The sequence below is a fragment of the Melopsittacus undulatus genome, chromosome 4 (assembly GCF_012275295.1).
Source record: "Melopsittacus undulatus isolate bMelUnd1 chromosome 4, bMelUnd1.mat.Z, whole genome shotgun sequence".
Classification (NCBI taxonomy): Eukaryota; Metazoa; Chordata; class Aves; order Psittaciformes; family Psittaculidae; genus Melopsittacus; species Melopsittacus undulatus.
Window position 1 is genome coordinate 79,441,137 of NC_047530.1, and position 1,153,433 is coordinate 80,594,569.

Consider the following 1,153,433-nt stretch of genomic DNA (forward strand, 5'->3'; position numbering starts at 1 on the left):
GGTGAGGTATGCCAAGGAAATACCCACAAAAAGGGGCAACTGGTGAAGGATATTCGTGTACTTCACTGAAACAGCAATACAAGGCTTTTGTAGAAGCAATGTAGCAGAAAGCCACTGTGCTTTGCTACAATGCTCTAAACTCCTGAATTCTGGCCAGTGACCAGCCCAGGCAGCTGACTAGCCAAGTCAAAAACATCCTCCCAACCTGCAGACACTTTACCTTCCCGCTTCAGTCTGACCCTGTTATTTACACCATTACTCTACCAGTGTTGGTGTGTCATCAGCTAGGACAGGGAAAATAAAAAGGATCCCAAGTTGACAGTTACCGGCTTCTGTTCCATTCAGGTTTTACACGACTTGGTTATGTGGGGCCACATTTCAAAAAACCAAACCTCCACACAACAAACGTGGGAAGAGGCATTGTAGGACACAAGCAGTTGCTTCTCTCCAGTGTTGTTTTAGAAGTACACAGCAACTGTGCTACAAATTGACATTTTTCAAACAGACAAAAAAGAGACAGTCTTCATTTGGTTTTTGGCTGGTTTGGTTACTTTACTATTTGTGTCACTACTGCATACTGCTCCCATGTTAATTGTCCTGTTACCCCTCAAACCTCTGACCATTGCTAACAGAAGTTGACAACAGCAAACCCTTCCCTCAGGCTCAGCTGGGCTAGCAAAAACTGAGGGAGATAGAGCCATTTGGCAGAATTGGCCCAGTGAAGTAACCTGGCAGCGCCCTGCAAGGAGCTTCACTGGACATTTCTATTGTACATCTTTTCTGATAGATGTGCTTGCAACCTCCAAGGTGATTTAAGGCAGCACTTTTCAAGTGCACTGAACGCCTGCTCCACTCCCCCCAGGCACAAGTTACCATCTCTCAGATGATTTTGGTGGATGGACCTTCCAGGGCCCCTCTCAGGTGGTGGCTCCAGCTGCCGAAACCTCAACCTGCTTCAGGAGTGATGCTGACTGAAGGAAACCAGGCATGGAGTCCCACATTTCATGCTTGAACTCGTGTCCCATATGCAAGTATTTTGTAAGCCATCCAAGCCTTTTGCATTTAAACTTGAATCTTCAAAAACAACATCCTCTAAAGATGTTATTTTACCACAACATAGCTTTTATTTTTGAGCTCCATGGAGTACTGCACCAGTGAGTCTTGTTTATCTGTGCACCAATGGGCAATTCCACAGTATTTTTTGGGTGCTGGAAATCTTTAGAAAACCAAGAATTGCTCCCTACTGCTGTGACAAATCTGCCCTTACAAGGAACTTGAATGTATCCATTATCCTAGGTGGGTTTAAAGCAAAAAGACAATTACTTACCTGTTGTCCTTATGGCCAAGATCACAAGCGTCAGCCACCAACATGAACACCTGGCTGCAGAATTGCAAGGACAAAGCCACACAAATGCAATTTTGGATCAGTGGCAGCTCACGGACTTCCCATTTAAGCACAAAGCAATCATCAATCCAAATCACACAAGAAAAAGGTTTATTGAAAAATAAAGTTCTCCCTAGTTTTTTTTCTACAACAGTGAAAACAAAGCATTTTTCTATGCCATTAAAGTACAGACATTTACTCTTCTAGAAAAAAAAGTAAATTAAAACCTTCCCATCCTATTGAACCCCAGGAACACCATGGTATCTGAACCACTGTGTTCTGTTCTTTCTGAATTAAACTGCTTGAACGTAATATACTGGAACACCACCATTTAAATAAAACACAGAATCGACCTTTCAGGAGAGAACTCAAACCAAACACATATAGCACCGGCCTGATCCTGAAGTTCTCATGTACGTATAAAAACTCCGTCTCTAGATCATCATGTGCAAAAAGCAGCAATCTTTTATATTTTACAGATTTCAGTAGTTGGTTTGTTTTTTTCCCCCTAATTTACAGTGCTGCAGACATTATTCAGATTCTGACCCCTTCACCAGTTTCCTCCAGGGAATGATCCAGAGCAGAAAGAGCTGCCCCAAACTCTCCTCTGCCCTTCTCCTTCCCTCTGCAGCCCTCAGCTGAGCAACCTCAGGGGGATCAACTTCTCCAGGCTCAAGTTAGCTTTGCAAATATTCCCATATATTTTTCTTGTAGCTCTCTTAGAATCTTCAGGGTAACTTTTCTGATGAAAATTACACATTTTTTCCTTTGGTAAAACCTGCCATTTCCTCCTCCTCTGCTGTAATCCTCTGCAAAAAACAAACCCACAGCCTCTTAAAAAAGGTCTTTGCTGTCACTCTACTGCAACAGACTCATTAATGAATGTAACAAATTAGTTCTGGGTATAACCCTATTAAAATTAACTGCCTTCACATAGCAATTTAACTTGATTTATTGTGTTCCTATTTGATACCTTGAACTACTTTGCAGCTGCTGGAATCCAAGCCAGGATGTGTTGCATGCCTTTTGCCAAGTGCATGGATGGCTCCGTAAATGCCATAGCCTTATTTACATGCTCTCCTTAAAGCCAAAGAGTTTGCTGGCTCCTGCAGGACCAAGCTGACCCTGATTGGAGCAGCACTGGCCAAGGGCTGGTATTTGCAGGCATGACAGCACAGTGCAATACAGATGGATTTTCCCATACAGAAGAGGAGCCACATGTTATGCTGTAAAATGTGAGAACAGCAAGTCTGTGGTGCTTCAGCTGTGTGAGTCCCTGCACAAGGTGACAAATTCTGCTCCCATAAACTGTCCATGAAAGGTAAATGGCACCTGCGCTGGACCCCCCAGAGAGAAGGGTGTTCCTTGAATTTCCCTAAAGGAGTTTCTGTGTGTGGAAGGTGGAGTTACTACTCATTTTATTGAAACTTTGAGGACCTGATTTTATCGACCCATTTAATACACAAATGGCTCGGTGATGTTGAGAGAGGTCTGCTGAACTAGAACATGCTACTGTATGGTCAGAACTATATGAATATGCAAAGGATTACGCTTACAAGATACATTGGCAACAGTTGCACTTTGTTGTTTTTCCTGGAAGAAAGAACATAAATGATGCCTCCCACCTGAGGCATTCTGGGGTTCAGCTGCTAGTATTTTCAACACACACCCACAGTAAATATTTCACACTGGAGTCTGGTCTTTACACATTCCATTTGAATATAATCGGAAATTACAAACTCGTTTTAAAAAACCCTCTAGATCTGCTTAAAAATATGAAGATGGGATTTAAGTCACTGCCCATAAACTGGCATGTTTCGATGTTACATTTACAGCAATATTATTAAAGCGTATCTCAATGCAGTCGTGTCTGTCCCTGGCCTTTTCAGCCTGAACAAAAGCATATGCCTGTCAGGGTGTTACTCCCCTCGACTTTACAGCAATCTCAGAAACTGGGACCACAGGAAAACTACATATGAAAAGAGATCACAAGTCAAAAAGTTGAAGGCATAGCAGCTGTAGCATGAACATCCCAAAGAAATAGCCATGCCAAAACGTTAGCACCCTCAGAAAACAGCCTGTGAAATTGGAAAGGCTCTTCAAACAAATAAAACAACTACCACGAACAACAAACACCCACCCCCCAACTCCAAACTGTGCACTGAACAGCTATTGAAGCAGGCTTTCACCTGATACTTTAACAGTAAGTAACATCAACTTAGTCAGAAATGACACATGCTGCAACAGCAAACAAAGCTGGCTGCTGATATGCAAACAACAGAAACTGCAAGTATTTGGTCTTGTAAGATACACTGCTTTGTATTAAAAAGGGAGAGATGCTTTTTTAATTTGAAGAAAAATTAACGGAGGAGTTCTGCTATCACTGAAGCCACCAGTGGGAGTCATGAAGTTAATTACACCTGGATGAGATTCTATCCAGCCTGATCCATGCCATTTAATTTATCTTACTAGCAAAATCTGGTCCTGAAATGCACCATGAGCAGAACAAACACCTGAGAAAGCAATTTAGATTTTGTTTACATGAGAAGCACTGCACACTCATAAATCATCTTTGTAATTTAGATGGGCCACTCACTTTTGTGAGGGAAGGAAAGCTGTCAAGGATAAACCAAGGACTTTGACTAGCATTATAAAGGACAGTAGTACAGTGTGATTAAGTGAGGAGAGAAGCCATCAGCTAACAACATGATCTGTGGCTGATGCCAACAGGAACTCTCAGCAATTCTGAATGCTCGTCACCAAGCAAGTTACAAAAGCTGGCACAGGTAGTTGGGAGCAAAGCTGAGTGAGAAAGACACTGAGTCCTGGGTCTCTACAGCCTCCAGCTGAAACCTGAGCAGCAATTACTGTACAAAACAGTCTTCTTGCAGAAAAGTAGTAGCATTAAAAAGAAAACCATCTGCAACAAGCGGAATATCCAGAGTTCCCTCTGCACTAAGAGCTGTATCACAAAACGACTGTATTCTGGTAGCACCAGGAATTGCCCCATGCACTTCCATGTCTTTATCCAAAAACCCAATACCTCGAGCACTTTAATGTAGATCATCAATTTTCCTTCTGATCAAATCAGATATGTCTGTTTCTAGATGTTTTCTGTTAGCAGTGTCTCCTCGGGGAATGTAATAGCTTTAGCTTGCTCTGGTCATTAAACAGACAACCCATCCCAGCAGGAGCTCATGTCAAATTACATAGTAAAGGGACTTCTCCTTGCTGAAGCAATGTTTAGCGAGGATTAATAAAGTTGTACTATCTTTTATCTTATTAACCCTTACCTTATGCTTCTAGAACAGATTTCTCCGCTACTTATAAACATTCTGAATTCATACCATTAAGTTGTAAAGTCATCAAGCACTATTTTTACCTGTCATTAGTGTTCCATTATACTTGTTCAGACAGCATCTGTATTCCAAACACTCATCCAAACTCCGAAGAAAGTAAAAGGCACATAAACATTAAATATTTGTAGAAGAAACATAATCTGATACAAACAAGCAAACACACTGCTGCAACTATACATTATAAAAAGAAACATAGAAACTAAGCAAAAAAATGCAAAAAGCAACTCTATTTATACATGTGCAAATCAACTTGCATATATGAAATAAATGAGGTTTTTATTGGCATTTTCAAACAGTGTGTATTTACCAACTTTACCTTTCAAAGGCAAGCCTTTTCTGTTAATTTTAATAAATATGTAAATGCTTCTCTCAAGTTTTCTAATCTCATAGGAACAAGATTTTTGAGAACAACTCAGGTCACATACAAAAATACAAAATTTTAAAACAAAGAATGTCTTGATATGAGAGATATGTTTAAAAGCTTGGAAAATGGTTTTATATTCAACTTTTGACTTTTTCTTCCCCTCAATCACCGACCAATATATTCAAATAAAAGTCATGCAAGAACCTGATTTCTGAGGAAAGGAAGCTGCAAGCTTTACTGTCTGACTGAAAAACAGCAGCACAGTCCCATCTCTAATATTCTTAAGTGCAAGAATTGGACTATACCTAATTCTTTAATTAGGAAGGAAAATAGTTACCGAACTCAGACAGGAGGCTGCCCTCTATCCCGAAATGCAGATATATATTATGCAGTTTAGTAAATTATTCAAACTTTTATATAGTCTGACATGGATATGCCCGAGTGCTTATCAATGTGTGAACAAACACTGCGGTGTGTGATGGGGGACTGCTGTATCAGGCTTAGCCAGTACTGCTTACAAAGTTTATGTGCTTACAGTTCTCATAGGATAGTATCCTATCCTATTACAGAAATTTCGACTGAAGCTGTCTTCAGAAAAGTAACACTTTTTCTGAAAAGAGAGTTTAAAATTATTATTAGAGCCATATCAAATTACAGGTCTTGATTCTTTTTTAAGATTAATGAGTCTTCTCTATAGATTCCAGTGGAAACAGGATGAGACCAAACTGATTCTGAAACCAGTTTAGATACTCTGTCCCTAGCTGAAACCCAAGAGGCATTGATGCTTGCCATTTCCTTTTTGCCAGTACACAGTAATTCACTTTAGTAGACTAGAAACAGTGCTACAGCATGAAAAAAAACAGCTTACAACAGACTCTCCCTGCTGTGGTAAAGGCAAATGTAGCACTGAGCAAAGCACTAGACCAGAAAATCTTAAAAATACACAAACCCTTCCATCTTTAAAGGTTTAGAGGCAAAACAAAATGCAGTAGGCCACGTGGACCATACAGTGTGTGTGTGGGAAACAAGCATATAGGTATTTACAGCAAAGAATCACACTACAGCAAAAACTAAGGGTCTTGCATTCTTTAAGCGTGCACCTACAACTCTTTGTTCCCGACGTACTTCGGTGCTCTCTCATTCCAAACTAAATTCCTGCCTGAAGAACCTCAGGCTGAACTGGTAAAGGCAAGTTCTTCTGTTGCCTTTACTTTCAGCACCAAGTATATATATATACTGTGATACTCCGGATGTTCCAGTTGAGCAAATATGCACAGGTATGTGGGGAGTACTTTATATAAATACAAAGTGAATTGTTCCACCTGTTCAGACTGATTTCCAATTCTCCTCCCCCAGCTTTACCAGGGTATTAAAACTAGTGCATATGACATTTGTGCTGACAGAAGCAAATTCTGAGCTATGGTAAAAGTAAGGATTTCTGTACTTGTTTGTTTTCTTTTCATACAAAACATTTGCCACCCATTATAGAACCAGCTGTTCTGTTTCTGGAAAATGACTCTAAAATACAGCAGATTTTATCATCATCACAACCCAGTTACGGGTGACCCTGCTCTTCACCAGCTCCCACATATCCTTTTTGGATACTCGACAGTGTCTCAGGATTAAGCTACTGTGTAGTCCACAGCAATGTTATGGGGTGTAACAGGAAAACTGAGTGCTGACACAGGAAAGAAAAAGCTTGGAAAGCTAATACAATGCTTTTAAATTGAAAATTTAAATATATATACTGTTCTGTTCTCTTGTCTGGAGAATTTATCCACAATGAAAGAGCAATTCCCTTGCTTGGTCTTTGGTAGGTCAAGAGATACATTGATATTCACACACAGGTTATGAATGCTGGTTACAAGAAAAATCTGAACCAACCAGATACATCCAAGAAAGGAAAATTCAAAGTATCCACGCTTGTCATTATTATCTGGTTATGCTTGTTGACCTTTATGGAAAACCCCTTCACATTGATACAAAGTTTTTTTCCTGCATGGTTAAAGCATGTCCAAATTGTAAACCTGCAGAATGTGACTGCTATCAAAATACACTGCAGGTTTGTTTCTCTCTAATCTTAGCATATAATTTGCTGACTACAAATGGTGCTTCAAGCATGCCACCTTCTGCTGAAAGTAACAAAAATTACCTCTATGAACCATGACGGTTCAGAGGAGTTAACTTGCTGCTCTAAAACAAATGATTGTGCTTTATTCTAAATTTGTAACTGGTGTGCCTGCTCAAAAAAAAAAGAAAGGAAAAACCCCCAACAAACCAGAAACACCCCCTAAACCAGAAAAACGAAGAACCCATGAGACTGATCAATGCTTTTCTTAGCAGTTGTTTGTCTCCTCTTATTTGATCTTCAGAAAAGATTTCTCTTTAAAACCTAGCTAGTTATGAAGACACTTTAAATTTCTACCATACAATAATTATAGTTAGCTTAGTTTAACCTCTCTATGTCATTCAGCAACACTAACTACTGGAAGCCATAGCAGACTGAGCCTCTAACGATAATATTGCTCCAATGGTGCTGAATACTTTTTGCTTCACACAGTATTTCTAGTAGACAGACTATAACAGAAGCATGGGCAAATTCCAAGGATTACTCTCTAAATGGGACCAGTAAACTGTGACAAGTCCATTCCCAAGATGGCAGTATGTTTGTGTAGCTTTTCCACACTGAGGAATGCCACAACTGTAGTCAGTTGTCAAGTCACCGAGATGTGTCAGACGCTGGCAACTGCTTGTTTGCTCATTCATGATACTCTCGGGCTAGACTGCTCTGATGCAGCAGCTCTGATGCAGACAATGCCTTGTTGTGTACAAAGATTAAAACAAAAGAAAACAACAACAAAAAAAGAACCGGGCCCAGCTAACCCAAGAACAGGGTACAGAGTTATGAGTCCAAGTTCTTGTGAAGTAAACAACTTCATAGCTGTTCACACTAAAGCAGTACCCAAACCAGTGCACTTAGAATAAAACATCTGTCCTCCCGCCCCTGCACCTCTGCTGTCAAGCACACTTTTCTCAATTTTCTACTGGAATGAAGTTGAGATCCTTTAGCTAACCATGATGGGGGATGGCCTAACTCATTACAAAAATAGAAAACACTTCACCCAAACAACAACAACAAAAAAGAAGTTTGATGGGTCTGGGAAGTTTCTACAAACTGTTCTGTGCAGACATCTTCAAATCACTGTAGGACATGAAACTCTTTTCTCTTCGCAGCCACATGAAGGAATCTGAAGAGTTGCACTGCAAATGTTCTTATAGGAAAAAAAAGATCAGTTAGCTGTTTGTTATGAATCCCTCCTCTCTTAGTAGATGATTCTGCCCAGCAATGATAGCTCTGCCTGCAGCGAAAAACCTGGACAAAAGTGCAGGAAGTAATAAGTAGCTCCTTGCAAAACTACTTACATTTTGTCCTCAACTCAAAAGAAGATCTGCTGCTGCTATAGGCAGTCTTTACAAAGCGCAACCTGCCCCTTAATATAGTCTCTGCATGGGCAGATTCTTCTGTGGGTGGGGTGGGATCCGGCACAGCTGAACAATAAGAGATCACCCTGGAAAACACAGTGCTTCCTTCTTCCATCAAAAGAGGGGACCAGAATATCATTTGCAGACTCCATGGTGAGACATTCAATATTATGCCTAAAAAGCAAAGCATATGATCTAAATCACTGTGGAGTTTACAGGAGTTCAGTACAGTTTTCATCCTTCATTGCTAAAACAAAAATAAAATGCTATATTAAATCCTAAATCAAGTACACTTAAGAGTTGCAGATTTCCAGAACACAACTCATTTTTTTCTGCTTGCACAGATTCTCTCTGCAGAGGGCAGTACAGCCTTTGCTGCTTTTCTAAAGACTAATGAAACACGTTAAAAAGGAAAAAAATGCTTTTGACTATTCCCCACAGCACAGTACTTAACATACACCATGGATTTCTAGTAAGACAAAACCAAAGAGTATGAAATTGGGAGATATCCTCATTGATTTCAGCAGGGAAGTCCCGCAGGCGAGCCCCACCATGCTAGGCAGCCCTGGACAGCTTGAGGTGAGATAGCTCTGCCAAACTATGAAGATGAGGCAACACTGCTGTGCAGCAGAAGCTGGTTGGTGTGGGACATGCTGCTCCAGGGAGACAGCTAGTGCAGGACAGCTGAAAACATTAAAATTCCAGTTGCTGTTTTCTGACCACAAAGCTTAAGCACGAGGGTAGCACTTCCAGCGGGGGCTTGGTTTTCACTTATTCTCGAAACACCGGTAGCTTTCAGCATTTAACAGGGTTTTTTTTTCCCACAGAATTATAACATTGTCTAGACAGCTAGAAAGGAAGCCTGACAAAACTTTTTATGAGCTGCTTCTGAATTCCACTGGGAATTACGATTTTTCAAATAAAATACAAAAATAAAAACATTCTAGAGTTTAATTTAGCAAAAAAGTGGAGATAGAAAACCTAGAAAGCAGATTCCCCAACAGCTGTTGGTTGGAGCTCAGCGTTGAGTGCTTTGTTTTCATTCTGAAAGGAACACAGACATATTCCTAAAGAGGCAGCACCTGAAAGCAACATTAATTTCCTTAATGCATAGCTGGTAAGCTTCAGAAATTGACACTACCTTTCATGTACAAGTGTTTACAATTCATTATGTAGGACAATACCGACAAAAGGTTTACAGAAACAGTAACTGCTAACTGCCAGTGAACATAGATGCTTCAATATGGATGTTAATCATGACCAAAGAGGAAGCTCAATAAATAAAAGCAATGCTTTATAAGTGCTATATTTAAAATCATGTAAACAACTGACAGAAATCACACAATGTGTACTGAGTTCTATTTACTGCAACAAAATGTATTTCATTTCTGACCCAGCTGACTGAGCACAACTAGGATTAGCATTCAGAGTCATGTAAGTTCACTAACTCTCAGAAGAATATGGCAAAAGTTGTAGCATAGTGCACCTGCTCAGCCAGGGCTGCACCAGGTCCACCCAAACCTAATTATAGCCCTGGCATCTGGGATCATTGCAGCACAAGCATCTTTACGCAGTGCAGAAAACCCAACATCAAAGGGCACCACACAGTGCACACACACACAGATAAGGGGGAAGGAAGAGATGAAAATTTTTGGCCCTGGTACTGTCTCATTGGAAAAACGCTTACATGGAATGGCACTCTCAGCACAGCAGTAGCTTTTCCCATCCACTGCTATAAAGGATTGAGAGCTAACCTCACAGCTTGCTGTTGCCAGCCAGCCAGCACTGCTCTCCCCAACTTCCCTTCTCACAGAATTAGTACACTAAACTTCATGTGTGTCAAAACCCAGTGCAATAAAACAAGACCAAGTAGTATGTTTATACTTTTCAGTACTTACCTAAGTAGAGCTTTGTCCTTGTTGAGATGCTGAAAGAAGGAAGGCTCACAGATGAGCTGGCTTTCCTGACAAACTTGTTTACAGGATTTTCCAGGTTCAGCAATTTTTACTTGAAGGGCACTTAATGGGGGCCACATCACTTGTCCATGACAAAAATCCTGCAGTGACAGATCATGTTTTATTATGATACATCCAGTCCCTTGACAGTAATTTTTCCCATTAGTAAAATAAGCAGTTATTATCACCCAAACACTCATTTTGCAGCTCTTGGAATTGTATCAAAATCATGAATTTAAGCACATTTAAAAAGAACATTTTTGGTTTTTAGCATGAGGGAATTGTCACCTTTCATAGCTACTTGAAATGTGGTGCTATCATTCCTACCATAGAAGCTTCTTCCCTAGTTTCACCATTTTTAGTTTACCATAAACAGCTCTAGCTAGTCTCTATTTCCACACACGGAACCCATTTTGGCTTTCTCAGTGATAACTCAGTGCTAGCAGAACTATTTTCTTAGTTATATATTTTCTAAGTGATACTTAGCACAGGGATCAGGAGGAAGTTCTGGTAGGAGAATTCTGGAGGTCTGTTACCTGCTAGGTGAGAAATGTCTCAAGTGGCCCATGTGGAGAGCCATGCGGAAAGGATCAGTGTCCAACTCTGGAGTCCACACAGAGCAATCTAAAAGTTATACCATATATCTAAGAGCACTGTTCAAACGCTTCTTAAACACTGACAGGCCTGGGGCCATGACCACTTTCCTGGGGAGTTTGTTTCAGTGCTTGACCACTCTGTCAATAACGAACTTCTGAAGTTCCCCTAATGCAGCTCTAAGCCATTTCCTCATGCCATATTTGGGAAAAAAAAATAAAATCATTTTAGGGTATATTTATGGCAGAATAATTTTAACAGCATCTGAAAAAACAGGTTAGTAATCAACAGCTGAAGGTACCTTTTAATGAGGTTGTTTCAAAAGGTCATTTTGCTGTTTGAACTAAAGTGCCCTGCTTATTTTGTCCTTTCATAAATCAGTATTAAAAATACTAGATGCAGGAAAATATATACTTTCAGAATCCAATCCAGCACTGTAATATATATATTATATAATACTGTAATATATGGTAATGTAATACATACAGTATAACACTAATATTGGATAACATAATATTGGATTGGATTCAGAGCTAATGCAGGCAGAAGACAAAGCTTTTCAAAGTTAATCACTTGTGAGGCTTCACCATTTGCTGAGAGCTTCAGCTTTAAACATCTCTTAGCTGAAAATTCTTCCCCCAAACTTGGCACAGGCTCCCCTTGCCAGTCCTTAGCTTGGTGGGAAGCCTTCCCCTCAGCTTACACCACCCTGAAGCATGTCTCACAGTACATGACCTTCACAGGTACTAGCACACAGGGCTGTGCTTCAGTTTGCCGTCTCTGGTTAGTTTTGATATTGGCCACCAAAACCAACCTGAATTTGGTATCTTCAGTCTATCCTACCCCACAACCCCACATGCGTAAGGATGAAATAAAGAAAAGATGGTATTTAAACCAGAAGGCTAAGCTTCACAAGAGACTGCATTTATGCTTATTTTACCTTTGACCACAACTTCAAGGTAAGACAGGCTTAGCCCTGCCATCAAAGGAGGTATTCTCCCTTTGGCTTTTTTTGCTCTTGGAGGAATGTTCCTGCTCCCCTCCTTCCGCCATGCTCCGGTGCTCAGCTGACCCTCTGCTGAGCCAAATCAATTTGCTAACCTAGTAGAGCCCTGCCAAAACCATTTTCTGCTGGGTTAATTAACACTCCACTTGACCACATCTTTCAAAGTCACCGTATCTGTTGCATCAGCCCAGCCTGCCTCATCAAGCAGCTCCCAGGTTTGCAACAAGTAATTCCACAGCTGCTTCAGCTGCAGTTGCTTGGCTGCTCCTTTGATGGCAGGGCCAACTTCAGCAGTCCCACCCTTTGGCTCCCACTCTATGCTGCCGCTTCGAAGAGCTGACACAACTGTTTGTACAGCCACAGAGCAAACAGGATCAAGGAATGGATTCAGCAGTTAGCACTGATGCATTTAACAGCCACACAGGGCCGCTGGCAAGGGGAGTGCACTGTCAGGAAGGAGTGGTGGCACTGCTAAACATGAAGCCACAGCTCACAGTAGTTCTCTTGCTTCAGACCCTAAAAACCTTCCGCTCAGCTGTCTGAAGACTTGGGGAATCACTAAACCTTTCTTGTGAACACTGTCCTCCCTCCTGATCCCGAGCCAAGGCCCCAAAAGGGGAACTCCAGACAACTCCTTTAAATCCTATAGTTTTATTGTCCCATAGGGTGAGTTGCGGGTGACTTCATCTGGCTGGCCCCATCCTCTTCACAAACATCGCAGAAGACCACATTCTTGTAGTTAATGTACTCCAGAACCTCTGAACTAGACCAATTCCATGCACCTTTGCTCTTGTTCCAAGTTTGTGCTGCTTCCTCTGTCCTTCCTCCCTCCCACCAAAAGCTTTTCAAAATAAGTTCTCAACTTTTGTTTTTGCTTCATGTGACATTGTTAATCAGGCACAGTGCTAAGCACATGCAGCTAATGATGATGCTCGAGTATGCTGGGGGCTGTGAAACAGTAATGGCTTTTGACAATCAGTCAAAGCAATGAACAAAATTACAATGCTCTATTTATTTCTGAGAAGCAGGCAGTACAGGCCAGGGCTCAGCCCTTGGAGGAGGTCCAGAGAGAAGAAATGGGTTTGCCCCACAAGCACTATCTCTAGATTGTCTCCTTTTCTCCTTTACAATGAGCTCCGCTTCTTCCTGTGTGGACAAAACCTCTCAATTAAAGCTAACTCGAGTAGAAGAATCAAAAGAAGCAGAGATACTTTTAAAGTTATGTCAACAATACAGCAGCGAAAAGCTTAAAGTGCTTATTGTCAGGAAACTGGAAATAGCTATGTTATGTTAACTACATTTCTGACCTGAATTCTTTATTACTGTATTTAATATCATCCATTTTCAGAAATACAGATACAGAAGTATGTCCAGTGATTTTGTTTTAAAGAAATCCTGGCAATTAATTGGCATATCAGAGATAAAGCTTGTTCCTATCTCTCTTCTGCAGCAGCTAGAACAAAAGGCAGAGCCAGTGCTGCAGCAGATATGGCCTTGGGCAGAAGTCCAAGCAAACACACAGTTTCTAGAAATCAGGATCCCACAGAAATCTATGCAGTTTATTACTATAACTCAGTGTCTTCTGCTGCTCTCAGCTGGTGGTAATGCATGGGGACCAAAAGTCCTTTAAGTAACTGGCTTCCAAACCATTTAAAACTTTATCAGTTGAAACTAGATACCTGAAAAATCTGCCCAGAGGCTTTAGCCTAAGTGCAATCCTGCGACAAATGTATCTCTATATTTATGTGGTATCTCATGATCGAATTTTTTTTTCTGTGTGTACACAATTAAAGAAGTCACATATACACTGCAAAATTAGTCTGCTTTTCTGCTTTGATTTAACGCCAAGGACTGCACAGCTACTGTTTTTACTTGAATGGCAAGAATGCTTTAATTTGAGAGGGTTCTCCCTTTCCAACGTAAAACGAGAGTCATCTACAATAAAAGTTCATACCTGTCTTTCAATAAATGCATTCATCCTCTGAAGCATTCCCTCACATGTAAATTCATAGGGCAAATAAGGGTCAATCTGTGGAAATACAGTGTGTTAAGGTTAGAGGTTTTTTTCTTTAAATGAGCTTTGTGGTGCGCTGTGTGGTAGCAGCTTCTATTCCAAAACCATTATAGTCTAAGCAGCAACAATAAAACCAAATAAACTCATTAAAAAGTCAAAATTTCGCAAAACCATCATCAGTTTAAGCTGATCTTTTCTTGTTGTAAAGGCAATAAAAGTTGCTCAGTGATTATTTTAAGGTAACTCATGGTATACTGCAAAGTAATACACACAAAGCCAGCCTGAGACCCTAAGGGATTTCAGAGCTCCTGTTTTAACTAAGTTTCAGTTCTGGAGTTGAAGTGAAAAATGAAACATTAAGATAAAAAAGGAATGTGATACCTTTGAAAATTACTTCAAACTTCCCCCCCCCACACACACAAGGTGTGCCCTTGAAGCACCCTCATTACAATTCCACACTGTAAGTGCACAAGTGCCTCAGTGGCAGCTATGTCAATGCCACAAAATCAGCCGAAAGAGTTGAGCATGTATTTGGACATCCTACAATGCCCTAAGAATCAGCAAGGAAACCTCCTCACTGAATGCACAGAAAACACAGATTCCTGTATCATTTATGTATGAAATTCGCATTGCTATAAAATTCACTCATGCTCATTTTTTCATGTAAAAACCTGACATACCCACGACTAAATCAAACCATGATAATCACACTTCACAGATACATAATAACATTTTTCCCCACGCAATATCCTACCAAATTGCAGCACTCTGCTTTAATTAGACTAAGGAGCACTCTACATGTTGCACACAATGCACCCTTAATTGCTGATGACAAACCGAGGATACATTTCTCACCTTTTGATTCAAAATTGATTTCACAGCTTTCTCAACTTCAGAAAGATCGTTGATGTCTACAGTCCACACATGGGGCTTCCCAATGTAAACTTCAGCATAGGGATGCTGAGATGTCAACTGAAAGGAAGAAACTATACTGGTAAAAATAGTGTGTCAAGATGTCCTTCCCTCTCACTCTCTTCATCAGACCTTTTGGATGAAATCTGCTAGGATAACGCAAGTATACGGCCAGAATCTAACAGTGTCATTCCTTCTGGGTTATCTTTCAGATTTTCTGCATTTAAATTTAGAGAGTGAATTTAGCTGGAAAACTGAAGATCAGATAATGAAGATCACAAGTAACATTTGTGCCTGTCTAATTTGTGGCTTTGATCCTCATAATGACCCACATCACAGAAGAATTGATGCTTACTGAAATCACGCTTACAATGTGACCCTTTCTCTCCGAAGCTCATTCACAAAGCAACTGTTTTCGTAACCCATAATTGCTAGCAGTCCTGGTTAGACCTGCCTGACTGGCTTCAAGAGATGTCATCCTCACCCTGCTTCACCTTCAGACAATGTCCTCACCCTTCCTCTTCTTCAAATTTCAACCATTTCCAAGATTCTGTGATTCTATCATTTAGGATGAATTCTGACTTGTGCTGATGTGCAAGAGAACCTTGTCCTCAATAAGAGTGTTAACTTGTAAATATTTTACTCACCACTCTGTGAGAAAACAAATTCAAGAAATACCCAAGTGGATAACTAAGAAAAGTATCAGAGACTGCTTTCAGAACTCACACAATGGCACCAAAATTTTTGTGACAGGAGTGAGAACATGTGAATGAACACACTGAGAGGAAGCAAAAGCTGGAGAAGAGAGGGGGGTGTTTCACACAAGCCTCAAAAAGCAATTGCTTCTTAAAAAAATTAGAAACCCCACACCCTATGGGACAGATTATTTGTAGATAATTTTTATATAGTTGAATTTTTATGCATGACACAAAGTAAAATCTAAACAGTGCAAAGGTCTTAGGTAGGAGACAGTCTGTTGGAAAGAACCCTCTCCTGCACCAGGCATAGACAGTACTTGACCTCTTCCTCAAGTGAAGGTAAGGAAGAACTTAAAAAACCCCGTTGCCTATTGCAGTTTGCTTGTGGACAAGAGAAGCCAGTCTTAGAGTTCAATATGGGATCAGCTAGCAGAATTCTGTGTTCTGAGACCAATGCTCCGGGGGCTCCTGTGCAGGTTACACCTTTGCCTGTAGGGCAGTGTGGTGGTGAGAGTCCATAGACTAGTTGGAAGACTGCACATACTGGGCAGTAACTCAGGATGCTCCTGCACACAGACAGCTACACACGTTCACTTGCAGCCCACTGCACCGTGCTCCCATCGGCATATTTTAAATTCCTCCAGACAGTCCAAAGATCCAAAGTATTTGGGTTACCAAGACTGAGTTCCCAGGGTATTTATGTCTGGACTTCAGATGGCTGAAGCTACAGTCATATTGCTCTCAATAACAATAAAAACTTTCTACTTTTTCACCTTTAAAGATAGGAACATAAACCACGGTCTTAAATTCCACAAAGCTTTAGGAATTATGCCTTAGACCACTCTTTCTCTACCATTTCATACAAAGAGAGCAAAATTCAAGCCAGATCTGATCTGGAAGACAAACAACTGAACTTCTCAGACTGGTAGCTGTTTTAAGTATTAAGAATAACTAACTAGTAACATACTTTTATTGCAGCAGTTATTCTGCATCTATACTTACCAAAAATATTAAGACTATTTCCTAATGCTGAAATGCTTTAATTAGCCAAGGCTTAATTTCAGAATTTCAGAGGTTTTTTTTTTCCCCCTTCCTTCCTTCCTTCCTCAAAGCAGGAAATGAAAGAAATGACACCCACCAAGAACACATTTCAACTAGATTTATCATACAATGTTGTCTTTCTTTTGAGGAGAATGGGTTCGAATGGACAAGAGATATTGGTACAAATACTGGTACAAAAGAAGCTGCTTGAAGGTGACTTTTTCTTCTTTTTTCCCTGCCTTTTTCCTTCAGCAAAATCATGTCCTAAGACAAAACAACTTCTGATCTAAAAGGCAAATTGTGATTTCCAGTTTTTGTACAGCCTTCACTACAGGATCTCATCTTGGGGGGAGAGGGGAAACAATTAGCTCTACAATGCCCAATAAATTCTACTTAGAACAGGACAGAGGTTGTGACTTGCAGTGGTTACTTTATGAAAGTGTTAAACTCAGACTTTATCTTCAGATTCATCTGGATAACCAACTTGCAGAACTACACACGCTTTTTTTGTTCTCTTTTAACACTTGAAAAAAAAAAAACTTGAGAGAAGGATTTAAGAACTTTCTTAATCCCAAAGAACCAGCAGATGGATTACTGGCAGTCAGATCTAAATGCAGTTGTGAAAACCAGTTAAGAGAAAAGGTTACTCATAGCACAGGTCAGCAGAGCATGTGAACACAGCAGTATTTGTGATGAGTGCTCATTATACTATTTTCTACTTAAGCAGTCAATAGGGATTATTTTTCTGTGCAAGTCAGGTGCACAGCATTTCTGTTAGTGCTGACACATGCCAAAGGCATTTAGCATAGCATTCCAAGCACTAAAGTTCCTACTAAAAGTTAGGTGGGTCCAGATTATTTACTGGGCCTCAGGCCTCACCAGTTATAGTGTCTGGGCACAGAACAACTGGAACTGAGACAAACAGTCAAACAACCATAGAAGAAAAGCTCTGAAAGGTGCCATGCCCAAGGAGAAATTTTAAACAGATTTTTCCTCCCTTATTATTATTGCCTTTGTCAGTGATGCAAGCTGTGAGAATGAGTTTGAACTCATGTCCTGAACAAATAACAAGCTAAAAGACAATTACAGGTCTGGATCATAAAATCATAAGAATGAAAAATTTTGATTATCTTATAAAAATAAGGACTGACAATCCCACTGATGGCTAAAGAAAACAATAGTTACACAGCTTTTGCCATAAACTGTGAACATTGATTTTTTCCTGCATTGTGTTACTAGAAAGAAATCCACAATCACTGTCAATATAGAAATTATCAAGATTGACAAAGCTTACCTCACGGAGTGTAGGTTTGCCTTTGAAAAACTCTGTGTTTTTGCTACTTTTTGGTGGGTTAAATCTTAAATTTAGAAAAGCACATCCATTAGCAATAGCCTCCAAAGGAGCTGGTCCTTCATATGGAAATCCGAGACCAACGAACAGCTGAAAAATAGAAAACAGGAACTGCTTTAATTTTTGTTCTTTACAAAACCTGACAGTTAAGAGCCAACTTAAAACAACAATGCACTCTAAATGGACCAGCCTAAAAAAAAAAAGGAACATTAAGAAGAAAATGGGAGGAATTCAGCAGCTCACCACCCTCCTACCCAAGCAGTTACGGAATGTCCTGCAAAACACATTTGACAATAATCTTCTGTAGTGAGCTGAGGTGGCTTTTCGTGGAGCTGAAGCAACAACAGAGCCTTTCAGTTACTTTTTGGGAAAAAGAGTCATTTGGTGGTTTGATTGGTGCTGAAATGGAACTGCTGGGGCTCTCTTGCACATCCAAGTTTTACTGCAGCAACCTCACGGAACAGCTACACTACTGTTTCCCCCTCTCCCATATCAGCCAACCTGCTGGTTTTGCCAACATGAACATACTCCTGGCAAACTCATTAAGCCTTATAATTAAAACGGTAGATGGCAGCAAACATCAGCTGAAGACAAGAGCTCGCACAGGGTTCAACACCACCTCCAAGGTATCAAAGGAGGAAAAAGGCATCACAAAGCTATTCTTGTATCAGCCGAGATTACAGGTGCTCTAGAAAAGGCAGCACTTTTCTCCAATCTAAAGAAATATAGTATTTTTTCGGAATTGTCTGGCTTTTAGCTGGATCTTGACCCCTTTCCTGGCCCAACATAATTTAAACCCCCTGAATCAAATATAGGATTCTTCATCTTTATTTCTATGTCTGTCTCTAATGGGAGAATCACAAGCTCTGATTTATAACAGTAATTTCTCAGCACTGTTACATGATTGTATATATACATATATATACACACTGCCTTTTTCTTTTCAAGAAAATAAAGAGCAATCTTCATAACTATTAGGATCATGTATTTGGGACGTACATATTCCAAGAGATGAAATTATACTATTCTGCATTCAATTTTCTGCAATACAGAAGTGAATCCTAGCAACAAAAGATTCAAAACTGAAGGCCCTTTCTAGAAGCTGATCTTAACTTTGATGTATAAAACTGTAGTCAGTATTGTCGTGGACAGGCATTGCAGTATCAATCCTCTCTGACCCATGACAGCAACAGTACAAATTGCGAGTTGGCTCATTTTAAAAAGAAAGTTAATACTTGTTGGCATAGTTGAGGTCATGCAATTTTTACTGCATAGAGCTGCATATTGTTCGTTTTCAACTGTCAGGTTAAAAAGTCACCTATTTCAAAAAGATTCTCAGCTATCTCACAGATTTAAATCTTACAGTGGCTGATTAAAAAAAAAAAAAGATCTGGAAGACTATCTCCACTAAAGTTAGATTATCTGAATTTGGGTTTCATCTACAGCATAAGATATATTTCCTTCCAATCAGCAAAAACACATCTTAAATCTCATCTCAAAAGAGGCTTAATTTAAAGAAAGGTAATCTCTTGAAAATAATGAATTACAGACATCAAACCATTTCATGCAATCTGCACACATACTGGTTTTAATTTAAACTACGCCTTAGTTCAGGCAGAAAACCAGCTGAGAACCAGCAATTAAAACCATCTGAAGTATTAATTCTCCTATGATCTTGTGTTTGTCTGTTATGTGGAGAATGCTGGTTTGTTTGCTTAATTTTTCACTTTTTAAAGAAACTGCTGCTGTGCACTGCTGAACAGTTCTGTGTCTGACTGGTCTATTTATCTAGGAGGAAGCTCCATGGGGAAAGAAACATGGGTTTATGTTTTGACAGCACAGAGCACACTGTCAGCACTTAATCTATAATAAATAGCTTACCACCTGTTTCACATTCATTTTCCAGCCTTACCTCTAAGCAGCACCATACCTTTGAAGAAAGAAATATGTGTCTGGTTGCTAGAATTGTGTATGTGGGTGTGCTGCCTGTTGGCCTGAGGTTGCAGCCTGGCCCGCAGCGCCCCCTTCTTTCAACCCTCCAAAATCTTCTATCACTCTCCATCATCCCATTGCCATGAGGTCAGCTGAAATTCCCCAACTGAATCAAGACCCTGCTCCTGAAAATTCCCCTTGATTAACATTCCTTGGTTAGGGAGTTAGTATTTTTGTATGGTACAAAGATCAAAACTGAGGAATATCTTAATTGCCTGAAGAAAGTCACATTCATTATGTTCAAAAAAACAAGCATTAGAGAACACAGGTCACTTCTGTAACTCATTCTTATGATGCTCTAATTTGCTAATCCTTTGAATTACACGCAGCTTGTTATTTCCAGAAAGGCTAAAGCAATCTGTCAATTCCTGAAAGCATGCAACATAATGCTGTAGGTCACTAATTGAAAAAGAACTGGGAGAAAAAAAAGGAAAAAAAAAAAAAAGAAATAACAGGCAACAATTTTCAGGTACCAGGGAAGCAAGCATCCATGCAGAGCTGAGGCTGTGTGGAAGGCAAATCTCTCTCCCACAAACTGGTAAAGATTTAGAACAGACTGTGTTTCCATGATTTTGTGATCTAAATTGTTGCCCCCACCACATAAGATGGTGACTGTGGTTTTTAGGGTACTCTCTTACTGGACACTATGTCTGGTAACACAGTCCACCATGGAGAGGCACCTTCGCCTCTGAAGGCTGAAGCTCTATTATGCAAAATCTATAACACAAAACTCCAAACTTGACACTGTGGTCCAAAATTTTAGCCCTGATCTTGCTTTGTTAGCTGCAGCAGAACTGCTATGTAGAGTAGAATTCCTTTATGCTTTAATGGCTGGTTAGTGCTTTAAACCATTTCATTTTCTCTATATGAGCATTTTTCTCACTTTTCAAGTGTTTCTGAAAACTAAAACCATGATTTTTCATACAGTGCTTTAAATGGGCACATGACACAATGGACTCTATTGCTAACGTCCCATATAACAAGATGATTACCAGGAGGAGTTTACTGTATAAAAGTCTGTCTAAAGGAGATAACAGCAAATAAGTAGAGATGTAAAATCATCATGGTAATGGCAGCATGTTTTGTTTTGATTGTTTTAAACCATTTCCTTGTTTGTAAGGTCACTACCAAGGTGTGTCGGTGCCTGTAGGTCTGCATCAATCAGAAAAGGGGTTTCGTATCTGCAGTCTCACTTGCCCAACTTGAGCAAAGCAGGTGGTGAAACCCTTAAGCAGCAATTCTTTGGTTTTCATACAAAAGGCTCCTCAGGAACCTTTTCTGCCTTTGCACAGAACCGAACCCCTGGTTTGGAGTCTCAGGCTTTTGAGTTGGCCACCGAGCCTCAGACCTCCCAAGACACCATTCTTCCCCGATCATAATGTAAACATTCCTTTCATGGTGTAGGAGTTAAGTGGAGACTTCTCTGACATATAAAAGTGCTTCACAATAACTCCCATTAAAAAATAGTATAGTTTTTATTTTTTGGAAACCACTTAGTTGACACTAAGCAATTAACTTGTGGAGTTTACAGCAGCAGATCAGACTATTATTAAAATGAGAATTTGAACAAACAGCTTTTCTAAATTATAGCCAAAAGTATAAAATAAGGAGTTAATGTTTTACTTCACTGACTGTAATTCTGAGTAGCTGAATATTTAAAAGAACAATTTAATATCCCAGAGACTAAATGCTACAGATCCAGAAACAGGAGTGTTTATCCTCTCCTCTCCAGTCTCTAACATTACTGCACTTTAGCTAATTTACTCTGTTGGGTTGGTAGGTTTATCACCACTTTTGCATTCCTCCTGACTAAACTACATATTTTATTCTGAACTGCAGAACGGGATGTGTAGCAAAGGTTAACTATCTTGATATATTCTTCTCATTAATATCAAATTCTTTCTGGAAAAGTCCTTTTGTGATTGACACAATTCAGAAAAGAATCACTAATTAAATGTCTTTTCCAATGATCTTGTGAAGTGTGTGGAAGTGAAAAAACGCATTATCTCATAAAAGACAATATGAATCCAATCCGGCAATGGGATTTTTCCCAAACTGTCTAAACAGGGGTTTGCTTCCACTTAGTAAAAGAATTTGGATGCCCTCAAAAATTCACAGTGACTAGAAGTACAAAGTTGTATCTGAAACTGTCTCAAAAGGCGGAATATTCTCAAGAATTCAGTAGTGGTTCTTCCAAGAGAGTCTGGTCCAACTCTTCCAGCTGCCCACTCGGCAAGAAGCCACGTAAGTTGGCAGGAAGGTTGCCAGCTCGCCTACCCTATTTTCCTCTGACGTGATGAATAGCTTTACATCTTCTCATTAGGAACTGTTGACATGTTGCAGTTTTGCCATGCACTACACAGCTGAACTAGTCATGATGAATCTCAAACAGCCCCCTCCTGCTTGGAAAACACACTTACTTGGAAACGTGCTGCTTCATAACACACACCAAAATGAAATGGCAGCTGCATGCTTTTGAGAGTAACTGGAGTAACTGCATCCTATACTGCAGAAAGACCAAATACGTTCTGGGAATGCAAAGTTCTGATCAAGAATCATGACAGAGCTGTCACCTATCAGCATATCGCTGTCTAAGGGCAAAATGAAGCAGTGCAACTGACACTTCTGAGAACAACAAACTGTGGAATTTTAAAAATTATTATTTAGATCTGGCTTATTTAGATCATGTCAGCTGACCTAACAAACGCTTGCTAACACAATGGTGAAATCACAAGCAATGAAAGACAATCCTTGCCCTTGCATCTCAAAACATATGTTTAGATTAAGAAAAACCTGAAAGTTTCTGGAAGCTTAAAGACAAAGGTTGCTGCTTGGAGACAGCACACAGCAGGCCTAGATAGTTCAAATGAGCACTGTACCCACAGATGTTACCGCCCTGGAGTTACGACTGATTATTCACGTACTTTCAGCACACTGATTGCCTAGTGACAAAACCCCATAACTAAATTCATTATGGGGTTCTGGTCATGTTGCCTAGCGATTAAAGTGATTATGATTAAAAAGTGTCCTTAACCATCACTGGACACATGGGCACACATATATGAGGCTCCTCAGGGCACAAAGCTCCCATTCAAGTCAGCTTGATTTTTGTGAAAAACCTGCACTTCTTTTAGCAATTCAATCCATGATCCATTTGATATAAACACAACTGACCCACACAGGCAGCAGATGGCCAGTAGAGACAGGTGAGTGGTGTTTTATGCTAATCTACACTAAAGTGTTGTCTCAGGATATCAAAACCTGAAACTTAAATGTACAGGCAACAAGAAGACTTAGAACAAGTGTGTCTGTTGATCAACACTGAGAGGCAACCATATGTTAAGGCAGGACAGCCGGTGTACCTAAGAGATACTAAGCATCAGCTAGCAAATAAAAACACCAACCCCAAAATCCTCCTTCAATTGAGAAAGTCCAAAAAATCAGATGGTAAATTTAGAATCACAGAATAGTTAGGGTTGGAAAGGACCTTAAGATCATCTAGTTCCAACCCCCCCACCATGGGCAGGAACACCTCACAGTAAACCATATCACCCAAGGCTTCAGTTTCCACTTTCAATCTTAGGATGCTGCTGTTTTACTTCTTCTGTTAAACTAGATATAACAGAACAGTACTAGACAGAATAACTAAGATTAATGCTGCAGCAGACCATATTTAATTTCATTTTGTTGCAACATCAGAAATACACTGCACTCCCATTTGCCTGACAATAGTATTAGGAAAAGCAGATGGACACTTAACTGCTTATCATCAGGTCAAGGATGTGCTAGCCTGGCTGTATCACAAATAAATAATTTCCTTAAAAGGAAAACTGCTTTTGTCATTTGCAAATCTGCTACCAAAGCTCAGAAAAGCCACCTGAAAACACCATTTGAGGACTTAATTAAAGAAAAAAGTTTATTAAGAATAATTCTACCAAAAAGATAATGTGATAAAAACACTGGCTTCCTGATACAAGGGTCTGAAACACATTGATGTGTTTCTCAGTGCCATCTACTAAGAAATGCAATAAATTCTCAAAGGATTTCCCTCAGTGTTAGGAATCGAAGAAAACAACCCCAAAACAATGCACAAGGGTAAAGAAAATCATTAAAAGCTAAACTGCTTGTAGGACTAAAAACAGCACAGTGTAAATCCAGGCTTTTCACAAAAATGTAATTTGTGAAAAATAAGCAACTCACTGAGCTCAGGAGAACTTCAAAATCACAAGACAGTATCTTCTACCTGATACTGCAATTAGAAGCTGAAAACTGAGTGAAATTAGTCTGGCTACTTCCAGTGTCACAAACCCCATATGACTGCACTGTGCTGATCTGCATTGTATGCATGAATTGGCTGGAATCTGTCCTAAAATGACAGTGTTTTTACACTGCATCTTAGACCACAGCAAATATGACCAATAACAACTAGATATGCTATCTATTTGATACTGAAAATCAAGCTCTTTAGTGTAATTCATGTAAGATGACTGATAAAGAATTAGAGGAAGGCTCAGTCAAGTGTAACTGTTATAATGAACATTAAACTGTAAGGACTTCAGTAACTCTATAGGAAGTTCGGGAGCTTATTTTACTATTCAGTGAATCAAACACTTTCTTTTTCTTTCCCCCAGAAGGAAGTCACTGTTTGTGCTTGGGGTTATTAAAATGTCAATATTCTTCCCACGTTAGTACTATGATTAATACCGTGATTTCATGCTCTGCACAGGCAAGAGCTGTGTAATCTCAGTAGTATCTGTGACAAAGGTAAATGTTGACTTTTTAATCTGCAACAATGTGTATCTGTATGCATCAAGTACATACACACAGTGGTTGCCTTTAAAAAGTCATAATTCACCAACAGCTGTCACTGTTGGCAAATTTGCCAACAGAGATGTCAAATTACCATCATTTTCCCAAATATTTCAAAACGGAGATCTCTGTAGTCATGTGGGAAGGCTGGGAGGTGCTTTTTCCTTTTCCTTTTTTAATAGATTCTTCTGTAGAAGTGCACAGCAAGGAACTATCAACAATGGGGAGTAAGTGTTGCAGTTCCACACAGTTTGCTAATTGTAAACACACAAATCAGTTCTTTCACCAACTGAAAGTTAAACATCCTATTTAAATGTAATAACTCTGCTAAAGTGTTTTGATGTTGTAAAGTGCCACAAAGATTATGGGAATGGCACAGAAAAACACCACAAAGCATTCTAACTATGGGTACAAAAGTTGATTTATTTCAGTCTATATAGTGTCCCTTATCTTGAGTTCCCTTGACTATGAGGTCACAGGCAAAGTACACCACAAAAAGCACACTCTTTTGCTCACTCTCTCTGCACCACTGCAGTAGAGGAAGGAAGGATCTGAATGACGAATTAAGTGCTTACTTTTCTTCTTTTCTCCCCCAGAGAGTAGGGTTGCTCCAGGTTAAAGTCATTGGTAGGGCAGAGCAAGCATGCCCACTGCACAGCTGTCAGATATTACCTGATTTTCACATCAGGGATTGCAAAACAAAGCACATTCTCGGCTGATAATCTCCTTGATCTGAATATCACATTTAAGAAAATGAAATACAAATTTTTCAAGCTGGTTTTTAAATGTGTCTGTGACTGTAGGCTGTCATCAAAATTTTCTAATAACAGCTGTCAATCCACAAGACATGGACACAAGGGAAAACATATTCTTAGCAGAAGACAACTTAAGCTCCTTTCCATTTGTTAATTTATTTTTCTAATACTCTTAAATTAGGAGCTCAGTTGTAGGAGGTGAAAAGCATGCATTTCAGATACTGTCTGTCTGTAGCTATTTTTGCCACTACTCCCTCTTGACAAACTTACTTTGGTTTCTCTCAGTAGAAACTGCAAATCCCGCCCACTGAGTATGCCGTGGTTTTTTACATAGCCAGGAATATAAATGGTGCTTGTCCCATGAACAGTTCCATGGACTTCCATATAGGTGTGGATGATGTCCAGGTAAGCCTTCTTATCCTGTAATAGCAACGATAAGATATGTTCAGTCTAATTTATGCTTTTCAAGCAGTAATGTTCAAACACAGCTGTCTTTTCATCTCCTTTACCACAAAAGCCAGAAAGAGAAGTCAGCCATTCTTATATGATTTCTAGCTTTCATTACATTATTAATTTTGTTTTATAACAGACAGGAAGAAAACTGCATCTTTTTTATTCATAGTATAGGTATAAATAAGTACCAAGGTCCTGTTAATTTCTAAGTGGACAAAACCCAGGTCACCATTGGACAGTTGTAATCTCAGCATGCCTAAATAATACTTGGCCTAAAAATACAAAAAACCTCATTCTGAGATATTAAATTTTCACTCTGTTTGTCAGAGATGCAAAATAATTATTGTTTATCTTCTTTGCGAAGAAAGGGTGACTCTCACCTTAGTAAGATACAGTCTTGCCAAGTGAATAACTGAATACACATCTTTATCTAAATACCTAGCAACTGAGTCCCATATCTACAAATATTCCATTTACCTCAAGTTTTAAAGGCATTTTGGAAAAGAACCAGAAAAGAGTTGCATTAAAAACAAAAATCCAAACCAACAAAATCCATCCTAGTTTGCAAACAAGAATTACTTTAATTTTCAATGCCATATGTTTTTTTAGTTTTAAGACTACTGGTATTCCAAAAGCAATTAGCCGTAGTTTGTATTTACAGGCAGTATGCAACACAGATCAGAAAGTCTTTCCTTCAATATTTGCACATACCCATAGTAATAGCTTTAAAATCAGGCAACAAGCTCCCGTACTTCTTGGCAGCAAGTGAGTTTTTTATAATTCTACTTTCAGTATTTTTTGTCATGTAAATTCTGTACACATTTCCTCCACAGCCCTGAATGAAAGCCGGCCAACAATTCTACTGAAGTTCATTCACAGGGTGAGCAGACCAGTGGAAATCCTGTCTTTTCAAACCTTGGAGGTGCATTAAGGTATCAGCCCTAGCTGAATGAACACTACCCCTTCTTAAAACTTCCTTGCTAAGTTAATTACCAGTCTGCATTCACATACACAAGGTATTTGATGTCACATAACAACTAGCTTCTAGCTTTATCTTCCTCTACTGGTGATACTGTTTGTGATGAGTTAGACTGCTATGCCAAGACTGCACCAGTTAGACAATGTCCGGGGCTAAGTATTACATAAAACTGCCAACATAAAAGTACCAACAAATGGAGACAAATGTGCCTTCTTATTTTGATGAAAGGCTGCTCTTACTGTTAATTAGCACAATATATTAAAAAAAACCAGCCTAAAAGCTTGCTCCATTTTTTATTTTTCCTTTTACTTCAAATTTTAATAACCTCGAAAGGTATGTTCCTCCCACTACTTGTAAAGTGGCATAAAGAGAAACTGTTGGGAACCTCATATATTTTATTAAGAGAAATTCCACTGTAGAACCTCGTCTTTGCAAATGTGCAGGAGAAATTGTAGACTGTAGGTAGATTTAGATTAGATACAAGGAAGAAGTGCTACCCTGTGAGGGTGGTAAGGCAATGGAACAGGTTGCCCAGGGAAGCTGTGGATGCCTCATTCAAGGTATTTAAGGCCAGGCTGGATGGGTCTTCGAGCAACATGTACTGCTGACAGAATCTGACTATAGGAAGCACACTAATGCACTTGTCTCACATTTTATTGGCTCATGACACACAAACTGATGACATGAAGGCACTCCAACTCAAGAAAAAACGTAAGAAGCAAGCAGCTAGAAAGAACAAAACCAGGATCACCTAAAACTGCACTTACTATAATGATTTCAGTGATAATTTCACATTTTTTTATTTACCTACTCTGAAATATTTGACATGAAAATTATTTAGTCTTTGCATTTTTTCTAACAGCTCCTGAGAAAGGGCATTTTTTGTTATAGGACTGTTGAAGATTTTATATTTGTTCAAAAAGCAGTCATGGAAGAAAAATCCATGAATCACTACTGAACAGAGATGCACAGATTTTGGCTTAAGAAATCCATGAGCCACTTGTCTCTGGTGGCTGTGAAACACGACTGTTTTCACATTATTCCTTACACATCAAGTTTTACTTGTCTTTGGAATCAGAATACTGGACTACATAAATCTTTGATCTGAACTGACCTTGCTGCCATCTTATTTTTATTAGGTTATTTTCAAGAAGAATATAAAATGGACCAAAAGAAATGTAACATTTCCATGGGGCTTCTATTTACATGTGATGCCAATAAAAATCTAGTGGGATTCTGAGAAGCATCTGTGTTATTGTGAAGTTCAATGCCTAAATTCTGCTGAAAACACTCTTTTATGAATACAACAGTCCTTGAATTTAGCCCAAAGTATTCCCCAAATCATCTTGTAAATAACTGAATCTTCCTACTATATCCACCTGTCATCTATACAAGTACCAGCAGTTGGTTGCTACAAAATGGGGAACACAGGATTAAAAAAAAAAAACAAAAAAAGGAGTACATATAAAGACAGGATGAAAAGAACAGGCTTTCATGCTGTATTTACAGTAGTATTTTTCAGGTGCAGGAGGGCTTTTGCTTAAACTCTTATGGTTACAAAAGTATGTTAGAAATATTACTATTAAATTAAAATTAATTAATATAAATTAAATTTTATATTTAACATCAATATACAACTTATCAATACGATATAGGAAAACAAAGCAAAAGCACTGATGAATTCAGCATGTTTTAAGGAACTCTGAAAGTGCGAACAAAACGTTGAAATAACAATCCATAATCTTAATAAAACCAGAGATAAAACATTCAGTATGCCAAAGAGCATCAATCTGTCCATCTATTAAGAAAATAATGGGCTTCTAAAGGGTATTGCTAGGTTTCCACCTCAACAAGACTGGGTAACTATGATAGACTCTGTTATAGAGCATGTAGAAACAGTTTTTTCTCACAAAGGAAACCTTATATATAGATAGGCACAAGTAAAGGGATCAATATGCTAAAAAAAAAAAAAAAAAATCAGTTTTCAAACCACAAGAGTAAAAAGATGAAAAAAGCGCCCACTGCACAAAAGCTGAGAGAAATCTTTCATCCCACAAAGGGTGACCCTCTTTCTTTTAATCAAATGAGATTTTTAAAGCATTGGAACCGAGAGCAGTATCTTCCCTTTGTTCCCTGTACAAAAATTTTTCTAAAAGTCTTTCTTCCTGAGGGAAACCAGAAAAAGACCAACCAAAAAAATTCAGAAAGCACAATCTGCAACACTCCTTTGTTCCCTTATACACCTTGAGTCAAAAGTAACTGCTTTTATAAAATATAAAGTACCATAAAAATACCATTAGCAAAATACCTTATACCCTACACAAATCTCAGTAACTTTTGTCTACTTTTTCATTTAAGTCCCGAATTTCCACATTCCTTGTAAAAAAACGTTATTTCTGATCATGAAAGTATGTCTTGTAATAACCTACTTCACAAAAGTAACCAGAACACATAATTCAATTCTAAACATTAAACCTGTTGAATTAGAAAATGAGAAAGAATAAATATGGCATTTATAAATAGAAAGGCAAATCAAGAAATGTGATTTGCAAAATACCAATGTTCCTTCAACTGTTAATCCACTTCCTTGCTTGCTTGGGTGCAGATACAACTTTTATCTTAAATCATTTGACAGTAAACATCAGATTTTTACTTTCTCCAAAATGAATTCAAAGAAAAAAGACTGTGGGCTGCTGGGTATTTAATACAAAATCAGCATTCTCTGCAGAGTTTGTATCAGACTGTACTGTTCACCTCTATCTGTCTGCTATTCATGCTACAAATCTAGACTTTGAGTATGAAAGGCCACATCAAAAAAAAAAACAACTAATTTCTCCTGAGAATCAAAAGGAAATGTAACAGTAACAGTTACACAAACATTTTCTGAAACAATTTTTCAGTGGCTACAATAAACGTGCCACTCAGGAAAGTACTTTTTGTTGATCACTGACTGCAGAACTGTTATTACTCTTTGTCTGTTATTTCCATCTACTTTTAAAAGCATCATGATAAGGTCTTTCTCATCAAAGAAATCAAATTACAACTGTCTGATAAGTCCCCTCTAGGACAATATTGACAAGATGACAATCTGAAGTGATGATATTTTTAAGTTTGGTGGGTGAAAAATTTAATTATAAAAGCTACAAAAATACACTGTAGAAACATGATGCATTGAGATCCAAACTTTGTGTATATTCTAAATGCACACTGTTAAGTCTAGAAATCCTAACATCTTGGTGATTATTTGCTAAAGCATCGAGTCCATGGTAAGCCAAAATCCAGTGTATATGCAATGTATGACAGCTGACATTGTGACACAAAACATAAGACTGGAAAACCGCTTTCTCTTTCCAAGAACTGTCACACTCTCAAAGACTTCTCAAGACATCCCTGAATAATGAAAATCCCATTCCACTGGGGAACTGGAAAAAAGCACAAACGCTTCAGAATTCAAACTACAATATTAAGACACTTAAATGGATACAGTGTTTAACTGTACTAGTTTTAGAATAGTAAATCACAAGGAGTAGATGATTTTGGAGCTCAACTATAAAACTTTCAAACTGCTAACTGCAGAGTACTTAATGCAGAGTACTTAATTTATAAATGGATCTGGACAAGATGCAGTGACTCGTGACTAGCAAGTATGAATTCCACACTGAAATTCTCTGAAATTTAAATAAAGTGTTAACTATATAACCATATAAACCATTTTCTACCTCTATGCAAGAGGGCATATGATGGGAAAATTACATATGTCACATGGAGCCATAAAGGGGAGATATTAAGAACAGCCTTGGTTACGTACTTTGCCATTGAGAACAAATGAAATTTCTTCATAGCCTGTTTTACGGACAGTGTATGTGTAAAAAGAATGCCCATCTTGTCAAGGCTATTAGCAACAAACTCACACATTATTTTGCCTTTAAATATATAAATATTTTAAAAACAGCTCAAAGAAGTGATCATACAACTGCATGCTATGCACTGATGGCTATTTTCTGAAACAAGCAAATTCTGACTTCTGCCACAGCATCCCATAAAAAAAAGAAATAGCAAATACTATAAAATGAATCTTGACTCTTTTTTATTTCAAGGTTTAAGGGTAGAAGTACTGGAATGGTATGACAGGAAGTTGCAGGGAGAAGAACAAAGAAAAAACTTAGACTGCAACAGGAGCTAAGATGACATGAAAGGCTTCAAACATTCCCTTTTAATTGAACTGTTCTGTAATTAAAGCCAATTTTGATAATGGAGAGCATTGTGGGTTTCACTCACATTTTATTCATTCCTTCTTTTTCACTTAGGCAGAGATAAGACTCTCTTTATACCTTAGTACTGCCAGAAATCCCAGACAACCCCCCAAACTTTTGATTACAACAAACACATCCAAAACTTGGCAAATAGTTACTCTTGGTAGGTTACCTTTAAGCGTTACCTTTAGAAATATTGCTAAATTCTTTAGAGACTCCTAACTGTAATCCTTAACCCACTTAAGACAGATCTAGTTATCAGAAGGAAGTTAACAAGATGTATCTTACAGTCTCAGCAGCTTACATGCTTCCTGACCTCCTGCAAGATGTACCCAGACTTTCCCACTGTAACATGGGGTGAATGGGGTCTCAGGTCACAGGCTGACATTTTTCCTGTGTCCAGAAATGCCAACAGAAGTCATCACCATATTCCTTCTCCTGTTACTCATCATGTTCATACCAGAGTTTAGCCCCACTGAATGATGTAGGAAGACCAAGCACTGTCTCTAAGTAATCCATAATTCTCTAGCTACAATAACCTGGTTAGTGTATGCAGATTAGGTTGGTGGGCTGGGCTAACATCACCAACTCTGCCTAGCCAGGCACCAGAGCTGCAAACATGGGGGTTTCTAGCCAAGATGAAATGGCAAGTAATTTAGATGGCAGTTAGCTATTCTAGTCCCACCGCCAGGGGAAAAAGAGGCTCTATGCAATTCCTTAGTTTCATTTCAACCTCCTCAGTTTAAAATTAAACAATTTATTTGCAACTGCTATTCCCCAAAAGCATCTTAGCCTGAGGACTGGAACACACTCCCCCCCACACACTGTGCTTCACTAATAACTGATCAGCTCCAGCAGTGACACATGTATTCTGTGGAGATTACACTTTTCATTAATTAGCCATGTTCAATATAAGGAAAAGGAGCAAGATAAATAGATTAGTCTAGTTCCATACAAGCCATGTTGGCAGATGAAAAGAGCTTTGTACAGGAAAAATGAAGGAGACACGAAATAAGCAAATTACACAGACACAAGATTAGTTCAGGTTTTCTGTTGATCACAAGAATTGGATTTTATCACTCCGAGACATCCCGCTCTGTCACTGATTCAAAGCCTATCTATGGTGACTGCACGTTATGTACCAGTGCATATGGGTATGACTACAGTTACAATCTGCAAGTTACAGTTTTCACACTTGATGTTACAAGCATACAGTGAGCATTTTAATACAGGCAGGTCATACATCTTGGAAGAAAGAAGACAGACAATACTGACAGAAACAAGAGCAGTGACTTGACAAGCACTAGTTTAAAAAAGTTGGGAAGTTGTCTAAACACAAGCTCCTAATGGTGAAAAGGGGGTATGCCTAACAATACATACATAATATTTCCTGTTTGATTTTGATGCTGATACTGCCCACATTCCCTTTGTTAAGATTCACATTTCCAGGGGAATGTGAATAATCTTTTAAAGGTTCAGACACATGAGAACACTTAAAGATGAGAAAGCACAAAATTCTCAGTGGTTCAGTATATACAAGCTTTTCAGGAGACCACTATGGGTTACTTTGAACTTAACCTATTTCCTATAGGGAAACAGAACAGATACATCATAAGTCCAGCAGACAAAATCTACTGGATTTTCTCCAGTGACTGGAAATTACCATTTGGAAATCTGTACTAGACATAAAACGAAGTCTTAAGGGAGAAGGCAATTATTTGAGGATGTTACCAGAGGAAATAGTGGGGTTTCCATTGTGTGCTATTTAAAAATTAAGATTGGATGTTCTTTTCAAAAAAGACATGTTTTCGTCTTAATAAGCCCATGAATATCCTGTGTGTCATAAAGAATCTCAGGCTAGGCAATCAAAAATCTCCTCTTTGGGCATACAGTTCCGAATTCATGCAGAAAAGAATAAAGTGAGAAAGACATATATGTCAGTAAAAAAAACCCTGGTGACTAAGCAACTATCTTGTTCCTTAAATCCAACTAGTATTCAACAGGTTGTTCTGCTGATATGCACTGCAAATCAGGTCAGGAAGTACAGATAATTATTACATGCAACTGTTCTTAAGAGACTGATAATGAGATCAGCAACTCCACGTATAACAGCCTCTGCTAGGAAAGACTTGAAAGAAAGGACCCCAGCTCTGCTCCACCGCTTTGCAGACAGAATAATGCAGATGGGGACATACTATACCATAAGCTAAATAGAGTAACTGTCACGTATTTACCATGATGCAAAGCAAAATATCCTTTCAAGACACAGATCACATGGCTTAGCAGAGTAAGCCCAAATACAAACCTGAGAGCTAACATACCTATTTTTCTCAGCACAGTGGCCAAAAAAGCATTCATCTCTTTTTGCTACTAATGGCAACATTCTCCCATTTCTTTTCAGTTTTTATTTTGTTTTGTCTCACAGATGGACCATTTACTTGTAGCTAACAGTTTTCAAGAATTTATTCTGTATAATCACAGTCATCAGACTAAATGTTGCTTCTGCGGTTCAGAAAACTGCAAGATTGATAGTCTCAAGCCAATGAAGAGAAAAAGAAAGAAAATGTGAGACATGGATGCTCTCACACTGTCATATTGCTTGGTCCTATGTATGGCACAGCATGTACTGATCAGCTCATTTTTCAGTTGACAAGTGGCTTAGAATAGGGTCTTAGGCAGAAGGGATGGCATACATACAATGCATGTGGGCACACAAAGCTAGCAGTTACTTGGAAGAAATCCCATTATTAGTAAATCCCTTTTCTTTGGAAACTGCATGAGACACACACTCCCAGGTGTGGCAGCCAGGAAGAAGGATATCCAGAAAAGGACAGTGGACAAGAAACAGAGGCTACTGTGAGCTTAACAACACAATGTACTTGGTGAAAATATGACCAAACCTCATAGCTGTTATTCTGCAGCTCTCTTCTGCAGATGTGAGACAATACAGAAATTGCAATATTTAAGAAATAAAGCTCTGATATTATTATGGGGAGATAAAACAAGATTGGACACTTCTAGGGTCTTTAGTGAAACACAATTTTCCGTTCAAAATGCAGCACATATTTAGTTGTAGAGTTATTAAGTCGCTTTATGATTTTGATCAAAATAAATTTGCTCAAGTGTATGAAAATAGAAAACTCACCTTCCAGAAATTATCTACTTTGCCATAAACGAGAGATTGGTTCTGCCTTTTGATGTCATTAATGTGTTTAATGTCACTGGAATTCAGATGCTGCTCTACCACAAATCCAAGGAAGCTGTTATCTGGAGTGTGAGCTGTAAGACACAGAGCATATTCAAAACCTTTTAAAGTATCAGTTAATGTTACAGAACTGTGAATATTGTTAGAAACATAGGTATAAGGAATATATTATTTAACAGATCACTTCGCATTCATAGACAGAGATATGTTTGCTTGCTTTATTATCAATAAAGTCCTTATTAAATCCTGTTACGTATGTCTCCTGAAGTAAGCGGTTACTTTCTGGCTCATTTCTGACAATAAAAATTCTGTATCTGGACTGAGGCCAATGATAAAGATTTTCTGTGTGCTGAGCTTTATTTTATTATTAGAGATAAGAGAACCAGATGAAACTCAGTTTAATAATCTCAGAGATGCAATACCAACAATTTAATAAGACCCTGGGTTTATGCTTGTTAACAAAGCTATATGTTGCTCACTGTCATAAATAATTCTAGTAAATTTATTGGGTTTACCTCCCATATTGGAAGAGCTAACACGAACCACCCCACTCACTGCATTATTACCTATCCATGCTCATTACTAGCCTACAAATCACACCATGCTGATAATAACACAAATTTCACTGCCTAATTCACTCAGATCTATCTTGGCAAAACAGCTGTTAATCCAGCACCCAGACAAAAAGTTCATGCAAAGGACAGACAACTTACTCTTAAGTTTTCTATACTATTTGTAGCCTCTCTTAGTCTTTTTGCAGTGGTGACATCCAGCAATACTAGCTGTTGTCCTCCTCTTATAAAGACACAGATCTATAGGCCCATTAAAACTAAGGGGTTTTTTGTTTTGTTTAAGCCTCCCTTTTAAATTCTGGCCCACAAGCTGACAAATTCTTACGAAGCACATTTTGCAAAGTTATTAAAGAAGAACAAACAAACAAACAAAAAAAACCAGAAAAAAAAGTAAAAAAGACCCAAACCCCATAAAATAAATAAACCCCAACCCAAAGACATGGCCCCAGGCACTTACGATACATGCAGTGCTAAACCTATAGCCAAGGTTATATATAAATTCTATTGCAATTATAGGGCTTCGCTTGATTCCTGAAATCAGCCAGCTTGATAATGCAGTAGAACAGAGAAACCATACACAGTGTACGCTTCCTTCTGCCATTACATTTAGTCTTACAAATGACAATTACTCTTTTTCATAAGAAAATGCCTCAGCAACTGCTAAGCACTCAGACCCAAGGACATTTTAGGATTTAGCATAGCAAATAGCATACTGCAAATATGCTTGACAAGGGGCATTTTTCTATCCTTTCATATTTTGGATAAGAGACTGCATTCAAAGGACAGGCAAGGCAGTTCACTCAGAAGAAAAATAAACTTTTGTTAAAGTTAGCACTTAGAACTGGTGGAGTTAAGTGCCTCAAACATCACTGACAGGAAGCACTCAAATTTTTAAGCAACATCATGCAGTTTTAAGAGTACCAGTACTCTTATTTTGCATAACAGAATTTAAATTGTAACATAAAAAGGGGCAAAAAAACCCCAAACCCTCATGCTTCTGGAAAGCTCAGAGAACAGTCAAGGATTTGGTTATATGCCACAGGCTTGAGTATGGCTTTCTTGCTGCTCAGTAATAATTTTCTGCCCTTATAATCAGAGTTCTCAAAACATAATAAGAGTCTGGGGATTTTGGGAAACTGTCCAGGGTTCAAATCTGTCATAAAATCTTTACTGATGCATAACACGCACTTTTAATTACAGCCTCGTAAAATTGGTGCTACCTCTGCAGCAGAGAAAAAAACAAAATGAAACAAAACTTTAAATATCACAAAACATGCTGAATCTTCTACAGCAGTACAAAAAGCAGCAAAACCCTTCAATAATCTACAGCAATGGAATCACTCATGGCTTCAGAATGAGTTTGCCTGCAATCCATTTACCACTTCTGTAAAGGAAAAGCTGCAGTCATTTCTAGTTGTAAAAATTGGAAATGGTTATTTATTGAAATTCCAATACAGTCATACACTTCTGAAAATCCATTATATGAAGTGATTTACTCTGAACAAGAGACTGTAACAGTAGTCTGTGCTGTCATGACAGAGATCTCTATAGAGAAGATTTAGTTTCTTCTGCATTTCAAGAAGTGGGATTGGGAACTGCACACACACAGCTGTACCACAAGTATTCATTTAACTGTTTTCCTCAAATGCCTCATCACCCTTGCTGCTATCTTGACCAGGACCTCACACACAAATTTCCCAGCAGCTGGATTACTTAAATATTGAGTTTTCAGATCCTTTTCCATTTAGAGCATAAACCAATAAATATACCAAATCACATCTATCCATGCATATCCAGGCACAAGTTCTGCTTACTATGGTCAGACACAGACTCTGCAACCACTTCTAAGTTTCCCCAACACACATTTTGTTACTTGTTTCCAAACAACTGTGAATGCAGTCTTTTATCTTTTGAACAACCTTCACTTATATTTCTCTGGAAAAACTTGCACAGCAAATGTTGACAGACAAAATATGCCTCTCTCAAGAATTTTACAGGGCAACTGAAATCAAAAGCATGTCAACTAGACAGCAGCATGTATATTTCTGCTATGAAAAGCAGAAAAGTTTGAAAGACTTGACTATGAAGTCTGATGAGAGAGAACAGTGCATGCTCTGGCCTTAGTCTCAGATAGGGACCACCATCACACTTTGGCAGTCAAGCTGGTCACTGCCAAGTGTTTCCTTACAGACTTGGGCTGACAAGTTCTTGCACACAAAAGCATAACCCAAGCTTCACTTAACATCAAGCTATCTGGCAGTAGTGAATCTTTCCGCATATTTCATAGATTACAAACTTGAACCTCTACTACAACATGCAAGAGAAAGATTCTTTGATTCTAGAACCTAGTGCCATAAAGTCAAATAAGTCAAGGATTGGGACTAGAGCAGTATGGTTTAACAGTAATGATTTAATGCGATCCAATATACACTGGATGTATGCAATTTTATTTAACAATGCTTCAAAGAGCTAAACAGTGCAGAAATCTACTACTTGTTTTCTAATAGCTTTGTACACTGCTAGCAAATAAAGGTTAATCAGTCCACCTCAGGATGAATGCTTAGGATGAAAACAAGCTATGTGAAAATTTTTGATAAATGTAGAGACAAAAATATTTTTGCTGAGTTTTAGTTTATTAATCTTGAGCAAAAAGAAAGAGCAAAGGAATTGCACTGCTCAGTTGGTCAGAGGAAAAAAGCAAAAAGAAACATAGATAACATAGTTACAAACTTCAGCTACAAACTTCAGTTTAACATGATGAAATGTGAGATTTTTAGTTTATAAATGTATAATTTTTTAGTTTATATAAATGCAATCTAGCAAATATGTCAAGACCCTACTGCTCCATAGACAGCATTTGAGAAGGCAAAATTAATAAAAGCTAACTCACTGACACTTGAATATAAAGACAATCACAACTTCCCACAGGTAGCCTGAGAATAAAGTTCCCTACTATTATGTATATTAAGTTGATATTGGTTTTTTCCAACTGCTGCACGAAGCACAACGGAGCTTCTGCATAGTCTACAGACACTTACTGACACAATTCTGTCCATTTAATAAGCTGCATTTTATTAAACCATGAACTTATCTTTCATAATACAAAAGTTCTTCTCAATGACAGTATTCCCTTTAAAAGCTTCAAATTATTTATAAACACAGGGATACTTACGGAACATTGTATAAAACTGCTGTGGATTAAGGTTCCACTTTCCCCATGGTGTCTTGTGGCCTTTTGACTGGGCATAATGGGCATGGTTAAACTCTGGTTCAGTTCCAAAGGAATCCAAAACTCTTAGCATACACCTAAAAGAGAGCAATAATTTACTGTAGGTATACATTTATATGTATATATAAAGCATATGTGTGTGTACACAGTTATGAAAATTAAAATGTGTTTTGTTTGCATTTTCAACTGTGGATGTTTTATAAACTAAAGGTACATTTTAATTTCAAACATTTTTGTTCATATTACATTCACAAAGACATTATGATCAGCAAATTCAAGGATATATCAGACATTCAAATAACAGCCCTGAAGCTTGTTTTGGGTTTCTTTGTTCTTACAGAACAAAGTTACACTTTAACATCCAAGTAGAGCTTATGGGAGCTTACGGGAATGCTACTGTGGTCACCTACATTCCTGGGGCTCTGAAGCAGAATTTAGGCAGAAGAAGAGAGGATTCTTCATCTGTTTTCTAATATTCTCCCTCATTACCATGAAATCAAATGCAACAGCTAAGGGTCGCATACCAAGAAGATCAGAGTAGAACATTACTTTGTGTTTAGACAACTGTATTCAGTCTCCAGGTTCTGACTGACTTTTCGGTCAATTATACCCACTAGAGAAGCACTGAAGACAGTTTAATTTGCTGAATATTTACAGCCAGACAGACCATTTGTTTATGAAACACTTTGTCACAGACTTCTGAAGAAACAGTATTGAAAAATGTGTGCAAGAAACAGTACACAACTGAGAGAAACCTTGGTGCTGGACTACAAAGGGTCTGCAGCGAAAAGAATCACACTCAGTCCTTCATTTCGCTCCTTCAAATTCCTTGAAAAAACCCCAAAAATTCACTTATGAACACCTTTCAAAAAACGGCCCATATTACATGAAAGGCAGAAAAAGTCTCAGTATGAAAAGGGCAGCACACATTCTAGCATACAGATTCTAGAAATTGTGTTTCTAAAATGCAGCCTGCCAAACCTTTATGCCAAACCTTATGGCCATCGTACTGATCACTGGCTACACTGCAAATTAATTGGATTATATGGCTCCAAAGCTGCTGACCCTACCATTCTTCAGCCCTCCTTAACAATTTTCAGGAAAAAAACCTGTATAGGATTTGTTCCTACACTATGTGCCACTATATTATGAAGATTTGAACTCTCATCACAGAACATTTTATCACTGGGCTTGCATGTGCCAAGGAAGAGACACAACCTTATGGTGGCAGAGAATGGAGGAAGCTACAAAAGTTACTATTAAAAATGGCTATACTTCCCAGACTTCACCACTTCCCATGCTCCAAACCAATATATATTAGGTTCAGTAAAACTCCAGGAGTTTGGCTTTAAAATGAGAAAGAATTTAGCCCCCAAAAGGTGAAAGGATTAGCTCCAGCCATCTTTCAGATTTAAAAGATGAAAGAATTTAGTCCCTAAAATACATGTATATGTATTTCTTACATGGTCTCTTTTCTCCAAAGTATCTATTAAAAAAGGAAAAAAAGCAAACCACCAACCAGCAACCTTTAAACTCTCATATGAAAATGACACCTTTGTCTTTGAAAGTACAAATAGAGAAAATTTACTTCTTTTTTTTTTTTTAATCTTCACAGAGATCTTTCAAGTGGAAAGAAAGTCAAAATACACAATACATTATGATTCTCCAAACAACAAAGCTGACAGATCAGTTTCTGTGCAGTGTTTCATGTCAACTGATCTCAATGAAAATATTTTACAACAGTGGCAATTATCTTTGCATTGTACAAAATGCTTCAGCAGGACCAAAACAACGTCTGCACTGATGAATCGCTCAGTAATAAAAACCCTCTTATTTCTTGGCAGGCCTTAAAAGAAAATTTTTATATCAAACATACAGCTTTTGGCCAGGTACTTGAATAAGTACTTGAGAATGAAAAATGGGTGAAAGCTACTGAAAAATCACAACATTATTGGAGTTTGTTAAATTATGTATGTAAGGAGCACTACATCACTTGTGATCATCTCAGAGTCCTTTGTTTCTTCTCTTTTTCTTGTATTCAGATGTAAGCTGCGTTAACACTAATTATTCACAAGGATATGTGTAACTATGTCTCACACAGAGGATTTCTGAAACAGGGCAGGAAATGTGATGCAACAGAAACTAAGCTAAACCAGAAAACAGGGAAAACAAAAAAAAATATTTATATGATTGAGGCATAAAATAAGTTGGAAAAGGAAGAAGGTCGCAGCAGAAAGTACAAGTATGTGCAAAAACGGTATGAAATATTAAAGGTTCAAGTGGTGAATCTAACCTCTGAAATGCAGCAGAAAAGAACTGGTAAAGATTTTAAATTTAGAAATAAAGGCAATTAATGCCAGTTATGCTGAACTGGTATTTTAACATATGTAGGCACACCTTAATTGTCTATCCAAGTACTGTATTTTCCATTTGTGTCACTTAGTGGTTTAAACCTCTTTCAACTGAATTATTTTAAAACAAAAAGATTGATTTTGCATACAATGTTTTAGCACTTTTAAAGTGAAATATTTCATTTTGTAAATGGCAAAACAGCTTTTTTTTAAATCATGCATATATTTTTGAATAAAAATGTTAATTTAGCATGATTTTAACTTCAGTTTTCACCCACTTCCCTCTTTCCTTTCTAAGATGTCAACTAGCTTTAGCAGTGAGGTTGCAGAGAATTATAGCATGGAGTTGGTGTCAGATGGATTAGTCTATTCACTGACTAATTAAACAGGATTGGTGGGTATCAAACTCCTTACAGAAACATCCATACTAAAGTCATCTTTCCTGTTCTAGCATATTAGAAGTGATCATTTCAGGGCCTAATATAAAAAAAAATGTAACTAGTACTGAGTTACTACAAAAGTAACTCAGAATTATCACCATTTTTGAACCGAGTGTTTTTCAGAAATATTAGGGGTAAGCACAATCTTAATGGGGCTGTCCTCGTGGAAGGACATATCCTTCTCCCACCTGAGGTTGCAATTTTTCTCTACCTAGGTATACTTCATCTTTTTTTACACAAACAATGGTGTCCAGCAGCACCCATTGCAGTCACCAACTAGTGCTTATGCCTGCATAAAGAGTTAAAACAAGGGGTACATACATGGCAGTGGATGCAGACATCTTCCTGGGAGCTAGCTGGTCAAAATCCACCCAGTTAATGTTTGGAAGCTCAACAGGTACACTGAGCTCAGGCACAACAATGTGCCAGCACAGATACATGGACTCCAGACTGTTTGTCCAGGCAGCTCATATCTGCCCATACAAATGCTTGCAGACACACATATTCACTTTCAGGCTACCCAGTACTTGCATTTAAAATGTAAAAACTGAGTCAGAAAATAAGCCTCCTAAAACAAATGCATTCTAGAGAACATGCAAAAAGCAGGAATGTTGCTCTTTTTTTAGGATAGCTGTCATGTTAATTTATTTCAAGAATAAAGCCAGTTGGATTTTTGGCTTTTGGGAATGAGTCATTGCTAGAGAGACTGTAGAAAAACGAGAAAAATAGAAAAAAAAATCTGACTTTTATATGCTGTATGTGGGATGAGGATGCTAAGAAAGGCAATGTGCTGCACTCCTCAAACTATATTAAGCTACTATTTTTTTTGTTGCTTCATTGCCCAGAAATTGCTCTCAAATATCCAGACTTCAGAAGTGAAAAACACAGCATGTACAGGCCTTTGTCTGCTTGAAAATAGTGACCTCAAAAATGAGATCTGTTTTGCTAGATTCATACTATTTACAGCACTAATTATAACTCAGATAAAGCATGTACTAGAGAGAATCACTGGTGCTACCGATCTCAAACATACAAAAGAGTGTTTCAGTTGTTCAGAAATTATCACCCCTCAGAACTGCAAGGTATTTTTTTTTTGAGCTAGTGATCCTAGACACCTGATTTGCAATTACCAAGAAAATCCCCAGGGCTCTAGTTCACTCAAAAAGATTGCATATAGCACTCTTATCAAGACACTGTTCTGCAGGCAGGGGTTTATTCTACCAGTCTATTCCAATCTGAGAGTGAATAAATAAGTTTTAATTTATCTGTATTTGAGTCTGGTCTGCATAAATCAAACTGAGCTGACACACACATTTCTCCTGAAAAACCATATGGCACAAAGCAAAACACTTCTTTCAAGACAAAGAATTATTCCTATTGACATTAAACACAACTGAGTGAGAAATCAAAGTTTGTAAAGAACAAAGGCTATAAGCCAGCTTTATTTGTGATCATGTTTATTTTACTGGAATGATCTTAAAAAAAACCATATAATTAAGCTTTTATACTGTACTTACTAGTTTTAACTTATTATTTTGATGACAAAATTTATGAGGTAACTTATGATGCTGAGAAAGAGAAAAATAATTGCAAGTGGATGCTCAAACAGGAGATAGCATGCATGAAGCTATGAATTAATTCTTCTGCTCTAATGAATCCTGTAGTCCCTGCTAAACTCTGGACCCTGTTTTGTACACTGAACTTGAGAAAAAGTATCAAGTAATTAGAGAGATTTCTCTAATAAGAATTAGAGATGCAACAAGTTTGATGAAAGGTCTGAAAACCTGAATTGTAACTAATGATCAACCCCCCTAAATTTATATTGAAGAAAAGCAAACTGAAGGAACAACAGCATAAAAGATAGTCTAGAGGTTGCGAGAGAGGGGACGGAAGCAATTTATTCCCCAGAACCATACCAGAATAAGCAGTATGGGCACTTTACAAGAAACCAGACCAAGAAAAAACACTTCAAACAAAAGCTTAACAATATACAAGTGTCTGGGACATCTCTTGTAGTCAAGTCTCTCAAGAAGGAGAAACACATCCAATCTACTTTTCAGCAAGACTATGGACTCATTCCAAGAAATCCAAGATTGCAGAAGAGAGGCATTAAGAATTTATTTTCTTCTTCAAAAGCCAAACAAAACCTCCTATACTACCAAAGGCATTTATTTAGTGTTAAATTTAATTCTACTCCCCTAAATGAGAAAGTGTCAGTCATTACCACAAATTAGGAACCGATGAAAACCAGACTGACAACTTGAGATTTAACGATTCATGAAATAAGCAAGAAAAAATGATAAGTTAAACTAATATTCTCAGTATCATGGTGTATTTCCATATCTTTGTTACAGAACATACCAAATAGGAAATTCAAAACAAAAGGAGAGAAACATTTCAAATTTGTAAGTATGGGTTTATATTCTGACCATAATACTGTATACGATCACATAGTGACAATTACTTCTCACAGACAACCTACTGTAGCTCAGTGGAAAATAAGATTAACTTTATTACTATAAAACAGAATAACCATTTACTCTTTTGCTTAAAAAAAAAAAGAGATTAAGAGTACTCTAATCAGTAACACTGATCACAGGACTCTCACTTAAAAATATGCTGAAAAGAATCAAAGCTCTAGAAAATCCTGAAGTTGAAAAAAACCAATTTTTCTGCCTGCAATGAACAGCTTTCAATACCTTCCTTCAAGTAGGATTTACTGGACTTTATGGATCATGAAACACAGCTAATTCAATAGTGTATAGAAAAATCAAAGTCAGTAATTTAGATTTGTTTTATCTCATGCTGATATATATTGGTACAGCACACGGGAGCTCGCTGATTTAAAGGTATTGACAAAAAGAAATGTGGTTCTAAAACTTCAGATGCTAAGAAGGCTGTACAAAGTAATTGTGACCACCATCTTCCATTTCTAATGGAAAAATGTTCACAGATTACAGACACACAACTGCAGTTTACTGTTTTGACCTATCCCTGAAGACAACTCTCTGCCCAGCATCTCAAGGGGTGGAACAGAAAAAATTGCATTGCATTTGTTGTCCAATACAATTAGCATAGATAGATCTCCACAATCATCAATCCAGTACAGCTACAAACACGGACAAGCAAAACAAGCCTTTGGTACTACAACTGAATAACAAGATCCAATAATCTCTCGGCTAATCAACTAATTTACAGAACAAAGGGGGTGGCGTGTAAAGAAGGGAGAGAAAGAGAGGCAAAGGTAATGCTTCAAAAAGATAATACAATTCATTCAGATTAAAAATGCTTGAATCCAAGAACCCCAAACTTGCTGGGGGGCATGAAGATGGTATGCAACAAACAGGTCCCTTTATTCCTAAGAATGAAAGTCAACAGAGAACCACATTTTCACTTTTAAATAAATTCAAATTTATGTGAACGTACTCACCTCAATATTTTGACATGTGTTACTAAAAAAAACTCTAAAAAAGCACTTAAGGGTCAAGTAAGTGTTATACTTACTGGTAATGTACCCATGATGGACCAAGCGTTTTCTTAAACTGTGTAAGTCCCACTATATCAATGTAAATGAGTTCTACAACTTTATCCCCCTGGGTAGGGCAGCCAGATCTGTTACCTACAACCTTCTTCATAATCCTAAACAAAGAAAGAAGGAATATGGAAAAGTATTACTTTCCAAATACATTGAATAGATGCTGTAATACTGTTTATACCAACAATTTCCCTTTTCAAAAGAGCTTTACTCTTATTTCTTCCAAATCAGAAAACATGTAAGAACATTCAAATTCTGAAGATGTTCATAATTTGTTAAGAAACATTTATACATCAGCAAAGCGCTAATTTGCACTAAAAGCCCCATCTAGTTTAAACAAGAGTAATGTGGCTGTAATGTTTAAATAGTGTGCTTTGAAATTATTTTAAATAATTTCAGATTTCTATTGACAGCTTCATAGTGCAAGTGCTCTCTATAAAATGATGCTGTCATGTTTGTCATAAAAAAACAGAAGAGCTACAGAAAAAGTGTACGTGCTCAAGCTTAAAACAGATGTTTAATGCTTAATGCTGCACACTATAGTATGCAGAAGACAAAGATGAGCAAGGTAGCAATTTGACCTAATATTAGCAATTACATACACCAAAGTAATGTGTTTAAAGGATCTCTACTTTTATTTTAAAATGAGATACTGCATGAAGAATAGCAGAAACTGAAGGACACAGAATTAGGCTAGTCTGTAACTTTTCCTATTGCAGCTGGTTAAAGCACCTGCAATGTTAAAGATAAGCTGCTTAGTTTGAACTTTACAACATTCATTTATGAAGTCTCAGGAGCCTGAAACCACAAAGAAACACATTATCCTCTTCATAGTACATATATTCAGCTCATGAGAATAATCTATCATATGTTTAGTGAATTACCACTTTCATTTTATGCTTCAAGAAATTATATACTGTTAATAGGAGCTTTAAGAGTTTACAATTCCTTTTTTTGCGTTCCAGTTTCAAAAGTGAAAGTAATCTCCTTACTCCTTGAGCTCTGCCAGTGAAGCTGAAATCCTGATATCATGGCCCAGTAAGTAGAGAGATGTAATTAAATCGCTCCACTGGACTAATTCACCAAGTGGGCCACCACTAAACGCATTTTCTGCAATCTTGAATCCAGATTCTTTTGTCAAGAGCCCCAGATGAACAAGAATCTGGAAAGGAAAGTCATATGTTAAGGTTATCAACATTGAATATGCAACCATTACACCTCACGGCATGTTTTCTTCCTATTAAATACCAGCTGTGGCCAAAATATCAACTCAAAAAAATTCTAATATTCCCACCCTAATGATTTACTTAATTCTGTAATGGATCTCCAAAACAATAATTACAAGAATGTTACCGCATTGCTTTGCACTATTATCTGCCACCAGATCTGTAATTAAAAACATCCACCAGAATGGTGTTATTCACAAAATAATCAGTAATTCTGCACAGAAAGTTGTGGATCACATTATAGAATCATAGACTGTTTTGGGTTGGGAAGGACCTTAAGATCATCTGGTATCTACTCCCCCTGCCATGGGTAAGGACATCTCATACTGTGACCAGATTGGTCAGGGCCCTGTCCAACCTGGCCTTGAACACGGGCCAGGGATGGAGCATTCACAGCTTCCTTGGGCAACCCATTCCAGCGTCTCACCACCCTCAAAGTAAAGAACTTCTTTACATCCAACCTAAATCTCTGCTGTTTAAGACTGAACCCATTACCCCTTGTCCCTACAAGTCCATCACAGTCCCTGATGAAGAGTGCCTCTCAGGCAACACTGTAGGCCCCTTCAGATACTGGAAGGCTGCTCTTCTCCAGGCTGAACAATTCTGATTTTTTTAGCCTGTCTTTGCATGGGAGGTGCTCTAGCCCCCTTATCATCCTCATGGCCCTCTTCTGGACTTGTTCCAACAGCTCCATGTCCTTCTTGTTCGGGATACCAGAACTGCAAATAGTACTCCAAATGGAGAGCCACGGAAGCAGAGGGGCAGAATCACCTCTTTCGACCTGCTGGTCATGCTTCTTTTGATGTATTCCAGGATACGGTTGGCAAACTACTTTGATTTAATAACCACTTAGATTCTCAAGTAGGCTACACTTGTTTAGGCAAGACAGTATAGTTAAGGATGGGACAAGCCAACAAGAACTTGAAAAGACTGCATAACAGTAGCAGGATGTTTTCCAAACCTCTCCTCTCCATTGCCACCAGAGGAGTTTTCTCTTCATTTCTCTGAAATTCCTGCTTGCGTTTCCAGCAAAGCACAGAAACTGAGTTCCAAACACTTTGCTAAATAGCTGGTTGTTGAGTGTGGGTACATACAGTGGCAAGCCTAAAACCTCATGAACACCATAAACCTTTGTAAATATTTTATAAAGATCTGTCACTCTTTATAAATAAGCACCATTCAAAAAAACATTTTATTCTAATCTCTTGCAGCTCCCAGAACTGAGCTGGACATATTAAAATGAAATCACCATTATCTTTTTAAAGCCCAACCTCAAAGGACTTTTAAAAGCAAAGAATAAGCATTAACTACAGCATCCCATCAAAACTGCCTGTGCATGACAATACTGTTTCTGTTTATTCTTGAGTTTAGTATTCTCAGATGTTAGATTTCTTTAATAAAACAGGCTGGAGGACTGCTTGAAATAGATGAGCTGCTCCTTTACAAAGGGTGAACCTATTCCAGCACTGTAGTAGGTGACAAATATTAAAGCTGCAACATGCCACACAAATGTCATGCGAAGACTGAGACTCTAAAGCAAGGACCTGTGCTAAAGCCAGCCAGGCTTAAAACAAGAGTAGAAACATGACTGTACACGGCTTGCTGTCACTTAGGACTGGCTCCATTAAGAACAGAGCAGGAAGGGAAACCCATTGTGGTGTTTATGACTTTGAGCTCTATTTAACTAACTGAGGTAATCAAACTTACCCAATCTAAAGTTGTCAACTTTAAATCTACTCAAATCCAAACCAAATTACGCTATTTAAAGAAGATGCACAACAGTTTTGCACCATTACATAAAACACTCAATTTTCAATAGCCTGCTTGCAAATTCACAGTTTTTCCTTTTAGAATCTTCTACATAGTATCTATTTTATCCAAAATCAAAGAGGTTAAAAACTTACTCAAAGAGTGACTCATGGAAAGTCTGTGAAACTATTTGTTAAAGCAAATACCCATTGTAACAGTAACTTCAAACAGCAAAATACTTCTTCAAAAGAGGCACACATATAAACATGAGCCTTTTGGACATATTTGGTATTTCCACTCTGAAGTTACTTCTGGAATAAGAAGCTTAACAGAGCCTATACAACTGCAAGTGGCAGGAATGAAAAATCTTTTTATTTACCTTTTTTCGTTTTCTCTTTTCCAAACTCTGTTTTTCTGCAAGTGATTTAATCGCTTCAATCCAGGTATCAGCCATTCGTCTGATGCGTAACATCATCCATCTGAATTCTTCATGTCTTGACATCATTTTGTAGAGATTATCAAAGTTGATACGAATTTCAGCCTTCAATTAAAACAGTAAGAAAACCCCAAAACATTTGTTAGTCTTCAAACAGTGTACTTTCCAGAAGTGAAAAAACTTACCAATGTGAACTGTGTGCTATTCATCTCTCATTCAAAAAGAAGATGGAAAAGAAAGAAAATAAGATACACTCCTAACACGAAAGTCAAGTTGAGATTTTAGTTCAAACACTTAAGATAGCTTTAAACAGACATTTCTAAACCACATAAATTACTGTTATTTTTATTAGTGGTATTTTGTAGTCCCAGAGTATCACAGAATAGTTTGGGTTGGAAAGGACCTTAAAGATCATCTGGTTCCAACCATCCTTCTGCTAGATCACATTGCCTAAAGTTTCATTTAATCTGGCCTTAAATGCACTATGTGATGTTTCACAATGTATTTTATTTCTGCAATATAAAATTTGGGTTTGTTCATGTCCTTCAAAATGAGGTTAAAGGATCTCTAAAACATAAAATCAGAACAGTATGCTGAAGATTCAGTAAGATGAAGATTTGTGTATATCTTGAATCATTTAAAAGCTACGAGGAAGTGTCCTACTATACCATAAAGGAAGAAACATTACTAGATTACAGATTTTAAAGGAAATACTCATTTTATAGCTAGACTGATCTAAGAACAATTGTTTTTACAAAATGACAGCGTATATCTAAATTATGTAAGCAACATTCATATGCAGCCCAGCAATTATCTTAAAATATCTGTGTGTGCGCTACATAATTAGGCTATAGCATTTAGAAAAAACCTGCGTGCTGTAGAGTTTTTAAAGGAAAAAAAAAAAGGAGTAACGAAAATGTTACTACAGAACAGAAATGTATATATACCTCTTCCGTTTAGGCATTTTTATATGTATTATATATTAGTATTATATATATTCATAGGACCATAAAACTGGGCAGTTTCACACATGGTCACTTAACACTGGTGAATGGATATGTTAATTTTGGGGATTTTTGTCAGTATCTCAGATACATTATTTCACAAATTTAAACACTAAATTGTTTTTAATGGAAATCTACCACCAAGACTGCAATGTGACACAATGACTGGAGAAGACACATAATGAGCTACATATATATAATCAAGGATGTTCCCTTCAGTGTTGAGGAGCTGAGGATTAAAATGGTAAATTTTAGTATTATCGGCATTTATGCGGCACAGGACTCCAGGATCTTTTGCGTGAATCACAATTACTGAATTATTTTTCATATTTTAACATTATCCTTACCATTGTTTTTTGATCAGTTTCTTCATTAGGATTTTTTGCTCTCCAAGGTAAACGAGGACACCAATTTTCAACCTGTAAAACAGTCACACGCAAATAAATAATTCTGTTCTGTTCCGTTCCATTTCAGCTGGTCTACCAAAGCCTCTTCCTGCCTTTATATTACATCTTTCTATGGCTTAAATAAGGTATCAGCTGATTAGTAAGTCCCTGCAAGTTAAAATTGCTTTTTGCAAGTAAAGCTTAAGACTTTTTGCAATTCAATACTATTTTAACCTTGCAAATTTGCAACCAAAAGTCACATTTAGATATTCATTCATGATAATGAATACAGGAGATAAAATGATTTCAAAATAGAGGTCAGGCATTAAACGCTCTAAATACACTTTCTCTGAGCAGTTCCTAAATGTTTTTAAAAAGCACTAAGTTTTTTATGCTTCTAGACCTTACAAGAAAACCCTATGTATTTTGGAACATATCCCACCTCTCCAGAACAGCTTCATGGAAAGCAAAGCCTGATGAAAACCAACGATCAAAGTTCTACCTTGTAGAAATCTAGACAAAATGTTGAAAGAATAATAAAACCTAAACTACCTTATTTGAAGGGTATAAATAACATAACTTATGTAACCATATCCACAAGTACTAATAGCTGTAATTATTAGAGAAACACAATCAGCGCAAAAGCAATACTTCTACTATCGTCTATTAGGGAAAAAAAAAGTACAACAGCTAGTAGTTAGGGAAGAAACAGCAATGGATGCGAGTCACTGAAAGCTCCCTAGGGATCTTGCTTGTCCTGTATAATCTTTATTATTCATGTAACTTAAGAATTAGACTATTTGCTTTGGGGAAGAAAGAATCACACTCTTAAAGGCAAACCCATGAAAACAGAAACATAACTGTAGTGCAAAAAGGGAGAAATGCAAAAAATGTATAGGCCACCTAAGATTCATCACTACCAATTAAGTTTACAACTCCCAGAGAATTACAAGTCGAGTTGCTCTTTTGGCCCCTCCAGTCACAGACCTGTCAAAATATAATTTTAGTTTAATCATGCTGCAGTAAGCCTGAAGCATTAGAGGTTAAATGCTTAAGATCATACCACACAATTTCTTAGAAGACCAATCACATTAAAATAAATTAATAAGCATCATAATCTCATTAAGAGAATAAATGTATCAAGCTCAGGTTCCTCAGAAAAATTATATAAAAGTGTTAATTTGAATGCTATGACTTATTCTACCCAATGTATTTAACATACCAGTTGAAAGCAGCAGCTTATCAAACTTATTTGAAATTATCTGATTCTTCGGTGGTCTCCACCCCTTGGAACATACTAGAAATTACAGCAGTTAGCAATCACAGAATCATAGAGTAGTTAGGGTTGGAAAGGACCTTAAGATCATCTAGTTCCAACCCCCCTAACTTTCTAAGACAAGCTCTGGAATCACTGGCAGAAGGTTGCAAGACCCATATTACAAATCACTCACAGTCCCAATCTCTCTCCCCTTTGTTTATTTTTTTAACAGTACAAATAGTTTAGAATTATTCCTAGCATTAAACCAGATTTAAAGATATGGCATTTCAAGGACTACTGTATGTGCCCCTTTTCTGGCTTCATGTATTTCACACTGCACCATCACGCATCCTAAAGGAACTGAAGATTTTACAGAGTTGACAAGACAGCTAGTTACATGCCTTACTGACTGAAAAACAAACACACTTCTTTTGTGCTTTTAGAAATATTCCCTCTAGTCTAAATAAAATTACAGTAATTCCTATCACATAAACACTTAAGGAGTACACTTAAAATAGTATCAGGGTACACAGTTGGTCTAGCACTCATTTTTCCTGACTTACTTTTCCTCTTTTAATTGGAAAGAGCAGCTTAACCCACCAGAGGATTTTTTAAATGCATATTCTTCAAAATTTGTCACTTCAGGACTGAAAAATACACTGGGAAGAATGCATAGGCATTCTCTTACGGAGAGAATTAGAAAGGGCATCAAGGAAGCAAAGATGAAGCAAACAAGCCTGACACAGCAGGTGAAGGGCAAAGAAATTTAAAAACCTCATTAATTTCCTGTATTGACACAAGGGAACCTAAGGATAGAGAGGCAAAATACTTACTGACAAACCAGCCAAACTAGGATTACTTTAATAGGAAATTTCAGGTATTCTTGGGCAAAAAAGATCAGGTGTATATGCTCCCAAGATGGAAACATGATGATAGGATAACCAGCTAAAATGCTAATACAATTTCTGCTGTTCAGAACATGAGTTAATTTTTCAGGTAATTAAAGAATCAACTGGAATTAATGAGTCATGGCTCCAAAAGAAACTGAAAGCAGAATCAGAATATTACTTGATTGTTAGCAGAGGGCAGAACATGCAAGCACTTAACACTGAAGCTCATGCATCAGAAGATACTTTTAGATCATAGTAGGTATTACCAGGTAGATAAAATCATAGAATAGTTAGGGTTGGAAAGGACCTTAAGATCATTTGGTTCCAACCCCCCTGCCAATGGCAGGGACACCGCACATTAGACCATGTCACCCAAGGTTCTGTTCAACCTGGCCTTGAACACTGCCAGGCATGGATTGTTTACCACCTCTTTGGCCAACTTGTTCCAGTGCCTCACCACCTTCACAATAAAGATACAGAGCGAAGAAAGCAGAAGTGAAAACCTACAGCAGGGAAGTCTACACAAGTCATAGCATCTGTGTTTAGAGGTGCCTAGTACCCAAGAAATATCACACTTCCAGTGAACACAAGATTTTCAAAGGGAATAGAGATTCACACTCCATCTCCAGTTCTTCCTTCCCTGATCAGTAAAAGCACAGATAATCAACAGTCTACATACACTTGGTGAAAGGGAGAGCGGTGTCAACCTATGTAACTACACAAGCTACTGAAGACTTCAGAGACAGCCTTTGTAGAACTACTGGAAATGACAGCATTGATAGGCTTCTACTACAGGATTAAAAACCTGCTGATTTGATGTTACTTACACAAGATATCTAGCAAGTTCCTAAGTTTTATTGCAGCTTTCCCTCAAAACCACAGCAGTTACATTTTCACATGTATTACAAGTAAAAAGATTCCAGTTAACTGTGCTTTTCCACTGCATTATGTAAAATTAAAGTTTACAGCAGTACAAAGCCACACTAAAGATGGGTTAAAAATCCTGTAGAGAAATAGTGATTAATATTTTGTGTCAGAATTAAAAGGAACAGTTTGCACTAACATAGATGAGTAGCAAAATGAACTTTGTGTTCCTCAATTTAGCCCCATGTAATGATACTCAGTAGAGCAGAATACATACTTCTTCTGTTGCAAGTAATTCAAATAACCATGCTATTGGCTTTTTTCAAGACAACCACTTTCTGCTCCTTCCTTGCTTTTTCATTCCTTGCCTTTCCTCTCTTCCCCTGCCCAGCGTACCAGTATTCAATTCAGTTCAAACATTTCCTGTCCAGAACACGGAATTGTTCATTTTCAAGCCTAGGAACTACTTCTAACTACAGCTCTTGGCAGGACTTACACTTTCATGAGACTTCCATATGGTCTAGAAAGTGGGTGGGTGGGGTTTTTGGTTGGTTGGTTTTTAAAGAACCAAGTATTGCCACTTCAGCTAAAAGCTTCGAGATTTCTCATACAGAACAACCACAGTGATGCCTGTAACTCAATATGAAACTTCAGTGGGTAAGTAATTTTCCTGGTTGCCTTGCATGACCAACAACATGGCCCACAACAGCAATTCTAGTTGTGCTCATCCATTTCTGAACAAATCTTGAAGCTGTTCTCTGACCCAGTCTATTAACCACTGCCATGGGAACTTCTTTAAAAACAAAGGTGGGTGCTATAAGTATTTGTCATGCTTTAAACAACAGCTTTAAACAACATGCTTTAAACAACAGCTGGCAGCAACTTACTTCCCCCTCCATGCCCCAGGTGGGATGGGGAGTAGAAGTGATAAAAAGTAAAACCCATCGGTTGAGATAAGAACAGTATAATAATGGAAATAAGGTGAAATATAATAATGTTAATAACAAAACCAACAATAGTAAAAATAAAAGGAAGAGAGAGGAATAAAACCCAAGAAACCCAAGTGATGCACAAATACAACTGTTCACCACCAGCTGACGAATGCCCATCCCATCCCCAAGCAGCAACCAGCCCCTCCCCGCCAACTCCCCCCATTTCCACACTGAACATGACATTCTCTGGTATGGAATATCCCTTTGGCTAGTTCAGGTCAGTTGTCCTGGCTGTGTTCCCTTTTTGTGCCCCTCCTCATTTGCAGAGCATGGGAAACTGAAAAGTCCTTGATTTAGACTAAGTGCTACTTAGCAACAACTAAACCATCAGTTTATTATTGACATTATTCTCAGACTAAAGCCAAAACACAGAACTGTACCAGCTACTAGGAAGAAAATCAACTCTATTCCAACCAAAACCTGGAAGTTTTTTAAAAAGGCAGGAGGATGGTAATGAAATTTTTACCAGCAAATACCAATGAAAGCTTGGATATATTTTCAGAGACTCACTGATGTTAATACAAGTCAAGTTTTACCTCAATGAATACTAACTTACAACTACAGATGTGGGAGAAAAAATGGTAAGAAATGTCTAAACCTGATCAGATTACTTGAGTGGAGGCATTCAATATCCTTTGTCTTGTGTGACAAATAAGCACCAACAATGATGCAAGCTCTCTGAAAACATCTGGTGCCTGGAACTTGATTTTCCCACCTTTATCCCAGATTGCCTAAAGAAAGCCTAACAGCTTTAATTGACACTACCAGGGATGAGACAGAGATAGGGCAAGGAGTGTGAGGGGAAGAATTAGAGACTTCATTTTGTAACACATTTTCTGGAAGCTCCTAATACAAAAACCTGAATGATGGGAGGGAAGCCTGCTTTGGTTGATAACTCATAATGAAAAAGTTTGCAGAAAATGCAACAGCATTAAAGCATAACTTGTCCCAGGTCAGGAATATCTGTCATAATAAATAACACGTAGAACGGGGAAAAATGCATGTGTCTGAGTGTATATATGTGTGTGTATAGATGTGATACATCTGATTATAACAGGATGATACAGCATGTGCTAAGGCTGCAGTATGCAGCTACAAATCTGGTATTGTTCCATTAACACACCTTTTCTCTGTCATTGGCAATGATGACAGAAAGGATTATGATATCACTAAAGTGAGTCTAGATTAAATCTCCATCAGAAATACACGAATACCTCAGCTTTTGTGTTTTGGTACAGAATACCCATGTGCAATCAGCTCTAAGTCTGAGCAAGGTGAAAGAGGGCAGCAGTGTTTGTTTGGATCCTGCTCTTCAACTTGTTCATACATTTCTTTTGATCACTGAAGACAAAACACAGAAGTTGTCTCTGGAGAAGGAACCAGGACTCCTTTTCTCCCTTTCCAGGGACAACCTTCCTCTCACTGAGTTAGCATCAGTTCTTTCTCTAGCTTAATCTCTCCATAGCAACCAACTCTTACACAGTCACATGCATGATTTAATAGGAAGAATGTGAGATCAGACTACAGATTAGTAGTTAAGAAAGGCTGCTGGGAAGCAGTAACTGCAATTTTAAAGACTGACCATTTTTGGATGAGTGATGTAAATGTTAAACTATTATTCAGAACACACTATATTTATTTCTGCTGTCGTATTTTGAACAAGACCAGCTGTGCCTCCTGTACCTAATGTTGCATTCATTGCCAACCAAATGCATTAGGTAGTCTTTGATCATGCTCCAGAAATGAGGTCCACCTGAGAAATTAAAAGTTATCTGCTTGTTTTTATATTGCAGTAGACAGAGTCCTGTCTAGAGTACATGTAGCTAGCTCCGTAAGTTTAGTTTGCATGGCACTTCAGCAGTTCAAAATTGAAGTGCTACATAATTTCAGATATTAGTGAAAAGCTAGCGTTCTGGACTGCTTTGGGGCATGAATGCCTAGGTTCGGCTTAAACTGAACTTGAGAGTTTGTCTAATCCGTTATCATAGACAAGCCACTCTCACAGTGATTTCATGTAGTTTTACTGGTGAGTTAACACAGAAAACCCAAATCAAACAAACCTAAGAAATCTGAAGAGTGCATTTTATAGAAGATTTGCAGGTATCTGTTCCAGTAACTTCCCCAGAAACATGGAAACTGAAGGGAAGTCAAGACTGCAACACTTGGCTACATTACAAAGCAAGTACATCAAACACACTTCTAAAAACCTGGCATGTCAAAGGTGTACCAGTAGGGTAGTTGAGCATCTTCCAGACTGAATGGAAGTAGTTTGTCAGGAACTCCCTGCACCCAAAATTTCAGAAAGTCCTTTATGCTTTTAGAAGTCACAGTGGGAATTTAATAAAGCAGAAAGTGAAAAGGCACTTTCTCAAAATACCTGGGATAATCTTCATTTTGGACACTTCCAAAGGGCAGGTGCAACACATGTATAGAGAAACTAAAGCAACTTTCTTACTGCATCAGGTGAACAGTGTTATTGCTCAATGTACTTCTATCCATGGTGAAGTACTGCTGTTAAATATCTTATGTTAGTCCCAGAGTGGGTAAGAAAAGAAAACAGTGCTGCAATATCTGGTGAAAGAAGGTGCAAGTTTGAATTTATTAGGCAGTATGAAGGCAGACAGAGAACTCAGAATGTTCACCTAGGAAATCCATTTGAGAATTTGATGTGAAAGAACTGCTCCCAGGTGACTTTCTCAAATCCTCTGGAAACTGTACTACCTACATTTTGTTTAGCATGTCCTCAATGATAGGTAGTCATTTGAAGGTGCTACAAAATCTGTAAGATGACTGTCTGCCTGTTTAGTGAAATGGAGGAGCGTACAGGTAATTTTGGATTTGGTTGTTTCCAAAGGCAATCTCAAACATTGGGTGTTAGGTACCTGCAGTCCAGGTGACACCAGAATATGAAATTTTATAATCATCAATCAACAAATGGTCTCTCATATAACTTCAGTAATGTGCACAAAATTTGATTCCTCTCTTACACTAGCATCTATGCCTTTTCCAAAAAGACAGACTAATCCCAGTTTAAAGTGACAGAAGCAGAAAAGATAACTAAGCCCAAATCACCTAGATCTAGACCAATCTGGGGACAAAGTGCTGGCTATCATTAGCATTTAAATTTCTTAGAGACTTACACAAGATGACTGAAGAAGTTCAAGCTGTTGCTGCTTTACAGAAAATACTATTTTTGTAAATTTTCTAAGCAGAATTCAAAGAAGCTGGTTTAATGCTACACTACACTGAAGAAATGCAAATCATTAACTCACCTCAATATCAGAAAATAGCTTACACAAGCAGCAAAAGTTGTGGAAAGGGGACTTCCACACAGATGTGAGCAAATGGTACTAAACTAGCAAATCCACAAGGATTTGGGGAATCTGTATAATTATGATTCCTAGGTGTTTTCACTAAAGTATGCTTCAGACTACAGCTTGGCTTCTAGAAACAAACCCACAATCAAAATCACCTTCAGTTTGTATTTTTCTGCCTTTTCCCTCAAAGCAAAAGAAACAGCATAAAGAAAAACATTCTTGCAATGAAACCATAGATTCTTGTTTCCATCAAGTCTGAAGGACTCAAAATAAGAATTCTCTCTAATGACATAATAGCACACACTCAGAAGCTATAGGAGCTTTGCAGATTGGTCTCTGAAATTTAGTCTTTTGAAATGTTGGATACTCTTCCAAGATGGGTACCAAAAATTACCCTTGTATCTGGAAAGGCAACTGGAGATACAAAGACTGGGATTTTAGTAAGACCTGCCCAGCTCCAGCAGGTAAGCATCCATGCAGTGACCTCTGGGCAGTGGTAGCTTGCATCACAGCTGCTGGCTGACCAGCAAGCACAGCAGTAGTTCCACTCCTGTGTGGCAGAAAGTGAAAGCCCTCAGAGAAAGCACATGTCTAGATAAAGAAGAGGAGCAATAAGACCCCTACACTTTCTTTCTTTTTTTTTTTTTCTTTTTCCTTAAGCTGGGAAACTGTGAAAAATTCATTTGCTAGAAGATATTTTTAAAAGCTTAATTCTTCAGATGCAAACTGACATTTTGCAGTGAAATATATTTTTGTACTGTCTAGAAATTAATTTCTTCACATTTCTCCCCAGAGGCAATGCCATCTGTGAAAATTATAACTGTGCCAGTGACATTACAGTGTTAAACAACTGTCTTTTTCATAACTAAATGCTGAGTTTATAGGAAGCAACTCTTTTCAATGGGCAAGTCTGTATCACAGTTAAACGGAAACAAGTCCCAACTATCCAGAAACCTTATCTTAACTTGTTTTTCAATTTTTGCTACTTCTAATTCCTGTCTTGCTCTGTTATTTAAAAGAATGTAAGTCTGGTTTTACTATTCAGGCCATTTCTGTCTCCTCCAGTCTTCAAAGGTTCCAGCACAATTAGCGTTATGAGGACTGCACAGTTGCATATCATGCATCAGAAGTGAGCCAGTGCCTTCAGCAAAACTTCAAGATGGAAGTGTGAAAATTCTTGCAGCTTTATGTGCAAGTTTGTAGAGGGGATGGCTTTAAATAAAAAAAACATAAGCCTGAAATGCTGGATTGCTTCTCACTTTCCTTCTACTGCCACACTCACCTCCCATTCCGCTCAAGCAGCCAAGACATGAGGAGAAGAGCTGTTCAGCTAGTTGTTCTTGCGCTCTTGTAGGAGTGCCATCCAAAGCAAACTAGAGGAGGCAGAACTGTTAACACTTGCACTTGTGCAGGCTCTTCAGTAGAGATTACTTGGGGCAGCACGGATTTTGACTGTGCTGTTCTATTTTGCAGACACACAGGGTGGAAACAAAACAGGCACACCACAGATACCCAAAGACTGGTTTTTATTTCTAAACCTTTGACTAAACTGTGGACAAGTTACTTTGTATCTCTGTGGTCCTGACCTATATTCCATACCAAGAGGTATTATTTCAGGCTGCTTTGTTTACAAGTTTAAAATCGTATTACAAAGAGTGCTAGGTGAGTCTAACACAATATCCTAACTGAACTCCTTCTGAAGAAAAAAGTAGATCCCAAATGAGTATGAAAGAGCACAGGCACTTGTCACACTAGATCTCAGAGGCAGTTTCAAGAGAAAAGGTGACATACACAATTTGATGCATATTCTATCTTTTCAAACAGAAGTTGTGCATAATTTGATGTATATATTGCCTTTTCGAACAAAGCATGTGTACACAACCATCTTACTCCTACACTGTAACCTTAAAGTAGAAAAATCTTAACCATAATATCCTCCCAGCACCCTAATGCATTCTAATATTTTAAATCAGCAGTTTTGACTTGAGAGCTCTGTAGGCACATTTATCATTCAGCTGAGCAACCATAGTATAAACTGTCAACTCTTCATCATTGTCCACTTTGACAAATTACTCTCACAACAGCATTTCCAAGTTATCCTTAGCAGCCAACACACCTCATAAATCCACATCAGTGTAGTGTTATTAGAATTTCATTTCATGCTTGTATTCGCAAACATTTAAGCTGTCAACCTCTGCTGCTGGGCATTAATCATAGGATTAAGAATGCCAAATTTAAACTCAAGGTTAACAACATTCTCACCCAATATTACTTTTAGATTCTGTCATGGGAAAACACTTTAAAAAAAAAAAGTATGGGACTCTTGTTTGAAGTTCATAAATATACACATAGACTGTTGTGTTGTTCCATCATGAAATGAGAATTTGCCCAAATTCAGTATCGCTGCTTACAGAAAAATTTTAAATCCCTTGACTCTTGGAAAAAAACAGCCATTTGGCTGGCAAAATCTTGGAGCAGATTCTCCTGGAAGGCATGCTATGGCACATGAAGAACAACAAGGTGCTTGGTGACAGCCAGCATGGCTTCACTAAGGGGAAATCCTGCCTGACCAATTTGGTGGCCTTCTATGACGGGGCTACGGAAATGATGGACAGGGGTAGAGCAGTTGATGTCATCTATCTGGACTTGTGCAAAGCATTCAACACTGTCCCACACAACAACCTTGTCTCTAAATTGGAGAGACATCGATTTGATAGGCGGACCACTTGGTGGATAAAGAACTGGCTGGGTGGTCACATGCAAAGAGTTGTGGTCAACGGCTCAATGTCCAGCTGGAGAACAGCAATGAGTGGTGTGCCTCAGGGATCGGTGTTGGAACCGGTCTTGTTTAACATCTTTGTCAGTGACATGGACAGCGGGATTGAGTGTGTCCTCAGCAAGATGACATCAAGCTGTGTGGTTCTGTTGATACACTGGAGGGAAGGAATGCCATTCAGAGGGACCTTGACACACTTGTGAGGTGGGCTGATGCCAACCTCATGAAGTTTAACCATGCCAAGTGCAAGGTCCTACACCTGGGTCGGAGCAATCCCAGGCACAGCTACAGGTTGGGCAAAAAGGAAATTCAGGGCAGTCCTGCAGAGAAGGACTTGGGGGTGTTGGTCAATGAGAAAATGAACATGAGCCGGCTTCAGTGTGTGTTCACAGCCCAGAAAGCCAACTGTATTCTGGGCTGCATCAAAAGGAGCGTGACCAGCAGGTCAAAGGAGGTGATCCTGCCCCTCTACTCTGCTCTCGTGAGACCTCACTTGGAGTACTGTGTGCAATTCTGGTGTCCTCAACATAAAGAGGACATGGAACTGTTAGAACAAGTCCAGAGGAGGGCCACGAGGATGATCAGGGGGCTGGAGCACCTCCCCTCTGAAGAGAGGCTGAGAAAGTTACAGCTCTTCAGCCTGGAGAAGGCTGCATGGAGACCTCATAGCAGCCTTCCAGTATCTGAAGGCGGCCTACAGGGATGCTGGAGAGGGACTCTTCATTAGGGACTGTAGTGATAGGACAAGGGGTAATGGGTTGAAACTTGAACAGCAGAGGTTTAGATTGGATCTAAGGAAGAAATTCTTTACTGTTAGGGTGGTGAGGCACTGGAATGGGTTGCCCAGGGAGGTTGTGAATGCTCCATCCCTGGCAGTGTTCAAGACCATGTTGGATGAAGCCTTGGGTGATATGGTTTAGTGTGAGGTGTCTCTGTCCATGGCAGGGGGGTTGGAACTAGATGATCTGAAGGTCCTTTCCAACCCTAACTATTCTATGATTCTATGATCCTATAAATCTGCTTCAGTTTTGCCATGAAGATGAGCTAAACTGAGCATCTACTGAGTTTTCAAAACTGATGATCAGAGAAGATTGTTACAGAAGATGCTGTGATTTTAATACAGAAATACAAAATAACAAATGTCATTTAAGAATATTAGATTCTCACATTCAGCTGACATGCATCTTCATCTCTAAAATACATCTGCATTAAAAACACAAAGCACTTGCTGGCTGACAGAATACTAATGCACAAATGTAACTCCACTTTGCTAAAACATAACCTTTTAGCTGAAACCCAGGTTCACTTCAGATTATTTCAAAACCGTATCTCCAGCTTTTATGATAAATAACAGGATAAGTAATATAGTCATACTGTATCTTTTCCTTCCCCAGCTTCATAGCCCATAAACAGCTCAACACTTGGTACTAGCATTGGAGTGAGTAAAATCTGTGATTCAACCCAGCCTTTTTTATTTCTTCAGACACGTTTTGGATATGCATTTAACTATTACTGCTGCTTCAAGCAGTGTCCCCAAAAAAGTTCACGACAGTCAACTGAGTAAACTGCTTTCATTACAACAGTTACTTATCTAGTAGACCTACAGTTATAATCTCAGATATGTAATTTAAAATCCCAGCCCCACTCCCCAATCCTGCAGAAACTGCAAAATTAGTATCAGTTTGCAATTCAGCAGCCATACTGGCTCCTGCAGTTCTTTACAAAGAGTAAGCTACTAGGTATCAATACTATTTCCAAGATCAGCTGCCATTAAGTTACCAAAATTTTAGTAATAATAGGTCAAGTGATCAAATACACCTGACTTTCTGGCACAAGAACCACAAGCCAGCAATGGAGCTCATAGTAACTGATAGACAAAATTCATTCTTGGAAAAAAAGTGTTATGCAAGAAACAGCCTGTACAAAAACCCACCAGGGCATGAAATTTACTCAGCTGTGTACGAAACTGTTTTTTTTTTTGGTTCTGACAGGTACTGAAAGCTTTAGCCAATATATGTGCTACTTCATTAAAAAATGTGACTTTCATGGGGTTTTTGTTTTCTGTTAACAGACTCTGCAATTCATGAACAGTCTCCAAGCAGGAAGTGGCCATGCTGCTTCGGAGAATGTTCTACTGTTCATTTAGTTCTAATTTCCAAATTTTACATTCCAAATGCCCCCCCTAAAATGCCTCCCCCTACTACTACCCTAGGAATTGCACTGAAAGCAACAGAAAAAAATGTGCAGAGGCAAGAATCTATGACTGAGCTTCATACTTAGGTTTAACAGGATACCCAGTGTGGACTCCCTGGAGAGTTGTTACTTAGATCACTTCAGTTATAAACATTAGAATTCTCCAGGCTAGAAAACTCTGGAGGACTTATGATTAATAACAAATCACTTCATAATAATTCTGTTTTAATAGCTTTTTCCACCTTATAATTTTTTTTTTCTGAAGAGTTATGATTTGTTTTGAGTAAAGTTTGCAGTTACCAAAAAAATGATATTTCCCTTTTGCAGATTAATAGATTACTAACCTCACTGAGGTAAATAAAAAAGGAGCATGTGGACCCATCTACACCATAACTTGCATAACAGGGATCCGATCGCCACATATCTTTCATCCACTGAAACAGAAACAAAACCACAGTCTGTTAGATTGAAGTACCACATAATAACTCTCTACTATTTCACACTTGAACTCAGAAATAACGGGGAAAGCTGCAAGCGACCATATCCATCTTGATGAAAAATACAAATGGCAAAAAAGGAATTTTATATTAACATTTTGCAGCATACTGCATCTCTGCATTCAGCTATGTTGGGAAAGTAACTACATACCAGATGCGAGCACAGTTTATACAAACTGGTAACCAGGCAAGCAGAGACAAATATCAAAAGGAGGATATAATCAGGGTGCAGACATATGGGGGTGGTTGGAGTTGACAGCATTGTTTCCCCCCCTCCGTGTTACACTTCCTCTGGAATTTAACAGACCATTTCAGTTGCTAAGATTGAAATCTGCCTGATTCTGTCAAGAATTTGTCATTTCTGCAGAAGGAAGTTATTAATTTAAATTCATATTTTAATATTCAAATAATATATTACATAGTCACTATGCAGCCAGTTTGTCAAAATGGATCAAAACACAGACCAGAGATCTGAGACACGGTTTTGGGATTTTTAAATACTATTGCCTATAAATTTTATTTAGAGGAAAAAGGCAACATGATTTCACATATATTTTGGTAGTTATTTCTTTTCACTATCAGAAACAGGTATAATTGTTAAGTAATACAATTTAAGTGTTCGGCCATTTTACATTTGTGCCTACTACTAAAACAGTGTCCTTACATTTGAAATGTATCTTGGTGAAAAAAAAAACCTCCAAACCCTCCATTTAGCAAGTCTGTTGTTATGAATGTTTTTGTCTTGTTTGTTTTGTGGGGTGTTTATTGGTTTGGGGGGTGGGAGGAGAAAAAGGGAAGAAGTGTTTTGTTTTGCTTTTTTCCTTTCCAACTGAAGTCTGATGGCTTTCCATATTTTGCTTTTCAAACTTCATTATTAGTAATATATATGATTTATGTAGAATTAACTGTGAACCCCAAAGTTCTGGTTGCTTTAGCTTGTGGTCAAGAAGAGGCAGAATGCTTTTCCTAATAAAGGGGAAGGGAGGACCCAACAGCACTGTTGGCAAAGAGCGGAAAGAAGCATAAACAAATGTTTTGCTGAAACAGAAAAAGGGCTGGACAGAGGTACACACAGAATCCAAGTCCTGGGGTAGGAGAATGCCAAATGACTCATAATGAGGAAGAAAACAGGGTTTCCTGAATAGCAAGACATCATACAAATAATAAGGCCTTTTATTAAGTATCATAAATATACAAACCATAACACATAATAATAAATAATATAATACATAATAATAATAATAATACACATTTAATATAACATGGCATTTTATTCCTGTTTTAATAGGATGCCACTTCTCTGCAGCAGTAGTATCAGAGGCCTGAGGTAAGTAATACTGTAGCGATACCTAAACATTCCCTTTTTGACACAGTTGCTCCTGTTTTACACCTTCTGAGCACCGACCTCTTGCAACATAGGTTCAGATTTTAGAAGAACACACAGAATAAGATTAAAACCAGTTCACTTACCTTTATTTTCCCTTCACAGTGAGGAAAACCATCCATAGGAGGCAATTCACACTGTTCTTGGGCTCCATTTATGAGATCTAAAGAGACATATAAGCCATAACTGAATTTCATTTTATAGTTCTGAGAGGTGGCCTAATGAATCCTTCCTTTTATTTTCATGAATCCACAATCCAGACTGATTGAAGAGTCCTACTGTGTAGTATCTGCTATAACATTAAAACTCAGTGTGCCCTTTTTGACTACAGAAGAAAATGGTTGCATATATTTCAATTCTGACTTGCAGTAAAAGTGCTGATTTACAGAAACTTGTCTACAAAGACTTAAAAATCAAACTAATCTACACTAACAATAATAAAAAGTAAAATATCTTCCTCATCAAAGTGTGCTTTAAACCTACTAACTTGCAACAATTTGGTTCTGATTGTCAAATGTTTTGAGATGTGTATTGCTTTTAAACATAAAAACTGTTTTTTCAAGTTCTGTTATCATTTTATCAAATACTACCCATGATCTGAAACTTGGCATGAGATATATGACCCAATTAATAAATGTTGCAATATGATCTAATTTTACAACTGAATAACACTGTATCATATTTAATGAGAAATATTTCATATGGTCTTTCAAGATTTTTTTCCTTTTTGCCTATTTTAATATTTTATCATTTTAGATTTTTGCAACAAATTAAAGGATGTAATACAGAGTAATATTTCTAGCCCATGAGCCAAGGAAAAAGGAGCAGTGTTAAAGGACACTGACACATCCAACTCCAGTATGAGACCTTCTTCTAAGACAGAAGAGCCCTCTGACACAGGCCTTGAATTCAAGAAAAATTAAGATGGTGGAGAGATTCTTGCCGAAGTCCATAGAGGATAAGGTTTTCAATTTAGGTAGTTCATCCCAAAGTTTTATCTAAAGTACATCTACACCACTGCTGGCTTTTCCCACAGTCAAGAATCAAGATCATTAAAGCCAGGCATCCATCAACCTAGGAACACCTCATGCTTTGGAAGTTACACTGCATGACTTCACCCAAAATGTGCTAATTGGAGATCTTGGGGATGGGGGGAGGAAGGTTGCAGTATTAGAAAAGAATAGCGACAAGATCAGTAGATAAACATTAGAACACTGTATTACATACAAAACCTATCTGATCTACCTGAGTATTTTCAAATGTTTTGCAAATAGTTTCTTTTAAAGATAAAGCTTGAAATGTGAGTGAAGCATTTCAAAATGAAGCGCATGGGGAAAAGAAGAATCATGCCAGAAGGAAGACACCAATTTGGCACTCTGCAGCAGCAGAGTAATTTGATAAACTGAGTTGTACTGCCAGTGACAATAACACTGAAGCAAAGTAGTTTGTAGCATGGCTTTATAATTTCAAATCAATAAGCACTTTCAAAATTATCTCCCTATCTTCTTATCCTCTTACAGACTAGACCACTGACATCTACAGCTCTGATTGCTGCTCCAAGTAAGAAAACACATAGCAAGTAACAGTTTAGAAGCATCTTCCAAATTCAGTCAGCACAGCTAAATATCAGTGAGACTTTTTGCTTTCTGGGACTGGAGCTCAGAAATTAGACCTTTCACTTTAATCCCACTGAAGTCACTGCTTGAGATCAAACAGTAATAAACCTACATTAAACTGAAGAGGTTAAAATGATGGCAATTTTCAGGAACAAATATAATGCCATTAGAAGAGCTTTACAATCTAAACTGTGTCCTTTTTTTTTGTTTGTTTGGGTTTTTTATTTGTTTTGGGTTTTTTTGTTTTTTTTTCTATTCTTGTTTGTTTTGTTTGTTTGGCTTTTTCGTTGTTGTTGGGTTGGGTTTCTTTCTTTGTTTGTTATTTTGGCTGTTTTTTTTTTATTTGGTATTTTTTATACAAACTCATAAGCCTGACAACAAAATAAGTAGGGAGCTTTTCATAAGGCATGTCAAATTTCAGACCTTCCTAAAACATAAAAGACATCTGAAATCTATGATATAGCATCAGAGGTGAAGTTTAACCCCAGGGAAAGTCCAACTTTCAGCATCATACTGAACTTAGGGTTGAAAATTCTGAATGTCTGTCCAGTTCTATTCAAACAAGTCTCAAGACTCAAACATGGCTGCCCTATATATATTCAAAGAACTGTACTTAGCAAAACTCAGAAAGGTAAGAGACAATTATTAAACACTTAAAGTGAAGATATTATTACTGGTATTCAGCATCCATTTCCATATACCTTTTCCTCCACAACAGTACTTTATTCAGGAGTATTCTTCCTCAATCACTACCCACCAATCATCATGCCAACACTACCACTCACTTGACTCTTGGTTGGAGCACTGATACGGAATCAGTTAAAAATCGTTCTTGCCCAAAAGTATTACTTGAAACCAAACCCAATGTTTTGATTGCCACTACAGAGGAAGCAAAGTGGAGGTGGGTCTGTGATTCTGGTAATGACAGTCCTTTGGGGGGTGCAGCTGCCGGATACCTGTTTGCTTTTGTCATGCATAAAAACAATTTCTACATGCAAGTGTGTTTTTGTAGATGGGCAGACCTTTGCTACTGTTCACTGTTCGCAAGGTTTTACAGGATCCCTGTATTTACAAGATCTGCTTCCAACAGTAATATATTACACCAGCCATACACTTCAACAGCTTGTATAAGCTGTTGCAGGCCTGCATACAGATACCTTCGAAGTGGAAGGTCGACCCTCCCCGCTCTCACTGTTCCTGTCCATACCAAGAAGTTAAAAGCAAGAGCCAGACATTTATGTCAGCACAAGCTATAGATTTTCTCAGGCTTCTGATCTCCCCTGTTGCCAGCTGCACTAGGGCTTTCCCAGCTCAGTCTCACTCTTGTTCATACATACAAACAGCATACTGATCTTTCTAGGATAATCTATATGGATAGGGAACACAGAACACTAATGCCCACTTTTATCACCTCTAACCATGTTGAAATGCTTGGTGAGTATTAATGTCTCTAACAGTATTTTCAAGAGTACCTGACATATTTCTCCCTCCTTGCCAGCAATAGGACTTTGATCATCCATGCCAGCTAGAAGCTGGTCTTCTTAAGCAGGAATCCAGAGGTGAACAAACCTTGCATATCCCATGGACAGCTGGGATCTACCTCAACCAGATACCAGCAATTTACAATTTTGAATGTATCACACAGTCAAGGGAGATGAAGCAGGTGGAACCCTGGGAATGCAGACCTACACATCTGGATTTTTCAAAACATGAAAAGCAAGTATTAAAAAACAAGTCCAGACTTCAGTGTTTTCATCATTTGGAGGTGATGAAAAAACCCACACCCTAATATCTTCTGAAGATTCTGGTTAAAAAGGTCTGGATAGAAGTTCTATGCTGTTAACAAATTCACATTGGATAGCTTTCTCCTGAATGGGAAAACTACACTATTAAGCCAGACATTAAAATTACTTTTGTTGGAAAATAGTATTTGAAAAACCACAAGGATTTTAATCCTTAATTAGGATTTATGTAATTTAAAATGCAAGTTCTAAGATAATTTTTCCCATCCAAACCTTAGAACTTACAGCCAAAAACATTTAGAAAAACAGCAACTGTCAAGTCAGTACAAAGCAACAGTAGTAAATACACACATTTTTTTAATCTTAAGCTTTTTGTGAGCCATTATACTAATTTCTACTCTACAGGCACCTAAGTGTTTTTGAAGTCATGGACAGCTTATCTCCTCTTGACTGCTGTTATGCAAAGGCATAATTATTAAACATTTATCTCATATGTTGTTACATTAAAGGTCAATGCATTGACAAAACGAAAATATGAATCTGAGAATATTATAACCTAAGAGCCTACACTTATTATAGATTATCCTGGAAATATATGGAAAATTTTGATAAAGCACACAAAAAATATAGATTTGAAAAACTTTTTAAATACAGTGCTCTGTTTGTGACACCCTGGGACACTCAACATATAAGGACATTCAAAATATAACTAACAAACTCCATCCACGTGTTTAGAAAGGAGCCATATGTTCACTTTGCAAATGCCTGTGGCTGTTTAAAGATATATAGCTCTACATCAGAGATAGTTAGTGCACAGCAGGTGAAACCAAACTCGTGAACAGTCATCAGTTATTTCAGTGCAAAGTCTGGCACGTTAGCACAAATGAGCAGATTTAGGCTAAGCCACCTAACCTTGTACTGGAAAAGATACTTCTCCCTAGTTGCTCTGTATGAACAACTATACTGGCTAAAGACTCAGGCCTTTGACATCGCTTTCTTTAAACAAAAGTTCACAGGTGCAGGTCTTCATTGTCTCTTTCAATTAAACTCTGTGTCCACAGGTTTTGTTTGCTTTAGTGAAGGTCTTAAAATACCCAAGAGAGAATTATGTGGTTAAAAGCACACAGTCTGGGATACAGAATTGATTTTTTATTGCTTCCTAGTTACTCTTTGGCAAAACAGTAAAAATAAGCAACAGTGAGTGCTACATACACATAATGTCCTTTTCCCGTATTGCACGTCTTTCAGATAATATGCTTTGTAATGGGCTAAAAAGAATTTTCTCCACCAGACAGTTAGGAAGTCTAGAAATAATCCACTAAGACAGTAAGCTGCATAACAATTATAATCACTCAACAGATCGTTGTTTGACAGCTATTCTATTTATCGTACAAGTTTTAAAACAGCAATATTGGTTAAAGCAAATTAAAAAGCTACAATACTGTTGAGATTGCAAACCGTTGATATCAGCAGCCTATCCAGTCTGCTAAGGATCAACTCTTCATTTTTCAGAGAATTGAAATATCTTGAGAATTTAATATGACACAAATTTTATATACTTGAAAACCCTGAGGCTAACCCCCAGATTTTTAGACTAGTGCAAAAAAAGCATATTAGAATATCTTTTGATGACATTCAGCACAGATAATAGTTCAACTCAAACTGTTTCCCATCAGCAGATCTTTCAAAATCAGGAATTTCCTTAGTCTTAAAAGGACAGAGTAATCATATCCGATCAAGTCTATTCATCAATTTTATCCCTATTTGTTTTCTTTCTGGTTTTGATCATTAAATAAAAGTACTATTCTTACTTAAATTCGTGGAACCTTTGTTTCTATTTCAGTTCAGAAATTTGGTATCTACAGTTAGACGCAACATTGTAGTTAGGACTGGTTTTGTTTGTGTAAGGTCTCCTTTCCCTTCTCTCACTAGTTAATGCATTAATTTAATTCACATTTTTAATCTCCAGCTGATAAGATTTATTTAAAGAGAGAACTTGCAATGTGAACTGAAAGCACTATCAACATACTCAATGAAAAAGCTAAAGGTTTCAAGATTTTAAATGCAGAGCACAGAACACTTTCTATTAACAATTTAGAAACTTCAGTAGCAAAGCATTGGTATGATATAAAGAAAATTAACTTTTCTACTGCTAGTCCATCCTCACACCAGCTGTGCCACTGTGTCCCATTAACACAACTGAAATCAATGCAGGGTTACAAGAATTCAAGTAGTAGTCAAGTGGTTAATCAAAATGCAGCCCAGGGGACCACTAACAGCCCCCTTCAGCATTACTAATACAGCTTAGTACTGCAGCGGAAAATGTTCACGTGTGGTCTTCTGCAGAGTTATTATACTGTGTTGCAACAGTGAGGCTTGAAAAAACAGTTCTCCCAAGCTCCATGCTACTGCCTTTGTGGGAGGAAAATGGACAGCAAAATGGGAAAAACTGCGTAATATTATATGCAGTGTAGAAAAGTAATACAATGAATAAGGCACAATAAATATGATTCAAAGCAAAGCATCGCCCTGGGAAAACTGTAATCTTAGCTATTACAACCAGTGCAGCCCACATCCTATTACATCCAGTACACACTGATGTTCTGTTGGGACAACTAGTTTGTTTTTTAAGCATGATGTTGCGGTTTAACCCCAGCCAGCAACTAAGTATCACAAATGCAATGGCTTGCTCCTTCCCCCAGCCCCGTGGGGAGAAGAATCAGGAAAAAAAGGTAAACCCCATCAGTTGAAATAAGAGGAGTTTAAAAATTGAAAGTAAGTAAAATAACAACAACACCAACAATAAGAGTAATAAAAGGGAGAGTGGCATAAACCAATCAAACAAAAAAAACCCAAGTAATGCACAATACAACCACCCACTGACCAATACCCAGCCTGACCCGAGCAGCGATCTGCCCTTCTGGGTAACTCCCCCGAGTTTATATACTGGGCATGATGTGCTGTGGTACAGAATACCCCTTTGGTTAGTTTGGGTCATCTGTTCTGGCTATGATCCTTGTCAGCTTCTTGTGACCCTCCTCACTGGCAGAGCACGAAAAACTGGGAAGTCCCTGATTTAGAGTAAGTATTACTTAGCAACAACTACAACATTGGTGTGTTTTCAATGTTATTCCCACATTAATGCCAAAAGACAGCCCTGTACCAGCTACTAGGAAGAAACGAGGATACATTACCATATGGAACATTTTACATACTAAGTTAACTAAAGAAAAGCCTAATGCAGTCCACTTAAGACAGGAAGACAGCTTTGGAAAGTCAAAATAATATGCACCATTTTAGCTTTTTTTAAACCAATTTGTCTCTGCAAGTACAGAACTATGGGGCAAGCCATGGTTACAAACTGTTATAAGAGGCTGTGTAACAAAGTTCATCAGAAAGACAGCCATGGAAGAAAATCAACTGATCATGAAGTTACCTGAGTCTTCTTCCTCACCTAAAAGGCTTCAGTGTATCAGCCCCAAGTCTTTAAGAAGGAGGACATGGAAATACCATGACAAAGGTCCTTCCCACCACAGTAACGTTAAGAAGCCTGCTCGCAGCATAGCTAAAGATGACTTGTCAGCCTGCCTCACTACATATTCACAGAGCATGCCAGATACCTGACAGGCATCCAAGCCATCATGTCTTAAATGGCAAGTAAATACTGAAGTCTGCATCCTAATGAGTGACTTCAAAGATGTTAACACTAAAGGTGTTAAAAGAGAACTCAACAGCCAGTACAGCAGAACAAGTTAATGCATAAGGCAGAAAAGCTATAGGAACTTTGAACAGATACACCAAAAATATTCTCCCTTACTGAGCAGTGCTGCATACAGCTGAAACTTAGCTGTTCTTAGTCTTAGAAAGAGTTCTCCAAGTACTAGCCACATATAAGGAGAGTGTGGAGGAAGATTTAAGGTGAGCCTTCACTTGATCATTTTTATGGGATCAAAGAAACACAATTAAAATCTTCTGAAGTGCACTTTTCAAGGCAAAAGAACATTGGTTAAACAACCAGTCTTGCATAGTTCTGGTACAATTAGACTATCTGAGGTGTTACATAGTTACACATAGCAAAAACTTAGCTTTCCACTGAACAAGCACAGTAAAAGGGATGATAATGGCCTTAGAGCACCTTGGCCCTTTATTTAAAAAAAAATGTTTTGCAATTAGAATTAACACCACTATTATTCAAGTCTGAGAAATTGAAACAGTTTATTTTAGTTTGCTTATATCAAGTTTTTTCCATACTTGCCAGAAGAACACAGGGAGAATTCACAATTTGGAAAAAAACCCCACCCCCAACAAAGCCCAAAGCAAACCAAACCCACAATACATAAACCCCACACCCCTTGCTTATATAAAAAAAACCCAACCCAACCCCAAACCAAAAGCACATGAAGAAAGAAAACAAAGGACTGATTCTTTGATCATGTTTGTGCAAGCAGATTTCCCTATCTGATGGAATATGCTCAGTGCAACACTGTTCCACAAAATCAAGGATTTCTTCCGTAGGTATCTTAGAAAAGCACAACTGTTAAAAACCAAGTTGTTTAAACCAATCTGATCTTGGGCATGTCACATGGAACCATGGGTTCAGCTATATCAGAAGTGTCATGTAGACAAGCTCTGCCTGAAAGTGGCATGGCTTCACATTTCCCCATTTCCATTTAATGACATCCAAACCAGCAATGTTACATTTACCCAACGTGTTATTTGTGGTGGTGGCTCAAAGGTTCCTGTCCTGAAGGCTGATGAAAAGTCTTAAGGCACCCAAGGTTTAGATTAATACTTTCTTGTGTGTACAGGAATACATTACTCCCCACAAATGCAGAAAGCATGACTACCAAATATCTTTAAAGCGTTTCCAATACAAGTTGGATAAATAAAGACACAAGACTGGGGGGGGGGGGGGGGGGGGGGGGGGAGGGGGAAGAAAGAGTGGGGGGAAAGTGTGAAGGATGGAAGGAAGCAAGCAAGCAAACAAAGTAAGACTTCATTGCTTCTGAAACCAATCAGATGAAGCCTTGAAGCCTTATAAGCATCATTACTAACAATTTACTCTTTCATAAATGACATAGAGGTTCTGAAGAAGCAGTTGAAAATTGTCAGCATTGACACCACCAGGTTGTTCAAGATCTTTGAGGAGGGAAGAAGAAAAAGTACAGAATCATAGAAGGGTTGGAAAGGATCTTAAGATCATCTAGTTCCAACATCCCTACTTTCCAGGAGAATCTGCTCCAAGATTTTGCCAGGCACAGAGGTGAGACTGACTGCTCTGTAATTCCCTGGGTCATCCATTTTCCGATTTTTCCTGGGTTCAGCAGTAGCAGTTATTTTTCTCCTTGTTAGTAGCTGGTGCAGTGCTGTAGTTTTGACAGCCTGGGAACAGCACTGATAACACTGATGTTTTTAGTTACTGCTCAGTAATGTTTACTCTGACCAAGGACTTCCTGAGTCTCATGCTCTGCCAGGGAGAAGGGGAAGCTGGGAAGAAGCAGAGACAGGACACCTGACCCAAACTAGCCAAGGATGTATTCCATACCACAGCACCTCATGCCCACTATATAAACTGGGGGCAGTTACCCAGAAGGGCTAGATCACTGCTTGGTTGGGCTGGGTATCGATCGGTGGGTGATGAGAAGTTGTATTCTCTTCCCTTGTTATTTCCCTTATCATTATTATTATTGGTGGTAGCAGTAGTGGTTTGTGTTATCCCTTAGTTACTGGACTGTTCTTATCTCAACCCATGAGTGTTACATTCTTTCGATTCTCCTCCCCATCCCTCCAGGAGCAGGGCTGGGGGGGGGGGGGGGAGGAGGGAATTGGAGGGGAGTGAGCGAGTGGCTGTGTGGTTCTGGGTTGCTAGCTGGGCTTAAATCACGACACTGTTCTTGAAAATGGGGGTTACGTTTTTCTTTTTCCAGTCATTGGGAACTTCACCTGACTGCCATGACTTTTCAAATACGATAGACAGTGGTTTAGCAACTTCATTTGCCAGCTTCTTCAGGACGCATGGATGGATTTCATGAGGTCCCATGGATTTGTGCTCAGTCAGGTCCTTAACATGATCTTGAACTTGATCCTCTCCTACAGTAGGCCTAAGGTCTTCTCTCTCACAATACTTGTGATTTTACACATAGATGGATCTAAAGAGGTAAAAAAAAACCCTAACACTTAACCTCCCACTCAAGCTACATAAGGTGCTCCACAGCTTTGCTTTTTAACATAATCTCTGCAGCTTTGCTCACTAGCAGAAGTTCTTTTGGGATTAGTATCGAAGATATTTGTGATGCTAAGAGCTCATGCTCTATTATACTTTCACTCAATCCAAAAGAGAATAGAAGCTGTTTTGGTCCTGGGCTTCCTTCAATAAAGTATTCTGCAAAACTAGCTTTAGAGGAAGAAACCAGGTGTAGTATCACACTGCCAACATTGCGCCTAAACACACTAACAATATGAAAACAGCACAGTCTATGTGTACATTAATCATGCTAGTTGTCTGAGAGTCTGAAAAGGGAGATTTCTGGTCTCTAAATGGTAATTCAAAAATCAATCAAATAAAAATTCACCTACTTCACAGACAGCTGAATTACAGTCCTTGTTAAATCCTCAATATTTCCTCCTATCAACTGTTATCACCTTCTTATTATGAGCAAGCATAATCCACATGTATTTTGTTCAGATCCTTTTATCTGCCAAAAACTCTACACATCACCACAAAGCAGTATTTTCCATTTCAGATTCCATCGCTGCCACCTCAGTTCTATACCATGCTTGTCAGCCAGAGGTGGAAAAATCTAAAAATAACAAACCAAAAAACCCAAAATAAAAAAAAACATCAAAACCTGTACTACCACTTTTATCCATCTCTTGCCAAATGAGGCACATAACCAATGAAAACACCTTTGTAAAGTGATGAGTAACTTTATTTCCAAACAGCCCCTAAATTTTATGCACTGAGTTATGTTCTTAATATGTTAGAATGTCTGCCTGAAGTACAAATATAAATCATGTTTTACTTACACTATGTAATATACCAGCATTATCTCAGGTTTCGGTATGGTAGTGAAGAGGATACTCAACTGAAAAAGTCGTGCACTCTGTACCTATCACAAAAATTGCTTGTTGAGGCTACTGTGGTCAAAAGCACAGGCTAAAATTTGATCAAAACTGGTTTTAGGAAGCCACAAACACTTCTATTAGGCTATTATAAGAAATAAATAGCCATGATAGCTACTGTTTGGCCAGAGATTATTCAGCTTCTGGCTGTATTAATACCCCTAAAGCAAAGATAGGTATTTTTTCCAAACTGCTAAATAGTTCGATCATTTCCTATGCCAGTGCCTCCTCTTCCCTTTGCAGTCAGGCTCTTTCAGAGGAGGTATTGCTTATTCCTTCATGAAGTGATTTATAATGGATTATATCTCAGCATAATACTCCAAGTTATGACACTTCCCGGTCCAATGATTATCTGGACTTTGTGGCTCACACTGCCTAACACTTCACACAGTCAAGACTACATTCGGTTTTGTTGAACATATTTTTGGTTTTGTTGAACACATGTTTGGTTGGTTTTTTTTTTCTTGTTTGTTTTGTTGATACTGTTTGGTTGTGGATTTTTTGTTTGTTGGGTTTTTTTGTTTGGTTGTTTTGGGTTGGTTTTTTTTAGTATCTTTGATAGCCAGGTACTTCCTTAATGATTCTGCTTTCCCTGAAGAAACTGTCTTACTTCATCTTCCTGTTACTAATGCTGCCTACAGAAGTTCACAGAATCTTGGAAGGGACCTTCAAGATCACGTAGTTCCAACCTCAGTGCCAATGGGCTGGGGCACCTTTCTCTAGACCTGGTTATATATGCCTTTCACTAAAAAGGGAAAAAAACATTAATATTAACATGCCAAAACAGCAACAAAACCCTGGAAGGCACTGGAAGGCTGCTCTAAGGTCTCCCCAGAACCTTCTCTTCTCCAAGCTAAACAAGCCCAACTCTCCCAGCCTGTCACTTTTGCTGATCAAAGTTTTAGAAGGCATCTGGTAGCTCTTGTGATATCCTGACTAGAAACAATAGTTACAATTGTTTGAAAAGGAGTTACTAATATCATCGTTATTAGGTCTTCTCTCATCCATACAGTTCAGAGGAAATTTTTCATCTGCTTTTACAGCTGTAAGGCTGCAAAGGCTGTGTATTCCTTTATTAACACTATCATCGAGTTACAGGCATCTGCCCACAAGCAGATCTGTTCCTTCGGGGAACACGAACTACGTGAATTTATTTGCCCAGGCAGCTGCAGTGACCACTCTCAAAATCTGAATAGCTACATCCCAAAAAATAATACAAAGAATATCAAAAAGTACATAGAAGTTTTTTTTTATTCTTCTTTTGAAAGATGGATGATAGATTCCATGTTGCAATACCAAGAGACTGTGGAAACTGAAGGTGGGTTTAGCTTGAGTGTAGTGCATTAGAAGTAACTTTGCAACTTTATTAACTGTAAGAAAGAACTTTGCTGGACCAACAGACATTTTGCCATCAAGATGTCAAAGAGTGGGCAAAAATTAAATACTAAGAAGTATCAGTATTTTAAACAAATTGATTTTTCAACTACTTTGCTATTGACAAATGTGTCTCAACATACAGGCTTTCACTGTCACCTGGATTACTTCCACAGTCACATTCAAACTGGTATCTGAGCTAAGCTAAAACCAATGCATATCTTTACTGAAGAAAATATCCATACATTCTAATACTAAAAATACTTCTTTATAATATTTACTGTAGTTGTCTATACAGAAAAGGTGGACATGAATGGATTTTTTTCTGAAAATCCATATCTGCTTCAATTGCCAGTATCCTTAATGTCACAGAAGAGAATTTTGCAATCCATAAATCTGACTCATGGTCACATACCAGTTTTGTTTATTGAAGTCAGATAAAACCAGAACCTGGACTTATTTCAGTAACTTTGCCCTGAACTAAATCAGGATTCTATGATTATTCTGATCCTCTACATGTAGCATATGAAGTGTTCTTAGGACTACATTCTGAACACAGCAATGTACCTACTAAAAGAAAATTCAAATTGAGGAGAGGCTTTGTGTGGAACTCTGTTGAATAATTATTATCATCCTGTTCTTCCTAGTTTGCAGATAAAAGAGTACTATTTTTTTTTCCCATGAAAGCATTATTAATACTTAAAATACACAATAAAGAAAAGCTAATAGCACATTTGGATTGACAAGTCTAGCCTGCCATGGTAGTCAGTTTTAAATTACAAGAAAAATATAATGCTTTGCTCTTGAGTTTGTCCAGTCATAAACAGCAGTGAGGACAAATGTTTACAGTATAATCACCTTCCTGTCATTCTAATATGTCTTATTTTATGACTTGTATCTAGTCAGGTAGTAAATAACACACAGTAAACTACACAAGGTCAGTGAGGACAAAATGCAGATTTCAGGATGAGTAGTGGCTCCGCTATTTACTACCAAGGTTTATGAGCAGTATCAATAGATACCAAAGTGCAGCTTAAGCCTGCATGAAGCTTCATTTATTTCAGAAAGGCTTTCCATAGATAAAGGGACATGGTCATATAGACCATAGAATCAGGTTTCTGTGTATTGTGACTGCTCAATCAAAAAATAATAAATGCATGTAGTAGCTCCACTGGAAGCAGCTCTCTTCTAAGAATGTGTGCTAATAACACCGCTCTGTTGCACTGATCAATAAGGCTATAAAATGCTTAATTTAATTTGGAGTTTTAAGCAGCAACTCCAAGTTAAAAAAGATTTGAAAAAAAAACCCCAAAAAAACTCAAGAAGTCTTTACAAAAAAATACTAAAAATATTAAGCTTACTGTTGTTAGGATGCTCCATAAATATTATAGTACAGACAGAAAGACTGAAATTACTAACAACACCTAACATGAATCTGTCTAAAGTAAGCATTAAAATGTTTGTTCTCTGTGATCATTTCATAGTGTAACAGCTGAATATAAAGAAAACCATGAAAAAATCATGTGTATTTTTATACATACATGTTTCAGCTCTGGGAAAATTACAAACTGTTATGTAACAAAATGCCTTCTTCTACGACGATTTTCAGATTATCTCAATTGCTCTAGCACAATAAAAAAAAGATGTTGAAATATTACAGGCAAAACCAACACTGCAGCTGGTACTGTAATCACAATTTTTACTCACCTAGCTTATTTTCTGAACAATTCCTTCCTAACAGAGGAGATACTCATATTATGATATTACTGGAATCATGCGGCTTCCAGAGTTTACTGTCAGGAAACTGCTATGAAGACAGAAATAGACATAAGCTTATCTTTTCCGTTTGTCTGCCTCTGATCAGATGAATTTCCATCAAATGCCTCAAATAGATGAATAGTTGGCACTTTAATACAAAGATTAGCTTCAAGCTCCATTTTACCATCCAGCCTGGAGATAACCAAAAAGGTAACACTGTCCAGTCTACAGAATAGCAGTAGAAAAACCTTAAGAAATTGTTTCCTAAAGTTTTCTCTTGTTGCTGCTTAATACAGTTACTTCAGGTATTTTAAATTAGTATACCAAGAGTCAAAAATAAAAGAGCTGAAGTTCTAATACACCAACAGTGTTCTTTGCCACTATGCAAGCCCCAGGCAGCAAAAAGCTATGTAAACACTCGCAAACTGAAAACTCCTACCAAGCTCCTTAAACGCTGCTCACGAATACTAAGATTGTGAGTCTAGAAAACTCCAAGAATAACAAAATTTCATTCACCCTAAGAACCGATGAAAAATGTTTCCAAATCCGATAAGAACAATGACCTTTTGCCTACAAATGTATAAGCAAGAGCACGCATTTCCTTCTTCCAATTATCTTCAAATCTATTGAAATCACAGCATCAAGTCTCTCTTTTGTCCAGCTACAGAAAGAAAATATTACAACGATGTTTCTTCATTTTATACGGAAAAAAAACCAAACAAAACCAAAATCCAGACTGGGCAGAGACAGGACTGAGAGAAGCCCTGAGGAGAAGGACTTAGTGGTGCTGACTGACAAGAAGCTCAATGTGACCCAGCAATATGCACTTGCAGCCCAGAAATGCAGCCCAGAAAGCTAACCATATGCTGGGCTGCATCCAAAGGAGCATGACCAGCAGGTTAAAGGGGGTGTTTCTCCCCCTCTACTCCACTCTCGTAAGACCCTGACTGCAGTACTGCATTCAGCTCTGGGGTCCCCAGAGAGACGTGGACTTGCACAAGTGAGTCCAGAGGACTTCCTATGTGTCAGGACAGCCTGTATCTATTTAGACTGGTGGCAGAGCAACATGCAGGGCAATAGACTAGGCAGCATAAACAACAAGATTCACCCAGTGTACCAACCACTGGGAACCACATTCACAGCTGGGAACACTAAAGGAACTGAGATACGTAGGTGAAGAGGCAAGCAAAAGCATTCTACCACTACAGGACGACTCAAAGGTTTCAAGAAAGTGTAAGGGTAACAAAACAGTCCATTCACTGAAGAAAAAAATTAATGACTTCAATTTAAAACATATATTTACTTAAGCTGAAGGTACCAGGTAGGTCATTCTCTCTGTGTCAAATTGGAAGAGCTGTTAAGCAGAGTAGAGAAAGACATTTAAAATCATAACTATTAACAAACGTACTAAATGTTTTCTTTCAGCTAATAACCAATAAATTGCATACAGTGGAAATGCAGTTCATACCAACCTGAACAATCAGGTTTAGAGAGAAAATGCTTGCCCAGTTTCTTCATTCTATAGTGCAACCTTTTAACGTATGAAAGTGACTATGAACAAGGTAGACTACACCCCTTTGGCAGAGAATTTTGTTTTCTTCAATGTGTTCAAGTTACCATAGCGCAAAGTTTTACTCCGTGCTTGTAAACAACTACTGGACTTTAGATTGCCATTGATGCAGGCTAGATTTTGAGTTAAAATTTTGTTTACTATGGCATTCCAAAAATCTAACACTGAAAAATCATGCTGTGGTGAAGAGAGAAATATATACAGATTAAAAAGTCCACAAATATTTTAAACAATTGCCGTACCCACCTGCTACATTAAGCTTTTCAGCTGCTCCCAAACTAGGAGCAGGAGTGGTAGTATTGTTGGTAGAATTTGCTCCTGTTCCATTAAGCACAAGGTTTTCTACCTTGGACTCTAGCTTCCCAATGCGCTGCAAGATATTATCCAACAAGACAGCAAGTGTCTTCTTTAAATCTACAAATGAAAATGAAAAGTTAAATTGCTTAATAATGCGATGCACACTGTCAGACAGAATCAAAAATAGATACAAGAATGAGACTGGAACATACACAGACACTTCATCAGTGCAAACTTTTGTCATTAGCAGTTCTATGCATTAACATTCCCTACTTTGTTCAGTCTCGGGTACTAATTTCCCTAGACGTATTTTATAAAGCACACTGCAATTCATATATATATCCTATATTCAAAGTGAAGTGTGAGCTTTCATGGGTCCGCACATGGGAACAAAAAAAGTGCATGCTTTGTAATAGTTCAAGTAATAAGATGCTGCTTAAATAATAATGACTCTGAATCTAAATCCATGTTCAAGCACTATTAGAGGAACAGTCTGTGCACAGTCACTTGGAAACAAAAATCTCCTTCCCAAGAGGGACAGCTTTGCGTCAGTACAAAAACCTTCACCTGCATCTCCTCCACCACAGCCAGGCTCTGCACTGACAAAAAAAAGCCACCAAAAACCAGAAGAAAAAAAAGACAAGAATAAATGTGAAGTTCAACCTTTCTGATAGATACACAAAACATCATGAATCACGTGTTTTTTTTTCTTCAGCCTGTTGGCAACTGCCTTTACCTATCTGGTCTGACACAGCCTTTCCTTCACATGGAAAGCAACAAACAATAACAGAAGCTTGCCTACCAAATGGCATCCCAGAAAAAAGTCTTGAATAATTTTTCTTTCCCTTTTCTTTTGTTCGGATTTCTTGAAGTGACCCAGACAGTTGGGCAAGCTTACAGAACTGTGGGCAACAGGGGAAAAATGGACCACTATGCAACTAAGCTGTGTAATTATAGTGGCAACAAGCCAAAGAAGATGAAATATTTTTCTTTGCTTATTTACCATTGTCTCGAGAATAAAGAATTCAGTGTGATTAATTTACACTATTTTCCCATTTAATTACATATAATAATTACATGTGCATATGCTTAATATATTTTCTGGTTTCCACAACTTCAGAATCAAATAACTTTCTGATCTGTAATAGAAAATCTCTCCATACATCTGAAGATTCCTCTGCCCCTAACACCAGCTGCATTTTTGCCACACCTGCTTTGTGCTATCTTTTTTTTCTTTATAGCTCCTCTGACCTTTAAAGATCAGAAGATGGACTCTTAAGCACTAATAATAATCTGGACTACTTTAAAAGGGTCCAGAAGTCTCTTAATGATATAGTGTACAGAAGAAAAGGTATGAGAGACTGCTCACCAGAACAAAAAAAAACCCAACAAACCCCCAAAAAACAAACGCCACAAAACCAAACAATTAAAGCCTCATTTGAGAAGGGGAAGGCAAAGCACAGATTCATAATAATTTTTGTAAAACAACTGTTTACTGCAACAAAAATATAATACTCTGTGTACACTTGGACTACAACTTCCAAAAGTAAAGTGTTAGATCCAGCTGCCTGACAGGTGAATAAATGAAAAGTGACAAAGTGAACAAGGTCTGCAATCACAATTAAGGAATAACTGAAAATCTTTTGGGAGGGTAAAAGCAGCCAAATCAAGCAAACTTAAAACTTATTGCTGAGCACAGAAATCATGACTGTGCTCACTAATATCAATCAGAGGATAAGAGTAAAAGCAATAAGGAGGCTAAGTAGCAATGGTATTAATTTTCATAGACTAGTAAACCAACTTTACCAATTATCATTAATATTAGTCATTAACGTGTTTAGTCATGAATAGTTAAACTGATCGTTTGCTATCTGTCATGGTTTGAGCATGTTTTGACGGTGTTTTTGTTCAAGGTTTTTTCCAGCCAGGTGGAGGAGGGGAGTCCAGGAGGAAGGAGAGACAGGACACCTGACCCAGGCTAGCCAAAGAGGTATTCCATACCATAGCACGTGATGCCCAGGATGGATACTGGAAAAGAGAATGCTGGAGGGGTAGAGCGCTGGAGGAAAAAGGAGGAGGGAGCACATGGTGCTCGGCCAGGCAGGGTGGAGTGAGTTATGGGTCGGTGGCTGGTGGGGTGTTGTATTCTTTTCACTTGCTGTTTGCTGTATCATTATTATTTGTAGTAGTAAATGGCAGTAGGGGTTTTGTGTTATGCCTTAGCAATTAAACCGTTCTTATGTCAATCCGTGGGGGCTACATTCTTTGGATTCTCCTTCCTAACTCTCCAGGAGTTGGGCGACTTGGTTTAAACCTCGACACTATCAACAACTCATTTGATGCCAAACAGGACAAATTTACTTGCTTATATCTTGCTCAGTTTCATAAAGCATTATTTAATATGATGTTACTCACTCACCATAGGATCTTTGCCTCTAACATTATAACTAACTACATTACCAATATTTTGCATCTTTCTAAACCTTCTCATCTGAAAACACCTGTCCAAATTTATCCTTACAATTCTTCTTAGCCATGGAAGTTGATATTTCTACAGAAAACTTAGCTTTACTTTCACAGAAGAGTTACAAAATTATTTCACCCATTTTCAAATGTTCTCTAACTTCTCATAGGGAACTTGACCACTGCTTGTTGGCAATTCAATTTATTCCTCACTGGGATTTGAAACAGGAAATGAGTAACACAGGCAACAAGCTGCAGGGGGAACTTCGTTTAAGTATATCCTCTACCCTTAGACCTAGCTAGGACACATATTAATGTAGTTACCCTTCAATTTCTGGAGACCTGGGTTTTTTTGTTCGTTGTTTTGTTTATTTTCTTTAATTCCCCTACCATCAAGTACCCTTACAAGATATATGGCAGATAGGGTTTTGTTTTAAGCCTACACACACAATTCTCTAGGGATCTCTACTTGTTTGCAGGTCTTCAGTCTGAAGGCTGATCTAGTAATGACTGATTCTAGTATTGACTGATCTAATATTGACTGATATAGTAAATGCTATTTAGCTTGTATTGCTCTGTAAGATTACAATACCAGTATAGTTCAACAAATCAGAAGTAACAGAATAACAACAGCTTTGCTTAAGCAATAAAGCAACATAATTGTTAGCTATGATTAAGATGATAACCTCAGGCTTTAAGGCAAGCAGCTTCACATACTCAAAAAACCTTCTTTTAGGGGAAAAGAGTAAGCATTAAGACTTCCTGTCAAACAAGGCACTGAAACTCACAGAGAGTTTTCTACCCTGAGGTAAAAATAATATATTTGATCTTAATTTAAGATTATGCCAGATAAGTAAACTTAAAAGTTACGTAAACTGACAAAGTAACTGAACAAAGAAGTGAAAGAGGAAAGAAGAAGAAATAAACATAGATCTTTACCAATAAGGCAAGTTCTTCTTCCACAAGGAATCTCTCAGATCACTGATACACAAACTGAAAAGCCTCCCATGTTTTGCAAAACCAGCAAAAATGGTTTATCTTAGAGCAAGTTCTAACAAATAACCTGAGGCATACTAAATACAGTTACTAGACAGATGTAATAAAAATTAGCAGACAACTTCATTTCCAAGTGACTGGAAATGTGAATTTTTTTCCCATTTCATATTTACAAGCCCTTTTCTCCAGCTGTGCAGAAAACCCACAGTGTAAAGTACTGTCAATTGAGCAGCATTCTGAAGTAAAATGTTTGGACAATTTAAAAGAAACTTTAATCAGATCACCATGTAATCCAGAGCACACACTTACCATATGCTGTCACTGTCCCAACATAAGGCCCATCAACCACATTTTTATTTTCTTCAGCTAATGCTTTGATATATCTTTTGCTGAGATCCAAAATTTGCTCACGCAGGACTGAACTGCTTTCATGTTGTGTTTGCTGCTGAATAGTAAAATGCAGAAGCATCATTCCCCAAATGAAACCAAAAGTCACCAGAAAAAAGCCAAGTTTCTGAGAGGACAGCTTCCATGGAGAGAATGCCATGATTCCCAACAGCTTCACACAGTTCCTAAAAGTTCCTAAAGCATGAAGCCAAACAGCAAGTTCATGGTCACGGTATCACAGAGCGGAACTCAGTCTTATTCCAACTCCTTAGTCAAAGTATATCCGTATTTCAGTTCCATCCTGTTGTAAAAGGAAAGAAAAGAAGCATTGTTACCATAACATATTAGAAGGTTTTACTAGCTGTAGTAGAACTTCACCCTCACTAATACAGAACAAGAGTAGACAATATGCTTTTTATTTTTAAATGTTTGATTTGCCTGTATCAATATTGTACTGTACTAGCCAGAGCATAAAGAAGCTGAGAAAAGCACTGGAAAGAAAATTAAGAGGGAGCGATGAGCCTGAGCAGGTACAGAACACCTCTAAGTATACAGATAAAATTCAATGCTTGAAGCAGTTCCTAAGCTGAATTTCAAGGTAAAGCCACTTTTACATTTTTTTTTAATGTGCATACACAAAACTTTGTGATGTTGCCAGTGCGTCAGTTTAAGACAATTCTCAGCCTAATTCAGCTCTCAGAAACAAAGTCATTTTAGCTGGCAGTGACACTGCTCGGAGTTCCTGGCAAGAGCTACAGCATATGGCTAGATAGGTGATCAGGAAATCAGACGCCCCCAGGGGTAAAGAAGAAAAAAAGAAATCTACATTATTTAAGCCAATACACTCTCCTGGCTACACTGCAAGCAGTCAGAAGGCTGAAATAATCTCCTCTTGCTCCTGTGTGGCCTCTGCCATGCACAGTACTCCTTATTCATAAAACATAGTCCAATGAGTTTGTCCTTTACAATCAAATCCAAAACACATACATCTAAATGCTACAAGCCTTTTGTAAACAAAAATAATGTTCTCAGAGCTTTTGACACACTAGGGAAAAAAATGGTTATAAGGGCTTTCGAGACACTGTAGAACCACCTTTTCATGGTAAACTCAAAAATAAAACCTGGCATAAAGATTCTAAAGGCAAGAAAAGCTCTGTGATGAGGGCTGCAGGCAGGGTCCTTAGCATAAGGCCCAACAAGAAGAAAGATAATTAAAAGGTAATTAAGTGTAACCTATCATGTTCAACACATGATTTGGTAAAATGTTATCCTTTTAGCTTCATAATGCTTCCAGACAGGATTAGAGAACATAATGTTCCCTTCCATTCTGCTCTGGTACAGATAATGCAGATGTTACTTTTTTTTTTAAATAGGATAATTACACAGACGCCTGCTAGCAGTGCTCTCTGTTAAAACTACCTTTAGATTTTCTGCTTTCAGTTGAACCAGCAGTTCTGCAGAGGGACAGAAATACCTTTGGACCACTTATCTTCCAAAATGTCTTGCGTGTGAGTTTAGCATTATTGACTATTATCGACTGTAGAAGTGAATGTGCATTACACAGTACACTAACATCAGACAAGGCAGCAAGTGTACCATGCATGTACATTGCTACCAGGACAATTTGTAGCCATTGTTTGCTTAAGGAATAATGGTGCAGAAAAATGAATTGCAAGTACAATGAACAAGGTTACAAAGCCCTCAAGCTGACCTTTTCCACACTTAAAATGTCTAAATAAAGAAAATTACTAGTATCAATGGAGAAAATTAAGTACTCTGTTTAGTGCTGCTCTCCATAAAAGTTAATTTTCTAAAAAATGACAGAGGGAAGTTTTACTTCCCTGAGTTTATGTAACTACAACCTTGGGACACTCCTGGACTGACTAGAAAGTAGAGTATTGTCATTTCATTAAAACCTGAATGTTTTACTATTCTTTGCAATATCTGGTCTGATAAAATACAGAAAAAAATCTTAGTTTAAAACAATGGCACAAAAAGAAATAGGAAATTTTCTGTATAAAATCCTTCAGTGACTTAATTTAAAGTAAGAATTGACAGCAATAAGATCTGCAGTAATAAGTCAATATTTCTTCCCCAATTATCAGTTGTTTGGGAAGTGGAAAACACTCAATAAAAAAGTAAATCTATCACCACCATTTTTGAACAGACAAGTGTAAATTTTTTTTTTACTAGTTGTTTAGGAAGAAAACTGACAGAACAGAATAAACATTACAAACAGCAACAGAAAAATGCAAGTATTTCACCTTTTTTTAAAATTTCTAGAACAGAAACAAAGATTACAAAACCAGTGTATGTTTAACATATGAAAACAATCTACTTAAATACAACTGTTGACTTTGACATTCTGTCTATCAACAGAAAAAAAGAAAAGCTTTCAATCCCATCAAAAACTGTAGCAAGGTAGACAGAAAACATTAAAGTTTGGCCATTAGAAAGAATTAAAATTCATTGACAGGTGGAAGAATGGCCCCCATTATTTCATGTACTAAAAGCAATAAAAATAAAACCCCAAACCCCACAAACCAGCCCCATTTTTACTGCCACTTAAGCAATTCCAGTGGCTAGCAACTCGATGAATGCCCAACAATATACACTTAACTGATTATCTTTAAAGCACTGCTGGTGTCCATGGAGGTTTGTAAAGTGTGCAAGAGAAGAATCTTCGTGCTTTCCACCACCTCTGTGGCTGGACACACACCCATACTGACTTCGGTATATGTTTAACCCTAAATTTGCAGATGTCACGGACTGCAATACAACTATTGCCAGTTAATGATTACCACCTATCTATAATGACTCATTATGTGGTATCTAAGTGGACAATGGTCAGAAGATATCAAGGAGTTATGTGGAATGCATTATGACAGCAGCACAGAAATATCCCTGTATTTCTGTTTTAACAGGGAATTAATAACTGCAACGAGCAACCATTGAAGCAACAAACATATATTTTTTATACTGCAATCAATCATGGGCTTTCATCATGCTTACTAACTAGTTATCAACAGTTATACTGACAGTATATGTCAGTTATGACTACCAAGTAAGCCATTCCTAAATGCAAAGTGGTAGAATATTCTCCTTATTCGCCTCTTTCCCTTAAAAATGTTTGCAAAGGAGCTGATCCTGTTAACTATTAAGGCCTTTTCCTGGCCTAGTCTTCAAAATACACAATAGGAGTCATATCTAAAGAGGATATGGAAACACGTATTTGCACATGCCTCTAAGGAATGACAGGGTTTTTTGTTCTGTTGGAGTTTGGGGTTTTTTTTCAGCTATGGAAAGAGGCTGTCTCACTCTAAGACAACTCCTGAAATAATTCCACTGCTCCTCTGTAAACTGGGTATGCCATACTTGTGAGGTTGTTCATAAAACCGTTAAGAAGATAATTCCTCCTGTTTTACTGAGAGTAGCTAATGTAACAAAACTAAATGCCAAGTGTGAAAAACAGGGTGAAAGTGAAAAGATATACAGGGCAAGAAAATCTTTATAAAGAACAGCTTTGTTATAGTCTTCCTTAAATTTAACTCTAACCGCCAAAAATCTCCCCACAGTTAAACCAATACACTGGTGTTTTGTTGTAATTTGTTAGGTTTCAAACAGACAAGTTACACCCTTTGTGAAAAACAGCATGATTTAAAACAAAACTACCTCTATCCTTAACAAAAGTGATTAGCACTTTTTTTTTTGAAAAGGCTAACTCTGTAACCATTTAAACAAGTGTAAGAATTCTGAAATACTAAAAGAACTAAAACTATTAAACAGCTTCATTAAAAGCACATTTTTCCCCCTTCCGTGTTTAATAAAATCCTGTTCAACAGCTGGTCAATTCACTGGTTACGGAGGATAACATTACCAGGTCTGTGTCATCAAACAAAATACCCCTCATGCTATTTAGAATCGTATCAGGAAAGGACTCCAAAGCTAGAGTGATCTGTACTTCAGGGATGCAAACCACAGTTCTTGGTATTTTAAGCCTTTATCATCTTTCCCTTTTTATTTTATTTTTTAAACTGCTTAAAATAGTACAATCTTTATGTGAACAGATTTTGGTGACACATAATCCATGTATTCGTCTTCACAATTAAAAAGGAGAATTAATCATCTTCAAGTTACTAAATGATGTTTCTTTGTACATAGGACATATAAAAAGCCTGATGCTCTCTGTCTCATGTGTACCTATATAAGAAGTAGCACTTATTCAGGGTAACCTTGGAACAGCACTATCCTCAGGATAGTCAGGATTCAACTGTTCATCAGTTTAATGCAGTGCTGTTCATCACTACTGCCACAGTTATTACAACCTTAACTTTCTGTAGCCAAAGCACAAACTGTTCCACCCATTAAAGTAACTGGAGATTAAGTAGCATTTAATTATTTGCCTGTTATGAACTCAAACATTAATAAACTTATAAAGCATGACTAGTAAATGACGTATATGCAGTTTTGTACCAAGCAGCTCAGCAAAAATAGCATTGCCACTGCTATGAACAGGCTTCAGGCCCTATGCTGTGTTCCTATTGTAAATGTGCAAGGTCCAAATTCTGGCTTCTTATGCTTGTGAAATTATGAGGACAACTTGTGTGAATTAGAACTATAGCTGGGTACCAGGTGCCTCTTGTTATGGCATACAGCTTAGATATGAGATAACAACACAGGCCTTGAAAATATGGGCATAGGTTGAAACCATAAGCAAGTCAATGAGGGTCAATTATTAGTCACTGCTGAAGTGCAACCTTGATATTTGGAAAAAAAACCTGCTTTTCTTTCAATAGCAGCAAATGCTGAAAAGGAGGAATAAAACTGCTAAGCAAGAAGAAAAGGCACCTGTGACAGCCTGGAACATCAAGGACCATAGCTATCTGCACTAAATACATGGCACCAGCTCTATGGGACTGTGTGCTTGCAATTAATTGATAGTGAGATTGTTACAGACTAATTACTTTGAATATGCAGTGGTAATGATTAGGAACGAGTAAGAACTAGCCATTAGCAATGTATACTGCTAAAGAGTATCAATCTAGTGAGGTTTTGTTATAAAATTTAGAGCTGGATTAAAGAACTGCTGTAGCAGCCTTTTCGACCTTCACTCACAGGAATCTCTCATTCTTTTCTCACACATATATTCATACTCAAATGTCACAAATTCAGTTGCAGCACTGTACCACCATGCTTGATGCTGCATAATTACTGTACCACAATCAGCCCAAAGAGGTGCTCTTAAACCCCCCCCACCAGGATCCTAATGCAAATACTGATCTATTTCCTAGGTTCTTCTCTGAAGAGAGCAGGCTATACTTCTGTTTGCAACTGTTTGAATCTGCAGAACAACTTGCTACAGACCAACCGAGGACATCTAGACATAAATTTCCTCTGTTCTTATGAAACGTGTGTTAACCTAAAAGCTAACAATAATTCAAGTCCCAGTCTGCCAATACACACCGTCTACAGCCAGAAAACACAGTGGTGAGTAAAACCACCTGCCATACCCTAGCACTTCTCTGCTAAGGGATGCCAGGAGTCGTGCTTCATACAGAAGTTGATGTAATGCATCTTAAAAGGGAGAGGCAATCCTCTAAAACCTCCTTACTAGGAGCAATGAGTCCAAACTGAGACTGCTAGGTTTTAACAGTTCAAACAAGACATGCTTCAACATATACAAAAGCTGTAATTCCAGGCTGATATTTACTGTCTCCTCCTGCAGCTGCACTGCCTAAACAGATGTGCACTATACCCCAGCTGAATGCAAGTTAATGCATTTCCTGGTACTGGTGTTCTTCATTCCTCCAGGAGTGTCTCAGCAGATGTCCCACCCCAGCTGGCCAACCTCTGTCCTGAAATGCTGCAATCCACGCCGAAGCCACTCTGCCTCTTTTTTACTTATTGTAAGATCTTGTCTTTCTTTAGCCTTTATAGAGGCTCAATATACGTTTCCTTCTTCCAAAATACAGCATTAACAATGGGATAAGATGCAGCTTACTACTTAATACAGTCAAGAGAAATCAAAGAACAGTGCTATGCTGCGTTGGTACAAGAAAAGAAAGGATAAACTAGATCAAAGAAGAAAAAAGATGCCCAATTTCTGCAAGTATACTTGCATTTCAAAATGATGTGTGTTCACACAGGCAGTCTCCATTCCCAGCACCTCAGGAAGAAGAAGGTAGCTGAAAAATCACAGAACTATCCCAGATTCGTGTTTCTGCATGCTTTTGCTAACTGCATGTTTTATAATTTAAGTTCCTTAGCATAAAAAAATAAATGCATAAAACCACTTCCTTAGCTTCATGGAAAGTCTTAAGTCTTGCTTTTTCCTCTGCCGCTAAATTTTATTTTCAGCAACGCTTCTGCCAACCCATTCTTTTCTCCCAGCTGACAGATGTCACTACGTCTTCTCTCTCATCACTCATCTACAGTTAAAATGGCACCACATACTGTGCCTGAAGTGGCAGTTCGGGATGCAGTCCCATGAAGTGAGAAAAGCAGAACAACACTGGGTCACAATAGTAGAAGCAGGACAGATGGACTGAGGGAGAACAAGAGTATAAATACTCTGGGTTTGGGGGTTTTTTTAGGCTGAAGGGAAGATGACATGTTTGTTTCTCTGTGTGTACATGTAGTAGAAACTGGCAGGAGGGGGTGGGATGAAAGTTGAAGGAAAAAAAAGCAGCCTTGATAAGATGCCATGAAACAAAGTAAATTTTCAGCTTGAGCAAGCACCTTGCCTTCACATTCAAAAATAAACTCTCCACTTAGACACAGTTTGGGTGGCAACCCTATCTTAATTTCCCCATGTGGGTTTGTGGTTTCAAAGAGTACACCAACACGTTTCCAGTTTTCTACCCAGCACATAATTTTCTATAGTTTAGTCCTACAGAAATTAAATCATCACATGTTCTTCCTATCATGTTGTTTGCTTACTCTGGTATTTCAGGGAAGAAAGAGTGAAAAAGGGAGGAAGGTTTACACAGAAAACAAAGGAAAAAAGATTACAGGAAAAATCCTTATGGATTGAAATCCTTATGGTTCAGATAGTGTTAATCAATTAAAAACACTCCAAGCACTACTTGTAATATCATAATCACAAACTAACCTGATCTTCTTTTAGTGAAGTGCTTGGAGATTAAAACAACCCCCCAAAAAACCCAAAACACAAGACAAAACCCAACAGATTTTATGAATAGGACATCCCAGAACCTCAGAAAACCAGAAATACTCCTGACCTTGAACAAATAAAATAAATTTACATTTTTACAGTCATTTATTGGTGTCCCGGGTTCAGCAGTAGGACTAGTTTTTCTGCTTCTTAGTAGCTGGTGCAGTGCTGTGTTTTTAACTTTCAGCCTGGGAACAGAGCTGATAACACTAATGTTTTTAGTTGTTGCTCAGTAATGTTTACTCCAACCAAAGACTTTCCAGTTTCATGCTCCGCCAGTGAGGAGGGGCACGGGAAGCCAGGAGGAAGCAGAGACAGGACACCTGACCCAAACTAGCCAAAGGGGTATTCCCCACCACAGCACATCATGCTCAGTATACAAACTGCAGGGAGTTAAGCGGAAGGCCCAGGTCACTGCTTGGGTTCAAGCTGGGTATCAGTCAGCGAGTGGTGGGCAATTGTATTGTGCATCACTTGTGTTTACTGCTTTTTTCCCGTTTTTCCCTTTTATTTTTGTATACTCTCCCCTTTTTATTCTCCTTATCATTATTATTATTGGTGATAGCAGTAGTGGTTTTGTGTTATACCTTAGTTACTGGACTGCTCTTATCTGAGCCCATGGGATTTATACTCTTTTCAATTCTCCTCCCCACCTCTCCAGGCACAGGGGGAGAAGGAAGAGGGACACAGCAAGCAGCTGTGTGGTTCTGAGTTACCAGCTGGGTTTAAACACGCCAATAGCCAAGGTATAGGGTACATTAATGACATTTGTCTTGTTACTGCATTTAAGCAAGATGTCCAAAGTAGAATTTTCACACTAAAAGAAGAACATTTTGGGATGTCAGTATGCTGATCAAGAGATTAGGAAATAGGTTTAGGGTCTTTTTGTGTTTTGTTTTGTTGTTGGTTTTTTGTTTGTTTTTGTTTGGGTTTTTATTAAATTTCATTTTATTTTGCAAGAAAGTCTCTTACAGAGGCTGAGAGGAATAGTCATCATCTACAACATCCCTAAAACCAGTGAAAAAAAGTATGCATGAGTCATGTTCTCATGCCTTTAAGAGTCTCATATAACTGAACAAACCAATCTTAAGTTACTTCATTAATTTTAATGTGTTTTAAAAATAGGTCTCATGGCCAATAAGTTTTATCATATTTCCACTGTAGATACAAGTACATACCTTCTTTGCTTCCCTTCTTCCCAATTACCCTCAGTCAAAGGCTATATGACATCCTCTTATATCATTTTTGTGTTTACATTTGGCATTTGTCCTCTGAAAGGCATAAATATGGCACCTACTGAGAAGCATGGTCTCATACGTTTCAGATCACCTGGAAGTTCTCCAAAGTTATTAACAAAATGTCCTTGGTTCTTACAGAGTAGTCCCATGTGTGCAATTTGGTTTCTGGTAATTCTCTCCCATCTCTTTAGGACACAGCATAACTGGTATTGGAAGCTACAAGCATTGTTATGAGCTTCTTCAGAAAACTTTATTTTTTATGAATAATAAAATTGACTTCAGCTTATAATCAAAGCAACCAAATTAGTTAGCACTCAAACAAAATGTAAGTTCATTATTTAGAAATTGGATCCATTAGCTCATTTGCATCAAGCAGATACTCCAGGATCCAGTCTCACACATTGCTATTAGCCACAAATCAGCCTGTTACATCACATCTTGCAGTCTCTCCAAAATTAAAAAACAAGTAACTCTCAAGAGCAGCTCTGTCCAACTCACAAAGTAAAGTCAAAAAAAGTTCTTTGTATTCAGCAAGAAAGTCCTCATCAATGTGGATGCCCAACCATCATCCCTTGTCAATTTGGTGGTCAACACACTAAACAGTTCTTGGCAATTATGTTGGACCCCAGACAGATAACTGAAAATAAAGTAGAAGACTTAAGGAAAGATCCAAACATATTCATGCATAAAATACCCACAACATCTTACTGAAAAAAAGTTTTCAAAATTAGAAGACAAAAATATAAATACATCTGTGTAAGAAAATTAACTTTCTTGAATTTCTTATAATTTGCTGGGGACAGGGGATAATCAAAAATAAATTCTCATTACATTGGGTTTAAATAAATTGTTGCTACAGTATTCCAAGTCCAAACTTTCTATAAAGGACCAACGCCAATAGAAAAATATAGAGGAGTCAACATAAAATACAGAAAAAGTAGAAATAAATACATATAAAACTAGGGTAATAGTGCATGCTATTACAAAAGCATATATCAGATCATAGGGAAGGAAAAAGCCAAACCCAAACAACAAAACAAACTGAACATTGAATAAGTCTTCAGAAACATTTATTTCTGTTGCTTTAGAATGTCTTGAACCTGGGTCAAAGTATAACACTTCTTCCAATGGATTTACTCTTGGCAAGCTTTTTGAACACAGTCCAGCTTATGTAGCTAGACAAATGGCTGAAAATACAAGCTGCATCTCCAAAGCACAAAATTTAATGGAATTGAAATTCCAACATAGTCACCTGTTTAGAACCAATAGTGCTGCTATTTATCCTATTGCTCTGGTTTCTGCATTTCATCTAACTGAAAATGATGAAATTGCAATTTACTTCGTATCTAATGTTAAAGTTAGTAGAGCAGCAAAATATTCTAACCTATTTCCTGCATCACCTGTATATATCCTGTTGATTGACATTGGTATTTATCAACAGCTGATACCACAAAAGATTAGAAGAGCACTTACATTGAAATGAAAGCTGTTAATGTTTATTATTTCTCTTTGTAAGCAGCAACAATTTTTCACAAAGTACCCAGCTTCACATAGCACAAAAAAAGTCTATCCCATCCTGACTGATGAGTGATTATAAGGTTACTGTGATAACAACAGCACTAAAGCTACACAGCTCACTTTGTTGTTAAACTGTAATAATAACTTATCACAAACATAGCGTTCCCACTGTCAAAATGTTTAAAGGGACATGCATGCAGTTCTGCACATAGAATCATAGAATGGATAAAGGTGGAACAGACTTTAAGATCATCCAAGTTCATAGAATCATAGAATAGTTAGGGTTGGAAAGGACCTTAAGATCATCTAGTTCCAATCCTCCTGCCATGGGCAGGGACACCTCACACTAAACCATATCCCTCTGCCATATGCAGGGACGCCTCATCCTACACCAAGCTGCCCAAGGCTCTGTCCAACCTGGCCTGGAACACTGCCAGGGATGGAGCATTTACCACTTCTTTAGGCAACCTGTTCCAGTGTTCAGTGGAGCCCAGTCAGAAACCTACAATCACACAAGTCAGAACTTTAAAGCACTAATAGGGCTTGAAAGTAATTTTTTTTCCTCCGAAAGCACAGGAACAGCTATCTTAATGGAAGAGTGCCACTGAGCAACTCTTGGAGGGAGCATTAAACAAAAGTTTTGACACCTACAGTTCTGATCCAGCTACCCATAAGCAAATAGCAGTAATAAGAGTCTTCATATAAAATATCTCTGCACATGATTCACAAAATGTTGCTATGAATTTTAAAGCTTTTTCATAAACTATGACACATATTGAACAGCTTGGCCACTACCACTACAGTATTTACAAAGGAGAGCCAGTACCAGGACAAACACGACCACATTTGTTATAAGCTGTCACCTATGACATTACAAACACTATGCTGCTGAAACACCATCAGCTTTCTAGATATCTGCAACATCTAGTAAAATATAGAAGCTCCCTTTGCAAACATATGAACTGTACTTTATCATAGGGCACAACTTACGAACTATTTTGAGCAGGTGAAAAACAGACTTTACTCTTTTGCCATCCCTAAACAGCTGTAGAACAACTTGTACTCACATACTCTGAGGACCAGTTCTGTTCCAGCTGTAGCCATTACAAAGCTAAAGGGAGGAGAGGGAGGAAGGAAAGTGAATCAGTAATAGCACTTTGTAGTTTCTCTCTAGAGTACTGCTAGGCAGGACGGACGCACAGAAAACCCACACACAATTCAAGAAATAATAAGACAAAGTCCTAGCAAGCAACAAAGGCTTCTGACTTGATGTGCTGCCTAACATCATACTAAAGGATGAATGCAGAAACCTGGAAGTTCCCTTCACTGCTTATATCTCATCATTAACATCAGCGTTTCTTTTCTTAGCATCTCTAAAGTTCTCAAGTCCTCTAGACACCTATCATCTATTACATGAGAAAGCTATTTCATCTGCTGGTCCTGGTCCACAGTGCAAAATGGTTTGGATAATGAACTTTTTATAAATTAGCTGAACTACTGGGAAGGCCTCCTTTCCAAAGCACTTTCTATTGAGGCTATTGTCAATACTCTCAATTCAAGGTTTGTTAGCCAAAGTAGCTTCATTTTCAGTGCTGAAAGCAAACCTTCATTCCTGCTGTAGTGCAGTTATAAAGTCAATGCAAATGTTAACATTTTAGCAAATTTAATTATTTACAATATTGAATGCTTGAATGGTCATGGATTTCCTCTTCCTTCTCAAAGGTTCTAGTTAGAACTTACACAGTTATCCTTAAATAAACCAGGAAATGAAGCCTGAAGTCTGTCTTTAACAGACATAAAATCACACCTTAGTACTTGAAATCTCCATTTATGTTAGCAAGTACCACAGCAAAACAGGAGCATTATCTACAAAACAAAATTACAGGTTTTCAGGACCTGACATTCATATTATCAGCATTCCAGCTCAGCAGTTCTGTGGACTGTATCTAGCCTGATCCTAAGGACTAAATACCAACAGTCTGAAGACATTACTTGCATTCCTGGAATATTTTCATTAGAGGAAATCACTTTGTGATCTCCAAGAGTACTCCAGCATATTCAGTATATTCAATTCACTTAAAAAGCATGTCTCATTCAAACCTATGTTTGAGAACATGCTCAACTACTCTGAACTACCAAACTTACTCATAGCATAGATACTCATCACTGAAATTGCCAAGGAAATAAACTCTCATCAATAACCTGCAGTTATTCTGTCAAGTAACTTAACACAATTTGTAATGTTAATGGCCACAAAGGTATATAGAAAAAATGTATCCCCCTCTCTTTACATATATTTTGGTTATAAACTGGCACATGATTGCAGATTTACAAAGACAGAACACATTTGGAAATCGGAGTTCAGCTTATGCTTGGATGAGCTGTAACTACATCAAAAAGGGGGCTTTGAGCCAGTTACTAATTTACAGAAAGCTAGCAGAAAATTCACTATTGGTTTGACTGAAATGCCTGTGGGAACTGGAAGTTATGAGAGTCAAAACTGAATGACTGAAAGAGCCTCATTTCATTGGGAGATTAGACTGGAAAAAAACCAACCAAAAAACCCAAACCAAAAAACCCAGACATTTTGTATTCAAACATTCTGGGTGTAACAGATTACAAGTAAATAATATTAATAGGAAAACAAACCTCAGGTCTTACTTGAGAATTCTTCTTCATAATTAAAAATGTTATCAACGTTTCATTGACACAGTAATTGACACAGTTGCAGAATAGTAGGTATGAGAAGAAAGTTGTAGAGAAAAATCTGAGGGCTTACGTGGAAATCTCTATAGGAATGACTAAAGTATTAAGCTGGTTAAGAAACTGAAAGGTGAGGCAGGGAGAAGAATAACAAATGTCTTGAGTCCAGAGATGAGGTAAGAAAATATTTCAATGACAGTTTAAGAGAGAGCAAACAAAACAAATGTTAAGCAGATTAAAAGGTACCAGGAAGAGCAGCCTGATAGACAAGGGCTGAACAAACTGAACGGTTGAATATAGTAGGTCATGAAACACCAAGGGAAAAGAACATTAAAAAAAATACTAAATCAACATTAGGAGTGCTATGCCAACAGACACAGAGGAGATTACAAATGCAACTGGTAATGCTTAACTACTAAGTTTCCACATACCAATAGAACTGTAACTATTGATAAAAGAAACTGTTATTGTTTTTTTCTGATACACTTAAGCTGTTAGAGCTTTCACCTTGAGCATGGAATAGGTAGTTTTCCACTTAAGAAAAAGCCACAATCACTGATTGACCTTCCTTAAGAAAAGCATCCAAGATAACAAGAAATTCCTTCAGAATTACTATTTCTTAATATTACTGTTAATTTTTATCAATGTATCAACTTCAGGAAAAAAAAAAATTAATTCCCATAAGGTCAGATCTTTATGCAATTTATCTTCCAAACACCTGCAGTAATTTACACTGTAAGGATCGGTTCTTAGCGTGCATATGTGTGGTGGAATGGATCTGACTTACATTCACAAGGGTAATCCTATCTACAGCTCTCAGTAGTCAGCAGGGACAAAACATAGCGTTACCTTTGCATAAGACATTATGGGTCTATGTTAAGGTTGCTGCACAGCCGGTAAAAGGATGCTGCAGACAATAATAGGAAATAAAACTACACACACTGAAAGAATATATTCAAGATTTACATGCAAGACTATGAAAATATTTGGTATAAAATACATATTAAGCATTTACAGCTCAGGAACTCCAAGGTCTAGGGTCATATTAATTACTTACATCAAATGGTGAACATAACCTCCTTCAATGTGGTCAGTGACAATTCAGAGTTCATTAAAACTTAATGTTTGTCAAAACTGCAAGTAATACTTTGGTATGTTTTAGTGTGAAGTGTCCCTGCCCATGGCAGGGGGGTTGGAACTAGATGATCTTAAGGTCCTTTCCAACCCTAACTATTCTATAATTCTATGATTCTATGTTCCAAACCAGCCACCTTATTCAACCTGTTTTACACATAAAATCACATACACATACTTGGAAGCACTGTACGCCCACATATCTAACTACAGGTGACAGTAGAGACAGAATTAACCATCCTTTATAGACTTTGTGAAATTCCATTAGTGTCTTCATTTTTATTTTGAGAATAAATTTCCCTCAATGGTCTGACAATGCATAATTAATGATGTTTACCGATACTGAGTTTAGGCCACTAGTCAGGTGTTTTTCTATTAAGTACTGCACAAGAGTGTCAAGAAGCGTGCTTAGTTTGTTTTTTGGTTGTTTTTTTTTAAATGTTTTAAATTGTTAAATCTGAAGATAGTAAAAAAAAAAAAAAAAAGCTTTTAAGCCTACCCTTGTCCCCAGTTGTAGTTTAGAAAGTACAAAGTACGAAGTTTTTTATAGAACCAGTCAGCTGACTGCTCAGCTCCTGTTACTAGCACAACATTATCTTCCAGCCTATGTACTACTTTCAAAGTTTTTGTGCATTCAGTTCAAATTCTACTTTCCTAGCAACAAAATCTGTTTTCTGAAGGTTAGTAAACATACTTCCTCACAAGCACCAAAGCTTGTGATACCTCCCATATCTCATACTGGGAGCCATCTATACTGTTATGTTTTAACAGGTGGCTGCGTAGTGAGTGTCAAGCAAAGAAACACTTACTTGCATAACACCCTTTCTGCATTTTTATATAAGTACAAACCAAGAAGCACATACTGCTAGAGAACAGAATGATTTTGGTGCATATCACATTTTTCAGATTGCTTGATCGAGTATGATTTTAATATCTCATCTATTCCCTCTTCCCCTTGTATGCTTATACGTTATCTAAACTTCAAACTCCAAGTCCAACAAAAGAACAGCCTACCAAATACTTGTTTTACAGATGCAACACGTTTTGCGAGTTTGGCTGACAGCACTAGGTTCCAATTTGTCACATCTGCTACTTGTGAAGCCTCAACCAGAGCTCTGCTTTGGCTTGTAAAGCCAAGACCAGAGAAAGCTTTTACCAGCTTGACCAAGAGAAAAGATACCAGCCAAACATACCTGTGTCATTAAACAAAGGCTTTTTCCAGATACAGTCAGTGCTGTCTCCTGGCTTTCAACCTGCACAGTAATCAATGGACTGGCTTCAGTAGCTCGTTGTGACTGATGACTGCAAACCAGAGGTCACCGAAGTTAAGAAGGTATGACTTGTTAGGCTCTACTACAGGTAGTTTCATTTGCAATAGTTGTCCCAGTTGATGACAGAGCAACGGACTGCATGTGTACCCAAATAAATGGGTTTGTACCTAATTCTCAATCTAGGTAATGTAAAAAATCCGAAATGTCCATTACTAGCCTCACTCAGTTTGCAGTACAGCAGAAAAATCTGGACTGGCAAGTCTGATTGGCTTCTATTTCCCAGTACTAGAATGAAGACATATGTGGTAGGTTTTAAATGGCAAAAGAACACAATAGTCCTCAACTCCATTCAAGTTTCATTGCTAGGGAAAAAATGCAGGAAAGTCTCCCTCAGCTTTTGTGGTGGAAGTGGGGCAAAGTGCTCTTCCTCCCTCCATACCACAAATCCTCATGTTACATGGTGCCATCACTGACAAGCATGTATCTTCTGCATTTTCCTATCGTGCCCCCATGCCCTCTCATGATCTCTTCTCTGCTGGTCCACAAGCAGAAGTCCTCTGGTATTGGACCACCTTTCCACAATATACCACCTTCCCACAGGAGGAAAGTGCCACAAAAGGGATGGGGAAGCATGTAAAGCACTAAAAGTAAACATTACAAACAAACACTCATCCCCTATGCTTTGATGTCTCCTCCTACAAAGCTCCTCTAAGTATCAGTTGGTATACAGTACCCCTTCAATTATTTTACACTACTAAATGCACTACACCTCCATCATTTTATGGCCTTTGTTATTTTCCAATTCAAACAAGATAAAAACTCACTTTTCAAAAAAAAATTTCCTTCTCTGCATGGTAATGAAAAGATAGGTATTTTCCCCACTTCAGGTGACATTTTAGTCTTTTGAGGGGATAGAAAGAATTATTACTAGAGATTTTTTTACATTTTCTCTCAAACCAAAGGGCAAAAGAAATCTAATATAGCACCAGTCTCTAAAAAAAATAATGATAATTCTTTAGCTTTTGAGTATTATAATGCATTAGATGTAAAACTTCATTAAAAAAAACCCCTGCTTCACTCTCCATTGAAGGCTAGCCATCTCTGAGACAACTCTCAACAACCAAACAGGAACGCTTTCACCATGTTAAATAGTTTAGGAGGGAGAAGAGCAAACATGCATGACCCGAGACAAGCAATTTGCACAGGTGTATATAGAGATTTAAAAAAACACTGACAACAACCACCATGAAAAAAAAACCAACAAACCCCAAACCAAAGAACAAACAGTATGTTTTGTAAAATACGCTTCGCAAAAATACAGGAGAAAACCAACTTTAAGACAGCATGATGGTGAAAAGATAACCTGGGAGACTGGCATTTTTCCCCACTTTAGTCAACATTTCAATCTTTTTAGGGGACAGGTAGAAAGAAAAAGTTTGAAGGACAAAGTAGGAACCAAGAATAACAAAGACCTAACATTAGCAGTGGGTAAAAGATAAATGCTAGAATGTTTCATGAGCAAAACTGAAGTGACATTGCAAATACTGCAAGCATATAAACATGAAGGAAATTAAAAATGCAAACCAGCAAGCCTTAGAGAAATGTCAGCAAAACCGCTAACAAAAACCTTTCCCACATTATAGCCAGCTCCAAGAAACCCATTTTCAAAGAAGAGTAGATCTTTTTTCCTTTTCAAATAGGGAAAGGTGCCAAGACATCCCACAATTTTAATTTGAGAACCTTGAGAAGATTTCATTTGGAAACTTTTCATTGCATAACTACAAAAACTAAGTCATCCACTGAATTTTATTTATTTAAAATAAAAATATATTTACTAACATTTCATATTCCTAACCCTAACCCTAGTTTTTGGGTTTGGCTATTTTTTTTTCTTTTTGGTGTGCATTTGAGGGTTTTTTTGTTTGTTTTTTATTTCAACATGGCAAGAAATTTTCAGAAGATCAGGTTTGGAAAGACAAATTAAATAACTGCTGTTAAATTTTTTAAGAAAAGCATTTAAATGGGACTGGCTAAACCAAACCAAACCCAAAGCAAAAGAGTGAATTGAAGCAAGGAAGAAAAGCAGCCACTGCTAGGTTTCAATATACCACATAATCTTATGTACTGCCTACAACAGAAACAGAATTAAAAGAAATGGAAGGAATAATAAAATTTGTAAGAAGATCAGGCTGATTACGTATTCCAGTGAAATAGATAATCCCCCATTCATCTCCACCTAACCTAAGCTTCCAGTTAAAAGCAGAAGGAGTGAAAAAGCAGCTCATTTAACAGTACTGTTAAAGGCTAAATAGTCAAGAAGCTCTGAGTTCATATACATGATGAAAGGACACAGCACAAAACTCAGCTAACATGTCTGTATTAAAAAAAAAAAAAAGTGATTCCTGTGAATGACAACCCCCCCAACCCTAATCACATTTTTCACAATTCAAGTTGCAATTCTTATACATATTTTTCTGTCTTGAAAGTTAAATTTGGGTACCTAAAAGTATCAAATTGTACAACACAGTATAGCCTGTAGAACAAGGCTGGGGGGGAGGGAAGAAAGAAAGAAAAAAGATACTACCACAATTGCCATCTGCTAGCGCAGTAGTGGTTAGATTTTACTGGAGTACACAAGTAAACATGTCATACTGCACACACCGGATTTTGAGCATTAGACCTACCCCTCCAGATTTGCATTTGCATTACAGTAAATCCTACACATAGATTAGGAGACTTTGGCTAGTTATCGGACAGTACCAAGGACAAAGATACATCTTGTGCCCAGCAACAAAGCCATGCAAAAACAGGTGGTAAGAAGGGGTGGATGGACTGGAAACACAAAGAAACATACCTTAGGAAGTAGTGCTAATGAGACTGGCAGTCTCATTTACTTTTTCATCTGTAGACATCACAGCAGAATAGAGTTTTCAGAAGAGATATGAGGAGAACAGTGAAGCAGTTTTGCCAACATTAAAGGGAAAATTCCTACCTGGTAGGGAGCAGCACAAGAGAAAGCAAAAAAGACACTTTTCCCAGAGTCTCCACAGGACTGTAAAGTCTAACATGAGCTGCACATGGCCCACGTGGAGGTAGGAAGCATCCCTCACTGCTGAACAGGATGGGCAGAGTGTGGAAGTGAAGACAAAGATTATGTTTTAAAGAGATTATGTTTTAGTGGGGAGGAGTGGAAGAAAGGATGGGCAAGGGAAATACAGTCAAACTAGTATGCACAGGAAAAGGTAGAATGTAAGAGAGCTGTCAGCAGAGCAAGGCCACACTTGTGAAAGCCAGAGAAAAAGCATGTTACAATGAGGTTAGAAAGGGGGGTGGGATGTTTGCCTGTTAAGATATTCATGCTCTATGACAAGATGACAATGGCCATATACCACAGAAAGTAGGACAAAACTCTGAAAAATCAGGTTTCTTGGTTGGTTGTTGTTGGCTTTTTTTTTTTTTTTTGTCTTAACATCCACATTTTGGAAGGAAATGCTGATATTGAGACTAGGAAGTGTGGAGAGAGGTGAAAACAGTTTCAAGAGCATGAAGTTTGATTTATCACCTTAATGGAGGCTTATTGTGCAATATAGGGCTTACATGCAAGAATATGTCATTGAAAAAAGAAAAAAAAAAAACCAAAAAGCCTCATTTACAGTTTATTATTAAATAAAATGTTATGTTACTATCCACATTTAATCACTATGACTATTAAGGAACAAGAACAAATTCTGAATCTCTGCCAATACTAACATTTTCCTTTACTACAGAAGTGTGCCTTAAATGGAAGTAGCACACAAAGAAAAATAAGGAGGTTTTTGTCAGTCTTGTCAGATGACTGCCAATAAAAGGTCATAACTTGTTAACAGATTCTAAATTATTTTTCTTCTAAGTTTTAAAGAATAGATGTCTTGGAGGTGTAAATACGGAAGTGTTCATTTTAAAAAAAAAAATGTTTTCTTTTTAAATTTATTATTAAAAATTTTCAAAACACAGGAGGTCCCTTTTCTTAATTTTAATGTACAAAATAGGCTAAAAAACCCCACAGAAATCCTTCATGTTATGTTAAGCACTGTCCTTGAAAATTTTTGTTGTTTCTACCCTTTGGCCCCCAACATTAGAATTTCTCATAATTAATTGAGAACTGTAAGGCAAACCCTAAAAAAAACCCAACCCAAAGCCTTTAATTACAGCAACTGTGAACAGCACAGCAAAAATAAAGAATTAAAAAAAAATCCCAATGCAAAGAGGTGTCCAAGAGATTTGTGAGCATGCCCAAATATACAACTCCCACTGCACTTAATGAGACAATCCTGACTATAGGTGTCTGAACACCTTCTACAAATCAGACACAAAGGATTTTGTCTGAGCATACTTTGCACCTGCAGTCCTCATCAACGTCAACTTGGTATTGTGGGCTTTCGGCACCTCTAAAAAAGCCTACACATTTAAGTAACTTCTGATTATCTCCATCTGTGCACATTTATTCTTGTATAGAAGTATCTCATCTCTGTTTACAGTTTAAACCACAAGCCTGGACCTTGGGCTCACACATGGAGACAGGAATACTGACAGCAATTTATAAGAGTAGGAGTGAGGTCTGAATTTTTCAACACCAACTTCTTTATTCCCCCTCTTCCCCCCCCCCTTAATGTGCTAAATGGGGAAAAAAAATCTGTAGGACTTGGAGTATTATACTTGCTACGTTTGGAAAGTCAATTTAAATCACAGCTGTAAATCAAGAATTCATAAGGATAGGCAAACTTTTCTTGAGAGTTGAGAACTGTTACTGAAAGTTATCTTTTCAACTACTTCTCATGCTTTGCTTTAACTCTGAAGGACTGAGGTGACCCCAATTTTAAGGTTTATATATTCCCAATTATCCTCAAAACAAGAAATTGTATTTTACTGCTCTGCTTTTCATATTGTACCAGATTTCTACCCGAATTTAGGGTATTTCTACAGTCATATTTTATATGACTGTATGTTGAAAATATATAATGAATACATTCATTATATATAGTATATATATATAAATACAAAGGAATGCAAAAATAATTCTAATACAGACTAAAATCCCAAACAAATTAAGAAGAATCTGAGAAGAAATATACATGTGATATGACACAGGAAATCATTTTCCATCACTTGTCTTTTGAGAGGGCAGTCAAAAGCTGTTGAATTTTAGTATTTGAGAAAACTTGACCAGTTCAAGGACTATCTATTCCCAAAAATGTGTATATATTTAGTAAACTCTTCTTGGCATCATCTTGAGAACATTCATACTAACAGATGGAATAAAAATGTGGCTCATAGGTAGGACGGACTGACCTTTGAGGACAGGACTCATTTAACCTGTGGCAGATGGGACAGCATACTTAAGGAACACTGCAAATTTCCATCACCAGTTAGCTCAAAAAAGGATTGTCTGGTCAGTCACTTGGACCTGAAGACCTAACAGTGTTACAACTTCCTCAAGTTCTGCAGACTCTTAATATATTCAATAAAATAGAGATATTGCAGCCAGGACTTCTTCACCAAAATGCCAGGAATCTGCCCCTGCAGGAAAACTTGTTATTTCTACGGTTAACGTTATTGAGAGACATGGCCTTGAAAGTAAGACAAGACTGATAAAGATCCTGCACAGGCTGCATCAGGCAGAGACTGGTGGTGTGTTTTCTTGAAACTCATTAGCATTGCACAGCTTATGCCACAGGCACAATGACAGCCCCAGTGGGTCTGACACAGGTTGCAGTTAAAGTAAGAAGAAAAAGATTAGAAGATAAACTTTAAAAAACGTTTTACCCTTTGCAAACTAAAGCAGATTTAATTACGAGTAGAAGCAGGTGAATGGGTTCTCAAGCACTGGAACAAGCTGCTCAGGAAAGTAGCTGAGTCACCACCCCAGCGGGATTTAAGAAGACCTGTGATGCTTAGAGATGTGATTTCATGTTGGACTTGGCAGTGCTAGGTTAATGGCTGGACTCGATAATCTTAAAGGTCTTTACCAACCTAAGTGATTCTGTAATTTTCCTGATAAGTTCTCTCACAAGTTGTCCTGATGATACAGGTCTAGTTCTGACGTTTGAGTGCATGCTACAGTGAGCCTCAAGATTAGCTTTCTTTAGGGATGCCAGGGAATTAGAAGTGAAGAAATGGCTTGACAACTTGCATGTCAGGTGAAGGAGGCTATTTTAATTTTGAAAAAGTTGCAAGAATTCCTAATTACTTCAAGAGAATACAGTGCTACCCACCCTGTTCAGATACGAATTCTAGTCTGTGTGCTCAGAGCACTAGCTAGCAATATGCTCTCCTAAGTAATCACAAAATACTATTGCCCCTTACCGCCATCAGTCCTGATAAATATGGCAGTCACAGACTTGAAGGTTAGCATGAGGAGTTGGAGGCCACGGGTGCTTTCTGTTGCGCTCCAACAAATAGATGCTGTGACCACAGCAGGCCGGTCTTATTCTTCTGTTTCATGAAATTAGCAGACTGGCTTCCCGTAACTTACAAATACAATAGCTATCCTTAATGGCTTTGGTATATTCTATCAAATTATATAAAAATCAAACTAGAAAGTTACCCAAAAATGTAAAACATTATTTTGAAGGTAAACAGATTTATTGCTGGATTACTTACAAATAATCCTGTATATGCACAATTGATTTCTGTAGCATGAAAAATTAATCTGTTCTTTTTCTAATAATTCCCTTGATCTTGAATAGGGAATTGTCAATGCTGGGAGCTCAGGGACAGGAAGAAAGAAAAAGAAGTACAGCCAGTACCAAGTAACAGATTCAGTTCAAATAGTTAGAAGCTGGTCTAAAGAAAAGGTGTACACCATTAAAAAAGAAAGAAAAAATCATCATGACTTGCAGCCATTTAAGAAGGAATAATCTTCATCATTCAGAAACCCACCTTAATGATCTACTTCATTGCAAAAAGTGCATTTGTTTACAGTACTGAGAAAATAAACACTACTATACAAATCACCTCCACCCATGTTTTTGTTTCCTTTTTTTGTTAAGTAATGAAGAGAGCAGAGAGTTTCATTTAGGAAATAAAACACAATACACTGAGTGATTACACTGATAACACTTGAGAAGAAGAATCCATCACTGAAAGCACTTCAGCCTCTTTTTTATGAGAGATCATTAGCAATGTACTACTTTGCAGCAGTAGAAGAAAAAGTATAATCCAAAAGCTGTGCCTGTCTCTCTTTACATTTAGGTTTTCAGCATTATGCCTGATGATTGCTCCGTTACCCTTTAACTCTTCCTGCAATGCCTGATACTGACTCTTTGCTACAGCAAGTCTTCAAATGTCCTTTAAAAAAAAAACAAAAATTTGGGAAAAAAAAATTAATTCTTTTCAACTTGTTCAAAATTAATTTGCATGGCTGAACAGGAACAAAGTTTCTCACCATAAAAGCTGCTTGATTTCAAACACCTGTTAAGTGGTAATTTACATAAAAGCAAGATAAAACTTGACACTGCATGATTTCATATCCTGTTTTTAAAATGGCATTTGGCCTTGCCCATTTTAAGCATAACTTCCTTAGTCTACTAATACACTGAACCACTTAAGAATCATTACGTAAGTTCCACGCAACACATTCATTACATCTAAGATTTCATATTAATATTTCATATTAAAATTAACAAGTTTTATTTGTGTTCTGATTTTAGATTTAGATCACATGTTTTTCACCACTCCTGTAAAGTTTTAATTTGGCTTTGTGAAGGATAATTCAATTATTTTTGAAGTCTGTCAAACAATGTACATGAAGACTACAAAGTTCATGACTACTCACAGACTCAGACATCATAGAATCATAGAATAGTTAGGATTGGAAAGGACCTCAAGATCATCTAGTTCCAACCCCCCTGCCATGGGCAGGGACACCTCACACTAAACATGCTGGTATGTATTTGGAATACACAAAAACCACTTAAGAGGAGTAATGTTCTTTATGATAGCTTTTATCTTCAAATTAGTTCAAGGTATTTTAATGCTGATCACACTAATTTGAAGAATTATAGTTATTGCCATAAGCCTACATTTGCCCATCTCAGAAGCATCGCCTTTTTAAACACAATTGTAAAAACCGAAGAACAGCATCAATATTAGTCTACATGTAACCGGACTTCACAGTAATACCAGTAGCAGTCAGTGTTAAGTAAGCAAGAACATGCACATTAAAGACACAGTTCAAGGTACCAAGTTGGCATATTCTAAGGACTTTTAAATGCTTACCAAAACTTAAGAGAATAAATGAATAAGTTTCATGTTTCATATATCTGTTCCAAGCATCTTATTTAGTTTACATGTCACTGGCTTTTATTAACAACCCATACAGATAAAGAATTTTGGAGCCAATACCACAATTCTTGCAATCATTTACCAAAAAAGGGAAATTAAAATCTTGCAAACCTTTTTTATTACCATTCTTTGCAAGCAACTAGCATCCCTTCATCAACAGAATTTCTACTAAGCATCAAACACAAGTAAATGTGTATTTTGACCACAGACCTTGGTTGCATTTAGCCAAATAAATGACACAATTCTTAGGAAATTGCTTTGAAAGAACTGTATCTCCAGCACGAAAGATAGGATAGTTATAGACATTCCACTCAACAGTTTTCCATAATTACACTATTTTGTCACTGAAATTTTATGCAGGTTACTACAAAGCACATACAGTCCCAGAATACACTGCACAGTATCATTAAGCAAGTGTGTGAAAAGCATCTACTTTCATCCTAAGCAATTACAGACAAGTTTGGTCAATTCTCATATTTAAGTTTAGGTGCACTTTATGCTGTCATTGCCTTATTTCAGATCCCTTTCTAAACAGCAACCTTCCCACTGACTCTTTCCAATAGTACCTTCACCCCCAGAGAAGGATTCTGATTTTCCTGTGTTGCGCCTTGTGAATAAGACTTCAAAATTCTGCTTTAAAATGTCTGCTCCCCATGTGCTTTTCAGGAATATGCTGGAACTTGACTAGCAGCTCTTAAAACACATAGAAGTCTACCCTAGTGCAACAAATGTGCTTAATTCCATGTATACACATACAATACAATGTTATATAATATAAACCATTCTCCCAAACAGCCTCCTTTTCATGCCTCACAATCTGAGTTTTGTGATTACAAACAATATAAAACACCCAAACAGCTTGGGCATCGAGGCAGTATAGCCTGTTTCCATGTGAATATTGTCAGCATATCTAAACCAGATAAGTACACAGTGGAAAACTGAAGCTCTATTTGATGTATGCAATATTCAGATCAGCTGCATACAGAAGTCTGATAAATCTCTATAGATTGAACTTTTTCAGATTTGGAAAAGCTTTTAAAAATTAATCAAGTTTTGCAAATATTTGACATTTTTTATTTCTATATTTTCTGAGCAATGAGGGGTCAGGTTAGAAAAGCTAATGACCTGATAGAATGAAATCTGGCCATGGACATCAAGAACAAGAAGCTTTTATAGGTATGTCAGTGATAAAAAAAAAAGATGAGGGAAAACGTAGGCACTCTCTGGAAGAAAACAGGAGACCTGGTTACCTGGGACATGGAGAAGGTCAAGGTACTCAATGTCTTCACCAACAAGTTCTCAAGCCACACTGCCCAAACTGCAGATGGCAAAGTCAGGGACTGGGAGAACAAAGAACAGCCTACTGTAGGAGATGATGAGGTTTGAGACCATCTAAGGAATGTGAAGGTGCACAATTCTATGGGACCTGATGAGATGCATCCATGAGTCCTGAGGGAACTGTCAGATGCAGCAGCTGAGCCACTAGCCATCATATCTGGTAAGTTACGGCAGTCAAGTGAAGTTCCACTGACTGGAAAAGGGGAAACATAACCCCCGTTTTTAAAAAGGAAAAAAAAAATAAAAAAATTACTTCGGGAACTACAGTCTGGTCAGTTTTGTATTGCTGTCTGGCAACATCATAGAGCAGATTCTCCTGGAAACTGTGCTAAGGCACACGGAAAATAAGAATGTGGTTGGTGATAGTCAACATGGCTTCCTAAGGGCAAACTGTGCCTGATATTTGGTGGCTCTATACACTTTTATACACTGGGTCTACAACATTGGTGGATAAGGGAAAAACAGCTCAGGTCATTTACCTGCGCATGTGCAAAGCACCTGACACTGTCCCACACATCACCCTTGTCTCTAAGCTGGAGAGCCATGGAATTGACAGATGGACCACTTGGGGGATAAAGAATTGGCTGGATGGTCACACTCAAAGAGTTGTAATCAACAGCTCAATGTCCAAGTGGAGACCAATGTCCTCACAGGTCAGCACTGGGACTGACACTGTTCAACATCTTTGTCAGCAACAAGGACAGAGGGATGGAATGCCGACATCAAACTGTGTAGGGTGGTTGACATGCAGAAGAGAAGGGATGCCATTCAGAGGGAACTGGTTCAACAACACAAAATGCAAAATTTCTGCAATTAGGTCAGGGCAATCCCAAGCACAAATACAGGCTGAGCAGAGAATTGATTAAGCAGCCTTCAGGAGAAAGACTTGGGGGTGCTGGATAATGAGAAGCTCAATGTGACCCAGCAACGTGTGCTCTCAGCCCAGAAAGCCAAACATATGCTGGGCTGCATCAAAAAAAGTGTGACCAGCAGGTTGAGGGAGGTGATTTTGCCTCTGCTCTCCTGATACCCCACCTGGAACACTGCATCCAGCTCTGGGACGCCAAACATAAGAAGGACAAGGGAACATCCTTTTGTAAGAAGTGAGTCCAGAGAAAGGCCATGAAGATGATCAAAGGGCTGGAGTACCTCTCCTGTGAAGACAGGCTGAGAGAGCTGGGCTTGTTCAGCCTGGAGAACAGAAAGCTCCAGGGACTCCTCAGAGAAGCTTCCAATACCGAAAGCAGCCAACAAGAAAGCTAGAGAGGGACTTTTGACAAGTGCATATAAGGATAGGACAAGGAGAGATGGCTTTAAATTGAAAGAGGGTAGATTTAGATGAGGTATAACAAATAAATTCTTTACTGTGAGGGTGGTAAGATACTGGAACAGGTTGCCCAGAAAAACTCTGGCTCCCTTTCCCTGGCAGTGTTTAAGGCCAAGCTGGACAGGGCTTTGAGCAACATGGTCTAGTGGAAGGTGTCCCTGCCCATGGCAAGGAGGTTAAGACTAGATGATCTTTAAGATCTCTTTCAACCCAAACCAGTCTGTGATTCTATGATAAGGAGGTAGACATGGATAGTTAAAGCAGTTCTGAAGGAGTCACAGAAAGCCTCAGTGAGAGATAATGCTTCATCTACCCCAGCAGCTGTACGATGAGTGGTAGCTGAATTAGCATCTTCCTTGAAAGCACCATAAATAACTCTCACGAGCTGGTGTGGAAGGCAACGTGGAGGAAGAAAAAAAATAAAAAGGGGCTAAAACCCACACTGATCTGCAGAACTACAAAATTTGTCTTGACTTGTGTGGGAGATCTCTTGGGAGTTAGCTGCTCTGCTTCACTGTTAACACTGCCCACAGAACTGCAGCCTCTTATGCTTTCAGGTGACAAGAGCATGATTTAAGTCTGTGTGCTAGGATGCAGGGATGTCACATAAGGCATGACACCACCCATGTTAATATGACATCCTCCTACTCCCCTCACTTTCACTTCAGCCCCAATTACCAATAAGATAAGACATCACCAAGCTGTCATGGGAATTTTCTGTGTACTGTCAATCGAAGAGGTTTCAGTATACAAATGTATCGCAAGGGCTCTTTTGAAGCAATAAATTTTGGGGTGGGGAGACACAGTAATTTACATCAAGCCCAGTCCAATATTATAAAATCATATAATGGTTTGGGATGGAGGGGACCTTTAAGTTCATCTAGTTCCAACCCCCTTGCCATGGGCAGGGGAGAACTTTTCACTAGATCTGAGTATACATGCCTTTCACTAAAAAGGGAAAAACCTATTAATATTAGCATGCCAAACCAGCAACAAAACCCACACAGTCTGAGCAATATTTTCAAGACAACATAGTATTACTCATACACACTACACTTTGAGTGCAAATTCTCATTTCTCCACTGCGTTTCAGTAACCCATCCCATCAAGATGTGTATAACAAAAAAGAAACGAAACAGCTGCAGGAGGTACAATCCTACATACAGCACTCTAACATTCAAGTTGCAAATAGCCTTTATTTTTCTGCTTCTCTACACTTTTTATAAAGTTCAATAAAAATTCACAAAGGTGACCTCATACATGGAAATGGTAAGCATTTTGTACTTAATCTGTGGAAACTGGTGACAAAGTGACAAAATGCTTACCTTCCAAATTAGCACACAAAGCAGACGGCAACCCCACACTGTGGAGTTGAAGAACAAGGTTCTCTCTGCCATACATTACAAGCACATGAGAGCAACTGCTGACAAGAAGAAAACATCTGGAAGATAGTATTTCTATATGAACACAGTTGTTGAGTAAGGAAATGGAACAGTGAATTTGCATTTGTTAGTTTATCTATAGTCTGGCTGCTTTTCAAACAGCTACAAGGCAACATGTGAAAAATCCAGAAGGAAAGGCTCAAAGCATTTTTTGGGCAATGTGTACACAGTGTTTTTCCATATTGCTTTTAGAGCATGTACAAAATTAACAACTTCAATGGAAGATTTTCCTTTTGTTTAAGCATTAAAGGAAAATAGCATGTTTTAGACCCATGCAGAAAATCATTAGGTAGAAGAAAGCCACACAGCACAGTTTGAAATAAGCAAACAATTCTTTGGTTTTTCTGCACACTTTACAGTTGTAGTTCTGAAACAAAACAAGAAGAATTTAAAGGCCTGCCAGTTTTCAGATGAAAATCCTACTCCTAAACAGGATTAGCTGGTAACCCAAAAAAATAAGCCAGTAATCTCCAGAAGTCATAAACTCATGTACCCCACAAAGTCCTATACTAATCACTAACTAAAAGAAATTAGGTCAGAATCCAAATCAGATCACAAACCTACAGTAGCATCAATCTTCATACTCCAGGGCTGCCACATATAAAATCTTTCATACAGTTTCCACATAAATTATTAAAAACAGAGGAAATCTGTCTTTAAACAGAGACAAACCAAAACTGATATTCCAGTTTGAAGTTTAAGTTTTAAAAAAAGACGTTTCTCTTCAGTCACTTATGACTTCTCTAAATGTACCCCACCTGTGAAGCAAACAAAAGCAATCCGTAAGACTACTTTAGAGGTTCCTTAAAATTAGCTGGGATCAGGTGGCAATACTTCAATCCTTTTCTTGACCAGACTCCGTGCCTAATTTCCAGTGGACTGATATACCCTGAGTACATCAATCTCAATAAAACCAGAGAAACTGTTCCCATTCAAATTCTGCACATCTATAGTCTTGTCTCACAGATGAGCTGCATGCTAGACCTTTAGAGATATATAACTCTGCAGCTGGCCTATTTATCCCTGTACATTCCCATACTTGATTTACTATACACAAAACATATAGCATATATTAAAAAACATTAAAAGCATATAATACCCCCAAAATCTTTGAAATTGATTTATGTAAACCATACAAACTTCACTGATACCTCTACGGCTGTGGCAACTGCAGCTGACGCTACTGTAGTTATCAAAAGATTTGGATCCTGGATCTGTTACAATAAATCAGTCTGAAGTTTTAGCCTCAGAGTTCTCCTGTTCAACTGGAATTTACCAAAACATATACCCTGTACAAAATCTTCCAGAGTCACTCACCATCAGACATTATCTGCTTTTCATTACAACTTGTTATTGTAAAGTACTGAGACTTATTATACTACAAAGTGATAAAATCTTATTATAATATCAAGTGATAGTGATTGATCAAGTGGTCAAATGACTGATGCAAATCACTTTCTGTACTATACTCTAGTTTCCTTTTTATAATGCCATCAGTCTTCTAAGAGGCAGACTCCAGAATCCTACCTCCATATACCTACTTTACTACATGTAAGGTATTTGAGATTATTACAACAACTGTCATCTGGAAATCATCAGCTGCACTATTAAAGAGGTGGCTACTTCAAACCACATTGAGCTTACGCTACAGATCTTGACTGCCATTTGGGCAAAGAACACAGAGATTTAATGAAAGCATCTTATTGGTACTGTGTTCCCAGAAGTGGGATCACTGACTTGTTGACAATTACCACCATTAATTATATCTATTGCTTTTAAACTTGGTACAGAGTGTGACTGACACTGTAGGAGAGGCAAGTAGTATCTATGGCCAGGAAAAAAGTTTCAGCTACAGCTTTATATACAGGCTGTCTTTTTTCACATTGAGAAGCAGAATGCTTTCCAAGTGCGGCGACATCTTCAGTTATAAAATTCACACTTTATCTACAAACTTGTCACCAAAACCAACCAACTGGGTACCTAATGACAGCAAGACACTTTAACACTCATTTTGACTAATTTCATGGTGACATTTACAAGTTGTAATGAGCTATATGAATCAGTGGCATAAAACTACTTAACATATAATGAACTAGAGGGCAAAATAAGTGATTTGACTGCTAATTAAACAACTTTTTGCCATGCAGAAAAAAATTCTTGCTAAATAGCATCATTTTTGACTTGTTATATAATAAGTTTCTGTCTACCCCTGTCTGACTAACATTAACAATCTCAAACACACAGACTGACAATTCCTTTGGGAAAGAGCATTTACTGAGTGCAGCTTAAGAAAACACAGAAAATGACATGAGAAAAGCCAAACAAAATCTTCATTCCTCATATAGAACAAAAAAAGAACACCACCCCCACAAAAAGAACCACAACACCAAAATAAAACCCAAACAAAAAAAACACCCAACCCTACTCAATGATTTTAACCAGTGACTACCACCTCATCTTTGCTAGCAGACACAAGCTCTCTTCACTCATGTGCTCTGAGCACATCAGAAACTAAAGCATTGTAAGCATAACCTGCAACATGAACAAATGCTCCTATATGAGTCAACATCAGCTGTGCAAATCACACTGAACTACTCAGGCTTTTGTTTGACTTTGTTACGTTTTTTTTTTTTCTCCTCCCTTGGATCAATTTGCTTGTAACGGACCATCTCTGCTAAGGTCAGCTGCAGTCCTCAGTCATTCTGTATCAAGAGAAATCCAAATATCTTCTCATGAACCCATACTCACAGGCATATAACATCACACTGCTTAACTGTGAGCATGCTGAGAGATGAATTTTCTATATCCTTGTTACAGGCAATGCACAGAAATCAGAGCTCTCTTCATAACACAACCTAGTAGTGCTGCATAAAACCTCTCAAACACTGCAGTGAAGACACCATTATTAGCTTCATGCTCCCTGACAGGATATTATAGATATAAGAGGATAAAGCAAATGGCAAAAACAGCCAACACAAACCCAGTTTGAATGCAAGACACCACAAAGAGTTGTGTGACCCAACTTACACAGGCTGTCATAGAAAACAGATGTGTGAAGCTGTTTTCCTAGAAAACAGGACAGGTAAATGTTCCTGCTGTCAGAGCACCTTTGCTTGGCTTTTCACTTGTCTTAAAACCTAGAGAAGCTCCAGAGAAAGAGTTAAACTTATCTCTTTTCCTCTTCAATCCCTACCTCCCTTGGGGCTACAAATTAATCATAAAAGCTTAGGAGACTATATAAGCCATCAACGAGAGACAGACAGTAGTACAATAAAATAAACCCAGTAATGTAAAGCTCAAATTGCAGGCAGGCAACTGAACATGGTAACCCAGGGCTGATTTCAATATAAGCAAAGTTGCAAGAACATCATGGTACAATCTAAGCCTTAAAAGCGAGTTTCCTTAGACACTCATGTTAAACTATCCATTTTCTAACACAGGAAACGAAAGGAGTCCACAGCTCCAGATGAAATATTAGTGCTCTAGTAATCATTTAACCTTTGCTCACTGTTAAAAGCTTGACCCACATTGTTAATGTTTATAATGTTACAAACCTTCGTACTTGCTCTCTCCCTCATTTTGAAATGGATGAAGTCTGATGTTTCTCTCCAAAGAAGAGAAAAAAAATGCCTAAAATATCTTGTCAGCTCTACCCAAATAAATATTCTTCCAAAGGACTACAGAGCTCTTCCTTTAAGTTCCAGAACAGTACAGATCTCATGATCCTTGAGCTACTACTTATGGATTTATCCTTGAGGGAAATACTGTCAGTGACACAGCAACTGAGCAGAATAACTCTAAAACAGCCCTAACATTTCTTGGTAGTTACATCATAGTTGTTACAAATCAAAACCATTTTCCTAATGCTAGCATCAGAATTATGTTTTGACACAAAATCCTCTCAAGTTTGTTACAGCAGCTGTGACGCATTAATTAGACCTTCACTGCTCTAACAGCTTTCTGATCAGCAATATTTAAACAAAAAAGTACTGCTTTTGCAAAGCACAGAAGCTTCTTAATAAGAGGTTGAATGAGTCAACTCCTGAAGAGCAGCTAATCAAGTATGTGTCAATATACTGTGGAGACCTTATCCTGAAAATACATTAATGGCCACATGACAGCTCCACCTCAAAGAAAGCTACTGTGCAAGTCATAACTAAGTCTGCATCCTAATCAAAAATACACAACTTCCTTAACTCTTGGAAATGTGTATTCAGAGTTTGGGGTGGGGTGGAGGAGACTCACACACACAAAAAAAATAAAAAAATAAAAGCATGCATGACTGTTTTCTGTCAAGGGCAAAAACATCAGGACTTTTCACAAGGACTGAGATGACTCAGAACATTTTAGAGGAGGATGCTCCAAGGCCTATTCAGCAAAAATCCACTAAGAACTCACAAGTCCAAGGGAGCTTCCACACAGTGATAAATGCTCCATTTAAAAATAAAAATAAAATAAAATCAGGGCAACTGTAGAGGAAAAAGTGCATACACATAAGGAAATGGGATGGGACGGAAAAAATAGTTGGCAGAATATCAAGATCTTTAGATTTAAACTGTGAAATAGATTTCCTTCATTTTCCTCATTTCTCTTGAGCTATTAATAACCAGTAATGTATTTTGAAACTCTGTAGTACTGCTCTTTCAGAACCAATGTTGAAATTAACTAGGATTTACCAAATGCTTTAAGTACATAATCTAATATTCAATACTTACTGCAAAACTGAGTTAGTGTTTCATAGGTAGTTAACATCAGTGGGTAGTTTTACTAGCCTCATAATTCAGACCTGAAGAGAAAAAAAAAGGCTTTTTTGTAACTATAACAATAGTGAGGTTTTGCCTACATATTTCTTTGAAGGTCATCTTAATGGGTCATAACAAGAGAATTTTGCTCACATAGGTTAAAATCTGATGAATTTTAAATAAATATCACAACTGCTTATATTTGAGTTGAAGTACTTGGCTTGAAAAAAGCATACACCCACCATCTGGTGTGCAGTAGTTACAGAAATTAAAAGTGCATTCCTGTGGCTTGCCTTGAAAAATTTTTACTGATACAGTAATACTGGATCTTCTTAGGGAACATAATCTAAACTCATACTGTTAAATGATCATGGGACCATTCAGTGTATGGCGTAAGCAGTTCATTAGGCTGGAATCTTTAAAAATGCTTGTTCCCTAGTAATAACGGAAACACTTTCCGTAGTTTTACGTCATGCTGTTAAATTTAATCCACAGTCAAGGCAAGCTAATTTCACACCTGCTGAGCGATATCCCGATGGATGGCACCACAGCAGGTCATTAATTTTCTTTCCTTTTGATTAATTTCACACCATACACTGGACACAGTCTTTAGAGTTATGACATCTGAGGGCAATGCTTAATACCTGTAAAGGGCTAAATCTGTTTTTGACTGCTGCCAAAATGCAAAGAACCCAGATGTGATACAAGTCAGGAAGCTTCTCTAGGCTTGGCACTGAACTCTGACACTTCTACAGGTGTGGCAGGACACTCTCATTCTGCAGTATACTTCAAGTGCACTCTTGAACATAGCCTTAAAGCAAAACCTCTAGGTACTCCCTACTTCTGAGGAACTGTTTATAAAAAAAAAAACGAATCTGTGGTATTAGCAGTGCAGATAGCAGTGACACCACTGAAACAACTGAGAAGTTAGACTTGGCCTTTTTTTGACACAGAAATCCTTCCATCATTTAGTTACTGACTTTATACTCAGTAAGGTACAAAGATTTACATCACCTGTTTTCAAACAACAACAAAAGCCAAAAAACATCCCCAAACCCCCCAAAAACCCCAAGATGACATGGGGGTGAAAGAAAAGGAAGTGAAAGGTAATGCTCAAATATGACAACAGCAGCTACTGCTGTCACCACAGCTCAAGGGGAAGTTGCGGGTCACTTTGTCCCTCGGTAGGCAGTGAAGACAGCTGGGACTCTTGGAGGCCTTGAGACCCACATGCAAGGGTCCAGCTGGAAACCGGGCTAATCCCACTCCACACTTTACATCCAACTGCTTTAAGCCACTCAGTCTCACACCCTCCTTTGCACTACATGTGCCAAATCAACAGATCTCTCTATGAGCTGATTCAGATCATGAAAACAAAAGCCTTTTTCTTACATTAGCTTTCTTCTTGTTTTGCAAACCAAACTGTCTAGCAGATGGGTCAGGTGCGTATCAGAGCTAGTGAAATTGAAAAGGAGAAATTGTATGTTTTGACAGCAAGGACCCTTGTAGCTTAGCTCTTTTTCCCCTTTTGTGGAGTGATTCAAAGCAGCAGTCCTAAGAGCTTTATCCTCTGTATTGACTACGGAAGGACCTGACTTTCCTAAGCTCAAATTAGTGTGTGCTTTTATTGCTACTTTTCCCTTTCTCCACAGTGTACAGTATTCTACAGCAAAGTTCAAAGCTACATCTTCTTCAACCCAGCAGTGCTTCCTAATACAGTATGAGCAAATATTCAGTCTCTTCCTGATCATGAAGAACAATAATTAAAAAAAAAAAAGTGCTAGTGTTTACCAGCAACCATTTTTGGTAAGAGAAGCCATTACAGTAGAGTCAAAATAGTAGAGAGTGTGAAGGGGGAAATGGGTTTGTGATGTGAAAAATGTAAGTCATGCAGAACATGTGATTCAGTATGCATGGCTTGAATTTCTGAGTGTGACAGGCTGAGGTCAGGAAGACACGAGCTATTCTGGATCAACCTGTGCCAGCAGACTTCTCCAACCAGAGCTCACTGCCTCCATCTGCCCATGGAATTAATCTGAGTATTCGTAGACACTTCAGTCAAAGTAAGTTGGTCAAGAAGTAATTTGCTATTTCAGCTACAAAGCTGATCTGGCTGTTTTGATTACCCAGGTTCAGACAGTGTGAATTAGCTCTTCCATCAAGATTGCAGGAATCTTTTCCACCAATGTTCTATTGTCCTCTTCTGGTTCAGCATACTGACATCATGACTTACGATCAAGTACTTGATCAAAGGCTCCGCATAAAGCTTGAATAGATGCTCATTTGATGTGTATTAAGATAGTTACCTGTTTATTTGCCAATATGCAGTTTTCAACATGAACTGAAAAATTTTACTGTCAACTCCTATAAAGAATTTAAATACAGAATGAACTAGAAGCTGGCTTAATAGGACTTAGATGCTGAATAAAAGTCAAAATAAATTATCTCAATCATCAGAAGTTGCAAGCTGGATTTTTTTGGACACAACTCACATTGCTGGCAACCAATTATGCCAATTCCAACAGTGTTGAGAATATCGAAGGAAGAACTACAGTTTGAACATTATTTACAGCTGTATGTACCTTTTACTCATCATTGTGTGGTTCCCATTATGAATGGGCAAGTAAATACTTCAGTCCTTTCCCCAGTCATCTAAAACACAGTATAAGAAAAGTCTGCAAGATAACTGAGTTTTTTATGTCAACATTTTCAGATGTCTAGAGGACATCTATGTGCACTTCCCTTTGTATCTCAGTTCTAAAGGGCTGCTAAAGAAGCCATTCCCTTCCTACTTAAAATCCCTCTGTAGCTGTTCTCTCTCAGGCCTCCTTCTCCTACAGAAGCATTCAATTGTTCTTCTCTTTCCTCAGATTCTTCTGGCTGGTGCTTCAGAAAAAAAACAAATGAACATCAATCAAAAAATCCATAACTAAGATATACAGGTCATGGCTCTCAAACTCTAGCAAACTTCACCTCCTTCCCTGAAAAGTGTGGTACATTCAAAGAAGAGAAACTTAACTTTCCTATGTATCATCTGAAACTAGAAAACAAAACAACCCCAACTCTCAAGCAGGATCTTAACCTGCTGCTTCCCCATCTCACACACATAATAAAGAATTAAGGTGAAATTTTCCCTAAGTGTGTAGATTAATGCTTACAAAATCTCTTCTCTTGTTAACAGTAATTTGTAAACTAAAGCCAAAGTACAGTAAAGAATGAATTTTGAATTACTATATGTTTGCGTACACTTGTTATGCACGTCATCATCATATGTCAGGCAGAATCTCTGAAGGTAAATCTCAAACAAGTGATTACCACTGAAGTAACATAATGGAGAATAAAAATAAGTGATATATTTAGCTTCATCTTATCTTTATCCCTAGAGGAAAGTGATCTTTCTAGTGTGGGAAGGGGAGGAGAGAAAAATCCTTATTTGGTATGTTAAAAACAAAAAGAATAAAAAAAGACCTGGAAAGGAAGGCATGTTTTTCCCCAACACTGCTGACCCACTTTAAACAGTCTTACATAACTATAAAACTAGATTATATTTGCCTTGCCATGGATTTAATCTTATGCTTTTTTTTCAGTTTGAACCACATCAGAGGGCTATTTACCTCAGCTGCCCATCATAGTTTTCTCAACTTTCTCACTTGAAGTAATTCTGTCCATCTTCTCAAACAATCTCAAAACAATTTAAAGAAAAGGGGGTGTGGGGAGGAGACAAATCTGGTGGGGTAAATTTGCACTTGGCTGAACTGTACAAGATTATATGAGCTGAAGCTGTGCAGCTATGTAATGCCTGTCACCCTCTTAAATTTTCACCTCTCCCAGAATTCCACCATGCATGCTCTTCAGTTTGTTCTCAAGCATGCACATTGAGCTTTCCTCCCTCCAGTGCTGGAAATACAACTCAGTTCTTAGAAAACATGTATAAACTAAAGCAGTGTCATTAAGTGAAATGGTTTTCCAAACCAAGCACAAGCTGATCCACTTCAGTAAGTATTCTCTAAAAGAGCAGTTATTAGGCTATTTCTCTAGTGTCTCAATAATAAAAATACTTTCTAAGTAATACAAATGTAAGCATATCCTAAACTACAACCAAAATCTACAAAAGGACACATCCTACTGCAAATCTCTTTAGCATCCTAAATCCAAATGGTTTCCAGTAACAGACAGAAAATTCAATAGGCAATATTGTCCATCTCTAGAATGGTCACAGTGAAAAACTGTATTTTGAGCTAACAGAGAAAGTTAGGAGACTTTTCAGGTCAAAGACAGCTAAGTCTTGTATCAGAAGGAACTTCCATTAGCAGCAAGGCTGACATTCAGTTGCAGTATACTGCATGCTCTAGGTAGATGTTTATGTTTAATCAAATGAAACACTTTGCATCAAAGGTACAAGCCCAGTGTCATTATTTCTACCTGCTGATTTTCTTCTGAACCTCCAGGCTAGGTTCAGCATCCATTCTCCGAGCTCACACCAGGAAGTATCTTCCTAGAACCAAGTTAATGTTAGCTAGGCAAAAGCACGAGAACTGAAAAAAAGCCACAACTCTTAAGACACAAATAGTTATCTAAAACATGTACCAAAAAAAAAAGAAATTTACTTTAAGATAATCCATTTGAAAATTATTATAACCCAGCAGTTAATGTAAATGCACATAAGGCTGCTTGAAAGATCACTTAGAGCTATGAGCAGAATTTAAATGTTCTTGAAACACTACTGTAATACTAGCAGAAAGAAAAAGAAAGACCACTATACTGATACTACCACAGCTGAATAGATTTCTTTACTGTTTAGTCATAGCTAATGAAGAGAAAAAGACAGGCAAAGAGACAAAGGAACAGATTTTCTAATATTATGAAAATATACATTCCTTTCTACTCAATGGGGAAGTTTTCTGGCAAACTCATCTTTAAAAGATAAGTCAGTATAAAAAGCCTTTCCCTTTTAAACTCAGTATCACTGGGCTAAGTTTAATTATCTTTGTAAGACCCAGGATTTGACAGATTACCTGCATATAACTATGTAAGACATTAACTTTGAATATTTCAACACTCAGAGAAGTCCATTTGCTTTATAAGCTATGACAACGAAGATCCAACATCTACCACTGTATCATATTTCAGCCCACTGGCTTACACCTGTGTTCCACTGCAAAAAGTAGGTAAGTCTACTGAAGCCATGTGCATGCAGAGTATAACAGTACCTCAAAATAGAAGGGGGGAGGAGACAAAACCCAACCATAGTCAGTCACTCAAATTCATTAGATCTGGTCTTAAAGAGAACTGTTTATGCTAATAACCTGACAAAAGAAAGAATATATTTTTTTCAGCAGTTCCTTCTGTATTTCAGGGGGATATGACATTTCTGTCTAAAGCTTTGTATCACTCAATAGCTTCCAGGCTTTACTCCAACTTAGCTGCTGTTTTAATACTGAGAAAAGATGCACCTTACAGTTAGGAAGACAGGCTGAGAAAGCTGGGGCTGTTCAGCCTGGAAAAGAGAAGGTAGCGTGGAGACCTCATAGCAGCCTTCCAGTATCTGAAGGGGGCCTGTAAGGATGATGGGGAGGGACTATTCATTAGGGACTGTAGTGATAGGACAAGGGGTAATGGGTTAAAACTTAAATAGCAGAGGTTTAGACTGGATATAAGGAAGAAGTTCTTTACTGTTAGGGTGATGAGGCACTGGAATGGGCTGCTCAGGGAGGCTGTGAATGCTCCATCCCTGGCAGTGTTCAAGGCAAGGTTTGATGAAGCCTTGGGTGATACGGTTTAGTGTGAGGTGTTCCTGCCCATGGCAGGGTGGGGGGTTGGAACTAGATGATCTTAAGGTCCTTTCCAACCCTAACTAGTCTATGATTCTATGACCCTACAGTTAAGACACAACACATGACTTGAGGTTTAAACCTTAAGAGTGCTTTGAAAATCACATCTATGCTCTTATATTTTCCCACACAACATCCTTGTCTCTAAATTGGAGAGACATCAATTAGATGGATGGACCACTTGGTGGATAAAGAACTGCCTGGGTGGCCACATACAAACAGTTGTGGTCAATGGCTCAATGTCCAGCTGGAGACCAGTAACGAGTGGTGTCCCTCAGGGATCGGTGTTGGGACCGGTCTTGTTCAACATCTTTGTCAGTGACATGGACAACGGGATTGAGTGTGCCCTCAGCAAGTTTGCCAATGACAGCAATCTGTGTCAGGCGGTTGATGCACTGCAAGAAAGGAATGCCACCCAGAGGGACCTTGACACACTTGTGAGGTGGGCTGATGCCAACCTCATGAAGTTTAACCATGACACGTGCAAGGTCCTACACCTGAGTCGCAGCAATCTCAGACACAGCTACAGGTTGGGCAGAGAAGAGATCCAGAGCAGCCCTGTGGAGAAGGACTTGGGGGTGTTGGTGGTTGAGAAAATGAACATGAGCCAGCTTCAGTGTGTGCTCACAGACCAGAAAGCCAACCGTATCCTGGGCTGCATCAAAAGGAGCATGACCAGCAGGTCAAAGGAGGTGATCCTGCCCCTCTACTCTGCTCTTATGACACCTCACTTGGAGTATTGTGTGCAGTTCTGGTGTCCTCAACATAAAAAGGACATGGAACTTTTGGAACAAGTCCAGATGAGGGCCACAAGAATGATCAGGGGACTGGAGGACCTCCCATATGAAGACAGGCTGAGAAAGTTGGGGCTGTTCAGCTTGGAGAAGAGAAGGCTGCGTGGAGACCTCACAGCAGCCTTCCAGGATCCGAAGGGGGCTTGTAAGGATTTCTGGGGAGGGACTCTTCATTAGGGACTGCAGTGATAAGACAAGGGGTAACTGGTTAAAACTTAAACAGGGGAGGTTTAGATTGGATACAAGGAAGAAATTCTTTACTGTAAGGGTGGCAAGGCACTGGAATGGTTTGCCCAACGAGGTTGTGAATGCTCCATCGCTGGTGGTGTTCAAGGCTGAGTTGGACAGGGCCTTGGGTGACATGGTTTAGTGTGAGATGTCCCTGCCCATGGTAGGGGGGTTGGAACTAGATGATCTTAAGGTCCTTTCCAACCCTAACAATTCTATAATTCCATAATATCTGTTCAAATTCAAAATTATTATTGCATACAGTTATTTTGGCATATGACTTTTGAGTCACTCATCTATGTTTTCAAACCTGAGAAAATACCTGATCTTCAAGACAGTTGAGCAACTTTTTTTTATAAAGGTAAGGTATCATTCAATCTCTAACTTCCCTCCCATTAACTGCATTGCTCTAGTTCTTCATACTCAAAGTCTGCTTTACCTTTAAGAAAGCATTACCTGACCAGTTAAATTTAACGACTCCTTAAGAATTTCACCACCACTACCACCAGATCTTCTTTCACCTGTCATTCTGTATGATTCTTCAGAATTGGAAGGATTTCTCTTTAATTTACTTAAAAAAATAAACAAAACAAACCCAACAAAAAAAACAACTAACCCCAAAAACAAATCAACAAAGCCCAACTACTACTTCATGACTGTAAGTGTCTAGGTTCTATGACATTCACAGTTTCATGTTAGACACTTAAAATCTATATACAATGAAAATTCAAAGAGGGACTCAAAAAAGCCAGCTCACAGAAGCAGCAGCTTAATTACAAAAAGACAGTAGCTAGCATGGATTTACCAGAAATTTCAGAAGATAGTATTTAAATAGTTGGCTAAAGTCAGATTTATTTGATGCCCTGGTCTTCTCAGCTTTCCTACATTCTAACAGACTCCTGAGACAATTTCAAGTAGCAAAGTAATATTTTCTCCATAATATTTTCATTTGTTCATCCTGACTGGCTTTTTTTTTTGGGGGGGGGGAGGTATAATGACAGCTTTTGGAGAGATTCCTATACAAAAATAGAGAATAACCAAGCCATATCTGTTACTGCAGCAACATATTGAATATATTAGCAAAAATATGGAAGTAAATTCTGATGCAAATAACCCCCAGGGGAAAAAATCTGCAGTTCCTGACAAACTACAGAACACTCAGCAATTACTCACCTCTTCAACATACTACTTTCATTTTCTGTAGATTCAAAGTTTTGGCAACATGGGAAAAGAGTCAGACCTGCAGTAAGAATGGCCTCAATCATAACAGTTGTTTGAGATCAGTTGAAAAAGCCAAATAAAAGAAGAAAAGAAGGATCTGTGTGAAAGAGTTACTGATGTGAAAAAGAAAAAGATGCAAGATTAACTGAAGGCATGCAATCTTTGCCGGAAATCATCTGTTTTGATAATTAGGTGGTGAGCAATCCAAGAGTAAGGTTCTAGTTCATCTTGAGTCTATTACTAGCTAACTGCAACAAAGACTTAGCACAACTGCACATATGCCATTAAGAAGCTTCATCACCTTCATCTTAATTGTACAGAAAAATCCATCCAGGTTTGCTGGGCAGGACAGGGTAAGGAGTTCCGGTTTAGTCTGGTTCTAGAAGTCAATGAGTTCAGTAAATAAGGATATTTCTTAAATTATTTAATAAAGAAGCAGGTTACACAAACACGAGAGAACTTCAGAAGTACACTTTCAGGGATGGGAAGAATGCACGAGGTAAAGCTTAAGTGTAACGTGAGTGAAAAAATTTCAAGCCATATGGCGAAATCTCATAATTGAAGACGAGATGTTTGGAGGAAAAAAGGCAGAAGCCATTCAGAAGACTGGATTATAAAGGAGATTTTGCTTTTTTCCAAGCACAGCAGAGAACATCCAGAACACTTCTCACAAATAACCGAAATTCAGCTTGACCAACAAAAACAAAACCAAAAAAAATCGCCCAAAATAAGCCTACTTAGAATTGAGACATAGCTGAATTTTAATACATCTGCTGAATAAGATATTATATTCACTGAAATCTGCAGTCTAGTGGAATGCTGTTTCCAGTGCTGAGCAGAACAGAAAATGCATATGCTGCCTGCATAGCTCCTGAAGGCCAAATGAAAAGAGAGCACAACACGATTAATCCCTCAGTCTTTTAGGATGTAGAACTGCAGAAGCAGTGGTAATAGAAATAATTAAGTAGCTGTAACAAAGAAAACATGCTTCAAATTACACAGAATAGAGAAGGAAGGAGACAGGCACAAGCCAAGACAGAAAGAAAAGTATGACCAAGCCCCTGAAACCTGTGACACAGTATTCTGGAGAATTTTTAACACTTCTCTTTTTTTTATGTATATACTTTTTTAAATCAGTTTTACAATTCAAACACTGGCTTACTTTAGGTGATATCACAAGTAATTTTTATATGGAAATAAAGACCTTAACACTAATGAAATGGACAACAAGTCAGCAGTGCACTTGGCACAGAAGTCAAGAAACGATAAATAACAACAAAAACAAAAAAAGTAATAACATTTGACAGATTTCTTCCTCCATTTGTCAAACACAAGGATGACAGAGCTGGTCAGTTCAAAATAAGCAAGAAGAATGTTTTAATCCTGCATTTCTGTGGCCTGAACAAACGTTTTTATCCTGAGCAATAGGCTTGATGCCCATAGTACAGAGGTAGACATATTGAGCACTGTAAGGTTCCTAGAGTAATTTCTGCCAAACTACAATGCTGCAACAACAACCTTTTTAATGGAATGTCAAATTTTAGTTATTTAAAGAATAAGGTGGCTGACATATTCAAAAATACTCTGTAGCTTGTGAAAGGGCAAGAATAAACCTTCATCAAAAAAGTCTTTGTAATACAAAGCAAAAATCAATAGTGTGAATTCAGAGCTGTAAATCAGAAAATTATACAGTGAGAAAGGACGTTTACCCCCTAATTTGGATAAACAAACAAAAATATATATTGATAGTACTTACATAGAATCTTTTAGGAAACAAACCAAACCAAACATTAATTTGCTAGATAAAAGTGGGGCCATTTGGCCTACTGGATAGAGGATTAGAGTATTAACCCTCTGTTAACCTAACATTTTAAGAAGTAATAAGAACACAGTTTTCTAGATTAGGCTGATGTTCAAACACCCCAAGCCAGAACTGTTACTAAAAGCAGCATCTTTATCCTTCTCCAACCTCCCTGTCCAGCCTATACGGCTAAAAGCTGAAGACATGCAGGGAGGGTTGTCATACTGAAACATGAACAGCCCAAAATGCCACAAAGCCATTTACAGCCACAACAGTACCAGAAAGCCAACCATATCCTGGGCTGCATCAAAAGGAGCATGACCAGCAGGTCAAAGGAGGTGATCCTGCCCCTCTACTCTGCTCTTATGACACCTCACTTGGAGTATTGTGTGCAGTTCTGGTGTCCTCAACACAAAAAGGACGTGGAACTGTTGGAACAAGTCCAGATGAGGGCCACAAGGATGATCAGGGGACTGGAGGACCTCCCATATGAAGACAGGCTGAGAAAGCTGGGGCTGTTCAGCCTGGAGAAGGCTGTGTGGAGACCTCATAGCAGCCTTCCAGCATCTGAAGGGGGCCTATAACGATGATGGGGAAGGACTCTTCATTAGGGACTGCAGTGATAGGACAAGGGGTATTGAGTTAAAACAGAAACAGGGGAAGTTTAGATTGGATATAAGGAGCAAGTTCTTTACTGTAAGAGTGGGGAGTCACTGGAATGGTTTGCCCAAGGAAGTTGTGAATGCTTCATCCCTGGCCATGTTCAAGTTTGGACAGAACCTTTGGTGATATCCAATCCTAACTATTCTATGATTTTATGATTCTATGATTCTATGATCTTGTTCAGCATGAGCTGTCCCTGTCCATGGCAGGGGTGTTGGAACTACATTATCTTAAGGTCCTTTCCAACCCTATCTATTCTAAGATTCTACTACAAATTATAAAACCACATTAGAAGACTTAGTTATGCAGAGTATTATGAACACCATATCCTGAAGTACCAGATTATCAGTTGAGCAACAGAATTCAAGATTGCTATACCCAATGGGAACAACACTCAAGGGTATAGAACAAGACTTGAGGCAAAAACAACAGTCAAAACAGAGATCAAGGCAATTTGAACAGAACAGTACTATAGGTGGATGGGAAAAAAGAAATAAAATCCATTGTTCAAGTACATGGGATGTAGAAAACTTGTGCTTCAAATGCAGAGAAAAAAGCCCCTGCTAATTTACTTTTTTTTAACCCCAAATAATGAGAAGTTGGATTCTTCAGATCTCCATCTAACCCCTCCTTTTTAGGTCTAAGAAATGCAAAATTTGTGTAAAACAGTTTTCTCCATGTATTTAAAATATAATACTATTTTTCAAGTACAGCTTTATGAAAAAGCAGAATTTTTTTTAAGACTCACTGTTTTCTTTGCTCTTCATGTGGCCACATGCGTGCCAGTATCCCAGTAGGTAAGAAACTGTTCTTAAACATGTTTTAACTAGCTTAATCAATACTGATATTCTTCTGTAACATTAGACAGCTTGCAAGCTACACAACTGGTACATACAGAAACTACACCAGGAAATGAAACGAAGTGCAAGGACATTATTAGAAACTGAACAGAAGCTAAACCTGTTAGAAGCTTTTGCTCTGTATCAGCCAGCACAGCTCTAAAAGGAAAGTTTAAGTGCACACTTGGGCCTCATTGGACTAGTTTCAATATGCAGAGCCAGAGACTTGAATAGCATCAACGTAAAAACAGCTTAAGTAAACTACAATATACCTTTTACACCAGTACAGAGCTTTACCCACTGCAGTTAAACTCTCATAACATCATGACAACAATCCACTCCTTTCAGTACAGGCCTCTGGCACACTGAATCACTGCTGGTAACATATCAACAGCATTGTGACTCCCTGGACAATTCAGCAGCCAGCATGAATCAACTAGTGAACTGAAATTCCAAACTTCCAGTGGGCAAGCACAGTTTTCACAGAACTTCCTCTCAGCTGCTACTAAGCAGCAATTTGCAATGGACTTCATCAAAGAGGCCAAAGCCTTAATCATCTTCCAGCCTGAAGTTTTTCCTTGCCCAAAATATTCTTGTGAAAATTCTGATAACCACAGGTTAGCTGAAAGTTACTGTAGCCTTTTCTTCAAAGGAATCATGCGTAGTCCTATAAGGTTATCAGTCCAAAACCCAAGGAGAGTAAATAGAGACATCACAAAGATTGACAACGGGGGCCATAAAGCAAAACTGATAAGCTTCCCCAGAATCCTCAAACCACTGAGATCCAGATTCAGACATATGTGAAATTGCTTTGTCAAATTGCCTCGCCTAACACTCATGTAACTCAGTTTCATTTCTCACATCATTAAAAAAGTCACAAGTTTTGATTTAACTGACTATCCAATTTCTTGAACTTGACTGCCAAGCTACTGAAAAAAATCTGGGAGAGTATTTCAACAAGTTCTACAGATTATTATCTATAACAAGTATAGTTTATATTTCTCTTTCAAGGGAAGATATGATATCAAAACAAAGAAAAATGCTGTTTTCTAGAACTGATTTATAAACAAACTCAACTGGTATCTAAGAAAATATCTATTATGAATAACAATCTACTATTTCATTTAAAGATATAACCATAACATATCCATTTAACTTGACTATAGGCTGTTAAAATCAGACTAAATATTCAGAACTGGTTCACATTATCAGTAATAAAATAGCTGTTAGCTTGAGTAGAAAAACCACTGGAAGCATTTGCAACATTCTCATCCTGCATGATTTTTTCCAATCTAGTAAAAGAAAAGTAGCTGCATAACATGAAAGGATGTTAAGCGTAAACAGAATGATACTGCATTTCACCACGTTCTTGGAGGATCAATAGTACTGACTGAGAAACTGCATTTCATGGAGAGAAATACAGGGAAGAAAACTGTTCAGTTTTACAAGAACTTACAAAAACAAATCAATGTGCTAAGGAACTGATTGTAATAATATAGCTTTAATAATTTCGTTACATATCCTGTGCAACCTAGGTTGAAGCCCGAGTGGTAAAGATTGAGAAATATTTGTGTCTTTTCTCTTCCGCCCCAGTGTTCCACATCCCTTTCCTGTTCTGTCAAATGAGGAAACACAAATACTGAGATGACTGACAAATTCCTTCTGAAATACAGGAGTGACAATTCTTAAATATAAGGAGAAAGGAAACCATTAGATATTCTAATTTGAATACATGTCTATTTAAATTTAAAGCTCAATTTCTAAATGTAGTTTGACTTCCAGACAAACAGTTTGAATTCTTCAAAAGCCTCTCTCAAACAATTCATTTTCCTCAGGCTTACAATTTTTTTCAGATTTTTTCCTGATCTCTCTGGAATCTTCACCATTTCTGCAACAGAGGTATGTATTTTAACATTTCCTATCTTAAATTCCATCAACACACTCCTCCTCACTGCTTGCAAGTATGCCTGTAAGATCTCCGTAACCCGAACACCAAATTGGTGCATTAAACTGCTTTCCCACTTGTGTTTTTAAGCATCTTATTACTACCCAAGAAATAGCCATTCACTTTGCAGTCTCCCATCCTGCCCAAATAGTCTCTGAATCTACCATATATCTATCATTAGCCAAATGCATTTCTGTCAGGACTGTTAAAGAGTGTTTCAAATGCCAAGATTCTAAAGGGTTTTGGAGCCGTGTCTTATGTTCTGTTAGGGTTTTTTTTTGTGTTTGTGTGTGTGCATGCACTCTATGTGTGTGTGTATGAAGTAGGTAGGAAAGTCTGTATCCATATACAATCTATGAGTACCTACAGAGAACACCATGGGCAAGCTTCTTTACAGCAGGAGTTCGCCAAACAGGTGTGAAAGGTTCCATGCTAAGAATATTTCAGGTTCTTCCTCGACAGGAAATACATGTGTCTGCTTAGTTTCTCTTATTTTCAGTGTGAAAGCTTCTTTGCCAGGTGGCTCAGACTCTCCAGGTAAACAAAGACAGACATAGCAAGGTAATACTCCATACTCCCTTCCGAAAAGGGGAGCCCATTTTAATGTACAATTTATACCATAAGCAAGAGAAAAAGAAAATTCATCCTGAGAATCTAAAGGTGATGGTGATCTGGTTGCCATTGTTTGCTGAATGCTTCTAGACAGATCCTACGTTTTCTGCATTTATTGCTATTTTAATTATTAAAACCAGCAAGCTTTAATTACATCCAGAGAGAAATGGGCAATTCAAGCCAACATTGGAAAGGCAAACTATTTTACGGTTCATGTTACTTGGAGTAGTAGTTTAGAGGCATTAGTACTGGAAGCATTTCTTTTTAGGCATAAATAGCCTTCACACTACAGTGCACTGAAACAGTGCAGGACTTTCATTCTACAGTTAGGTCATGCAATCAGTTTCATTCAGCATTCAAAACAATCATGCTACAATGTCTTGGTATAGAATGGATAAACAATGTCAGACCTGGATAACTACCATGTTAGAAACATTCCTCACACTCATTCTAGGTTTTTAGGGGCTTTGGGGGGGGAGGGGGTTGTTGCTGGGGTTTGGGTTGGGCTTTTTTTTTTAAAAAACAACAAGCTTTTCAGAAAAAGTACTGATTTCTCATACAGAGGTCTAACAGTACAGCATGAAACTTTCTCAAGAGCAACTTAAAGCTAGTGTTTTCACTTCTCTTAATCTACAAAATTAAAAAACTAAATTGCTGCACAAACTGTACTTGAACAGGATCTACCAAGAAAGTTTCAGTGAAGTTACTCAAAAGCTTGTTAGCAGGTAGATGATTTGGTCAAAGATTTTTGCTATGAATACCATATCAGTGTTTAAATTCACTGAACACAGGAGCCATGTATATTTTTCTTAACTCAATATCCTATGTAGGCAAGTTTTATGTGACTAATGAAACAAACAAAACACATTTTACACTTCCTTTTACAAAAAAAAAAAGTCATAAAAGCAGAGAAAGTTTAGTTACATGGGTCCTTAATACTTGAAATTATCTTCCAGGTATATCACACGCATACTATGGTCATGTTCTGCAGAACACAAGGGAAACTTCCAAAAATTGCATTTACACAATAAATTGATCAGTATTAGTTCTCTACAGAAAAGAAATAAACACAGATAGAGCACAAATGAGGGGATCAAAAGAAGAATAAAGAAGGAGAGGGATATGACACAGCATTTTAAATCCAAGAGAACTACTGTCTCAGTGATTATATGAAGATACCTTTGCATTAACAATGACCTTCTGTAAGAATGCATTAATCCACTTTAGTCACACATATTGCAGACAATAAGACAATCATATAATGTGGGAAAGTCCAAAGGTTTAGTATCTTGAGATGTCACATGTCCAAAAAACATCAGGATCCTAAAATGTAACCTTCATCAAGAACAGTAATTCACTGCAGCTTGTACCTTTTATGACAACTTCAGATCATAGAATCATTTATGTTGAAAAAGACCTTTAAGAACTTTGATTCTTCCAAATACCTCCAGGGATGGTGACTCCACCACTTTCCTGGGCAGCCTGTTCCAGTGCTCGACAACCCTTCTGGGGAAGAAATTTTCCTAATACGTAATCTATTACTTGATTAGTAGGTATCTCAAAATGCTTTGCCAGGACCTCAATACAGGTTATATAAAATACTGTACCAGTCATGTATACTCACTGTTTCCTAGGGAAGGGAGGAACACAACCTTAACATGCAATGGAAAGGAAACAGCAATAAACTTAATTACCTAACTCTAACAAAAGCGAAGAAAAGGTTTTAGTTATAAAACTATTCTAGGAAAAAGTAATCAAAAGTAATACATTATATGGCAACAATGTATATACAAACTACATGACCCAGTAGTAGCAACAGCCCTAAAAGTAAAATCATGTTATGCCTGCTACTTGTAACTGACAAATACCCTTAAATCCTTTTGTCTAGAAGACAACAAGGTCAAAGGAGGTGGTTGATAGCTTTCAAAGGCTACAGGCTTTTATCAGGATATAAAAATCAGTAAGACAAACACCAGTATATTAAGACTAATAATCAAGGTTAAATAGTTTGAAATGCCTGTGGGATGTATGAAGAAATATAGTTATCTAACAGGAATAAGAAGACCTTGTGAGACTCAAAGCACCAGGATCACAGGATTCTTAACTCTTACAAACCATAAATAATAAATCAAATGAACCACAGCACTGACTTAAGCTCTCCTCATGCAAAGGACTTTGCTGCTTAGAGCACTCTAAGAAGGAATCCCTGTACCCCAAACTAATTTTCTCCTCTCCGTTCTCCCACTGCAGTGCTTCCCTTCTACACAAGCTGCCACAGACATACAAAAATGTCATTAATTTTAACAGAAGTTCCTCAAAGGAGCTATGCCCTGGCCTGAGTGCATGCATAGACCTTGGGCTTGCAGGATTCACCTGATTAAAGCAGACAAGACTTTTCCTTGTTGGACAGCATGAACAAAAGCCCGCAAATTCATCTCTAGACAGATGAACTATTCCAGCCTGAATAGAAGAATAAGCCCATTCTCCCCAGTAAAAGCTAGCACTGTCACAAAAAGCTGCTGCCTCACTTCTGGGAAGCTGTGTCAGCATTTGTGTTACCAATTCTCTACCACTGAGATGGCTCCTCCTCAAATACCACCCAATTAAATAGAACTTATGTCAAAATCCAAAACCCTTTAATGAACTAATGTAAATTTGTATAAAACTCTAGTTACCTTCTCTTTGTAGCCATGAGTTATTGACTCACATAAACAAGAAGTATTGATAGAAGATGAGTCAGAAGTTTTGGAAATTAAACCACTATCAAAACACAATCTGAAAGAGACATATTCCTCACTATATTACAGGTCTGAAATTTCTAAAAAATTAAAGTGAAACAGATAATGAAACTTTTACAGCTTCTATGTTTGCTAGCAACAGGGGGCTAAGGGGGAAAACAAGAGGGTTTGAGTGTGCACACATACACAAATATAAAATTCCACTTTTTATTCTCAAGTATGGAAGACAAAAGGAGTTTTAGCATTATTTTACTTTTTTTGTTTGTTTGTTTACGTTCATGGGCATATGTGGTATATGAAACACAGAGATGCATAAATTCTATCTTAGCAAAAGTAAAGTGGAATAAAGGATGACCTTATTCTAGTCCAGTCAGTTAGGAATATTTTTAAATGAAGATGCAGTAATAGCTAAACTGCTTGATTCCTCAAAGAGTTTCCACTTATCAGATTCACAGCTGATTAGCTCTGTGCAGCATGTTCATTTCCTTCAGCAGATGCTTCCGATGTTCATTACCAAGACTTGCTGCTGGAGTAGTGCTCTGGTTTCAAACCAGGCTAAGCAGAAGAGTTTTGCAGACACTTTGGGAATAACGTGATATAAATGAAAACACTGTCAGAACCTAGCTTTTCTGACATTTACCATACTGTATTTCTTTCCACCATCTATTTAAGAGACTAAACATACACAGAGTCAGACACTCTGTTGGCAAATATTTGCCACCAAGGCCCCCTTATCACTTATCAATAAAACTTAACTAATTCTCCCATTCTCTGATTTTCATTCTTCTCTGAATCTCAATCTCCTCAAAATATGAACACTGCATTCAAATAAACCTTCAAAACACCTACCACACAATTAATAATCAAGTTACTATATCAGTGAAGGGCTGTGAATGCCAAATGTTCTTGAATTTCTATTAAAATTTTAGAGCCAAGTTGAGGAAGAAAGCTGCATACTAAGCTATTTCATTAAACAGAAGCAAAAGCAAAGTGAACTTGTTAGATAAGTGGCATACAATACCAAAACTACTGTCATCAAAACTGAAGAAAAATTAAAACTTGAAGGGAAATGAACAGTGTTAGTAAATTTCTACATATTATCTCAAGCATAGAAGTTCATGGCATAAAGTTGGTTGGCTTTTTTAAGCAAGGGAGAGGAAAGGAATCTTCTAGTTGGAAAAAGATGACTTCAAATTGGAGAGCAACTGTCTTTATACAAAGTCATTTTAGGAATTCAGAATACTTCATTATTTTACCAGATTCTACTTCATGAAACAGATTAAAGGATTTTAGATGCTTTGCACCCAGTGCTGCTGGCTGCTTAGGCAGTTTAGTTTTGGGAGCTTAAAGAACCTGATCTTCTTATATTCAGTCACTTTGCCTTTTAGCATCTTTTCAGTCCAGGCTGTATAAGCTGCCTTCTTCCTGGACAACAAGATAAATTTGTCACCCAGAAAAGAGGAAGCATGTGTTCTTATTTAATCCTTATACAGCTTGTACAAAATAAATCCATATTCTACATAAGAGCAACAGAAAAAAGCCTGCACACATTAAATTACGAAAAACAGACATTTGTTTTGCTAAAATACTGCTCCATGAGCCAATTTAGGAGTAAACTGTTCCCTACATCATCTCATAGAGGTAAAGAGCTGAAAGCAGTGATGAAAGTCACCTTATATGTAAGAAAACCACCAGGAAAGAAAAGGAAAAAAAAAAAAAGGAAGGAAAAGAAAAAGTGAGGGTTTTTTTTTGCCCTACCATTAGGCTTGGTACAGCCACCAATAATTATGTCAGCTGTGGGTGTTGCAGTAAGTAGAGTTTCTCATGAAGAACAGTCAAGTCATTACACAGAAATGAAGGAAAAGGGTAAATCATCCATTCAGACTGATTTGGACTCAGTGTCCCCAGGCAAAATGGTTTCAATAATAAATAACAAGAACTAACTGGTTCCTCCTTTTCTGAAAGCTTTTCGGTCCTCTATAAAACAGCAAAAGTATTTCCAAAGAACCGGGATCACCTCATTGATTTGGGAGTAAAGATATATATAACCCTAGCCTGCAACCAACTGAATCCTGTCCTCCTGAGGACAAAGATTAACAGATACAGTACCAGACACTCCCACCTCCCTACTTGCATTTTCTACACACACGGCTGTTAGCTTAGATAAAGTACTTGTTCTGTACTAAATCAAAAATCCATTCCCGTATTTAGGATTATGAGTCATGCTGTTGAAAAACCTATCATACTATTTCATGGGGACAAGGTGACAAAGACTTTTTTAGACAAATACACTAGAACAACATGAACCTCAAGAGTGTGTCTTCATTTAAAGAATATTCTATTATTGCTGGAGTTATCAAGAGACATTGATGTATCAAGACCTAATATAACAATTAAGAATTAATTCAAGTTTACTCACCACAATGGCAGTAAGAAAAATATGCATTCAAAAGATGAGATTGGTATCATACTGTATCTGGAAAAAGATGGAACCTACACTCCCTATATTACCAGTAATGAAAGCCTCCACCTAGATTCAGTCTCTCAAAACTGAGTGACATTCATTTTTCTCCTAAATATATTTAAAAGTAAGTTTACCTTAAATAGTTCCTAAAACTCAAGGGAGACAATGAAACAGGGCCCCAAAATTCCTCTTTGATGTAGGTCCACACACCTATGCAATCACATCAGATCAGTCACTGCTCTTCACAGAACAATAAATCTCTAAGATAAACCACAAGATGATGTTGATATGCAAGAAATATTGAACCTGACAAATGAAGAGCATTGTTTTTGCCAGTCTAAAGCTCAACACACCTTTGGCAAAAAGAAAGTAGCAGACATGGCAGACCAAAGCACAAGTGGCACAGAGATGCCAGTTTTCAGGAACCTTTTTCTGTTTCACTTCCTAGACGCTTACAAAGTCTGAAGTGGAAACAAAACCAGCATCGAGTAGAACCGAAAGCTTTTAAATCGTATCGTAAGAGGAAGATCTCAACATACTTTCGCTGGAGATTCATCATCCATCCACGGCAGCGCTTGCCACCCGCGCTTCTCTCAGAGGCTCGCCCGCCCTCTCAAGCTGCGAGCGGCCACCGCGGGGCTCCCGGGGCCGCGCCCCCTCCGCCGACACCTCCCGGGCCCCTGCTCCATTCGGGGGGCAGCCGCCAGCGGAGTCGCTCCCCACCAGGCCGAGCGCGGAAGGTCGTTACGCAAGGTGACGGGGGTGGCCGGGCCGCGGCAAGCACGGGCCCGGCCGCACCGAAGCGGCTGCCTCGGCGACCCCCCCCCCCCCCCCTTCCTGCCTCCCTCCCGTTCCGCACCCGCGCCCACAGCCGGCCCCGCCTCGCAGCTCCCCGCGGCGCCCGGGCAGGCGACTTCCCTGCCGGTTCCCAAAGACAGCGATGTGGCCGGGCGATGAGGGGCGACCCCCGCCCCGCAGAGATGCGGCAGACTCCACAAGGGGCTCAGGAGACCGCTCTCCCTCACGGCCTGCGGAGCCGCAGCGGCCTGAGGGGGGGCAGCGGCAGCTGCGACCCCCCACGGCTGGGCTGGGCATGACACCGGTCCCCCACCACTCACAACTCCGCTCTACCTCACCTTCTCCGGCGCCGCCCGTGCGCAGCACCCCTCGCCGGGAGGAGCACACCGCCCATGGTCCTCGGCGGAGGCCGGCACGGGCCGAGGGACGGCCGCCGCGCCCGCTGTGGGGGCCGGGCCACCTGGAGGCGGGCGGGCGCAAGGGAGCGTCTGCAAACTGCCAGCCGCGAGCAAGGCCGCAGCACGGCGCAGCAGCACCCGCCCGAGTGCAGGCGGCGGCGGTTGGCAGCCGCACAGAAGGGAGAGCACGCGCGAACAGCCAGCCCCGCCGGCCGCCCGGCCGGAAGCACCGGTCACAGGTCGCGCAGAGCGAGGGAGCGTGTGCAAAGTGCCTGCATAGCATCGGAGCGCGCGCGGGAGACGGTGGCGGGTGCCGCCAAGGGTGTGAAGAGAATGCGCCCGCAAGCGGGCATGGGTGCAGCCGCTCATGCGCAGCCGCTGCGCGCTGTGGTGAAGTGTGAGGAGAGAGCTGCTCAGGGCGTTCTGCTGAGGTGATGTCTTGATTCTTCTCAGGCTGGCCTACGTCCTTCGAAGAGCAGGGCATTTTTCTCTCACGCTGGCCCGTGTCCGGCGAAGGGTTGATGTTCCAGCGGAGCGATGGGCCCTGCTCAGGTCTTGAGGAGCGGCTGGGGAAGCCGCTGCCTTACGGTGCTGAGAGGCTTGTCAGGCAAGCAGAGCTAGGTAGATATGACTTGAAGAGTGGTGGCTGACCTGAAACAGGTTCTTAAGAGCTCTTTTCTGTTTTCCCCGGGCTTACCCCCAGCCTCGACATTGGTGCAGATCTCGTCTTTGGTAGCAGTTGTGGTTTTGGCTGCACTGGGTGGCGCATTACATCAGCTAACATTTTCCTGAGTGTTAGAGAGAGGTATTTGTGCCAGGAGTTGCTGGGTGTCCATCTGCTTCTTAGGTTGTCTCTAAAACAACCTCTAAAACCTGTCTATAAGGTACTAGAGCCTCAGTGTTTTGGAGCCATTAGAGCAGAGGAAGATAATACGGCTTTGTAACGAGATGACTATATTTTTACAGTGGCGAGACAGTCTCTATTTAGCACAGCTTCTGGAGAATAGTGTTTTCCCAAGCCTGCATACGCAGATTTAGAGGATGCTAATAGGAGATGGTGACATCTGGTGGCCAATCCTATTCTGGTGTTGATAGAGATTTTTTTCGTCAAGAGTAGATCAGGATAAAAGTAAGAAAATAGGTTTCTGGTTACCTCTGCGACCTAATATAGGGTAAAGGAGGGACAGGTATAGCTTGTAATATGCTGCAGGACTCAGATCAATATCTGGTACAATAGTTTTCACACACCATGAATCACTAGGAAGTGATAACACACACAAAAACACTGACCCAAAATAATGGATATAGTTTTGGCCACTATGCTAAAAAATATCTTCTAGTGTTCAGTGCTATTCATTTTGGGTTTCTCCAGATGGGTCAGAAAATGGTGATGCACACAATGCATGCTGAAGGACACTTGTACCCACAAGCATCCGCAGTAATGCTGTGTAACTTGGAGTTTTACTTTTTACCCAGCATTGTGCTGTATTTCCAATTGGAAATGTTCACTGGCATTTAGTGAGAGGTTAGGGATTTGAAAATTTTACAAGGCACTGGAAGATCAAACACTTGACACCTTTCTGTGTAAGATGGGTAACAGTTAAAAGATCTAATATGGTTTTTGGAACAGTCTCTTGTCACAGAGAAAGGAAGGAGGTGAAATAGCAGCATCTACAACTGCTTTCATTTATTTATATCATCACTTTCAATTTATTATAGTTTTAATTTAGGAAGCTCACATGTGAGAGCTGACCTAACACTGCAGTCACTTTTGAGTTTGATGTGTTCTGTTGTATAAATTCTATATATCAGAAAACAACAGGGGGTCTCCTAGCAGAGCTCTTACTTCAGGGAGCAGTAGACCTTATTAGCTAACGGTTTTCAAACTGAAGCATAACAACTAGATTCTTCATTCAGGAAGTTACACTACATGTTTTAAAACATGTATATCTGACATAGTGAAAGGAGAAATGATGAGAGAGATGAGCAAACTGTGCATTAATTAAGGAAGCAAGAACTGCATAGTAGAGTGGGCTCCTTGAGGAAGGGTTGGGTTCTTGGAGCATAAGGAGCAAGAGACTGAAAGAAGGGAGAACATAAACCCTTGCAGCCTGAAAGTATTAGAATCTGAGAGCATCCTGGCACTTAGAGGTTTATTCCTCATTTTAGTGTGTAACAAGTAGACCACCAGTTAATCTAATTTAGCTATCTCAGGCCTGTCTGACATTCAGTGTGAAGCTCACACTTACAGCTTCACCTATCTGTTTACTCATTCTGTGCTGTGGGAAGAGATTGTGGGTGAAGGCCCAGGTGAGGCTGATTAGGACCATTAAGGGTCCTGATGCTGGCATCTCATCTTGCCTGTTTGCATCCGAGAGCCACAGGTTCTCTCCAGCTCTATGACTCTGTGTACTGATCACCCTCAGGTATAGGGAGGAATGGCTGCAATTTAGCACCATGTGTGTTTCCTGAGTGTCACCACATGTGTAGCCATGATACATACACATGTGAGGCAACATTCAACAGTTGTAGGTCTGTTGGATGTGTGAAAACACCTAAACCTTGTGTAAGACTGTCCTGGGTTCAGCAGTAGCAGTCATTTTTCTCCTGCTTAGTAGCTGGTGCAGTGCTGTGGTTTTGACTTTCAGCCTGGAAACAGCACTGATAACACCAATGTTTTTAGTTGCTTGTCAGAATGTTTACTCTAACCAAGGACTTTCTGAGTCTCATGCTCTGCCAGGGAGGAGGGGAAGCTGGGAGGAAGCAGAGACAGGACACCTGACCCAAACTAGCCAAAGAGGTATTCCATACCACAGCACATCATGCCCAGGATGTAGAACTGGGGGCAGTTACCTGGAAGGGCTAGATCACTGCTTGGTCGGGGTGGGTATCGGTCAGCGGGTGTGGAGTGGTTGTATTCTCTTCTCTTGTTATTTCCCTTACCATTATTATTATTGGTGGTAGCAGTAGTGCTTTGTTATACCTTAGTTACTGGACTGTTCTTATCTCAACCCGTGGGAGTTACATTCTTTGATTTTCCTACCCATCCCTCCTGGAATGGGGGGAGTGAGTGAAGAGCTGTGTGGATTTTCTGAATTACTGACTGGACTTAAACCACAACAAAGGCTAAGACTGAGGATCTTGGCTATACTTGTGGTTAATGGAAAATTTACTAACTGATTGGATAATAAAAGCTCCCATGTGTGATTGTGTGCCAGTCACAGCTTCAGATTAGTAGAGAACTCAGCTAGGCTAGGTTAAGAAGTCTCATCTATACTAACTTGTGCTTGCTTACTGTAAATTCAACATAAAAGGGCAGAAATAATCCTTAGAAGACACTGCATACAGTGGGATTGTTTGAGCACTGTTTATGTTGTGAGACCAGCTCTTTTGCACTTCTCTGTACTGAGTTTTGGAGAATTCTGATTATGGACCAGCAGTGAATGATAACCTAGAATGTAAATGCACAGAAGTCACCAGTACTAACTTCAGAAATGCTTAATGTCAGTACTTTAAATGTACTTGTTGAACTTTCCATCTCTGTTCAAAGAATAAACTATTGTAGCATGGAGAAATGTGCTTAAAGCATAGAAGAATTTGATGATTATTAACGGACAATACCTACATAAACCTTATGTGTAAGCTATGTTCCCCTTTGACTTGTAATATTGTCTGGTAATTACAGCACACTTATAAAATACCAAAATCTGATTTTTATGAAATATATATTATTAGAGAATATAGATAATAGCAAATAATTTTAATACAGAGATATTTTTCTTCTGGACTTTATCCTGCATTCCTGCCTTTGTTCCAATTGGTAGTCCCCTCTTGTCTCATGGTAGATAGACATAGTATTACATCGAATTATACTTCTGGAATCACCACAGCAGTAAAGCACTTGAGATAGGAACTAGAGAGCATCTGCATTATAATCTGCATCTCCTTCAAAGCCGTGTTGTTTGGTCTCTGGAAGATCTCCATCCCTCTGTGCAGGTTTTTTTACCTTCTTTTATAAATGCCCTGCATATTCCTCTGAATAAAGGTTAGTTGTTAGCTTTGAGATACTAAGTGGACTCTTTAGTGGTAGGTTGAGTATTGTATTATGAATGTTGAACATGGCTTCAATTAAATGAAAAAGGAGAAGAGGAAAAAGAAGAAAGAAAAAATGAGATTTGAACCAGAGATATGATAAAAAAGACCTTCCTGAAAAGTATCTTCATTGTCTCTTCATTGACAAACACAATAACTGCATCCTGAGGCTTCCAGCGTATGCTTTTAAAGCTTTCTGTTTGATATCTTCCTCAGCTTCATTGATAGAAATTAATTTATTGCAAAATGATAACTGAATACAACCTCTGTACTGGAGATCAGAAGAGTTATGCATTCTTGTTCAATAATGTATCTTGCTTTTTTGTTTAGTTCCTCTGATTTGTCATGATCTCATCTATGTTTTTTGAACTACAGTATAATATAATTCTGGAGAGCTGTCGTATTCAACCCTAATAATATTCTGGTCACAAAGTGAAATCTCAAAGAATCATCCTCTCCCTCTCTTTTGCTCCTTATTCACAATTTACAGTTGCTGTAGGATAACCTTGGTTTAACTCTGATTAAATATCAGAAAAGTAGAAAAGAGAAAATGTTCTGTCCTTTCCCCCATATTCAGGTAACTCCCTTGTTTTCTAACATAAGTAAGACTTTGCAGTTAGACTTTAACTGTATCCTTCCCACCGAATATTTATGGATATGAAAAAGTTACCTTTTAAAAAGGTATTTTAGACTGCCCAGTACAAAAGAGCAAATCTATAAATTGTTATTTGACTCTTGCCTTTGAAGGTTTTATTCTGTTCCCTGTTCATAGGTGAAACAACTGGGTTATCAAATTTCTCATCACCAGAAAACATTGCTCTATATCCCAACAGATCACCCCATTACCACTGACACTGTAAACATGAATTGTACAAAAATTTCCATTAACTGCTACTAAGGAGCTCCCCATTTGCAGGAAATTATTTGAGAACTTTTTTTGCACATCACAGTAGTGTTTCAGTGTAAAATGGCATATAATTGTAAAATTTCATAGCCACAGTATGAATGTCATGGGGCTCATTCTCCACTGTCTTCCTCCCTTTGTAGTAAGTAGTAAGCATTGTCATATTTTACATTCACCTTGCAAAGGTGTGAATTACTGTTCAAGGTGTAAGAGATACTCTGTGTTCTCATTTGAATGCAAACTGAAATTGCATCATGATTTATTTTAGAGATCTCATTGGACGTAGAAGAATTAAAGACTTTCCTGAGAAAACAAGTCATTAGCCACTCATGGAGATTTGCCAAAGAGACTGTGCAGCAGATAAATGATAAAGGTATAAAAGGAGAAAGACTAAGAAATGATAGTAAGAACAGTAGTAAGGGCATAGTAGAAAATCTGAATGGCTTATTGTATTAGTGAGCAAGTAGTGAACTTCCTCAGTGTTCACTACTGAGGAAGTAATTTTTGCAAGTTTCCCCTCCAGTATAATCTTTATGGAGCTATTGTCTCAAACTGAAGGTGCAATAGGCCAGGTTAGACAGGGCTTTGAGCAGCCTCATCTAGTGGAGGGTGTCCTTGCCCCCATGGCAGGGGGTTTGGAATTGATGATGTCTAAGGTCCCTTTCAACCCAAACCATTCTGTGATTCTGTGAGTAGAAGAATTTTCAGATTGAATCAATAATATTTACAGTACCCAGGCTTGATGATATTCATTCAAGAGTTTTAAAGGAACTTAGGTAGGAGTGGTTGTCTCAGCTACATTTGTCTAATCAGCCTCTTTTCATAACTATCAGAAGCAGCAATTTCAGAATGGTCTGTAGTGGTGACTCTGAAAATTGGAAAGGGGTGGCTAGTCTGACTTCTATCCCAATGACTCAGCAGAAAATAATGCTTAGTATCTGTGTAATAGGTTAATATCTATACATGATTCTCTTCTGTAGAGGTAAACAATGAACTGGTTTGTTATTTGAAAGAGTCAGTAGCCATCTCTGATCTGGACAGTGGTCTCTATTCAGATATCCATGCACTTTTTCACAAATGCCTGAGCCAAACACTTAATGTCATTAAAGAAATTAGATCATCATGGGATATCCGATAAGACACTTAAAAGGTAGGCATAGAAATAGGGATATGGGATCATTTGTCACTGTGGAGGGAGTTTATCTTTGGAATCTCTCAGGACCTTGTTTTGTGGTGTGCTTTTCAGCATACTTGAGGTGACAACTGCAGATGATATAAAGTTGCTGAGGATAATACAATCTAAAACTGATTGCAGACTGTTACAAAAGGTTACGGTGATACTACATGACAGGAAAATAAACCAGCAGAGTTAATTTCGTGTTCATATTACTTTGCATGATAAATGCAAAATTACATTAAAAATAAGAAGTGACTACCTATATAACCAAATGTACTTTTGATATTATTAATCAGGAATGAGATAGTGAAATTACTTTGTAGGATCTCTGAAAATACCAGCTCAATGTTTAACAATGATCAAAGCCCCAGAATGTTGGGGAATATTAAGAAAGGATTTGTGAACAAAAAAAAAACCCAAACATCCCTATGTCTGTAGAGATCCATGGTACACTCAGATTTGAATCTGGCAGTTCTCTTTCCCTACATCAGAAAAGGTGTAGAAGAGCAGTAAAGGGTGATAAGAGTGATCAGGGACTTTGAAGTACATCATATGAGAAGAGACAAAGCTGACTTGAAACTAGAGAAGAATTTGGGAAAGAGGTGATTGACTAAAAGGTTGACTAAAACAAGTCACAGACTGCACAGATCAGATTAATAGGGCAGAACTGTTCAGTGTTTGTCACAGCAAAACAACTTGTGGCACACAATGAATTTTTTGAGTAGAGGATTTCAAACAAATAAATAGTTGTAAAAATCTAAGTTAAATTGTAGAATCTGCAGGGTTTTCTTGGAGGCCAAAAATAGAAATGGATTAAAAAAAGAGGTTACATAGTTCGAGGTTAAGAGGTGCGTCAGTGGCTGTTAAATAGGGAACAACTTTAAAGAAGCTTCCAAGTCTACCTATAAACCTCTGAGAATGTTAGGAAGCTGGGAAAGTATTCCCTGGAAAGCATAATTGCTGTTTCTTGCACTGCTCACCAAAGCATCTCTTCATATTCTTTCTTTGACATACTGAGCAGCTGGTCCTTCAGCTGATTCAGTGAAGATGTTGTTATATCCTTATTCCTTCCTTTTACGTGCTAACTCATCTGGGGATGTGCTTCTTTCTAAGGTCCGACTCCCTCATCTTAACAGAAATTACCTGAACAGGACATAATACCTTTCCTTTACAGTGCAATTTTCAACCTCTTCAAGGCACAAAATAGCTCAAATTCAACAAGGCTTGTAGAGTCAGTTCCTCTTTTGGGCTTTCATGGATTTTGATGCAGCTTCTGGCATATTTTGAACAGTGGACAGGAATGATTTCAAAACAACAGTTTTAAAAAATATTTGGAAATCTTACTCTGCAGTGTCCCAGATGAACTTTTTTATATGTCTGTATCTCCATGCCTCTTTTCCCCAGTATAGGCCCTGTCATTTCCTGCTGTTGTACTACATCTCATAGAACTGTGTCCTGTGGACAAAATCTGGAAAATCTTGGTAATGAAGAATTGATTCCTAATTTTTAACTAATATGTGCCCTTAGTGTTATAATGTGCTTCTGCCCAGTACAATACAGTGACGATTTTGGAATAGAGAGTGGATCTCTGCTACATTATCACTAATGTAACAAAGGACTCTGTGTCAATGCCAATGACATTAATTCTTTTTCAGCCTTAACTTAGTTAAATGTGTCTGTATTTCTGTTATTTGATACCCTAAATAAACACTAGGAGCCAAATAATCTTTATTTTTAAATCTGGCTTTACAGTTTGATCTAGGATATTAATTGTGATTTCAGCATCAGGCCTACTGCTTTAAGCAACAGCACATCTAGGAAATACCTTATTTCCTGTAAGTCTTAAGGACTTTTGACAGTCTTCACAATCTGGGTAGTACTGTTGTGCATACTTGTAGTTCTTAAGTAACCCTGATTTGTATTTTTTTCTTTAAATTTTATATTAACTTGTTCCTTTGAAACTCAAAAGGATATAAAGATTCAGAAATGTATTTATCAAGTTTACTCTTCAGTAATACTAAATATATTATCAAACAAGGGTGAAGAAAATACATGATGCAGACAGTTGCTGAAATTGGTATCTTTTCCCTCTCAAGTAGCCAGGTGACATTTCACTTATGGGAACCGCTAAACTAGGGTGCTAAAACCAGATTTAGTTTACTTTCCATCTACGTAAAAGAGAGCTGCTCTCACTATTTTGGCAATTAAAGTTTGAAAGAGGGAGGCACTTGATTTATAGAAGACACTAAACTGAAGACTGCTTTATAAAGCTAAAAAGAGCTGATTATAAAACTTGACAAAATAACAGACTGTTTTCAGCAATTGGTGAGCTGTGACAAAAGAATCTCTTGCTTCAAGAGCAGGTAGGTGAAACTTCAGTTATTATTAGAGACAAATTCAAACTGTGAGATCTAGATCATCAGCTTTAAACACCCTTTCTCCTCAACCCCTCAAATGAAGAAAATTTTGTGTAGGATACTGGTTCATCGTACTATACCCCATATCTGAAATCCCAGAATATTTATGTCTATTATTTATGACACAGGCAATAGAGACAAGTGTTTTGACTGTAGAATTGCCACACATATGACAGCTTAAGCAGATCTAGTAGGTCCCCTTTGATCTAATTTGAAAATCTAAAAGGTTGAGAGTCCTGTGGTCAATGTATTGCAGTCTGGCCTGTATTTATAGAATCATGGAATCATAGAATAGTCATGGTTGGAAAGGACCTTAAGATCATCTAGTTCCAACCCCCCTGCCATGGACAGGGACAACTCACACTAAACCATATCACCCAAGGCTTTGTCCTATCTGGACTTGAACACTGCCAGGGATGGAGCATTCACTACCTCCTTGGGCAAACCATTCCAGTGCCTTGCCACCCTAACAGTAAAGAATTTCTTCCCTAGATCCAATCTAAACCTCTGCTGTTTAAGTTTTAACCCATTACCCCTTGTCCTATCACTACAGTCCCTAACGAAGAGTCCCTCCCCAGAAATCCTTATAGGCCCCCTTCAGGTACTGGAAAGCTGCTGTGAGATCTCCACGCAGCCTTCTCTTCTCCAGGCTGAACAGCCTCAACTTTCTCAGCCTGTCTTCATATGGGAGGTGCTCCAGCCCCCTGATCATCCTTGTGGCCCTCCTCTGGACTTGTTCCAACAGTTCCATGTCCTTTTTATGTTGAGGACACCAGAACTGCACACAATACTCCAAGTGAGGTGTCATAAGAGCAGAGTAGAGGGGCAGGATCACCTCCTTCGACCTGCTGGTCACGCTCCGTTTGATGCAGCCCAGGATACAGTTGGCTTTCTGGGCTGCAAGCACACACTGAAGCTGGCTCATATTCATTTTCTCATTGACCAAAATCCCCAAGTCCTTCTCTGCAGGGCTGCTCTGAATCTCTTCTCTGCCCAACCTGTAGCTGTGCCTGGGATTGCTGCGACCTAGGTGTAGGACCTTGCACTTGGCATAGTTAAACTGCATGAGGTTAGCATCAGCCCACCTCTGAAGAGTGTCAAGGTCCCTCTGAATGGCATTCCTTCTCTCCAGCATATCAACAGAACCACACAGCTTGATGTCATCTTGCTGAGGGCGCACTCAATCCCACTGTCCATGTCACTGACAAAGATGTTGAACAAGACCGGTCCCAACACCAATCCCTGAGGGACACCACTCGTTACTGATCTCCAACTGGACATTGAACCGTTGATCACAACTCTTTGAGTGTGACCATTCAGCCAGTTCTTTATCCACCAAGTGGTCCACCTATCAAATTGATGTCTCTCCAATTTAGAGACAAGGATGTTGTGTGGGACAGTGTCGAACGCTTTGCACAAGTCCAGGTAGATGACATTAACTGCTCCACCCCTGTCCATCATTTCCGTAGCCCCGTCATAGAAGGCCACCAAATTGGTCAGGTAGGATTTCCCCTTAGTGAAGCCATGCTGGCTGTCACCAAGCACCTTGTTGTTTTTCCTGTGTCTTAGCATGCCTTCCAGGAGAATCTGCTCCAAGATTTTGCCAGGCACAGAGGTGAGACTGACTGGTCTGTAGATCCCTGGGTCATCAATTTTCCCCTTCTTGAAAATGGGGGTTATATTTCCCTTTTTGCAGTTATCAGGAACTTCACCTGACTGCCATGATTTTTCCAATATGATGGCCAGTGGCTTAGCAATTTCATTTGCCAGCTCCTTCAGGACCCACGGATGGATTTCACCACGTCCCATGGACTTGTGTACTTTCAAGTTCTTAAGATGGTCTTGAACCAGATCCTCTCATACAGTGTGGCCCAAGGTCTTCATTCTCACAGACCCTGCGTCTGCCTTCCAAGACTTGGGTGGTGCGGTGTCCTGGTTTGAGCCGTAGCAGTCATTTTTTCTCCTTCTTGTAGCTGGTGCAGTGCTGTGTTTTGACTTCTGGGCTGGGAACAGTTGCTTGATAGCAAGCATGTTTTGAGTTACTGCTTGGGTGTTTTTTGTTCAAGGCCTTTTCTGAGCTGATGCTCTGCCAGGGAGGAGGGGAGGCCGGGAGGAAGGAGAAACAGGACACCTGACCCAGGCTAGCCAATGAGATATTCCATACCATAGCACGTGATGCCCAGGATGTAACTGGGAGAGAGCCGGAAGGGCTGGAGCTCTGGGGGGGGGGGAATGGAGGAGGTATCACTTGGTGCTCGGCCGGGCAGGATGGGGTGAGTTATTGGTCGGTGGCTGGTGAGATATTGTATTCTCTTCGCTTATTGTTTGCTTTATCATTATTATTTGTAGTAGTAGTAGCAGTAGTGATTTGTGTTATACCTTAGCTATTAAACCGTTCTTATCTCAATCTGTGGGGGCCACGTTCTTTGGATTCTCCTTCCTAACTCTTCGGTAGTTGGGGGAGCAAGGGGGGGAGTGAGTGAACGAATGGTTTTAAACCACGACATGCGGTCAGAGCCTTTGCTAGTGAACGCTGAAGCAAAGAAGTCATTGAACCTCAATGAAGCAAAGAACCTCAGCCTTCTCCAAATCCTGTGTAGCCAGTTCTCCCAATAGCTTCTGGAGGGAGACTACATTGTCCCTAGCCTGTTTTTTAGCTGCTACATATCTATAAAATCCCTTCCTGTTATCTTTAACATCCCTAGCCAAGTTTAATTTTAACTGGGCCTTAGCTTTCCTAACCCGGTCCCTAGCTTCCCAGACAACATCCCTGTATTCATCCCAGTCCACCTGTCCTTGTTTCCACCTTTTATAAGCCTCTTTTTTGCTGTGAGTTTTTCTCAGCAGCTCCTTATCCATCCAAGGAGGTCTCCCGGCCCTCCTGCTGCACTTCCTTCTAATTGGGATGCAACACTCCTGAGCTTGTAGCAGGTGATCTTTGAATATTAACCAAGAGTCTTGGGCCCCCCTGCCCTCTAGGGCTAAATCCCATGGAACCTTGCTAAGCAGGTTCCTGAAGAGGCCAGAGTCTGCTCTGTTAAGGTCCAGGGCAGTGAGCTTGCTGCACGCTCTTCTATTCATTAATAAGTAAAAAAAAAGGATTGTCTAAGGTGTGAACGATACTGAACGTATGTTTGCATTGTTTGGTGGTAAATGAAAGTTTTAGTGGAATTTTAGTTGCTAAATAATAACTGAATTTTGTAGATTACCTTAAATGATGTCTCCTTTAGAGTGATTTAAAGTGTCACCTGGAAAATTTTAGTCTGACTTTGGTGATAATCTTTTAGGTGCTTGCAGTTGTCTAGAAGTGCTGACATTTTGTAATCTGTATGCCTACCACATTTATACAACAAAGACTGTATGTGCAGTCTTTCAAGCACTGCAGAAGTCTCGGAGGAATGCTCATCCATCTGGAATTTCAGTGACCTCTTAAGTTTTGTCATTGTGTTACTGGGCACTTCTGGAAACAGAGTATTTGTGAATAGGATTGCTATTGCAAAAGGAGGAAAAGTACATTTACTTTTATGGAGGTTTTTTTGGGAGGGTTGTTTTCATTTTTTGGGTGGTTTTTTTTTGAGTTTGGTGCTTGACCTTGCAAAATATAGCCCAAAGTCAATATTCACTTATTTAGAATTAACAAAAAACTTTGAATTCCTAAATTGAGTCTTGAATTTATTAAGGGTCTTAATTACCTACTAGAAAAATTATCACATCTTCTCTGTCCTACCATTACCTTCCATCTTTTGCCTTCCCCTCCAAATCTGTTGTTATTTTAATGTATTTTTACTCCATGGGGCTGAAGATCTTTTAACAAAGGACTGCTGCTTTTTCTTTTTTTTTTTCCTTTTTTTTTTTGTTTCGTGGATATGTAATACAATCGGCTTTATGGAAATGAACTACACTGACTGTAAAGTATCTTATACTCACCAGACAGTCTGCTTTCTCCAAGATGCTTTTCTTGAACAGGAACATGTTATGCATGACAAAAAATATTTGAAAATCAATTCTTACAAGAAAGGAAGAATTCTGTGCAAAACTTTTAACATAATAAGCTACATAATGGTAGATGCAGCCACTGGATATGTGCTGAGTCATTTGACCTTATGTGTATGCCAGCCTACAATACTGGAGCAAAAGACATAGTAGAGGCATTTACATGTGCTATGAGAGAAGTCTTGATCTGGAAAGTCAGAAAGTGTAGATTTCCTGAGGGAAAAATAATTTCCTTTGCCAGACAACCCATTTAAATGGAAAGTAGGCTAACTGGAACATCGACAAGCTTTCCTTATTCAGAAATGTAGTCCTTTTATAAATCAAAAACCCCAACCTAAACCTGCAAATGTGAAAAATAACAATACATCTTTATTGTATATTTTTTACTTTAGTGTAAATTTTTGCTATGTATTTGTGTGTGTTGAATACATCTTCACCCAAGTCTTCTCTCTGGCAATGTATAGACATTGTGAGATACAGGTGAAAAGTCAAAGCTGGCTCAGTTATATTTGCTTTCTGCAACTGTAAAATTCAAATTCTTCAGCACTAAAGACTGTGAGTTACATATCTCTTTTATCAAATAAGTATAATAGAAAATGTCTCTGGGGAGTAGCAATCAACACATATGAATTCATGGAAGTCTTGATTTAAGTAATGAATACTGACTTCTTCATCCAAGAACTAGACTTAATGTGGAAAAAAACCCATTATTTTTTCTAAAAGTGTTTTTTTCTTTGCCTTTATTAAGTAATTTCAAAATCTAAGTTTCTTTCTGTCTTCTGACATCTCTTCAGCTGTTACTAGGACCTGCTTCCTTTGGAATAATTCTGTATTATAGGTGGCAAATAAAACTAGTCATCAATGGAAGATTCTACAGTGAAGCTTAAGGAAATCACTGAGATCCCAGGCTTTGCAAATGTGACAAAACCCAACTTGAACTGCAGCCAGAAAGGAGTTGAGACCAAATGTGGAACATGATGCAATGAACTTACAGCAGCTTGTACAGTTAATCAATGTTAGTTCTACTAGAAAATGGCCAGGTACTTTTTCTTCTAGAATTCAGGTGTTCTGTGGATTGTCCAAACACTGAAATAAGGGTGCACCTTTTTTTTTGCCATTGTTACAAAAACCAAAACAAAACAGAAAAACAAAACACAAGCAAACAAACAAACAAAAAAGAATGATCTGAAGCAATATTCAAGAGGACAGTCTCTGAATCCAGTTCTCATGTCACTCCAGTCCCTGTGGATAGAAATTATTTAGGCATACTTGGTTATCCCTGGAGATACATCCCATTGTTAAGCAGATGCAGTCAAACTTTTGAGTTTTCTAATACAACTGAGAGCCTGGAATTTTAATGTATTCCTAATTAGGTCCTTGGCTTCCAGTTACTTTTCTCCCTTGTTCCCTTAGATGTTCTGGAATATATTTCTCATAGACAACTGTATATTCTTAGACATATATATGCCTAACAAGCATGAGATACAAGGAAAGATTGGGTGGCTTCATTCAAATGTGTGGGATTAAATGACTGGATTTATAGCTAAGATATTATTTCAGCATCAAACTTCTAAATAATTTTTGTTATTCATTGCAAGAGAAGGATTATTGGAGAAAAGCTTTTAATATGGATTCCATCAGCATTAGAGGTATGACTGAGAGTTTCAAATTATGACCCATTGACCCTTAGCAACCTCACATTTCACGTGATAGAGACCCTAGCGGGAATCATTTAGATCTTAGCAAGCTGGGAAATGTGTCTATATAGGGATGGCAATGGATTACCATCAATTTACTGTGTGTAATCATATGTTAACATTTTTAGGTTATCTCTGTAGTTTAGGAGAGTAGCAGGTGATTTTGAATGTAGCTGCAGTTTAAGTAAATCTGGCTAAATAGTATACAAGTTAGTAGTTTTAAGACTTTCTTTTTTAAAAAGTCATTAATGGCTAGGGTTATTGGCAAGTGACAAAGGCAAATGTTCAATCACGAGAGCCAATATTTAAAAAAAATCTGTCATCTTTTTATATGTACTGCAGGGAGGTAGATCAATGAGATATAGGGTGCTAGTAGGAAAGACGGTGTTTTTCATGTGCTGGCTAATTTACTCTTAGTCATTGCCTAAAAATACGGCAGGTCGAGTTAACATCAGTCTGTCAGATCAGGTACATGGAATATTTACTTTAGTAAATCTAATCTTGCCTTTGTCTGCTGAAACTGGGGTTAAAAAATAAGGATAGTACCAATAGTGTAGTGGTTACCAGACCCAGCTATTCATCTCAGATGGGTGTAATGGCAGATGACTACAGCAGAAATAAAGCGAGGTTCAAGCTGTTCTTCCTTCAGAAAGAACTTGTTAAGTGACTGCAGGTCTAGCCCATAGGCTTAGATGTGCTGTGATGCATCAGCAGATCTTCAACAATTTTCTGGAGAGTTCTAGATTGATCATTTACTGTAAAGGTGTTTAAAACCAGAAAGGTCCCTTCTGAAAACATCCATGCAAATTTAGTTGTCTATTTTATATCAACATTCCTAGAAGTTCATCACTGAAACCCTCCACCCACAACCCTTTCTGGTGACAATGTCCTGTATAAAAGTAGCTGCTAAAATTGAGACTAATCAAACAGCAATCTGAACAAAGAAAACTGGCTCCTGTAGACTTAGAAGGCGGTGGGCATTTGCCTTTTAGACAGCATATTTGGATTAGAAATATGTATCTATTGAACAGAACCCAATGTACACTATATTTAAAATGTTTATTTTACATTTGCTTTCATGGAAATCAATCATAAATTTATTCATTTATGTGAACTTATTTATAAAAGTGCAAGACCTTTTCCATTTTCCAGCTACTGCTGTACAGATTTACAACTGTTATAAATAGGAAAGACCAGTCAAGGCATGTCTATCCTGCTACAGATGTAGAATCCCCTTCTCTCGAACAGTGTAGTTGCTAATGCCTTGTTTTATCTGTTTTTAAGAATTTTCCAAATTCTTACACTTTATTTAGCTTGACATACCATGTTTAAATGATATACTGTAAACTAACAGCTCACTCTTTGCTGATCTCTCATATCTCTCAATTACTTCATTTTCAGTTCAAGGTAACTACTTGCTGTTGTTTCCATTTAGAGAACTCAGAAAAATTCCTCTCCTCTATTTTTTGATCTTTCAAATGTTTTGGGAAATAACATGTTTTAGTATAAAATACATAGCTAGTAGCCTTCAATAGGTTACTAATTTGTCCCTGAAAACATACTTGTTTCTTCTTGCTATTACAAATTTCTGTGCAAATTACTTGTTCCTAACTGTTGTCTGGATATTCCATTTTTCTACTTCTGCTGCTCTTTCTTCCCCCTATAAAGTTCCAAATGCCAGCAGGGAGTAATAGTTGACTCCCTTCAAGGGAAAAGATGACAGATTTTGGATAAAAGTAAGGGTTCAGAGAATGGAAATATGACTACCCATAAATAAAAATTAAATCTGAATTCATTCATCTGACAGTTCCATGGCATTACATGACTAGAGAGAGTCAGATGGTTTGCTGATCTTTGTGGGACATCCTGCATAGTCTGCTATAAATTATGGAAAATAATTACTAAATAGACTGGAAATCACGTCAACTGAGTTATTTCAAGCTCAGCAGATTGTTGAGCAGTAGATCCAGGAATGCTAGAATCACAGGATAATGGGATTTAAACTTTGATTAATTTCAGTGAAACAACATTGCTCTTTTGGACAGTCCTTTTGAGGAGATTCCACATGCAAAATACTACCAGGAAATACAAATAAAAACGGTACCTTTATATGAGCAATTGTTGCCATTAAAGGCTACTATTCCTAGAATTTCCCGTAAGACAGTTGATAAGTCCCGCTCGTGGACTCCATGACTGTTCAAAATAGCTCATAACATATGATCTTAAAATCTGTTTTGTCTTCTTCATTAGTCATGTGTGTATCTGAAGTCATTGGACAGCTTGCACATAAAACAAAAAAGTTAATGCCACAGAATCTAGCTTTTTCTCTATGTTTCGGTCTTCACTTTGAAAATAGTTTTACTGCTAACCTTGCTTTTTAGTCTTCTTCTTTGGCCAATTTAGATTTTGAGTCTACTAGGTGCAACAGCATCCTGTTCAATATCAATCATAAGAGAAAGGAGTCTGTCATGCACAGCATAGGAAACTATTTAAAGGATAATAGCCTTTTTTGCTTCTGGTTGTCAAAGTGGAAAAGAAATGTTGCCTTTATGGTTACTATTGCATAATTGCTTATAGCATTTTGAGGATTTGCACCTTCCTCTGAGATACAGTAAAGACAGACTACCAGGTTTGATGGACCAGTAGTATGATCTGCCATGACAACTCTTTATGTTCTCATACACGTGACCTGTCAGTATGTATACTGAAAAGACAAAAAATTAAGCTATTAGTGAGTGAAGACTAGGGCGTGTGGAACCAGTTGTCAGTATGCAGTGAACCACCATTGTGGCAGTACATGGCAGCAATCTACACAGAACAATTTAACATATCCACTAGAGTTCAATTACTGATTTTTAGGAACTTAGTTATATGAAAAAGCACTGCTATATGAAGTAAAGCTAAGGCAGCTCTTTTAGGGAAGCAGAACTTACACTGGGAAACTGGGGTTGAAGTAATTCGCATATTAGCTGCAGTTGTGCAATTGATAGAAATTTCTCAGTACTTTATAGGAAAATATTGAGAACCCAGAAGTGATTGTCAGGTTGTTAATAGTGCATTTCCTGAGGCAAATACATATAGATATGTCTGGAAGTTGGTCATGTAGGTGGTGTCCAGTGGACATGGCTGCTTTTCTCTAATTAAGAACTGTCAAGGGTCTTTGTAATTAGAATGTAATTCCATAAATGTATGCGTAGATGACTCGCCTGTTTGAAAAGCTCAGCTCTGTGAGATGTTGAGTGCTATAAATTTCTGTCAGCTCTTAGTTTTACAAGGGCTCTAAATGTTAAACAAAACAAAAGACATCACATTTGTAGTGGATTTTGCTTTTGAAGTGATCCATTTTTTTATAAACAGAACATAATAAATCTAGCATCAGTTACTGTATCAAATACCACATTCCTTAAAGACTGGCAGCTCCTGCTAAATACATGATTAGAGAAGGAATGAAGAAGCAACAAAAATAAATGCCTGAAAAACACTGGAAATATAAGGACTGATGAACAGTGAATCTTATTTAGGGCATTGCTTTGCTATCCCCTTTTCAGAGGCTCTGATTTGTCACAGGAGGTTTCCATCAGATGCCTCCTGTTTGATGTTACCAGCTGTTATTTCCTTTTGCATTGTAATTGCTTCAGTCAAACAGTTGATGTTATATCCTGTCCTGTTGTCCAACCATGACTTCAGAGACCTCAAAAATGCAACATGCAGTTGCCTGTTTTGGAAAGACTATGTACTGAAAATACTGCTTAAGAAGAAAATTTGATTTTAACTTGTCCTGGCAGATATTTGGCTTGATTAAGCAAAAAAATATATATATATATAGCTCTGTCACAGAGAATATTACCATATTCCTTACAGGCAAGTACATTAAAAATGATAGTAAATGAGGTAGTTTTACAATATTTCTTTTTAAATGAATGGTTTTACACATTTTAGATGCTCTAGATTCATAAATAATATATAGCAGCTGCTGTTGAGGAATCTTACCTGATTGCTTTTATTCTCTCTAAATTTTTTACATCACTGAAGTTAAGAAACATCTTTTCATGTATTGTTAGAACTTTTTTTATCACTTTACAAAGATACAGTAAAACTGTTGTTGCAGAAGTAAATGTTCAGATCATGTTATTGCCTGGATTTGGCATAACAGGATTTATTTTGGGGTGAATACTGACTTACATTGGACTTTAGAATAATGGAATTCAGTGCTTAACTCTTTCACAGAAATAATATATGTCACCTTTGTCAGCTCAGTTTGTCCCTTGTCCAGCAAAATAGTTAAACATTTATGCAATGCAACACTAGTATATATATTCTTGAAGGTACATCAAGGTGTTAATTGCATTGTGCCTCTGTTTTTCTCTTCCTCTTAGTTTTTTGTAGTTTAGACAGTAAAAGCCCAAAAGACCTTTCAGCGTGTATGAACTATATCTAGCACAACAGAGTTCCTGGTCCCTACTGATTTCAAGCAAATATTATTACATATCCTGCTCACTGGACTCCTGTTGACCCTAATGGAAATGTTTGCATGAATAATTCAAGCTCTGTGTATATACTCACATAGAAAAATAGTATTGCCTTGGGAAAAAAGACAGGGTCCTCCTTTCCTTGCCAGATACACCTTCTTCATTGTGATAGGTTTGATCTCTCAGTGCAGCTTTTTATTCTCTGACCTCAGTATCAAAAAGCTTCTTTTGTTGTTGGGTTTTCTTTAACTTGTTCCCAGATGCCTCATGCAACCAATGGCAATAAAAGAAGTGAAATAAAGACACAGAAACAATTCCCTGAGCTGTCCATTGGCATAAATAAGTATGTAAGTAATTTGTCAAAAGACATACAATGAACTGTTTTAAAAGTAAAATCAGCTGCAGCACTGGGGTATTTTTTGTTTGTTTTTCCTGCCTTGTTATCTCAAGAAATACATTGGTTTAGTGCTTTCTTTTATTATGGATGTGTGTGTAGTTCAGATCTCTGTCAACCTTAGAGTGTCCGTTAGTAAAGAATGAGTGAATATGCTGTTTGAGAATGTACCATGAAGTGGTGTAGATGTGCTATGAAATATTTTTATAAATATAAAACCAGAGGAAAATCAAGCAGTACAAACCAGCTTAAATCTCAGTTAAAATGAGAGGTGGTCCCAATTGTCAATGAAATTTTCACAACTCATGTTTACAAATCTGAATTCTGTGAATGGTTTCTATATTTTTCAACTACTTATCTAAAAGTATTTAGGAACATGCCTGAATTTGATGCAGTCAGATTCTGTAGTGATAGCTTACTTCAGTTAGAAGTGCTCTGTAGTAAAAATTGTTTGTACACTTTCACACATGCAACATCCTGAGCTTATAGGGATGCTATAAAATCATATTATTGTCATTAGGGTCTTTTAACTTGTTGGCCATTCAAATAAACGTGTTCTTTGTCTTGTGAAAGATTCCCCCAAGTCACAATCAATCTAGGAAGTACTGCTGAATCTGCAGGGTACTATTCCATGGGTGTTACTGGTTTAGTCAGGCCCTGCATTTGTGCAGTACTGTGTCCCTACTAGTCACTGTCTGTCTGGTTTTTAACCAAGCAGTGTCTCTCTCAAATACAGAATATTAATTTTTGCTAACAGTCCCAATTTCTTTTGCCTTCTAGGTTTCTGAGGATAATCCTGACCATTTTCTGAAGGTCAAATTTTCCGATGGTCAAATTTTCCAAAGTGCATTTTTGATTTATAAAAATCCTTCAATTAATTAAACCCTGACAACTTTCATGTTTTTCCTTGACATGCTGGCAGCATTGGCGTGCTGTCCTTGAAAACATACACAACGTGTAAATTTTTATGACAACTCCTCTGAAAAGCAAGATTCTTTTAATCAACCTATAGTGCATGTTGCTCCTGTACTGTCTGTGGTTTGAAAGCTTTGGCTGTGGCTTTGGAGGTGTTCTGGGTCTGCCTGAGGCAGAGTTATTTTTTTCCATAGCAGCCCATATGGTGGTGTGTTTTGGATCTCGGTCTAAAGCAGGATTAGTAACTCATCAGTGTCTAGCTATTGCTAAGCAGTGCTTGTGCAGTGGCAAGGCTTTTTCTTTTTTCCACTGTGCTTCCTCAGTAAACAGGCTGGGGGTGGGCAAGAAGTTGGGAGGGGACACAACCTGGGCAGCTGACTCAAAACGACCAGATGGATATTCCGTGCCAGGGCTTTGAGGAGGTGGCTATTGCTCAGAGACTGAATGGGCATTGGTGTATTTGAGGGAAGTGGTGAATGATGGCCTCTGTAACACTTGTTTGGGTTTTTGTCTTTCAAATTCTTTCACTTATTAAACTGAGTTTATCTGGACCTGGGAGTTTTCTCACCTCTGCTCTTCTTAATCTGTTCACCAATGCTGCTGCTGGGGTGAGTTAGCAAGCAGCTGTGTGGTGCAGCTGCTGGTTGGGACAAACCCGCTACAAAAAGCGATAGTGGAAATGGGGAAGAAAAGAACGGACTGGGGAAGACAAGGAGGGCCTTCAATGTTAAAATACTTTAGTAGCCATCTACTGTGTGGGAATATCAGGATAGTCTGCCATGACAAAGCATTAGAAGCTCTTGTCTCTAACCATTTTTATTTTGTTGTTTTGCAAAGAACTAAAGAATAAAATGATGCCCCAAAATGGGAAAGATTGGATTCCCCAAAGGGACGTGCAAATGCATGAGAAGAGCTAAAATGCCTCTCTTGTAGAAATGGCTTTCAATTTGGTGATATGAAATGCAAAGTCCTGATTTAAGTAGATATAAAGAATATTTGCTATCAACTGGGATGTTATCTGTCCAAAAAGGCAGTAGCAGAGATGACTCAAGTATTAGTAACAATGAGACAGACCTGACTGTATGATGCAACCATTAAAAAACATAATCTTTGGTGGGTTGAATGGGTACAGATGAGAAGGCATGGATCCATCCTGTAAGACCTAGATACAATACTACCTACTGTTCTCGCTGTGTACAGGTGCTCCTGTTTGAGAAGGATTAATTAATACTGGAATATAAACCAGAAAAAGCCTACAAAGGCAAATAGGCAAAAAGGATGAAGTCTTTTTATCCTAAGAAAGACGGAATAAGATAAGTTGATTTGTTTAGCTTAACAAAGCAAAGGCTTAGAGGAAATGCAGTTGTGGCATACAGATGTATTGGTTGAAAAACACCAGAGAGGGAAAACAACCATTTACGCAAAAGGAAAATTTGGCAGAAGAACAAATTGGGTCATAATTACATTTAGGCAGGAAATCAGAAGTTTCTAAATGTCAGATGTTTGAGGTTCTGCAGTGTCCTTCCAGGAAAAGTAGCAGGAGTAAAAAATCTCTCTCTCCCCAGCTAGCTTTGTGGATGTCCTTTAATCAGCTTGTGAAGGGGATTGTGACATAGCTGTTTGATAGTGGGGGCTGAATTTGTTAATTTAGGAAGTCCATTCTAGTATCTTGTCATATGTATTGATATTTTCTTCTGACTGCCAGAGGCAAGTAAGCACACTGTATTCACTTTATGGCAGGTATTTATACTGTCTCACAGAGACCTGTCATGCTGTCAGCATGATCTGTAATGAAACCAGTCATCACTTAGAAGACTCAGAGATGGCAACTGTAATTGTTATAACTCAATATTCAATTTTCCGCTGTGGTGAAGTGTGACTTGTCTTTAGTACTTAGCATTTGGAAGCTTTTAGTCTAATCAACAGGCTTAAGTAAAGTGTCACTTATTTTGCAGCTTTTCCATTTTTCTGCCCTATTGGCCATTTTGACTCTAAGAGTCTGAGAGACACAACGGGAGATATGAAGCCCATATAACCAAGAAGGCAACTGAAGCTTTTCCATGTAGTGTTCTAGTGAAACTTTTCTATTTCTTGTCCTATGCAGTCCATCTTAGAAAGTCCTAGGTAATTGCACAATGGCTGAGGAAATGTTTTTTTCCTTTTTATGTAGTAAACTCTTCACTGCAGCATCACCGCTTTGGGAACATTATTAAGCAATATCCTCTTAAATACACAGAGAGGGATTCACCTAGAAATACCTGAAAATCCAAGGTGACTAAACACAAGTGCTTTTGACTTAGTCTGTTACATCTATTTACTAAATTCAGTTATTTTTATTGAATGCCTTTTAGAGGGCAGCTGGGAGAGAATTTTCTAGAGCTGACAGTATGTCTGTAGTCAGGTAGCACTTTGAATATCCTTAGAAATTATCTTCAATTATGTAGAGGAATCAGAGAAAACTTATGAGTGGCAAATTGTGTTGTCTCAGTTCATTCTCCTCTCTGGAAAAAAATAGCAAGACATTTATAATAGAGCAGTTTTCTATTAAGATGATCTGAGTGAAAGCACAGTACACTGTCCTCAAGAGGTTTATAAAAAGTGGAGCGTGTATGTGAGGAGTACAGAAGGTATAGTCTTTGTAGGTGCTTGCCATCAGAATAAATCATCTTTTTATCTGCCATTTTTGCCAATCCCCTGTTATCAGAGCAAATTCTTTTGCTCTTTATTTAAATTGAACGTTTGGATCTCTCATTCATTGGGATAACTTGCTCATTAGGTTAAGTTGCTAATGGCAGCTTTTCTTGAGTCGAGAGAGAGACTTTATTTTTTAAATAAGTAGTTTAAATAAGTGATGTACTTTAGATAAGGGGATAAAGAATAATTAACAAACACATAGACCAGGGATATTATTTAAAATACAAACTTTATTGTAAAGTAAGAAAATATGAGTGGCTGTAGTCAGGAAGCACCATGCTGAACAGACAGAATAATTGACTTGTAAATAGGTCTTTGGGAGGTTATAACTCAAGTTACATGTATTATTCATGTAGTAATAAAGCCTGGAATCTCCATTTGGAGATAAATATTTCATTGTGCAAGGCACAGGTAAAATACAGTGGGGGTTGTCCTCTTTCCCAACCACCTTTCAATCTAATGAGAAAATGTATGCAACGAAGAAACAGTGGGACTGTACCATAACTGTGAGAGCATTGAAATCATAGTTTAAGGTTTCTGAAGACATGATGCTAGTTTTGGAATTTTAGTTTCTACACTTTAGCATTTCATATGTTCTGTTAGTCATTTATGTTATAGGAACTAAACAAAATGTACCTCAAACAGGTGCAAGAATGATGGGAATTTTCAGGTAGGTCTTCTGCAGAATTCCCATTCCTTTTAGGTCAGATTTGTTAGGCAATCAAAGTCCACATCTATTGGCTTTGATTTAATTCAATATTTAGCATTCATTTAGGTGGGTTATCTTCTTTGGCTTTTTTTTAATATGTCTTTGTAATGCCTGAGAGCAACTAATAGAGTGAGTGTCAGATGTGCAGTGACCTTGCAGAGTCTGATTCACTCACTCATATCCTGCTTTCTCAATGATTTGCATAGATGTTCTGTTAAGAACAGCTACTAAAATAATCTGGCAGCCAAATGATTTAATCCTTGTCATTCACTTTGTGTCCTGCTGGATATTTAAAGTGTGGGGGAAAATAAGAATGAAAGGAGGTAAAAGCTCTGGTTTTGGTTGCTTGATTTTATTCCTTTCAGCTGCTGTTACAAGTACCTTATTATTCAGCCTCAGCGGTATGGACTTGTAATTTAGGGCACATGACAATAGCGGGTAGATAATCTACGTAAGAATCACAGGGCATCAATGGAGTACATTATATCTATACTAACTAGTAGAGGAAAAAAATACAGACAAGTGGACCACTATCCTGGCTTTACCTCAGGTATTTAACTGGAAAAGCATGTCAATAACCTAATCTTTAACCCACCATCTCTTTCTGTTAGTGGATGTTAACAATAGCTTTGCATCATAATTTGAAAGTATAAACACAACTAAATGACAGAAACTATATCCTCCCTTTCACCGACCTGTGGCCATGGTTCAGGTGAATTACTTAATTATTTACATTTGAGTAAGCAAGACTGCAATCCCTCTGCTCTCAGTAGCACTCCTTCTATTGAATGGTTTAGTATGCCAGGATTATTGGGCAGGAAAATGAACTCTTCTCTTGAGTGCTGCACTTCCGTGGGGCACTTATTACACAAGGAAATGCAAACCATAATCCAAGAGATAGAGAGGTATAAATAAATCCCTTGAGAAAAATTTTGCTGCTGTTTTCTGCAAATAGCACTATTATCCATAAATGGAGGAGGTGAATGGATAATGTGTAGATGAAATACTTTGTGGTTATTCAGTTTTAGTACCATGTATGCCTATCTATTGCCAATGTTTGACATGATAATTGCAAGGAGTTACTGTGAATGAATCATCAATTGCTAGATATGACTGAATGTGACTGGGGTAGGAACCAATGTTAAATGCTGACCATTTGTCTACCAAATGTTTGATAGCAGTGTAAGATCAGGGCAAGAAAAAGGTGTGGCTTTTTTTTCTTAAAGTAAGATACAAAGGTAGTTGATAAAAGGTCATGATATTAATGACTCAAGTGATAGCTGAGTTCCTATAGTTCCTCTGTAAGTGCCCATTTAAAGAGCTCTTGCTTCAGCTTGTATGATACATAGCTGGCAGTTGTTAATCAGCTTTTGCAGATAAGAAGTTATTTTGTACTTTTCACATTTTTTTTTCGTAGGAAGAGGCATAGCCGCATGGCTCCAAGAAGTTTATTTTGCTATGCTGATGGCTCACACAATGCTGCAAATTGTTCTGTTTACCAAAGCATCTCTGACCTTAGCATTTATGGGCTTCTGTCACTGACTGGCTGCCTGAAATATACTGGGGTGGTAAAATCAGACTTTCTGCTGTTTTTTCTAATTTGGCTCATGTGGACTCACAAATGTCCTGTGACATTTATACTTACAAAAAAAAAAAAGTTGTTTTCAGCTATATCAGAAATGCTGGTTTAAGTATGTTTGGCATAAAGTTGCCTGCATATATTCTTTTGAAACTACTTCCAGGGTTTTTCCTGTAACAAAGAAAGAACAGAGCAAGCAACCTCAAAGTGCTTTAAATGTAGCAAGACCATCTGTTGACTTCAGAAATGAGCTTAGTAACAGTACTGTCTTTTCTGTCATATGTCCTGGAACCAGAGAATGCTTAAGTTGCTTTTGCTTTTTCTTTCTTTCTATTTTTTTTTATTTGATTTCAAGTGAATAGTAGTATGTATATTTTGGATTTGAGCGCACTTCAAAGGGTACTTCTAACAGTCATTTTAGTTGTGTGTAGGAGGGACATGAGTGACTGAAAAAGGGGGTGTAGGGAGGGAAAGAGCAAGATTACAGTGTCACTATTCTGGTCTGTAAAAATCTCCAGTCACTGAGTATTTCTTGTCTGCCTCTCTCATGGTAAATATCACTGTGCAGACATTGAGCAGACAGTTAAAATGCCTCCTAGTTTATTTTGAGTTAATGGGCTGGTAGAATTCTAAACTGTGCAACATGATAAAACTATTTTTCTTTGGAGAAGCATCAATTGTGCATAACATAGTCATACCTTAGAAGAAGAGGAAGAGAAATGAGCTCAATTTATGGGAAGCTGCTATACAGAGTTGCTAGGAACAAGAAGGGCAAGGAAAACAAGTACAACCCCTGTTTGCAAAGTGAGTTTTGGCAAACCTTCTGTGTCTCAGTGACTGTAGCTCCATACAACACCATACATTTGAACAGGAAATCAGAAAGAGCAGGCATACATTTTTTGGCCAAGTGTCCCAGAACACTGTTAATAAGAGACTTGGAAAAAAACTCCTATATGCATCCCATCATCCTGAAGGCAATGAAATGTCAATGAGGATAGTGCAGTGGAAACCGTGGCTTGAGAAGAGAAAGAATCTTTCATTCAAAGCCTGTAAGATCTCTTCGCTATTAAAATTCAGTATGCTTTCATAATACAGACCGAAGGAGGAATCAAATAGTTTTGACTTCAGAACTTCTACAAATCTCTTTAAAGCTCTCCATTATTATTCACTCTTCAAAGACAGTCTATGGCATTACAGAATATCAAAGAAGCAGTCTGAAAATGCAAGCTTTGAGAACCAATTACTAGAAACTGATAGTACAAAACACATTTTTCAGCTGGCTTATCAAGACTTTGTTATGAGGATTGATTCAAAGAGATGCGGCATGCCTTCATGACATTCAGTGGTGATAAATCACCTGTCGGAAATTCTCGGTGAAGATACATGGCACTAAAATTAGTACACACATCCTAGTACAGTCCAGGCCTATGGGTGAAGTTGCCAGCAAGCAGTGTGCTTACATGGCTACATCTTCAGAATAAATCAGGGTAAGTAATACTTAGCTGCATACCCTGGAGTTCCAAGTTGCTCCTGGATACTAATTTCTGAATAATATCTTGTACGTTACCCAGCACAAGAGCTCTCTAAGAGGGCTGTATGATATCTTCCAGTTTGTTCCCTTTCTGGGGCCAAAGCTCTGCTTGAGACATTAATGTGGCATATAATTTTACCTTCAGCTTTTAATAATTTCGTTTAGTGTATGTGCTTTACTGCAATGTTCTAAGGTTTCCATTGAAAATGTATTTATTCCCTTTTCCACCACTCCCTGCTTCATTGCCCATTGCTATAGATATGTGTCTGGGAAGCAGGGATTGGTGACTATTGTGGGAGTCGCTCATATCATGGGTGGACTTATTTAAAGGAAAGCTTGTCTTGCCATCTTCTTCAAAGATGCCTGGACTCTGAAATCCTCTAATCTCCTCTGCAGTATTCATAGCTAGATCCTTCTGACTAACTCTGGTGTATCCTTAGCTCTCATGTATGTCACCCTGGCTTCTGAAATCTGTATTATAGTCAGCCAAGTGTAATATCTTTAAAGGAAAGTTTTTAATAGAAGAAGGAGTAAGGTAAGAGTATGTGCGCATGTGCATGTACGTGTCGTGGGAGATATGGATCAAGGGAATTAATTGAGTGATATCCAGACCCCTATCATGAAAAGCAAGCTCTACATGACTCAGGAGCTACCTTCTAGCCTTCTCCATATTCCTAGTTTGAATGGCAGCTTCATATTACAGTTCCTTTATAAAAACAAACATTGGCATAAGATTTTTTTTATTTTTTTTTTTAGTGTTGACACATTAACAACAATCCTTGTAGCAGCTTCATCCGGGCTATGTATGAGACTGTTGCAGGAGTTGGTATATAACTGACAAACAGATTAACTGAAGCAGGAAAAAAACAGATTGAGAAGAAAACATATGTGGCTTATACTTCTGTGTCTACAAGCCATTAACATCTGCTGTTCTGGTGTATGCAGTGGGGCAGGGAAAGAAGGAGCAAGATGATATTGTCTCCAGCGTGTATTGATAGCAAAGCAAGGTTCTGGGCTGTGGGATATAAGTTCTCTGAGAAGTTTCATCCCTAGGATCAGAGCTAAGACCCTTGGAATGCTTCTAGGTGAGTGTGGCTCAGCTTGCGGCCTGTGCAATGCTTTCATCTGGTTTACTGCTGCTTCCTTGGAGGAGAGAGAGAGCAGCTGTTCAATGCATGAAGGTAGCTCACATGGCTGTATCTGCTCTCAAGTGCCTGCCGCAGGGAGACTTGTTTTTGCTAAAGGTGGGCAAAGCTGTGGCAGAAACAGGAAGGGTGCATTTGGCAATGGCTGCTAGGGGTCTGGAGAGGTAGTGTGTTGGAGGTAGGAGTGGGTTTGGTGGAGCTCAGAGACTGAGACCGTAGGGAGGAAGAAGAGTCTTCCTCCCCAAAACCATAACCTGGGCACAGCAGAGCTGAAGGCTGGTATGCACTCTGCAGTATTCTGCCAAGTGTGCCTGAGAAGACAGTGTCATTTTCCTCCTCTTCTTACTTCACATGGGCCTGCTGGACCAACAATCCTCACAAGTAAAAAGAAGTTCCAGGAGGTAAGTCTTGACTTCTTATGACCACTGGTTAAGTAAAGGCAATAGTTGCTGCTTCTCTGTACACAATCAAAATGAAATCAGTGGGAATCGAGGGTTTGATTTTCTGTGTTTATTACTTCACTATAACGTGCCAGGCTAGAAGACTTGGCCGCCATAATGGTTTCTAGAAGGAAGAGCCTCCACCACTTAAAGACTTCTCTCCCTTGGTTTTTGAGTCGGTTTTGCTCTGCTTTGCTCCTGTTGTACTTGCTGAATGCTAGACTGTAACTGAAATAGAAAGCTATTACACTGAGATAGGCATTTGAGTGATTCGCTGTGGACTTACTAAGAAGTTCTTGTAGAAGCTGTGCACATCCTGAAGCTGTACACTGAGATAGATAATAACAGCTGTTGTTAATTAAAAATATGAATCCAAGACACAAATGAAAACTTCCATTTACAGTCTTGATTGGGAAACTAAAACTGCTGAATATGAGATATTCACTGTGTTACACTTAATAACAGGGTGAAATTATGCTTCTTTTTTTTTAAGTCAAGACTTGGCTATTTGACACATTTTTGTTTGTTTGTTTTCTTATATTCCCCAGATATTTCTAAAGCTTTGAACAAAGGGTTTGATTGCAGGTAAGGTGCAATAATAGCCCTGCACATTATGAACAGCAACACTGGGCAATAGTTAAACAAAACCTGCAAATTTCTCCATCTATTTTAGGCTTACACGGTCTTATTTACATGGTCAGTGCTAATCCTTCACTGTGTATGCAGATGTACATGGATTGTATGATGTTTTATCTATCAGCTAGCTCAAACCACTTGTAGGAACTTCAGTCTTTTTGAAAGTGTGTTATAAGGGATTGGAAAGGCCTGAACTTTAAACTGAGAAAGGAAGGAATTAAAATTATCTGTTGTTTCTCCCCTCTTTTTCCCCTCTCTTATATCTGCCTCTTTCCAAGGATTTATATTCAGATTGAAACTGCAAGTGGTTTCTTTCTGTCCTGAGATCAGTGTGCTTTAGAAATACTGTGGTAACTCACAAAAGAATGAGATAAAGTGCTTGCATTCAATAGTGATATAAATTGGTGATACATTATGATAATAAAGGGATGTAAAAATGCATGTGTTAAAATACAGTAAAAAGTTCTTAGATTTAGTAAAAGCCATTGCCTTTGCACAACACCCACTTCCCTGTTTGAAAAACAGTACAGCTAAGTCCTTTGCTTTGTAATTATTTTTTATATAAACTGAAATTGTTATAGTTGTTTATTTCATTAACAGCATGTTTTATTCTGGTGCATGATTCATACCACTATCAAAGCAGACAACTATTATCTTTGTGATTATTCCCTACTTTATTAAATAATTCAGAATCATTTTATTAACTCTATAAATTAAACAGTAATAGTGCCTTCTGCAAATAGCAAAATCTCTTTAAACTGCCTTTGGGAATACTTCCTAAAAGTTTATCAGTGCTTGTAATTCCATAACAAAAAAAGGTGTTTTACTTTTAACCAGCTGCCACATACTGAAAGCTTCTTCCAGTGTTTCCCAAGATTGTTTATATACCAATGACTAAAAAGAAATCAATCCTTTTGTGTCTATGTCAAAACCCTATTTTAGGTCATGTAGGCTATAGATATATGTTACATAATAAAGATACACATGACTGTGTCACATTGTTCTAGAATCCAAAGATAGTAATCTCTCTCTACTATTTCCAAAGGGAAAATTTTATCTGATGATTTAAATAGAAGTAATGTGTCTTCTTTTAAGATCTTGGTCACTAAGGCATTAAGAGTAAGCAGTTGCTCCCTGTAACTTTTATATGGCCAAAAGACTTAATTCTTACAGAGTAAGGTCTGAGTCTTACTTAATACTTTCCCAGTGTCCATTTTCCTATGCATTAACAATGCATGTAACACATATTTAAAGATTGAAATTTGTCTCTTCTGCTGTTGCGATAATACATGGCAAGATTTTTCATTCCACAAAACCAAAACAAAGTTTACTGGAACACTGGCAGTGAAACACAAATTTTCCAAGATCAGTAGCTCTAAAACAGACCGGCCAGCTAAACTGCTTTAGGCTTGGCAACCCTGAGAATCCAAGCAGGCAGTTTTTCCAGAGATCTCACGATTTGCATTAGAAAGTTCAAGAGCCCAGTTCTAAGTAGCCAGTAGCATAATGCTGCTGGGGGCAGGTAGCTTATTTCATATCTGAAATGTTATTTCTGAAAAAAAATTACTGTCAAATTACCATCCTTGGAGATTCATGGATTGGGTTCCAGTGGACTGAAATCTTGTTGCAGGAACCAAACTCATCCTAAAACTTTGTGCAGAACAGAAACTTCCCTTTTCAGCCTCCTCTGTTTCTGCTTTGGAAGAAAATACAGCTGTGTTGCTTAAGTCTAAAATCTGTCACTAAACCAGATGCATCATCTAAACCAGACACACATTTCTTTTTTTTCAGAGATTTTATTAAATGCTTGCTCATTTTTTTTTCAGTATCTTACAATGCTTACATTTAAACAATCCATTTAATTCAGAACCAGAGGGTTAAGTGACATCATAAAAGTGGTCACTTTATGAACTGTTTGTTTTAAAATCCGTAGCTTTCTCTTGCGAACAACCATAGAAACATAGAATAGTTAGAGTTGGAAAGGACCTTAAGATCATCTGCTTCCAACCCTCCTGCCATGGTCTGGGATATCTCACGCTAAACCATGTCACCCAAGGCTTCGTCCTATCTCGTCTTGAACACCACCAGGGATGGAGCATTCACAACCTCCCTGGGCAACACGTTCCAGTGCCTCACCACTCTTACAGTAAAGAACTTCCTCCTTATATCCAATCTAAACTTCTGCTGTTTGAGTTTTAACCCATTACCCCTTGTCCTATCACTACAGTCCCTAATGAATAATACTTCCCCAGAAATCCTTATAGGCCCCTTGAGATACTGGAAGGCTGCTATGAGGTCTCCATGCAGCCTTTTCTTCTCCAGGCTGAACAGCCCCAACTTTCTCAGCCTGTCTTCATACAGGAGGTGCTCCAGTCCCCTGATCATCCTCGTGGTCCTCCTCTGGACTTGTTCCAACAGTTCCATCTCCTTTTTGTGTTGAGGACACCAGAACTGCACACAATACTCCAAGTGAGGTGTCATAAGAGCAGAGGGGCAGCATCACGTCCTTTGACCTGCTGGTCACGCTCCATTTGATGCAGCCCAGGATACGGTTGGCTTTCTGGGCTGCAAGCACACACTGAGGCTGGCTCATGTTCATTTTCTCATTGACCAAAATCCCCAAGTCCTTCTCTGCAGGGCTGCTCTGAATCTCTTCTCTGCCCAACCTGTAGCTGTGCCTTGGATTGCTTTGACCCAGGTGTAGGACCTTGCACTTGTCATGGTTAAACTTCATGATGTTTGCATCAGCCCACCTCTGAAGAGTGTCAAGGTCCCTCTGGATGGCATTCCTTCCCTACAGCGTATCAACCAAACCACACAGCTTGGTGTTCTCGGCAAACTTGCTGAGGGCACACTCAATCCCACTGTCCATGTCACTGACAAAGATGTTAAACAAGACCGGTCCCAACACCGATCCCTGAGGGACACCACTAGTTACTGATCTCCAACTGGACATTGAACCGTTGACCACAACTCTTTGAGTGTGACCATTCAGCCAGTTCTTTATCCACCAAGTGGTCCATCTATCAACCTGATGTCTCTCCAATTTAGAGACAAGGATGTTGTGTGGGACAGTGTTGAACGCTTTGCACAAGTCCAGGTAGATGACATCAGCTGCTCTACGCTTGTCCATCAGTTCCGCAGCCCCATCACAGAAGGCCACCAAATTGGTCAGGCAGGATTTCCCCTTAGTGAAGCCATGCTGGCTGTCACCAAGCACCTTGTTGTTTTTCATGTGCCTTAGCATGCCTTCCAGGAGAATCTGCTCCAAGATTTTGCCAGGCACAGAGGTGAGACTGACTGCTCTGTAGATCCCTGGGTCATCCATTTTCCCCTTCTTGAAAATGGGGGTTGTATTTCCCTTTTTGCAGTCATCAAGAACTTCACCTGACTGCCATGATTTTTCCAATATGATGGCCAGTGGCTTAGCAACTTCATTCGCCAGCTCCTTCAGGACCCGTGGATTAATTTCATTCAGGTCCCATGGACTTGTGTATGTTCAGGTTCTTAAGGTGATCTTGAACCAGATCCTCTCGTACAGTGGGCCCAAGGTCTTCGTTCTCACAGTCCCTGTGTCTGCCTTCAAAGACTTGGGTGGTGTGGTCAGAGCCTTTGCCAGTGAACACTGAAGCAAAGAAGTCATTAAGAACCTCAGCCTTCTCCAAATCCTGTTCAGCCAGTTCTCCTGCTAGCTTCTGGAGTGGGCCTATGTTGTCCCAAGTCTGTCTTATTTGCAGTGTACCTATAGAATCCCTTCCTGTTATATTTCACATCTGTAGCTAATTTTAATTCTAACTGGGCCTTAGCTTTCCTAACCTTGTCTCTAGCTTCTTGGACAACATCCCTGTATTCATCCCAGGCAGCCTGTCCTTGCTTCCACCTTTTATAAGCCTCTTTTTTCCTTCGATTTGTCCTCAGCAGCTCCTTATCCATCCAAGGGAGTCTCCTGGCCCTCCTGCTGCACTTCCTTCTAGTTGGGATGCAACACTCCTGAGCTCATAGCAGGTTATCCTTCAATATCAACCAAGAGGCTTGGACCCCCCTGCCCTCTAGGGCTAAATACCGTGGAACCTTGCTAAGCAGGTTCCTGAAGAGGCCGAAGTCTGCTCTGTTGAAGTCCAGGGCAGTGAGCTTGCTGCACGCTCTTCTCACTGTCCTGAGGATCTCGAATTCGACTATTTTGTGATCACTGCATCCAAGGCTGCCCTGGAGCATCACATTTCCAACGAGACCTTCCCTGTTGGTGAGCACGAGGTCAAGCATGGCACCTCTCCTTGTTGGCTCCTCTGTTACTTGCAGAAGGAAGTTGCCTTCCACACAATCTAGGAACTTCCTGGATTGCTTGTGCCGGGCTGTACCATCCCTCCAACAGATATCAGGGTGGTTGAAATCCCCCATGAGGACAAGTGCCTGTGACTGTGAGGCTTTTTCTATCTGTCTATAGAGTGCTTCATCCACAGGTTCCTCTTGATCAGGTGGTCTGTAACAGATCCCCACAGTAATGTCTCCCATCTCTGTTCTCCTTAACCCTGATCCACAAACTCTTTGTTGACTGCTCACCTGTCCCCAGACAGAGTTCCATGCTCTCCAGCCTATCCCTAACATAAATAGCAGCTCCGCCTCCCCGTCTGCCGGGCCTGTCTTTTCTAAAGAGCCTGTAACCTTCCATTCCAACACTCCAGTCATAGGAGCCATCCCACCATGTTTCTGTGATGCCTATTAAATCATAGCCCTGTAGATGTGCACGTATCTCTAATTCCTCTTGTTTGTTCCCCATGCTACGGGCATTTGTATAGAGACATCTGAGCCGAGCTCCAAATGAAGCCAGCTAATTGGCTGGAGCGGCTGGAATATCTCTACATTGCTCTGAGCATTTATTATAGGTGCTGGCAACTGACTGGGAGTGTTGGGATGGAACAATGCCCCCTTCCCCCAACACATCTAATTTAAAGCATCCTTGACCAGCCTGGCAAGCCTTCTACCAAAACCGCTCTTCCCCTTTGTTGTCAGACCAGCTCCGCTAGCCTCCACTAGGCTTAGCCTCCTAAATTGAGTCCCATGTTCTAAATACCCAAACTCCTAACTATGGCACCACCGTTCTAACCATTTATTAACCTGGCCAATCCTCCTAGCCTTTTTAGGGTCCTCCCCTTTATCCTGGAGAATTGATGAAACTATGTCTTTCTTTTCTACCCTCTCCTTGACAATATGCAGTGTATACTCACCCTGGATCCAAACTGTCAGCCTGTTTGTTTGTTCCTAACTCATACATCATCAGTGATTCTACTGAAAATGTGTAACCCAAAACTGAATACAGGTTCTCCACTAGCCCCAAAGGTCTGGCAAAGATTGCTGGTAACAAGGCAGTGTCTTTGCCTTAAAGCTGTCTGATCACAGGCTTCTGTGGAGGTACAACAATGCAAGGTGGAATTCTGTCTGCTTAATATACATAGCTTCAATGGGTGCTATGGCACATAGTTCAAAAGTGCAGCAAGTGTTTTAGTTTTCCTCAGCTCTCAGTCAGACTTTCCATACAATCTGTGGTGAGAAACAGTCCTTACACCCAAACTAAGCCAGCCAGCCATGGCGCTTAAATTAGGTACTCCATCAATCTTTTAGCTGAGCTCCCAACTTATGGTGACAAATATACTTCCCAGAGATTTTATCTGTGTTTTGAAGACTCTGTCTCTTGATGCATATGAATTGCAAAGGCACAACCTGCTGAACTCAGTAGAAAGGTCTGCAATTCAGCTTATTTGTGAAGTCTTCTAAAATCTAGTTTCAAAGCATTTTTTGCATGTATAATATAGAGGTAAGAACTAAGAAATACTCTGCTGTTGTTTAATGTTCTGGGATCAGTCCTGAAACCTTTATGCAGGCATACTTCTAGTAGTTTTTGTTCATAGGTGAAAATGTAAGTTCACCAAAGGTCAAATGATCCTATAGTATCAATTTAATTCATTTTTTTCTGATGACATCTTTCCCACTGTTCTGCTTGGTGCAGCTGCTGCAAGCTCATGTAACTTGTAATGGTACTTTGAAGGGACTTAGGAAAGAGCAGGAAAAAGAAATTTGAAATGTATATTAAAATTTAAAAGCCCATGAATGTACTTCAAGTACAAAAGGTGTATTTTAATTTATGTAGAGAATTATGATCTCAAATCATGGAAATAAATAGTGTGGGTTTTGTAACATCATGAGACCTCTTAAAAATACAGCCACAGAGCAGGAATCACGAAATGATTCATTCACCAAATCCATTATGAACAAGCTACTAAATCACAGTTAACCCAAAATTAGAGTGGATGATTTTCTTTAATAATTTTGACAGATGAATCCAGAAATGGAAGCCTTACATCCATTCTTTTCTAATTGGTATAAGCCTGTAAAAAAAAAAATCCTAATCATCTTCAGACCGGTGGGAATTTTACTGTTGAATTCAGCAAGGTTATGGATTTACCCCTGATTCTTGCTTTTACAAAAGGAATGTCAGTACTGGTGAGTCCAGGTGCTGGAACTGCCTAGACAGTGGTGACTGTGGAGAAATGCTGGAAACTGAGTAGTTGGATAAGCACTCAACAAGGAGGAAAGACAGGCATAGGAACTAGCAGCTGCTATATTGAGTAGGTAACATGCCTGAGATGGGATGGAGAAACAAATATATTTTCACAAGAAATGAGTCTCTTCCATTATAGGTAGGAAAATAGGAAGAAGAAGTTTGTGAAAAAGAAGAAACAGTAATTCACAGGGGAGAAGTAAAAGCATGGAGAAATACAGGATGGGGCAGTAAATTCATGGTGGGAGGTGGGTGCAGTGAATGGAGAGAAGAAAAGTATCCCCAGTGTCCCATAGAGAGTGGTTAAATGTTCTGCAGGGAACAGAGCTATCGAAGGCTGCATTTCTGTCTATTAGGTATTTACATCAGTAAGCCATCGAAGAATGGTTCATATAAAATGAAGAATGACGATTTGATCTTTTGTTTATTTGGGAAAAAGAAAAGCCCCCAAACCTGCAAGAGGCTCCTTGTTGGGTTTATTGAAGTGAAAAAAACACAATTATTAATTTAGTTGTATCAGGCCCACAGAAATCAGTTGCTAGAAAGGGAGTACCATGAGAATCACATTCTAAATCAATAAACTAAAATTTCCAGCTAGTAATGCAGAGTACAAAGCATTAACTAGAACTGTAAACATGATGGCATTAAAAATTCACTTTTGCAAGATGGCTGTCCAGAACGCTCTCTCAGACAGGAAAAGAGTTTAATTGCCTTAACTTCTTATGAAGTGAATGGGACCCAAATGGTTATGTTGTAGTTGCTACTGAGCATTCCTTAGAAGAGTTTAATAGTTTCAAAAGATCCAGTTTCAACAGTGGCTTTTGTGGTGCTTAGAATGAGATAACCTTAGCAGAAGGTCAGTGTAGACATTTTATAGATGTAGAATGAAACTCAAACATCTTAGTACATTGCGTATAAGCCACCTCTCAGTGACTGCTTTGTTTCCCATTAATGCTTGGCACTGAGAATGCTGAAATTCCAGTAAGTCTGAGATCTTCGTTCAGTGCCTGGGACATTCAATGTCCAAACTTTTTAATGGTTACCTGATGCTGCAAATTTTTTAGCATTTCAAGTAAGGCTTTGAGGTTTCCTGGGCCTTTAGGAAGAATGGACTGTCGCCCCTGGGAGGTCCGGAGTGATACTGACCATGCTGACAGGTGTGTTTTTCCCTCCGTTTTGTTGGACACATTTTACAGTGACATCTAGTGACTAGTTCAGGTAGATGCAGGTATGTTCTTCAGAATCGTTTCCGTCATTCTTAGCGCTACTTTACCATGAACTGTGGTAAAAATTCTGTAATCTGAAGCCAAGGCGTTGGCAAAGGCACTGTCGTTTCTTGACCTCTGGACTCTTGGTGCCTTTTTCCTCCTTTCACTGTCCCAGCTGAATGTCTTGCAGAACAGATGTAGCAAATTGGGCTGGAGCTGCTTTAGCTTTTTCACAGTTTTTACTGAAGTCTGTGCGTTCACTGTGCATTACTTGTAGTACGTATCTAGTGTAAATACGTGTAAGGAGCAGAGGGAAATCTCTGAGCACTTGTAATAATCCTCCTGCTCACTTTTTGCTTATACTAGGATGCGTGGAAGTACGAACCTGCTCATCTCTTGTTCTAGTAAGCATGTCAGAGGCAACTATTCCTAATTTTTAAACTGAAATTCAAATCTCATGAAAAGGATTAAGAAAATTAGAGTGAGTACAGGGAACAGTATTCCAACATTACTATTTGATAGATGTTTCTTATAGAAAGACTTTTAACAGGACAAGAAGAATGGGGATCAACACACATCTACGTTATAAGCAACTGTCGCATTCAGTGAGGAGTAGACATCCCAGACTGTTCAGAGCCTGTATGGGTTAGCTCCCTAGACCCCTCTCCTCCTTACTGCATCCTCTTGCCTGTTCCTCAGGTAAGGGTGGGAGAGGAATCTTGCCTTTCTAGAAGCCTAATCAATAAACTGTTCACATTCTGAAGAAGTGGAGCAGCGTGTCCTTTGTAGCCTATTTTATGTTGTTTCTCATGAGGTGAAACAGTGCCAGAGATACAAGTCTGGACTGCAGCATCAGATCTGAATGTTCTTGAGTTTGAAATCCAGGCTTAAACTCAGGCATCCCTAAAATTTTAATTCATCCCAATATGAAGATGAGTTAATTTTTCAAATCAAGATTTTAGTCCATGTCTGTCCTTGTCAACTCATACTCTAGTTTGCAAACTTTAAATTTGATATTACTTCTCTCTTTTGCACTTTAACAGAGATAGGCTGTGGGCCTAAACCCAGGAACTTTGTGTACATTTTGACTTTTCTAGAAGTAAATAAACAGTGGAGTGTTGCCCATGATCAGCCTTGGTGTTCCCTGCAGCTAACTAGTTTGGCACTGTGTTATCAACTTACCATTAACCATATGGATTTTGCTTTTTTCCTTTACTGGCACCTTCATGTTTTAAGGCCCAGACTCCAGCAACAAAATGCTTGCTTATGAATGCAGGCCTTTGTGTTGTTGAATTGTTTTCTGCCTCTGTGATTCTATGCCATAGGGCTATAATTTTTTTTTTTGCAAGTAAACTTGTTCTTAGTAATTGGCATTACCTTCCTACTTTGTGTTACCTGAAGCTTCAGTACCATACACCTTCTTGGACTATCTTCTTGGACCAATGTTTTTATCAAAATCCTAAGCAGAACTGGGAAAGGTAACGATTTCAGAAAGACCCCCCTTTTCTTCCCAATACTATAAACAGGTGTAATCTCTTACCTGCCTAATAGTTATTTTATAATCTCCATTTTTTTCTGCTTTAAAAATTAATCTCCCTTGGGGCAGTGAAAGCAATTTGTGGCTTAAGTTATAGAGATTAATTCCAGTGGATTGAATTTGCCTAAAAATACCAGTTATCTTACTGAAGAGAGACACTATAGGCTGCTGCAGTTTAACTTGATAAAACCATGTGGCATTTTATCACAGTTTTAATTTCTCTCTCTGTCCTTGATTTACGCATTCTACAGTAATGATACCACAGTTTTGCAAAATGTCAGTTCTATCTATCTCCTTGCTTGCTCCTTTTAAAAATACACATAGCATGGTCTGCTTTTTGATTTTCCTCTGGGGTATAGGGTATTGCTGTTAAATTATAGGAACAAATATCATGTCTCCTGTGATATTTTTTACACCTTTGGATGGAGACTGTTTATCCCTTTATTTTCAGTTTTGTTATGATTGTCCAAATTTTGGTAATTGATAGGATGTGGTAAATGCTTCACTCCCATGAGATGCCCTACTCTTATTCTCATGAAGGAAATTAACCACCCCTACTGAAAACAAAAGAAAAGCAGTATTTAATTGCCAGGCCAAATCTGAATTATCCTCTGACTCCACTGCACTGTGAGTGGATAACAGCATCACTTCTTTCCTGTTTCACCCTCCCCTACTCATGAAATTAAGAGCGAGGGTTCTGTTTCATTATTTACACATTTGATTCACTCTAGACAATCTTGCTAACTAGTTTTCTCAGTTTGCCAAAGTTTGCATGTGTCGTGGTTTAAACCCAGCCACACAGCTCGTTCACTCATTTCCCCCCTTTCTCCCCTAACTCCCAGAGAGTTGGGGAGGAGAATCAAAAGAATGTAGCTCCCACGGGTTGAGATAAGAACAGTTTAATAACTAAGGTATAACACAAATCACTACTGCTACTACCAATAATAATAATAATGATAAAGGAAATAACAAGTGAAGAGAATACAACACCTCACCAGCCACCGACCCATAACTCACCCCACCCTGCCCGACCGAGCACCGACCGATACCTCCTCCAACCCCCCAGAGCACTAGCCCTTCCAGGTAACTCTCCGTTACATCCTGGGTGTGATGTGTTTTGGTATGGAATACCTCTTTGGCAAGCCTGGGTCAGGTGTCCTGTCTCTCCTTCCTCCTGGCCTCCCCTCCTCCCTGGCAGAGCACGAGGCTCAGAAAGTCCTTGGACAAACCAAACATTTGAGAAGTAACTCAAAACATGCTTGCTATCAGCAACCGTTCCCAGCCCAGAAGTCAAAACACAGCACTGCACCAGCTACCAAGAAGGAAAAAAAATGACTGCTACTGCTGAGCCCAGGACAGTATGTCAGAGAAAAAATATGATAATAGATCTAACTTTTGGCTATATTGAAATGTTAAAATGAACGGAAGCAGCTTATGGTTGCTCCATTTTAAAGGAATATGGATTCTGTTCTGAAAACAGAGCCATTGTCCTGGAAGTGCTTTACAATTTTGCTTCGGCAATTCATTCCTTATCAGAACTAGAGTTTAAAATCTGGATTTTCAGGTCAGGGGCAACATACAGATCTGCTCAGGCCTACTTCTCTTGGATGTCATGCATCGTGGGTAACACAGCTCACGTGGGCTGGTTTACAAACTTTCAAAGCTATGGGAGCAGCATAGTAATCACAGGGCATACTGTTCAGGAGTGAGAAGTGTTAAGAAAGGAAATGGTAGTAGGGACAACAGCCAAAACCAAAATAAAAATGTAATTCAGAATGGTATCTCAGATGTGTGTTGAATGCAGAGACTTGAACTAGCCCATAGGAAATGCTAAGTGCTGTCCATATCTGAGATCTTTCCCCTTGTTTAGGGAGATTATGGCATCTGAAGAGAGTTGCTGCTTCACAAATTCACAACCTGCTACCAGATGTAGCTGTTGGTGACTTGAATGGCTGTAATTTCCCATTTCTTTTTTGACAGAGTTTCTCAGCATTAGGCTACAAATGGAGGGAAAAATCTAACGCCCAGCCTGATTTTCCACATTTAAAAAGTGGGTCACAGTGCAGTATTTCTGGGGCCAAAAGGAGATCAAACAGAAATGAAAATCATTGTGGTGTCCACTGTTGAAGTGCTTGGCTGGAATGTGAAGCTTCTGTGAGCAGACTCTGTTCCAAGGCTTATTTGTGTTTTTGTCTAAAGATTGTTTAATGTAAATTGTGTGGGCAGTATTGAGGGCTGAGACAAGAATCAAATGGAGGTTGCTTCCTTCTCTCTTGCTCTTTGCTCAGTCTGCAGGGTCAATGCTGAGATGCATAGGGCAGGTCTGTCCTGAACATTTGCTGTTTACAGAGCCCTGGACAGTCAACAAATTATTGCTTGAGAAAAAGGTATTTTGTGTTTCCGATGGCTGAGTAAGCTGTTCTCTATTGGAGCTTTTCATTTGAGCAGGTAAAATCCTCTTTTCTAGACTAAAATCTCACCTCTTGCTTTATTTTAGGTATATTTAAGGTATATTCAGATTGTCATGCAAGAGAATGGAATGTGCTCATTGTTGAAGTGAACACTTTAAAATATATATAAGCTTATGATGTGTGTTTCACTCATAATTTCAATATATGGATTTTGAAACAAACAGAATGTGCTCCAGAATTGGCTATTTACAGGATTGAGATTCTTCTGTCAGCCACTGCTTTTTGAAGTAACTAGTCAAAATACAGCCAGGGATAAGCTGGACTTTCTAGATGAATTCTTTAGCTCTGGGTTTGGGAAAACAGAAGTTCTGTCTTTATCTGTAGTCTTTTAGGGAGATGTGTCTATAATGTTGAGGATATTTTGTTTCTATACAAGTTCTTTATTATTATTGGATTTGGAAGCTTTCTGTTTTATAATAGCGAAAACTGTTGTTTTGTGTCCAGGAGTAGAAAATCCTGTATGTTGTGGGGAAGTATCCACTGATTTTGGTGATCAAAGAGACAAATGTTTGATCTCTTTGTTTCTGTTTTCCGTTTTCTGAAGTGGGATGGTGGTATTTGGAGCATGTAGCAAATTGTCCCGAGTTTACAGTCTCCCTGTAACGCATGAATGAAAGGGCAACCTTCTGTTAAAGCAATTTTCATTAAAAAAATGTTTATTTTTTTATGGGAAGGAAAATCTATTTTTGGAACCACTTGTGAGTGGGAGAAAGGAGGAAATGAGCTTGCTTGGGTACCCTTCCCTCTAACAGTGTTGCTGTAAAGTTTTCTTTCTGAGGAGAGAAAGACTTCTGTTTGCTTTCTGTTCATATACCTTAAAATGATTGGAAGAGTAAATTACCCCTTCTAAGAAAATCTGATACCTGTTATGCCTGTATTTCAGTGCACCAGAATCAGACTCAATCTTGGGTGAGTACGTTAGATAACAAGAGGAGAAGATGTGATTTTCTACACACTGTATGGCACTTTTGGACATCTTTTTTTCAGCTGAAACATTGAAACCAGTATACGCAGATAAATGGTGGCAGATCAAGCCTTGCAGCTTCAGTATGGTTGTGGCTGTGGCATTGGAACAATGGAAAAAACAATGAAGAAGGATACCTTGGTTTCCCCTAACTAGTCTGGAGTGTGGAGTGTGGCAGATCTGGAGTGTTTGGAGAGTTGGGTAGCACACATGATTCATAAATTGAAGCTAGTTCGACTGAAGCTATTGGTAACACATTGCAGCAGATATGGCTGGCTTTAAAAATGCCTGTTTATTTCCCACTTAAAATAGTATTAGACCAAAACAGTGCATGGGTGTGAAAGCTAATGGAGAACCATTTCTTTGCTAAATCAGATTAGTCTGCAGCTAGGGGGAGGTATGTTTGCAGACAGGGCTGAAAGCTATTGCAGAGTGGATGAAGGGTGGGCTGCCATGTCAGGGGTGCTTCTTTCACTGCCATGTGACTTACTTTACATGCAATACTGGGAAGTGCTGGATGGGGTAGAAGGTTTTATCGCTGATAAAATCTGAGAGGAAAAAAAGCAATTGTATTATGTAGAAATGCATGTCAGAAGGTTGTCACTCATTGCATTGCATGTCCATCTCATCCATTTCTCTTCCAACATGCTTATGTTCTGGGTGCCTAAACACCTCTTCTACCACAAGAGGAACATTTTCCAGAATAGGAACCAAAGTGCTGGGAAACTGAGGGAACTGTACAAGGTCAGACAAGAACCTGTGATTAAACACCTAGTTGAGCATAAATTTCTGGTGTGTTAACTGGTGCCCAGTGCTACCTCTGTAGAAGGAAAGTGTCCTGTAGGTATCTCCCTCAATAGCTTCTGAGGAAGGCACACCCAGAAGATTAGCACCTCTGTAACTGGTGCTGATTCAAATCAGAGAATTAATTTCCTCAAATCAAGCATTCCTTGCAGAGTGTGAGATACTGGCAGTATACAGATTTGCACTGAAGGAGCACTGTTTTCTGGACTCCTGCAGCTCTTACCTGCAACAATCTATAGAGACAACAGAATACCTACAGGTTTTTCCATTTGTCTTTTTTTTTTTTAATGATAATAATGGGCTGAGAAGTGCTGTGAATAAAAAGATTAACTACGATCATACAGCTGTCACAGTGAACTGTTCTTCATCCTGCTGCACTGGCATTGCTTTGCATTGGAAGAATGTGTTGTGATGTGCAGGGACGTGTTGTTTCTTCAGAGTAAATGAATGCTAGGAAGGTTGCATATGCATAATATGGACATGTTTCATGGATTGCCAAAGGTGGCAACAAAGAAGTGATGAAGGAAAGCTTTTCTAAAACATTCATGACAGATTGGAGAATTCCTGTGCTGTAATGTTTTTATAATTGCAGTGATCTAGACCTGGTGGAACATTCATCTGGTTGTAATATTTTGTCACTAAAAATGTTGATTACAATAGTCAAGATATATCTCTGCTTATAAACTTGTTTGTGAAATTCTTTTAAGGTTATTCATTTTGGTAAGATTGGAAACATCTAAAAATTAAGTTATTCAGCCATTTGAATACAGATAATTGCTGGGGAACATTTGGAATTCTGAAAGTACTTGTCTCAACAAAACTAAAAGAGAACATTTAGCTCAGAATTCTGAATTTTTTGCTTAACTTATGTGTGATGAAATGATATCCTGCCATGTCAGTTGCATTTTCTCCACAGATGTTAAATTCTGCATTGAGAGCCTCCCCTGAGATGATAATCACTCTGTCAACTCTCTAATAAGAAAATGATCATGGAGAATATCACGTTTTTCCTATCCTACTCCAGGCCTTGGTTGTGCATAATATTGATGTGTTGACAGGCTCCTCAGAGTTAGATGAAAGTTTCTGGATGTCAGGTTTGTTTTGCAGCAAGAAAGTCCATTTTACCTCCTCTCACAGGACTCACTGCCTATCTGGCTTCAGAGTAGGAGGATGTACATGACTCAAAATTCTGCACTGTTCAGGTTGTCCTGACATTTTCTCCCTCCAGTCATGAAAAGCCTTCTGCTCTGACACCCAGCTTTGATCTAGCTTCTCTGTATTCCAAACATACATCATCAGTCTACCTTTCCTGTATTTAAAATCTGTAGCATAGCACTAGAGCATGCTGGCATGATTGCACAAAAGGTGCAGTGATTGGAAGCTGTGTCACAAATACTTAGCAGCATGATGATAATGCGTATTACTCTGTCTGCAGTATTAGTCAGGAAGTGGTCTCAGATCAAAATCTGTAATTTCTTTAAATACTTTTCAGTTGCTTCTGCATCTATGAGCCACTCTGTTCTCTTCCAGTTCAAAGAAAAGCTGGTTGCTTTTAACCATTTGTACTAAAGCAGAAGAGAATACATACTATACAAAGTCACTTGCTTGTGGCTATTAAAAACGGACAATTTTTGGATGGAGGCAGGTGGTTTAGAGTCATCTCACCAGTACAAGCATTCTCATTCAGTGCTCAGTACCTCTGTGCTTTCTAAAGAGTTTCTAACTATATTATCTGGAAAGCTGGAGCCCTTCTGAGTGCTAGCACTGCTGCAAGTGCTGTCTGTTGTATTAGTCATGTCCTTCTTGCTGTCACTTTGTGCCTCTCACCAACTGATTGTCTTCCTCTGTATAGTTCAGCTGTGAGAGCAAACAAGAGGCGTTTGGGGGTGCCTTTCCCGATGAAATGTCAATCTAACTCCACTTAATTGCTGTAGTGATTCAATATAAATGTTACAAAGCCACATCAATGCCTAAACAGCTTTCTCCTCAGAGGCTTTGCTGCTTTTTAAAAGTGCTTCCTAACCTCTCATCCAAGGTTAAGGAGTTTTCGGAGAAGCTTGAGTCATTTGCTGTCTAGCTTGAAAGAAGCATGTATAAGAGCAGTGCCTCCTGTTCACTCGTGGACTGGGCTAGGCTTAATTCAAACTATGCTCCTTAGATTTGAATGTTGAATTCGTAGCAGGATCAGCACTGGTCACTCCTCATTTAAAATAGTGTGAGTCACCATTTAGCCTCTGAATGAGGATTTTAGGGTTTCTTTAGTTATTCTGAAAGCTTTTCTCATCATATCTTGTTTGCTTCTAGCTAAATGAAGTGTAAGGAGTGTCGATACTCCAGAGATAATAGCTGGCCTAGGTTTCTTACTTAAAGAATATGTTCTAAGATAAGTCTCTGTGCAATAACTCCACAGCAGAAAAACCTTGCTAGATGACACCATGCACATAGTTTTGCATGAAAAAGAAAAAAAAAAAGTGCATTTTGTTGCAAATCAGGCTGAGGTTCCCTACCATAACTGCAAACCCTTTTATTACACATAGCTACAAGGCTCCCTTCCTTCCTTAGGCTCACCAGCCTGTCACAAGAAACCCTGTTGGCTCAGCAGAAGGGACTAGTCCCAGTACAGAAATGCTGCAAAAACAAGGGAACTTTTTTTTTGGCTGACTGAAGTCCATAGAAAAACTTAAAGATAACTCTAATGGACTTAACTTTCGTCTAAGATCTTTTCTCCAAGAAGCTGTAAACAAGTGCATCTTTTTGCAAGCCGTATGAAAGAACCAAAGCTGTCTAAGGCATCATGACAAAGATTGTTTCTGTGTGCTCCAGTGAGGGTGTGTGCATCTCTTAAAGGCTGTACTCTTCCAGTATGTAGAGATCTGAGGTGCAGCAAGGGGCAGTATGGGCAAAGTAAGTAAAAAACAGATCAAGTAAGTCCTAAGGTCTTTTTACTTAACTTTCTGCTAACACATGGAATTGCATGATTGCAATTGATGATGAATGCTATTCCTTACAGTGAATTACTGGGATCCTCTCAGCACAATCTACCTCAGCTCTAGTTACTTCTTTCAGATGAAGTTTCAGAAATTACCTAATATTTGACAAATCTGACATTTGGAGCAATCACCACTTCCTCTGGCAGGGAAATCAGCTTGTAACTTCAGACTTTGCAGCTGGCTTTTCTGAATCTCTGGAGATTCACAGAACACTAACATGTGGAAGCTCACGTACTCTTGAATGTCTCTGCGCTTAGCATCTGTCTTGTACTTCTCTTTCAGCACTTCTAGATTTGTTTGGTTTTGGGTTTTTTTTATGTAAAGAGTTTTCACAACAATTAGAAGGGCACAAAATTTATGTGGCAGCGATGGTAGCTACAGTCCTAAAATGAGCAATACACTTCATAGTGAAACATGAGCAGCTGCCTCAGCCATATGAGACTGGTGATTCTTCATAAACTTGTTTTGGTGAATTTTGAAGGTGTCTCTGATAAAGTGCCAAAAATGAACAGAGACTTTGCTACAAGAGGATTCTCTTCATCTTTTTGTTTCTTGGTTATAAAGCCACCTGAACTCAGACCGAGGTGGCTGTTTTCACCTCTGACTGGAACCTCAGCTGAGGCATTTAATTGAGGTTGATTGTTGCCTTCTTGGGTAGTGATATGATGCCACCTTTCAGATTGATTGACCACTTGCTCCACAGCAGAAGCACCTGTAAATAGTAGGTCTAGACAAAAGACTTACCTAACACTGCAGGTGTTACTAATGTCATCTTCAGAGAGCCCTTCTTTTGTTCTGGCATTGCTGTTTTGACACAAACCTTTTCTTTTGACAGAAAATGTCTTTTAAAAATCTTTCTAGAGAGTACTCACTTTGTTCCAGATCCCTTTTACCCCAGTGAGATGCATGGGAGAGAACCTCTTATTTTAAATCATTCTTTTTTTCTGTAAAATGGATTTAAAAAACTTGAAACTCCTTGTTTGTCCCTTTTCTTTTGCTCACCTGCACAGCATTGGACTTTTTCTTGAATGTAGTATGTTATAACATGTCCGTGATAATGTGTAAATATGTAATATGTATTAGTAATATGCCTGGGGCCCCCAGCATAGGAAGGACATGGACTTGCTGGAGTGAGCCCAGAGGAGGCCATGAACATGATCAAAGGGCTGAAGCACCTCTCCTGTCAAGACAGGCTGAGAGAGCTGGGGTTGTTCAGCCTGGAGGAGAAAAGGCTCTGGGGAGAACTTAGAGCAGCCTTTCGGTAACTAAATGGACCTACAAGAAAGCTGGAGAGGGACTTCTGACGAAGGCCAGGCAGTGACAGGCCACTGCAAGGGGCAATGGCTTTAAACCAGAAGGCAGATTTAGATTAGCTATTAGGAAGAAATTCTTCCCTGTGAGGGTGGTGAGGCACTGGAACAGGTTGCCCAAAGAAGTTGTGGCTGTGACATCCCTGGAAGTGTTCGAGGCCAGGTTGGAGGGGTTTTGAGCAACCTGGTCTAGTGGAAGGTGGCTGGGAGTTTAGAACTTGATAAAATTTAAGGTCCTTTCCAACCCAAACCATTCTATGATTCCATGATTCTATGGTGGGCTGGTTGTTTTTTTTTTTTGTTGTTGTTGGTTTTTTTTGTTGTTTTTTTTCCCTTTTTTGAATGTTGCAGGATGCTTTGTTTCAACCCTGCTCTGTGCCTTGCCTTGGCAAAAGTGCCATTAAGAGCCTACTGCTGCCTTTTGGCCTAGTGGGTCGGTTTACAAAAAAGTTACTCAACAGATTCCTATAATATCAAAGATGCCTTAGATGAAGGTGTCAGCCATGGCACTGTCAGGTTTGTTGGACACTAGAGAACATCTGCCAAGTGGCAGGACTGCAAAGCCAGACTGATTGGAGCTGTGTCACTGATTGGTCTGGTGTCACTTTCTGTATACCCACCTAATCTGGGGTTCCAGAAAGAGGGAGTAGATTTCTCTTCCACCAAACTCCCAGATATTGTATGCAGGAGATTATTTTTCCCCCTCAGACAAACTATGGGAATTGCAGTTTTGTGGGAATCTGGCCTAGAGAGGAGGGAGAGAGGCTGAAGGGTACCAATCCTGGAGAGCAGGATACCAGTTGTGGCACTTCTGGGGCAGCTCCCTGTGATGACCACCTAATCTGACACAACATAGTTAGGGATGATCTAGAAAAGAAGAAGAAAAAAGGAAGATTTGGAGCAGTTCTATTTTAATAAAATAAAAATCTCTTAGAAAACAGAAAATTAGTCCAGTAGAAAATTCTCAGTGTTTTGCTGTTATTATGAAGTAATTTGCCACCTCTCATTGCTTTCAATTATTTTAACCCTTTCACTACCAAACCCACAGCAGTAGATTATTACATTTCTTTCTTATTCTGTCATCATTTAGAATAACCCTTTACATCTTTGATTCGATTTATACACCTGAAGATAACAGAAGAGGAAATCTAAACTCCTTTCCCTTGCACTGGCAGTGTTGCAGCTGCTGTTTGCTTATGTGGGGTTCATAAAGAAGTGCATTAGTCAGCTGGGGAGTGGTACTTGCTGCATTACTCCTCCAAGTTGCTTCCTGAGTCGCTTCTTGGAAAAGTGCTGCTATTTCTCATGCAATAGCAAAAGACAGCAGGATGGAAAGCTAGAAAAACAAAGTGTAATTAGTTTTAAAGAATAGCACAAACAATAAATGAAAATGATGACCGATTGGGAACAGGAGAAGCATGAAGGACTGAGACAAATATATACTCTTCTAGCTCCCTTTTAAATGAAAAATGGGCACAAAATCCCTGTGTGAAGATTTGCATGCATGAGAAAGGCTGACTGGGTGAGAAAGAGCCTATAGTGCCAATCCTTCACTTGTTAAATAATCGAGACAAAGGCTAAAGAGAGAGATTCATTGTCGGCATAGTCGTACCCGAGCTATTTTGGTGCCAGTCTCCCAGCTGGATTAGGCCCACGGCTTCTCGACTGTAAAGTGCACGGTGCCCCCTCCCCACTCTGCTCACGGTCACACCGTTGGACAGGCACGACAGCCCCGGGTTGAGGCCGTTGTGTCTCAGCCATGACAGGAGACCCTCGCCTCAAGCACGGGGGCCGGGCCGTGGCGGCCGCTGCCCGCCAGATGGCAGCAAAGGGCTAGGAACGCCTCCGGCCCTGCGCCCGCTGTGGGAGTAGAGTAGTGGCCCGAGGCGGCCCGAGGCGGCCCGTGGAGGCCCGTGGGGGCCCAAAGCCGACGGGCAGCGGCGGGCCGCCGTTGTGATGGAAACACCCTTCTGACATCTTGGGAGGTCCGGAGGGCTCACATGGGCGTGCAGGAGGCTGATGTTCCTCAGGTGGGCTCTGTCTGGTTCTGCAGGAATTAAAAAGGAATGCCCTGTGTGACTGAATAATCGCAGTGGCATCAATAACTGTAGTCTTTATATTTTGTAGAAAAAAACATTCCTTCAAACACATTTTGATATTCTACCGATCAGGAGTTGCATTTCTGGGGTGACCTTACTTCATACTTCTATACCCCCTGTGGATGAGCTCTCTGCAATTCCCCAGCATTCTTCCTCACAGTGTGAGAAATTCTGTAAAGTCTTTAAAGTGCCTACTTCATGTTTCTCTGCCTAGTAATTCCTAATGAAGTGTATGAATTCATAATGCATATTGAGATAACATTAAGGTTTGTAGCCTCAAGCAGGAAAAAGTAGAATGGCGAATACTTTGCCTTTGCTGATAACTTGATTGGTTGTAAAGGGAAGGTCAAAATTCATATGCCTGACAATGAATTTCTAGCAACTGCCAGCTGCTTCTGCAGATCTTATGTCACTCTACTTACATGTGATTTTTATACTTCTACATTAAAGAATTTATGAGAGTTCTGAATCTCCCTCAGTTAACCATGGGTGAAGATGTGCTGTTTCACAGCCCTTTAATCCTTATATATCAGTCCATGCTTTTCAAAAGTCGCATAGATAGCTATGTATTAGCCTAAATATGATGAGAGCATTTCTGGAGGCTGGTCTGAAAATAAGAAATTATTTGTTTTAAGAGGTTTTCTAACATACACCTCAATCACACTTTATACATGGTTTTAAAATAGCTTTTTTTTTTCTTTTCCCCTTTACAAGGAAGAAATAATGCCCCTGTGTAGATATTAATCAAAACTGATGAAACTATTTTCAGAAATTGCTTAGGTGTCTGGAAAGCTCTTATTAGAAGACAAGGATGATGAATAACCACTGTCCTGCATATCTGTTTTTGTGCCATAGCACTTTTCATTCACAGGTCTCAAAATCCTTTCTTTTCAGCAACTCAGGCACTTTCATGATCCATCTCTTTTATAGACAGTGGTGTCAAATGAGTGACTTGTTACTAACTGGCAGAGCTAACAGGAAATCCTCCTCATAGAGTTTAGGAAGACAGATCTATCTCCTTTGAAATGAAATGCATCTTACCATTATTCTTAATGAGACATTTCTTCTTTGAATATGTTCACTTGAAGTAAATTGATGTCTTTTCAATAAACAGAGGGAGGAGTCAGCTGCTTGCTCATTAACATAGGTAGGAACCTTTATTTGAGATCATTGGATTAGGTTGTTCCTAAAGCACGCTATGCCTTGGTAGTGGCATAGGGTGGTTTTTCAGCCTGAAGTATTGTATGACAAACCCTGGGCCAGAAAAATTACTTTGGGATGCCGGTGAACCAAGTGAGTAGGTCAGTCTTCACTATGGTGTTTGCTTGTTTGTTTTCAAAAGAGTGTTTCCCAGCTATGGATGCCTGAACAAGTGCTCTTTTATATTGCATTGTATTGTATTGTATTGTAACATGTCTCTTAATATTTTAGTGAAGCAATAAATGGCAATGTTATATTGGATATGCCTATAAAATACATATGAGTTGGACTGGGTTAGCAGGCAGTCTCTGTGCAGAGTTACTGGGCAGGTGCCTGGAGCTGTGTGGTTGTGGGAGGATGGTGCTGATGCTCTCAGCTGTGCTCATCAGCCTGAGCATGAACCAGCTGCATATCTTCATGGCTCAGCACTAGTTCATTTAGGATTAGATCAGAGCTGACTTGTGAAAGACACATACTCTGCTTACCATAACTAGAGTGATGGGGAAGCTTCCAGCACAGTCTTGGGCCTTACAATGCCGTGTTTTTCTCTTCCTGCTTGCCCAATTATCTTTGTATATGGGTCAGTATGTCACAGTGTGGTACACTGATGTGTGTCTCTAACAGGAAGTTGTTTAGAGAGCTCCTCTGTGAGTTCTGCAGGTGAAAGCAGGCACCTGGGATAAATATAGAACAGCTGATGTGCTCTCCTTGTCCAGGTACACCTGCCCTCCCTGCAGAACTAATTTACCATGGGGAACATGTTCGAAGTTGCTTTGATATTGAGATTTTGCCCTAAATTAGGGCAAAACCCAATATGATCATCTTTATGTGATCAACAGAAACAGGACGGTAGTCTCCTCTTCCCCTGTCTAGCTTCCATATTTCTTCTACTTCAGTAGCATGCTCAAGCACAATCTCATTTGCATTTTATGCATGTTTTTCAGTATTTTTTGTTTAAGAGCTTTGCTCATCAATATTTTAATTCAAACAGAGAGTTACTACTTCATATGATCATTCTATTGATCTTATCCAGTAGATATTTTACCAGTGAAAATTGATTGAATTTAACTGAAGTGGCAGAAGATTTGGAAACAAAATGTATGAGGGCTCAGCCCTTTTTCTCCCCCTTATTCTCCCCTCAGCCTTTTGTCTCCTTATTTGCTTAATTCCTAATATTTTGAGTGTAAGTGAAACAAACCAAGATGGATAGGAAAAGGCATTATCATGTTGTAGAATTGGATTGAAGTTCCTTCATATAGCATATGTGGGCCATCTTGGCATCCTGCTGTGTACATTTAGAGGATGGAGTACTCAAATAAGCTGAGCTTTTCCCCCTTTGCATTGATCCAGTAGAATTCAACATAACCCGTTTCTTGGCCAAGAGCTCATTACTGTGTTAAGTGAGTTAGCTGATAAAAGCAGTTCTCCTGCTGAACATGCTGGTCCTATGAAGCTATAAGTGATTTTAAATCTTCTGTTTTAGTCAGAGGAATAAGGATTCATGTATCACTTCTGCAGGATCATATGTTTCCTGGGGTTCACACAGATCAGGTTACAAATGAAAGTGTAAGGGCAAGTCTGGCCTTCACTTCACTGCTGAATCAGTTGTGATACCTGTTTTTGTAAAGAGAGGATAAGAGAAATAAAACCAACTACTGTTCCAAGACCCCAGAGGAAAGGGGAAATCTTAGTCATAAGAGTACTGTGAGGTGTGAACATAATTAATTGGGAACAAGTGGACAATTACATTGCCCTCAAAACAGACCTGGCCCAGCTTATGCCTGGCTCTGGCCACATCTGTCATTTGTTGTGTTTGGCCTCAGGGCAGCCCTCACAAGAAGGTGGTCAGAACATTCAGGGACCTGTATGCCTGGGTACATCTGACATTGTAGTAAGCATCTGGTGCATCTAGTTAGACTCCAGCACAGCTAGGCTTGTCTGGCAGCTCTATATGCAGGTGGTTGCCTCTTAGGGCAGGCATACCTACAGCTGTTCAGAAGTCTGCCTTGTGCAGTCCATCTCAGTTCTGTTACTGTTGTGCTTCCAGAGCTATGTGCATCCCATCTTTAGGACGGCCTGTGGGCTGAGTAACTTGAAAACAATGGGAAGTCAGCACTTTGTCTAAGCATAAAAGGTTGTGTAACTGACTTTTAAAGTGCTTCCCAGTGTTTCTCTCATAATAATCAAATAATGCCTGATGATACATAAGTTTTCACAGGGTTTTGAGGTAGCTATCACACTGCTCAGAGACAGACTGTTCTGATTACTTTTGTAGGGAATAATGTACATTTTAGCTACCCTTCCACCAAGTGGAAAACGTTAAGTGGAAAACTGCACAGATGAGTGACAAACTTGTGCCATTGAAAATTTGTAAGTCCTTGACAGGTATTCTGTGTAGGACAATGGTAATCTACAGTCTTGCAGCTTCATGTGTTGGTTGCTGAAAATGAAAACTGACCATTCAATTAAAATTACGTTAAACGGTACTTTCAGGCAAATGCTTGTCCTAAGCAAAATTGCAGCTAGGGGTCTCTGTGTACATGTTGGAGGCAGCAAATGGCAGGCTAAAAGGAGTATCAGAGTTCATGTCACTATCTGAAGTTGTCTGCTGGGAGGATTTTCTGATTCCAAACAGGTAAAATACAGGCTTTCTGTTTCTATAGCATGCATACTTAGGCTTACTTCTGCTCACACCTTTCCTTTGTGAGGACATCCAGCACAGAAATGATTGACACAGTCATGTCTTTCATTGCCTTTTCTGGGATTTAAGGTGTTCCTTCATGAGTAGCCTGGCAAGGAAGGACTGGGTATGGCTGTATAATCGAGTTTGTTGTATGGCTGCCAACAACAGCTGCTAGCCTGTGTTGCTACTTTGCCTAGGCGTGTCTTATTAGGAAGTGTCATTTAATGGAAGACAAAGAGCTCAGATTTTAGCCCTCTGCTACTGGTGTAAGCTCGCTCTTTCTTCATTCTTCAGGTCTTCATATCCTTCCCGCTGCAGAGCACTTGTGGGTGTTACAATGACAGCGTATCTGTTTTTGGCTAGCAGTAGTGACACTTCCTCTCAGAAAAGGAATTGTCTTAATAAAAAAAGTTTGTCTGATCATAGGGCAGTATTACTAATTTGGGCCTTTTCAGCAATGAAATGTAGTGTAAAAGAAAGTTACGTGCTTGTGAGAAGAGTGAGGAACCAGCACTGAAGTAATTTGCATGGATCCATGATACAGTCAGAAACAGAATATCAGTTTCTTAATGCAGAGGTCAGTGGGGGTTTAAGAGAAGTGGTTTTCCCTGTTAATGTCTTTTTCATATTAGCGCCTGTGTTTTCCAGACTGAAATTAAAATTAATTGTTGAAAAGTGCCTGCAGTAGAGAATGTGATAAGCACCTGAGAGTGAACTGAGAAGCCATGTAAATCTCCTGGATTGGTTCAGTCCCCAGTGGCTGAGATTTTTTAGATCAAAGGAATGGAAAAGAATACAGAAGTAGAAACATGACAGCTTCCCAAATGTAACTGCTCCAGGTTTCTTTTTTTGCAGGGGAGCTGACTCATAATGGAGGGAATATGTTTTTTCCTTTCATTCTTTCTGTATTTTTGGATCTGAAGATTATTAGTTTTCTTTAAAGAGTTTACTTTTTAGCTTCATGAGGAGCTGCAGATGGCTTGTGGAATCAAGGTGACTATATATAATTTATTATGACACCATTTGCTGGCTAAAAGTGTCTTTTAAAAATCAATTGGGTGATTAATACACATTCCTATTAGCGTTATTAATTCTCAGCCTATTTTGTATATGGAACTGACCTGGAAGAAACTTGCTCAAAAAAGCATCAAAAATTCCCTAGCAGCATAAAGTGCAGTAACAGCTTTCTCTCTGCTGTGTACAGTCAGTGCAAAGGGGCTGTAAAACTTAGTGGAACTGTGTATTTCTAATTCTAAAATTAACAGTGTAGGTTTTTCTGAACAAGGTATGTGAGGAATAAATTTTTTATGTGTCATATGTGATGCAGCTTGTAATAACTACGGGAGAAGTTATCCCTTTTACTGATACAGAATGCATATGGGAAACTGCTGAAACAGTAAGAAGAAACATTCCTGTCGTAACTGACCAAGTCTTGCAAAGTGCTTGGTACTTTCCTTTCTCACAGAAGTCCACAGGAGTTGAAGGCATGCTGCACTTTGTGATAGGCACTTAGCACATCTAATCAAATCTATTTTTAATGTGACTTTCACTTTGAAGCACAATGCTGTATATGAAAACCAGATACAGAAATGTGATGTAATTACTAATGTTTCTAAATGCAGTGAGGTCAGAAAGTACAAAGTCTTACAGCAACTACCTCCTTTGATTCGAGTTTGATAGCTATAGGAGTTAGCAAGATAGACAAAGTTGTTTCACAGTTTTCAGCATATTAATGTTTGAAATATTGACATTTCCAGTTTCAAATACCAGGATGTCTTCCCCATTAGCAGAGAGTATACTTGACCCTTCTTGCACTGATTTAAAAATGCTTTTGTTCTTGACTTTGCTGGGGCAGTTTTGAACCTTGCCCCTGTTTTTTCTGAAAACTGAAATCAAGGGATGTGTATTTATAGGGGAAGATTGTACATTTGGACCTCTCCTGTTCACACACCAGACTACATTTGTAACTGTATTTCATCTGTACTCAAAGTCAGTTCTCCCTGTCTCCATAGTTGGGATGTGTCAGTTACGAGTGCTCCGGATATTCTTGGTCATTTCCTCCTGCCTTTGAAAGGTATAGGGTCAAAGATGGACTTGTTACTGTGATTCAGTCTTGCTATTTGCTGTTTAAGAGATGCAAAGGTTGCACATGTATGGAGTGATATGCTAGGGGTTTGTAGTTCTTTCATGTCTAGCTGGCATGGTTTTGTCCTGCAGAGCTCCCTGCCCAAACATGGATTGATTTCCCAGTCCACTGCTTCATGATGCTTTGACGAAAAAGGAAGAGGGAAGCTTAGGTAATTTTGGAACCTCTCATCCTTACTTGGTTGCTTGTAACTCTTTGGACAAGCTGCTTCTTCCAGCCTTCTTTATTGGCTAAAAAAAAAAAGAAAAGATTGGGGCTTACCTTGCATTAACTACAGTGATCATGATAATTCCTTGATATGCAAGTTGGTTCCACAGAAACAAAGAGTGCACATTTTCCTTTTCCACATCAAAGCACACTAAGCTTCTTGTCTGTGGCTCATCAAAGGGGTGATTTCAGCACATAAATTCCTCAGAAAATGACATGAAGTAGGAAACAAAATTGGTATGAAACATTAATTTAAAAGAACACAAGCATCCTAATTGGAGATTTACTTTCACAGTTTTTCCCATGTCTGAAAAAATGATGGCTGGGAGCCTAATCAGGCTTTTGGAAGGCGCTGTCTCTGAATTGTTCATAATAACTCTTAAATCCATTCACTGCAATTTTAAAATGAATTTAGAAACTATCATTTGTGTGGGTAATCTAAGGGATCACATCTTGATACTTTGGTTAAGAAAGATGTATTCATTAAAACTGCTAAAACCAACAGAGAACAGAAGGCATGTCAAGGTCATTGTGATATTCTTGTTATGAAATTACTGCAGTAGTCTGTACAGCACATACATAAATCATGTCTGGGCCAGCCAAGTTCCACTGACTAAGCTACCAGGGATGAAGTGGCATAAGGTATCAGTGCTTTCTCTGAGAAACCAAATACAATGTGTCTCCAAACCATGCTCATCTCCCACACAAAACCATTGCAAAAGTGAACAACCAAAGTTCTCATCCCCGGGGCTTCATGGTGTGTATAAAGACTGTTCCTTGCAGATGAGGAGCATGGGCTGTCACAGTACAGCCAGCAAAGAGAACCTGCCTCTGTGTCCTTTACAAAGGAAAGAATTGTCTCGTTAATATTAACAAAAAATACCCAGCTGCATGTGTTGGGTTCAATTCAACAATGTATTGTAAATGTTTGCATGTATTGCAGTTTACATGTGCGAAGACATCCAGTACTAATTGTTTCAGAATATTCTGATGATGGATTTTTGAGGATTTATAGGCAAGAGATTAGAAAAACCACACGTCGAGAGTGACAAGGAGACAGACATGCAAATACAGCAGCTGGGATAGAGGAGCATTTATTAATAAAAAGAGGTGTTCATACAGTGCTAAAGGCTAGCAAGAGATGCACTCCCATGGAGTGGTTGTGAGTTTCCCATGGAATTAAGTTCCATTTAATCCTGTTTATTATTTAATTAAAAGGCAGGGTAGTGGAAGACCTATGTCTCTTGTATTGGAGCCCTTCATTTTTTAGTGCTCCACTTTGTGTCATGTGGCATGAGATGGAAAGTGGAGTCCTAGATTTCAGGACAGAGTGACACTACTGTGTGTTCATAGAAAGGATGTATATTATTGCATCATGTTGTTTCATGACTAATGCTCAGCAGATGAAAATAAGGCAGAGAAAGGACTTTTCAGTAAGGTGGACAATGTAAGCAGAATGGTATTTGTCCTGGAGGCTGCTCTCAAATATCTCTGCTCTCATTTTCCTTTCCTAGGATTAGACTGTGCCTTGATCCAGATTTACTGCCAGTGCTAGATCTGAAATGATGGCTGCAGCAAGGCCTAAATTAAGCTCTTAATGATAAATACATTAGGGAAAAAAGAGGAAACTGGTTATCTGGGCTCTGCAAGAGAAACAGGAGAACTTGACCTAGGCCTCTAAAGATTGACAATAGGTGATGGATAGCATGTGGCATGATAATGATGTTTTACATAATCATTAAAAGTCAGGATGATTATTCTAAGACTTCATTGGTATGTTTTTGAATCTCTGAATTTTCTTATGGAAAATGTTGCAAAATGCCAGTGTTCTTTGGTTGTGTTTCCAATTAAATTTAGTATCTGAAGCTTCATTTGAAGCAACTAAGGAGTCTGCCTATGAACTTTCCACTGCTACTACAAGTACTTTAGCAAGATAATCTTTGCATTAATTTTTCAAGTGTTTGAGTTTAGAAAGTTAGCAAAAGGACTGACTACCTTCTAGTTTAGTTCCTCAGTACGCAGGACAGCCTGTTATACTTTAGTGTGTGCACTGTGTGTGCATGAGAGTTGTAGATAGATCTATCTACAGTGCAAATCTGGCAGAATGGAGTTCTTGTTTCTGACTGGTGGTTTTAGGTACAAGCAGAATGCAAAGATTAATAACAGGCTGCTACAATAGACAATGTGATATGTATCTGGACACTCAGGTTCGGTGATCCATAATGCTCCCTTCAATCACAGCACAATGATGCAGTCTTGGTGCTTTCTCAGTACCTGATTTAGGGGCCTGCCTAAAAGCAAGCTTTTCCAAAGACTGAGTCAGGCTAGACTGAGACAACTCAACAGTAGGACAGTATGGTGGAAGGGACATCTTTTTCCAGAGGAAATCTGCTTGGTTAATTAGGTTAGCAGCTTTGGAGGTACTTTCTGTTTGGGAGTGATGGGAGGGTGAAGACTCCTAAGGTAGAGATGGGTGCAGAGGCAACTCGAATAATTGATTTGAATGTTGTTTGTCTTGGAATTTGCTGTTATATTGATGCAGACCATGTGATAGCTGCCTATGTTTTGTTTGATCTCAGTGTTGATCTCAGGATTCAAGATATTCTGGGGGATCACTTTCAGTGTGGTGCATCTCTCTGCTTCCTGTACTCTGCTAGCTTTTCTGTTTCCAAACACAACAGAAAGTCATGACTAGTCAGCAAAGATGAGGCTACCTTACAGGCTATCTCCCCCTTTATTTACCTTCTTGAAAGAACATCTGTGACTCTTCTTCCAACAGTGCTTTGATTTTTAGCTTGGGAGGAATGGAAGCAGGATGTTTCTGTGAATCAGTCCTAACCTCCGTTGGTCTGACAGAGCAAAACCCAAGTTTTTTGACCTTGTTGGCAAGTCTTTTCTGTTTATTCATGAATTTTACTGTGGTCAGGACATGGGAAAGATTTTGGCTTTACATGTTTGCACTGGAAAATGTGTCTGCTTTTGCTCATTCAAATGGAGGAAAGGTTTTTGTTCTCCTTTATGTACTGCAAGTGGAAGAGGAAACTGCCTGTATTTCCATTGCTATTTCTCTATTGCCATGGGAACAGATTTGAAGTGCTGCATCCATTAAGTCACTTAATTGAAAAATGGCACAGTTTATCCATTCAAACTCCACTTTTGCAACTGTTCTGTGTAGGTCTACATGTCATAATGTAGTTTTTGAGCTAGCTTTGTCCCAGAAGGAATATAGCTGCATTAGCTGCAGTGTTGGTATAATGGTTTGGGTTGGGTTAAATAGGATAAGGCAGGGCATCGTGCTGACGTATATGCATTTCCGATTTAGGCTTATGTGAGATGATTCAGAGGTAGTGCAGGTATATACACTGATATAATGTGACACAATATAACATTGCATTTCATTGCACAGAACTTTCTTAAGACTTCTCATAACACTTTGCATTCAGTTACTATTTACTGGTGAAAAACTTTAATGTTCTACTTACTTTTTCATTCATTTTGATATTGGTTTCTGTTTCTGAAATGCTAAATCAGACTTTGTGTTTCTAGAATAAAGCTTTCAAATGTAATTCTTCTGTAGTAATTACTGCTTGTTAAGTATGGCAGAGTCAGGAGAGAGTGAGACACAAAATGAGGCAAAATGAGGCCTCCTGAAGAAACTGCAATGCTTGTATTCTTGACTGCATAATACTTAATTGCTAAAGAACTTCTAAACATATGTTAATATGATAAAATCTATCAAAGCTGTATGAATTTATGTATTCTTACCTAGTAGCATTTCTTATTTTTCCTTTTCCATTTCAAAACCTACCTCAAGAGTGAAGAATAGAGGAGTAATCTTTGAGTACATTCGTATTTCAAATGAGACCCAATTGCTAGCCTTTTAACCTCACCCGCAGGAAGTGCTGGTAGAAGCATTTTTTATGAGGAATAGCATTACTCTTTTGGGTTCTCCATTTGAACAGACACAGAATGTAGAATATTGACTACAGAAGTTTACAAAGGGAGTTGTAAATACGTGATAAATGCTGTTAGCATTCTCCTACTTTGTGTTGTTTTTCATACTTGGTGCTGTAGGTGCTTCAAATAAGATTGTTGGCTGGGTTCAAAAGGGCAGTAAATCTGCAACTGTGTTGGAGAAGATGGGCTGTTAGCAAATTATACTCGGGTCACCAAAGAAGTAAGGAGAGGAAGGAAGGAGGAGGAGGAAAAGAGTAGAATTTTCTTTCTTTTTTTAATTTATTTTTTCTGTGTTGTCATTACTACTGACAGCTCCCTCTTCAGTACTGCCAGCCTTTCCTTAGCAGTCAGTAAAATGTTATTTCTCTTTATCTCTTGGACAAATATGTGTAGGCTAATTTCCAGATACCTCCAATGATAAATAATTTAAAACTTTGCAGGGAATTTATGATATTTAGGAAACTATTCAAGCAGTTACTTGACTTATTTATGAAGAGGGAGCTGGGTACAAGCGAGAAGCCCCTTGGTAGTAGTTGAGTATTGGAAAAAATTGAGGGATGTTTATAATGATCCTAGAAGGAAAGAACTTAAAAAGGACTAACTGTGAAATGTGGTTGGAATACTTTTACAGTCCCTACAGGTCTGTGGTAGAAATCATTCATCAAACGGATTCTAGAGAATGTGGTGCGTTTCAAAGTGCAGGGAAGGGAATGGTTAAGTCTGAGGCTTGATCTTTTAACAACATGCAGATTAGAGTGGCATGATGCACAGTGCAAATCTCTCTTCATCAAGCTTTCTGCAGTGGATTTTGTGTGAGGAGAATTATATTTGGTAGCCAATGAACTGCTCTTGCTCTGGAATCTACTTGAATTGAGCTGATCCACAGCGTATATTTATCAGTAACAAGAGAGCAAGCAAATGTTTTTTTTGGGAAATGTCCCAGAAAAGTTTTTATGGATTTATGTGAGTCGTGTTATGCTTATTTGGTGAGATGAGTTCTGAAAATTTTGCTTGAAAAAGGTATAAAAGATAATCAGGGGGTACTATGAATATATTATGAATAAGGAAAAAAGAAAAAGCAGCAAAAGAGAGGAAGTAAAGGGTGAAGCAAGCAGGACTGGAGTGGTCAATGCCTTTTTTATTTCATTCTTCAGCAAGCAGTTAATTGTGGTCACATGCTTAATGAAATTAATTTTAATAACAGGGTAGGGGTGCAGACCAGTGTAAGGAAAGATTAAGTTTTGGATTTTCTAGTTAAAGTGAACATCAGGCTTGACTTACAGAGTACCTAAGAAGTTTGCTGGAGTGGTTTCTCAACTGTTAGTGGCTATCTGTAAGATTTCATTAATTATATCCCAAGAAAGAGGAGAAAAATGAGCATAGCAATTACCTTTACAGTGAAAAATGTGGAAGACCTAGTGGATACTAGAGCAGTCTGATCAAAAACTGATTCCTTAGGGATTCTAGGATAAGACAGTCAAGACTTTTATCTTTACAAATAATATAATTATGGTAGAATAACTGAACTACTGACAGGGTGGAAGCAGTGCCTTTGATATATCTGAGAGTTTTAGGTACTTTTTAGGCAAAGATCTTTTTGACAGTCCCAAAAACCTTTTCTCATAAGCCAGTTAGGTAAGGTGCCCTAGAGGCCATTGCCATAACAAAACAGATTTTTCAAACAACCTTAAAGCCAACTGTTCACCTGTCTCAGTGGTGAGCAGTGGCTTAGTATGGAACTGGAAGGCTTCTGGAGTTGGGGCACATCAGTTCTGATGTATACTCAGTTCTGGTCAGCATTTTCCTTTAACAACTTACATAATGAAGCAGCAGATGCAGTTACAAAATTTGTTATGACTAAAATGAAGAAGAGGGGCATGGAACATTCTGAAGGATGCCATCAGAGCAAAGGTTAAACTGGAAATAAAGTATAGTTCTATTTTTTGAAATTAAATACATTACGTACCACAAGGCTTTGGCTACTCAGCTGTGTGCCAAATACATGATGAAGTTATAAAAAGGCAAATACAATTCCAGAATGTTGTAGGTGGAGTGTCAGATGTAATTACTCTGCTCACCTCAGTGTTGGTGAAAGCTCAGCTGGAATCCTGCCTTCAGCTCAGAGCGCCACACTTCCAGAGAGTTAGCAAGAGCTGAGAGGAGAGTAATGAGAACAGCAGGTGGTTTAGAAGACATGAGATTGGAGATAAATGATGATTATTTCATCCCCCTCAAAGAAAAACAGAATCACTGGAGTTGAAACAAAGATTTGCAGAGGATTTGAGGTTTCTAATTGGATTTCTAATTGCTGTCTGAATAGAGAGGCATTTTTAGGCAGAAGTGAGGCGGTGGAAGCGTAGCCACAGCCTCAATGCAGAAATGCTAAACCCCTCATGGATTAATTTTCAACATGCTTTTGAGAAAATTATGATTGGTAGTTTGTCCAAATGCAGTGGGCTCAAGCTTCTGCAGCCCAGAGTCTGCTTTTAAGTCATCCTGCAATGTGGCTGGGGCAATCAGCTTGAAGGGCCTCAACTCCACACTTCCTGCCTCTGAGTGTAAGCCAGGTGGAATGAGGCCTCCAGTGTTGGAATAGGATTATCTTGGTGTTATCAGTGATATTCATGGATTATTTGGACTAGATGATCTTTTGAGGTCCCTTCCAACTTTGGGATTCTGTGAATCTGTGATTATTATCCAACGCTATTCTGACCTTTTTTTTTTTTCCCCAAAGTATTCTCAATTTTTTAAAATACACTTCTAATGCCATCTGACTTCACTAATACCTTTCTTTCCTCCAAAAATTTTCAAGCTTTTTTGCTTGCTCTGTTTTTGCTAGCCGTGCTGCTGGCCTTTTCTTGCTGTTCAATTTCTTGCAACCACGGGGCTTTCTCATGGTGCTAGTGTAAAGGGTGTAGGGAAGACAGGAGCTGTTTTATTACAAATGATGACAAAATAATTGCTTAGACCTTCTAAGTCAACCACTTACATGCTGAAACAAAGTATGAGATAGGTCAATTTAATTGCCTCTTTGGTGGAACTTTTAAATGATGCAAAGCCTGTGCAACTTCCCTCGGGAACATATAGTTATGTTTTTATTTTTCCCATTCAAAGATCCTATGCTTTTCTCAGGAAAGGTTTTTTTTTTCACCTAAATCATTCTGTACAGTGTAAAACAGATGTCCTTTTACCGTTTGTATTAAACATATAGGACTCATAATATCTATACTTAGACAGTTCCTAAATTCAAATTTATGTATTTAAACTGAAAAAAGGACCTTGAAAGTCTTTCTGTTACATCCATATTTTAGTCTCGCTTACCTATCCCTCTAGGCTAGGTAGGCTGTTACTGTTATCTCAAGAGTTGCCATGGAAATGTTTAACCCTCTCCTTCCTTTTCAGTCTGTTTCTGTCAGACAGTGTCTGTCTTTTTAAAACTGTGGCCCTGCTAAAATGGAAGTAAAAAGCTAATAATAAAATACTGAGACTTACCTCACCAGGTGATATTGAGCAATAAATTTGTTGAAATCAGTGAAGCAGTGTTAACTGACAAAGTGAGAACCTGTCCCTGGATTTTCAACCTTTCCTCTTTTTCTCCAAAATTAAACTGCTTTGAGGTCAAAGCCAGGTATTTGTATGGGAGAAGGTTTTCGAGCCATGAAAGGGCTCTTTTCAGCTGTTGTGGGTACATATTCATCCAGTTGCTGTTCCTGAGTAATGGCAATGGTGTATGCAAACATAACTGACAGAAAGAGTTAATGATTTTAAATTTTGAAGAGTTTTCAATGAAGTCTTAAAAAGGAAGATATTCCACTTGGATAACATTTATGTACTAGCATATGTGCATGAACTCCACACGGCAACCAGCTATGAAAGTTACTCACTAAATTGAAAAAATGTGTCAGAAATTGGGCTTATAATTTGTAGACATCAAAGCAATCATACAGAGCAAAACACATTGAGGGGGAAGTGGCTTGTCTCATCCTTAACACTCAGATTTCAATAGGGAAATGGGAGCTGAAATGAAAGAATCAAGAAAGCCTGTGTTCATGCAATCTTTTATTTTGGAGGTAAACTTTTATCAGCATCTGATGAAAGAGGCTCAGAAATACCCCAACAAAAGGTTAGGATTATATGTTTGTAAAGTGAACACCTAACTTGAAGGACCGTTTGACAGAAAGGAGCTGTAGTCAAGGTAACCAAACCAAAAATGACAGACATTAGTTCAGTCTGTCCCTGGCCTCAGGAGGGCAGTTGCCCTGTTAGTGTTTTCTGATCTGGCAGTGGTGGCACTGTAGTTCATTTTTGGAATGCAGTGGTGGCCCTGTTTGTTTCAAATTTATGTAATAGCAGCAGGTACTGTATCAGCATGACTCTAAAATAGTACTCTATGCAGGTGCTACACAGCTTATCAGAAAGTAGAGACATCACAAGCAACCTCAACTTAATTCCCTTTTATTTCAGAAATAATTTTCTAGCACATTTAAAGATGGGTGGTTGGTACAAATATATGCTCAGAGTACAGAACATGGTCTAGATTATGCATAGAACAAATCTGAAGCAAGAGTAGGGGGCAGAGCTGAAAGTCAGGACTGATGAACTTGATGAAGTAGGGGTTGTTGGGATAGACACAGGGCAGATACCTTCAAGAGTCACCAGTTAGCACTGGGATAGCATTAAGGAAAGAATATGAATTGGCAGAGTCGAATGAGATAGATTTATTGATAGGTCTGAAAGGGACATAGGACTTTTAGGGTTCTTGGGTTGTGGCATGCATTGCTGTAGGGGCAGGGATGGCATCTGGTCTGATTTTAGGGCTGTTTCTTGTTTGCCTGGACCACAGGTTTAGATTTGGGTTAGAAAAAATTACTGAGGTAGATAAAGGCAAAGCTTGGACTGCATTTGGGATTGGAACTAGGGATGTTCCTATGTTCAGAAAGGCTGCTAGTCTGAGTTACAAATCTTTAGCTTGGGCAGTCTTTTATGTGGGTGTTATTTCCTGCAGACTAAATCATGGCATGTTGAGAGAGACTGAAGTTTAACTGATCGTTCATGTCCTTAGAGGTGCCATGTCATGATGTTGGAAAAAGGAATATAAAATACATCTCTGCCATCAGGTATTTATTTCCTTTATGAATCCTTTAATTGCAATGTGACTGTTTCAGCTGCATGAACAGCTGAGCTGTCCTGAGGTCTATTGATTTCAGCTTGAATATCTGCAGTTCTATAGCTACAGCTGACTTAATTTCTATAAAATTCATCCTGCCATACCAAATCATGTAGTGAGAGTGCATTAAAATAGCACTATGGTAAAGGCTATTCCCACACTCCATACATAGTAATGAACTAAACATCTGTTGGATTTCAGCAGGTTTAGAATTGTGTTTGGGTTAACACAATTTTTAAGGCAAAATGATACAAGTTTTGAGGCCATGCTGTGTATTCCTATAAAAGAGGTAATAAAAAATTACTAGTGCAATTTAAGCTTGTCAAAATAATTACAATAATGATAAGAAATACGAGAATTTATCTGCTTATGCATAATATAAATTACAAGAATAGGTAAGAAAATAAGCAAATGCGAGGATTTTGAAAGTTAATACTCTAAAAAAATCAGGGGATCTATCATTAAAGGAGGTTTCTTTCATCTTCTTCTGACTATGTCTATTCATTTAAACCTGTAATACAGTACACAAACTTCTTTGTATGATTTAATTTATCTCAAGATTTTACTGCCCTGTCATAAAGCCTATCACAGGCTAAAAGTTTTTTTTTCTTTTTTTTGTGAAGCCTGCCAAGTTGTGTATAAGCTGTCACTCACTGTATCAGACTCAGTGGATGAATAGAAGTTTGTTCACAATGAAGTTGTCCCACATTTCTCAGGGTCTTTTTTTTTCCAGACCAATTACAGTCTATCCTATCTTCCTAAAACCCCTACACAGAGCTTTTGAGTCAGAAATTATATCTCTGCAGTGCACCAAAAGATCATGCAAGGGACCTGAGAAACTAGCACGAACATGTCACTTAATAGGCATTTCTAGCAGTGGCTTCATTTTGATGTCTTTTATAAACATAATTTACAATCAAAAGATATGGTATGTTAATGGCTGAATCTGGAAAAAACTGATAAACCATTTTAAACTGTCAGTATGAAATTACAGGATTGCTACTAAGAGTGCTATCTCTTCAACCCAAGACAAAAGCAAGAGCTAAGAAGTCAGTAATAGTTCCTTATTCCTGGCATCCTGACATCATTACAGTGGTTACTCTTATAATACGCATGTGAAACCTGACACAGAAGCATACCCCTCCATCTACAAAAGCCTAAATAGGCTACACAGTGTCAGTGATACATATGAGGGACACTGAAAAATGTCTGCTTGTGTACATGCACATAGATAAGTACCTTGCAGAAAAGCTCACACCAGGTAATATGTCTAGATCTAGTGTCTTTAATTCTGAGGTAAATAACATTCAGTAATGAATGATGGGCTCTGAATACATAATGGAAGTATATGTGGTAGTGAATTGCATGAAGACATTAAGCATGAGTAACAATTTAGAGTATTCCTAGAGAATTTGCATCAATATAAAAATATAAAAGATCAAATGTAGTTTTTGCCAAAAGGTTCACAAAGGCTGCACACGTTTCTCTTCAACGACAATGGGATGCAAGTGCCCCAGCCCCATTGCCTTGTATGATGATGCAAAACCAGGCTGAACATGAAAAGGTATTTCAGTGACGGAACTTTTCAATGTGCAAAGGCAAGAATTTATAAAAAATGTCATCTGCATATGTTCTATGCCCTCTGTTAAGGTGGGTGAGAACTTAAGGAATTAAATGCTTGAGTGACTAAAAAGGATGAGTGGTCTTTCTCCTAATGTTACAGTACTTTACTCCCTGTATTCTGGAATGTCTTTTCTTAAAGGCAAATCGTGTCTTCAATCTTTTTAGGTTTTTATTTGAGTTTTATTTGGTTGTGCTTTGTTGACGTATACCAGTCAGTGGTTGAAAATAATGCCCATCTTGTCTAATAAGTTAAGCCATTTACAGTGTTTCTTTTAATTAGTTCTCTTTTCCCTGCATTATGCAGGACCATGGCAAAGAGCTGTTATTGGAATGTGTTTCAAGCTGGCTATGAATGAATGAATTGAAATGATTTTGACAATTACAAAGCGACATGAATGAGAAGGAATGCTGCAGAAATTCTTGTTAAACTTTTCTGAAGTGTTCCTGACATCTGTGTCTTGTCTGGATTGGGTATTTTGGTATGATTCATTCTGTTTTCCTCTGGATCATAATAATTTTTAGTGCTGTAAATCAGCTACTCTTAGTTGATTTTTTTTGGGATGACCTTGACTTTGTGTCAGCATCTGAAGCTAAAATTCTGGCTATTCAGAAGTGAAAGGGGAGGTTTGGCACTGATGTCAGTGTATGCAAGGTGTTCACATGGTGGTTTATGACTGTCCTTCTCTCATTACACCTAAATGTCATGAGGCACAGCCAGATCTCAGTGAAAAAGGTTTAGTTCTGCTGGAGTTTAGTAGCAGATTTTCAAATTGAGAAGGACAATAATGTTTCAGCTGTGAGGGTTCCCTATTTGTTTCCTCTACAAGGAAAGACATGAGTCTATGGTGCTATGCATATGCTGCTATATGCATACACACAGACAGCTTTACCACCTGTGTAAATTGTTAGTGAGGTCCCTGGGAGCTGGGATAATTCTTGTACCCCGAATGAGAAAACTGAAGAGCATAGAGCATTCATTAACAAGTACTGCAGCAGACTGCAGAAATTCACTTGATGATTAAAGGACATACTAAATAAGCAAATGTTTATTTCTGCAGTTGCACTGCAAGACTGTAATCCCTGCTCTCAAGGGCATGCCACACTGAGCTACAGAAAACTCCAGCAACATTTGCAGAGGGTTTCACTTGTCATGGTCAACTTTGAGCGAATGTTCTCAGCAGAATTAACCTAGTTAAACAAACAAAAATAAAACCTCAAACAGTAAAACCAAACAGCCCAAAGTAACATTTTGCACACTTTTCTGAACAACAAAAAATCTCACTGTGCAGATAAATGGCATTTTCTACTTTTGGTTTTAAATTCTTCAATGTCTTTTTTCTCTGTATTCCTAGTGGAGAAATTATTGAACAATTCATCATTGTTTCTGCATTATTTCCCTTGTGAAAATCAAATGCCTGGTCAGGGCCATAAACTAGAAGTGTCTTATTTTTAAAACCACCAGACATTTGCTTGGGAACGAGAAGTGTAAATCAGCTGGAGAGAGATCCCAATTCAAAACTCAACCCTGCAGGCCTTCAGTGAGGTGCACAAAGGAATATATGGGGAGCAGACCTGCAAGGTATTTGAGCTGAACTGGACTGTTGGGCTTTTAAGGTGTCCAGGTTAGACAGAAATCCATGCCTTTAACCTCTCCTGTGTGAGGGAGAGGTCAGCTCATGTAAGTGAAGGCATATTAATTCTCTGAGCTCAGGGACTGGGATTTCCTTGGCTTCCCCAAGTGGGAAATCTGGGCTTAGTGCGGCCAGGGTTGTTGCTGTGTTGGAGCTGGAGTTATTTTCCAGATGGGGCTCTGTGGTTCTGTGAGTGCAGCTGTGTCCTAGTCTCTGTCTACAGAGAAAGTGCTGCTTGCACTCTGGATTTGGGTCCAGGGAGACCAGTGAAGACTAAGGAAAATAGACCTCTGATAATTTGATTAGAGGTAGTAAAAGTTTGTGAACTGAAAATGATGCAGACAAAATTCATGAAGAGATCTATAACCATATGTAGTAGCATTCGACTAAATTGAGAATGTGTTATGCAGAGGGGGATAGCTATAATCTATTCTACCTCCCTGGAAGGGGACTCTTAATGATTTGGGTGAAAATTATGTGTGTATCTTTCATCCAATAGCTAAAGATCTATATAAATGCAATTATTTTTATTTTACTTAATGATTATGATAAATGGGAGGTCTGTCTTAATAATTTTCTTTATGCTTTTATGCTTCTTGAATTACATTTCTAATAGCATTGAAGTATTTAGAGGAGGAGTGAAATGAGTTTTCATCAACGTATTAGTTCATAGAATCATAGAATAGTTAGGGTTGGAAAGGACCTTAAGATCATCTAGGTCCAACCCCCCTACCATGTGCAGGGACACCTCACAATAAACCATGTCACCCAAGGCTTCATCCAACCTGGCCTTGAAAACTGCCAGGGATGGAGCATTCACAGTTTCCCTGGGCAACCCATTCCAGTACCTCACCACCCTAACAGGAAAGAATCTCTTCCTTATATCCAATCTAAACTTCCCCTGTTTGTTTTAACCCGTTATCCCTTGTCCTGTCACTACAGTCCCTAATGAATAGTCCATTCCCAGCATCCTTATAGGCCCCCTTCAGATACTGGAAGGCTGCTATGAGGTCTCCACGCAGCCTTCTCTTCTCCAGGCTCAACAGCCCCAACTTTCTCAGCCTGTCTTCATAGAGGAGGTGCTCCAGTCCCCTGATCATCCTCATGGCCCTCCTCTCGACTTATTCCAACAGTTCCATGTCCTTTTTATGTTGAGGACACCAGAATTGCACACAATACTCCAAGTGAGGTCTCACGAGAGCAGAGGGGCAGCATCACCTCCTTTGACCTGCTGGTCACACTCCTTTTGATGCAGCCCAGAATACAGTTGGCTTTCTGGGCTGTGAGTGCACACTGAAGCTGGCTCATGTTCATTTTCTCATTGACCAACACCCCCAAGTCCTTCTCCACAGGGCTGCTCTGAATCTCTTCTCTGCCCAACCTGTAGCTGTGCCTGGGATTGTTCCGACCCAGGTGTAGGACCTTGCACTTGTCATGGTTAAATTTCATGAGGTTGGCATCAGCCCACCTCACAAGTGTGTCAAGGTCCCTCTGGATGTCATTCCTTCCCTCCAGTGTATCAACCAATCCACACAGCTCGGTGTTATCAGCAAACTTTCTGAGGGCGCACTCAATCCCACTGTCCATGTCACTGACAAAGATGTTAAACAAGACTGGTCCCAACACCGATCCCTGAGGGACACCACTCGTTACTGGTCTCCAGCTGGACATTGAACCGTTGACCACAACTCTTTGAGTGTGACCATTCTGCCAGTTCTTTATCCACCGAGTGTTCCACATATTAAACTGATGTCTCTCCAATTTAGAGACAAGGATGTCATGTGGGACAGTGTTGAACGCTTTGCACAAGTCCAGGTAGATGATGTCAGCTGCTCTACCCCTGTCCATCAGTTCTGTAGCCCCATCATAGAAGGCCACCAAATTGGTCAGGCAGGATTTCCCCTTAGTGAAGCCATGCTGGCTGTCACCAAGCACCTTGTTGTTTTTCATGTGCCCTATCATGCCTTCCAGGAGAATCTGCTCCCAGATTTTGGCAGGCACAGAGATGAGATTGACCAGTCTATAATTCCCTGGGTCATCCATTTTCCCCTTCTTGAAAATGGGGGTTATATTTCCCTTTTTCCAGTTGTTGGGAACTTCACCTGATTGCCATGATTTTTCCAATATGATGGACAGTGGCTTAGCAAACTTCATTCACCAGCTCCTTCAGGACCTGCAGATGGATTTCATCAGGACCCGTGGACTTGTGTACGTTCGGGTTCTTAAGATGGTCTTGAATCAAGGTCTTCATTCTCACAAAGTTGATAGGACTGAGATAGGACTGAGAAAATATTTGAAGTTGTGTTTCTTTAGTGGAGGATATTTTTTTTACAAGAAAGATGGTTTTGCTGAAATTGGTTGTTCTTGTGTATCTGTGGCTTTATTCTAGTTTCTGAGCATGAAAAATGTGCTTCTGTTGCATTTCTGTAAATATCATGAGTACTATTTTTAAAATTTTAGGTTTTTTACAGATTTACATAGAATTTTACTTGTTTTTAGAACTTTTTTAAAAGAAGCTTTACAAGAAAAGCTACAGAAAAAAGCCTGTAAAAAAGTTAAAAATGTAATTACCTGGTTTGGAAGTCTGAAAAAAAATGTTTTCACACTTCGAAACTCTTAGTGAAGGTAATTTTACCCTTTATGATATGCAGCCATTCTGCAAGAGGTTTTAAAGAGCAGCAGCATTGCCTTTTTAGTAATAATCTCTATGATAGATGCAGGTCTCTTTGTCTTTGCAGACTTTACTAACCACTGTAATTCTAAAAGTAATTGCGTTCACATAATGACAACAATAGCAACAGAAAAAAACCCACTGTGAATCACATAAGTAATGATGGAAGAAGTTGTCATTAAGTTTTACCTTTCATTCCTCAAGAACACTGAATTTCATTAGTATTAATTCTTTGCTAAACATTAGGATAAAAATGATTCTGCTCTTGATACTAGCAGTCTCAAGTTTCCATTTGACTGTGTACAGTGTAGCCCTGTAAGATGTATTTCTGCATTATTTGGCTGCAAAAACATGCAGCCTTTGAGGAGTGCTGTGAATAGGTTTTCAATATAACGTATATTTTTAAAGCTCTAAGATGAGAAAGACATATCTCAAATTGATTAGAGAACATCTTTTACAGTTAGAGGTGCTGCATGACCACTGTGAGTTGTACATAAATCTTACTTCTTTTTGGCAATGATTTTTATATGTGGTTTGATTTATATTCTGAGATGCCAAGAGACTAGCAACATAAATCATGAAAATGAAGCAGCCTAATATGCAATAGCTGGTTACAAAATTCATACTTGGTATTAGATGAAATAAAGTGTAAATTCTCAGATGATAGAGAACCTTAATCTACAGAATTAATCCAGCTCTGCATGCAGAAACGTGACGAGATGACTGAGCTGGGTAATTTGGACACTGGAATCCTCGGACAAAGTCTTGTCTCTGATGTTAATGGCCACTTGGCTTGCCTGGTGTCAAGGTTTCACCTTGGGTTATGGTCCTTCCCAAGCACCTTTTAACAGAAGGAACAGAAAGATGTTTCAGAGCAACTGACCAGTGGAAAACAGGGAGCAGAGCATTAGGAAGGAGGATTTGCACAAAGACTGTCTGTGGAGTAGACTTTTTATGTTGCACGGTACCATCAACCTGTAGCAGTTGGTTGTCAGTGGAGTCCTTTTCTGGAGGACATTACAAAAGGCTTCTTTGCTGACAGGCTTGGCACCTCTTTTCTGCGTGTGGTCACAGATTATATTTACTGGGGAGCTCTCTGAGTGAGAGGGCTTCAAAACCACAACAGACTGTATTCACTGGAAGTCCATCAAGTAATACAAGCCAGCAAGTTCCTGTATATGAGAGTTTATATGAGCTTTTTAGTGCTTATATAAGTGAACAGGGGCATCTTCCCCTCTTTTTCTCTTAAGGATAAGGAAGAAGGGGAGAGGAGGGAAGCAGCCTCACAAGCACAGACATGCTGTTTTGTACTCCAAAACTACGCAAAGACTTGAATTTTTGAAAGAAAACTACTTAATGACATGGAGGCAAACTTGAATTTGGAATAGCAGCAGAAGCAACTAGATTTTGTGTAACTGTGTATTGCCAGCAATGTTTTTATAAGGTGATCATTCATACCTAACTTTCTGCTACATCCATGCTGTTTCTAAATGTACTTGAGGTCTTTTAGTTCCCAGGATACAAGGATTAACAAATGTTGCATAGTTAACATTATTTTGTTACACCATTACCCGGTCTTAGTCAATTCTAAAGGTGGCAACAACACCACCCTTACAGAAATACTTGTTAGATCTTAGCATAAATCAAATTTGAATGTTGTAAGATTTGAACCTCAAAACCACCAGTAGGTTATCTCCAGTATTAAGACTGTCTCAAATCTGTACTGTGAAAATAATGTCTTCTGGATTCCTGCCAGCTGTCTTGTCACATCTTGCTCTTTTCACTGTTTTGGCTCTTTTCAGGGCATAACCTGAAGACTAGTAGCAACTTGAAATACACCAGACACAAAAAACTATTTGTAAGACAGAGAGATTTTCTTTCAATGATGAGATTTCAAATGATAGGTGTAGGAAATATCTCTCCCTCTTTCCCTTTTTCTCTTTTTATTTATAACTGTTCCATTCCCATTTCACCATTGGATTAGCAGGCTTTGTGCCAGTAGATCTGTATTTTAGGTATATACAATTGAAAATACCATGGTCACTGAATGAATGAAAAATACACTGTGTGACTTGTGGAGGGCTATACCCATGCTTTCTCTGGCTGACCTTGCTGACAAGACCTGTTAGTCAGCATGGGAGCCATTTGGAAGGGTAAGAGACAAACAATTACAGGTTTATGTGCCTAACCTTACTGGCAGGCAATATCCTGGAGACGTTAATAAGACGTGAGATCACAAAACATCTGGAGAAATACCAGCTGACAAAAGGTAGCTATTTCTGATTCATAAGGAATAAATTGTGTCTGGCAACTCTGGAAATGGAGAAGAACAGTAAAAAATGAGACAGTGGATTGGCAGTTCAAACAGACATGAAGAAGAATTACAATATCCCTGTTCTGTGCAAAGATTTGCAATTACATCTGGAGAAATTACTTTACTAGTCATGCTCAGATAAGATGACAGGCACTTGGTCTGGAGGTTTCTTTGTGCACAGTCTTTAATTAGCCTTTAATTAAATTAAGACTTTAATTCATCTTTAATCCACAGCTGATCTGTGCTCAGTGGGCTCTGATCACTTCACTTGAATTGTAATATTTCTAAGAAGGAAGTATAAGAAAATGTAACAAGTTGGGACAAAATGAAGACAGTATGATCTTAATTCTTTAGCTGAATATAGTCCTTTATGTATAGGGGTGTTTCGTAATGACTTGAACTTCAGAACAGACCACTTTCCCTGCCTGTGTCGGGATCCTAAAAAGTGCATGTTGTTTGTGTCCCCAGTAATAACAAAATCCTATTGCAGCTGTATCTCAGAGGAAATATAACCTCATGTAACCCACAAATGTCCAGCCAGAAGGGAGAAAGTTATGTAGTTGAGGAGATTATTCTGCTCTTATACTATATACATATACTATTCTGCAACCTGGAAACAATTTAATATTGATGACTTGCATATGTATGTTTGCAACAAGGCTGAAATTAATGTTAATATATTAATTAATTTGGATAAGTAGCTGATACTGTACTACAGGGAATTAACTCTAATCACTTACCTGCTGTTTTGTCTTTCTGGAAGAGGCTGCAGGAGATTTTCTGCAGTGTCCAGGAACCTACAACACAGTTCACCATCTATTCTCTCTTCTTATCACTCTAATTTATTAAATGCGTTTATTTCCACTGAGATTTAAACTTCTGTGCATGCAAATGAGTTAGTGTGATTTATTTCACCTTGTAGCTGTTTGTAGGGAATTATTATTATGCTGTGTGCAAAGCACTGAAATGCCTGTACAGAGTTCTTACATAGGAGCTACAGAAATTAAAGCAGTGAGAAAGCAGTGTCTTCCTGTAGGTTTTCACAGATGTGTTCATAATGTGAATTCTCTGATTTTATTCTAGCGACTTCTTGCTTTTCTCAGCTAGCACATGATTATGAGCAAGTAAACCTTGTCCATGCAGATTATTTAGCATAGAAACTGAATGGGGGCAAATGGGTATCTGCTTTCTAATTTCCCCATTGACAGGTATTTCAGAGCCTGAGCTGACATCCCTCTTCCATCCCAGCTGTAGCCCTAAATCAATAAAGTACTTGAGCATATATTTAGCCTTAGGTAGGTGCCTCAGTCCTGACGATTTTCACAAATTCTAAGATTTTTTTAAACACATGTGTTCTAATTGCAGTTGCTTTCCTCAAGCAGTTTTATAAATCCTAAAGTCTGAGCTTCAATTCCATTTCTGCTCCTGGAGGAGACCAGAGTTGCCAGTGTTATCTAGTGTTTGAGGGATGCCTCCCAGTGGAGGCATCTGAAAACAGAGCATGATGTTTTTCTTTCTAGCTGTGAAAGATGAAGTCTTTTCTATAATGATAAAGTTTCTTCCATAAATTGTAGTAAACTAGTAAATTTCCTTTTCCCTTGTTTTGTTTTTTTTTTTTTTTTTTCTCCCAGAGAAAAAACATCTGCCTTTTGCAGATGATTGGCATAGTTTCTGACACAGGAGAAAGCCTGTGATGATGCAATACAGAGATAGGAGGGCTGTGTGGTATAAAACTACTTCTATATTTCTCCTTAAGAAATCTTGCATGCATCAGTGTTGGGAAAGCAATTTCCCTATGAGCCACAGAAGGATAGTGTTTGAGGATAAATGTATTTCCTCAAATGATTAAGAGCCAGTGTTTGCAAAGCACTTCATTATCTTTGGATGGGCAAGAATGCAAATTTAAGAGCACTGCCAATGATTTCTCTGAAAGTTACTCACAGCTATTGTATGCAAACAGCAAAAACCAGTGAGTGGGACTGTTGTTTAGGTAGAAATGTAATTTGGAAGATTTTTTTCAGATTATGTAGTTATTTAGTTCTCTTTGTGAAACCTCTTACAGAAGGCTGAACAGATTTTGCATATTAAAGTTGTTCAGTAGGTGTCAGTTCTGACTATGTGAAGGCTAATTCCACAAATGGTTGCTGTCAAGCGCGATACTTCCCAGTAACACTGGCTGGACAATGATGCCATACTATGTCACTTGTATACCCAAAGACAAGTTTTAGTTGTAGTGACTTCAAAATCTGTGGCACAATACCTACCATTTCAAAGCTCAGCACCTCCCATTTTTGTTGGATTTATTCCTGGTTAAACTTAGGCTTCTCCTTTTGTTCTCTACTTCATTATCTTTTATCTTTTTATGAGGACACTGGATGTCATTTTGTGTCATCATTACATTAAGGCAGAAATGTCTTTTCTTTGTACTGTGGGAAACCAACATAGTTATACCAGCACACAGCCAAGATAATCATATGCTGATAAATAGACACCTAAACTACCTCATGGACAAATAATTCCAATCAGATTTTTTTTCTGCCAAATGGAAAATGTTCCAGCAAGTGAAGGTAGGCACAAATACTGTAATGAATTATAAATGTGAAGTGCTAGCAAACTGTTCAGCAATGTGTTACGATGTTAAATGTATTTTCTTCGAAAGTTATATGCCAGTGCCATAATTTTTAACATGGAAACAGTAAGAAACCAATTGATTAGAATTTAAAGTATTTTATAACTTTTAAACAAAAATGCAGTGAAACATGTCTTCTCTCTGTTTTTGTGTTTTAAGACTTTTTTTGTGTGAGCAAAAATGCAAGACTTCTGCATAAGCAGGTATGTTAATGGGCTAGTGTAGGAACCATACCCAGAAACTCTAGCAAGTGAGTTCCTTTTCCTTTACAGATATGTAATTAGTTCAGTGTAGTTCAGCATCAGTCAAGATCTGTCTCCAAATTCCCTCCTATGCTCAGTACCCCTAGAATTTATATTTTCCTCATACATTCATCATGATGCAGTTACTAATGGACATAGTGTAGACTTTACAAGTTGGGTCCTAAATTACTAATACATTCAGTATCGTACAAGCACATTCACCTACCATTCAAATACATCCCAGAGAGGTGCAGATACTGCATTCAGAGAGAGACATTTGGGAAATACAAGCATGGATACTAGTACCAGAACAGGGATGGCTCTTTACAAGGAACTATCACGTAGTCTTTCCATAGATATAAAAATATGGGATCTGCTAAATGGACCCTCCATTTCTTGATGATCAAGGGTGAAGGATGGCTTTCTGGAAGATACTTGCTAACTAAACACATTTTGCTGACTGTATACAGAAGTGAGTGGGTGAAATCCTGGTTATTTTTTTGTTGTTTTGTGGTGGTGTTTGTGTTTTTTATTTATGTATTTTTTTAAATGCAGGTGTTAGATCAGATGATCTAATGGTCCCTTCTGACCTTAAGGCAAAGTGCAGCCTCTACTTGACAATATTCATTGAGCTCTCTCAAACCGTTTTTACCAGGCCTTTGGGGAAGGAGGTTCCTAATGGGGAAGAATTTTATAGACCAGAAAAGTGTTTGCCAGCAGAAATATTTGCTGTTGGCAGTTGATTTTTTGGGGAGGAGGGGAGGTTCGCCAAGGTTTTAATTTAAAATGCCTTTTAAATCTTCATTAAAGGTGCCTGTGGCAATATTCAGGCATGTCTTTGTATATTTTTCGCTGAAAAAATAAATAGCTTTTTTTTTTTTCACCCCAAGGCAGAGAAACAAGGGTTTGCCTTTTATTTCATGGCAGAGGTAAATTTAATCTCATGTTTGTGTGTCTTGGGAAAAAAAAAAAAAGGATATGACTAGCATCTGTCTCATGTCACCTTTCTTGGAAGCAATGCTTTCCAGCTTTGCTAAATTCATCCATCTCTTGAGCAAACTGACAGAGATTTAGAGAGCCAGAGCTGTATTTCTGTTAGCTCTGGTTCACCTAGGACTGTGCACTGCTCACTTTTGGAAATGATGGTAGTTTCTAAAAAGCAGGTCTAGAAACTGATAAAAATAGCACCATATAATGGTGTAATTTGTAACCATGGATCAGTGATCAAATACACAACCTGCCAGATAACCAGGTATTAGTCCATTGTACAGATTCCACAAAATTGCCAACTGGCTCTGTATCTTCAAAGCAATCTGGAAAACTTCGGATGGTTTTTGGGTAGGAACACTGACAAAATGTCTGCAAGCCTTTTGCATCATTTTTCTTTCCATTCAGAATTTAGAAATGATGATAACTTTTTGGAAAATACTTCGCTTATGACCTGTTCCATTCAGTATGATACTCTGAGCAGAAGACAGTGCAAAGAGTCATGCTGTGGTGCACAATCTGTCGCTGAACTGCATGAATAGTGCCTGCGTCACCCTTTGTTCCTGACCACAACAGAGACAACTGGCTGTCCCATGATAGGTACTGCTGGGGTGGGTTGTCCACTGAAGAGACAGATGTCATAAACGAATGATATACAGTAGGCAGTGTGCCTTGTAGGGCTCACAATGGCTGCAACATCCAAAGGCCATATGTAGCGATCTCATTAGTTTCTTGATTGCCTCCTACACAGGCTGTTGGAAATGTTTAAAAGTGCAAGTTCAAAAGGGAAAGTAATGTATCATGTTTGGATTTTCCCCTTCAGTCATGCAAAGCAAACAGAGAACCTGCTGTGTTTGGAAGCTAGAATTTTTAGAGACAAGGGCATATCTTACTTGTCTCTTATATGACTTTGCTTCACACCATATTTCACCACTGCCTCCCACAGTCAGAGTCCAAAAAGATACTGAAGACATGCAAAGTCATTTGGGTACTTTCAACCTTGGTTCTATTTCAGACCCAGCAGATGTTTATTTTCTGCTAGGAATTTAAGGGAGACATCTGCAGAATTTCTGTGATGTTCAGTTTTAGATACAGCTATGAAGAAAAACACATGATGTTGGGAAATGTCTTATTGTATTCCTTTTTAGTGTTATTTCTCTGTCCTCGTTTTCAAATGAGGATTAGTGGCACAGACACATTCTGCATCTCAGTCTGTATAAACTACTTCAATTACTCTGGGAAACCTTTTGATCTTGGTGCTCAGCAGCACTTTGCATTGTCTTTACTCCCTGTTTTCATCAATGGGATGTTTCCTTCCAGTCCATTTTTATACTATTTAACTATGGTTTCCTAGTTTCTCAGAAGAGCTTGTTTCTGCCCAAACTGGGCAGCCCTTCTACAGCAAACACCAAGTGGAAAAGTTTTCCTGGGCAAGATATTTTACAGAGGCAACATCTTTGTTTTCAGCAGAATATATTCAGTTGCAACTGGCAGCTTTGAAAGCATGGTAGACCATTTAAATTTAGCTGTTAAACCTAACACAAACACAAGCTGTTATATTTCTTACCTACAACTGAGTATCTTTAAAAATTATGCAAATTAAAAGCAAAAACATCTTTGATGCTTTGATAAACAAAAGCATCAGTAAAGGTCTTTCTAATCTTATCCTTACTCCATAATTTATGAACTCATTAGTGCAAATGCAAACTATTATTTAAAATGTGTGATTAGGTATTAATTGTTTAGTGGTAATTACAGACAATAATTGATGAGAATTGCAGTCTGGAAGAATTTTTCTGTTTTGCCTTCATTGTCCTGCTCTCTCAGATGGGTTTCCCACTGGGTGTCAAAGGTAGTCTAAAAACTTGATTTTGGGTTCAAAACTTAACTGTTCCTGGAGGAGAATTATATTTGTATTATTAATGGCTGATGTCCAGTTCAGCTTTTTTTCTGAGTTTTGCTGTCTGTTTCTGAGTTCAGAATCACCACGATCCTTATTGCCTTGCATCTAAAATCTATCAGCGTATCCCTGAATTAGTCTTTTTGTTCTCCACAGACAGTCTTTCCAGAAGAGAGCAATAATCCACTTGACCCACTTTACAGTGCATTGCACTTTCTCTATCTCCAAAAGAATTTAGTATTAGTGTAGGAAAATGGTGTGGTTTTAGTGAAATATGACAAACAGTTTTCTACCCGATGTATTCATTCATCTTGTAAACGTTATATGCATGTATCTAAATTGTGATTGCAGGCCACACTGGAGTGGCTTTGAAAACCACCCCAGAGGTGGGAACTTCTGAAGTTTTGTCTGGCTGGTGGAATGCATCATAGTGTCCAAAACCAAGGGCTGGCACAGCCTTGTTTCTTCCAAGTGGTGGTAACTGAGATTGGAGTCACAGCCTTCGTCTGTGTATGGATTTGGGTGGGACATACCGGGGCAGCACTTTAAAATTTGCTGCAGAATTAGTAGTTCCCTGGCTGCTGTTTCCACTTAAAGAAGACACCGTCTATACCTGTAACATAAGAATATATAATTTATGTAAATATTTTCCAAGTGGAATTACTCATTATTAACACAGTTCTGAAGACAAATGCAAACAACATGTGTCAGCAAAAACATTATTAAGGAATTCAGACTTCAAATCCCATCATGATTCATAGAGCACCTGACTGATATTTTTTGCTGCTCAATTTCATTTTTCTTCTTCACTAAATATGAAAATGTCTTATGGGCATATTTCCTCTAATTATGGATCTGACTGATGCTATACCACAGATTTACCTGAAGGCTTGTGTTGTTGTCTGGTAAATTTGAAACACAGGGAAGGATTCCTTGGGTAGCATGTCTGCTTGAATGTTGTGTAAGTGGAGGAGAAATGGAGCAGGTGACATTAGGTTAAGAGAAACTGAACAGAGCTACAACAGGTCCACCTGAAATAAAAATGTGGGGTGAGATGGAAAGGCAAGCAGCACCTTTTTCACTGTGAAGGAAGGGGGGCTGTTCTTCAGTGAAACCTGACTGAAGCCTGTGCATTAGTAGCCTCAGCTTCTAGTGCCTCAGGTCAATGGCTTCTTGCATATGTGTAAGGCACTAAGAAGGTAGTGAAAGCTATGGTAAAATGAAGTAGTTAAATCATTAAGTAAATTCTGAATTCTCCTCTAGTTTACCCCATTTTTCAGACTTTACTGAGGGAAGGTTAAGGTTTTGGTGCAGATCTGAGCATCAAGTCGTTGGCAGAGGGATAAGAGCGGGACCTGCTGCTGTTTAGCTTCTGGTGCTTTAGTCTCACTGTGCTGCAAAAAGTACTTCTAAATTTTAAATTTTATTTTCTTCCTTAAAAATACTTTGTATTGATTCACATCAGTACAGTGATCAATTTTTATACTCTTTGGAGTGAAAGAAGAGAGAGAGGATAAAAAGTATATAATTAATTGCAAATAATCTTGTCTATAATGCTTTAAGCAACTAAATTTGGCTTAGTTTTTTGTTCTCCCGCCACCCCCAACCAAGTCTGCCATGCTTTGTGATACCTTCCTGCCTCAGTTCTCTTAAATCACAACTGAATCTCTTTTATGAGGCCTAGGGGAAAGTCGAAGGTTATGTTGCTTGCTTTCTTTTGTAAATATGTTACAGTCGATTTCATCTAGAATCTGGCTCTTTTCACAGCTGGCTGTGAGTCAGTTGTATAGGCTCTACTGTGATTTAAATCACTTAATATCCTGTCTTTTTTTTTTTTTTTTTGGTAATGTTTCTTTCTAAAATATGAAGAACACCAGTATTCACGTAGATGTAGATTTTAAAAAGTACACTGTGGTTTCATTGGATATCTAAAGTTATATTTCCTCTATAGGTCTGGTATGTGCAAAATGGGGAAAAAAATGCAGCCTAAGTAATACATCAAATAATGTACCAAGTTTTATCAGATATTTTTTCCAACTCAAATAAAGCAGGAGGACAGGAAGGTATATTAAGATGAACAACAGTTATTTCAGAGAAATATTTGACTGATGATACACTTCCCATTGTCTGAAGCTCTTCATGTTCTTATTTCTGTGAAGTGATTTTCTTCTTTATGCTCACTCAGTGCTAATCAGTAAATCAGCTATCAGACCTTATTTAGAAACCCATAAAATAGGAGCAGATTAATTTTATCATCTTGGTTTTAGTGCAAACTTCATGATTTGAGGAAGTCAGGAATTCTGTTTTCTTACTTCTGCTTGTCAATAAAAATTATTGTTTCCACAGATTTCACAGGCTCTGTCAATCTGAATACAAGCATTTTGCTTACAGATCTGTATTACAGTATGTTGTTTCAAATCAAGTGGGTAATTAAGTCAATAGAACAAAACAATATCCATCCATTTCATGGAAGAATACCCAGTGGCACTTCTCTGTGCATTTGGGGCTGCTATACATACATCAGACATGCACTGCAACACTTACTCTTGTCTCAGTTTGCAGTAACTTCTTTAAGGTCTTTGTCTCTTGGGCCAAGTTCACAGGTTTATGGAGACAACTGATTTTCCAGACACAAAAATAGAAATTTGATGGTTTTGCTATTTGCAAAACAGAAGAAAAGAAAAAAAGCACACTGAGAAGCAGCACGGTCTTGTGTGTAAGGTATTTACTAGCATTTGTGGGAATGATCTAAACTTCACATGCTTTGCTGGTTTTATCTACTGAGCTTGAATCAGGATCCTGTTTTATCTGCAGCTGAAGCTGACAGCTGGTGAAGGAGCATAAAAAAACCTTTGGGGTTTTGGCCCATGATTAACTGCTTTATAGTGAAAACTTTTAAGTGTCTGAACTTAAAAATGCAATGTGCATCCTCCAGCAGTACATGTTTGTTCTTGATTCTTACGTCTTGCATTTTCTTGCCAGAGGGGTAGGTGTATCTGCTGTGCTGGGGAAATATGACTAAACTTGGCTTGAAACTTAACAGATTGTACACTCTTTGCTTATAATTATTCAACCACACATTAGCACATCTACCTTAAATCTTCAGCGACCCTTCTCGGCTTTCTGCACTGGGATATGACATGAGTAGGTGATGGAGGAAGCAGAACTCTTCATGCAGCAATGAGGAGCCCATCCTCCCTCTTATTCATCTATCAAAGGCCTAGATTCCATTCAGGTCACTGGTTTTTTGTTATAATAGTCTTCCAGTGCACCGAGATATTTCTCTATAAAATATTGCTTTTTTTCTCCTCTCCTCTCCCAGATCAGCTTTAATACTCTACATCTTGGTCAGGTTTTCTACATCTTTTTCTTCTGTGAAATGACACTGAGTCCCACAAATGTCCAGTGATTTCTTCCCGTACAATCAGAATAAATAGGAATTATGACAGTAACTCCATGGCAGATAGAATTCATCCCACAAAACAGAATAGAAAGAACTCAGACAATCTGGAGATCCTCTAAGACCACTATAGCTGCTGTGCTGCAGAGTGGTGGCATCACTTGTATAGGGATTCATAGTCCTGATCTTTGACAAAATGAATGTATCCTCCTACTATATTTTCCACCCAGTATGTACCTTTTCCATATCAAAAGGTTGCTGAATTCCTGTAAATACCCCACTGTGCAGCTGCAGGCTGCTGTAGACAAAGGGTATTGCCATTTTCCTGAATGAATGTAACTCTTTATTCCCCTGCACTCCCCTACAACTTGACTTGTTGACAATATCAAGATCAATTCCCTCTATTCTTTTTTTTTAATGTTGTCTGGCATGCCCAGTCAACATCCATCTGGGGATTTTTAATTGGGAAGTGGCAAGTCTTTCCTTTTAATTGTAACATGGCAATAGAATAAAAATAGGTTATCAAATATGTTGTATCTGCTATGGTTGTTAAGACTTATCATCTGGGTCTTAATTTGCAACTACTTTTTGTGTAATAAAAGGCAGAACTTGTACAATTTTGTTTATTTATTTATTTATTGGAAGAAAAAAACAGATCATAGCAATCATATTTCAGGAGAAAAGTGATGTGGTGCCATTGAGGCCCCGTGCAGCCTAGTGCCCAGTTACTGTGGGGACTAAGTCTGGAGAATAGTGGCAAAAGAATAGAACAATGAAGTGCTCCCCACGTGCTCCCATGGTATAGACAAGTCAATCCATCATGAGTGCACAGCCTAGCATCTGGGAGATCCAGATGATACACACTGTAGTTTTCCTGTATCAGCAGTAGTGTCTCTATTGTTGCCTTTTAAAAGCGCTTTTCTAGTGAGGCCTAGGGCATGATTGAAGTGCTTGTTATTGCAATTGCTCTGGCTCAATCAATCTTCATGTGTGATACAAGGCCAACCTCATCTTGGGCTCTTTATCTGCCCCTTCTGCTTGCAATTGTTAAGAATGCACTTGCTGACCTAAGAGCTAACAATTCCTTTTATGCGAACCATATGCATGTACTCCTTAGTCAAGATGACACCTTTTAATTGTGATTCTAATTGCTCAACAAAAAATATTTGTTTTAACTGACTAAATCCCAGCGAAGCCTCTATCTTGGTATGTTTATGACTGCTTTTTTTATAACGTACATTCCTGTGGATTATTTTGCAAGCTGTCTCATGGGCATGTTAAGCATACAAGCATCCTTGCAAGGAGTTACTACAGACCTATAGCTATAATTCACGTGAATCATCATTCCCCTTGTTGAAGTTTTACAGCAAAATATTTGACTAAATACAGATGGGAGAGGTCTATTTAGGGATCAGAATAAGAGCAACCTAGGTTTGTCATGCAAGGAGGAAAATTGCCTTAGACATGCAGTTCATTTGGATTTAATATGTCTACAGCTGGGCAGTATATTTAACAGTTAAGTGCTGCTCTACCGTCAAAATACTCAGGGCCTGATTCACTGTCAGTGTGTAGCAACACAAGACCCTTGAATAGGATTTCTGGAGTAGAAAAGTAGCATAAGCAATCATTTGCAGGAGCAGTGTGTTTAAATCTCCTTTGCAAGTGGAGAAGGGTTAATGTGGCTTCAACATACATGGCCCTGAGCTGGGTAGCTAGAGGATGTACTGATTCAGAGCATCACTGCTGAGGCTCTGGAAACTACAACTATAAACAAACCCCACATTTGTTCCTGCAGACATCCAGCTGTCCTTTCTCAGACCTGCACTATGAATATGCTTGAAAGTGCTTTGTCTTCAGGAGGTGCTTTAAGTAATCCCTTACGTTATTTTGAACTTAGATAAAACCCATCTGTGGCCTGTGTGATCAAGAAGGTGCAAGGCAAAAACTGTCCTGGCACAAACCTAATTTGATCTAGTGAATGCTTATTGTCATCTTGGAAAAAGAAACAGAACAGAAAATCCAGCTGCCCATACTGTAGTACCTGAAGGCCTCAGAAAATGGAGGAGTGATGTGAAGAAGGAAAAAATTCCTTAAACCTGAATTTGCGGCATGGCAGATTGAAATACCAAACTTCTGCTTTTTCCCAGACTGTGGCTGTTTTATTTTCATACTTTCTGTCACCCCTTTTGCCTTTTTCTTTCTGTTGTTTGCTGGTTCATTGACCAAAATGCTCTCGTTCTGCTTGGAGTGTTTATGTATCATGTCCACTAATTTGAGTAATTGTAAATACTACTGTCCTACAGTGCTCTGTTTGTTCAGAATTCAACCATGTAATTACTTGGTGCAGGAGGATTGACCGTATCATTCTTTGCTGTGTTCAGAAAGCTTCATTGGCTTTTGGAGGAGAAGTGAAGCAATTGGAAGATCTTACAAATAATATGTAGAGCTCTGTGTCCTACTTTATTTTTATGACATTAGATAGTTTGGATTTGTTTACTAGTCATGCTGTAACTCTGTCCCACTCTCTTTCCCGTGCCCCTATGAACAAAGAAAATTCTGCTAAAATATCACATATTCTCCGGAAAATCTAGTTTAGGATTGTGACTAGAATAGATTTTTTAAAGAATTCTATTTCTCATGTAATAAAACAATGTTCAACTCCTGTATCTGCTTCCAGCAGGGGATTTCATGGGTAGATTTCCTGTCTCTTGCTACTGCAGTCATTTGAGAAGGTTATCCCCTTTCTACAGGGTGAGGAACTGAAAGAGGAGACAATGACAGTAAATCTGAGGCTGACTGGCAGATGTCAGTTCTCTTGTTTCTACTTCATGGCTGTGATTCCTGGTCCAGCTCTGCCTTTCCAAGCTGCTTTTTGCCTTTGCATCACCCTGGAACTCAAACCAACAGCCACGCCAGCAGCTGCCAAGAGACTAAGTCTTCTGCACAAAGGTCCAGTCACCCAAATTTGTGCAATATCCATTACGGCCATTCAGACCTTTGCAGCTGAGCCTAAGGCCGCCTGTTTAAGTTCATATTTTAACACATACAGGCTAGTTTTCAAAAGGAGTTTTCCCACCTTGTTTTAGTACAGGGAAATAATGCCGCAGTATACCTAAAATGGATCTAAACTAATCAGCTCTTCAGATGAATGCAGTCCACTCTCTTGGTTATATACCCTCGGTAAAGCCCATTACTGGCAGTCAATTTTACCTGGTGAGGGCACTGAGCAGGCAGTCTGCCCTTCCATTGCCACCTGCAGTGGAGGGGAGGATGTACAGAATGATGGTCTGTTCACCTCTTGCAGGGCTCCATCTTGGCAACTAGGCAAAAATTTAGTGTTCAAGAGGGACCTGTGGCTGAAGCAGAGGCATCTCTTTCATCAGAGCTAACCGTGAGGGTCTCTGTGGTAGGCACCACGCTGCTGGGGCAGGGATCCGTTGCTGGCTTGCTGCTCGCGTAGAAAATGCTGACTGATGGCACCTTTCCTTAACACACTTTACTATCAGGTGCTCTTTGGAAAACATACAGTAATAGATTACTTCCTCTGGTAGCTTTATGCACAAAGGCTTTTCAGAGAACTGTTACTGCCAAATACTTTTAAGACATGGAACCACAAATTAGAATCAAAGTAGGCAGAAAGATTTCTATACAACCCTGAATCTGTGCTTCAGGTACAAGAGGGACTGAGGTTTAATATGTGACTTCATGTTAAAGTCCTGACTTCAGCACATGCTGCTGTTTTGGGTTTTTTTGTTTTCCTTTTCAATCTCTCTCCATGCATCTACTGAGCACTGAGGCCAGACATCACCTCAGAGATCTCACTCCAAGCATAAAGTAACAAAGACTAAGTTTACATAATGTTCAGTAATGTGGTGGCTGACACTCCCTTTTTGGATGTACTTTCTATACCTCCAGATAGTAAGTGATGAGTACTGCCATAAAGAAACCAAGTTGTTAAACAACAAAGTTAAGTAACTTGCCCAAGGACACACTTTGAAGTGGCTGGTTCCAGGTGGATTTTTTGTGGCGCATCACTGAAAGCAGTATGGATAGCAACGAGCAGAATGGATCACCTATAGAATTTTTTAGCAGAGTGCTGCAAATATAAGTTTTCTATATTAAAGAGAATAGATTCTGCTGGCTTTGTTTCAAGGGATTAGAAATTAGTTCAGAGTGAAATGGGAACAGGTGGAAACAAATCTTCTTCCCAACTGTTACTGTATTTCTCCTTTGCTGTGCTGAGAGTCTGCAGTTGTATAATTGTGAAGACAATTTTAGACTCCTTTGTACTCAAGAATACAGAAAGTTATGTTTTAGCTGTCCGTCTCTGGAGAAGAAAAGCTTTAATTAAGTCTTACTTTAATTATGTCCCATCTATACAGTACCTAAACGCATTATGAGAGTATGACATTTGCTATTTGCCTGCCTTCTGGGAAGGTTTCGATACTGAATCCTCTCATGCTGTAGAAAGTTCCAAGTGCTATTATTAAAAGAACATGTGAAATAATATGCATTGTTATAATAATTGCTAAGTAGTGGTGAAAACCTGAGTGATTAAAGTATGATCTGGAATGTTCTTCTGAAATAATAGGATTCTGTGTTCACACAGAAATTCCCCAACACTGATGGTCCTGATGATCTGCTGGTATGGCTGGTGTCCTGGATTAGAGCCTCATTTCACAGAAATCAGATTTTTACCAGTCTCTTTGGTAGCACTGCATTACCATAATGTGCTGTGCCAATACATAGTTTAATTAAAAAAAACCCAGTCTTTGCAGGTTGGCTTACCTTAATAAAGATAATGAGAATGTCGTAGTTTTTAACATTTATTGAAAATAATGTCCTCGAAATGGACTTTCAGGCATTATTTTATTACAAGCTCTGAGTGCTGATGGCCAAGAGATTGGTAGGAATGTGCATAAACAAAACATTCAGCTTTTTGAGGGGTCCTTAATCTCCTATGCTGCATATCCATTAGTCTTTCTCAACCTGTTTGCTTAATGGAAATTTAAGCTTATAAATGTAATAAGAATGAGCAGCCATGGACTTCTCTGTGTCTTCCCTGTCTCAATTCTCAGCAAGAAGCCCTAGGATAGTAGTAGGTGTTTCAGATATTTTTAAACATCTGCACTGGGCTGTTACATGTTATCTATGAGGGAAGAATATAAAAATTGTATTTTTTAAATATATGTAGTTTTTCTATATTCTGTTTTTTTCAAGTTGTCACAGCTTGATGTGTGAATCTACTTGGTTCTAAGGGAATCAGCATGCAGCAACAAAAAATATATTTGTCTTAATGCATCAAAGTAAATATTATTCACTTGACACATCTCCCCAGGGCAGCAGACTGACTCCCCTGAAGGTGAATGTGCATCCAGGCAGGATGCATAATTTGGATTGTTTTTGCTCCACCCCTGTTTACTTTTGCCCTCCAGTCAGTTATGTTGTCCAGACTTGTTTGTAGTCTGTTGCATTATCCCACAGCCTTTGGTGTCTTCTGCACATGCCTGTCTTCTACCTTCAAAACTTGAGCTCTCAGACCATGACCTTGCACAGGAATGGTCTGAAGGTTTTTGTATCAATCATGTTTGGTCTTATTCTCCTCTTAATGAGCAGAGTGGTACCTTCTCTAACAGCAGTGATTTGCAAGGCATATGTTTTCAGCAATTCTGGTACAAACTCATATTTAAAAATACCTTTTCCCTTTTCAAGTGATATCAGGCAGCAGAAAAGTGATAATGTTTTGCAGGGGAACATTGGGAGGTGATGGTAAGAAGTCCATGGACACTGATATTACAATAAGCTACCGAACTGATGTTAAATGCTGAGTAACATGATTTTGTGCCCAGCCATATTTGCAGAGTATGAATTTTGCATTGCACACAAGCTAATTTTTCTTTTTTGGAAAATCTTTTCCATATTTAGCACTGTTTGAGGCCTACTTAGAGGAATGTAATAGTGCTGCAAATAATACCTTGTTGCAGAAGTGTGTGTAGCAAATAATAGATCACCAACACTTCATCTCAACTTCACAGAATTGATCTATCAAAGGGTGTCTGTCATCTCAGCTCTTGGTATTTCTTTACTATGCCCTGTGTCCCAGTGTCAGAGATTTTGTTCCTTCAAAGGAGGTACAGATAGATGACATTTGAACTCCCAGTGGACTGATGACATGGAAGCATTTCTCAGAATGCAAAGAGGGATGTTGGATTCTAACATCCCCAAGCCACTTGCTGTTGCTCTCAAGAAGGTGGAGGTGTTAATGCACAAGGAAGGTGATTGTTTTCCTCACCCATTCCCCTACTGCACAGTGTCAAGATCTTGTAATCAAGTAACTGCCATTAAAAAAATAAAAATCTATTATCTTTTGTATATTTTCTTCTGTTTACAAGGCCTCAACTATGCTATTCAGAAGCAAAAGACAAATTAATAACTGGACATGTTGCTTTTATTAAGCCCTGTTTCCACTGGGTATAGGTCAACATGAGGAGCGGCCTAGTGGAGTATAACTGTGCCAACGACCTGGCACCCATGCTTGTGAGTCTTTTTTATATGGTCCTCATGAAGATATGCCTTACATATATGTAGGGCTGAATTTGATATAGTTCCTTCAAGGAACCAGATAGAGAAGGAATATGAGGAGGCAGAAAGTGATGGAAAATGTCCAGAGGTAATCCTACTTGGTGAATACAAAGGCTGCAATTTGTCCTCTGCTTTCATTCTACCTGCCCTCCTCATTTAGGACAAGGGAGAGACTGATAGTTTGATTACTTGCCTTCACAACATTTCACATGGGCAATCTCTGGATTAAAAGAAAGTAATTGAATGTCCAGTGTTCTCACCTAGTTTTAAAAGCCTACAATAAGCCTTATTTTAATACTTCCACCTCCTTGTTTCTGGCATACTGGCATAGATATTGTTTCTAGTATCCTCTTCACAAACATAATTCTTTTTGTCTTTTTTCATATGTTTACTAGGACTCTGCTGGGCTGCTGTTTTAATAAATCCTACACGCTCTCATTCTCATCCATCTCACCTCCATTTTTAACCAGGTATCAGTTACACTAATAACCTTATAAATCTCCTGAAGATGGTTCTGTTAGACTTGGAGCTGGCTCATTGATGCATACTATTTACATAAGAGAAAAACGGCTTTTCATTTGTTGTATGGTTTCTCCTTTGCCATAGTTCATTTTTGCTTGTGTGTACTACTGTAACATGTTTTTTTTTTCTTGTTGTCCAGCTGAATGCCAGCAGCAGTTAGGAAACGACGGCAGCAAAGAATTTCCATTAGGCATGGTGGAGGCATTCTTTACTGCTTGATGTCTCTGCTTTTGAAGGATTATCTTTCCTTTGATAGCACCCATACTTCTCTCCCTGGCTTCTTCCCTTAATGGTTTCTGAAATTTCAAAGTAATGCTTTTCTGTCTCACTATGCTTAGGGCTATTAACTGCCTTAATAGTAAATGTTTCATATGCTTAAGTTTTGTCAGTGCAAGGGTTTTCTTGCAGAACTGCTACCAGAAAATCAGTTTAGTGTACAGCTTTTCTGAGGCTTATTGTTATTGTGACTTGCATCTCACATGAGGCTTGAAAATAAATCAGTCCCCTTCTTTTGAAAATCTTACCGGTACCGTTTCTTTGGAAACACTTGCCAATGTCTCACATTCAAATAATTGTGAAGATAGATATTGAAGCTAAATAATAGCCAGTTGTCTTCAATGTCCGATAACAATCAATGGCACATCAAGGCTTCATGGCTGTCATCACGCAGCCCATGACAACACAGGGGATTCCCAGAGTGACAGCATGAATAGAGTGTTGACCTTTCTCTTTCCAAAGCCACCTGTTGCTTGGGAGAGGGAGGAGGACAGAAGCAGGCTGTAACGCATGCTGCCATTTGCCTTCCTGTCTAGAGCTCCCCTTCATCCACCACACAGATCATATTGATATTTTACACTATAGGACTTCTATCAGGAAGATTTTTTTTCTCTTCATTTATTGCTAAGGTCACAAATAGTTCTGCAATTGTTCTTCTCCTCCCATTTGTATCACCTTTTGAACTTGGTGGGAGCTTGGTCATCTGTTTTGGTAGATTGCAGATGAGATAAAGGTGAGCAGCTCTCTAATCTGCTTCTGCTTGGACGAGGGTGAAAGGAGTCTGGATTTAAGTCTCCACCTTCTGTTGCCTTTGGCTTTCAAAATTCTAAGATGCTTCCTTGTGCTTTTCAGCTGTTAACCTGAGTCAGTTCTGATCTGGGTTGTAGCCACAAGTGTCTCTACGTGGGAGAGTTATAAATGCATGACCTAATAGAGGAAAGAAGACATTGAGGATCTGGGTTCATGTCCCAGCTTGGTGTTGTGACTTCAAATTTAAGAGTATTCCTGTGTGTCATGACTATATCTGAAGGTGAAATACATCGACTGTTACCATAACAATTGTTTTTTGGTGTGGGGTTTGTTTTTTTTAAAGTGATAAGTCCAGTAAGTTCCCTTAAGCCCTCAGTACACTGAGGGTTTCCACTTTTTAGGAGTATAAGCCAGTTAACTATGGAAATTTCCAGAGTTGGTTGGGGTCAAATTATTAAAATATGCAGCTCTTCTATAGTATAATGGTCTCTCTCTGTGGCATTAATCCTTCTCCTTTTCATACAATACACTTGAAACGCTGCTTTTCTCTGTAGGCGGCAAGTATTGTCATAACTTCACTTCAAGAACTATTCACCTTTTAAATGTAGAAAACAGTTCTCATTGTACTTCAGCTAGAGAATAATCCCTTTTCTTTCACTCCCTCATCCTCTGTTTTACACTGATGGTAACTGAACTCTCAAGCAGTTACAATTTCACAGGAGCTTTCATGGATTGCAGAGCTCTGGGTTTTTCAGATATCATGTGTTCAATCAGCATCACTTGGAATTTCTCTCTGTTTTTAAGTCTGACTTGTTAATGTCACTACATTCATCCTAAATACTGCATTTTAAAGTGTGAATTCTTGTGGTTCTTTCTTTAATGTCTTCTCATTATTTTTTTTTTGAAGCAGCTGTTGGTAGCTCTCCCTACTGCTGTCATCTCTTAAACCTCTGCATTATAAACTGCAGAGTAGGGTGAACTTACTACATTAAATTAAGGTTTTGTAAAGTTGGCTTACATTATGCATTATGAGCCCAAAAAATAAAGAGAAATGGAAAACCGAGACATTCCTAATGTAATATTCTAAATTTAGTTAATACTTTGATCCTTGAATAACTAGCACATTAGAAGCTTTTAAAATAATACTATATACAGAATTCCAGCTGGAAACATTCTTGATGTGCTGCATAGAAACAAGAATACCAGTGTTAGTGCCACACTGTTGTTTAGATCAGATAGAGGAAGAGCACAAGAAAGGCCTCTCTGGCAGTGCAGTGAGGTTTGAAAACTAATGCTGAGTGCTGTAAATCTGCAAAACACTCTGTAAATGTATCAGTTGGTAATACATTCTGCTCTCAGTATAAGCCGAAATGTAGCAGAGAATTATTAATTACATCACCACACCTATATAATAGAGTTCCCTGTAGTTATGTAGGAGTCAATGGTATTCAAGCAGTTTCTTTTGATGAAGTAATCGGGCTGCTTCTGGGGTCCGTTTCAGCTGCTAGGGGCGTGCTTCAAATGTAAATGACTGCCAAATGGATTCCTTCTGAATTCCAGCCAATTAAAATACATTTAAAGTGCAGCTGGTGGGGAGCAAAAGGCTTATAATTGCATAAGAAACGTTTGGGCATGAAACAAATCCCTGAAGTCTGGTGAATGGCGATTATTAAATACTGCATTTCTGGAGAAGTAAAGCAATCCAACAAAGAGCCTTCCGAAACTGCAGTCAGAAGCAAGGATGACACTTTTATACCACCTTAAAAGAGACAAAGTGGGGAGTGTGTTTGTTAGGGTGTCAGTTTTCTACCCTTGGCTCTTTAAACCATGCAAGTTTGGCAGCTTGCCCTATGTGGTGCTGCATACAAATAGTGACAGAACAGTGTGGTATTTGTTAACCCCCTTCTTGGGAAGTGAATGATTAAAACGCTGAAGGAAGATCTGAGAACCTCAGACATTATATTTTCTCTCAGTAAGACTATAATATTTACAGATTGAAACAGAAAATAGTGAATGGGGTGTAATGAATGACCTTCCTTTTCTGCTTTGCCTTGTAAGTAAGGACAGATTTTTTGTTTAATGCTTTAAATGTTATTATAAAAGGGGTTTACGGTTAGTAGCACTGAAAGATGCCATTAACACTTTTGATTTAACCCCATGTTTCAGGAAAAAGCTCAGCTGATATAACAGACCATGTGAAGAGGTGAAAGACATTAGGAAGTAGCTGTGTGCAGTCACAGTAGACTGTGTGTCTGATAGATTCACAAACCGTTACAGACTTTCTAAAACACAACTATGTTTGACAGTCGGTACTTTCCAGCAATATCACGGTCATGCCTGCATCTGCCTAAAAGTGAGATTTCATATTTTTCTACTTGTTAATATGCCTTTGTAAAATGCAGTCTTATTCTGTTTAGTAGATTGTGCTGATTTTAGAAATAGGAACAAATATTTTTATAGACAGTTCAGAGAAGTTTATCTGCAAAGACTGTCTTTACCCATTTGGTATTAAACAAACAGTTGAAATTAGGTGAATGAAAAGTATTTCCTATGTTATCTAAAGTTTTTCTTAATTGTATCAGGAACTAATAAACAAAATCCAAAAAATGTCTTCCAGAACTAACAAGTACTGGTTTCTGCCTGTTGTGATATATTATCATATGAAATTCACATGAAGTTATTTGAAGTTCCTGTTTGCCTCCTATTCCAGCATATCAGCCAGACTGTTTTGGCTTTACTTTTGTTATCTGTGAGTAAAGACTCCTGCAAATTTCATAGTGGCAGATCATATTGCAGCAGTTGGGGTTCAGTTAAATGTGCCTTGTTAATTGTCTGTGTGTAAGTAGCACAGAGCATGTTGTCAAAGGGAGGCTTTTAAGAAAAAAGCGTATTGCCAAAATAAATGTCAAATTATAAAATAAAGTTCTAAAGGCTTTTGTCAAGAAACATAAACATGAGTACACATATACTATGAAAATAACTGTAGTGCAGTTAAGCCCAAGAAAATTCAAGAGAATCAACACAAATCTCTAAATTGAGGGGTTGTTTTCTTTTTCCAGTGCCCTTATTTGTTAGCAATTATTCACAGCTTGGGTTCTATTGAGTAGATTGAAACTACTTTGTTTAGGTAAGACCTAACCTAACACTTCTAACAGTGTTAGAACATCATCCGCCACTGTTAGAAAATTGGGATCAATATGCATTTAATTGCAATAAGTTTTATGGAAATAGATATGTCTGTATATTTGTGAAATGCATAATATACATAAAATAATAAAATGTACGTAAGTTTTAGCAGCCCCTGGTCTATAATAGCATTAAAGATTTGATACAAGCCCAAAGACAGCAGCAATACAGAAGGGTGCAAAGAATAGTTATCATAAGGAAGTGAATAGACCCAAACAGTTAAGACTGCAATAGTTTGCTAATATTAATAGAAATTATTTTTTATGCTTTTGTATACTTTTAATAAACACTTTTAATAAACTGCTGGTTTAGGGTGTTTTTGAGATCTGAAGATGAACAGTGCAATATAAGTAAATTTTTATTACAAGACACAGAATAACCCCTTTCTAAAGCTGGTAAATGAGGAAGATGATAGCAGAGTGTAGCTTCACCAAAAAATGGGTTCTTAGTCACCTTCTTTTGATAGAACCTCAGAGCTAACAATGACAAAATCTGTTTTAGACTATGTCTCTATCTTAAACAGTCTTAACTCAGTATAAATCAAAAAATGAATCTAGGTTCTCTTGCAAAATAACATTTTTAATGTAATTTACTTTTCCTTTATGCACATGTACAATGATGGATGTATCCTCCAGGTCCAGAGTGATTCATCTAATATACTAGTTACCTTAAGGAAGGCAAGATTGGTGCTTAGAAAGCATACAAGCAAACAGGTGAAGAGGCTATATTAGCATTTCTACATTTCATTCTTGATTTCATTGTACCAGTGTTTGGCCAGGGTTTAGCTGTTTGCAAATCGGAGCCAGCTTTGCTGTACAATTAAACAGTGAGCAATTGTCTCTTCAGGGAACTCACTGATCTGTAGGCTGTCTGGTCTCTGGAGCTTAGTGGAGTTTAAGCAGAGCTATGGATGAAACTTCTCAAACTGCAATGCACTTCTGCACAGGTGCTGAGGAAATAGTTTGAGAACACTTAAGAATGTTTAGATGTCCCTGAGGTTAAATATCCTTTGGAAAGCTAGCTTTCTGGATTGTTTCCTTGGATATTAGCACTTAAATTCTGCCAAAACATGGGCAAGTTCCTATTGGGCTTTTCACCAGAATGACTTGCTGAAAAGTTGTACAAATTTGGTGTGTCTCCACAGGGAAAATTACATAAGTCCATATGATGGGTCGGCATAATTTATAATGGCAAACAGCTAAGAACTTTCCTGGGGATTTCCCTTGGGTGGTATTACTCAGTGATTTTGCTACAGTAAAAGCCACTACTACTTCATGTCTTTGGCAAGTCAAACTCTGAAATCTCTGGGTATCTGAACATACACCCTCCTTTATTAAGAGACTCGCATGTGGTCTATAATGGTTATACTGCCCATAGGACTAGAGAATGGCTATTCTGCTCATTTGCTGAAAAGCAAGGTGCTCTTGGTTTCTACATTAAAACATCTATTAATTTTAGGTAGGATTTACTGTTTCTTCTATCATAATTTTACTGGTGCTCTGGAGAACTCGGGAGGGCAGAATCTAGCTGCGTAATTGAGGGAAGTGGTACAGCAGCAGAGGGATGTCAAGCTAATTAGTGGATAAAGATGAAAGTCTCACCCAAGCTGAAGCCTAGCTAGTAGCATACCTCCTTCTTCCTGGCAGAAGGAAGATTTTTTCCTAAGCGTGTAATATTTTCCAGCAACTATGAGGATAGAGGCCTCTGCTTTTAATGTTGTGCTGCCTTCAAATCCTTGACGATGGCTCATGTATGATGTTAAGGTACAAGTGAAGGTGTTGCTGTAAGGGAGCTGTTGCCCTACATCAGCCTTGATAACTTTGATGTTTGTCTTTGTGAAAAGAGCTGCATGGTCCGTGTTTCCCCACTGCTGCTCTGTCTTCCACCATGGTCACTGAAGCTGGTCCTGAGGTCTGCATTCCTCTTGGCACAGGGATACAGGGACTGAAAGAAGCTGTATATTGTGGGAGACTGTGGGATGAGTTTGTTAATTTGGAGAATATAGAATAGTTTGGATTGGAAGGGACTTCTAAGATCATTTAGTTCCAGCTCCCCTGCCGTGCCAAACCCTGTGTTGTTAGCAGTCTTCCCTAGGCAAGTTTTAGCTAGATAAATATCATTGCAGCAATGTGCAGCATAGTGGTGGAGACATCATTTGAAACTTGTGAGTTATGAGAGTTGAGAGTGATGTTTTCAGTGTGAGCAACTTGGAACAAAAAGCCAAAAGGATAGTGGTTGTTTCCCAGATTAGAAGTGAAAATGGCTGATGCTAATTGTGAAGTAGCATTTAACATTTATACCAAAGTTGTGTCTGACGGTTTGCTCATAATAAGACCTGTGAACTGAAAGCAAGTGCAACTACTGCACTATTTATTTATAGAGAGATTGTTGGAAGAAACTAGAATAGTGCTCATGCTTCTTAAGTGTCATGAAACAGTAAATTTTGGTTCTCAATGAGGTGACCAGTTCATTCTTCATTCTTCTCTTAGCAGTTGTTTACTTGAAAAGGACAACAAAAGCACATTCCATGTCCCCTTCTGGTGGTATTGTGAAGCCAGACCGTGGATTGCTGTTGCACTTTGGACATGCTTGCTATTACAAGATAAAGCCTGTTTAGCATACAGTTCTGGGATTTTTGGTTTTGTGGGATTTTTTTTTTTTTTCATTTTGTTTGGTCATTGGTTTTTTTAATATTTTGTATGCATCACATGTAGGAAAGCTGAGGGACAAGTTCTTGGGAGAACAGATAATTATTACCAAACATGGAAGTTGTGTAATATATGGAGGAAGAGAAGAAATACTTAAGTAGTATAAATGGTTACACTCTCTAACATGGTTAGTGGAAAACCTAATAGAAAGAGTAATGTATACCAGATGTGTATATCACAAGGAGTATAATTTTGGTAGGAATGATTTCCAGTAGGAAATAGTAGAAGGTAAGCACGGCAAGCCAGAATGTATTGCAGAAGATCTCTTTCTGGAAGAGCTTTGTGAGCACTTTTTAGTGTTTGTGGAGCTAGGTCTTTGGTAAACTTCTCTATTCTTCATGTTATGGTTTTATATAATAAGGGTATGGAGGATGATCAATAGTCATTCACCAGTCAATGACAAATCATCAACGGTCAATGTTAAAGCATAAGCTTAGAGCTATCCTTTAATTAACCAAATTATGGTATTGGCAATACTGATTCAGGTTGTCCCTCAAAATCTAGAAGCAGAGATAGCTCTGGCAGCCCTCTCACTGCAGAACTTCACCACAGTGGTGAAATTTAATCTCTTAATCTATAGTCATTAAAGTGATCATCTCAAATCTCAGACTGTCCATCTGAGAGTCTATGGATAAACTGAGATTAACCTTCTCAAAGTTACTTATGCAGTTTGTTGGTGGCCTCTCACCTAAGCAGTAATATTATGCATACAGTGAAGCTGCTGACAATAATTTCTTCTCCAGAAAGCAATTCTAATGAAAACAGTATTTAATTATCCAGAGTTGCATATTTCAGGGTAGTAGTCTAGAACTTTTATCTTGTGGTAACTAAAGCTGATGAATGAGCACTGCTCTTAAATGAGATTTTAAGGCCTTGGTGATCAGAGCAGGTAGCTGTGGTTCATAAAATGGATCCTGAGCCTTAATGAAATGATTATTTCAGGCATACACTCTGCCTATAGGACCTAAGTAGTTTTCCTGTCCAGAGTCAAGGAGTTGTCCCCTTCCTGTCTTCTGTAAGCAGGAATTCAGTGTAATTTTTATATGACTTCTCCTGGGGTAGCCCACATGAATGTTGTCTTTGTCACATCAACCCAGGAGAACTTAGGCAGCTGGACTCATTATTGCGAGCTTTGTTTCTGTAGGGCAGGCTGTGTCTCTAAACACCAATTTGTATAAATGTGATTGCTCCAAGCAAGGAACTGCCTTTATTTTCTTCTCCAAGCAAGGAACTGCCTTTATTTCCTTCATTTGTTGGAAGAAAAGTAATTTACTTCTATTTTCCAGCCTCTCACTCACATTGGTTCAGTTTTGTGGCTTGTCCTGAAGGAAAAACTTATTCTTTATTCTTTCCAAATCACCCTTCCAGAGCAAATAACAGTAGCTGTGTCGTTCTTACTCTTTCCACTCCATCCCCTCTGTGCCCACAGGGGTTACATGCAGAGACACTATAAAGTAATACCTGTATTTACAGTCTTCCTCTTTTTTCAGTCTAGAAAGGCTATGCCCAGCTAAAGAAGAAACTGACCCACTGTGTGGGGGACAAAATATGTTCCTGGAGCTATGTTCACATTCAAAGCAATGCTATACTTCAGCAACATTCTCTGACATTGCAACATGCAAGGAATGACTATTGCTGTGTTTGTTAGTGCAGGTTACTTTTTAAAAATTATTTTATACCTCCTTCATGCTCCTGTGGAGGAAAACAGAGCAGATTTTCTTTTTTTTTTTTCATTTTGCCATTTTTGTTGCTAACTCCTTATTTTCAGTATTGCAACGTACATTTAGCTATTCACAAATGCAGGAATTGTTATGTACTCTTGTAACATAGGAATACATGTTGCAAGGAATATTTAAGTATAAAATTTCATAGTTTACAAAATCCTGCAGAGAATAATGGAATCCTGCTTTCTTTTGCAACCTAAATCCAGTTAAACTGAGTAAGTACTTGACCAGGAGGTTTGGAGCTTGGGCTACACAGGTAATGGACACAGTGATCAGACAGTGCATGCTCCATAACTTAGTGCTCCAGGGTTATCTCTGTGTGGGTGGGATGTGCATTTACAGCTGTTCTGTAAAATAAAGTATTGTAAAGTGTTTTGTGATTGCCTGTCTTGACAGGCATGATGCAAACATGGTATATCACTATTGGCAGTAAAAACTGAAACAATATTTTATTGACTAGCTCTCAATGACAGAGCTTTATGAGAACAGAAGTCAAGTCCCCTGTACTGCTCTTGGTTTCCTCTGGAGGCTGTGACGGAGTGCCAGAACTGAGTAATTTTGAAACTAAATATCTGTAAATGGATTCTTTGTTCATTTAAAGGAGCTAAAGGGAAGAGTGTGGGGGTTTCTCTGGAGAATGTTATGGCTTTGTTGTGCAACACGAAGACTGTGAATAAAGATGTAGGTACTTCTAACAAGGTCTTTTCTAGCAACATAAGACATGCACTACAGTTTCTCTAGCTCCCAATTTATAACCCTGAAGTTTGTATTATCTCTTTGAGATTGCCTTCCATCTCTTCTGAGCTAACACTCTCCTCCATCTTGGAAGGTCTGTTAATGAGATGTTTCTTTCATCGATTACTAGGAGTTTCACACAGGTTGTGCTGTGAGCAAAGACATGTTTTCTTGAATGGTAAAACTGTTGATCTTTCTGCAAGGCAGTAGGCTGATCTATGTGCCAGGACATTTAATTGCAGGGATTTTTTTCTGCTGCAAAGCTATTGGCTTCATTCACTGGAAAAAGTAAGGGGTGGGGGGGGGGAGGGGGGAGAGAAAGCAGAGCAAACATGAGGAAATGTTTTATTTTTTATCATTGGAATGGATCCTATGGTGGGATTTATTGTCACTGCTATGATGCAGTGCAGCTGTGACAATTGGTGTCATCCGAGATTATGCTTTATTGACAGACTGAAATGGCTTTAGAGGGTAACTTATCCTTCAGTATGATTTAAGACATCAGAATCTAGATACAGCTTCATCTGGACTTTGTTAATACTGAGAGGATTCAGCTTCATGCAGCAGGTGCTGGACAGCACAAGAACTCCTGTGGTGGTACTCCAGGCGCTTGGTTAATGTCTTACTCCCCAGAGCATTTCATTCATCCCAGCCTTGCTGCTGCTCCTGGTGCTTCCTGCACCAAGATTTTGACAGTCAGAATAAACAAAGTTGGAAAAAAGGCTGTTTCAAAATGAGAGAGATATGGAGTAGGACAGAAATATATACAAGTGGTTGGCCAAAACTCACACAGGTAACAGTGGCAAAGTTTAAGAAAAAAAGGGCAGACCCAAGTCATCTTAATTAAGTGCTTGTGCTGTAACAACCACAGCATTACCCATCCTCTGATTATGAAGCTTTTAACTAATTTTATTCATAACAGTGACAGATCTTCACTGTCATAGTGAAGATCTATATCATTAGTCTTCTTCAAAAGATGAGTATAGGCTTGCCTTTTGACTGTTACACAGGTTATTTTCTTTGCTTTGCAGAACTTCCAGAAATGATTGCTGATTGCAGTGAGCTGCTGCTCTGGGCCTCCCATAGAGCAGTGGCTTGTGGAACATCTGCTGAAGTTTTGGTCAACAGCATAGTTTGTCTTATGTCAAGTGTTCTTCTTAACAAAGAAAAGGGAATAAAAAGTCACTTTGTGTGACATTGCTCAATAGGCAGGCAGCTGCATAACACATTCTGCTGTGAAATCCTGCTGATACTTCACAGTGAGAACTTAGGTTATGCACTTGGTCTTAAGGGCCTAAAAATGACCCTCTGCAGTTAGATTAAATTCATTAAAGACTTAAGTGGGTTTGATTTTAGATGATGACAGTAAAGAGATCCAGCATGCGGGGAGAAATACTTCTGCTGACTTTCATAAAACCAGGATTCCACTACAAGCGAAAGACCAACATAATCTCAAAGGATGACTGCATAAAATCAGATGAGTCCAGGTGCTTGGCCCAATTTCTACCCCTGGTCCTTGAACCAAGCCCAGTGCAAGAGCTCCTGCTTTCAATATATGTGAGAATCACTACACCACACTATGTCTTTTTGCAGAATAGAGATGCTAGGACATCTTGGAACTAGAAAAATAATTGACACAACAAATCTTTTGGGGTCGTTCACGAGGGAGAGTATGCCATGCCAAAATTAATTCTGCAAGCACAAAATATGAGGTATTATCAGTGGAAAAAAAATAAAGGGAAAATACTCGTGGATGAAACATCTGGATACAGTTAAGAAATAGAGGACAAATTATACTGGCATAAATTTTTGCAGTCCTCCTGTGTCAGGGAAGCTAATTAAGATGAGAAAGGAGATGGCACCTATTTTATATATATATATATCCATTTTTGGTGGTCTTTTTAAAAAAAAACATGCTAAAGACAGTATATTTACTAGAAGTGGTTTAAAAATAAAACTAGTTTTTTCACAATATGTATGTTAAGAAACTCTTTGTGGCCACAATTATCAAATGTGATTTTTCTTGGCCCGTGATAGGATTACATATCAAGAATATTTTAATTTCCTTATCTGTAAATATAACTTCCTTCATGCTGAGTGAGTGTTAGGAGTACATGGCTATCCATTCTTCATACGAGTCTGTTTGTATTAAGAAAGGTTTTGTGATGCAGATGCCTATGATGGTAACAATTAGTAGCAACTGGTGACAATGTGGCAATTCACAGTATCTCACCAATGTCAGGCACATGATTTTTATCCTTTTCCCACTGAAATCGCCAAAAGAAGTCCTGAACTGCTGAAGTCTAAATCAACAGCAGAGTCAATCTATCAATTCAGAGTCATTTATATGAAAGGCTTAACGTGCAGAGTTGAAGATCATCGTTATTTCTGCATGGGAAGAAGAGTTACATGGAGTTTTACTCTGGGATAGACAGTACATTCCATGTGTCTGATAGATCTTCAACTTTATTTGACAGATCAGAGAGTTTCAGTAGTGTTCCCCAAAGCTCTGCCTGTTAGATAGTGATGAAGGAGAGGACAGGTGGACTTTCTTAAAGATTTACCATAAAATTCCACAGTCTTGGCTCTTTCTGGCCCCCTCCTCCCCCCACGGTATTTTGCTTGTCACCTTGGGGAAGATCTTGTAAACTGTTTTCCTCTGCAGAACCCCAGTACTTGCTGCATAGTTTTTTGAACAGCTTTTTTGACCACTGAAGAGGATTGCTTGAACCAACATGTTACAGGAATAACTCTCCTGAGAACAGTCTGCTGAGACCTCATGGGCAATTTTATTTTATTTACTGGAGGTGGAGGTTTCAAGCCCCTGGCAAACGCTGTCGCAGATCTCAGTAGGGTCATTCTGCTGCTTTGATCAAGAGAAAACAATAAAATAATTATTCAGGAAAATATTTGAGAGCTTGAAACACTTTTTTTTTTGTTTTTTTTTGTACACCAGAGCCACAGCTTGGCAAACAATAAACAATGGGAAAGTTTGTCTCAGTAACACAACTTAGCAGAATAAAAATGCCGGAATTCTTTCAACAAAGTATATTCTCTTCTTCTCAGATATTATGAAAACTGATGTCACTTCTTTCAGGAAAGAAAAAAACCTTCAGTTTGCAGTACATCAATGCAGTCATTTTTTTCCCCTGACTAATCTATAAAAAGACATTGTATATGACTGTTATTTTCTCTGCCAGAAATGCATTCCTGGAACAAAATAAAGGCTCTTCTGTTGCTGTTCAGTAATTTGGATAATAGTTTCTCCATGAAATTTCATAACATTTATTTACTACAACAAATTATTAGACTAAGTGGTTTCAGCAGTCGAAACTGGAATCTCCCTGCAGTAAGCTTTCTTACTGAATTAATCTTGTAAATATTATGTCTAAAATAATTTCAAATGACATATTCATATAAGTAATGTAACATGGATATGAAATAAATCTGCAGAGCTCTGTGTATAAGGCAGAAGAAATATTAATGGGAGAGGCTTCAGCTGTGTAGATTCAGCTAAGAAAAACTTTCTCTTATAATTATTGACAGCCTTGGATAGCTACAGGTGTTTCCTATTTGGATCAATTAGAGTGCAGTAGTTGTGGCCAAAGGCACTTTTTTGCTTTATATTTGTAGTGTCTCAAGAGTTTCTCTTCCCACATAATGAGGATTCATATTTCTGAAAAGTCTTCCTGAACTGCTTTGAGGCAAACCCACACCTGAATTTACCAGCCAAGAAGAAGCAGCAGGGCAGGCTGCCTTACACTTATCTAAAGAGATCATAAGAGCAGCAGCTGTGTGAAATCTTCCTCTTTATGCATGGACTTGCACATCTTTTGGTGTTGTAACTTGTGGTTATCCATGAGCGCATCTTCTGTGCAATGTCTCAGCTGCATACCAGGCATAGCTGGTGGGCAGTGCTGGCTGTAAGAGCTCCCAGAGCAGGAGGGAAATGCCATTTTCCTGTAACCCTGTGGTTAGTGCTATTAGTTAAGGCATAATGGAAGTGTATTTGAGGGGACTATTCCTCTCCTATGGTTTGGGAAGTGTGGGAAAGAGAAGAAGAGATGCAGCTTGACTTATTATGTAAAATGTATTGTGCTGTGTAACATAAAGCTGAAGGGTCTGATACGAGCAAGGCTGACATCTTTTGAGTCAGAATCAGCAGTTACACAGCCAACCTTTGGGTGAAGCACATATGACCCAGTTTGGGTGTATCTGCTGTAATTGCTGTTTACAAGGGTACTTTAACTTGGCCTTACCTGTCCTCAGTTGTATATAACCCACTGAGAAGATGGTGGTATAATGGGTAATGCTATGCCCTTTTGTCTTTCGCAAAATCACAGAATGGTTGAGGCAGGAAGGGACAAACCAAGGTAATCTAATCCAACCCCGCTGCTCAAACCCGGTCACCTAGAGCACATTGCTTAGGGTTGTGTCCAGACAGCTCTTCAGTATCTCCAGGGAAGGAGACTCCACAGCCTCTCTGGGCAACCTACTCCAGTGCTCAGTCAGCCTCACAGTAAAGTTCTTGCTCATGCTCAGGTGGAACTTTCTGTGTTTTAGTTTATGCCTATTGCTTCTTGTCCTATTGCCTGGCACCACCGAAAAGAGTCTGGCCCCATCCTCTTGACACCTTCTCTTCAGATGCTCAGACACATTGATCGGATCCCCCCCTGAGCCTTCTCTTCTTCATGCTGAACAGGCCCAGCTCCCTCAGCCTTTCCTCACATGAGGGGTGCTCCAGACACTTAATCACTCTAGTAGCCCTTTGCTGGACTTGCTTCAGGAGCTCCACATCTCTCCTGTACGGGGGAGCCCAGAACTAGATACGGTACTCCAGGTGAGGCCCCACAAGGGCTGAGTAGATAGTGAGGATCACTTGACCTGCTGACAGTGTGCTTCTTAATGCACCCTGGGATACCATTGGCCACAAGGGAAGGCACACTGGTGGCTCATGGGCAGCTTGCTGGCCATCAGGACTCTCACATCCTTCTCCACAGAGATACTTTCCAGAAGATCAGCGCCCAGCCTGTACTGATGCATGGGGATATTCCTTCCAAGTTGCAGGACCTTGTGCTTTCTTTTGTTGAGTTCCAAAAGGTTCCTCTCTGTCTATCTCTCCAACCTGCCTAGATTCTTCTGAATCTCTCACAGCTCTCTGGGGTATGTATCAGCCACTCCTCCCAGTTTTGTATCGTCAGTAAACTTGTGGAGGAGACACTCTATTCCTCCATCCAAGACATTGATCAACCAAACAATGCTGGACCCAGTATTGACCCCTGGGGAACACTACTAGTCACTGGTGTCCGTTAGGTACCAGCACCACTAGTACTGATGTCCAACTAGACCCTGTGCCACTGACCACAAAACAAATCCCTGAGTTCTGCCATTCAGAGAGTTCTCAATCCACTTTATCATTCACTCATCCAGCCTGTACTTCCTGAGTTTGCCTATGAGGATGTAATGGGAAAGTGTCCAAAGCCTTGCAGAACTACAGGTGGACATCACCCACTGTTGTTCCCTCATCTATCCAGCCAGTTGTCCATCATAGAAGGCAGTCAGGTTTGTTAAGTATGATTTCCTTTTGGCGAATCCATGCTGACTACTCCTGATCGCCTTGTCATCTGTGTGCAACTACTTCCACTTTGCTCATACAATCACAATGAAACCACTCAGAGCTCATCCTATCTCTCACTCTAGTTAAGTTACTGGCTGGGCTTAAACCACAACAGTATCACTCAAGAAAAGTGCCTCTGCATGTCAGTCTAGCTGAAATTCTCCTTCCTTTTTGAATTACTTTGTTTCCTTTGGACTAGATGATCTTTCGAGGTCCCTTCCAACCCTTCCAACCCTTGGGATTCTGTGATTCTGCAATCTTGCCTTCACATACTGGTTGTGGTTTCCATTGCTATTGTTGCATGCAATAAGTAATAATTGCTGAAGGTGACCCAAACAGTGTAGATGACAGCATTTAAATCAAAGAAGATGCCCGCCCATTTTGTTTTTTTGGGATCTGTTGTATTCCACTATTTTCTAGTGGTGCTTATTTTGTCTAAAAAATGAATCAAATGTTGATGGATTTAACAGTCTTATTTAACAGAGGTGCTAAATTTAATCCCCCTTAATCATATAAAGTTTGAAATTTAAATTGGGTTCAGAGGGCCTGAAATAAGTTGATGTCTTTAAAAAGTAGCATAATGCCATTCAGAGGGACCTTGACACACTTGTGAGGTGGGCTGATGCCAACCTCATGAAGTTTAACCATGCCAAGTGCAAGGTCCTATACCTGGGTTGGAGCAATCCCAGGCACAGCTACAGGTTGGGCATAAAGGAAATTCATGGTAGTCCTGCAGAAAAGGACTTGGGGGTGTTGGTCACTGTAGTGATAGGACAAGGGGTAACAGGTTGAAACTTAAACAGCAGAGGTTTAGACTGGATATAAGGAAGAAATTCCTTACTGTTAGGGTGGTGAGGCACTGGAATGGGTTGCCCAGGGAGGCTGTGAATGCTCCATCCCTGGCAGTGTTCAAGACCAGGTTAGATGAAGCCTTGGGTGATATGGTTTAGTGTGAGGTGTCCCTGCCCATGGCAGGGGGGTTGGAACTAGATGATCTTAAGGTCCTTTCCAACACTAACTATTCTATGTTTCTATGATTCTATATTAGATAGTCGTGGAGACTCTCTGTGTGAGACACATAAGAGGGAGGAGAAAACACCCCCAAATTCTGCTGTCTGTGGGGGCATCATTAAAGAGTTCAACGGGGGTGGAGATCCCTGAATGGGTCAGAATAGTTCTCTGCTCTGCCACAACTGCTTCAGATCTGTAATTCAAGTAATGAAGAGCAAGTTAGATTTAGTCTGACTCCGGTTTTCCAAATATCTAATGCAACCTATAGCTAGAAATATTATCTTTCACATATTATCATCACATATTATCATCACATATTATCATCACATATCTTTCACAATGACACTTTTTTTAGCTGGAAACATAACTGATTTCAAAGTTATTGGAGGATGGACGTATTATTTCAAGTTTGGTTTTGTTAAGAAAGTTTTTGCTTGATTCTCATCTAGGCATATTTGCTGTATTTCTTGTTTTTATGTTAGTTCAATAATATTGTCCCCAAAAGAATTTAATTTTTCCTTAAATCAGATCTTGATTTTCAGTAACTTCATGCAGGCGTTTCATTTCTATGAATGTGTTTTAGGCCTTAGTAGGCCCTGCGGGGCTGAACAGACCCAGGTCCCTTTGCACTCACTCACATTTTCCCATTGACATCAGTGGCCATTGGTGCTTGAAACACAATTTCTCCACTGAGTCCCAAAAGTAGGTTAGACTATTATCTTTTCACAAACTTCCATGGAGAGAGTTTCAGATGTGCAAATCCTGGTGAACTGTTATCTCAGTGTCATGGAGACATCAGACAGACAGAGATGACTCCCTTTGCTTCCTCTTGGAAATTGGAAGACTATCTGTAGTGTCAGGAGAGGTCAGAGTGCATGTGTAAAGTGTGACTGTGCATCTTGCTTTGTATACTTCCTAGAATTTCTGCTGGGACAAGATGTTCTTTTTACCTTGCCATTCCTAGGCAATTAGAATATGAAATAAAAAGGAATATTATCTAAATAGGGCCCCCTTGTAATTTCATATATAATATTCTGCATAGAAAGAATGACGTATTGACCATACTTCTGACACAGAGGGATGATGGACAATTTAAAATCCTTCCCAGATCATGGCACCAGATACGAATCTGGCCTGAACAGGCAGCTGTATTGCTTTCAGCTTGCTGGTGGAGTATTTACTGCACAAACGCTTTTTATATGTATTTAATATGAAGCAAGTTAAGATTTTAAGGAAAGAGACACAATAACTAAGAAGTTTACTTCCACTTCTGTGAGATTTCTGTTATATCAGGTCTGTAGTCTAATAGAGTCATAGAATCACAGAACAGTTAGGATTGGAAAGAACCTTAAGGTCATCTAGTTCCAACCCCCCTGCCATGGGCAGGGACACCTCACACTAAACCATATCACCCAAGGCTTCATCTAACCTGGTCTTGAACACTGCCATGGATAGAGCATTCACTACCTCCCTGGGCAACCCATTCCAGTGCCTCACCACCCTAACAGTAAAGAATTTCTTCCTTATATCCAGTCTAAACCTCTGCTGTTTAAGTTTCAACCTGTTACCCCTTGTCCTATCACTACAGTGTCCTATTCACTATCATGAAGAGTGTCTCACCAGCATCCCTGTAGGCTCCCTTCAGATACCAGAAGGCTGCTATGAAGTCTCCACACAGCCAGTGTAAATCACTGGAAAACATTAGATATTTTTAAATGGGCTTTAGATCTCATCCTTGATATCCAGGAAAGCCTCAGTTACTTAGGCCCACATCCTATTTTTGTGGTTCTACAGAATCTAGAGAAATAGTGGAGAAATAAACTTTTACATATGAATTGCATAGTGCTTCATTTTGAGCAGATAAAATTATGTAATGAAATATCTCTTTTGTCAGTCATACAGAGCTGCAGATTTTAATTGCCAGAATTATTAGTCACCTGGGCTTGCAAAAACACCATTTGGCTGTGTAAACCTGCTGGTCCAAATACCCTCACTGCAATGAAAATTCCCTTGTTACAATGAAGGTACTTGTGCTGTGATGCCCCCTATTCTGTCAGTCTCATTTTCCCATAGCTTCAAAAGAATATTGTCCTCTTGGTACCAACTTGTAATCTCCTATCTATCTAACAAGTAAATGTCAGAGCCAGTGGGGGCTACGGACCTGAAAATAATATTCAGGAGGAAGACCCATGATGTTGCAATGTCTAGGGTCTTCCTTTTGAAGTTACAATGGGCACACGAACACCTGACAATAGAAAATAATTCTGTTTCACAGTTATGTATATAATTGTAACGGGGCATCAGTCTACTTTTACTTGTTGTTTTTTAAAACGATGCATGGGTGTGATCAGTTAAACAGCATCCTCTCCCAACCCTCCTGCAACACAAAACCCAGAAAGCCCTTTAAAATATTTTTTTTGTAGTTGAACCCCACCAGCTTTGATGCGTTTTCCAACTGCCTATAAAAACAGAGCACAAAACCGTTATTAATACATTAAATGCTGACTGATTGTACTGGGTGAAGTAGCAGTCAGCTGAGTGTTGCTCTAGCTGTTCTTACTGAGAGCTTTTGGGTAATGAGACCTTTGAAAAAAGATCTGATCTTTTACTGCAGGGTGCCTGAACCAGACATTGAGATGTTTCGTTAATCAGTCCTTTCACCTCCATCATAGACTCCTATGCCCTGTTAGTACAATGTAACAAATAAGTTTTTTTTCCTCCAGTGCCTTTAAAAATAGATTTTGCTGCTGTTGGAAAAGTTATTTCGCAGTTTAATTTGCATAGTCAGAGGCTGTTCATTAACACAGCTTCCTATGACATTAGTTTATTCTCCATGTAGTTCAGTTACATTAAGGAAAATCACAGCAATAAATATCTTACTAGGTATACAGGTTTTTGTAATCAGTCCTTGACAACATCTGTCAAAACAATATGGGAAAATCCTGGCTTGCTTTGTCATTACAGAATGGGACTGTTTGTTTATTCAATAGAAGAAATAAAGCATATTGAGAGGAGGCCAGAAGAGTCAGACTGAGTCAGTTACTGGGACTTCCAGCTACGGGATATTTTCCTTCCAGCATTTCCCATCAATAATAAACAATCTTTATGGGAACCATCGAATGATAAGAATGAGACCATGAATTGAGAGCTAGGCTATATATTTTTGATCTGTTGTATGCTGTAGTTTACATTAGGGTCAGTCTTGAGACTGGAAAGAAGCAGGCTCTGTATCACAGCATTGCAAATAAATGTTTGCCAGCTATGTGAGATACCATCAATAATTCATCACTGTAGTTCTTCCAAGATGGTCTATTGATGCAAACTGTCAGAGCACATGGAATATGAGCATTTATGTGATTTACAGATCTACAAAATAGCAATAACTAGAAATTTCTTCAACTGACAGTATATGTAGGCTCTTCAATGTCAGAAATAGTGTGTGTGACAGTTGCAGCATGTATAAATCATGGTCATCTGTTTAAAGTGTTCTCTGAGTATAAGTACATGCACTTAAAATGGCATATTTGCAGTCCATTTCCAGTATCTGATTGACAGATTGTATTTTATGTAATTGTGCATTTTCTTTTTGTTTTTATTAACTCTTTAATCCCAGAAGGTGCTCAGTTACAGTAGTATAACTTGATGAATAGAATTGATAGAGTTCAAAACACAAATGTTTCCCTGCCATGCAATTTCACTTGGGCCTGTGGGGTTTTTTTAGTAATTTGGGTCTTTGGCAACATACTGGAAATTGTGTTGCACAAAGTGGTTTGTAAAATTTTTGCTTGTGCTCTTGTTCAGTTAGAAACTTAGGAATCATGGAATGGTTTGGGCTGGAAAGGACCTTAAGATCATCTAGTTCCAGCCCTCCTGCCATGGGCAGGGACACCTCCCTTTAGACCCTGTCACCCAAGGCTCTGTCCAATCTGGTTTAAACACTGCCGAGGATGCAGCATTTACCCCTTCTCTGCACAACCCATTCCAGTGCCTCAACTCCCTCACAGTAAAGAACTTCTTCCTTATATTTAACCTGAACTTTCCCTGTTTAAGTTTAAACCTATTCTCCCTTGTCCTATCGCTGCAGTCCCTGTTGAAGATTTCCTCTCCAGCATCCCTGTAGGCCCCCTTCAGATACTGGAAGGCTGCTATGAGATCTCCATGCAGCCTTCTCTTCTCCAGGTTGAACAACCCCAACTTTCTCAGCCTGTCTTCATACAGGAGGTGCTTCAGTCCCCTGATCATCCTTGTGGCCCTCCTCTGGACTCACTCCAACAGCTCCAGGTCCTTCTTATGTTTAGGATACTAGAACTGCACACAATACTCCCAAGTACTCATATAAATGGTGACTCGGATGGTAATTTATTTTTGTGTCTTGACAAAATTTAGGTGAGAGGCATTCTTTGATTGCAGCTATGTGAGTGAGTGCCAGTAGCAATGGGAAAGGCTTCCTCATTTTTCAGCTGAATTCCCATCTTTGTACCAGCCGCTGTCCCAGATCTGCGCAGGTCTGTATGGTGCAACAAAGCAGTGCCCTCAAGCAAACTGAAGCTGTTCCCACTTGTCCAAACTTTCATTTCTGTAAACTGATCTTTTAGCTGCATGTATTAATCTTGAAGCAGCTCAGTATATATGAGCCCCTGTATACAACTTGCCTATGAATGTGTGATTGGGAACGTAACGTATTCACACTGAAAGGAGTGAGGATCACTGGGGGATTTTTTTTTGTTTGTTTTTTTTTGCCTCTGGCATAGTGTGGAGATAGAGATGAGCTTAATTCATCTTTCTAGCACCAGTACAGGCAATGAGTGCTATGGAGGCAAAGGACCTATCCCTTGAACTGGAAACCTGTATGTTATAAGGTTACTTACAGGCTTGTATAATATCCTTATAAGGATACTTGGCATCATGAAGCATTTTAAAAGTGCAGCATTTCTACAGTGGGGGAGGTTCCATTCTTCCTAGGAGTATGTCTGCTGGGTGTGATCATTCATACTTAAGCAGGAATGAAGAAAGAGAAATGGGAATAATGGGGCAATCTCTGGCATTCAGTTAAGGAAGGAGAGAGGATGATACATTGGGTTGCCCCATGTTTTCCTCTCTTCTCCCATATAATCCCATGAAAGCACTTTTATAGTGATTAGGTGAGTGACTGGATGCTGTAAGTATTGGAGAGATTTGTGGCAGTACACAGGTGTACAAGACTTTAAAGCACATCTGTGCAAAAGAATTGCCTACTATAACCCTCTTCAATGGATATTGGTGGTATTGTAATGCCAATGCATTTGGCCCAGTACAGAAGATAAACTTTGATTTTTGTATGGGAAAAGTTTAATAGCTTTACCTCTTTTATTGCAGTAGGGAATAAAAAACAATAAAACTGATATGGAAGAGTTTGGGGTGTTTTGTGCAAACACTGTGTTGAATGATGTGCAGTGGAAGATCACACAGCAGCCTTTTTCCTGGTAACCCACCTGAATGTAACTTCATTTTAATATCGGATAGCTGTGGTTGAGTGTGCCAGTCCATCTCTACCCTTCCATTGCCCATGGGGTTCTCTTCCTCCTCTTCTTTTCACAATGTTCTGTGACAGTGTGGCCACAGGGTGATTTCTTTCAGTGTAAGTAAGTCTAAGTGTATGTATGTCTATAGAAAGATAGATTTTGTGTACATGAGCAGCAGGGATGATTACCATCTGGGACCTGAGCTGAGTCACCCTTCAGCTGTGTGATAGGACACAGGAGATGAGACATGAGGGCTTAAGGAGAGGGACCATTGCTGCTGGCAGCTCCCTGTGCACCATCAGGCCCAGGGTAGTGCAAAAGTGTGACATGAGTGACTGCGGATATGTGAAACCACTGCCATGCATTGCTGTTGCTGTGGTTTTGTCCTGCAGCAAACCTGGGTTTCTATGCCCTCCATTTGTTTAGTGTGCCACAATTAAAATGTTTGCCTCCTGTTCCCTGGAAGCTGTGAGATTTGTCATCTGAGATGGGACTGCACTGTAGAGATCAGCCACGAGCAGGGTGTGACTCACCCTCATGGGTTTGGGCCTTGTTGGGGAATGCTCTGTGTGGAGCGCTCCTCCTTTGGCAGTGGTGGGCATAGTGCAGCTTGAGGTACAGGTACCCAAATCCTGCAAAAGGTAACAGGTTCCCATTGACATCAGTGGGCTTTGGATCAGGCTTTTAATCAGAGTGTTAAATATATAGGCATGAGGCAGTTTCTGAATGGCTGTGGCACACATGATAATGAAGAAAGCTCTGTTGCCCCATAGAGCAACCTTGCCTAGCTGTGATGTCTCATGGCACCTTCCGAAACTCTCAGTTGCAGCTCAAGTGTTTTTGAGGGAGAATTCACCTAAGCAAATGTGCAAATACATACCCTTAGGGAAGCTCTACTAAATAAATCCATTATTCTGTTTTTCAGTTAAATTTACTGCAGTCTGTTAATATCTTGTTTTTAAATATGTTTTAGATAGATAGGAAAGAAGCATAGCTTTCCATTTGGGATTACTGAAGGGGAAGTAGTAGGGCTGAAGGCAAAATCTTTTAGGCCACTTTGGGAAGAGTGGTAAAAAAACCCAAGAACTGCACTTTAATATTTATTAAAAAGCTGGTGTTCTCAGTGAAGCTGCCTTTAGGAAATGCTGTTATTTCATTTCAGTGTTGTACTAAGATTAACAGAATTTCTGAGCTGTTGTCTCAAGCTTTATACAGGCTGAAGGTTTATGTTCTGCTTGATTTTTGTTAAATCTTGCTTCCAGGCATAAGGCGTGGAAACTTTTAATTAAAGCTTAAGCTCTAGAGCAAGGGGTAAGTGTTCTGGTAAGATGCAGACACTTGGTCATTGTGTAATTCCCAGGAAGGAAGGTAAGGTTACCATAAAGTTGGTACGCAGCTGAGGTGGCTGGTTAGACAGTTTGAGCACTCACGCATACTCAGATGGAAGATATTCCAGGTGAACATCTGTCTCTAAGAAGTGCCTCTGCTGCTGCTTTCGTCCCAGCACCTGAGTTGTTTTCCTGAAAAATTCCTAAATATGCCATCTTGAGAGCAACTATTTTCCATAGGTATTGTCACGGTTTAAACCCAAACTGCACAGCTCGTCAACTCACTCCCCCCCCTTGCTCCCCCAACTACCAGAGAGTTAGGAAGAAGAATCCAAAGAATGTAGCCCCCACGGGTTGAGATAAGAACAGTTTAATAACTAAGGTATAACACAAATCACTACTGCTACTACCAATAATAATAATAATGATAAAGCCAATACCAAGTGAAGAGAATACAACACATCACCAGCCATCAACCCATAACTCACCCCACCCTGCCTGACTGAGCACCGACCGATACCTCCTCCATCCCCCCAGAGCTCCAGCCCTTCCGGGTAACTCTTGGTTACATCCTGGGTATGATGCGCTATGGTATGGAATACCTCTTTGGCAAGCCTGGGTCAGGTGTCCTGTCTCTCCTTCCTCCTGGCCTCCCCTCCTCCCTGGCAGAGCACGAGGCTCAGAAAGTCCTTGGACAAACCAAACATTTGAGCAGTATCTCAAAACATACTTGCTGTCAGCAGCCGTTCCCAGCCCAAAAGTCAAAACCACAGCACTGCACCACCTACCAAGAAGGAGAAAAAATGACTGCTACTGCTGAACCCAGGACAGGTATCCATGGAAAATCATAGAATGGTTTGAGTTGGAAGGGACCTTGAAAATGAATACTTCATAGTTGGAAGAAACATTTCAAGGTGTCTTCTTGGCATTTTGTGGAGAAGCCAGGAACTACCTGCTACCCAGCCAGGACAGGAACTGTGGAATAGCAGAGGCAGGTGCAGGAGAGTTGGCACAGGAGCTATCCTCTCTTTTTAGTGTTGTTTCAAGCAGATGGTTTTCTAGTTCATAGCACCAGACAACATTACTATTCCCTGCGGAAGCAGAGGCATTCCTGTAATTGCATAAGGTACGATCATACCCTTATTTTGAGTAAATTAATATTGTGCTGGCTTGAGCAGCTTGAGAGACAGGCTTTTGTTGTGAAGGGGTCACAAGTACCTGATGTGAGACAGCCCCACTCCAGCATGCTGCCTTGCCTTACCCACAACCTCATGCATCATGGGAGATCTCATCCCAAGCAGCTGCTTGTGTAATGAGCAGTTGTGGTTTCAGCCTCTGACACCAGACATTACAGAACAAAACCAGCGCTGCAGGGATGATCTAGTGAAGCAGTGAACTGAAGTCAGTTAATCTCCCCATAAGGTTTGATTCTCCACTCAATTAAGGAGGAATTACGGCTGAGTCAGTGCTATAGGAATAGCTAAACTCAAAATTCTTCCTTCTCTTTCTTGAAAACTGATGATAGCATTTTAGTGATTATTTTAGTAACTGTACTGAGAGCCTGAATATGCAGAATAAGTTACGAGGTGTGTATAAAACGTATGAAGCCTTCAAGGGATTTGATGGACACTGTCACTGGCTGAGTTTGTCATTCTAAGTGATAAAATCAAATGGCTGCTTATGTATTTAAAAAAATGTTGTGGCTGCAGGGAAAATATTGGAGCAATGAGGACATTCTCACTAACTTGGAGATTAGAGAAGCCTCTTTGGCAGGAAGAAAATGTAGTTCGCCTATAGCACCTGCATATACTTGCATGTCTGTGATCTAGTTTTTACAGCCTGTGGTGTCTATTCCCTCCATGATATATTTGCAAAATTCATATGGTGTTCTTCTGGAAGTTCTGATGGGTGGAGAAGAAATACAGTGCCTAGTACAAACAGTTCCTTGTGAATGCTGCATTCCTACAGTTATCTGTCATTTAGAAAAATGCAATTCAACAACCTATTTTTAGTACAGTTTCTGATAGTAGTAATTGAATATATTTTAAAAAATCATAACATGTAATATTAAACCAAATCCTGCCATCATACAATTTGTAGTACATTGTCCCCATTAAGCTACAGTGGCATTTACTGTTTATCTTGCCAACTATCTGGTCACTGGATCTTTCTGAGGAGAGGAGATAGGGAAAGAAGACCACACTCTCTTACATTCATTTTAATTGTATTTGAATAACAGAGGTTCAGCTTAGTCCTGGTTGTAATTATCTGTTTGGTAATGCATCTGGGTATTTTAACCCAGTCTGAACCTGTTCAGAGTGTGATGGCCAGGATTCTAAGTTAGGTGGAAACCTCCAGCTATGTTAGGTAGCAGCAAGAAACCACAGGTAGTGAACAGTCCTATTGGATCCAGTGAAGATGCTGACATTTAATTCAGCGGATTCCTAGTGCTGCACATGGAGGGGAAAAAAAAAGAAAAAAAAAGAAAAAAAAAGAAAAAAGTGAACTGGACAGTTAAGAATTATCTTATCACTTGCCCAGAATTCTAAATAATCAGAGCAGACTTCTCATGAACAGAAATCACTGTAGGCATTTCAAGCATTCATAAACCGACTTTTTTTCAGGGGAGAGAGGTAACCCTGGACGTCTGGCTAGGTAAATAACTATAATTGAGTTCTTAATCTGTAATGCTTTATAAATATTATTTTTCATTAGTATAATTTTATGTAAAAGCTTCTTAAATGCATAACAGTAAATCTGTACAGAATAATTACTCTACACCAATTCTCTGTTCAGATATTTCTAATGCCCTCTGCAAGGTAAGATTACACAGTGACAACTGTGCTGTCCCATCTTTGCAGCAAAACTTTCATGGAAACTAGCCCAAAGACTGTCTAGCTCAATAAAATTATTCTAATTTGGGTCATTACGCTAAAGTGTAATGCTGACCCTGCAATGAGAAAATGTCTTATAGTAGATAGGATTTTTAATACAATGGGATACGTAAGTTTCCTATAGGATAAGAACGACTTTCATTGCTTATATTGATATTAGTTTAGGTAATTATAGTTAGATTATATTGTGAAAGCACACATCAGCGTTACATTTCTGGCTGAAATCCGGATATTTTGAAATCCTTTGAGTGGCAGAAAGTCCTAGCTACTAATTGGGCCTCATTACAGAAACAAAAAGAGATCTTGGTATGTCCTAAGGCTGCATAACAATAATTTCCATCTGTTTAAAGACATGTGCCAAAGTTAGAGCACTATAGAAATCACTCATGTCCAAGCTTTTGGAATGTTTGAAAGAGGGAAGGAAATTTGCTGATAGTGTAGACAATGAGCAGAACGGGCTTACTTAAAATTCTTAGAAAATATACATTCAGCTGTGGCATCATGCAAACAGTACCAATAGTACCCACTCAGAGAGTAAGATGCAGTTCTGCGTGCTGGAAACTACTGTGTCTGTAACGAAGGGGTAAAAAAGCAGCAACAGAGCAGGGGAGACATCAGAGAAGCTGTTTTAGGTGTCTACGATAGCTGACCTCTTGGTCAACACACAAGACTTGGTCCAAGTCATTCAGCAAAGCAATCTCAAACATGGAGTAGGGTAAGAATATCTTGGTTAAAACTGTAAAGGTTTTATATTTTCAGGATATACTAAATATACTAAGTGGTTCTGGCTAGTGACAGCTAATCCTTTTAATTAATACATATAACCATGACAGTATGAAAGCTAAGTGCATGGCACTCAGCCTTCAAAAGCATATTGGAGTTGCTCGTCTGAATTGCTAAGATTGTGTTTGAAATCGAGGGAAGGTGGAGCAGCCCTAGCAGTGCTGGTTAGTATGCAGTTTCTCCATCTTTAGCAGGTAACTGGCCTGAGCCCTAGCAAGGGTGAGTCTTGCTTCGTGTTATCACAGACCATTTAAAAGTTGGTGCTCAACCTCAGAGCTGCTTTTATTCTTTCAGCTAAGAATGGTGGTTTAGGATGAATCAATGAGTTCACACCATGACTGGAAAAGCCTTTTGAGTTTGGGACTTACACTGTGGAGATAAAGCATTTTCCTGCTTTCTCTTTCTGAAAGCAAAATAAACAGTTCTGATACTTCTGGTGGTCATATGGCAGTGTCGTGCAGAGATAACTGAGCTGACTCTGAACCTGCTTGCTGGGCTGGAGCAGGACTGTAACCACATTTGCATAGGGCTCTGCTTGAGGGTATTCCTTGTGTTGTGCTCCACACAGAGGAGCTAACGTGGCCATGTTTCTTCCCAGAACGAAAGTAACTTATTCAAAGCTACTTCAAACATCCCTGCAAGTTATTGCACCACACTGTGTGGGTGTCACCTAGAACCAGTCTCCTGGCACTTCTGTGCACTTCCCATGATCACATATGCCCGCTCAAAGGGAATGGAAAATGCAGCTACAATGACTTGATAGTATGCTAGACTTTATTACATTTAATTCCAGATTAATAAAAGTTTATCACAGTTCTGCTGTTCTCTGTTAGTCGTGTTTGTGTTTATAGTAACATCACTAAGCAAAATTTGCAAGGATGTGTTGAAGGATTTGAGAAAAGTTCCATGCAAAATATGAGACCAGAAGTTGGACAGTTGTTTTCTGTATATCTAATTCACATGGAAGTCAGCAGCATCCGAGTGCATTTCTCTCTTGCAGTGTTTTCTCTTAGCCATAGATTCCCATTAAAACAGCTTTTTGACAACAAAATTATTCAGTCATTTTATTTTAATGTGTGGCGTTAAGTAAGCTGGGTGGCAAATTGTCTTTTTGAACAGATTGACTTTTTTTACCTGTGGGGAAGGAACAGCTGAACAGCTAGGAGGGAAATCTGCCAGTTCAGAAAATTTATTGTAACTTACGTATCAAAGATAGAATTGTTCAGTTTTGCATGTTAGTTTGGTTTTCATGCTTTTAATCTAACAGAAGTCTTTATCATGCCATTTGAAATTATCCTCAGGGGTTAAGGCTATCACTGAAACTTGCAAAATTAATTGATACTTATTCTGCTGTTCACTGTGTTTATATGATTACAAGATGAGCTTTTCCTCTTTATAGCATGCAATAAAATCTTCGGTACTGTAGTAAAGAAGCAGTGTGATAAACCAGAATAGCCTTTCTTTGATATACCTGCCCTTTTCTATCCAGACAAACAGAATGGAGGGTTTTTTCCTTGCAGGAAGACTAAGAAAACTTTCTCCTCACAAAAATAATTCTGGGCTGTTTCATCATCCTTTTTGCAAAGACACACTTTGGTCTCCTTCCCTGGAAGGTGTCTAGCTAACTGTTATGAGTTGTTATATTTCATGGATTTAAAGTAATCATACTGTTGAAGTCCTACTGTGTGTACAGTTTATTTCTGCTTTCTACAACAACCCAGGATTTTTCAAGAGGGTAGCAGAGAGAAGCCTGAGGACTTGCACTGAGATGCTTTCAGCTGAGACTTCAAGGTATTGTCCAGGGCTTTGAGAGTATTGAGAGCAGTAATTCCTAGACTGTAATTTGTTGGTGGTAACCCATTTGGGCTTTAAGCTTACCCCCTGATTATTTAACGTGTGACATGGATCAACTTTCAGTGGATCTTAGGGGTGTTACATAACCAGAACACTGGCAGTGCATTTCAGATAGACTCCTGTTGATAATAGTCAGTAAAATGGGATGCTTTTATGAACTTGTATTGTATGTCACAATATGGAATTATATGGTATTAAGATGATGCATGTTGTTGCAGCTTCTATTTAGTAAGTCTTTTGCTGTTTCCTCCCTGTCCTGCTCTGAAGATGGAATTGAGAGACCCAAAGAGAACTCTAAGTGATACTAAAATATCTCAAACAATTTTAGGATATGTTGTTGTCTTACAGCCTTTGGGACAGAGTGGGTTGAGTGCCTGTTTTGGTCACTGGCTACACATGGCCTGGGTTTAGTCAGCTGTATTGGTTTCACAAGCTGCATTTTGGCCAGAGACCAGAGCCACTTGTGGGTACTGATTAGCTGTGGCTGTGTGTGCTTTGGCAAATAGAGTGGATGATGAGACTGATCAGTTTGTTAGTAAGTCCTCATCAAGAGATTAATGAAACATGTAAAGGTAAACAGTGGGGAAGGTTTGTTCTCTCCTCAGGATCTCTGAGGCAGGAAAAAGAATTTGCCTGTTTATGCATTTCCCTATTCTGGTGAAGGCAGAAATAACTGTAGTTGTACCCCACACAAAGAGCTTCATACAGCAAGCATGGGAAAAACAAGGAGTAAAAGTCTCTAGCAAGGGAGAATGTAGCTTGCCTGAGTCAGTGCATTTTTTATTTTTATTCCATAAGCAGCAATACATCAGGAAAAAGGAGGAAGGGTATCTATCACAGAGAGACAGATTATCATCTGGAGTGGAAAGGTGGGAATGGGTTTACAAATGTCTGAGAGCTAGAGGGCAGCTTTTCATCTGTGTGGTACCCCTTTAATATTGTGTTATCACATTTGGTGTTAGGAGTGCTGTGCTTGTTTGAGGGAACTACTTGCAACTGCTTGTTATATTGTGGATTTGCATAATACGTTTAAAAGCAATTTAAATACAATTTAATTCAGATTTATGTAATCTTCTCTGAAGAATTTTTTCTCTTAATAAGCTGATGCGCTGTTACCTCTGTGCCACACAGAGTTAGGCTAAAGCTTCCAGCCACATTCTTATCTCCATCTGGTGCATACACATGGGAGGACAGTTTATAATGCCATCTGAAATAAGTAAGTTGCATTCCTTATTTGCTCTGTTTGATCTGATTGTTATCTCCTGTAACAATGCAGGAGCTATGAAATACTATGAATGAGGGATGAAGAAAGCTATTTTAGTGCTTGCTCTCACTCTGGGAAGATGCCCCTTTGTTTGGTGTGTAAGGGTGTCAGGATGGAGCAGGACAAGCTGAAGAATCAAGTCAAGCAAGGCTGTATTGATGGCTGTCTCTGGGCAAGAATCTCTGCTCTGACATGTACAAAAATGTAACTGATTGCTCTAATACAAAGGCCAGTTCATTGATTAAAAAGGAAAATGGGCTTTCATCCAGGAAGGCAGCAGAAAACAAACAACTAGGCTAAAAAGCAAGACTATTTAACCATCTGAAAGAGCATGGAGCCATCACAGCTGCTGCAGAACCTGTCACGACTTGGCTGCCAAGAAGCCAGATGCTTGCATCAGAGGAATGCGTGTTTCACAAGCCGATACCTCTGCTTTCTGACACACAGCAACATGTCCAAAAAGGCAGGAGGAGAGTGCAAATTAGTCATCCCCCCATTAGGTACTAACCTTGCCAGAACACTGACACCAGTAGAAATACATGTTTTCATCAGAAATAGGTTATGGAAATAACATTCTCTTCTTAATAGAGACCACTTTCAATAACCAGCTGGGGACCACTGACCATATGGGAAGTTAAACACTGCATAACTGATTTAATGACTGGATCCATTGGAATCTAAATTTGCGGAGGCTTACCCTTGTGATTAAGGATATATGAAAGCCCTTGAACGTACACTGGTTTTGGGCCTGCTCCAGAATCCACTAGTGCCATTGATTTCAGTTAACTCTGGATAAGGTCACTAGTGGCTGAATCAATTGCCTGATTCCAGAAACAACAGGAAAGGCAAAGAAGGAATAATGGCTAAATGCATGGAATTAATGAGAGCCAGTTCTACATACTTATATTTAGTAATCACATTTAAAATATTTCTGAATTCTCTTGTAAGTCAGAAACACAGCTTCTGCCTATCTCTTCCAGTTTCAAGTGGCAACACTCAAAGCAGACTTTGTAGGATTTGCTTACTATTGTATTTTACAATGAGGCAACATATAGTGAAAACCGTTGTCCTTTAAAGACATCCCATCAATTTTCTCCATTGAGTGTTTTTCATAAATGCTACTGAAGCAAAAATTATGGACCTGAAAAAGATTTAGAAGTAGAATGCAAATCACTGCTACGGCTGGAAAAATCATATATGTTCATTTTAGTTCTTAGCGCATCTAAAAGGCTAGATACAGCATTTCATTTTAGCCGTTCTTTTTCTTACATGTCAGAATAGGTTATCGAGACTTCATCCTCATGCTTAAAGACGGGATTTCCCACAATGTAGGATGTCAGTTAGAGTAAATATTTCTGTATAAATGTCCTCTTTCAGTATTTTAGTGACAGGTACCAGAGAGCACACAGGTCATTACAGAAAGCTGCCCAGGAGGTCATGGAAGGGAGATCATGACAGTGCCAGACATTGAGCATGACTCAGAATGACAAACCAGACTGATAATAACATATGACCCTGTATGTAGAGGAATGGCTGATCAGAACGCAGTTATTGTTGTTATGCATTGTTTGCTATTTTCTCTGAAGTGTAAATTCATAAATGTGTCAGAGGAAAGAGCTATTGTTTATTCAAGCAGTAAAACCTGCCTTTGCGAAAGCCCTTTCCCCTATTCTTTACATGCAGGGGAGGTAAAAAGCTTTGAAAAATCACCTAGTAAGGTTAAAAACCAAACTGTTTCCATGATCAAAAGCTTACCAGTGTGATCAAACCACTTCAACTAAGGCCTTTTTTGACAATGAGTATCTTAGGAGATTCATACACTGCCCCCATATGCTTCCTTCTATTTTCTCCACATATTTTTAACTTGCATATCCTCTCTGCCAGCTACCCCAGTCTCAGGCGTTTACTGTGCTAACTTGTGATTATCCCACATGCTTGTAGGTATTTGTTTGGTAAGACATACTTATCTGTGTTGGTAAAAATGAGAATAATAGTAATTTTCAAATAGCATTTTGTTCTTTAGTACCCTGGTGTCATTCAGGAGAAATTTCTGTGATATTTTAGGAACCAGTTCAAGACTTTCAACCATGTGCAGCTCCAAGGAGAGTGAATTCTTCAGCCTATGATTTATTTTACTATTTTTTAAATTTATCCTTCATTGATCTGAGTACTTATTGTGGGCTACAGATATAACAGCTGAGGATTCTACTCTAATCTGTGCTGTGCTATTCTTTTCAAATAAATATTTTGGTATTTTAATGTCCTATAATTTAGTCCTTTTAGACTAAACTGCTCTTCACCTTGCCAGCTCATCTGTCCTTGTCCCAGTAGTATCAGAGGGTAAAACAAAGCTTTTATGGGGCCTGCAGGTTCATCATCTAAAGCTGTACTGAATCACACTGGACTTGCAGAAGAATTACATTCCTCAGGGCAAATACTCTTACCCCTTTCCACCTTCCTTTCAACTTGTTGGGCTGTGAGGCTGATCACCTTCTGCCACAGCTTTATGGGTCTGTAATGAGAGAGTGGACCCAGAGGCCCTTGGGTCTTGTACTGGGAAGAAGCTAACACATACACAGAACATGTGTGACTACAGAGACTTCTGCAGTGCTTCAGGAAAAGTTCTGTGTAGTTTAGGTGACTTGATTCCATCCAGTTATGTGTTTTCTGAGAAGATCAGACCTTTGTTTTTGCTTCTTCAATGAGGAGGAGCTTTGTAAGTTAATAATAAAGAAAAATCAAACATGGCCAGTGAACCTGAAGATAGTATGGATTTTGTGTTAGTATGAGACATGGAGTCTTTAACTGACCCTGGCTATACTGCAGTAGGTTAATTGGCATGCTTTACTAATATCTTTCTGTACTTAGATCAGTTTGTTATGTCTCATCTTACCTGTCTTCCCATTGGAGATGAAGCAGTATGAAGCTGAATTTATTTTTTCATTTTGGTAACTCAGGTCAGCCTACTGTGCATCAGTCTGGGAGCAACTACCGCAGTTCATGACTTGAACATCTTTATCTTTTCACTCAACCTATAGCTAGGCAAGGACTGAATTCTGTTGTGAATTTTGCTCTAACAAAAGCTGTGACATTCCTTCCAGAAATAAGCTGTATCTGCAGAGCCAGTAGCTATATTGTATAATGTAGAATAGAAATTAGATGGATAAATGCACTGACAGGGTGAGCTAATGGGCACTCCCTTAATAAAATTAATAAAATGCAGAATCTGTTTGTCTACCCTCATGGGAATTCTCCCCTTGGAAAGAATAACTTGCTGGTTAAACCTGTGAATCTCAATCTTTATTTCATTGCATGTTTATTTCTACAAGATCTACCAGTTCTAAAAGGATCGAGGTAGAACTTGCTTAGATGGAAATCTGCAAAATATTGCTTTTGGCCAATTGAAATCACTTCATCTACGGTGCTGCCTGACCAGAGAGATGTGAGCAGTGTGTCTGCTATCCTGCTCTTGCTCACCTAGGTGTGCTTAGCCTGGACATGCATTAAATTCTCTAGAAAGTTTAGTGAATGCTAAATTTTACTAAATAATGCAAATTCTTCCTGGGAACAGACTGTATTTTTCATAGAATCATTGTAGAATCATAGAATGGTTTGGGTTGGAAGGTATCTTAAAGATCATCCAGTTCTGAGGCCCTGCAATGGGCAAGGACACCTTCCACTAGATCAGGTTGCTCAGAGTCCTGTCCAACCTGGCCTTGAACACTGCCAGGGATGGGGCAGCCACAACCTCTCTGGGCAACCTGTTCCAGCACCTCACCACCCTCAAGCCTTAAGACTTGTCCTTTTGTATTTCATTGAACATTTTGTTTTTTCACTTAAATTAGTTTTTTCTTATTTTATGAATCTATACACTCTTGTTTCTTCTACGTGTGTGTCTGCATTACTGTCATGGAAAAAAAGTTTTGTTTTCAATAGAGCTGGAGTGTAACCTGTGTTTCACAATTTCATAAATACTTCTAAAGGCAGGTAAAAAAATGAATCTTATCCATGGTCTGAGGAAGCACACTTTAAATCAACATCAGGTTTAAACAAAATCTAACTCTTCTGCAGATCTTACGCACAGGCTTGTTCAGCTGGAATGAGCTGAAGCTTTATGGAGCTGTATGTGTGAGCACATAGCCTCTTTTGCATTTGCTTAAATGGAGTAGCTACACTATGGCACTTGCAAAGCTGGAGAGAAAGCTGTATGTTTTGGAATTCATGTTATTGAATATTATGGGTTAGTACTTGTTACTCCCATAGCCCACTTCATCTTCAAATAATTTTGAAGACTTCCTGGATCAAACTAGTAAGCTCTCAATGAGCAAGATATAAACCCATCAAGGGTTTATATCTTGCAATGGAAGAGGAACACAACCCCTGTATGTTTGAGTCAGGGTGATAAATATAACTTGTTGTTACACAGTATGATGTTTCTTGTGTGCTACAAGTTGATTAGCCACAGGAATAAATGTAGAGGGATTTATAACAGATCTCCTTCAAAAGCATGAACTTATGTTTTAGAAGCAGCAAGCAGCAGAGGTAGTGATTGCCTTACATAGCAGTTCCAGCAAGTTCAGTGGCACTATGTCAGCATGGTATTGCTGCCACTCAGGGCAAGCACCAAGAAAATCTGTCATTTAGGTCGCACAGGTTTTTTTAATGGCACTGTTGCAGGCAAAAGTAAAATTTTAGTTGATGCTGACTGTTACTGTTCTGGTGTGTCATTGCATCTAGCTTGATTTACACCAGCTTAGGATCTGACCCAAAATTGATTTGCTGTCTATACATACAGGCAGAGTGTTTTTATGTGAAGCAATTAAACTGTGGTAAAAACTTGGCTTCAGCTCATCACTGGGTTTTGGTTGTTTTGGTGTTTGTGGGACATGCAGTCTAGGGTATTTGGATACGAATAGCCAGGTGTTTCTCAATACTGAAGCTGTTCATGTGGAAATGTGCACAGATAACAGAGCTCAACTTGTCCCAACTCTTAGTGATGCCCCTACAGCTTCTGAAGTTCTTATTTGAAAGGACTGACTTCTCAGAAATCAAGGCAGAGTCTCAGCCCCTCTCTTCCAGCAGCAATTCTCAGTGACTGATAGATTCAGATTAGTAGCTGGACTAGTTCTCAGGTGAGTACTCCGTGCCTGGCTGGGAACCAAGTGCCTGTTTTGGCTCCAAAGTACTACTTGGTCTTGGACCTCCACGTTCAAGAAGGAAAGGTCAGTAAATGCCCTTAACACCTAGTGAATAACTATGATTGATGCTGTTTCTTGCTTTCTTGTATTTTTATTTTTTGGAAGTAAGAGAGTGTTTTTCAAAATGCATTGTAACTGAAGTAGAGCTGTCTTAAATCTTATAAATTTAAGTTACAAAAGTTTGTAATTCTGTAGGTTTTAAAATTAGGAATGCATTGACACTTTCTGTTTACTAAAGTTCTCTGTTCTGTGCTTTAAAATCCATGAGATTTGCACCCCTAGTTATATGTATTTAAATGAACAGACAAATTAGGAGAATTGAGGGGTAAATTTTGGAAAAGGCACTGATGGAATTTTTATTTTTTCTTTTTCTCCCTGTGCTCTTTCCATGTTGAAGCTGTTTAAGTTGTTCTTCTTTTTCTGCTTTCCCTGCAAGCACTGTTTATTCATTCTAAGAAAACATCAGTTGGGTAAACAGAAGTATTTATATGTGAAGCACTGAAACTCCTACTAAGATGCAAATTGTGCTGCAGGGAAGATAGCTTGGGCTTTTCTTTCCTCTTTCCTTTTCTTTTTTGACAGTCGGTTAATAAAGACTCAACAATAAGCAGCTGCCTGTGATGTCATTTGGGACTTTGTCCACAGAGCTTGTATTTACAAGTACTGAGCAACTACATAGCAGCAGCAAACCCAACTATCAGCAAACTTCATGTCTGCTGTTACTGAAGGACTTCAGTAGTGCTGTGGATGGTGTAGAAAGCTAACTCTGTTCTTCTAACCACAGACTTTTAAAGCTTGTTAAATAAACATTGGATAAACTCAAGAGAATTTCTGGACTGCAAAGACTTCTTACGGTTCTGAGTTCTCCAGAGCTGGCATGTTTTGACTGAGCTGCTGCAAGTAAGACTTTTGCTGTTTTGGTGTTTTTATCATCTCTGTAAAGCTTATTTTCTCTAGGAGTGTGTCAGCGTTGCTATTTGTAGTTTTGCTTTAATTAGAGCAGCAAGTATGTAGTTGTTGAGAGTAATTGCAGCCATGCATCTAAGTGTGGTTCAGCAACAGAGTAAAGGACAAATGAAAGCTTAATTCTGGCTTTTGTTTCATGAGGCTACACTGAAGGGGCTCTCTCTTAATTTAAGTGATGAAACTCTAAGATTCTTAAAAATCTTCTGAGCACTGTCATTAACTGAGCAAAACCTAGTCTGTTTTAAGATTGTTCTTTTATCATTTCACGGTATTTATCTGAATATTCAAAGGTAATTTGTATTTTTAATATAATTTCCTTCTTTGTTTTAGTACAGTTTTCATTAAAAATTGTTTTGCTCCTTAATGTAGGCATTGATTTAAAGCAAAACTTAACTATTTTTACTTTTAGCCCCTGTTCAAATTCTGGAGGTATATCATTTTAAAAAAACAAATCATGCAGTGCTTAGAAATCTGATGCGTTTTGGGTAAAATGAGTTGTCAGTTATGTGAGAAACAGTATTTTTTAGTTTGAGTGTTTGTTAGAAGTACAACAAATTCTGAAACATCAGTGCAGAAACACTATTACACTGGTAAGTGCTGTGAAAAAACTTTTTAAACTGCCAGCTGCTTGTGGGACAGAACTATGTTTCTGACCCCTGATTAACTAATTTTCAGGACAGCTAGCTGTGATTGTCATGGACTTATTCCCATTTTACACAGCAGAAACAGGCCCATAGATTTGATTTATTTAAATTTTGTTTACCCACTTCAAAAGCTGATAACAAACCTGTATCTTCTGCTTCTCATTTCAATCCTTCACCAGAAGCCCATTCTAAATTACTGCAACTTCAGTTGTAGTGTCTTTTCCAGGGAGTAACCTGATCACAGTACTGTGTATGAGGAACTCTTTTATTACTGTTTATCTCCTCAAAGACAGATCATTAAATAGAGGTAAAGTGCATTTCTGAAGAATGAAATCAGAAAACTGATTGGCACTTGTATGAGGGTAAGTCAGTATAAATCAATCAGAAAGGAATTGGGGTATTCCTCTTGAGTTGTTAGCACTGTTGATTTTGTTTTGCTTTTCTTTCTACTGACTTTGTTTACAAGGCCTCTCAGTCCTACACAGGAACAGATTTTTGGGGCTTCCTATTAAGATTTGAGTGGCTACAACCAAGGATTCGCCTCTTGAGTGACCCTGTCTCTGCAGGAGATCAAAACCTGTCTCTTCTTTTGATGCTCTAATGTAGCTTGACATGTCAAGATATTGTGCAATTCGAGAGCTGTTGTTCTGTCTTTGGAATTAAAGCATATTATCCTGGGAAATAAAAAAAGCAAAACAACCCTAAATTTAGCTCTGCATTAATGCCATGCAAATGGCAAAGGTTTTGGGGTCTTAAATAAGAGCATAGAGTTTTATTCTTTAGTTGTTCATCCTTCTTCTTCAGAAATAGTATAAACAAGTATTTATGTTCTTTGAAAGACCTTTTTGTAGCTTGGAAACTTCCATTAAATACAAGAGGGAAGAACAGAAGATTGTGATGAAGCCTTTCCCTGAGGACAAGGAATGGGTTTAAGGTTAGGTGGTTTCACCCCTTCCATGATGACTCCTGTGGGCCAGTCCTTTCTTTCCTCTGTCGCCTTGTGGCAGTGAATTGATACAGGTATTTGCATTTGCAAATATTCAGGTATCATGTTGGCAAATACCTAAAAAATCCTAAGTTAAAATTTAAAAGAAGCTCATGTCCCACTTTTCTTTCTTACTTAAATTAATTTTAAAAGCAAGTCCTAATCTTACAAATGTGAATTTGAGAAAACCTTATGAACTTCTTTGCTATTGTTCTTGTGCATGAGTTGTGTCTAAGTGTTTAGAAGCTTAGGTTTAAACAATTAGAAATCCTGCCCCAGTAAATGTGAAGTACAGTTCCACTTCAGTCAAGAGCAAATCTTCAGCTAATTACCTCCAGAGCAGAAGCAGACTCTCAAAACCTTATGAGCCTGGGGGCATTTTTTTTTCATTTTTCTCTCTTATATTTCCCTTCTCACATTTACATTTTCTTCCTTATATTCCAGTGTAGCAAATTAGGATACAGAGTGAGCTCAGTTTTCAGCGCAGGGATCCCCTGGCTGGATTTTCTCTGGATCTGAGAAATCTGCCCTAGGATACCGCATATAATCTGATAACATTCTGGGATGGCATTAAAGGGGACAATTGCCAACAGAATGTCAATTCTTTTGGCTTTCTCACCATCTGAAAAGAAATGGAATAAGTGCAGACTCCAGCCTGTCAGCATCTGACAAGTGGGACTGAGGGTGGGATAAAAGCCCCAAAACAAAGGCACCAAAGGGAAGCACAGTTGGCTGAGTAGCTTAGCATGGTTCAGCTAGGGCCAAATACGGTGTGATGCTCTGCAGCTCCTGTGTAGTTCTGCATGTGTTCAGCTCCTGGCAGGATTGGAGCTATGCTTAAGAACAATCTATGCCAAAGCTGACAGACCGCTGCCAGATCTTGTAACATGTCATATACAGGTTTATTACTAAAACAGGATAAATGTACAATGTAAACACAACATGAACCATTAACATTTGTAATACTTTGTTCTGTACTGTCTAATGATACCACTCATGTAGCATGCAGAAACCTGAATTATGTCAGGTATTCCCTGATGGTTACATAAATTAGTCATGAAGTTTGGGGGATGAAAATTTAGATAGCTATTATGTGAAAAATACTCGGGAATTTTTTATGATTTCACTGACTTGCATTCAGGTGAAGCAGATAAATGTGGTTTGTTCAGCAGCGATGGCTTCTGGAAGCTGGCAGTAACATTGTCGATGGGCTATGAATGATGCAGACCCTGAAAAGCAAGTTGGATTATAAAGGAATGGCTAAAAATGATGTTGCTGAAACATGGACTATTAGTAAGGGCACACACCAAGAACAAATGCTACTATTAAACTGTATGTTTGATAAGCTTTCCACAGGACAACACTTTTCCACAGCCAAACTAGCTTTGGATAGTGTGTGCACATAATAGGTCTGTGCAGAATCAAATGCATGTCACAATTTATTTCCTTTGACAGTGCTAATTGATTATTATAATTCATCGTTATCTAAATTGTTAAATTCAACAGTTTACCATATCCTTTTGTTTCTTTGTTGCTCGGACATAATACAAATAGGAAGAGTTAATTACTGCATGTAACAACAGAGGCGAATTTCATTGTCTGCTTCACTTGATTGAAGCTGTGTTGAATCACAGCTGTGGATTTTCAGTAATGGAGAAAAGGAAGAGGGAATTCTTTTGCAATGAAGTTGCTTTTTGGTGGTAGTTAGCATTTTTATTTTCAATAATATTCTTTTTTCAGCTGGGCTGTATTGTGCTTGCTTTGCCTGTAGTATTACCTAATTGTGCAAACTAAAATCATGTGTGCGTTGATCCTGTTGGGAATCAGTGTGGCACTCTTTTAGGAATACAGCACAACTTGTACAAGTAAAAGGACTGCATTTGTGTCTAAAATTACTTACTCCACCAGATATGAGCACTTGGCTTTTTTCCTTCAGTGCTCTAGTGATGTTCAGGTCTGCATCTGCTGGGTAAAAGGAAGTAGTGCTGTCAGCAAGGAAACTCCAGAGAGATTAAGTGGTGGCTTGATTTATTTAGATTCCTAAAGCTCTGATCTACACTGCTATCTTCTAAGATTTGGTGTAACTTTACTGTAAAATGTAGGATCTTTTCAGCTGATCTGAAATGATCTGACAAAATGGTTCATAGTGATAAGATTTTGGGGGGTTATTTTGCCAGTAGAGGGCTGTGTTAAACTGGATAAAATAACTCCTTGTTCTCACATTTTCACTGGGTAACAGCTGAAAGCATATGGTTGTTTTCAAGGGCAAAATGAGTAAATTATTGGATTTTTTTAGAAGCTACTAAATGATTGATTATTTAAAATCAGCATCACATCACTTTTACAGTACAACACAGTTCTGTGTCAGTCTAATTAGTCTGAATTCTGGTGTTTAAAATACATCACACCTACCTGTTTATTCTAAACTGTTCAAGGTTGATAGCTCCAGCCCTAATAAGTCATTAAGCTGACGTGATACACAGCAACAGCATGTAGCTTTGCTATAATGGAACAAATGAGAAAAGAACTGTTTTTCAGAGGTACGATCATGTTTTGTTTTGTTGTGGCCTCTAAACTAGCAGTCATTATTCAGGTTCTGATGCTGCAGGAGTTGACCTTTGGTAAAATATTTTGTTATCCTCAATCTTTTATAGAGGCCTTTTGTGAACTCTGCACAGCTCTCATTTTGTTGATTGCATTTAAAGTCATTTATTGCACAGTGTTTGCCCTCCTAGCAGATGTTAAAGGATTCCCTGCCTCCCCCTTAAAGGCTACTCCTCTGCAGCACCTAATTATAACCTACACAAAAGATTAACAGATGTTATAATTGTCTTAACTCATTGATTAAATAGTTTCTGCATGATTTGCTCTCTCTTCCCCTCATTGCTGATTTGTGAGGTCTTTTTGGATGAGTCTCCTGCATCTGCAATTTGTTAACAGAGGCGGTCTTCATGTTTTAACTTTTTGGTCTTGTGGTCCCGTTTGAGCAGGTTATAGATGTTCTTCTGGACATTGTGACAGAAAATGTTAAAAATGTGTGTGTTAATAGTTGCTTTGATTCCACATATTCCTGGTTTTCCTCTTCCTTTTAACCATTCCATCTGAAATGTATATAAAAAGCAGACTAATTTTAATGTCTGTAAGTTAGAGACTGGAGTGGCAAATGCTGAGATTTATGCAGCACTGATTTTTGTCCATATATTTCAGTTATCCCTTGCAGAGGGAATTAGTGGCTGAGAAAACCAGTTTAAGAAGAAAATTCCTAGTAGAAGAAAATATCTAATAGGATTTTCCTAGTAAGATCTGAAACAGCAATTAAGAAGACTTTGGCTTTCTTTGGGGTTTTTCTTGATGTGGTTATTTTTTTTCATCTCACAAAATCAAGGTTACTAGATGTTTGAGCTAAGTAAACTCTCCTCTGTTGTGTTCCCACATTGAGATGAGGGCTCTTTTCTCAGGTGGATCCATAGTCATCCTACAGCACAGCAATGCCAAGCTTAACTGTTGTTTTATGTTCTTATAAATTTTTTAGCATCTTGAACTAGGTCAGACAAAACAATGTTTCTTTTCAGAGATGTGAAACGTCTTGCACATGTATTATCACTACTGGGGATTTACTTAAATGTCCTTCCCTGTTGTTTGGATTCCTTATAACTTTTCTTCTTTCACTGACACAGATGTGAGTTGTTGGCAAGTCCACAAAGATTTCCATGATAGTCTCTGAATGTCCCACAGTTCTAAGAACCTGCATCTGTCACAGGGCTTCAGCCTGAAGTGCTCTGCCTTGCTTAGTTCAAAATTAGTATAAGAAGAAAGCAAAGTCAGTGGAGAGCATTTTCTCACACATTCTCTGACAAAACCTCTGAACGAGTTAGAGAAACTGATTAAAGGCTTGAGGCTTGAATTATGGGCTTGATTATTCAAAAGCTGTAAAATATTGTGCTATTCCCCTTGCTCATCCCCCAAATCCTACTCAAACATAAAACTATTGCCTGGATTCCTGCTCAGAGAAACCACCTCATGTTGTGGTTGGGCATACCTTCTCCTATCAAAACCCTTTTTGTATTTTTGGTTGCCAAAAATACTCAAGTTCTGTGTGGCTCTTTGGGGAATATTGACTCAATTAATGCAAATTCATGGATCATAGAATCATAGAATAGTTAGGATTGGAAAGGACCTCAAGATCATCTAGTTCCAACCCCCCTTGCCCCTCACACTAAACCATGTCACCCAAGGCTTCATCCAACATGGTCTTGAACACTGCCAGGGATGGAGCATTCACTACCTCCCTGGGCAACCCATTCCAGTGCCTCACCACCCTAACAGTAAAGAATTTCTTCCTTATATCCAGTCTAAACCTCTGCTGTTTAAGTTTCAACCTGTTACCCCTTGTCCTATCACTACAGTCCCTAATGAATAGTCCCTCCCCAGCACCCCTGTAGCCCCCTTCAGATACTGGAAGGCTGCTATGAGGTCTCCACGCAGCCTTCTCTTCTCCAGGCTGAGCAGCCCCAACTTTCTCTGTTTTCATACGGGAGGTGCTCCAGTCCCCTGATCATCCTCGTGGCCCTCCTCTGGACTTGGATATGTGGGACATCCTGTGTGATTCTGCTTTGCTGATACTTTGTGGATATATATTCTCTTTACTGTGAACACCATGCATAGTGCTGGCTGTGAAGTTTACGATATAACCTACAGGGCTCTAGGTTTTTTAATGTTGGTATTTCTCTTATTCATGAGTTTTATTAGGCTGAATAATCATCTTTGCAATGCACAAAAGCATTTGTCTGGGAATTCAAAACTGCTCTAGAAACACAGGTACTTTGTTTGCGGAATTAACAAAGAACACTGTATCCTCCTGGTTTTTAAATAACATCTCAGTGCTCCTGAGTAGTTTTCGTTTATGAGCTGGGGGGAGTAGATTATAGATTTGTAGTAAAGAAATTCCAGGGTGCCAACTGTGCTTCTGAAGTGTATTTTAATTATATAGGCACCTGTCCACTACCAACTTGCAATATTTCATAGAGGTCAATGAACAGGCAGCTGATGGAAATTACTTTTATTGAATACCAACCTAGTCTGAGTTTGAAACACTGATCCAGAGGTGAAAGGCTAAAATCTCAATTACTAATAATTAGATCTATCCAATCTTCATGTTATGCTTCTGGCAAAAGGAATAGATGCTGTTTGCAGTTAAACATGAGAAACATTTAGAAATTACTAAAAGTTCAGCTAAATTATTAAGGACTTTTAACATCTGCTGGAACTGCAGGAAAGTATTAAAGTAAAATCTGGCCTATTTTTAATAAACAGCTTTGTTCTGTGTTATATCACTGGCTGTTAGCCCTAACATTTGAAACTAGGAGCTTCATCTTTATTTTGAAAGACAGCACCAAATGAGCGGAAGAGACAATGGTAGCACAATCTACAGTTTGGGTTGGCTGTTGTCTGCTTGAGAATCTATACACTTGTATTTAATTATGCGCCTTTCCTAAAACTAGTAACTTCCTTCCATTAAGCTGCAATTCTGTCATAGTATTATTGATTGGAAATACATCGCAGTGTTCATAGGAAACTATTTCTGTCATTTCTATTTACAAATCTTTAAGTGAATTGCTTTTCTTCTCCTTCACTACAAAATTCCCCTGTCACAGGAAGATGCTTTAAACAGACATTCATAAAAATTTATCAATGAGATGATAATTTTTGGCACAGCCCTGAGAAACAAATGGTCCCTGAGGTACACAGCCATAGACAGCATGGCAATGCAGAGGCAGACATATACCACAAACACTAAGTAATATTTTCCTTACTCGTGGCAGGCATTAATGGATCCTGTCTCCCTAGTAAAGCACTAAAGTCTCACTTTTACCCACTGGCTATTGCCTCTTGTGGAAGCAAGTTATCCTTTACCTGTTTACTTATTCCTCTCTACCTGAACTCCAGGTTGGGATCCTGTGTGTTACAGGGGGATCCTGATCTTGGGTGCACAGTTCAAGAGCTTATAAGTCTGGGGAGCATATCTGAGACCTCACTTGCTGAGGTGTCTAAGTTAACCAGTAACAGTGGGAGGCTACATCCCCCTAGCTGCTATCTTACTCAGCTGAGATGGAGTGGCTTACCCCGGAGTGAGGCAAAACAAAGATTAAGATTTAATTCAAAGGATCTTCACCCAAGACAACAGGAAGGATAAGGCTCATTCTTGTGGCTTTAGGTCATACCCTTGGCCAAGAAGTCCCATTAAGACCCCACCTTGCTTTCCCCTTTTGTTCCTCTCTCCCTTCTCAGAGTCCCACTCAGAGGTTCTCTTGTCTTAGCTCCTGGTAACATCACAGTGAGCCAACAGGGAAAATCAAGGGTGAACAGAACCTTTCTGCTGGCTGCAGCCAGCATCCTGCTCAAGACCCCACTGTTACAGAAAAAGGGTCCAGTTCTAAATAAAAAAATGCTGCTTTAGTGCTTCCTGCTTTGGCCTGCAGGAGAATGGGGTTTGGATCTGTGGAGGTAGTAGAAGATATCTGGCTCATCGCCTGTGTACCTGCATTTGGCTGGTTGGTGGCAGAATCATCTCTGGCCCTTTGTTTGGTTTAATTCTGTTCTACTTACATTTCCACAATCAGGTTAATCTTGACAGAATAGCCAAGAGGTGAATGAGAACTGAGCATCTTCCACTGTACTGTGCAGAATTTGGAGAAAGAATCATGCCCCACTTTAGGTACATAGTGATGTACACATCCAGTAGATAGAGTAATGACAGAGCAGCAGTGCTAATAGGAAGTTTCACTATTCAAGTATTTGACAAAGAGAAATTATTCTATAAATGGCACTTATATATACTATATATTACTGCCTTCGCAGTATAGTGGAGAAACTGAGACAGCAGAAGTTCGTGAATCAACCAAAACCACCCACTCAAGAGCAGGGATTCAACTCAAAGTGTGGGCAAACACTTAAGGCTTATCTGAAATGAATCAAGTACATTCTTGCTTGCTTATGTCCGAAACTCTTCCCTCCTCCCACACACACCCCATAAATCTTACGCAAACCAAAATACTTTAAAAGGCTGTATTTAATCTCAAAATGCACTTTTAAATTCAAAGAGGATACTTTAGGACTCACAAATATATCACACTTTCCCTTTCCTCACTAAAAATTCTTTATTTCAGCTGAAATTCAGGGAGTGGAACATCTGCCTTATGAGGAGAGGCTGAAGGAGCTGGGTCTCTTTAGCATGGAGAAGAGGAGACTGAGGGGTGACCTCATCAGTGTTTACAAATATGTAAACGGTGGGTGTCAGGATGATGGAGCTAGGCTTTTTTCAGTGATATCCAGTGATAGGACAAGGGGCAATGGGTGTAAACTGGAGCATAGGAGGTTCCATGTGAACATCAGGAAGAACTTCTTTACTGTGAGAGTGACAGAGCACTGGAGCAGGTTGCCCAGGGGGTTGTGGAGTCTCCTATGTTGGAGATATTCAAGGCCTGCCTGGACAAGTTCCTGTGTGATGTACTCTAGGTTACCCTGTTCTTGCAGGGGGGTTGGACTAGATGATCTTTCGAAGTTCCTTCCAACCCTTGGGATTCTGTGATTCTGTGAAATTCAAGCTGAATAGTAGTATTGGATAACTTTGGTTATTCCAACACTGGAGGTGCATAAACTATAATCTTAAAAGTTTTACCTAAATCTGCATGGCATTACTTCTAAGAAATAATATAGGGGAAAAAAATCCTATTTGAGGTGCTAACATGAGCTCCGTACGAAAAAGTAGATGAATAATCTTGTTCCAACCCAACTTGCTTTGCTGTCTACTGAAAGCAAAGGCATCTTTCTGATTTTAGTGGACGATGAACTTCTGAAAGATCTGTATTTATTTTTTTTCTTTTGTGCCACTTCTGGTAGTTTAATGTTTTTTCTTTGCGTTTTAAATGCATGGATGTGAGGGAGAGAGACTGGAGAATTTTAATAGTATGCCCCTGTCTAATATTATCTGGAGAGTAGTGTATCCATAATCCAAAAGTGTCAAATTATTATCTGTGATGGCAGACTGCATGTTCTTTCCCATTTCACTTGGTAGAACTGAGTGCAGATGAGTTAGAGACTGGTAGAATGACATAAAACATAGGAGAATTATGAACCTTTTAAGTAGGAAATTCATGAATGTTTTTTAATTTACATTTTTATTATATTTCTGGCAGAAGGAAAAATTAGAAATCAGTGTGTGACAGTGAGTCTTCACTCTGTGAAAGGGGAGTAAGCACTGATGGCAGCTGACTGCATGGGAGGAAGGATGGAGTGGCTCTTCCCCCAGCCAGAGCAAAAAACTTCCACTCTTATTGTGTCTAATGTGGATCAACCACCACAATTTATAAAGGAGGACACTGAAAGGGAGAGAAAGGTCTTTTCCTCCCCATCAGAGTCCTCTGATAAGTTATCACTCACTTTCAGTGTATTTTACTGTTCTTCATCCTGCCTAATTTTTTTATATGACAAGTGTCATATAAATCTGGGAATCGATCTGTATTGGATTTAACTTTAGGTAATTTCTTCCGATACTCAGCATCATTTCCCCTTCCTTATTTCTTTTCAGCTTGTTGTTGATAACCTAATCAGTTCCTCACTGTCCCTAGTGTTTGTATATGTCCCTCAAACTTGCATAGGTGGTCATTCCTTCTCATTTTAGTCTCCTCTTTGTCATTATTTGAAACTACTGTGAAGGGCCTTGTTAATCGTTTCCCTCCAAGTCAATACTTTAATCATCTTTGCTGCTGTTGTCTGAATTCCATCAATTTTGTCTGTCCTTTTTGCCCACAACTGAATTCAGTATTTGAGATGAGCTCACACTAGAATTGCAGAAGAAAAAAAGGTGAATGGCTGTTTGGTATGCTGACACTGTTCAGTATTCTGTCACCAGCTAAGGAAATATGGATGAAGACAGAACATCTTTCATTTTTAATGTTTTCATAATAGTTTTCTTGGCCATAAGATGAAGATGGAGTTTAATCTGTGTGTATCTGTTCCTCTTAGTTTTACAGTCTTGATATCCCACAGTCCTACATGCTCTGTTGTGTCAGAATAAAGTGAATTTGAATTGGCTAGGGAAATTCCCTGGAATTTTAATTTATGTATACTTATTGGTATCGAGGGGATACATCTCAATGAAACTGAAGAAGGTTGAGCTGAATTGTACCCTGTCACCTTTCTGCTGTGAGCATGAAGGAGAGATGTTACTGAAGTATGTTTTGGAACACTGAAGCTGAATTCTGTTGGGTGTCATCCTTGGCTGATGATAGTTTGGTTGAAATTAGAGTAGACTTCTAACTTTTGCAAAGGCTGGACAGCCAGAGACTAGCTGAAGGATTTCAGTGTCCACCCACAGGAGCAATAGTTAGTTGTGGTGCATCCAAATTCAGCTCTGGTGCCACATCTCTTTTGTGTGTCTTGTTTGTAGTAGTGGACAGCAGAGTCCAAAGAACTATAGCTGCAGTTATTGCTGGCCTGACTGTACAAGGACTCAGTGAAGGTACTTGCAGATCAAAGTAAGTGATATGTGAAGAATTTTTCTGATAAAGATATGCACAGAGTCCTGTGCAGGTAGCACATGGAGCTGCCCAGTCTAATATTAGAGACTGCTTATTCTTTTGCTTTGTTTCCATGCTACAGTCTGTTCTTTCAAACCCAAGGATCAGTTCTGGTTTAGCTGGCACTGGAAGAGATCAGCACTGTCTTTCCCCTCTTGTTTCCCAGGGTAGAGTTTAGTCATGGTTGGGTGGAGGAGCTCTTTTCAGATTATGCAGATAGACGAAGTTGAACCCTTTCCCGGTTACCCTCTTCCCAGGTCATGGAGAGATGACATTTATTTCACTGTATGTTATCTTCCTCTTTTTTTTTTTTTTTTTTTTTTTCCATCAGACAGAAAGGGATTATGAGCTTGATTCAGTTTATTGCCTGGGCTGTTCTTAAACTAATACCTTCATTATAAAGTTATTGCCTGTAAAGGAAGGATAGGCCCTGACCCACTGGGAGTGTCTGTACAGCAAGGTTAAACTTGAAACACTAGGTTACAATCCACAAAGCCCCAGATTCATTAGAAACAAATTCTGCAGCCCAGACGTTGAAATATTCCCTCTAATACAAATGGCTTTCTTTATAGGACAATGTGCAGCGCTGGGTGCTGAAGGTGTTACTAGTGACAGAGGAAATATTTTTGCAATACTTTGTCTTGAGAGTTTTCCTTTGAGCCACATGAACATTTTGAAGTGCTACCAGTGCTCTGTGGAGTAAACCTAGATGTCTGAATGCTGTCACTAAGTTAAGATGATTTTAATAATTCCTTAATAATTCCATGAGCTAGAATACATCAGTAAATAAATGGTCTTTCATTCCTTTCATCTATGATGCCAGGGAGGACCAAATGGAGTAGCGTTCACTTGGGACACTTCATCTCACAAGAATGCTTTCATTCACGAAAATGTTCTGTTAGAAAATGTTTCTAGCAAAATACTTCATTGTGCATAGACTGCAGAATGAGTGAATGAGAAACAAGAGAGGTGATTGTAATAAAAACCTCAGAAGTTTATTTATACTCTGTGTTAGATGGGTTTGTGTTCAGATCACAGAGCCATCCTCCCTTTTAGAAGTGCAGGTGGAAGGGGTGGAGCATGCACAACTCCAATGATTTTTAGTGGTCCCTCTGGACTGCGATTAGGACAGATGGGGAAGCAGCAGAGATGCTGACTGAAATGCATTGGTCTTGGGGAGGAAGGGATCTTTAGGCACATTTCAGAAGCTCCTAGCTCTACTTCCAAAAATAGAGTTGGCATTCCACCTTTGTTTACAGCAGAGATCCTGATATAGGTCTTATACATAGGCTTGAAATTCTTTAACTTACTTGAACAGTGCCTTGATTTACACCAATGAAAGAAAAATTAAAAAACCCACAAATCAAACTAAGCAAAATGTAGGAAACTTAGTTGTGTATATTAAATTCTTCCCTCCAGTTAGTTTTCTGTCAGACTTATTTAGATGTTGGATTTAATTGTGTGCATTTTTCTGAACACTGCAATGTATTAAATGAATACATATGAATTTGGTATGTTATCTTTATTGGCCTCTTAAACCGGCTGCTGCTGCCTCTGATGAGGATTTGTAATTCAGTGTTTGAAACCTAATGAAGTTCCAGTTTGGGTTTCTGCTGCCAGCCAGTCATTTTACCATGAGAAACAGCTATCTCTAATAATGATGTACTAGAAGTTGCATGTAGTTGATGCCAGAGGTGTCTTTATTGGAATATAAATGGAACTTTGTTTTTGAACCTCAACATTACCTCATAAGCCGTTAGGTCTGTGCATAGTAATAGTGAAATTTCCTCAGGTACTGAAGTTCAGCTTCTCCAGATACTTGGAACTGCCTGTCACTGACCTAAGCTTAGCTGTGGTTCCTAAGGGACAGAAATGTGTCCCTCAGACATAGCTGATGCTGTTGCTGTGCTCAAAGCATACCTTTTGCTGATTAACAGCCTAGGTAGCAAAACATTGCTAAAGAGGCTTAGTGGCTAAGGGAACCCATCTTTACCATATAAGAATCTATATCATGTAATTTATAATAGTATGTAGTAATAATATCTAATAGCAAGTGATTAGAACTTACTCAAGAAATAGGAGCTTTGGATCTAATGTTTCCTTCAGCCTGAATCACCTCAGTCTTGCCTTGCTATCTGTTTCTTGGATATAGGTCTTAAAATGTTCAGAAGGATTTGATTTCAGGGCAGGAACTAAGGAGACACAGACACAATTGTCATAATCTGTTTTTTATTGATGATAACACTGTAATATATCCTTTTCTTCCATGCTGTCCTGACAACAGATTCATGCTTTCTGTCTGCTTGTCTTTCATCAGTTTTTTCCTGAGCAATTTTATTGCATGATATGAATGCTTCCTATGTCCCATAAAAGCAAACAGGGCAGAGTAATCCTTTGACCTTTCCAGCATTCTTTGGTGTAATTTACTGGTGATTCTTCTCCCTGTGGCATGGCCCTGGAACCCCATGATAAAAATGGACAGCCAATCCAAACAGAAAATGCTGAAAAGGTTAAAGCTTTGCTTATGTTAGTCTATAAATGTTCATAGTCTTTTCTTGGCCAGAAAGAAAATGAGAGCTGAAAATGGCAATGGATGAGTCATGCTTATTACAGAATACGGAAATGATACCTGCTCAACCCTTTCTTGTTAGTGCTGAAAGAACGTAATCTTGTGCCCTCTCATTTTATGTCACTTCAACCCACCTCATCCTCTTAAATGAATGCATGCATCCATTTAATTAACCTGGTGAGATACTGAGATATAAATCTTTTAAATGCTTCTCATGCAATTCATCTTGACAGCTGTCATAGTAATAACATCTTTAATGCTATATTCTTTATTTTTTGATTTATTGAAATTCCTGGTATTATTTTGAGCAGACTGATAGGTTTGCTAGATTTAAGCCCTTAATCTTAAATTGTTTAAATCCTAGAAGCAATGCTATAGGAGGCCTTACTGGTTTTTAGTTTGCTGAATAAATGGGAGATTATCTTTCATGAAGAAAACATAAATGTGTGTTGAAAACTGTGGTTGAAACAGGGTGGAAATTAGTAGCTAAGATGCTTTATTTTAAATGCTTCTTTTTCCCCAGAACATTTTACTGAGAGTCTATTCTTTGCTGGCAAGTGATCATCAGTCAAAAATTGTATGAGACTGTCCTTCGTGCTCTGTTGATTCCCTTTCAAGAAATGTGATAAGGACAGGATAGATCCATAGTATTTGGCTCTCAAATTCATCAACATTCAGTTTCTGTCATGTGATATTGTCATTGTGCTTAATTTAAATCACAAGGATGTGAAGGTTCCTTGTCTAGCTCTGCCCTTTCCCACTCTTCTTTGGGAGTGCTTTATTGTGGCCTTGTGGATGACTGCTGGACAGTTTTCAATCAGAACTAGAGGACCACTGGGTTAGGGAAGTTGTTTGGATCACAAAATAATTTTCAGGGCATAGCTGGCTCTGTGCACTGCCTCTACAGCTCCAATGAACTTTGGAACAGCTTTAGAAATAGTAAGAAATTCGGGGTGCATCAAAATTAATTATCCCAGAGGAAAATGAAGAGAATTATGAAAGAGTATTCTATCTAGATATTTTCTGACTTGACATATTTTTTAGTATTTTCCAAAGCCATTCAGGATATCTAGATAGGAAGGCAGAATGGGACAGCAGTGCTGTGTTTGCTGCCTTGTAATTCCCATTGTATTCTACTTATCTAAGAATTTTAGGTTCCTGCACTGGAATTTTTCTAATTTCATTAATTCATTACTGCTGGCACATGGCACATTCTCCTTCCCTCTCTACAAAATGCAGCTTGCTTATTGAAGTAGTAACCTAATCCAGTGGGTGTGCATGTACAACATATTGATTGATCGATGGCTTGGCTTCATGAGCGAAGATTTTGGGAAGGGCTTTAACCATGCTTACTTCAAGCATGATGACCAAGGGCAAGTGGGATATGCAAATCTGGTTTGAAAAGGGTGCTTAGGCAATCAGGGAGTGTCTGACCACAACTGACATCTGAATAATCTCAAGCTACCCATGCACTGGTCCGCCCGCATGCAAGGTTGGATCTGCCGTTTCCCATGCACTTTGTCACCTACCGTTTCGACCCTCGCCTGTCCATACTGACAAGTGAGAGCAAGCCCTTCCAGCCTGCGCAGTGGATTTTTCAGGTGAGGTGCAGCTTGCACAGAACTGGCCTCACCCTTTACACCTGAGGTTTAACTGCCAGGGCCTAGTGAGCTAGGACAGTGACAGCAAAGTCTGCAGGTCATAGGTTATGTAAGAGTGTCCTTCTCTTAGATGAACACCAGACAAGGCCAGATGACCTCCATCAGCCTGGGTTTGAAGATAGGAGCTTTCCTTCTATGTTCTGAGCAAGACTGTCATTTCCTGGGTCAGTCTTGAGTGACAACATATACACTAGTGCTAACAAACTGCTGACGAGCCTAAGCAAATACCTGGGGGTACTGGGCATTAGACAGGCAGGCCCTGCTTATGGCATTGCTATGAAATACATAGCGGATGAAACAAGAAATATTTAGCTAAGTTTCAGGTTGCAGAAATGCCAATGTCACTGTAGTTTTCTGTTTCCCAAATGGAAGGAATTATTTTTCCATTTTATCACTCCAAGTTGTGACCAGGCTAAATACCATGATGGGGAGAGATAGGGGTGTGGTAACGAAACCATTTTCATGGCTCACTTACAAGCACTAGGCAGAATTTTCTCATCCTTTGTGAAGGTGGGGTCTTCTGCTGTTACTGCTCTGATGGTTTGAACACTACCATTAACAAAAAAACCAAACAAACAAAAAAAACAAACCAAACCCCCCCCCCCGAAAACCCAAACATAACAAAACACAACACAAATGAAACAGTGAAATGCTTAGTATCAAGCTAGCTGTCAGTTTTGACTGGCCTATGTCTGGGAAGTTAAATTTAGTTATTTTATAGATCAAAATAGTCCTTAATCTGTTGAATATACACCAACTCCTTAATTCTGGATTTACTTTTTTTTTTTCCGTTTCTAAAAGGGCCCATACAAACCATACCCTACTTATTTACACTTTTTCTTCTGTTTTTATACAAAGAACACAAGAAAAAAAATGCACATTGGCTTTATGCAAAAGAAGCAGAGCTGGACAGAGACATTACATTTAATTTGGTTCTTGGGAAACAGCATCAATCCTGTTTGATTGATCAATCTCAATTGCTAATGAGATATAAAATCTCTCACCTTTAGGTCACCTGTTCATTCTAACTAACATTTTCATTGATGACAATCTCTACTTTCTCATAGCTTCTTCCTGACCTATGCTAGTGATACTATTCTCTTTCTCCTTTCATTGCTGAGGACAATACCAGTTCTTGTTACTCCCTTTCAGTCTGAAAGTATGGCTGTCAAACAAGCAGAGCTATCAGAGTAGAAAAAAGTGCTTAAGGGTGATCACTGTATAATTTTGGCTTCATTCTATTGCCCAGTATTTTGATGTCCACATCACAAAACTTGTCCTCTCATTAGCACCTCAGAAAGACAAGCAGACTGCTGAGAGGGAATGCCTTTCTGCCCTACGGGTGTTTTGCCTTCTGGCAGTGTTAAGGTGTGCAAAGAAGAGGGTGGGGAGGCTACCCTACATCTATCCTGAATTTTAATCAAAGGACACTATTTTACAGACCTGTCATTTTTATGTGTTGTAACTTCTAAATTTATACCAATTTGTGAGCGAAAAATAAATACAGTGTATTTCCAGTTACTAAAGAGATATACTGTGTGCTAGTTCCCAGCTGGCATATGTTGGCATAGCTCTGTTGCAGTGTAACTGCAGTTTCAAACTGTCTGAAAATATATTGGATGCTTATCTACAGAATATAATGTTATGAGTTTTCATCAGCTGAAGCAATATGCATTAATCACCCTTTGTTACTACTAGAAATGAAGGTATTATAATCCAAGAAACTTCTTGCATAGATTTTAGAGAGCGCTTTTCTCTGTTAATCACACCGTTTCTCCAGGGCATAGTTTTGGAGACATTTCCTCAAGTAATGAAGATTTTTGTATTGAGTGCTAAAAACACTGCACTTTAGGATGTATAATCAAGCTCTGGCTCTGCCTCTGGCTTGCTGGCTTTCTGAACAGTGAGGGTATATCGTATTGAAGCAAGATTCCACTTAGGTCTTCCCGTGAGAGTTTTTTCTATGTCCATATAAAACCTTCTTCCCTGAGCTCAATGAAAACTAAGACAGTAGGCAAACATCTGGGACCTGAATTCTCAGACTGATCCCCATACACTCCTTGAGGATACAAGGAGGATATGAGGATAACCGCCAAGTACTTCTATCTTCAGTGCCTTCCCCAACATGCTCAGCATAGATGAACTCTATAGTCCCTTAGAGAACAGTCCTACAGTGGAAAAATATCCTGCAGCACAAAGAACAGTAAGATGTGCCCCCAAAGGTCTGGTAATGTACATGTATGAGTGCTGTGTCAATGAAGACACCATAAATCAGAAGTGGCTTTGCAATAGTTCACAGTTCAGCCAAGCTAAATGGGACAGTCAAGGTCTGAATGCTGATCACTGGGGTCTCTGCTATAAAGATACCGACAAGCAAATTGGTGAGGGAAGGCACATAAATTTCTACAGGCTGTTTTCTTGGCAATACAAATAGTATTTCTGATGACTGGGCAAAACTGATTCTGAGTGCTTTTACATTTCAGAACTGTTACATCTGGATGACCATTCTCTGCTGAGCTTCCCAGTGGATGCAGTACTGTATTTCAGATTGTTTTTAGTCTCACAGGAAGAGAGATTTACCTGGGAGGGTCATTTCTTGTCTGTGACAAATAGTCTGATGCATAAAAATGACCCTTCCAAGATGAAAACTTGTTCTGGTTGTATGTACTTCACTCTGATGATCAGTTTTCTTTAAAGGCCTCCTGAGTTGGGTACTTTGAGGCACCAGCATATATTGGTACAAACAGTGTATTATCTTCTCTGACAATTACCTTAGATTCAAAACTTTAAATGGGTTCAGCCTTAGGTTGTTAACTCTTTAGGAGAGATCTGTGACTGCTTATGGTAACATGCCCAGAGATTTGTTTCCATGACGTGTGGGGGGGGGGGGAGGGAGTGGAGTGTGCAGGTCTGGGGCTGCTCCTTCATAGGTAGCTTCATGTGCTGTGCAAGGTATGGGTTACAATAAGTCCACTCATTGAGGTGCCCAAGGCAGCACAGCATGTAACCTATAGGAATAATTAATAGTAATGCTTGACCTTCTGCAGCGATAATGGGCTTCAACTGTAGCTCTCCAGCTGGTTTGCTCCTAAGTGGTTGTGTGCTTGCTGATCAACGAAGACTCCCTTGGTGGAAGTCCTGCTCTCCAGGCATGATGAATGCAGAGAAGAATGATACAAATACTGCATAAGGGCTTTCTCTTGCCAGTTTCTGCTATAATCACAAAAACAGTGCCTCTGTGTTTGTTCAAATCTGTTTTGGTATTTCTTTTGAGGCATGATTGCTAATCAGCAAACAATGGTAATTGTGTTACTGTGTACAGTAATTGTGTAAATCGTGTAAATGTGATAGCATACTACTGAGATTCCTTGTAAGCTGAATGAAATAGTATCTGTAGCTTTAGGATTGGTACTACTAAAAGGAAGCAAGGGCTTATAGATAAACCTGGGAAAAAAATCACAAGGCAGGAATGAACACAGTGCAACAACTGTTTTTCCTATCATTATGTGTACATGTTCTCACTGCATGCATTCCTTAGATGAATGTGTATAGTGGGTAATTTATCCATTTTGGAGAAAATGTCTTGAATTCTGGTCTTGCTTAAGTGTAAACCAGAAGTACAAAACAAGTGCTGTTTAATAGAAGGCTGAATTTCTCACTGGATGGCTTGGTACCATGGGAAATATTTTACAAGAGCAGTCCCACTTGTGATGCCCACAGTGGACCTGATGATCCTGGGTTGCATGCCTCTGGGAGCCCTCCAAATTCCAGCTGGCTTTGGAGGCTTAGCCTGAGCATCCCGTTTTCCATGTGGGTGGCCTGTGCTTGACCCATAGTCACACTCCTTTGTGCCCTCATGGCAGAACATTTAGGAACAACCTGAGGAATGAGTTCTGGTGGTTTTATCTGCTTAGTATCCCCACAGTGCCAGGTGGGTGGTTGAGAAATCACATTTATCCATAGCCATGCAAATATATCTGCAGGGCACATGCTTCATTTGGGAATGCCAGCTGTGTTACCCTACAGCCAAGCCCAGTGGTATTCATGCATCACCTGGCTGTTTGTGATGAAAGGTTTTGTTCACAATAAGTAAAAAAGATCAGAAATGGACAGATACGTCTTTTGCTTAGTATTTTTTTCTGTCAAATGCAGTGAATTTCTATAGGTTCATCATTAATCAGTGCTGTATGAATGTCTCAGTCTTACTAAAATTGTTTTTAAATAGGCTTTCATATCAGCTCTTGACTAAAAAAATGTGGACAAATTCTTGTAGTGAAAGCTTTGTATTTAATGGGAGTTAGCCCAGATTAAGAGAGATAGCATCTTGCCCTCTGATACAATAAATGTAGTCAGTATGAGATTCCTATACTTGGTTCTGTATTTATGAGCATATCTGTCTGCTTTAATTTAGGCTAGATTCTGACTTCTGTTGTTCTGCTCCTACTTTCTGAAAAATTCATTAGCTTCGCCCATGTTCCTGAATCACACACAACAAATATTACCTTAAAATACAAGCTAAAACTTCCATATACATATATTATCAGAAACACTTGGGAACAGAGAGAGGTGTAGTTACTGGTAAGTTGTAGCTTGGTTTTAGTAGAAACCACCAGCCAGGAACAGCCAAATCCTATAAAACTGGAAAGACTCACTCCCTCTGTGATAGCTTCACAGGGTGAAGTTCCACAGCCATTCTGTACAGGCAGTTGGGCTGCCTGATTAACACAGCAGAATCTTTGACCTTAAAAACTTAAACATGCTAAGGGCATTCGTGTCTCATTAAGGATAATGGGAGTTGAAAGCTTTTGGAACTCTTCAGGATTAGGTCCAAAATATGTACATCATAGCAGCACCACAGATGTGCCAACAAGCAGGGCTTACTGAGGAGTGCAATTAATGTGAAGTGAACTGTTTCCCTCTCTACCTCCCACTCCCCAGCCCCAGATAGTTTGTTGGCTCTGCAAATCCAGATCCCAGCCCAATTCAAAAGAGACTATGAAAACATGGGGTGTCTTGATAAGGACAGTAGTAGCAGATTATTTTTTTTCTTTGAGAAGTGACCCAAACGTATTGGTAATATTTCTGTCTGGAGAGTTTAGCTTTTCTGGCACAGAAAATTTGTTCCTGGAACACAGCCTACTATAGACACAAAGTCATTAGCTTCTGGGTTATTACAAAGTTAATGATGAAAGACAGAAGCTGTTAGTAGGATACTGAAATGTGCATTTAATTTCGGTGTGTTTTTTATTTTTTTATTCTTTTTTAGTGATGCTGGAAACAGTCTGACATTTCTAGCTGATCAAAAGGAAAACAAGTAACCTCAGCTATGGAGAGAAAGAGACAGCTACAGAAAAGGGAATCTGGGAAAAGACTTTCTCTGGACAGCAGTCTTGTGGTAAGAATGAAAATTTACTGAATTTACTGAATATATCTTCTGTCATTAAAATATAGTTGTTAAGAAGCAATACTCATAATGTTGTACATTTTAAAGATGTTTATTCATCCCAGTATCACAAACTTTTGTGATTTTTAAGATTCTCCATAGCAAAAGTGCAGGAGGAATTTTACTGCATCCTAAATGGAAACTTGTCATCATATAGAAGCACGGCCCTGAATTAACTGGATTTACACAAGAAAGGAATCCAGGCAAATATACCAAACTTGCAATTAAAATCCTACTCAGCCTCTGTGGGATCACTGTATTGCTTTATATTATATGAGAGTTGTAGGTAGCTGAGGTCATCTAATCAGAAATGCTTGTTTTGCTGTTGAGGATACTAGGAAAAACTTTCACTGTAGTGAATTTATAAATTGCTCTAATGTCACCTGAAAGAGAAATGTAAATGCCAAGTGCTGTAAAATAGCTGGTTTGGATATACATAGGATTTGGATTCATTGAGATTGTATTCTGAATTTATTTTTATTTAATATTTTCAAACGATGACTGAGATTAACAAGAACATTTCGTAGCTGTACTATGGATACATGACTGGAAAATACTCATAGATGCGTGGAACAGTTGTGTAAGAGGATAAACATGCCAATGTCAAGTATTCAGCATGCTAGTTTTACAAATACTGAGACTATGAAAGCTTGGAGAGTCAGGGGAACCCATGCCATCTTTGACGTTCATAGAGATTGTCTTCTGAGGGACAAGTTTGTTTTTGGTTGTTGATATTAGAGTTGCCTCTTTGAGTGTTCGTATGGCTAGCACTGGTGTTGGGAAGTGCTGGAAACAAATGGATTTGGCATTGGTAGCTTCAAAGGCTGGGTTTAGATTCTAGGGATCACTAATGAACACCAGTTTAGCTCCTTACACTAAAGCCACAAAATATTAAACTTTGCCCAATGCCACTCATAAATAACAAGTCAAATGATTCATGAAGCAATGCTTGATTAGAGGGTGGTCTGCAGCAAGGTAACAACACTAGACACTAAGCAAGCATCCCAGAATGTACCAACCGTCATTTGAAATCCTCATTTCTGATGACCTCTTGAGCAGATGTTTCTCCTCTCCTTTAATATACAAACAGGTAGTGGGACCCCAGAGCCCCGTTTGCCTATTACATTGGATAGCAGGTTCTCATCCATGTCTGTGATAGTCCAGTTACATGAGCTGCCCGCAGCCCACTCCAGCCAGCTGCTCCTGCCTCATCTGCACTGTGGCTTGCTGTTGAGATTTGCTTCACCAAAAAGGCTACAAAAAAACCTAGAAAATGGAAACTCTTCTGTCCCATCTCTTTGGTCTGACTTCTGTATCCCTATGCTGAAATGTGTTGCTTTAATTTGTGCTGACCATTTGTATCAGGCAAGTTTAAGATCACTAGTCTACCTTGAATTTCACACATATTACAACTATGTAATTTCCTTTATCTTATGCTATACTTGTAGGGTGGTTTTGGTTTTGTGTTTTTGTGTCCTGTCCCATCCTTCCCCCCCAAAGTGAAAAAAAGCCCACTGACATGCTTAAAGCATATGGACTGAGCAAGTTTGTCTATCCACTGATGCCTTTCATCTGCTGTGCTCCTTAGCAGGAGGCAGCAGAGCAGGCCCTCTCTCCCAGGTTTCTACTGCTCTGCAGATCCTTGAGGACTCTGCCCTTCTCCCTTAGGCCTTAGCTAGCATGTCTGTGCTTCTGGGGTAGTGTTAGCTGGCCAGTGAATAAATGTGCAGATCATGTTTCAAAAGGGGTCTGTCCTTTTCCTTAGCTTTGGAATGGCACTTATAATAATGAATGACAACTCTTTATTTTGAAAAATAAAAATATTTAGAGAGAAATAATAGTAGTGAAGAGTAACAAGTCCTCCCCCAGACTCTGAGCTGATCTTGGGACCCTAATGAGATGTTGTCTAAGTTTCCTTCTGTTCAGACCATGCAGCTCTGTGCTCTAATGGTGAGAAGTAGCTGTTTTCAGGTTGTTCAGCCTGCAACAAAACCTGCCTTATCCACTTTCACACACTCACCAGGCCATGCAGTATTAAAACTTTCAGTTGTCTTCTAGCTTGTGTGCAGACAAGATAGGTTTAATATGAAATCACAATTTTATCTAACACACTGAGTCAAACAAAATCAGCAGGTTTTGAATGCTCAGTTGTGTGTTTATTCCCAGGGGCAACCTCTGCTATTAGTTCTAGGCATGCACACCACTGAAACAGACTCCAGCCTAAATCCTGCAGCTAAAATGGAGTGCTGTGTTCCAAACAATTTGCCATGAACTATCAATATTTATCTGGAGGAAAAAAGAATGCTCACAGAAACTGGGTAAGGGAAATGCTAGCAATTGTGACTTTTGCACAAACATATTGCTTAGTGTTTAAAATCAGTACTGTTTCTCCCCAGATGTTTTCACTGGTGAAATGGACTAGATTCAGCCTTTACTTAATGCATTAAGATAGAAATTTTCTTTTCCCTGAAGTGACAACATAGTCTGCTGTGTGGATGGGAACAAAATGCTAAGTATTTCTGGCTTCCAGTCCCACCTACTGCTACTCTGGACTTAATTTATAGCCGAGACAGTACACTATGCTTAATTTTTCCCCTGTGAGTGGGTAGCAGAGAGAGGCATTTGCCAGTGTCATAGGGAATATCAGGTATGTGATGCTGTCCAAAGTACTTTGTGTAATAATCGTACCTACATATTAAAATACTCATGAGGGCATAATTAGAGGAGCAATAGAAACTGGCTGTATGAGAAGGTGATGCTTCCTACCTGCTCTTCAGCAAGTGGTAAGTAGGGTGGGTTAATGTATGCAGCTGGAAAACAGTCTTCAGGCACATGCTAGTATGTGCCAGCAGAAGCTCTGTGGCTCATTAGCTAATATTGCTACAAAAGTTTTGAAGGAAACCTGTGAGGGTAAGAAATGTTGCAGTATTTCAATATTTTGAACATATAAACCCATCATACCATCAGGCTGACACACTCAGTTTTAAAACAATGTCTTCTGCTGCATTTGCAGGTTATGCTTGCCTGTAGCGTTTCTTGGTGCATGCATCCTTTTTCAGTACCTGTATACTACAGGTCACTGTGTATCGAATCTTTATATTGAGTAGGATGTGTGTAACTAGTGTCATCCATACATTTAATTAGAAACGTAAGCACTGCTGTTGTTTGCTGCAAGCTATTATTTCACAAATTAGAAGAGATGTTTTGAGATTCAAGTGCCTTCAGCTGCCTGTTAGTAAATCACACCGGATGCCTTGTGATTCCATGAAATTCAACTCTGCAGAGCAAAGTACTTTGTATTCCTCTGATTTTCTTCAAATTCCTTTTCTATCATACCTTTTCTTAATTGATGCCTTCGTGTTATATATGTGCCTTCATTACACTTTTATCCATTCTGTTACCAAACTCTATCCAAGTGCAATGTTTTAGGTGAGTCCCCTGCCTGTGCAAGTCATTAATTCTGCTATCTCTTTCCAAGGGTTTTGTGTTTAACCTCTCAGGCATTCAGGGCTGGACACTCTGCTTGGAAAAATTGGCATTGATTTGCTCAAGAGCACTTGTTGCTTGGTGCAGTCTTCCAGCATTATTGTATCTCATAAAGAATTCTGATTTCTGTGTGTTTAAAAGAAACTGTTTTCTACTTTTGTACTCTGGACCATGAGATACAAATAGGCGTTTCTGATAACATTCCTCACCCTGCCTGGCTGTGTTGCTTTTCCCATCTGCATCAGATTGTAGTCATCTTCTGGAATGTTTTTTTTCCCATGATTTAATCTACAAGTATTGCATAGTGAAGTTTGAAATGAAACAAAACAAACACCAAAAAATACCAAACCAACCTCCAAAAAACCCCTCTCTTCCTTTCTCATCTCAGACACTGAATATATAGGGTACAATGATATTTGGTGGAAGAGGAAGAAAATGAAAAAGTTGTTTCTGAAAGAAAAAAGGGCATTGCTTCAAATTCTGTAGAATATGTATCTGGGCCTTAAGGATAAGAAAATAAATTTAATCAGTGTTTTCTGTTCAGGCCTATCCCATCAAACAATGAAATTCAGGCTTCAGATGAGGAGGATCCATTTCAGAAACATCCTTCAAACAACATGCCTGTGATAAATTTCATAGGCATTAAAACACTCCTCCTTGCACTACAGACACAGTAACTACTTCTTCATCCACTCAGGTAAAGAAAAGTTCAGTGGTCTTTCATACACTACTGTATACCCTTCCAGCCAGTGGCTTGGGGGTATAAGCTTTACAATGAGGATAAATAAACCTTTTTAAAATTAAAAAAATATAAATGCACAAATATATTCATGGAATGTGCTTTTTGAGTGATTATATACCTTATGAATATCTGAATTAATGCTTTACTGGAAGTTAGTGGTTTGAAGTCATGCATTTTAACAAGATTCAGAATCCTACCACTGTTAAGAAATGCCAGATAATGCAACAGAGGAATCATTGCAAATGCTGTCCAGGTCAAAGAAGAGCCTTGCTGTTCGCTTAAATGAAATTAGGTCCCTATCAGCTTTTAGTCATAATATCATAAGTATTATTCCAGAAATGTCTGGTATAGCCAAAGACTGTTGCTGCTCTCTAGATTTCCAATATTGACAACTGGTTAGAGAGGTATTTTACACCCAGATGCTCATTTACATTTGCAGGCAAAGCAGGTAAGCCTACAGTGACAATGATGCTTTATAGCTTTATATTCAGGTGAAACAATTACAAAATACTAACTTCCTAACAATTCCTACAGGTAATCGTATAAAATCAGTTAAAGAAAAAGTTTTTGTTATTTCTGTCTGATACTTAAAACCCAAACCATACCACCCAAGAAGGATACACTTTTTACAGTTTCAGTGTAATTTTATACTACCTTTACTGTTTCATCTGTTGTACAAATGATGCTACTGTATTTTGGTTTTAGAAAGGTTCTTCTGCAAATTTATTACAATCAGAACACCACAACTCTGAAAATCAAACTTTTTTGAGTTAGAAGGACTAAAGAAGGTCTCTAATTCTTATTTGGTTCTAAATAACAGATATCTTTCCCATCATGTTATGATATTAGTAAAGATATTTTAAAATATGTGTGGTTGTATGATGATAAGATAGATAACAGTTAGAGAACAAGATAGAACTCTGTGTCCTTCTGGATTGTTGCATAAGTAATCAAGACCAAAGTCATTGCTGTTATTGCCACAGTACCTCTATTTAGATTTAACATACACTGCAAAATCTGTAATGTTGATGGGATACATTTATTTGGAATACATAGCTTAGTGGTCACATACCTCCACGTTAGATTATTTTATGTTTACACTGGGATATATGGCTATTAAGAGGAACAGATATTTCAGAGGAATATTTTGCCTTATCAGTTGGCTGAAATCCTTTAGATTTTGTTAAAAAAACCCAGCTCTACAAAATGAAATATTGTGTATATTTCATGATTGAATTTTTTCTTCATGAGTGATTGTTTTATGTTAAATCTTTCAGCATATGTAGTTGAAAACTGGTGAATGAAACTAGGTAAAAACAAGATGGAAAGGGATTTCTCTTTTTTTCTCTTCAGACAAACATTAATATGAAAATACATAGAAAAATAAAAATTGTACTTTAATAGAATTAAAGCTCGTATTTCCTTATTATGGGTATAATGAAGATGTTTTTCATGTGATAAGGTTTCTTTGGTAATATTTGCAATTTATGATTTGGTACGTGGCAAAGCAGCTTACACGAGGAATGCTATTAAAGACAGCTAATGAAAGGATTGGTTGTATTTCAGGTTTTCCCTAAAGGAGTTCTTTAACAAAAACAAAAATGGAAAACAGCAAACCCTAAACTGACCCAAAGCCAAGCTTTTAAGCAACTTGTGTGGGATGAGGAGGGTGTTAGTACCTATCACTGCCACCAGGACAATATTTGCTACTTTATTCACTGGGGTGCTCTTTGAAAATAATAAAAACCCTATCCTTTGCCAGATCCAAAGTGTCCAGTTGTCTCCAAGGCCCTTTTGATCAGGAAAAAGTCAATGTTTCAAGCTGTGCTCTTTGTTTGTGTGGGTAATTCCCAGACTGACTGCACACGTGGTTGGCCCTTACAGCTGTGGTGGCATTTAGCTGGGGAGATTTGAGAACAGAGTATCTTTTTGAAGCAACCAGCATTTATCAAAGTAAAAGGTTTTTGTTTTATTTAAAGCACAGCTTTTACTTCTGAAAGCAAGCTGTGGTAAAGTGCTGCTCTGGCTTGTGAACTGTGCCCTGCTGCTTTCATTCTGGTCATACGCTCTTATGGGGCTCTGTAGAATTAGCTTTAATGACACCACTTTGTTATAATAAAGGTAACAGTAATATAATGAATTGTACTGGGGTGTGGGAGTAATACCTTCATCTAGTCTACCTGTGGCTGTGTTGGCATCATGTGCAAAACCAAAGTTGAATTAGAGACCTTTGTTGGGAGACATGTATGTGTTATCTGTGAGTAATGCACAGGGCTGGGAGCCACACATTTAGGGGTTAAGTCCAACATCTGTGACCTTTAATCAATTTCTAACTCAGTTTAATAATTTTCTAATTCAGTTTTCTCATCAATAAATTGTATATTATAATAATTTCTTACCTCATAAGTATTCTAAGAAGGGTCTGTTATTAGTATGTGTCTGTAGCTTGCTTTGATATCTGAAGATGAAAGGTGCCACAGAGAAAGTGACATTATAGCAAAGCTGTGAAGAGTGCTGCGCCAGCACGGTGGGAGGAGAGCTCTTTGTATGTGTGAATTAAATTCAGTGAAGGGACTAGCCCTGATTTTTTGCTAGTTGACTGTGACATTCACAATGTGTCTAACATCAGTGTGTAACATCACATAATACCGCATTTTGACTTGAAAGGTGGCATAAAACATACTGCCTAGTCAGATGTTGACTAATGTTCTGACAATTTTTTCCACCTAAAACTGCTGCCAAATTCCCTATGAATCTGCAAATATTTCCAGTCCTCTCAAAACCTGAATTCTTATTTTTGTGTATTTATAATTCAGAATTTTATTCAACTGGATACATATCAGAAGAAAAGTATGTGCCAACGGTGTAATCAAGCACCACAAAAACATGGTAAAGCCTGGAAAAGATGTGCAGAATGTGAGCCTCAAACAGTTTTCACAGTGTGTTGTAGAGGCAAGCTAAAGCATCCATAATATTCAGTGCACACAGTAGGAGAATAAGTCAAGAAAAATGGTTTAATAAAGGTGACAAGTGTGTTGTTTGGAGGTAGAAGACCAAATACAGGAAAGAACAGCAATGGAGTGTATGTAGGGGTTGCTAGCTTAATATGTTAAAGTTTGTATATTTGTAGGGAAAACCCTAAGATACAGAACTGACATAAGGACTCAGTAAACTGAATTACCAAGGCAAGGCAATACAAGAAAAGTCTGTTCCTTATGTCAATGTTAGTATTGCATGCACTATTCTGCAAATCTCTCAGTAAGGACATCTATTCCTTATTCACAGACTATGTGAATGAAATGGTATCGTCTGTCTATATAATAGACAGCCCTGAAATCTGCTCGAAACTTTGTCGAAAAAGGAAATCCCAGTGTGGGTGGAATCTAAACAGAACAACAACAGATTGTTTTGCATCCCTTGTGTCTTTGAGACTTTGCAAAAAATGGAGCTATCTAAAGATATATTGCCAATAGCATATACTTGTCCGTATTGGCATTTTTAATTAAGTGGAAACTGGACTAAGAGCTATGGTATGTCAGCTTGAGAAAACACACAGGAAAACCCAACTGGATGGATCAGTTCACAGCAGAAACTGGGAAGAGGTGATGAGAAAAATAGCAGTCACTGGTGTGGGGATAGCAGTGTTTAGGTTTTACCGATATTAGCATATCACTAATGCTAATAATGTGGGAAACACTGAGGTCTGAGTCGGTTTAAGGACATCATTTAGCAGCACAGCAGTATGCCTAGGGTACTAGACGTAGAATCTACGTTAGCTTGGATAAAAAGAGATTAAAGTCACCAGTCACCAAGTAAGATGGATGATGGCACTTCCATGTAGCCGTGGTGAAGATGTCTGGTTTGAATTTCATTTGCAGAAGAGACATCTGAAAATAAAGTGTGTAAAGTGCTAGATGTCCTGTCAGCAGTTAGTTACTGTAAGTACTATTCTAGGACTCCAGAGCAGCCTCGTAAAAGCTAACATAATAACTAAAAAATACAGGGACTGTGAGTTCAAAAGGACTTTGTGAACCCAGAGAATTACATTAGGAGAAGTAAGTGTCAGGCCTAATGTGAAGAAATGGCTCTATTATGTGCCATTGCCACAGAAAGAACTGAAATCCTTGCTTGGAGTGATACAGATAGTGACCTGCAGCTGAAAGCTGGTTTATACCTATATAGAAACCAGTGAGCCTTTTCAAGCACTGAAGATGTGGATAAACAGTTGCATAGCAAGCAAGAGAAGATACTGCTTGAAGAAAGAAAAGGTTATATGTAGTATTGAAAACAAGCATATATTGCATAAAGCATGTTGTTCCTGAGCAACAGTTGGAACAATATTCACTCTGGAAGATGCCTCAATGGCTTATTGATCAAAAGCACTGACAACAACACAGGCAGAAGTGCATTCTGAGAGAGGAATTATCTATCATTTGTTGCTGCACATCAGAAGTTACATCAATAGGTAGATAAAGCAACATGGTGACAACTGAAACAGATCCCAGGTCCCTAGAGAGCATGCATTGACAAACTAGTGGCTTTTGCTTTCTCCTGTCTTTGGCACATAAAGTGTCAAAATGAGACTTGAAGGTTAAAATAAATGTTTAAGGGAAATTTCTGTAGCTGATCTGCCCTTGTTCATTGTCACAGGACTCGATGCAGAGGAAAGCTAAGAAGTACAGAGAGTAGAAAAGAGATTTTACTAGTGCCTGAAATTTTTCTGGCAGGTGGACTGAGAAAAAAGCAGCAAAACCAGTCCATGTTGCTACAGAATTTCAGCAAATTCCATGTTGGGCTTTCAACATGAAAATATTAAATCCCAAACAATTTCTAAAAAGCTTGTAAAGATGCTGATTTGACTGCAGAGGGGGAACTAAAAATAAAGTTAAGGAAAAAGACAAATATCTGCATATATTTTTAAAGTGATTCAGGAAGGAAACTTCAGTGTGGTATGACAAAAAAATTTGGGTGCAACAAAAATAAATGGCTGTCAAGTGTTCGAGCTGACAAATTCCAGAGACTGAACTGCAAGAAGTTTGTGGTACTTTACAGCTGCAGATAGCAAAGTCTAGAAGAATGCAATCATAGATTCATCTTAGTGCAGAGGAGACAAGTGTGTGCTGAGAGCTGATTTTTATAGTTTTTCTTCAGTATTACCCAGTTAAGGAAACATTAAGGAGAAATCTTGCTGTAGAACTATTTGTTAGTAGGTACTTATTTTGGATTTAGCCTCAACAGCAACATTCAGAGGGGTTTTGGTGATTTGCAATGTGCGTGCCAGGCTTTGTTCTTCAGGGCATTGGCAGTAGCTAGAGGATGCTGGCCATCTGGTCCATAGCCAGCTCAGCAGCTTTCTGCCACTCCTGCCCTCCTCACTGAAGATGCCAGCAAGAAGTAGACTGCGTGCTGAGGAGAATCATACAATACCAGGTGGAAGGGACCTCAAGGATCATCTGGTCCAACCTTTCTTGTCAAAGCATGACCTAGACTAGATGTCCCATCACCCTATCCAGGTGAATCTTAGAAGTATCCAATGCTGGGGAATCTACCATTGGAGATTATTCCAATGGCTGATTGTTTTAATTGGAAAAAAAAAAATTACGCTTTTGTCCAGTTAGAATCTCCCCGGGAATAATTTGTGCCGACCAGCCCTTGTCTTTTCCATATGACTCCTTGTAAAAAGGGGTTCTCAGTCTTTTTTATAGTCACCCTTTAAATACCAGAGCATGGTGTTAAGGTTTCCCCTGAGCCTTCTTTTCTGTAGGCTGAACACATCCAGCCCTCTTAGCCTTTCTTCACATAGCTTCCCAGCCCTTTGATCATCTTTGTGGCCCTTCTCTGAACCCCTTCCAGCCTGCCCATATCTCTTTTTGTAGTGAGGACCAAAGCTGAACACGGTATTCTGGGTGTGGCCTGAAAAGCATCAAGTACGGTGAAGACAGTGGAAGAGATAGAGAGGTGCAAGTTTGAGCCTGGCTGCAGTCTTGGGCTGCTCTCTCCCTTTCTTCCTGCCCCTTCACCACCAATTACAAAGTGTAGCTGTGACATATGTAAATCCAGCCACAGAAAAAGAAAGGTCATGGAAAGCTTTGGAATTAATGTGAATATGCACACATGCTCTGTGGCCTGGCACATGGGTGTGTGCCTTGCTGCTACATGGGGCTGCGTATCATTGGACTAGCCAGTGATAAGCAGTTACTAAGGGAGTGAATATACCAGAGACCTTTATCTAGATCTATTAAGCTACCAAATGCAGCAGTGTAATTGGAGGCTTCGCATGGCCAGATGTTAGGAGCAGAAGGCTGCCTGTAACAAGAGATCTGAGGAGATTGAGGTTAACTAAATAGGGATTTTATTGACAAACCTTTTAAAATGCTTCATGCCCTCAGCAATTAAATATAGAACCTGCCCTGAGAAGAACTGTCTCCCACAATTGCTGATTCTTCTTGAATACAGTCCTGGGCAGAAGAAAGAGAGAAATTATGTCCTGTGTTGTTTTGTAGTGTTGACATAATTCTCTACCCCGCAAGACCAAGAATGGTCAACCTGCCTCCTGATAGTTCAGTCATGGCATCCTCTCAAATGTCCTGTTTTGAATATTGTTGCATCCCTAGAAGAATATACATTTCTCTCATGGACTTCTGTGCATGTAACTGTACAAATGGAAAAAAATATCTTTGCAAAAAGGTATGTAGGCATATCCAGATAGATTTATTTTGCAAATAGATATGGTCATCTTTCCCTGGTGTTCTTGAGTTTGGCTTATTTTGTCCACTTACAAGTGGAATGTTGGATAGCCTCAAATCAAAGCTATAGCTTTGAACTGTCTGCAAATCAGAATTTCCAGTCTTTGTTAAAAAAATCCTAGATTTTGATATTTGAGTTAGTCCTACCTGGAAAATCCATTTTTTTTCTGAATATATATATATATATATACTTTTGGCCCTCTTGCTCTATAGCTATAATAGATAATGTACACTAAGAGATGATGTACACTGTTCCACTCCATGAGTTTCCAATTTGATCGTTAGATAAAGTGTTTCTTACTGAAAATTTCAGTTAAATCATTATATATATTTTGCCTTCATAGAAAAAAAGTATTTTCTGGTTAAAAACCAGGATGCCAAAGAACTGGATAAATCTTTCACATGGAGAATATTTTGCTTCATGCTATAAATAGAGCTAAGCAAAACTGCAGTGTAAATATGTCTTTTGCTCAGCACCCCTAGAGGCAGGGACATTCAAGGGTAGATATTCCAATACCAGTAATTTTTATTTTCCAGGGAGTCTGTAAGTGCTTGTTGGGATCTAATTGCTGTGAATAGCTCTGCTATCAGTTCCTTTCTACCTACTTCTGTTCTTGCGCCTCTGAGCTTGTCTGTCTGGTTTTGCTTTTAGGGCATCGCTTGACCCAGATAGGAAATGAACTGGGATCATTGTGAAGCATTTAAAATAATTGGGTATCAACAGCTGGCTTTATGGGAAGCTAACAATGTAAATCCAGAGAGTTTTTATGATTTCAATGGGTATTTTTTCCTAGCATATAAAGTGGATCCAAGTAATTTTGGCTAGGAAACAGTTTCCTAACTTATTTCTGTAATAATACCTTAGAGTTTTTCATTATAGTGAAAATCTCTAGCAGGTCTAAAGGGAAAAATTACCTCCACTGTTTCCAGACACCCAATATGTTTTCCTTTTGCTTGAATTTATGAGTCTTGGCAAAGATAACTCACAATATGATCATGTTTCAGGGTAGAGATTTCTTGTGCTGAATCCCAAACAAATGTGTAACTGTTCACAAGGCTCCTATGTGTCTTTGGTGATGTACACATATGGGACATGGCTTTCCAAGATCCTACCAATCTGGTTTTGCCTTCAGTGAATTTATTCACTGCATAGTGTATTGAAACAGTTTTTTGAAGTACTGTTTACTTCCCAACTTTTTTCAAGGTTTTTACAGCATAAATTGCAGTTCTAGATGAAAAGAGAACGAGTCAAATCTTTGACTCTAAAAGGCAATTCTTTTGTTTGTATTACTTTCTAAGTAGGTTCAAATACACCTGTTCATTAAAGAACTTTTCTGAAAGACAAATGCTTGAATCATGTGACTTGATGAGGCAGAATTCCCCTCAAATTTAAGCATTAGACTGGGACAGAATGGCTATTTCCATCCTGGGAAATTAGATTCATTATTTTGACATCTTGTTTTCTGCTAAAACTTTTTTTTTTTTAATGTTGAAATGTTGAAAATGTCTCTTTTTAAACTGAATTTTCTTTCTTCCCATTTTGCTGCAATGCTTCCAGAGAGGCATAATCTTTTTGCTTTGCATTCCCTTGCTATCCAGCTACCCATGCACACATGGAGCACCAGGTTACACAGCTGTCATCCTCTGAAGGGCTGTCTCTGGAGGGGAAGCAACCTCAGGCTCTACCTGGTACGTGAGATAGAGGAGGTGGCAGTGCTCAGCAGGTGAACTATGTGGCTCTTTGTGACCTTAAACACACCATGCTTGAGCATACAAACAAAAAGTGTCTGCATCATAGTAGTATGGGGTGTGCGAGTACACATGTGTACATTAAATTTGTGTAAGTTGTCCCCAGAAAAGAAACACTTTCTGTTATCATAAAGGAAATCTGTTTTTTTATAAGAATGATACTGGCATTTTCCTTCAAAAATCTGATTTTTCTTGTTCCACAATGCAGTTTCCTCTAGACTAGTCATTAGAAAATTCCTGAACAGCTTTACTAAAGCTATACAGGATGCTGCTTTTATCTTTAGCCAACATAGCTATGGCCTTATTCCACTAAGTAGAAACTTCAGTGGCACTGGTTAGATAGTTATCTCAGACAGAAAAGCACATACTTCATAGAGGTTTCGGTGACAAAACCTGCTATTGCAAGTGTTTGCATCTTATTTGTGTCTTTTACATCCCTTAAACTACAGGACCTCAATTGGACTTCTTCCTGATGTACATCTGTCCAAGTTACACAAGAATCAAGCTAACATCCTCTGAACAGCTTCTGTTTATTCTATAGCTGTTTTTATTCAAACATTTTTTAGCTATCAACTAGTATCTCATGCCTAATTCTCCTGCTGTTACTGAGGGCTAGATAGGAGTTTTCTCTCATGTTGTGTCTTTGTAAATTGGATCGTCTTGTAATACTGAATCATGCTGGTTGTCACCAGCTAAGCAGCATGTTCCTCCTAACCCTCTTCCATGTATGGTTCTGTTTGATGGAATTGTTATTTACTTTCCCACCACCTTGTAATCTCAGTTTCATCTGTGACTTCAAGCTTCCCTTTGAGCACCCCATCAACTACATTGTCAAGGCTTTTTTTTCCCCCCCCTCTTTCTTTTTTATCTGTGTAGGAACTGAGCAAAAGCTCAGGTCTTGCAGTCTCAGCAGGATGTGGAGGGTTTGATTTATGTCTGGATAACAGCACAAGTTGAATTATTGCAGTAGCTGGTTCACAGCCTCCCAGGCTGGCTTCTGCATGGTATTCTGAAGTTTGTGCAAAATTCACTGTGTGTTGTAAAGGACATAAAGTTAAATGTGTACAGAAATCGGCACGCCACACCTATATGAAGCACTGAATTATCTTTGAGTGTGGCACTGGTTTAAACCTGGAAAGTTTTAAATATGCTTCCTTCCCCACATGTCGGTGTCTTGGACTATCCGACCATTTATATGACACATGAATGAATTTTATGAGCATAACATACACCATTGAAGAGAATCGTCTCCCAGCCTTTGCTCACTTACTTACTGTCCTTGAGGGAGTCAGACACTGATGGTGTTGTGTTGCTGTTTCCCTCTGGGGCAGAAACTGTTTCCTTTCACAGTCAGTCCTAAGTGACCTGGGAATCTTCTTTAATGGAGGCTATGTGTGTTTTGAAAAAATAAAGTTATTTTTGCATTCAGCAGTTTTATGACTACTGCTTAGTAACTAAATTAAGCTTTTCAATTTATAATTGCTTAGTTCTGGTGATTGTCAATCAACTAGTGACTGCAGGTGTGTTGCTTTGGGCATTCAACTTTGGGTACTTTTACAGAAATGTTGGAAATCTTGAAACACAGGTCTCATTAAGTGGGACACTGGAAACTTTCAGACACCTTAAGTCACCAGTTCCTTTGAAAATCTTAGCCAGTGAGCCTTCACCTCTCCAGAAATGACATCTACAAAAACGTGTTTGACAGACGGTTGCTAGCAGCAGAGATGCAAGCCTTACCTACCATGCTAAGGTAAAGATTTGTTATTATGCACAGATCAAAGTGTTCTTCATCTGCCAAAATTGTGCTAATGTGGATTTGACAATTAAAACTACTTTATTATCTAAAAAGAATAGTTTGTGTGGCACCGAAATTACAGCATCTACTCTTTTGAGTACAGAATTAACTTTCTGAAATGAGCAGTTATATTAGTTAATTCATTTATGCATTAAAATTAATTTAAAAATAAATCCTTTAAGTATCTCAGGGCTGTGAGATAATTGTTAAAACTATATTAACAGAGGAACAATACCAAGTCTTTAAACTTTCAAGAAAGTCAGGCTTACAGTAAGTACATTTAAATTTTTTTCAGACTGTTCTTCTTAGCTAAAAGTTTCTTCTTCAGCAGAGATTCATGTGCGCTATTCTTCTTCCACCCAAATGGTAAATACATACTCCTTGTTCTTCCATTTGCATAAAGCAGAGAGCATAGGTGCTTTCTGGAAAAATACACTATTCGGAATAACTGTTATATCGTGTTGGGATGGAACTTGAAAGATGCTTGCTGTTTATTCATGTGTGCTGTGTCTCTGCTACTTGCAGAGGATGGGCAAGGCAGAAAGGCAATTCCAACACTAACAGAGGTCCCACTGGTTTAAGGACAGACTGAGTTAAGGCATAAATGTGCATAATGTTCATCCGTCTCATATGTAACAACATCAGGTCTTTCTAAGGATGCTGTGACTGACTTCTCTGCCCACTATTGACTATATTTGTTGATATGTATTGATATGTGTTTTTGATATTTGTGCCAAGGACAGTGTCCCTCACAACTCCATACTGCTGGTCAGGACCAGTTTTAGGCTATAGAAAGGGAAGTCCAACACAGCCTGGACTGCAGCTTTCTTAGCCACCATGTCCCCAGCAGCATTCATGGATGCAGGCTTCTGTCGAAAAGGGTTTTACCACTTGGAGTCTGAATTCAAGATAGTCCTGAAGAAACCATAATACCCTGTACTGTGATAAAGCAATGTAGCCAAAGAAAAATAATAAAGTTGGAAAATTAAAACAACCAAATACAGAGCTGTATACAGCAGTATTGCTAGTCACAATTATATGCCAAATGCTTTTCATTACCAGAGCCAACATCTGTGCCTGAATTTTATACCCTCACATGCATATACCTCCTTAAATCTTTGATTCTGCATTAGTTTCAAGATAAAATATGCTTGCAATGCTTTTGCCTCTGGCCTTCTGCTGGTGGTGTCAACTGTAGTTTTAGCCCTTCTGCACTGTCCGTTTAGTACCGTCCTGTGGCTCCATGCAAACATGATGTCAGGTCCTCACACAGAAAGCTCAGTCGATGCAAGGAGGGATGGAGATGGGGTGCCTATAAACTGGTGCTCAGTCAACGTACTGCTTTAAGGTGCTTTTTGCACTTAATTTAGTGAGATGCATTTGAAACTCCTACCTGTTAGCTTCAACCTACCTTGCAGAGATACATGTATCATTAACAGTGATAAATGTATCCAATCCTTTTGTAAAACTAGTCTCTGGTATTTAGTTCTGTGATGGTCTGCAATCCTGAGGCTGTAAGTATAATCAGCTAAGGTTGATTATACTGTTTGGAGGGCTTTTAGTCAAATGTGCACATGGTGCTTTATATGTACTCAGACAGATGCCCAAGAGAAAGAAATGAGATGCTTTCTGAAATGAAAGAACTACTGAGAATTAAAACTGTGTTGACCCAAATCTTTGGATCCAAACATTTCTTAGTATGTTTAGCTTAGGGCCCATCTCAGATAAGAAGCAATAACTAAGCCAATATATTGTCCCCCCTTGCAATTCAAGATTGCTGGAGGTTGCTGAGGTAAATACTGTGGATAAACTTTTTATAGTATTCAGTAATTTTCTGACTTTGGATAATGGTGGTAACTGTAATTGGATCTCTTTCTACAGGGTATAACATGGTCTCCTGTAAAGTCAGGAGAGAATTTATCCTTTCCTGGTACTTGCTGTTCATTAAGATCGGATACTGTGGGTACCTAACTCACTAGGCAGCTGGTTGTATCTGTGTTTTCTCATGTGTGTCCGTATAGGATTAAAAAATAAACATTCAAGAGAGAGATTCATGTGTTTTAGTGTGTATGTAATAGAATTAAGTTTAATACTACAACCAATGTTAAGTTCCTTTTTCTTACATTAAGACTAAAACTTAGGATGTCTTTTGCAAGATATCTTAATGCATAGAAGTCTGGAGATACAGACTTCTAATTTCAAAACAGCGTTGTACCATATTTGAAAGTAGCAGAAAAAAATATCCAATTTTGTTGCAAGTAAAGAAGAAGAAACTTTCTAACTCTTGTTTACCTTGTTTTGACTGTTTGAGTTTGTAATTTCAGTCCTTTTCTTCCTGGACTGGAGACTGATAGGTATTTTTATTATTGCCTGTAATGCTTATTGAAATACAAAGTCCTAAGCACACTACTTGGACTTTGAACTTACTCTGTTGTTTTTTTTTTTCATATATAAAATTTTAGGAAAGTACCAATCTCTATAGGCAGGATAATTATAAACATGTTTAAAGATAAGCCTGGGGGTGGCACGCCAGTGGTTGAGGGACAGTATGCTAGTGAGGTAGGGAATGGAGATCCATGGGTCAGTAAAGATGCAAGGCTTATTGATGTGTTAGAAACCATGGAAGCACCTGAGAATGGTCCCTTTTCCAACCTAAATGATTCTGAGTTTATATACAATATATATGTTTAAAATAACATGATCCTGGAGCACCAAAAGCAATTTTGAGATTAAATACGCAAGCTAAACCAATTCTTGTTTATTTGAAAAGCAGGTTAAATTCTATAGTAGGTTATGACCAGCAGAAGGAGGTAGTTAACCTTAATGCTGACTGTCACACTTTCTGCCTCACTAATCTACATATTACAGAGAACTTTTTTGTTAATCTCCATTTCAAAATTAGGCTTTCAGCTTGAAGCTTCAATGTAATAAAGAGACAAGGCCTGATTTTACCCTGATAAGCTTCAGAGTAATGCAAGAATCATATTAAGAAAGCCAGTGTACCAAACTGTTACCTGTTACAAATCGGCACTGACAATAGTCAAGCTTTCAGTTTATACTAAATTAGAAATCAGCTGCAATTATGAGCTTAGCAGTCAAGTAAGTGTGACTAAAATTAGGTCAACAGACTAGAAACCTGAAATATTTCCTTTTGCTAAAGCCACTTAAGAACAGGTTTGATACTGTTCTGTGAAGGGCAGGCTGGTGAAATTTCTACAGATTGACGCTGGTCTGAGTAAAGACAAGCCTGGCCCTGTAGCTCAGTGAAACTGCTTTCTTCCCTCAGTGGAGATTTCATCAGCATACTCTGGTTCTCATGGATGTCTGTCTGAAAAGAAGTGTCAATAGCTTAAGCACTTAAGCCTTTTCTGGTGTTTTGAACAGATTGCTTGGGTTTTACAGCAACTTCAGAATTCAAGTGTTCCGTATAAGTATCCTTCCAGTCATCCTAGGGATTCAGTCTGAGTAAACATGTCTTATAACCTGTGGGTATTGTAAGTCTTCTCCTATATCAGTCAACTGAGAGCCATGAGTATTTTCACCCCTTGGCTACACAGTCTTTGTAACAATTTATGGTAGCTTATCTGAACATCCTTTGCTCAGTCTCTGATGTATGAGTCAGAAGGACAAGTGTCACACAGGATTTAAAATGTGTTGCATTAAATTTCCTTTTCCTTCACAGAAAACCTATAAAGAGTGAAAATTAGTAATTACCCATTTCCAATTCCTTTAACAACAGTAATGATTAGAAAGCTTAACTTAAATAAACCTGAAGAGATTACCTGTATTTTCTTGGAGGAAAGCATTTCTTTGTCATGGAGGGCATAAAATTTTCAAAGAGAAAAAATTTTGCACCTCTTTATAGGAAATGAATTCCAAGAAGGTGTACTGCAGCCGCTGGGTTTGGCCATCCCAGAGCATCAGGGCCCTCTCCAGTCCAGAGCCATGGTGCTACTTGCTAGCTGGACACAGGAGAAAGTAAAAGGTGTCAAGATTAATGGTGCTAAGTGTAATGATATTTGCTATGTTGCTACCTGATACTTTGTGTTGGAAGGACACGTACCCTATGAGATGGTGCTGTTTTATTTGACCATAAGCTTGACCTGACAAAACCTTGTTCACCTGCAGTTTGCTAGTAAGGCCTTCTCAGACTCCTGAAGGGGAAGAGAGGCAGCTCTGTAGCTCTTTCTAATGCCATGGACTCCACAGCAGCTTGTCCAGTTTTGCTTGTCCAGAGAGCCTGGGAATTCACAGGGTGGAGCTTGGAGCTAAACAGATACAATGCTTTCACAAAATACGTGTTCTGCTTTGTTGGGGGGGACCCTGTTCTGTGATTCTCAGAGGAATGATACCCTGTCTTTATGCTTTCCAAACTTCATTTCAGTAAGACTGGAAAGTAAAGACATAATGCAACGATGACATGGTTAACTTGAACAAGATGTGTTAAATTGAGCAAGTCAAGGAACTGGTAGTGTTTTATTGCTCAGTTGGAGTTAAATATCCCAGCATGCACGTGAGGTGTGTCAGAACCGTGTGGTAAGGAAAGCAATTAGTTGTGCAGAGAAGATAAGTGGTGAGCTGATGCTCATTTTTTACACTTAGGGAATAGCAAGCTAATATAAGGTGTGCTACATTTCCACCCATAGTGCTTCTCAGATCCACTAATTTTTGTGTGTTTAGTCTGAAGATTTCTTTCAGAATCAGACTGGCTTACAGGCAGCCTGGAATTTTATACACTGTATTGGAGAGGAGGTTCGCACAGATTGAAACTACAAAGCACAAGGCAATGCTGTTCCTACTGAGCACAAATATGCCTCAGTGAATAGCACTCCCTAAGCTTATTTAGCATTGTACACTGCAGAATATGCTAAACAAAGAACAAATTGCTGCTCTAAAGAGCTCACAGACATAAGAACCTGAATCCATATGATACAGCGAATAATCTGTGCCAGATAAGCCTTCTAGTTGAAATGTTCAGAAGTTATTCTTAATTGGAAGGAGCAAGGGGATGTAAGTGGGAGTTATGTGTATATCATTAACAAGAGAACAAATGTCTTCAGCTTTAGCTAATGTTGACTACAAAAAATTAAAATTAAAAAATAAACTGACACTTATTTTGAAGCTTGAGATAAGTGTTAATTTGAATTTTCTTGCCGCACTGGCTTGTTTCATAATCTCAGGATTACTTAATTGGACTCCTTGTACTTCAATTTTTATATTTTAAGAAATGTCAGGTCATTACAAATTCCAGAACAAAATAAAATACTAATAATTAAAAATTTCCTTTCAAGTCAGGTAATGTTAGAATTTGTTATTCGGTGACTTTGAATGTGAGTTTTGACTTACACCACCAAAACACCCCAGCTGAGCTTTGGCTTTTTTCCTACCTAAGCTCTGCTTTCAGCTCTTCCTTCAAACTGCTGATAGGTACCTTGTGCTGCCTTTGAGTATGTGGCTCTTTTTTGAGACCCTCCTGCTGCCACAGAAGTTCAGCTTTTCAAAACACTGCAGAGTGGATGGGGGAGAGGATTTGGTAATCTGTAGCTTCTAAATGAAGGTGATTGTCTGAGGAATTCACATAGCACATTCATTTACTGAAGCTCATCTATGATGGTGGGGTTGGGGAGAGGTAAGGAAGAATCCAGGACAGGGAAAGTATATTTAAATTTGAGCCAAAAGCTTTGTCATTACAGTGGTTAGTGTAGCATTGCATTAGCATGCTTTGTTGATACTCCTCAAGAGCTTGTGTAGCAGTGCTGCTTAGGCACTCATTAAAATCAGTTTTAAGGAATGCCAGAGAAATTATAGCTGAATTATGTTCAGTTAAAGTACAAGGACAGACCATTCAGAGTGTGCTTTTTAATATTCCACTCAGGTAAGAAACTTCATTTTCTAGTGGGAAACAGAATTAACTTCTCTAAGACCTCTTGAAATCTCATGTTCATTTAAAGTTTGTATTGTATCTTCCCTGATTTAGTGCTTCGACAAGCTTCAGTTCTTCTCTTGCTGTAGGGAGGAGAATATGGTATTTGAGGTGAGACTGTAGATTAACTCTTAACTCTTTATGTTTGGGGAGTTTACAAGTTGAAATGCTCCCACATGTAGCACCCAGCATATCTCATCTCATTCATTCCCCCCACTGGAGCTAGTCTTATCTTTTCACCATAACATATATAACAATAATGGGTGGTTGTGGGTATAATAGGTCTCATAGCTGCTTTTTCCATAAGTAATCTGAGCAATTTGCCTATAAATAATGTCAAAAATATGACCTTTGTCCCTAATCCTGCCATTTTGAAAGAGCATTTTGAGGGATATTTTTAAGTGTGACATAATCTATATCCTACAGCATTGTCAAATTTACAGTTCACTCCCTGCTTCTGTAACTTTAAAAGCAATAACATTGATAGTTTGACCAAGCAGAATTATTCAGTTCTGTGCAAATCCTGGGATACAATAAAATTATGATGTCAAGAAGATTCAAGCCCTGCTTTAGTCAACCAAAAGTATTGACAGAAAACAAATAATATCCATTTTTTTTCTAGTGAACTCGAGCATCTTTTTGTTGTGAACCCAAGCATCCTTCTTGGATGGGATGATGTGAGTTAAGAAAATTGTTTTATCAGATACCACTCCAGCTGTAGAATTCCATATAATGCAATTCAAAACACCTTCAATATTTTGGTTTCTTGCAATTTTCTATGATGTCCTTTGTAGCAAATATTTCTGAGATAAACAAGCAATAAACCTGTCACTGAATGAATTCTGTTCAAAAATGTAATGACTGTTCTTGCTACAAAAGCTGTATGTTCAGCTTCAGAAAAGATGAAACTGCAGAAAGAGAAATTGCACTCATAATATGATTCTATAAGCATTTGTATTTTAAAGCTAAGTTTTGACAAAGCTTGTGTAACAAATACTTTACTTTTTTTCTCTAATGATATAATAAATGAGCATAGTTTAAAAATGTGAAACTTTTCTTAATTTATTTAATGTATTCATTTAACAGATTAATGTGTTATAGCTGAAACAATGGAATGCTTGATGGAAATTAGTCTTTGGATTCAAAGTACCTATAAGTAAACCAGAACTGAGCAGGTTAGAAGAGACTTCTGCCATGCTGTCAGTAAGAGCTACTGGAGTACAAAGTGGTTAAAATTGGGTCTAAATCCATCCAGTAGAGACAATGATGCTTATTTGCCAGTAGGTTCACTACAGTTTCATGACAGAAGACATATTGTATTGCAAATCTTGACAGTTTACAACGTATAAATAAAAGAGGGTTTATTTGGAGTGTGAGCTTTATTCTGGAGTTTTTGTCTGGAGCTTTTGAACACTGGAACTGTTTTGCAAGTGAAGGAAACCACAGAGGTGACAGGTTGCCACAAGCACCACTGACCAAAGCAGGCAATTACATGGACTCACCTGGTCTGCTTGGTTTGGGCTGAAGTGTGCAATAGTTTCATTTGATCAATCAACATGTCCTTACAGCTTCAGGTGTGAAAGCAATCAGGAAAAGAATACAAAATATCCAGCATCTGTGTGTGGGCTTGCAAACAGCAAACAAATGGCTCACAGCCTATTTACCCAAACTGATTCCTGCCAAATGGGCATATAGAGAGTGCATCCAACATACTGGGATGAGAGGAAAGCCACTTTTGTAAAGCTGAAGCATTTGTCCAACCTACCAGCATGAGAGGAAAGCCACTTTTGTAAAGCTGGAGCATTTACATCCATATAAAGAAGGAAGTAACTGCAGTATTCTAAGTATCATTAAGTTGAAGTTTTCCTGACAAGTACAAGCCTGTGAGTTACACAGGAAGCACATTTGATATGCTTGAATGTAACATTTCTTCAAATTAGGGAGCCTGGGGCATACCCAGTTATCATCAAGGCCTCTCTGAAAAGAAGTGAAATTCGGTATTAGCAGGACCCCCCTGAAAAAGCAGGGATGTCAAAGGAACCACAACTATCATCACAAGCTGCTGCAGGAAGGTGGTGGTTATGGGATGCCTTGATATAATAGAGGCATGGGTTTTGCTGCCTTGGCAGAAATGGAAAGGTCAGAGTTGTGGGAGGGACTTGTGGATGTCCTTACTGCAGCTTTGGGACACGCAGGTTTTGGGAAATGGACTCTGGCTGTTCCTGTAGCCAGCAAATGGTCGTGATGAATTGATTCAGAAGAAACTCTGCAAGTGGGAATTAGGAAAGCTTTGATAGAGAGGTCTCATATTGTGGGTGGTTTTTACTGTGATGTAAAACATTTGATGTTTTTAGTGTTCTCTTGTGTTTCATTCTGCTCATCCACTATTGTTTTGTCCCTATAAAATAAGGATGAATGTAATCCTCAAAGCAAGGTTTATACAATGTTTTTCTAGGAAGATGGTTTTCTAGTAATCAAGATTCAAAAGTTTGCCAAGCTTCTTTCCAGACTTTGTTTTCCTCCATTTTCTTTACCTTCCCTACTGTGGTTTCTAGACAATACAGAACTGGAAGAGAGCAGTAAGAGAAGGCAGTGTGTGGTGCATCCCCAGAAATGTTTTGATCTTTTGCTCTTTCTGTAACTGTGAATAATACACAGTTTGCTTTTAGTTAATGAGAAACAGGCAACCTGCACTACCCTGGAAGACAGACGGGTGTTGGGTCTAGCCTCAGAACTCTGTCTGTGATAAACACTCCTGCTTAAGTTGCATTTTCTGTTAAACATAGTGACAACATTAAATTCAAATGTAACTTTCAGACACCATTCTTGTGTGTTCTATCAGTCCCAAATTCCCAAACAGTGTCTGGGGTTAAAGTAATTCATAATATAAAGCTAAATTCATAGAGTAGCTGGCCTTTGTCCCTGCAGAAGGCTAACCCTGATTCAACATTACCAAACTGAGATGTTCCAAGTTGTATTAGAGATGCCTTAACATCTTGAGTCAGACCTTGTAGACCAAAGCTGCTTATATGATTGTGACCATCTGTGAATTGCTAACAGATGTATGTTTGTTCAGACAAATATAAAATAGACTACAACAAAATGTATGTTAGCAGGGAGACAGTGAAAGGGATTGCCTCATCTCCTTGGTGAAGGCTTCAGGATTGGGCTGGACTGTCATTAGGTTTAAGCAAATCTGCTGTATAGCTGGCTGGTAGCTCAGGGCTTCAGCATGATGGTTCTGTCCTTGTAGATAAAGCATGGATGGGTTGATAAATGAGCGGGTTATTGACAATAAAGGTTTTTTTTTTTTTAAAAAAAGTGACAATTCTTATATTTAGACAGTAGAGAGGTAACCTAGCTTTTATTGTCTGGAATGGAGTGCCCAACAGAAAGCCTTACCCTCCTTTTAACCTTACTGCTATCTCAGTAGTCTCAAGAGCTGCTTCAGCAGGCAGAATCAAGCATCTCTTATTGGTTCCCTCTACTGACTGAAACACTGAATGAAATTCTGTGGCTTTCATTATGCAGGAGGTCAGATGATGATGGTCTTGCTGCCTATGAAACCCAGTAGTTCTGCAGTTCTAGAGGGTTAAGATCAGGAACTGGATTTCAGTGTCATGCCCTGGTATTACCTCTCTGTTATTTAGCTCTCTAATGCTGTGAAACAGCAATATCACTAATGTGATTCTCAGAGAGAAAAAGATTTGCAGAGTTTATTATTCCTTATAAGCAAACAACCAGGGAAAGCAAGATCTGGCATAACTTTTCAAAGATGATGGGCAAAATGGTGAATAAGGGAAACTTAATTAGTGGCTGCTCCCAATAATGGCTGTCCTTTTACTGTGCCTGGTGCTGTGTCTCAGTTTCATCACCAGTAACTTGAGGCTTATAGTTTATACCTTCTCTAAAGCGCTTTGCAATCTTGTGAGAGTGCTCTGGAGGACGGGGTATCTGTATGATGTGTCACTTTTATTTTATGGCTACCAATAATTTGACACATGGACATACTTTCATCATCCCCAGTGGAAGCAGTGCATGAAGAGTAGCTGGAAGCAGTGTATGAAAAGAGAAAAATTGTGTGAAGGGAAGAAAGGGTAGTTAAGAGAAGATCCAAGGCAGAATTGTTTCACCATCTTATGCAGCAGCCAGTTGCTGTGAGCTCCTCTCCTTTCCCTGACTTTGGGGACAGACAAAACAGCCACTGTACTTTTAATGGAATGTACCAGCTTTACAATTCCTTTGACCTTTTGGTGATTTTTTTTTTTACCAATGAGAGGGCTGTGTCAAAAAACAAAGATGTTTTGTGTTTATTTTGCATTAAGCTGGTGTGTAGAAAATCTCTCTGTTTCTCTTGTCTCTGAGCTAATGCATCAGATTGTGACTCATATTGTCTACTTGCATTAATAGCGTTGGTTTATGATAAATGTTATAACACAGTGTGACTCATCTGAGTTTTGTCATGCCTTCAGCACAGGACTGTCACAGTGAAACCTTAAAGAATGTGTGTCTTTTGATTCACTACTCTGTCAGCACTATGCTGATCCTCCAGCAATTTTTAGAGGTATTTGTTTTATCTTTGCTATGTATTGCATGTGCTTTACTTTTGCTTTTAGAATCCCAATAAGATTTTCAAGCTGATCCATCGAAGACCAAGGTGGTTTGATATGAATAAAAGAGAAAAAGAAAAATTAAGAAGAAAAGGGGGGTGTTTGAATCATCCCAAGTTGTTGTGTCAAATTCTTTGCATTAGGGACAAAAGTCAAGAGAGGAAGATGGGTAAAATCCACAGTTTGATTTTTAACTATGGATTTTCCAATCCAGAGAATCATTGCAAAGATGACCAGCCCAAAAAATGCAGACCATGTGATGAACCTAAGATAGATGCCTTCATCACTTTGTTTTGTATCCAGTAGAATAAGAGGAATATAATTCTTTTTTTTTCTTTCTTGTATATTGTAAAATAACAGTTTAAAAATAATGCGATTTCTTTTGAAATACATCTGTTTTTATGTCTCTGTCATTTCCCAGTTCACCACAGGAAAATTCTAAAATGTTGTGTGCTGAGGCATTTCTTGTCAAAGTCTGTGATATTTGCATCCACTGTGGGATATCTTAGGTTGTGCTATTGACACATCACTTGAAAATTACCTTTTCCTAGAACTGGCATAAATGGTGTGAACATATGCTGAAATGGGAGATTTCTTCATAGAGGAGCTATAGGACATGCGTGGGGTAAGCACAGAAACACAAGTGAGGTGTTTATTCTGACACTGGCTTTCTAGCTAGTCTTTCCGTATCACAAAAGTAGTGATTTACCAATCACTAAATCACTTAAACCACAAGGATTTGTGAATCATATTCAAATGAAATTGCAATGTATGAATATTGTGCTATGTTTCTATTAGCTGTTTGAAGTTATGCATTTTTTATCCTATGAAGTATGCTGAACTTGATCCAGATTTCCTGCTGGCCTGTTTCATTTTAACCAATGTTGACAGCTACAGCTGGTAGAAACATTCTGAATTAAAATGAGAAGTCAGTGCAAAAATAAACCCTAACTTTTTCTGTAAAATAATTAGTTCATTTTATTGATTAACTCTATTTGCAATATACTCTTCAATCTTGTTAAACAAAGATAACAATATAATAGATCTCCACTGCATTCCAACACGTAAGACAGGCATTTCTTTATAAAAGCAAGGGTGACACTGTGCTCAGTCTGCCCACTTTCCGTGCGTACACATGTACACATAAATGACACATCCTTTTTTGAGGGCAGAATTTGGTTCTGAGTTAGGTACAATGTGTTTGTGGAGGTAATGGCTGTAATATTTCTTTTGAAAAGCTATATTCTCTCCTATATTTCTTTTTTTTTTTCTTTTTACCTTCTAGGTAAGCAAAACCATTTATAGTCAACTGGTATCAAGTGGTACCTGACTCTATTGATTGTATAAGGTTAGGAAAACTGAAAGCTGAAGTTAAAGTCTTTAGATTGACCTCCAGTCAGCAGTCAGTGCGTGTACTGTTGACAAAAGACAAAAGTACTCTGCAAAAGAAAAAGCATATATATTCATTGAAGGTCTTGTATATATATAAGATACGCATTAAAGCAACAAAGAACTTAATTTTACTGTCAAAAATCTTAGAATCACAGAATCAAAGAATGGTATAGATTGGAAGCAACCTTAAAGATCATCTAGTTCCAACCCCCCTGCCATGAACAGAGATACCTTGCACTAGACTAGGTTGCTGAAAGCCCTGTCCAACCTGGTCTTTAACATTTCCAGGGATGGGGCATCCACAGCTTCTCTGGGAAACCTGTTCCAGTGCCTCACCATGCTCACAGTAGAGAATTTCTTCCTAATACCTAATCTAAAATTTCAAGCAATTCCCCCTTTTCCTGTCACATGCCTGCATAAAAAGTCCCTTTCCAGCTTTCTTGTAGGCCCCTTCTAGGGACTGGATGCTGCTCTAAGATGTCCTGAAGCCTTCTCCAGACTGAAAACCCCAGCTCTCTCAGCTTATCTCCATAGGAGAAGTGCTCCAGCCCTTTGGTCATCTTCATGGCCCTTCTCTGGACACGCTCCAACAAGTCCACATCCTTATGTTGGGGACCTCAGAGCTGGACACAGTACAGCAGGTGGGGTCTCACAAGAGCAGAGCAGAAGGTGACAATCATCTCCCTTGACCTGCTGGTCACACTTCTTTTGATGCAGCCCAGCATATGGTTGGCTTTCTGGGCTGCAAGCACACACTGCTGGGTCATGTTAAACTTCCCATCACCAACACTCCCAAGTTCCTTCTCCTCAGGATTACTCTTAATTAGTAGTAATTGTAATAGTAGTATAAAAATAGTAGTTTTGGCACCAAATCCTTGATGTTGTATGATTTAAAGAGATCCTATTGCTCAAGAAGTATGTGTCAGACTGGTAATGCTTATATATGGTTGTTCTGGGTTTAGCAGTAGCAGTCAATTCTTCTCCTTCTTAGTAGCTGGTGCAGTGCTGTGTTTTGACTTTCAGCCTGGGAACAGAGCTGATAACACCGATGTTTTTAGTTGCTGCTCAGTAATGTTTACTCTGACCAAGGACTTTGTGAGTCTCATGCTCTGTCAGGGAGGAGGGGAGGCCGGGAGGAAGTAGAGACAGGACATCTGACCCAAGCTAGCCAAAGAGGTATTCCATACCACAGCATGTCATGCCTGGGGAAGTAACTGGGAGTTACCCTGAAGGGCTGGCTCTCTTCAGGGTTGGGCTCATTTCGGCGGGTGGTATCGTATTCTATTCCCTTGTTATTTCTCCTATCATTATTATTATTGGTGGTTCTTATCTCAACCCACAGGAGTTACATTCTTTCAATTCTCCTCCCCATCCCTCTAGGATCCGGGGGAGGGAGGGGTGGGAGAAGGAAAGAAAGGGGAGGGGCGATGAGAGAGAGACTGTGTGGTTGGGTTTAAACCACAACAGTGGTGTATTTAAGGGTGAAATGCAGAACAAATGAAAATGCAGTATGGCAAGCCACTGTACAGATCTGTTCCTGTGTTTTAGAAGTGTGATACTCCACATACTGAAGAAAATACGCATCAGTGTCATTACTGATATCCTTCATGTGCCATGTATTACAGTGTGGGGTAAAAGGTTTTAGAAATGACAGACTGGAAAAATCTTCTTGCATTCCACAATCTCAGTGCTCTTGTAGGGATATCATCCCAAGACCATGGACACGTATGTGTATGGATGCTGCATTACGCACATCCCTGTGTGTGTCCCACTTTCAGCTACAAGGACGGAAAAGATAGCGGATGTGGGACAGGACACAAACCAAAAGAAATCTTGGTCTCTCTGGGACTGTATAGCTTCAGCTGTCATCATCACATACTAGGTACAGTCTCAATGTTGTTTAGAGTACCCTGTCTGTGTTTGGGTGTGCTACCTTTTATCTTTGTGTAGGCTATAACAGTGAGTCAAGAGCTGCTGGAACTCAGAAAAGCCATTTTGGCATTACAATATCCTGTTCTGTTAAGTGGGATTAAACTCACAGGTGGAGAGAATGCCAGGGACTCAGGGATGCTGTTCCCTCCATGCTTTTCTCTCCTGGCTATGCTGTTTGCTTCAGATACCTCTGGAACTTACCAGCATATCTTTATGAAAGACAGATGAAGGCATATATAAGAGTAGTGAAAAGTTCTTACTGTAGCCCTGGAATGGAGTGTGGAATCTTATGTGTTTATCTTGACCTGTCCTACTTATTTAACAGAACTTTAAAAACTAACATTACTTGGATCACTTAATATTTGTGCCGTAAATGTCTGCAATTGCATTTGATGTATTTATAGGATGTAAATCCATTGAAAATGGCAAAAAGTCTAGTTGAGAGAGGTGAGTTTTGAATCAAACTTAAATTAGTCTGATTTCTTTTTCTACTTTATAATTACCTCCCACTGTCTCCTGAAGGTCTTTTAAAAAGCCTCCTGATGTGCATCCAATAATTCATAACTTCCGTAAAGATCCAACGTCCATTGCTTGGGAAGAGGAGTCACTGAGTTAGCAGAAAAATGTAGGCTACCATCTGAGGCTGTACAGCTGACAGCCTGATGCCAAGCCAATAACCTGGGAGTTCAAATCTGGACTAGATACTTCAAGGATGAAAGAAATCTTGTTCATGCATGTGTGTGCAATGTACATGCTGTTGCAATGGTGTGCTGCCTTTCTCTGTGTGTAAAGAAGTCATCTGAGTGATTCACAAGCTTAGGGTAGGTGTCATGATGTTGAGTTGTTCTTTGATAAATTCAGTCCCCCTAAACCCCACAGAATTCCTTACAGAGGCTTGAAAGCTCTGCAGTGGGGCCTATCAGAATTCTTCAGTTTCTTCTCTGTAGTTAAGTATGCCATAGCGGGGTACTGTCTTAATGAAAAGGAAATAAAGGGAGCAAGGATATTGTATGTTAGAGTGAAGCTGCCCCTGCAACCCCAGCTCCTGTGGCATTTAATCTCTGTATTAATAAATATGGTGTCAGCACAGCACCCATCACACTTCCACAAGACACAGATCACCTTCACCATTCAAATGATCCTAAGTCATTCCTCTCTTTTAGACTTGATTGCTTTTAGATCTTTTTTTTTCAGGAAATAAATCAGCCTGAAGGTTTTTTTGTCCCATGCTCTTGAAAGATCCTGCATTTCAGAACCAATTTGTGTGAATACTGTGTCAGGGGATGCTACTCCAAGCTGTGGTCAAGGTTCTTCACTGAATATCCTTCCCATGTTCCTGAAGAAGGCAGTTGTCCTGTTGAATTTTGTATATCTGATATAATTTTTTATAATTTTGTTGGGTTTTTTTTCCACAGAATTGAAAGTTGCATGCAATAAATCTACCTTTTGCTGTCTCGTTAGGAAATTAGGAAAAAGCTCATTATTGCCCATGGAAAAATAATTATTTGGTTGGAAAGAAGTCTTTAAATTGCAATTTAAAAACTTCCACTTTAACGTGTAGTTGAAAACCCCTTAGTTTTTAAGAATTTGTTTTCAATTCTGAATACAGATCCTAAGGTCATTGCTCTGTCACAGCACCATCTTTGCTTGGAAGCTGTTAAGCAGTTGAAGATGTAAACCCTATATTGTATAGCTGTCTTATTGGTGTTGATAAACAGCTATAAGAAAGCAAAATTTGTTTTCCAGACAGATTTTTCTCTCTTAGATTTATTTTCAATCAAGCCTACAATTTCATAATTTTATCAAAGAATACAATCTGCTAGTTCCTCTCTTTCCTGTGGAGTTTGCTTCTTATGAAATGTTATTCCTATTTAAATTTCTATTTAAACAGAGTATCATTTTTACAAAAGAATAAATTGTTTGTTGTATTAATGAACCTTTGACTGTGAGAGCATACAGTTAAAGATACCATTCTATAGAAACCTCCCACTTTGAAAGACAATTGTCACAAAGCTTCCCTGTATTAATGGGTGATGGGCAGGTTTCATGGTATTCTCATGGTTCTAGAAATACGCAGTATCAAATGATAGAAAAATTGTTAGGTGTTGGTACTATCATGGTATTGTGATATCTGCACTGCCAGGTTTGCAGACCTAGTAATCCAGACCTGCACAGATGACCTTGTCCTCAAGACTGGGGGCTGCTGGCTGTGTGCCTGCTTCACCACAGAAAGGTTGTGCTTTTCCTTTTCCTCTTACACCCTGACACTGCAGCAAGGCAGCGCTCTGGCAGGGATGAGATCAGTCAGTTCTGGCAGAGGCAATGAGGAGGTGTTTCCTCCAGGTGACCTGTGGCAAATCTGTGACTTCCAGCACAGGGAAAACACATTCAGGGGTAGTACTCTGCCTTCCTATCCTACCCTAAGATCATACAGGCTAGGGAACACAAACCTTGTCTTTGACTGCCTATGATCCTCTAAAGTCCAACTGATCCCTTCCCCCAGAATGACTAATGGTATTTCAATACTCAGTAATATTATTATACTTTTGCTATTAAAGGTTTCTTCCTCTGGAGCAACAGTTGTTTCTGTTTCCTTGAATTGTCCTTTGAATCTTGCCTGCTCACTCTCCTAAACGTTAATTTGGCTAGCAGCCTAGAAACCAGGAGGATTTTCATGGTTTATGAGGCTGTAGAATAGCCTGTGCTGAAAATTAGTAATCTTGGGCATGACTGGCCAGGTCAGATGGGGCTTTGAGCAACCTGGTCTAGTGGAAGGTGTCCCTGCCTGCAGCAGAGTTGGAACTGGATGATCTTTAAGGTCCCTTCCAAACCAAACAATGCCATGATTCTGTGTTTTCTTCCTGCTATCTGAGAGCGCAGGCTCTGTGGAGAATTACTTGAGGTCTCTGTGCAGCCCATTGCAGTGTTACATGCATACAGACAGTAACTGATGTTCTAACTTTGGAAGAGGCTATCAAAAAAACATTTTAAAGCTGTGTTACTCCCAGAGGTGGTGAATGAGACTCCAGGTAGAAGTCCAGAGCTGAGCTGAGCCATAGACTCAACCCTCCTGTGGCAGTGAACACCCACTGAGGTTTTCATCACCTTCTCATGTTTCTGCTGCCTGGGTCAGAGAAGAGGAAAAATATTGTTGTAGAGTGATGCTCTGTAATTCTTCAGGGAGAAATGTTGCTTTAGGACAGGGGATGAGATAATCATTAGAGTTAATATCACAGTCTTTCAGACGACTTGCAGAGTTTCTGGGCTTGTGTTTGTAAATAAGCAACACCTTGTGTGAGGGGGCCTGTTTATTTGGGAATTGTATGTTTGAGGGGTAAGATGCAGAAAACCTGGAAAGTCCTCTTTTTTTCCATTGTGTATGAGTTTCAGGATCAGCAAGTTTTACCCACATTAGTTACTTAAAAGAGAGGTAGTAATAATTTTATTTACAGCCCAAATGAATGAGTGTTGTAAATGAGGCAAGATTTGAGGCATGTAGCAAAATGTTTCATTCAGTTGGTGTTATGAAAAACAAAGAGCTTATTAGTCAGAAGTTGTTACAGGAGGCTACCTTTAAAAAGAAAACAAAATTGCAAAAGCTTAGAATATCTTTTCAGCTGAAGTGACTGCTGGTAGAATGAATCAGGCAGTGGCCAGCAATTCACAGACCCATGGCAGAAGCAATTTCAGAGTCAGGTTGCAAAAATACCAGAATTGCAATGTATATTACTTGTATCCCTTTTATACAGGGAAAAAAAAAAAACACTGAGGAAACCTACATTATCTGTTACACTGACCTGCCAATACAACAGCTGCAAACGATGGGGTTTGTTTCTGGTAAGCCATTTTCTCAGGGCAGGGACAGTAACCACAATATTTCTGTGGTTTATGAACTCTGAAGAGTTCTCTGATCTGAATTTCACTCTAGTTTAGCAGTTTTTATTTCACATGAATGAAGTTGCTTTTAATCTTATGATCTACCCTTTTACTCCTCTGTTAGAAACCACGTGCAATAATTTCTTTGTAAATAGATTCAAAAAGGAAAGATGCTTTGTGAGCAACTTGAAGTATTGGTATAGAAAACAGCCTGAACCTGTGGTTCTGTGAGTGGCCATTGCTTAAAGACACTAATACCAGTTGGGAAAGTTGTTTGTTGTTCTGCCTGGTATTCTTAAAGTCATGGCAGTTTATTTCAGAAATATTGCCTGGATACTGATAAGCTTGAAAGCCCAGTGTTAAAAGTGACCTTTCCTGTAAAACTTTAGGAAAGAAAAGAGCTGAATAATTTAATGGGGTTTGTGAGTACAAAATGGTTGTGGGTTTACTGCTGTGAAGAACTTCACAGGAATCTTTGTCCAAATTAATAAATTATCACCTCCTGGCACATCATAATTATTTTAAAAAAATAATTGGCAAGTTAAAAATTGTATGGTTCTATGGACTCTTCAAATTCATGAGCATTGCAAACACCATTAATTTTCTCTGCGAACTCCTGGGACCTCAGTGGGTCTCTTGTCTGCAGGATTAGACTTCTCAATCTCACTGCTGCAAACCCAGGAAAACAGTGTTCTTCAGCCTTTCACCCCAATTTCAGATCAATGTCTCCTAAATGTTTGTGTGTTATGGTTTAAAATAATAATAAATAAGATTGATAATATAATTCTTGGACTCGCTGCAGACTCTTCATCCCTTTAGTCATTAGAAAAATATTTTCTCTAACTGATCATGTTGTAAAATGTGTTATTTCAAACCAAAGATATTGACAATTATTATAAATCAAGCTGAACAGGGATAATTAAAATTTAATTTTAAGTTTGTCAAGGTCTTTGAAAGCATATCCTGAGGGCCAACTACATCTAGGTTATGGCTTGTTTCCAGCTGACTTTGGGCCAAAAATTGAAGTTTTTGTTCAGCCCCCTTTCAAAAGCAATTCCCAGGCACTTCAGAGGGTGAATGCCTGTCAAGCTGAATAATTGAATAGAGTTCTCCCTTAAATGTGGGTTGTGTGAAGAAATGGTTCTAAAAATTAAGATAATTTTAATCAATATTGCTCTCTAATTGCTTATGATTTTCTCTCCTCTGATGAGAAATTCCATGCCTTCCTGCATCTTCTGACAGCTCAACTGAGAACGATGGAACATCAAGGAAATAATATGACTCTCTAGGGTTTTTTTATGAGTTTGACATGTGCATCAACTTGGTGGTCATGTGGGAAAATGAGAGCCTGTATTTTGAGAGCAGGCTTGCATTCTTGAGTTTGCCATATACTTTTTCAGGGAGCTTGATGAATCTCAGTCACTTCTCTGAGACAGCACTGCACTTCACTGCCTCTTGTTCCACTGTTCCAACTGAATGGAGACAACCCTTGTGTGAATGTATGGCTTCAAACCATACATGGTCTATGTGGGCAGTGGCACGTAGCTAACAAAGTAATGCAGTTGTGCCATGAAGCTGTCACTGTAGCTTCTACAGGTTATTTCTGAGCAGTGTGGTTTACAAAGTGTCAGATGTTCTTGAAATGTCTTGAATGGACATTTATAGCAAATATCAAAAATCTGAGTTGAATACTGTTTCTGGGCACTCTCCTTCTAGTGACTCTTATATGTGTTTCATTTCTTATTCATTGTGCCCTTTCTCACAGACATCCACCAGCCTATTAAAATCATAGAATGGTTAGGACTGGAAAGGACCTTAAGATGATCTATTCCAACTGCCCTACTGTGGACAGGGACACCTCACCATAGACCATGTTGCCCAAGGCTCTGTCCAACCTGGCCTTGAACACTGCCAGGGATAGGGCATTTACCACTTCCTTGGGCAGCCTGTTCCAGTGCCTCACCACCTTCACAGTGAATAACTTCTTCCTTATATCTAACCTGAACTTCCCCTGTTTAAGGTTAAAGCCATTACCCCTTTTTCTATTGCTACAATGTATTTGCATTACATAAAGAAGCATGTGCTTCAGTCTACAAGTTCAAGGCTTTTACTGACTCCAGCATAGTTATACAGATAATATTCTGAACAGGATTTGCTCTAGGTCAAAGAATACACAAAGTAATTCATTGTAATCTAAGACCTAAACTGATGCAGTCCCAGGCTAGTGTAGGTGGATGCCTGTGTAGTTACTGAAGTAATTTATTTGTGAAAATAAAAAACCCCAAACCCTTGCCTGCTTTCAGCTTTATGTTTACTCCTGGTTAGATCAGGTGCTGATGTAAATTTTCAGCACAAGTTTGTTTAGCAACTCTTACAAGATACAAGTAAATTAGTATTATTCTTATTGTTTCAGTATGGTCACAATCCTGTTATTCTATCAGAAGAAATTCTTCAAGCAGAGCAGGGAGACAACAACCTGTAACTTTCAGTGGCTCATGAGTAACAACTGTCAGCAAGTCATGTCTTAATTTTTTGCTATAGGGATTGGCGATTAGGTAAAAGTATTTGATACATTCCATATATTGTGATGGGAGCTAAGTACCACTGTTCACGAATGAGGCATTAAAGTTACTATAGATAATTTAATGAAAATGCCAGTTCAATATTCAGCAGCAGTCAAGACAAAAAAATTGAAATTAGGAATTATTAGAGAAGAAATTGAGATCAGAACTGTCTGAAAGTATCTAATGAATGTACAATAATATATTTGTCATCCTCTTACATTCTCCTTCTGCCATCATCTGGTGGCCACTTTCAAACTGACGCAGTTTGGTTGTCCTTTCCTTTGCTGATACTTGAAACTAGGACTGTGTTTTGTCATAAATCACATTGCTGTGAGGTGTTTTTATTGCATGATATAATTTTTCCTCTGATTCTTTTCTTCTTGATCTATAAAAAAAGAGAGAAATCAAACAATGTGGAATGTTAGGAAGAAAGAGAATACCTCTTATTGAAAATTTATTCTTAAATATCCTGTAGCAGTTCTGGAAGAAAAAAAAGATATCTGAACTAGAAGGTAATTTTACTTTTGTGATCAGCCTGATGGACATCAATTAAACTTTTCTAGCATGTCATGTCTGACAGTTGCTTGGATGCCTGCAGCTACAAAGTAGCTTGTAGAATGCTTTTCAGTTATTCTAATTGATAGCAATATGTGCGGTTTAAATTAACGTGTGCAGTTTGTAGGCAGCATGCATGATTTAACTGGAAAGTCATCCTGTAGTGATGAGGAATATTTATACCTTGCAGGTAGGCATTGGTACAATGTGAAAGACACTCTAAGGCAGCTGCTGAATTAGTTTCTCATACTTTAACTCTCATCCTGCCCTCGGTCACAATCCATACGGCAGATTGTTTGAGAATGTATGTGGTAGGAGGGGTCAAGCAAATTACCCTTGGAAGAATAAAACCTTAATTATTTTGATTAACAGATGATTATTAATGCTACCAGGTTTGCTATTGTGGTTCATAACTGTGATAAAATATCATGCAGGATTACAAACCGGTGGCTACTTCCGGTTCTCAACAGAAATTAATGACTGAGTACATATTTGAAGATTAATTTAATTAATATAATCTGTCACCAGTTAAGACATTAATAGGATAAGACAGTATCTGTAAAAACAGTGTGGTACAACATTACTTATTCTACATTGCTAACTGTGCTTGTCACCTAAGAACTTTGTCAGCAGAATTGGCAACTTTAATTACATTGGCATGGCCATTAGAGCATTTGAGTGTCAGATGATTAGAATTGATGAACCTTGGTTAATGAAAAGCCCTAAAGGTTAGTCAGTTGTATTTATATAGTTGAAGACAATCTCAATTAACTGATAAAGACTCTTCTATTTTTTAAATTTTATTTTATTACTCCGTTAAAGATAAAAGTAAGATTTCACTTTGTGTTCCATCCACTTAAGAGATGTATTTAGGGATTAGTGAATTAATGAATTTGACAGTGTTTTTTCACTCCCTCAGCCATCCACTATAGGAAGTCTGATTATGTCCTTGTTTATGCCCTGCATCACCCCATGGACTTGTCTGGTTTCATGCAATTGTAAATGAAGGAAGAATATGGCTTCATAAGAATGACAAATGCCATTATTAGTTCAGTAGCTGAACTGGTTGCTGAAGCACATGGGTGTTCCAGGCATTTCACTGACTTAACTGCTGTTACAGAAGCAGCAGACGTGAAGACAGTAATTTTAGCAATTAAGATAGTCTGGATGTGAAGTGATTCATAATACACTTGTTTGTATCTCATCAAAGCAGATACTGGGTGTTATTATCTATGAATGCTAAATACAGTGATTAATTCCACTGACATACAAGAAAGCAAGATAACTTGGATTTTTATGATAAGAAAATGCTGATTCCCTTTGTCACTGTAATAAATGGTTCCATCTTCTCTTGCTTGCCAGTTTAGATGTATTGAGATAATGCTAATTACTTTATAATTAGTTATGTGTACAAACTAATATAATCCAACAAATGCATACATTTCCAAGAATCCCTTTTCAGTCCACTGGGAGCAGGAATTTGGTGCTATTAATCTAGATTCATAGTGAAAGAATAGAGAACCTAACACTTTTCCTGCTATGCCAGGACTCCTGGCACATATTCTAAGTCCCTGAATACTGGAAAATACTGTAAAGTTAGAGATAGTTCAGAAAAAATGTAGGCAATGTCCAGTCTTTCATTAAGCTACTTAGAAGTGTGAAGCTTTAGCATGAGATGCAGACTCCAGTAATATTGGATACTTGTACCAGGCTGGCAGGAGGCTATGCCAAAGACCATCTGGGAAATCAGGGCCCATCGGGCTTCCCTGGACCTGTGCTTGTTTGTGGTTTAGGTAAATCATGCTGCCATTGTCCAAAGTTGTGCAAGTTCTGCAGAGCTGGCTGGGACATTTTGAACAGCTAAATTGCGTAGACAGGGAAAATTACTAACTTATCCCTACTAAAGAGATTATGCACCTGGTTAAATTTGAACTCTGATAGTATGCAGGCCATGGAAAGCGTTATTTTATACCCCATTTCCCTACAGACAACTCTCAGACTGGCTGTTCAGACACCGGCAGCCTCTGCCCCGCAGTGGGAAAGGAGCAGCCTGGGCTGTGCCCACTGCGGTGCCACACAAAGCCTGCGCCGCACGGAAAGAGGCTTTTGCAGCTGCAGTTTTACATACTCATTAACCATGTAATCTTTAATTTTATCCACTGTCTAGTTTCTTTAATAGGAATATGTACTTGAGCTGGTCTTTGGAAAGAATGCAGTTAATGCTATTCTTACGCATAATTGTGTACATCCATGGGAAACAATTTAGTTTATATTCTTGTGGCCAGATATGAGTTGGCTCGCTTTTTATCAGCACGTTGTGGAGGCCAATGTTTCTTGAGAACATGGACACTTCAGAATTTTATTGTCTATTTGAAAGTGAATGTCTCCAGCTCTCACGCACACCAGTCTGAAATATGTCTGAATCAATACCCATCTTAATAGGCCTGAAAACCTTAATTTTAGTTTTATATCTATGGAACTGAAGGGGAAAATGAAGCAGCACCATAAGGAGCAAACAGGCTATTTTGGCATGCACATGATTGTGAGCATGTTCTGCAGGCTATGACATGCCTCTACTGAAGAGCATCTTTTTGCAAAATATTTGCTTTAAAAAAAGGAAAAATATACAAATAAAGTCTATTGGCAAGGCAAATAGCTACAAAATGCATGCTAAGCATTTATATAAATTACATATATGTATAATTTACCATAATATACTTGCATTTGCAATAACAAATAAAGAAAAGGGCTTGGAAGATGACTGAAAATAGAACAATATGATTAGGGGAGTTAAACCCTGAGTTTTAGATGCACTAAAAAATGTAGTGTATGCTCATTTATGTGCAAATGTAATGGAAAAAGGCTGCAGGTAAAGTGGCGAAAGCCAAAACAAAATAAACACTTAATTTTCTTTTATTGTACTTTGTGACTATTAATAATATTACGGTACTAAGGCAGAAACATTAAACTAAGCAGGGGAGCAATAAATGTTTCTAGACTGTGCAGTGCTGTTGATATTAGTGGCTAATAGCTCCAGAGTTCACATAAAATGCAGATTGAAGTACAAAGAAGATGTTTAGTGGAGTCAGCAGTGGCAGTGAACTGTTTACAGGTGAAACTAATAACCAGAGGGCAGACACAGCAGGGGCATTTTCTGGGAAAAAAAAGATATCTAAAAGGAACTTTTTAAAGCACTTAAACACACTATCTGTGTCTTCAGGGAAGAGAGTGGGTAATCCCAATTTACATCTCTTCACAACTAGCTTCTAAAATCATTAATTATGATGTGCCATGTTTCCATTTATAAATATCATGAAAAATGCAAGGACTATAGGGTATGTTGATATAAAAAAAAAGTCCACATTGATTTAAGAACATCGTGTTGAAGTTATGAGACATGACTTGATACCACACTGTTGGGTACATGAATGAGAAACTGGATTTGAGGTTAATGAACCGTAATTGAGTTCACTCACTGTGACATACAGAGTAATAAAGTAGTTGACAGTAGTCATACTGTGTTTTGTTTTGCCTTGCAAATCTGGACACAAACCATTTCCCACATCTTGATCAAAGAGACCATAAAGAAAAATACCAGCCACAAAAGAAATAAACAGCCATATATTTAAAGAAAGACATTCTCCTCATCTGTGCCCCCATCCTGAATGTCAGGGGGCAAGAAAATTACAAAGCTGACATGGTGTTAAACAATACTCATCTTAACAGTGATGTACTTTACCAGTGTCAGTAGAATAACAAAAATGAAAGTGTCTGTAAAATTATATTAATGTGGAAGATGATCATCCAAACCGCAAAATAAGTTGTTGAAGGAAATATTTTTTGAAGTGTTTTTATCCAAACCAGTATATCTTATATATATATATATATTATGAACAATATAATCTGTACTTATTGACCAAATTGAGTGACAAACTGTCACTCTTGTGCCTGACTTTGAGCAGCATTTGCATTTCTTTATTTCCGGCAGCCTTGATTTGATTTATGATTGGAATAGTATGGTAGGTTACCTGAGTCATTAAAGTATCTTGTCAACGTCCACAGGTACAAAGTAGATATGTAATGATTAGTGCATCTTTCTAAATGTATGGTAATCCAAGACAAAGAATATAGTTTAGGGACTGGACTGATAGCAGTAATTAAAAACACAATGAGGCAAACAAAATAACTTGCACAGATTATTTATGTTCCTACCCAGTTCTGCAATGAGCTGCCCTGCTGGGTTTCTCAGTGCAAAAAGGAAGCACAAGCTCAAACAGGGAATTTCTTCTGTGGGTAAAGAGCTGGGGTGCGATTATCCTTTTAAGTATCTCTGTTTTCATACACATATGTCTAGGAAGACTAGGGAAAAGACAGCTGGTAGTACTTGGCATATCGTTTAACTCAAGGACTAATTAACATGGCTTTATCCAGAATTAGAACTCTGTTAATAAATAAATTGGTTAAATTTTAAGATATTAAAAGATTTCAGGCTTTTACTTTCTGCTGTCACATTCAACTTTGTGCTAAAGCTGCATGGCTTGTCTGAAGAAGACAATCTCAGTATTATCTTGTCAGCAATCTGAGAGTCTCCCTTTCAACAGAAGCAGCCTCACTGGAAGTCCCAAGGTTCTTCATCAGTATTCAAGGCTGAGCTGTCATAGCAAACTGTTGGCATAGATGATTATGGTAACCCAACCCGAGAGAGTGAAACAAGGGAACTTGACTGGAACACAGTTTTGTCTAAGCTAGGTTGCAGAGTGCAATAGAGATCAACTTGTTTCTTCAGTAATGTATTATCATAGAACCACAGAATCTACTAGCCAGATTAGAGGTAAACCCCACTATTTTAAGTCCACAGTTCTGGATAGTAAATGGGTTTTCTATTTCCTAGGATAGCATAAGGAATTAATGGCAATTTCATACAGCAGATATAGAAACACATTTCTTGATTGGGGGGGGGGGGGGGGCAGGGAAAGGATTCCAACCACTTTCAAGATCTGGATCATTATCCTCTGGAATGAAAATATATCCTGGTGATATGTATTTAGTGTTTCCTCAGTGACAGAAAATTCTCCTCCCTACCTTTCAGAAGTAGCTGGCTGTTGTTAGTTTACCTCATGGTATGTCTTTAGTCCCTTAAGTTTTTACAGCAGTATGGCAAATAGCATTTCAGAACTTTGTTACATGTTCTGGCAAAGTTCAGTTGCCTGAGAGCTGCTTGTGAATTTGGTTCAAATTTTCCTTCTCATTTCAGGAAAAAAAAAAATTAAAGAGGCAAAATGGGAAAACAGAAAAAAGCTTTGTTCTCCAGAAGATGATTTATCCTGCTTTTATAAGGCTCAGTTCTCCCCACTGCCTCAAGAGCATCATACATCTGAGCAATAGGTCATTGTGTTGCACTGGGCATTCATATTCCCTTCTGTTGACTCTCTTCTACTTTGTGTAAATAATTGACTGTCCACTGGTGCAGGAATAGGAATTAAAATCTCCCACCACAGAACAAGAAAATCTTTCTGGCTAATTAAGTATTCTGTGTAAAGTAGGGAAGCTTGAACACAAAGGGAGGGGAAAACTCATTCTAGAATCACCTGTCTTAGGCTTAATCAACTTATCAGTTCCAGTGGCATCTGCATCATTTTGACCAAACCATGCTTTGGTCCCAAGCTTCGGGTGTCTCCAGCATTCTGGGGCTTATGCTTTCTATTATTTTATCCTTTGAGTACTGAAGGGAATTTCTGGCCTCACTATCCAGAGAGAAGAGCTGCTGACAGTGGTAGGCAGCTGCAATGCACTGTCCCACTGGTACAAAAGGATCAAGTAAAATGTAATATTCACTGGATATTTAAGTGAAAAAGCAAGTTAGGCTTGGTCAGTGCTGTACTAAAAGACTGAACACACCTTTTCTGATCCCAGAACATGCTATATCTGAATAAACTGAGTGCTGTTTGACATGATAGAGCTCAGGACTTTCAATGCCATGAGTCTTAAAGGAGGCTGTGAGCTTTTAAAATAGCAGAGTATTTACTGCTTCATACAAGCCATCTCTTTGTCTAGTTCATTCACGCAGATTATTGAAATATTACTGTCTGAGCAATGGCTTGACTTTATTTATGTTCTTAAGCCACAATCCATCTGGTATGCTCCATTCTATACCTGTGTTTTTTAAAATGTCTTCTTCTCCTGGTTACATGATAGCAGTTGAATTGCAGGTTGGATTCATAGAAACAGGAAGCATTTCAAGAACATTGGCACTTAATACATTGCAGGTTAAACATTCTCATTTTGAGCCAAACTGTTGTTGTTTTTGGCAAGTGTATTTTCCTCTGAACCTGATGCATTTAAATATTGATGCAGTAGAATTAACTATGTGGTTCCAGCTCAAAAGGCTTATTCTGCTAGATCACCTGCCTAAATGTTGTCCTTCCTTTTTTATCTCATTAATGCTATAGGACTTCTCATGCACAGGTCAAGAGGTGACACTCTTATGCCCTTAGCAGTGCATACTGAATTTGTATTGTGTTGTCTCAAAATGTACAAATTGTAGAATCAAATGGGAACTCCATGAAGGTATTAGTATGGTACTCTGAAAATTACATAAATACTGCTAATTTTAATGCATCTGCTTGTGAAAATAAGACAGCGGTGCTTCTAGAGCTCATTGTGTCCTGGTACTCGGGTAAAGGATACATACCTATTTCATCACCATTCTCAACTATCATTTTTCATCCTTTGACTACCAGCACAATAAATCTAATTTCAGAGCTGACAAATATATATGTGTTTGCATCAGGGACAAATGCTACAGTTAAAAATTTTCCAGCAATTCTTTTGTTGGTGCTTGAAAGAGAACAGAGAGGATATGTTTTCCTCAATGTTTTCCTCACTTAGGCAGATTTGAGCTCAGATTAAATAAATGGATGTGCGTTTACCCTTACAGAAATTCTGATTACGAACCTGCACTTCTTAGTTGAAACTTCTGTCTTAAACAACTTGCTACTGTACTCATTTCAAAAGTCCTCTTGAGGACTGAGTCCTCAAAAAAATAATTGACCAATTGCAGAAAGAGAAAATTTGGTAATCTCTTTTATATAATATATAAAGCCCAGCAGTGCAGAAGATTTGAAGTTGTGGTGTAGTAAACTTGCTTCTTTTGCTTATGCATTCATCTTGAGTGCTGTGGCATCTCTGCTGGTGCAGCACTTAGAGTTTACAGGTACACAGCTGTGTTTGAAAGTTATCACAAGTGTGCTTCGTTATTTATTATTAGATATAGATTCTGCTGGATATATCTGAGAACTGAAAATAGGTAAGAATGGAGACCAAAGCTGTGAGATATGACAGTGGTGTTTAAGTGAAATTCATCCCATGGTGAAGATGAGAAGTACAGTGTCTGTGAACCACTTACACCCTGCTGATGTTCAGGTCTGAGGACAGAAGGGAGAATTTAAACACTTTCCTGCTGGCTTTTGTTAACATTGAATTTCTCATAGCTGTGAACCCTACGCTGAACATGTTCATCATTTGATTCACAGCTTCTTTTTCTACAGAGGTTTCTCATAATACCATGCTGCAAGGGAAAGAACTGAGGGGTTAAGCATCAAAGCAATGGAGCAGAGGAGGAGGAAAGAAGTAATGTTGGAAATTACAAATGTCTGGACTCTGGAAGAACAAGATGCAATGGATTATTTATAGTTATGTTAAACTGTAAGTCAAATACAGCCAGGAATCCACTGTCATTGGCAAGGGAAATGGAATCATATCCCAGTGATGGGATCCATCATTGACTGAATTAGTTCAAGTTGCTAGAATGAATGTGGGCTGGCTGCTAAACCTTTTATAATTCTGCTCCTGGCTCTTCTGATCTCTTATGAGTCACAAGTCTTTTACTGGCCTGGTTTTACAGATCTGAGTGCAAGGGAGTGACAGTGTTTACCTATCTCATACAGAAAATGTGAGGCTTAATTAATGTTTGTAAAGACCTGGTGGATTATCCACCAGAAACGTTACATCTGTGCTGTGTTATTATCCATTGCTTAAAGTTCTCCCTCAACCTTTGCTCACCTTCCAGTGACCTTTTAAAACTGAGCAAATATTGCAAATAGTTCAGAGTTTTATTTAATATGGATTATATATTTTTCCTTCCTGATGTGAGGACATACGTCCCTTATGGGCCCAATAAACTTGCATTGTGGTGCTTTCATAATAAGTATCATAAGTTGTCCGGTCCTGCATGAATTGCAGGGCGGCACTTTGAGATGAGTTTGCAAGCTTCAGAAAGCACAAGCCTGTGAATCTGAGCTCACAGTGTACAAGGCGAACTCTGAATGCTCTGAATGAGAAACTAAAGACAATTTTTCAATTCTTTATGCATCAAGGCTTAGAGTGTTTTTCCCAAAGCATAGCAGAAAACAGGAAATTCTCATTGATGGGAAGATATATGTCTAATTGACATTACTGATATCTTGTGGAATGACTTATTTATGATGTTAAAATCATTGTTTATACTGTACTCACAAAATGGAGGCAAGGAAGGAAATATGGAGAACAGTGCTCTATATTAGACACAATTACCATCTGTTTTTAGGGGTATTCTTAAAGCTCAGAAACACAAGGTCTTTAATCTATATTTATATATCCATGTGTGTGGCTCAATGCACTAATTAGCAAACCTCAGGAAGTGGTGCCAGCAGAGATAGGGATAGAGGGAAGTGAGAGATGTATGTCTGACAAACCTAAAAATAGGGTGAGTTACTCTCTATACACTTGTTGGTACCATACAGAAAGGAGAATTATGCATTTCTGCTGGACTTCAGTTGGGGATGCACAGTCAGGGTATTTGTGGCATCTACTATTGTACTACAGTATTTTCTAAAAATCATAAAATATAATCTTTTAACCTCCAAATATCCCCCTTCCCCAGTGTGAAGTGTGTCGATTTGGGATGTCACTGTGCTGGCTAAAGACTAATTAATCGGTGGACTGGAAGCTGGTGTTTGCCCACAGACCAGTGACCAGGACCTAATTACATTCAGTCTGTGCAAAGAGAGGCCAGTGCCAAGCCTGCATCACGTCAGCGCTTCTGAAAATTGTATCTTTCTTGTATGCTGGAGTGTGAAATTCTTTTGTTACTCAGAAAAGCTGCCTAAACAAGCAGAGGGCAAGGGCTGGTTAAACTCAGCAGAGAAACCTTCAGACAGTGAAATTAAGCTCTTCTCAAGTGTTGTTTTTTGTTCTGGCCTTAGCACGTCATTCCCCTTGACTGATCAGCTAAAACCACTGGATTTGTGATCTGCCTGGGTAAATGCTTGCATGACAGAAGTCAGTCCTGCTCTTTTTGGGGTTTTTTTTCCTAAGCGAATGAGACCCAGTAGGCCTCCTCTGACTGAGCTTCTTATGGAATTACTGGACTATATTCTTTCAAGCTAGTTCCTGAGTCTATGAATTGCACCTCCATGCACTTGCATGTGGGGTACCTCATGTCCCCAACCATGTTTGAGTGGAGAGGGAAAGGTGGTGATGGCCATGTAAAGCTGCTCCTTCCCCTGCAGTTGTGGAGCATGGGCTTGCAGGCTGGAGGAACTGCGGGAAGGATGAGCTGTGGGAAGGCAGTGGATTGGGACTGGGCTGTGGAGTTTTTCTTTTTAAGGGTGTGCCTGTCTGATCCCCTTTCCAATAAAGACTTCAGCTTTATCTTGTAATGTGGATCTTCTCCAGGTATCTGTTGCCACTGTGTGTTTTTAGTAGAGACCTTTAGCTGAATCCATAATGAGCTATTACTGCTGCTTTGTATAATTTACAGGAATGATACAAAAAATAGGAAATACAGAAAAGGTGTCTCATATTTACAGACTGGGGATCCTCACACACTTAGGAGGCTGAACAAGTGTACTGCTGTGGTGATAGAATTGCCTGGTTTAGAGGGTTTTGGGGTAGGAATCAACTTATTTTGCCAAATTGAAAATAATGAGCATTATCACACATTCATAGATCAGTTAACCAGATTCTGTCCTGATTTACAAACCTCTCAGAAAGTCCTGATAATTAGTAAGGTTCAAAAAAGAAACTGGGGAAGTATGTGCATTGTACATGGCAGTTTTCATTATCCTACTATTTCTTGGGATATAAAGCATGACTTGTTTTCATTGAAGAGCCACCAGAGATAAATTCCACCCACCTCTAGGAGAAAGAGTAGAGATTATTAAATAGAGCTTTCTTTCCCCAGAATAGTAATACAGAGGTTTAAAAGCCAATCAAATGCAACATATCTATTGCCCTTTATCAAAATCCTTGATAGCCTTCCAAAACACATAAGATTTTCTTCTCCATGATGTACATTTTGCCCCATTTGTATGTAGGCAATTTCCCTCAGCACAAATGGCACTCAGCCGAGTGCATCTACCGGTGATGTCCATTACACTGTGTCAGGAGGCTGAGCAGTGAATAGAGGATGGCATGTGCTTGAAATTGTGAGTAACAAAAAGCATTTCTATTTTCTATTAAAAAAAAAAAATCCCAACATATGTGGCAGCTCTCGAAGCTGGGGGTAATGTAGCTTTTGTCCCTTTTGGTGGGGTAACCCCCTTTGTAAATGGAGCTGGAATCTGCTGCACAAGAGCACTTAAGGCCAGAGTTAAGAAGTCAAGGAAAACAGCAACAATAAAAGGTTACAGATAAAAGGAGCAGATTTTCTTTTTGGAGCCCTGAGGACTTGTGATTCCAGTCTATACTCATTAGGATATGGCATAGTGTAAATTGTCAGTAAGGAACTAAGCTGAGAGAGGTTTTGAGGGCTTTTAAGTGAGGCAGTGGCATTATAGCTAACAATAACACACCTGTCTTCTTTCTGTAATCTTCCAATAAACCTTTAAGGAAGCAAATAATTAACTAAGATATTTAACCTTGATTACAACAGTTACCAAGTGTGATGACAACAGAGAATGGTACTTTGATGAGATCTACTTCTGTGTATGAGAGAATATATCACTGGCAACCTGTAAAAGAGCAGAGTCCAGTCTAGAGAAGCTATTTATAGAAATTCAAAGCAAATGAACTCGGTATCAGAGGGTAAAGGCTGTTGCTCAGGATGAGGATTCATTCTTTTTCCAAAATTTGCAGTACAGTTTGTATGCTGAGAATGGAGGACCAAGTTCAAGAGAGAACAAGTGTCAAAGAAAATTCACATTTCTAGTAGCTGTAGAAATGAAAATAGATTGAAGAAATGAAATTCTTAAGCAATGACATGTACTCTGCTTATGGTCCTGGGGTAAGACTGATCTTACTCATCTAATGCAAAAGCTAATAGTTGTAATAGTGATGCCTTGTCTTCGGTTACAGAAAATCTTTTTATCTTTTTAATATTTAAAGAATACAAATCTTGCAAATGCTGCCATATTTCTGAAATAATTTGATAACTATTCAAATGCTTGTAATTTGCCTCTTTTTCCTAAGTTTCTATAGAACATACTGTGTTGGCCAAATAAAACTCAAAGGTCTCGGTAGGGTGGAAGATAATTTCCACTTTGGGCATTGCAGTGAAGATTGATTTCCTGAATCAGATAAATCACTTATTTTTTGAGGGGATAAATAATTCTTAAATATTTTGTCCACTTTAAGTATGACTACAAGGGCAGAATTTCTTTTTTTCTTGTGTTTGTGGAGAATACCTATTAGATTGTAGGTGCTGCAGCAAGCATATATAAAATCCAAATCTTAAAGCACCTGGAAAATCTTTTGACTGTATTCAGGAGCAAACTCAAATAGACTTATCAACTTTGATTACATAAAGGCTGAAGTGGAGGCTTTCAGTCTATCCAAACCCATTGGTTCCCAAATCTGAGGTTGGGAAGTGCCTCATGAAACTTCTTGTTTAGCTCAAGACCAAACACTGAGTCAATATTTAGACTAAAGGCTGGGTCCTCAATTGGCACAAAATCACATACTTCCACTCGTGAGCTGAAGCCGGACAGATTTTGCAGCCGCTAGCTGTCATGGTTTTGTTACTTGTGTTGTCCTTGTTTGTTTTCAGGTTTGTCTTTCATTCCCTGAAACCCAGACTTGGGGAACTACATGCAGTCTCCATTTGTGTGACGATGAAGTGTGACTTAATGTTTTGCCTTTCTGATGTTGGAAAGAGCCTTGAAAACAATAGCCTGGAGGCCCTTAAAGTATAAGACAAATAAAACAGACCCCAGATTTATCATCTCAAATACTATGTTTATAAAGCAATGTCAAGATTTTTTCAAAAATAAATGTTTGCAAAAAGGCTAAAGATGTTCCAGTTTATCCCAGTGGAGAATCTGATCCTAAATATTAGTCAGGAGACAAAAATGAACTGTTTATTCAATATACATAACGTCCCTCCCTCTTTCTCATTCTTCAATGTCTCTGAGTTGCCTGTTCCTATGTAGATCACCAGTCTCTTTTACAAGCTCATCTTATATTCTTAGATGGCTACTTACAGTTGAGATCTACAGGATGCTGGCTCATTCCCATTTGCTTTGGAGGCAATAAATTTTGGCAGTAGAAGAGCTTCAAGTGCCAGTTGGCATAAGCCTAGACACAGCTGTAGTAGTGGGAGAAGAATTTACTTACAAACAAATCTCCCTGTGTTACCATCCTGACGAATTGTGAATGTACTGAAATGTTTTCGCTGAACTCAGAGGATGCTCCTGAAGCAAAGATTTGTATGACTGACAGTCCAGGAGGCAGCCAGTTAACTGAATCCCTGCTTCTCACTGCTTTTGAAATGCTCTACTCAATTCCCACTCCCTCACACAACCCCCTTCCAACTTGTATGTGTTCAGCGACCTAAAGTAAAAATAGATATTTGCTCACAGCAGTTCTGTGGACTACCGGTTGGAGACCTGGGTGCTTCAGGAATCAACAGTTTGCTTCTAACCTCAGGTGCTATGTCTGCTTTTACATATTTATTAGTTACTGGTAGGATGCACTGGCAAAAATGATGCATTATCCAGCTTTGCCTTATGTGGCTGTGTTGTGCTGTGTAACTTGGGTGTTGCAAATGACCTTCTGTTTAAAAACAATGCAGAAGAGAAGTCAGTGTTTCTGCTTAGCTTCTGAGGCTGAAACATGGAAAGCAAAAAAAAATAAATGCATGAATGATCAACAAGGAAGCAAATATTTCCTATATTAAATTCATATTAATATTTAAGTTCATATTAAGCTTGCTGAGGACATTCCAAAATAAATACATACTTTACTGATAACTGTTAGAATGCATGTATTTTCACTGCCATGGATTTATTTTGCTTCTGCTAGATTTTCTTCTAGACACAAGAGATTAAGAGAATACAGCCTCATTTAAAACCACCACTCAACATGCCCTTTCTGCTTGTTTTTCCCATTGCTAAAAATGCTTTGGTAAAGCAACAAGAGAGCCTGAACAAAAAACTTTCCTGTATAAAACAGTCTATTCCATCCTCAAAGTTTCTCTAACTCTCAGTCTTTTAATCACTTTCAAATCAGCCCTTTTCTTTATCTTTACAGAGCAATATTCCAACATTCATTTATTTACATGGTGGAAGCTGCCCGGCTGCAAATGCTCTCTAGAAATCTGCAAAATATCAGAGTAGAGTCTTCCTGGAGGGGAAGAGAATGACAGAAGCTGAAGTAACTGAGAAAACAGAGTTCAAATTCGGCAGAATTGAATGGATTTATCAGTTTTCTACTCTATATCTGCATGGTCAAAATGAGAAAAATCAATAGTTGACATTGCCATGCCAAAAAACCATGATAAAATTGATTTGCAAAACAGGAGAATGAAAACATATTTGAGATTTGTCATGTTTGCATTGTTGGCTCAGAGCTTTTGGTTTGTGCATGGATACTTTCATGTTTGCTGAGTACTAAGAGTCCCAGATTGTCACATGCCTCCTAGGAATGCAGAGAGCAGCTCATCCATGCTGCTCCAGTCCCAGGATGCAGACATTAAGGAAGAAGAAAGTTGTCACTAACCAACTCCAAGTTATGAATAATGCTGTATCTGTAGCATGTGCTTAATGTGATTTTAGAAAATAGTTTGGTTTCAAAGTCTTTGAAGAGTTCTGACTGGTCTTGATCTACACTGCTGTAGAAACAATAGTCTGTCAGCTAGAGTCATATTATTTTTATATACAGGGTAGCCTAACTTAGAGACCTGTCAGAAGTCTGTCTAATGGGGGTCTACCAGTTCCTCAAGTCCTGGGAAGTCCATTTAAACACAGTTTTACAGCTTTTTGATTCTCTCCCTCCCAAGGGCAGACTAATGGTGAATGTGAAGTATATAATAATGGATGTTTTCTCTCAAATTCTTCAGCTTTAAATCCTTTCTTTTTCTAATACTAGTGTGAGTTCATCTCACACTTTCCCTTTTGTGCTATTATCAGCTGTCTATGAAGACCTAGATTTGATTTAGTTAGAAAGCCTGTGTGTCACAACAGATACTTTACACATCCTTAAGGCTTCTACTTGGCAATAAACAAATAAATAAAGTCAGCATCAGAAAGACTTCCCAGATGAAGACCAGAATTATTTTGTTTTCCTTTTAACTTTACAAAGAAGACAAGGAAGGTAATGCAATAGTTGTATGTTCATAAATACAAACCACTGTGAGCATACTTAAATCAGCATTTATGTGAATGTACTGAACTTGGTAATTTCACTGTAGAAGCTTGTTGTTTTTCAGACTTTTTCACACATTCTGCCATCATATCCTGGGACAGGTGTGAAAGATGCTGACCAGTTTGGAACTGTTACTGATCTTTCCTATTGTTTGGTAGCCACTAAGGAAAATAAATCCCTTCATACAGTTTGAAAGAGTCACAAGCTCAAACACCTCCCAGAGAAACTAATTTGTCCCCCAGGTACTTGAGTGCAGATCAGCACTTCATTTTCTGTAGCTCTCATGCTGTGCAACTCTGACCAAAAGGGTCAACTTCCCTAAGTTTGTTTCGCTAGCCTGAATTCTTATATGTATTAGTTAAACGTTTATAAACTAGTTAAACATTTATAATCTTTTATCTAACTATATGTATGGAAAGCATACCTTGGTCATAGACATTTTCATTAAGGATTAAGAGTCTTTTTCTCCATTTGGTTTAAATCCAGCAGTTTTCTACTCAGTCTAGCAGTGGAGATTAAGAAAAGGCTGGCATTTGTACTGCGAGCAAGCATAATTTGATTCATACAGGAGATTGTGGTCAAATTAAGGAGATCTATACTCAGAAGTCGTTCATGCTACAGGGACCTGATGTGTAGCACAGCTGACAGAACGTGCATTTAGCAAAGTCTCCTCCTTTTGCTTTGAGGAGCTCTGAAGTCTTGCAGAAGCAGCATTCAAATCCCCTCTTGCTCTTGTAAAGGTGACTATTCACAGTCAGCAGGCAGCCATTTGGCAGTAAGTACTTTCACATTTCTTGAACTCTGCTTACAAAAGCTGGCAAAGTACCTAGAGCACTCTGGAAAGTTTGGCCTATTGCAGCCTGCTGCTGAGAGTGCTCCCTCCAGGCACTAAGAAAGTGATATGTATTGACACCAGTCACTTGAACAAGGATTTTTGTTGTTGTTGTTCCTGGTAATTCATAGTTTATTTCTACTTTCCTTGCACATATATATAATATTCAGAAAATCCATTTTCTTTTTTTGAAACAAAATCTTTTTTAAATCTGTGTGGTTTTCCTTCTAGTCTGCTGTACCTCCCACTGGTGAGTATCAGCCTTTCAGAGCAGGGTAAAGGAGAACTAAGGGACTTTCTTTAATGACCTTCAGATGACCAATGTTTGATTTAAATTTTATGGGTATAACATGTTGTTAATTGCGCAGCTATTTGCATTTATGGCCTGCAGCCATCCTTCCCTGGGCTGTGATCTCTTTCATTCTTACATTAAGGCAAGTTTGGCTAGCCAGTATTTGGATGTTAGATTTCCAAGCATTTCAATATATGGACACCATGGGTCTTTGTAGCTCTTGGGTGACACACTTCAGATCTGCTACAGAGCCCCAGAATGAGCTAATACTCACTAGTAAGTGTGGGTAAAGCCCTTCCCAAATCTTCATTCAGGAAGCCAAGCCATCATCATCAGCAGCAGCTGTGGTACTATCTCTTGGATGAGATAAGGGAAAGTTTAGGATGTGTGGGGTGAGGCACTGAAGGTACAAGCTTTTACAAGCACTGCTATGAAAAAGGGAGACATGAGCGGAAATAGAGGGAAGGGGGAAACAACCAGTTTCCTCATCATTCTCCCTTGGCATCCAGGAATACAGAAAACCTGAATGAGGTCAAAGGAGGGTCTCTTCTGCCTTGAGAAAGTTAAGGTGCTTTCTCGATGACATGCAGTGAACAGCAAAGAATAAAAGAAGTGTCCACTCCTCAGATAATAGTATGGGTCAGAAGGCAGCAGAAATTTGGAAGGGACATGGTAATGATCTGCAGAGAAGTTGGCAGTGGAGGAAAGCAATTTCCTTGTTTTCTCTGTTTGCTTAAAAAAAGCTCAGTTGCCTCCTTGTAGCAAATGTCCTTATACAGAAGAATGACATTGAGGTCACTGAAAGCTGCACAGGCAGAGTGTTCCCACTCATGGGAGGGAGTGCTGGACTGCAGGACTGATTACCTTCTCCATACTCTGTAGGCCAGCAGTTTTATTGACATTGCCACCTTCAAACATAGTTAATGCTTCAGAGATTTATTATTTTTTTTGCCTAATCGCTCATTTCCAAAAAGATCAAAATAGAGGATATGGAGAAAGTATTATTTCTGGAAATGCTAAACTGCCTGCTGCATTCTGTGAAAGGCAGGTATTTGTTTTCTAGCCCAAGGTCATAGCTGTGTGTGTAGGACAGCAGTGAGGGTCTTGAATTCCTTCATACCTAAAAAAAATGAACTATCTATGGGTATCAGACAGTGCTGTAAACAAGGTAGTGGGGTGGCTGGGCCTACCATAAGAAACCCAGAATAGGTGCATAAGTAACATGTAGGAAGCGATATTTTATTTTCAGTTACATGTTTTTCAGCCATACATAATGAAAAGAAAACTTTAATAATTGATGAGCATTTTTTTTTGTTTCTCATGAAAAAGTCATGGTCAGTTTGTTGTGTGATGGGGCAGACATGGCAGTGTTAGAACATCAGTTATGTTGGATGCAGCACGATGTATGCTGTTCAAAATTTAATGAGCACATTCTAAGACAAAAACATTATGAGCTTATAAAAAAAAATTTTCTTGCTCAGCCCGTGGCACTGTATACAATTTATTTAAGTGACATTGAAAAACAATTGCACTTACTCAGTCTCTTCCAACATTTACTGCAAAAGATGCATTGCCAATAGATTGTGATGGGAGAATAAGGTTTATAATAGTGCTCAAAAAGGTATGTTGTCCAATATGTAAAACCTGCATGCTTGGATTTTAAAATGCTTAATGTGAGTTTAAATCTGTTTCCACTGAGGTCAACGGAAGTTTAATCACTGACTGATTTCACTGGGAACAGAGGCCAAAAGTAAGCACCTTTTAAAGTCCCACACAACAATTTCTGGCACACAAATGTGGCAGCTACCAAGACAGTTCATTTTTCTCCCAAACACAGAGCACAATCCAGGTTTTTTTTATTTAATTTTGGACAATTTTCCATTAGGGGTGTGAGATACACAGGAATGATTCGTGTCAGGAATTTAGGCGTCCTTGTCGCCATTGCACTTGGTGTGAAACCAGCCCTCCTTTGTGACCGTGATTACCATAAGTGCTCCTGTCAATAAGGAGAAACAAAGGGGATAATCTCTCCTAATCAATCGCTTTGTTTTTCAAAGGGGACTTCCGTTTAACGGTTTGACTGGCCTAAGGAGATTAGATAACCAAGAGATACATTTTGTTACAGGATGTTGCAAACTTGGGTACTAGGCAAATAACCATATAAGGTATAGAACAAAATGTTAAGACTACGTTAAGCTTGTAAGCATTTTTCTGTTAATACATTACTAAGAAAATTCACCAACGTCTTCACCGGAGAAAGACCCCAGCAAACAAGAAAAGAACAAAGGAAAGGGCCACGTCGGCATTCGGGTAAAGAAGACAACAGGATTGGCTAAAACCCAAGACTGAGAAGTATAAGAGACTGTACTCCAAAGATCCCGGTGTGCGTTGCTGGTGGAGCGGAGACTCCCCTGCGCACCCAGCGCTGTTTTGCTTATTGCCTCTCTTTTAAATTTCTAATCAATTGTAAATAAAATCGATTGGGACAAAACCCGGTTTGCGGTAAATTTTTATAACAGGGGCAATGGAAGTTTGACAGAATTAGCTCAGCAGTCATTGTAAGATGGTGAGGCCTCAATTGGTATGTCTAAGATGCATAAGTGAATCTGTGAGTTATGTTTGCTGGAGTGTGTACCATGAAATGTTGCCTCTATGCATGTGCAAAACCATTAACATGCATAAATCTATTTAAGGAAAAAGATGAAAAATCTTCAGTGACATTGAAAGGTCAGAATTTACTCTTATTCCCCAAAGAACACAAAATGTTGAACAACATGAATATAGCCTTCAAGGTCCCCATTTCACTTAAATTTTTTTTTAAGACTGCAAAAATGGGGACTTGCTATGGAAGTAACTCACTGTAATGGGTAGCTCTTTGACATGGATGCTGTGGCAATGACAAGTTTTGGAGGCAATCGCCAGGAGCCATGAAACAGCACTGAAACAGCTGCCTTATACTAGGCTGAACTGCTCCACAGACCCGTTTATTAAAGAGCTAATTCTGCTCTATGTGAAATTTTTGGTCTTCAGCTCTGAATACCGTCAAGGGAGACATCAGTTGGCAGCAGCTGTGGAAAGCTATTCATGTTGGCAACCTGAACAGCTTGGCTGGGGAAGTTCATGCAGTACTTAAATAAATAAATAATAACAAAGGGGTCAGAAATGCTGTAAGTAAACAAAGATTTTCCTGTACCAGATCTGTAGTATTTTCTTCTGAGGTCCACAATATATTGTATTATTTAGAATATTGGGCAAAATTTGACTATTTTCATATTTTCTGCACTTCTCTTTTTGTTTGTAAACATTGAATCTAATTATTTATTTGCAGAAAAGCAAGAAACACCCAAACTTTGGCACGACCCTGGAAAATTTAGCAGTGTTTCAGCTTCATAATAGAAAACCATTCTGGGCTCAAGACTGTAGTCTTTTCTAAAGACTTTTGGATGTCTGGCATTCTTGTTCAGATCTGCAGATTTCAGGTATTAAGTAATTTTCACTAAAGGTACATTCAATTACAGTTTTTTGAAAATAGCAATTCAATTACACTGAAGATGACCTCATGACAAATTGATGTATGTTATCTCGTAATCCCAGCAGCTAGGTGAATCATACAATATCCTTGTGACAACCTCCTCCCCCTTCCCAGTATCTGCTTCCTCCCTGCGATTAGTGCTGCTAGTGATAAGTCCACAACAGTTTCCCCAGTAAAAAACATTTAGTAAGACATAGAATCATAGAATCAACCACGTTGGAAAAGACCTTTAAGATCATCCAGTCTAGCCCTTACCCCAGCACTGACAAGGCCACCACTAACTCATGCCACTGAGGGCTATAATTGGATTTCTCTACTTTTCACCTTTTTAACCAAATAAAAGATGTGAAGAACGACATTAAAATCTTCTGTCAAGTAAACTCCAATGTACTTCTTCCTGTTGAGGCCACATGTGGTGATGAGAAGTTTTGCACTGAGATCTGGCTCATAACCCCCTGACAGCTGAATGCTTCTAATGGTAGTGTCAAAGAAAACTTCCCCATTACAGAGCTCCACAGGTTATGAAATATGGGTCAGCTGCTTTGGCTATGACTACGGCATGTTAGTTAGTATTTACTGAAGACTGGAATATCTTGCTGCAAGAGAGTAGCATTTGTTCCACTAGTTCAGAGACCAATTGTGCATACTTTGGATTTAGAACTACATAATTGCTTTAGACTGAGGCTCAGCATCTATTTCAGTGCAGGCTGTGTGTTTCTGAGAAGCACTGGGGAAGGGGTGGGGAACTAAGTTACTCAAGATATTGCGTATTGGTTAAGAATCCCTTTCTATCTAAAATAATCATCTGAATTGCATATACAATTTCATTGGCTGATAACTGTAACCTGAATGTTAGTGGTCATCTGTCTGAATGGCAGATTTGAGCTTCTACCAGGTTTTGGTGATCTGAAAACATATCATACTGGACAAGACTGCGTCATACATACATCAGCTCTGAACCGTCTTGTGATGTTTTTGGACACACAGTTTGTCTCTTGGAGTCAGAGGTATGAGAATGGAAGTAAGGAACCTTGGGTGACTCTGGTATAGGTGTATGTGTGAAGCCTAGGCCCAGGCCAAAGCCCAGAGAATAAGCAAGAAAACTTCCATTTGCTTCAGCAGCCTTTGGGTCAGGCACAGTTATAATGATCTTGATCTGATAACTTGAGAACTCAGCGGTACATCCAGGTGTAGACAGACATTTTCAGATCTGATTTACTTATTGATAATGGCTAGATAACTTTAAATAACTTTACAGAGATATAAATATTTTGTATTATCAAAGACATGGGAAAATGCCCACAAGCCACAAATTTTAAGAATTAAGCTGGGGAATATGACTAGGTAGACTGCACCTTCTTGTTCCTTCCCTGCTCCTTGCAAGTAGTGTGAATCTCATTTCTCCCATGATTTAGTTCAACTAAGGTCTTTGGCTCAAATAATCCTTTTTTCGCGAAGAAGCTTAGAGGGAGGACAGGAAAGAACTGTCTGGGGAATACTTGCATATATTATTCTGAAACCCATAGCCTTTTTGCATCCTATCCCTTTCCTTAATAAGCAAAGTTTGTTGCTAAAAGTCAGTGTTTCCACCCCACTACTACTCCTCTAAAAAAAACCAAACCAAAAAAAACACCTCCCCCCCCCCAGAAAAAAAAAAATCCTGAGAGACTGTAACATTTCTTTAAAACATTGTTCTTTCTGAGACAAAATATTGCAGTGGGCTGATAATAATAGAGGTGTTTTTTTTTAATGTTAACTGCTGTAGCTTGGAGCACCATATGGGCTTTGTGTCATTGTTTTTGCTGCCTGATATTATTAGTGCCTTTAAATTTGGAGAGCAAAATTTTGTTCCATTGAGGATGGTGTTGGCAAATTGCCTGTGCCTAAGAGACACACATGGCCTCCAAATAAGTGTACATAAGTAGAACAAAACATGAATTCGTACAAGTCTGTTCCTAGTAGTGTGCAGTTGCATCTTCAGCAGGCCAAACAGAAACGGTTTGTTTGCAGTCAGCAGAAATAACTCTGCTTGTGGCAGGATTGCTGCAGGGAGAGGGCAGCTGCAGGCCACATTTGAGGGTGGGACCAGCCCTGCAGAGGCAATTCCTTCAGTCTCCTAAAAAAACCTCTGAAAAAGCATGTTATTTTACACTAATTCGTTGAAAAGTATGTATATATTGGAATTCCTCCTATTGCTGTGAATGATGTTTTTTATATAGTCTTCATTCATTCATTGTGGCAAATAATCCACAATCCAAAAGTGCTGAAAATCCAACAGAGTCCTTGTTTTCTGTGCGTGTTGAGTTGGAACATGAAAATCGTGGCTGTTTGTTTACCATGTTGGCTTCCCTGGTACAATGGTTTGGACACTGTGTCACCTATATATGATAACTCTCTCAGGAAGAAACCTTTCAGATCAAACAAATGACTTTGATAAGCTATCGATATTTGACTAAGAGGCTGCATTGGAAGCACACCCACTTAGTTGGAATTAAAGGAGTAGGATTTAGGACAGGTGATATAATCCAACTTGTCAAACTAGTTAAATATTGACAAGAAGAGGAAAGGCAGCAGCACTCAGGCTGAAGAGAAAAGCACAGTCTTGCTTTTCTGATTGAGCACATCCCGAATTTTCATAGCCAGAATGAATGGCTGCAGGAGCCTAAATGATCCAGCCCAGTACAATGACCTGTGTGGCTTATTGTTTCTTCAGTTGTTTAAGGTAGGTCTGTCTGCTCTCCCAGAAAGGCAGCTCCTGTAGGTGCAGCACCTTGTGAGGAAGCTGGGTAGATAATTCACAGCTGGTTTAACTCCAAGGGGGTATTTTTATCACGGGTCATACAGTTGCATGCAGGCTTATACTGTTCAAAATTTAATGACTGAAAAATAGGCAGTGAAACATAATGTTGTACATTTTCTACCTTGTAAATCAGAACAATTATGCACATGTGTTTGTGTTCATTTTAAAATGTTTATTTAGTTGGTAGAATTATTATAAGTCTGTGTTTAAAACTGGCTATTAGCTAATGGAGAAACCTCGTTGTCAGAGGTATTAGGAGACTAGGGGTTCATTTACCATAATGTGCAGAGATAGCCCAAGTGTTCTGCTTTTTGTTTATGTGTTTGTTTAAATTTATTCGCATACTTTAACCCATTCCCTCGCATTTTGTCTTTCAACAAAATCCTTCTATAATCAAAAGGTTGGGCAAAGATGCTGCCCCACATGATAACTGAAGAGCTATGTAAATAAAACCTGACATATTAACTGCCTTGGATTCCTGTAGTTTCATATTTGGAAATAAGAAAATGTCCTGTAGATATGAGAAACAGCCATGTTTGCTTTTCCAACAGAGTAATTAGTCAACAGCTGGAACTTTTGAAACAAAATAACAGGAACCAATCACCTTCTCCATATTCCCACAGCAGCAGTGAAATTAGGGCACAGTGGAAAATAAAAAATATGTTGGCATTTTGGATTATTAGCACAAATGATCTTATAAACAAATAATATATAAACCAAATTGTAACAAGCACACAAGAGAGTGAGTGATTAAATATTCACTGTTTATTTTAACATGCAGTCTCCTTGGGAGACGTTTCATAAACATGTGATGACATACATGTCCAACAGTGGTTGTTAGGTACCTCCATAACTCCAGCACTGTACTGTACAATTCCAGTGTGCCATATGGACTGAACATACCACACAATTCATTAGTGAACACATTACAGCTTTATATAGCCTTTGAGAAATGTGACAACATGTGATGTAATGCTCATGGACAGTAGTTTTTTGGCTCATTTACCAGTGCTTTAAATAGAATGGTGCGGGGCACATTGAATTCAGTGGTTTTGCTTCTAAAGCTGGGAAATTCCCTGCACTCTTTTTGGTTATCAGTCTCTCCATATGAATTGTTACGGGAAAAGAAGTGGGTTATGGAAACAGGAAAGTCTAATATCTATGCATAAACTGATGCACAATCAGCATTGCCTGGTTCTGCAAACACTGGGCGCAACACAGAATTCCTGTTTTGTTCTTTGGCAGAAATCACAGGCATGTTCTTGACAAAACACTTGAGCATGTCCCCTAGTGCCATAGCAAGGTACCAAACTGAAATGAAAGCCATATGAGACACTATTTGATTAAGGTTTAATATGCTGTGACTTCATCTAATCAGGAATATTTAATCAATTTTGCTGCCTTTAATATGATAAACTTTGGTATCTCAGAGTAACTTCAGGTCACTGCTGTGTGCAGATCACCAATATAAAAATCAGCTCCTTGTTTTTTTTGCTTTGTGTGAGTTTTCTAGGTGTACATTGGCATATTGAATTCGTGTTTAGCCATGTAATGCAGCCAGCACTTGGTAAAAAATGAAAAGCATTTGATGATTACTCTTTGGACACATCCAGAGCCCTTCCACATGTAGAGCTGCCTGGGTGTGACTCACTGTTGTGTTACTGGAGTTTTCTGCTGTTACAGCTTTATTGAGATCAGGGGAGTTACTGCGGCTTAACCCAGAATTGCACAGTGGTGACATCAGCCTTGTTAATCCAGGAGGGAATTCTGCACATGGAAAGGCTTCCAAACTGAATATAGTTTTTCAGAAAGGAAAAATGGAGCTAGGAATTGAATCCAATATATGGAACTCATATTATTACCTACAGCAAATACAATTCAAACAACCTACTTCAAACAATGCTTAAGAATATAAAGGAATACTAAAACAGAGAGATGCAACAATATACATGGGCGTGGGGCAAGGCAGACATTGATGAATTCAAGTCACAATATTTTTGAGAACTCAAAAGAGATCTTTTATGACTTTTTTTCTGAGATCTTTAGTTTCTCATCTGCTTAAAGGAAAATACTCTGACATGCTATAAAAAAAAAAAAAATCATATAACTTTTGCATTCAAAGTGTTTGCTGTGATCACATGGGTTGAATTTGATCCTTTTGGGCAAGTATCTGACCGTGGGTTATATGTGCTCTGTGCTGCTGGTGGTGACCTAATGTTCCTGCTTTCCTGGTGCTGATGCAGGAAATGCAACTATGATTTTCCCAGCAGGGATTCTTAATATGGAGAGACTGCTTTTATGTGCCCTCAAGCTTTCAAAAAGACAGTGACTTTCTTTAAACAAAAAAGAAGAGCAAAGAAAAGAAATATCCCTCAAATCTGGGGTGTGGGCAAAACTAGGACAGAAAGCCTGTACGCAGGGGTTGAAGCAGAAATGTGTGTTCTCAGGCTTGTTCTTTGCCAGAGCACAAAACAAAAAGGCAGATAAGTAAATTACTGGGAGAAGTGTGGACATAGAGGACTTTCTGCTGAGAGAGATGTACTGAGCATATGTTCCTGTGCATCAAAGCTGTGCAAATACTTAGGAAATCTGGTTAAAAACCTCAGAGATTATCAGCCCATTCCCCAGGGAAGAGTCACGAAGGCCTAGCAGGACAGTCGGTACAATGAGCAGTTACATTTTCTTTTGGCTGTTATTGAAGGAATGACCATTTCTTTTGCAAATGAAGCCCAGCCATATCATGACTGTAAGATATCCTCCATTCATGTGGCAGTTCTTGCAAAATGTGCAATAAGCATTAACCAGGAGGAAGTACATATGCAGATGGACAAAATACAGTTTAAGATGAAGCTGGGGCAAGATTCAAGGCTTTATCATTTTTTCATTGCTGCGAGTGGACAGTGTGCACAGTTTTACCTCTCATGTGAAAATAAAAGCTCAAGTAGCAGAGAGCTACTTGTCATGATACAAACTCCTTGCTTTGTGCTTAGCTCCAAAACAAGCACAGCATTTAGTGATGTGCAGGCAACTTGCAATAGCACCTCTTCTCCTTGGTAAAATCATTCCCTAAGAGAGCCTGACCATCTTCAGTGAATGGTTCAAATTTGCAGGACTGGGGTATCAATCCCTGGGTTTAAAACCAGGTGAATAAAGAGACAAAGGAATCAAGAAAGTTGCTCTGAGTTGGCTAGAAATGGAGAAAATATCAAGAGATATCTGTCAGAGTAGGAATCTTACAATAGCCACTGCTAGGGAATTCATTCCATGCATACTTGAATGTTAGCTCTGATTTGGCTTTGAACCTGAATTCAGACTCTGTTCTCATGCTGAAGCCAGAGCCCACATATATTTTCTCTATCCCATTTATTTTCCCAGGCCTTGATAATTAATAAGATCTGTGTGCATTCCAGTCCAAGCTCCAGATTTTGACATCCTATGGACTTCAGCTATTTAAAGCACAATTCCCATGAATAGCTCATAGTAAATAAGAGTCAGCAGGAAGTTATCATTTGTTGCTCAAAAAGTAGTGAGTGCTAAATTAAATAAATACCATGTTTTTTTAATGTTCTGTCACACAGACTAAAATCAGATAGAGCTATTGTTAAATCTGGCTCAGAGATTATGAAATAAATATAATGAAGTTAATTTAATTCTCCTGTTTTTTTCGTTGTAGTTGGAGAAAATGTTTCCTTATGGAAGCGTATTAAACATTTTGAACAAATCCAGAAATGCTTTTAATCTGCATCTCACAAACTTGTAAGAAAGTATTGTAATTTGGGAAAAAATTAATGTTGAATGATCATTAATGTTAATACAACAATTAGCATACTATTTTTTTAGGCAGTTACCATTTAATGTCGTACTCCTATTTAAGCAATGAAAACCCTGGAGCTGTTCTGTGCGATTGAACTAAACCAAATGTTTGGCAGGAAAATGGGGATTTTCAAAATGAGAAGATGCTCCTTTTGGTGTCTGGTTTTGTTTAACTGTGGAAACAGAAGCTTACGAGGAATAAAATTTCACTTTGTGATTAAATGAAACTAAAAATTGCATGTAAAGTCTCCTATATGAAGCAAGGAGTTTGAGGTTTCATGCTAGTTAGAAAAAGAATACAGCATCTGTTTGGCAATGTTTTTCATGTTTTTTTTTTTAATCAATTTAAGCAAAGCCAAGGAGAACAGCAAAATGTAAGAACAGATTTCTAAGCCAAGTTCACAAGTTGGCTTTAAAAGTGATTAATAACTACTCAGCGTAAGCAGGCAATATAATGTAATCATATTTCATGTAAGACACAACGGCTTTCAATAGGATGGCCCTGTGAATGCTACAGAAAACTATTTTCTTTAGTTACATTTTGTGTTTCTGGTACAGTTTCCTTTAGCATCAAAAGGAATTTTGCCATGGAAAGAAACACGGATGTGTCCATTAATGCAGTATGTTATCCTCATGTAGAATCAGCCACCTTCCTGTAAATAAACAGGGGTGCCTCTGCTTCTGTGGTAATAACACTGACCCAGTTCCTGCACTTTCTTGATATTCCAGTCCTGTGTATGTAGTCCTTCCTAATGATAATATCTCTGCATAGGATATAGCTTCAACTCAGACTGAGTTTTGGGGCAAGAATTTTGTAACTTGTATTTTCTTTGGATTGTATTTTGATCCTTGGCCCTGCCTAGGACAGAAATAAAATTGCATGGCAACTCCTCCCTGAGACTGGGGCTTTAAAATCCAATTTGAGGATTTTAGTTTGAAATGTGACTTGAATCCTTCTCAAGCTTCTTCATTTACTGTGTTCATTTCTCCTGTGTAATCTGCTCCTCAGGCTCCAAAATATGACATAAAATGGTATTTAAAAAGATGTATTATATGGAATATGTTGAATATCTTCAAAGCTTAATAGGAAAATAAATTCATAAATAGCTATGTGTTTTTAGAAGCCAGAACAAAAATGCAGTGTGTCAGCACTGTATAGTAAAAGAAATTTACGTACAAAAAATAGAAGGGATGGAAGAGTTTATTTATTTGTAAATAAGTCTTAACTTGTACTAAGTACTCCTTATGTCATATATAAGAGTAAAGTAAGGCTTTGTGAATAGTCTGTTTTATGGAAAGCAATCAAATAACACCTCACACGTGAAACTGCTGTCACAAATAGCAGGTGAAGCCTGTCAAACCCTTCAGTGTATTCACCCTAAACAGCAGTGGTCCTTCATTACTGCAGTTTGCTGTGATTCCATATGGTCTATCTGCAGACTGCTAGACATATGGGAAAGGAAAAGCTTGGATTGCACATACAATGACAGGCCAGCTAAAGCCTTCACATATTCTGCAGTAAGGTCCGGTTGGCTCAAAGGGCTTGTTTTTCTCCATAATCACATTTGAATGTGCTGATTGTCAGGTGAGTCACTGCAGAAATTCCTGGCCTTATGAACTAATTACTGCTTATCTCCTATTTTTAATTAATAGGTATTCAAAAGATGAGAAGTTATTTACAGTATGCAGTCACAGGAACAGAAATCAATCTAATTCCCCAATAATTTTAATCAAATAAACATCTGTTTGGCAAAATATTTACTATTCAGTGCCAGTACCTAATCTGGCACATACAAGAAAGAACTGATTGAAGGAATTAAAGGAAAAACAGGATGAAAAATGACCCTCAGTGAATGCGACTGCTAAAAGGTGGATATTCCCTGTAACTGCTACTGACTGGGAACATGATTTTACAGTCTTGGTGGCTAGCAAACATGAACTTAGCTTTGTAAAACTGCTGGTGGACTGCACTGCATGAGACAGCAGGTGCTGGTGGAACTCAAGGACAGTGGTGCTCCATGCCCCGTGTATACTCAGCTTTACTTGTGTTAAGTATGTTACATCTCTTTTCTCAAAACTGAAATTTTGCTTCACATACTGTGTGTACATGTATTGGTGGAAGTCAGTACTGGTACTATTAATTTTCTCACTCCATTTACCAGTAGCAGTGGTTTTCACTTGTGTATGTTGTAAACTGAAGTAGTGCAAGCTTGAAAGTCCTGAGGAAACAGGTCAGATAGAAAGACCTGATCTGGGTAGCAAAATCCCCCAATTTAAAACATTTTTTAACTAGGAGTAAGAGTCTTTGCTGGCATGCTTGATGGAGCAATACGGAAAGCGAGACAAATATAATGCAGACCAGGAAATCTCTCGTATTATTTTCCACTCCAGTCCCGACATACATCTAAATCCTGGATTTGTCTCTGTTTTATAAAATGTTTCTTCAAGAACTTTGTTATTTTTATGGCTTTTTTTCCCTTGTGGTGTAAATTTTGGAGTGTTGTCAATGCTAACAGTGTACATGCACACTGTGGGGTTCCTGGGTGTAGCTCCCATCACTGCACTTCCAGCTCATGCACAAGAGGCTCTGTGCAGGCACCTCTCCCTCTTTCATGCTTGGCATTTGTTATCATTTATCTCATGTATGTTCTTCTGTAATCTTTCCTCTCTTATTCCAGGTCTTGGCTGTGTTTCTGTGGGATCATTTTTCAAATCTGACATCCTGAAATCACATTTCTGGCATCAGCCAAACCTCTTTGCCCCTCATCACTATCCTCACTATCAGTCACCAACACAGACAGCTGTACTTCCAGCATCAATCTACCTCTTCCTTAACTTGTATCAATTTACATCAATTCTCTACATCAGTGAGTTCGACTGTGGCTTGACATTTGACATCTATTTAGAAGCCACCAAAATAACTATGAATGACTTTTCTGTGAAATAGTTTGTCATAGTAATCAGAACGTCTTTGTTTCTTTGGGGAGGCACTAGCAAACATAGCAGATCTGCTAACATCTGGATATTGTGTTGAGAGATGAGTTAATGCAATGGCATTTCAAATGTAATGACCTAAATACTTTTTCAGCTGACTGTAAAGTAAATGGACAAATGAAGCATATTGTTGTTTATGCTTCGTTGTTTAATGCTTTAATACTCTGTCACATCTGGTGGCAAGGACTTCAGCTTAACTCATACTTTTAATTCATTGAAAATCTTAATTATAAGTTTATAATCCTGAGGAAAATCTATCAGGTAGCTGTTTCCCCCCCCCCCCCCCCCTAAGTTCCCTGAACTCACCAGCCCATAAGAAAAGTTAAGTCTGTTGCTGTGCCATGCAGTGCTCCCCAGTGCACCTGCTGGGCCAGGATGAATCAAAGGCTGAGCTAGAGCCATACCTTTCAGCTGGCCCTCAGCACTTAACATTATCTTTCTGCCACCATCCCAGGGATGGTATACAAATGCTTTCCCGGTTCCTGGACTCAAAACTTTACCCTCAAACCTCGGTAAAAGCTCATGTCTTAGGTAGGGAAATACCTTATTCAGCTCCTGTTGCTGTCTGAGCAGGGACTGCAGCAACAAGGATCAGCTCACATGGAGCTTCATGAGGGAAGGGGAAAATTCTGTGTGAACTCTGCTCCATTCTCCAAGAATGGCATTTAAGAATGGGGCCCACAAAAGTCTGGGATGTTGCAATGTCTGACTTCCGTGTCTATGGAGCCCAGCATAAATTGTGGAATGCTGCACTTCTGGTGCATATGAAGCCTTCATGGAATAAGGAGGGGAGTTGTCTCAAATTGGGCTGGACAGCAGACAGTGGGCTGAGTGCAGAGGTGCCTTGCTCTGCTCAATGTGTGCTACTGCCTGATTTAGAGGCTGCAGGTAAACACCATCCAGGCCCTTCTAAAGAAGAGTCCAGAGCTGTCTCTGGACAGCTATTCCCCCTACAATCAAAACCAAACATGTTTTGCAAAATATTTACTAAGCATTGCCATTATGTAATAGATAGGTACATTCCCTTTCTGCTTTAGAGGTGGGTTTTTTTATTCATTGGTTATCTAAAGCAAAGAGTCTGCATCATCCTTTGTAGCAGAGCATCCTCTATCTTGCGTCCTGCCAAGAGGACTATGTTGCATAGCAAATTTTCTGTCTGTTGAGTGAAGCTTTCAAGATTGAGAGTTTAGAGTTTTACCTCTAAGTTTTAACCCTGGCAAAGGCTTAATGGATTGTAGTGAGGGAGCAGTTAGTGTAAGAACTATAGAGTTGGGCTCCGGTAATAAAAATCTGTGCGAAGTACAGAACTTCAAGGATTGACACGTTAAGGATATATATATATAGCTGTAGCTAATGCACAGCATTTATTGAAACATGCCTCAATAAATCTTCCTTTTATAGTATGTATAACTACAAGGAGAAGGGAGAATGGGAAAATTATAAGTAGAAAGTCTTTTAGTTGCCAAAGCTCTCTTTTAGACATCTTACACAGTCAGTTATATACAGTATAAAGACAGACCAGGAATAGAAAAACTCACTTGCATCACTACTAGGGTTTTTTGTTCTTGCCTGACATTAATCTGTGCTTTCTTTACACTCCAGTTACCAGTTTTCAGTTACTTTTTGTGCTCCCAACTTGGAATTTAATGAGACAAACCATGTTTAAAAACCAGAATTCTTTCTGGCAGACAGATGCACTGGTTACTCTTTCTGTGCTGTGCATGAAGCCGTGTGATCTGCACAGAGGTACCTCCGGTGAGCAGAGCCAAAGCCACAAATGGATCTGTGAAGCTAAGGATGTGAAGTTGAAGATAACTGCCTGTTTAACACCAGAAATAACATGGGCTATTAATAACCCAGGTCTCAGATGTTATTAATAGTTTCCTTGGTTCCCTCTTAATTACACAAAACAGTCACACATCTTCTGGTCCCCCACTCCACAGAGTAATTTACAAGCACATGCTTCTTTAGACTCTTTCAGACTCTGCTGCATGACTAAATAAATGGTGGCAGCTTTATAAAACCCTTGACACTATTCCAGCATTTAAAATCTTTGTTTATCCAGGATTCAGCAAAGACAGAAATTAGTTTCATGACAGAAATCTAGTATGCTCTCCACTACAGCTTGGCTCCTTGAGATACCGTTCATTAGCTCTGAAATTTATGTCTACTGTATAGTGGCTTCAGGCAGAATAGGGTGAACACTTTTAATGAAGGAGAACTGGATTTTTCTCCTTGATCCATGTAAGCCAGCTTCTGATGTTATCTTGGAGATAACTAACAAACATAGAGTTTTAAATAGAATGGGAACAAGCTGCTCCCCCCTGCCAGGAAGCTCTCCAGAGCTTCCCAGTGTGCTGCTCTGCACCCAGGGGGTTACTCCTCAATGTGAACATAAATATATCCAGGGAATTATAAAGAAGAGGAAGTTTAAATGTAAACAAAATAGTATAACCAGCACAAATAATACAGTGAGTTACCAGGAAATAACATTATTTATAAAGAGCATTGGGAGAGGAAGGAGATGGAGAGGGCACAGATGAGTGCAGTGTGTCAGTGGACGCAAGTGTCTGTGGGGAGAAGGGTGAGGGTGGGATAGGGCCCTGAGTCTGACCCTTCTTCCCTGCCCACCCCAGTGCAGAGAAGCTCTGCATATGGAACAGTCCCAGAAGTCTGTGTCCTGGAATGCTTTAGAGAAAATTGTTGGGTTTTTACCAAGAGAACCCTTACATTTTAAAAGCATGTGAAATGAAACTCTAGTAGTATCAAGCTCACAAAGGATATCAGACTAAATGACAACTTAAAAATTACTTCTGTTTTCAGTTTACTGTTCCTCAGTTTGGATTCATCAGCCTCTTGAAGGTTAGGGAGAGGTTTTACCTTAGCTGTGGTCAAGGACCTCGCTGTGAGGACCTGTGTGCGCTTTCTTTGTAAATACAAAATATGATGATTTATGGCCATCTCTTGAGTCTTACCTAACAAAATTGTGATATGCCATGATGTGAGCATGTCCACAGAAAAACAGTTAGTGCTTGTCATATTTCTCTTCATAGCTTCTATTACACTTCTCAAGTACTTTGTAGTGCTTAAATATTTTTCTAGCCTGAAATAAATTGCAGGGTTTTTCTGTATGAAGAACAAGAGTAAGACAAGCAATATCTTAGAAGTTACCTAATGAGGAGGTGTCCTGTCTGCCTCCTTGGGACTGGATCTCTCACCTGGGATTCTACCCTTTACTTCAGCACAGCTTCTGGCTTCATATTGGTTAGACCGGAAGGTTTGGATACCCAGGTACCTACTGTCAGGTATTTAAATCATCTCACCAGTACCATGTGTTTCCTTGGTTGAATAGCCGTAGATCCTCCTCAGTGCATCACCAATGCTGACAGTGCTACACTGACACAGTGAAGGAATTAAATACCAAGTAGTATGTGACTGTAATGGTGAATAATACATACCATTGGATACAGATTACATATAAAGATCTTCATTTGATAGAATAGTTAGGTAATGATAAAAGAACTCTTTCATACCATAGACTGTTTATAAGGTGCATTTATGTGATTACTATATTAATTCAATATAACACTTTTTTAATTATTGCAAGGCAAGTATCAAACCAACTTTAGAAGACTGTACTTTTACATACTACCAAAGGCTCTAACACATGGACAGTAGCTTCACTACATCTAGGGAACTTGTCTTTATTCAAGAGAGAGCTAAATGCATATCTGAGGGTACAGAGCAGACAGGCTTTGCTCTGGTAAGGAAAGGCACATCTGGCTTCCACAGATGTGTTTATCAGTTCACTGATCTGTTCTAACCCAGATAATGGGAGTTTACAGAAATAGATTGGTTTATATTAAAAAAAAAAAATTAGTCCATGATGAATGGATTCTCTCTTCTCATACTGTAGATGGCAGGGGGGGTGGAACTAGGTGATCTTAAGGCGCTTTCCAACCCTAACTATTCTATGGTTCCATGGTTCTATAATGGGTATCAGCAGAGTATCTTCAGAGTACATTGGTACATACTCTTCTTATTTCATGCTCTAGAGAGACTAAGGCTCACCTTTTAAAGCACTATTTCAAACATACGTAAACAGCTGTAATCTGTATTACTGGGTCAGACTTGGTAGATTACTTTCTAGAGTAAATAAATCAGATTATGCTGCTCTGCAGATGAATTGTTGTAATGAGGCCAGCCATAAGCAAAAGCTACAGGTATCTCCTGAAGTGTGTTGCAGTCTGCACAAAAATGAGATCTCCAGAGCAGCACAATAGCTTTACTTACTTTGCATATTTCTTATTTGATCTGAATAAATGTGACCAAGTATGCAGTTACACTGAATCACATTTAGTACTTTTTAAAATGCTCTGTACACGTTTTGTTCAATTCATTTCCGTGTAAGATAGAGGAGGTACATTACTTTGGCTGTTCTTTCTCTGGGAAAGCAGGTAGGCAAGTCAGAAGTGTAACAGAGATTTTGTGAGCTTTTTCCCAACTGATGTTTGGATTTTCACATGAACAAAAGTTTGTTTGGCTTGGGGTTTTAGTTATTTGTGACAACTGAAACTCGGATGTGTTATCCTGCCTTCCATGCCTGACTTTATAGCAATATTTGTGAGCTTGGCTCACCTTTCCTTTGAAATGAAGTGGAAAATCTCCAGCACTGAGAGTGGTTTTGGGTTTCATCACATAACTTTCAAGCTACCATAATCTACAGTGAACTTTCACTAAAATAACCTATGTATTTCCTCAGAGTTAGTGAAGAGAGTAATAAAATGTGGATTAGATGCTAAAAACTCTTATGAGACCTTGTTTTCAGTACATGAAAGGGAAAGAAAATTATTACTCTGTCTCCATGATGAAAAGAAATAATTTGAGATTTGGCCTAGTCCTTTTCTCACTATCTCTAACATCATGATACTCCATGCCCTTTGTACTAGTGTCAGATAGAGAATACTCATGAATGATGTACCTTTGTAGACACAGCAGTGATAGCTTCAGCCCTACATGCCTCCTGTGAAGGTTAAATAAATAAAACAAGTGGTCAGTAGCTAATTCTTCAATTCCTGCTGAAAACCAAGATTTAACATCCTTTCAGCAGTGTAAGCTTGAATTTATTACAACAGAACTGCGATAAAACCAACCAACCAACAAAAACCAACCAACCAAAACCAACCAACCTGTAGCTCCTTTTCTCCGAGCTACAGAAAATGAAAATTATCAGTTTCTCAGCTTCTTACATAGTTATTGCTGGTCTTCAGGAAGCAATGGGCAAGGTTCTGTATTTCAGCTCCTTCCAGCTTTTTGAAAACTTGGGTGACATGTTGCATCTACCAGTTGGGGTGATGGTTGCCATATGGCTTTAAAATAAAGTAACTTCTCAAATTTGGACTATTTCCACTTTACAGATCAGGTGTCAGTCTAGTGCCAGCAGCAGTTGAGGTGTCCTACTCAAGTCCTTGCTCTTTTTGCTAGATGTTTTGATTTGTTTTTTTTTGGGGGGGATGCTTGTTTTGTTTGTCATAAAATCCCACAAAGCACTTCCTGGCAGTGGCAGCACAGTTATGTCACATTTCTGTGAAATATAAGAACGATATCACCAGAGTTCTGCAAAATCTATCAAAATCCCCTTAGTACCCCTTTACACTAATTTTATCTCCTTAATTCACTCGAAAGCATGAAATAATTGCAAGTTTCCATGTGTCCTGATATTATAGGTCACTACAATTTCCTTTTTCTCTCCAGTGTGCTAGCTAGCCCTTCAGCTTTGTTTGTGAGCAAATGTGACCATGGGTGAACTTGTATCAAAAGGAGCATTCAACAAAGGACTACTCGTTAGCCCTTAAAGTCGTGGTTTGTATGCTGACTTACATTCCTTCAGTCCAAGAAAACAGAGAAGCACACAGGGAGCCTTGGCAGGAATGAGGGAACTCTGCTGGAGGACTGATGAATGCACAATTGATGCTTTCTACAACAGCATGACAGCCTCTTCTTTTAATTGCACTCTACTGAGCGGAGCTGCTTTGTGCACTTGTGGGAAGTTCTCTCTGGCAGCTATTTTTTAAGCTTCATATGCAACCAGACGGTAAGTTGAATCTAAAGCTATTGGATGTACACCTGGCCAACACAATGTCCACATTCATAATCATACCATTGGTTATTACAGAACATTTTATATAGGAATGAAGCCAAATAACTTGAAAAATCAGTAAATGGAGTGCCAGTCCACATAGCAGTGTATGTCATGGACATCACTCTGGTTCTCCATTCCTTGTACAGACTCTCCATTGAGTAGACAGATCATTCCAAGGTCTCAACCTCTTGTTCTTGAATGCCATCTACTGACTAGCTTCTGCTACCTTTGAGATCACTACTTCTTTCATGACTAACATCTTCCAAACAGCTGCATTCCAAAAAGCAGAGAAGCTACTTCTTACTGTGGGAAATTCAAGACTGTAGGAATTTTTTTTTTTTAGAAGCCATCTAAACTAAAGATAGTATCAACTCTTCACAGAATTAAAGGTCGAATTTGTTTCTTCAGTTTTAGTTTTACATCAGTAATTTCATCCCACATATAGCCTACTCAAGCTGGCTCAGTTGAGTACACGAATGGACACACAGTAAATTAGTCTATTTCTCCTGTAGAATGAGAAGGGAACAATAAAGTGGATGGTTTATAATTTCTTTATGGTTTATTATTCTTTATTGTTATTTCTTTTATTATTATGAGTTTCTTGGATAAATTGGTGGAGGGGACCATGCCAGTTGCAGCTTAGGGGAGATGTCTGAAATAGGCAAGAATAAGCTGCAGTTGCATCATTTTCCATTATTTCCAATTCCTACCTTCATCCCTCCCTTCCTCCCTTTCTTGCTTTCTCTTTTCTCTCTTTCTCTCGTTCATGCTTGCTTTGTTTGCAGCTATCTGGGCTGTATCACTAAAGACAAAAGTATTATCTTGCAAGTGAATAGTAGATATAATCTATTAATTTGTCTTAATTAACCCAAGAGACTGAACTGTGGAAAGACTTTCTGTCCTGGTGACATTGATCTAAGATTATCATTACAGTCCTAACTGGCAAAGAATCTCATGTTTAGTTAGAAAATATTTAACATGCTGTCCTCAGTGAGATCAGTCCCCTCAGATCCTCACATCCAGCATGCACTAAGCAGCATCAGCAGTGCCATCACCTCCAGAATAACAGCACTATCACCAGGTACTTAGTGCCACGTTGCAGCTGGCATTTCAACATGAACTTTCCTTTGAAAATGTCAGTCCTACAGTTCTTCTGTTTTGGGATAAGGGGTAGACAAAGATGGTCAGGGTGGCTGTTCACAGCGATCTTTCTATTTGGTATATATGTAGCTAATAAGGTAGGAACAAAAAACAGTGGTCTCAAAAGTCCAATATTGGTGCCTGCATAGGAGGCATGTGATGGGCTCAGCAGTGTTTGAATGTTCATTTTTGGTTTCCTGTGTTAGAGCTTTGCATAATTTAGATCCAAATGGAGGTCGTGAATGCCTGTACATTTTCAAAGTAGAGGGTGCATGTGTGGTGCAGGGTCCTAGCTGAGCTTGTGTGGCACATGCAAGGTTTTCTTTGCTGTCACTTTGATCTTGTAATTCTGAGGTTTGAAAGCTGATACTGATAGAAGATAAGACATCCCACAATGATTGTTTGATTGCTTGTAAGCAACCTAGAAGTTGCAAGACATTATTAAAGGCTGTGCTCTTTTCCAGGTCAACTTCAATGTATATGCAAAATGATAGCCAAAGCCTTTAGCTTCTCCGTATTGTGCTTAAAGCACTGAGCTGTGAAATAATGCTTAGAATTGATCACAGATGCATAACAGAGTTCACCTAATGTGATAAAACTCCTTTTGGTATAAGGCAAAATCACATAGAATCCAAATGCAAGCACACAATATGTGTACTTTATAAATTGAATAACAAAATAAATGTTAATTATTACATTAGGACTCTAGTGTTATTCACAAATGTCTATAGATCTTAATGTAATAAATGCAGTATCTGAAGGTGGAGAATACCAGAGCCTATTTTAACATAAATTGCTTGATTATTGGAACTTCCTTTTCAAATTTCCTGTAAAGCTCATTTATGGAAATAATTAGAAACAAACTCTTCAGATCCACTTTGCCAGATTAATCTTCTTTACAAATTGCCACTCTAAAGTAATTTCTGGCTCTCTTTTCTGAGAAACTTTATCACAAGGAAGAAATGCAATAATAGGTTTGAAAATTAATAGATGATAATCTTCTGATGAGTGTTGGACAGTGCGTAATGAGCTTATGCTTTAGCAAACAACTGTGTGAGAAAATACTGCTGAAATGAAGGAGGAGAATTGGGATGGGTCTGAATCCTTTTGAATTAAATTTCATATATAAAATTGTAGAGGATATATAGAGCTCTAGCATCTGGTTTGCAGTTACCAAAGGTGGTGATTCTCTGGAAGGGTATATTAAAATTTCAGGAAACTAGGGTTGAATAGGGATGGTCAGGAGTATTTTTTCTAGACTTTAAACAATACTTGAAATAGCATGCTGCACCGCAGCTCAGACTGAGGTAAGCATAGGGCCATGAGTGCAATATAAACTCTTCTTTTCAGACTGAACACCTCCACAAATGTAGCTAATTGGAAGTGCTTGATACTGGAAGATAGACTTGAGATTTCTGACTCCAGACAGAAATAAAACGGAGTGGCTAGTGTCCAGCTGCAGTCAACTTCATATTGCTCACTACTTCTTAGGTGCTCGCTACTCTCTTATAGAAGGTTTCATGGTCAGGCTTTATCTCCATTGGTCTCACAGAGCAGGGAGTTGAAATACCTAATTTAAAAACAAATTTCATTGAAATATTTCTCAGATATTTCCCTATAGTACTTACTATCTTTGATGAAAATCACTTAAACCTATAATGTTTACTCTGTCAATTGTGTGATTGGACTGAACCCTGTGCGTGGCATGTTAGGTGTGTTGTTGCATTCAGTGTATTGAGCACATAAAACAGGTTCTTCCTTTATTTTATTTCCTTATCATTAGTTTAGCTAATTCCTTTCCTTTTCATTAGTTTAGCTTGAACTATATATGTATGTAAGTAAACGGTGCTCTCCTTAGATGGGATGCTCACCAGCAATTTCTCATCTCTTACATTTTCTTAAATACATTCTCATAACAGATAAATAATTACCATTTGCTGCATGGCAGCAGAAGGAATCTAATACACTTACTGGATGGAAAACTGCAATTTTAAAACATAACCAGGTATACCAGTTGAGGAGGAGAAAAGAGCAGCAAACAATATCACTGCACTGTGCTTTTAGGAGAATACCTATCTGTGTATTCTTTCCCTGTTAAAGTGTGGTTCTGTAAATGATGTCAGCTGGTAACAATACTGTCAGTTACACTGCAACAGACATCACTAGTAGTTTTTAAATATGATTTTGTTTATGTAGAGTCAGATCATGAAGCCCAGTGCCTTACAAGATAATGTATTTCCCTCCTCTTTTGTCTCTGGCACTCTTCCAGTGTAGCTGTCATCTTTGGCAGTTCAAATTAATATTTCTTTTTTTCAGACCATAGCTTACTTAAGAAAAAAGTAAATAAAAGAATCGTGTGCCATATGCAAGAATTGTCTCAGGTAAAAGTGCTCCAGATAAACTGTGCAAAACAAAAGTTATCTACTGCAAATGTACTGCTTGGTGAGGATGGCCCAGAAAACTTGAATCCCCCTGTTCAGAGATGAGGTGAAAACCTGATGTAAATACACTCTGCGTACCAGGATGATTAAAGGTGATGTGCAGGAACATTTCCCAGATGGGCTCAACACTGCCTCCTTGCAAACACTTAATAAAAAGCCCACTTGGTTCTGAAATTGAAGTAATCTTCTAGTTTCGACAGCCTGGATGTCAGCTGTAAACAACTGAGTTTAAAGAATTGCTTACAGACAATGGGTAGACACAGAGCTACAGTGCAGACGGTGTCCTGCAAGGTCCTCACAATCACTAAATGCACATTGCTTACCTTCAGATTTCTGTTTTAGCTTGGAGCTGTCTGCCTTTCTGTCCTCACTAGATGTGGAACTAATGTAGGAGCCTGGATTGCAGTTTAGCTAGGTAAAGCAGAGGGTGAGAATCTGCCTTTCCACTGTAATCTGGAAACTGCTTCACCAAATAAACTTTGTAGAGAAACTTATGATCAGCCAAATAAACCCTGATTGTGGGAGGCGACGAAAGGGTACATTGTGATCTTGCTGAGGCCAGTGAGAGCTTTAGCCATTGATCTATGCAAGGATTAAGATTTCATTGCAAACACTGCTGAATATGTTAGCACCAGTAGTTCACAGTTGCTGACTACAGAAGTAATCTCTACTGCTGGGGCAAAAGTGAATTTACCACAGCCAGTACCTGAAAATTACAACAGATTTTTTTTTCAGAGATGTTGATGCCGAACACATTTTTCTCACTTCTCTACTGTAGACCCATAGGTGGGTTTTTTGGTTTGTTGTTTTTTGTTTTTTTTTTTTTTTTTTAATAAAATCTAAGTAATAGGATCTGAATACTGGAAGCATCTTCTGGATGTTCCCAAAACTGGAATCTTCTACTGGACTTCCAAGGGTCATATGGACATTTATCTCAATTGTTACAGATGTAAATTATGGCTCTGTTCTTATAGGTTTGTTTATATAAGGGACTGGTATTCTACAGGAAAAAAAAGATTCACAATACAGTTCTAAAATCCTGCAGAAAATACAATTTTCCATTAAATTTCATGTTCTTTTCAGAAGAGATCATTCCTTAAATGGACATGGGCAAGGGGAATAGATAGGGAAAAGAAGCATTAAGACCTCTGTAGAAAATTAAAAACACCAAATACACATTACTAAAACTTAAAATTATTTTCATTAACTCCTCTGTATTATGCAGACATTAATAATATTCTTATTATTAACTTGTGATTATTTCTACTATTGTTTAATAACAATTTATTTATTTATTTATTTCTGCTACTTCCACACCACATTGATGGGACTCATTAAATGTAATGCTATTTGGCATTTTATCATAGCGATGAAAAACCCTTTCCAGATCACCTCTACTCACCCTTTCTTTTGGAGAACATCTCTGGCATGTATCTGGGACACAGTGAATTGCACAATTTTCTTGCATGCAGCATTTCAAAACCAGTGTGCCTGAGCTGTGCAAGGCATGCACACAGTTTAGCCACCATTTCTCTCATTTATTCTGATTTTAAAAGAACTCTTTTCAGACTTCTGTGTTTATTCCAACCGCAAAAAAAAACCTCGTGCTTAAAAATGCAGAGTAGTATAACAGCTTTGTTCAAGTCAGTAATTGGTTTTACCTAACTGTATTTTATCAACTACCTTCAGAAGGTGCTGTAGGAGAGCTTTTCAAATACTAAAAGGGTCTATTATTCAACACCCTTTCAACATTAGCAATATATGGAATAAGGTATTCCCATTTGTGCATAATGAGGTTGTAAATTCCTTCGAGGATTCTGGCAACATTATGAACCACCAAACTCCAATTCTCTTAATGTCACCAAAGTCAGGCGAATCAATTCATGCAGCTTTTGAAGCAGACTACCCCTTCGAAGCATGGTAGGGCAGCAATCAAAGTATTGCAAACATCAGCCAGGCTGTATGGTAAATGTGCAACATAGGGGATGGCAGATACAAAAGAATTATTCAAAGTCTTGTTGCTTCTGAAGTCTAAACCACTGAGTGTAAGGATGTCATATGGATTTTTTTTTCCAAAGACTTGGCTGTAGTGGTTGTATTTTTTATCAAAAGTCAGGTTTTAATTAAGGACTCTCTCAATTTCAGATGTGGTGCTGCGCTCACAGTCAGCAGTCCTTAGCAGCAGGTTAATATAAGATTATGTGGGGAAGACAGCAGTTGCTCTGCATAAAGATGCATCCACCTCGGGGTGTGTTTGTCCTTCTGTTACAAGCTGCATCTTAATGTTTGTTTTTTTTTTTTTTGTTAGTGGCGATTTAAGAAGTGCTTAGGCCAGCAAACATTCATCACTAATTGCATAAAAATAAAAATGACAAGGTGATCTGTAGGAAGGCAGTAAAATGATGAGGGTCACACATGAGGAATGAAAGAATGGCAGATGATGAATGTTTTGAAGTTTTTAAAGATCTTATTATTCTTCTGCATCTATGCTTTTTGCCCCTTCCATCCAGCATTACTAGGGTAGTAAAGGATATCACACCTGCACTACCTTAATGGCAACCACATGATGGTAACCTGAACTGCAGAGTTTGCGATTGTCTGGGCTTTAGATTTTACTTTGGAGTTGGGTTTTGGTTTGGGTGTTTTGTTTTTTTTTTCAACAGCTCCTTGAATTGTGCTTTCCTTATGAAGCCCTGTTTCTATATGTACATTTCTTTGCTCTCAAAAATTTGCTGTCTTTGTGCTCTGTCTCCTCTGCCTGAAGTGGGAAGGATTTTCCTACCAGATCCCTGAGATTTCTTTAGTTGTATCTTCTGTAGTGGAAAAGTTTGGCGTGTTTCTGTGTTCCTGTCCGCTTCCTATGCAAATGTATATGCTTTCTGAGATAGTTGCAGCCTGAGGAAGAAGTGAAGTTGCTAGCTGGGGTGCAGAAGGACTAACCCATGACCTTGGCTGAAAGCTGTGTGCGAGCCCCTAGCTATTGTTCAGCCCAGGCTGGATGGTATGAATTGCTTGTGACTGATGTGCAGTAATCAATCACACTGTAAGCTTTCCCAGCTCTAAAAAAGATGCAGAGCTAGGGGTGAAGAAGATAATGTTTCAAAGTACTGTTGAATACTTAATTTTCAAAGTTCTGTCCACTCAGTTTTACCTAGTTTGAATTTATACGGCACCGTATCTTCTTCATGGGAAGTCATGAGCATTGGCTAAAAACATTTTCACCAAAATAAAAAATAAACTTTACAGGCACTTTAAAACTACCACTGATGCATTCTTCAAAAACATGAATATCAACATCTTGGAAAACCATCGCCTCCTACCAGTTCATAGCCATCTGCTTAAAAGAAGCAAAATTCTTGTTGTCTGTGCAGGACACAAACTTTTCTGTTTATAAAATCCACTCAGCTTGTAGCTGTGAACATCTAGGCAGGTAGTTCCTCCTAATCCCTGGGGTGGGGAGAAGAAACATTGGTTGGTCATTACCATGCAGAATTATCTCAAACACAATAGATTTTCCTCATGACAAATCACCCATAATCTCCATAGCAACCTCACATAATTATGCACAAGATTTCAATGTAGCAACAAAAATAAGCATGGCAGGAATTGTAAAGAATAGCTATATAGTGGGAGACAGATGTGGGAGTAGATGGTGTATAGAAGACTGAAACTCGACTGTTCTAAGATGTAAAAAATGAACAAAAGACAGAAAGATTGTCTGCTTTGTATTGCCGAGAGTGGTGATTAAGTCAGTACATTGTCTGGAAACTGGAGATGATGAGCTCAAATATCTGCTCATAATATAGAGGTTCCTGATAGTGCAGCAACAGCTTGAGGAATGCCAGCAGCAGTTTCACCCCACTTTCTTAGGACTGTTACAGCTATAAAAATGATCTCTGGGTTGTAACTTGGCATGCAAAATGTAAATGCAGCAGGGTTTGGGTATATTTTTTGAGTTTGTTTTTTGGTCGTGGTGTGGTTTTTTGTTTGTTTTGTTTGGGGTTTTTGTTTTGTTTAGTTTTCTTGGGGGGTTGTTTATTTGGGTTTTTTTGGTGGTTTTTTTTACTTTTGTTTCAGTCTGGACAGATTGATTAAGAGGAGCTTAAAATATTATGGAGAGTTTTGTCATCACCCTTATTTGTTTATCAATATCTATTTGTTTATTTATCTGTTCTTTGGAATTCAAAGTTTGCCAATGCCTTCCATGTGAGCAGAGTGCTAGTGAGTGAAGGGCCTTTCCCAGTTTTTGTTTTCTGCACGTGGATTTAGGGAGAGGATGGAGAACAAGCTAAAATACATTTCTATGTGTACTGCAGTGGTTTTTTCTGCAGTGGGTTTTTTTTTTTCTTTCTTACTATGCTCATGGTACTTTGCAGGGCATCCAAAATGAATAACCAACCCACTTGTGAACATAATCTTTCTGTACCATTAATGAACACATTAGCAGTGTAAATGTAACATAGAGGTTATATATTCTGCTTCTGTATTCCTGTGGTGATGAACCCAATGAACCCAATGATCCCATTGTTGGAGCGGGTCCCTCTCAGAAGTGGGAGCATCTCAGAGGCCCTAAATAGTTTCAGCTTCAACAGTATTTGGGGATTCCTAGCAGCAGATTAAATAAAGTTCATTCTTCAAGGGCAGTAATGCTGTGTCAGACACATCTATGGTTAAAGCATTCTGTGATGATTTTCTTTTCATTATCCTGGCCTGTTCCACAGTTCTACATCTGACTTGGCTCCGCTGAACTCAGTCACGTACTTTGACACTGACTTCATCTGATTTTGACTAATGCCATGTAAAAAATTGTAATTAAACTTTTGGCTAAAAATATGGGAGAAGAACATACACTAAACCAATCCATAAAAATTCATTCATCTATTTCCATTCAACTAATGTTATATGCTTTATTTCAAATCAAGTATTTATTTCAATCCAGAGCAATTTAAGCCATAAGAATGGATAACTTCTTACATTTAATATCTTATGCAACAATGCAACTTCATTCCAAGCTTGTCTTCCTTGAAAAGCAGATCCCAGGGATAGCGGAGATGGTTTTAGTATGTCACCCCATTAACACATTCACAATGCTCATTTGTCTTATCGAAGGCCCTCAGTTTTGTTCACAGATGGAAAAAGTTAAACCAAGAACTGATTCTGATACTATAGGCAGGTAGTGATAAAAGAGTTGAATCTCTGAAAGCTGTCACCAATTGTTTGTTGCCATGTAACCAGATAGTCAATCTTCGGACATGCAACTAGTGACTAAGGACAAAAGTCTGTGTCTTGTGATTCCTTCTTCTCATGAATATCTAAACATTTGCATGATTGAAGTGTGCAGTGCTAAAGTGGAATAGTTCTGGCTGTCTAACGATGAGCTATGCTAACTGTAAGTTTATCCCTGGTTTCTCTGTGTTTTGGCTCTATTGACTTGCACTAATATGAATTATTTGCTTTGAATCTTCTTTTATGGAGCATTCAAGATTACATTAGCTTCTACTTTAAATTTATGTCACTTCTATCAAATAGGCTTACTAATATTAAGTATTAATGGGTTTTAGATATTTTTCTTGCATTTGATGTATCGCTTTTTCTTACTATTTATTTAAAATCCTTTCCCAGTGAAGCAAAGGTGACTAACAGAAAGTGATTGAAAGTTTGACTAAGATTTCCTAGAAACAAGGAAGCAAATACTGCATCCCATTGAAGTCTATTAAAATTTAATACCACAAGATGTTCCATCTGCTAATATAAAACATAATAAGATGATTTGTCAGTAGTTATATGCTGAACTTTTTCTTCCACTCTCAGTCCATTTTATTTGCATATAAAGTGGCACATTTTCACTCAACAATAACTAGTCCTGAAGGAATGATATTTAAGAGGAGAATATAATTAATCTATTCAGGTCATAAACATTTTCTTCAGGGCAACGGGCAACCATCAAAGGCAACCTTCATTATCATTCATGTACCTTACTAAAATACTTCAGAATGAACTGGCCAAGCTGAGGATATACAAAATGTTGTCCTTTTGTACCAAGAAATACCTGTTTGTGTTATACAGCTTTCTGAGAATTACCTTAGCAAAAAATTTTTTATATTCACATTGATGCTCCATTCCGTTCCATGGCATGCTTAAATGATGTATGTATTGCATTTCCTGTCATTTTGTCAGAGCTCAAAATGCATACAGGAATTTTACTATTTTTCCAATATTATGACCACCTCATATAGAAGCAAGTTACAAAGGTACTTAGCAGTTCTAATTATAATTGAAGATTTTCAGCTGGTCTGGAAAAATAATAAAAAAAGGGATTTTCTGAATATATTTTCATGGTACTTTGTGGGGGTCTTGACACAATTTTATAAACTATTTCTGTATTTATTAACATTACATAGGTTGAAGAGGAGGAGGAGAGGAGGGAATTGGACAGCATGCAAGGGATTACTGGTCTGCTGCAGTATTTCACCCCTTTGTAGCACCATGCAGGGTTCTCCTGCCCTCTTCATTGAATGTATTAGCTTCTGGTGCAAGGACAGTTCAGACTGATTGCAAAGTATGTACAGAGGGAATCAGTACGTAGAGCAAGATTTGCATAGACCATAGATCCAAATCTGTGCAATTTTTTCCTGTACTCCAGTTGCCACATTTGCTCTGGAGAGCAGGGTTTTGCACTGCAATGAGATTTAAACCTTCTGGCCCGTTTTGTAACTCCAGCCACACACTTTTTAGTCATAAACCAATTCATATTCCAGGAAGAAAGGTCAGAATATCTGTAGTTCACCCAGTGCCCTTGCTCTCTGAACTGGAAGTCAGCTCTCTCTCCCTTTGCAGGCTGAGCACATCCTCTCTCTTCTGCTTGTAGTTTCTAACAGACAGGAGAACAAGGGTCCAACCACATGTTTTTGCAAGGAGGTCTCCCAAAGTTCAGTACAATCTGCTGCCACTCACCCTGCGTGATCTTTGAGAATTTCACAGATAAACCCTTACTGATCACGGTACAATGCAAACCTTTCATATGTTGATTAACTGTAACTAATTATGTGAGTTTATCATCTTCATAATCTATTTTAGATATTTTGTGGATGTAGCTGAAGACAACAATGGCCCCCATTCACCAGTCCAGAACCACCCAGTTATTTCAGGTGCAGCAAATAATTCAGTCTGATCTTTAAATTTCAGATTTCCTTTAATCTCATATTCCCAACAAATTCAAACTGCTCTCAGAGCAGCGTCAAAGGACTTGCCACAGCAGAAGATCGATTTGTCATGCTCTTATTATCACCACACTTCAACTTGGAGGGAAGCACAGTGTGGTTGGAGCTTGACAGACAGAGGAACTGATGGCTGTATATCTGTGTCATAAGGCAGATGGACTGGTGTTAGTGTGTGCATCTTGCTCTGTGTAAGGGAGAAAAAGTATATAGCCATTCTGTATAAATCATACCGTTTTTCCTTGTGATTGGATTTTTAATAGGCAGACATCCAATTGGCCAAACAGATGGCTGCTCAGAGGAAAATGAGAAGGCTGCAGGGACAGAGCTGCCCTTCTGAAGGCTACATATCTATTTGGGACTTAAGCCTTCTCTGAAAATGTGTTTCTAATTTTGGCATATCAGTGGGAAAGGAATTCTGAGCCTAAGTGGAATGAAATGTTTTACTTTTTATATATATAGGATTCAGGATCTTGAGTTTTAGTGGCTTTTAAAAATGTAATCACATTTATCCTGTGAGCTCTTCAGGTTCTCTCACCCTTAATTTCCTACTGACACCTATCTTATATGGTGCAGGATGATGCATGCTCAGTGCCTCTGGGTGAGCAGGTATGCAGTTATGATATGGCCGATCTCCAGTCAGTGGAGGGACTCACACTGTCTCAATCCTCTCTCTGCTCTGTCCTCTGTGATGGGTTTTTCTCTTTCTGATGAAAAATCAAGCCCTCAGTGGGAACACAGTGGAGTGGATTTCAGGAAGCTAATAGCAGAGCCAGCAAGGAGAAAGTAACAAGATTTTTCCGTTAGCTCCTTCTCTGCAAATTTCCACTGGGATGAAGTGAGTTTCAGCAGCACCAAAATTCATTGCATCTGGACTGACCTCGTAGAAGGAGGCTTTCTGTCTGTGGTATGACAGGAGAGGCATGGCATAGAGAAAATCGATGATGAGGCAATTGAGAGCAGTGAGCTGTTCTGTAAAGTGCAAACTTATCAATCACCATTGTAGGCAGATAATAAGAATCATTTCATTTACACTGTAGAAACTTGTTCAAGGCAGCAGCAGAGGTATAATAATGGACTTTGCTTCTGGAACTGACAGCAGGGGATTGAGGTAATCCTCAAACAGACACTGGTCCCCACGTTTTCCCCCCTTGTTTCATGAAAGGTCATAAACCCATGAAACCTGAGGCATTTTTGAGCTTGTTGAAAACTTGACCCTTCAGTGAAAGGCCTACATGAACCTGGTGCTCAGGAGTGCTGACACCTCCGACCTGAAGTCTAAACCCACTCCTACCCCAAAGAAACAGGGCTTATAGAAGTGTGAGCTTAACAGAATGAGCCACTACTCTTTGCCAGTCTCAGTTCCCTTGATGACAACAGAAGTGGCAGATCTAGTTGCTGTAGTCCTAGTACATGTATTACTGCTCGCTCTGTTCTTGTTCTGGTGGACAGAGAGAGCAGTGCAGTACATACTAGTGACTTCTAATGAACAGAAATGTTTGACATGCTTGAACAAAAGATAAAATTCAGCTGGGTTCAGTGATACTTTTTAATTACCACAAGCCCTGCAAGGAACTACTGAAAATGAAGGACCCAGACTTCTCCAGCTGTGTCCTCTCTTCAGCACAATCTCCTAGGCATTTTGGTTCAAAGAAATGGGAGCATAGTATTTAGGGAAATAGCACATAATATTTAGGGAAAATAGGAAGATGGAAAGCTGTCAGGTTATTCCACTTGGAAGTCTGAAGACAACCTGGGAGTAAAAGCCTTTCAGAGGAGGTCAGTTTTGAAGTGTGTGCTCACTTGCAATGGGGTTCTCTTGGGTAATTTAAAGTTCCTCCTGAGTTCTTCACAATCCACTTTCAGTGTTTTTTTTCTGAATGCCTGCACTTTATTACCTCCTATGAAGCTCCCAGGGCTCCCAGGGAAGGTTGCTGAACTGCTGACAACCACCCCAACCCGCCCGCCCATCCCCATGAAGTCATGCACAAAAACTGCAGGATGTCAAATGTCGTTGGCATTTCTTCGTTGCCTCTGGAGTCCAGGATTCCTCTGCTAGCCCTGACCCAAGCCCAGGCTTATTTATGACTTACAACTAGAGCAATGTACTTTTTTATTAAGAAAAGCCCATGAGACCAGTTTTAAAATGAAACAAAAAAATGCACAGGAGCCTAAATATCTGTCATTTTTTGTAAAATACAAGACTCTCAAGTTATAATGCAAGTGGTACATTGCACAATTTATCCTACAAACTAATCATGTCAAGATGGCTAAAATGTGCTGTTAATTCATTTACATCCTTTATTTAAAAAAGGAAACCACTTCTATTTAATCAAAACATTTTTGGTAGATTTTTTGAAGTGTTTATGGTCCATCTGGATTGCATGACTATTGCTACTGTTCTCTCTGTTTCAACCACTTTACTGTTAGTGGTGTCAATGGCTAAATTTTCATTTGAGCAAAACAGAAATTAGACTCTTGAATTACTTTTTGTCAATTAAATTGTTATTATTTATTGTAAGCAGAGTGGTTTATTGCACATTAATATTTAACCTAACATCCATCAGGATGAAATGAAATATTCACAGTACTCAGCTTTTGGCTAATGTGCTTCAGAACCTCACAAGAAGACTTGTTTCTCTACTGTGGCAATGAAACCTGCTTAAAACAAAGAAGATCAGAAATATATCCAAAACTGAAATATGTAAAGTTTTAGGAAATTCCTTTAGAAAATTTAGAGTCCTAATCTTACAAATGATTGCACATACTTGTGTTTCTGTTCCTGCAGTTTTCTGCCAGCATGGGACAAGAATCTGCCTACACAGACTAAAAATGCATCTCCAGTTGCTGTGGTCCCCTAACTCCTTCCTTCTTATTCAATTATTGCTGTGAAAGAAATGAGGCCTTAATCTCAAGGAATTTTAAGTGACCATTCCATAATTCCAAAGTTTAAGTATCTGACTGGAGATCCCTTTATGAGCCCTGACTTTCACAACATATAAAGGAAACAGAAAAAGACATTCATTTAAAATGTTCCAAGTTGCCATTCTCAGACTGAAAACTTCAGTATCACTCATTGCTTATGCAAAATACAGTTGTTGGCTTTTCTTCCTGCACAGTTTTGGGAGGTGCTGTAAAATTGTGTGTGCAAATTCTAAGTGTGTGCAAATTCTTCGACAGATGTAGACAAATTCAGGTATTTGCACATACTCAATTGCATCATGGAATAACAAGATTACTTTCTATAATGTAAGGATTTCTGAAATCAGTTGTTTACACTCCCAAAGCTGTTTCCCAAGTAAAAAAAAAAAAAACAAAAAACAAAAACGCCACGCAAACAACTACCCATGGGTTTGTATTACATATTTGAATAACATAAATGATCTCACAGCTGTTCCCCGAGGACATATTGCTGTTTGCTGGAGGGTTGGTTGCTGTAGCAGTTTCCACAAGTTTCCTAGCAAGCTGCTCCTAAGCGAACAAAAAAGGGGTATGGAAGAAGGTTAGGTAAGGAAGTGTCTTTGTATTTGCCCCTCCAGTTTTCTTTTAACTCTTAGTAATAACACATGATATCTGTGGTTGTCACCATCTGAAAGTTGTGGTGTGATGACATACTGGCATCTGCATTTAACTCAAATTCTAAGTAGATTCACTTGGTTGAAAGGTTGTGTAACTGTAACTGCTGGAATCTTCTTGACTTCTGGACAGTTAATGACAAAAATTATTCTGCAGTGACATTATCGTTTACAAACTAGCAGACATATTCTAAATAATACCCAACATAGTGTGAAGATTTGAGGTTAAGCATCCACTTATTTTAATAGGTTTATTTATTTTGTTCAACCCCTAGAAGCTGTTATTGACCCTGGACCATTGCTTTTAATTGCCTCACTTAAATAGAACATTTTGAAGCCTGCAGTTCTTTATTGGTTTTATGATTGTTAAAACATTGGTTGTACAACTAATATCAAGAAATTATTTCTTTTTTAAAAGTTGAATTTTCAGCCTGGCAAATGCTTGAACAATAACTAACTTTCAAGTGAGCTGTTCCATGGAAGATAAATTTTAATAGTCAGTTTTTTTATGCAGCAGCACTGAGGTAGAGAATAGCTGCAGTCACCTAGTATTTGGTATGAGCTGGCAGGAGCACATCTGGTTCCGACTCGTGTCACAACACATAGTTCCAGCAGCATATCCTTAAGGCAGCCCTAGCAATTATGGTGGGTCAACAACCAAAAAAGGCATTGCCCCCCAACCAAAAAAGGCATTGCCCCCCTTATGTGTCTGTTTGTGCATCTGTTCCTGGCAGGAAGGTGTGCTTAATTCCCTACAGAAATGACTAGGATTCTTTTGTAAACATATTTCCATGTGCTGCTCTGTAGCACAGTGACCACTTCCAGGATAGACCTGGAAACTAATCTATTTTCATACAAATCTGGACATAAACTGTCTTTCATTTATACAGACACCTATATTTATTTTGCTCTGCCTAGAGAAGAATAGGTTCTTTTAGATAAAAGTCGTTTTGCAGCATCTTGGATAAATTCTGTGCTTAAAACTTCTTACAATCATAGAAACATAGAAAACCAGGTTGGAAGGGACCTTGAGGTCCAACCTTTCTTGGCAAAGCATGACCTAGAATAAACCTCCCAGCACCTTGTACAGCTGAATCTTAAAAGTGTTCAGTGCTGGGGAATCCACCACTTCACTAGGGAGATTATTCCAATAGCTGATTGCTCTCATTGTAAAAAATTTACCTCTTGTGTCCGATTGGAATGTCCCTAGGAATAACTTCTGTCCATTACCTCTCATCTTTTCCATGTGCCTCCTTGCAAAAAGGGAGTCTCAGTCTTCCTTGTAGCCACCCTTTAAATACTGGGAAAAAATATACTTTGTTCTTCTTCTTCCTTTTATACAAAATACTTATTAACCAGACACACTGATGTGTATTTAATTTAATTTCCTTGAAATAATGCAAAGTTCTTGACAGCCTGTGTCAGGCATAACATGCATCCACGCCATCAGCTGCCTGCCTGTATCTGGCAAGGAACACTTGCATTGAATTACATGGACACTGAGTAACATTACTTAAGGGTTCTGCTTAATTTTGTCCCCTTCTTATTACAAAGACATTCTGTTGACATCTATAACTTTGTGAGTTACTCACTGGAGTCCTAGTTTTGTTACTTACAGTCATTCTGTTGGGTAATTTAGCAGCCGTATGCGAAGAAAACTGGTGAAAGAAGCTTTTTTTTTTTTGGTGAGGGTAAGGGGGGGCATTGATTTGGAAGAATATTACCCTAAATCTGTTAACAGACACCTGCAGCAGGTTTTTAGCAAGCAGTATGGAGAGTCATAGTCATGCAATTTATCCATGACTAGTCTTCACCCTCAAAAGTGAATAGGATAACCATGCAGGGGAAGTTTGTTCTGACATTGACCTGTACTGGGTAGTTAGGTAACACTATGTGTGTTAGAAAATCCTTCAGAAAATTAATCTTCAGTGGCAAAATGTTTTCCTACTCTCTCTCATTTCTCATCCCCTTTCTAGCCATCTTGTTTCCATGTACACAGAAGAGAATTTATGACATGAGACTGAAATGCAAAACCTTGTCCTAGCTCATGCTCTGTGCCTCTAACCACTAAATATTTAACAAAGAACACTGTGACACTTTTCTTTTTTTCCTTCTGGTTAGACAGTATTCCTGGAAGGTAAGTTCTTGTAAGAAGTCCAACTTTTTGATAAACCAAGATTTATAAAGTAATTTAGAGATGTAAAGAACTATATGAACACTAAGCGTTACTACTAGTGAGGAATCAACTGAACAATTAATATAAAGAAAGGCAGTCCTCTTACTTGCACTTTTGATGTTAAATGGAGACCAGTAATACATAATGAGTGGTTATAAAACCAAGTGAATTTCTGAATTTTGTTTGTAGATGAGTACATACATCAAACGACCATCTGCCCATATAGAGAGGATTAGTGGTCTGGTACCATTTTAATCCACAGCTGAGAAAAGATGACAAAGATAGTATTTCTCTTCTGTAGTCTTCAGTACAAACCTCTTGTAGATATGATCATGATACTAGTTGTGTCTCAATATTAGAAAGCCATATGACATTAGAAGGCAGAGGATGCAAAGTACTATTTCAAGAGTCATAGGGAACCTCATGAACTTTCACAGGGCATACTGAGATTCCCTAATTAAAGTGGGTGAAATAATGAATATGGAACTAAAAGTTAGTTTTCCCAGAGTGTTTTAAGAAAAGAGAAGCAGAGAAGAATTAAACGAAAACTAAAAATTAAATAAAAATAAGATATCCATATGGCAACTCATATACAAAGTTCAGCCTGGAGAAGAGAAGGCTGTGTGGAGACCTCATAGCAGCCTTCCAGTATTTGAAAGGGGCCTACAGGGATGCTGGGGAGGGACTATTCATTAGGGACTGTAGTGATAGGACAAGGGGTAATGGGTTGAAACTTAAACAGCAGAGGTTTAGACTGGATATAAGGAAGAAATTCTTTAGTGTTAGGCTGATGAGGCACTGGAATGTGTTGCCCATGGAGGTTGTGAATGCTCCATCCCTGGAAATGTTCAAGACCAGGTTGGATGAAGCCTTGGGTGATATGGTTTAGTGTGAGGTGTCCCTGCCCATGGCAGGGGGGTTGGAACTAGATGATCTTGAGGTCCTTTCCAACCCTAACTATTCTATGACTCTGTGATTCTAAATTCTATAGAAAACCAGATAAGAATCACCAAAGTTAGGTGAACAGAAAGTTGCTTTCATCATGCAAATTTCCTCTGTCATTTGTAGTAGTAAACTATATTAAAGCACAATATTTAATTTTCTGATAAAAATTCTCCCAGAAAAGAGTTTTGTGGTACAGAAAGAGAAAAGCTGGAGCAATATTGCATATACTCTATTATACAGGGTTCTTACTGTGTATGCTGTTCATGCCACCTGGAGCCTTCTGAATTAGAGAAAGTTTTGAGCACTCCACGGCCTTTCTGAATCCTGCCAAACACTATCAGAAAGTAAACAGTGTTTCTGTCTTTGCAACCAATAGCATTTCAACAGCAAAGTTTATAGGTGACCAGTTCTCAGTTGCTGTTGAAGGATCAGCCTACATAATGTACCTGAACTGGGGAAGATGTTTAATTTATTCTGTAAATACTATTCTCTGAATCTCTTTACCCATAGGGGTAAAATTTCCCTAATGTGTATTCATTGAAAATGTGTATGTTTGATCTCAACTGGCTTTATCCAAAATGTATAGAAATGTGATAGAAAATATATTGTAAACACTATAGATTTTAATAAACTATCTGTGACATTACTTGCCACAGATTTCAGAAGCTATGTATATTTAGGATTTAGACATTCATATGTCTCTATGTATATCCACAGCTATGTTACATAAAATAGGCATTTTGAAGAATAAATAGCAAGCTATATGTTTCAGAGCAGGAGCTGCCTTGCTTATAGGAAGCCAGAGGAGTGAATCTTGCACAGAGGGTCCTTACTGGTCCATTCTGGGTATGCTGGAGCTGGTCCAGAGCTGCCTACTAAGATGGGCCTGGGACAGCAGATGTAAAGGGTGGGAGAACTGGTTTGTTCAGAAGTATGAAGAGAAGGTTTAGGGGAGATTTTGTTGTAGTTAAGGGAAAGGTAAAAGGAAAGATGGAGCTAATCTCTTCTTGGAGGTGCACAGTGAGAGAATGAGCAATGGACAACAGTTGCTTTAAGGGGAATTCTGGTTTGATATTTACCATCAGGATGACTGAACACTGAAACAATTGCCCAGAGAGGCTGTGGACTCTTAGAGACATTCAAAACTTGTCTGGATATGATGTTATTTAAAATGGTCTAACTTTGAAGTTGACCCTGCTTTGCATGGGGATTCCACCAGATAACTCAGAGGTCCATTTCAACCTCAATTGTTCTGTTTCTGAAATGATGCCCAATACTGAAGCTGCTGATCCTTTCCCTAGAAGTGATTCTAGATACAATTCCCTAGATCCTACGGCAGCAATCAATACTGTTAGAAACTTCCTTTCATAATTAGTGTAAGATTATTTTTTCTTATATTTAGTCATAGTTGTGCTCTTTCCTTTTCCAGTAATTGTGTGCATTTTCTTCAGTTTCATGGTAAAAAATAATTTCTAAATAGCAATAGACTTGTGAGAAATTAAGTTTGTGTATTAAAAACTACTACCTTTTAGCCTGCACTTATACATCCTTTTGTGTGTGTGTACATATACACTTACATATGTACATATACAAATTTCATATATATATAAATACATGCATTTTGTGAGTTTGATTATTCTACTGCTTCTGGCCAGCTGCAAATGTAAATGTCCAGTTGCTTTATTTCCCATTTTGTTTAAAAGACTATTTCTGTTTGATAACAGGAGATTGCACAGAGAAATAGCATCTGACACTGTGCAAATAAAATGCCTGCCCCTTTGTTAGACAGGTTTACAGTCACATAAAACTACACAAAAGGAGTGAAAACAACTCCAGAAATGCAGGGCAGACATAAATCTTGTTTGAGTAAAGCTGAAAAGTATACTCTGACTGCTGGAGTAAGGGAAGAGAGGAAGAACGTGATATTTTGAGGTGTCTTGTGCAGGAACTAAGAGCACATCATTCACTTTTACTTACCACTGATTAGACACAGTTACGGGAAAGGCACTTGGGTTTGGCATCTTTCCCTGTGCTTAGCAGGCACTGAAGGTGACATCCAGGGGATCCCAGCTGGGGTTCCACAGTGCCTAACCACTTACAGTGGCACAGCACGGGATGTTTATATTTTTAAACTCTCAAGCTGTACACAGAAAGGCCCAAGATTTAGCGAGGACACAATAATTGCTTTCCTTTCAACAGCAGGTGACACATTTCCCACTGAGAAAAAATATAATCCTTCTGGTTTTAGTCATAACAGGAGCAACAGGAGAAAAATAGTCAAGGAAGTGGGAAATGTCACCAGTCATGTCTTGGAAAAGCTGTTTGCAGGCATGAGCTGGGCTCCATGTCTGTCTCTCTGGGAGCTAATACATGCTGATGAAAATAATAATGTACATTGGTGGTAGAAATGGTGAAATCCAGCTTCATACTGTACTCATGTGTCACTGGAATTGCAGCGCTCTCCACTGGAAAGCAGCCTGTTTTGCAAACTTGCCCAAAGCTTTGAGGGGATGTGAATAATTATTGTAGAACTAATTAATGTTTCAATTTAGGAAATACTTTTGGAATTTGAAATAATGTTCAAGAATTTCCTGTTGATAGATATTAGTATGTCTCCTGTCTTCTGTGTGCAAAACTATTTTCTGATAGATCAGTTATAGCATATCAGTGCTATAAATTAATATTAGATGAGGAGGAAATCCTCAGATCTCCTGGGAGAACAGTACATCTCCATGTTATTCCAACCCCAGGCTACATTTATGAGGTACTCTGTCTCTTAAGAGTTGAATGCTGTCTTCTTTAAAACAAAGGGTTTCCCCATGTAGCACTAATCATAGCTAAATGAATAATTACTGATTTGTGGAAATCAGAAATCTCTGGCTTGATTAATAACTTAGTAATAGATTTGAAAGAGGAATATCTAATCTCGAGCATTTTAGGAGACAAATAATCTAAAGGTGTTTTTAATCAAAATTTAAAAGATAAAACAAATCAATATGGCTTAAGATCTCTTCACTGATATGTATTTGCATAGGCAGTACAATCTCTTAAAGAAGCAAAAAACCACTTGTCCCTAAGATGTTGCTAAGGCTGACTGTGTAACTCTCTTTTGGAAAGAGCCTCTCTGATTTTTGAGACTGTAAGATTAAGTCACTGGATCCTAACTAAACACACACTTTTTGAATTAGCTTTATTTTTGTACATGTGTGTGTATGTATAACGCACATACTTGGTATGTTTTTGATGCCAGGTTACAGAGATGGATGTAATCAGTCTAAAGGGCTGAGGACATCTTCCTTTCCGCGATCGTCTTGCCAGTATGACTCAGAGAACAGGACTTGTTCAGTGACTCAGTTTCCACCAGCACAGAGATCAGTCAAATCATCACTGTGAAATTCTTCCCTCTTTTGGCATTTCAGGAGAGCCTGCAGTGTTTTGCAGTCTGAAGTGGCAGAGTCCTTTGCCTCATCTTAATCCTCCCCTTGCACTATATTTATTTTGTGGCTAGGCAGAGACTCATATTCAGCATGTCCTTCCAGCCCAAGGCATCTGATGCATGAATGCAAAGTAATATAAGGGGGAATTCAGCTATCCACATAAATGATTGTGTTGTTCAAATATGTAGAGAGGAGGGTTTTCTTTTTATCTTACTTGGTATGAATACAAGTATCAAAGGAAAGGAATTTATATGCTGGGCTTCCTTGCCCTCTCCCTCTCAGAAAGAGAAAAACAAATCTGTTGGATACATAGGAAGGAGTGGGGAGACAGACCTGGAAATTTACCAGAAGTCTAGAGGCATTTCAGAAATCTCCAAGGGAGCATAATGAGCACATTCTCATTAAAATCTCATTAGGTGTTTGTCTGCATCTTCAAATGTTTAAATGTCCCATCTAACCCTGTGCTCTTTTGATTCCTTTGTGCTTTTTGCTTTTTCCTTCGACAACTGGAGTGACACAGGCACAAGTGACTGGACTCAGTCCCAGGCCAAACTGAGCTCTGAGATGCACTCATTTAAGTAAACACTGCAGGGTGGGGCATAATCTGAAATCCTGCTCTAAGTGTCTTCACTGGGAGGGACTACAGCAAGAGGACTCATTGGGATGCTAGGTTAAGAGCCTTTTCTGCAGTGAGGCTGTTCAGCCACATCCCAGGTGCATGGAGAAGGCATTTTAAGGTCCTATTACTTCACTTTGGGTCAAACTTTTTTTTTTCCCAAGACTCAGAATTATAAAGGGTGCTTGGAAGAAGGGGAGGTGAGACAAAAGAATTGGTTTTCCTCAGCAGCAAAACTTGATAGCTTCCCTACAAGTCTCTAACCATAAAGCATTGAGACATCTTCCTGCTAGGAGTGTTTGCTGTGCTTTCATAGCATACCATCATCTCCACACCCAAATAGTAAGTGTGTGAGACTTGAGTCGGTGACCAAATTTCCATTGAGTCCCATGCAACAAGAGGACACTACTGTTGTGCAGTAAGAATGTGTGATATCCAAACAGAAGAAAGTTGGAAAGGAGAAGAGGAGGAAGATTATTATTCCATGTAAGGGTTTTTTCTTAGAGAGGTGTTTTGCTGAAGTACGCAGATATACGTTATACGGAAGAAATTTGAAAGCTTTATACTGAATAACTTGCTTTTTCTCTTAAAGCTTTTGTAGATGATTTATGGAAAGTGTTATTTCTATTATTTGAGCATATGAAAAGGAGCAAATTATGTTACTACATTTTGTGGACAGTCAAAAGAGGAGTTAAATGGACCATACGACTTTCTCTTAAAACATTAATTTTCTTGTGTTGTCTTTAATTTCTTTGATAATGAAATGTTCACAATAGCCACTCAGTATTACTGTATGAAAAATAAATTGGATCATTTCCATTAGATGTAAATCCTCTCTTAGACTTGTCATCAGGGTATGATCACTGTAAATTTCTCTATACATGTGAAATGCCAATCACTGAAAACATTTCCTGTTGGAAACCGAGATTTTCAAAATCTTTTAATTTAAATACTGCCAAGTTGATGGCTGTGGAAATGCTTTCTAAATGAATGACTAAGGACTGTATCTAGAGATTGAAAATTGCTTTTCCTCCCCTGAGGAAGTTGAATTCTGCAGTATCATGGAGACTTGCATAGGCGCAGCACTTTTCACAGTGAAGCCATGAAAGATTACATGGGTATGGCTGAGTGGTTACAATGGTCCGGTTTTGACCATTACTCAATGGTCCAGTTTTATGGCTATCTTGATGTCTGCAACACCTTGAAAATATATTTATATGGTAAGCTTCTCTTAAAGACAGAAGTGAGATCTGAGAAGCTGCTACCATTCCTGCAGACTTCCCATGCGAGCTGGACTCCTGTAAGGCACTGCTGTGAATACTGCCACTACCTGAGCTGTGAGACAGGTCAGAGCCTTAGAGATGAATCAACCTTTTCCATAATCATACATATGAAATGCATGTCAGTATAGGCAATCCAGATTTGAAAGAAAAGGCATACCTTATTCTCTAGTACTTTCAGGGTTGGAATCTCTCTTAATTTTTAAAGTTTCTTAAAGTTGGTATTTTTTTTCTCCTGTGATTTAATACAAACTCAGTATTTCTGATCTAGAGTATGCATGCAAGCATCTTAAGGCTTATAGAAATTAATGTAATTCATCAGCCCTTGTGAGGATCATACAGTAAATTGTCTATGATTCATGCATGGAGCACCTACACAGTTCAGATGCAGTATTTCAACCCTTCTGTTGTATATAAATTATTGCCACTAGTTTTGAATACTCTGAAACATGAGATGCTTAACAAGTGCTAGATGACAGCAAGGGGTTAGAATGTATCAGAGTATTTATGTAAAATAATTAGTATCCCCAAATGACACTTTTTTTTTTTAAATCAGCGTTTTAAAATCTTTTTATCCAATTACTCTAAAAATCACCCATTAAGAGTAGAGAGGAAAACATCATTACTTTGTGTATCTCTTGGCTGTCTTTGGTTTGGACTGACATGCCCTCAGTTAATTCCATCAAGGATGGCACAATTCCAGCTGAAGCTGACCTCACACACAGGAAATGGGACATCACTTTCATGTGGAAAAATAAAATGCTTTTAGGTACAGGGTTGAAACATATTTGTGTCTCGGGTCAGTGAGAACCAAGGCTTCTGCAGGAAGTTGTGTCTTTGTTTCCCCAAGAAAGACGCAGTGTCTAAACATCACGAAGTCAGTAGCAGAGCAGCAGGTACACTAACTCATGAGCAAGTTACTCATCACTTGCTGCTGTAGATTTTCCAGGTAGTGATGCTAAGATCTTTAAATGCAATTCAGTTAAATACTGTAAAGAACCGTTCCAGTAAGAAACAGTTAGTGGCAAAAAATTAGATTAGCAGAAATATAAAGGTTTATCTTTATATTCTCACTGTTAATTCACATTAAGTTTCCTGTGGATTCAAAGATTCATGTTTAAGAAACACTGACAGCAAAGTTTATCACTTGCTACTTCAGACATAAAATTAAGGGCATTTTTAAAGTTATAGTTTTGAATGCTAACTGGCAAGCTAGTATATAAAACAGAAAGCTATCATGTAATCCGAATTGTCCCTATATATCCTATGTAGCAGCCAACATATTTGTCTATTAATCTACAAACAAGTATTTTCAAGCCTTTCACACTATAGTTTTTCAGTCTTATTTGAATAAACAGAATGTTTTACAATAACTGTGACTAATATCTCTAGGCACATAATGTTTGAGATGGATCTGCAATTCAGTGCAGCAATATTCAACTGCAGAAAAATTATCAGTGTTAACTAGGAGCTAAATTACAGCTTTGATTTCACTGATACCTCAGTATACCTGTGAATTCTAAAATGCTGAATGAAATTAAAGGTTCACTTTAATTTTTGTGAAAAGGAAATAGATTCTCTTTAAATTGAGTAATGTCATTATATTTGTTTAGCACCTTCTGTATATGGCATTGTGTTCAAAAGGCAAAACAATAACGTGTTAGGCCACTTAATAAAATCACAAGATAATAATGATTATTAATACAATTGTTATATGCAGGAATTGAAGAGGGAGTTTTGCTTTCTTTGGAACATAAGAGAGGAGTTAAAACTACCCATTTCTACTTTATGAAAACCTTTATGTTAGGCTCAGTTATTCCTACACATTGAACTCAACAATGTACATCCATATTCACTGAAGTGCATCTTCTCCGTGCTCCAGCTCGACTACAGGTCAGTAAAGGCCATCCCCGAGATCCTTTCTTCATGCATTTCAGCTATTCTGGGAGCATGGCTCTAGTTCTTGGCTTTCCATCAAAGCAACTTTTTATACTCACCTTCCTTGCCTGGTGCGCAGCTTGCTCTGCCTTCCGAAACAGCACAGAGGCTGGTGCATGGTCACTTGCAATGTTCCCATCACTGAGGCAGATAAGAGCTGGAGCATTGTGCTCATGTAAAGCTCCATACCTGCAGAGAACTGCACCTGAGCAGCACTCTAATGTGTCATGTTGTAGCCCATTTAGTCCCTGTATGCCCTAATCTTGCCAGTGCAGCTAATTGCCACTACTATACCAGACTGATGTGTGTGTATCTGTTTACAGCATCAGTAGGGATGAGGGTTGGAGTTGCAGCAAGAAATTGTGCTTTCAGTCCCTTTGTGCTTTATCCTCCACCCAGAATTTACTGAGAATTAGCAGATATAAATAAAGGCACTGCGTTGGCTTAAGTATTTAACAGGCCTACGCAACATAAATGCATGCTTGTATGCTGTTTGCTGATGCAAATGTTCCAGTTCTTATTCCCTTTCTGGGCCTTTACTGAACTTTCTGCTTATAGCTTACCATTACAGTGAAACATTTTTCCCCCACTAAATCTACTTTCACTAAATCCCTGAAATACTCACAGTTTATCTCCAACCATTATCACATGATGCTGTCTAGCCTATACACCATTTAGGAAATGCCACACTTCTTATGATTAATCCACTGACCCCAGAAAGTCAGGTTCCACAGTGCTGTTGCCTGTCCTGTGCTGGGACCGTGAGCTCATCTTGGAAAGCAGTGATGGTGGTTGTCGGAGAGCTGCAGCAGTTGGGATCAGAGCTCTGTATGGGACACCTGCTTTGCAGAACTGCCAGAGAAGGTTAGCTTCCTCACATACATTGAATTCAATTATTACCAGCAAGAAAATACATTGAAAGTTTTAGAGATTTTTTTTTCGTTTGCACACACAGGGCCGATCCTGTTGCATTTATGAATGCTTTTATTTTCTTGAATATCTCATGGAAATTGGTGGGAATTTTGGTTGAAGGCAACAGTTTATAACTGATTCATGTCTTAGACTCCACTGTGTCCTACTATCAGTCAGTATCCTAAGTTGAACCAGGTGCAAGCCCTGGCAATGGCAGCTGACATTAAATGTGCTTCAGGTAGAACACGAGCTGACAGCAGTCCCTGGGAGCACGACTGCTGCTTCATAAAGCTATGAAAATGCATAGGTATATTCATGTATTAGCTTCTGAGCAATCAGTTTTTTCTTTATACAAACACAGAGTGAAAAAGCAAACCCATGAGCAGATGTTTAGGAGTATATTTATTTGCATGTTCCATCAATTTTCTGTGTTACATGTTTGTGTAGCATATCGATGAGATGGATGGATGTAAGTCAGAGTAGTTCCACTGAATTAAGCGCACCAGGAAGAGGTAGGGTGCTGGAAGCAGCTTCTGAGATTTCCTGAGCATTACTGTATTTTTAACACTGAGATACATTTTTCTTGACTCTAGATATGTACATATGAGGCATTGCAAGCAGAGCCCTTGACATAGCTGATTAAAATTCAAATGTGCTATAACAAGTTCCCTCCTCTCCTTGGAAAAGTCTGTGGCTAGAGCAGAGGATGGTAGCAGGAGGGCAAAAAAGAGGTGGCAGGAGAAAACAAGCAGAACCTGTCTGGAATGGAAGTCTCAGACTCCGGTGCTGCGCAGCGCCTTCTCTCTGCTCTTCTCCAGTTTCTCTGTTTTCCATTCAAGAGCTGATGTTTGGGTTTTGCTAAACCCCAGGTTTTTAAAAGACTACTTTTCTTTTAAAAGACTACTGCCTTTTTATGTAACTAAAAAGGTTTTTAAGTTTTTGGTTTTTAAGTACAAATAAACCTACCACATGAAGATACACTTGGATTTCTTCCTTGTCAGAAGCTGCCAGAATAAATGTGAGGACAAGTGATAATGAAGCAGTAAAAGAAGATAGTAGAAAACTTCAGGTCTCTAGGTATTTGTTGTTAGGATGGATGACAGTGGTTATTCCAAGTGAGTTAACAGATCTGATACATTCTGAGAATTAAACATCTGTATCTGTGAATCCCAAACATCTATAATAACCTTAGAATTTGATTTCCCCAACTGTGCGATAGATCCCATGAATGTTTTCTATCTTTGCTATAACTCCTTGTCTTCTTTAGTCAATGTGAGGCACATGCAAGTGCCATATGTCTACGTAAGCCAAATGCCTCCAATGAGCAGTTCCTCTGTGTGTTGTGTTGATTTATATTCATAGAAACCATCCAAGAAATGAATCAGAAATTGTAATTACCTGGTAATGTCAGAAACTGATTAATTAAATGTTCTAGTGTTTACTCTGCATCTTTATGGCTGCTAACATTTCTGGGCACTTTTTTACAGCATCAGTGTCTTTGCTTGGAGGAGTTTATTAATGTAAATTGGGTTTGACATAAACAAGACTACAGCTAATTATTTCATGTAAATATACACACTGTGTAGCAGCAAACTCATAGAATCTGCACATCTGCACATCTTCTTGCCTTTATTTATTTATTTTTTTAAGCTCTGAATATCTGTTTTAGCTATACAGAAAATTCCTATTGCCCTAAATAACACTGATGCCTTTTCATTTGTGGAATTGTTGGGATATAAACATTTCTGACACTCTGACACCTCCTTAACTTACACAAAGTCATCAGTAAATTTGAACAACCAGGAACTCTGACATGTGCCACTATGGTAAGCTCTACTTTGTATGTTCGTTTTGCATTTCACTATATAGAGAGGTTTTACACTGACTGAGGACAAGAACGTTCCACATGCTGAGGTAACTGGGAGAGCAGCCCCAAACCTCTACAGGAGACACAGTAAGGGTGCTGTGGTGCAACCTGCCTATCCATATCCACCGTTCTTCCTGACAAAAGGCAGGTTTTCTCCATTTCCCACTGGAATCCTTGGCTGCTGCAATGGCCTTGTTGATTTTTTGGTAGTTTAGAAGCTCAGAGAATTCTTGTACTTTTCCTTCCCTAGGACTAGTGCGGGTGAGCACAGCCCATAATCTGCACCATCACCTGCATCTGCTGCAGTTCCTGCTCACTGTCTGCTGCACAGGATCGGGCCCTAACCAGCCTGCTTGAACTTCATTCACAGTGAGCAATGCTCAGGATAGATGGGTACCCACGGACACCCAGCCTTTGTGCAGGCTGGTTACAAAAGGATCTTCTGATTTGGCCCCAAATACAAATCAAGGGCATCTACCTGTTGATGCTGTAGAAAACACTTCTATATGACCTTAGGTTTTGTTCCGGCAATAACAATGCGTACCTCTGATGTATTACTCATTGAAGCTGCTAACTGGTGTTAAAAACTCCATGACCTAGAGGATGTCTAATAAATGGAAACTTTTCTGGTATTGTATCGTCCTTTTCCATTTCAAGATAATTCTAGTAAATTCCAGGTAATGCTTTGTATTTGCTTTTACTGATTTATACTTCTTTCAAGGAAAGGAAGCCAGCTAAAAATAGCATGGATTTGCCTGTTGCACAAAATGTCCAGTTTCCTTTACTTACACAGCCAACCAGAATTATTTGCTCAGTATTTAGTAGAAATGACAAGTCTTCCATATCCTGTTATTTGCATAAAGACATTTAGGCCAAAGGAATGCCAACTTTTTGGAGTGAAAGGTATTTTTACAAAAAAATCTGTCAAGTTCTGGACATGTTCACTGTACTTGCTCACTTTTGCTGTACTTCTCTCTGGTCTTAGTTCTAACTTTACTCAGCACGCTCATACTTTATGTCCTATCTTAGTTTGAAAAATATTCCAGCCTGTCAAATAAGCACGTTTTTTTTTAATGTATCCCAGTTTTAAATTTTCTGCCAAGTGCCTATTTTCAATGGGCAATATTGTATTACTGAGAATTTTGCAGCATCCAGTCCAGCTGAAAACTGCTCTGCTATTTTTGTGCCTGAATCTGTCATGAGGCTTCCCTTTGGAAAGCTGAAACATATATTTTTGTCTTTTTAGTTTCACTCCTCAGCATTATGGGGGATCTGGAAAGCTCTGGGATTCTTTCCTTCATTCTCAATACCAAGATACTTAATTGATGTACTTCAAATCTACTTTAATATAATTAACCTCAATTAAATAAACTTTTTAGCTTTTCCTCTTCCAGAATCTAAGTCTAGCATCATTGCTATCCTCCTATATGCTATGACTTTGTTACCATAACAAGGCCCATGTAGGCTGTGTAACTCCCATGTAAAACCACTGTGGCCCTTAAAGGGTGAGCAACCAAAGCAGCCAAGCATCTGGAGATCGGAATGGTGGTGGTGGTTTTTGCCAAATCGGTTCTTCATCTTCCAGCTGTGGTCTACTAAGCCAGGGAAGAGCCCCCAGAGAATACGGGTCCATATGTATCTCCTGCACATGCCTGCCTCAGCTGTGAGATTTGTTTGTAGAGAATGTCCTGCTGGAAAACAATTTTTTGTAAGCTGGTAGAAGATAACATAAAACTGTTCTCCATGGCCCTGTGTGGGAAGAATGCGAAACACAGTGTCAGTGAGTAGCACAGTACCCATGTTATTATCCCAGAGCTTCTACTTCTCTGGGGACAAACTGGCAAAGGTTCAAATGCAGCGGGGGTCTGTATGCCAGCTGTGAGTCTGGATAGCACTCCTTTGCCAACTCTCTCTGCATCCCTGCACTCAGCATGCACAGGGTGCAGAATCTGTCCGTTAGCTAATGAGCTTGTGATGTTTCAGGCTTTATTAAACTCTGCTGTAGTCTGTGGATAGTGCCACTTAATAGGGTGCAAAGCAGAAGCCAAGCAGCAGCAGGAGGAAAACCCAGCTGATTTCTTATGAAAACGACTGGCTTCAGAGGAGTCAGTAAATCAGTTTTAATCACTGCAGCTGAGATGCAGTGTGAACTGTTCACTGAGGCTTAAGTGATTCTGAACAATTAAAAAAATTACTCAACGTATTTATTAAAATAATCATTACTGGCTTTACCGTAATGGTGTAATGTGCACAAGGGCTCTTGCCAGCCTTCTGCTCCATTGCAAATGTACACTTTCATGCCAGTTGTTAATAAAACTGTCAATTAAAATGTTTTGCCATCAAGTAGGAAAAGAGTAAATCAGCAATAATGGCAGTTTTAAAAGAACTTTTGTTAAGTTGAGGTTTTATTGGTATTTAGCACCAAAGGTAAGCAGTCTAGCCAGGTGTGGTATTGAAGGGAATGGTGAAAACATCTAATCCAAAGAGGTTTTATCTTTTTTTAATACTGATTTATTTTTAGTGTGCAGCTGAGTAATGTTGTATAACATACAGCTCACCCAAATCCTTAATTATAACACTTTCAGACATTCAAAAAACATAGGCCAGGCAAGAATACATGCATATATAAGTCCTCTTGGGCTGCTGGGAAACAGCCTATTTTCTATCAAAGGTTTGTGCAGCAGGATGATAACAAAAATAAATATTTTATACAAGTTATAATCTTCTCTAAAGCCACTCTCTCTAGATCTAAAGCTTTCCCCTAGGGCACTTCTCCAAGATCCTTCAAAGATGACTTGTGTCTCCACACTTAGCGTAGCAGCCTCAATGTCCCCCTCGTTGCTTTGCCAACAGCATTTCCCAGCTGCAACAGTCTGCTGTTTGGCTGCAGACAGCTTTGTTGTTGTTTGATTTCTAGTAACCTTTCCCTGTGAAAATATGACTTTCTGCATTGTAACAGTTGATTGTGTGCTCTCTATGCAGTACCCTGTCTCCAGGGCTGGATGGCTTGAGATACCCACAAAAACTTGTCTGTGCATTTATCAGCTTGTTCATTCAGTGTTTTTCTCCCCAGCGACAAACATCCTCCTCTGTGAAGCCCAAGAGCCTAAATCCATGCTGATCTTTCTTGTCTGGTTTCAAATACAAATATCAGTGGAGTCAAGGATTAGTGTTGCAGAGGATTGTGCTAGGGCTATCTGATGAGCATCTGTCGCAACTGAACCACGAGAGGAGTTAGATGTGCCACAGGGACAATGGGACGCTTTGGGCTCTGCAGGGCTGAATATGACTTTTTACCTCACTGCTGGTCTGTAGGAATGTGAGTACTGGCCTTGTCTCTATCCCAGTTTCCCTGTTTTCTATGCAACTAGGGCAGTTCCACTGTGCAGGCAGGCCCTGTGCCGGGAACTTGTTCAAGGGCAGGGAAGGCACTGACAGACATGGCAGCTGCCGTGTCCCTGCATGCCTGGTTGAGACAGGTGGGTTCAGGAGACAGGCATCACTGCTGCAGGACAGCCCCATCCCACCTCTGAGTGCCCACTGCCCAGTAAGAGTGCAGAAGCACATGCTTAACTTTTAGCACATGAGAAGCCCTATTGAATTAAGTACGCAATCAAGTGATTTGCTGGATCAATGACTGTACCCTTAATCCTTTCCACATATCACTAAGCTCATTAAACTCTCTTTGATACCAAGCTGTGCAAGTTCCTTAGGAGAGGCAGAGACTATGTGCTATTTTTTAGCTTAAATTTATCACCTCCAGCTTCCAGTGAGGGATTCCTGTGCTATAAGCCTAAGGTTGCCCTAAGGGTTTGCTCTGTAACAATGGATGGGAAAATGTTCTGTGTGCTCTGTAATTTTTGATACCCTGCCCAGGATAATAACATGGATATGCCAGAACAAATACCCACGTAACCAACCAAAATACCGAGCAGTGGATCCCAGGCCTCAGTGGAGGCACTTCATTTCCTTTCCCTTCCCCCCTTTTTTCTTTATCTGACAGCTGTCCAAGAAAGAAAAGAAAAATACAAACCGGCAAAGCAAGCATTGCAAAGCTAGATACTTAGTTCTGTCAGAAAACATACTTAGGTATATTTGTAGGTTTGTGTCTGAACTAGTGACTATTTTAGTAAAGCAATTCTCTAATGCTCTCTGAATTAGATGAGCTGGTATGTGACATTTGCATACCAACTCCTCCTGGATGCCAGAATGAAGGCAGCTGTTGTTAGAAATTTCTTTTACTGCGTTTACACATATTACAGAAGGTTTTCTTCTTTAAACCAACACAGTTATCTGCCATCAGAGGAGCATAGGTGGAGGAGTGAAGTCTTCCTGGCTGGAAACTAACTGATTGAGAAGAAAGCAGACAGGTTTCACCCATTATTCTGAAAAGGATTAAAAAATACTTCTTCTTTTTTTTGTTTTAATCATAGACTCCTCAGTATTCTTGCAAGTTGAGAGGAATTGCTGGAGGTTGGACTGGGACTTGAAGCAGAGCCAGTGCAGCTCAGGCTGCTGAAGTCTAGTCCAATAGTGAATAACAGCATGGATGGCAATTCCACAACCAGCAGAGCTGCTAGATAATATCATCAGCTTTATAAAAATGCACTAATTTGGAGCCTGCAACTTCAGATTAAAAATGGGGCATAATTTGGGAAATGTTGACTTGGCCTTACACAGCCTTAGCCCCTCCTGCTTTGCAGGGGGTCAGTGTTTAGCCTTCTGCTAGTGAGAATAGGTAGAATTGTAAGCCACTTTGGAAACACAGGGACTACTGTGCTTTCTCCCATTTGATTGATCTGTCTTACTAGTATCTAGTATAAGTATCAGTCTTGTCTACCTAAATGATTCTTATCCTTACTCAGCTATTGGACCTTGTTTCTGTTTTTATCATTTTTTTTTGACATATGTGTGAGTCATTTGGATCCTCCTTCCAATAATACAAACTCCTGAAGTCATACATTTGCATTGTAAAATATCACTCTGTGTAATTTTTCAGTCTCAACAGTTACTCATGCTACTCAAAGCCTACATGGTGCAAGCAATCATATGACAGAGTTCCAAGGAAGCTGCAAAATATTTATATTACTTCTTTCGATGTGATCTATTGGGTACTGATAAATATCGGTACTTTACTGAATTGTATATACGGTCTTTGTGAATATAAAGTCATAGAATCATTTAAGTTGGAAAAGACCTTAAAGATGATTGAGTCCAGCCATAAATAAGTGTGATTACTGTGAGATTTTTTCTCACATTTTATGCTTTCACTGAATGTGCTATATTACTCAAAATCACAGAGTTGCTCTAAGTCTCAAATGACTGCTATTTCCTTCATGTTGACAAAATATTACTGGCTTCTGATCCAGGGTTTGGGGAATTTGTCTTATTATGATAGCAGGTAATAGACGAGAGCAGAAACCTGGGCTTGGGAACAGAGACCTTGTCTGAAGCAGATGGCTTGCTTCGGACATGGCAGTCATGTGAATGTGCCATGGCAGCATAGAAGGAAGGAGGTACTGCTAATCATGTTTCTATCAAATCATGGTTGATTTTTTTCAAGTCACTTTGTCACACTGACAGATTACATACAGAGCTGCAGGTCTTCAAGAGAAATACAGTAATATTCTGATTTGCCACAGAGAAAACCTAACATTAAGGCAGCAGTCATACAGGATTAACACCTTGCTTTCTTTCTCCCCACTGTCGTTATTTCTAGACAATATTTTTGAGAAAATTGCTTCAGAGTGAGTTTTTTTTTATATTATCATAGTAGAATTATGCAGAATAAAACTGCTGATACTACCCTTGCCCTTAGGGCAGAGTGCACTGATGAATAAATCAGGAATATTGTTTAATATTATATTAAAAAGATGTAAAGGTATTAATACTAATTTATACCAGGGTCATTGCAGTAAAAAATAGTAAGTAAAAAAGACAGCTTGTTTTAAAGAACTCGGTACTGCAACTAATCATTATCATGCATTTGTACAGTTTATTTTTTTTATACTGCACTATCTGTGTAATACAGAATACTTAATTTGCATTGCCTTAGAAGCAGCTTGCTGCTTAATTGACGTTCTGTACTCCAAGTGAAATCCAACTCAGTTGAGTAGCAAGGAGAGTAGGAGGGTTTCGTCTAAACAGCACTGGTAAAACAGCTATATTAATGCCACTGAAGTTCATGGCATTTCTCAGGATTTGCATTATTTAATGTTTTCTGAAAGTAACATCCTCAAGGCACATCTACCTACAGCAGTTAGATTTAAATTTAAGCTTGGGGCAGCCACAGAGTTTAATGGATAGTTTCACAATTCCCAAAGGTTTTCAAGCAATGCAGTTTGAACAGGACATGGCTGAGGTGCCTTTGCACAGTCTCTTCAGGAGCAACATCTCACTATTCCTCTCCATCTGTGCCAGGGACCCTTTCCTTGTGTCACAACAGCCTTTAATGAATTACTCTCTCTCTAAAGCAGAACAAGAAAATAATTACTGTGGGCAAAAAGATAGAACCACTTAGAATAATTCCAGTCCTGAAAAATTAAAAAAGTACATTTATATGTACATTATGATCGTTAAAATCAGCTAACATTAATCTTCACCTTGAGAAGACGTAATGACATGCTGTCCCTGTTGTAGCTATCTCATATTCCTGGCCATGAAGATAAATAGCTCAGAAGAACCAACTACTTTGCAATGAAACCCTATATTGGTACACCAAATTAGTAATAAGAGAGAAGAAACAATTCCTAATACAAAGAAGAACCAAGTGATTAGTCCACAGGTAAAACAGTGGAGCTATAAAATTGGAGCTTTTGTCTCCAGGAAGTGAAGATAGATTCTTTTCCATATATTACTCCAATACTTGTTATTTCCTGAAGTATGAGGTTTGAAACATATTTTTGTTTTGGTGAGATATTTCAAGAGAGTTTTATTATTACTGATAGGCTTTCAGAATAATAGTAGTGTGGCTGGTATAGAATAATAGTAAAGTGTTGGTACTGCAGTCATACAAATATATCACATGTTATTGTGTAGGTATATTCTGAGATATTTTATATAAATAACACTGAAGTTGCCTTCCCCCTGGAAGTAAAGTGGTGTATTTCTATTGCCAATATATTTCTCTGCTGAGAAGAAACATCTCTTTGCACTGAGTTTAAAGGACAGTCTTCAATAAGCAAAATATCCAAATTATTAATCTGCAAATGGTTATTTATCAGAAATTCTGTCCAGAATCAAATGCACATGGCTGATACTGCAGGTTATGGCATCTGCAAAAGTTGAACTGGAAATGATACAGGAGCTGAGTTATAGTTTCATTTTCAAATAGGGTACAGGCTATAATATTTAAGTCAAATATTCCTTTCACTTTGATTTATACCTAAAATAAAGAAAATGTGCACCAGAAGAGTGACTGCACTGTTGAGAAGTTATTTTTCAGTCTGGATTCAGGGAAGATGATTCTGGGCTTAGAATACGGATATCAAATCATAGAATAGTTAGAGTTGGAAAGGACCTTAAGATCATCTAGTTCCAACCCCCCTGCCATGAGCAGGGACACCTCACACTAAACCATATCACCCAAGGCTTCATCCAACCTGGTCTTGAACACTGCCAGGGATGGAGCATTCACAACGTCCCTGGGCAACCCATTCCAATATAATAATATGCATTTATTTTTCTCTAATTTATTTGTACTGTTCGCATAGCCTCACCACCTTTTGTCTTCCCCTCAAATAATCTCTAAGAAGTGTATTGGGCTACTGCCTTGTTCACTTGGTATGCATCCAAATTTAGTTTTGATCTAAAATTTTACATCACTGTGATGATTTCTGTGTACATAGGATAACCTTGGGTGTAAAATGAAAGTGCACTCCACAAACTGTCTTTTGCTCAAAATTTTATAAATGCTTTGAACATTGAAAAACTAACCTTTTCATCATCTTTTATTTAGGAATATATGGACTCAAACAAGTACATCGAGCATTTAGTGACTCAGCTGGAAGAACAACGCTGGAATTTATGGAGGCAAGTACTGTGCACATGTTTTTATGTTGCTATTTTGGAAAACATACTGCAATCCATACTTTCCATTCTTGAGTTCAAATAAATGATTGGGTATTCGGTTTCTCCACTGTTTAGTGGAATAAGTAGGGCATCACACACAAGTTGAATCTTGCCTTTGCTAATCAGGCAGTTACACACATGCACAGGTTTCCTCATGTTGCTAAGCAGTGGACACTAACTCTACTTCAGATTCTTTTAACTGGACTCAAGAAATGGTCTTATATTCTTGAATGTGTTTTCACCAAATGGCACACAAATTAGCAAAAAAACCAGCATAGCAGCATGAGAAATTGAGACTTCTGAGAAAATAAACATGTTTTTCAAATTCTGTAGTACTTTTGATGATCCAGATTTTCTGTTTCTCCTTTGGTTTTGTTGCTCAGTGCAGGCTGCCCAGTCTTAGCTCTGGTTTAAGCAAAGCAGTGATTTCCACATACTACTGTGCACCTCCTGGGCATTTCTACTTGGCTGTACAGCAAATGTGGTAGAAGAGCTCTGAAGAGATCCTCAAACAATGAGACTGCTGTAGGACCTTGCAAGACTCCATGCATTTATCTGGTCTAATAAATATCACCTACTCACAGGGGGAGGTGATCAGCTCTCGCACAAAGGTGCTCTCTTCATTCCAGACAAAGTTTCCTCTTTACAATAACAAGTTTATTGCATATTGTGCTTAAGTGGTTTTGCCATAAATTTCCAAAATTTATCAAGCATCACTCAGCTGTGATACAATGGCAAAAATTTCTAAGCCTATAGATCATTTTTTCTTGTATTTCAGCAGTACTGTTCTTTAGCTGTTGTGTTAGGGCCGTTCTAATATGAAATGCTAAAGGTAGTGATGAAATTACCTAATCTTTAGGAGGCTCAGAAGTATCACACCCTTAATGAATTAATTATCTCTTGGTAATTTCTCCATTAACTCTTCCAGACTTTCCACTCGTATGCAAGTATTATTATCACAGCTGGTCTAAAAAGATCTGCATGACAGCATTTTGCAGTACTTGCTTGTACTTGGCATTTTCAAAGTATTCAGTATCTATTAACTATCACTATCTCATATTTTTTTAGTTACTAGCTACATTCCTACCTGAGATACCATATAATATAATGGAAATGGACCAATACCAGTGCTGAAACTCATTGAACATTCACAGCCATATATTTTTTCTAAATACAATATTTAACTTTTTTTTTTTTTTCTGAAGGCACATGAGCAGTGACAATCTTTATTAATATAGAGTCAAATGTAAAGTAATCTTCACGGAATAATTTAATCTTCATAGATTGAAACCTATCTGACCTTAGTTCTGATCAACGAAGAAATAATGATTTGTCTGATTTTTCAGTTGAATACTTCTTATGTACAAAAAAAATGTAGTTTTGCACATGACAGTACGAGTCGGTATCCAGCTCAGAAACTTCTTGGCCTATAGGTTATAAAGTAATATTATAGCATTTACAGCATATGGCATTTATGATATAGACTCGGTCTTATTTATAGGCAAAATTCAGAAAGTTTGTGTTTAATCCGTGCTTTCTTTTAATGGTAGTCAGAATAATTGGCACAAGAAACTGAAGTTTGCATCTAAGATTACAGAATTCAGGAAATTATTTTTGAAAGAATAAAGGTGATAACATTACATGCAGATGACACCACCATGGTTAGATATAAATGAACAATAAAAAATTAAAATATGAAAAAGTCATTGAAAAGTAGCAGGGGTAATAAATTTATTTCATTATGAACAGACATTCAGATGTGTTCTGAAAATTCTGTGGTTTTGGAAAACTGAAGACTAATTTATTTTTAGTATTAACTTATATTTAATACTATTTTTATGGAGTATCAACATAAAAAAATTAAGACTTACAATGAGCACTATAGGATAAACCCTTCTGGTTTCACCAGCCTTCTTTGAACACTTTATTTTTCTCTTTTAAATCTCAAAGATGTTTCATGGTGGGGATTATGCTAATAGCTCACACTACACAGGGGCAGTACTAGGCTGTCTATAGCTAGACAGATGTCCTAATAAATCAGCATAGCCCTCTTCTCAGACTTCATTATGCTCCTGATTTGTGACTACCACGATTTTAACCCACTGGGTCACTGGGCACTGAACCTGACATTGACCGATAACCCCTACTTTACTCTAGGTGAGCTAATAAAAAAAGACGGACACAAATTCTGACCATTTAGCTCCTTCACCATTACTTACAGCTAGGACAGATTTATAGCAGTCTGGCTAAGGCAGAGGAGACTAAAGCCGATGTCATGGTGCGCATATCAATTTTACATTTCCTTTACATTTCCACACGTACAATGGGACCCTAAAAGACATGTGGGGACAAAAATTTCTTTTCATTTTGGAGAAGGACTGTTTATACACGGCATTAGCATCTGCTGTGGAACACTTATTGCTGTAATTGCTGTCCCAAGAGAACTGGCTGTGGTTAGGTCACGTTTCATAGCTTTCTGCTAAAATAGACCTCTAGCCTAGCTTCGGTTGTTTTGTTCTTTAAAACATTTAAAACAAGTGAAGGTACCTCACTAGTAGGTGGAGTTGCAAACTTTTTCAAAAACAGATTTTCTTATGCTGAACACTTTGCAATAATTATTTTCACATGAAGAATAATGAAAATGATAGCATATTTGACTTGTCAGTGGCTCCCCCATTTCTCAAGTTTGAACAAAATAAATTTACCCAATGTGAGACAAACTTGACCCCCATCAATGTAATTTGCCAATATTTATCGCTGGAGATGATGCACAATAGTGATTGTTCATTCAGTGTATCAGCTTGAACCAGAACACTGGGTTATTTTAGATCTCTCTGCTCTGCCCTGCCTGGAAACAACTTTAAATAGGACAGAATTGGTTGGGGCAATCCCCTGCAGTGTTGTTTCCCACAAAGTCATTTAATGCTCTGTCCAGTTCAGCTAATGTGGATTACTGTGTATAATTTTTATTGCAGAATCAAATGGACAATCAACATGAGAAGCAGAAATTTGCCCCTGCAGTCTTTGCTAATTGACCTTGACAGCAGATTGTAATTTTTAAGTCCTGACACATAGATCACTGAGAGCAATTACTAGTTCCCTTAATAGATGAAAGAATTCATATTTCAGCATAGGATGCTTACCTAACTGTGCAAAGGTCAGGCTCTGTTCATAGACCTTTCAAGGGAATTTTATTATTAGCACTACTGGGAGCAGGACCAAACCTTTGGTCTGTCTTGGTGAAAGCATGAGGATACATACATTTCAGACGTGATCATCATATAGTAAATGAATGATCAGCAGCACCTTATTACCTTGTTACAGGAATGAAAAACACAGAGGGGGAGGACCACAAATGTGCATGAGGACTGTGTGGCATTTCTCCAATGCTGTATTTTAAAACCAGAGTTTGTTAAATAGATTTGCTACACTTTCATCATCAGCATTAGCATACTACTATGCTCCTGGGTTTCATGCTTGTATACTAAAGAGGTGCCAAGTATTAAACAGGTTGTTTTTGCTGTAATCATGAACTTCCATTGGGAGACCATAATTGCTAACAAGCAAAATAGCTCTGCAAGAATTCTTAATGGTGAGCACAGATTAAAATAACAACTGTGATTAGCTTTAAACTGCTTGACTAGAAAGGGACTAATCTTAGGGGAGTAAGTTGCATGGCAAACAAATGAAAAACCCTATGTATGATATTACAGTAATGAAGGCTGTGAAAAAAAAACAAAACAAAACAAATGCTAACTCAGCTAAATAAGGTCATGCTCTGCTCTAGTATCTTTTTCTTGTCAGGAGCTTAGTAACTTGGCCTGAGGGGAATTAAGGTCAAAGCAGCCAGGTCTTGTTGCTGAAACCCCATTTTAACCCTTTGTGATAACAAAAGTTGCCTCTGTTCTATGTTGCTAACATGAGTTATAGACTATATTTGAAATTAATTATCTTCCAAAATTGCTGTAGCCCATGATCAGCAGGCAGAGATTGGTTTGGTGTGGTTTGGTTTAGTTTGGTTTGTAACACCATGAGGCTTCTTCCTTTTTTACTTATTTACCCATGCATCTTGTCACACCATCTGGCAATGGATAAAGCCAGAAGAAAAGGTGGCTTGTGCTGTTAGCCATTAACACACTCTTCTTACCTTTTTCTCGGTGTTTTGTTTTACTGTGCTTTTTTTTGAGCTGATGGTGGTGCTTGTCTGGTTTGTGTTTTGGGTTTGTTTGGTTTTTGTTGGTTTTGTTTCTTGGTTTTTGTTCACTACATCTCTATAACATAGCTAGATATAGCAGTGGATATATATGATAAATTTGTAAAAGCTGTGAAAACACTGGTGTATTCCTTTCAATTTCCTTAGTGTTTCGAGGTGGGCCTGGCCAAGGCAGAGCAGAACTGAGTTTGACATTTAGGAGCCTTTCAGTCATCACAGATACTCGGGTGTTTCCAGCAAACATTATAACATTACATACGTCTCTCTAAAGCTGCGGCTTCTGGTTTGTGACTTTATGTGTGAAAAAAAATCCCATAAAAATGTGGATAAAACCCATATAAGGCTACCAAGTTGTATAACAGCATTCACAATACTGCTTCAGATCCACATTTCTACCAAGGATTAGTATTTGAATATGCGCATTAGGATACCAATTAAAAATGTATCTGATTTTTGGCCAAATGTGCTTTTCTTTAGCTGAGTGTAAATTTTGATGGTTCAGTGAGCAGTGCAGATGTAGTTACAGGCCACAAAAAGCACTGCCATTGTGTTATCTGTGAATAAAAACCGATCGCTTCCTTTGACTCCCCAGTACAACACCTATCTCACACCACAGTTGCTAAAGATACTTTTTCATGACTGAATTGAGTGCGGGTAATGTGAGCAACAAGTATAGAGAAAAGCAAGTGTTTTACTATTGCCATTATAAATAATACTTTTAATAGGATCACAGAAAAGCAAGAAAGAGGTTAAAGATCACAAATTAGCTGTATAGACTATGTAAGCCCACTATAAATACTAAACTTGCAACCAAGGTTAAACATTGGATAGCTGCTAGAGTGCTTGTTACCACTGCAGTAAAAGTGGTGCTTATTTAAGGGGGTGTAATTTATCTCAATGTTCAAATCAAGACTGATCACTGTCTTTCAAACAAATAAAAATAGATGCCTTACAGAAGTTCAATTTTTTATGATCAGTTCCACTAATTATTCATATAAAATAACTGTCAACTGATTAAAATTGATGGATAGTCTTTTTCGTGTAACTCTTTACCTTATCAATAAGTAAATCTCAACAATGAGTCATTTAAACTCTCATAGTACGTATTTTGTGCAGTATTTACTAAACTGACTTAAAATTAAGCTCAAGTTCAAGTAGATGAGAAATATGATCTGGAATGATTTTGCCATTACACATGCGTAACAACTATTAATTTCAAAGAATATGACCCTCAGACTGTTTTCTTTAATCAGGGAAAACTCCCATTAACATTCCCCGTTAGTACTACACGAGTCAGGAGTGAAGTGTCAAGACTCAGATACTGAAGTCATTATATAAAGGATTTGGAGCTATCTGAATAGAAAATAATTTTGAGATAAGCAAATCTCTGTATCTATGCTAAACTACCCAGATTTTAAAACTGCAGGCAAAATATGAAAAGGATTCTGAAGAAGTGACTTCATATAGTCATGTGTATAGAAATAAATAAATTAACCAATGTTAAATGTAAAAATGTTAATAACATTTTGTAATTAATTAGGGATTGGGGTATTTTTGCACAGATGTATGCTTGTCATAATAGTAAGACTGCTAGAGCTATGAATTGATTTCTCTTAAATGAAAAAATATAGAAGGCCTTGAGCAAAATATATTCTTTAGATATATTTGGTAGAATAGGGATCAAATGTTCCCTACCAAGTTGAAAGGCAAAAAACTCCAGCAGGGAGGTATGTGGAAGGTCTATTTGACATATGGATGTTTGTTAAAAGCAAAATGCATGAACAGCCCAGAGTAAATTAGATCCTCATTTGTACGCCGTGAAATGAAATGTATAATCTTGGCATGCTTCTCCATTTGTTTTACATTTTTTATAAGAACAAATGCTTTTGTGTAGGCAGATACATGTATTACTGTAGTGGCTATTTAGGGTTGGGAATAAAATATGCTTTGAGCTCATTTTATCTGTGGCTAAGTGAAAGTGGCAGTTTTTTTGTCTGTGTCTCCTGAAGATTATGCTTTGGTTCGGGTAGCAGGCTTTGGGCACACTGCAAACACACTGCACAACTGCATGGGGCAGCACAGGCCAACCCGAAAGGACCAGCTGTGTGGGGAAATGTTAGACCACCCATTCATCTGAAATGGTACCCCAGTTTTCTGACATGAAACCAAATAAGAGAACAGCATAAGAATCTACAAGGAATGAATATGAACTCACTTGTTGTTGGTGCTCCCAGCTTATCTAGTCCTTTTAAAAAAAATCAAGCATTTCCGAGTGGGAACTGTCTGTAGTCTGTTTTTATTATTTGGTGTTGACTTTATTATTCCACTAATGCCTAGGCACAGCCATCCTTATTTATGTTGAATTATATTTCACTCCTCAGATAATTCCAATTATTTCACTGGAATTATTCACAGAGCAAAGAATAATTCCTATGAGTAATACTGACATTGCCCTGAAGTCTTCTCTAAGGCTGAACAGCCCTATCTTTACATGGAGTCTCTTTTTCCTAGCTGGCAGAAGAAAATCCATGGATTTACATCAAGGCAAGGAGAATTTGGGCTCTTATAAAAAGAGGATGTCAAAATGTATCATAAAAATGCTTAGGGTACAGGCACAAGCTGTCAGGCAGGGTTTTAGATGAGGTGTTGCATTTTAAGGAAGAAGAAATGGAGAATTTATGAATTTATGAAGTATTTTTAAAGGAATGGTGTGTCACTGTTCTGTTTAACTAATGAAGTCCACAAGCAGGGCAGTGCTGATGGCAGATGGAGAAGAGGCCAGTGGGAAAATGTGTGTGAAGCCATACATGCTGGGTTATCACTCTTCCCTGTAGATGAGTTTCACTCTTGAAAGATAAGTTAAATAACCAAGTTTAGCATTTCTATTTCATTCTGTAATGCTCAACCATTTTTATTTTTTTCTAAATTGCATTAAAGTTAAGACTTTAAGGCCCCAAGTGAGAATGGCCTCATTGTTCCACATAAAGTGAGAAATGGTTTTCATCTCCTCAGCCCCAAGGACGAAACAAGAAACAACATAATTCCCTTTTTACAGAGAAAAACAAAGTTGTGAATTGGGGTTGGAACTAGATGATCTTTAAGGTCCCTTTCAACCCAACCCTTTCTATCATTCTATGAATATACTGAGTAATGGAACTTAGACAAGAGATCTGTGTCTAAGCCAGAGTTTTTCTGTGTTCCAGTTCAGTGTATCAATAATAAGGTTGTATTTCTCATGTCACAGCACTGTGTGTTGTCAGCCTATTCACTCCAATCTGGGGGATGGAGTGCCCACATCACCACTTGAATCTTTAAAAGGTTTTATGGCTTAAAGCAAGCGTGTTGACAGTCTTATCCTGTGCTTTGGACAGCAGAGCATTTTCTTGTGTCTACACTTCACAGCATGATGAGGTGTGGAAGACGAAACCATCTTTGGAAGTGTTCTCTCCAACTTGTGTCCTTGGCCCTTGTCACTCCACAGTACAAAAGTTTGTGTAAATGATCTTGTCTGTTAGGGGATGGGTAGTGGCAAGGGGAGAAAGAGAAAAGAGCTCTACTCTGTTCTGTCAAAGCATTTTTTATTTTTTTAAAGTATATTAGTGTTGCTGTGCTGGTGCAAATGTTTCTAATATAGAGACAACCATGTACGCAGATACCCGTGTCATCTGGCTGGGTGCATCACGGACAAATACTGCTTGAGTTGAAAGCAGGACACCTGTGCAACCAAAATATTGCTGTAATGTCACTTCTTCCCGCTATTTAATGCTAAGTGTGCACTGAGCCATTACTGTCACCCTCGTCCTTTCTACTGCAACAGACAGCATCTCTCTCCAGGCTTTGTGTACACCTGGCAGCTAAAGATCCAGATGTGTTAGACTGTATTTTTGCAGAAGCAGAGTTTAGCTCTGTTGCCAGCATTATCTAGGAGGATCACCTATCTCCTGCTTAGCTTCAGTTCTGACTGTAATCAGGCTGGTAGGGCTCAGGGAGGTACTTCACAGCTTTATGAAAGTTTGGTTTAATTCTGTAGGATTTAGCTGGCTTCTAGTTTACACACGTTGCAGGAGATCCAGGGTGCACTTCCAGTATGATTATATTGTAAAATTATGTTGCTTTATTTGTTAATAAAGGGGCATAACTATGTCTATAGAAATCCATATTCTGGGATATAAACCATTCACACATTATTTTTTTTAATCAGGAGTAAATTCCAGCATAGTCTGCTGCAGAGAAAATATTGTACATTTATAGCATAAACCTGTATAAACATTATTGTAATGGGTTCAACCTGGGACGAGGTTTCAAATATAAGGCAGCATTCATCAGATATGAAAGACCTGAGCATATTTTTTCCCTATTTAAATCAGCATAGCTCAGAATTTGCAAACTCTTGCTTATGTAGATATTCCCCTGAGATCTTCAAAAATTAATAAACCCTGCAAAATACAGACCTCTTGGTTTTATTACCACCTGATTAGCTAAGCAGAGTCTAGAATGTGTAACTTAAATAAGCAAAAAATAGAAAACTAGATTAATCTTCAGCAAATGCCTAGAAGGAAGGAGATACTAGCTTTTGCAGGATATTTAATTTGCTGTAATTTATGTAGCACCTTTAAAGACAGCAGAGGAATAAGCCTATCTGCTTCCACATGCTGCCAGAATTGGCACATGCTTGTGCTGTTCAGCACCTGAGGTTTGATGCTACCTCTCAATTCTTCCCCATTCAATTCCTGATAATGCTTTAACAAATCCAGTATTGTTTTTCATTCAGCAGATTCTTAGTCCTCTACCAGACAAGTCAAGAGCCTCTTAAGTCCTTTTGAGAGAAACAAGTACATACGACATGGTTCCTGTAAGGCTTCCTGTATTTTTATGATCTTCCACTCTTCCCAGCTGGGGAAGAAAGATCAAATGCAAAGGAAGTACCTATCTTCCTGTAGAGCCCTGGGAGAGATCGGTCCAGAAACACAGATCAAAAGTTGTAAGCACTCTCAATCCCTCTTCTCCTTTTCTCTAATAATTCCATTATAAATGCTTATAAAAATGGCCAAATGCCGTTCTCCCACTAACAGTAATTCCAGGATTTCTTTTTTTCACTGTTCAGCAATTTGGCAGCCCTTGACCCTTTCTTCAGCTAGCTCCAAACATACTCAGAATTCCCATAAAGGATCTAAATTCTGAATTTCCATTATCTTCCTGCAGTCCTGCTTACCAGTCTGTACTGGGAAATACCAACATGCTTATGTGGGTCCAGTTTATTCTGAAACCTCTCCTTGAGTGACTGATCTGTGTGTTTTTCTGCCAGTGCAGGGCACTTCATGAGTATGCCCATCAGCTATTATTGTGCAGCTTTTTGTGTAATAGCATGGCCTGGCAGTTTTCCCAGATGTGCAGGCAATTGTCCTGATACTTGAACTGAAGTCCCCTAAAGGAAAGTACTGCCTCAGGTCTCACTGAACAGTATCCTCAGTCAGGCTGAAAGAGCAACTGTTCCTAAAATTATGTCAGTACATACAATTTCTACCCTATTTGTGTTTAATAGAGTTTTGGAACACTGCTAGTGTTATGTGCTTTAGCTACAGTACCTCAAAATCTAGTATTGCATCACCTTTACATAGCTACAGTCCTATGTAGGTAAATAAATCACTATTAAAATAAAGGACAAGAAGTGAAACTTAATAACTAAATTCTAAGTGTTTTTTCCTCCCACATTTTTAAATACGAAGCTCCTCTGTGAAGCACAGATCCTCTTCAGGATTACATGGTTATTTCAGCATTATTGATTATTGTGCAAATTGATCACTTCCAACATGTCAATGTACCTGTTCTTTCCCAAGTATCTCCCATTTGAAAGAGCTGAGGAATGCAACAGTGAGCAGAGATAAATCACCTCCACAGATACATTATGTCAGTGGAGAATCAGAAGTCAGTTTAAGAAGCATCTTGTCCCTTCAACAGTAGCTTGGTGTCTCTGAGAAAACGACAACATTCCTGTAACTGGGCAATTATTGCATTTGTCAGTGCCAGCTGCTAGGTTTCTGTATTTAAAGCTATGTCTACATTCAACATATCAAGCTAATGCTATCATCCTCTTCATTTTAGTATTTTGAAGTTTGAGCATTGCATTCTTATTATGTTTCCAAGGCAATGGCCAGCAAAGTCCCAAATTTTGTTTGAAGGCTAGTGTATCATCTCGTACATGTCTATGCTAGATAAAATTGCACAAGCCTAGGGACAAATGGTTTGGAATATGTACTTATTGATGTGTATGAAACAGATAAAGAGACACAGAAGAACAGTATCTCAGCTGTCAGGAACAGTACAGCTCAATATACATAAAAAAGACTCAAGTTGTAATTACAGCTTTAAGTTGTAGATAAATACTGGTTCTTTTTAATTCTAAATCACTTTCAGTTACAGAGTAGGAGACCACTTCCATTGCTCTTGATTTCAGAGGATGCAAGCTCAGGCCTGAAAATGACTAAAGAACTGGCAATAATTTTTTTATTTCTCTAGTCCTGGTTAATCTAGCCTATCTGGTGAAATCATTGAATGATTTCATCAGGAATTTGGGAAAGGGGAATTGCAGAAAGATAGATGTGGTCTTTAAATAAGTCTTTTATGCAGTAATTTACAGACTGATAGTCTGTACAAACTAGTTTATAGACTTACTGTTGAGTAGACTAGAACAGCATGTTAAGATCTGCAGTACCACACCTAGGAAAGGATCATCCATATGTTGGTGATTTTACTGCAGCTTGGAAACCAGCTGCAGTTCTGGTCCCCCATTTCAGAAAAGCTGTAACAGAACTGGAAGAATTCAAAGGAGGGCAGGAAAGGGTAATCAGAAGCATGAAATGGTTTTCATTTTTGGAACAACTAAAACTCTTGAGTCTGAAAAAGCAGTAACTTATGCACAGGAATGACAGAGCTAAAAATGTGAGTAGCATGGAAAGGAGCATACGGTCCACTGCTGCTTTTAATGCACGAAATACAGGGTATTGGATGAAACTAACAGGTGGCACATCAAAAAACAAATGAAAGGAATAGATTTTTCATGTAAGCAAGGTTCAGAGCATCTGCAACAGGGTATCACAGATTTCAGAAGGGCATGTGGGTTCCACTGGACAAAGTCATGGAAGAAATCTAGTGAGATGGTGCAAGCTTGCCTCAGGATGTCTCTGCGCTCCCAGGGGGCTGGACAGTGGAAACGTGTTGTATCTTCCTCTAGATATTTGGGCTTTGCCACTGAAAAGAAACAACATTGAGCTACACTCTTCTAGGGAGAGCCAGTGCAACCACTCATATGTCACCCAAGTCTCAAAAAACATTTAGCCTTTGCAGTTTCCATCACTACTTATAAAGGAACCTGTATAGGTGATTTAGGTAGACTGTGCAAGCAACAGGCATTATAATGTGATTATATTTTATTGACTATTATTATTTCTATTTAAACAGAAAGTGAACATACTTTAAACTCAGTAATTTAAAATAGCTTTTAGGAGAGTTCTGAAGGTGTTTCCCTGCACGACAAAACAACTAAATAGGTCATTTGACATTACTTCAGTATTATGAGTTCTACAGGATCATGGTTTGAATGATGATAAGAATCCACCTGAGTCCTCCAGATTTGGAGACTCTGACCCTTTAGCTGCCATTATACCTAGGTCCTGTCTCATGCTTCTTTGCAGCTTTCTTTCACAGAGTTTTATAATATTTAAGAACACTGCTGTATCATCTGCTCTGGAGAGAGTTCTTTGTACTGTCACAGGAAGAGGTTCCTTCTGCATAATGCACTGTCTCCAGCTACAGCCAATCTGTTAAGTGAAATCTGAGCATTATTTCTGGTGGTATATTTAATTCCAATGCCTTTTTCCATTCTTGAGAGCGTGCAATTCTCTGCTTAGAAACCTCTAACTTCAAAATCCAGAACCCCCCCTGCCACTTGCATTTTTGAAGCTTTATTTCTCTAGTACTCCTTCTTGTCTGATTCTGATATGGCTCAGCCCTTCACCTTACACAATCATGGAATGGTTTGGGTAGGAAGGGACCTTAAGGATCATCTAGGTCCAACCCCCCTGCCATAAGCAGGGACATGTTCCCTTAGACTAGGTTCCTCAAAGCCCTGTCCAACCTCGCCTTGAATGTTTCCACGGATGGGGAAGTGTCTTGTCTCATCATGATGAGGATTTACTTTGCACCCTGCAATTCCTGCAGTTTCTTGACGATAGCATACCCAGCCCAATCATCTGCATCATGTCAGTTTTTCTCACTTTGTGTCCTAGACCTCCACCTCACACTTCCTATAGTTAAATCCCAATATCTTGCCGGAGCTCTTTCTCACTCTACACACAGGTTCTCTTAAATGTATTTTATCTACAAATAACCAGATCATATACCAGTGCAATCTATTGTAACAAGGCAATTTACTTTCATTTGCCATTTTTTTGACTACCAGATGAAAAGTTTTCAGCATTTCTTTATTCTTTTCATACAACACAAGGTTTTCAAAGCGTGCCATGCACACCTGCAGATGTCTGTCCACCTGAAGCCTTGTACCTCCGTGCTCCGCAGCCAGGCCCTGCTCCCTTACCAGCAGGGTCCCCCCTGGTCCACGCCACAGGCGCTTCCGCTCCCAGGCCCTCCCGACGCCCCGAACTTCGAAGAGAGGCGTTGGGCCCAGCCGCTCGTTTTGGGCCGTGCTCCCCTCTCCTGTGCGAACCACCGGGTCAGCAGCCCCGCACGTAGGGATCCCAGCCGCCCAAAGGCGCGCAGAGGGGCGCTGCCCCGATGCCGCCGGGGCGATAGGGAGCAGCGCCCGGGCAGCAAGTCCCTGGGCAGCTCCAGCCCGCCGCCCCCCGCCCGGGGCACTCCGGGCGTCGCCACCTCAGACAATGGCCGCCCCCCTCCTGCCCGGCCCGTTCACACACACACACACACACACACACACACCCCGCCGCGGAGAGCCCCTGCTGCCGGAGCCATTCAGTTGCGACCGATTGCGATCGCGGCAGATGGGCTGGATCTGACAGCTCCGCTCCTCCGCGGGGCCGGGTGCGGAGGGGCCCGGCCACCGCGCTCCCCGCCCCGCCGAAAGTGCCACCCCGGGCGCCCGCCCGCCCTCCCCAGGCACATGTTACGCGTCCCGCGGCTGCGGCGGGAGCGGGAGAAGCCGCTGCGGCGGAACAAAGCGGAAGAGGCGAGCGGCGGCTGCGGGGCGGCCGGCCCGGGGGGGGGCAGCCGCTCTGCCCAGGCGGGGGCCGGCAGCGGGCTCAGCGGCCCGCCGGGACGCGCTGCCCCCGCCCGCCGCAACATGCCCCACCGCCCAGCAGGTAAGAGCCGGCCGCGCAGCGCCTCCCCTCCCTCACCTGCCCGCCGCGCCACCGCCTCCCGCCCGCCCCGCCGCTACCGCCGTCTCCTCCCCTTCCCCGGCTCCGCCGCACCGGCCCGGGGGACGCGGGGCTGCGCGGGGCCGGGCGCGGCGCCGGGCGGGGGAGGCACCTGCCGCCGCTCCATGCCGCCAGCACGGCCTTCTCCCCGCCCCGCCGGCCGCGCAGCCCGCGGCAGCCGCGCTGCTTCAGCAACGCGAGGGAGGGGAGGGCGGGTTGGGTCCCGTGAGCCGAAGAAGCCCCGAAACCCCGCTCCCGCGGAGACCGGGCTCCCGCACCCTGCGGCCTCTGCCCGGCTGGGAGCCTCGCACCGTGCCTGTGCGCGGCCGGCCCCGCCGCGGAGCTCTGCCCCTCCTTAGCCAGGGGGGAGCGTGCAGTACGCTTTTTGCCTTCTTTTTCCTTGCTGGAGCCGCAGGGGGGAAGCCGACGGTGTCTGCGTTTTGAGGGAGCCCTGTTGCTTCAGAGGCAGAGGGTGTTCTTGTTCTGTGACTCTGTCAGAGCATCCTGAGGAGCCTTATTTATTGTTTTTATTCCTGTCTGTTTAAAGATTGAGTCCTTCACACTGCATAAATCACTGGAAGGAAATTTTACTGATGGAAGAAGTACATTAGGCAGAAAAGCGATGTTTCTGAAATACACAAAGCAACAGTGTGTAAAGCAGATGCAGAGTGCTTAAATGACCCACTGCTGTCCGATGAGGCTTTCAGTTGTTGATTCTGTTTGCTTTAGCAGGGTGTTAGATCCACTCTCCATCTTCTGAGGTGGGTTTACCTGTGAAGTGACTAAAATAAAGTAGAATAAGGGTGAGTGGGCTTTGTGGTTTCCTGTAGGAAAAAAGCAGATCCACATAAGCACCATGTTGTTGCTAAGTGTTTTGTACATATGCAGTTATTTTTTTTTCATTGTAACAACATCGAATTGGTTCCCAAATAGAAATGGTTTATGAATGTCCACTGTACATTCCTTAAAACCTGTTATTCCAGCTAACCCCCTTGTTTATCATTAAAAAGCTAGCAAAGTTTTTAACAAGTGAAGTAACATCAAATAGACAAGTGATTTACATCCGAGGGATTGACTGTATACATTACTGGATTGCAGATAAGCTATGTAAGTAAACAGAAGTGCAGTGCTCTGGTATTGTGCATGACTATGGAGATATCATGGGACTTTTTTTGCTAGTTAATAGCATAAGGCTGCATGGGAACTGTTTGATCTGCAGGACTTTTGCTTGGAAGTAGTTTACTTAAGGTTATTACACTCTGTTTGGAGACTTGTATTTGCTGGCCATTACTGCATTCTTAGCTCCAGGCTTCGCAGAATTACAGGTTAGTAGGTCAATAAAAATTGCACTGAAATGCTGGAATGGGCAGGCTGGATTTTTAAATGTGGTTGGGGAATAGCTAGGCAATAATCAGAATGCTGAAGAGTTTTTTTTCAGCGAATTTTGATGCTGGTCTTTGGTGGTGGACCAGAAATAATTCAATTTTTCTTTCTTCTTTGAATATCACAAATATTTTTCCATTTCTTCTTAAAAGATGAAATAAATCATACAAATATTCCCTTTTGGGATAAAGTCATAGGTACCTTTAGTTGAGTTTCCCAAGACTTAGTTCCTTTGGCTGGTGAACACTGGGATTACTGCCACTGGCGTTAGATGAAGCTTGCTAGCAGTGAGAATAAAAATGTCATCAGGTCTCTTCTGCTGTCGATTTACGTGCTTCTTCTAAAACTTGAAATTTGGTGTGTTGTGCAGGGAAACTGTATGGAAAAGTACATTGTTAAATTGCTGTTGCACTAAAAAGACTAATAAAATCTGGAGTCAATACAGGTTAGAGTGCTCCCAGAACTTGTTGCGACCCAGAGGATTTCGTATGTGCAGAACAGAAGCCATCGCCTGACTATGCTGGCCCTGCCTGGAGCCCTGCTTGTTCTTGGGGTAGCTGCAGTGCACAGCATAATCCCCATTCCGGCAAATCCTTGAAACTGGTGATTGACTGTGTACATGGAGCAGTTCCATTCATGTCACAGCGTACAATTTATGCAGTTAAAGTGAGCCATATGGTGCATTCCCCCCAGTGCGGTGGTGTGCTGATCATTAAGGATGAATTGGAGGTTTGGTGCAGAGCTCTGATAGAAAAATGAAAAAGATCAAAACTTCAGGATGGTTTTGGCATCTCCCATGTGCTTTCCTCTTTCACTGAACATTGTGGGCAGGAGCATTATATCCTTTAGCTGAGAAATAGTATATGTGGTATGTTTTGGCTTTTTCAGTCTCATCTGTCAGTACCTTGGTAGTTTGGAGTGTTTCCTAGGAAAGTTACCAGCCCCTCAGCTTTTTCACATCTGCATTTTTGCTGTTACTTGTATGTGGCACACACAATTTTTTCTTGCTGGTGTGAAGTATGAATATATGGGTTCATAGATATGTGGTGTCACCTTCTTTCTTAAGCAAAGAATCTTTCTGTAGTAATTATTACTGCTTAACATTCACACATATGCTATGTGGGGTTAATCACAACTGTTGTAGAGCATTACTGTTACACTACTGCTTGACTTTGCCAGATAAATCCTTACACAGATAAGCGCAGCAGCAGCAGCAGCCAGGTGTTGTGCATAAATCCACTTCTTACACTGATTAATTTTCCATATAAGATCCTGTTTTTGCAACCAGTTAGACACCTGCTTAATCATAGAGTTACAGCATTGAAATAGATATGCTACTCTGTGTGAAAAGTTAGGCATGTGTGTAGTTTTTCACAGGATTAAAGCTTGCAAAGAGGTGCTGAACAAAAAAAGAAAAAGACAAATCAAAACAACCTAAACTCCTTCTGCTTGTCTCCTGTCCTCAAGAATTATGGTAGGTACCTGCTATTTGTTTGGTTGCTTAGTTAAAATGTAATTGCATAGTGTGACAGAGCTGGCTTGGGACTGGTATTTAAAATGTGGGAATTGTGTTTCTGCTTTCGGCTTATGTTTCCATCGAGGTTTGAGGCTTCTTTTTTCCACCTGAAACTGAACAGTGGTGAAGTTGAAATTGCCAGGGCACTAACGCAGAAATCAGATGATGAAAAGGCAATTTTACTAGTATTTGTGACAAACACCAACCAGAAGCCTGGTAGGGTTTGGATTTATATATTGCTTTCATACTGAAGGACTGGAGGGATTACTGTAGCAAAATTTATTATTTCTAGTTTTTTGACATTTAGATCTTATTTTTATTGTGTAAAGGAAGTTCCTAAGAAGGAGCAAAGAATTCATAATGTTAAGATACTGGATGGTGGATGCAGTTCTGAGCTGATGTAGCCAACTTTTTTTTTTCTTTAATTTTTAATATATTCAAATGATTTAAGCATTAAGAGAAAGACTTCTGGGTGTTCTGCCAGCAGGACTCATATATGCAGAATTCCTCTAAAAGTTAGAGACCCTGGAGTTCTCTAGTTCTTTGAGACTTTTTTTTTCTATACTTATTCCTTGAAATGAAGATGAGAAGTTTTCAGAAGGAGAGAATCTGTAAAATACAGAAATTAATGGCTCATAAGGGAGAGTCAAGTACTTCTTCTTACACTGTGGTGTGTGCACCGACAGTTCACATCTGAAACATAAATTATTCCTCAGAATAATCAGAATGCAAGTAAATTCAGGAAGAAAAAAACCAAAACGCGGAAATAGAAGTTTGACATATCACAGAAACAAAGTTTTCAACACTGCTGTATGCTGTCAAAGACCAAACAGAAACATTCTTCTTTTCCCCATCTTTCTTCCTTAAGATTTGTCTTAAATCTGTATGGTCCTGAGTATTTGAGAAACATTTACCAGTTGCTTTTCATGTACATCTTGTTACATCTTCGAATGACTTTCCTTGCATTGTGTATAAAGCCCTTTAAATAGACTCTTGGCTCCTGGTGGCCTGTGTTCTAAATAAACAATGCAGCTGCTCACTCATGTTAACTTGAATCCTTCCGACTTTTCAGTTCTTCTCTGTGCCAAGATTATGCCCATGTTGTTTGTCTAGGCCACTACAGGAAGCTAAAATCCTTATCCCATTGTATATTTGATTGCAACAAAGTTACTTGTAATTGAGTATACTTCTTCCTTATTCTGAGTGGTTCTTTATTTCTGAAGATGAACTATATGCTTTAAACCTTTAGAATTCTAATTATGGGTTTCTTTGCTGTAAGTACAGTCATTTCTATGGCAGTTGATGTTGATCTTTACAGAACTTTTCCTCTATTTGTTTCTCTTTCTTTGAATTAATTGCATATGTACCTCTTCTCCATGCCCACTGTGTATATGTGTTCCAGTGTATATTCCTGGTCTCAGGTATAAAAGCCACCTTGCAACTTGTGATGACCCTGGTGATTTACTTCTGGTTCCTGAATAAGAACATAGCTGCATGAAATATCCAAACAGGAGAATGTAGGACAAACCCAGTGCAATAAACACATCTTTCTGTTGAGTCTGAGAGAAGCCCAAAGCTACTCAACATGCGGTACATCTTCGCCTTCTTGACATCTGTAGTAAAGTGATTCTGGGTGGCTATCAAAACCGAGATTGAGTGATAATCATTCCTGGTGGTGTTAATGGGAATCTGACATGTCAACTTTCAAGTATATAAAAATATTTTTACATGCAAATAGCACATAGAGTAATGCAGGGCACTGCTAGGAGTGCTGCTGGTATTTGTTGTTCATGAAGAAGGAATAATTTGCTGTGTGTTTTACTGCAGGCTTCTCTCCCATGTAATATTGACTTCACTACTGCTGCTAGAACTTGTATCTTGTAGATTAATAAGTTAGTATACAGTCATCATTTTCAGAGTTACTTAACATAAATGAATAATTACATTATTGTAGTATGCTTCTATGGTTTGATTTTTAGTTTTTTAAATGTTCACCCTTGTTAGAACAACTGTACTTACATTTGCATTGTCACTGTAGTAGCGGCCTGTAGTAGGACTCAGTAGGTGCATTGATATTGTCAATTGACATGGCACAAATAAGAAAAGAATCACTAGGATCCTTTGTGGGTCCAGGGCCACACCTTCATTTTGTCTTCCAGTTGGCCCAAGAGGTTGCACCAGCTGCTGGTCCTGGGCACACACCAAGGAGTCAGCTGCTGGGGACCTTGCATCTACATTGTATCTGGGGTACTCTGGTTGTTGTCGGGGTGCACAACTGCAGGAGAGAATCTACAAGATCATGAATTGTGTGCTCAAGGCCTTAAATGTTGATGCCAGACAAGTTTTCACCTTAAAATGCCATCAGCACATCAAATTACTAGTGCAAATGCACTTAGTGAATTAAAATATGATCAGAAAGAATGTCTGGCCCAAAACACTCATGATGTATGTGTGAAACAAAGGACAGCAAATGATCAGAGAAGCAGGCTACAGAGTACAATTAAAAATGAGGAAACAGTCAGACAGCAGGAGTAATCAAGAATCAAGACTTCTATTTATTCTCAAAGTCTGACATTCTCACAGTATTATATATCTGAGGAGCTCCTTCAGAACTGCTAAGACTATCCATGGCTGGCATTCTGTCTTACAGGTCTGTATCTGACTACTAGGTAACAGGAGCCTACAAACACTGATGTCTTGTAACTTGTGAATATGGACTGCCTCAGACCAGACTCCATATCTGAAAATGAGAAAGCCCCAAAACATCCCAGGGTTTCCAGCTCTGGACTCCCTGTAAAGGAGCTCCTGGTTTGAGCTAGGATTATCTGGAGCTTCATGGTTCCTTGATGAGGATCTAGAAGTTGGGTCCTGAAGAGTCCAGCCTCATAACGGATTCTGGTATTTTGTTAGGAAGGACATAGGCAGCAAAGGACGAGCATGAGTGGCAGTGTTCAGTGACCCCAGAGAACAAAGTAGGACCAAGGGTGACTGTTATTTTAAGCCAGGAAAGACTGTAATAGACATGTCTGGCAAGGAACAGGAACCAAGGGCAGCAGACCCTAGAAAAAAGGGCTGGCATGTATGGGTCAGAGGAGGGACTGGGAGATCGATGATATCTTGGCAGGTGAGAAGGAAGAAACTGGCCTCGTTGGATTTTGGTTTACTTCTTTTTGGAAGAAAACAGCACAGCTGTGTTCGGGGAGAGAACTGCAGGTGTGCAGGAATTAACCAAAGGTAGAAAACAGTTAACTGCAAAGGGATATAGTGTTCCGTTTGAAAAGATGTGTTAGGAAAGTGTCAGAACTAAAGAAATAAAAAAAATGCGCGGTGGAACAGGCTGTCAGCTCTTGGGATTTGTGATACAGGTGTTATGAAGTGTGAAAGCAGGAGTGGAGAAGGGTACTGGAATCTGCAACAGCATTTATCTCGGTGACGGAGGAAACCAAAGTTATAAAACTGGAGGAGAGCAAGTGTGGAATTAACAGATGTTAGAAATCTTTTGCTTTACTGGGACTTGTTTTCTGGGGTGGAGATACATTTGTCAAAGAAGGATCCAATTTTTCATAGCTAGTTAAAAATATTTTTTATAAAAGCTAATGCTGTAATTCATTGGTGTAGCATGCACTTAACATGAAGGAAATGATGACAGTGGTCCCTGTTGGATTTACTTCATAGAGGAATGAAAGCATGCTTGGGTATTTATTGTTCATTTTGTTGGCTGATTTTGGGCTTTGTGCTAGGGTGAAGGTTGGAAATGTTGGGATGTATCAGTATGTGAGTTTCTCTCTCGTCATTTAAAGGCTTTTGTAAGAAAGAGTTTTATAGCAATACTTAAATAAGTATTATTAAAGTCTGTATTAATCTCCTTAACATCTTCACTCAGCAGTGGTGTAGCTGTGATAGTCTTAAGGATGGTAAGCAAGACGAAGTTTTCAGTCATGGGTGACTCTTTTGAGATTAACATGGGAAAAGAAGTCAGGCTTTTAGCACATGAACCCTATTGTCAGTTCTGTTAATCTCCTCTTTTTCATGATGGCAGCATGTTTTTGATTCGGATCCAAGTAGTTGAAACATAACCTGGTTTATTTCATAATAACTGGCACGTAATAAATAGTTCTGGTGTGTTTTGCTGCAATCTTACACTAATAAATCTCGGAAAAGGCAGCAGGTAAATTAACAGGAGCTATTGTTAGAGCTAAAGTATAACCTTTAGTTCCAGACAGGCATGGTTTTATTGATGCAGAAGGGGACCTAAGCATGGCATGGCCCTCTTTCCTCCAGCCCCCCCAATCAATATTTCAGATGCAGAGCTCCTACATGACAGGATGAAATCACAGCTCTACAACTGGCTGGCTGTGCCCTCTTCCCATTTGGATCAGTAGTGAATTTCTGTCAGCCTTCAGAAAAGTTGCCTCCTTTTTCTTTTTCTTTTTCTTTTTCCTTTTTCTTTTTCTTTTTCTTTTTCTTTTTCTTTTTCTTTTTCTTTTTCTTTTTCTTTTTCTTTTTCTTTTTCTTTTTCTTTTTCTTTTTCTTTTTCTTTTTCTTTTTCTTTTTCTTTTTCTTTTTCTTTTTCTTTTTCTTTTTCTTTTTCTTTTTCTTTTTCTTTTTCTTTTTCTTTTTCTTTTTCTTTTTCTTTTTCTTTTTCTTTTTCTTTTTCTTTTTCTTTTTCTTTTTCTTTTTCTTTTTCTTTTTCTTTTTCTTTTTCTTTTTACAATGATACTGCAAAATATCCCATCAGTGAGGTCTGGGTAGGGAATGTGAAAGCTCCTTTCCCATATGGTGCATTCAACCAGTAGAACAATTTGGATTAAGACTGCATTAAAGGTCTTAATTTACTTTGACTAATATGCAGTGCAACTAAATACATATTTTTCAGAGACTGCATCTGCTGCTTTATAGAGAAAGCTGCTTGACACAGTGCTAATTTATTAAAAAGAAATAACAGACATTAATTGCTAGATCTTTAATAAATGCAGATCAAAGATCTTCCTTCCTCTAGTAAGAGAAAGAAGCTTCAATCTGTGGAAGTTCATATAGTGCCTGAAAGATTGCTGAACATCCTGGCTAAGGTAACAGGGAGACAGACTAGGGATGGCCAGAAAACTCTGTGTGGACTTTCCCTGGGGCTGGCCCTGTGAAGCTGTGGCACGTGTCCCTGTCCACCCCAAAGGGATGACTGTACTGTCCTGGTGAGGGACCTGCCAAGGTCATAATTTTATCCTTAGTTGTGAGAAAAAATGCAGCAGAGAACATGGTCTTCGGCTGCTTCCTTATAGGTAGGTTTCTTAACAACTGAAATCCTTCACTGTAGAAAGATCTGAAATCTTTTTGAATACCATTCTGGATGAAATACGTATTTCTTCAAAAGTTTGAGAGCTCATTAGTGACCTGTGATTGCTGTTCTTCAGGGACTTTTGTGTGGTTGGCAAAGGAAGTTGTCACTTTTGCAGTAGTCGACCTCTGGCTCATTTGTGTCTTACTTTTTGAGAAAAACCCCTTCATAATCTCTCAGCATTCATAAAAAATGATGACTTTTTCAGACTGTATTAGAAATCACAGCTTTTGTTCAGACTAACTATATGGGATAAAACCCTTCCAAAAGCATACAAGTTTCAGTTAATGAAATGTGACAGTTAAGTAAGATCAGGGATTTCTTCTTTGGCTGCAAGTATGACTATTTATATCAATGATTATTGGAGTATTTTCTATAAAGAAAATGTGTTTGCACATTGGTATTTGAGATATCTGTCTAGTTTTACATTTTATATTTTGTTACAGATATTATAATAATCAATATGAGTACAGTTCCTAAGACTCTGTATTACCTAAGTCTGTGATAGTACTATGATGTCATATTGGCTTTGCTTCCAACAAAGTCAATGAATATTTTGCTCTAGCTAACATGAGCCAATGTTGTAGAGGTTAAGACTGCTGCCACCAACTAACCCAGTGAAAGTAGCATTTCGATTTTTTTTTTGTGTTGTACTGGGATGAAGGCCAGTTGGCCTCTAAAGATAGTTTCCATAGCTACTGTCCCACAGAGAAAGAAAATGCTGCCACAGCATTTCTCCTTTGGACCTTTATGGTTTTTATGCAAGCTGTCAAGACAATTAATTTTTGTCAGATGTATTGGTTATTAGCTGGTGAGAGCAGGGGGGCATGGGTGAGTCTGTATGATGAAAAAGAGCATTAAACTAAGTAAAACATCAAGAGATTTCTTTATGTATACAATATGAATGCATTTGAGATTTATAAAATCCCATTACTGCAGCATCTGATATGCTAGAATGCAATCTATGCCTATAAGGCAAGGTCCTGAAACCGCACAACTGTATTTCTGAGAATAAGGAAGCCTGGCATTGACTCTCACTGTTGCTTCACACAGGATGTTGTGATCTAAGCTTCTAATTCCTTTAAAAATTGAAAAAAAAAAACCAAAAAAACCCCCTACCTGTCAAAAATGCTCTCAAACTTTCACTGGTTTACAATAAAAATGAACTTTTTTTGTGCCTCTTTTGCATAGAAGAGCATAAAAAGGCAGTAAATGCCACAGCAGTATGTTGTGTATAAACAAGCATTGAGTATGAGATGATTTTTGGAGGTTGGCATGGGTAGTGTCTTCATTTCACTCTGCAGTAAGGTTTCACATCATGCCGTTTTGAAGGTGGGTCTGGTTCTGGGAGTCATTAATATGTGGTTGTATTACCAGCCCAAACTGCACATTTCCTCTAGATTGCTGAGGCAGAAATAAGTATTTGAGTACTCAGATCATATTTGAGCAATTTGTGTGAATTTATGACACCTTTTCTCATTCTCTCTATGTGAAATAATGGGAGGTGCTCTGTCTGCTCTGTGTAGTTACAGATCCAGGTGCTGTTACTGCACTCCCAGACAGCCACCATTCTCTAACCTCTCCACAGATTTTGATGTCAGTTCTCACTCCCCAGTTTTGTCGTCTTCTGTGATGTCAAGGGACCATATGCAGACATTATCAGGTGGCTTTGATCATAGTGATTCATCAACCTGGGGGGTCAAACCAAGTTTGCTTAGGAGACCCATCACCAGAACATGTGTATTAGAATTGATGAAAACTTGTTGGCTTCAGCAGTGTGAAAATACTAGTGTAAAAGCAGTGTGCTTTGGTGAACTAGAGGAAGAAAGATGTGGAGGAAATAAAATAGAGGTGTAGAGAAGATGGGCATTAGGGGGTACAGTTAAATAGGTGAAAACATGGCTCTGCCCTTTAGTGTAGCCATTTGATGGTTAACCAGTGAACTTCTGGGAAATCCTCTGACCATCGAGGAAGGAGCAAACTTGCAGCCTCAAATTGAAAAACTCCAGCTTGAGCATGAATCGTGGCTGGAGGCCTCTGCTTGAGATGAGATAAAACTCTGAAGGGTCAGAGGGGTATTTTGCTTTGTGGCGGTTGAGACCAGTTTCTTCCTCTGTAGTAAAACTCTACCTGTTTGATTTTCTGGCTGGCCAGCTAGGCATTTGCTAGTCATTGTGTGTGTCCGAGGCTACCTGCACTATAGCTGCAAGGGTGGCAGGCTCTCAGGAGGCATCAGAGTATTGGGACAGACATTAAGAGGCCAGTTGGAGGATTGTGGCTAAGGCTGCAGGAATGTCCTACAGATCCCCTGCAGCTTCCAGTGAGTGCCTGAATGGTCCTGTAGTAGCTTCTAAACCCTGCTGTCTCTAGCTGTAGCTATCCCACTCCATCACTGTCTTTCTCTTAAAAATATGGGAGAGTTATTTGTCTGGGGTAACTCAGCTGATTAAATACATGTCAGTGGATATGGGCTGACTGAAACCAGCCATCTGTCTGCCTGTTTGAAGCATTAAATTACTGCCTGGTATGATGGGCATAATTTTCTAGTATTTTTTATGTACTTCGTTCGTATGTTTGACGGTCTGAGGTATTTGTTTACTTACATTTTTCTCATAAAAGGAAAGTGATGTTATTGCAGGGAATACTTTAGAAGCTACCACTGTTTTTTAAGAGAATACTTCTTTGGGAAACCTTGTAGACTATGATCTTTATATTATGGGGGAAAACGGAAATTATTCAGTATCTATCTAGAAAATAGTTTTCTCTATCACTTGCAGTTCTGAGAGATTGAAGCTTTCTATTTTCCACGGAAAGGTTTAGTTTGCATAAGTGCATACAGAAGTACTGTCTGTCAGTAGATGAAGTCTTTCATGATGTGTTCACAAGACAGTACTGGGGGAAGTACCTGTTGCTAGACCCTATGTACATTGTGAATTAATCTTTTCCTACATCTGAGATTGTGACAAAAGCATGAGCCTGATAACTAAAATAATGCTAAATTTAGTAAGTAGCTGTGTAATCATCTAGTGCACTAGGGCATTGTATTGATGCCGAGTTGAGAACTTTGTAGGCTGAAGCCAGCAAGGAACTGCTAGTGCAAAGCCTTATATGCATGGCCAGAGACATCAAGCAGGGCAAAACCAGACCTTTGTGTCTTGGTCATGCCTTCTCACTGACAGAGTGAGATGAAGGGATGAGTATGTGTGTATTTTGTGCAGAATAAAATTCTAGCATTTCATTTCCATGTAAAATTAGATAACAGCTTTCAGTGTCAACTGTGAGAACTGTTTTTACATGATGTGCAGTAATGAGCAGGTACTGGTTTTACAGTAAAGAATAGTACACAATCCAGAAACATATGGGTTTTTTCTGCTTCACTGGAAAAAATCCTTAACATGTCTTCTAGGAAACCTGCAAATGACAGACAAAACTAATTAAGACAATATCTTGTTAAGAAAAATATGTCAACATGGAAGTATCTTAGTGTATTGAAATACACTTGTTCTTGCAGCATGATGGAAAGGGAGAAGCTGTGCTGTTCTGCTTTGGGGACTTTCTGAATGGAAACTGAACAACGCAAATGTCTCTTAAGATTTTGATCCTCTGAGTTTGGAAAAGCTCTGAACACCTCTATAGCAATTTAGAAAATTAATAGCATGTATTCTGTGTATAAAAGTACTTTCTGTTCTTTTTGCACTCTTGTAAAATGCTGTTAAGAGCCACTGTTACAATTTTACTAATGAGCTCTGGAAGTGGAGGAGATTGCTTCTGTTGGTTTTGTCTGAAAAAGCTGTGAATTACTGGTGGATGCTTAAGTTGGTGCTTATTGCAGACCCATTCTGATCCTTTGAATTTAAGGTAAATATGTATCTTAGATTTAAGCAGCAAGTATTCAAAATGTCCATGTGTGTATTTTCTGTCAGCTGTCTTGATCTCATAGGAGCTAAAGTATGGCCATATAGTGACACAGGAGATTTACCTACAAAGTTTAGCACCAATTTTGGATATGGCCATTTTTCTTACTCTATTAACATGGGTTCTTAAAGTGTGGTTCTAATATCAAGGTAACTTAAAATCAAAATTTGGGCACTTAATGGGCAAATGTGCTTCACAGGATTTCTTTTCTTGCAGCTGTTGACTGGAATTAAATTTTGAAATAATCAATACCTTGATTTGAAAGGGACTTTTTCCTGATTCTGTAAATGAGGTAATACTTGTGGTGATGTTGTGTAAGCGCTGTATGTGAGTTATATTTTGCTTCTTACCAAAGGTGATGTAGCTGACTCAAGTGATGACTATCTTAAGTAATTTCAGAGCACAGTTCATTACCCAAATTCTCTGTGCTGTGAAAAATGGCAAGTGGCTTTATTCAAACGTCAGATTGGATTCAAAACATACTATTTCTTGTGGAAGCTGGAAAAATGCATGTTGTCTTGTTGAAATTCAAAATGCTGAAAATCATTCTATTTAATACTTCAAACAGTTAATATTTTAAGTATTTATTAATATACATTTAATATGTTTGGAAATGCCTGAATGCCGACACATCATAATCCTTACTTAGCTGTATCTTTTAAATTACTTAGCTTGTTTGCTAAAGTTGAACTTCCATTGAAGTTGATGCCATTTGAGCTTTGAGAAGCAGATCTGGCTGATGTCTTTCGGGAAAATAATTTAAAATGAGCCAAGAGGGTTTAGTTTGACTTGAGGTTTCTTGAAGGTGTTTGTTTCCTTGATTTAGGTTTTAAACAAAAAACAGCTGTTTTTTTTTAGATTGTGTTTACTTGCAAAAAGAGGGAAACACACTTACTTGTATGGTTCTATGATAGGATTCTCAGTCACAGCACTAATAGTTGGAAAACTATTAAGTGACATTTCTGGCCCAACATTTTAGAGCTGTACTGGCTGTACCTAAGTTTCATCTGATAATTTTTTTCCAGTTAATAGTCAGGGAGTGGGTTTTAAAGGTGTTGTACTCAAGCAAGTTTAACTCACCACATGTGTTTTTTTTAACCGAGATCAGTAAAACAACTTCAACAGCACAGGTGAATCTTGTGCCTATTGTTATTCAGTCTTCTGTGTTTCATTCCTAGGCAACCACTGAGGTCGTGATTTGACTGTATCTGAACTTAAATGGCTTCATAAATACACATGAAAAGTGTCATTCTTCCACTAATACATCTGATGTGCTCTGGATTACATTGTCAGTGCTTTTAAGTGTTAGACTGGTATAATACATGGTAAAACTGTCATTGATAGCATAGTTTCTCCATCTCTGCTTGAACATGTTGGAAAACATTTTGCATGTATTACTATATGCACTGCCTGTTGTTTAAAGTGACAACTATAATTTCTGTATCAAAATTAATCTATGCATGCCAGCCATTGTTTGGTTCAGTACAAATAACGCTCTGAGTAGCTCTCTCAGCCTGGGCTGGGGTCCCTGTAGATCTACATCCTTTCAAAAGCAAGTCTTTTCTTCTCTTTTAGGTCTGCTAAGACAAGGAAGCTTTAGTTTGAGGTTCCAGTTAATCATCTAACTTGTCAAAACTTGTCATCAGCTAGAGGACACTGCCTTTGACTTTTTCTAGTATTTTTTATAGATGGAGTGATAGAAGAAATAGTTCCATGTTAATGATAGAATTAATTTTATTGTTCCAGAGCTTCATGAGTATGAATTTGTGTGTTCAGTTACTGAAGGATACTTCAAAGTGACTTTCAACAAACAGGTTTTGTTTGATTTGTTTTTACTGTTTCTTTCTGGCATAGTGAGATATACTTAGAGAACATTATTTTGTTTAAGGCATACTGAAGCATGTTCCCTAGCATGGGGGAAGACGCAGGGAAGCCCAGGAAACATTTCTAAGGAAATTGATTGTGATACCACTTTAAATAAAATAAATAAATAATAATAAAAAATCCTTGTTGCTAGCCTTCCTCTTTTTTTCTCTTCACAAATCTAGTAGGTTACTGAAGCTCACAATGAGCTTTATAGAAAAGTCTGAGTTACTTTTTCTCTCCAAATCTTTGCAGTCAATGATCAGGATCATCTTCTTGAATCTGAAAACCAAGTGGCAGTTCTTGCCAATTGGTCCATCCAAAATACATTTTTATGTAGACATTTGAGGAATGCTCTTGGGAAATAATTATTTCATTTATTTCATCTGTCACTTGCTGGGAGTCCAATTGGAAGGCGCCTCCAGGGTCTGTGTTGCTGTGAGTGGCATGTTGTGCCAGTGGCTGTTTGCAGGTGGCCCAGGAACCAACTGTTGCGCATCATTAAATAACCTGTGGCTCATTAAAGTACAAAGCATCCGTTTTACATTTATACCAAAAGCAGATGATTTTACAAAAGGTGATCTTCGCAGCTTATCTCAAATGTCCCATACTTTCAGAATTATGGATGGATGGATATCTGAAATTATTTTCATAATTGGTTTAATATTTTTCAGCACAACTATAAATTAAAACAATTTAATTCATGCACTAATGCTTTTAATAATAGATTATGGATATGCATATGTAAAATAGCTATGTTATAAATTTGGCAAATATTTAATGTCTTTCAGCATATATGCTCAGTATTAATTATTCAACTGTATGCTGCAAACCATATTTCTGACATTTTAGTAACATTTATTCCCCCTCATATTGGTTGTTTCAGAATGTTTTTTAAAATTTTTTTTTATCTTGTGTGCATGAATTTAGTTTTTAACTCTATTCCCTTTGCTATTTTTCTTGTTGGGCACCCGTAGCCTCCTGTGTGTGGCTTCTAAACCCTGTATCACAGACTGGAAATTTAGAAGTACAAATGCAGCAGCTGTATGGTTTATATGTGGGTGTTTTCCATTTTATAGGAAGCACATGTATATATACATATATATAGAATCATAGAATCATAGAATAGTTAGGGTTGGAAAGGATGATAAAGTAGTTTCACCTGTACTTTGACCCATTCTGATGATTTCTTGAGTATGAAGCACTGCGTTACTGATCTATAATCCTAGTACCCAATGAATGCTCAGTCTGGAGGTGCACAGGTAATACCCATGGAAATCAGTGCTGTTGTTCTGCTGTAACCCAAAGCTATATATAGGATTTCACTGTTCAGTTTATTTGATTTCCCATAAAATGATGTGAAAAGAAATTCTTTCATCTCTCAGGTGAGCTGGCAGATGAAAACAAAGATGGGTTGGAACACAAAAGGCTCCTACAGGGACCTGATCTGGGTTTCATCTGCCTCTGGCCTTAAAATGGAGACAGTCCCCAGCGGAACAGTATTTCTGAGTCTTCATATATTAGTAGTATTCTTGAGGGTGCAAAATGAAATTACAAGAAACAACAACAGAAAAAGTTTAAGCAGTAAAGGACTCTTTCTGAACAACTTTGATTCTCTTCTGTATTTTCTGTTTGCATGGAAGATCATTGCAGATTTGCTAGTGATTTGTGCCAGGATAGTTAGGTATTGAACAACTGCATAAAGTGAAAAAAAAAAAAAAAATAGGGGAGTTAGGAGTCCAGGGAGTGAAACAGAATAAAATCAGTTTGACTTTGTTCCTTGTCTGCAAAAGAGAGATGCTTTCTCCAAGGTATTTTAATATTCAATTAGAGCAGGACATGAGTGACATCTGTAAGGTTACAGAGTGCACAGTTAACGCAGCTTGGAGAGAAAAAAGATAGAGTAAGTGCAGCCTGTTAAGAACAGAAGTCCTCATGCTGTGGTTTTACTGGATGGATAAAAACATATCACAGTATGTAACATCCTGTCCAAAACCTGAGATTACAAGTAACATCAGGAATGTGTCATGATGATCTGGGAACAGAGAAGTGGAAAACAGAAGTAAGAGATCAACTGGTAATGAAGCAAAATCAGGTATCTTCTTTGAACTGTAGGAGCAAAACTGAAAAGCTTTGTAGAGAGGAGGGAGAAAAATCTACCTATATATTCTCACAACCAGACAACAGATGAATATATCAGGCAGAGCAGAAGGAAAGCTAGTTGTAAAGAAAGCAGTGGGATCTAAGAGTTTGGTTGAGCTTAGTGTCCAAATTGTGTTGAGCTTAGTGTTTGGGTTTTGCATTACATCCCATTTTAGTTAGATTGTGCATTTTACCTTTGTTTTTGTTTTCTGAAGAAATCTGCCTTTTTATTTCCATAGAAATACAAGAGGTGGCTTACTGGTGTGTTTCTGGTATTTCTAGTTTACAGACCCAATTGCCTATAGCCTTAATCACTCTCTTGCATATTTGTGGAGTTTCAGAAGGTGGTAATTTTCTAATAGGATGTGGAATCAGCATTTTGCATGAATGTTACGCATGGAATTGAAGAGCAATTAGGATTAGGATTAAGCAAAGATCTTCTGATACTGGTGGAAGGAATAGACACTATAAAAAGTAATAGCAGTAGCAGTCTGCTGCCATTTCTTGCTGTTATTTTATGTCTAAGTAATTCTGGTTATGAAAAAATATTGGCATGATTTTCAGACTTATGTGAAACAAGGGTTCTGACTTAATTTTCATAAAGGACAATGATACGAATTTCAACTGGTACCCTCTCAGACAGCCTCAGGGGATAAGATTGAAGGAGTGAGAATTCTTTTGTTCTTTGATGCATTGGTTGGGAAAGTTACACTCCTGTTAAGGGTGATGCATTTCATGTTAATAAACAAAGATCGTTAACTGAAGACTGAAGTGCTGCCAATCCTGAATCTTTCATAAGCAATAAATTCTCATTAAAAATCCTTTAGGGAAATGCATACCCTTTCAAAAGAATTTCCACAGCACATCATCTGCATGTGACAAATCTCCAGAGAAAAAATATATATGAGCTACCAGTGATTGGGGATTTGTTAGCTCAACTGCCAAGTCCTCTGCAAAAAGACCTTGTTTGCTTATTTCTTCTTTTGTTTTTCATTTTCCAAGGTCATCTTAAGTCCAGGCTTAGTGAAAACAAAGGAAAAAAGAATTCACTTTTGCTAGAAATGGCTGAATGGGTTCAGGATTCACAGCTAGTTCCATTTGGGTCACAATCCAGAGAATACTTCATGTATCAGAAGGTATCTTCTGGATTCCAGATATTTAAAAAAAATCCCAAAAACTAACACAAGTAAACAATGCAATAATAATAGTGTGAATCAGTATGCTGTAAGGATTTGGTACTTCAAACCATGCAGAATACCCCAAACAGAAATGCAAGAACTGAGACTTCATCTAGTCTAGACAACAGCTTGACCCAGTTTAAAAATAAACAGCAAAACACCAAGTAAGAAGTTAAACACTCACAAGCTGAAAGACCCTGCTGTCAGCAGTTAAACTGGGGAGCAAGTACACTTGCACTAATGGCAATGCAGTGCACAACCTACAACAGTAGGCTGGTTTTAAATCTAGAGTAGAGTAGGAGTGCTGAATAACATGATGAAGAAAGGCAAGAGGTGAAAGGTACCCTTACACACAGTGGTTTCTTTTTAGTCCTTGGTCTGTCTCTTTTTTTTCAATTTGCTTAAAAAATAATAATCTTCAGATGGCTGTTTCAGGCAGAGTGGCTATGTTCATCTCTGCTGTTGCTTTCAAGTTCACCAAGTCACAAATAAAAATCTGACTCTTCTGAAAGTGGCATCTGCTTTAGCAGTGCCTTCCATGTGCTGGGACTGATGTGTTGCCAGGCCCCTGCCATCTCTGCTGAACAGCCAAATGTCACTGTCTTTGGTACTTCCAGCAATGAGAGGAGGTGTAATTGGGGATGAGGACCCCAAAAAAGCATCTTGTGGGCATGAGAAATGAGGAGTGGTAGTTGTGTGTGTTGGAAATAAGAGGAGGTAAAAGCTGTTGACTTAAACTGTTGTCTTTCTCCCATGGGCCAAGCTGTCATGTAGCAATGATCCTGTGCCTCTCTCATTATCCAGTTTGACCCTAGCTGTGCTTTCAAGCTAAACTGGTAGGCTTTTAGCAACATGTCTTACTGTCTTACTCTCCGATTTCAAGAAGTGAAGCTCCTGGGTGATATACTCTGACCAGAGCATCATATGAACTAGTGGTGTACAAGGAAGAAAAAGGTGATAGCATCAAATTTGCTTTTCACACTCACCTGTACTGGAGAAGCTCAGAAGAGTGATGTTGCGGCTCTAATATTTTGGTGTGATTAGAAAAGTGCAACATGTAGGCCTGTTACTGACTGTGAAAGAATTCTCAGAAATAAATTTGGTACCATTTTAGATCAGTTAGGGCTTTCATTAAACAGATGCTTTCATTTGTGTAAGAGAACTTAAAGTAGCACCTGAAAAGAAGAGCAAGCAGTTATTCTCATAGTAAAGGATGGGCATCTGTTTGCAACATCTATGTTATATTTTAAAGCTTCTTTTGCTGGATTGATATTCCAAATTGCCTTGTATTAGTCTTTCTCTTCTATTTTTCCTGTTTGAACACTGAGATTTTCTATGATGATAAGTCTTTGAGAACTTGGCATCTTGCCTAATAGAAATTTTGCTTATTGGCAGAAATAATGCAGCATTAAATACAAATATTACTGTTAATGTAACATTGAAATTGATAGCTCAGTCACTTATGTCAAGAATTTCCAAGCTACAACAGTGTGAATTTGTCAAATTGCTTTTGCTAGGTATTTTGTGGTGTGGATTGCAGAACAGAAACAATGAGGTTTATGGTTAATGTACCACTTCTAATAATAACAAATTCTGTGAGATAGATCCTGTGTAGGATCATTTATGTGTAGTAGTGCATTTTAGTAGTTTCTGGGATAGATTCAATCAAAGGGTTTAAACAGGGGACAAATCTGTGCAGAATTTGGACCTACTAAAACTTTAACTATGCTTTTTGATAAATACAAGCTTTACATAATGCATGAACTCTTTAATTTATAATGCAAAAACCTGTACTGTATGTGTATTACAGAGTTAGTACTGTAGTGCTGTTTACTTGGTGGTCTTTGACACTGGTGTTTGTTATTTCCTACTTGATGTTGCACTGAAGTTGATAGCCAGGTGTAACTCCCTTGCCTCTTGCAGTTTACTGTTTTGTGTTTGGGCTGATTTCGAAAATAAATCTTTAAGTATCTGTCAGTACTCTCTGCAGACATTAGAAATTATTAGGAAAATGTATTTTTTTCCCCTCAGTTTTCTTGTTTTGTGAAAAACCCAACCTTTACCCCATTCCCCCAACCCCCTCTCAGTTTCTTCTTCCACCTGGAATCTCAGCACAAAAGAAAGGCTTCAGAGGAGTATATCTGAAAAAAAAAATGCAGCCAAATGCATTATCTCATGAATAATGGTGAGATGTTCCAGGAGATTTGTTAAATGATTGCTTGATATAATTCATAATTATCCTGATGATTTGGCATTGTGTCATACAGACATTAATCTTTTAGCCTACAACTGAATGTGTGTGTTGTGGGGAAGAAATCACTTTTTTGCCTGTTTTTTGTCTTTATGAAGAAACTGCATTGATTGTACTGGTTGGTGCTGTCTCTGTCTTGTCAAGGAACTGAAAGGGGGGTTGATGTCTCTATTCATTGTCATTCTAATCATTAGCAGTTTCTGATCAACGCTGTTGAAAGGTCTCTATTTTAAAAGCTTTTGCTTTTCACTTGTTGGCTTTTCTTCATTACCAATGTTAAAAACAATCTCAAATCTCCGGAGAGTTCAAGAGACCAACATTTTAAACTTTGTGTCTACACCTCCCTATGTCTGATGCTGTGAGCCCAAATATATACAGAATTCGAGTGGTAGGCTGTACTGTGGAGTCTACACTAATAGTAGAAGGAGGCTATTCCTTCCTTTTTAATGTTGGGTTAACATTAAAAAAATAGATATATTAAAAAATAGATATATTTGAAATGTTGTCTGAAGAAGCAGTAAATCATTAAAATGTGCAGACTTGCAGCCGTAATTTCAGTGTTGAAAACAGTAAATGTCAAGTAGATGAAAAAGATTGCCAGCATGAGAAAACATGATTTTTCATTGCCACGCATCCCTGTGCAGGTGCTTATGATAAGAAAGTTACCATGCTCAAGTGCTCAGCTGACTTTGCCTCCTGTGCTGGTGCTGAGAGTGATCTGTTGTGAAAACAGTCCTGTGATCATTGCCACAGACTCCTCATGGACACCTTTTCTTTTCTAATTTCTTTGCTATGGCTCTGCCATTAAAGAAAGACAGCTTTTTGCTTTTATAAAGAAGGCTCTGTCTCCACTATGTTTCTCTGTTGGCCTCCTTTCTCACCAGGGTATGTGACTCAGCCCAATGTTACCCTATGCTTTCTTCCATGGTCTTTCTTTTGTATTTGGTGTCTTGTTTGGATGCTTCTGGAAAGTAACTAGGTGCTCTTTTTTGAACTTCTGCCTCAGATTACATATACATTAAAATCCATTGGAAATTGGTGAGGAGCCTCTGGGGATTGCTCATATGTATTTTAGAGTACAGTTAAAATTCTGTGGGTTTTTTTCCTTACTGTTAGTGTCACCTAAAGAAAATAGAGTTTAAGTAAGTTGCTACCTGTTTTGCTTGTCTTAATCTGAAAGTGTCATGTCTTATAGAAGTTTAATGTAAATTATGTTTTCTGTATGCTTATCTTTTATTACAAATAAATTAGCAATACATAGGAACCTGTGCCTCACTGGTGGCTCATCCTATCTATTCTGCTTCTCCTTTACAGCATTAGTATTTCCATTGTAAGTAACTCCAGTCTTTGCAATTATTGTAAAAATAATTAAAGCTTCTACTTTGCTCAGCTTTAAATTTGGAATGAGTATTTTCTTGCAAGGTGGCTCTTTTATTGCCAAATCTTAGTTAAACCATTGTGACTGAAAGACCAGTTTCAAAAGGAACATGACAGTGACATGTATAAAGCACCAAATGCCTCTGTTGTATGTGATCTCCAGTAGGAAGGAAGGTTGCAGCATCGCTGACCACTGCAATCACAGTAGGAGCTGGAGGAGGCAAATTAGTTCATTGCAGCCATTCCACCCTTGGCTTTTCCCCTGTCAGTTCTCATAAGCTCAACAGGGTCAAGCCTGGTCAGCATTTGGATGGGAAACCTCCCTGGGAAACCAGGGGTTTAAGGAAGCCAGGCTTGTGTCTTTCCACACTGACTGGTGCCCTGCCCCTAGATCAGTTGTTAGCACCATGCTATGTTTAATCCATGTTTAATGGCTTTCAGTGGGTTTTTTTTTCTGGCTCATTTGAAAAACAATGTAATGGCTACAAGTGATGGTAGGGGTGGGGAGTGGGGAAATGAGGAAGAGATAATTTTGGTAGGTAATCGGGGGTGGTTCCAAGGCACAGTGGTTAGGGACACTTTGCAAATTCACATTCTGAGTCTGTCATTTTTCTGTTTGCTTTTTCTATGTGTGAACAAAGTATTTATTCACCTTCTGAATCTCACAGCAGCAGTGTAGAGTGGGAAACGTAGCCTGAATTTCTCTGATCCTGTTCATCAAAGAAAGAGACAAGTGGAAAAACAAATTAATAACTTGGGAGCTGTCATACCTGTTAAATGTTGTCCACATTCAGTTCTTGTGTAGGGAAGTAATAATTAATTTGGGAAAAGGGAAACAGGAAAAGTTTGAAATCTTGTGTCAAAGTTGAAAATAAAAGAGCTGTCAATGCACACTGCCAGGTCATGGGGCTGCTGTGTATGATCAGGAAAGGAAAGGATAATGTCAGGGCTTGATAGACCCCTTGTCTTCCCTGTAGATCATGGGGATTAAGGTTCACTGAACCATTACGTTAAGTTTTGGATGATGTTATAAAGACATTTTCTGTTCTTTTTGAGTTTTGTTTCTACATTAAAACAATACAATTATTTTTCTTCATTGAAACTGTGAAATTATTATTTAATCCTGAAAATATATCCTGATTCTGCATGGCTGAGGTCTTGGCAACTGGATATAATTCAGGAATCTTTATTTCATAACTTTATTCCCAAGCTATTTTAAGTAATATCTTTCTATGTTAGGTGGAGAAGCGAAGGCCTGTATCTCAGAGCTTTGGAATCTGATAATCCAAAATAAAAATTAAAATCCTATTTCAAATATTGGGAAGTTGAAGTTTGCTGACAGTTTTTTGTTTTGTGTTATTGATGTCAAATAGCATTATGAAAATGAGAACTAAGAAAAAGGGAGTCTTTCGCTCACCCAGTGTAGCTTTTATTGTGTTGTTTGATCTGAGGATATCTGTTACAGACCAGGCACAGTACCGGCATTTGTTCAATGTCATGTGGTAGGTGCAGGCTTGTGATTGCATCAACTTACCTGCCTTTATCCCCATGGATTGAGAGAAGTCCAAGTAGCAGAGTTTCATAGTGAAGCCCTAAGCTGTGTGTTTTAGCTGTCACTGTCATATGATACAGGGGTTTTTTTTTTGTGTGGTAGTTGAATAAGTCGAACTGATGGGGAGAATGAAGGATAAATTTTACTTTAAGGACGGTTCAGAATTTGCAGCATTATTCAGCACACTTATGTTTTCCTTGGACTAAATGGGTTTTTACTCAAACTGTTGTTTTTTATAACAAGCTACTGCAAGATCTGCTGGTGATATTGAGACTTGAAATGTATCTTTCTTCCATCCACACAGTGACTACTTGTGTGCTCGGTTCCATCTGGAAAGGATATAATTGAATCCTTGTTTGGCTCCTTTAATTATGTCTTTGCAAAGTCCTTGGCTAGGAATTTTGCCGCTTACAATGCAAATATTCAAACTTAAGAGCATAAACTGTGCTTTCAAAGAGTGTTTTTGTAAATCTTTTATCGTTTGGTGTTTTTTCAAAAGTGAACATGAGAACTCCTCAATGAACATGGCTTAATTTTTTAAATCCTTAGAGAAGAATTTTTTTTCTTGGAGGTTGCTGTTGCTAATTAACTTTGTTAATTAATCATGTTATAGGGATGAAACATGCTTGATTAAAAATAAAGCTGTATAGCAACAAAGTAATGCTACTGATTTTTCCTATTTAAAAGGAAAGATTAAAAACCCACGATTAACTTTGAAGCTGCATGTCAAATGTTCTTTGCGTTCAAAACATCTGAAAGGCTAAAGCAGCTAAAAGCTTATTATTTTTGCAACTCAGTCATAGTAAAATGCTTATTCAGTTGTAACACCATATTAAAATCTGAGAGCTGAGAATAGTTGCTGAAGGTGCTATCTTAATCAAAACTGACTGAGATGGTGGATAGTAACCAGCGTGATTATTTGGTTGTGCTTAGACATGAAGGCGCTTGTTCTGTCTTGTCATGTATCTTATATGAAAACTTCCAACACTGTAAATTGGTGTTAAGTGTTGTTGGCTCATAACAGGATCCTGACCACATTTCTCACCAATTACACCGGCATATGTTTGTATAGAGGTAGTGGGAATGGCTCACTGGGGGTGATGGGCCAAGTGCATCACAAATGAAGCTCCCTGGAATGGGTTCAGAGATGACTGTGGTCCATAGGCATGCTGAGCCTCTGGCCTGCATCCTGCCTAGATGAAGGTAACCATCTGCACGGGTCTGGCTGTGAGTTCACAGCTCCTTCACCTGTGGAATGGAGGCGGGGGGGAGAAGACCTGCTGGGACCTATTTGAAGTGGGAGCACAGGGTTTGCTTGCCTCAAAGGTGACTTATTTTTAGACACTGTTGGAACAGATGGCTCTTCTGTATCCTCTATTGCAGATTTTTTTTCCTCCTGTGATAATCAGGTTTCTTTTTCATTTTCTGCTATTGAAAAGTGGTTCTTTTCCTAATCACAGCAATGTTATAAACACAGTATGAAAATCCCAGTTTTTGCTCTCCTTCACTGGGGAAGGAAGCCCTTTCTGAACCTCAGAAATCCTCAAGGATCCTCACCTGGAGAGGGAAGGCCTGGCGTTGTCGGGGGAGCCCTCTTTGTGAATGGAGCTCAAATGGGATTTACTCGGATAAAATTCCCGGATTCTAGAAATGTGGAACTGATTCTTTATTGGAGGTAACATGAAGAGAGGAAAGTAGGAGTATTCCTCATGTAGGAGGAATAATGAAATAAATCTCTCCAGACAGCTGGCAGGAAGTGCATGGAGGAGTGGTTTGCAGGGTTTATTTTTGTTTATTCCTCCCTCTCTCCTCCCCTTCATCTTTTCTCCTAAAATATCTTTAGGCATTTGTTTTGCAATTAAAAAGTCAAACCCCCCTCAAAGGGTATACTTGCTTTTTCCACTAAAACATGTTAGGGCACTGAAGCGGTACAAAAATGCAATGGGCTATTTCAAGCAGATGAACTAAATCCTTAAAATAGGATTATCCAATTTTATAATTTGCCTGTGATAGTATCTGAACAGGGAAGGAGGAGAGCGGTACGTGTCTTTCAGAAGCTGTTTTAGGATACTTGGGTTAAGGCTGCACTGATGCCACTTCTCAATAGTCAGTAATTTTTTACACATGCAAAAAAGGATCTTGATATAATGCTGGAGTAACACAAATACCACTTCCACAGGGCTGTGGTGGTATTGTCTTTAGGTTTTGCCAGTACTGACTGTTTTCATCACTGTGTATGTTTACAGATCACAATATTAGCACTGCCTGGTATTGTGTGATAACTGTATTTGCAAGGTGCCACCAGCCGGTTGCATGGGGAGTGTTGTGGGGGTGCACCAAGCATGTGAGGGCAGGTGACTGTTAAGGAGGCTTAACTTAAATACTACATCTGCTACTGAAATGGAGGGGGAGGACTGGTTTAGTGACCCAAGCATATGTTGAACTATGGCAGAGTAACATGAATGCTGTCATTCCTGCATGAATTAGTCAGATGTGTGCAGGACGGGGTCCTGAGAAATGGTTTAAAGACTACTTTTCTTGCAAGATCAGGAATAAACTATTATAGAGCATTTAGCTTTTCACGCTGGATGAGAGTAGTCCAGTCAGTGACAGGACTGGTTACAGAGCCTGGAGAGATCATCAGCCACCTGATTGTCCCTCAGCCACAGCTGGGGACCTTTGTAGGTCTCTAGGGGCCATGATTTTCCAGCCCCTTTTCTGCTGTAGGAGCTAGAAGATGTGTCTGTGCACTTTCAAGACTCTGTACATCCCTGCAGTGGAAAGCAGGAAGGGTTTTTTTGCTCATCTCACAATGTCTCAGGGAGGCCAGGTAGCGTGGCCAGTGGAATCATGGCTGGAGCAATGGTGAGCAGTGCGGGGCTGGTCCTGCTGGCCCTCAAGCAGCACAGCTGCAAAAGGGCAGCTGGTGCTTGCCCACAGCCATGTCTCAGCAGGCCTGCGCCATTGGCATGCTTACATTTACCATATACTGAGAGTCACTGGGGCAAAGTTTGTACATATCCCAGGTACGTGCCAGGATGCTGCACTGAGATGGTTCAGGTCTTTCTTTCCAACTAGACCATGTAAAATTTCTGGGCAAAACACCAGTAAATGGAAAATTTAAAACTCGATAATGGATGTATTCTGATTTAAAACCCCTTGTGCTGAAAGTTTTCAGAGCTGATCATCTTCTGTAAATAATTTATTCATCTGCAGATTTATGTTTCATTGTGCACCGATAAATGCCTCTGATGTTTCTGCAGGGTACTTTTATTTCAAAAATAAATATTCTTCCTTAAAAATAGCCTGCTTGAAAAAGTGTGTTTGTTTTTCTTAAATCCTTTCTAAATATGGTAGGTTACTTAAGTCCTGCTTGTTCTATGAAATATTTTCTGCTTTACTGAGCTTCCAGAGCAAATTCCCTTCTTCCTGTTCCCTTCCTGCAGTGGTTGGTTCCTGCACCACCTTCACCTCTCTGGGTCTTGCAGTTCACAGACTTGGTACTGCTACGTTTTCCCACTCCATGCACTGAAAATCTCTTTCCTTTTATAAGCCCTACTTTCATTAATATCTTACAACTTTTCAGGCAAAAGTGTGTTATGATCATCAAATCCTTAATTAAGCAAGTTAATTGTGACTTAAATCAAGCCAAACATTTAGGTACGGATCTCTTATGAAAAAAGGCTAATTAAAGAAATATTCAGTAGTTGCAAAATACAGCACTGTGTTTGGGAATAGAATAGATTTTTTAAATTTCATTTTTATGCATACATTTATTGATGATCTAACAGCCTTCTAGCTGGTGTCAGTATAGTCAAATAAAGCTGATGTGCAAGGCCATAGGAAAATAAATCACACAATCTGATTTGCACGGTCTGTTTCCATATTGTCAGTGTGATGAGCTACTTTGTTTTTTGAATGGAGCAAGTGATACTTGCGTCCAGTTGATTTATTGACAGTTCTGTCAAACTGCCACAAAATGAAACAGTAACAGAGCAGCTAAATATTGCACAGAAACATGGCGAGGAGAGCGGGGTCTGCTGGGAGGGTTGCCTGAGTGATGTGCAGGAATGCCGCTCTGATAGGGATGTGGTGCGTTCTCTCTGCCAGTGAAAAATGAACTGCTATTCACATGCTTTTCTTTCCATAGGGAGAAGCTGTCTGTGGCTCGTCTGCAGCGTGAAGTTGCACGAAGCAAGAGTGAAGGAGCAATGGTAAGCTGAAGCAGCTTGCTGCTTTGCAATTCTTGTCTTAACTACTTCAGATCTTAGGTATGTTTTGGTTGCTGAAGGTGGTCACTGAGGCAGTAAGGCCGTCTTGGACACAATGATGGGTTGCCAGTGATGAATTCATTAATCTGAGGAAACTCAAGGTTCTATCTTGGCTTCTTTGGAAAAGCCGCGGTAGCGAAAAGCTGTTTTCTATTCCCTGCTGCTGATGCTTACTGGAATGGAAAGCAAGGCAAGCACGGAAAGGCAATTTCAGATCAAAATGCAGTAGATTTAGTTGCCTGTTAAATCTTAGCCAGCCACAGAAAAATGGAGGAATACAGGCACGGAAGCTTAAAAAATTCCCTCCATCTGATAAATTCGTAAATCATGTAATGCTCCTTATAGCCTCATTTTTCATGTAGCAATTTATGAGATTAAGCTTGTTAGCAAAAGTTGAAAAAGGAGATTTTTGGTTAACTGCAAGCCTTAATGTATAGAGTGCCTTATCTCTTCAAAACAATTTTTTTTTAGGAGCCAACATGTGCTGAGTGTGCTTAATTACTTAATATCTAAGGAACTTTTCCCATCTGTTAAGGACTTTGTTCCTGTCTTCAGATAAAATGTCTGAGGTTTCCAAAGGATAAAGCTTATGAGTTCACAAACCTTAAAACCCAAACCAGTCCCCTTGAACATACTCATGAAACTGCTACTCATTTGAGTGAGTTGCATATCTGGCTGTGAATGAATCTGGTCCAAAGTTTATTCGACTTGCTGGGGAGAAACTGTAGAGGGTCTCTGAGAAGTGGACACTATTAGCTGTGTGTTGCAAGGTCATTAAAAATCTCACCTGCCTGAAATGAATGCATTTTATAAATCATTGTTAGGTATCAATAAAACGCAGTGAGATTTGGAGGGACCTGAGTGACAGGTAGAAGCAATGAGCTCTGAAGCTGTTGCTTCCACCATGGCTGCACGTGGCTCCAGCAGAGCTGGGGGTGCCTTGCAAAGGGCTTTTCTGGGATGGTGGCCTTTAGGCTCTGCATGCCTTGTAGAGAAAGGGAGGACATGAGCAGCGTGTGCCAGGCACACGTGTGTGTGACTTGCCCTGAGCCCCTGCTGCATGCCCAGCATAACTGGGGGAGCTGCTGCCCTCTCCCATCCTGACACCACCCCAGTGTGCATGCCCTTGGGTCTGCAGCATGGTTGGGTTGGCCACAGGAAGACTTTGAGGTGGGGCTTAAGGAGTTGGGAAGACTGGCCACTGGGTAATGTGTGTGTGTTGGGGCAGAAGGCCTGGAGGAACTGAGAAACAAACTTTTATCAGGTTAAGTTACAAGAGTGTGACTGAGATAAAAATCTTGCTGCCTCCAGGAGGAATTTTGGTCTAGGAAGAAGGGCAGAGACAGGCATTGGATTTGCAATTGCATTTGTGTTTTCAGTGTAAACAAAATTCAAAATCTGGGAAGAGCTGTTTATTTGAAATGTTTTCTTTTTTTTTTTTTAAATTAGCTTTCCCTTGGAGGCATAGAAATAATATCTTGAGTGTAAATTATATTTAGTGGGATAATCCAGGACCTTATGAAATGAGCAATATTGATTAACCTTCCGGAGCTAGTAAGGCTTTTGGTATATGCGCCCTTCTTGAGATCTCATCTCGTGAGAGTCAGACACTTCTTGTACCTTTTCCTGTGCCCCATTAATCCCCTAGCCCTGCTAACCAGAGTGTAATTTCAAATAATTTGTTGGGAGGCTGAGTGTTGTATCCCATTAGGAGCTGATAGGTAGCTCTCCAGGGGTGCAATCTTCCCCCAAGGTAAATACTAGGTAGTTTTTCCCCTCTCCCCTGTGGGGTAATTTCCGCAAGTATCCTGCTATTACAGCCAAGGATAAGTGCACCCATAGAGACAATTGCTTTGAAGCTGTTGATGTATGGAAACTTCTTTATGTCTCAGAGCTCAGAACTGGTGATTTTAATATGAAACACAGCAGACATTAATTAACATTAATGAACTTGCTTGACTGTGAGCAGTTTGAGAGCAGTAAGGGTCCAGGAGCTGGAGTGTTTGAACACAGGGGAGGCCGGGGATGAAGTAACAGCCTGTATTCTCAGGATGTACAGCAAGGAGCCTGCAGCATATACCAGATCCATAGTTTTGGAGCAAATACTTTAAAAAGATCCACATCGAAATCTTGTTGAGGGCAAACAGCCCAGCTTGGCCTTTGTCAAACAGCGAGGCTTCCTCTGTAGAGCATACCTGCAGGGTACCAAACCCCATGTCTGCTCTTTCAGTGTCCCATGGAGAGCATTTCTCATACCAGGCGTGAAGTGGGGCAGAAAGCACAAGGAGCTGTGCTGCCCTGCTGCTGCCCTGCCTCCCAGGAACTGTGCATAGCATCACACAAGCCTTTTGCAGGGTGGCACCTCATGTAATACCTGCTCTGGCTTCTTGCCTCTGAAATAAAAAAGAAGAAAATTATTTGGGTTTTGCAGTCAGCGATAGGTAATGAGGGTGAGAGTGACCACATTATGTCAACCCAGGCTCATTTTAAGAGTGACCTGTCCCTGTGTGTGCTGCCCTGCCACTGATACGCTGGAGGGACACATGGTGTGGTGGGTTTGCCTTGATCTTTCTGGTTCTCATTTGACACCTATGTGATCACAGTGTGAGAGAGCCATGGGTACTCTTCCCTGTTACCTTCCCAGCACGAGTCAAGGGGAGAAGATACTATTTAGGATTTGCTTCTCTACATGGGAGGTCACATCAGTTAGCTTTTGCTGTAACCTGCAACCAGCTGTTGCCTTTTTGCAAATGGTGCTTGGAAGCAATGGGTAGGAAAGGGTCCCAGTGCTCAGGTTCACCCAGCATCTCAGGAACCGCTGCAGCAAGGTGGACACGTACATAAAATTCACAACAACAAATAAATACAAAGCGTGTGCTGTAGAAATTACTTATACTGTGGTGTCTGCTTAAGAAATGGGTTTGTACATCTGTATAAATAATATATGTGAGTGATGATGAAATGCATGTTTATGATGAGATGTTTTCCTGAGGAGACCTCAGCTGAGGTTGAAGATCAGGCACTATGTGCCATATGCGGTACTAGTGTGTCTGCTCCATGTCAGTCCCCATAGGAAATGGGGTTTTTAGTATGTCCTGCAGTTACCTTTCTCATGACTGATTTATTGTTGAAAGTAGCAAATTACTGGAAGGTACTATAGAAGATAAAATGAAGAGTCTTAATTTCAAAATAAATGTTTAGCACCAAGAATACAAATTACCTGTGATATGTTTTTTCCATATTGTATGGAAAATCTGCTACCTCCTATGTTGGATTGAGTGAGTATGAATTTATAATTACTTGAATTAGAAATGAACAAATTCAGGGTATGAATACCAAATTGTTGCTTTGGTTTCTTTATTTTATGAACCACCATCAGTAAATATCGATTATCCATTATCAAAATGCACAATTACTTACTGCTAATCCATGAATATTTCAGCAGCATTGAGTCTAAATTGCCATTTGGCTCTTCCTGTCACTTACAGCCTTTAATTTCTTAATGGGCATGTTCACAATTTTCTCAGTCATTTTTCTTTTGACTCATCAAGGATATTTTACCTTTTGTAAAGGAAAAGAAGATGTTCACTTCGTATGTGTACAGTTCTTACTGCATTTGATGGAGAGTGTGAAGGTGTCTGTGGTGACAGAGACTCCATTATTAAAATGAGCAGCTCTCAGAACAGATCACAGGTTTATTTGAAAACATAGCAAAGACTGAAAACTGCTTTAGTCATCAAAGTATTTTTTTTTAAGTTCATTACTTTGGACCTTTAGGACACAGAATGAGACTAGGAAAAGTGAAACTGTTCATTTTTGTGACATTGTCTTAAGAGTGAGCAGTGCCAGGTTAGGAAAAATATGAGAGTAGAGCTCTTGTGGCAAGAATAAGTGTTGTGTTAGCAGAAACTAGATTAAAAGCCTAAAAAGAACTGAAACTATAAACAATTATATCGTGTTAATAACTTTGAATTAATTTAATAATACACAGGAAAATGTATTTTTTTTAATTTGGTACCTTTATTTACATGTATGTTACACAACTTTCTTTGTACTTCTGCATCCAAGCCTTTTAATTCTACTCTATTTTCCATTAGTTCAGTGGCCTGTAACCTACACAAAAGAAATTGTACCACTCTGGCAATTTAGCTGTGAAGGTTAAAGTGAGATGATACTGCCTTTTATATCTACATGGGTTTTGCTTAGGTTGGGCCCTAGGCTCTGATTTACCATGTGTCCTGCTGCGTCTTTAAGTGATGCAAAGTGATTATCAGGGGCTCTTCCTGGTACCCGTCTATTCCACACCTGCACCCTTTTGTTAAAAACCCACCATGTTAAGTGAATGTGAGGTCCCCACTGAATAGGTTTCCACCCTCTGGTAATCCTTCTGCATTAGATTGATTTATGAATGTATCAGATTCTTTGTTAGCATGTAAACCACTAATTAATTTAAAGCTCTCTGTGGAAAAATTAAAGCCCTGGTTAAGGCTTTCAACAGGCTCAGATGGTGCTAATAATGGAAAAACAAGTTATATTAATGAGTTTTGATGTGATCAGCACAATTCTTGCTTTACAAACAGTTTTTGCTCTAAAACAGTAGAGACTGCAAGTTTTAAAATAAAGAGTGGAAGAAGTAAAAAGGAAAGGCAGAAAGAAATTGCAGCGTCAGTAAGATATCCCATTAGCACTAGGAACTGAGTCACTTCTGCTTGTTACAACTTTCTTAACTGTAGTGTGTTTCGATATACATAACAGCCTCTTAAAGAACCACGGGAAGTGCAAACCAGTCTTTTTTCCATGTTGAAACCAAAGTTATACTGTAATCAGCTTTGAAAAGATCTCTGCCTCTTCTCCTCATCATGCGGTGCTCAACTGGAGTGTTCAAATGGAGATGGACATGTTGAAGGGCAGAAAAGGTCTTGATTGAAGTAATATAAAAAATAGTCTGACCATATTATCTGTTTTCCCAAACTCCTGGGCATTTTTATGTAATTTTACCTGTTTTCTCTTCCACTCAGATTTAGACTTTTCATGTGGGTGCTAGTTTTGTAGTGAGAAGAAAGAGATCAGACCGTGTCTTGACAATGTTTTGTTGAGCTGAGTGAAATTAAGTTGGAAACAGAAATCCTAATTTCCATCTTTTTTTTTTTTTCTTTTACTGCAGAAAGCCGAAAATGCATGGTTATAAGGGCAGCCCATGATTGTAGGAAATTGTGCTTTTTCCGCACCTCTCCTGGCTCTCAGCACTGCCCAGGCACTCAGTTTCAGGCCACCATCCTGGCTCTGTGGTCAGCACTGCAGCTGATATTAATACTGCCCCATTAATCAGCTAGCAGGGAGCCCTCTGAAAGGAGTGTGGTCAGCATGTTCAGAGACCCAGCTCTTAACATCTGCCCTACGCACATTGTTTTTATGGAGGAGGGGGAATCCTGAGGTTGCTCTTGGGCTGGGGTCTTACAGATGGCAGCACAATGTACTGCCACTAGTGCGGAGGCGCTTTCTGTCACTGGCATGATGAATCCCTGCAATTGCCTCCAGCAGCTGGGAAGGCTGTTGTTGCAGAAGCACCCGGGTCACTCAGAAATGGATGATATTTAGTAATAAATGAAGTGTTAAAAGATGAGATACAAAAGGCTAAATTGTCTTTCCCAGCTTCTGTCTATGAAAACACATATAGGTGCTTTAATTAGAAGCTGAGAGAGAGGTAAAGTAACTGTTCTAAAATGTTTATTTGTATATTAAATGTCTTAAACTGGAATAGAATCAATGTGACCCTTGCGCTGTCTTCTCTGTGCAGCTGTGTATTTATACACAGCTAGCAATGTTGTCTTAGCTCCTTTTCCTTAGAAATTTCATCATACAGCCCTCGCAGAAACTCAGTGACATTAGCAGTAGTTGGCATCAGTAATGATTATTGAAATTCTTTACAAGCCTAGTTTAATGCTCCTGGACCTCATCAACTGTTCATACTTCATTAGGCCAAATGTTCTTATTCACAATTTTGCAGTTTTATCTTCAGTGGTTTTAAAGTAAAACCTTGCATCCTTAGTATATTTTGTTGCTTGCTTCAGATTTGCAGATATGTAATAGGTATTTTCAGGTTTTGTGTTTTGAGGCTTTTATGAATCTGAGATTTCTTTATGACCTGAAATTTCTGACACATTTCAACAGGTGTTTTCCAATTGAAAAAATTAGTGTGATTGCTCGTTCTTCCTGAAACAGAAGTACTGAGAGCCCGGTTGCCTCTGCTCAGAATTGTCTGCCTTTTCAAAGGTTGTGCTACTTTTTCCTGGTTAATTAGGTTTATTCACCAAATTCCACAGTAAGTTGTTAAAATCCATTTACTTGCATTACTCTGTTTAAAACATAGCAGAAACAGTGAGAGCGGGTGTGGGAAGGTGGTGGAGGCTGGTGGCCTCCCTGACTCTGACTTTCCACCAGGAGAGGGAGCTGCAGCCATTGCAAAGAGCACCTACCTCCACATTCCTGGTGAAAAACGAACCTTCGGCATGCTGGAAGTGTAGGCTTTTCAGCCTTCACCGGCATTTAGGTTTGTGAAGCTGGAAGGCATTAGCCACAGTATTCTAAATTACACGGGACTTTGAAGGGACTCTTGGTACTTGCCATTGCAGAGGCAGCGATAATCCATCCTCGGTTTTGCTGTTTACTTTCTCTGCTTTCCAAAGATGTTGTAGGCACCAGCACTTTGAAGACCAGTACTATATTCAGAGGAGCAGAAATAAATTGTGCCCCTTAGCTGGAATGCACCAAAATGGTCTGTCTCTTCAACAAGTTTCTGTGAGTATTTAGTTGACATAAAAATGAGTCAAATAGAATCATGTAAAATCACTGAACATGGGAAAAAAAACCCAACACATAAAAAATGCATTTATATAAGGTCTGAAAGTAAACCAGAGGCAAGCTGTAGAAAGTATGTCATATAAACTAAGTTGCCCTCAAGTAGAAATTGCCATTTATACATTAGGTAACAAAGGCAGAGGATGTTGGAGTACAGAAAGGGGTTATGCAGCCTCATAGCATCAGGGGGTGTGTGTGGTATCAGAGTGGCAGTTGGCTTCAGCATGAAGCAAATCCTGCTTTATGACTAGAAGTAGATGTATTCCGCTCTAGGCAATACCTCATTGCCTGGTAGGAATTATGCACCCATGCACTAACAACAGTGAATTGCAGCCATTTTCATATCAAAGGTTAAGCTCTGCAATCCCCAACTCCTCCAGGCAATGGCAGGAGTTAAATTGAGGAAGCCACACACTCACTGGATTAATATTTTTGCAGGGATGACCTGACTAGAGCCAGGGATCTGCAGGCTGAAGAGGCAGGACATTTACAGTCAGATGTTAACTCATGCAAGAAAGGGATTGCAGCTAGGACAGAATTAGTCACAACACAGTCTCCGAAGAGGAAATAAGTTATGAATGTATACACTGTGCCAACAATTTGTATTTTATGCAACCAGGAAGGTAAATTTATACAGATTAATAATGGTGAAACTGCTGTGATATATGTGGCATTGCAATTTTTTTCTTGTAATAGCTAAGGAAATTATCATACTACAAGTGATAGAAATCACCAGATTTTTGTGGGTTTTTGGTTTATTTATTTATTTATTTATTTATTTTGTGACCAGCTGGACTAGGAGTAGGGTCTTTGATTTCTTCATTGCTGCTGACATCTAAAGGTGAACTTAATTGTCACTCAGTGATTTTCACTTTTTTGTGATATGTGGCATTAGTCTTTGCACAAACCAAGGGGGTTTTTTCTGGGTTAAGAAGACTTCTCCTTTTCCCCCAGATGGGACAGAGATGTTACTGGGAGGGAAAGAAAATTTCTGTGTAAGGAAGGACAACATTTATGTACCAAGAGTTTTGCTCAGTTGTGTTGCTTCCATTAAATGCCTATTTATTTAAATGAATACAGTGCTCTCAGAGCCGGTACCATGAAGTCAGTGCTGACCCTTGAAGAGAGTCAGCTCAAGCAGCACTTTAGATTGCCTTCTGTTGGAGTAAAAGCTCTTTACGGCAACAAGTCTTTGGTCAGCATCGAGCACAGTGGAGACCTGATCTATAATTGCTCCACACACCAAGGTAGCATGGTAAAGTGCTGTTGTCTTGTCCAGGTCCCTCTGGGTAGAGGCAAAACCTACATATATGTATATACATATATACAGAAAGAGAGACAGCAGAAACTGTGAAAAAATGTTGGCCATTTCCAACCAATTAACACTTTGCAGATAGACATAAAAACTAGTCACAGCTTATCTGGGCAAGGTTTGAACTTGTCAGTATTCTTTGTACCATTAAGCTCCATTAGCTTTTCTGTTCTTTTGTCTTGGCAGAGGATGGTCACCCCTCTCTGCAACCTTAGTTAAAGATTTAAAAGAAATATTAAAACATAGTGAGGAAATGTTTTCCTGTACTAAACTTACGTATCTTTGTATAGATTTATATAGCTTGAGCTGGCAACTGCATGTCTTCCTTTCTTTTCCCTCCCTGCTCCAGTTCATAAACTTTAATTCAGTTTTTGATTTGTCAGGAATTTTCTTTTACATACTTTGTTTGTTTTGGGTCTGCATCTGTTGCATTGTTATAAGTCATCTTTTGATATTTTATGGGATCTTTCATAATGAAGATTCATGACATAGTTTTCCAAGTCTGGAACTAGTGATCAGACTTGCTTGTATGTCGTGCAAGAGGAGACTGTCTAGACTGTGGGAATGACTGTGATGTTTGGACAGTGTTATTTCCATACCACTTGGCATGATGCACTCTGTAGTTATGCTACAGGAAACTAATGAAAGTACCAGGCTTAATGCAGGATGCTACCTGGCTGGGAAGTGGCTTTCCCTCATTCTCCAAACTGTGCTGATAAGTTGTGCTTTCTGCACAGTACCCTACTGTGTGACTGTAAATAACCTGGTGCTTAAAAGTCTTTGATATATTCATTAAGGACTTTATTCTTTAACTTTGGTGTCCTGTAAGTCCTGTTGCAACCTTTGACACCTAAATATTTTATAATTATGGAAAATATTTAAGTTCTGATCTAAATTGCTCATTTGTAAAGCAGTCTTTATTCTGACTGCTGTTCATCTGCTTGCCTGTGTAGGTATTGAACTCTCTGGGGAAGAGGTGGGGTCTTACTGCACATCTAAATAGTGCTGATTGCTACTTGAAGCCTGGGGTGCTGATGTGCCATGAATAATTACAGCCTAGCAACTTGGGATGAATACCGAGAGGGGATTTGGCTCAGTGTGTGCAGTCCACTCAATTGTAATTTTGTAATTACATCTTTACGCTGCACATTTGTGATCGGCATCCATGGTGACAGTGCTGATTTAGAAATGATATCTGAGTGTGGAAGAAAAATTATTATCTCTTGGGAACATCCTGTTCCTGGTAGTATCTATTAAAAAATACTCTGTGGCAGTGACTGGCATGGTTTTGCATTTAAGAAACCTTTTCCATGGATGTTGCTAGAGGAATGAGTCAGAATTCCTGGGTTGTTGTTGGAAATCTTGCATTATGTATAATTTCCCAATGTTATTGATAATAAACCACCCCAGAAGGGAAAACTTGTGATGTAGGAGATACCACAAGGTAATACATGCATTAAATGAGAAGCTGAAAAATAATTTCACACTAAAACTAGACTTCGAGAGTTGTCTGCTGTGATAGTCTAAAGGCAGGTTTCCAGCAGCCGTATCTTCATCAGTTGATAAGGGAAACCTGTGCACAAACTGAAACATGGAGGAGGAGGCAAGGGGAAGCCAGAGTGTGAAGAATGCATGCAGTTTAACACTTTACAGAAGGAAAAACTTTAGAAGGGGTGTAAACAAGTTAGCAGAAATATCCCAATGAACCCCCAGGAAGCACGAGTATCAGCTTCTGGAAATAAGTTTAAACCAACAGGTACATGAAGGAGGAACTTTTCTTAGTTTTGCTCTTTTCATGTATCTACTGACTTACTTGATGATACCAGTTTGTCCCCCTAACTCTACAACAGCTGAAAAATTGAGCTAAACACCCTGAATCCCCTGAACCCAGCTCAGCTTGGCTTTGCTTGCATGGTCAGTGCTTCCTTTCAGCCCCATTTAGACAAATTAATTATTTATTATTAAATTAAACTAATTAATTAAATTAATTAGTCCTGCTTAACCAGTGAATAAATTAAAAACAGCATGAAAGCTTGTTACTTTATTTTTTTTTCAAATTCTCTCAGGTACCTGCTTTGCAAACGCAGTCTGGCCCCTGAAAGTCAAGTCAGTTCTTCTGCATGTGTGCACTGTCAGCACTGATAAAGATCTTGCAGTGGCATCTCTGTTAAAAATGCCACTGAAGATGTACCAGCCAACAAAAGATCCACCACATTTCCCTGTTGCTCATAGTAGTGCCTCAAGTGCTAAAGGTGTGAATATGAAAAAAGAGGTACATTTGTCGGACAACTAAAGTGATAGGGCTCGGGAATGCATGCAAGGAACAGCTGAGTAAATAAGCCATCTTTTTTACAGTTACTTACTGACCATTGAATGGACTCTACAAGTGAACACAGAAAAATTGTAACAAGATCTGACATGTTCATGAGCAATGCTATGAAGAGGCTGGGGAAAAAAAAAAGCTGTGTGGAAAGGTAGCTCGCAGCAATGCTGGGGCTGTTGAGTGTGTCAGCTGAGAAAAGCAAATAGAAGCGTATGCATGAAAATTTAAAATGGCGGCATATCCCAGATCTGTGGGGTTTGGTGGCGCTGCAAACCATTCTGAGCCATTTCTCATGACTGGCATGGTGAGGTTCTACTCCTTGATCCTCCCAATTTTTCTTTAGCCTTACATCTATTTAACTTCTTAATATCCTATTTATTAGCAGGAAATACAAATATATTCTTGAGAAGCCCAGAAAGTGAAGAAACCCTAATTCTCCCCAGCATCAGGACAAAAAACACATGCTACTCCTAGTTTGTGAGTAAATCCCAGAGCTCCCTGGAGCAACAGAGTGGAATTCCACTGACTGATCCATTAAAGCCAAATACAATTCTTAGAAGGGTAGGTTTTTTTCTAATGCTTATCCTATGTGTATCCTGCTGTGTAACTCCTATCTTACTAATACAGATCCAAGTGGGAAATGCTTTATTCAGCCCCATGCCCATTTGTTCTGTGAGCATTCAGTTCTTTAGAAAGGAAACCATTTATATCATCTAAAGAACATGTTGGTCAGTTACAGAGGAGAAAACCCATTCTCTTTGCATGCAGGCACATCGCATTGCAGATAAGCAGGAGTCATTTAAGTTGTTACTGTCTTCCTGCTGGGGGTTACTGTTACCCCAGCAGAGTGGGTGGGGATTATGCCCGTGCTCCATCATTGCACAGCCTGCCGAGTTACTTCAAAGAGTGTCTGGTGATGAGTTCAGTTAAACCCCTTGCTGTATACCCCATCCTGAGCCTTAAGCAATTCTCTGCTGACTTGAAAGGCTGGTGACCTCCAGCTAGTGATGAGGGGTGATCAGACTGAGGCAGTGACCTCTTCTCCTATTGCAGTGGGATCTGGAAGAAACTTGGTGGCTGGGCCCTACTTGTTACTTGTGCTCTGGGACAGTGTCCCTTCATTGCACACTTTGGAGAGCATAGGAGTAAATGCTGCAGATACTGTATTGCTTTATATGAGTTCCATAGGTCAAAATCAATACCAGATATGAACAGTGTAGCTTGAGTGACCTGTCACCTTTAATTGTCTTTTTACCTGTTCTTCGTCTTCTACCTTTTCTACAGACTGTGGTGTTGCAGGTGGGGCACTATTCCACTGTAGGAAGTCCCCTTAAATGGACAGGCACCAATGTTTCAGAAATTAAAGTCCAGCATGACTACAAATTCATGGTTTCTTTTTTCCCACTCAGGCTAGACTTCATAGCCCTTTGCAAGTATGCCACAAATACCGTTTTCCAGTAATGTTTACACAGTGGCTTATCAAAATATTGTTACGTACTTAAGAGGAACTTGAATAAATCTTCTGAGTCCGAACTGAGCATTGACTGTCATAGTTCATGCGATTATTTTTTATAGACTCCAAACAATGCAGACAAGATCTGGAAACTGCCTGCCTTTTAAAACTCCCTTTGAAAAATCTTTCTTGCATTTTGAAAGCATATCAGCTGTGGGACTACACTGGTTTACAGAGCTTAAGGTTTCTCTTCCCTCTTTCCTCTTCAAGTCTTTTCTTGGGCTGGAACTTCATTCAAACTGACAGCAGATGTCTGTTTTTCAACTATAAAATAAACCCATGACATATAAAAAATTAAATGTAATCTCAGCAAGTGCGAATGTGGAAAACACCCTAAATTGCATGGCCTACAGCTCATCTCATGCAGCAATACAGTATATGATTGTTTTGAAAGTGTTGCTGTAGGTCACAAAAAGTCCAAAGAACATGTAATGCACTTGAGAGTACTTCAGGCAAATCTTCTGGCCCACACTGCAAGACTTCTCTTTTGATCTGAGAAGGAGTTTCTGATTAACAAATATAGGCAATGACCCTATGGGGAAGAACACTTTCTTGAACCTGGATCCTTTTCTAAATCACCTGGGTTCATTTATTCCTAGTCTTTGTTGTGTGAGTGGGAAGTTCAGTCACATGCTCTGTTTATTTAAATAAATTGACAAGAGAATGACAAGAGACTTACAGTTTGTCGTCAGCAAAGCATTCAACTCTGCGGATATGGCTCTTGGAGCCTTAGGTGTACTTGCAGGCTGTAACTGTTAATACCAAATGTTTTGGTGTCAGTTTTATTTATTCGGAGATGTAGTTTTGTTCTGATGAAATTGAAAACCCTGAGTTGTATTTCTGCAACTGGGAACTTTTGTTTTGCCAGCTAGCCTTATCGTCTGTGTTTCGTACATGTTTCATACATTGCTACACCGGTACCCCTTTAGGAGGTGTTCACGAATTGCAGATCTGACAGAAAATTGTAGGTAAATCAAACAATTGATGCTTTGCTGGCCCATGTAGGTTGGCTCCTGCAAGCTGTTGTGTACACATACTCTTCTGTGCTGTTTTATGTTTCAAACACCATTATTATAAATTTTCCTGAATCAAACAAGTGGGAAACATAAACTAGCACAGGCTGGAGAGTTTTGCTTTTTTGCAACTGAATTAATAAAAACTCATTGTAAACAAGTGACATTGGTTATAAAGCTTTGTTTCTACTCAGAAAAGACACTATATTCCTGGGGTAAAAAACACCTTTATGTGTGGTTACACATCTTAAAAACAATAAAATGTGTAAAAAGGGCTTAGAAATATAATTAGCCATTACAATGTAAGATATTTCAGGGAATTTAGTTTTGGTTTACATAGTATTCATTATTAATTCCACTGTTTCTCTTTTTGGTATCAACAGAGTTTTTCTCCCCACACTTCCGAATACTAGGCATTCATATGAATTATGTTTGTTGTAATATTGTTTACAATTTGTTATTTGATCTTGAAAAACATTTCATTATGCTTAATTTAGAGAAATGAGATCTCTTTAATTGCTATCTGTAGAAGTTATTAGAAGTTCAATTGCATTTGCAAGTTCAGTTTTTAGAAGTATTATCATTTTAAGATTAATAATTTTTAGAAGTCCATGATCTCACTATTTGGGGCTTTCATATTCACTAAGAGTATTCTTTCTAGACCCCTCCCCTTAGAAGGAAATAGTATCTAAAATGGAAATATTATCTCTGCTAAGAAATGGAGATCAATACAGGTCTTTGAAATTGGGCTATCAATTGTGAATTTGGCTGAATAGCAATTGTTTTATTAGGGAGAGAGAATTATCAAAATATGTATTGCTTGTCTTCATTCAACATTGAAAATACAATGCAGAGATGTCCTTTAAGGAGCTGAGGAGCTGGGGGTGCGAATGCTTCACCTGCATAAAGTATGCATTTCACTGTCACAGACTGTAACCACTGGATCTGTTTGTTTCTCCAGGAAGGGTGCTAAGAGGTCCACTTCCACTTACTTGTTTCTGGAAGACTCTGAGTGGGATTTTTGGTTGTTACTATGTTGTTGGGTGTTTTTTAAAGTTATCTGAAATTTTGTGTGGCCTGTCATGGTGTGTTTCACAGAATTAAAAATCTGTTGGGCAATAATTGCTCCCTTTCAGAGGGCAGGCATACACCATAGCTGTTGAAAGTGATGGGAGGGATGGTGCTAGCTACCTAGCTCTGTGCTGAAAGGGTTTATGAGTTATTTAATTATTTTTTTCCCCCTGTGAAATAAATGTTGTCACAACTCCAACTATATATACAGTACTGCTTGTGTAATAGCCTGCCTAATTCAGATTAATTGTAGGCTTGCAATGATAAAGGAGCTTCAGCACAGCAGTTATTCTGTCGTACAGATGCAATTAAAACTATATCAGTGCAGTATAAATAATGCTAAATTAAGTTGCTGTCCTTCCACATGGTGGCAATTTTGAGCTAGTGCACAATGAATGCTAGCATCTTATTTTATTCATAAGGAGTAACTCCATCAAGAAAGAGTTTCTAATTTACTTGAATTGCTCTGGAGCAGTGTTATCACCCAAGAATATGAAGTGTGTAAACTACTGTCACTAAAATATCACTAATAATAATAAACCTTTCCTGTTTTGCTGTTCATCTCTGAGCCAAGCAAAGCTTGAAGTTTGCATCTGACAGGCACAGGATACATGTGCTAGTGTGATATGAAGCCGAAGAGAGAGATGTATTGACGTGAAAGATTTCGTAGTGGAAAATAAATTATTTTCCTAAAAATATTTACTTTAGCTGTTTTCAATGCAGTTTTAGAAACGGCTAGTACAAATTAGTGTCAGGCTTTACTGGTTTGTGTGAGTAGTCTGTCATTTTGGAAGCAGGATCCTGTTCTAAAAATACCTATTTTTTCTTACTGAAATGAAAATGTTAGAAGGTACCAGCCTAAAATTAGGATACTGCTTTTTATGCTATTTATATCTTGAAGTTGCAGAGCTTTAGCAGGAATAACTTTAGGAAAATGATTACATCATAAAATAATTGAGGAAAAAAGTAGAGGCCTTATATAAATTAAGAAAATATCTTCCTTAGCCTTTGTAGTACAAATCTGTCTCAAGTGAAAGGGTAATTTGTTTTGATTACAAAGCAGCCACACAACTTCACCCTTAACTTCTTTATTTTGAAGATATGGAAATAAAGGTACCTCTCCTTCCATGAACCCTCCAAGTGCTTAAGTTACTACTGTTTCTACCTTAATGTTTCTCTGTGCTTTAAATACACCTATAACTTCATCCCTGGGAAAGCTGTGTTTAATGTATTTGTCAGTATTCCCAGTATAGCTGCAAACAGTAGCAAGGGACAAAGGCATATTAACTGCCACTGTGGGAAAGCTCTGGTTTCAATAGCTGGCTAATTTAATAAAGTCTTGTTACAGTAAAATGATTCAGGTGTAAGCAGCCTGTAAAAATTGTAATAAGCACAATAAGCACTTCTTTTTTCCCCCACTCTTTGGAGTAGTGTTTTTTCATGCTGTCCACCACAAGGAATGCTGCAATGTTCTGCAAAGTTGTTTGTCAGTGCCTTGGTTTATTTTTGCAGAGCAGTATTGATTACAGAATGAGAAACATTTGGTTTAACAGGGATCGATGAGGAGCAAACAAAGGACACTCTGAAGTTTGACTCATTTGAATTTGAACAAAAATACAGTACCTGGTGCAATTTACGATGGAATAAAAAATGATATCTGCTCTCTGTTCTTGTAATCACATTTCTTTTCTCTCATCTGTGAGTGAAATACGAGAGAGAGAGGGCTGTAGTCTCCTGTCTGCTGGTCCCCAGATTGCACAAGGGGAATTTGAAGGGGGAAGTCCTGCCTTGTGTGGTAGCTCTGGGCTTTGCAGCAGGGCATCTAGCAGATCCCTTTGCCTCTGGAGGTGATCGCATCAAGAGACTTCACCTGCCTTCTGCATAAGACAGATGAGGACAAACCACTTTGGACTCCTTGACCTGCTTTTTTTTTGCAGAACCCAGACACAAGCTCTCATATCTGTAACACAGAGAACTCTTGTACTTCTCTTTAGCCAACAAATTATGTTGTGGGCGACTGGGGCTTGGATGTATTCTGTAGCACTTGAACAAATACCATTTGATCAACATGCATTATGTTGGGGAAATTAAATATTCATTGCATCAGAAAAAAATTAGTTACTTTGTTAAAGTAACCAACTGGGACATCAAGATGCAGATTACAATTTCTATTTAATTAATATTTCATAATTAATTCTTGAAAATTAGAACTCTTTCACCATCCCTCTCTCATCCCTTATCCCAGGCTGCTTTGTGGCTACTGCCTGCAGCAGTCTTTCAAAAGTAGCATACAGAGGTGATAAAATAGTGGGTTTGAGTACTTTGAATGTGCATATTTATTCATAACAGTATTGGGCATTGATTGCTTGAGAAACTGATTTTAACATGCTTCTAGTAGTTGCTGTTTATTTCCTTAATTCTGTTGCAACTGTTGTCTATTTTGGTGGTGCTGGTGTTGTCTACTTTTGTGGCCAGTTGATTCTGGCTCATAGGATCTTGCATTACAGAATAGGTGATGATTCTGTTAATTATGAGTTTTACGGTAAGCTATCAGGTACATAGTGTCAGAAAAGGCATTAAAATAAACATATAAATACTCAGGTTAGCAATGACTTAATGGTGCTTCAAACAAAAAATTGTGAATTCTTTTCTTCCCATCATTTAAATTCATTGCAAAGTATCTGTTTGAAATCAATATTAATTACACAGAAATTGTGACCCTCTTCAGCAAATGCTTTAAAATAGTTGTTAAAAAATGTGAAGCTTATTAGCCTGATTTCGAGCAACATTAAGCCTATGTTAAATATTCTCAACTAGACTTTTTTTTACAAAATAGTGCTCCCATGTTAGCATAATTAGTAGTAGCATAGTAGAACTCTTCTGATGATGCACTGGGGAAGCAACATCTTCAAGAATACATTTTTGATATTTGAACTAATCATCCTAGTTATATCTAGCTGTTCTTAAGAATTGCTTTTCATAAGACTCAAATGTAAGCTAAACGGAATAAGGAGGCACCAGTTCCTACGCAGCTGTTGGGCTGGCTCTCTTGTGATAGAGCAACACCCCATATAGAATGCATGGCATGTGTATACTGAATCTCTTCATTTTTTCACTTGCAGTTATCTCTAGTTGAAATCTTGATACACAGCCATATTTTTGTTCACCATACAGATAACATTATTGATCAAAGGAATAGTATGATTTTAATGTGAAAGATAAATTAAAAGGCTAAAAATAAAACACTGGTGTGGTGTGTTGACTGTTGAGCATCTACCTGTCTGCTCTTCTGCTCCTTCTCCTCAAGAGGACTGGGGGAGAAAGATGAAAAAGCTCATGGGTGAAGATAAAGACAGGGTGATTGCTTACCATTTACCCTTACAGGCAAAACAGGAGGCTTAGGGAAAATTAATTTAATTTATTGCCAATTAAAATAGATTTGGATAATGTAAAACAAAGACAAATTTAGAACAGCACTTTCCAAAGTGTCGTTTGCGGAGTTTGATTCCCCAGCTTCCCCTGCTGAGTGGCGCAGGGGAATGAGGATGAGGTCCATGACAGTCTCTCGCTGCTGAACCTTCCTCCTCACAGGTTTCCCCAGCTCCAGCACGGGCTCTCTGAAGGCTGCAGTCCTTCTGGGATGTCCCATGTGGTCCCTCCATGGGCTGCAGGTAAATACCCACTCCAGCGCCAGGAGCACCTCCTCCCCAGGTCTGGACACTCACTGGGTTGTTTCTCACACTGTTTACCTCACTCCTCAACAAGGAGTTTTGCTCTTTATTAAGTACATTTCCCAGAGGTGCCACCAGCATCAGTGGTGGGCTCAGCTGTGCCCTGTGGTGGGGCCATGACTCAGCCAGCTGTAACTGGCCGGAACCGGCTGTGTCCAGCACAGGGAAGCCCTCTACTGCCAGCACATGGTCACAGTCACATCTGACCCACTGACATTAAGAAAAAGTAAGATTATTAGGGTGGCAGATGGGGGGGGAGTGCTGGTGCGGGCAGTGGAAAATGTTTTTAGGTGGAAAGGAAGGAGGAATGAGCTGTCATTTAAGCAGCTTTGACATGGAGGACACAAGATCATCAGCACTGAGGAGGGGAGAGAAGCAGGACCAGCAAAAAGGATGGGGTTGGTCTAGAGGGTTTTGAAGTAATAATCTGCTTGTGTTAGTCGAATGCTTGGCCCTCATGGAGAGAAGTCCATGAGTGCTTCTCTGAGAAGGTTTTGTCACAGAGTCGATCACGTCATTCAAACGAGACATCTGCTGATTTTATTTGCGATGACAGGTAAAGGAGTTAGCATGTCCCTGACTTTGAAGGCTTGAGTGTCATCCGTGTCTAATTTTAAAGTTGACAACAAAATAGCTCAGAAAGGAAAACGAGGTAAGAAGACAGCTTTTCTGTTCAAAACCTTAAGGTGCTGCATGTTCACTCTGCTTGCTAGGTGTCAAACTGGCCAGCAATGATGGGCCTAGTGCACCACAAACTGCCATCTGCCTCCTGTGGCTGCTGCCTGCCACATCCACTTTCATGTTTTGTCATTTCTGCCCTTTCTGATGGCTGTCATAGTGTCGGGGGTCACTTGAAAGGAGAGCTTGCTGTGTGGTAGAAGTGAAAGAACCAGGTGCTAACATTTGTGACATCCCAAGGGAATTAAAGGAGATAAAAATAGTTGAGCACTTCTTAGGAAACACTTGTCACATGGCTGCTCTGGGTCAGTCCTTAGACTGAGAGCATGACTGTTAACGAGTAACTCTGAAAACAAGCATTGTCTCTTGGTCTCTTCATGGAGTGCTGAGGAGCGGTTCGGAATTTTCTGTCAAGTATATGCACTATTTTCAGTCTAGCCATAAATAGTTTTCATGCGTTTTGTTTTGATCATGAATACCTCAAATTGGATTCCTTCCTTAACTTTGAGGAGACAAGTTAATGTGTGGTACATGTCCCTGACTAGATGAGAAATGAAACATTTTGACACGAACATTTCTACAGCTACACAAAAAGGAACTTGTTGAAGTGCAAACTCTGGCTCACGAGCATAATGAGCAGCTAGTGAAACTTGATTGCTGAAATGTTCATGAAGAAGTAATTGCAAACAGTATTTGTTCAAGTGTTAAAATATTCCAGTACTTGCACGAAAGTATTGGTGGAGTTTGCTAACCCTGTCTTTCATTCTAGTTTGTTCACACAAAATTTTTGCATATTTGAAAAGTTATCAGAAATTTGACAGGGTGATGTGATGAAAGTCAGGCTATCTGGAGAGGCTGACAAAGGGAAGCAAGAGTGAAGTAAGGGTTATACTTGTAAGAGGAGAAGGTTATAGCTGTGCTGCAGAAGGCAAGGAGAGGAAGCATGGAAAAATAGTTTTAAGCAGAGCCTGTGTAGAGAAGGAGCTACAATTAAAGAGGAATTGGCAAGTAGAAGCTTCATTGGAAGATGGCAGTGATTTTTCTGGTGTTAAAACTGATGTATTTCACATACTTTCTTTTTTTATTTAATCTTTTCTTCACATGGCATGCTAATAGTCTCTCTTTCCAGTAAGCTTATGTTCACTGTAAAACCTTGAACTGTTTCTGGCTAGTTCATGTCCTCACACACACCTTTATTTTGCACAGGAATAAAATGGGGTTAGCACAGAGGAGGTTGTAAAGGGGGTTATGACAATGCAGAGTTTCTGGAGAATTCAGCAGTATACTATCTGCTTCCAGGAGATAAAAAACCCCAAACAACCCAAGACCTCTCTGTTTAATGCTGGCCTTTCTGTACATTAGGCTCACTTCTCTCTTCTGACACTTAATTACAGTTTTTCTGGGTTTTAATGAAAATTTAGTTATCTTCTCTTGAAGATATGATCACTACTCCTGGAGCTACTTTCTGTGTGTAGTATACATGAGTGTTTTGTGTCCTGGAGTCTGAAAACTTTCTGAGTATGGGTGGGTGGTCTCTTGCTTCTTTCCCTCCACCCTGTATTTAATGTCTGTGATCTGGCTGAAAGCAGAACTGCTTTCTGCCTGCAAGAAATGGCAGATGTGCCTCAAACTTGCCAACAATTTCTTGTGAGAAGCACAAATTGAAGGCTGATGGTGTTATTGCTGTGCAGCTATCTCATGGACAGTCTTCTTTCTATTCATACTGGATATTTTTATTACTGGGAAGAGAACCTAGAATTTCAGGGCTATAGGTTAGTGCTTTTGTTTCTGGTCTCATAGCCTTGTGACTTGTTCATTGTTCATCCCTTATCCTGAAAGGATCATAACTTTTGTACAGCAACGATATGTGCTCATATAACTAATACTGTGTCATAGTGCTTGCCCATGAGGTGGAACTGGACATTTAACTGATTCCAGAAGTTCCTAATGTTTAGACATTTCATTCTTGTAGTGCTATTGTTCTTGAAATGTGAATTTGTTTATGGGTTATGGTTACTTTTCTTAAGGGAATTCTTAAGTCTGTCCTTCTTACAAAAAAAAACCAACACCCCCCCCCCCCCTCACCCTCCACTCCCCATGCTGATCTTTTTGTGTACGACTGTAATACAGACATCCCCTCGTGAATGGAAGGAGTAAATGGTTAGTAACAGCATTCTCTGACCTAGCAGCAAGAGGTAAATGAAACCTGGAAATAGCTTATGCAGCTCTTGTAGGAGACAGTTTAGATTTGTGAATCTCTGCTGTATATTCAGTGCTCTACTAGAAAATGTGGTTTTGTGATTAGCAGCACCATGGCCATGCATGTAGATACAGCACATTTGTTCTTCATGAGAGTCGGTGGAGCTTTGTGCAACCTGCAAAATATCCTGTCAGTGAGATGGATACTCATCTGTGCTCTGAAGTGTCAGGTTTTGTCTCTACCCCCTCAGTGGAGATCTGGCTTTGTACTTAATGTAGAAAGAAGGGTTATTTGAGGACCAGAGCACTGTCGGTATAGCAGACGTATAGAGGTGCTGAATCAGAGTAAGATTGTTGTGGTGGTAATGGTGCTGAATGAGCATCGAAGTCATGGCTAAGTCTCTAGTCTTCAGTTCATTATCATTAATCTGTTACTGCATCAGGTAGCTCAGGCACAGCCTGGTGCTTTGAGTCACCTTGGGCACTCGGGTTCATAGCAGTACCTGAATTTCCTCCAAGGTGGCTTATCAGTTTCCATAGGGACAGTTACATATTCAGTTTTAAATCCAATTTCTGTAGACATCAGTATCTTCTGAAAGCTTGTCTTAAGCCCTGAGTGGTAACTATATTTTTATTTTATGTAATTTTGCCTGCTACTCCAACTTTGGAAGCTCTAGTCTCTTTAGCAGCAGTGAAATGCTTCTATAACAGAAGATGCCAACTGTAGTCAGCAGGGGCCTCAGGAACAGTATAATTTTGAAGTTAGTGTTTACAGGATCTAAGCTGGAAAAATACTGCTTTGAATATTCTTCCCGTAACATTATCCCAAGTTACCCTTCATGAGCCATACTTTCTGTATGTCTACTGTACATCTTCTGCAGGGTGCTAAGCACTCTGCTCTTGTTCGTGTGGTAGAAACCAATCACCTGGCAGAACATGGTTATGTAACAGCAAGGACAGTAATTAGGTAATTTAGTTAGAACAATACATTTATTTTCCAGTAACCTGTTTCTTGCTCTGCCATTTTCCAGATATTACATATGACCAACTAGACAGAAGCCCTCTGCTTTCTGAGTCATTTGCCCTATTTTTTTCACAAGTATATATATATTTCATTTAAACCTTTGCAGCCTTCCTTTGTGGCGTCTGCTTATTTATCACTGTCTCCAGAATCCCTTTTCCACTTGGTAATGTTCATAATTTCGTCCCTTGGTTACCGCTATTGTAAATTATTATCCAGTAAGATTTATAGTGGTGAGACATGTACAAATGATCTGTCTCCCCCATTTAATGGCTTAACACTAAGACACCTTTGTTATTTTCTAACTAAACTATATGTATAATTTTAAGATTAATTTTTGCAGGTGTGTCATGAAAATTTAGGTCATCAATGAAACTACATCAGACTGTCTGACAGGCTACAAATCGTACTGCGCCATGGGCACAGATTTTTCAAATCATAGGAGTGTTGAACCCACTAACAAACTGTAGCTGTACAGTTACTTAACCTTTTCTTAGACAATTGACGCTGGAGCCTATCCACTGATGTAGTATAATGTAGTACCACGTAAATTGCTTGGGATGCATTATTGACTTGTTTTCTCATTTAAATGCACAAGGAAAATTTTAATTTAATTTCATTTCCATTCAACAGGAGTACATGGAAAAGGCTATATATACATTTTTTTAATTCCGGTATGTTGAGGTTTAAACTCAGTCCGCCATGCAGTCTCGCTTACTCCTCCCTGCCCCTCTCCCCCCCCCCCCCCCCCCCCCCCCCCCCCCACCTTGCTCCCCCTGCTCCCAGAGGGGTGGGAAGAGAATTGAGAGAATGTATCTCCCACAGGCTGAGATAAGAACAGTCCAGTAACTAAGTATAACACAGACCCACTGCTGCTACCACCAATAATAATAATGATAAGAGAAATAACAAGGGAAGAGAATACAGCACTTCACCGACTGATACCTAGCCCAACCCAGCAGTGCACTAGCCCTTCCAGGTAACTCTCAGTTTACATCCTTGGGCATGACATGCTGTGGTATGGAATACCTCTTTGTCTAGTTTGGGTTAGGTGTCCTGCCTGCTTCCTCCCAGCTTCCCCTCCTCCCTGACAGCGCATGAGGCTCAGAAAGTCATTGGTTAGACTAAACATTTGAGCAGTAACTAAAAACATCAGTGTTACTAGTGCTGTTCCCAAGCTGAAAGTCAAAAACATAGCGCTGCGCTAGCTACTAAGGAGAAAAATGACTGCTACTGCTGAACCCAGGACACAGTAGCATTTTTTATAGCTTTTCAGTTCATTCTCCTCCTCTTCTTAAATTGCATTTAGCTGTGACATGTGATTTGTGCAGGTAGTGTTGTATATTGTGGCTTGGGTTTTTTGGTCTGATGTTTTAAGAATTAGCAAAAACCGCATGCTAATTTGTTTTTGAGAACTATTAGTAACATTAATGGCATTTTATTTCTCTCATATTTTTTGATTGGTACTCAGTTTTTAAAGACATATTCTTTGTCATAGTATTTTAATAAGTAGGTTCGAATGGATTCTGATAGGGATCCTCCTCGCAGTCAAACCAAGAAAACCTGTGGCTTCAGACTCAGGTCCTTCTCTGCTTGTGAGCTTGAAACATTGAGGGGTGGGTAACAGGTTGTCCTATTTGATTTGTTTCATGCTTCCCATGTCTGCATTCAAGCAAGACAGATCACAGATCTCAAATACCATGTTTTATATTTATTTTGAGTGGAAGAAAATGAGCTTTGCAGGAGAGAGTGGGTGTTTATTTTTAAATATACTAATTTCAGTGAGTCTGAGCCAAGTAAGAGTAACTCAGCATGATGGGGATATTCTGAAAAGTTTTCCTTCTCTAGCTTGTCATTCTGTATAACACTGCTGTACAAAAAATTATGGGATTGGAGAGTTAGGATAATTATTTTGATTGTTCGGTGATTTTTTCAAATTAGATCTTAAATTTTTGCTAAAGGTGTGTTTTATGTGTACAATTAATAAATATGTTTTTATGGTCTTTCAGCGTGAGAAGCTGATACATGAGTTGGAGGAAGAAAGACATTTAAGACTTGAGAGTGAAAAAAGATTGCGGGAAGTGACTCTGGAGTCGGAGCGCAACAGAGCTCAGATGCGTGGGCTGCAAGAACAGTTTTCCAGGTATGTTACATCAGTAAATTATGTTCAAAATACTGGAGGAACATACTTTGGTGCAAAAAGATTGATCAAACCTGTTGATAGAATGAAGCTAAAACAAAAACTGCTCTCCCTTTGAAATTCTGTAAACATGGCAGGCTTTTGGCTAAATGATTGTCTGCACCCTGGAAAACTTAAAAGGCTTATAACATCATTCTAGGTAATGGTGAAAATTTTCATTTCTAGAGATTTTGCATTTTTGTTATCTTTTTTTGTTAGAATTTCCAATAATTTCTTAAGTACAGGTCGTCGCTTCTCAAAAAGCGAATGTCATTGCTAAGTCAATATTTGGTTGGTTGTTTCTGTTAACCAGCAATAATAGGTAGGATCAATCTGAGTAACAGATTAACTGATTCGTTTAGGCCCCAGAATCATTGAAAAGTTAAAGTTTAGTTTAATATGGTGAAAACAACTGTGTGGTGGGTTTTTCCTTTTGTTATCTTTGTTGGGGTTTTTTGGGTTTTCTGTGCTGGACATTTTTTGTGGGCTTTTTTCCTCAGTGTCTGCCTTGCTGCTCCTCTGATCTGAAACTGGGTTACTAGGCAACACTGCAAAAGCCATTAATAGCAATAATAAAATTTGTTCTGATCTGTTACATTGTTTTTGGAAAATTTCCATTAATGCTCTTCAGATTTAAAAAAAAATACTCAAAATGTTCAGATAAGACTAAAATTCTTCCACTAAAAATGCTAAGGATATTTCTTTTTTAGTTTTCTGCTGTTCTTGTTTTATGATCTTTGGTTTCAATTTTTGCATATTCTGATGAGACTCCCTGAGTAACATACAGAAAATAAATCCACTCTGAGTATTCTTGGTTAGAATATCTTGTTCTACTATATATTACTCTTTGTTTATGGAATAATTTCTTGAGGTGCTGATTTTAGAACAGTATTATAGTTACACTAACTCGAAGCCTCTGAAATAAACTTTGAAGATGATGGAGCAATGATTTAGAAAAAAAGGGGTGAGGCGAAGCCAGTCTCCAGAGTGCAGTGCCTGTAACTTGGTAAAATTTAAGTTGTTGCACATTTAGATCTTTTCAGGTTAGACTTTCATTACTCTTGTGAAACTGCAGTAGTCCAATTCACTTCTACAGTGTTTCTGAAAATAATAACAATTTTATTTGTTTGGATCCCTGAAGTCCACTATCTTCAAATTAATCCATTCTTTTTCTTCCATTACTACTTTTAGTTTAACTTGCTTTGATCTGTAATGAAGGAAAGGGATACAAGCTTGGGATTAAAGTTGTTTATGTCCTTATTTTGTACCTCTGATTTAGATAAAGGTGAATGCTGTCTAAATCAGTATTATGTTCTTTTTAAGTCTGCCTTTACATTAGGTATACCTTTTTAAAGCAAACTTAAATATAACTTTTCATTAATGGCACTTTGGTTGGCCCTGTTATTGCCAGGGATGAAAACTGCCATTGGGTTCATTGGGCTGTGAGTTTATTTTAGTGTAGACCAGATGTGAGGTAAGAGAAGGTATCACTTAAATACTTCATTTGCTTTTAAAACCTTATGTTTGTTACAATGAATATTAGAGGTTATTTTTTCCTATGTTTAGTAGAATATTAAGATATTTAACACAAGCTTTCTCACTAAATGAGTTTTACACTGCTTGAGCAAATAACGAAACTGGCAACTGGATAATCTTGTGTTGCTTAGAGATTCTGTATTATTTCAAGGTTTTGGGACTTTTTTCTCAATTTGAGAACAACTACATAGGACAAGAGAGGTGCTGGTGGAAGGAGATGTTAAAATCAAGCAAAAAGGAAGTACTTTGAGCCCAAGCCTTCTGGTTTTCAGGTGTAGGTAGACTAAAGTAAGACTGTGCTACAGGATAAATCTCTTAAATTCATGTAATTCCTGAACTGAGTGGATCTCCATGGACGTTCCTACATATACATGCAGAGCAGTAGGTTAAACTGTGATTTGGATGATGTTTCTTTGCATCTCAGAATATTTTCTTTGCATCTTTGAAAGAATGAAACATAATAGTTTGTGGAAAGCTGTAAGCTGACTTTTGCAATCAGGGAGGAAAGCTATTCCTATCTGAAATTGTATGAAAACTTTAATCTGTCCTATAAGCATATAGTTTGAGATTGAGGACTTCGGAAGGCAAGGGTTTATTTACTGATTGACATTTCTGTTCTTACCAAGTAAGCAATATTCCAGGCTTGGAGTCTGAAATAAATCAAAGTTTTCTTTCTTAACATCTGTGAAAATCTGCCAGAGCCTTAAAATGACACAGTGGTTAGTTTGATAAATATGTGACAGCTGCTGTAGAAGGAAAAAGATTTTTTTTTAAATTATTTTCCAGAATTGTACAGTGGTGTATCCATGTAGTTTTAATTTTTTTTTCTAATTTTATTGGACGTGAATATATCTAAGTTGTGGTCTTCTTCAGGAAAACCATTTACTGGTAAAGTTATAGTTTTACACTGAAGTTGGATGCAGTTACTTTTGGATTGCCTTCGTGTAATATCACCTTGAGCTAAAACGCTTGATGTTTTCTTTCTCAAAGCATCTGAGATCTGTTGCTTTGCTGCAGGTGTACTGTTAAATTCTATAGAGGCTCTTTTTTCACAGCCATTTGTAGGTGAATGTTGCTCAAACACATGGAGACTAACCCTATAAATACTTATCAGCCCAGTTTCTTCCAAGACAGTGTCAAGCAGTCTGACTTGCCCTTTTTGATTGTTGGCAACTGTCATGACAGGTCACTGTTTAGGTTAATATTATGCCTGCTGCCTCTGGAGGAAACTATATTTTTTGTTGGTTTGGTTTTATTGTGGGGTTTGTTTTTTTTTTGTTTGTTTGGGGTTTAGTTTTGTTTTGTTGTTTTTTTTTTTCTTGATCACAGTTTAACCTTAGTTCCTCCTTTACCTTCTGTCTTGGACATTAGAGAAAAAAAATACACTGTCTGATGTATCTCCTAGTTCTTGATTTCGGCTGTGCTTTTCCTACTTTCAGCATCTTCTGTTGTTACAGAAATGTAACAACCCTCCCTGAGGCAGTAGTAGTTGTGATTTATAGGATCACTCTAAAAAGCACACTAATACACACAGTATGAATTGATTACATTTCTCTGCTGTACATCAGTAAGAAATAGAAGTTGTTGTCTATTGAGTGCATATAGTACATACAATTCCAACCTGGGATTAAATGTTAAAGCAGTAAAAGAGGTAGCTTTACTTAAGTTATTTTGATTACTGATTTGGTCTAAATGAAACATGTTCAATAAACACACTATTGTGAAATATAGCTGTAAACAGTCATTGAAGAGACTAGTATCAAACCTTAAAATCCCTTTTGGGTAAATTTTAAAAATTCTTTCAGTTAAGAAGATGTTGTTTACAGGTATCAATGTCTGTGACTGGAAAACTGCCTTGGGCTTTTAAGAATGGATGTTATTGGAAAAGTAGGAAATGATCCTTGTTTGATCTGCCAGGGTCCTTGTGAATGGGATAGTGCAATTCTCATTAGATTGTATTTCAGCGTTCCCCTCACATAAATATTGACTGTAGGATTAAGCCTGTCACGTCTGACAAGGGGAAAAATGACTACTACAAATCTGCTAACTCTTCGCATAGAAGTGTTGTGTGGCTGTTGGCTTAAGCACATCCTAGGTGTTCTCCAGTTACTGTTAATTCCCCTTGCTCCATTCTGGCTTGTCAGCAGGTGAGTGGAAATGATAACTCTTTTCCTAGCATCTGTGATATCGAGATTTTTTTGCACTGTATCAGCATGTTGATGTTGCATCATAACATTGTAATTTCTAACACTATCACATATGCTTGATCTAGAGGTCACCACCTGCTTGCATTTCACTGGCCTTACTGCCATAGCTGGTAATCCATGTACAGCAGAGACCATGCCTGGAAGATATAAACCAGTAGGAAACTTCAGTAGCCCCTTTGGTTGGTCAGTTTGTCTAAGTCCACTGACTGCCAATGTAAACAATTAAAAATATTTTAATCTCGTTTTTGGAGAGATTAAACTGCTCTCCTGGCAGCCGTTGGTGGTATTCCTTTGATTCTGTCTCAGCAGGAATGAGTACAGTATGGGGAAATTCACTTCTTGGCTCAGATGAAGATTACAGAATGAGCTGTCTACAGTTCTTCTGTGTAGTTCTTCAGTAATCTTCTATCATCCTCCCTACATAGCCTGTATGTAGGGTTATTGCAAGAGGCAGATTGTTACAAAGATACAGTTTATATCAAAGACTGACCTTGTCATCCTGCACTGTTTTTAGATACTACCAGATTTTATTAGATGTGACTGTGCGAAATGTTACAAAGAGAACTGGTGAACAAGCATAAAACACAGCTTGCTGACTTGAAAGTGCTTAATGGGTTATGTGTATCTCACTTGTACATTTCCTTCATTGCTGCTGACTTCAAGATGTCCACTGTTAGACATGTTGCGGTAGGCTGACTTGGCTGGCTAGCAGGTGCCCACCCAGCGAATCTTGCATTCATCCTCCTCTCCCATCAGGACCGGGAGAGAAAATAAAAAGATAAAGGACAGGGGAATCACTCACTAATAGCAGACTCCACTAGGGGAAGATTAATGTATTGCCAATTAAAAATAGTGTAGGATAGTGAGAACAAAGCCAAACCAAGTAACACCTCCCACCCCTCCCTTTTTCTCAGACTCAACTTCATTACTGCTTTCCTGACTCTTCTATGTCCTCCCCTGAGCAGCATGGTGGATGGCAGGGTTTGGGGCAGGCTGCTGCATTCAGTTCAAAACACTTCATCTTTACCACTTCTAGCCTTCTCACACTTTCCCTCTGCTCCAGTGTGGGCTCTTTGAGTGCTGGGTGGCCTCTGTGTTGCATGGCACAAGAGGGTGGGACTGATGTCTGCTTCACAGGCATCAGCTCTGGAGCTGCTGCTCTCAGTGTGCTGGGCAGAGTGCTTTCACTGGAGGACTGCTTAGCTCTTGGCTGGACTCACTGAGCCTCAGGACATGGTGTGAATACCATTCTGCTAAGGCTTTGACCTAATGCTTTGGTATTGATCTTGTCTTTTGATTAGAATTGACAGAGTAAAAGAATGGAGTTTCTTTTAGATTAACACTTATGGGGTGAGTATATTAGTATTTTTATTTATGGACATATATGGCACTCAGGTTCATATTTCATTTGTTAAGTGTTGCTCAGAGCTGTCAAGCACTATTTTAAGTAAGATCAAGGAGCTTTTGTGTGAATAGCTTTCATCTGGCAGAAAATAAAGGAATGGTTTTAGTAAACCCGTGAAATTAAGCCCGAAGAGGAGGTTGGCCCAAGTTGTATGCAGAGTTTGGCACCACTCAGTTCATGGCCTACTTTAAATCAAACATTCTGGTTTCCTGTTTCTTTGACCAACAGGAAGAAAAAAAAAGGAATTTTGTATTTTTTCATACCAGGCTTAATTGCTGTTCTGTGTATAAATACAGTGGTTTTGAAAGTCCATGCGGAATATCTCAGTTTTCTTCAAAAATTACACTTGTTATTCTCATGTTAAAAACCATCAGGTTGAAATACACATTTTCCTACAGAAGTTGAGAAAGAACAAAAGCAATGAGGTTAGAGTGACTGCAGAGGACTGAAGAACCGGTGTAAACTCAAAACACAGAAGTCATGCAAGGACCGAAAGTTAAAGTAGATGATGTTGCATGATGTATATTGACTTGCGTAACATGTTTAGAGAGCAATGGATTGCTTTGCTTCAGGCATTATTAAAGATACACGTAGAGGGACATGAAGTTCCCAATTTTCTGTGGACTATTCAGGCACTGGAGCCACATTAAGAACCAGCCCTATTTCAGTACCTTGATGGACTAGTAAATCATGTGGTTGTGTTTCATGGTAGCTGTTTAGTTGCTGAAAGCTTCTTTCAAGGGGTCCAGGGAAATAGATAATTTTTATCTTTCACAAACAAAAACACTGCTATCTCTCCGCTCAGAAAATCCTGGATTTGGTTTGTATTTATTTATATGCTGACAGTATGCTTCGTACTTCTGGAAGGTTGCATCTTTTGCCTTTACTGATTTATCAGAGCATGAAATGATACTCTGCTTCCTCTGTTCTAGCTAGCACTACAATTTAATAGAATATAGAGTTTTTCTTCTTTGCATAATGCAATAGATTAGCACCAAAGTACTGCTAGGTTACTGTGTAATCCTTCGGTTTACCCTGTCTTTCAAAATATACAAGATAGAGATTAGCATAAAAACAATCTGTCAACGTTTTTGCCACAATTTAACAGTAGGTTACCAATGCCCATACACAGGTGCACACGCAGCATATATTCCCCTCCATGCATTAATTTTTGTAGTGGAAAGGTTGTTTGAATATTATCTGCACACTCATACCATGATCCTAACCAAGCAGACCCTATCTGTATTAGGTAGCATGGGGCATGTATCCCTCATTTCATTACATGGCTGTTTCATTTCCGAAGTGAGAAAACCCCACTGGTATTGAAGGAAGCTCCTGGAATCAAGTACCAAATAGTATTGCGCTTAAGAGCAGGTGTTCCTGTGCAGACGTTTTACAGACCATTTTATGCTGGAGGACAGTGAAAACCTCATTTTGGTGAGATTTCAGACTCCCTTGCTACTGCTGTTTAAAGAGATTGAGGTTCATGTTTGATGTTTATGTACTGTGAAAACTCTTGCCTGTTGAAATTCACAGCTCTGTGCATTTTATTTTGCACAATACTAAGCACATTTTTGCAGGTATTTCTAGCTACAGATATTCACTGTTGTAAAACATGTTTAGATTGATGAAAGGACAGTGTCAATGTAGGAGCTAAGTTCTGTTACTGAGTAAGCTGCTGCCTAAGAGTTGTGCAGTCATGCATGGTAAGATGTTTCCAAGGTCAGTAAGACCTGTGGTTATCAGGAGGATTTCTGTTACTTATTGCTGGCTTGGTGTTCTTATAGATGTATTTTTTAAATTGCATTGGAACATGCAAAGCTAAAGTGCTGACTGAAATTGCCGTAGCTTGGTTTCTTTTGAACCTGGGCAAGTAGGAAAATCATAGATGTGTCGTGATATTCTGCAATTCCTTGATGCCATATGAGGTAAAGAGACTATACAAAACCAACACATTCCTTCACATATTCAATAAATAGATTCCTTTGCTAGACATGATAGATACCTTAGTTCTAAGGACCAGCAGAAGGACAGAAAAAGGGCCTGAAAAGATTTGCAGAAAAGAATTTGTTTTCCATTAGCTTATATTTTCTCTTAAGTCAAGCCATTTGATATTAATTATCTGTGGCCTAAAAGAGCATATTTTAAAATGCTTTCTTTTAACATTATATCCTTAATTTTGAATCATTTTTCCAGAAAGAACCTATCCTGATTGAATTGTAAGGCAGCTCTCACTTTTTTTTCATAGGTTGCCATGATTACCTGCCGTTGTGAAAGACCAAATTCCTTGATACTTAGGTCACCATTGATACAGGTGTGCCTTGTCTGTTGCCAGCAGGCCTGGTGTAACTGACCCATGTAAACTGATGTGTGATCAAAGAACCCCAAATTCTGCCAGTGATGCAAGGTTTAGAGACAGGCATTAATCTGCTGGCTGTTCTTCTTTCTTTCCTTATCATTCCCTATGACTGGAACGATAGAGGAGAACACTACTTGTGCTTCTGATCCCTTAACCTGAGGGATCAGAAGCACTAGATCCCCCTGGATTATGGGGTTTTCATTCTGCATCCTATCCCTGTGTTCCAACTCAGGGGATTGCGTACCCGGAGAACATCTGGTCTTTCTATTAAAGACTGAGGCAAAGCAGCATTAAGTATCTCAGCCTTTTCGTCATCCTTTGTCACTATGCTTCCCCCCACATCTAATAAAGGATGGGGATCCTCCTTAGCTCTCCTTGTGTTGCTAATCTATTAGAGAAACATTTTTTATTGTCTTAAAAAAAACCCCCAGACCAACCAAATTCTGCCAGGGACACCAGGCTGAAAGCCTATTGTTTTAAAAAAGAAGGCCTTTCATACAGCTAAATGCTTTTAAAAATTAGTAATTCTTTCTGCCATGTTTCCTACCAAAACAAGTAAGAGAGAATTTTATTTTTAGTTTTGGTTGGATAGAAGTCTTCAGTTTAGTTTATTCATGTAAAAGGTAGATCCATCATTCTGAACCTGAACATGGAAAAATTGCCTGTTTCAGATGGTATATGTAACTTTGTTTTTTAAAAAAATATTATCTTAATTTCAGAATATCTTTATAACAAAAGAATATAGAGGAAATACCTGTGAGGAAAAGACAAGGTAATGTAAAATGTCTGCAATCCTCACTGGAATATACTACAGAGTCACCTTTGAAACACCATTGTCATTTACATTTTTAAACCCAGTACTTCAAAGAGATCTCTGTAAATGGAAATTAAGTCCCAGTAAATGCTTAAGGAAGTTAAACTAGGTAAGAACAGGTGAGAAGAAAGCTGGCTAAGAACAGATGTTACCTGAGGGTCTATCATGGATGATTGTTGTTAATTTAAAGACTTATTTTAAAAGCATCAATCTGTTAGAGCTACAGGGTTGTCTGCCAGAGTTGTTTTCTACACCAACACAATGACTCAGCCTCTCATTAAAGTCTTCTTTTTCCCTGTAGTGTTGTACAATGGCACCTTTTATTAATTATCCCTTCCTGGGAAGGGAGAGTGTATGGAATGACAATGACAGCGAAGTTTTGAAACATCATTGTATGTGCCTTTCAGAACTGGCATTTTTATGTATGCTTATGCGAGGCATACATGCACTGTCCGTACTTTAAGACATATGTCTTCAAAGTGAGCAGTCCTCTTGGAGAATCAAAAAGACACGTATTTTTAAAATGAGTATGTATAATGTTGGTTAAGACAGAACCCCTGAGGCCATGATTAGATTTAAGTCACTACCCAGATAACACGGATTTATTCCATTTTAGTTTACCGATCCCATCACACTTGTGGTTCCTCTTGTCATAGGATTGTAAACCTATACTTAAAAGCCACATAAGGTTATCGAATGTTTCTCTTTACTAATGGATCAGAGAGAAATGTGAGTTTATGATCATTATTTTTGTGGTTGTTTTTCTGTTAGATGCTTGAGGTGTCTTGTATTAATAATTTTCGTGTACTATAAAACTTGTGTTATAAACTGTAGAAGTATCATTAATGGGCAGTGGTGTGTATTCAGATTGATGGTTGTAGGTACAGAGGAAATTAAACCATGAGAGAATACTATGATTATAAAGCTGACATAAAACCAAATGATCTTGATAGTGATACTTCTGTTTTATGAGCATGATTGGAATCTGCAGAGGCTCATTGGTTGACTGAGTCTAAGTTTTACCTTTACAATTTTACAGCAAACTAAAATGGGGAGACTACACTCACGTTCTAATTGCAGGCAGATAAAATCTGATCCAGAAAAGTGCTCAGCCTTTTTAAGATATTGTTGTGCCTTCTGCTCTCATTAAGGGCAGAAGGAAAGGAGAGCTTCAGATACCTTTGAGGACTTTGGTGCGTAAAATAGTACAGATGTACAATTTTTCAGTACAGAGGGTAAGAACATGAAATTCTGAATGTTATCTCTCTGAGTAGAATAATAGGAGAATCCTTTGTCTTACCTAGATTTTGAAGCAAGATGTTATGTTTTTCATGTAGGTGTGAGGCAGGGAAGAAAAAAAGGCTTTCTCTGAAGTACTCTAAAGGAAATGGCACAGACAGCAATATAGGCAAACAGGCACAAAACTGCCCCTGATTTGGTATCACCTGTTGTATCCAAAGGTGGGCCCTATAGACTGGGACATTTGTTCTCATCAGTGAGAAAATATTGTAGAATCGTACGTTTTCTTGCAGTTTGCATAGCTGGTTTTCTAATGCTGGTGAGCAAGTAAAGAGCTGGTCTTTAAATGTGACCAGTGCCTAATTTGTAAACATAATCTGTTTGTCATCCTGCTCTGTGTGACCTCTTAAGTACCTAGACTAACTAATGAAAATGGAATAATTTATCTGCCTGACTTGAGGTAGTAATAATTTTTTTAAACCTAGTAGCAATTTATAGTCTGCATAGATTGGATTGTTTCATAGGAGAATTATTATAGTAATTTTAATTTTATCTTAGAACTTGCAATTATTCCAGAATATTGTACTAATGTAACAGGCCATGCAGCAGTTCATTGGTTTATCAGTGCTCAGAATTGTACAGGGCAACTTAAAAATTTAGTTTTAATCTATTTCTTTCATCAAATTGTTTTGGGGGCATGTTTCCCTCTCTGAGCCCATTTCAAATATGATTATTAAAAGTTGCAGTTAGTAAATTTAAAGCTGAAAAAACATTCTATTAGGTGCAAACTGTTTTGGAGATTTGCTTCTCAGAATATATGATAAACATTAAGAGAGCAGGATAGGTTTTGTTTTTCTTGTACAGGCTTACACACCAATTTCTTCTAATTATTCATCCCTTGCTCTGATACTTCATTTTGCTAGATACTCTACAGGTGTGATCTCAGGGATTTATGCCCTGCATAAGAAGTTTGTTTCAGCAGCATGGATGTTGCTTGTGCTTTTTCTTGATATATGTAATGGAACTTGCATAGGGGAAAAATGGGATTTAAGAAAAGAAAAAACGCTTGGGTTTAGTCCATCAGTTTCAATAAAGACAGCTGTGAGGTCTTTCTTCACTCCTGCTCGAATGCAAAGCTTAGGTTTCTTAACTGAACTTGGATCTAGACCTAGCAGAGGGAATGTCCTGGGAAAGAATGAGCCATTTCTTTTCTTAAGGATGAAAAAAGCATTGAAGGACAAACGTTACAGTTTTAGGTTCTCTGACATAATTCAAACTATTCAAATAAACAAGGAAAATTGGTGGGCTACATCCTCACCAGCTCCCAAAACATACTAGATGATTGCACTAAATATGCAGCAATCATAAGTTCACTCTTCAGTAGCTTATGGGAGGAATGGACCAAAGTAATTACGGTGGGTTTTGCCTGTAAGGTCCTTATTACTTAAAATCTTGATATTTTTCAGTATTATTAATCATGCTCAACTTATATGACTAATATGGTTGTAATTCCTAACTCCACAGGGATTCTGTTAGAATTTAGTAACAATTACTGACAACTATTTCAGATAGCTTTTATTGTAAAGCATTTCCAAAAAATCTTCATGTGATTATCTTTGGTCTGAATCTGTGCTTTAGCTTGCAGATACTGTAAGAAAATATAGATTGATTTGAATGATTGTTTCAGTGTAATATGGTTTTAATTCTATGTGTAGTGCCTACCTCATAATCTCAAATTTTGGGCATTGCTATCCTTCAGTTGAATTGTTCATTAAGTAACATTAATTAAAGATGTCGTTCAGAAAGTATCTATTATCTTCCAAGCATGCAGTATAACTATGGATAGGTTATTCTGAAAGCATTGTCTGAAGGATGTCAATAGAATACTGTGCTGCATAACCCAATGAGCTCCTCTTGTGACAATCAGATAATTTTGGATATGCTGCAGAAGGATGCAGAGAAACTACAAATCCTGTTCAGAACAAGTTACATAGTAGAGAACACTGAGTATTTTAGGGTGTTGATACAAATTCTTTGTTTACATACACGTTGGAGAAGATTTTTCTTTTGTATCATTCTGTTTCATGATAACTGAATCCCAGTTCAATTGCTTTCTTCAAGATAAGGGATTTTACTCTTCTTGCATTTCACCACCATTCCAGATAGAAAGGAAGAAGTGCCATGCAGAGGAAGAGTTGCATTTGTTGTGAGAAAAGTGATTGGGAGGAGATGTGAGACGATGAAGCTTAGTTCTGCAGGGGAAAAGAGATTTTTGTAGTCTCTTGTTTTGGCACAGTAGGTTGTGCTGAGTTTTAGAACTTGGCATACCTTTTTCAGCAAGCGTTGTTAATCCTCCTTTTTATTCCTCTATACTTGTGGGATTTAATTGTCCGTTTTGTCATGCCAGTACATAGCAGAGAAAGTACGTCCTGCAGTACATTGTGCCTGCATTGGAAATCCAAGCAAACTGTGTCTTCTGAACAAAGTTTTCATTCTCTAGGAATACAGATTAGATCATTAAGCTGTAGCGCCCTTATCGGTGTTCACAAGCTGCAGAGTCTATTAATTGAATGAATGTGGCATGGGTTGATATACTGTCACACCTGATCAGAAGGTAACCTTTCCCTGTCTTTAACTATAGGTTTCATCCTTCATCCTCCATCCTTTTTAGAGGCACTGCGTTGATTGTGGGTTTATTGCTATGTTCCATTTGTCTCCAGCTGGCAGATTCCTTCCAGCTTTTATCTACTAACCATAAGAAACCTAATCATGTATATATAATATATAGATGACAAGCAAGTGACAGTAAGCCTTTGTGTATGTTCCTTTTTACTGGAAAAATCAGTAAGAAACTGGAAAATTCTGACCACCTGTACTACTTTCTGAAAGGCAGGTAAGGCAGAGCAAGGTAATAAGTAGATTTACAAGCCAGGGAGTTGACTGGCTTCAGAATTAGTTAAAATTATGGTGTATTAAATTGGATCTGTGTTAGAGTGGTCTAAAGTGGAGATTCCTCCCCTTGGCTTGCTGAAAGCAAGTGTATTTGAGAATACAAATTCTCTTCAAGGCAAAGTATTTCTTAATCTTTACAAGTACTTTAAACGTCTGCTGCTACTATGCTTGTATTCTCAAACTGAAGAGGGAAAAAAAAGCTCAAAAGCAGTCTGTCAGGATCTTCCTTAAAAGGCAAATGTCTTACCAAATCCAGTTCTTAAATCTTAGACTCAGCCCTTCACAGAAAGAAAAGCGTATTTTGTCTAACTCTATGCAGTAATGAATAGTGAGAGAGTATGTTATACTGACATGAATTTACTATCAAGCCTGTTAAAGAATGAGGGACATTTTTTTTTAAAGTATTTGAGTTTCACAGAGGCCATTTGGAGACGTTTCTGACTATTTGTTGAAGACAATTTTAGTGTAACATGGAAGAATAATTGCTCACTGGTTTCATTAGTTTCATACTTCAGTGAGCATTCTTGTAAAAATACTTCCAGTATTCTGGATTTCATTCAGCTTTTGTAGTCATGTACTGAACTGGTGAAATTTATAGCATTGCAAAATAACAGTATTTTCCCATTCCAGACTTGCCTGCACTTCATTGTGAGCCCTCGGTTGCATACTTTGTGACATATTTAGTGTTTATTGCAGTGCTATATGTGTTTTCTCAATCAGTGTGTTTGTAATAAGACAATTATACTGGCAACTGCAATGTAAAGCACATGCATCATGATTCGTTGTAGTGCTGGCAGGAAGAGAAATGTCAATTGAGGTTGTTGTAAGAGGTTTCCTAATCCTGCTGAACTAGGGAGTGTGATTCTTTCTCAATCATTGCCATCTGGAGTATATAAAAATGTGAAATAACGTTTTATCATTAGGTTGGCACGTGGTACTAGAGCAGTATTGGCATTGATGAAGTTCTAATGTAACAAAATATGAAGCAGTCGGAAAATCTCACTGCTTTAGTATTTTGTCTAGGTTCTTCAGAACCCTCCCTTCCAATTTATGAAGATTATTGAGCAGTTAATAGTCTTTTAAATCTAAAAGACACAGAGTCTATATTTGCAATAATCTGGTATTTTAATATGAGTATTAATCTCATATTAAAGTAAATTTATAAATTCAAAACAACATGCATGTGGTAGAGAATAATTTGTAATTCATATTATAGTAATGTAATTTAGCTCACTCTGTTTTCTTACTTGCTCTACTTATTTGACAGGTATTTGTCGGTGATAAATTTTAGGGTCTAAAATTAGGCCAAGAGGCTTCATCCCCCACCTTGTCAGAAGAAATCATGGCTTGTAATCCCTCCCTAATCTGATCACAGCCACTGCAGAATAGTTGTTCTGTCCAACTTTTGCTATTGCACGCCTGTTCTGTACTGAACTGCTCGTATTTACAGTACATACAGTACTGCTCAGTTTATGCATATTTGTTCTTACATCAGGTTCATTTTATAAATACATATTGATTAATCCTGTCCCCACTGAACCTTTGCTACAGTTCTAAAACTAAACTTGCCTTTTTTTTTTTTGAGCCTCTTTCCTGTGTCTTTTGCAATGTAAGTTATTTTTTTCTTAAAGGTAGGTGATCTAAATGTGTTTCAGATGGGTCTTAACAATTTCACAATATTTTATGTCTACTACTGCCATCTTCCTAGAGTAGGTGTTTTTCTTCACATTGAATCAGTTTCTCACTGGCAATGGGAGGAGAATCTTGCCAAGAAATATAGCTTGCACCCAGTAGGATGCCTATAGGCATCTATGGAAGACTTGTTTGAGACTAACTGCACAAACTTACTATAACAATATCCTTATAGGCAGTGGAAACACAGACTAAGTTCCCAACACCCTTGTTGTTCACACTGCCTCTGTAGGTCTTACCTGTTCATGTCTTCTCTTGATGTTGTCCTGAACACTTTCTTATCTATCTTCTCTTATCTGTTCTTCCTTCAGTCTCCGGATTCTTCCACTTAAAACACCAGCTCAGTTTCTGAATGACCAGTATTACAATTATTGCATCCAGCAAAAACTGATATTTGCTGTGTATTTACTGTTGTTTAGCAAAGTTCATATGGTAAGGCACATTTCTAGTTAAAATACTGAGTTGGATGTGGAGTCTTAATAATTCTGAATCCTGAGCCTGTGCCTTATGTTCTTATTTTGAAGGGTTAATCATTATGGAGTTCAGAGAACTAGATGACAGTCCTTTTTATTCTCCAGATTAAACAATATGAAGGCTGAGAGGTAGGGCTGGATTTAGAAGGTGAAGGATTAGAACTGTGGATGTGATTTCATTCTATCTTGCTTAAATTGAAGTGGGCCAGTGATTTTGTGATCTCATAAATATAGTGGATGAGAATGTATTTTCTTTTAAGCATCTTGTTTAGTGTCCATATATTCTTATGCAATTCTAACAGAAATTTATGTCTGCAAAATTGAGATTAATTTAATATTTTAAAGTGCTAGCCAATCCTTATGCTAATTGTGTTTATTTCTGCTGCATAGGAAAAACTAAAACATTGCTGATTTTTCTGTAAATGATATTGCTGTAAATTTCATAAATACCTTGGGATTAAATAAAAAAACTGAGTGTCATATTCTCTATGTTTTATTTCTTATTGTTTTATAATAACAATTTTCAGTAAAACCTTTAAATGGATCTGCTGTTATGTGTTGTGTGTATGTACTACTGCTAAAGCTGGTAGGAATGAACAAGAGCAAATTTTGGGCGTTCTGAGAGCATACTTGATTCATCTGCTCTGTTACGGTATTCAAAGTGTTGGTTTTACAGTTAACCCGTAAATAACCTGTAAAGCTACAGAGACAAATTAAAAAGGAAAACAGCACTCCTCCTTCCACCAGATTATTTAGAGATATGTCCAAATTGTGATGGTAGCTAACATGCAAGTATCTGAGCTGGCATTCAGTGAGTAGCAGCAGCAGAAATTGTGCTTTTATCTGTATATTCTCTAAGTCAGCCTGTTCCCCAGATGAATGTGCTGTTGACTGCCCTTCACTGAGCTGCTTGATGCAGTGCTATTGGTCAGGATCTAAACCAGCTCATTTAAAGTTAGCTTGGTTATTGGAGCTGCAGCAATGATTTTAATGAAGAGCATGCATCTCGTGAAGAAATAACGTTCAGCAAATTATGTTAGGAAGATAAGCAGTGCTTTAGTGGAGAAATAATCACACTTCCAGAAATCTGAAATCTACATTTGAAAAATACATTAATTTAAAAAATAGTAGTAATGGTGTCATTGCCTTACTGGTCCATAGAAATAGGAAAGATTTGTAGAGGTTGGCATCATCTCTTGTTACAGAAACTAATAAAAGCCTAATAAACAATACAATCTCTTCCTAATAATTCAGTCTGTACTTAGCTTGCAATTTTATGTTTCTGTCCTGAAAAAACACTTGTATTAAACATTTTTTGCTCTTTGTTTTTTCCTGTATCTAAATCAGTTGCCTTTAGAAAAAGATTATGAAAATCATTCAAAGTCTCTTAGGATTTGTTTTCTCTGTTGACGGCTAAAAGAAAATAATGACATTTTACAGCTAAGCAAGCAGAGAAATTCTAAACAATTTATTAACTAATATTGCTGTGAAATGATACATAGTATTACTTAAACAATGAAAGAAAACCTTGGTAACTACAAATCTGGTCCATCTACCTGGGGAAAAAACTATACGTGTGCAAATGAAATGACACAAATGAACTCTAGCAAAATGTCAAGTCTTTTACAGGCAGACTGCATTTAAGGGAAGCCATAGAAATGTTTCAAAGGGCTACTGACTCCGTTGTTTCTAACCACATATTCAGTGGCAGGACATCAGACATCAAGATGATTCTTGAAGATTTGGGGTGTTGAAAACAGGGGCACAAGAGCTTCTCCAGGAGTTTTACAGTGGCAAAACTGAATTTTCTGGTGGGATGTGTGTAGAAAAGTTCTTAAAGCTAAGTCTCCTCTCCTTTGAGAAAATAACTTCATAAACAGGCTACACTTGCCACCTGATAAATTATGTGGTTTTTTGGGGGAGGTGTGGGGCTGTGAGAGCAGAGTTTTTTTTAGGAGTGAAGTGAAGGGTTGAGTAAGAAAAGTCTTGATTTCATTACAGTGTTCACCATGGGCCTCACTTGCATGGGTTTCTGGTGCAGCAGGTGTGCATGGGATATCATCAGGAGCTATTCAGGGTAGTACAGCTGTGGGAGTTGAGACAAATAACCCAGTAGATCTTAGAGACTGGGATTGATTCTGTGGAGACAGCAAAAGAAAATACTATTTTTTTTTTAAAAAGGTTAAAGTTGCTTGTATACATATGTATAAATTTTCAGACATAGGATTTCTGATTCGTAGACTTCATAGCATTTTGAAAAGTAAATCTTTATTTATTCAGTAAAACAGCATCAAACCTGAGACTTAAAATCCCAGTCTTGAATCTGATGAACTTCATAAGGTACACAATAGGACTGAGGTTTTCATCAGGCACTGAATGCTTACCTGAAAAGCGTAATGAGGTAGTAGTTGATCAAGCCTGTTAAGCAGCACTAAATTGATAAAAAAATTCTGCAAAGATTAAAGTTGCACATGAAAAATGGGGTAAGTGGGAGATAACAGTGTTGTTGGATGTTAGGAAACTGTTTTCCTATCTGAATTTCTAAGCTCCGTGGTCTACCCACCAGTGTGCTACTGATAATACCTTTTACAGCCACATTTTTTAAAAAACCCTAAATTGAGAAATACCCGATACACATTTTCAAAGATGCTTATCCAGTGTAATGAAGTTTTCAGTCAGAACCAGTCTCCTCACTAACTGAGAAGATGAAAACTGCAGTTACCTGGTGCTCTAAGCCTGCAGGTTTTCAAATAAGCAAGAAAATTTTTGGAAAGAAAAGAGATCCACTGTGTAATTTGGGTTTCCAAAATTCAGTGTGGCATAGATGATAGTATTTCAAGAAACAAGTTGCAGGTCCGGTACAGAATATTTCTTACTGTAAGCACATTCTTATTGAGTTCTGTTAAAGCTGATTTAAAAGGTTTATTGTATTAAAAACTACAATGGAGATACCTAGCTCTCTGATAAACAGAGTACTGGCAGATCATATCTTTGTAATTTATGAACATAGTAGATATTACAAATGTCATTAATTCACTCTGATACAGTTTTGCAAAGAGAACAAAAGAATACAAAAAAGGAGTTGAGCAGCAAGAATATTAAATAAAAAGTGGGGTTAGGAATAACGCTGCTTGTCACATGCCTGGCTTTCCTGTTGGGGGTTTAAGAAAGTCTGGCTATTAGGATGTGGATTAGTGGAAGATTCATTCTTCTTCATGATGTAGGTCAGACACTAGCAAACATGTGGCAAAGAAAAACACTCTTTTCCTCAGTAGCAAGTGGAAACAGTAGTAGCTCTGCAGACTGAGGAGCAGACAGAATTATTAACTTTGATATCCTGTGTGCTATGCAACAGATCTGAAAAGTATGAGTAATGAAGGTTTCATGCACAAGAGCCTCTGACTGCACAGTGTGGGGCCACGTTAATGCTTTTTTTAAAAAAATAAACAGCTCAGTTCCTGAGTAGCCTTTTGTGAGAAGTCATTTGTCCAGGTCAGAAAGAGGAACTGGCAATGTCCTGGAACATGCGCAAGAGGAGTGTCCCTGGAAGAGCCTATTCACAGGAGCCTGACTTTAATTTCATGCTAAGGGAGGCTGTTTGCAGGTACTGCATCTTTCTGGAGAAACTTTTCTTATTGATTGTGGCAAGTCTGAAAGAATTTAAGATGAATGATACAGTGAAATTCATGAAGTTGATTGTATGTAATAGAGTTCACACTTGTGTGCAATTGATTTGAAGATGTCTTAAGCTCTCTTTTAGAGCACTTTACATGTTGGTCTGAAGAACTGTTTCTTCTTTCAGTGTTTTATGTGAAATTTCATAATTTTTCATTTTATAGGAAGCATATATCTCTCATGGGTAGCAATCTGTGATTTATACAAGCCGCAAATTTAAGTGTCATTTGCCCATGTTTTAGGTACTTTTATTATATTTATAATAGTTTCATAAATTTATCATGGGCTAGTTCCACTGCAGAAAAAATGTTCCAGAGACTTTATCTCATTTTCAAGTTGTGATAATGCTGTTGACTTAGAAATGAATTTTCCAATTTTAGTCATCTTCTGTCTTCTCCTTCCTCTCCGTTTTTACTTTGAATTTTTTAATTCCTATTATTTAAAAACCTGTCATGACAGTGACTTCTGAGAACTGACAGCACATAGACCAGCTAAGTCTCATTTGCATCTCTTTTAGATGTTTCCACTCTTGCAGTTAACATTTAAACTAGTAAACCCAACACTAGGCATCTTTTTTATTTCTTGCTTCCACTGTCTGAAGTTGCTCAGTTTTGTCATCAAAGGAATAGACTAAAAATGGAGGATTGTTTTAATGCTGTAAAGTCCCTGCGGTTTTGACAGCAAAAAAGACCCTTGGTATCTAGGAACAGACCGTGCAGGGTTTCGTAAATTGCGTGGAAGTATTGCTAGAAAATGAGAAGCTCTTGGTACAGTACTTTGTGGTCTTTGTAAGAAGCAGAAAATCTGTCAGTTTGTAACTTTTTTTATGTTTTCAAGTATCAGAGACTTGAATTTCCAGCCCCAGTATACTGGAAGCCTTAAATTTCAAGATGAATTGAACCATAATCAGGATCTGATAAAGAAATCATCATTGCAGTTTTCTTACTTGACTTCTCTACTGTCTTTGGATGGATGCCTTGTGAAAAACACAGCAGTGGCTGAAGTTCAAACAGATGTAAAAATCAAGAGTAGTGAATTTTGTGTTGTCAGTTTGCTCATCAACTAAGTGGTGCGTTGATACCATTGTTATAAAAGCAGTAGCTTAAATATTTTTTAAGACTTCTTGTGGGCCTTTTTTGCTGTAGAACATTGTGTCCATCAAGTATAATTGTTCTTATTTGGAGGTGATAAATCTTGCTAAGCCTGTGGGTGTTTTAGTGTGTTTTCATACCATATAGCTTCTAATGAGTCACTGGAAAATGTGTTCATACTGTAATGAAATTAGTCATACCCGTACAGGTTAACTGAGTATCTTTGTCACATATAAAAGTAGGTTTTCTTCTTGTCAACTCTTCTTGTAGATAAGTCACAAAATTATACCGGTCGATATTATTTTAGGGAAGTTCATTATGGAAATTTTGGTAATGGAAATATCTGTTATATGTTTCAAGCATGACACTTATAATCATATATCTATTTCATTTCTAAGAACAGATTATATCTAGCCCCTGCAAGGCATTTTATTAACCAATCTGGGTGAATCAAATTCTTCCTGCTGGATGTAATTAATTTTTAGGCCAATCTAATATTCTGTAGACTGCTTGTGTGTTATAGATCAGCTTGATTGCAATGACCCTTGAACTATGAAGTTTCTTTCCGCTTAGATAAGCTAGCTGAAGACACCTAGCAATTTATAAACAGATGTATGTGTTTCATACATCAGGAGTCTGTTTTCCTCATGTTTGTGGGAAGACACTGTCTCTTTATTCTCCTTTCAGTCTGTTGCCAGTTCTCTGGAGGACAAGATTGATACAGAGGTTTGCAGTATTTACTTTCTTTCTCTCCTTAGGATAGGTGCCTTTCTGAGAGAATTCTGTTAATAAAAATACTTCTTATAAAACTGTGTCCTTATGTAATACTGAGAATAGCCTAGATCTTCTATCCATAGTATTACCCTATGCAAAAATAGTTGAGGTGAGATGGTGAGAGGTTTGTTTAGACTACAAGCTCTTGCAGCTAGGATTTTCTTTCCTTTTGCTAGGAATATTTTTGGTGTACAAAATATAATAAGAAAGATATCCTAATTCCAGGAATTATATTCTTCCCTTTCATTCCCTGCAAGTTCAGCTTCCTCAGTAGTACAAAAGGCAATTTTGGTCAAACAGCAGCTCTAACAGTGCTGCTTACACAGGTATGTTCCACCCACTTAGTGTAATTCAGCAGTAAAATGGGAAAATTTATCTATAGGCATTTCTGTGTGTCTCAATGCTGCATAAAATCCTAGCAGAGGAATTCTGTGATAAGTATGCAGCCTTTCTAACTGGTGAACTGTATTCTGGGGGATTGTTTCAGCTACAACACTGTCTTTTTTGGCAGGTGATGTTAATGCTTTCTGACAGGAATCACTATGGAGGCTTGTTTTTCTCAGTTTGAGCTCTCATGTGTTAAGCTTTCACATGTCGAGCTTACAAGAACTTATCTGTATTTACAACTCAGAGAATTATAAGTAGTACTGGTTTTGATAACACCATTCTAAGATTATTTTATGAATTTTCTGTTCCTTGGTGATTTAAGTTTGCATTTCAGTTTTCATCTCTCTTCTGAATCATAATTTAAGCCTGTGATAAAGGTATTCATTTGTTAAACCAAATTCTATCAATGATGAATTCTCATGTACTGAAAATAGCATGAATATCTTTTGTTCTCACAGGGATGTTACCTGGTATAAAATCTGGTGTTTAAGTGTTCCATACTGCAGTGCTGTACTCAGGATATACTTCATTGACCATAAGCCCCTGTCAAAACATAGCTGATAGTGCTTGGCAAAAATGAAGAGACTATATAGGGGAATCCAAATTTATCCAATTAGTCATACAAATCTTTTCCAGTTAATCAAGAAGTCTGCTTCTGTGTCTGTAAAGGACACAGCAAGTTGAGACAATTTTAGAGAACTATTTTAATTGACAGGGTAAAACCCACAAACCAAAAGAAAATTCCAAATATTTTTTCCATAGCTGGGTATATGACACCTGTAATTTGTAGTTGCTGAAATGTACACATGAAGAACGGAAGAACATGACTACATTTTTGTTCATATAATTCCCAACTTCCACTTGCAGATAAATAGAGTAAAAATATTTTATATAAGTAGAGTAAAAATATTTTATATAATAACCAAGAAGTCTGTTCATTTTGTTGAATGCCTTAGAAATGTAGTAAAAAGCAAGAAAAAGTGGTTGCTTCAGTGTTCTGCAGATAAATATTCTAGTGGTGATTCTAAGCAGTGAGGTGCGGTATAGATGAGCAAGGTCCTAATATGCTTAGAGTTAGTGGAGATTATCAACATGTCCAAAGACAGATACATGCCTGTGTCTGTTAGTAAAACTGTAAGAGTAGAAATGGAATTTGTTTTATTTATATCTTTGAGAAATCATCTCAGTAGATGCAGAAGAAACACATAGCGAACATATTTGTTGATAAAGAAACTGAGCACCGCTGTGGCCATCTGGATAAAAATAAACCAAGATACTTACCCAGAAAGACCAGATACTGCTATGTCACATTTCACATAGAAGCTTTGGTTTTTTTTTTGGTGTTTTTGCTCTTCCTTAGTATGTAATATTATATGTAACTATTATGTATGTAATGTTTACATGTAATTGATCTAGACTAAAAATCACCCTATAGTGGAGTACAGATCTCTTCTGACAACAGGAATGTACAAGTGTCCTGGGTTCAGCAGTAGCAGTCATTTTTTTTCCTTCTTGGTAGCTGGTGCAGTGCTGTGTTTTGACTTTTGGGCTGGGAACGGCTGCTGAAAGCAAGTATGTTTTGAGTTACTGCTCAAATGTTTGGTTTGTCCAAGGACTTTTCTGAGCCTCATGCTCTGCCAGGGAGGAAGGGAGGCCAGGAGGAAGGAGAGACAGGACACCTGACCCAGGCTAGACAAAGAGGTATTCCATACCACAACACATCATGCCCAGGATGTAATGGCGAGTTAGCCGGAAGGGCTGGAGCTCTGGGGAATGGAGGAGGTATCGGTTGGTGCTCAGTCGGGCAGGGTGGGGTGAGTTATGGATCGGTGGCTGGTGAGGTTTTGTGTTCTCTTCATTTGTTACTTCCTTTATCATTATTATTATTATTGGTAGTAGCAGTAGTGATTTGTGTTATACCTTAGTTATTAAACTGTCCTTATCTCAACCTGTGGGAGCTACATTCTTTGGATTCTCCTTCCTAACTCTCTGGGAGTTGGGGGAGCAACGGGGGGGGGGGGGGGGGGTGAGTGCACAATCTGTGCAGTTTGGTTTTAAATCACGACAAGAAGCAAAAAGACATGAAGCTCCTTAGAAGCACTCAGACCCTAAAAGTGTGTGAATTATAGAATCATAGAATAGTTAGTGTTGGAAAGGACCTTAAGATCATCTAGTTTCAACCCTACTGCCATGGGCAGGGACACCTCACACTAAACCGTGTCACCCAAGGCTTCATCCAACCTGGCCTTCAACACTGCCAGGGATGGAACATTCACAACCTCCCTGGGCAACCCCTTCCAGTACCCCACCACCATAACAGTAAAGAATTTCTTCCTTATATCCAATCTAAACCTCCCCTGTTTAAATTTCAACCCGTTACCCCTTGTCCTGTCACTACAGTCCCTAATGAAGAGTCAATCCCCAGCATCCCTATAGCCCCCCTGCAGATATTAAAAGGCTGCAGTGAGGTCTTTACGCAGCCTTCTCTTCTCCAGGCTGAACAGCCCCAACTTTCTCAGCCTATCTTCATACAAGAGGTGCTCCAGTCCCCTCATCATCCTCGTGGCCCTCCTCTGGACTTGTTCCAACAGTTCCATGTCCTTCTTATGTTGAGGACACCAGAACTGCACACAATACTGCAAGTGAGGTCTCACAAGAGCAGAGTAGAGGGGCAGGATCACCTCATTCCACCTGCTGGTCACGCTCCTTTTGATGCAGCCCAGGATACGGTTGGTTTTCTGGGCTGCAAGTGCACACTGAAGCTGGCTCATGTTCATTTTCTCATCAACCAACACCCCCAAGTCCTTCTCTGCAGGGCTGCTCTGAATCTCTTCTCTGCCCAACCTGAAGCTGTGCCTGGGATTGCTCTGACCCAGGTGTAGGACCTTGCACTTGTCATAGTTAAACTTTATGAGGTTGGCATCAGCCCACCTCACAAGTGTGTCAAGGTCCCTCTGGATGGCATTCCTTCCCTCCAGCGTATCAACCAAACCACACAGCTTGGTGTAACTGGCAAACTTGCTGAGGGCGCACTCAATCCCACTGTTCATGTCACCGACAAAGATGTTAAACAAGATGTTAAATTATGGTTGTCGTCTTTTTACTGTGAAGCCATGCTGCTAGACATTATGTGAATACAGGTAACCAGGTATTCTATGAAATAATTTTTGGCTGTCCTTGCACTTATATAAATCACAGGCATACATTAACATGCACATAAACCAGCCTTTCATAATACTTCAGAATCCTGTCTTTGTACTGAAATATGTATGTTAGTATGGATTGTATCAATCCCTGTGGCTATTGTTGAATAGAGTAAGTTGCAAGTGAGGAAAGTAAATGTCTTCCAGCTGAGGATGAATGTGGCAGCTGATGTTGGAGTAAGTTACATCAGTAAATGGTTAGCATTTCATTTGCTGCCCACTGTCAACTTTGTTTGATGTCCTTAAGCAAAAGCTTTGTCATGTACAAGAAAATCATATCTGAAATACTTCTTTTGAGTTTGCATATGAGCCTGATATCTGTACTAAATTTCTGATAGTCTTACTATTTTTTTTTTTTATGTTGAGAAAAACTTCCCACTGATTTCAGTAGAGCTTCATATTTCCATGGTGCCAGTTCTTCCCAAGGCTAGTATACTTGTAACATAGATACTGTTACACTTAAAATCATTTTACTCACACCTCATTGACCATTTAAGTAGTTTTCAGCAGCTTCCTGATGTCATGTTCCTTATGCCTGCCACAGTATTGAAGATCTCTTCAAGTTACCTGGATTTGCTCAGTGTAGCCCCAGCCCAACACCTGTGATATTAAACTGTTTTGTGGAATGGAAAGCACTGGGTAAGGGAGTTGTATAGAGAAAGTCAAGCCTTATCGTCTTGTCTTGCTTTTTGTGAGAACTTCTGTGCTCTTATTGAAGAGGTCACTTTATTTGCTTTAGAAATCTGACCTGATTTATTTGCTATTGATGGCTCTCATACAGCAGACATATACCTAGAGAACATGTGGCAGTCAAACAACTTTTCACTCAGCGTGTTCTTTGGTGATATCCTAATTTGTTTCTTAAAAGTCTTATTTAGCATTTTCTTTTAAAATCCAAAATTTTATCCAAGGACACCTTAATGTTGCATGCTGGTGATCAGCATCTATATGGCTTTATTTCTTATATCTATATACATGTATATGAAACATTAGTTCTTAAAATACCCCAAAATTTCATGTACTATCTTCTGAGGATCTTAAGGTCTAGCATTTGACATGTATATTGCTTCCCACAGGCTCTGTCAGCATCTAAAGAGAGTTTTATGCCTTTTGCTGTCATAGATACACCTTGCTCCCAACTTGCACTGTCTTTCTACTTTATGAAACTATTAGTGTCTCTTCAGCCAGCAGTGTCTAAGCATGACTCACTGGAGAAATGTAACTGAGACAATGTCTGTCTTTTCTGTCCCACACCTCTCCCTACACATGCATGTGTGTCAATTTTCCCCAGAGAGTAAGAGGAGGAGAGGAAATTTTATGGAAATTATTGCAAAAATATGGCTACAATAGTAATGTTAAGTATTTACCCTATTCATTAGTTATTTCTTCTTCTGGAGAGGGAAGCTTCTACCTAGCTTTCCTTTTCTACAGCGCTGAAAGTGACAGGGTGCAAATTTTCAACAGATACACCTTTTCTGGAGAGTGAAACTGGTAACTTAAGACAAGCCTTTTCAAAATCAATCGATGGTTTGCTTATTCTCCAGAGAACCTTGCATTAGCATCGTTCGTGCTATAATTGGCATTAATAATGTGTTGTGATAGAACTGAAATGCCTCATTGAGCTGCATGTTCTCGAAATTTTTAGTGGGTGCCCTGTATCACTTACTTATGGAGACTTTTAATGGCTCCATACTGAGTCTTAAAGCTAGTTTAAGGGAGTTGCGATCCCAATACAAGGTCACTGCAAGAGCCTTATACCTGTTTCTCTTCCATTAGTATTTCACAAGCAGGAAAGGACAAGAAATGAAATGTGTTTCCCAACTTATCAGAGCTAAGAGGGGAGTTGCTATTAATTACTGCACCAGAGTGATAATATTAATATCCTTGCCTGGCTGCTCCTATATGCAGAGTATTGAATGGAATAAGAAAGCATTTGCTGTTTTTAAAGAACACAGGCACGAATTAGTTCCACTTTCTCTGTGCTTTGTCTCCCTGTAGTATAGTTGGGATATAATTTGAAAAAGTAAAGGACTTTCAAATGAAATAAAAACATACCTGAAGAGGTAATATAAAAAAAGCCAAAACTGATTACTTAGGTGCTCTTTATAATGGGTAGGGAAAGGTGCTTCTGAAGTCTTTATCGTGAGTGAGAAACCAGCTAGGGCTGGAAAGACTGTCCCTTCGTAGAACTCATGTACCTAAACCAGTGCTGCAGGTGAACTGTTCAGAATTTGTGTTTAAACTGGTTGGAAGAAAAATAATGTTTCCAGAAATAGTAGTGTTTTCTGACCACTTAATAAAGGCAGTGTTTGAGACAGAATTAGAAAACATAGTATCTATGGATGGCTCAGACTGAGGGAGTCTAGCTGGTTTGTCTTTCAGGAGGGTGTCCCCTAACTGGCACATGGATGGCCCCCTCATGGAAATATTCTTCTCTTTTTCCCTAAAGCTGGTCTCCTTTTGGAATGATTTAATTTTACATGGATCCATATAACTGTGCAGTCACTGGATAAAAATTGCCCATGTCTTCTCAGTAAGTGCTCCAACCATTAGCTTAGAGACACTTCATGCCATTCTTCACACTGGCCATGGCCTGTTGTTGAATGTATATTCCAGCTCCAGAGCTATAATTTAAAAAGCCAACATCACCTTTGTTTCCCCGCAGAATATGATTGTTGTGACTACGTTTTAAGACAGTTTCAATCCTTGGCATAAGTCGTTGTCTGTGCACTAAGCATGTGCACCTCATCCATCGCTCTTTGACTACTCTTGTGCTGCACTCTTCCATTCTGATTCTTCAAAATTCAACTGTCTCAAATGCACAAGCTCGCTTATCTATCCAGCTCCTAGTGATTTTAGTGATGAAGCCCTGAATTGTCATTAGCATGGCTGGGCCTTCTTCTATATGAGTTGAATTTGTCCAAAGTAATCAAAATTTGCTACCTGCTTGATATTGTGCATTAACCTCATTTTGTCTTGACTGCTGATAGTAAGGAATATAATTTGTCAAGTATAATATAGTATTGAGTTGATTTATGCATTCACTTGTAACCGTGTACTAAGGAGACTAGTCTCAAAATACATTTAACCTACAAAAGGAAATAGTATTAAACAATTAGGAGGCAAGAGAGCTGTAAGACTATATTAAGCATTGCCAAAGTTAGGGATTTTAGAAAGTTAAACAAAGGTATAAGCAAAAGAACCTAAAGCTTTATTTTAATACCCACCTTTAGGCAGGTTAGACAATGAAAAATTATCATTCAGCCAGAGAGAGTTTAAATAGCAAAAAAAAAAACCTGAGATAAGGTTTACCAAGCAATTGATGGTCATGGCCTGATGCCACATGATCCTGGCAGAATGCACAATTAACCTTTTTTTTTATTATGCCTGCTTCAGATACCTGCAAGGTTATAAATTTACCCTGGGAAAATGCATTTGAGTGACCTATGGCTATGTAATGACATGAATAGTAACAAGAGATGATAGGTGCAATGAAGAAATAAGTATTCTTACTTAGCTACTGAGACTTATTAACTGTACATGTTACAGTATATTTAGTTTAAGTACTTGGTTTATTTATTTTCTAACAATTCGTTACTGTGGGGTAATGTTAGTGCTTCACAAAAACATTACCCAGTCACACTTAGTCATGGAGCAAGATTAAAGCTATTCTGTACCTAATTTACAGTATGTTGCTTTCTAAAAGTATTAAAAAATTTTCATCTGTAGCAGTGATGCAGATGTATGAACAGTTTTTGAATTTACAGTCTGCTATTATTTGTCACAACTCCCATGTTATTGGGGAAGACGCAATGTTTGAAATTAGATATACAAGCATTGAAAAAAATTCTATAGATATTTTGCCGTTCTCAAATACTCCTTTTTGTTGTTCTTGTAGGTTGAAAAACATAAACCCATATTATTTTTCTCTTCTTTTAAATAGAAGTTACAGCTATTGCAAGATACTTGCCTTGGTAGAACATCTGTATCACCCAAAACATCAGCCTTAATCTGGTTGCATTCCACTGAGCTCAGTCAGACCCTCCACAGCTTCTTCACCTGTTAGCAGCACCATTCCCATTCAGGACAGCCATTCCTGCAGAAACTAAATGTCCTCCCTGACACTTGGCAGGGATTGGCAAGAAAAAAGAGCTTATGTAATGGCTCCCAGCCAATGACTCATTAATACAAAGTGAAAATCGAGGACAGAAGACTCTGCTGAGAGCTTCCATACAAGCACTGGCCAAAATGAGATTTAGGAACTGGGATATACAGCTAGTGACCAACTACTAAGAGTGAAGTGCTCTATGACTATTTTGTCTTAAAGCAATGGGATTTTAGTCTGATGTTAAAATAACTACTTTTTAAAATAAAATTTCATTATATTTGGGGAAATTAATTATGAATAATTTTTTTTGGAAGTGTCTGTTGCAACTCTTGTAGGAAAACATAATACATTGGTAGTATGACTGGTGATACTTCTGAGAGAGGGGTTCCATGAAAAAGCTATCTTTACTAACAGCGTGTTTTAAATAAGGATTTTAAACAAGGTTTTCAGATATTGCTGATTTCTTTTTCAGTTGTTTACTTGGACTGGAAAAAGCTGTGTAGTGACCTAGTGCTGAACCCCAGGATTTAGTTTTGTGTGACTTCACTGAAGTGCTTTTGTACAATGGGCTCCTGTCCATGCCTGAAGTCTTGTTAAATTTGTTGTCTCCATCCAGCAGATTTAATATGCTAATGGTTTTGATGTTACAAAAATATCCCAAGTAGTGGGAAAAGAAGTATATTTTGCATCTTCAGATGCCTAGATTAAAAGAAAAATCTACTTCATTGTTCAAAAATTTCCCTTAATCAACTATAACTTATTCTGCAGTAGTTTAATCTTGTGTTACAAGAGAGAAACAGAGTGTTTAAGATGAGGAGAGGGAAACAGAAGGCAAGAAAAGGAAAAATGTAACAGCCATGCATGAACGATTTTTTTTTTCCTGAACAACATTTGATTGCACTCTTGCTTAGGGCAAAATAGAAAGGCATTGCTGTTTAATGTATTACAGATAGGCAGTGTACTAAAATCAACCTATTGCTGTTGATGTTGAGGTCAGAATGTCTTTTTCTTTTTTCTTGCAATACTCTGCTTCCAGTAGGAATCCAAGGAACTTAAAGTCCAATTTTTTATTTTTTTTTTTTTGAGAACAGTGGATAGCATCCCCACAACATACTGTGCTATCCTAAATGAAAAGTAGGAGGCAGCAAGGGAAACAAAAATTTCCAGCAGTGTCTTTCTCTCCCTTGGAAGATCAGGTCTTCCTTACATGACTGGAGAACAATTTTCTTCATTATTACTCGCTGGTTTGAATTGACTGTAATAACTGATTATTCTGAACCATTAGAGTGAATGGATGGCTGTTGTGATGGATAATTGTAATGTTGACTTACCGGTCCCATTTGAAAACAAACTGGCTGAGCCATCTTAATGAGGTTTTCCTGGAGTGTGTGCACGTTTCAAATAATTAAAGATAAATTGAATATGAGTCCCATGTAATTACAACTGAACTTATTTGATTATATTCCCCACAAGAAGGGTAGATACAAAAGGTTTCAGTAATTTTAGAGCTTCTTGAAGTTTGTAGATGTTACGTCTCTATTAATTGTCAGTTTTGAAAAATTAGTGACATTGGAAGTATTTCTGGAGCACTTATGTCATCTTTTATCATCTTTTATCATAGTTTTTATCAATATCCACTTGATTCCATCTATCTTTTATTCTTTTCTGTTGTGTGCAGTAGACTTGGAGAAGGTTGTGTGACCCTGTGACCGCAGAAAGGGGATGGACCAAAAATGGGGCAGTGTTTTCCTCTTGCATTCAAGCTCTTAAACATTTTTAGTAATTTTTTTTCTTAACATTCAAGTAATCAATACTTGCTTATGAAAGTGAAAGCTGAACATGTAAGAAAAGGTAGCAGCCTCCTAGGGCGTTTTTGTATTGGTGATCACTTCTGCGGTACTCCTTAAGGGTAACATTTGAGTGTTTCTGTTCATAACAGAATGTACAGAAGAAAAACAAGTCAGCAATAAAATAAGAATCTCTGATTAAAAAGGAAAAAGCTGTAAATTACTGTGAATTGTTGATTAAATTAGTGTGAATGTGTAAAATTTGAAGATTTGTACTCCACTGTTTGTTTGACTGGACCCATAATAATACATTGATTAACAAAGTGATAAAGTAAATCTTTAGGATAATGCAGAATAGGCTGTCAGAGCATCTTCTGAATAAGGTGTTGAAGTTTATGAATAGATCTTATTAAGTGTTCTTAAGTAAATTATGCATGTATTATCTAGTTCAGAAGTCAGAAAAATATTGCATTAAAATCCCCAAGCTTACTTTTCATAGTGGTAGATATACTCAGTCAGTAACTCTTAAATAAAAAGAAAGTACAATCATAAATTCTTGTGAAAGTAAAGCTAATTTTCTGAGATACCATTTTCTTAACTTTCACATGGACTTCTTAAAACACCAAACCTGAGCAGTCAAAATATTTAAGGAAAACTGTCCAGCTGAATTTTAAAAATTACATTCATGGGAATTACCTCTTCTTTGCCATTTTTTCCTTTAATTAAACATTAAGTTCAGCTGAAAATTCAGTGTAGCTTGGGATTTGAGTAAATTAAATCTGCCTTCCATGTCTGAAGCAGTAGCAGGACTAGGCATTGTAATCTAGCACAGGGACTGAGCTTCTATAGAGATTTAAAAATAGGGCACCAAGATGGAAGCCCAGGAGCCAGGTTGATCATGTGCACATGTACCACAACATATAGGGTGAGGCAGATTTTTAACCTAGGAAGTGCTGCATATAGGTGAATGTTGTCCTTTTTTTTGGTAGTCACTGTGTGAAGCTAGCTGTTCAGTTGTCCAGCTCCAGCGTTGAACAGCTTCTTACGGAAGAAAGTTGAGGACTTACTTTGAGCTTTATTAAGGCTTGTGTTCTGGACATGGCCTGAATTAGGCAATTATTTTAAAAACATACATGAGCGGCTTCCTCTGTCTGTCATTCCAGTTATACTGTGAAGTACAAAGACCTAAATGCAGGCACACTCACAAAAAAAACCTTCAAACAAACAAACAAACAAAAAGAGATGTATTTAGTGTGATTAAATACACTTCTAATGTGTGTGGTTTTTTATTAAAAGTAAACCAGTTTTTCTAAATGCATTTTCCTGTCAATATTTATACATAGAATGTATGGCAGAATTGTGATATACTACTACAAGAAGGCATGCCTTCTCATGGTGGTGGGCACAGATACCTCCTGAGAAAAGCGACAAAAATAGGCACCACTAGGATAAAGAATTCTTGTTTGTATTGCTAGGTCATATTAAAAGTCTTTATACAAATGGTATTGAAAATCTGTCAAAAGACCTTGGCTCAGAAGATGATTTCATGATTCTCTAGAGGATGGTACACTGTCAGCTGTAGCTGAAAGAAGCATTAGCTTTGGTGGTTTGGTGTTTTAAGAAGTCCACATGAAAGTGATTTGCTGTGTTTTTTGTTTATTTTTTAATAGGCAGATTATATTATCTGGTCATTGCATTTCTGGATGCAATTCACAGTGCTGTCCAAATGTCAAATTTATCTTGCAGAAGTGAAGCACTACTGACCTTGTGTTTATACTTCATAAAACTTTAGCTATCATTCATTTCTATGTGGCAATTTATCTTAATTTTATGCAATGTGTGGGCAGAAATATATAATTTTTATATGAGGTGACCATTCATTAGTACATATACTGCTGAGTTTTAATAAAGCACGAGTGTTGTTTTTCAGTACAATCTGTGCAGTCTACATGGCTTGCGAACCTCAAGCCGAATTTTGCATCACAAAATAAACACGCGTGAAAAAATAGACATTGATAAAATTTTTCCCATGCTATTTTAAAAGTAAATAATGTTTGGAGCTGGCTGTTGTCTAACAAGGTTTAAGTTCAGCTTCCATAACCTGAATAAAGGCCTGTTTTAAAAATATTTTTCTTCAAAATCAGCTTTTCACATTTACAGTACTCTCACATTTACATACTACTACACATTCATATAGCGCAGGTAATGTTTTTTTTCAAATCAGGTTTTGTATATGGATTCCTTGTGTTTATGAATGTTTGGGCTCTGAGTCTCATTCATCTCTCTGAATGAGACCTGTTCATTCTACTGGCAATACCCTCTTAATTGTTAAGAAATGAATTATTTTTTCCATATATTTAAGCAAACAGTGTTTTTAAACCAGTACAGTATTATGTCATAAAATATTCAATATCCTAGATCTATATTGAATATGTGTTTTCAAAACCCAGTTTAAAAGGAGACACTTCTTTTTTCACAAAAGGATTGCAGTTGGGGATTCGACATTAATTTATGTGGATACTGTAGATGATGTTTTTCTCTTCAGCAATACTAGAAGAGAGGCTTTCACACACTGATTTACATTGGGTGAGCTGTTTCAGTTTTCCTTCCACTTCTGAAGTTTTTGAAAACTTGTATTTAAGTGTGATTGATCTAATTAAGTTTGCCTCACTTCTCTAAACTGTCCATTTCTATTAAGAAAGTACTTGGCATTTTGCCAGAATTTATATAAAAATCCTATCCAAGCAGGCTGCTCCTATCAAAGCAAATTTCAAGTCAGGATTTCTCCTTGTTCTTCCTTAAGTACCTGTCGGAGAGGGGTGTGTAAGCTGTGGTTCTGGCTTTTTGAACAGAAAAGCCCTTCGGATTGCCTCTTTTTGTATGTAGTAATCCTGTAAAAATTTAAATGAATTGAAACATTTTTTTCCCACCAGATGCCATGTAGGTCATCTATCACCTTCTATTCTCACAAGCTTGAGGTTTTAATTTTTTATTGTAAAGCTCTGAAACAGGCTGTTTCACACCTTGCTGGGTAGAGCAGGGTTTACTTACTCTCCACTGACCGTAATCCATAAGCCTGCCTTATGGTTTTGACCTGCTGTAAATAGTGCAACCTTTGAAAAATCCTTGTTCACCAAGGAGCCTGAACTCACAACGCCAACTGCAGTCTTAATCCAGTTGTGTGTTGTAGGGATGGCACCAGGTGTATCTAAAGCATGTAAAGCCCAGTCACACTGCGCTGGTGATGACCGTATCTGGCATTGCTGGGGAGTGCAGAGGGAAGGTGATTACACCACTGACATTACACATCCAGTGCTGGTGCATTGGACTGTAGTTTGCAGTAATCTAGCAGCAATGTAGACATGCACAAGTGTTAAGTGCTCTGAATTTGTATTTAAGTTAGGTGCCACGAGTAGCACAGTGTAAGGAATGATGCTATCTGTCTGACTTAGTGTAAAAAGACAGGCAACCTTACAGGATATTACCTACCTGTCCTGGTTTTATATTGCTGTTCTTCATGGAATCTGAGTGCTTTCTCAACTGAAAACAAACTCTCAGGAGTAATATGCAAGCAGACATGTTAAATGCTGATTATGACAAATGTAATAGGTCTGTGAATATTCGAGCAGTTAAATCTGTTGGTGCAGCTGGTATCCATCCATAGCTTTTTCTCCGTCTGTGTAATGACTGACTTCTTGTTCTGACTGAGGTAAATCTTAGTCAACTTGGCAAATAGCCAGTCATGCATGCTTCTGACTTTATTAGGATTTTCACACTTACTAACAAGTACAATTGGAAAAAAAAAAAATCTCCAAACTTTAGAAGAAGCCTGTTTTGTTTTTTTTTTTTTTGTTATAATGTCATTGCACTAAATCAGTACAAACAATTAACTCTTATTTGTTTATTATTTTTGTTTCTGTTCAGTTCTGCATGTACAGTTCATGTGCTAGGGAAGGTCACAAAAAACAATAATGCTTAGACAAAATTACCTTATAATTCACCTCTATATTACTCTTCAAATACCGGGATTACAGAGCAAAGATGAAGCTAAACCGTAGACTCTGTATTTGGCTACATAAAGGAGTGAGATGTAAATAGTGACCTCTGATACATAATAGATAATCGTAATAAAATGAGTGGATGGTTGTTTACATTGTAAGTTAACAATAGCTTTTTTCTCTCTGTAATTTTTCATCAGTAATAGATAGAAAGATTTGCTCCCAATGAGTTCAAAATCCAGAAGCTTTCCACTTGCTCAGAGGTGTGGATATAATCTATAAAACCCAGATGTATTTGCTCAAATTTTAAAATATTTGTCTTCAGCAAATAGTGTTAGGAGTCAAACACTGGAATTGATCACTCCACCAGATACAGATTTGTCTCTTTTGCCTCCCACTAGACTATTTTTATTTGGCAGTGCAGTAGTGTAAATGTCAAAACAAAAAAAAGCCTCAGCTTAACACAAGAATGTGGCCTTTGCTGTAAAATGAGTTACCATATTCCTTCAGCAATTGCAGATATTGTTGGATTTATAATTTTTACATTTCCGAACAATATGTTTATTTTTTAGCAGGTTTGTTTATTCTGTTTGCAGGCCAAATGATTTTTCAAAACACGTGATGTGCTTAGTGGCATGAACAGCAAATGAGGGTTTAAGATGATGAAGATTAAAGAAATCTGTCACACTTCCTTTCAGTAAGCTGAAATCACTTTGAAATGAATCATTAGCAATGAGTTTAACAAAAGTATAAAAATATTATGCTAACATTGTGTTAATAAAAAGATTGTCAGTGTCTTTATTTTATAATAATCTAGAAATATAAGTGCTCTTTAGAAAACACAAATAAAGGAGGGAAATATGAATAATTTACAAATTACCATTGTAGCAGTTATTTTAAAAAATAAAGTGAATGTGGATGATCCAAAATAATTCAGTTTCATTTCACAGTCACTGCCAGCATTACATTTTCTGCAAGATTACATTGTTTGCATTTGCATCAAGTAGGATTGTGTTTGCTGTGGAGTACCAGATAGATCCCCTCTATAAGTGCTGCACTGGTGGGCATGCAAAGCCAGTATTGGGTCAGATGCAATTTTTAGCAGGGTATACTTTTCTTAGTTGTTTTATTTTTCCTTCTGCCTCCTATTGCTCATCATCTAACTAAAGCTAACTAGGCTGGCAAGAACTGTGTTTTCCAAAGTACTCGCAGCTCCATAGTGGGAGGTTTGACGGGTTTCTTACAGCCAGAGTACACTCTGAGTGCCTCTGCCCAGCTTGTCTGTGGCAGCAGGAGGGCAAGATGCTGACTTGGGCTTTCTGGATCATATCTGTACACCACATTAAAACCTGAGTGAATTATTATAATTGTGTCATAAAACATAGCTTAACTTTGTAACCAAGCAAGCAGGGGTCTTGGATGTCTCTTACACCACAGGTTATATTTCCTTTGTGTATCCGAGAGTCCACTTGCCTAGCAGTGTATATAAAAGGACCTGACTTGGGTTCTTATCACATTCATAGAATCCCCTGTCATGCACAGTATTTCCTGCCCTGTGTAGCATTTTTGCTCATGATGAAGGTAAACTGTCCTTCCTTTCTAAAGAACAAATGGATTTCTTAAACCTTCGGTGCTGTGTGATGCTGCTGCTCAGCACTTACCCAGCATTCCCAGCATGTCCAGCTGAGCCTCTCTTTCATGTATCATTCCAGTTGTTTTTTTTTGTTGTTACTGCCCTTTTCCCCTCCTGGACATGGATATCTAAATTGGTTTTTCAGAAATCAGTCTCCTGCATTGTAATGGTGTCTTATAAGATAATGATTGTTTTCTTTCAACTTCTTATAATATTTAATTAAGGATTCAAAAGGATCTTTTTATTTGTGTTGATTCTTGCTTAGAGGGAAAAGAAGGCCTCAGGAGAACTACTAAATTATTTCTTAGTAAGGCAAGCTTGTGAGGCTTTGTTTCCACCAGATTAACTAAAATACATGCTGCCTGTTCACTTAAGTCACAAAGGCCCTGATTGTATGAAATGAACTGTTAAATTCAGTGGAATGACTTCTGCCCAAAGTTACTCCATTTTGCAGTAATTCATGTGGGTACAGTTAGAACCTGTGAAAAAGAGTAGTTTCTGGAGTCTTAATTCTTCTGCATTCTACTGACATAAATGCAGAATCTTGCAAAACGCTGAACTTGTCATGTTACAGGTATTTACTGAGGTTTTCATAGTAGACCTTTATGTCCACTATCTGTTCTCTTAAGTCCAAGAAAAAAGTGCTTAACTGCTTCACAACTGAAGAATTTTATTTGCCAAACCCAATTTTTGGGTATCTTAACATAAATGTATGTTAAGGCAATCTTCCTCTTTCATGGTAGTACAAAGTATCTGCATGGATAAAGTAACAGTTTACAATAAACTGGTGTTATTAATATTACATCTAATGTGTTCATTTCTGAAACTAGACTCTGTATGTTATGTTTGCTGTTGTTTGGCTAAACTTTCACCTAATGAATGTACCAGCCTTCTGTTCTCTGCAGTAATGCTGCTCTGCTTTGCCCAGGTTGAAAAGGTTGAGAATCTATCCCCTGAAACTTTTCATGTAGCCAAGCCTATTTGGTTCATATTCTGAAGGATGATGGAATATAATATACTTCTAGGTGCATGAAAACTCATTAAAATTGCATCTTCATGGATTTATTCTGAATCCTGCTTCTACAAAGTGAAAGCACAGAAACTAAGGTCATCTATCAAGTATGGGTGGCAAGGATTTACATTTCCCTTTCATGTTACCTTAGGCCTCATCAAGGAAACAGCCTTCCTATTGAAGGGAGAGAGGGAGTTCGTATTGGAGCATTTTTTCTGTATCTGCTGAATCTTTGATTAGTGCTTCACTGGTATTTATTATCATCATAAAGTTGTTACGAAATAGAAATTGTTAGGTCAATTTTCAGAGGAAAATCTGAAACAAAGGCACAAAAGTACCCTGTGACAATGTGAAGTGTTGAAGAGTAGTTTCTTGGATCTTAGGCTGACATGTTAGCTGCTGGATCTTCCTTTCTGAAGCAAATGTGGTTTGAGATTATTTTATTCTCTGGTTTAGATATTATGGGAAATAAAAGACCTAGATAGTCATCTTAAATATTTTTACAGATGAAAAAATATCCCTATAGGAAACACTAATGAGCTTCCTAATAAGTAGTACTTTTATAAATTACTTAGCCTTTCTTTCATTTTAGTCATGTCCTATGAGAAGTAAACAGGGTAATGTTCAACTAGTGCATTATTTAGAGTTTTTGGAGTGCATTTTGAAAGCCCCATACAGAGCTCTGTCCGCAGGATTCCTATTAAACACAATGGGAGCTGCGTGGCTAAAATCCTGCAGAGTGGTTTGAAAATGTATCCCGTGCTGTGCTGAAGATAGATGATTAAAGAATGAGTGCTTGAACAGGGAGGAGGGAGTGATGATTCTCCATTTAGGGCTGTTGTTAGACTAAATATCCTTCTTGAAACTCTGCTTAAATGATCTTCTGCTGGAAGTCCTAGATAACAACTCTTCTGTTTCTGTAAAAGGAATGCCGACACATTGCAAATAATTAACATTTGCACCTTAGAGATGTCTTGATGTCCTTTCACTTAATTTTTCTTTACTTTTACCTTTTTTATTGCTGTTCCACTTTCTTTTGTTGTTTTCTTAAATCTGTCTTAGTTCATGTCTTTTTTGTTGTTGTTCTCAGAGTTCTTTTATATCTAGGTTACTGTTGCCTTTATTTCTGATCTTCATTTCTTGTGCTGTTCTCTTCCTCTCCAATCTCTCCTTTCTCAAATTACTTTTTTCTCTACTTCCCTTCTCTGAAAATATTTCCTTCTGTCTTCCCCTCATCCAACTCTTTGTCCAGTTTCTATACCTTGGAGGCCAAAATAATGGGGTATGCCTTTCCAGATCCCTTTACTCCTTCTTTTTATTTTCCATGTTGATAGCTGACCATCAATGTCCTTTCCTCTTCTCACCGTATTTCTGGCATCACACAACTTACCTTCTGAACCTGTGAGGTGAGATTTCAGACACTGCTTCTGATAAAAGAGCAACATTCTGCATTACTTCAGCTAGGGGAAAATGGGAGCAGGCAGTAGTGGAAGAACATATAATACAGCAGAGACAGTTTTCAGTACAAATGCTACATACAGCAATATTCCCTTGCTTTTATTCAGTTAGTTTGCAGGATAGTACAATTTAAAGAGATGGACTTCAATAGTGACAAGCTTGGCATGTTAAATGTGTGTATTCTGGTGTGGTTCTTTCCTGCTGTTACTTCATACAATAGATAATGGCTGTGATAGAGTAATGTGTTTGGAAAGAATCAGGGAATGCTTTACGATGCTTAACATAGAGGCATGAAAGTGTCCCTGCCTTATTCCTTTTCCTTTTCCTTTTTCCTTTTCCTTTTCTATTTCCTTTTCCATTCACATTTCCTTTTCCTTGTTCCCTTTTATTTTTCCTTGTTCCTTTTTTTTTTTTCCTTTTTAAAATGAATCTCATGGTTGGGAACTGGACTCATTGCTTCTCAGTGTTCTGTTGGTTCTTGATGTTCTCTGTGAATATCTGAGGTGACCCATTTTGGTGGGGTGGTGGGGAGGGGAAGAGGGGGAGGGAGGAATCTAAGTTCAGAGTGGGAAACTTTCCTGTCATACTTGAATCCCGTGTAGTTAAGGTTTGCAGGAGTTTTGCCTTCAGGCCTTTATAGTTGGCTTTATAGTGTCAGGTAAGGGATGGTGCTGGCTTGTGAATTTGATTTTTGATGTGAGATTTAGGTTATTGAATGAAACCAGGAGTGGTTTCTTGAACGTTTATTTAGAGTTCCATTACCTCTATCAAGAGTTAGGTTTTTAAAAGCGTGAAATTCACAAATGACATTTTAAAGGGAAAAAAAATGCAAGGATTTAATAAACTTTACAGTCTTTGCTTCTGAAAATATCAGAACATGTTGAATGGTGTTCAGTATAATGAAACCTTTTTAATTTTAACAGTATGCTTACTCAGTAGACTGAATCAAAATAGTTATATCTTGTCCCGTACAGCAATAATATGCATGCTCACTAGCTCTTAAGCAGAAGAATTGTATGTTTTAAATGTTATGCGTGTGACTGAAGAGTCAGAAGGGTTGAAAACAGAAGAAAAAGGAGAAAAGAAAGTCCCTCCTCTTTTCAGCTTTCTTCCAGCTGCTGTCTGTACTCTTGACAGCACAGGTGACCATCTACCACAGCACTTTTCAGTCTGAGCCTGAAAGCTTCACAGTGGGCTGTGTAGTGTGAAAATGTGAAAGAAAAGATTGTTTGCATTGTGGAGGGTTCTGCAAATGCTAGTTGTTGACAGACTTCATTTTCATCTTGCATTTCTCTTGTACCTCCTTCAACCCCACGAGAGCTGCCTCCCTCCACATAGCATCTTTGCTATTCTTGGGAACACATAGAAATGTATGTAGCTATGTCAGGGTGATCTTGGTACCACCTTGGAGCTGGGACTAAGGATTGAATAAGAGCTTTTTAGTTTTGAGTCACTTTACATTCCCATAAGTAGCTTAAAGTAATAGTGGCTTGTCTGTATCAGTGTGCTTATATGTAGAATTAAATAACTGTATTTGTAGGAGCTGGCAGATATATGTATCCATTTTTATATATATTTGCAAATATGGAAATGCAATTTTTTTATATATGTAGAAAACAAGAAAAAAGTAAAAAAGAAAAAACCCACATTATTTTAAATAGGAAATATTTGCATTCTGATTTTATAGATGTCCATGATTTTTCTGGTACTGAAACACTGTGACTATTTCTAGTGCCTCCAGCATGAATAGAGTTTGAATTTACAAGCATATGTTTAAGCTGACATGAGAATTAGCTTTCTGTACATGTCTGGATCTATCCACTTATAGCTAATGAAAATATCTCCTCTCCTAAGGTCCCAAGTATGTTACTGGGGAATTGCAAGCGGGACGTCCTTCCACTTGATAAATCCTTTCAATTGCTTGTGAGAAGCTTTTCTGTAAGGCTTAGTCTTGGAGTGTTTTTTGTTTAATCCTCCATGCCTATAACTTACGAAACCATATACAAGGCTGGTGATGGAAGTCACCTATACAGTCCATATGGCATTTGTCTATCTATCTATCTGTCAGCACAGAAATAAACATTACCACTGGTTTCTATTGCAGTTCAGAAACTTTTTGCTGTATGCATAAATTTGATGAGTGAAATCTGTATAGCTGAAAGAGACAGTGGAAACATTTCCAACTTTTCCTGGCTCAGATGGTAGTTAGAGCAGTTTCAGAGAAATGTCAGGTCTGCCATTGCATGATAACAGAATTCAGACTTGTGTGGGAGCAGTGATATGTCAGTGCTGAGGTCTTTTAAAATCCTACCCTGTTTATCTGAGGCTTAAGGCACACATTCACATTATTTTAATTGAAAATTTCCAGTGGGTTCAATGGTCAGTGGTTCAACTAAGTGAAGGCTGTGCTCAGTCTTTGAATTCTGTATAATTTCCAAGTGACGGTATGGTCTAGCGGACAGAGCACCTGATTAGGTGCTCAAAAGAAGGATCCTTCTCCAATCATGTCAATAGAGTTTGAGACCTGTTTCATTCCAGCATGGCCTTGTGGTACTTGCCCTCGTCATGCACAAGATACTTTCATTTATGTGCTACTCTTCCTTAGATAGCTTGCCCTTTGGGTAATAGTTTGAATATGCTTTGAGTATATTTTTATAAGGAGTGTTTATCATGAGTATGTGAAAGGAGCATGGCTTGGGCAGTTTGGATTTGCCACTAGCAAATGCTACAGGCTTGAACTCGCTGCTTAGAGCCTGTATCGGGGAAAGGGTCATGATGGTGCTGCAGCAGGAGAATTTGCCTTGGTATTTATGCATTGATAAGCACCTGTACGGATGAACAGAAAGAACAAACATAAATTATACATTATATATGTGTCTTTCTGTTGCTGTTACAAAGGATATCGCTTTATTTTCCAACTGAAATATTAAGGGTGGATATTGTGCCTTCTGTAGGGTTTACCAAGCACACTGCTGTAAGGCATATACCAATGTCATCTCCTAATCAGAACTGAAAATGCAGAGGAAACCCCTTGGGGTTTAAAGCCCCAGCATTTCCCATCTGTCAGTTCTCTTTTAACTTTATCACATACCTGTTTTCACTTATTTCTTTGTTTTTTGTTTAATCCTTTTTTAATATCTAAATTCTTTGGAGAAGCTTGTGTCTGTCTCCTGGCTACCTACTCACCTGAAGCTACAGCCCAACAGTGTGCTGCAGGGTCTCTGCAGTAGGTGCCCTGAGAACAGTAGGCTTGGAAACGGCCATGGGAAGGAGGGAACACTTTGTCCTGGGGATCACCATGGCTCATGGTGGAAAGCAGCATATGTCAAGGCTGTGTCTGTGTCTGGAGGTCACTGCACAGTCTGGAGATGAGCCTGAAGATCAGGGGGAGAGTTGAGGAGAGCAGGCAGCCATATCTAGAGTTAATGGAAGTCCTTGGGGCCAGAGAGGGTAAGTAGAGTGTGGTTCAGAGAGCCACTAACTTAGCTGAAATGAGGTAAAAGGGAAGACTCCTGCAGGGATGCAGTGAACAAGAACTGCTGTTTGATGTGAGTTTTTTTTTTGTTTTGTCTTGTAAAGCCACTTTGATATTTTCCCTGTTTAAAAAAAAATTGGTGCTTGATCTAAAATCTGGATATTTTTATTTGTTTGGGAGGGAGACTTGTATGAGTTTGTTTACTTTGAAGCCTTTCGGTAGTTTTTGGAACTCACTGTAAGGAGAAAGTCTAACTCAATCCATTGCATAGCTTTGAATGGTGCACTGAGAAAAGTCAGGCACAGGTAACCCAGAATCTTAAGTTAAGAACTAAGTATGAGTAAGCAAAATAATCTCTGGGAGCTGAGTCAGAGAAGCTTTTTAGTTTATTGGATTGTGGGTTTGAGAGACTGCTGGAAGCATTGGCAGAGGCACTGAAGTCTACCACCAAAGCCAGATTGCAGTCCCCAGAGAGATAATTGAAGTCCATCTCGCGAAAATATCAGCTAGTTCACAGGTGAACCAAGAGCTGAAGGAACTGAAATACCACATGGAGCCCTGGTTCTTCATCTGTGATCAGGTGGTAGGAAGGAGTCAGGCAGCTCAAGGAGCTGGTACCCAGGACACATCTCTACGGAGGCTGTGATTACAAATATAAGTCAAGAGACTTAAGCCAGACTGCCCAGGAGAGAGGCAGGAAGCTTCACTGTATGACACATAGAAGCCGAAAGAAAATACCCACCTGAGAATTCTAGTAACACTGAAGTAAGTTAAGTCAAAGATGGAGAAAGATCTGTTACTAATACTTTTCTCTAAGACTTTGAAAAAAGTCCTGCACCTGCTGCCTGCCATGAGGAGAAGGAAAAAACTGAAATACAAACATCAGCTGCTGCAGAAGAAAGATACTATAGAAAGCTTTGGACACCTCTCTGTGACTGACTCTGTGAGTCACTATCAAGTTGAAGGAATTCCTGTGACAAGCATTAGAAATAACCACCAAATGCTGTCACCTCAGCTTGAAGGTGATGAAAAGGGAAGGTGGTAGTGTCTAGCAAAAGGTAGCTGCCAACCTGTAGAAATCTTGAAGGAAATAGGTCAAGGGAGAAGGGATTGAATCTGTCATGCACCTTCTGGGGCTGGAACAGCTATGTGCTACCTGTTCCTTGGAGGGAGAATTGTAAAAGGGCTGTATGGGATGTGGCTGAGCAGAGCATGGGCTATAGAGAGTATTTATTTCCTGTGCTAGAAGAGGAATCAAAGATAAGGGTATATGGGAAGGATTTTTTTTCAAGGAAAACTTGCTCTGTCAAGGAAAGATTTTATGTCTGGGGAGATCAAACCCTTCTAAGGGATATGCTAGAAAGAACTGAAGAAGAGAATGGCTTTCCTCTGCAATGAGACAGGGCATAAAGGCATGTCCTGCACAGCAGAGAGGTTGGTCAGAAAAAATCCTCTTCACATGTGAAATTGCTGTGGTGAACTTCCCTCAAGGAAGGGAATCAATAAACCTAGGTGAGAGGCGCCTGAAACGCCTTTTTGGGAAGTGGGAATTATATGAAGGTTCTGCAGAGTTAGGTGGCTGAAAGAACTCTCGTGCCTCCTTGAGTTAGTGTATTTGAGGGAAGATAATTCCTGTATGGTCTTAAAATCTGTGCTTGAGGGCGGGACCCCAACATACTAGAGTATGTCTTTGGTCCACTTGAAATGACAGAACCAGGAGAGGCACAAAGCAGGCAGGTTTCCTGATCATTTCCCAGCATTGTTGGGGGACTGCACAGAGGATGTGCCCATTTAGGAAGGTGATGGCGCTGAGAAAATTGAAAGTCAGAAATGTAACTGCCCAGCAGTCAAGCATTAACCCCAGCAGGGTCTGTCTTGCCTGGTCTGGTTGAAACTTCTCTGGTGCACACCCTGAGTTGCAGCAGTGAGGCCAGGCAGGAGATGGAGGCAGCAGAACTGTCAGAAATATAACATCAAGGAGCTTTAACAGCAAGTCTCCAACAGCTCAGTGGGTCCTTGCAGGCAGGTCTTGGCTTCCAGGCAAGATTTGAGTTGCAGCAAAAACACAGAGGAAGCTTCCTTCTGCCATCTTGGACGCCTGAGCATCTGTGCCTGATGTTCTGCTCCCTGGGCAGGGAACACTCTTTCCTCCTTTCTAGAGATTCCTCTGCCCCCGTTGCCCAGAAACACACACAGAAACAAAGCCAATATAAATAACTGTATGTTGCAGTTGGATTTGTTTCCTGGTATTCTCTCAATAACACAGGACAAACTACATTTTTAATGTAGAAATTAGTGATTTTATTTCAGGAAGAATAGCAGCAAGGACCCATTGATCGCAAATTCAAGTCCTCAGCTCTTAACCTTGATATGTAATTAATTTCATAAACTGTTCAACTCTGGCTAAAAACGGTTTAAGCTTCTCATCCTGTTCTCCACTTGGCAGACTGGTTCAAAGTCTCACTTTTTCAGTGATTAAAAACGTCCTAATTCCAGCCTAAACACGGTTGTAACAACCGTATTCCCATCTTGTTTTGTCAGTCATTTGCCTTGGATTAGTGTAGTTTTCTTTTCCATTTTAATTTCTCTCACTGGTTCCTTTGGGGAAGTCATAGCTGTGTAAGTCCTTGGTGTCTTAAGTTTAGCAAGGTAAGTTGTTTAGCCTCTTCTTGTGACTGTCATGGTTTAAGCCCACCCGGTAACTCAGAACCATGCAGCCACTCGCTCATTCCCCCTCTTCTTCCCCCACCCTGCTCCTGGAGGGATGGGGAGGAGAATTGAAAGAATGTAAATACTATGGGTTGAGATAAGAGCAGTCCAGTAACTAAGGTATAACACAAAACTCCTGCTGCTGCCACCAATAATAATAATGATAAGGGAAATAGCAAGGGAAGAGAATACAGCCGCTCATCACCTGCTGGCTGATACCCAGCCTGACCCGAGCAGGAATCTAGTGCTTCCGGGTAAGTGCCCCCAGTTTATATACTGGGCATGATGTGCTGTGGTATGGAATACCTCTTTGGCTAGTTTGGGTCAGGTGCCCTATCTCTGCTTCCTCCTGGCTTCCCATGCCCCTCCTCACTGGCAGAGCATGAGACTGAAAAGTCCTTGATCAGAGTAAACATTACTTAGCAACAACTAAAAACATTGGTGTTATCAGTGCTCTTCCCAGGCTGAAAGTCAAAAACACAGAACTGCACCAGCTACTAAGAAGGAGAAAAATGACTGCTATTGCTGAACCCAGGACAATGGAACAGACTCTCAATTTCTCTAAATAACCTCAGAGCTGTCTCTTCACTGAATCCTCTCTGAATGAGCCACTCCTGAATACTGGTAATTGTAATTCCAGATAGTGTTCCAGATGAAATCTTGTCAGTGCTTTCCACAGTAGCATTAATATTTTATATTCCTTAAACTTTTATATTCCATGAACAGATTCTGGTTTTAGAGTGCCTCACTTCTGTTTTATGCTTCAAGAAATTTATCCTTTGGTTAGGACTGGCAGAGGACTGTTTCCCTACTCTAAACTGATGTTTTACCAAGAAACTTCAGAAGTTTCTATCAAACATGGGTTTCAATTTATTTTTCCCTGAAAAAAATCCCTTTTTTTTAAAAAAAATGAAAAAGAACACTTCAGTTTTAATAAAAACTTCATTTTCTATTCAAATAATAGATGTAACAAAAAAAATTATACTGAGAAGCTTCAGACATGGTAAACAGAACACTAATGAAAGGGGAAAATAAATGTTCATAAATAGTGATTGAAGAGTGTAGACTCAGGAATGGTGAGCTTTGGAGATCGTTTCTGCAGCTTGTAACAGCTTGGTAGTTACATAAGATACACAGAATCTTTGACAAAACAGGTTTTTTAGCATAGTCCATCAAGCAGGCAGAATGCATGTGTGGAGAACAACTATTCTAGCTGTAATCAGCAAGTGCTTGCTGTTGGGGTGCGTCCATCTAATATATTAGAATAATGACCCACAGAAGATAACCTTTCATGGTTACCAGAAGGAGGTTATCAGATGGGAAAAAAAAATAGGTCAGTGTGCAGAAATAGCCTTTCATAAAGCTCCTAATGTTTCCGGTTCACTTCCAAAATTTACACATCCTTTGGAAGCCTTGTTTGGGGAGCAGAACATGGGATTTCAAGTGAAATTTATAGAGGCTCAACTATTCTTGCATTCTTAAAAAAGCATTTATGCAAAATCCTTCTGGCATGTACTGTCACTGTGGAGAATATTATAGATCATAATATAACAATCACTTTTCAATTAAGGTGCCGTTAATTCATGCTTCAGAGGTTCTAATTCATAAGAAACAAGCCTTGAATATTATCCTGAGCTGTTTGTTTAAGCAGTTCTTGCTGCAAATGGACAACTGGGGTGCTAGTGCAAAGCAGTTTATAAACTGCAAGGGCAGGGGCCATCAGAGCTTTACAGTAAATTTGACTGTAAGCATATTTCACCTCCTTCTGTGACAGAAAATAGTTTTCTCTTTCCTCTTTCAGATATTCCATGGGTAACTAAGGCTTGTGAGATCCTCTCAGTGTTGGCTTCATAGTGACATGACCACAGAGTGTCTCTGTTATGCCTGTGGTTCAGATTTATGGCTATCAACTCTTACAAACGTTTTTCTAATAGGTGCAAGCAAGAAAACAAGTCTTAACTATGTTTAACTGAGCTCTTTGTCATGTTGTGAAGCTTATTCAGTTGCACAGAAATGGAAGTTCTGATGGGAGGTATATCTAGTTGCCACATGACACTGTGTTCTTGCCAGTCCCTGTTTGACAAGCTGTTTGACTCTTTGGCTGGGCCTTTTGTCCAAAAGAGACCATCTAAATTTGACCGAAGATGAAATAACCTATTGAATTTAAAAATTCTTCATAATTTTTCTGAGCTGGTTTAACTGATGATAGTAGTACACAACTAGACTATATTTTCTCCTAATACTATTAGGCCTAAATTGAAAAACTCTTGTTTCTAGTGATAGTTGGATCTATTCCTTCTCCCATTTTTCCTTGTTTATTAATTTGTAAGAACATTATGGAGGACTAGAGCTGGAACTGTGTATGCATATATAAACACAGTAATGAAGAATCCTATTACATCATTATTTAAAAGGGAAGTGATGACTATGTTAAGAAATTAAATCTTTCAGTGAGGACTACACAGGAATTTATGTTATGAACCAAAAGGATTTAGTCTTTTGTGTAAAATGCATGTGATTAAGGTCAGCCTATGAGCAGAAATGGTTCCAATCTGCCACTGAAAAACTGCACCACTGTCTGCACTAGAGATTAGAGCTGGCTTGTTTTCATGCACATTTGGTCAACAGATGGTCCAAGTATTCTGTGGGCATTCTGGCAGTGTAGAAGTCTGCACATCAATGACAAAAACCCATCATATGAATAAGTAAATGTCAGTGTTCATCTGATTAGAATGAATACCCATTGTCAGCATCTCAAAAAGTAGTGTAGCTGGCTGACTTGAAAGGAGAAAAGCTAGCAAAACATCGTATCATTGCTAAATTAGCCCATACCATTCATTCTGGTAAGACTGAAAGAACAGAAAGACTATGAGGCTTGTATAAAAGCTAATGTTATTTGCCTCTGGCCAGAGGAGTTAGCTAATATTTGCTGTCTTGCTGGATTGTTACCTTAGAAATAAAATAAAACAAAACAAAAACAAAAAGATACACTGTGAATAATTCTTCTGCTTAATTGTATTTGCTGTGAATGGTACACAGAAGTCATGTTTCCCTAAGCACAGGAGAAATAAACAACAGCAGGCAGTTTCTGGCCTGATATGCCTAAGAATTACTGTCTCTTTCTTGAGGGTCAGTTTTAATATACAGGGTATCTGACAATATGGCTTAAGGTATCCCTCTCTCTCTCCCCTGCCTTCATGTCACCCACACACCTGTGCCACAGAAGTTTTCCCTTCTCAAGCCCCTCTTCCAGCTGGGTGGTTTTTCCAATTAAGTCGAGCAATTGGGATAGCTTAAAAAGAAAAGAACAGAGAATATGAAAGGGACAGTGAGGATAATTGCGGTGTCCATAGAAAAAGCTCTACAGGGGTCATATTTCAGGTAAGAAGATGGGGAGTGGGGCAGAACATTGAGGACTTTTGGCTGGAATTGGCACGTAGCACTTTTTGTTATGAAACACAGCATCTTTGTTGCTGTGTTCATCACTGCTTCTCCAGGTTTTGATCCATTTCCTCCCCTTACCAGCTGAAACCAGAACCTTTATCTGTTGTTAGCCTCGGTTACATCTCCTAAAACCTTGGTATTTTGATTTCTGATCCATCTTAAATGGGACCAGTGTTTTGTAGCTGGCCTCTGTTATTCTCAGCAGTCTTACTGTGTGAAGCAGCAAAACTCTATTCTCTCCAGCCTCCATTCAGGAGGGTTAGTGTTATTATCAGTTTTAACATGCTTGATGAATGTGTGTTGATCAAAAACAACTTTTGATGGTGTCTATTAACACCTTGTAAAATGGTATGCAAACCTTCCTTCTTTCACTGATGGAACAGAAGTTGATTATGTTTTCATGAGATGATAGTACCAGATTGTAGCCTACACTTGCTTTTTACTTCCCTTTGAAAGGGCAGAGAAGGGTGAATGTTCAGCAGCTGTGCCTCTATAAACAAATGTACTGGTACACACTGCTGCACCTATATAACACAGAAAGTAAATACTGGTAATGTATTTGACAGTCTGTCTAAATTGCACAAACCACACAATTGGCTAGAAATACAGCAGGTTGGGTTTTTTTTTTTTTTTTTAATGTGACTGATTCTGTTCCTAACTGACAGTAATGTTATCATGCTGTTTGGATACACTGTTGACAAGGTGATGTCTTTTGCACACATTTGTTTTTAACTTTTGTTACTGAGCTCCAGTAGGATTTTAACAATGCACACAGTTGACTTTTATAAATATTTTCATTCTTTAGAATGGAGGAGACAGTGAGAAATCTGCTGCAGAGTCAAGGATCCCCAGGCCAGCATGGAGAGGGAACTGTCAATATCATGAAGGTACATCAGGTATTAGTGACTTACTGCCTGTTTTCTTGTGATAGAAAAGTTCTTTAAAACAAAAATTGCACTGCTGAAATAAATGGGTCTGGCATTGCTTCCTCTATTTGTTTATTACTTATGAATACTTGTAAGTGGTGGTTGGTACCATCTACATTTTCCCAGGTGTTCTCTCACCAGAGTTTTAAGTTTTTTTTCATTTTTATTGTCATTGTGTTATCTACAGTTGTTGCTCCTCAGAGTTCACAAGGGACAGAGAAACTAGTTTTCTAGACTTCATTAAAGCACTTAATATTTTAATTGATATATTCCAGCATCTTTAGAAAACACAAATGCTTTTAACATCTTGACCTTCAGATTGTGATGTTTAAATTTATCCACTCATAGTTTTATTGCCATGAGATTTCCATATCAAGCTTCATAATTTCTTATTGCTGCTTTGGCAGGTGTGTTTATCAGCTTCACTTCGGGTAGAGAGAGTCTCTGAACAGAATTTAGAAGAGCAAGTATTTTAGAGGTTTTTCAGAGGTAACGAGAAAGGAAAGGTTTGTTTTCCTAGTGTACTGATGTATTCTGGAAGTGGTGAACCTGGAGTGGTGGAAAGCCTTGTTAAGTGTCTGGAAAAAGGAATGAGGTACCTCCCAGTTAATCAGATATTCTGCACATGAATTCTTAAAAAAAAAACAACCACTTAATGAAGTAGTCCTATCCTATATCTTTTTAAACATAATAAGCATTCCTGATAAAGACATAAAAAGCTGACATAATATAATAAAATCTATACTGGTTAGTGATCCTTCAGATAAAACACTTCCACAATTCTAGTTGTATCAGTGCATTCCTACAACTGATGGCTCAAAAATACAGCAATATAGCTAAACAAAACTTATATTAAAGAGTATTTATGACTGTGATTAAATTTTCATTTTAAGCTTGGATTGAAAGGAAAATACTCTTTTAGATTAATCTTCCAAAATAATCACTTTTTCTTCTTAAAATGATACCCTGTAAAATTTAATTTCAGGTCAAATTAAACTTTTTGTTGAAGATAGTGCTTTTAGAAACTGGTGAGAAAGCATCTATAGTTTACTCAATACCCTTTTGGGATTCAAAAATAAAACTCAGTTCCCTCCTCTTGGTTTGAACTTTAAATCCATACTTCCTGCAGAGTGGAACACCTCCCTTCTGAGGAGAGGCTGAGGGAGCTGAGTCTCTTTAGTTTGGAGAAGAGGAGACTGAGGGGTGACCTCATCAGTGTTTACAAATATGTAAAGGGTGGGTGTCAGGATGATGGAGCTAGGCTTTTTTCTGTGATATCCAGTGGTAGGACATGGGACAGTGGGTGTAAACTGGAGCATAGGAGGTTCCACGTTAACATCAGGAAGAGCTTCTTTACTGTGAGAGTGACAGAGCACTGGAACAGGTTGCCCAGGGGGGTTGTGGAGTCTCCTATGTTGGAGATATTCAAGGCCCACCTGGACAAGTTCCTGTGTGATGTACTCTAGGTTTCCCTGCTCTGCAGGGGGGTTGGACTAGATGATCTTTTGAGGTCCCTTCCAACCCTCGGGATTCTGTGATTCTGTGATCTTCTGAAATGGGCCTGGTATCAGTCTCTCCTTTGAGTGGATTACTTGTCTGTCTGTAACAGACAGCTGGAATGGTTTTATTACCTGCTCTTCTGTATGCTCTCTTACCATGGAAGCCACAGTAGGGTGGTACCATAATTACATTTTAGCTTCTTTGGGTTAACACTCTCAACAAGAAAAGCAAAAAAAGTACTTCAGTTTCTTTCAATCAAACTGAGGGTTTATTTTTCTTTTGGGCACTAAACTGGAAAAACACAAGCTATGTGGTCTTTTGAAATTTAAAATTGTGTGTGTGGCTTTCCTAGAGGGGAGATAAACTAGTCATTCTAATTTTGGTGCTTGTGTATTCTTCATCTTTTATTATTAATTCTTGAAAACAAAAGATAATTTGGTTAGGGTTTTGCTTTTGCCTCCTTTGGGACCATATTGATGTGGGCATTTTTTGCCTTTTGCCAGCCAGGAGAATGGGCACTGTGGTGTGTTTTGTGCAAAATCTCTTGGGCTTATTTTCTGACCAATAAAATAAGGCAGTTCTGCCCAGCTAAATGATAGCAAGAATAATTCTTTGTTTTCCTTCAGCTTCGGCAAACAGCCCCCTCCACCTAACAAAGTGTTGTCTAACCCCCTTTTTCCTCTTCTTCTGGACATGGGGTTTTGTTTGAACCTGCATGTGGTAGCTGGGATGATTCCTGAAACCTTAGCTTAGCTATTTTACAGAGTGAAGCCATCTCTCTCCCAGGAGCTTAAAGCACCCATATACCTGTTACTCTGGAATTATTTTAAATCTCCACGTTGTATGACACCTTCCTTCTCTTGCTATTCTTGGGAATGTTTTCATTCATGATATCAAAGTCATCTTGGTTTTTAGCAATTTTCATTTCTTCCGTATTGTCAGTATGCAATTTTGTTTGCTTACAAATTTATTTTCCTAATTCATGACTCAGAAGCAATGGTTTTTCCTTTCCTGAAGGAATAGCTAAGCTACTGCATCATATTCACGCAATACATATATGGCATCATATATTAGTCTGTGATTAGTAAAATAAGTAAAATAATGCAGACCATTTCCATGAGCTTTTTTTTTTTTCTGAATGTCTCTGCCTTTTTCAGCCTCACATCCCTTTTGTTCACTTTTATGACAAACTTCTGAACAAATAGTTTTTTTTCTGGGAATTTCAAGGAATGGCTCTATTCACATGCAAAACAGCACATTTCTGCACTCATATGGCTATATGTAGGTCAGAAATGGCTTCACTGGAGGTGTGTTTGTTATTCATTCAAAAAGTATGCAGTGTGATTTAGGGAACAACTGCATGTAATAAGGAAAGCTAATACCTGAAATGCTCTTCAGAACAAATTGTTGGCAAAGAATATGTGATCTGAAAGTTTTACAAAGTATTTTAACATTGGAATATGTACTAATAAAGCATTATATAACACAATATGTTATTGAAACCAACTGTGTGGAAATCATGGATGAACATATCTAAATATGTGATAAATTTTAGTGCAAACATAGTGTCCAGGTTTGGCAAGAGGCATCGATATAGCAATAGAAGAATTTCATTTTATCTTTCCAAGTACATTCAGACAGTTTTTTTGCTATATTTGTTAAGAGTAATTCACAAATGGGAATAGTTTGAATGTACAACCTAGGTAATGTTTCTTAGAAACACTGATGTAGTCAGGTTTTGGGAAACCTGATAACCATATTATTATCCTGTATTTGTAAATGAAGTACAGATGTGAGCTGAAATGTGCAAAAAAAGATTTTTATGATTTGAATTCCAAATGACATACATATATCTTCATACACAAAAGTTATTGAATGTATAAATAGTAACGATATTTTGAAAGCCATCCCCTACAATCAGGTACCTTACAGAACATATTCTGAATCAGCTGTTCTCAGTGATAACTATGGTATGATCGGAACAATATGATCAATACTCAGTGCAATAGAGTATCAGTTTTTACTGCAGTGTCACAACCATACATTTCACAACAAATGAGGACATGACCTAAGTGATCTCCAGTGTGACTTATCAACATGTCCTATATTCTCTGACACCATGGTTAGTTTTAGTGTGCGAAGCCTGTTAAAATTAATATCTGAATAGTCATAAAAGATACCTCTGTGCAGTAAACACTTTTGATCTATTGACCATTGTCTACATATTTGTTTTTTACAAATCTAATTATTGTTCTGGGATGTATGAAATTGAGTTCTTATTATAATACCAATATGCCTGACTCCAGAATAAATATTCTTGCTAATGAACATTAAATGTTGCATAGTGATCACGTTGGAAGAATAATAATAAGATGGAGCTTAGACCATGCAGTATTACTGCAATACTATGTTAGGTCTTGCTGGGATTCTTACTTGAAGTAAAATATTCTAACCCTTTTCATAGAGCTAGTTGCCCTGTGGGAATTAAATTTGCTGGACTTACAGATGGATGATGTGATTAGGTTAACAGAATTCAGAAGCAGGATTGTACATAAAATTCTCCTCTGTTACCACTTTACATAATAATAACTTAGGGAAGATAATGAATGCTCATGTAAATGTAGACAAGAATATGTGTGAATTGAATTGCCTTGAACCGTAGTATTTCTTGCTTAGAAGTTTACTTGACCAAAAGGGTCTAGTAAGAGCTTTATGATGTTCCCAAGAGCATTGCTCATCTGAAAATAAGACTATGAAAGGACAAACCAATGTCCCATACGTTAATATTATTCTCATTCAAGACACAAGTACTTTAAGATGAAGAATTATCCCTAGAAATAATTGTGTGCAGTACTTGAACCCAAGATATTAAAACAAGCATCACACAGACTTCTTCCTAAATTTGTCCTCATGATTTAGATATAAAAACTAGATTCTCTTTCCTGTTTGATCACAATACTGGATATCTAGGTAGAGTTTTACCTGATTACAGATCACTCAAAGACTTTAAGGTGTTTGTTTTTTTTTTTTTAAATTTCATTTGACTTTAAGTCAGTGTACAGTGAGCTAAATGGTGAAGTGTGTTTGTTGTGAGTTCACAGCTTGTTATAATTCTGGACTTGTCAACGTGTGCACTAAAGCTCAGGACAGACATGGTGCAGTCACATCGGAGAGGAAGGATGATCTGCTCTTTAAAGCCGTGTGTTTGGGAGACTAGATTTTAATTTTTTCATTTGCTACAAATCTCTCACTTTCCTTGGACAAATTCACATTATCTGTCCATCTTTAACCTTTGTCTGTATAAAGAGGCAAAAACCATATCATTTAATCTCAAATATATTTGTTATCATATGTATGAACTGCTACTTCTGTGGTAGTAGGAACTGTTGAAAGTACTAAGCTAGATAATGAAGAGATTAAAAAAAAAGAAAAAAAGCTTTTCATATTTCCTTGTAAACTTTGAAAAAAGCTTACTTCCCCTAAGGAGTTTGTTTAACATACAGATACGTCTAATACAAAAGGAATCAATTTCAAAGTGGAACTTTGATGGTCTTCAAGCAGAGCTAGCCTGTCTTGAATCACAAAATATAGAAGTGGGGTTTGCTGTTGGGAGATCAGGGATTTTGATACATGAATTGAAAACTTAGGGAAATAAAAACTTATGACTTGCAGGGGTTGTAACGTGTTCAGAACCCCAATGTGCTTCTTTGAGATTTGCGCTCAAATACTGCTGTGGTGACCAGGCACATTCTTTTGATCAGCAGGAACTGAAATCCCAAGCTGTAGATAGCATGAAGCCACCCATGCAATGTCACTGGCCCTGTCATCCCTCAACCTCTTTGCTAGTACATGATGTCTTTGACCAGCTGATACAGTCTAGAGTACTACAGGAGATTTTCTGCTGGATAGTGCAGGTCTTCAGAGAATGACTACAGAAATTCAAGAGGAGAAGGACAGGAGTAATGGTCTAGGGGGTTGGTCATGGAGAATGATCCCTGTGCTGAGGTTAGTGCTACTGAGTCAACACCAAATGAAGCTGGGCTTGAAGACCTGATGGGGATTATAGGTAGCCCTAATAGCAGGGCACATTTTCAGGTTTCTTTGGCTCTTGATGCAAAGGAGAACAGCTTGATTTCTTCTCTTTCTTTCTGTAAGTGGTATGTCCCCTGTCTCATTTTTGCTTCACTTCTCATTTTGGCTCCCATGTGACTACACTGGTATCAAAGTGGCTGCAGTTTGAGCAATTGCAGCCTAAGTATTTGGATGGGCCCTTCTCACTAAGAGCTGTGACACTGTTTCAGCTGGTTTATTTTCTCACTGTGGAGGGATGACAAGATTTTGAGAAGTAATGACTTCCGAAGGGTTTTCTCAGTTTGTAGTGTGCACCATGAGAATAATGGCATACAGCTCCATGGGGGACATCTGTCCCATTTTCAGGGCATCACCACCAGTGCAATCATTAACTCACACTGCAGCTTCACAGAAGGAGTGGCTTTGAATATAGGAAAGTTCAGATCCATTTTCTGCCCTCTTGCTGAATATAAAGATGTGTACATGTGCCTGCCTTATCCAAAGCTTAGAAACAGTATTTATCTATAAATAATACCAATAGTTTCAGTCGAAATAATTCCAGCCCTACAAGACTTGTAGTTCTCAGTTATGTAGTCTGGAGGGGTTTGCCAGTTGCTTTCTGAAGCAGGTGTCGCTGTGAGTGATACAGGCACATTTCAGGTGTCATTGTTGGCCAGATCAACCCAATTTTTTGTCTGCATGCTTTGTGAGACTCAAGTATAGAACAGTTGTTGTGACTGTCACTTCTAATTTGCACAGCCATTGCTGTTAACAGCTCTTTCATGAGAAGAAAAATGGTATCTATTGGGAATATAATTTTATCTTAAAATTATACAAGCTTAATGTTCAGGACACTGATATATAACATTTTATGGATGGGGCATGGCCATGAATTATAAAAACAGCACTACATGAATTCTCTAGCTGAAATTCACATAGGATTTTTAATGCTAACTTCTACGGCAGAAAGAGGAAATATATCCTTAAAATTAAACTTTTATCTCTGGACTGGAAGTGCCCACAGGATGCATCAACCATTTCCAAGCTGCTAAGAAAAATATTATTAGGCAACGCTTAACAGTTTTGTGTCTCCCAGAGAAAGCAGAAGAGGAGACACCTGCACCCTTGGGAGCTCCACTGGAAATCTGAGGCAGTAAAGGAGAAAAGCATTTGCTGTTGGACTGCTTTTCTGTACAGAAAAATTCAGGGTTAGTTCAGTAGCAACTAATTCCTTATGGCTTTTCTTCTGGTGGATTTCTGCCACTGTGCAGAGATTCTGATAAATATTTGTTCTTATATTTAACTAAAATGAGGTTGGATTCTTGCCCTCAAAGGAGAGTGATGGTGCTTCTCACTCACTCTTTTAAATGACAGTCTTGTTGAAAGGAACATATGTGCAAATAGTTTTTCCCTTTTTGTTTGGAATACAGTAACAAAGCAATGGCATTACATTTAGCATAAAGTCTCATAACTGAAATGTGCCACTTGTGTGCCTGTTTCTCAGAAAACAGGCTATTCTTTCCTTCCCAGAATCCTCTATGTATCTAGAGTAACAAGAGGTGATTTGATTGGTACTGTTATGTATTATACTTATTGTAATTCTACATTTCCATTTTCCTCTACAATATAGTGTTTCTGTCTCGTATCTTCCTTCTAGTTCTTGTGGGGTGAATCCACAAAAATCAGTCCATATACATTGCCTGAAGCCTATACATATGGAATAGGCATAACAGAATTTCAGAGACACTATTTGGAAAGCAATGTGATGATGTGGTTCACAGCCTGACTGACACAGGTCATCATAATGCAGACAGCGCCTTCCCATTTCTACACAGCAGGTAGTCTGCAGCCTTAATCTTGCTCTTAATGGTGGTGTTCTGGTTGCCTTGTTTCTAATTCAGGAATGTATTTAAAAGACATGAATATGGCTCTAACATGCCTCTATTTTGTAATCCTAAGAGACTGGAACAACCTCCTGGAGTTTATAGCAAATACCAGTTTTAAGATAATCTACCTTCTGCTTGGAGAGGTGTCGGTATATCTGCATGTGAAGGCCAACCTGGGGCTCTTTATGTGGATGTGTTTCTCAGACAAATCAAATCAGGTCTACCAGCAGCAGCAGGCCTGTCCTGGCACACAGGCAGAGGGCAGCTCATTTTTTGGCTGTGTGAGAAAGCAGGTCTGCAGGGCTGTTATGGCACACTCGCTGTGGAGCCCAGCATCTCTTTAGGACCTGCTCTGTTTCCCAGCAGAGTAGAGAGATCCCCAGGGAGTTGCCATGTGCCATCTGGTAACTGCTTTTCGTGCTCCCAGGTCTGTAGCATGTCTCCAGGCTCTTTAGCAAAAGAAAATTTTCATAAGGGGGTCTTACCTGTCTGTAGCCTATCCCGATCCATGTGAGGATCCAGAAGTGCTTTCTGGAGCTGACACAGCATTGCCCATCCTGGTTTGGTATTGGAGAGGTTCAGGCTGGGCAGGAGGGTCAGGCAAGTAAGTAAGAAGTATTTTTAGCTATAGATTCCTTTGTGTTTTCTGAGTAAGGATAATGAATAAGAAACAAGAAACAGAGACCATTTTATGCAATCAGCTGTCTAGTGACAGAGGTGTTGGGACAGAAAAACTGAAAAACAATTTTTATTCCTTGGTATTCCAAGGTTGGGTCTTACGTGTGGCCAAGTCACTTGCTCTCTCCCTGTTTCTACATCTCCCTAAAAGTTACTGTTCACTCTGCATTCTGAACTGGGATTCAACCATCATAAAGTGTTACTTTTTAAATATTGAAAGTAGAAAAAACAAGGTAAAATTTTATTTGCTGAGTAGAAAAAAAAGGAGATTATGCCATATTAGCATTCTCTCCTTGAAAAATATTAAAACAAAAAAGGCTGCAAAGGGAAGGAAAGTCAGCTTCTTTTAGCAATCTAAATCCAGAATAATTCTAATGCTTTAAATTGCTGTTGCGTAAAACGTACTGAATTAAATTTTCAGAATAGTTTGGCTTCTTTATACTTCAGTCAAAGTTAGATACTTCAATAGCATCACTGTAGCCAAGTGTAGTTACTTTAATACAAACTCCTTCAGGAAAATTTACATGCTGCATATAGGTTTCCTGGTAGGAAAGGTGATTAAGTATGGTACTACAATGAACCAATTTATAAGGTGACATGGACAGTGGGATTGAGTGCGCCCTCAGCAAGTTTGCCAATGACACCAAGCTGTGTGGTTTGGTTGATACGCTGGAGGGAAGGAATGCCATCCAGAGGGACCTTGACACACTTGTGAGGTGGGCTGATGCCAACCTCATGAAGTTTAACCATGCCAAGTGCAAGGTCCTACACCTGGGTCAGAGCAATCCCAGGCACAGCTTCAGGTTGGGCAGAGAAGAGACTGTGGAGAAGGACTTGGGGGTGTTGGTTGATGAGAAAATGAACATGAGCCATCTTCAGTGTGCACTCACAGCCCAGAAAACCAACCGTATCCTGGGCCGCATCAAAAGGAGCGTGACCAGCAGGTGGAATGAGGCGATCCTGCCCCTCTACTCTGCTCTCGTGAGACCTCACTTGGAGTATTGTGTGCAGTTCTGGTGTCCTCAACATAAAAAGGACATGGACCTGTTGGAACAAGTCCAGAGGAGGCCACGAGGATGATCAGGGGACTGGAGCACCTCTCGTATGAAGACAGGCTGAGAAAGCTAGGGCTGCTCAGCCTGGAGAAGAGAAGGCTGTGTGGAGACCTCATAGCAGTCTTCCAGTATCTGACAGGGGGCCTACAGGAATGCTGGAGAGGGACTCTTCATTAGGGACTGTAGTGACAGGACAAGGGGTAATGGGTTAAAACTTAAACAGGGGAGGTTTAGACTGGATATAAGGAACAAATTCTTTACTGTTATGGTGGTGGGGTACTGGAAGGGGTTGCCCAGGGAGGTTGTGAATGCTCCATTCCTGGCAGTGTTCAAGGCCAGGTTGGATGAAGCCTTGGGTGATATGGTTTAGCATGAGGTGTCCTTGCCCATGGCAGGGGGGATGGAACTAGATGATCTTAAGGTCTTTTCCAACCCTAACTGTTCTATGATTCTATGATTCTATCTGCATGAAAAATCACACTGCATGTTCTTCCTGTAATACCATATATACACATATGAAGAAGGAACAGCTTAGCTTCTAGAACAGGGGTTTTTTTACTGCTGGCTTCACTATTCAGTGTAGCTGAAGTCTTCCATTTTGAAAAGGAACAACAAACATGATGAAGTATCACCACACTGCCCTGCCACCACTGTGCCTGAAACCTGGCTTGAAAGAGTCAGCTCTAGAATGCGCAGTCTTTCATTTCACTTCTGGTAGATGAAGTGCCAGAGGCCAGGCTGCTGTTGATAGTGTGAATATCCATTTACTAAAGGCGGGATGGTGTCAACAGCAATATTTGGTTGCAAGGTTAGTGTAGTTTACTTTGACACTTGGGACTGACCTTCAGCTGTGGATCTGAAGACAAGAAACTCCCATCTGCTCTTGCTGATCTGATAAGTGCACTGAAAAGTGAACTTCACTGGGAAGGTTTTCTTCTTTTACAGTCCTTTTAATCTGAACTTATTTTAGAAAAATAGATGTTTCTGATGCATGGAACAGCCGATAAAAGCATCATCAGGAAATTTATTAGTGTTACTGCAGGCCTGTTCAATAGGGGTGATAGCTTGTACTAGTGAGGAGTGTTTTGAGTGAAGAATAATAATATGTAGTACATTTAGATTGATATGCCAGTGGTCGGAGGCTCATAGCAAAAACATAAAGAAAGTACTTTGTACTCTTACCCGTCACATATACTTAATCTGGGAAGTGATACTGTTCACTCCATTCACTTTGTAAGTAAAATCCAGAGATTTGAAAGAAGAGTTTCATGTACTTATCCTGACAACGTTAATGTTAAACTGTGAACAATTTAGGATGTTCTGTAAAATTTCGGTGATGGGTGCATTCTTTTCTTTCAATTTTGATTCTGAACAAAATGATGCTTGTTCTAAACAAAAATATGTTATTACTACACTTGCTGATGTGCTATCTAAAAGCTATATTTTAGTCTGTCCTTCCACTTGGAGAAAATAAAGCAAGAGAAATCAGGAAAATACATAGATAGAAGTATGCAAGGTAAAACTAAAAGTCATATTTTCACAGCCTTATACTTAGAGATCATTTAGGTTGCACTGTCTTGTTGCATGGAATTATTTTGGGTTTTGTACATTCTAGGTTGCTTGCTCACTTTTTTTGAATCATCGTGTTTAATGGATTCTCAATAGTAAAAAAAAATTAAAAAAAGAATATTGTAAATAGGACAGACATACTCAGGTCACAGTGATATCAGTGACTACCTCTCTTGCAGGAATCACTCTGAATTCCTCATTCTTACTTCACATTGTTCTCACTTAATATACAAGTGTATTTTATACATCACAGGTTTCACTGCATAAAATAAGTTACAAAGCATATTAGAAGATACTGCAAAATTTCAAAAGGCATGTTCAAGAGGGATTGAAACACGGTAAACAATTGTTAATTAAGATTGTTAATTATGATTTGGGTCAATTGCTGAGGTGAGTAGCTTGAGAGAGGACGCCTTCAACACCTGAGCTTCCAGCATCCGGGAGCCTCAACTCAGAGCGCCGGGAGCCACCGAGGGAGCCTCAAGTCCTCGACAGGACTTGCCCGGGAGCCGGCAGCTCAGCTGAGGGGAGCAGGGACTCACAGGGGGCGGAGCCAGGAGGGACGGCCCCGCCCTGACTGGGAGAAAACCTGCCCCAGGGAGCGCGGCGAGCAGGACATGGCAGTTCGCGCTAACGGGGGAGCGGGATGGTGAGTGCGTTGGTGAGCTCTCGTCTTATGACCAGGGCCCGGTTTGGGAGTTCTACTGTGGCTACCCCGGCGGTGGCCAGCGTAAGCACCCAGACAGAGCCGACAAGAGGGGAGGCTGCGGTGCAGAGCTCAGAGTGTAGAGAGCGCCTGCACTGGTCTTGTGAGGGAAAGGTGGAGAATGGGCAGGGCTGCACCCGGTGAGCCCTGGTGGAGGTCCTGCTGCAGCAGGGGCTGAGCTGCGGGATGCTATCAATAGGCTGAAAGATGTCACGGAAGCTGAGAGGAAGCAGGGATGCTTCCTTCAGGCCCAAACTGTGCAGGGGCCTCAAGCATCCCCTGTAGCTCGTGGAGGAAAGAAGGAGGCCACTAACCCAGAAAGCTAGGAAGCTAACAAACAAAGAAAACAACAAAAAAAAAAAAGGAGGAAGAGGACAATTAAAAGCAAGGGGCTTCCTCCTAAATCTGTTATTCCCACCCAGAACCGCTTTACTGTCCTGAAGGGGGCTAATGAGGAAACACACTTGCACCATTAACACCCAGCTGATGCACTGCTAAAGAAGATCTCTACTGGTGCTGCCAGGAAAAAGCAGCAGGTCATAGTGGTAGGAGGCTCTACTTTGAGAGGTACAGAAATGCCCATCTGTTGGCCTGACCCAGTCTCAAGGGAGGTGTGTTGCCTACCAAGGCCTCGGATCAAGGATGTTGCAGAGAGGCTGGTCCTACTGACTATTACCCACTTCTAGTGATTCATGTGGGTGCTAGCGATATAGATAGCAGTAGCCTGGAGAACATAAAGAAGGACTGCAGAGCCATGGAAGAGGTGGTTAGGGACTCAGATTGTCTTTTTGTCAATTCTCCAGGATAAAGGGGAGGACCCTAAAAAGGCTAGGAGGATTGGGCAGGTTAATGATGGTTAGAAGGGTGGTACCATAGTCAGGGGTTTGGGTATCTGAAACATGGCACCCAGTTTAGGAGGCCAGGTCTACTGGGTGCTGGTGGAGCTGCTTTGACAGCAAAGGGGAAGAGCTGTTTTGGTAGGAGGCTTGCCAAGCCAAGGTCAAGAAAGCTCTAAACTAGATGTGTTGGGGGAGGAGGGCATCATTCCATCCCAACACACCCAGTCAGTTGCCAGCACCTATAATAAATGCTCAGAGAGATGTAGAGGTGTTCCGTCTGCTCCAGCCAATGAGCTGGCTTCATTTGGAGCTCGTCTCAGATGCCTCTATACAAACGCCTGTCGTATGAGGAACAAACAAGAGGAATTAGAGATACGTGCACATCTACGGGGATATGATGTAATAGGTATCAGAGAAACATGGCTCCAATGACTGGAATGTTGGAATGGAAGGCTACAGGCTCTTTAGAAAAGACAAGCCTGGCAGGTGGGGCAGGGGAGTTGCTATTTATGTTAGGGGTAGGCTGGAGAGTATGGAACTCTGTCTGGGGACAGGTGAGCAGTCAACAGAGAGTTTATGGGTCAGGGTTAAAGGAAGAACAGTGATGGGGACATTACTGTGGGGATTTGTTACAGACCCCCTGATCAAGAGGACTGTGCATGGAGTGCTCTACAGACAGATAGGAACAGCCTCACACTCACAGACCCTTGTTCTCATGGGGGACTTCAACCACCCTGATATCTGTTGGAGGGATGGTACAGCCCAGCACAAGCAATCCAGGAAGTTCCTAGATTGTGTGGAAGACAACTTCCTTCTTCAAGCAATAGAGGAGCCAACAAGGAGAGGTGCCCTGCTTGACCTCGTGCTCAGCAACAGGGAAGGGCTCGTTGGAAATGTGAGGCTCCAGGGCAGCCTTGGATGCAGTGATCACGAAATGGTCAAATTTGAGATCCTCAAGACAGTGAGAAGAGCGTGCAGCAAGCTCACTGCCCTGGACTGCAAGAGAGCAGACTTTGGCCTCTTTAGGAACCTGCTTAGTAAGGTTCCATGGGATATAGCCCTAGAAGGCAGGGGTCCCAAGACTGCTGGTTGATATTCAAGGATCACCTACTACAAGCTCAGGAGTGTTGCATCCCAACTAGAAGGAAGTGCAGCAGGAAGGCCAAGAGACCTCCTTGGATGGATAAGGAGCTGCTGAGAAAACTTTGAGGGGAAAAAAGAGGCTTATAAAAGGAGGAAGGTAGGACAGGTGGCCTGGGATGAATACAGGGATGTTGTCCGGGAAGCCAGGGACCAGGTTAGGAAAGCAACGCCAAGTTAGAATTAAACTTGGCTAGGGATGTTAAGGATAACAGGAAGGGATTCTATAGGTACATTCAGAATAAAAGACAGATGAAGGACAACATGGGCCCTCTCTGGAAACTATCAGGAGAATTGGCTACCCTGGATTTGGAGAAGGCTGAGGTTCTTAATGACTTCTTTGCTTCATTGTTCACTGGCAAATGCGCTGACCACACCACCCAAGTCTTGGAAGACACAGGGACCGAGAGAACGAAGACCCTAGGCCCACTGTAGGAGAGAGTCTGGAGCACCTCCTGTATGAAGACAGGCTGAGAAAGTTGGGGCTGCTCAGCCTGGAGAAGAGAAGGCTGCGTGGAGACCTCATAACAGCCTTCCTGTGTCAGAAGGGGGCCTACAGGGATTCTGGGGAGGGACTCTTCGTTAGGGACTGTAGTGATAGGAAAGGGAGTAACGGGTTAAACCTGAAACAGGGGAAGTTTAGATTGGATATAAGGAAGAAATTATTTACTGTAAGAGTGGTGAGGCCCTAGAATGGGTTGCCCAGGGAGGTTGTGAATGCTCCATCCCTCGCAGTGTTCAAATCCAGGCTGGATGAAGCCTTGGGTGACCTGGTTTAGTGTGAGGTGTCCCTGCCCATGGCAGTGGGGTTGGAACTAGATGATCTTAAGGACTTTTCCAACCCTATCTATTCTATGATTCTATGATTAAGGAAAAAAGCTCTTGGTGAGGGAGAAAGGGGAGAGCAAGGTGCCACTGGAAAACAATTTTAAACCTTGTTGGAATTGTAAGTTGGTAGTTCTTTGAGCAATTGCTGCTTTTTTTCACCTTGTGTGGCCAGGCTGAGCTACTTGTGCATAGTTTGGGGCTGTTTTTCCCCTGAAAGTACAAAGAAACCCTCATCTACGATTTCTGTCTACATCAACAATCTGGAAATTTTCATTTCATATCACTCGCTCGCAGTGAAGAATAGCGCTGAACACTAGGAGGTCTGCAGTTAAAATATCACTCAAACTACATCATCTAAGAATACATCAAGACTATAGAATGGGCTTGCAAGAAAAAAACAGTTTATTATTATGTTTTCATGGTTTAACCCTTCCCAGCAACTGAATACCACACAGCCACTTGCTCACTCCCCACTCCAGCATGATGGGGGGAAGAGAACTGGAAAGGTAAAAGTAGGAAAACTCATGGGCTGAGATATGAACAGTTTAATAATTGAAATAAAATTAATGATGGTAATAATAACAAATTGTAATGAAAAGGAAAATAACAAGGAGTGAGAGAAAAAAGCATAAACAGGTGATGCAAATGAATTGCTTGTCACCAAGTGACTGATGTCCAGCCAGTCCCTGAGCAGCAGGCCTGCACCAACTTTCAGCCTAGTTTATTGCTGAGTATGATGCTGTGTGGTTTGGAATATCACTTGGGTCTGTCAGGGTCAGCTGTCCTGGCTGTATCCCTTCCCAGCTTCTTGTGTACACCCAGCCTGCTCACTGGTAGGTTGAGAGGCAGAAAAGGCCTTGACCCTATGTAAGCACTGCTCAGCAGTAGTTAAAACATCCCTGTGTTATCAGCACAAATACAGTGCATAGCACCATGCCAGCTACTGTGAAGAAGATTAACTCTGTCCCAGCCAAAACCAGTGCATACTTCAACAATTCTGCATATAAATTTGTACATTGCAGTTTGGGTTTTGAGGTTAATAGTGCCTATATTATAGCAGGAGAGAGTTATTTAGAAGTGTAGTGTAGTGTACCTGGTTCACAAGATTTAGTCACTGAAATATAAGATAGCTATTTAGTAAATATCTTAGAAAGTCCTGTGAAAGCTTCTGAGATACTATGGAAAGTGCTAAATGTTTTGAGATGCTGAAATAACACTTAGCTTGGATTCCATATTCTTTGCATTCTGGGATGGCAGGTAACAAAGCATTCCTGTTAGCATTGTCTCTATGTACATTCTGTTAATAAGTGCATTGTGAATAATTAAGTTGGTTTGATTTTTCTTCAAGTAAGTGCTTACAACCAATCTTAACAATTATTTAATTACGTATATTACATGCATTTTATTATTGGGTTAAAAGTGTGTTTAAAGTGTGTTCTTTGGAAAATTACAGGTATGACTCTCAGAAGAATTTGCAACCATTTAAAAGCATTTTCTCTAATAAACTTCAGAAGCTGAAGAATTTAAAGGTATTCAGAAAAAATGCCAATATACTCAGGCATCACAGTTTCACACCTGAAACTGAAATAGAGATCATTTATATCTGAGGGATCTTTACCATATTGTCTCTGATATTCCACATCTCTGAAGAACTTGTGTTTATCTGATGAAAATGATCTTTAGCTTCTGTAAGCAAAAATGTCATCTCTAATTAATACTAATCAGTTTTCAGACAAGCATTTAATGCTCACTGGGAAAATCAGCATTTCAAATATCTTGATCTTTTTTAATTCCTGTTTGATTCAGTCAGAATTTTGTCACATGTCCTAGTGAAATGCTGCTGTTCAGAATCAGTACTGTATACTCCAGATCCAGTTATATCAGAATTAGATTATGCTATGTTTTATTATTATAGCTACTTGCCCAGTGGCTATAATACTGAACTTTGCAATATCTGTGTTTTGGGAAACTCCCTGGGTAACTTGTTCCAGCAACAAAATGGCCTCATGGGAGGTGGTGGGGAGGAAGGAAAAGAAAGTTTTTCTGTATCTAATTTCCCATGTTCCAAACTGTGTCCATTGTATCCTGTCATCTTTTTCATCATGTCATTTCCAGGAAGTGTCTGGCGCTATCTCCTCTTTTGTCTGCAACAGATACCTTCTTATGCAGTTGCTGGTGCTGGGGGTTATTCCTGCCCCAGTGCAGGACTTTGGATTTCCCAGTGCTAAGAACTGTGGCAGGTGGTGTGCTGCTGCTGGTTCTAGTTGACCTCCTCCTGTGGAGGGCCATCTGCTGGTTGACAATGTTCATGATTTGTTTTCCTAAAGGCCTCTTCCTTGGTAGGTAGTTCCTGCATTGTAAAATCTGAAATCAGGAACAATTGGAACATGAGTTCCCTGGGGAACTCCATGCTCATTTCATATCGCATCCAGAGAAGAGCCCTTATTCCAATTAGTGACTAATCATGGTTTTCACTATAAAAAAAGAAAATCTGGAATAGATATTTTCTGGCATGCTTTCCTCCACTCCCCTGTCCACCCCTTACATCATCTGACATTTACTCTTCTTGGTTTGAAATTTTATAGTTACAAAATGAAATAATTTAAAGTGAGCTGATTTTTTTCTATTTTTTTTCCTCTGTGTGTGTAGTGTAATTCCTAGAGAGCATCTTAAGAAAAAAGAAAGGGCAAAGAACAGACAACTGATGGTTCTAGCAATGAAACTTCAAAAGTACAATAATTTCTGAAATAATAGCAGTTAAGAAATAGCTGGGTAGGTGTCCCATTGACATTAGGCTATTCCTTAAAAAGGTGACAAGCCTTAGAGGAAAGACATCCCAATGACTAATGTTGTGTCCAGAGGGCCAGCAGCCTTTTGCCTTTCTTGGAATGAAGAAGAAATTTCTGAAATAGACAGTTCGGTCTCTTATCTTTTGAAAGCTTCAGTATGATCTTTTCTATCATTATAGTTACTCCTTTTGTTTATAAACAATGAACACTTTCTTTTTCAGTACTCTGAAATGCAGGTGAAAGAGTGAAGATGTGCTTTATATTCTGCATATTTATATTCTGCATTTTTATTTATATTCTACAAATTCCAGTAAATCATCATTTGTAATTTCAGGTGGATTTCCTACTTTCTTAATTTACTGTTCTTACTCTTATTATTCATTAGTGGAAAGAGGGAGTATTATACTGCTTCTTCCTACTAACTGAAAACCAGCTTTCTGGTAACTCTCAGTCAGGCCTCTGCATTGTATAGCTTCATAGATCAATGTCTCTAGTGATTTATGTCTTCCCATTGATTCTAGAAACTTGCCATTTCCATACTGCAGGGTCTGTTTTCATCTCTTGTTTTCTTCTAGCTATAGGGCCCATAGTGTTTGATCCACGGGGTCAGCATCAATGTATTATATTTTTAATGTATAGAACACACTGAATACTTTGAAATAATGGTCACGGCAGGATGTCATTTAAGATCTACAAAATACTGCTGGTTTCAGAAAAGCAGTGACAGTTTAAACCAGCTTGAGAAGCTTACACAATGTGGGAGTTGATTGTAAGTTTCTCATTCATTTCTGTGGGAACTGGTCTACAGTGTGCAGTATAATGCTAGTTTCCATTTAGTGAGATTTGAATGTGTAATATTTTTATTGTCTTTTTGTTCATGCAGAACATCAGAGGTGTAGATGAGACATTGCTGTGGAATTCTCATTGGGCTGCTATACCTCCTGTGGTACAGGCATGTGTCTTAAAATCTTACTGGTTCTGGGGAGACCAAGAGATGGGTTGTTAGCTGGGGTTTTTTTTGCCTCCGTCTTACTTCCAGAGCACCATTTCCATCTGTTACCTTTTCACAGAAATTAAAGTGCATTAAGCAGCAGAATAGCACAAATTCTGCCATTGCTGGACTTCTGACCTGGAGAGTATTTTGCTGTTCGTCTTGAAAACTCAGCCTGCCTTTAATTGTGCAATACATGAGTCATACAACCGAAGACTGTTCAGAAGAATAAAAAAATGGTCTTTATTTGAGGCAACACAAGTAAAAGAATTTAGAAGGGGAAAAAGGAATAAGCTGCTGTATGCCATCATTCACTGCCTTCAGCATGCTCATGCCTGAGGTTTCTGCAGGATTTGGTTCAACATCATACAGGAGATACACATTTCCTCTTCCAAATTCCTCTCTGCTCCTTCCTGCCTCCCCCCAGCTGGCAGATGCCTTTGATACTAGCATTTTAAGATTATTCTGTCATTCCAAAAGCCTTTGTCATCCTCCTCCTTACTTTACTTGACTTTATGCAGAGAGAGTGTTTAAGAAGCATCTGCTTGCTTTCTTGAGTGTGGATTTTCCACTCTGCCCCTAGTGTGAGAACTGGCTAAAGTGACAGGGCAGTGCCCTCAGCAAATTGCACGCTTAAGCATAATTTTTAAGGTTAGTGATGTTTTCCTCTGTTTTGCAGCTTTTCTAGGTAAGGTAGGTGACAAATCAGGGACTTTTTCCAGCCCATGCCTGAAACTCATGTATTATGACTGAGTAATAAAGTAGTTTTGAAATTATGTGAACTTAAACAGTGGAGCAGGGGTAACAGTAGTATCTTTGAGATATTCTGTGCACTGTAGTAAAGCAGGCTGTGTATTCTTGATTATGCCACTAGTGTGCAAAGTTCATCAAATTTTGTAACTAGAAGATGAATGGGTTACTTCTTTAGGTGACTGGGAGCTACTCTGTATGGAGTTGCATAACTCCCCTTTTTGTGATGAAATGTTGTAACCTATGCTCTCTTCTACCTTTCCTTTGAAATTGCTGCCCTTTAGCTTGAGCAGGAAGGGTGTCCCTGTGCAGATGTTTATGTTTTCTTCCATTGTTAGCCACATTGAATTCATAGAATCATAGAATAGTTAGGGTTGGAAAGGACCTTAAGATCACCTAGTTCCAACCCTACTGCCATGGGCAGGGACACCTCACACTAAACCAGGTCACCCAAGGCTTCATCCAGCCTGGATTTGAACACTGCCAGGGATGGAGCATTCACAGCCTCCCTGGGCAACCCATTCCAGGGCCTCACCACTCTTACAGTAAATAATTTCTTCCTTATATTCAATCTAAACTTCCCCTGTTTAAGTTTTAACCCATTACCCCTTGTCCTGTCACTACAGTCCCTAATGAAGAGTCCCTCTCCAGCATCCCTATAGCCCCCTGTCAGATACTGGGAGGCTGTTATGAGGTCTCCACACAGCCTTCTCTTCTCCAGGCTGAGCAGCCCCAACTTTCTCAGCCTGTCTTCATATGGGATGTGCTCCAGTCCCCTGATCACCCTCGTGGCCCTCCTCTGGACTTGTTCCAACAGGTCCATGTCCTTTTTATGTTGAGGGCACCAGAACTGCACACAATACTCCAACGGAGGTCTTACGAGAGCAGAGTAGAGGGGCAGGATCACCTCCTTTGACCTGCTGGTCACGCTCCTTTTGATGCATCCCAGGATACAGTTGGCTTTCTGGGCTACAAGCACACACTGAAGCTGGCTCATGTTCATTTTCTCATCGTCCAACATGTCACATTCTTTTCAAAAAAATGATTGCTCATGTTTAAATTATAACAAAGAGATACCTTTGTCAATTTTATTTTTTTTTCACAGAGTTCATCAGTGTTTTATGTCATTGCACTCATCGGGGCAGCTTGAAGGGAAAGTGGTTTAATGGCTCTTTTACAGGTGCTTGATCATTGAACCAAAGAGTAGCAAGCAAGACAAAAAACCCCAACTACTATATTTTTGATTCCTTTGTGATCAGGATAGCACTAATGCTGGAAACCTGATGGAATGACTCTTTGACATCTGTGTTTTGAGGCTCAGAATGTGATCTGTGCCTGTGGTTTGTGTAAGAGTATTCCATGATTAAGCCCATTGCTTATAAAATTGATTCTTGATTAAATTTTTAACGTACTGTCAATTTCTAAGCTAGTTATTATTTTAAAAAGATATTATTAGAAATGTGATCCATAGTGCTGATTTTTCGTTCAGTTGTGTTTATGGGGTTTAGTTAGGAAAATGTCTTGCCCTTAACTCTTCAAGAGTTGCATTTGCTCAGTTGTTTAAGCTGAGCCAGATCTTCACGGAAATATGTATTTTTTTATGCTTAGACAGAGTTTGTGTTCTCTAGTAATTATGGGTAATTCATCTCACTTACAGACTAACCCAGAGATCGTGAAAGTACGTGCATTTGCTTATAAGACTCATCAAGAAGGCACATGAAGAAAGCTAAAAGCTCATTAAAGGACTTCTCCAGATTTGTGTTGGCACTCATTATTTCATGTTGATTTACCTCACATTTTCTATCCTTAATCTTCTCAATAGTTGTCACAGTGCATCTGCTTTTGTAGTTTGAGAGCATGGTTTACAAGGTAGAGACCGTCCACTTTGTGTTGTACTCAGATGATATTTCACTCTGTACATCTGTGCAGTTCTCCTTTTTTCGCTGTGTGTTTGCATTGTTGTTTTGGGCAGTATTTTACACTGCCTGCTTGTAGTCTCAATGTTTTGCTTGCTCTGTCTCATTCTCTCAGCACAAAACTTGGACACATAATTAATGGAGTCAGTAAGATTCACTGTTCAGTACTATGATTTTTATAGACCTCTTGTAAAACTCAGCAGCCATAGTCCACTCAGTAGTAGCAGCAGCATCTAGTAGTAACCCAGTCTGACTGACTTGTAATAGACTCGGGCACTTCTGAAAATTTTACTGTCAGTTTGATTCTCTCCAGTTATATCTTAGTGTGAATCTTAAATCAGTATGTGGTAGCTTGGTTCTCAGCCCATTATTTAGTAATTCAAATATTAGCTGTAGATGGAGAAAGGTGAAATACTTTAGGCATGAATATGTTAGCTTTTCCTCAATGAACCGCTTTATATCTCAGTGGCAAAAGGTTTTCATTGCAAGCTGATATGCTCAGTTTTCATTGCAACTTCTAAAGAAGAAAATGCAAGTTAATTTATTAAAAAGATTATGTGTTCCACTTTTAAAAAACCTTAAGTAAATGTAGCAGTTAAATTGTGCATATATTTTAGCAGAATTGGCACACAAGCATGTTTCACAGACCCTTCATGACTCCACTTATTTAGTATTGTAATTGTAACTACCAACTTGCTCTGTCTTTTTCATTTTCCTACAAGGGAGAATTGAAGCTATTTGCATAGTTAACTTCATTTGCACCTATAAGTAATGACATTTAAAAAAAAACATTTCAGGAAAAGCTGTCAGAAGACAGTAGGAAATGTAAAGAAGGCATGGAAAAAAATCACACCCCAGCAGATGAAGATTCAAGAAGTGAAAGCAGCAGCACTGAAGAGGAAAAGGAAAAGACGAAATTGCTATTGGAGCGTTTGAAAGCTTTGGAGGTAAGAAGTACGACGGTTTTACACAGAAAAAGCACACTGCCTCCCCTGTTTGTTTGTTGGCACTGAATCACCTGTAGTATAAATCTGGTCTTTCACAGTTCACCTGTAGTCATGTTATGGGGTGGCTTTTTTAATGATTCATTTACCAAGGATGAACGAGAAGCTAAGTCTTAGAACCACTGAAAGGATCCCTCTCTAATGCTGAGTGTCAGATATCTTTAAAAACAAATTCATCCATTACTCTTCATTTAATTGGCACCATGTAATAATTATTTTTTTTTACTGATTATGTCTCGATTTCAAAAGTGTTTGCTTGAGTTGTCCAGATTATCAAATGTACTAGTACATTATCAGAAACTGAGTATGAAGTTACATATTCATGCTAATAAACAATTGGACTTGATGACCTTAAAGGTCTTTTCCAACCTAAAAGTTTCTGTGATTCTATAGTTATTACTACTGTAAGACTGGTATGTGTGGTTTAACAACTGTCATAAAACCAGTGTTGCTTCATTGTAGCTTATTGCTCAATTTTTAATTGTTAGATTGCTTGCTTGGGAGAGCTCAGATCTATTTACTGCTGGATTGCAGAAAGTGTATGTCCTTGTAGACTACATGGAGAATTGCACACTCTATGTTTTGAGTGCATTTCTTGAAAATTAAGATGCAAAATGGTGCACCTTATGGTAATTCTTAACTAGAGGAAAAGTTTTGAAGTTTTCTGAGGCAGCCATGGACAAGGTGCAGGTAAGACTGTAAGCACTATATATATTGAACTTATTTTGTGCTCCTTGGTAGAAGCATAGGTTTCAATGTGTTTAAAAAATAAGACTATGCATATTTTAATATAATTTTGAACTAGTACAAAGGCATCTTTTTAACTTATCAAGTGTTTCCTCCGTTCTGTTCAAGGGTCTATGTAGTGTTATAGATATGGATAAATAAATGCCTTGGAATGATCTTATCTTGTAAACAAAGACTTAATCACTTAGCCTCTATGTTTTTGCTTAAGTAGCACTTTTGAATCATAATTTTATTTTGAATTATACTCTAATCAAATGAAAATTCTATATCTTTGTTCCTGAGGACTTTATTAGAAGTAAAATATGAACAGTTATAATCATGTTTAGATCTAAATAACGAATCTAAAAGGCAGTCTCTGCAATTTTTCTTTCTTTAAAATCTTAGACTGTAAAACAAATGTATTTAATACTAACTATATTTTCGACTTGGGAAAAAGTACATGATACTTAATTTTTAAGGACCATAAAACCTGATAAATGTACAGTTTACTATTGTCTTGCTTTATCTGTTGATGGGGAATGATTGTAATTTCCTTATAGTCTTTTGTTTCCAAATACGCACTATTTGTGTTTGCTTTGCCTTAATTAGTCTGCTTGACAGTTGCAATTCTTTATGTCCTCAGTGGATAGGAAGCTATTCAATAATGTCACAACCTTTATCAGTTGTGGCAAATTGCCCAGATATGTAGTGTAGTGTTATGGACAGACAGAGTCTAGTTCTGGAAGGTCAGTGAATAGGTTTCCTCACTGATGTCAGTGTTGTGCAGTGGCTTGTTCAAAAACATGTATTAGTGAATGCCTGTACTTCAAGAATTAATCTACATAAATAGTTTGAGGAGCTATCAAAGAGAAAGATGAACTGCAGGGCCAACATTAATTGTGACCCAAGATAATTAAAACAAAGTGTTTCTAATTATGTGTTGTTTAATGTTACATATTCTTGCACTTGATTTTTCTCTTGAAGAATGTAAATTGTAATGTCAAAGACTCTATGGTTTATTAATTAAGAGACATGCTTTTTTGAAGTTATATGAAATTAGCAGTTTGAATCCTTTCCTATTTGCAGAGTAATTATTCCACATATTTATTAGTCTATATAAAAACGAGTGAAAAACTACTGTTTGTTAGTTCTCATGCTGTGGGTGTCAGTTTTAAATCGTACTTTACGTGATTAGATGTTACTGTATCATAAACAATTAATAAAATCAGCAAGGCTAATAAAGTACTTATTAAAGTTGGTCCTCCATCTGTGCACTGTAAAATCTGAAGAGTGACTATAAATAAACCCTAGTAATAATAGGAATAGTCAAAACATGGGACTAAATCCATTAATGTCTAGTAGTGTCATTTCATGGGTATCAGCACATTTAAGAAATCTTTTAGTATTTGTATTTGTTTGTTGCTCAAGTGTAGCTCATGAAAAGATGTAGCTTAATCTGTTAGAGTACTGTGAAAGTATTTCATTCTCCATATCTATATTCATTGTCCTATTGCTAGAGTGAGCTCCTCTTGAAATGAAAGACCACATGTAAGTGTGTAAAGAAATGTATGTAAATCTATGTAACAGTGTACTTCTAAGGAAAAATTTAGTAAGTCCAAGATAAGTTTCAAGTGAATGAAGTACCCAAAGAGAAAAGCTATCTACCAGCTCAGGGATAAATGGGTAGTTTAGCTGATACATATACAATATACTAGGTTGTTTAGTTTCTTTTGAGTATATATATGGAAAACAGTTTATTTTCCATACATGAAATAAATTGTTTGTTCCCTTCCTGGAGTGTTAGCATGGTAGACATGAGGAACATGGTGTTTTTTTTCAGGAATTTCAATTCAAGGTTATCTTGGACTGTTGGATGTGGATCAGGAAATTGTCAAACCTAAGTGTGAAAAAGGGGTGAGGCTTTGCTTTCACTAAAACATTCTTTAAATGACTTTGATATCAGAATTGTGTTTATTTTTTTTTCCTTTGGTGCTGTCAAACTTATTGCCAAATAAATTTCTGTAATACCTTTCACATTCTATGAACTTCTGTTTAACCTAAAAATTTTCTCACTGAACAATACAAATCAATATAACAAAGTACCTTTGCAGTCAGCCCAAGTGAAAGCTATTACATACTTTGATAAGAAACATATATACATATATACACATTCTCCCCTTGCTCGTTTTACATCCTTTATCATTTACAGCAAATTCTATTTCCACTCTACTGACTGATAAATACCATATGTTTCTAATCAAATGAAACAGATGACAAATAACAAATGGTTCATACCATCTTATATCCCATTTTATGCAGTTGAAATTAATTGTGATTTGCTGGATATCAAAAACTCCTTTGTTCCTTCAGCATGTTTAGTTGACAGCTCTTGAAATGCCACTTAATTTACTTCAACAGTTATGATCAAATGCCTTCTAACTCTTACAGAGAAAAAAAATCTTTGATAACATCTCTGTGTATTTGTAGTGCTGCAAAAAATGAAATACTAGTGAAGTACAGTGAATAACATAGCAACTCCTTGTTGGGATGTAATTTTATTTTAATCTGCTTTCATCACCTAAAGGTTTTTTTTTTAAATGGCAGACAGAAATGTACAAAAAAAAAAATTTATTCTGGACATGCACCAACCCCCATGCAGCAATTTCAGATATATGTGGGTATATATACACAGTTACAGTAAAACATTAATGTTATATTTCCAGAGTCATGCGCATATAAGTTGGAAATTTTTCACAAAACCTTAATTTGCTCTTTTGGGTATGTTAGGTATTATATAGCCTCTCATAGCAAGATTGTATACTTTCAGCAACAGTTTAGCACAGAGGAAAACTTTAAGAATATTCTATATTTTATGATTGCTGTCTGTAAAGGCCTTAAAAGACTGTCCCAGACCTTTGTTATCCAATATGGAATTACGGGCTCTCTGCCCCAATTTAGCCTTAAATGACTGAAATACAGGCTGCCCAAGCACCTGTGTAATTGCAAGTGAATTAAACTGATATACTGAGCTAGTGTCAGTCTTAATCTAAACATGTCTGTAAAAGCCATAGTTACTTTGATTTTTAAAATTTAATCACTGATAAATACTGTGTCAGATTTGAAGGCTTATTAAAGTCTCTCATTTGCACAGACATTTATGCAGTGAGGATAATTCAGTATGAATTAACTTTGTCTAACTGTATGAAATGTTCTGGCTCTTCCAAACTTCCTTCTTTGCAACTACAGTAGTGCAACTTTCTTAGAAAGTTACTTGCTTTTGGTTGATTATGAAGAAAGTAAGTTGCCTGGGATTGCTCAAAACTAAATGGGCCAAGAGTACTTAATGGAGGTTGTTTTGGACAATGTTCTGCTTTGCCAGTAAAAAAGGGATCTGTAGGATACAGAAATTTTGTTGATGGTGTTATGTCCTTTCCAATATCTACTCACACTCCCCTTTTTGAGAAATTGAAAGGACATCCAGAGTGTGAGTGTGTCCATCTGTTACAGGATAAGTAGTGCCTGTGTTTAGGATAGGACGTCATATTTTTGCTGGCACTTGCTGTGTTTCATGGCTGAATGAGCATGCCTCATGGTCCCCTGTTAGATGAGCAGCTTACCCTCACCTTGTTATGGGGAATTAATGAGTTTTGGTTATGTGGGAGCAATTTCAGCTCTTCAAAAGAGATGATGTACTCACCAAGTGCATGACTAGCACAGCTAATGCCTTGCTAAAATCACAGTACTTATGTTCAAATTAAAATAAACATTGTTAACAAGGAAGTGGTTCCATGTTTTGGTGAGTGTCCTCCTTCCCTCCCAGAAGTTCTGCAATTTGCAGGAGTTCCATTGGCCTCAAACAGTAACGATTCAATCTGCTCACAACCTGGTATTTTTCACCAAATAGCAAGCCACTGGGGTAGCATTAAATTGTAACCTTGAAGTTATCAAATGAAAAGCCTAATTCATGTGTGAAAATCTCATTGCTTGCGGGTGAGTGAGACTCAATGAAAGTTTCAGTAAAGTAAGCTGCAGTAGAAGCAGTATCTGCTAAGGAAGAGTCATGAAACCACTCTAATTTTAATTATAGAATTTTGCCCTCTTGCCCTTTGCAGTTCATCATAGAAAGATGTGTTTTGTTTTAATAAATTGAGCTTTGGGAGAAAACTCACTCAGGATAATAAGCTAAATGTTCAAATATATTAGAAGGGTAATTTCCCTTGTATCATCACCATTAAACAAATGAGGAAGTATGTCAAGTATTTCCGATATTATGTTTTTACTATCCTGCAGAGGAAGAAAGCATGGTATCAATGAACTATAAGGAAAATACAAAAGAAATATGAGAAGAGTACATATTTCCTTTGAGTGGATTGAGAAGATAACTTTGAGTGGGGTCTTGGTGGTTTTTGTTTTGCTCTTACATAATTCTCCTTTTTTTTTTTAGCCCTGTTCATTTTCCATGTGCTATAATGTAAAATGATAAAAAATTCATAATTATATTATTTTCCATGGAAAGAATCATACCATATGCAGGGGCAAAGAGCCTGAGTTTCTGAAAATAACTGTGAGAAAAAACTTCTTGTTTATTAAATGTTACTTGCTCCACTTGGGTTTATAGGAAATTGGTATCACTTTACTGAGATGCATAGAAAAATCATGAAACTATTCAATATTTTCTAGCAGTGTTCTGAATATTTTGTAGCAACCAGTCTTGTTTCAAGCAATCCATTTAATCTGGTTCAGCCAGAAGCCTCTTCTTAGCCCAGTGCCTTTACCATCCACATAGCTAAGTTCAATATGCTCATCAGTCTCCAAAGGCCAACCTACTTAATCCTAATTATTGGATTATTTTACCTTTAAGTCATTTCAGTAGGAGATTTTTATAATTACTTTTCTGAATTGTGTCCAAGAACTCTTTTATAGCCAGGGATCAGACAATGCAGCAGGGAAAGTCTTATTTCCAAACTTGTCCAGTGGCTGATAATGAATCAGCACTCATCTGCATCACTGGTTTCAAAACCAGTCCAGTTTATTCCACCTCTTTGCTGGTGATCGTATTGGGAAACTGTTCTAGCTTCCCGATAACTGAGTAAATTTCAAATTAAAACCGAACAAGTACTATCAAGCTGAATGCATTCTATAATCTTTTGATGCTTGAACTCTTCTACTGCAGGTCAGTGGCTCTGTTGATCCTAGTCTTTGGGAAGCAAATTTCATGGCTGCTACCTTTCTTTTTATCTATGTGCTATGAGGTACTTTCTTTTTTGCCATCTGTTCTCACCCACTTATGCTGCAGTCTTTAAATGCATCTCTCTCCCAGATGTTTTACCCACCCCCCTCCTAGTGCATGCCCTACTTCTGTTCATATCTTTCACTGAGGCTTTTCCATCCATCCTACATGCTGCCCGTGAGTTTGTGAAGCTGCATTTACCACAGTCAGCAAAGAAGCTGAATAGCTTTCAGTGGTCAATGCACCTTACAAGCTGGGATGTTAATAGAAATAATATCTTCATATAGAAGTTGTAGACTAATAGAAACCTCTTCTGAGCAGGGTATTAAATCCAGTTAGTATGTGAAGAGTATTTAAGAGAAGAGAATGTTCTTGCAGACATGTAAAATATTGAGGATCTAAAAGGACTTCCTTTTTTCTTTCTTCTTTTATGCTTTTTTTTTTTCTAAACCAGTAGAAATTCTTGGCAATTTCTTTTTTGGCATGCAGAAATTAAGATGATCTAGCAGGGATATGAATTTACACAGGGATGTCGAAAATAGCTGTGCCCACTGGATGTAGGAAGAGCTGTTCAGATTTGCTCTGTTTTTTTATTGCTGTAACCATTTGCTGCTATCATTAGAGAGAGAATGCTGATCTACTGTTGCACCAAAAACGTGCCTTAATATAAATAAGGCTGTACATTAAGAAAGTGCCTCCTTGACTAGTGAAGAGGCATGGAGGAGGCCATGAATATCTGCCTTTTTCTGACTGTTCAATTCAATGAAAGCTTAAAATACTTAGTTTCTAAAATCAACCATGGTGCCTCCTGGGAATTTTAGTTTGAACAGATGGTATTGTTTTCTTTTCTAACTAAGTCTGGGGAAAAAAGATACTGAATCTCATCTTCTATAAAGTACCACAGCAGTGGTTCAGAAGTTAAATATTTTGGGTCACAACATGCAGAGCTTCCGAATTTTTGTGACATGCTGAAAGGTAAAAACTTACAGATTGCCTCTGCTTTCTAATATGAGGTACCCACGAAGCAGTAATCTATCAGAATTTGCTAATTTGATGAAGTGCTCAACAGAGTATGCTCAACTACTGTTCCTATGCTATTAAGATTAAAACTGCATTTAATAGTTTTAAGTGTGACATCATGTCATACCCCATCAACTACTTACATAAAGGGAATTTTGCTGCGTATCAGAATTTTTCTCCCTTAGCCTGCTCATGCAATCAGTTTAGGTTTTAATAAAAGTTACTGGCTTTGTAGCATCAGATATTTCGGTGATCTTATCACACGCATCAGTTTATCCAAGTGAGGTGCAAGGCACATTGGGAAGGCAGAGTTAAGTAATTTAAACTGTTTTGACTTGTAACTTCTCAAGTTAGAATGACATAAAGTATTCTTTTCCAGGGCAGTGAATCCAACATCTTCCACATGAAAGAAACATTCTTAAATGCAATTTTTAATTCACATTAATATTTTAGTCAGGGTACTGTTTAGAAGATCCCTTAGTTTACCTATTGTGTTGATGCAGTTGTGAAAATTATAGGTAAGCTATAGTATTGTCTAGATGTATATTAAGCTCTGTAATTTCCCCCCACCAAAAAAAAAAGAACTTAGAGAAGCATCGAACATTAATTTTAGAACAAAGTGTAATTGCATATATTTATTGTAAAAGCAGATTATAAATTCATTTTTTCTATGGTATACAAAATTGTAGTACAATGGCTCTTTTCTTACAGTTAAGTACCAGTACTTTCTTGACTGATACAACAAACACTCTTTAAGTAGTTCAAAGTATTGAATATGGCTACAAGAATAATGATTTGGTGCCAGGAGGTCTGAGGAATAGGCATAATCAGGGAAGAAAAGGTAAGTCACAGAAGTCAAGGAAAATCTTCTTGGTTTTATTAAACCTGTCAGATTTCCTCTATTGAAATTAATGTTAACTGTGTTCTGCAAAGAGTCCTTGATAGATTGCAGTGAAGGAATCTGATATTTCAGTCTGACTTTTATAATTTAAATAATGATAGTTTTCAGTGCCCTTCTCTCCATGTATAGTGCCTTCTTGCAAGCAATCAGTAGATAATGTAACTTACCTTTTTTAGCAATCAGGCATGTGGTACAATTGAAAATTCACTCTCCCTGCTGAATGAAATGAGATTTTCCAACACTGTGTTATAGACCTAGGTGACTGTGTTTATCCCAACACATCTATCATTTCAAAGAGTGAGAATCAGTAGGTTTTTTTAATAGTTTCTATCAGGTATGCACTGGGGGTCCAGTTCTGCACAAGCACTTTCTGTGAACTTGCCCATTGCTCATAGTGGCACCTCTTTTAGAGGAGAGATTCTGTGTGACAGAGATTGTAGAATCACGCCTTATATTTTTAATTTACATACTAATGCATGCGATTTGGCAGTAATGCCAGCTGTGTGGTTCATAAACTAAATAAATAGCTGCAGTTCATTTCAAACTAACATTATTAAGAAAACCCAGTATTCTGTGAACATTCTCTACTGGCTGCATAGAAAATCTCAATCAGTTTACCTCACATGTTGGAGCTGAATCCCTTACAACTCTAGCAACTAGCAAAATAATTCTTTTTTTTCCCATTTCTCTTTACTGGCCTTGAAAAATAATGAAACAGTAATGAAGTCTGCATGGTGATGCACTTTTTCTTAATTCAGTAGTTATATCCCTTTTGTTCATCTTGTAGAAATACAGAATTGGAAATTAAAGCTGGGATTCTGGGCAGGTATAGTTACACTCATATTGCTAGAATTACTGGAGCTGTGCTGACTTCTAGCATGTAAGATTCTTAGCTCCTGTGTCAGCCATATGTTTAACTATACATGTGAAATCTGTATGATTAACATAGTCCCGAGATTCAATATTCACTAGCTTTATTATGCAGCCAATTTAATAGTCCACAACAGAAAATACTAAAATGATTATTTTTAAGTCTGTTTTAACTGTCATGGTGACAAGCACAGATTTTAAGATTAGTTATAAATATATAAAGAGAATAGATAAATCAAATGTGGAATAGTCTGACCTCAGTCTCTTATGTTTGACTCTGATTTTCTCTGATGGTTCTGTAGATATGTGATAACTCACTAACTAATTCTCTAATTTCAGTGCATCATCAAAACAGCTATACATGGGTACAGTATAACCTCATATGCATGGACTTGGATACCTACATCACATACATACATGTTATAATGAGCATTTGTCTGGTTAAGATCTGCATTACTATTAAATGCCAAGTAGAAGAAGAGGTTTGTTTTTTTCATAAAGACAATCTTTTATATGTTTTCACATATTGCCCATTCCTGCCAGTTGTAAGCTGCCTTTCCCCATATGGGGTGACAAAGATCCTCCATTCTGTTTTGTCTCAGGCTGAGCGCCCTTCTTCTGCTTCCCACATCGAACAGCTAGAACAAGGTCTCTGCCCCAGGACAGCCTCTGTTGTGCTGTTCAGCAGTGTGCAGCAGTCACCTTCCCCTGAGACTAAGAACTGCCTTCTAATCTTTTTGACGTGCATGCCCGTAATTCCTAGGTGCAGGTGGGGAAAGGATTAGACTGCCTGGCAGGGCTCTCCAGTTGCATCTGGGATATATAGGCACGTAATGCCATCTAGAGGGCAGAGTTTCTTCCCTTCCTACAGAAATACCTATGGTAACTGCTGGGTTTCCATCACACCTCGTGACAGTGCTCATTCATCTTTGTGATTCATGCATTTTCCTATTCCTTTTCTCATTAGTATGTTCTCACACAAGACCAAGACATGGAAATTATTTAGGAGAAGAGAAACACTCAATTAGCAATTACAACTGTTTCCCTTTAATAAGCCTGCAGGTTTCCTTGTTGTCTTCAATCAGTCAAGTGGGCTGTTTCTCCAAAAAAAATCCTCTGATTTTAAAAGCTCTGGGTCTTAATGCTTAAATTCTTTAGGAAGAAGTTCTTTGAAAAAGAAGAAGAAATTAAGACCTAGGTTTGTTATTCAGCTTTTTTGGTAAACTGTAAGAAAAAGAATACATACAAATTGGTTAATTCTGTAGACAAAGTCCTTTTTAAAGTTACTGCAGCGACAATTTCAGGTCAGCCGAAGAAATGGGTCTGAAGGTTGCACTTTATGTAAGTCTGTTGTGCATTTAGGCAGAAGAACTTAAATCTTCTTGTTGCATTTTTTCCGCTGAAATATTTGTTTAGCATTTCTCTCAGTTTATGGCAAGCTAGAAATAAGTGAAGACAGGCTTCTCAATGAAGAGGTCATATGGCTGAAAGCGCTGAAGTTTCGTCTTAGGTGTCTCCTAACAGCTCCTTCTTTTTCTTCTTTTAAACCTTATGGAGTTTGTTTCTTTAGACCTTAGACATACAAGAGGAAAGTCTGTTGCCTCCTCCTTGATAATATCCTCCAGTCCTGTATTACATTTGTTGTCATTATACTTCAGCTGCTAATACCAATAATGACAGTTATAATATTTTTTTTCTTAAATAAGCAATGGATGTTCTTCCTGTAGCCTTAAATCTGATCTGTATTGTGACAAAACCAATTTTGTAAGACATCGTAGTGACTCCCCAGTGCCATGCAGAGATAGCTGTTACATAAATACATACATTAATTTGCTTAAATTAAGGTATGATGAGTGAAACAGAAAAAGAGGCTTTAGTACAAGCTTTATAAACAATATAGTCTTTTTATATAGTGCCCTGCATGCAAGGTAGTCCAGGTAGCAGAGGCAGTGTAGCTGGATGGCCTGGTTTTCATTTGAACTAATTAACTCTTCTTGAAAACCAGGGTATTAGCCCCAGTAGAATAATGTGTTAGCAAATTGAGGCAGCTTTAGCTGATCTTTGCAGGGTTGCTTGGTGTAGTGGGGACATCACTGCTAAGGAAACAGCTTGTGTCTTCCTCTTGGTGTAGTGGAATATATTTTCTTCTGTTCCAGTGGTGGTGTTCCTTGTACCTTTTTTGTCAAATATTTTGTCCTTCATAGTGTCTATGTGTTAACTATACAAAAATTTACCTAGTTAGATGGGTAAAAGCAGGTATTCTTAGGTTTTTTTTTGTAAAAAAGAACTTGCTAGTATTAGCCAAGAGCTGTAATTGATTCAAATTGAATAGAAATAAGAGATTAGAACTACTCATGGTTTTACGCAGCTGATTTACCCTTCTAGTGACCTCTGCCAGTCAGGAATATTTCCCAATTGCAGGCCAGTCTGACAGAGCAGTAGTGTGGTCGATCCTAGGTATATATTACATTGCATAGTATTTCATGCATTTATTTATTTTTGTTATTTTCTCTGCATTTTCCCTTTAGGCCAATCGATTAATCACTGATTCTGCTCTTGAACAGCAGCTTAGAATAAGATAACAGCAACATTTTCTCATGTTTCATACTAGCCTTAGTGTATTTGGCTATGAAACTCGGACATGTGAACGTGGGTGCAGTTCTGGTGGCTGCACTGGGGTTGTGCTAACTTATGTGTGCGTCAAACTTGGCGCATTACTGCTGCTGTGCTTTTCATGCCTGAGCTTCTTGCAGGAGCACCACTGAATCGTCAACTTCAACTTAATGTGTGTTTCATATGGGATTGTTATTGTCATCCAAAGCTTGTTTTTTTAAGAACTACAATTTGCTACTTTCTCAACAAGATATGTAGTCTAAGGCATTTCTTGGACTTCATGCAGGTGTAGTTTACCAACAAATTTAAGGACAGAGAACAAAATCAGATAAATTTTATATGCTGAAGATCAAGTTTAGGTAAATAATTGGATTGTATTTAGTACTGCACAGTAACAATTAATTAATTATAATTAAAATAGAATTTTCTTTCAATGTAGCTGGCTTTAATTTGTATATTTCTGTACAGTTTCATATTTTCTATTTTCAAAAGTACAGAGCTGTAAAACTATCCAAGTAAATTCCTCTCATACCTCTGTCATATGTAGGAAAAAGCCTTCCAAACAGGCCTTTTGCTTTGGTGTTATGGGATATGCTCTTGACCTGGCAGTTGACTTCCTTAGGTGTATCACTATTAATTTAGGACCTGAAGATAGCCTGTTATAATTACATGTCTACCTTAGCAAGCAGTGCAGTGTAATAGGAGCAGATCCTCAGAGACGAGGTGTTTGTGCTAAGGACCGGACATCCGTATTGTATACATCTGGGGGAATTCACTTTGGCTGAGCTATAGGTAAGGCCACCAGCAATTTAGTCCGTATTCCAATTTCATGTGAAAGAAGCCCAGTCTGTTGACTCTAGGACTAGATTGTGGTGTCAGTTCTAGTCTGGTCAGTGCAATAATCAGAAAAATCACTTGAAAAGAACACTAACTGCTCATCCAAGCCAAAAAGCCAGTGTAGATACACCTTATGTCAGCAAGCAGCATAGAAGAAATTTTGTATGACTAGTTAGGATAACATTCAGGTGCTGCAACATCAGACTGTTTCTAAAGGATCCTCATCCCTCTACATCCATCATCTCTGAAGTGAGCACAGTCTGCAGAGCACAAAAAACAGACACAACTCCAAACTGTTGAAGCTTTTAAAACAGACAGCATTTGGGGTCTGGGTTGTCGTTCTTTTGGGCAAAATACAATTACTCTGCAAATTCACTATTCCACTCTAAAAGATGAAAATGAATCAGAAGTTCCAATTTAACAAATGTCAGTGCAGAAATCAACCTACTGTGTATTGCAGAGTGGAGTGAAGGGCATTGTTTGTTGCTTTTACTTTGTCTGTAAAAACAAAAGAGAAAAATATTCAAAGCTTTCAGCAAGGTGATGTTTGCAAAGAAAGTCTTATTTCAGTTAGCAAGAAATGAACAGTAATTTTGTGATTCAGTTATTAGAAGTTACCTATTGGCTACAAAACAATTGCTATGTGTTATATGGCATTTGATCCTATCTGTAATACAGTGCACCAATACCTGTTCTGCTTTACTTTGCTTTGCAAATGCTTAGCCAGAAGGAAGAGAAATAACTGAAGCCATCAAACAAAGTTCACTTTGAAATACCTGGAGCAGTTGACTTATGGGTGACTTTTGATGAAGAAAGTGAAATCGCAGGAAACATTGCCTTCAGAAATATTTTGATGTTCCCATGTAGTTAAAAAGAGAAACTTGTTATGAATTTATGTTACGAATTGTGAAACAGCTGACATTAATAGGTTATTGTGGTGAAAACCTTTTAACTCCAAGTCTTTAAAGGAATAGAATAAAATGATTCATGATAGGAGAGGGAAAATAGCATGTTTTATATTTTATTATGTTTAAAAATATTTTGTGACAATATCAGTTATAACATCATGTAATATTTTTAATGTTATTGCATAGTACAGCACGCTGAGTGTGACATTTAAGCATATGGGATCAGTGTTTTCCGGGCTGTCAATATAAATCCCTTTATTTTATAATTTTTTTTTCTGTTAACTGAGTGAAAAAAACTTAGCATACATAATAGGGAAGAAAATATTCTTGATAGAAATTCAGCATCCACTTTCTCTTGAAGGCAAAGCAAAACTTTTATTGTTTCACCTTCCAGTGAGAGCCAAAATAACTGATTATGGGAGACAGTTAATGGTGTTGTTGATTATACATTAAAACACACAGGGGAAAAGAAGGAATTTGCTTAGAGTTTTAAACTTCTCTTTCCCTCATTGACCCCAAGTGCACTCCATGGCTTAGTTTCCTGGGGGATGTCAATGGGTGAGTAGGGAGGAGGTTAGTGTTGGTGTTCCTTGAAGATAGTGCCAAATTTAGTTCCAAATTTAAACTGTCTACTATTATTTAATAACAGCCCTTCAGTTCAGGAGCGTGGAGCAGCACAGAAGTACCAGTTACAGCAGCAGGGCCATTTCTTGCATTGAACTATGAAATTGTATTTCATGTTCACTCCAATATATAAAAGCTGCTTTAAAAGAGGAAGAACTGCTCTTCATAGATAGAATTTCTAGAAATTAAAAAACATATTTGCATGTGCGTAATCCTTGGTTTTCTGGTATGTAATTTTAAGTTTTTCTGCCGATTTCATTGACTGTCATTTTTATTTTATCTTTGTTTTTAAAGAAGAATAAGTTACTTTTTTTAATTAATTAGATTAAAAATTGTGTTCTATTCCTGAATTGAATATTTTAATGTGACCTGCCAAATTAGAAAAAGTAAATTAAATTTGCTGAAAGGAATAGATGAATTCTTGAATTTCCACTTTTGAAGAAAACAAGCTTAAGGCCTTTGTGACTTTTTCCTATACTTAGATATTGAGATGTGACCTCTGAAGACAAACTGTCTCTTGGGCTTCTTTTTCCATACCTGCTTCCCATTGCCATCAATCAGTAGTAGTAGTGGCTGTATTTGCTATGAGCATCTCAGGTAGGCAAGTAGGGAAAAAAAAAAAGAAATGGGTTCTGTTGGAATAAAGTTGCCCAAGATTAAGTTTCTTACGTACATCTGCAATGTCTTGTTCTTTTCAAACTCTACATTAGATTAACCTTGAAGTTGAGTATGCTACTCAGGAGGGCGTGGATAATGGAATCATGGAAAGTAGAAAACTGTCACTGTGTCAGTAACCTCGCAGTCAAAATTGCAAAGGTTTGAAGGATAACTCATTTAAAGTGAATTCTAAAGTTGCCTTTCTTATTGCTTGTAAAACTTTCCTGAAAGTATATGAGTTTTCCTCAAGATTGGAATTTAAAAAAACAAACCAAACCAAAACAAAAAAGCCCACCCTTCTGTTTTGTGATTAGGCAAGTGAAGTTTTTAAAAAATGGTTACTATGTGGATCATTTCAGAAGGACCCAAAGCCCTGGAAATACTTGTACTGATTTCAGTCTCACTTTTAAATTTGATCAAAATCTTCTGCAAAATGTTTCCTTTGAAATCAAAGCAAATATTTTATTTGAAAATGGCTGTACTGGAAGTTTTGTGGAAGCTTCCACATTGGGTGTATAGGTAGTCAATGGTTTTAAAAAAGTCTTTGCTAATTTAAAAGAAAATATTACTTCAATTAGTATTTTCCATGAACAGTTTGGTTTTTTTGAAAGAAATATTGAAACAAATACAACAAACCAAATGTGATATGATTAATTCATATGTGAGTTTTCAATGCAGAGATGCCTATGTATGTGTTAAATACAAGTAGATATTAAACACAACAAGCCCTTTAAGATTAATCAGATCCAGGCTGCTTGCCTTTATCTGCTTGCGTTAATTGTAAAAATCTTAGTTTCCCTTACAATTTCAGGATCTCATACTTTTTTCATGGACCAGGGATTTTATTTTTAGTTCTTTGATAGAGGAAATAACTGCCTGTTAATATTACATGGGGAAGCACAGTAAGTCTGTCAGAGTGAAATGCTCTCAGTTCTTAATGGAGAACAGTTTCATAATAGAATAAATCACTTAAAATGAGATGCAGTGGGGGAAGAATGACATGGAACATCTGCCTCTGGTTCACACTTTGCAAGGGTAAGGATCACTAAGTGTAAATACTGGAAAATCAGAAAATAAATTTTGTGACATGCACACACTGTTCCTTGCATAAAAATTCAGTCATATGTCTTACTTTTGTGTGATGGCGTCATGGCCTGTAATGCAGTGCCCTAGTGCAGTGCTTCTAGGCAGACAGTCTGTGCTGAGATTAATGGCCATCTGGAGAAAGGTGAATGAGTTTCAGCTTTCTTCCTTCTTGACTGCCCTGTCAGGGATGCTGCATGGCAAGACTGGCATCACATAGCTTCATGGGGCTGCCTGACTGTGAGTGGGAGGGCTTTCTCTGGTCTGGCATTTTAACTCTCATTGATAGCAGCTGCTAGGAACAGGGAATTCATAGGAAGCCTAGCAATATTGTTTATGGAAGGTGAATGCCTTAGTCTCTGTGCAGAGCAGTGTGTAACACTGAGGCATGCAGTTCAGTATTTTATTCAGGGAATGAGTGATAAAAAGTATGAGCCTTGCTGGGGTTCTGGTTTTCCATGCATGTACTATGCTTTATCAAGTCTATATGCATTATATACATCAGATGTAGTATGTGTCTTCAACTTAAGGCAATAGACAGAGCCTTTTACTCACTGTCTCTGCTTATTTACATCTCTTTTACTCCTCAGCCTCAAAGCATGTTTTATATGTGATCATTTGGAAGACTTTTTCAGAAAAAAAAGGCATCCTTCATATTTTTAACCTCTTTGTTCAATGCTTGTATTGACATTGCTTTACTTGTTAGCGCGTTGCAAGTCTATTGTACTCTCTGTAAATAATGGTAGCATTTGCTGTTTTCTACAATTTGTGTGCAGGTAAACATACAAAGCTATTATTGATATATCTGTTAGTAGCCTATGTATTTATTTGCTGGAAGATAAGCCTAGGCTTATAATGCAGTCTGTTTTGCTGGATCTCTTCCTAACCTTCTCTTTAAAATGTCAACTCAAGACATTTCTGTCATGTCAGAAGGGAAAATGTTGAAGGTTTTAAAGTCTCGTCATTCTTAACTGCTTGAGAATTACCAAAGTAAAAAAGAGAATTATTCTTTAACTAGTTACAAGGTTCCAAACCCAGCCTCTGAAAAGTGTTTTTTAAAAAAGGTAAGGTACTTCACAGAGGAATTCCCAGGAATATGAGGTTTACTTTTAGTCATTTTTAGGAGACAGTCTCATAAGCAGTGTATGACTCTCATTTGGCTTTAATTTGTTTGATTCAGCTCCTGAAGTTCATGTTTTTATCCAATATAAGCATATTTGAAGGATTAAATTCTAGTTATCACCTTCTTTCAAAAGGAGGCTTGATTGTTTAGGTTGAACAATCATTTTTTCTTCTTGTGGAAACTGGGAAACAATCAGCATAGATAGGAAAAGTTGCTCTGTTGTTATGAGCCCTAGGTGAGGGTCCCTCCTTCCAATCTGTTGGAAATCTGCAGGTAAATGAGCAAGTTCTGTTTTCTGATCCCTGGCAGCATAAAATCCATACATTTTTTAAAGTTGTTATATAATTTCCAGTGTAAATTCCTGTTTAAATACATGAATCAGCTCATCAATAATTGGCAAAATATCATACACAGTTGTGCAAACCTTGGGCTGCTTTCTGTTGAGAACAGAAATTGAGAACTTGAATTTCAAGTTTTTATGTAATCACAAGTGGCTAGCTTTCAGATGTTGAATGAGTATCTTCTGATTTCTAGCATACATTAGAAAAAGAAGGTTACACTGCTCTCTACAGTGTGACCTGTAAAATAGGCCACAAACCTATTTTGTTGGTAGCACAGCTATGGCATAGCATGGCCTGTGAGATTGCTTTTGAGATCACTTTGGTGGCTTATTCTAATATCAGTGTGATTTTATGTCATTAAAGAATTTAAAAATGTATTATTGAAATTTTGAATTGCAAGAACAATCCCTAACTGTACTGCCCCGTAAGGTTTAATGTGCTTTTTATGGACATAATTATAATTAATACCTTTATGGCAGTTCTCTATTATTTAACAACACACAGATGCCATGTTTTACCTGAATGTGAACTGAACAGTGGCTGAGTATTTCAGATAAAATGTATCATGTTTTAAGTGTCATTAAAGAAAAGACTATATTTTATCATGCTAAAAAAAATTGTAAAATGATGCTACTGAGAAGGCTAAGGGCCCACGTGTTTTGAAGCAAGGTTGAGAAGCCTAGCAGTCCTCAGATCACTAATTTGTCCTTTTGGATAGTTTTTCCCATTTCCATAAGCTGGAAGAAATAGTTAAGACTAAGATATTAGAAAAAGCATACAGTAATATTTTTAATGTATTAGTCCACTAAATTCAGTGCTTATTTCATCAGTAGCTGGCATTCTCTAGTCTCAGTTTTTGCTGTCCTGGAGCTAGGGGGCTGGAGAGCAGAGTGGTAGCAGGGTGGTAGCACATGGGCTGCAGTTCAGCAGGGAGACACTTTGCATGTGCTCTAGTGTTGCTCTGTTATGGAAGGTACAATCAGAAGATGGAAACATTCAAATGTTGACATGCAGGTCATGAGGTGCAGTTTCTGTTTTACCCCAGCAAAGAGCTGTCTATAGCAATATAAAAGACACCAGAAAGTGACCACTGGAAATGATGTTATAGTGCTAGAATTCTTTTTTTCCCCTAGAATTATGTTGATTTAAAAACACAAATATAATTTTCAGTACTTTTAAGCGTCATAGCTATGCTTTTAAAGTTTCTCAGACAATTTATTGGGTTAGTCTTTCAAAGGGCAGATTTTCTTTGTAACACGGACAGAATAATACAAAGAGTTTCCAGTGACCAAAAATGTGTTCAAATAGTAAACTCTTCCTAGAGCAGCAGCTTAGAAAATAAATGCTTTAAGTTGAAAGAGTGCAACATTACTTTGTACTTTACCAACAATAGGCTTTGACCTCACACGTGTGCTGTGTGAAGCTGTGACCACAAAAATACACAAAATTAGAGGTTGAAAGCAGGAAAAAATTGCTGAGCACATTTTGAGTGCTTGGACAGCTATTAATACACTGCACAGGGCATGACAAATGAGTGTCTGTGTAAATCAATAAAGCTTTCTATAAATGAACAAATGGTTTAGTGTGAATAACAAAGCAGTGTACATGGTAACCAGTGTTGTAGCATTCTGTCAAGGATTTTAAAGTTCACTATCATAACTTTGTTCCTCTTGACCTTTATTGATGATACCTTCAAAGCATGTTGAGCTGCTAACTTGACGTACAACCTTTAGACCTTCATTTCCTGCCCATGCCAGGGAGGGGTGGACTAGATGATCTTTAAAGGTCCCTTCTGATCCAAACTACTCTGATTTCTTTATTACAAAATACGTACTGTTCTCTGCTTTCTTCTCTCTTCCTTCTGCCATCCTTTTTTCTCAACTCTTCAATGGTTGAGTAAGGAAAACTGTCTTGTATGTGCTTCTCTTTTATTCATGCCTTCTAGTAGAAAATTCAGTGGTTTAATTAACTTCATCATAGTTATAAAAGTGTAGAGGATTGCCTGTTCAAGACTTTCTAATAGGTACATGAGATAATTCCTTATTTTTAATTCCAAGCATGTCCTAATTCATAAATCACTGGAACAGGCTAGCCAGATTTTTGTTCCTGTTCTCTTGACTTAAAAAAATCAAGGTACAGAAAGGTAAAGTTTAAACTTTTTGAAAAACACTTTAGGGACTTAAATCCAAATCTTATTTTCAAACATGATTTAAGCACTTCAGTTTGCTCTTTCAAGAAGCACACAGAAATGGCTTTTGCAGGATGTTAAGTGAAAGATGTCCTCTCAGGTGCCAATTGAGAGATGCAAATCTGGAGGAGAAAATGCGTATCTCATGACATTCTCAGGCATGTGCTTATACTTGTGCCGTATGCAGGTAAATGTTGAACAAAGTATAGTTACTAGACAATCTTTAACCTGTTGTAATAATCCTCTCTAAAGTCACTAAAAAGGAATCATCCTAAATGTCTGTATCAATGTAAGAATATATTTGTTAAATGTGCATTCATTTTAGCTATATATAGTCAGTCTAGTGCTCTTACTCAGCTTAAAGGTGCCATGATCTATTGACTGTAGTTGAGGACTGTAGATAAGACCAAAACCATCTCAGATTTGGCATAGTGAGACTGGTGGGAGATCTCGCTTTCTGAACATGTAAACCCAGACGAAAAAGACCATGACCTGGAAAGGAGCAGAGCTTTTTTTATTTTGCTCAGAGCCTACTGGTACTGAATACTTTTGAGGAGACAAAATTTCCCTCTGTTTTGGGGTGGGAAGAATCGGGGGCTTTTATTTGGGTTTTTTTTTTCCCCATGATGCAAAGAGATGTAGTGTCTTTTGCTTTTCATTACCAGAAAGTAAATATGACCATGTTAAGGATATGAGATGCATTTGAGAGTTCAGGTGAAGACTGATTTTTGCAAGAATTTAAAGTTCAGGTGATTGTACCGGGTGAATGGATGCTTCCTGTGTTTCAATGGAAGGGTATACACTGAAGTTAATTATCATAACTATGTTAAATTTTTTTTAGAATTGTTATTATTTAGGCTGCCTTTACTCACCAAGTCTAGAACATGCTTATAGAAACATGAGGAAGGCTAAGGCTGCTGTCTGTCTCCTTGTTTCTGCTATCGCATAATGAACAACAAATCATTGTGAACCAAGGAACATCCCCTTGCCACAAAGAAATTTTAAGGAAACATTGTATATTTTGGAGCAAATATGGTTTATTTTGTTGCACCTGACTTGTGTCTACATTCATGGGAACTAAATTGCTAGCCTTGAAAGAAACTGTGTGAACCGCTACCCCAGAAGAGAAAATACAGTGATGGTCTTCATCTGTGAAGAGAAAAAGCTTTTAGCTGACTGAAAGATGATTTTCATCATTACGAGGGCTATGTTTTCCATCCTGACAAAGGGGTTAATATCAGAGTTGGCAAATGACTGTATCTTAACAATGGTATCAATACAAGGCAACCTCTGTTTTATATAAAATAGTCTGAAGTTTTCATTTTCAAATTGATTTTCCATAAACTCAGTCTCGTAATTCAGAACAAAGTCTCTAATTTAGGCAATTGAAAGTTGGTTAGCATTATCCAAATCATGACTGAAATCTTTAAATTTTCCAGTGTTTGGAGATACTTTTGTGCAAAATGCTTTCTTCCAAATGGGAGCTCAGAAGTACCTCTGTTTTGACATTTTAGGATCCTGAATATATAATGATCCAAAAGCAACATGTCGTGTTTCTTTTAATGTTAAGTTATGCCACAGAGTTAGTGTTGGCTGACTGAATGATGTGCTTTGAGAGCTGACCCCTCAAGAAAAGACATGCTTGCCTGTAGGCACTGGTGGCAGAGATTTAATATTTCTTGGCTGTGGACCTTTGCTAGGCTGCATTACTTTTAGTGTTTCTGGGGCTGAGGGACAGAGATGCTTCACTTTTGTATGAAGTAAATGTACATAAAATCCTAGAAGACAGCTATGTCTAAAACTAGAAATCTCTATAGAAATCAGTTGGTATTTCTGAGAGTTCTCGGTAAGCTAGTTTTCTCTTGCATGGTCCCCTGCTAGGTTATGTATGGGAAAAGTGACTGCATTAGGGGTCAGTACTTCTCTACCACTGCCTTTGGGTGCCTGCAAGTGTGCAATAGCTTTCAAGCTGTGAGAAGCATGGGCTTCTTACTGTGGTTTAGCCTTGTGTAAGTGCGGCTTGAAACTAAAGATGAAAATCAAATGTAGTAGTGGTTTCCTCCAATGAGACCTACTTTGCTTAGCTGGCAAAAGATGCTTAGAATATGCAGTACTGTAGGTAAGCAGATTCCTCTGAGCAGAAACTGAACTACAATACCATCAAAACCCAGTGGTTTCTGTTAAATAAATGAAGGTTTGGATTAGGAGGCAGGGTTTTGAGACCACAGGTGCTATTACAAATTTTCCAAATTAATACTTTTGGGGATATGAGTATTATTATCAAGTATTCAGATGCAGTATAGAGTAATTTAGTATATCAAGTAGTGGTTTTCCCATGTTGTGGAAACTGGCACAGGATCTTAAGCAAAGTCAGTCAAGTGTTCCCTTGTAGTGCAGTCCTTGTTACAAAAATGGCAAATAAATAGGCATGATTTGCTTGGCAATCAAGAAGCACAGAAATCAAGCTAAGGTTGACTGCATTATATTCTTTCACTACACTTTCAAAGCCAGTGGTGTGAAAAAGGGTTTTATTATGCAGATGTTTCCACTGTGGCTTGATAAGAGGGGAAATGCTGCATTTATTTATAATGCTGTCAAGTTCAGATCTACTAATTTTGGTAGTTTCTTCGTAGAGGAAGAGCTCACTGAAATCAGAGATGCAGCTAACAGATCCAAGAAGACTTAGCTTCCATTTTATAGCCTTACAGTGTTAAAACTAAATGGAGTAAGAGAAATATGGGGAGCTCTCTGTGTATTTTGCATAGTACAACTATGTGTTGTAGTTCTTCTAGACATCTCTATATGGGATCAGTCTGCCCTAACTATTTTAGGATAGAATCATACAAATTATTTTTATTTTAGTGAAAATAAAAATCAAAAAATTAAATCCATAGGTTTAGCAACACGCATAAGTTAAAGTCTGTGCAGACTAATCCTTTAATGATTGCTTCAGAGCAGTAAGAAGAATTTCTTTTGGATGGTATTTTAACTCAGAAATATATTTTTATGTAGCAATCATCTCTTTATTTTTATCAATCAGTCTGCAAAAATGTGTCTGTAAAAGCAAACTGATAACTGTATATTATAGCCTCTTCGTTATGGAGAACTATTTACCCTCCAGCATCTGATTTCTTACTGCTGCTTTTGCGGCTTCTGCTTCTACTTTGCTACTTACTTTTTGCATCTGTGCTTTTTGCTGCCTCATCTCACAGTGCTCTCTACAGGTTCACCCATAGACATTTTATAGCCATATGTTGAATCCATTGGTAGGTGACATTGTGAAAGTATGATGCAGAACATTTTACCACCTTTGCTGGCTTTAATTGTACCCTCAAGATAAAGCACTGATTCCCTACAGTTGTTTATTTAAACTTGTAAATAAGTAAGCTCTGTATGTCCTTGTTTCTTACCACCTTTTTATTCTTTACTCTCTTTCTGTATGCTGGATAATTATGTATGTTTACTTTTTCTTCCTACTCTTGCTTTTAGGATTTAGCTGAATTTGAAATTGCTGTTAATGAATCGATTTATTGGACTTTGGGACTTTCATTTTGTTGAATCACTGACTCTTCTTAACAAGGAAGAGAACTGTGCATCTTTACATAGAGTTTTCCCATACAATACATTACATTAAGTTTTTCTCTAAAATGACAAATGTTAACTATGTTTATGACTGTTGTTTTGTATAACCACAATTCTTTTGAAACACCATTTATTTGGCTTTTACAGATTGACAGAAGGTTAAGGTGAAGCAAGTAATGTAAATTGTATAATAGCTGTAATTATGTGAATGCATTGATTTTGGTGTTATGGTTACGCGATGTGAAGTTATGCATGGGAGGCAGAGAGGTTTCTAGAGCCAGTTTTAGCTCATATATTTTTATATATTGTTTTAGTTTCTCAGTCTGTAAGAGACTAGTTTAAACTTGCCCTAATGCAACCGTATACAGCTCACTTTAGAGATTTTTCCTTTTTCAGTGCTATAAGAATTCCTGAAGTCAGGTTATAATATGTAGAAGAATACACTGATTTACTGAAACTTGCATACCAGATTGTGCCATTTTGAGATTTGCACTATGCAAAAATGAGTGCAATGGAAATCAAAGAAAGATGAAAGGCATTACTATACAGGAAACTATCATATTTAAACTGACATATGTGACTGACTTTAAGATTGCATTTAGATGTAGTAAAATACCTCTCTCTTGAAATGATAGGAATAGCTTTTTAGGTAAAAATTAATGAATTTATCTGGTTCAGTTAAAGGATGTAATTTGCCAATTAGTTGTAGGATAAACAGTGCCTCTGGAGTTACCAGCTGCAGAAACCAGGTTTATAAAGAGCTGCCATAGTTAAAAGTTTACATAAAGACATCTTTCATACTGCCTTTTGTTTCCTTTTGGTAGTAGCTGCCTCTGTTTGTTTCCAAGTGGCTTTCTCAAATATCAGGTTCACTTTAAACAGAATGGGGGAGGGAGAAAAGATATATGAATAACTTTTATAATGTTTCATTGCCAACTCTGTTGTACCTGACAAGATGAGATTGTGGACATATGTGGAATATCTGCTCTGATATTGTTCTAAATGATAATGCATGATGTGAATAATCCCATAAATGAATGTCACTTCTGTTTTCACTCAAAATACCAGCTTGTAGCAAAATGAATTGTATGGTGCTTTTTATTCTGAATCTGGAAGAAGTACACAAAGTAAGCACCTTGAGAATTTTTATGTATTTTCATGTAGTACAAGATACCCTTTGATTAATTTACATATTTGTTTATTTATTCCATTATACTGTAGGCAGAGAATTCAGCGCTGGCTCTGGAAAATGAAAATCAGAGAGAACAGTATGAAAGATGTCTTGATGAGGTAAGGTAGATAAAAAGATTGTTCTTACCTGGTACTATAATTAAACGAAGAAATGAATATCGCTCTCTCTTACAAAGTTGAGATTGTTCTGCAATTGTCTACTATTACGTCATTCTAATTAATTCCGATAACATGTGTCTGGCAGTTGTAGATACTACTCTCCATGACCTCTATTGTAAATCCTGGTTTGACCACACCTCCTCACTGGAAAGCTGAATCCTTGTGACCAATATTTGGAACTGGTTTGCTTTTATTAGGAGGAGAAAATGTTAATTTTACTACTAAGTGTCGTGTACTCCTTTCCTGTAGAGTAGAAGACAAGTGGGAGGGGCTGCTTCCATTAAAATTCCCTCAGCTTTCCTATGTAATGTATTTTGTAACCAGGGAATTAAAGTCTCTCAGCTCCCTGTTAGGGTTACGTACACAGCTTTCTATGTTGTGTTTGTTTGGTTTTTTTCTAGACATTGGCTTATTTTTCCTACACATCTCAGCTTTTCATCAGACCTTCCGGTTACAGCTACAATATAATTCACCCACTGGTTACTGTCCATGCACTCCAGCAATGCTTACAGTTCCAGAAACATCTAGTATCTCTTATTCCATGCATTTTTTTCCATCTATATATTGATGTTTACTTGTTCCTCCCGTTTATCCTGAAAAAGGCTCTTCAGCATATGCAAGATCTTAAGATAGCTTTAAGACTTTCAGTAGTTCAAAGAGTTGCTTAGTAGAAATCATTTACCCATTCCATACTGAGAATGGGTAGTAGCATAAGGAGTTAGCTAGCATGCAAAAAAAAAAAAAACAACCACAAACAAAAAACTACACCAATTTCCCACCTGTACATTAGGGAGAAAAGTGCATGAATGTGCAGCCCACACGTAGCAGATGACAATTCATGTCTGCATACCAGCTTTCTAAATTTTTAATTAGCATTTGATTAAGTGCTACTGGCATGATGAGCAATACAGCCCTAGTATAAGGAGCCTTCACTTTAGTGCAGATTTTCATCAGCAAATCTACACTTTTGCCACTATAACATATTTTTATGAGGAAGCTGGAGTAAAAGACTTGCAGATAGACTTGCCCATGAGGTTATGCCCTGCCTGTTCTGTGGCACTGGAATGCCAGCAGAGCCTTTATCTGCATTGGCCTGAGTCACTGAATTCAGTGCATTCAGTGAATGGTAGCTGGATATCTTGGTGCTAAGGATAAAATTACCATATAATTGCTAACTTTAGTTTAAATTACAGAGTTTGACTTAAAATGATTTTCTGATTGTTTAGGACAAAATCTGCCTACATAATTAATTTTGGAAATTAGTAAAGAAGTGTAAGTGTCCATTCAGCAAAACACATTATAAAGACAGAAAATATAGGGGGGAACTGTGTTTGCAGTAATGTGATGGATTTCTGAACCAGGGTTGTGTTAATTATTTTTTTGCAAAATAATTATATTGGACTATACTCTGAACTTTATTATCTTCACTGTTAGGTTGGCTGTTTTCAGTTCTTCCATATCATCACAGCTGTATCCATGTTCTACTGTGTCAACTGGACAAAGTGCTTTGAATCAACTGTGGTTTTGTTCTTCCCTGCTTTATTTTTGTTTACTTATTTTCTTCCTTTTTTTTTTTTTTTTGTCTTCCATCTATTTTGCAGTGACCTCTCTTGTCCTTCCCCATGGCTTGGTATCACTTTTTTCTTCTCTTTCCGCTTTCAGCCCCCACAATGCGTTGGCAGTGGCACTGTAATCAAGATTGTTTTAGCTGACACAAACCTGAACCTAATCCTGTCTGATGACTGAGGTGTTGCCAGTGACTCAGGCAACAAAACCGTATTTGATAATTGCAAGTTCTGCAGGAGTCCCGGGCTAGCACCCATCTGAGCATCTTCTTTTTGTGGAACATTACAAGAAATCACATATTCTCATCCTACTTCATTATACTAACAATAAGGAGAATAGGAGAGGAGATGTAAATAGTGAATAACCCAATCAGTGATTGTGGGAACCTTCACTTTCAACAAGAGTCTTCTCAGGATACACTGTGTATGACAAAGTCCTTTCCAAACAGGGATTCTTACTGGAGATCTTAAGCAGATAAAATGCTTTCCATAAATATGGAAGGAAAAAAAAAAGCTGCTTAAAATTTTCTTTCCTTTAAGACTTAAAATCTGATGCTTCCTCTGTTCATAAATCACCTTACACAATCCCTACTACTTGAAGGTGAAAATCTCTTCAGACCTTCTCTGGTTTGTGCTTCAGGACTTAAGCAGTTTTAGGAGCAGATGTGTCCTCTACAGCTATGTATCTGTTTGTGCTACTTGTCCCAGGGAGACCTGATACATGTAAGTGGAGGAACACAGATGTTACTGAGAACACAAGGCTCTGATCACACCCTGCCACCAGAAAATTACAATAATAATTTTAATTTTGCCTTTGAAGTCTTGGTTTTAAGTGCATTGAGCTTCTTCCAGACTGATACACAAGGAGCTACAAAGCTCATGCCCAGCTGCTCCGGCTGGTTACATATTTGGGATGCTTGACAGACCCTTGAGGTAATGAAGGCAGGAAACATCATTTGATAACTACTGAAAGAATGCTGCCATCTTTCACTCATCATTCAGCATCCTCAGATTGCAACTTCTCTCCCCTAAACACAGGCAAACTCTGCTCAGGGCATTGCAAGCATCATTTAACCTGGTCACCCTGCCAGTAAGTGATCCTGCTTGGTCCCTCAGGCCTCAACAGCAATGCGATAAGGACAGTTGCTATGCATAGTGTGCTTTCTGCTGAGGTGTTGGTGGCCATTAAGCTATATATGAAGGAAGTATAAATAACCATCATGTTTTTTTGTCTATGTGTGACAAAAAGATACCACAGCTGAGTCTTTAAAGCTATGCCTGCCATTGTTTTTTCCTATTTTTCCTTTTTTTATCACCAATTTTTTTACGTAGTTCTTTTTGTTCATATTATGGCCTACATTTAATATTGTATGAATGCTTGCACCTGTGACTTAAAAATGCATGCTCTGTAATCATTTTCTTAGTAAAATACACTGAAATTCAACTTTTCATAGAGGTTAAGTCTAAAAAGAATATGGGCCAAACTGAAATGAGTCCTTTATGAATTTTAATAAATATTCACTGATTTTTAAAGTAATTGTTCGTCTCTGAGATGTACATATAAACAACTGCAGAGTAGTATCTGGAGGAAGGTGTCATTGAAATGTTCTAATACTTGATTAATAAGAAAAGAGCTCATTTAATTTCAGAAGTACTTCATAAATGTATCTTTCTGTCTCCGAAAAATTTAATACAAACCTCAGGATTGTCTTCTGGTACCTTTGGGGTTTCAGGTTAACATGTTTAATGCTAGTTTCCTACCCTGGAATTCAGCTGTCAGTTTACTGGTAAGTGGTAACGCCATGTTTATTCACATCACTGTGCCAGCTGAGATTTCTGTCAAGCTTCACTATACTTACATGCAGGAAATTATGCCACTTAGGGTAGGTGATTTTTTTTCTGATATTTTAAGAATTAGATAATAAAAAAAAAATAAAGGCATTTTATTTTTAAGATTTGAGATTTGAATAAAATATATAACTTTTCATTTTAGTACACTTGAAATGTATTTGTGCATATGAAACAGTACGCTAAAGGCAGCTTTGTAGAATGTCAGTACTTGTTAAAAGGTGTAATAGATGATACACTAGGGTCTCTGGCTCATTCTTCTGTACCTTTGCTTTAGGACCACTTTGTAACATGCATATGTAAACATAGCTGTGTAAGGAAAAAGTGAAGGTGGTTCTTTTATCTCCTTGATTGTAATCCACAAAAGGAAACCTCACTTTAAGATCTTGGCTATTAGGAAAGAAAGGCAGGCAATGTGAAGGCAAGTAGTGCCATCTCCTACGTAACAGCAGACTAAAGAACCAGCCATCTCTATCCTGTTTTCTGTTTTGCCTTAACTTCGTGAATCACAGGTCAAGTCGTTTTACAGCCTTCCTTTTTCAGGGATTGAGCTACACTTCTGCCTTAGATCAGTGGGAGTTTCACATACTCTGCATCTCAGAACTCAGTCCCTCTGCCATCAGTGGTCTCAGTTCCCTCAGTTTTTGGTGGTTGTGACTACCAGTTTTGTAGTGCTCGTTTATGTTGTTCCTTCATATCTGTGGTATCTCTTAATATATGTAAGTCAAAATGAAGTAGATATTATTCCACTTTCTAACTGCTGAATTAATCTTAGTAACTACCGAACATTTCACTGAAGGCTTCCCACATCTGTTCCTGCTGAAAACCAAGAATACAAACCTGAAAATGTAGTTGAATGGTTTCCAAAGTTGCAGGCACTAGAATAAAATAACCTCATTTTATAAAGAAACTAGTTGCATATCTCTCCTATTGAGATCTATGGGAGCTACGGATCACTGGCATGTACTTTCATTTAGACATATAACTTCACACACTTTAGCTGGAAAATTGGTCACATATGCATCAGCAAGTTCAGATTTTCCCATTTGGAAGATTATGCCATTTACACTCCTCTATGCAATACATAAAGCTATAAGGAGTAATTTTGTAAGCTATACTGTTGTGAGTGACTAGTACACACTTCAAAGAACCTTTTAGTTCTTCCTTGGTAAAGTAATTCCATGTCAGAAAGTAAAAAAAATAATGTATTCAATATGGTCTGTTCAATTTTCAGGTAGAGCAAACAGACATTAAAAGTACATGCCAGAAGGAATACTGTCAGATGTAGATCCTGAAAGCCTATAGGGCAAGGCATATGGTTTTTCAAAACTGGAACATGTTTACTTCTGTTAGTTATTACTGTTCTAATATTAGTCTGTGTCTTCTGTTAAATCATGTATAGAGCTATTTTATGGGACCATTGTTCCACGGGCTGTCTTAAGTTAGGGACCAGTTTAGAGAAAAAAATTGATACCAGGCAATTTTATGAGAGTATGAATCAAATTTACTTTTGAGATCTAACAGAATTGAATTATTTACAGAAATGAATTAGCTTCAGTTCTTTCCTCAGAACTCAGTTCACATCAGTGGTGTGGGTTTTTTTCTTTAATTTGCCAAGAGTAAGAAGAATCAATGCAGGTTTGGTGACATCTGCATATGCTTTAATTTCTGAAAGCCAAAACCAAACCATAAATCATAAATATGCTCTATTTTTGCACATAGTGAGAACTCTAGTGACTCTGCCTAAATGCAAGGTCATAAATATAGGCAAACATGTTGTCTGATAACATGCATATATAGTTTTAAATTACTTTAGAAAGGTAACATACAAGTTAGACATCATCAACAGAAAATCTTGTTTCAGTCCCTGTTTCTGTCCCTCCTTTTTCCTCTTTCCTGTCCCCACGCTTGCTCGTAAATATAAGTTAGAAAGGATGTATAAAATAAATAACTTTAGAATTCCCTGTTGAATATATAGTTGTACTAATCAATGGTATGTAATCTAATTCATGTCAATTATGTGGTGTGAATTTCTTCCAACCATATTCTGATGACAGTAGGTACTTTAATTTTCAGTAGCACTTCATGGTTTCTGCTTGTCGTGGTAGTTGTACCATTTTGTCAATATTGAATCAAGAAACAATTAAACTTCATGAAAACATTCAAGTCTCCATCCTTGACTGGTAAAAATCAGCTCTAGTGAATACAGTCAATCCATGCTGATGCACACCAGCTGCATATTCAACTGTGAAAGTCCAAAGATGAGATGAGAAAAGTTAACCAAATGTCCATCGTGTCATACTGCAATTGATACATGTTTGTTTATAATGAGGACTAGCACAGAAGTAGTTAATGTGTATTTCATGTATTCCTACTAGTATTATCTGATGAAAATACTAGTAAATAGCAGTATGGTTTAGATAGTGGTCGTGGTTGTAGATAGAAAGTGGAGTGCAAAGCCACAAAAGAAGGTATTACTGTGCTAAACACACACAATAACATACTGAAACCATTTTATTTATTTATTTCAGGTAGCTAATCAGGTTGTTCAGGCTCTACTTACTCAAAAGGTAAGTTGTGGTTTGGGTATTGTGGCATAACTTAAAGCTCGCAGATGTTCATTTTTTATTTGAGAGATATATTCTTGTATAGTGTACTTTTTTTAACTACGTTCACACATTTAATTACCAAGGCTGCCACATGTCAGACGCAAAGTAAAGGTTTTTGTAATCCAAGTGAATAAAAATCCGTAAGACTGTATATCTTACAATCTTAGCTATTGTTTATCTATATTGACACAATAGCATCTGAAAATTCTTCCTCCAGGTGGTGATTTTTTCATTCCTTATCCATAATGAGTTACGTCACTCCACAGTCCATTCCTGTGAAATGTCCAACAAACAAATTACAGTGCATGTCAATATCTGGCATGCTCACTTACATTCAGTGGAAGGAAAGACTTCCCAGTGTGGGCCTGTGCTTCCCTGAGTGGAAGAGAAGGCTCTGTGAGTAGAATAGGGATGCAGCTATTCGTGGGCCAGTGACCAGCATTGAGAATGTGCATTTAGTCTTAGAAAACCTTTTGGTGTCCTCCTGCTCCATTCTCCTGGCAAAGCAAAGGAAGTACTACATGGGCAAAACTCTTGTAGAGTGATTGCAAACCTGGTAGAATGAAAAGATGCCACTATGCCTTCTCCAAAGGTCTGTTCTGGATCAAGCCATGCCTGAAGTTTCCGTTCACACTCCACATGGTTGGATATGAAGTATGGTTGTTTCATCTAGAACTTAGTGGGAGGAGTAAAATTAAAAATTAAGAACTGATTGGGGTGGGGGGGAGGGGGAGGAGGGAAGTAAGATGAAATTAAACAGGGAGCAAAGCAAGTAAAACAAATTGTCAGCTGCCTGCATTGGGGAGGGAGTGACTGGTAGGACAGTTCTACAAAAAAAGTGCTCTTCGAGTTGAACATGATTCTGTGATTTCATTTGGGAGGAGGAGGTGGGGGAGACAAACAAAATCTCATAAAGATCTGTAATAATAAGTTATGAACCTTGCAATATTCATGAAATATCCTTTGTGAGATGTAGACCACTCAATGAATATGGCATTCTTAATAATGATTTGGATCATTTAGCTTTAAAAAGACAAGTCTGAAAGAGACATAAATACAATCTTTCAGTACAGATAGTGCAAAGAAGAGTATAAATTGTTTTGTCTGCAGTGAATGACAGGACAAGAAATAATGTTCTTAAAATGCAGCAAGAAACACCAAGTCAAGATAATAAAAGACATCTGCTATATGCCCAAAAGCCTTCTACATGCAAATGGATTTTGAGGATGGGCTCAAAAGCCTCCACTGTGGACACCATTTAAAACAGAGGAGCATCATTCAGAATGCCCCCCACAAAAGGGATGAGCAGGGATTGAGGGTGACAGCAGGGAGGGCAGGAAGCTGAGCACCAACTGTCTGGGTGAGGCCTAGAGGCAGTTATCAAGGTCAGCCTTGGTCCTGTATTTGCTGGGGAAGTCCACTGGGAGGAGACAGGTCCACTGAGCAAAGCCAAGCCCAGGGGTCAAGATGCAGCTCAGGATCAAGCGGACAGGAGGCTGGGTGCAAGTGTAGCTGCAAGGTGGCTGCTGAATGGCTCAGACCTGAACAAAATGACCTTGAACTCTGCCAACTAAACTCCTAAATCTGGGGAGTGTGCGCTGACAGCAGAATAGACAAACATCTGCATCCATAACCATCTGCACCTAACTGAATGGTAAATAGGTACAGAAGGTTGCATTGGGCCATCTACAAATCAGGGAGAAGGCCCTTCTAAAGCCCTTACTGGGCAGATTTTTTTGTGAATTAGTTTTCTGACATTCTGGATAGATTAAAAGATGCTCAGGGAAATGTTCTGGCCCTGTTAGGTCTGCTCTTAGGTATCCTATCCTGAAAACAGAGATGTCTAAGTGACCCGTAGGTGAGTGATGCAAGACTCTGGGAGGGTATAGGTGCCCCTTATATAGATAATAAATTCCTATGGTCCAAGCTAGCATCAGTAATCCAGAAGTAATAATGTTCCCTAAATCTCTTCACCTGACAGCTGTGGCCACAAAACAGCCACACAGCTGTTACCACAAATTAGGGTTGAAAGTATAATTTTTTAATCCCACAGGGGTTTTTTTTCTGCACAACAAAGCCTTTTAGTCTAGAGAAGGGATACTGCCATACAGGAATTGGAAGTATTGTAGCTTGAAGGTGATTTGTGCAAACTACAACACATGGGGAAGCTTTCGCTGTTGCTGTCTGTGCTGTATTATTCTTCTGTACTCTGTATACACTAACTATTCTATGAATCTATGATACACACCTGCTGTATGGTCTGTGTATCATCAGAGGACTGCAGTCTGCAGAGCTATTGCTGTAACACCTTTTAGAAACCTAGCTTCAGCTATTTTTTAAAAACTCCTAGATCTGTGTTTCAGTTCAGCTTAAATGGAAGTGTTTTCTCATATTAATATACACAAAAACCTCATCCTCATTTTGTAATATAAAACCATACATGATTAAATGTTTACCAGAGGGTTAATCTCAGTATATTAATCTCTAGTTTGGGAATATGATGGTTGTTTTCCAAATGAAGAGAGGAGCTTCCCGAGTCCCTTCACAAAGACGTCAGACATTTTGATGACTACATAGTTTCTCAGTAATGAATCCTCCCAAACCCATAGGAACCAAGGAGTTCATATGGATACAATAAAAACAGATTTGAATACATTTAATAAAGTGATTTACTTGGTATTGATGGGATTTAACAGCTGCTTACCCATTACTGAGTAATAACAGCTAATTTAATATCCATAGAAAGAGGAAAGAGGGTACTTTTCTAAATGCTAATGGATATTAACTGTTAGCATGCTCCTGACACCATTCATATAAGTCCTTTTATAAGAAAAGACAGAAACACAATAGCATACAATAAAAAGGAAATTGGACTCCTCACGCCAGTCCCAGATAGCTAGATACTGGAATCCAAGTAGTAAGTAGTAAACAGATAAATCTACCGTTGCACAGCTAAGCACTAAGACAGAGCCAGTCATGCCACAGTGAGATAACACACCTCTGGGGCATAGTGAGACATGAAGAAAAGCTGAGAGCTTTCAGAAAATGGAGAAGAGTGATTTTGTGCAGTAACGGATACTGCGTAGGCTTTGCTGTGAATTTGAAATTGTCCCTCAAGGACTAATTTTTGTTAAAATTAAGTAAATGCTGTAATGTAACGAATAAAGCACTGTGTACTCGCCAGTATGTGGAAAGACTGTGATCCCACTGAGAGATGCTGGTGACACAAATTGAGTGAGCAAAGCTTGAGTGATTTATCAATGTCACTGAAACCTTGAAATGGAATTACATTCTTAAATGTGCACTCTTCAAGTATATAATTTGTTACAATATATATAAAATTTCTCTAATATGGGAGGCTTTTTTTTTGCTTTTTTTTTTCCGTGGCTATGGAAAAAAAATGTATTTGAGATTTGTGCTGAATTGGCCATAGAGCAAAATTGCACAATTCTACATAGCAAAATTATATAGATTTTCTGCCACTTACTAATAGAAAATTTTATCTCTAGGAAGTTTAAGAAGTCAGAAACCCAATACAATTATTTCAGGGAAATACGTGTGCTCTGATGCTTACTGGAAGTATCCATTCTTTCTCCTTCTACCCAGACTTCTTACATCATGAGATGCTGAGAGTCCTGGAAACGAATTTTTAATTTCCTCTCTCCCCACATGTAAGATCTGGATCAGCAGTTTGAAATTTGAGTTATTCCACTTAACGAATTCGGTTTGTGATCTGTATATCTGTTTTTTGCATATTACCCTCCTCCACAGGAGTATATTCCAGAGAATACTTTTTTCCTCTGGTTTCTGTATGAAAATTATTTCTTCTTCATTTTCATTAATTAAATAAAAAAGACATTAATTAAGTCTTAGAAGAAACAACTTCAGAGGAAGAGCAGTGTGTTTCTGGAACCTCTAATGAGGGCATTGAATCACGATTTGGAGAAAAGTGAGTCTTATACTCAAGAGAAAAAGGAATAGAGAGGTGCTCGGGTATTACTATACTGAGACCATAGGATACCTTAGATATTTGGGGGATTACTATCTTAAATAGCTGGTTGTTTTGCCACAGGGGAGGAATTCTATGCTTCAGGCATTTGGTAGCTGCATTAACTGGTAATTTTAGGACTTCAGAATTCTAAACTCAGAGTTTATTTTACCAGAATGCTGCTACCTTTATGTGCCTTATTTCTCCTCTGGGCTATATGTGGCATTACCATTGGCACAGTTTATAGCATCTGGGTGGGTAATCTACTGTCTTATGTTTCACTTTTTACAGAAAGTCTAAAGTTTGAAACATAGATCTTATGGTTCTAAAACTGCAAGCTGGGAAAGTTTTGAGCAGAGGCATTGCTAAGATTTAAATTTTTGATACATTTTTAGTTTCTGTAAATAATTTTTCCTTCTCAGTGCACTTGGTAGTGTTTAAATGTTAAACATGGTTGGAACAGCTAAGGCTCTGTTTTAAATTCCCTGATTATTTGTGAAAGGGAGATAATAATGGGCCTTGATACTTGTAGTTTCCTAATAGAGATTACCTTGTGCAAGGTCAGAGATAAGAGGTCTCAATGACAGAAATCAAAGCTTTATGGCTTTACAAAACATTAAACCCAAGTTTTGGGGGGGGGTCATGTTGGAAGGCTCTAGCAATTTTATTTGAATAGCCTCTTGGCTGCTGCCTAAAACAAATATTAAGAAACTATCAAGAGAACATAACTGCATTCATCCAGTAGCATCATAAAATCTGATACATACTATATGCATAAAAAGATGTTTACAATTTTCTGAAAGTCTCAAGCTTATTTTGTTGTGTGTTCACCTCTTGCAGCCTCAGTGCTGGTTAGAGTGGAGACCAGAGCAACTGTAGGCAAGAATTTAAGCTACATCTGACTATTAATTTCCTCCTCTGAGTTGTTTTCTCATAAAACCAGGTCATAATGTTGATAGTGGTATTGACAGAACAGCATGTGGGGATCTAGAGGCTTGTTTCTCCACCTTCATGTGATGGAAAGTATTACCAACTAGGCAATACCAAAAAGCAGCAACTGTCCTAAATTTAAATGAATATGGGGAAGTATTTGGAAGATTTACTTATTTATTTTTTCAAATAAACCTGGGTATGGCTACACCTTTTTTTACTTTTGTATGTAAACTCTCTAAGGAGATTGCTTTTTCTGATTTACAAAGCTCTCACACCTCAAAAGGGACAAATGCACAAATTTGCTAAAATCCTTTCTCCAAATTCATCTTTCTGATACAAGTGTATACTCCTTCAACTGACCAGGAAAAGCAGGTCTTACATCAAAGGTAGATAGGTAGGTAGGTAGGCAGATAGATAGATAGATAGATATTTGCTGTACCCAGAAACCATTAGTGGCTTGTTCATGATGATGCCAAACAACCTGCATCTTTCAGTTTTGACAGTAATGTCCTGTGCCTTAAGATTCAGAGATTCTTTTAAGATTTTTTTGGTACCTCATGTTGGGAATCTGAGACAGGATCATATTGCCACACGTCTGGTGCATGAACATCTTACTATGGCCTACAATGTAGCTCTACTATGGCAAGTTACAGTGGGGAAGAAACAGACCATACACAATATGCCATCCAGCAATGCTGATTCAGTTATTCCAGGGAATCAGACTTCTGAAGAATACCTTGAAGGCACGGTACCACTTTGAACTTCTTCCTGGTTTGGTATAGTTTACACTTTTTTTCCTTAGCTTGTGCTTTATTACAATATTCATATTTTAATTACTGTTTTCTGCTTTGCGTTGGCTGCAAAATGAAACATATTGCTAGCAAAGTCACTTTTTATACTAACAGAAAATTCTAAATGGATGTGTCAGGTAAGTACTGTTTCTCATTACAAGATTTTTTTAATCTTATCCCATGATGATCAAATGACCAGAGAAAATGAAATAGGACATTTTTCTGATTTATATTATTTTAAAAGTTGTATGTGTATTTCTGCTTAGCATCTGACATTGCTTAGAGCTCTGTAAGTATTTCTGTTACCTGCTTTCTAAAATCCTATTTTCCCTTATGCCACAGGATTTGAGGGAGGAATGTATAAAGCTGAAAATGAGAGTTTTTGATTTGGAACAACAGAATCAAACATTAAGTGTGCTTTTCCAGCAGAAAGTCAAACCAGCGTCTGACCTACTTCTTCAGGTAGGAGATGACAATTTGCAGAAAGCAAGCTATGAGCTTTGTGTTTCTTAGAATTATAAAATATTTTTCTTCATTTTAAGGTTATGTCAGTAAGCAGGAAATGACAATTGATAGATTTAATATTTTAGAAGAATATCTGTTATCTATAATCTGATATCACTGAAACTGAAAGTGTACACTGATAAGCTATGGCTACATATTAGATGCATATGTGAAGAGGAGCACACCTGCAAAGTAACTTACTTTTTCGGTGTTTTTTCACTATGATAAATGGAATTATATGTGTTCATTATCCCTCTGTAGGGGAGAAGCTCTGATTCTTTAACATTCAGCTTGATGGTGAACAGTGTAATTTCCTGTGAGAAGACAGCCCATTTATTTAACTTTTGCCATATGTATTGCTTTCCTGGTTTCAGCTTACTTACAAGGACTTAAGTACATCTTCACAGACCTAGAGTGATTTTTTTTTCCAAATGTTTTATGGAAGGATATAGCTGAGAAACCAATTGACCCATCTCCCACTCCTTTGCCATTCTGGAATAAGAGACGTTTCAGTATCTCTTTTCATTTGGCAAAGCCCATTATGGTGAATGCATCCATTGCTCTGTCATCCTTTTGTAGAAGTAGGATCTTTGAAGAAGTTCCAACAAACCTGACCGTGAGCTAGGACAATAAATGAGGATTATTTTTAAAAACTTTGCAAGTTTCTAATATGACAAATTCTGGGTTTAGTAATCTATGGTATTTCTTATTAAAAAACGCAAACAAACAAACAAACCAACCAAAAAAACCCAACCAAAAAACCCCAAAACATTCATTTTGGAGGAGTCAGATAGGTAAGTGATGCTAAATAAGTATGTGTATCTTACCTAAATTCTCTGATGCTGTGCATGTGTATATCTCAACATAAGATTTGATCCTTGCACTGTTGCTAAACAGCTGAGGGCTGTTAACTCTCATCAGCTCATGATGTTTATTGAGGAAACATGGACTCCTCACCAACTGGTGCTTACAGGCAAGGGAATCCCAGGGGTGGCAAACAGCTATACTTACATACTGCAGAACTGAAGCTTGGGCAGAGGCCAGGTTACCATCATAGGGATCTGGGTTCTTGTGTTATCCTCAGGTTCTTGTTCTGTCTGTTTATTTTGTGTTGATTTAGGTATTGCTAGATCAGGACCTTCTCTCTTCTAATTGCTTCTCCCTTGCCCTAGCTGTTAAAACACTTCTTATGTAATCAAAAAAAAAATGGGAAAACAAAATAGAACCCCAAACCAAATAGACAAGAACCCAAACCAAGAAAAAACAGACAAACAAAAAACCCCAATAAACTTGTGAGTTTTCAGAACCTTGTTTGTCCTCTGACTTTACTCCAGACTTGAATAAATAGTATATAGTCTGTGATCTTGCAGTCTGAGATGTAAAATCTTAAGAAGAGTGTTTCCTTAGGACTGAAATTAAGCAAATACTGTTGTCTGCCTGCATAGATTTGAGGCACTGTTTGTATTATGTCTTTTTGGAAATGCATACATACCAGATTTAGAGTAATAGCTGAATACTTTTTTTTTGAACTGTTGCTCTACAGAAGTAGAGTACTAAATGTATGGTTAAGGACATTCCTGTTAAAGCATGACCCTAATCAAAGTGAATAGGCAAATACTGCTAACTGGGAGGAGAGACAGGCAGGACACAGTGTTAATGTCACCTTTTTGGTACTGTCTGATACAATACAGTTCAATTTTATGTAATGCTGATCTCATCTGAGGAGTATTCACACTCAGTATAATTACAGTTTTTGAAGAATGCTGTAGAAGAGGGTATGAGCTAAACAAAAAAATTATAATACCAGTTGCTTTTTCTGCATATTGACTCTGTGATGTGGTTGTCTGTTACTATCGAATTATTCTGTAATTGACATTAGAAGACTTGTATTTTTTTGTATATTTGGTTTTGAGCAAATATACCATGATTCATTTGTCTTCTTAGGAATCAAATTACTCACATTTTTTTCAATGAAAGATTGATACCAGTGTTTTGAATTTGACTGCAGGGTAATGGCCTGTATACCAGACCAATATCACTCTATTGTTTTAACTCATGCTTCTCACACAATTGAAAAGACAAACTTATTACTACCAATTTAAAAACGAAAACAATAACAAAGGAAACACATGTAGTAAGGTGTTTATGACTGCTGCTGTGAAAATGTTATTAAAAATATTACATTTTCATGCATTTACGAGAAGTTTAAGTACTTAGGAAATTGAAGAGTCTAATAATGTTTTAAATGAAATATGTGTGTCTTCTTGAGACATGTGATTATATATATTGCCATGGTTAGATATAAGGAAGAAGTTCTTCACTGTGAAGGTGGTGAGGCACTGGAACTGCTTCCTCTAAGTGATAAATGCTCCATCCCTGGCAATGTTCAAGGCCAGATGGACAGAGCCTTGGATGACAAGGTTTAGTGTGAGGTATCCCTGCCTATGGCAGGGGGGTTGGAACTGGATGATCTTAAGGTTCTTTCCAACCCAAACCATTCAGTGATTCTATGTAAGTTCTTTACTACTAGAAATTTTTGTGTGCTTACTGCTTGTAGGGTGTGAAACAGGGGATATGTCACTTCCATCATGAAAAGATTAAGTAATGCAGTCTCTGCAAAATGTAAGGTGGAGAAAGAGATAACTTGGGCTTTTTTTGTCACCTCTTTGGGACTGTAAACAATTTTAAAAGCTACCCTATCTTTCTGGGGACATTCTTTCAAGCTGAAGTGTCCGATTTACAGAGCCAGTATTAGGGTAGATAAATAAGGAGGAGCTTGATCACCTCTTTTTAAAAATAAATAAATAAATAATTATTCAGGCAGTCTTCTCTCTGAAGCAGCTTTCTTAAAATGTTGAAGCCTAGGAAAAGTGTTTCTGTCTCAGAACCCTCTGAGGAAGAGCAATAGTCATAGTTAAAAGCTAGCACAGAAGAGCAATTTCTGTCCGAGCAGCCTTCATTTTTTCATGTGGTTGCTAAAAATTGATTAAATTCTGCCTGTCTTAGCAAGAGGGGTTTGGGAAAGAAAACTGGGAGCTCCATTTTAGTGAACCACTTTATATTTCATCTGCAAGTGGGAGAAATACTTGGGAATAATAGACAGACTAAGATTTAAATTTGAGTATAGCAAAACTTATTGGAAGTGAAGAGAGAAATCTGTGGAGGTGATATACAGACGGTTGCTGAAGGGATAAGAAAATCCAAAGAGAAGATACAAGAGTAGGAGTAAGAAGTCTTAAATGAAACTTAGCACTTCTGCTTTGCCCATGTACAGCAGCTATGAATTATTTTTAAATGCAAATGTCAATATCACTATATTTCTGTCTTTGCCTTATTTTTTCTAAATGATGTACTGTTTTCTTCAGAGAAACTTTACTGAAATCACCAAATTAGAGGGCTCTTTCATTTCTTAGATTTGGCATCTTGTAGACTTGTTTTGTAGTTGGGTATGGACTACTCAGTTTTGAGACAGATCTTTTCACAGATCTTTCTCCTTGTTAGCCCTCTTTTTACTCATGCTTGAAAATATAACTAATGACATTGAACCAATTTCTGATGTTAAATATCCTTCTATTACAACAATGTAGACTTGTAGAAAGTTACTAATGATAACAGGGGTCAGGGTTTGCCTTCTCATAGATATTGCCATAATTTGTTTATATTTTGTTATCTCTGTTTACATAAATTCAATGTGTTTGTAAGCTGAATTGGTCCCATGGATGATGTCTTGCTTTAACTTTTCACCCAGAAAGCTGTTGTTGCAGACTTTTTATGAAGCATGTGAGGAACCATTAGTGAAAGGTGTTGAAAAGTGGCAAGTAAAGAAGACCCTAGGCCCACTGTAGGAGAGGACCTGGTTCAAGACCATCTTAAGAACCTGAATGTGTACAAGTCTATGGAACCTGGTGAAATCCATCCGTGGGTCCTGTAGGGGCTGGCAAATGAAGTTGCTAAGCCACTGGCCATCATATTTGAAAAATTATGACAGTCAGGTGAGGTTCCCGACAACTGGAAAAAGGGAAATATAACCCCCATTTTCAAGAAGGGGAAAATGGATGACCCGGGGAATTACAGAGCAGTCAGTCTCACCTCTGTGCCTGACAAAATCTTGAGCAGGTTCTCCTGGAAAGCATGCTAAGGCACAGGAAAAACAATGAGGTGCTTGGTGACATCCAGCATGGCTTCACTAAGGGGAAATCCCGCCTGACCAATTTGGTGGCCTTCTATGATGGGGCTACAGAAGCGATGGACAGGGGTAGAGCAGTTGATGTCATCTACCTGGACTTGTGTAACTACTTCCTGTTAGGGTGATGAGGCACTGGAACAGGTTGTCTAGGGAAGTTGTGAATGCTCCATCCCTAGTGGTATTCAATGCAGAGCCTTGGGTGACATGGTTTAGTGTGAGGTGTCCCTGCCCATGGCAGGGGAGTTGGAACTAGATGATCTTAAGGTCTTTTCCAACCCTAACTATTCTATGATTCTATTATTCTAAGTAGCAGCATTTATTGAGTTGATTTATTTGATTAAAGAAGTAATAAATTTTTCCTAGTTGAGAAAGTATAAAATAATATTTCTAGTCATAAGATTTACAGTACCTCTGATCCTAAACTATATTTTCATAGCCATTTTATTTCTATCATAAAAATTATACTTTATCAATCCCAGAACAAAGCAGGTAGGACTCTTCAAGCATCTATTGTCTCATGTGTTTCTCTGGCTAGATTAGTTTAGTTTAGTACTCATGGACCATCCATATTGTTTAATTTTATGTCTAAATTTTTTTCTAGAATGCTACAGCACAGTTCACTGAATTCTCAGGACATTTTAAGTAATAGCTGCTTTGTTATGACTGCATTGATACTAGCTTTTTTAATAACCTGACAGCTATATCCTGACATACAAGACAGAGTACAGCTGTATGTCCTTCGATGGGAATTGTACAACTTAGCAGGAAGGGGTGAATTGCACCAGCGACATTATAATATATGGGAAGAAAAAGAAGGCAATTAATTGCCCTAAAATCTGATAAAAGGAGATGGAATATCTAGCCGCAGAGTCTGAATCTGACCTCTGGTTCAGACATTATTAGGTATGATGATGTCTGAATGCAGAGGTTAAAAGTGAAGTTGCGTTTACAGCAATCAGATAGATTAAGTATTTCAGAAAGTAGGTATTTGTGGCTTTGAAATTAAGCTAAAGATCTTTGTGCACTATTTGAAAACAGTTTGTCAGTAGTCCAAAGTATATTTCAATAACTGGATCATTATACACTGAGCAGCAGTATAATTCCCATCTCACAGAAGCCAGCTACTACTCCTGCCTTGTGCCTCCAGGCTCTTCAGAGAGCAGGCAGACTTGAGACCAAGATCAGCAAATTGTATTTAAAGTTTTGAAACTCCTGCAGTTGACCTGCTTATTTCTTTACTTCACATTTGTTCTTTTGTATCCATCAGATTCTCAGGGTACTCTCATCTGCAAAGCTTCTGAAAAGTTTCAGTTTCAGAACAAACTGGCTTTTCCTTCTCAGTAAACATATAAATCAGGTGTAGCAGTATCTGTAGTGATATTTACTTTCTCAGAAATCGGGACTGGTGGCTTGAAGGAGAAATTAATCTCAGGTCTGCTAATTGTTTCAGCAGTAGTGGAAAACTTCTTAAAAGCTACCTCAATCTCAAGGACTTTATCAATAGACAAAAAGGTAATCACATAAATCTAAAGGAGGTTTGACATATATTAAGTTTAAACTAGTACATTAAACTTTATCCAAGAATTGCATTGCCAGACGAACACCTATTAAGGAGTGAGGTGGTGGTTTTTACACCGTTTGCAGCTCTCAAAATATTTCAGGCCACAGCCCTGCTGCAGTGCTTTCTCTAGCTCAAGGTTACCAAAGGTTCACAATTCCTGTCATGAATATCCTGTCCCAGGAAAGAGCATCCAGTCTTGTAGCAGTGTGAAGTGATAAGAATACTTCTGTGTATCTCAGGAGATACACAGGATTAGATAGTGGCCTACTAATGAACACTTAAAGATTTTTGAGATTTTCAAGAACAAATTAAAGGAATATTTCTTCATGTGAAGATGCTGATGTCATAATTTTTAGTCTTGCATTATCCCAGTAAACTGGTACCTGCTTTCTATTTCTGTCACGTCTTCACTCACCAATAATATCAGATAAGACAGAAATACACAGCTTCGAATCTCTGTATTTCGTCTCAGTTTACATCATCAACATGTAATAATACATTATAAACCGTATTTCTTAATTGTCATGTTTGCAGCTCCAATTATGTGCTGAGAAAACAATCCAGAATTCAAGTATTCACTAAAGCCTACTGGTTAGATGAATGGGTGACCAAAGTCAGTTATGAGAGAAGGAAAGGAAATATCCCCCCTCCAAAGAAATTTCATCTAATCTCCCTAAGCCATATGACCTAGTTCTGAATGAACAGCAGCAACATAATACCTGAAGGAATTAGGGTGGATATCTGATACCCAGCCAGGTCTGGAAGGAGGACCTGAGATAGGCAGATGTTTGGAAGAGCACTGAGAATCATTGGATATCATCTGCCACAGTGGCTCTCTACAGGCCATCTCTAGTCATGGGGACTTATACTCATGTGTAAATCACAGCCATGGTGTGTAGATGTCCAAGAAGCTTTATGAGATCCCTTGAGTGAAGTAGCCGAGATGGCTTTCCTTGTCCCTGAAGGACACCATTCTCTAACACAGCAAATCCAAGCATGCTCTTTTTTCACTAAGGAAAGTGTAAAACTTTCATTCCTAAAATAAAATGTTTGCTAAAATTATTTGCTGGATCTAAACCTAATCCAGGCTGACAAAATAACATCACAAAAAATTTTCTTCTATACCGTGGTGTGATATATAAGAGGAGAGGTAGGGCAGTATCCTTTACAACATTTAAAACTAAAGAAAAACAAAGAACAGTTAGAACAGCTAGAGGTTCAGTGGAGAACAGTATTTTATTATGAGGGATTTAGATCAACTGATCTGATAGATCTCCTCCATCTACAATTTGTATTTTGTTTGCTTCTTTTCTTGTCAGACTGTTGTCCCTTATTTCAGTACCTAAATTCCTACCAATTTGCTCTCAAACAAAAAGAAAGCTAAAGCTCACTGGAAATATAGATCTGATGAGAGTGATAATGCTTTTAAGACAAATTTACTCCCAGCTGCTAGAATTTCTAATGTCCAAGTACTTCAACTAGTCTTGAGAGGTTCCCAAGGAGAGCCCTGAAAGGCTTTCCATATCAGAATCACAGAACTGTAGAATGGTTTGTGTTGAAGGGACCATAGAGATCATTTAGTTCCAGCCACCCTGACATGGACAGGGACATCTCCCACTAGACCAGGTTGCTCAAATCCCCTTTCAACCTGGCCTTGACCATTTTGGGATACAATTTAAATATATATATTTTTAGATAGCAAATTTAAAATGAGCTTTTTCCATTATCCCCATGATAAATTTCTAAAGCGATACCAAAAACAGTAAATCAAATGAGCAAATAATCTTTAGGAAAGACACAAGTGATCTTTGGTGAAGCTTTCATGAATGATTTTGATTGAACACAGCAGTCTTTTTTTTATTTTTAAGTTCTGAAGAAATATATAGATGTTTTTTCTGAAGAGCAAAAACAGTTTTTCAGAGTAAGCATGTGTGAAGGAAACCTTGAGGCTATGCTGATGTGACAGGCCTTAACAACAAAAGTAAGATTTTACTGCCTTTTCGTTTTTAGACAAAGAAAAATATGCAGCTGACACTGGGTGAACCATAGATTTCTCTTTATTTTATGCATAGATTTTTATTTTCAGTGATGATACACATGATGGCAGGAATCCAATATGATATTTGAAGCCCTAAGCAAGTATAGGGGTAGAGTTATTAAGTACAAGAATGTTTTTCATGGTTTTTCCCATTATCGTGTACATTCAGTATCAGAATAAATGGAAGAAAAAAGGAAGGAATTCCATAGTACAAAACAATATTGCTATACTCCTTTCCAAAATTGCCCTGTGCTTCAAATTTACAGTAAGTGTTAAAAAGATATGTTTTTTTATTCCATGAAGTTAAATCTAACCTATAACAATGCTTAACCTGTTGGATGCTTTTTCAGCCTGCTCTGTCTTTTATAACCAACAGATCCATGTTTTTGTCTGGTATTTTTCTAGGTTTGAAGTTTAAACATTTTTTATAGATATAGATATATATTTAGTGTATTTAAGTGTCCTGGGTTCAGCTGTAACAGTTATTTTTCTTCTTAGTAGCCGGTGCAGTGCTGTGTTTTTGACTCTTCTCAGAACAATGCTGATAACACACTGATATTTTCAGTTGTTGCTAAGTAATGCTTACCCCAATCAAAGATTTTTCAGACTCATGCTCTGCCAGTGAAAAGGGACTTGGAAAGCCAGGAGGAAGTAGAGCCAGAACACCTCACCCAAACTAGCCTAAGGGATATTCTGTACCACAGCACGTCAAGGGTCATTCATTGAAGTTTCCTTTCTAAATAGAAAAAAATCTTTCTCATTGACGTTTGGATAGCAAAAATTAGCATGGATTTGTTCTAATGTTATCCAGTATGTGATATAGTAAGTACAAACCATGTGCTATATATAAAAGGGCAAGTTCATCTTATCAGGTCAGCTTTTAAAGCCTTCCCAGTTTGGATTTCATGGTGGAATAAAATAGTATCCACTGCATGCCCTGTTTAAATATAACATGCACAGACCACAGGTGTGCTAGATAATTGATTTCTCATCACAGTGCATATTTCACACTCTGTAACTCCCAAATGAAATACCAAAAAATGTATATAATTGAATGATTCAGAGATTCAGAGGACGGCTTCTTGTTGCGGTAAAGTGGGAATCTATTGAAATTCTAAAGCAGTGTAGAAATATAACCATTATTATTAAGGATATGTCATTTTCTTATTGTACTAATGGAGTTAAGTATATAGTTAACTTTTGTTTTGTTAAGACTTTGAAACCAAAGTGAGAGATAACTATGCAGAAGTGTGTATATGAAACAAAAATGGATAAAGGATCAATTTCATCTTTTATTGCATTCAATACATATAAGACTTCGTTTACATTTTACTTTATAACTGTGGGATATACTGTTATTTTAGTGGCACTTCAAACATGAAGCAATATGGAATTACAGCTCTTTTACTTAAAATTGGTGTGCCAATAAGTACTCTGCTTGGTAACATTTAAGCTGTTCAGATTATATCACATCAGTGTAATTTCCTGGTAATTTTAAATTACACATTCCATCAAATCAATCAAACTAACATTATGCTAAGTGGGTTTTAGCACTTAAGATTACTCATTAGGTATTTTCTGTTATGAAAAAAATCATTTTCCTGTGATACACTTTATGTTTTGTATACTCCTATGGATACTGCACAAAGAAGAAGTAGAATAAAATGGTATTCATAATGAATCATAAAACACCTACTGAACCGACCCCATCTTTTACTATTGAATTTTACTAATGCTCTCCTTTGTTTCCCAAACGACCTGTCTTCTTTAATGATGGTTTGGATACTGGTACGATTCAAATCCTCATCCAAAGGCCATGACACTATTGACTAGGTCTCTGTTGACTTCGCTGAGAATGTGAAATACTGTATTGCAAGATAAAATCAGCACGTAGGTTCTTAGTGAAACTGAAGAGTCCATTAGTGCCTTAACTCTTGAATTACCATCTGGGTATCTCTCTTGATAAGGACAAGCTAAAAGGAAAAGTTTCCCTTGTCATTAAATCTTTAACAGTGTGATATTGACAGACTTTATTCTCTTCGTATTTTTAGCATTTTTAGATTGCATTCATGCTCATTTCTTCCTGTGGATGTGAGCAAGCCATGTTTCATTACTCACTATCCAATGTCTGGGCACAGGGAGGAGCAGTGATTTGTCTGTGTCCTGTGTGCATTACAAGGGCATTTTCAACATTAAGAATTAAACTCCATCTTACTGCATTAGAAGTATGGAAACCAGACTGCCAAAGTAATGGCATCTTGAATTAATATCAGTGCTTTAGAATTCTCAAATATACACCACTCTTCAGTTCATCTTTCTGGTATACAGTTTCAGAGATGAACTACTTACTTTTGCAGTGTTTTGATCGTAAGTTTTTTTATTCAGTCATATTTTAAAAGCAGAAATGCTCAATCAATTTATTTTTCTTTTTTTTTAGTTTCCATTGCTTACTGTGAACTCAATTTTTTTTCTCTAAACAAGCCTTGTATGCTTTTTCATGTACAGTAGATACAGGCACAGGTCTAGTCTCAATGACTATGCATTATAGATATTTACCATGTGAACATGAATCTGAGATTAGCACTGTATTTTAGAGACTCATTTAAATTTATTCCCCTAAATGGTCCTTAGGAAATCTTGACACTAATTAGAAATATGGTTACTCTCAGCTCTACATCAGTTCATGCTGGGGATGGACTATTCATTAGGGACTGTAGTGACAAGACAAGGGGTAACGGGTTCAAACTTAAACAGGGGATGTTTAGATTGGATATAAGGAAGAAATCCTTTCGTGTTAGGGTGATGAGGCACTGGAACAGGTTGTCCAGGGAAGTTGTGAATGCTCCATCCCTTGTAGTGTTCAAGGCCAGGTTGGACAGAGCCTTGGGTGACATGGTTTAGTGTGAGGTGTCCCTGCCCATGGCAGGGGGTTGGAACTAGATGATCTTAAGGTCTTTTCCAACCCTAACTATTCTATGATTCTATTATTCTAAGAGCATAGTTTGGCCCAGGAGCAATGACTGACAATTTTCTTTTTTATGGCATTTTCTGCCTGGCTACAGCAGTAGGATTGAGTTAGAAATGAATATGCGGAATGCAGGTCTGTATCTTCATATCATACAATATGGTGCATCCTCCTTGTTGGTACCAGCACTGGCTGTCCCACCTCTCCTGTGTTTCAGCTGTACTTGCATGGCCAGGCTGATTGCAAAATCCTTGTGTAGTTTCTCACTCCAGAAAAGGTCATTGTAATTACAGAGGACTGAAGCCAGGATTTGAGGTGCTGGTTCAGATCATTAGGATCATACTTTGTCCTGCACACAAGCCTTGTGATTTTTGTCTACCAGAATAAATGTTGCAGAACTTGATCTGCAATTTGGAAGTCTTGTAGTCAGATTTGATACTTTCCAGAATGAAATACCACAACATATGTACACAGTGACCTTTTAGAAGCTTTATTTCTGAAAAGCGGCAAAAGTTAAGGAAGTCTATGGTACAGTTCCTGAGCTGGCAAAAATTCTTTCAATTTCAGTAAAAGAAGTGAAGCCAGTAATTCTTACCAGCTGGGAATCTGCTCACTTATTCTTTCTAAACAATACCTGAGGTAAGTGCTTTGAGGAAACAAGGGTAGAATGAAGTACTGTGCTCCAGGTATTAAAGAAAATCTTCCTAAAAAGTCATTCCTTATTTGAAATTATTGTTAGAGCCAAAAACAATGCATTAGATTTGGAGAGAAAAGCCTTAAACTAATGATAAAAGCATTTCTTAAAATCCTTCCTACTTTTAAACTCCTCAGTCCATCTGATATTTCAACAATATTAAAAAAAAAAAAAGAAAGAGGAGGGATGATGATGCTCTCTAAATGCATAATACTGAGGGAAGGAAAATATGGCTTATTCAACATTAACCTTGACAAATTCCTGCTCCTGTCATTTAAATGAATGAACCTTTCCCATCTCTAACTTGCTGGACCTTGGGAAACAGCAGAGAGGAAGGACTGTAAAAATGATGCTCATATTTCTTAAATTATTCTTCTGAGTAAAAGAATTATGTCAGTAAGATCCAAATAAGGATGAATCTGTTCACTTGAATCACCTGTTCACAGCCAATAAAATTCCATGTGAAACAGTGCTTATCCTTCTCAGTTGCTGTGTATTGATCTAAAACATCGCTGAGCTTTCTCTCTCCTTTTCCTCCTACAGGCAAAAGGTTAGAATTAGATAATAGTATTAATTTTCCAGACATCTGCACATGTTTTAATAGCCTTTAGAAGGTTTGAAATGGTTTCTGTTTGACCACCACAGGGCTAAAATGCTATTAAGACTTATATTGTAGCAATACATAACAATCATAGCCCCATAGTTCAACATGGCAATAAAAAAGCTAATTTATTTTATCGGAGATTTAAATTTATGTGATGAACTCCCCTCTCAATAGGAGCCGTAATACCACTCTAAAAAATACCACAGCAATTCATATTTTCAAAACCAGACAAAGTACTTGCAGTGACCCTTGTGTATGTATTTGTTCTGTGTGCTTGTTGAGTGTTTGCATATGTGTTTGTGTGTTCATATAATACCATTTACCATTCCTGAGACCTTTTTAGTTCTTCTGTTTCTTCATTCTTTGTCTCTTTTTTTTTTATCATCTGACTCACAGGCTCTGCAGGAAGAAAGCTATTAGCAGATCCAAGGCAGTCTCCAATGTTAGCCTTTTTTTTTTTTACCACCCTGAAAACTGGAATTTTGTTGTGGAACAAAATGATTACTGCTTAGGTAAATTGAGTTTAAAATAGCTTTTAAAATAGATGTATGCAGTTAATAAGGGTATTTTGAAAATCTGCGAAAGAAATATTTAGAGCGCAGACAGTTTTCATTTCCATCTATATGCTAGAGGAAAGCTTCAGCTTATCCCATTATAAAGTGATAAAGCAGCATTTGATGGCAGCAGCTTCTGTGATAAAATGATCATGGCAGCACTGAGAACGAATCTAATAAGGGAATTGATCTGTAGATTCCAATTCTGTAAGAGACAACATCGATCAACATAAATGTCAATAACAAGATCGTACTGAGTTCTGCCTAATTCCTTTAGATGATTTTGGGGCATAGTCAGAAAGTGAACGTGAAAATGAATTTTAAACTGCAGGAATCACGAAAACAGACCAAAATTGTGTTGTGCTACCAGGATTATTACTGACTCTCTTACCATCACCAATTTAGCAGCAAGTTGAAATTAGTGAGTAGTATTTAAGCAGATAATGATTGATAATGCGATGTCTGTTGTACAAGCGAGACTGAAACATCAGTACTTTTCATCTGTGCTTTCATGTTAAAGCATTTCTTAAAACAGTGAAATAATAAAAAACAGTCCACTTTTTTACTGCTAATGTATAGACAGCATGTGTAAGCCATGCCTTAGAAGATTAATGGTATAGTTCTTCCTTGTCACAGGTGTTCAGTATAAAGTTGTTTCCTAAACTGATTCTGACCATGCTGAAATGTTTGTGAATACATTCTCTGATGTTCCAGTACTTCCTAGCACCTGCATAATGTTGGCACTCATTTAGCGTAGTGGAATTAACATAGTAATTAGTATTAGATCAATAGAAGGGCATTTACTAAAAGCATTTACTGTTTTGACCCAAATTATGAAGAAACAATATATACAAATATGTACTCAAGAAAAGGCTTAACTCTTCTGCAATATTATTCTCATAAAACTGCTGGTTTACCATACTCCAAGGAGTCTTCCATGAGCAAAAACACTGAAAACATTTATTTCATTAATTATTTACATTCTGACTAGCTGATTACCGAATCACTGATGTAAACTGTCGACTTTACAGTAATTACAAACCACAGGGAACTTTATACAGACATTTTCCTAAGAAATTAAATTAGCTCATTTTATTATTATTGCAATATTTACAGAGTCCTACCATAGCGTTATTAAAATGAGAACTAACACTTTGAAGTCTCAGAGCTTGAAAACACTGATAGAGTTATAAAATGAAAAGTAGGATCAGGGAATATTACTTTATGTCTTTTAATGTAACTTTTATTTAAAGCAGTTTATAAAAATTAATAAAACTAAGAGATTTGGAACAGGCATAATTTTAGGCTTACGTTAATGCTGCAAACTCTCTGAAGAATACAGAGAGATTATGTTATTTATGTTTATGCATTAAATATGTGCTTAATACCTCCCAATTTATACCCTAGGATGTAAGTTTCTAACCTGAGTTACTCTGGAATCTAATTTACTGTTTTTTTTACCATCTCTGGATGGCTTAATAATAATGGAGAGCCGCAAGCCCAGAAAATCTGAGACAGATGCAAATGAAACCTTTGTTTTATTTTTTTGTGCTGGATTTGCCTTGTTAACAGGATTTGCTGATGTAGTTTTTGCACCCTAATCTTGTATACAAATGTTTGTAATATCATACCTATGTACTTTGTCTTGGGTGTTGTCGATTAAGTCTCAGTAAACTTGCCTGGAGCATTTGCCAGTAGAACTTGACAAACCGCTATTAATACTGGGTTTGAATTTGAAGTCTAGCATCTTCTGTATCACAAGGCTTCTAGGTTTTTTAGCAAAGTCAGCCTAGTAGGAGTGAAAACCAACAAAAACAAATGGGAAATATGAAAATGGAAGTTTCATGGAAGTATTTTTATTAAATTAATGGAAAATCAAAATCCACTTGACTTGAAATTCCTGGAATAGCTGTAAATTTTCTTTTTTTGTGCTAAGAACTGATTTAGCTTACTGAAATGTATTCTACAGTTAATCCTTTAATATTCATTTTATGCATAACTTCCTGCTCTACCACTGAGCAATACTGCATGTTTATGATTGTTTCCTATATTTAACATAGCTGTAGGTAAGACCAATAAATAGCAGTCTCCAACTGCCTGCTCATGCCACTGTAAGATTTATCCTGGGGTTCACTTACTGTGTATTAACCACCTCATTCCACCAAAAATAAATACTGTAGCTATAGTGGTAAATCTCCTGTGATACAGCTGTTGAGAACCCTAGCAGCAGTATACAGCACAAATTAATTGTAGTTACCCTGTCAGACAAACCTTAGCATATAACCAGATATTAAATATGAAAGACAACATGCATGTTGGTACTAAATACAGTGGTGTATAAAACTTCTGAGTTGTTTTGCCTGTTCCAGACTGAGGTGTATGACATTGCGTGTTGCACACTTTTGCCAGCTATCGCATATCTTTTTTAACTGCTTGGTCTGTAGCAACAGAGAAGTAGAAAAAAATAGCTTAGTGTGATACTTTAAGTTTACGATCAGAAGTTACATGTTTTGCCTGCACAGAGGTATATTAGTAGCTTCTAAAGGTCTAAGAAATTATGAGCATATATTTATTTTTGGTAAGGAAGGTGTGTTTTAAATGTTCAAAGGCTGTTAGTTCCTCACTCAAATTTTAGCTCCAACAGTTGGAGAAAGGAGTTACCTAAAAAGTAGTCTGCGCATTGCATGTTCTCCTAGATGTCTCTTCAGACTAACTCCTGTTACCCATACTGCAGATCTTTATTCACTTTTTCTAGGGGATCTTCTGAAGCAACAGAAGAGGGCAGGAAGAGAGCTGTAGTGAACCTCTGTTTACTCCCATGCTTTGCTGATACTTTGCCATTTTGTTTTTGGTGCTTATGGAAGTGCACTAGTACAGATTGACTGGTCATGGTTGCTCTATGTGCAAGTGAAAATACAAGTCTGAATATTTGTTGCAGAATAATCTCAAATAGACAAACCTGTAAACATGTAACATTTTATAAACAAAATATATAAATCGAGAATTGTTGTGTTGTCCTGTTACTACAAGGGAACCTGAACATGGACTCAGAATGCTACCCAAATGCTGAGGGCAAGAAAAGTTAGTATCTTAACTTAGTGTTTCTTCCTTTGAAAATGCTGAACTCCTCCTCCCTTCCCCAGACTGACAGTTGTTTTCTTATTTCCATATCCTTTAAAGCTTGGTCTGTTTTTAACACACTTGTGAAAATGTAGAGACATAGACCTATATGATGTTACTATGAAGCCTGTATGGCCATATTTTATTCCCAGAACTGGCACGCAAAAAATCACATTAACTGTTTACTTCTGTGCAGAAATACAAAAATCTTTTTTTTCTTAAAAATACTTAACTTTCTCCTTATTTCAGAGTATTTAGTGTATAAGAAGTTCTCATTTCATACTTTGAGCAGTGCATGTTCTTAATCTAGGTAAGTTCTGATGGAATAAGTGTTCTGTCACTTCCAGCTAAGCATCCCTCTGCAATGTATCTAAGGCCTAAAAAAAAATCAGGATTTAGTATTTTTGTATAAATTGTATTTCTGCATAAACTAAACTAATACTATGTAAATAGCATACCTAATAATATTTTTTTTCTTTTTTAGTCTGCTGTCTTCCATGCTGTAATGGAAATGTAGTGCAGAGTACTATTTCTGTAAGACCTTTGAAACTAAAGCTCATCATAGATTAATATGTGATTAATTCATAGCTGCAGTCTGCTTCTGATGGATATAAGAGTTAAAGATGAAAAAGGAAACAGGAAAGTGAGACAGGTCAGATGATTGGGAAAAAAAATCAGCTAGAAAGAGCTTTTTTCTATCATGAGCCTCTATTACACCTGTAAAGAGATGACCGTATCAGCACTCTTCTTGTGTGGCACATTATTTTGCATGGGTTTGGTGGAATTACTAGGATGTAACTCATTTGGTACAACAAGGGTGGAATTGGAGCAGTGGTGTTGCTGTTGTTGTGGACTTTAGGGGAATCTTCTTTGTGCAGAGAATTATTAAAAACAAGTAGTGTGAAGGCTACAGAAAAGGTATTCCCTGGCAGTCCAATTACAGTGGTCAGGTCATGTAGGAGAGCAGTCTGTACAGGTGTGTGATGCCTGAGATAACAGCCAAGATAGGAGGAGGTCACATACAACAAACAAACATTTACAGCTCTGGCACAGAGCACTAGGATTAAAGTGTCTTCTTAGACTCAAGAGAGGATTTCTTCTTTGTGAATGATGGACTTTGGTTCATGTGAGAAAAGCAAAGCCAATTGATTTAATAGCAATTAACTCATCCAATATTGGAGAGCCGTTACAGTTGGTCATAATTCATTGAAAATTGTTCCGGCCGGCAATGCTGCAGGCCATTAGATGTTTATAAAAAGAGATGGGAACTGATAGATATTCTGCACAGATACAGTCAAGAAGCAGAATAGTTAGGGGAGTCTCTCTGTAATATTGCCTCATGCCAGCAGGTAGTAACCTTCTTTTATCTTCCTAGAAAGCCTTAATAAGGATGCCTTTGGGGGGAAGGGGAACTGACCTACTATTTGATGGATTGATAATCTGCCTGCTAGATAATTGTATTTCCTATTGCACTTGATATAATAGTTTTCCACCTAAATTATCAGTTACTTTGGTTTTATTTTTTATGTGGATTTCAGGAGTTAATCTTGACATTGAGCCGTAAAAGGCAAGGCTTTTTCTGCATCAGTGTCACAGGTGAAGAAGGAACTTTTTGCTGCTGGTCACCAGCAGCCAGAGAGGCCTACTCTGCCCAGGCTTCTGTATCTCTCAGCACCCACTTTCTGTAGGGGCATGGATCCAGTCTAGCTAACATGCTAAGAATGTTTTACTTCATGTCTGCCCTGGCAGTACTCAGTAGAGGCTAATTTCCACTTAAATTTGTCTGGGCATGCTGTATTAACTTCCATAATGGTTTTTGTTGTGCAGCCCAGTGCTTCCTGTGTTCACAGAGGCCCAGACGTTCCCCACCAGGTACAAATACTGCTCAGTTTCCTATTGTTATATATAGGGCACCAAAAAATGGGGCAGGTGGCTTGGATTTATAGTTGTAACTCCTCAGTTTTATATATAACTATTCATTTAAATTGATGTAATGTTTTCTGTCAAAGTCATTCTGTGCTGTTCTCCTTTCATTGCATTGCATCGTAATAGCATCAACAATGATTTTAATACTATACAATTTTTAATTTCCTTGATCTAGTTATGTGACTGTCATCTGAAAATAACCATAAAGGACAAAGTACGTTTTGCATATCTGAGAAGAAATCAGAAACAAGATGCATAGTTAGCACAATCTGTTACTTCATTTTAAATGGATCATTAATGAGGTTTTTAACAAATAGTAGAGTTTTTCCTATTTTTTTAATTAGAAAATGGAGTGGAGGAAAGAAAAACATAAATGAAAGAAAAAAAATTTTCTTATCATTTTTCTTTTGTAATTGGATGACTTGCTTCAGTGCTTTGTGACTATATTTAATTAATGATCTCAAACTTTCTTATGCTGTTTGTTAATGCTAGTCATTGTGCTGGCTGTGTGTCTGTTAGTTTATTTGCATATGTGTGTGTGGGAATATTCCCAATGTGATGATCTGTTGTTTGATACAGAAATGTAATCACATTATACATCTTGAGAATGCATTTTCCTTCTTTGTTATTCATTTTATTCTGCTGATTCACCTTTGTTATGACAGTTTTATAGAGTCATAGAGTTTAACACTGGTAGTAATTTGAAAACAGCATGACCCCTGTGCATCCCATCCCTTTTGGTCACTGAGCCAGTGTGGGGGGACCCCCAGAATTCTGAGCCGTTTACAGCCCACTTTGCTAGGCAACATCTTATCACTGGCCAATAATTGTTTGTTTTCTGCTTGTTCCAGTTGAGCTGATCTCTGCTCTTATGTCTGATATGGGCAATAACAGCAGCATGCTAAATTCCATTGGATGATGCTATAGGGGTATATTTAATTTCCCTTATTGAGATGCATATATGTTCCCATTTAAGTAATGAAGTATTAAAAATGCCTTGCTGAAAAAAAGAGAAGACAGTTTTACAGCTCTAAAACTCCTATGCCAATATTTCTAGAACACTTTTTTCTGGGAAAATAAATGTTGAAGTATAAATGTTCATCCGTTTCACATGTCTGCAGTCATCATCTCTAACGCTCAGATTGGGCTATAGTAACTTCTGCTAAGATATATCTGGAAGCAAAAATCAGGTGACTAGTTTCACTGGAGAAAGTAGTTAATTCCTTTGCAAAGAGCAAGTACACTGCTTGTTCAGAATATCAGTGAGTCCTAATACTGAAAACAGTGGAATTTTCTGGTGGTTCAATGATGCAGTTGGAATTACTATCAAGAATAACATGTGTACTAAATCAGTAAATCTGTGAGTTTGGGAATGCATTTTACCTGGAGCTTTAATCTTGAACAAATACCTGACAGTAACTCTAGTAATAACACTTTAAAAGGTGCACACTGAATAACTAAGGGATAGACATCGCTGATGTTACAAAATGCAGGGCCTGGATATAGTAAATAGTATAATGAAAAGTGTCTTTGATACTGAGTGCTTCTAGCATTTCAATCTATTCAACAATATATTGGACAAAATATGTTTATACAGAATATTGATCATTGAAAATATTTTCCATAATCTGTCTGCAACAGGTAGTACCTCCTGGGTGAATATGGAAATATTGAGAAGTTGCTCCCAAATTTAAAAAAAAAAAAAGTAGTTTTCCTGAAATAGATGCATGAAGCGCAGCATGCAGATAACAGAGGCTGTAGGAATGGTGCCTGCTTTGTTCTCTAGCAGATAAATTTCTGCAGTGGGTACCAAGAAAACAGGCTGGGGATTAGCTGGGCATAAGACTGTGCGTGACTGGTGTTTCAGGGTTCTGCAAAGTGTCTTCTTACTGCTACTGCTCAGCATGGAAGGGCTTTTGTGCTACAATTTCTTTTCCTTCTTTGACCAAGCCTTTTGGATGTACAGGGTAATGGACTGCTCATGCAGCCTCAACAAGTCTCCATGGTTTGCATCCTTCACAGGGTGTCCCTTGGAAAGCACCCTGGCCAGGTCTGCTCCATTTGTTCCTCCAAATTGAGTGTCCCGGTGCTGTGGAGGGTGTAGATGTAGTCTCTCATGTTGCAAGCCTGGAGAATTAATGGGAAATGAAAAGAGCCTGATCCAAAGTCCTTTTGTTTGGTTGTGTTTTTTTAAGTCTTTTTTATTGATTTCAGTGGGCTGTGAGTCAGATCCATGCTGCCTGCTACATGATATGTTGGTCCAATGACTGACAGGACTGCAGATGCTTATTCTTTTGAAGTCATTGGCCAAAGCATTCACATAAACCATGGATTTTATTGAAACTGCAATTAAAGCAAATCAGGCTTAATGCACACTGAAAGCCTTAGTAATTAGTATACAGGTGAACATGGAGGAAAAGGCACAGCTTTCCATCCTTCCAAACAAAACTGAAAAAAAGAACTGTGTTTATAATCGAACAGCATGTGAATATTAAGGCACAAATTCCTCTGAGTCCCCTAGTTCCCCAATGCAATTATTTTCTATTCACATTAATTGTTCCTAACAGATGACAGTAATGACTTTGAGTTAAAATGTGTGCAAAGGAGGCCTTCAGCAGATCAATGCTGTTTAAAAATAGGGTCACTTCTGCAATCATTCACTCAAGGTGTAACAGCTCAAAATTAAAACAACATTAACATGTTGATTGATTTATAAATGTTAATTTTGTAGTTCATTTTTATGCCTTTTTTTCCTGAAACCTGTCAAACTCTATGGATAATGGTGGGTCTTATATTCATTTGTCATTGTTGCATGTGAAGTAATGATAAGTTGCAAAACAGTGACTAGAAGAAAAAGTAGTTTCTTTTGGATAAAGAATGATCTGTTTTGCAGACAGGAAGTCTTAGACAAAGTAAGCGCAAAGAGCAATGTTTCAAATTAGAACAAATCCTCTTTTACCTTGAGGTCTTCTTTTCCCTTGAAATTTAACAGCAAAGTTTGGAATTTTAGAAATGCTGATCTGCTGCATATTTCACAAATGCTTATATTTTGCTCATTCCCTTCTGCTCCCCCAGAAACTCCATTCATGCATCTTAGACCTCTCATCTGGGGATTTGCTTTCAGAAGTAGAACGGAACAGAAGCCTGATGCAGTCTCGAACTGCTGATGCTCAAATTCACGTGAGTTTTTGTGCTGTCCTTGTACCCCTTATTTGAGACCCTGCTTTTTGCCTCTGAAGTCTGATGCCAGGGATGAGACATAAAGCAGAGCTCTGAATTGAAACACTGTTGAGGCAGATAACAATATTTCTTCTGTTCTCTAAAATTCAATATTGTGTCCTCAGTTGATATAGTAAGCAGATAGTGTCACTCTGTGCAAAAAAAGCATAAATCTTAGCAATGTCCCCAGTATACCTTTTTGGGTATTGATTACATCTCAGAATCTCTGAGAAATGGTCAAGGAGCTTTTTATTAAAGCCCATACACCGTATTATTCATCCCACTTTTATGATATATTATGTATGAACTTTTAAAAATTCATGGGCTCTGCATTTTTTTTTCAGATAGGCTTAGTTTTGTGCTTATTTGGCAAAACGTTAGCCAGTGTGGCTTTCATGTTTCATTGTCAAAGAGGAAAGTAGCCTAGAAAACAAAAGTCACACGGGGGGAAAGAGGACAAGAACAGAGCACTGAACCTGTGTGTGACTTTGAAGTATAGTAGTGTCAACAAAAATGTAATCTCCTTTGTAATACATACTTTAATGAAAAGGCATTGTTTCAGAGGTTCACAAAAATGCTAACCACTTTTGCTTGATATGTAATTAAGCCTTCAGGTTAGGTTTTTCTAACATAGTTTTTTGTCTAACAGTCTGATTCCATTTTCTGTAATCTCTAGTGAAAATGGTGTGTTTAAATTGCAATACTGCATTCAGGCCTTTTAAATTTCATTAAAGGTAATGACTTAAGAGTCTTAATTACAAAAAAAATTAAAATTTCACCATGTTAGTTACAGACATGTATGCGTTGATATTTAATGAGTGCATCATAAAAATATTATTCAGAGTACTTTCTTGGATGATTACAAAAATAAAGGCAAATTGCATGGGAAAATTCCACCCTCAGTGATCTGAATACAGTGTAGAAATTGGGTGGATATCCTACTTCAGCATATGTAATGGTGTGATATTTTTTGCACATCTCCTTTCTTGAACAATACAGATGATTACAGTAATACACTGTTCTTTCGCTTTCCTTGGGTATCTCCATTTTTCTCACTGCTAAAGCTGTAGTACCAAAGGCCTTTCTCCTCTCTTTAAGTGAAAAGGAAACAGTGAGGAGATGGAAAGGCTCTCAGACTAGCTGAAGATGACAGGAGGGGAAGGCAATACTTGTCAGTACACTGTGATCTCGTCTTTTGTCCAACATGAGACTCTCGTAGGAAAGAATTTTACAGGCATCCTTCCATTACACACTGTGATGACTGGGACATAGCCATGTATAAAGGGCAGAAATTTGACATGACATGTTTTCCCAGTGCCATAGCTGAAAGACAGCAAAATAGCCAAAAGAAGCAGATGCTGCCAATGGCCTGTTTATAGTCAGCCTTACAGGGAATGACACTGTCCTAGCTGTGGAAGCTGATAAGAGAGGGTCTCCTTTGTGAGCCACAATGTCATAAATAATGAGTAATTTGTCTCAACAAAGCAAGAAAGTCTGTTTCAGAGCCCAAAACACAGTCATCAGCCTGCCTCACAGTGAAAGATATATTCTTCCCAGATCTGTGAATTTAAAAGCTACTCCTCTTGCATCCATTTGACTTCATAGGAGGACATGTAGCAATAATTCCCAGAGGTGAAATGTGCTCTTGCTACCTCTAAATGATTTTCCCATGCATAGGTTTTGCCTGTGACAGAGAATAATGGTTTGCCCTGTAGTTACGTTTGTCAAAAACAGAACATTATTATGTCAGTTGAGCAATGAGCAGCTGTACTGATGAACTCCTCAGCAGTAAAATTTCTGCTCTCTCCCGTTTAACTGAAAAAAGGTTCAACCCTTGTAGTAATAAATGGGAGGACATGGGAGAATAAATGGAAGAAATTAGCAGAAGGGCAACAAACATGTTAGTGTATGAGAAGCACCTTACAAACAGCATTTTTTTTTTTGAGATTAGCATGAAGAAGCTGTGTCTAGTGCATATATAGTTTCAATAATTGTATTGTGGATTCAATAACTTCATATTTCTTGTGTCTTCTTGAATATAAATGTAAAATTTTTATCTAAGCAAAATTAGTTTGGGGTATATCTAACAGCAAAATCAATAAATATATTTTGAGCTTGCTTTAGTGAAACCTGAAGCAGTTTTATGAAACAGAGTCATATAGAATCATAGAATCATTTAGGTTGGAAAAAAACCTTAAAATCATCATGTCCAACTATTAACCTAATACTGCCATGTCCACCACCAAACCATATCACTAAGTGCCACCTATATACATATTTTAAATACTTCCAGGGATGGTGACTCCACCACTTCCCTGGGCAGCCTGTTCCAATGCTTAACAAGCCTTTCAGTGAAGAAACTTTTCCTAACACTCAACATCCCCTGAAACAACTTGAGGCTGTTTCTTCTCATCCTATTGCTTGATATTTGGGAGAAGAGACCAACCCCTACCTCACTACAACCTGCTTTCAGGTAGCCCTGTAATTCTGTCTGGCATTCCTGGTAATTAAAAAGATGTCTGACTCTGTAAGGGAGCTGGAGAATAGCATAATAGAATGGTGCAAGCACTTAACATTAAGGAAGCTCTAACACTGTTAGGCACAAGAGTATTAGTTTGAAAACAAATTAAAGGCATCCTAGATACTCCTACAGAGGTTTAATATTTTACCTAAAGTGCTATCTGCTCTTCATTACTCTCTTCTTCAAAGCTGGCACTTAGTCACAGTCAGCTGAAATTGCGTTTGGAGAAGGGCGATAACTACACAAGTACTGAAGGCAGCCATAAAGTGTCAATAAATTGCATAAGCAAGAAGCTTCAGCTGTCTGCAAGTGACACAAAGATGGATTGTCCTACGTCAGAGAGTTTCTTAGACAAAGCTTTGAACTAGATAGGAAACCAAAATTAGACTGTAATGGAGAGATTCCATTCTCAGTGGACATTCTGGCTGGGATACTAAATTAATTTACCTTGTCTGGGGTGCACAGCCTCATCAGTTATATTGTAGGGCTATAATGCAGTTGTCAAGATGTACTTGTATTCTTATAACTTTGTTTTCTGTATCTTACTCTGGCACGCTGCTTATATACAAAGCATAATTCAAATAGACTCAGAATAATCATTAGTATAAGAATAGCAGAATATTGGTTTGAGACTAAAGAAGAAAATATGGAGGATTGTGGATTTTGGCCCTGACGAATTTTAGCAATCTGTAATTTAGTTCTCGGTATTAAATTCACCAGATACTAATGGCATAACAGGAATGCATAAGTAGCTTACTTGCTTTTTCTTTGTCCTTCTTAATCAAGAGGAAGTTAAATGATCTTTTTCCACCCATAAGATATTTCTATTCTCATATTTTAGGAACGCCAGCAGAATGTGAAATCCAGTATACCCATTTTGAAATGCCAGAGTCAATTAAATATGACAGGTCCTAGCCACCTGTATCCCCGGAGCAGCTGCAGTAGCAGTGAACTCTCCCTCTCAAGTGCTTGCAGTGAATATTCCAGCGGTTCTTCCTACACGTGGAATGATGGAAAGACATGCAGCAAAAGGGTAAATCAAATTTATTTTCTTCATTTATTAGCGTCAATTAATCTGAAACAAGATAAATTGAAAAGCTGCCTATTTCAGAGATTTTTTTTCACTTTCCTCTCTCTTTTATATTTAAAACAGTTGTCACCAAACTCAGTAAGGATTCTGTCCCAAATGTCATCATCCCTTTCACTCTCCCCCTTTTAATTCTTCTTTAACAATTCCTTTATCCCTCCGCTTTACTCACTGTTTCCTCATTTATTCTGACATTCATTCTGTCTTTCACAGTCCAAATTGCTCTTCTTCTTTATCTTAATCCTTCTATTCATATTGTTCTTCCTACAGGTTTTAAATGCGCTGTAGCCTTCACACCACTATGAAATCCTTTATTAAAAAAGAGCATTGCTATTAATAGCAATGGAGGAAATGTAATACTCTATGCAACTCCTATATCTGTTTTCTAAAATGGTAATACTTTTTATTAACAGCTTGTGTGAGTAACATGTGAATTTTATTTCGTTTCAACAGTCATCTGTGAGCTGGGATAAAAGAGTAAGTGTTGGCTCTTCGCTCCCAAGCAACCTCTCAAGTCCTGCAGATGATCTACCTCCAACTCGTATCAAGGAAAACCATATCTTAGAAGGGCTGAAGAAATTACAGAAGAAAAAAATATTACTTGAATCACCTTCAGTAATATCAAGATGGGGTTACAAGGATTGCATGAACTCTAATGAAGGAATATATTCCCCTGGAGTTAAATGTGGTGGCCATAATGAACAGACTTACTGTAAGCCAACAGAAGTAGGAAGTATTTGTATTGAACATAACAAAGCATTCACTTATGATTCAGATTCACATGATGATGCAGATGACGACTCTTCATCCTTACTGTTCCTGCAGGAAGTACCAAGCAAAGACTGCAGGACCTATTGTAACAAATTAACACACAGCATTTCTGATAGTCTCTTTGACTGGGATCCTAATAGGAAACACTTGTCAGAAAGAAGTTCATACTTTAATTCAAAGGAAAGACCTGAAAAATTGACTAGTTTTGTCAGTGGATTTCAGGCAGAAGTAAAATCATGCACCAGAACAAAGCTGCCTGAGTTACAGTTATATCAAAGCCATGCTAATATAGGCTGGAAGGACCTTAATTTTCAGCTTTCAGATACTGATGACAATGAAGTCTTGGATGAATTGCATATAGAAAGCAGTGATGAGAAAAGTCCATCAGATTTATTAGCAACTCCTTTTACTGAGAAGTATACAAAGACCTCTGACATGCTCAAAGACACAGAGAATTCTCAGTTTGTATCTACTGACAAGGAGGAAAAAAAGATATCTGCTCCCTCAGACATTAGGCCAAAGACATGTAATTTCATTAAACAACAAAAGGTTATAAAAAAGACCTCTTCTGAAGAGTGCATTACAGTAATATTTGATGCTGAGGATGGTGAGCCGATTGAATTCAGCTCACATCAAACTGGAGTTGTCACTGTAACAAGAAATGAAATTTCAGTCAACCAGCCACGAACTACATCCAGTGCAGGGTATACTGAATTTATACCTCAGGGAATAACTGGTTTGCAGACAGGAACCAATACTAGAAACTACAGTTCTTTAGAAAGACCTGAAGATGAAACTGAGGAAAAGACTCTTGAAGATAATACAGGGAATAAAAACACAGTTGTCCCCATGACCTGCAATGAATCTTCACACTGTGGAAGAATGATGCTGCAAAATACTCCACGACAAAAACTAGTGAAGCCAGTGTATGATGCAACATACAAGGCCAATTCAAGCTCCATTGTGCATTCAGGAATCAATCAAAAGCCAAACTTGACTAAAATACCAAGCAGAGGTAAATTTTCTCCACAAAAAACTGTGATGACAGAGAATGGGGACACACCTGTAGCTGAAGCAGTAGGCCCTACAGCCCTTGAAAAATCACCTGCTCTGCCACCTGTAAAGCTTTCAAGATTCAAAAAGGCACAAAGTCCACCTCATAATTTTGACTCAAAGGTCGACTTTCAGGTTCCAAAGACCCCTGTCCACCCTCTGCCTAGCTTGAAACATCCAGGCAGAAGTGACCGTTCAAAGTATCCAAAGAGTCAGAATCCAGCATCACCACTGTTGCCTCAGCACCTTATAGAGCCCAGTGACTATGGAGAACCTCCAACTAGAGACTTTCATTGTCATTTAGCAACTGTAGAAACCCGATCACCATCCCCACCCCTTCCTCCAGGGAGGTCAACATCCTTGTTGATTCGGCCTGATTGTGCTCATTCACCACCTGTAGTTGTAAAGTTAGGAGAAGCTGGTCCCAGTGAAACAGCAAAAAATATACTGAAATCATCATCATCAAAAGGAGCTGTGAACTCTGGCTTTCATAATCAATCTAGTCATGAACTGCGAACAGAAAATGCATCTTCTGGGGCCAAAATTGAATTATCTTGCCTTCAAGAAAATGCAGAAGTAATTATGCAAAATAAGAGCATATCTCAGCAACCCCATAGTGCATGCCAAGAACTTCCCAATGTTTCCACAAAGCAAGTCTGCCCAAAAAGCCCTAATCAGCTGGGTCTCCACAGGAATCGTGAATTTCCTAACACAGATTTTCAAACAGCCAGGTCCTTTTCTCTAGGTTTTCCATCACTGGAAACAGCTTCTTCACAAGACACATATTCCAGCAAAAAAGGTATTTCCTGTGACAGTGGGGTAGATCAGACACAAAAGATGCCAAACATTCTCCCTGCAACTCCTCAATGTCATACCACAAGCACAAGTGAGCCTTTACTATCTCAGGTAAACAATTCCCCATTGTCAACACTGTTTCATGATAGTGAAACTGCACATGCTACCCAAAACTCTAATGAGAAAGGAATGAAAACCCGTCTCCCTGTAGGACTGAAATTATTTGTCAAATCTCCCCAGCTTCGCAAGAGTTCTACTGTACCAGGGAAACAGGAAAAAGACAGTATAAATGCAGCTTCCAAAAGTAATGTGAGTTCAAGTAAGTACAAGCAAAATGAATCTATATGTGTAACCAGTGAAAGTACAATGGATGCTGAATTAAAAGACTCTAAGTCTGATATTGAAGTAAAACACAATTTTACTGTGGGACTTAGTATGAATGCAGCATCACATCATTCACATGAAAACTGCAACTTGGTGGTAGACAGAGTAGATGGATTAGAAAACAAATTAGTTAAGAGATCTGTTTCTTCTAGTAACAAGTCACACTTGAAGCCAGCTCTGGGCATGAATGGAGCAAAAGCTCGCAGTCAGAGTTTCAGCATTCATACAGGGGAAAAGCCTTCTGCCCCTGCAACAGAAGGTTTTGGGAAAGTGCGCACTCAGATTATTACAAACACTTCTGATAGAGGAAATTCTCTAACAAGGCAGAACTCATCTATGGAAGGACTTCAAATCAAGCCCATTCCTGGGTCAGCAGTGACACCAGTGACTCTTTCATATACTCCTAAAACCACAGAAAATTCCTATTCTAGACAAGGCTCTCTTGGAAATACAACTAGTTGTAATAGCCAGCATGGAAGCCCAAGCAAACTGCCCTTCAGATCATCTCCAAAACTAGACCTGTTTCACAGCGCTTCAAAATGCAATGGAAACAAACCATTTTCTCAGAAAGATCCACGCAGCCTGTCTGCCCAGAGTGAGAAAAGCACTGAAAGTTTTCAACATGAAGCTCATAGTAAAAAAAGTGTTCTACCAGCAGAACTGGAACTAGAACTAGAAGCATCAGTTTCTGTATCTTCCAAACAATCTTCATCATTTCAAAGCTCAGGTGGAATAAAGTGTTCTCAGAAACTGGAAGCAACAAAGTCACAAAATCAGCAAATGTGTTTACAGTTAGCAGAACTCCCTGAGAAGGGTGCCAATATTTTGAGTTCCACAGCTCTACAACCTACAATAGAGGAAAAAGTCATGCTATGCATCCAAGAAAATGTGCAGAAGGGTCAGGGACAAACTAAATCTCCCACAACAGAGACTAAACAAAGGACTGGGCCCTCTATAGCTAGTTGGTTTGGCTTTCGAAAGAGTAAGCTCCCAGCACTGAGTAGCCGAAAGACTGATGATCCTAAAACAAAGGTAGAAAAAAAAGATACAAGAATTTCAGGATTTGGAATTAAGCAGGCAAAATTGGAGAGAAAAAAAGAAAAAAGGAAAACTGAACAACACTGTGAAACAGAAAATGAAATTAACAGGAAAGCAGACAATGGTGATATTTTAGCTGATGCCATGGACAGCAGAATTCTGAAACCTTCACAAGACACTCCTGGTGAGATTGAGTGTGAGCAAGGCAAAGGTTCCAGCACATCTACATTCTCACCAAAAGACAGTTTTATGAAAGAGCTTTTGAACAGGTAAAACTCTGGAACACAGTTCGAGATGTGGTGTTGTACACTGTAGGTTTACAGCTGATCAAATACTAAGTTCAATGTGTTTCTCATAGGCTAAGAATGCATAGTAGTAATTACTAGGTAGACAATCAGGATGTTAATCTCTGCAAAAAAGACCCCCAAAACATTAATAATGAGATGATAATTTTGTTCGTTACTTTGTTAACCAAACCAGTGGTCTTTGAAATTAAAGAATGGCAAGTTACATCCAAGTTGATAGAAATTCAAATTATTCCAGAAATTGAGAATCTAAGCAGATGGTGTGTAAAGATTGAGAATATTTAGGTACATGTTTCAATGTATTCCATCTTCATGTATTGTAACCAGCAGACATATATTTGGTAACTAGTCAGAATTAATTAAATTTCTAGCTACCACAACCTTCACTCACAGAACTTAACAATTGCTATATTGTGTTTTCAAGTTTGCCCCACAGGAGTCCTAAATATAATATAAATCATTATATGTGAAAGGCTAAATTGATATACTACCTGAAATTGTAAGTGACAGGTTTGATCAAGGCTAGTTAGAAACATTTATCACTCAAAGGTTTAGAGACAGAAAGATACAGAGAGGTTACTTTAAACATTAAAGGAATGGGAAAGTAGAGTGATTGAAGAAGGGCAATGTAATTTATCAGAGGAATCACTCTCTACCTGCAGAGTTGATAAGAAAGCAGCTCAGCAGACAGAAAGTGGATCAAATAATGTTTCCTACAGGAGTGTGTCGAAGGGCAGCTCCCAGGGCTCCTCTCTTCACGGCAACTCTATTAACTCTCAAGGAAACCACAAGAAAAACAGCAACACAAAACCTGATATGGAAATGCAGAATCAGACCCTGGTAAGTGATTTGGTATATGAAAACATTATTATGTTCTTTTTTAACTTCTGGAGGTGCTCCTAACTGTCAGTAGAGACAAACGGGACAATAGCTGTTTATATATGATAGAAGGATTTTGTGTAGCTAGAGAATTGTGAATTAATAATAAAGTTGGCAGTTTAAATACAGGCCAGATTATACGGTACTCATGAAGATCCTACTGCTTCTGCTGGCAGTTCAGTTCCAATGGAGATACATGCACAATGGTGCTATAATCATAATCTAGTAGAGTGAAATAATGGGATCTTTTTTTTTTATCATTTTTCCCCCTTTCCCTGAAAATTGCATGCCAGTGTTAACATTCCTCTGAACATTATAGAAATCATTTAACCTAAAAAGCGCACTGCTGATGCAAAAGAGGCAAAGTATTTGACCATGTTTGAGAATATTTGTTACTTAAGAGAGAGTCTTTCAAAAGCAAAACCGTACTTTTGACCCATGTCTCTGAACCATGGAAAAATCTACATTTAATGCCCTGTAGTTAGTTTTATGCTTCAATAAGGTACTAAGTATATCTCATACACCAAGTTACCCAGAAAGTAATGATGCAATTTAGAAGAAAAACAAATTTATTTTTTGTTAGGTATTGGATTCTGGTTTTTGAAAGGTTTTGTGAGTGGCTAACTTTTCTGCAGCGTGTATACATGCAGTCAAGGACCCAAAGTCAGACTGAATGGGTGCACTTCCTTGTGAAGCTTCTATTAACATAGAATTTAGTGAGCAATTTCTTGCCCAGAAGGGGCCTTTTCCATGATGTTTTAAAGTCCAAGTACCAGGAAAACAGAGATATTTTAACTTGATAAGCATTCCTGATAGCTGTCTTGACCACATTCTTATGGTGATTATTAACAATAATCACAATTTCCACCAAATAGACTGAAAACCTGTGCCGAATGCAGTGCTGATCATGAAGTTAAGGCTATCACTTTTGTTGTTCTGATAAAACTGAGTTACTGAAGTACAGCACATGCAACTATTTCATCTGAGAGAATTTGAAACACAAATTCTTTGGGATGTGTTTCAAGGGTAAAACAAATTTCAAAAAGCTTCATAATGGGAACTGGAAAAACTCTTAGATTAGTACTGATATTTAAGATGCTTGAGGTTCACATATCCTATGCATAGTTTCAACTTCAGGCAAGTGTTGTTTTACTTTAATGCTAATGTCTTTTCTAAGAACATCTGCAAGGTCATTTTTAAAACTTAACAGTGAACATATGCAGAATTAATGTGTTTGAAAACTTTTTCCTCCTGATTCCTGTGGTATCATCTCTTCTTTCAAAATGTAGATGTCTCCTGCATTATAAAGCCACAAATTATAAGCATATCTAAGGCTGTCCTTGTAGTGTCACTGAAAGGAAAGAGAGAGAATGAAAGTCTGGAAATGTGCAATATGCAGGAAATTCAATCCAACTGATCTAGAACTTTGATAGCAAAGCAGAGCTCCTTATCAGAGCCACTCAGTTTTAACTATGCCCCATTTAATATGGTCCTGACAGCTTAAGGTATATCTTCACTGTACAGAAGTACAAAAAACTCTGCACACTGCTTCTGCAGTTTCTCTCTGACTCATTATTTTCTAATGCTGGAATAATTTGCTGTGCTTTTTGTCTGTCATTTTGTGAAATCTCTCTAAACATAGCAGTAATAGTCATTTAGAACTCTAGTATATGTTCAAGAAACATGCTTTGTTTTACCAGGTAACTACAAAGATTGTTCTTAGTATACAAAAATAATGGAGAACTGCTAATTATACTATTTCATTATTAAGGGCATTTTAGTTACAGGGAAAAGGCATTACCTATCATATACAATACACTCCCTTGTATTTTTTGTATTGTTTTTTAAGATTAAGTTACATAATATGCTTCATCTTTTTGAGTTTCATGTTATGTTTTTTTGTGTCACTGAATTTCTGAAAGAAATACCTAGTGCCAAAAGACCGGAGGCATTTAGAATAACAGTACTAAAACCATGCTTACAGTTCTTAATGCTAACCTGTGAAAGAGATATACCTTAAGATTCCTCAGTATGTGATATTTCATCTTGTCCTCCAAACTTCTACAAGAAAAACAATGCAAAGTTTTTAAATTCAGAGTTCATGCATCTTATTACTATAATTTCCAGTTATTCTTTGGTGTCTGCTTACTTTGAAGCAGATTTCAAAGAACTGTGAGACAGCTGTGACTGAAAAGTCACATGCAGTAGTATGGCCTGTTGTGCATTTTTTTGCTTGTAAAAAAGACAAAACAAATTCTTTCAGAGAAAACAGCATAAATCTTTTGAAAAGCCCTAAACTATGAAGATTTCTTTTTTGAACAATGCAAAGTGCATTCAATCATACAGGTTTAGTGTCGAAGCTGCTGTTATTTCAAAACTGCATATCACATATACGGCTTCTTTGAATCCTGGCCATAACATTTTTTAACATTAATTTCCTAGCAAGTTTTTCCTTTAAAGCCTATTTAATTTTTGATGATTAAATCTCTTCCCTTATGATGTGCCAGGTAAAGACTTGGGGCACTATTGCACTGTAACATATGCACCAATTACATCTGATTCTGTTCATGCAAAGAATGTTATTGCTTGACTGCCACTGAATTTATGGAAAAAGCAATGATCCTCCAATGGCGGCCTTGTGCTTTCACCTTCAGAGGGATACGCTTCCCGTTAGTGTTCATCAAAAAAGCACTCTGTTCTAAAGGCCAGCCAACAGAAATACATAATCCTTTAGCCCACACCAAGGATATTCCACATTCTCCAATACTTTTTCCTGTCCTTGGCTGGAGCTTAAGGTGAGATACAATCATTTTTGTGCTGCACTGCTTCATTTCATCTATGTGATTTTATTACAGCCCAGTGTAATTTAGAAAAGCCATGGGCTTTACTTTGTGAGGTGGAAGTGTGGCACCAAAATCGAGACACTGGGAGCTTTGTGTAGCACTGTCTGTCTGCAGTCTGTGTGTTTGGGGAATACCCAGAGATCTGTCCTAATACTGTGAAATGTCACATCAGCAGTAAGCCACAGACTGCCATGCAGTCTGCAAATGTGAGAAATTGTTCTGCCTATTCTTTGCATGATCACATACTCTGGTCTTAATTTTCCATAGCCTGAAGAGCGTTACTTCAGAAGAAAAAAAGATGCAATCAGATCTCTGGGATTAGGAGATTATAAATGCGCTTTATTTAGATGGAGAGCGAGTCTTTCATGTCTTACTGAGGCTAGTCACAGGAGGTCAATAAGGCTACTAGTGTAAGCCAAACAAGCAGAATATACCCTATGGTCAAGGATATGGCGTGCAAATTATGATAAATTCTATTGGTTTATATTGCAGAAGATATTTAATGTTATTGTGGATGTGCTGTAAGCAGTTTAAAACAGCAGAGGGATTAATAAATAAATTAAAATCTATGAGACAGATATTGAAAATATTTTTTTCTGCAGTGCTGACTTTCCTCCTCTCATCACCCTGAAAGTATCTTCATTCCTGTTTGATTTATGTATCATCGCAGAAAAATATGTCCCTGGATCTGAATTATGGTTGCTGATGGCATGTAATGGAAGGGGTTTTCACTGTATGCTAGGAAGATACCCAGATTATATATACACTTGGGAAACAGTGCAGAAGAACAGCAAAAAATATGCCTTCAGCTGAAAAATAGAATATCTAGGGGATTTGATTAACACATACTTGAATAAAGCATGCAGGCTCTTAGTGTGCCCTGCATTCTTAAATTTTCTCTCTGTTTAGCTAATCATTGCTTTTAAATAGGCATGGATACAAAAATGCCAAAGTTCTGTGTTTGCAAACTGAACTGCAGAGATACCATATCATGTATTAAGTTCACTTTTTTTTTTGCTTAAAATGTGAAACATGGTATTTCTAGAGAGAAGTAGAGAGGTCAGAACAACTGCAGAAAAGAGTTTTCCATTTGAGGAATTACATTTTCCAAGGGTATTTTTTTGATTGCTGCATATTTTGACTTTGAATGAAGTTAAAGTTGTTATCCTCAGATACTGTTCATAGAATGAACTCTTCCACTCTTAGCTGCCCTGTAATTCTGGTTTATTTCTGAAAATATATTCTCTAGTTATCCTGAAGCAACATAACTGAGTCACAGATTTTCTTCACTTTTGTTGTTGTACTATGTACAGGCTAAAGTAGTCACAGAAAACCTGCAAGAAGAAGAGGAGGACACCATGACAAGGACTACATGTCAGAGTCATGTGATAGGTACAAAATTATGTTTCATGCTGAATTTTATTGCTGTCAGTTCTTAGGAAAATAAACCCCAAATATGTTCAATTCCTATTACTTTATTTGTTTGCCCACCTAATGTTAGCTTTAGCATTCATTTAGCTCTGTTCCTGGATAACCTGATTTCACCAACTATGTAAAAAAATGTGTACATACCATTAGCAGTTGTGGGTCAGTTCAATGCTGACAGAAGGGCTTTGGAATCTGGCCAAGAAAGATCATTTCAGCCTCCAAACCTAGTTGATTACATACAGTGGCTTAACTGAAGGGTAGTTGTGCATGATACTTTCAGTGGAAATATTACTGATATGCTGTAACTCTGTCACCTGGCCTTGAATTAATAAAATTCTGAATAAAATTCTGAATAGCAGAATAATTTCTGTAATAAACTAAATCAGAAGGAGTAGCAAAACAGGTGTCTGTTCAAAAGACCTTAAAGCTGTTCCCTTTGTAGGCAGAGACTGCAGCAATAGTTAGAATCTAAGTCGGTGTTTTCAGGTCACTGTAAGTGATTTGGCTAGCCAGAAGCTCTTTTGTTTCACTAATATTGTCAGTCTAGGAAGTGTGGCTGAACAGAGGTATCATGTTGAAATACATTTCTCTTTGAGGTAGTAGGAAAATGTTTGCATACTGTATTGACTTCAACATCCTTTTCAGTCTCAAATTCAGCCAAATAAACTCTGGCTGTCTTACTTGCTGAAAAGATCCCTAAAACTCTTCTCTCTATGAACCCAGCCATAACTTAGCTCCAATACAGCAACCAAATAACAAGAACTTCAACCAATGCAGTGAAGGAATTCTGTGAGTGGGTAGGCACTAGTCCTGAAAAGAGAAATACATACTCCTCACTCTGTGAGTTAAAGACTTACTTTCTGTTACTCAGAATTGTCAAAAAAAGAGTAACTCACTCGAGATTGTTCAGAATTATTTTCCCTCAAAATTATTCTGTCTCCATTCCAAAGTTCTCAAAACTTCTACTTTGAATTGATGTCAAACGTTTGGTTTTCATTTTTCAATTCAGATACTGAACAATTGAAAACAGCTATTTGCAGAGCTTTTTTCTTTTCAGACACCAGTGCTTCGTTGGTGTTCATCAGTATAATTGGTGGTTGTGGCTGAGACCTAATTGTTATATATTTCAACATATTACTTTGGTAGTACATCCTGTAATATGTTATGCAGGTGGCTTTTGAGAATGTTGTTTTGCTTCTCCTACAGGCACCAAATCTGAGTCTCTGACAGGATATAGTGGTTCTGGAGCAGCTTGGTTGGCATTCCCCAAAGTCAGAATTCAGTTGTGCCTTAAGTTCATGAGGCCCTCAGTTTGGAGAGGTCATCTCTGTGGGTCCAGTCCTCCTGTGCACCAGAGTCCTTTTTTGCAAAGACAGGAGCTTTTTCTTCACTTATTTTAGGGCTGATGACATCAATAAAGTGACAGGTAGGTCTGTGGCCCAGGTCTATCCAGGTCCACAGTAAGTAATGCTACAGTGAGTACAGAGCAGTGCTACAGGCAGTGCTGCCCTTGGGAAATTCCTATAGCTTGTACAAAGAGTTTTTCATCATCTGAATTATACCAATTGCAAAAGCATCTTCTTTCCCTTAGACCATGCCATCTCTTAAATGCTCAACACAGGATGACAGATATCCCTGTCTTCCTTGTCAAAGCATCTAGAGTAACACAAGGAAATTGCTCTGAGGATCTAGCTGTTAATGTCAGGAAGTTCTGATGATGGGGGACGTTATATAAAATAGGTTGTATTGGCACAGTAAAAATAATACAAATCTAGGCAAATTTGTTAACATCAGCACAGTGAGTCCTAATGCAGGGTGTACCAGTGATTACTTACTTGAGCAGGACAAGCCCAAGCTTAGGAAATTAGAAGCATGGATCTAAGTGTGCTTCCTGATTACTGCTATATCAGTATCATGCTGTGTTTTGGTCCTTTCTCATCAGGCAATATTTTATCTTACATTTGTATTTTTTTATGCTGCATGTTGCATTGCTCTTTGTGGATAGCAAGATTTCCTAGGTCATACTCAGATTCTTTTACCAAATTCTTTGACAGAGGTCCTGGCTTTTTTCTAGTACAGAGAATTTCATAGAAAGACACTGGGTTTTTTTCAGGACTGAAACTCTATTCAGCTTTAGGAAACATTCATTTGGAACATTTGCCATGTCACCTTGCAGTTTTCAGTCAAAGCCATACAAAATGAAGAACTTGTAAAGATTATAAAGTACTTGTTGGTATGGAGAATTACCTGAGATGGGAAAGAGACAAATTTGGCTTGCTTTGTTATCAACTCCTAGGCTTCTGGTTGTCAGAAGCAGAAGGGAATTATACAGGAAGGATGGCTCTGTAAATGCTGAGCCTTGCTGCCGTCAAGCACATGAGCCAGGTCCTTTGGTCAAAGAGGGCCTGGTGGAGGCTTGTGGTCTGTCTTTTTCATGGAACAGCTTCACGGGGGGGGCGGGGGGGGAGGGATAGGGGGAGAGTACGGAGGTGTGGTGTGTATGTCTTCAGAACAGGAACATCTTTGAAATCTTGAAAATTTCAGTGGCCTTTAAGTTTCTTACTGCATTCTTCACTATTGTAAGCAGTAATTAAAGAAAAAACCCCAAACCAAAGGCCACTGTGGTTTTGTAGCTGTACATTAATGAGTTTGTTCCACTGGTTTTGATCTAAACTGTTAACAAAATATTGCTGAAAGTCTAGAAGATGTAGAAAGGCTACGATTAAGCAGGGAAGCTGTTCTCTACATAATAGGAAAAATATGTTGCTGTAGTTACCACTGTAAAATACCTAAATTGACATCAGTTCTGCCCAGTTAGATAATAAACACACACATATAACTGAACAGTCTTCAAGCTTGATATCAGGTAAGACAATGCTGGTTCATCACGTTCTAATAATGAGATAACTCCTAGGTATGTTATATAAAAAACATGTAAAATGCCAGTTGCTAGGTTTTCAATTCATTATTAGTTGTTATAAACAAATTCCAGTATTTAGCCGACTTTAGATTTGCTAAATTGAAAGAATGGAGTGTGATATAAAATTTCTCTTCTAGTATACCTGTATCTCAGGAGCACGTGATCATTTCCATAAGAAGCAGTCTATATTGTATTTAAACATATATTTAAAACTTTTTTTTTAAATGTAAAACAAAAATACATTACTCCCTGGATGCTTTTGCTGTATTGTCAGTGTGAATACCAGATGTGATCCTAGCAGCAGAAATGCTACCTGTGCTGCCACTTCACACTGACAGGAGACCTAAGAATCCCTGAGCATCACTTTCAGGTCCAGAGCTCCTTTCTCAAGCCTGTTTCAAGTAGCTGGATTTTGAAAGAGCGATGAAGTGGGAAATCCTAAAGTACCGAGTATGAGGAAGGACATCATAACAAGGTTGACTTTCCCTTCATGTCATGTGGGACTCCCCAGCTCAGACAGGTGCAGCAGGGTCTCCAAATATTCTTGTAACTAAAATTCAGCTACTGTTCCAAATTAGCAGCCTCTCCTGGGAAAGTGTGAATGCATTAATTATAATGCATTAAAGATTTTTCAGTAATAAACACTGTCCTGGCTTGGGCTGTAACAGTTATTTTTTTCCATCTTAGTAGCTGGTGCAGTGCTGTGGTTTTGACTTTAGTCTGAGAACAACACTGATAACACATTGATGTTTTTAGTTGTTGCTAAGTATCAAGGATTTTCAGTCTCATGCTCTGCCAGGGAGGAGGGGCACAGGAAGCTGGGAGGAAGCAGAGACAAGACCCCTACCCAAACTAGCCAAAGGGGCATTCCATACCACAGCACATCATGCCCAGTATATATAAACTGGACGGAGTTACCCGGGAGGCTCAGATTGCTGCTCAGGTCAGGATGGGTATCATTTGGCAGGTGGTGAGCAATTGTATTGTTCATCGCTTGTGTTTATTGTTTTTCTTTTGTTACTTTCTCCTTTTAGTTTTATATTCTCTCCCCTTGTTATTTCCCTTATCATAGTTTTTATCATTAGTGGTAATAGTAGTGGTTTTGTATTGTACCTTAGTTACTAGACTGTTCTTACCTCAACCCCTGGGATTTATATTCCTTCAATTCTCCTCCCCATTCCTCTGAGAGGGTGGAAGAAGAAAGGGAGGGGAGTGAGTGAGCGGCTGCATCGTTCTGAGTTATTGGCTCAGCTTAAACCATGACAAACAGCTTCAAGGGAAAAGCCAGAAATCCATGACACAAGCAAACGAATGCTAATTACTGTAGAATTCACTCTGGCAGAGAACTTAACATGAAAATACTATGTTATACAGTAGCAGTCATGCCAAAGGTAGTTTCCTTGATTATAATATTCATTTTTTTATGGATAAAATACAGACACCTTGAAGGAACAGAAGTTTTTTTTGGCTATACAGGTGCCTACACAAAATAAAAGGTTCCTGGCCTTGGGTTTTTTTTTTTTTTAGGAATATGTATCCGTAATGAAGAGTAAACTTAGTCATAATTAATCATATCATCCTTCGGTGTTGATGTAAACCTGTGCTGAGGCTGAAAAAGGAAAGACTGTGTGCTGTTTTCTCAGACATCAATGCTTTGGTGGTTTTCCAAACCCCATGTATGAAAGATGTATGATTATAATTTCTCTGGGTCTAGTTTTCTGTTTGTCATTCCGGATGGGTGAAAAGTTTGCTAGAGAAGTGAGTTAATATTGAATGTGCCTTTTGCTAATTTGCTAACCCTAACCCTAACCCAGCTTCACACAAAACACATTCTCAGCATATATTCACCAGCCTACATAGGCTTATAAGAGGTGTCTGAGAAGGTCTCAAGTTCTTAAATTTATAGTCAGGATTCAATAAAAAGAAATATTATTTTTTTAATTTTTTATTTTGTAATTTTTTTGGTCACAGATATTTCTATGTGTGAATATGTTTATTCACCATAGTGGATTTGCAGTGATCATTCTAACATTAGCCATTTCTAAATTAGTCAAACAAGTGCTTCTGGTCTAAAGCACAAAACTTCAGGGAGTACATGAAAGCATGGACAGTTCTTATAAAGGAGTTATTTTATTGAACTGGAGAGTTTTTGCTCTCAGATAGTACCTTTAATATGTCACTTGAACTAAAGGGACAGATTCTTTCTTTAATGAAAGCCTGCTGAACTTTGACAGCAGGGACATCACTGCAGGTAGGCTTTCTCCTTGGAATGACATCACTAATAAAAATAAATAAATAATCTGAATATATCTGCATTTCACTTGAGCATTATGGGTACTTTAGAGAGCAAATACTTGATAAGCAAGAATTGGCAAGAGAAATCCAAAATATATCAGGGTGTTGTTGGTAATACCTGCTCTGTTGGAAGCACAAGATACTACCTACTGAAGCTGTGTTGGGAGTTAATTCCCAGAGGCAATGTGGGGCTAGAATCCACAGTAGAAAGATTCATAGCTGTTGGAAAGAATTTAGCTGTGGCATTGACCCCTGTTGTTTGTTTGGAGTATTCCAAGTCAGACTCAAAGCCAGGCGAAGATTATGAAGATAAATATAGTCAGAATTTTTGAAACTTTGAAGAAACAATTTGGTCTAATTTTTGTCAAATTTTCATTAGAGGTCCAGGCCAGTCGCTCAGAATTGATTCATCCAGCATTAAATGGGAGCTTTGTAGATACTGCCATTTCTATAATACAGAGAAAATGCCTGCAGCTACTTAAAAGGGTTTTGAAAAGCTAGATAGAGGGTTGGGCTTACTCACTATCAAAGCAACATTAAAAGTGCATTGTAGACTTTGCTCCTTTGTGCTATAACAAAAGCACACACTGAGGTCAAGGGATTCTTTTGTAGCTCTGCTGTAGCCCAGCGCTCAATTCCATTAAAGTTCTTGATAATCATCTGCTTTATAGCAGGCTTTATCATCATTTTTTCCTACTTCCCAAGAACAACCTTGCAGAAGGCTTTTGCAGTTTAATATAAGGCAGTCTGGTCAGAAAAGGGAAGATCTGTCTTTTAAGCCACTTTTTGAATTTGGCTTCTTTAGAGAACATTTGGTTGAATCCTTTAGTTGCCTAATGTTCCAGAAAGAAAGCGTTGTTGGTATTTTATAATGTTGCATTGTGTTTCAAAGTCCACCCAATTAAGCTTTATATGCAGCAAAGTGACCAAATTACGTTTTCAGTAGAAACCAGGAATGTCATTCATACCAAGTTTTATAGATAAGTTGCTAGCAACTTGATAGCAATTTTATAGGTACACCAATAGCAAACAAAGGACATATATAGATCTGGGTGGATTTGACTTAGAATGAAACGTCCACATTATAATTTTTTTGCATTGAGGTATCAGTAATAAAGATCATAGTCTTATCTGTGTATTCTGATATTGTTTTAGTAACCACACTATGAAACTGTATATGATGGCTTGGATTCACGTGCAAAGATCTGGGAAAGGCATTACCCAGTAATAGGGAACGTGAGCTGGGAAGCTACAGATATGATAAAAAAAACACACTACATAAGCAGACTTTTCTATTAGGAGAAGGGCTGCATTCTTTTGAGTAGTTCAGGTAAATTTGTTGATCTTTGTCTCCTCTTTTCATTCAAATTCTTCTATATGGTTTTACCCATTTACTGCTGAGATATTCTTGTCTCACTTTTGCTGTCATATTTGTTCACCTACATCGTTTAAAAGCACTGGTCACTCTTTTTGGCTTATGAGGTGCCCCAGTATTGTTCATTATCTGACTCCCCAAAACTCTAGACAACAATACAGAGCCTGCCTTTTTTTTTTTTCTGTATTTATTCTGAATCTGAATCTGATGAACACTGGAACTGAAAAAGTGTGTTTCAAAATCTGTTTCTGAATATGCCATTTAATTTACCTATTCATAATGCTTAATTATATAAGTTATCTACTGGCGTATTCCAAAGCCTGGTGAAAACAACAGCAGTTCATCTGCTTAATAATCGTAGAATCATAAAATCATAGAGTGGTTTGGGTTGGAAGGGACCTTATAGATCATCTATTTCCAACTCCCCTGTCATGGGCAGGAACACCTTCCACTAGACCAGGTTTCTCAAAGCCTGTTACAACCTAGCTTTAGAAAATTAGGCCCAGTTAGAATTAAACTTGGCTAGGTATGTGAAAGATAACAGGAAGGGATTTTATAATTACATTGCAAATAAAAGACAGACTAGGGACAATGTGGGACCTCTCCGGAAGCTATCAGGTGTACTGACTACCCTGGATTTGGAGAAGGCTGAGGTACTTAATGACTTCTTTGCTTCATTGTTCACTGGCAAATGCTCTGACCACACCACCCAAGTCTTAGAAGGCAGACGCAGAGACTGAGAGAATGAAGACCTTGGGCCCACTGTAGGAGAGGATCTGATTCAAGGTCGTCTTAAGAACCTGAACGTACACAAGTCCATGGGAGCTGATGAAACCCATCCGCGGGTCCTGAAGGAGCTAGCGAATGAAGTTGCTAAGCCACTGGCCATCATATTTGAAAAATCATGGCAGTCAGGTGAAGTTCCCGACAACTAGGAAAAAGGGAAATATAACTCCCATTTTCAAGAAGGGGAAAATGGGTGACCCAGGGAATTACAGAGCAGTCAGTCTCACCTCTGTGCCTGGCAAAATCTTGGAGCAGATTCTCCTGGAAAGCATGCTAAGGCACATGAAAAACAACAAGGTGCTTGGGGACATCCAGCATGGCTTCACTAAGGGGAAATCCTGCCTGACCAATTTGGTGGCCTTCTATGATGGGACTACAGAACTGATGGACAGGGGTAGAACAGTTGATGTCATCTACCTGGACTTGTGCAAAGCATTTGACACTGTCCCACACAACATCCTTGTCTCTAAATTGGAGAGACATCAATTTGATAGGTGGACCACTGAGTGGATAAAAAACTGTCTGGATGGCCGCACGCAGACTTGTGGTCAATGGCTCAATGTCCAGCTGGAAACCAGTAACAAGTGATGTCCCTCAGGGATCGTTGTTGGGACCGGTCTTATTCAACATCTTTGCTGCTGACGTGGACAGTGGGATTGAGTGTGCCCTCAGCAAGTTTGCCGATGACACCAAGCTGTGTGGTTCTGTTGATATGCTGGAGGGAAGGAATGCCATTCAGAGGGACCTTGACACACTTGTGAGGTGGGCTGATGCCAGCCTTATGAAGTTTAACCATGCCAAGTGCAAGGTCCTACACCTGGGTCAGAGCAATCCAAGGCACAGCTACAGGTTGGGCAGAGAAGAGATTCAGAGCAGCCCTGTGAAGAAGGACTTGGGAGTGTTGGTTGATGAGAAAATTAACATGAGCCAGCCTCAGTGTGTGCTCACAGCCCAGAAAGCCAACTGTATCCTGGGCTGCATCAAAAGGAGCGTGACCAGCAGGTCAAAGGAGGTGATCCTGCCCCTCTACTCTGCCCTCATGTCACCTCACTTGCAGTATTGTGTGCAGTTCTGGTGTTCTGAACATGAAAAGGACATGGAACTGTTGGAACAAGTCCAGAGGAGGCCACGAGGACGATCAGGGGCCTGGAGCACCTCCCATATGAAGATAGGCTGAGAAAGTTGGGTCTGTTGAGCCTAGAGAAGGCTGCGTGAAGACCTCCTAGCAGCCTTCCAGTATCTGAAGGGGGCCTACAGGGATGCTGGGGAGGGACTCTTCATTAGGGACTGTAGTGATAGCAGAAGGGGTAACGGATTAAAACTTAAACGAGAGGTTTAGACTGGATATAAGGAAGGATTTCTTTACTGTAAGGGTTGTGAGGCACTGGAATGGGTTGCCCAGGGAAGTTGTGAATGCTTCATCCCTGGCGTTGTTCAAGGCCAGGTTGGACAGAGCCTTGGGTGATATGGTTTAGTGTGAGGTGTCCCTACTCATGGCATTGGGATTGGAACTAGATGATCTTAAGGTTCTTTCCAACCCTAAGTATTGTATGATTTTCAGGGGTGGGGCAGCAACATCTTCTCTGGGCAACCTGTTCCAATGTCTCACCACCCTCATATAAATACACTTGCACCAAGTTTCCAGTAAGACAAGAAAAAATACTTTTACTAAACAAAAGACTTGGATTTATCCACCATCATGTAAAATACTAGAACTTTGGGTGTTTTTACTTGAGTACTAAGTAAACGGCTATTGAATTCATGTTTTCTCTTTGTCAAAGAATGGGAAGGAAACATGCCTGATTAATGTGATAATTACTTTGTCTGACATGCATCATCCAAAAGCATGTCCATTAAACCTGACATATTTGAGCAAATACATTTTCATTAAAGAACCCTCAAAACCTGTAGACTGATTACATGAAGTCTGTAATGAATTACTGAGATAAATGTAACAGAATAAGTGACAGAGGGAAGACAGTCAACAAAATGATCTGTATTACAGACTGTGAGTTCAGTAAAGTGTGGTGATGCACATCACTGTGGAGAAGAGAAAGTATAATCCAGAAGTTGCTTAAATGTCAGGCAATTCCTTGGATGCCTTTGATGCATTTAATGAAGAACAGTATTCAACTGATAAAATGTATTTTGACCACAAAAGAAATCCTCTCTTGTCATGAAGTATCAGTTTCTGAGAAAACAACTTATCACTGTCACTGTTGTTCCCTTTCACCAGGCCATTTACAGAAGTTGAGAAGAACCATTTAGTATCATCTTATCACTGATATACCAGTAGAATCATTCAATTACATGTGATCAAATAAAGGAAAAATGTTTGGCTTATCTTGCCCATCACCACCCAGTAGAGCTGTGGAATACCTAGAAGTCTCTATATGTGAAGTTGCTGTCTGTAAAAGCCATCAAACAAAACCAGTTACCACCAAATCTGTTTCCAGCCTGTGTCTGTTCTTATTTTGAATCTGAAAGCTTAAAAATGTTATATTTTGATGCAAACTGTATAAGGTATTCTATTTTTCATTAATGTTCTGTACATGAGTAGCAGCACAAGTATGCATGCAATTTGTACATCAGTACAAAGCCATTTTCTAAAGCCCTTTGTGAATGTGGAACCTGACAGGTATGTGCTAAACCTGTAGATTGTGTTGCTTTAGTATGCATGTGCTTCCTGGGCTGGAGCTTTGAAATAGGGTTTAAGTATAGCAGGCAATTTAACGTGCTAACTTGCTATATGTAACTAGCTTGGATGTTAATCCAAAGGGCTAGGTTCCCAATTGCTAAAACAATGATGAATTAATAAATACTAAAATAACGTGCTTGATTCTAGCAACATCAGGATGCAAACGTCATTTAAAAAACCCAAACTCACAAGCACACAAAAAAAAAAAAAAGCCCATACCAAACAAACAAAGAAGCCTCAAACCCTAGTGCCACAAGGAATCTGAAAGATATGGGAGAGGCCCTCATATTTCCTTATCTATCATGATCTCAATGTCCTCAGAATACTTCAGATAGGAGGCATGTGTGAAAGCGCATAAACAAAACTGAACTTGGCTGGGTAAAAAGCAGTTAAATTTTTACTTTATGTTCCTCAAAGTTTGTGCCATTTCATGCTTCCAGCTAATGTCCAAAAGCAGTTATATTTCAATGTAATTATCAAGCACTGTTCTTCCCTTTTCCTGATCTTCATTTTCTGATCCTTCAGTACTACTGAAATTACCTGTGTCTGTTATTATCTTACTTTTCTGAACCAGAGTAGCTAAATTGAGGCATCACTGAGGGGAAATCTTACTTATTAACTAGTAGGCATTGCAAAACCAACTGACAGTCTTGTGTGTAGAAGTATACCCCTAGAAGCACATAGGTTGGAGGTCATCTTGCTCAGGGACTTCATCAGTTGGGTTTTGAATATCTTCAGAGATACTGTTCTAAATGTGTCCATGACCAATGCACCATTTCTTTGTGAGGCTTTACACAACACTTAGCATTCCTGTGTTCTTATGCCCTAATATTCATGTTACATGAGATTTGTTGTGGTCAGGCTGTTGAGTGGCCTTCCAGGATGGTGTGGAGCAGCATTTAGCATTTACCATCCCAGGACTTGCTCATCAGATATAGCTCACACTGGTGCATACAGCTAATTAAATATCCTCTCCTTCTACTCTGTTGCTCTGCATCTTTTCAGTGGAATTTTATTAATGTGTGTTTCCTGTATGGGTGGAAAGGTGAACAGGCTACTCTGCAGAATGGAGAGAGCTGTGAGAGAAGTGGCATTATGTGGACTTGAGCCACTAGAAATGGGGTGAGCTCTGTCTTCAGTACTGTGTTCTTGACTCTCATTTGGCATTTGGGTATTTATGCAGGGAATAATTTTGAAATGATGATCTAAAGGAGCCTATGATAGTAGTATGTAACTTTCTGTGTAATTTTCAAGCTATTGCTTACATTCCGTGATGATGATGGAGAACCTTGCCAATGTGAATAATAAGAAACTAACATCTATTAGTGTCTTCCAATTTATGTCAGCTTACCTTCTTCACAGTCTGGCAAAGACAAATCATTTCTTTGTACTTTAAAAGATAGTACACATAGCACCTGTCTAATCACCAATTCTTCTGCAGCACCGCCGCAGCCTACTGTCTAGCTTGTCTTCCTTCTGTGAAGAAAATTAATATTTTGGATCAACACCTCCTTATTAGCCACAATGATTTGCTGTTAATTTCCTTCTTTATCATTACATTTACTCACCCAGAAATACCAAATTTTGTCAGTAGAACAAGAAGTGTGGCTTTTTATACATTATATATAGGATAGAGTCTAATTATTATTCGAGATACTGAGAATCTGTTGGTCTCATTCAGGCTTAAAATGTCAATTAAACAGGATTGTTGAGTTCTTCAGCTCTGAAGTTAATGCTTCTATGTTGATTTACGCTACTTTACAGTCTGGCCCAGTCTATATTAGTTTTTATCACTCAAATCAAGACTGTGGCTGATTATCATACTTATCACAGGATAGTACATGCCAGTATTCTCTGTAGCAGTATAAGTCCTTCTGTTTGAAACTTTTCTACTTTACATATTTTTTGCTTCTGGCTGAGACCATCTGTAGATGTGTGTATGTAGCTTCAGTCATGCATTTCCTATTAACTCTAATTCATATACCTGAAGTAAAACTGAGAAACTGAAATGTCTTGAATTATTTTAAACATTTGTTTCAACTGTGTTCACATGGACTCTGTAGAAATTTTATGAAAAATATATTTTTACATATATTATCAATTATATTTGAGCTGTACCACTATCTGCTTTTCCAAATTCTCATTCTAATGATAGTATGCCTTTTCCTAATTTTGCTCTTATCTTTGCCAATTTTTAATTGAGTTTAAGGATCTTTGATTCATATCTTCAGTCAAAGACCTGAATTGTTGACATTTGATTGTGCAGTTAAGCATGATAGCAGGTCACAGAAAAACAGGTTTTTCAAAAAAGAAATCACTACAGTAGAGAAATAATACCTATAGAATTCATGCTTATTTTTACTACTAGGTGAACCTGAGAATTTCTCAGTGTTTGGACAATCCACTATTACAAAAAGAAAAAGAAATCAAATATATTTATAGTGAGTAATTTCCCCACTTCCTGTGTTTAATATGCAAAGAGGTCCAGTATATTGTTTCAGAATGGACATTCTAACAATTTTTGTAGCACCATATAACATTGCCTTTGGTGTTTGTTTTTTTTCCTGGCAAAAAATAGACTTCCTGAGTAAGATCTCTGTTAATTCTTCTGGCTTTAAAATTGTGATGGTTTCTTATCAAATCCTGCTTGCATGCAGTTAGTTTCATAGTGATTCAGCTGGTTTGGAGGAGTTGAATGTGAGTACCAAAATGAAAAGATTAGAGTTCACCTAAAAGTTTCTCAAAGGTCTCTGTGCTCACTCTGTTAATGAGTTTTCACTTCATTAATTAAGAAATAAAATCAGTCTGTTTCAGGTGTGCATGTATATTTGTAACTGTTTGTTAGTAGTGCCCTTAAGTAAAGCCATCTGCAGGGCAGATCTAAAAATAAATTATTTAAAGCCTCATCTCATATTCATTTGGCTTTAATTTTGTACCAATAAACAAAAACCAGTGATGTTACTAAAATAAATATAGTATGTTCTTCTGTGCATTTGCAAGACCCAGAGCTTCCTATGCACTTTACTAATTGGTGTGTGTTTACCAGGGACAGCATTTATGGTTAAAGCACTATCCCTAGTCCTGTCTGCTGGAAATAGAAAATAGTATCTCAGTGTGAGTGAAACCAAACTCCAGTTTATAAGAGAGTTGTTTAAGAGCAAGTAAACCAATGGTTCCATCCTGTTATCCTTCAGTGCTTCAAACACACTAGTCTTGTAACAGAAACCCTGAATGGAACAACCAGATTCCAGCAGCAAATGCTCCCTTGGGCACTGTGTGCAGCCTGTGTATCTGAGATACTAAGTATGACCTCTTCTCTTTTGTAACTGTGGTCTAATGCAGTTATTCACAAACCAAAGTTAAACCAGCTACCTCTAATAATATTAGCAAAAATAACAATGCTTCTTACAAGCATTTTGCAGCTTGCTGTTCATTCCTGAACAGCCTCCAAGGAAGCTAAAGTATTTCTCTACACAAACATTATTCATTCAAGTGATTGCAGGTTGGTTAAATACTGGTTGCCAAACTCCTAGATTCTTTATCCCTATGCTATCACTGTGTAATGGGGAGGTGTGATTAGCTTTGTGTTTTAATATGAAGAACTGAGGCATAAAGAGAGAAAGAGATAGGCCTGTGATTACATGGAAAAGGCATGGTTGAGGCAACCCTTAGCTGACACCTGGGTAAATAGTAAACCATCTTTTCTTCTGTTTTCCTACTTACAGGTACAATTTCTCTAAGTTGGGATAATGCCTTTTCTGTTAGAGAGTAACAAATGAAGGGAAGCATCAATCCATGCTTTGAATGAGCAATCACCAGTAAGATATTCCTTAGACAATGTGCAATTGTTGGCTCTCAGCCTTTATATTCCAGGGTTCTAAGGGAAACAGAAGGCTATTTGCAGTAAAAAGGCCTGGAAAAGCCACATTTCTGCATTGCAACAGAGCTGTTGCTTCCCTTGGATTCACACCTTGCATCAGATGTGAAGACTTTCTTTCTTCTCAGCTATTACTCATCTGTAAGGATTTCTTAAAGATAGCTGCAGATCTGTAAGGCTGATTGGCAAGTGCAGGGGTAAAACCAAAGGAGGACATAGAGCCAAAAAAGAGGGACAGCTCCCCGAAGTATTTCTGGGCTGGCCTCATTGATAGACAGGCTGCAGCTCGACTGCATTTGGTTACCTTTTACACAGAGCTTAAGGTTGCTCTTCACATGACTTTAAGTCTCAGTATTTCTTTCCTAGTAGGACTAAAATTTTACCTATTTCTAATATCCTGTCTCCTGAGAACTGTGAGTAGATTTATAGAAAGTATAACAATGTAATATGGAGAGATCAGTCCAGATGTCATTGGTTGTGGGACTTCTCTAACTGGAAGCTTCATGTAAGCTTTAATAGACACTGAGAAATGTGAAGCAGAAAATTCTAAAAATTATCCAAGTTCTTTTTCCAACTCATTTAAAGTTTTGTTCTTTGTAACAATCCTGTTCCAAGTACCTGGCCACAATTCTTTCCCAGCATGCAAAGAATGAACCTAAATGCCTGGAGGGGGGTAATGGGAAGCACTTATTGCAAGAAAATAAAGTCATAGATAACTGCCAAATTGGAGTACAAGATTGTTAGTGCTTGCTAATAATTAAAACTAATGTTTTGACTTACTAATAGTATTGTATTTTAAAGTGGGACTGGAATTAAAATGAAGTGTCAGTTATCTGTTTCAACTCAGAAGATATATTTCAAAGATGCGATTTTGGTCATGGAAGACTGTGAAGAGAACTGTCAATTTGTTGGACAAATGACATTGACGTTGATGGGTTTTGCAAAAAGAAAGAAGCTTGACAAGGAAGAACTAATAGAAAGAACACTGAGTCAATTTGTAGAGTCTGCATTTAGTGTGTTGGTTATTATTATTGTTATTATAAATAAGCTTAAATTCTAATCCAAGATTGATGCAGCCATGAATGAAGTTCACTTGTAGATCCATCATTTGGAAATACACTGCATAGTCCTCCTCCCATTTACCTTTCCTTAGTATCCATTTGAAATAATTCCGTTTCACCAGTGCAGTACTCATGAGAGTATCAGAGTTGTGAAAACTTGTGTCTTCTAGTTGTACCTAGGTATAATAGCCTTCAGGGTTTTTTTAGTTTTGCATACCGATTGCACTTCAAACCTAGATAGAAAACAATAACGCATTCATCTTTGACTAATTTGATCAAATAATGGTATAAAACCAGAAGGAATAATCTACTTAAAATTGACACTGATGTGGCAGAAATGCATTAAATTTTTTGTGGTTGCTCCAGCATTGCAGATGAAGAGAAGGATGTGCAAATAAAGAGATCTGGTTTGCCATCTGTAGTTTAAGTTCTTCCTGCCAATGCCACATGTAGCTTAAAGATGTTTATTAAATGATAATGCAATTTTGCAGAGACCTTTTTACATTTGAAATATTATTCTCAAAAAAAAAGAAGAAAAATTCATAATAATATGGCATGTTTCAAAATACCAGAAAATTATACTGCCTTTGTGTTTCAGAAGAAAACAACTACATGTTATCTGGTTCCCTGTGTCAGCTTAGTAGATTGTCTTGAACTTCCTAATGCAAAGAGAGGTAATCTGTTAGGATTTGTATATTCTGTTACTGATGGGAATTATGCCCTTTCATCTTCAGTATCCTAGATACTTGCTGAAGAAAGCCAATTCAGTGTTACATATTTCTCAAATCCTTCTTTCAAGGCTTGAGTCTACTTCTGAAAACAGCTTGCTGGAAATTTCCCAGTGAAACTGTTCTTGATACAGAACTATTTTTGACTATTTTTTTTTCCCTGAAAATGTCTGTTTTCTGTGGAAAATTCTGGTGGTTACTAAGGGTTTCAGCTGAAATTTGTGTCAATCATGTGCAGTTTTGTAGGCCAAAACTTGAAAATTTATGTGAGGAAGATCTCAAACCAGCTGTAGTGGTAAGCACAGGGGAGAATTCCACTTTTTTCATGAGATGGGATGCTTCTTTGAAGGAAAATATGTCTTTATGCTACTGGCATTTTACATAGAAAGGTTGCTGTATGTTTTTGACCTAAAATATAGTTGTCCTCTTTGTTGCTGTTTATTTTTAATGTTAAGATAGATTTGCCATCAAAGTAACATAAACACTTCTGTAACTTTTCCATCTCCAAATAGAAACTTTTAGTTTGTGTCTGTCATTTGAAAATATAGGTAATGTCTGCTTGTAGTAACTGCATCTGGTATCCACCAGTATGTTTCATTAGTAATATTGTGGTTCTACCTGATGGGGAGTGACTGAGGTTATTGGGCTGATTCTGGAGACCCTGAAACCCCTCAAGCAGCACTGACAGGTGTCTGCCTTTTGTCAGTCACGGTAGAGAGCTAGTAGAGAGGCAAAACTTTACTTTCAACATAGTAGGGGCTATATATATTTCCTCTCAGGACCTGTCAGTCCTTCCCTGTGTGCTAACACCCAGAAGTATCTCCTCTTACAATGTTTAACTCAAAGTGGATGAATTGCCTGACCATTTTGAATGACATTGTTTATGTCTGATTTTGTAGCTTTGTGGGTAAAACTTTTGATCTTGTAGTTCCCATAAGATTTATGGATGATTTAAGCATCATAATAAAAATCACATATTGTTTTAACTAGATTATCAACATAACTGTGATTGAATATGTAGACTTCTTTAAAGTATAACAGTCCCTATCTAAAGAAAGACCTGGTATGTGATTTGTGAATAGACTAAGCATCTGTGAAACACTTTCTAATATACAACATTATAAGACTTTATTAGAATGTGAGTGTGTACCTGAGGAAAAATTTTGAAACACTCTCCAGTTATTCAGTTAAAAGTTTGTTTACAATAACATGTGGCATTATATCCCCCTTAGTAAAACCATCTTTTCACATTGTAAAGAAATGTGTATCAGTATCTCTGTTTAAAAGCTATGTCATCACATTATTGCTTCTACTATATAAAATTCATTAAATCTCTTGAATATGTGCTAGGTTTAGTACTCAGAAGAGGTTTTCAGAAGTTCAGCATCAGAAAGACTAACATGTACATAATCTAAAAGTGGGACATATTTTGCTCCATTGCTTATTTTGCGTAATACCCTATTTTGCAACCATCAGTGTAGAACTTAGACTGAGGAAGGCTGAACCCATGTTTCTTGTGTTGTCCTGGAAGCAATTCCCTTCACAGGAGCTGACCTGTGGGCTTTTTTTCCCCCAAAATCTGATTTTTCTTTCATAAGCATTGTACAAAAAGAAGAAGAGAGAAGAGTGCCACATGACAACATAAAACAGCCTGGTACCAGCTCAGACTGAGAACTCTCAGAATGACCGATACCAGTGCCTCTGAAGAAACACAAAAGCAAGGTCAACAGTCAGCTTTCCCAGGTATTCTCTGCCAGTCTCCAAAGATTTGTACCAAAAGCAGTTTCTGAGCTAGAGGTGGTCTGTTCATGGTAGCTTTGTGGCAAATGGTTCAGAAGAAATAAAAGTTGAAAAATAATTAGGTTTAACAATCTGTTGCTGGTATGCAGGGTGCATTTTTAAATTATCTATTCTCAGGAGAATGCTCCAAAAGACTCTAAAGAATCCTGTGTTGTCAGTGGCCTCTGTTTACTTCTAACTGTAGCACTGCATGTCAGAGGAAGATGTAAAAAAAATATACAAGAAGCTGCTATTGTAATTTTCACCAGTGATCTCATTTTTAGAATTCCTTATACCATACAGCCTGTGTGTATGTCACTTTTCTGTGCTCCTCTTGTCCATGCCCTCAGAATGGTGCACAATTTTCAAAGATCCTTTTTATTTGCTCAAATTTAGGTGCTGTCTCCATGTTGAAGAGGTCTTTATGGCTTACTGATACCAGAAAACTCTGGTAAAACACCAGGGATGTTGGAATGTGCCAGTGCCTGTCCAACTACTCAAATTACCATGGTGTCCAGATGATGTAGGACATCATCTTGATGCTTGATTATCTTGCCTGTGAAAAATGTTTAACCTAAAAATTTTGAGAACTAGGGAGTTCAACAGACTTTCAGAAAACTCTACGCAGTGTTAACTCATTTTGTTTAGAGTCTGAGAAGCTTCTCAACATTAAAGGTCTTCCTCAAATTGTCCCTAAAGCGCTTACAACACCCTGTCACCAGAAGTTTCTTGTGCAGTCAGGAGTTTCTTGATCTGCAAGAAATTTCTCTATAAATTCTTCCTTATTTCTGCTTTCAGTTTTGAGAAATGTTTCTCTACTGTAGGATTTGTAAGATCTTTGTTTTCTGACCAAACTCAAATCCACATGACAGAAGGGAAAGAAGGAGTTATTTCAGTATTTCAGATTTTTTATTCCAGTCAGTTGTTCAGTGAAATGGCAGATTGCGTGTCTATCTGTGTCCACTATAAAAGCTGATACCATTGTGGAGCTGCTTTCTTCCCTGGCAGGGAAAGTGGGGACAAAAACCCCTGAATGAGGCAGAGAATTTGGCTTGTGTGCCAGGAAAAATTTGCAAGCAAAAGCAATTAAGCTCATATGTAACTCTTTTCAGACTTTAGTGTTTTGCAGAATCATTTTTCATGTATTGAGTAGTACTGTCACAGCATCAGAGATTTAACTTTTACGTATTTTCATTATGTAGTCTTGTGCAGCTCTTGCTGATAACAGTCATTTGAAGTGTCAGTGCAACTGATGAAATCAGATGGGCCATGAACCGCTGGGTTTGAAAGCTGTCACTGAGATGTATAACTATATTTTTATTTTGCAGTTGCTTCATGAAAGTTTAAAAACAACACAAAATGATGTATATTCATTAATTCAGTAATACAGATTGTTCCAAGATTGTTTTTATCTGTATAATATAGCTTTAGGGGGAATTAGTTACTTTTGTTAGTGAAAAATTAGCATCAGTAAAGAATTTTGTGGTGCACTGTCTGGATTTAAACTAGGTTTTTGAGGATTACTCAACACAGTTGAGTCATAGCATCTTTCAGAAATGTCTCGTGTCACAGTGGGAGCTGATGAGTTTTGAGTGTGCCCTTTTGTGCTTGTTCAGAATTTAAACTTAGTGACCTGTTTCAAACATTTGTTTTCCACCTGGTGCATTTACTTCAGCATGGGTAAAGTCTCTATGAAGGAAGACTGTAATCAATTAAAACTCTTTTTCCTTTCAGTTAAAGTACGCCATTGCTAGTCTGCTCTTTCATCAGTCTCCCAGCTGCTGGGAACATCATGAGACTATTTTCTTGCAAGTATAACCCTCAGTATTAATTTATCTTGATTTTATGCCATTGCTTCTATGGACAATTCTTAGGCATACACAAGGTAACAGTGGGCAAGACAAATTCTTATGTCATTTTAAGAAACAGGATCTTTGAAGATAAAAAAGGATTCATCTTCCAGTTATCCCTGAGCAAAAGATGTAGCTTTGCTGTTCAGTATACGTTTTGAGTTTTTAGTTTCTTAGAGAATGCTCAGAAAGGAAATAACACTACAAAGTAATTTGGATTCCCTGTGGAACTGAGTTGCAAAATCAGATCCAGTGTTAACTGTGTGGGCAGTAGAGGGAAGACTCCGGATTTTTATTTTCAGGATGTTCTTTTCTATGGTGCTTCCAGTTTACTCCGTATCTTTGTTGAAGAGCTCTGGCTCTCCAACATAACTAGTGCTGCACTAGTCTTTCTTCTGGTCAAGAGGCAACTAATGGAAGTCCTTTCTTATTCTCTGTTTTCCTTTATTTACTGTCACTGATGGTCATTAGCTGAAGCATTACCTGTGCATGAGCTAACACACTGTTTAAGTTTGGTTATCTACAGAATAAATGGCAAGGTCAGACACCTATCATTTTAACTTACTTTTCTGCACTCTGTTATATCCTGAGAGGAACAGTTCACTATTCAAAAACAGAACAATAATATCTTGAGGGATTAATAAGTAGAGTAAGTATTCAGTGGCTGGGATACCTCCCTTTGATGCAGCAGAACCAAATTTAAATTCTCTTCTTTTCCACATTTCCTGGATAACCTTCAGCAATTTCTAGAACAGTTATGGCACATCAGGCTGAAAATGTGATGGAAAACGTAGATGCTAGGTAGCCATGGCTTCCAACCTCATCTCCTCTTACCTGTGGAAAGAATTGGGATGCAGTAATTATGTGAAGGAAATCAGAGTCATTTGTTGCCCTTTTACAAGATGGCTAGTTTGTTTTGCTGTTGCGAATATCCTTAGTATGACTTTAAATTTTTTGTTGATCCTGAGTGAGGAGAATAAGGTAATGAGGACCATGTGAATATAGACTGCTTCTCTTTTGACAAGAAACAGAAGATTTTTTTTAAAATAGAGATTAATTTATCTTTAATTTGCTGTCAAATAAGGCCCATTAAGATTAAGATATTAATGGAAAATGACCACATTAATGTTCTTATTTCAAAAACAAATAGGCAAAACCTGTAGAGGAGAAATATTTCTGAATTTCTGAGAGTATCAGAAGCACTGCAGAGGAAAAAAAAATAATGAAATTTATTTGACAGAGGACTGCTAACTACAACAGACTTAAACAACAAATAGGCATATCATAAAAAAAATCAATACTCAGGGACACAAAAGATAGAGATGGAAAAGATATATTAGGTCATATTCTGCATCTCCTGCTAGAGTGTAATTGTTCACTGCAGTATATCTTTTATGTAGTGTAGCCTTAAATTGCTTAAAGCAAATTCCTCTACTTCCTTTGGGAGTATCTGCCACAGACTGAAGATCTCACTGTCAAGGGATGTTTCCAGACATTTAATCTAAATTATGCTAATTTTCCAACAGTTAGTGCTGAAGTCCCCTCCTTGGTGCTTATAGCTCTCAGAAGAACTTTGCCATCATAGTCTCTTTTATATTGTTTGCTAATTATGCAAACAAAAGGCAAGTCTCTGGAAATCAACAGAAAATGACAGGGCAGGGTGGTGCTCTTAGTTCCTAGTTGCTAGAATAGCAATGTGCACATATCTACACTTTCATCTTTCTCTGTTCCATGGTTAGCAGAGCACCTTTCCAGTAGGATGATTAAGCTGGAGGGCTATGGGTGACCATACTGCTTCCAAACCAAATATTTAATGTACCCCTGTCTGGCATTGTGTTAGGAAGTGTACCCTTAATCCAAATGGGATATGCAAAACCAAAGTGTAACAAGTCATGGCTGTTGCTATCTAAGTTTTTCAAGACACTTTGAGAGACAGGTAACTCAGGTAGATCTTAATTTTGTGTAAGAACAAATGGTACATTTTGATAAACACCTTCTCGTAAGAGAAACAATTAAGCAGAGATATGGAGAGGTCAAGCTTTTGTGGAGTGTGGGTTTATGTAGGAAAAAATATGTTACATTGCATTACTCAATGCCTCACATTGGTACTCTCCAGACTTTCTGTGGGCCTTTGAAGTAAATAATTCAAAAATTCCAGCTGTAATCACTTTCTAAAACATGCCCTTCTTATTCATTATCACACCATAACTCTGAACGAGGACAGTTTCAGTATTTTGGCATCTGTTAATTTAACACAAGTGACAGGTAACGGCATATTCACAAAATGAAAAATGTTTTTTCATTGTTTTCTTGAAACCTTCTCTTGAAAATGCATTTTTTTTCTGTAGACCCCTTCACTGTCTTTAAATACTGGTGACACCTTTAGCTCCACCCTGTCACACAATTTTCCTGTATCTTAGAGTCTTGCTGCCAGATGAGGACGCTGGACAGTGGGATTGGAACTTTCCCCTTCCCTGACTCAGGGAACCGATCTACAGGGCGACATGTTTCTAAGCAAGACTCAACTTTGCAAATAGAAGTCCTTGCACAGTCTGAGCAAGTTCTTCTTTCAGCTCCTTCAGTAAAAGCCAAAACTCTTGAGCGAGAAGTGCCTTCAACAGCTAAGAGCCAGGAGTCTGTGGAAAGCATAATTAGTCACTCAACATCTGATCCGACCATGAGTGCCAAAGGTATACGACCTTTTCAAAGTCGCCTTCCGAAACCAGCTTCCTCAGGTAAAATGTCAATTACACTGAAAATCACATTATTTCTACCCAGATGTCTGTTTTGATTAGAAGAAGTCCTATAATAATGACAATTGATAACAGAAATGTTAAATGCAGAGCAGAAGATGTTCTTTTTATGAATGCATAAGGTTAAGAAGTTTGTGACCTGAACTGTATGGAAATTTTGTTGCACATGATGCTTATCAGAGAAAGAAAAACGTGTTAAGTGCTTAAATCCTTTCCTCAAGAAACAGTACTTGAAGAAAAAACTCATGCCAGCCTTGAAATTTGACTTCAGAAAGAATGCAGATGATCAGCAATATTCAGGATCAGACTTTGCAGCAAAATACAAAGCCTAGTCATGTTGTGACGTAGAAAAGATGCATTCATAGAGACTTGCTTTTGAAAGGAGACTTAGTCTAAAAACTCATTTGGCCTCAATGCTAACAAATATATGGCCTGGACCTCAAATAAGACTCTCATTACTTTACTACATTATACACATACATGTCTATAGGCGAACATAAAATACCTTACTTTCACTGATCGGCTTCACACAAACTTTATATTTAAACTATAAAACAAAAGCTGACAAAGGAATAAAAGGTATCCAGGAAAGCACAAACAAATAACCTGGTATTAGTTATAGTAAACGGTTCCATTGAAATCTGCATTTTTTCATAAACACACACTGACCATTTATATATGTTTTTGAAGGGTTTTGAATTATCAATATGTATGTCAATAATGATAGAAACCATTACATAAAGTGTTTATAACAAGGAATTTTTCATAGTCAACATGATAGATATGGTAGAAAAAGCAGTAAAAGTAATTGGTTTAATGGAGAAGAGTATTTTTTATCTTCATCCAGTGCAATATCGTGTATGTATTTGGGCAATTGTTGTTAGCACTTTGTCAGTGTATTTATTGCTTCTATAAAAGTTGTGAGTATTTAAATTGCATAAATCTGCATCACTCTAAGAGAGTTTCCATGTAATTAACATGTAAGGTTAAATATTAAGTTTAAGCTTAGTTTAAGGCCATCAAATATGTATTCTGCTAATGAGCTGATGTATATTGAGCCTAGGAGGAAAAAAATACCTCCCTTATGTGTTCACAAAATGCATAACAGAGGAATTCTAATTAAACATCTTAGAACTTAGTTGATTTAGCAGTATTCCCAGTGTGGTATTGTAATGGTATAATAGACTGCAAACATGCATCATAAGCTTCATTGCAGACTCCCCTACTTGTTTCAAATAAAATCTAGAGTATATTTTAATGCTTAGTATTTTTAAATGTACTGTTAATTAATGGTACAGCTAAGACAGATTCAAAAGTGAAATCTTAGTTATAGATTATATGCTACATGCTTCAATAGCCACATGTGTGACCTCAATTCAGTAGTGTGCTATAGAGTCCATGATTAAACACTGTCATTATAACAAATTGAACAGAAACTGCAAGCGCTGAATTGCTTCTTAAGAAATCAGTAGCAGTAAGATTGTTCTGATCTCAATGCTAATACTCACTGCACCAACCTTGTAAGGTTTGTATCTTAATTAAATTGTCATGAAAAGATGTTAAAAAAAAGTAGTATACATCAGATGGTGGGGTCAGCTCATTCTTTACTAGAATATTTTAATTCGATTATTCTCTCCCTCACTTTCTCATCCAAATTACAATTACCACTTTATTTCATATACACCATATATCTTCTCAGATGTTCCGATTTTGCATAGTGCAAGTATAGCAAATAAAAAGGCTAGCTTTCTGCTAGAAAGGTACTTGTAGTTACAATTATGGTAAAAGACTGTTCTCTCTCTGAGAACATAAAATAGCAAAGCAGATCCTACAATGCCTAGAAGTAGTTATTGAATGTTATTTCTTATTTGAAAGAGTATATCTTTTAAAACTAATAGAGGTATTTAAATTCATGCTTTCCTCTTCTCTTGGAAAGAGGAAGAGGCTTTGGATCAAATTCTGCCATTGTACTTGTTAAAATTATTCCAGTATGTTAGTAAGTTGTTCCTTGGAGTAGTAAAATATTATTTGACATAATGACTTGCCCTCAGTTTTTACTGAATTATAATTGAAACACTGTCAGGAAGATGCTGATGAGACCTACAATTTAGATAATGCCTCTCTTAATTCAGGAATAATTAATCTTGCAAAGCAAAGTGAACAAGAGCCAAGTTCTATGACCTCTGCCTCAGTAAACCATACTGAAGAAACTGTGGAAAAGAGAAAAGCACTTCCAGAGTGGACCACCAAGAAAACTACTAAAACAAAGGTATAAGTTAAGAAGTGTCATTTATTAAATGAGATAATATGTATTGTGCTGTAAAGAAGCAGAAATGGTAAATGGTCTTAATGTAGTGGGAAGAGTAACTAGCAATCATAACAGCTACATTTACTTTCTTTCCCTTCATTTACAATCCATTATTTATTAATAATAATAGTACATCTCCTAAGGGTACATTGTCGTAATGGTTTACAAACATGTTTTAATTAAAATCCTCACAGGCATTTTATAGACAAAAAAAATGGAGACCTTTTCTCATTTTTCTCTTCAAGAAACTTTATTTCATTTGTTTTCTTTCCATGAGATTCATATAGCATTTTTTTTCTCCATGTCGAGGTTTCCTTGTCTGTATGGACATGTATATGAGTGTTTGAGCAGATGTGCTATGACAGTATTGTGAACAGGAAAATTCTTACATGTTTCTGTGTGGTTTTGGTTAATCCCTGCAATGATCTCTCTGTCCTTCAATCCTGTCATGAAAACTGCAGGAAGAATAAACAGGCAAATACCTGTGTAAAAGCTACTTCTGATGCTTGTCAAGTTATTCATATTCAGGAACACCAGGCTGTCAAGCCCCATGAGGACTATAGGGTCAGCAGGTTAGCAAAGAGAGAAAAAAAATTATCAAGAAAGTGGGTGTTAAGCAAGGAAACTGTCAGACTGCTAGCTAATAAGTCTTACATTACAAGAGGCTAAAATAATTTATTGCAGAGCTTTTTTGCATGTCTGCTTTATCCATGTATTTACCAAGTGGGAGCCCTAGTTTCCTTAATACCCTCTCCTGAGGCAGTCTATGCCAAGGATGCACAGAACCTCTGGGCCAATCACAATGAGGTGCTTTTCCCACTCATTCCAAGTCAGGCTCATGTCAGCCTCCAATACAATTGGCTGTTAGGATCCCCCTGCCACTTTAGAAATGCAGAAATGGGTTCTGCCCTTTATAGCTTAATGGCATTAGGGTACACTGTGAACCTATCTACTACAGCCTTATACTCCTGTGGGTCTGGTGTGCCTATATTTACATGACTCATGCTCAGGATATTTAGAACAGAAACGGGGAGATAAAATTACTTGTATGTCATTGAGAAACTAGGGATGAATCCTCTGTAATGCAGAAGTATTGGCCTCCAGGTAACAACCACATCAGTTTGGTCTTCACCATGAACCAGTCATGAATGACCACTTCTAGTCCCAAAACCATCTTAACACAAAACATGTGTTACTGCTAATTAGTCTGCCTAATAGTGAGGTCAGTGTGTGCATAGTTGGTATATGAATGTGTCTAAATGGCTTCAGGACTACAGCCACGTAAATGTTAGGCACAAGGGGTGTGAATTTAGGTTTTACTGGTATAGAAAGCATGAATATTGTCTACTGGCCCTCCTAATTGTCTCTAGAATTGGTAACAGCAAACCATTTGTTGTGTGATAACTTTGCATGTTACAAATACACTCTATTAAACATATTTGAGAAGTTTAAAATTGAACTTGCTGGGGGAAATTATCTGAGGATGTTGGTAGATTTGAAAACAATGTTACAGTGAACAAAATGGTAAAATCTGGGCTGTTTCTGCCAGACTAACTGAGGAGACTTACCAGGACAAGAATGTGTTATTTCCCCCATGTCAGATTTTCCCCCATGTCAGATTGATGATTACTTACTTGAAGGAGAAATGGTTAGTTAAACAGGTATTGCAGACTTTTTTCCAGTTGAAATACCCATGTGTGTTGCATGATGAATATAAAATGTTCCACTCTTAATACCATTTTCAGAATTATATATATATGCATCACCTAAGTAATTGCAATACCTTTGTTTGTACAGGACAGAGCTCTCAGAGTATGTACTTACTCTGCAAGCAGCAGTGACACTGAACTGGAGCCAGAGTATGAAACAAGTTATTTTAGAACTGCAGAGGAGACTTTTGTAGAGTTAACAAAGAACAACAAACAAGGTAATTGAAAATCTGTACGTAAAAATGTGTATCATCTCCACTCTGACTCAGCAGCAGATAGTGTCTTTTATTGAACTTTCTGTCCTGTTTTCACTTTCTACCCCCAGAACTTACTTCAGTCTAATTTTCCATTAGCTTTTTATTACTTTTTGCTTTTTATTATGTACATATCTTTTTTTCCTTTCTTCCACAGTTTTTGCTAGCAGGGGGTTATTTGTAGGGTTTTATGCATAAATCCCTGCAGTGTAAGTAAAAAGAAGTCTTCTGTTACATTATTACAAAATACAAAAGGTGACTATAAAGATAACTTCCTCTCTTTCTTTTTAATTATATTACCCAGTTGAAATAAAGCAGTGATCAAGGCCACGGTTTTCCAGTCTCTGTATCAAAGTGCCATAGTGGAGTGTCTCCCATTGTCCTCCATGTAAATATTGCCATTTTCAAGTGTCAAACCTTTTCGAAAGAATTGATGGCAATTTGGAATTTACTGAATTCCAGTAGATAAAAACACATTAAGTGAAGTTCTTGAGATAATAGTTTTGTGTGCTTAATAACCCAAGAAATTGCTGTCATCTTGACCACTGGCTTGCTGTGCTGCAAGCTTCCTTTCAAGGCAGATGTGGGCCGTCTGAGAGGGGGAGGAGAGTGGAGCTAGTATCCTTGTCTATGCAGCCAATGGCTTCCCTACAGGAAAGAAATTCTGGCAAGTGCAAAGGCCAGTGCACAGTCTCACCATCACTGAAGCCCTCAACAGCTTAAGCTGATTTATAGGAGTTGTGCTGAACCCTCTGCATAGCAGTGAGCTCAGCCTAGCAGACATTAGCACCTATAGTAGATACCGCAGTGAAGAATGTATTGAAAATGCCATGGATAGCTAGATACTGTTGACAAACACACTGTGCTGTTTAGTGTCTGCTGGGAGGTGGATTTAAAACATGTGGCTTTTTCAGAGTTAATTCATTTTTTGTGATTCTACCAGAGAGCAGAGTAGGAAGCCAGAACATTTATTTACATTACATTTTATTACATCACTCCTATAACTTTCTGTTTTTAATCTGTATAAAATGTAGCAAAACATTTAAGTCAGTCCATAAACACTTCTTTTTACAGGTTTACATATCATGTTCTAATACAAGAAAGATGAGTTTTGTTAAAGAGATATGCAGGCACTTTTTTCTGTATTGATCACAATTTGCAAAAAAAGGAGTTTATAGTATGTAAGCAGTTGCATTAAATGGCAGCAGATTCCAAGTTTAATGATTCCTAAGGATGACTTGAAGTCACAATTTTACATAGAAAATCATTAATTCTGCATGTATGCCTAATATTTTGTGCTAGTAACAACTAAAAATCATTATTATGATGAAGACAAATAGAAAAGAAAATTACAGTTCTGCAGTGGTCATTCCTTATGGTCAGGATTTCTGTTCTATGCTCTATAAATGCAGTTCTCACATCATATTAAGAACCATACTTTATTCTGTGTTTAAAGATCTTAGCTTCCTTATGCCCACAACTCAGAATATCCATGTGAGGCTGAGGCATAGGCTGCAGCAAACCAATTCATAAAGAATATTTTTATATGTACAGATATTTGTATTTATTAGATGAGTCCCCAAAATATTAATGAAATTTCATTGGTTGAACAATTATAATGTTGGAGTGATTTTAATTTTCCATTTATGAGCAGGGAACAGAAAGACCGAAAGACCTAGTGTCTGATGCAAAGGCTATTAAAAGTCAATGATAAGACCTTCATTAATTTAGTGAGCTTTGGATGAGAGTCCGAGTGCATTGCCCAGTGTTACAGAGAAGGTCAGTAGAATAGCAGGGAGTAAGCCAAATATTCCAGGTTCTTTTATTTCAACCATGAAAGTGTTTTGCTTCAAATTTCATTAAGGTTTTATCCTGATGCAGTTCTGTTGGAGGCACTGGAAGCAGAGGTTCTTCTAATGCTGTAAGTTATAAGTAGAGTTTAAGTTTGTGTAACAAGAAGTGTGAGGAAAGAAACAAAGCCTCTGTCTCCTGTGCTGCAGAAAATTTATTTGGTTTTGTTTTGATCTTCTGAATAGGTTTTCAGCCTTGGACTTTGAAAACTGAGGTTTTATTCCCAATATTCATGTATTACAGTAGGATCTGTAACAGGGTAGGACCTGGTTTTTACCTTACCAGTGTATTTTTTATACTGTTGTATTCATTAGCTGAAAATGTAGTGAAAAGGATAGAATTACCAAATATAGTAAAACTGAAAGTCATGCTAGAGGAACTTAGCACATCAGCCATGTAAGACTATTAAGAGAGAAGAACAAAAACTTACGACAAATAAATTAGTGTAATGATCACCCCAAATTAACTGTCCCTTCTATAATTAAAAAAGAAAGAGAAATCATTCTGGCTGTTTCATGCCATCTCTTTCACGTTGAATATTAAATATTAACAGTCCTATTTATGTGTATTGATTTGAGAGTTAGGAGCCAGTATTTAAATGCTGTTATTACATTGAATCCCAGATACCTTAAAATGTTTTAAATACATTTTAAAACTGTATCATTATATTATGATTTATGTAGACTGCAGTTCAACAATTAAATATGCCATAATATTGCTATTTTTAACATCTCTTAACAGCTGAGCAGAAAAAACAAAGTCAGAGAAAGTCATTTCTGGGGAACCCAATGTCAATCTTGGATTTATACCAACACAGTCTCTGTGGCCATTTTGGAGAGGATGGACCTGAACAATTAACACATTACAGTTTAATTGAGCAGCTGAGTGGAGCTTCCAGTAAAGAAAGCAAGGGCAAGGAGAGCCCAAGTGTGAGTTACTATGATTTTTATATTACTTATCCTTTTCTTAATGATTTTTTGTCTCTTTTTTTCTCAGTGTGTTGATTGATAACAAAAAACAGTGTGACCTGCAGAAGAGTAAAGATGTAAATATTTTTAGAACAGTGTTACATTCTGATGTTCAACTGTCATAGAATGAGACAAAATTGACAAGTAGAGACAGGCTAGCACTAGCACTCTATCGTTAGAGAATTTAAATAAAAGGACAGCAAGAAAAGAGAGAATTTATCTTTTAAGACTGCTCCTTCATGTAGTTAGATAATCTGTATAGCAGAACATGTAGTAAATCATCTAAACATCTGAAGTAGTATCCTGAAAATTCAAATGAAATGCTATGGAAGTCAGCTATCTTCTGGTCTCTTTTGTAATAACTCTTGGTGTTAGCTCTGGAACTCCTGATTTGAGGGCTTTAAACATTATTTTGAAGACCAGTTCTGATCTGATTGGTGGATCTTGATGCTTACTTCATGTGAATCCACTTACTATTTCTGTCTGTAAAAACATTGAACCTGACATCATGCAGTGTCAACAACCCTGTCTCAGCCTGCTCTTTTCCTCTCTTTTCTCATCCCTTCTCCTTTCATCTTAACACTTTCTTTTTCTCTTGTATACTCTAACAAGCCAATTTGTTTGAAAATGGAGCCACCCAGCCATGATCCAGTTTAAGCATTTTGCCTCCATGTTCAGTCTTTTTCCCTAGCTCTTCTTTTTAAACAGAAGCTCTTTTGTTTCTGTGTAGCACTCAGCACATTTTGAGTATGTTACATTATAAACAATGGTGGTAGCAGAAAATGATGAATGAGCTGCTGCTTTTGTAGCATACTGGTGTAGTTCATAAGTGAAAAAGAATATTTATCTCTTCACAAATACCAGTTTACAGCTTCATAAAATCACTGTTTATTGTAACTTCAGAAGTGATTAACCAAAGTTAGAGGATTTCAAGAATCTGGGCCAAATGTGCAGAAGGAGTGTGTGGAACAAACTGGCAATGCCCAGTTTGCTCCAACTCTGCTGTCATTAAAGCCCAGCTTAACTGAATATAAATTGACATACAAACTTCAAAAGAAAAATCCTGAAACTTATATGCCTCATTTCCTGATCAACCAAATTTCCCTAGTACCCAGAATATGATACAATTTGAACATATATGGGTCATATTAGAAAGAGCAATTTTTAAAGAATCTGGCTTCATAGCTAGGAAGAAGAGAATTTAAAAAAAATAGGAAGGTAGCAGAAGAGTATTAAAAAGGATGGATGAAGGAAAATGCTTTGAACATACACTTAATTCCTCATCTTGAACATCTAGAAATTCACAGCTTAATTATGCAGATGAGATTAATTATATATGTATGTGTGTATTTATATAAAAATATATAAAAATCAGTTCTGCTGTCTGAAGGTTTTTACGATTAACAGAGCAGTTAAGATTTGGTTCCACTACAGAGAAGTGGCTCAGAGTTGCATCTACTTTTAATTAATTCTTCTCATGCAATTTTTGCATATGACATCTCTGCAGTGTGCCCAATCAGCATCAAAACTTAAACAAAACTCATTAAAGTAGCCTTAGGATCCTTGTAAAAATCCACCATTAAACTAGGAGGCAACAGGTAGAACTCAGCACTAGCATTTTTCATGCATTGTGTTGGAGGGCTTTTGAGATTACTCTTTGAGGATATGAAATAGCTCTCAAAACAGCATTGCCTCTCGGTGAAGAGTGAAAGCTCAGTAAAGCACTAGAGATTTGCCTATTAGTATTAAACTTTTCAGAATGACAAATGAGAGCCAGTAACCATGAAAAACAGGTTGCCCTGAACTTCTTATTTGAACTAGCACAGCAAATTTTTCTAAGCTGTAATTTGTCCAACCCAAGAAGATCCACAGTCTGTTTAAATTAGAACTGTGTGATCTGGAACATTACACCAAAAACTGAGGCACTTATGGCCAAGAACTGAAAAAAGAGAAAAACCCAACATAAATTGGGGGGGAGGGGAAATGAAGCTTTCATACAGATTATTTGGCATTTTGGAAAAAGGAAATGCTGCGTGCTTTGAATTTCATTCCCAAATAGTGTGTGAAGCCTTTAAAAAATAAAAGAAGAAAAAAAAACTGGTTGTGATGGGCAGAATGAGGATTTTACGCTACTTGTCAAAAGAGCAGGCTGCTGTATCAGTTCCTCAGCTCAGCTAAATTGGACTGTACAGCACTGGTACAATAGTGGCTTCAGACTGGGTGCTCTAATGAGACATTCTGGTGGGAAGCTCTGTTAACCCACTTACTGTCTTATGAATTGTCTCCTCACTGAGCATATTCACCAGCATTGCCCCAAAGTATATACACAAGTTTTATCAGCAAAGAACTATTACATGGGAGGAATTTCAGAAGGGAAACAACCAGTGGGCAATTGCTGTGATAAAGGGACACTGCATGGGCAGTTAAAGGAATCAAAAAAGGCTTTTACACATTGAAAGGAGAAATATTTATTGTTCCAGTTTCTTATCTGCCGAGTCTTAAAAAGCATCCTGGTTAAATTCATTTGGCACTAAGACCAACATTATTTTGCATTTATTTTGTCCTGGGAAACTTATTCTGAAATAATGTCATCATTTCACTGCAAAATTTTGGACAAAAAAAAATTCAAAGACAGGAATAAGATGCATTGAATGCTGGGCATAAAACTTTCACTTAAATAGAGTCATGGTGTATTTGCTTCATGTAAGATTTTCAAGGCAAGAAACAGTAATTTTTATGTGTATCAAATTAATTGTAATTGAACAGTAACTTCTCTGATTTAGTAAAACATACTGAGCACCTGATCCGAAGTCCACTGCAGTCAGCCCATGGCAGGCAGTAGTTGTGTCTTGAGCAGTTTGCTGACATCATGATTGCTACCATATTTTTGCAAGGAAGAAATTCTTTCACATTTCAATGAACTTACTGTTTAGACTTTAAAAAGCTCAGTGGTTTATTTTTTTCTTATAAGAATTCAGAAAAGAAGATAAATTTCCCTCACCCAGGCCTCTTGTTTATGAACAATGAGAACTAATACAAGTCTTCTTGTCTTCTCCTTTATTCCCTTGGAGAAGTAACTGAGATGGTCAAAGATTTTATTACTTAATCATCCTTGTGATCCCAAAACATCATGAAAAATATATTTTCTTCTCTGTTCTTAACCAGCCACCACATAATTACTTTTTGTAATACAGCCCTTCTTGCTTTCCTTTGTCCCTATGTATTACTCAATTTGTGTCACCATCAAGGCTTGCTTGCATTTCAAGGCCTGACTTGAGCACTTTAAAGAAATGGTCCTTTGTGGAAGAGGCTGGTGCCCATCACAGGTATCTAAATCCTCTTGTTTTACCTCAGTTATGATAACATACATAACAAATGTCACATTTCTGGCACAGCTACAATGTTAACTGCATCAGCAATTTAACTGGGAGGATCATTTAATGAAAGAGGTTGTATGTGCAATGTGAAGTTACGGTCTTATTCAGCACAGTAGAGTTTGTATGTGTTGTAGAGATGATTCATGAAGGAGATCAAATGCTCAAATCACCGTGTCTTGCAATTCAAGTATATATTAGAACTCACTGGCAAATACAGGAAAAGGAAGAATTACAAAAGTTGCTGCTGGTTTGGCTGCACTTAGAAATGGGACTGATGTGGCGGCATTCCCAGATAAACTCAAGGGTTTTTACAGCTGAGTAAGCTGATTGGGAGTTAATGCTATATGATTGACTCATTTTGCTCACAAGGCTTCTAATGCATTGTATTAACAGAAGGCGATATCCACAAAAGGACTAGAAGCAAGAATGTTTGGTAATTGCACACTTGCTATCCTCAAGGATACCGGAACACTCAGCTGATTGTATAGATGATGTTCCAGCATTCCTGAATTACAGCAATAATTAAAACACCCTAGGCACAGGCTACACTAAACAAGAATAAGGAGAAAACAAAAGGCAGGCATGAGATGCTTCTGTGTCTCATTCTGTGTCTCGTCTCTCGCAGAGATCAGTAGGTCTTGAGCTAAGGCATGAATTAGCAGCACACTGGGCACATTCAGCTATTTAGGCAGATCCTGCAAAACATGCCAGCAAGGTTTAAGTGCCTGATTTGGGTTCTCTGAGTCACTTTCTGAAGGTGCCTTACTATCTCTGAAAGAGAGAAGCTCTTAGGGTCCTGAATAAAGCCCTCTTAAAAGACATTCTTAGGCTCTTAAAAAGAGAGCCACTCTTAAAAGACACTCCATATTTAAATGTCTGAAGTAGTTCCAGGGAGACAGTGTACACTCTGCTTTCACAGAGAACTAATTTTTTTAACATTCTCAGATATGTTGAAGGAGGGATTCCACTTATCACATATCAAAAAAACTAAGAGAATGAGTTTAGTCCAGTTAACAGTTGGAAGAGCTGCATAGCAGCCTTCCAGTATCTGAAGGGGGCCTACAGGGATGCTGGGGAGGGACTATTCATTAGGGACTGTAGTGATAGGAAAAGGGTTAACAGGTTGAAACTTAAACAGCAGAGGTTTAGACTTGATATAAGGAAGAAATTCTTTACTGTTAGGGTGGTGAGGTACTGGAATGGGTTGCCCAGGGAGGTAGTGTATGCTCCATCCCTGGCAGTGTTCAAGACCAGGTTGGATAAAGCCTTGGGTGATATGGTTTAGTGTGAGGTATCCCTGCCCATGGCAGGAGGGTTGGAACTAGATGATCTTGAGGTCCTTTCCAATCCTAACTATTCTATGATTCTATGATCCTAAGAGTTCAACGTGGGAGGGTGTATTGACCTATGGAACTACTTGCTTCCTTGCCTTGACCAGCAAAAGGGAGCCTATGCTAGCTTGTACTGAATACCAAACTTTCAACTCAAAAGTTTGCAAGATGAACATTGCCCCAAGCTTTCCTCCGTGGGGAACTAGTAAAAAGTAGCTGTTGCAGATACCATTTGTATTTTAGAGAGTGAAACTGCACCTCAGTGCGCCCTCAAGTGAGCACTAAATAATTACCTTGCTTATACTTTCTTAATAATGAGAGTTCCTGCAGCTCATGCAGCACTGGGTATCAGGCTAGTTGCTTGGTCTCAGGATCTCAGTTTCACTGTCTGTAAACTCAGGACAGCAATAACTATCTCATGTTACAACCAGAAAGAAAACAGTAAATGCTCTAGGTGACCTAGGTATTGTCTTGTACAATGTTTGTGTTACTGCAAATACAGAATTTGAAGCAACTCCTACAAAATATTAAACTAGAAAGTAATAGAAGATACAAGGTGTCCCTTGTCAATAATAGATAGTTCCTAGATAGGCTGGATCAATTCCAGGAATTTGTTGATTATGGATTTCTGTGTAATTCAGTCTACTGTGTATCAAGTACAGAAACCTCACCTTCTCTTTGCTATTTGCCTTGCCTTGCTTAAAAGAGAGGAAAGTGATGAGGAGGGAATCAGTTTTATTTCCTTTCCCAGCCTTGATGAATGCAAGATGTTAAGGAAGATACTGACATTGTACAACTTTTAGATGGGTAATAAGTCTGCAGACCCGTTCACCTGTCTTTTGTGTTTTAAGATCAATGCTTTCCTTCTGTGTAAGGAATTAGCACATCAAATCATTGCATATGTTTATGGAGGTGGTCTATTAATGTAAACATCAGTTGATGCCAGCCTAGAACCAGACATTCTAATACAGTCAGGATCTGATATCCTTTCATCCTCCCTGTCACAAAAACTGAAAATAACATTTACTGTATTTATGCTTTTGTATTTGATATTCAAAACTCACATCATTAGCATAGGATGTATACCAAAGATCCAGCAACAGTTTTGTAAAGGACGGTATTACAAAGGGAAGGTGAACTACCCAGCAGACTTGTATGACCATCTAGGAGTCAGCACCTCTATTTTGAAAGCAGAGCAAACTGCTGAGCCCAAAGAAAGGGATCGTGCTCTGAGCACCGTGCTCAGATTGCTTAGCACCCAAGGCACAGGTGATGTAAAATTGCCACGGGTGGTGCAGAGCCACGCAGACATAGCTGCTTGGTTCAGAGCGTACCCCAGCCATGGCAGACCCGAAGTGGCCCAGCTGGAGCTGGGCTGCCCCCAGGCTTTCTTGCTGCATCCATGCATGCTTGCTCAGAGCTCTCCTAGACCTCTGCCTCCAGAGCTGGTGCTGCCGGCTGAGGTCAAGTCTTTCTGCTGCCACTGCTGGGAGGTCACTGAGAGCACACACACGAGACCTTACTGGACATGGACTAGAGTAGTGAAACAGGCACTCTGCACCAAACCCCCTCCTCCCCCTGCCGCTCCATTTCCTAAATGTGGTATGTGTGGGGGTCTTTAAGGTACACGTTTCCATTTGTCAAATTGTCTCAATAGAATTTACTCACTGACAGGCTTGGGGCTGTGAGACTTCCTCTGTATTTAATCAAAGGGTTTTGATTCTCAGATGAATGATGCAATACTTGTTCCATCATAGTAAAGACTATCTGAGTAATTACCCAAGTTGATGTAAGATCCATTGTCAGGGGAATTTTATAGGAGTATTTGACAACATAAGTGACAAAAACCACAGGAGCATGCTCTGATAAGAAAACAGATTTTACCATAGCACCCATGGGAGTAGTACAGAATTAAAAATATTTTTGCTAGCCTCAAGGCTGATTCAACTCATGTGGGGAGATGTGAAATTAGAAATAAGCTATGATTTCTCCAGACATCAACAAGTCCCACATCTCTGCATGGTTGGTTTTTTTTCCCTACAGAGGGCAAGTTCACATTCTTAGACCTGCTACTGAGCCTTATATGCCTAATCAGGTCTCATTGTTTCTAGTATCTTGCCGTCAAAGTTGCCCTCAAAAGTAAAGTGAAGAGACAGCAAAACAAACAATTTGAAGACTGCTAGGCAGTCTCCTGGGACCAAAGTCTCACTTGATGTGTATCACTTAAAAGAAATGTTGTGTAGTGTGGAAGAACATTCTTACAGTTAGCCTGAGGAGCTAGCTTGGCAACAATAAAAAGCTGCAGTTATACAGAGACTCATTTCTCTCCCTGTGCCTTCTAGGTGAAGCAGCTGAGGCTTCTTACACTGCTGAGAGTTTTAGTAAAAAATCAGGCAATGGAGAATGGCTCAGCAAGGAGGATGGTAACATTCTCCATAACTTTTTAAAGTTTTTAAAAGGCTGTGACAAGGCAAAACGACATCTGGAAGGCAGAGTCCATCAGAGAAAGTAGCGCTTTTAATTTAATGCAAGGGATATTTTCAGGAAAAGCATACCCTAAAAAAAACTTGAAGCTGTTATCTGCTGATACGGTTCTGCTTCTAGCACTAATGGACTCAGTAGTTCTAGTATTGTGCACCAAATCCCATTCTAACTAGCCCTCCAGCTGGTGTAAAAGTTCTATTTTATGTTTGGTTAGTGTATTTATGGGAATGGGTAGGTGGCGACATTTTAACTCAAATATCTTCTAACACAGAGTTTTAAAAGAGTATTTGGATATTGGTAAGGGACAGAAAGTCTTTGGCATAGTACAGCAGGCTGGGTGGCATTTAAAACACATGGTGTGCAAGGCTAGCAGGAGAATAGTTTGGATGTGAGTCTGAGAGAAGATGCGGAGGAAGTGAAAAGCTGCAGCTACAAGAGGAAAGTTAAGGGCTTGAAGCATCACTGGCATGTAGGTGCAGTTCTAGTGGCTATGGCACAGTGTCATATAATGCTAAATCCCCAGATAACTCACAGCACCAAGTGAAGTGTGGCCATGTAGTTTGTCAAGTGCCAAATGCAGGTGTGTGATCTTTTCTGATTTAAGGCAACACACTGAGCTGTCCTGTTACCACAGCTGGAGTGTTGTGCTCACTGAATATAACCCCTTTGGTGCTGTAAGGAGGGAAGAACTTGGCTCCTTTTGAGTTGGGAATTTTGCTCACTGGAGCAGAAACCCCATATCCCACCATCTCAGCAAGTAATTTCAAATTACAGAGAGAACCTTGTCTTTTCAGCATGTAGGAGTGGCATAACCACATTACCCACTGGCCCAGACATCACAGTCGTGCAGCTCGTTTCCTGCAGTCCCCAGAGGAATGGTCCAAAACTGCTTACATATGAATGCCCAGAGCAACACAGAGCTATACAGAGCTAATTTACAGTGAGCCTGCTTGGGCACAGTATTAGCACAGCTCCTTTATGGCCTTGTTACTCTGGGACATTTCTCAGCAGGGCTGAGTAGCTGCAATAAGCAATGTTGATAAGAACCCACTGCATTTTGTCCCAGCCCACCCAGCTTGCTCACCAATTCCTTCACATCACACTGCACTATGCCTTGCAGATACACTCTTGAGCACTATAGTGTCTATTCGACTATGTAACTGAAGATTACGTAAGGATTTAATAGCCACTGCGGATCCTAGCTGTAAGTAGGCAGATCTTTTAGTCTAATAAGAACCAAAAGTATGTACTGAATAGAAGTATCATTTGCTAGTGATTTCCCTGAGTGGAAAATGTTCTGAGCTTATTTTTCAAAGGTTTGACAGATGGAGCTGCTGTGATTTGCAGCATGGCCCAAAGTGCACTTAATGTTGCTGCCATTTGTAACCAGACACTCTTCAGTCCTCCATCTTTGGAAATAAAACTTTTGGTTTCATTTCTCTCTGTATTGAACCCGAATATGACAATAATACTGTAGGCCAAAATGGAATTCAAGGCACATTAACATCAACAAATGATAACTATTAGTAAGTTTGTGAGATAGTGTAATTGTTGTAATGGTAGAAATTATATTAGTAATAAAAAAAAAGCTAAAAAATAAATTGGATACAGTAAACATTAGATTGACTCAATCAAGATAAGAGCAGTAGGGCAGAGAGGTACTCAGTGAGCTCTTTGTTTTCTGAAGCTGAAAAATATATTGACTCCAAGAGGAGCATGTGATTTGCAGAGTTAAATGAGATGAATAATGCTGTGATTTTTTTTTTATTTTTTCCAGCTGAAACTTGCCTTCCCTGTCTGTAACAGTGACATGCTTTGCATAAAGCACTCAAACATCATGCAGGGTAGGGTCGGAAATGACTGATCTTTTAGTATGAGAGTTCCGTTCTGAGCAAAATACACGAGAAGTAAGTTGCACAGTTGGTGCTAGCAGGACTTGTGGCCATATACTGAAAATGTGTTACCAAACTGTTCCTTTTTTAAGACTCTGCTTTTTGTTTTCATATGTACACAGACAATAGTATCCTAATCAAAATAGTCTTTGAAAATGAGGTAAATTTTATGGCAAATTTCAGCAAAAATCACATTGAAATAACTTGCAGGTGCTTATTTTTTTGTTCCACAAGCTGTTTTCATCTCCAAAAAGCGATTCACCTTTTATTTAAATGAGAAATTAGATTTTCTGCAGTATGATGCACAAATTGTCTAAATCCTTAAGAAAAAAATACCAGTTAAACATTTTTTAGGAACTAAAATACTCTATAGCAAGTCCCAAAGTGAAATATTTTATTTCTTACTATAATTTTAGGCCCTGGTACATGAATTCCAGGTCTTGTGCATAATTCATATTATTTTAATGGAAAGTAATATTTGCATTTGGTGGAAGAAACAAATATGGGATTTATCAGACTTACCAGCAAGAACTGACACAGGGAAGCTTGGGAAGTTCGTAAGATATAGCTATATAATTTAAATGTCTGATTACCTTTCACAAAGGCTAAGATAAGTGACATAAATTTTCATAGCACATGTGAGAGTCCTCCCAGCTGGAACTGCCCGTCAATCCATCAATGGCCAAGGCACAACCTGATAGCCCCATTCCCATTAGTGCCACCTTCTCTGCATTACTCCATTCTTTGATCACTGATAGAGGTCACTAAGACTTTTACATACTGTAAAAAGCCTTAAGAACTTCCCTTAACTACTCTAGTGTTATTCTCAGCAAATAAAATCCAAAGTGATTATTTTAATAATTATCGGAATAATTGCCAAACATTTAAAAGTTATTTTTCTGATATCTTATTACATATGCACATATCCTATGGGTTATTGAATGAATGCCCTGTAAAGCATACCGGAAAACGAGACCTCAGATGGAGTTGGGTGGATGAAGAATAAAGCAGAAGTGGGTGGGAATGAAGAAATTAAATATGAATGTATTATACTGATGAGCATTATGAAATTAAAATGTTAACTACACAGTAGTAGCCTGTGCTATGTCTTAGAACAGGAATGTCTAAACTTTACCAAGAGACTGTATCTGAGAAAAGTTACCAGATTGGGAAATTTGTTGTTAACACATGTACTAAGATGCAAAAGCAGGTTTGAAATGTAAGAGCTTTTCAGACAATGCCTGAAACTGAGGAATAGAAGTAGCTGAGCAGTCAGCTTTCTGATCATGGTGGCAAGAATTATGTTGCCCTACATAGCCTGACTGGAGAGTCTTGTTTGTGGCCCCTAATTACTAAAAATATAGGACAGTTTTTTTCAAGCTTCAGTTCCTAATGGCTGTGCCTAAATTCGTATTTAGACACTTCAGCTGCCCAGTTTTCAAAGGTGCTAGAAATCTGCAGCTTTTGCTGGTGTCTCCAACAGATACATATATTTGGATTCTGTGAAAATCATGGTATTTATATAGGTGCTCGAACATTGGTTTAGATATTCTTTCTCTATCTGGCAGAATTTTGATCTGTAGCATCCCACTTCTGTACATTGGCTCTGTGGGGAATGTCATGGAACATCAGCAGACATTTTCCCCTGAGTTAAAAGGAAGGACAGATAATGTGTATTTTTCCATCTGGTCCTACAACATTAAGATCATATAATAATGAAACTTTCTGTATTTTTAAACCCATTTCTTTATTGTATTTTTATAACATTAGTGTATGAGCAACTAAAGAATGCTGAAACTTCCATCTGTGTCATTTTACAGAGTATTTTTTTTATTACTCTTACTGGAACATACTTCTTTTCATGTTTCTGAGAACCACTATAACAAGCCAGGATACCAAAGAGTTCAGCATTTATAATATACCGTTTCTATAAATAAAATCCATTGTAAAATCATGGAATCTGTATTATGACATCATTAATAGCAGCGATGAAAACAGAGGCAGAAGAGCAAGGCAAAGAATAGCAGTCATCATCTAAAAGCTGCATGATACGGAGAGCTGCAGCCTTTCTGGTTAGCTGCTGAAGACTAAATAGCCTTTAGAGGTCCTGTTTGCTCGTGGTAGTTTCATCACTTGTGGCGATACTAGAAGATGAAGTGCCTGGCTGTGCAGCAAATTTAGGTATGAAGACACCTTCTTGTCATGTTTTACAAGGCAAATGCTGTTAGCTTTTTCCTCACATTGCATAAAAACTATTTGGTTTCTCAGTATTTTTTTTAAGTGGAAATGGGTCTAATATTGATATCATCTTCTAGTATCACACACTGCATTTAGCTTAGCAGTGTTCTGTCCCTATGAAAGTGTTTGGGAACTCATATATTCTCCAGCACAGCCAAAAACTTTGATACCAAGTAGGGAATGCTCTGGACTTGGGATTTCAGGTATCTCCTGTCATTCCTGTGGGAGGTAGAGCTTCTTTTGCCTACATATCCTGTCTCTTTAGAAGGCAGTCTGTCATGGCATCTGGATGTCAAAATACAGAATATAATGAATGCATCATTATATAGATAATTACCATTCAGATTTACTCAGGGGCAGAAACTACTCAGTGTCCTGCAACACAGGGCATGAACAGACGCATCTCTATAGGCTTCATAGGTTCTGGATAGCAGAAAACCCTTGAGCTTTTACACAAGGCAGTCCAATAGAAATAAAATCATAGAGAACTCAAATTGATACATCAGCGTCTGGCTTGCTGTTGCTGGTGGCATTAGCATTTGCTAACCTGTGCTAAGCCAATTTTGTAAGACAGTTGGGAGTTTAACAAACCTATGTCAGATTGTATTTTGGAAGAATCTCAAGCATGGGGGAAACTGGTCATGTTCTGCTTATTGCAGCAGATGGTATCCCATTTGGTGTTTGTTAGCTTTGTTTGCAGCTCAATATTTTGTTTCTAGGGGAACTCAGTAAGTTAAATAATTTATCTCTCTAATGCATCAGGGGTCTGATCCAAAGTCTACTGAAGTCAGTGCAAAACATTTGATTAACTACCACATACACTGGATAAATGCCATGTCCTGTACGTTGAGGAGCACTTCAGATGGTCTCGAGAGAGAGCAATACAGGCCTCTGTCGTTCCATGAAGAATTTTCTGCTTGCAAAGAAAAAAAAAATCAAATAGTGACAAAAAGCTTAGCAGTTTGGAGTGCAGGGCTGGAGATCGGGATGAGGTTCTGGCTGACTGTCCAAATTGCTAAACCTCTTTTGCTATTAAATTCACCATTTTAAAATAAAGAATATAAATAATACCTTCCAGCTGCATTTGGAATTTAATCCAGTACTGTTAGCAGGCTGCTTTGAGGGCTTTGAAGGCCCCACAGCAAAGCTAGGCAAATAATCATTATCACTTAATATTCTCATCAAGCATTCTTACCCAAGATGGGATCTTGCATTACAAAGGCTAAAACCAGAAACACATCATCCCTTTGCTGAGGAATTTTCAGAATGTCAGAAGCAAATTCACACCTGGATCCTGCAAAGAGTTTTCCCTAAGCAGAACTTTACCTGCTGCCTTCAGCAGTCCTGCTGTCCATACAAGATTCCTAACAGTGTCTGTACACAGAAGAAATTTTTAATCCATACTTACAAGTATTTGAATCCTGAATAATCTAAAATATCAAAGAAATCAACACTTCCAGTATTCAATTTTTTATATTCCAGTAAATGTCAAATGCCATTTCATTTTCAGCAACACTTTTCAACTTACTTATTTGCTAGTGGGGCCTGGGATTTGCTTTATTCTGTATTTTTATCCAGATATCCTGTTTGTATCACCCTTGCTCAGTCAGAAAACGAGTGCATATCAGTTTTACATGAGTTTCGTGTGTCTATGTGAATTCCAGTTGTATTTTAGTCCTCCTAGTGGCCTATTATATTAATAATCTTATAATCTGTATTTTAGGCATAGGAACATATTCTGCGTTACTGTTAATCTCACAAGAGTTTGCAGCATTAATATTGCAATAACACTTCTGTCTTGCTAAGGTCAATAAATCTTCTAAAGCCTTTGTCCACAAATCCATTCCTGTGGCTGGCTAGCACTTCGCGTACACATTTCCTTATTTATACCCAATTGTAGCAAAATTAGTAGTAGTACAAAAAATAGTAGTACAAGTAGTACAAAAAATACTGCATTACTGTGTCACTGCAGGAATCGCACAGTGAGAAGAGGAGCCTGTCCTGGTTTCTCACACCAAATTCCTTCTTTGATCATTCCCAACAAAGGTTTTCTCACAGCCATATGGGCCCCAGAGAAATGGGGTTCCAATATATATTTTCACTGTCTCCTTTCTCTGAAAAAACTTCCAAAGCCTTGTCAAAGTAACACCTCATATTCAAAGTGGGTACTTTTATAGCCCAGGTGGACTCAGCACAAATGTTTATCAGCCTTTCAGATCTTGTTACCTGCTTAACCTCAACCTTGCTGGTACCCAGAAAAGGCAAAGATGTAAAGTCAAACGTCTGTCCAGAACACTTGTTCTTGACCCGCTTCTGTTTCAGGGTTGTGCCCCTTACAGAAAGTTTGCAACCACTAATTCCTCCTGCCAGATCCAAGTGAGAGAGGATCCATATGCCTGGCTGAACCACAAAGCAGAATGGAGGTTCTCATGACCAGGAACAGATGTACCTGTGTCTAAAAGATGAAGGAAACAAATCTAAACCTATAAATTAACTAAAATTCTCTTTGGATCACAGCCAAATGATATGTGTGTTAATCAGAATGTGATGTGTATCACTGATTTAATTTTGTTAGGATGCAAGTTGAGCACTTCATAAATCTCCCATCTCTAGCAACTTCCAGGTGCATCTTCAGCAGTGGTCATCTTGGTGCACAGCATTACTCTGCTTAATTCACAGTATTTCTTTTTGATCATCCTTTAGATTTAGAGCTGAGCAAAGGACTGTCATGACTATCATCTACAATCTGCATTTGTGATATGAATTGTCTATTCCTTGCATGTAGCCCTGTCTCTCTCATTTCCTTTTGAATTAATTCACATAGTTACCGAGCCACAGTCCAGGACTGTATTCTTGAGTTACCTGGTAAACATGAGATCAGTTACAATGTATTTTATTTTTTTTTTATTTCCTTCAAGATATATTTTAGTCCACTAACTAAATTATTAAATCCAATGTTGTCCTGTTTCTGTTCTTGGTATTGTCACCACTAGCACAGGCATAGTACTTTCTCCTCATAATGGTGGCAGATACCCTGAAACCTATGGATTCTCTGATAGCAGGCATAATGCAGTATTTGAACATAAACCAAATACTCCATAATCCATAAATCAAATAAGAGGGCCTGTTCCTTGGCACTGGTCTCTCATGAGACAAATGAGAGGGCTGAGGGAGGAAGCAGAATTGTTACTATTATGCAAGTCTTGTTGCTGATGGATGCAGGCAGGATGGGTTACCTGATTTATATACATAAAGTACATATTTTAAGAGCGTGAATGGCTGGTCCCAGTGGTGGTAGTGGACAAAGTAAACTGCAGCAATTGGGAAGGTGAGACCAGGGAAGGAAACAAAAGAGGACATGAGGCCTGGCTCCACTGCTTTATTGATACCAGAAGGAAGTCTGTGGCATAGAGACAGTACAGGAATCACTGCGGTGGAGTAACATGTCAAAGGTGAAGCAGAAAAATCTTTGTAATATAACTGATTGGTAACATTGAAATTTGGCCTTGCAAGTAGACACAGCCAAGAACTCTGCTGGGCTGGTCCCTGAGGTGCCTTACTTGCCTCAAGTCATATCACCATGCTTCCCAGTGCTGCCATTTTGCCACACTTCTTCATCCTTCCATGTATGTGATGGGGAAGTAGTTCCTGCTTTCCTTGTGATATGCCACCTCCTACCATGTGCCATATTTTTATAATATGATATGCTTTAAATATGCATATACCAGAGAATCAAACAGGTTGGAAAAGACCCTTAAGATCCCCCAGTCCAACCATTCCCCAGCACTGCCAAGGCCATCACTAACCCATGGCACTGAGAGCCCCATCTACATGGTGTTTGAACACTTGCAGGGATGGTGACTCTAGTGCTGCCGTGGGCAGCCTGTTCCAATGCCTGGGCACCCTTTGGGGAAGGAATTGTTCCTCATCTCCATCTAGACGTCCCCTGGTGCAGCTTGAGACCATTTCCTCTTGTCCTGTCACTTGTTCCTGGGGAGCAGTGACCGACCCCACCTCACTACAACCTCCTGTCAGGCAGTTGTAGACAGCAGTAAGGTCCTGCCTGAGCCTTCTCTTCTCCAGACTAAACCCCCCAGGTCCCTCAGCCATTCCCCATCACACTTGTGCTCCAGGCCCTGCCAGCTCCACTGCCTTTCTCTGGCCCCTCTCCAGCACCTCAATGTCTCTCTTGTGAGGGGCCCAGAACTGAACACAGGATTCAAGGTGTGGCCTCACCAGTGCCCAGCACAGGGGGACAGTCACTGCCCTGGCCATGCTGCCACACTGGTGCTAATGTAGTCTTTTCTCCTTTCTTGTTTCTGCTTATTCTCTTGTTCAGCAGATGTTTCTATGGCTCATGTTCAACTTTTAGCAAGAGTACCTAGGGTGCAGCTGTAACTGGACTTCTGTGAGAATAAACAAACTTGTGCCACAGAATGATTTTCTGAGCCAGCAGCACATCACACTGGGCTCATTCCTGTCGCCATGTGCACCAGAGGATTGCTAACACTCCTTTCCTCTTCAGCACTCTGAGTGGGGAAGCCACAAAGGCAAACACCTGCAGCTCCCAATGCTTCCACAGGGAATCCAGGAGCTCATGCCAATGAGCCTGAGTTAACATGTCCTCAAGCACATGCAAAAGTCAACCATGGATTTCTCAGCTTTTACATTACATTTTTTGATTTATTATCTTCCAAGGGGTTTTTTTAATTCTTCATTAATTTGGGGTTGGCTATTTAATACATTGTTTGGTTAACTAATCCATGTAGCTGTTTATAATTACTGCCTTACTGTAAAATCATCTTAATAGAAAGTTGGTTGGGTTTTTTTTGTTTGTTTTCTTTCCAGTAGAATAACAAGTTATTTTATTATTCAAGCAAGGCTTACTTCCTGCTGCTTTCAATAAGATTTTTAATAAGTATGTAAATTTAAAAATTAATTTACTGCATACGTTTGGCAGCATGATTCTTGAACTGACAAAAGTTTGATGGATTGTAAAATTATCCTCCATAAAAATCATCAGTCATAGTAAACAGAATTTATCAACCCCTGGTAATTTTACAGCTTTTTCTTCATCTTATCTTCTGTTAGGATCTCACTTAAAATTGATTATAATATAGTACGTTTCTAGAATCATAATTCATTCATAGATTAATTAGATTTTAGGTTACTATCCCATCATGGTATATAGGACATGAGCCAACAGCGTTTTCCAATTGTTACAGAACCGCAGTAGAGAAACCTTGATTACTGTTCCCATGTGGCTTAACCACCAAGACTAATCACTAATCGAATTCAAAGGACATAAAATGGAACATCCTTCATAGCATTTATTCTTAAGCTGACTTATACTATAGGCTGTTTATTGATACAACTCGGTGTACTGAAATGAACTAAAAATTGCGAGAGGATTTATCCTTCTGCTTTAATTTGATTCTGCAGCCTGAAATTATCTGAAATCCCCACTCAGATTCTTGTGCATGTTGTGCTTCTGTCCCTCAAAATATTCTCCCCTACAGCAAAGATAAATTGTTTGCATAAATTTAGAAAGTACATGTAAATAACTGTACCGTTACGTAGGATTTGATGCAGATGAACTTACACAGAGGTTTCCATTCTGCAATTCATGCTTTGCATGAATCAGTACTGAAAACTGTGCAGATCATAATGTCAGCTGAAGAGGTGGCAAGTGCAGTCACGTAACCAGCATCATTATTTGCATCTATCCTGTCCCGGTCTTCTCTGATTACAAAGGAACTGTCATAGTCTCATTGCACAGAAATGTCAGAAAACAGTATGCACATAGTTCAGGTTGCAACAGGTTTACTGGGAAGGAAGCTTGGGCTACAGCCTCCTCATCTGCTGCTTCCAGGAGCCCCTACCATTGCAATATGTGGCATGATTGTCCATCCACATCCCCACATCCATATCCAGAGTGGAAAGGAAAACTACTTCAGGCTCCTAAAATAAACTGTTTTCTTGGAGTGGGGTTTAAGATTGCTTATTCAGATTTTTTTTTTAAGAATAAAGAAGATCTTGTTTCCAAATGTGAAAATTATCACCTCTGTATTTCTGTTTGGTGAGAGCTTGGAAGAGGAATCATTCTGATGTGTGTGCACTGTGTATGCAAAACATGGAGGCTCCCTCCATAGCAGCTAAATGTGCAGTCACACAGAGGTGGACTGATGGGTCTGGAAAGATTTTTTGTCTCTTCCCAACTTTCCTCCTCAGAGGCTAAAAATGAGAACACCATTTGCTGTGGAGCTTACTCTGATGTTTAAATTACCTCTATGAATCATCTTTAAAACTTGTAAGAAGGCACATTCCCTTTCTTTCCTCTGCAAGTCTTCCAGCAAAGATTCATAATCTTCAAATGCCCCTGCAGACAGCCTTTGTGTCGCATGCACCAGGAGGGCTGCAGACAGCGCAGCCCTCTTAGTGCATACAACAAGCCAGTTTTCATAGGTCAGAGAGTTATTTCTACATGGTTTCTTCATACTGCTGATTTGCTCTTGGTGCAGCTACATAACGTTGCTCCTTGTGTATCATCTCCTTCTGTCTTTTTGCCCTTAGGTCAGCTGATGTACCTTGGATAGTCACAGGTTAACCTGAAGTGATTCTAGTCTGGTACTCCAAAGAGAGGATTACTAGTGTGGAAAATCATTACCCACTACAAATTACCATTTGCAGTACATTCTTGAAGGGCAATTCCGTTTTCCATCAGTATGCTGAGTGACTGACACACAGACATTACAGGCCAGGAACTGAGACATCACTTGAGAGTGAGAGGATAAGTGTCTTTGTAATTACCAAAATAAAAAAAGCCAAAGGTGGAAGATGAAGAGGGGTAAGAACGTAGCTGATACTTAGGAACAGTAGTCTGGGAATAGCTCAGCCATACAGAAAATGACCCCGATTACTGCAAATGTCAGTGAGATTGTATGTTGTGTGAGTATGATCCTGCATTTACGGAGTTTGAGAGGAATTTTTCCTTCAGTCAAAATGTAGGATAAAATATGTCTCTTTAAGGGCTGTATTTTTTTTAGATTAAAAAAATCTTTATTTTTTCCCCTTCTTGATTCAGTTCTGAGTATACCAATTCTAAAAAAAGTCCTCTAAACCTCTAATCTAGGATAAAATTGTAGCCCCTTTTTTATAAAGCCTCTTCTTTATTGAGTCAATCAGTCATACTTCTATCAAGGTAAGGACAACTACTTTCATTCAGTAGGACAAACCTCTGTATATTTAAATGCTGCATGGTGAAATAGAGTCTGATGAAGACTGAAATGGTGAAATTACTTAGGACTGCACAGTTACAGTACCATTCAGTAGCTTATCACTGGCATGTAACCTTTGACATAATTCTGTCAAAGAATAGTACTGAACTTCAGATGGTTAAGTCAAGTTCAGTTATTTTGTCAGCAGTCTTACCTTTCAGCATAAGTTGGGGTTTTTTTTCACTATGATTTTTCCCCAGTCACTAGAAACAATTTTGTTATTTAATTCCCTCTACAAGTAAAGTTAAAAGGATCTCTGAAAAGTAAGTGTATCCTACGCATGTCTTGTTCATTTTCAGTCTGTGAGGTTCTAAAAACTGAGTATCAGCTTCCTTTCTCACCATGGACATTTATTCCTTAATGCCTTCTGGTAAGCCTCTGATTGCAGTAAGCATGGCTTGTAGTGAGTAGATTCCCTCTGTGAGAAGCAAAACTGGTGATTCTGCCAATGAAAGGTGCTGCTTTACCTTCTAGGGAAAGTACTGGTGTTTAATTTCTTTTCTTTTTAATAAATCCCCTCAACACACTTGATTGAGCATTGTGACCATATGCCAAGATGTTACCACTTAGAATTGTATTTTCTCACTCCATTTTAAATAAACTTTGTCCATGCACAGTTAATGCAGCCCCTGGCCATTCTGAGGCTCTGTGAGAAAATAACCACATTTGTGGCATTCAGTTCGTAACTGAGCTGAAGGTAAAAAGCTACATTTGCCAAAACTTGAAGCTAGGGCCTGAAGATACTAGTTTATTTAAGTAGGAGAATTTCTAAAAGGGTTGGTATATACCTACTTGGGTAAAACAGTCTAGCCATATCAACAAAATAATTATATACTTTGTAAATTATGAGGATGATATTTTTGGCATTAGAATCCTGAATGTACCGAGTCATTTCATCATTTTATTAAAATTATGCTTCTGAAAGCATAAGGCTTAATTCACTATACTATCTTTTATCTCCTAAACCACATAAGAATTCAAGGAATAGACAATGTAAGTCTCAATTGCTCAGTCACCTATTCATTACGCAATGTCTGTTTTGTCCAGATCTGCAGCTATGAAGCATACACAGTTCATGCTAATTAGCTTTATTTCCTCTAAGGTAATTTACTTACAATTCAGGATCCTCAGAAATGCTGTCCTTGCAATACTAAAATATATTTGTAGATTGTTATACTCTTAAATGCAGTAGGCAAGTGTTGGTTCTGTTGTCATTACTGTATTACCTATAATGCCAGAAGTGGTACCTAGGTATATATGGCCTTCCTATAAACTGCTGAACAGACTAATAAACTTAAGAATAATTCATATCAATGTATTTTTTTCCCCTGAAAAAAAGAAATTGGCACTTATTGTTTATTTTGAAAAACTAATGGTGCATCTTTGAGAACGTCATTGTCTGCTACAACAAAATATTCATGGGATTTCTGCTCAAATAGAAAAAGGAAAAGGGGCTCATTATTTAGAAAATTATTTTACTGTCAGTCTAGAAAATGGATGAAAGCTTATGACAAGGGAGAGCAGCACTTATTATTTAAGGTTATGCTTTAAAGAGAAAGAAGTTCAAACATCACATTTTTAGCTCAGCTATAATACAGCAAAGGTCACACAGTTACAGCTTTCACCTCTGTAGTTTCCTGGATGTGACTGTACAACTATTTTTACTGTGGAGTGTTACTTGTCCACCTGTTGTTAAATGAGATCTAGAGAGTCACTTTCCACTGAGAGTCCACCATTGCATTCTGTCCTGTCTAGCTATTAGAAAGCTACTACCTTCGGTAGTTCAAAGCCAACTCTTTTCATTTTACACCTTTCTGCTTGCAAACTTGTTGTGTATCACCACTGAATACAGCGAGAAGTTATTTCTGATTACACTGGTATGTCTCTGATCAGAATGCTGCTCTGTATCTATTTTACAAGAAGCTGTGAACATATTAAAAATGTTCTACTAAATGGGTTATGTGTGAGCAACCTATGAAATGCTGCAACTGCATATCCCACTTAGACCCATTGTGTCATAAATACAAAGCAATTATAGAACTAGAGGATATCTAAATCGGTAAAACTCTGAATTTAAAATAAGAAACAATGGCACTGTGGGATCAAGTTTCCCTTGAACATATGCAGACAAAGCACTGGATAGTCTTTAAAAAGGTAAAAATCTAGAAAATCTTTTTCCTTCACAGTAAAGTTTTAAATAATAACTAAGAAAATAAAAAGTGCACATACTTTGTGTCTCCTATTAGAGATCAGATCTGAAATGAAAGACCTTGAGTTATACAATTAAGTATTGATTCTGTTGATCTATATTTAATTCTCATAGCAATTTAGTTGGGTTTATCCAATAGTGTTTTGCAGTTATACTTCACTTGAAGCAATGCCCTTCCTGCTTTTGTGTTAATCTAAAAACTAAATTGCCCAGTGCATGAGAGACATAAATAAAGTTCATTTTATTCTTGTGTGTAACTGATTCTGAGCCCTTTAAACTGCTGGTTAACTAAACCTAGACAGCTGGAAAATGCATTTATCCTGCAGAATGGTTCATTGCTAATTCTGGGCTCTGACATGCCTTATAAGCATAGCCTGACCTCCAGGCAGTCAGGGGTTACCATACAGAAAAGCTGGACTTGCTGTTGCATCCCTTTCTGCATGTCAGCTGTGTGGTCCTCTGTACCATGAACCAGCCCATCCTTCTCTGCTCCTTCCTATTAGACCTGCAGAGCCCTTCTGCCATTCACAACAGCTACAGTTGTCACTGGTCTTTGATCACACAGCGCTGAAAATGCATTCTACCCACATGTAACCTCTCATTTTTAAAGTTTTTTAAAAAATCTAATTTGATGTATTAATGTAGAAATAACACCTATTTATAATGTATCAGTGTAACTGCAGGCTAGTTTTGTTTTCGTAATTTGCTGTGCTTGAAGTGACATGCCAGATTTTATTATATCACTAATGGGTTTTAGTTATTCCCTTTAGGATGTTGCCAACAAGGAAACATTATTCTGATTCATGACTCATGGATTTATTTCAAAGTGATGTGACTCGTGATGAATGTCTGTATTCTGTCAGATAGAGTTTCTCTTCTGACGAATAGTTCCTGCTCTCAGGTGTTATAAAGCACCCCATACTGACTACCTCAGAAACTCCAGTGATCGGAAGCTCTCCACTTACAACAAAGTAGAACAACAAATGCTTCCTATACCCTCAGGCAATAACAGTACGTATTTTCTATACAGAAATAGAGTTAGTATAAGTAAAAAAAAGTATTCATGGATCTACTTTACAATGACAAGCCAGTGCTACAGAGGCACTCTGAAAATCACAGTCCTTTTCTGCACTGTGCCTTTTTTTCTCCTTTAGACCAAAACCTGGGAGATGTCTTTACCATTTCCCTTAAGTTAATATTGACGACACTGAACATAGCAAACACTTTCTTTATTCATAGAGGAGAAGCAGGATAATCAACAGCAAAGTCAACACCTGAAATGGCTATGAGTGTACTTCTAAGACGAATCCTGTCTGAGAGCAAGCACTTACTGTTGTTTCCATCGTGGCTCTTCCAGCAACACTGAACAACATCACCAAGTCTATTTTTTTTTGGTTTTTTGTTTTTCCCTGTGGTGATAAACCCACGTGTTTATTATGCAGAAAGTCACTACTAATACAGGAAATATTACACTGGAACCCCTGACTTGGAGGTTGGGTGCACTCTACACTATTACCAAATCTCACCCAGTTCTCAAGCACATAAAACCCATCTGATCTGCTGCCAAATGTTCCTATCTGCAGGAAGAGTTACTGATTCACATTAGTGTGGTTCTCAAATGCATTAATGAGCTAATTACTTTAAAAGGCACAATACTAACATCTTTGGGCTAAACCCTTGTTCTTTGTTAGATCGGTGACTCTGCTGAAGTCAGTATCAAATGTACATGAACAAAACTAAAGGCATTACTGAACCACAGACAGAATTTATCAAATTCTAATAATAGTTTCTTTGGTTTTGTCTTTTGATTCATCTAGCAGCTGTTGTGACTGCTGTGAAAAACAAGACATTTAAGGTTAAATTTAAATAAATAGTCTTTAGTATTTTTTTCTGAATTGTATCTAGAATAACCAGAGAAAAAAATCTTAAAGAATTTGGATAACACTTATCCTGACACATGAAGTTTAAAGAAATTATCAGTGACCTTTCAATTCTAGGAAGGTACATAATTTTGTTACTGTGGAAGAAAATTATTTGTTGATTATGTAGATTCTTACATTAATTTCTCTGCTTAAAGTTTTCTTTATTTTTGCTTATGGAGCTCAGTCTGTGAATTTGTGTTCTGTGTGTGAAGGACTAGAATATCACATTTTAACTTTCTAACCACAAATATATTTTTATTCCATATGTGATATCATAGAATCATAGAATAGGTAGGGTTGGAAAGGACCTTAAGATCATCTAGTTCCAACCCCCCTGCCATGGACAGGGACACCTCACACTAAACCATATCACCCAAGGCTCTGTCCAATCTGTACTTGAACACCACCAGGGATGGAGCATTCACAGCTTCCTTGGGCAACCTATTCCAGTGCCTCACCACCCTTACAGTAAAGAATTTCTTCCTTATATCCAATCTAAACTTCCCCTGTTTGAGTTTTAACCCATTAGCCCTTGTCCTGTCACTACAGTCCCTAATGAAGAGTACCTCCCCAGCATCCCTATAGCCCCCCTTCAGATTAAAAGGCTGCTGTGAGGTCTTTACGCAGCCTTCTCTTCTCCAGGCTGAACAGCCCCAACTTGCTCAGCCTATCTTCATATAGGACTTCACTGGGAAGTGCTCCAGTCCCCTGATCATCCTCGTGGCCCTCCTCTGGACTTGTACCAACAGATTTAAGTGCAGCTCTACTAATAAAATCATGAGCTAAGATCATATTGTACCTCTGATAACTGAGTACAGTTCTAGAATATTAATTCCCTGCCAGAATTCCCATCCAGATGACCCCACATTCTTAACTGACTATAAAATTAGCAATAAATGGCCTAAACCAGTGTATTGTATTACAATACAGTTTGTATTTTATTACATATTATACATTGCACCTGCATCAGATGAAAAAAACATAAAGTATTACTGTCCACATCACATGAGCATTACTTTTGCATACTTGCATACTAATGCAGTAATATGTTAAAGAAGTATTATTTTTCACAAAAGGATGGAACTGGGCATTGAAGATGTCTGAAAAGGACAACTGTATTTCAAAGGAATATCCATAACTTATTTCTGATTTTTTTTCTATGTCAGTAATAAATATTGCTGCAACAACTTTTAGAATTAGGGGTTTTTTTTTAATTCTTGATGTATCATAGATGTACTGTTCAATATTCTCTGTACCTTTTGCCAATGGGCTTCACTGACAGGTTTCTGCTCACTTCAGTTTCATTTGATTTGATTCAGTTCAATGATTTTCCTTAAAATTTGTAGAGAATACTTCTGTTCCCTGCAGTTTCCTAATATATTTTATAAACTTAGCCTTATATTAAATGAGAAACTAGGGTGTGATTAAAGTAGGATTGTAGTCTAGGTTGTACTTCTAAGGTTATAATAAATCATTGATACTACATATATGCAGAATATACTGCTGAATTTACTCCAGTTTGTCCACTGGCTTAAATCCATTCTTTAGCCAGCCAGAGATCCTGCTCATATTTTGATACTTCATCTGGACTGCTCTGTGCAGGAAATACTCTAGATGTCTCTGCTCCTCCTACCCAATAGTTGAAATTGGCTCCATTTGAATCAATGAAAGTTTTATCGTAGACCTTACTAACACCAGTATTGACTTCTTGCAGACCCAAGTCTGTGCTAAGTAGCCATATTCAATTTATCTAAAAAAACCCTGTGAAGTGGGAAAAATATACACAAAGAAAAATCGTTTATCTGTCATATAATAAAGTATTTCAGGTTTAATACTCTGAAGAGCAAAAAAGTGCTAATATGCATGGTATTGATGCCGTGTCTGAAAATTTTCTCATCTGGTCTACAGAGAAGAGAAACAACTGTTTCAGGAATAGTGCCTAATATTTTAAATGAGGGCAAAGGGAGGAACATTCTAAGCTGAAATTGTGGAGAATTTCTATGAAAGGGTCCTAAATTTGTCTTTGTTTTGTTACTAAGTGTTTTCAGGAAACATTTTAATTACAGATATTGAAGACCTCAACTGTCTTGAGTTTTGTCATCTAAAATCAGAATCTAAAGTAACATCTCCTAAAACCTTTTAGACTGAAGATTAATGAATGAATCAAACAGATTTTTTCATTTATTAAGACTTTAGCATCCCCTGTTGCTTTGCTTATCATTTGAAACATTTGATAAGAATACTGACCTCACCCAGGCAGGCATTGTTAGCTAATGAAATATGACAAGATCACAACATAAACAGTTATCGGACTGGCATTTTGATTTTTATCTAACTAGCCATAAAAACAAGCAATCAAACTATGTAGGGATTTGGCTTCCTCTAGCACGAGATTTCTGAGGATAAGCAGCACGCATGCACAATATTGGACTTACTGGAAGTTGAATTCTTCCAAATATTCTAACAACCCATTGTAACTGTACATGTAATGATCCACATCATCCATACATCTGGCTGCACTGTATTTTCAGTGTGCTTAAAATACCATTTCATTTTCTGTCTAAACCAAAATACTGTCTTGGATTGACAGAACTTTACTGATTCAGTCTTCACTATCTGACGGTAATACCAAAAATGAGGAATGGCTTGCACTCTGACAGCATATCTCAGAATTCTTGACTCTTATCTCTCCAAGAGGTTGTTGAATGTTGAATGGAAAATGTTGAATGTTATCTCATACTTCAGTGATAATATTATCTGTAAGAGGAGTTAGTTAGGCAGACTTTGAAACACCCTGTGTATGAACAGCAGGTCATTTTTATTGAACTGCTCCCTGCGCAGTTCCCTAACTAATCCTTGGGCAGATCGCTGATTGAGAATACCAGTAGCTACCAAAGGGATAAAATTGCTCATGTATAATCCTACTGTGCTTTTTTAATATAATGTGCTAATGCATCGTCCAGTGTTCCTGCAGAATTACAACACTTCTCCAAGTAGGCTTGGCTGGTCTGATTGATTCTGGTCTGTGGGGATTGGCTCTGTTCAGTGTAATTTCCTGTCTTGTTTCTTTCTTGTTGGTTAGAGAGAGCTTGGGTCCATGGAAATCGATAGGCTTGCTCCATGCAAAATGTGAGGTAGCTCTCTAACACGTTTCATTTGTGCCTGTAATTTATGAAAAATGCTGTTTTCCCCTCTGAACATGTCTATGCACCTTGGTTTTTTTTAGCAGACTCCAAACTCAACAAATACCCATTCAAACATGCCTCCTGAAGTATTTGTACAGGAGAAGATGTAACTTACTGTGAAGATGCAGGAGATGCTTAACGTCCACATATCCAGGATATGCTACTTCAGACATTAATAGCACTTTACTGTTGTGTAAATGGAGTCCTATTTGTTTCAGCAGAATCATTAAAGCTATGATTTCTCCTAAAATGGATGTTAACATTCTATTTAATTATAACAGATATTTAAGCATCTAACAATCTTTTTCCTTTAACCCTGTGAACTTGGGAAAGACAGTAATTAATGGTGTACAGTAGGATAATTTGATAAGAAATATGTTTCTAATATTTCCCTCACTTATTACAGAAATTGAAGCAAACTGAAGAAACAGAAGATTCCCAGAATGGATTATCTAAAATTTCCCTGGAGTCTCTCAATAAATTTAACAGCAATAACGTACTTTTATTAGAAAAAGAGAAGAACTGTCTGAACAAGGTTGAAGGACAAAAGGAAGAAAATGGGAAGAAAGAAGAAGCTTCCTTAAATAGCTCAGGAAGGAACGATGCGGACAATTTAGAATCCTTGAGCGATTCTCTATATGATAGCTTCTCCTCTTGCACCAGCCAAGGCTCAAACGATGTCTAGAGACACTTCCCTGTGGGTTGTGGCTGCAGCACATAACGCAGCTGAAGGAGAGTGAGGAGTGAGAGGGGGAGAAGAGGTGGCTGTTGAAAATTCTCCCTCCGAATCGCTGCGCTCCCAGCAGGGTGTTGTGACTTCCCACCACACAGCAATAAGAAAGGCAAGACAGCAGTCATCGTGGTGTGTGAGCCTCGACACTGAACACAGCAGTGACACAGAATAAAGTCTGAATTTTGCACTTTTGTGAATATTTGTACAGTTGTAAGTATTTTGGGAAAATATATTTGTAGGGATAAATGACAGCAATAAATATTAAATTGGTGCTATGCTCCTATAATGGCAGACTACTAACTTAAAGAAACTAATGTTAAGATTAACAAGAAAAGTTGGTAGATTTTTTAAGAAAGATTTATAATTGTTCTAGTCTTTAAACTGTATGTAGAAACACTGCATTCCCATAGACCTGAGTCTGCCAAATTGGCTGTAATGACCTTTCTTGGACTCCTTTTTACAAAATATGTTTTATTGTTTATTTTTAGTGCAATTCCATGCAGGTGTTCTAGGGAAATGTGCATTTTGTTTATTACAGTTTTACAACAGGTGTCTTATTTTGAGAGGGTTTTGACTTCTGACATGACAAGAAAATGAATAGATGAAAAGGCCTGATGCTGCTGGTATTGACTTCATCAATCATACACATAACTGAAAGACCAGGGTCAGACTAATTCACTGCTGACACACCAGGAGTCTTGTATAAATGAGAGCTGCATAAACCGCCCTTCACTTCTGACTGCAACACAGTTTCTCTACTTCCACCTCCTGTGTACTCATTTCCCATCAAATGACGAATGTACCATACTGTGTGATGTTTTCTAGTCCCTGTTTGGTCGTAATTACATTGTATGTGTTAAAATTACTTTTAATATATGAAACCCAACTCCTGTTTGTGGCGCACTTCAAAAAGATGTCGATGCTAACCCATACTAGTTTAAACATATCTAGAACAGGGGGATCGGCCTGTATCGGCTGCGTTTGGCTTTTTCTACAAAGGTTGTTTATATGTAAGGGAAAGTCTATTTCAAAGGTTCTGTGTATTTTTTCTAGATGTGAAGTATTTATAACTGCTTTTTGTACAGCAATCTGTAAACTAGACATATTTGGGATATTTCTAGACTCTACAGTTTCTTTAGCACATGCCTGTTATCTTTGAAGAGCTGTATGATCAGTGTTGATACCTTGTGCAATTTGTTGTATTTCAAGTCATTTCTGCCATAAACTTGCGTTGTCTTTTTCAACTTTTAAGACATTTTGATCGGGATGTCTTTCATAAATAAAATTTCTCTTGCATATGTGTGCCTGAAGAGGGGATTTTGGAAGCGGTTGGTGTGACTAGATGGAACACGAGCTTTAAGGTCCTTTCCAACCCAAACCACTTCATGATGCTGTGGTTAAGTGCAGGGGTATGTGCGGTACAGCTGAGAGGGGGTGCACTGGACGGGCATCGGCACCACACAGTGAATCCGTACGGGACTGCGTGCAGCCTGTACCCTGTTCAGCTCAGCCAACCTCTGCACCTCCAAACAATGTGCGTGCAGGAAGGATTCACTCATGCGGATGAATTCAGAACTCAAAAGCAGTTCAGTTCAGGCTCTTCGCTGGCAGAACAGGCTGTGACACGAGGACAGCGCGGTTAGCCGGCGGGGGGAGGCGAGTCACCCCTCGGGCTGGAACAAACCAGGCCGGGAAAGGCCGCTCCTGCACGGGGACCCGGCCGCACGAGCCGGCCTGCCCCTGCCCCATCCCAGCTCCCCTCCCGCACGGGCGGCCTCGGCCGGGACCTGCCATCGGCCGCCGCCTCAGCGCGACCCGCCAATGGCTCCCCGCCGCCCAAGAGGCACCGACGCGCCCCGGTGAGGGCGGCCAAGGCGGGGCCCGCCGCGCCCATGGGCAGCGAGCGGCGGGGAGCCGGTGCCGAGCGCCAGCTCGGGCGGGTGTGCGCCGGGAGGCAGCGGGGCCAGCACCGACACGTACGTGGCCGGCGCGGCCGCTTCCATCTCCTTACGGCTGAATCCCCTCGCAAGGGGCCGAAGGGAGAAACCGGCGCCGGTCGGAGCGAGGACTGCGCGCTCCTTCAGCGCCTCCCGGGGACAGCGGGCTCCGTCTGCGGGCGGCAAGGGACGCATCGCGGCGCTGCCCGTGACTCCCCCAGGGCTCGCTCCGGCCGCCACCTGTGTGCTCGGGGCTGCGGGCGGGAGCTGGAAACCTTCCCCGTCGCTGAACTTTGCCCGGCGAGGTGCGGTGCGCGGCGGCTGTCGGGGATCCCCGCCCCGCTCCGCTGGCATCACATGGTGCTGGGGGAGGGAGGGGGGAGCCGCCCCCCGGCTCTCGCTGCTCGTACAGTTTCTTCCAGTCTCAGCGCTCAACTCCAGCGAGGCTGGAACGCGGCGCGGGGCTGAGCGGGGCGGGAGCCGGGCGGGCTCCGCCGCCTGCTCCCGGGGCGCCTCTCCGCAGCGGAGGCGGCGGGGAAGCAGCACAAGTGCGCGGCGCTTCCGCTGCCTTTCTCCTTCTGATGCCCCTTCGCGACTGCACGGCAGCCCGGCGGCCGCAGCTCCGGGAGGATGCGGTTCTTCCTCCTTGCTGCAACTTTCTGGGGATTGTGCCTGCCTCCAGGTAAGGGGCTCCGCGCAGCTTCCGCCGGAGGCACCTGAGGCGGCACAGCGGCCGCTGGAAGGCTTCGTCCCCTCGACGGAGCTGGCTCCTGGCGCTCAGCGGGAACGGGGCAGGGGAGCCCGGCGCCCTGCCCTTACCCCGTGGAGCTCCCTGCCGCGAGCGAGGGCACAGCCCGGCTCGGTGCCCCCGTCGCTGGCCACCCGCGTGGCGAGGCGGGGGTCGCTCTGCACGCAGCACCCGGTACCGCATTCCGCGGATGCCGCCTGCTGACCGCCGGTACGGCGCACGCCTGCCCCGGGCTGCCCGTCAGCCCCGGAGGGGAGCGGGATCGGTCCCGGCGCAGTCAGCTCCCGGCGGAGGGGAGTCGCGGGCGGGGGGTCCCATGTGCGCACAAGGCGCTGCTCCCCGACGGGGTTCTGGGAGTCGCCGCGCTGCGGCCTCAGCGCAGGGTTGGGAAGAGCGGCTCCCGGAGAGCCATACGGAGCACCTCGTTTGCATGATAAAGGAGAGAAGTGAAGGATGCTCCGCAGCTGTAATTGTGCATGGCAAAATAGTAATTAAATCATTTGTAATTAATTAGTAGCTAAGTAAACCCGTCGGTACAGATAAGAACCGAAGCACATCTATTAGCTGGGTTGCTGTCTCTGGAGCGCGGGCAGTTTTCATCCCGCCTCGCTGGCGGTGGCTGGGCAGGCGATGGGCAGCGGCTGCGCTGCGGGCGCCTTGCGAGTGCCCGTGCCCCGCCGCCTGCTGGCGGCAGCGCCCCAGCGCCGGTACCGCCGGGTGAACCCCACGGAGCCCCGCGGAACGGAGCCCGTTCCTAAACCAAGTCTGAGCCCGTAAGGAGCAGCCTCAGCAGTGCGGACTGCGCGTTTATCTTGCGTTGTTTGTGTGGAAGTCGCAGTTCTGCTGGGCTGTTGCGTAGATAGGCGCAGAGAAATGCGAAGACGGAAGGGTAAGGATATGTGACACGTGTTGATTTTTGCTTTGTTTTGTTGTTTTGTTTTTAATACTATTGTCCTGACGAAAGTCGGTATGTTCTAGGTTTGGGTTTGCAAATACAATGCTACCAGTGTGAGGAGTTCCAGCTAAATAATGACTGTTCTGCTCCAGAGTTCATCGTGAATTGTACAGTGAATGTTCAAGATATGTGTCAGAAGGAAGTAATGGAAAAAAGCTTTGGTAAGGATTTAATTATTATAATTATACCTTGTTTGTGTTGGAGAGCAGTTGTGGCTTTTGACTACCCCCATTCATAGTCTTCAGCTACAGAGAAATTTGAAATCCCTGCCTAAAGGGACCAGGTTCCATTTCTTATACGTCTAAGTGACTTTACAACTCAATGAAGTTCATAATTTTCCTTTAAAACTGGTGCAAACACTGAAGGATGCAAGCCAAATGTTGATAAAGCTGTTAATACACAGTCTTATGGGTCTTAGATTTAGTTTCCCAGAACTGGGAAATTAATAACAACAAGTTAGTTTAATCTCATTACAGTTAATTACATGGGCTTTTTCCCCAAGAGACGGAACAGCATTAAATTAGTAATTCCCTCCTTTCTTTTATTTACTCTAGCAATTCATATACTCTGAAGGTTCATCTTAAGGGAAGGAAAGTGTAGTCATCTTAGCTTTTGTCCATAAAAGAAAACATGAAACAGAAGAGAGAGAGGGGAAAAGAGTTTGGGGGAGGAGGCACAAATGGTTATATTTGCCATACCAGTTTTCTAAGTGTAAGGGGGCTTTTCCCCTACTGTAATGAATATAAAAGTTAGCACAGCTGGAGATAAATGTGCTCAAGAGGAAGCTAGCTGTGATTCTGCATCTTGCCTCTATTGTCTTGATCAGTGTTATAAATCGCCTTTTTTTTTTTAATTCAGTGGCATGGAAGGCATTTGAGGTTTAGAGGGAACAGTCTCATTTTTCAGACCGCCACGTTGCTCTGTAGCCATCTATGTGAGTAGAAGACTAGAGCTTGACTAGAGAATTCGGGGCTGGGAGGCACAAAAGTGTGTCTGTGGGAGCTGGAAGTTCATGGAGCATCCTGCTCTTGCTGCAGACAGCCGTTAAAATGCTTGGGCGTTAGAAAGGGCAAGCTGGCAGCAGCTCCCTGATGTCCCTCAGTGTGGATGTGACCTCTGTGCCTAATGTTTGGCAGAGGAGCAGAGGACAGGCTGGGACTTCAGAACCTTGATTTAAAGGGAAGCTGCTGTTTGGGATTGTGCATTTTACAAGTGAGGACAATGCTGTAGAGCGTGGCATTTACTGATGTAAAGGACTGTTCTCCTGTTAACGTAAATCACACTGTAGTCTGTCCTTTCTCAGTGAGTCCTTCAGCACCAGCAGGATCCCCCTCTATCTAGCAAATGTGTGCAGCCACCCATCTTGAACGGTAACATTGGCTCTTTGCATGAGGGGACTACTCATTAGTATTTTCAGAGTGCTTATCAATCAGCTAGTTCCACTGGTAGTATCAAAACACTGAGTTACGAATCACAGGTAAATAACCACAATTGTTACCTGTCAAAAGTAACTGAACTACTCACACTTTATTTCACCCTGGGTAGCACCAACTCCAGTGATTATATTTCTGTAAAACATACAGAAGCCTTCCAGTGTAGAGAGAAAAGCCCTGTGTTTAAAGGAAGATCTGTCTCTTTCAAAATAGATATTATTGCAATATTTAATTTCAGGCTTACTTGGAAAGGGTGGTGAGGATGAGAGGTACTTACGGCTTACACAGTACTTTTAAAGTCCAAGTGTCTCTCAGTGAATGTTTGAAGACATTGCTATCTGCATGCCACAGCTTTTAATAGGTTTCAGTGGAGGCTGTGGTGATTTGAAGGGCTGTGAGCATGGTATGGAGACAGTTCTCACCGAAGTCTTAACATTGTTTGGTGTTTGCTGATTTGGGGAGTTTTTTGAGATATCTTTTTATTTCAGTACAACCTTGGGCTGTAGCAGCCTTCCTGAAACCATCTGTGGTCTGCTCTTCAGGTGAATGTTAGAGAAATGTTCTCAGGCAAGTCAGGCCCTCGCAGGTTAAAGTGCAAGTCTCTGGATCAGTGGGCTTGCACATATGTGTACACACACCCCCAGCTGTGTTCAGGGCAGCAGCTCATAGGCTGGGGTGATGATGGGACAGTCAGACCCGTGTCTTGGTTCAGACTAGTAGGCAAGGCTGCAATCTTGCCACGGTGACTGTTTCACACTGAAAATGCAGACAGGAGCTGGTTTAGTAGGCCTTAGACATACACAAATGCATACCTTGTTCTTATTCCTATGAAGAAATTGGTTTTCAATACAGTAAATAAGGTGCTCTTGAAGGAAACTTCTGGGTGGGTTTTTTTCTGTGCAATTTTATTTTGTGTCTGAGCAGATCCTTGGATTTTCCCTTTAGGAGGTAACTAACATGCTGTGCAATAGCAGGTACCACTGTTCTATTTTATGTAATTTCCTTCTATAAATGCAGTTCTTACTCATTTTAAGCTTAGAGATTGCAAATCTCAGCTAGTTAATGAATTTAAATTTTTTACCTAACTATTTCAATTTGAGTTAAATTTACATTGCAAGCTCGGTTTCCCTGTTGTTCTCAGTCAGTTCTAGAGAGGATTGGTTGTAAAACAGATGATTCAGTTCATGATCCTTTATTGTTCATTTTCCTAATTGATATTTAAATGTGTGTAATATAAATCTCTTTTTCCTCCCAAGGTTTATTTAATAATTCATTCTATTCCTATCAGTATATTTCATAACTTGATTCTTTCAGTTGTTGCTTATCATTGAAAGCTGAAATGTTTCAAATATTGATTTTAATTTATAATAGGCTTGAGTTTGAATTTTTAAACCAGAATATGAAAGACATGAATTTGCATTTATTTGACAGCACAGTCTCATAATTAAGACTTTTTCCTATTGACTAGATATAGGCAAATGAGTATAATTTAATTTTTGTAGACTAACCCATTTTTGTCCTTAATAAAATATAGCTGTGTCAGTGAGAAAAATGTTAGAAGTTCTCCTAAACTTTGCTTAAAAGTTAAGTGCAACATTTTGAGATAAAGTTCATGGTCTGAGTTAGTAACCTACTGATGTAGTCACCCTTCCTTTGCAGGATGTTAACCTGTGTATTTGTATTTATCTAGGGTGTCACTGACTTAAATTCTGTGGTGTTCCAACAGTATAGTCCCCAGAGTGTAGGTTATGCCTTTTTTAATAGAATCAGAATGGTTTGAGTTGGAAAGGACCTTAAGATCATCAAGTTCCAACCCCCTTCCATGGGCAGGCATGCCTCACACTAGATGGTGTTGCCCAAGGCTCTGTCCAACCTGGCCATTTTCCTTGCATATTTGTTAGTGTTCACCAAGTTGTGGGATGACAGTTCTGTGGCTCAGCTTTGTTTCTGCGTTAAACTTTCTGTAAACAACTCTGCAGAGAGCTGCAACTCTGTACAGCTTTTTTCGTTTGTGTTGTAAAATAGTTCCTCATGCCTGATCACAGCTGAGCGATCCACTCCTCTTCAGTTGCTGTAACGTTAGGATTAGTGCTTTAAATGTCACTGTGCCCTCTCAGAGCATTGTCTCAATTTCTGGAGAATCAGTTCTAGAAGTACTTTTTGGTTTCAGATGAGAAATAACAGCAGCATAAGCATGTTCCTAACCCAGAGTTTAAAGTGGCTGTTGTTGTGACAGCCTCTAATGCAAGTAGCTAAGAAAGCAGGTATGATGTTTTGAATTAGATCAGCAGGCATGTTATCTCAGCTGTTTGTAGCATCAGGTAGATGTTTGCTCCATTGCACAACCTAAAATGAATTGAACAGCACTGATAAGTACACTCAATTCAATACATGTGTATCTATCTGATTAAGTGATTATGTGGAAGTATTGTAACTCTGCCTCACCTGCAAACATGCTCTTTGCTATGGCAGTTCACATTTCAGCTGTACTTCAGGGATTCTGCTCCCATGGCAGATACAGAAAGACAAGACAGTGTTTCACCTGGGATACAAAATCCTAAAAACTATTTTGTTCATTTAATCCCGGGGGGGGGGGGGGGGAGTGCTTTTCCCCTTTACAGGGAACACTGGTGAGGGTGGGGAGTGGCACTGAAGACAACACCGAGTCATTTTTGTCCCACAGAAATTAACGTAGAGGGTGTGTTTCTGGTGCATTCTTCAACTGGAGAAGCAGGTGTTTGAAAACTGTGTAAATGAAATGTTTGACAAAAGATCAAAGTTCTTACTTACAGTAATTCCGCTTGCAGATACTTTGTGGAAATACCCGTGGTAGATTCCCCTCTCCCACATGCCTCCTTCCTATCTACAGACTTAACTTAGGAATGTCAGTGCTTCTTCATTTTTAGCATATATAGGGATGAAGAAATCCCACAGTATATTGGGATCAGATAAAGCATCTTGATGATATGGAGATGAGTATGTAATATATAGAGGCTTTTATACATGTATCATAGAAAACATACTGATAATGAAATTTATCTTCTACTGAAGGCAAGAGCTATCTGAGTATAAAGGCTATTCTAAAACCTACTTAAGGCAAAATGAAACTTGCAATGTGACTAGATCAGAAAGCAATAAAGCATGAAGGATGAGACAGCCCAGAAAGGCAGCCAGACTGAATTCCTCCGCTCTCTGTAAGGAAACGTGCCCATGTGTGTGTTTTGAACAATATCCCTTGTGCTTTAATGTAGTTGTGAGCATACGTGCATGAACCTTTACTTTCACAATTGGGAAAAAAAAATCCACAGTAGCAAGACTGGTATTTTTAGATGTCTGCATCAAAATATTTATGAATTTGTTTTTCAAATCAATTGGGAAGCAACTTTGTTATTTCTGTTAATCTGCAATAAGAAACTTCTCTTGTTTGGTTTACAACAGTCCCTTTGTATTTACATAATATATAATCCTGTAATGTAATTAAAGCAAAAGCAATGGTCATACTTTTGTACTTAAAAGTAGTGCACGGAACATTATAAACAAGAGCATCATCTCCTTCTTGAATTTTAAGTTTGTTTCTTTATTTAAAGTCTTCTCAGCCTTGGGTTTCCCCGTCATTTGTTTTATGAGGCAGACAAAAACACAGTTTGAGTGTTGAGCTGACCTATGGTAAATTCTTTACCTGTGGTTGCTTACTGCTTTTATCTTGCTGTGTTGCTGTTGTGATGAATTTGCTTCATGTATGGCTGTTAAGGATTACAGAAGCACATACTTTTCTCTGGTTTCAGGTATAGTACCCATTAGTACTAATACTAATTGCACACTTGTATCAAGGGGAAATTATACTCTGGTGTACATTTATTGACAAAATGATTAAAAGAGTAAACAAAGTTTAATGTCTTCAGAATCACTGTAAGCATTAAAAATTTATAGGCAAATTGCTGCATCACCAATATCCATTTAGAATCAGTAAGAAACATCCACAGTAGATTTGTTTATGTTTATTCTACACTGTCTCTTTTGGTCAAAGTATATCAATGTAACTCAAAAGAACTTCTGATGTTTTTTAATCTAAGTAAAACATAATATAATCCTTACTGACAAGTTAATAAATACGTGACATGTGAGGGTTGTTACCTACAACATTGTCTTGCACTGCCAGGTGCCCAAAGAAATGAATACACAGGAACCAATACTGGGAGCATGCATTTGGTTTTTGATGCTGAATAAAAGACTTTGAAGTTATATTGTTAATTTGTGCTGTATGCTGAAAACTTGGAGCTGTGAGTGTATTACCATTTAGAAACACTTTTCCACAGGCCAAAGCTGTTTTCTTACTAGCAAATTCATTCCAGTCTTTGGGCTGCTCAGAAAACTTGCAGCCATGTATGGAATGAATTGAACTAAGTGTGTCAGCTGAGAAGTTACAGCCCATACATAGTAGGTTGTTGTTCTGACTGCCTTTAAATACAGAAAAGCAACAGTCGAGTTAGCAGTGCAAGCAGTTCATGTCTTGAAAGCCATGACCGAGATCCAGGTGCAGAGATTATGAAGGGCTCTATTTTTTTAAGGAAGTTGTGGTATCTATCTGGTCCAGTGAATTTCATTTTTCACAGGACATGGACAATAGCTTTTTATGTTGCTTTATTTCTCAGACTTGTATAAAAGGTATACAGATGAATTTTGTGATGATAATAGTGCCCACAGCCTGGTGTCTCTTACACCTCCTTCAAGAGCTTCCTATTGTATTTCACACACAAAAAAGTCCATTTCCAAAACCTTGCTGCATGACCTTGTCATCGTTTAAGCCCAGCTGGTACCTCAGAACCACGCAACTCTCCCTCCCTTCCTCCCCCCCACTCCCAGAGGGATGGGGAGAAGAATGGAAAGAATGTAGCCACCGTGGGTTGAGATAAGAGCAGTCCAATAACAAAGGTATAACATAAAACCATTACTGCTACCACCAATAATAATAATGATAAGGGAAGTAACAAGGGAAGAGAATACAACCGCTCACCACCCACCGACTGATACCCAGCCTGACCCGAGCAGCAGTCTGGGCCTTCCGGGTAAGTGCCCCCAGTTTATATATTGGGCATGACGTGCTATGGTATGGAATACCTCTTTGGTTAATTTGGGTCAGGTGTCCTGTCTCTGCTTCCTCCTGGCTTCCCCTCCTCCCTGGCAGAGCATGAGACTCAGAGAGTCCTTGGTCAGAGTAAATATTACCGAGCAACAACTAAAAACATCGGTGTTATCAGCGTTGTTCTCAGGCTAAAAGTCAAAAACACAGAACTGCACCAGCTACTAAGAAGGAGAAAAATGACTGCTATTGCTGAACACAGGATAGACCTTAACTTACCTTAATTTGCAGTGACCTCATCAAAACATCAGCGATTGTATTTTAATTACTCCAGACTGTTTTCATTCCAATTTTTCCTTTGTAGTTTAGTTGGTCTTGGGGTTTTTTTGAAAACTTGCCATAACCTGTTTTACCAAAATAACCAATGAGTGTTTGGAGGTGATAATACAAAATCAAGGCAAATCCTGCTCTGAAACTGAACAGGCTGTAAAACTGTAAGCATGAAAATAGCTAAAGATCTAAAAGCTGAATGGATTTCAAAGGTGCTGGCATGCAAGTGTAAACCCGAGAGCTATTCCACTGAAACTGGTAGGGACATTAATGAGTAGGATGCAAGGCTATTCATGTGTAAAATTATTTATGGAACCCTCTACAAGGATATAGCATTTTAGCGTCTGGAAACGCACAAGGACTGTGCCTTCCCAGTTCATTTTAGCAGACAAGGATTGTCAGGAAAAATGCTCATACAGGATTCCAGTAATTAAGTTCACCTCTCTTGCTGAAGATCAGGTATATTTAGATCTTGATATCCAAGGCTGTTTAGCTCTTGATACCTTTGTATCAGAAAAGCACAGATGACAGAGAGCTGTGAGCCATCTTTGTTTGAAAGATTGCTAGTGCTTGACTGTAAGTCCACATTAGTAAGCAGAGAAATGAGTAAGAACAGTAGAAAACAAAAGAACTAGTTATGCAGGTGAAAGTTAAGCCTTTGATTGTGGTTTGTAGCCTCTCGTGGCTTTAAAAAAAGTATTTGATAATACCACCATTAGGAACCATACTTAACTTTATCAGCCTCTGCATTTTTAAGTAGTTTAATGCCTTGCTTCTGCTATATGATACTGCAAGCAATGACAGAGACTACTTTGTGCTGATATTTATGCTATTAACAATGCAGTTTTGAGTCATTTTTCCAATACCAGGATTAGAAGGCATGACTTACAAAGGGCTTTCACCATAATCTAAACCCTTGTCCGCTGTCGGTCGACAATTTTCCGCTTTTCTTCTGAGATGGCTTAATTTCTGCAAGATGGCATGTCAGCCCATGTCAGCTGGGGTCAGAAGGAGAGTGGGGAGGCCAGTCTTTCTTTGTCAAAAGCCTCCTGTTATATTCTGCAAAAAAGTGCAACTTTTTAGAAGTGCTGACTGTGTGGAGGATTTGTGATGATGCTAAGTTTTCATAGAAAATTATGATGAAAATAGGCTAATTCAGACAGGTATGGTTTGGGAGGGGGTTGTTTTACTTTGGTTTTATTTTTTTTTACAGTTGTGTGCTCTGGCAGAGCCTAATGGCATGAATATGCTTTTATGTCTTCTACTGAATGCATCAAAGGGAGGGGTGGGGATGAAATAGCTGCAGTCCTAAAACACAGCATTAAAAATCTGGAAGTTTGTGACATAGCTTTGCAATAATTTCAAGTCTCTTGATTTCAGTGTCTTGTGTTTTTCCATCTGCAAAACAGTGATTATGTCTGCTAACTGTATTTAATTAGCTCTTTGTAAGGTAGTGAGTAAATTTTATTATGAAACTTTTGGTAAGGTTCAAATTATTTAAACCTCTTGTTTAAATAAAAAATAGAAAGTTGAGAAGATGAGGATAGGAAAGGTTAGTGTAAAATGAAACATGGAGGGTATGGTTAGATGTGGTTATACTTTACACTGGCTTAAACTGTAGTTTTTAACAGTTTTTACAATCACAGATGAAGGGAAGTTGTGTTGGGGAAGCTTAATTCATATTTGAAACCAGTAAATACCTTATCTAACTAAAACAACCACTGGGGAAGCACAATTTCAGAATCATGATTGCTTTTCAGTATTCAGTCACCTTCTAAGATATTTAGGACCTTTTCAGATCAAATATTTACAATCACTTTGTTTAGAAAACAGAGCAAATCTCAATAGAACCTTTTTCAGTCCCTCACTGTATGGTGTGTGTGAACAGGTACTAGCTAAGGAATAGACAATTGCCACAACAAAACCACTGAAGCCATAAAAAGATGGGCACAAAATCCATATAAACTAAAACCCATAATTTAGAAACCTATTTGTTTGTAGTCTGTACCCAATTTTGAACATTACTGATATACTAAAATCCAGAAATGGTCACGTGTGTATATTTTATATTCCTCAGAAGTTGATATTAAATGTTTACATGTTCTTGCACTAGCTTAAGTTCTCATTTTAGATTTCAGCAGACATCACAAAATAATTCCTCCTGGGTACTGAATTTCACTCAAGAGGAGGGTAAGCAAGTGACAGTTTAGGACAAGAAATAAAGGATGAAATATATAGTTAAAATCACAAGGCAAGCATGGATAGGCAGACAAGACATCAAGTCTAAGCACAACAAGAAGGAAAACTTGCAGGTTCACCAAGACCAGAAAGTTGAAAGTTTCAGTGAAATAAGAGAATTGGAGCTATTCAGAATGCTAAAACAAAGTGTATCTGTACATCAACACAGATGGGCTTATCTTTATGGAGGGACTCTTCATTAGGGACTGTAGTGATAGGACAAGGGGTAACGGGTTAAAACTTTAACAGGGGAAGTTTAGATTGGATATAAGGAAGAAATTCTTCACTGTTAGGGTGGTGAGGCACTGAAATGGGTTCCCCAGGGAGGTTGTGAATGCTCCATCCCTGGCGGTGTTCAAGGCCAGGTTGCGCAAAGCCTTGGATGATATGGTTTAGTGTGAGGTGTCCCTGCCCATGGCAGGGGGGTTGGAACTAGATGATCTTAAGGTCCTTTCCAGCTCTAAATATTCTATTATTCTAAGATAATGCTTAACTCTAGAGCTAGGTCAGCCTTTGCAGGCTTCCCAGGGGTTGTGTGTGCCACAAGGTGAATTTTCCACTGTTGCCCAATTTTCTTGGCCTTTTGCTTGGAGGAGATGGGCAAGATTAAGCACCAAACCTAAAAGCATTGAGTAGAGAAACTCTGCTGCAGCTGCAACAGCACACCTCAAAACTTGTCTTGATCTGCGTGCTAGCTTTCTGAGTTACTTAAGATACAAAACTTTTCTATGTACCTGAAGCTAAGGCTGTGTGTATGCTGTAATTCCTTGTCTAGTCCTGAAAAGGCAGTTTTGTGACTGCTCAAGGATGCCTCATTCCTGGGCCCTAGTTGGTCACAGGCCGTTTAATAATCTAAAAGATTTGATGGAGCACATCATATACTTCAGAGTATGTGCAGAAGATTTTGCTAAAGCAGTATTTGTGGAATGAGTTGCAGAAGAAAAATTTGGCTTTATGCATGCCTATGACATTGGATATGTACAAAACACTGTAAGCAAAAGCTTTCTTTAAAAATGAAGAGTGTCAGTCTAGCCTATGGGATAGACCACTTGGCCTGGAAAAGTTAGTGTTGAACAAAGCAACATCATCTCTTTGACTGGAGTCAAGCTTTCAGCTAAGAGTTCATGGCCATGGGGCCATAAACTGTTCCAGGGTGAAGCAGATGGCACGATTTCCTGCTGAGGTGTGCCACTGCAGAGGGCAGTTTCGCAGTTGTTGAGTCACAGGGTGGGAAGGTTACTGGGTTTCTTCAGAAATGAAGTCACTGGTCTCTGGTGGTATTCTACTTGACAGTTCCGGCTTCGGAGATGCTGTGTATTTTGCTGAAGGACAATCTGGAGAGTACACGTGCAAACTAAAGTGCCGCACTGCTTGGATTACAGTTGACTCTTAAGTTGGAGAGTCATGCTTACATTTGCTCTGTTTTGTCTGTACCTGCTGTAACAGAAGAATTGAAGGTGCCTAATAAGGTCCTTTTTGAGCAGTGAGAAAAAAAGCTTGGATCTTCTGGTGCCTTCTGCATACACACAGTGTAAGAAGCAGGTGTGATGTCACCTTTTTTGGTTGTCTTAGTAACAAGTTAAGCTGTTATTCAAGAGAACATGTATTGGGCTCTGCAGACATGGTAGGTGGAAGAACTCTCACTTTTGAATTAGAATAAATTGTAGCAAGAACTGTTTGTTGCTATCTGACTTGAATGCATCTGCGTGTGGCCAAAACAGTGCCAGGCTGCAGATGCACAGGACTAGACTGCAGTGAAGTGAGGAGGGGTTGAACTTGGCAGTTTTGGGGAGGGTGTGTCTAGAACAGATCTAGGTGAGAAAATCAGTATCACAAGCAGGAACTGTAGAAAAGGCTTGAGATTTACACCATCTCTTCATTGTATGGAGTAAGGAAGAAATCCTGCACAAATAGTAGTTTGGGCCTTGACACTGTATGTATATGATCATGTGTGGGGCAGAGAGAGATGTGACAATGGGCAAGTTGCTCAGGCTTGGAGTAAACTTTCAGTGCCCAATGTAAGCCCAAAGCTTTATTTTTTTAAAGCAGTTGTAGTAGATGTAATGTGGAAGGAGAGGGTGTGGAAATACAGAATCATAGAATAGTTAGGATTGGAAAAGACCTTAAGATCATCTAGTTCCAACCCCCCTGCCATGGGTAGGGACACACACTACTGCATTATCAAACATATATTCTAGCCTTGTGTATTCCCCTCTCTTCTTAAAAGTACTTGTACTTGAACTATATCCTCATCCAATCCTACAAACCTTAAAGCCAAAATGAAGGAAAATCAATTGGCCAGTAGTAGCAGTAAAACATCATAGTACCTGCACATATGCATGACCCACACTGCTATTGTGGGCTGTTGAATCCATGAAAAATGACAAATTATTTGGTACTTATCCGTCAAGAGATCAGGCAGTAAATATACTAATTTTAGGTTAGTAAATACACTAATTGAGCACTAGTGTGAACTGTTGAGGGTAGGTCACTGGGAATGACCCCATCGCAGTAAAAGCAGAGTCTAAAACATGTAGTCTCCTTGCCTAGCTAGCAACGCAGAACAATCTGAGGTAGAAAACTCCCAGAAAGCTGTGCAATAATATTTCCAGGTGATGTGTTAATGAATGTATCAAGCTGATTGCTCAAGCAAGAATATCCAGTAATTAGCAGTTATATCTGTGGTATGAGTCTTATGAAGCAGATAGATAACCATGTCAAAAGAACTGTCTGCAGTTCAGCCTGCTGGTGGCAAATGATTCAGGAAGATCTCAGAAATAGTTTCACAGCTGCCTTAATGGTGCAATAAGCCACTGCAAGAGAGGAGTTGAAGGAAAAATCTCTGGGGATAATCCAGAAATGACGTTGTCCCATCTGAACTCAGTGGGTGAACTAGGGTGCATTAAGCTTTCTGCTGGAGCAAGGACAGTAGTATCCCTGGCATCATACCAGGGAAGTCAGTTTTGCTAATTTGTTTCCTGCCACAATTAAACTGGAATCAGAATATGATAGAAAGAAAAGGTTTAAGAGCAGTTTTCCTGCCTTTCTTTAATTCATATTTTCAGTGTCATTGCTTTTTTACACTCGTGGTTAAAAAATAAGAGAAGTCATGGCTGAAGCATTTTTTAAATGGCACTCCTGTAGTACTAACATTCTCCATTTTTCCATCAATCTTTATGCCTGTTTTGATTGTATCTTGCTGTAAGGATACTGCAGATCTAAGGAAAAACACAGCTTTTCTGTGGTGATCGAGTTTTCTTCCTAGCTAATGCTTCATAAAAAGCATGGTTAGTGTATGATAGCAGCTGATTTGTGAGCTCGAAATAATCTTATTGGTACTTAAGAAAAAAACTTGGATGTGAAGGGCATGTCTTCAGGCAAGTAAGTATTGAAAAGCTGACAGAAGTGCTGACTTTTTTAATTATGTAAAGAATCTAGTTACAATTCTGATTACTAGAGCTGGGAAAGGGAATAAACAATCATTTGGGAGTGGAATTGCCTGCTGTAAGACATATTTACAGAAGAGCCACAGGAGAGGTGTTACAGTGGGATTTTTACTCCTACTTAGATTCTTATCTGTATTTAGGTGTGAACATGGTCCAGTGGTGCAGGAAACATTGAGTTGTAAAATTTCAATCTGTGCAGGAATACTGTGTTTTGCCTTCAAAAGGAGCCCTGGATCTTTCTGTGGAATTTATCCTGGATAACAAAGCTGTTGTAAACACATGCAGTTAAGCTGCAGGACTTGATTTTCTTTTCTCAGAGAGGTCTTCTAGAGTTGCCTAGTGAAAATCATGCCTCAGAGGCTTCATCTAATTGTTCACAGCACCAAACCATTCTAGTCTCCTCATCTAAAAGGGAAAAGTGCAAAGTATATGATATTTCAGGAACCTAAACTAGTAAATCACTTGATAGCTTGAATTGAGCACAGGGCTTTGTGGGAATCCTATGAAAAGGAAATAGCAGGAAGAGAGTGATCTATAAAACAACAGGAATAAGAAATTGCCAATGTGAAAAGCTTTTTAGAGGCTTGATCTTTGAGGGGAAAGTCGATTCACTGCTGTTCATATGGAAGACTAAGAAGCAGCTGAGTTTGGGCAGTGGTAGGTACAGGGAAGGAATGCATGATGAGGAGATGCAGGATGAGAGAGGAGAGAACAATCTCTGTGCATAGTTCTATTGAATACAGAAATCCCTGTCTCAAGAGGGAAGGGGAAGGAAAAATAATAATCATAGTTATGGGAGGAGTCACAAGTGCCTCAGTTCCTGAAGACTGCAGAAACACAGACAAAGTGCAAGGTCTTTGTGGAAAGCATCAGCTGAGATTTCAGTGTTGAAAACCAATTGGTGGCAGCACAGTTGAGGCTCATTGACAGCAATGGTTTGCCAACAGTGACACAGCTCCCTTCTTTCTGCAAACTGTAGTAAAAAAAGATTGTACCTCTCAATCTGTGTGCCTTTGTTGTTACAGCTAGAACAGCCTCTAGCTCCTCTTCCCTCTTGAGAAAAGCCTCTACCTGCTGCGTTGATTGATTGAAGTTCACTGGAGACAAGGAAAGATTTAACAGTGACTTGAGGGCTTCTCTTCGTAAGTTTAACTAGATAGCCTTAAAACATGATTCAGAGTTTAGATTTGCAGAGGAAGAACAGAAAACAGGGAAACCCCTGCATTGTTGGGATGGCAGCAATGTGGTGACAGTGTAAAAGAATTGCTTTAATTAAAGTTCTCTGAAGACAGAAAATCCTTCTTCCTGAGCATAACCCAAACAAACCATGTTTTGCTGCTACACACAGCACTCAGTAGGGCAGTGGCAGCTGCTACTTCAGAGGTCTCTACTGGACTGTGCATGCAGTAGTGCTTATTTCTGAAGTCCCCAGGGACTGAACCAGTATCTGCAGTTACTGTGAGTTCAGTACCTATGGGTCATATTTCTGCTTCACTCCTGCTAAAAAAAGGTCTCAGTCATTGTGCATTTTAAAACATTCTGGAACCATGGTACAGGATGCAGAGGCACCAGTCTCCAAGGGAAACCTGTCCAGTGCTCTTCAGATGAATTAGAGAATGGTTTGGGTTAGAAGGGACCTTAAAGATCATCTAGTTCCAACCAGTCCTGCTAGAAGGAAGGGTCACCTTCCACTAGACCAGGTTGCTCAAAGCTCCATCCAGCCTGGCCTTGAGCACTGCCAGGGATGGAGCAACCATAGTTTCTCCGGGAAAACAGTTTCAGTGCCTCATTACCCTCACAGATAGTGGGAAGAAGTTCTTTACTAATCCAAATCTCCCCTCCTTCAGTTCAGAGCCATTCCCTCTTGTTCTATCCCTCCATGTCCTAAAAAGTCTCTCTCCAGCTTTCTTGTCGGCTCTCTTAGGTACTGGAAGCTCCTTTAAGGTATCCCTGTAACATTCTCTTCTCCAGGCTGAACAACCCCATCTCTCTCAGCCTGTCTTCAGAGCAGAAGTGCTCCAGCTCTCTGATCATCTTCATGGCCTCCTTTTGACTTGGTCCAACAGGTCCATGTCCTTATGTTGGGGGCCACAGAGCTGGACACAGAACTGCAAGTGGGGTTTCATGAAAGCAGAGTAGAGGGGGAGAATCACTTCCCTCGACCTGCTGGGCATGCTCCTTTGATGCAGCCAGCCAGCATATGGTTGGCTTTCTCAGCTGCAGGCACACACTGCTGGGTCATGTTGACCTTGTCATTCAGCACTCCCAGGTTGTCTCATCAGGGCTGCCATCAATCCAGTCTCCACCCAGCCTGTATTTGTGCTTGGGACTGCCCTGACCCAGGTATAAAGACCTTGTTCTTGGCTTTATTGAACTTCATGAAGTTTGCAGGGGCCCACCTCTTGAGCCTGTGAAGGTCCCTCTGGACTGCATCCCTTCCTTCCTGCAGGTCGACTGCACCAGTTTGATGTCATTGGCAAGCTTGCGAGGGTGCACTGTCCATGTCACTGACAAAGATGTTAAACAGTGGTGATCCCAGTATCAACCCCTGAGGAACACCACTCATCACTGGTCTCCTCTTGGACATTGAGCTGTTGGCCTCAACTCTTTGATTGTGACCATACAGCCAATTCTTTATCTACCGAGTGGTCCATCTGTCAAATCCATGTCTCTCCAATTCAGAGGTAAGGATGATGTGTGGGACAGTGTCAAACACTTTGCACAAGTCCTAGTTACCAGTGCTGTAACCCCATCACAGAAGACCACCAAATTCATCAGGCATTGTTTGCCCTTAGTGAAGCCATGTTGGCTGTCACCAACCACCTCCTTACATCCATGTACCTTACCATGGTTTCCAGCAGGATCTACTCCATGATCTTGCTGGGCACAGAGGGGAGACTAACTGGCCTGTAGTCCCCTGGGTCTTTTTTTTCCCTTTTTAAGAGTGTGGGTTATATTTCCCCTTTTCCACTCAGTGGGAGCTTCACTGGACTGCCACAGCTTCTCAGACCTGATGGATAATGGCTTAGACACTTCATCCACCAGAAAAAAAACTTATGAGAATTCAAAAGAAATAGTGATTTTATTATCCTTAGAAATATTTACCTCTTTTTGTAACCACAAGGCAATATGAGCAAACCTCCATTATCTATTTATGTGTTATGTATATGTTTTTCCAACACACAATTTCTACTGTATCACTTGCAGGAAAATGTTGGAGCAATGAGATGTGGAACTGCCACAGCCATTTTCCAGTGTCAGGGGAAAATGCAACTATGTATTTTAAAACCTTTATGAACCATTTTAAAATAACACCTATGTGCACCAGAATGTACTTTTTCAGGTAAAAACAATTTGATAGAATATAAATTTAATTATATTATGAATTAAAATTAGATTAATTTAAATTACATTTTAAAAGGGTAGACTTTCAACTCAGAAAAGCCATTTCTGTACAAAGGGAAATTTTTGTTGTTGAGGGTATTAAGCTTCAAAGACAGCAAGAACTGAGATTACCTGGAAAAGTATTTCTAGTTTTTCTTTAAAAGAATAAAAGGGGGTGAGGGTGTGAAGTTTTGCTGATAGTCGTTCTCCTTTTACTCTTGGTTACTTGTCTGCGTGAAGCAAAGGAGCAAGAAAAGGGAAAAAAATGCTCAAAGGACAAATTAACAGCATAGAAAACTGTAATTAGACACCTTAAACAACTCACACGTGTTCAGCAACAGGAACAAAAGCCATTTTGAAACTAACTGCATTTCAGTTACAACTATTCCAGCAGTTTATTCCAAAAGACGGGAATTCTGGTTTTAAGAATGCATCATTTGAGTCTAATAGTTGTGGTTCCAACCAGAATCAAAGGAAAGGAAAATCCGAAGCAGAGTGGCTGACCTTCTTCTGCAGTGCAGAGCCATTAGTCCTGTCATAGCTGAGGGCTCTGGCTCAAATCACCAGCGTGGCTTTAGAAATCTAAACAGGTTTTGCAACAGTTTTCAAGCATGAATCGTGTTGTAAAGCAAAACAGTGTTCATATCAAACTAAGTAACCTTTACTCTGTGTCACAGGAATCATGTATCGCAAATCCTGCGCCTCTTCAGCAGCGTGTCTGATAGCTTCTGCTGGGTACCAGTCCTTTTGTTCTCCGGGGAAGGTGAACTCTGTTTGTATCAGCTGCTGTAACACTCCACTCTGCAATGGACCCCGGCCGAAGAAGAGGGGGAATTCTGGCGTGGTGCTGAGGGCACACACAATAACCACTGTTCTGCTCCTTACATTGGCTCTGTGGGTTTTGTATTGCTAAACTTCAAGCAAGTATTTTTTTGCCTTGACAAAGTTTGTTCTGTCTCCTTTCTTCAAAGACACTGCAGTTATTTTCTGTTTGTTTCCAAATCCCTGTCAACAAAGAGGGAAATTCAGTGGTTGTGGGGAGAAAGGGACTGATATTTTCGGCAGCTAATGAATTCAGTTAGCAGATTGAATTTCCAGGGTGCACTTAAAAATCCCATCAGCAGGATACAGAACTCTGCTTTTGTTGCATAACTGGAAACAAATCCACCTATATTATTTCATTTTAAGATGTAGTTAATTCCTTGGTAATTTTGATTTCCATGTTTTTAAGTTCATTGCTAATCATTAACTTTGCCTTATGAAGTCATACTTGATGTTCACAAAGGCCGTTTGGTGCGTCTGGGCTGGGCTCTGAGCTAGTCTCTAGGGGTACTACTTCCAAGCTGGACTGCTGTGGTTCGGGTCCTGGTTCCTGTAGGCTGCAGTCAGGCTTGGTCTCATTCTGAAAAGTACTTAAGAAAACTTTGTTATTGCTCATCCTAGAAGAATTGCGCCTAGATGACATGAAGAGCAGTGGGCGCAGAGACCGGCTGCTCCTTGCTCTGGAGCTCTCGTTTGCTCTGAGAAACTTCTCCTTGTTGACATGCTGTATGGTCAGGCGGCAGCGAAGGACCTGCAGGAACACGCTGCGGAACTGCTGAGAAGAGATGTTGTACAGGAGGGGGTTCACCACCGAGCTGAGGTAGAAGAAGATGTCGGCAATGGGAAGAAGAGTGATGTATGCTCTAAAGTAGGGGACGGTCCAGTCCTGCTTTGGTTTAGCAGCAGCCATGATCCTTCTAACCTGATTTGGCATCCAGCATACGGCCAGAGTTGCAATAATCAGTCCTGCGAACAGAAAGAGGAAGAGGTGTGCATATATGGAAAGAAAAAACCATAAACCACTAAATATCAGTTCTGCGCTTGCTCATTAGGGAATGGTACCAATTTCTCAATGTTTTGCTTGACAGTTTTTTCTACCAGTAGCATTTTTTTGTTTGTTGTTTTCAATAACTGTGACAAGGTCACTGCAGCACATGCTCTGACAGAAGAGTGCATACTGCTTGGCTGGTATTTCTTTGTACCTATGGCCATTTATGAGTGTTCTTTCACTGATACCTGTATCTCCAAAAAGAATGCATTTTTATTTTAGTTTCTGTTCTTACTTCTCTTTTGTCTTTCCCTTTACTTTGAAAACCAAACAAAATAAATAGAAGCTATAGCCATATTAGATCAGGCAATACCCAGAAGAGATCAGATTCTTGTTTGTACTTTGGAAAAAAAAAAAAAAAAAAAGAAAATGTATGCATAATAATAAATTTCCTGTTATTTTTGGTAAATTTCCTCTTACAGAAAATATTTTTAAGCAAAATATGTATGGATCTTTTTATGGTAATTAAGATATGTTGGGCTTTCTTAAAATCGAATTCCAGTGGAATTAAATTATGAATGTAAATGAGAAAAACCCAAGCCTAGTCATGAAAGTGTAAGCAGTTTCAGATTATAAATTATGCTTTAAAATGTGGTATCTGACCATTCTGTATTTATATATAAGTATAAATACATGTTGCTGCATCACTAATGACATTAAAAAGGGGGTGACTAGATGTCTGAAAACTCTGCCTCTGTGGACTGGCTTTCACTAGGGCTCAGTGGTGGTGCTGTCTTCAGAAGAGCAGCCCTGAAGTAAGGTGTGGGTGACCTTGAGCAGGCTCTGTTTCCAGGCAGGAGATGGAGCAGGGGGAGGCACTCCACACTGGTATCCACTGCTTCTGGTGCATGTAAGCACTGGAAATTCTGACATCTTGCATAAAATAACAGGTAACAAAACAATTCCTCTCAGTGCTCCCCCACCAAGCATTACTTCTGAAACACCTTACACCACCAGACTACTGTTTCCACTTTGTTTTTTCTCGTTGCAGGAAACGTGCCTTATATGAACACTGGGAGGGAGCGGAAGTTGCAGGTTGGCTTCCCTGCTGCAGAGGCACAAAGTAGTAGAGAGTATCCTGATGGTGCACCATTGTCATTTCCAGTAGGCTTTGGTGGTATTGTTGATCTCCAGCATCTAACTTCTTTCTTCTCCCAACATGAAGCACAAAAACACTGAATTCCTACCTATCTAGACTAAGTCAGATTGCCTCCATCAAAGAGCTTGCTGTAGAATGCACCATTGAACAGAACACTGTAGGAATACAATTTTGAAATAGTGCATGCTGATCTTCCAAGCCAGACACATTATACTTCACAAGTGGGAAGACATGAACATAATGGGGAAGGGAGGCAGAAAAGAGAAGAAGGATATTTCCTAACTTCAAAACTGCCAGGGTTTAAACAGGTATGTCCAAGTTCTCCACCACCCCTGACCAAACAAAAGGTATGAAATGTCTTTTTAATTAACTTTGTTAATGAAGGGTATAATTAACAAATCTATGATCTCACTGAACAAGCTACCAAATAAAAGTTGTCTTTTTGATCATCTGCTTCTGTAATCACTTCATGTCACAATAATTTTGGTAGGATGGGAAGTAGCATGTCTTAGACTTACAGCATGAGTTAAGAGCCCCGGAAGGCTGTTTGCAGTAGGCAAGTGGCAAACGTATCTCCCTTTGCCATTTTCTGTTCTTTAACTACTGTAACTCACCATTGTCTCAGTACTCATTCCACTCCTATACAATCTCAGGCCCCTTTGCTTCCCTGCCCTACTCTTCCCTGCCTTCTTGCCTCATCAGTGCCTGTTGTGTCTCTGTCAAAAGCTGATCTGACTTTTATATTAGTCCTGCAAATTTCCTAGCCTTCGGTGCTTGTTTTTTAATCTGCTGTCAGCATAACCAATACACAGATTGCAGTCCTGGTACAGACCAACAGAAAATAAGGAGCCCCAAGCTGTGTCTATGATGGGCCTGATTGAAAAGGCCTCAAAATGATGGTACCGGTTTGCTGTGGCTTTTTCTCCTGTGCAACTGAAACACAAAGTCTGTAAACTGAGGTCTGCAGGATTCTGGGCACATTTTACTGAAAAGGAAAAAGAAAATAAGCTCTACACTGTAACCTTTGGGTTCTTAGTAAGGAAGGGGACACTCAGCACACTGTTTTGATAGTTTCCTAAACTGTGAATACTGCTGTGAAAAACTGTAAGCAAACAATGTGTGCATTCAGTTTTAAACCTCAAACATAGTGCTTCAAGGTGTCTTAACTTTTTGCTTGTATCTGAATTCTTTGCCATTGACTTTTTCTATTTCAAACTGCCAAAATGCTTAAGATTTCCCCTTCTTCAGTCACTTTTGTTCTGGGGAACTCTGTTGTGTGAACAGCAAGTGAAAAATGAGCTGCTTGTGCCCTTTCACAGTGCAGTGAGGTGAGTCTTTTGGGGGGTGGGAGAAGGCGGCAGCAAAACTTTGTTGTTTTCCAGGGATGAGTAATTGTTCATTTTTATGCTTGAAAAAAAATGGTTGTGGATTCAAGGGAGATGCACTGTGTGAATAAACACACCAACAAATTCACAACCTTTTTTTCAACTGGTCACACTTGACGTGGAGGTATGAAGTAAACTGAAGTGCAGCAGCAGAGCCCATCAGAAAAGCTTTCTGTTCAGACCTTAGCACATGAAATATTTTGACTGAATTACTGCTGCCTTCAATTTGAACTTGTACACAGGCCATGGAAGTTTGTGTTGTGCTGTGGAGTGCAGAAGGTGTTTAAGCTACACTGTATCAGCTTGAAAGTAAACCAAACTGCCTCTTACACCAGGACTGATGCATTTTTCCCATGAGCTTGCTGCCTGCTAGGAGCTAAATTCTCCCATGTTTTATCTCATATCCACCCTTCCCTTCCGTTAGTTCTTATTACAGTGAAAAAGATCAGCAGCTCCATTTTTTTTTCCCATTTTCCTGACCACTGCACTGGAGTGACACAGTAGATGAGAGCAAAGATTTATCTTCCATGAATACTGATGTTTATAAACAACGTAATGCTGTGGTCCAGTGACCTCCATCACTGGTGCTTGAAATTTCCAACATACACTTGAATCTCTTGGTTTAATCATCAAAAGTGCATTAGCCCATACACCATATCCTAGCTGACTATGTGTAAGTGAATATATCTCAACCAGTAAGTAAGTGATTGAGCTTACAATTCATTTAACATTGATACATGTATTTCAAGGTAACAAAAAAAAAGACAGACATGAAAAGATCCTTGACTAAAACCACTTCAAAAAGCTAAGCCATAAACCAGCCACAAAATAGCTTACCCAGAATAGGAACTACAACATTCAACTATAATCTGAAAAAATACCCACCCCAAAACTCTTTAAAAACAAATCATACTAATTTAACAATGATTTGAATCTGGGGATTGTTACTGTAACTTCCCAGAAGTGTATCTTTCAGTGACAAAGGATCTCTTACGGAGTAAAATAAACCTAGTGTTTAAGCACCAATAATATAACTATGCATTTCTGGCACTGAATGGGAGTTTGGCAGTCATCTATCCCTTAGTAATACTTTTTTATTACTCAGAACATTCCTCTGGGCCATAGGGGACTGAATTAAATTCATTATGAACTTTACTGGGAGGGATTTTAAATACATGCACAAGTCTGGCAGAGTAGAGAGGGCTGCCTTCTCTGCCCTTCCAGATACTGCTTGTTCTGCTCTTGAATAGATTTTTTGTCTTCCTTTCTTCACCTGAGCACTTAAATCTGTCTCCTTTTATAGTCCAACTTCTCCCCTCTACCCTGGCCTATGCCAGCTGTCCCACAAAACTTGGGATTGTCTACAAAATGATCATGGTCTGTAGGAAATGCCAACATGCTGTATTTGGCTGCCATAGCCCATTAACTAAGGCTGTTGTAGCAACTTGTGTACATGCTCATTTGTCCGTGCAACTTGACCCTGGCACTATAAGGTCTGCCATCTTCTGCTGCTCCTGTCGTCATTGTTACCCTAAGCAGCCTTAAACCTCAAATTTTGCTTTTCTGTGATTTAGTTAATGGCAAAAAGGCGGGTTCTCAACATCTGCTTGTAAACTGACATTTAAATGGCAATTGTCAGTGGACTATAAGCATATGGTTACTGAGTTATGAGTCAAGAACAGGCAGTGATGCAGTTGGGTCAGAGGGGGACTTCTTAGCACACATTTCACATTTGCATTCTCGGCCCAACTATTCTCAAAGGTATAATGTGATATTAATGCCCTATGCCTATATCACAAATTCTTCCAACCATGTGTCAAAGGTACTGGCTCCCAGAAGAGGAAACTACTGAGACCACTCCTCACTATTAAGTTTACTGTCCTAGAGCAATACTAATCACAAGGAAAGCACTTGTTCCTGATTTGATTCTGCTACAAATGGCTTTGAAATCACACGCAAATACACCTTAGAGCCAATCAGGTTCTTGATGGTCACAGTATCACTACTAATTCAGCACAAGGAAAAAAACCAAAGACTCCAGGACTAATTAAGAGTGTTACTTTGAGGAGGTGAGGTTTTGGCATGTATTTATGCTATGTTTATTATTTTAACCAGGACTCAAAAATCTTGCTTTTGATTAGAAATAGGGACCTTGGGCATTAAGCTATTGTCTTTCTAGCTTTTGAGAAAAACATCAGAAGTCACGCACCGCAGTCTTCAGTCGCTGAGATGACCTTACCAACTGCAGATCAATGCAGTGCTGGCTTCCAGGAGCTGCAGCTGCTCCGTGCCTCTGCTGCTGCAGTTGGCTGCAAGTGAGAAGTCAGCCACCATATGCTTATTGTCTACTGACAATTGTCATTGAAATGTCAGATTACAAACAGCTGTTACTTTCATTGCTGCAAGTCTGACTTGTAAGTGCAGCAAAGAAACCAACCGAAGTGATAGCAAATGGCTGTTGGCACTTCTTGGCAATGCTGTCAAGCAGCAGGAGCCAGGCAGGCTGTGCTTCCTCAGTGTTCAATTGAGGAACACTGGAGCACCTCAAGCAGGGGACTGCCTTTGTTCTCCAGCCTCAAGGATTTCCTGCCACTCCTGCTTCTGGCAGGTAAGAGCTTGGAGAGATTTCTCTGGTCTACCAGCAGCTGGACAGAGTTTGAGATCCAAACTTTCAGCTTTGAACAGCTTCTCATGAGTAGCTGGTGTTCAGCCACTACCCAGATGGACACAGGACTCAAACCCTCTTCTGTCTCTGACCAACAGCAGGCTGTTGATGAACAGAAGGGTGTGCAGGGGGTGGGAGGGAGGAACACACCTTTTACTACTGCTCCCAGACTACCCCAACAGCTTCTTTGGGTTTAAAAGCAAGGGGAACAATGGCATTTCTTCAGTGCATCTGTGGAACTCACAATGTTTCTGCCTAACTGCCGGAGCTTGTGTCTGCACATAAATGGGTATCTATAACATAAATCATGTTCTAAAAGGCCTTTGTAGATCCCAGACAACTCTTGTGACATCCAGTGCTGCATGTCTGCATCCATTTTGTGCAGCCTGCCCTCATCATCCAGATAGGAAGCCTCTATCATCTGAAATCTAGAATTAGGATAAAAAGAACTAGGACAGACCAGAATGATAATCCTTCAGACACAGTGAAGTGGCCACCCTCTTCTTGCCCACACACACTTGCTTCTTGGAACAAATACAGGAGGCCCAAATAGGCCACTGCATTCTCTATGGTACAGAGTGCCCACAAATCAAGTTCTAGCTGGCATGCAGATGCAGAGTGGCACATGTGACACAGGCATAAGGTAAGCTTGCCACAAAGCTCCTAACAAATCTGCAGCTGTTCTGTTCCACATTAACAGCATCATGTTTTAGGCAGCAACTGACTGACCACTGGATCTCGGGATAAAAGTTTGTTCCATCTGTGTCCTGCACGCTGTGCTATGCTTCTGTGTCTGTGCACTGTTAAGTAGGTCTCTCTGTCTTGGTTACAGAGCTGCTGCAGGAAGTGCCACCAAGCAACTAGTCTATAAAACAGACATGGTGGGTTTGCTGCCCCTTCTGCTTGTGACAGTTAACTTCACATTTCCCAAAAATCAATCACTCAATCCTGTATTCAGTGCATAGAAAGCCACAACCATCAGTAAGGGTTTTGCTTGAATGAGGGCTGCAGTGTGCTCCATGTGCAGGATAAAATGTTTGATGAAATTTGAAATGGGAAAAGAATACTGATATAAACCTCCCTTTTCCCTTTCCACCACATGCAAGTTTCTTCTGCTGAAGGACAAACATTATAATAATAATAAGCACATATTGATGAATGTTAAGGTGAATATAAAAATGTATTAACCTGGGAGATAAATATTGATATTGTTTTGTCTGTGTCAATATTTAGTTCAAGGGACAATACATTTTTATATTCTCTGAAGTAAATCAATATGTGCATTGCTACATACATTTTGTATAAGCTCAAATTACTCAGCAGCTCTGTTCCTTTTACCTTCAACTTTCAGAATCACAGATTTGCCTTTCAGAAAGGCTTCTCTGGAAGACGAGGGAATAAGTAAACTATCCCTACTATCCCTACTCAGGCAGTAGCTACAGGAAGGAGGAGAGATACGGCAAGTGTATACTTCCCAGTGATTTCTCCATTGGAGTTTTTCTAACCACCTGGAAGATCTACCAGCTCACTCTGGGATCTGACAGTGGATCTGGGCTGGCTGCTAGATGTGCAGCCTCCTCAGAGAACAGGCATTTCTTCATCAGTGACTTGCTGCCTTTGCTGTGGAGCCACTTTGTGTATAGAGAACACATGTAGGGGTGCCTCTGGCAAAGCAAACTGAGATAAAATCCAGCCCCTGCTCCTGCATGGGCTGGCACTGCAGGGATAAAGGACAAAGGAGCTGTCGAGACAACATTTTTGTCACCAACACAAGCAGGCAAATCTCCAAGCACTCACAGAGAGGCTCTGGCAAGCACACCATAGCCCTTCTCAGAACGGGTTTAAACTGAACAGAAGCCAATAACAAACTAGTTATCTTTCTAAATGCTGCTGAACAATTAAGCATATGGCCTGGGACAAACAGTTGAAAACCAGCTCCATGTACATCTGATCCTGTCAACAGCTCCCAGCAAAAAATCAATGGACCTGCAATTCCCATAGCACCCAGAGGAATCTGCATCCATCCAGTGATCATTATGCCCCTCCCAGCCTCAACAGCACTGTGCAACGAGGCCATGTCTCATTAGCAAGCACAGTTGGGTGATAGGACAGTGCTGTCCTACAATATGGTGCAATAAATGAAAGGCATAGAGAAAACCCAAGCTGCCTGTTGATGCAATAAATGAACCAAAATTGCAAGGCTTTAATCAATAAGTTGCTGTTCTGTTGCACACTAAATCACGTTTCTTCCAGTTGAAGATACCATTAATGGTCTTGCTAAATCACAAATGCTAAAACCATGCATGCGTTCCTCCCGTAAATACCCACCCAAAGCAGCAATGTGTTCAAGTGCGGGGCAGTGACAACAAAGGGAATTATTTATTTACTTTTTTATAAGCTTCCATATATAACTGGAGTTGTCAGGCACATTGAGAATAATTTCACATAAGCATTTGCCACCTTTGGAGTCAGAAAATCACCTGCAGCTGCTTTTGATACTTCATTTCGCAGGTGACTAATTGCCACTGTAAATCATTATGAATACCCAGGAGTTGTTAGCAGAATCTGAAGTGTATGTCTTCTCGCTTAGATTGGACTGCACTCTTCCCCGCACAAGTGCCCGTAAGGGTGCTACAGGATCACTGAGGCCAAACTGGCTTATCAGAGATTCTGGCTGCATATTGTGTCATTGGGCCAAAGCAATGACACAACAGAACAATAGCATGCGCACAACGAAGCCCCTGCATTGCCCAGCAAGCTGCTCAGTTCAGGTCCTCCCTGCTCTGCTGAACGTATTTCTTGGCTGGCAACAAAGAGCTGCTCTAGGCTGGATGCGACATAGAAATATCACCTCAGCTACACCCTGGCTAAGGGTTAGGTGAATGTTTTGTTTCCAGCAATGTCATCTCTAATTGAAACTCATGCTGAAGGAACCTGCTCAGCAGAACCTGCACTTCCTTCAAAGTGATGATGTTCCAGTCTCTGTTGTATTCCAGTGCTCTACAACTGATAAACAGGATATTAGGCTGAGAAACACAAACATTCCCATCAAACAAGGAGAAGATTATGAGAGGCTCACATGGGGCTGAACCAAAGTTTCAAGTCTATGTACCATGGATCCGTTCAGCTGGGACTTACAGGACACTACAGTAAAATCTTTTCTGACTCTGCCACATTAAAACGTAACAGCTTCCAGGATCCCACCACACACTTCTCCACAAGCAATGCCAGAAAGAGTCCTTCAGAGGAATAAGCTATTTTTGCTTTGCACTGTCACTGAACAGCCCTCAGCCGTTAGGTAGAGTGATACTGGATGCATCAGAAGTTGTCAGGGGAACATAGATATGCAGAATATAATTAGTGAGGACACGAGTGTTAACAGTTCTACTTCTTAGCAATTTAAAATATCTGACAATTATCTGCAGTTATTAGCAGGGTCAAACTTTGCTTCTCAAATATTTTTAAATACTGCCGTTTCACAGTGCAAACACTAGAAAAAGCTAAAAATACTCAAGGAAGTTTCATGACAGAAGTATCGTTACTGAACATGAGCAGTCTTTTTGTAAAACAGCAATTGAAGACATGATATGCTTTTAAAAGCTATACATGCTCATATATTGCCCAGGAAATCACACCATTTTTAATAGTTTGTATGGGGGTTTGGTAGTCTGGGACTACAGCGGTGGGTTCCTTGAGAAGCTGCTGGAAGTTTCCCCCATATCTGATGGAACAATACCAGCCTACTCCAAGACAGACCCACTGCTGGCCAAGCCTAAGCCCATCAGCAGCAGTGGTAGTGCTTCTGGGGTAACATAAGAAGGGGAAAAACTGCAACAACTGCAGCCAGAGAGAGGAGTGAGAACATGTGAGAGAAATAACTCTGCAGAGACCACGGTCAGTGCAGGAGGGAGGAGGTGCTCCAGGCACCAGAGCAGAGATTCCCCTGCAGCCCATGGTGAGGCAGCTGTCCCCTGCAGCGCATGGGGGTCCGTGGTGGAGCAGATCTGCACCTGCAGCCTGGGGAGGACCCAGTGCTGCAGCAGTTCATGAAGAACTGCAGCCTGTGGGAAGGACTCATGTTGGAGAAGTCCATGGAGGACTGTCTCTTGTGGGAGGGACCCCACACTGGAGCAGGGGAAGAGTGTGATGAGTTCTCCCCTGAAGGAGGAAGGAGCAGCAGAGACAAGGTGTGATGAACTGACCAGGATCCCTATTGCCTGTCTCTCTGCACCACTGTGGGGGAGGAAGTGGAGAAAATCAGGAGTGAAGTTGAGCCCAGGAAGAAGGGAGGAGTGGGGGGAAGGTAGTTTAAGATTTGTTTTTTATTTCTCATTATCCTGCTCTGATCTGATTGGTAATAAATTATTTCCCCAAGTCAAGTCTGTTTTGCCTGTGATGGTAACTGGTGAGTGACTCCTCCCTGCCCTTATCCTGACCCACAGCCTTTCATTATATTTTCCCTCCCCTGTCCAGCTGAGGAGGGCAGTGATACAGCAGCTTTGGTGGGCACTTGGCATCCAGGCAGGGTCACCCCACCACATGCTATTACAGAGACAGTAACATATTTATAGCCACTGCGATGCAGTGACAACAGCACCTTCAAAAATCTTCCCCATGCACATTCCTGCCCTTAATGGTCATTTATTTCTTCTGTTCATTATGTTGAAAATTATACTTCAAATATGAGGTTTTGTTGCTCTTCAGCTTTAACCTTCCAATCTCAAACTTCATCTTAGCACTCATCTACTATAATTCAGTCTCAAATGTTCACAGCTGTACAGAGAAATGATGGACCAGTCTCTGATACTGTAACTGGATACTTAATTCTTGAACTGGAGTGCCAGAGCAGCATCCCCACAGCATTGTGGCCCTCCACATGCAGGTGAGCCTGCCAGGTCACTACACCAACACACCACCAGTGCTCTTCTGGGGACCCCAAATCTGGAGGAAGCAATCTGGTCACTGCACAGCCGAGGTTGCGCCAAAACCCAAAAGCTAACAGGAGAATTTAGTACACTCCCTTGTGCTCTTTGGTGCTTTCCCTCACATAGGTGGGTAAACAGTCATGGAATCATTACGTCTTACAGTAAATACCAACTTGGCATTTGAAGCAACAATCGACTGTTTCATTCAGGTGCCAATCACATGTGGTTTGTCAATAAATGCCACAAAATCCAGCATCTACTTTTAAATCGTTCATTCGATTCACTACAACCATTCTCCAGTAAAAACATAGCTGAAATTTTAACTCAGAGCTACTTTGGGTAAAAAACCAAGAATATTGTGGAAATACACATAGACTGAGCACGAGAAGACATGCCAGGGTAAAATAAATACATATTAACTGCTCATTTTTAGAGATTTTGACACTCCAGCTGTCAGAAAAGACTTGCTTATTCAAAATTGTTACTTCTGCATTGAGAAGGTATATTTAAGAAACACTAATGTGAACACAACTATGTAGAAAGGAACAGGTTTACTTTTTATTGCTGCTTCTCCCTAGCAAGACAAATTCTTACCATGGTTGCTTTGATTTTCTTTTAGGAAGAGTGAAGACTTGTTTTCTTTCTGCATTGGCAAAACAGTAGGAAAAATACATCTTCCATATAAATCTCATTTAAATTCTGCATTCTAACTAGCAAACACAATTTGGAATTGAGAGGGTTTTTGTTTTTACATTACAAAATGTGCCATTGCAACATTAAACAGCTCATCTATTGCAATTCAGCAGGAGAAATCATTGAACAATCAACTGCAGAATACAAATACAGAAAGACAATATATTAGCTCAGCAGACACATAAGACACTTGTGAGCTCTGCCAGAAAGACAAGCTTTAGCTATATGCTATATGAATCTGATCATCACAGGGAATCAACAAAGCTCTTCCTAAACAAGAAAGATATTATCAGTCTCCAAGTAAAATTTTTGTACCAAAAGCCCTGAAATGAAGAAAACTTGCTGTTTTGTAGCAAGTGAGAAGAAAATGGAATTATTGATACACAAATGGTAGCAAGATTATGCTTGCCAGCTGGTTTAAATGAACAAATGCAATTGGCGTTTATGTTTAGCAGCTTGAGAGGACAAACCAAAGCAAATTGCCATAAAAATTACATACAGTTATCCAAATTTTACAACAAAACCTGCAACAAGAACCAGGATCCAGGCAGTGGAAGAGCAGAAATACACCAAGGCAGATTTGGCACCAGAAGCACGAAGGCTGATAGTGGCTGTGCTTTGGGACTGATGGCCAATTTATTGCACTCCTCTGTCCCTGAGGAAGACGGCTGCATCAGTCCAGTAAAATACTGACTGGTGCCTCAGCTTCCTTTCTTGGGAGGAAATGGTGTTGCATCGGGTCAAACCTCCCATTTCTTCTTCCACCCTAATTTACAACCTGGCCACAACAGTCACATGCACCACCCAAACTGTCTAGAGCTAAACCCTACTGCATATAACCTTTGCAACTCTTATCATAACACAACATATTTTATATAAATATTGATCTGGGTGAGGCTGTCTGTCTTGATCAGAAGGCATATTTCTGTCCAAAAATGCTGCAGAGTGGTGTAAGAGGGCCATGGGAATGCTGCAGCAAACTGGGTACAAAGAGGTCCCATCCCACACCAGCACATGGAGCCACTAGTCCTCAGGAACTCATCCTTAGGTAAAATCATCGAGGAAACAACCTACACAGGCCAAATATTTCTACTACAAATCTGGCATGGGCAGGTGAAAGGCTGCCTGAAGGACTCTCACATTCTTCTAAACTCACTGGCACCCTGCTCTTTCTGACAGCAGTGACCCTTTTCCTGCTCCAAACAGACTCCTCTTATATTTGGAGGGAAGACAACATTCTTTTCTGGAAACATTGGCGTGAGAAATGAAATGAGGTATTTTGGGGCATCAGACAGCTATCTTATGGAAAGGGTGGGAGAGGGGGAATCTCTGATTCAGCCATCTCCAGTAGAGCTATAGTGGTCATTCCAACACTGTAAGTGAATGAAGACCAAACTCCAGTCTGACTCCTTCAGTGTATCCTGGCCGTCATGTTAATGGAGGAAACATAAAGTAACTATTACACAAAGCAGTGTGATTCTTTAGGCCTTACCTTTGATAATTTGGATCAAAGCCTTGAGTAGTGGTAAAGCTACTCAAAATTGCCCTAAGAAAAATGTCCTGGCCAAACACTGCTTGTTTGCAACTTCCCTCCAAGAAGGCTGTTCAGGGAACAGTAGTATTTCCATTTCTCTGCTTACACCTGAATCTCCTTTTATTTACATTTCAGAGCTGTTCTGAAAGTTGTAATGAGTGCAAACATGTCAAAACCTTCTTTCTAAATCTTTTCAAGGAATATATATACAAGATAAAGAGTATTCTTTCCCCTTGCCACAAGGTTGGCAGCAGGCTAATTCCAAGTCTCCCGATACCATGTGAGAAGGCGAATATGCTCTGCAAAATGGCATTCGAATAAACACCTGAACATGGATTCACTGAGCACTCAGGCACTGTTTGGTTTGGAGCCTTGTGTCTGGGGTGTGATATTTGCACTTTGCTTTCAGGTAGCTGCTGGGGACTTCCAAAATGTCTTAGCTAGGCGGCAAGGAGCAATGGCTCACAGCAAACATCAGGCAGCATTTCTTCCTCTCCTCCACACACACAATCTCAGTCTTGTATCTTAGTATTAGTACAAGATGTCACATCATTTTGTTCTGTGTCATTTATTTGAAGCAAACCCCCTTGTAATGACTTTTAACTTCAAAAATAACCCAGTGCATGTTCCTTTCTTTATACAGGCCATACAGGGTACATTTTTTGCTAGCCTTTTAACTCTTTTTTATTTCCTTGAGGTGAATCCACAGCTAACTAGAGTATTCCAGGTGGAATTAGAGCATACAGCTCACTCTATCTTTTGTAGCACCTTTCCAAGAAACACTAAGAACTATAAGATATTACTGCAGACCTGAGAAAACTAATTAAGCTAGAGCTCCAGCTATCTGACAGCTTGCTCTCTCCCTCTCTCCTAGAAAATACAGGAACAAAACAGAGCTTCTTAGAGGAAATCTATAAACAAAGAAGAAGAAACAAGATGTGGCAATGTGTTTGATTCAATTATGTGATTTTTAATGTAAATTCTGAAATCTGGTGATAAATATGGTGTTTTCTGGAGGCCAGTGAAGATACAAGAGATTTTAGCAAGGACTAAATCTACCCTACTATAAATTACAAAATAAATTTCTCCTTCCGGACTCATGCAGCTGGCTCTAACTTTGGGCACACAGGACCACAGTAATGGAAAAAAAGACTTTTACAGTAACCCTTTCACATTTAATAAATATATGACTATGAAAGGGAGAAAGAAGATCACTAAATATCAGTATTTCCAGCAACTGAGAGGGCAATTATTAGCATTTGGGAACTTTCCTATGCATTTATATAGCACCTTAAATTCAATTGCTGGCCTTCGGTCTGACCTGTACCATGACAGAAATAGATAATCCTATTGCTTCTGACATTGCTATGTAATTAAGTAGCTGCTCTGCCCCCATTAACATAGTTATATCCAGTATACACTTTCGTTTCTCATCCTCTTTCCAGGACAGCCTCTTACTCACATATCTTGGGAAGAGACATTTTTAGATACCTTCTTCTTGAGCTTTGTAAGGTGTTCACCCACTCATGAGTGAAATTCTAACTCCCAAGAACTAATAGAACTAATTTTTCTTAAAATATTCAAGAGATTAAAACAGAAAGTCTAAATCATCTTCTCATGTGCAAATAAACTTCTTTAACCAGTAGCTAGTGTAGTGCAGGCAGGTCTCTCCTAATTTACCTGAGCAAAAATGGATTCTTTTCTCCTTGAAGTCATAGGGCCAAGGGCCTAGACTTGGTGTGACAGTGAACCCCATGCAGCTATGCTACAGGCAGTAGGATGCCCCCACAAACCCTGCCTGTTACCTTTAATGTCAGGGGAAACAATTTTTAGAGGCTGTACTGGTGAAGCCTATTAGAGCAAAACATGTCAGGAGATCTGCTCTAGGACACTGTGATCCTCGATCTCTTTACTGGGGCAGCTGGAACACACAAGGCTGACTAATTTGCTGCCACACACTAAGCAAATAAAGGTACCTCATTTGCTACAAGAATTTTCCATCTACAGAACCTCCCTAAATCCAGAGACAGCATCTTCAAAAAACAGATACTTCCTTCCTACTGCTTTCCATTTACCCAAGTTAACTTTTTTGGACAAAAACAGTCCTGCAGAGATGGAAACTAATTCAAGGTAGGTAAAAGCAATTGTGTACACTGGTAAATAAGAATCAACACAGAGGAAAAACATATTTTAAAAGGCTGGTGCATAACACTGGGACTGTGCTTGTGCTGCTGCCCTACATCACCTCAGTCACCTCAGTGACTGCAGGATTCCTGCTAAACCCACTCGGAACATGGCAATAGCATCTGATGCTGAATGCAGCAGAAGACCCATTTAATTAGTAGCTGATCACAAAGACCAAAATGTATTCACTTGTATTTTCTGATAACAGGAAAACGGTTTCAGATCTTACCAGTGCAGCCATATTTCTGTAATGTATTGCATTGTTTTTTAAATTCTGTGTGCAGTCAATCATATTACCGCGCCCTACGGGAGGTTTTTGCTAAGTACTTAAAAAAAACCCCAATGCACACAGTGCAGAAAGGCATCACAGCGTACTATGAAGGCTTATGCTCTATTTTGCATTCTTTATTTGCCCAAAATAGTTGTTGTTCTGCACTCAAACTCATATTTGTAATAAAAACCCTACTCAGCTGCTCATATACTAAAGAAACTATTCATGACTGAATAATGTACCAATTCAAAAGCAATCTCTCTAAGCTACAGGAAACCTCTTGAGTTGCAGTCTGAATAAAATGAAGCCTCAACAAAATGAACCACTTTGAAACTAAATGAAAATTTAGCAAATTGATCTGAACAACAAAATCTTATATACAATGCAATGTTTTTAGTAAGAACAGAAAAGCCTGTCAGAGATCATGTCTGGGGAAAAAAGAATCACACCAATAAATCAAAAGATGGTGTTATTGTTTGTTTGCTCATTTTTCTAAAGCAGGATATTTCATTTTATAATGGGATAGTGAGTTTATAAGTTTGTGTTTAAATAAAAACTGTCAAGTGCTGAGAGGAAAAAAAACCAAGACCAAACAATTGAAATGCTGGATGTTTTCTTGAAGGGAATGTTCTCTCTTCTGGCTTTAATTTTTAATCCACATTTTGGTACACATGGCACCTCACAAACCTCTCAGCTCTGAAGTTACTCTGAGATCAGTACACCAGTAGTCAGCCTGGTCTAAAAAGAAAATGAGTGTTTGGTTTGTGCACTGCCATAAGCTAGTGGAGCAAAATGATTGCAGATCAAAGTTACGAAATTGCTGGAGCAATTTATACTGCCAAGACAAAGAGCTGAGGGAGGGACAGAAGCAAATGCTGGAGGTGCTGTCATCCAGCAGCACAGCAGGAACGTAAAAGGTAAGGGAAGAAGGGGAAACGGGACAGTAAGAGATGAGGCTTCAAGGCAGTGATCATATCAAGAATCACTTATTTTTCTGAAGCAGCATGCCACAAGAAAATGATACTCCCACTGAACCAGTAAATAATTCTGTTTTCTATGAAGGTGAGTTCAAGGAAATGAGGGGCTGGGACAGGAGAAGGTCTAGTTGTGCAAAAACACAATTTGCAGTTGGAAGGTGATTTTGAGCAAGAGTCAGATGAGAACACCTTTAGGGAAGACAAATCCCTCAACCTCCTCTAGGACAATTAGGACGTAAAATGGCCGTTACACAATTAGCAAGCACAAAAGGCTTTTTAAATGAATAAATAAGTAAATACATGAGTAACGTCAGCAGGCTCAGGACTGGATTAAGAGGTGTCAGTGCTGGTGTATGTGTCAGCAGCAGGTGGGGACTCCTTCCCAGATAGAGATGCATACAGGGTTGAGCTTTAAAGAAAGCTACTTCCTTATCTGGTCCCAGGGGCAAAATTAAAAGTCTGTTGTAACAAGATGAGAAGCAGCATTAGACATATGGGACTGAAAAAGACATTTTAACCATCTGAAGCACTAAGAGAAAGGATTTGCATTGTACATTTGTATGGAACAAGGGATTTTTTTTTCCTAATTAAGTGATATTGAAATATGCAGACTATGCACTGTTCTCTCACTCTGCTTGAATTCGTGATTTACAATGACAGTTTACTTTTAATTCCACACCTGGAAAAAGGAGATAAATCAAGTGATAAGCTGCCAACGATGGTCTCAAAATGGAGAGCACTTTACCCAAGAGTTCCTTGGAGCTTGCTGAGCTGGCAGTGCGTTTTAGCAGATCCGGCAAGATTATCAATTAATGACAGGAGCCAAAGCCAGTTACGACACTGAAACAAACTCCACTGGTGCACATTCTGCCTCTATCTTTTTAAGGGAAAAGAAAAAATAAAACTACTGACTTCAGAAGGTGCTACAGGAACAAATGAACATCAGCAACCTGCTTCTGGTGAGCACTAAGCATGCCTTGAATTAAAGAAAATCTCCTGCAAGCCTGAGAGCCTGCAAGCTGCAGGTACCTCTCAGACCTGAGACAAAGCCATGGAGAAGGACAATGTTCTCCACCCTCATGGGCTAGTGAGAACTGCAAGCAAGGCCCCAATCACTTCCCCAGGATGACAGGCTGCTGAGCCAAAGCAGTAGACAAATGCTATGGGGACTGTCCCCAAAACCAGTGTGATGTGCAGAGAAGAGCACACCTGGCTCCTGTTTGGTACCACAGGACTCATGGGTGTACAACACTGGCTGCGACTCTACTGTACCCACCTGTGCTACCTGGGAATAGGGACAGGGACACCAAAATCTCTGCCAGAAAAAGGTTAATTTTCCCAGTCTGCATTTTTCCATTCAGAGGAGCAGCTTCCCCGCATCACTGGCTGGCAAAACTCAGTGAAGCTCCCCTCTCCCACATCTCCTTGAGAAGTTGCTGGGCCCCCAGCCACCAGCACAGGGGTCTGGGGACACTCTCTCACAAGCCAGCAAACATTCATGCCATCTTGCCAACGCCCTGGAGCAAAGAGGGGGAGTTTGAGTTGGGAGAAAAGGAAAAGAGAAAGAATCCCTGAGGCCAGAAAAAACCCCACAGGGCACAAACAAACCAGGCACAGTGGTGCACATTGACTTCTGTCTCCTAGAAACAGTTTCAAGAAAATGCCACAGCTCATTTATGCTCATCTACCCTGGATTTTTCTTGCCCCCACCAGCCAAGTTGGCATTCTCCCTGACACTGCCCCATTGGCTTCCTGTGTAATGTGTCTAGGAAATCTGTTTCAAGAAGCACTTTCTAGCCCTAGAAATTCTTTAGAGCTGCCATGCTTTGTGGCAGTCAAAGTGTCTAAATAAATATGCAGAAGTGTGCTCAAGCCAGGAAGCCTTCCAAGGAACCAAGAGATTTTTTTTTCCCCATTCAGTGCAGATCAAAGTAGTTAACGTTTGTTTTTGTCAATACCAGTCGTACTAAGGCACATGTACCAGCACTGAAGGGTGCCACATATTACACTCTTGCAGTGTGACAATACAACAGGATTAACACCACGGACATGAATACAAGCTACTAGCAGCCAAGACGGAGACACACATACACGCACAATTTAAGCTATTCTATCTTGAAGCTAATGGAAAACATCTCTTAATATTGCATGTAGAAATGTCTGATAGTTGTAAATAACTTTTTTGGTGTTCATATATAATGAAAGAGCAGTAAGCAAATGTGGTTCAGTGCTCAAGAGAAGAGGCTGCGAAGCAAATGCATCTTCAAGCCTGCATGCCAGAGCCACTTTCACTGTGCCACAGACTAATGGATTTCAGTGATAAAACGCGAGTGTTACACCTTTAACTATTAGATGTTTTATGCAGCTTTAAAAGCAAAACAGTTACTCCTACTTCCAAGCAGGAAAGTCCTATTCTCTCCAAATGAAAAAGCAAACTCTAAGTTCACTTTTGATTAGAAGAATGAGGCCAGTGATAACACACAACCATAACTGCACTTCATTATAAAAACCCGAAAACTTAAAGCCTTCAATCTGAAGGTCATGATTGCTCTTTCCATAGGCCTCCTTGGTGGAGGAGTTTAATGTTTCTTGTTATTTTGGTTACACTGTAAGCTAGTTTTGGTTTAAAGACTCTTACATCATACTGAAGCTAACCGCCATTTATGTCAGCACTCCCTGACTTGGTGGAGCACCATGGCCCTTTAAGACACCAGTTCTTACCTCCTAATTCACATACAGTTTGACCTGCCAGGACCAGGACATTGCACCAGGCTGGAGACTGCATCTATCCCCAGATGAACAAGTGTCTCACACCCAAACACGTACAATTAAGCCTCCCTAGCTGTGGCACCAAGGGCAACGAGCTGCTGGGTACAATACAGCCCCAATGCAGAAATGTGCCTGAACACAGGAAAACAGATGAAAAGGGTGAAAGCTCAGGTAACCTTCAGAAGCCTGTGTGAGAGAATTAGTATTCTTTCTTGTTCTTTTTTTTAATAGGCTGGAAATAGGAAGACACCACAGGTGATTTTTCCTCAACATCACAGGAAAAGCACTGTCCTGTGGCAGAGCATCAAACAGACGTGGATGTCCACATGAAGCCTTTCCTTCTCAGTTCTGGTGTCTTCCTGGACAAACTCAGTAACCAGTGCACTGGGAAAGCATTACTGCAGCCCTTTCCCATGGACAACATAGTCTGACTATGCAGACAGGCCTCTTTTCAAACATCTTCAAAAAAAAAAAAAAAGAAAGAAAAAAATTTTACTGTTTAAAGAAAAAAGACTCCAAAAATTCCATCATTTATAGAAGAATGCCTCCATGCTTGCTAGATGTTAAAGGCTTTACCACAACAATTAAATTACTTGAAAACAAAACCAAGTGACAGGTATATTTTTTTCAAGATCACTAATCTTTTGACTAGGAGGAAAAATATCCCAGCTTTAATTGCACGAAGCTGCATATCATACTTCCCTCTCCTGAGATATCATTATAGGCCTGAAACCAGAGAATTGCATTGCCAGCTCTTGCCTGCTCTTCCAGCTATTTCTGGTTTTTAATAATTATTCATTAATTGCACACTATGATAAGATCCTTGCTGTTTTGAAACATTTTCCCTCTGGCCCCCATACTATTAAAGACCCTGATTGCCTGCCAACAGCATAAAATTAAAAATCAAAGCACTACCTCTGAAAGGTTTAATATGTGCCACATTGAAAGAGTTTCTACAGCTTACAGCCATGTAATTGCATCACCGGCTAACTGCACAATCTCTCTCAGCGTTTGAAATGTTTTCCTTTGAAACATTAGCCAGCTGAGAGCAGAGGTTTTGTTTAACACCCTGATTTACTCCCTGTGCATGCCAGATTTTTGTACGTCTCCTGTGTCCTTCCCTGCTTCTTCTCTGCTGTGCCTAGAGCAGGTGAGAGGGAAAGGCTTAGCCACATGGCCACAAAGCACCCTGCTCCCACTGGGGAGAGCAAGGAGGGAGAGAAAAGACGAGCCATCAGTTCAAGCAGATTCGTAACAAAAGCATTTTATCAGATGAACCTCCTCTCTACCCACCTCTTAAAAGCAGGTGCTTTTTCTCTGCCTGCTGAATCCTCCTCCCTTCCATTACAGACCCCTCTCTCCCTTTGGTGGTCTGCAGGGACCTGCTGCTCCCACCAACTCAGTAGCCCCTGAAACCTCTCCTCCTGCCCCGGGCTGCCAAACCCAACTGCACCCAGCCTGCACAGGAAACATTTCCATTTAACCAACAGTCCTTTGGTTTTGGCTCTCTTCTTGAAAAGGGAGAACATTTCTGCATTTTGCCAGTGGTCACGTTAAGGAGTGGGTGCCTCGTGACACTGCCTGGAATAAACCCCTGTGGCTCCAGTGACAGGCAGCAATTCACAATTGTGTCCTTTTGCTGACTCCGCAGAGATCTAAATGTTATTTTTTCATCTAAAAATCTCATTTCTAAATCTTATTTCTTTGTCATAAGGGTCATATGGATAAGGACAGGTCACCAGCAGCTAGCCTAGCACACACATCTTTACCACTGAGGCATCCTGAAGAAATCTGTGCTATTGAGTTGATCAAAGCTGGTTTAGACAAAGAAAACAGTGGAGACATAGGTTGCATTGATCGAAGTGTAGTCATGATGTGCCAAAGGGGAATAAAGATGTCCTTCACACAGTTTGGCTGCTTTAATAATTTCAATATTAACAGTGCTCTTTTCCAGAAAAAAAGCAATTTTCTACATTTGGTTCTTTGGACCTTACAATTATCACAAGTGCCAAAAACTGTTTAATGCTTATAAAAGCATACCTTAGAAATATATTCCTCTGCAAGCCTGCAAATTAAGAGGCTTTGGTTATTTGTATCTGCTTGTGCACCAATACACACTTTTAATTCAAAATCTTGATCATATCTGCATTATAATCTGCTTGTCTTTCCAGTTCATCGGGTTTCACTTTCACACTACTTCTGAAATCAAATCCTGCAGCTTCTGTAGCGCATCCTTGGAAAACTGGGTGGGTTTGCCCTGGTTAACCCCTAACCTACAGGCGGGTGTTCTCCATTATTCCCATACTATCATAGCAATTAAAAACTGGGACACTGTCGATAAGATTAGGTATTCTGGTAAAACAAAGTCTCTCTTCATAGTAGCTTTAGGGAGCCAGAAAAGAAGCTGGTTTTCACTTTGATTTATAAATTGTAATTTAGAGGTTGTATGATAAAATATGCACTGTGTTTTGCAAAGGTTTTCTGTATTCAAGACTGTTCCTTGAAAAGGAGGGAGGCTGCTGGTGTCTGGGCTTTTCAGCTGCTGACACCTGCATGTGGGGCAAGAAATTGCATTGAGTGAAGTCTGGAGGGGTAAATCCGTAAACATGGATTTAGGTTCATAACATCAGATACTGAGACCTTAAAGATCTTGGCCTGACTCAGTTCCAAATCTTCGGCTATAGACTCTAATTTAAAACAAAATTCATGGGTATTATGTTTGGGGGGCTTTTGTGTTTTTTTTTTTTTACTGGAATTGTACAGATTTATGTTTGAAGGAAGTTTCTGGGGTAGAATGTCAAAGTGCAGACACAAAGAACACATCACCCACACACCCCAGATTCATAAGGATTTTCATGCAAATTGGCGCTCCATAGGGCTTGTAGATTTGAAATTGGGAGATCATGAAGCAGAGATAAATGGTACCATGTTAAAGACAAAATTATTTAATGGGAAATCCTCCAATACATATATAATAAAAGAGCACTTTCATTGAGGATCAGCCTGTGTTCCCAGAGAAAAGTCTCTGTGGCAACAGAACACAGGACAGGCTCTGTACAAAGAACTGCATTGCAAGGGACATCCATGCTGCAGTGGGCCACCACTCCTCTGGTGAAAGGCCATCCCCACACTGTGTGGTAGGGGAGAATCAAGGGCCCTGAAACATAGCAAAGTTGGTCACCAATTCTCCTGGGAGTGCTTCTGCTTCTCCACCTTCTCTGGCACAGCAGTCACACAGCAAGGTGCCAGCCACCCTATGCACATGCTGCACTGCACCCAGTGTGCATGCAGGTGGAATTTGTACCTCTTCCTTCCTGATCCCCCTTCTGATTTTGTGTCTGTACCTTCTGGACCTGCCTGATATAATTTAGACATCTCTTGCCTCCTGGTTTGGCTCTGCACGGGCAATGCAAGAAGGAATCTGGTGTGTGCAAATCTGCTTTCCACCTCTCCATCTTTTCCTGCACTCCAGTGTGAACCCATAGCTGCCCCTTCTCCCTGAACTCCTGGTCTTTGCACGCTGACATCACTCCTCTACAGAGGAGCAATAGAGATGACAAAACTCCATACTCCTGAGATGGTGCAGACATAAAATCCATTGTACATGGGCTGTTAGGCACAGAGATGTTTTTTTCTGTCTAAAAGAACAGTACACAGACTTTCATCTTGCCTGTGCAAATGAGAGACATTGAAGGGAGACAGCTGCCTGTTTCCAAGCCTGGGGTTGTGAGGAGGAAGGCCACAGTGCTGCCCTGTGCTCTCTTTGAGAAAGAGAAGTCCTTACAGAGCTAGGGGGAGCAACGACAGATAGGGAATGGACCAGGTGCTCTGAGACCATAAGAAGATGGATCATTTGTGAAGTGAGATGATTTAAGCAGTTACAGCCATGATGTTCATGCAGCCTCTTGCAGCAACCTGCTATACCAATTTCATATAGCCACTTTATGTTGCACCCAATTAGATTATTAAGGAAAGTGCCTATTAGGAGGACAAACCAGATCTACACAGGTTGGCTATCCCAGATGTTAAAATATTCTCCTGAGCAGCATACACAGGTTTTTCCTTTCTCTTTTTTCTTCTTTTTTTCCAAATACAGAAAGATTGAACTGTTCACTCACTGGTTTTGGCACACACAGAACAGGTAATACACACCTGGGAACATCACATCTACCTTGTCCTGCAACTCGTGTGTTAACTCCTCAGCCACTTTGCTTAGCAGCAAGTAGCAAAGGCCTGACCCCATATTGAGGTATCTGGGCTGAATTATCTTCCCTTCCTTCTCCAGTCCCAGCATTTTATACAGATTAGTAGCTGGAATACAAAGCTGAAATAAAAACAGAGGGAAGGCACTCAAAGTAACACTGAGATTACCATAGACACTGAAAAACAGATCAGGCCCTCAGCTCCCAGCTGATAGACACTGTCATGTCAAAGGCAGCGCATCGCTCTGGTACCTTTCCCTTTACTGACATCATCCTCATTCCCCTATTTCTGCATTTGGGATATGATAATCATTAACTCAAGGGTACTGCTGGAGCTGAAGGTGCTAACCTTATCTCTAAAAAGCAAGCCCCTTGTGTTGCAAAGGGAAGAAGGCTTTGTTCCAAGTTGTAATGTCAACTTTTCTTTACTGCAATCTGGCACTGCTCACACAGACAAGCTGGAGATACAGCAACAAAGCAAAGGAGAGAAAACAGTTCCCAGCAGGATTCACAGAACAGGTTAAACTTTAAAAGGCACATTTGTACCTGCAGGATAGGCTTAAGAAGTACCCAAGAATCCTGCACTTTCCACAAGAAGAATAATTGCTTTCTGGGGCTATTTTAAACTAAGAACATTGGCCTTTCGTACACTCTCCTGCACTAAAGTAGCTGCCTTTTTTCTTCCCCTTTTCAAAAATCAACAGTGAAAAATCTCTTCTAACTTCCCAATGTTGCAGTGCTGCAGTGGCCTTCCCCATCCCTGCGAGCCAGCACCATCAGACAGATAGACCTTTTTTAATTTATTCTTTTTTTACTCTCCTTTTTTTAATTCTTTTTCAAGTCCCCACAGAAAAGAAAGACTTGGCTTCTAAAACCTGGACTCACCCACTCCCCACCCTGGATGGACAAGCCGAGTCACATAACAATTGAAAGCAGAAAGCGCCTTGGGCTAACCTGCCAGCTTGCATCCCAGCATCAGTGTGCAGAGCTGCCTGTCTAAAAGCTGCTTATTGTTGCTGGTGATGCTACATGAGTTGGTTACCCCCCAGAGTGCTGAGGCTGAAAGGATGAATCCCTTTCAAGACCCCTTTATGTATGTGCCAGTTCTTACCTCCATGCACACAGCACTTCAATATGCCAAGCCACCAAGGAGAGAGTAGCACAAGGGGACACCCCAGCCAAGCACAAACTGCTCATTCCAGGAAGGATCAGATTCCAACAAACTCCAACACCTGGAGTAATCCTGGAATATTTCTTACCAAAGGCTCAAGGTGATCTGCACTTAATCCACAAACCACTAAACTGCTCGATGTTTCTCATGTAGAAATGATCTGGGACTTGGTAGCTACTCTACACATAATCTCATTAATAAACAGGTCAATCTCGTTCTAGCTGCACGTTTCTGAATCACAGTAATGTCTAGTTCTACCCACAGATCCTGCAGCTGAAGTTAATGGAATGGCTCACTTGTTAAAAAGAAGTTAAATATTCCTTTCTGAAAATTATTGCCTAGAGTGATGCTACAGATATAAGTGAAGAAAGGAAAGACTACACCATATTTTTCCTTTACTAGTCACATGGGAACGATGTGCTTAATCACCTGAATAAAACATGTATTGCACACTGCCCCAACAACTATCTGTACAAGCTCTTCTGTACCGAAGATAGCTTTAAAAAATTAAAACTCTAAAACTTCACCAAAAAATAGGTTTCTGGCTTGTGCAAATATTTCTGTTCAGTCTATAACCCACAGAACTATACTGTTCTATGGTCAAATCTCTGATTAATGCTAATGAGATTTTGATGAACCCAGAAAAATACCAACAGTTGTAACACATCACAGATAAAATAGCACCCCTACTTTTTTATAATATGCTTGGAAATGAGTTTGAAAGATGTCACTATCTTAGCAGAAACCATCTAATGGGATGTGTACACTCAGGGAACCAAGCAGCACAGTTATAATTAAAGTTTCATTATCATTTCCATTAGAAAGTATTTTCTAAGGGATTTGATTAGACAGTAAAAATTGGCTCCGTGATGATACTTTGTATGCAAGGTCCCCATATGTGTCAGAAACAGTAGGTAATTCATAACATGCTGCAATCACACTGGCTTTAATGGAAGTGCTATATGTGCAGGATGGGGCATTATAAAAGCCCCTGAGAACCAACTCCAGCTCTTCAGACAAATGCATGGCTCTTAACAGGTGCTGCAGTGATTTTCTGATGGATAGGAGTGGCTGCACCCAGCTTTGCAAGCCTGACCTCCCATACAGGTCCTCTCAACAGCAAAGGTCAGTGCACACAGTATGCACCCAGAGCTCTGTGCACTGCTCCAGGGGCACAGTGGGGGGTCCTGGCCCTTATTTTAACTTGGTAACCACAGAGCAAAGAAACAAAAATTGAAAATACCAACCTTTTGTAAGAGAGAGATCCACCCCCTGCAGCACACAGCCTGGGCTTGCAGGTACTGCTTGAAGCCAGCTGCCCACAGCAGAATGATGAGGAAGATCAGTGCACTTTTCTTTGTAAAGTAAATAGGAAAATCCCCATAATTTTCATTAAACACAGCTCATTCACCCCATACCAATAAAAGCGTATCCAGGTCACTGGGGAATTTGCTGTTGACTCAGTCAGAGTTGCCGCTGGCTAAGCCTTCCCCTGACAGGTTGTAACCAAAACGATGCTCAGACTAGGCGTGAATTTATTAGAAGGGAGGAGCTGCAGCTTTCTACACCCCCTCACTCCAGTTCTCCTCACATACTGTAGCTCTACAGAGTACCTTGGATTTTGTCACCAAACTGCAGCTTGAAGGGCATCCTTTCATTTACAGCAGTAAGAGTCTCTGTGGGTACACAGTATGACTGTAATATCTATACAGCACTATAGTACATTCAAATGTGGAATACAAAGATATGGAGGGGAAATAATTGCCCAGTGCTGGACCAAATACTTTTCAAGTCTGCAATCACAGAGTCACTCAGTTGTGCTGTACATCATCTTGGTGTGCAAAGCCTCAGAGGGTGAGCTGAAACTAACATTAGCAATGGAGATTGGGATTCCAGATAAAAGATCTGAAAATGCAGCTTGGAAGGGTGAATTGCTTATTAGCTCAAATAAAATTAGCTGAAAGCTTTATCAGATTAAAAAAATAATTGAAAATGTATCAGTATTTAACAGAGATTGTGAGGAGGAAAACAAACCCACAGTAAATAGCATGACAAATCCACAAGTTCAAGCATACACTGAAGGCCAGAAGTGAAAATTTATCCCATGAGAATAAGAGGAGCCAGGTGGCAATGCTGCAATCAGGTGAAGAGGACTGAAAACCCATTTTAGCTTTAAGCAGTTCATGCAAAATTAATGTTTCACTTATTTATGAGCTGAGAGATGCATATTACACAGTATCTCAGCCCTGGTGAGTGTCCAGAGGCACTCAGACCATCTAGAATTAAGTTATATTTGTAAGGCAGCATGTGCAAGATCTTTTTATTAGAAAGTCAACCCAGGTGTTTAAACTATTCATCGCAGTTAATCCTGTCCTCTTCATAAGCATTTACTGTGGACAGAGCTCTCCTACACTGCCCAAAGGCACAATTTGTTAATGCAGCATTGACACAATTTTAGTGAGTGGGAAACAGTAGTGGAGAAACTCTCCTGACACTGGCCAGCCATTACTGACCCACACATCAACCTCCTAAAATCACAGGAAAAAATAGGACATATGTTAAGAAGCCTAGCAGGTATGAATTAAAAAATATAAATAAATAAAACCTTGGATCCCAATTTCAGTGGAAACACTGAAATCTACAGCAAACTGGACTCAAACAGGTCAAACACACATCTGCAAATCTGGAAAGCCTTCGATGCTACTGAAATACTGAAATTTTTCTGCCTAGGCTGGTCATTTCATTCAGCACATGAGATGCACAGGGCTAGACCAAATAGTACTCAAATCTACAAATACAGAGCCACACACGTGTTTTGGAGTGGAGCAACCTGGATCATTCCTCACTGGTTGCAGAGATACTGCTAATTTGCTTGCCTCCTTGCAGGACCTCCATTGCAACCCCAAGGTGCAGCTGCACCTCCTTTGTGCCACCAGCAGCAATGCACAGAGAGCAGGTTTACTAGTCTAAACTTGAGTCTACACTAGTAGAGGTCTATAGAAGGTGTGAGGCTGACAGGTCAGAGGTGGCAGATTCAGTTCAAGTTGCTGAAACACTAGTTTGCTTTCCTTGTCAGTGGAGCACTTTTACAATAGATCTTCCTGAATAATTCATTGAATGGGTCTTCATGTGTGCATTGTAGTTTTTGATTTTCCAACATACTGCACTAATCTATAAATACTGACTATAAACATTCCTAGCAGATAGCTTTATTTTATGTTGCACTGGTCTCTTTCTTTTCTTTTTAAGTGTAGCAGGAGACAGCACAGATATTTTACTGTCTCTCAGCAGCACCAAATGCTACAACGTTAGTGTTATTAACATATGCGCTCGCTCAAGCTGATCCACTCTCCCAGCTGCTGCTTGCAGCTCCCAGGGAGAAGCTGCGGCAGTGAATCAGATACTGCTAATGAGCGAGTTAATGAAGTTCCCGCAGTTGAACGCCGAGCTCTGAGAGGGGCATTAAAAGCATACCCTGTAGTCCTGAAAACTGAAATGGTTCATGGCAGTTGATTTTATTTATTTCTTTACTCACTCGCCATTCAGTGTAAAATTCCTGCTCAGGAGAAGAATTCAGCAAGAGCAATGCACATGACAGAGAAATGAGAAGACTGAAATCTACTTTGGATTTAAAAGTGGAGAATTAAAGTTAATTAGGAAACATAGTCCAGCTGGACTTTTGCCAGCTCCACTCTGCCCTGTAGAGGGCTGCCAAACCTTTACTTGCCTTTCATTAGCTATCTTCCTGCTCACACTTTCCTCTACTTTGTCCTCAATAAATTGTTTCTTTCACTTTTATTACTTTAATAACAGAGTTTGTTAGTACTGTAGCAAATACTGTTTGTGCAACTTAATTAAAGCTATGTTCCATAAGTCAATTGCTGCTACCTTTTATATCAATTTCTCTCACATATCAAAATATTTAAATAAAAAAATAATGGAGGACCCAGGAGAAAGTTATTTAAAAAAAAAAAAACACAATCTTGCAATTGGACCAGGAATTGTTTCCATGGCAGTCTGCAACTGCACATGGGAAAGAGGAAAAGACGGTCCCTGAGCTAACGCTGCTCGGAGCCTCACATGTGTCTTTATAAAAGAGAACATAACAAGAGGTATAAAAAACCTAAGGTAGTGTAAATAAAACCAGCACTTGGCATTGGTATAGCAAAAAACCCTACAGTCTTCCAGCAGTGCAACCATTGGGTTAATAATGACTTTTAGCACTTTTCCATACGCATGGTTCTTGCCACTGCTGAAGTGACTGCTTTTCACAGATTTTCCTCTTCTCCCTCCCCAGTAAACCAAAGGACTGCAAGGTAATTTGGCAACGTTTTTGCTGTGCTTCTGTTTGATTATATGGCAAACAGTGCTGGGTTTTGTGGCAAGGGAGGCCTAAGCACTCTAGAGCCCTTCCAAGTGATCATGGCAGGATAGCAGAATAGGGTCAGAAGAGAAAATGCTAAACAAGTGTCTTCTCATTGATTGACACTGTTTTACATGCAAACATCTGGGTTTCTGTGGATTCCTTCTTCTAATAAATAGCTTTATAAAGATAATGATTCTCACAAAGATGTAAGATTTGGCCTTAAGATCCACTGCAGTTTCTGGCTGTTCTTTGTCTCGGTTGCTCCAACTTTGATGGAGTTTCTCACCCAGCATGTTTAAGGGAGAGATTGTACTCAGCTCTTCCTCTGTGGTTTGTTGCACACCAAGATACTGAAGTCAAAGGCAACTCCTAGTGCCAAAAAAGAGAGAGGCAGCAGCACCCATTTAATCCCTTACTAGGTCACAGCCACCACACACCTCCAATTGGCCATGGCTAATGAACTCACCAAGGCCACTGCCAGACTCATGCATTTCTCAAAGCAAAGCACCATGCCACCTTCTCACCAGCAAGCCTTCTGCATTAACTGGCTTTAATAATACACAGCTATAGTAGGTTACTCATTAAAGAAATCCAACGCAAAACAGCACAAAAAGGTGCATATGAGGTCCTGGCCATCATTCCACTTGCCAAATGTAACAGGGATCTGGGGGCACAGGCATGGGGAGAGATAACCTAAGGCAAGACATGGCACGGGATTTTGAAGAGGTGCAAGCACAACAAGTTACCGCTAAAGACACGTCATGCTACTGAAGGGTGACAAATATACCTCCTGTCAGTGCAGGGGCATTTCTCTAGTTTTCAGATTACAGCTTTGAGAGGAGCATCCTGCCTGCTTGCGTACATCTGCCACCATGGTATTTGCTCTACCAGTACTCTTTGATCTTTGCTTCCCTGTTAATACATCTATCGGCTTTGATGTTTGACTACAGTACTCACAGTAGAGTGATGGCTGGGTGTTTTACCAGCCATGCTATTTTTCTCTTCTCACTTTTCTAGCTCCCACTCTAATGAAAAAAAATCTCCATTATTGCAAAGGCATAAAGAGCCCACCAAGCTTGCTGCAGGCACCACACAAGTGAGCTGAAGATAAACAATCAGAGCTGGTCCCAACAAATCAGTTTGTTGGAAACATTTGTTCTTCAGTTCTGTTTTGCAAGTTTGTCCACAGTACTTCTAGCTGTGCTATAATAGTGTTGCTGATGACAAGAAAGAGCTCTTTGGTTGCAGGGTGGATTTTCAGGTTAGGACATTCCTTTCAGATGCTGTGTCCTTGTAGCAAGTATGCGGCTGTGGGTTATCTGGAGGATGAATTTCCAAAAAAAATGTTTAAAATGCAGAATTAATACTTCAATTTTACAGAGTTTTGCTAAATGGAAAATATTGCAAACCCCCAAGAAGCTCAGCCTCTTTGATTTTTTTTTCCTGCTTCATTTAATCACCAGAACAACTAATGCCTCACTCTCTTCCCTGTGGGATCACAGAGACTGGTGCTGGGTCCTTCTCTGCTGCCAGCACAAATTCAGCTGCCATTTCCATGCTGACAACTCAGATCTGCCTCTCCATTACAGACCTGTCCCAATGTGTCCCATCAAGAGGCTCAGGCCTGTCTCCCTGACGTACTCCTGGATGTCCAGCTGTCAGCTAGCAAGCAGTTTGGCTTGAGCAGGACCTGAAGTCCCTTCTCACCACCACCTCTTTTCCTGATCTTTCCAGACCCCACAGGCTCACTGCCCATCTCCCTGTCCCACAGCTCAGCCTCTTGTCCTGTTTCTAGCAGAGCTGGCCAGCCTGGACCTCATCCTCATGTAATGCCTAGGACTGATGTTAGCTCTCAGTATACAGCACACACTGCTCATTTCTTTTTCAGTCTTAAAAAAAAATATTGCTCTGCTTTGCTTGCATTGATTCAGAGTGTTCAAAAGACCTTTTTCCCAGGCTACTGAGATGAATACCTCACTTCTCTCCCTCCCACTTCTTCCTCATGTCAGATAAGGGATGCCAACCTGGGACAGTTTGCAACCTGTTCCTACCCAACATTGACTGCTCATTTGCAGGTGAGACATTGGTGTCCACATCACCTCTGCCCATAGCATCAGGCTTTCTTCTCCTCTTACTGGGTTTAATTAGCAATTTGTGCTCTGTCCCAGGCATCTCCTGAAACTGTGAGCATCTGCAAAACTGAACTCAGCTTACTCCAGAAACCTTTCAAATTCTATAGAAATTTCTGCAGTATTCAGTTGCTTACTTTCATTTTTAAAATTCATCATTGCACCTACAACACAGCACCTGGTTACATGACCAAGGCTGCTATGAGCTTCACTGATTCATGTTTGTAATATTGCCATTCTTTACCATAGAAATGAAAACAGAATAAATATACTTCAAGGGAGTGGGGTTTAACTAAAGCAACAGCAATCCAGAGGACAGCGCCTCCAAAGGCAGTGAACTTCACAGCATCTTCTGACAATCCTTGAGCATTCATTCCTAGGGGTTTGCGCCCAGGTGAAATCTCAGCTCCGCTCTACTCCTTCTCACTTTGAAAATCAAGCACCAAACAGAGCCTCAGTCATTACTGATGATTTTTCAGGATGAACTCCTGGTTTAGGAATTCACATAGGTTGGGTAGAGCAGCTGACATGGTGGAAACTGTGGTCCCTGCAGTTCCCTCTCTCCATCTCCTCCTGAAGCAGTGCCTCTCCCATAGCACCATCAGAGCAACACTTCAAAACCTGCTCATTACTTTTTACTAATAAGCCTCTGCCAGGGGACAGGGAAAACCCATTGCAGCAGGAGATTGCCCCGTGGAAGGTTAGTCCAACATCATGTTTTTCAGAAATAACTTCTCGTGTCAACATCCCTCAGCAGAGCTCTTACACAAGCTCATTTTACTGTTGCTGGACAATCAGGCTACAAACGGCATAGAGTAGATACTAAAGGACCCAAGAGCGTTAAAAGCAGCACCAGAAATGCTTTAAATGCAGTATTTTGGTCTAGTAGCTAATGAAATTAATTTTACCTACATTAAAAAAAAAATTAAGGTTTGAGAGATTACTTTGAGACCTAAACATGCATCAGGCTGTATTTTCTTTCTTCCCCTGGAGAAAATGAGATTTAAAAAGTATTTTTTCCTTATTTGCATATCATGCTCATAAACAAATTTGAAGGAGGTGTTGGTAATGGTAAGGAGAAGGACTAATGGTTTTAAACTAAAAGAAGGGAGGTTCAGGCTAACTCTTTACAATGAGGATGGTAAAATCCTGGCACAGGTTGCCCAAAGAGGTGGCAGCTGCATCATCCCCGGAGAAATTCAACCTGCATGTGTTTCTGGGCAACCTGATCTATTTGAACAAGTCCATGCTCATTGCAGGGGGGCTGGACTAGATGACCTTTGAAGGTTCCTTCCAAACCAAACTATTCTATGATTCTATAATTCTATGATTCTATGATCCATTTCAGAGAATAAGAGTATCAAATGGAAAGGCACTCCAAATGTCAAGCCCTGCAAAACACCATTTAATAGGGGCTTTCCTTCCTAATACTTCCCCCTTGGCTAGAGGGAAAACAGACTCCAACACCAATAAACAGTAATTTGATTAAAGTGACTAGAACATAAGGAAATCTTGGGCTAATCAGCCATTGCAGGAGACCCCCCAGTTCAATGTACTTTGAGAGTAGATTACCATTTTCTTCCTAGTAATAGAACCAATTCATAGTGCCCTGACAAGCACATACTGTAGATACAGATGCAAACCAGCAACCTTTCTGCAAATGCCGAGCAGATGCACTGTATGTGTTGTAGAGGCAACGGGCAGATGTAGTGTAAATCTGATATATCAGAGCTCCGTACAAATTTGAGGCAATTATTGACTGGGGACACAAAGTAGATATGATCTGTGTGAATGAGATAATCTACTTTAACACCTGCCAACATGAGCAGCCCTGCACCACACCATGCTTCCCACCGCACTGGGGTGCAAAGCAGAATTCAGTGCTCAAATGCAAACAGTTTTGTTACACACAACAGTCAATAAGATGTGCAAAATCTGTTAAAAGAACTGATGGCTACAGAACTGATGGACAGAGGCAGAGCAGTTGACGTCGTCTAACTGGACTTGTGCAAAGCATTTGACACTGTCCCACATGACATCCTTGTCTCTAAACTGGAGGGACATAAATATGCAGGATAGATCACTCGGTGGATAAAGAACTGCCTGGATGATTGCACTCAAATAGTTGTGGTCAATGGCTCAATGTCCAGCTGGAAACCAGTAATGAGTGGTGTCCCTCAGGAATCAGTGTTGGGATTGTCTTGTTTAACATCTTTGTTGGTGACATGGACAATGGGACAGCAAGTTTGCCGATGACCCCAAGCTATGTAGTTCAGTTGATAAGCTGGAGGGAAGGGAATGCCATCCAGAGGGACCTTGACATGCTTGTGAGGTGGGCTGATGCCAACCTCATGAAGTTTAACCATGACAAGTGCAAGGTCCTACACCTCGGTCGGAGCAATCCCAGGCACAGCTACAGGTTGGATAGAGAAATGATTCAGAACAGCCCTGCAGAGAAGGACTTGGGGGTGTTGGTCAATGAGAAAATGAACATGAGCCAGCTTCAGTGTGCACTCACAGCCCAGAAAGCCAACCATATCCAAGAGAAGTGTGACCAGCAGGTCGAAGGAGGTGATCCTGCCCCTCTACTCTGCTCTCGTGAGACCTCACTTGGAGTATTGTGTGCAGTTCTGGTGTCCTCAACTTAAAAAGGAGCATAATGGAACTGCTGGAACAAGTCCAGAGGAGGGCCACGAGGATGATCAGGAGACTGGAGCACCTCTCGTATGAAGACAGGCTGAGAAAGTTGGGGCTGTTGAGTCTGGAGAAAGCTGCATGGAGACCTCCTAGCAGCCTTCCAGCACCTGAAGGGGGCCTACAAGGATGCTGGAGAGGGACTCTTCATTAGGGACTGTAGTGATAGGACAATGACTAAAACAGGGGAAGTTCAGGTTAGATATAAGGAAGAAGTTCTTTTCTGCGAGGGTGGTGAGGCACTGGAACAGGCTGCCCAGGAAGTGGTAAATGCTCCATTGCTGGCAGCGTTCAAGGCCAGACTGGATAGAGCCTTGGGCTGCATGGTTTAGCGTAAGGCATTTCTGCCTATTCACGGTGGTTGGAACCAGATGATCTTAAGGTCCTTTCCAACCCTAACCATTCTACCATTCTTTACAACCTAAGTTAAAAAAAATTGTGTTATGATTGCACATCCTTTGTGCAGAGGATATTTTCTGGGCTTGCATGTGGTTGTGTTTAGATTTCTTTCTTCTCTCACATTCATTGATCTGCTTATTACACATTTTTAAAATAAAAATGAGGTTCTGAACTAGTATTAGATTCTGCTGACAGTCACAAGTAGAGCATGTTCAATGCAAAATAAATTATTCCTTCAGACTAGTTGTTTATAATGTTTACACAGTAATCATTGCTGGAATTTCAGCAGTATGGTACGTTCATCATGATTTGATTTAATTTCTGAGATCTCTTGGCCTGGGAAGAACCAAGCTGTTGATTTGTTTTTTAGCATTTGCTATTGTTGTGAACTCTGAGCAATGATAAATGAAGGAAAAAGAATAGCTTTTTGCAAAGTGTCTGTTTTTTCCCAGTTGGGAATGGAGGTCTTTTCTTTCCTCACTGTACCAATGGCAGGTGCCAGTCACATTCAATTAGTCTCACAGGATTCATTTTAAAACTCACATTCCCAAGTACAACACTAGAGAAAGGGGTTTGGGCTTTTTTTAACAGCCAACTGCTTTTTTCATTGCAATTGTCAATCAATTGATCAGAAGGGATGGACCTGAGATGTTGGTTCTAGATGTTCAAAAGAAAAAGGGTAAAACAATTTCTAAGTAAGAAATTGCTTTCTCTATTGCTTGAAGCGTCTACCACTATGGGAAGAAGCAAGCAGTAGTGATTAGTTTCTGGTTTTTTTGTGGACAAAACCGTGCTAACACCTAGTATATGTGACAGCAGCTTGCTGTCCTTAATCATACAGTAACCTTGAATATTATATATCCTCTAACACTTCCAACTCTAAACAGCCAATATTTTTGGAAGCACAAGCTTCAGAAATGAAATTAGTTATGGAGTGGGAGAGATATAGCCAATGTCCTCAGAATGACTAAAGCCATTTAGTCCCAGGTTTTCATTTTAAAGTAGGTTAAATAAAAACGTGCCCAGCACCATCCTTATCCCTGCATATTTACACTTTGATATGCTTTTTGAAAAATAACACTGCATCAGAATAATACAGCATTTCTCTGTGCTTGGTGCACTTCAGCAATTCAGAGAGAATTACTAAACATAGTATGTAGGAACATAGCACCAAAGGGATATATAGGTCAAGGAGCCCAGTCCCTCGATAGTGGAGACAATCATATCACACAATGCCTTTAATACACTGATTAAGATCCATCTGCATACTAGTTAGGTTTTTGCCCCCAAAATCCCAGTGAAAGGCTTTTCCAGAACTTCACCTTTTTACTGATTAAAAAGCTGCTTCTAATTTCCATCTGAAATTTATTCACAGCCAGTTTATTACCAATTTGTTCTTGTGCCAGCACTGTCCTCTAGCTGAACTAGCTCCTTTCTTTCCCTGGTGTTTACTTCTCTGATATATTTATAGACAGCAATTCACATCCCCTCTCTACTTTCATTATGCTGGGATAAATAAGGAGGCAACCAAATCACACCATCCCTGTGTTCATCCTGACATCATTTCTATTGGAGTCCCTTTCTTGAATGCCGCCAAAGTCCCCACCATATGCCAGAGAAAACAGCACTGCCACAAAAAGCGTTCATTTCCTCAAATTCTCAGGAACACTCATCTTGGATCACATTTGTCTCCTTGCTAAGAAACCTGAAGAAAACACTTGTAGCTATAGGTAGCTCATCTGCAGTTCTGCCTTCTACAAGTCAAGAGCTTATAGCGAACATGTGGACCCCCCTATTTCTTGGTATGAGAACCAATCTATCTAAATTCATTTAAATCCAATATTTTAAATCCTGAAGTTTATGGTTGGCAGACTCTTATGCAAAAATACCTAAGATAGGTGACAGTTAAGGAGGCCTCTCAAGCTTGGAACATTTGGTGCCAGTGTCACACAGCAGCTGTGAAGCCCCTGAATGCTCAGGTGCCCAAGCCTAGTGTGGTGGGGCATTGTGGGATGTCACAGGCATGGAAGCACATGGGGCAACATGGGGTGTGCCTTGCCTTCTCAGTCTGAAATGAACTGGGGTCATATCCATGGACTCAGGCCCTTGGGAATCCAGGAAGGGGCATCTCCTTTCCCCTAAAAATCCCCTGAGGAGGTGAATTCCAGAGGACACCTCACCTTTGATGCCTCACAAATCATAGTGTCAGCTTTTTCCAAGCCTCCTTAAAGAGAAAGGCATTTCCTCTCTGAATAGTAGTGCAGAACTGGGTTGGGTACAAAATTCCCTCATGTAATTGTATGGTTTCCAGCTCACGTTACTGCAATAGGGCTACCAAACTTACACACCTATGGGTTCTTCTGAGCTAACAAGCCTGTCCACGAACCAGGCATCAGGACGATGAGATTCAGTAGGGCAGAACAGCTATAGATGAAAAAAAAACTAAAGATGAAAAAAAAAACTAAAGATGAAAAAAGCTATAGGGAGGAGAAGGAAGATAGGCTTAGTCCTATGGCTCAGGCCTCACCAAGATTCAGTCACAGCTTGCGGCTGCTGTTTCTATATTATTAAACATAAAAGGATGTTGATTGTTATCAAACATCAAAGGATGCAGTACAAATCATCCCATTAAAGCCTCCAATCTGAACATCATTGTGATCTGTAATGCAATCTCTTGCAAATCACAAAAGTAGTTTTCAGTTAGGTCATGACTACTACTTATATTCACTTCTACACCATCATCATATGACAGGTCTCTGTAGGTCTTGTCCAGAGAGCCCAGATTCCTGTAACTCTGCATGTGCTTTTTACTTAATGGAGGAATATGATAAAACTTCAAGAACTCCATCTAATTTATCTCTTACTGCTTATTTATCTCTGAGAGAAAAACAAAACAACAAAAAACCAAGAAACTGCTTTTCTGGATTTTACAGACCCTCAACAAGACCTTTGCATCCTGACACTTCCCCATTCTCTAAACTTCAAGTATTTGTAGCCTTTAACTTTGCACTCTTAAAAAAAAATAAAGGAAAACCCAAGTCAGATGAAATGATGTCAGACAGTGATCAAAACAAAAGGGTCATGCACAGTTTAAAGGACTCTTAAGACTCTTTCCAGTACTTGTAACTGAAGATGCCTTCAGTGGCCTTAGAAAAAAAATTAATGCTATAACCTCCAGGCCAGGCACTCCAACAAAAAAATTGAGCTGAAAGATTTAATGGGTTTGGCATACATCCCTGCACACTGGGAAGTATTTGCTCTTCTGCACTTAAGGGGACTGTAACATCTAGTGGAGGCCATGGAGGTGAAAGATTAGACTGTAGAAATTAGTATAGTGACAGCAGAGCGAGCTGCTTCTATAAAGATTTCCTCAGCTCCCTCTCTGACTCCTGTTATTAGTAATGTAGCACCATAAATGTGAAGGGCACCAGAGCTCACCTGCACCTGAACGCTACAATTCGTGGGTGACAACTTCAAAATCACCACCATCTGAAATATAAACTGTTCCGCATACACTGGGTCTTTGAGGTGTTTTGTTGTTTGGGGTTTTTTTTTCCCATTTCTCAGAGGTATTTCACATTCATAACCAACTGAGTAAACAATAAAATAAATTGTTGAAAGTATAATAATAAAAATCACATTAAATGGGCCATATTTCCTGAAAATAACCTAGGTCCCACTGCGACTCTAGAGGATTCTCCATGCAGAGTTTGTTTTCTCCACTCCCAACCTTGAAAAACAATTATATTAAACCCAAGGGGTTTTTTTATACAAATACAAGTATAGTTTTTAAAAAAAAACTTTCCCCAGGAAAAGATCATCCAGTTGCAGGGAAAACTTCTGATGTAGCCATAGAGACACAGCCTCAAAATAGCCAATATGGAAGCTGGGACTATGTCATAGCCCTGGCTCTGCTGTTTGCCTTCAACAATACCCCTATCATCAAATTACTGGCAGAGAAGGTTTTCTTTTGAGGGAGTAAAAGATTACTAGGGGAAATTCACCCTAGTACAGAAGGGTAGAAAAGCACTGGTATTTTGAGATGGAAGGGAAAAAGGTATTTAAGCTAGCTATACCTTTTGTTGCTCCCTACTTTGTTAAGAGTCTTTGGTTTCTAAGCTTCAATCAAAGCATCCACATCTGCAGAGAAATGTTTGCCATCTTCAAACAAAAAACATGTATATAGGTTTTACCTGTCCCAGTTTGATGTCAGTACTACTGACAATCAAACGTATCATAATGTCACACGTTGTACCCAAGCAGTCTGCTGAAGTAGCTATGCTCACTTTCTTCTCAAGCACAGATGCCATAGCTGCGTATTAATAACCCCAAATATGTAAAATTCTCTTTTCTTTTGAATAAATTACTTTCCAATCCCTGTTTTTTCACTCCCTCCAATTTACTTCCTCTAGATAAAGATGAAAAAACTACAACTTCTAATTCAGATTCCTTCTTACTTTGAATAAAAGTATTCAAAAGTAAGCGTTTCAGCCTTAACATCTTGTTCTAAGAAACTCAGTACAGAAGCAATTTTGAGGCCAAAGTAGCTGATCCTTCATACAGTTGGTTACACTTCACAGGGCCTTCAGGAAATGCTATCTATGAATAAAGCCAAACATCAGAGTTTCAGGGAAAAGATTAAAATATTCACATTGCAGTCACTGACAACAAAGGCATCAGAATCATAAAATCATAGAACAGTTAGGGTCAGAAAGGACCACAAGATCATCTAGTTCCAAGCCCCTTGCCATTGCCAGGGACACCTCACACTAAACCATATCACCCAAGGCTCTGTTCAGCCTGGCCTTGAACACTGCCAGGGGTGGAGCATGCACAAACTCCCTGGGCAACCCATTCCATTGCCTCAAAACTCTTACAGTAAAGAACTTCCTCCTTATATTCAACCTAAGCTTCCCCTGCTTAAGTTTTAACCCATTACCCCTTGTCCTATCACTACAGTCCCTAATGAAGAGTCCATCCCCAGCATCCCTATAGGCCCCCTTCAGATACTGGAAGGCTGCTAGGAGGTCTCCACACAGCCTTCTCTTCTCCAGCCTGAACAACCTCAACTTTCTCAGCCTATCTCCATACAGGAGGTGCTCCAGTCCCCTGATCATCCTCATGGCCCTCCTCTGGACTTGTTCCAACAGTTCCATGTCCTTTTTAAGTTGAGGACACCAGAACTGCACACAATACTGCAAGTGAGGTTTCACGAGAGCAGAGGAGAAGGGCAGGATCACCTCCTTTGACCTGCTGGTCACATTCCTTTTGATGCAGCCCAGGATACGGTTGGCTTTCTGGGCTGTGAGTGCACACTGAAGCTGGCTCATGTTCATTTTCTCATTGACCAACACCCCCAAGTCCTCCTCCTCAGGGCTGCTCTGAATCTCTTTTCTGCCCAACCTGTAGCTGTGCCTGGGATTTCTCTGACCCAGGTGTGAGACCTTGCACTTGTCATGGTTAAACGTCATGAGGTTGGCATCAGCCCACCTCACAAGCATGTCAAGGTCCCTCTGGATGGCATTCCTTCCCTCCAGCGTGTCAACCAAACCACACAGCTTGGTGTCATCGGCAAACTTGCTGAGGGTGCACTCAATCCCTCTGTCCGTATCACTGACAAAGATGTTAAACAAGACTGGTCCCAACACCAATCTCTGAGGGACACCACTCATTACTGATCTCCAGCTGGACATTGAGCCATTGACCACAGCTCTTTGAATGCTGCCATCCACCTTGTGGCCACTCTATCAAATTTATCTACCGAGTGGTCTATCCTGCAAATTGATGTCCCTCTAGTTTAGAGACAAGGATGTTGTGTGGGACAGTGTCGAACGCTTTGCACAAGTCCAGGTAGATGACATCAACTGCTCCACCCCTGTCCATCACTTTTGTAGCCCCATCATAGAATGCCACCAAATTGGTCAGGCAGGATTTCCCCTTAGTGAAGCCATGCTGGCTGTCACCAAGCACCTTGTTGTTTTTCATGTGCCTTAGCATGCCTTCCAGAAGAATCTGCTCCATGATTTTGCCAGGCACAGGGGTGAGACTGACTGGTCTGTAGTTCCCTGAGTCATCCATTTTCCCCTTCTTAGGGAAAGTATATACATTACAGTACTAGAGCCTGGCATTTCTCAATAATGAGGAAAACAGTCGGAAACACGTCAGGACATGGACATGAGCAGCAGCTCTTTGGGGTAATGTGCCAGTCAGACTGCATTCAAGCCTCAGCATCATACTCCAAAGGAGAGCAAGGTTTTTAAGAGTGGTGAATGGGGTTTGTACTTATATGAATTAAAAACAAACAACAATTTGAAAGGTAACTGAATGTTTATCTTTTTGTCATCTACTACCTTACAACTATCTCCAGGAGGCACAGCCCATAAAGTCTGAAACCAGAGAATGACCCCAAATTCTGGATGAGGACTTATAGATAGGCTACTGCTGTTCAAGAGGAGTAATTTTAACTTGATGTGTGCACACTAACACCTTTTGTAAGCACTAAAATAGTGCTTAAAATAGGTACTTTACATGCACAAAGGCTTCAGCACAGGGAGGAACCTGCACATGGAAATATCCAGCTGAGGTTTGTTTATTTTTCTTACTAGCTAGAACAACTTAAAGTAACTTTGATTCTTTAACAATGCATTTTCTAAACAATTCACTGGATATAAATTGGCAGCATTATATTACAAAGGAACCTACTGTTACTGACGTAGCTGTTACAGTTTTTATGCATTTAGCTTTGTTAAAGCTTAACCCCCTCCATGAAGCAATTAAGAGCATTTGTAAATATGCAAAGTTAATTTAGAAATTATAATGTTAAGGCTAATGGACTCAATTACAATAAATGTGCAGGTGAGCAACTGTAACAGTTTCTCAAACCTTTCTTTATTTCTAGGTTCAGCTTAATAACACATTCTATCTCACAGTGGTGACACTGTGATAGGATCTGCTCTTCAGAGTGGTTGAGAATGCAGGAGGAAGAGAGCACAGCTGGAAGGGACCAGCTCCCTCTGCGTGGCAGGAGCCCATCTACAAGCCTCACTTCACCATGGGTTCAAGGTCTTCAGCAGGACTTCACACCCCTAACTGCATGACTCCTCTTTGTGGGGAAATGGGTGCCTGCATCTGTACAGCAGATAATTCAATGCCTCCCAGTGATGAAACATGTTGGTAGTGCACAGCTTTCACATAACTGACATGGAACATTGGTGTGCCTACCTTCACACTGGGACTTTGAGGAAAAGCAACAACCATCCCCTCACTGAGTCCTCCCCCAAGTGCATGTGGCACACAGTTAAGGCTCCTGAAAGCACACAGAGCAGCAGCTCGTCTACCTCCTCTGCTGCACTCCTCCTGGGTGTGCAGGCACCCACACAACGCCTGCGCCATCTTCCAGGGAGGCTTGAGAAACCTAATTTTAGAGCACTTCCACTTAGGCTGACTAGGGTTTTTTCATTTCTCCTTCTCTTGCCTGGAGTTTCTTTGTAGATCCAAAGATCTTGGTGAGTTTATTCTCCTAAACACATCTGCTTTTTCCCAGACTGAAGTCCTCAAAATCCTTTTTACGATGTCACACTTGGTTACTGAGAGAGTGTTTTGAAGTGAGTAGAAGGTTTTAGCTTCAGAGACTGAACAGCAGGAGATGATTAACACTTAGGGAGCAAAGCTGTTTATTGTGTTTTAAATAGTGCAGAAGAGTTTGGTTTTTAAATTGCCTCTAATTAGTATAATGTACTTGTGCCTGTGCACACCTGATCTCTACTTCACAAGCACCAAGGCCTTACCAGACTACTGAACAGAAGCACCAAAATCCACAACATGAAAGAACAACTGCTTTTTTCTTCTACAAATAGATGTTCGGAGGGTCTCCACAGGTGAGGAGGACGTAGGGACTGAGATACCCTCACCAGTTCTCAACACACCTTCAGGCAAAGGGAAATACAAACAGCAGGTTAAATCTCCAGTGGGCACTGGGAATAGCACAAAACATCAATCGAGCCTGGCTTGTCCCTCCTGCATTTCACATTTGTTCCTTAGATGCTTTCCTCCAGGGATTCTGAAGCACTACTTGATTCTTGCTGCTCTGAGTTAACAAGTGATGCAGCAAAAGAAATATTGGGAGCTTAGATGGTCCTCTCTTCTCCAGCTGTCTGCTATGAAAGGCATTTCAGGAGGAAATCTGCTTGCAAAAGGTGTTCCTGGCTGAGGAGTCACGCGGGTGAGTGTAGCCATCTGGGACACCCAATAGCCACACTTGGTCCTTTTCGTTTCTTTAATTCCTGCCTTTCTTACACCCAAATGTGACACTCTTTAGGAAGGAGTCCTTTCTCTGCAGCTTCACAGCTAAGATTACACACCATGAATGTCCCCAGAGCATAAGGTCGGGGGCATTAGTCTGCCCCACAAAGCGGCACACCAACATCTTGACTGGGCAGGGCACATGGGAGCCTGAGAAGCCCGATCCTGACCCAGCAATCCCACCTGCTACTGCAGGACACACAGCTTGTATTCACACCTTCCTAACCACTGGCACGGCTTGGCATACGTCTGGTTATTCAGCATCTATCCATGGCCACACTATGGTGACTGAGCAAGGAACCCCGGTATAGACCTACAGGCACTTACTTCATATGCTGTTTATCAAACTCCTCCCCTATATTTTACTGAAGTTTCTGGAAGGAGATTCAGAAGTAAAACCCTCATGCACAACAGCTGCAGGGTGTTTGTTAGCAACAACATCTCCAACCTATACTACCACATTGTTAATGAGAATACCTCAATATCTCACCAACAATAAGCCATGCAGCTTAAACAAGATCACTCCATAAGCAGCAAACCATCAACTGTATCTATTAGCCCTACAGGTACCTGATAAGAAGCAAATTAAAATAGGGGAGATCAAAGAAATGGGAAATTATATTTAGCTGGCTCATATTAAATAAAGTTTTTTACTTGGGCTCACTGGAGACTGATGCTAAAATTGCTACAAATGGAACTGCCATAAAGACAAAAGATGTTATTAAATCTTTGTGCCAATCATTCAGATACAGGACCAGAGCTTTGCATTTTGAAAGCATCTTTCAAGCAAGAGAGAGTGAGTGAAGGATAGGAACCAATCTAACATTAAGACTTAAAATACCTTTTGGTATCCATTCAAATCATCTGGAAATCTATTTCAGAAATGCTATCTAAAATGACAATCTTAAAATACGCATTTGAGAGGAAGCAAAATCTAAATAGTGCAGTTTAGACTTACGTATTGTGACATGGCAAAGCAACCACATTTCTCTACAAAAAATAACAGTTAAAACTTTCATTGGAAATGGTGTGTTAAATCACCAAGACTCAAATGTATCCACAGACGTATCAACTATCACCCAGCTTAAAGTCTCGTTGGAAGTGTGACCATATTGTGGGGCCAGTTGTCCCAGGCTGGAATTGTGGGTGTATGAGGTCCAGTCCCAGTGCCAGCTATCACAGATGGGAACAGTTACAGAGAGCCATCCCTTTCATTTACCAGAGTAAAATGTGACAGGTTAGACAGGTTCATGTAACACAGAATTGATGATCACAGGCTGAATAAGTGCAAGAGACAAAAAGGCAAGTTGGGATTCAGAGAGAAATAATAACTAGCAGGAGCTTTCTGTTTTATACCCGAGTCCAAATACTTAGAGGGGGTAATGGAGGCAGAGAAAAGTATCTTTACCAATTTTAAGAAGAAAACACTTTTTTACTGCAAAATACGGAAAGAAAATATATCCTCAGTTTACCATGACGAATCCCTCCAAGCTTCCTATACACTACAGGAATAAAGTAGATATCACTGACAGGATTTGACATATGTTAAATTTCCTCCTTTGACAGAGACCTGAAGAATATAGAACATCTGTACAGCTTTATAGTGATATTATCCTATACTCTTAATGGCTTCTAATTATCCTAATGATCCAGTCCGCTCTGTAGATTGGAGATGCACTACATGATTAAGGTATGGCTGAAAAAGTAATCTTACATTAAAATTAAGAACCAAAAATAATACAGTGCTATCTTGCATTACTGTCAGACTATCCAGCACAATTACAAAGGCAGATTTTAAATCTGGGCATCTTTGCTGAGGAAATCCAGGCTCTGAACATTCATTTATTTTGGAGGTGACTTCTCTGAAAGAAAAGAGGTGTGTAAAATTCTGATTAACACCTCCACCGTCATTCTGATGGAGTTGATAACTGGCACTCTGGAAGCCCTTTGGTCTCCTCTCCCACCCTGCTGCACACCCTCTCAGACCGATCCTGGCTCAGCATCTCCCCAACGTGGGAGCACCCCAATACAGCAGGTATTACACACACACATACCACAGGGGCATCTGTTGTTGCAAACATAGCTGCCTTTTTATTGCTCGAATACACACATATCTTTTTGAAAGTAAGATCATGATGCCATACATAGTGCCACACATGCAGCTTCTGGGATGATGAGTACATCAGTTATTTACCCTATAGACCCTAAGTGATGTACAGAGCGGCAGAGTGCTTCATACTGTGCAGTGCTAATCATAAATCAGACTAAAATAAATTAGTGTTATCTTTTCAACTGTATCAAATATCTAGCTATTCCTCTAAAGATATATCACAGGTCTTTTATCCAGGGTAGCATCAAGGTTAAAATGATTAAGTAAGTAATTTCATTAACAGTGATAAATGTTAACGACAATAGAGAGGGATTTTGGATACATTTTCACAGAAGCAGATTATGCTGAAGGGCTACCAATATCCACTGTTATGTATAAGAGTCAAATACATCCACCAGGACATAAAGAACTGTCTTTCCATGCCACAGTCTAGCTCTCAGATTTCACATTAGGGATGCAGTACATTAATATAGCACAAATCTGGAGCACTCTCCTAGATAGGCAAATACAGCCACTTGGGTTAAACACTGCAGCATAAAGAAAGGTGCTTCCCCAGCGCCTGGGAGCAGGCGCTGGTGTGTATGGACAGAGACAAACTGTACTGCCCAGAATTCACTGCATGCCCTCTGCGCCCCTCAAATCCTGACCCACATCATTCCCAGCACTTGTCTTTGTTTTTGTGTGGGTTTTCAACAGGTACCTCAAGCCTGATATTTTTTTCCTGTGCCAGCAGTGATCCTCCCCCTTTTCTCATCTCTGCTGGGTGACTGCAGGAAGAGAAGGGGCAGGGGCAGGCATCAGGAGCTCCACTCTGTGCCTAAAGATGAGTAGTGAGGTGAGGAAGAGCTTCCAACTCCTTTTCTTTCCTCCTCTCCAGTGAAAACAGATCGGAGGTGTGAATTATTTAGCGCAAGTAAAATTTTGTACTACCACCTGCTTGCACTTGAAGGCAGGCAGGGATCAGCTTAAACAGGAGAAAAAAAAACAACATGTACAGACAAAAAAAACCCCACAACAAAACAAAAAATAAGTAACCCCCCCCCCCCCCCAAAAAAAAAACCACAACAATAACCCAACAACCAAAAACAAAACAAAAAAAACCCCACCCCCCTCCTAAAAAACCCAAAGAGAAATGCTAACACTCAAGAGGTTGTGGGCTGGAAGCCCAAGCACCCCAGCTGGATAGAGGCAGGGCTGATGCGAGGAGGCAGCAGCATCTGCACGGTGGCAGCATGGCCATGGGAAGAAAGCCCAGCAAAGCTCTTTCTAAGCAAGTAGGGCAGGAACTGCTAAAAGGCTGGGTAACAACATTACAGTTAGGTTAATTTGCTTGTTACTTTTAGCCCTCCCAGAGTTAACATCAGCCAATCTGTAAAGCAAGATCTGTATTAACAGTGAGTCCACTTCTTGAAGCAGAGCAAGTAACAAGGTCTGAACTCTGGCCAGGTTGCTGAGGCCATGGCTGTGACCCTAGGGACAAATGCAAGCCCAGTGAGTGGTACAAGCCTGGTACCTGCAGGGCTTCTCTAAGAGAATGCAAGGCATGATGGGTGGTCCACATCAGGGCATTTAAAGCACTTACAGGTTACTCTACACCTGTTTGATACCATGTGCTACAGAGCATATCATTTAGCAGCTGCCATAAACATTGTGGTGAAGGTCTTTGAATCAAATCCAATTATTCTAAAAGCTAAGTATTTCCCATAGTTTGGGAACATTGCATTAGAAACACTAGGCTTGCATTATTCAAGATTCCCCACTGCATTTTAGTTTTCATACACGTTTATTTAGAAGGAAGGAACTTGTGCTACTTTCTGCACCTATGCGTGGCCAAAGTGCTTTAGCAAGACAGCTTGAACAGAATGTAAGAGTCTCCTAGCAATGCATCCTTAAATGCTCAAAGCTGATTCAGGTTAAAAGCATTAGGGGGAGGAGAAAAAACCCAAACAAATCCCACCTAATGTGTGTACATGAAAATGCTGACTTCTAGTGCATTCAAAACTTAAAAACATGGAACCAATTTTCTCCAAAACTTGGAACTCCCCAGTGAGGGCTATAAACAAGCTAATTTGACATTGCCAGTTCCAGCCAGCTTAGGCTTACAAGTGTGCGCATATTTTATTCTGAAGATATGGAAAAAAATATTTTCCCCATGCTTGCATAAATCAAAAACAACTGAACCAATTTTGCTTAAATTAGAAAGAGAGAAAGAAAGGAAAAAAAAAGAAAGGAAAGACAGGAAAGGCTAAATATAAAAACTTCTACCTATGGGAGGCAGGGGGAAGAGAAGAAATCCCCAACAATCAGGAAACATTCAAGATGCACTCAACATCAGCAGTAAAATAATGCACTACTTTGTATTATTTTATTTTAGGATTAAAGTCTCATAAAGTCATTGAAGGTCTTCACATTACTTGAGCTAGTGCCTAATGTACTATACTAAATCTTCTGTTCTTGTGTTTAGTTATCTCCTCTTCATTTCCCCCACTCTGTCCAATTTAGCCTCCTTACTTCTCTAGAGCTCCAGAATGCCCCCTTGCCATCCATAAAGTTATGTTCTCAGGACACAGATATAGATGTCAGCTCTGCCCCTGCCACTCCAGGAAGATCCACCTTCATCCATCCCCAGCACACTGGTCTCTCACAGATTTTGAAGGTGCCGTCTGGGACCCTCTGACTCAGAGTCTCCTGAGGACTTCACAATTGCTCATGAGTTGCAGCTACACTTCCTCTATCACATAAACCTGATCTTCCTTTCTATGCTTTTAAGAGGCAGGAGCTGTAAGCTTTGGAGCACAGGAGAGGATATTACATTGTAAGACAAGGAACTGAAAGGAATAGAGGGAAAGCACATTGTGCAAGGGAGAAATGATGGGGATCTAGTGCAGCCCTCTACAGTATGGGCTGAGTACAGGGTGGTGCTGCAGGCAGCTGTGGGTGCAGCACGTCGTTATTCACCGAATCCCATCCAGGGCATCCTACAGGGAAGGGCACCCCTCACCCTCCACTGTGCTACTGGGAATTATCACTCACTGTGTGAATTATCCCTGTGTCCTCACTGAGCCCTTCCCACTTCCCGATTCCTTGCAGCACCATGGCACCCAGTTTGCAGTCGCACAAAGCTGGCAGTCAAACAGCACTACATAGTACCTGGAGGTGGTTTTCTTACTTTCATTTTAAACCAAATATCCAGTTAGTGCCATAACTCCACTGTTAGCCAGAAAGCATTAGCAGGGAGAGGCTGAGCTTTCCAGAGGGAAGTGTCTACCGGCTAGTGCAGCACCTGTGCCACCAAAACCACCTGTCACTGGCTGCAGGGATCTGAAGCATCAGGGACAGAAAGTCCTGTCAGGGTTTTTAATTTTCCTTCCCCTCCCTCTGATGTTCTGTTCCCACTCCCACCTCAAGCTCACCCCTCAGGAAAGCCCTCTGCCCCTCAGCTCACAAATCACAACCTCCTTCCCCTGTCAGAGCCACTGCAACTCCCAAAGCAGTAAATGCTGAAAAATGCAGAGAAACTCAGTCAGAACTCATAAGAAGTCTAAATATTATCAAGCCAGTGCCCTACCTCAGCATGGCCACCACCATCAAGCATGTAAGCCAATTTCCAGTTTCCGAGACACTCCTTTTGATGTGGTGCCCTCCTCACTCCCAGTACAGCCTTCCCATAAAAGTCTGCAGTGCTGCTACATAGTCTGACTTCTAACTTTCCCTGAACCCCATCCCAGCTTGCTGAGGGCTGGGCAGAGGGTGCTGTGGGGATGCCACTTGCTGTCGTCTGGGTGTAGCACTGAGCACCCTGCTGCTCTGCAGCACCTCTTGCTCTCTACAGCTGCATGCTCGAGAACAGCCTCTGGCACGCTGAGTTCTGCTACATGTACTTGTCAGCCCCAACTATTATGGTCGTTTATCGTTGATGTCCATAACATCTGTTTAGCTAGTTTGTTTATAAACAGATTTTGAACATCCAAATTGCAATAACCCACCCAGATTTTAAGGCATTTAATATGTGAAATGCAAATTGGAGAGTAAATGAAAAATTAAGTGACCATGAGAATCGTTTTTCGCCATGCAAAGCCATTTTCATAATAAAAATGAGAATCATAATCCTACTTTACATATCATTTTCTGCAGGGTTGTGTAATTTACAACTTATACAAAGCAACAGGAAGATTAAAGACATCTTTTGAATTAAAACTAAAGCTCTCAGTAGACTCCCTGCAGTAACAGTTTATTACACCCTATGCAGCTCTGAGGAAGCAAAAAAGTGGTTGTCCAGGGAGCTGAGGGTGGCATTTCCAACATATTTCCTTGGAGAAGACAGCAGGTATAAACCCATCTCACCATGGATACCTTCCATGTGGCTGCTCGGTGAGCACTGAGGCCCTCAGTGCTGCCAGCCTAACAGAGCAGAGGTGGCAGTGCCCCTTGCAGGGTTTGTGTTCTCTGTGCTTTTTCACCTACCCCATGCTCAAGCAACTCTCATGCTAGGCAGAAGGGCAGGATGTGGCATGCTGCTGGATGGAAGTGTCCCATGGCAGACGAGGACCTATCAATTTTCCTGCTCTCAAACAGCAGGTCTGAACAGAGCTCTCCTCCAGTATCTCACTTGCAGTTCCCACACACACTGCCCTGTGTGCTTATGCTGCTTTTAAGAGGAAAGCCATTGCAAGAGACGCTTTTGAAAAGCTCCCAAATGATCTCTAAGTGTTTCTGAAGAAAGTACGACATGTGAAATCACACAGGAGAGAGCAGACTTTCCCTGGAGACTGTGTATTTCTCTTAGATAATGGTATTTATTTTCATAAATTTGTGAGTAGAACAAATACACAAAAATAAAGTGCTGCCAAGGTGGCAAACTCCTCTCACTCGTGAGTTAGAGGATGACCCAGTTCTTTCTCCATCAATGCCTTTGAAAGGCTGGTAAACTTGAGTGAAGTCCAAATCTGGGCATATACCACACACACATTTATTTTTAGTAGTATTGTAACTACGTATTGCAAAAGCAAATTAAGCATTACATGATTAGTTAAGAACACAAATCCATACAATGAGTATCTAGGGTCAAGATACACATCACAGATATCCGCTGAACCAAGCAAAGTTGTTGAGGATGCGCAGAGTCTCATAAATTTAAGCCAGAGTAGATTGACTAATTTTTTTATATGTCTCTTTAGTAAATACATCAGCTTAAAGAGTGGAGGTGTCTTAGAGACAGACCTAAGACAGTAGTCTCACTTCAGAGAGCTGTTTGGTAGTTTGAAGGGAAGACTAATTTCTTTATCTTAGAAAATGTTTGGTGCTCCACAAGGAGCTTCCTGCTAAGCAATAAGTGGGACTGCAAGAGCAAGTTTTATTCCAGTTTGTAAACACCGAGAATCAGTATCTGTCAGTAAAAGAAACCAGATGCCTGGGCTCCTAAATCATACTTAAGCTTTCAATATTGTTCAGAACAAGAATTACCTAGAGCTTTGCTTTACAGTTCTCACATACATAATGTTTAGCAGCAAAATCCCCCCGAACGACACAGTAAGACTTTCTTCCAAACTTCAGCATGTTTAAGAAAAAGGCTCATGAAACAAGCTCACAGAATACTCTGGCTCATCACAGATTTTTGTAACCACAAAATCTTGTATTCAAATACAGAATAAACCACAGGTCAAACAAGTTGCGGCAGAGCTCAGTAAGAGATGTTTAATGGACAAGGTGCAGGTGTGCTTTATTGACTGCACAAATTAATCCCAATAGAACTCTCCTGAATGCCTTTTTCATTTTAAACACTTATTTGTGTGTCTCCTATACACTGCAAGGCTCAACCTACCTTTGGAGTGTAAGGGCCAAATGAGGGGACTGGGTTGATCAGATCTGTCTTATTTCCCAACACGTCCAAGCTGCATTGAGCAGGTCTCTCTCTAATGCTCAGTGTGCCCTGTGAGCTGCTCTTTGACAGCAAGAAAAAAAAGTCCTGGGCTCTGTTTGGGCGCCTGTGTCCCCTTTCAATCCTGCCCCAAAGCACCCCTTTGTGACACCCTTCTCTCACTGGGGCATAGGCAAGTGACACCCACTCCACAGCTGGTTTGCCTCTGCTCTCCCCACACCTGGGAGGGCTCTGCACTCAGCTCCCTCTTCAGGCTCACGGACCCTGTGATCTGCACACAGAGATTTTAAGAGGTTTTAAAGGGAATATGGGGATACATATGAACAGGTAATGGAATTCAGGGAGAGCTGAGCCAGACTGCAAAGCTGTGGGCTTCTTTCCTAATGATCCCTCTCTGCTCACCCTCTCCCTTTCTTCCACTTGTGCCCTATGTATCTCCAGCTCCTAAACAGCACAGTGAAGTGTCTCACTAAAAATATTTCTATATTTCCCAGGTTCCTTGAACAAAATACATGCATTAAACCTGAAGAAAACTCTCCCAGGAGCACCTCCCAAAGAGGAGTTGGTTGGTCCAACACTGTTCATTATATGCCCTAAATCAAATCAATATCCTATTTCTTCCATTGAACAATTTGGGTCCCGTTCCCCATATCTCTTTTATCTCACCCATGACTTAATGAGTCCTCATAAAAAAATGCATGGGTCTGTATGTGTATGTAAAAACTTGTTTCCAGTCTAATTCCTACTCTCAGTGAATTGCTCTGAGTCTTCATGCAAATCCCCCTGTGACTACACAGAAAAAAATGCCCCTGATGCACCCTCACGGCCTGCAGCTGTCTCTCAGCATCAGCCCACACACAAGCCCCACTGGGAGAGAGTGTGTGCTAATGAAAGGAGCCCTAAATTGCCAAGTTTCATGGCAACTTTAAAGATCTCTGCTGGAGCAAAGCACTGTAAATAAGAAGTCTTCCCCCGTGCATTTGAGGATGGGGGAACCACAGCACTGGCACAGAGGAACTGAGGTGTCCTGCACATACACTGCTCTCAGAAGCACATCCATTTTCTCTTCCTGTGTTTTACACTAATTTCTCGCAGCAGGAAGCTTATAAGCCTGTGCCACGTAAAGTTGTTTGCTGTTATTTCTTCGGGTTCAGAGTCCTTAATCTTTACTTTGAACCCACTGTCAATATTTTCGCTGTATTGCTATTCTGTAAGTCATTAATCACTGGGAATCATGGTCTGTTTCATGTAATAAAATGCTCACAGTTCTCTCAATGACAGCTTACATGTCTATTTTCTGTATGCAGGAGGTGGAATCTGTTGTAGTTCATGGCCTGTGAGTCTGATGAAGAGCTGCTCACTCATAGCTGCCCATGTGGGGCAGGCAGGACAGAGCAGGATCTGAGTGACTGCAGATTGCTCCTACTGCTCAGCCCCTCTTTCAGCTAGTGGATATGGTATTTCTCTGCCTCCCCTAACAGTGCAAGTGCTGTGTGAATACAGTACAATAATACACTCATATTAGGATGCTTTCTGTGGGCGAGTTGTTCTGAGGATGAAAACCAAGCCAATTACCAGCAGTTTAGTCCCGGCACAAATCATAGTCCAGTAAAAAAGTTTTATTGGACACAGCAATTTAAAAACACCGCTTGGATACAGAGGGTGAAGATACTGTTGCTAAGCCCTTATTTCCGTGGCCTGGCAAAATCCTATGTTATTCTTCACTGAGGTTGAGAGGAGGGAAGACTAATAAATACACTGAGACAGGCTGTTCAGAGGCTTGGTCTCCAGCCCCCATCATTTATTACACTTTTTTCCAGTCTGATTACTGAAGGCAATCTGTAGCTCAGGCAGAACACTTAAAAATATACCTAATCTATACCATATACCTATTCTATTTTCCTCTGTCCCTTGCAAATATACAAAAATTCCCCTTCCTAAAGAAGCATACCTTAAAAGACAGGCACAATCTTTTATTCAAACACAGTGCAATTGCAACAGCTCTTTAATGTTCATAATTATTTTTAGGGGGAAAAAATCATTCTATTATAGATGTACACAGAAGAGTAAAACACGTAATATGAATTAGGACACAGCACATTAAAAATGTAAATTGAGAATTAAATAGCAAAACAATGGAGTTTTGCCAACATTTTTATAACTATGCAAATTGTTCATCAGTATCCAGTGTCATGTTGGCAGATTTGTTCAATAGGGAGCATGAAGCCAGAGACAAGATGATAGACTATCCTTCCTTAAAGGATGTACTTTCAGTGCTGTCCTGGCTGTTACACATTCTTGTGTTTTAAAATTGAGAGGTGAACACATTTGGAGCATAAGTGATGTGTTACAGAAAAGAGGTTTTTTTTTCCCTAGTTGTGAAAAATTGGATTCCTCTACACATATTTATATGTGTTTGTCATCAAGTTCATTACAAAGCCTCACAAAAAGCACTATTGTCAAAACATTACTAGATGCTCAAAGTCCTTTTTATTTCAAACCATGTGGAATGTAGTGAATGCAATATTTTTATGCCAGCACCATTTTCAAAGCACTCAAATTCCTAAACTAGGACAGTTCACCAATATGATCTGTCTATAACATATACCTGTTTCCAGGTCTCCTCAAGAAACAATCTGATGCACAGGATTTTGATACTTTGATCAAACACCAGAGTTTTCACTGAGATTGCAAGAGGAATGTGGGCCCCACACATTGTTCCTGGGAGAAAAGGCCAGCTCTCCTCCCCATCACACTGATACAGGCTACGACCACAGCCACATGTGGGGCAAGGCTGGGAAACCTCCACATGTCTCTTTCAAGGAAACAAAGAATACGAAAGGCAGCATTCAGCTCTAAAGATTCCTACTTATAAAGCAGAAACTGATTTCTTACCTTGAAAACATCTGTCCCCACATCACTGGTATAACAGAAAACCCAGTCTCTTGGAAAGTGGAAAGCTGGGTTTTTTCAGCTGTGTAACTGAAGCCTCCATATCACCCAGCTCCACACACACATAGTAATGAACAGCAGAAAACTATTTAATGATCCTGACACTTTCTCATCAGCACATCTTTTATACAAGTGTCAGGTGAACATCAGCAGACACCTAAGGGCCATACGCATCCTTGTCATGTAAGTAATTCATCCTGATTACACTGCACAAAATGTCTTTGTTTTAATAAATTAAAATGTGAACTACAGCATATATCCAGGTGCTCAGTATAGATTCATGGATTTGGTACCAATTTTCACCAATTCACTGAGAAAAACATGTGTTCCCAACCACAGCAATGGCCATAGAAGGAAAAAAATGGGATGGATCCTGCTACTCCTGGAGCCTCTCTGTCCATCTGCCTTCAAAGTGTAACTCTATGCAGCTGTTTTGCATCTAGGAGACTACTGCTTTCACCAGTGTCATGGTTCCTACCCTCTCCCTAACAGAACCTGGAGACAAATACACATCAACAACAAAAGCAGGGGTCAGCACAAGGTGAGACACGGTTGCTAATGAGGAATGAAGAAGAGTAGATCATCTCCTTGTTCATTCAAAGTCAAAAACCATGCTGGCGATCAGTGACAAGGGCTCTTAGCAGTGGAGTCTTGCACCATTCCATAAAGCGAACAGGAATCTTAGAGCTTTGATTTTCATAGTAGAGTGTTGAAGAAGGGGGAAGGCTAATTTAGCCACACTTACTCTTTGAAAGGTGCAAGTTACAGAGAACATGGCTTGTTCCTTGCCATAGAGTTAATTTCATGGCTGAAATTCAACTTGCGGCACAGAAATCATCATGTGAAAACCCCAGGAGAGGCATCACAAACCAGAGTCATACTGTAGGGTTGCCTGACCAGACCAGCATGCTGCAGAGCTGGAGCATCGGTCCCACTGTACCAACACTGGCTCTGCTGCAGCCATGCAGGCAGAACATCTTGCCAGGTTGCCAGAAAGGAGATCCAGTGACAAAGTGGTTGGCAGCAGCTGTGTAAGAAGGACAGCATGTAGAGGCCTCACCCTGCCAGCAAAATGACCACCTGTCCTTCCCTGGGGTCCCTGCTTTTCCCCTCTATCTCCCACCATCCCCAGGACACCCTGACAGAAAAAGGTTTGCATCCACCCAGCACATCTTGATTGATCAGTAAAATGGAAAAAAAAGATGTTAGTAACACAACTGCTAAACAATTCTTAGAGATAAACACTGATGATGACATGTTAAACCCCAATGCAAACACTACATAATTCATGATACTCACTATATGAAAGCACACTAGAAAATGGATGTGTTACTTTTTTCTCAGGACCTTGAATTTCTATATTATTAAAACAGTTTGGGTGGTGGGAGGAGGAACCTGATGATTTAAGGTTTATACTTTTCTCCTAGTACATTGCCAAGAAGATAAAATATTTAGTGGCTTCATATTCCCTAACCATATTTTTGACAATATGCTTCATGCTCTATTTGCCACAAAAGTTGTGACACTGCAGTCAGTCTTCATATAATAAAGTATGCATTTTTCATGGCAAAAGATCAGAAAAATCACATCTTTTTATTACTATGCAATTGGTTAAGTCAAGCTCTGATAATTAGGATATTGGATATTTATGAGGAGCTATTCTGCTTTTATTACTGCTTTAGGTGCCTGTTGACAGATGCAGCAAGACAATTTACATTGATGAGTGAATTTGCCAGTATTTCAGTAAGAATATCCAAATATAAGTCTATTAGAAAAAGGGTCTGTATCTCACTCTTGGAATATATATTTTCAATTAATTCTGTTTTTGTAGTATTTCCTCTGGCATGCTGTCATTGAGGTTTTCTATAATTTGTTTGTGCTCTGATCGAATAGTAGCCAAAATTAAAGTCCAGAGGGTGACTGGATAGAAGCAGGTTATTAAATTAGAAAGGCACGATAAACCGCTGTAATCTCCTAGTCTGAACTGGGCTATAGGACCCTCCCTTTGAATCAATCTCTGCTGCCATTGCAGCACAGAGGAAGGAGGGGAAAGCAACTCCTTCCCCACACCACACTGGAGTGTAAAGACTCAGTGACAGCAAGTTAGCAGAACCCACGCAGATGAGGGGGGAAAGCGCAGGTCTGTGGCTATCTCTTTTTCCTGTGTACCCCCACAGTGGTTCTTTTTTACTTCGGAAATTTCATTTAAGTCAGGACTGAATCCTGCTTACAAATACTTGCTTCCACTTAGAGAATGCAGGCTGCCATGCATCTCACACCATGTTCTGTCAAGCTGTCCCTGATCTCCTTGCAACTGCAAACAATTATTTTTTTTTATCCCAAAGAAATTTTCAGTCTTACTATTGATGTGATGTGATAAAAGCGCACTGATCCATTCCCAGTTAATCTATGTCTATTCCACAAGTAAATGGTTCAATACTTCCTCTAATGATCTGTACATTTCAGATTTACTTATGCCTGAAAAAGCTCCAGCTGAAGTTTGTGTGAGCAGAACCATGAAACCAAGTATGGAGCAATATATAATTGCAGTGAAATATATGCTTGAGACCACCAATTTATGCAGAGCTGAGTAAAAACCTTAATGTCTTCAATTACAGACATTTGAAATGTCCTACCTTTCTCAAGCAGTTCCAGGGAGGAACAAGACAGAAGGAAAGCTGTATCATTACAGTCTTGGCATTTACTCACATCAGCATCATATACCTTTCCTGCCCTTTCCCAGGAACAGCTCAGTAACTTCTAGCAGTGTTATACTCCCAGAGACAGCAGGAAAATTTGACCCTCACAGCTGAGATGACTCAAGGTCCTTTATCACACAAAAGGAGCCCAGGCACATGAAAAGCAAAAAGCACTCTACCCTTCTGGCAGAGCCCTCAATGAGCCTCTGGAGGGTTTCTTAGTGCTAAGGAGGAAAGGGTGCACAGAAGCAAGTGAAGAGCAGCAGTACTGACTTTAAAGTAGGAAGTTCAGGGTAATTTATTCTAGCAACAGCCTCTCTCACCAGTTCTCCCCTTCACCTCACCATCTCACCATCAATCCACAAGGCCCTCCTTGCTCAAGATGACAGGGGGGGAAATGTTTTAAATCACACATCCTTTGCACAGCATGGGAAATTAGAGTTAACCACTCTAAATAAATGTGTTTTATTAATAGGATATTTATAGCACTTAATGATGCTTTGGCATTCTGTTGCAATGGTCAATCCTATTTGTAACCCAGGAAGACTTTTAAATTAAGCCACATTTTTTTTTTTGTTTTGCTCTGGCATCCACTTTAAACACTTTTCTGGGTCAGAGATATTTACAACATGGATGGTTAGAAAAGAGCTTAAAAGGAACAGACGGGTGAAGAATAACACTGCTTCTAACTTGACCTTTAATAGGTTTTCAGAAGGCTTCAATACATTCTCCCAAGTTTGATAGTGACTACACTGCTTCGGCTTCACTGATGTGGTGCTTTATCAGTTTAGGTAGGTGTGAAGAGGAACATACACAAGGAAAGTGAACAGCGGTGTTTAACCCTACCATACAAGTTATACTTTAATAAGTTTTCTTCAGCTTTCAAGCTCTGTCAAGTTCACAAAGATCCTCCAAGCAAGAGAAAGGACATACTGAGAATGTAGGAAATGAAGACGTATCAGGAAAAATCCCTAGTTTAAATAGATATATTTGTAATAGTCAGCCCTACCACAGCCACACAAAGGACAATGCAAGGACTCTGTTATCACGGCTCCTCTGTAATACATTTACTTTGCATTAATTTGCCTGACCACATAAGTTATCGTAACAAGAAAACAGATTTTGCTCTTGTGCTGTCTCTTCTCCTTTAACTGACAGGAGACAGGCAGGGAAGAAGCTATAGCCAATATTAAAAAGTATATTTACACCTATGTAAGTGCTTAACCATGCAAACATCACAAGATTGATAAAAAATAGATTTCATGTGTGAGTTTTTAGAACTCAATAATATTGCAGTAAATTAATTTCAGAAATCAATAACAAACAAATAAATGGAACACAAAGCATCACCACTAGGACCCAGCTTGTTTCTTCAAGTCTGAAGCACCCTTTAGTTACAGGGCATCAGGAGCATGCCCAGTAACTTTTCAGTGAGTTACTACCTTGTGAGGTCCATGATATCACACGTTAGGTACCCAAATTGAAGGAAGTATGGAATAAGGTTAAAACTATCAAGATTTAGCTTTATAAAGAAAGAAGGAAGAGCAGAAGAAATTAAATTGAACAGACCAGAAGTAATTTTTTATGAGTTTCTCACTTGCACAAGTACCTTTGTGAGGTTCTGCAGGCATCTTCTACTTGGCAGACAGGTTTTTTTATAGTATGAGAAAACCCAGTGTTTTCCCAGTATGGGAAAAGCCAGACATGTTTTTCAATCAGGTAACTGATTAAGGTTAGTTTCTTTTATACCTGATTAGACAAAAAAAAAAGCCCCACATCTGGAAGAGGTTCAACAACACTCAGATTTCACTAGCACATCAATTTGCTGCATGTTATGGAGAAGCTCAAGTTAACAAAATAAAGACAACTTTGATGTTCTGTGGAGATGAACAGTGAGGAGCAGGGCTGCTTGGACACGGCTACAGGAGAGTAGTCCACAGGGACCACATCACTGTGCATGCAGCACACCTGAGACCCAGGAGTCATGGGAGCATTATGCTCTGCTGAGGTGAAGCAGGCACAGCCCACATGCTTATCTTGCTGCTTTTGTGCAGGCACAGATATACATGGCACTAATAGATTAGTATTGTTGCTCAGTATTTCAAGATTCCTGTCTTACAGCTCCCAGACCCAGCTTCCAGAGGGAAATGCACCCCGCCATGAATTATGGCAGGAGCTGCAGGGCTGTGATCACAGTCTTCAGTATTCAGGCACAATTTCAGGTTGCCCAAAGAAGCTGTGGCTGACTCATCCCTCCCAGTGTTCAAGGCCAGGTTGGATGGGGCTTTGGGCAACATGGTCGAGTGGAAGATGCCTCTGTCTATGGCAGGGGGGTTGGAACTGGATGATCTTAAGGTCCTTTCCAAACCTAACCATTCTATAATTCTACCTATTCTGCAAGGCACAGGGCAAAACCTACTTAATTTTGCAAAGAGACTCAATCATTACAGCTCAGGCCTGAGAGGTGCCAATATTGAGGCTGATACAGAGAGCAGCCACAAGCTTCTGCACTACAGTAGTGGTCTGACTGCTGCTGAAGGCATGCAAGGCAGGAGCAGACAGTTTGAACCCTAGTATGCACTTTGCTTGGGATAATGTCAGCATTTGTATTTAACCCCTTTCTGACCTCTGTGTAAAATGAAGGTGCCTGGAAGCAAAGCAGAAATAGTAATGAAACAGTTCATTGCTCAGTTCACAGTAAGCAAGGACATCAGAAACTTTCATTACAGAAACCAGCAGCTACAGTAAGATCAGTCTATTTGATGTTTGAATTAGAGGTTAAGTGTGAAGGAAAAGGAGAATTTCGCTGTTTGTGATAAAACTCATCCCTCTCTCTGGATACTGCTAAGCCATCCCTGGCAGAGATGGACTTTTATCCCTGGCTCAGGCTTACGAAGAACAAACCTTTTTGCATTTTGAATGCACCAGATGGCATGCCTTTACAAAACCGGCCTCCAGGGAAGATACCTCTAAAATTCCTTCCTGCAAGGACTTCACTCCCTCTCCCCACCAAAATTAGTCAGTTCAGGCACTACGTAATGCAGGACAGAAGCATATGTCTTTCCTTTGGCAATTGCATTGTGTTATGCTATTAAGAAATATGCCCAATCTGCCTTCTTTTCAGTTCAGTATATTCTACTTCTCCTAGATTGATGTGTACCTCAGACCAAATAGTTCTGCATGGACTAGACTGGGGTAATTAGATTACATTTATGTGAAACCCAAAGTGCTAGACATTCTCAGGGGTGATTTTCTTTTTGAGACTGCCATTAGAGTCCCAAGGAAACCAAGTACAAAAGCCTAAACTAATCTCACATTAAACAGGATTTTTTTTTTCGATCAAGTTGCACAGAGAGGTTGACTTTTAATGGGAGCTGCACAGCTGAGAGACTAACACACAGACAAAAAAATCCCCAACTCCTTAACCCAAGGGAAGAACTTCAAAACAAGAGAAATGAGGAAATCTGCATTAATGCCCACACATGTGCTCAAGCTCACCGCGCTCTGCCCACGGGTGCTGGTAGCTGGTAATTCATGCAGTGGCAAAAGCCAGGATAATTGGACTCTACTGTAGCAAATAAAACACACTTACAAAGGAGTCAGAAATCATTATCCCTATGGTGCAGAAGTGTCCAAGGCACAAGGAGAGCTTACTGCTTGAACAAGGTCACTTAGGAGGACTGTACAAGAGCTGGAGTCTCAGACTCCATAGCTAAGGAACAAACACATGGCTGATGGGTGCTGGGAAGACAAACTGACAACTTATGGGAAAAACTGTTGTTCTAGCTTTGCTGTCACAGTGGAAAAAGAAGAAGTCCACCATCTTGAACATAAAAAAGGAAGATACCTGTGGCACGTTTTGAGTGTCTGAGGTATTTGTGGAATGTTTCAAATGGCTACTGTGAAAGGCCCAAGGATGCATTTCCATGTGCCTGCTAGGAAACGCAGAGAGCAATTAAAACTGCTGGGTGAGAAAGTATACCTTTCACCCTTCGTTGCCAAGGGAGGAGTGTTCTCACAATGCCTGGACCTGTTTCCTGTGCCTGGTTCAGCACCAAGGTGATTTCTTTGAATTGTATGGTTTCTAAACCAGAAACAACCATTTTGGACTGTGACAGGATTTTGTAGGATTTCCAAGGGAAAAGATATTCTTGCTTAGAAATACAATGCAGAAAACCCTTTCAAGACTACTTGGAAGCAGAGGGGAGAGCATTCTTTCACAAACATGAGGAGTATTAACTATTTTACATTATCTTACTAATTGTCTCATAACATCCCAGCAGGACTTATTTTTCTTAGTGCAATGCAACTGAATTACATCTGAACGGGGAGTAATTAAACTAGTTTGATATTTTTGTCTCCTTTCCAGATGCAGGCTTAATTCAGGTTCATTTTGAAAGCTGTTGCCATAGTATGTGCTGTACTTAGAGATGGATGACAAGGAACATGGAATAGTAGCTTAACCTGCAGTGCAATTTGGGAAAAGAAACACATAGAAACCTGCTAAAATGGAGTCAGAAAAGCTCCTCTGACTAGATTTATACATTTTTGTTCAGAACACAAGTCCTTCAGCAGGGCAACTAAGCATTCTGTCCTAAAAAACAGCTAATTTGCAGATTTTTACATGCGCTCATAACCCAAACCAGAAGCTATGATGGAGCCTCCAAAGACAGGGATTGATCAGAAGAGGCCAATGAGCCCAGAAATAGATGCAGAAATTAAACAGAAATCTCACCTTCAGCAGGCTTATAGCTGTGGGCAGATCCAGCTCAATACTGCCAAACCATACAGCAGGTACCACACTGTCTGTTTGCACATGTAACATGCAATGTCCACTTCATTTGCTCTTCTTTCAAGTCTACAAATACAAGTCAATTTGAAAACCAGGCCTTGCAAATCACTGCAGAGAAAGGTCACAATGCTCTTCAGAGTTGCGATCTGAACAGCATGTGAGGGGAATAGGAGTTGTCCTTTGTCTCACATCTCATGCAGAGGCATGTTTTAGCTGGCTCCCCAGCCACCCACAGAACAAGTCAACATGCAGTAACTGAATTATATCAGCTAAACCATCCCATTCTCACATACCAAGTTTTTGGGGTGTGACTGGGCCCTGTCAGCTCCGCATGGCACCTGTATCAAAGCACTCTCAGTGCTCTCCCTGACTTGTCAGGGGCAAAGCAGGTCCATCTTTTAACCTGTCTTTCTTTTTCCTGTTGGCATTAACTAGTTTGTCTTTCAGACAGGTTGACATCATTCTTATATTTGGAAAGGAAATTAGTCAGAGCTCAAGGATAACAGTAGTAATTTCTGGTACCAGGAGGTATACACCACTGGGCTTGTGCATGTGAGGAATAACATTAGCGCGTATTAGTGGGCGTTAGGAGGGGTAACCACGGATGTGATACAACCTGGAGAGCCCCAGACCAGGCTGTGCCCTTATTCTTTCTTCTCCCCAGATGAGATGGGAGGAACAGGGGACATGTCAGCTGTTGATTTTGCAGATCATGGCAATGCCCTTTGGCTTTATCCTCTCGATACCTTAGGGGCTTCAATTCCTAAGTGCTGAGCTTAAGAGACCAAGACCATCTATCTTAATCTTTGTGAGGGGAAAAAATAAATTAAACAACAAGATTTTTGTTCTAAATATCTCCAGTTTGATGAGAAACCCCCTGAGCTTCAGTTCTCAGACAAATGGGTGACCTTTTCTCCCTGCTGCCAGACCCCCCATCCCTCCTTCCTTTCCCTCACACTCTATTACTGGATGGTCACCCCACTCTCAGCCCCATTTCAGCTAATAACAGGGAGCAGAGAAACAGGAGAGGTAGGACAGGATAAGAACTAAAACACTGAAGAAATGGAGGAAGTTACTCCTTTCATCAGGAGATTTTCCAACAAAAGCACACAGAGGACGTTTTTCTCTTTTTTTTTTTTAGGTTTTAAAGGCAGTCCTAGAGCTCAATCAAACCAGCTTCAAAATGGGAATCAAGGAGGGTTGGTTTTTCATCAACCTGTCAAAATTCATTCCAGAATAAGCTGCTAACATGGGTTGGACAACTCATGTATAAATGGGAAGCAAGGAAAAATCTAGCACTGGAAGTTATAGAAAGCAGCTTGTTCATCTGTGCATACCTTATTAAAAAACAAGATGGAGAAAGTAACTAACTAGCCCAGTAAATTACTTTTGGTTTCAATGTTGTGTTTCTAAATTTGCTCCAAACTGAGCAAACCCTCGCTATTTAAAAATTCTTCTTAAAACTGAGCAACCAAATAAACTCAGACTTTCACAGTAAAAATACTTGGTAGTTATCATTAAGACCATTTTCCATAAGAAATATGGCAATAGGACATGTGGGCTTATCATTGACAAATTTACCTACAGATCTGTATTATGACAAGCATAAAAAAAAATATCTATCTACACTACAATACAGCTCTTCATAATAGGTTTTGATAGCTGGATATGTAGAAGCTGTCATGAATACAAATGGAAGGAAAGCCTTTTCTCAGATATTCTGCAACACAAATACTTTTGTGTGCCATTAATTTCTGCTGCTTTTTAAAAGAAAAGAAAAAAATACTGGGAAGGTAGTTCTTCTTCCAGCTACATCATTTGAAGTCCTTGTCTAATCTTTCTGTGACCAAAACACAGGTGACCTGGGGGCATAGTCCCCGAGTGTAATGGTTGCAAATTTAGCAAAGTACTGCTAGTAAACATGTTTATTTCAAAAGCTGCACAGAATGAACCTTGTTAAATAAAATCACTGTAGTGGTGCCATTAAGAACGAAAAACTTAATGTAGGGGCTGGGGGAATGAAATGAAATCTTATTAATGATTGATTTAGGGAAAGAAGGGAAGGACAGGGGAGAGAGTTTGCTACTACTGAACACTGAGAAAATTGCTGTTTGCTCCATAACTATGAAGGGGTAAAACTAGTTTCCAGTTTAGAACCCTAATTGCAAGCAAGTTAAATAATAAATAACCCTGCTCAGTATAGATGATACTTTGGTGTATGGTGCTGGGGCATGGAAAAAATAATTCAAAAAGAAAAGTCTTAACTGGTTCTCCGAAAGAAAGAGAGGCAGCTGGACAGTAGGATAAAAACCTGAAGCTGTAAAAACTTTATTTGAGGTCAGAATCCTGACTTATGAAAGGAATTAAATCTTTAGTATGCTATGGATGGGCAATTTCACATATAGAAAATCTTCTTCTGTCCAGTCCTTTCTGTTACTAAAAGTTGCTGCATTTCAGATTAGCTTCATCTGTAACAGTTAACAAGTAATGTGGCTTTATGAAGCTGCCACCTCTTTCTCCAACAAGGGAATTAGAAAGTCTTCTTAGGTTAGGCTCTAAAACAAGGGAGCAGGCAATATTAGCTCTTCTTCAGACAACGCATATATCTCTGGTCAGCAGATTAGGTGCTTGTTTTCAGGCAACTTTTCTGCCCTTTTAAGGCAAAGCACAAGGGCTATAAAAAATCCTACTATGGCTAGGATGTAAGAGGGAGCCATATATTTTATGAACATGAGGCTTTAGGATCTTTTAACCTACAAAGACATATTTATCTTTGAAGCATAAAATAGTGAACACATTGCAATCACTTTTTGTCTTACAGACATTCGAGGGGAAACATCCTGTGTCAAATTGGATTGGTTGTCAGCTAGCTGATGAGCAGCTCAATAGGGTTGACAAGAAGCTCAACCTGACCCAGCAGTGTGCACTTGCAGCCCAGAAAGCCAACCATATTCTGTGCTGCATCAGAAGTGTAATCAGAAGGTTGAAGGAGGCGATTCTCCCCTTCTACTTTGCTCTCATGAGATGTCACCTGGAGTACTGTATCCAGCTCTGGAGCCTCCAACATAAGAAGGACATGGTTCTGTTGGAGCACCTCCAGTGAAGGGCCACGAAGATGAGCAAAGGGCTGAAGCACCTCTCCTACACGCTGAGACGGTTGGTGTTGTTTAACCTGGAGAAGAGAAGGCTCAGGGGAGACCTTAGAGCAGCCTTCAAGTACCTAAATGGGCCTACAAGAAAGCTGGATAGGGACTTTCTACAAGGGCCTGTAGGATAGGATGAGAGGAAATGGCTTTAAATTGAAAGAGGGGAGATTTAGATTACCTGTGAGGATGGTGAGTCACTGGAACAAGTTGCCCAGAGAAGTTGTGGCTGCCCCATTACTCTAAGTGTTTAAGGCCAGGCTGGGTTGTTTATGGGCTAGGTTGGAAGTGTTCAAGGCCAAGTTTCCACAACCTGGTCTAGTGGAAGGTGGCCCTGTCCATGGCAGGGAGTTTTGGAACCAAATGATCTTCAAAGGTCCCTTCCAACCCAAACCATTCTATGATACTATGAAATTAAAGCCTATGTAATCATATTTTCTATGTACAGACTACCAAATTAAAGGCAGGGAAGACACTCAGGAGATAAGGCTTCAAAACAATTTCTTGTATTAGCTGCAGGTGCATACTCACAGACAGCTGAGGAGAAAGGGATTGCAAGTAAGGCAAAAAGGATGATCAGTCTCCAAAAACTAGTTGAATGCTCATGTTTGGTCTCAGATCAAGTTCTAGTAGTAAACTGTGTGCATCTATCCCATTCAGAGATCCCACATGTTTGTTGATTGCTGACTGACCTGGAACTGGCATATTGATGGAAGTTGTAGAAAAAGGGGAAAGGAAGGAGAGGTTTCAGCTTCATTTCTTAACATCTTGATATCATGGACTCAGAAAACCTGCACTATTAGCATCAGATGCTGGTCTTTTTAAATACCCAAACATGTGGTTTTGTAGCAAGCATTAAAGGGTTACTCCTGTGGAATGATGTGTGCCTGCATTGAACAATACAGTTTCATTGCTCTCTTAATTTTTCTATATTCTAAATAATTCTTTTGCACATGAAACTGCATATTGGAAATTATAAGCCTACACCCTATGTATCACAGGGAGCCTGCCATCTTAAATACATAAAGCACAGACGTTTAATGCACCCATGTGTCTGAATGTGCAGGACCATGAACAAACAAGCCTGCAGGCTGTCCCTATGTTACTGCAAGACACAATCAGAGAAAACAGACTCACCCAGGAGAGCTGTAATCAGTCAATTTGGAAATATGACTGCCCTTCAATGACAAACCAGAGACACTGTAAAGCAAATAGCTGGGCTATTGCACAGGCTCAGGATGAAAAAAAAAGAAAACCCCTCCTAGTGCTCAAATGAGAGAGAAAGAGAGATTGTGTTCCTTATCTAAAAGAGATAAAAATGAAGACTGTTCAAATGCAGATCAGGGAGAGATGAGGTTTTCACTGCCAAGGGGGAAATACAAACAGACTGCATTTCAGAGCCTCAATGCAAGTTATATTAAGGAGTTTTCTTTAGAGAAGCAAAGACTAGCATAATCTACAAATACACAGAAGTTATTTTTTCCTCTGAGCAGCTACAAGCTGGTGCAAGTAATCCTCTTCATCTTCCAACACCAGCGTCAAGAGGTGGCTGACAATGAAAGTCTACTAGCAGCATTTCTTCCTGTTCAAATCCATCTCCCCTTGACAGCTGATTGCAACCCATTTTCATCTACTAACACATTATGAGTATCTTAAAAAACGCAACACATGCTGGAGCTCCTGGTAATGATGAGCTCTTCAAAGAAAAATAATTGGGTTTACAATGAATATTCTTCCATGTGCATTTTCAGGAAATGGAAAATTCAATTACTTCAAACATGCTACATAGTTGTCACATAGCCCATAGTTCTCAAAAGTAGCTGGGTCACTTTTCTTCAGTAAATAAACATTTCTTATCTAGTTTCAAATATTTAATACATGCACTTAATATGTAATAGCTGTATTAATAAAAGCTAGAGAAGATCAACTGTACATGTCAAACTTCCTTGTTACCATTCTTTCCAGTTCTAACTAGGTAGATTACATATGTTTTGACTTTCTTCTTGTCTGTACAGTGCACTTACATTGTGCCCTGGTCTCAGACTGGGCTCCAAAATACTACTATGCAATAGATAAATTACATCACTGAAGTACCTACATTTGTATAAATCAATACTACTTCTGCTAAGTCAGAATAGGCTAGTTTTCAGAAGCTGGTGATTCAAAATGAGCAGCATCCAGCTGCTTTGCTTTTTTTTCCCCCACTCGTTATGATAGCCATAATAGGTTGCTTGCAGAATTACATTTTATTCATGAATTGTCTGCACATCTGCAGAATGTAGATTTATTTCAACTTGTCTTTTTACAACTGGTCTGAGGATGAAATGCAACTTTGCCATAAAGTTCACCAGCTGCAGAACTTCTTTCTGTCCCATAATACTCCTTAGATGAAGTTCAAGTGCTTTTGCCAGGAAACTTCCAGAGCAGATTCCTTTTGATTTTCCCCCTGCTTTTAAGTGGTGTATGTTTCTCTATGGGTACATATGCAGAACTTGCAAGTACTAATGAGGGCTATACACGTGTTCCTGTGGGAAGGCAGACCTAATACTTAAACTCTCTACTCTCTTAACTGTACTCACATCAACAGCTTCTTTTTTTATTGCTTAGAGATGCCTTTTATCTAGTCCTTAATCCTGAAGTAGAATTTTCATTCTGAAGTGATAGTATAACATAGTGTTACCACATTTAAAATAATAATTTTGTTCAAATCTCAGTGTTTCTCTTCCTTCCCATACAGTTTTCCATACACTTACAGACAATTACCAATCTTGAGGAATTAAAGTACTCTCAGCCCAAAGAAGACTCTGACAATATCTCAAACTATGTAAACTTAGAGAACAACTTCTAACTCAGTTAAAGGAATATCTGTTCAACAGTCACCTTATGAAAGTCAACAAAAGGGACAACAAGGAACAAGTCTGCAAAATCGCCACAACTGCATGGCTCTTGGCCACCTCCAGCTGTAGCCAGTGTCTGCTCAGTTCTCTGTCTTTCTAAGTCCTGAGGATGTATGGTTGGGGGGAAGGGAAGATTCGACTTTAGCAAAGATGGATCTAGAATGTGTAACTCAACCTGCTTGGTATAACTAACAACATGGCAGAAGCAATGCCAGCCTCTACTAGCAAGCAGAGAATGAATTCTGAATAGAACAACATAACAGGAAAGGCCAACACATACAAGTTACTTTATGATGAAGTCTTTTGTTGGAAAATAACTGTCAGCCAAAGCACCTTGATCCACCCAGTGTCACAACAAAGCAGTTCCACCTATTTTAAATTTTGTATGAAAAAATGTTCTGTTCTGCTGAAGCTATCAATTTCTAATTTAATTATGCTGAATATTGAATTCTACTTGTGTAACCCCAAATTGTCAATACATTATTTCACTCCTAAGGATTTTGGGTCCTTTCCTGTAAAATAATGCATCACAGTTTATTGAATATCTATAGCATTGCCCAATTCTTCTTCCTTGCATGTATATAGAATAAGTTATTGTAAAGTACTTATTTTAAAACTCTGATGTTGATAAAGATATGCCCCCAAGGTGATTTCAAGGATACACTTTAAAACAAAACCCCAAGCCCTCAATCATAAATAAGGTACATGTTCTTAGGATAGGAAGCAGAATAATTACGCAACTGCTTTAAATAAATTGTGGTACCTAATGTTAATCAGCTTTAGTAACCTCAAAAGAGGAAGTGAATGTACATTCATTTATATTCATTAACTAGGCAGATTTTCTATTTTAGGAAAGCAGAGGGGTTATCATGAGATTTTTGTTTCTATTCCTCCTACAGAACATCAGTCCTAGGATCAAAAGCATGATGTTCACTTTAAGCAGATTTTTTCACACCTCAGTATTTTCACCTTAAAACCATATTGAGTAAAAATAATCAGAACCATCGATATTTTAAAATTAAATAAAGAATATTTGAAGCTTAGGAACACTGACTTTCTCAATGTTGCTTCAAGGGATAAAACATTAGAAAATGGTGATGTAAAGATGGCAAATATTCCTTACCTGAAATAACTTCAAAGTAGAGTTCAGCCGTTAAGATTTTTGTCACCAAAAGTCTGAAATGCTACTCCTATTGAATTCAGTGTATCGATCTCCAGTGCACCCCAACAAGTATGGCATTTGTCTCACTGTACTCTTGGGGCTTTTGCTCAATGAGGGTTTTCCAAAAAGGGGCTGCTCAGGATGAGAGCTGGGAACCCCAGAGCTGAGCCTTTTTAAAGATTAAAACAAACCATCAAACCAAAATCCCACCCCAAAACTGAAAAGAAACCTCCAAAAGTTCCAGATAGACAAAGAGAAAGCAATTGGTCCAAGCCATATTATTTTGGGCTGCTTTTCTCGCAAAATGCAGCACTTAGCAGCCCAGAGCCTTCTTGGTTGGCAAAGTCCAAAGTGTGAAGAAGCTGCTCACAATTCCTCATGCCTTGAGATACACCAAATAGTTTGGTCTGAATGGCTACTCCTAATTAGTCAATACTGCTATGTATGTATGTATGTATATACACATCTGTGGGTATATATTGATATAGACCGTTTCAGCATTCCTTGGTATCAAAAAAACACATTTTTTGGTGTCACATGAAGCCCAAGAAAAGCAGAGGCAGACCATATCCCAGTCAAGTGCTTGTTTTGAGAGACAGCAGGTATTAGGCCTTGCATTCCCCACTGGTGCCCTAGGCAACTCAGAGGTTTGAAGGGGAAGTGCAAAATTTAACTAAATGAAGCAGTAAAGCCAGGCTGATCAAAAGCTCTTGGGAAACAGAGTGCTGATCTTTAAAGCCATTTATGAAAGGCAGCTGACATCTAGAGTAGCAACCAAAACACCAGAGCAATCTTTTTGCTCGCTACTTGGTGTGCATCCCCACACCAGTACTTTCAGAGGTCAAAACCCACACTATGTGTATGCTTTAGGGAGGGTTTACTAATTAGGACCAGTTGCAGAGTAAAATCTTCCTTTGATACAAGAGGAAAACCCAGGACATCTTAGGTTTTCTTGAGCCATTCAATGCAGCTGTCTTCCTACTGCTCCCTTCTACAGGCTAGAAGGCAGAAGGGGCAGAGAGCAGACCATAAATTCACTTTAAATGCTGAGAAAAAAACCCTCCCCAATCACTACTTTGTGTTCGAAGACAAAGAGAACTGGAAACCTAAGCATCCAAAATTACTGAGAAAAATATGCTTTTTCCCTGTATATTTTTGTTGCTGTTTTTAAAGCAGCTCTTCATTAGAATATAGCAGAGTATCCTGCTTTCAATGAAAGCACTGGGAAATGTTTCAGAGAAGCACAGTGGCACAGTGGCCAAGGGTCAGGCTACCATTTTCAACTAATATAAGACAATCGAAGTGAAAAGTGATACAACTGAAAGACAGAAAATAAGATGCAGAGCTTTATTACCAGAAACAGCAAGCCAGATAGAAGAAGATGAATCAGAAAACAGCAAAGATATGTGGCCAATTCCACATACCTGAAGAGAGTAAAATTCTGAGCACTGCTATGGACAGGAGTCCCAGCCGTGGGCTCAGACTACATGGTGTGAGAAACTATTCCCTAAGGCAACTTCAACCATCAGTAGATACCTTTAATTCTCCATTGAGGGCTATAAAATTGCATTAATGCAGTAGAGTGCTCTCATTTCCCCAAAAAAGCAAGGTGCAGGTGCCAGCACCAAGAGAGGAGCATTTCTGTTCCATTTTCATTTCCAACCAAAAATGTCAGTGCCTTGTGGAAGGCCTGCAAGAGCCTGTTGTGGCTCTTTGACACTGCTCATGCCGTGTGGGAAAGCTGCCTTCCTTCAACATCGTAACAGACTTGGGAGCAATTCTTCACCTTGATTGTTAAAGACTAAACCCAAACCAACCATAATCAATTACAGCATTCAAGGCCCAGGCAAAAATTTAAAAACAAGCTTTCAAGGTCAGGGTTTCAGTGGAAATAGATCCTTGACGACAATAGTCAGAGCTTCCCTGAAATGACAGCTACATTTGCAGGAAAACTACACTGTGTACATTTTCAGTGTGTTAGAGCAGTGAACGGGAACATATTCAGCTGATTCACAGCACACAGAAGGGTTAACTTTAAATTTCATGACAGAAGTTAACCCAAGTAAGGTCTGTGCTATTCAGCCTGAAGGGAACAGAAATCAATTCTGTTTCCTGTGGGTAGGATTGCACCACTTGATTAGAGAAAGAAATGAATCTTTAAAGTATACTTACAGGAAAGGTATTTGCCATTTGCATGAGAGATGGGAATGGCTGCATCCCAAGTTAATGAAATCAAGTCTCTGTGCCTGTTTGAGGATTTCATCTATTTGAATTATGCAAATATAAAATGTAACTTCATTGTACAAAACTTCAAAATGAGAATGCTATCCATACATCCAGGGAGGCTAAAAAATATCCCCACTTCCCAAACTTAACATTGTTTCACTGAAGGCCAACAAGAGGTTATGATTTGGTCTTACAGCGCCGTGTTCGAGCTGCGGCAGTCAATTTAGAGGACAATCCTGCCTGTCAGCAAATAAACATTAAGCCATTTTAAATTTCACCTCCATTTGATAAGGTTAAAGTAATTCTCTCTTGGAGATAGGGACTTGGAGGCAGACTTTTGAACACCAGTCATTTGGCACAGAGACTAATGGCCAAATAGGTTGTGAAGGAGGGTGTCAGGACAGGCTGGCAGAATAGATCTGCAGCAGCAAGAGGAGGAGCAGCACAGGTGGTATTTTGCCCTTGATTCAGAGACTAAAACATGCAGGGAGAGGATCCTCCACTTACAGACCATGTGTGCACCAAGGTGCATGGTCCCAGGCCAGCCTTCTGAAAGTCTACTTTTGGCAACAGGAAATGCTCAGCATGGGTAAACTTGCTGGACATCCTTTACAAGTTCAGCACCCTCCCAAAGGAGGATACGGAGTCACAAAGTGCCACATCAAGGAGCAATAAACATTACCTCTTCCTTCCAACACACTAGAGGCCTGGGCTTTATGACTAGGAACACACCTTCACTCCCAGTACAGGCAACCACATCATGGACTTGCAGACATTATGGCATTTGCTACCCCAGAAATCAAACTCATTTGGTCCAGCTCTCCACTTGGAAGGCTGTCCCTGAACATGTCCTTCTCATGATTAGAAATTTTCTGGTTTCTTTCTGTACTCATTCATGGCCCCTGTAGACCCATTAGCTCTTGTGCCAATGCCATCATGTAGATCAATACAGAGAACATGACAATATTTTGTAATATCAGAGCATTTGCACTGCAGGACAATGTTTCCTAAATTGTCAATATGCTTTTTATAATAGAAAAGAATGCATTTAAATGTTGGCTTGGACCAGAAGACAAAGAAAAAGGGGACATTTGAATTTCAAGTTGCTATCAAAAAGCTTTTTAGAATTCAGTAGATGTGCATATGAGCAAGAATGAAGAAAGGGAAGGGAATCAAGACAATGGAAAGCTTAAAACGCCACACATTAACTTTCACTAATGAACTGCTGAGGCTGCTTACAAGTACACTAGGTGGGGAAAATCTTTTAGGAAAGGGCACAAGAAGAGCACTGAAAGGGAGAGGAGGTATGCACCCATAAGCCTCCACAGGCACAGAGAGATCAGATCTGCTCTGGCTTTACTCAGAGACTGCTCCAAATGAGGAATGATGGCTCCTTGCCCCCACCAGACCAGCAGCTGGAAGTTTCAGAAAAACTCTCATGTTTTGCTCTTCCATTGCTCTTTTTTTTTTTAATAGACCAACTTAGCAGATCCATAATTAACATGGATCTAAAGCTCTGGAAACTCAGAGTTAATCATGGGTACTACAACTTTCAGACTCAAGTCTCTAAGCTGAAGAGGAAGGTTTGTGCATACTGGAGGGAATGTCCTCGGCTCTACAACTGAAACAAAGGCAATTGCAATGTCCTCTACATAAGGAGTGACAATTTATGGGCTGGGCTCCCTGGGCAGTTTCTAAAGATGCCAAGCAAGACTGCTAAGTGTAACTCATTGCACAACGAGATCAGAATGACTATACCCAGAGTCACTCTGCATATGGTTGTTACTGAACCAGTTTTGCAAGATTTTCAAATGAGGGTACAAACTAGATTTTACTCTTTCCTTGGTACTCATTACCTCAATATATGTAAAGACAACTCAAAGCAGCTGTATTCTCCACTTTGCTACATGCTACATGAAACAATACAACCTCATTTTAGTTTGTGTTAAAAGTTTGTCTCCACATCTCTGATCATCCTTTTCTACAGCCTCAACAAGAGTAGTTAGATATTGCATTTTTGAAATGCTCAAGTCTAAAAAAATATATACTTTAGCCCATTATACTTCAGTAGCTAAGTTATCCTCCTAGAATCATTGTCCAAGACTTTCAAAGGTATGTGTACAGTTGCAAGTACCAGTAAGTGCTTCTACACATTTTGGCATGAGTTGATATCATCATTACTACACTAGAATTTAACTGGTTTGGCTTTCAAGACAAAAAGATCACTTAAATGACATCTTCTGAACACCTGTGGCAGAACCCATTCCATCCATTTTAGATCTGCACCTCTTTCAATCAATCAGAAAGATTCCAAACAGTTCAGAATAGCCACCAACATAAGAGGGATGTGGTCCTGCTGGAGCGAGTCCAGAGGAGGTCTAGGAAGATGATCAGAGGGCAGGAGCACCTCTCCTATGGAGACAGGCTGAGATAGCTGGGTTTGTTCAGCCTGGAGAAGAGAAGGCTCTGAGGAGACCTTAATGCAGCTTCCAGTACCTAAAGGAGACTACAGGAAATCTGGAGATGGACTTTTAATAAGAACAAGTAGTGAGAGGACAAGGTGGAGTGGCTTTAAATTGAAGGACGGTAGGTTTAGATTAAATATTAGGAAGAAATTATTTACTGTGAGGGTGGTGAGGTGCTGGAACAGGTTACCCAGAGAAACTGTGGCTGCCCCATCAGTGTTTACAAATATGTAAAGAGTGGGTGTCAGGATGATGGAGCTAGGCTTTTTTCAGTGATATCCACTGATAGGACAAGGGGCAATGGGTGTAAACTGGAGCATAGGAGGTTCCACGTTAACATCAGGAAGAGCTTCTTTACTGTGAGAGTGACAGAGCACTGGAATAGGTTGCCCAGGGGGGTTGTAGAGTCTCCTACATTGGACAAGTTCCTGTGTGATGTACTCTAGGTTACCCTGCTCTTGCAGGGGGGTTGGACTAGATGATCTTTCGAGGTCCCTTCCAACCCTTGGGATTCTGTGATTCTGTAAGTGTTCAAGGCCATGTTGGACAGGACTTTGAGCAACCTAGACTAGTGGAAGGTACCCCTGACCATGGCAGGGGGGTTAGAACCAGATGATCTTAAGGTCCTTTCCAACCCAAACCATTCTATGATCTATTGAATAAACTTGTGTCAGAAAGCTGTAAGGCTTTTAGCAATTTCACTGCCTGAAGGGCAAAGGCAAACAAATCAGCATGCTTGCTTTTGACTTCTGTTTGTCCTTCTCCAAAACATGTTAGTTCTTATCTAATGGTTAAAAACCTGACACATTACAGTCATGTCCACAGTAAAGACTACTTGATTCTCTGTGTACCTTATTGATGTTGTACTGCAATTTTTAGTTACCTTAGAAGTTTAATTCTGCTTGTTGGCTCAGTTACAGCAGTTTATAGAACTTCTCTTCTGTAGATAACTTTAAGCATTACAGAGATTCAGTTGGTGAGGACCTTCAGCCTTGATGCATTCAAGGGACAAATTGAAGTTCAGTTTCATTCATCAGGAAGCTCAGAAGTTTTCTTTATTGGAAAGACAATGACAGGCAAAAGAATTTAAAAAAAAATCAATAAATCCTAGAGCTTATCAAATGAGACATATTGGTGCACACACACACACACAGAGAAATAAAATCACACCCAGTAATCAATACACTTTTCTCTTGAAAAGTTTATGTTTGGGAGGGCAGATGGGTATGGGGAAAAAATAACCAAAACTTGAGGGAGAGCATTTGAATCTATTATTTTTCTTGTTCACCATCTTGTTGTATCATCTTAAAAAGCTTTTGTTCCTCTACCTGGCTGAAGGCAGACTCTGATTACTTGCCTATTTTGGCATATACAGAAAATGTGAGATTGAGAGCAGACATACTGGGACAGACCTAGGACTCATCTCTCCATTCATTTCTCTCTATGATGATCCCACACGGACATGTGTGGGAGAAAGAACATAGAGGAGTTTTTCTGTACTATTCACACTGTTTTTTGGCACTCAGATACACCAGGACTTCCTAAGGTAGAAATTATATCTTATTCTTGACAGCGCTATCCTTCAAGGTTACATTTAATCTCTTTTGAAGCCCACTTTTAGATTTGGCCTCCACAACATTAAGTTCCAGAATTTAAATTTTACCCTTTATAGAAAATATGCCAGAATAATTGTGGTTATTGCAATTTACTGGAAGGGGAACATATATACTGAACTCCAGAGATTTTTCGAGGAAGGATCAATCAGGACAGTCTTCTAGTATTTCTTCAAATCAAAATCATCTTCAGCAGCATCACAGATATACCACTAATACAAAAGACTGAGTGCAAGGCAGCCTCTCTTTTAGTTATATAAGACAATCACTACATTCAACAAAAAGCACGCTGGCAATATTATACGGAGAAGCAGGGCAGGGTGGATTTGCAGAAACACTATATGAACAGGGACAAAATACTTAGACTACCCTGTGAAAGGGGCTGTATCTCAGCTCTTCCACAGGGCTCAGCTAGAGACTGGAGTAGAACAGCTTCTTGAATATCTGTACAGATGCTACCTAATAAAACATAAGAAAAGATAGCCATTTATGCTGACTGAGGACACCTCTGTGTCAGGGTTTCTTTAAAGTCAAGACTAAAGTTTAGCTTCCTGTTGCAGGTGGATGTCAACTGTTTTTTGAGTGCTCACAGAACTCTCTGCATGTTTCCATTACAAACATACACTTGCTGCAGAGAGATGCCCAACTCTAACCCCAAAAGCTGCACTTTCAATCTAAATACCTTTAAAAAAAATCATAAGATCAAACATAGTGCTTTTAAGAGAGAGTTAAATACAAGCACCACAGACTTGAAACAACTTAAGGGGAAACAAGGAAAAGTTCGCTCATAACAATACCAGACCTCTTTCTCAGTTTCACCTTTCATTGTAAGTCACTATTTATACAATTAAGAGGTTCTTGGCAGACTCATTTAATCCGTAATATTTTGACCTTTATATTGCTCATGCATCCACAACAGAAGTCAGAAAGATAACTGCTTTCTCAGTTAAGTATATGGTTGGCATCTAACAGCATAAACATACTTATCATGCCCTCAAGAAAGGGTAAAAAGGTGCTACAGTACATTGTGCCAGATGTTAAATTGAAATCTTAACTGTTGATCTTTAGCTGAAAGCATAATTTTAGAATTCCTTCTACTACACGAAAAACTACAGTTTTTTAAACGTACTACCTATCCAGTAAAACTGAAGGTTTAGGAACTTGCAACAATGAAAGGGAAGAAGATAATCTTTAACCTAGTGGCTGATGGTTAGTTCTCAGTTTCTAACACAAATGTTGCCTTCAGGAAACCAAGAAGTTATGTAGGACTAAATTGAAAGCTTCACATTACTAATAAATGTGCAGATATTAAAGCTCTCTTCCATTAAAATTCACAGGTTAACAATTATTGCTTAAAGATAATGGTCATAACATCAGCTAGGAAAACAAAAGATTTAATTTTGTGAAATGTGATATAATTGCAATATGAAACAATAGAGGAATAGATAATGCATTTAGTTTTCACAGGTGAAGACTTCAATAAATCATCTGTGAACTTACCACAGATGAGTCATCTATCTACTATTCAAATGAGTCTGTGATCTACTGAAACTGGGGAGTTGAAAGAGCAATCTACATTTGAGATGGTGTCTCAAATGAGGTAGTAAGCACAGAAGAGGTAGCAAGAAAACAGAGAGAAAGCTGAACACTAATGCTTAAGACAATAAACTCTTAATCAAAGAATTAAAGAGACAGCTTCCAAGGCTGTTTCTTGTAAGCATGTCCTAAAGAGGGTTTGCCATGATACAGAGCATGTTTTTCGGAAGGTGAGATGACACAGCCAGTCCTCAGCTCCCCAGAGACAGCAGCTCCCTGTCTGTTTCTTGGCTTATGCTACCAAAGCAAGGGATGTTACTTGCACTTCCTTCCTTCCTTTCCTTAACATACCCTGGGGATGTCAGAAGAATTGAGGACCAGTAGGGCTATTAAAGAGAGGGGGAAGGGGGAAAGATTAATACTAAGTTTAAGGTCAAAACTGGTAACAGTATTCAATCGAGCTTAAAGACTTTGGATAGAAGCAAATATAGAGCAGAAATACTTAAGAAACCTTTTCCATCCACTTAGTCTCTGGACAACACAGATGGTAGAGCATAAAGAAGAGGAAAGATACTTGTGCTGCATGTGCCACAGGAAAAGCTAGGCTGAAGCAGCACACCAGCACCTATAGCTCACTAGCAGACTAGGTGAAACACCAGTTTCATTGTAGGCATTAGGTGAAAGACAGAAGCATGGTCATGATTTTCACTAAGTACCAGTAAAGCACTTACTATCCTCATGAGCTTCTTGCACATGGGAGCAAAGACAGTGGTCATACATACACAGAACCTATATCTGTCAGAATATCACATATAGAGAATTATGTGGATTGCACTAGTGGTGAATTTGGTTCTCTGACTACAGCATTTGCAGTTAGGTTGTCTTTAAAGCCGCAGGCTTTTCATGTTGAAGCAATTCTTAAGTACTCTAATGCAAAGTGTAATCACACATAGATTTTTCCATTAAAACTACAAAAGTCTTAAATACCCTGGGGGCACTGGCCTCAATTAGTCCCTATTCTTCCATTCTTTTTCTCTCTGTACCACTGTGCCATCCCCTGGCGTAGGAGGAAAGGAAGACTGTCTGCTTAAGCCAAAAGCACAATCTTCTATTACATGAGTCCAGTTAAAGCAGAAGTAGAAAAATTGCTTTCAGTACAACAGGGAGAAAAATTATGCTGGTTTCTGCTTATGTTCATTTTTTAAATTACAGTGTGGGAAAACTGAACATAGAGATATCATTATTTTGGAAGTTTGCCTTGAGTCTATTTTACTGTGCTATATTTTTGATTGTTGGTTTTGTTTCTTTTTTTTTTGGCTCAACAGGAGTCTCACAGTTCTTTGAAGGAGATTGTTTGTACAAAATTGCAAGGAGAAGCTATGATCCCTGAACGCAGTCTTTCCATTGTCATCTGCTGAATAGGTGAGCTTCGTTTTTGTGCTACCAGCATTCAATAGCATTGATCAGTTTTGCCATTGACACCAGGTTAATACTTTTGCAGAGAAAAGGAAAACAAATTTTAGGAACACCAGTTGGTAAATCTGCTTTTATTTCTTTTCCAAGAAGCAGCACCTAAAAGCAAAAACTTACTAGACAGAGGGTAGGTGTCCCATTCAGCTGAATGGCCAGACCCTGGTCTGTTTGTCTAAGCATTTCTTTTTACCTGCTCAGCCCCTGCTACCCATTTCAATACCTTTAGTTTCCTACTTGTCTTGCATAATTTGAAGTCCTGCTCAGGGAAATACACGGGTGGAGACACCATATAAAACACAGAGATTAAAATGATATCCAGCCTACAACGAATATATCTTCAGGCACCTCTCCAAGAAAGTCTCTGAAGAAAGGTGGCTGAGTGGAATGATTAAAGCAATGAACCAAGAGGAGTCAATGAAGCAGAGTTTAAAGAACATGAGTTGCAGCTGTATTCTAGAATCTAATCAATTAGATTATTCTTTCAACTTTTGTTCTGTCTCTAAGCTTTACCTTTTTCAGTGAGGTAAAAACCCAGCCAATTTCCAACCTATGAAGAAGCATCTAATTTTCCTGTAACACAAGTCCTACCACTGTCAACTTATACTGTGCCTGAGTCATCTGAGGATGACAACCACGTATTTTTTCACAACTACTTGAAGTAATCTACCTCCTGAAAACCCACTTGCAAAGTGCCTTATGAAATACATTTCCTTAGTGATCTTTGGAAAGGCTATTTCTACACACAATACCTTTATTCTGAGCAAAACATTAATCTGCCAGAACTAGTACGTAGGAAAAAAATGGTACTCCATCTTAAGTTCTAAAAAGTCTTTTTAATTTCCAACTCAAAATTTTATCAGAAGACAGGGTTCTAGCACAAGATTCAGCAGATGCATTTGTGACTCTCCACAGCATTTGTGGCCTTGGTCAGGTCACTGACCTCTTTCTGTCTAGCTTTTCTGGACCTTACCTTTTGCCCTTTTTATGTGGATTTCAAGGCAGGAACTCTCCTTCTATGGCACTTACCAGAGTCTCAGTAAAGCCTCTAGCAGCTATTGTTCCATAAAGCAGACCAGACCTGAGGCTACATGTACCACATCACGTGAAACCATCACTGCTACTGTCTTCAGGCCAACTCTCGGTGTATTTGACATACCTAAGTGTTAGACTAAAGAAAAATAAAAGAAAAAAACAACACTGTCTTTCTTAAGATGAAGGCAGTGCCATAGATTCTTATAAGCCCTTCCCTGCTCAATAAAGAAGTTGTAGGATATTTGCTGTCCAGGCATGCAGGTAAAATTAATCTTACCTCAGAAGGTCCTACAGCAGAAAAGCTGCAGTATTGTAGTGATGGGAAAGAGACAGCAGGGAGAATTATCTGCCCTGCCTGGCATGTGGGAGCCAACAGTGCTGCACTGGTATCAGCAGGTTCTCCAGTTATATAAGTCCAGCTGCAACTCTGGCTCTTGCCAACTGATGCAGTTACAGCAGTGCTTTAGTGCATCCACCTCAACACTTTCACAGCAGCCAGATTACTTTGATATTTCTCTTTCCTGAAAGGAATCGCTCAGGATTGACGAATGTTTCATCATGGCCAGGAGACAAAAAAGCGCTGACCGGATGCCAGCTGGAAAACAACAAAGCACCCACAGTGCCCAGCAGCCCCATACAGTGGGACTCCCCTGCTGTGCAAACAGAAGAGTATTGCTCCAAAGGGCAAACTGGAAGTGTATACAAAGAAAAGCAGAGGATGTAGCAACACTGAAGGACTTTTTTATTTCAACAAATTTACTGTGGGGGGCTTGAGATTGTTTTATACAAAATAATCAAGGTTTTTTAGTGGAAGAGCAAAACTGAATCTGCCAAGGGGAATAACAGAAGCTGTAGAAGCAATACATTTTTCAGCTGGGGTAGTCAAACCTCATTTCATTGTAAAGTACAAACTCAGTTCAGTTAGATCTAGTCTGATGACAAACCATACAACTGCTTTTGTTTAAGTGTTGCTTTATATAATTGACCAGATTAAGAAGGACGTACCCATGGCCAGTGAGCAGCCACTGCTGCCATGGACCCACCTGTGCTGAGGCCCATTCCACCAGTAGCTTGCATGGAGGCTTGTCCCATACTGCTCCCCTCTCCCAGTGACCAGACCACCTGTTAACATTTCCTGAAGATTTTTAACTTACATAGTTTCAGCTATGAGAAGTGCCTTATTTTTGTGAGATTTATGATTACTGCAATAGTTGGAGTTTGGTATCTTTTACATGATCCTTCCATTACATTCACCTTCTTTGTTTGCTATAACCCACTTATATAAAATCATAGAATAGTTAGGGCTGGAAAGGACCTCAAGATCATCTAGTTCCAACCCTCCTGCCACCTAACACTAAACCATATCACCCAAGGCTTCATCCAACCTGGTCTTGAACACTGCCAGGGATGGAGCATTCACAACCTCCCTGGGCAAGCCATTCCAGTACCTCACCAACCTAACAGTAAAGAATTTCTTCCTTAGATGCAATCTAAACCTCTGCTGTTTAAGTTTCAACCCATTACTGCTTGCCCTATCACTACAGTCCCTAATGAATAGTCCCTCTCCAGCATCCCTGTAGGCCCCCTTCAGATACTGGAAGGCTGCTATGAGGTTTCCACGCAGCCTTGTCCTCTCCAGGCTCAACAGCCCCAACTTTTTCAGCCTGTCTTCATACAGGAGGTTCTCCAGTTCCCTGATCATCCTCGTGGCCCTCCTCTGGACTTGTTCCAACAGTTCCATGTCCTTTCTTGAAAATGGGGGTTATATTTCCCTTTTTCCAGTCATCAGGAACTTCACCTGACTGCCGAGATTTTTCGAATATGATGGCCAGTGGCTTTGCAACTTCATTCGCCAGCTCCTTCAGGACCTATATTAATACGTATAAATCTCCAAACACACCTTTCTTAAAAGCTCATTTCTGTGCTGGCAAAGGCCTCAGGTCAGCTGCTGGAGAAGCAAGAGGTCCCCAGTGGCACCTTGTGATCATTTAGGTAGCCCTCTGGTCACTGCCCTGCCTATTACAGCCACAGGAGAAAGACAAGATCGAATAGCTACAAAGACTGAATCAATCCCTGTCAGGGAGGACTGCACATTAGGAGATTTTAAATACTGTGAAAAGCTTGTGTTTCAAAGTGCCATCAGCCACATGTTTTCATAAGCACTATAGCTATTCAGTTTCTGCTGCCAGGGGTGGGGAAACTTTTATTAACAAGTGCTGCTATAAGCCACTCAAAAACTTAAGTTCAGATAGATTTTTACTGCTATTCATAACAGGTCCTACTCAGAGAGACCCACGTAGACCTTTACTAGAAGAAAGCTCTGCTATCCCAACATAAGTAAATCTACTTTAACAACATATAGGTAACCCACACAGTGTCAACCAGTCTGATCTATAGAATCATAGAATCATAGAATAGTTAGGATTGGAAAGGACCTCAAGATCATCTAGTTCCAACCCCCCTGCCATGGGCAGGGACACCTCACAATAAACCATGCCACCCAAGGCTTCATCCAACCTGGTCTTCACAACCTCCCTGGGCAACCCATTCCAGTGCCTCACCATCCTTACAGTAAAGAATTTCTTCCTTAGATCCAAACTAAACCTCTGCTGTTTAAGTTTCAACCCATTACTGCTTGCCCTATCACTACAGTCCCTAATGAAGAGTCCCTCCCCAGCATCCCTGTAGGCCCCCTTCAGATGCTGGAAGGCTGCTAGGAGGTCTCCACGCAGCCTTCTCTTCTCCAGGCTGAACAGCCCCAACTTTCTCAGCCTGTCTTCATACAGGAGGTGCTCCAGTCCCCTCATCATCCTCATGGCCCTCCTCTGGACTTGTTCCAGCAGTTCCATGTCCTTTTTATGTTGAGGACACCAGAACTGCACACAATACTCCAAGTGAGCTCTCACGAGAGCAGAGTAGAGGGGCAGGAACACCTCCTTTGATGCTGCTTGTGTGGATTGGCTGACCCACTGAGGAAGTGGAGTTTTACCACATGACTCAGAAGGTGATCAAATAAATCTCACACACTCCCAGACTGCAGGAATTATACCCCAGTCTATCCAAAAGCACAAAAGGCCTCATTCTGGGAGCAGGACCATTAAGCAGACTTGCATGTACTATCATGTTTGTCTTGAAGGCAACAGTAAGTGGGAAGGAAGTTGGAAGGACCAGGACTGCACAAACTACTTTATAAAAACAGAACTGATTTTCTCCAAAACACTGAGACAAAGTTTCATTCCTAGACTGGAGCAAATCTACCAAAATTTGACCTGAACAGCCCCTGGAAGTACCCCCACCACCAGCACCTGGCATATTTTGCCAGACCCTCCTCTTCACTGTGAGCGTAGCAAGGTAGTCAGAAACAGAAGGAACTGACATCTCTACCTCAACAACTTCAAATCCCCAGACAGACCCTCTGGGCTTTAAGCTGAAATATTTGAACCTTGCAGTTACCTTCCTTGGACATAAGCTCTTCCCCACATGGGCCTAGACCAGCATAGCATGGTGGAGCTCTCTCCCTTGGCCCCTTGTCACCTTCCTCCACCATAGCAGTGGTGTCACCCCAGCTGGAACCCATTCTGCAAGTGTACATACTACCTATGCCAAGTAGTCTTTCAACATTTACAATTCAAATTTATGATTATTTCAAGTGCCACACAGGAATGTGACACTAAAAAAACACCAGTTCCTTCTTGTGTTTTCTACTTAGCTTTTTCTCATCCCCAGGAGATTTATGAATTTAATCTCCATTTTATAGAACTTAACAATTTTAAGAACTTAACAGCTAGAAGAAGAAAATGCTAAATTGTTTTTATTGCTGTTAGATGTTCAAAGACATCCTGCTACATACTGACATTTACATTTCACATTAAAAGTGAAATACATTGGGAATGTGCAAGTATTTGTTTTAATTTGACCCATCTGTTAAATGAAAAACAAAGAGGACTTCTAAATCACTATATATAAATTCAGTGATTTGTAACCAATCTATATGTTCTTTTCTTCTGGGTTAAATCTTCCCTAAAGCACCACTCTTATGAAATCTCCAAATTAAATTGCTTTGCATTGTTCTTAAGGATGCAGGCCACAGTTTCTTCCTCCTCAGTTTATTATGTCTCAACCCAAGTAAATTAGCAAGACTTGTATTAAGAATCTTGCCACTGAAATAATTTTGGAGAATTCACGAAAGTATCTACTAACTCCAGAAAGCTAGAGCACAGAGGAACTGTCACATATTGACAACAAATTCCCTTAAGATAAACCACAAGCCAATTGCCTTCACTTAGGTTTTAACACTCCTGCAAGTAGCACTAGGTCAGCCTTATTTCATGCTAAACCATCACCAAGCAAGAACACTAACCAAGAAGAGGAAGAAAAGCTAAGGCAATTTACCTTCACCTCTCAACCTAGCTAGAACTTGCTACAGGATTGGGATCTTATACTGAGCTTTAATGCATATCTGGATGATAATTTTACAAGGGGAGAGAGATCCACAGACATTTAAGGATCCTACAGCGGCACTCAGAGAAGAGCCTTGTCTCTTTTTTCACTTTGTGCAACATGCTGTTTTTAGCATTTGCTGCTAAGCCTCTAACCCAGAGATCAGGACTTTCAGTGAAGTAAGGATAGTGAAAGACCTTTTAATCACTGAGGTATGGGACCTCCCATCCCACAGAGATGATTTCTTGAATTGCACAAGACAATTTCTTCATTAGGTGTACATTCTGAGGATAAGGAAAAGCTCTGCACAGCTTGGCGCATCACATGTCCCATTTGAAACCTTTTGTCAATAGCAGCTCCACCTTTTCCCCAAACCTTTAAGTCATATGCCTTGTCTGTATGACAAGTGTTCACCATGTTCCCACCTCTAGCTCAGGTGGACAGAAACGGAGCTAGATGCAATCTCAGCTCATTAGCCTGCAGTTTCGTATCATAGCCATGCAAAAGCAAGACTAGACAAGAAACCAGAGAATGCTCAAAAAAAAAAAAAAAACGAATCTTAAAATATCTTATTTACATAAAGCTAGAAGTGGACAGATCCACAAGTTTCAATTCTGCCTCTGCAATATCAAGCAGAACACTAAAAAAGCGTCACTGAAATACTAGGTCTACTCTGCATTCACACTCTAGATGGTTCATTTATTATATCCAGTATCATATTAAGCAACCCAACAAAACAAGAACTAGCAGTAATGCAGCCAGGGCATGATTAAGGGTGCTTCTAAGAGCATCAACAAATGTGGAGACTGCATGGATCACAGCCCAGAAAGATTCAAGTTGGTGAAATGACAACTTGATTAGTTTTTGCCTGACAAATGTGGCAAGAGAGATCAGAATCAAACATAATTCCAAGGCCTTCAAATAAAACCAGGCAAAAAAAAATTCAAAGAGGGCAACAGCAATTTGCAAGACCAAATCAATTCTCCAGCCCAGCTTTCTTAATGCCTGGATGCAACACATCCACAGCCACAATTGCCGAGACTACGTAACTACCCTCTAGGGAGCGTTCTGATTTAACAGGGACATGCCCTGTAGGTGGGACAAACTTCAGATCTCGCAAGGCACTCTTCCCTCCTATCAAGAGCCTTTACTAATTATGCACGTATTTGTAATTTAATGGGAAAACATACAAGTAGAGCTACTTTATGTCCAGGCAATCATTGCCTATTGCTACCCCAAAGATCAAGCAGCAACAGCCTGTTACCCATATTGCTGCATGTAGGCATGCAGGATAATCAAACAACATAAACAGCAGAGAGCAAATGGAATTTTCCTTCTTATTCCCTCCCACCTGTTCTAACAGCAAAAAGAATGAGTTAAAAACACAGAGGAAAATCAGTTTCTTAAAAACATATAATTGCAACCAAAGTATTTCTCTCCATCATTTTGCCCCAGTTTTAAAACATATATCCCCCATATGGTGAGCTAAAATGGAGGCTTCTGGGCTTCCTTCCCATGTGGAAAGGGGGCAGTGGAGGGGAGGCAGAGTAACACAAAGCTCTTACCCAGGAATAAAATGATCTGTCTCCTGGAGCTCTTTCCCTCTGAGCTCTCACTTTTTCTTAGGTGCTGCTCCTGGTGTTTTAGTCCACCCTTCACTGCCACAGTTCCTTCCTTGTGGATCATCAGGGTCTTCATCATGCTGTGGCACATGAACGTAACAGATCCCAGCACTATGATGTACACAGCAAAGGCACTGAAGATGCTGGCCTGAAAGACAGACCACTTGGAGGAGAGGCTGGTACAGATGGTCATATTGTGCTTCAGATCAGGAAGGTGGTGCCTGGGCATAGACTTGTCACAGGCAGTCATACCTTGGTAGCCCTCAATAGCTTCCAAGGGGTATTCTGTGCCCATGGCAAAGAGCAGAGGCAGAGCCACTATGAGAGACATCCCCCAGACAAAAGCGATGAGCAGCTTCACCGTGCGGGGTCCAGAGATGGCCTTGAACTTAAAGGGGTGGCAGATAGCCACATACCTCTCAAAGCTGAGGGTGGCAACATGCAGCACAGTGGCATAACTGCAGGCTTCAAAGAGGAAGTAGTAGAGCTTGCAAGCCACGTTCCCATTGGGAGTAGAAAAGGGGCTCCAAATGGCACTGAAGAATTCCATGGGCATACCCAGCAGGATGACCAGCAGATCAGAGCAGGCCAGGCTCACCATGTGGTCTGTGACCTCCTTCTGCAGGTAGCCCTTCTTCTGCAGGATCCTGGTGGCCTTGATGGTGATGCTGTTGCCCAGGATGCCTGCAACAAAGATGCAGACATACACGGAGGCCAAAGTGATCTTAATCCAAGGAGACACTTCAAACTCAGGGATGTGGCTATGGTCAATGAGATGAGAACAGTCTGAAGAGGATGTCTGTCCTGCCATGAGAAACCCCTTGGGGGGAAGAGGAGGGAGAAAAAGCCTTCTGCCCTTTCTGATGTTCAGACTCACAGCAAACAGATCCTTTCTTGATTTGCCCCTCTCACTGCAATGCACAGGTTAGAGCAGTAAGGCACAACAAACCTGTCTCAACTAGCCACACCTGTGGGTTTTGTTAGTAACAGCCACTGAGTCAGTGAGCCGAGCACAAAAGTGTTTCAGATCTTACCTATCTCTATAGCAAACATCTCTTGCTCCTTTTGGATTTTTCTCCTTTCTCTACAAAGTGAAGCTGCCGTTCTCCAGACCTCTGTGATCTGAACTGCTCTTCTTTCAACATTTGCCTCTTCCTCTGCAAGCAAAGGCAGCTTTCGGTCCTTGCCCCAGGAGGAGGAAGTCAGAGTTTCTGCATGGTTATAACTTCTCTGTTAAACATTAACCTAAATCTTGGCACAAGCCACTCATGTTTGAAATGCACTTCCTGCAATAAGAGCTCCTTCTCAGGGATAGATTAGGTTGGTGGGGTCAGGCTGAATATTAACTGGGCTTTAGACTTCCATATGCCAACATGCTTCACTGCTTCACCTTTCCTTTAATGAAGACCTCGGTATCTGTCACAGCATTATTTGTTACACAGCTTGTGCAGCCACGGACTGATTTACATCTGTCATGGTTTAAGCCGCACAGCTCATTCACTCACTCCCCCCTCCCCCCCCCTTGCTCCCCCAACTCCTGGAGAGTTGGGGAGGAGAATCCAAAGAATGTAGCTCCCACAGGTTGAGATAAGAACACTTTAACAACTAAGGAATAACACAAATCACTACTGCTACTACCAATAATAATAATAATAATGAGAAAGGAAATAACAAGTGGAGAGAATACAACACCTCACCAGCCACTGACCCATAACTCACCCCACCCTGCCCGACCAAGCACCGACCGATACCTCCTCCAGTCCCCAGAGAGTCCTAGGCCTTCCGGGTAACTCTCGGTTACATCCTGGGCATGACGTGCTATGGTATGGAATACCTCTTTGGCTAGCCTGGGTCAGGTGTCCTGTCTCTCTTCCTCCTGGCCTCCCCTCCTTCCCTGGCAGAGCATGAGATTCACAGAGTCCTTGGACAAACCAAACATTTGAGCAGTAATTCAAAACATACATGCTATCAGCACCGTTCCCAGCCTGAACATCAAAACACAGCACTGCACCAGCTACCAAGAAGGAGAAAAAAATGACTGCTACTGCTGAACCCAGGACATCAAGAGCTTCTGGTTTTCAGTTGCTGCTGATGAACTGGTAGCTTCTTAAAATAATTGGTTAGACTCTAAGGAGACTTCTCATAAGTTATAAGATGAGCTCTAGATTTAGGCACATCCATTGTCTCCCTTTGATTTTCTATCTTCTCGTGTTAGATAACAAGAATAATAAAGTTAGTAATCCTGATCATGTTCGTGCTTTCAAGTAATCCAGAGTAGCAGGGGATGAAAATGGACTTCCTGCTTCTGTCTCACCCCAGGGAGAATGAATTTAACGCACTCTTTAGTTTTAGTTTCAAACCATAGCACTGAAGGTTCCCAAGGTAACCCCTGGAAACATTTAATTAGAAGGTGTGTATATGGATTAGGAAACCTTTACATTACAGTGCAAACCGGCAGAACAGCTTTTGCAGCTATACTCAAGAGAGAGGCCCATTACAGTGATCTGCTCCAGTACCAAATCTAAGAACAGTGGGTTCACAAAGTGATTTCTATTAACTAGACAAGCACATGTGACACTTTCAGCTCATGATAAAAGAGAAACATTAGAAAGCTGTTATTAAGCAGTCTCCTCACATTGAGTGGTTATCACTGTACCTCAGCAGCCCAAGTATATAATGAACAAAAGATGCCCAAAACAGGATAATCAGCACCTGTTTCTACGCATTATTTATACATTCCAGTTTCAGAAGAATCACCTTAAACCTTGCACAACTTCAAGACTGTAGTCCCAGTCATTTTTCCTTATGTTAGATAATTCACATTTGTTCTGCTCAGACAAGCTTTGTATTATTACCCAATTTCTTTCACTTACTTTTACTTTATAAAAGTGTGAACAAAGATTACATATGCATGACTGAATTGTGGAAATGAAGCTAATTAAAATTTGCTGCTTACTATCAAAAGGGAAAAAGGGAGAGAGAGCGAAAGAGAAAGAAGGCCCAATAGGATTAGATTTCCCCCTTTTTTCCACACCAATTATAAAATGCAGAACACAATTTTGCAGTTTTCAATATTATCTTTAGAATATACACAAAGTTTATTAACTTTCTAATAAAGAGCTGATGCCACAAAGGGGATAGGAAGGAAGGAAGCAATTGTGGATACTCATAGACTGAGACCATTAAAAAAAATTTTACATAAGTTACTGGACTACATAAACCAGCAGTGAGTATTCCAGAGATACATATAAAATCCCTATAATGGGTGATTATAAGAAATATATATAACTTCCTGGAGGGAAACATTTCTTCCCAACTAAATGGGGAAGAAATTGCTGATGTCCCATCCCTGTAAGTATCCAAGGACAGACCTGACAGCGCTTCGAGAAACCTGGTCTAATGGAAGATGTCCCTACCTGTGGCAGTGGGATTGCAACTAGATAACCTTTAAGCTCCTTTCCAACTCAAAACCATTCTATGATTCTGTGACAAATGTGCTTAATGTGTCTTTGTGCCACGGAGGGGGAAAGCTCATAGTCATTACCCTGGTGGATGATACCAGTTTCTAAACTTATGATTTGCTTCACAGTCTAATTTTTGGGATTTTGCAAGTTTTACTCAATATCTTGTAGCAGTGAGTACCACGAATTAATTTCAGTGTTGTTGCCTTTCACTTAGCTGTTATGAAAGTGAATGACGCTTGTGTGGTTGTACCTGGGAGAACACTGCAGGGAGCCCCACTAGATCCAGTTGGTAGCCACTGTTCACCATGACTTCAGTCCCCAGCACTGAAGAGAAGTCATAGAATCATAGAACAGTTAGGGTTGGAAAGGACTTTAAGATCATCTAGTTCCAACCCCCCTGCCATGGGCAGGGACACCTCACACTAAACCATGTCACCCAAGGCTCTGTCTGTCCAACCTGGCCTTGAACACTGCCAGGGATGGAGCATTCACAACCTCCCTGGGCAACCCATTCCAGTGCCTCACCATCCTTACAGTAAAGAATTTCTTCCTTAGATCCAAACTAAACCTCTGCTGTTTAAGTTTCAACCCATTACTGCTTGCCCTATCACTACAATCCCTAATGAAGAGTCCATCCCCAGCATCCCTGTAGGCCCCCTTCAGATGCTGGAAGGCTGCTATGAGGTCTCCACGCAGCCTTCTCTTCTCCAGGCTCAACAGCCCCAACTTTCTCAGCCTGTCTTCATACAGGAGGTGCTCCAGTCCCCTCATCATCCTCGTGGCCCTCCTCTGGACTTGTTCCAACAGTTCCATGTCCTTTTCATGTTGAGGACACCAGAACTGCACACAATACTCCAAGTGAGCTCTCACAAGAGCAGAGTAGAGGGGCAGGATCACCTCCTTTGACCTGCTGGTCACGCTCCTTTTGATGCAGCCCAGAATACAGTTGGCTTTCTGGGCTGTGAGCACACACTGAAGCTGGCTCATGTTCATTTTCTCATTGACCAACACCCCCAAGTCCTTCTCCACAGGGCTGCTCTGAATCTCTTCTCTGCCCAACCTGTAGCTGTGCCTGGGACTGCTCTGACCCAGGTGTGGGACCTTGCACTTGTCATGGTTAAACTTCATAAGGTTGGCATCAGCCCACCTCACAAGTGTGTCAAGGTCCCTCTGGATGGCATTCCTTCCCTCGAGCGTATGAGCCAAACCACACAGCTTGGTGTAACTGGCAAACTTGCTGAGGGCACACTCAATCCCACTGTCCATGTCACCAACAAAGATGTTAAACAAGACCGGTCCAAACACCGATCCCTGAGGGACACCACTCGTTACTGGTCTCCAGATGGACATTGAGCCATTGACCACAACTCTTTGCGTGCAGCCTTCCAGACAGTTCTTTATCCACCGAGTGGTCCACCTATCAAATTGATGTCTCTCCAATATAGAGACAAGGATGTCATGTGGGACAGTGTTGAACGCTTTGCACAAGTCCAGGTAGATGACGTCAACTGCTCCACCCCTGTCCATCACTTTTGTAGCCCCATCATAGAATGCCACCAAATTGGTCAGGCAGGATTTTCCCCTTAGTGAAGCCATGCTGGCTGTCACCAAGCACCTTGTTGTTTTTCCTGTGCCTTAGCATGCCTTCCAGGAGAATCTGCTCCCAGATTTTGCCAGGCACAGAGGTGAGACTGACTAGTCTGTAATTCCCTGGGTCATCCATTTTCCCCTTCTTGAAAATGGGGGTTATATTTCCCTTTTTCCAGTCGTTGGGAACTTCACTGACTGCCATGATTTTTCCAATATGATGGCCAGTGGCTTTGCAACTTCATTTGCCAGCTCCTTCAGGACCCGCAGATGGATTTCATCAGGTCCCATGGACTTGTGTACTTTCAGGTTCTTAAGATGGTCTTGAACTAGATCCTCTCCTACAGTGGGCCTAGGGTCTTCATTCTCACAGTCCCTGCTTCTGCCTTCCAAGTCAAGAGCACTAAGGATAGAGATCACTGTCTCTCTTTCTAAAATCAGCCCACACAGATGTGACACATTGTCAATCACTTGTTAGCCACTTTAGAAGATGCAGATTACAAGGGCACAGCTGGCTCTGCATGCCACTTGCTCAGCTACAGTCATGCTCACCTGAACACTTGCGGAGATGCAGTTGTTGGTAAAAGATGACAAGTGGCAGTAGGCAGACAAACGGTGAGAAAGAGCATGGATTGTTGTCACTGTAGTATATAAGGTGATTTTTCACGTTCAGAAATAATAAAGCAACTATGGTCACCCACTGCAGTCTGTTATCCAGCAGAGTCTACAAGGTTTCCTGAAGGCCTTTATGTTTTCTTGCCTACTCCATGGATAACACCTTGGTGAGAGGCCTGTTGGGAAAGAAGAAAGCAGAGCTTTATCATATATCCTTTTACCATTGCTCAAAGCTCACCTTCTGCACACACCTTGTGCAGTGAACCATCAAGCACCAGGCCATGCCTGTGTACCACTGGCTGAGCTGAAGGGCAGCAGGGTCTGTGAGGCACTTGGTCCTTGGCCAACTGCTATCTCATCAGAAGCCATGTCCCCCAAACGCCTGATGAGGCTGTCTCCCAGAACTGGCAGTTAGCACAAGTTGTATCTCAAATGAGTTTTGGAAGAACAAATACATTTGACAGATGCTGTTGCATTTTAGGTAAAGAGACTGTATATTAACCTTTTCCAGTGTGCAGAGGTATCGTATGGCTGATGCCTTACAAATGCAGTCTCTTCCCCAGCTGTGTAGTGCTGGCACATGGATTGGCTTGGGGTGCTCAATCTACAGAATCGCCCAATGGTTATTTCTCAATTACTGTACAGCACAGATGCCAGGTTGCCCTGGTTGGCAGACAGGCATTGTCACACTTGCATTATCTCTGCAGAATTATTTCTCAATAACTGTGTTGTGAATATGCAAATCCACCCTAATTGGCTACGCTAATCACACTGCTCTGACTGGTTTCTGTTCTCAAACTGTTCAAGCTACTTGAGAGAAACAAAGAAAATGCTTTGGTTTCTTGTTTCCTTTGGCTGAAAAACTTGAAAACTTAAATGAAAAAGGAGAGCTATCTCAAAAGCAAAGAAAATGAGGTTGTGAAAAGGATTAGCTTTTTTTCAGATAAAAACACATTGACTTTTCTTCTTACTAGTCTTTACCATTCTCCATCTCAACAAACCTCTTGTCCCTAGAATAGCTGTGATACCTTTGTCTTGCCAGTATTTGTTTAGAGAAAGTGAATCCTGGGCTTGTTCAATTCTCTTTGAAACACAAGGTAAACAAAATGAGATTGCTGTTCTGTAGAAGGCAGCTACTCTGATCTGCACAGGCAGAGGGGAAAGTGCCGTGGGAATAAAAGGAAGAAACAACACAGACAAAAGTGAAGTGTCCAAATGATTTTAAATGTTTTAAGAAATCAATTTGTGTGAGACAGCTCATGTTGGCTTTTAAAAATATTCTTCATTAACATTTAAATAATTCAAGACTGCATTCAGATAACAAGGTTCCTTTCTGTTTTTTTGAAATCTAAAAAGCCTCTTTACTGTTAAGATGCCTTTGTATTCTGCTGTATTTTTCTTCCTTTGAAGATTATGATGATAGTTAATAATATAAATAACTACAAGTAATTTGTGAAATTTACTTCTTCTTAATTTCCCTAAGAGTTTGGTTTTGCACAACAGAGCCTAACAACCACCGTGCTGTTAACTGCTTGGCTCCTTTTCTTCTGGCAATATGAGAGACTGGGTTATGCAATCCGGGCAATGGATGTGCTGTGTAACCCACATACCCATAATGAATTCTAAGTTAATTAGATTACCTCTAGAAAGGTGACATATGGAAAGCTGCCATCTTTTATTCAACTATGTGCAGTGTTACCTGCTGTAATGCCATCCTACTGGAATATCATATTGTGAGTGTTTGCTTATCTGGCCAATAGAGAAGAGGTTTCAAATGTGTTTCCAGGATACATAGAAAAAAGTGATCTCTGCTCCAAATCACTACCTTTAAATAAATAGATAAAAGCACTTCACTACTTCCCAGTTTGTTTTACAAATTGGCAAGCAACATGAAAAGAAGCGGGAGACAATGAGACTAACTGGTTTATCCAAGACAGACAATCTGTGCAACATCTGAGCCTCCTCACTGATATTCTGGATTTCAGCTAACTTTCTCACATGACATGCAGCACAGAGAACACAGAGCACAAAATGCATTTACACAGCTGCTTACTAGTTGCTCTGGTGGTCTTAACTGATGTTAATTCATAATAATTAGAACACAGTTACAGCATCAAAACACATAATTATTGTACTTAGTCATATCTAGAATTGTTAAATATACCACCTGCTTTCTGATCACCTTAGTAAATTGAAGACATAGAATCATAGAATCATAGAACAGTTAGGGTTGGAAAGGACCTTAAGATCATCTAGTTCCAACCCCCCTGCCATGGGCAGGGACACCTCACACTAAACCATGTCACCCAAGGCTCTGTCTGTCCAACCTGGCCTTGAACACTGCCAGGGATGGAGCATTCACAACCTCCCTGGGCAACCCATTCCAGTGCCTCACCATCCTTACAGTAAAGAATTTCTTCCTTAGATCCAAACTAAACCTCTGCTGTTTAAGTTTCAACCCATTACTGCTTGCCCTATCACTACAATCCCTAATGAAGAGTCCATCCCCAGCATCCCTGTAGGCCCCCTTCAGATGCTGGAAGGCTGCTATGAGGTCTCCACGCAGCCTTCTCTTCTCCAGGCTCAACAGCCCCAGCTTTCTCAGCCTGTCTTCATACAGGAGGTGCTCCAGTCCCCTCATCATCCTCGTGGCCCTCCTCTGGACTTGCTCCAACAGTTCCATGTCCTTTTCATGTTGAGGACACAGAACTGCACACAATACTCCAAGTGAGGTCTCACAAGAGCAGAGTAGAGGGGCAGGATCACCTCCTTTGACCTGCTGGTCACGCTCCTTTTGATGCAGCCCAGGATACTGTTGGCTTTCTGGGCTGCGAGCGCACACTGAAGCTGGCTCATGTTCATTTTCTCATTGACCAACACCCCCAAGTCCTTCTCCACAGGGCTGCTCTGAATCTCTTCTCTGCCCAACCTGAAGCTGTGCCTGGGATTGCTCTGACCCAGGTCTAGGACCTTGCACTTGGCATGGTTAAACTCCATAAGGTTGGCATCAGCCCACCTCACAAGTGTGTCAAGGTCCCTCTGGATGGCATTTCTTCCCTCCAGTGCATGAACCGAACCACACAGCTTGGTGTAACTGGCAAACTTGCTGAGGGCACACTCAATCCCACTGTCCATGTCACCAACAAAGATGTAAAACAAGACTGGTCCGAACACCAATCCCTGAGGGACGCCACTTGTTACTGGTCTCCAGCTGGACATTGAGCCATTGACCACAACTCTTTGTGTGCAGCCATCCAGACAGTTCTTTATCCACCAAGTGGTCCACCTATCAAACTGATGTCTCTCCAATTTAGGGACAATGATGTTGTGTGGGACATTAAAACTGTTCAAAGCCTTCACTCAATTGCAGTAAACCAAATGCACTAAGAGGTCGGTGGGTTGCTGTGATTATGTGGAAGTACACTTTGCCTGGCAAAGGGTTAATGTTCCACTCTTGGAGCAATGAAAGAGATGCACTTCTCTCTGTCCCTTGACATTTCAGTAGCTGTTAATAGGCAAAAAAAAGAGTCCTCAAATGTAGAGAAGCTGATGAGACAGGCTGGAAAAAGCAAGTAAAGCAGGTCCCAAAAAAAGATAGTCCTTTTTGCATCCTTTGAGAATGAGACATCAAAGGAAACGAGCTTATTTACTTCACAGGCCTGACAAACAAGCTATAACTTAAAACCACAATGAGCACGTACACTAAGCCCAGGTCTCAATAATCATAAGTCAATGGCATTGAACAGATTTCCTGAAATACTCATTCAGGGTTCCTTTTGTCTGAATCACAGTGGCACCGAAGCATAACATCCGGTTCAAGAAATCACCACTGTGAACCCCAGGGCATAATCCCAGGCACAATGAATCAAATCTCATTTTTCTCTGCATAACTTCTAAACTGACTTATCCAAATAGATGTTAATAACTTCAAAATACAATTCAAGGCTCCTGTTTAAGTGCATACTTAGTTTGCTGCATTTTTAAACTGTCAGGTAAAACTCTTCTATGCAGTGTACTTTTCCAACCCAGCTTTTAATAGAGGTTCATACTACTGGATGTTATGCTACTGCCCTAGAAAAAACTTCAGATTTCATTCTCTGAATGTAGCCAGTTGCTTAAAGTTACAAGATAGAAATAACTGTAACAGTGCCTCTTGCAACCTGAATTCTCCATAATTTTTGTTATGAATCCGTGAAGTCAATAATCTATGGAAATGACTGTCACATGCAGGCAACAAAACACTGCAGAGTTCAGAGTACATGCTCTTCTTTTGCTAACAAACCAACTGGGAATCTTCTAAAAAATGTTGATGATTCACATTTGATCTTCTGAAAAACCTCTTTAAAGCAAAATAAAGCTTTACTATTGCAACAGGAAGCAAAACAATATTTCTTTGCTTCTTGCTTCTTTCTTGTGCTTGGCATCTCATCACCATCAGGACTTGCACTGATGTGCCCAGCTGAGTTGTTACAGAATCATTTTGCCTCTCTTCAGAACTCAGCTGATGGTGTTTAGCCTGAAGCAAGCTAATGACAGCTTTTTGACCTGCTTCTAAGGAGTCCTAGCAGTATGTCACCACAGCAAGGGCATTTCTGACACCCTGTTTTTTTCGAATTTACAATACGTACTTGATGCCAAGACTCAAAATACCCAACTTCTCACTTTGAGCAACTTGTATTTCAACATTATGTAGTTCCTTCCCTTGCAGTTACTTCACAAATTCAGTTTTAAATAGCTTGTAAAAAAGGGCAGAATTCTTCACCTGTTGTTGCAATGGTACAGCTACTTCCAGAGAAGAGCAGGACAATTAACATTACGTAGTAATTTGTGGATATACAGGATGCCACATTTGGGTTTCTAAGTAAAACATATAAAATCTGTCTGAGCTGAAACTTGGCCAGAAAGCAGGGCTTCAGTTCTTGTTCTCAGGGAAAACACTAGGTGAATTTCAGGAGTTTTGGCTCTTGTATATGCCATCAACACAGAATCTATGAAGCACAGAACCTTAGTCACTGTCCAGCTGAACCACCAGACTCCAATTACTGACTCAAGGTTTTCTCATCTCTGCTGTCTTCATGCTGGTGCATATCATCAGGAATTCTTGTGACAGGTGTTCTGGGCTGCTGAATGCTAGGCTGTTCCTCCAGCCCAGCACACAATAGCCAGGGAAAACTGAGAAAACTTTGGAGGACAATGTGTGCTAGAGAGCCTTGAATCACAGCCTGAAGACATGTGTGGAGATCTGGAGCAGCCCTGGTAGGAAACATTGCCTGGGGAGTGACAAGCACTTAGGAAACATTGCCTGGGGAGTGCCAAGCAGTTAAGGTTCATCAAAGCTTACTGCTTCCTGTCTGGGCCCCGTGAGCACACTGAAACTGCTCCCCACTAGTCCCCAGCAGCTCCACATATCTCCCTCCCTCTGATTATACTGGGCTATGAATTAAGCCTGCAGCAGTGGCATACTTGCCCACCAGCTCTGTGTTAACTTATGACAGGACTGCATTTTCTCCTCATTTTAGATGTCATTTGCAGAGGCAAATACTAACAGTGTAATGGTATTACTTGGCAATTTAGTACTATATTGGTAAATGTAAGTCAAGCAAAGAAAATCTAAACCAAACACATGTGAAAGTTAGCTGATCTACATTTAGAGCACACACTTTACCTCGGAGTTAATGTTTGTGTTGCTTGTAATGCTTTTTGCTGAAGTGCCCATACAGGGGAGGGAAGGGGGGAGAGGAGGGGAGGGGAGAGATCCCCATTTGCTTTGGGCGTGCAGTTCAGCTTACTTTATCTGTGCAACTTCCTTTAGTTCTTAAATTCTTCAACTAAACATAGGAAATTATGGTCACCGTCTTACACATCCAAATCTTGACACTGAACATGGAAGTAAATAAGAAATGGGATCCCAAACAGTTTTTTCAATAGTGTTTTCACCTGTGTTCATGTGGTACCATATTCTGTCCAAGTGGTTGTTAAAGTACAAATAGGACTACCTATCAGTACATATATATGATCAATAAATTGTTATGACTACCCATACTGGGTAAGTAGAGCTCTTCTGTTTTGGAAAAATACAGAAACTCCTTTGTCTGGAACAAACTAACAGCTATTATTTTATTTTTGAAGCATGAATTATATAAAGTACATGTGAAAATATTCTAGTTATCACTTTTTTCTCTTTGCTCTCTGTATTTCTAATTCTCTCCCCCTCGTTCCCTCCCTTCTTGACAATAGTTTCTCTTTGTTCCATGGCATACTATTCCTACTAAGAAAATCTGTGCTTTAAACAACTGTAAATGCTAACCTGCTGCCAAAATGCCCATTCTGATATCTGACACTGTCACCCCAGGATTGGCTCATGTCCGTGAAGATCTTCCTCAGTGGAACCAAGACCTGATTGATGCCATTCTAAAGAAGGTATGTAAAATATGCCTGCAGCCCCAGGAATACCTACTTCTCTCTTGACAAAAAGGGGCTCCTAGCACAAATAAGAGCTCTAATATCTATGGTGTAGAGACAGCATGTAAAGGGAAGTGAGACAAATACAATCTTTGTATATGTATCAGCTGATATATCCCACATGTTTTGTGAATATTGCTTTGATTGCCCAGTTGTTGGGTGACTTTTCTTTGTTATTGTAGCTTCCAATCTTAACTTTTCTTTGACTTAAGAGCTATCAGGAAGAATCATTGCACAGAGAAAAGAGCTAGCAATACAGGCTGCTCAAGAGTCAATAGCTTTACAGGACATCCATTTAAATAGATAGAAGACTTGGCTTTAGGCCAAAGAAACTAGTCTTCAAGGATTGTCTTTGCCTGGTTTGCTCCTAAATAAACATTTGATAAGGAACAGATGTAATTTGGAGAAGTTGTCCTAGAAAGATCTCTCCAGATATTACCTCCAGATGCTACCTGGAAAGAAGGAACTAGAATTTGTAAAAATATAAAGTTTTAATTTGGACTGGTGTACTACCTACAGGAAGAAAAGGCTGGCTAGGAAGAAAGGAACTGCAAAACATCAATCAAAATCCTAAAAGGATGCTAAGTCAGGAAGGTCTCCTAGGAAATGTTTTGTGTGTAGGTGGCTGCAACTTTTCATCATTCTTGAGTTTTGTCTACATGTAAATTAGGTTTAAAAATGCATTTGCAAAACCCGTGTGAGACTTGTATAGAAGGCTCCAAATGAATGATTGACTCAGGGACTCTGCAGCTACAGTGCAACTCTGGAAGCTGCTCAGGACTTACAAGAATCTGCACACCAATTTTCAGCCAACTCCAAAAGAAATGTTTGGTAGAGTAACCATACCCAAGATTATGCTTAGAAAGGCAGAGCCAAAGACTGCTTTTTCACATAGAAAAAGTGGGTAGGGTGGTGCAGTTTCTTGAACATTCTCTTCTCTTAGGTGAGGTATATGTACACACAGTTTAGAAAAGGAAAGGAAATAAGTGAGCAAATCAAAAGAGACAGGCTTGAGGCTTGGTGGGTGCCAGAGAATAATTGTTGTCTTTCATTCAGACCGGGCTCAACAGACTTGCAGTAAGAGACTCTTAGATGCTGAGATCTCTCTCCTGGTTTGGTTCTGAATGGCAGTCTTCTATTACCAACACAGAGGTCGAGTATGACTGCAGGAGTTGTAGAAAGCCCCAGACTGGAAGTTGCTGTAGTAATGTAGTGCTGCAGTAAAAACAAATGTCAGTATTAAAAATAAATGCTTTATGTCTTTAACAGCACTATGTAATGAATCCAGTGAGAAGGAGCTGAGGAAACACTAAATGTGGTCAAAACAGCAATTTCCTTTTGTTAACTGAAAATACAAACTCTTTTATTTGCCCACTTTGCTATTATTGACTGAGATAATATACCTCCCACACTGAAACATTTTGGAATATGGTATCAAACCTGTACCCTTTCCATGATTGTGCTGTGTAAAGCACCATTGTTTCATTTCCACTTTGATTGCAACATTGCTCATAAAGACTACTGTTTCCAAGGCATTGTGTCTCTTACTTCTAAGCTGTGAGAAATGACAGCTCCAGCTTCTCAAACTGAGGTGAGGAACATCCTTCCCAGGGAACCCAGGGTGTGTCCCTGAGAAATGGTCCTCCCCACAGTGCCTGCCAGAAACCATAAGAAGCGACTCCCAAGAGCAGAGAGATTTTTCTCTCTCTCCCTGAGCATGTGGCCATAAGGCACTCCCCCTTTCTCCTGGGATGTGTTATGGGGTGGACAGAGGGTCAGCTCTGTTTTTAAATGCTGAGATAAGTGGGGGGAATAAAGCCCTGCCTCTGCAGTGCCATACTTCATGGCTGTATTATTTTCCATGGTGAATCTGGCTCAGCAAGTGCAAACTCGTGGGTTTCTCTTGAAAGCCCTCCTGTCTAATACAGCAGTGAGCTGACCATGAGGGACAACTCCATTCAATACCAGTTGGCACAGCTGAAGACACTACAGTCTTCGCAAGGCCTCTGTCTGAGAAGACTTGCACCTCCTCCACAGCAAAGAGGAGCAACCGCATAAGATGGCAATGTTTATCTTGGTAAAGAGGTTATAAAAAAAAAACACATGGATAATTTTCAAATACAGAATCATAGAATAGTTAGGGTTGGAAAGGACCTTAAGATCATCTAGTTCCAACCCCCCTGCCATGGGCAGGGACACCTCACATTAAAATATTCTAACCTACTAAATTATTTCAAGTATTCTAACTTTTGGGAAACAAGTTATTATGGATTTCTACAAATACGGGAGCTCTAACAAGTCATTGCTCTTTTTTTTCTTTTTTTTTCAGTCATAAGCTTTTTGAGACAATTTATGTCTCTGCTGTGTTACAAATTGTCTAATGATTGTTTTCAACAGGTTAAACTTCTAGTGAGTATAAGAAAACAATCCCAAGATAGTGAGTTGAACAGTTCAGTGATTCTCTAACACATGATAATGCTGGAAAGTCTTATGGAACACAAAAGACAGGAATCCTGTAGACCAAGGTTAGATATAATACAGGTGAAAAATTAAAATTACCCCTTAATCCTATAGCACCCATAGGAAAACAAAACTCTTGCACAGAATTTTAAATCTGCAACATTAAAAAACCCCACAAACCTGCACTAGAATGCCATGATTTATGTTACTAGTCTACGGAAATACTAATTCCTTTTTATCTCCTATGAGATCCTTCCCGTAAGGGTTTCTCTAAATTATTCCTCATGTCCTTCAATGTTGTGGATTAATAATGCCTCACTAATGAGGACTAAATAGCTCAAGAATTCTCTGTTGTGTGCAAACAGCAACACTGTAAGGCAGGATTTGTATTCAGAACCAAGAACTTTGTTAAATTTCCAAAAACCTGGAATTATGTTGCAGTATTTCTCCAAGCAAAATTCAACTGTCTTCAATGAAAGCTCTGCTTTTTCATTCTTAGGTTCATTACATTTAAATCAGAAGTCAACAGGCTAGTTGCATCCCATGGCAGTCAGCCAGTCCCTCTGCAGTGAGTACATTAGCTTCTGTTTGGCTAAAATATCTATACCTTTCTTAACCTGAAGACCTCAAGAGATGAAGACACCAACACTTCTTTCTGTAGTTCTTTAAAAATGTCAGTACAGTTTCTCATTTGTACTTGTTTGATTTTTGTCTCCAGACACTAGTTCTTGTGATTCTAATTTAAGTTAAACAGCCCATGAAAAAGTACTTACAGTCTATTCTAGTTCACCTATGTGTGGTCTTTCTGGTTATTTCTTCTTTAAACAAAGGAGCTGCCTCTGTCCCTGTAGTCTTATTTGTTTGTTTTCTACATGGAATCCAGCTTTTTACATCTTCTACATCAGCAGTGACCAGACAAGTTCCGCAGTGTCATCAGCAGGCAACAATCCAACACTGCACACCGTCTCTCCTGCTCTGGAAGACTGTTACAAGAGATGGAGCCCTACATCATAGATCAGATGAACTCCGCAGCTTTACAGGGATTGGTCCATGCACTAAGGAATGATCTCTCCCTCTTTGAGTTTGTGTGTATGTGTGTATATACATATATATATATATGAGACAAAAGTGGTGGTATATTGAAAAATGTGGGATCTGAGCATGATGTGAATGGTAAATTTCACAGGGTTTCACATCAAAAAGCATTACTGCATTTAGTCTCACTAGGATGGTATACCTAGGAGATAACTTCTCAGTCCTATTAGCTCTTCCTCAGCTTGTGCGTTTTCTTCTCCCTCCTTCTCCTTTCTGCTACAGTATCACATTGTCAACTTCCATTGAATTTCACATGATCTCCTAAAGCATCTTTAAAACTGCTGTTTTCTGGGAAATTCTCTCTTCTGCAGATGTGACCTTCATAGCTTATTATTTTGCACTGTTTGCTTGGGCTCAGATTATTGAATAACCTCTACAACAAATTGGGATACCCTACCCTCACCCTGAATACTGCCCCAAGCTTTAATTCCTGTATTTGCAGCTGGATCACTAATTGAAATGTCCAGTAGTTTCAGATGTAGTTTGAAATACGTTAAAGTTTTTGTGATTCCTGGAGGGAATGCCTGGCTCCTACCCTTGATTAGGCCTAGCTGCTCAGCCTGTCACTGCCACATTTTCAGGTTGCCCGAACCAACCTCCCTAGAGCACTTTAAGAGTTCTGTAATAATTGCCAATGATATCTCATTTTTGAGATCTACCCATTAGCTCTTTTTAAATGCATGTTTCACTAGAGCTGTGGAATGCAAAAATTTTCATCAGGAAAATACTATCAAAATCTACATAACCACCATTATCAATGCACTTATAATCTCATTCAAATCAGGTTTGCTGCATAAGCTATATTTTCTGGAAAAACTGTGCTGATTAACATTTATTATATTTCTGTCCTTTGAATGTCTATCATTTAAATCCCTTATTAACTTTTCCATTATTTTTCCCAGGACTCACATCAGACTAAGCGTACAGTTTCTTACTCATGTCAAGTTTTTTAAGCCTCTGGAATATGTTATTACTTTAGCTATTTTACCCCACATTTCATTATGTTAAGCCAGAGATGCCCTTTTAAAAATCTTCTTTTAGTTTGTTTTTTTTTTTTTTGTTTTACAGAGTGCAAGACATCCAAGACTGCTGATTTTAACTTGGTTTAGTCTTCCTTCCATGATACCAACCAAAAAACTTCATTGAACATGTCTGAATCATTGCAAACAATTTTGCTGTCTTCACCTGGAGGCAGCCTAACCCTTCAATAGGGTGTGAAGGATTTGGCTGTGATTTCATTGGAATATTCTATTGCATCACATGGCTGTGTTTAATTTCCAAGCTCTTCTCTATCTGCATAGTAAAGGACTGGATAGCACAGTCCTACTGCAATCAACTGCAATAATTCAACAGGTTTGGGTCCAACCCCAACCGAATGATGAATGAAAAAACTCCTGAAATCAACTTTTCTGCTCCCCCATATCTCATTACTATTCCTGAAGTAGCAGAAGGAAGCCAGTATCTGGAAGAAATGAATCACTTCTATTTGCAATTTTAGCAAACTGATGTATTAGCCTTGATGTAGGATTTTTGTTCTTTGGGAGGTGTATCTGCGGGGTTTTACTGGGTTTTAGTGGGAATGCTAATAGAGAAATGCAGGCCATGGATGTCAAATTTCTACTTTATGTTACTAAACTGCTCCAAGTTTGACATATGTCAATAAACATATACTGAGGTATAAGTGTGTGACCTGCTACCCAAGAACTGCAGTGACTATGGAGAAGTATTCTTGTCTGTGTTTTACTATTCTGTTTTAGGCTGCTCATAAGAACAGTTGTTTGCATTTACTGTGATAAAGGATTTAGACTTTTGGGTTCTGCTGAAATAAATTTGCAGTCTTCAGAGCATTTCATCAGAAGGACAGATGTAGCAAAACACATAATAAACGTGTTATCAGTTTTACCTTATCTGGATAGCGAATAGCTAACAAAAGCACACTGCTAGGAAAAGCCTGTCTGTTTTTAATGGTACAAAGGCTGTGCTTTCTGCATCAGTTTTGATCCTGAAGTACTCAAAGGACAGCATGTAAGTGTCTCCCATTTATGAAAAAAAAAGTTGTCAGTGTAAATCCTGAAGCAAAAATTACAAAGCTGGATTTCATGTCCAACAATAGATTTCCAAACAATGTACTCTGTTCTATGGTCATGTTTCAATGCTGAGTTATGTAACTTATCCTACAGATGTCATTGCACACTCTCAGATTACTGTGAACTTTAGACATTGATATAAACATTTTATTAAGTTTCTCTGATACACTGCTGCTATGATAAAGCTCTGGAAATAGAATTAAATAGGTTTGAATGCTTGAGTAAGATATTTCACAATGATCTCAGGAGTATCTCCATAGTAAAAATACTGTGAAAAAGGAAACTCTCAAAAGCCTGACTTTAAAGGGAAAAGAAAGACGTCATTGCATGGAGAGCTTAAACTCAAAGTTCGTCAAGTAAGAACTGAAATCTGTTGCCACACTGAGAGTAGGGAACTGCATGACACAAGATTCTGGTCTCAGGGCAGCTCCCTGCATTGCAGCTCCTGCCCTGCTGCCAAATATCAGAGAGAGGGAAGAACAAGAGGTAATCACTCTGGGGCAGAACTGCCCCTTGAACTCACTGTAGCAAGAGGCAGACCAAAAGCTGCTCTTGTGCAAGATTCACGACAATACCAGCTAGAGAAGGAAGAGTCTTCAGGCAATCCTGCTGCATGAGCTTCTTGCTGCTAGGGCTAGCCCCATGCTGTCACAACTTTCTTTTAACTGCCATGAAAGTTGATTCCACCTTTGGCTGCACCAACAACTTTTGAGATCCATAAAGATCCTGTTCCCCAGGCTCCAGGTCTAGCTGGGGCTTTCCTGCCTCTACCCATAGTCAGGACTGGGGTGCTTTAGTTACATGAGATTACAACTTAAATCAACTGCATCCTCTAACTGACTCCAGTTAGCACAGGACAGTAATAAGCACGTGTTTAAGTTTGGCTTACATTGGACTAGATACTTAGAATAAGGTAGCTACCTAAGCAGCAACTGAGCCATAGGCTTATAGATGGCTGAAAAACTGGCAGACCCATGCCTAAACAGTTTCTGAGGCACTCCACATTTCTTCCAACTCCATGAGTGAGTCTGTGCAATCCAAGGCATTGCTCTGCTTCTTCTAAGATCAAGGTAGAAGACGAGGAAGGAAGAGCTATCACTGTCCTCTGGAGACATTTGGCTGGCCATGCTAATGCTGACAATTTTAATTACCCTTATCTTTTTTATCCCTCTCTTCCATACTATAGAAACCCTAGCCAACTTGATGGAGAAGCAAAAGCAGACTGCGAGTAGCATCACACACCTGATTTTCCTTGAGGAGATAAAGAACAAGATTTACCTATTAAACAGCAATATGAACTTAAGTAAAAATATGCAGATTCAATTTAATAACCAGCCAGGAAAAATATGCACTCTCTGTACTTGAAATTGGATCCATACAGCCACTGAAGAGTTTAGCCAATTGCTTCTTTCGCATTTGTGTGTGTGTGTATCAGTGGTCAGCTCCATAGGCATTTGCTAAGACTACTGTTCATTTCAGATAGTTCTTGCCATTTCAGCTCTGGAAAAATCTCACTTTTTGTACCTGTATGAAGTATTATTTAAAAGTCAAAGACTTCTGGTTACCTGGCAACCTATAAATAAAGCCTTTGGAAAAATAGCTTGGAAGGAGAGACTTACTGAATATCAGTCTTCTTTCTATGTTGTAAATGAAGCTATCTCATGAGAGATGTCAAATATAAATGGGTCTTTCCACTCTGGGAGTAGTTTATAGTTACAAGTACTAGCAAAACACAAAAAATATAAAAGCATTTATGTGAATAAATAAAGATGGTCAACTTTTCACTGTCCTGCCCCAGCCTGTAACTTCACCTGAGCTGCAAGAAAGCCTCAGCTCTTGTTGAAAGGCTGCATGTGTTTAATGAATTTGCCTACACTGGCTAAGAAGAGTTAGGGAAGCATATCTGAGAAACTGGTACAGCCGGGACATTGAAAATTTCTCAATTTCAAGCTTCAGCCCTGCACGGAAAGACTACCCTGACTCATCCTATCAGGACCTCTAGCATCTGTCCAGCTAACAGTATGTTGAAAAAACATTTTTAATTGTACTTGTAATTCTGAGGCATAACCTGATGCGAGCTAGAGAACATTATGAGTGTTAGAGAAAGCAGGATGGAAAGTGTATGATGAAATGCCAAACACACCTTCCTGAACTGTGTGGTGAGCCCAGACAGGAAAGCTGCTCTTTCCTCTTGCCATTTCTTGCTAAGCACATGAGGAAGCTCAGGCTGTTCTCTGCAGATGCAGCAGCAGCACACTGGCAAGCAGCTGAGCACATCTAGCACACAGATGTCTGAATTGGTATTAATATCATTTCAGATGTACATTAGAGGGGCAGATGTATAATCTGGGACTACATCCAAATTGTCTTCTAAGGCAATAAGATAATCAGTAAGAGTTTCCTCCTTTTTACCGTTACTCACTCCTCCTCCTGTTCCTTAAAAACTAAGCAAGGGGAAAAGAAGGAAATAAATGCAACAAAACCAACGTTTGTTTTTTTTAACAAACAAACAAAAAAACCCACAAAAACAAACAACAAACCAAACCCAGACTGAAGCATGACAGCTGATGCAGGTCTCTGACATATAATCAAAGACTTGATTATCTCTGGAAGTACAGTGGCTCTTGAAGTAAATAAACATTTGAACCTGCTATATTGCAAAATGATCTTATTTAACTAAGGATCAGACCCCATCTAACAACTAATGTCTGCAAAGAAGAGAAGGGTCTTAAAATGTGTTTAAATGTTTCCTTTCACAGTTCCTATCAACAGTTACCTCTCACCCCCCCACCAAGGTGTCTGTTCTCTCTCCCCTTTTGTCTGAGAGCACCATAGGAAGGCAGGTGTCAGACAGAACTTTGGGTTTGTACAGTTATATCCCATTGATAAAAGTAGTGAAGCAGAAATAATAAGAGCTAGAGACACTGTTCACCTCCTTGGTAAAATTCAGCAATTCAGAATAGGGTGGGATGCCAGTGATCCTGCATTGTTCCTGAATGCACACATTCTTATGGAAAGAACTGTAAAGCTGTTAAAGAAATTTTCACACGTTCCTTTTGCATTATATAGACCTCCAGGTATAAGAGTAGGTAAATAGACTGGAAGGGGGGAAAAATGCCTGCCTGGCTTAACTCCACCTGTAACAGTATTCTTCAGAATGTCTTAGAATAACAGAATAGATGATTAAAAATGGAAGCTTTTTCCTGCTACTTCATTTTTACTATACAAGCAGGAAGAACAAAAAAGGCTTTGCAGTGATGCAATCAAAATTCATTCTTCCTGCAGTTTGTTCTTTGAGGCCACATACAGAAGCTGCTATCCTGGAAGATGCTAACAAGAAAGAGGACTATTGTAAGATCTGTTATCTATGTTATAACAATGGCAAGTTCATCAATACAGATAGGAGAAAGATCTGCTAGACCTACTGTGTGTTATACAGTACTTTTATCCCTGGCCGGAAAAAAGAACTACAAAATCTTGTGGTAATTACAATAATATCAGACTCCATTTTTTCATCCCCCCAAAAAACCAAAGCCCTGAACCCAAAACTGTTTTTCCCCAGAAATGTCACATCCCAGAAACACTATTTTTTTGATGGCTGAAAGCTCTGATACTGAATTCCTGAGAGCAACAGAGTGCTGGCCTAGGTTCCAATATTGGTGAAAAGATGGGAAACAAGCAGATAACTCATGACAACTTGAAAGCTTAGCAGGAGAAAAACCAAAGTACAACAGGATTTCACAAATCACTATGTCCACAGTAATAAAAATGCTCTACTTACTCACAGAGGAGGAAATAAAGTTTTCCTAATCCTGAATCACAGGCTGTGTTCTAGCTGGATGCACTGGTCAAATCCAGCAGATATAAAACACTCAGGAAAGAAAAATAATCAACTTGGAAACAGCTATAGATTACTGAACTGACAAGATGAAAGTCCACCAAGTATCATTCAGCCTTAAGAATGCACAGATGAATATAAACCCCCATGAAACTTATATTATTTAAAGTTACACCTCTAAACCTAAAGACCTTTTGTAATATTTTTGCAGCTGAAATCAGGAATAAGACTCCAGTTAATTTTAGCAGATGGCCATAGGCAGACCATACAGCATAATTAGTCATCTGGAAGCTGGGAGAAAAAGGAAAAAAATATTTTATTATAATTATTTTAATTTTTCCTATGACAAAAAAGCACAAGCAGATTAAACAAGCATATACCAAACACCATCAGGTACACTTCTTCACAGAGTTCAATAAAAAAAATTCAACAGAATGCAGTTGAATGCCTACAATATAGTACTCTGCACCATGCAGTGCAGTAATTATGCACAATTAAAGCCTACTGTGCAATTTTGTTACCATAAAAGCTCACTGACTCACACCAATTGAAAATTCTAAAAGTACCTGCTACAAAATCACTTTCCACGATTAAATGCCAATTCACAATTTCACCTCTATCCAAAGTACATGTCCCAATTTGGTCTGATATTTTCACAGTTGTGTTTAAAGCTCAAGCTCTGAAAAAGTGAACAAGAATTAGCATTAAAATAGCTTAGAGAACACTTCCATGTTTCATTTCTAGGAAATGTGCTTCTCTTTCCACTCTCAGAGGCCTGTAATACGTACTGAATAATTAAGACCATCATGGAGCTTTGTAAAAAACCTAGACATACAGGAAAGCTGTGTTCATACTGTACAAGAATGAGCAGTGCATATTCATTTATTTGTATGAAATCCACAGTGTTTAAGTGCATGCTTATGTTTGTTATTTGATGCCTGACAATTCATTTAGCCCACACATTTACTTGAAATAATGGTACTGTGGAGACCAGCAGAATATGGCTCCTTTGCAGCATACATTACAATATGTACCAAATTTAAGACTACTAAGGTTTAAATTTAAACTACTTCTAAGAGTCAGATATTTACACAAATTCCAAAACTTAATAGAAGGCACTGTGATGGGAGCTGGAAAGGGAGAAATCCCATGAGAATAACAGATACTGTAGCCTCCTTTAACAGATAGTGTCTTAGATCTCAAGGTGATGTACAGAAAGAGACATAATACATGCACTTATATTTGTGGATGTCCAGCATTTCACAGAACAGTGTTCTTTTAACCCCATCTTTGAAGAAGGTGCTTTCCCACTGGCTTCAGTAAGATTGTAATTTCATTCTTTGTACATTTTCACAACAGTGGTCCAAGTGATCATGAACATCACTGCTGCTCTTGGATGGATAAAAGCTCATAAAGGATCAGTTACCAGTGATGTTGAATGTTGTCAAATTTTTAGCACAAAACATTCTTAGTTCTAAATGTATGCAAATAAATACTGCTAATAGTGCCAAGAACTGTGTTTTGATTGAGAGTAGAAAGCAAAAGGAGAATGAGCTAGAAAACCAGTGGAACAAAGATGATATACCAAGATCAAAATAGATTCTTGCAAAAACATAGTGGGGGTAGTTATTTACCAATCCCTTTGGGGAAGCTATAAAAGTTTTTTGTTAGGCACCCATACAGATGAACTCAAAACAATTTGCTCCTTCTCCTGACATGTCATCCTCAAGAGCCCTTAAGATAGTATGACATTATTCAGACCTCACCAACCTAATATTTGAAGAAATCCTGACCAGACACAGAAGATTAAATAATATCATATTATCTCCATCAACTTTAGCAACCCACATATAACCAGGTAAATGGATTCTTAATTCTGCTATTGTCCTCTCCCTGATGTGTATCCTTTTCCTTCTGTAAACTACTCTTCTCACTGTTATACCTTTTCTCAAACGAGAATCTGGCTGACTGCTAAGCCTCTGTCTTTGCCAGCTGTGGGCCAGGAGAGAAGCTTTGAAAAGCAACAATTTAAAGCAGCCTGGCTCTCATGCAAAGTTGCAGTCTCTGAGTGGCAATCTGCCGTCTCTGTAATTCTTCAGCTGTGAGGCTGCAAGTGAGAAGTACCTCTAGACAAGAAACTTTTATTTTGCTGTTCTATATATTTATTTTCCCTAGTTTTCAAGACAATTTTTGAAGCAACAACAACTCCGTCCATTTGAATTAATTTCCTTTTTATGCAGAAGATCAGTTTGTACTGCTGCTAATGCTACCTGAAAGACTATAATCTGTGATGGACACATTCTTACTTGGTAAAAAAAGACTACACAAAGATGCATGCTACTGCTACATTATTTTGCATTTAATACTTTATTCTTTAGGTCCTTTAGCTCTCCCCTTTATATCTTCAAAAAATCTTCACCAAAGTAAAAAGTTGCTGCATTTGGACAAAGAAACCAAGCTCTATTCCTCAGAAAATTATGATTCACAGATCATGGACTCCTTCTGCTAGAGCCATTAGGTTTGTTTCACTTTCAGAGTCTCCTTATTCAATCGAAAATTACAGAATGCTATCATGTTCAGTCACCTCAGGCCTAGCTTACAAGACAACACAATGTCCTGCAAGAAAGGACGAGAATGAGGTTTTGAATTTTAAAACTCAATATACATTTGTACATTAAATTTCAAATCAGGGAACACAGCAGACAAAAATACATTGTTTACTGTTATAAAAAAGCATGCTTTGAAGCACTGAGCTCTACCCAGCCAGTCAGAGAACAGCAGAAGCAACTGTACAGAGTGGAGAGAGATGTGTCATTTGTCTCTGCTCGTTGAACCTCAGGCTGGATTGTTAGTGAGGGAATGCACAGGGCATACCTCACCCAGGCAATACCATTCCTCTAACATCCCTGTGCAGGAGTCCAACCCAGTGACGGGCTATTGACTGAACTCACATTCAGACTTAGGAAGCAATTTACCTGCAACTCTCGGCCCGAGACTTAAAATCTTTCCAGCACAGGGCCAAGCTCAACTCTGCCAGCAACCTGCTGCCCACCATCTGACCAAGCCAAGCCAACACATGCTGCCATCACCCCAGTAATAGGTGCTGCGGGTGAATGCTCAGACCTCTCAAAGAAAGCACATGCCTGCAAACTCCTCAGTGCAAGGAAACCATGTCAACCCAAAGGCACTGAGTGCATACAGAAGGAATATAGCACCTAATCTATGAAAGTCATGACAACACACATACTAAAGTAAACAAACTAGTAACTTATGTTGTGTTTTTCTGGGCTTATTTACACAATCAGGTTGATGAACGCAGCTGTGCAGGATGGTGTCCTGCTAAAGCCAACAGTAAAATAAATTTAGGAAGCATTTATGTAGGCCACTTTATAATATCCAGATGAAACAAAGACAATGTTAAAGCCAGTCTGCAGAGACCACATAAGTAGATCAAAATGAAACAGCTCCAATATGAGCTTACGTTAGTAAGATTATGATTTCAAGACAGTATTCTGGCAGGTCCTTGATAACCGCTTCATGTCATTTAGGCAAGAGGCAAAACACTTTATCCATGAGAACCCATGGGTGTATCGCAGTGACTACATGGCTACCAAAGGACAAGGTTATGAAAGGACACAGGGAAGATGTTTCCTTATTGGGAAAGAATAAACTAACAGAGCTAGATACCGATTTGATGGCTTTGCCAGCTTCCTAATTCCAAACTGTAGTATGAACCCCTCATACACACATATGTGGGACTGCGACAGGAGCCTCTGGAGTTTACCTGGCCCTCCTGGCATCAGGAAGCTGTGGCACAGCAGCTGGGGCTCCTTCTCCAGAGCTGTCTACACCGGAATCATCCATAAACGTACCAGAATCAAGAGCAGAGCCCAGAAATTCTGGTGCACCGGGTGAGCTGTCCGGGAGCTGGCTGTGGGGTGAGAGCCTGGACCCAAGCCGATTCCAGCTGACCCTACCCTCACTGTGGTGCACGCCTGAGCCCATCAGCACCTCTAGTTGCACCCCTGGGAAGTGTAGTTAATGAAGGGCAAAACACCACAGGGGCAGAGAGGAAAAAACGTGAGGAACAGTCCAGCGAGTGCCCAGGTCTGGGAAGGAGGAGGTGCTCATTGTCTGAGCAATGAATTAGATTGATTTTCCCGGAGATGAGCCTGTTTTGCCAGTGAAGGTGATTTGTAAATGAGTTCTATCTTGACCCAGGAGCTTTTCCCTTCTATTTTGTCCCCTGGTCCTGTTGAGGAAGGGGAGCAAGAGAACTGGATGGGACCCTGTCCTTCAGCCAAGTCCAAGCCCACACCTGCCTCACGCTGTGTGGAGGCACCTCTGGCATTACACAGGGACAACGAATTTTCCCTTCATTAATCAGAACTTAGAACAGTGGTTATGGGCTCCCAGAAGCCTCTCCATCCACACAGGTCACTGGCAATGAACTGCAGCTTCTCACCCATCTCCCTCTGATGTTTAAGCCCTGGATGCTGAGCACAGCCTTTAGGATCTTGCTCCCTCCTCAACTCTGTGTAGGGCCTCATACAGCAAAGCTGGTTGCCAGTGTATGCATGCTGCCTACCACCTCAGAAAGCACAATAAAGAAGTCAGCCAGGGTTTGAAAATGGAACTAAGATACATTTATGCAAATTTAGCAAAACACTCCTCTGCACTAAGTGCCTGAAGGGATTAGAGAGGATGACAGGGTCTAACAGCTGAGGCTTTTCTTCTCATTTCTTGATGGAGACAACATTTGGTGGCACTACTTAGTCTCGCACCAGTTGACAAGAGTACCATGTTGTTAGTACTTCTGCCTGGGTGAGCTCACTTGGTGATAAACTCTGAAACAGGCACAGACTCTGAGAGCTGGAAACTGTGAGGGCTGTATGGACTACCTATACAAATATACATTCTTTGTCATAGTATTTTTGCTGAATTTCTATTACGCCATGTAGAATTCCAAATTCTGTGCATTTAAGCCCTTCAATGTCAGTCAGTGTTACGTGTGATTACTTTGCTATTGCACCTTACATACCTGGTTCTGTTTCCTGAAGTGAATTTGAATCACATACTTCAGTGTGACGATCTATTAATACAACCCATGCATCTTGTCCCTTTTTCACTGGCCATGTCTTGGTATCTGTAAAGCCAGGGAGGAATCTTGAGCTGAATACCAGCTACTGTGTCAGCTACCAGGTTAAGCCTCCTGCATTTATCTTGTAACTGTCTGAATATTTTAATAATTGTGCATAATATGATACCACTATCTAAATAAATCAACTCATACAGTATATTTGATAACATGATCTCTGGTTGATAACTAAACGCCAGAAGAATGAATCAGCCTCCTAATTCTTGCAGCATACTTCACTACAAGGTGTCTTCACCTTTCTTTCACTTGGGACAAATGATAATTAAGCTGAGTGAATAAAGCTAGACTCTAAACATCAGCCCAGCCTGGAAAATTCTATACTGCTGCTTGAACAAGATGGACATCTACAGGCTAACAACAAGAGCCAAGGGGTTCAATTAGGTGTATACCTTTTGCTCAAGGAACTACAGGCAAAGAAATTTTGCCAATCCTGGATTGAAAATAACAGATGACCATTAAAAGATTATAAATAGCCACTAATATCCTCACAGGTTAGTTAAGAGTAAATAATTATTCCAGTGTACATAACTGATACTTAAAAGGACGTTCTGTATACAGAAAAGTTAAAATATCAGCAAGTACCTACTTTACAAAAGGATCAAGATTAGTGATATAAGAAAAAGTCCTTATATGAAAATCAACAATAATATTTACAGGGGTAAAGGACAATCTGCTCTTCTGTTCCCCTGGCATGTTTTGTTAAACCACATACAAAAATTTGTAAAAAGCATGTAGCCATGAAATTACTACCACCAAGAAGCTATGCACTTTTGTTACTAAATAAATAGCAATAATATCATTTTTGTTAACACAAATATTCATAATACCAATTTTGGAAATAAAAGACAATTCCAAGTACACTGCAGGGCAGAACTGAGGCAGTAATTAAAATATAAACAGAAGATCAATTTAAAACTCTGTATTACTTTTGGGGCGGTGGCAAGAACATACTAAATGTAAAGAATTCACGTGATCCACATTGCCTCATGTAATCATCAAGGAAAAAGACAATCACTGTTGCTCCTACTCTTTCACTTTTACTCTAACAATGAGCTCCAGGTATATCTCCCCCTTTCAGTCATATGAATTTTAATTTGAAGTAAAAAAAAGAAAAAACCTGCAGAAAAGTTACAAAAATCAAATTAACAGAAAATAAGTAACATAAGATACAGTTACTTACCCACTGTAAGGATTAAGTGCAGATTATCCTTTAAAATCAGATTTTTCAATTGACATAAATTAGCAGAGCTCCAGTCAAAGAAATGGGGCCATGCCTTTTTCGTCCCAGTTCATCCAGCCTGTAACATTCTGGGAAGAAGTGGGATTTTGTTCAGCTGAACAGAGACTTGGTGGGATGCCTCTGAGCTCAAAGTTGTAAGTCAGTGTTCACAGCAAGCAGAGTTTCACACTACACCTGCTGAGATGTTTCAGCTATCCTGAATTCTCCAAAAAGAAGGTAAAAACCCCTCCCACTACAGCAGCAAATTAAGAAGGGGGAAAAGTGACACCCTATTTTTAAAGCCCATAAAACATAGAGAAATATCAGCCCAGTAGGAAGGTGAGCATGTGGGCAAGGGCTATTTTTTAGATATAACTTCAGAGAACTACAATTTACATGTAATTATCTGTTCTGTAAAGACACTCATTTCAGACTCCCTACTTTTGGAAGCTAGACTATCTCCAAGGAGTGAGTTTGAGCATACAAAGATGGAGAAAACAAAAACACAGTGGGTTTGTGGAACTGCCATATGATTAAAAAACAGACAAAATCCACACCAGGGTACCACTATAATCAGTCTGCTTACCAGTGGAGGAATTTTTCCTGCCTAACCTGAGCTTGGTGATTTGCGGAGTGCAGCAAAAGCATTTTTAGAGGCACATGAACAGGTTTAGAGGCAATGAGGTGGCTCAGAGGAAGCAAACATTCAGTCTCAGTAGATTGTGGGTGGAAAGCAATGAAATGTTACTGCTACCGATATGTTTTTAAACTGTTTTTTACTATATGTAGATTTTTCTAAAACAGCAAAGTAAATATGCAGACACCTCTTGGGTGTTTTCATGCTCCAAGGTGCATCTGGCCTAAGGGACAGTAAACATAAAAAATATTTCTCAGCTTTAAAAAGCAATACCTCACAGAATAATTAAACATTGAAAATGTTGTGTCTAGACTGGGTCTGGTTTTGTCATGTTCTCTGTGAGTTATTTCAGCAGCTAAATAGATGGATTCATACTAGGATAAATCTGTTACGTGTCCTACACTGTAGCATTAAAGGTTTAGCTGTGAAGAAGGGGATGCTGAGGTGACTGTCCAGAATGAGATGTATCTCTGCAGCTGAGGTGACTGTCCAGAATGAGATGTATCTCTGCACACAGAGAAACCTAAAATCAAGAGCAACATGTTCAACACACAGATCAACTGGTATTCTGGTGTTCAGCTAACTCCAGAACCTGAGAATCAGGCACTGCTTTACTGCACTTTTATGGGGACTGCTGCTCAGCATACCACTGAGTGCCTTGACTTCATCTATACATGGCAACATGACCTGTTAGATTAGTGTGAATCTGGCATAAATGTTATATTCTGTCTATGTATTGGTATCTCCAGGTATCACCTCATAAAGTTAATCTAGAGAGATTGCCCTTATGAAGGTGCTTTCAGACTTGGGCTTGATCTGATCCATCTTTTCCAGCTTCAGGAGTTACTGAGAAATACCTTAAGGAACAAAATTAAAGATGGACAAATGTAAAGCACTTGCACAGGATACACTTGGCTTTTGTGCCACTCTATTTATCTCCTCTCCTTCTCTCCTCCTTGGCTTACCCCTAGTCTCTTACAGGTGTGTTATTTGAGACCTTAGGTTAGTTCCTCCAGCACTGTAAATCTCAGCCATAGTTTCCAGTTTTTCCACATCTCTGTTACTGTGGCTCTGCTACACTCACCCCTTTGATACATGGCAGCAGTAGCTGTAGTAGCAGCAATCAAGATAAACTGACATTTTTTGCACTGAAGAAATAAGTTTCTTAGCTGTTTGGAACAATCCCTACTCTCTTTTTAAACAGCTAAAAGACTTCCTTTAAAAATCTAACAAATAGCAGTTCATCTTCATTGGTGTCTCTCGCAGCATCTGTGTTAAAGGTCTTGGCCCCACACTGGCAATAACACTGATCTATCTATTAGTGCTGACATCTCTAGTGAGGACTGATTAAGGACTTTGGGAAGTGGACTGACTGCCCAACTGGCATAGGTTGGGCAGGGCAGTAGGAGTTAGGGAGATTTAAGAGAATAAGAGAGAAAAAATGGCAATGTTGCAGTAGGGCTTGGGCTGAAAGCTGTAGTTATTATCTCCTGAAGTAAGGCATTCTTAAGGAAATATTAACCACAGCTTTCTGCCCAAGCCCCACAGCAGCTTTGCCAACCATGTTATGATGTTTTTACCTCACAAAAGATAAAGTTATAACCACTACCATAACTTTAGGAAAAGGAAAACCCAAACCAGTGAAAGGTGAAGGGAGTTTCCCAAGTAATCATAAGGAAAGGAAAGAGGTAGTATTGTGTCCATTCCTAACATTTAAAGCATCGCATAAAAGACCCAGTCCTTGATATGGATGAAATTAAAAAAGAACATTATAAGTTGACTGTAAGACTGTAAAGTTAGAATCATTTTGTGGTGAGTCTACACACAGCAACCTTTACCCTGAAACCATTATCCACTACTAAAAACAAAATGAAACAAAAAGTACAACGTTCTCTAAATGTAGAATAGCAAGCTCCCAAATATTACGTGGAGCAAGATGCTTTGTTAGGAGCTTTCTTGATGATACATTTCAAGGCCAATGTATACTTCTAGATTTAAACAGACTGGTGTGTGAGGAGAAATATGCAGTATTCTCAACTCCTCTGTCCTTCTGCCTCTTCATTATACTGCTAGGACACCTCTGTTGCCAATTCTGCAAACAATTTAGAATTGAACAGTCTTTTTTTAGAAGGAAAAAAGAAAAAAAAGTGAAGAATTTGTAAAGGGAGACATAAATGTGTCAGTTTCAAAAATCACCTGTGAAGAGAGGACGTAGATTGGCAGGTATAATGGCAGACCAGAGCCAGAGAGCAGAGACACATGATTAAAAGCTTTAACAAGGTGTTTTGAGGAATTACTTTGACAGAGAGCCAACACAACATTAGTATTATTTCATGACAGTCTCTGTGTCACCAAACCTTTATTAGCAGTTATAGACCCCTAAAAGCAAATTAGTGTTTTTTTTAAACAACGTAAAACTTCTACCATTTAAATTTTTGGCTGTTTTGAAACTTTTAATCAGTGAGAATTTTGAAGCTTATTCATCCGCTATACACAGAACAGTTGAGATTCTCACAAAATTGTTCTGTCTTGAAGCTTTATCAAGGGCTCCATCTCTTACCCTACCCTCAAGTACAAAAGGAACAGACACAGATAGAAATTATTTCAAATTCACCTGACTCCTTCTGCAAGAGCTTGGGTGAGAGCTCGCTTACTGGAAATCTATTATGCACCTCCTCAGAGTTCTGAAGGGCAATTCGTTCCCTTACTGTGGTTCCCCATCAGCTTCTGGTAGATCATTGCATTGTTCTTTTTCTTCTCTAGGTTAGACTGGCCCTGATTGCCCCTTTGCATCTCAGAAAGGACACTGGCTTAGTCCATAACCGTTTCCTTGAGAAAAATACTTTGCTGAGACTCTTTTTTACCCTATTCTAGGCACACATTATTCCGGAGCTTCTCTTCCTACACTGGAAAGTGGCACTATGGCAAACACACTCCTGTATGAAGAGTGATTAATCTAACTTCATTTTTAAGCACTTGCATACAAGAATGAGACACTTCAAATGAACAGCACCAGTTACTTAAAGACATATTTTCAGTCACTGGTGGCTGATCATATACAAATTATGGGGAAAAAGTCACCTCCATAAGAGTGACAGATAGAGATATATCAGCTTTTACCTATGAAGCAGATATAGCTCCACCTGTGATTAGTGAAGAGAGGAGGTAGAAGTCAGTGTCAGCAGTTTTGTCAAAATGTGTTTTTAACAAAAGACATTTGTTAAATTACTAGCACACTTGCATAATGTTTTTAAATATTTATAATATGAATTGGTGATATCCTCTCAATTATTGAAGAGTCTTCTGTATATTCCTTTGTAAGAAAATACATAAAGAGACAAGGAGAACTCAAGAAAAGTAATGTAAGACCAAACTCCATTCATCAGTGGTCCTTACATCAGACTTCCTCTTCATCAACCATTCCTTTCTGATCACCACACGCCCCATGAATAGAAACCTCTTATGGCATTGCTTGCCTGTTTGCCTGCAATACCACAGCCATAAAAGCCATCTGCTTAAAATAAAATTTAAAAAAACTCAGATAATTTTTCCTTCCATTGGGATAAAACAACAACAAAAAATACTTACTGGCAGATGAGCTTCTTTCTAAATGGGAACAGGGAGACAGAATGCTCCTTTATGTTTATGAAGCTTCCTTCACATTGTGTAAATGTGCACTTGCAGTGTAATCACGAGTTTTCCATCATCGTTAGCAGCATGATCCTAGTAGTTAAAGAACCCTAGTAAACAACACAACACTGAAAGGTTCCCACAAAGAAGAACCTACTTAGATAATTAAGGAATGCTCATGGTATGAACATCTTCATGTCACAGCAAATTGTAAGATAGTAGATAACACTACCAAAAAAGCCCTGAAAGCTTGCAAACCTGCAAACTACAACTGGGTTTTCTTTCGCATAATCTTGCACAAGAGGTTGGGAATAGATAGGGTGGGAATGGGAGGAAGAAAGGTTGAAGAGTTCACATTGATGTAAAATCACAGAATGGTTTGGGTTGGAAGGGACCTTAAACATCATCTAGTTCGAACCACCCTGCCAAGTCTAGGGACACCTTCAACTAGACCAGGATGCTCAAAGCCCTGTCCAACCTGGCCGTGAACACTTCCAGGGATGGGGCATCCATAGCTTCTCTGGGCAACCTGTTCCAGTGCCTCACCACCCTCATAGTGAAGAACTTCTGAATAGATAACCTAAATCTACTCTCAGTTTAAAGCATCTCCTTTTCCTATCCCTATCTGCCAGTGTAGAAAGTCCCTCTCCAGCTTTCCTGTCAACCCGTTTCATCTACGAAATCTATCTTCTAAAACTGAAGAAGAGAATAAGAGTAAGGATAAGATAGTCAACAAATCACATCACACAGATTGAAAGCAATCTAGTGAGCCTGCACTAGCTTATCCCATTGTATACAGAAAAGTGCTAGGTGTCAAGATATCAAAGAAAATACTTTAGATCTTGCTAGCCTAACAGAATAAAAATACATTGATTGATGTTTTGGATAAGGAAGAAGAAACAAACCAACCCACCACCGCCAAACCAAAAAACCAAATCACAAAATAACTTATCTCAGTTGTTTACCCAGTAGCAACCCCACCCTTGGAGAAAGTGAAAAATGGCAAACCCTTGCCAACTCCCAACATTCTTTTATGAGTCTGCACACATCTTCATCAGAACTTCCATGGAAAAGCCTACTTCATGTGATTTGGTGACCACCTTCCCTAGCCATTATGCAGCCAGTTGTCCACTCAACACAATTTATGAGTACTCAAATAGCCTGATAAAGTGATAAATTTTAGGTTAAATTTCTGCTTTAAGTACAGAACCTCCTAAAAATTATTTCACATTTTACTCATTTCTATGACTAAAAATGGAGGAAGCACACAATGACTGAGATTCCATCCGCCAGTTAGGACCCTAGAACATAGAACAGGCATGTTGTTGTCAAGTTGCTTTAACAAGTATATAGAAATTTTTTTAAACCAACTTACTTCAAATTCCTGTGGCTGGTCAGGGAACACAAAGAGATGAACCCCGTGTTAGTTAGTTAAAACATCCCCACAAAACTGTAAGTACTGATGTGCGCTACAGCCTTGACTAGGAATTTTTTCTACATTAAGTATCTCTCAAAGTTCCTTGCCGAGTAAGATAGAACACAGACAATTCCATATTCAACAGAAGACACAATGCTTGTCCATTTGGCATCAAGCATAAATTGTTGCATAAGTGACAATTTCAATAGGTTTTTATAAACACTTTTTAGAGTAGAAATGTGCATACTCGCCTTCCTCCAACATTGTGATTTATAGTTGGTATGATGTCTTTATGTTTATGCTTATAATTTTTTTCACAGAAACTCTAGTTTAAACCTCAAGATTCAACTATTTGGTACCTGCATTGTCAGTAACATCATACTGCATTTTTGCATATCTCAGACATGGCACAGAAAATATCCCCTTGTTTTGGTGTAAAAAAAAAAAAATCTGCTTCTTGCTACAGCTGTGCAGCAGCATTGATTGTATCAGTAAACATAATTCAGCTGTAGGCAATCCAGAAAACTCAGAAAAGCCAATGGCAGGAAAATAGTTTTTCTACTTTTTCAATTATGTATTTAGGTAAATGCCTATCATCCCCAAAAGATTTTTAATTGTTAGAAACTTTTAAAGGTTCGGCTCCATAAAGGAAGGTCTGTATCTAGTCCTGGTTAACTCCAAGAATTAAGGATGATAAACCAGCTAAGTTAATTGCCTTTTTAATGCTTAAATAATTTCTTATACTAGAGTTCTGGAATGCTACAGTAGCTCCCCCTGCTGATGAAACAGTCTTCTCGTATATTACTCATGTATTGGTAAATATCACCTTCAACCACGAAAATAGATGAAAAATTGGTATTTTACAACTTAAATTACCAATCTGAGATCAAATTAGAGCCTTTTGGCACCTGAGCCAAAAACAAGCCATCCCAAGACTCACTTTTTAGGGTGGAAGAAGGGAATTAAGTGGGTCGAGACCTTTTTACCATTATGCTATTCTCTCAAAGCAGCCCACCCCAACCATTCATTTTTTCTTATCTGAAGGCATAAAACAGATTAAACATTAACCCCGACCAAATATCAATTTCTGTTAAGGAAAAAAGATTTATAATCTTTATTGTTTGCTTACATATAATACAGAACAAAAATGGCACACCCATTGATTGTATTATACAGGCTGTTCATCAAAATACATTACATTTTCTTTACATTAGCCCTTTTGTAGGGTTTTGGTATTGGATATTACAAATTTCAATTTCTAAACCAATAAAAACAGGAATGATCTTCCAATTTTCACCTTTACACATTTCAAATTTCACATATATGCTGGTTTTGTTAGAAACACATAACCACTGTTCAATATCTGCAATATAGGCCTGTAATTTCCATTCAGTAGATCTCTATTAATATAGAAAATTTAAAAATAATAGCTTAATTCTGATATTAATTAAAAATACTCATTCTGTATTTCTCATTTAACTGAGACCACCATAACCATCATTCCCCTCTCTCCCCCGACCCCAAAAATGAAGTGACAGGACAAAGACATTCTGGGAAAAGGTCCATGTTAATTTTTAAAAAACAAAGGGCAAAAGTTCTGGTACTTGCTTCACCTCTGTAATTCTGGCAAAAGGAAAGGACCAATTTGGTATAAAGAGGGTTAAAAAAACAGAATGCATTTCTGAAGAGACATACATCTTCATTTCAGATTTACTAGTGCCACCCTGCTGTTTTCTTGGCTTAAAATTGCTGCATCAAGCCATGATTATATGTCCTTCCTTGAATTAATATACTTATCATTAAACGGAAATTAGATAAAAATGCTACTCTTCTTTATTTTGTCAAAAATAGATCAAGACTTAACACACGCTGAAATCGAGTATTTGAGTGCAAATGCAATAGACATCAGCAATTCACATCCTGGTCTCACTAAGGAAAATGGTTAAAACATTATGTTTAAAAGATGTTTCATAGAGAATACACACCTGGAACTAGCCATGCCCTCAGAATATCTGAATTAACAGCAAACGGTACAGACTTGATGCAAACAAAAGTTTTCTTCAGTTGGAAGTTCCTCAGTTAAAGCAGCTTCTGCTTTAAAAGTGTTATTCAGAATTCACTGAAATGTAGTACAAAATGTAATGCCAAAATCACAATCAAAACTACTAACAACTGGTTTTGTGCATTTCTTAATGCACACTAGCTCTAGAAATTTCATAAATCAACCTGCATAAACAAATAAGGAAAGTTTCATGTATGATTTTGTTTTACTAATACCCACTCCAAAGAGAACTTAAATTTTGAATCATTACAAGGACCCCATCAGCTGTACAGTGCTGAGACTGCATCACAAGCTCATTGCATTTCCCTAATTAAGCTCAGATAACATTAACTTGATCAACTGGCTAAGCTTTCAATAGTTTTGTGTGAACAGCCTCTCACAATCTTCAATTAATAGAGCACTCACTTGTAACTGGATGGTATATAGAGCTTTTACACACTTCACACGAAAATATCCCTCAACCTAAAATCCCCAAAATACAGGCAAGAAACTCCTTAGTATGTACACTTGCCAAATAGAACTTTTTTCCATGTGGTTTCCTCCTCCACCCACAAATCACAGGACTGCATTTAAGCATTCCACTTCAATATGAAATTACTTAAAACACCTACATTCTGTATCAGCTGAAGATCAGAGAGATCAGTCCAATATACTATTGACTAAGTACTTCCTGTACGTAACTGGGAAAAGCGAGAAATTACCCCGGTGGTTTTACAGCTGATCGCATGTGCTGCCCAGTAAGATTCTTTATTCTCAATTAAGATTTTTGGTTTTAAGTGTTGGGGTTTTTTTCTTTTCCTGTGGATGAGGGATACTGTTTGGCTGGAAAGCCCCTGCTCTTCCCTCAGCTAGGGGAAAAGAGGGATATTCTAAAAATATTTTAAAAGTTACTCATTCAGGTAGAGGAACTCATTTAATTGGCATGCAGAAGGTCAGATTTAGGTAGAAGCAGCACCTGTAACACAGAAAAGGAAGAAAAGATCTATGGGCTAGCAACATCAGTAATATATTGCAGGATATCCCTAATGAAAACACAGTGATTTGCATATAATAAAATTATTTCTATGCTAAATGGCCAGTTTCCTCAGCTGCTAAGTATGGAATTTGGTTTTGGCTGGTTTAATTTTTTTTTTTTTCCCAAAAACTTCGGGAACATGTGAGGAAGTATAGAAACATCCCTGAATTTTTATTCTGAGGCCATTCCAGTATCCAGTTACATTTCTTTTATGGGACATACATAAAATTTGTGCACCTTCCCTGACAAAACACTCAAAAGTTTATTGGATGCAACTTTATAAGCTGAGATGCAGCTAAAGAACTCTGCACTTGTAGAATCAGTTGCTTTCTACAAAAATCCTCAGAGAAAAGGCTCTTATGATTTTTAAAAATAGGATATGAAACAAGATGAAATTGTGGATGCGTTCCACATCACAGGAGTCATTCCTGAAGAAGTCTGGTAACCTACTAGTAACTGGATGTAACAATGCAGTACTTCAGAGGAGAGTGAGAACACAGGTAACCAAGTAGAGGCACATTTGTGTGTTTGATCTGTTTTGTTAGATTTCTAACAATATAGAGAACTAGGGCAGCCAAATACAAATACAGTAGCTTTACACCAAGAGAGGAAAGGAAATGCCCCATTGCATGCTTTGTCAACTGAATGTAAATGTCAAATTAGAAATCATTAAGAGGAAGTTGATCCTCAAGGCTAATGACTATGACCAGATGTTCTAGTGACAAAAAAGTTCTAAAAGTATACAACTAAGTGGTTAACACTTCTTGTACTGCTGGTTTAAAAGAAAAGTCAAAGAAATTTGCCTTCTAAATAATTAAGCTGTATGCTGGCTATAGGGAAATATTTTTGTGACCACTTACAGTAGCATGCTTACCATTTTACCAGCATTAAAATCCCTCAAATTTATGTTACTGAAGTCTTAAAGCAAACCACTCCAAATGTATTCTGCAGACAGAAATACTGCAAAGGCATAAAGGTCAACCTGACTGCGGAGTTTCTTTTCAGTAAAGTTTTACTTTATTAATGCTGTCTATGACTCTCGTGGGCTTTGGATCAAATCCCAGTCTAGCCAAAGCAGCTTTACTGGAAAAACAAACAAAAAACCCCAAAGTGACTTCATTTATATCATTAAATTTTTACAAATACATTTGTGTCATAGATTTATACTGGTACTTTACCCAGAATCAGATTATGTATTAGTACTGCCTAACTTTGAAAGTTAATGTCCTGTCACTGTCATGCCATAAGTGCAGCTTCAAAATCAGCAGTGTAACTATTAATTTATATGGTGCACAGTACCATAAGGTAAAAACTACACCCAAATTGCAGCATCAGTTTAGAATGGATTGCTGTCCAAAAAAATAATGAAGCATTAGGCAGAGTGTATTTTATTGTCACCTTTAAATGCTCTTAACATTCTCATCACACCTGGCAAGTGTAAAGGAATTCAGCATGAAAGTCACACCATGGAAATGTTTGAGTGAAACATGAAAATGTTTGTAACAATGTTATAAGCAGGAGTTAGTTATCAGCTCTCACAACACATGGCATCATCCGTATTTCCCTGAGAAATCATGCCCTGCAACAATCATGTAAAACAAAATACAGCATTAATGCAATCCTGGATTTTATAGAAAAATGACTAAAATAATAAGAATTTAAAAAAATAACAACAACAAAACAAACAAAAAACCCCAAAACCACTAAATAGAAACAACTGAACATGCATAGCAACTGTTTATGAACCAACACTTAAATGCTACTATTAAATTGTACACTCTACATATGACAGCCATAACAGAAATGTTAACTAACTCAAAACTTATCCCAAATAAAAAAAATTGATTAAAAGTACCATTCTACAGTTTGCCATATAACTGAACATTGTGATACTAATATTAGGTTTTGTTTCTTGATTTTCGAGTATGCCACTTCTTGGCTTCATTTAGAAACACAGAAACACATCCTGCATTATTGAGGCTCATTTTCATATGAAATTTAAAAGTGTGTTCATAAACACATCCCATGTCTAATGTTTAACTGTTTTTTTCCCCTCCTCTGATAGCCCGGCTTAGCTCATTCCCTAAGATAGGAGGTTTTGCTAATTTCCCTAAAATAGGATGATTTTTTAATAGGGAACAGGAATGACGACATTCAACACAAAGAGAGATGGAACCAAGAACTACAAAGAAGTCATTTTACAACCTTATTGAAAGCAATCATCATTGTGAATAGCAGTACCTAGGCATAATGGGTATTGTGAAAGACAATGCCAAACAGCACGCACCAAGAAAAGTAGTCTGCAGCCTCTCCTATTTTTGCTAGTTCATTACAAGGAGGTATGTAATGCATATACCATCACACCATATCAAGTATCACATGCAGCACCATGGTTTATCCTTGAAAGAATAGCCTTGCTTAACATCGTATTTCCACAAAATTCATTAGCAACACCACAGTGAGATAACCAGGCAGTGCCTTAGACTTAGCCTCCCTGCTTCCGAGTTTCAGTGTGCAGCCCACTCCAGCCCAGCTCCAAAAACAGCCAAATCAGTGACATACTTCAGCCCCCACCTTACATGGATTTCCACAGGCAAAAAGCCAACAAGCATGATGCAATGCACACTGGGCAACAGAAACATAAGGCCTTCAGTGTCTTCAGTGGCATTCATGGGCCACATATTTTAAGTAATTGTCAAGTACTGATATAACATGTATTTCAGTTCTTTCCTGAATTAGTATTACACCTACAGCAGCACCTTGTAGTGAACACATTTTCAGCATGACTGAAACCTGACAGAAAATGCCCAGAAAAACTGCAATCCTTTTTCCCCTTTGTTTTGGAGTGCAGTACGCAGCATATGTAACTATGCAAGACTCACCAGAACCCTAAAAGCAAAGGCATGCTATGTGGCATTTGGCAAATTATCATCATTTCCTCCATATATAAAACCCAAACAGTTCTAAAACCTCAATCACACACACATATGAAATTGTTGGTTGTCTTGTAAGATTACAGGAATTAGTTCAACTGTTTGACAGAGCAACACATGTAGTATTCATTTTCCATTTTGTAGGCATGGGAAATCACTGTTCCTTAAGCATCTAATGACATTCCAAGAAATGCTGGAGATAAAAATTCATTACTTTTTTTTTTAAACTGTATGTGCTTCCTACAAGAAATAAATCAGAATAAAGACACTGCCAAATTGAAACAGTAAGAGCAGTGATAATTTATGCTAGCACACAGAGATAAAGCATTTATAAGAGAGCTCCTTCACATTCCAGTTGTGTCATGAGAAAGAAAAACCCAGCATGTCTCCATTATGTCAGAGGTACCTGAGAATCAAAGCTAAAACTCTTGTGCATTTACCAAGCACCCATTAGAGAGCTACGCAATTTACATTTCAAATTAGAAACTATATTTCTAGAATATTCTTGGACTAAAAGTTACAAGATTTTGTAGAAAAAAAACTCAGCACATTCTATTAAATGCAGGAATAAATGTTACGTGTCATAGCTTCTGTAATTAAAATTGTAACACATTTCTTGTAACTACAGGGCACCACTGTTTAAAAATCCTTTCTGGAAGGACAGTTTCCTTTATTTCTTACTCTTTAAAGAACTGTAATTTAATTCAAAAGCTCAAGCTACCTCATGCCATGATTCCGTGATTAAAATATTTAATACCCTAAATAAAAAAAATTAAAACCAAACAAACAAACAAAAAACAACCCGTATTTTTGTTAACAGTGGAAAGGCCCTAACTCTGAGTTTACTCAACATTCTTCAACCTACAAAGACAGACAAGTATTTTCTTAGTACTTACACTACTTATTACCTCTCAACTAATGGATAGCGGAAGTTAACCGAACTCATATACATGGCAGACTGTGATGATCTTTCACTTTAAGTCGTGAACTTAAGGACAAGTATGAACAGCAATTGGCCATTATACATTGCTCCAATTCTATCAGTATGACCAGTTTCAAAAACATGGCACTAGAATACTCCACTAAAAATTCTGTAGTTGCCCATCCAAGAGCAAACTGTTTTCCCAGGCTTAGTTTGTTGATGCTACAAGTCCTGACTGATTCTAATTTGTAGTTAATGCCTGGTATTGTATATTTAGTATGATTTCACTGAAACATATCATTAATTAAAAACAGACATTAACTTTTTATTGCCAGTACGCTTTAACATTACATTACTGCTCAGAAAAAAGTTGAAGCTAACATTCTCCAATTTGTCATAATTGAGAAGGAAAAAAAAAAAAATTAAAAAGAGAAATCCCCAAACCAAACAACTAAGGAAACTCCCTTAATTGCATTTTCAACCCTTCTACTAGTAGGGTTCGGAAATTGAAAAGTGACATTTCTCAAAACGTCTATGTGAATGCAATAAAATCCTATTTGTTTGGGGACTGGGGGGGATTTTCTGTGGTTGCTTCTTGTTTGTTTGGTTGGTTTGTTGGTGTTTTTTTACTTCCTATTTCAGGTGTCCAAAGAAAGATGTACCATCTCATCTTCAAGAGACACCTCAGATCACTGAAATCTGAAGGTAATTCAATATTAAAAATTGGAAGGTAAATTTTTATAAAGGCGCAATATTTTACCAGAAGAGTCCCCAGGTTCATTTTTCCTTCCCTCTCTACTTGCGTATTTTTACATTAAATTCTAGCTCCTGCTTATCAGTCCTTCTAAATGAAGCATTTAATCTCATCTGGCAGTTGTATCAACAAACCACCAAAATTTGGGAAGGATAATTTCCGAGTATCAGGATATGAAAAGGCATTTGTTTCATATCATCCCTCTGTATTTGTGTGGAAGGACATTAGAGATACCCTGCATTATTAATAATCCTGTTACATGGAATAGTGTTGGCTTAAAATCCATCCTCCATCAATTATAAAAAAATTAAATCCATCAAAAGCCAAAATTAACTTCTCCATGTGTCTGACTGGCCAGAAGTAGGAAAATAGCATTGACTCATTTCAAATATTCCTGAATATAACTATTCATAACTTTTCAGAATCAAATAGGACATAAGCACTGCAGTGGAAGGAAAATAACAGTTTATAAGGAAAATTATCAGGTTTAGAATAAATTTATTAATGCAACTAGGGAGGGGGAGGGGGGGGTGTGAGGAAAATCAATCAGACACCTTTATCTTCCAGATTGTTTAGTAAATTACTGTAGTGCCAACCCATTGACCAAAAACTTCCACAATTAATTTGGTCTCTTTTAGAACTTGGCAGCTATACGCATGAAAATGTTCAAATTTAGTTTTCCATGTAAGGTAACTGGGAGTAAGAATGGGTTACAGAATCAGTCTCTTTAAAACAAACACTGATTTTGAGAATGTATATCCAAATGTAGTATAATTTCTTATATTCTACCATTCACTAAAATTTTAAACATTCCAGACTGTTAGGTAGCAAAATATTTTTAAACATCAGCACATATTGCCATTACAGTTCTTCTGAAAATGGCATAATATGATATATATGTAGTGTTCCAGGACCGTACAAAGATCCTGCCTTAATAATTACAAGAATGCACTTAATAAATTATTTTTCTATTTTCTTCTATTAATATCCAAATAGTTTATACAACATAAAACAGTTAATTTGTACTTACTACAGGTAACATCTCTATTTAGCTTTTCATCTGAAAGCCTGCTAAGACTTGATGACCTGCAAACTTATTTATATAACTCATTTGAAAGTATTTTTAAAAAATAACATTGTCCAGCATTAAAAAAAATCGTTGAGTTAAAGAAAGAAAGAAATCACTTTAACAGCATTTGTTTTCTTGATTCTTGATTTTGTCAAGTAACTTCATGAGCTCTGTGTGATAAGGCAGGTTGGTTGCTCTGACAGACTAACTCCCTAAGGTGACAGGCATGTAGTAAATTTGTTCATTTATAAAACTAGATGAAAGCAAGAAAGAGGAAAAGTTTAGAGTTCCAAAAGAACTGAAACTTCTTATTTTTACTACAAATTCGGAATAGGCACTGGAACATGATTCCTTAGGGACTTTTCCAGGAGATTGTCTTTTCGCTGGGCATCATTCCATTTTCAAACTAAAGGAAAAAAAATAAAAAATTATTAGGGCTACATAATTAAAGATCATCAAAAAGGGAACCTCCATATGTATTTGTTTCAAACTTACTAGTAAAAATAAATAATACGTGTGTCTTCAGACATCACAATTACTGTTCTGGTTAGGATATTTTTAATTTCATTATCAGATTTAAGCAACATTGGAAAATGAAAATAATTTCTCATCATGTAATTCTGCATGTGTTATTTGAAAACTAAAGCCCTGATGCACAGGGCTAAGAGAGTTTCCTAAACTATGTCTGCCTTTATGGTCCTAGACAGTATCAACAAACCATGTACTGTCCCTGTTACAGGTTTGTGTAACTGCCTCAGAGAGGGGTATTTTGTGAACTCCCTAGCTATTCTAATCTAGTTTCCCTACCCTTATCACGAGAAATAATTTTCCCTAATATTTAGTGCAATTTAACAGCTTAATTCTTGTCAACCACATACACAAAAAGACTCCTTTGCATTTTCTAGACCCATAATGATTAAGTCCAACAATGTCTTCTAAACTTCCTTAAACACTTACGTTTTCAATCAACAGCAGTAGCCCAAACTGAGACCTCAACAGCATTAAAGAGAGTGAAATAATTATTTCATAGCTCCTCTATACACAATACCCATACAAAAAAGTTATATGCCTCTTCCAGTTTATCAATTCAAGTTCAATTTTCGATGAACACTGTAATACTCTTAAGTAAAAAACCCTACATTTCAAAACCATTCACCAAGACCTGCATCAAGGTGAGGATAATGCTTGGCGATAAGTAATAATTTTGACAATACCCTTCAAAACTCTATCAATATGGCACAAGATTCACTGTATGCTCTGTAAAAATGTGTGCTTCTATAACACAAATGCTGTGATGAAAGCCAATCATTACCTTTCTGTGCATTGTTTGTAGTTTATTAAACATACCTTTTGTCTATGAACAGCAACTGTCTCCATCTTGTGAAACACTATGCATAGGAATGAGACTTTCACACTGCTCGTTTTCTTCTGGCATTCTTAAAAGAAACAAAAGTACTTAAGGTTATACAGTGATATCAAATTGGTTGTCATGAAACCAACGTAAGTACTAAGTATGCTAGTTGTTTGAATTGCAACCATTAAAACCATACAAAGACCCCTCAACTCCATAAAGTAGACTCAAGTTGCATGATTTTAGCTGCTTGTTCTGGATATGACAGTTATCACAGAAGCCTTAAGGTAAAAAAGAAAAAAAAGAAAACTGATAGCCACTACGAAACTTATTTTAAAATGTCAAGAGACTTCATCTCTTCCCATTTTTTGAGCATTGCATAGGTTAATAAATGGATTGGTAACTACTACTATTAAAAATTAGTATACCTGAATACACCTGAATATAAAATTAGATTAAAATAAATACTGTATGAGTAATGTGGCTTAGAAAAGCGTATGACAAACCGGAAAGGCTAAAGAAAAGATAGGGTTATACTTTGTGACTGCCCTACCTCTGAATTCGATGTTTTCTACAAATAAAGGCAAAAATTCTTCTGATTCCCACCATCACTGGATCCCAGTTGTTGTAGTGACACAAGAGAGTTGCGATGAAAAAAGAAAAAAATACAGGTACTGCCCCTGCAAAAAATAACCAGGAAAACTGCACCTGGAATTAAAATACAAACATCATTCACTCAATAGTCTTAAAATAAACAAATAAATAAATAAATCATACACTATATATTTGAAATAATTATTATTGTGAGTTTGAGATGCAGTTTCAGTTAATTTAAATTGGGTGAGTTATTTGGTACAATTTCTATAGCCACTGCTACTTCTAGTAAATGAATAACTTTTCTCTCCTCATCCCTGCTTTATAGAGGAACATACTGTTTGCACTGTGACATGGATGAAGACTGCCATTTCCAGTTGTCTCAATTTGAGGTTTTAGCTGTCTGACTGGTACCAGTGAGAGAGTCCCTTAGACACTTCAAAAATTCTTTTACCTGAAAGATTTGTACATCTGTTTATTCACTATGAATATACGGTCACGAAGTGATAACTGCTGAAATCAATGCACACAGAAAGACTATGCTACTAGAAATTCTCTTTTTAAATTAAAAAAAAAAAGGTAGGGCATACTATTTTCCCAATTTAAATTAAATTCTACTTGTAGCTCTGCTAGTATTTTATCTACTACTACACTCAGAAGTGATTATCTGGCACTGTTTAAAACTTAAAATTATAAAAAGGTAGAGGGTGATGAGGCACTGGCACAGGTTGCCCAGAAAAGCGGTGGCTGCTCCATCCCTGGCAGTGTCCAAAACCAGGTTGGATGGAGCTTTGAGTAACCTGATCTAGTGGAAGGTCTCTGCCCATGGGATGCCATGATCTTTAAGGTCCCTTCCAATGCAAACTATTCTGTGATTTTATGATTCTGAATCGAGGATCTAAGAACAAGAACTAGCCTCTGAAACACCTCTGAGGCCAACAGAGCAATGAACCATGAATATAGCTCCCCCATGTGGGAGAAATCTGCAAAGCTGAAAACTGGAGAAAAAGGGTACAGATGTGATACTTAGTGCTGATGCTCATTCTCAAAAACCTAATAAACTGCAGTTTCAAGAGCTTTATGTTATCCTTACTGATTTCTAATAGAAATTCATAAACACATAAGATACCAAAAGGAATATTTAAATATTTATTAAAAATTTGGATGTAATATCTTAAGGTTCCGATGTATGTCAGACTATTACAGAATAGCTAACACCCAGAAAGTTAATAATTATGCATATTGTAAGACACAGACATGCTTGCACAAATACACTGGTACAAACAACCTTAAATTCTACAGGAATTTGCCTTTAGAGTCACTCATTTGTGCTTTTACTACTAGTAATTTCTTAAAAAAAGTTTCCATTCTCGTAAATGTACAAGCAGCAGCCACCACAAGCTAAAAGCATCCAACAGATAGGAAGCAGGAGCTTGGACAGTAAGTATGTAACAGCCACAGGAAGAAGGAGGGGCAACAGAAATGTGAAATGCATATATGAACCAGAAAAGGAACAAAAAAGAAAAGGAACCCCCAACCCCTCCCTGATTACTCTCCTGCGTATGGCAAGATGTTAGAAGCATCATCAGCTAATGGCCAGCTTCATAAAACCAGTCAGGCTCTGTATTTGCCCAGAGAAAGAGAATAAGCAGCTTTTTCAAACAAAAATAGAAAAATTAAAAGGAACAGAAGGGAGCAAGTAAACAGAACACAAGCTCCAGAAGGAATCAAGTGCAGCAAGGAATCATGGATGAAATGGATCAGGCATGAAGATTCATATCATGAAAGATGTTGCAAGCACATAAAGTGAGACAACACAGGAAGTGGAAGATTTAAAATAAGAAATAGGAAAAGAGCAAATACAAGGTGTACAGAAAGTTAGACTGATAGCTAGCTACATTTGTGCAGCTTTTTTGTTTGCTTATAAATATCAATAATATAAATAAAAATTGGGCAGTGACAAACTATAAAAATAAGTTAATGTAACTTGTCCTTGTATTACCAACGTCCACTGAAAGTCATCCAGCAGAGCTTTAAAGATATTTCTGCTGCTTAAAATGCCTCAATATTGCATGAGTACATGAAGAACAAATTAATTTTAAAAGATCTGGACTCTGTGCTTACTCAGATTAAATAGCCTAGGCATTAAGTTGTTTACTGAGAATTAAAAAAGCTTATTCAATTTTTTAATGTATTCCAGAAGAAAGTTTAGAGTAATCACTTCAGAAGACAAGCTAAGCTTTGTATATATGTATCTATATATACACACATCTCTAAATATGTATTTGCATGCACACAAGTATATACATATAAAATATGTATTAATGCACACACACACACGCACACACACAAAATTCTCCGGTTTTGCTATCAGCATTAGCTCACACCTAAACCTTATTCCACCTCACTAAAGTGAATTTTTGGGGGAGAAGTCTATGGATCTTTTTTTTTACCTTGTTTCCTTACTGGCTATCATTAGGTATTTACTTTCCTATTTAATTTATGTTCCAAGTGTATGTTGCAGATAAACAGCAACACAAACACAGTTATCTTGCCAACAAATGTTTTATTACTGTTAGAATCACTGCAAGGTTTTGCTGTATTTCCATGTTGAATATTCAGCTATTACTAATATGAAACACAGTGCACCTCACATGTTCATTACGCAACTATTTATTCAGGGTCCAACTCTCCTTTTATTTTCTAATTCGACTTTCCTTTTTTTATTTTTAACCTTTTATTTTTCAGATTTATTTTCTGAAATCCACATTGACATTAAGTAAAAACCTCAATTTAAAAGGAAAAAACCCCCAAACAAATCCCCCAAACAAACAAGCCAAACAAAATCCCAAACAAACAAAAAGACCCTAATAATTGCATGCTTAAAGTATACGCTACATAACCACTATTCACATGAAATTAAGAATTTTATATTCCTTGCCACTGATTTAATATTAATCAAATATTCAGAGTTGAAGTTCATAATTAAATATTTATAACTGAGAATTCTAGCCCACCAGTAGGAAAATTAAAATATCTATACAGCTTGAGAAGTATTTTAAACTGACTTCATACTGTTTCTATTCTAATCTCATATTATCAGATTCTTTTCTTTCTCTACATGCAAGGCTTTCCAGAGCTTTTACCTCAATACCAGGGAAACTAGACTAACCTGAAGGAGGACACTTAAATGGAAGCCTAACATCTGCATGAATCTAATAAAGTGCAATTAAACCTTGTAGCTGCTACATTCCTTTGTGGTAAACCTGCATGTTTTTGTTTTTGTCACTAATTGAGTATCTTCAAGATAGGCAGTCTATAACAATTCTGTAATTGTAAAGGTATTAAGTGGTACTGTACTTGCAGTTGTTTAATTCTGAAAAGAGCCTGCTCAAGGTAAAACATTTGGCCAGCCACTGCTAATGACTTTGGGTACTCTTCATACAAGCTGCATCTTAAGCACATAAGGTTAAGTGTACAAGTGTACGTTTGTAAATGCAAGATTACTGTAACTGTCAATATCAAGAGATTATTAAAAAATAAATGGAAGTAAACTATTGTTCATTGCATACATTGTTAAAAATAACACCATTATTTAATTCAAAGTTCCGTTAATAATGCTCAGAACTTGGTAAGTACATTACCTTTTGCATGCACATGTCAGCTATTATGGACAGAGGTATTGTAAGGCTTAGCGCAAGTGTGCCTATCAGTGATGAGGTAAGAAAGCAGCCCCTAAAAGATAATTAAAAAGTGTATTAATAAAGGGTCTTATTTAAAAGCTAAAATACAACTGAAGTAATACAAACTGCAGAAGACATTTATTCAAGCCTGCTAGATATTGTTTGCTTTAAAAAACAAAAATAAAGATACCCACATGCCATCATAAATCCGTAAAACTGCTCAAAATTCTTAACTAGACTATCGATGTCTTCTGGAGTGAGGTTTGATTCCCTCATAAACTTTTTGAGATTATGAAAAATTCCCGACTTGACATGGTGTGACTCCACCTAGAAAAACCTGCATTTTGTTTCCATGTTGAAATGATTTAGTATCAGCCTAAAGCAATTAAATCTATTTTGCCCCTGTCTGGTTAATTAAAAAAAGAAAGGTTACTGATGTCTAGAAATGCTGGCCAAAAAGAAAAACATTTTTACAGCAGACAAATTCTTAACAAACTGTGCTTTTCAAATCTCATTCTAAAATACAACCTTGAACCCATTCTTCAGAGTCTCAGTAAGGCTTCTCTGCATTCTGCAAGTGGTCTCCTAATACCTCTCAAGCAGGACCAAAGTCTTTAGACTTCACTAAACCACTGAGCCACACAAAGCCATTATAATTTATTTAAATGACAGAACAACAGAAGTACATGCATGACAAAGTAGTACTCAAACAGCCTCACAATACTGACCCTTTTCCCCAAAATTCCTTTGCAAGTCTTGTTTAGTTTGTAAATGACTGATTTACTGAAGGCTTTTTAAATTAGAAAAAAAAATAAAAATTCAAAGCTTATGTAGGACAGAGTTCAGAACACACAGGAGATCTCAAGACTTTTGGCATTTTGATATAAGCCTATAAATATAACATATATAACACAAGCCTAAATATATAAGGCTCTACAGATACAACATGACTAGTCTGATCCATTTGAATACCAAATGAAGAACATTAACATGCAACACAAAAAAACTGCAATTTCCATTTTATGGCTGACCAAGTCAAAAGTTACCAAGTGTAGCAAGGTGTGTTAGCAAATAGAGACAGACTACCATATGAAGAAAATAAATACAAAGGGGTACCTACCCAATTCAAATCAGTAATGCCCACTATGGCGTCAGCCTCTTATGCCAAAGGCACCCAAAAATTATTTATTTAGTAAGATAAAGGCAACCTTCATCTTTGGCAAGTACTGAAAACAGTACCAGCTGTGCTTTTGTGTGGAACTGTAATCAGTCCTGCATACAGCAATTTTTAAAGAAGGAAAACTATCATAGTTGCAATTTTTGGCAGAATTCTGGAATTTGTTTTTTTACCTTCTCATTCTTTACTCTGATTACTGTAAAAATTAAACAGACACAGCATCATAGAAGTGCTATTTTCATTCACCTCACATCTGTTTGTTAATATCTTTTAAACACAAAGACTTGAACACATATTTGGAAAACATTTTCTAGAACATGACTTCATGCATTTATTTCTCTAATTAAACTGGAAGAGTTTAGAGAATTAGAGAAATACATGCAAACCAAATCAGTAGGTCCTCCATAAGACTGACTTCCAGGCAAGCAAAAATTACCAGTTCAGGTACTTAAAATCACTTTGTATGTTCTGTGTCCTCAAAGCAAAGAAAAATGTATACAGATGAGAAAGCAACAGAACAGAAACAAAGCAATTTAAATACTCCACATTTTTGCAAACTTCCCTCCTAATATTCTAAGTCTCCTTCTATACCATAATAGAATATCTCTGTATCTGCACTGACTACTTCAGAATTAGAACTGCCCCGTCCATCAAACCATAAATAGTACAGAATCCAATGAAATTTATAAGCTAGTTTGGAGAAAAAATTATTAGTGTCTCATCTACCACCAAGCTGGCAGTATGTCACCAGATGGAGTAAACAAGTAGGTTAAATCATAATATTTACTTCAAAGGAAAGAGGACGATACTTGTGGCACACTGGACAGCTAAAAGGGTGACTGATGTCAGCACACACTCTGAAATTAGTCCTAGTCCAAAATTCTAGGGAAATGGAACTGGAAATAAAATTAGCTCTTTGATTGGATCATCATTCTAAGTAATTACACAAATGGCATGCATACAAAGAGTCACACCCATGCACACCCATGTACTTAACCCTATGCTAATACTTTATTTTGGTATAAGAGCCAAGTCTGGGGGCTTGGGGAGTTTTAGGTTTTGTTTATTTGTTATTTTGCCTATGTTGAAATTACACTTAACCTTTTCACTAATACTGAAGTGTAGTCTCACCTTACACGATGGCATTATCATAACAAAAACACTCCATCAAAGAAATTAATTTACAAAGAACCATATGCTGCAATACACTTACAACTAATACTGGTGTAAAAGTCTGCAAATGAACAAAAAATGTCACGATTGAATTTTCTAAACTTTGAGCTTATTCTGAAAACAAAACTAAACAAAACAAAAACAATGCACACACACAAAAAAATCTTTATGCAATTTTCAAGGAACTTCACCTAGATCTTTTATTGTACAACTTATGATCCTAAAACAGACATCTCCATTCCAGAGTAGCTACCCTATGAGGTTTTCCAGTCTCTCTACCGCTGAGTTGACAGCCCACACACCAAGGGTTCTCAGGCAAAACGTCACAAAATGTCATACCTTTTCAAAACTAACACCAAAACTGACACTGTTCACTAAGTAACTGTTTACTGAGTATGGCATTGGAAGCATGTCTCTTTTTGGAAACACTTCCTCAGGGTTTCCAGAATACAACAGGACTTTACAGCTTGTAGAATTTTCTGCTACACTCCTATTTTAACAATGCTGGTCTAGAAGAAACTCAGACTTCCTGAATTCTCTCAAGCTGAGAGCCTGACTTACTGAACAGTTCTCTAGTAACACCGCACTTTTAAAAGCCATGCAAAGGTTTAAGTCTGCTACAGCATTTGAGCAGATAATCTAGAAGTCTGGTGTTTAATCCTCTGTTGATGACCTATCCAGACTATCATATAATTAAATTACTAAACAAAAGCAAGGGTAATTTAAGAGTTGCCAAATCTTCATGATTAATACATTTTGATTAGATTTTTCTCATTCAGTATTTGAAGATTTAAACAAATTTGTCAGCTATAGAATACTGGATTCTAGATCATGTATATATCCAACATGCACAAGGTCTTGGAAACTAAAGAACTGTTCCCACAGAAAAATCCTGTTGTCCCATTACTACTGCAACTCCAGAGCACAAAGTCTTTTTTTCTCAATATGCTAATTATAGAATGAGCTGAGCAACACGGTATCTTAATAAATACTACAAGATCACATGGCCTGCTATTAGAAGTCAAGCTGTTGCTCTTAAACAGGACATTATGACATGGATGACATCCTGTAACTCAACATGGACAGGAAAAAATTTAAAAGGAAGAAAACCCTACCTAGACAAATTTGACATCTCAACATTTGAGAACACAGGTAAGGCGATTTCTGTGAAACATACAGAAAGCATGTATTACGTACCACAGCCAGAGGAATTCTGACAGAACTGTTCCAATAAGGCCATTAATAACAATGCACATCCATATCAGCTTACTGGGAAACTCGAACGCTTCAAACCCAGTATAGTGAAGCAGGAAAAACCCTGGCCACAGCAGCAACAGATTGAACAGCCCTACAAAACCTGAATATAAAGACAATATTAGATAAATCACAATACATATCCATAAATTAACTAAAACCTCAGCTAAATTACATTATTTTGACAGCATACATAAATAAAAGCAGCAATAGAGCACGATTTTAAATCAAAAGGAAATGAATATAAGAAATGTAACCCAAAATTCATAAACAACAATTACATCAGATATTTACAGGTTTCGGAAAAAAGAAAGAAAAAAAAAGAAAAAACCTAAACACCATTGAATCAAAGGGACTGCCTGCATTCCTACAGGTAGAATTATCTTTCATTGTTAAGACTGCAAAGAAGAAACAATTCACACAACCAGTCTCTGGAGTACTCATAACCATGCTAACAATAGGCTTTTTCCACCTCCTTGGCTTTTCTGTGCCCCTTTACCTCTCCTATACAATTCAGTGCCTGAAAGCAAACAATTTAATCACACACTGAATTAAAACTTTCAATAGGGTTATTTTTAGTCTTACCAAAGAACATTGGTATGTCAAGTTTATCTTCTCTATCTACTTTCCTTTTGATCATTACTATGTACACAGCATACAGCATTGCTCCTACAAGAGACCAAAGGGAACCTGTAAAATGAAATATCCAGTCACTTCAGACATGCCAAACACATTACACCCACCAAGATCAACACACGCCTATTATAATACCTATTGTATCTTTTCCAGCAGATTTCTCAGATCCAGAAAGGTTAACAAGTACCACACCACCAATGCTAGTGAAAAAGAAGGAATGCAAAACATTACTTAAACCCAAGAGGTTTGCTTTTCAAAGAAAAAGAAAAAACAAAACCAAACAAAACAACAAAAAAAGGCAGAAAAATATAATCATACAGTTTTCTCTTTAGGTATTTTAGTTAATCAAAATCCACTTTTGGAAAAGCCAAAGGGAGCTCTGTCTTGCTAAGGCCTTATCATAAGCTAAAACCAAACACACCACCTCCACTTTTAACTTCCTTGAACAGTGCACCAGGCAGTTAATGAAACAGGCTGACAACACTGAACGTCAAACCTCTTCCTTTTCCCCCCAGCCCTGCATCTACACGAAAATAAAGAAACCATAATTAAACAACAAGAAAGTAAGTCCACATATTTCCAACAGAAATCTACTTAACCCAATTTCCTACAGGAGCATGCAATGCAATAATTGTTCATGATATGAAGTATTTAAACAGACTTAATTCACTTGTTCAGTTTATCTGTGAAACAATTTTTAAAAAGTAAAGCATATCACACATTGTCACAGATACCACAGGTACAGTAGTTCTCTCATGGTATCAGGGAGTTCTTGACCAAATGTTCCAGCCCATTAGCTTACCTTAAAATGACAGCTAATAATTTGGAAAGGGTAAACCTATCTCCACTGTTACTGGGAAAGACTGCAGCTAAGATTAAAGTGAAAAGCCCTGCAAAAGAAATTAAGAAGAGTTTATACAATCAAGTTTTGCTCTTATTTAGTCCAGAAAAATGCACATTTTTCTTCTCTTTTACATATACCTGTTTTAACTACCTGATCTTAGCATCCCTAACTTTTATTGGAACTACTATGAAACTAACATCTTTGTGATATGAATTCTCAGATGAGCAAATAGAGGCTCAACTCTGAGAAAGGCTAGCCATACGAACAAAATAAACTGCAATAGCCTGAAAAGTCACTGAAAAAAAATCACATAATTGTGATTTTAGAACTGTTTTTTGAACAACTTAAGTTACTCCTCAAAACATGGACTGTCACATAATTCAAATACTTTAGAGCTTGTATTAGAGCCTTGCATAAAACCCATAAAGCAAGTGATATACATAGTATTTAGGTGGTTTAAGATCCTTACCCATAAACCTATTTAAACAAACAAATAATCATTAGCAAGAAGACTTTACTCTGAATTATATCTATTTTAATAAAAAGTTATACCATCTTTCCTTCAAACCTGTTACATTTCCAATATACGTCTTTAATACACAACAGCAGAAATACACACACAAACTTGAAAATCAAAAAGCAAGGGCATCATGAGAATAGCCTAAAATTTTTAAATGCACATATTCAATGGCTTTAAGCCTTCCTATTCACCCAAAACCACAGGTAAATGATTACACAAGTCCATTGTAACCAAAGAGATTTTCATGTTATAAACAGCCTTATAATGCACATCTGGTGGTGTAATAAAACTTACCAGAGGTTGACGACAATATATTAACTATAGCAACCTGGGTATCTGACAGAGCTTCTTGGTAAGAGAAATTTGCCAAGAACCACTGGGGGGAAAAGAAATATTATTTTGTGATTATATGGATAACAACACGAGAGTTTAAGCTTCTCAGTGCGATAAAATCCTACTTAAAGAAAAAAAAAATTCAACTATTTATCCAAAAATAAAATCAGAATGAGACTTTTACCTCAAAGAGATTTCTAAGTTCTATTAAAGTGGCAGGTACATTAGAAGACAGAAGCAAAATTGGAACTGGCCCAAATCAACCACATTAAACTATGCGTTTTATAATGAAATAACATATTTAAGAACTTAAAAATAATTAAATGATTGAAATTACATTATACCAACTATTCTGTAGTAACTAAAGATTCTTCTGAGGTGTTTTGCAAATGCTTCAAGATTGTAACTGCACATTTCAGAGATACATGGGACATTTAGTTGGCCTAATGAGATTTTTTAAGAGTACTTAAAACTGGCACACACCTCCAACCTAAAAAGCAAGCACAGTGTACATTCAGTACCTGAAAAATATTTTGGAAGGATTCATGACTGTCAATTTCTCCTTAAAGGAATAAACGGCAAATGTTTAATTGTTTCTTTATTAAAATCTCATTAATAAGATCTCAGATACATCTTCAAGGAAGTTACCACTCTCTAAAGTCTTAGGTGGAAATATTTATACAGTCCAAGAAGAAATACATATATAGGTAGCAGCATCCACAAATTGCATAAACAGGATTTGTTTTGAACATGAGGACTCTATTCTAGAAATTCTACATGTATATACATGTGTGTATATATATATATATATATACATACACAAAGTCACACAGAATTTTAAATAACTTTTTAAAAAGCTATTTCATCCATCCAAAAATCACTAATGAGTCGATTATTGTTTTCTTGCTGCTGTGTGCACATTCTTAATGTACATCACCATTTTCTGGTCCACAAATATTATTATTATTATTATTATTATTATTATTATTATTATTATTATTATTATTATTATTATTATTATTATTTCAAATGTTTAAAGAGCTCTACTTCCTGAGGAAAAGTAGTGGTGGGTCCGTATTACATATAACCTATTCAGCAGTATCAGTGAAGCTACTTCTGAGAAAGCTATAACTGATCTGCTCTCTAAGTTTTTACTGTCTCTCAAATATCATGCTACTATTAGCTCTCTTTTCCCCTAGAACTCAGGAGTGATGCAGAAACAGCAGCAACCAATGGATTCATAACTAGATCTCCCAGCCCTCCATGGAGCTAAAGGGCAATTATCTTCTCTTCATGCTACTGGAGGGCACAACACCACAGTGAGCCACAAGACGGTACTTTTTCTGTGACTGCCCAGAAAGAAGACATATTGACATCAACCCATTTCATGCAGTCTCACTGCAGCTACTAACAGTGTGCACGTAATCCTAGTTTTTGCTGTACCAAACACATCCAACAGTGGACAACATGGCACAAAAGCGTAACTGCCCTTACAGTTAACTACACAATCAGGATGTTTCTACTACCCTCCCTTTAAGAAGCTGCACTTTAATGTCCAGCATGAGGAAAGTTTTGATGCTTATAGTGTATTTATACAATGAAGCATAGAGTACAAGTCATCTCAATACTGTTTCACAATTACTATACCAAGTTTTAACTGCATCTATACTTAAGTCTTCTGAAAGAATGAAATACATACCACAAAACAAAAGAAAAAGCTGATTTTTGCTACTTGAGTTGCAGTAAGTTTTCCTACAGTTTTTAATATTGATTCCTGGTCCTTAACTGTTGGATATGACATGCGAGACAACTTTGCTTCCAACGCATGGCTTGATGGAAGTTGTCGAATCTCCATAATATTACTGAACCTTACACGAGGCTTTTTGGGAGCTTAGGAAGAAAAGAGAAGAAAAAAAAAAAAACAAAACAACAAGCTGCATATTACCATTAAACTTTACAAGCCATAAGCAAGAAAAATTACCATGTTCTAATACAGCACTCATTACAATACTTGACAAATAATAGGCTTATATACAAATAGAAGACACACCATTATTTTTAGCTATTAAACAAGTATTTTGCTGTTTGATAGGCCAGTAATAAGACAAAGCACAATTACTGTTTTCAATCAGCAGTTGTTTACCCACAAAAACCACGCTGAAAAGCACCATCCCTTGTCACAGTCAAAAAAATCCATGCAAAGTAACAACGCATTTTTAAGTTGGAATTATTCTGTATTGATAAATATTACAATAAGATTGTATTTCATTGTTTTAATAGTCAAACAGCCAAAAACTGCACAGAAGTATCCCTAACTGCAAGAACAGTGTTTCATTCAGAGGATGAGTGTCCAACAGACCTCAGAGCTTAGCAGAGATCATAAGGTCACTTGCTCAAATGAAATCTATCCTTTAACTAAGCTTGTAAACCAGGATCACATTTTATTTATAAGGGCATTTCAAGTATCACTATTTAAGTGTCATTAAGGGTTTCAATATGACACAATAACTAATATCCTAAAATAAATAAATAAATAAATAAAAATATCTAAAGGGAAAACCTACAGCTCACACAACCCTGAAGTGCATGTTAGCACAGTAGAGCCTAAGAAAGCAGTTCTTAACACATCATCTAGAAATTAACAAAGAGAATTTCCCTTTTGTAAGCAGGGACTCTTGCTGAGGATCAGATAATTGGATTCTCTGACAGCCAGTTTATCTATAATTGTCTGGGACAGTTAGGTCTGTTTCAGCGACTATCACATGATAGTGAGGCTTAAATAAAATCAGAATGCACATAGACTGTTAAAATTCTTACTTTGACTGCTTTGCTCCTGCTCTAAAAAGGACAATAGCTTGTCTTTCCAGAGGCTGACTCACTGCTGCTGGTCATACAAGCCCAGAAGGAAAGAATCACAAGTACTGAACCCAGCTGGTCCCTTGAGATAAACATAGGCTGGATCTGTAGTGACCAAGAAAGGTAAACTGAACGATAGGCCTATGTTTTCTCTACCTTAAAGTAAATATATGAGACTGCAATTCAAGCAATAAGATTTAAGTAAAGAGAAAAAAAGGGGGAAAAAAACCCAACCAAAAAAGACAGGGGTGAAGAGAAAAAAAAAAACAACAAAAAAAAAACAACAAAAAAAAAGCCAAAATGAAGTCCTGCAACATGACACCATTTATACCAACAAAGAGGAAAGTAATTCTTTCACAAAGAACTGTCATTTCAGCACTCCAAAAGTCTTTACTCACTTTTCTCTGCATCACTATTATTACTGCCATTTTTTTCAGTTGGCAAATCATGAAACTTTACAGGAACATATAAAGGTTCACTCTGAAATGAATCAGTATAAGTAAAAATACAGTTAAGCAGGATATTTAAATTATAAGCAGTAGAATTAATTTAGCGAATTAGAAAACTAAATTAAAACTTCGTGAATATTGTAAGAAATAAATTTAACAAAGTACTTTTGCACACAGTGGATAGGCTTGCAAAAATGTTCATACATAAATTGTATTTTATGTTAAACATATTGGTAACATGTATTCAAAAATAACAATGCACTTTTCTGTATATCCTCATGAATAAAAACTCATCTCCAGAATACAGTTCATCAAAATCATGGACATTTCATCAGTTTCTGTCCAAAGGATAAATGAGACCCATAAGAATTCACATACAAAAATGAATACATGCTCATTCTCCTCCCATGACCCTAAATGCTTATAAACTAAAAGCCAAAATACTTTAGAAAAGTAATTCAAAGTTTTAAAACTCCCTTAGGAGTTGGAGGGCTTGAGCCCAGGTCTCATCATCAGCTTTCAGCGATGGTCCTCTCATTATGGCAAACTTGGGAAGTTTGTGAGCTCTGAGAGACATCCCGCTCAGAAGGGGATGCTGTTCATAAGCCACTGCAGTCCCAGGAAGCTCAAAGGGCCTCACTCAGGACCAGTATTTATCAAGTTGCAAGATGACTGGCTTCAGTCATAAGTAAATTTCCACCCTGGCCACAACCTGAGTGGATAATTACTAGAAACTTCAAATTTCCAGTGACCGTGATACTGTCCCATTCAGGGTACAATCAAGCAAAGGAATATGCCAGCACTGCCAGGGAATGACTGATTACCCCCACTCCTGCTTCCCACATTATCAAGGCAACAGGAGTCCCTGGTATAATCAGTGTCTCTGTTCTCAGCCATACAAGAGTTAAAGGGATGTTTCACCACCCAACTCATTACACAAAGGCCAAGGCCTGAGAGGCATTCCTTAGATAGCAGAGTAGCCCAGGGGATGGGGGGTGGAGGGATGCACCACAATAGGCACATAGCAGAAGTTTCAATTGCTTAAAATACTTGTAACAATACAAATTTTAAGCTGCTTGTTTAAATAAAATTCATAAACTCTAAGAGTCAAGTAATGAGAATGATCTGGTAGCAGCTCCATTTTGGTTGGTCCCCTTCTTTAGGATCAGATTTTTTGTGAATGTTTAAATTACTGCAGAATTCTCCAAGGTTAAGGATGAATCCTGCTTCTATAGTCAGAGGATCTTAATGAATTGAGCAACCTCATAAGATTTTATTCCTAAATATCAATAAAGTTGGGTGAGGGAGAGGGGGAGAATGAAATGAGTAACCATTCTGAAAAATCTCTCTTCAACTCCCTATTCAGCATAAAATAACTGTAAGCAGTTTTGTCAACATGCAATTGCCTTCCCTTACTCTATTACAGAGATAGTGCAAGTTCTGTGTTCTGGATACTTTCCCAATTTGGCCTCTGATTTAGGCATGTGATTTAAAGAGTAACCTGTGATCCACAGGGGCATATGTCACCTACTGATGACAAAAATCACCACAAAAATGCTATCTGGCAATGCAGCTTGTCAGCAGAATAGCAGTACTGACATCTGATTCAGTAAACAGTAATCGCTCCATCCACTGGAAGGAATCCACTGCATTTCTCTTTCAAAATGCAATGCAGGTTCACATTGTACAACACACTCAACTAACCAATTCATATATAACATTCTCAACTAACTGATTTCATTTTGTATTTTGGTCTTGAAAACTGTTTGGTTCTCCGCTTTTTGCTTTATCAGCTACTGAGCTGAATATGTAAACGTTTCCTTTGCATGACAAATATTTACTTCACAGACTAGTACAGAAACATTCAAGCGTTTTATTGAGCTGAGAACCTGTATTTCTCACAATAAGCAACACCATTATTTGCAACACTTATTAGTAACATCTAAGTTGGCAATTCCCTTTGCCAAAAACTATTACATTTAATATGGTCATATTTTAAAAACAGTAAGTTTGTACAATGGTGTCATGTTATGGTAAAGCACTGACATTCACAAATTAAGGCACTTACCAGAGAACTGTTTACAGTGTTATCTGTTGTACAAGCAGCAAAATAACCTTCAGCATCTGCAAACTAATTACAGAACCTTAAATCAATAATATATCAAGGCACACTTATTAATAACTGTGGGGCTTTTTAGAATAAGTTTTTAATGCCTTTTTTTCACAGTTCTATTGCAATTTCTCCCTCTAGGCCTCCTCTCAAAAAAATCAAGAGGGTTTATAAGTCCAGTAAGTAGTTTCAGTAATTCTTTGTATCTCCTGGAAAGCCCCATTCAACTACCCAGGTAGCAATGCAGGATCAGGCTGTCAGAATGACAAAACTGTGAAGTTTAGTCTTAGCAAGACATGTTTCACTGGATTATTGTGCATGTGTTGACAACAGCCTCTTGATTCTTCATTTTACTGAGGCAAAGTTCCTTTGCATAAAAACCTGGAACTCTGCTTTAGTTTTAACAAGGCTTAAACTAGGATTGGGTCAAGTGTAATTTTTATTCTTCCTTTCTTCACATTAACAAGCACTGCTACCCATGTTCCCCACCTGAAGCTTGCTGTTCTACCATGCTGGTAAGAAATCTATTAAACAAGTCCTCTAATGTAGAAGACAGCATAAAAGTAAAGTATGAGTGCTTAACTTAGAAATCATTATTGAAATAAGAAATCTGTAAATGTAGTATTTTTGTTCAAGATTAATAAACAAGGTATTTCACAGGCACTTGTAGTAATTACACAGTTAAATGTTTAACTAAACTCAGGAAGTGGGTGTGTGGATATAAATAAATAAATCAAATCTTCTACCTACACCCTACAGTCCTGTCTCTGCCTGTTCTTCTGAATTATGCTGACACCAAAAGTAACGGCTATTTCCTACAAATTATTTTAAAAATTACTTTTTGTAGGATTAGAAAGATAATGAGATCCCAGTTGTGCTGCCATGAGTGACACACACAAAATGTGACTGACTGAGCACTCTTAGTCATGGCTGTCCAGCTCATATTATTTCCTTCTTTGACATAGCACTACACAAGATTCAGTTGGTCAAGATAATTACTACAATTCACACTAGGCAACAGCCACTTATTCTACTCAGATTAATAAATTTGGTCACTATAATTGTTCTGTTCAACTAATCATTCTATAATGCTTTCATCACCATTATTGGCCATTAATGCCAGTACAGAATCTGTAAATTCTGCTTATTTCCTGATTATCTTACGAAGACCCTGAATAGCATCAAGTCTAGCATTTGCCATAGTGTACACAGACACTTCAGGTTAAAGGCTGACTACCAAAACTTATTTCAAGATATCAGCCAACTCTAAATGTTCTGTATGTTTAACATGATTTTTTGCTTATTTTAACAAAAGGTTTAAGGGGCTTGTTTTGGATTTTCTTCCTCTTAGCAGTGCTTTGCTGTTCTGGGGTGGGGTGCCTTTTTGTTTGTTGGTTGGTTGGTTGGTTGGTTGGTGGTTAGTGGGTTTTTTTGTTTGGTTGGTTGAGGTTTTTTGTTTGGTTTGTTTGGATTTTTTTGGGAGGGGGGTGTTATAATTTGGCGTAATGTCATGTAACACTTCAATTGAAGTCTGCTGCTCCTACAACTGTCACTACCAGTGAAGTCTAATATATCCAGAACTGAAATCAAATCTCCTTTCACACAAGCTACTTCCTATAAAGACATGTTGATTAACAGCATATTCTTGAATCACATTTTCTGTTATTTTAATGTGAGATTAATACCAGGCCAAATGCCTCACTGCTTCCCAAGTCCTGCTGTTCAGCACTCTGAAACACTGGCACAGCATGTGCGCTCTTCTCAGCGACACTTAATTTCCTTGGAAAAGAGTATGTATTTCTGTAATATGACAGTAATTTTAGACTCTAACACAAATAATGCTTAGTTGTAGAATGAGCACCATAATGTCACTTGTGCATAAATGCTATAAAAATACAATATTAACAACAACAAAATGATAATTCTACCACTTTTCCTAAATGTAACTTTAAAAACCTCAAAACCTCTCAAACAGTTCATAGTTTTGCCAGAGACACAGAGTCAGTAATGAAAATCAACTGCAAAGTTCAAATACTGATTCCACTGGTTACAGATGCTGGAGGAATAAAAGGGAACCCACAGCCAACATGAGTTATGAGGCTCATAAGCTCTTTTTTACAAGAATTATCTACTGCAACTGTCCAAGATAAAATACCAGGCTAGATGAACCAATGGCTTGGCCCAGTGAAACATTTCTTAGGATTCCTGAAATGCTTCATATTCCTCATTTACTTTCTTTTCTTCTTCTTACATGAGTATTATTAGGATTATCATGTCTTCCTGTGCCATAATTTAGTTTATAATTGCTTTTTTGAAAGCACTATTTTACAAATATGTAAATATTGTTTTTTTCTAGTCTCTATTAAGGTTTTTTTCTATACAAACTTGAACAAATATCAAAACATTTATAGAGCTAAAATACTTACAAAAGCTGCATGCCTTCCACGAAATCCACGAGTACACTGTTGCCTCCATGGTTTCCAAACAATAAATCCCAAGAGGTATAGAACAAACATGGATGTTTTTGCAAATGTACTGAAAAAAGGCTTGTTGTATTTTGTAAAAACATACTGCAGAAAGAAAATAATTGCAGTATCCAAAATTAACAATTAGGTGAGAATTCACAAGATGAACGAACAGGTTTTAGACCAGAACAGTCTGATTCCCAAAATGTCAGTGCTGCAAGTATTGGCATGTGTGACCAAAAGACACAAGGGGCTGTACTTATTCTGGTATCCTCTCCCAAGCTATCATAAATGCCAACAAGAAGGCATTGAGCCATTTTGTAAGATACAATGCCACTGGAGAAAAGATACTCATTACTTGTATCTAATCAAGCAACATATCAATCAATATTCCACTGAACTCAAATAGTACTGAAAATGCATTTACATACAAATGTTCTCTAAATGAAAGACCACTTCTATTAGCAATAGCACAGTAAGCACAAATTAGACATTACTTTAAGTAAATTTTCAGTATCAATAGTAATGACACCAGCTGACAGAAAAAAATGTTTTATTAATATAATAGCATGTTAAGTGCAAACATTTTTATATGCTTAGTTTAAAAACTGATATAGAATGTAAAAACTTAATACCCATTCAGAAACATAAATTTCCAATAGTGTATTAAAAACTTGTTTTCCATTGCTAAAGCTTTAAGTCCTAAAACTCAACATGAAGTAAATACCAGATTAATTTCAAGGCAGAATATATGAACTTGGAAATGACAAATTTGTCTGCAATTATAGGGTTTAAACTCCATGATCAGAGTCCTTTGGTCCTAGACTTCTGTATGTTCTGAACTATAATCTAACACACCACCTACCCTGCAGTATTACAGCTCTTTTACTGTTTCTTGACAAGCATATGGGCATTATTTTAATCAAACAGGCAATAAACAAAATTAACTCCCTAATTACACAGTTATAAGCTTATGCTGTTTAATTTTTATATCATCAGTAACTTCCTCTATCTTGAAAGCAACAGTTACAGAGCTGAGCTTGTCTGTACCTTTTAGTGAATGCAGCTTAGCTCACTAACCCAAAAGATACAATGTTCTGGTACTGAAGAATTAATTAAACATTATACTAGAAACACTGACTGTTTGAGTGATCATGCTTCTGTTGCATCTTTCTCTTAAATAGGCTTTTATTTTCCTTTTAAGGTGCACAGAACAATACTTACAGAAGTGAGTTCTGAAGAGGCAACCCAGATCACGTCAACAAGGAGAAGAATGACAATTCCTAGAGCCATTCGCCTACGTTGAGTGGATGAACTGCTCTGGGAGCTCATTCGATTCATGATAAAAACCCACACCATTTGTAACCTATTCAAGATTGATAAAGGAATAAACCCCAGAAGATCACAACCAGTGACTGAAAAAAAAAAAAAAAAAAAAAAACCAAGAAAAAAAACCCCAAAACAACAACCCACCCAAGAAAATCCAAAACAGTGGGGGGGTCTATGTTTCACAGATATGAAATAGATCCACTATGCCAGGAAACACGTTTGTACTTCTTAAAAAGCAGATCTTTCACAGACCTGGCATGACATTTTCAGAGACATTAGAGGCAATGAGAAAGTAAATATCATCTTTTCAAGGATTTATCAGCTGTTCTGCCACTGAAGGAAGTAAAAGTAGGTAAAACATTTAACACCTTTCTGTAATTTCTATGCTACAAACTCTACACTATTTGAGACCACTACATTTTTGTAAATTCTGATACTCTAAGCTGACTAGAAATTAGTTTGATGTATTGTGTCAAATACAATTCTACTAAAGGTAGTCAGAAACATGTTTAAAGTTCAGCATTCAAACATTTCCAAAGACACAGCTACCCATTTGGGTAAATTATGATCCCTCAAAGAATAAAGTGATTCAAGAAGGAAAAAAAAAAAGAAAAAAAATCCAAATAATATTTAAAAGTAAACCAGTTTATTATTTTTGCTACAGATTACATAACATACCTTTCTATTTATCATCATGAATTCAAAACACTGGCTATCTTTGAGAACACAAGGAACTGAAATTCATCTTTACAGAGCAGCTCCTGACTCTCACAGTAAATAAAAGTGATCTGCTTTACTAATAAAGTTCAGTGAATTTAAATTACACTGTTTTTCCATATGTAAATATATACCCTCTTTTCATTATTTACAAATTATTTATCACAGTGCCACAATGTCTTCAGTAAGGAAGCTACATTTCTTTTTTCCCAGACTAGCCTATTCTTTAGTTTGATGATTTAAATGCCTACACATGCACAAGTGCATTTGAGATCACTACACTGTTTCCAGCCTTGACTCATGCCCCTCCTTTGCAATACACTCTGCCATTTTCAAATTTTGACCTTTTTTCCTCCATTTCTCAAAGGGCTTATTTCTAAAGAAAAAATCAACAGGCAGAGTTCCTGCAATATCATTATACCACTAGATCTGTGCTGATATATTCCATGTGTGGGCATCAGTTCTGGATAATTACTCTGCTTTTCTGATAAAATGGTGGAATTAACAAAAGAAAGCACAAGCCTGTAAGCAGGGAGGGGCAAAGTTATGAAAGACTCAGCAAGGTACTGAAGTTCTCTCAAAGAGAGAATAAATAGGGATTTTATGTTAAACTTGAGTAAGCCAAAAGAAAGATTTTCATGCTTGAAAGCTTATAAAGGCTTTTTCAGTTTTTATGAATTGGTCTAGTAGATACTACATATTACACTCTACAAACTTTGCCTTCATGTTATTATGACTAATAGCCTACAAGCCACTATATTATACATAGCCTACAAATTGCTCATGTCTTTGAGTAAATGCATCAAAAATGGAATCTGGGCATAAAGAGTTCCAAATGAGCTAGAAAGAAGAAATCTTACTCCTTGTCAGGCTGCAGCACAACACATTAATAGTGGTAAGGCATACCAGAAATAGAAATCACTCCAGCCTTCTACCAGTCACATGCTGCAGGTAGGAGGGGGAGAGGTAGCTGGAGACAGGAAGCCTGATCAACTTGATGGTTCTGCATCAGATGCTTGCACCCCTAGCATTCTGTCCTCACCACAAACTGCTTCAAAGCATATGGCACGCATACACTGTGCTTAGAGGTCATGCACAGTTGCTTAATACTGTACTAAACTTGCTTACATTAGGCTCACACAAATCCCTTTCCTTAGCAGGATGACAGAATATCTAATACTTCTTAAATAAGAAGTCACATATAAAGTTATTCAGAGTGTAAGTACATATTGCACCATTTCTTTTCTACTTATAAGTAAATTTGAAAATTCTAATTAAAGAGCCCATACATATGTCTTGCAGTCTTTTATATGCTACAGTAATAGCAGCTATTACTGTATTACTGAGTACAAAAATGTCTGTTTAATATTTCTGTGTGCTTAATATAGCCCTTTGTTTGGTTCTTCCATAACAAGTAAAAAAGCTTAACTAGAAGGAGTGACTACAGATTTGGTCTTCATGCAGCACAGTGCATCCTGAAGCTAGTAGTCAACTTAAAAAAAGTTACTTAATGCGCAACACTAAAATGCCTATAACGATCAGCAGAAAAACAAAACCCTGCTGGAAATTATACACTAAGTTTTAGGACAGAATTAAAACCTGTGAAACTTCACACAGAACATAAAGATAGATAGAAACTACTACTTTGAGAAGTTTTTAGACAGATACATTATCCCCACTCATTGACAAAATATCAGTATTCATGAACTCGGAATGAAATACAATTCCACATAACTCTTACTAGGCCTCTGTATCGATGGTAATATGCTCTGACTAAAATGAACACAGGAAGAAAAAGATTTGTGTTTCTTATACATACCTTCCACAATAACTGTAAAAAAAAAAACCAAACAAAAAATGCTAACAGACTTCACACATCACGTCAAAGTGAAGACAGTCTCCTAAAAAGAAAAAAAGAAAAACAGGCAAAGCTTGAAAAATGGTGTGCATGTGTCTGTGATACACTTATCCTTGCAAGATATCTTCTACAATTTCAAGCTGCGAAAGTGCCTGCTACAGTCCAAGTCCTAAATGTTGGGGACAAACAGATACAGAACCTTAAAAACTCTGGCCACATCAAAAATGCTACCACGACAGCATTGAATTGCAAGAGAATGGGATTATTTACTGTTTTTGATATTTCAGTGAATATGATCCCATCTTTATTCATTGAAATAATAAGTTTACATGAGAACCAAGAAACTGATAATGTTAAGGTCCAATTTTTTAAGCTATGCACAGAAAGGCCCTATTTCTTAAGCCAACATTCCTAAGCAAAGAATTTAAAAATTAGAATTATGAAGGTAGTGGAAGAGCATATAGGCTTTTTGGCTTTAAAATCGTCTACAAAGATAAGGCAGCTCCATGTTACTTCTTGTGGAAACCCAGTATCTTTTCTTAATTCAATACAGTATTATAACCATAGCAAAACAATCAAACAAACCCGCAAACAAAGCTCATCTAAAACTTTTTTTTTCTTAACCCAGATCCTATAAAGACACTCAATAAAATCCACTTTGTTATGTAGGGAAAGGAACATTATATATAAAGAACTTAAGGAAAAAAGTGTTACACTACACCAGTCAGAAGGCCATCTAATCTGCAATAATTTGCAAATCCAAATGCTGGCAAGTATATGGTACTCCAAGAGAAGGCGAAAGAGAACTGTAACTGGCAACCAGGAATACTAAAGCTGTAAGTTTTACTGCCTGGAAGTGCTGGTTTGTTTTTTTGTTGTTATTGTTATTTTTGCTGTGGGTTTTGTTTGTTTTGGGTTGTTTTTTGTCTGGTTTGTTTTGTTTTGCTTTGTTTCGTTTTATTGTTCATGTGAAACCTTGCTGAACTCTGGCTTCAGGTTATCCTGTATCAACAGGACATACCCTGTATAAACAAGTCACAAACCAATGTGCAGAACAGAGGTAGCAGTTGAGGGCAAAGCTAAATGCTTACCCTAAATTTTGCCTTTGATTACCTGTCATGCATGGTGGAAAGCTTACAATAGGAGGCAAAAATTACATTGATGCTTTTCACCTACTGCAAATAAGATTAAAAGGTAGTCTATAAAGATGGACCACACAAGCCTATGATTCAGCTCCCACTGAATTCAAGATTTACACACTGCTTAGCATCCAGCAGGTTCAAGCCCTTTATCACACAGTTTACCAAATGACCATAGATGGTTTAAACAAATAAATACATAAAAATGAAGATGTAGTTTTAAGACACAGGCATGTGGTTATCTACCTTCTGTACCACAAAGCCTATGCTCACTGTAGATCCTGAATATCTGTTTAGTTCAGTGCCCTCACATACAAAAAGTAGCTGCTGGTCATATTTTTCTTATGCTACCAACCTAATTAAAGATTAAGATCAGTATCTCAGATAACCAAAATTTATACCATAAGACTTTTATCCATACAAAGCTCAAAATAACAAATGCACAAAATAACAGTTTGTGCATGTCTGGTTTATGCACATAAAAGAGTTGAACATAAAAATAATAAAAAGAAACAGAAACCAATAAAGATGCTTAAAAACTCTTCCTTCCATGAACACTAAACCAAATATCACTAAGGGAAAGAAACTATTCAGTCGCTTACTTTTGACCCATACTTAATCTATATTACCTATACTCATGTAACAACGTACAGAACTTGTACCTAAATTCAGTTATTATCTAACACATATATATTACCCTCTATCAGCATGCAAGATCTGCTGTGGGCTGTAGTCCTAACTAGAGTTGGTCACACAGAACCCAGTTCAATTCTTATTTCCAAGAATTAACCCACTTCAGGATAAGGATAAAAAAACCAGCATATATAATATCTAACACCTAAAACAAGACACTTCTCTCTAAGGACGCTGCTTTACTTTTTACAAAACATTTAATTCATCAATTTCACAGAGTTACAATAAATTTAAGCCACCAGAAGACATATAAGCTGAAATAGAAAAATTTAAATAACTACAATATTCTACTCTATTCAATACAGTAGAAAATTCAGCATGCCTGCCTTTCATTTCCATTATTAGGAAATAAATATGCTTTCCACATGGTATAACTTTAAAATACCAGTTGAAATTTGTCATTTGAAGGAAGATTCAAATTAAGAACATTTCTTAATATCTTTTTATCAGCAAATGGCATGGAGGTATTTTTAAATATTCTATTTACCATTTTAACAGCGTTAAAGTTGATGCTGTCGTCTTGCAGAACCATTTTTCAGCCAGTTACATCAAGACCTTCTGCAAAAAGAAAAAAAAAATCTACTTAACTTCCCTTGTCATAGCATTGTATTGTTTTTAAAATATCACAGTATCTTAGATCATTTAAGCTGAATCACCATTTTGACTTATGATACACAAAAATTTAAAATGGTATTGCTGTGTAATCTACAATGTATGTTCACTTCGCTGATAACCCTGAAGCCAACCAGCTGTCCAACTCTCCTGTTCTAAACATCCAGTAAGTGACTTCCTAGGACAGGATGTATAACACCACCATTGATACTTAACAGGCAATCTTATTTCTACAGCACTAAATATTTCTTTGTGCAGATTATAATTTTTTTCATATTCAAAGTTCTATCACAAAAGAGGAAAAAAAAATCATAGTAAGTTCACAAAATATGAAATAGCTTTTACTGTATCGACAATTAGGGAAAAGAACATCATAAGTAAAATTACTGCCAAATCATTGCAAAAAAGAAGTATTGCTTATAGCTGTTCTATGAAGAACACACATACCCCTCAAAAAGAAAAAAAAAGTAAATAATAACATGAATAACAAGAGCCCCAGAATAGCAGCTCAGTCACAGACCATGGTGCAATTCAACTTGAAATTCTTCCTTGTGTTTACTCAAAATTATTTCATATACAATTTGAAAGACAACATACCAAGATAAGGTTTGCATGCAGAAGAAATGGTTTTAGTTTTTCCAGTTATACCAGCTGCTCCAACAATACGAGTTCCCCGATACATCCTCATCCCTCCCACCCCCACTTAACATATACAGTCATCAAGTGATTTTCATTTTATATTTGATTACTTTTGAGATAAGATAAACAGAGACACAGCTTTGAGTCTAACAAGAAGAAAGCTGAAAGTAAATTGGCATTCTACATCCATCTCCTAAATCTGGAAAGGTATAATATACAACATAATTTTAACACAACTGACCTTCACCCAACTTTCGAGGGGCATCACACAACAACAGCAAAAGTAATAATCTTCAGAAAAGATGGAAAGGTAAACCCCATGCAACATGGCATTCACTACAGCCCTCTAATCTTTACTCAAGTAAAGTTTCCCGTAGAATCTGCAGAATATAGTGGAGGAATTGACCCCAATAGAGAAACTGAAACCAAGTTTTTCATGCCAGTACTGAGTACCACAAGTAGAGGTCACCATTCCTAGCTAAACAGAAAGTTATATGAGACTTTAAGTTTGCACAAAAACCACGTAAAATTCAGTATCAAAATGAAAGAATTCAGCTTAATGTAATGAGATGTTTTAACAATCTGGCAGTGCACAATGTAGCAGTCATACTACCAAACTGTTCTGGCACAGCGGGTCAAGGAACACATGAAAAAGTTTCATGTTCAGCACTTACTCAAAATTGATCAAAGTTACAAGTAAATTTTCATATAAAAAGAATAGTAATGCAGAATACTAACCTATTGCATACTTGGGAGTCTTTACAACCTACCACACTATCTAACCATATACTTCGCAGATTCATTCCTACAGCATCCCATCATGACTACAACCCTGTTTGACATGAGCATCTATGATCACATTGCGTTAAAAACACACTAGTTTCAGGTTAGCAAAGTGGAACCGACAGTGCCTTCCTTCTTATCCTCTTTCAATAACATTAGAAGAGAACCTTAATGTCAAGCGGCTGAGGCCTCAAGTGTTTCCATGCACAGAACAATCTCCTAGCCAGCTGTAACTATACAGTTAATATTATATATATAATATATAATTGAATTATAAAATATAATATATGCTACATTATATACGTTATATATATCATATATATAAAAATAGTTAAAACAAGTGACATCCATTTCACGTGCTACCCACCTAATCCTGTATAGTGTAAGATCTAAACATATCATGCTTTATCATAGGATAAACAGTCACAGATTTCTGATAAGAGCAAGCACAGCAGATTTCAAAACTACACTTGCAGTTGAAAGCTGAGCCTTCCAGGCATGCTAGAAACAAGCAAAAGCACCACATTCAGATAAGTGTTTTCAGTGAATTGGTCTTCTTCGTTCCTTGCTTCCTGCCGACAGATACCTTCGGCGAAAAAGTAGCAGGAACAAAAAACGAAATGAGTAAATCTCCTTAACACACTCAGGAAAAAAAGTGTATGCCTGAGGAGAAAGAAACAGAGTGCAAGCTCTGGAAATCACAGAGGAGGAAGAACGAGTATCCGTCCTGGGCTCGCACGTAACGCAAGAGACCGCAGGGGAGACGAGACGCAGCGGAAGTAAGGGAAGCCCGAACCTCCTCGCACCTCAGGCGAGGCTAGACTGAGACCTCGTCACCTGCCCTCTCCCGAGGAAGCGGGATCTCTCCACACATATCTCCTGCTTCCCCGGGCACGACGGACACCCTCGCCTGACTGAGGCGAAGAAAGTGCTTCTCTAACGCCGCTGACACAGACGAGAATGGGACGCCGCCGAGGTCTGGTAGCCGGAGGCGAGGGCGACACACGCCGCCTCCAACCACCGCTAGACGCCGGGAACGGACGGTGGGAGAACGACCACACACCCGGGCGCACGGCAGCGGCACTCCTAAGCTCGGCCTGGGCCGTCCATGAGAGACGTGAGGGGGCAAAGTTCCCCTCCCAAGGCGAGGCAGGGCCCGGTTTCGCCCCCATCACCCCGCGGGCCGGGAAGATCGAGGCCTCTTGCCCGCGACACCCCCGGCGACAGCTGACAAGGACAGTACGGCTGAGACAGCAGCAACCGCGGAACCTCGGCCCGCATCCTGCCGCGCACAGCCGCTTGGGGCTCACCGCAAGCCCCGTCCCAGCGACAGCGGAGGTACCTGAGGCCGCGAAGGGGCCCAGAGCTGCGTCCTCCAACGGCACCACCCGCTTCGCTTTCCTTTCCTTTCCTCCCCTCCCCACCTGACTGCCCGCCCTCTAAGATGGTGGCTTTGCGAGAGCGGCCGAGAATCCATCTCCGAGGCCACGAGCGAGCTGCGGCCCCGCCCCGCCCACAGGCCGGACCCATCGAGCCGCTCGGCCAGCCGCTCGCCACCCCTGCCTGCTGCCATTCCCCTGCGAGCGGCCGGGAGGGCGTCCGCGCCCTGCGACCTGGCACCGGCAGGCGGTGTGAAGGAGCATCTCGTTCCCCAGGCTGCCTGTCGGCTCAGGCATTGAGCTTCCATGTTCCGCTGCGCGGAGGTCTCAGGTGCCGGCTCGCACTGCCTTGTAGCTGGTAATGGCCGCCGCCCCGTCGGGAACGGGCAAGAGCCAGGGCCGCAAGGAGGCGGAACGGAGCCTTACTTCATGTCTTCCTTGAAAATGCTTACCGGTGCTGGGCTCGCCTCCGGAAGGGTGGCAGCAAAGGGCTCCGCCGGTCGGTGGCTGGGCCTTCCTGACCAGTGGGAACCGGGAGTCACTGCTGCTCACAACGACGGTACGCCGCCGCTGGGATGCGTCTAAGTGTGGTGAACCCGGCCTTTTGATAAGAGCAGGTGTATGCAAGGGACTTTTTATAATACCAAGTAGTGATAGGGCAAAGGGGGATGGCTTTAAACTGAAATAAGGTAGATTTAGATTAGATATTAAGAAGTTGTTCCCTGTGAGGGTTGTGAGGCACTGGAACAGGTTGCCCAGAGAAGTTGTGGATGCCCCAGCCCTGGAAGTGTCCAAGGCCAGGTTGGATGGGGCCCTGAGCAACCTGGTCTGGTGGAAGGTGTCTGCCCACGGCAGGGGAGTTTGAACTAGATGAGTTTTAAGGTCCCTTGCAGCCCAAACTGTTCTATGATTCTATAACTTTGTCTCCTCAGAAGCAAGCCTGCAGCTGGGTCAGGCTTTGACACCTGTGGAACAGCCCCTGCTGTACCATCTACATTGATCATGTTTAATGAGAGAATGGATAGAATAAATCTGAACCAAGCGAGCTTTCTTTGGCTAGATGAGCCATTATCTAGCATTTACACAGCCTTTTTCAAAGCAGTGAGATAAGGTCAAATAAATAAACAGAGGAACAGAAAGACCAAGAGCACAAACTGCAGAACTAGAGGTGGAGAAGTGGGATGGAGCTTGAAACTAGTCTGTCAAAAAACGGGAAGAAGGAAAAACCAAAGTGAGCAAGACCCTTGAGAAATGACCTAAAATGCAGTGAGATGGTGGAATCTTTGTTTCATGGTCACCATTGTCCTTACTTGGTGATACAAAATTTCACAGGACTGGAAAGTAGTGGCAACTAGTTAAATTCTCAGTCTGCTTGACTATCAACACACTTTTAATAGCATAAAAATGACATAGACATATACAATGAATGTTTTGTGTTTTAAAAGCTACATTTGTGAACAGGGAGAACAACAAAGACAACAGGGAAGACACAGATTCTCAGCCTCTTCTGTCTCACCTGATCAAAAGTGATTGAAAAGCTCTGGAGAGGGGAAATTCACCTTTGAAAGCTAGCGTAATAAAGCTCAGCTTGGTTTGCTGTTCCTGCCAACTGCTGTCTCACAGTGAGTGGTAGTAGCTGGTTCTAGGGATGGCAAAACATCTGGAGATTTACAGATTTTGTATCTTTTTTTCCTTTAGTCTTCTTTGACAGTGGAAAGCATATGAAATCTCAACTGTGAATTTAAACCATCTCTCTTGAGTGTAGCTTTACATCCTCCCTGTATGCTTGTATTTCTTTTTTTTTTTTATGAGGCTGTTCAGGCTGCATCTTAATGTTGCAATGCTGCTAAATCTAACTTCTTAATGATTTGATTCTAAATATTTTGACAGAGGCAGGCAAATAGGAGACGTCAGCAGTTGAGTGTCAAGCTTCTCCGCCACAGGATGAGGCACTTAACGCTGTGGTTTCTGAGGCATATGAAGAAAAATCAGTTGACATTGTCAGAAGCCCAGAAGTTTGTACTTTACACTTAGAAATATTGCAGGACTTAGGTATTTTTAGCTCTGAAGTAATTTGCTTCCTATTGTAAAAGTTCATGTGATGATCTTGTGTCTTCTCTGAAAGAAACTATTACAACAATGATTTCTCCTCCCCCCCCCTTTTTTATTGTTCCTTTTTTTTAGCATTAGAGTTGCAGTAATCACATGTAATAAAACTATGTATCTTGAAAATATCACATATTGCATATTTATTTTTCTTGCTGTGAATATTTTGGTTACATAAATAGCACTTTTATAGGCAAAACAAAATTATATACCTACTTCCCAGCAGCACTGTAATATTTTCTATAAGAGAAAACACCCTCTATTTTACAGACCTGCTAAGTTGCACTTTAAAATTTGCATTTAGTTTCTACTCATATACACTCTGCTTATGAGAATGTAATGGCTGATTTGGATGCAATATATGATAGAATCATAGAATAGTTAGGGTTGGAAAGTACCTTAAGATCATCTAGTTCCAACCCCCCTGCCATGGGCAGGGATACCTCACACTAAACCATATCACCCAAGGCTTAACAAGTAATTCCTAAACCTATCATTTCTGAAAGCTGAATAAATCCAAGCATTACTTTTTTCAGTGTTAAAAAGGAGGTTTTTTTCCTCCTTACACATCCTTCTGTGGAACACATTTTGGCACAGCAGTATCAACTGAGAGAATATACCCAAATAGGCTTATAGATTAACCTTAAAAATATTACAATAGCTATTCTTTTTTTCTGTTTTAATGTATAAATTTATATGCATATTTATCAAATCATAAGAAGGAAATGTAACACTCTGTATATCTCATAAATAGATCTCAACAAAGGAGTTAAATCAACTTATTTTAAAAAAAGTTTCTTCAGAAGGATTTGGATCAGATCTTTGAACCATATGCCCATCTTAATGAACAAGACAAAGCAGCAGAAGAAACTGTATTAAAATACAAAGTGACAAAGTCCGGTTTGATCAATTTATGTCCTTCTTAGGAGAAGAATGTACTTTAGTGTGCAGGACTAGACATGGCATAGGATGCATGAAAGCAGAATTTTACCCTGTTCTGTTCAGTTAGACCAACAGTCTATCTAACTCAGAATTGTGTCTCCACAATGACTCGTAATGAATGCCTGTGAAAGGGGTACTGGAAACAAGACACTACAGAGTAGTTGTTTCCATGACATATCCTTGTAGTTTTTAGACGTAAATGGTTTACAGCATCCTTACCTGGAAGTCCTTAATTCAGCCAATATCTTTAATAGCTTTTGATGGGCCAATGAATTTGGCTAATTCCTTCTGTGAACCGAGTTATACTATAAAACATTAGCAATATAGGATTTATTTAGGTAGAGACTTGTGTCATAGAAGAAAATGCTTTGGTTTTTTTCTGGGTTTAGGCCACTGGTTAATAATCTTATAATTTGCAATAGTTGTTTCACTTCACCTTCTTTGCACTGTTTTTAATGTGTCTTAGAGTTGTCCTCAACTGCCTTCACAACCTAGGTTCCACTTTTCATGAAGCCATTTGTGGCAGAGAGAATGGTTCTAATTGCTGGATCATCTTCACTGCCTTCCCCTCCTCATCTAATTCTTGAGATGCTGAAATAAAAAGCACAAATATTTTTGCAATGTAGTTTTTTTATCAGCCATTACTTTCAATAGCTGCAGAAAATGAACTAGAATCAAGAGCTTTTTCTGCTTCCTACTGAACATTATTTACAAATATTAGCTAGTACTAGGATTACAGGCTAGTAAAACAACTCATTGGGGAACTTGTCACCACTTAGTTCAGTCTCTTTACTCTGCTGATTTATATTAGTAAAGAAAACACAAATCTTAATTGGCAATGGTATTTTCCAGACTGAAAATTACTAAATTGCTATCACTTAATTATTTTCAGTAGAGGAATTGTAATCATAATTTCTTTTAAAAAGACAATTTTGAAAAGCATTTGGAAGCCTATCCAAGCAAAACAAAACGTAAATGGAAAGTACACCTTTCAGAAGTGCTCCAAATTACAGAATTACCATGCCACTGAGAAAAATCATGTGCACAAGGGGACTGCACATGTAACAAGTAGAGAGTCATTTGAATATCATAGCTAGCAGAAATGATTTTGTGAGCATGGGTACTCGCTCTGTCTGGAGATGCAATCCACAAAAAACCCATAAAAAACCAGGCCTTAACAGAGAGTCAAATGTGATTTTTACTTGCAGTGAATATTCCCCAAAAAGCAACTTCCTAAAGGTCAAGTTAGGCAGTTTTCCCAGAACAAGGCTGAAACGTTAGAACTGCATGTAATCTAACCCTGCATGATCAGGAGAACACAGAATAGATTTTTATACTTGTGCTTTTGCACATTCCTGTATGAATAATCACAGTGATTCACTGAGGTTCATTGCAACAGAAGGTACTATTCAAAGTGAATTGCAGTATTGCCCAATATAGTAATAGTTAACTGATCCCTTGCTGGGCATGCGTAATATTCCAGATAAGTCAGGTATTCTCATAAGAAGGGCCTAAAGCAAAGGAACAAACATCCAATATTGATTCTTAACAGAATCAGCATGGGAGACATGCTGTTTATATATATATAGGTTCTATAGAGCACACAAGTGGATTAAACGTGGTTATTCTGCAGGGAAATACCGTTTTTCACATCTTGTAACATTAACAAGTACCCATGGTCTTTTCAATGCAGAGGCTCTTAAACTGCACCAAAAATGCAGTGAGATGTTGCACTGACAGAGCTACTGATGCTGGGCTTTGACAGTGCCTTGTTTTCAGACAGTGAGTTTTCAAAATTTATTGTCCTGAAAGGTCAAGTTGGTTGGTTTGTTAGATGGCACATCAACTTGAAAAGGCATGTAGTACCCAACATAGGTATTTGAATGCCCCTTTTCTTATGATAAGAGCTAACATAATCTGTCTATAAGGTTTTGTGAAATTTACATGTTTCTGAGCATGATTTGCCACAGTTTTTGGACAACAAAGAAAACACACAAAAAGGTAAAATACAAGTGTTTCTAAATAATCCTCTTATGAAAAGCCCTCTCAAAAGCTGGTAAACAGTGGTTAAAATCTGAACAAGTGTCTCAGAACAGAAACTGATTTTACCTGTCATACATTCAGTTGCTTGAGGTTTCAAATGAATAGCTTAAAAATCCATGGTGCCATCATATGCTCAATGACTCTTTATGCTACTGCTTTTGTGAAATGAGCCACCTGGATGAGCTCGATCCTCTGTTCTAAGCATGGATGATCTGGCACTTTTCTTGTTCTTATAGATGCCACCTTTTTTAAGGCCTAGTTTTACCATGGTGAGCTTCTGTGCTCTGCTGGAAGCCTCACTGGTTAAAGATACCTGCAATGGCTTGCTAAACTGCAAACTAGTGACATACTGATCTGATTTAGCACAGGGATGACATCTTTGAATAAAAAATTAAATACCACTAAATTAAAAATAGTGGGTTTATGAATGTTTGCAACTTGTAATGGCTGTTACTCAAATCAGTGATTTATAACATGGTGAACACAAAAGTTGACACCTAAAGGAGAACCACTGAAACAGATCAGATACTTAGAGCTGTGACTGACTTAGGTTCTCAGTTCTGTCAAAGAGTATAATAAGTCATATTAAAAGGTAGCAATACACATTTGTTCCAGCCAAGAAAGTAAATACATACAACTGAGAACATATAATAATGTTTCTATTACATGCAAAAGCACAGATTTTCTCATCATGACCAAGCTGTTATTTGGCTCCCAGGTGTGACTGTGTGGAGCTTGTGTGGTATAGGTGTAGCACAGAGGTCTGTATCCTGCTTTGCTGTTGTAGGAATCCTGCTGTAATCATTCTACTAATGCACTTACAGAAGCATTATAAAGGAACAAGACTTTGTTATAAGAAAGCACAGAATATCAGCAGAAAGATAATTCAAGCTTGACTAGTCTGATAGCTTTCTATGATGACATGGCAGGATGGATCAACGAGGGGAGAGCAGTGGATATTACCTCAACAGCAGCAAGCCTATTGACACTGTCTCCCGTAACATGCTTGTAGGTAAGCTTAGGAAATATGGGTTAAATAAATGGACAGTGAGGTGGATCAAAAAGTGGCTGCATGGCAAAGCTCAGACGGTTATGATCAGTAGAGTAAAATCCAGTTGTAGGCCTGTAGCCAGTGGTGCTCTCCAAGGATCAGTACTGGATCTAGTCTTATTGAACTTGTTTATCAATGACCTGGAGTTTGCTGATGATAAAAAGCTGGGCCTTTTTTAAAAAAAAACACAGGCTGATATACCTGAAGGCTGTGTTGCCATCCAGCGGGACCCTGATAGGCTGGAGAATCGGGCAGAGAGAAACCCAGTGAGGTTCATTAAGGGCACATGTAGGGTACTGCACCTGGGGAGGAAGAACCCAAGTACCAGTACAGGTTGGGAATGGACCTGCTAGAGAGCAGTTCACCTGAAACGTGGGAATATTGGTAGACGATAAGTTGGCTATGAGCCAGCAGCCAATAGTATCCTGGAGTGCATCTGGAGGAGTGTGGCCAACACATCAAGCAAGGTGATGCTCACCCTCTACTCAGCCACAGGGAGGCCACATCTGGAGTACTCTGTCCAGTGCTGGACCCCTCAGCGTGAGACAGACAAGGAGCTACTGGAAAGGGTCCAGCAGAGGGCCACAAAAATGATGAGGGGTCTGGAGTGTGTTTCTTACGAGGAGACAATGTAGAAGCAGGGCCTGTTTAGTTTAGAGAAGACTGAGAGGGGATCTAATGAATGCATGTAAATATCTTAAAGGTGGGTGCTAAGAGGAGGGTGCCAGACTCTCTTCAGTGGTGCCCAACAACAGGACAAGGAGCAATGGCCGTAAAATAAAAGAGGTTCCACCTCAACATGGGGAAGAAGTTCTTTATGTTGAGAGTGACAGAGCACTGGAAGAGGCTGCTCAGGGAGGTTGTGGAGTCTCCCTCTCTGGAGACCTTCAAAACCTGCCTGGGCGTGTTTCCTGTGTAACCTGCTCTAGGAGCCCTGCCTTGGCAGAGAGGGTTGGACAGATGATCTCCAGAGAACCCTTCCAACCCTAACAATTCTCTGATTCTGTACATTTTGACTGGTGAAGCAAGCTGTAAATAGGAATGCAGTTATTCTATGGACAGCATGACTTTCGCAGATTTTGCCTCTGCCCAGAACATCAAGTTCCTATTTAAGTCATCACATTTTCAGTCAAATTCTTCCTCTATGTTTTCTAAGTTTATCTTCTGACACACATTTTGCTGTTATTCCTACCAAATATGCTAAGCAATAGTCCTAATATCATAATAGTCCAAGAATATAAATTATCCTCAGTTTTTGAGTTTCTCTCCTTACATACCTTGTCTCAGTGTACAAACAATCACAGTTGGGTTTTTTTTTTCCATTTGTTATTAAAAAAATATGATCACACTGCTTATATTTTGAAAGTTAATGGTTTTAGTTGATCTAAGTCAGAACTCTTGGAGAGTAGCCACATCAAATGAGATCCTGCTAATTTGCCATGACTTCACCATGTGCAGCTCCACATGCCTCCCATATGGCTGTTGCTATAGCTATGCCAAAATCAACCAGTAACACTATAATTTTGCTTGTGGCCCTTCCTGGAAGAAATCTATATACATCTTGTTTGGGGGTAGATAAAATGGTTTCTTGTTTAGCTGTCTGTAGTATTCCACCAACTACTGGTAGAACTTAACTTATGTTAAAATGCTTAGGTAATGTACTTTATAATAAATACAATAAAGTGAATATTGTTTAATGGATAACCTAGATCTAATTTTCCTTGTCTGTTTCTCTAGCTTTTATTGTCAGCTTTACCTGGGCTTAAAGTATGTCCAGTGGGATGTACTTGCCTTTTAAATTCAGTTTATAGCATTCTAAATGGCAACATGCTGATCTGGGCAAGTTTAGATTCTCAGTCCTTCTGGGTATTTCCAAAACCCGTTCACCCCTGCAACTTTTACTGCCTTTTGCTTTTTCTTGTTCCTTGCACTTTACTGTGCTTCCCAGGCCTTGATCTATATATGGATTCACAGAGTTATTCTGTCTGCATGCTCAAGAGCAGGCCATTAACTGCATGAAAATGGTCCAGAATAAGCAGGATTCTGAAAATCTTCCTATGTAGCTTCGCAAGTGATTTGTAATGCTTTTGTCTAGTTAAAGACTTGTGAAATTTTAATATGTAGTATTGACAGAGCTAATAAATCATACCTGCATCTTGGAAAAATTTGGAACCTCAAGACTTATTTATATAAAAATTGTAGAAAGTTGTCTGGAAGCTCCCTCCATCTAAACCAAACTGTTAAGACTGCTCCTGTGCTTACTTGTTGACTAATAGAAATGCTTCCCTTTTGAACTTTTATCTTCTAATTCTTTACGCATTTGTATTCATATGCATTCTCTTCTTTTATATTTATGTTGTAACCTGCTGGGAGGCAGACAGTAACAGAAGAAGGATGCTCTGCAATGGTAATTACTTCTGCTATCATGGATATTCAGGAAAAGATCACCTGCAATCCAATTGTGCTTATAAAAGCTGGACTGTGATGCATCACAGAAAGAGGATATTGCTGGATTATGTGTGCTGTACAGCATGGAACCAGATAAAGGCCATTTAGGATTTTATTCACTACTCTTCCATTGGGAAGATTGAGAATATACTACACCACTGACTCTACACCTTTCTTACTGGATTGGTGCCTGGGTCCACAGCAGAACTGCATCTGGCAAGACTAATAAAATGAAATGAGATATCATGGCCAGGGAGTTCAGTCTTTCAACTCCTTCCCTTGCAAAACTGTGACTGACTTGACACCTTAATATTGAGAGAAATCCTATGCTTCTTGGTCCTCAAATGTAAATTCCACTGTAATTAATAAAAACAAAATGAAACAGCACTGCTCTCTTTCAATGCCATTTGTAATGCAAGACTCAGGAAGAACACAAACAGCACAAGATCACAATGGAGTTGCTCAACAGATTTGTTTCACTTTTCATATAAACTGCAGTTTGGTATCTTTTCCTCTCAGTGTCCTACAGTTTCACAGAAAACATTTGTACTAGCAAGGAGAAAATAGAAATAAATACAGCTATGGGATATTTTCTGTAGAGTGCACTATAGTAAGTGCTTGTGTGTGTGAGTTTAAAGTGTTACGGTGAAATGATGGTTCTGTTACCAGAAACTCATCAACTTACTTTTATAGATGGTCTTCTATCTGTCTTTTGACTTTTCTATTAAGGTTTTTCTATACTAATAAGGAGCATTACTTGGAGATACTAAGTAATAAAGTCAGGTATGGTACACTGATGATTACACTGTTCAAAACTCCCTACAGCTGGGCATACTAACTTGATGAATATGATCCCCTCTCTGATGCCTCTATGAGCTGTATAGCTAAGACAAGACCTGCCAGCTCCACATTTTATGCATGCCACAGTTTTTGGGCCCTTGTCTCATGCTCCTATGGGGGTTATTTGAACTCCTGCAACTGGAGCACTAAGCTGCTCTCTCATTTCAGGACTCCATTAGCCAGATACAGCAGTTGAACCAGCCGCATGTATAACCCTGAATACAAGGTAATAAAACCAAGAGGAAAGTGAAAAGTCCACATGTTACTTTACATAATAACTCTATTTATTTTAGATAAGTAAGTACCTATGCACACACAGATGCATGTGCATTAAAAACAGGGTTATTTTTACTTTCTCTGAAAAGATTTCAGAGATACTGATCTTTAATTTTCTAGCACAGCATAGCTCACAGGCTACACAATATCCTGCAGAAATCCCTTTCATTATCTGTAACTGCCTCATAATGTTCTATTCATAATTTGCCTTGACATTAAAGAAAAAATGTTAATATTCTCAGTATTTCCTTTCCTTGCTTATGTTCCTCAGGAAGATCTGGCAGCCCACAGAAGCCAGATGGTGGCTTGAACTTCACAACTGAATTGTCTAGCTGCTGCTGGAAAAAGGGATGATTTTGCTCCCTCCCAACTCACCCTGAAGGGCATGTACCTAGCTTTTTTTTTTTTTTTTTTTTGCACTGGCACTGATTCTTGTCTGCTTTACAGTGAACTCGGGGAATGAGCTTATTTGAGATAGCCTAAACTGAGGAGGACTAATGCTTTAAGAAAGAAGCAAGACCACCTTGAGGGCTAAGGGACATGAGGCCAGCTGCAGTAACACAACCAGCAAGGCTGGGGACTCACCAGCCTCGGCACATCCCATAGTACATGACTGAGGCAAGGTAGGCAGATCCGAAGATAGTGGCCAGATTCAATCAAGAGTCCAGATTGCCAGACAAGTTCATGGCTGTGAAACAGGTCCAAGGTGAAGCCAGGATGTCAGACTGCCGACCAGGACTAGGGCCAGTGATAGCAGCCAGGGAGGCCCAAAGGGACAAGACAAGTCTAAAGCAAAAAAAGCAAAACTAGGACAACACACACCTACAGCATAGTTCAGACAAAAACTGAGGGCCCACGGCTGAGCTAAAATGGGCTTCCTGTGCTCTTGGGCAGGAAGTGTGGGGTGGAGGTCTCAGATGAGGCTGATGAGAGCCATTAAGGCCCAACAGTGCATGCTGACCCCTGCAATTACTCCTTCTGATGAACTACCAAGTTTCTCCTCAGCGTGACACTCCATCAAACCATGAAGCTCCCATGCCTATGTTGCTTAGGTGGTAGCACCAAGCAAAGGACTGTGAAACAAGCAAACATGTGAAAGCTCCAATACCAGAACTGTTAAAACAATTAAATACTTTTAAAAGAATAAAAAAATAGCATTTGGCTACAGTACACCCTGGGGCAAGAACTAGGCCAGACCTGGTGGATACAGCTGTCTGTCCCTCAAAGCCTAGAAGGGCTGTGAAAGGTGAAAAGAGAGAAAGGAAAAGGACAATCCCTTGAACAGATTTTTTTTTGTTTTGTCCACCTGAACATCAGAGCCCCAGCAGTGCATGCCTCTGCCCTCCTTGGGACTTCAACAGGAGGACAGGGACCTATGGCTAAACTCAGGAAGTGGTAGACACCACCAATCCCATCAGCAGGGATGCTGGAATGGCTGGTCAAGGCTGAGCCATGCTTGTTTGCTGCAGTTACATGGGAGCATGGCACACACATGGTGGCAATAGGTGAAAAGAGCTCAAGGGTTTCCTTTGAATACAAGTTTTTGATACAAGAATCATGTTTTCGTTGAGTCTTGTTTGACTTTCCTTGCAGGCTGGTGCTGCGGCGTATGTGGTACCTTCCCCAGCAGGTGTTTTACTCGTCGACCCTGCTAGTACATGGCAGTACCAACAAGCACAATGAAGAGAGTGACCTCCTCCATTTGGCCTTCAAGAACAGTTTTTTTGTAGAGCACTTTCAGCCCTTCAGTTGCAGGGCCTGCAACACACAGTCCCCTTGTCATTGTCAGCACCCTCCTCACACCACACAACCCCCGCCCCATCTTCTCTCGGGTTTTCAGCATTAAAACACTATTTCAACCGCCCTCTCCTGCTCGGCCCCCTGACGCTGCCACCGGACTGGCGGCGTTGGGCGAGAATCCTCCCGCCTGCTCCACTTCGCATCGCCTCGCAGGGGCGAGGCCGCGAGATCGGACGTCATCGAGGACTGGGGTTGTCGCGCCCGCCCTCGCCGCCGAGCGCAGGGAGGGGCGGGTCAGCCATCTTGGGCTCGCTGGGCCGTGCCTGAGAGTGAGCGGGCGGGGGAGGGAGCGCCCGCCTTGCGGAAGTGTACTCAGTCCTGCCGCTGAGCCCCGCCGCAGCGCGCTCAGGGCTGCCCGCCGTCCCCAGCACCGCTGCTACCGAGGAGCATGGCAGGGCGGCTTCCGGCCTGTGTGGTGGACTGCGGCACGGGGTGAGCGACGGCTGGGCCAGCCGCTGACAGCTCGGTGCCGCCCGGGGCGGGGCTGGGTGGGTTCTGCTGCTGCAGATGGCGGCGGGGGTCGTGCTGCTTGTGGCGGGGCCGAGCCGAGCCAAGCCAAGCCAAGCCGGGCAGACGTCCCCGAGTCGCCGCGATGCCGGTAGCAGGAGTGCCGGGCCGAGTTGCGGGGAGCAGCCGGGTGCTTTCTTTTCTCCATCAGGTCCGCCGCGGGCGCCCGCGGGGAGGGGTATCCCGGCGCGGCCCCGCTGCCCCGCCGTCAGTCAGCGCCCCGGCAGTCGGCTCTCTCCGGGGTCGCGCTCCTCCCGCTCGCTGTCCGGGAGCCCTCGGGCTGGCCGGGGCTGCTTAGAAAAGTCTCTTGCGGCTCCGCGGCCGATGCCCGCCGAGGAGCGGGGGACCCTGTACGACTCTCGGGGCCGGGGATGGCGAGCCGCGACCGCGGTCGCTCGGCTGCCGTGAGCGGCTGTTTGCGAACTCCCGGAAGGTCTTGCTGAGGGGAGTCACCGCTTGGTCGGGTGCCGTCTGCGGGGCTTTTGTGTATTGATTTATTAATCGTAATATGTGCATAATGTCATTTATTCTGTGGTACTTCTCTCTGGAAGAAAAAAACCCCTCCCCCTCTACCGAGCAAGCGCATAGGAACTTCCTTAGTTTTGTCAAAGCCTCTTCCTGCTTTCGGGCTTTTATACCTTATAAGGCAGTTTTCAGTGTCAAACCTGAACCAGATCTGTTTTAGAAATTCTTCTTTTTATTTAGCAGCTACCAGATGATGAAGAGAATGTGGTGCCAGTGATATATAGCAGAAAAAGTGATTCGGGAGAAAGCCCTTGAGATTCAGGCTCATTTCTGCCGTGGTATGGATCCTAGAAGCTTTGGGCTAGGGAGCAAGCCCTCAGATGTATCTGTAAGGAAGCGACCTGGAAGGGTTACATAGTACTGCTTGCAGGAGCGCACTCAGGAAGTGAAAACCGCACTGTGACCTGCTGCTTGTGATGTGATTTTAAAGCTGTAATGTTTCATTTTGGGAGTTATGCATCAGTTTTTCATTGGCAAGGAAAGTACTAGTATATTTTCAATGTTCTTCCTCTTTAGCTACCACTGATGGCATACTGATTCTTTAAACAGCTTTTGTTTTTTTGGTTTTGTTTCACTTCTCATCCATCCTGCTAAGACTAATCAAATTTCTCAATGAATATAGGCACAGATATTGACAGTACTCTTCTGGAAGGGCCTGTTCTTTTTAAATCCGACTACTTGACTGCTTGTTTTTTTGAAAGCACATGCTCACCTTCCTTTTAAGAGAATGCGTTTGGTGTAGGACATCAATAAATTGGTCTGTGAGAGTAGCAGGTACATATGTGTATGTAATGTATGCATGTTTAACAGCTGCATGAAGAAATCATGCCTGTAGTGAGAGCAAGACCTAAAACCTTGAATTTTGTGGGATGAAGGAAGGTTAGCACAGCAGGAATGAGAGTGTGTGGCCAAGTGTAATAGAAGTATATTCAAGTTTAATGTGATGCGTGTACGCACTGTTTATCTTTCAGAACAAAAGATCTGTAATGTACTCTGCCACATGCCACTAGAGGCTTTTTTCCATCCCACATGTTTGTGCATTGCAGGTACTCCCATTAAAGTCAGTAATTGTATTTGTGGGTTTGCAAAGTACAGGTTATGACCACTGGAGCAGAGAGATTCACTTAGAGCTTTCAGTGATGCCAAGAAGGAACAGCATGCTAGCATATAGCTGCATCAGAAATTACTTTGTCTTTCTAATGTGAACAGTATACTGAGGGACAGTGTTAAAACAAATGTTCCCAGGGAAGGTCTGCAAGTATTACATTAATCGACTTCAGTGCATGAGGCATAGCCTCGTGCATAGAATGTAACATTCTTTGTTACATTACTTTGTAATTTTACATTACATTACTTTGTAATCATTCATAGTATGATGTCAACCCAGTCTTGCTTCTGTTTTATTTATTTCCCCCCAGTCTTCAAAGATCTCACCAAGATACTCTGTTATTGTGCACCTCTCTCTCTTTCTGTGTATATACACACACACACTTAAAGCATCCAAACCTATTCTCTTCAGGCTTTTCCTTTCTAATGTACTTCATAGTCGGAAGTTTTTCTTCGCTGGTTCAGGTAACTGAGGGCAAAGATTTTTGGTGCTGGAAAAATTACAGTGTTGGAATTCATTGATTACAGTAGACAAATATATGAAGTGATGTGCTTAAAAAGGAAAAATATAATACTTGAGATGAATAAGGAGCAGATGGGTAGTAGTGCAGTGGTATGTGATAGTATAATCATGCTCATAGTTTTATTTATGTATTTATTTTTTAACTGGTGAAGCCTACCCAGCCCATCTCATTTGGTGTGTGTAAGAACATGACACATAAATTATATAAGCCTTGTGCCCTGTGCCAGATTAGTTGGGGTCTCACATAAGGTACTATCATGTCTACTAAAAAGAAAGCAAATTAAAGATGGCCCCTGAAAACAGGAAGAGAGATTTCAAAAATACAACCAAAACAGAAAGGTTGAAAGAAGCTGCCTTGTTTAGAACAAACAGGTCTTTCAAAGTGCACAGATTTTCCAATAAGTAGGCTTTTTCTAGAGGAAAAGGATGATAATTTACAGTCCAAGTGGAATTTACCTTAATCAGCAAAAGGGCAAACATAGGAGAGGTATTAAGGGTATCTTCCTACATGTCTTATGCCTGTAGCCAGTGGTTCAGTTTGTGTCATATGAGGTGTGCTTGTTTGGGTTTGGTTTTGTGTGTGTATGTATTAATTTTTTTGCCAGCTAAGACCGAGAAAGCAATGGATGAGAAAAGTGGCAGAATTATGCTTTCCAGCATTAGCCTGCTCAGATTAGACAGATTTTAAGAACCCCTTTCAAAGCATAGAGGTGAAAGCACAAAAAAATTTGGGGAAATTATCTGACTTTTGTTGTTGGACTTTTTAGCAGATTAGTTAAACTTTTTAGGGATCATCCAAATACATGTTATACAGCTGGAACAGGCAAATGGGTGAAGTTAATGATATGGCAATCAGATTATGAATACAGCAACAATTCTTCTGGTGTTACATTTGTTATCTTGAAATTTGCATTCTTCGCTTAAGCAAACCTGATATCTAGATAATAAGGTAATTGATACCTAGTAAGAGCAGGTAAATACTTAATTGTTGTTTTAAAAAGCTACCTGCCTGAAGCAGTGTCCCATAATTATACAATAAAGGCATAGAAATGAAAAATCTGAAGAGTGAAGTTAGTTAACTTAGTTGTTTAAATCCAGGGTTATTTCTTTCTATAATTAATAGTATGACCTGGTTTAGTTTTACGTATATTGTTGTTTTGTTGGGAAACTTATAAAACAACATTGTGGATCTTATTGTCAGGAAGTACTCTTCTATGTCAGTGCTGAATTTGATTTCAGTTGACTTCTGTAAGTCCTATTCTTTCCATGAAACACGGGCACAGTGTCCCTCAACAATGAGGTATGAAGTAGCATCTATAGGCTGTTCTCTTCATATCCTCCATAGATTTTTATGATGTTCACTAACTTGGTATATATGCTGTGAAGGAGACTCACTTTGGCCTGTGGCGTATCTAAGGATTACATACATTTAAAGATAAAATAAAATAACATGAAATTACTTCCATAAATTATATGAATGACACAACAAAGAAAGAAAAAGGCGTTTAGTAATTTTTTATAATCTCAGTAGGCTGCATTGTCTTGCTCTGTGCCTTTTGGGTATTTGAATAGTTCTTTGCTGCATGTTCTACAGGCAAACACAACACAGCCTGCAAGTCACGATTAAAAGCGCTTCCTACGCCTCTTCAGAATTTTGCTTGATTAGGTTGACAATTAGATTTTAGCTGTGTCTTTCTGTGTGAATGTGTTTTGTTGTTTTTTTCCCCCCCTTAGTATAAACTTGTATAACATTGAATTAGCTCATTTGGGATAGCAGATAATTGCAGGTGTTCAAATTAATGCCTCTTCAGCTGAGCTCAAGTAAGCGGCTGTGTAGCCTACTGCAATTCCAGAATGAGAACTTAATGTTAGCAGTGAAAGTGATTTAGAGAAAGTAACTTATATTTCATGTACTAGTACTTTCTGTTTTCTGTAGGCTTGTGTGCCTTTTTTCTGTGTCTGTCAAGTAGATCCATTAAATGCTTGAGTGTCATTGGTGACCATTTTCTCTAATGTACCCAAGACTCTCCTGTTGGTAGGGCCATACGTGTTGGTTAGCCTTCTCCTGAGTAAATTGGTCATGTGATTGATTGTGTGGGTGAAAAAAATAATCTGTTATCTCACATCTTGCCTTCTTACATCTCCTCTCATATCTCAAGCTAGGCCCCTTTTTCCACTTTCTTACACAATTTGCAAAAATGGGTGTGCTTATGTTTTTGTTTGTTTGTTTTGTTTGGGTTGGGGTTCTTTTTGGTTTTGTTGTCTTTTCTCTTTCCTGACTACTAGGGGAGAATTAAAGGTGTCAGGGTTGACTGGAAAGAGACTTGCTATTCATGATGGAAGTACAAGAGTCTCTCAACTTAAGGCAGTCTGGGTTTGCTCTGAGTGGAGAGCCTAGAAAACTGAGGTGGCTCAGGATTTCCAATCCTTCTCATTGTGAAGTTGCAAGCTGTTCTTTGGAATGAGTCACTTGTATGTATGAGAGTTTCTTGGCTGTTTAATTTCTTTAGTCAGTTTTGCGGTAAATGAAGAAAAGAGAAACTTGGCTACATGAAACCTCAGAGAAGCTGAAGTTGGCTGGTGCTGATGTGCACAGTGAAGCAGGCTTTCTGTAGGGGATCTTCTCTACAAACACTACTTCTCTAGTTAATAATTCATGCAACACCTCAACTGAAGTTAGGAGCTTTATGCTCCTAAGTAAAGCAAAGTATTTATGGGTTGGGTGTCTTATGATGTGAGGAGTTATGACAAGATTACGTTGTTCTGTTTCTCTTCTGGGTTTCGACCTGGTAGTGTGAATGAGTACAAGATCTATGAAAAGCTAATAGTCTTCAATAGACAGTAAAGATACATGAAAAGAGAAATCCAGTGCTATAAAAACAAGGTAAGAAATAATAGGCTGTATTGTTTGCTCTGTAAATTGTAGTATCTTGTACTGAACCTGGAAATTATTTTTCTTTCCTGATGTTCCAGACCTGGGTTATTTTCACAGAGTTTCAGATCATCACTTCTATTTAGTATAAATATTTCAGCACTATGGTGTACTTGCAGCTTATATTTCAATTGGGTATCTTGTCATGACCTTTTGTGTTTTCTGGTTATGTTCTCTTTTGGGGTGAATTTTCTCTATGTTGTGTCATTCCAGGAGTAATTTTTCATTATGGAAAACATGAATAAAACAATTCCTTAATGGAATATGGAAAAAGTACTCTTCCAGGATTTTAAGAGGATCTTTTCCTTGCCAGTAGCTGAAGTGGTTGGGAGGGGAGGGCAAAAGTCTTCATCCTTAACGTGGAAAAAGGAGTTGTGCTAGATTAAGAATTGTGGTTTAATAATTCTTCTTTTAAATAATTGCAAAGAGATTCTGAAGACCCATGATGACTTGTGTCTTTTAAATGATTCAAATACATCACAGTCTGTGTTGCAATACTAAATGCACAGAGCATAACTAAGAATAATAGGAATTCAGATGGAAATATATATATTCCTATAAACAAACACACGTATATATATTGGGGTTTTTAATCCCATTGGAGGAATCAATTTGTATCTTACTTGATTTCATATCAGAAGCCATGCAAGGTGCATGGCACCTTCCAGCCGTGTTCCTCAGAAAATGTATGTTTCTGCTTTTCTCTTCCTGTGTCCCACTGATACTGGAGATATATTTATGCATACATATAAATAAAAGGGGGTGCTAGTGGTGGTGTTTCTGAGTAGAGGACAAACCCACTTGTGTCCATGGGCTGAATTTGTAAAGTTAATGATACACAAATTGTGTTGTCTATACAGCAGAGCTCCTAGTCATGCATGCAAGGAAGCTTTTGAGCCACTGAGACCAGAGTACAGCCCTTGTTGTGAGAAAAGATTTGAGGGAGGGTGTGGTTGTAGGTGTGTGTGGACGGGACAGGGCAGGTTTCCTTCTTGTTTTGTAGTTGTTTAGTACTTGGCTTGAGTGTTCTGCCCAGAAAGTATGTTGATTGCATGAATGTGATGGACATTTCTTGTCTAAATTAGTTGAAAATGCAGTTTCTAGGAGTTCAGAAAAATATTGTGCAAGTTCCTGACTAGTAACTATCCTCCTTTTATAGGCATATATAAGAAGCTTTGCAGTTGGTCATTTAGTTCATGCAATTTATAAGTTTCAACATAATGTTTCAACATTGTTTCATCATTGTAGATTTTCTTTGGGAAATGCAAAAAGGCTTTGATAATTTTAATCAAACTTTTATTTAATTTTGAACATTCTTCATTTAAAGACTTTTAAGGAGACAACATTAAATTCAAAGGTAAAATAAGTAAAACTGTAGTTTATCCCCAATTAAATTCATGAGTTCTTTCTGCTTTGCGTAAGAAAAGGAATCTCTGTTGCTGTAATTTTTAATTTTTGGTTTGTTTTAGTCACTGAGCTCACCTATATTCAGGTGTATAAATATAACAAAAATAATCCTTGGGTAGATGATTAAAATGTGCAATTTGATTGCACAGTCACTAGCAGTATTAGCTTAATCATTAGAATAAAGCAGCTGTCCTTTTTGCCTAATCAAAAAGTGATTTAAATCCTGCAGTTGTGAGGATTATATTTAAAGTTGAAAAAGTCTTAATTTCATCCACTGCCTTAATGTAGAGTATAACATTATTCAGTTTTATTCATTTTGCTCTGAACATGAATTCGCATTTTTAAAACAAGACATGGAAAAATCTCCAGATAAATTTAGATACTTTTTTTTCTTGTTCTGGGATTTCCCTTTTCTCTTTATTATTCTCTTGTGGTCATTGCAAGTGTTTGCAGCTGTGCCCAGGATGTGTTTTGGTATGCTCAGTCTGTAGAGAGCAAGATGCAGACAAGAGGTTGTCTGTTGATGCTTCATTTTGATTGTGCTGCTGTCAGTGAATGAATCCAAATTTTAATTCTTCAATCGGTGCAGTATCTTTTATCTGTTTCTGCAGTGTTAGCATTTTATTTATCGTGACTTGTCTTAGACTTATCCTGCTGTTTTATCATCTGCAACAGCTTTCACAATATGACTGCTTGCGTATTTGCAATCAGACTTCAGAATCTCAGTGATCTTATTAAATGAGACCTACTTTTCATTTTAAATAAAACTCAGTGGTATGTTTTTGTCCACAGCTTAGTGGGGCATGTTTTTTTTCCTATAAGACAACTGTTTCTAATTGGAAGCTGTTTCTTATTAGAAACATGGTGAAACATGATAAATATGTAAACTGGTATTTTAATGCAAGCTTGTTCTTGATGGAAAACATTTCGTAACCTACCCAGATGCTGAAGTGGTACCTGGTGTACTGAGCAGATTGGAAGTGTGCTGGGACAGTCTCCTGTGCACTGGCTGTGTGCTGCTTCTCTCCTGTCCATGTTCCATCTCTCCATTCAGTTTCATTTTACCCTCTGTTCAGATTGATGTGATTGGGGTGATAGCATAGTAGCTGTTGATTCAAAGCTGGAGCTCTCAGGTGCTGAAATTGTGCAAATAATGAGCACAAATGCTCAACAAAAAAATTGTTTTTTTTCAAGTATAGCATAACTTTACGGTTTTGCCCACTGTATTGCATTTATTTTGAAAAAAAATCCAAGTCAAGGTTATATCAGCTGTGGCTCTTGACTTAGATTTTACTTACTTAATTTCTTCAAGTGCAAGATTTTGTTTACTTGGAAATGATGTATTTTTTGGTTCAATTGATCCTTCCTTGTTTTATCTGTTGAAAAGTGTGTACATTTAATATATTCTTGTGTTTTTGTCTTGCTGATGTCTGTGCAATGTTCAGCTTATTTTGGGCAAATAATATAAAACTTGCCAAATTAATCTCTTCCTCATAATAAGTAATTTATGCTAGTAAGTAATTAGTCTTGCAGACTGCCAGTCTTTTGGATCATTCTTTCCTCATCATTCTGAAATATCCCATGGAGTAGTGTGGAAAGTGCTCAGAAACCTTTCATTAAGTTCAGTAAAAAGATACTAAGAACCCTGTAGCTGTATATGTTAGTATTGTGTTGGTGTGGTGTAACACAGAGGTACTGTTAAGATGCTTATTAGAATGAATTAGCCTAGAAGTCTCAAAGGAAGCACTAAGTAAAAAGAGAGCATTCTGCTTTTGCCAACACAAACTACTTTTCATTATACAAAGATAATATCCAAAACCATTTGTTCCTCTTACTTTGAGGAAAATGTAGTGAAAGGAAAGCTCACTTTATTTTCTGTGTTAAATTACATGTCAGCATTAAATATTTAAAATGGATTTTACAAATATAAAATTGACTAGAATTAGAAATCAAGATGGTAGTATAATGAGAATAACAAAACACAAGTTCAGGCAGTATTAAACTCTTAAATATGGGTTTATTTAATTTTTTATTTATTTTTTACACTTTCCATGACTCAATCATAAACTAGAATTTTTTGGTAATAAATGTGTTATTATAACCCTCCTGTTTGTTTTTAGGAGAAGAGAAACTTTCTAGAGTCAAGTTACTGATGCTGCTGCGGTTTTCCTTTTTTTAAGTTTTGCTGCTAGTAAGCATAAAGCAAAAGTTTAAAAGTCGATTCTCTTCTTCATCCAAATGTTAGTAAAATCAAAAGCTGTGGTGGCTTCCTTTGTTCTCCATATTGTTGTAAAAACCATCACCTGGAGACTCTTACAAAGCACTTGAGTTTATTCTGAATAGTGTGTACCATGTGCTGCTTTTGCCTCTGTGTCCCCTCTTAGTCATGCACCTGGAGGGTCCTGGTCTGGCTGTTTGTGGCTATGACTTTGTAGTTTCTGCTACCCGTTTTAGCTAGATTGTACTAGCAAGCATTACAGTCATGTTTGTGCTTTAAATTGTAGATACAGTGGCTGATAAAAAGGAGCTATGGATAAATATTTCAGACAAAAATACAGATACTTTAAGAAAGTTAAATTGTTTTAGAGGGTTTTTTTTTTCCTATTTTGAAATAAATGTTAGAAGCATTTATCTTTCAGGATGTTTTTGAGCTCACTTTTTGAATTGCAGACCACTTCAATCTGCTTGTGGTTTGTTTTACTGTGACAGTTACAGTATGTGGCAAAGTAGTACTTGTCAGGGTGAAAGCTGTCATTCAAGTAGACTGGTATTTTTCAGGGGAAATAATTTCAGGTACATAGGAATTCAATTAATGCAAAGGCCAGGGTTGCAGACTGTCAGATTTGTAGTGTCTCTGATGTGTAGGGGTCCCGTGTGTCACTGAAATATTACCAGCCATACTTTGTGTCTTGTCTACAGTGTAACAAGGTTTTCTTCATCAGAAAGCACTTCTAATCTTGTGTGTTCTTCCATTTATAGAGATAATTCTTTGGCTTTCACTATTGATTACTTAAGAACCTTTTTTGAGCAGCAAGTGTTGACAGAAGTGATTACCATTTAAAAATGCAAACTGGTTGTGTAAAAGGTAATATATGTATATTGGTGAAAGATATAAAAATATGTAAAGCGTGACTCATTTCAAAGCCTTTTGCTATCTTGTGTTTTATCAAGGACATTTGAAAAGAGACAGTAAACTAATATATTAATACAAGTCCTATTTTCCTAATATAGTCTGTTCCTTCAGGGACTTCTAATTTGCTGTTGCTTAACCAGTTCGCCTCTGATGCTAGAGCTGGGACCTTTTTTTAAAGTGGCAAGATGGCTTTCCTTTTTCACCATCATCTGCTTACTGCTTCTCTTTATGGGGATTTGAAAAGTAAACATTCCCTAGAATTTTTAGTCTAACCGGGTGTACAAGAAGGATGATAAAAGCAACAAATAAAAGCATAAAGGCTTGTTCAGGGTTTTAATCATGTGAAGCTTTATGAATGAGGTCTAGGGGGTCATGCATGTTTTAGAAGTGTCCCACTTTTTAACGTAACCTTGCTATTAAAAGACAATAAAAACCACTGTTTCTGTCTTACAAATTCTGTCTGTAGAATTTACCCTGTTAAAATGGGAAAGGATATTAAGCTTTTTTTGATGTTTTTAATGGACAGACCATCTCTAAGGAGCTGGGAATCGAAGAGAAGAATCTTTCTGTTCTGTTTAAATGTTGGAGTTACTGCTGTCTACTTTATTTCAAGCCATTTTGAATATATTGCAATGCATGTGTAGTATGTGCCACCTCCTTAGAATTTCCCCACTTGCTGAGCTTTTCTGTAGCAACTTCTACAACCTGCTCACTTCATTGCAATTTTCCTAGAATTAAAGTAACATAGACAACAATTAATTTCGCTGCTGTATGCACACCTGCAACAAGGATTTTTACAAGCTTCAGTGAACTCACGTTGTGCCTGCATTGTCTTGCATGCCTTCATGCAGTGGCCTGATGTGAAAGTATAAAAAAGTGAAATGTAAAATAACTTGGTGGTTCTTTTTTTTTTTTTTTGCATCTTTTTGAGCCATTCAAAATAATGTTATTTACTTAATTTAGAGATATAAGTGATGCTTGAAATGTTATAAATGGAAATGTTAAAGTACTCTTGTTCAATCATATTAACTGTTTCTCTGTAAAATCTGTTATGCAGCAAAGTGTCAAGCTATGATGGTGGAAATCTGCATAAACAAAGTTTATTTTAGTAAACACCTTCATGTACAATGGTCCTTGCTGGTGTTCAAGTAGTATATATGGAGAATTTACTGCTGTGGTGTCTTCAGAGAAATGAGGTTATGAGACTGGATTTAAATGGCAGGATGGCTTGCAGACCATGCTGATGAAGGTAATTGATGTGCAAAGGCAACAGACTTAGTAAGATTTTTTGCTGTTCTGTGTTTTACATAATTGAAGCCTCTGTTTTCGGAGTTTCTCTTTCTTCTTGGTTGATCTGAAGAAATGGCCTATGCAGTCTTTTTCTCTGTTAAATACTTCGGAGTAGACCCACGAGGTGCTTCAGAAAGCCATGGAGTGAAATCTAGTTTGGCTCTTCAGCTTCTTAATACTGGATTTCCATATGCCTTGTCTCCAAATAGGAGATACATCAATTTGGCAGGTGGACCACTTGGTGGATAAAGAACTGGCTGGATGGCTGCACACAAAGAGTTGTGGTCAGTGGCCCAATGTCCAGCTGGAGACCAGTAACGACTGGTGTCCATCAGGGATTGGTGTTGGGACGGGACTTGTTCAACATCTTTGTCGGTGACATAAATAGTGGGATTGAGTGCGCCCTCAGCAAGTTTGCCAATGACACCAAGCTGTGTGGTTCTGTTGATACGCTGGAGGGAAGGAATGCCATCCAGAAGGCCCTTGACACACTTGTGAGGTGGGCTGATGCCAGCCTTATGAAGTTTAACCATGCCAAGTGCAAGGTCCTACACCTGGGTCAGAGCAATCCCAGGCACAGCTACAGGTTGGGCAGAGAAGAGATTCAGAGCAGCCCTGTGGAGAAGGACTTGGGGTGTTGGTTGATGAGAAAATGAACATGAGCCAGCTTCAGTGTGTGCTCGCAGCCCAGAAAGCCAACTGTATCCTGGGCTGCATCAAAAGGAGCGTGACCAGCAGGTCAAAGGAGGTGATCCTGCCCCTCTACTCTGCTCTCGTGAGACCTCACTTGGATTATTGTGTGCAGTTCTGGTGTCCTCAACATAAAAAGGATATGGAACTATTGGAACAAGTCCAGAGGAGGCCCATGAGGATGATGAGGGGACTGGAGCACCTCCTTTATGAAGACAGGCTGAGAAAGTTGGGGCTGTTGAGCCTGGAGAAGAGAAGGCTGCATGGAGACCTCCTAGCAGCCTTCCAGTATCTGAAGGGGGCCTATAGGGATGCTGGATATAGACTCTTCATTAGGGACTGTAGTGATAGGAGAAGGGGTAATGGGTTAAAACTTAGCAGGGGAAGTTTAGATTGGATATAAAGAGGAAGTTCTTTACTGTAAGAGCTCTGAGGCACTGGAATGGGTTGGCCAAGGAAATTGTGAAGGCTCCATCGCTGGCATTGTTAAAGGTCTGGCTGGACAAAGCCTTGGGTGACATGGTTTAGTGTGAGGTGTTCCTGCCGATGGCAAGGAGGTTGAAAGCAGATGATCTTAAGGTCCTTTCCAATCCTAACTATTCTATGATTCTATGATAAGTAAGAATTGTCTAAGCAGGACAACAGACATGATGGGGTGTATTGGAAATTTTCGGATTTCAATTTAAAACTGCAGGAGAATAGTTTAATCAAGTTCCCCAGCCTGCAACTCCTGGACTCTGGTATCTGTATTGCATTCAGAAATTAGCAGGGTTTACTGCTTTTAAACCACTCATTTGTTTCCATTTCTTATAAATGTCTGGAATGCTATTATGTGCAGCTGTTAACTTGTAGTGATAATTTTTGACTCCCATTGGACAATATCACTTAGGAAACTCAAAATTTCTTCCCGGAAGCAGTACATAGCACGTCTGTAGGGTATCCATATCCATGCCTGTGGAATAAAATTTTTAAGCAGTCTTTAGAGGAGGGGTCCAAACTGTACTTCTAAGATGTGTGTTGTGGTTACTGTGTAATTGTTTTTTTTACTTCAGCCCTCATTTCTTGCAGCCTTTTCCACATGGTTCCAGGGAAGAAATGCACATTGCTCTTGCCTCAGGAGGGCCCATAAGCAAATTGCTAGAGGCTGTTATGGGAAATGGGAGATTGGCTTTAAATCCATTTGCATGGAACAGGATATGGAGTACACATGTGCCTGAGCAAGTGTGACACCTTGCAAGAGGCAGTGTCAGCTTGCTTTTAAGAATAAAGGCAGTTTAACTTTGCATAAAGCCTAATCTTGTCAGTGAATGTTAGACTTGGTTAGAGCATGACCCTTTGGGTGGGTTCTGTGTAGGACTTCACAGAGGTGTGTTTAGTCATAGAAGCCTTGCTGGGCTTGGTGCACAGGCTATGGTATACACAGTAGTGGAATTTTAGGACTTAGATGAGCTAACAGGTATGTTGTACAGGTTACAGCACTTGGGAAGCCCATTGCATGTGCATGGTAAGAGACAAGCAGTGTTGCAGTTTGAGTGAGAGCTTGCACAAAAGGGTTGCTGTGGCTCAGATTGTGGACAGTAATTTATTTCCAGAGAGTTTCAGATTTGTTACTTCCACTTCTGTTACTCCTCCCTCTTGGCAGAAAAGTGGTTGCTTGGCTTGTTTTTAAAGTCGTGTCTTTTCAATGGGGCCAGTGTTGGAGGTAGAACTTATTCCTGTTCGTGCGTTTTAAAAAAAAGTGTTACATATATGAAATTGCTTTTAGTTCAGGTCCTTAGGAGTAGCTGAGGGGCAGGTTGTAAGCGGGATTTGCTGTACAGAAGTTGAAGATCAGGTGATGTGTTCTTTAGTGCTCTTTTCTGCTTGTGCTTGGCTAAGCTGTGTCTTTCCATGGAGCTTTTGGCAAAATGGTGCAAGGATACAACTCATGTTGGGCTCCCCGATTTTTGTTGTATTTCTCAGAGCAGCTGAACAAATGCATTGACCACAAAGCAGTTGGCCCTCTATTCCCCACCATTTTGTGAAAATTGCAGTTGGGCTATAATTAGGATGTATAACTTGAGAGAATATATACAGAATGACATTTGCTGTGGACAGGAAAGAAGTGGAGCAAAAGTGCATGGTCGTGTCATGGTTTGTTGTTTGTAGATGGAGGTTCTGGTAATGACATTCTCATTACAAGTTCTTACCTTAATTGCTGTTTCCTTTTGGTTTTAAAATTGTCTGCATGACTAATACATGTGTAACCTTCAAGTGATACTGCTTTCATATCATAGCTTCAGAAACATCCACTCTAGGCGAGAGAGCACACAGAAGAAATCCCATTAGTGCAGTTGAGAACATTGTGGAGAGTCTTTTGGCTGTCCTTCCAGAGAGGTCTGAGGCAGATCACTACGCAGCTACTTTGCAATTTCAGGGCATGAATTTGAGGTGAATGTAACTCTAAAAATATTTCTCCATTGATAATTGAGATGTGGATTAGTAGTGTTAACTGAGAAGGAACCTTCGTTAGTTGCTACCCTTACCCCATTTGTGGTATGAATGTCCCCTACAAAAAAAAACCAAAACCCATCATATTTTGTCATATCGTTGCATCTGCATGGGCCAGAGAATGGTGTGTGAGACCACACTGCCTTTTGGAGAAGATGTTGCAGAGAAGTTACTGGGGAATATCAGCGCCATATGTATGTATTTTGATAGGTGTGTGTGTATATGTTTCTCCGTATACCTGTATGTACATATATATCAAGACTTTGTGGACTGCTTTTGGATACTTTGTGGACTGCTTTTGGATACTTTGTGGACTGCTTTTGGATACTTTGTGGACTGCTTTTGGATACTTTGTGGTTTATCTGCTGAAGTAGATCTGAAGGTTATGATTATCCAACAATTTTTTTTGCCATACTTGGCATTTTAGTTCTTTCTCTTTTTTTTTTTTTATTTCTCCCCTTTTCCTTTTCAACTTAAATGAGCAAATAGGCCTACAGAAACACTTTAGGTAGCTGAATGTGGAAAAATAAATGAAAACATCTGAATGATCAAGACTGAATTCAGGTTTTCACTTTTGGGATTTTGTGTTAAGCAGATTTCTATTAAAATCTCTATACTTCTATACTCATGTGTGCAGTGCCTTGCTCTCTTATTGCTGAAGTGCCCCAAATTCACTGTGGGAAAGCTGAGTTCGTGTTTCATTAAACGACATCTGTCTGCCTGTCTCCGTGGAAGTCCCCTCTTCCACTCTTCAGTGCTGTGTACCAGGCAAGACAAGCTGTGATTTACTGGAAAACTGTGATGCAGTATTGGTACTGCCTTACAGTATCTTTAATATCAGGATTTTTTTCTTCTGTAGTGGCAGTGATTGCTGCTCTGATGAAGGCAGGGTGTGCCTCATTCCCCCATGAATCATACATTAGTCAGACATGCTTTGTCCTGTATGAACTGTTTGTGGAAACTGCATGTATACTTGTGAAATGTAGTTCATTCATGATATTCTTTCATGTGATTTAAAGATTTACTTCAGGTGACAGTGTTAGAATAGATCTGATCAGTCTGAATAAATCCTCATCTTTACAAAAGTTAATTTAAAAAACACCCCATTGTTGTGTATTTGGAGAACTAAAGATTTATATCAACGTCTCTTTATTTTTTAGCTTGCCTTTTTTTGTCTTGCCTATCACATTTTTAAACATAGATACAAGTTTAAGAGTCTCTATGTATTATGCAAATCAAGTTTACTATTTATTATGTGTACTACTGTAGGCCTTGGCAGCCCTAGCTACTGTCCGAAGCCCCATAGTACCAGTCACCATATGACTGCTTTCTAAAGGCTGGCTGTGCCTGCAAGTGTGGAGCTGGCAGACAGGTCTGAAGCACAGGAGGGAGCACCCTTCCCTGACCGAAGGGCAGGCAGAATTCCTGAAGTGGGAGGAGAGTGGGGCAAGAAAGTTGGACCAACACTGAGGTTGTGAAGCATTGTGTTGGAGACTACATTGGAGACTTGCTGATATAATGCTTTAATATTCAGAGACCGGAAGCCATACAGGGTTTTTCCCTTAGTTTTTCCTTCTTGGGAAGCCTAAAAGTATGATTTTTTTTTTTTCCTTTAAATGAGTCAGGAGACTTCTTGCTGAGTGGGCCATAGTATTTTTAGATATGCTGATTTTATGTCTGAATATGGTCTTTTTATGTAAAATGCATCTTTTATTTGACTGTTTTTCTTTCAGTCTGCTGGCTCTGTGTGTGCACTGGGCAGTCTCCCACACCACAAGTAACTAAGCAGCCTGTTACCTGCAAGAGTTTAGCTTTTGTTTTCTTTAAAATGCAGAGTTTAATAATCAAATGGCTTTACAGCTTAGCTTGTTAAGGTACTTCTAGTTGTAGGTTTATGTAGCCTTCAGGCTCCAAAGTTCCTGTGTAGATGTAGCTTTATTATCTGTGTGACACAGTTCATAATTTGCAGGGGGAAGGCAGAGGGAGTGAGTCAGTATTTGCTGGTTTTCTTACTTATTTTCTTTTGGCACTGAAAGTCTCTTAAAACCATATAGATACAGTGAATAGTTTTATTCTGCATGATGGGTTATAGTTAAGATTTGCACAAACATGAGTTTGCAATTCTTAAGATTTTATTTTTTTTTTAGGAACTAGAAATTTAAGAAGACAATTAAAAATATCTTGTATCTGGAGTCTGCAAAATCAGAGTTGCATGTCCAGAGTTTGAGCACATACAGTGCATACTGCTGATCTCTTTGTAAGATGTGAATTCTTTCTGGTATTTCTTTACTTTTTTTTTCAATTATTTGCCTTACTTTGCTGGTGATGTTTTCTTTTTCAGTAAACACTTCTGTTGATCAATAGAAAGTCAAATTTTTTTGCATGATTACTCTGTATTGTTAGTGTATGACAGACAATAACAGGTTTGCAGCTTTAAACCACTTTGTTATTCAGAGAGAAATATGCCTTCCTTCTGAGGATAGATTTCTCTTGTCCCAGCAGTTATGTGTGCAATTAATGTCAGCAACAGAAATTGTGTAGGTGTTAGTGTGCACAGGAGCAAGCTGCAAACTTGCATCAGTGGCATCACTGCAAGGCCTACTGCAGCAGTGTTCCTCTTCTGGCTTTTAAGAACGAGCCTTTTACTGTACTTGTTGCCAGGCATTTTGCTGTGTTACTGAAATAAATGTATGGATTCTTGAAGTTAAAATTGCCTTACGCAGCTAAGGTCTTCCAGGTTTGTGTCAGAATGCTGAAAACTGTAGAGGTGTTACTACAGTGCCTCATGCTTTTGCTGATGGTGTTAATTTAGTTAGTACAGCTGTCTGTGTAAAGAAAATGAGAACTTTATCATGTCTGCATTGAAAACTTGTGTGTAGGCAGTGTTCTTGAATATAGTATGCATTTTGGTCTGCGTGTTTTAGAATTTACCTATGCTGCTGTTAACTGTCTAGCAGCAGGATAGTTTTGGTACCTTGAGTTTGTGGTTATTTTTTTATGATTGCAGTGTAATTTCTTCATAACAATGGAAATTATGTATGTATCTGTAGCATAATCTGGAAATCGGGTGAGTGAAGGTTTGTAGTTCTTTTCCTTTTTACTTTCCTTAGTCTTATTAAACACATTTTCAAGGATGTTTTCCACTTCTTAAATGCAGTTTCTTTTGCTACCACTGTCATTATCAGCTGTCCTACAATAGGACATCTTGGGAAACACTTGTGAAGAATGATGGCCAACCCTGCCCCGTGCCCAGCTGGCAGTCTGTAGGCTATAGTTAGCACTTGCAAAAACACTTCTGCTGACACTTATTCTATGAAAATATTTCTATAGAAATGCTAGCTACTGAGCAGGGAAGAACTACTTTGACTCTAAATTATTCTTCTAAGCACTGATAAAATGAATTACATACTTTCTGTTCGGTAGTGAAATTTCACTTGGAGTAAAAGCATGGATGCTTGACTTGTGGTAGGGAGCATTGTTTTACCTTTTAAAAAAGAAAAACAGGGATTTTGAAAGTCAGTGGGTCTTTTTGGTATGGGAAGAGGGGTTTGTTAATTAAGAAAGGAAGGTATTGAAGGTATCTTTGGTATGTGTTGTATTGAATAATAAACCTAACTTTTTTTGCCTCCATAGGTATACAAAGCTCGGATATGCCGGTAATACTGAACCCCAGTTCATTATTCCTTCATGTAAGTATTTGTTACTTGTGTATGAATGCTAAAGTTACACTTGGCGTTTCTATGACTTGCTATGTTAAAGAAAAAACAAGACAGTTAAAAATGAGCAACTTGAAAAGACCTCTTAGTGATGACACAGGGTGGTAGCATGGCTCTGTTCTGTTTTGCTATGTGGATACTCAGTTTAGAAAGATACATTCATTAAAATAGTATACATGAAGTGAAATTAATTTTTTGGAAACTGAAATAATATTAAAATACAGTAGCATGGCTATATTTACTTCTCAGAAGGCTCTTCCCCTGTTCATGTATTATCAGGTAGAAGTTAGTTGATTATAACTACAAAAATATTTTTCAAATATGTAGTTTAATATCTTCAGGGTTTTAAGATGTTATACTTGACAAAGATTATTCAGTGTTTCAGCTCTGTTAGTTTGCTGTTTTGCAAATAGAACAAACAAACATTTCTTCCCACCATGTAAAATTGCTTATTTATTTTTTCCCTGTCTTTTGAACTGTTTCTCCTGCTTGAAGTGATATGGTTCTACTCTAGAAAGTGGAACTCTATCAGCTGTGTTTAGAAATGCTTCACCTTTTGACCTCCTACACCATTTGGCATTTTGTCATTATTCATCTGTGCCAAAGTAATCATATATTACATCCTGGTAAAAAGGAATAATTAGTACACCCAGTTTTCCTTGTAAATGCAACAGGAAAAGAGATAGAACTAACACTGCTTCAGCGTAGTCACTGTGAAATAGAACTTGGTAGTTGAGGATCTATGTTAATTTTTCTGGAAAACATGATTCAAAAAATGATTGTCATGGAAACTAAGGTTAATTCCCTTAATGTATTCTCTGATTTTTATACAAATGGGAGAATTCTTTCAATTTCTTCCAAATTATCTTTTAATATGTAGTTCTTAATTTGTTTCAGCTTCCAAATGAACTTCATTTGATTTATCTCAGTGACATAGCAAATATACTCTGCAGTTTTGTTTTTCATACAAAAACAAGTTTTAACATTAGATTTAAAAAGTTACTGAGCCATTGGGAAAAACCTTACATTGCTCCATAAACTTCATAGCAGTCTTTAAATTAAAAATGGACAAATGATTACTGAATTTCAGATAAACAGTTTCCATACTTTTTCTGCATCTTCAAATTTGGTTTATTTAATTTGAAATCACTTGTTCTGAAAAAGAAGAGGTATGATGACTCTTTAAACAAATTCTGGGAATAAAATGATCTGCTACATCATTAAGCAGAGAAATTTATACAACAGGAATGCTATTGGAGTCCAAGAGAAAGGGGGTCAATGAGATTTTTGGACAGCTTTTTGATACAGTGTGGTGTATTTTAAAAAAATGCTCTATGTTAGAGGCTCCTACAGCTGAAATGGTCCTTGACTGCAGTTCTCTTAATGAAAAAGACATTTTTCTCATTTGTGCTGTAATGCAAGTTAGATAATTACACTAACTGCAAGAGTTTGCATTACTCTTCTGCCTCAAATGAAATAAAATAGCACTGGTGTAATCCACACTGGAGAAATGAAAATGGAGGGTAGCAGTACCTAGTTTCAAAATAAAATTACAAAAGAAAAATTGATCATTTCAAATTGCTTTGGTGTCCTTAATTTCCTTAATATTATCCCCAGTAGAAACATGGTTTGGTTTGTCCTTTGACTTCCAGGAAAGGTGGTTGCATTTTAACAATTTAGTTCTTTAAAAAAAATGTTTTCTGTTAAACAGGTTTGAGCAGCATTCCTTCAACCTTGTTCACTTGCTGCTTATCTCACTCCTGCTCTTAACAAATTCTTATCTCCTTATGTTGTGTTCGTGATTTAATTCTGAATATGCTTCTGTAGTGATGATAAATGCTTGCTTGCAAAATGAAGTAAATGAGAATATTATAGGCCAAGATGGGTTTTCTTGAAGAAACTTGGGTTCACTGCTTTCTTCCCTTACTGCTTTTTAGATTGTAGCAGGTTATTAATTTTGCTCAATTTTTATTCACTTAATCCTTTTTTTCCTGCTGTATGTTAAAATAGGAGCCAACTTCTTTCCATTACCCTGTAGTTCTTTTGATCTGTCATCTATTTCAGTTTATCTGTGCTAGGTTACATGTTAGATGGCCCTTTACCTTTAACAGAAAAAAAAATGTACTTGAGTTGTGGTTAAACAACTGAAATTGATTTGATGTAAGCAGTCTTTTTTTTTTTTTTCTAAAAGCTCTTAAGTCTTGTGCCAAGCAAACCAAAGGCAGAACTTCTGATACACCGCTGGAGTGCTGCCCACCTTCAGGCACTGCAGTAGCCTAGCTCTGATTTCAGCAATATTTATTTTTCTGTTTGTGTTTTCAGGATATGATTTTTGATTCAAGTTGTTTCCTTCTCATTTCTGACTTAAAAAACCGGGACTGAACAGGCTAGCCTCAAGGTCAGAAAAATACTGAGAGCTCCCATCTTGTTTTAGTCTAGTAACAGGGTGAAACCACTTTGACTTGAAAGTTTCTGTAATCCTGTCGTGAGTGATGGAATTTTACTTGAAAGTTCTTGAAGATAACATGTATTTGGACAGAAAAACTTCCCCAAGGCTTGCAAGTTCTGTAATGATGACCTGAAAAGTATTTGACAAGATTCTTCTTTTGACTTGCAGCATACACTGGCCTTGTGACATCTCCTTCTCCACAATTTTAGCTTCTACTTCCTATCTGTACTCTCCCTCCTCCTCCCCCTTGGCCATGATATTTGGCTTCCTCCAGCCTTTTACTTCCTCTCTGCTCTCCTGTAAGCTGCTTCAGAAGTTACAGTATGATTCAGTTTTCTTCCTGAAGACCTCAAAATAATGTCTCCTGCTTTATCCTGTTCAGCCTTTCACAACTTTCAGTATTTTAGTTTCTCTGGCTGCACAGCTCTGCTTTTGTTGCTTTTTATGGGAAGAGAAGGGAGACAGATGGGGAGTTTCTAAAGCACTAACAGTGCTTTACCCTAGCATGCTATTGATTTCCAAATGCTGTAGCTGTGCTGCCCTGTGCCTGGTGGGCTTGAGGCTGCAGCAACTGTTTTCATAAAGTTTTTAAATTTGAGAGCAAACATATTCCTGCTGGAGGTGAGAATTAGCAAAATAGTTCTGCCTTTGAAAGAGTTTTTAGATCACAACCTTCGAATAATTGAGAACAATATTAATGTTTCTTATATATACGAATTCCCTCATTTTTATAAAGGATTCTGTTTAAAGACAATTAGTACGACTTTAAAAAGTAGAGCAGATGTTGCTGGCATTGTAACCTTGGTAGCTAGGGGCTGATGTAAAAGTTGAGGAAAGGGAACATCTGTGTTCCTGTGGTATCTAATCACCAATTCATCTTTCCAGCATCCTGTGTTTAGCCTCAGCCAATATTTTTTTTTTGATAAATTTATTATCAAAATTTTATTTTTGATGAGTGATTACCCTGGAAGCAATATATTGCCACAGTGCATGCTCTTAACTTTTGCTAGTTATTCCCTGAAGAGAAGGAGATAGTCTGTCTTAAATGAAATTCTACATCCTATTCTTAATGATAAGAGTAGGATTTAAAGGGAGAAATTAAACATAGGCATTATGAAAACCTGTTTTAAAGTACCTAAAGGTACATGAAGTAGCCATACAAGTTTCTGTTCTTTTAAAATACTCCTTTTATTTCTGCTCAATACTCGTTTTCTGTATGTCTTACTTTTTTTCCTGCTTCTTTCTTCCTGCCTTCTTTTGTATATCTTTTGCTTATTTAGTTGCTAGTCAGTCCCTTTTGTGTGACCTGTCTCAGTTTCATAGTATATCCAGAAATAAATTGGTGCAAGTGAAGCAAAACATCTATTTATATAATGGCAACATGTTTTCTTTCTTGCTCTTTATACAACTCATACAAATTCTTTTTTTTTAAATATTATCGTTATTAGCAGAGTATGCAGATAATTAGCACACTTTTTGAATAAAATGAAATCTGTAGTGTTACTGTATCTTTGTGATTTTTTTCATGCAGTCAGGGAGATAACACACATTGTCTAACAATTAAATCTGTATTTAGGTCTGTAATTGTTTTACTTCATAAATCCTAGCTATGTTTCCTTATGATTGGAATTCAGATTGCCTGTATTTACTTTAGCTTTTCTGTGCTTGTGCCTGAAATAAAGGATGAATACAATTACAGTGTGTTCTTATTTTTGAATGTTGAGGTTTTCTTTTTTTAGTGCAGGATATATGATCTCCAGTATTGTCTGTGTTCTCTGTTAAAGGTATTGCTATCAAAGAATCAGCAAAAGTGGTCGACCAAGCACAAAGGAGGGTTTTAAAAGGTGTTGATGATTTAGACTTCTTTATCGGGGATGAAGCAATAGAAAAACCAACTTACGCAACCAAGGTATTAAGAGAAATGTTTAAAATGATTTTCCAGTACTCTTCGGGAAGCAGCTTAAGAATCCTTTTGGTTAAATTTAATCTTACTTTTTTATTAATTCTGTATTAATGGAAAATAGGGTTTGGCGTTAGTTTTGTTGACCTTCAGGAGCCTGTGGGAATTTGAAAAGCAGTATGTGATTATCTGTTTCTTTTGAAGTGAAGGGAGGCTGGGAGAGTGTTAAGCAGAAATATCACGTTCTTTCATGTTCCCTGGCATCTTTTGTCAGCAATGTCAAAGTCAGAATGCTAGGCTAGGAGGAATTTTTGGTTTATCCTAGTGCTTCCATTCTGTTGTACTTAGAGCTTGATTTATTCACTCCTATTCAAGATTGGAATCTGAATTTTGCATAGGTGTCAGATTGGAACAGGGAAAACATAATGCAAGGTTTCTTGCATGTGTAGATCATATGCTTCTACTGGAGTTGAAAACACTGTTTCTTTTTTTATTTTATTTTTTTAATTTTATTTGAATTTTTTTTTCCAATTTTATTTTGATATTCTTCTGCAACAGTGGCCCATCCGCCATGGTATAGTTGAAGATTGGGACTTGATGGAGAGGTTTATGGAGCAAGTTATCTTTAAGTATCTAAGAGCAGAACCTGAGGATCATTATTTTCTTTTGGTAGGTAAAATTATGTGCTACTTATGAATCTGCATATAACTAGTAAGTAATTTGTGCTTAATTATGTAATAATTCTTAAATATGAGTATGTTTATCTTGAAAAGCAAAGTAAATATAAATTACCAGGATCTTGCCTGACTCGCTTATCCCATCCAGTTTCTTTAATTTTCTAAAGACGTCAGTGTCTTGAACTGCAAACTTTTTCCTGTTCTCTGCTTCATCACTTCTATCATTTATCCACTGAATTCAGTGATTAAGTGTATGTTTTTGAAGCAAAAAAGTACACGTGTGTTTTGACCCTAATGTTGCCGCTTGGATGATATGTCTTGATAGTCAAATTTTGTCTTTTTTTTTCTTAAATCAGAAGTGTTATTTTGCAACATCTGCTATTCCTCAGTATTGTATTTAAAGCCACTGAAATAGGCAGTCTGTTTTAGTGTGATGTTTATAGAGCAAGTTTGAAATTAGAGGTTTTGACCATACTTGTTAAAGAACATCTAAGCAGCAGTCTTCTTGAAGCAGGTCTAATTAGGTCCAGCCAAGCTTTGAATATTTCCAAGGATCAAGATGCCATAACAACTCTGGGGTGCCTTTTCCGATATTTGACCAGTTACCTTTTTTCCTCCTAATTCCTATTTAAGATTCCCCACATTGCAGGTTGTCTCCATGTCCCCTTGTCCTGTCACCTTTGTGAAGAGGCTGGCTACCTCCTCTTTTTACCCTCCTAGTTCATGTAATGGAAGAGTGATACTTTTTTTTCCTCAAATATTCAGTAGCACTATCCAAATTGCTCTTTCAGAGGAGTGATTTAAGTATGTTTGCAATTTTAATGAAAATTATAGCATGCTATCACAGCATATTGTATGTTGTTGCTAGCTTTTTTCAGTTGGGTACGTTTCCACAGTTGATCATACCAACTTGTTTTAGTGATTGCCTTCTGAAGAAGCCAGCTTTTTTTCTTTAATGAATCAAAGAAATTTTTAAAATAATTGTCATTCTTGAAATATGCTAAACTGCATTCTTTGATATATTTAGATTGATAGTCCTTGATTCTTTCAAGTGAAGTGAAAAGTTGTAATGAGCTATCCAACCCACAAGTGGGGCCTTCAATGTAGACTCCTAAGCAGTAATTACTATAATCTTCTTATTGCACTTCTGTTTTCCTGTTCTTGCTGAAATCATCACGTTTTTGAAATGTAATTTGCATAAATTCTGTTATTGTCAGAGGAGTTTCTAGATTGTCTTAATTGCACTATTTGCCTTTAAAAGCACCCTTTGCACATTACTATTTTTACATGCTATTGTTGTGGAATGACTCATCTTTCTTTCAAACTTAGAATTTGGTGACTTTTTTCTTTTTTTTTTTTTCTTTTGAAAGTTAGGTGGTTTGAGTTGAATATAAGTAAAACTTTTTTTTTTCCTCTCTCTTTTCTCTCACAGACTGAGCCTCCATTAAATACTCCAGAAAACAGAGAATATACTGCTGAAATCATGTTTGAGTCTTTTAATGTTCCAGGGCTATATATTGCTGTTCAGGTAAGGGCAAGGCTGTTGACAGTTACAGCTACAGTATTTGTCTTCAAATTAAAGCTAATTTTGCTATGAAAACTGTATAAGTCGTATTTGGCATACTTTTATGTACTTTTAGTTAGCTGTTTCACCACTACATGTGTGATGTGTTGATTCTGTGGTCTGTTAGCTAGGTACTGTTCTTTTGTTACTTGTATAGAAGAAAGTGTCTTAAGTAGTAGAGTATAATATCTGTTGCGTCGTAAATAAAAATAAAAAAATCAAAACCAACAAACAACCCTAACACACCACATCATAATAATGGTATTAGGTCAAGATCTGAATCCCTTTCAGTATGGAGCAGCAAAATAGGTATTTGAACGTGGCTAAAAAAGCATCAGACAGGAGTCAGAAACTACATGTATGTAGCCTTTGTTGTAAGCTGTTGTGTACACATAATATTATTAAATCAATTTCTATGCCGTAAATTGCCATGAGTGTGTCAGCCTGTGTATTGCTGGGAGGGGTAGTGAGAGGTGGGATCTGTAATGGAGTGCTTTTAATAAGGCTCTTTTTGTGTGTGTGTGATCTATTACAAGGCTGTGCTTGCCTTAGCTGCATCTTGGACGTCAAGACAAGTAGGAGAACGAACACTGACTGGCACAGTTATAGACAGTGGTGATGGCGTCACTCATGTTATTCCTGTGGTAAGTGTATGTTAAAACCACAGAAAAATTCAGGGTGGGAACAGTTTGTCCTGTAACTTCTGAAGTTTACACTTACCGAGACTGAAGTATAGCTAAGAATCTTCAGAAATGTAGGATGATTTCTAGGGGTGTGGAGTTTTGCTTATTTTGTAGTGTAGATACTCTTGAAAAACTTCTCTGCACCCTGAGTTTGTCAGGCCATATTGTTTTTCAATTACTTAATATTAAAAGGTGATTTGCCAAGGCTGTGTTAAGTAATCAATGGAATTGTATTGCTTTATCATATTTCCAGTTTGTTTTGCTGGTAGGAGTGAATATGATATTTAAGATAAGAATTTGGAAACATTTTTAATTCAGTCAATTTGTGTATAAATGAAAATAATACAAAAATCTGTGAGGGCAATATTGTTTACAGTTTTTCTCCATCTGTTGACCAGTGTTTAGTAGTATGCTGTCATGCATCAGCAGTACAAACCAAAAGAAAAAAGTTCTTACCTGACTGGTTAAAAACCAACCCCTAAGGTTAATTAGTGAGTATCTGTTCCAGTATATCAAGTTACTAAATGCATAAACTTAGTTAGATCAAATAATATTTTAGTAAATAATCAACATTTCCAGCTGCAGTTTCCTAACTCTATAGAGTTATTGGTTTTGCTGTAGGTATGCATTTCCTTTTACAAAGCTACATACTTGAAATGCTATAATTATTTAATAGAGTTCTGTATTTCAGTGGCTGGCAATATGTCTCTGCCCATCTTTCCTTGGGAAGTTAAATGCACATGTACACACCAGATGCATCTTTCTTTTCAAAATGAATTAGATTACATTTTTCAGGATTAAAATCTGTACAAAGCTTTATCATGTCACAGTAACTTTAATTTTTTAAAAAATGAATTATTATACCAAATAGTGGCATTGGTGGTGATAGAACATTTGTTGTGATGTAGCAATTTCTTATTAATCTTGATGGAATATAGTGGTTAAATTTTTGCTTAGTTTGTTCATCCAAGATGGCATTTTTTTAATAAGACGTAGGAAACAATTGACATTTCAAACCTTGTGTATGTAAACTTTTTTAATTGGTCTTCAGATTGCTGTTTAGAACAGCTGAACTTCTGATTTGTGTCTGGGTTTGTTTTAATTGAAATAAGAGTAGGTATTCTCTATCACTTGAAGCATTAAGCACCTTTGCAGAGTGACATTTACTTAATTTCGGGATTTTTTTAAACCTATTGAGCAAACTAACAGTAATATATCACTTTTACAATGAAATACGTAAGAGGTGCTAACAGACACTTCTCTAGCGAAGCTGCAATAGTAGTACACTTTTTTGTGACATTATTTTTAAGTTAGAAAGAACTCTTGATATGAACTCTTTGGAACTAGATGATCTTTAAGGTCTTCTCCAACCCAATCAGTCTGTGATTCTATGGATGTAAGATGTATGTAGGAAACTTCGAGCATTTAGTGTTAGTGTGATACCTGGATTCATCTGTTTGGACATCGCAGATCTGGCAAGGTTGAAGGCCAGTCTTGAGCCCTTTTGGTTTCTATATTTAGATCAGATATTTTTTATTGCCCCAAAGCTGGTCCTCATGATGTGCGTGACATACAAGTGTAGACTGATGGATGAGTATGGGCCAGTCTGATGTTCTAAACAGTTTCAGTTAATATGCTGAAATGGTGCATTTTCTCCCTGCTTTCAGAAAATTAATTTTGGTTCATGTGGATTGTAATGTCTTACATCAGTGGCTGTGACTACAGAGCCACATCATTTATTCTAAAATAATATTTCATGATACAAGGTTATTTGATCTTTTTGGTAAGAGTAACCTCATTTTGAAGAAAAAATAAAGGCCAAGGAATAGTGAGTATAGCTGTTTTTTGCCTCATGTACTAGTGACCTTCTGTTCCTCTTAACCTTGTAAGAATTATGAACCAATACAAAGTGAAACATGTTAATGTGTAAAGTAATACTATTGAAATACTGGATCTCTAATAATTAAATGAACTAGTCTTAAAGGGCTTCAATCTCAACAATTGCAGGTAGTTAATAGGAATTTAGTCTCCATGTCTGTCTTTCTCCTAAGCTTTGTGGAAAGTTCTTGTCAGTATCTTTCTCCCAATTAATTTTATTTATAGGCTGAAGGATACGTGATTGGCAGCTGTATTAAACACATTCCAATTGCCGGGCGAGATATAACGTACTTCATCCAGCAGTTGCTGAGGGAGCGAGAAGTAGGAATTCCTCCTGAACAATCCTTGGAAACAGCTAAAGCAGTGAAGGTAATGTGGCCATTGCAGACATTAAGGTTATATTAAATCAGATCTTGATATCTATATTTAAAACACAATATTGTCTCAAAATCCTTGTCTCTCCAAGTAATGGTGCTCTGTTTCTAAGTAATATAAAAATGTCTAATATAATAACCTGAAATGCCTTAAACTTGAGGCATACGATTGGGTTATGATCAGTTTGGCATAGAATTTCCCTCTTCACTTGTAGTCTCCTTTCTCCTCCCCTCCTTTATTGTTACTGTACTATTCAGTAGGAAATGTTCTTAGTGGGATATCTAATGTAAAGAGCTTTAATTACTTTTTATTCTTTCTGAATGTTGATTATGTTCTTTTTTGTAGTACAAAGCTATTCTGAAAGGCATTCAGCTTAAAGTACACTTAAACCTTGTTCCTATGGCAATACTTCAATATGCTTTAGAACTCATTTCTCACCATCGTAGAAGTGCAGAGGAAAAATAGAAGAAAATTAATTTAGCCTATGTGCTGCTTTCAGTGTTGCACAGAAATGATTTTTAGTAGCAGAACCATTATCTGTGTACAGTAAATGTCAGATCAGACATTTTTAAGTCCTGTTCTGTATCTGCCAGTTTAAAACTCTTGTTCCTAGAAGTTTAAATTGCTACACTTTTTAAAAGTTCATGCAATCTTCTCTGCTATACAAGAAGTTGAGAAGATTCTTCTAACTATACATTTTCAATTTTCAGGAACGCTTTAGTTATGTTTGTCCTGACTTAGTAAAAGAATTTAACAAGTATGACACAGATGGTACAAAGTGGATTAAACAGTATACTGGAATTAATGCTATCTCAAAGAAAGAATTTACCATTGATGTGGGCTATGAGAGATTCCTGGGGCCAGAGATTTTCTTCCATCCTGAGGTAACTTGTTTTGAATTGTTCGCTCTTTGTTTTAGGTGCATTTTAGATGATAGCATATAAATAATATTTGCAAACTTGTGAAGAAATGGTTATCCCAACTTATATTTCTCCTTACTTGTAAATAGGTACCAGTTTTGTTGTAAGTCAATGTGTCTTTGATTCCTGATTGCTGTTAATCTTTATACAAATTCAGGTTGATGCCCAAACAAAGCACTATATTTGAAACTTTTAACAAATCGATTATTACCTCCATACTTTCTTCTTGCAATTTTCAGTAGAATTTCCAGGTCTTACCATGTTGTACAGTTTCCTTATCTGTCTGAAAAGTCAAATTTCTAAATATTCTGTCATCTTGCCTTTATACCCTTAGTCTCTCTTCCAGTGTTGGGAAAAATTTAAGGGGAATAAAGCATTCTCCTGCTGCCCTAGTCCCTCTATGTTCTCGTGTTACAGCTTTTTTCACGTTATGCTATTTTGCTGGTTAGCAAAAGCTATGTGAAAAAATAGCTGGCAAAACAGATACTTTAGGTTTACTATTCTTTCAAACCTTTTATAAATGGCAGCAAAATTAGCCAACATAACTATTTCCATTATTAGTTTTCATGACATCTCTATTATAAATAGGTTGATTCTTCCCTTTTTCTCCTTACTCCTTTTCCTTTGCAATATGTGGTCCTACATACTGACTTGTCTTGATTGTATTCTTAATTGTAGTTTGCTAATCCTGACTTCACGCAACCAATCTCAGAAGTAGTAGATGAAGTTATTCAGAATTGTCCCATTGATGTTAGACGTCCTCTGTATAAGGTCAGTAGCTATAATGATTTTTTTATACTCATTTTAGAAGGATTGTAAAAACGTATTTTAAATTCTAGTTAAAAAACCCCAGTAAACAAAATTGACATTTTTTTTCTAGGAATTAGTCTAGAAATTAGATATGCAGAAGGCTTTATGTTGTCCACCAACACTTTTTCAGAATGTGATGTTCCATTGCTCAAACTCTTACTTGAAAGAAATAAGGGAAACAAAACTGAGCAAAAGAAGTGAGGTGTACTAAGTTACAAATGGATTTTAAAGCACAGCTAATTTTAATGTGACAAACTCTTTGTGAATTCATATTCTGTTATGCTTAATTGTTAGCTAATTTAAAACTTAAAACCATACCTGCTAACTGTAGTTTTAAAAACTATATTTAGATATTGAGAATTTCAGAACTGTATAAAGTTGGAGGCTTATGTTTTTCAGAAGTGGTTAATAATTTTTTTTACTCAAAACAGAATATTGTCCTCTCCGGAGGCTCAACCATGTTCAGGGACTTTGGTCGTCGTTTACAGCGAGACTTGAAAAGGACTGTTGATGCCAGACTGAAACTTAGTGAAGAACTTAGTGGTGGCAGACTGAAGGTTAGTTCTTGCAGCTAATGCATTGGTTTTGTTTTGTTTTTTTTCCTAAACAGTAATCTCTCCCTTGTTTCCATGGAAAATGAGACAATAACATAATGCAAAGATGTTCTTTTTTGCTAAACTGTCTTTATTTTCATTTAAAGTTTTTACAGAAGCTTTTCAGAGATTCAGATATTCTAGACTGATATTGGAAGGTACTTCTATAAACCTTTACTTGTAGGAAGTTACAGTAATTATTTCCCCAGGTATAAGGTTGTGCTGCTTGACTCTTATAGTTGAACTGAATCAGTCACACGTAATGGAGGGATGGGTCTTATACCTGTTATGTAAAAGCAGTTGCTCACTCCCCAGCTTTTTTGTGTGCTTGGAGACAACAGGTATAAATTGAAACAAAAGAGGCACAACTTGGATAAAAGGAAAAATAGTTTAATTGTGGGGATAATCAGGCATTGAAACACACTGGCCAGAGAGTGCAGTCTCCATCCTTGGAGGCTTTTGAGATTCAGCTGGATAGAAATCTGAATAACTTCCTCTGACCTTGCAGCTGACCCTGCTTGGAGCAGGAGGCTGAACTAGACATAATACTGAGATGTCTTTCACCCTAAATTGAAATGACTTCATATTTTTACTAAACTGCATGATCCTTAATTTATGTTCCTTCTACTTCTGATCTCTGATCTATCTTACAAATTTTTTTTGTTGACTCTGCATACATAAAAGATATTCAGAGATTATTTTGTGCAGTTTTTTTTTTTATAGTCCTCTCTTTTAAGGCAAAGTTTAAATGATTTTTCTAATGTATTTTTTTAGTAGTAATCTAGCTAGATGAGCCAAACAATCCTTAAAACCCTCAATGTAGCTTCGTAATATGCCATATAGCCAATTCTGAAATTTCAGTTATGTACAATTCACTGATTCAGGTCGTGTAGGTTATTCTCGGTTCTCCTAACTATGCTTTTACCACTTAGTAGTAAGGAAGCAGGATATAAATAAGGAAAACTGTTGTCATTTTTCCTTCTTCAGAGTACTAGGCATTGCAGGAAATGGCTGTCTTGAATTTTGTAGGTGTACTACAAATGATTTTTAGGTACTGTTTCAAATCACTCTGGTTTTGGCAGGTTTTAATGGAACAACCAAATGACTACTTTCTGAAACATATACTGCCATTGTTGATAAGCACAAGTAAAGAATTAAGATTTGTGTGGATATGAAGGGGAAGGGGCTAACTTCAGTGAGTGTTATAGTTTTGAAAAGCATGATTTTGACAGTATTAGTCCTAGATAAATTTTCTATCTGCAACTAAAATAATAACATAAGCCTTAAAAATTAGCTTTCTAAAGTAGGTTTTTTTGAAAGGGCTAAGTAGTATGGATCTGTTCTTACAACTGCATAAATAAACAGTCCCTCAAGAAATTCAGCAGAAAATAGAATGTGGATAATTGGAAAGGAACACTGTAGTGGAGCTCTTGGGAGAAAATTGGTGTGAATGCAAGGATCTCTTAATGCCTGATGAAGTTAGTAAATGGCAATTTATAAACAAAAGCTATTTCTTAGTCTGGGTTGTGCAAGAGAAAATCTAATGCTGTAATTGTAATTAACTTACCCAGCATTTCAGGAAATACTAATTCGGGAAAAGTAAACTTGGAATGTACACCTGTTTTAAAGGTGAAATTTTTACCAGCAAAATTTACATTGTTCCTCTATTTGTTTTTGTGGGTTTTTTTTTTCTTTTATAGCCTAAGCCCATTGATGTACAAGTCATCACGCACCATATGCAAAGATACGCTGTTTGGTTTGGAGGATCAATGCTAGCTTCCACAGTAAGTTATAAATCTGAGCAAATGTTTTTGGACTTCTCTTCTCTTTCACTTTATATGAAACGTAATTGGGGATTCTGATAGGCCTCAGGTAGCAAATGTGCCCTCCCTGCACCCTTTGAAGTTTTTGCATTAGACAGTAAAGATTTGAAAGAGCATGTGAAAAGCTGAAATACAGCTTTGTGTGAGTTGTTAAATAGTGCATTTTAGTTTTGTGGTGAAGTACAGTGGTTGCATTGGTGTTTAGCCATGCATGATGTAATATTAATTTCAGGACTTCCAACTTATCTCTGGGAGGTTCATTTTCCTGCATAAATGTTAGTATTATTAAATAAGGTGGATGTACCATTGATTATTTTTTTTTTCTGCTTTCCTTTACAGCCTGAATTCTACCAAGTATGCCATACCAAAAAAGATTATGAAGAGATTGGTCCTAGCATCTGTCGTCACAACCCTGTGTTTGGAGTTATGTCTTAAAACTGACCTCAGAGGGGTCAGGGGTAGGGAGGTGGTGAGGAGGAGGAGTCTTTCTGATTATTTGTTTGTCTGATGGCTGGTATTAAAATAACAAACATGACTTGACAATAAGAAAAAGACCAAACACAATTAAGCAGGATTATTTTAATAAGTGTCTCAACATGCGGATGTAGTGGAAAGCCAAAATGATCATGTTTTTTCTTTAGATTGATTATTTGAACCTGTGCGTAACAAAAAAGAAAGTGGATTTTAGTTCTTTTTGTGCCCTGATATTTTGTATATTAATGAACTATCCAAGATTTGATGGGATTTGATGGTGTGTAGATAGTCAGCTCTCTAATGCTTCCATTGTACCCTTTCATGGGTGCAATGCAGGAGCTTGTTTATATTTCATACTTTTTTATACTTTGAGGAAAAATATGAATTAAACTGTAATATTTGAGGAAAAAAATTTACCAGTGACCAACTTGAAAGTAAATTAAAAGAAAAAAAAAACAAACAGAAAAGTCATGACTCATGCAACTAGTTCTTGCAAATCATGACCAGTCTAAATCCTGGGTTCCATACAATGCGAGTGCTTTTGGAACTAAGAAGCTAGTATCTTGGATTAACCGATGCCTGCTAGTGCTTTCTGATTACTTGGTGCATTTTCATACTATTTCTTGCTTTGAAAAAAAAGAAAAAAGTAAAGACAAGACTTTTGGACCAGTATTGCAGTTCTGTAGTGTCATTTCTAATTAAACCAAATAATCAGGTTATCAAAATTGGTGTATTTAAAGCCTAACACCATTCCAATAAAGGCACAAAATTTCTTTTTATGTTTGTGTCAGACTTATTAATCTCATTATTTGGGAAGTGATAAGCATATCCTACATATCCTCTCTGGCTTTTGAAGAGTAAGATTGGTCTGTAAGGTAGAGATCATTATGTGCATTGTGTAAACCGAAGTGTGAGCATTTTGGAACTGCAGCTTATATGTTCATCTAGATAGCACTTGCCTATATAAACCTAACATCTTCTCCATTGTTAGGTCTGTTCATCTACTTTGTTCTGTAACTTTTTTCCCCACTACTTTCTTTTAAGGGGGGCTGTACAGGAGACAGCGCTGCATTCTAAATCTGTGTGGTTTTTCTGCAAGAAAATACCATGTAGATAAAAATAAAGTGAAAAATATCTCCTTCTCATTCTTTCTAGGAAGAACTCTCCATTTACTGAATGGAATTACTTACAATTTCTGATAGTATTTGATGAAAAAAAAGTCTTCTTTATACGCTTCTGAACTCACAATGTGGTTAAGGTTGTTTATGCAAGAGACCACAAGGGGGGGATCTCTTGCTTTCTTCTGAGTTGCAAAGATGCCTCAGATCTTTTCTGGAGAAGCTTATCACTTGCCAGAGCTGGCTGGATCTGCTCTGCAAACAGGTGTCTGGATTGGAGAGTGGTGGCATAAAAATACTCAGAATTTATTGTTCTTGGTTAGGTGGACAATGAGAGACAGGCCATTCTTGTGTACTGTTTCAGCAGTACGGCTCTTGCAGGAGAAGGCTGCTTCAGGCACGTCTGTTAGGTTGGTGTTTCATAGAAATATACACTGCCCAGTGAGGGGGAGCCATCTAGAGCTGTACTGTGTATGTGGTACAACCATAATTGGATTAGCAAAAGTAGTTGGTATGTCAAGGAAACAAGCCAGCTCATTTATGAGCTCTTTGATAGGAGGAAGAGTTGACATTTGAGTGTGAAAGCTGTCAGGCTGAGAACAGGAGTTGCTGCCAACTGTGAAATAAGATGTATTTAGCATTCCAGCTGTATTGAGTGGAGAAAGCGCAGGTACTGGGGTTTTCATCACAAATTTGCTATGCTCAGCAGTAAGACCAGGAGGTTTTTCCCTAGGTTGAGGGATCCATGCTGCCAAAAAATAAAGTGGCTAAGCAGCAGAGGATAGCTGTAGGCACCTTTTGCACTGATCTCTTGATCCTGTGTGCAGAACTAGAAATCTCATGCTCCAAAGAAAAGCTGTGTTGTTTCAGTGTTGCCTCACTGGTGGACCTCAGCTCTTGGGAAAGGTGGCATATGTGCCTGAAGTGCTGCTGAGCAGCCCATGTGTGGCCTGACTTGCTCAGGTGAGATGTACAGTTTAGCTAGCTATCTGCACATTAATTTCAAAGTCAGGGATGTAAGAGCCTTAGCCCTTTGTTATGCTTGTTTGTTCCAATATGTGTTAGTCTTCCCTAGGCTCCAAGAAAGTTGCTTTAAAGTTGTATTAGTCATTTGTGTAGAAGAGAAAGGAGGGCAAAGAACCCATGTCCTTACACCACAGTTGCTTTCTTATAGCTGTAACCTAAAATGATGTTAAGTTTTTCGTAGACTAAGTGGGAGGTTTTTCGCGTGGTGTTTTCTATTTTTTCATTTTATTTTTTTTCTTGTATATGGAGTAGAGATAATTTCAGAGGGAGGTATACAGGCATGGCTGATCTCTGGTGTGTTATTGAAGTAGAAAACTCCTGGACTGAATGGAGGTCATAAATAGACACATCAGATACAATGTGCAGTTACAGTCTTGTGCACTGGGAGTAACTCTTTGGAAATGGTTCATGTACGTGTTTTGCACCTGTAACACCGGATCTGAACCTGAGCTGCTGGTGCTGGTAAGGTAGTAGAGGGACAGAGCAGCCTGTGGGTAGGTCATCCCAGGGATCATGTGAAACAGACACTGTACAGTGTGAATAAAAAGCAATTTCAGAAAAACCCTCTGCTCACCTTAAATTTGTACTTCTTATTGCTCTGTGCTGGTCTGGGTTTAACACATCTAAAAGGTTAATTGCAAAGGCAAGTGCTTAAAGAAAAAAAAAATCACAGCTTTTCTTTTCCTAAGGTTCATTTTTAGGAGATAACATAAAGGTGGCAATTGCAATACCCATGTATAAATTTAGCTGTTTTTCTTTTCCTTTCTTGGTTTCAAAATCCTGCCCTGTTGGTAACTAACATCCCAAGAACACACAAAATTCTTTACCTAATTCTCTATGTTTCTATGATACAACTTGGGCAGGGATGGATACAGTATGCATCTCAAACTGCTGAACTGGTTGCAGCCAGGGCAGAGCTGTGCCTGAGGAATGTTGTGAGTGACTGAGCTGGAACTATCCAAACATGCATGTCAAAACATGAGGTGGCAAAAAAGCAACGTTGGCATTTCTTCTTAATCATCAAAGGTACCACAAAGTCATATGCTTATTGGATAATGGAAGATTTAATAAGACTGATGTTACAAAGCAGCATTTGGCCTGTTAAGAGTCTGATTGACAGTCCCTTGGGAGGCTGTCCTGAAGGGCAGAGGCATCCAGGAAGGTTGGATTTTCTTCAGAAAGGAAATACTAAAGGTGCAGGAGGAAGCTATCCCCTTGTGCTGAAAGATGAGCCGACAGGGAAGACAACTGGCCTGGCTGGACAGAGAGCTTGGGCTGGAACTCAGGAAAAGAGAGTTTATGACCTTTGGAAGAAGGGGCAGACAACTCGGGGAGGATGTTGTGAGGTTATGCAGAGGTGTAATTAGAAGGACCAAAGTCCAACTAAAGCTTGATCTGGCTACTGCCAGAAAGAAAATTAAAAATGTTTCTCTACATAAGCAACAGAAGGAGGGTTAAGGAGAATCTCCATCCTTCTTTGGATGTGAGGGAAACATAGTGACAAAGGATGAGGAAAAGGCTGAGGTGCTTAAACCCTTTGCTTCAGTTTTTAGTAGTAAGGCCAGTTATCTGGGTATGTGACCCCCTGAACCAGAACCCAGGGCTGAGGAGCAGAATGAAGGCCCCACAATCCAAGGGAAATTGTCTGTGACATGCTGCACCATTTATTCACACACAAGTCTATGGGGCCAGAGGGGATCCACCTGAGTAGCAAGGAAGCTGACAGCTCATGTCGTGGATGGGTGAGGTGAGTAGCTTGAGAGAGGATGTACTGTTTGCTGGGTAAAAACTTGTCTGGATGGCTAGGCCCAAAGCATGGTGGTGAATGGGGTTATATCCAGTTGGTAGCCCATCTCGAGGTATTCCAAGAGGACTTGGTGTTAGGGCCAGCTCTGTTTAATATCTTTATCAACAACTTGGATGAGGGGATTGAGTGCACCCTTTCTCTGCTGGAGAGACCCAGAGAATACAACAGTGGTGAGTTTTTAGAAACTGAATATGTAGTGCTTGATACAGAGACTGATGATTGAGAAAATAAAAGGGTTTTTATTTGTTCTTTCAGTGGATTATAGAAAGGTCGGGAAAGGTGTATTGTTTGAAAGTCAGACAAGCACAGAAGAAGCCATTTTCACTTCTCCAAAGTCCAGAAGGTGCTTTGTGGGCATCCAGGACAAAATATTTTTTAACATCTTGTTGTGTTGTTTTCTAAATATTAACTGGAGCAGGGGCTTAAATGTATCTCTCCTTCCCAGCTAAATGCCTGGCTGCTAGGCTTTATGTTAAATATTCTTACTGGTTCGGTTGTTTTATGTGACTAATCCTGGAAGAAAGCTTGCATGTCATGATTTGGAGCCCAGGTTTGAATCTTCTTTGTGTCTGAGTTGAGTGGTCAATCCCTTTTCACCAGTGAACTCAGGGACTAGCTGTCCCTTCTTCCTTCCCTGTCTGGCTGGGGTGAGCAGCATCCTGCTTTGCATGATGCCTTTGGGGGCCTTAGCGCAGCCCTGCCAAAAGGAATGGATGAACACGGGCACAGCCCTGGGGACCCAAATTCCCCCACAGGACATAATCTAAAAGCTTGGGAATGCAAGAGCAGTAACAACCCACAGCTGCGCCGTTCACTGCTGCTGTCACTCCTCTGCTCAAGGAGTGAAATGCATGGATGGCAGGAGCAGCTCTGCAGCCCTGCCTGCATCTGCTGCTGGTAGTTCAGCCTCAGCACACATCCCTGAGTGCAGAGCTCTATGCAGACCTCCTCCTTGCACAGATGGACCCTGCCCCTCCTGCGCCCTCCCAGCTAACTGACGCCCTCTTTTAGTCGCATACACGGGATGCTGTTCTCTGCTGTAAGGTGATGCTGGAAATACACTTTTAGCAAGTCCCGGCAGCCTCAGAGAGAGGCTTTGCTGAACCCTCAGTTTGTCATTGTTATGACAGTTTAGTGCATTTTGCTTGTTGAAATGTTCTGAGCTTAGGTAGGTGTAAGTTTTAAACAAATATAGAGGTCAGATTAAATAAGATATCCTCTTGATCTTCTTTCACATGGAAATCCCATAGAAATAGGCTCGATACTTTGCAGGAGTGTAGTGGTATGATGTCATATGGGAGGTATTTTTGATGTACTGATGTCTAAAATTTAGTGATTCAAGGTAATGACAGTGGCTCTTCTGAAGATAATGTATTTCCTGAGCCATGCTTGGTGCCTAGGGGAGGAGGGGTTTCTAAATTGGCTTGAGTTGGGAAGGCAAAATTGTGTCCATCTTTGTGTATCCAGGCAGGTGTACCAGGTGTCTCCCCATCAATCCCCTGTGGCAGAGCCCCGAGGCTGAACACTGCTGCCCATGGTGTGATAAGAGGTCTGTCAGCAGCAGCTCTGGTCTGAGATGAAAACCTCTGAAACCCTCCACTTGGCAAGGTGGTGCTTAGTTTTGGTTTGTTTTTGTTGTTTTCTTCAAGTTCCACAATCTGGGAATTAGCCAGACCATGTTGATGGTGAAAAATAACAAAAGTTGTGCTGCAGGGAATAATTACAACTAACAAATATGAAGCATCTGATAAAACTTGAAGGAAGACAGAAAATCAGGAAGACACAATAGGCTGTCATAATGTGGATTTCCTGCTGAAACACCATGGAGATGGGAGGTGGGTAATTGGTCTTCTTGTAGCATGACTGTGCTTACATGTGTATTTACTGGTCATATTACATTTTTCTCAGGATGTCTCAGGATCCTTTGCCATGTTTGCAGGCACGATGCAGTTAGGGTTTCACACTTAGCCACAGGATGGCACTTTCCCACAAGAAATCCTTATCGCTGCAACCTGGAAAAGCATTTGGCACAACCTGCATGGAAAAAGCATCTAACTGAAAGCATCTGATGGTAAACCTTCATGGAAAGGCTAATGTTTTCAAGTCCCATGGAAGTTAGGAAGATTTCAGCCTTGTCTTCCTATTTGGACCCAATAAATCAGTGTCTCCCTGCAGACATGAGTGCTCAGATGCCTGCAAGATGCTTCAGCCAACAGAAGTGGTGTGAGATTACCTATGGACACTGAGCTGCACTGAGTCCTCAGCACAGGGAGTAACAGAGGTGCACTGGAGGGGAATCAGCATATGGGGAGATGTCACATGCACTGAAGCCACTCCAGGTGATAACTGTGAGGAGGTTTTTGTACTCTCATTGCAGTTAACTTCTGAATTAGTTCAACCTTTCGTTGCACCTGGTCAGTGGGAGTGCACAGAAGACAGCCTGGGGATGCTGTGGCTGATGCGAAGTCTTGTAAGACCTGATGCACCCACAGGCAATGATAAAGCCAGGCAGAGCTCTGCAGAGTCTTGATAGGGATTTGTTTTAAGTGCATGCCATTAGTGCGTTGTACTTGTCATCCACAAAGTGTAGATAACAATAATGTTACCCAGATGTGATGATACTTACTGCACAGGTGTCACAGCAGTGTTGTCAGTATAGCCTGTGTTTCTGAGCAAAACATGCTTTTACCTGAGTTGGTTTGTAAGAGAGGAATGTTTTGACAGAAGTTTACCATCAGTATGGTATTTTCATCAGGAAGGTTTTTCTGATGCTCGATCAGATTTTCTGCCAGCATCCATTCCCAGCAGAGCTCCTGACCTGGGACTTGAGCACTCCTTGGCCTAAATCCTGACCCCATGCTCTTTATTCAGTCTGACCAGCAACAGTGGGGAACCTGTCATTTCTACTTCTGTTTCTGACTAAATATCTTCTCTGAATGCCCAAGAAGTTGTGTGGGGCAGCTGTGGGGCTTTCCAGGCTTGCACATGCTGCAGAGAGCCTCCCGTGGGGTGGGCAGTGCCAGCCAGCCTGCCTGCCTGCACACTCATCCTGCAGGCAGGGTGGGTTGGTCAAACCCTAGAGCAGTGGGCAGTGGGGATGGGGCTGAGTCTTCCCCATATGCAAATAGCATGGTGTGGCATAAATGTGTCCAAACCATGCCTGCCTAATCCAGTTTAGCTATATGTTCTGGAGCATATGTTGTGAATTGGGTGGGTAGATGTCTCCCTGCCCATTGCTTTTGAAACCCATTCTGTTCTGCTGCTGTAGCTGCTGCAAAGACACAGCTAAACTTCATGCTCCTGGAGGGTGCAGGGAGGAGACAGTGTATGGAAACCAGTGCTGAAGGCCCCTGCACGGCTGGGCTGCCAGGCTGTGGTTGCACAAGCCTGGGAGCCAACCTGGAGTAAAAGCACCAGGGTCCCAGGGGAGGGCAGGAGGGTGAAAGGTCTACAAATAATAGAATTATTTTTTTTTTTGTCCTATCAGTTGTTAGTGGGGAGAAAAGACTGGTCCCCAACCTCCTTTCAGCCTGCCCAGGTCCCTTTAAAGAACCTTTGTATCCTCCAGCATACCAGCTCTTCTGCCCAGTTCAGTGTTGTCTGCAAATTTACTGAGGGTGCATTCAATTCTCTCATGCAGATTGCTGATAAAGACATTAAACAGAACTGGGACAAAATATATACAACAATGTGCCAGGACTTTCTCAACAAGTAGTGTGGTGTTAAGGAGCTACATGCCAAGTCAGTCCTCATCCTGCAGCCCTCTTCTGGGGAGCTGAGCCATAATCAGGCTGATTTGGTGTGGTCACAGTGCTCATCCTGAGCAGAGGCCCATCCTGAGCTGGGCAGAAGCCATGTGCACCTCTCACCTTTTATGGACCTTTGAGTATTTTTAGAACTCTCCTAATTATTGTCTAATGCACTTTGGTTTTATCAGCATTGTGACCTGACAACCTCCTGCCCCCCTCTCACCTCCATTAACTCATCTGACTTACAAAACGTCAAACATGGTTTATTTGCCAAACTGTGCAAGCTGACAGTGAGACCTGGAAGTGCAGAATACACCTTTCCTCAGCTGTGAGGCACCCTGAGGTGGGGGATGGTTCTGCTATGCCTGTGCAATCACATCCAACTTGTGGTCCTTCGCTCCTCTTTTCCCTGCTTGTCCTGCAAGTCCCCCTGCAGGACCACAGCTTGCTGCAGCACCCTAGAAGCTGCTGAAATCTGTCCAAGTCAGATGAAGAGCAACCTGTCTCTAAGGTAAGGGTGAAAGTGTGCGTGCTGTCTCAGGAGCTGAGCCAGAGGGGCTGAACGTGGGTTATAGAGCAGGCAAACAGGAGCCTGACAAGGCTGCATCCCACTGCACAGCCTGTGCGTTTCTCTGGGTGATGTTGGGCATCTGGGGTGTTCACAGGGGTTTCTCTGATAGACTCTGTCACTCAGTACTTCAGCTCCTCGCTGCACAGATGTGCTGCACGAGCAAAGGCAATTGAGCCTCTGTGTTGGGAAGCTGTGGTGGCAGCAGCTCTCTTCTGGCACAAGTTACTGACTGTTAAATATCTACAGTCCCTTGCTTCCTCTCCTTCTCCTGTTGTATTTAGAGAAAAGGTTTCTCATTTATCATCTTTGCCCTACAGAGCTAAATAGATCAAAACTAATGATCGAAGTGAGACAATGCTCCACAAGCTGTGGGGTCGATGTCTCATTTTGTAGCACTCTGCAAATGCCTTTCTCTGTGGATTTTTTACTGCTTTTTTCTGTGTCCATCAGTATCTCAATGAGTGGTGTGGGTTTCCTCTGGCAATGGCACCAGAGCTGAGCAGCAGGCTGAGAAACCAGAGATGGTGCTGGGAACTGGAAGGCTTTGTGCCTGGTGGGTTCAGGTCACGGTCACCAGTCTGGTGTGCTGACTGTGTGCAGCTTCCCCTTCATGCTTGCTCCCCACCTCCTATCCCAGCTGAAAAACCTACTGAATAGCAGGATGTTTAAATAGTTTCTCCAGGTAATGGCAGAGACCACATGCTATGAACCAGTCCAACACTACAGAGAAATGCAGCAGAGGCTTTTCCAAACTCTAAAGGACAGAGAAACCAAATCACACGCTTTTTTCCAATGCCCTGAAAGTTTAAACATGTTGTAAATGTGTGCATTAGAAGGACAGATAAAATACACCTAGAGCTTGTGCTGACAGAGAGGTTGGTATGCAGTGAAGTGGCAGCTATGGCACCAGCCCCACAGCTGCACTGCTCCAGCCCTCTGTATAATGTTGTGCCAACTGGGATTTCCACAGCTTTCCCACTGCAGCCTCTGTGTGCTGCCTGGGGCCCTGGCTTTCACCTGGGAGGTTGATTCTCCTTTAAATGAGAAACCTGTTTGGCCGCAGCAGTCAGAGTGCAGTTAAGAAGTTACACAGAGTGCTTGCACAGGGCTGAATCCTGCAGATCGGTGCAGGTGGGTGCCCAGGGCCAGCCTGGGGACAAGGGGAAGCTTTATTTGCTTACACCCCAGCCTGCCTGAGCATCTCACCTGAGCTTTCCTGACCAAATTTGTGCTTTCTTCAGTGTTTGTAGGCTTTTGGTCCTTGGGAGTGGAATTTAATTTTATTAAATATATAGCCAAGTAACAGTTTAGTAATTTTCAGGCAATTCTCAGTCTTTAGGATGGGCTGCTGCTAGGAACTCCCTTAAATGAGTTGGAGTAGCTGGAATAAAAAGCTGAGGGAATATTCACGGGGGGGGGGGGGGGGGGGGGGGGATGAAAAACCCTGTTAAAATTGTAATTTAAAACACACTGGAAATGTGACATTTCATTGGTAGAAAACACTATGGACCTGCCTGATTGTATCTGCAGGATTTTTCTCTTTCTACTGGGCAGTGCTGGATGTTCCCAGCAGACTCAGCTGTAATGTAGGCAAAGCTGATGTCTGCTGCTATAGCAGGACCATAGGCTATACGGCTCCTGTGAGTCCCCCGAGCCTCCCTTGTAAGTATGACTCGTGCCTACCTGCTAGTGTGGCTAAAGTGAAGAAGTAATGAAAGTCACTTTGCTTATTTGTTTGCTCTCTTTTCCCTGAGGAAAAATTATTTTCTTGTTTCCATACTTGGAAAACTTCAGGGGAATTAGTGAAAATGCAGGATTTGTTTTCCTCCATTTTAAAAACTTTTTGGTTTAGGGATGGTTAGTATTTGAAATCAGGGCATTTCATTCTCTAGGAGCAATGCTTATACTTGTGCGTGCACCTGCACATATATATACATATGGCTCTCAAAGAGTGGTGTCTGTACAAACTGCAAAGGGCACTTACAAGCATTATTTTAAAGAAGCTAGTTGACTAATCATCTTGGGTTTTGTTGGAGGGTCAGCAGCATGCAGCAGGAGCTGGACATGCTCTGTGACTTAACGCTGATCTGGGGAAGACAGCTCCTCTCTCTTTTAGAAGAGTGGATGAGAGCTCCCAGGATTGTCTCTCTGCCTTTACGCCCTGATTCACATTGAGTGCTAGCTCTCAATTCGGGCTTTTTGTTTGTTGGGTTTTTTGTTGGTTTTTTGTTTGTTTGTTTTGTTTTGTGGTGGTGGTGTTTCCTTGCTCAGCTCAGGGATAACTTCACTTATTTTGGGGGTGTGTGAGCAGCAGAGGAGATAAGAGAGGGAGTGGGAATTCCCAGAGATGATCCTGAGACAGGGAGGAACAAATGCCCAGACATAAAGAAGGCGGCAATTGCAGTATGGGGGCTCCTGCTCATCAAATTGGGATGGTAGATCAAGAATGGCACTTTTCCAATACCTGAGAAGTGATCAGATCAATACCTGCTGAAGAAGCAGAAGGTGGGGGCTGCATGGCCAGGAGGCTCCTTGCTTCAAATTCCACACCTCGAGCTTTCAGACTTCACATTAACGTGGCACTACTGGCCCAGCTCTGCGACTTCCATCACTTCACAGCCCCTTGCCAGTGCTTTGATAGCAAGATGCAGAGCCACCCTCTTGGGGCTTTTACTCTTTCTGCTGCAGTGAGGCTGTGATTGGTTAGTATTTCAGCAGAGGAAAGGTGCCTCCCATTCACACAGGGAATAAAAAAGGAGCAGGAGAGTATAAAATTAAGAAGAACCTGAAAAAATATAAAAACTGCATGATTTTTTCCTATAGTACTTGTATTCGTCCTGATAACAGCTTTGGCTTGCCTCTGGCTTAAGTGAGCATATAAAATGCACATGCTAACTAGGTAAACAAAACCGACTTTTCCATGTTGTCTTTATATTGATAGGAAACTAAAACTGTACAGGCAGTACTGAAGTAAAAGGAGATTTTACTCATTTGTGGCTGGATCATACACCATGAAGCTAATCATGTATATTAGACTTTTGGTAACAGTGATTCTAGTAACTCTGTATCTGCCCTTTAAATTTAAAACTACAGATGTGATGGAAAAGACCATTTAACAGTCAGGGCTTTACATGATGAGTGCAAGCCTTCTGTTCTTTGCTGTATAATATATATTTATATTGTGCACCTCTGTAATGATTTTTTAGTTATTACATAGAAATAAGGTGATAATTAAAATCCAGTTTGGTTTTTGATTGAGTCACACAATAGAGGACTCTATTAGAGGAATAGAGGAATGGATGGCTCTTAGCCACAGGGTCTGAAACCTATGTGCCTGGGGGCTTTCCTCATGGGTGGCTGCATGCCTCCGTTCTCCTCACCCACCAGCAGCTATAGGAGGGACTGCCTGAAGACTTAATATAGGTAGTAGAGATGAAGAAGTTCTTTTACTGTGAGGGTAGTGAGACACTGGTACAGGTTACCCATAGAAATTGTGAATGCTCCATCCCTGGAAGGCTGGATGGGCTTTGAGCTATTTTGAAGGTGACCCTGCCCATGGCAGGAGGTTTGCAACTAGATGATCTTTAACATCTTTTCCAATCCAAACCATTCTGTGATTCTATGACCTGCTGCTTCGCTGCCCCACATAGGTACCTGTGAGTGGAAACACCCAGAGGGTTGATGGGAACTTCATCTCACACAGGTGACAGTGGAGGCCTATGCCCCGCTTTGGCATTTGCCCTGATATTGAACAGTGCCTTGAAGTCTTCTGGGAGGAAATACTAAGACAAGACAGCATTTTAGGAAAAGCTCAAACCAGGTCACCTGTTCTTTCTGAGTTTTTCTGGCAGGATTTTTGGTTGACATTTTTTGTCTGTTTTACTTTTTGAAAGTTCAGTGCAGAGGTTGGATAATGCCCATGTATATTTTCAGGGGTCCTGAGAAATTAATATTTCTCCAATAACAGCAGCACATTCCCTGTATCCCAGCAGCACAGCTGGAGATTTCTGTAGTATCTCTTCTGCTGCACTGCAACCAGGTTTTAGATTTTTACAAAGCAGTTCTATCCAAGGAGAATGCATTGCTGGCACGAGCACTTCATCTGTTTTCATGTTGTTGCTTTTGACAAAATTTTTAGCTAAAAACCTATGGAACATTGCCAGTGATGTGTGCTGGTGATAAAGGAGAGCTCCCTGTGCTTGCTGCTCGTTGGTACCCCAGGTACCAAAAGAGCCCAAGGTACTCCTGGGTTAGCTGAATTCAAGATGGAGTTTCAGCTCCACAGTAAAATTGTGAAGGCAATCAGGAGAAAGGAGTGGAGTGGAACTGGCTGCTGTTCTTGGTGGCTATAAAATAGTAACAGCAAATAGAAATTTAAATTAGATTGTTCCCCAAGATTATCACACAATAATTGGTCAAGGAGCCACATAATGGACAGAAATCTAATTTTTACATTTTATATCTATAAAATATCGATTGATGCATCTTCTCTCTTATCTTGCGGGGGCACAGACTATTTTATCTGTTAAACCTTATGTCAGAGACAAACACTAATACCACTTGGGCCAGTTAGCCTGTATATGTTCATTGTGCAGCAGTGTTTTGGAGAAGACCACAAAGCTTTCAGAATACAATATACTGCAGCAGCAGAACTTCCTTAGCCCTTCCCTGGCACACCTGAGTTTAAAGTACAATCTGCTCTTAAAACAACCCTGTAGACAGCTGGGTGTAATTCAGCCCACAGCTTCTATGGCCATAATTCACAAAGATCAATTTAAAGATCCAAGCCTACAGCTAACCTATTTCAGGCTGTGGCTTCCTGAGGCAGGGTGGGTGACAAACACAAGTGGCCTGAAACAAATCTAAGGAAATTACTGTGCCACGGAACAATGTCGGTTGTCTTCTGTCTGCAGGTATCTAATACAACTAAGAAGCAGCTAACGTAACTGCCTGATTTTGGCAGGAATTATTACCTGCTGAATAACTTCATAGATTTTGAGTCCCCATGTGTATAATTTTCACTAGTCTCCAAAGGAAAGCTATATAATGTTTGCCATAGTTGTTTGTAGAATATGATGCACCACAGGTGTACTTTGAACTTCATGAACTGCACTAGATTACATCCCATTATGCCTCTTGTGGGGCTGTAATTACCATGAGCTCTTCTGAGGCAGCGGCTGTGGCCAAAACAAGACTTCAAGCTGACTGGTCTCTCTTTGTCACTGCAGTATTTGCCTTGATCAGTTGTAATGCATGGACATTGTTAAATCAGCCCAAATACCTCTTGAACAGCTTTGAAATATGCTTAGTGTTTTCATTCAGAGGTTTTTATGAGGGCTGTGCTTTTAAATAAAGCAGGATCTTGAAAAATGTTCTTGAGCAGATGTGGACCTTTTCCAATAGCTTTTAAAAATAATAAATTTAAATAAACAACATGATCATAGGCTTAATCATAAGGTAACCTACCTTATAGGAAAATAATTCACTATTTCAGATTTTAGTTCAAGAGGAAGAAATAAATTCTGGTAATTCTTAGATATAATAAATTAGATTCTGACAAGATGCTATATACATTTGTCCCTGTATTAAAGAGGGAATGGAGTGAGGTGGATGTGAAATGAAGAGATGAACCCAGTCATTGAACAAGAAAGGGTCCTGCTTACATTCATTAATCAGAATGATTGCAGCAGCCAAATATTTGATTAAAAGGATGTATAAAAATAACATTGAAGAAAATAAGCCTGCATGGGTCTTTGTGGTGTATGGGAATGCCATAACACTGGAATTGCAGAATTCAAAACTCTGCACTCTGAAGTGCCTAGCTAAGGGACCACTGGAAATTAATGGCACAGCAGAAAAGCTCTTTAAAGGTCAGCCAGAGTTAGACGTGAGGCTTGCATCTGAAAGTAGTTATTTAGCAGAGGACTGCTTATTGCAATTGTTTTCAGCAAAGGTTTTAATTATGGTAGTACTTTGCTCATCAGATAGTGCTTTTTGTCTGAGAAGCTCAAGGAACTCTCCACGTAAAGAAGCATTTCCGTTCACTGCCTGCTCAAGGTCAGTGCATTGTCACTATTTACTGGTGGTTAACTGAAGCCATGCTCGGGCTGATTGACCTGTGTAACCTAGTGCATAGTGAAGGAGGGTACATTTACATCGGGGACAATATAATGGGGAGATTTTGTCTGCTCCAGTGTCATTCTCTACAGCAGGACTGGGACACTGGGGTGCCCCATGCCAGCTCCCTTTGCAGCCAAGGGAGAGAAACAGGGCAGAATGCTTCTGATCAGGAGCCATTTTACACTGCATCTGCAAAGTGACTGTCAGGGAGGACAAGGGGCTTGGTTTGTGGGGCTGCAGCCCACCAAGGGCTGATGATGACACACATGAACTTGCATCCAACTGCTCCAGCCTGTAATCCCTGTGACCCCAACTGCTCTGGGGTATTGTAGGTATTATACTTGTACAAAATGGATACTGCCCATGGTGTGGGAATGTTGCTTGTGAAATGTCTCTTTAAAAATATATCAGTAGTCCCAAAAAATACTGCCTTGAAAAAAACAAGCAAGTAAATACTTCGATGCTGTAAGGGCAGAGCTGAGGAAAATCAAAGAGCTGTAAAGGGCCTTTTAAAGCTCCATTTTCATTACTACTTCATTATCATTGCTAGAGCTAGCTTAAATAAAAATGCTCATGTCCAGTGATTTTTGCAAGTAGGAAACATAATGAAAATCCGAACAACCATTTAACAGTGGGGACAATCCCTACCTCTTGTGAAGAAAAACATGTTTTCCTGCTATGGACAAAACCTAGAAATGCCTAAAAGGATGTTATTTCTGTGTTTTTCATACTGAAGCTTCATCAAAACTGGGGAAAAAGGCAAACAGGAATGTTTTCGTTTTATCTGCTGGAGCCATGTTGCTGGCAAGGGTGGAAGGTTATCTCTGAGGCAGCTGGGCTAGGGCTGTGGCTGTGGCTGTGCCTGGGTACCAGTGCCCACAGGGAGAGTGCTTGCACTGTTCCAAAACTGATGCATGTCCCAGTTTCAGCTGGGATAGTTATTTTTCTTCCTAGTAATGGGTGCAGTGCTGAGTTTTGTCTTTAGTCTGAGAACAACACTGATAATACACTGATGTATTCAATTGCTGCTAAGTACTCTGATCAAGGGCTTTCCAGTCTCTCATGCTCTGCCAGTGAGGAGGGGCACGGGAAGCCAGGAGGAAGCAGAGACAAGACACCTGACCCAAACTATCCAACAGGATATTCCATACCACAGCACGTCATGTCCAGTATATAAACTGGGGGCAGTTACCTGGAAGGGCTAGATCACTGCTTGGGCGGGACTGGGTATCTGTTGGTGAGTGGTTATATTGTGCATCACTTGGGTTTTCTGAATTTTTTTCTTTTCTTTTTTTTTATAGTTCACTATTGTTATTATCTTTATTGTTGGTATTATTTCTATTATCACTCTAGTTTATTTTAGTTATTTAACTGTTCTTATCTCGACCCATGGGTTTTACATTCCTTTGGTGCTCCTCCTCATCCTGCCTGGGGAGGGAGAAAAGAGGGGGTGAATGAGTGGCTGTGTGGTGCTGAATTCCCATCTGGGTTTAAACCACAACAATGAATGATGCTTCCATACTGCCTTTTGGAAGCCATAGGACTTCACAGACATCTGGCTGTCAGGGAGGTTTTCCTGCTCTTCCAGATGGCTGTTTTTTATTCCCTTCACACACAGCTGTATTGAAACCTGCATGCATGTCTTTGGATACTCCCATTTTGCAAAATCTTCAAGCGTGTAGCTGTCATGTCTCCCGCATAGCCCCTCCAAGGCCATTCTTGCTGCTCTCAACATTACTTGCCATCCTCTTCCCTGATCCTGCCAGTGTATCCAGCAAGTGTTCATACTGCTTGCCTGTATTCCTAGAGCAGCAGCAGAGCCTGTGGCTATTCCAGGGAACAGCACCTAGTCATGGTCATGTTTTGGTGACATCTGACAGGTTTTTCTTAGACTTACTTCATTTATTGTCCATTCTTGTTCTTGGACTACTGTGGTTTTGTTTTCCAAGCTTCACTTTCATTTTGAATGAAAATATCGCATTTTTTATTATATTTCAGATATATACAAGGTGGCCTTTTTTTCTTTCTAATTTAGCTGTTATCTGTCTAACTTCATTATCCTCTACGGATTCCTCAGCCTCTGAATTAGTCTTTTCTACAAATGTCATGAGTCTGCCACTAATACCCCCAACCACAAGGCCAGGGAACTTATTAACAGTGCTGGTCCTAAGCAGTCACTTTGATGCCCTGTTAGCACTTTAGTCAGTATTATTGCATTAAATAAGAGGCAATGAAACAACCCAGGAATGTTTTGCTCTCTACAGGAACTTGGCAGGTGCTGGAGATGAGAAGAGAGCAGCAACTGTTTTTTTGGGGGGGCTGGGTAGAGGAAGCAGTGTATTGATGTAGCTCATCCAGTCCTTTTCCTTTTTCTTAAGTAGGTAACTGAGGGCTAAACTCACACTTTGCTCAGAGACCTGGATCAGGGTATGGGGGAGCCACTGAACCACGTATACAGCATTGCTTCATGAAACCTGGTGTGCAGTGTGCTGCCTCACAGCTCTGTCCCACTGCCAAGTGATTCTCTATCTGAGCACTGTTGCCAGAATGGAATGGCAGTTCTTATTTGCATCTTGTTGTGGTTTAACCCCAGCTGGCAGCTAAGACCCACACATCCACTTGCCCACTCCCCCCTGGGTGGGATAGGAGAGAGAACTGGAAGAGTAAAAGTGAGAAAACTTGTAGATTGAGATAAAGACAGTTTAATAGTTAAAGCAAAAGATGTATATGCAAGCAAAGCAAAACAAGGAATTGATTCATCTCTTCCCATGAGCAGGCAGGTGTTCAAATATCCCCAGGAAAGATGGGCTCCATTATGTGTAACTGTTACTTGGAAACAGAAATACCATCACTTTAAATGTCCCCCTTCCTGCTTCCTCCAGCTTTACATGCTGAGCATGACATTCTATGGCGTGGCATATCCCTGGGTCAGTTAGGGTCAGCTGTCCCAGCTCTGTCACCTCTCAGCTTCTTGTGCACCCTCAGCCTGCTTACTGATGAGGTGGGATAAGAGGCACAAAAGGCCTCTACTGTGTGAGCACTGCTCAGCAGTAATGAAAACGTCTGTCATCAACACTTTGCAGCACAAATTCCCATACTAGCTACTATGGAAAATATTAACTCTACCCCAGCCAAAACCAGGACATGTCTTTAACCTCTGGGTCATTGTTTCTTGCTTTTCTCTGACCATTTCTAAAGACACTTTCATTTATCCCAGGTGAAAATAATGAAAGCTTCTGAAGCCATGTTAATTCCTTTGGAGGAAAATATCAGAATCTGCCTTGCCAGAGAGGAAGGATGTGAAGGAGAGATTGTAGTGTTAGGATGAGGTTAAGATGTGGGCTATCTGAGCCTCATGGGGGGTGGACACCTCTTCTCTACCTCTATTAATTGACTGCATTTCATATGCAATTGAGTTAGAGGAGAAGCCTTGAGTTTGAACAACAACAATAATAAAAATACAATAATTCATCAAGGAATACAAATCATGGGAGCATAAGGAAAATGTAAAGCCTTTTTGCTAGATGGACTGCAGAGTCTCAGTGTATCCTAGAGAATTTCATAAATCTAATGAAGCTTTCACACCTTCAGGGACAGTGCTTAAGCTGCCAGGCTTCCTATCCATCTTGGGATCAATAGTGCAGTTATGTAAAAATTACCTGCAAATAAAGAACACAGAGCGGGGAGTGCAGCACATATCTCACAGAGGAAACAGAATAATAATCAAAAAGCCCAAGCCAGTGATTTTCAAACTTGCAGCTTCATGTGTGATGGTACTTTCTACTGGGATGACCCAACAGTAAATCAGGCAAATGATCATGGAGGTGCGGGTGACTTCATGTGTGGTAGGACCCTCTATTGATGTCAGAAAAAAGAGGTGTGAAGGTGTATGTGAAACACAAAAGCCCTTTGCAAACTGCCCTCTTCTCCCCTCTCGCTTGATAGTTGCTGCAGCCTGTGATCCTGCAGTCCTCTCTGTGCAACTGCTTGTGGGGCTGCCTTGGAAACCAGCTCCTGAAACTGCTTAAATGAAGAGCAATCCTTGCTTTCTCATTTTGAGGAAATAGGGTGTCAGAGCTCTCCACCCCCATGGCCTTGCCCACCTGATGACCACCTGCTCTGGGAAGCCCAGAACTTAGCTTAGGTTTAGGGATGGGATTTGTCCTGTTTACCTAATCCCAGGCATGCCTGCAAAAATGTACTTACCTTGCTACAGTGCATGGTGACTTGTCTAGCCCTGGCTTTCTGATTCAGATGCTTTTCTTTGGGGCTGTGAGCCCTGTCTACCCACCTGCTTGAGCAGAGCTGGTAGATGCAGCCCCATCCCCAGAGGTAGCATCTGTGAAGGTATCAGACTGTGGAAACCCTCTGAGATGGGACATGGCAACAGAGAGATTGCCAGAGGTGTTTAGGGGCAAATTTCCTTCTGCTCATACACCTCCCTGTTGGCACCTCACCTTTGGGGGCTATGGCTTCAAGGCACTTGGTAAAGAGCAAGATCTTGACCAAGTCACCAAGCCTGGCAGAGCTGGTGGGGAAGTGAAAGACACGGGCTTGTGTTTGTTGTTACCAGTGTAGGTGCTAGGTGTGACCCTTAATGGTGAAATGTCTACAGTCACAGGCAACAAATCTGGGGTACACAAACATTTAGCTCTCACTGAGAGCTCTCAGAGCTCACTGAGCTCTCATCCTTCTATTCCAGCTCAAGCACAAAAATAATTCAGATAAATTACCTAATGACTGGGGTACTTTACAGCACAAATTGTTGTATGTACTGTGACTATAGAATTGCTTTTCCTTCTTTCACACCATGCACCGTGGCCCTGACAGTGGGTAAATGCTAACACAATGGAGTGGGAAGAGCCCTGATTTAGGAGAGCAAATTAAATTTTTGCTTTTGCCTTTGCAGGGGTGGGAGAGCTATAAATTTACTCATCTCTGAGAGGTCATCACATATCAATGCTCTGCCTTCTGCTGAAAAGGAAAACTAAAAGTTATGTTCTAGAAGGTGAAAAGTAAGGGAGCTGACTAGGGTGTTCAAATACATTGTATATCCCTCGGTTATCTAGTTGACGTGAACCTGTGTGATGCCAAGAAGTGAAATCAGATAATACTGGTAAGGGAGAAAGAAATCAGCAGAATAAAGGTCAGCAAAGTAAAGGACAGATCCTGAGGGCAGGCAGCTTCAGGGGGCAAGTAAACACTGGGAGAGCATCAGTGAGGATGTGGGGGACTCCCTCTGGGCCACTTGTTTTTCCCCTCCAATCTGGCAGCCCCAGTGAAAGGGAATGTTAAGCTTCTACTTTGCTGGTGTCAGGAAAAAGGAAGGGAGAGCTGATTGTCAGCCCACTCAAACGGGCTTTTGGGGAAGCAGAGACATGCTGCAGGAATCTTAGACAGGGCCCTGCTAAAAGACCCTGGAGCTCTCATTCTTTCCTCTGCATGCTTTACACTTCAGAAGGAATGAATATCCTCATGCTTTTTGCCCAATTAATAATCTTGTACTGCTTTAATAATCTCTCAGGTCCTGAATGAATCCACGTCTTGAACAGAACAAGAGTGAATGGGTAAAAAGTCAGTCTTTTGTGTTAACACTGGCTTTGTTTTTGTTTGCTAACTGCAAAACCTGTCCTTTATGCATTATGTCTACCCGAACATAGGGCTGCATGTCTAAGGTTGTCAGTGAAGCAGTGAAGTGGCTGGTCACAGAAGGAAATGGGGCTTAGCCATCACAACTTCTGCCAGTCTGGGTCTGTCTGCAGGCAGGGTTTTATCTAAGACACACAAATTTAAAGATAACCTTTTCCCCCTCTTTTTTTTTCTTTTTCTTTTTTTTTTCTTTCTCTGGTTTTCAGTCTGGCACCAAAGTTAGAACATCTATGGCTTGTTACAACATACAGGGAAAACTTGTAGAAGACTAATGACCGAAAAGCACAAGATCTGCTGATAACTGCTTAATAACAGAGTGCTTTAAAATGCTTCTCTGACGCTTCCATCTTTTATTTATAGAATGCAGGGTACATGCAAACAGAGTGTCTTTGGGATTACATACAGAGCCCTGGGGCATTCACAGATCCCAGCTATAAATCCAGAATAAGGCAAGACATACTGATTGTGATATTATTACTGGTGTAATAAACATGATGTTTGCTCTTTTCATAGAATCACAGAATCATAGAACCAACTAGGTTGGAAAAGACCTTAAAGATCATCAAGCTCAACCTTTATCCCAGGACTGCCAAGGCCACCAATAAACCATGTCACTGAGGGCCTTATCTACATGTTTTTTGAGCACTTCCAGGGATGGTGATTCCACCAGTTCCCCAGGCAGCCTGTTCCAATGCCTGATTACCTTCTCAGTGAACAATTTTTTCCTAATATCCAATCTAAACCTCCCCTGGGGCAGCTCGAGGCCATTATCTCTTGTCCTATCACTTGTTACTTGGGAGAAGAGACCGACCCCCACCTTACTACAATCTCCTTGCAGTGGAGGTAGAGAGCAATAAGGTCACCCTGAGCTTTCTCTTCTCCAGGCTAAACAACCCCAGCTCCCCCCGGGTTCCTCACAAGACTTACTCTCCAGACCAGTAAAGGATAGTAGTTGCAGGGCTGTACCAGACAGAGTTTTCTGATTAAGTCCTTTACCCTGCCCCAGGAAGACACCAGATCAGGCCAATACACAAGGCCTTCTGTTCCCTTAGGGTGGGGTCACCAATCATAACCACTCCTTTTTTCTAGTACTTGGTTGTAATACAAGGCGTTCTTTGACTCTTCTGTGGGGATTCTTCTGACCTGGATGATCCCTTATCATCATCTTCCTCACTTTCCTGATCCTGAAGTACCAGGGCCTTGAATCTGTTGTGAAGGGGTACTTGGGAAGGTGATATGAGCTGGAGGGGAGGGGGGTAATATGCTGTCTACTCTGAGTAACCTGTTTCCACCCCCCCGTCTCCTAGGTCCCTTCCATCTTCCCAATTACAAGAAGCAGGTGATCCTGAAATTCTTTTGTTTCAGGCAGCTGGCTTGCTTCTCTCAGGGATGGCAGAGTGCAGGTCCACCTGTCAGTCTCCTCCTCAGATTCCTTTATGCTCCTTAGCCATTCAACCTCTTCCTGTAGCTCTGCCACAAGGCAGAGCATATCATCAACCTGCTGACACAGCCACCATCTAACACCACCAATAGCTCTGGCACTCACTACAGCCAGACGCCTGGACAGCTACAGGTTTATGAGGAACCTCTGTCAGGGCTGTGATGTCCCAAGGCCAGCAGAGAGGCCTTAGTTTTCTTTGCTTTCTGCTGGGAGGATGCCATCCTAGAGCATTGCCTGGATGGCTGTGGGCCGAGTTCACGTCTGCAACCTGCTGGGCTACTGGGCCCTGTCCATGCAAGCTGTCCCTCCTGCACTGTGCCCTGTGAGACAACTGCTGTGTCTGCAGCACTGCCAGCCCCTGGGCAAGGTCTGACGAGGCTCTGCGGCTCCCTTGGTGACTCTGGTCAGTGTTTTCCCCACACTCTGGTGCTGAAGGTGTCTTTCTTTTCCTCATTCAAGATACTACAGATTTTTACTGCCTATCCAGTACAGGCATTCTTTGAAGACATCAGGGCTTCCAAATTGGCAGGATAGCCCTGAGCTGTCTCTTTCCCCTTAAAACTGGTGGAAATTAGGGCTCAAGTTCTCAAAGGTACATAGTCATCTAACCCATATTAATAGCAGGTGGTGACAGCAAGAATTCATTTGGTGAATTGACACCAACACCTTGCCAGCAAAATAAATTAAAATGTTGAAAAACATAATAACTGAGGAAAGCAGAATGTGAAATGTAATTAGTAGGGTGATCATATAGTCAAATCAGGAGGATAATGTAAAGCAACAGGACTGACAGAAATGGCAACTGCCTGGAAATACAAAATAAATAGTGTGAAATAAAATGAGAGGGTAGTACGAGAGAGATGTGTAGGATGGTGTAAAGAATGATGAAGTCCTGCCTAGCAAATTTAAAGAGACAATAACATGTAGGCTGGTATAGACATGACAGAGAAGAGTGATGAGGGGAGATGTAAAGTGAGGATCTCTTTGGGCTGCAGTAATAATGAAGAGAGATGCTGTAGCAGACAGAAGGAGAAAAATTATCTTATACAGAATTATACAGAAAGTGGTATATTATTCTGCCCTCTCCTCACTATGAAACAGACTCACTTTTCACACCCAATCACCTGCAGAATTTGGAAAAGTTGTCTCTGAATTCCCCTCTCTACAGCCAGCTGAAATAACTTCCAGAAAATAGCAAGAAGTAACTGCAGTATTTGATATTGCTGTTGTGGCATGGGCTGACTCAGGTGCAGGTACCTGTGTGTGGCACTTTTAATAATTCCTGTTCTGTCTCCAGGTTTTTCTCTAAGCAGTTTCATTGGTCTTTCCCACTTACTTGACAAGGTGATCTGGAAAGCAATGCATGAAGAGAAATCTTTGCTCAAGGAATACCAAAGATATTTACCTTTTCCTTGTGTAGATACCTGTTCATGGCTCCAATTAGGCAGAGGGTCCTGTGGCTCTCGGGCTTGTGGTTGGAGTCACATTTTGAAGCCAGGACCTTCCAGGTGATCATTCAGAGCTCATCATTTGATTTCAGCCTGGAAATGTTCACCTGCTTAGAAACCTACAAGAACCCTAAGCACAATCGTGTATTTAATGACTAAACACAAGACAATAGGCCCTATAGCCCATCCAAATGGTTTCGTCTGAGTCAATGACAATGTGGGGCTCAAAGGCAGCAAACAGGAACATGAATGAAGAAGTTGCCATGACAAAGCTGAGCTGTGCCTACGGTTTGTGTGCTTGGGCTGAGCCCACTGGAAATACCAGATATTTGGACTTTGCTTATCTTTCCATCTTGCAGATAAAATTAAATCAATATCTTCCCATTTGAAGATGGACATAAGAGCATGCATATAGACAGTTCCTGCAGCCCAGATGCCTCTTGTAAACTTTCCAAGCCATGATAACTTGGTTTTCTGTCTGAACCCCTATTTTAAAGAGGGTATTTTCTACTTACTTCTATTTCTTTAAATCTCAGCATGCTGTGTGAAAGAAATCAGTCTACTAATCTATAACCAAGGTTTACAGAGTGAATTAAATGTGCTGTCTACTGGTTGGTAATCTTGCTGAAAGAAAATGAAGAGAAGCATAGAGAGGATAAAGAATGATCAGGCGTGGTATTTTAAACAATTAACATTTTGAGGCCCTTTAAAATGGAAGAGAACATCTGTTATTAAAAGAAGAAAATGAGAAAACCAAAACCCCTAAAAACGATTATGTGAATCAACAGCAAAGGCTCAGATCTGTCATGTGTTACTTTGAATTTTCTAGAAACTTTTAAAATCCTGAGTGTGGAGCCACAAATAGATTTATTTGCATCTAAAGCAATTTCCAAAATGTGAAAGGTGACCAGCATACACAGAGGTAGAAGAATAAATAAGAGCTAGATGGGAGAAAGCATGCAGCATTTGGAGATGCAGTGCTCTGGCCACATTTGAAAACAAAATGAGTGAAACTCTGAGTTCATCAGTTCAGCAAAACTAATGAAAAATTAAAATTTCCATCTCAAATGGAAATCAGAAAATTTTATAGAAAATCTCAACTGCATTAAGAAAAAAACCACAACAAAACCCCCACAAATAAAGTGGGGTTTTTAGTGGAAAAGTGGAAAATTTTTTAGTGGAAAAGTGAACTGGAACTACCTGCCTGAAAAATCAAAGTATTGATATGATCATTGCATCTAAAAGCAAATCACAGCAAATCAGTGTCACTGCACTGTGGCTGTACATTTACAGACCTGTTTCACCCTCACTACAGTCATCTTCCCCCATCCCAGGGAGCAACCTGAGTTTTGTTCTGATTACCTTACAAGCAAAGAAGTTGCCTCAAAACATGGCAGTGGGCACTGGTGCACTCCCCAGGTTTTCTGCTAGGGCTCTGCTTAATGCTACTTTTTGCTTTTCTGCTGTTCAAGATGTGCATTTCTTGTAACTGCTGCACTTCTGGGAGAAAAGAGATCTGATTTCTCTAGCTGTAAAATGAAAAATGTGCTCGAAACTTGAGAAGACAGAAATGTAATGGCTGCACCTCTCAAGATGACAGGATGACCTAGACATGGAGTAATTTGAATTAAATATCAATTCCAGTAAGGACCAGACAGAAAAAGAGTCCTTGTCCAGGAAAAAGAATAAAACAAGAAAGAAGATTTCAAACTGTTAAAAAAATATGTTTTCAGTGTAATCTGAAAGAATAAAACTGTTCAGACTTATTGCAAAGTAATAGAGAGATGGAAAATAAATTATCTGTCAGCCCGTGTTTCTAATTGAAGACGTCAAGTTCGCTGCACAGACACCTCACAGAAAAACTGTCCTAACTTCCAGTGCTCCCCCATGCTGTTTCACACACTCAGCATTCCAGGGGAGGTGCATTTCATCAGGCATTAAAGCTGCTGCTCTTGGTTCCTCTGACTTCATTAGCAAATAAAACGGTAAAATTATTACAGATGTGTGGTTGAAGGGGAAGGAAAAGAGAGTTAAAATGTGTTAATACTGTATGAATTCATACCATCTGCTTTAAAATTGCTTGCTGCACTGAGGGCTGAGTTGGCTGTACCGTGTATCCTCTGACACTCTACCAGTGCTTTCCCCTCATGGTGGGAGCCATGGACTCTGCACCCACTGCACTGTGCTGCATAGCAATCACACCAACCAGCGAAGAGGCAATGAAGAAAATTTGACATTGACCAGGGTTTCTCTGGTACTAAATTTGCCTCCAAGAAAATAAATCCTAAAGGGTTGACTAGCTCCCTCCCAGAAGGTCAGGTGAGGCTCTTCTATTATCTTTAGTTATGAAAACATAAATACTAACTCAGGGTTTGCTTAGTGTCAACCACTGTGCACTACAAAGGAGGATATGTGTGGCCACTATCACACACCACTGCCCATTTTCACACTTGCCGGTATCTGTTTCTCTGTCAGCCGCTAGGTTCTGCACATACATGATACTTTATTTGCTAAATTATAAGCTATGGCATGTCCCTAAGTAATGGCTGACCTAACTTAAGACAACACGAGAAACAAGAAGCTGTAGAGAGCTTCCTACAGAGGCTGTTTCCCAGCTGATTTAAGTGATGGAAAGATGCTGTCCTGTTATTTCCCCGAGGAAAGCCAGCAGGCTCTGCATGGCACTCCCATTTACAGGAGCTGCCTTCTGCTTAGAATGGGAATAGTGTCTTTCTGGCTCTTGTTTTACTTTTATTATTTATTTGGCTCTGGTTTCTAATTCTGCAGCTGCAGATCCCATAAAACATAGAAGCTAAATCACATTACTCACTCATGACTCAAGAAATCCATAAAGGTGAATCCTGGGAGAAATTTCACAAGATACATTCTGAAAATACAAACAGATCTTTCACTGCAACCCCATTTTCCTTAATTCCCCCAGAGACAGTTGAAACTATATTGAATTATAAATACAAACCACAGTGGGATTGTGTCTGAAGCCCTGGAGATACCAGGGAATACCATTTCCAATTTTACATAGCTGTTCAAAAGGACAGGCTTGTAGCAATGACCACCACTGGGTCTGCAAAAGCCTGGCTACAGGTGTAGTGGAAGGAATTGCACGAGTGGTGGGGGGTGAAGGAGAGATGGCAGAGGCAGAGAGCAATGCTTTTGCTTCCACTCCTCTGCCATCCCCCAGCCTTTGTTTTCTTGGTGTTACTCTTGTATTGTAAATAGCAATTTTAGCTAAGCCATCAAAACTAATAAAGGGGCTATTTCTGGGCTTTTTATCTTGAATGATCTGGATGCATGAACACTACTGGAAATTAAAAAGGATAAGGCACCAGTATAGGTACTGTGAGAAAAAAAAATATGGTACCTATGGTGGTTTATAAAAGGAGAACTCTAAAACGTTGAACAGCTGAAGTTGAGCCTCAGCTGTCCAATTGCTAATTCATCTCTCATCCTCATGTACAAAGAGGTATTGGTAAACAGCAATGGGAGGTCTGACTGCACCAAAGACATGTCAACAAAAATCCTGTGTTATGTGCCTTGTTTTATTTATGATGCTGTCTGCATAGAGAATACCTCAACAAATGTAGTGGAGTGTAAATGCCAATGTAAATACCATTGTACACCTAATGGCTCTCGTGAGACAGTAGGGATGGCTGGAGCTGATCCAGTAGGGTGCAGGGGCTGCAGTTTGTATGGCCCACCCACTCTGCGGGATCAGGTACCAATCCAGGCAGTCACTCAGCTTACTGTCACAGGAGGGATAGGTCACAGATTCTCAGAATCAGGCTGGGTATCATAGTTTAAGCCTCCCTGGCAGAGCATGAGACTGAAAAATCCTTGATCAGAGAAAACATTACTTAGCAAGAACTAACTGTGTTATCAGTGTTGTTCTCAGGCTAAAGTCAAAAACACAGCACTGGACCAGATACTACAAGGAGAAAAATGGCTGCTACTGCTGAGCCCAGGACACTGGGAAAAAGGCAGATGTCAAGTGGGATCTTATTAAGCATGCAAAGCGAGAGCTAACGTGAGGAAGGGTAAATCTATTGAAGTCACACAGATTACTTGGGAGGCAGGGTTTATTTGGGCAAAATGCATTTTAATCTGATTTTAATAAGGCTGATATTTTAGAAAGGATATTGAAGAACATTATTTGGGGTACAGAAAAAAAAAGCTGTACACAGAACTACAGGTTGCAGAATTGTTTAGACTCCATCTGTAAATAGCACCTTTAAAGAGTTTAAATTGTTTAGATTATCAAAAGGAGGTGGAGGGGGAACTTTATTACAGTGGAAATCCACAGGGAAAAACCAACTGTTACTATAGAGCTAAGTAGCTCAGGGAAAAAAAAAAAGGTTTAAAAAGAAGGAATAGCTGAAAGCTGAAGCCAAATAAATTCAAATGAGAAACCCAGCACAATTTTAAGCAGTGAGGGTGATTAAACATCCAAATAACCAAGTGAAGCAGCTGATTCACAGTCTCTTGATGTTTTCAAATCACAATCAGTTGTCTTAAACCCAGAGTGGATATCTTTGGTTAAACAAAAGTATTTGGCTTAAGTATCAGAGTGGTATTTAATTACTCACAGCATAAGTGGCCAGGCTGGACCTGCAGACTTTTGTAATTAGATGTGAGGCCACTCTTGCCTCCCTCCTTCCTCTCAGCATGGAAATCTACATGCACCCAACCATACTGCTGGCTGGCTGCCCTTCCTGTTCCTGCAAGGGGTCCAGGGATGGGGGCTAGCACTGAGACCAACAGTGCTGGAAGCAGGAGCAGAGGCTGCCAAAACTCTCTAAACCTTGTCTCTGCAGTTCTTGGCCCTGCCATGGCCCCATGCATCTTTCATCTGCCCTATGGCTCCCTGTGTCCCCTGTGTCACCCCATCCTGCTGCATGTGTCCTCTGGTGCAGCTCTTGAGAGCTGCCTTGTTCAACCAGCTCAGGGCTTGTTTGGAAACAAGCCTGGTCTTTACCTCACTGTTGCATTGCTTGACACTTTTTGCTGGGTTTGTTAAACACAATTATGTTTTAAATATTACACATAAATTTGGACTGGAGCTCCCTGTCATAGGACACCCCCCGCCCCCCCCCCCCCCCCCCCCCGATGCACTGAAAAAGAAAGATTCTCACAGCAAGACAATAACTGACAACTTCCTTTCTTTTTTCAGCTGCAGTGCTACATTTATAACGTTAGGTGAAGCTATGCAGGGAAATAAATGGAAGAGCCATCCTCCCACAGCCCAACAGAGAGTCCATTAAGCAATCCTTTTTGGTTCTCTGGAGAGCACTCAAAGCACAGGCACTAAGATGCTGCTTTTAGAAAGATAATAGATAAAGATGAAATCAGTTTTTCAGATGAGTCTTCCCTTTCCATAGGGGCCTTCTTTATGGTTTCAATGATGTAGAATATAAAGAAAGAGTATTCACTTCCTAGTGAAATGAAAAATTTCATTAATTTTGGGATATTCATTCCTTTAAGAGCTTCACTCCTTGAGTTCATTAACTCTATGGCTGCGGCTTGTGCTGATGCTGCCCTGCAATCCTTGCCAGGATCTGCTTTCTGTTCCCTGGTCTGGGCCAAGACGTAGACAGTTTGCCAACCCTCAGCGTAATGCCTGTGGTTACCAAGCAGATATACAGAGATATTTCCTATTGAACGATGAGAGAAACATCCTCTGTTCAATCTGGCTGATGTCTATAGCAATTACAGAGCTCATCCTGGTCCTGCAAAACCTTCAGGGCTTGGCAGTTCATGAAAGTTTCAAGGAAATTTGTGTAAGATCATTTGCCATGAACCATGTGAGATATGGCAGCTGTGCCAGCTGAGGGGCCAGAGAGGCCTGTGTGCAAGTGCTCTGCAGAGCTGGGAGCAGCTCTATGGGGCTCCTGGAAAGTCTCAGTCATGCAGACCCGTAGCTACACTGAACATTGGCTTTTGGGTCATTTGATGTAAGTCACCTTCAGTTGTGTAAGGTTTCAGCAACAGCATTAGGTTTCGAGAGTTTTTCTGTTTACAGCATCAGAAGTGGGATATAGGATGAGCATACGTACTTCACTTACAAAAGATGATTTATGGAACTGTTTTCTATGTAGTGGAATTGATGAATAAAAAACTGGTGAAGAAGAAGCTGTGTTACAGAGGCCTAAAAGTGAAATTCTGATTATCACTTTCTTCTTTCTTTCTTTCTCTTCTGTCCCATTTCCTTTAAAACATTTAGCATTCTTGGGGTTGCATCATCCTTTCTTCATGTTAGTTAAAAACATTTTTTTCCTATTTACCTTCAAGTGATAACAAATTTTCTGTGACAGACGTGTCCACCTGTAATTTGATTAACATATTTGCATAGCTTTGCACTTTGGAAATCCTCTTCACTGTAAAATTCTGCAGAAAACAGTCTATAAAAGTCAAAACAAATAACATTTTGGAACAAAACCTGCTATGCTACCCTAGCAAAAATTTGACTTCACTGAGTGGGTGTTCTACTGCTGCATGATAAGCAGCATTTGGTCTTTTGTATTCGAAGTGAGTGTCATGTAATATGTATGTGAAGTTTTGCAGTATTTTTGGATTATTTTTTTAATACTAATAAATTATGAAAATGTGCTTCCAGGAAGATAGACTTCGATCTAAAGAATGCCCATCTATAATAAAGCCACAGGAAAATGCACTAAAACTAAGAGACTCTGCAGATGAACAATTTTTCTTATTTATAATTCTCTTTGTCTGTATATACACATAAATCTTTCTACATACATATAGATAGAAGTTTTCTGGTTTTATCCCATCAATGTTTGAAACCCAGGAATTATTAAAGTATATTCTTCTGGTTCCAAAACACTGTGATTATTTGCATCTTGCTAATCAACACTTTTGTGAGAACCTGCCCTCTTCCATCAAGTATGCAGGGTAGAGTGATTCAGCCCATGGAAAAAAGGTGATGTGAAAATCAGATGGTCTAAAATCTAAATTTCAATGTCTTGGTTGTAAGACTGCAAACTAGTGAATGAGGTTTGGGACTGACAAGCTGATCCTTGGACATAGACATGTGAGGAAGAGGGGTGATTATGTGAATTTGCATAGTCAAGGATTGGAAAGATTTTGGAATTTACATAGTCAGCATTGGGAAGGACAAAAAAACTCCAAGCAGGTTCTTTTTTACAAGTACTTTAGATATATGCATACTACTTTGGTGGAAGGAATGAGGAGAAATCAAGGAAAGAGCTGTATAACTACTCTGAGGTCCAGAAAGTAGTGGGAAGAAAGTAATTTAGAGTCCCTGGTTAAATGTGAAAGGAATGAAGGATGAGGGTGTCAGTGGTAGGGGCCAAGGTAAGGACATTAGGTGAACAGGACCTCAGCAGCAACAAATAGCATCTTCTGAAGAGAGGACTGGGATTGACAAGGCACTTTATGAGAGGGAAGACTGCTCAAGGGCACAGATTGAAGTTCAAGAAATAAGATGCAGATAAGATTGGACAGAGAAGCAGAGAAAACAGGGAGCTTTGATCTGATCAGCCTAGGGAACCTACTGAGAATACAGTGGTAAAAGTCACTTTAGTAATTTGTTCTTGGGAAGGCAAAGAGAGATAATAAAGAGGATGAATTAAAGACACTTTGGCATCCTCCAATAATTGGTAAGATTTCTGCATGGGAAAAAATCTATAGAGAAAAGGTAATCAGGAGACTTGGCTGCTCCTTAAGGAGTTTGCAAGCAAAGTATTCTGCTGTGGAGAAGAGGTAGGTAGTTGAACTCTAAGCTTTCTAGTGAAAATTTTAGGAGGAATTGCTACAGAAAATGGAAACCAGGTGACAAACTGTACTTATAAAAAGGTTCTTTGAGCCACACTGATTTATCCTCTAGCAATTCTGCTCTGTCAGAGAAATCATGAATGCCATATTCTTACACCTTTACTCCCCCCTGCCTCAAATAAAAATTATTGCAATATATAAAGAAGGAATATGGCTTTTAAGATATTTGAAGTAGTGTGTACAGAGTGCTCTAGGAAGGTATCCTACTGGTGTATATGATGTTGTTCTTCGTAATATGAAGTGGATGTGTCCAAGGGAGTTCAGAGCTACTGAAAGTGAGATGTATGAACAAAGATTGAGGTGCTGTATTGGCATCCTGCAGAGGAGAGAGGATCAGTAGAAGATCTCAGGCCTGAAATATAAGCTGAAGAAAATGTTGCAAAGAGGAAGAAACTTTTTCCAGGGGTATGACAAGTAAAAGAAGAATTGCTGGACTTAAATTGCAGCAAGGGGGAACCTAGGCGTTAGGAAGACATTTGTACTGCTGGACTAGCATGAGGGCACTCTGACTCTATGAGGACGATAAAAATACATCACAGTGTGCTACAATGTAGTCCACATCAGCAGTTCTCAGACTGGCTACTGGCTAGTCTGTAACTTTCCATGGGGGCATGGGCAAGGATTTTCTTCTTCCTCAATGTCTTTTTCTCGTTTGAAACACAGTGTAGAAGTCTGAAGGATTTCCACCGCTGAGGTTTAAATGATGGATTAGGCAGAGATTTGCCAAGATTTTTTCTGTCTGTGTGGGTACAGTTTGATATGTGTTTTCAATCCCAAGTGAAGAAAACCTGCAAACTTTCAAAATTTCCTACCAACTGAAAATTCTAGGGAAATATACAAACACCCAAATGAAGGGAACTCCTTTCTGGCCTCAGTCCCACCTCTGCAGTGAGAATTTGGAAGCTGTCAGAGCCCAACTGCATTCAGTACTCATAGAGCTTTCTAACTTGCAGAGCTGGAAGGCCATTTTCCTGAGTGTATAGTAGAAATGAAGAAGTCTTGGAAAGGATGACAGGACTTGGAGATAACATCCCTTTTCAGAGGAAGTCTCCCCTGTGGCAGATCTGTCTTAGATCTAAGGATCCTGGCAAGGTCTGCCTGGAAATCAGCCTTGCTCTGGGAGCCAGACTGAAAGTTCGGGAAAAATCCACTGAGCTCAAGATGTTTAGAGAGAAATATTTCAGCCTGCATGGCCATAGCTATCTGCTGATGAATGCTTCTGATTAAATTTGACCAGCTTATGGTATGAGCTGTTTCTTGCCTCTGATATCAGAAATACATTATTTAACAGCATTGAATTCTCTAGAAATCTGCTGGGGTTTTGATATGAGGAAAGATTTCTACCCCCGAAGTATTGCAATGCACGTGCTCCTCAGAGGTCTGCTGTACAAGCAGTCTGAGCTAGCTCCTGTCCATTTTGAATTGTGCCAAAATTGCAGCCTAAAGTGCAGTGAATAAAGGCCTGCTATAAAGACAGAAGGGACAATAACCATAAACAGTGCTTCTCTAACGACAGGAAAGGGGGAAGTATGAACCAAACAGTGCTATAAACAATTCGTTCAATGAATTCCAGTGAGGCATCCATAATTTCAGCATGTTGGAGATGTACTTTGCACACATATAGTGGTTTGCAGGGAATCCATAGAAGTTCCTCTCTGCCACTCTTTGCTCCCCATGATTTCCCTCTTCCCAGGGCAGGCTCCCCACAGATCCTTCAGGGCTCCCCCTGCACTGGTGTGGCGTCCTCCATGGGCTGCAGTGTGTTTTCTCCCCCATGGTCCCTCCATGGACTGCAGGGAAATAGCCCCCACCGGTGCCTTCCCCTCTGCCTCTTCCCCAGACCTGGGCACTTGCTGGGCTCTTCCTCACACTTTTTCCCTCACTTCTCACTGCACTTTTGTAAGGAATTGCCAGGAGCAGGTCCCCAGCAAGTCCCCGCCTCCCCATCTTCTGCTGTAAGTCAGTATTTATGGGGGATTTTTTTCTTGTTTTTTATTTGGTGGGTGTGTTGTTTTTTGTTTCTTGGTTTGTTTTTCTTTTTTCCTTCCTTTTTTTTTTTTTTCTTTGATGAGTCTTAGACTTCCCTTTTCTCTGGGAACTGAATTTAGGAAAGCAACACTTCTTTTGCAGCCATGCCTGTGGTTGTGACTAGCTCAGGGCTCTTCTTCTCAGGTTATCCCTAAAGGGCTACTGCTCCCTAGTACCCCTCTTGGGTTATGACCGACCCTGAGGGCTGACCCCAGCTGGGTCATTACCCATCTCCAGCACCACTGGGCTTGCCAGGGTAGAACAGGTGAGAGTACTTATGAGCCCCTCAGGCACCTTTGTGCAATTTGGGTTTAGGATGTTGGCAGTAGTGCTGAGGCAAGCTTGGAAAGGACGCGCTACCTCAAAATGGAGAGATAGAAAAAATATGGAGAGATAAAGGTATGTGTGTGTACTTGGGTACCTCTTCTCCCTCTGAAAAGCTTCTGAACAAACATTGAATCATATCATTCCTGAGGTTTCGGTTGTCAGTGGTCAGTGGCCTTCTGGTTTTAGTAAGATTCTGGGAGAGAGAGAGATAAATCTGTAGCTGCCTGTGTTGTAAACAACTGCCAAATTCCTGCTCACAGCCACCAGTGTGGGATGGTGGTGTGGGCATTGGAGCCAGCAGCACACCAGTGGCAACATGTGGCATGGTGGTTGGAGAAGGCTGGGGAGACTGGAGGTGGCTGGTTTCAGCAAGACCTGCATGCCCAGTTACCAGTAGTGATCTCTTTCATTTATACCTCTTCCTTCTCGTGGATCTCTGCATTACAGCAAAGGGAAAGAACTTGCAAGTTGTAGAAAAGGTATCCACTTCAACTTGTTTCAAACTTGTATGCACTGCAGTGTTTCTCACTGATGCTAATGCTGCATTCCCAACAAAAGTAGGCTACAAGTGATTAAAGAATATCTTTGTAAATCAAATATGATTGTTCACAATTACAAAAGATACCCAGTTAAAATGACTGTGGAGCAAATATGGCTGAAAAGTAGCAACTAAGGTGCTTAAACTTTAAATTTATATTAATTAATTCTCTTTGGAAAATTTGAACCTTAATTTATTTTATTGGCTGTACAGAACCAAAATTTTTCAGATGTTTCCTGTTCTTTCTCAAGGGGAAGGGGGTACCATTGAATGGAAGGAGCCAGCATGATGTCACAAGTAGTATAATTAAACTCGCCATTTCTTCTAATGTTGGATGTGGTCTAGCATATAGACCCACTGGTGTAACAATTTATCATAAGTGTAGGGATTTCCAGTAAAATAGCAAATCTAATAAACCATAATTACTTCTTGGCATTGTAACTGCTGTACTGAAACTCATTATAGTAGTCATTGATTTCTATCTTTTAAAAACGTGTAGTATTTGTTTAAAAAGTTGAAACGGGAAAAACAATTTGCCTGAAAAATGTTAGTTGTTTTTAGTTTTTTTCCATAATAGTTGGCAATTATGGTACAATTTGTGCGTCTGATGGTCCGCAGTGTGGCCCCAGTTCTGCATAGGCCAGGGCAGCAATTCATTTAATAAAAAAAAAAAAAAGGCATCCTGAAAAAACAGGTTGCCATTCCAATAGAAAATACTATAGCAGGTAACATTTCTAGCTTTTTTTGTTTTCCTTAATGGGATAACTTTATTCTTTCTTAAATGTTATAATTCTTTAAGTGTTCTTACCATTGTCTAAAAAACAACTTTAGCTTTGATCAAGCATTTGCTTTAGCTTCAGTTGTGATCTTATGCAATGGGGGGTAAGCAAGCAGTTTTGACAAAAACCAATGTGAAGGCACATAACATTAAATTCGAGTTTCGGAATGCATGAATCTAGATGTGCAAGCTATAAATTACAATTTCCCTAGTTGAAGGGAAGCAGAGCTTTTATGTTTAAGGTATCAGAGCTTTGTTGTTTGGGTTTTTTTTTAATACGTTATCCTAAAATTAGCAGTTGTATTAGAGGTCTGCTGCCATTTGAATGCCATTTACTGGGGACCTCAGTTCAGCAAACACCTCTACCTGCTACTGAGTACGGCAAGTTTTAAGCACATACTAGTAGCTAGCTGTGTCTAGCACCTGCTGTGACATTTAACAGCCTGGGATTGCCTTTCTATCAGGAAGACAGTGATTAAGTTACCCATACCAAAATTCCCTCTTGACCATATCTTAACAAATGTGAATTGTGTGCTAGCTGGGTACAGCAGCAAAAGAACTTTCTGTAAGACTCTTCTTCCTTCAATGAAAACACTACTCATCCAAAAGCAGTTCTGGAGAGAAGAGCTCCTGAAATTTCCCTCTGGGATTCCAGGGACTGCTGATAAATGTAACTGTAAATGTTTTTATTTTGTGATTTTAATGAAAGTGATGACCTAGGTATCTATACTCTGACAAGCTCTGTAGGTCCTCCTGGCTGGTGAAGCAGTCACCATTTCCCTGGTGGTGCAGAAGTCCTGGGAAGGCAGGACACTAACAGGATTGCAATGGCTCAGCAAAACACTTATCCTTCTGAAATTATTCACCAAGTGCTGAAGCAAAGATTGAGAGCACCCTTCTTATCCAGTGGGGACTTGGGCAGCAGCTGCTGTATTTTCCAGTTGTGTGGGTGTGCTTTCAAATGTGGGTTGGCCTCTCAGTCTGGCTGGAAGCAGCAATGAGGAGCACTGAGTCATTTGAAGAGACTGTCACTGAATTTCTTTAAAAATAGAAAGGGAGGGGGAGAAAAATATTGTTCGTAAGTGATTGCTTGGAATTACTTCTGGTAGGGGCCAGATTGCAATTACAGATGTGTTGAATGCAGTGTCAGCTCTCTTGACAAATTCAGTATTTGTAATGCTGTCCACAGTATCTGTTTCAGACAGCTTGAGTCATAAAGTGTTCTGCCTGTAAGACTGAGAACTTGAGCAGAGAGAGCTTGTGGATGCTGACAGAGCCTTGGGTTTGTGTTCCTCTTGTACATTCACACTGATTGCTGTAATGAGGGGTCCAAGCAATTTTAAAACCAGGGCACCATCAAGTTGCACTTTTTTTCTGCAAGCCCTATGCGTTTCTGTAGACTGAGTAAAACCTGAAGCTTAAAACCTCACCTTTCTTTGCCGTGAGGCTGATTAGTCTATGTATTCTGAAAGAGTAATACTGATCTGAGGACATTATTCTAATTGAAGTATTTTCTAACAGATTTTCTAAGCATCCAATTGTTTTATTAGATTTTTTTTTGACCATTGCTTTGCCTCAAGCAGAGATTTTTGCTGAGCTACTTCGGAAAATGCTTTGTGAATTCAGAGTTGTGTGACATGTACGGGTAGCTCTTGCAGTCTGTATTGTTTGAATTGGTCACCACTAATACTTATCTGCCCTCTGTGAATAAAATGTGTATCTAAAAACCTGAAACCCAGCTTCCTAATGCTGAATGCTCTTAACTGATTTTCAGGTATGTTAGGGATAAGGAAAGTTGATATCTCATAAAATCCAGTTAGAGAATTTTAACCAATCTTAACACTGCTGACACCACTGCTTATTGCTTTTTGAGATGCTTGTCTTGCACTTACAGTGGATCCATCCATGGCAGAAAAAAATGGTGTCTTCATGACACTTTACATGTGGTACATATTTTTTTTTATTTTTTTTTCCTGAAAATAGTTCAAAATCTTAATGTGCTTAGAGCAGGAATGCTGTCTGACAGGTCCCTCAATACTGAGTGGGCTTTTCAAGCCTCTGAGACTGATTGCCCTAGCTGTGAACTGCTTTCTTATGAGACTTGGTTTGGTTATTGCTTCATTTCCAAACATGAAGTAAACAAGAGCCAACATCCTCTGCCATGCAATAGTCCCCTTTCTGCACTGCTTTCTGTGTTATTCTTGAAATGGTTTATGCAGGCTGCATGACTAAAAGAGGATGAAACTGCATTTGGTGTCAGTCAATTGTAAATAACTCACCTGTTGTCAAGTGAGTTGTTGAGTAATAAGTAACAACAGAGACCAAATGCCACCTCAGCTGATTTGCAGTTTGAAAAAGAGAGTGATTGGAGGAAAATATTCATCAGAGGTCAGATAGGTCTTTTGTCAAAGCATTTGTTTTTGAATGTACTCGGGACCTCTAGATTGGTTGATACTGCTTCAGATGTGAAGGGAAAGATTTGAAATATAGAGGAGTGTTTTTCTGGGACAGGGAAAGTCTTTCACTGCTTTGGATTTCCTGGGTGTAAAATGCACTTTGGGTTATCTCAGGGTTGGCGAAGGCCAGCTGCCTGTGGCTGAGGGTACAGATTCAAGAGATGAGGAGGTGCAGACTCCACACTAGCAGGAAGGAAGACTTTGGCTTCTGGTTGTGTGCTTTCCCCACTGGCCTTGTACCTGCTCTGGTCCTCTCCGCATACAGGCAAAACCAACACAGAGAAGTGGTTTGTGATCTCTTAATTTAAATTAGTTTGGGTGAAGCTCTGTAGCTTGTGAAGGAAGGAGGAAGAGGAATCTGCACAACTCTCATGCAACAGAGGCAGGGTGGAGAGCAATGTTGCTCTGCTGTATTAATGTCATAAACTGTTAAATGAGCTCTACTTCCTGTGAAACCTTTGCTAAGCACCTACTATGTGAGACAACAGGTCTGAATAACATGGAGAAGCAAGGAAAACATTTCCTTACTAACTTCAGTCACAGAATCACAGAATATGAGGTTGGAAGATATCTCAAGGATCACCTGTTCCAACCTTTCTAGGCAAGCATGACCTAGACTAGATGTCCCAGCATCCTGTCCTGCTGAATCTTAAGTGTATCCAATATTGGAGAATCCATCTAGGGGTTTCCCCCTGCCCTGGGGTGATTATTCCAATGGCTGATTGTTCTCATTGTGAAAATTTTAACTTGTGTTCCATTGGAATCTCCCAAGGAATAACTTGTGCCCATTGCCCCTTGTCTTTTCCATGTGATTCCTTGTAAAAAAGGGAGTCTGTTTTTGTAGACACCTTTTAAATAGTAGAATAAAATATATGGAAATTACCTGTATTGACAAAGAATTAAAAAACAATTCTGATTTAAAAATAACTGTCTATGAAGATTATAACTGCAGAAACAGGTTTTTTTCCCCACCTGTTTTCTGAAGGAACATTTTCAGGTTTCATTGTACTGTTATCCTCAGGTTTGTCATGGTTTTCAGACTGGATTGAGTTGAAATTTCTAATGTGCTGGAGCTGAACTTTCTAAGTCCTTCCTGAAGTGTCTAACCTAATGAGATGTACCTTTAAAGTATCATTTATAATAACACGTTTTGTTGTCCTGCAGCACTGATGATGCCATATTCCTGCTCCTTGCCTGCTCTTGGCTCTCCTTATGTGAGTGAGAAACACACACTAGATTTTCCCCAGAAGCTTTGTTTACACACTCATTTGTGTCTAAATAATCATTTGAGTTATGGATACCTTTTAAAGGTAAAATGCCGTTCTTCATACAGCATCTTATAAATTATGGCACCTTTGTTAAGAAAGCATTGAAATTGCGTAGAGATGCACAATTAACATACCAAGGCTTGATGCAGTGTAGGTACTTACAAGAAACAAATCACAGTGTTGAAGCATAAAATTTTAAAAAATGTTTGTTATTTCCTTGAAGAAACCTAGTATGAATCATCTTCGCATTTATATTCTAATGGGCATATAAGGTACAAATATCCTGATTAAATCAGAACAAGCATAATGACTTTGGTAATAGATACATTTTTGTTCTATTTAATCCATCAAAATGTTCAGTGAAATACTAGAAGGGCACTCACTTGTCGCAAAATAGATTAATTTCAAATTCTAATAGACAGGAATTGATCTAATTGTCACTCCAGGATCCTTTGAGAATTAGAACAGCTACTAAAACCTTTCAAAAGTCAAATGTTTTGCTTTCTGGACACTGATAGAGGTCAATAACTCCAAAATACACAGAAGAATCGTTTCCCTTGCTCTGATTTTAAGATGTATCTACATGTGAATTGTCTACTTGAAAAAAAAAACCACAACATTCTTCCTTACAATAAGGCTATGCCCTCCAACCTGTAGAATATATGTTTTTTCTAGTTAGATAAAGAAATCCATCATAGAAACCATGCCATTTTCCATTTGAAGCTAGAACAAGTATGAAACAGTGGCTTGTCTTGGATGAATGCAGAATTTCAGAGCATGAAGGCAGGTTTGTGCTCTGAACTGGGATTGATCAAGGAACCCCTAGGACCTACATTTTAGTCTCTGGAGCTGTGACTGTTGTTGAAGTACTCTGTGAGTGGGAGGTCACTGGAAGATGTTTGTGAAAGTGAGGCCAGAAGAAGTCTCTGGATGTGGAGAAGCACCTCAAAACGTGCAGCAAATGTCATTATGGGCTGGGATTGTGGACACAGCTCCTCTGCTGGTGGCAAGCTGGAGGGGCAATGTACCTGTTAGAATCATAGAATCATAGAATAGTTAGGGTTGGAAAGGATCTTTAGACCATCTAGTTCCAACCCCCCTGCCATGGGCAGGAACACCTCACACTAAAACATATCACCCAAGGCTTCATCCAACTTGGCCTTGAACACTGCCAGGGATGGAGCATTCACAACCTCCCTGGGCAGCCCATTCCAGTACCTCACCACCCTAACAGTAAAGAATTTCTTTCTTATATCCAATCTAAACCTCTGCTGTTAGGTTTCTTCTTATTCCATATTGCTAAATGTCAGTGGTCTTCAATGATTTTCACACTGTCTTCAACAGGGTGGCCTGATACTATCCTACAGTAAGTGGGATCTTTTGGAAACCTCCCTTTCCTCCCCTGCTTTCTGGCCTGTCTCAGCCTCCAGCTACCTACTTCTGCTTCCCCAACTCAAAAATATTTTACATTCTTGTAAAACTGGTCTTGGCTTCCTCAGACACTTTCCTACCACCAACTGATTTCTTCTGGGGAAATTCTTGCACATTTACAAATGATTTCTTGTTGCCTATACTCTACTCTAAGCAGGGATCCCACAAGCTGAAGATGCTACTAGGTCCTACCCACTCCTGGCAAAATGCTTCTAATCTGCCCAGGTAGAGGACTGCTGGTGGACCTGCCTCATTATGCAGACAGGTTGTAGAGCAGCAAATGTCCAAGCTTGCCATGAACAAGGAAATCTGGAGTGAAGAAGGTGATCTCTGGCATGCGTGTGCATGAAAGACAGTGGAAAGGAAAACAGGCAGTCAGCAGTTGAATCAAAATTGTGTGAGGCTTCTTGTGGTTCTCTTCTCACATCTGACAATGTCTCAAAATACCAGTAAACTTTATTCCCTTATGGAAATATAACATAGCAGTTAACAAAATCTGTTTGCATTTTTCAAGCTGCTCTTTTAAATGTTGTGAAGAACAGACAACTGCTGTAAGCTCAGCATTGTCCATTCTGCTGCATTTTGGTAACTCTGCTTAGACATGGCATGGTTATGTGTCCAGTAAAAGTTCCCATTTCTACCTCATAAGTAAATGCGTGAAGTTCACTTGTGTAGCTGCAGGCTTTTACGCTTGCTTCTTTTATCTCACACACCCCTGTCCCAACTTTGATGCTTGTTACATTCATTTGCAATTGCATTGCATAGAACTAGTAATTACTTTGCACAACTGATTGGTATCTAACAGCTGCTGTACTTCTAATTTAAATAACCACCTTAAAATTATTCATGAGGACAGTATTTTGTTGATGCTTCTCTTAGGGCTAATCCTTCCTTTGGCACTACAGGTAACAATGCCTGGTTGTATGTTTGTCTTTCCTTAGGACCATGCTTTCCGTTGCTTATATCTGTCCATCCACCAGTCCTTTAGTGTGTCACAAGACATACTTTTCTTAAGAATGGTTCAACTAAAATTACTGAATCAGAATGAAGTTAAAGGAAAAAAAATCTTACTTTATTCGTGTTAAAGCTGTTCTTATAACAATTTTCAGCAGAGCTAGTAGGTTTCTTGGTAATCTGCAGAGCACTGAAAGAGTGAACTTTTTATATTAAGAGATCTAACTTCAGTTAGTAGCAGGGGAAATATTGAAACAAATCCCAGTGCAATCATAAACCTTCCCAGAATTTCAGTGAATTGATTTGTATGGTGTAGATAAGTAAGTGTTCCCTTGTCTTGAGTGTTTTTATCTGACAGGGTCCAAGTCCACAGTACTGATCTCCCAGTTCTGCTCCTACCCTTTCTCCTCCCCAGCTGTCAGGAAGGAAAGCTGTGGGATGCTTGCTCCTCTCCTGCTGTCCCAGTTGAAGGATTTATCTGTCAAGTTCTGAGCATGTATAAACATATAACAAAAGAACCTGGAAGTGAAAATATATCACTATGTATTCCAACCAAAATAGTAAGAAATGTATGTAATACTATGTTCCCTTAACTTATGTTCTTCTGCCTCCCCTGAAAGTATGGGAACAGCAGAAGTTGTCAGATAAGCACAGAAAAATATTAAATACCACTGAGGAAGAAATAATACATTTTTCCAGTCTTGCTTTCAGATGAGCCAAGATTAGCAGAGACTTAAATTTGGTTCAAAATAAATGCTTGTCACAAAAAATGTCAATCCAAGTGTCCAATTTGGCAAAACTTATGAATAAACAGGGTGGTGATATTACCTCTTGCAAAAAATATATACATGCACACAACAAGGATGAAAGATCAGATAAAGGAACAGGGTAAGAGCTCTGTGAAATACCGACATGGGAATTATTACAGTGAAGATATGTCAGTGAAAACAGGCAAGTTGTGAACCCCTTAAGTACTTCAATATGTGAAAGAATTTTTCTACAGGAAAACAGAATGTAGATAAAGATGTTGGGGAGACCTCCAAGAATGCTTCTACAAATCCTCTACAAGTATCAACATCTTCCACAAATTTGCTTCTCATTTTAGCAGGGAGCTGATCTCTGTAAGATCGCTTCTCAGTAGGTCAGCTCATATGTTTCCATACGTAAGGCTTTATTTTTTCCTATGTATCTGCAACCACCTGTTTCTTCTAAAGATTAAATGCTTTGATGTATTAAAAATATCTAAATTCTGCAGCTCACCAAATATACTTCGCAAATATCGAAGTTTTATTAATGTATTTCACAAGATGCCAATGCTCTAATCTCTTTTTATAAAGCAAGTGTTAGTTCAGTGAATTTTGTATAGTAAGTGAGTATTCAGACTAAAGTAACAGAATAACCCTAGGGGACATAATAGCACCTGTAGGAAAGGTGATTTCTTGGGGGAGACCAAGCTGTTACTTGAAAATCTCCCTAACTCTGTAACTTGTATTGCTAGCAGGAAAAAAATTATGCAACTTAGCCTATCTGAGAGGATGCCTAAATTCTGATATCAGCACAGTATGTTTCCCCCATGCTGATCTCCTTTTTGCTATTGTAAGCAAGTGTTCCACCCACAGAGATGAACGTGTCGGATGCCCTTTGTCCTGTCCCTTCTAAGTGAACATGGCCTTTGTACTGCTGAATGATATATCTGCTTAACATTGGTTCTGAAATATTAAATGTTCATGCTTTACAGATTTACCATTACTGAAAAAGGAGAGTAAAGGTAAGAACAAACCAGATTAGAGCCCATCCTTAAGTAGACTATGATTTGTACACTGGTGCACTTAAAGATACATTTATGTTAATTAAACCTCAGAAAAATTGTCATAGTGAGGTTTTTTGTCTTTTTTCACACCAGATATAATTTCACAACACCCATCATCATTTCTGAATGTGATTTTGGATATGGCTGTATACAATAGAATTTTTCTTCTACATGTAATAATTTGGAGTAAAACAAAGTGCTGCCACTTAAAAATTTTCAGTGCCCTTTTACTGAGCCTAGGTGGTTTTAAATGACATTTCAAAGGTAGCACAGGGACAAACCATCAGCAGGGCAGGCATGTTTAGCTGCTCATTAATGAAATCAGTGTTATGAAGCATGGATTGGCAGAATGAACAAAGCTAAAGCAATTACTAACCTCTCTGCAGAAATGTGTAGAAAATTGAGGATCTCATTTAAATTGTTAACATCTTACCAGTACTTGATTTGAACTCGGAGGCAATTAATTTGATCATCTGCCATATATATTAATTATAATGATGCTGAAACAGGTGTGAGGAGACTTATCTTCTTACTTGGTGGGAAAAGGAGGTATGGAAATAAGGTAATATGTAGTTGGTAGGGCTGTTTTAACCCAGAAAAAAGTGTATTGAATCACTTTCTGGAGTATCGTTTTCCCCTCTTGGTGGGAGGGAAAGCACACCGAAGATGCCACTATGCTGTGCTTTGCTGCCTGTGCCTCAATTACTGTCACTAGTGCTGATCTCTGAGCAGCAGGGCTTGCTCGTCACAGCTAGCTAATCGTCAGCAAAGTGCTTTCCGCAGGTGTGGGAGTTGAATGCTCACCAGTTACTAATCCAAAGTCCCTTGCAGGAGACCAGGGTAGGCATTACTAATCTCACACCATACCAGCCAAGTCATTAATTCTCTGATTAATAGCAGCTCTTACAAAAAGAGACTAAACTGTGCATTACTTTAAACATAAATCTATTGCAGTGGCACTAAATTGGATAGGAGCGAGCAAAACAGCCCAAATGAAGCTCATAGCTTGCTAACAGGCCAGTTAGGTAGACAGGCCATAACTTTTGAACAGCCTGGAACAAATCTGTAGTGTATATAGTTTCCAAAATGCCTACATTATCTATTGCTTAATCAGTAGTTGTGTAAGAAATCACTGTGGTTATCAGAGCATAGAAAACAGCTTTACTGCTTCCATTAAGAAGTACCATTATGCTATAGCAACATATTATCTTCATAAATCATTTGTACTGGGGATATATTTGTCAGGTTTCAAACAGATTGTGTAATTATCACATAATTTTATTTCAAGTGTTCATAACAGGGAATTAGATATGACATTTGCTAATATAAACAGTGCACTTGACTCGCATAGCAGTTAGCCATAAATGTTTAAAGAACTTGGCTCTAAAGGATTTTTATAATGCTGTTTGACAGCAGGTCCTTAGTATTCATATTGTACATATAACATTTATAAGAGCAGCTTGTGAGTCACTGGATCAGCGATGATATGTGCTGAGTGTTGTAAGGTAAGCACAAGTGCTTTACAGTGTGTCAGAACTGCCAACAGGATGTCCTCAGTGCTCCTGGTGGAAAAAGTTAAAAGGAAAAAAAGAAAGCTGAGAAGGGTTAGAACTCCAAAACTTCCTATATTTGTCACAGAGAATCTTTAAATGTGAAAGATTCAGAAACATGAGAGGTAATGGATGAGTAGTACAGTGGCACTGTTAATGATATCTGTCAATGTGCTAATACCGCTTTGTACATTAAACTGTTGGCAAAACCACACAGACTGATCCAGCAAAAGAACCAGGGATTTGTCAGGTCTAGCTGTATATCACATGCTGCTGAAACTGCACAGTGTCCAGAATTTTTTTACTACACCCTCAGTATCTTAAGAAACTCTAATATAGCATATGGGGTCTTGTAAGTTCACTTATTTGCTGAAGTGAAACAAAGTATACTTTAGCAAGTTGCTTGATTTTGTTGCTCAATTTGTTCTTCTGCAGAATGAATTTGAAATCTTTTCCCTGGTCTGGGTGTCCAGAGAAGCTAAACTAAGAGAAGTTTTCAGATAGCTACAGTGCAAATGCAGTCTTGTTTTCACAATACAACGAGGCTATATGGCAAGTTGACAAAGGGAAAAGTTATGTCTGGAAACATAAAAAAAAGCACTTTCCCCAGTTCCCATGCCAACTATAAGGCTGGATGCACAGTTGTTACCAAACACATCCTGCTTTCCAATTATTATATTACATTGCTAAGTCTGAATGCATGATCCTTCCACAGTAACAGTTTCCCTGTCTTACTCTCCTGGCAGCCCTTTAAATCTGTGATCCACAACCAGGAAGCTGGAAGCTCTGAAATGGCTGTGGTTTTCTGAAATGTTATGATGAATGGGTTTTTCTTTTAATAATCCTAAAGTAGGGATTGATATCAAAATGGGCATCTGTTGTTGGACTGTACCCACTGGAGTGACAGCAGGGTACAAATAAAAATGACAGTTATTAAGCTTTTTTTCCTAGAAAAGTTTTGCATGTAAATTCTGGCCTTCATTTGAATTGTTTGTTTCTGCATTACAAGAACTGGATGTTTCATACTTCTCAGCATTTACAAATTAAACAGCATTGACTTCTATTGATGTCATACCTTTGAGTAATACAACTTCGCAAAAAAGGCTTTTCCTCCTTTACATTTAGGTAGATGTTTTAATACCATAAGTTATGATAAAAGGATAGTGCATTGTGGAGCTGAAGATACAGACTTTTGAGGAGAGGATACTCTGGCAGTGGTGTTCTGGACAACTTGCTCTTCACCTTGGTCTTCCTACCTGGTCTTACCTGTTCTTAACTTGTAGGACAGAAGTGGCCTCCTGCTGGATAGTGCATCCGATACAATGTATCTTATGATAGAGCCTAATTGTGATACAAATAAACAGTAAAACGTTTTACTTTGTTTAAGGCAGGTGCCCATTTTTCCAGGTAGTGTTCTTCACTGCTTATGTAGAATGTAGACTGTAAGGTGAGGGCAGCTCTTAAAGGGGTAGACATGGATGGTTTCTCCAAGCTAGCCATGTGTGCAGATACAGCCCATACCATATATCCAGATACACACCAGAGTGGTGCAGTGGCACTTAGGGTCCAGGGCAATTTGATATTTTAGATTCTACCCACACAAACACAGTTATGTTGCTTTAGATTCAGCAGGCTGGGTGCAGTGCAGTCCTCAGGCAGGTAAGCCTGGCTTTGCCCTGGCTACATCCAGACTGTGCCATCTCTGATGTTTTCAGCTGTGCTCCCCTTCTGGTAGCACGGAGGAGAGCTGCCTTCCTCTCTGTGATTTAGATTAACTTTTGGTTAACTGGGTCTTTGCACCCACCAACTTGTCAGTGGTGTGGCTGCAGGGAAGGTGTTTGCTGCAGTCACCCTGTGCACAGCTTTGTTCTGAAGCTGGTGAATTCTTGGATGTGGGGATCAGGTGCAGAATTTTCATCAACTGTGAGCTGTTTTGGCTGAGTTTACTCTGTTTCTCACTCTACCTCTATTCTAAGGCTTTTACTTCCCTGAGGTATCTGTCTCCTGTTGCTTTAGGTAAAATTACGAGTGGAATTTTGCTGCTCAAGAAATACTGGGAAGTGTGCACATCTCTCTCTGCCACTCAGCAGCATCTCTCACTGCAGCAGCATTTTTGCAGCTTTTGTTATTTCAAAAATGCAGATCATAGCTGGCTGCTGCTGAGGCTTTTGCTAGTTCATTGTTTACCCAAGGCAATTTGGTTTTACTTCTGTCACTGTCAATTACAGCAAAATCCGTTATCCTCATGATTCACAAATTGGGCTTTATTTCCATCTAAAGGCTGCGGCAAGGAACTTGGAAGCTTAGCAAATTGGGTTGATTACAGGAACGACACATGAGTGATGTCCTTGACACCAGCATGCAGATGGTGATACTGCCAAATTCTTTATATCTGACTAATTGAGCAAAGACCTTCTGAGAAACAGTGTATCCTGAAGACACTACAGCTTGCAACTTTAATATATTGTTCCAATCACCCTTCTGGAAGAGGGTTAGTATTTTATTTCTAAAAAAGCAGGTAGTAGACAGCTCAATGGCAGAAGTTAGTTTGCAAAGAGGAGTGATTTGTGTTATAACAGTGATGACAGCATGGGAGAATAACAAGGGAATAAAGACAGCATACTGTCTGAGTGGCAGAGAATGCTCTTCTGACTGAAGGTGAATACTTGAGCCTAAACTTGCTGAGCATCCAAACTATTTTCAGAAAATGCTGGAAGACAGAAAACTTGAGATTGACTTTGCATGTTTGCAGCCTGCAGAAGACAGTGTAGCTGTGCTTGTTCAGCCCGAGGTGGCAGCTGTGCACTCTCAGCCTCTTGGTGGGTGTAATGTGCAGTTAACATTGGACAGACAAGGTGGCCTGGACTATTTCTCTTCTCTCCCAATATGAACAGAAAGCAGCAGACCACTGCAGAATGTACAAGTTCCTGCATTACCCTTGTGTAAGGCAGTGGAGATGGGTAAAGGACAAGCTTTGGTGCTGCTGCTCCTTGGTGTCCCCTCTCCCAACCGCAGAGATGTAAAACTACTCTCTTAACCTGCCTTTTAAAGTAAGTAGAGCTATTGCAGGTAAACTCCCATGAAGGCTCTGCCCACAGACATATGGGGAGTTAAAACATATTCCAATTCCTCTGAGGAAAATTTAGCACAAAATGAATGGTAGTAAATAATTCCTGACTTCTTTCTGGTATATATTAAAGGTAACATTGAAGAACAAGGTTTTGTCAGATTGGGTAGGGTTGTACTGTCTCACTATTTTTCAAGAAGATATATTGTATGTAATTACAAGCTATCATCTACCCATTACTCCCATTTGTGTTTAAAGCCACAAACTGGACCTGGAGCTTACTCATTTCTTTGGGACACAGGCTTGCTTATAAAAATAACATTTTTTTTTTTTTTGCAAATTTTACTCTAAGTTCTTTGTGGTCCTGGTGTTGGAGGAGTTTTTTAACAGTGAGAAATTGGAGGAATAGGTTTCCCATTTCTTGTACCTTCACCTCAGCACAGGAAACTCTCAGAGATCAAGGAGAATTTTACAGAAGCACTGTAACTCATTAAAAGCTTCTTCAATGCTTTGGTCTGGATACCTACTGCAGGATTCATTAGGGACTGTAGTGATAGGACAAGGGGTAATGGGTTGAAACTTAAACTGCAGAGGTTTAGACTGGATATAAGGAAGAAATTCTTTACTGTAAGGATGGTGAGGCACTGGAATGGGTTGCCCAGGGAGGTAGTGAATGCTCCATCCCTGGCAGTGTTCAAGACCAGGTTGGATGAAGCCTTGGGTGATATGGTCTAGTGTTTGGCGTTCCTGCCCATGACAGGGGGGTTGGAACTAGATGATCTTAAGGTCCTTTCCAACCCTAGCTATTCTATGATTCTATGATTCTATGATTTTGGGCATTGAATGTAAATGTTGAAAATCTGAAAAGTCTATGGGCAATGACTCTCCCACTGAAGGCCAGAAGAAGGAGAGGTTGGGGTGACTACACTGGCATCTCTGAGGTTTTAATTGGCTCTCTAACATTACATGAGCCTTTTCCACAATGACAAGAAATCTTCTCAGGTACAGTGTAGTAAAAGCAATAATTGGTATCAAAGCCATCTGTATTATTTTTCTTAGTTTGGAAGGCAATACCACATTGCCATTACCTCTGGGAAACCTAAATGAGCTTACAGTAGCTGCTAATTCTGAACACTGATGGATTTTTCCCACCAATTTAGAGAAAAAGTGGTTTACAAATTTAGAGGCTCTTTCTTTGAACTAGAGATTAATTTTTGTATGTGAATTTAAATTAAGACAATGAATAATATATGATCTGGTCATTCTAATTTTAGTTCTATGGTATCCTTCAAGTTAATTGAAGGCATTTTAGCTTAAAACCAGACTGCATCGTCTGCTGTGCCTGTAAAGGCATTATTTCACGCATTTCTATATGCAACGAATGGGGAGAAGTGCAAGCTTCATAATACACTAGGCATATTTCCATCCTTGTATTACATGTGAGAGCAGGAAAAAACCATAAAGTGTCCTAATTTTGCTGTAGGAGTGATCAGTGCTAGATATGTTAGAAAGCTGTTCTCAATTTTAAAATTAGGCCTTAGGTTCCCCTAGTTTGCATATCCAATATCACATGTTTCAGTTACGTTTAATATAGTGATGTGCTGTGTATGCAACATCTGTTTCTACATCTCAGAATCAGAGAAGTGTTAGAGTTGTAAGAGTTCTCTGGAGATCACCTTGTCCGACCTCCCCTGCCAAGGCAGGGCTCCTAGAGCAGGTTACACAGGAGCATATCCAGGTGGGTTTTGAATATCTCCAGAGACAGAGACTCCCCAGCCTCCCTGAGCAGCCTCTTTCAGTGCTCTGTCACCCTCAATGTAAAGAACTTCTTCCTCAAGTTGAGATGGAACCTTTTTTGTTTTAGTTTATGGCCATTGCTTTTCATCCTGTCGCTGGGCACTACTGAAGAGTCTGGAACCATCCTCTTGGCACTCACCATTTGAGATATTTATATTTATTCATTAGATCCCCTCTCAGTCTTCTCTTCTCGACTAAACAGACCCAGCTCCTGCAATGTCTCCTCATAAGAAACATGCTCCAGACTCCTGATCATCTTTGTGGCCCTCTATTGGATCCTTTCCAGTAGCTCCTTTTCTGTCTTGTACTGAGGAGCCCAGAACTGGACACAGTACTCCAGATGTGGCTTCACGAGGGTAAAGTAGAGGGGAAGAATCACCTTACTTGACGTGCTGGCCACATTCCTCCCAATGCACCCCAGGATACTATTGACCCTCCTGGCCACAATGGCAAACCACTGGCTCATAGTGAACTTGCTATCTACCAGTGCAGCTGAACTGCTCTCTAGTAGGTCCTGTACTGGTACTTGGTTCTTCATCCCAGGTGAAGTACCCTACACTTGCCCTTGCTGAACCTCATTAGGTCTCTTTCTGCCCAGTTCTCCAGCCTATTCAGGTCCAACTGAATCCCAAATAAAAGAAAAACTTTTGTGCAGAGTTTCAGTGCCATTTTGTCCCTGAATTTGAAAATCACCTCCAAAATGGGTTAAGATCTGGATTGGGTGAAAGAAGAGTGATGGGGAGGAACAGTTATGTTATGTGGAGCTGCCAGCTATGCCTTTTTCAGCACTCACTCACCTTATCCTTGCTGAGGCTCTGTTCTGATGCCATAGGCATGGGTGCCAGGCTTGCACCCAGCCTGATAGGGGGAAGTGGGTGCTTCTGGGATAGGGGAGCTGATAGTGGTGGTGATGCTGAAGAACCATAGTGTAATGAGGAAGAACAACCTTGTTTCATGGGACCTGACAGGGCTTTTAAAAGACAATATATGCATGGACAATATTATGCCATATATCTAAAGAAGACCGTGTGAGCTGTCAGTTTGTAAGGGTTTTTCTTTTACATAATAATACATATTTAGAAGCAATTGTTTTAGTGAAGGTAGGAGAATATTGTTCAAATCTGTTTATGGAAATAAGCCATATAGATAAAAGTACCTTGAGTATTGCTTATAACTGCATCTCCTCAAATACATGCTTTTAAATGCATTTGTTTCAAAGTAGTTAGCACTGAACAGACTAAAAGCCTATATTTATCTTGGTCTATACATTGAGTTGTTACCCCCAAAAACTGACTGAACAGATCACTCAGGAACATATATGTCTTGAAAAAAGAGAGGAGCAAAGAAATAAAATTATGTGTGAAGATGAAATTTTAAATGATGACAAACTTTTATAAGAAACATCTCATGCTGAATTTCCATTCTTCTAGTGGAGTCCTGGTAGATGGCAATAAATGCTGTCAAGATTTATTTGTAGCAAAATCACACCAAGAGAAGCTATTCAGAAATTTTTGAAGGTACTTTGTCAGAATATGCCAATTTTTCATAAGGGAACGGTTCATGGAAACATGTTGAACTGGATTAATCTTTCAATGCAGCATGAGCTTTGCTGGAAACGCACCCAGTGTCCAGCCAACATATGCACCAGGCTGCTGCTCTGAGCCAGGACCTGGCAAGTGCCCTGAGCTGGCCTGCACTGCACAGGGTGCTCTTGGAAATATATTGTAATTGGAAAGGTATTTGCTTGGGAATATATTTTTTTTTTTTGAAAAATGCAATTTTCTTTCTGGACATGCTAAATTATCACTGAATGATTATTTTTGGGCTTTACCTCAGTTTAATTTTCTACAAAATTCTAATAATGCTCATTGGAGGAAATGGATTTTTGGGCATTAGTTCAACTTGTTTGTCTTGACCCATGCAGCAGATGGCCAGAAAGACAGTCTCTGGATATAAATATTCTCACATTGGACTATTAGTTTTGCACTGCCTATAGTGTGGAGCAGTATTTACTATTGCTGGAAATCAAGCCCTCGCACAAACATAGGGAGGGGAAGAAACATAATGATGAAATTCAGATGAATTATGTCAAAGAACTTATGGAAATACTCATTACATTTGGCAATGAATCAGGTTTGTCAGTGGTTGCATAACTATAGAATTTATTTTCTAAAATAATCCATAACATTTGGGGTTTTTTGCAAGATGGTGTTGGACAGCAGATCTAGCTTTCAAAGTTGTATGTTTGATTCTGGCAACAGTGTGTGTTTGCAACTGAAGAGAAAACATTAGTGCATTTATTCAGTCAAATGTTTCATCTGGTTAGTGATAATCAAGCCAGCAAGAGTGAATTAGTAAGATGTGGTTAAAAGGTTATAAAGTTTCATTTAGAATAAAATGTAGCCAGTGAATACGTTCAAATAAATACTGAGATTTAATTTGGCAAATAGCTTGCAGCAAATAATTAATCTTTTATGGTTATATTTTTTTCTCTTTCTATAATAGACAATCCTTGTCTCTGTCAGCTTACTGAATTAAGCTGTATTTTGGCAAATAAGTGCTATGTTATCTCTGCATTCTGCTTGGTAGCTGCTCACAGACATGCTGGGGGGAGGCTTGTTTCTTGTCAGCCTGTGGCTGTCATCTGTTAGTCACCATATGTGCTGGTGACACTGCATATCTGATGCCACCTCATGCCAGTCAGCTCAGTAACGCAAGAATATCAAAGAATACAAAAAGCCACTCGCAGAATGATAATTTGTCCCAACAAGTCATTAGTTTGGCTTACCATTTTCACCATATTTTCCTTTTTTTTCCATGCTGCAGAGAGCAAAGGGGAGGCAGCTCTAAAGGGACACCCACATGGCACCCACCAGTGCTGCTGGAGGCGTCTGTCACCTGCCTGATCCCCACAGCACATCTCAGCCTCAGATGTGCTGTGAAACTGCAAAATTCAGTCTTGTCTCCTCCTTCCTTTAAAACTGTGGAAACAGAAAGGTTAGCCAAAAATAGAGAGAAACAAGGGATTCAGTTTCGGTTTTTTAAATGCACGGAGTGATTCAGAAGCCACTTGCTAACCCCCCCCCCCCCCCCCCCCCCCCGAAGTTTATGATTAGTTGTTTTTCAGGAATGAGGCCATGAGAAACTTTCAGAAACTTGCAGTGAGCAGAGCTTTGCCTTCAGGAGCCTTAGACTAACGTCATCTCTGCATTTTGAGTATGCCCCTCAATTGCCCAGGTGCCATGTGTGAACTATAAAATGGTGCCAATACTGTGACACTGGAGAGGTATCAATGTGATGTGTGATCAGTGTGTGCACAGGTGCTGTGGCGTTGCTTGGTAAGTGAAACTAAGGGTGTCTCCAAAGAGATTTATTTTTGTGGCTGACAGTCATGTCCTACAGAAAACATGGAATGTGGTCCTACATCTTGAGGTAGTTGTTTGAAAGTTTTCTAGGAGCATTCATCTGAGGATTGTACATGAGAGCAAAGTCTTTCAGAAAGCAGCTGTAACACTGGGACTTTTCTTCATTTGATTTTTAGGCAGATTGCTTTCTGTATCTGGGAGTGTTGCAGATTTGTTAAAGTTAGAGGAGCTCCTTCTGTACTCACATGCAGATTGACTCCTCTGTGAGCAGCTGCACTGCTGAATGCCTCAGTCTCTGAAAACAGTGGATTGCTTGGTAAACATTTTTTAAATTACCTGGCAAAACATGCAGACTAATAAGAGGTGAGTGAGGCATGTACTCTTTACTCCTGCAGTGAAAACAGCTGCTTATAGATTTAAGAAAGTGAGTTGTTGCGTTCTGTGTCTTAATCCTTGTTACTGCAGTGTAAATGACTCCATCCAATTAAACTGTAATGTGTTGACTTTATTATGTGATGGTAGATTGTGCTTCTGCTCTAACAACCACTGTAGCTCACTAGAAAATAGGTGTGCTCAGTGCATGATAATGCTTTGTTCAAACCAACAGTGCAAGTAAAATTGCTTTCTCACTGTGCATATTGTGGGGAAGATCTTTAAAGCCTCTTCCTGTTGTTTTGCCTGTGCTCATACTGCTGTCAGAAGAAGCTTTGCCATTGACTTTAAAGGGAGCTGGTGAAGCTCAATAGTAAATGCTTCTCAAAAGTGGCACTCTGTGTTACATCAAGCAAGGGTGGTTTGAGTAAGGATGGTTTTACTAACAAGGGCTTGGATGGGGCTTGAGAAACTGTTGGCTCAGGCCTTTGTTCTGGGGGAAAATTCCCTTCTAGACCTTGCTCAGAGATTAAATTCCCTGTCAAACGGGGTTAAGGTTTTTTCCTCTTGTTTGTTTGTCTCTATTTAGACCAAGCTCTGAAGTGGTCTTATTGTATCTATGAGCTACTTGATATTTTTTCCCAGGTGTGACAGAGGCTTAGTTGTAACAACATACATTGCTCTTGAGCCCAACTAATCAAAGAATCTTCAGAAATTTCTAGAGTTAAAGATATCCAGATATTACTCAATGTCCCTATGGTATACATTACAATGTGAAGAGCCATGAAAGCTATTCCTAGATATATGTTTGATTAATGTATGAACATGTTACTTCCTGAATTTGACAACATGCACTGTGCTTAGTCATATAATGAAGCTGCAAATGCAACTTATAAAAATACTTGAAAGAAACCATTTTCTGCAGTTTAAATGTAATTTATTTTTTTCTGTTAATTTGCTTTAAAAGTAGCTCTTAAATACAGCATGTGAGTCCAAGTGGATACTTGCTCATCCAAATCTCTGCAACACTCCCTAGAACCAGATTGAAAACTTTTATGTGTTAAAATTTTATCCAGTTACTGAATGATGTTGCAAATATTTCCCAAATTCATCAGATATCTACATGAACTTGGTAGGGAATATCTTCAAAAGACCAGTTTCAAAGCTGGATTTTTCCCCTTTTTCTCACTAATCAATACAAAGCTTGTTCTAAAATCAGAACTAAAACCCCAGCAGAAGTTCAAAAGGAATAGCCATGGTGTGTAGAAGGGTTCATCCCTGTGAGAGGCTGGAAGGCTTTGATGGGGACTGTGGGAACACTCTGCTGCAAAATACTACCTTTTCTCATGTTTGTTTAATACTGCTCATGCTTCTTTACTGAGCAGGTCATCCCGCTGGCAGGGTGCAGGCACTTTAAACTCTATCAGCAAGTAGCACAGTGGAATCTGAATATTAGGCAAAACTGGGTAATTTGAAGGCTTTCTGTTAAAATGCCAGTTGGGAGCTTTGTCTGTCACTTGTGCTTGCCTGAAAGTCATCTCCAGTGCTTGTGGCTTTCTGTTATGGGAAAGTTTACCCTGAATGAATTATTTTTGTGGAATGTGTGTTGCCAGTAATGACCATGTAAACATGCTGGCAGCCGACTGTGATGCTGGTTTAGCTCAGAGGCTGAACTCCTGTTTGCTGTGGGGCTGTGCCAGGTGTGAGTTAGCCTGGAATGGGAGGGGACTGCAGTGAGGCCAACGTCATCACCTGGGACCATGTGTGATCAATCTCTCTGTACCTCTGTGTGGCTGTTTTTCACAAAGCTATTTAGAAATCTAGGCCACTGTCTTCCAGTGGGGCTGACAAAGACAAATGTTTAGCCTCCATTTGACTTTTAGACTTATTGCAGATTGATTTATGTGTGTTTTCCTGTGTAGGGAAGCAAGATTTTAGAAACTATCTTCTCTGTGATATTCAGCAAGCTAGATAAAGTTGTAAATCTAGTTTTTAATCTAAGTTTATGCCACTAATTTCCATAAGTTTTTTTTTTTTAATCCAGTGTTGTATTTGAAAAAGAGCTGCAAGATGTAAATGATCATAACTCCAATTCATAACTGAAGTCTGAAGTTCATTTCTTACATATTCTGGTCTTAGGTGGTTTAATTAAGTAAACTTTTAGGATTTTACTTATTGTAATATTTGAATGGGAATTGTAAGGCATTACTTATGCATGACTTTGTTTTAAGTATGTGACCAGCAACTTATTAATATTTCTGAGTTTGAACGTACTTAAGCACTTGTGTTGCATTATGAATCACCCTGTTTTTCCCTGGAAATTTCCATGGCAGAGAGGGATGTTCACGGACTACTACTAAGAGATGCAGAAAATCAGACTACGAAGCAGTTCTTCAAATTTTGCACAGATTCACATGAAATATTCCCTATTCCTTCCAGGTCATTAGTTTAAAAGGTCCTTAAGTTAGGATAACTGTGTTAGTCAAGAGAAAGCTGTATTAAGCAACTTGAAAATTGAATTTGTTATCGGTTTTATGAAGATTGCTTCAAGGGTGCAGATTTTTTAATAACTTTCTTTTATGTTGAACTGCCTGCTGCAGCCTTCTTTGGGAAATAGAAGGAGCTGCAGATGAAATGAATGCTAACGTGTCTGCTTCCTGGCTTTACCTTAGCAATTGTATAACTGGCAAGAAACATAAAATCCTGTAAATCAGCATCTTTGAAAAAAGCCCTGGGATGGTACAATGCATTACAGTTATTCTGTACTGTACTAATGGGAAACAGAACACTAAGCTAATTGAAAGGGCAATCATACTGTATTTCTAAAAAGTCAAGATAAAATAATTTTTCATAATGAAAGAGGAAATAAGAAATCTTTCTGGCATTTGACGCAGTCAAGCTTTTATCTAGGTTTCTGCTAATATTAATCTTTGTGCACAGGCTGCTAAGGTTGAAACGTCCATCAGAACTTACCCGCAGCCCTGCATTTCCCACAGAGGGTGGTTTCTGAGCTCAAAAGGGGCTTTGCTGGGAAGGGGCATATGGGAAACCTCTAAGGAAAGCAAAACTGCTCATCAGCCTGGACTATTGCAGGTGCAATTGCAGGAATCACTGAGGCTGTGCTGTAGCACACAGTGCAGGGCACAGGAAAGTCTGTGTTGCCCCAGACGTGCCCTGTAGCCAGCACCAAAACACATGGGCTGCATGACTGAAGGCTGGTAATACCTGTGAAAGATTTCACATGTTATTATTTCTTACATGATAAAAAATTTTTATTTCTTGTTTCTGCCAAAATACATTGTTGGGTTTCAGCTATTGTGAGTTTTCTGTTTAATTCTTTCCCTGCTTTTCCTTTCTGTGTATGTTGGTTTCTTTCCAAGTGACCTTAGCTTCTGCAAAGTCTTAGAAATCAGTGCTCAAGGAGCTACTGTTCCCCTCTGTCCTGGCTTCGTATCATTAGTTTGGGAACTGGCATTGCAGGGTTTGCAGGGGTGATACAGTACAATATTTAACGACTGCAGATCTATCACTGGTGCATTTTGAAGTATTTCTGCCTTAAATACATCACATTAAGGTCTTTGAATTACAAAGTGGGGCAGGATTCATATACTATATAGGAAGTAGTGATGCTGAATATTTTCTTGGACTCAGAACAAAGCAAGCTCTCTTCCTTTCATGTTTGGCTCTTGCTAATTCTTCACTCTTGACACAACATCAGAGTCACTCTGAGAATGCTAAATACAGCTCAAACAAATGCTGTTTCCCAATTCTGACAGCTTTCCATATGAAGCACTTCTGTGTTACATACAGGCTTATGATGCCTGGCATAGCTGAAGTGTGTTCAGTGTTGTCAGAGTTTGCTTAATTAAATGTTGCAGTATGAATGTTTAGAGAGAATCCAGACAGAAATAAAACTAATGGTGCCTTTCTTAAAAAAAAAAAAAAGGGAAAAACATACCAAATAATTGAAAATATTTGCTTAGTAGCTATGACTTAAAATTTTCAAGGCCATTTGTGGGATTTTAACCATGTGCAGGCAGTTGCAAGCACAAATCTAAATCCTGTCTAGTTTCAAGAATCTCAGCCCTTTGGTTGTCACAGAAGTGTGCCTCAAAGAAGAGAGGAGACTGAAAATGTGATTTGTTTTTTTTCTCTTTCTGTATTTAAAGAATGAAATGCTTGATTTTGCTGCTGACATATGATAAATAGCTCATAGTAGGTTTCTTAATGAAAATATGGTTTAGGTGAAATCTTCATGTATTTATGGGAGAACTGCTGTCAGCACGAAGTGATAATGTACTCAGACTTCTCTGTGTGGAGAAGAGGCTTCTTTTGCGCAGTTTGGGGCAGTACAGTTGTCCATTACCACGAGGACTTGCGTCTGTCAGCTGCTTTTGCTACCATTTTGTTTTCCTCTTCCAAGTTTAGTAGGGGAGCATCAAGAGCTAATTCATGTAAATACTTGAGGAAAACCACAATGAAGCCTTTAATGGCATGTACAGCTTAAGTTTTGAAGGCTCACTGTAATGGAAGACCTACAAGAGATTGAACAACCATACAACAAGCTCCAGCATCACTTCAAAAATGGTTTTTAAAAAGGTAGTATTAATGTTTCCTAGTGGCTTCCGAATGAGTTTTCATTTGAGCTCATAAAACCTACTGCTTTCTTGTGGATTGAACCCCTGATTTCAAGGACTTTCCTGCTTAACCCTGAGGAATTTTTTCATTCCTCCCTGAACAGAGGTTTCAAGAGCAGGAAGACAAGACAGAGTCAAGCAAGAAAGTAAAGTACAAAACCTGCATGTATATGAAAGGGTTTTTTTGTCATCTGTACGGATGAGTGTACGTGCCATATTTTTATATCTGGAACACATTCATGTGTTTATACACACACTTGTAGGTGTGTTGCAGACAGAATGGGAGATGCACCTGGGACAAAGGTTTTAGGGAGACCCTGCCTTTGAGTCATGAGGTTCAGAAAGGATCCCTTTGCTTTCTTGACTTCTCAGAGAAAAGTTTAAGTTCAGCTGGACCTGGATTTATTCCCAGACTTGGTCAACACTTTATGTCTAAAGGATTATATGTATAATAAAAATTTATAGCCCTTCATCCCACTGGGTTAAAGGTGGCAAAGTATAAACATATATGAAATAAAGACTTTGTTATAATTGGTAGTGATAATGGCAATAATGATTTATAATGCTAATACTATGATTGGGCTAAAGGACTTTAACAAGAATGTCTACTATACAGTATAAATGCCAAACTACTATTTACTATAATTCAGAGGTAACTTAATAATTAAGTAGATATTGTTGTTACTCACTGATACAGGTGACTGTGGCAACTCCTTTGCTCAGCCTCAAGGAGCACCCTTGATAAGTGTGCCCACTCAAAGAGGAATTTCTACACACTCCTGGGAGAGGGGTGTGTTAGAATACCTGGCACCAAAACGTGCAACTAAGCTTTTATAGTATGAAGTGATTGACTGTATGTCATTTGTTATTTGGTTAGATTTACTAGCTTAGTGAAACGTGAATAGTAACAATAACTCATCCAAAGATTAACTATGTTTCACAAGATAAGCCATTGTCACCTCTGTCAGGAAACATCAGTTTCAGATATTTCTTGGGTTTAATCTCATGGAGTTGTTGAGACAGGCTAGTCTTGGCATTCTTCAACACTAAAAACAGTATCACCCCCCTTCCTTATTGGCAATTTATGTAAGTAGGGTGAAATTGGAGGTCTTTCAACCACAATTAGGCAGAATTTCCTGCTACAAACTACTATACTAAACTGGGACTTTGGAAATACAAATCTTTAACAGCATAGTTATAGAAAACTACAGGTATCCAGCTATTCTGTTTCTGCAAAGGGAATATCTCTGAAGAGGCAGGTTTATACTGTCCCACCTTAGTGTTACATGTAATGCATACACATGGGTACGTATGTGTACAATTAGGTTGCTATATATGTATTGCATACTCACACCTGCAGGTTGGTAGATAACAGTCCTTCCTTGGGCTGGATTTCTACACCTGCCTCTGGGGTGCAGTTGCTAAGTCAGAAAATCTGATAAGAGACTGCTGATCCATGAAGTCCACAATGCCAAAGGGCAGTATTTGATCACAGGTTTCTTTTTGGTGGTTGTTGGCTCACACTGAATAAATATTGTTCATGTGCAGTTTGCAGCTCAATGGTAAATTAATGTGCAGAGCAGTGAAAATTTAATGGGGAAAGAGAATTTAATCTCTCATTTTACAAGAGAGATTCCCCTGCTTGAAGATACAGCGAATGCAGCCTCACTATGGTTTTTAGATTTGAAAACCAAAACTTCTATCCACAAATCTCACTTAGTTTTACCCCTTTAATAATTTAACCAGACTTTTCTACTTTTAGGTCGGAAAGCAGAAGAGAAGTTAGAAGTCAGCAGTCTAGTTACTGCCATTAGAGAAAAAACATGGAAGTACTGAAGTTCTTGTGAGAAATCTGATCTTGGAGGGTTTACAGTTACTGCTTAAGTTTCAAAGGGTTTGGATAACAAGAGAAACATCATTCTTAGTGAATCAAGACTTGAACCTTTAATGTCTGTTTCATACTATTGAGTGAGGAAACCAAATGGCATTTGTTTATTGCCTGACACCCAACTTTAGGATACTAGTCAGAAGGAAAAGAGGCAGAAATTTTTTGATTAACGGAAAAAAGTTGCAATTTTAACAAATCATTGAAAGCTGTATACAACTTTTCTATCCTCTTGTTAAAGGAGTCCTGCTGCTTTTCTGGTTTAAAAAGCATTGAAGTAATGGATTTGTAGTTCCTTCCTATCCAAAACCAGCTTATACTTTTAAGCCATTTGACATTAAATCAAAGATTTTTGTGACTAATGAAAATAACTTTGTTGCATACTTTATAGTTTAGACTTTGATACCTTTTGGTAAGGCTGTTGGGTTTTCCTTTTTCTTCTTAGACTTCTCAGTCAAAGAAACAGAGAGTGCCAAGAATGTGAAACAGCCTGGAAATATTTTGTCCTCCATCAAGAAACACAACATGTCCTTTCAAAGCTTAATTGAGCAGCACAGAGCTAATTAGCTGTCCGAAGACATGCCATTTAATTCACTACCCAGCATTAATTTGTTCTACAGACTGAGCTTATCTCATATATAAATGCCTTTGCCCTGTGGCTTTCCAAACAGCTGCAATATACAAAAAAGACTGATAACTCTGTCATTTAAATGTTGCTTGCTTCCTTCACTTCTGCATAAAATACTGAACTGCATGTGAATTGTAACTGGAAAGTTTTCATGGTCACGACGAAAAAATAATTTGTTTTTATTCTCTCTTAGCTGGAAATGATGTTATCACTCCTGGATTGAAAAGCCACCATTTGAGGTTTGCACTAGATTACAATTTTCAATTTGCTAATCTAATGTGGAATTTTGATAGTAGTTGAATTAATAGTTTCAAAGCTTTTTGAAGGTAGGTGGGTAGTAAATAATTATTTTATCATTTTCTCTTTATTGTAAAAAAACTAAGTATATTTGTTAAGCTATTATAGCACAGAAGAATTGCTGCAGTTAATATGAAAGAAATTTTATGCTGCTAATCTTTGAAGCATATAGTATTATTTTCAGAGACTAACAAATTCTGTCCCTTTTCCATCTTCAGTAAGAACAGCATGATTTTCTTAGGATTTGTAATGAGTGAGTTCATGAAGTGTGACTTCTCATGCCCAAATACTTAAGTCTATAATGTTACACTGGGTGTCTTGCTGAACTTGTTCTAGCAAATGTTTGCAATAAATTTCCCCTCCTCTTAGTACCAGTTGATGCCTTTGTATGTTATACTATTGATGTGAAGTCCTGTAGGAAAGAAGTTTGAAGCCTTTTTCTCTTTGCAGAGGAAAAATTATAGAGTTGGTCCTTAAAACATGTTTGCAGTAAGGTGTTTTTTTTTTCCCCCTACAAATATTTCTTTGAAGATCCATGTGAAAGAATTTGCAGATGTTTATGTGGGGCCCTGGGCTTTCCCCAGGCTCTGACACATTCTCAAGATCCAACCTCCAGCAGAACTTCATTTTTGGGAACACTAAAAGCTAAAGGGACAGAGCTGCTGCTTATGTGGGCTGCTAGAGACTGGGAGCAGGGAAGGAGAATGTAAAAAGGGGATGAGTGGGATAAAAAAGAAGTATTACAGAAAGGGCTGGAAGAGACAACTGTGTTAATACTTTTGCCCGTGTAAAAGAACTTTTGCTAGTGAAGTGAGGTGCAACTTCCCAAAATCTATCCCTAATCCATACCAAGTGACTAGGGATAGGAAATATTTATTTCTTCTACCAACATTATTTTTTGCAATCCTGTCTCACATATGGCTTGTTAAATGGTCCATTGTGGTTGGTGATCAAGGCATGGATAAAATCTGCTGCCTATGAGTATGCTACACTGCAGTCGAGTGTCCTATGTATCCTCACTGGCATATTCTCCATCCCATGTCTTTATCTTCTACACTGAGAGTCCCTCATCTGCATCTTCCTTGGCCTTGAGTTGGTCAGCTCTGTGAGGAAACAAAAAGTCATGAAATAGCATTATTATTTCTTCATATATATTAGTTTCCAGGTGTAAACTACTGGACTGCCAGTGATCCAGTGGTTTATAAAGCTTATATATCAAGAAAAGAGGTAACGGAAAGTTATTTTCCATTTTTAAACCTTAAGTAAAAAAAAAAAAAGGAAAAAGAGGCATCCCTATGAATTTTACTGCTGGGTCATAATGCATGTTTCCTGTAGTTAATGCAATTATGTATTTAGAGAAGCCAGTACTGAATTTCAGGATTTATAGGAATCTGTGGGCACTGTCCTCCCAACCTCAGATTCAGGCATTGCAGATGCATGCCTGTATGAGGCTTCTGGGGCAGGCATCATGAGGATCATTATGCTGATCCTCAGCATAATCTGGTCCTGCGCTCTGCTTCCTCTGTTGCCTTACCAATCTAAGGTGAAGGTTGTGCTCCCCTCGCTGACCCTGTGCAAGTGAAGAACTGGATCCCTCTCTCCTGAAAGACAGAAATGATAATCCAGTTGCCAGCTGCCCATTGTGCGAACGGAAAAGAGTATTTTTATCTAGCTGAAAGATAGAGGATGAACTGTCATATTCCCAGGATGACAGGTAGTAAGACAATCAGTCCAACCACAGACAGTTTTCCTGGGAGAATGATCTGCTTGTGCATGTTGATATTGTTGGCTTATTGAGGTGCTGATCACCTTTTTTTGCTGCATGGACTGTGGCAGCTCTGAGTGTGAGGCATAGGGTACACAGCTGGGGAAGGGCTTTCCTGCTGCTAGTATAAGAAGTGCTTTGGGGCAGTTGTACACACTATGCACTTTGTCTTATTTCACAAAAAAGAAAAGTGGTGATAAAATGTGAAACATTTGTAGAATCCTGATATACTACTGTTTGTGGGTGAACAGCTTGTAACTGCTTTGCAGGTGAAGTATTAAGAACATTCAGCCTTGATTTTGTTGATTTTTTTTTTATTTAGTTTTGTTTCTGACTATTTTTTTGCCTTTGAAATACTTGGAGAATGAGTTAGAATTATTACTATTTATAACTATTTCTATTTCAGGAAAGTTTGGATTATCTATTTTATTGCAACTAAATTAGTTCCTTTTTGTTGCCTAACTGTATTATCTACATAAATAACTTCACTGCACATCCTCAGTTGCAGCAATCCTTCATTTTGGCACCAACTTTAATATTATTTATCTATTCTTATCTATTATGTTCAGTGTGAGATTAAGGAAAGGTTTATTTTTTTATTAAATGGCAATAGTTATTGCTGATGGGTGACAATTTACAACTCTGTTACCACTAAGGAAAAAAAGAAGCCTTTTGTTTTTATTACGTTTTTGGAACTGATTGCTGATATAAAAGAAATAAAAAAAAGTTGCACATACAAGAAGGCTTATTGCATTATCAGGCAATACACCTGCCTAACTGATAAATAGGACTCAGTCTTGCAGTTAATAAAAAGCTGGAGTTATTTCAAGCTGAGATATAGTAGAGTGAAACAATGCAAATATTGTTCATGACAATTTCACTATCATAAGAGAATTGGAGGTCTTAGCTGTGAGTTGAAGGAAATCAGTGTTCTGCTCTAAGTCTAGGCTTTTGGCTTTTCAGATTTATCTTTTGTATTATTTTCTAAACATCAAAGTGGCCACTTTATCTTTAAAATATGTTTAATTTGAACCTGACTATGACGCCATGCTAATGTAAGTATTGCAAAAAAATAAAATCCTATAAATTTTCAATTATCTTTTTCTTAGCAAAACAAACAAAATGTCAAGATATCAGACTTCAGTCATCCTAACAGTAACTAATTAACTGTTAGAAAATTTTGCTCAGCAGTATTTTGCAGCCCACCATTAGACTACCATCTTGTGAAAATAAATAGCCAAGCAGAAGCAAACTGAACTGTTCCCCTTCCAGACCTACACCTCTGCCCACAGAGGCAGCACTGTGAAATAGGCCACACAAATTCCATAAATGAGAAATAAGGACAGGGGAGCAGAATGAAGAGAGTTCATGAAGAAAAAAACAGCTCAATCCCACCACCTCCCCCAAGCTCCAAAGCCCTTTTTCTCTCAGACAGAAAGTGTGCAGATCCTTCTGATACCTATTGATTTTACTGACCATTTGGCAAGACATTTTCGTCTTGGCCAGGACCTGAGTTTTGCAGCTTGTCAGAACTCTAGGATGAGCTTTGGTGCTGCCCTTGCTTCCTCCTTGCTGATTTCTTCGCCTTGCTCTTCTGTAACTAAAGATAGGACTAGGCTCATGAGATATGGTCTGAAATGATTTAAGTGTCTGGTCTCATTTAGATTTTGAGGGAAGACCATTTGTGTAGCAGTGCATGTCCTATTATTAATGAGAGACACAAACCCCTTCGCTATGCTACTCTACACATATTTCATAAATGAAAATTCTCAGTTCATGGTTTCCATAGTTGTTTGAATTAAATTTGAGGGAAGAGGTTGACATTACAATTTTTAGGTAGGAGAAATTTATAAAAGCTTTTTTCTCCTTGTGTGCCTAGGGCAAGATTTATTGGATGATGTTGCAGAGGAAAGTTGGATTTGGCAGCTTACAAGTGCAATGAAAGTGTCTCTTACTTTTTTTTCCTCAGATACATTCACCTTCCAAATAAATTTTAAATAATCTTTTGGGCTTTTGACAATTATTCTGTTTCCTGCATGTAAAAAAACCTTAAAAGTATATATTAACTGTTCATTCTTTTCCTCCATCTTGTTTCATTAGATCTTGTATGAAATTTCCATGGTTCCCATTGGACACTAAATTTGATACCTGCCCCCTTCAAATGTGTTGTAAACATATTTACTTTGTAAATAGATGCTTTTCTCAGTTTAAGAAAATTCCAGTCTTTAAGATCAGAGCAAGCCAGCTCAGTGAAAGAACTGTTAGGTGACTTCCGAATCTTCTGAAAGCAAACTCAAGAAATTATTGGGAAGTAACTGTCAGATTCAAAGGTATTTAGCTCCACATGGTATGTTTGCAGCTGTCTTAGAAGCTAATACAAGTTGATGGTTATCAGAAAAAGCAAATTAGGTCTTAACTCCCATTTTTTGCATCGTTCTGAAACACTAACACACAAATAATCCTGCAAAATCAACCAGATTGGCTGACATTCAGATTTGACAGAATAGGACACTAAAAATTTTTTGAAAAATATTTGGAATTTCCAAATAATTTTCCCAATTCAATACCAGAATGAGTAGCATCAACAAAATGCTTGTTAAAACTTCTGCTCCTTCTACAATTTTTTCTTTTATTTCCATTTGGCTCCTCATGGTACTGCATGTTGATTTATTCTTGAAATACTGGGATAAAGTTTCCTTCATAGACAGAGATTTTCAGCATCTTCAGATGCTTCAAAAAAAAAAAATAATAGAATGGCTTTTCCTAAGGTTCAGGATATCAAACAGAATAGAGGGGAATGTACTTCCTTGCAACACCTTTCCTCTTGAGAAGATAAAAACAGTTGAATTTTTTTAATCACTAAACTGACGAGTTGGTTTTTCTTCCCTTATTTTGGAACTGTAAATTTTCTGTGATCAGAGGAAAAGAGATTTTTTTTTTGAGAAATGCCTGTTTTGCACAATGATTATTGTGTAATAACCTCTTTTGTTCCCATCATAACAACTCTTAAAACAAAAGTAGCAGCTTTAATACCAGTGTGATCATTCCTTATTGCTTTATGGAATATATTTGTAAAAGAATGTACTAGAAAGGATTGTGTGTGTAAAACACTGCTTAGATAAAAAATTCACAGCATATTGAAAATGCTGGAATTGCAATCAAGTTATTTTATAAACCTTGGGACATTTCTGAGTGTCAACCTGTACTTGAGAGCAATCTTACAGTAATAAATCATTCACATACACATAATAAAACACAAGAAATACTATATACATGCTTCTTTAGGTGAGGGAAGCAACTAACTTCCAGAGGGTTTTAGAAATAGGACAGGGAGAAAATGTTTTTAAAATTAGGAAATATGTAGTACCTTGACAGTGTCATTTAAAATCTAGCGGGAGAAAAGAAGCTGACTATATGTGTCAGCTATCAGTGAGTACTTCCCAGAAAATTTTGTAAATGTACTGTTTTCTCATTTCAGTAGGCAGTCTCTAGCATGGTAAAGTGCTACAGCTTTTTTTTTCAAGTGTGATATCATTTGGTTCTAATTCTCAGTCATGAGGTCATTTTACTGTATGTAAGAGTTAATGTTCTGAGAATTGGAAATTCAAGTAATTAAATCAGGAATCAATTTCAATAGCTAAATTGGCTGAATGTTCTTTTCCAAATATAGAAAATGATACGTGGTAGCTTTTTGTGAGATCTATTTACACAATTCTTCTGTAGAGTTACATTTACCCATTCTTGTGGTCTTGTATCTGCAACAAGCTCTTTCTGAACTGCTAATATACTGCCTGGGTCTTCAGATAAAGTTACGCAATTGATTACAGACCTCTTTTTCTCACAACTTAGTATTTCTGCTCATAAAATGTTTCAAATTTCCTTAAAATTTTTCAGCTGCTAAAGGAGAAAATTTCCTTCCAAGGAGTTTGTAATGTCTTTTACTGGCATAATGAGTGAAGCTGTACCAGTTCTTTGGACTTTGCTAGTTTGTCTGTGCCCAATAAGATTTCCTTGTGGGCCAAAATATTGTTGCAAAAGATCTGGATTATTTTTTTTAGCTTGGTACATTTCTGTGATGTTGTAATTACACAGAATCACAGAATCCCGAGGGTTGGAAGGGACCTCAAAAGATCATCTAGTCCAACCCCCCTGCAAGAGCAGGGTAACCTAGAGTACATCACACAGGAACTTGTCCAGGCGGGCCTTGAATATCTCCAGTGTAGCAGACTCCACAACCCCCCTGGACAACCTGTTCCAGTGCTCTGTCACTCTCACAGTAAAGAAGTTCTTCCTGATGTTAACGTGGAACCTCCTATGCTCCAGTTTACACCCATTGTCCCTTGTCCTATCACTGGATATCACTGAAAAAAGCCTAGCTCCATCATCCTGACACCCACCCTTTACATATTTGTAAACACCGATGAGGTCACCCCTCAGTCTCCTCCAAGCTAAAGAGACCCAGCTCCCTCAGCCTCTCCTCAGAAGGGAGGTGTTCCACTCCCTTCATCATCTTTGTGGCTCTGCACTGGACTCTTTCAAGCAATTCCCTGTCCTTCTTGAACTGAGGGGCCCAGAACTGGATGCAATATTCCAGATGCAGCCTCACCAAGGCAGAGTAGAGGGGGAGGAGAACCTCTCTTTCCCTACTAACCACAACCCTTCTAATGCACCCTAGGATGCTATTTGCCTTCTTGGCCACAAGGGCACATTGCTGGCTCATGGTCATACTCCTATCCACCAGGACCCCCAGGTCCCTTTCCCCTTCACTCCTTTCCAGCAGGTCAACCCCCAACCTGTACTGGTACATGGGGTTGTTCTTCCCCAGATGCAAGACTCTACACTTGCTCTTGTTGAATTTCATCAAGTTTCTCCCCACCCAACTCTCCAGCCTGTCCAGGTCTCGCTGAATGGCAACACAGCCTTCTGGTGTGTCAGCCACTCCTCCCAGTTTAGTGTCATCAGCGAACTTGCTGAGGGTACACTCAGTTCCCTCATCCAGGTCATTGATGAAAATATTAAACAGCACTGGTCCTAGCACCGACCCCTGAGGGACTCCACTAGTCACAGACCTCCAGCTAGATTCTGCCCCATTGACCACAACTCTCTGCCTTCTTCCTTTCAATCGGTTCTTGATCCACCTCACTACCTGATCATCAAGCCCACACTTCCTGTCATGGTTTGAGCATGTTTTGAGGGTGTTTTTGTTCAAGGTTTTTTCCAGCCAGGTGGAGGAGGGGAGTCCGGGAGGAAGGAGAGACAGGGCACCTGACCCAGGCTAGTCAATGAGGTATTCCATACCATAGCACGTGATGCCCAGGATGCATACTGGGAAAGAGAAAGCTGGAGGGAGGGAGCTCTGGAGAAAAATGGAGGAGGGAGCACATGGTGCTCGGCCGGGCAGGGTGGAGTGAGTTATGGGTCGGTGGCTGGTGGGGTGTTGTATTCTTTTCACTTGCTGTTTGCTGTATCATTATTATTTGTAGTAGTAAATGGCAGTAGGGGTTTTGTGTTATGCCTTAGCTATTAAACCGTTCTTATCTCAATCCGTGGGGGCTACATTCTTTGGATTCTCCTTCCTAACTCTCCGGGAGTAGGGGGACTTGGTTTAAACTACGACACTTCCTTAGCTTATCTATGAGAATGCTGTGGGAGACAGTATCAAATGCCTTACTGAAATCAAGAAAAACCACATCTACCGCTCTGCCATCATCCCTCCACCTAGTTACTTTCTCATAGAAGGCTGTAAGGTTGGTCAAACATGACTTCCCCCTTGTAAAACCATGTTGGCTGTTCTTAATAACCCCCTCATCCTTGATATGCCTAGAGATGGCATCAAGAATAAATTGTTCCATCACCTTTCCAGGGATGGAGGTAAGGCTGACCGGTCTTCCTTCTTGCCCTTCTTATAGACTGGTGTGACATTTGTCATCCTCCAATCCTCAGGTACCTCTCCCGTTTCCCACGACTTACCAAAGATGATGGAGAGTGGCCTAGCAATGACCTCCGCCAGCTCCCTCGGCACCCGTGGGTGCATTCCATCCAGACCCATTGATTTATAGATGTCCAGATTGCATAGCTGATCCCTAACCCAATCCTCATCTACTAAAGCAAACTCCTCTTTTGTCCTGACTCCTTCTGGGGCTACAGGAATCTGGGGCCCCCGGGGAGAGTCTGCAGGAGTAAAGACAGAGGCAAATAAGGCATTCAGCACCTCTGCCTTCTTTGTATCCTCTGTCTCCAGGGCACCCACCTCATTCAGCAGTGGGCCTATTCAGCAATATACTCAGCTCAGGAGCACTCCTACAAGACCCTCAGGGGGCTTGAATGTTTTATTGAATAAAATAAGGTGTGGATTTGTATTTTCCATTCTAAAAATTGCTGTAACTATAAACACCTACTCACATTCCAGACTTACAGAACTAGAGTAAGCTTTAAAGACACAAAACCTACTGATGTGAGGGGGTTACATTTTGTTGTGGTGGCTCTTGCAATGCAGCAACACACAACTCAGCGGCAAACTTGTCTCTTTGCTTAATGCTCATACTAAAAGGTGTTAGCTCTCTGTATGTGCTAGTAGTGTGCTCAATTTAACAATTTTTGACTGATTAGCTGGACCCTTCCTGTCTTTTATGCAATGGTACTGTTATCAGCTCCTGAATTTTAATACTGTACATTTTAAAATGTTTTAGAAATTAAGATTGTGCAAAGAATCTTCATTTAGTGCTTTTAAAGTGGGCCTGACCTGGAATTCAGATTTTGTTCACGTTCCATAGGATCCAAGCTATGTAATAAGTTTTAAAGTCATTGCAAGTGTAAGGTAAAGCATATAAATTTAAAATCATGCATAAGCAAACCCAGTCTGTGAAGGGCAAAACTACAGTTTGCATAGTGAGACCAAAGACAGCATTAAACATCTGGCAGCAATATAACTGGTACAAGCAGGGGTCAAAAAACCATCCCAGGATTTAGTGCAAGGTTTCCCAGCTGGCACCTGTGCTGTGGCAGGTGTATCTGCATCAGTACCTTACACAGTTATCTAGTGTAGAGAAGCCTATCTGAATTACAATCATATCTTTGACTGAACTAAAGACAAGTTCTGAGCATTGAAGTCACTTTTGAAAATGAAATTTAGCTGAGTTTGAAAATTGGATTTCCCTAGTCTATTGTCAGGTTCCTAAAGGACCAGCCAAGTGGGACGGAAAACAGGTTTATAAATGAAATATGTTATTTACTGGTGGAACATTAGGAATGCCACTGGCAAAGTGTTTTGAATAAGTCTTCCACTGAAAGTATTAGTGAGATGGATTCAGAAAAAAGTAATGACTTCATTAGTTGCTACGATACAAAATAAATATTCTCACACAGTTATTACTGCTCGTGTTGTAAAATGAAGCGCTCTGCATCTTATGGATAGTGCATATTTAACCCGTATTTGCAAACTTCCCAGAATATATAAGCAACTATTCTGTTTTTCCACACCAGGTGCCTGGAAATCTTATCACATCCTGTTTCTGAGGCTTAGCAGATTCTCTATAGTACAGTGACTGGTATTTGATATGTGAATAAATCAGACAAGACACACCACAGAATACGGAAGGATCAAAAGGTAATGCTCTTCATTACCCCTGGTATGTGCTTTCACAGATGTAACAAATACCTGACTAGTACTGGAAATACATATAAAATGTCATGCATCAGTAGGCTTCTGTGACTTTCATTACTGAAGTGTTTAAACTGAAGCAATTATTTTGTGCAAGCATATAGATCCATAAAGGTGTTAGTATTGTAATCTGAATGAGAAATTGTCATATGATTGGAGAAAGGTCTAGTGTCCTAAAAAGAAAAACAGCAACCACCATGTCTTCACAAAGAAAATTAACTTGATATTTGCATGGCAACACCCTAAAGACCTCATCTGAGATCAGCAGGCCCATCGTGGTAAGCTGTTTATGAACAAAATTTTAGACGTTTCCTTCTCACACTTGTGTGTTCCTCTGAAAGGTGTTTTCTAGCTCAGCCAGAATTTCTAGACAAGATATGTGAGCCATTTGCTGAAGCTGTTCTTTCGGTTTTGAGCCTGCCTTACCTTGAGCCAGGTGAAGATGACCTGGAGGAGGAAAACAGTGAAAGAAATCTTAGAAATGTACTGTGTTCCTCCTTCAGAGGAAAAAGGATTATTTACTGCATTCATATTTTCACTTGAAATCATTATCTCCCCTCATGAAGTTTAACCATGTCAAGTGCAAGATCCTACACCTGGGTCGGAGCAATCCCAGGCACAGCTACAGGTTGGGCAGAGAAGAGATTCAGAGCAGCCCTGCAGAGAAGGACTTGGGGGTGTTGGTCGATGAGAAAATGAGCATGAGCCAGCTTCAGTGTGTGCTTACAGCCCAGAAAGCCAACTGTATTCTGGGCTGCATCAAAAGGAGCGTGACCAGCAGGTCAAAGGAGGTGATCCTGCCCCTCTACTCTGCTCTCATGAGACCTCACTTGGAGCATTGTGTGCAGTTCTGGTGTCCTCAACATGAAAAGGACATGGAACTGTTGAAACAAGTCCAGAGGAGGGCCATGATGATGATCAGGGGACTGGAGCACCTCCCAAAGGCTGAGAAAGTTGGGGCAATTTTTCAATGGGTCTGCTGAGAGGCCCTTTGGAGAACTGCACAGGGAAAAAATAATTTATTTAGGTGTGCATTACACCATGAATCATTCTCTTCACCAAATTTCAGCGTGATAACCTTTGTTGGACTCTTTTTAAGAAGACTGGAAGCAAGTATTTAGCTAACCTGAAAGGTAGAGGGAAAGGTAAACTCTTCAACACAGAGTGGACTTTGATCTTTCTTAGCCTGGTATAATTGTACAGTGTCACAACAGATGTGTGAAATCAGTGATACTGTGATACCGGGTATTGTGATACCTGGCTCAATGTATTAAATTTGATACAACAAAATCTGCCTGTACTTGAAAACAAGTAAGTCTTCTAGTGTTTTCAAGACTTGAAAAGTATCATCCAATGTCAGACTCACTTAACAACTGAAATCCTTGAAGACATGCATAGTGGAGAGAAAGTGGGTGAGGCCTAGACCACATCTGCTTTATAAACCCAAATGCACACTTCAGAAAATGTAATAGAACAGAGTGACTGTAGTACATGAGAAGTTTTCTCTCCGCTCCTTCACCTACCCTTATTTTTCAGACAGTGAATCTACAGAAAAAATCAAAAAGTCATAAGTTTCCAGATTAATTAATATTTTCCCAATTTACAGGTTGGTAACCTTCATGTTTTGTTTGATGTGTGCTGGAGATGTAACACTTTCAGATGGTCTTACCAACTCATGTTCCTCATGCTGTGCTGTGTCCGGCTGCCAGGTTACTGATTATTTGCTGGATTGTGTTTGTTTCTCCTTTAACTAGTCGCCTGAAAAATGCTGAACAGGAGTGTTTAGATGAATTGCTCCCCTCTGAAATGGGTGGATGTCCCACAGCATTTCACTGAAGTTGAAGATTTCTAGTCTGTTGGCCAGTAAGTGGTTCAGTCTTTATTTTCACAGGATTTTCTGCAGCTAGAGAGTAATTTCTGAAAACAAGTGGCATTCTGTAGCAGAAGCTCTTCCTCCCCAGGCTGGTTCCCTTAGTATTGGGCAGTAGGTTGACTTGTGCAGGGTAGGACAGGCTTTCTGGAAAATCTGTGGGATGGTAGCAGCATATTGTCTTGTTCCCATGTGTTTTCTTCCAAGACCTCTGGGAATGGAAAGGAGTGCAAAAGTGATTCTTTGTGTAGAAGGAAGGAAAACATCCACTTAGTTGTGTGGTTGCTGGTGATGATCTTCACATTATTTCAATGAGATGTCTCTTTGCATCTTGGAATGTGGATTCATATGAATTCTGTCAGAAATTACTCTTCAATAAAGTGTCAAGCCATGTAATAGATTTGTGTGGCTATGGCAAATTACAGGAAGGAGCAAAAACATCTTTTTCTTCTTACTATTACTAAAAATAAGGCAATCTGACACACTTTTCAACATGAGTAGTTCTAATTTAATAGCATCTTAGTAGTCAGATCTTTTCAGTGTATTCCATTACAAAACACACAACCATTTGAAGTGGCCTGTGTGTTGTTAAAGAAATTGAACATATTTAAGTTTTCCTTATGAATGCTCCTAAAATAATTTTTCACTGTTCCTAAGATTGCAACAATTTTCAAAGCAGTTACCTAGGATGTCATTTCAGAGAACTCTTAAATTCTCTACTGTTACTTCAGTGTGCCCAAAGATTTCAGCAGTTTACTGCCTTCTTTACAAATCTGTTCTCACAGAGAGATGCCCACAGAAATGAAAACATCATAGTTTGAGTTCAAAGAGCTATTCAAACACTTTTTAGTCTACCATCCAGTAAAAAATCATGTTAAACCTGATATTCCAAAAGACATCAGGGGAGCATCCTGGGGCTGCTGGACTGGACCAATCATATTGGGTTTTGTGCTGCTCTACCTGGAGAGCATCCATGACTTCTCTAGACTTCTGAACATCTTTAGACTGGAGGTATGTCTAAGGGCCATGGCTGTTCCAAGTCCTTCTGGGAAGGTCTTATGCATCTGAGAAAATGGGATTTTCTAGGTGGTGTTAAGAGTACTCTTTTCATCTGTTACATGATCCAACACCTAGGATTACTTATATCCCTGCATGACCTATCCTCTGATCGGGATGGACAAGGGGAACCACTTCTAGAACTGCTGGTCTGCACATTTATGTTTGTCCTCTGTGTGGCAGCATGTTGGGCAGCGGATGTGTGAATGGTGACATTTCTGCTGGGGCATGACAGGAACAGAGGATCCAGGTAGTGTGAGCAGAGTCTGCATGCCTGTGCTGTCAGCAATGAGGCTGAACCAGGCGGCAGGAGGCCTGAAACATGTAGTGGATGCCTACAGGGTCGCTCACAGGGAATGGTGTCTTGGATCTCTCATCAAAGCAGACAGCAAGAAGCAAGGCCAAAACTGCCTTCATTCTCCTCTTTGCCTGCATCCCCATAGAGAACCTGACTCTGGGAAAGTCCATCATCCCTATGGCTCAATCCCAGTCTAGAGGCTGTATGGGGCAAGTCCCTCCTCCGATGTGCACAAAAGGACTTTCCCCTCCTTGCCACCCTGTTAACCTCAGCTCCCACAAATGGAGAGAACTGTGATCCAGCTATTGGCCAGCTGATGTGTTGCAGAGAATATTAATTGAGTGAGGAAACATACATTTTTCCTGCGGATTAATAGATTTCTTCAGGTCTTTTCCTTCTACTGTTGGTACTTGTGGGAAAGCGTTGACAAAGAGCGAAGTATTTTTGGAGGGAATACCGATACTCAGGCGGGCTGATTAACTCATTCCAGTGCAGACATGAGCCCATCTCAGGTTACAGGACCTTCTTCTGGTCCACGGTCTGATCAAACAGACTTTGACCTGACTCCAGTGAGGCCATTTGTCTTGTTTTGTTTTGTTTCTGAGAAGAACGTGTATGACAGAGCTTTGTGGTTCATTTTGAGGAAATAGAGCGACCACAATTTAAAAATGAGCAGATTTAATGGAAAGGAAATTGCTGGTCTCAGATGAGCTGGTAATGGAAAATCACGAGGGTAAAAGAATACTAGTTTTGAGGATATATACATTCCCACGCTAACGTATTAGTTTCCAGCTTTGTATTAGAAATACTTTTCCCTTACCTGCCAAAAGATATCACACAATGATAAAAATTTCCCTCTTAGCCTCTCAATGGATGTTTACATATTTGCCAAAAACTTAATATGGCCACTCTCTCTCCAGTTTTAAATACTTTTCATGAAGGCTCCAACTAAAACATCCTAAACTTAAACAAGGAAGTATCAGGTAGTACCCTCCAGTCCTCTATTCCTGAAAGAAATGGAATTCTTTGATATTGTTTCCTGGTTTGGGAAAGATAAGACTAAAGGGTCAGTTTGTTCTGCTTTCTCTGTACTGCTTGTAAACCTAAGCATGTCAATGTCAAAGGATTCTGAAAATATTCCCCTCTTGATTTTCAGTATATATAAAAAAAAGTTAAAAGATCACTGAGGCAAACTTTGACACATATATATTCTTACTAAAATTTGTCTGGAATACTAATTTGTTAGTACAGATTTGCTTTGGTATTGTTACTGAAATATTTTGCTTATCAGAAACATGAGAGAAAAAAGAGCTTTCTTTAAAAAAACCCACAAAATAAATTGGTAAATGGTTACATTATGAATTCTAAGAGCTTTCTTCTTAAACATTTTTTTCTTCTTTTTTTTAACCAGTAAACTTAAGGGAAAACTCTTAAATTCACATCATTAACTTCTGAAATCTCTTTGGTAAGCCTGGTTAGTTATTGGCCCTGCCACTTATTTAGCCTGATTTAAAAAGGCTGTCAATGCCTTCAGCTCTTGTGACTTAAACAGGACTTGCAGATGCTCAGCAGTTTTAAATATCAAGCCAATAATTTTTTCAGCAATTTATTTTACCCTTCAGTTCTAGTCTTTTGTGAAATAGTATTTTGGCTGAAGATCTTCATTGCTGGCTTGGATTGCCTTTCCTTCTCATGGGGAAGAACTGGCTTTACAGCCAACTTCGGTTGTCTCATCCAAAAGGTATATTTTAGTGCTAAGAATAAATTAATATAATTGTCATAATAAGTAAGTAATCTATCATCAGTGCTCAGTTCATTATTCTATGAATGTCATTCTTTTCTTCTTTAACTTTATTCCTCTTATTTTAATCAGAGTTCTTTTAGATGTTTTTTATTTTTTTCCTTTTGGAGAGTTTTTTTCTGCTACACCAAAGTGAGACGGGAAGATGTCTGAAACCACACAATGTCAAATTTATTGCTGTATCTAGTGTGTGCCACTAGTTTATTTAATATCAAGGCTGTAGATTTTGGTACACTAAAAAGGCTGATGAGTCCATAGTGGATTTTTGAGCTCTAGTTATCTGCACCCCTACACCTCTAAACAGTTACAACATTATGACCCTTGAGTTGTAACTATTTACAGAAAATGACTGAAGTTGCTGGAGTCCTGTTGGTATTATCCCAGGTGAGGAGCTGCCTTGAAGTGTGAAGGTGTGCCATTAGTGTACATCACACTCAGGTTTTTGTTTCTTACAGGAAAATTTTCTGTCTCAGCCTGCTTGCTGGGATTTCTTCCAGACATGTACTGGGTGTCCCAAATTATCTTTTGCTTCCTTTGCTTACTCTGTTCTGTCTTTTCCCATGAGTGGTGCAGATATGCTCCTTGTTGGAGGGAGTAAAAGCAACATTGCTTTTTACTTCATTCTTGAAATACCCCAAGCAAGCTTTGTGTTTTCAAGACTTGATTTCTCTATAGCTTTCTACATACCAGTATATGCATGACAGACTTGCACCCATGTCATGGCAGACATGTTTCTTATATCAGGTCTCTATCAGCAGGGAGAGCTCGGATCTGCAAGCAACCATCATTATCAATTCACCCACAGTCTCTTCGCTGCTCTTTGGATTTTACTTTAACTTAGCCTTTTTTACTTTGTGTGTAGATTCTTAAATTCTCTCTTCTTACCCCAAATTATTCAGCCTCACAAGTGTATTATTGAATTTTTGCCAAATGCTTGGGGGCACAGTTTTAGTGAAAGGTATATTAAAAAGCTTTGTAAGATTATTCAAATAATGGTCTCCTTGAAGAGATATTCAATTCACTCTATGCCTACTTTGCTAATGATGTTCTGAGATACTGATAATTATGTCTGTGTCTGTTTAGTTTTTCAGAGGAAGAGGAAACTGGAAGAAGCTTGCCTGAGAGAAAGAAAAGGCTAGTGGTGGCTTTAGATTTGAGGCTTTTCAAAATGTATGTAGACAAAGGTCCTTATCTTGCTGGTCTGTAATGTAGACACAGAAGTAAGAGGAAATCTTAAGAAAAGAATTTAGTGGAATGCAATAAAAGGCTCAGTCAGAGGTCAGCAACTTCAGGCTATTAATAAACACCCAATTTTCCTTGCATGTGTATTCATGTAAATAATAGATACCTCTATGCATGCATGTAGCAGAAGGAGAGTGTACAAAGCATATGCTGAATAGCCTCAATTCAAACATTATGGTGAAATGAAAAGTTGGAGATGAGAGAAATCATGAGGAAAAGTGAGTAGAGTCAGGAAAGAAAGATTGATTCAGGTGTGGGCATAAAGAGACAGAACTGGGAATAGGAATTTTACAGTGCAAGAAGGGTAGACAAGGAAAATAACACTAGAGGAAATGAAAGTAAGAAAAATTGCAATGAAAGTAGAAAGAAAATAATGGGAAAGAAGAAAAATAGGAGAAAATAGGGCATATTTGTGCTGCTGCCAAAAAACTGTGAATTGGCACACTACAAAGATCTAAAAAAATCCTCTTTTTTTCTGCAGGGAGCAACTCTGTTAGGCTGAGGCTGGGAAATGCTGTTCCAAACAGTGATTCTGGGCACAGTGAAAATTCATTTTTTGATTATTTGGTCCTAAAAATTTAAACCTGAGCAGGAGTGACACTGCGAAAGAGGCAGGTGGGAGACAGTGGTCTTAGTAATGCAGTTGTTTCTCTAAGTAGCCATGTTACCTATAAATTAATTTCATTTATGAACAGATAAAGCACCAAACCCTTATTTAGTGTTGCACATGGAATTGAATGCCAGTGCTCCTATTTATCTATTCAGGATTTAGTTTTGGTTAGGCAGCAGCTCCCTCTCTAGCACTTTTGTCAGTCGTTTTTGCACAATGTGGCAGAGCAGGCTTTTGGCAGGAGGCTCCTGTATAAAGCAGGTTCCAGCTCCAGACCCAAAGTACGGAAGATGGAGCCCGTTTCTGCAAGAGAGCAACAAGAACCAGACACATTAGGTTGCAAGTAACACTTTCTATTTGGGCTTCCAGGACATACATGTTTGGACACATGAGGAAGCTGTATTTTTTTAGTAGCAATTCCTAATCAAGAGCAATCAGGTAATGGATGTGTGCTATCTTTGGTGACTATTTTGATACTGGGATCAAAACTTATCTGTTTTTTCCAGCTGTAGGTATAAATCTGATCAATCTTTCTGAGGTTTAGATAGCACCATATGCTCTGGTGGAAGGCCACCTCCATGAAAATGTCAAAGATTTTGTAATTTTTATCAAAATTATATTTGTCTTGGGTTTGTTTTGAAACTCACATATTTATGGTAGAATTTATTCTTTACTTCCTAACACATGCTAGAATTGGAAAGAACTGTTTCATTTATCTTTATTAAGATATGGAAATCTACCTATGAGGGCTGGCATGTAAACAGACTGCCTGGAAAGGCATGTAGGAAAGGAGCGTGTGAGGAGTTAACACACTTAATAATCTCTATGGTTGTCAGAATAATTAATGCTTCTAATAAACATGCTAATTAGTTGACATGGAGAAAAATCTTCTGTGTACATGTTGGACTTTTTCATAGTATCCTGAATGAAAACACTGCCTTATCATATCCTTACCTTTGAACACTGCCTCTACATCATTTCCTGGGTTTAGACACTTGTTATTGACTATACAAAGAGCAGCAAAAAGACTTAACAAAATCTGACAGCAGGCAGCTTTTCCTGCCTGGAAAGATTAAGTGCTTAGCACTTTGCATTTCAATTACCTAAAACTAATGGAAAAAATATTTTACATTTTAGCCCCTTATTTGGCAAATTGCTTGGAGGAAAAAAAATATTTCTGATCTAGAATTGTGTTATTCTTTTAAAAGTGGTTGAAAAGTGGATCAATCTATTGGCTACAATACATAACACTGTTTTTTTAATTAACAGATATTATGCAAATTTTAATCAATTCTATTGTGTGTTTTCTTTTTGCTAATGCAGCCAAAGGCAGAATTTTAGCTCTTTCTTGATCAAAAGTATATATTAGAACTGCTTATATAAATTGCTTCCTGTAAGTCATGACTATTCTAATCTTCATAAATAAGCTAAAATAGTTTATCTTTACCAAAGCCCACAAATAAATGTAATCAGTAGAGATTTTTCTATTTGAATGGTCATTGTATAGAGTAAAACACCAACTTGAATTCCAGTTTTTCATTTGTTCTGTTTAAACAGAATTCTTCATGTGGAAAGATGGTTATTTAAAGCAGCACATACAAACAACTGGAGTCACACTGCTTACTGAATACCCTCTCCATAAATTATAATTATATCCTTCTTTTTCAGTATCACATAAATCAGTTTTAACAAGTGCAATGAATCTCTTGGCTTATGGATAAAGGACTTGCCAATTTCAGTATCTGAAGTGTTCTCTTGCAGAGCAATCATGTATTTCCCTGCAGGTACATCATAGTTTAAATATTGTTAGCAAGAGTAAAAATATCATTTTTGATCACGAAATGAATGATGCAGAACATGGCTTGAAATTACGCATGAAGAATAATGTAATTTCAAAGGCAGAGACCTTGATGCTTCCAAGTTACTTTTTAAGTCAAATGTTCCCATTGTAGCTGAGGATGGTTTCTCTTGAGCAATATTGTCCTTTTAACCTGGGCTGTTGCCAGTGTTACTCTCATTTATTCCCATCTTTTGGGAAAAGAATTGATAATACAGGTCAAGCATTCCTCTGGAGCAGCCATATTTACTAACACAAGTTATACAAAATTCCATTATCTTTGAGTGCAGTGGAAATGGTCTGTTTTTAGAGATGCCACTGCAGCAAGTCCTACATGAGAAGGGAAAACAAATCACTTTGCCCCATGTTTGCTGCTGTTTCTTTCTCCTTTGCTTTTGGCATGTTCTCCCTGCAGAGGTCAGGTTATCTCACAAGAGGTGAGCAAAAGCTATGATATTGGGAACCCACTAGATAATCACCTAAACAATAGCCAGACAGAGATGTTGGAGTTTAAGCTGACTTTCTCACTGCATTAGGAGAAAACTGTTTTTTAAGAAGCAGAAATTTTGGAGATTTATATTATTTCAGAAACATCTTTGCATGAGCTGAAACTCTCCTTTACATGAAAATAATTGAGACAAACATCCAGTCCAATGTATCTGTTATCTGTGTGCTTATGGAGTTTGCAGAGGATGTGAGAAAAGGCTCCAAATACCCACAGTTCCCTGGTGAGAGTACTGCCTTCAGCTTGCCCTTGTAACAGTTCTTGTGAGTCTGCAACACTGGGGATGCCTTGAGGGTCTCCCCACATCTCTGTAAATGGTATTCCACTTTGCATAGGTACGTTATTCACCAAGAAGGTTTTCAGTTAAGATTTCTTTCAAAGATGATCTGTTCTTCTTGTATCCAAAAAATGGTGGTGTGCAGAGTCCTCCTTTCCAAGAAGAGAGACCTGCTCTAGTGCAACAGTGAAGATCCTGGTGACAAGGGAGACATGGGAGTGCAGGATCACCAATCAGTTTCTTCTGCCCCCTGATTTCCAAGTGCAAGGCGTATCCAGCTGCCAGCAGTTCATGCATTAAAACAAAACAAGAAGTTTCCTTTAAAAATTCCTGACTAGTTTTTTAAAAAATATTCTGTAGAAAAATCTCAAAAGTATTTTTGTTGCAAAGAATAACGAAATGATGACAGAAGGTAAAATAAGAAAGTTTTGGTATGTTCTGGTTTTGTAGAAATCAGAGTCAGGGACTTCCCTCTGTGGAACCAGCTTTGTATTAAACCTTCTTGAATCAGTTTTCAATTTAATGATAAGCAGTTTAAGTAATGTTTGATATTGCCACATTATTTCATAAAGTAGAAAACTGACTTAATACATAAACAGTAATAACTGACGATTTTATAATTTGCCTCCCAAGGATCCAAGCAGTAGTGTGCCAGATGACAAGGCACAATGGCTCAAGAATAACTGTGTCTGCAAACTGGGTGATGGAACATGCAGTCACCAACTCCCTGAACTATTGGGTTATCTGCTACTACATATATTTGAGTAATTTTGAGTTAGGGAGCATGTAGTCTGATGATCACGATTGTTGTGGGAAACAAATAGCATAGCACCAAATGAGAGATCCATCCCAGAGAGACTCATTTCCTCATGGCACAGCTGAATACAGGTTTTGAACAATTGATGGCTAATTGGACTGCCACTGTATCAAGGAATCACTTAACATGTTGTAGCACTGGCCGAACAGAATACTGAGAAAATTATAAAGAGGGATTTTGTCAGTGGAAAACTTCTAATTTCTTGTCATTTTTGGTTTTTTTTTTCCTTTTTAAACTGGAGTTGTACACTTATAACTTGGTTGACTATATGTCATGCAAATGTTTTATACTGCTTGAATCTGGCTCTACCTCTTGTACTTCACTGCACAACCTAACACAAGATACACATTTTCAACCCTAAGATTCTAATCAGAAAGGCAAAAGCATTTAATGAAAACTTCAGTGGATACATTATCTACTCTATCAAGGAATCACAGAAACATGGTGGGATGGCTCCTATGACTGGAGTGCTGGAATGGAAGGTTTCAGGCTCTTTAGAAAAGACAGGCCAGGCAGGAGGGAAGGAGGAGTTGCTCTTTATATTAGGGATAGGCTGGAGAGTATGGAACTCTGTCTGGGGACAGGTGAGCAGTCAACAGAGAGTTTGTGGGTCAGGGTTAAAGGAAGATCAGCGATGGGGCACATTACTGTGGGGATCTGTTACAGACCACCAGACTCTGTGGATGAAGCACTCTACAGACAGATAAGAACAGCCTCACGCTTGCAGCACCTTGTTCTCATGGGGGACTTCAACCACCCTGATATCTGTTGGGGGGAAGGTACAGCCCGGCACAAGCAATCCAGGAGGTTCCTCGATTGTGTGGAAGACAACTTCCTTCTGCAAGTAACAGAGGAGCCAACAAGGAGAGGTGCTGTCCTTGACCTCGTGCTCACCAACAGGGAAGGGCTCATTGGAAATGTGAGGCTCCAGGGCAGCCTTGGCTGCAGCGATCATGATATGGTCGAGTTTAAGATTCTCAGGACAGTGAGAAGAGCGTGCAGTAAGCTCACTGCCCTGGACTTCAACAGAGCAGACTTTGGCCTCTTTGGGAACCTGCTTAGTAAGGTTCTATGGGATATATCCCTAGAGGGCATGGGGGCCCAAGACTGTTGGTTGATATTCAAGGATCACCTGCTACAAGCTCAGGAGTGTTGCATCCCAACTAGAAGGAAGTGCAGCAGGAGGACCAGGAGACCTCCTTGGATGGATAAGGAACTGCTAAGAAAAATTCAAAGGAAAAAAGAGGCTTATAAAAGGTGGAAGCAAGGACAGGAGGCCTGAATAGAATACAGGGATGTTGTCTGGGAAGCTAGGGACCAGGTTAGGAAAGCTAAGGCCCAGTTAGAGTTAAACTTGGCTAGGGATGTGAAAGAGAACAGGAAGGGATTCTATAGGTACATTACAAATAAAAGACAGATTAGGGACAATGTAGGCCACCTCTGGAAGCTATCAGAATAATTGGCTACCCTGGATTTGAGGTTTGAAGGTTGAGGTTCTTAATGACACCTTTGCCCGTATCCTGGGCTGCATCAAAAGGAGCATGACCAGCAGCTTGAAGGAGGTGATCCTGCCCCTCTACTCTGCTCTCATGAGACCTCACTTGGAGTATTGTGTGCAGTTCTGGTGTCTTCAATATAAAAAGGACATGGAACTGTTAGAACAAGTCCAGAGGAAGACCCCGAGGATGATCAGGGGACTGGAGCACCTCCTGTATGAAGACAGGCTAGGAAAGTTGGGGCTGTTCAGCCTGGAGAAGAGAAGGCTGCATTGGAGATCTCATAGCAGCCTTCCAGTATCTGAAAGGGGGCTGTAAGGATGCTGGGAAGGGACTCTTCCTTAGGGACTGTAGTGATAGCACAAGGGGTAATGGGTTCAAATTTAAACAGGGGAAGTTTAGATTGGATATAACAAAGAAATTCTTTACTGTAAGGTTGGTGAGGCACTAGAATGGGTTTCCCCGGGAGATTGTGAATGCTCCATCCCTGGCAGTGTTCAAGGACAGGCTGGACAGAGCCTTAGGTGGCATGGTTTAGTGTGAGGTGTCCCTGCCCATGGCAGGGGGGTTGGAACTAGATGATCTTAAGGTCCTTTGTAACCCTAATTATTCTATTATTCTATTATTCTTCCATGGAAATGGCTGTGTGCAAATTTGTTGTGCTGTGTTTGCTATACATTTCTCTCTTGCTCTATTGTATTTGCTTCAGGGTTTGCATAATAATCAATAGTTAGCAATCTGCAGCATGGAAAAGTTAATGGAGTGGACTGAGATTGCTAGTTTTGACAGGATTCCTTTCTCTTATCCTTTTTAAATACCTCTACTGAGATAGGCCTGGTAATAGGGAAAAAGGGGAGCTCCTCAGGAAGAAGAGCTTTCGGAAAAGCCCAACTATAATCTCCAGTGTTACATAACATGCTCTTATTTCTGACAAACAAAATGAGCAAAGAATGCCTTGGAAGTGATTTACAGCTGCTGTCACATACTTGTCATGGCAACATGCAAGTGTAACCCCTGAGACCACAGCCTTGAAGCAAACAGATAGTTTCAATTATCTAATTTTCACAATAAATGAGACCTGTTTATTGGAAATCTATAGGTGGTTGGCAATGGCAAATGGTAACTGTGAATATATCCAGTTCAGTGCTAGTTAATTTACAACCTCTTCTGAACTATAAAGTAGCAATGTTATTTCTTGAAATTAACAGAGGCAGTATAAATAACCAGGGCAGAACAAGCAAACTATATCTTTCTTTTTAACGGCTTTAAGTTGCTTGAATTTGTGTTTATTTATAAATGAGCAGTGGCTGGAAATCCTCATCTGTTTTTCTGGGAGTTTGGGCAAAGTTTGTAGCAAAATGCCACATGTGAAAAACAAGTGAATAAGGGTGACGTTTGCCTCAGTAACAGCTTAATAGAATCAAACAAATAAGCTGGCAGCAGCACATGACAGCTTTACTATGAATTGTTCTCAAATATGCGGTGACATTTCACTATTAAACAGCTCATTGTTTTAAGTTTTGCATGTAATTTTGTGCTATAATCCTTAAGTACTGTCCAGTAAATTTTAGAATCATGTACACTAAAAGGATGGCTGAAACCTTATTCTTGGCCTCTATTTGACACAGAGGCTGTATGCCTTGCAATATCTCTCTTGAGTCAGTGGGGGACTGCTGCCCCTTGCCTGTGCAGCCCTTGTGACAAGGGATGTCTTCTCACCTGCTAGATAGATTTTGACCATGACTTTAATTCTGAAGCTATGGGAAATCTGATTTATGTAAAGCCATTGATAACTTGAGGGTTAGGATGGGGACACTTTCTGGGAAGCCATTGAAGACATCAAGAAGTACATCTAAAATGGCTCATAACAGGCTATGTGGTTGTGTCCCACACTCGCCTCCTGGATATCCATAGCTTCATGTCCAGATAAATTGTCATGCAGTTGTACAGACAGGAACACATCTAACAAAGGCATGCAGATTGGTTAAAGGACACTGATAATTTGAAATCTTCTAGTTTATGGGGATTTATATGAATACCTTTTGTGGATTTGTTTACTTTTCTGTCTATGACTGCTTGGCTTCGCAAGTGAAGATTTGGGAAGGGCTTTAACCATGCTTACTTCAAGCATGAGGACCAAGGGCATGTGGGATACGCAAATCTGGTTGGAAAAGGGTGCTTAGGCAATCAGGGAGTGTCTGACCAGGATTGTCATATCCAGAGAAACCTTGAGCTACCCCTGTGCTGGTCCCCCCGCATGCAAGGCTGGATCTGCATTCTCCCATGCACTTTGTCACCTACCGTTTCGACCCTTGCCTGTCCATACCGACAAGTGAGAGCAAGTCTCAAATGTCTAGGCAGGATTCTGACTTAGAGACATTCAGTCATAAGCCTGCAAATGGTAGCTTCGTGCCAGTGTCTCCTCAGCCAAGCACATGCACCAGGGGTCTGAACCTGCAGTTCCTCTTGTACTGAGCAGGATTACTATTGCAACAACACATCATCAGTGGGGTAAAACTAACCTGTCTCATGACGGTCTATAAGTCAGCATGGTACTCTTGCAGGAGACTCTTGACTTCCCATCCTTAGAGTAACTATTAATAAAGCCCGATAAGGAATCTGTTTGAGCTTTGGTAAAAAATACAAATCCTTTGAAAAAAATATTAGAATGGCAGATGAATGAAATTCTGAGAAAGGTAGAAAACCTAGTGTAGGAGCTACAAGAGTGAGGAAAAGCTTTGCAGAGCCTACACAGGTTCCCGCATTTTTGTGAGCAGCAAATTCACACAGCTAGCACAAACCAGCTTCACACAGAAATTGTTTCCTTATACAGCAAATAACCACCCACATTTCTCATTTCCTTTGCAGAGGTGGCTAGAATACTGCTTCTTTTACCCTTTCCGGGGCCTTTTCTTCATGTCATCTGTACAGTTTAGATATGATGAATGCATGGCTAAAGCAAGTATGACTTTTTTTCTCTTCTGTTTGTTTTAAATCTTGATGTCCACAGCTCAGGGCATTCAAAACAACTACACAGGTAAATCAAACCCAAAGACAGAGATCAGACATGGGCAATGGCTGCTTCTGGTATACTGATGGCAGAGGGCAATTAGAAAAACTAGGGTTGCATATTTTGCTGAACAATTAAAAAGACCCTAGAAGCTGCATTTAATCTCCGGTTTCAGTTATGACATTTCATGTATTCCATTTCAGAAATATTGATCTAAAACTGATTATCTGTTTTTAATAGCAGATAATGACTGTTATAGAACAGTGAGGAAAGTCATGTTTGTGCTAATTGCCAACATACTATCCCTAAAATAGGAGCTGCCTGCATTTATGCTAAGTGTAGGAAGTTTCTTATTGATATTTTCTGCCATTTTAGATACAGAGATAATCAGTCTTTCTTTCAATAAAATGGCAGTCTAATGTCCAGATCAATAACTGTGTCCCTCTCTGGAAGATAGAACAGATTCAACCTTTCACTGATGTTTTGTTTACAGATATAGAAAATGCCATCCAAAAGAATTGCATCTGCCGACTTTAACTGAATATAGATCAAAGAAGATCTCGCATTTGTTAACTGGGGAAATGGGCTTGAAAAGAAAAGGTAAATGTGGTGCTCAAGGCAGTAGAAGGCTCAGAAGTTAATCAGTCAGCAGCAAGTGAATATTCTTCCTTTACTGGGGGCACTGGTGGCACAGTTCCCCGTTGCACTTTCCTGGGTTCTGTTACCTACCCAGACTGAGGGATGGGACATGAATCCTTTTTGCTTGAAAAACAGTCAGTGTCCCCTTTATAACACTAAGCGTCTTCTACAAGCATTTGGATCATAGAAAAATGTGTTCTCCCCTTGTGCCTGCAGCACAGAAAAGAGGAGGTGTTGGAAATTATTTTTTCAAATGCAAAGTATAGGGGAATACTCCTGTTCAGCAGCAGCTCGTCCATGGTAATGACCTCAGAAGGATATTGTGACTAATGTATTTTCACTAGGGATTAGCCCACGCTTTAATGTAGCAGTTGAGTTGCAAACTTTGCAGTGCTTGAATCTGGTATTTCTAGCTTTGCCTTTTTTCTGCCTTACACAGGCCAAAGAATTTATTAAAATTTGATATAATTACATCTTTGACCCTTGAAAATCTGCATGGATGATTTTAAAGCTGGCTGTGAATTATATCCTTGGTTATAAATCCTCATAGGATTGATATATGACGGAAGGGTGTAGTCTGCCATAGCAGTGTGAGATTTGCCACTCTTACTCAAATTTAGTAAGTACTATTGCATTCAGAGGCTGCTCACTGAAATCAGAGACAGATGATGAAACATGGTTCTTTCCAAAAGGCATTCCAGAAAGATGCATAAATACTGTAAGACATTGGAAAATAGATGGGTGTAGGCAATGCTCAAAGGTTGATGTTGTGTTCTGCCAGAAGACTGGATACTTTAAGATAACATAATAGAAGAGAGATCTGTGCTATTATGCATTTAATTTCATTTTTATGGCACAGTTTTTCATACTGTACATGATAATCGAATGCAGCAGCTGGATTAAAAACATTTATGTCCTGTTTCCTATGGAGGGAAATCAATCCTTTCCTTTCCTTGATGTATTTCCTATGGAAAAAAATCAATTTAATGTATTTTCTTTTATACAAGTTGGCTAGTGATTGTAGGAGGGGGAAAATGCTGTGCTTTATGGGAGTGTAATGAAAGCAAATTCTTGTGGCTGGCAATTAAAATAATTGAATTTAGAATGAAAACAAGTATATTTTCAAGAAGGAATAGAGTTTCTGTGAGGTCTGAAATGAACTTCAGATTGAGCCAGGACAGTCATGTGTCCATTGCCAGCATTAATTCAAGGAGACTGCAAGGAAATGAGTTTTAGTGAAAGTCAAATTTGATAGGCGCCCAAATGCCAGTTCAGTCTCTTGAAGATATTCCCCTGGTTCTAACTAAAAGATCAGAATAAAACCCAGTCTCGCTGACACGCATCCAGAATATCTTCATAAAAGAAGATGCTGTGGTCCCTGTAGTGTGATTGCCTCGTTTCGTTTTTCCCCAAAGAATGGATGATTGAAAACAGGGAGATAACTCACTGTGGTCCAGTTCAAGGCAAGAAGAAGGGATTATGCAGCAATGAAAAAATGTAATACAAAATAAAAAGAGCCTGATCAAAGCTATCTTGATCTGTGATGAAAACAGAAACTCTGCCCCATGCTGAAGGAAATGATGGCAGCTGCAGCCTCTCTCTCTTACCTTATGCTGGTGAGTGTCCAGCTCTGGGTATGCACATAAAAAACAAGAAACTGCAGTGAGGTGCCTTCCTGCGGGGGACATTTAGCATAGTAACCTTTTTCATTCTGCAGCAAATTGCTTAGAAACAATACTGTCAAAGGATCATAAACTGCAAAGAGAAATTTGTATCCATGATGATTTAATAAACAGAGCAGCAGAGGACAGAGACAGACAACTTCGGTGAGCAACCATTTCTTTCATTGGAAACTGTTTTGAAGTGCACGCTTTCTGTTGAGAAACTATGTTTCTTCAGGAGAAGTTTATCAGGACAAATCCCAGCATTCTGGACCAACCGAAAAAATGGTCTTATGAGTATGTTCCTTTAAGGCAAAAGCAGACACACTCTCTTTATCTGTGTTACTGGCATCACTGATTTTTCAGGCATTCAGAGCCACATTGCTGCTTTTTCCACTGGTAATTATTCAGTTTTAGACAGCAAAGTATTATTTATGTAGTGAGGTAATGTTCTTTAAAGTAGTTCTCATAAAATGGCATTAAAGTTTCTAGGTTAATATCTTTTAATTCCTTTGTAGCAAAACTGCTGAGCTTGTGAGTAAACATTTAAAACATTTTCTCTGCAAATCCACCAATCAAGATACATTCTGCCTGACAGCACCTCATCTGTAAAGATCTCAGTCAGATCTGGTCTTCAGCAACATCTGTCTTATAAAATTGTCATTTTGTGGAGTTTTTAGTCAAGACAAGATGCACTACCAAGTAGAGCTTGGAATTTGCATGTAGCATGTGGATAGGGATATAATATCAGGAGTGCTCAGCATTCATGACTGCAGTGTGTTAGCACCTCCTCTTAAGATAAGACACAGTCACAGGTTTCGATTTACCCTCCTCCCCACCCCATCCCAGGTCTGAGGCTAGCCTTGGGTGAGCAGGGACAGGGGATGAGGGCACCCAGAGGAGTCTCCCTTCCGGACAGGTTACACCTCACGGTTTGTCTCCAGGAGAAGGTCTCTCCCAGGCTTGTGCTCTGTAACCACTGCTTTCCGCTTCTCAGGGTGAAGCTTCAGATATCTCTGCTTTAGTGCTTCCCAAGGAGCTGGGAGCTGTGCTGGCCTTTGAGTGTCTACTGCATGCTGCTTGCTTCAAGTGTATTGATGATACACTGCCCTCATCAGCTTAAATCTAAAATACCAGCGTAACAGAGTCAGGAAGACTCAACAGTCTTTGGCTCAAAGTTCACAAGAGAAAATAGCACTTATGGTTCTTTATAAGCCTTGGGGCAGTATTTAGCCAGGAAACCTCTGTCTTCTGGGTCTATCCATTCTCTCAGCTGGAGAAAAACTACTGATGTTCATGTCTTCAAGTGCTGAAAAAGCCAACCAGCCTTTATACAACCAGTTCTGAAAAAGCTTCAGAATTGAGGACAGGCAGTTCATAGGAGGCGTTTAGCAGGTGTGATGTTCAGGGCTGCCTTTTGGTCCTGCTTTGGGAAGTGTCAGCACTGCATTGTGAGACCCAGGAGGAATCTACTTTGCACCATCAGTAGCTGGAGTTAATTCTTGTGACTGCAGTGATCTCTTCCCTCCAAGCCAAATGAGAGTATGGACAATAAGAAAAGCCTATCCATAACTTGATTTATAAAACAGAAGTTATTAAAAGAGACAGTATAGAAAAGAGGAGATTATGTGATTTCCTTTATATTGTTTCTCCTGTGACTTGATGTTTCTGCCTTCTGCAAAAAGCAGCCTACAGGACACAAAGTCCTGTAGATATTTATAGGGAGAAGGCGGAAATAAAGATAACACTGAACTATCCATGAATTTAGTGGCAAAATTTTACTGCTCTCCTCTCTCAGACCTAGAGCAGATTTTGTCCTCAGCATTTCCACTGGAAAATTTTATTTTATCTGGGACTAATGCTTTGTATGGTGTATAAGAAATAATGTCAACTTTTTTTTTTCTAGCTAAATTAAAAAAGGAGCTAATATTAAATAACTGTGTCAGGTCATATGGAAATTTTGGTTTATGTCAAGGTTATTGTTTCTCTACAGTGTTAAACAAAATTAAATAACCTGCAGGATTCATGTTTTGGGAAAAACCCATTCACACCTAACTTATTATTAATGACATTGTTCAGATCATTGATTTTACATCCCATATGGTTAGCCAATGATTACAGAAAGACCTTCAAAGAATGTATATTAATGACATCAATTATTGCAAATGATAAACTTTATGGATTGTCATGAATATCAAGTGACACCTAGGATATGAACAACAGCATGTGACATGTGAAGTTATATGGAGCAATTAAGGTCACAAAAACGTAGCTTAGTACCTCTTTTTAAAAAAGGTTATTCAATTATAATAATGGTCAATTCTCAGCAGACAAAAAAACCATCCTTCATCTGGTTTCCCTGGGCATTTAGTAATAGAGCTCCCACCTGCTGTTTAACATTTTATCACATCATTACCAGCGAAAACAATTTGCACTGGCAGCACTAATTAAATAGACGCTTACACACATCACTTTTATAGGAATAGGTACCCTGAGTTCTGCATGCAGCCATGTTTGCTATCATATTACTCACTTGTAATACGATTTTTTAAAAGTCTAATTTTACTCGTTTCTCAAAAAGACCAGACCAGAAACCAGGGAACAGCTGATAAGGCAGTATGTGGTGTTGCACCATGGACCCATTGTGCTGGGCTATGTGTTCTGCCTGTTTTTGGTATATTTGGCCCTGACACATCACTGCTGTGGTGATCTGGCTGTACTTGGAGGAGCTCACTTTCCACAGTATGTGTATGCAACGTCATTGTATAGGACAGTCATGCTGCATTTTGCAACAGTGGCGGTGTGAGAATTAGTGCTCCTGATTAATTATCCTATAACAAGCACGGTAAACCCATAATTAGTCAGATTTCCCAGGTCCCAGTCATCTGCCTTTGGAGCTGCCTTATGACGTCCCTGCAGTGGTGGCAGAAGGTGATTTGGCTGCCTTAAGGCTAAGGGCTGAGTAACTTGCTGCCCTCTTGGTTGGAGAGTGGTAGGGTTTGGGTTGCAAGAGGGCAATCATGTGGAGCACTGAGCTGGGCAAAGGGAGCTGCCACCTGTGCAGGCTGCTGGTTCTCTGGCGGCTGCTGCAGGCTTCTTTGCAACAGTGCAGGCTGCTTCCACTGGAGTGACCAGGATACCCGAGTTATTTTCACTGTGGCTTTGGATAGCCCACAGGTATTATAGTATTTCAGTGTAAAAAAAGAAGTTAAATCTTCACTTTTTTTTAGCTGAGAAGATGAACCATAGGAGTTTTGCTCTTAGGAGGTTTATAAATGCTTATGAGCCCTGCGGATCTGTTTGATGCTCTGTTCCACTGCAGTTTCCCTTTGAAGTGAGAAATTTTTGATAAAAGTGATGTACTTTATGCTTGCAGCAGGATTTACATTGCAGTAAGATGTGAAATGTCTTGGCTAAGGATATGGAGCTCATTGCACAAGTTCCTGTGGACAGACAGAATCAGGATGTCCTGAGGAACTCCTAGGCTATGATTTTGTAACAGGATTTTGACTTACATGTCTGCTTATGGGGGACAAGAAGAGCAATAAATGAAATGGTGCAAAGACAAAATCCAAATAACTTCAGACTCCACTGAGGTTTAAATAAAACCACTGTAACACACTCATTTTTCTTAGGGATATGTAATAACTTAGAAAAAGTATTATAATGGACAAATATAGATTTTAAGCCTCAATCAGCACTGCACTGCCTCCTTTCCTGTGTAATGATGCTATGAATTTTCACTTCAGGCTGCAACCACTGATTCATCTTCACATCATCTCTTGCCATTAAACTCTTGGTTAGTTCAATTTTAGAGCAAAACTCTGAAGCAGGGGTTATAAAGGAGATGAACCTCTTGAATTTTGTATTTGAATTTTGGTTGTCCCACTTATCTTTTTATGTTTATTTCAACCACATACTCTTTTCTGTGCTCTGTTCTCCAGTATATCATCTTGGATTCAAATTAACAAAAGTACCCAAGCCATCTCTACCTCCCTGTCTTTGACATTTTGGCACTGCCTCATTCCTCATCTGAACTTGGTCTGTAGCTAAAAATTGTAGTGTCATCCACACAGGTGAAAAATAATTTGTTTCAAACAGATTTCCATCCCTTCAAGGATCAAAAGCATAATAGATGAAACCAGAGTAAGTTAGAGGGTTTGACTGTTGATTTGGGACATGTCAGACTCAAATTACCTGCTTCTTTCTTAGAGTTAAAATGAAACACAAAAGATAAGGCAGGTGGAATCCAAAATAAAATATCCATGCTGGCAGAAATCTTATGTCCTCTGATCCCTTTCCCTGAGCTTGTGCTGACAGTTATTTAATACTTTTAGAAATGCTTGCTTTTGTGTGCATGCAGCTGATGTGAACTCGCCTCTAAGTGAAATCTGGGTGTTCAAAGGTGTATGCTTTGACACAGCATGACAATGCCCATGCAGAAAACCATGAAGCAATTTAATTTTATTAGTTGCTAGCTGGCTGATTAGATTTACGAGAAATTTTCAAAGCTTAAAACCCCAAGTAATAATTTCTCACAAAAATAAAGGAATTTATCATGCCATTAACCTTGTTCCTAAGCAGGTTTTCCAAAGTAAAATCACTAACTGCTATAAAACTTTCATTGCACATTTTAATTTATTTCTCCCTTCAGTTAGGAAATCTCTCAAAGACTTATTTTGGTGTTCTATGCTGTCATTATTTTTCATATATCAAGAAAAATATTTGTAGCTACTTATTCCATCCATTGTTATTTTGAAACCTGTGTGACTTTTTGTTTGTGGAAGGTCAGAGACAAGAAATATCAATAATAGTTGACTGAATGGGAAGTATGAGATGTTTTGTGCATATCTGTGGCAATACAAAGGAAGAGGATGAACGTGAAGGTAAGATGGTAGTAATTCAGGCCATGTTAGTGCTGAGACTACACTGAAGGGGTGTGGATTTACCTCACCTGAGGCATCCAGGCTAGGAAAGTAATTGCACTGGGATGTCTGCATAGTCAGTGGAGACACAGAGGTGCTTCCAGCTGAATGATCTTTTTCCATGGATTATATAGGGTCATCAGCAACTACATTTCTTATCAAAGTGCCCAAAACTGGGTAAATTCTTGGTGCTTGTTAGTGTTATGATGGTACATGCTCTCCTTAACTGATGCAGCTAAGGTCTTAGGTGCTGGAGCCTGAACGCCCACTTTCAGGAATTCCACAGTATAAATTTTCACTGGGGTAAAAATTTTCCTTTGTGGTGAGAAACCATTCTGTGAGAAGTATATGGAGTGAAAATAAAGTACCAAGCCTGCTTCTTTACTGCTATGTGGATAACTATACAAGGGAACTAGGGAAAAGGGTTTAAATACTTCAGAGTGAGACCAAATGCTTTTTGACTTCAGCATAGGTTTAATATTCAGTAAGAGATATAGCAGTGGTGAATCAACTCCAGTGCAGAGCGGTTGCAAGCTATTGGAAGCCTAAATTTTCAATAAGGATGTGAAATTTCACTATCAAAAAAGCAGGCTGTGATACTTACAGGAGTAATGTAAAAGCTTTTGATGGAGAACTACATAAACAGAGAGAGATTTGAGAGTGTTTTTTGTTGTATAAATAATGAATATTTCCCAGGTTCTTAGTGAAGGGTTCTTATTTCCTACAGTGTAAGGAGCATCTCCGTGGATAAAATATATCAGGTTTGTCAAACCATTCGTTGTTTGCAATATTACTGTAAGATTTCCATCCAATTGTAAATAGTAGTTGATGTAAGAGAATACAAAAAGGATCAATATTAAAACCATCTTTATAGCTCAGAAAATCTAGTTCTGGAGTCATCTTAATCTGAGCTTCAGAAATATAAAACCAGTGAAATACTGGTTGCCTCCCAGTGGATTTGGCAAATGGGCATTTCCACTCTATGTTATTCAGGCTGCTAAACCCTTCAGACATTTTCCCCAGCCATCTGAGTTTCCCAGCCCTGGTGCGACCATTCCAGGTGTCACTCTGGTCCCAGGCACACAGGTGTTTCAGTGAGTGTGGCTGTGGATGGCACAGTGGCCATGCATGGGACTGCTGTGGTCAGAACAGTGGCATGACAGTCACATTTCACTATTTCTGCCTGAATTTTTCTGCTTTTCACTTTAGGCTCACTCATAATCCTAAAACACAGGGATGTATGGCCAGTCATGAGCTTATTAGAGCTGTTATATGCTCTGGTTTTCTTCTGATAAAGATATGATTTAGTGGGTTACAGGAACTGCTGTTGGAGCTAGGGTCTTCTGCAAAGGGGCAAGCATCTCTGACAGCTGGTATTGTTAGTCTTCAGCCTTGCTGAGGAGAGTTTATGGGATTGCCTTTGAAACTTACTGCACGGGTCAAATTCAGTCTGCTTTCTCTTTCATTCCTGTCAAAAACTGACTGACTGTGTTTTCCCTGCAGCTGATTGTCAGTACAAGATACCAAAATTGGAAGAGTACACTTTCATTATTTACGTGTCAGACAGAAGGATGTGTAGCAAAAGGAGATGATGGGAAGTATTAAATCCTTTGAGCAAGATGCTTAGGAAAGCATTAAGGCAGCTGAATGCTATTCCTTAGTGCACCATCTCTGCTAATGTCCCTACACCCACACTGCAGGCAGAAGGTGTTTGTAAGAGAGGATAATGCATGTGCGGACATGGTGTTAAAAAGTGACACATCCTCTAAACTGTCATGTCTTTCATTGCATGATGGATTATATGTAAAATATTGCTTTACAGAGGATAGCATCGCACTGCATATCCAGTGTGCCCAGTCTGGGCCAATAATGCTCCACTGCTCCTCTGCTTTTGCTGCATTGGATCACATCCAGCAATGCCACTGCACAGGGTCACTCTTGCTGTTGGGCTGGCAGTACTGAGTGGGACATGGGAAAAGGAGGGGGCAAGGTAGAAATTGCAGCTTTTACAGATAACGATCCTTCATTGTTGCATAACTTTCACTTTATGCATGTTAGTATAACATGAAATTCAAGCAAAGTGGTAGTTTAGGAGCTGTATAATAAATAGCCCTTGTGAAGAAAAGAATTGCTCAAAGCTACCTCCTGCAAAGGTACATCTGCAGCTGCTGTACCCAAGTGATGCACAAACTGCACAGCAGGAGACAACTGCAAATAGACTAAAGACCTCAAACTGCCCTGCTTGCAGGTTTGATTTTTGTCTTTTCTTTTGTTCTCCTGACAGCAGAAATGGGTTGTGTGGATGGATGGATAAATGATGGTGTATAGTCCCTGCATGTTGCATATGTAGCACATAGGTATATCTGGGGTTTTCTGAATGGCCTCTTGGGATTTTGGAAATGTATCGAAATCTAGCTGGACTATAGGTTGCAGTGTGAGAGTATTTCTGGAGCCCAAGCCCAGAAGACCTCACTTTTGTACCTACGCCTGGTGGTACTATATGCTGGAGAAGAGCTGAGACGCTGGTATGTATTCACACCTTTGCTACCGCCAAATTGCATTTTTTTGAGGGGACAGACACAGAGCATTCTGAGATGCCTGTGCACGGCAGCATGACAGGTGTCTCTCTGTCCCCTCCTCTGACGTGTTCATAAGGCTGCTTTTATAAGCAGATGAATTCTGAGTAGTTCTCAGTTGTCAAAAAGAAAAACTAAAGAGAACAAGAAAAGCATGACACTGAAGAGCATGCCACTCATGGCATCCAGGAGTTATCTAGAAATTAATGGAAAATTATTTCCCACTCAGCCCACACAGACATCTGAATCTGGGTACTGTCAGCTGCTGCAGTGTTTTACATGACAGCATGTGCAGAAGAAAATCTTCCTATTAGTTTATTTATTTTTTATACAGTTGCACAATTAACAGTTTCAGCACTGAACCTGCAGTTCATGAGTATAAATGTTAGATGTGCAAACATGCAAATGCTATGAATTCACTGAAAGCTAATATAGTAACATGGTAGGGGTAATATATTTATTCTTTAGCAAGAATGAACACATTTAATATCCTCTCATCATGAGAGCTGTTTTTACTGTCGTTAATCCTTTTTTAAAGATGAAATGTTGACAACACTGTTATATTACTTGCTATAAAAATAAGTGAATATTGATTAATGTGAGTGACTTAATTTAAACTGAATTGTCATGTCATGCCATTTAGCTTTCTTCTGAATTATTTTTAAAGCAATAGAGACTTTAATGTTACACAAATACATGGCTATTTACATTTACTTTAAATTATTTTTTGTAGCTGTCTTCTTCAAGCTTTCTTCATCTGCATGCAGGAACCTTTGAGCCTTGGTAAAGCTCCCATACTGTAGCTGTTATGCAACTGAACTTGTCCTTAGTGTAGCAGTTGAACATGTCACTATAAGTATTCTTCTTTTCTTTCTATATGTGTGCATATTTCAATCATTGCATTAACCTTGGCCAGACACTATGGGGTTTTCTGTGGGTAGGGAGGTAAATGTTTAGTTAAATTTTAAAACTTTCATGGTTTAGATGTGTTCAGAGAATTAAAAAAATTGCATCTGCAATACCTGTGTTAAAGTCAATATAATGTGATTCTCTCAATTGCTTCTTCATGTGTGTTTATGTAAATAAAAAAAGTTCTCTGTGCCATTTCTTAACCTTTTCCTGTCTCTTCACACACTATGAAAGAAAATAGCATGCTATTTCATTTAAAGAAAAAGTATTCTAAGGTATAGAGTCTGTGAATGTAGTGTGAACCATTGTTTTGTTCAGGTTGTTTTGAATGAGTCCTTTGTGGTGTCAGGTCATACTTGAAAAAGAGCATAAAAATGATGCAAAATTTATTAGATTTTTTAGAAAACTGTTATAAATACTACCACTAGGGAGAAACGACTGGAGAGAAAGTTCTGGTTAACTGCCAAGTTTTATAGCAGAAAGATTAGAAGGGGTGCTGTAGGAAATGGAGAATGTCTTCAATTCTAGGGCAAAACTGGCAAGAATGAGAGTATTAGCTGAATAAGAAATCTTAGTGTTCCTGCATGATAGGCACAGACAGTGTCATGATGTTCTGTAAATCTGCCATGACAATGACTTTCTATTTTTTCGGTTACATTTTCCAGATCCCATATCAGCTAAGGAGTGTAATCACCTACTAAGTCTGGTTTTATTCAAGATGTTCCTGAGAATGCTTATCTTTCAGCTTCTTCAGTGGGACTGAGCATATATTCGAAGACAAGCACATACGTAAGTGCTTTCCCAAAGGTTTTGTTTTTTTTTTCCCTGAATCAGAGCAATGCAGTTAAACTGTTTGGAGAAGGATACGACTCCCTGCTATCTGCTTCTGCTTGATCACATCCTTTTTGATATACACTTTTTTGTCTGTACTTTTTAATGGACTGTTTTCCAAATACACCAGTGAAATGTCACTTGTCACCTCTGAAGAGTGGTATGGGTTGGCACTGCAGGGAGAGCAATATTGCAAGAAACAGGAGGTCTGAGTGCCCCTGTGTAGCTATACCCTGGAGGCATTGTGTGGCTCAGTGTAACCCAGTTCCCTACACCTTTGTTTCCTTTCCAAGCACTGTAACACCAGTAAATAATAATAACAGAGCTGTTACTGGGGGAAAGAATTCCTGTATGGGTAAGTTCACATCAGATTTGAGTGGGATGCTTGCAAACTTGAAAATTAGACTGGGCAGAACAAAGCAGAAACTGTAAGCTTATTAGATTCACAGAGGCAATTTTGTATGAGTTTTCTCAGCTTCCTGTGAGAAGAAATATTTTCAAAATGGGTTTGGTTGCTAATCTGATTATGGCAGCTAGGAAGTTAAATCGAAACATGAAATAAATGAAGGCATTTGGAGTTATGAATTAATTAGAAAAGTAATTAGAACAGATAAAAGAAATGCAAGTCAGTGAATTGTTTTTCTTATCTCAGAGTAAGAACATTTAAATTGAAAAGATGATATTAAACAAAGCCCACAAACAACTGGAAACCATGTTAGCAGAAAGATAAGTACTAATGTGTCGGGTTTTTTTCTTGCATCATGATACAGCTTTTCAAAAATTATTTCTGAAGAAGGAGCAGCAGTTTAGAGGAGCAGATGTCTTCAGGTTCTGGGACAGCTGGAAGAGAAATGCTGAATGGAGACTGAGTAGATGGAGAGAGAGATTGGGTTGGTGAGTCTCAGCAAGTGCTCCACTGCTGTCTGTTAAAGGAGTGCCTGTGGGCTGGCTGTGCTCTCCTGCACTGGGATTTCAGAGCAGGAGTATTTCAGTGTGCATTGTGTGGTCCTGATTCTCATCTGGGTGGTTGGGCAAACCCTGGCCCTGGGCTATCCCTTCTTGCACAGGATGCTGCAGGCACTCCAGCTGCCTCTTGCACCAAGAGAAACTGGGGGATGTTGTCAAAGTCACTAGGTTTGAAAGGTTGCCTTAAGACTTTTTGTCTTGGAGCAAGTTGTACCAGAATGTACCATAATTGCCTGAACCATCTGGGCGTAACACCTTTTGTATGAAAATGTTATTGGGCTGTTTCATCTATGGTAACACCAAATATAAACTGCAATGAATGATAAAATATCAGTGCACTGTCAGGAGAAATCAGAGATAACTGCTAGTAATCAGATAACAAACTGATTCCTCTCAAGGAACAGCCAGGATACAGCACACTAAAACCTCAGAGACCCATAGTCACTGAATCTCCCATGCTGCTGCTCGCCCTGTTAGCACTGAAAAATTATCAGGGAGGGTCACATGTGAGCACCACAGGATGGGGCACCAATGGGCACAGACAGGCTCTGGAGACCATCCCTGGCACAGTGCTGGGGTCAGCAAGGCAGCCATGCTGTGACCCCACCTTGGGGTGCCCACCAGCTTGAAAAGTCCATGAATATCTCGCAGGTCCTACAGGCTGCTTTAGAGAGGTTACTAAATCCATTAATAATGGTCCCTTAAAATTCAAGCATTGTCACTGTAATACATTTTAAATCCAGAATGAGCTTTAAGCCCAAATTGTCTAACCAGTGAAAAGGAATCCCTGCTCCGAAAAGCTGGAAGCAGGGCAAGTACTAAGGAAGTTTAAAGTGATCATTAACATTAATATATTTCTCTCATCACCCACATGAACATGAAAAAGAGAACCATAGAGGTGATGTATAATATTCATATTGTTTAATGTGTTACAGGAAAGTGTTCAGACACTGCAGAGAACAGACAGATAAAAGGACTTGTACAGAAGGGTAAATGGATATGTCCCTGAAATGTGTTGCAGCATCGGGTGATCACTCAGCCTGGAAGACAGAGGCTGCATGGCAGCAACCCATTTCTTATTTATTGAATTACCTGGCTAGTAGCTTGCAATTCCTTATTGAATTATATGCTAGCAAGCAACTTTAGAAAAAAATAAAAGAAAAGAAAAAGAAAAATCATTTCCTGAAATAGTTTCTCTCTAAGATCACAGTGAACAGCTTACAAACAACCTATTCAAGGAATTATGAAGAGCCCATAGATTATAGCTTCTAACAAGTTAAATTTTTGCAGTGGTTTCTGAAAACAGATAACCTGTTTGTACAATGTATCAAGCATTCAAAAATTATTTAAGCCCAGGCCAGAAACTATGATTAGGGTGAGAACTGGATGCTTAAATAGCTTTGAGAACTGGCACTTCGGCCTTTCAGCTAAGCTTGTGCATATAGCTAACTGAGAGCTGGGCTGGTATTTACCAGAATACAAACACAATTCTGCTGCAGGTTACCTGTGCAGAAAAACAAATACCACTTTCATCATGTGGGTATTGCCAGAGAAGTGACAGAAACAGTCTGTGCTAATTCTTGTGAGAAAGTTTCCATTTTTTAATTATTTTTCTCAGTATTTGCCTGAACCTGCTGCATCTTGTATACCCTTGTGTAAATAGCACTGAGCAGTGGGAAGGGATTCCTCCAATGAGAGTAAAGAGTTAATAATGGTTTTTTGTCTAGCTGTGAGAACTAGCATGAATGCCTTGTTTTGTGAAGGGAAAGGGGAAAAGTCTGCCTGAGGAAAATCCCATATATCCCTGCAGCAGAAGATCATGGAGAAAACTCCCTTTTGCGGAGTTTTTATAAAATGGTATTATTGCATTACAGAACCTTATGAAGCAGTCTACCTCTGTGACCATAGAATCATGGAATAGTTAGGGTTGGATCTAGGAGTTTTAAGAAACCTGACAAACTCAGAGGAAAAATGTGAAAAGAAAAATTACTATAATAAAATATACTGTAGGAAGCCTGAGAAGCTGAATCTTGGCTTAGCTGACAAAAAGTGTCAGGGAATAAAGAACATGGTTCAATAATTGATCTTCTCACATTTTAATATTTTAGTCCTAGTCAGATATTGCAGAAACTGAAGATAGTGTAATATGCTTTTTAAACCCTTTGTTTCTTTGAAGTTTATGATAGGTTGATAGTTATTGTTCAAAACATTTTGTCATCATTACAATCAATAGAAGGTAACACAGCTTCATTTGTTTTTTTGTGTTTAATGGACACAGGAAGAATTCAGGTAATAGCAAAGCGGTAAGTAATGTATCGTGTCTAAATGAAGTAAATCCCATGACTCAATAGAGATATTGCATGAAAATGTGATCAGAAACTATCTAGATCAGTAGGAACAGTAATGACAGTCAATGTAAATTTTTCAGCGATAAAAGTTCTGTCCAAGTTAAGCTTGGTTATGTTTTGTAGAAGAATTCAAACACTGTGCAAATCGATTGGATCAAACTGCCGTGGTTTAACCTCAGCCAGAAACTCAGTACCACACAGTCACTGTGTGGAGAAGAATCGAAAAAGGGTAGAACTAAAACCCATGATGTTGAAATAAGAACTATTTAATAACTGAAATAAAGTATAATAATAACTATAGTAATGAACAGGGAGACAACAAAAAGAGAAAAGGAATAAAACCCATGAAAGAGAAGTGATGCACAATGCAACTGCTCACTGTCTGCTGACTGAGACCCAGCCTATCCCCAAGTAGTGATCAGTCCTTCCTAGCTGTCTCTAACCCAGTTTCATGACATGCTGTGGTACGGAATATCACTTTGGTGAGTTTATATCAGCTGTCCTGGCTCTTCTCCCTCCTGGCTTCTTGTGCCCCTCTTCACTGGCAGAGTATGGGAGACTGAAAAGTCCTTGACTTAGGATAAGCACTACTTAGCACCAACTAAACCGGTGTATTATTGGAATTATTCTCAGACTAAAGCCAAAGCACAGCACTGTAGCAGCTACTAAGAAAAAAACAAACTATTTCAGCTGAAAACAGAAGACAAGCAAAATGGAAAAAAGGAGGATTTCACTTCTGAGTTTATAGTTTTACTCCATGCAAACCAGCCTTTTCTGATCATAATCTGCACAATAAATTCACTGCTGATGAAACTTTAAGCTCAAAAGCATGTAGAAACACAGCATCAGGATTAGTCAGGTTTTTCTCAAATGCTAATCTCCAAAATGACTTTTTACCTTGCATTCACTTATTTTTGGTTTTTAAAGTTAAAATACTGAAATAGCAAAAAAACCAAAAAAAAACATTTTTCTTAGATTTAGAGCTATTGCCTCCAGAACAGTTTTTTCATTGGCTATGGACTAGCTTATTTTATAACTCTTAGAGTATTTATACCATCTGGGTGACTGAGACATGTGACTGGAGTTATATGTGGTATTTTTAACAAGTATTATCAAAAATATTTAGGCATTTTTCTTTTTGAACAAATTTATTGCCAGCAAGGCTAGGTGTGATGTCTGATGAGGAGTAAAATGAGACCAGTTCTGCCCAAAGCCTCTGATTTGCCTTCCTGCCTGACACTGCTGTATTTATATCATAGTTAGAATAATATTAAAGAAGCCTTAGAATACTGTGTGAAGTAGGGCAATAATGCTACAGCCACAAATACAGTTTGGAAATAATCTCAAATGCAGCTAGGGATAATATAAATTACCTCTGTGTCCTGAAAGAGTTCATGAGTGTGTCTGGAAGAGCAGTGTTGATACATTATGGGAGCAATGCTGTATTGGGACATACAGTTTTGCTGTATTAGAGGAATTGCGCAACACCAGCAAAGCCACTGGGCAGCTTGAGTGTACTCTTGAACTCAGAGAAGTGTCTTTGGTTGCCTTGTCTGAGCATGTGAAAAGAAACCAGTGCATGGACATGCTACACAAGCTCCTGCTCTGCAGAAGCACCATGTCAGATTCACAGTTGAAGGTCCAGGGTCCTGCTATAGGGCTACCTGAATGCTGAATGTATAATTAGCCAGAGCACAAGCTTCAAGGCTTGCTGAGTTTGTGCTGAGCAGGATGAATAAATCCTTGCTGGACACAGCTTCCTGCAGGCAGGAGTTAAATGGTGCTGCGGTGGTGCCTCTCCCACGCCATTACTAGTGCGGGGGAAAGTACCTGCAGAACAGCTAACCTGCATGCAGCACAATTCATGCAGCATAATGATGCTTCAAGCTGTATTTTGTTTAAAATGGCATTTAATTTTTTCTCATTAATTTTAAATACTTCATATAGAGCTATATTCTGCTTTTTTTAATATCAACAGGGAGACTTGTCACCATTTTACATGGAGATAGAAAAGAAGAAGGAGACTGCCTTTCAGCCACTAGACTGTCACCTGCCACTTACACAGGCTTAACACATGATGAGATTCAACCTTTGGATACAGTTTTGTGAAAGGGGTGTTGCACAGATTCAGGCAAGCAATTTCAAATCGATTTTTTGAGACTGTAAAATTATAATCCAAGAGATGGCCTTATTCAACCCTTATTTCATGGATCATTATGCCTAATGTGCATATGTGTGTATATATAAACACAAACTGTGTTTGAATAAACATGCTATAAATCCATGCTAAATTTGCTTAGTATCAAAATAGCCAGAACCATCAGCAATTTTCATTCACTTACCTGATTTATTGAAATACCGAAAGACAGAAACAAACATTAATTGGGTAGCAAACACATTTCAAGTCTCTATGCTAAACTGCCACAAGCAGATAGAAAGCATTGTGATATGCTCATTTGTGTTTCTTCATCACCCCCCAGCCTTTTAACTCTTAATCACTCAAGGCTCATTAGAATTTTTTCAGAAATAGGTTTCTGATTACTATGCAAGGATAAAATACAACAGATATGCACTGTTCTGGAGTGATTGATAAGCCAGATAATCTACCTCTCATAAAATTTTGAGAATCCAGAATGATCTTATTCTGAAGCATAATTTAGCTAATCAGCACATGCCACCCTGGTAAGCAATGGGTTTAATCCCTTGTATTACAGAGGATACTAACAAAACCTGTACTGGTTAATAAAACAGAATAGTTTTCTTACCTTTAAAAAGCAGAATGACTGGTAGTTAACAACTGCTTTAGGGAAAGTGCTGTATAATGCTTATGAATAAAATAGGACTCAGTTTAGAAGACTGTTGCCAACTTGAGAAGTGGTGATATCAGAGAAACAATATCTCCAAAGTGAAGAGCATTTTGTACAGTCACATTTACTTTTCTTTCTGATAGTTCTATGCAATAGAGTACTGGATATGGAGTATGGATAGTGACATGGGGCCTTTCCTATGCTTATGTTATGTTTTATGTTCATCAAGTAATTTGAGAAAAGATGTTGTACAACTAAGAAAAAATAGTGTGAACGGCTAGTATTATTTAGTCTGATATTTGTCTCATGCCTTTTGCAGTTTACATTAGTGAGTGAGTAAAAAGATCAGGACTATTGAACTCAGCATGAGCCTGCAGTATGCACTTGCAGGCCAGAAAGCCAACTGTATACAGTCAGCCTCACCTCTGCGCCTGGCAAAATCTTGGAGCAGAATCTCCTGGAAGGCATGCTAGGGCACATGAAAAACAACAAGGAAATTCAGTGCAGCCCTGCGGTGAAGGACTTGGGGGTGTTAGTCAATAAGAAAATTAACATGAGCCTCCTTCAGTGTACGTTTACAGCCCAGAAAGCCAACTGTATCCTGGGCTGCATCAAAAGGAGAGTGACCAGCAGGTCAAAGGAGGTGATCCTGTCCCTGTGCTGTGCTCTTGTGAGACCTCACTTGCAGTATTGTGTGCAGTTCTGGTGTCCTCAACATAAAAAGGACATGGAACTGTTGGAACAAGTCCAGAGGAGGGTCACAAAGATGATCAGGGGACTGGAGCACCTCCCATATGAAGACAGGCTGAGAAAGTTGGGTCTGTTCAGCCTGGAGAAGAGAAGACTGCGTGGAGACCTCCTAGCAGCCTTCCAGTATCTGAAGGGGGCTTATAAGGATGCTGTGGAAGGACTCTTCCTTAGGGACTGCAGTGACAGGACACGGGGTAATGGGTTGAAACTTAAACAGCAGAGGTTTAGATTGGATCTAAGGAAGGAATTCTTTACTGTTATGGTGGTGAGGTACTAGAATGGGTTTTCTGAGGGAGATTGTGAATGCTCCATCCCTGGCAGTGTTCGAGGCCAGGTTGGATGAAGCCTTGGGTGGTATGGTCTAGTGTCTGGCATTCCTGCCCATGGCAGGGGGGTTGGAACTAGATGATCTAAAGGTCCTTTCCAATCCTAACTATTCTATGACTCTATGATTCTATGAACATCTCACAGGCTCAGCCCATTCCCAGTGCTTGTGAGTCCTTCTTCAAGGATGCAGGCACTAAGGGAAAATGCAATAATAAAGGACTTGTTTCTGCTGGTTTATTTTACATTCATTCTTTTGTTGGCCTTTTTGAAATGTATTATTATGCCAGAACTTAATTGCAATGCTCTTAATTGCATGCAGAGCCATAAACACAGAGTTAATATATTGCATATGAATGTGTGTGTATAAATGTCAATCACAGATTACTTAGCTACCTTTTTAGATATTAAATTTGTGAATATTTCTTAGGGAAGAAACCTTTGACAATATGAAGTCTTTCAAGCTACAGTGAGAATTGAGCCATGAAGAGTGCTTCCCCCACAGGAAAATTGGCTTGGAAAAGTTTAGCACATCAGTCACTGACAGATCATCTCTGGGTAAGATTCAAATATATATACCTGTCAAAATCAATAAGGAACATTTTCATGGGTTAGCAGTAATATTTTAAGAATGCTGACAGAAATAATTTCACAGAGGTGTGCTGAGCTACTCCAAATCATGGCTAGATCTAAATATAGCATTCATAGATGTTTGCTTCTCCTGCAATTTTTACTTCTGTCATCTTTGTAATGTGTTAGTGTCGTTCATTCAATGTGTTCATCTGATCATTGTGTTTTCAAATGTAACAGCGGTGTTGTACATTGCACTGCTCAAACCTGGTGGAGTTTCTAGAGAGCTGGTGTCCACATCCTGGGTACCAAACTGAATATGCAATGCACAGGGAAGAGGGAAATTTGCTTCATCCTGTAGGTATTGTAGTATTTTAAAAATTCATTTTTACTATGCATGAACCAGGGTGGGATGGGACAACTTTTTCTGTCAGAATTGTCTGTTACTGGCAAATTATTTTTTCAATTGAAGGATTTTTTTTGAGATTTTTGTGTGCGAGAGAAGTGTGCGCAATCTGTTTATTTTGGTTCAAATCTAGAACTGAAATATAAAACATTGAAAATTAAAACTTTCAATCCAAAACCTGGAATATATTTATGTAGAAAATTTTGGAAGTGCCAGCACCAACAGTAACTGTCTGTTACTAGTTCTTGTTATTTTAGCACGGGTTGGTATTCAGTGGCTGCTGCTCCTCTTGACAGCAATTGCTTGCCTCTGTGCTGGCCTTTAGCTGGCTGGCAGTCTGCCTTCCTGGATTCCCCCATAAAGAAACTGTCTTGCTGCAACAGCAATTTGTTAGGGGTTCCCTTCCATTCCAGACCAGAAATGTACAGGTTCCCTTCCATTCCAGACCAGGTGTACAGTGAGTTCTCTGCTCTACTGTCATCTTTCAGCAGTGCTTTTTTTAGGGAGGTGCCTTCTAAATGATACATTATACACAGCTTTAACTACTTGTGTGCATAAAGATCACAAGTATTTATGCATCTGGCTTTTCTCAAAACAAAAATATCTCTTGGGATGGAATAAAATGCATTCCACTTCAAGTAATTTTAAAGAGAATTTCTATTTTTTCATGCAAAAGAGGGAAGCATTTTAATAGTCTTCCAATGAATTCAGATCATTCCCATCAAATATGGAGCCAAACCAGTATGGCAAACCCCTGGTCTCAAATTTCTCAAATGTTCTCAAATATTTGTTCATAATTCTCTTTGATAATTTTCATGGCTTATTTTGGAGCATTCAAATTTTATCTGGGAAGTGAATTCTAAAGTTGAAACTAAGAAACAAGATTTTATATTTGTGTACGCACATATTCTTAACTCTAAATCCTTATGCTTTTCCAATATAGAAGCAGAAATACAGAAAGGGAGCCAAAATGCACCCAGTTATAAATTTCTTATTCATGGGAATTCATACTTCTAAAGCTGATATAGAACATGCAGCAAATGTAGTAAAATATGTAAGTATTGGCATCTCCTGTATGGTCAGATATGGCCTGGACTTTGGAGGAAGAGAAATCATTTTTGCAGTCATAGGAAGCTGACAAGATGTCCGTATGTAGAGGTCAGCTGAAATATTTGAATAATTAATTGATCTATGTTCCAAGGAGTACATTTGTAGTGCAGGTTAGGAGAGAATTAGAGGCATGTGCAGCTGATGGGAGGCATCACAGCGCTCTGTCTGTACACACCTGAAGCTGTAAATCATACAGTAAGGGGATGCTGGCAATACACACCTGGTGGGTCAAATCCGGAAGGCACACCCATGATTTGAACACACCATCCCTCACATCCCTGCCTGGTGTCTTACCAAATGTCCCAAAGCAAGAACCAGCTGTGCTGGGGCAGTGCTGGAGTAACAGCACAGGATGGTGCAGCTCTAAATGTGGGAATAATTTAGCATATAGATTAGATAATTTTGTTGAAACAGAATGGCAGTGCCAAGAAAGCTGCTGTTTTTTGGATGGTTCTGAGAGTTTCTTTTCTGACAGAAGTCCCGTGGTATTTAGCTGCAGGGAATTATTATGGTGCTTGGAGAAAGGGGATTTTGACAAACACATCAATTATGCTTCATTTTGTGAGCAATTTCAGGAGCATAATAGGGATCAGAGAAGAGAGCAAGTCTTGTTCCATGGTATGTTTAGTATGGTGCTGCAGAAATATTTTCCTCTTTCCCTGCCCTCTCCTTAGTTAAAACAAAAGTGCCTCATTAAAATCCAGTAAGAGACACTGAATTTTTTATGCACCCATAGATTTGCCATTGCTTTCTGTTTTCCTTATGAGAGCTCAGACATCCTGTAATGATTCAAATCTGGTTTTTTTGTAACTCTTTTTTCTTCAGTTAGATTAAAACAGGGGGGAATTAGCCCTTTTGATACTTCCCTTCCAAAGCTGGTTGGAAGTGTTGTACATGTGGAAAATGAGGTTTTAAATGGAAGGAGAATGACTCATACTAATTTAAACCCCAAACTAGAGAGATAATTGCAGATACTATAACTTCTGATATAATGAGGAGTTAGTCTTAAGTGGTTACATATATTTTAGAGTTCAAATGATTGTTTTACATGTTTAGGGTTAAGTCCTATCCTGGCTGAAAGAGAAAATGCAGAGGCATCCTGCCTCTTTGGCAGAGATACTGCTGCTGACCAGACTAAAATTTATTGGGATGGGCTCAGGGATTTGCTGAGGAACATTTTGTTGTTTATCCCTGTCTGCTCACTTATCCAGCCAGTCTTGCTGGTTTTTGGCCAATGTGGTATTTATTCCTTACTCCTTAGAGTTTCTTCGGCTTTGTGCTCAGATTTACCCTCTGAAAGCCAAAAAGCTTACCTTATTATTTCCCCTCCCCCCTTCTTTTTGACAAAAGGGTATATCTTTTTTTTTAAAAAAAAAGAAAACCAAACCCCACAATTCTTAATGTGGAATAGCAGTATTTGTTATAAATACCTTTCTAGATGAACTGCAGAAGAAGCCCAGTTCTGTGGAGATGGTTTAGGTTGGAAGGCACCTTAAAGTTCATCTAAATCCTGTTGCTCATTCAATTAGTCTTACCGTATTGATTCAAATTCCTGTGGTAGGCTTAATCAGCAATAGCTTAAGGAAAAAAAACATTATGCTTAGTATCAGCAAGCCTATATTCCAAATGCCTTGGCAAAAACATATAGGTGGTTAAACCATCATTTGTGGATGAATCATGGAGATGGCTGGCAAAATCATGGCAATGCTACCCACTGGTATTTATTTTGAAATGTTATACACATTGGGGTCTCATTTCATCTTCACACAAATCAGTCTTGCCAGCAGTGATTAACAAAGCCTTTTTTCAAATTTAATGTTTTTTTGAATGCTTATACTTAGATCTTATCAGACTCCAAGTTCTTAAAATAAAACAACAAAGCAGCATCTCTCCTCAGCACAAAGCCTGATGTTTTTTGTGTACCAGAGTAATTTTATTTTAAAAGCGGAGCTTAAATTTGAAATGCCTTAGAAGAGGGGCAGTCTCTTTTATGGTCTTAACATAGCATAGTGTAACAGCAGCTTTGATATTTTCTTAGGTTTTACTTATAAGAAGTATTTCAGTGCTTTTTACTAAGTTATCCTGTCTTCAGTTTCAGCTCTTCTTATTAGTGGCAGATACCTCAGGGAATGAAACAACTAAAAATATTTCAGTAACTTAGACTGGCATGTTCCTATCATTTGGCATTTAAACCTTCCACTGACATAAGAAGGTATTTTGCTTTCAGATGGTGGAGATGTCAGTGTCTCTTACAAAACAAAACTGATGGGCTGCTGCTGTTGCATGATTTTTTTTCCATAATAGAAGGATTCAGTTCAAGTAAGTGTGTCCTGCATGAAATCACATTGCTCAGCTGGGTGTTGAGATGAGGACTCAATAGTTTTTCTAGTCAGGGACATCATGATGCCATGTATGCCCGGTTTCCTTTTGAATAGGGTCTCCTTTCTTCTGCAGTACCATGATGGGTGCCTTCAACTTCCTGGACCAGTGCAATGCTGAGCTGAATGCCAGTCACTGGCACGTGTGCTCAGGATGGGTCCCGAACCTCAGGAGCTCATTACTTTTTTTTCCAGCTTTTTCTTGGGTCTGGGGCAACTGATAAATCTGTATTCTTTCTTTATTTTTTTTTTTTTCTGGGTCTTGTTTTCAGGAGGTGGGATGGAAGCCTTGACATCCTGGGATGTGATGGATATAACAGCTTGTTTGACTGAGTTGGGAAGTTCCGTGGAACTAATGAGTTGCATCACCATGATCAAAAATGCTCTTATACAGTTGAATGCTAAACAGATACAGATATTCACCTCAGACATTTCTGTTTTCCATTGCAATTTGGAATAAGCTAAACTGATTTTTCTTGCTTCTTTTTTCTTGCAAATTCTCTTACGAAATTAAATGGTCTGAGAGGAATAGCCATTAAATGTTCAATCCTTATTAATTAAGTGGCTTAAAATCTATGTCTTTGAACACTTCCCTAATTAATTGTGTAAAGCTGGATACAAAGTTAACAGGGAATGAAAAGAGTATTACTTCAGGGAAGTGTTTTACAATAAACTAGCAAGATATCTACCAAATCCATGGAACCTGATGAAATCCATCCACAGGTCCTGAAGGAGCTGGCAAATGAAGTTGCAAAGCCACTGGCCATCATATATGAAAAATCATGGCAGTCAGGTGAAGTTCCCAACAACTGTAAAAAGGAAATACAGCCCCCATTTTCAAGAAGGGGAAAATGGATGACCCAGGGAATTACAGAGCAGTCAGTCTCACCTCTGTGCCTGGCAAAATCTGGGAGCAGATTCTCCTGGAAGGCACATGAAAAACAACAAGGTGCTTGGTGACAGCCAGCATGGCTTCACTAAGGGGAAATCCTGCCTGACCAATTTGGTGGCCTTCTATGATGAGACTACGGAATTGATGGACAGGGGTAGAGCAGTTGGATGTCATCTACCTGGACTTGTGCAAAGCGTTTGACACTGTCCCACATGACATCCTTGTCTCTAAATTGGAGAGACATCAATTTGATAGAGGGACCACTCAGTGGATAAAGAACTGGCTGGATGGCCACATGCAAGGAGTGGTGGTCAATGGCTCAGAGTCCGGCTGGAGATCAGTAATGAGTGGTGTCCCTCAGGGATTGGTTTTGGGACTGGTCTTGTTCAACACCTTTGTCAGTGACATTGACAGTGGGATTGAGTGCGCCCTCAGCAAGTTTGCCGATGACACCAAACTCTGTGGTTCGGTTGATACGCTGGAGGGAAGGAATGCCTTCCAGAGGGACCTCGACACGCTTGTGAGGTGAGCTGATGCCAACCTCATGAATTTTAACCATGCCAAGTGCAAGGTCCTACACCTGGGTCAGAGCAATCCCAGGCACAGCTACAGGTTGGGCAATAAGGAGATTCAGAGCAGCCCTGCGGTGAAGGACTTGGGGGTGTTAGTCAAAGAGAAAATGAACATGTGCCGGCTTCAGTGTGCGCTTGCAGCCCAGAAAGCCAACTGTATCCTGGGCTGCGTCAAAAGAAGTGTGACCAGCAGGTCAAAGGAGGTGATCCTGCCCCTCTACTCTGCTCTTGTGAGACCTCACTTGCAGTATTGTGTGCAGTTCTGGTGTCCTCAACATAAAAAGGACATGGAACTGTTGGAACAAGTCCAGAGGAGGGTCACAAAGATGATCAGGGGACTGGAGCACCTCCCATATGAAGACAGGCTGAGAAAGTTGGGTCTGTTCAGCCTGGAGAAGAGAAGGCTGCATGGAGACCTCATAGCAGCTTTCCAGTATCTGAAGGGGGCTTATAAGGATGCTGTGGAGAGACTCTTCCTTAGGGACTGCAGTGACAGGACAAGGGGTAATGGGTTAAAACTTAAACAAGTGAAGTTTAGATTGGATATAAGGAAGAAATGCTTTATTGTTAGGGTGGTGAGGCACTGGAATGGGTTTCCCCGGGAGGCTGTGAATGCTCCATCCCTGTCAGTGTTCAAGGCCAGGCTGGACAGAGCTTTGGGTGACACGGTTTAGTGTGAGGTGTCCCTGCCCATGGCAGGGGGGTTGGAACTAGATGATCTCAAGGTCCTTTCTAACTCTAACTATTCTATGACTCTGTAATTCTATGAAATAGTGTAAAAGTTGTAAGATACTAGAATTCTTACAAGCTGGAGGTGAAGAAGACTTTTTCCAACAGCAGCCAGGAGAGTAGTGAAAACTTTCACATCATCTGGTGTGAGAATGGTGTGAGCCGTGACAGTGGTGAAACCTCTGATATCCTTGTTATAAATCTACGTGATACCAGGTGAGCTCTGAGTTATTCAGTGTTGATAATATCTCCATGTCCATCACACAACTTGCACCCTGTCCTGCCCTGCCCTGTTCTACTTTCACCTTTCTTTTCTTCCCCTGCCCTTCTCCAGCATTTTCAACAGCTCCTTTAAAAATATGAAAAACATCCCTCTTAGGCATTTTGGGTTCTGCTCCTCATGTAGCTAAATATTTGGTTGACCTCTCATAGCTTCTCAGTTGTGGATGTCACATTCCATTGGGTTTTTTATATGATGAGTCTCTTTCTTTGCCAGCCTGCCCAGCTATGCTATTTCCCATCTTTTAAGAAACTTTAATACTTGACATTTTGCAGTTGTAAAATCTGCATTACTCTGCCAATTGATTCACATAATCCAGCAGTTCCCAATATTATTGACTACCTCACTAGTTTTTATTGTTACTATGTATTTTATTAATGATCACTTATATCTGCTTCTAAATGCAATGCAGCAGCACTGAACTAAGACTGATACATTTAAATTTATGCTTTAAGATCTATCAGTTCTATAATTTTAATCCATTTAGAACGAACTTTGTTGTGTAGTCTCATACTGCTCTTTTCAGATAGAGCATTTTCTCGAAGAAAATCAAACAAGAAGTGGAATTTTATTCCATTGGCACAGCTCCTTTTACAGTCAAGTTTGCACTTTAATGGTAAGACAACTTGATTTTTGTTTGAGAAGGCCTATTTTCCATACAGTCATGTACACTGTAAATGAATATATTCCTAAATCCTAATTCTTTATTGATTGTGTGTTAATGCATATTTTTTGATACTGAGATGTTTCATCTTTCCTAGAGCTGTGGAGCCTCACATCTTCCACAGGCTGCTATGACTGAGCATGGAAAGCACACAAACTGTCTCTCGAAGATCCCAGTGGACAGGATAGCAGCACAACCTCCAGGTCTGAGCACAGCACACTGGTGCACAGATATGTTTTCCTAGGTGAGTCTGCATCCATGCCACTTGCTAGGCACTACCTCTTGCTGGGCAGTAAATGCACAAAACCACTGAGGCAAAGGTGGCTGCAATTATATCAATATGCAAAAGGCTCAGGTCTGCATTAGTTGTATATGAAGGATTATTTTTTTTCCCCTTTTTAGATGAGGTAAGAACTTGCATAGTTCTGAAATGAGGCAAGGAGAAAATGGCGCTTCTGAATTTTGAAGAATTCAGCTCCTTTTAAAGAATATTTTTTCTTAACCTAATACAGTAAAGTTGTGTCTGAGCTTAAGGATACTCCTCAGGCCTCTCGCTTTCCTCCTTCCTTCCTAATGCTTTACTATCCTGAGACTGCAAAAGACACTTCCATCAAGAGTATGCCTGGCACTGACTGAAAGTTTCTGTAACTAGAAATAAAACTACAGTACATGAAATATCTTTTGACAGGACAAAGCAATCCATCAGTTTATAAAATAGATTTTATTACTTGGTCACCTCAGGAGCCAGGGACTAGACTGAATATCTCACAATGTCTTTCCAGTCTAGTGTACTATAATTAGAAACATAGGAAACAGCAAATATGTACTCCCTGTTATCAGGTGTCTGCAATGATTCTTTATTGAACTCCAAAGTCAGTGCAAGAACTATTGCACTGATAATCAAAATCCTTGCTGTTTCCAGACCAACTTCTCACAGCAGCTGCACTCCGTGAGAGCAGTGAAACCACAGATGAAGATTCATGGGACCACTAGGGTCATCTAATACACTCCCTCGCAGTTACAAGCTCCATGTTATAAATCATTTTCATAAATATATGAACACAGAAGATAAAAATGAACTATGGAATTAGCTCCTGCCTGCAGTAAAGGCAACAACAGAGCCTTCTTCAGTCCAATTTTTTTGTTGTTTGACCTTGCCTCCACTCACTTTCACAAATCCAGTTTTGAAGATTGTTCTGGCTTAGATGGTCTGGAGAGAATGGAAGAGAGAGACAGCATTACTGGTAACACTTGGGTAATACATTTCCAGATCCAGGCTAGTCCCTTGGCAGTTACATGTCAAGAAATGGGGATGAATGAAACAGATTAGCACCTGGTGAGATTCCCAGGTGGTATAAATTGGCATAGCTTCTATGGGTAGCTTTTCTACTAAATTGTTTTTCTCTTCTTGAAGATGTGAACCACAAACTGAAGCAGTATGAAGACTGAAAAACAAATAAACCCTATATATTTGCTGGTTTAGTTTCAGAGTTTATCCTGAAACACTCTCATTATGAGGCCTCTATTTATTCACCTTTTTTATTTCGCATCTATTTCTTAACAGCACTGAATATTTGCAATTTCTAAGGACTCTAATTAAAGAAAGATGTTAATTTTGTTGCCTCTTTGCCACTTAAAAAAGTAATAAGGAAAAGAAATATGTTGTAAGACAATGCAATCAACCATCTCCAGCATCCCATTATGAAAACTGCTTGAACAATTCACTTGTCGTGTCTTCTGCAGATCAAATGTCAGTGGATCAGGGATTGTGAGGAAGAGCAAAAAAATTCCCACCCAATCACTTCTCTTTCTGTACTTTCATAGAAAACTTCTATTTCCCTGCTGAGAGATGCTGCAGCTGCCACCCAGGAGTGAAACAGAAATGTGGTGCTATGTGGGTAGCAAAAATGGTAAGATTTACCCAAATGTTATTTTATTAAAAATGACAAAACAAAACACACACACACCAGTTAGCTTTTCCTCCTTCCTAAGCCAGTAGCACCCCTGATAACAAGGAGTGGGGACAGTCCTTTTCTCTGATCAGATTGACTGCAGATGCATTAGCCATGCAGATCTGATGCTGCAGTCCTGTTGTATGTGCTATTCTTGTTCAATCCATTAAAAGTCCTGTATAACCCTGACAGGCTTATGCATATGTTCTGGTAGAGAAATATGTTACAGCAGACTGAATAAGGGAAAAGAGTAAGTTTCCTACCCTTGAGACTGAAGTGTCCTATGGCATTACAGTATTTTGATTCAATTTCCCAGTTCTAAAATGGGATAATAATAAATAGCTTCCCCTAAAATGCTGGGGAAGGACAGGGAGCTTTGCTGCTACCGGTATCTATAACTCACATTACAAAAGAAATTTTGTTTTCCCTAAATTTGCCCTTTGGGGATCCTACAAAGTGCACAGCTAATGCTTTCAAAGTTTGTGTGTTCGCACTTTGAAAACTGAGGAAAACCAATGCAAAATATTTTTTTATAATATAGAGAGAGCCATTAGCGCTTTCCTATGTGAAAATTGATGTAAGTGGATTACCAGTTAATTTTTAGAAATACATACCCAGTCAATTCCCTGTGCTTCCTTTCATGCACCGCTACAGGTATGTGGTTTGAGATTAGGGAAATAGCAACTATATTACAGCTGTGTTTAAAGATCGATGTGTACCTCCATGGCCTGGTGCTATCAACTATTGGGAGGCCAGAAAGCACCCATAGACTGCTTTAGTTTGCTGAGCAGCTGGTAGGAAATAATGATATTTCAGAGCTAGAACAGAAGAAGTAAGGCTCTGCCTGTAGGCCAGTGCTTACTCAGAGCCTGCATGGATCAGAAATAAATTTTATAAAGAAAATGGGAAGTAAGCATAGAAATTGAGACCCCTTTTCTCTCCAGAAGAATGTGTTAATCCTGGTAGTGCTTCAGATGAGCACCTCCTGAACTTGGGTAAGTCTGATGGGCAGTGTTGTATTATTAATTTAATCTTAATTTCTCAGAATCATCAACTGAAACTGAAGAAAGGTTCAGAACTATTCCTAAATTTGGGACAGAAGGTTGTAATAGATTTGTTCAAAGTGCTAGCAGGATAATGGATATGTAAATTCTTGGACTGCAGAGATCTGCATAGTTCAGAGAATCCTTCAGTTTCCAAGTAGTTCCTTGGCATTATTCTTTTTCTATCAACCACATCTATATTGCGTATAAATTGCTTTGGGATCCTTGGGGTGAAAGGCTTTAGATAAGTGTAAATTACTGTGTTGCCTGTAATTATTTTGAAGTGGTGATTGCTGGGCCATGCTTTTTATTTGTATTGTGGGGGATTATGATTCTAGTATAAAGATATGGCTGCTTTGGAATTGGAAAAGAAATATGTTCTAAGACTTTGATTTATGTTTTTCTATTCTACTCTTTGAACATAAGTAGGAGGGCAAGAAGGAGAGCATGAACATTTAGTGTACGTGCTCCTGCAGTGTAATTCATCTTTGAGACTGAAACAGCAGGTTTATAAACTTGGTTAGGCAAGCTCCAATTTCTCTGCTCTTTTTCCTACACCTGCTGGAAACACTTTTGACAAATCATGTACTTTAATAAAAAACATATTTTCAGAATTATTTGGAAAATATACTGTAATCAAAATAATGGCTGGGTTATCTGTTTGCAGGTAGTGTCCTTTTATTGTGCATGCAGGGTGGCTATGTTACATTTGTCTCAGAAGTTACAGGTAAATGTAATGAGCAGAGTTTGCCTACAGGTACTGCAGCTGTCAGTGAAGCCTGTATTTGAGGCCATCAGCATCCAAATAAGCATAAATTGTAGTATTTTACCTGAGATGAGAGCAGGATAATATAATTTTTGGAGTTAGTTGTTAGAAGATTGCACAGTTGCTGGAGAACATGTAACTGCACAGGAGGCTCAATTGTTCTTGATTCCTCCCAACATTGTAGTCCCACAGGTCTTCAAGAGCTATCCAGGATTTACTCAAAGACTCACAGCCCAACATGAAAAAGAAACAATTGTAATCTCACATCTTCTTCCTTGGTTAATTTAAGCATTGAAACATTGAATGTAATTTCCATTGAAATAGTCTTTGTTCATTGCAAAATACAGCAGTGGATGATCCAGACTGTTTTTTTGCCACATAATGTTCTACTTTTTTTATAACTAGAATATAAAAAGGATGATAAAGTATAAAGAAATTATTTCAATGCATGTTTAAGTTATATTGGAATGAGCAGCTGGCAGTAACATTGAATCTCATTAACAAGGTAGTATTTCCTGACTAGTTGGATGTGATGCTTGATGTCACTAAAACTCACTGATGTATATGTATGAAGGTACATCGGTATGTGGCAATGAGATGCAAACATCTCATAATTCTAACAAAGGGAAGTAAAAATGTTCACAATGATCTTGGGCAGGCAAAACTTTCACAGCTTGTCAGCTGAAGTGCAGCAGCAATCATGTTGGCTGAGTAGCGTGGGCTTGTGACTGACACACTTGCGACTGAAAAGAGAGAGATAAGGGGGATTTCAGATGTTTTCTTATTGAAAAGGCATCAGAAATCTGAAGAGACTGAAAAAAGTTACACATGGAAGAAGAGGACTGTCTCCCAGGAACATGCTAAAGAACAGCATTTATGGCTGTAAGCAATAGCAGGCAAGGGCATAGCATGGCCAAGTTTGGTCTTGGACTGCATCAACTTCATAGCCCGTTGGTACTGATTATACCTAACATGTGAGATTTATTGCCTCTTTCATTACTGGTGCTTAGTTTACCAGGTAGGCTCACTCTTGGATGGCAACTAAGACAAAACAACTGCTAGCAGCCTGCATGAGTCTGCTGCTATTCTCAGGCTGCTTTTTCTTGCCCCAGAAGTGGGGAGACAAAGTAGCATTTTCCTAATAGCCAGCTTGGAAATCTGAGCTGCAGTCCTTCTAACAGGATTGTTTGCTACCCCATCTTTCATTTTGCTAATTAAAATAATGGCTTTTGACATGACAAAGAAACATGTGCACAGACTATGCCCAGTCAATAAATTAATACCATAAGGAAAGAATAGCCCAGAAGATTAATAACTCATCTGCTGTTTTATACATGTGGCAATGAGTTAGATCCTTCTTCAGCATCCCAAGAGCCTTGTAAAATCACCTTTAAAGTGGGGAGACAGGAATACGTTTCTTTGGATTGGCTTGAGTTGTAGAGAAAGCATCTTTTCACTTCTAATGGCAGCCATTTCTTGTTGCTCCTTGAATAAACCACTGTGTAGTGTTTTAGGGAAAGTACTAATTTGATTGTGAATTATCTTACATTTGTAAAAACCCAATTATGTTATGTGCTATTTGATTTACACTGAATGAAGTAAGGGAGAGTTTTGGTCTGTTATTCAGTAACATGTAATGTTGGGAATAATTAGGGTTTCAGTATTATTCTTCTAAAGCCTTTTTTTTTTCATCTTACACCCAGAGGTGCTAACATGCCTCTAAAATTTTGCTTAGGTTTGTATTAATCCAGATAGATGAAGGAAAATGGTCTACAGTACTCAATTTGCTTTCTCTTTTTTTTGCTGTTGTCATTGAACTTTTCTGTTTTGTGTAATCAGGAAAGCGTCTTTTTTTCCTGCAGCCTTTGAGATCTAACATAACCCCCCTACTCCCCTACTTCAGTTTCCATAGCCAGAAACTATTAATTCAAACTTTAAACCCTTCAAATATGAGAAATTTTCTTTTTGTTTTTTTTTTTTTTTGTCTTCAGCTTTACTGCCAACTGCAGGACTGTAGGATGCTAACCCTATACAAACAGCTTGAGATAAAATTCCTCAGCCCAACACAATGGCTCGGAATGAATTTTGCTTGCATGTGGTGTTTAGAACAGATATCCCAGATGCAGAAGGTGGTGTGGAGTAACTTCATGTTGAGGGGACAAAGAAATTGGTCTCATCAAGTTGTGTTGTAGTAAGCTTGGCAAACCCTTGACAAGCTTGCAGGGCTACCTATTAGGTACATAAATACTTGAAAAGCTGAGCTGACTCTCATTGTGGGAATTTTTATAATGTTTTAGGAGTTTAGCTGTTAGCTGAGGTCCAATCTTTAAAAAAGGGAGATTGTTTCTGGGCGTCTTGCTATGTATATTGAATACAAAATACCTTTGATCTTGCTAGACTTTTTGTTCAAGCTTGTGCTCTAATCTTGAACCTTCAATAAAGCCTCTCTGGACTGTGGATTTTGGATATGGTATCAAACTAGAAATACCATGTTCAGGCCTATCTTCAGTGTGCAAGAATGCTCCTGGAGGATCAGCACTGGACAGGGCTCTGCTGATCCTGCAGCCCAAGTGTTCTGCATGGGGTTCAGCATCTTCCATGGCAAGCAAGATTTTAAGGCTCAAAGAAACATAAACTTGTACAGAAAGAAACTTCAAACTACTTTTGGCATGTCTGCAGTATTTTGTGGCAGTTCCAGAGTGTTGAGGAATAAGACTGGAAACACAGCTACACTTACAGATGGGGAGATAGCTGTGCTCCTCTAAGTCTTCATGTGTGCAAAAACATTACTCATCCCATAGCTCTCACATGGTAGAAATATTGAATCCTGTTAGCAGTGTGAGTAATAGTTATGCATGCAATTAAAACTACTTCTCAGATCAGTCAGGTTCACATCTTTCTTTTTATAATGCAGTAGCTTCTGCAGACAGAAGGCTAAATGAATTCAGTCAGGTGGAGCATAGGTCTCCTGGGATCTACTATGGACTTTGGATAAGATTGAAGAGAAAGAATTTGTTCTTCTTTCCTGAAGTTCATCATATGTAAAGCTTATGTATCTGTATTTCTTTTCTATTATTTCATACATTTTTGTGCATTTTCTGGCCAGTTTGTAAATGCTGTGTGACTGGTACATTCACATAGTACTACTTTGGTCTCTGGTGCTTAAAGAATGGCCACAATATTAACTAGGCAATCAAAAGGAAACACCTGTGAGTTTTGGATACTAGTGTGCTAAAGCATATTAATGTAGTTTTGTAGCCATAAATATTTCTTTCCACTTTGTTTAGTTTTCTTAAATAGTATTGGCTATTACTTTGAAGCCTCATTTGAAGACAAAAAGGACCAAAGTTTGTTCTTTTCTCATTCCCTGTTTGAGGGAATGTTATGCTGGTAACAGGCATACACAAATCAGACTGAAGGGATCCTAAAGATAGTCTTAGCTTCTGCCACTGCTTATGATTCATCAGAATTCATTCAGCAGCCTGGAGACACCTGCTAAGAGGTGCACTACTAAGTGTCACTTGTAAAGTCACCTACTGTCTGTGCAGGTTTCTGCAGGTGACATTCAGTTTGTTCAGACACAGACCATTTTCCCTCTTCTTACAGCTTTTCATATCAAAAACCACTTGCTTGTCTTCCCTGGTAACAAGGCAGTTGCATGCAGGCTGTTTTTAACTTCCATCGTTTCTCACAACATACTCCCCATATTGAGTCAATGATATGTAGACATCACTGATCCTATTTTCATGGCATCCCATGTTTGCAGGCAAAATCTAGTCAGAATAATTCATTATTATAGCATTTTTTTATCTTCTTGCTGTAATTTACTACTATTCACCTTCACTTTAACAGAAAATTAATTGAAGGAATCATTGTGCATATACAATATTTTAGTACACCTTTTGTTTACAAAAAGAGGTTCAAATATTTAATCTAAACATTTTCTTAAAATGAATGTAGAGAAGATCAGAAAGTAATCATAACAAACATATTTGTCTATTTCTGCAGATATTGGCTTGTACAAATTAGGAAAATCTGTATTTGTTTCTTACAGATCCATATACTGGACTTCATCAGTTCATATACTGGACTGAATGTTTTAAGTTTTAAGCATGTCTTTCAGCAATGGTGTGAATTGTCCTTGGTTTGGTTCAAAATATCAATTACTTAAACAATGGTTTAGAAAACACCCCTTCAAAACCTGAAGACAGCAGGCAGTGAGGGAATTTGGGGATAGTAGAAGGAGTGGAAATACGTACAGTAAGACAACACCTTGCAGGGATAATGCAGTGCTCTCACAATGAGAGAACTGTCCACTCTGAGGAATTCCTCATTCCAGTAATCAACCATTGACTTGTGGGTTAACAGCAGGAGTAGTTCGTGGCACTGCAGCCAGACTGAAGCCTGGTATCCTGCTGATTTATTGAATCTATCAGAAGTTATGCTTTTCTTGGGGGAATTCTCCTTCACATTCACTTTGCCAGCTGCAGCCAGATTGATGGTTGCAGAGCCCATGGGATTGTGCATGACTGTACATGTGTGTGCATATAGCATCATTGCCATCTTCCAGGAATGGCTTTTCCTGAGATACTTTGAGATGCATGTGAACTTGCTGTCCATGACCAGCCGTTTAAGATAGCTGCTGGTTTTTCCATTGACAGCTGGTTGGGGTAAGAGGAAAGAAATAGAGGATTTTTTCACAGCTGACTGGAGTGAGGATATGCCCTGTCTTTGTTTCATGTAAGCCCTGCACTGACATGCAATGCAGCTCCTTGCAGTTAATAATTCTAAGGAAGCTGGCAGCCTAGCATCAATCCCAAATCATCCTCCCTTGCAGTATTAAAACTTCTTCATCCATAAACAGAGAAGTCTGTAACCTGATTATGAACTGGTGTGAATTAGAAATTGAGTTCTCTCATGTCAAATAGCTGACAACGTACGTGAGTACAGAATTAGGCCCTGGGCGTGTGGAACAGCAGTAAAATTCATGAACTCGCATAAAACAGAAATGAAAGCAAACAGCTATAGAAAAGCATGTTGTCATGAAGTATATGTAACTACCAATTCACACTAATTTCTTATTTCTTGATATAGTAATTATGCAGTGTAATTAATGAAATGTGACTTAAAAAAATTAAGAAAGGATTGTGGGTTGTGGGGATTTTTTTTTAAAGAGCATAAGGCTTGGAAAACAAGTGAGCAAGCAATAGGCAGGAAAATGTGTGGCCGGGGAACTATATTGGGTGTTACTAACAGCAGGTTACTGCAGGACCTGAATAGTGATCAGGAACCTTTGGAAAAAGCTGCCTCCAGCAGCAGTTCCAGCTGCCTACAGTCACTCACTGCATTTGTACAGTGGGGCAGGCAGAGTTTTTCTACCAGAAACAGTGATTTTCTCTTCACTTAAGCTTTCCACTTAATCAGTTTTCCTGGCTGATTATGTCAATTTCTTACTAATTTTAAATATTTCAGGAAGGAGGCTCATTCAGTGTGCTGAGGGGCTGCTCCAACACCAGCAGGTACAACCTGCTCTACTGAAATGTGCAACAGAGGCATCTGCTCACAGCTTTAATATTCTCCAGCATATTTTGATAATCACTCAGTTATTTAATTGCACCCTAAAGGCACTGAAAATTTTGAAAACCTCCTTGCAGGTCTAATGTGGATACTCACATTAGCAGTCAACATCCAGGGTGAGCTGCATTTTGCTAAGCAGCCAGCTCCCACAGAAGATTACACATGACACAGGATTAATGGTTGCAAAGAGGAACCAGAGGGACGGCAGTGAATGACATTACCAGAGAAGTAAGTAACAGAGTTGTGCTCTGAAGGATTTCAGCTGGCATGTTGTGAAATCCCACTCTATTGATCTAACTTGGTTTTGAGATATTTTATAATGACAAATGATGCACTTATAGAGTCATTACAATTCCGGATCGCCCTTCTCAGGTTCACACTCTTATTAGATTCCACCTTGTGAGAATGAGAGGTTAATCAGCAAAATTTTTACTTTCTAGGAATAGATACATTAAAAGTTGTAGAAGTTCATTTAAAAACAGTGTCAGCAAATTATTGAACTTCTATCTTTGAAAGTTTTGTAACCAAAGCTGCTGCTTCTTTGTTATTATAAGAAAGAGATTCTTGTGTTACCTTAAATCCATTTTTGGAACTTGCATGGAAGATCAGCTACTGTGAAGCATAAAATCAAGCATCAAAACTTTATGCAAAGTCCTCATAGGAGCTTATAAAAATCCACAGATACTTAGTCCAACTAAGAATATTCCAAGTTCATTCTTTTGCCTTACAGAAGTTTCTACCTGAGATTGTTAAATACAAATATATTTCAAGATGAAAAAAGGAAGAATGTCTTTGAATCTTGCAGGTTGCCTCTGCTCGCTTGAGTTCCTGCTGCCAATAACTCAAAGCCTTCATTTTCTTTTCAGAACAAACGTTTGAGCACAAGACATGAGTATAGTGAAAATGAGACTGTTAGCCCTTTTCCCAAACAGCCATTTACTTATTCCCTCCTCCTCAATGCCAACCAGAGAACCTTCAAGTCAGATTGTAAGTCTCAATTTTCTGAGTTTTTTTTTCCTCATCTGTATCCATTAAGTTTCACTCCTGTCTGCATACAAGGGAGAGGGGTGAAAGAGCACTGCTGAGCCCCTGATATCCTTGCTAAATGTTTTTTTTCTTGCTCCAAATCCAATAAATCCAATAAGGTGAAGGAAGCTAATGTGAGCAAGCCCTGCAGGCTAAAGGCCAGGCTGGATGGCGCACTTGTGGTGCCTTGAGGTACCATGTCTGGGCTGGGAGGGACCCTCTTGCTGTGCCTCTCCTCCACGTTTGGCTTCCATCAGAAATGACATTTTTCAGTGGAATAAGCACCATCTGAGTGCTTCCCCCTCCCTGAAGGGGATGTTTTTACCCAGGGCCTTTTCCCATACAGGGCTTTCTTGGCAGTTTTCTGCAGACCAAGCAGAAGATCAGTCTTTTCCTCACCAGCTCTATCTCTTTTGCCAGCTGTTTGCAGTAGTACCTGCCTCTGTGTCTTAGTTGAGAAGGGCAAAATGAATTTTGACCTTGAAGATATCAGATTTGAGGTGATTCGAAGCAGATATGCTTTCAGTATATTCACATCTTCTGAAAATGAACCCCACTTAAAAGACCTCAGGTGGACATCTGAAGTCACGATGAGATTTACAAGCACAGCTAAGGTCTCTGTAGTCCTCCTGGAATAGGTGCTGAGCTGTGAGCACAGCAAGCTCTCAGCCTTCTCCCTTTGCCTGTCCATGTCCTGCAGAGTGAGATGGACCTTCAGCTTGCACCTTCAGGCCTGAGCGCAGGAGCCTCTGGGTAGGTCCTTGGAGGAGGTGAGTGCCTGCCTGACACTTCTTAATGCTGCTCTCAGCACAGCTTGAAGTTTTTAGCAAAACTGTTTTCTTGCATCCCTACCTTTTAGACACACACTTTGTGCAGTTTCTTCAAACTATCAAAAAAAAAAAAAAAAAAAAGAGGGTAGGGAGAAAACCCAAGAGCTAGAACTACAGAATGAGCTCAACCTCGGGCCTGAATTTTTAAAAACCATTTTATTTTTGAGGCATAGCTTCTTGTGCGGGAGTGTAAGCTTTGATACAGTATCAAATAGAGCTCAACAGCCTCTCTCTGAAAGAACAGACGCTTCAGAGACGCCTGAAGCTGGAGTCTCACACAGTGAGAGCCTCCAAATCAGCAGTTTCTTTGGGATATATGTGCCATGGCTTCTGGCTCTACTTTGTCCTTTTTCTTCTTTGCTTCCTCCTGAACTGACTTTACCTGCTTCGGCTGCAGTTCCACACCCCCCCAAAGATGCCCCATGAACACCTTGCTGTTTGGCACCCTGTGTCTTGTTTTACTGAGAGGTTTCTCTACAGTAAGAGATAATTTAGGAATGTTATGTATATACAAAATATTGCTTGCTCATTATCAGCCTGAGGTGTCACAATCTGCTCAGAGAGCTTATCAGCTTCCATCGCGAATCCTCTGGCTTTGGTATCAGCTCTGGGCTGAACGTTTGGAGAGAGCGTTTTGCATGTTTCTGGCAAGTCCTGCTCATGAGTCTCGAGGGGATAGTTTTTCAGACTACCTCAAGCAAACCCACAAAAAGTTATTTGGGTGAAAGTCTCAATCAGAGATGCATTTCTTTTAATCTATGGGGAAACGTGGAGCTCTTGCAGTAGTTAAATCCGAGATTTCAGATGTCCCCTGTGCGCTGGCAATGGATGCAAGGCTCACGCTCGCGTCTCGTACCTGTGTCACAGAACAATGCCCGCATGTCGATACCGCAGAGGGCTGCTGTCGTTTTAGAGCCTAAGGAGTGGGCGGCAGATGGGAATAGGGGATGAAAGGAGGGAAAAAATGCCGGGGAACAAGAAGAAAGAAGCATCCAACATAAACTCTGTGCTGCAATCCTGTTAATTTCAGCTATGAGCACTGCGGAGTTTGGCTTTCTCAGGGAGACTGATGCCCTCAAGCTCTGCTGCCCCGCTCCGGGGCGAGAACGCTGCGCTTTGAGCGCGACCCGGCCCCCGCTCAGCTCCGATCCCGGCGAGCGGCGCGGGGCGGTGCCGGGCGGTGCGGGCGGGCGGAGCTGTCGCGGCGCCCCTGGGTTCCAAGCCGCCGGAGCTGCAGCTGGAGCCGGACCGCCCCCAGGCAGCTCGGAGGCGCCCGGACCGCGGGCGCTCTGTGTCCGCAGCGCCGCTGGAGCGCTCTGCGGCGGCAACATGAACCAAACGGCAACAGTGTCCCACCACGTCCAGTGCCAGTCCTCCCGAGCAGTCAAGGTAGGGCCGGCGCCCGGGAGCGGAGCGGGCGATAGCGGATCCGGGGCTCGCCCGGCCGCCTCTGCGCCCTCTCACCCACCGGGATAGGAAAGGAGCCGTGCTGGGCGCGGGGAAAGTTCGTTCCAGGGCAGGGAGGAGCACCGGGCAGTGCAAGGGGCGGGCGGCGGCTGGTTTCTCCGCTGGTGTGGCGGAGCTCTGGGGCTCCCGGCTGTGCCACTCCGCCGGCCCCTTCCGAAAGTTTGCGGTGGAGGAGGTGGCTCCTAGGCATGGAGCTGTTGTTGTCTCCCTCATCATTACTCTGTAGTAAGGGTATTGTTAAAGGCTGTGATTGAGGAATTTAACATGAAATCTACTTGTTAGTCTTGATTTTGCCGTCACCTGGTGGGAACGATCCAGGAAGATAGGAGATAGAGTGTTTCCTGGTAGTTCTGTCCTCACGAGTGAGAGATGGGTGTGGGTACTGTGGCTGGTCAGTGAGAATGATGGTGGGGGAAGACCTCAGGGCAACAGTGGGCTCTCTTCTTGCCTGCCTCTCTCCCAAGCTTCTGACGCGATCCTGCTTTTGCATTGATCTAAAACTACTTTCTAGTCGAGTTACTGCTTTCTACAGTGATAGAATGAAATCCCTAAACAGATTTACATTCAGCAGGGAGTATCTCTGCAGAAATAAGTGTTTTGTTCCTTTTTTTTTCCCCTGAAATGAAATAACAATGCAATCAGAGACAGTATTTGATTATTGATTCTTAGTTTTGAAAGAAATAGCATCAAGAAATTTTACACTAGCTATTCTGTTTCACTGAATGATGTGAGAGCCTGGAAAGTTCACTTTGCTGTTGCTGACTCAGGATCACTCGGTATGAGGCAGTGTGCAAGGTTCGTGTGGGGCGAGGAGAGCTGCTAGGGGTTCGCTGCGTTTGCAGGCAGGGTTGGAGGCTTTGGAGTTTGTCTTCTGAGAAGGAGCAGCTGAACTGCATGTGGTGTTAGCAAATTGTCAGTTGGGCTTTATCTAGTTAGTGCTGGGAATGAAAATTGTGACTTAGAGCTGAGACAGGAGGGGATTAGAGGTATAAATCTTCTAATGGCACTGTTGGGTTTATATAGGCTGCATTACACTTTGCAGTGTATAATCAGTAATGCAGAATGTCTGTAAGGCTGGAGAAAGAGGTGGGAATTGACCTGTGGCTCTAATGACCTGTTGTGTAACACATAACTGTTCATCACACCATAAATGGCTGGTTAGTTCATGTTCAAATGGGCAAGGTCATGGGAAGTGATGAATTACAATTGTCCTGGCCCACTTCAAAGAGTCAGCATATATAATATTAAATCGCGTAAAATAATTTCATCCTCTCTAGGTCTGTCTCTGGAAGTACTACAGAACTGAGAACAGTGTGGTATTTGCTTTGGGAAGTATTTCCATCTTACACTGGAACAGTCAATGCTAATTTTTCACTGACAGCAACATTTATTAAACTCGTTTGCCTGGATTTCTAAGCCAAAACAACAACAATCAATATCAATATGCCATTAAGGAAAAAAACCCCAAAACAACAAAAAACCCAGACAAGTCAATAGTCTTCAAAAAGAGAAAACATGAATCAGAGCCTTCTAGACACAAGTCCATTTTACAACCAACATAGTAATACTGCTGCCATTAGAAAACTCTCTCATTTTTCTGCTCTTAATTCAATGTGTCAGGTGTAAAATGTGCTTTATAAATAGTTTCATGTACTTCCGTGCTAGGCAAATGGATATGCCATGAGAAAGATTTGTGACCATAGACAAGCAGTAAGTGCCCTATGGTAATGACGGCTTTGTATTGGAAATTACTTAAAAAATACATCATTAGCGACCAGACAAATATAAATTACATATTAATTGTAACTTGAGAAGAAACAGTGTTAGTTCTAGCAATTATAAGGATTTAAGAAAAAGGTTACAGGAAAACTTCATGCCTACTGTAATGAGATCTATAAAACTGCTTTTCTCTCTTTTTGTTTCTCTCCAGCACATGAGCCAATGATATCTCAGCTCCTGTGTGTTACAATCAAAGTAATGTTACCTCTCAATGTTTATTGGATCAGCTACTCACTGCTCTGGAATGCAGCATAAACTGTCAAATCCAGATAACAAAAAGTAGAACAAACCACTGGTAAATTGAGTCATGCAAACTTTATCTGTGACAATTCCTGCTCTGAACTAGCCTGGGATGGCAGGAGGGCTGGTGTCCAGACTTAAGGACATCCCTTCCCTTTCTCATAGCCTTCTTTCTTGAGGGAAAGGTACAACTCTGCATCCATGAGCACTAAGGACTGAGTGTACTGCATCCAAGTAGTTTTGGTTATGGAGGAAGTTGACAGAGGAAATCTAATGTAAGGCAAGGAAAAAAAGCTTAAAGATACCAAACTCCTTGGATAACATGCAAAATCTCCTAATAGAGCCAGCTTTTACCTGTAAGCCTTTTTACAGCTTTTGTGAAATGATTGCAGATCTTACCACCTTGCTGACACTAGTATGAATAGTGATCTTTCACTCTGAGATCTGTAACAAAAACTTTTAGGGTTTATCTGGGAATGCTAAACCCCTGCCTTATTTCTGTATCATTACAGCCTTGACTCTAGGACCTCCTCCAGGGCAATGAACCTGGTTTTATTCTTCACACTCTTGGCTCATCTTGTCAACATGGCAAGTAAATTACCTCTTCCAGAAGAATCGCTCTCTTGTGCACTTTCATGTTGCACTGATGGCCAAATGATTTTTTAATTTTTTTATTATTTTTTCCCTGACAGAGGACAAAGTCTGGTGAAACATTGTTTGTCCTGTTAACAGGAAAATAAAAATTAAAAAATCAAACCCCAGAAATAGAAAAGAATTATTTTCTTGGCTGGTTAGGGTCTGCCATTATAAATTATTTCACATCAAACATTTGTACTGAAATTACAGGGACCACAGAAGAGAAAACCTTACGTTGTGCTCTTAACACAGTCAGGGCTACAGTTTGCACTTAAAGAGGAGTTAAGCTAATATTTCTGTGGCTTTCCATATTCAGTACAGTCTTTAATAATAAAACATTCTCTACCAGATCATGACTCTTTGCTGTTATCAACCTAATATTGATCTGACTGTGAGCTGCATCCTGGAAAGAGTTACTAATTGGCGTTTCAGAAGCACATAATTACTGTGTAATGTAATATGTGTGTTATACCTTTTTACTCTTCCTTCTTTGCTGCCTTCCTTTCACTTGTATTTATTCATTAGCTTTTAGAATGTAAACTATAAAAGGCAAGAGCAGATATGTCCTTAGCAAAAATTCTGCAGAAAGTTCCATCAGTATCTGGGGATAGTACCAGGAATTTTTACACTTCAGGTTTATTATGGTTGTGTTTTAGCACTCACTAATTAATGAACAGTGGTTTGCTAATACTTTCTATTTGCAATTAGGTTGAGGAGCACATATATAAATGGGGTTAGTTGTGTTTCCTGTGGGCTTATATATATGTTTACAGCAACTAAGATTTTTACATCAAACCTGCATCTTAGAAGGAAGCATCTGCCTGCTACTGGAAACTGCTACACATGCACCTCCTCCTAAAGGTAGAGACATACTGTGTGGCTGTTCCTGTTCATAAAGACTGCTCAGTAATACTTTTTAGGTTGAAACTTAAGGTACAAAGATCTTTAAATGCCCACAGGGTGTGCATAGAGGAAGCTTTGTGCAGGTATGAGAATCAGCCAAATCTACCAGCTGTTTAGGAAATCCCTTAAAATGAGAACAGAATTTCTGAAATCCATTACATCAAAAGCAAGTCACTAACAGATAATCTCAGTGAGTGTTCAATTATGAATTATCCAGGATAATACATAACAAAGGGCACAAATATTACACAGCTGTGATATTGGTAGGTAGACTGTTTACAGCATCATAACTATGCAAAACACTCAAGAAAAAGTGATGCATTTAAAACTAGTGGGTTTGTGTAGTATTTTGTTTAAGGTATTAGATGGTTAGATGACCCTGGGCTGCACCAAAAGCAGTGATTCACCCCCTCTACTCTGCTCTCATGAAACCCCACCTGGAGTACTGCATCCAGCCTTAGGCCCCCACCTAAGGATGTCACTCTTGGAGTTAATCCAGAGGAGGGCCACCAAGATGCTCAGAGAGCAGGAGCACCTCTCTTGTGGAGACAGGCTAAGAGAGCTGGCCTTGTTCAGCCTGGAGAAGTGAAGGCTCTGCAGAGACCTATAGCAGACCTAAAGGGGGCCTACAGGAAATCTGGAGAGGACTTTCTACAAGGGCAAGTAGGGATAGGACAAGAGGAATAGCTTAAAACTAGCTAGAGGGTAGACTTAAATTTGGTACTAGGAAGAAATTCTTTACTGTGAGGGTGGTGCGACACCGGCACAGGTTGCCCAGAGAACATGTGGCTGCCCCATCCCTGGCAGTTTTCAAGGTCATGTTGTATGGGGCTTTCAGCAGCCTGCTCTAGTGGAAGGTGTACCTGCCTGTGGCAACTAGATGACCTTTAAGGTCCCTTTCCAACCCAAACCATTCTGTGATTATATGAAAAAAAGTGAAAATTAAAAGTAGTAGCAATGGCAGCAGAGTTGTCCCCTCTCAGGGGATGAGAGGCAGCCTGGAAAAAAAGGACAATTTGTCTCTTGTGGGATCATACCTTATTTTGTGCTAACTTTTTCTGTTTTTATTGTATTTTTCATCTTGCTTTCAGAGGAGAACTGTCATGTAGATCAAAGGTAGTGGTAATAAGCTGAGCTGACGAAGCTTTCAGAAGAAAGGGGAGGAAAAGAGATAAAATACTCGTAACTGTTTTCCGTGAGGGTTTTTTCTTGAAAATACTAGATACCTGATTCTCAAAATGGCACTTCTAAAAAGATGATAAAAAGTTTCTAAGAAAACAAAGATGGTATTAATACTGAAATGACAATGATGACTTCTAACTTCAGTATTATTTTACATTATTAATTATGATTTATGGAGAACATAAATCTACAAAACCTAGGTAGTAGACTGTTTTTATCCTTTTAATAACAGATCTAATCCCACAATCATTATTTAATCAAAGTTCTTCTTTTCAATTTTTTTTGCATGTGTTTTCCTGAACCAGGCCTGTGATATTTAAACTTTCCCATTGGTGACAATTCACATTTGAAAAAATACGCAAAGTAATGGTTGCATTCGTGCCACACGCCAACATGATAACAATTAAGCTCTATTAATTCCCTTTTACGATGAGCCTTGAGGCTAAAGAAACTTTGTTTTGTGCAAGGCTGCTGAAGAATTAGTGTTAAAGATGACGAGACCTTGAAGATTCCTGTCTTTTCTATACCCAGCTGAAATATAACAGTGGAGGCTGGAAGCAGAATGGCTATGGGGAGGGCAGATCCCTGTTACACCTCTGGATGTGTCCATTTCAAAATGCTCGATTAGAACAAAGTAAATATTTTTATTTTCATGAGTGCTGAGCAGATAGATGTACGATGCCCTTGTGTTTATCCCGTTATTGGTACTCTGAAAGTGTGCAGGGACCTATATTTTACAAACCTAAAAGACATTCATGATGAGAGAGGTGTATGTACGGGGAAAACAAGCTGGAGGTCTCTAGATGGAAATTTGAAGAACTAATCACAACTTGTAAATCTTCTCATTTCCACTTATTACTGTTCTGTATTTTTTATGTCTGCTTGCCAACATCTGTACAACCAGAAAATAACCAGTGCCTTTTCCTTTTAAAAATAACCCTTCTTCTATCATAAGAAGATGCACAGTTACAAATTAAAAGATGCAGGAATGAGAAAAAAACCCCAAATATTCTAAATACTTCTATTTTCCCCTTCCGGTCTATGAAGAAACAATTGCTCTGTGCCAGAGGTAGCATCAAGAGTAGTTTATTTCAGTGACTTTCAATTGGTACCGTTGGAACAAAATTAGAACTAGGCAAAAATGTCCCATAGTACTATTAAAAAATAAAAATGAGAGGGAATAGGAAATAGAAGGTATCTAACCCCAAGTTCGTGCTGTCAGGTGCAACACAGTGTCAGCGTACATGTGCCAGTGCTGTATCTCAGCAGCAATTGCCCAGCAGTGCTCAGCAGGGTTGGAAGCAGTCGAGACATTCCTTGAAAGGGAATTCAGTTCCATTGCCTGCTGTGTACTCACTGCTGGGTCGCTTTTCTTTGCCTGTACTTGTCATTAATATGCTTTAAAAACTTTCCATTCTTAATTCCCTTAATTTTCATAGAACTTAAAAGCAATTAGCAAAACATGTAAAAGTTGGATATGTTTAAGTACATATAGCCTGATTCTGTGGCATAGATTTCATATATATAATATATATAGCTGTGCACACCAACACATATAATACATATACGATTTATAGCTTCCAATTTAATGACAATGCTAGTAATTCAAAAGGCTGTAACTTTAAAGCTAATATACACAAATATACATGAGCATAATGATAAATTGTATTTCATAATAGGTTAGTACTTTCCTAGATTGTAATCATATGAAAATTTTCCTACTGCAAATCGTTACCTTAAGAAATAGGGCATTAAGTTTGATTCTCTCTGAAGGCACTTAAGATATGGGTCTGTGAATGTTAGATAAGACTGTCTTGAAAGGATAGCACATCGTGAGGAATTTAATCTTTCTAATTCTTTAATACAAAACTATTTTACTAAATATGCAAAGGTAGTGTTGTGCTTATTTTGATCAGTATTTCATTCTTACACCTAGCATGGTAAGACCTGCATATTGTCTATCACCTGAACATGGTTTTGGAATTTATTTAGGACCTTTCATGTTTTTAGTGTTTTCAGATTTTTATCTGAGGTCCTCAACTTGAATTAGAAATGTTAAATTGTGTAACATCAGATTAGTGATTGTGCTCTGTTAATCATTTATTGGGTTTTTGGGTTGGTGTCTGACTTCTCATGTGTTGACAACACCAATGTTACCAGCAGTATGTGGCAGAAGCAAAGAATCATGTTAGGCAAAATTAACTTTTATGATTCTTAAAAGTGAGGCACTTAATAGTATCATAATGCCCCAGTGACTTTTAGTTTCAAAGAAAGAGAATTAGACATGCAGGTCCATCACACTGTGAATGGAGTTAAGAGCAATTCAAAGCAATATATGCCAACCCAAGGTACCTAAGGGAAAGCAGTACCTAGAATCAGACTAATTAAAGACTTCACAATCCTGAGCTGTGAAGTTAACCAACTGCTGCAGATGTGGGTGAGATTCATTTCATAGTAAGTATAAGCAGTAAAATAGTTTAAAGGAATTGTGCTTTAAAGTGCTATTTTCTAAGTGTTGATGGCAGAGGCAGCACCACCTAACAAGGTCAATGGTGGGCAGATGCTGTGAGCATCTAATGGCGCTCATCCCCACATTAGGTGTGCTGGAAAGAGGAAGGATGCTGGTGCCATCCAGGGGCCTCAAGGTAAATGGGATCAAGTCCAAGGATGTTTAAAGCTTAATGCTGATGATGCTGGTTTTAAGGTGCTGACCCCTTTCCTGAGGATATATCAGAAAAATAATGTGAAATTTTAGTTTGGAAAGAGGGAGACTGGAACTGAACCAGTTTGTGATTCCACAACACCAGAGGCAGCTGTTCAGTTTGAGTTTGTGCGTGACCTTACTGAAGGAAAAACATGTGGAGGGTGAGCCCTGTGGAAGTTTTACAGAAAGTTGAGAAGGAAACAGAGATGATAGCGGAAGGACACCCTCAAGGCCATGGCAGCAGCTTGGCAGAAGGCAGAGACACACGAGTCACAAGAAGGTGGAATCTCAAGTGTGACTGGCTGTTAAAAGGCAGCTGTCAACTCAAGAAAGATTGGAATGGAGTATTGTATTCCAGCTCCAGCTAAAATACCTGCTACTAGGGATATTGGCTGTTAGATTAGATTACATTGCTAGATCTGGCGAGTCACACTAAAATTGTAACAGAAAGTCGGAGCCTTAAAAAGAAAGCAGGAGACAGAGATATCCGACTTTTATTGAGCAGTGTCAGAGGTGGGGTTTGCAGTGTTATCTCAGTGTGGCTCCCTAGAAGCAAGATAGCATAGTGTCCACAAACATCATGCTGGGGAACAAACCAATATTTTGACCATATTAATAGGTGTTCTACACCCAGTTTTATTTGCTTTACGTGTGTGTGTATGTTATATACGTATCTTTAGAAGGGTTAGGCAATAGGGGAGGAAACTTAGAAAAATATAAACATGGGATTAGTTATGATTAGGTCCCTTGATTTGTGTAGTAACATAGAAACAGTAACAAAAACAAAACAAAAAGCCCCAAACCCAGGAGTTTGTTGGAAAAGTTAAGACAATAATATTACAATTTTTTCCCTTTTTAAAAAAAGTGTTTTGGAAGCATACAAGGATAATATTTCGGTAATCTTTGTCCAAATTGAGCTTCCTGTGCAATGATAGTTTAGCACCGTGGGAGTCAATGACAATACATAGGTGTTAAGTTCTTAGTCTTTTCAAAATTGTAAGTTGTTTTAAACTTACTCTGTAATGTTTTAATTGATGTTACTTATAGAGGTGAATATTCTGATAATAATAATAAGCCTATTAGTTTTTGTAAAACTTGAGCTACCTTTCTAAGTAAGAGATGTTGAGTATAGTAATCCACTGATACTTACACTCACAGATTCCTAAGAATTTTTACGTTAATGTAGTTACGGAGAAGTCACAAGTAAAGCTATTTGTGTATCAAAAGTGTGCATGCTCCTGTGTTTTACAGTAGTGAACATCAGAGGTGCTTAGTGGGTTGCTAAGCACAGAAAGGTTAATGGTATTATATATTAAATGACAACATTGTGTTATATAAAAGGACAACATTTAGGCTTCTATTTTCCTATAGCTTGAGAAAGTTACGACATAATGGCACTTAATATAGCATTTGCTTTAATGTTTGTATCATTAAAAACGTGAACACTTTCTTCAAAGGTGGGCCTGTTCTTTAAGATGGTAATCCTGTTCCTCCTGCTGCAGCTGACTCTTGGGCAAGTGCTGTGTCTGACCCCTGTCAGTGATCCTAATTCTCTGTACTAATTGTGCTTTGCCCAAGGGGAGGTCCCTGGCTGGCAATGTGTGCTGTGGCTGTTCTTCAGAGAGCCCTGGTTTTCATCTCTAGGTGTGGTATATAAAGATTTTTCTCATCCTGTGGCTAAGTGAGATGCAAACATTTTCTGTGTGGATGAGACCTGCTGAAGGGTTTCCATGGGAGAAGGAGAGCAGGCAGGCAGATGCCTGTGCCCAGCAGTCACACCAAATGCCCCATTTGTGCTCCTGCGTAGGTGGGGAAGGTACTGGAATTTTGCTCTGAGATCTCCAGTGCCGTGTGATTCAGTACACCAGATTCCATTAAGTTTAAGGAAAGCTGATCTCCAAAAGTGTTAGATGTCAATGGTAAGGGCTGAGTGCCCCTCTGGGGACCCCATTTTCTTGGTACTTGCTGTTGTGGGAAATGTTCAGTCAGTGATCTGGCAACTTGGTGTGCCTGGTGCTAGATCATTGTTCAGTGCAACAACTGAGGTACAAAGAAACCTTATTTAAATCATATTGGTTTATTAGCCTTTTTTATGTATTTAAAGTTGTGGTTTCAGCAATATAAAGGTGTCTCTTTTTGTCTTAGTTTTCCCTGGATGTTATAGAAGAATAGCAAGTTTACATATTGAAATAAACTTCTTTTCAATCAGTTGCTTAGGCAGGAGAATTTCTCACTTCCCAATTAAGCAATTTATCTAAAAGAAATACTTTCCCCCACCCTTTACAGGATTAAACACTTCCTCAACTTGAAAGCTGCATCAGTCTGCCTGTGTGGGATTAATGCCTCAAACATATTTGCTGCAGAGATGACCTGCAGACATGAGCATCATGTTAAAAAATAGCTTTTATAATTCCTTGTGCGTGATAACTGAGAGCCAAAATCTGTCTCTGTTTTCCCTCTCCCTGATGGCCCATCCATCCCCTCGCCCAGTCCCTCTGTCTCATTGGGCTTGGGTGATTGCTAGCATTGCTTTCTGGCTGCTGTGGGTTTGGCTTTGCTGTGTCCCCATCTCTGCATGCACTGTGGGAGCATTGGTACACGCAGTTCCCTCCACATTCAACTCGACAAGCTGTTCATGAGCACACACAGCCTGGTGTCCTAAAACCTGAACTGAGGCTGGTCCTGCTGAACAGCAGAGAAGACTCTGGGCTTAGTTCAGCTTTGTGGGTAAATCTAGGGAAGGGAGGAGACTTCTACTTTTCTGCTAAAACTGTTGGTATAAATAAGTCTGGACATGTTCCGAAATTACCGTTGCAGCTCCTGAGTGCTGAAAGGGATCAATCCTACAATGCTTTTGAGGTTTCCCATCACTCACATTTTTTTCCTGTGCAAGCAAATCCAGTGTGTGTGGCACTGAGCAGCATGATAGTCTACTTAGTCTCTGTCCTAACCTTGCTCGTCCTTGAGGTTGGAAGGAAACTGCTGTGCTACTACATTGGCCCCTTCTAAGATGTATTAGTTTCTGCTGCTTGTAAGGATCCTTTCTCTCCCTTTCCTGCTAATCCAAATCTGTAAAAGTATTGCAGGAGGGCTGGAATGATTGACTGAAGGTTTTATTGCTATGACTTATACACATGTCAGTAATTACTTACATGACCTTTTTTGTGTTTGTTTTTATAGCACTTAATATCTCATGAATGGAGCTAAAAACTGGAAAGCTGGAGTTCAGGGTGGGGTCACAAGGTCTGTTACCTCTAGGGATAATGATGTTCACCTGGGGAGAGATCCTGCATCTGCTGATTTATGTTGAATATTTCCAACTTCTTCTCCTTTGGAGGTGGGAGAAAACTGCTGATTTACCATGCTGACCCAGCTACCCTGAAGGTCAGAGTACCCTTAGCACTGTGGTGAAGGGAGCTGAGGCCTCACGCTTTCTTTTCCTTTGTGCTACAGAGAAGGGGTTGGTGACTGTGAGTATTTGTATGTTGTTTGCATGCGAGAAGTATTTTCCACTATTTTTTCACACAGTATCTGAATTCTGGAAGTCAATATAACCAAGGATTTGTCTATTTAAAGACCAAATATATGCCACCCATGACTCTCTCCCTGTGATAATCTTTGAGCTGTGAATTCCCCACAGTGCCTTAAGTAAAATCTCATCCATAAGTACATATTTTTTTGTATAGATTTGGTCTGGAGTTTGAAAAAATCACAGTTTTATAATTCAACAGCTGTAGTACGTTTGCTGGGAACATTAACGTCTCTGAAACTTGATTATGCAAATGTTTGCAGAGGGCAAACAAAAGCTCATAAAAAACAAATCCACAAAATAATTAAGGAAAGATTAGTGATTTTCTGGTTTGTGGTTGTTTATTTATTTATTTATTTATTTAATAGTGTTTGCTCCTCTCTAAACATTTCCCAGACTTTCTGGTTGCTTCATCCCCTTCAGTTATTTAGAAGTCTCTGGTGACACTATTTGCATCTCAAGTGAGGTCACATGAGATCATTGGAGAAACCCATCAAGCATCTGATGCCATTTAGAATCATACAGTCATAAAATGGTTTGTGTTGGAGAGGACCTTAAGATCACCTAGTTCCAACCCCCTGCCATGGGCAGGGCCACCTCACACTAAACCATGTCACCCAAGGCTCTGTCCAACCTGGCCTAGAGCACTGCTAGGAAAGGAGCATTCACCACTTCTTTGGGCAACCCATTCCAGTGCCTCACCACTCTCACAGTAAAGAACTTCTTCCTTATATATAACTTGAACTTAAACAGTTTTAAGTTTGAACCCACTACCCCTTGTCCTATCACTACAGTCCCTAATGAAGAGCATCCTCTCCAGCATCCTTGTAGGCCTCCTTCAAATATTAAAAGGCTGCTATGGGGCTCCATGCAGCCTTCTCTTCTCCAGGCTGAACAGCCCCAACTTTCTCAGCCTGTCTTCATATGGGACGTGCTGCAGCCTTGTGGCCCTCCTCTGGACCTACTTCAACAGTTTCAACCTGGCCTTGTGTTCCTTGCACAGTTCTGTAATTTTTCTACTGGATTAGAGCTGCATAAAATAAGTGTATTTATAGTTTCAGGCAGTGTTTAGAATGAGTGTTATGCATAACATTGCTTGCCGAAGTAACTCTCATGATGCTGCATGAGGGTGGGGCCAGTAGAGAATTTGGGTCACCATACTTAAGATTTCTGTAATTAAAACAGCTTTTATAGAGCATATTTGCATTTTTACATGGAATAGTTGAAAAAGCTTTTAAATTTCAACAGATCTATCCTCTTTCCTCCTGAAACATGTTTTTTATAGCTCCAGATTGGAATCATTTAGCACCAAATTTTGATGAAGAAAAAAAAATCATCATTGCATGATCTTAAAAAATTATTTCTCAGCTTGAAAAAGTTTTACAGACAGGTTTTTTTTTTCTGCTTGTGTCACCCTCTGGGTACATTCTGTACAAAGCCCTACAAAATAAGGCTGACATGGGTTACATGCCATGGAAATAGAATGAGTTTGAATGAAACGAAACCTGCACTTGAGACTCAAGGTTTTTATGTTTAATTTTTAAACTGTGATCAGAAATGTACTGGATACTATAATTTGATGTGTGCTGCACACACTGCAGAAAAAATGCATTCTGAGATCTTGGAAAGGTACCTGCAACTGATACAACAGATTTGGACAGAATTGTGTTTTTTATGGTACAGTATTTTTAAAAACACTAACGATTCTTAAGCTGTCTTAAGATACTCAGTTCAGTTATTTCAAGAGCAATGCAGTGCTCATTATTCTTCTATATTGTTACTGTGGAGAAAACAGTACGTATCTGAAACCTCAGAGATGGGTCTTTAATAGTTTCTAGATATAAAGTGAAGGAATGAAATGACTAACATTACAGTCTACCACAAATTTTGGCTTCAATTTAATAAAACTTGGCTTCTAATGATGACATGTGTGATCATGCACACTTAGACAATTAGTTTTTATGTTTTAACTTTTTAAATTAAAATGTTGGATACCTACAGGTATAGAATATATTAAGTAGTATGTGATAGTGTAAGAGTTCTCCAGAATAATACTGTGAATGTTTGGCAAAGTCTCATAATGTCAAAGTTTAAATTATTGAATAGCTACAATTCTACTACAGAAAGTGCAATGTAGATTAATAGACATAAAAGGAAACATGTTCCAGATGAAGTAGCTGAGTAAATATATCATCTAAATGGTTGATGAAGTAGCTAAATTACTGTAAACAAACGATAAAATATCTTAGAGGAAATATCTTGGAGAAGTAGCATATTGGAAGAGTGAAAAGATAAATGCAAATTGCAAATGTAAAAAGGGAAAAGGCTGGATGGCAGTTTTTCAATGTACTATGTAGGTTCTCTTGGCTATATGTCTAATAATGTTGGCGTTGTTGAACAGTAATGACTACTCCCTCTGACATGGAGTAATGCATAGCAGATGACGGTCGATATAAGATGAATACAATGTATTTCTGCCATTAAAAACTTAGAATGGAAATATTTTTTGGCATTGTAATATGAAAATGTTCGGTAAAAGGAAAATGCTGAGATTCTATACATCAGTAATCAATTATGAGCCATCATAATGCATAACGGAGTGAGAAATCAGAGTCCCTAGATATTTGTTTTATTAGTGAGACCAGGCCTGCAGAGTACTAATTCACTGTATACAATGATGATACCAATACAATACTGATATCAATTCAAGGTATACAATGCAATTTTTTATTTATTTATTTAATCATTATCTTTGATAGTTTCATTTTCCCAGAAAATATCCATGCTGGAACTGATGACCCTTTACCTCTAAGGCTGAAGATGTCATATATATGGTTTTATGTCAAGACTGTTGGTGGAAGCATCAAAGTTCTTGTCTCCCAAACAGTGGCTAACTGCCATCAGCAGCAGAGTCAGCTGTGAGCTTCAAGTTGTAGGTGAGGTAGAGTTATCTCGTAAAATAGTCTTACTTCACAGAGTACACCTGGAGTACTGTGACCAGCTCTGCAGCTCCCAACACAGGAAAGATGTGGGCCTGTTGGAGCAAGTCCAGGGAAAGCCATGAAGATGAGCAGAGGGCTGGGACACCTCTCCTTGAAGACAGGCTGAGAGAGTTGGCCTTGTTCAGCCTGGAGAAAGCTCTGCGGAGACCATAGAGCAGCTTCAAGTACCTAAGAAAGCCTGCAAGAAATCTGGAGAGGACTTTCTACAAGGGCAAGTAGGGATAGGACAAGGGGAATAGCTTAGAACTAGCTAGAGGGTAGACTTAGATTTGATACTAGGAAGAAATTCTTTGCTGTGAGGGTGGTGCGACACCGGCACAGGTTGCCCAGAGAACATGTGGCTGCCCCATCCCTGGCAGTTTTCAAGGTCATGTTGTATGGGGCTTTCAGCAGCCTGCTCTAGTGGAAGGTGTACCTGCCTGTGGCAACTAGATGACCTTTAAGGTCCCTTTCCAACCCAAACCATTCTGTGATTATATGAAAAAAAGTGAAAATTAAAAGTAGTAGCAATGGCAGCAGAGTTGTCCCCTCTCAGGGGATGAGAGGCAGCCTGGAAAAAAAGGACAATTTGTCTCTTGTGGGATCATACCTTATTTTGTGCTAACTTTTTCTGTTTTTATTGTATTTTTCATCTTGCTTTCAGAGGAGAACTGTCATGTAGATCAAAGGTAGTGGTAATAAGCTGAGCTGACGAAGCTTTCAGAAGAAAGGGGAGGAAAAGAGATAAAATACTCGTAACTGTTTTCCGTGAGGGTTTTTTCTTGAAAATACTAGATACCTGATTCTCAAAATGGCACTTCTAAAAAGATGATAAAAAGTTTCTAAGAAAACAAAGATGGTATTAATACTGAAATGACAATGATGACTTCTAACTTCAGTATTATTTTACATTATTAATTATGATTTATGGAGAACATAAATCTACAAAACCTAGGTAGTAGACTGTTTTTATCCTTTTAATAACAGATCTAATCCCACAATCATTATTTAATCAAAGTTCTTCTTTTCAATTTTTTTTGCATGTGTTTTCCTGAACCAGGCCTGTGATATTTAAACTTTCCCATTGGTGACAATTCACATTTGAAAAAATACGCTAAGTAATGGTTGCATTCATCAGGGTGGGCAGCATTTTAATCCTTAGCATAATTGCTCATTCATCCTAGTTATCCATTGTGTGTATTACCCAATACAGAATTACTTTGTTCTCTTACACTGTGCATATCTGACTTACAGCTTTCTTGGTTGCAATAGAAGTTGTCTGAACAATGTGACCCAGAGAAAGAGCTTTGCACAGTCTTCATATTATCTGTCTCCAAAATCCCAGTCTTGGTCCTTTGTAAGACTGTCTAAAGTTCCATTGATTTTTAAGAGGGTAGAGTCGCTTGATAGGTGGGTTCTGAATTCTCACATTAAAATACAATTATGTTATTTAAGTAATGCAGCTGCCTCTAAGACAAATCTTACCCAAACGTGGAAGGACCAGTGATGGGCAAAGTATTTAAAACCGCTCCAAAGTCTGAACTTGAATGGCTTCTAAATCTTCAGCTGGAATTTATTATTTGCTGTCAGATTTTCCGGTATCTTGAGCTATAGATCAGCTGTAGGCTCTCAGGCAAGGTTTAGAATAATGTTGCTAATGTATTTCTCTCTGTTGCTGTTTCCTACAGTATCACCAGATACATCCATTTGCTGGTGGCACAGCACCCATGAGGGAAGAGTTGCTTCTGGCTCAGTTTCCTCCTCCTTGCATTCCTTAGCAAGAGCAGAGAGCTCTGCTTGGGCAGTGATGAAAGCGCAGTATTTGTGTATGGGAGAAGCTGGAAGAAATGCCCCTTGGGATCACGTACTTTTCATTTCCTGCTGTGTTGAGAATTGCTTATAAACATTCCACTTTCAAAATACCACTTCCTTCTCATTTCTCACTTTAATTTATTTTTGGCCTTCATCAGTAATGGTTTTGGCAATCCACACTATTTTATTTACCTAGGTACTTTTTATACCTTGCATTTTTTAAAAAAACAGTATCCCATTGAATAATGTTTAGCATTTATGCCTAGTTTTCTTGAAGATGAACAAAAAAAGTACTGTTTGCTTGTCTTTTAGCCAAGATTTATATTATTTGTATTCATCTTTCCTAAAGAGACAGAATGGCATAAAATTTGGAGGTAGTATATTCTATAAATAAGGAATACTTGTATGAATAATTTTTAACCATCTTTGTGTTGCCAAATTAATGAACTGATGTAGTTATGATCTTCATTGTGTGTGTGTGTGTGTGTGTTAAGAACAGAGTAAGGATTAACAAAAATTTAGCAAGTCATGTAATGAAAATCTTTCCCTGCCCAACCATATTTGATTGATTTGCTTGTCTTTCAGCAAGAAATGCTATAGAGCTAGAAAATCTGTCTTGCTCTGGTTCTGCTGAAGGAGTCTGAGTTATGTTTCTTAATAATGTAGCTTTATATTTAGTGGCAACTTACAAAGATTTTTGTCCTCCTTTCCCTGAAGGCAAGATATGATCCAAGTTGCCTGATCAAATGAAAGCTGGTTTAGTTGAGCGTAATCAACATGCATCAAATGATCTTATTAGACAACTTGATAGTACCACTTTCTTGAGGCTCACTCAAGGGCTTATTGGATACATCATTTCTCTGTAGAATACTGAGTATGCTGGAGGAATATACACCATGCATAATGCATGCTGTAGTAGCTTGCTGTTGAAATGTGGATGGAATCAAATAGTAAAACTAGAATAATTGTTGAAATCTGCTGCAGATGCTGAGTGTAATTGATAAATAACAAGTAATAGCCAGGGTAATAACAGTTTTGTTATGCATATGCTCAGAAGTTCATGTTTCAAAGGGAAGTTCAAGTATGTCTGGATTTTGCTCGGGTTTCAGTCCGCAGGTGCTTTGTTTTGCCTTTTTGCTTCACAGCAGCTTGCAGAGCCATATTGGGAAGGGGGATTTGCTTCAGAGCAACTTTTTTACCCTCTGGTGTGCTCAGTTAAACAGGGCTAGGTAGGAACACACAGAACATTACACTAGCTCAGCTGACATGTGATGACTGTCAGCTACTGAAACAGGACTGCATCTAATTATGGGTTTGTACCCTTTGTTACTTGGTTTCAAAACAACTTGATTTGAAAAGGTGTGGCTGCAGTGTCAGTTTCTGCACTGAGGGCAAGCTTAGATGGTCTCCACTGTGGCAGAAAGGCTAGAATGTTTGCACATTAAATTCACACAAAATAATGGGTGACTTCATGATTCAGTGTGATTGTAGGCAACTTCCACTGATCTTCTCCTTAATCTGAGTAGGTGGCTCTTGGACAATTAAGACTAGTAGCCTGCCAATTATTATTTCAATTCTAATGCCAGCTTCAAAGTTTTATTTAATTACTGTGAGATTCACTTTAGGTTTCTGATCTAATAACGTTTTAGTAAGCAGTGACCTAAAAGACATATGGTACTGCAGCAGTCATTTTAATGAAGGTTTTATTGGTTAAAAGAAGATCAGGCACTTTTGTTATAATTAAGAGTGACTATGAAAATGGAGGACCAGCATAGACAGGGGAAGAGAGACGATCTTGCCTCTCTAGATCTGTGGGGGCAATCCAGTCTGTCAGCCAGTGAGACAGGCAGCTAGTGAGTTGTCTAAGGAGAAGGGTAATTCCCATGAGTGATCAAGACCTTCAGCTCCTTAAAGAGCAGCTGATGAGATTTACCTATCCTCTGGAGATTTCCTAGGGCTTGAAGGAACCCAAGATAGGTCTTTTGAGAGAGTTGATAAAGGCATTTATACCTGCAGCTAAAAGTGCAATCCTAGAAGCAGTGTTTGAGTGAGCAGGGAATGATAAAGCTGGACCCATGCCATGGACTCTTGGACCCTGAGGATGTTTCTTACACAGCTGGAAAAGGCTATCTGGGATACTGATGGGGCAGAGTTGAAGGTGTAGCCACAAGTTCTGGGAAGGACCCACCAGTTTTACACATCAAAGCATCTGCTATTAAACTAGAATTTTTCACAAGCCTTTCTAAAACAGGTGTTTATGTCAAATCCCTCCATATCTGTAAGAATTAAGAAGTTGCTAGATTTAAACACAAAATCACAGAATTGTTAGGGGTGGAAGAGACCTCTGGAAATCATCTAGTTTGTTCCAGAGAAATCCCTTAGGGAGTAAAAAGAAGGAGTTTTTCTCTTTTTTTTTAATTAATACTTAAAGATTTATAAATAGAAGCTTCTGTGTGGTACTTTGAAACCAGACTGTTTCTTAGATATGTGTTAGTGTCCAAATCTGTCACTATATCCTAAATCCTTTAATTAGGTTTGCCAGCTCATAAGCAAAATAAAGTTTCTACATCAGATGTTTCTTTGAGACACAGAAGATGTTTCCTTGATGCTTTGGGTTATTGAAATTTTCTGCAGTGCTAATTCTAGACAGTCTTACAGAAGCCTAAATTAGCTTGAAAAACAGAGGTCATATCAGAGCTGGTATAGAGCTGTGGCTTATGTTTTTTGGCTTTTTGTTGTTTCTGAATAAAATATCTTCAGAAATGAAAACTCCTCCTTCAGCTCAAGAGGTCATACAGCAGAAATTGCTATGGGACGTCTCTCTAATGTTGCAGTAGACTTTCTTTCTTTCTCCTGCCTTTAAACATTTTTACCCAGATGTTACAATATAAAATTCCCTATAAATTAGCAATGTAAAATATACCTAATTGATTCAACTCTGTACATTTTCCAGAAGGAGCTCTAGCATTTTATAGCAAGACCATCTTTGTGGATGAAAAGCTTTTCAGATTCATGATTGTTGGCTGTGGTATGAAAAAGCATAGCTAACACGATGGAACAGTCAGAGTCAGCATGTGGCTTCCTTCTCCTGACAGGGCATATGCCAAAAAAATATAAAAATTTAAAAAGTTATGCAGGCTTTTACACCGCATGTGAGCAAGTATTATTGCACTGCGTTCGTCCATGCATGTTGTTCCAAAGAGCAACTCTTGAAAGAAAAAGTGCTGGTTTGGCTCATCCAAGGCTCATGATGGTCCAAAGAATAAGTATTTCTCAACTTATCTACATTTAAAGATATTTAGGGGGGAGCGAGGGCAGTTGAGGGGGGAGGAGTTTAAGATAGATTTTGATGAAAAATATTGTCAGAGTATATATATATTTTGCATTTAATCTTACCTCTAGAACTGCAAATTTTCTTTTTCTCTACAACACAAATGGATCTTTAAGTAGAAGTACTTGTACTTTGTATAACCATATACCCTCATAATTTGCAAACTCTGCATTGAACTGAGGTCAAATTTCACATGCTAATAGTCATATTGAGGTTGTACAGTAAAGCTGATGATCAGTAAGAGCTAGTTTTGGTAACCAAGTGAAGACTTAAGCAAATTTTATCGTTTCAGAATAAATTCAGGTCACATTTAAGAATAATTCAGCCAATTCTTGGGAAAAAAGCTCCAACAGATGAATTATTTGGTGAAGAATTCGTTAGTATAGAATCTTATACATAGGAGTTAAATGCAACAGAATTTGAGTCTAAAACACTTTACATGACTCTACTGAAAGGTCTGATATTGCCTTTTATTCTAGTCTTTAAATTGATACAAGCTCAGGGAAGACTGATAAGCATTTACTTCATAAGTGATTCCCCATGTGCTCCTCACTGCTATGTTCCAGAATAATGTGACTCCCAAAACTTAAACTTATCTGTTGACCTGGAAGAAGGATAATGTATGATGAAAATATAGGTATGTGGAGAAAATCACATAGGAGAAAACCAGCATTTGTTTTGAGCATGTATTATTCCGGTAAGACTTTAAGGTAAGGGTAGTCTGTAAACTTTACATTTTTGATGGTTTAGAGATTAAAATGCTGTAAAAATTAAACTTTTTGCTCTATAAGGAATCAGAAATCTCAAAGCTGTTTTTGTAAGTCAAGCTTAGTAGTCTGCCCCCCAGTTTAAAGCAGTGGGGGATATTGAGACATTTTAAGAGTAAACAAATAAATATTCATTCTCTTTCCATCCCTCTAATTTGTTACAGTTTGTAGGATTACGCAGGTGAGTAGCAGAAGCCTTGCAGGCCTTTCCAGAAGAGGAGAAGGGCTGCAGGCAAAAACCTCTCTGGAGCTTTGAAGATGCCAAGTACCTTTTTAAAAAAAGACAGTCTTATTAAAGTTTCTTTTACTGGAAATGGTGATAAAACACCTAACGTGCAGTGTGAGAAGCAGCTAGTTTTGACATTAAAGATGCAAAACAAATTCAAAATACCATAAAACTGTAGTGCTTTACAAAGTGTTAGAATACTGATGTTTTCCTTCCTCTGTCTGGGACTGTCAAAAGTTTCTGAATCTGACTTCTAAAACTCTTGTGATTGCCTCACAGTGTTCTCAAATACAGTAATCTCATGGGGGCCTCTGAGGATTTTTCTTGGAGAGAAAAATGTTTTCTTTAGTTTCAATCCCATGGAAGCCCTAAAGATATTTTGGCTAGTTTCTTGTTGGAAACGGGAGACTTAAAAAGCTAGAAACAACACTGAGGATTCCCCTTCTAAAAATGACCTAATTTCTCACCTTCACTGAGGGAATAACATCAGTATTGGATGAACTTGGTCTATTTTTTCCCTTCATCTGGCTACTCAAGATGGCACAAGTACGTTTATGACAGGAGCAGTTGCTGGTGTGCCCCCTCCTGCTGCATCAACTTCAGCCAGCCCACCACATCACGCTGCAACCCCATGCTGCCATGTATTGTCTTGGTCAGTTTGGTGTAAGTTGAAGATTCTTGGTCTAATTTTTGGTGTACAGTTAATTAATTAGTTAATTTGTGAAGTAAAGGAAGTCTAAGAGAAACTGAAAAAAAATAATCACCTGTGCATTGATCTGGGTTTTACTTTTCTGTGGTAAGAAATTAATGTAGATTAGTTTTGGAAAAGGAGGAACCCTTTCTCTTGCCAAGTACTGTATCAGTATATACAGTGAAATGCAGCTGGTGCAATATTCCATCACCAGTAGCAAAAATTATCAACAGCAACAGAGTTTGTGTAGAAGCACCTAATATAGCCATGGCTGTAATGGGCATGGGTTTGGGCAGTCCTGTGTTAACTTTGATAGCTGTCCAGGGAGGCAAAATTGAAGGCACATTTCATAAGCTGATTAAGAATGACGTATGCCTAATCTTTAATAAGATATTAATTAGAAAGATGCCTGCATTTACAGCCTGAACAGATACTGTAAAACTGTGCTCAGTAATATCTGCTTATGCATGAGTAGCATAGACAGGCTGAGCCAGCAGCACACGGAAACTGTGAGCGCACAAATCCCCACAGCATTTGAATATATGTAAATAATGCATTAGCTTTCCACAAGAAGTTTGTAGTGGAATTAGCATCTAGGTCACCAAACTGCTTTTTTTTTGTCTCAGGCTGATCTGCTCATGTACAAGAGAGGTAGCTTGCATCATTGTCATCCTCATGCTGCTCTGTGGAAGGCTGTCATTAGTGATTATGTTTTGTGTCTTTAATTACTGAGATACTTTAATTCAATCTGATACAAAATGAACTTAAGGCTCTGGATTCTTACTTGTGTTTTGTTTTGTTTGTTTGTTTGTTTTTAAATAGGGTTTCATAGAGCTTCAAATTTAGTTTATTGTGAACATTCTAGAAGCTGCCAACTGTCAGTGAGTTTGGAACCAATTTTCACCATGACGATTTATGACTTTCTGGGGAACCACATAAAAATTTGAGGTTTTGGAGGAGTTCCCTCATATTTTTTCAGGTTCCTGTTATTTTTTAGCCCAAATCAGTAACTGCTTCTGTTCACAAGAGCCTTCCAAAATAGATAGTTGAATTTAGATGCTAAACTGCAAGAAAATTGTACATATATAGAGGAAAGTGAATTATGAAGATTATATTGAAGAGCAATGGTGATGCTAAAAATACTAGTGAGCTACAATACATTACTTTTTTTCTTTCTCTGTCTTCTCCAGTCCAAAGCTTTCACTGAGCCTGGCTGTGTCTTGATGCAGATGGGTTTAAGGAACACTGATGTATATTATATATCAATACATATGTAATATAACAGCGTTGTACTGATAGCTGTATTAATTTAAATGTGACTTGCTGGTTAGTGTGCCTTATTGTAGAAACACATGTATGTGCCATTAAGTTAGATACAGCTCTCCACAGTAATGTGCATGTGAAGAAAGAAAGATGTTCCCAGAGAGCTGGCCATCACAGATAGGGGATGGGACTGAGCTGCCTGGCCATGGGTATTCAGTGCCGGTTAAGATAGCCCTGGGTAGCTGAAATAGCTCTTTGATTGGCATGTATGACATGGCATCTACAGGTGACTCAAGTCCTTTGGGGCATCAGCTGGAGGCCAGCTGTGAAACCCTGAAGCATATAAAATGACCCTGCAGACATGTTTAAACTCCAGCTTTACTTCAGGGATGTCCTATGTATACACTCAGAGGGAGGTGTTTGCAAGAAAACACATCATCTAAGTACAGAAGTAGCTTAAATATTGTCCGTTAGTAGGTTCTTACTCCAGGGTAAAATTTTAAAGAACAATGTGTCTGTACAACAGAGCTGTGTAAATGTTTATAGGGAGCTGTCTGTCGAGGGAGCCAGTATTAATTTATGTGCAGAGTCGTAATGCATAAAAGCAAAAAGATTTTCCTAAATGCAGTTGAATGGCATTATCATGTAGGCCAACTAATGCAAAATAACAATCTGATTATCTTCCTTTTGTCTCGCAGCATTCAGTATTGATCTAACACAAAAGTGGGAGCCAGATAAAGAACAGCACCGAGTTAAGTGACTAGTATAACTCACCCTCTTAGTTAAGCATTTCAAGAAAGAAGAAAGTGCTTATCTGGAGTCAAAGCTGCAATTGACTGTAAATTGCTTAAAGAAATGCCTTTGGTGCAACCCTTAGAAGAATGTACTTAATTTTACTTAAAATATGGATGCTTTGCCTTGAAATGCAAAGAACATATCACATAGCATAAAAGTAATTTTACAACAACATAATACTCTTATGTTGCTGTAGTCAGCAATCACAGATATGCTCTGCACCCCTATTGCACCTGCTAAGCAAAATGGAGAAACAGCGAAGGAGGGTTTGCTAAAAAATGTCAAGAAATCTGCTTTTCTTTTTTTTTTCCAAGATTTTTTTTCAAAGAAATTTGTCAAGCGATTTGCTGAAAAATGTCAAGAAACTGGTATATAAATTAATGAGGGTATTTCTGTCTGTGTCCTTCAAGGGTCTTGCTTCAGGAGGAAAATCTGGTCTTTCACAGGTACTTCGGAAGAATGAGAAATCAAAACTATGCTTGGAGTGAGAGAGTAACTTCAGCAACTGATGAAATATATTAGGAAAAAAGCTTTTCCTTGAATTTTTGCCATCCCTTTGGAGCTTGTGGGAAGAAGCATTCAGTTGCCACCCAGGGACTGGAAGACCAGCCAGACCAGTGCTTTTTCTCAGCAAACAAGTTTTGAAGAGGAAACACCTATAACTTCATTTCAGAAGCTGAAATCCTATTTTGTGGATGCTGTGCCATGCTGGATGTGCCATGTTCAGTGTGCTTCATGAAATGAGGACCATTCCCTGTGGTGTGGGAGCAGCAGGGCTACATCTCTACCAAGCCCTGGGTTGCTCCTCAAACTGGTCTGTCTCTTTATGCTTTCAGTTTACTCCAGTTAAGTAATTTTTGTACCTCTGAGGGCTCTCAGTGGCCAAAGTTGAAGCCTGAAGTAACACATAAGCATATATGGGGAATAATTGTGTACCACTGGTGACTACTGTTTCATAATAACTAACCAAGATTATCAATATACAAGATTTCCAACCTCTGCATTTATATGTCAGTAGGGAATAGTACAGCATTTTTTGAAACTAAAACCTAAGAGAACTGTCTGACACTGCATCTTTTTGTTCCTGTCAGCGGCAACAGCAGAGAAAACAGGAGAGCATGGTCTGTGAGCCTTTTGAGGAGAGATGAAGTGGGAGAAGAGGCACCAAACCTCATGTGTAGATAAGTTATTTCTGCAAGGGTCATCTGACAGACCAGCACTACAACATAATATAAAGCATTCCTGCCTATAAGTTAGCTATTGTTCTCAGCTGCTTCTGCTGAAAGCAAAAATTGCAGGTTACCATTTGCAAATGTTTAACAAGTTTTTCTGTAGAAATCGACATTTTCATTGCTTTCATCCTGCAATGGAGAAACAATATGGTACCATATAGTTTTATATTTTGAATCTTTTATGTGTTCTGGTATTATGCCAGAATCTGCTGGGAAAGGAAATATAAATCTCTATGCTCTAACATATAGTCAAATAGGATTCTGGAATACATAAGTTGTAAATCTAGGTGGAACTGGAAGTTCATTAGCTCAGTTAAAGGTTGTTTTCAAGAAACATTTAATAGACTCCAACCATTAATCTTATCACTGGTTTGCACTTGCTACATCTATCAGTGAAATTTAGGAAGGTTGAATGAATGTGTCTTGGGTTGACAAAAGCAGCACTGCACTGAAGAAGAGAAGATGCAGTTTATAAATAACTGCTGCTTACAAGGCAGAGGAGAAGATAACTTTAGTGTAGTAAACTCAAATCACTTGAAAACTTTCGGGGAAAGATGTCTGGTTTCTACAGCAGGTTGGCCAGTTCCCCTGTGTTACAAGGCATTTTCCATGCAGCCATTTCTGTTCCTTGCTGAGACAGATTGGCACTACCAGTGCTGGGAGGCTGATTTGCTGCCTCTCTGATCTGTGGCAACTATTTATATTTTGTAGAAGGGATGAGTAAAACTACGCAACCTAAGTTTTGTGCAACCTTCATTATTTTATTTGCTTTCACCTTTTCAAAACCAAGTATTCACGTTATTAAGATTTTTTTCTTAGGTGGTGGTGTACATTTTATGCTTGGAGGCTCATCCAGTCCCAGTTCCTACATATAGAAGGCTTTGAAATATGTTTAATTACTTTTGTGTTTATCTAATAAGTTAGGTCAGGCTGAAGCACAAATGTTCTTGGGAGTGTAAATGTTTAGTTTGCTCTGTACCCACAGTGATGCAGGGAACCCCACGTGTCTGCCCCTCCGACATCCTACCAGTCAACTGAAATTTTTGTCAGCTTTAGCCCGCATGCTTCACCTGCCCAACTTCTGTGCACTCCTATTGTTTTGGGTGGGCATGAGTGCCTGTGGTGAAAAACAAAGGCAAAGGAGTATATTGGAGGAGGCTGTTTGTTAACTGAGAGATAAAAATAGTACCTGGACTTTAGGTCATTAAAAAAAAAATAAACTGTTCAACATCGCTGGGCCAGGAAGTTTAATTTTATCTCCATTGTACAATAATCATTGCCCTCCAAGACACGTTAATACATCATGGAAGCCTTAATTTTGATGCCACCAGCCATGCTTCTTTCCTAAGGGCTGAGCTCCTGGACTGTAAAGAAGAAGAGAGGGAGAAAGAAAGAGAGGTTGAAACCACTTTTTTTTAGGACTGCTATCCTGTGAAAATTTAAGGGATTATAAATCATATCCATAGCTACTGAAATCTTTAGTCATGAGTATTTTTTACAGAAAATGTCAGAAAAACATCACGTAATGTGCTAACTGTGGCTTTCTCTTACTGCATGATCCTGAGTGTACATGCAAGTGTTAAAATATGAGTATTTTAAGAGAAATTGGCAGCAGAACATCTAGCATTTTCAGGAGAAAAATGCATATTTCTTTTGATGTGGATCATGTGTTAGCAAGGAATTATAATCAGAAAATATCATATATAATCAATATCATCTATAAATAGTTTTCATCAGATATGATTAATTTAACACACTTTGTTGGCATTACCTGTTGCTGGTGTGGAATATGCTTGCAGCTGTAATTTCAGGTCCTTAATGGTTATTCTGTTACCCCTCTATTTTGGCATTACTTAATCTTGCCTTGTTGTTTAAAAAATTCTCCAACATTTTTTATTCCAATATTCATACTGTTCCTGTTTTTTACAGTTTGTTAAAATTTCGTATCATACTGCATGTCAATTCATAAAGCATGTGTGGTTTTGACGAAAATCGTGCCAGTAATTGTGTCCAGTACTTAGAGCATAGATCCCTTGTCTAGTGGGAATGTGACCATAGTAGGGATATAAAAGCCTACTATCTTTGCATTAGAAGAGCATTCAAAAGTCATTCAGGCAAAACACTTAGCAGAAAGTACAGCCCATTTACAGGTGAGCACTCCATAAAAGCACTCCCCCTATGTAAGCTGAGACACTAAAGGAACACTCAAGAAAAATTTGAATTATTTATTTCCACATGTTATCCTCTAAAAGCACTCTAAAGATCACTCCAAAGACTCCTGTCAGAACACAGTAATCTCAGAAACAGGAGAAGATGAAAGACATACTACTTGTGAGAGGCTTTGGAGAATGGAAGTGCAGATAGCAATAGCTTAAATGGGCCAGTACTGTCTTTCTCTAGTTCTTTAGACACTGTGATAGAACTGAAACATTCATTTTAGTTTTGCAAACAGCTTTGTCTTCAAAATCCCCAGGCCTTAATGATCAGCACATGACAATGCTCAGCTTTGATCCACACAGAGAACTTGTCTGTCCTCAAAGTGGAGCTCTGCTGTACAGTTAGCCCCAAACCTGTATTCCTGGTTGGATGAACTAAGGACAAGTAGGTGTCCATGCCTTGAATGTGAAAGTGCATGCCCAGTTTCTTCTGCGAGAGGATACAGACCCTAAAGAGATGGAAGTTATTTCACTTCCCAGCACAGAGCTGTGGTGCAGGCAGCCCCTCATTCCCTTATGCCATTTTCAGTTTGGCCTCCTTGCTGATTAACTACAAACAATGCTTTGAAAAATGTGAAAACAAAGCTGCAGTTTTACTCCCCCGTGGTGCTATGCAATGTTCCCTCTGGATTTGGCAATCAGGCTTGAAAAGTAATGAAACACTGTTAAAGGAGATCCTGAAGGGTCATTCTTGCAGTTTGTTGTGTTGGTGGTCAATATTTGGGGCAGGATTTAATGGCCTAAGTACAGAGTCCCTCACCTTGCTTTGGTGCTGCTAATGTGTGAGGGTGTGCTCAGGTCTCTGTCAATGAGCTGTCTTCACAGCTTTTTCATTTCTTTTCATCTGCTTTGTACTAACATTTATTTTCTTCCTTAAAAAGATAAAAGGAGTAGATCAGACAATTTATTCTTACCATTCTTTTAGATTTTTTCTGTGTGTCATTTTAAATGAAAAGGAAATGAAGAGGATGAAATTCTGGGAGAGTAAGTTGGATGTAAATGTTTATTGCTGACAAGTGTGAAATTCTACAATTCCAGTTTACAATGATGCATTAACCCTAAGATATGGGTTTGGCTTTTCTTTCTGGTTTCTTTTTTTTAAAATTGGCTTTTTTGTAGTGCAGGAAGACTGCTGTCAAACCAATTATTTGTGTGGTGTTTCAAAAAGCAAAGATGTGATTTACATTCTGTTGAAAATCAGTGGGATACTGATTTAAAGTACCATTGTGCTTTTTAAGATCCCACCAAGGATGTAGGCTTCCAAGGATGTCAAAGTATGACTTCAGGTACTTTGAACAGTAACATCATTTTGAGGTATTTTCCTTGCCTTATGGGAAAGGAAACACGTAGATGGCTTCAGCATAGAATCATAGAACGTTTAGGGTTGGAAAGGATCTTAAGATCATCAAGTTCCAACCCCTGTGCCAGGGACTGGGACACCTCACACTAGACCATGTTGCTGAAGGCACTGTCCAACCTCACCTTGAACAGTGTCAGGGATGGAGCATTTACCATTCCTTTGGGCAGCCTGTTCCAGTGGCTCTCCACCCTCACAGTAAAGAACTTTTTCTTTATATCTAACCTAAACTTCCAAATCTGATCTGTTTTTGACAGTCCCCACAGCAGATCTGAAGGCATGATAGACTACCACTTACACTTACGTCTGTCTGGTGTTGCAATGGAGTCTGAGACTGTTTTGTCTTTTCTGTCAAGCATAGTTTAATGTTAGGTGATATGGCCAAGGTTGCTGGAGAGATACTGTAAAATTTGGGTAGCTTTGCATGACTATTAAAGCCATTCCAGGGATAAAATTAGACAGCTGATTTTGACTTGCTTTTAAAAAGCTATTTTGACTTGCTTTTAACTGTTTAAATTTTCTGTTAAAATCTAGAACATTTGGTGCTATTGAAAATCAGAGAAAATATTTGTAACAAGACTTTGTCATTGGAAAATACTGATTTGTCAAAATGGGAAAGTTTTTCTTCCAGTGTATTGCCTTGCTCATAAAATGGGAGAAAAAAAACCTTTGAAATTCTGAAGATATTTTACTTAAGCAATTTTGTGAAATAAACACAACATTAGTATACTTATAATTAAATTTCATGATTTCCCAACAACTGGAAAAAGGGAAAACGCTGCAAGCACAGGCAGCTTAGGAAGAATACAGGGATGTTGTCCAGGAACCAAGGGACCAGGTTAGGAAAGCTAAGGCCCACTAGAATTAAACTTGGCTAGGGATATTAAGAATAACAGGAAGGGATTCTAAAGGTACATACTGAATAAAAGACAGACTAGGGACAACGTGGGCCCTCTCCGGAAGATATCAGGAGAACTGGCTACCCTGGATTTGGAGAAGGCTGAGGTTCTTAATGACTTCTTTGCCTCGGTCTGATGCTTGGCAAATGCTCTGACCACACCACCCAAGTCTTGGAATGCAGACACAGGGACTGTGAGAATGAAGACCTTGGGCCCACTGTAGGAGAGGATCTGGTTCGAGATCATCTTAAGCACCTGAATGTGTAAAAGTCCATGGGACCTGATGAAATCCATCCGCTGGTCCTGAAGGAGCTGGTGAATGAAGTTGCTAAGCCACTGGCCATCATATTGGAAAAATCATGGCAGTCAGTGAAGTTCCCAACGACTGGAAAAAGGGAAATATAATCCCCATTTTCAAGAATGGGAAAATGGATGACCTGGGGAATTACAGACCAGTCAGTCTCACCTCTGTGCCTGGCAAAATCTTGGAGCAGATTCTCCTGGAAGGCATGCTAAGGCACATGAGAAACAAAGTGCTTGGTGACAGCCAGCATGGCTTCACTAAGGGGAAATCCTGCCTGACCAATTTGGTGGCTTTCTATGATGGGACTACAGAACTGATGGACGGGGTAGAGCAGTTGATGTAATCTACCTGGACTTGTGCAAAGCATTCGACACTGTCCCACACAACATCCTTGTCTCTAGATTGGAGAGAAATCAATTTGATAGGTGGACCACTTGGTGGATAAAGAACTGGCTGGATGGCTGCACACAAAGAGTGGTGGTCAATGGCTCAATGTCCATGTGGAGACCAGTAATGAGTGGTGTCCCCCAGGGATAGGTGTTGGGACCTGTCTTGTTCAACATCTTTGTTGGTGACATGGACAGAGGGATTGAGTGCGTCCTCAGCAAGTTTGCCAATGACACCAAGCTGTGTGGTTTGGTTGATACACTGGAGGGAAGGAATGCCATCCAGAGGGACCTTGACACGCTTGAGAGGTGGGCTGATGCCAACCTTATGGAGTTTAACCATGCCAAGTGCAAGATCCTACACCTGGGTCAGAGCAATCCCAGGCACAGCTACAGGTTGGGCAGAGAAGAGATTCAGAGCAGCCCTGTGGAGGAGGACTTGGAGCTGTTGGTCAATTACAAATTGGACATGAGCTGGCTTCAGTGTGTGCTCACAGCCCAGAAAGCCAACTGTATCCTGGGCTGCATCAAAAGGAGCGTGACCAGCAGGTCAAAGGAGGTGATCCTGCCCCTCTACTCTGCTGTCGTTAGACCTCACTTGCAGTATTGTGTCCAGTTCTGGTGTCTTCAACATAAAAAGGACATGGAACTGTTGGAACAAGTCTAGAAGAGGGCCACAAGGATGATGAAGGGACTGGAGCACCTCCCGTATGAAGACAGGCTGAGAAAGTTGAGGTTGTTCCGCCTGGAGAAGGCTGTGTGGAGACCTCATAGCAGCCTTCCAGTATCTGAAGGGGGGCTATAGGGATGCTGGGGAGGGGCTCTTCATTAGGGACTGCAGTGACAGGGCAAGGGGTAATGGGTTGAAATTTAAATAGGGGAAGTTTAGATTGCATATAAGGAAGCAGTTCTCTGCTGTAAGGTTGGTGAGGCACTGGAATGGGTTTCCCTGGGAGGTTGTGAATGCTCCGTCCCTGGTAGTGTTCAAGGCCAGGTTGGTAAGAGCCTTGGGTGACATGGTCTAGTGTTTGGCGTTCCTTCCCATGGCAGGGGGGTTGGAACTAGATGATCTTAAGATCTTTTCCAACCGTAAATATTCTATAATTCTATATTTAATATATTTCTATAATATGTTTAAATATATAGCATTATATAAAGTTATATGTTATGTATAATATATATAATTATATTATATATATTTAATATAATTAATATATTTCTAAATATGAACTGAAGTAAAATAAAACAGGTACAAGATATTGAGAATAAGCACTTGCCTATTTTGTAGCTTTGTTTTTGTATTTTAAAAACTTTTCACCCCAACTAATTCAGGGTGAGAAAATATTTGTCTCCCTTACGTCTCCCGGAATTCTTAAAATGAGAGCAACTCAGTACACAGATACTATCCGGAAGCACTTGAGTGTCAGCTTACAATATGCAGAAACAGAAAGCCTTTACCACAAAACAAGAACAGAATATGGATTTCCTAGAAATACTGTTGACCTAAAATAAGTAACTCTTCTCCTCTCAAAGAGTCCCATGCAAGTCTCTTATGTCACTAAATCAACAGTGCACTGTAATTTTTTTGAGATGACCATACAAGGATTACATTTTCTCAGGTTCTCCAGTAACCTTTCCTCATGGGTTAAATGAGCTTTTCTCTTCTGTAATGGAAATTTCCAGAAGAGAAACCTGTGATATTTTTTGTACTTTACTGAACAAATTTTTTATTTCCCCTTTGAAAAGAAGCAGCTGAAATTATGGTGTACAGTATGGGTTACACACTATAAAAGATAAATTTTGGAGAAGGCTTTGTTCCCTTTTAGGTGAACATATTTTCATTTGAAAGGAAAGCTGTACAAGTAGGTAATAAACTAAATAAAATGCAATTTGCTCTAGTTAGAAATTTGTTTTCCAGATGTACCACACATCAGGTTTACAAACTGCAGCATTAAACCGGGTACAAAAATTTTAAATATGCATTAATATTTAGAAGTTATTGTAAGTAACGCAACAATTGCGCATTTGTCTAAAAAGTTAATGAACTACTGTTGTCCATCACCTGCCCTGATGGAATGTCATAATTTAAAACTTCGATAAACAAAACCTTGTGATGTTTTGGGAATTACTCATTGGCTGCAGGTTTTTTTGTTTGGTTGGTTTTTTTCCCTGTCAGCATGTTTTAATCAATGCACAGACAATGTCTCCAGAGAAAGAAAAATGTCAGAGTGATCTCAGGCCTCATTAAACAACATTGAGTCCCCAAGAAGGAAAGTTTTTTTACTCTGATGCCATGGAGGAGAGCATGACACTGGGTCTCCATTCCCTAAGATCCAGCAATACAACCAGGCTCAAAAAAAAAATTGAAAAGCCCTTTTATCAGTTTTGCTGCTCAGGGAACTACCTAATTAACTATAATAATGGTCTGGTTAAAGCATATTCTGAACACCTGTAAATAAGGTCAGTTCATACTGGGGATAAAGAGGGACTTGAGTTCTACTAATCTTCAGATTACTCTCTGACAGGTTGTTGTGTATTTATCCACAATCAACGTGTTATGTTTCTGACAAGGGATGCCAACAGAATCTCATGATGTGGCCGCTGCTGTTATCCTGTGTTGTTACTGTGAAGCTACAGGGTTAACCTCTGCATGTCTTTTCAGGGCAGGGAGATGCCTGTTTTGTATCTGGTGGGCTTCAACTTTATGGTACCATATTTGGAAGCTGAATAAACTAAAATAAAGTTATACTGAAAAAGGACCAACTTGGGCTCAAAACTAGCTGGCAAAATAAGGGTCAGGGTGTCATTTAGTAGATCTCTATAAACCAAATTTCTGTGTGCTAATGAATCATAGAATTGTTTAGGTTGGACAAGACCTTTCAGGTCATCAAGTCCAACTGTAAATCTAACACTACCAAGTCCACCAGACTATCAGGGCTATTTTTTTTCAAGGCAAAAGAGAGCAGAATCACTGAGGCAGTCATTATTTACAGAGCCTGTTTTCCACTATTTTAAAACACATTTAGTGATATTAGATACTGCAGTACCAAATCTTCCATTGCATTGTGCAGTGCACATAGGAAATGCAGATTCAATTTACTTTAAAAAGTTCAGGTATCAGTACAGAATGAAATGGTAAGTCATTCAGTGAAAGAGATGATGGTAGGTGTATTCTTGGTATGTCTGAATTTTGGTTGAGGAATAGGGTTAATGAGTCAAGTAAAAATCAAGGAATTTATCTCTGGGCTGAAAGGATTCCAGTTTCCAAGATAAAATTCTCTTGTGATTTCACCTGTTCTAGTAAAATTACTTTATAATAGGCCTTCCTAGGTTTTGATTTAAAGCCAACATAATGTAGGGCTGTGGATTCACTTTCTCTCTTTTAATATATAACGTTATATCCTTGTTGCAGAAATTGAAAATTCTAATTTTGGCCAGTCTTTCATGGTCACTCTTTTAAGCTGCTGACAGCTATGGGGGCTCCTGGCTAATGTTTGATACCAAAAGTCTGGCATGCCAGCATGTTTTCTTGCCATTCTCAGGTTGAGACAAACTCTGTTACTGGGCTAACATCAAAGTGATACATGGATATTTTTAGCATAAATTATCTGATTTGTTAATACTTCGAACATCCACTAGACTTAAGATGGTAAATGACCATTTCCAGCTTGCAAATGCTGTGAAGATTTTGATTTAGTGAGGTATCAGTAAAAGTAAATGAGGTGTTTGTAATGTGTATGGAGAGATTTGAGTATGTTAGAAGACATCATGAATGACTGGGCTTTAAATCAGAAGGAGCTGAAAAAATTAAATATTGTGTGATTCACCATATTTCTTAAGATAACTCTTTGACCTATTTTACCATTATATGACATAAAGAGTTATTCTTTATTAGGTAGAAAAGCATACGCTTTAAAAAAACAGAAGAGTTTATTATAACTTGCTGTAGTTATTATGTTTCTTTAGTATATATGAATGGGACAAAGAACAGCGTAACAAGATGAACCCAGCAGATGAGAGCAAAGCCTCTGAGAGGCGGAAGAAGGGGTGTGGAGGAGAAGGTCCTTTCAGGTCACCCACCTACTTAAGAGCTGCAGATACTCATTTGTGAGTGTCCTGACAAACCTGCACTCCTCTACTGCATTAGACATCTCTAACTGAGAAGTGTGACTTACTGCCCATAAATTGTGCAGGTAGGGAGGAGGTTTCTGGAAAGTTTACTTCACTCCCTCAGAAATGCCAGACTTTCCAGTCCTTGCCAGGCTACCTGGTTCTCAGGCACCCTGTCAGAGCAGGTAGATGTCTTCTGGAGAAATGCCTTCACTCTGTCTCCAGATTTCAGATGATGGGGCTCCTGTTCTCCTTGCCTTACGGTGTGGATGCTGTGTTATTTAACAGAAGTCATATGGGAATTCATTTTTCATTAGAAACTCCAACATTTTCTAAAAAAATTTGGTTGGCATATGTGAGGCATATTGCATCAGGTCTCCTTACTGGCAGTTGTGGAGCAATGCGGAAACACATGGCATCTCCCTGGCCCTGCAAGCAGTTCCTCTCTGGCAGACAGCTTCAGGGGAAGCACCAACAATGAAATTAATATGTTTAATATTTCTTAAGAAGAGCAACAGGCTCTGCTTGAGTCTCAGTAGGCCAGAGATTGCTTAAATGGGCTTCTCTGCAGGCAATTTTTTCCCTTGTAGAAGAGTCTATAAATCTTTAATGGCAGCTGTGCCCCTTTGCTTTTGTTGCCCAATTATTTTTCATGTATTTGGGTATGCCTCTTAAATCCATGAAATGATTTACATGTGTTAGTAAATAACACTTGGAAAGATAAGGTTTTGCTCTGTTAGCTGCAGCATTTCTTTCTTCCCATGCTGGACATCATTTGCTGTTTTATAGATGTGTCTGTAGTTCAGTCCCTTGTTAAAAAGAAGGAGCAGGCAAGACCATTTAATAGTCTTACCACTTGTTCACCCACCTTTGAACACACATCAAAGCAGCAGTTCAAGGGGGGAAAAGCAACTATTTTATTTTTGTAGAATAAGTTTGTAAGGGCAATTTAGTAGCCTGGTAACTGTGGCAACAAGGGGATATGTTTGCTATTTGCTTTCATGTAGACTTAAAAAAAAAGAAGTAATTTCTTCTAATAAAAGTGTGAGGTTTTTTTTTCTATTGATATAATTATAGAAATTGTGCAAACAGATTTAGAGCTCCTAAAAATGTTTCAATGCATTGGAACACATTGTAACTAGAACCTTTGTGCAATATTTTTTTAAGGAATAGTGGTTCTGGAATTTTATTGAAAAACAATGTAAATATAAATTTTAAATTTTGTTTCTCTGTCTTGTGTAACTGAAAGCTGGAGAGAAACTTTTCAAAAGGGCATGTAGTGATAGGATAAGGGGTCATGTCTTTAAACTGGAAGAGGGTAAATTTAGGTATTGGGAAGAAATTCTGTGTGAGGGTGGTGAGGCACTGGCACAGATTGCAGAGAGAAGTTGTGGATGCCCCATCCCTGGCAGTGTTCAAGGCCAGGCTGGATGGGGCTTTGGGTAACCTGGTCTAGTGGAAGGTGTCCCTGCCTGTGGCAGGGGAGTTGGAATTGGATGGTCTCCAAGGTCTCTTCCAACCCAAACCATCCTGTGATTCTATGGTAAGTCTGTGATTTATTTTCAGCAAATTACTCTTTAAGCTCCTAAATAATTTCTAACTGATAATTTAGAGGGATTCCCTGATTAACTTCCACCGGAATGCTCTAAAAGCTGGAAAAATAACATTGCCCTTTTATGATATACATTGAACAACTATGACAGATTAAGGTCAAATCAATTAGCCTAAAACTGCTAAAACAAGCATGCTAAATTTGGTCACTTTACTCAGGTTAATCTTCCGTGCAGAGCACAGGCTTTGGTTTAAGCAGTTAAAAAGAATCTGATGGCCACAAATTACAGTTAAAATCCATGTGTGGCCAAATGATAATAATAATACCAATGACTGAAAATTCAGTGGTGTGGCTACAAGGTCTGTCTGACAGTTCAATTTTTAGTTAAACCTGTTATCCATGATTGATTATTGGCAGAAAAAGTATGATGTAAGGTTTAGGAGACTTGACTGTGTTTTGGAAAACACACTGATTTCTCAAATGGCAGTCTAAGAAGTGACTGAAAGAGTACTTTGCAAAGAATACCTATGTACTTCATGACAACAAATGTTTATCTTCCACCCTGTTCAAATACCACTAAAAATAATAGTTAACTTCTGGCTAGATACCATTTGCAGTACTCAGGTGTTAGCACCATGCTTTACTCGTCTGTATCCATCTGTACCTAATCAGGAAGTGCCCACCAGAAAATTACCTGCTGCCTTGTTTCACATTATCAGTTTAATTAGCTAATGAGGATCACCTTGCAAAACATGCAATATAACCTTCTAAGGGCATACTGCCTTTTGCTGTTTCTCTCCAGAGAGAGAACTTTCTCCTAGTAGGCAGGTTTACTAATCCAGTCTCTACTGCTTACAACTGTCTAACTGATAATAAATAGGCAATTTGTGGTTAAAAAAAAACCATCTTCCATCATCACTGTCTTGGTACCAGAAAGTTCCTTGGAAATCTGCTGATGCTTGCTGCTGCCTAGATATGACCTGCTTGCGGGACGAGCTCTTGGGATCTAAGGTACAAAACAAAAGTACATAAGATGCAATTTGGTTTTCAAATTCTGTTATGCTTTGCTGTAGTTTAGCTGGTACTACTGAAAGTAACAGATTCATACTACTGCATGTAGGATCAGATTCAGATTTTGTTAACCTGCAGTCTGTGCTCTCCTAAAGATATTCTACATTTATTTTTCATTTACATTCAAGCAAGATAATCTAATAAAATGCAGCCTAGACAATCCATTTTTTCTTGTAAGATCTTCTCTAGCTGCTTGAGTGAAGGTTTATAGTGTGCACCTGCTTGCAGTAAGCGTTACTGTAGTGCAAACCAGGCAGAAAGGAGATTGTAATTATGAAATTTAGGGTTTGTTTGTCTGTTTGGTATCCCTTGGTTTCTGATACTGCAACAGAAAAGGGATAAAAGTAACCGATTTAAGTGCAACTATGCAAGTTACTTTTAGCGTATATCTGATTACAATTCTGCAAAAGTTGGGTGTTATTTCAAAATGCAGCAATAGGGGAAGATAGTCTCTGGTAGCTAAGCCAAGCTTCTGTCTCTAATATTGATACATTTAAGAAGCAATAGGAAAAATCTACTTATCCATGATATCTTATAAAGGTCTATAATAAGGAAGATAAGAAGAGCAACTATGAACTTGATGCTTTCATCTCAGAAAAAAATGCTTGTAAAACCAAGGAAGATTATCTAGCTGCTGAAGAGGAAGGGTGCCTGGTTTTTGTTTTTGGGCCATATAAAAAGATAACAGAATTGAACAGTAGCTCCACTGAAAATTACCTTTTCTTCAGTTTTAAAGTTGAAAGCTTTCATTTCAGTGTTCTTTCTCAACAGGATGTGAGCTTTAACCTTTAATATAATGTTAACTTTAAAGTATGGGATAATTCAGAATGAAGTTGAGCAAATCTTAAAATAAGAAGACGTTCTTTAAATGTTTGTGGTGCCTAAGTGATATAACTGCCTGTGAGTTTATGTCCACTTTGACCATGAGAGGTAGTCTTAAGATTTTTTTTCAACATTCTTCTGATCTGGAATATCTTCTAAAAATCAGATATTTTTCTGTAGTTCAGAGCTCTAAAGCCAAATCAAGATGGCCTATTTTGAAAAAGCTTGGACTTTTTTTTTTTTTTTTTACTGCTTTGGTTAAGTATGCTCTATCTACAAGTTTCAATGCATGTACATAATCCATCTTCAGAATATTCTTGTCACCTTTAACTTAAAGGGCAGAAGAATATCCTCATTGCTGAGGAAAACAGGAAAGACAACTTCCACTTAGTAGGCACAAGTGTTTGCTGTTTGGGCTCCTACTATAGTTTGTGACCTGACCTGGCCAATCCAGATAGCATTAAATTTATCTGCTGCTCTTTCTGTCTGAACCTAAAAATCAGAAGGTTTGTTTATGAGTGTCCTTGCAGGACAAAGTTCCCCTGTAGCACTGTAGTAATAGCTGTGGTCTGCAACAATTTCAGTGTAATTATGTAGGAAGATCTATGCTAATATACTGTGTGTGCATTTATCTTATTCAGGATTGAGTTGATTGTAAAGAATCAGCTCAGTGGAGGTATGTTAAAAATTATTGAATAGATTTTTTTTAACCCCTACAGTATTCATTACTTTAAGTGGGATTGAGCAAATGTCATAGAAAAGGTGAGGTAAAGATTAGCAAAGTTCAAAGAATGGAATTCAGTATTTTCAGAGATGACCTTTATTATTTTTTTTTTTTTTAGTAAACTTAGTTCCCACATGGACTGAGGTAGCAATTGCTGGAAGACCTAACCAAAGTCAGAGTGTAAATAATATAGTAGCCAGACCTGTAACCTTACAGGTGAATAGTAAACCCAGATCAATGAGCTAAAAAGCCACTGGAAACATCTGTGGCTGAGAAAGCCAAATGTTGGTGCAGTGCTGGAGACCTCGGGAGCCATTAGCTTGTAGTGGAGCTAGGACTGCTGTTACAGGGACACAACAACTGGCAAATGCAAGGTTTTTGATGGAGCTTCCCATAGAATGGTTTTGGGATTAATTATGTTTAATACTTTTATTAATGACCTTGGCACAAATATGAGCATGCTTATATGATTTGCTGAAAATTCAAAGCTAAGAGACTGTCAATAAGACTTGAGATGCCCTAAAGGATGAATTGCATAACCTTGATTATAGTAATAGAAATGAAATGAAATTCAATAGTATGAAGTGAAATGTCCTTCCCCGGGGGGTTAATAGAAAGAATGTTAGGTGTCAGGTGGGAGCTCATTCTTCTGTGGAATACAGGCTTTTAATGTGCAGTAGGTACTGTCAAGCCTTTTTAATGGTACAGGTGTTGTCCTTTAAGCAGTGTTTGTGGTTCTGAAAGAGTTAGTAAATGTTGTTTTTAATGTATTTTTTCTTATGATAACTGTTAGCTGTGTGGCTTACCTGATTCATGAGCTGAATATGTATGTGGAAACTTGAGGTGAATGGCACAAAGAACCTGTCTCCTTGTATTTACCTGTGAGAAAAGGAGGGGAAAAGAAGAAACAAGGAAAGAAAATTGAGAATTCATATACTCAGTTTTGATCGGCAGCTTATTTACATATTAGCTGAATGTACGCTGGTTTTACCCGTCAAGATCAGAAAGTTCCTATAAGAGCTCAAGAAAAGCTTTGAAACTTCGTTTCAGAGCTCTTGTCCCCAAACGCTTCCTGTGCTCAGACACGGGTAGCACTGAAAACCCACTGTAGCTCCTGGGTGTACGGTTCAACTCACCGCCGTGGGCTGCAGCGCCTCGCGGAACCTCCACCTACTGCTTTCTCCCACCCCACTTCTGTGCCACAGAGCTGCTTTTCACCTCTCTGCTGGGCAGCTACTTCCCCTTCCTTAAATCCCTTTTCGCTGCGGGGGCTCAGCCGCTCCCTGCCGTGGTGCCGCTGCGGAACCGGCTGTGTCCGGCAGGGGGCAGCCCCGGCCTCTCCTCACTCCTGCGGAGCCGGGAAAGTGGTGTCTGTGTCAGGGTGCGGGAAATGGTTGGTATGGAGCTGCGTGCCTTGTACTGGTTTTGGCAAAGCACCAGAAGAGACGGAAAGCAGATCGTAACTTGAAAAACGCCGTCCTCCCTTCAGCTTTGGGGCGGGAAATGGCTGGAGTGCATGGTGCATTCACAGCCTGCCAAGGGATCCCTGTTCTCACCTTGCTGTAAGGGAAAAGCAAATGCAAGCCCAGCTTGCATTCAGTGGAAACCCGAACAAAATAAGTACAGAACTAGATCTGCAATGATACATGTAGAGTTACCAGTGTGGTCCATATTTGAAATTCCCCTCCTCCCCCCCCCCCCCCCCCCCCACCCCGCCCCTTCCTCCACCACCAGTAATGCTCCTCTGGCTGCATGAGCTGGTTTGGTGGACCAGTCCAGCCAATAACATAGAGATGCTTTAATTGGATGAGACAAAGGCTGATGGTTTTAAGCTGAAATAACATAGATTTAAATTGGGTGTAAGGAAAACATTCTCTTGTGAGAGTGGTGAGGCACTGGAACAGGCTGCCCAGAGAAGCTGTTGCTTCCCCATCCCTGGAAGTGTTCAAGGCCAGGTTGGGTGGGGCTTTGAGCAATCTGGTCTAGTGAAAGGTTTCCCTGCATGTGATAAGGAAGCTGGATGTAGATGATCCTTAAAGGGTCTTTTTCAACCCAAACCATTCTATGATAATGAATGTATGAGGAAAAAATTGGAGTGGTTATGCTTCAGACTTTTTTAATATGTTCGTTAATGGCCTTGACATAAACATTATGAATATACTTACAAAATTTGCTGAAAATGCAAAACCAAGGAGCTCTAAAGGAATAAGCCTCCTGGCCCGGGAGGCCGTGTTCAGTTTGGGGTGACCTGAAATGAATTTTTCATCTTTTTTGTTCACTGAACTGAAACTCTATTTTTCACAATGTTCCAGTAATAATATCTGTGATGTGCTTTCCTGCCTTTAATATAGTGCTGGCAGGAGCAGAGAGGAAAAATGAACACAAATGTTTGTTTACTTATGGAAGAAAGCATAAGACCAAAATGAACTAAATGGGGAGAAAGCTTGTTCAAGCTAGTAAAGAGTAAACACTATGGGGAAAACAATGTATTTTGCTAAAGTATCCCCATGCTGATTTATCACAGTAGAGAATTTTCTTCAGGAGCAAAAGTCAGATTTGTTATGTTTTTAAGGACCTTCATAGAAACCTACATGGTTGTTGCTATAATAACTTCAGATATCCAGTGGAATTTTTGAAATTGCTCATGTGTAAAACGGTGATTTTATACACCAACAGTGACCTGTGACTATCCTGCTTTACCTCAGATGTTCTGGCTGGGTGGGGAGGGGTGGCAATTAAAGCTAAAACTCTGTCCCCACTGTTTGTTTAAAGGATGGATATCAGAGAACACCTAGATAGAGTATTTTATACCAAAATTGATACAGGGAAGGGTAGTCTCTAGACGGTGTGGGCTGCTGTTTATTCTTGAGTATGACTTGTTTAGCAGTTCAGGATCCACATGGCCACTTAGACAGATGGACAATAGGTATTAATATGTATTAATAGACAGATGGTGGATGGACAATAAAGCACCAAATTATCTTGAAAATCTTCTCATGAATGGCAGTGGGGAAAGGAAGGGTTTACTTTTGGCAGTTATTCAAACCCCTGTGAGGTGTTTTATCGTTTTGCAGTGTTTTGACAACTGCAGGCATGGCCGCAGGTAGTAACCAGCTGTGCAGGTGTAAACCCCAAAGGGGTGGAAAGAGAAATGGGAGAGCAATGAGGTGGAACACACAGGGAGGTTCAGAAGTAACCTCCATAGCAGGTTCACTCATATTCATGCTGAGGTGTTGACCTGTGTGCTTGAATTTGTTTTGTGTTTTGTAAGTGTGCTTACCAGTGTGATTCTGGGCATGCTGTGGAAACTCTGGTTGAGGCTGTAGCATACTTGATGGCTCTGGGTTTGGGTTCCAGCATACTTCTGGGTCTGCAGTTACTTGAACTAACAAGCAGGATATGTTTTGCTGGACTGCTCCAGGATCAGCAGAGGTGACATGTGTTGGCTGCATGATAAGCACTACTTAGAGAGCACCCTAAAATAATACAGCCTTTATGGAATTTCAACTTAAAAAAAGAAAGTCTTACCAAAGGAAGGCTAAAGTCAATGCTGTGTGACAGATGTGCTTTGCTAAATGTAGGAGCATATCTGATGGCTTTCAAGGTCATTTTTCTTTATAGTACATTTATAGCAGCTGTGTAACAATTATTGAATAATGAATATCTGCTTTCTCTAGAGTATGCAGAATTGATTTTTTTGGTGAATTACTGATTGGATTGATTTTATGCTTAAGACAGTATTGGACAATTAAGTGTATAAGTTACTTTGATCTCTCAGATACTTTGCTTGATTTAGTGTGACGAGATGAAGCTTTAGGCATATTTATCATGACAATTACAGAATCTAGAAATGGAGATGGCCTCTTAACTCCCCTCGTCTTTCTCCTGACTGAACAAGAATCTTGCTGCTGTATGTTTATTTTTCCCCCAAGTCCTGGACTTTACTTGTCAAGGAATGTGATGCTTCCATCAGTATGTTTTCTTTTTCTTTTTTTTTTTTTTTCCACAAGATACCAGTAAGTGGGCTATATCAGGCATGTAAGTGAAAAATTACACTGGAAATGTATCTGTTTTCCTTGGGACTAAATTTTATGTTTAGTCAGGATAACTTTCCTGATACTCAGATTCAAGTTTATTAGTATTTGTTGCCTTTAAGGTACCCTGAGAGGAAAGTGAGTGGGGGATGGTCCTGACAGTTTTTACTGTTAGTTGGATGGAGACCTTGTTATTAGATTGGAAAAGAATTATACAGATGTTAAAGCAAAAGGCAAGATGCTTACCTCCATAGGAAAGAGGAGGAGGGATTCGCAATAGATTTGTTACTGTGTGAAGAATAGTGAAGTATCTGTATTCCTTTTCATGAAAAGAGACAGGAGGTGGCCTCCTAGGCGCAGTATCCTACTTTTTCAGAGTGGTTTTTTTCACTTGCTTATTTCATATGAATGACATTCAGAACAGACCACCTTCTGTTCTGAATAAGCTGCTAAACACTTGTGCATTTACCTCATGGACTCCTCTCTCTTGCTGCTGCTTGCAGAGTCATGGTGGTGAATTTTATTATTGATAGCACCCTAATATCCAGTTGCATTTTGCCCTCGATCTGTTCTTCCTCTGTGGTATTTATATACCATTACTGTAATAACCAAACACCTCAAAGTCCTTATTGTTTTTTCTATTTCCCATTTGAATTAGGCAAATGCAGTTATTCTCATTTGAGTGCAGGACTGAGGCACTTGAAAACTAATGGCAATAAACTGAAAGATATTTAGGTACCTAAATATGTCAAGTGCCTAATGTGATTTTCTAAAGCATCCAAATACATTAAGCATCTAACTCCTGCTGGCTGTGATGGAAGTTAAGTGCCTAACTCATCTGGATGTTGTCAAAAAGTGCAGATGGCTGCCAGTCTATCTCTCTTCATATTTAGTTAGATAAATATTTGAAAATACCAGTCTAAAATGACTTGCTCTATGCGACACAGGGAGACCCCCAACTGGTAACCTATTACATTAGCATTTTTTTCTTCAGCTTTGCAGTTTTATATCAATTGGTTATTCTACTTATAAGATAATTCATAATACTTTATCCTGAAATATTATAAACATGGTACTTTAGCTGTCGAGTTTCTTAGCAATTCAGCAACAGCACCACACTTAGATTGAATCATGTTCAGATTATATTGCTCCTAAACCAGCTATTTTCTTAATGGCATTTATCAAAGCATTTTTGAAGCTGTTATGTCTAAATGCAGAGTGTACTTTTTCAGTTAGTAGCTGAGTATGTAGTGAGTAGGTTGTGTACTGACACTTAGGTTTCTGGATAAAAGCTGTGTTTCATATTTTTAATGGTGTTTGATAAAGTGGTAAAATATAACAGCTACCTTTTACATTCCTGAATTAAATCACTTAAGTCTTGGACACTGCATTTATTGCGTCTTTATTGCAAGGTTTCTGGAAGCCTCCACAGAGTCACAGGTGCAACACTTAACGCTAGGGCTGTGTGAAGCTCCTGACAGGGTCCCCTGTGCACTTCTGTACTCCAGCAGCTACTCCATGCACACTTCAGACATCCTTCATAAAGGACTTTTCCTTACTTCTGTCATCATCCTCCTGCTTTAAGGCAGAGCAGGAATGAGAAGCAGGCCCAGTCTCTGGGCGCATCTCTCCTCTGGTTTGGAGGCTGATGTCAGACCCTGCTGAACCAGCTTGCCTCAGTGTGTGCATTCACCCTGATGCAATTGAAAGCACCTGGCAAAGACCAGCCTGACTTCTGGCCATGGCTGGGATATCCTAAAATGAGGCATTTAGCTGTGCCTGAGTCATGGTTGGGCTGTCTGAGCCTTTGGTGAGGGCTCTGGGCAGAAAAGGGATGTCGTCAGGAAATGTCACTGGCACTTGCTCTCTCCAAATTACCCTCAAGATACTGTTGGATTGGGTTTCTACACTACTGTTTACAAAATACTAAGTGTATCACATATTGGACATGTTCAGCTGTAAAGGCCTCACCATCAGGTGATTAAGAGGCTAAAAAGCAGTTACAGGTGTTACATCAGTATAACTTAATGGCAATTTTACTTTAGACTGAACATTCAGCATTGGTGCTTTGGAAGCAGACAGCTACACCTGTTCCCTTTGCTCCAGATACTGGCCTCTGCACACTCGGTGGGGCTTTCTGATCTACTGCAAAGATAATGCAGTTAAAATTTACCTGCTTGTGTTTACTATTGTAGCTCCCTTTTGTAAAAAAATCTCCCAAAAGGAGAGATTCCAAAGTGCTCTGATTCGTTATTCTCATATTCAAACATGTACAAATTTTTTTCTTCCTCTGTATCCCACTGTGGAAACAACTTGCATTGAAAGATTAGTATTAAAGGGAATATAACCTGCTAAAAGAAGCACTAAGTCATGTTATCAAGCAGTAATTTATTTTCCAAGTGGATGGAAGCTTCAATCAAACATGATTGAAATCAGAATAATCGATAGCAGCGAGCAATGCTTCTGCCATTGAATTCATATGTATTTGTCCCTGCAGCATTAAAATTGCAATTAATCCCCCCACATTTTCTTTTAATGCAATAATTAGTCAACTTCCACTATCCAGTTAATAAATATCTTTTGTATTTTTTACTAAGAAATTTTCTTTCTACACTACTGGAAGCAGTTAAAAGTGTATTCGATTTTAGCCATCTATAGGATGTGATTAAAAAAAAAAATCTTAGAATTTTGTGGGCAAAATTTGTGACTTCAAATTGAACTGAGGTCATCCTTCAACTTGAAATAACTAAAATCTACTCTGGCAGTGGATTGCTTTAATAACAATATGTGGGTAGAATTAAGGACTTTTTAAAAATGATTGAATGCCTCGCATGTGTGGAGCAAAACTGAATGTATTAGCCAAATTCTTAAGACAGGTTTCTGAAATAAAGGCATGAAAATCCAAACTGTAAAAACTGTGCCTCCCAGTGGCAGTACAGTGTAGTTCAGCTTTCATGGTTGCAGGAAGGCATATGACTAACGTAAGGGAGTAATAGATTATGGAGAGTAGATTTTGCTGAAAGAAACTCAGATTTTTCTTGACTCTGAAAGCAATCAGCACCACTTCCAGTGGACTTGAAAATCATCTTTTCCATTTTGCGTGTGGCTTTCATATTTAATAATATTTTCATGATTATAAAAGACAAATGCTTCATTCTTTATCTTTTAAACATGCATGCACGCACATATGACATTGTGATATATTAAATGTGCCTCAGCTCGGTATGTTGCTGCAAATCAATGCCTATGATGCTGAAAGGAGGTGGTCACAAATATTTAACTGCAGTTTTGCTGCCATTTTTCTCTGACATAGCCCAGAAACCCCCCAGACCTCTCCCAGAAGGGGGGAGGCTCAGTGCAGTGATTCAGTAAGACCAGGGCATGGTTTGGCAAAAGACTGATCTGTCATAAAAGCCCAGATTTCTGCTGGGGTGGAGGGAGAGAGGAGAGGGAAGAGATGTTTCCTGACAACAATGGTAGAGTTCTTTTCTCTGAAAAACTGAAAGGGTGAAAGGCTGATGCCACTGATAATGCCATGGACCTGGTGACCCTGATGGTGTTGGGACATGGTCACTGCCCTCAGGAGGTAAGATATGCTTTTTCAGAAGCAGGTTTTAGGAATGAAATGAGGCTCATACTTTGAAGTGTACATGGAGTCTCTCTTTCCCCCTCAAATGTACGTTAAGCCTTTTGTGAATACTCAGTCCAGGTTTTCAAATATTCTCCTGGGAGTCCATGGAGACTTGTAGATACTAAAGCAGGTATAAAAAAGCTGGAGCAGAGGAAGTTCCATGTACACATGACTTTCATGATATTTTACAGGAGGAAACTATCCTTCAGCCTGCACTGTGGCTGCTTTTTTCCCTGAGCATATCTCACAGCATTATTCCTATGTCACGTTCACACAGTTCTGTGCAAGGTACCCAAAGACGGTGTGTCTTTCTGTAGGTTGTTTTCTATCCTCAAAGCATCTGTGGTTAAAATAGAGCCTAGGAGAGATTACTGGGGTAAGTACAGCTCTCTGCTTCTAGGGATAAGTCTGGTTTGAGTTATGTTTTTGTGTCTTCTGTTTTGCCTGGAACATTTTTAAAGCAAGTAGGAAGACTGGGTTATAACAGCTGTTGTTTAGCATTTACCATAAACGTCACAGTGTAATTTCCAAGGTAATGGAGGTGTTTCTTGCTCAGTAATGAAGCTTAATATAGTGCAAGGTCTTTAACTGTTGAAGCCTTCAATGGAAAGAGCTGTTTTGCTGTGCTGACCTTACTGGTTTCTGCCCTTTAATTCTTTTATGATTGAATAGTCTGTAGCTAATGAAGAGTTGAGATTCATATTTAATTACAGAGTGAAAAGACTGTGCTGAGCAACAGCTGGGAGGCTCACATCAAATGTGAAAAGCATGCACAGAGAGTTTGCTTTGGAAAGTACTTGAAATTTAGAATTTCACTTTTGTAGGAGGGGTGTATTAAATAGCTAAACTTTATTTTTTTAATTTTTTTCTTCTTTCTCTGAATAGAAAACTGTTGTTCCATCCCTGTTGGCTAAAACTTACTTTTCTGGGGATCTCCCAGTTGTTTCAAGTAACTGTTCTATCATCTACAAACCTAAAACACTTGACAATTTTTATTTCCCCTTTTCAAAAATAGGCCATGTTTCTAAGGCCAAACTGCATGAATTACACATAAATGAAGAGGACTGCCAAAATATGCTTGTTGAATATTAAGATTTTTCCACTAATTCAGTAAATCTTTGATTTTATTCATAGGATCGTAACACGAAAACACAGGCAAGACGGGTTCAGGTTTTGTTGTTTGTTTTTTTTTTTCTTGAATTGGGTGGTAGGATTTCTGACTGCTTATAGCCTTTCTAATACACTAAGCAGCAACAGAACTTTGCTGTATGGAAATACATGGACATGTAATTATGCTGCTATGGCAGACAATGAAAGATTACAGTCAGATGAAGTTCCTGATGGCTGGAAAGAGGGTAATGTAATCACTGTTTTCAAGAATGGGAAAATGAATGACCCAGGGAACTACAGACCAGTCGATCTCACCTCTGTGCCTGGCAAAATCCTGGAGCAGATTCTCCTGGAAGGCATGCTAGGGCACATGAAGAACAACAAGGTGCTTGGTGACAGCCAGCATGGCTTCACTAAGGGGAAATCCTGCCTGACCAATCTGATGGCCTTCTGTGATGAGACTACAGAACAGATGGACAGGGGTAGAGCAGTTGGATGTCATCTACCTGGACTTGTGCAAAGCATTCGACACTGTCCCACACAACATCCTTGTCTCTATATTGGAGAGAAATCAATTTGATAGGTGGACCACTTGGTGGATGAAGAACTGGCTGGATGGCTGCACACAAAGAGTGGTGGTCAATGGCTCAATGTCCATGTGGAGACCAGTAACGAGTGGTGTCCCTCAGGCATTGGTGTTGGGACCAGTCTTGTTCAACATCTTTGTTGGTGACATGGACAGTGGGATTGAGTGCACCCTCAGCGAGTCTGCCGATGACACCAAACTCTGTGGTTCGGTTGATACGCTGGAGGGAAAGAATGCCATTCAGAGGGCCCTTGACATGCTTGTGAGGTGGGCTGATGCCAACCTTATGAAGTTTAACCATGCCAAGTACAAGGTCCTACACCTGGGTCGGAGCAATCCCAGGCACAGCTACAGGTTGGGCAATAAGGAAATTCAGTGCAGCCCTGCGGTGAAGGACTTGGGGGTGTTAGTCAATAAGGAAATTAACATGAGCCTCCTTCAGTGTACGTTTACAGCCCAGAAAGCCAACTGTATCCTGGACTGCATCAAAAGGAGCGTGACCAGCAGGTTGAAGGAGGTGATCCTGCCCTTCTCCTCTGCTCTCGTGAGACCTCACTTGCAGTATTGTGTCCAGTTCTGGTGTCTTCAACATAAAAAGGACATGGAACTGTTGGAATAAGTCCAGAGGAGGGCCATGAGGATGATCAGGGGACTGGAGCACCTCCTGTATGAAGACAGGCTGAGAAAGCTGGGTCTGTTCAGCCTGGAGAAGAGAAGGGTGTGTGGAGACCTCCTAGCAGCCTTCCAGTATCTGAAGGGGGCCTGTAAAAATACTGGGGAGGGACTCTTCCTTAGGGACTGCAGACAGGGCAAGGGCTAATGGGTTAAAACTTCAGCAGGGGAAGTTTAGATTGGATATAAGGAAGCTGTTCTCTGCTGTGAGGTTGGTGAGGCACTGGAATGGGTTTCCCCAGGAGGTTGTGAATGCTCCATCTCTGGTAGTGTTCAAGGCCAGGTTGGTAAGAGCCTTGGGTGACATGGTTTAGTGTGGGGTGCCCTTTACCATGGCAGGGAGGTTGGAACTTGATGATCTTAAGGTCCTTTCCAGCCGTAAGTATTCTATGATTCTATAAGTAGTAAAATTTGACTTTCTCAACTATCCAGTACTTTATGAGAATAAGTCAAGACCATTTCTGGTGGAAGAACTAAGGTTTTCAGCTTACAGGTTTGCTTTGTAAAACAATTATTTATGTTGTCATTGCTGATGTGGTACAAGTTTGACTTCTGTAGTTGTGACTTCGGTTATTGGAGATGGGTAAGATTGTGATTTCTACACCTATAATGATTTTTTTTTTATTTCTTCCTGAGCAAGTTTTCAATTATGTTTAAACAGTCCCTATTTGAAAAACTAAAGCCTTCTCTATCTAAAGTACATTATGCTCTGGGGCTGGAAAGTACTTGCTACTCTTCAACTGATCAAATTTGTTACATTGTATATCTGTAGAATTACTGTGGCTGCTCAGCCATGTCTTTTATCTTCCTGCCTTGAAAAGAAGAAATAAATAAAAGAGGTGTTTTCTCTTTTGAGTGCATCACTGGGTCTCTCAGTGTGGCAGTTAATATAGGCAATGAGATGGTTGTCTTATGGAGAAATGGTTCAATGCATTCTGGTGAGAGGAGCTCAGCCAGGTTCAGTAATGAGCTGCTGTTAAGGAGTATTTTTGCCTGTCTCTGATACTTGGTACTGAGGCTCCTCTTGGATCCGTAAGTAAAAGGACACAAAGGTCCACCTTGTTAAGTGGTCCTTACCTGCCTTAGTTTGACTCATGTATTTGTCAGATTCCAAATGGATTTTTTCATTATTTTATTTTTATCAGTTAAATTATGAAACATACTGCCCATTGAGGCAAAAAAGCATCCAGAAGTTACCGTTTTAAGTTAAATATATACACATTTCTTATTCTATGACAATGGTTTTGTCACAAGCTGTCAGAACTACCCAGAGAGGAGAACACTTGAGAGGTGGTTGCTTTCCTTGAAAGGCTGTTGGAATGGTCTAGCCTGTTGGACGTCCTGTATGGTCATGTAGCAGCCAAAAAGAAAACAAAAAAAAACTTGGAAAGGGACCTCCGCCATTTCAATTAACAATTTTGACAAGTCTTTGTATTCCCTAAAATTGAGAGGGCAACAGGTTTGTCTCAATATCTTTGAGTAACTAAAAAACATCCAGCTGTTTGCATTTCTTTAGCAGATTCATTCTGCTAAATCATAAAATGTTTTTAAGCTGTGTTCATATGCGGTGTGAAAATTACTGCCAATTTGTCTTTTTTGAAGCTTAGAGTGTAAAGATTAACGTTTCCAGGGCTCAGCAGCGTCACTAGGAAGTTGTAGAAATATCAGATCAGATTGGGAATATTCTCAGCACTTTATGGAAGGTGAGGTAGTGAGCAGCATATTCCCAGTCATTCACACTTTCCTTTTGTGGATGTGGTTGTTGAGAAGCAACCCAAATTCTTGCAACTCTATCTAATTGCGAGAGCATCAGACACAGTAAGAAAATTTCCACATGTGCCATCAGTGGGCTCTGTCACTGTAAAAAGTGTGAATGTAGGTATTGCCTTTGACATCTGATACAATAGCTTTTACTGTCCTGAAGGTTTTTTTTTTTTTTCCTGCTTATATTGCTGTATTTTGGGTCACAGAGCCATGGAATTCTCTAATTAAAGTGTTGCTTTATTTGTGAATGATCAGAAATAATCCTAGTCTTCCATGTGTATCTCGTACTATGGCAGTAGTCTTACATAGTGTGATGGGTCTTTCCTTTTAACATCTTGAGTTAGATTTGTACTTCATTGGCTATAAATCAGCTCTGTATCCATAACCTAAGATTATGAAGTGCGTATCAAAGTTCCTTTTCTGTTTTGCAAAGCATTTTTGCTTTTTTAATGTTTCTTCTCACTATACATTTTCTGCTCCTGCTGCCTGTATCTTGCCAGCTCTCAATCAGCTGTCCTTATACACACTTTTCATCATGTCTTATCATTACATCCTTTGTCATCTTGTCTTCATTTGAAGTATTTTATCTGCTGTATTCATATGCTGCTTAAATTCTTCAGAGGTTTGAATGATTGTATGGCCCTCCATGTCTAGAATGACAAGTCTTCTAACCTTTCAGATATGTTTTGTCTGCCTTAGATGGGGTGGAAGGCTACCCCTTCCCTGCAGTACACACTGCTTTGTTTTTGTTTTTTGGTTTTGTTTGTTTTTTTTTTTTTTCACCTCAAGTCATTAACTCATCTCCTTCCTGTATGTGTCACAGATCACTTCTGACATATAGAAATTATATCTTTGGAGCTAAAATATCTTGGTGTTATCAGCACACTGTGTTGATGGGGAGATGCAGCAGAAGAAAATTAGAGGTTTCTAGTGAATGGAGTTGTAGCATTCCTGATGGCAAATATTTGAGTCATCCTTGGGCTTTGGCATTTTGTAGTCTTCCTAGGAATAGCCCAGATTTTGTAGAGAATAACTGAAGTTTATTGTTGTGAGAACTAATGACAATGAAAAAGTTATCTGGGCATTTTTAAAATAGGATGTTTATGGAACATAGCCAAAATTCTGAAATAACTGAGGTGACTGAACTACATTGTGAAGCTGATAAATGTAAAGCATCCCAAACCTAAAGGTACTGTTCCCTGGCTTTTCACTTCTAATTTTGTGCTCGTATGACCCTGTGTAATTCTTTCAGGAGATGTGCTGGTGCTGAGTTTTTGTTCTTTTGGCAATCTTTGCTCCATGGAGATCCCTGCTTGCATCCCTCATTTTCTTCTGTTTAATTCTTTCAGGAGATGTGCTGGTGCTGATTTTTGTTCTTTTGGCAATCTGCTCCATGGAGATCCCTGCTTGCACCCCTCATTTTCTTCTGTTTATTCCCTTGTTTCAGCTTTATATTCCCTCTTTCTCTTCTCTCCCTGGGCCCTCAGTTGACATGGCTTAGTGGTGGACTTGGCAGTCCTGGGGTGGTTGTTGGAACTTGATGATCTTAAGGGCCTTTTTCAACCTAACTGATTCTGTGATTCTCTCAGTCCCTTCCTAATGCCAAATACCTTCCTGTCACTTCTGGCAAGTACTGTCTAGTGAGGTGATGTCCTTGTGCATTTTCCCCACCTGCCCTATGGCACTATCAGGAAGTTGCAGGCAATGCTCTGGAAATCTATTTCAGGCATCCTAATAATTTCTGAAAACTTCGCATCAACAAGAAAGCAAAGGGCAAAACAAGGGCATGGTCATTTAAATGGAAATGCTGAACAAGTAACAAGTAGGAGAAACGAGCTTTCGCGTGCTGCAGTTAGTTTTAATTCCTCTTTACCTTGATCTACAAAAATATATTAAGGAGCAACTGTTTGAAGATGCAGGAAATATTTAATAATATGCATTTAGTCCTTGTGAAAGTTAGTTATCAGAGCAGCCATTATAGCCAAGAACAACATATGTTTCCTCTGGAGTGCCTTTCTGAACTCATTTAAATACTTTTATTTTCAGTCATGCTGGCAAGCCTGTCTAGTGTGTGAGGTCTTCAGGGAATTGTGGGTTAATCTTCTCTTGCTCAGGAGGTGCCCAGTGCTATTGATTTAGCATTATACCTTTATCTATATGGGGCCACTTTCTTCTTCCTTTCTCAATTTGGTAATTGAGCAAGGTGATTTAATAATTATCCTTGTTAGCATGTGAAGACAAATTATTTTTTGTGTCAGAATGGTTCTTTTCTGAGTTCTAGGTATTTCTACTGTTTGCTGATACTTTACTGTATTGATGTGCAATGTGCTATTTCAAATAAAGCCAAGAGAAATAGCTGTGGGTTTGTTTGGTTTACTTTTCATTAATTCTTCTCTCAAAGTCAGCTACACTGGTCACTTCCTGTCTCTCACAGATGCCTCCCAGTCCTCCCAGCATCATGAAGTGCTTCCTAGGCACTTGTGATGTGGAATTTCTTGGAGTAACTTGCTGTATTGCTACCAAAAAAAAAAAAAAACAACCCAAAATTCAGCACCATTAGATTGCAAGGCCAGTGGACATATGCTAGGTATTTATATCCTTGTTAGGACTTCTTAAAAGGGAGGAAGTGTGCTGTTAGGTAGATTTATACCTTTCCTGTGAGGCTGCAGGCCTGCCAGATCTTCATAGATGATTACAAGTTTCTGTTTAACTCCTTAGCTAACATAGTTTTTCCTAATAAACTTTTCATTATTTGTTTAGAGGTTTCATCCTTATTATAATCCAAAGGATTTTTCCTACGAAAGTGACACCCTCTGGGATAATTATGAACTGACAGTGGGCTCACAAGTTTGAGATGACTGAACTATCAAAGTAGTTTTGAAATTCAGACTTTGATTTAGTAGTAAAGTTACAGTTCAGTCACTGTAAGCATAGTTTGCTTTAGACATTAATTTCTTTAGAAACCCTCAGATTTAGAACCTACTGTACAGACTTTTAATGTTGGCTATTTTTATCTTCTGAATGAGAATCTGTTTATAAATGAAATTTGGTGGCAGCAGTGCACCCCTATTGAAATGTTTGCAGGAAAGTTATGCTCTTTCAGCAATTGCTGCAGTTACTTCTACCAGTCCAGTGAAATGAGATGCTTTGAATTTCATTTGATCAAATATTTGTTTGAATATATGGTTTAGAATCATGAAGTAAATGAAGCTTCCATACACATGCATTGTTGAAGAACGCTGTTATTTATTCAGTTTATAAATCAGCCCTGTTTTGTGTTGCTGAATGTAATCCAAACATTGGCAAAGAAAAATAATAACATAAATCATTGCTGCATAATTTTAAGGCATTTTATAGCCTAGAAAATGTGGTGGATTCTATAAAAGTGACAAATGACACAACACTAATAAATAGCCATAGGTTATGCATTGTGAATTGGAATTTAGATTCAAATGAAAATTCTTTTCAGCAGATTGGATATGAATTCAATCTCTCAACCTCTCTATGCAAATTATTTTGGTTTCCATATTTTTCTACATTCTAATCGATAATGATATGCATATTCTATTAGATATAAATACAGTAAAAGTTGTATTTAAAAGGCATATGTAATCAATTTCTATGAATATAATACATTAAAATGTATCTTATGTGTATATCTCCAACAGTAGGACAAGCTGTCTTGAATTAATTCATAATGACTTTGATTCATTGTCTGTTTAGAATGTTTGGCTCTTACTGAGTTTGCAAGTGAATGGTTCAGGTATGTGCTGCATCTTTATCATGGTGATTATATTCATTGTACTGGAAATAATTCTATTCCTACTTTCACTTAACTTATAAGTATATACAAGAATAAGGTTGTTTGAAACACTTAAACTTACTAAAATGTAGGATGACTCTTCTTGGAAAACAGAGTCCCAGTTGCAGTCTTGCTGATATTGGACAGACAGATTACAGTTAGAGACTTTGCAATTGATTTTTTTTTTAATTTGATTAAACAAAAATACATTTATTTTTTTTTTTCACTGCAAAGAATTGGTAGGGGGTACAAAACTGAACTGGTATTAGACTTCATACCTTATGGCTAATTAAGCATTGCAATGAGTAAACATAAGGCTCAAATAAAATCAGTGGGCTTTGTGAGATTATTCTGTGAGTAGCTTGACATACAGATTATCACCTAATTATAGTCTGTATGGAATATTTGCGTGACTGCATGGTTCTTCCCAAATGAAAAGTAAACTTTGGCTGCAATTATATTAGTTTACCAGAGTAGAACAGGTTCTACTCAACCTTTAACAAAATTAACTTCTAATAGTGCATCGTGTTCAGGTTCAAATCTTTGCCACTTGTGGCTGGATCAGTGTGAATTGATGTTAGTGGCACAAAAGTTGTCTTCCAACTTTTCTGACCATTTAAGCTCCAGGTCAGTAAGTCACTTGAACTTGTGCTTCATTTGCTTTAAGAGAGAGCTTATTTGAATATAAGTAGAGCACTTGGACTCAGGGCAGAGTACTTGCTTAAATGTTCCTTGAAGTCAGTGTTATTTGTTTGACTTCAAATTGCTGCAATTTAACAATTTTTATCTCTCTGGCTCTGCAATTTGAGTGCTCAGTGCATCAATTTCTTAGCAGAAGTATCCAACCCATATAATAGTGTCTTATGCTTTCCTAATCTAGGAAATTGAAAACACTACCTAAAGCAGAATCCTTTGAATGTGAAACTGCAGGAACTGTTAGTCTGTTTTTCACTCAAGCATATTTTTGACCTATTGCATTTATTCTAGGATGCCAAAGCACCAATAATTTTAATTTTTGACTACCCATGACAACCATGAGCAGAAACTAAAACCGTGAATAAATATATTGACTCTAAATGGTCAGTTAAAAAGTGCTGTGGAAATTTTCTTCACATTTCTTCATGTAAATAACTTGGTAGATTGAGACAACAATCTGCAATCTTCAGCAGCAGCTGATGTGTACATCTTTGGCTGTGCATGCTGTTTTCTAGTAGTTCTGAAGCTGGATTTCAGAGGTGATTGAGGGCAGTGAAGTCTTCGTATATCTGCAGGACAGCTCCAGCTCTGCTGCTGTTTGCTAATAGTGGTAGCCAGTGCTGTTTCAGAGTTAGAGACAAAACTGCAAGAAGCAACCTGGGTTACAAAGCAACACTGTTTTTTTATAAGGTTAAGTCTTGTACACTATGATATATCTATATGATAGATATTCTTTTAGCATACTATTTTTCTTTCTAGAAGAGTAGTAAGTTTCTAGATAGATGCTGATAGTTTTGCTTAATGTATCCAAAGCTGGAAAGATGACTTCAGTCCAGAAGGAAATGGGAGATTTTTGGAGCACTTCAGATAGCTAAAAGGCAAAAAGAAGCTATACCGCATGTTACTGCAGAAAGTAAAGCAGTACATCCTGAAAGCTCAACTTCTTTTTGTGCTGTGTGCAACTGCAAAACTGAGGTGCTTATATCTTCTTTTATGTTTTTGAAAATTTATTGCAAAATTAATTAATGTAGCTTGAGTGTTAAAAATAGATTTTATTCCTGTAGCTGCAAGGAGTTGGTGAAATGAAAATTCATTCAAATGAAAGTTCATTCACAATGAACTTTCTTGAAGATTTTGCTTTTTTCCTTCTGGGAGGCTTGCTTAGTGTGAAGTAAGCCATTTTTGACTGTAAGTGTATAGCTGCTCATTAAGTATGAAAAAAGAATAACTTCAAATGTTGACATTACAGGGTTCTTTTGAAGTAAAGGGAAATTCACCCTGCTGCTTTCTTGCTTATAGACTCATAATTTGTCTTGAATAAATGATCAAATGTATTTAAATATGTAATGAGTTATTTTGCGTTAAGTCTTCATGGATTTATTAGCTGCTTTTATTTTTGCTCCTATTGTAAATCTTTTTGTTTTATCAACTGGTAAAGATGTCACTGTGCCCAGATCTTGCAGCTGTATCTCCCTTGATGACAATTATAATTTCAGTTTTCAAAGCAGTCTTGACAAGTAAAGATGTATGCTAGTACTTTAGTTATTCATAAGAAGCTGTTACCTAAAATGTCCATTACTGAAAGGCTTTTCAGTTGCTTAACAAGCCCCTTAGCTGAGCATAACCACAGGTCTGATGGGGAGTGTAAGGAGGAAGGTGACATTTAGATTTCAGGAGTCTGTCAGAGCAAACACAGTCACAGGACAGGAAGTGGAGACCCCACCTGACACTTCAGATTTAACTGATCTCCAGGCTGTATCTAGTCAGGACTGTGTGCTAAAGCAATCAGTTGTCTGCCCTACCTTCACACATATTGCAAACCAGCCCTTTCACAAGAATACTAGTTTCATCAACCTCAAATATACAAATGAAATGTTTAGTGTTTTGAAGCAGAAGTTGTATGTAAAAGGAAAGAGCCAGTATAATAAAGAATTGAAATTGCTGTTCTCAAGTGTTCTCAATCTTGATGCTGTTAAAGACATCAGTGAAGTAGCACATCAAACAACAGTGCTGCTGAGACTCAAACTCATCCATCTAAGTGACAGTAAATACCCCACCTTGTGTCTGAGGGATCTGTGTATGGAGGCCAGTGAGACTGGAAATTACTTAATGCGTAGCAAACATGAAGGACACCTAGAGACTGAAAGGTAGGGCAGAGGAGGACTTAGGTTAAAAAGGAAAGACCTATGTGAAATTGGAGGTGATAGTGTTTGAACTTCTCTTATTTAGTCGCTGCATTCCTGGCAGTAATAGACTTATCTCCAAAGTATCCTCTGGGAACATAGGTTCAAAGCATGGATCTTGTACTGTTTTCTAAAGTGGCTTTTTGTGACTGAACAGTAAATTTAATGGCAGAGTTTAGGAGGTTAGAAGTTATAAAATCACGATGCAATTCAAGATGCAATTCAGAGACATGTGAAGGAGGAGTGGGAGTCTGGCTGTAGCTAATGCCTCTGGCAGTGCCTTCCTGTGGAAGTGATGTGGTGGTAGGTCTTTCCAGTGGGAAGAGGGTGAAACTGGCATCCATATGGGACACTTGTGAACAATGGCTGTGGCCTGGTTGTGGGACTGTGCACCCACCAGGAACTTGATGCGTGCCTTTGGGGGTGTCCTGGGAGTGTGCCTGGATGCCTGCTTGGTGCTGCAACTCAGGCTTTGTGAGCCAGTGGGATTCCCTCAAAAATGCATTTCCAGCCCAAGCTGAAACTTTGCTGTACACTTGCCTATTAGCTGTAACACAGAAAGTGTACCTCTTGTTCTCCACCTCCTTTTTCCCCCTTGCATCCCTGTTGAAACTGGGACTTTGGCCTTATCAGTGGCTCTAGAAGATCAGGGTAAGGAAATAATGTTTTTTTGTTTCTCCACTTTGTGAATCCCTTTACTTCTAGGTAATCAATCAGAGGATGTACTCAATTGAGTAATAGTTTGCTGATGTGTAGAACAGTTTATACACCTGTCTCTATATAGAATATAGATTTGGAAAATTAAGATTTTACAACAGCAAATATTTACTGAAATACTGAGAAGTATTAATATAAAGAACTATATTAATATGTATAATCATTGCTTTTACAAGATGAGCCTCTATAAAAATGTATATTCTGATAATTTACTGAATTCTTAGAATATAAATTGACTAAAAAGTCTTTGGGCAAAAATAAAAATTATTCTTCTCATTAATTTTTGACCTTATGTTAAATTAGTGTCTGAGCATTTCTTTTATGCTGAGATTACAGCTGCATGACAAAGCCTTGGAAGTAAAGGAATTTGACATCAGTTTTGGGTGATGTCCTGCACAACCACTGCTAATGCAGCTCTTATGATTAATTCTGATTTCTTAAACTCTTTCAAATTCTTCAGTGACAGGAGTTTGGAAAAAAATGCATAACCTGCTGTAGAATTTTACTTCACATACAAACTGTGTTTCAGGTCATAATAGGCCAGGTCTTGCCTTCAAGAGTGGAAAGCCATAGGAAGGTTTGTGTTTTAATTAAACAATGTAATATCAGAAAATCTAGAATCTCTATTCCAGTGTCTTTTAGGTAGGTTCACCTGGTAGGTTTCCTTGCTACCAGAAAGTTACTGCTTTGTGTAGAGCCACTAATGGGGTAGCTGGAGAAAGAAGCTTGCTTTCATGCCTTTTTTTAAACCACTAAGTAGCTTATTAAGCCAACAAAAAAGTTAGATAAAGGACTGTCATTAACAGTGAACATATACCCAAGGGGAAATAGGAGGTCAGATTAATAAGGCCTGATCTAAGACAGTGCTTGAAGTTCAATAAAATGCCTGTAAGACCTAAAAAGAGATTCCCTACCTCCACATGGAGGTTTTGCCTTGATGTTTGGGAGTGGTGGTGGTCCTCCAGTGTGGCTTGCTGTGCAGCAGCATCGTGTACCTGTACTATACAGGAACACCTCTTCTTCCTCGGTGAATTTTCTTGTAGAAGCACATAGTAGAAGTATATACACCAAAGTATATGCATGCTAGATTTTTGCCAGGCTTGGTGGCTTTGGGATAAGCTCCTCCTCATGTGAGAGTGGCATGATCACAGAAACTGTGAAGGAGCATTGAAAGAATTGCTTCTTATCCAGTAGTAAGAATAAAAGACTAGTTACTATTTCTCAAAGGTATAAAATGTCTTTATTTTGTTATTGAGATTCTGCATACCCTTCTGCCTTGGCTGCTAATTAGACATTCAACATGTATTCTCAGGAGTAAATGGTTATTGAAACGTGGAAAAAAATCTGACAACTATGGTACTTCCCTATTGTAAATATTTAATATAGAATAGATAGTATATAATATATACTATATAATATTATTAACTATTATAAGTTAATTAGACTAAACTTGTTCTTATGATTTTGGTTAGTTTTGACATACAGAAAACTTGTGACTATTTCCTCAGCTTGCTATAAATCTGGGTAGGATTTGGGGTCTTGTATGTCTATATTCCAAATGGTTTTAAAATCTCTCTCACACCTCCATTTTGTCGGAGAAAGGTGAGCTTTGCTAGTTTCTGCACAGTCCTCTGACAAAACAGATTGGGAAGGATATTGGGCAGAAGCATGTGTGTGTCTTTGCTCCTACCACATTCTCAGTCCCTGTGCAGTAGTAGAAAAGGTGCCCACAGGTGTGTATGGTCAGAGGAATGGGTGTTACTTTAACAGTATAAACCCTTCCTGTTAGATAGCAAAAAGGGTCTGAGTAGGCATGGCTGTCATTCTCTAACTGCTTCTCCTGCACTTTCCTAAGTAGAAATCCAGCCCCAAAGTGATCCATAGACCTTTATTTCAGGTAATGCCAAATGGCTCTGACTTGTATTTATTTATTCAGATGCTTATAAGGAAAATTACTTTAATTATCTTGACTGTTCAGGAAAATGTGTTCTGTTCAGAAATGACATCTTTACACACACTTTGGCACCTGCTGCATGGAATGACAAATGCTCTGTGAACACAATTCCAGGAGGCAATAGCAGAGAATCATGACATTAGGAAATACATTTTAATTTTTTTTAGCTGGTCTAAGATGTAATTGTATGAGTCAAGTAATGTTAGGCCAGCCAAAAGTAACAAATCTGCTAATGCATTTATGATAATTTTATGTTGAAGAGATGCTGAAGGTTAGATATTGCTAAAGCAAATGTATACATGTATATTTTTAGCTGATAGGATCCATTTAAGATGGATTTGTTTGTGGAAGGTAATGTTAGTTTAAATGATACTTGAACTAAATTATATGGGAATGAAAAATCTTGTTACCCACACTTGAGAGTCAGATAATGTTTAATAATTTTGAATTCCCAATAAGTTCATATTTGCTTGAATTTTAAGGATATGAGATTTTTTAATCTCCTATAATGACAGAATGTAGCTTAACATTTATAGTGCCTCAATCATTCTGATATATGAGGAAAATGCTTTTTATCCTCTTTTTCTTTTTTTAAATGTTGGTGTGATGAAGCTTGGTTTGGCTGATTCATTTTGGTTCTCATGTTTCGTGTGGAGAGAATTGTCATGATAAATTGAGATATTATGAGTTTGATGAACGGTTACTTCCTATTCTGTATAATTATCAGGCGATAGTTTCAATGAAAGATGCTGGGAAATGAAACTTTTCACTTCAGACAACCATCAACCCTGTCTGGCAAGAAAAATGGACCTTTATTTTCAACATATTACTGTGGATCAAGGTCAACAGAGGGAGGGCAACTGTTTAGAGGGATAAGATGGATTTGAAAAAATGCCTATCTAAATAAAATTGTGAAAGAAATTCTAATGACAAATAAATGTACATGCAATGTTTGAGAAACCTGATTAAGAAAGTTGGTTTTAATTCATATTTGTCAGGGAAAGGTTTAATGATTTATAAAAGGCACTCAAATGCAGTGGTAGCCATTACATTTTTGATCATAGAGAAAAGAAGTATCTCATCAGTTAAGAAACAGGTAGGCTTTTACAGAGATGCACAAGAGACTGAATGTCTTTCAGAGGGGATCTTTACAGGCTGGGTATTCCCAACTAAAGGTATCACCTGTGCAGTCTCAGAGTTCTCATGGAAGTTGCTCTGATGCTACTTTCAGGGTTGTTTGATACAGGATGTGCAGACGATATGCTTAAAGAGCACACATGTTGTTTTTACCAGATTGAGAGGTGGTTGTGGGGAAACATGGTATAAATGGAGCAAGTGGGAATACCAGGACTCAGTCTGCTGTCTGTAAATGGTAGTCGGCCAATAACAAATGGAAGTTTGTGTTTGTCACTTGTTTGTTTGCAAGTGCTTGGATAACAATGAAAACATTTTGGAGAACTTGACTTTTCTTACAGACACTCTGGTCTTACTACTGTAGCAGGTCTAGTTAATAGCACATGAACTGAGTTTACTGTGAGTAGTAAGAGCAGTTTCGACTGTAGTGAAAAACAAAATGTATTATCTTCAATAAGAGAAATTCCTAAGTATGAAAGAAATATCAGGAAGTGTTCATGAGGATTAATTCAGAAATAATAAAATTAATATTTTAGGTTAGTTTAGGAAGTACTGTATGAGTCTTACTTTTTAGCTTCATGTTTCTGATTTTCAGCTTGTTTCTAAGATGACTTGTGTTGTAATGTCAATTGGTTATTATACTGCGTTAAAAGCAGGAGAAATAGCAGACCAGGTAACAGCTTTGCCAGTGCTTACTTCACTGTTTGGTATAAGTCCTGTTAGTTTTATGGGGTTTGTGTCTTGCTGTGCTTTAGGGAAAAGTTTTATTTTCTGCAGAATTGTGCAAAGACTTACAGGAGTTGATGCTCACTTTTCCTATGTTAAGAACCATTACAAAGGATGGATAAAATATAAAATTTGTAAATAAGAATTTTTCAAATGTTATCTTGTGAATTAAGATATGGCAAAATTCTGTATATAAAAAATTTTAGGAAAATGTATTCATCTGTCAGTTTATGAGGACACAGAAGTTCTGTGCCGAGCTCCACCAGCTGGGCTATGGTGAATGGGAGTGGCCTCTCAGTGTCTGGTATTTTCTAGTCTTTCCCCGTACATCCTAATTTTAAGCTACCTCCAGATTTTATTGCAGCTTCTCCTTGGTTTTTTAAAGCATATTTAGAGCAAATCCAGTAGCACAAAAATCATGGGTTTTCTTTCCAATTTTTCTTACAATTATCACAGCAACCACATGGGCAGGGGGAAATATGTAATTTTTCAATTTGGCTTTTCGTTTTTCTAAGGCTTGGATGTAGAAAAAAACCTGGAAAATAAAATATCTTTGGTAGTATTCTGTTTAAAGGACCACCCATTCTGTGGAGTGTACGTCTATGCAAGCAGGGAGAGATGAGTGGTGAAGTGTTTAAGATTGCATGTGAAATTGTCTTAATGTTCTTCTTAGTGACTGATATGTAGAAACATCAAATACTCTTTACTCAGTTCTGTTGACTTATGTGTAAGTTTTGTATGTGTGAAGGAAGAAGGTTTTAACGTGGTGGCTGAGACACACCTGCTGCAGTGGAGGTTTTTTTTTTACAGAATTAACAGCTGTGTTGCCATGTAGAAAATCTTCATCTGGAACCTGAAAGTAAAGTTTCATGTTTTAAAAATATCTAACTTTGAGAGCTTAGTGATTTGCACCACAGAACTGCTTACAGTTTATCAGCGATCAATGGTCAAGAAAAACCCATAAGCAGAATAGCTATTAATAATCATATGTATTTAGCAGTCCCCAGATCTGAGCTGTAGAGATAACCAAGCATTTCCATTAAAAATGACACCACAAGGGTCTGTTCTACTGGGATTTTGTAGCCTGAGGATGAGTTTCACTGTCAATTTCTTCATCTGTAGTAAAGAGTGAACCTACGATGCAGCATTCCAGCAGGACCATTTCCTCTGCTCCTTCCAACAGAAGATGGGAAATCTGTTGCCAGATTTAGTTGTGATTCCTATACGTCCAAAACAGGTTGGGGGTAAGGACAAAATGACTGATGTACCTCACAGGTACTATGTCCATGTGCAGAACTTAGGCCTGATTTTCAAGCTATTCCTATACTTTAATTTCAAAAATAGATGGAACAGGAAACTCCACACTGGAATGTGGAAAATGAGCTCATAGTCTTCTGTTGTGATGTTCCAGTAAACTGAAATTTATGACAACGATTCTATTACAGGAGAAAAAGAACAACTACGATATCTGCACCGTATCGCTAGTACTGCAGATGAAGCTTAAGGATACAATATCAATATGGAATTATAAAAACATTTTACAGAAAACATCTTAGTTATGAAACAATTTTCTTAATACAAGGATTTGGTTAAACTTCAGTTTGAGTAAACTAAATGAAGCATATCATATTTAAACCTTATAATAATATAAAATAAATATTAGGACAAGAGTTTGTTTAAAAAATTGCAATTACATAAAACCCAGAAAAAAAACCCCCATAACTACACTTCTTTCAAGAGCAATATAACAACTGGGGAAAATTGCCATTGCAGAACTTGCTAATGTGATGCATCTTTTGATAGAAAAGTACAGAAAGTGTATTTTCAACTTCAAACTATGTTTTTGAGGTGGCTTGTTTCTGTTTTTTTTCTTTTTTTTAATTAGGTTTTGTAGTGAATAACAATTGTTCTGTGACTTAGTTTGGAAGCGGAGTTGAGTGACTAATCTGAAGTTTCTGTTAGTATTAATTTCTATTTTTACAGGAATTCAATTATATAGGACTTCTGTTTTCAGGGAACATACTTATAGATAATTTTACATAAATACACATTATCTCCATGTTCTGTAATTTTGAGGAAATGAAGCAACAAATTGCATAAGAGAAAAAAGCATAAGAGAAATGGCTATACTGGCAGTTTGATCCGAAATAACATGCTCACTGCATATTGAGGAAAGCATTTTCTGCAGCCTTTGTAGGAGATGTGAGAGAGAGAGATTTAAAGGATGGCAATTATGTGTGTTTTCAAATGTAAATTAAAGTCATAGTAGACTTCAGATGCTGCTTTTTCTCAAGTTGAGTGCTTCTTTTGAACTTCAGACTTTGGGCTTCATTTCACATAAATAAGTTCACCAGAATTTGAATGTTAAAGGTCTGATATTGCAGGTCTATCTCAGTCGTTATTTTGCTTCATTCTATGGCTTGTATCGTACTCCAAATATTCCATATCTTAATACAGCTATTCTTCAGGGTTTCTCTGAAGTGTGCACTTCTTCCTTTCTCCACTAGGGTGTATAAATAGCCTATGCAACTCGAGGTGATGGGCTAAACATCATCTTAGTTCTGTATAAATTTCAGCGGTAACAAGCCAGCCAAAATTAATCATTATTCTCTAAAAAAAACCAAGCAGGTGGAAATTTGTTGATTTTTTTTTTTTAAGCAGAAATTGCTCAAACAAAATCTAGAAAACATTACATTTCAGAGTAAATTAAAAGCACATATATCAGTCTCTACAGCCCCTGGAAACTTACTGTAAATGTTACCATGCATTTCAAATATCTTGAAAACTGCCATCTATTATAGTGATATTAAAGAACCAAGAGCATCATTCAAATAAATCTCATATAAATCTATTTTGAATGGATCCCTCAAAAGTTGAGTGGGATGTTTAAAAGGTAGATACCTCCCATACATACAGGAGTAGCAGTCTTTATTCCTTCACTGGAGTTAACCTTGAATATTTTAGCGATAAACAGGATAGCTAGAATGCATAAAAGCAAAGTCCTCACAAGTGACTGCTGATTTGCTGACTTGAAATTTTATTTCCTCAGCTTAAGTTATATTTAAAGGCTTATTTCCCAAAGGATATTTATTTTACAGTTTGCTTTGAACCACTATTTGCTTCAGCATATGCTAGGGAAATGGTAACCTGCTGCATGCTGAGTTCCCCTTTTCTTCATTCAGGGAAGCTGTGCCTCCTGGTTGTCTTCCCTGTGCTCTCTCACTTGCTAACTTGGGAGCTTGTAGACAGTCTGCGTATGCTTAAAAACCTGATTTCTACTCCTGTTTATTGCCCAGATCCTGATACTTAAGTACTACATGTGAAGTGTGACTGCCTTGTGCAGAGAAGTTGAGATGTGTGCTGTAAGTTACTCAGGAAAAGAGATGGGGTGGCGAATGAGCTGTTATGAAAATGGTGTACTGGAGTAGGAATGCAAGTGCAGCTTAGTGCTGGTCAGTTCAACCTTAGGCCTTTTGCCTGCTTGAGTTGGAAGGATGGTTTTTGTGTTAAGGACCTGCATTTTCTGTGCTGTTTAACTAGATATACTGTGCTGTTTTAACTAGATATACTGTGTGTATTTTGTTGGTTGTTTTTATTTTCTTATTGTGCGGTTTGCTTTGTTTTATTTTTCCTCTCCTGATACATCATTTTATGCATCTGGACTCAGAACTTTAATGAACTAAGGATATGTCTTTTCTGTTGCGTGGCCTAATGTATTGCATTCTAATTCAACATCAGTGTGTGGCCCAAAACACTTGAAGCAATTTAGAGACAAGAATACTGAAACACAATGCACCTACTTTTCTGTTAGAAAATTTGTGATTAGTTAGATGAAGACACTTGAACATTAAGGGTGGTCTTCAGGATTTGAGAAGGAATAGGAGTTGCAGTGTAATGATTCTGTTTGTGCATCTTTCAGAATTCATTATCGGCTCATTTTAAGCTGTTAATGGATATTTCAGCTAAAAAAGTAAGTTAAGAGAATACAAAGAGCATAAATAAAATTGTGATAAATGCCAATTAGGATTGTTTTATTTTCCAGTTGAAAGGAATAGCTTGTGCTTACTTGGAGGAGAGCTTGGGTGAACAGTAATTGGTTAAATAAAGTGGTGGAGTTGGGAAAGAAGTGAAATAGTAATTCTGAAACTTTTTTTTTTGTGATATTTTGGGAGGTGCTTGGAGAGAACAGAAGATGAAGTATTATATTTTATTTGAATCCAGGTATTACATTTCAGAGCAGATGTACCTTCTTTGCACATACAGCTGGGGCTATTGGGAAACTTATGTGTAGGCTTGGCTGTGCTGCTGACCAGCCTGTTAATAATTTGGAGTGGAAGGAGTACAGGTGAGAGTGGACTATTGGGCTCCATTCCAGACTCTGACAGAGAAGCTGAGATGATGTGGGGCTTTATGTATTATTGAAACAAATTTATTGTATCTTTCAGGTTTTTATAGTTTTCTTCAGCATGACAGCAATTTTTCTTCAACCAAGGGAAAATGTTGGCAGGCAGAGAAGGGAGGCTGTGTATAGCCTCGGGTTACAGTGGGCAGTGCTTCTTGAGCAGTGATGAGTATATAACTGATGGGTGAAATGAAACCTGTTAAAAACAGGATGTCACTTTCTCAGTGCACCCTTCCTTATTGCTCAGCCCTACCAAGACAGTGGTTCCTCTTCTGGGGCAGTGCCTTTGGCTGCTGTTGTAGAAATATGTTCTCACAGATACGAAGGACAGCTTAACAAACAGCAACATGTATATTACTTCATGTTATATTGGATAATTATGGGTTCAATTTTCCATCTGGAAGACTGGTCCACAGTGTCACAAGTCCTTCTTAGCTTTCCACAATTGGTGTGCTGGGGAGAGGTAGCAACAGAGTACTGGTGCTGTTCCATCTCCATGCCTGTCTGCTGAGCCTTTATCATAGAATAGTTAGGGTTGGAAAGGACCTTAAGATCATCTAGTTCCAACCCTCCTGCCATAGGCAGGGACATCTCATACTAAACCATATCACCCAAGGCTTCATCCATTGTGGTCTTGAACACTGCCAGGGATGGAGCATTCACTACCTCCCTGGGCAACCCATTCCAGTGCCTCACCATCCTAACAGTAAAGAATTTCTTCCTTATATCCAATCTAAGCTAGAAAGCATTAAGTGTATTGTAGAGACTCATAGAATGGTTTTGGTTGGAAGTCACAAACCATGAGCTGGGACACATTGCACTAGAACCTGGCTGATCAAAGCCCTGTCCAACCTGGCCTTGAGCCAGAGGCAGCCGCAACCTCTCTGAGCAACCTGTTCCTGTGCCTCACCATCCTCACAGCAAAGAATTTCTTCCTAATATCTAATTTAAATCTACCCTGTTTCAGTTTAAAGTTATTCCCCCTTGTCCTATCACTACTTGCTTTTATGAAAGGTCTGTTTCCTGCTTTCTTGTAGGCCCATGTCAAAAACCAAATCTTGAATTCTATATGCTAAAATACATAGCTGAAGTCTGATTTTGTACGTAGGCCACAGCAAATTGTTTTACACAGATACAGGGAAGATACATGGGTTTCAGAAAAACAGGTAATTTGCTTGGGTGTGCATCATGTTAGCAACTCTAAGAGGACGTAAAAGACCTGTGATACCAAGATAGTTTTCCTCACCACTTCCTAACCCATCTTTATGACTTTAGGTGGTTCTGTGTTTTTGCAGTGCATCATAAGAAATTAAACATGAAAGTCTTGACTAAATTTGGGGTAAGATCAAAGGCTCTGCGATACTTTTTTTTTTTTTAATAAATGTAATTTATGGAAAAATAGGCTGAAGCTTCCATTCAATGAAAATAAAAGATTGATTAATAGTAGAACATTCAAATGAAATTTACTCTGCACTTCTTTCTCAAGATAATGCTTTCAAGTTCTAGTAGCATACAGGTTATTACTAAATTACGACTGAACATGAAGGTAGCTGTGTGTAGTGCATTCTACTTGTGAATGCATGAGTGCATGTATGATGTGTTTCTTTTTTTTTTTTTTCCAACAGAACACTAGGAGATTTGCCACATTCTTCTTTTTTGGGATATGCTTGTAAGCAGAGCTTAATGTGTCACAGTAGTGTATTTTTTGATCAATACTGTCCATCTATGTCTGTCATAGTCAACATTGGTAAGAAAATGTCAGCTTCATAGAAGTGATGAAGTGGAGTAGTTGTGCTTCTTCCGGGGATGTTATGCAAGATGGCTGTGGCCTGTTGCTGTGAATCTGGAAGACTAAGGTTGAGATGGCCCAAAATCAAGTTGAAAGTCCTTTGAGTTAGCTGAAAACAAGTACCTGGGAATTCCGACACTGGTAAATGTGAGCAAATGACATCTTCCATTTATGTGCTGGTGCCTGCAGAAACTGGATGTTCTGGTTATGCTGTTCTAGCACTGTGTCTTACTGTTGTATTTCTTGCAATGATGGAACATAATGTTAGTTTTTTGCTTACGTATGTGTGAGTTATCTGCAAGAGACAGAACTCATTCTTGGAGGCTGGCTTTGTTTGTTTTTTTTTGGGGGGGGGGGTTTCTTTATATATATATATATTTTTTTTTCCTGGGGGCTGATGTGTACCCAGTGTCACTTGCAAGAAGCTTTCCAATATAATATGGTAATAGGAATTAGAAATTGGAGACTTTATTGGGAAATGTAGTCCATTTCTTTGAGGGCTGAATTCTATTATATGCCTAAACTTAAGGCAGCTACACTTCTTTTTACCATCCTAGTAATTTTTTTTAATTATATGCTTATATTCTAGTCATATTAGGAAGGAGTGAGAATTTGATATACTTGCACTCCTTAATTATTTCAAAGGTGTGGAAAATTCAGCACTTCTGGAGTTTTGCCTAGAAATTCTTGTAAATGAGAATTATCCTTCCACTTCTGGAAAGTGCCATTAACTAAATATTCATAATGTTAACAGGTTCTCAAATCACCTGTAAACTTTAGCTTAAACAGGTTTTTTCTTCATTAAGAGTCTTCTCTGTTAGTAGAATGAGCTGTCTCAAAGACCATGATTGTTGCCCTACTTTTCCATTATGCCTACCCTTCTTCCCAGCACAAATATTCTTGATTCCAAATTACCAACTAGCAGGATGAGGTAGTGGACAATAAACAGGCTTTGTACTATCTTTCACTGAATTGGTAAGATATAAAGTGAAAATATTTAACATTACAGGATACTGAAGTGATCAGGTCTCTGCTGATTCTCCTGATAATGCTTTCCAGATGTGGCCTTACACTCATTTTCTTTAATTGCCCTTCATGATAGTGTTTTTCGATTATTGTTCTCAGGTGTGATTTCTTGATTGCTTTTCTTTACTCATACAGTATGCAAGCAGCAGTAAGGTTGCATGAATTGGGCATGTATACATTTTTTTGTTTAATTAATTTAGAATTCATATTATAATGCCATGTCATTAAAATAACAAATATATAAAACCAGTTAAATTTATTGTTGCTTAGATGATCATGGCAATCTTTCCAATATTAATTTTTTTCTACTTAAGTTCATTAATTCTCTTCAGCTTAGACCAATACCTGAACCTGTGTGTTTATTGTAATGTAAGCAAAGGTGTTGAGAGCCTAAAAATAAGGTCATGACATTAATTACTAGAGGGATGTCTTTATTTCCTGTCTGCTGTCAGAATGTCAGAGTTGCAGATGTTAGCTCTGGTTAACATGGCCAGGATCTGTGGGCTATGTTGTTAGTTTTTAGCAAATTTTTGCAGGATGTCTGGTTAAAAAAATATGGTGTGGATGAGAGGGAAGTGTGACATGTGAGCTCTCCGAATGTCTGACCATCTATGAAGTGCTAATAGGTAGCTCATATGAGAAATGATTATTCAGAGGATGTTTCTGAATTTGTCAAACTAGTAAAATACATCCTTTGCTGATGTATAATTCATCATATCTCTAAAAATATGTTATCTTTTGCTATTGCCTGTAAAATAGGCAGTTTGAAGCCCTGGGGGCATGATCAGGAGAATAGTGCTTTATTACTACTTATTCTAGTAGCAAAAGAAAAAGGCTGCTTCAGATTCATTTTTTTTTTCCTTGCCAGTAGGTCAAACAAGAAATATTTTTTGCTTATTTTTGTTACTTAAATTTTGGATGAGAAGTTATTTCATTGCTAAGCACTAATAATGAATAAGTGTTACAGCACTGATAAATATGCTTAAGACAAATGACCACAGCAAGGAAACTCCATTCCTGGCAAATAGGGCATAGAAACATGGGTGCAAATGCAGAACACAGATTTTCTCGTGCTGTTGTATAAAGTGTGACTGTATGAGGCAGAGTCCTGCCTGGGAAATTGGCATACTTTCAAGTCCTTAGCCCCATCCCCAGATTTCTGTGGCAGCTGATAAGATTTGACTACAGGTCCAGGCAGATAAGAGTTTAAGATGTAAGGCATTTTCTACTAACGTCCTGAAATAAAAAATTGTCTGGGAGATTCCTGATGCTCTGGTGATTAAAAAAAAAATTAAAAGAATTAATTTTTAATATTTTAAGAAGTGTGTTTAGAAGGTGTTGCTGAGTATCAGCACTTGCAAATACTCATTAGTCTCAGAACAGGGCCTGACCAAATGACTGAAGTTTTGGAAAATATAGGAAAGCTTTCATATAGACAGCAAGTAGATAAAATACTTTGAGTTCACAAACTGGCTAATCTGTCAGATTTACAAAGCATCTCAGAGAAACTTAAATTACAAATGTAATGCAAGACTGGGAAGAAACTGGAATACTTCAAGGACAGTGTTTAAAAACCCCCACAACTCACCACCCTCATTTGACTAGCCCATATGAATGGCAACAGTATAGCCTGGATTATTCTCTCCAGATTTCAAGAAGCTATTTGGGGTGACTACATTAGGACCTGCAGCTTTCCTGTATGCTTGGTACCCAGAGATCCACTTTCTCTGAACGTGTATTATGTGCTCTGTGGGAAGAAACCGTAAGCAATTTGCTTCCTAATTCACTTGCTTTAGAGATAAGCTTAGTGACAGGTGGGAGAAGTCTGGACATTGTCCCATAGCAGTTAAAGGCCATCTGCAGAATCCCCTTCAACACCAGCATTCTCCTCATGGTGCTGTTAGGAAGTGAGCTGCAGCTTGTTGATGCTCTGCATCATCATCAACCTGTGATCTGCATCATCACAGTTTCCGAATGGGTGCCTGTGCTAATAATGATAATGGTGCCTTCCTGCTTCCTTGTGCTGGTTTAAGTGGCTCATGTCTCTCCTCCCATTGCCCAATGTGCTGTACTTTTCCCAGGCAATCCTGGGAGCAGCTGTGGCTCCAGGGAATGAATGGGATATACTTTCTTCTAGTAGAAATCTCAATGAATTTGCTGTGTCGCTGTGCCTGTGTTGTGTTATTTTGTGCTGAGAATGACCATACGCTATCTTGCTGTAACTGCATTAGGATTTATTGAAAACCACCTTTTGGCTTCAGTGGTGCCCCTTTCAGTGCCAACTGGATGATCTTGTGCATTTATTTACATATGATAAGCATTTTGTCCTTTTATTATTTAACTTAGACTCTGAATTGAAAGAACAGGTGTCGAAATATGTCTACTTTTATATTAGTATCTCAAAGGAATATGCTCGTTAATTCAGCCGTGAATAGGCTTAATAAATTGCCAGTGCTCAGAATCTAATTGAACTTGCTCAATTGAAAAAAAAAAATAAATGGTTTAAAAAAAAATTGAGATATAATACTGAAAAATTAATCTTTCAGAAATAAATTTTAAGCTAGACACCAAAGAACGTTTTTTATCTTAGTCCCATTATTACTTAAAAAGAAATTAGATTTAAATGGGTTACAAAATAATCTGAATGTGAAAAGCCTGCTGCTGTAGCTATGGGAAGGGAGCAGCAGGGATAGTCTTGAAGTGGGTCCAGTGTGTATGTAGCTTATGTTGAACTGCACAAATTGCATTTGTGCTGAAGTTGTTCTTGATCATCTTGCTTTAGTACAAAGCACCTTTTTGTGGGTTTTTTTTTGTTTTTTTTTGTTTACACTCACCTTTTTCATAAGTAGCAGGAATATACTGCTAGGATTATACTTGCTAGACTGTTATAAGGTTCTCGCTTAATATCTATGCACAAAAAGTCAGAATATACAGGGTTTGATTTTTATTGGCTTAAATGCTTTTAATAGCATTGCCTAATTGATATATTAATTGTATTTATGGGATGCTAATTTTATTGAAGAAAAAAATATTGTAGTAGATCACTTCTGGATTTCTTGTCAGCATAAAATAGTTGGCCTAAATAGATCTTGTGCTAAGAATATTACATGACTGAAAATTAGGTTTAATTTTATTAATGGAATTACTGATTTTGATAGTTAGACACAGTATTTATATATGAATTTTAAGTCATGTTAATAAATATGAGTATGAAGAATTGCATTATTTAGTTAAAATTGGACAGGCAATAAAGGAATCCCCTATAATAGTTCTAGTAGCTTGACAAATTAGTGCAGCATAGCTAGCAGTGTTTGCAAATGGGCACACCATGTCACAGAATCACAAAATCCCGAGGGTTGGAAGGGACCTCAAAAGATCATCTAGTCCAACCCCCCTGCAAGAGCAGGGTAACCTAGAGTACATCACACAGGAACTTGTCCAGGCGGGCCTTGAATATCTCCAACGTAGGAGACTCCACAACCCACCTGGGCAACCTGTTCCAGTGCTCTGTCACTCTTACAGTAAAGAAGTTCTTCCTGATGTTAACGTGGAACCTCCTATGCTCCAGTTTACACCCATTGCCCCTTGTCCTATCAGTGGATATCACTGAAAAAAGCCTAGCTCCATCATCCTGACACCCACTCTTTACTTATTTGTAAAATGTCTGTTGAAGGCTACCACTGAAAGTACTGTGGCTCAGCTGGTGGTATTCTTCAGCATCTTGTCACAGGCGCAGAGTGACGTTAACAAATGTAGAAATGCAGTCTGCTTCTTGACAATTTCTGCTATCATCGCAACAAATGCTTTATACACATGCCTAACTTTAAGAATACAAGTGGTTCCCTTAAAGATTTCTTTCGTAATGTTTTGCTATGTTAACAAATCTACATGCTGCTCCAAATGTGCATCATGTTCAAATGCTGATGTTTTTATTTTTTTTTTTTCATTTTTTAGTGTGGATTGACTATTACTGGTCTTGAAAATGACAGAAGGCACAAATTAATAGCAATATAGGGTAAGCCTTTGTGATAATGAGCCTCTGAACTAGTGTAACAAGCCATTAATAACATTTTGCTGTCACTGAGAATAGATTTGAGCCTCTGCTTTGGAGGACAGACATTTAAATAATTCAATGCCTAAGTCCTTGTGGATGTTGCATAATGTAATATGTAAGTTGGTATGTACTAGATAGGATGCATGGTAGATTCTTGCTATATTCAGCAGTGATAGAAGATGCATACAGTTCTGAGCATCGCATTTCCTGAAAGAGAGGGATATGAAGAATTCTGATGAGGCCAATGACTATGAGTCTTGCAAGCCATGAAGGAAGTGAAGCAAGACACACTCCAGTCCTAAGACATGTAACATGGAAAAGAAATAATATACGTACTGTGTATGCGGGTGAGATGGGGGGTAATGAGATTAATTTTAGGTGTGGGAGACTTAGATTTGATGGCCTGAAAAACTTTGTCAGGATATTGGAGCAGGCTGTAAACTCTGCCACTATGGACTGTTAGAAACCACATGGATATGACAGCAGGGCTTGGACTAAGTGGCCCCTCTCTTTTTTGTTTTTTAATTGTTTGCAGATACTGAACTGTGAACACAGCTACATTGCCAAGGGAATATCTGTAGGTTAGATATGATCCCAGCAGGCAGTACAGAGTTAGGGGCTGCTGAATACACCACTATTCAGTGTATCATTTGGGCTTCTAAATTGTCTCTGCTGTTCAGTGCATAGCTGTCCCAGCTGTGTTAGAAAATTCTAGGAAGAACAGAGGCTATTGCTGTCAGAATGGGCTACGGCTGAATATGTTTTTACATTTGCTAAGCAGCTGAGCAACAGCATGAAGTCTTATATAATGATTGCGCAGATCTGACTGCTTTAATAAAACAATGTGCACACAAATGAGTCAGGCTTGTGAAAAGTCAGTGAATTGCCAATTCATTCAAAAGATACAAGTATTTTTTTTTCTCTCAGTTCAGTGTCACTTCAGAGGATGGCTGTATCTCATGTCAGGAACCCTGACATGTACTTGAACCTTCAGGTGGTTGAGTGCTCTTATCTCCTGTGTTCTACTGTTAGCGGCACCTTTTTAAAACCTACTTTGTCACTAATAGGTATAACTGTGCATAGATAAGATCATCACTACTAGTGAGTGCTTTTAATGAAGATACACATGTACCATAAAAGAATCTGAATAGAACAGACACCGGCAAGTCTGAATTTGTTTTGGTGAAAATCCTGTTTGACCATTCTTCTGACAGTTGTTAATGTTTAGTTAGATGAGTTCCATGTTAATGATGAGATTTGCTGTGGTTTCACAGGAAAGGAGATACTTCATCTTAAGATTTAACCTGAAATCTACCTGAATGCTACAGTTTTGAGGAATGCCTTGGCATTTTGTTTCCTGGTTACAAGAAAGCTGCTGGCTTAGCACTGCTTTTGTCAGGTCTGTGATAAGGCTTGCATATTTATATAAATGTAAGAGTTCTTCCTGTTTAAGAGATTTTTTTTTTAAGAGAAACTGCATTTAAATCTAATTGTGATAACTAAGTAATGAAAGCAAAATCTGTGTTTCAGTCTATCTGAAAACAAGTCATGATTCCCATGAAATGCTCATGTTGGATGATGTCCTGGTTTTGGCTGGGGTAGTATTATGGGTTTTCTTTTTGATTTTTTTTTTTTTCTCCCCCCCCCCCCCCCCCCCCCCCTTCCCCCGGAAAGGCCTGACCTGAAGTCTTAGGTTTAGGAGCATGGCACTGTTCTGCATTGGTTTGAGTCTGCTCTCACTTGAAGATGCTGGAAGCAGAAGCAGCCCAGGGCTGCTGCTTTTCAGAAGCTCCCAAACTTCAGACTTGTCTGTGCTGTGTTTCGGAGTGCAGTGCATAGATTTCTGAGCTAGCTATTAATACAGCTTTGGAGCCAAAATCAGTCCGAGTGAAGCTGTGACTGAGCTGCTAAATCCTGCTGGGAGGTAGGCTAATACTGTAAGCATAATAGTAAGAAAACACATAGTTATATAGTCTTCACATTTTGAGCTAATAACACAGTACCGGACTGAGTTGCATGGTTGTACTGTAATAAGTTGAACTCCTGTTGGGATCTTTGCACCGTGCTCTGTTGCATCTTGTAAATTCCCCTTTAATCTGTTCTGTTTGAAGATGTTCTAAATTTTTAGGACTTTGTTTTCTAATATCTGGGGAGTTTGCCAAAAAGAAAAGCAGTGTTAAAATAAAACATAATTGCAGCTCCTTCACTTCTCTCTTGACTATGAAAAGCTAAATGCAAAATTAAAAACCAACTAGTCATTTTTTTTTGAGAAGTATGTTTTATTTAACAATAACGTTTGGAATATTTGGTCTTAATGTGAACTGTAACTGTTATTTACAATCTCATCTGGTGCCATTTTTTTAAATAGTTCATTACAGACAGCTAGTGTGTGATATATATTATGATACAGACTTTAAAATATACACACAGGCATTTCATGTTGCAGTTATTCTGTAGCCTCTGTATTTGGTTATCATTAGTTTCAAGTGCTTGTAATAACAAAACCTTATAGCTGTATAAAAAAAAGTAATTGTAAAATGGACCTCAGTGGGTAACGTGAACTGCGGCTTGTGAATGGGAGATAAGAAACTCAACTCATGGTGAATTTGGAGATAAGTTGCTCACTTGTAGATAGGTATTTAATCTTTGAGTATCAAACAATTTAGAGGTGGCTAACAATTTATTGAAAGAAAGGAGTTAAGCTGTCAAGAGTGTTAGTCTTTTTCTTGGCAGGTTATAATTTTGCTGGTGATACAGTACTTTAGGGTTGCTGCAGTAGAAACAAATGGTAGTTGGAGACTTGGACTTCATTTGTGAGAGCAGTGAAGAGTGTGGGTGTGCGGGTTTGTATCCTTGCTCAGCTACAGATATAATTCTTGAGTTTATGATTGTGTGAACTCAGTGCATGCGAGTCCTACAGCTGTCTACCAGAAGTGAACATACTGACTGAATCCTTAATTTTTGTCATCTTGCCAAATACCTATATTGGTAAGAGTGGGAAAAGGAAAGAAGTTGCATGTCCTACATCTCCTTAAGTGTTGCTGGTTCTTTTATTTTCTCTCATGTGCTTTCCCCACCAGAGTCTTGCTCTTCTGTTGCCTTTCAGTTGGAAACTCCATGAAGGCTTCTCCATTATTGCAGGGAAAAAGTTCTCCAAGAACTTTTCTGCTTATTTCCCCATCCCCCCCCCCCCCCTTTTTTTTCATCCCTTCAGCTACCAATATTTCCCCACTGCCTGTAGTATAAACAGTTGTTTGCTTCTGTAGCCTGAAACAATCCTTACTTCCTTGCAAGGGAAGACAGAATAGTCTCTCTTCCTAAATCACTGTCAACCTTTATCTTCTTCCACAGTCTTTCACTTGATCTTTTTTCCTCACAGATTTTGCTTTTTCTTTCAGCAGTCCAAAGTTTCTTTCCTTTTGCAACACTTGTAGGTTCCTTTAATATCTTTCTGCCCTCAAACCCAGAGGACTTGTCTGCTTCCCACTGCTTCCCTGCTTTCCCACTGTGTTCTTTGTTCAGTGCTGCTGCAAGGACCCCAAACCATCTACTGACACCCTCTCCCTCTGGCCTTGGTGGGCACCTTGGAAGCTCTTTGCAACCACTTTTTCTGGGAGTTGCGTGAGTGTATGTGTAACTTGATATACTCTGGGCTGTAGCTAAGGTAGGCATAGCCTGACATAAAAGCAATGGAGACACATGAAAATGTTAAAATCTTGAGTCACAGTTAAAAGTTTTGGATACAGAAGAAACACAGTCTGAGGCCTTTTTCATTCTGTGTTGTAATGAATATATATGTGATGATAACAATACACTGATTTTTATTTCAAAATTTTTTAATATTTCAATTGCTACAAAAAAGCAAGGTCTGCCACCCAATCAGTGGTAAATGTTGTAGAACATTTTTATAAGGCTTCCTGGCTAAAGCAAAAGTCTATTTTAAAGTTATTAAAGTTCTATAATGAGCTACCTTTCTAAGCTCACCAATAAAAGTATAATATTCTGGGGCTCAGTATAATAATTCAGTGAAATTAACCAAGTAAGTGGTCAATGAAGCAAATGATTAAAAAGCAGAAGATTGAAAAATGAAGATTAAGGAGGGGTAAAATTGCTTTTTCTATTACTGTACATTTTGTAGGTCATAATTAAAGTCCACTGCTTAAAGAATAAAAACATCCTTTTAAAATGTGCAAAAAGTATGTAGGGTTTGCTAGCATTTTTGCCCCCCATATCAAACTACCTATGTGTTGCTAACTTTACTAGGTTTAAAATATTTGCAAGAGAATCTTCAAAACAGGAAAAAAAATAAGTTACTGAAAGGGTCTGAAGCATCTGTTTCAGCTTTCCTGTCTTCCTGCTGCTTTTTGGCTAAATATCCTTAGCTGGATTATATTGCACTGTGGGATGTAAGAATGACCAGTATACTTGAGGACAGAATGTTTTTTCAATTGCTCATATGAATATTTAGGAGGATTTCTTTATTGGCCCACACTATAAGATCTTATATAAGATCTTATTTACCACTGAGGAATAATCATTGTAAAACCAGTTGGTGGTCTGGGAGAGTTACATCACATTATTTTGTGCAGTGGAGCAGGTTATCTTAAAATCAGGAGGCAGCGGAATGGTGACTGAAGCTGCTTCTAATTTCTACATTGCTGATATCTACCTGTCAAGAGTTATTTCAATAACATGTCATGGCTACTTTGAGTGTGTTGTGTCTCGCCTTAGTGAGGTGACAGGTGTCCCGATCAGTGCCTCACTCCTTAATTGTGTAAGAGCTCCAGGTATGGGATGCTTCATTACCCAATTTGTTACACAGAAGCCAAAGCCTGTTGAGCATTCCTTAGACTATAGAGTAGCCAAGCGGATGAGAGGTGGGAGGAATGCACACCACAGCTGATCCCAATAGGAATACTTGAATGTTAGAGGTAGTCTATTGTGATGTATTTTTATTTCATAGGCTTCTGTCATTGATTGTGCTAATTCATTATCTTGTGTATTAAAAAAATATTTAGTTAGGTTCAAAGAACATATTAAGGCATTTAAGGCCATATTCAGCCCTGACAGTTTGCATGAAGACAGGATGTTAAAGAAGCAATGGATACGCACACAAAATAAAAAACATCTCTCCAAAACCACTCAAAACAACCTCCAAACTCTTTGCAGCATTGCAAAAAAGTTTGATGCGAAGTAAGTGTTGTGTGCTTGTGCGAATGGAGCCCCTACTAAAGGGAAGGAAGAGACTCTCGGTCAGAGAGATCCTGCCAGAGGGGATGTCAGTGGAGACATGTTTGGAAGTCAGCAGGAGCTGTAACTTGACAGGCTGGGCCATTTCTTTTAAGAGCTAGCTGCTCTTAAATATTATTGTCACTCAGAAAATTCCTTTTGACATCATTATGCTGGTGGTGATAAGCAGCAGTTTAGAGACTCTCAGATGTGCATTACTGTTGTTTGTTGGCTGTGCTGCATGGTTGAACTCAGGCAGACACAGGCATGGGCTTGGTTTACATCATGTTTGGATATTGGTTCCTTGCATTGATAACTATCTCTGGATCTTCACTTCTATCCTATGGCTGGAATATTTTTAACTTTTTGTATTTGTGTCCAAGAGTTATTTTTAGTTTTGTGCATATATTAGTGGCCTGGATTTTATCAGTGCCAGACTTGCTTAATTCTTGCTGGTGTCAGTGGAAGTCATTTGAGCTTAACACTGCTGAATTTCAAGTCATTAACTTTAAATATGTAAACAATTGTCCTCAGGCAATTGGATGTAAATGTAGTGGCTTGAATTTTGCAAACCAGTTCTACAACCAATTAAGAACCATTAATTAAAAAAATAAAAACTTAATAAATAAATACAATTAAACTAATATTTACCAGTATTTCAACATTGTGGGTATTACATAGGAGTCTTTGAAAATCTCAGTATATTTGGTTTTCATAATTAAATATGATTTTTGTGGTTACCTCTAATATCCCAACTTGGGGACCTCCGTTGAATCTAATTATGTTTCAATTGAAAATAAGATGTTCCACTGTCTGAAGCTGTAGATCAGGGCCCATTCCTAAGGCAGCTCATTATTTTTAATGAGCAACTTCATTATATCTGATTCTGCAGAGAACAAGATATAATCCTGTTGATGAGAGAAGCTTGTTAAACTTTGGTAGCCAGCAGCATCTGACTAACAGCCTGAATAGGGCAACAAAGATTAGTGGGGTTAAACTACCTTAGAGGATTCTAGCCTGTTCCCACAGGTGAGTTATAACAGGAAGTGTGCAAAATAATTTTCTGTTTCTTTTCTGTTGGTGTGAACTGTGTTAGGCTGGAATTGTTGTATATTACCTTTTAAGTGGTCTCTTTTAGAAAAGGAATTACAAGGAAAATTTGCTATAAAACACAATTTTCAGGGAAGTTCTACCTAAAGAAGTTAGTAACAACATATTTCTGACAGTCTTGAGTGTCTGCTGGGAGTGTTACAATATGCATACTGTTCCCTAATGCAGCATTTTTTGTTTCATCTCTGAATTAGCTTACAAATGTGTAAAATCATGTTACCTCACAACTGTCTAGGGAGGGTACAAATTAGCAAGGTATCTCAGGTCAACATACTGTTAATATAGCACAGTGCCAGGTATTTGTATACCTCCTCGCTGGGAGCTCCATGCTGTTCTGTTGCACTGAATCTGTTGGGGATTCACTGCAAAGGTACAGGAACGTTGTCCTTTATACAGAGAGGAAGAGTCTGTGGTTCTGCAGATCTGCTCCTGGACTTCCTTTAACGCAGTGTTAAAAAGGAAAAGGTATTAAAGAGTGTTGAAACGGGTATTAGTAAACAGTGTTCTCTGCTCTTTGTAATTGAAGAAATAGTTGAAGATAAAAGCAAACTGAAATACTGCAAACTGAATTTTTGATAAGTTTTCCATTTGGGTCAGTCTGAGCACTGGTTAACTGGAGAAAACTGGGATAAAATACTCTTGCCTTTATGCTATGCATCTCCCTAGCCCCAGTGGAGATAGCAAAGTATTTCTGCAGGGGTTTGGGCTGTAGGTGTGTGCTGACTGCTCAGGCACGGGGACTAGGAGAGGCCAGAATAAGGATATTACATTTTCCAAGAAAAATAACAAATAGCACAATTCATGTTTCTTCGTCATGGGAAACAGTTCAATTATTTGCAAAGGAGACTATAAACACCTTGAAGCAGGCTTAGTGCAAAGTTACAAGCAACTGAAAGCAGGGCTGTATAACAGGGATTGCCTTAGCAGACAAATCCTTTCAGACCTGTCTATAATCTGTTTAATGAGTCTACAGAAAAGATGGCTAGGTCATTACACACTCATATGGGCATCTGATTTAAAACTTTTGGTCTTCTGTTCTAGTAAAACCAAAAGAGCAGTCTTTATGCAGAATAAAAGATGAATTATATACATAATTTAATTCTGAAAAAGGGCAAGAAAAAGTAGCTGTGAAAAAGAAAAGTTGTTAAACTCTATTTCTGTAACAGAAATTTCAAATTTACATTTTTTGATGAAAGCTTCCATAGAAGAAGGAAGGAGGAATTTTAGAGTTGTTAATCATTACTTTATTACCTACAAATTATATTTGGGGCAGGGTGGAGGAGATAAGGGAGGTTTTTGAAGATTCAAGAAAGCGAACAGTATTCATCTGAAGTGGAGAATAAAAGGATGAGAGTAAATTGAAAACTATCAATATGTAAGCAGATAGGTAATAACAAGATGGTTAGAAAACAAAATAATTAGCAATGATGTTTCAGAAATGTGGCACATCATACCTGTGTAACTGCCTTTGTGGTTAAGGTAGAAGTAGTCTGTGATATATCAACTTTAATACTTTTCTATATAGTAATGCCATTAGTTGACTTGGCAGATATAATCCAGATTAAATTAAATCATTGTAAGGTCTTGGAAGAACATGAACCATTATAATTGTGTTTACTGACAGAGTTTTGGTCCCCCAGGGATTTCTGGATCCAGCCTTGTTCCAACTTCCTTAAGAAGCTGGCTGGTGAAATAGAGAATACACTGATAAATTTGTAGGTAGTATTTGAACTGAAATAATTCTTGTTGGAAGTATCTCCTGACAAATCAGAATATAAAAATAACCTTGATAAAATAGCTATATGGCCTGAAATTACGAAGATGGAAACACAGTAAACACAATTGAATACTGTATCTGGAAAGGTGAATTTAAATGAACAAATAGAAAATGTGGAGAACTTGCTAGATAGGCAGCAATACAGTGGAAACTGATTTTGGGTGTTAGTGGAAAGTAAATATACAGAAATAGTTTAACAATTAAACAAAAAGAGACATGATGCTGGTCAAGCTCTTACTAATAAATGACTAAGTTTCTCTGTGTTTTTTACATAAAAAGGAATCAGTTTTATTTCCTACTTCAATGGAACTGGAACTCCTTAGAACTTCAAGTACATTTGTACGGTCTTTTAGCCTCATGATAAAACCTTCCTTTCTGTATAACTATTCTATTTATTTTTCTCCTTATGACATAATAGAGCATTTGTACATGTAATCCTTTGTTTAAGTAGTTTCTCAACCTAAAGCTGAGTGAACACAATTTCCATTTTATTAAAAAGATTCTTTCAATTTTTTCCAAGTCATAACATGTCAGAAATAGCATTGATCAGAAGTGATGCTGTCTATTGAAGTCAGAAGCAAGTATCAGTAGACTCAGAAGATAACAAAGGCAGCTGATAATGAGCCTGAAATTACATTTAAAAGGTGTACTTCATGCACTTTTTTGATATGCTGTAAGATGCTGTAAAAACACAAACTAGCTTTGTTAGAACGCCAGGTAAAGTAAAATTTCTGATCTCAACAATTTTTATTGTCATTTCACTTCTTGAAAGTCAACTTATAACCTTGAAAAAGTTGGCTTTTGAAAAGAACAGACTGATAGAGAGGCTGCATGATACAGATACTTCTCAAAACCTATAAATGTGATAAAACGGAAGCCAGGCTTAATAAAAGCTAGTCTTTTCTGTCTGGTTTTAGTTATCTGTTTAGTTCAGTATGGAAATATAAATTATACGAATCTTGGTGAAAGCTATAGAACTAACAAGAATTTGCAAATTACTTGGGAAAGAAAATGTGGAAGAGAATATTCAGTTGCTCCAAATCTGGAGCTTCTGCTTCCTTGATCCTGCAGTAGAGTCTGAAACAGTCATGTTTTAGTCTTTACTTCTGACATGTCCTACTTCTAAGTGTGGAGTGTCCTTAAGATCTCAAATTTTGATAAAATGGCATCAATAAATATTCTTCTGGAGTGAAGTTGTTTCAACCTCCTGAACAACATTTGCAGCAACTAGACCAAAATAAGTTCCTGAAACACCTGTGCTATGGGTGCTGGCTTCTCACCTTTGAGCTCTTCTGTCTGAATAGATGGGTATTACAGGTCAGTGCTGTTGATACCTTGTGATTATTTTAAGAATGAAAAGTTCATGCTGCCAAATTCTCTTGCCTGTGTGCAAACCCTACTAAATATTGTGAAACATAGTTTTAAAATTTCAATCTCAAGTTTTCTTTTAGTCCCCTAAAATTAGGTATTCATGGCAATGAACAAACTAAGTAACTGTTTAATGCATAAAGTAACAGTTCTAGCTGTTATTTGATTCTAATTCTTTAATGCATTTCTTTTGTGCAAACCAGAACTATTTTTTTTTCTCCTTGTCTCAAGGAATGTCAGCTTTGAACACTTCCGTCCGCAACTTTTCTGGGCAGTCCTATTCTACAAAACTTTTAGAAGGAAGATCTTCATAGCCAATTTGTAGACCTGGAGGGTGGTTTGCTTTCTAAATTGAAATGGAAGTTATTAATAAGTATTTAACCTCAAAAACAAGAAGCAAAAAGACCTCTATGAACCACCAAACTCCACAAAAGCCCCTGTGCCAACCCCACAAAACCAATGCTCCCAAATGCAAAAATCTCAAACAGAAGACATGTTGTTTTCAGTGAAGTATCAGGAACACAGCAAGGTGTATAGAAAAAGCAGATATAATTACTATAGCAGATCTTAGAGGACTACCTCCCCATTTGTTTGCATGTTGTTGGTTTTGTTGTCGAGTTACCTAATGTGAGAGCTGAAAGGCGAAGTCACTAAAGTGGGACTCATGGAAGGAATCAACATTATCCTTGTGAGTGGCCTTTCTAATATGGCCTAATGGAATTCTGAGGATTCAGTGGGAAAGTTATGAGAAAAAAGCTAATAAGGTGTGTGAGCTATAACTTACTAACACATTGCTAAAATAATGTATTTTTGTCTTTTGCATTCTCTAGTAGGATTCATTCTTCTGGAGCCTGAAAGGGCTTATGTACATTGTGTATTAAAATGGTGCAATGCATTTTATTCATAATACTAATCTGGGGAGGAAGTGCTTTGTATTTGATAGCCTTTATAAATATATACTGCATACATAAGTGTGCAAGAACATTAGCAACATTTGTACTTACCTGATTGCTAACTGTGGTGTGACAGATGTCTAATACTTGGACTTGTTAACCCAAAGTATTTTACTGTCATTTTTCTGCATGAACATGTAAATTTTTGCCATTTTTTTCAGATATAAATGGACACTTCATCATGATTATAATATGAACAGATATTTGTTTTTAAATGTTGCAGAAAAGGGGTTGATTCAGCACATACATACTGAAATTGTATGTAAGATTTATCTATGTGGTCTAAGAATACTTTGTTTGACCCTGTTCCAAATATTCTAAACTTCAGTGGGCATTGAAATCCAAGGATGATGATAAAATGAAGACCAATATGCTTAGCTGAATTTTCAGAGGTAAAGCAGGGTGGAAATGTGGATTTCTGTTTAAGGAAATAAATTGGTTCCTGTTGAGTGATAGCAGAAGGCTTCTCTTTTAATTTGTTGCAAATAACCTATAACATTTTTTAAACATGGACATAATTATAGAAGAAATGGATTAGCATTTGACTTTCAAATGCATAGTCCATCAAACTATCAAATGAATATTAAGTAAATTCAGCTTCATATTTTGAAAATGCTTCCATATGCAAAAGTCAGAGTTATACAGCTGTGACTTGAAATGAGCAGTTTCTTTTAAATGCATGTATGTAAAAGGTGTGATGACTGTTGCTAGCAAACTTAAGAGACAGTTATATGTGACGCACCTGATCTACTTGAAAAATTTATATTTCAGAAAGGTAAGAATAAGGCTTGTAAAGGTGATTTTTTTTTAATGTTTGTTCTCTGAAATACATAAAATGGTTATAATTTATCAGTAATATGAATTTATACTAATTCATCTTAAAGAAGTTTTTATTGTATAATTTTATTTTAAAAATTATGCATTCCAGTTTTAAATGTTCAGTTCTGACTTTATGCAATATTACTTCTGGATACCTCATATTTTTCATATCAGCTTTTCTTGGTTTGTGTCAAAATTAATCTTTTTGAATTCCTTCAAATATCTTTACGTCAGAAATGGATTAAATCTGGGAGAGATAATAAGAATTGATTCAGCCTCTCAAGCTGATTTTACCTTTTCTTTGTGACTGATCCATATTGTTCAATGCTAGAGAATCCACTATATCTAAGTGAGCTGCAAGAAGAGACTGTTGCCCCAGTGCTTCTCCCACCATGTACCCTGGCTTATAGCTTCTTCAGGTGGCTAGGAACCATGAAGAATCACTGAAACTGATAATGTCTAGAAAAGCAGGCAGATTTGGACTGACAGGCATTTTTCACCCAGTTTAGAAGTCCTCAGAAATGTAAGCTTTTCTTTGACAAAATGATTTTGTAAACTCTCTTGCACCCCATGTAAGACTGGCTCATCAGAATTTCTGGTGGTGCCTGGTAGGTCTTTTGGAGCAGCAAGTAGCCCTTGGTACTATCCTGGTTACACAGTTTGGCAATTTTAAAAAGATGCTTCATCTGAAGCATCTCATACTCTCATCTGAAATGTTTTCTTCAGTTTTTCCTTTCTGTAGCAATAATTTATTGGTACAAAATGTCGATATAGGTTGCTGATAAAATTGAAATTCCTGGGTATTCTATATATATGCATATTAAAAATTAACAGCAAAGTGCTGTTTCCAATGACAGTGAACTCGATGAACTAGGGTTCCTAAGCATCTTATAGAATATTCATGCTCAGTAAATACTAGTTTGTGTACTGTTACTCATCAAATAGAACTCGATGTGTGTTAAGTAAATGCTGTAGCTGAGGAGATAAGAAAACAAATGTATGAACAAATGGTGTGTATAATTGAGGAAGACAGATTAAGAATAAGCCAGACTTTTTGATCTGGATTTTTGGAAGAAAGGAGCAGACCACTTTTTCAGGTGTTCTGTTTGGTGCCTCTTGGAGGGGGAATGAAGTAATGTGAAGGGGATTTTTTTTTTATCCTTATATGCTTTTAAAAATATCCTATATTAACCAGTCTACTAGGTAAATTAAAGAAACCTAAGGAAAAGGAGACTTACGCAAAAACTGAGTAAAGGCACAGATTTTTCTTAAAACAGGTTTTGAAAAGGAGTGCTTATGAGCTACTTCATGACTGGCAGTGAGACAAACTCAAGGAAAAATGTCAAAATTTGTGGTAAAGTTAGTAGTGACCTTGTGATATGTTGTGCCAAGTCATGTTGCATACTGAGCACAAGCAATGCAGGGGCTTTTGCAGACAAACAATGATTCATATAGGTGCCGAAGTGGCACCTGGCCATGGAGATCCTGAGGAAAAAGGGAGCTAATCATTATTGGATTAGGGTTTCTTAATGTAGTCAATGGATTATTGCAGCTGTAAATATTCTTTGTGAAAGAGCCATGCTGCCAGGGTCTTGATGATGAATACCTGCCCTTGGAGCTCTCCTCCAGGGAATATTTAGAAACTGTGAAGGCAGAAATAGCATAAATTGTCCCCTTTCAATAAGTTAGCCTGTCTTCACATGCTGAGTGTTTGGTGTTTGGGTTTGTTTTTTTTTAGTGATTTGTTGTTTTTTGGGGGGGAGCGTGGGGTGGGTTTTTTTGTTTGTTTTTTTAGGTAGGGAAAATTTTGAAGAATTTGCATAACCTTTAACCTTGCAGTATTCTACACTCACCGCTGCTTTTTCATTCGGATCTCACGGATGGTTTGAAGAAGGATGCCCCTGGGTCAAGAAATACACCACTTTTGGTGTCTCCTTCACCAGAGATATTCTGGGAACAACCTGGGATTTTTTCTCAATCCCTTTCACTGCTTCCCCCCCAGAAATGTTTATATGCAGAATTGAATAAGTGCTAGGGTTGAGAAGTTTCTAGATGGTTTTAATGAACTGTGTTGGGTAATACCAACACTAATTCATTTTAGGAATTGCCTAGATTACTATGAATTCTTGGATAACGTCTAGGTATATCCCAGGAAGTTAGCAGTAGGCCACACTTGAATTTAACTAATCTCCATTTGGTAGTGTTAGTAACTTTTAGGGTTAGTGACAACAGATAGATAAAGATTTCTTTCTCTGTAGAAACTGTGGTATAAAGAATTTTTTTGAAACATAAGGAGATCAGTAAAAGAATGTGTATTAGATACATACTTACATTTTTAGTATCAGTATAACTGTTTCTTTAAACATTACTGGAAAAAAAACCTCACAAGTGAAATATGAAATAGCTTTGTATTTACCACATGATACAAGTGATTTATGGAATTAATATCAATTAAGTTCTTGGAGACCAAAAGAGAACAACATTAGAGATCTACATTACAAGGCAAGGGAGATCAAGATTCAAGTCTTCATTCTCAGCAGAGGAGGGAATTTCTTTCTGCATAAATGGAGTCCAAGCTAGATAGTCTGGAAAGAGTACTTTCTAGTGTACTTTCTTTGGTCAGTCTCTAATCTGATTTTTTTTTTTCATGGAATTATGCTTAAACTGTCTACATCTCTTTTCCTAATTAAGTGAAAACATGTCAAACACTCAACATTTTCTGTATTAAATAGAATTCTTGGTTTCTGGCCAGCCCTGATGATGTATCTGCTGATATATGTGGTGATATATATGCTACACTTAATATGTATTTCCTGCAGTAAGTCCTGATCCAGATAAGCCATTAAGGATGTGTACAATATTAGCTGAGTCATCTGGCTGATTTAAATGTGGCAGTCTTAAACTGTAGACATTTAACTACTGCTTGTACTGGGACTAGTTCAGAGAATCTAAACACATACCAGCAGGTTTTCATGAACCTGCTATATGAGCAGTAAATAGTGCCTTCTCAAGTGATATGAAATGATGGAAAACCCCCAAATCTATTCCCATGTGGATTTCAGCATTACTGAAACTTCCTTAACATCTATAGCAATACCTGTTATCTTAACATCACCCTGTTCTGTGCAGTATGGAAATCTGCAAGATTGTGTTGCAATGGGAATGCATATATAGCCAAAAAGTTGCATTCTGTTGAGTGTGTCGTGACTTCAACTTAATTGATGTACTGCAGCCTGTCAACTGACCTTGTAACTCTCAAGTTCTTGTTTTTCTTCCCTTGTACAATTGGTTTATGACATGTATGCTATTTAAATGCCTACTCCCTGTCCACAGCATCTAATGCCTTTTTTGCTACCCTATTAAGTTTGATGCCTGTTGTGGTGTTTTTCTATTTTCTTTTTTTTTTTATTTTTTTTGCTTATGCTTTGCTGGCTTATACTCATGTTTTTATTCCCTAGCATGAATATAAAGAAATATCTGGCTGTGTTTTCAATTTTAAGACTTTCTTCTGACAGAAATTCTGCGCACACTGAAATTTGATAATAAGGATTGCTTATGAGAAAAAAATATTCAAAAAATTCAAACAGCACAAACCCTTAAGCTAGATCTGTCCTGAATTTTTTAAGCAGGAATGCATCAGCATCTTGAAGTCTAAACTGAGGTTCCTTCAGATTATGACTTTTTTCAAAGGGCAATGATCAGCATGTTCAGAGGAAACAGTACCTGTCTCTGACCATCTTAAAGCACTGGAAGTACTAGTAGAATAAATTACCCATGAAAACAAAGCATAAATGGCAGATTTTGATTAGCTAATCTGTCTCTTAAATGGAATGCTGCAGAATTTTTGTTGCTGTTCACTACAACACTTTGTCATATAACTGTCTTGATATATATATATATATGATCTGTAAAACAGAATGGCCCATTTGAGTTATTTCAAGCGTGGAAAGTAATTTAACCAGTCCAGCTTATCTAGTAGAAAGGGACTTTTACATTTGATGTATGTCAGAAATTAGGTGGCTAATAATGATCAGGCTTGCAAATAGCTGTTGGGACTTAAATATCCATATATATGCATACTATATATGTGTATATACCTTTATGCATAGGTATAGATATATACATATTTTAAATACATGCAACTATTGCCAAACTAAAGTAAATGCTAAACTGAATATAATTATTTCTTTTTTTGCTTTGTGAAGAATAATTAAATACTTGTAGTGTTAACAAGATATGTGCCTTTGTCAGTTTTATTTATTCCCACAGAACTCGTTAGAATGGGATTTCCAGCTGGAAATTATGTTCTATTCCAATTTTAATATGGGGAGGGAGGGTGTGGAAGTAATGGCTAAACTACTCTAATGATATGCTGTGTCCTGTTTGGTTCCCTGGGTTGCAAATATTTTAGGCCAATGACTATCATTATCTGCTTTTACAATGCCTGAAAGAGTACAGCATAGTTCTCAACAAGAATTATAAATAAAATAATTATCACTTTATAACTCAAAACTGTGACTCTCTTTGTGGATCTGTTATTTCCAGCTTGCATCTAATTGTTTTTCTGTCTGCATTCATGTTTTGGCATTAGGACTAGCATAAGGATTTCTGCTTTGAGGGTCAAGATGAGTCCTGAAGTTACCAAAGAGTAGCAGGTTAAATTAAAACTGAGGCTTTCCTAGTACACATTACAGGTTTTACTTTGTTTTGGAGTAATTTCTAAAACCTGCTATTTGGGACCTAATGTTAATTAGGCTTCTTGCTCACTTAGTCTTTTCCAGCCTGCCTGACCTAGCCTTACTCTAAGCCATTGTCAGTTTAGACAGGCAAGGTGTCTGTTCTCTTCTTCCCATCAGCACCACCCTGTGTGCACAGACATGTCTCCTTGACTGAGAGCAGGACCCTGCCAGAACTATCCTCTTTCCTCTTGGAACTGACTAGGACTGACCTTCAGCCCTGGCTGATCCTTGAAGAGTTACTGACATCCACAGTGCTGACTCTTGGTAAGAGAGATAAACATTTATGAACTGCTGCTACCTCTCAGACACTGAGCTAATTTAGCAAGTGCACGATCTTCTTCTCTGCCTCCCAAAGAGGCCATATATTAAATATATGGTCAGTCCTTTTGACTGCCCTCAGAAGAGAGAGGAGAAGCAGGTATTTCTTTCTCAGCCCTGAGTCAGCTATCAATTGTGAAGATGTGTGGGCAATAACAGCAGGGAAGGTTCACTCCAATTGCTATATTCTATTTTTTATTTTCCCTTTGAGGATCTTACGTCATTCTCTAATCCTCTTAGATTTGGCATGACATTATCTGAGGTAATATCTGTGTCCTCAAATGTAACTTATCTGCTGTGCTGTGAAATGTAGGTACATCTCAACTGCCTTTTAGGATAGTTAGATCTGGTTGCAGCTTCAGGAAGTTAAATTTTATATGGGCTTGTATGCCCTGTTTTTGATCAATCTAAGGTATATGCTTACCTGGATTGTCCTCTCAGCTGCTCAGTTGTATTGGAGTTGGAGGAGTTTGCTGTTCTTGGGCAGAGAGGTGAGAGCTAAGCTGTTAACAGTAACAGGAAGATAATGGCAGTAAGGAGGGAATGGATGGGGTGAACTGGAAATTCAGACTTAGACCTGTTGTACCACGTGCTTTCAGACACACTGAGCTCCTCCATGGCACCTCATGTCAGCGGAAGAAAGGGGCACTCTTCAGCCCAGTGCTCTGGTACAGAGGGAATGGGCTACTGGCCTCATTTTCCTACTCTCAGCAATCCACAGTCCGAGGCATATAGCAGCTTTTTGTGCACAAATAGAACATAAAGTCTAAACGGAAACACAGACCCCAATAACACAAAAGCAATGGATCACATAAACCCAAAATTTAAAAATTGATGTTTTTGTACGAATTCTGAGTAAATCAAAAGGTGTTATGAAGTTATTCTTTAGTGGAGAAACTCTTAGTTCATAGTTGGATGTAATATTTTGGAAACATAAGCACCAAAACTCCCCCAAGCCCTCTCTCCTTTTTCAGACAAGACTAACAGTAATTAGTGTTGTTGCAATTGTAGCCTGACAGTAGTGTACTGGCTTTTTATTTGCTCTGTAATATGTAATGAGTATTCTATTTAAATTATAAAGCAACATGATGAATGAATTGGGCAGTATCGATTGAACTTCTGTACTAGTCAGTAATCATTTTGTTTCTCAAACTTTTATGCCTTCGGAGCGGGAATTAAAAAATGGTTTAATTAGAACATGGAGAACTATCCCCTTTAGTCAGCATCTGCTAACAATAAACATAAAGGCTTTAAGCAGTAAGACCCAATGACTTGTTAAAGGAAGTGGGAAGTAATGAAAGACAGTGATGCTTGTTTCTTCATCAGGCTTTAAAAAATAATCAGAATCTGCTTTTCTTTCTTTTTTTCCCCCCTCATTTAATTATAGTATTTAAATATAGTGTTTAATCTACCTACTAATTTTCAAGAATTGGTCAGTTGTTAAAGACTTGTAATTAAGTTTTCAGTATTTTGTTTATAACAAATATTTGGAACATCTAGTAATAGACAATGAAAGAAATTACTTCCAAACTAAAAATCTTGTATCGGTAATGTCCATGATCAGCCTGTATCTAATGTTCCCATGTCTTCAAGTTTTTATCAAAAGAACAAACCAAAACACAGTTTGAATCATTTAGAAGTTAATGGGATGTCCATAATGATATGTCTTTTCTAGTGCTTTTTCTTACTATGGGCTTTTCTGTAGAGATGTTGAATAACAAAAACATGTTTCTATCAAACTTAATTCCAACAGTGAGTGTTTGTTATAGGGCTGAAATAATTTGATGGTGTTAGTTTCGTATGGTCTGGTGATTTTTTATCTCCTAGCAAACAGGAAATGCCTTCTACTGTGTGTGCTAATGATGTGCACATGGTGGGACACTGGATTTGCCTTTTGCACAATCATCTACCTCTGCAGCACCTGTGATTCAAATTCAAGAGAGAGATACAAAGTTTTTAATTTGGAATCAGCATACTTTTACTTGGAGCTGATTAAAAGATCAGCAGTGAAATTTAACCTGCCATGGTTAACCTCATTGTCATTTTTTTTTTCTGAAGACCTTTTGTTGGAGGGGAAAGTCACCCTAACAGAGAGAGAGCTGTGAAACAGAGCTGAATTTTTGGTGTGGAAAAACTCACCTAGTGACAGAAATGAGTAGCAGGTTGTTTGCTCTTTTCTGTAATAGAATTCAGAAATAGCTGTTTAATTCCCTCATTACGATTTTGTTGAAATGATGTTGGCTTTCTGTGCTTTTAGTTCATTCTGGTCTGACAGCACTGATTTTTTTTCTTTCTAAAAAATCTTAACACAGCCCAATCCTCCCTTACACCCAAACCCCACAAAAAAAAAATCAGTTAGATTGAAAGTGATTTAACAAAAGCCAATGAATTCAAAAGTATATGATTGAAATACGCTTTTCTTGGTTATAGGTGGAAATTAAGATGCAAGGCAGAGCACAATGGGAGCAGAAGTTCAGCTGCTGACAGCCAGAGGTTATTTTGTGTTGTGCATTTTGGAGCCACCTCCTGTAGCTCCTGCTCCCAGGAGCTCTCAGCACTGTTGCTGCTGAAACAAGTCTAAGGAGGCAGGGCTGCAGATCAGGGTGCAAGGCTGGGAGAAAAGCAGCAAAGCTCTAGGAAAGATGAAGTCAAGAAAATTAGGTCTACTTTACTGCAGGATGATACTTGTCCTGCATCAGTTCTGGATGCTGGGGGGATAGTTGGGAAAGAGAGGGACACCTGCTCAAGTAATGAAATTTGAGATGAAGCAACAGCGATTTTCTGTAGGCTTTGCTGAACACCCTGGGACAGGATGCAGGGATGGCAGAGTATGTTACCTAGCAACTAGTGGAAGGTGATTAACTCTTTGGTAGCCATCCTTTTTGCCTCTCTAATAAACTGAGCATAGAAGCTGAATTTCTACAGAGAAAAGATTGGGAAGTTTTTTACTATTTGCAGTGTAATATTTTAGAGTGGCTATAATTAAAGTGTGAGTAAATTAAAATAAAATAGCCCTGAAATGTTGTAGCTCCTATTTAAACTACTGTAACCATTTTATGGTTTATTAGTAGGTTGTTTATAACCATGATTGGTAAGTCTGTCACTAGCTGTAACACTCCTTTGCTTCTGCAGTATAAATTTCTGTAACAGGTAATATACATGTCATGTTAGTAATTTATTGATATTCACTAAATCTAAATAATTTGAAGATCAGAGATAGTTGTTGGTTTGTTTTGGTATTTTTTGTTTTATTTTTTTAAACTACACATGAAAAGTATAGAATACGTCAGCTCTACATTGTAGGTCAGACTCCCAGCAGGAGTTAAAATTCTCCAGTCAAGAACAACAGTTCTTCCTCCACTTAAATTTAGTTAAATCAAAGTACCTAAACCAACTGAGGATGTAATAATATGGCATTACTAAAAGAGCTGTTGAGATGAAAACTCCTGTTACACATGATGGTTTTACCAGATTGCTAAGTAAGATTCTGTAAAATGTGTGGGAAAATGGAGGATGTTTAGAAGGCAGTAGTAAATAAAAAGCAGATCAAAATGTTACAAGTATTGTAAATTAATAGTTGATCTTAAATTATCACTAGTCTACTTTTTGTTACCTAGTCTGCATAGCAATCAATATCTTTGTCAGGTTGCTTGTGGATATGTGAAATTTTTTAGGTACTCCAGTAGCCATATGCTCTTTGAATTGTATAGAATGTATCTGTAAAGAGGCACTAGACAGAAGGTGCATTGATTCTCTTAGCAACAGTGGGGGAAGGAATTCCACTGTTCAAAGGGGAAGCAGGCATATATTCTACAGGGATGCTGGTGAGGGACTATTCCTTAGGGACTGTAGTGATAGGACAAGGGGTAATGGGTTCAAACTTAAACAGGGGAGGTTTAGACTGGATATAAGGAAGAAATTCTTTCCTGTTAGTGTGGTGAGGCACTGGAATGGGTTCCCCAGGGAGTTTGTGAATGCTCCATCCCTGGCAATGTTCAAGGACAGGTTAGATGGAGCCTTGGGTGATATGGTTTAGTGTGAGGTGTCCCTGCCCATGGCAGGGGGGTTTGAACTAAATGATCTTAAGGTCCTTTCCAACCCTAACTATTCTATGATTCTGTTTCTTGAATGTTTATGTGTAAAGGTGAAATTAAGAGGGTATTGTACACAAATGAACATATAAAAAAATTTTCCTGGTAGCATTCCTACATCACTGTACAGCTACAAATTTATAGAATACAATTGCAGGCTGTGTGTTTTAGCAGTCTGCTACTAGTAAGCAGTCATTAGAGCTGCTGGTTTGTGAGCCTTCATACTTCCAGAATGTTTTCATGAAAATTGAGATGCAGAAAGTTAAACGATTTCCCTTGGGGATTTTTCTTTTTTCTTTTGCTTGTTCACTATTTTTTAAACTTGTTTAACCTCTTAGCTCTCTCACATCTACTAGGTGAGTCGGGATTAGTAACAGTAGATTGGATTATGCAAAAGCAAAGATTGCCTGAGAACACAGATGAAAACTCCAAAGAATAATAGTCATACAATGTGCTAATAGCTGCATAGACAACTTCAAATTACATCAATAGACTGTAATGTAGTTACTGTCTGTGTAGATGAATATTGACTTTGATTGCTTGAGCTAATATTTTATTACACTTTCTCATATGAGAAACAACTGCAATTCTAATTAGAATCATAAAATCATAGAATAGTTAGGTTTGGAAAGGACCTTAACATCATCTAGTTCCAACCCCTCTGCCATGGGCAGGGACACCTCACAGTAAACAGTGTCACCCAAGGCTGTCCAACCTGGCCTTGAACACAACCAATCAATAGTATAAATAAATTGGCACTTATGTAGTGAGCAAAACGGAAATTAGGTAATCATAAGTGTCCATGAATTATAGGAGTGGTTTGTTCAGCTCAGGCTAAAATATTTGCTTTATATTTCATTTCATGGTTTAAATTTAAGTAGAGACATGCTTTGGAATTAACCAGGAAACACATGGACAGATGTGACAAAGCTACCTTTGTACATCTGATTGTGCTGTATGCTGCTCTCCTACAGAAGCAGGTTTTTCCAGACCATTTCTATGGACATACAGATGTGTAGAGTTGAACAGTTTTTCTGTTTGTTTTGATTTGGTTTTGTTTTTGTGTGTGTGTGTATGGTTTGGCTTTTCAGTATCTCTTCAAGGCTTAGTGTTTTTGTTAATGTGGCATGTTCAAAATAAGGTATACATTTCACAACACTAATATAAAGAAAAATTTCCATTACCCACTGTAATCAAACATCAAACTAAAGACTCTCTGCCTCCTTACATTGTTCAGTTCAACAATAATTACTGATGATTCTGTCAACATCCTACCAAGTAACTATTGTGTTTCAAAGGCATATCCCAAAGTAGAATGTTAAATTGTAATAGGACAACAGCTAATGTTTTTCTGTGGCTATTTGAAATGCTAAGCAGCACAGATATTTTTCCTTTCTTTTTTCTGTCATTGTCCTTTCACAGACATTGACACAACTCAGGCTTAGAATATAACATGACATGAGGCAACAGCGATATAAAAAGCGGTCTTTGAAGCTGTTTCTTTTTATCATGCTTTACCCTTAATAGAATTTCTCTGGTCTAATTCCTTTACAGTTCTAAAGAGAATTACATTTCAAGTTCCATAATTGTACCAGGGGATTGAAACCTTGCTCAAAAAGAAGTATTCTGTCCAAGACTGACAGTATCAGCTAGCATTGATGGTGTATCACAAGAAAATGTTTTGAGTATTATAAATCTGCTTATTATGAATGTAAAAAAAATACAACAGGCATTAATTTAACTATTTTTGATATGTGCTTTTTGACCTCATTGGAACCTATTTGAGAAGCTGTATACTAACACAAATACTACAAACTTCATAATTTATTTTTTATTTTTACTGAAACTGAATTACAACATTCATTGCTTATCCAAAATGTGGTGTCTGTGATGCTAACTTGTGTATATATAATGTAAAAATACATAGATGTTAATTTTCGATCGCTACTAGCTAGCTTTTCAGCTAGTCCTGTTTACCAGTTAGGTCTGTATTTCTTTTGAAAGATCATACTTGAGTATCATTTGAGAACATAAAAAGGACATGGAAGTGTTGGAGCAAGTCCAGAGGAGGGCCATGAGGATGATCAGGGGACTGGAGCACCTCCCGTATGAAGACAGGCTGAGAAAGTTGGGGCTGTTCAGCCTGGAGAAGAGAAGGCTGCATGGAGACCATCTCATAGCAGCCTATAGGGATGGGCCTATAAGGATGCTGGGGAAGGACTATTCATTAGGAACTGCAGTGGTAGGACAAGGGGTTCTGGGTTAAAACTTAAACAAGGGAAATTTAGATTGGATATAAGGAAGAAGTTTTTTACTATAAAGGTATTGAGGCACCAGAATGGGTTGCCCAAGGAAGTTGTTAATGCTCCATCCCTGGTGGTGTTCAAGGCCAGGTTGGACAGAGCCTTGAGTGACACTGTTTACTGTGAGGTGTCCCTGCCCATGGCAGAGGGGTTGGAAGTAGATGATCTTAAGGTCCTTTCCAACCCTAACTATTCTATGATTCTATACAGAAGTAGCAACTATTTTAGAACGTAAAACTATGTAAAAATATTTGCTGAAAAAAAAAAACCCATTGTGATAGTCTGAGAAGAATTAATTATAGAATTACACAGATGAATGCCCTGTGAGCCTGCATTATTGTTCTAACAAAGGGATACAAAAAGTTACTTAAGTATTTTTTTCCTTTAAATAGGGCTGTTGAAGCTTGTGGCATTCATTATTCACCAGGTAAAGCATTCATGAGCTTAAATTTTTACATGAATTAGAGCTATATGGATCAGAATTTCTGTTTTTAATATAACAGCCTTTCAGCATTCACTGAATGTATTACTACTGGAAAAAGTAATACTGTAATGGTGTTTATTCTTACATGAATGTTTTAAGTACAATCTTATTTTATACTGGATTTGTATATGCCAGTATTTTTTGATCTTCAGTGCATAGGCTCCATTGCATTAGTTGCTAAGTCTGTAATTACAGCTTTTTTTGTGATCCCAGTCCGTATAATAACTGTGTTCATTTTAGGAAAGAACACTTAGATGCAGTTGCATAGATCTCTACTTCCTTAAACCTGTCTAGAATGATATATTGACCTGAATTTCTCACAGAAACTGGAAATTTGATGGCGTCATACCAAAAGTGCTGCATCTTGTTGTACCTTATCTGTTACTAACTTATTCTTTTTTGCCTATATTATGAATATACTATTGTTTCTCTATAAATGACTAATTGGTGATGTCTTTCCAAAGTTGTTGCTTCCCTCTTCGATTAGTAAAAATTATCTGTAGAAGACCTGTGCATACAGGAATAGAGTTCCACTTAGATTATTGGAGAAATGATTGAAAACTGGTGTAGCTTTGTACTGCTGCAATACCTTTAGTGAGTATAAGTGCAGGTGTTGTGCCTAGCTTCCCACTTGTGCAGGCAGCTTAACACCTCTGGAGGAAACATCAGTTCTAGTTGTGTTAACAGCTATTCAGTGCAGTAATAGAGTAGCCCCATTTGTGATTTGGATTTTGTCATGGTTTTGGCTGGGAGAGAGTTAATTTTCTTCATAGTAGCTGGTGAAGTGCTGTGTTTTGGCTTTAGTCTGAGAATAATGTCGACAACACAGAGATGTTTTAGTTGTTGCTAAGTCGCGCTTACCCTGATGAAGACCTTCTCAGTTTCTCGTGCTCTGCCAAGGGCACAAGGAACCAGGAAGAAGCACAGCCAAGAGAGCTGATGCAAGCTAGCCCAAGGATTATTCCATACCGTAAAATGTTGTGCCCAGTGTATAAACTAGTGGGAGTTACCCAAAAGGGCTGATTGCTGCTTGGGGTGGGCTGGGTGTTGGTCAGTGGGTGATGAGCAGTTCAGATGAGTGTGTATCACTTATCTTTCTTGGCTTTTATTCCTCTCTTTTTATTTTCTTCATCATTATTTATTATTATTTTACTTCATTTCAGTTATTAAACTCTTTTTATCCTGACCCATGGGTTTTACCTTCTTCCAGTTCTTCACCACAGAGGGCAGAAAGGGTGGGGGAGTGAGTGAGTGGCTGCATGATGCATTTAGTTGATGGCTGAGGTTAAACCATGACAGATGTGAAGTTAGTTTAAAAATCAATTATGTACAGTACATATGAATAAATGACTACAGTCCCAGGAAAAAAAAAAAATTGCTCATCAAGTTTCTTGTAGGACTTAACTGGGTTTTTTTATTATTGTCCATGCAAATCTCTGCAGTTATTTTTTTTTTCTTTAGAATAATTAAGCTCTTGCTTGTACCAGGAACCCAGTGTTTGCAAGCACTGAGACTCTAAAACAGAGCATCTTATTTAACAGTAGGAAAAGTCCATCGAGTAAGATAATTCTGAGAAACAGTGGATGGCACTGTTGGATTGCAGCTATGAATCTGCATAAATTAAGCAGGACAGGGCAAACTTAAAAAACCCAAACTGAAAGGAAAACTCCAAAATCAACTCCCCCAAAGCCAAAAAAACACCCATACCCCAAAAAACGAACTCCAAACTAAACCATATAGACGTATGTTCTTAAAATGGATGGAGTAATTCTCAGACTGCTTGTTGGTGCTCAGAAATTCTCATATATACGATAACACATAAGATTCATAAATAATTTAAGGAAAACAATAGTAGCAAATTGAGTCAAGCTAAAAGACAGAAATGGCGTTTTGGTTGTGTTACAGGAGAAGAAAAGGCCAGCTAGCTGAGGTGGGAGTTAATGGTGTTAAATTAATTTGGCAAAAGCACTGGAAGAACAATGCCTGTCTCATTTAAGGCAAGATTGTTATTATTTGTGGGTTTTGAGTCTTACTAGGGCAAGATCACACCCATGCAAAGGAACAAAGGGAATGTGTTCAGTAATTTGGAAACTAATTATAGATGTTGTCTAGAAAATAGGTTGTAGTTGCTAAATCGAGCTATGTGGGGGGGGGGGGAAGTGTATGTGTGTGTGTTGTAGTTTAAACCCAACCACACAGTCTCTCTCTCTTACCCCCTCCCCACCTTTCTTTCCTTCCCCCCCCCCCCCCAGAGGGATGGGGAGGAGAATCAAAAGAATGTAGCTCCCACGGGTTGAGATAAGAGCAGTTCAGTAACTAAGGTATAACATAGACCCACTGCTGCTATCACCAATGAAAATAATGATAGAGGAAATAAACAAGGGGAGAGAAAACGATACCACCCACCGAAACTAGCCCAACCCAGAAGAGAGTGAGCTCTTGCGGGTAATTACCAGTTACCTCCCTGGGCATGACGTACTGTGGTATAGAATTCTTCTTTGGCTAGCTCGGGTCATATGTCCTGTCTCTGCTTCCTCAAGGCCTCCCCTCATCCCTGGCAGAATATGAGACTTACAAAGTTCTTGGTCAGAGTAAACATTACTTAGCAACAACTAAAAACATCGGTGTTATCAGCTCTGTTCCCAGGCTGAAAGTCAAAACACAGCACTGCACCAGCTACTAAGAAGGAGAAAAATTGGCTGCTACTGCTAAACCCAGGAGAGTGTGTGTGGTGTGTGTGTGAAAGATGTGGGCTTGGAGTTTTTGAAGAAATAGGCAGCCTGGGTTTTAAGACCCCCAGTCAAAAGCACAGTGAGACCTGTGAGATCCCTCTCCTTGACTGTAGCAAGTTTTGCATCAAGAGATTAGATGCACTTGAATGGTTCTGTATTTTTTTTTAAAGATCAAATGCATTGTCCAATTTTATTTTAAAGTGTTTGGTACACACTTGACCAGTGTTTCCTGGAGAAGTCACATATCAGCATGGCCAGTCTCCTCATTGATGTGCGGTACTCAGTCCAAATCATACACACAAATAAAAATCTAATATTAAGTAAAGAACATGCTATGTATCAGCTCAATGCCTTTATTCTTGGTTGTCAAACACTGAAATTTAATGTAATTCCTATCATGTAAATGTCTTTTAAAGAGAGAGTGAGTCTATTAAGGGGAAATATCACCAGAAGATTAATATGACTGTCATTATCAGTAATCCTTTATTTATTATAACAGTAACATCCCAAAGAGAGAAAATTTATTTGCAAAAATTTCATTCTCTTTTATAATTATGCATCTAATGTTACAACATTTCTACAATCCATTTCTACAAAATATCTAAGCCCTTGAGAATCATACAGATGCCTGGTAGGTATTAAATGTGCAGCGCTATCAATATTTTATCCTACTTTAGAAGGAAGATGCCTGTTGTAGTTTATAAGTGATGGTAAGAGCTCATTTAAAATCATGAGGAACTATTGGTTTACTAATTCACCATAAAAATAAACCTAGTGGTTGGAAAGAGAAGTACTACCCTTGTGAATAATACTAAATAATTTAATTCAGCCTGGTATAAATAATGCTACAGTATTTCTTGTAGAGAATGAAAGGCAGTACATAAAAGGTGACGTTGCAATTTAGAAATTTCAGTTTTTAATATAATTAACATAAAATCAGTTTCAGTATTAATGATTTTGAAATTCAATCTCTTCCTAATTTTGTTGAAGATAAAGATCCAGTGGATTTAATGAGGCAAACTGTTTATTTTCTGCTTAAATGCGCCATTTCAGTGAAGTACGTTTGTTTATGGCAGTCTTGATTTTCAGTTCACTGGCTGCCATAATACTGCAATACATAGAGACCCAGTGAATGCAAAGAAATGTTTTAACTCACTATGAGTTGGGTTTTTTTTAAAAAAAGCACTGAATAAAACTTACAACATGACAGATGGTGACTGTGCAGTATTCTGTAGTCATCAAATTGTATAAGATGTAGGAGCTGCTGCTCCTCATCTGCTGCTCCATGTTGAACAGAGGTAGGAAACTTAAGATGTGAAGAGTAATAGGTAGGAAGTGTATGTTACTTTGTTTTGTTCTGTTCTCATGGTTGCATTTCTTCCTGTAATTAGATCTAGATAGTTCCATAAGACTGAAAGAACTTTCAGTCTGGAACTTTCTGCCAAGGCAGAAAGACTGACTTAGCTAGTTATAGGTAAATAGCATTTTGATTAAGAATAGCAGTGCTAGCTATCAACCCATTGATGAGAGACTCTTCTTCCTGTATGCATATACTTCTATGAAAGCTATACCTCAAAAGTGGTAAAAAACATTCATATAATAATCTGTATTTTAAAAGGAGTTATGATATCATTGTTGGTCAAAAGTCAGTTATTAAAAAGTAATGGTGCATCACCTGGTTTTGTGTTCTGTGACTGCATGTGGTTTGAGAAGGGGCCTGTCTTAAGAACCAGAGTAGTACATAATATTAATTATACAGCTATTTAATTGGTATCATATAGTCACCATGAAAGACAGGCTTTGTTTACATAACATATTCTTAGTCTAATAATGCATTGCATTTATTTAGGACATGATGACAAAATTATACCGCTCTGTTAATTTCCCATATCTGTATTCCTGACATCTCCCTACTGTTTGTGCCAGCACTATATCTGCAGCATGTTTTCAATGCACTGTGTGGTGATGAAGGATGCTTATGCTTTACCTGCTAAAGGGCAGTGCCCCTTTTGCATACTCAAGCCATGAGGTGATCAATTCAGCATATTTTTGATCATTTATAAGGATCCTTATTGCTTGTGTAAGACTAGAAATTACTGATCTGTTTTGACTAGTAAAACCTTACATTTTTCAGCCTGGATGTTGGGGGGAAAGACTTCTGTATCTACACCAACATAATTCAGGAGTAGGTGTTAGGGAGCGTTGTAACAGCTGAAGAAATCTTACACTGATATTTGTTTTTTCTATTTGGTTAACTGTAAGTAAATGCTTACCTCAGGGGAGGGGAAAAATATAGACTTTCAGTATTGTGAATGAACTTTTGGCTAATATGTTACCTTTGTTTTTCCTTTTTCTTTTATTTTGCTACTACACAAAGTCAAGGTGTGTTTTAACTCACAAACTAAGGAATCTAATTATCAGAGTGACATGCCTTAGAATAGAATCCTTTGAGATGATGAATATGGTTGCCAATTAGAAGAGTATAGGAGGAAATGAAACAAGTCATGGAGGAGGATAAGAAAAGTGCAGTCACACAGTTCAAAGAAAGGAAGCGGGGGAATAATGAAAGAGCTAGCTGAAACTAGCTTCAAAATTTAAGAAGAGTGCCAAGCCAATCCCTTTTTCTGCTCAGATTCCCAGAGGGGAAATTGAATGCAGCCCTCTGAAACACTAAGGGAAATAGGTTGTGCTAATAGAAAAACCTCAACATGGATATCAGCCAACAGTAAAGTAGAAAAATATGGTTTTGTGCCAAAAAATCAGGCTAGAGATAGTAAGTGAAAATGTGACTTCAGTGTCACACTTGTCCAGCTTGTAGATTCTGATGCATCTTGTTTCTAAATAGGCTTTTTTGCCACTAATTTACAAATATGTTGTGATTAATGTTCTTGTTGTTTAATTTATTAAAAGCATATCTTCAGGAATATCTCTGATGAAGGTAAAAAATCTAGAGAAGTCTGGCTAGGCTGAGAAGTGGCATTACATAATTTGATTCCAGATTATTAAATAGGTATTGTTATATACTGCATATATGTATGATTGTATAATATGATCTACCCAGGTTGGTGAAGTGTTTCCATGAATGAGTGAAATCTTACTCCAAAAAGGGGTCTATTTAAAAGCCTTGTTGTTATACCAAAACAGTACTTGGCTAATATTCTGGGTATCACTTTTAGTTAATGCACAGTCTTTACTTCAGAGTTGTTAAGGATAAATAGGACTTTCTGGGAGGTGATATTCACAACAGGATGAAATGGTCAAGTAGTGGTTCCATATCTGAAACTGTAGTTTGCTTTCTGCATGATTAAGTTGGAGTGTATATTTTGTCTAAAGAGAACTAATTTTGGGGAAGACATAATAAGTTGGCAATGATAAAGTAACAAACCTTGGAAAGTATATAGCAACTGTACCCTGCTGTCAATATGATGAGCTAAATATTATAATAGTTTTTTAAGTCTAATTCCTGTTTGCATATCATCAGTCACTCTACAGATTTCACCAAACTTATGCTGAGGTAAAATTGTTATAAGCAAACCAGAGCTTATGGTTTGTTTGCCAAAACCAACTTTGGTTCAAGAATTTCTGAAGTCTATATTGTGGTTTCCTAGTAGGGCTCCATAGGAAGTGACCCTGAAGAAGACTCTGGTATATAGTCTGATCTGGTAAATAATTACAGTCTTAAATCAGATGAGGAATTGTGCTGAAGACTACAGGACCAGTTCTGCTATTAAATTTTGGAACATGATAGTGAAACCAGTGCAAGCCAAGAGAGGAAGGTAAATACAGTTGTCTTCCACTGGCATCAGTGCTTCTTACTGTTGATGGTCTTTACCTTCATTAGATTTTTCTTTTTTCTCCTCTCTTTCCGAAGTGTTTCAAGAGTCCTGGGATAAGTCTGTCCTTTACTGGTTGCCAAAAGAGAGGTGCTTTCATAGTCCAGTATTAATTTTTACTTTTTCCCACTTCAGACCTACGCCTCTGAGAGCTGCTTGGAAAATTTATAATTAGATGCTTCTTGAAATATGTGTGTATGCTAAAATGTTATGGTGAAAGGGCCTACAATACTTTTGTCAAGAAAAGGTTTTTGTTTGTGTTTTGTTTTTTATTTGGTTGGTTTTGGGGTTTTTTTTTTGGCCTTGGCTGGCCTTTCTGGTTAAAATGTGCAGTTCTCATGTATTAGCCAACAAGCTGGCAGGTCAGATGAGTAGGAGATGCAGATCCTGATAAACCTCTCCTACACGAGCTGTCTTGCTTACTGAAACTCTATTGAAGCAATGATCTAGATCCTGGTTATGCGTATTTGCCACATCCCTATCAATGAAGAATCTATTTTCTTTCTCTTCATTCTCTCTGCTTTTCTTTGTATATAAATTACTTAAGCTAGAGAAGAACCTGCAAAACAGACTTCAGATCTGTGGTCAGAACTACCACTTGGGGAGCTCTGGTGAGCATTAAGACCCTATCTGTAAACAGTATGTAGCTTCTGTTAATCCCCTTTTTGCTTTTACAAATTGGAAATATTTTTTGCTTGTTACAACACAATATGGAGTATTTTTAATGCCTAGATAACTAAGGAATATTGTCCATGTCTAGGTGAGAAATGTTAGTGATGTTTTTTTAGGACCAAAAGTTGACCCATGCCAAAGAGGGGTGTTTGTGGTAAAATGACTTCAGGCGAAGATAAACCTCATTATGTAATTTCGATTACATCTGTGTCAGTGATATGAGAAATAGGGGATGGGAAGGAATTAGATCATGAAGAAAGGAAACCTTTGAGAATTACAGAAATAGAGTCAACATACTAGAAAAATTGATCTCAAAAAGTTAACAGTAAATGGCTGAACATTAAGTTCTACAGAGCTTTAACAACATTTCTGCAGGATGTAAAGATATCTTTTGATATATACAGCTGAACATCAGGAGATGGCAGTAGTGCTTGCTGAATTGCAAAAATAAGAATATTGGGGAGAAAACCCTAGAAATTAAATTAAACCAGTTTGAAAGTTTGCCAAAGCAGATAACAGTATTCTGAGAACTGTATACAATCTTCCTATTTTAATTACAAATTTTATTGACTATTTGGTATGCTTTGTTTAGATTTTTCTTTTTTTTTTTCATTTAAAAGCATTTCAAGCTGCCATGTATGGTTATTGATAACATTAATATTAGGATTTTGAAAGAATTTGTAGAGCAGATGTCTGATTCTGGCCTTGAAGTTTATAATTTATGTGTCTCAGGAAGTTAAAACATCACTCTTATTCAGGATAGCAGCTGTAGGTACTACATAAAATAATCATTGCTTCCTAGATGCAAAACTTCACTGCCTTATATACAGTCATTTAATTTTACTGAGTATGTGTATAACTCAGAAATATGTACTAGTATTCATTCTATGAAATAATGAAAAGGAAACCTCTTCTGTGTGCAGAGTTTCAGTGTGTAATCTTTGCATTGTAAAGTACCTTTTGGTTTCCTTCAGCATGTATCTGATACTTAAAATTTATTTTGGAGGCTAATCACAGTTTAAATGCTTTGAAATTCCCCCAAAGGGAAAAAAAATGTCTTTTTGTGAAGTTAAAGGAAGAAAATTTTAGAGGAAGAGGGTTATGTTTTATTAGTGAAATATAATTAAACAGTAAATGTTGAACAGTAGCATATAATGTATAGCTAATGAATAAATGAGGCTATGTGGGGTTTTTGCACGTACGGACAAGAAAATTCCAAAATGCAGAAGCATTGTGATCATGTGGAAAAAGCATGTTTAGGATTGGTCATTATTCTGAAAATACTATCTTTATTAATGCTGTGAATCCATGCTTAAAATTCAAGGCCATGAGTAGCCTTAGAATTTTAAAGAAAAACACATCCACATGTTAAAAAGTTAGCATTATTAAATAATAGTCCCCACAATACGCACCCTGATATTTCTGGGCAGGAGGACGGGATACTGAAAGAAGTCTTTTGGTAAACAGTATGTACCAGTCCAGTGCCACAAGCAGAAGTTGTTCAAGCTGCCACATGGTCAGGTCAATCCCGTCTGCTTGATCCTGTGTCTGGATAGCAGTCCACACCAGGGACATTGATCATTTGAGATTATGGAGACAAAGGTAGGTCCTTCTATTTTGGAGGCACGCTGCAGTTGAGTTGGTTTAAGTCCATCAATAAGGCTTACACAGCTATGGCAGGTCTTAAAACTTGTGAGCTGAGCCCTTTGTCCTAGAACTCAAGGTGTCTGCTTTCCCAGTTGTGGTGATTCAGCTGTTGAGACACTATATTGAAACTGTATTATGGCAAGTTCGAAGGTTAGAAAGGAATACCAGAAAAAAATAGCAGTCAAAACGCTATTATCATAGTATCTTGCAACTTTTGTCAGGCTGAAGTGGAGGGGCTTCCTAAACTGGAGGAAATTGCATTCAACCTATTACGTTAATCAGCTTTGAATTTGTGTATTTGTTTTTTAAATCCTTCTTTATTGTTGGCTGCAGCAAGAAATCAAATTATTATGTGTGTGTGAAATTTTTGTTTGTTAGTTTGCTTGCTTTTTCATTCTATATCTGCTGTCTAAAAGATTAATTTGGTGTCCATTAGTTCTTATTTTATGGGAAGTAGTAACTAATCATTCCATATTAATCCTTCCTCACGTGGCATTTTTCCTCAGTTGAGGAGTCCATCTCTACTTAAACTCTTATTATATTGAGGAGATATCTGGTCCTTGGTGTTCTTCCCTTTTTTAATGTTCTTCCTGGGATGAAACAATCAGGATACATATGCTGTTGAGGATGCAGGAAAAATGTGAAATTATGTAGTGGAATAATGATATTATTTCAGTCCTTTTTTCTGTTCCTTTGCTAAGAATTCCTAGCATTTCTTCTTGTCATCTTGCTGGCTTCTGAATGATGTGCTAATGTATTCAGGGAATTATCCATGAGATACCTGTCCTGAGCCAAATAAGTGTGGGTGTAGAATGGCTACTTTTTTTCTCCATTTACAGTGTTACATATTTGTCAAGACTAAATTTAATCTGGTATTTGATCATCCAGTCTCTCAGCATTATGAAATTCTCTTGCAATTCTTTGCAGTCTGTTTTAGGTTTTACTACTCTGTATCATCATTGGGTACTATTACCTCTCTCTTCATCCCCTTTCCAAAGCACTTGTGTGTCTCAAATAGTAGAGGTTCCTCTACAAAGCTGTTAATGTGGCCTCCATGTTTTGAAACATCTTTTACTCTTCCTGTTTCTCTACAGCTCTGTTGTTTTATCTCTCAGCTTTTGAGGGCATAACAAAGTAGGAAAGAAGCTTTTAAAATTACAGTTGTCAAAGTAGTTTGCTTACTCTGTTGTGTTTCAGTTTTGCAATATGTTAGTCTTTTGGCTATTTGTTATTTTCTTTGGGTAAGTTTTGACACTGTCATATCCTTTCTCTTTCTGAAAGGAAAATTTTTAGGTAGGTTCCGCCTCCCCCTTCTTTTTAATTTCATTTGAATAACATGTAAGAACACAGTTTCAGAGTGGTTACATCATGAGACATGTATTGCACAAAGTTTGTCTAAATCAAGCGCTCTTGGGATTTTCTGACTAGTTGCTTCAAAAGAATCAGTCTGTATCTATTTAATGATTTTTTTCCCCGTGATCTCACTTAACATTTCACACTCAGTGCATTAATTGATTGTATTTTACTTGAACAGTGCTTTTTTTGTTTATGTAAGTAAAGAAAATCCATGGGAGTTCTGCTGTACTTGATACGCTGAATTTATTATTTTTTACACTATTCTGGCACAACAAATTCTATCATTCCTACCAAGTCAGATTTGAAATATTAGTGTTCCAGTTGTTTTCAGAAAAAAACAATTTTGTGGCATTTTTGTTATTAGAATATAACATAGTTGTTGAAAGGTTTATTAATTTTGTAGTGTGAAGACCTGATATGAGTATTATGTCTCTTTATATGTGAACGTCTGGGAAATATACATGTGGTGACTGAAAGCTGTTATATCTGTCTGTTCTGGGCTTCTCTCTGTCAGGGGCTTATTAACTTATCAGGGGAACTGGAAAAAGTTTTTCATCTTACTTTATAACAGTGGTACCTTTTATTTTTTTTCCTTAAGAGAAGATATTACTACTGTGTTTAATCTTTCTATAAACCACAAGACAAGGAGGATTCCACCCCTCCCCCAGGCTTAGTTCTTCCTTTTTCAGTACTTATTTTTACAGCAGGTGCAGCTGGAAGAGTTTAGAGAATGGCAGATGATGTGTGTTGGGCTGTGTTTGAAAACACAGCTAACGAAGGCAGCCAACAGACTGACAATTTGCTGTGCATGTAGAGCAAGGCCAAAATGTTGGCCAAGGATATTGTACAAGTGTTCAACACTGGTGGGGACTACAAAGCATAGCTACCCTGCAGGGGAGGTGAATGGGTACCTGGAGCCTGCCTCTGAACCTGGAGCAGGTGGAGGTGGTCTTCTCCTGTGATTATAAAGCTAGGAAATTATATAATCACAGAATCATAGAATACCAGGTTTGAAGTGACCTCAAGGATCATCTGGTCCAACCTTTCTTGGCAATGCATGACCTAGACCAGATGTCCTAGCACCCTCTCCAGCTGAATCTTAAAAGTGTCCAGTGTTCAAGAGTCCCACCACTTCTCTAGGGAGATTATTCCAATGGCTGATTACTCTAATTGTGAAAATTTTTCCTTTTGTGTCTTGTGATAATGCAGGCTGAAAGCTGGTGTTTTCTTACACCAGGAGGAAGTCTGTTCCTCTGCCAGCAGACTGGTAACTACAGAATAGGTTCAATGCCAAAACAGTAGGTGGAGAGCCTAGGGCATCAGTTCATCAGAGTGTCTATGCTGGCTTAGACTGTGTCATGCAGGACATCTGTGAGGAAGAGGTGAGTTGTTATTCCAAGAGTTTTTCTGCTGTGTGCAATAGAGAAAGTTCATCAGTTGCCCTAACTAGGTGTCTTAGGTGGTTTGTTGCTTGCCACAGAGGTTAGGTTTGGGATGTTGTGGAAAGACTATGTAGACTTTCTTGGCCTGTACACTGTTATCCCCTGCCATTCTTCCATGTGGGCACCAACGATACTGCCAGAGAGGCCCAGGAGTATGCAAACTAACTTCATGGCTCTGGGAATAATGGACAACAGCATAGGGGCCCATCTGTTTTTCTCCTTGGTCCTGCCATAAGGGAGTGGATGGATTCTGCAGGTCAACAAACAGTTGCACAGCTGATGTCAACAACAGGAATCAGGTTTATATAAACATGGGACCCCCTTTGAGTATCAAGGTCTATTAGAAAGAGGGACAAGATCCATCTGACAAAGTAGATCCACTCCACAAAGGAATGTAATAAAATTCTTTCATGCTCCAGGTATCCATAAAGCCATATCTTGCTGTGGGAAGCAGATTCAGAGCTTTCAGGAAAGAAAGAATATTCTTCCTACTTCATGGAATAGCATGCTCAGTTTTGGGCATGTTTGGCTGCTCTCTAGGAGCAGATTTTAACAGCAGGAAGGAATATATTCTGCCGAGTTGCACTAATGGCAAGTTCAGTGCTATAGGGTGATCTCTGGTAATGCAAAACTTCCACTTTTGTAAGTTAAGTACATGACAATGTTAGCAGTCTGTTGATGAGTAAGATTTATTTTTTTTTATTAATACATTTTGTAGAAATTCAGAGTTCATTCCTTGGAATGATCCCTTGTTACTTCCTAACAAAAAAAAGTTATTTCATGATGCTGGTGATATCGAATACTGTCTTGTCTATTATTTTCTTTTAGGAAACACTTGAAAAAATCATGGTAAGATGTTATACATATGTATATGTAAGATGTTATATATCTGTTTTCCTGGAATTTTCTCAATTTTAGTCCAGTTTTTGATTGTAGCAAAATTTGGGGGCATTGTTCAATGCTCAGGGCAGTCACAGATCATGTTAGATATTCCTGCTGAGTAGTGTTATTGGATGTGTTCTCCTACCAGTGAACATACTGCTTTGTTAAACTAACTCTAATGCTAACCTTAATGTGGAAGGCTTCTAACACCACAATCATTAACTAATGGTTCTGCAACCATTTACTGGTTACAATCCAGTAAACTAAATATTGAAAGACTATTTTCACTGAAGTATTAGGATGTTCTTAAAACTTGAATAAAAATTAGGTGTGTCTGACCAGAGATTATGTCTTTAGCAGGCTTTTGTTTCTTTTCCGATCTCATTTTGCAATTTCTTGCCACTCAGAGGTTCTTACCACTCTTGTTCCCTCAGCCCATAGCATTGTATATCTAATATGAATTTTGGTACAGAAAGTTAAGTGGGTTGGTTTGGGTCTCTCCTCCATGTCGAGACTTGCAAGCTCTCAACAGAGATCTATAAATGAAGATCACAATTTTCCTTGCTTTTCCATATTAGCACAATAGATGACATGTTGAAAGTTTCAAGTAGGAATACTGTGGAGAACCAGTCCCTTCCCCCAAACTAACAGGGAGAGCTGGCATATAAAAAGGAAGATGAGGCTTAAATAAAGAAAAAATAATATATAGAAGTTGGTTTTTAAATGCGTACATTTTCCATAAGACTTCTCAAGTCTGCTGTTCTTAAACCTGTGGTCCTTAGCTGCTGTGTTCCACCACAGAAGTGTCTGACTGCATGCTCTAATCCCAACTGTTTCCTCATTGAGCCATAAAGAAGGAATTGCCAGTGACTGACTGTTCTGCACACTAGCTGGTGGTTTCCCAACATGGTAGCAGTAATATGCTGTTACTCCAGACCTTGTTTACATCAGCATTAATTTCCTTAAAAAACAATGTAGATGGTCATGACAAAATATTTTTGTGTTGAGTTTCATGGTGATTAGTGAGCAGGTCATTTACATAATTAGCTTAATCAGGAGCTGCATAATTTCTATTAGTGCCAAGTGCCTTTGGAGTGGTCATTTTGCTGCCTCTTGGTAGATGTGAATCCATTTGTCATACAGTCTGTAACAAAGCTTACATTGACACATAAAGGAACAGTCTGGGCAAGAACAGAAATGTTATATTATATAGTATACCACTATAGGCCGATAAGAAAAATTACATCACTAGTAATAGTTTAATAAAGAATGCTGAATGCTTTCCCATGTGTCCTTTTCTGTACAGGCACTGAATTCATGTTTAGCCTTGACTAAGTGAATTCTTTAAAGATCTAACACCTTTCTCATAGAATTTTCATGAATATGAAAACGTGGAATGCATCTCAACTGATGAATAATAGTGAAACTATTAAGAATAATAGTGCAACTGAATTGTATGTGCAGAGAAGTTGTAAAGGTGAGGAAAAACTGTTTTAGTGTATTGACTCGACTGTCGAGTAACCATGGTTTCTGCCTTCTTCCTGCTCTCCATTCATACACTTTCATTTACTGAATAAATATCCTGACCTACAGGAAAGAAATTGTTTTTATACTTTGAGGAAAGATTATCAAAGCAAAGCATTCCCAGAAACTGAGGGGATTTGTGAATCATGAAAGAGTTGCAAAAAATACTGTATAATTATTCTAAGGAGTTTTTGTCACAGCTGATTGGAATGATATTACCAATGACAAGACTGGCAAGCACAGAGTCATCTGTCATTAAAATAGTGCCAGAGAACTAAAGCTTTAATGTTTAAACTTGAGCTTTAGGCCAAATATCAAGGGCTTCATGTATGCCCAAGAGACAGCTACTATTTAAAATTCCTTTCTATTCTCTTACTGGATTATGGCTAGTGAAAAAGAGAAGTTTCACTTTTTATTTCTAAATAAGACCACAACAAATACAGTGATCTTAGTAGTAAATTTCTACTATAAATCATATCTTAGGAATCTTTGTTAAGTAACAAAAAATTTGTAAAGATTTGTCTTACTAGGTACTGTTTTTCCTTTTTTGTCTGAGATATAGTTAAAAATCTTATTAGTCTTAATTATACATGAGAATAAAAATAAAATCTACACAAAAAATCCAACCTTTAGAGCTCTTAAGTACACACAATTCTCAGAATTCAACCCCACAGCTTTTAAAGTCAGTGATAAAATCATAGAATATAGAATGATTTTGGAAGGGACCTTAAAAGATCATACAGTCCTATGCCCCCTGCCATGGACAGGGACACCTTCCACTAGACCAGGATGTTCAAAGCCCCATCCAGCCTGGCCTTGAACACTTCCAGGAACATTGGCACAACTTCTCTGGGCAGCCTGTTTCAGTGTCTTTCCACCCTCACAGTGAAGAATTTCTTCCTAAGACCTAATATAAATCTACTCTCTTTCAGATGAAAGGTATTACCCCTTATCCTACCTATCTGTAAAAAGTCGCTCTCTAGATTTCCTGTTAGGTACTGGAAGGCTGCTCTAAGATCTCCCCAGAGCTTTCTCTTCTTCAGGCTGAACAAGCCCAACTCTTTCAGTCTGTCTTCACGAGAGGGGTTCTCCAGCCCCTGATCTTCATGACCCTTCTGTGGACTCACTCCAACAGTTCCATGTTCTTTGTATGCTGGGGGCTCCAGAGCTGGATGCAGTACTGCAGGTGGGCCTCATGAGTAATGTAGAGGGGGAGAATAACCTCCTTTAACCTGCTGATCACATGTCTTTTGAGGTAGCTCAGCATACATTTGGCTTTCTGGACTGTAAGCATACACTGCCAGGTCACATTGAGCTATTTGTCATCCGACACAAGTTCTTTGCAGGGCTGCTTTCAATCCATTTTTTGCCCAGCCTTTATCTGTGCTTGGAATTGCCCTGACCCAGGTGTGGGACCTTGCTCTTGGCCTTGTTGAACCTCATGAGATTGGAGTTGTGTCATTGGCATGACACACCTCTCAAGTGTGTCAAGGTCCCTCTGGATGGCATCCTCCAGCAGGTCGATCACACCACATAGCTTGGTGTTGGCAAATTTGCTGAGGGTGCACTCAATCCCACTGTCTGTGTTGCCAGCTAAATTGTGAAGTAGTGCCAGTCCCATTACTGACCAATGAGGAACACCAGTTGTCACTGATCTCCAACTGGACATGAAGCTACAGAGCACAGCTCTTTGGGTGTGACCATTCCTTATCCACCAATTGGTCCATCCGTAAGATGTGTGTGTCTCCAGAGACAAGGATGTTGTGAGGGACAGTATGAAATGCTTTCACACTGTGAAAACATCCAGTCACATCTAAACATCCAGTTGGCTTTGATAGGACTTTGTCAGGCACTTACAGTTACATTTTAACTTCACATTAATAACTTTCATGGCACAATACATATTAGCCAGTTATTTTTATTGTGTGTCTGTTTTTTGGTTGGGTTTTTTTAACTTTGCTAGACACAATAATTCTTGATTTCATCTGATTATTTTCTCATAATGATTATTAAGAGGGAAAAAGTACAATAGTAGTCTCAGTAGCAAAGCTGGACTTTTCAATAAGTAATTAAAATCTCTCTGATTAACATTTCTTTTAAGTTCAGATCATCACAATAGAAATAATAGGGTGTACTTAATATTCTTTTCTAGATACTAGTCTTTGAGATACCAGTTGAAGTAATCTAAACATTGAGAGCTTTAAAGTTGATTCTTTCAAGAAGATAAAGCAAGGATCTGGCATCTAGTAACAATAATTTCTTTGGTGTATACTGAGCTTTGTCTCTCTCAGACCTCTTGAAAGTGTTAATTAGCAACAAATAAAGAACAGTGAAAATGTCTGCCGTGTTCCTTGGAGACTAAGATTTGGGACAAATAATTTTGCACATGAGTTGAATATGAAAGTGTAAAGAGATTTAAATATCTGATTTTAATAGGTTTCATCCCACTGGGAAACACACTTTTGATTATCTATGACCTGTGCCAATTATTGTGATTCTCCCTCTAGGCTAGTCATAATTTTAGTAACTAATCAAACTAAGCCTGAAGGTTCTATAAAATGCCAAATATATACTTACAATCTTGCTAGTTACAGAGCTTATACTTGGTGCCTGCCCTTGTTCCAGTGTCTTAAACTAGTTATTCTCAGTCCATTGAAATATTTAACTTTTAAAGAGAAATATTTTACTCTCTTGACTTTTGTATCTCTATGTACAGATTCATAGCTCATGTGAGTGCTAGTGCTCTTCTTTCCAGCATGTCTGTACAACACAGAATGCAGAGATCTGTTTTTAAATTATGTTCATTGGAGGTCCTAGAGTTTGGCTATGGTAGTGATCATCGCATTCATATTCTTCATTCAGAAATGAAAGAGGAATTGGTTTGGTTCTTCATGGGCTGCTAGAACTTTTGTAATGGTCTCAAGGAGAAGCATTTCCAAATTTGTCAGCCTGCTTGCGACTACACTTGTCTTTATCTCTTTCCTATGTATGCTGTATTGTGTTTGTGTGTGATGGAAAGAGAAAAAAATTGCATTTTTCCTGTGTTATTTCTGGACAGTTGTATATTCAGTTTGATTGGAGACTGTAGTAAGTTGAGTGCTGGAGAGCTGACATGAAATCCCTCATCTTTTACACCCACTGCTTCTTGGTGTGGAAGACTATAAGTAATTAGTATCTTTGTAGGAGTCCTTTCTCAATTATAGTTTCTCTATTTTTGCATTTTTCTGGTCTTTAATCTTCTTACCTTGATTAGGTTACAGGATTTTTGGCATAAATTCCCTCCTTTTTTTTTTTTTATGTTCTAGAGCAGCACCATGTCGTGTCCTGTTGCAATAGACTTGGTACCAGAAATCATGGTTACTGCACTCAAAATGCAAGCCTTGGCTCTTGGCTTGATTTCTATTTTTATGGAGCTAATAAAGTTTTACAGCTTTCAAATTTCCTTTCATGCTCGTCCTTTTCCGTGAAAAAAAGGTAACACTTCTATGTCAGACCAGTTAGAGGCTAGTAGTGTAACACATTGAAGTGTTAGTATTTCAGGCAGTAATATTAGTTACTTTCTGTTACTCTACAGTAGATTTCAACACATTCTGTACTGATTTTCAAGGCTGATGTAATCGTGAAAGTTGAGCAGGGACCACTGAGATTTTTTTTTTCTTGTTCCTGTACCCAAGGCTGCCCAACATTAAAAAATGTAATCTATGACCTTTTCTGTCAAATGTGTGTCCTCTGCTTGTTTTGCAACCCATGAATAAATGCTAGGTTTTAAGGTTTGCATTTGAAGAACAGTAAGGACTGCCAGTGCTGGAGTGAGTAATATAGCTTAACTTTGATTTTAACCGGCGGGGGTCCCTAGGTTTAGATTCTTTATCTGCCAGAAAAAGAAAAAAATTACACCCAGACCACAGACAGCAAAATGGCTCGAAACTTGTTCTCTTTTCTTTATTTTTTCTGTTGTAATAGTGTTGCTGAATTTACATGCATTCTGTGCATATTTGGATATATTTATCCATGTTAATAGTACGACTGATTAAATCGAACACAACTCGCAGTAAAATGGGCTTGATAGCGGCATTTTCAGAACACAGCACCAGTGACACTCCTAATTCATTGCTAGCCTGCTACTTACGAGCTTTGGACTACAGGCAGAGGATCTCTAGTCTTTCTCCCTGTCCTTGTATATATACTGCTGTAAATTATATATTAATTACTACATTCTGTAGTTCAAAGTATTTCCCAGATGATGCCTTCTTAAATGCTGTCCTGAAATCCAGGGAAATGATATCTACTGCATGCTTTTTATCAAGCAATTCAATTAACTTTCAAAAAAAAGATAGGATGTTTATCTGGCAGATCTACATTTCCTAAATCTACATTGGCTTTTATCTCATTTTCTATTTACTTTCTTGTCTTCCATTGCAGATTCCTTTAAAATGTTTTCTAAATTCTACGTGTTAGCAAAGTCAAGCTAATGGGTGATCATGCCATCCTTTTTGTAAACTGAGGTCCTTATTCCCTGTGCAACATTTGTCTCTTGTACCTGCAGCTGGCTTGGTCAACTCCATAAATCAGAGGTATTAGGCTTTTACCTGCTATGCCTCAAGTATCAGAATTTGGTCTCTGAGGCAGAACTGTTTGTTGGTAAAACAGAATGTTCCAATTGCCAAGATACGGCTTTTTACCCTTCCATGAGAAGCTTAAAAATGTTTATTACTTAATGCAGAGCAGAATAGAGTGTTTTGGGTCTCCCTTTTCCTCCCCCACTTCCCTGAAGGTCTTCCTGATTCATGGAAAATGCAGCAGATCTCTGACACAGAAGGTGTGGGTTTTTCTGCAACTGTTGCTGGCAACATGTAAAGTTAGTGAAGAATTTGGATCACTGTAGCCCAGTGATGCTTGTGCACAAGTGCACTTTGAACAAAGAAAGTGCATGGACTGAATTTCGTGTCCTGCCCTCAACTGAAATAAACATTTCCTAATTAGAAAGCTTTGGCTATACCAGCACACACATTTGGGCTGCTGCTATCTGATTTGCTTTATGGTGTGTCAGCCAAGGCAGTACCTACAGAAATTACTTCACCACTCCATTGATAATTTATAAATCTAAATGCACACATAGATTTTTACTAACAGTATTGTCAGGTTATTAAATCATTTGGCCTAAGCTTGAAGTCTTCATTGCTTCCTGAATCATGATCTCAGAATTCAGCCCATTGATTGGCATATTTAATAAACCATTGAAGAATAGGAATAATTTGAAAATACAGTAGAGGCTTAAATTACCATCATCTTTGCTTACCTTATGTACATTAATTTTTATCTTAAGGGTAATTTAAAATGCTCTTTCCAGTTATGATTGTTTCAATTAATAATCAATTTTGCATAAATTATGTAGCATTTTGTATTAATTCTGTTTGAACTTAGGCATTCAGTGAGAAGTATACCTAGTTAAATGATATTTTATGGAATATGTGTAGATAAGCTATTTTTTAAAGAACAAAAAATATGCCATTTAAGTGCATTAAGCATCATGTAAAAATATATTTAAAACTAAGAAGTTTCTTTGTGAGATTGTGTATGATAGAATCCAAATATTTTTGTAAAATGGAACAAAAAACGGGGCTATAGAATCATAGAATAGTTAGGGTTGGAAAGGACCTTAAGACCATCTAGTTCCAACCCCCTGCAATGGTCAGGAACGCCACACACTAGATCATGTCACCCAAGGCTCTGTCCAATCTGGTCTTGAACACTGCCAGGGATGGAGCATTCACAACTTCCCTGGGCAACCCATTTCAGTGCCTCAACACCCTTTGTCCTGGGTTCAGCAATAGCAGTCATTTTTTCTCCTTCTTGGTAGCTGGTGCAGTGATGTGTTTTGACTTTTGGCCTGAGATCGGTGCTGATAGCACCTGTGTTTTTAGTTACTGCTCAAATGTTTACTCTGGTCAAGGACTTTGTGAGTTTCATGCTCTGCCAGAGAGGAGGGAAGGCCGGGAGGAAGCAGACAGGACAACTAACCCAGGCTAGCCAAAGAGGTATTTCGTACCACAGCACGTCATGGCCAGGATGTAACCAGGAGTTACCCGGAAGGGCTAGTGCTATCTGGGGGGTTGGAGGAGGTATCGGTTGGTGCTTGGTCAGGTGGCGTGGGGTGAGTTATCGGTTGGCAGGTGGTGAGGTGTTGTATTCTCTTCCCTTGTTATTTCCTTTATCATTAATATTATTATTGGTAGTAGCAGTAGTGATTTGTATTATACCTTAGTTATTAAACTGTTCTTATCTCAACCCATGGTAGCTACATTCTTTTGATTCTCCCCAACTCTCGGGGAGTTGGGGGTGAAAAGGGGGGAGTGAGTGAACAAGCTGTGTGGCTGGGTTTAAACCATGACACCCTTCCAGTAAAAAACTGCTTCCTTATATCCAATCTAAACTTCCCCTGCTGAAGTTTTTACCCATTAGCCCTTGCCCTGTCACTGCAGTCCCTAAGGAATAGTCCCTCCCCAGCATCCTTACAGGCCCCCTTCAGATACTGGAAGGCTGCTATGAGGTCTCCACGCAGCCTTCTCTTCTCCAGGCTGAACAGCCCCAACTTTTTCAGTCTGTCTTCATACAGGAGGTGCTCCAGTCCCCTGATCATCCTCATGGCCCTCCTCTGGACTTGTTCCAACAGCTCCATGTCCTTTTTTATGGTAAGGACACCAGATCTGCACACAATACTCCAAGTGAGGTTCCACAAGAGCAGAGTAGAGGGGCAGGATCACCTCCTTCCACCTGCTGGTATCCTGGGCTGCTGCTTTCCCTGGTCACAGGCTGAGCATTGTGTTGCCTGTATCTATATAATTAGTGCTTCAAAGTCAGCATAAATTAGTCTAATATTATAAAATCCATTAAGTAGATTTTAAATATATTTAGGTACTTATGATGAGCAGATTTAAATTACACATGTAAGACATTGGAGTTTTAGCTCTAAAAGTAATCTGACACAACCCATAACAATGTCATTGTTAAATAAGGTACACTGATGGTTATACATTGAATCTCAACTGGAATTTTGTAAGAGTTTTTGAGATATTTGACTATACATCATTCTTAATATTATTTTTTCACCAAGCCTTGTAGGAACAATGCAGTGGGATGCTGAAGTGTTATTCCTTAGTGAGATTGTATTGTGCAAGATATTTCTGAACCTGAGTCACCAAAACTGAACAAGAGCCAGTATCAGCTGCCATTACTCCATATAGGTAATCAATATCCACACTGCCTATCTTAACCTTAGCAGGCAGGCAGAAACAAGAATGTATCAGTTCTTCATTGCTCCTGAACAGCCCAGTTTCACGCATGTGGAATAAAATAGTATGTAGAGCTGTAACTTGGGGCTGGTTTGGTGTCATGTTTTCAGTATCATGTTACCCAGAATAGTGATTGGACTCGGACATAATGCTGGCAGTTTCTGAATAAGGATCCACTCCCTTTAACAAGTTTCCTCTGCTCTCTTTTGCTGCATTTTTGCTCCTAAATGGAAGAGGACTGGGGATTGGTTGCTAAAGCTGAATGGTATGGCCTGATCATTTCAGTACTGGTTAGGGCTATCCTTCTTTGGAGCAGATTTATATTGAAAAGAGAGAACTGGACGTGTAAAAACTGTATTAGGCAGTAAGCTAAGAATTAAGCAGTATGAGTAATCAGAAATACAGTGATTTAAGTTTGTCGACAGAAATCTCTATTTATCATGTAGTAATGTAGTCGTAGTGATATTTTCATAATCTACATTTGAAGACTAGTTATTACTGAGGAGTTATAGGCTGCTTAATATTTATGGCAAGGGCTTACTTTGTGTCTTAATTGGCTGTAATGAACCTTTCTCTTTGTGTGTGTAATTATAACAGGACACAAGACTGGAGAAGTTGGAGAAGTTGTCCACCATGCTGTCAGCACACAGATCTCAAGCCCATTTTAGAGCTCTTCTGTCTATAATGCTATCCTTTCAAGTACACCTGATCAGAAGCTTTCAGTTGTTCAATATACTGAATCACACACCTGCCAGAAGTCTATAAAATGTGTTGTGCAGAGTGTATGATATCCAGTTATTTTCTCAAAAAGCTGTGTCAAGGTGAAGTATAGGTCAGTACTGGGATGACCAGGTTTTTAAAAGTCCCCTGAATATCCCAACTTTTGCCACAGAGTGCATCAGTGATTTCAGATGGTACTTTGAGGGAGACAACTGTCTTTTCAAGAACCAAGAGCACAAAGTGTATCACCACTTAGGTTGCTGTGCTTGACATTATCATTCGGGTGCTTGGGACTGATGATAGATTGATGATGATAGGTACTATATGGCTGTCTAAAAACATGCTTGTATACCAACAGAGATAATCCTACAGTAAATAACGATTGTGTATCTCAAGCAAATAGCCTCAGATAAGAACAGTTGACTCCCTCTGTAATTACCCAAACACCTCAATGCAGTTAGAACTATGTTAAGGAAATGTGAGATCTGACATTGGAATAGTCAGTAATGATAACTAATATGCTACACGTTAGAAATAAGATAAATTCCAGAGTTTTTGTATATAGTGACCATTACCATTGGGTGTAATTAGAACATTTTTATATGGAATTATTTTAAGACAAAAAGGGGAGGGGAGCAGGAATCAGTCAATCTTTCAGTACATTTTAGGACAGAACAGTGAAATTCTCTCATCACTAAATATTTTCACTAAAATATGCTAATTACTGATTCTAAACGGCTGTTGTCGTGGTTTAAACCAAGTCACTGAGGCACTGAAACAGGTTGGCCAAAGAAGTGGTAAATGCTTCATCCCTGGCAGTGTGCAAAGCTGCTAGGCTGGACAGAGCATTAGGCAACATGGACTAGTGTGAGCTGTTCCTGCCTATGGCATGAGTGTTGAAACTAGATGATCTCAAGATCCTTTCCAAACCTAACCATTCTATGATCATATGATATATATTCATAAATATAGATATATATATATGTCATAATAGAAATAGTATTATATAAATACAATAAATATTCTAGAGTTGCTTATTTCCAGGATAAGAAAGAGAATTTCAAGCAATTACCTGCGTTCTTGTTGTTTTCTATTTCTTTGATCTTAATGAGTCACATTTGTTCACAGTGACAAGCTAACTCAGTGGAGGCTAGCAGTCTAGCTCTTGAAGCAGAATGAGTGTTAAGTGTACCTTAAATTGTTTTAAGTTATAGATACCTGCCTCTGTATGGTAAATTCAATTTGAAATTACGTTGTAGGTAGTGCATGTACATTTCGATTTTGAACTTAGTAATGCACAGAGCCCCAGTGCCTGCAAACTTTTCTTGTGACACCTGTTGTAATAAATGTAACTAGATTCTGCAGCAAATGATGGCAAATATCTAAAACAATTGTCCTCAGTTTCATGGAGTTGCACCACAGTACCTGCAATCCAGTTTTGGTGTAAAGTTATGGTTCCCCTCTGCTCCTTAAATTACAGTGATTACTCTCTTAGTTATTTTATTCACATGATGTCATCTAGAAAAGTAGACTCCATGAATAAGACTTTATTAGTGTTGTTGAACATAGTGGCAAATGCTTGTCTTTGTGTTAATCGGCAGTGGTATAGCATTATATGTTCAATTAAAAAATCCTCTAGTTGGACTATTGAGGTCTAATAGTTCTCTCTAGGATTGTGTGGGGACACTGCAAATTCCCCCCACCAAAACTTAGTTTTCAGTCTCTGTACTTAGGGGCATTATCTTCAAAATATCAATCAGCATGTTAGTGATAATGAGATGGTCGAGTTCAAGATCCTCAGGACAGTGAGAAGAGCGTGCAGCAAGCTCACTGCCCTGGACTTCAGGAGAGCAGACTTTGGCCTCTTCAGGAACCTGCTTAATAAGGTTCCATGGGATATAGCCCTAGAGGGCAGGGGGCACCAAGACTGTTGGTTGATATTCAAGGATCACCCTGGGGGGTTGGAACTAGATGATCTTAAGGTCCTTTCCAATCCTAACTATTCTGATTCTGTGATTCTGTGTTTGACTATAGCTGCTTGTTTTACTCCTCAGATCTCCATCATTGCTTTCAGGTACACCTACAGGAAACTTCTTAGGATGGCCCATCCCCCTATTAATGATTGACTTGATAAAGATGGCTATTTGTAGCTTCATTCTATATCAGAAGATGAGATTTAAAATTTAGGAGCTGATTCAGTAAGTGAAGTAGCATTATATTATGCTCTGTGTGGTATCACCTATATGCCCAGTGTTTATACGAGTGTGTGACATAGATTAAAAAATCTAAACTTGGTTTAATTTTACCCAACAAAGTTTAAAAAAAAATATCTCACTTGCTTTGGAAAAATGTTACAGCAGCATTAATAGTAAATATCTTCTTTTGAGTGTTGCCTTTTCAGTGTTACATGTAGGAAATAAATATTATTTAACCACCTCTTTGTTATTGGTCTCATGAGCTATTTAAAACTCGTAAAATTAATTATTCAGTAGATTGTAGTATTTTGGGATCTAAGTATAGATTATTTATTAACTACTTCAGTAAGATTCAGGTATCAAAACTAGTAGATCCCCAGGGTGGCTTGCTCTGAGCTCTCAGGTGGCTTTCATCTGAGTTGCCTACATTTTCAGTAAAATTGTCAAGAAGAGTTAGCCTGTGAATGAAACTTGCAAAGGTCTGGATGTTTTGTGGAGTACCAGCAAGCAACCAACTATTAACTGCTTAAGACAATTCCATCTTCTTTTGTAATATGGATGTTTACCTTCACTGGAGATACTGAATTACTTTCTTTTGGCTCCACTTTTCAGTTCCTTTGTAGGTACAAAGAGAATAAGCTGGAGGAAGATTGCCTGAAGTAGGGCCAGGTGAAATGACTGCAGTCATGCTCAAATTTTGAATGAAATAGCCCAGTCTGCACCACCTCGAACAGTGCCAAAGAGGGATCTGTTATTGTTCTTGGTACAACAGGATTCTTCAGTTATAACAGGAGTGTGTCTAGTCATATTGTTTGAAATGAGTGAACTTTTAGCTCTTATAGTAGTAGTAGTAGAGGTCTCTAAACATTCCTTTTGTGACAGAGTAATTCAGCACAAGCATAACTGCAATCAATAAAATTACCCATAATTATAAAAAAAAGGCAGTTAGAAAAAATATAAGCAGACTGATTTACAGCTTAAAATGTATTTCATGGTTTTCATGGATGAAGTAGTTTTTATGGTGGTGAATAAAATTCAACATTTTAAAACCTAGCTTCATTGTGTTAGGCCTTAGGATAGTTAACTGGCTTATCAATATCAAATGAACAGAGATTTTGCTGTGTAGTGTAATATTTCAGAAATGTTACTGAATTTTCTTTTCAGTAAGATGAGTTTATGTTGAGTTTCTGAGAAGTTTCCATGCTGGATTTTTAATATCTAGTAGGTAAAATGTTCCCTTCAGTGACATTCACAGTAAATCAAGAGAGCTTGGTTCAACTGCTTGAGAGTGCTGTAAGCATAGTAATCAAAGAAATAAGGAGGTAATATTTCTGGTACTAACAGTAATATTTCTTTTGAAACAGGTAGGAGTACAATACATTGCGGTATTTTGCTTTTCAGAATTTCGAATATATTGGTGCTTCACTAGCAGGCTTTGATTTTTCAGAGCTGTTGAATATTGTGGGGAAGCAAACACCTCTTGCAGTGTCATTTTTGTTTCTGAGTATAGTCAGCTTGTGTAAAATGTCTTCCTACCTCCTGCATGTTTGCTGTACTGTGTGATGTGCAATTCTGATAGCAGTAACTCCTGTATTTCCTAAGACTGTGAAGTCTGTTTTGCATTAAGGCTTTGCCTTCAACGTGTCATATAGATATACAGTAATTATAGGCATTATTAAAAATGAGGTACTGGGATAAGTTACTGGTATGCATGTCTGTATTAAACCTACTTGGACCTACTTTAAACCTATTAAACCTAAAAAAAAAAGGAATTAAAAATCTCCCGCGTTTAATATCCATGAAAATAGCTGATCAAAACCGGGTATACCTTCTTGTCCAGAAAAGTATGGCTGGTTATTGATAGGGATAGGTTATTTTAATTGCTTAGGTTACACAAACCCAACAATTCTGAAAGTTAGAATTAATTTTTCCTATATCACTTGGAGATCTGAAGACAATTCTTACGTCAGTTTCACAAAAAAACCCAAAAAAATTATATTTGCTTGCATTAAATGTCATGCCTAGCCATGATGTGCTAATATGTGAAATATTGTGCTAGGTAAAGCTCCTGAGGAGATAATGTGGCAACTTGTTTCAGTGTTGCACTGTGCCTGGTGAAGGAGCTAAGCAAGAAAATTAAATGGGTGTATGCAAGCTATGGACCACAGTTGCTGGCATACATTAAAGTTGCTACATGAAAAAATTCTGATACTAAAACCCTAAAGCTATTAAATATTGCCTATATTTTTTTGTAGCTGTCCTGCATATTAATAGTTAAACATAGCTAGAACTTAGTTTCCTTTTTGCCTTAGTTATTAAGTTAGGACAATGTTCTCTAAGTCATGAAAGACTGAATACTCTGTTTTAGATTTAGGAAGATCATAGTTCATACGTGACCAGTCATCTTGCTATAGTTTTAGTCACCTTGTTCAAAACTTATGATTGATCACTCCTCTTTCAATGTTATATTTGGTAGGTGTTGGTGAAGTTAATGTTATTACAAAAACGTGCCTTATATTATTCTATTTTCTTTAGCTGTTTTTCACACTGTGATCTTTAAAGAAAAAATTGAAAAACAAAACTAAATAAAATCTCCTTAGTATAGAAATTGAGAGTCATAAGTATTGATGTGGAATGAAGTTAGTCACACCAAATGAATCAAAATTAAATTTTCTCTCATTTTTAAGACACATTTTGTTTTCTTGATAGACACCTGAGATCTCCAAGTTAAGAGTGTAGACTCACAGTAGCCCTTCTATAATTCAAAGAGGGGTAAGCACTTGTTCAACTTAGATAACAAAAACAAAAGGAGCATCTCCCTACTTATATCTGTCATTCTAAAAAGAATAGAAGGCGGACCAAAGGTGACTAGGGGTGTTTGGACTAGATAACAGAGGATTTCCTGAACTTTCAGACCCCAATGGGTGCCTGCAGTCATTATGTTCTGCTCTGTGTATTTAATGTTTTGTTTGTTCTGTAGTTTTGTTTGCTTTTCCCCTGTGGAAATTGTGGCATGTGGTTGGTAAAAGGGAGACAGCATTCAGATAGATCTCTTGATTCAGAGCTGGCCTGCAAGATGTAAACCTAAGAAGCACTCCCAATTTCCAGACCTTAAATTGCTTAATTTTTTTTTTATTGTTGTAGCGATGTGATTCATAGAATGATTCTATGCCTGAATTTTAAAATTCTTACTTGCCTTGTTTTTTAGAGATTATTGGGGTAAAATGGGCAAATATTTTCCATGAACAGCCTTCGATGTATGTTTAATGTAATAGAAAAACAATTAAAAAAATAATTAATCCTCCTAAAGATGCAAGAAAATGCATTAAAAAGATATGGCCACAAAATACTTGGATTGCTTTAAAGTATGTAGAAAGGAATTTCTTAAACAGACTTCTTATTCTGAATTTGTGTTTAAGAAAAGAATTTCTTGGAAACTGTGCTCTTGTACGTGCAAAACATACAATGGCTGAAGTGTGATCCTCTTAAAAAGTATTTCAGCTTTATGGCTAGTTCTTAAAATATTTCTGGTTTTGTTTTTTTTTTAATTATGGAAATTTGTGGTACACCAAGACAGAAGACTGTCTCTGGTGAACACCACTGTATACTTAGTGCCAGAATCACATGCTAAATTATACAAATAGAAATATTTTAAAACTTAATTTTTACATAGGGTCTAAGGAGCTGTTAGCATAGTCATATTGATCTTATTTTACTTCAGTGGGTTTTCAAAAAGTTTAAACACTTTGTTAGGTAAAATCGCATTCCTTCCTTCAAATTACCTTAATTCATTGCCTTTTTGCTATGGTAGTTTAATAGAGTGTGGGGTATAAAACTAATTTATTTTTCTTTTGCCATGCCCATAGTTCTCTCTTTATTGAAAAAGTAATTACTGCCTTTCAATACAATAACTGGGAAATTACTTTTTCCAATAACTCTGGTTATCATACCACCATCATAGTAAAAATCATTGATGCATCAAGAAGAGTGTTTCATGATTTCAGATCAGTTTAAAATAGCTGATATTTTGATAAAAATTTATTTTTATGATTACCATTTAACCTTCTGCAACAGACTTGTGTTTTGTACAGAAGGTCGTAAACTGGAAAAAATACTGACAAGTTTACTTTCCTGATATTTCCTCAACTATTTTTATGTGTGAAGTAATGTATCCAGTCCTTTTAGACAGAATTTGTTCTTTTCACAGAATTTATCCCTCCACCACACATTTGAATGATAGAAGTTAAACAAATATTTAGTTAAACAAAGATTTAGTTATAAAAAAGCATATGTCTTCAGCAATTACATAGATATATGCTATAAAAGAAGGTTTAAGTGTTAAAAAAACACAATGCAGTGTTGATAATGGCTTAGTATGATTATGTGAGGTCTAAAGTTAACTACTTTAACAAATGAGAAAACTGACACTTTTAAAATGCGTATCTGAAGAATTACAGTGGTAAGCACTTTTACACACTGGATATGGGAGAAATTAAAGCTGATGACAAGGAGTGTTTGATTGCTCAGCTTTTGCAAATTGAGGGCAAAAGTGGTACAGAAAATAAAATTGTGATTTCTGATGTATATAGAACATACAATTGAATTTTCCTCATGTGCTTAATTAATTAATTGTGATGTATTTCTATTAACATGTTCATCAGGAAAAATAAGTTAAATGTAGGATTGTTTTCCTTCCTTCAGTTCTATTGTCAATAATTATTTTGCATGTCATAATTAAATGTCTTCCTGTAGCTGGCTGTATGTGTCAGGGTAAGCTAGAAGGAATCGTTGTTCAGTCAAATGGGAAAGGACTGTGCAGGACAGGTAGTGTGGCAGGCTGCAAGTGTCACATCTGAGGAACTTCATGACAAAGTATATTAAATGTAGGGAAGTGGGTGATGATAAAACTCAATAAATAACAAAAGGAAAATTCTGTCATTTATTTTTAGGACTACCTGATCTAGTATTGTCTTTCTATGACTTCACTGGGCCACAGTTTGAAAAACTGGAGGTTTAGGTGTGAATGGAATAATATACAAGTAGACATTCCTACACCTGGCATTGTGTGAATGCTCTTCTCTAGAATGACAGCCATAATTTTTCAGGGGAAAAATGTGCAACACAGTATCATTTCATCTGATAGTTATAGATCATTAGCAGTTTCCTTAATTAATTATTACTCTCATTTGGCAGAATGAGGTCACCTGACTGATATTTAGGCACTATTTTAAGAATATAGCTGTATTAATAATAATAGCAAGTATAGTGATGTCCCACCAGGGAGCTGGGATAGGTTTAGGGTCTCATTACTGAAATTATTCATAATTACTCATAATTGAAAATTAACAACAACAAAAACTCCTTAGATCTTCTGGCTGTCATAGGAGGTAATCTTTTTTTTGTTTGTTTCTTTTTTTTTTTTTTCCTTCAGAAAGGTAGACTATTTCACTCTAAATTAGTCTCAGTTATGAAACTTGTTCCTTTTGGGGACAGTTCCTATACTGATTTTGACAGTGCTGTGCTGCTGTTGTGAGTTTCTGTAAATCTCCAATTTAACATTTGTATCTCAAGAAGCTTCTGTCTCAGTATTTCAGTTGACTTTCCAGTGTTTTCATAGTCTAATAGTCATAATGGACATGTTGAGGAGGAAGCTGCCAAGCAACATACAGGGTATGTGTTGTCTGAGTGATGATTTGAACTCATCTCTTTTCTAACCTCATATTCATCTCTTATAAAACCTGGGGCTTAGTACTTGAATGCAGTCTGTATTTCTCTTATGTATTTAGATGTTTGTTACCTATACAATCCATTGAATAGAAAGGCTCTGACCACATGCAATGTGAACATAGGCCACTTTTCCTGCTGGTCTAGCTTTGAAATCTGTAGTCTCCATCACACTTGATTGGCCTCAACATAAAGAATCCTCTATGCAAGGAATCGAAAAGTCAGAAGGTCTTGTAACCTGAGGCTGCCTCATGCTGTTTCCCAACATTCAACTGTGGCTGCTGCTGCTCAGTCAATACCATGAGTCTGTTACTTACCAGAAGACCCAGTTTATTTGCTGTATGACAGCACTGAGCCAGTGGGTCCAAGCCTGAGTTATAATATCAATAAACACGCAATTGCTATGTTTTGTCCCAGGAGTAGGTGGAGCTCGTGGCAAGGAACTGATCTATTTAAAGCATGTTAGAATGGGAGGTAATATGAATCTTCAGGAGCTTTTGTAAAGTATGGAATACTTTGTTTGTTGCTATGTATCAGACACCCTAAATTATACTCTGTCTTTATATGTGGCAAGATTAGTAAAATTGAAGAAAAGATTATAGAGTACTTTTATTGTCATATGGCTGCCTAAGACTCAACTATTCTCTGTATTATGGTCTCTTATGAAATAACAAAAGAAAATCACAGTATATCCTTTCTTTCTATCAGCATTTCATCTTGTTGTAGACATAAATTTAGTGTTACGAACTTGTAGTGTGGATTTTCAAGACTTAAATTGATCATAATCAGTGATTTGCACAGAATGGTGTAGAGTTATCCATTGCTATTTTGTGATACAGTGTTAAATACATTGCATGTCTAATTACTTGTCCTCATCTTTTTGTATATTTACACTTAATCCCAGCCTTTCTATTCTTTTTACCCTTCTCTGCAGCAGTGCACACATCAGCACTAGTGATAGAAAAGAAATTATGAAGCTACCACATGCTTCTGAGGAGCTTTGGCTTCTTTAATGCTAGAAGTGTATTTCTTTTCTATTGTGCAAGGTCATCCTCTCTTCTTTTAGTGGTAGAAACACCAAATGCTATGTACTGCTTATGCCTAGCGTATTAGCTAGGAAATATGACGCATCTTAGCTCACAGATTTCCTACTAATAAACTATATGCTTTCAGTACTTCCTAAGTGAAGAAGATGGCAATATCTTTGAATCAAAGACACTGCAAATAGAAAGGTCATTCCCTGAAGAGATACATATCAAACATTAAAAATGGAATGGGAAAAGACAGTAAAGAGTCCCATCTGAAACATTTTGCAACAAACAGAATTTACTTCTCAAAAGAACATTGCACTGTATGTCACAGAGACAAGGTAAAGCTCCTGTTCTAATGACTTTAAATTGTAAAATATCACCAAGGTGGTTTATCCATGGTGTAAGTCTTTTGATTTCAATAGTCTTATGTATTTTGCACAGAAGCTCTAATTTGTTATTAGGAAAAGATTGTGTATGTGGCAGGTCTTTTTCATTCCAGTAGAGTGCTGGTTTCAAAATGTAAAGAATAATGGCAGGGATGAAAGAAGCTTTGATTTTGTTCCTTACAAGTAACAGCAAGAGAATACAGCTTCCTGCATGAACTATGTAGTTCTTACTATGAGAGTTAGCCAGTAAAAACATTTATAACTTTATTAGGCACCTTTAATAACAAGCATACAAAGGCATGTGGTCTCTGCACATCCATTTCAGAGGTGCTTCAGCACTGTGAGAAGAGTTCATGTGTCAACACCCTACAAGCTGAGACTAAGTGGGCAGTTTTCAAATCTCTTGAGGCCTGGAATGAGACTGCTTGGGCAGTCTTGGTAGCTCAGTAAGTATTTCTTTTATCCATGTTAGTACACTGAAAAATCAGTGTCCTTCAGGACATTGTCTCGTAATGGTGGGATTTTAACCAACATCATGTACTTTCTTAGGAGGATGTGGGAAAATACATCAGAGAACTATTCTTGCTTCTGAGTTTATTCATGGGACCTTTTGGAGGCGTATAGCTGCTTTGAGGTAAAAACTGTGACTTAGTTATTTCAGAGAGTGTTTTGTTACAAAGCATGGCTTTATCAGTATTTTAATAATGTGTAATGTGATTGCTTCAGTCATGTCAATCAAGTTTCAGCCTCTGTTACCATGCTAAACAGGAAAAAGACTCTGACCAGCATTTTTAACCAGCTAAGGTAGCTTTTGAGGTTGACTTACCATCTGAAAAAAAGACATGAGAGATCCACAGGACCAGAGAGAACATAAAAGGGATCTTAAGACCATAGTCTAACATTTTCCTGAAAATGTGAAGTCCTGGTACTATCTATGCACATTTCATTCAGGCCTTTAGCAACTGAATCTAGCTTTGAAGTTAGCTCTGCTTTGGACAGGAGGTTGGACTAGATGACCTCTAGAGGTCCCCTCCAGTCTAAATTTTGCTGTGATTTTGTGGTTTTATATTTAAACAGTTGTTATATTAGATTTTCTATTTCATATGTTTGGTGCTCTTATCTGAGTTACTGGAATATGCGTTATTCATTCATAGATATGATGAAAATATGTATATCCTTAGAAATATAATTTGTATCCTTCAACTTCACCCCCTTACCTACTTCCAAAATATAAGCAGAACCTGTTGACAGGGATTCAATATTTAGTGTTCAAAATTAAACCAGGTAACTAGTCTTAGCAAAGGCTTGTAAAGGTTGTAGTTGCATATTTCCAGTTTGGATACAAATGTTATCATGGGAATAGATTAATGTCCTGCCATTTTCTGTCCTTGTTATAATCCTTTTGTCTCAAAGACTGTCATATCAGAATTTTAATGTCTTGTATTATCTGTGAATTATATCATTGTGCTCTACTGCTTTGACCTTTTCTACATGTTGTAATTTGATTGAGTAGCCATTCCACTGCTCTTTTTAACTGCTTTATTATCCCGTAGGGGATGTGTAGACTGGGCAAACATGCACAATACACTCCACCCTCATTTTGATACCAATTCTCAGGCTTTTCACTGCTTTACAGGGATGTTAGTCAGGTTTCATATTCATTAATTAGTATCTAAAAGGGAAGAAGCCTTATGAAGGAATGTTATAAAGAGAGGAGGTTTGAAGGAGTGATTGAATACTGAAAGTCAAAGTGTTGTTGCATAGGTAAAATATTTCTTAAAATAGTGTAACTGTATATGTTCCAGATGATGCAGAATTAATCTGTGCTATGACAAAGGTGATATCAAAGTGGAAAAGGAAATAATTTTCACCAGTTCTCATTGTGATCTGGAGATAGTACACTTGTCATCTTAATGCCATAATAATAGCAAAAGATATGATGAATGGGAGATACCACCAAACCATCTCATTTTGAAAGGATACAGAAATAATGTTACAATGTTATTAATGCTGCATCTGTAGGTGAACGAGGTCTAAGTGTTAAAATTCTAAGAACAGTGATTTGATTTCACGTTGTTTTTGTTTAAAGATTCATCATGAGAAGTGAATTATTGTACTTTCATGCCTTTACGCTTGTTTTCTGGCATGCGTCAAGTGTGCTTTAGGTATATTTTGTCCTAGTTTGTTCATCTTACTCTAGCTTGTTTACAAAAGTTTCATGATATTTTGTGAACTTACTGCAGACTTTGAATCTGAGGAAAACAATAGAATTTGCTATGAGTCTGAAACAGTTTGAAAAGGAGAACCAGTTATGGCTAAGGAGAAACTAGTTTTGAAAGGCAGAGAAAGGTTATGAGTAAAAATTATTTGCAGAGTACACATAAATGTTTATCAGTGGAGCTGACTCAATCAGAATTCTAAGACGACACTGATAGTGCTTTCATCACTTAAAGTCTTTAGGTCATAAAATATATAGTAATAATTAGTATATTCTATTGAAATTAAGCCAAGATATTTCAGAATTTCGGAATGTATTCCTGATTCTTCATTCTGCTTTGGAATAGCAGATAATTTTAATTAGCAGCAATAAAAATATTCCTAATACAGAGAAACATCTCCAATTCACATCCATGGCTGAGTGACTTCAGAAAAAGTCTCACCCCCTAGGCTTTTTCTTCCCTTTGTGCTTTGTTTCATTTCTTTCTTACCTGGGAAGCCCTTGAGTACAGTATTTTCTTCTATGAGACAGCATAAAGTGATTCCCAATCAGGTGTACTTTTAGGCGGTACCATAATACATATCATTAATTTAGTCAAAATTTACATAGACTTCTCTCTGAATACAGGTTTGACATAGAATCATAGAACCATAGAATCATAGAATAGTACGGTTGGAAAGGACCTTAAGATCATCTAGTTCCAACCCCCCTGCCATGGGCAAGGACACCTCACACTAAACCATGTCAACCAAGTCTCTGTCCAACCTGGCCTTGAACACCGCCAGGGATGAAGCATTCACTTGCAACCCATTCCAGTGCCTCACCACCCTCACAGTAAAGAACATCTTTTTTATATCCAATCTAAAATTCCCCTGTTTAAGTTTTAACCTGTTACCCCTTCTCGTATCACAACAGTCCCTAATGAATATTCCCTCACTGTCATTCTTACAGGCCTCCTTCAGATATGGGAAGGCTGCTATGAGGTCTCCATGTGGCATTATCTTCAGGCTGAACAGCCCCAACTTTCTCAGCCTGTCTTCATACGGGAGGTGCTCCAGTCCTCTGATCATCCTCGTGGCCCTCCTCTGGACTTGTTCCAACAGTTCCATGTCCTTTTCATGTTGAGGACACCAGAACTGCACACAAAGCTCCAAGTGAGGTCTCACGAGAGCAGAGTAGAGGGGCAGGATCACCTCCTTCGACCTGCTGATCACGCTTCTTTTGATGCAGCCCAGGATACGTTTGGCTTTCTGGGCTGTGAGTGCACACTGAAGCTGGTTCATGTTAATTTTCTCATCCACCAACACCCCTAAGTCCTCCTCCGCAGGGCTGCTCTGAATCTCTTTGCCCAACCTGTAGCTGAGCCTGGGATTGCTCCAACCCAGTTGTCAGGTGTAGGACCTTGCACTTGGCAGGGTTAAACTTCAAAACGTTGGCATCAACCCACCTCACAGGCATGTCAAGGTCCCTTTGGATGGCATTCCTTCCCTCCAGTGTATTAACTGAACCACATAGCTTGGTATCATCAGCAAACCTTCTGAGGGTGCATTAAATCCCACTGTCTATGTGTCCCAATAACGATCCCTGAGGGACACCACTCGTTACTGGTCTCCAGCCATTGACCACAATTCTTTGCGTGTGGCCGGCCAGCCAGCCAGTTCTTTATCCACCAAGTGGTCCACCTATCAAACTGTTGTCTCTCCAATTTAGAGACAAGGATGTCATGTGGGACAGTGTCAAATGCTTTGCACAAGTCCAGGTAGATGACGTCAACTGCTCCACCCCTGTCCATCATTTCTGTAGCCCCATCATAGAAGGCCACCAAATTGATCAGGCAGGATTTCCCCTTAGTGAAGCCATGCTGGCTGTCACTAGCCACCTTGCTGTTTTTCATGTGCCTTAGCATGCCTTCCAGGAGAATCTGCTCCAAGATTTTTCCAGGCACAGAGATGAGACTGACTGGTCTGTAGTCCCCTGGGTCATCCATTTTCCCCTTCTTGAACATGGGGGTTATGTTTCCCTTTTTGCAGTTGTTGGGAACTTCACCTGACTGCCATGTTTTTTCCAATATGATGGACAGTGGCTTAGCAACTTTGTTTGCCAGCTCCTTCAGGACCTGTGGATGGATTTCATCAGGTTCCATGGGCTTGTGTGCATTCAAGTTCTTAAGATGGTCTCAAATCTGATCCTGTCCTACAGTGGGCCTGGGGTTGTCATTCTCACAGTCCCTGTGTCTGCCTTCCAAGACTTGGGTGGTGTGTCAGAACATTTGCCAGTGAAGACTGAGGCAAAGAAGTCATTGAGAAACTCAGCCTTCTCCAAATCCTGTGTAGCCAGTTCTCCTGATAGCTTCCGGAGAAGGCTCAGGTTGTCCCTGGTCTGTCTTTTTTATTTGCCATGTACCTATAGAATCCTGTCCTGTTATCTTTCCAGATCCCTTGCCAAATTTGATTTTAACTATATCATAGTGTATTTGTGATACAGTAGGGTTCAAATACATTGTGGGTTTAGTCATGCATCCTGTCATGTGCATCACAAAATAATTGCTTTTTTGTAGCTAATTATGCAAAATCTGACACCTTTTCTGTATTTTTCATAGTTCAGTTCAGGATTAAACATATTCTTAACATCAGATTCTGTTGAAGCTTTACCAGGTATTGCTCTCCTTATTATGCTAAGTAATTTGCATCTTTTTGTTAAAACACAATTGCTACTCTGAAAATTTTGCAAATTAAATACATAAGTAAAAATAAAAAGCAAATATGATTAGATTACTAAGGTTAATTTTTAGATAACAGGTAAAATACAAATTGCAAGAAATATACTTTAAATTTTAAGGACAGTTTGAAAATAAAGCTTATGTTTCCGAGTTCTATCTGTTTTAAGGGATTATGTCCTTCTTTTCTGGCCATACTCTCCTTGCTCTAATTAAACTTGCATGTACTGTATATGAGCCAGAATTCAGTTATATTCATATTAGGTTAGTTAAAATCAGTCTGCTGTTGAATTTTAGTGGGGATCCTGTGACACAGAGTTCCTGTCACACAGAGGGTCCTGTGACAAAGCTATGCATTAGTAAATCAAAGTATGCTATGGGATGATGCAAAGAGGGCTTTGAGAAGAGATGAAGACAGTAAAAATGAAAGGGAAGTCCCCTGAAGGAATATAAATGCAGGAGAATGCTTACAATTAAGAAAACATAGAATCACAGAATCCCGAGGGTTGGAAGGGACCTCAAAAGATCATCTAGTCCAACCCCCTCTGCAAGAGCAGGGTAACCTAGAGTACATCACACAGGAACTTGTCCAGGCGGGCCTTGAATATCTCCAATGTAGGAGACTCCACAACCCCCCTGGGCAACCTGTTCCAGTGCTCTGTCACTCTCACAGTAAAGAAGTTCTTCCTGATGTTAACGTGGAACCTCCTATGCTCCAGTTTACACCCATTCCCCCTTGTCCTATTAGTGGATATCACTGAAAAAAAAGCCTAGCTCCATATCCTGACACCCACCCTTTACATATCTTAACTTCTCCTACCAATGTTTTTCAGTTCCTTTTCAACAAATATTTTGGTAGCTCTCCTTTGCAGAAAAGAAACAGTAACAAGGGTTACAGAGCTGCTGTGGGCCACATTCACTGGCACTCTAAAATGATTAATTTTTTTCTTTTAGGGTGGCCTCTAAGCTGGAGCATCTAGAAACCTTATTTTTTTATTGCTGTTTATAATATGCAAAGGAAGCTGAAAGGCTGTGTGGGAACTCGGCCTAAGGCTGAGCTACCTCACATTGCATCCAAATATGTTGCACTATACAGATGCTGTGACTTGATTATCTTTCAATTAGCCATGGGTCCCTCTGCACTCTGAACACAGATAATAATTCCATGTTTCCATGGCTTTGCTGGTTACAGACACAGGTTTGAAAAAGAGACAACCTATTTTATGGATGCACAAGGACTTTCCCTGCTGTGTCTAGGGACTCTTTCCATTGATTTGTCTGGGAGTTTTGTTCAGCACTAATGTTTGTGGAGACCATATCAGACGTGAGGGAAAGATTAGGTTTTTACTTGTAACCAGGAAACAAAAAATGCTCCTGAGTTTAGAAGGATGTTTCATTCACTTCTTAGGATTAATGTTAAACAAAAGAAGAAACTTTAGGAGCTTCTTTCTCTGACTTTATTTTATTCTTTTTTAATGCATTCCCTCTTTTTATTGCTATTCATTTTCCTCATCTTTTGTACACTTACTAACCAATCAATGTCTCTCTCAAAACTTCTCTAGAAGATTGTCTTTTACTATAATTTGCTGTAATTGCCCACCTTAGTGATACACTGCAGAAGACACAATAGCTCCAAAACCAGACAGACAATTGGTGCTTATTTTCAGACAATTTTCATTTATGTGATTTTTCTGGTTTTTTTTTTTTTTTCCACTTTCAAATGTTCTTAAGTAACTACTTGACTCTTTCAAGGTCTCTTTGATGTGACTCTGCCTTAGGAAGATGACTCATTGTTCTGACCTTCAGTTCTTTCTCCTCATTTTGATGAGGCAGCTTTCCATTTCATAAAACAGAAAGCTGTTTTCACTTGCAAAATCATTTTATTGTCCCAGTCACATTGCACAAGTCATAGCAGGATGAATCTCACTGATTTACCTGAAGGCTAAGGGAGCATTTAAAGAATCTTGCTTTCTATGAATGTCTGTTGAGCTTTTCTTTTTTGTTTTTGAGGCCCAACACAAAACATTTGCAACACAAATCCTTTGTTAATTTAATTTTGGTTCTGTATTTTTTCATTAAGTAGTCAAGTAATTTGGTGCAGATAGCTCATAGAGAGCATTTTGAAGTTCTGAACCCACACAGTTATTTCCCTTTGGAACCAGGTGTTCTGGCAAACAAGCATGTAAGGTTTTCTTGATTTAGTATTAAGGGAAAATGCAGCTAATGTTAAAAAAAAAAAGGTCTTCCTCTTGATGGAGTCTACTAGATAGTACACATATTCCACACAGAGGATTCTGTAGAATTGATACTGTTAATTGTATGTGTTATTGCATTGAACTTCCATCAGTAAAAGAAAAAAAAAATATTTATTACAAGAAAACTTCAGATAAATTTAGAGTAAAGAAATGCATCTGTCCTTGTAGTTCAAATAGTATTTCAAGAGTAGTTTCTTACAGACTTCTGTGCTTCCTGATACTTTATTTTCTCATTCAGAGACCTTAGGGAAACTTATTTAAACCTCCATTGCTATTTAAAACGGTACAGAGATAAGGAAGCTGGGTTATTTTACTCTGATATTTTTAACTTTTCTGTAATTACAGACTTACTACTGTCCCATAAAAAACAATGCTTATAGTGATTACCACTGCTGGTACCACTGTATTTTATTTTCTATAGTGCTGAAACTTTTGTGCTCTGTGACTTACCAGAGACATATCTTCGTCAATGCACATGGATTGCCAAAACCCAAGTCAAGTACATTTACCTTTAATTAGGAAACATGTGAATTTTGCTGATTTGTTTGGGCAGACTTCAAATATTTTTCCATGTGAGGAAAATATAAAAGAGAGTAAGAGCATCTAACTTGCAGGAACCAATACTCACCTGGCTAATGATGGGACTCTGAACCAGAATTATGGTAATTGCAAGCCAGTTCTATTTGAAGATTTTTCTAAGACTTATTCTAGTTTTGTGCAGTTTCCATGTAAAGCTGCATCAGTTGCAGTTTTGTTTGACAAGAGTGAAGCAAAGTATTGATCTGGTAATGTTTAGGTGACAGAAATCTAGAATGCTTTCAGGGTGAGTTCTAATGAGGATTTAAGTTTTTCTACAGGCAGTATTAAATCAAGGGTGTATGTTGACACAGTATCATCTATGTGTGTACACTCTATTTCCTGTGGGCTGTCTCATCCTGGTAGACTGGATGTAGAGCGTTCACCAAGGATGTGTGTGATGTGTGTTGCTTCAATACAAAAAATATGAAGATATTCTGTACACTGCCCTAATGGTGATGACACAAAAGAGCATCAGCAGGTAAAAGGTTGCTTTTGGTATGTTTTCATAGATGACATTCATGGTGACCACTTTTAGGATATTATAAGTTTTATGATATTTTGTGCTTTTTATGAAGTGCTTTCTGATTGTACAGACTCCAAAATTTAAATCTCAGGTTTGTTCAGTTTAAAAGCCAGTGGAAGAACTACAAGTTAATGTTAAATCTGGAGTATTTTAAGTAATCTTGTGATGCTTTGAAGCCTGTTTCTGGTTTGATACTTTAAATTGTCGTTGTGGTAAACTGTTATGTAAGTCTTGTTTATCTGAACTTCCCGTTATTCTTCACATTATTCTGCTTTCACAAGTAAGAAACTACTACTGTCTTTTCTCATCTTCTCCCCTCCCTCCTCTTCTCTTTTGAAGAGGAATGCTGAGTTCTTAGCATAATGCTGAAGAGGGAAAAAAAACAATTAGCAAATTTCATTCTGTTAAATCATCACTACTGTTCCTTTGATTGCAGTAGGTTCTGGACGTTTGCTGTTGAAAACCACCATCCTTGTTTATTGCAAAGGTCTCCAGTACTGACTTGTTTCCCATATTTTCTTCTCTTTCTTCATAGAGAGCAATTTATAGTACATTTTATTAGCTGTATGATAGGTAATAAACACAAATACAGATACCATTCTTTGTCATAGACACAGTATTCCAGCATGTCAAATTTTTGAAACTGGTTATTAAAATGGCCATTTATACATTTTACACTTAGATTGCCCTACTTCATAATGCTGGTGAGATTTATGTAATAGGCACCTAGTGTGAAGAAACTGTGTTCCTTTGAATCCTGTATGGCATTCCACATTTTCAGAGAATTCTTCTCCTACACCTAGATTTAATTGTTGGCCCTTTGTTTCTGATAAAGAAAAACCCTGCTGTTATTTGAGGGAATTTTAGAATTTTTAAAGTTTGGGGAAATCTCCAAAAAGTTATGAGAAACAGAAAACATGTTAGTTATTCTGTGTGTATGCTTTTTCCAGCAACATGAAGACACAAGATTTCATCAAATAATAAATCAGAATGTTATTTAGTGAAGGAGGAGATTAAGTTAGAGTCACTAAAGTACTAAATAATGCTTCTAATAATTTATTAAAGTCTGAAATTGGGCTAATGGTATATCTTGATAAGCCTTTTAGAATAATGTGTTATATCTTTTAGAAAACTTCAGTAAGAGGGTTCTGTGTCCTTTATGCTTTTCCTGTGATGATTTCTTTACCTCTCATTGTCTATTGCATCTTTGGATTCTTCCACTTTTTAAAAAGCTGTGTTTGAAACTCATTTCAGATGCCTTTGTAGTTTGAAGTTTTTGCTGTTCTATACTTTAATAATTGTTGGTGGTACTTTATTTGCTATTTGTACGTAGACCCTCTGGATTTGGTAGTTTATGAATGTTTTAAAAGTTAAATGGATCAATTTTATCTTTTTTTCATTATTTCTATTTGATTATATGAACTCCCCTCCTTTTATGGACCGTAAGCTTCACACATGCTGGGTTTTCTTCTGTTTTCTTAGCTCAAGAGTATAAATCCAGATGCTACCATACAGCATATCATGAAAAATTTCCTTAACGGTCAGTGCCTTTCAGATCCAGATGGTAGAATATTAAGAGAAAATGAAGCATCTTCCTACTTCAAGTTCTTCCTTCCTCTTCAAAACCCTTCAGCTGATAGCAGTCTGTTTGTGTAACAATCCTTCCCATGTCTCAGAAGGATATTGTAGCTCTCTTGTTTTATCTGCCAGTAACATCACTATACCCGATTCCAGTCTGGCAACAGGGAAAGAATCAGACCTGTAATGACTCACTGTCTTGATTGCTGCACAAGACTATAGTTACTTGTTTGGGAAGATCCTGGATTCCGATTCATGTCGGAATCACAGTACTGTTCAAGCATAGATTAGAAGTGAGCATACACACCTAGCAATATGGTTTTCTGCATCTGAAGCTAACACTGAGGAGTTGTTAGATCTTACTGAAAGGAGCTGTGCACATCACTAGGTTTGAGAAAGAAACTGCTTTTCCCCACTCACCTGAGTGTGCCTAATGAAATGGTACTTTTTCCAGTGTTACCTAATATCACTGACTTTCTTCCAAATTTGCCAGCCAATCCGTGGATTTTTGGAGACATAGATGCATGGGTAGTTACATGTGTCTCAACATGTGTGACTGTTGACATGTTCGCGATGTATTCTTACAGGGCAGTAAGAAACTCAACAGTACCTCCTCTTGGTGATTGTGTGACCCTTGTAGTAAGATTAGACTTTTCCTACTAAGAGTTTCTTACTGAATGAATAGCTATCCTAAGCAGAATTCTTACCTCTTGCTGAATATACCCTCCCGTGAAAAACTGTAAGGACAAAATCTATAGGAGTTTGTTTTTTCTTTCTTTTTTCCAAATTATTTCAGGGAAGGGGATTTTGTCTGGATTTAGATGTAGTCAAACCAACAGACTTGGGAGGAACTCTTAGTAGCCAGGTATCTCATTAGGTGATCTTTAGCTGTCACAGGACATTTGCTTCCAATATTTACTTTTTTCTGGAATTTATGACTGTCTTTTATTGTCATGTATTTTGGGACCTTCACTATTAGCTGCATGGAAAGAAATGAATAATTTAATTGAAAAGTGTTAGCTTCTTGAATGTTGATATGGAGAGTGATTGATTTTGAGAAGTACATTTTCTGTTCGCATTTGCAGAGCTGGGTAATATCATGATTCTGTAGAGACATGGGACTGTGTTCCTGGGTAACTTATTAAGTGAGAATAAGGGCAGTGGATTTTATTCACAGAACTCTGCTGGAGTCAGTCATGCACTGGTCCTATTAGTAGTGATGTTCTTATGTGGAAATATGTATTTATGAAACCTGTACTCACCTGCCCCTCATTCAGAGGTTATGTTATGAAGTCTTCTTTCAGGGAAGTTTGATACCAGTTGCAGATTAAAGTTTGATAAATAGAAAATACATGGTGTCCATTTTGAGTTTTAAGCATTACAATCTCATGAGATGTTTGTGTAATGAACATTTAAAATTAAACATATTATTTCTGTCCCATTTTTAATGTACTTTGTTAGTGATTGGTAATAGAAATGGTGTGAAATACGATGACTATAATATGAATGTGTATTTGCCATGGTGATGTTCTGGACCTCCCTTTTGAAGTAAGGTGTGCAGCTGAGCATGAATTTTTCATGTTCTTCTTCCTGTTTTAATTTTTACTATTTTAAGCTGCTGCTTAAATTACCAACATTTGATGGGAGTGATCCAACAATAGTTTAAAGATTAGGGTATCCACCCTCCTGAGTATTTTCTCTGGTTTGGATACTGGCTTACTGTATGAACATTTAAACTGTTTAATCTGTTTTATATATTATTTTTTTCTGGTTCTAAAGCTAGGGATCTAATAATCACCTATGTGGAAGAGCTGTGCTTCCCTAATGAGTTTTTCCCAACAGTTACTATAGTCTTTTAGTACTCACTGAATATTTTTCTGCCTACTTAAATACCCAAGCATTGACCAAGTATTGTTGCTATTTTCACAAGTTAAAAATTGTTACTCAAAAGTACCACACAAAATATTAGCTATATGAAGAAGCAGTATGACACAAAGCTGCAAATGGAGCAAAATATCTGTGTAATATGCAGCAATACATTTTTATATGGCATCAGCCCACAGTTTGTAAAGTGTCCTGAGTTTCAGTACCTTCTTTCTTTGTGGTAGTAGTGTTTCAGGTATTGTGATAACACTTGAAGGATCTGTTGAAGCATGTCAGCCTGATCTCCTTTTCAACCTTCCTGAAGTTCCTTGGCTGAAATTAAAATAGAGAATCTGGGAGAACATTAGAGGCTCAGGACATGATCTGTTAGCTCATGTAAGCCTGTTTCCCTCTACTTTAAAAGCAGTTTTGTTGTTTGGTTTTGGTGGTGTGGTTTTGGTGTGGGTTTTTGTTGTTGTTGGATTTTTGTGGGTTTGGTTTTTTTTTTTTTTTGTGTGTGTGTACTTTTCTGTAGTTCTTTAATGGTACAAATCCAGGGTAGAGGAGCTAAAAAAAATATGCAAACCCAAAAAACCTGTTTGTCACTTTTGATACCAGACGTTCACGTGTGTTTCAAAGTATTTAATACATTTCTTGCAAACGTTAGTTAAGACAGAAGATTGCTTTGATTAAACATATTTTCAGACTGCTGCTGTTTGTAGTCGTGCTGGTGATAAATGATGGAAACAGTGTTTGATAAAAATAGCAAAGAACTAATTGGTAGATTTCTGCTAAATTCTGCTAAGGTAAAGAGATGTGCAGACTTGGTGAAAATAATATAATCAGACCTTAGTTTGTTTAGAAACAGTGACTTGAAGGTCAGCCCTTGAGGACCTAGTGATACTTGAACTAGTGATTCCTTGAACAACAGCTGGAGTAAAAAAAATCTTTAAATTTGTAGTAATACTGTAATTTTTATTGTTTTAAGAACTTTCCTTTGGTTATTAAAATGTTTAAAAATGCGGAATATCATCAGGATACCCATATCTTGGACATTATAGGAACTGGAGCTCATTTGCCTGCCTATGGAAGAGATAAGAATTAATTTTTCTCTTGTTGGTGCAAATAAATTTTCCTGGCACTCTCTATGGCCTCATCAGATACACTGCATGTTCCCAAAGGGCTGCCCTATAGTTGCATAACATTGCACAACCTTTAAGTCACCCTGACAGCATAAAGGAATAGCAAAACATGCCAGAAAAATTCCAAAGCCACTTACCTGGAAGGGCTGTGTTATTGCCCGCTTACAGCTGCTGCTGCAGGACTGAACAATATCATCCTGTTCCACTTCCCAGGAGCCTGCAGAATTAAGTCGAGGGCAGAACAAATGTTAAATTGGAAAAGGAAGGAATATGTAGTCATTTTAATCCAAAATGTTCCCTCTTTATATCCTTGTTAGACATCTTTAATTGCCCAGTGCAGGTTTATGAGTAGTCACACAACTGTGGAAGTGGCAGTGTAGATCAGTATTTCTGTGGCAGCTGCTCTATGGACATTTATTGCTTTTCTTGCATGGAACTGAAACTACTTGATTTGGTGACAGTTGCCAAGTTTTGTCTGGGAAATTCCCTTTATTTCAAGTGGTTGATGTTGGCATTTGTAGATGAGGATTTACATTCAGTCATGGATATCTTGGTGAAATTCCAAGTGACTATGGTGTGATAAATGTGTAATCTTGGGTGCTCACAGCTGTTGTCCTGTATAAAACTAAATACATATTCCAGAAGCTTACATTGTCCTAAGCAGTTGTAGAGTATGAAGAGATTTGCAAAAATACATTATTTGCACTTGAGTCAATTAAAGCTGGGTAATTTTAAATAAGATTTACATGGTTGTAATGGATGCTTACATTCACCTAAATCACAGAAAAAACCACAAGCCAAAGTTAGCATTTTAGTCTTAGCTGCAAAAAATAGTTGTTTTACTTTCAATTGTAATGTTTGATATTGTTCAGTGTGGAAAAATTGTCTATCAAGAGATCAGTCAAATGAGGACAGGAGCCCAGTGTAAGAAAATAAAGTGATATTGGAAAACATCAGGACAGTAGGAGTTTTATCCTGGATACCTTTTCCCTTTTTTGGCTCTCTAGGTTTAGAGTGATCTATAAATTTATAGCTTTTTGCATTAATTAGATTGCCATCTAAAACTGTGTTGTGAAATTTGCAGAGCAATTGAAGTTAATGAGTTTTCTCATAAATGCACCTGTGTCCTTCTTTAACGCCATTGTTGGTACAGTCTAGCCATAAGCAGGCACTAGAATCAAAAGCCAAGGGAATTGCTTCCTTTGTAGTAAATAACTAATGGTAAGTGCTTAGATATATATACACATGTATATATAACATATATGTCACATATTTTGTATGTAATGTGTGTGCATTTATATACATGCATTTATGTTTACATTGAACTGGCATTTTTATAAATAGAACATTATATATATTTTTAAGCATTTGCCAGTACTAATTTATATTTAAATATGTACACCTGTACAGTAAATCAGAAAAGGACATTTTACCCATAACGTCTTTTCAAGTTAGTGTTTCCACACTCATGCAGATAATAGGATAATGAAGCATTTAGGGAGATTATATTTTTAAAGTTACGAATGTGCTACTTTCTAGCCAGCAAGACTGCGCACAAAACCAGTGGGTTCATTCAGAAATAGAGATACTCATAGTGTAGAACAGAAAAAAAACGAACTTTGCTGGACTTAATGGCTTTTCCTTGTGTCCTAAAGGCTTATGTAATTTTTAAATTAGTTCTCCCTTCTGTAGTGCAGTTACACCATGTTTTTATAATGTGTTCATCTCTTCTGTCAGAGACACTAAAATTTCACATTTTCAAATCCTTCTTAGTCCTGTAGATCCTTTTGAAAGTTGGGGTTATTTGATATGCCTAGTCAGCTCAGAGAGGCAGGAAGCTTGCCGTCAGCTGGTACCTCAAGTGATGTAACCTGGCATGAAGTCCTTCATGTGTGGGAGCCCCACCGTACAAAGCTCATCTGCTCGTTTGACCTGTCTACTTAGTTCTGCAAATACATGATGCAGTTCTAACTTCCCATCAGAAGGTTACTGCATGACTTAGAAAACTGAATTTCCTTTGGAAAAAGCAAGAGGTCAGAATTAGAAAAGTTTGTGAGTAGTCTTCTACATTAGAGTAGAGAAATAAAGCTGATGTAGAGAATATAAAAATTAAAGGTAGATATTGTAATATATCCTAAATTTGCAAGTGCTGGACTTAGCACTGAGTTGGTGTTTGGATCTGTTTATATGAGAAGATTACAGTGATAATGGAATGTGTCACAGAAGGAAAAATAGACAAAAGATGAGGAAATTAAGACAGGAAAGCATCAGAGAAGAACAGAAGCAGCATTTATTGCAGCAAATAGAGATACATTGAAGAGGATGCTAGTACCATGGGTGCCTCTTGTGTGATTGTCAGTGAAGGACTGACTTAAAGCAGAATTGAACCATACCTTAGGTCATGACTAACCATGGCATGGGTTGGGTTCTGATGAAGGTATGAAGGTAGAGGGAAGAACCTATTCCACAAAAACATGGAACTCATCATTTGAGTTATGCAGTTACCTTTAAAGTAAAATAGTAGCTTCAAAAATACAACATGGCTCCTTCTATTTCAAATAGTAGCTTCAAAAAGGCACATGGGTAGGGTTTTGTTTGTTTAAATTTTTTTTTTCAGCATTTTATTTTCTCGACACTAATTGGAAGTAGCTGCCCATGTCACCAAGGTGAAAGGTATATACAAATTCTCCTAAAACATGAAGAAGATACAAACCATGTCACTTTCTCACTTCTTGTTCCTTACTGCTAGGATGGGAATTTTCAACCTATTTTCTCCAATTAAATGCTCAAAACCTATTTATTGTTCTTGCTATCTTTCTGATTTTTTCTTTGCTCATGGCACCTTGTCCATGGCTATACTTAGGATATTATTTTTAACTTGGAAGAAAGCGGCTTAATGCTTCCTTCCAGGTGATTTCTTAACTCCTTCTGACCTCGCTTAGGATTGAGCACTTACAGATATATAGTGAAGTCCAAACTCCCCTCTTTGATCATCCCACCTAATCTGTATGTCACAAACTATTACATTTCACCCCTTTTAAATGGAATATCCTTTCCCCATCTCTTCCCCAAGCATATCTTGTTAAAAGACTCTGTTTAGATTCACAGGCATTCTGGATATTTTCTTGGTCACTTGTTTGGCTTTTAAAAATGTGTGTTCATTTTCCAAGATGAATTAATCTCAGTATGTCTGGCTGTGGTGGGTTCTCTGTAAGCACTATTCCGTTTGGTAACAGAGACATAGCTCCTGGCCCCATGTTCCAGGAGAGGTTTAGATTGAACGTAAAGAAGTTTCTTCACTGAAAGTGTTTTCAAGCACTTGAACAGGCTGTCCAGGGGTCCTGATTTTGGCTGTGACAGAATCAATTGTATTCCTAGTTGCTGGTATAGTGCTGTGTTTTGGATTTAGTATATCGATAATGCTGATTAACACACCCACGTTTTAGCTGTTGCTTACTGCTCATCCTAAGTCAACGACTTTTCAGTCTTATGCTGTGCCAGTGAGGAGGGGCACAAGAAGCCGTGAGGGAGCACAGACAAGACACATGACCTGAACTACTCAAAGGAATATTCCATACCACACCATGTCGTGCTCAGTATATAAAATAGGGGGAGTTAGCTGGAAGGGGCCAATCGTTGCTTGGGGACAGAGGGAGTATTGGTCAGCCAGTGGTGAGCAATTGCATTCTGCAACACTTGGGTTTCTTTTTTTGTCTCCCTTTTCATTACCATTTTTTTATTTATAATAAATTAAGATTATTTATTTTGATGAAATTATTATATAGCATATAATTATATTTTACTTTATTTCTATTATTAAATTATTCTTAATATGTGGATTTTACCTTCTTTTTCCAGTTCTCCCCATACCACTACTGTGGGGGTGTGGTGACTGAGCAGCTGTGTGGTACGTAGTTGTCAGATGGGATGAAAATATGACACCAGGGAGGTGGTAGAGTCAACACCCCTGGGGGTATTTGAAAGATATGAAGACATGGCACTTAGGGACATGGTTTAGTGAGGGACTTGAAAGTGCTAGGTTTACAGTTGAACTCAATGATCCTAATGGTCTTTTCCAACTTAAATCATAGAATCATGGAATAGTTAGGCTTGGAAAGGACCTGAAGATCATCTAGTTCCAATCCCCCTGCCATGGGCAGGGACAACCTCACACTAAACCATATCACCCAAGGCTTCATCCAACCTGGCCTTGAACACCACCAGGGATGGAGCATTCACAACCTCCCTGGGCAACCCATTCCAGTGCCTCACCACCCTAACAGTAAAGAATTGTTTTCCTTATATCCAATCTAAACCTCTGCTGTTTAAGTTTCAATCTGTTACCCCTTGTCCTATCACTACAGTCCCTAATGAATAGTTCCTCACCAGCATCCCTGTAGGCCCCCTTCAGATATTGGAAGGCTGCTTTGAGGTCATGATTCTGTTCTAAGTTCTGTGACAAACTTCTACTCAACCCTTAAAGGTGGAATAGCACAGTAATTGGTGTATGATCAGATACTTAACATGTGCACTTAAAACACAAATCTGGCAAAAAAAATTTCTTATAGCTAATTCATGCTGACCCTAGAGACAGTCTCTAACTGTCATGCAGAAGAATTATTAATTCCTTGCAGCCTACAGCAAGCTATGGGAATTAAATTCAGAATCTCTCTTCTGTGTTTTCTCTTTGAAGTACAAATATTAAGGCATTTAAGGAGATGGCTGCCTTTTTAAAACTGTTTTCTACAACGATTTCATTTGAAGTGTGGGTTTTTACATTCTAAACCTCTTGGCTGATGCTGCACTGATACTAAGTTCAGAGCATCATTAAGGACATGTTGTTACAATAATATATTAAGTGTAATATATTACAAATTCAATGTTCTTTTGATTATATATCAGTGAATTAATCATTACTCTGAATTGTTTGATGTATCAACAAAATGTAACATTACCTTGAACCATCTGAATTTTTTGTATTGTAATACAACATTGGTAAGTTGGAACCCTAATTATAAACTAGCATACAACCAGGCTTCAATATGCTAAATTATCTAAAGCAAGATTCTTCAGCCTGATAAATATATCATGAAAGTCATCTCATCAACTGGGAGACCAAGAGATAGAAAAGATTGGTGAATTAGCGTATGTCTGTGTGTAACAGGAGAGCAAGCAACAAATTTGATTTGTTTTGGAGATAAAAATATAAGGCAAACATGGCTGTGGAAATAATTGGATAAATCAGCACTTCAGTCATGAAACAGTGCTCTGTAATTACCTCTTGAGTTTAGAATTATCATGTTGGTCTGTCAAATGCAGAATGTGGAATTGTATCTGAAAATGCGTATCTGAAAAAGTATTTCTCCATCTAGACATACCTACTAAGAATGGCAAAGGCTTTGAAGGCACAGTGTCCTCTATTTACAAGAAAATAGGTCTAACTTTCTAGATAGAGGCATAACTATTCTAAATTCTAAATAATTATGCCTCACTTGTCACTTTGACCATAACTGTAACTACAACTCATTTAACTGAAATTCTTTTATTTATATGTACAAATTACCAATCACTGCTGCTGCTGTTTGAAATCCATTGAAAAGCTGAAGAAAGTTCCTTGTTTGTAAACATTGTCTGATAAAATTTTTATTGACATAGGTAAAGCATATGAATAATCATTTGAAAGATTGATAGTCAATGTACTAATCACCATGTGAAAAGATAAAGAATCTGGGCTTTTAGCAAGTAGCATTGTAGCATTTCTGGAATTTTAAAGTACAAACTTTGCAAAAAAATTAATGCAGTAGTGTGCTTTATAGAATGACCATACAGGGCTTCCTTTCTCAATTAATTGTTATTAGCTGGGCTGGAAACCCATTTCTCATCTGCTTCTGTAAGAATTTATCAAATAGCATTTTGTGGCATTTAGTGATTTAAAAATTGTTACGTATCCTCCAAGAAACATTTGGCAAAGTCGTATCAATCAAAATGTATAATTCTGAGTCAGTGTGTTTGTTCATTTCCTGAACTGAAATTTGAATATTAATAAGCCTTGCAGAAAGTAGTTAACAAAAAAAAAATCCAATCTAATTTAAAATTTCATGGGCTGCATAAGTAAAAATGATTTGTGGAATCTAGTTAAAGATTCAAACGGTTTCATGATAACTGTACACCTGCAGATAAATTAGCTTTCCATAAATACTATTTGTTTAAGTGTTCTCTATCAAGCTAAGGAAATGCTGAAAGATAAAATTTGGGCGACATAGTTTTGTGACTTTTTAGCCTAATCCTGTGTGTGTTTCAAGGTCCCAGGCCATTCTTCCCCCCCACCCCCCTCCCCAAGGACTGTGAAGTCAAGAGCTGTAGAAAAGATCTGAATCAGCTGTGAATATACTTGAAATTTAGCTCTGTTTTTTTTTTAAAAAAAAAAAAAAAAAAGGACAGGTCTCGACAATGACTTTTGTCCTGGGTTCAGCAGTAGCAGTCATTTTTTCTCCTTGGTAGCTGGTGCAGTGCTGTGTTTTGACTTTTGGGCTGGGAATGGTTGCTGATAGCAAGTGTGTTTCGAGTTACTGTTCAAATGTTTGGTTTGTCCAAGGACTTTCTGAGCCTCATGCTCTGCCAGGGGTGAGGGGAGGCCAGGAGGAAGCAGAGACGGGACACCTGATCCAAAGTAGCCAAAGAGGTATTTCATACCATAGCACGTCAGGCCCAGGATGTAACAGAGTTACCTGGATGGGCTAGAGGACTCTGGGGGTTGGGAGAGGTATTGGTCGGTGCTCGGTCGGGCAGGGTGGGGTGAGTTATGAGTCGGTGGCTGGTGAGGTGTTGTATTCTCTTCCCTTGTTATTTCCTTTATCGTTATTATTATTGGTAGTAGCAGTAGTGATTTGTGTTATACCTTAGTTATTAAGCTGTTCTTATCTCAACCCGTGGGGGCTACATTCTTTGGATTCTCCTTCCCAGCTCTCCGGGAGCTGGGGGAGCAAGGGGGGGGGGGGGGGGGGGAGGGAGTGACTGCATGAGCTCTGTGCGGCTTGTTTTAAGCCATGACAACTTTTTATTTATTTCTACAACATTTCTACATATAAAGGCAGACAAAAGATGTTATTATTCAGAACTGATGAGCAAAGTGGGGGTGTGTGTGTTGTATGTGTACACATATATATATATATATAGATAGATAGATAGATAGAAACTTTTTTCTGATAAGGAAGCAGACTGTCTGAAATGCAAAAAGCTCCGTGCAGGCAAAGTGGCCAGTAATCCCCCATTAAATTAGGGTTGTTAGGCAACAGTTTAATTACAAATATGTAAGCTATTATTTGAACTACCAAGCAAATAAGTGTTAGAAACATTAAATTGTGTGTGATTATGAGTTATGCAAGCTGTTGGTTAGGTTGCTGAGATTAAGCTGAAAAAGTCAGCCAATGAATTGTTTTGACCCTTTTTTCATCACATGTTGACTATAAAGTTTCCACAAAATAAGAATAGTTGGCACCTGCTTAAACAGGACACTTTTAAAAAACCTGCAAATCCTAGAAAAGGCCCACATTTCTGGAGCACATCTATTTTTTTTTTTGTATGTAATGAATTAGTAGCACTAAATAACTTTTTCTGAATATCAACAGCCTAAAAATCTACATATCAAAAGACCAGAAAGTTATAGCAGTTGGTGTCCTGTTGCATTATCCTTCTTTGTTTGCTTTGGTAGTATCTAAGGAATGAAATGTGAAGGGTGAGAGAAAAGCCACAAGGGCTTTGTCTCTATATATGATCTGTGTGTATGTATGTATACAGACAGCTGCATATAGAGAAAGAGCCAGTATGCGCTGTGGAGAACATTTGTGCTTAAACTTCATCACTGGAGTTTTCTTCTCAGAGTCATTTTGCTCTTTAACTTAATATCTTTTCTCTCTGGAATCTCATCAAGAAACTAATCAACGGCATAAAACAGCATTGGCTTAGAGTACATTTCATACAGTTATTTTAATCAATCTTCAGTAGTTTATATGGATTCATATAAGCCCTTCAATTAACTTGCACATTAACACTGGTAAAACAATTTTAGATCCTTATCAAGAATGCTGTATGCAAGGGATTCGAATAGCTGAGCAGAATTTGTCATAGGACACATTTCATCACTGTGCTGATATTATGCTGGTCACCAAACAGAAAAGGAAATTAACTGAGAATGTTGCTTTTCTGAGATTTTTCTGTTCTCTTGGCATAAATGCGTTCTGCATATTACAGACTCAAAAGTTTAACCAGGTTTTCTGAAGGGAGAAGTACTTGCTGTGCCTCTTGACCTCATTCAGAATCGATGGTATTTTCTATGTGAAGAAGCCCACCTCATTTGGTTTTGTAGTGGTTTATAACGTTTGATTTTCTCTTTCTATTGCACATTATCATCTCTTAGTAGTACTTATCAGGAAGCTTCAGTTCAAAAATGGTGCTTAACTTTACCTATTTGAACAATGTTACCAAAGTCAATGGAACAACTTGTGCAGAAAACCTCTGCCTGTATGGCATCACTTGCTCTCTTGGGAGAAGATGTTATGTAGGCATGCACATAAGATGGCTAACGCATCTCATCTCACATTTTACAACAGTTAACTGATGAGATTAGATGCATTGATCACTATTCAGCATTTTCACATCTACTGTAAAATTGTATATCTCAGAAAATCTACTATTAAAAAAAAAGGTTATTTTTGTGCTTTCCTACTTATTTTAATCACAGTGTGATAAATATTGATATGTCTTATGCTTCTTTTTAGGGCCTTAAGAAACAGGAACTTGCTATTGTATAAGCAGTAAAATGCACAGTATCTGCTAATCCTAACCGTGAAAGGACCTGGATCATTTTGCAACCTGTTTTAGTCTTTTGATGTCAAATTCTGCTTTCAGAAACCGCATGGTAAATCCAAGTCCCATGAATGGAAAGTATTTTACTGCACTAAATATGATCTAATGCTTCTAATTAATCACAAGTATTTTAACCTGTTGTGCATTCATTTCTTGAAATTATTTCGTCCAGTCAAAAAGGCATAATGGTCCTTTGCCTAGCCAGAAAGATAACAATAAATGACTTTCAAATACAATTATTCTGTTACCTGCTCAAAAAATTCTGATGACTGAATGACATTATTATTATGCAAATTTGCAAGGATACCTATTGGGGTTGCTGTCATTGTAGTAGTAATGGAAGATAACCATCTGTTGTTTTGCAGGTGTGGTAAGGACTTTCATTTGATACTCAGTGTCCCTGTTGGTTTTGAAACTCAGCTCTGAGTGGGAGTAATCAGTGCAGTGTGTTAGACATGGATTTGCTCCCTGAGGTTGTAACAGATCTATTTTACATTTAACTTACCGGAATGATTCTGTGATATAGCAGCCATACGCTCATACAGTGAAGACCAATGAGCTTTAATGGAATTTATAAATTTATGAGAAAACTGCACAGCATCACAAAGCCCTGTTGGTGGAACTGTGTGCATGAGATTTATTTCTTGACTATACTCTTTACAGAACTCGGGAAATAGGAGCTTGGTAAAATTTTTGCACTGCTTTACTGATGGGTTTCAGTCAGGTTGTGTTGTATAATGAACTATGTCTAAAACTGAAACTGTCATCTGTGTCACACATGTAACTCCAGGAAGCTTGGAAACTGCACGCAATTACCAGGTACATAAAGAAGGCAATTAAAGTAGTGCATTCTCAACACAGAAATGCATAATGTGCTGGAGACTAATTAAAGATGTAAGCGCACAGATCACTAGGAATTGTCCAAGAATAAAAGTTCACTTGAAAAGAAGGTAATTAAGTTAATCTTCTGATAGTGGAATTTTGCAGTAAGTGCATGTATCAAATATGAAAGTAAGGAATTTAAGAGTTCATTAAAAGTAATTCAGGCATTAAATTAAGCTTCTAGCTATATGAACTGGTAGTAATTACAGACATCAAAATTAGAATCATATTGTAATATGAGTAACTACAGTGTAATGAATGCACCTACACCACAAGCTGTCTACAAAAGTAAAATACAAAGTGTTAGTTTCACAGAAAATATTGTTTTAAGTGGAGAGCAGGCCACTCAAAATTTGAGGCAGATATCAGTACCCGAAATATGAATCAAGCTGTCTGTGCTGAGGATGTGTAACAGTTTCCAAGTACTGTACTAAAACCCTTGTTTCCAGGAAGTCTGTAAAGATCAGCATTCCCAGCTGCTTTACTGTCTGGAGGTATACTTGTCCAGTTCATGACCTTTGCAGGCTACCTGGCAAATCAGGAATTGCAGCTTTGTTTCTAGCAGGCAGAGCCTCTACAGATGCTTTCTGTAATTAGGTTTCTCAACATCTCTCTCAGGAAAATGCTGCTGGCTCATTAAGGCTAATTGCTGGCAGACACCTGATTCCCAGAGAGGACAAGGAGAGAGGCCAGGCTGTGGGGAGGGCTGTGAGTAGGAGTGCCTACCAGGCAGGTGGATGCACCCTTAATCATTCCTACAATTGACTTACAGCTGCAGGAAACTTGACCTTTTCTTTGATTAGAATCTAAGCTGATGAAATTTCCCTTCTGTGCTATCAGTTGCCACATGAATTAGGCCATTAGATATGTGTATCTACCTGTCTGCCCTAGGCACATTGTTAATGTTGCTCTGATTAAAGTCATTTATTGCAAATTATTGGGTGTGAAAAGGGATTTGATACTATGAAGAAATATTTTAAAGTATACATTCTACACTTAAAGCAGACAATATATTAAAGTACAATCAGTGTCATGCTTTGTTTCAGTTATTTTATGTGGCAATCTTGATGTTTTTATCTCTGGCATGAGCAGTAGATTATCCACTACAGGCCTTATGTTATAGGGCAACTTGTACATGATCTGTGAAACTAATGGAACGAAAAAGAAATCTGATTACATCTCAGACTTAGCAGAGACCGTACCATTTTTCTGTGCTCTAGAAGCAGATAAAGCACTATAATGTTTGATTTCTGTGTACTCCTTTACTCTAGGTTCAAGTGTAAGCCATTTTGCATTTCAGGAGAAATTTCTTGCCTGTTACTCCTTACTCTCCCCCCTCCCCCTTTCTTCTGTATCTTAATATTTGCCTGGAAAAAAAAATAAAAAAGGTGTTACTTTAATATCAAGCATTTAGCTACATATGTTTATGTATGTGATCAAGAAGTCCAGCACTTGTCCCATCATATTCATTGCAAAGGTTTTAACTGTAGACTTGGCAGATTTCTGCCTCAAGGCTGTTAACGTGCAGCTAGACACACTGAAAGCACTAGGATGGTGCAGGTGTACACAGGTTTTCATAGCATCAGTAATACATCTGAAGGTTGATTTTTCAAGCTCCAAACATTTTGGATGGTTTGGAGATTTGTATGGATGTGCAGGCACACCTTTGTTCTGCTCTGTGTAGAGGGTCCAAGACTGTGACACACATTAATGCTTTTGTGTTTCTAGAACTTTACTTCACAGTTCGTTATTGACTCTAGCTGAAAGGATGGGAATTGCTTTGTGTAATTACCCAACTGAACTACTGGAATTGCCTGAAGGATAGATTATATATCACATTCATGGCATTTATTACTTTTTCATCTGAGTGAAAAAAGCAGAAGATTGCCCTGCAAGTCTGATCAAAATCAGCATAAAGCTGTATTTATCAGTAGGCATGAGTTAACACATAACATAAACAAGATTCACTGAAAAGTCTGATTTTTACCTTAAAAACTTATCATGGTCTTATGGTCTGTCCATGAAAAAATACTTTTTTGTAATTGTGAGTTAAAGTAACATGAGTAATGAACATAAGAGCAAAGAATCAGAGGAAAAAAAGAAAACACCTTTGATTTAAAGCTGTGGCTAATTCAGTAAAATGGGGCCCTTCAATAAGAACACTATTTTTGTACTTGAACTGTAAGAGGCTTTTATTATTTGGACACCTGTCCAACAAAACTGGAAAGAAGCTAGTAACTCTTCTCCTGAGAGATTTTTTTTCCTAATTCCTGTAAAATACTTAGGCATCTTAAAAAAAAAAAAAACAACCCAATCTGTTGTGTTATTTGTTGATGATTTAGGGTGCGATTTTTTGTGAATGAAAATCAGAAATAATACAGTCTTGTAATGATTTTTTTTTTATGCTTCAATCATAAAGACTGATAATATTTTTTGTTTCTCACCTGAAAAATGTATCTATATTCCTCATACAGGGATTTTATCTGAATATTTTAACTCTACCCCTTTACAGTTTTGTTGGTCAGGAGAATGCAGTCATTAAAGAAAGCACAGTAACTTCACAGTCAAAGGCGGTATGTTTTCTCACCATTTTAATAAAAAGTACAAGAAAGTGAAGAGCAGTGAGGGGAAAATTTGAGTTGTAGGATTGTAGCAAGACTGGATATTGCCAGAATTTCTCGTGATGGTTGAGAGGCACATAGTTTCTTACAGTGTTGTGGAGCTATAGAAAATACACATTACTAAGTTCAAAATATCCTTACTCTGTGTCATGATTGGACAAAATTGTAAACATATAGTGGTGCCAAAGAAACCAGGGGCTTGAATGTGCAGTATGTATAGGTGTGACCCATCTGCTATGAATTAGCACAGGATAGAAATGGCTGCTTATTGCATGACTTGCTTACACAAAACATAAATTAATAAATTTTCTGAAAAGTCTGACTGTCCATTTCATTTTTTCTTTCTAAGAGCCTCAACCTGATTTGTAGGATTATGGCCCAGATTTTGTCAGTGTAGTGAACTGCAGGCATACAAACCAAATATCAGATCTGCAGGCATAAAGGCCAACAGAATTTACACCTGCAACTGAGTGCTTTCACAATATTGCAGTTACTAAATGAAAAATAGGTTAGGGAATGTGGAAAAGTTGTTAGCTACAGGTGTCACCATGGAAAAGAAACTGAGATTTGGGGCAGTCATATTTCCTCTATGGTGGATTAGTGCTGTGTAAGGGTTTGGAAATTTCAATAGTATGTTTCACTCTTCTGCTTTAGTATGTATATTTGGGAAATTGAAGGATGTTTGGAGTAATTAGGTACTTGTGCTATTCTCATGTTATTCCAGGGAGTTCTAAGTGTAGTTCCATTTGCAGGTATTCTGGGGTTTACTAAGCAAGCAGTTAAGGCTGCAGGAAAAAAAAAAACATCTCTTTGGTCTGATTCTAGAGATTCTAATAGACTGTGGAGAAGACTTCAACATGTTGAACAAAAAGGGGTAACATCATGTATTTCCAAATGAACATAAGCAGTGGCTTAATATTTCTCCTTTATTTTTTTAGATCGCTTTATACCAACAGTAAATAAAACCTTAGTGCACCTCTGTGCTGTAATCTACAGTGATAGGTACTAGATTTTTGAGAAACCTGATTTTTATTTTTTTTTTTTTTTGCATGGGAGGTAACACATCCAAAGACTTCAGGCCATCTTTCTCTAAGAAAGAGCTGCTCCCACTAGGAATGAGGTTATTTCCTGGATGTCATTGGAAGCACTGGTGGGTACCTGGAAAAGTTGTGGAACCAAAAGACAAATTGTGCCTTTTAGGAAGGGCACCTGCGCATGTCTGCTGTTGTACCCTATGGAGCAGACAGTTCTGTTAGAGAATTTATAGTTGAACATTTGGATTTCTGAAAAACAAAAAAAACCAAAATTTGTATGTTCTTATTTTTAGGGACTTTCAGGTCTGTAATTTAAAGTTTTCTTCAAAATTATAATTATGTAAAATGTTTTTATCTTTTTTTTTTAATTATGGGGTTTTCAATCAAGTGATACCATAAATCAGGTTTAAATTTTCAAAATTAGAACCACTGTATAAGGTTTTTCACTTCTAACTTAGATTCATCTGATGCAGAAGTCAAGCGGTGGAAGCATGGGCTGCATCTAACCCATGGTACCAGAATGACTTTGAAGTCAAGACTCATAGCCAAATTTGCTGTCTATTCTGGATCCTTAATGTTGTCCTCACAGCTCCAGAGCAAACAAGCCAGTACTTCAGAGCTTGCCTCAGAACAAGTTTTTCTGCAGTATGGTCAACCTCTTGGATAACCTATCTCAGTCTTGTGATGATAGCAGGTTAATGATATTGACCAGGAGATGCTACAAGGCTCTTGTGGATCCAGAAGAGCTCCCAAATCACCTGCCATGAGGAACAATGAAATTTCTGAAGAGTCTGATGCTCTGTGTTTAGACTGCCTAGGTGGACAACATGAATACATAGAACATAATTTTATGACTGCTCTGGGCTAGTGACCATTCACAGTCAATCTGGATTATCTCTCTTGTGCCTGACTCAGACACCTCAGCCCTAGCTGGAACACGGTGCAGTAGGGCAGCTGGGGGCACTTTTTGCCTGATACATGAAATTAAGTTTAATATCTTCCCTTCATACAGTAATGAATAGTAATCTTGTTCCTAAATATTATCACATGTATGTTTGATAAGTGAGCCCCACTGATACAAATAAGATAACAATCACTGGTCCACCCTCAATGTCTTTGATTTTAACATTGTACCATATGAACTAAGGAGTCTCTTGAGTAAGAGCTTTGGATGCCAGGTTAGACTGCTGTCAGGTTTCTTTTCTGCTTCCCATTCCAGCCTGAATAGCTGGCTCTTGTACGGAATGACCTGATCACCGGGACAGGTCAGACAGAATAGAACTTCAAATTGGGTTGGATGTATCTGGAATTTAATTAACTCCTGCTGTTTAGGCCACTTAGACCTCACTTTCTGAGCTGAATGGTTTACTCCCCTACTTTCATCTCTTCAGGATGAGAAGCTGGGTCCAAAGACCAGCGAATTGAAAGGACTTCAGGAAACTTTGTAACTTGATACAATAATAATTGGGGGAGGGATGGCAGAAACTAACTTTTGAGCAGCTACACACCAGGTGAGGGTAAACTCTAAAGCAGAGGGCATGACTACTGGAGTGTGCCATTCCTTAGCTTTTGTTCTTCTATGTGGAGATGAATAAGGTGAGCTTCTACACTCTGCTCCACATGCAACTGAGACTTTCCAGTAGGGAACAGAAGAATGGACTGAAATGAATGACGGGCTCGCAGGTTAGCTAAGGTCCTCTAACTTCATCTTTCTTTTCTTCCTCACCCGAATCACTGCACCACAAACCCATGTAACCAGTGTTGCTTTTAAAGTCTCAAGCAGTCCTGTCCCCAAATAAATGCCTAATGGTGGATCTTTAGAATAGGGTGTTTGTATGTATTTGGAGGACAGTATTTGCAGTTCATTCTGTCATTGACCTATCAGTTGTAATGCTATCACCTGCATTTGGAGCATGACCACGACTGCCCTTGCAAGATATTGGGGGCCATACTGATATGAAGATTGGAGAAGACCTTGTGTTGGATATATGGAGCTATTTGGTGCCCCAGACTTGGCTGTTACCTTGAGATGGCGTGTTACCTTTGTTAATAAGCAGAGTTAAGTCCATGGAACTGTCTCGTCATGTTCTAAGGAGCTACTTTGTGGTTGAGGTTATGATTTGGTGGCTGTGCAGCAGCTGATACTTCTGATGCCTGTACAGCCATGCCTCTTCATAAAATGAGTCAGACCAGGAACAACCCCTTTCCCTTCATAATCCAATTCTACTCTGGAGAGATAATTCAAAATTTTCCCCTTTCAAACCCAATTTTTGGCATCCCTGTTCCCAACCAAGAAAAGATTTAGGTTTGGATAGAGCCTTGATGCTCTCTTGTGCCCAGAGGTGCTAGTCCCATGACTGACTGAGCCCTTAACAGGATGATAATTCATTGTAAGGGATGGTGTTCCCTCCCAGTGAATAAATAGATGCTTACATTATACCTTCACAGTTATGTGAGGTGTCTTATGTTTTCATAGATCTTTTTACATATTTTGTGTAGTGGATTTTTTTTTACTTTGTTTATGCCATACTTTTTGTGCTATATGTCTATTTCTACCTGAAATAATAGAAGAATCTATGAATAAATGTTCTATAGTCACTTGAAACTACAAAATATTAGTAGCGCTGAGCTCTCAGGGGCAGTAATCTCATAACAAATTTGTGGATGAAGTAAAAAGAAACTTGATTATGCATTTCTAAACCTTATGACAGGCAACAACAGTGAAGAAATGTTTTTAACATATGAAACTTAATTAAATTTTATCACACTGTAAAACAGTCTGGCCATGATCCAAGAAGGACTTGAGAACAAAGGACTCCTTAGTCCCTGGCTGCTCAAATGGGTTGCATGACCCCATGTTAAGCAGTTTGGCTCCTGAAGCACGTCATGAGAAAGGCTTGGAAGAATTGGCCTGTAATTTGAACTCTGCTTTCAGATGTTGTGCTGGGTTAAGCAGTTGTGTTGATACTGTTCAGAGATTGTGATAATCTGTGTCAGCTCTTGGATAGGTCCATCCTGTGGCTTTATGCTATGTTGTACAGCTGCATCTCAGGTGATGATGGGCATGAACACAGAAGGGGCAGAGAGCAAAGGCATACTGAAACAGTCTTTGCCCCTTGAAGTCAAGCAGGGCTTTCTCCTTGCTTTATGTGAAGAAAGAAGATAAAGTGCTCTTCCTCATACTAAAATAGATATGAGGAATATCAGGAAAAACTTAATGATAATACTTTTTTATTGAAATTCTTATGCCATAGCAGGTGTGGATAGCAAACCAAAAGGGTAGATGAGGGCTATTTCAGATTCAATTCAGCATCTAAATATGATATTGCTTTGTTAAGTGGTCCTCCTGACATCCAATGTTACATTGGAGCACTGAATAGAGGAAAAGAAGCCCTTGGGAATGTTTCCTTGCCTGAGACAAACATCATCTTACAGAAATAAAGACAAGACTAGATACTCTGTTATAAATTAGAGCAGATGGAGCTGACTAGGCTTAACTGTATTCTCCTATCATTATAAACCACTTCTTTTCTAGTTGTTATATGATCATTGAAGCTCTTTAATGACAATGTGCTTATGTAGGCATAGTATCTTAAATGATTAGGTATAGTATCTCAAATGATTAGGCGTAGTAAATTTTATCTTTTCTTTCAGTTCTATTAGGCAGTGGAAATCTGTTAAATTTTCTTGTAGGATGCTCAGAGAAAACTGTTTGCCACTTGCTATACGTTACATGCCTGATACTATACTGGAAGAACCTGAACAGTGTCTGTCATTGAAAAGAGTTATGTGCAGGCAATCTATTCATAGCATACTAAGCCTACGTTTTCTTGATGTTTGAGACTGTAAGCTTTGTAAAAATGTCTTCCAGAAAATGTTGTTTCTACATTTTATCTTTCTGTGTGAGATACTCAGGCAAGACAGTGAAGATATAAATAAAATAATACTGTAACAGTTGTATTGTGTGGTTTTTCAAGGACATGAAAAGGGATACTTTTTTTACCTGAATTTAAATCAGTCTTACTGCAAAATCTATGCCTAGTACATTGTCAACCACTAATTCTAATATGAGCTCTGGTTGGTGGGTAGGTACCATTATCCTTAATTTATACCCATGCCCTAAAGAGAGGAACTGAACTTAATCTTAGCGAGTCAGTAGCATGGCCAGACCAAAAACACAGTTTTTGGGCATTTAGGTTCCTCGCTTAGATACAGCTGCTGAAAGTTTACCAAAGTTCTGAGATGCTTCTGCCATTAGTGCTATTGCAAGTGTACCACCAAGATGATCTCTGCAATACAGGATATTGTACTTTATAGGTAATTCTACTGCTGAATGAACAGCAACATTGCAATAGAGCAGTAAAAGTTTAAATTAATTGTAATAGGAAAAAAATCTGCTAAATGTGGAAATTTCTGTAAATCTTAAGTCCCATAGAAATACTGCCATGTATATCCAGGGAACAAAGCACTTAAAGTTAGTTTTAAAATAATTTTGTGTCAGTAATTTTTGACAGATCAAACATGGAGAGCCCTACAACTTATGGGCCTCTCCATTAGAAGATTTTTTTTTTTTCCCCCAAAATCAGGATTTAAAGAACAAGTTACAAGAATTGTTGCTACAGCAACTGGAAATCACAGCATAGAAGGTCTAGCAGAGCAAATGAACTCACAGGTCTCTCCTTTGATTTTCAAGATTAAATAAATGTGAGAAAAGCATTTCCCATATAGGGGATGAAATAGAGGAAGCTGTGTATGATGCTAAGTATGTTTGTTTAATGGTAAATACTTGTCTGAACTAGGGACCTCAAAAGGAATTGTCAGAGCTTTTAGAAGAAAAAGCACCTGTGGTTTGTGCATTATTACTCTTGGGAAACTACTTCTGCAAAGTATTATTTTGATTTCATATAGCATAGGAGATGTTACCAAAAGTAAAATGGGATTTTAATGATTGAAAGATTGCTAAGTTTCCTGTGTATGATCATTTCATCTGAGATAGAAAAATATAAATATTTGATTAAATTCCCCATTTGGTTTTAGAAAGAGCATGCAAATCAAAACTACCCACTTCCAGAATTAGGTATAAGGCTTAGGTATTGCAAACAGTAGCAATATACTGGTCTGTGCATTCAAAAGTGGTGATGACTTGGAGAAGTGATCATTGGACTCAATGTGAAGTGTGAAATTTTTCCTTTTTGTACTTTTTCTTTCCTAAGCTAACTGTTTATGGCATATCTTGGCTGTGTTCTCCTAGAAATGACCTCCTAAGAATGCTAGCAGCATTTTTCTTTTCAGGTTACAGAGGTACAAATGAAAACTCAGAAGCAATTTGACAGCAGTAGGTACATTTTAAAGCATACCTTAACTTCCAAAATTTTTGTTTAGCATTAGGCAGTTAGCTAAAGATGGGACAAGAGCATATGAGATGTAATATCTTGGTTGCTGAATTGAAAGATCCAGACAGGGTTTTAAGTGGAAGTTGTCTGGTTTTTAAGGTTTGCAGTTGATTCTTATCAGAGAGTACCAAATTTTATGGCTGTTTATTTTAGAGACAGAGTAGCTAGATTTTTTTTTATTTTTATTTTTTTGTTCAAGCAAGAGCTTGAGTTTTGCAGAAACTGATGGAACTGCATAAAAATTACAAATAATGTATTTTTATAGGTCTGCCATTTATACACTGAAGTTTAGTCTTTGTGAGTTAAGTTCTACTGCATAAGGCATGGCAAAAGCAAAGCAAATAAATGCAACAAGCAATGAAGGAACAGCTGTTGCAGAAGATGGATGTTTTGCTGTAATGATGTTGCTGAGATTATTAATTTATTTAATAGAATTCAGAAAGGATTCATCTGTTAGCTGTCATGATTTTATCACTGGGAGTCTGTGGGTTGCCACGGGCTATGGGCATGCTGTTTGCCTGTTAACAACATCTAGGGGGGGTCAACTGACAAATAGCTTTGTTTATTACCATTTGGTTTATAGTTCAGGATTCATTTGAAATATCCCAGCTAACATTTGGTCCCTCAGTTTCCTAATAGTGCTGACACCAGCTGTAGCGGCAGTCTTTCTCTCCTGGAAAATCTTTTTTCCTTTGATGAGCTTGTTTCCATAATTGGTTAGGTTGGTTTTTTCCTCTCAAGGTTTTATTAATGTTGGTATCACAGTGGGATCTGCAGGCCAGATAGAAAACATGACCTTGGTATTTTAGCCATAGTCTGTACACATCGTGGAAACATATGTTGTTCTTGAAATGTCTTACAGTCTATGTTTTTGGGCAACATGATCTAATGTGAGGTGCCCCTGCCCATGGCAGGGGGACTGGAACTGCATGATCTTAAGGTTCTTTTTCAACCCTAACTATTCTATGATTCTATGATTAAGATGTGACAATAGGTGAATAAAAACAGCAAATGCACAGGGAACAAGGTAACAGTGAGATGATAACAATTAATGTAATAAGCTCTTTGCCTCTAGTCACCATCAAACAGTTCAGTAAGAAGTTTTCAACATTTTGAGAAAAAATGATCACAAGTTTTCTTAAATATTGGGTAAAGTTTATAGGATGTGATGGTTTTGTTCACTGCTCCTTTGCTGTTGTTTTTTAATGTGGTCTGTCAGTCTTTCAATGCCACGCGGTAAACTGAACTTCACAATAGTGACATCTGCCTTAAAATATGCTGGTATTATTTGGAGACAGAGGGGGTGACAGTCACAGTGATTTATCCAGATATGTGTTCTGATGGCGCCCATATAACCTCAGTTGCCAGCAGCTATTTATTGTAATCTGGAGCTATAATTCAAGTGGTCTGATTGAGTACAAGGAGACATAATGTTTGCTCTCGTTTGCTATTATGGAGAACAAAATACCAGCAAGTGACTATGTGGCCATGATTTCCTCCTCATCTGAAAACTGTGACCCAACACTCCCCAGTTTGATTTCTGGGAAGGTAATGGAAGAAATGGTGATAATTTCTTGTTCTTTATTTCTTTTGTTTCCCTATTTCTTGTTCTCTCTCTGGTTTGTTTTTGGAGTTTGTTTTTTTTTTTGTTTGTTTGTTTGTTTTAAATATAGGAGCCTTGAATGTCCATCCTTTACCTGTCTTGTCAGAAATCTGACATAGCTTTAGAAAGTAATCTTACCTTAATTTCAAATGATTTTTCTTGTCTAAGGGAAAATGGAAGTAACATGGCTATTTGAACCATATCATTAGGATCAACTTCTTATTGCAGTTCAGGCAGATAATCAAGTTGAATTTTCTCTGTGCTTATTGAAAAATGGCAGAGTGATTCGTGAAAATAAAGAAAAGCCATAAGTTACAGGAATTATGCATACGTTAACACCTGGCAAATAAAGAAAAGAATAGAACCTAAGTTTAGCAAATTGATGAAAGAAAAATGAAGAAAGTGTCAGAGCTGGGAAAAAGGCCCCACAACAAAACCAATAGATTCATATTTGGAAAAGGAAACATTTTAAGCAGTGTTTCTAAATCTCATATCAATGCCCTTAAAAGGTTCAAACACATCATCAGTATTCACAGACCAGGCTGAATAATGCAAACTCTATAACTTGAGCTTGCATTATTGGGCTGCTCTGCTAATGTCCTTGTCATTGCTCACCTTGTCTTCTATCTTCCCACATTCCTTGCCAAGCAAATAGCACAAAAGTGTGACAAAGGAATTTATTACTTCTCTGACTTACATATTGCAAATAAGTGAAGGGAATGTAGCAGAATTTTAAAAGTACTGTGAAGCGACAAGTGCTGTGTCAGCCAGAAAAATTAATCAGAACTCAGGTGACCTCTTGTCACTGTACCTTGAACAGTGCAGCAGGATCTTTCAGTCTTTCCTTGTAACTCATCTAAGGTGGTTTACAAGTCAAGTGGTCCTATCCCAGTGATAAAGGCGGTACTCACCAGCTTTATCTGGATAATTATTAATGGAAGGAATTATTATTGATCAATGCTAGTCTTCTGAGTTGTAAGAGACAAAACTTTCAAGTCTGGTCTTTCTGCACCAGCAACTATGCTTAACACTGGGAGACTGGGGAAGGATGACCTTTTGTTCTTGTTATTTCAGCAAAGCATGAACCCAGCTTTCTGGAGACCCCTAAACATGCAAAGGTAGGCTTGCAGAAAATGGCAGAAGGTTTGTCAGTACGGTAAAAAAACTTAATTTAGCAATTCCAACCTATTATTACATATACACAAAGAAGAAATAAATGTGTTCACGCAATGGTTTCATATACTACAATATTTTTATTATTACTGGTTTAAGTAAATGATTTTCCTATAAATATTATGTGGATAGTAATTGCATAATTAAAATATAACTTGCACACTTTTGCAGACCCATATACTACTTTCAAGTGTTGCATTGGCCCTTCTAGAGCAGCTTAGTGACAAAATGTGACTCCCTATGCTGAAACACTTTTTTTTTTTTTATTACCTCCTTCATCTCTTTGAAGGCATTTTGCATTTATTGGGTTATGAAGTAACTTATGATATATATTGTTTGGGTTTTTTTCTTTTTTCTTTAAGTAAATAAAAAAAATAAAAGGAATCAGTCAAAATGGTTGGGGGGGGAAACACTGATTAACACAAAGAAATGTGACACATATTTGGATATATATTGTCTTTTAGAGGATTTTTACATATCATACTCTATGTAAGTGAATTGCCTTATCTTTATGCATGTATGTATTAACACACAAAAATGTGGGCCCATATTTAGTGAATGTATATTTTCTGTGAAATAGCAGTATTCTGTACAAATGATATGACAGATATGATATTAACCTATATTGGATTTCTAAAGGTTTTCTAACTGATATATGAAACTGGTTTGTGGGGCAATATGTACTGCTTTCTGTCTGTTTTTAAAAGGGAGATATAGAAAGCCCTTTGAACCTCTGGAATACTATGGTATCAAGTAAAAGAAAATTGGGAAAGAATTTAGTTCTTATGATATTGGGAGACATAGGCTTGAGACTTAAACCTGCTGTGATGGAGGTGGATGCAATCAGCTTCACAGATGGGTTCCTGATGAGGGCCATGTTTCTTACTGCAATCTAAGTCTTTCTGAAGAAGGCAAATGTCACTTATTTTGTAATGCATTGGGTATAATAAATGAAGTACATTATTTAATCAAATCCTACTCTGAATTTGCTGAAATATCATGGGTGTTCAGTTCCTGTGTTTCACTTTGGGTTTGTTTCTGCTTGTGATGCTACAAGAAGATCTGGCTAGTTTTCTGGAAAGAGGATTAGGAAGAAGCATGAAGAAGGGATGCTTAATGAAAGAGTAGGGATGGAGAGAGGAAAAATCTGCGTTTTCTATCCAAGGCGTCATTAGTATCAGTCTGTTTTTTGATTTTGTCTTTGAGATCTGTACCTAAATTAACAAAATTTTAATATCTGAAGAAAAGTTTTGTGAAGCATGAGGGAAAAGGACACATCTGCACAAATTTAATCTAGAATGTAGCACAGCAAAGCCTAATTGAAGTACTAATCATGTTTTTACATTATCTGTAAAATTCTGTCTGAGAGAAAATAAAGAATATTGTCTCATTAAGAAATCTAGCAGTATTACTGTGACAGTAATCAAATTTTATTCTATTTTCATAAAGCTTCCAAGGAGCTTGAGAAATACTCATTACCGATGCAGGCTTGAACATGCAAGTGAATAGCTGTATCAGCACTGTCATATATAATTTCATCACTATCAAGCATAAGAGAAGTTTAGCTGTCTACAAGATAAAAACAATGGGCTGCTGGATAAGACTGATGCAGATGTTTCTTTAGAAGAAAATAAGTATCTTGAAAACAACAAAACAAAGCAAGCTGTAATTTTTTATTAAAGTAGTAAATGCTTTTTATTGTTTGCTGATAAATTATTTCTTCAAGTAATGCAGTCTTCTTGTTTTTAAAGATATGTTTTTATATAGAATCATAGAATAGTTGGGGTTGGAAAGGACCTTAAGATCATCTAGTTCCAATCCCCTTGCCATGGGCAGGGAC

General features: G+C 38.9%; 6 protein-coding genes across 12 annotated transcripts; 3 read left to right on the forward strand and 3 right to left on the reverse strand.

Annotated features, from left to right (window-relative positions):
• Positions 1 to 1,478: 1,478 nt before the first annotated feature.
• MGAT5 (alpha-1,6-mannosylglycoprotein 6-beta-N-acetylglucosaminyltransferase) lies at positions 1,479 to 135,580 on the reverse strand. Of its 3 annotated transcripts, XM_034061682.1 has the most exons (18): positions 135,513 to 135,580; positions 82,954 to 83,332; positions 79,135 to 79,302; positions 63,793 to 63,869; positions 62,170 to 62,259; positions 49,497 to 49,568; positions 48,089 to 48,250; positions 45,727 to 45,896; positions 44,704 to 44,838; positions 38,352 to 38,485; positions 34,548 to 34,681; positions 25,988 to 26,137; positions 18,105 to 18,251; positions 15,015 to 15,131; positions 14,100 to 14,174; positions 10,489 to 10,646; positions 8,531 to 8,764; positions 1,479 to 8,379 (listed from the first exon to the last, which is right to left on the reverse strand). In XM_034061682.1, the coding sequence occupies exons 2-17, from the start codon at positions 83,189 to 83,191 to the stop codon at positions 8,566 to 8,568; spliced, it is 2,226 nt and encodes a 741-aa protein (XP_033917573.1). In that variant the 5' UTR covers positions 83,192 to 83,332; positions 135,513 to 135,580; the 3' UTR covers positions 1,479 to 8,379; positions 8,531 to 8,565. The 3 variants fall into 3 exon arrangements, with proteins under 3 accessions (XP_033917573.1, XP_033917572.1, XP_030908930.2); XM_034061681.1 differs by having other exon boundaries at positions 1,479 to 8,764; XM_031053070.2 differs by lacking the exon at positions 135,513 to 135,580 and adding an exon at positions 115,214 to 115,271 and having other exon boundaries at positions 1,479 to 8,764.
• A 124,289-nt stretch (positions 135,581 to 259,869) lies between these two features.
• NCKAP5 (NCK associated protein 5) lies at positions 259,870 to 648,626 on the forward strand. Its single transcript, XM_005153771.3, has 21 exons — positions 259,870 to 259,893; positions 280,663 to 280,791; positions 386,735 to 386,812; positions 427,113 to 427,172; positions 450,958 to 451,091; positions 499,364 to 499,454; positions 521,000 to 521,149; positions 545,131 to 545,199; positions 551,204 to 551,242; positions 557,336 to 557,455; positions 578,221 to 578,325; positions 581,727 to 581,918; positions 582,426 to 586,282; positions 586,981 to 587,158; positions 591,354 to 591,432; positions 613,258 to 613,572; positions 615,723 to 615,859; positions 617,696 to 617,825; positions 620,454 to 620,641; positions 627,731 to 627,811; positions 647,002 to 648,626. The coding sequence occupies exons 2-21, from the start codon at positions 280,723 to 280,725 to the stop codon at positions 647,278 to 647,280; spliced, it is 6,351 nt and encodes a 2,116-aa protein (XP_005153828.2). The 5' UTR covers positions 259,870 to 259,893; positions 280,663 to 280,722; the 3' UTR covers positions 647,281 to 648,626.
• A 1,154-nt stretch (positions 648,627 to 649,780) lies between these two features.
• LYPD1 (LY6/PLAUR domain containing 1) lies at positions 649,781 to 669,435 on the forward strand. The gene is made up of 3 exons (XM_034062581.1): positions 649,781 to 649,947; positions 650,992 to 651,129; positions 667,557 to 669,435. Exons 1-3 carry the CDS (start codon positions 649,896 to 649,898, stop codon positions 667,790 to 667,792), a joined length of 426 nt encoding a protein of 141 aa, XP_033918472.1. The 5' UTR covers positions 649,781 to 649,895; the 3' UTR covers positions 667,793 to 669,435.
• Positions 666,641 to 753,938, reverse strand: GPR39 (G protein-coupled receptor 39). 2 transcript variants are annotated; one of them, XM_031053455.2, is made up of 3 exons: positions 753,588 to 753,938; positions 752,497 to 753,237; positions 666,641 to 668,667 (listed from the first exon to the last, which is right to left on the reverse strand). In XM_031053455.2, the coding sequence occupies exons 1-3, from the start codon at positions 753,604 to 753,606 to the stop codon at positions 668,144 to 668,146; spliced, it is 1,284 nt and encodes a 427-aa protein (XP_030909315.2). In that variant the 5' UTR covers positions 753,607 to 753,938; the 3' UTR covers positions 666,641 to 668,143. The 2 variants fall into 2 exon arrangements, with proteins under 2 accessions (XP_030909315.2, XP_005153829.2); XM_005153772.3 differs by lacking the exon at positions 753,588 to 753,938 and having other exon boundaries at positions 752,497 to 753,572.
• Positions 753,939 to 787,306: 33,368 nt separating this feature from the next.
• Positions 787,307 to 823,632, reverse strand: SLC35F5 (solute carrier family 35 member F5). 4 transcript variants are annotated; one of them, XM_031053001.2, is made up of 17 exons: positions 823,535 to 823,632; positions 820,646 to 820,716; positions 818,288 to 818,369; positions 815,647 to 815,788; positions 814,384 to 814,527; positions 811,916 to 811,978; positions 809,797 to 809,878; positions 808,242 to 808,432; positions 806,504 to 806,585; positions 805,648 to 805,735; positions 804,981 to 805,045; positions 804,795 to 804,878; positions 804,153 to 804,312; positions 800,567 to 800,657; positions 796,882 to 797,036; positions 796,325 to 796,413; positions 787,307 to 795,383 (listed from the first exon to the last, which is right to left on the reverse strand). In XM_031053001.2, the coding sequence occupies exons 4-16, from the start codon at positions 815,779 to 815,781 to the stop codon at positions 796,332 to 796,334; spliced, it is 1,422 nt and encodes a 473-aa protein (XP_030908861.1). In that variant the 5' UTR covers positions 815,782 to 815,788; positions 818,288 to 818,369; positions 820,646 to 820,716; positions 823,535 to 823,632; the 3' UTR covers positions 787,307 to 795,383; positions 796,325 to 796,331. The 4 variants fall into 4 exon arrangements, with proteins under 4 accessions (XP_030908861.1, XP_005153830.1, XP_030908860.1 ...); XM_005153773.4 differs by having other exon boundaries at positions 804,795 to 804,899; positions 823,535 to 823,631; XM_031053000.2 differs by having other exon boundaries at positions 804,795 to 804,899; positions 823,503 to 823,631.
• An 11,702-nt stretch (positions 823,633 to 835,334) lies between these two features.
• On the forward strand, positions 835,335 to 868,322 carry ACTR3 (actin related protein 3). The gene is made up of 12 exons (XM_005153774.3): positions 835,335 to 835,509; positions 853,315 to 853,370; positions 857,631 to 857,755; positions 858,305 to 858,415; positions 859,856 to 859,951; positions 860,524 to 860,631; positions 862,774 to 862,917; positions 863,634 to 863,807; positions 864,522 to 864,614; positions 865,085 to 865,210; positions 866,947 to 867,030; positions 867,409 to 868,322. The coding sequence occupies exons 1-12, from the start codon at positions 835,466 to 835,468 to the stop codon at positions 867,502 to 867,504; spliced, it is 1,257 nt and encodes a 418-aa protein (XP_005153831.1). The 5' UTR covers positions 835,335 to 835,465; the 3' UTR covers positions 867,505 to 868,322.
• Positions 868,323 to 1,153,433: the final 285,111 nt, after the last annotated feature.

What these genes read in the sequence shown, in the direction of transcription:
- GPR39 (XM_005153772.3), bottom strand. Translation starts at nt 753,364, where the DNA reads ATGGCAGGACAGACATCCTCTTCAGACTGTTCTCATCTCATTGACCAT. An exon ending in ACAGATCATTTTATTCCTGG is followed by an intron (nt 668,668 to 752,496) that starts GTAAGAGCTTTG and finishes TTCTGTTCGCAG; the next exon opens with GACTGATTATTGCAACTCTG.
- SLC35F5 (XM_005153773.4), bottom strand. Translation starts at nt 815,781, where the DNA reads ATGGTGTGGGTTTTTATCATGAATCGAATGAGCTCCCAGAGCAGTTCA. An exon ending in ACACTGTAAACAGTTCTCTG is followed by an intron (nt 809,879 to 811,915) that starts GTAAGTGCCTTA and finishes GATTCATTTCAG; the next exon opens with AGTGAACCTTTATATGTTCC. An exon ending in TAATAGTGATGCAGAGAAAA is followed by an intron (nt 808,433 to 809,796) that starts GTGAGTAAAGAC and finishes TTTCTTCCTAAG; the next exon opens with CTCCCAAAAAGCCTCGTGTA.
- ACTR3 (XM_005153774.3), top strand. Translation starts at nt 835,466, where the DNA reads ATGGCAGGGCGGCTTCCGGCCTGTGTGGTGGACTGCGGCACGGG. An exon ending in TTAGTGGTGGCAGACTGAAG is followed by an intron (nt 865,211 to 866,946) that starts GTTAGTTCTTGC and finishes TTTCTTTTATAG; the next exon opens with CCTAAGCCCATTGATGTACA. An exon ending in GATCAATGCTAGCTTCCACA is followed by an intron (nt 867,031 to 867,408) that starts GTAAGTTATAAA and finishes TTTCCTTTACAG; the next exon opens with CCTGAATTCTACCAAGTATG.
- LYPD1 (XM_034062581.1), top strand. Translation starts at nt 649,896, where the DNA reads ATGCGGTTCTTCCTCCTTGCTGCAACTTTCTGGGGATTGTGCCTGCCT. An exon ending in GGGATTGTGCCTGCCTCCAG is followed by an intron (nt 649,948 to 650,991) that starts GTAAGGGGCTCC and finishes GGTATGTTCTAG; the next exon opens with GTTTGGGTTTGCAAATACAA. An exon ending in AGTAATGGAAAAAAGCTTTG is followed by an intron (nt 651,130 to 667,556) that starts GTAAGGATTTAA and finishes TCTGTGTCACAG; the next exon opens with GAATCATGTATCGCAAATCC.
- NCKAP5 (XM_005153771.3), top strand. Translation starts at nt 280,723, where the DNA reads ATGGAGAGAAAGAGACAGCTACAGAAAAGGGAATCTGGGAAAAGACTT. An exon ending in GCAAGAGTGAAGGAGCAATG is followed by an intron (nt 427,173 to 450,957) that starts GTAAGCTGAAGC and finishes ATGGTCTTTCAG; the next exon opens with CGTGAGAAGCTGATACATGA. An exon ending in ATGAAAGATGTCTTGATGAG is followed by an intron (nt 545,200 to 551,203) that starts GTAAGGTAGATA and finishes TATTTATTTCAG; the next exon opens with GTAGCTAATCAGGTTGTTCA.
- MGAT5 (XM_034061682.1), bottom strand. Translation starts at nt 83,191, where the DNA reads ATGGCATTCTCTCCATGGAAGCTGTCCTCTCAGAAACTTGGCTTTTTT. An exon ending in TTTTTATTTACCTCAGTGAG is followed by an intron (nt 49,569 to 62,169) that starts GTTAGTAATCTA and finishes ACTGTTTTACAG; the next exon opens with GTTGAAAATTGGTGTCCTCG. An exon ending in TCACTGGCAGAGCTCAAGGA is followed by an intron (nt 44,839 to 45,726) that starts GTAAGGAGATTA and finishes TTCTTTGTTTAG; the next exon opens with GATTATGAAGAAGGTTGTAG.